We start from the raw sequence: 980,258 nt of genomic DNA, 5'->3' as shown, positions 1-980,258 counted from the left end.
GTCCAGGTTCCCTGGGCGCCGGGTGCACCAGAGCCAGGCTTGCGCGGATGCGCCCGAGGCAGCCGCGTGGAGGCCCCGGCCCAGTATGCTTGTGAGCTAATTCCACACTTGCCTGCGCGTTGCTGCACAACGAATGCAAAGCCTTCTGAATGCATTGATATTATCGTTTAGAATTAAAATGCATTGTCCTATGGCTGAGGCTTGAAATCCACTGTCAGGTGCACAGGTGCCCTGTGCTCTGTAAGTGCACTAGGCAGGCTATGTCTGGGACTCCGAGGCCTGGGTACAGCAGGTTTAGGAAAATCCTGAACCCTGAGTCCCAAGCTCAAGTCCAAGGGACACCCTCCCTTCCCACCTTCAGTCCTGCTCTCTGAAAACTTTGCTGAAAAGGCCTGGCATCTTGTCGGGTGCTCAAACATTAACACCTGGGAGGAATTTCTGAGCAGGCATTTCATTATTCCTCAGAGGCCCACGAATTAAGGGAGAGAGAAAACCAGAACGAAGCCTACCTCAAAGAGAAATCCTAAATGAAGAGCAGTTTAGAATTTCTTTTTAAGGATTCCACCCCAAGACATGCAAGTAAAATATGATAGCAATTGCTGAAACGTGCTTTCCTTACAAATGTTTAAGTCACAATCTAAAAACATCTCTTCCCATTCTACCTACGCCCACTGCCCATATTAGCAGTTTTCTAGCTAAATGATGTTTTTTTTTTTTTTCCAATTTTTTTGGTTGTTTATTCTATAGAATAGGAAAGCACGAGGCCCACGTTAAAAGAAAAGCTATTGTCCTTTGCTTCATTCTCCAGTTGTGTAGGTGGCCTGGTGGGCCAGGGAGAAGGCATCCAGCCACTCCTCCCAGCTGAGTAGCAGAAACCCAATTACTCCAGTTGTCACTGCTTCCTATTGGCCCTCCCCTGGGTCTGCATTGTCAGTAGGAAACTGGAGTCCAGAGCCCAAGCTGGGATGTGAATCCAAACACTGCTATTCAGTAGGGATGCTAACCCCTAGGTAAATATTTCAGTGAGTGGGGCTGAGACAGTGTCCCCTGGGCCTGATTCTATGGTGAAGATGCAAGATGCACTGTATTTTAAATATATTTTATCAATTCCTGCTTGGGAGACCAACAACCTGTAGATAATGTAGCCAGGCCTGGGCAATGTACAGGTTTCAAGCAAGCAGCCACAAGGAAGCTCAGTGTACTCATTTAGGAATCTGGAAGAAACCACTCTATGAAGTCCTCTGCCTGCAAATAAAATCAGCTGAATTTGTCCAAAGTCAAATCCAGCATAACCAGGTATTTTGCAAATTGCCAAGAGGTGAGAGATTGAAGGAACACACAGTTCAACGGCTGACATTTCTTAGCAAGAAAGTGCATGTTCTGACCCAGCTGTGGCCAGTTTAGGAAGGGCTTGTGCAAGCAGCAATTATACCTTCAGCCTTCCCTCTTGATGCGGAAAGCCTAACCCCTGTCGTTACAGTGCTGAAATCTCTACCTCCAAAGGGACATGGGACGCGTATAACTAAGTGGACATGCAAAACTAAGTGGACATGAATACTCATGCTTTTCAAATATGCATGACTCATCCCAAATTGCCAGAAATTTTCTGAGTATATGTAACCTCCCTAGAAGCAAGCCTTATGAAATGCATACCCCATGGCTTTTGGGGGGGACCTAAAAGTTACCCACATATTTTGACAGTTTAATCGAAGCTACTACAAGAGAGTAAACCTTTGAGATCCAAAAATAACATTCAAGATTTCATCTACTGTGTAAACTATTTTAATAAAGACATGGTAATCAGCAGACTGAGAACCCTCAGGATTGGGGTGCAGGGTAACTCATCAGACATGTCACCCAAAGTGCTATAGGAGAGAACTAGAGTGGATAACATTGGAGGAGAGGAGAGAAGAGGAGAGAAGAAAGGAGGGGAGGGGAGGAGGTAGAAAGGAGGAGGTGAGGGGCAGATGTCTCTTACGGATTTGGAGCCATCAGTAGCAGTGCAGGTGCCTGATTAATTCTCTTACAAATTTCCCAGAAATTAGGAGGAATACTATTTCTAGGCAAACTGTCTAACGATGAAATACACGTCTAATGTGACAAATAGGCAGGTGGGAGTGGCCTGAGAAGCCAGGTGCAGGCTTGCTGAGTGCTGTGGCCACCTCACCCAGATCCTCCGAGACAAGCCAGCGTACTCCTCATCCTGCCACTGCTAGCATGACTGCCCCAACTGTCCCTTTCCTGAAAAAGTGAACCACCAAGAATGGGAGGTTGCACCTGGAAGAAGATCATTCCATGCCCAGTCCGGGAGAAATCGGAAGTCAATGACAGGCAGATCTCTTTGCCCGAGAAACATCTCAGGGTGGAGCACCTCCAAGGTGTAATTCCTCTGGATCTCCCCTGCAGGTCTGGGATGAAGCTACACTCCACACACCGGAAAGCAATGGGTCCTTCTGGTGCTTCATCACAGTGTTTTGCCTGGATCAAGTACATCATACAGTTCAGGATTGTATTGTTTTACTCAGGTTTTGCTTGCTTGCTTTGCCCATTTCTGAAAATTGAATTAAGACCCCCCCACACTCCCCCTCCAGAACTAGGTTCTTGGGTCCACCTTCAGGGTGAGTGCCAAGTCCAAGAACCCTAGGGGTGGTTGTCTGGCTTATCCTGGGTCACCTGGCCAGGTCCATGAGCCCACCTAGGAGAATTGGTCCTCCTCAGTGTAAAGGGTGGAGTGCTGGGAAGAAGAGCATGGTGTACATAGAGGACACGGTATTCCAGTGGGGCCTGCAGAGGACATCTGGCATTATAGTGGAGAATGGAAAACAGAACATATGGACAACTATCCCAGCCAAATGATGACAGCAAATATTTGGGCAAGTGGAGACTCTAAGGTTGACTATGTCGGCCAACGGACATTGGAAGTGATTCCTCATCCATAGATCGGTGAGATTGACAGCATTTTGAAACTATCGCATCTGCCTGGGCAGAACCTTTGGAATAAGTGCCACATTGTGACCCTGGATTAACATCAGGTGACCTTTCCCCATCTTCGGGTGCTGGGATGGTTGGGAGATTGGATATGGCTTCTCCCTTCATCTCCTTCCTCCCCCAAGAAATGGGAAGGTGAAATAGAAGGCTTGGATACAAGCTCTCCCTAACCCTAGATCCATCCATCCCTGACCAACTATGTAAACATCATCTAAAATTTAAAAAGAGCTAAAAAAAATCAAATCTATGACTACCTCCTCAAAAAACAAAAAGCATCTTCCGCCATGGTTTAGGGGCTGTTTATATTTCTGTTTATCCTGCAGCATATGATCTGAAGCTTTGTTACTGTGTGTATCCAATTTTAAATTGCTGTATTTTCACCCAAAATTGAAACTTTTGCCAATCCAAAGTGACTTTATAGCTGGTGTTTTTTTGGGTTTTTTTTTTTTTTTGCCTTAAAGTGGTGTTTCCACAGACTCTCTAGCGCCTCTCAAATTTTTTTTTTACTTTCTACTGGATCCATTATTTAAATTTTAACACTTTGTTTTTTCCTCATTACCTCAAACCCTTATAAATTTTATTTTTATAAGCATTTGATTGTGCATAATAATCTTTTTGGTATTTCAACAATTTATCCATCTGCCCAAATTTCCCTTTATAGAGATTTTCTACTGGGAAGCGGTTTCTTTCTTTGTTCATTTACATGCCTGCCTATGTAATTAATCATGAGTTTTTGAAAGATAATTCTGTCCTGATGCACCCAGTTCTAGTCTGGCTTAGCATTTATGTCACTTCATTACACTGAATATAATATTCCACTATCGTTGGGCAAAAGTCACTTAGGAATTTTTCCATTGATGCTTATCTACCTTATTTCTCTCTGTGTCTAAAATTTTTCTAAGTTTTCTACCTTGCTTTCCATGATGAGTCTGTAAGTGTGTGTGTTTTGCTGGTCCTGTTTGAGATTTATTAGACCTTCTGAAGTCATGGCTTACTGCTTATTTAATCTGCATGATGTTTCACCTCTCCTTCCGGGATGGTACTTTCCATGTCTGTTATGCCCTCACGCTCTCCTTTCATGTCTGCAGAGATGGGTTCTGTGTTCTTTTCCCTTTAGGCTTTATAAACTCTTCTGAACAGTTTCCTGGCCCCTTTTATAGTTTACCTACCTATCTAGTTATGTCTAAAGATCTATTATGCCAATCATATCAGGTCTTACTTTTTAAACATTTACTTAGTTTCTCAGGTGTTATTTTATTCCTTTTTTATATGGCTGTTTAAATTGTTATAGTTTTTAAAATTTTGACAGATTTTACTCTAAACATAATAATCATTTTATAATGTATGTCTGGTAATTCCAGCATTTGAAAGTTGTGTATCTCTCTTTCTCAGGATGTTTTGCTTCCTCTGCATAGCTTGGTTTTTTTATTATTAGGAGATCTCTGAAAAAGTTTTTTCATGAAATTCTTGAAGATTCAGAGGGATGATTTCTCTAAGGAGGATTTGCATTAGTTTTTTTTTTCAAATACATACATACAGTAATAACAAAGGCAAATTTCGTTAAGGTACTCTGTGCTTTTGAGAATAAGGAGCCCAGTGGAAAATCTGAGGGTTTTTCTTTGATTCTTCTCCCCTACAAGCTGGAAAACAAGAGTTTAAATTTCACCAATGGATAAGTTCTTTTCTGGTAGAAATTTCTCCAAGTTGTTTATAGTTCTCAGTTCTTTCTGGTTACTTTAGCCTGATGACTGCTTACTCTAGGCCAACACTTTGTTAGCTTCTGGAAATGTTTGTTTTCAAGATTTGTTTGTTTACTTATGTTTATTTGAAAGACAGAATTAAAGAGAAAGGAGAGGTAGAATCTTCCAACCACTGATTTACTCCCCACATGGCCGCAATGGCCAGGGCTGCCCCAGCCGGAAACCAGGAGCCTAGAACTTTTTCCAGTTCTCCCACATGAGTTTATAAAGGACTTGGACCATCTTTCACTGCTTTCCCCGTCCTCAAGCAGGGAGCTGGATTGGAAGTGAAGCAAATGGGACTAGAATCAGTGCCTATATGAGATGCTGGCCTTACAGGCTTAGCCTGCTGGTATTGTAGCTTGGTCTGCTGCACTACAAGGTTGGCCCTGGGAAGTGTGTCTTTAAAATGTTGCTTAATTTTCATGTACTTGAAAGACAGAGAGCCAGAGAAAAGAACAGAGAGAGAAACAGAGAAATCTTTGATCTGCAAGTTTACTCTCCTAAAGGCCTGCAAAACCAGGGAGAGACTGACAAAGAGCAGGTACCAGGAACTCCCCCAGGTCTCTCCCGTGGTGACAGGGCCCCAGCCACTGAACCGTCATCTACATCCTCCCAGGATGCACTAGCAGAACTTGAATTAGAAACAGAGGGTTCAGGACTTGAACAGATACTTAAAATAGGATGCAGGTGTTCCAAATAATGGCTTAACTTGTGTGCCTAAGACTTTTTAAAAAAAGTTTTTATGTTTAGTCTAATTTTATAGTTATTTTCAACAGTAAGCTTGTATATGAAAACTGGACCACCTGTTTTTCAAAAGCGGAAGTCGCTGAGAACAACTTTGAGTGTTTTACAGCATACTTGAATAGCTGCATCCAAAATCCTGAGCTGGATTCTACCCTATAAATATCATGTACCTTAAACCTCTCCACTGAGGCAAATCATGTCTGATGCACTTAGTCTTAGTAACAACAATGTATTGTACACATTATGAAAACGCTCAGTGATTCTGACAAAGTTGACACTTCACTTCAGTTATTTTTGTGAGAAACTAATGAGAAAGGTAAGTGGCCTTTCCTAGTCACCATGACCTGCTCCAGCGGGAGACCTCTTACAGGTGTCCTGGCTTCACACTTCCCTTCACAAAAACACACAAATGGATCTGTGGCTTTCCTTTAAACTGTGATATCTAATGAGAGCTAAAGTAGTCACATCAAGCAAATAGGCAAGTAAAGATATGAGTTTGTAAAAATTTTTTGATGATTTTTACATAGTTGATTAGGGTGCTAAAGGTCCAGGGCTAGAGGGAAATGGGTAAGACCGTTGTTTCAACATTTTTTTTTCCTTCCTGTATTTGGACAAAGTGGGAAGACAAGGAGGAAAGCCACACCCAACCTCCCAACCATTCCAGGGTCCCTGATGTGGGGCACACTCCGAGGGTCCTGTTCAAGTGGTTTTGATAGTTCAACAGTTCTGAAGTGTTGTCCATCCTACCACTCCAGTCCTGATGAAATCTCTCCAGAATCCACTGGCTGATATAATCCAACTTAGAGTCTCTGTTTGCCCAGATATTCACTGCCAACGCTTTTGGCTGGTGTACTTGATCAATTTGTTCTGTCCTTAGTCCCCTGTTATGGTACCAGGTGTCCTCTGCAGGCAATATACTACCATGTTCTCCATGTGCATCTGAGTATGTTATCTACTGCTCCTTCTAAGCCAATGAAGAGGCTCAGCTCTAAGACATGCACTCCACGGTCAAACCATGGAACCTGCAATTCTCTCCATGGTTGGAGTTCAGGGTCTGGAGGTTCAGCTGGTGGGGGCGGAATCACCAAAGAAACCTCATCTCAGGTGATCCCAGACCTTATTCTTGCATGTGCTTGTCAATACAGGGTCTGGCACAGTCCATCACCCAAATTGGCTTACACACACACTGGTAGTTGTAATTGCTGGGTCAGTTCTTTCTCCAGCCCTGTCTTTTACACAAACCAATGGGTGTTGCAGCCCAGCCTGATCCTGCCCTCCTCATGCTCAGCCTTCACGCAAACCAGTGGGAGCTGCAGCCTAGCAGGAGCGACCCACAATAACCCCCGCCAGGCCTTTCTCTTGTCCTGGTTCATGTACTTGCCATTGTACACAGCAGACTGTTCCAGTCCGTCACACATCCCATTCAGCTCTCATACATGTCAATGCGCATTGAAGCCTAGTTTATCCCAACCAGCCCCACTATCCAGTCCACAGTGGTGGCAGTGGGTGCCACCATTGTCAAACCATGCCTACCTCAGTCCTGGTTCTCATGTTCACCAGAGGATGTGGCAGCTCAAGTGGGAGGTGCCCATTGTCTCCTTAATGGACCCACTCCCACTCCTGAATCTTGTACCCTCTAGGTGGTTCTGCTGTTTAGCCTGATGAAATTTGCCCCATGTGACAGCATCTGCCAGCTGATGCTGAAGCAAAGCCCAACCCACTCACACCCACACCAACTCTGGCTTATGCATTCACCAGAAGGCACAGTTAACCCAGCCTGGCTTTCTCCTGATCCAGCTTACATGTAGGCTACCAGATGCAGCCCTGCTTGGCCTGGTCTGTCCCAATCCCAGCTCTCACACTCACCCTTGGAAGTAGTGATCCAATAGGTTTGAGGTTGCTGTAGTCCCCCTACTGGGTTTGCCCTTACTACCCTTGAGTCTCACGTGTGCTGGATTGAAGCTGGGGCCCAGTCTGGCATAGCCTGCCTCACCTTGGCACTTGCCAGTGGGTGCTGTAGCCTGGCTAGGCCTGCGCATACCAAATTCCAGCTCACATGATGGGGCTACTGCCTAGTCCTGCCCTGCCAGTCCTCATTCCCATCTCTAATGTGGATTGGCTGGTATGGCAGTCCGACCCAGCCTAACCCACACTCTATTCTGGTGCTCAGATTTGCCAGCAGCTGATATGAACTGGCCTGGACTGGCTCACCGTAAATATGAGCCAAATGTATGCCAATGGGTATCTTATCCTGGCCTGGTCTGGGCTGCTCCCTATTGTGGTTTTTGCATTCACACAGGGGTTGTGTCCTGACAGAGGAGTTTCCCAAGCTCCTCCATCAAGATCTCTTCCAATGCCAGATCTTGCACACACTGGTGAGTCCATAGGCCTGCCCTATTTAGTCCACCTCCTATCCCACAGGAACAGTGGCTTTCTGCTCACCAATGGGAATCACAACCCAGTCAGTGCATCCCTTTATCTCTCCAACCAGGCTCATTCCTAGCCACAGATCTCTTGCATGCCAGTGGTTGCTGTGACCCAGCTTGGCATAACCTCTTACCTGTCTGGACTTTGCCTTTGGATGCTGTAGCCTGGCTTGACCCAGGCTGTCTCCAGTCCTAATTCTTGCTGGTAGGTGCTGGAACCTGGCCCTGATCAGTCCACTCCCATCCCTGGCTCATGTAGACCAATAAGTGTGATAACCTAGCCTGACATGACCTGCACTCCATCCTAGTTTCTGCACTTGCCAGTGAACTGAGGTTGGCTTGGCTCTGCCTGATTCACACCCCCTTCCAAAACCAACCCACACACTTGTCAGTGGATGCAGCGACCTTGCCCAGCTTGCCTAACACACAAGCCCGGACCATGTGCTCACCAGTGAAAGCTGTGGTTCACCAGGGGAGGTTCCCAAGTTCCCCATTAGGCCCACACCTGGACCCAGATCATGCATGTCAGTGGGGGCTAGGCCCTTATCTAGTATAGCCTGCTCCCTCTGTCCCAGCCTTCATATGGGCTGGTGGATGTTGTGTCCCAGTCTGCCCCACACCCTGTCGGAGGGTGCTAATATGGGTGCTGCAGCCTTGGACCTGCCTCTCCTGTTCTCAGCCGCAATGCCTGTGAGTGTTGGCGGGTTATATGGTCATGCCTAGCTCAGCCCATCACCATCCCAAATTTTAAGCTAACCACAAATTCTACCCCTGGACCTGGTTCTCTTGCGTGCTGGTCAGTGTCGTGGCCCAGACTAATGTGACCTCTCCCCTGTTCTGACACTCACTTTCAGGTATTGGGATCTGACCTTGCCAGACAGGTCCTCAGCCCTATGTTTCATGTGGGCTAGCATATGGTGGTCAGCAATGATCCATGCTAACAAATCCAGCTCAGGTCTCCCATTTGGATTGGTCCATCAGTTTGACCCATAAAAGTCTTCTGGTCTCTGCCCTCCAAAACTCTACGCTTCAGTTCCTTCTCTTATCTGCAAGTACAGTGCCCCTTCGTTGGCAGTCCCGCAGAAGTTCTTTCTCACCTGCAAGATACTGCCAGGATGGTCCTCCCTATCCCATATCCTCTTGTTCCTTTCCCTATTCAATCCACAATCCTTGTGCCCAGTAGTCATCAGGCCAGCCTTTGGAAGCCCATCAGGCAGTGTGCTGATCCAAAGCTCTCCCCACCCACCAAAGTGCCAGACTCCTTGCATATGTGCTGGTCAGGTGCCTTATTCTCCCACACACTCAAGAACCAGGCCCATTGAGGTTCTCCAGGCTACCAGGGCAGCATGCTGACCTGGGGTTCTCCCCTCTGCTCTCCTCCCCTTGCCCAGGACCAAGCACAGCAGAAATCCCGAAGTTCACTCTACCTGCCTAGAGGTGAGCTCCCTAGAAGCAGCACCCACATGCCCCCCCAGTGCTATTTCCTTTGCCTTCCCTGTTCAAGACCACATCCACTGGCTCCCACAGGCTCCCTGCTGCCCAAACCATCCCTGGCGGCTTGCCAGGACAGGAATGGTAAAACATGAGCTTCAATCATCATTACATACTAGATACTTTTTATCTGGATTAACACAAAATGTATTCTTTGACTTCAGGGTGAACTCTTCCAATTGGATGATCAGGAGTGAGTGGTTTGTTGCTCACCAGAAAAAGTCACATGTAAGGAAATGAAAACAGTGGAGACACATTAGAACTCTTTTAAAAATAATACGTTCCTCATGCCGCACTTTGCAGGTTCGGTGTGACTCAGCTTAAAAATGGCTACTTTGCAGAACCCCAGGATCTTTACAAGCATCTGAAATGAGGGCATTAAAAACCTGCTCTGAGATCTACTAATTCACTGAAACATATTCACAGTACATCCCCTGCGGTGTTTCCTGGAAAACGGAAGGGCGCATGTTTGCTTGTGTGCCTTCGTCTCTTAGTGTTGCAGTCATCTTGTGAAAGAAAACATTGGCTCTCTCTGATGTTTTATTCTGCACAGCCGAAGCCTTGTCAAACAGTTGATTATCCTTCACTGTGCAGATTTGGTGCTGAGCTGTGCGAGAGTGACATCTCTCATGGAGCAGATCCTGCAGTGCCCGGTGTGACCAAGGCAGATGTGTGGAACCATGGCAACTGCTCCCTCAGGTTACAGGCCTTCCGATCTCTGCCCCAGGAGTCTCCTGATGTTCTTCAAGTCATCATTTTCTCTCCTTCCCCATTTCTTCTCCTTCCTCCTTGCTTTGTAAGATTGTGCTCCTCAAGACTTATGCAAATAAATAAACCAGTTGATGAAATAATGAATATAGTTAATACCTGGGGGCGTAAAGGAACCTACACATAGGTAGGTTCAATAGGTACAATAAACTGTGCTGTGCTTTTTGTTGTACACGTTTTAATCAATAATGCTATGGAGTTAGTTATTTCATAAGTGACAGCTACTGCATGATATAGTTGTATATTATTAAATGCAATATAGTATTAAACATAAAGATTGAGTTGTACATGCTAGATAGAATTCCCCAGTCTGTTGGGAAGATGAAACTTCACTGTGATTATTGAGTTAGGCCGGTCCAATGAGTTAGAAAACATTAAATGAATTAACTTGTGCGTATTGCCACATGGATGAATCTTATCAATATCCTGAGAAATAACATATAAAACATGAATATCATATGATTTGGTTAACATGTACTAAGAAAACAAGAAAAATTAAACTGTAATTCTAAGGTAGAAGAAAGATTGGGAGAGGGAATACGAGATTTCTGGGGAGTGATGGCTGTGTTCTGTGTATTTCATTCCTTTACGCAGCTTTTGAAGAAATAAACCTAAATTATATTGAGCTGTAGTTGATGTGCGCTGAATGACTCAGGTAGAAAGATGCAGCTGTCCACATTCGACTTTAAAATGAATTGAAATGTGTCAAAAGCCAAACAGCCTGATGCATACACAGAAGAAGTGATCAGGGACTGGGTGTGTGACAGAGCAAGCCTGATTCGCTGCTGACAACCACATTGAGCTGCTGGTTGTAAGACACTGCACACTTCCTGAAGCTTTATTTGTTTGTTTTCTCCTTACCCTACTTTTTTAACATAGGAAGTACCCGATCACCTTTATATTCGAGATGTTGCTACTATTCTGTTAACTTGAATGCAATACAGAAAAGAATAGATGCTCTTGTTCTTGAATAGTTCCAACATTTTTATGGTTCTGGTGAGAAGCGATTTTCCAGGTTAGAGGCTTGCCTTAGAATTGTATGTTCCCAAGACCACGGAACGGCTGGCAGAAGCTGTGCCAGTTTCTTTTCCGTCATCACCTCTATCGGCAGGACGGAGAGAATTTCTGGTGAATTTCACAGAAGAAATTTCTGGGACATTTTAAACCTTTTTTATGTGTATGTGTTATCAGAAGCAAGCAGCACTTGGGAGGGAATTTTTCAACTTGTATCATTTTCTCTTAGAGAAATTTTTACACCAATTGCATTTTATTAATCAAATATTTGTTGATTACTATTGAATAAAATCTTGAGTAAATGTTTTTGTTTATGGAGAAGAGAAATCGGATAGTGACAAATGTATAAAGGATATGGAGTAGTATCCAAAATTCTCTCTAATCATCTATCATTCAGACACTGTTGATTATCTGACCCATTAGCTGTCTCCTCTTGCCCATCTGTCCAGTGCCAAGACCAGCTCCTAGCTCCAAGTAATATCTGTGTTCATTCCATCTGTCTCCAAGCCATTTCTTTGGCATGTGACAATTTTCTGAACAAGGAGACTTGTTGGGGACCACTTCTGAGAAAATGTTTTTTTTTTTTATGTAATAGGGGATTTAATTTAGATACCTACTTTACCTTTGTAGAACAGTCTGGGTGAATTGATGTGATTTGAAATTGACATTGTCGTCCGGACACCATCAAGACACAAGCCCAAGGTCAAAGCCAACTTGAGTATCTTGGAGGAAAAACCTCTATCTATGATGTCATATGCTAGCTATGGAAATAAATTTAGAATTTCCTTACCTGGAGACTTACTGTGCTGTCAAATAGTGTTTATACCACCATTTACCAGGTTTCCAATTACTGGCAGTGGGGAGCACCCCATGAGCCAATTGCTGCAAATGAGGTTTAGAAATGCTCATTAACTTTAATGAAATAATAGTGTGGTCTACTATATTAACAAAAAGACATTTTTTTCCATCTCATTCCATGCACTTTGTATTTTTTCAAAGGAAATAAATGGCAGCATGTGCTTTTAAAGAGAAGGAGTCTGCAGGTATTTGTAGAAAGAACATTCTGATTAGAGAGAGACTAGAGTACAAAGAGTTTGAAGTCCTGAACCTGGCAAGCTTGAAGCAGCATAAAGACCTCACTGTAACTGAAATGAGATGAGCAGTAGAGAGGAGGAATGGAAGAAATACAGAGGCAGATAAGTGACACACACTCCGTTTAAGGGCTGTGGATTCCTTAAAAAACTTTGGTTTTTGTGTTTCCCCTGGGAACACACAAGTTCTCAGCAGAGGAGTTCAGTAAGCCAGCTGTGCTTAAGGATTGTCCTGACTCACTGGTCTGCTAAGGAGAGTGAGGAGAGAAGCAAAAGGACCTTCGAGATGGGTTTGTGAGCCAGATAAGAGGCAATGTTGGTTTAGGATGGAGTGAAAGCATCAGAGACGGTGAGATGCATGGTGGTCCCAAGTGTTTTTCCAAGGTTCTCACATGGGATACTAATGGATAGAATGGGGCTACGAGACAGAGAAGGGTGGCTGCAAAAACTCTCAGATGGCCCTCAAGTTTTGGGCATGAACACTGAGATGAGCTCATTTACTCTTTATTGAGGTGGATAGGACAGGAGGAAAAATTAGGTTTCGATGTGGGAAGAAAAGTCGCAAGCACTTGTTTTTGTCTGTGTACTACATCTTAAGAGAAGGTTATGAGTTTTAAATCTATGTGTTTATGTCTTTTTGTGTATCTCACATAGAGTGGGCATTTGTGTTCTATACATATGTAGCAGATCATTATATTAAATATTCTATAGGAAGGTGCTTAATTGGGCTTTTGTATTGTACATGTAATATTTAAATATCACTTTTAAATACATTATAAATAATGGAGAAGAACAGGGACTAGAAAAGAGCTAGAGTTATAAATCTGAGCGTTCTCAGCCTATAGAGGATGTTTAAAGGTAAGAGACAGAGAGAAATTGCCTAGGAGGTTTCTTCTCTATGTGCAAGCATGATAGAGAAGTGATCCCAGACGAAGCCTGGGGCACACCAACATTTAGAGGCTCAGGATGGGAGAAAGCAGATCTTGTATGTAAATAACTCTCTAGGATTTTGCTGTGAACAGAGAGAAATGATGTGGAAACTGAAGGAAGGAGCAAATCAAGCAGTTGTGTTTTGTTTTTGTCTTTGTTTTTTAAGATGGGTGACATAGCAACATATCACTTATACTAACCACCTGCTTGTTGGTTCAGTGGAGACAAGCAAATAAACAAGACCTTGAGACAAGAGTTGGGACCCAGTGGACAAAGGGTAGTGGACCAGTCCGGCAGCCAATGTGAATCATGTGCTCAACCATGTGCACAAGGCAGTAGGCAGCGTGGTGGCTTGAGTTTATGGAGATTGTCTAATCGACTTCAAGCTATTTCTGTGAAACAGGCATACAGTTATTCGATGAAAGTGAAGGCTAAACAAGAATGAATTAGAGACTTGTGGAAAAGCAAATTACACTGTCATCCATTAGGAAAATGAAGAAGTGGCTGGATAAGGGAAATATGGCATGATTATTGCTAGTCGCAAGGACCCACTGGAAATCATTGATTTTAAATTTAAAGTGGGACATGTCCATTTCCCCTAACCTTGCTCAGTTGTGTGAGTGCAATACTGAGCTGTTTTTTTCCTGAAACTGCAGCTCAGCCTGAGTAACAATGCATAGTACCCCGGCAGCAATGCGGCCTGGGGTGTGCCATGTGCATGGAGCATTCTGCTTGCAGGACCTTGTGATATGTGCAGCTCTTGGGACTAGGCAGTTTAAGAAGCTTGGGTCAGGTTTATGTGACCACCTGCAACCAAAGAATCTTATGCTTGCACAGCTTTCTTAGAATGCAAAATCTTGGGCCCACGCGATTGCCTAGAACTAAAGTCCTTACCTTGCATGTGCCGAGATTTCATATGGGTGCCGGTTCATGTCCCAGCTGCTCCACGTTCCTTCCAGTTCCCTGCTTGTGGCCTGGGGAATCAGTAGAACATGCCCCAAAGCCTTGGGACCCTGCCCATGGGTGGGATACTCAGAAGAAGCTCCTGGCTCCTGGTTTCGGCTCAGTTCAGCTCGGACTGTTGTGGCCACTTGAAGAGTGAACCAGCAGACTGAATATCCATGGCTCTCCTTCCCTTTGTAAATCTGCCTTTCCAATAAATAAATAAATAAATAAATCTTTAAAAAAACAAAAAGAAAGCAAAAGCTCTTCTTCACATGAAAGATATCTATAGAAAATGAATAAAAATTAAGACATGGGTTATCAAAGAAAAAATGACTAAAATTTTTGGAATCTTATGAAGTCGGTGACAAGATAATAAGTTAATCTTATAAAGTTATAGAAAGTATATAATACATAAGAAATACGTATTATAGTTTATACCTAAAACTATTAAACTTCATTTACCCCTATGGCAACTTAAAGAATTGGGAATGATATAATTTTAGCTAGAACCTATAAAAATATGAGAGCTATTAAAAGAAAAGGAGTTGAAGGAAATTTGTAAAAAGGTATGGGACACACATTTATTAACGTGGCACTCTAGTCCATGTTAATATTTTTAGTGGGTAATTTTGCCTCTTGTTAGTACCACACTGTCTTTTATGGTAAATATTTATATATACTGTATATAATTTATGTTAGAGATTAATCTAAGTTTAGAAGATTTAATTCTCTTATTTTGCTTTATCTTAGCCTTTTTTTAATGAATAGAGTACTTAACCAATGTATGTTAAACAAATTACATAAATACCAATTATTTCTCAAATTCACTTGTTCAAGATTTAAATGATTTGGATGAATAGCTTTTGCTATGATGCAATGGATGTTTTTAATGAGGCAGCCAAATTTTCCAATGTCTGAAGAGAAAAAAAAATCTCAAAATATAGATGTGATAATGTCTAATTACCAAATCACCAGGGAATCAAGTGTTGCTATTTTTGTGTGAAAATAAGATAGAAGATGATGTGGAAGAAGTTAGGTTCTAATTGGTCTTTTCTACATTCTCTCATTGTTGGATTGGAAAAACCCAAAGAGGCCATTGGTCCCTCATCTACTTTCTGGCATTAAGATAACTGAATTATAGTAAAAGTAATTACAAAGAGTTTTATTTTCGTGAAGCTATGCAACAAAATAAGAACCATGGCCCTGATGTGTGTGTGTGTGTGTGTGTGTGTGTGTGTGTGTGTAATTTCAAGCAATTGTTATAATGAATCTGTGTAACTAAATTTTCAAGTTCAAGTGATGATGTCCTTACTTGATACGTAGTTTGGATTTTCCAGCAGCAGATAATGAGATGAGTATTTCTGTGCAATTAACTTGAAAACAACTGATCTTAGGAGGGACAAGATGCAAATGGAAGAAGTGGAACACCGAAATGAAGACAAAAAGAAAAAAAAAACATCGTTCAAGTTTAGGCACAAAACCCACAGAGAGTAGGATTTAACATGATTGCTTAGGGAAATTTTGGATTACAATTTATGTATCAGAGTTGCTGAGTTCAAATAGCTTCCGGAGTGGAAGTGTGGAGGATACAATGAGAAAGGTAGAGGGAAAAAGTACATAACTCTGCATTTAATAATAAGGTGGTGCCAATGAATTAAAGCAGTGACCAGAGAAAAATCTTCACGAGAAGATCTAATAGTACATGACAGGCGTTCCAGCTGCATGCAAGCTATGTGAAGCAACCTGAGCGAAATATCAAGTTACCAACCTAGAGCTGACATCTTCAACTTGTTGCAAAAATATGACACAAACAGATCAGTCACAGAATAACACAAAAACTTAGCAGCTGTCATTATAAGTCCAGTATAAATCGAGACCCTCCCGATTAGCCGAATGGGCTGAAGGATACTGAACGGACCCGTGAGACACTGAACAGAAAGCGGCTGTGACTGAACCCTCACGCTGCTGCCTGGTCCTGTCGGTGACCTGCTGTCCTTAGTTCAGCATGAACTTGATTTGAAAGTTGAATTAATCTCTGAGGAGGCCAACAGCTGGTGGCTTGCAGCCTGTGCTTCTCCTTCGAGTTGGTTAGAAGTACTTCTCTGAAGGCGAGCCTAGGAAATGCAGCTATGTTTCTGTCTTTGTGATCGAAGTTCGGATGTCAGAAATGATGGGGGCATGTGAAACAACACTACTAACTTGAACTTAGTTACCTTTTAATTATGAGAAATGTTAGAAATAATAGAATATATTCCTCTCACCTGCAGACGTTTCTCCTCGTATTTTAAACCTGCATCATTCTTGTAGCCTCGAAGAAGTACACACTGAATAAATGACGAAGCAGTTCCAGCCAGGTACATGTTGCTAAGTGAAGAACATGGGGATGATCCAACGCCTCAAACCAAACAACAACAACAATCTGAATGACCCAAGAACAGTTGAGACAGGAGAAAGAAGTACCTGGAATGGAAAATGGAAGGGCACAGAATACATTTTACCTTCTTTGTCATGTGACCAGTTACTCCAGAAGTGGAATTTGATATTATCCACTCATGCCTTTTCTGTATTTTTGGGGCATTACTATCTTGCTTTCTTTGCTATCTTCTTCTTTGTTAGTTACAGGTGTCTATGTCACAATGTTGGAGATGTTTACTCAAAATAAACTATCGTAGTTTGATCATTCGGAAAGGACATTATTGTGCACACATTTTCAGCAAATTTGAAATTGGATCAACAGCCATTAGAGGTAGCTTGTTGTCTCTGTTGGCTGAGGAAGTCGTGACAATGCACTCAGTGCTAGTTCGCAGCATTGAACCCTAGGAAAATCGTGTAGATCAGAGAAAACCCCAGGGCAGCAGCAGGGTGATTGTTGGAGCCAAAAGTGTATGTTGCACAGGAGTAGGTCATAGTGTCAGATGGAATCAGTGAAATTCTGTAAGTTGAAATTAAAAAAAAAATGGATTGATAGAGTCCTTGCTTTGGCAGCACATTTACTAAAATTAGAAGAATTTATTTGATAGAGATGTATAAAAAATATACTTCTAATGAAGCCTAAATTACCACAGCCAGCAAATATTAAATTAAAAGTCTCACTGGTAGCAGTCATCACAGTTGCTGTTGGCTGTTTCTTCCTTCCCCATGGCACATACACCAATGACGAATCCCGTGGTGCGTGGTTAGATTTGATGAGCTATCATGCAGCATGCAAAGTGTTTGATACTCACAGTTCTTAATGAACGTGAATAGAATTGATTTTTTAAACTTGTGAATTCATCCATTTTTAAGAGTAAAGGTTTCTAAGTCATTAAAACTAGTAGAACAAACTTAAAGAAAAGAAAATATAGAGGTAAATTACTTTATTCATATTTTTTGTTTCATATCTTTATCATTAACTCCATCCACCATTGCAACCAGTCAATTATAAACCCATCAAGTCAGTTAACTAGAAAAATAGTCCAAAAAAGAGTGAATCTGCTTTTCCTGATAAATTCAATAGTTCTTTGGCATATAAGGACACTGCTACAAATCACTGGTTCTTAAGAACTGGATTCATACGACACAAAGTGCCAAAGTCATTGAGTTAGGGAAGGAATTAACTAAAAGAATGATTTGTTTGAGCATTTCAACTGGAGCTTGAAAGGTGAAGGTGATTTACAGAGGGACATTAGCTAAGAGGGAAGCAGAAGGTGGATCAGAAGTAGAAACTCAGGGATCTGCCCAGTGCTGAGAATCCAGCTCTGGACTTCATCTGTCATCCCAGCTCCCCTCCGGCTGGTCAGCTAACCCTCCTTTCTGCTGCTGGCCTCAGTAGTTCCCAACTCCCTTCCCCAAAAGAAATTTCATGTATGTTATTCACAGTAATTTCTGTCGCTCAATGGCCAGGTTTATGTCAAGTGGAATTTTTCTGAGAATGACCGAATTTCTTCGCTGTTTATAAAATTTAAAAAGTGCTACTGAGCATTTGTATCTCAATAACACATGTTTATGGTGAATTGTCTGTCTCTGTGTCCCTCAGAGCTCTAATTTCACCCATGGAAAGAGCACATATTATGAGAAGCCAATCAGCTGGGCCATGCTGCTTATGCTGTGACCATGATTCCTTCGACACCTTCAGCTCACCTAGTGTACTCGGCATTCACCTCTCCTCTCTTCCTTTTTTATTTTATAATTTACAAAGAAAAGTAGCAGTTGGAATAGTATTAAAAATAATGAGACAGGCCATAAAGAAAAGGTTTACAACAGGACAGTGAATGGCACACAGTGCACCGAGTCCTGGGCGGTGCCCCCAGTGAGGAGATCTGGGCTCTTGAGCACAGCTGTGATAGGCTAAGCTGTACAGGGAAAGGTGTTGGTGGAGAGTAGAAATAAAATCACATGTGGGTGAACATTTGTTCACTTCTGGAAACTGGTGTGAGACAGCAGTAGAGGCTGGCATGTGGCGACATTTCAATTCCAGGTTGGGACACCTAGAGCTCGAATTAGAATGTGTGGTTCTGAGTCCTGGCTCTGCCTCCAAGACTAGCTTCTGTCTCATGCAGTCTTAGGAGGCAGCAGTGAGAGCTCAAGTGGTGGGGTCTCCATCACCCCATGAGACTGAGACCATGGCGCCTGGCTTTGGCTTGTCCTAGTCTCAAATGCTAGGGGCAAGTGTAGAATAAACAAGCAGTTGAAAGAGCTCTGAGTCTGCCTTTCCAATGGCTCTATAGAATTACTGTTACCAGACAGTTAAGGAATAGGGCTGTTAGTTTCCAACATTTCCTTCTCTCTCTCTCTCTCTCTCTCTCTCTCTCTCTCTCTACACACACACACACACACACACACACACACACACACACACACACATTTAATCCTTATAGCCACTTATTACTAGACCTTGGATAAGAAGACAAAAAAAAAATACAATCAGAGAAGATGAGCCTTGCCTAGAATTGATGTTGCCTTCAGCCATGCCCTGTTGGAAACAAAGAACCAGCAGGTTGAGGAAGCCTGCTAAGGCGAGCAGCTCTCAGGTAACAGAGCCACACCTAGAATGCATTTCTGAACACACGCCAACCCTAATGACGGCCTCCCCATTGCTCATTTACAGCTGAGCATCAATTGAAGGATTAAAAGTCAATTTGTGGTTATAAAATATTTCAGCGATTTTTTTTCTGGAACTCATAAAAATGACTTCTAGATTTTTTTCCCCCTGAAATTTCCTTTCGAGATCAATCAGAGCTGCAAATCTCCTCAGAAGAGTGAGGGCATATTTCTCATCCCAGACTCCTAAAATTCCAGGTGTTTTTACCATGCGGGTGGGAAAAAAATGTTCTTTGGTTCTATACTGGTGTCTGGAAAAGATGTTAACTACTCTCCTTTTTGTTCCACAGCTCTGACCTTGCTGAAAGGAGCTTCTTGTTCTTGGAAATTCAAGCTTATTTTTCCTGCTGCCCAGACATACTTGGTGTTTTTTGGAAGCCTGGATGTGCCTTCTATGACTTGAAAGCCTGGAAGGTGTTGCTGGCCGCAAATGCCATCCAAGCAGATCTGGAGTGAAAAACAGATTTATTTTGTTAACTTCAAGCTTGACTCTAACAATAAGTGCTACACAGAAATGGAGACTTCAGTACGTGCTCTCAATCATCTACCTCCAGAGTATCTTTCTTGAAGTTTTCATAATAAATAGAATTTCCTTAATGATCTTTGTTTTTTTAAATGTGTCCCTTATTGAGCTGCAAATATTTTGTTTAACCTGTTGAGTTTAATAGAGGACATGAAACTTTTCATTCATGAATTCATTGTTTCTTTCATTCTTTCAATGAGTATTGTTGAGATGCTACTCTGGCCAAGGTATTGGAGTTAGAGCAATGAGTGTGAGAGGACAGGACCAGGTATCCTGGAACTTGCACTGAAATGGGGAATGGTGACATGCATCCATGATGGCAGATTCTGGTGAGTGCTACTGTTGTGGTCCAGCTTTGGGCCCAATATTTATTTCCTACATTCTTTGCTCCTACTTAAAAAGCATTTTGAGCACAGAAGACCAACTAGTGCCTTCTGAAGTCTTAATTTCTTGGAATAAGAGGTGTTTGGACAAGGGAATGACTTTAGACTGTGGTCAGTGGAGACCCTTCTGAGTAGCTGCGGTTTGAAGGAGAGGCCAGACAGTAGATGGTCTGAGGACAGGAGAGCCTCACAAAGCACCACTCAAGCAAAAGGATAAGGCTGAAATGCGGAAGGACTGATGGTTGGAGTGGAGTGTGGTGTCACAGGAAGAGTAATGGGAGATGAGGCTCAGGGCTTCAGAAGGCAATGGCCACAGTTTATGGAGCAATGTAACAGTGGGAGGAAGGATTGGACACTGCAGAGAGATGGCAGGTGGGGCAGGCACAAGAGAGGGAGGTATGAGGTGTTACAAGGGCTAATTGGCAGGTAGGACCAGGTCCCTGGGGAATGTAAGAGGGGGGTGTCATTAAAAGTGTGCAAGATGCTGCATTTAATAAGATCGATTGTGAGCCCACTCTTTCTAGTTTTACCATGAGAATAGCAGTTTTTGGATTGTGAGCTCCACTCCCTCTAGTTTCCAGGTTCTTGTCTCACACGCCAGAAGCCTTTTCATGCAGACAATTCAGCGAATAAAACAAGATTTATTAAATCAGGAACCTCCTACCATAGCAGTCAGGAGGGGATTTCAAGAGTGGAAGATGCAAAAATCTGGTCTAAGTTGATTCTTTTAAGCACAACTTTGGGAGAGAAAATAGAACAGCAAGTTACAACCAGAGAGAGGGTGGAGACACAAAGCTCAACAGGCCAAGATTCTAATCCTGTCCAGCTTTCGCAAACTGAAAACCGTCAGAAGGGAATGACTGGTAACTGATTTGCATTCTCGTGATAAGCCACAAATGCAGAAGAATAGGACTGCTGCTTTCTTGCTATTCTCATGATTGACACCGGAAGCTCGGAAGGTGGGGGGCACTGGTGCCTTGCTGAAAGCATTGTATAAGCAGAAGCAAACATCTGATCTACTGTTGTAGAGCCCTGCCCCCTTTCCCCATTCCACCAACAACCTGGCCATGTCTACCCATCATTGTCTAATCCCAAAAGTAGGTAGTGGGGGAGGAGGGAGCTGGGAGCAGGAGGAGGGAGAGAGAGAAGGAAGGGAAAAAAAGGAGGAGGAAAACCCTGAAATCTTCCAGAGAGGCACAGGTGGTTTTCTCCCTTTCTCCCAGCCATTATTGGCAATGCAGTGAGTGAAGGCGGAGTCAGAAAACAACCAAGTACGTGAGAAATGATGCATAGACTCAAAGAGGCTTGAACCAGTAGGACGCCATAGTCATGGTGATAGGTTTCACAGACCCGGTGTGACACATATGCACATGCATTCATCTTTCATGCCTCAGTTCAGATGATTACACTCACTCTTACAAGCAGTTCGAGGTTTAAGACAAGGAATCGACTGGGAGTGATGCTCATGCATGAATGGAATGTAAGTAAACACATAAACAAATCAGCTCAAGGTTAGCTACAGATGGGGTCCTCAGGCTGTGCATCCTGGCTGTATTCAGTAAACTCCTGGATCACACAGAGATACCAGTCCTGTGAGCGCTAAAAACAGGATGAGTATGCTCTAAGAATTCTGTGGGAAAGTTACCAAAGCTCAATTTAGTGTGCTAGAGCTTGCTCTCTCCCTCTCTCTCTCTCTCTCTCCCTCTCTCTCTCTCTCTCTCTCTCTCTCTCTCTCTCTCTCTCACACACACACACACACACACACACACACGGTGCTGGAGTGAGACAGCAAGAGACTAAGCAAATATTTCCCCAGTATAAGTTGTATACTGTTCTGATGTGCTTGCTCATAAATGCTTACACTTTTGGCTAGGTCAGATCTGAGGCTGACTTTCTTTGCTTTCTACGTTTTTCCCCTCCTGGCCAGTGATTTTGTGAGTGAATTTGCAGAGCAGAGGCCGATAGTTCTTCCTCTCCTTCCTGTTTAGAATCGCCTGCTGCTGCTGCCATTATCCAGCTGCCATCTGAATGACCATTTAGCTTGTGTTGGCCCACTAAGCCAGTGTCAGACAAACACAAGGAAACAAAAGGCTTGTGTCTGATTATTTATCATCTTTCAGTGCCAAGGACATCTTTTTATACACCCAACTTCGGATGGACCAGAGAACTGTCCTTGCTCAGCTCATATTTACATTCTCGTGGCCTCAGGCAAAATTTTGGACAAGCTGAAAAGGCCAAATGATTCTATTCTCACAGCATAGAAGAGATTAAGTATGATAATATAATAACAATATCTCACAAGGTCTCTAGGTGCTGGCAATACTTTTAAAGTAGAAGATGAAATGGACAGGAGTTCCAGTTAGAGAGAGGGCCTCATCCAGAAAGTACTTTGATCTCAGAGGATAAGTGGAAGTGCAATGGTACCATGAGGAGGAAACAGGGAAGGACTTTAGAAACTGGACTGTCTAGTCAACTCCTATTCAAGCCTTGGAGAAATCTACCACCTCCTCAGGTCAGGCCCTAGAGAATGAGGATGCTTGCTCATAGCTGTCATGACTGAGGCCCACTGATGAGACCAGTGGGTGGTGGTAGAGAGAATACTGTGGGATTTATGAAAGAGAGATTCTTGCCTGCCTACACTGGGTTTTCCCTCATCACTCTGTGTACTTGGTTCATATGTTATTAATCTGGAATGTTTTTAATGGGTATCATTCTTGACAATAATTTAAATTGGAGTTTCCCATTTCATTCCTCCAATACTTTGTGAAATTACCACAAGTTCAGAGGCTTCAATGACCAGGGCTGAGTTGATCTGAAGCCAGGACCCTCTTTCAGGTCTCCCATGTGGGTTCAGGGTCCCAAGGTGTTGGGCCATCATCCATTGCTTTCCCAGGTCAAAAGCAGAAAGTTGGATTGGAAGTAAAGCATGGGGATATAAATCAGGGCCCATATGGGATGCTGGCACCACAGGGTGGGAGGATTTGCCCACTGAGTCATGGTACCAACACTTTTTCATTTTTGACCTCAGAGCAAGTGTAAGTCATTAGTGTTGTCAGAACAGCTCAGCGTTTCTTTCCTCAGCTTAATACAGAAATAAAAAGCCAGGGACATGTTGCAGGGAAGTTTATTTCTGCAGGTGAGTGGGGAAAGAAGAGGGAGGAGGAAACGGGGAGGAGGGGTGCCTCTTGAGAGGAGAGAGGGAGAGACAGACACCAAAGGGGCCTTCGGAAGGGTCTCTGGCTTTTACGCCTTCCCTGACCGCTCCTTGTTGAACGGGAACCTACAGGTAATGTTCCCCTTTTTTGGTGTCTTAACCAATTGGCACCTTATTTATTTTTGGTTATACTTTTTTAAAATGACACCATGTTTTTGCAAAACCAGAATTCTTTAGACTCTGGGTTATATTTTGTTTTTCACTCAAGTTTTTCTGGTCTTTATCATCTGGTTCCTCTGGTTTTCTTTCATTTGCACATTTGTTTCTTCAGTTGCTTATTTGTCTTGTTGCAGAGGCTCCTTGGAGGTCTGGTGCCTGTTCCTTCTTAGCAGCCCTTGCATCAATAGTTAGGGCTAGAAATTTGCACCCACATATAGCATGCCGAGCTGATCAATCGATCCAGACCAGATCAATCAAATGCCGAGCTGATCGATCCAGACCAGCACTGAGTCCTTACAACTTCAGCACTGCTGGACTCTTCTTCCTAGGAACTGGAAATAACTGCATTCAGAGCCATTGCTTATGTTTGAAATACTTGTTTATTAGAGACAGACACGACACAGCTATCACTTGCCCACTTTGCAACAGCTGGGACCGGGCCAGGCTGATCCCAACAGCAGGGAACTCCATCCAGGTCCCTCCTGTGATTGGAAGTGACCCAGGTGCTTGAGTTGTCACCTGCCACACAGGGTGCACACCAGTCAGGAGCGAAGTTAGGACTCAGAGCCTGGCATTTTGGTATGGGATACAGGCATATCTAGCGATGTCTTTCCCACTGCACTAAATGCCCATCTTTGTTGGTTGTTTTGCTGTAAGGGTTCAGTTTTGTAAAAATTAATAGTTGAATTAAGTGGTTGAGGGAAAGGGGCTGCATTGTCTCTGTCATGAAGGTCCAATCTCACTCCATCCTTGAGCACTGCTGTTTGAGTCCAGTGTCCGTCAGTCTGGAGTGACAGTGGGGTTGGGGAGGAGGTGACTGCCTATGTGAGTGGAGGATAGCCACAGATGAGGTGTCAAATGCTTCTATAGGGATTTTTATTCAACCTTCTTATTCAGCCTCATTATCTTGCTGCCTTCTCTTAAATGAATCACCATGGAGGATCTGTCCAGCTCTGCAGAGTCCACACAAAGGACTCAGGGATGTCAATACTCTCAGGCTGGGGATGAAGGGCTGCCTTGAGACTGAGAGAGTACCCAAGGAGAGGTTCTATTTGCATAGAGAGGTTTCCATGGAGGGGAATCATCAGGACTGGATATACTTGCCATCAACTGGGGTTAGGTGCATGTAGGTTGGGGTAGAGGCTCTGGATGAAGTACTAAGCTACCAGACAAATCAAGTCAACATCCTAACTCAAGGGACCTTGAATTGAAATATAAGGTTTAGAGGGTTCACATTACTAGCAATGGAGAATTGTTATTCCCATAGCGAATGAGAGTGATGAAATTTGAATATTAGAAAGACATTCAAGGGGGTAGCGTAGAGGTCGAGACAAAGGGTAGAGCATGAATGCAGCGAGGCCTTAGGACATCATGCCATTAATGCAGAACGTGTGATATTAAGATCCAAGATAAAGGTGTCCAGGTGGGAGGAGATAGAATCCGCAGCAATGGCAGAAGGATACGAAGGGTCTTGAGTGACAATGGCAGTGAACGCAGAATCCACTGTATCAATCTGCATCTTCTGTTGATTTACAGGTCTGTTATTCATGATTTTCATCATTTTATGTTAATTTATACTTGCCCCAAATATAGGTGGAAGATGTAGTATGTTCTGGCCACTGCTTTAGATGTAGGCAGAAAATGAGAGTTTGCAATACATTTATATTTATCCTTGCATTTTGGCAATTTCTGTGTGTTGAAGACGGAGTCACCAAGTCAGCCACAACAGAACTGTTTCAACTTACTGGAACTATCATTTCTGAGTCATCGCATTATAATCATCTGAAAATTAAGATTCTCTCACTTGGGACACACTCCATTTCACAGCTGTACGCTGCTGAAGAAAATATTGTTAATTACATGTTTGAGAATACTGTAGGTTAAAAAGTCATTTTAACCCATGAAAGAAATCTTCTACTCCTCAGGCCCCTGATTGGAAGTGATTATTTTTCCACCCGGAAAATATGCAAAGAGGGAGACTGTAGATGATTTTCTTTAAAGGCCCATGTTTTCATGGTCGATGCTTCCCGTCTAGTGTTCTTCTCTGAGAACCCACTCGAAAGAATGCAACTCGAGCAGCTCAGAGCGAGCGAGCACAGGTCCCCGTCTTCTATGTAGGCACCTTCTGCTTCAGTCCTGAGCCTTGCGCTGCCCAAGGTCTTTCACAAGATGCACAGGTGGACTCCAAAGTGTGTTTTGTGGTTCAGCCAGTGTGCGGTTGGGATCTGACAACTGGTATTTCTCACCAGGCTCCAGGTCATGTTGGCTCCCCTGACTTGTCAACCGCACATGCACTTGGGATGCCACACACCACCATTTCCCATCCAGACACTGTCCAGTTCCACTCTCAAAGCTGGACACCTCTTTGGCCTCCTGGTGGAAGACTTCTCCACTGGAGAGTACACATCTGATTAAGAGTTGGCAAAGGGTCAGCTATTTGTTGGACTAGAATGGACAAAGCCCCTCTCAGCAGAGGAGATTAGGGTGACCTGCGATCAGAGGCCTTCATTTCTATTCTTGCTCCAGGGGGTAGATATTGAGGCGAACTTGCAATTGCATCTACTCAGTTCAATGACAAAGAGAAGCCTCATCTTGTCACAGAGCTGGAGATGGGTCTCCGGCAGTTGTATTTCCTGAATAGCCCTTGCAGCAAATGTGTCCTTTTTAGGGCAGAGTGAGTCTGGTTCCTTCCCTCCTACACTTTCTAAAACCTCTGTCTAGATCGTCAGACAACACCAGGAACAGCGTGCTCTGGAGACCTTGGACCTCAGGTTTAAATTCCAGCATAAATATGAGCAAAGTATTTGATCTCTTTGTGCTTAGTCTGCCTGTCTTTAAGATGGACAGAGCAGTGCCCTTCAGGCCTCTAGTTCCTCCCAGTCCAATTCTTGGGTCCAGTGCCATGCTCCGGGTTAGGGGGCTGTGGCAGAGTCTGGAAGCAGCGTTCACTCACAGCCCTCCAGCCTGCTGTGGTTTGGTTGTAGTGTCTTCCCAGCCGGCTGCATGGCAGCAGTATGTTTCCTGACCTTGCCGTTGGCTCTAATATTCTCTGGATCAGAGCCTGGTATCCGAAAGATGGTGAAGCCACATTCACTCCATGAGCACAGGATTCTGTATAGTTACAATTAGGGAGGAACTACACCCAGTGACCAGTCCCTATCAGGTGCTAGCGACACTGGTCTCTTTCTTTTCTAATGCAGTGTATGCTCTAAGTAGACATTGCATTCCTTTGCACTTGTTCGGTCGGGGAGGATGAGGTGAATTTGGGACACTACAGTGCACACTGGCCAAGGCAAGAAAAAAAAAAGCGACACGATAAGCTACTGGCCCGAGCAACTGGAAGCCTGACACACTTTTAAAAGACTTAAGAAACACAAGGAGTCGTTTCAAACAGAAGATAAATAAATAAAGGCAGGAAAAAGTTGTGCTCGCCAGTTTCGCGAGCGCTCACCACTCCTTGGCTGGGCCCGTGGTGGGAGGGGGCACCTGGCCCCTCCTTCCCCTGCGGCAGATTTGGGGGATTATTTTAATGGTCCCTTTATCCTCAGCCAGCTCCAAATATTCTCTTGTCAAGCACGTCCTAGGCCCGAGCTTGAAGAAATCTGTGAACAGGACTTTTTTCCCCCCTTTCTTTCTCTGTCTCTCTCTTTTTTAATGTCAAATAAACCATCTGCTTGTACAACTGTTTCTAATTACTTCCCTGCCTAGCCTCTTTTCTGGAGGGGTTTGGCACCAGCACCCCGCCCAGAGCAGTGCCTCTGCCCAAAGCCTAGCAGTCGGCGGCTCCTAGACGCGTTTGCAGCTCCCGGTGGAGCCCCGCACCCGCCAGCCGGGCGTCCGTGGGTCCCTCATCCCGGCCATCCGCGGGTGGTCCCTGTCCGTCCGGTGTCCCACGAGGGAGCGTTCAACATGCGTCCGCCCAGCGGCCGCGGGCACTTCTGGCTGCTGGCATGCTCGCTTCTCTTGACCCGGCTGGCAGCTGCTCCACAAAACTTGTCGCCGCCGTCTCTGAGGTGAGTTGGCTTGTTCCTCTCCGCTCCGAGCCTGCCCATGACTCGCGTGGCCATGGCTCGCGCCTGCAGAACAGTCGAGGGCAGCTTGCCAAGTCGGACCTGGGATCAGCGGTTGTCAACTTGTTGCTGTTTCCTTTGCTGCCGTCGACGCTGCAACGTGGCTTTATCCCTGTCTGACCTTTGGCTTTTTCTCCTTGCCAGAAATAGTTTTCTTAAAGAGCATTTCCTTGCAAGTTTGCACCCTGGGTCTCACGCTGTCATATACTGTGCAATTCCTTATTGAGTTCCATAAATAAAATACATACAGCAACCGCCCTCCTGGGCCTCAGGCAGCCACCTGCCACCCTTTGGATTCATTTGCATGCAAAATAAAATGCCAAGTGGTCCACGGGGAGGGCCACGCCCCCTGTGTCCAGTTGGAAGGGAAGTCCTGTTCTCAGCTGGGCGGGTAGGTGACCTCTTAGGCGCTTTGGGTCGGGATGGTTTTCTCAGGTGGGAGGCACCTGCTGGCTCTGGAAGACACAGCCTCTTCAGGGAGCGCTCCCCACCCATACTTCTAACCCACAACCCCAAGCAAAATCTGGGACCGGTAGGTTCATGCCTCGGGGGCTATCTGGCTCCTCCAAGGGTGGACGGTGGGTGGGAGATGCGGGCCCCGAGCCCACTAGGCAGTGCCTGTGGCCACCCTCAGTGATCTCGCTCTGTGGTCTCTGTCGCAGAAGCTGGTCGGGCGTGGCCTGTCGGCTGTCCCGCGCTGAGTCAGAGCGCAGGTGCCGCGCGCCTGGGCAGCCCCCGGGAGATCCGCTGTGCCACGGCCGGGGCCGCTGCGACTGCGGAGTCTGCATCTGTCACGTGACGGAGCCGGGCACCTACTTTGGGCCCCTGTGTGAGTGCCACGATTGGGTGTGCGAGACCTACGATGGCCAGATCTGCGCAGGTAAGCGGCATGGGCTGTGACTGCCTTCTGAGACGCCAGCTCTTGCCTCCTGGGATTTAGACCACAGGGTGGGGGTGAAGCTCACAGGAGTGAAGCAGAGGATCGAGGCTCTGCGTCCTGAGTTACAACCCCTAGGGCTCAAACTCCAACGGGAAGGATATTTGAACCCTCCCATCTCCTGTGTGTCCAGTGAAGTTCAACACAGGCTCCATTCCCCAACTTGCAAATGGAGTTGTGTCACAGCCTGCCCTCCTCCCCACCTTCCACCCCCTGCAAGAATGGCAATGGTGATATCTGCAGATCATAAGCCTGTATTTTCTTTTATCTAGGGAACACGGGGAAGTGGGGGTGGCTTGCCTCCATTCTAGAGGCGTGGCTTGTGCCTTTGAACTTGGATTGGCTCTCAGATCATATATCTTAACAAGGAGGGAAAATAAGCATCGACTGACGGAGAAATCACTGCTCTTGAGCTGCCTTAGAGCACTTTAGTACTGCCTCTCAGCAAAAGTTGAAGATTTTAGGAGAGTGGGGGAGAAAATGCACTCATTTCCCTTGTTTCTAAGGGGTGATTGGGCTCCTGATATTAAACAGGGTCAAGGCGTGTGTTGCGGTGAGAGCATCTCTCTGCCAGTCCCGCCTGGGTGGTTGACTTGGGCCAGTGTGTGTGGAGGATGAGGGGGAGGCTCGCGCTGGGAAAGGACAGCACAGTGCATTCCAGCCAGGGCTTGGCAGGTCTCTGGGAAAAAAACAGCAATGGAGTTCACCCTCGACGGAGCTGAGACCGACGGGATTTAGCCTGGCACACAGCGACAGCAAGCGTGCATCTGGGAAGACTGCTTTTGCCTGGCACCTGGGCCCAGCAGGGCACAGTGAGCCTACTTAACATGCAAGCTGTTTGGCAGCGGGAAGAACAGTCGCGGAAGGCATTCGGAGGGGCACAGGTGTGTCTATGCAGCTCGTTTGCCCTGTGGAGGCTGAAACTCAATCTGAAAAATACGGAGTCCCACAGCTTGTTATTTTTGCTTGATCAGTTCCACCCGCTGCAGGGCTCTTGAGCGTGGCCCTGAGAACGAATTCCATCCAAACTCAGTGGCTACCTCATTTCTCAGACTTTTGTTTCTCCTATTTTCTAAGAGTTCACTTAACAATTAGAAAGGCACAGGGACAGAGGCAAAGGCAGAGAGAGAGAGATCACTTCAATTTGGTTCGTTTCCTCAGCTGCATGCAACATCTACAACAGGGCCAGTCTGAAGAGAGAAACAAGACTTCAGCAGGTGTCCCACACCGGTGATACTAACCATATACTTGAGTCGTCCCCTACTGCCTCCCAGGGTGCATGTCAGCAGAAAGCTGGAAACTGAGGCAGCTGGGATGAGAATGCGGTCATCCCAGGTGTCGCATCAGCTAGGGTGCCAAACGTTCACCCACTGCAGGCTTTTATTGCCTCTGCCAAATTCCTTCCATCTTGTGAGTTTTGAGCACATTTCCAGGGCCCTCTCTACTGGTGTTTTGCGGCTGGGATAGGGGCAGGGGGCAGTATTCTCTCCCTCCTCCCCTAGAAGTGATTTGTTGTTTATTTATAACGTCTTAGTCACTGAATTCTTTCCTTCCTGATCCACGACACAGTTCTGAGTCACACGCAGTTTTCTTGGGTCATGTGCGTCTTTCTAAGGACGGAGGAATGTTGCTCTTGACTGCATGGTTGAATGAGCGAGTTTACTCGTTTTCTGCCCTCACCTTGTGGAGTGACGCCTCTGGAGACTTGCTTTCCCAGAATCTGCTTCCGTGATGCTCTGTTTCCGGGCCAAGAGAGCGATTCCTGGTGCAGCACACTGGGCCACCTTGCCAGCCTGTGCTGTGCCTCAAACGTCTCTTCTCCGTCGCATCGGTAGGCTGCAGCTTCGGTGCTGGGGATGTCGTGGGTTTTCTGTTTTTCTGTGTGCTTGGCTTTTCCCCCTGTGGTAAGCCCTCCTAAGTCCCTTCTAAAACCAGCAATGTGCAGAGACACTCTCCACCCCCTCCGGGAAGGGAGTAAAATCCTGCTCCGTGTGCTAAGAGGATGCGTTCTGGGGACAATTTTTCCAGGGTTCAAATCTCAGTCCCATCACTTGACAGCCATGTACACTTTGGCAGCTTTGATCTGCACAATGGGAAGCACAGCAGAATCTGCCTTACAAAATTATTGTGAGAGGCAACACATGAAAATAAATAAAATACTATCTGACAGAAAGTAAATGAGCGATATATATTAATGTGTAGGTATATAACATCATATGGTGGTGCTACACAAAAGATAGGCTGGGATGGATGAGTGGGTGAGTGGCTGGCTGGTTGGACTATCTGGCTGTGTGTTGAGTGTTCCGTGCTGTGGGGTCAGTTTAGCTCTCTTCACGTGGTCCAGACCTGTTATTGACTGTAAGACCTAAAGGTCAAGCAAGGATAACTATTCTGGCCCCGTTCTCAGAGCAGCTGCACTAGACACGCCATGCCCTCTGCAGCGGAGGCCACTGGGGAGTCTCATGCTGTGAATCATAAGCAGTGCTGTGAGCTGGTTGAAAGGGATCATGTTCGTGTCATCTGAAGTCTGTGTCTTCCGGTGGTCACTTGTTCATGGCACTTGAGTCTTGCTGGAACTTGTGTGACATAGAGGCCTGGCCACGATCACTGCTCCTGGGAGTGATGGGTTGCCCAGCAAGGGAGAAAATCATTGAAATGTGTCTGAAAACAAGCTTTCGTTTGATTGTTTCCCCAAGGCTTCCCTGGGTAACAGCTATAATTGTACTTCAATAAAATATTGCTGTCTTAAAGTCTTTTAAAAACTTCTTTGGAAATATGTCATTTAAAATAATTCTAGATTTAGTCACCAGGAAGAGCTAATTGGATTCAATTTAGCAAATGTGTGTGGAATATGATGTGTGTGTGTGGCAGCTCAGCAGTAAAATCCAGAGGCCAAAACACTTGTATATAAGTCACTACGGGGTATAAGCTCTGCACATGTTCCTGATGATTCCATTGAGGCAGAGATTAACTATTATGATTAAAGGTTCTTGAAGAAGAGAGAACTTTTGACGTAAGTCTTTAAGTACAAGGTGGTCCTAATCCTAAAGATGAGACGTTATAATTCTGAATGAAGAGAAGCTCACGTTTTCAGGGAATCTATTTTATGCTGGAGGCCTTTTGGCTATTTCTAGTATTTTTCTAGGGCCACACAAAATGTTTGCTTTAAAAATTCACCTGCTATTGATTTTTGTGAATCTTGAGTACCACCTGTGGTTCCCTTGGCAAGACCAGACCAAGTGATTTCCCAGGCTTTAAACTGCCTGAGGATTGTAGACAGAAAAACATGTGAGTGTGTTTAGGATACAGTGAGAGACGTGAAGGTTAGCTTAATTGTATCTGAGTGCTATGAAGGGAAGTAGTATCAGATATGGTGAGAGTTGTAGAAGACTTTGAACTTGAACAAAAACACTTACTCATTGAGTAGCATATGGGAGCTACTAGGCATTTTGAACACAGGAGTGATGGTTGGTGCTCTGATTCATGAAGAACAGTGTTTTACCCTGGGCCATGACAGTTTTAGTAGACTGGATGGTGAAGACCTCAGCTGAGATCATAATGTCTAGATACAGGCTTGGGGTTGGGAGTGATAATAAGAACAGGATTAGGATAGATTTCTGAAACTGATTCAAAGGAGAGAGAATATGCTTTAAAGGAAGAGTAAAAGGATGCATTGAAATTTATGTTAATTTGTACACCTGAGAGACTGGGAATATCACAGAATTGATGGAAAGAAAAAGTGAGGAGGGAGAACTTGAAGTCCTACCTGAACAGCAGACCTGCTCTGTGTGGAACTGCTGTAAAATGCATTGCTGCTAGCATGATGGGGTGCTGGACTTGAACAGGCTGAGGACCAATGGCCTGGACAAAATCTTTGAACTGTTGGTAACTTGGGTTAATTTGCTTATAAACAACTTCTTTAGAAGATTTGTTGAAATGCATGTTATAAAAACATATGCATGATTTGGGGCGTAGGCACACTTTTATTTTGATTTCATTTTTTTCATGGACATTTTGATCTATCCTTGCATTGCTGGCCTTGAGCCAGTCACTTGACTTCTCTGAAACTTAGTGCCGTGTTTCCTGCAGTGGTATCCTTAGGGATCTGAGGAATCTTGCGTAATGTTTGATAACCAGCATGACTTACCCATTTACGTACCAGTATTTAAAAGAAACATAAAATTATATATTTGTTCCAATATTACATGAAACAGTCTATAAAGACTGATATATATATGTACATATATATGCAGTATCAATATGACTGAAATACATAAAAATATTCGATTATACAAATATTAGTAGCTGTATTTTTCTTGGAGCTATTTCTGACCTGTCCACGGCCAAGGGAATCAGAGGGAGATTAGATGTCACTCTTCATGGACACAGGGCCTTCTGGCTCCTTCCAGACTCTTCTGAAGACTGATCTGCTGTTTCCTCCTCCTTTTTCTTGGCTTGTTGACTGGTTTCCTTCCAGGTCACAATTGTGGAGAGCCCTCCCCCATGTTTTTACTTTGTTATTTTACTTTTCTCATTTTCCATTTTCTGCTTCCTCTTTCTTTCTTACTTGTCTACTCCTGCTGTCTTGGTTTGACAGCTCCTCCACCTGCCCTCTCCCGTCCGCCTGTCTCTCTATGCCAAGTCAGAGCCAGGCGTTTTCTTCCCTTCAATCCTCTTATCCAGTAAATGAGTGTGTTGGTTGGACAGGCCCTGCTCTCTACATTGCCCTTTTGTGTGCTGTCAGCAACAGCTTCACAGCTTCTGCAGGGTGGGCAAACAATCCAACAATTCCTTCAACTACTTCACCCACTGCACACAGCCTCTTTGGTAGCATTCCTTTATTGATTCATCAGTTTTGGTTACATTCATTTTGTCTGGCTGCCAGGGAGCATGGCTTGATTAGAAGACAGGAATGTGGCTAGGAGATACTGTGGGTTTACCACACCAGTTTTGGACTGCCTGCCTGTGTCTGAGTAGCTTTTACATATAAGAATAAGAAACTTTGACCTTGGGTAAGCCCCTAGCATTTTGCAATTTTCTGGTTTTGATGGCTAAATCTAAGCTTATCTGAAGCAATGGCTTTATTCAACAAGTTCAAGTGTGGAAATATAGGGCAAGAAATGGGATATATGTGGTGGTCAAGAGTTTGAACTCACAAGACAGAGTTCCAAGCCTATTTGCCTGCTCTGTGTACTTCTTCACTTTGCATGTATTTTCCAAGACTCAGTTTGCATGTCTCTGAAATGGGAACTACTTAAATTCTGGAGTAGGATTATTGTAATATTTAAGGAAGAAAATATATGTGAAGTATCTAATAGGATGCCTGAGTCATGGTTTTATTATAAATGATAGCCTGACAGTTCATGTGTATTAGTTTAGCGATTATGCTGCACATTTCTCTTGTTTATGCAAATATGTGTATGTTAAAAATGCAGACAAATAAGAGCACATATGTCTTTTCTCTCTTTTTGTTAAGAATGCATCATGGCCTTCATTCTAGCTTAACAGTACACATGAAAAAGAGTTGTAAGAGGTACTCCTCCATGATGTTCTATGCTGTGGATATCTGTAATGTTCTATGGTGTTGCTACCTATTTGCCCAGGAGTGAACATGCTGATGATTTTCAGGTTTCTGTTATTGGTGTGTGTTTTGAGTTTGGTGTTTCACATTGCATTGTGAAGCTACACATGTACGTAATACTCATGGTGAGATACATCCATGCACACAGCCCTCCAACACACTGGCTCTCCTACATGCATGCTAACAACTCTGCTAGCCTGGATTGGGTCCCCAGCCACACAGAAGTGTTCCCAGAAGTCTCCTCATGCACTGTTGACCTCGATGTAGGGAAGCTGCCTGTCTGGGACTGTGTGTGCCCTGAGACTGTTGTCCCTCGTCAGCCTGGTCAAGGTTTCAAAGGTGAGAGTCCTGAATGAGAGCGTGAAGAAGGCTGGTCCTGCTGGGACCCAAGGTCCGAGGACATTGACAAGGTTGTGTTTGGGCTGCGATACAGGTGCCTTTTCCTCCAGCCATTTCTCATTAGCTCTTCAATTGATCAAGATTGAGGGCTGCACGAAGGGCCGAAATCTCATTTTCTTTGGAAAAAGAGTGCTTTGTCTTTTCAAGAATCACATTTCCTGGAAAATAAGAAACCATATTTTTATAATAGAACTCATTCTTCTGTTTATTCTACATCATCTTCTTTTGGGTTGGGTGGATGAATGATGGTTTTGTAAAAGGAAAGGAAAAATAAGGGCACGCGCAGGGTGCTGGCTGGCCTTGTCGCATTTGGTCTTAGCTTCCGTGGTAGAGTAAGTTCCCCTGCCAAGAGCCCCATCAAGGTAATTGTCTGTGCACAGCCGCTGGCTCCAACACCAATTATCCCAAGTGAGCAGCTCACTCACGTGAATAGAGTGCTGTAATATTTGGAAACATCCTAGTAAAAGTCAGGCTAAAAGAATGTTGAGAAAGGAGGTCAACAAGTTTGAGGATTACTTAGAAACTTTTCATGAGGGCTGGCATTCACTACATCTGTGGCTGAGTCCATGGGGGGAAGAGTCAGGAGCCAAAATAGAACGTTAAGGCATAGTAAATTAGTAAATGCATTTCCTAATTGACTGTTACTGCTCTTTCAAAGCTATCATTTTCTGCTGTGCAAAATAGTTAGACAGAACTAGTTATTTCTCTAAACAAAATGACTCGGCCATTTAAACATTTGCCTCTCTAAAATACAAAAGACAAGTTCCAGACTAGTGCTTTTTTTTTCCCCCTCTTTCTTGGTCAACACCATTAGTTATGTAAGCTCCAAAGGCAGCTTTGACATGAAATAATTCATTTGTTTCAAGACAGAATTTGATGGATTCGATAGGCTTCCTGCTAGTGCCTGCTGGATAGAGCTGAGTCTGGAAATGAATGCTGTGTTAGTCATACAAAAGGATAATGGGAAAATATATCCTTATATTTGAGTATGCTTCACTGGGAAGTATTTTCATAATATTAATTCATTTGATTTCCATAGTAACTTTTAAGAGGTAGTCAAAATAATTATTCTCCAACTATCATGCTACAATACTACATAACCACAAGAAGAAATTTCTCTTTCAGACATAGCAAAATCAATATGTGGCTCCTTTTCAGGCACAATAATCAACTTGTCCTGAAAATGCATCATTGTGCAAAATGATTCATGAATTTTGGAGTACTTGAATGAAAACATGATTTTAAAGGATCTCATTTTTAAAGATTTTTTTTTTTATTCCGAAAGGAGGAGAGAGAGAGGAAGATCTTCCATCTGTTGATTCACTCCCCAGATGGCTGGAATGGTTGGTGCTGAGCCAATCTGAGCCCAGGAGCCAAGAGCTTGTTCAGGTCTCTCTCTTCAATGCATGGTCCCAAGGCTTCGGGCTGTCCTGCATTCGTTTCCCAGGTCACAAGCAGGGAGCTGGGTGGGAAGTGGGGCTCCCAGGATTAGAATCAGAGGCCATGTGGGATCCTGGTGTTTACAAAGTGAGGGCTTAAGCCGATAGGCTACCATGCTGGGCCTAGGATCTCATTTTTATTTTTAAGAATATAATTTTCAGGCCTGGCATGATAACCTGGCAGCTAAAGTCCTCACTTTGCATGTGCCAGGATCCCATAGAGTGTCGATTCTAATCCCGGTGGTCCCATTTGCCATCCAGCTCCCTCCTTGTGGCCTGGGAAAGCATTAGAGGATGGCCCAAGGCCTTGGGACCCTGCACCCATGTGGAAGACCTGGAGGAAGCTCCTGATTCCTGGCTTCAGATCAGCTCAGCTCTGGCTGTTGTACTTGGGGAGTAAATCATCAGACAGAAGATCTTCCTCTTTGTCTCTCCTCCTCTGTATACAATAAAAATACATAAATATATTTTTAAGAAAGAATATAATTTCTGTTATTTTTTTCTGGAGCAAATGTGTTGATTCTCATCTTTGTGTCAGAGAATGCACACACAGAGTGTACTGTGTCCTGGACAAAGCATGCCTTTGTGCATTCAGCCAAAATAAGTCGTGGTAATAGGAATGAATCCCTGTGACAAAATTATTTGTTATCCCAAGAAAAAGCATTTGCTCAACTGCAGTTAATATCTTAGGGTGAGTCCAGTCAACATCAGCGATTCACCAAGCAGGAAGGCTACTGCAGAATCCACACGTGGGATCGTCCTTCATGGTCTGTAAAGGGTCAACAAAAAGTCAACGAAAATGTAGGAGAGTTGAATCTACATGTTTATTATTTTCACGGACATTGGCTGATCTTAATTTGTATATTGTTTATTTTGATTATTAAGAACAAATCCCATTAGAAATTCTCTTTGACACTTACTAAAGTTTTTATAGAATGAAGTACAGAAATTCAGCTGCATGCAACTCTGGATATTCATCTAGGTACAGCCTTTTGGAGATGAAACCAATGTGACATAAGAGAAAAGTGAAGAATAGGAATATCAATAGAATAGAGTTATTTTGATTTAGTTATTGTGGGTTTACTTTGTGTCCGCTTCTGGGCTATGGTGGCTCTTGGGAACTTCTATATGCATCACCCATCAGTGCTTATGAGTGCTGAAATTTCTTTTCTTTCTGTGTCACATATCTTTACCGATAAACAAAATACAGAATTTCAAGACTTATTAATGACAATGCAATGATTTATAGAATTTAATAATCTCCCATGGGAAAGCTAACTGGGAGGTATGGAAAGGGTGGAAATACAGAGGCGAACTGTTCTGGCAAACCCTGGGGAATTGGAATGAAAAAAAAACCCTCCAACAAACACTTATTAACCATCTCTAAAGAATGTGTTGAGAAGGATAAGGCAATCTTGTGACACCCCCCTTGATTTGTTGGCGTGCAGCAAGCAGCCATGGAATTCTGTGACTGCATGTTCAACAAAGGAGCTGAACAATTTTCTTTCATTACTTGACCTCCAAGAGAAAAATCCTGTTACTTCCAGCTTACTTTCCTTGAGGATTTTTAAAGAATCATTTAGTTGGCACTCCCTGATCTTTGGATTCCGTATCCACAAGTTCAATTATGGAAAACACTGGAAAAAGCATCTCTCTATTGAGCCTGTGAAGAATTTTCATTGTTTCTGAAGGGATGAAATAGATCTATCATTCACATAAGTGGTCCAGAGGTGACTTATGAACAGTTGTGCATAGGAAACAAGCAATTCCTCTGCTCGTTTATTTCAGAAGTAGGGCCTTCCAGGGATGTTAATATCAGTGGGGTTTTTTTTAACCAATTCTTCATGGATGCTCAGCGAAAACTGTGTGTAATGAATATTCAGCATCTGCATAACATTATAATATAAGCACCACAATTCTATAGATTTGATATTTGCTCTTAATTCTCCAGATATCTGCACACAACGTATTAAAGAGAAGTAAAATAATGTATCTATGCTTGTGAAAATTCACCCCAAGTGACTGTGGTCATCAAAATGAGCAGGAGAAATCAGTGGGGCAATACAGCAAGAGGACCAGCAGCTCAAACAACTGGTGAATGACAGCTGGGAGGGGATTTGGAGACTAGAAATAGTCTAGAGAGCAAATTGTTTTTCTAGAAGATCAACACTATGTGGAGTGCAGTATAAAGGTCTAGTTACAATAGGGTATCCTGTAAGCTTCAGGTTGGAAATCAGGCAGTGATAGTACAATGGATATTTACAATTTACAATATGCTTATTGTATGGTGCTAAATTCTCACAATAATCTCGTAATAGGGAAAGTCATCTTGCCACTTAAAAATAGACAAATGATTCTGGAGAGGATTAAATGAAATAGGTTAGATGAGATGTGTCTGATATCAAAACTATGCCACCAGTCTCTTACTAAGCTGCTTTGTTTGGCAGAGTGCCACCAAGGGACGGATGCCGAAGCGAGATTAACCCCCTCTCTGCAGTATTAGTCCAGGGTAACTAAAGCTTGTCTTTGTGAAAATGCACAAGGCAGGATGGTGAAGAGATTGGCTGCATCCCAAATTAGCTTTTCTGTTCCTGGTGAACTGTGGATTGACAGGAGTTGATTTAAGTGGGCCTCAGTATCCTTAGCTTAGTATTGTGAGTTTCAGTATTTAGAAAAACCCTTGGCTATTGTAAGTGACCAATGGCAGTTACTATTGTTACCCTGTTATCTTGGTTACTAGCCATCATTTTCCATATCACTCCAATTATACAGCCTTTACAAAAGGAATGGTATCTCATTTTCCCTAAAATTCTCTCCCAGTGGTTTGTCATCAGTACAAAAATGCTACTTGGCAAACCACCCCATACATCAGTGTCTTTGAAAAAAAGCAAAACAAATCCCATTTTTCACTCGAGTGTAAGTCAGCTGGGACCACAGACTGCAGACTAAGTGCAGGTTGGCTGCACATGGTTCTTGGGCTCTTTCAGGCTTTGCTTTTTTCATGGCAGATCATGGGAGCACTGGGGCAAGAGGAAATCTGCGTCGTCCTTTAAGCTTTGCCTCAGAACCTGCAGCCTGATGCATGTTGTTGGGCAAGGAAGTCGCAGCACCAGACGCTTGTGCTGTGCATGGTGGTCTGGCAGGGTGGAGAGAAAAACTGGCAACAAACAACCCCATTAGCCATGGGAGTATTGGCGGAAATTATTTCATGGGTGAAATTGTAGATTTCTCAGTGATATTTAAAGTGAATCTGGAAGTAAACATGTTTCATTTCTATTTTAAGTGTGTCATCTTAATTACAAAGTGAACTATGTTGACATTTTCAGAATTTTTATGAGGGGACTAGAAATAGTTTTACGAAAGCATAAATATCTTCAGAAGAGTATCTATGAAGGAGATCACAACGATCTTATAAAAGTTAATTCCCCAAATGTAATCTTAGTAATATCCCATAAATTAAATAACATGGCGCTTAAATATGCTTGTTTTGTTATTCCTGGTGCCTTCCAGCAGTCTTGGTATGAAGAGACACACTGCAGGGTCAGAGAAAACCCAGCCCTGCCCGTGTCCAGTGGAAGGTTCAGTGCTCGCCTGTTTCCAAATGCTCCTTCGGTCAGACATTGGTCTGTTTTATTAAAGTACTCTTTTTAGTTTTCAAATCTCTCTACCCTAAAAATAATTTTATCTGGCATAATGTGTTTAGTTCTATGAATAAGCCATGTTTTTAGAATTTCTTCTGAGAACTTAAAAAAATATTGGACTGGTCAACATATTTAGCATTATTCAGAGTCTTGTTTTTCTTTTCTATAGATGATAATTTTATTTTTTAAAATTAGTGCTTTGCTTATATAAAGGAGACAAATTTTAAATCTACAGTTTTAAGTGCAAAACTATACTTCCAACCTTAGCTGAGCTTCTCCCTTGTTCCTTCTTTTAATTTTTACATAATTTTAATTTTCTTTATAATCACATGCTTAAATCCCAATGCAATAAGTACTTTATCAAGATGTAGAAAACCACTCATCCTCAAGAGTGTGGACAAGGCCTGTAAACAATAATTAAATCTCAAAGAGTCAATAGTAATAGAACTCAAGTTACGTAAGAAGAAAGGGAAATGTTAGCATTTTTTGACTGCATTAGCTCTCATAAAATCATTGGTTGACATCCCAGCTACTAATTGACAGCACTATTATTTAAGTCTTCAGCTTCATAAAGAAAGTGTTTTCTAACTAGAAGCTGTAATTGCTTTATGGACTACGCTTTTTGATAATGTTTGATTTTGAAACTTACATGTAGTTCATTTGGGAGTCTACATGTATTTAAATATTTGTGACTGAAATATGTATGTTTTAGCCTTATTATAAAAGAGACATAGTCCTCAAGACAGGAAATGCTGAAAATAGACTATATATATATATATATATATATATATATATATATATACACACACACATATATGTAGGTAGATTGTAGACACATGAGTTGCATATATAATGCTGCTATGTATAAGTATTATGTTGTTTGTTGTATCAACAGCTATTTACGAATCAACTACTATGGACAAGGTGCTGTGCTGCTAGCTGTAGAGATTATAGAGATTAAAATCTATGGCTCTTGTCCTTGAGACGTGTAGGAAGCCTATGATATAGCAAACTGCAGCGTTGAAGACGTGCACAGTCCTGTGCCCGTGGAGTCGGAGCTCTGCTTGGAGGATGAATGTGTCCTTAAGCACGAGCATGGAGAGTTGTCTTCTAGCCAGAAGGAGGAAGCCAGCAGCAGTTAAAGGCCAGGGATCAGGGCACTGGCTGCTTACTTTGTGGGCTCCTTAGGAACTTTATCAGAAAACATCCAGCAGAGATGAGTGGGCACAGCTCCCAGAACTGTGGACAACCCTTGGTAGACACTGCCAGCAGACAATTGGCTTTTTCAGATGGAAGCTTCCTGGATACTGTTCACAGGGTAAATGGAAAAAGAAAGGCCTTCAGATGGAGAGAAAATGGAACTACATTGAAAACCAATTGTGAAATGATTCTAAATTACATTGCTGGACTTCGAAAAAAAAGGGAGTAATGATGCTAGCTGGGCAAGTGGTAATGGAATGGAATTGACTCAAGAACTGTGGTGGGGTTGGGTGGAGCAGACAAGGATATGGTTTGGTAAATATAAGCTGTTAGGATCATTCTGGTTTTCAAATATTGTAAGTTCTGTGTGCTGTCTCCCTTACTCCGGAGGCACCAGTGCCTCCTCATGATTCAAAATGAAAGAGTTAAAGCCCCTGCCTTCTGTGGTTAAGTAATGATTCCTTTCCCATGTTCCTGCTTAAATAAGCGAATAATTAAAGGGTCAACACTCAGGTCAGAAATGCATAGAAGTGAGACATCTCAGGTCAAATTCTATCTGCTCTCAATTTTATGTTTTTTTGTTTTTTCACATCCTCACCTATTCTCCTATTTTTAAAAGTGTATTTAATTTTATTTGAAAGTTAGATTTTATACAGAGAAAACAGAGAACTACTACTACTGGTTCCATCTACTGGTTCACTCCACAAATAGCTGCATTGTCTGGAGCTGAGCTGATTTGAAACTGGGAGCCAGGAGCTTCTTCCAGGTCTCCCACAAGGCCTTGATGCATTCGCTGTGGCTTTCCCAGGCCATAAGCAGAGAACTGAACTGGAAGTGGAGCGGTTGGGACAGGAACTAGAATATACATGGAATGCGGGCATGGGTGATTAGCCTTTTGAGCAACCATACCACCCAGTTTCTTTAATTCTTAAATATCACCATTTTTGTCTTGGAACTTTGCCAGTTATGCATGTTGAATACCCACAACATCAGAAATGAAGAATAATTCTGTATGGGATTAAAGACAGCTCCATATAAAAAAGAAAAAAAAATTAAGATAACATTAGAAACTATCCAAATGATACAAAAAAAAAAATCTAATGTCAAAAATGATGAATCAAGTACAATTTAGCTATGTGACAATTTTTGGTGACCTGATAAATGTGTTGTAGATGAAAGAATAAGGAAAAAGATAAAATATTGCAGAAATAATGACTGAAAATATGTCAAATTTGATTCAAATCATATAAACACAAATCCCCAAAACTTAATAAAGATGAACGAAAAGACAAAAAATGCAAAAGGAAGTGGTGTGATGCATAATGATCTACCTTCTCAAAACGAGTTAAAAAGAGAAAACGTTTAAGAAGCAACCTGAAGGGAAATATCTAGAACATATACAGATGAGTCAAGGTGAGAATGAGAGGCACTGATACATCTATAAATTCTGAGGGGAAAAATGTAAACCTAGAAACAAAATATATCTCAGAAACCAATGGGAAACAAGGACTTTTCAGGCTATGATAGTTGAAAATAAAGACCACCAACTACCCTGTTTTAGAAGAAATATTGGAAGGTGCACTTTGGGCAGAATGAAGACGCTGGGCAGGGGGAATGAACACAAATGAGGAATGGAAAGAACTGGGCATGGTAACCATGCAGTGAGTGCATATTGCAGGAAATAATTTTCTTATATTCACATCTCTAAAACAGTGGGTTGGAGGGAAAGAATGTGACTACAAGTCAAACCAAAAAATGACAAGAGATAGTGGAAATATGGGTGGAAAATGTTAAAAAGCCACATTTCCAGCATGAGTTCCGTATTCTGAAAATCTAGGCCTCTTGCAGCTGTAACCTTCATGATGTTATTTAAATGTCATGTTTAGTATAAAGAATGCTAATTTTAGTCATTAATGATAATTGCTATTCTCTGTGGCTGTATTGCCATTCATTAATTCAGTCAATGCATGTTTGTTTAGCACACCAAGGGACATTGGCACACACCCAGCAGTCTACATTTTGCTTGCTTTAAATAGACACAATAATTTAACTATCTACAGACATTAGATATCAACTTTTGATTTTTTTTTTGTTTATTTTATTGAGACGCAGAGAATCAGAACTAGAGAAAGACTATATAGCCACTGACACACTCCCAGTGTTCTGAAGCTGTGAACTCAATTTGAGTCTGTTGTGTGGCTGGCAGAGAGCCATCAGCTGCTGCCACCTAAGAAGTGTGCTGACAGCAAGCTGGCATTGGAACCAGAGTCTGGACTTGAACCAGACACCCCAACTGAGGGGCCCCGGGCCCAAAGCAACATCTTTGCAGCTGCACCAGACACCCACCACAGCTTTTTGTTTAATGCTTTCTAAACTGCATCAGTTAGATGAGCAAAAAAATTACAAAAAATTATGTAACAAGTTTTCCAAATACATTCTTAAGGTCATTATTTTTACAATAGTAAAATTCTCTTTATAATACTCCTTCATAATCAGCCTTTCACTTACATTATTGCTTCTGGTAATTTTGCTAACCTGTGCTATTTTTTATTAGCATTTCTTTAGGAGATAAACATTCCAGGTTTATCATATTATCAGAGAACATGAGAGAAAACTGTGGTTATGGCTCCGAGGCACGTGTTGCGATCCTGTCTGATTGCTCCGCTAATTTTGAGTCATATTAGGTCAGTTGCTGGGAGACATTTGAGGAACACAGGAAATTATACTGCAACTGTTGATAACAAAGTGTCCTTGTCCCACGACCTAAGATAAAACCAAGCTTGCCATATTGTCAGCCTTCTTATTAAGACTGTGTTAGAGGCCTACAGAAGCATCACTACCCAGAAAACTACTCTTGGTGTTGAAGACAGGATCTTTCTAGCGTAAACTGCCAGCTTTTTCATGGGATTTAAAAAAGGGTAGAATTGTTAGCTTGCCACAGACACTTGGGATGGCATTGTAGAACCTTTTACTTGTAAGCAGACTCAAGATCCATGCCTAGTATATGTTTCTCCTGTCTATTGTTTTGAAGGGCGTGAAGCTGGAACGGTTTAGAGAATTAGGCTGGACAAGCATTCTGGTCACAGGCTGTGTAACCAGGCAGACCTCATCCAATATGTAACTGTCTTATTACCCTGCCAGAGCTGCTGCTTCTCCGAGTAAACTGATGCATGACATGCTTTTGATAGGAAGTGCTATTCTTACGGTACACACCTTGTATGCTACATCAGGCAGGTACAGGACGTCCTGGCACTCTGCTACAATTTCCAAGTATCACACTCAGTACATCCACTGTACCCAGGCAGTGTACAACTGGCCCTGCACACCCACCAGGAGGACCCTGCTACGCCTTAGGGTGACATCTGTGTTTTCTGAAAGTGGTGACAATGGTATATCTTTTTCACAGATCTTATTTTACAAGTGGTCACTGAGATTAGAGATTTGAAAACTATGTCAACATTAGGTGCTTGGTTCTCAAGGTGAGTCACATTCTTTTCCTCTTTGTGGCTGTTTCTTTAGATACGCAGTATATGAGGAAGGCATTCTGTCTGCAGCTTACTGAAGCACTCCATGTGGAGTCGCCTGATGACTTACAGGAGACCATGTGCGGCAGAGGAAAGTGTCATTATTTTATCTTTCTGTGAAACAAATTCTTTAACACTAGTAGCTGTAAATGCGCAATTTGACTTGTTCTATGTAAACTCTGTGTATCAAGTCTGAAATGAGTGGTTATATTACTGCTACTCTGCTTCAAAATGTGTTGCAAGACAAAACTAGTCACTTCAATACACACACACACATATATCACTCGATAACATAGTTTATTTTATTTTTTATTTTATGATACAGTTCCATGGACTTTGGGATTTCCCTTACCAAATTCCAAAACTCCCTCCTGTGCACTGATTTCCCCCATATCATTATAATAGCATAGTCCTTCATAAGTAGTCGTAAGTCCATCATTCTTTTGTTTGAGTGTATCCTGACATTGTAGGTATGGACAATGGTAGAACGTCCAGTATCCTATTGTCAAGATAGATTTAACTGTTTCATTCGGAGTCCATCTTTGATTTGAAAGTAAAGATGCACATCTGGATGTAGTGGTCTCTATCACACAGTTCTTATACATAAAACAAAATCAACAACAGGAGGGAAAAGAGAAAATTTACAACAATATGAAGTTAAACAATATACTGTTGTATGGCCAATGTGTTGCTGAAGAAATGAAAAAGAAAATTAAAAAAAAAAACCTTCTTGAGGCAGATGAAGCTACTGTGTGACCTATTAGCGAAGAAATTGATAAGACAAAAGTGAGTTTGAAGAAATGCAAATAAAAACAAAAATATCAAAACCCTTGAGTTGCATCAAAAACAGATTTGAAAGGGCTGTTGATCCTGTATTTTGCATGAATGTTGCCTTATATCATAGTGAACCTGTGATATTTGTCCTTTTCCGATTGACTTATTTCACTGAGCATAATGTTCTCTAGTTGGAACCATTTGTTTGCTAATTGTAGAATTTCATTCCTTTTTATTGGCTGTGTAGGATTCCATGGAGTGGATGTACCATGGTTTCTTTATCCACTCCTCTTTTGATGGGCATCTGGGCTGTTTCGACCTCTTTGCTATTGTAGATTGTGCTGCTGTGAATATAGGATTACAGATCCCTTTCTCATATGCAGACTTCATTTCATTTGGATATATTCCCAGGTGAGGGATAGTTAGGCCATATGGCAGGGTTTTTGCAGTTTTCTTAGCACTCTCCCTACTGACTTCCATAGTAGCAGTTGTATTAGCCTACACTCCCGCCAGCAGTGAAGGAGGGTAGCTTTCTCCCCATACCAGTAGGAGTTGCCAGTAAAGCTTTAAATGTAGGTCAGTCTCACTGCAGTTAGGTAGAACTCCAGTGTGGTTTTCATTTGTATTTTCCTCATGGCCAGGGCACCTGAGCATTTTTTTTCATAAGTCTATTAACCATTATATTTTTATGTGATCCTTCTTTGTCTACAAATGCATGACATGTAGGAGGCACTCAATATATTTTGGTTCTCCTTCAGTACCCTGGTTTGTGATCTGGAAAGATAGGTTGACATAGCTGGTTTTATCAGATACACGAGTAGAAAAATACTGGATAGAAAGAATACCGTCTAGTTTGCATTATACTTGCAACGCTAAATGGTGTATTTCACCTATTCTGCATCTGCTTCTTATTGGAAAAGTGGGGATCATGATAATGTCCTTATGAAGGTTGATAATGGAAGGTGGCCTGTCAAGGAGAATGACAAACTGCATGACATTTAAACGAAATGATAATGTACCATCAAATTTCTTTGGGAGTGCAAATCAATATCATGGTCTACAACAGAAAAAGTATTTTCCTATAAAGTGGGAATGTCACACTGTTAAGGCAGCGAGCGTTTGAGTTAAATGTGGTAAGCTCTATTGCTAAGGAAGGGTGTTGGGAAACTTCTCATACTAGCAGAAAAATATCCAAATGTCTTGCTGCTGATGAACTCGCTGATATTGAAGGGCACAGTGATACTGATGTACGCTGATAACACAGCATTCAGTTTGTCTGACTCATTGGTGAACAAATAGTAACTACTGAGAGATGGACTAAAGGTCTTGGTGTGCTGATTGCTAGCTTTTAGAACAGGTGGAAAACAAAATGTTTTTATTTGAGACTTTGCCTTGTGAGTTTTCTTGCCATGGTGGGAACATTTATTGTTTTTTTTGTTTTTTTATTGTTTTTTCTCTTCATTTGGTTAGTGCTTCTTTATGCAGTGGAGCCCGTGTCTGGCCACAGTTCACAGGTGGAAGTCTTCCTTGGAGGGGAAGCCATCAAGGTATTTAGGTTTAGAGGAGGAGGAGAGAGTGGAGCCCCAAATCATGACATTTGAACTGGGTCTGTTTTCTTTTTAAAGATCTATTGATATATTTGTAAAACAGAATGAGAGAGTGAGAGAAAGTGAGATCTTTTGTCATCTGCCTTACTTCCCCAAATGGCCACAAAATCTGGAGGTAGACTGGGTTGAAGTCATGAGCCAGGAGCCTCATCCAAATCTTCAATGTGGGTGGTAGGGGCCCAAACACCTTGTCCATTTTTAATTGTTTTCTCACTAGCAGGGAGCTGGGTGAGAAGTACAGCAGCTGGGACTTACACCAGCACACCTATGGGATGCCAACTCTGCAGGTTGCCACACACCGACCTCCTGGGCTGGATCTTAACGAAAGAAAGGGATTTGTATCTGTGATATTAGAGCTTCCGCAGGAAGTGATGGTGGGAACCGGAAAAGGCTGACTGCCAAATAAAAACTGATCTTATCACTGAGAAAAAAATACTCCTCTTGATGAGAAGGGACTTCCTGGGGTTGTTAAAAACCCAGAGGCTGACATGAAGTAAAGAACTTCATTGGTTCTCTTATTGCTTCCGTCATCAGTGAGTGCAAAGTGGCATACTGTAAGTGTTCTTAACAATCTTGCTGCTGGATTGACTAATAGGCTGAAAATTGGTATCATTTTTAAGATTCTAACAATTTTTTCTATGTAATTACTAAGTGCTTTATGACTTACAAGCTACAAGTACGTAAATTGCTATGAGTTATTTTTGTCTTTAATGAAACTCTGCCTGGCTGTTTGTCTCTGGTAAAAAGTAGTTGATGAGGGCCCGGCAGTGTGGCCTAGTGGTTAAAGTCCTCGCCTTGAATGCGCTGGGATCCCATATGGGTGCCAGTTCTAATCCTGGCTGCTCCACTTCCCATCCAGCTCCCTGCTTGTGGCCTGGGAAAGCAGTTGAGGATGGCTCAAAGCCTTGGGACCCTGCACCCACGTGGGAGACCCGGAGGAGGCTCCCGGTTCCCGGCTTCGGATCGGCGCAGCTCACTTGGGGAGTGAATCATCGGACCGAAGATCTTTCTCACTGTCTCTCCTCCTCTCTGTATATCTGACTTTCCAATAAAAGTAAATCTTTATTTTAAAAAAAAAGTAGTTGATGAATGTTCTCATATTGCCTTCCACGAGGTTGTGGGCTGTTGCAGTTTATCAGGGCTTCTAGCACCTTCTTTGACTATCTCTCCACTGCCATTCCTGCAAAACCTAGTCATAAAGTTGGTTCAGCACACGTTCTATGATTCCTCATTCTGATCATGTTTAATATATACAAATTGTGATGTCTTATTCGTATGTTACATTTAAAGGGATTTTAACATGAGACACATTTTGATGTTGACATTGTAGTATAGCAGATGAAGCTTCTGTCTATGAGGTCGGCATCCCGTGTGAGTGCTGGTTCCTGCCCTAGCTGTTTCACTTCTGATCTGTCTCCCTGCTAAATGCCTGGGAAAAGCAGCAGAAGCCCCCAAAACCTGTGAGAGACCCAGAGCCACTGGCTATTTAGAAAGTGAAGCAGTGGAAGGAAGATTCTCTCTCCCTCCCTCCCTTTTTATGTATTCAAATAAAGGAATAAGTTGTGTTAAATACTAGTTAGATAGTACAGTTGGCTAGGCCTCTGTCTATGGCAGTGGCATCTATATAGGTGCTAGCTTGTGTCCTGGCTGCTCCATTTCCCATCCAGCTCCCTGGTTATAGACTGGGGAAATAGAGGATGGCTCAAGTCCTTAGCTCCCGCACTCATGTGGGAGACCCAGAGGTAACTCTTGGTTCCTGGCTTCAGATTGGCTTAGCTCTGGCTGTTGTGGCCGTTTTGGGAGTAAGCCTGTTGATGGGAGTTCTCTCTCCTCCCTGTAAGTCTGACTTTCAAATAAATAAATAAATATCTCTGTATTTTTAAAGATTAGACAAATTATGATAGAGGATTCTCATATAGATCAGTTGTAACGGTTTGTTCTATAATAATTCTACAATGCCTTGCCTTCATTCACATGGTGGTTTTTGAACTTATACCTGACTTTAAACTGATTCAGGACACATTCTGAGTCACCTGCATAGACACTATTTCTTTCCAGAACGATAATACATAGCTATCTTTTTTGGAAATTCATATACTTCACAGCAATACTTTACTATGTGGTCATGCTCAACCTTTTTTTTTTTTTTTTTTTAAACCTAGGAAGTTGTTTTGCTATTGTTTGAGAAAAGGGATGGGAACAAATGGGGTTGTTTTTACAGTCTATCCACTGGCTCACCAGAGCTGGCCATGTCATTGCAATTTGTGAGGATGCTGTGTGATTCACAAAGATGCTTGCTTTTTTCTCAGATTTCTTAGAGCAACTCATGTTGAGTTGGTGAGAAAGCTGAGGCTGGGCCGTGTGACCTGGCATTCCCGAGAGACAGGGATTCACTGTGTGGACCTGTGCTGTCACCTTTTCTGCTCAGTTCTCCCTCATGGCCTTTCTTGCCTCTGGATTGCTTGGTACTTGAAAAACTAAAATTTCATTTTCTTGTCCTTTCCGATGTTTGCGGAGTGCCATTATGTGATGCAATGGGACATATTCATCAGTCTCAGCAGTTGGAAGATTAAGTGGTAGCCACTACAGGCATTTCAGAACCCCTCTGTCTTCTGACAGAGCCTAACTTTCAAACAGAAGAAGATACTTCAAAAAAGATGGTGGAAAATGGAATAAAAAAAATAATTTTGGTGCAAAATTTTCTGAAATCTGTACATAAATGTCTTCAAAAATCATGCAAAATACATATTATAAAAAAGATGATGCATAGATTTCAAGCTTTTTTGCACGAAAAAGGCTCATTTTGAAATTCTACTTCATCTGTGAAATTTCTGAAGCATCCTCGTATTCCCCTGCTGTACAATCTTTCAGCTGAATGCCCTTTTTGTTTCTTAGTGTTCATCAGTTATGTCCTTGAACTTCATCATTCTCCTTTCTCCTCCAGGTTCCAATGCAAAAGCTTCAAACTACCCAAGGGGAAACATAGGTGTTTGAAGAATTTATCCAGTTAAATGTTGTCTGGACATAATAGATCATTTGTTATGCACATAGTGCATGCTCTGTGAAATTTACTTTGTAAATAAATAAATAGATGAATATGTGGAAAGGGAGGTGGGAATTACAAAATTGGTGGAATGAGCATATTTCACACTATCTTTAGAAGTTTAAAAGTTGATACCCATTGAGAAGATAATGAGTAGTTCATCCAGAAAGGCCAGCTGAACCATGTCTCCCCTACTTTATGGAAATGGAATGTTTGCCTTTTTTCTTTCCTCCTTTAACTATCCTAGCCTTTTTTTGAAGAATGTTGAGCTTAATGAAGGATATGGAAACTTAGAAAAAGTTACCAAAAATAGTAAATCTATTTTCCATTAAATAATTTTGATATCCCTCGTGTTATATACCCTTATGAATTTTGAGAGTCTGTGCCAAGTTCCATGTTGTGCTCACATCGATAATCTGGAGAGAGTCTCAGTTTTGGGTGGGGAAATCGCAGCAGCACCAAGATGCTCTTGGTCCTGGACCTGTGTCAACGACTCAGCTCTCAGCCTCCATCACCCGTTCATCTTGCCAACAGATTCTCCACATCTGTGCTCCCATCCACCTGAAGATTTATGCCACATGCCTGATGGCAAAATGTCCTTGTGCCTGGGGGACCAGAGCCTGTGGAACATCCATCTCATTTTCTTTCTTTTGACACCAGTCCATTAGCTTCATCTGTCTTGAGGACAATCTCTGCTAAGAGCCTATCTGGTTTTTCTTCTTTGGGGACCTTTCAGCATTTCAAGGTTACAGCAAACTTGGCTTTGTGCTAAATCTGTTGCCATCTGTTCTAAGTTGCTAATTTCAGATCTATTAAAGAGATCTGCCAGCCTGGATTCACATAAACCTTTCAACTAATTACATTTCTTTATATTTAATCCAAGAGCACACATTTTAATTCGTTCAGTATTTTCTTTTGCTGAATATCTCACTCTTCAGCCATTTAGAAAGAATATATTGCTTTTATGCCACCCATCATAAGCTAATACGCAGTGTGTATTTATTGGGATAATCATACATTAATGCGTACTAATAGAGAGCCTAAGACCAGGGAGGATTTAAACATTTCTGTTTATTTGTTGTTGTTGTTTTTTTTTAAGTAGTTGAAACTCAGAGAGGTTGGGTGACTCCTTCAATGTTTCAAAGGGAAGTCACGTTTCAGGTGCGTTTTGCCCTCAAGTCCTAGATCGTCCATCAACACTGGAATTTTGGTGACCACCCATTTACTCTTCAGATTTAATTCATAATTCCTTAGTAGGGAATTCTTTTGAAAGTTATGGAAAGTATTTTCTGATAGAAATTTGAGAGGGAATAGATGTTTGATCATATCCCCATCACAATCTGTATATGCCACGAAACAGGTGCCTTTATAGAAATGATGGCAATGCTTAATATTCTACATTAGAATTGACATGATGACCCGTGTTCACACACGTTTCTCACCACAGTTGTTGCCATAGAGCTAATAATGTATGCTCTCAAAAATGATCCTGACCTAATCTAGAAAGAAAATGCTATCCACAGGAAGTTTCTCAATGCATGGGCATTTACAATAGCAAGATGTTGGAAGCAAACTGTTTATCCACTAATAGGAAGTAAAGTATAACATACTAATTTATGGTGATATCTGTACTCATTAGGATCAGTGTAAAGACCTACTATATGGACTGTAATATGCAATCAAGTTTAAAAACCGAAAATTTGTCTATTCTACTTTGAACTCTATGAAAAGTATATGAGCACAGACGAAAATGAAAAACTCTACAGTCTTAATAGTGGTAGTTTGGGGAAGTTATAAGTGATGTCATTTCCATTTTATATTTTTCTGTAAATTAATCTTGGTTTGCTAATACCTGCAGCTCTGTATACTATTAGATGTCAGAGAAGAGCAGTGCATTGATTGTTGATGAGGGCTAGTGCTGTGCTTGGTGGTGCCACACCCATGATGATTTGTGTCAGGGAGGTACCTGAATGCTCCCTTACCTTGGCCTTCAGTCCATATACCCATCAACAACTGCATGGGAACTGCCAGCTGTCTAGTTCTCAATGTAATGCCACCTATATCACCCAAATGATTTTTTTTCATAGAGATTATTAACTTTTAAAGGGCTTTAAAGTTGATAAGTAGCAGGATGGGATTTGGGACAAAATGCCCAGTGTCACTTGGAAACATCTGATCCAGAAGTGACAGGAAGGGTGGGAGCTGAGTTTACCACTGGAACTTGTTGGGACTCATCCCAGCTGCCCTTAGAGCAGGCTCTGTCTCCTGCTGTAAGACAGAAAGCTCTTACCCAGACGTGTTCTGTGTTTCCTTCTCTGTGGCATTCCTTCCCCATCTCATCCTGCCGTGTCGAGGGTCAGTTGACGTCGCTCATTCCCAGGATTTCCTCTGTGTGGGTGCTGCTCCAGCACAGTAGCTGAAGTCACTGATTTTTGGTATATCTCAGATGCGAGGTCCTGCCTTGTGAAAGGGCAGCCTTGGGGAGGCAAAGGAAACAGGGCTAGGAGGAGTCCTCACCTGTAAAGACGAGGCAGGTGTGTGGGATTCTGCCTTGTCCACCTGAGCTCTGGTTAGGAGAAGGCTTTCTATTCAATGGAGAAATGTGTATGGCTTGCACAACTAGCATAATTCCTGTTTATCTCAACACCGGAAGAAGAATTAATTGATTCCAAGTGAAAGCAATTCACTGAGATAAAAATTATTATATTACATTTTACAGTGTGTACTTCAAAGCATATTGGGGCATTTATTGAAGCCTTATTTCTCTGCTTTTTATTTTTAAAATTTTCTCTCCTACCTCAGTGTGTCATTTATCTGTATTCAGAGATCTACCTCTTCATGTGACTGTCTATGCTTTCCAATCTGCATTAGTTGACTAATTTCTCACAGAATGTCTCCTTGTTGATATACTGCTGTTTGAAAAAAAAAAAAAGTCACGGTGAAGCTGAGGTTGAGAATCTATTTCTGCTTCCAAACGGAAGTGCTCGGTGGAGAACATCACCCTCGGTTCAAACCCAATTTACCCTGAAGGGAGACAAGCTCCCAGGCAGGTGGACCACCAGCTGAGCCCCGAGCTGTGGTTCCTTCCTCCAGGGCCCCGCTCTGTGATGCTCAGCAAGTCCCACTTCCTATTTGGAAAGAGAGTACTTTGACCCTGGTGAGATCAAAAGCCTCTTGAAAACCTTGAAAATTCTGGTTCTGTGATTTCGGTATTTACCAGGACACGTGCTTGTGGCTGTGTTGTGCGGTGTGAGTGGTCGGTGGCCGACAACAACTGAATGTAATTAATTTTTCTCCTATAGAGAGCAAATCTATTTGAAAGCTTTCTTACTTTCATTTTGTTAGTTTTCAATATGCTGGTTGGCTTTCCCTTGCAATCCTGCCTTCTTTTATTGTTGAAGTTTTATTTCTTGTTGCTGTTCTCTCTGGCCATTGTAGGAATTGTAACCACAAGTTACATATGTGTTAGGGACCATTATGCCAAATACAGATTCCTGCACAGCCAAACTCTCCCTTTTCTGACCCCAAGAGAGGTGCCTTCATAGCCTTTATGCCCAACCAACTCATGGATGTACTTCAACAGCAGTTTCTTGCTATATCATATACAAAGGTATGCCTAAAAACCCACAGATGAGGGTGGCTGAGTTAAGAGAACGGGAGCCATGAAACAGGAGCCTGTGGGCAGCTGAGGCATGGAGTTGATCGCTCCTGCATGTGGGCTGGAGAAGGTGTAAGACTCCAGATGGCCAGGGGCACACAGAGACTGCTGTACCTCTGCGGGCTTTAATGTCAGAGGGAAAAGAGAAACCTGTCCTTACAGAAAAGCTAGAATGGAGGCCTGAGAGGGTAGCCTGTCAGCTCTGTAGATGCCAGTTACCAGAACTTGACAATTGAGTGATTCATTCATTATTATATTAACTGTGCAATGTAGCATGATGAGTATTACAAAAGGAGTATTTTACTCCTCATAGTATTCCTTAGGGTAAATGCTTTTTGAATATCTAAATTGTAGGTCAGTTATGAAAGAATGATTCATGGTGTTATAGCGACTTGGTCCCAGCCCCTAGAGTAGCAGGGCACAGGAGGAGCTGGTACTTTGTTCTCCCTGTACTTACCTCCTAGCACCTGCTTCCTCCCAAATGCATGATCACCATGCTCATTTTCCAGTTGAGTTGGGCTGGAAGTCATAAAATCTCCGGTGAGTTCTATGCAATTGGGCAAACTTATCAAGAATTGAAGGTGGGAATTAAAAACAAACTTTGATTCTAATGCTGTATTTGACCTTAAACGGGTCATGGGATTTCTTGAGTGAAGGCAGTCAAAGTCGCCAGGGCAGGGTGCTCATCATCCTGAGCAGGAAGTGGGTCCTGCCTCCAGGTTCCTGAAGGACCAGAAGTCCTCCTTGCGGGCAGTTCCTCCGCCTCAGTCTCAAGTGGTCACTGGAGATGATGGTCTGGAAATTGAGTTTGATGTTGAGAAGTCCTTGAGACAAATAGCACCCTCTCTTCTTCCTTAAGAAATATAGCAGAGATATTCCTTCCATTGGGCAAGTGTAAAATTCTCTGCTGTCAGGTTTAAGGGTAAGTGCTCTTCGTGCAGAGCTCACTGCGTTGGCAGTGTCAGAGTTTCTGATGTTTCCCCAGCAGTGGTATCTGGTTGGGTGGCAGGGTTTCCATCAGTAGGGTTTTCAGTTCAGTCCTAGCGTTTAGTGCACCTGGTATGGATATCCTACCATCATACATCTGAGCCCTCACTTAAAGTTTTAGGTTGAACTATATTTTTGTTTTATATTTGTACCCCCAAAAGGAAGGGTGTAGGTCTTTCTTTAGACTTCCTATAGCTTCCAAGTGGGATCTGTCTTAACTATTAATTTAGCTTTTCTTTGACTTTCTAGCTATTGATCTTAATTCCCATATTAACTAAGGCAAAGTATATTGTTAATTGTCTATTTTTCCCTTTACAGATACAAACAAGGATTTCACAAAATCGTTTTAACATGTATTTGAGACACACAAGAGAGTCCTTAACTGGTAATTCACTCCCAAAAGATTCACGTTAGGTTTGGCAAGGGCTGAAGCTGAAAGGCCAGAACTTCATCCATTTCTCCCATGTGGGTGGCATGGACCAGGTGCTTGGACATCCCTGGTGCTTCCCAGGGATTGCATTAGCAGGAAGGGAGGTCAGGAGCGGAGCCAGGTACTGAATCTAGTATATAATATATGTAGAATATAGTATACTGAATATATAAATAAAGGCATATATATATTATGTATATATTATATATCTTAGCCAGTGTCCTAACTGCTAGACTTGATCAGATTTTTTCTTTCTAATCTCTCAAATGGGATGTGCATGCAATATACTTATAGTGACCTATATATGATATAGGGTACAAACACATGTCATGTATTTCTGGAAATACATTGAAATTTTCTTTTGTATATTGGGGGTTTCAAAAATTCATGGAAATGATAAGATTAAAAGATAATTTGGCATAAAAATGTTTTGAAAACCTTGCATAATTCTTTCATTTTAAACATTTCCTTTGAATATTTTGGAGTCCTCTATATTTGTGAGTTTCAATATTTTTGAGCCAAATTGTTGTAAATTCCATTTGTGCCTGTTTTGATAGTCTTTTTTCTGTGAGTTTTAAGTTTTTAAATGGACACATAAAATTGCACATGTTCTTGGGTGATTATACCTGTGATTCTTGATGTCTGAGTACAGCATGTGATGCTCACACCAGGGTAAGACTATCTATTCTATCTTCTATCATCTGTTTGTAGTGCTGTGAAAATACCTTCACTCATTAATTTGTTTACCAGGGTGTTTGGTATGGGCTGCCACTGGTGCCATCTACATAAGGTACCTGGATGGAGTTCCAGCCTCCTGGTTCTAGCCTGGCTCAGTCCCATTCTACCCTGCCTCCTAACAGCCACTCTTCAGTGTTCCACGTCCGTGTGAGAACCGCTGGACTGGTCCAGGGTTGCCACTTCTGGCCTGAGGACTACCTTCCCGGTGTTGTCCAGCTCCAGGGGACACGAATCCCCTGGAAATAAACAGGCTTTAGGATCAATTTTCCTGCTTATAGTCAGATCCCCACAAAAGAATCAGGGAGGATAACATGGACTTCTAAAAGGAAAAACAATTTCTCTATTTGAAATTTTTGTTTACAGTAATAGGGGAAAAGAGGAAAAAGAGTTGGGGTTTGAGCACGTGGATGCCTGTGTCTCCCAATTTGCTCCCCAGCTAGAACCCTGAGCCTGGGACACACTCTTGCCTTGTGGTAGCTCACCCTCCCTCCAGCCTGGCTTTCTCAGCATCCCACTGGCTGGCCTCAGTGTGCAGTCACTGCTCCCTTCCTCCCTCCTCTCTCCCACTGCCTCTGTTGGCTACAGGTTTCTCCCACAGCATCAGGTTGATTACTGAAGCTGACCTCCCGGTCACCTGCCTTCTCTGTGGGTAACATCTGCTTTCTCTCAGGATAGCATCTAAAGATGAAACTAGTAAGAATAATCGCCTTTATTTGATTACTTATAATGGGAATACTTTTTAGCCATTGCCTTCTTTTCCTGCATAGTGAAAAGTCCGATAACATGTATCATGGAGGATCTCTGCCATTTTCTGGAATAGTTATAAATGAAGTGTATTGAATTCTTACTTATGACAGTTAAGTTTAATGTCATGAAATTCCTTGCGACCAAGTTTTCCTCTATAACGATGCTGTTACAGTATTACCAAGCGAAAAATGTCACGTTACTTTTTTGTTAATGAGGCTTATGATGCTGCATTATTATATTTGTGTGAATCCTTTCTTCTAAAGAGCTTAATGTTCTCTCTGCACATTAATCAACGGACCTGACATTCTTGTGAGATTATTATTCCTGGGAATTACATAGCATTTAGAAATCTTTAGTAATGAATCTTCCAGAATCTCCTTGAACTAGGGAAAACTTGAATAGACCTACACACTGCAGGAGAAAGCCATCCCGTTTCCAATGTTGAGTTGGTCAATGACCACTCAGTTGAATTTTTTTTCACTGCCCTGTGCACACTTAGTTTCTTATAAATCGATTATAGATGCTGAAGAGCATCCTGGTGGGAAGCAGCATTTTACAGGCTTCTAGCAGCTCTTTACAAGTAAACAGCAACCAAATCTCCTTGGATACATGTGCAAGTCCTCTGTGAAGCTTGCGTCTGACAGAGGGATCCGAGCCAACTCTAAGGTCCAACCTGAAAGTACCTTGAAGTCGTTCAGGACAAAGGCAAGTAAAGCTGGATATCCTTTACCATTTGTTACTGAGTTGAAGTCACTGGTAATTTATCTAACCTAACTGCTCTTTCCATTTCCCTTTAAATGCTATCGTTATGTAGCACAGTGGTGTTCCTGTTGGTGTTTATTGCTAAGGTTCTTCTTGTGTGACTCTTGTTTTGTTTTCCAGTGGACTGGGCTTGACTATAGTTTACTGGTTATCTCTTGCTATTTGGCTTGATGTCTTATGCCTATCTTACGTAGTCTAAATCTCAATGCTGGGATCTGCCCTGGAAAAAGATTGTGTAACCTAAATTCAGTTGCTTTTCTGGAGGAAAGCAGAGTGAACTGCTCAGACAGTAGGAGGTTCTTCCATAATTCCTGGTCTTCCTGTGGTGGCCACGCCTGCTGGGATTCCTGGGACCATACTCTTTAGAACATTGTCCATGGTTGGTCCTGGCGTGCAGGATTGCCAGACCCACCCGTCACCCACTGCTCATGCTGTCAGCCTTGCTTCTCCGGCTTCTCTGCTCGTTCTGTGATCTCAGCATGGAGGGGTCATGTTCTACATGCCAGCCATGGGCAAGCTTGCCCACTGGGAGAGCTGCTATCTGACACAGATGTTCTCACCAAAAAAAAAAAAAAAAAGAGGCCTGTAGAGCAAGATGAAATCTTGTGGAAAGATTTGTGACAGGTATTACTCAGCAAGGGAACCTCAGTGACCCGCACTTGGAACTTCTGGTTAGAGGGCTTATATGGCTGTTGGAACCCTTTGGGCTCCACCCTCCAGGGAGGTCAGCTTCCTCCACCAGAATATATTTTCCTATTTATTGCATTCCCATGAGGTCAGGATGTCTTCAACTTCTGCCCTAATTGTTATTTTTTTGGATGAGCAGCAAACTGTGGCTGATGGGACATTTGTTGCCCAGCATGCTTCCTGGAGTGGCTCATGACTTGATTTTTGGAAATTCTATGTCAGAGATGGAGAAACTGAGGAACAGGGTTCAGTGGGTCAGCCCCTGTGTCCTCACTCTGCCATGTCCCTCTTCCGCTGTGTCTGGTGACTGCGCTGACTAGAAAGGGCCGATTGGGTGAGCCCCATGAGCAGAAGCAAGTGGCATGTAGACAAAATGAAGTGTGAATATGCACCAGTTCCCGAGGAGACACCCCAATTTAGGGACTGATCAGAAGTCATATACTGTCGCCGCCCAGCAGCCACACTAAAAAGATGAGGCACACTCTTGAGGGTCTGGGAAAAGCCGCAACAGCAACCGGACCCCTCACTGCCCAAAACGACCGCGTTTAAACCCTTTTCTCGGCTGCCCCTTTCCCCATTGGCCTTAGCTTTCCTCTGCTGCTTCTCCATCACCCTTCTTCATTCTTGTCCCTGTTTTCTGCTGCGTTTCTCTGTTCTTGTCCCCGAACTTAGGTCTTACTGCTTCTCTACCGCTTTTCCAGCCCTCTCTCCATCACCCTTCTTCCTGCCTGTCCTTCTTCTCCCTGTCCTGTCATAGTACCTCCGTCTTTCTCGTCATCCATCCATCCATCTGTCCATTGTCCCTTGCCTAGCTTTTACCGGCTACTTTTATATCGTTCTCTACCAATCACTTCTCCCCGTGGGTCCACTTGGTGCTACGTGATAGGCCAGTAATCACAGCGGGGGCATTAGCCTCTCCCTGTGACTTCCTGTTTACCTGCTGGCGACACCAACTCCACCTCCTGGCCCTGGGCCAGCCGCCATCTTGCGATGGCCCTTCTCAATCCCAGAGCGGCTTCAGCACCCCGCTCCGCACAATATACATAGTGCTTTGTGTTGCTAATGCTCTTTTACAGCTTAACCCTTACCTGTCTCATACTTCAAGGTGTTAAGAGTCCTTATGTTAATTGGTACTTTATTCTCCAATTAAAAATTTGCATTATTAAAAACCGTGGATTGATAAAATGGTATGACATCGTCTGTAGTGTAATGAGATTTTCAGAAGTTGAACTCTTGTAGTCATTATCTAGGCCAAGAAATTGAACACTCTGACCATGCCAGAAATCACTTGTTTATGTAATTTTGACTCTATTCTCTCCCTTTATATGTCTTCATGATCTTGTTAAATATTACAGTAGTCCTTTTATTCCCTTATTTGATAAATCGTCCCTGCCTACCTGGCCTTTTTCTTTCCAGTCTTTTTCCTCCCAGGTGTCCAATTCAGAATGTATCATCTAATGTATTCCTAAATGAGTTTGAGTCTCATGGCCTACACATTCATTTTCAAAAACTTCTATTTATTTGGCTGCTCAGATTATTTGAGTACAGTCAAGTTCACACATTTACTAATTAAACTTTTATTGATGACTTTTAATATTTAATGCCTTGTGTTGGCACTGATGAGTGATATGAATATGAATTAATAATAACCTTTTGTTCTGCCATGTTTATACTTTATGCAAACATAACTCAAAGGAAATGTTACAGTAAAAACATCTGAGTCTCTTTCCCCTAAAATTCTCGTATGCTTGGGTCCAGACTATGAGCCTTTGAGATAGAAGGGGAGAAGGATTGGGGACGTGGCTTTTCCATACCAGCCATTTCCTTGGAGGGAAGAGAGAATGAATGAGATGAATTGGATTGTTCTTTGGTCTGTTTCTATTACGTGTTTCCATCTGTACATTGTGTGCCCTCTAACAATTTCCTGCCTATAATTCAAATGCAATATTCCTGGAAAGTTATTTTATGTGTACCAATAAAGCAGCATTAACCTGATAGTGGTTTGTTCAAACTGGCAGAAAAATTGAAGCAAATGCTACTTCTGCCAGCCAGATGTCATATTTGGGTAAAATAAATAGAGGGTAATCAGTTTTAAAGTCCTCTGTGTCTTCCCACCATGGAATATAGGGAAGTACACAGCAGGATTCCGGCAGATAGATGCAGAGCCCCTGGAGAACAGCAGGTGTGCATGGAGCCCCGTGTGTCTCTCCATGGATGTGTGGACTCCCCCGCTCCGGTATTTGAAGCCAGGGCTCGAGGTTGAGGCACTCATGTGTGAGCCACTTCAGGCACTGTGGGAGAGTTTGGGATTCAGCCAGTGTCCACCCTCGGGCCTGCAGGAGGAACAGGTGCACTGAGTGCTGCTCAGGGATTGGGAAATGGTTTTCTGAGATTCTGAAGGAAAGTCTCCCTCGCTGTTACGTGGGGGCTGGGATCCAGGAAGGGTCACCAGGCATGTAAAAAACCCCTGGGCTGGGTCCGGGCAGTGATTTTTTTCTTTGTAACAGTTTCAGACAGCCTGCCATTGAATGTGACAGAATAAACAGCTCTGAGATGACTTCCAACTCAGTCCCTAGGGAAAGAGCACTCTGGATTTCTCAAACTGAGGAACCATTGAAAATGGAGATTCTCTTTTGGGGTCTTTAGTCCCTGGAAGGGAAGAACCCTCCCCCAGCACCACAGCTGAAACTAATTAGTGACAAATGTTCCCACAAAGATGAGACAGTGGACACTGGGCATCCCCACAGTGGATGGTGGTCCCACAGGGAGAATGACCACTGTGAAGAAGGGGGGTTGTTCAAATGTGGCTTTCCAGAAATACTGAAATTATTGCTCTACCTTTGATGGTTTCCCTGGGCTCATGTGACCTGATAAAACAAGAACTACGTGAACAATTTCAAGTTGTGGCTGACATTTGTAAAAGACAAAGCAATTTTAAAAATAGGCTGCAAAAGAAAATATATACATAAACATTTTCCTAAATGTTGGAATATTTATTGAAAATATTTTTGCATTATGCATTCCCAGGATAATGGTTAAAAGCACTCTGGTCAGGATAGATCTATTAAAAAATTAAAAGATTGGTTTTTATTATGAAGCCATTTGTCCTTTCAGTGCTTGACACTGGAAGAGAACTGTGCCTCTCACACAGCCTGACTAACGAGGGATGCAGTGACGACAATCCAATTCTCAGCCCTAGCTCTTTGCAAGTAGCTTACATTGTAACTCGGCTTGTTTGGAAGATTATACAAGATAGTCCCATTTCCTTGTTATTTTACGTACCAGTAGAATACCATCAACTAGTAAAGCTAATGTTTTGTGCGTTTCCTTATATATGTATGATAAACTACTCAACAAGAACATCAAAGTGCTGCTACGTCGTGACTGATATTTACAATCAGCGTTTTAATATATTCACACTTGCAGATGCACATCCAGATGTTTTGTGTGACACAAATGTATTGATGAAATAAATTGTGAAGTCAGAAATGCGTCACGCACGAGCACCCGCCTTAGCTCGAAGCCTTATGTACCTGTTTTTCAGGATGATGAGTTAAGGGAGTTCAAAATAGGGCACGGCAAATGGCAGCTGGCTGGCTGACTCACTGGTGTGACTTGTGTTGCTGGCTGCTTCCTCTGTCATGTCTGTGTAGTAAGGGGAGATATTCCTGGAAAATTCCTCTAACGTGCATTGCACTATACCTGGAGAAAATGACATCTTCACATAATGTCAAACAAGCAAAAAAAAAAAAATCACACAGCCTTTTTTGTACAATTAGAGATAATTCCACCTAAGTGGAAGAAGGTAAGGGCAAAACAAAATGTTGAGCAGGTCGTCTCTCCATGCAGTGTTTAACACTGTGGCATTTGGGGTGTCCATGCTGTGCCTTAAGCTGTTACCAACACTCAAACTCGCCTGCTTATTTATTATAAACATTCAAAGCTGAGACCTTCACAAAAGGCCCAAATTGACAGTGAGTGCATTCACACCAGGAAAATGTCTTTGAGTGGGATTTCTCCTCTGTGTGATGGATGTCAGTGGAGCTGTCTAAAAACATATTTCTACTTTTAACTCATTTGGCTTTGACGATCAAGGATGAGAACACGCCTGCCACAGAAGTGGGCACTTTAAATGGCATTGCTGCCAATTTGTCACTTTTTGAGTGTTGACTGGGTATTCAATGTGTACATTTTTGAAGACAAACATAAGATGAAAATAAATGAGTATAATAGACTGATGAGATAGGTTGTGCTAACTTTGCCTGGATTTAGGGGTTATAATGAACAAAACAACCATGATTTCATTCTTTGTTGAGCTCTCTCTATGTCTCTATCTTGCTGGGAGAAAAAGAGAGGAGACCTTCACTGATTTGTTCCTTCAAATTACCATAATGGTGATGGGAGCCAGAGGAGAGAGTTCAGCTCTTCCGTGCGGATGGTGGGTACCCAGCCTCAGCACCATCGCTGCCTCCTCCCAGCGAGGTGCCCAGTAGCCAGAAGCTGCAATCAGGAACCAGAACTGGGACTGAACCCAGGAGTCGCTGTCCGACACGCGCATTCCAGCTGCTTGGCCAAAGGTCCAACCCACGTGGATTAAACAAGTCAGGTACTGTATATGCCGCTGGGAGTACTTTGGAGACAAAAAACAAAAACAAAAACAAAAACAAAAAACAAATAAACAAAAAAACAACCCAGCAGCATGGAGAACTGCAAGAGCTGCAAGGTAGGTGTTGACTCTTGCTCGCAAGCTGTCAAACCGGAGGCTTTCTCCGTCTGAGGAAGGATCAATAACTGGCCTGGCAGTCTTCTTCCTGTTTGCTCACCCTCACGGAGGCAATTACAGCCCAGCATGAACCTGGCCCTGAGTAGACTGCCGAGAAGGGCGCCAGAAGGCGCGGGAGCTCCTGGGCTGAGGCCTGCGAATTTGATCCGTGCTTCCGCAGCACAGCACGGGCTAGCTTCCACTTGGGGCAGCACAGAGCCCTCTGCCGTGATGAGCAAGTCTGTTAGCAGGAGAGTCGGCTGCTTCTGAAGAGGAGGCTTCCCTCCCAGGTGAACATGTTTTTTTCACTGTGGGGCCTGCTGAAACTGAGTTCCACGTGAAACTAACCTGCCATCGTGCCAGAGTACTTCGGATGTACTGAACTGCAGACTCCAGCTGGTGCAAAACACAACACCAGGAGGTGGGGATTTCAATTCATACAAAAGATGACACTGCGGGTGGAAGAGATGTTTACCTCCGTCTGCTGAAGACAAAATCAAAACATGTCACCCACAGTATCGTATTTGCTTCAATATGATCACCCTGGCGTGTATTTCTAGAGTCATATTTATCAGAACAATGATGGGATTTTGATGGGAGAAATTTCTCCCTCCCCCATAGCAACTCTGGAAAACCGCAGGCAACAAGATATTGGAACATTTGGAAGATGTACCAAAAAAGCAGGGTGAAGTAGCAGGTGTGTGAGTGTGCTAAGGGAAGCTGACCTTGCTCTGGAATCACACCCTGCCCCCAGCCTCGACCCGCAGTTCCACGAAGCATTTCCAAGCTAGGACTGCGCCTGTCTCCCCAGAGGCCTGAAGACTGAGGCCGAAGGTGCTGCAGCTGGAAGGCCTCCCGCCTCCCCGCTCTCCCAGACCTCTGCGGGTCTTGCTCCCCGTGCACTGGTGTGACATCCCGGGCTCTTGTCTCCCGGGATGTCCCTTGACTTCGAATTGATTACCCAGAGTGACAACCAAAAAATGACATGCTTCCAATTTTCTGGGAATTGTGGATTCTAAAGAGAGTTGTTTGTTCAGGAGAGATGATAGATTTGGAGATGTAATTGGAAGAGCTAAGCTCTCCTGCCCGAAGAAAGGGAAGGCGGGGACAAGGGCAGGGCAGGGGAGGGAGAGTGGGTGGGCTGGGGGAGGGGCTGCAGCGGGGAAGACAAGCTGCGGAGAACCTGGGTGCTGAGCCAAGGAGCTGCCTGACTCAAGGAGATCCTCCACCAAGGAGATGCTGGAGGGACGGAGTGAGGGAGTCCCTCTCGGTGTTCAGTAAAACTGTGCATGGTGTGGGAACAGACTCTTCACCAAATCTTTGAAACTCCTCAGGAAGAGGCTGGTTTCCCATCCGTTTGTTCTCAAGTGCAAGCAATTTGCACTGGGCTTTTTGCACCAGGAGATCCTAAGGTTAGGATGGCGGCCTGCTTTGTTTACAGTGTTACTCCCTGTGGCAGGAATCGTGCCCCACAGAGGGAAGTTCTGAAAAGACTTGGACAACTAATGGACTTTGTGCTTTGCAAAACAAGAGATTGTATTTTCAGCCATTGGTTTGAACATATGGATGATTTTTACATCCTGTGTCGATTGATATCTCCTTTTAGCATGCTTTTGTCAAACTTAATTATAAAACATTAATGAATAAAATTGAGACAGGACCCTCCCCTCCCCCAGGCTCCTCAACCCTGTCAATCCTTAGTTGTTCCAGACTGTTCTTCTCTTCACCTCCGGAGGAATCATTGTACAGCTGGTGTTCACCATAGTATCATCTCTACAATTGACTGTAGCTGGCATTTGAAGGCAAACAAACGCAGTGGGTTTGCATTCAGAAGGAGAGAGTCTTCGGATTCAGCTTTTGGAAGTAACTTCACATTGGGCCTATTCTCTTCCAAATCTGCTTTGTAACGGTTAGATCCTTTCGGGGCTTCCCTTGTCAGGCACTCTGGGCTGGGTTGTTAACACTCCAGACTCTTCTGTTATTGATCCTACTCCACTTGTTTTCTTTCATCTGGAATGTTCTTCCTGGAGGTGGTCACACCACTACCCTATTGACAGAGTTCTTGTTGCATTTTCTAATGCCCTGGAAAGGGAGACCTCACCTGCCCGCTAACTCACATGTATTCTCTCCCAGTTACTCTTTCTACCCAATTTATGTTCTTTGTAGCAACATTTCTAATGATTTATAATTACTTGTTCTCTTGACCTGCTTCTCCACTAGCCACTGAGCTCCACATGGGAAAGACACTTCTTCATAAAGTGTCCCAACATCTGACACAAATCACTCCAGGACAATACTGGCCATTGAGGTTCTCATCTATTGGAGAAAATAATGACTCCTTGAACCTGGTGATAAGAACCTTGTAAGGCCAGGTGGATCACTCCCTGAAGGCAGTGATTTCCTTTTGGTAAAGGGCAGGCAAGGGTGCCTATGAATAGGAGCCACAGACGAGAGCTTGGGTCCGGCTTTTCCACTGTGGGAGTTCAATTTCAGTTACTGTGATTCATTGAACAAGTGTCTGCCCAGACCTTGAAGTGTCTATCCTCTGACCTTGAAAGATGAAAGGAGAGTAGAAAGAACAAATCTCAATTTCTCTTATTTGTGTACTTTTTGTAGAATAATCATTCTCCCCTTGGTGTTTTGGAAAAAGGGCTCTAGAAGAAGAATGGGAGGTGATTTCAATTTGTGGCAGGTGTATGTCTACTTACGCAGCATTTTAAAGGAAAACTTTTACAAGACACAGAATACTGCACCTCCTTTTCAAAGGAACCCTTTCATGAGTCAGACCCTGTGTCACCCTCTTTCTTTCCATGACATGGGAGCTTGCCTTTGACAATAGGATATGGCAAAAGTGATGGTTGTGAACCCCAGTGATTTTAACTTGTAGGCAAAGTGCAAGGCTATCACAGGTGTTGTCAATGAGCCAATCAAAGGGCGGGGTAGAGCAGGTGAGGCTAACTTACTGCGAGAGCTTTATAAGAAAAGGCCAGACCTGCCCTGAAGTTAGATTCGGAGAAGAGCGTCTCTGAAGAAGCAAGTTTGAGGAGGCTTCTTTGACGATAGAAAGTTTCCATGAATCCTATCGCCACAGGAAATGAATTGCACAGCTGCTGGGAGCCCGGAACTGGAGCCTTTCCTGCTTGTGTCTCCAGGTAAGAGTGCAGACACTTACTTTAATGTCAGCTATTGAACAGAGGGCCCAGCTAAGCTGTACCCGGAGCCCTCATCTGCAGAGCTGTGAGATGGTAAAGAGCTGGGATTTTAAGCTTCTGCGTTTCTGGTAATTTGCTATGCCGCAATAGGAAACTCAAACTAGTTGTCTCCTTGGTGTATCAGCAGAGGGAGGGAGAAATCCTCCTGCCAAGCTTGCTGAAATATGTGCTTCCCTTCTTGGTTTCCAGATTCGTTCGAATGTTGTCATTCTAACTTGAAATGATACTTGTGCTGAAGACCTGCTCTGGTATCCCTGCATGTCTTCCTTCACAGCCCATTTTTTTAAAGAATGCTGATAAAAACACTGGAGGGAGTTTGCCTGAAATAATGCCCCCGTCACTAATAGTAGCACCTGTTCCTGTGGGTTTGTAGTTTGTCTGTTCTTGCTTAAGTGACTTAGTTTTCATACCAAAGTGAACACCTTTCGCTTGCCCTTGACTTTGTTCATCTGCCTTCTTCGCTGTGCTGTTGGTCGCCGCTCTCCTTGTGGGCGCCTCAGCCGTCCTTTATCTTGTTTATCTCAGCAGAATGCCTCTTCCCGCCCGCATGCCACTCGGCAGCCAAGGGGTCTGTCTGGTTGTCCTGACAGTTACCTCTACTTGAATTTCCACTAGCTCTGCACCACCATTCTTAAATTTAGAAAATAGTGTCTTTCAATGAGAGCAGGGTTCCCTGGTGGGACTCATATTGATGTCCCCTGAGAAGATGTCAACAAATGAGCATGTGACTTTGAACTTGATCACACCAGAACACCTTCTCCAAACTCCAGGATTGTGGGATTGTTCTGTGTGAGTGAGGATGAGGACTGTCCCCCAGGCGACTGAGCTCAGGTCTTCCAGTGCAAGAGCAAGGCAGGGGGTTTGTTGTTTCTTGACAAGATTGAGCTCAGCTGAGTGCTCTGGGACCCTTAGCTTCTCCTTTGTTGCTCCCTCCCCAGCCCCTGCCCCATAAGGCGCTCTGCATGCCAGGGCCTCACCCAGGCCCAACCCAGTGCCTCCTTCTCAGAAGAGAAGAGAGGGTGGGCGTGTTACATAACAGAAGGTGGGTGTTTCATGCCTCAGAACTGAGCAGTGGTTTGGTGTCTGGCCCATTTGTGTGGCAGGAAGTAGTTGTTTCTGCTGGTGAATTTGTTGTCTGAATTTTCTTCCTCCACCAAAATTTTTGCATTTATTTAAACTTTGGCAAACATTTGATGCATAATTATGGCATTCCAGGTAGCAAGGTGAGGGGCTTGGAAGGTATAGAGGTGGAAAATAGATGCCTCAACAGTACATTTTAAGGCTCTCAGATGTAAGAAATGAAAAACATGCTATGAAGGTGACAGTGAAGACACCAAGTGATGTCTAGCTGTCTGGGACATCGAGTGTGAGTGTGGGAAGATGCAGACAGAATTTCTACCTGTGAATCATGGGATTTGGTGTGATTCCTAGGTGATCCTTAGACACACAAGTGTTTAAGAGCATTATTAGTGCAAAAGTAAGGTTGAGGATATAAGCCAGAATATACCTCAGTTTCTTTTGTTTTTATACACTGTTACATCTTTAAAATGCTATAACTTTAGAGTAGTCATATCTTCACATTTTAAAAATAATCAACATTTGGATTATGACTAGAACTCCTATGCCTTTGAAATTCTTATACGTGAGTCTAAAGGTTTTAACGTGGTCATTTACAATTAGTCTCAAGTTAACTCAGTGTCATTGACCCTGTGAAATCAAGTTCTGAAATGACCTACAAGTAATGAGTTCTTAATAAGGATGTATGATTCACATCATTACTTTGAAGTATAATTCTAGACTTAATTGATCCTGGTGAATATATATAATGTGTCTGATCTCAAAGTGCTACTGATGATCATGGGTAGTCATTTTGTAACTGAGGATTAATCTAAACGTGTAGATTTACTTTTGCTCAATGTGAATTTAATCAATGAAATTAATGTCCTGAACTCTAGTGATTTCTGTTACTGCTTGTAGAGCTGAAACTTCTGTGGTTTTAGCAAGTGTTCTGTCTTCATTAGCTGATGTATAATGAGACACATCCCCGAACTTGTGATGTGATGATTTATGTTGTAAGTGTTCTACCCTGCATATCCAAACCTGTCTTCTTGCATGGCATCAGAAAGAGTGTGTAGTGTTTATACAAATGTAAGGGTTAGATAGATATTTGTTGGGAATGAAGATAAAGGGAAACTTGCATTTGAAAGGTAGCAAAAATGTCTGTGTCTGCTTAAAGTCTTGCTAAACTTCATCACTGAAACTTCCATGACTTAATCTTTAACAGTGAATAAATGCTTTCCTTGGAAAACAACTCAGAAAGTTGGAGTACTCTTCCAGAAAACCATAATGCTGTGTGATGGAGCACATCTAACTATTTAAGTTTTAGAAATGTTTTGTAGATGTTCTAAAATAACTCATTTCTTTAACTTCATTTGTGTAGTGAGATACTCTTTAAAGATATATGTGATGATAAATAGAAAATCAAGTTAACTATGTTTGTTAGTATGAAATTTCCATTGGTTTCCACATGGCTGTTGTCAAAGCCAGCCCCATGTAGTACTGAATTTCAGTTCTTGCGTTATCTCTTACATATGGAAGTTCAACCTTCAGCCTGGCAGGACCATTGACCATCCTGCTTTAAACCCTGAACGTGGGTTGTGATGTGCACACACCCTCAGCCCTCTGGTCTTGAATGGCTTCCTTTCCTTGTGCCTTCCTTGTTTCAGATGCCCCAGGCTAGGGGAATTTGGTGTTTACTAGTGAGTGCTTTACTGCTGGCCAGCAGAGGGCTCCCGTATCCCTTCCATTTAAGTATGGACATGCAAAGTGTAGCTAACATAAAGTTCACCAAATAAAAAATCATCACTGCAGGATTTTACCCTATAATTACCCAGAAAGGGAAAAAAATATTTCAAGTCTAATGTGTTCTTATAAAGAAATCTAAGAAGGTACTTCGATTGGAATGAAGTGGTTGAATTGTGTGATCACTTTTTGCACAATTTTTTTTTACAGTAAGGCTAGGGGGCAGATTCAGTTTTTCTGTAATTATAATATTGATGTTCCTGAAGTTACAGTATATATATCCATTACACATGTAAATAATGTAAAATAGAACTGATTCTTGTTAGTACCAACTTTGACCTTAAGCCAATATAATCTTAAACTCTAAAGTGGGTGCTACCGGGGACACCCATTTTTCCATGCTGGAATTCCTCAGCTCGAGATGTGCTCTAGCTTCCAATGCAGCTTCTTGCTAATTTGTACTCTGGGAGGCAGCAGGTGGATGACTGAAGTATGTGGGCTTCTTTCATCCAGCTGGGAGACCCACCCTGGGTTAGATCTGTTCATCCCGCTTATCACAGGAACTTGAAGTGAACTAGTAGATGGAAAAATCTTATTTCTTTGTCATTCTATGTTTCGAATCCTGAAGAAACCCTGGGTAATTTTGGTAAGCCCACCTTTTGATAATATACAAAGCTTTGTCAAACAGAATGATGAGGCTTCTTCAAGTGGGTCTAAGTGGCAAGGGGTAAGGTCCTAGACTGAGTGTTTTCACCAGAGAGCGGCACAAATTGTTTCCTTGGAGGCTTCCTCTGCTTGGACTGGTGCTGGGGCTGTGAGCTAGCAGCCTGGACCCACTGAGGACAAAGCGATTAGAGATTTCAAACAGTCATAGTGTGTGCCATTTTTCTTCTTCCCCCATTGGTTGTTAATTTGTCTGGCTTAGACAACCCAGACACTGTCTTAGTGTCTCTGCTGTGAAGCAGAAGGTAGGGTGAGCAGTTATTGAAAATGTTAGAAGTGCCCATGGAGCGAACACTGAAAATCAGCCCCTTCAGGAACTCTTTGAATCCAACAGAAGCACCTCAAATGAGTCATCAGACCGATCTCTGGTGTGTTTTAACCACAATCCACTCATCTTCAGTAACTGAAGATGGTATTTAACCAGTCTACCTTTTTCAATTACTTTTTTTCTGGAATACATTACTTATTATTTCTGCTCTGAAATGTGTATTCAAGAGGATAACAACATGGAAAGCCTGATTAACTCAATTATACACCCACACCTAGATGCTGTCTTTTGACTGTAAGACTGAAATATTGTGTTCCAGAAGAAAATAAAGCAATCTGTTCTCTTGTATTTCTGTTATGTTCTTCTGGTCTGAGAATTATTGATTCTGCATTTTCTTTGGAAAATGAGAGAAAAAAAAAAGTTAATTTTGGTGTATCTGTGTTTACTAAACTAGTTTTAAAGCAATGTTTTGAATTCTGTTTTCATTCGTAATTTGCAACAGCATTTCTCATTGCAGGACTTGTGTTTAAAATCTCTTCTGGTCCAACTGTTACTTTTCCCCATGAGACAATGGTAACTAATCCCCTCCCCCAATCCTGAAGCTTAGATGATCATGATTCAAGAAAATGTGGATATAATATTGTCATCGTTTAAAATCTACTTGGGAAGTTGCAAGTACAGTTTTCCTCAGAAGCACATAGTAACAAATGCAGTCTAACTTATCCCTTTGATTTGCTAGCATTTTGACTTGAAAATGTTCATCTAGCATTTGCATTCTATTTCTGGTAAAGGAAATCACAGTATTGCAACTAGTCATTTTAAGGCCATCTAAAATCTCTGGTTCAAAGCATGCATGAGCAAAATAAGATTTTTAAAATGATAGTGACAGATATTATCATGGTCACAAAATGACTAGCACATTGTTATGTTCCTTAATTTTGAATTAAAGATCAGGACAAACTTTCTGGGTTGGATAGATTAGATTCAGGAATTACTTCGCTAGATTTTATACTAGACCTGAATTTATCTCACTTGGGAGGAAATATTTGGAAATTTTTTCTAATACTTTCGTGTCAAGTGGTACAGGATTCTAGACTTGGTGATCCCGAAAGTCATCATGAAATTTGGTTTGGTGTTGAGCTGTTGTTCCAATTCCATGCCTTTACTTTTTAGAGAAAGTTTATTCCTATGTGAAATTGGATTGGAATAAAATGAACTTTGGCTCAAAAACTTCTCCTGACATTTATTTGCAAAGGTTTCTAAGCCAGTATGCTTGCAATGGAGGTGACATTAAGCTTCCTTGGTCACCAGGGAGAAATGTGGCTTTTCTTCTCACTTGTTCTAGGTGTGAGGGGGAGGAAAAAGAATTACTTGAGGATATGCCAACCTTGACTTGCCTCTTTCTGCCCCTAACCATACTTGATGCTTACACTTCAGACAAAAGTAAAGGAAACTGAATTCCCAGCACTGGGAGACAGTGATTGGGAAAGGACCTCCCTTGCCAGCTCATAAATCCTGCTCACGTCGCTATTTTCTGCCAGTGGTCATGCCCAGGGATTTTCTCTTCCCAAGCTATCAGACGTCATTTGCCCCCAGGGTTTTAGGACTTTAAGTGCGGCCCTCATAACACTGGTGCTCAGCGCTTTGCATGTACCTGGCAGCTCTCTGTAGTTCTCATTGCTCAGCCTGTGTCACTGGCCATCTAACCCAGAAAGACCAAGGTTGGAATGAGGAATTAGTGGGTTTTTTTTTTCCCTCCATTCCCCAGGTGATGACAATATGGGACCCACTTTGACAGCCACCATTTTATAAGCCAGCCTCGTGAGGCAGCTCTGATGCTGCACCCTGGCACACATGGTGGATGAGGTTGATCATTGACCCAGATGGTCCGATCAGACAGGTCGATTATGAGTCACACACTTGACTGTCTGGAATCCAGTCAATGCCCGCTGAAATGTCACTGTGGCCCAGCCAGAATTCTCTGATTCACTGAATTGGCATGTCTTCCAACAGGTGGATGTGCCATGGCAATGTTGGAGGTAGGGCTCTGTCTGTCCTCTCTGACGTGCAGCCAATGTCTCCTGCAGTAGAACTGACAGCTGCCCCCCAGAGATGCCCTGCCAACCCACTACAATATCTTTTTCCTTTTCCCAGACCACACATGGCACGAGACACTGCAGTCAATTGGCACTGGCCTGTCTTAAAGACCCATCCAGCATTTTCCCTCTGCCTTCTCCAGGCTGAAGATGAGACAATGTGTTGCTATCTGTAAGACTTGGTATGAGCTCAAACGAAGATGCTGAAAAAGGAATCCTTCACTAAGCTCAAACTCCTGATTCCCCCACACCATTGTCTCCCCTTCTATTTCAGCCAAAAGCCAAAGTTGTATTTCAGTTGATAAGAAACCAAGAAAAAAACATTTGTTTCACAGTAACATTTTTAACATGAGTTTCATTAAACATTATCTCTAAAAGTACATTAAAATAATTATTCAACTTCAATTGTTTTGCTAGATAGGTCTAACTTGTCTCTGACTTCCTCAGATAATTTTGTCATCTGTCTAAACAGTATGAATCACATGTAAATTACATTAACTGGGGCTGCCTCCAGCATACCTGTGTTCATCTAGTGAGTGTTATGTGTCTTTTTGTAAAGAATCTTTCCTTAACTACTGATTTGGATTAATTACTTCATTTTGGTGAACACTGGAAGCCAACTCGAGGGGAGAGGTTTATCCATAGGGACCATCACTGAGTGTATCCTCTGTCTCATTCAAAGATCCTCCAATTCTAACACTCACCTTAAGAAAATTTGGTTCTTAGGAAACCAAATTGAGATAATCGTAACATTGATATTACTGTTATCTGAGACATAATGTATGCTGCTTGTGTGCTTCCTGACTAGTTATAAATATGAATGTTACCTTCAGTCTAGAGTCTAGAATCTTGTTCACAGATGAGGAAACTGCTCAAGTCGTTTGAGCAAATTAATGAAATCTGTTCATTGTAGTTGAGGCTTCCGTTGTGTTGGTAATATTGTACTTCTTAAAAAGTTATAAATTTTTGTTTGAAAATCAGAGGTACAACGAAAGAAAAGGAGAGCTAGATCTTACATCTGCTGGTTCACTCCCCAGATGGCTGCAACAGCCAGAACTGGGTTGATCCAAAGCCAGGAGCTTCTTCAGGGTGCTGTGCTAAGGGGACCGTGGTCTATCCCAGAACTGTCCAATAGAACTGTGTGCAGTGGTGGAAGTTTCAGTTACACTATCCATGTTGAAAGCTGTGAAAAGGAAGATATAGTAAAGTGAACTAAACTGTTTACTAATGGATTTAAGTAGCCATGTATACCCAGTGGCTACTGCATTGCATAGGAGAGGATGACCCATGCCTTAATTTTTCTTCCCCACTCCACTCTGTTTCTGAATAGAGTGGACAACTAATCAGACACATAAGAGTTCAATTCGTATAATAATATATGTACAACTGGCCCTTTCATTCTTCAATCAAACTTAACGTTTTTAGGATTGATGAGGTAAGCCTGTAACTGCAGTTTAGCTTTCCTCTGTGTGTGCATGACAGACTCCATACAAGGTGTCTGGTAGAGTTCCTGCCAAAGTGATATGTTGATGAGGATGGTGCAGGGTTTCTAGAGATCTGGCCACTTGCACATGGGGGTGAGGGAGGACCGTGCTGCCCTGTCAGTGTCTTACCTTCAGAGTCACACTGATGGCAGCAGTGTCGTTCCAATTTTAGGATATGTGCTGCCGAAGCGAGCACGGTAGCAGTGTCATGCTGTGTCAGAGCCATGTGGATGTATGGTGGTCAATGAGTATGGGCAATCCTCCAAGTATGGACATGTCCATGTACTCTTCAAAGTAAAGGTGGAAATACTGGGCTGATACTCACCTGGAAAGGAATTTGCCACAGATCACATAGGATTTGTACTGCATTTCTTGTCACTTCTCCCTGCCATCCTGTTTTTGAAAAATGATTTACCTATAAAAAATCAAAGACTTGACCTAGTGTATGAATTTTGGGAGACCTCATTAAAATTTTTGGCATGAAATAAAACAATAGTATTTAGTTCAGCATGGAATTTTTTTCAGTTGAAATCACTTTCATTAATTTTTTTTAAAGATTTATTTTTATTTTTTTTATTGGAAAGGCAGATATACAGAGAGGAGAGACAGAGAGGAAGATCTTCCATCCGATGATTCACACCCCAAGTGAGCGCAACGGCCGATGCTATGCCGATCTGAAGCCAGGAGCCTCTTCCGGGTCTCCCACTCGGGTGCAGGGTCCCAAAGCCTTGGGCCATCCTCGACTGCTTTCCTGGGCCTCAGTCAGGGAGCTGGAAGGGAAGCAGGGCTGCCGGGATAGAACTGGCGCCCATATGGGATCCTGGGCGTGCGAAGCGAGGGCCTTAACCACTATGCCACCGCGCCGGGCCCCCCTTATTTTTTAAACCTATTATCAGCATGTTTTAGAGGTCATTGTTTCTTCTGGCATACAATTGGAAAGTTTCGGGCAAAGCCCTTCAGATGAATGCAGCAGAAGTACGTACTAGAGGAGAGATCCAGTGTTCTTAGGAGATCAGAATGAGCAAAGTCCTGTTTGGGAACCGTGCCAAGTCCTGGGTTGCCCTCCATCTTCCATTGGCGTCGTGGTTCTGTGGAGGTGATAGCATCTAAACCCTTTCTTAGAGGAGGACTGATGTTCTGCCAAGTAATCTCACTGAATCTGTGGGGACTATTCAATGCTAGATGTGAGATGTCTGCTTGGGGGAACCAAGGGGTTCAGTGCATGGCAGGGAAGGAAAGCCAGTGTAAGCTGGAAATGCAGGTGATTTGCTTGGATGACAAGGCTGGCGGAGGCGAAGGCAGAATACTGCTGGGTTCATCATGAGCCCCTGTGCCCTAACGGGGTCATAGAGGTCAAGATGTGCTTGTGATTAGACGTGGTGCAGGAAGCCTGAGGAGGAGCACCTGGCCCCGGGCTAGAAAAGCTGCTTCCTCTGCTGCTTTTCCCATCCATAAACGGAGATCTGGATCAGAAATGGAGCAGTAGGATGTGAACTGGTGTCCACAAGGCATGCTGGCACTGTAGGTGGAGGATTGGCCTGTTTGGCCAACATGCCAACCTCAGAAATAGGGATTATTGCCACAAACAAAACTGAGAACCTCTGCTCATAAAGCAGTGTTCACTGTATTCTGGTAGACAATAAGCAAGAAAAGTAAAATGATTTATATCAACAATGGAGTCTAATACTAAAAGGTGATCCCCTGGGAAAGGAGCCTGGGATTAACTGGACTAAGAAGGGCTGCAGTAGGGTGGTTAAGGAGTACCTGTGGGTGTAGTTCACACTGAAGAGTGTGAAGCCATTTGCCACTGGGACAGATGAAGTCAGCAGAGTAGTGGGCAGGGCCAGAAGAGAGAAGTACTGAAAAGTCCAGAAGAGCTGGATAGGGCATGCGTGCGCCTTGCTCCTGAGAAGCCGTCCCTTTAGCATCCTGGAAGAACCCAAAGAGCCTCTTGTCCACTGATGCATTATCTGTTCATCATGAGCCAAAGTAAAAATGCAACCTTGGGTTCATCTTGGCTTCCCTCCTGACTAGTTGCCACCACTCCCTTTTCCGAAAGACATCTTGTCAAAGTTCTGGAGGCTCAAGTTCAAGAACAAGGTGCAGTCAGACCTCTCTGCTTGGCTTGCAGAGAGACTGTTTCTCTGAGTCCTTACACAGCCTTTGCTCTGTGCATGGGACGTGGGAAAGAACTATGGTGTGTTCCATTTACTGTAGGGATGTTTGTCCTAACAGATTGGGTCTTCAGGGATGAGATTGCAATTACGTTTACCTCAAGATGTAAGATTTGGGCTTTCTCAAGGTTTGGGAAAGTGGGTACAATTCGGCATGGACTGAATGGTATAGGAACTAAAGTTACAGCATGAAATGCTTTGTCTTTACTGTGCAAGGAAATACCTTACAGAGTGAGTACTTTTGATACTGCCCAACAAGGATGAATAGATCATTAGTGTTAGCACTCTGTTTACATCCATGCTCTGAGGTTCCTGGGATTCCTAAACTATATTTTGGAGGAATTTCGGTTGTTCTGTGAAGATCCGTAGAAGCCATAGAGGGTCAGTATGCCTTCATCATAATCATGATTTTTGGAAGATAATTATAGACCCTTGGATGATGGAAAGCACAAGAGAGACAAATCAGTTGAGCACTCTAACAAAAACCCAGGGTGGCTCTTATGTCGGACATGGACAGGTGTATTCTGAGCATTGATGTGTTCCATCCACACGGTTTCAGGCACAAGGAAGAATTCAGGACTCCTTGTACTAGTGGTATTTGAATTTAATGAAAATAGTGGAAAGTTGGATTTGTGGAGCTTTAAATTGAGATGTAGGAAGATTTTTTTCTTCTTGATCCAAGAGGACAAGTGGGAAAAACAAGGGCAGAGAATAATAATCAAATGAGATCTCAGTATTGGGAAACGAAGTAATAACTTTTAAGAAAGGAATGGTTGCTTATATGACTGCAGTCCGAAGAGTATGGCTAGTACTTGCACCTTGGTTTACAGACCTCCTTCATACAAAGATTTTAGATCAAGCAGGGCTGCTCTGCCTTCTGTGTGAATTTGAAATATGAAGTAAATGGAAATAAAGCTACCCACACGTGAGTTTTTCTTACAGCGTATCTTTGCTAGGAAGCAAAAGTTGTATGGATTCAAACTCCTTTGTCCTTAAAGTAAATATTTGGTCCTACAGCCAAGGTTTCTTAGAACATTTATTCAATAGCTGGATGTGTTTATCTGTTAATAACCCTAAGCCATTGGTCATAAGAGAATGCCACAGCTTGGTGGACATAGTAGTCTTTTCTTTCCTTAACTTCTTGTCCTTGAGTGTAGCTTGAACTTGGTCTGGAAGATGACCTGGAATGCACAAGTAAACATCAACAATATTCAGACCTGAGATGGTTTTGCCAGCTGAATGTCGAATTAAGGATCTCTAGTGTATCTTGACAAATACTGATGTGTATCTGTAGTCGCAGATGATGAATTTTCTGCTTTGGAGTAAAGTTAATCTTGAGACTATTTTAAAAAATTTTTGTTTATTTTCCACATAACAGTTTTGTAGACCTAGGGATTCTCTCTTTTTGCTCCCCTCCCCCTAACATTTTTCTCTATATTATAATAATTGCAGGATATAGTCCTTTAACAGTTACATGTTTATATACAGTGGCAGGAAATCTAGCATAAAATTGTCAAGGTATATTTAACAATTTCATTGGGAGTCTTCTTTTTATTCAGAAACAGAGGCATACTGAAACAAATCTTCACTTCCCACTATGATAATCTGCATTATACAATTGATCTATGACAGAACATGTATATATACACATATGTACACACATACATATATACACACAGACACATAGGTACCAAGAACCTATGTATCTATTTGTCTTGTATTTTGTGCAAATATTGCCTTACATCAGACAGAATTATATTTGCCCCTTTGGGGACTGATTTATCTCACAAAGCATAATGGTCTCAAGCTGGGATCATTGTTGTAAATGGTGGAGTTCCATTCTGTTTAACAGCTGTGTGGTACTCCACGGAGTAGATGTACCACCGCTTCTTTATTCATTTCTCTTTCATGGGGCATTTGGGTTGTTTCCATGTCTTTGCTATTACGGATTGTGGTGTTATAAATATAGGGATGCAGTTTGATTTCTCATGTGCAGATTTCACTGCATTTTATATATTCCTGGGAGTAGCATAGCTGGGTCATATGGTAGATAAATTTCTAGATATCTGAGTGCTCTCCATACTGATTTCCATAGTGACTACACTAGTCTATGCTCTCAGCCACAATGGGATAGTGTACCATTTTCTCCACATTTTTGTCAACAAATGGTATTAATAGTTTTCTGAATGCAGGCCAATCTCACTGGAGTTAGATTTAACCTCAATCTGGCTATTTGTTTCCCTAATGGCTAGGCGGCCTGAACATTTTTCATGTGTCTATTAGCCATTTTAATTTGTCTTTTGATAAATATCTGCTAGTTTACTTTCTGTTTCCATACAGGGTTGTTGGTTTTGCTGTTGAGTTTTTGAAGCTCTTTGTAAATCCTGGATATTAGTTCCCTGCCTGTTCTATAATTTGCAAAAATTTTCTCCCATTCAGTTGTGTCCTTGGTGATCCTTACCTTCCTACCTGTCTATCGATGGAGTTGCAATTGCTCTTGGAGTGTCTGATCACTGCAGCAGCGCCCCACTGTCTCTGCTGTTTCCCCATGTCCAGGGTCCCCAGGTGTGTCTGCCGAAGGCCTGACCATTCCTGTTACCCAGCATTGTGCCTTCTCTGCACACTAGATAGGGTTTAGAGCATTTGTAATAGCAAAAAATAAAATCATGTGCTCAAGTGTTGGTCCATTATAGTAATCCTTAGCTTCTTCGTAGCACGAGTGTGTCACTTGTAGTGATTCAAGACAAGCCTGTGGGAGGCACAGGCTTTTCCTGCTGCCACGAACACCTGCTGCCTGGACTATGGTGACTTTTGCAAATGCTTTACTCACTGCTCCACAGTCCAAGACTATGTGGAAGATGCGAAATGTGATGCTGAGAGAATGAGATCTTTGCCAAACAAGTCATCATTCCTTGGTCTCGTGTGGGCGAGAGGGAGAAGGTGACAGAACCATTTTTACTACAGTTGAGAGTGATTAGCATATACCTTCCTAATTAAACAGGAACAAAAATTATTTCCTCCTCTCACTTCCTAGCCAGCTATCCGATACACTGCAAGAAAGACAACTGACTCTAAAGAAAGTTGCTCCTCTGTTGGAAGATCTTTCCATTAGCGGTTTAGCTTGTCTTTGAGGAAACAGTTTCACTGTGCTCAGTGCGATGTATTTAGTGAAAGAAATATAATCATGGGTCAGTTAACAACAGGAAAATATTCTGAGAATTTGCTGTTAGATGATGTCATAATCCTGTGAATATTGTGTGTTTACATAAACTGGATGGATTAATTTCCCTGGTCTCTCATCTGTTCCTTTGGTCCACATGTTTGTTTTTGTGCCAGTATTGAGCTGTTCTGTTTGTAATTGCCAGTAATATGTCTTGAAATCTGATATTGTGATGCCTCTGGCTTTCTTTTTATTAAGATTGTCTTGGCCTTATAAGAGACCCTGAAAAGCAATTTTCGCTCTAGACTTTAGAAGAATACCCTGGGTATTTTGTTTGGGATGATATCAAATCTGTAAGTTATTTTGGGTAATACGTGTACTGCATGAACATGACGGATTTTCCCATTTTTGTGTGTCTACTCTTTGTTACCTTGATGCTTACAATGTTCATTGTAGACATCTTTGATGTCCTTGGTTAAATTTATCCCAAGGTATTTGAATGTTTCAGTAAACGAATAGACCTTAAGTTCTTTCTCAGCCACGGCATTGTTTCTATAGGCAAATGCTATCGATTTTTTTTTTTTTTGGTGCTGATTTTGTATCCTGCAACTTTGCCAAACTCTGAGTTCTGATAGTCTTAGTGAACTCTCTTCATTCTCCTATGTATAGCATGATTTGATCGGCAAAAAGGGATAATGTGACTTCATCACTTGCATCCCTTTGATTCTTTTAATGTCTAAACGATCTAAAACTCACAGAACTACACTGAATAGCAGTGGTGAGGGAGGGCATCTGTGCCTAGAGCACAGGGGAAGGGCTTCTGGCTTTTCCCCGTGCAGTTTGATTCTGTGTGTGTGCTTGTCAAATATTGTTTGATGGTATTGATTGTCACCTTCTATATCAAATTCACTTAAGGCTTTTCTCATGAAAGGATATTGTGTTTTAACAAATTCTTTCTCTGCATCTAATGTGACAAGCATGGCTTTTATTCAGTTGTTTAATGTGACACCTCACGTTTGGTTTACACATGTCTGAAGAGTCCCTGGATCTCGGGCATAAATCCCGCCTGGTCTGGTCCGGGTGGATGCTATTCATATGCATTTTGATTTGACTTTCTAGTATTGTCTTGGGAAGTCACATATCTATGTTCATTGGGGATGGTGGCCTATAATTAAAGATGGGACTCGTGGAAGGACTTTGGGAAATTTTCTTCCCTTTCAGTTGCTTTTGACTAGTTTAGGAAGAATCGGACTTAGTTCTTAAAAGATGGGCAGCATTCAGCTGTGTTGTAATCAGATCCTGGTCTTTCTTTGTTGGATCATCCTCACTGACTCAACCTTTATCTTCTTGATTAATGGTCTATTTAGGTTTTCTGTGTTGTCTTGCCTCAATTTGGTAAATTGTTTGTATTCACAAAATTTTTCTTCTGGATTTTCTAGTATGTTGGCATGTAGCTGCTTTTGGAATTCCCAATGATTGATTCTATTGCTGCAGTGTCTGTAACATTTCCATCTCTATTTCTGATGTTAATAACTTGAGTCTTTGTATTGCCTGTATCTTTTCATTAGTTGGGCCAATTGTTTGTCAATCCTGTTTTTTTTTTCCAGAAAACCCCAATTCATTTCACTTTTTGCATATTTTTTGTATGTCAGTATTTATATTTCAATCTGTAGTATTCCTTCTACAAATTTTGGGTTTGATTTGTTCCTATTTTTTGTAAGACTTTGAGAGTCGCTGTGAATCGTCTGTCTTTCCAGTTTCTTGATGCAGGCTTGATTGGTTTAAACTTTCCCTATAACACTGCTTTTCCTGTATCGTATATTTTGACTCGTTAGGAATTTTAAATCTGTTTTTCTTCTTTAGCATATTGTTCAGTCTCCAAATGTCTGTGTTCTATGTTTTCTTAAATTGTTAATCTCCCACCAGCACTTAAGGCTCAACCCAGTCTCGGAGGCCCATGAGGTTCTCCCTCGGACGGCATCCCTGGTGCTGCCTGGGTCATTGCAGGTTCATCTCGCCTTGCTCAGAAGATGGCATCGCCACAAGCCATCTGCTATGAGCGTTCTGACATCCTGCTTGCTTGTGCCTGCTTGCAGTCTCCACTGCCCCGCAGCCGCTCATCTTTCTGTAGACTTTCTGTAGCATACTGTTCTGCAGGTGTCCCTGAGGAATTAGATTCTTCCCTGCTCTGACATCTACTCACGGTCAAAATCGGTGCCTCTTTCCCCATTTGGATATCTTGGACCCCATCATTTCTATAATTTTACATTGGTTTGTATCATTATCTAATTGCTTTCTCTGTTCTATTAGAGTACAAAATATAGCAAGGTGCTAGTCATCCGAAAGCTGACTCCTTGTGGGGTATCTAATACAAGCTGGGCACATTGCTGGCATTCCATTTGAATTTGTTGAATTAAAGAATTTGTGAATTGTGTTCTAATTTACCGAATTTACCTATTTAACTAGCTGTTCAAATTTTTTGAATGCCTCTAGCCAGTTGGAAAATCTTCTCACAAGAGTGTTCAATGCATTTTAAACAGATTGGAGTATTAGAAAGTATTTTATTTGTTGATGAAACATATTTACATGTAGACCTTACTATTAAAAACTAGAATATTGTATAGAGTAGAATAATCTATGGTGAGCAATAATCTGTACCCTGATTATGGACTTCTAATGCTTGTTGTTCATTCTTTCTCTTTCAAATATCACACACAGACCTTGATTAGCCATTGGCTAATTCTTAAATTTTTTTGAAAAAAGTGTTTTATTTAGAGCACAAGAGAACACATGTGAGTGCATGCTGTAATCTGTTGGCTCACTTTCGATTGCCCACAGTGCCTGGGGTGGGTTAGGCTGAGGAAGCTGGCATCCTAGAAGTCTGGCTGCTTTCCCGTGTGTGTGGGACTCGGGTCCTTGAGTGTTGTCTTCTCGAGTGCATGTTGGCTTCTCTCCTGGCCTGACATCTGGTAACACTCGATCCCCAGACACTCTGACATGGGCTACCCCCTAAGCATCACCTCAACCACCATGTCAAAAGAAATGTTATTCTGTAAGAAATAGGGATTCTTGGGGTGATGCCATGGTGTAGTGTATTAAGCTTCTATCTAAATACTTGGGTGGTCCTTACCCATGTAGCCATTTGGGAAATGCTCCAGTAGCTGGAAGGTCTCAGTCCCTTGTAAATCTGCCTTTCAAATAAAAATAAGTATTAAAAGGATAACACAAAGTCACTGGAATAATCTATAAGATCAAACTTACACTTTCTTGTATTCCTTCTTTAAACCATTTCTTGGGACTTTAGTTTGTTCCATACACTGCTTTCCATGAAACAGGTACATTTTTTTTTGTATTGCCTGAAATATTAAATCTCTTTCTTACTCTTCCAGATATTTCAAGACCTGTTTTATATTCAGTATTCTGAACAGAGAGAATGACAGGTGGAATGAGAAATTTCATGCCAGGAATGTGTCAGTCACTTGTAAGGAAGAAATGTGTGCCATTAGTAGTGTTTTTTTATAAGTTGTATTTTAGCTATAACTAAATATGTGTGCTATGTGCACACTTGAAATGTATTCACATTGGCTATCATTAAGACATAATAGGTAACATCCCTTTTAGGCAATAACATTTCCTTGTATTTTTATAGGAGAGATAAATACCAACCTTTCTTTCCATTCATTGTGCGTTTTTATGTATATACATTTCATTGTTTTGAGTTCTTATATGTCCTTTGATATATACGTGTATGTATATGAGTTCATATATATATGATACATATGCATTTATATATTTCTCATTCTTTGGTAGTCCATAATGTATTCAACCCTGTTCTAGGGACAATCGTGATGTATCAATCCCCTTAGTCCAGAAGTTTACATTCTAGTTATGGGCATAAGAAATAGACAAGAAAATTGGTAAGATAATTTGTGAGAATTGCAGGTGCTCTGAGAAATTTCCAGCCTGGAGTGTGCCTGAGGCAAGAACCTGCTTCAGAGTAACTGATCAGAATGCGTTTCTCTGAAGCAATGCTGTTTTCACTGAGAAATGAGTTATGCAAATGAGCAGCCATGCTAGTGAAGTATTCCATGAAGAAGAGTAAAATTAGAGGCCTGATGTCTGCATAACCTTCAAGTGTTTGAGAAATGAGCAAGATGACCAGGGAGACTGGAGCAGCAGGAGAAGGGTTGATTCCTAGACTCAGACTGGGCCGGGCTTCTCGGCCAATTGGGCTGTTGGTATTTCATTGCACTGAGGATGCCAGGCAGTGAGAGGCTTTCAATCCTTACTTTGCATTTTTAAAGATTTATTTTTATTTGAAAGAGTTATTCAGAAAGGTAGAAATGGAGCAGGGCTGGAGAGAGAGTAAGGAAGGCGCTCCCCTCTGGTGGTTCACTCCCCAGACGGCCACAATGATCAGGGCTGAGCCACGCCAAGCCTGGATCCTGCATCTTCGTCTAGATCTGTCACATGGGCACAGGAGCACGGATGTTTGGAATATGCTCTGTGTTTCCCAGACATCATTAGCAGGAAGCTGGACGTGAAATGAAGCAGCCTGGAGAGGCACTGGTGTTAATATAGGATGCTGGTGTCTGTGATGCCAAAATGGCAGCTAGAAAAAGGATTTCAAGTGAGAATTTTTCAAATTTTCAAAATTTTTAAAATTTACTCACTTTTATTGGAAAGTCATATCTACAGACAGAGGAGAGACAGAAAGATCTTCCATCCACTGGTTCACTCTCCAAATGGCCCTGATGACTGGAGCTGAACTGATCTGAAGCCAGGAGCTAGGAGCTTTCTCTGAATTTCCTACATAGGTGCCAAGGCTTTGGAGCATCCTCAGCTGCTTTCCCATGTCATAAGCAGGGAGTTGGATGGAAGTGGAATAGCCAGGATATGAACCGGTGCCCCTTTTGGATCCTCGTGCTTGCAGGTAGAGAATTAGTCAGTTGAGCCATTTCATCAGCCCCAATGTCCACCCTCCTCTGCCTTTTTCAAAATCTGTTGTTTTGATGTTGGTGGAGAGGAAGGAACCTTTACTGTGAGAGATAAAAATAGTTTTGGGCTTGACACCATGGCATAGTAAACTAAGCCTCTGCCTCTACTGTTGATATCGGGGCTGTTCCACTTCTGATCCAACTTCCTGATGATGTGCCTGGGAAATCAGTGGAAGATTTTCTAAGTACTTCAGTGAAAGTTTACCTTGTGGGTTCCTAGGGAGGAGATGGAACCAAAAAGAAATGGGGCGACAATGCTCTTAGGTAACTGACAAAGTTTGTTTCCAGGGTTACAGTTCTTATACACTTAGTAAAATTGAGTAAAACAGTAGTTAAGATACAACTCAGAATTGGATCATGTCTGGGAGCAGATTGTTCAAGGAGGCTAACAAGATGGCCTGGTCAAAGCATTATCGAAGTTTGGAAGAGATAAGCAATGCTGTCTGCTTTTGGCTAGCTGACCAGACAGAGCGCAGATGTCTGCCTGTCATCAAGGAGCGCACAGAAGCACATCTAAGGACGCACTGGGGGCAAGAGCACACTCAGTGAGAGGCCCTCTGCTGCCTCTTCTCTGGAGCCTCTTCTCAACAGAATCCCACATCCGCCCGCTATCCCGATGGATATGTTCTGACACCTTGGGTACCTTCACTCACCTGGAAGAGCCAGAAGAAGCTCTTGGCTTTGGTTCAGATCAGCTCTGGCCATTTGGGGAGTGAAGCATCAGATGGAAGAGTTCTTTCTTTCTCTCTAACTCTGCCTTTCAAATAAAAACAAATCTTTAAAAATACAGTTTGGGGGCTGCTGTGATAAGTGAATAATGATATTAATGGAGATGACAGTGGTAGTCACTGGGAAGTGAATGAATCGGGGACTTCTTTTGATGGTAACGCTAAATGTCTTGTTGACATATTGGACGTGGTGGGTAGAAAGACCACCTGATTGTATCTTATGGCTTACAGTGTTGCTCAGAAGTTCGGGGGCGTTTACTGTTAGTGTAACAGTACAATTAGTGTTATATGCTGGACACATGAAAAACTTAAGGTAAGCGATAGTGTTTCTGTAACATGCCAATATATATCATTCTTGAAATTTTTGAAGTGTTTAGCCAGATTGGCAGTAGTTTTAATCACCAGGAGTATAGATCGGTACCCATTTTTCCAGACTCTTCACTAAATTCAGTGACTGATTTTGCAAAAGTTCTTGGTGATCCTGCATTTCAAAATGATATCCAGTGGGTTTGACACTTATTTCACCTAGTGATAATGAAATAGAGTGGGTAATTTTCCACCTACTGAATATTCAAGATTATTAAGTCTGAATTGTCTGCTGATAATTTTGCCTATTTTGCCCTTAAAATAGCAGGTCTACTGACTTACCATTCATACCTTGTGGAAATGTGTGAGATGGATAGATATCCTCATTTTTCCCCCAGGCTGTGGCAAGTTTCTTATTTTTCTTTGAATTTGAAATGATGTCTTCATCATACAGTAAGTGGGATGAGGTTAATTTTTCTGTACTCTTTTCCTCTCTGAGCTCTATGCTCTGTATAGATTACTTTAAAAAAGTTCATATAAAGTGAAGCGGAAGTGTACTTCATCACAATCTTTTGAAATATATGTATAGGTTTTTTTTTTTAATTTAAAGAAAGGCAGATTTAAAGACAAGGAGAGAAAGATCTTCTATTTGCTGTTTCACTTCCCAAATGGTCACAACAGCCAAACCCGAGCCAATCTGAAGCCAGGGTGCAGAGTCCCAAGGCTTTGGGTCATCCCCTACTGTCTTCCTAGGCCATGAGTAGGGAGCTGAATTGGAACTGGAGCAGCTAGGACATGAATAGCTCATGTGTGTTGCTGGATCTTGCAGGTGGCAGATTAGCCAGTTGAGCCATTGTGCTGGCTCCTAAATATTTTTTCCTATGCATTTTGTGTGAACTCTTGGAGGAACTATTTTATACCATCATATAAATCTGTAAAATACCTCTATATATTTTAAAGATGCTTGACAATAAGCACCATGTGACTCTATTTCCAAATATTTTTGCCTGTGTGTGCTAAAAATAGGAACATTCTCAGATCAGTGTAATACTATGACCACACCCAAAAGTACCAGCAATAATTTCCTGGTATCATGATATCTGGTTTTCACAATGTTTGGAGACACTTGCTGACCAGGATTTTACTCTGTTGGCTCTACCTTCAGACTGGAGAAGGTCTCCCCAAGAAGCTGTTGAACTTATCTGGACAATAAGATGCTGGACTCTATGCTGGGTATATGCTTGCAATGAAGGAATCTCAACTGAACTTGAACTGTGGTCACACAACAAGGGGGAGGAATACACCATGGGGGGAGGGTTATGAGAGCGGTAGGGGGAATCCTAGTGCCTATAAAACTGTATCACATAATACAATGTTATTAACAATAAAAAAAAATTTCAAATGATTCCAAGTCCATTAAGTTAATTTGAAATATGTAAATTGTATATTGTGGTTTCACTTCACTCCAATCTTCAATATTACTTCATATAATTAAAAAGTGACTTTAAAAGTTGCTGAACAGGGAAAAAAACCTAAGCAGTTGTTTATGATACATTTGCAGGGCTCTAATTATTCTGTTCTTCCACTGAACCGTAACTGCATTTTTGCCACTTAAAGTTTGTTTTAAGCTTTTGATATTCATTAAAATTCATCCACTTACTCAGCTTTTGAGTATTCTGGTTCTACAACTTTTTGTGGGTTAGATATTGTGCTGTTTTAGAGCAGAAATCTGGAAGAGGTAAAATTAGCCACTAATATCATAGTTTGAAGTCAAGTTCAGAGAGCAGATTTTCCCTGCAGTGTCAGGTGCCAAGTGTCCTCTAAAACAGGGACTCCTGGTGGTTGGCACCTGCCACACCCATTTACATTGGAGTTTTTGTTGAGTACTCAGTCTTCCTATTAAGTGATTTAAGTGCTTTATTAGTGATTTTGGTTTTTCATGATGGTTTTATTTATATCCTCTCTAATGTTTGAGACAAATAAGCTAGTGCATTTTAAAGTAAGATGGGCATTTTTATTGAACTGATTTTTCTGAATTATTCTCTAGTAGTGTTATTTTTAATGATATGAGTGCCACTATGAATTAAGACAAAAACTAAATTCATACACAAAATCATTTGCAATAATTCTGAGAAGCTAATTTCTATTAAGAGCCTGCAGAGCAAAAATTCAGTATATTATCAACAAATGTTATTTGCAAAATAAGAATTAGTTTCACAATTTCTCTATTTAGATGTTAATTTGCCTTTCGTTTTGGTGGGCACTATTCCTTTTTTTGTCAAGAGAACATCTTTAAGTATCAACTATCATTTGTAGGGCATGTTTGGAAGAGGCATATTAACTTTTGTTTACAGTGGAAGAATTTTATTTCATTTTCAAAGATGAAAGAAATCTTTGCTGGGTACGTTATCCTTGGTTAACAATTTTTTGCTTTGAGAATCTGGAATATGTCGCTCCATTCTCTTGTTGCATGTAGAGTTTCCTGTGAGAGGTCTCCTGTGAGTTTAATTGGCATTCCTTTAAAGGTAAGTTAATTTTTTTTCATGTGCACATTTAAGGATCTTTTCCTTATGTTCAGTTGAAGAGAGCTAGATGTGTCATAGTAAAGCACACTTTTGGTCGATCCTGTTGGGAGTTCTGTGCCCCTCCTGGATGTTGTTTCCCAATTCTTTCTCTAGATTAGGGAAAATTTCCCTCATTGTTTCATTAAATACATGTTTAAACCTGCTTCTTTTTCTGCACCTTTCTGGGGCTCCCATAACTCTTATATTAGGCCTTTTTTATCATGTGTTTCAATTATTGAATTTTGTTTTTTGGCCTGATCCAACTCTGCTTCCAGCTTTTTGTTTGCTTCCCCTTGATAATGGGAAATATCTTCCAATTGTGAGATTCTTTCTTCTGCTTGCTTCATTCTATTTTGGAGACTTTCTAGTGTACTTTTAATTTGCTCCACTGTATTTTTCATTTCTGATATATCAGCTTTCATTTGATTAATTTTCATTATGACATTCCTTGAATTCTTTGAATGGCTGTTTTACATGCATCTTGTTGTTGATGAGAAGCTTTATAACAAGTGTTTTGAATTCTCTGTCCCCCATTTTCTCAATATCTTCCTCAGTTAACTCTAGAGTTCCAAAGGGCTTTGCTCCTTTGCAGGAGAGTCTTCAGTAATATTCATTGTGCCTCTGTCTCTTTTGCTCTTGGTCATTGTACTTCTGGTTATCAAATTCTTCTTCTTGGGGCAGGTTTTTTAAGCTCTGTTGGTCATAGGTTTACAGTTCTGTTTGCTTATTGCAGTTGGTACATGGCTCTTCATTTGCAATTACTTGTGCCACTGTCTCTAGCGAGTTCCAGGTCTGGGTTCTTATGTTAGATTTTTACCGTGGTCTCTGTAGCCCCAGCTCTTGGTTCATCAGTCTCAACCTCCTGTGATACCGTGCTGAGGCTGCACCATTTTTTGTACAAACTTTCTCCCACTTCCAGTTGAAGTAGTTCCCAGGATTAGGGAGACACCAGGTGTCCTATATAGCTAGGTTGTTGTTGGTGCTGATCTTGCCAGTTCATGTTGGCCATTAGGTCCGATTGCCACATGGACCTATTTTGACTCATACAATGTCATAGCTGGTATTATTTTCCTGTGGGACCAGCGCAATGCACTGAGCTCAGTGAGTTCTTGCCAAGCTCAGCACATGGGCAGCTCACTGTTGTCCCCTGAAGTCTTAAATTCTTTGCTACACTGTAAGAAATGGCATCTGATGTGCCACTACAAGAGTTCTTAATCTGCTGGCTGTTAGGTCTGAGGGCTACCCGGACCTCTCTTGGGTGGAACCTGTAGGATGCAGCGTTGTTACTTTCACTGAATAAGAAATAAATTTATTCCCAGCTCAGTGCATGTGTAGTCCTGCCCCATAACTCTTGCCTCCTTAAACAAAATGGTGCCTAACCTGGGTCTAGGAGGCAGACTGGGCTGTGAACTCCACCCTGTTCCTGTACCGCCTGTGTGGGACCTGCCACTGTGTCTCTGCTCCTGGTCAAATCAAACAGATCAGCAGGATGGGCAGTTCTTTGTCTGGGTTCACCTTTGGATCTCCTTGTAAACGTCCCTTCTCACCTGGTTGCTGGTGCAGTTCTGGCTGCTGGTGGAGTTCAGATCACTGTTGGCTGAATGCTGCTAGGGTGTCAGTTACTGCAACACCACATTTGCTTTTGCTGCTTTCCTGTGTCTGTCAGTCTGCAGGTACCCCTCTGCTGTTCTGTCCTCTTATTTCTTGGACTGTGCCCTCTCTGATTCACACTGGCTAATATTTCTCCATCTGTTTAAACGTGTTCTTACCCTATTCTGCCATCTTGATTATCCTTTTTCTCTAAAAGCAAAAGGCCATTAAGACAAAGGAAGAAATTATTCCTTGAACGCCCTCTTGTCCGATAATGTCAAAGAAGACAAAGCTAACTCTTCAAAGTAGAAATAAGATGACTAACAGTATGATTTCAAATGTATCCTCTAGTGGATTTGCAACACAGGTGTTCCATCAACATTGAGCATGGGTTCAGGGAGTGATGAGAGGAAGAGCAAGGGTTTAAGTACTGAACTGTTAGAAATGGAGAACAGGCAGTTCCTCACAAAGGGTGGAAAGGCAGAAATTAAATGAGAAACACCTGTGTCTCAGCATCAATGAAGGTTTTGAATTTCTCATTTTGTATTTTTAGAAAAACAATTAGGTCTGGTTTTAGGTGGATGACCAGATAATAGAAGGCCGCTTTCTGAGTGAAGCAGGAAGAGGAATCCAACTCTGGGAGTAGACAGAACATAGACTCCAAGGTCCGCCTCTGTTACTAGGCAATTAGCAGGTGATTTTCTGCTTCCCCTGAAAACAGAAATGTCTTCAGAGTTGTCAGGACCGAGGAAATGTGGTCCAAAGTGCCAGGACCAGTACCAAGAAAATTATCTTCCATGGGCTCAGTACTGTTGAGTTAAAAGGAAGGTAGTCTGTTAGGTCTGGAAATGATGAAGAGGCTACACAGCTTAAAGCCACAAGAGGACTGAAGGTAACGGACTATAAAAAGACTCAACAGGTTTATTTGCGTGGAAGATCTGGGATGATCTGGAATCATTGGCATTCTATTGCACAAACTCATATTTGTATATAATTTTTCCTCTCCCATTGGTCATTGCTAAGACAGGCAGAGAGAATAGATTGGGAAATGGATCCAAGGAAAAGACAGCATGCAGAAATCACTATGATGGAATTACATCAGAGCGGATCGAGTGTTTGTTGAAAATAATAATCACCATCATGCACAGTGTCTCCTTGGTGTTCAGCCTGCTCACCCGGCTACCCGTTTCTGCATCAGGGGTGTCATTGTTTTTTAAGCCACAAGGGCCAGGCTTTCTGTGTCTATTCCTCAAAGGAGGCCAGAATAGTTCTCTCTTCTCATTGTCATTGGACTTGGACACTCCATGACTCATCTCTGAGGATATGGTCATGTTATTGGTGATGTAGTGATCTAAATGACATTTTAGAATGCATGAGTATTTTTGCACTCAACCTATGAATGAAATCCTTCACACTTCAACCAAGAGTCAGGAAATCACAAGGAGCTGTGATGAGAACTGGGTATAATGTACAGGGAAAGCTCCACCCATTGTTACAAACTTCCTGGTCAATGTGCCCTTCTGGGGATGCTTGGAGATAATGGTATATATTAGTATGATCTTGGTTAGCAGAGACTTCCTGGTCAGATCAGTTTAGTCGGAATACTGGGCTTGCATCAAGACATTACTCAATTCCTAGAAAAATGAAGATCGGATCTTTGAGTGGCTGAAACCTAGAGTGACAGAGTTTGTTTCTGTGGAAACTTTCTGAAGTGTCTCAATACCCAGGTTCATTGTTTAACAAGACATTGAGAGTTCTTTAAGCTACTCAAAACTGAAAATAAGTGGAGACTCCTTGTCACTCTTCACCAACCGCAGCAATTATATCCCTGAATGTCTTTAAGATCTCCAAGTTGCTATGATTTCTCAACCTTCATAGAGAGGCCTATGAAAACATGTTGCTTGTAGGGTTTCCCAATGCAAAGTACTTCATGATTTTATTGAAGTCTAGGCTGACTTGTTTTTCATGTGGCTCTATGGAATAATTGAACATTGACAATGGGATTTAATTGTGTTGACATAGAGTTGTTACAATTTGTTCTTCATGGTTGGTTCTGTGTATTAGCTTCCTGAGTAAGTTTGGCTTTTGACTCTCAATTTAGACTAGGGTTTACAAATGCATATCTAGGAGGACTGTAAAAGAAAAACACCAGAGACACATGCCCTACAAGAAGAATATCAGCAGGCCATTAATCCCTAATGGCAGGGCCCACTACTGCAGAAAGTAGCATTTTAAAGAATTCTGTAAATAGTTTCCAGAAAAAGCACGTGAAATAATATCCATTTTCTCTAACATTAGTAATCTATGGTTGATTGCTTAGCAGGATTATATTAACAGACATAATTCAAAATGAGCAAACAATGGTGGCTTGAATTTCCTTCAAAGTTGTGAGCTGTGTCTGGGTGTGGACCAAGCATGGCTGGAGTGTAACACCTAACAGTAAAAGCCAGAATGGATGAGAACTGGTCAGGAGAGGAAGACCACTTTTACTGCTAGGACAGGAGGTGGACCATGTAGGGCTGGCCCATGTAACCTACCAATGGTTGCAAGTTCTGGCATTGGTTAAGGTTTGGATAGAGAAGCTTGGGGAATTCCTCTGTAGGGACAACGTCCCTTCAGGTGAGCACAAGTACTCTAACAGGGAGTAGACCAGGTCAAGCCAGGGAATGGTCCCCACAGGCATACATTCTGACCAGGTCGAGTGTGAACAAGGCTGGGCCAGTTCACATCATCTGCTTGTGAATCTGAGGATCAGAATGGAGTGTGGGTCAGGCCATAACACAAGCCAGTTCACGTGAGGGCTGGGACTGGGGGCCAGCTGGGCTGGCTAGGCTGTAGCCCCACCAATGTGAGCAGGAAGTGGGGGTGGGCCAACACTGGCCAAGCCACAGCACCAACTGGAAAATGCTGAGGTTAATAGGACATGCCAGACTGGGCTGCAGCAACTAACCAGCATACATGAGACACAGGAGAAGGGGGCAAAGCCAGTAGCAGGGCTCTCTGAAGCTCTCCTGCTAGAGCACCACTCCTACTGGTGAACATGAGAGCTGAGATGGGGCAGACCAGGCCAGGCAGGGCAGCAACATCTGTTGGCCTCATGTGAGCTAGATCAGGGGAAACTCGGGCTGGCTTGACTGTTGCTATTGTTACATGAATAAGCCAGAGTTAGTGTGTGGGTTAGTTGGGCTTTGATGCAGCATCAAGTGGCAGGTACTGATATGGGGGACAAATTCTGTCAAGTTAAACTGCAGAATCACCTGGAGAGTGCACGATCTGGGTGTGGGTCCATCAGGAAAACATTGGGCACCTCCCTCTTGGATTGCCATTTCTGATTGGTGAGTGTGAGAACCAGGACCAGGTAGGGATGGCCAGACAGAGTGGCACTCCCCCAGCACTTGTGTGGGCTGGATAGGGGAGCTAGTTGGATTGAACTAGGCATCAATGCCCATTGACACATGTGAGAGCTGAATGGAAAGTTGGGACAGACTGGACCAAGTCTGCTGTACATACTGGTGAGCCAGGGACAACTGCAGGGGTCTGGCCTAGTGGGGGTTATTGCAGGTTGTTCTGAGTAGGCTGTAGCTCCTACTGGTTTGTGTGAGGGCCGAGTGTGTGGTGGGCAAGATTGTGCTAGGCTGCAATACCCATTGGTTTGTGTAGAAGACAGGGCTGGAGACAGAACTGACCCAGCAATTGCAACCACCAGCAAGTGCATAAGCTGATTTGGGTGACTGACTCTGCCAAACCCTGTATTGGCAAGCAGACACAGAATCAGGTTTGGGATCACCTGAGATGAGGTTTCTTCTGGGCAAATGGAGGATCTAAGTTGAATTTTATCAACCAGTGGACTCTGGAGAGATTTCATCATGCTTTGAGTGGCAAAATTTACAGTAATTCATAACTATTGAATTCAGTACTATCTAAACTTCTTGAGCAGGGCGATCAGAACATGCCCCAAATAAGGGACCCTGGGGTGCTGCCTGGTGGCTTTTCCCCATCCCAGGTTGTGAATGCATCTGGGTGTCTGGGTGTGGCTTCTTTCCTTATCTCCCCTATTTGCCCAGGAATAGGAGGGAGGAAAAGAGAACGTGGAAATTATGGTATCACCCACCTTTCCGTGGACCTTGACCCTTTGCACACTATCAACTATGTAAAAATTATCGAAATAAGTATTTAAAAAAGGCAAAAGTGGAAAACAAATCTTGAAACTAATCAGTATATTAGAGAATACAATCTCATGTGTGTTAAAAATTCCAACATAATGACCGGTTGGTTTATTTGTTTGAAAAATTTGATTTTTCTCATTTCCATTTCCTAGATCCATGCAAAAACCATTAGTGTACTAATGAATATGAAGGTCTTAGTTACAACAAATTCTCATGGAATTCTGTTTTCTTTCTTGCCTGAGTTTTTTAAATTTATTTTTCTCTGGAAATTATCTGAGTAATCTGATTTAAGACCTCTATCATTGTTACCTAACTAGCAATAATTAAACACTGATGATGCTTTCTCGTCAAATTAGTTTACTATGCTCTCATAGCAAGATTTGTTCCCTGGAAACTCTCAAGGACAAATTGTGCATGAGCATACTTGAGACATCACTGACATTTAAGTATTTAAGCTATGGATATCTAATATGCTTGTAATGGACCTGGCTGTTCTCTGCTTGTCTCTACATTGAGTAGGGTATTTCGTCCATAATGAAAATGACTTCTGCTTTGCAACAAACAGAGCAGATTTGGCGTCCAGTGGTCATTTCCCTGCAGTCAAAGGTGAGGTGACACCATTGCCTCTTTCATATTCCATGATCAGCATCCCGAGATAGGTGGGAGTCATCATATTCTAATCAAATTGTGAATTGTCAGCCCTGGCACAGAAAATGATGTCAGCTCTGATGGCTCTGGCGGGCGTCTCGGCAGCCAGACATGCGTTCTTCCCCACCACCCCCATGGCCTATCTCTTTGAGATGATGAACCAAAATAAAATTGGACCAATTGACTTAGATCATAAAATACACAGCTCAAATGCCAAAAATGGGATTAATTTTATGTGAAATGTAAATGAGAAAAATGTAGCATTTGAAATAAAGGCTTTGAACTCAATCATTAAGCCTGAGATATGGCAATTGTAGGAAGCGGCTACTTTAACAGTGTGGCTTTGGCAAAAGTTAATCTGAAATGAAAGTAGATTCTGACAGCGAGATTTATTTTATTCAACACACAGCACTGAGCTTATTCGGTCTAAACTTCCTAGACTCAAGGTTGATCTAATAATCTTAAGTAAACTAAATTATTAAATTAATAAGACATTTTTCAAATGAAAGATTTTTTTCCTTTCCTTACCAGAGAATTAAAGTTGACAGGTGAATCACAACCTATTAAGTTACTACGATCATTTCCCATTATTCCTTATGTTGGAGTCTAAAGGCAGTCTATATCTTCATCTTGGAAAAGAAATTGAAGGATTCTATAAGATACACATGAAAAACACTGGATTTTAGTAATAACTACTTGCAGAAGTTGCCGTTTAATAAACAAATCAAAGTGTTATGCAGTATTTTCTTGGGTGCTTATTCTATATCAAACTTTGGTCACAAAGATAGAAGCTATATTTAGATGAAGCTTTGTAACCTTATGTGAATTAAGCTTATGATTAATGTCTATGTAAAACTATGCACCATAATTTTAGCAGTATTAGAATAAATAAAAGTCATTTGCAAGAGGCATTTGAAGGATAATTATAATTTTAAGTATGTAAAGCATGTTCTGACCTCAACTTGATTCTTATAATTTATATTGACATAACCAAGGAAAGCCAGTGAAAAATGTTTTATTCAGGGAAAAAGTCAATTTATTTTCTACTCTTGCTGTTTACCAGAGGTATGCCTGTGAGAAAATCACTTCACGTGGCCTTTGTCTTGTACGTATTTTTGAAACAACACATTTATTCACTTTTGTGATTACTGTGTACTGGAAGACTGGAGCGAAATCAAGGATATAACAAAGGAAGACAGTCTTAGGCCTTGAGGAGGTGATACATGGGGGCGGGGTAAGGAGGACAGTAGCTTAAGGGCCGAGTAAGGGTGAGTGAAGGAGTACATAAACATTTGGTCTACTGAGATGCTGCAAAGCTTCTTTTCCAGTTGAACATAGGGGAAAAATCTCAGTAACTGGCAGCATGAACAAATGGAAGGCAGCAGAGGTGCTGCTGGGGATGAGTATTTCCTATGCTTATTTTAGAGAACATTACGGCCCCATTTAGGGTATTTGATCAAATTCACCCTAAAGCCTAGAAGTGGATCTAAAAAGACAATTCTCAAACTGAACATATAGAGAAAGATGCATTTCAAACAAGTCTATTTACTGCTCTCAATCTTCTAAGATTTTAAAAGTACAAAATTAGTGAATAAGCCCATCTCAAACAGGCAGATGTCCTGTATTAATATCAGTATGTTGCAGCTAATGCAAAACACAAAGTGTGGGATTTGATTTGGGATAAGATTGTTGTTAGCCTGTGTTTACTCCAGTGGAAATGTGGTAGTGGTGTCTTGGATATTAGGTTTGGTGACAAGTTAAGCCTGTGACTATAGAATGGATTAGGACAGCAAATACTGTTGGAGAAGGAATGGAGTGAAGTGTCAGTCTTCTTGAACTGCAAATATAGACTGCATAACATCTATTCTCTTTATATTAATAAAAATAAATCATACACATAAAAACCAAAGCCAAGTACCCCGTATGCTTAAGAAAAACGTTACAGATCAGTGATGACTATCTTTAAAAAAACATCTTAAGGCATTATAGATTCAAAGGACAAAAATACAAATGTTCCGGTTGCCACGAGCTGGTATTTTGGGTACAGAATGGGGGCGAGAAAGATAAAGAGCAGAAACATGTAGTTTATCAAAATGATAAACATAAAATAAATTCTGAATACTAGAACTATTTAGAAGATGTATTTTTATATACTGATTTAATTTCTTTTATTCCTTATTGTTTCTTGCTAGTTTTACATTTTTATTTTGAACATATGTTCTTATTTTTGCATTATAATAGCTGAGTTTATTTTATTAACTGTTGGACTTATTAGGCTAATTAGCTTATTCCTAATTTTATCTGTAATGAATTGGTATTCTTTTCTGAGAATTATTTTGATTATTTTTAATTAAAATTAATTGAAGTAATTTCCCTCTTAAAATGAAGGTGTTTAGGAAAATGTTTATTCCTTAATGCTTCTTTAGTTATACACAAATGTATCAGACAGCGCTGAATAAAAGTGTCTTGTTTTTAAAATTTAAACCCTAAATGAAATTGATAACTTTGCGTTCACTTTGGGAAATACTTTTTGTAAAGATTTTTAAAATTTTTATTTATTTTTATTGGAAAGTCAGATATACAGAGAGAGATCCTGCATCCACATGGCGTTCACTCCCCAAGTGACTGTAACGGCCGGAGCTGAGCTGATCCAAAGTCAGGAGTCCAGAGCCACCTCCGTGTCTCCCATGTGGGTGCAGGGTCCCAAGGCTTTGGGCTGTCCTCTACTGCTTTCCCAGGCCACAAGCAGGTTCTGGATGGGAAGTAGCATGGCAAGGTGAGGACTTTGGCTGCTAAGCTGCCATGCCTTGCCCACAAAAAATGAAACAAAAACCTCACTAGTTGTGTCAACTATCCTCATGATTAACAAAATTGTTTCAAGCACATGCCTCTAAAATGCTTAAGACAAAGTGTTCTAAGATAATTAAGGAGAAGGTCAGTTCTTTTACATTCTTTTAGAATGCACAACAAAGTTGCCAGTTTATTTTTAAAGCCTGAAAAATATTAACAACATTTAGACAAATATGGCATTAGAAAATGCTCTACAATACTTACTGGATGATAAAACTTAACTAATGTGTTGTTGGATAGAAAAATAATCATTTTTAAGCATATTTTATCTTAGCAATGATAACGGGACTTCTTTCTTTGTATAATCTCATTGTAGCATACTTCCATATGATTTACTGCACTGATAGACCCGTTTAGAAAAATGTGCTGATTGCTAAAGAATTTAATCTTTGATAAAAAAACTAATAATTTATTATATAAAAAGATGACAAAAATGAAATAGGTGCAGTTTTCTGAACATAAAAAATGTCATGGTCTTCCAAAATTAGCATTATGTTTAAGCCATTTCAGCGAAGAAAAGCATACCATTTAAAATATTATTTTATATATCATAGACAAACAGAAGATTTTCTTGAATCTAACGATGCAGGTTCATTACATGTTGAAATAAAACACAACAGAATTACTGTCTCAAAAATAACTCATGTAACTATATGGGATGCGGCTTCAAGTCCTGGCTGTTCCACTACCTAGCCAGCTCCCTGTGAGTGATCTGTGAAAAGCTACTGGTGATGGGCCAAGTGTTTGGGTGCGTGCCGCCCAGGTGGGACAGCTAGATGAAGCTCCTGGCTTTGGCCTGGCCTGACCGAGCCCTGGCTGTTGCAGCCATCTGGAGTGAAACAATAGATGGAAGATATCTTATTAGTCTTTTGAATAATTTTAAAGAAAATCAAAACTACATTTTTGTTTTGATACCATATACTTCTGTGTATCTGTGAATTTAATCTTTCTGCTTCATGTGATTGACTCATTGCTCTGAAAAGTTCCAAGATTCATTTTTGAAATTAGGTAAACTGAATCTAAAGGTGAACATATTCATTCTTGGAATAAACATGATCATTCCCTGGTGCCCACAGGGCTCTGGTTTCCAGACAAACGGAGATGTCAAAATCCACAGCTAGTTAAATTTGTCTTATAAAATGATGTAGTATTTTTCCGTTTTTATTAACATTTTAGGATACTGTTCCATGGGCTCCAGGATTTCTCTTTAGCTCCTCCCCAGATCTCCTCTACCTCCCCGAGCTCCCCTATGTTATTACAATAGTATAGTTCTTCATAAACAGTCATCATTCATAAAAAGTTCATCATTGCGGGTATGGACACTGGCAGAGAGTCCAGCATCCTATTGTCAAGATATAGTTAGCAGTTTCATTGGGAGTCCATCTTTGATCTGGAAGTAGAGATGCATATTGCATTGTATCCTCACATCTGGACATGATAGTCTTTCTTACGCAGTTACTATACATCCCCTTAAATGAAAAGCCACAATACAGAATCAGCAACAGGAAGAAAAATACAAATTAACAACACCATGAAGTTAAATAACATGTTACTGAATGACTAATGTGTTGCTGAAGAAATGAAAATCCATAACCTTTTTGAAGAAAGTGATGCTACTGTGTGACCTATGAGTCAGTGAAGAGTTTGAGAAAAAAAACTTCTTGAGGTTTGTTTATAAGTTTCATTTCTTCAGAATCTATGAGATACAGTTTCCATTGATCTTTGTTGGTAAGATGTATCCTGTAGACAACAGATAGATGGGTTTTGTTTGTTTACTCCAGTCTACTAATCTGATGTTTGATTGATAGTCTTAAGCCTTTTACATTTAGAGCTAATATGGAAAGGTATCTTGGTCCTGTGGCGTATACACATACACCTGTACAGTTCAAATCTCTGCATCATTTCTAATACATTCTATAATGCAAATGTTCTATAAAGGATCATCAAACTGTACGGTCTGGGAAATAAGTAATAAGGAAAATAGTCTACCCATATTCTGTAGAAATACAGTTCCTACTCCCTCCCCTTGACCCCTACCAATATTTTGAGAATATTGAGTCTGTGGATATGGAACTTGCAGAAACAGATGGCTGATTATACTTAATGTAGAAAATGCAAAAGATGAGTCAAAGCTACTATTTTATAAATACAGTATTATACCAGAGTGTTTAAAACAGCTTAGCATTCAGACATGAATTCACTGTCATTATAAGATTATATAGGGTTGAGAAAAGACGTGAAATTTGAAGAGCTATTTTAAGTCAATGGGAAAGAAATAAGTCACTCACTAATGGTGTCGTAAAGTCTACTTAGCCATTTGAAAAATAAGTATGGGCGCTTACTTTCTCACCCTCCCAAACAGCATAATTACGTATAAAACCTAACTTTTAAGAACAAGGCACTTAAGGATTTGATTATATCATTTAGGAATATGAAAAACCTTATGTCATTACTTTGGAACTCATTTAGGAAATCAATAATCTTGAGTACATGAAAATATTTTTCCATGAGAAATACCACTTACAATATTTTAAAAAAAATCAACAAAGCCAAGAAAAATTAAATTCAAAAGGATAGTTTGTAACCTATACAGTATTTTGAAAATGCCCAAAAAAACTCAATATTAAAATAGTCAGTTTATCAATCATTTTATTAGTTTTCTTTTGACAAATTTTTTTTATTATATTTTTGACAATTGTTACATAGTTAATTGGGGTACAAAGGTTCCAGGGCTATAGGAAAGTGGGTAAGACTATTATTTCCATATTGTTTCCTTCATGTTTAAAGGGGGGTATTAAGGGAGAAGGCCCACCCAATTTCCCACCCTCCCCAGGTCCTGCATGTAGGGCATGCTCTGTGGTTCTTGCTCAAATGGTTTTGATATTTCAACATTTATGAATCGCTGCCAATCTTGCCACTCCAAGCGCGATGAGGACTTTGAAGAATCCACTGATTGACATAGTCCATCATAGAGTCTCCGTTTGCCCTGTATTTCGCGGCATTTTATTAGTTTTCAAAGCAATGTTGAAGTCTACTTAGAAATGACACATGCCAATAAAAATATTGTGTATAATTTTTACTGCTCAAATTGAAACAGGTTATTTAATAATATGCTATTAGCTTTGGCAAGTGTTTTCTTACATTATCGGTGGGAGTATATTTAATATAGTTTTGGGGAAACAAATCTGTGTATATCAAAATTGTGATGCACATATATTTTCACTTATAAATCCCACTAGAAAGAATTGATACTATAAATCTGTTCACTCTCTGTATGTATGTGATACATGTATGTATCACAAAGAAGATTAGAGATACATGCTTACAAATAGTGCAGTGCCCTTCAGTACAGAGCAGCCGTATGCTTGTGGCTGTGCAGGGCAACGTTATGCAGCTGTTAGAGGAAAACCAATCTGTATGGACTAAGGTCTCTGTTGTAACTGGGTACTGGGCAGAGTCCCCCGGAGCTCTTGGTTTCCAAGTTCATGTCAACGAGGGACTGATAACTTTCATTCCAGAGTGTTTTTCCCTGAACCTTTTGTGTGAGGAGTGACTTGAACACCAGCCCCTAAGACAGATGAGACCCCCTCCTCCTCATCAGTTTGGGCATTTCCCTTAGGTTTCAGCTCCTTTAAGTTTGTTTTCCTTAAGGTTTCAGTTCTGTTATGTTTCAGTGTCAGGCTGTTTAGTTCCACCCAGTTTTGTTCTCTTGCAGCCCTGTATCCCTGACCCCGCCTGCTGCCTCACCCAGCAGTCCCCACAAGCCTGTTCTCCCAGTACCTGCCCCTTTGCTATAAAAGCACGCTGCCTTCCTCTTTCTTGGCCCGGCCTGCTCTCCCCACTCCCGGTCCTTGGCTCTCAGGCTGGGCTCTCCCACTGTTCTCCCTGGGAACACCCTCCTTTTATAATGGCAGGAAACTTGTCTCCGCTCTCTGCCTTCTTGCGCATGACCATCTTCCTCTGCCCTGCTTTCTCCCACTCCCCCGTGGCCTGCTCTCCCACTGGAATCAAATCCTTGTCGGGGGCCACCTCCTCTGCTGAAATAAGGATCCCCTGTGTGACTTGCTGCATCTGGTGCTTGGATTTGTGGCGTTGTTTCCTAACGTTTTGTACAGACAATGGAGTTGGAAGGTGGAAATGGTGTTTTTCTTCACAGAGAAACTTGCTTATAGGCCAACAGAACAGAAGCATGCTTCTCCTGGGTCAAGGTTCACACATGTGTCCCGCTTTGGAGACAGCCAGGCTGCCTGTTGCAATGGCTTCTCTCCTGGAACACACCTCTACGTATGTCAGTGTCACTTTTCTCTCATTGTGCTTCTTTTACAACAAAGCTTCAGTACTTTGTCACATTCCGGTTTTGGTCATTGCCCTCGTGAGTAATGAAATCCGTTGGCTCTGTCCCTGAAAGTTTCTTGTCTTCTTCTAGTACCCAGGAAACTATAGGAGCGGAATTCTTTGATTTGAAAGTGGTATAAAATTGAATCTGCTCTCTCTTCAAGGTTCTTTTTTATGATCTGTTGGATTTACTGGATGAGTTATTGTGGTAGAAAGGACAGACTGATCTTCCATTCTTTGGTTCATTCTCCAAATGGCTGCAATGGCAGGGGCTGGGCCAGGCTGAAGCCAGCCTGAAACTCCATCCCATCTTGCACATGGGTGGTAGGGAGCTAGCCGCCCGGGTTATCTTCTGCTGCTTTCCCAGGAATACTAGGAAGGAACTGGATTGTAAGTGGAGCAATCAGAGCTTGAACTGGCTCTCATATGGGATGCTGGAATAGCAGGTGATATCTTAACATGATGTGTCACAAGGCTGGCCCTGTCTCCAAAGCTCTTAACAGAAGTTTTCCAAGACATGATTTAGTAAGAAAAAAAATGAAAATTAAGAAGAGTATGCATAGTATTTTACTAAATTTAAGAAAACTGATATCTGCATTGATGGCAGCTTAAACTTTTTCTTGAATCTTGGCTATTTGAATATGCAAAAGAAATAGTGCTTTCAAGTCTGTTTTCCCTAGTGTTCCTCATGAGACTTTTTTATTTCCCAATGCTTACTGAATGCAAGGAAGAAAAATGAAGCAAAAGTGAACTTAGTTCAAGACTGCTTTAACAATCTGTGATTCAGTAGCATCGGGAGGATCTTTAGGCTTCATGAACACTTCTCAGGATAAATGCTTGTCTGCCTTATTCCTGCTCTTGCGTCCTTCTCTATGTATGCGTTGGGGGTGGGGAAGAAGTCCATAGGTTTTGCTGATGCTCTGCCTGAGGCCCAAAGGAACAGGGTAGAATGCAAAGGAGGGTAGGGAAGGGTGAGAGAAAGAGGGGAGGTTGTGATGTGATAAAAAAAAAGCCACCAGGGTTCAGCGATTGGTAAAGCTGGTTGGAATGTCACCAGCTTATATGGGAACGCCTTGTTCAGGACCCAGCTGTGCTTCTTAATCCAGATTCTTGCTAACGTCCATCGCGGCAACAATAGTGGAGGCTCAAGCAGCTGCATCTCTACTTTTCTGAGTTCTCAGTTCCTGGATTCAACTGGCCTAGGGCATTTCTTTCTCTTCACCTTTCAATGAAGTGAAATAATAAATACAAATAAATACAAAAACAATATGGTAAGGGCCTAAATGGAATTATGCAATAAAAAGCATGTTGTTCATCTTCAATAGAAACTGTAGCAGGGTGGGATTGCATCTCATCACAAATAAAAGGTGGAGACCTGTGAGAAAGCTACACTCTTTGGATGTTTCAATGAGACAAAGAGAACTGAGCTGGGACAGAGTATGGGCAAAATGAAGATGTACTGCCATTTTGTAAATGCCAGGGCAGAGAGTTGCACAGTTTTATAGCAAGGGGGAAAGCAGAGATGTTAATCAGGAGACTGAGGTTGATATGAAGGATAGGGGACAATTAGAGTCTCCAAAGAATCGGACAGCAAGCAAGTCAAGCTCCTTGGGAAAACAGACCTGAACAGAGCCTATGGGGCTGGAGCAGAGGTGGAGGAGCCATCAGGCAGCAGGTGAGGCCGGGATGCAGCATGCCTTGTTCTGCTGAGCTGCAGAGCACCTGGACCCAGTGATGACCTTGAGAGGCTGGGTGGAAACTGGGAAAGCATTGACCCAGAACTGCCTCTTTTTTAAGTGAGGATGGTAATACTTGCTCTCTCTTTTCATGCTATTTTGAGGATTAAAGAGGCTTCCACCTTACATTTTTATTTTTGAGGTGCAGGTGTGTGTGTGAGACACACAGAGCCCAAACATCTGCTGGTTCACTCCCTCATGACCTGTGGTAGCAGGGAGCCAGAAACGCCCTCCAGTTTTCCCCAGTGGGTGATAGGACAGTCACTTGTCCACATTAACAGGATGATAGTCAGGGACTGGGAATCGAACCCTGGCCATTTGCTGGGAAGTGGGCCTCTCAATTGTTAAGTCAAATTTAGGTCCTTATTGCTCAGCAGTATAAGATGCATTTATGCAATCTCATGAAATATAAAGTTAGTAAAACTGTTTCCTGTTTTAAATATCAGTTTACCAGTGAAGAAGGGAAGATAACAAACATCTAGATTGATTAAATAAAAAAGGAATAACTTTTAAGAAGAAAGATTGCATTTGAAAGATGGTGACATAGACGAGGGGAGTCTGTGAGAGGGAGATGTGAGAGAGGGGTGCGGGAGAAAATGAGATCTTCCTTCTGGTGGCTTACTCCCCTCCCCATTATGCTGGCAACAGCTAGCTCTAGGTTAACTCGAGCCATCATCCAGGAGCTTTCTCCCAGTCTGCCGCATGGGTGGCAGGAAGTCAAGCACACATGCCACTGTTCAGTGTTTCTCTATCATGCATTGGCACAAGCTTGTGTCCAAAAGGCTGAGTAGCCAGGTTTCAGACCAGAGCTCCATTAGAAGATGTTCATGTGCCTAGCAGTGGCTCAAACCCTTTGTACCACACCACTTGCTGCTTAAAAGTGAGATAATTTTTACACATAAAAGTAGGCAGAGCTTTTCTAACCTGAATTGTGGTAACTATAGGCTTTCAGAATGAAGAATAACAGCTCACAAGACACAGGCAGGAGGGCAGCCTGGAAAGGACTGGGTAAGTTGGGAACCATGACCGTCTTTTCCTGTGAGGTCATTTTTTGTCATTGAAGCACGTGCCACTGCTGTGGATGCATGTTTCTCAATCTCCAAGTGCCTTTGCTCTAAGGTGTTTCAGAGCAACTGAGTGCACAGGCTTCTGCAGCAACTGCTCGTTTGCTTGTTCATGGCTGAGCGCACCCCCACGTGTGCGATGCTTTCCTTGAAGACCTTCTGCGGTCTCTGCAGCCGCTGTAGTGGGTGAGTGAGCTGTGTCCAGCTTCTGCTCCTTAAGAAATGAGGTAGAGGTATCAGAGCAGAATGACAGAGTATTGAATCCTTGCTTTGACTACAGCTCTATTGCCAATTTAATTTTTCTGTCTACTGATCTAGGATTTTATTTTTCTTAAAGAGAATCAAAAACAGCAACTTAAGTTTTAACGTTTTCCACCTTGACTACGGATTGCTTTTAAAATTTCATGAAGTACTCCAAAAACGATTAAAAAGTTTTCTGAAAAGAATAGTAATGAGCTCAAGTTGGTCCCCATGCCAACTGCAGAGATGTGCTTTTTCTGATGGCTGATTTTGCTTTGTAGAAAAAGTCCTAGCTCGAAGTGCTTCAACACGCTTGTAATGAAATGACTTAATTTTTCCAAAGTGAAGTCAACCAAATTGCCAATAACGTTTATTAACTACCCACTTCATAATAGCTTAGAGCAGAGGTGCCCCAGGGAGTTACAGTTAACAGAAAAGCCATTGCAACGAGAGGATTTACAAAGAAGTTAATTCACAATATAAATGTTTGTTAATTTTTGAAGTATGTGTGAAGCAAAGAAAAACTTGTTGCCTTTTGTTCCTTCTTAATCTGGAGAGAAGCTGGTGTTCCAGGGAGTTGATTGATCAGTGTTCACAGATCACTAGGTGATTACAGGTCATCTTCAATGTAGTGATCACACAGATGTGTTTAAGAAGCTGCAGTGTCAGTCTATTTCAAGTCTGCTTTGCAGACATAATTCCGAACAGAGCCCTTACAAGGTCCTCTCTGCTGTAGTAATCCCATGAACCTCATAGGAAAGGCCACGCCTTGTTTGAAGACAAAAAGTGATTGTTTTGGAAAACAGATCTGGGAAGGGGAGAAATTTTGAAATGTAAGCTAAAAAGGTTTATTTGACTATTTCTTACCCATTGCCTAGGCAATGGATTCCATGGTATGGGGAATTTACACATGCCAGAGTCCAGCTCCAGCTGAGTTCAGAGTTCGAGAAGGGTGCATAAAATATGTGTAGAGAGAAGAAACAGACCACTATAATTCCAGGATCATTGTGGACAATGTGAGAAAGCTGTCCGCTTTATTCATACAGAAGCAGTCACAAGCTCTGGCACAGACTGTTCACGTCATGGTGTTGCATCCACTCAACTGCAGAGTGTGGCCCCAAGCGGTACAACTACAAAGCTTTCTTTCGGGGCAATTTGACACAGCTTCAAGGGGGACACAATTTACAACAGCTTGAGAAGTGAATGAGGAAGGATTACACATTGCTTGCTTACTTTGGCTTGCCAGCCACTCCCTGTTCTCTTCAGGTCTGAGCTCTAACCTTGGCACCACCTGTGACAACCAGACCCCTACCTTGAATTATGTATGGGTTAAAAAATCTGGGGCCTTGGTTTATGGGGATTGGGGTCATTGACATTAGTTGGCCATTAGGCCTCCAAGTTCAGCCTTTAGGGTCACAGTAACAGGATAGCCTTTAGGGTCCCAGTAGCTATATGTATATATATATATATTTTATATAGCAGTTTCATCCCATACTCCTGTCACTTGTATTAGTTTTTAAAACTCTTATCATGCCATTTCCTAGAAAGAATGCTGTATGTCTGGGCCAGATTTCATGGCAATGGGTAGACACACAATAAGGTGTCCAGAAATGGCATGGGTTTAATTGTACTCTTGTGTGCAGTTAAAGGCCCATTAACCAACACATTATCAATAACATTAACTCTCAAGCTCATGTTGGTTGCAAAAGTTATCTCACAGGGGCAAACAATGCCTCAATAGATTACAAAATTCATAGTGGGGTGCTTGAGTGTCCATGCAAAAAAGGGGTGAAACAGTGTCGAGGTTGCCGGAGAGACATCCGCTGGGCCCTGCCAAACAGCTGGAAGCTCCCCTGGGCCCTGCCAAGCAGGGGAGCTGTTCTCTTCACACCTTCCTGTCATCCGCACCTACTGCACAGACCCCGATACGTAGGTTAACTAGGAGACATATATGACATTTTTCAGAGTTTTTTGTCTTCTGAGATCATCTTGAGGATCGTGCACTATAGTAAGTACAGTATTCAGATTTAATGATTTCGCTAGAGATACAGGTAGCCATCTCTTCTGGCATCTTCTCTTAAATGTGAGGATGAAAGTGTGCGGAGTGTCAGTGGGTGGCAATTTGTAAAATCATACACATAAAATAGTAGACCTTTTTTCTTAAGTCCTATAAATTGTCTGCTAAGCCCCTGGCATAGCTTGCCATGTGAGTGACTTAGACATCGTTGGTCTTGCCGTTCTTGGAACTGTTGCGGTTGCTTGGTCTGCAGGGCATTGGTCCCTCATGTCAGGTGTTTGTGGCCTTACCAGGCAGTGTGTTGTGCTGAATCTGTTTCAGACTCTTTGAAGAAAAATTTCTATAGTTGTAACGACCTGCCAGTTGGGTGGATGGGGACCGGGCTGTTTCCAGGAGAACTACACAGTTTATAGCTCTCCCACACATGCACCTGTCCTACTTGCTGAGCTCAGGCTTCTTATTAAACGTTTTCCCCATGAAATATTCATGAAGATCTTTGCATCTGGCCTTTCAGAGACCTGAGTTGCATACAGTCTTATCAGTCAGGCTACCATGGTGGTGACGTGTCGGTGGGTCCCAAGACAACAGCATTGTTAGATAACTTCTTTAATGTCATTGCTTATAGCAGCATCACCTCTAACACAAGCATTTTTATTTCTTTTTAACTTTTTTACAGTTTCATTGTGAAATAACAGCATAGTATAATAAAAATAAGAGAAATTATCAATATTATGCACCTACACCTTAGAATATTTGTTAGAGCTTTTCAAATAGTTCCTTTAGCCAGTTGTCCCAAAATTGTTGATTATACATCAGAAAATTGAATTGGCCTACATGTGTTTCTATTCACTTATAAAATACCTCTAATGTAGTTTATATCAAAATGCAACTCCCTAAAATATAGAAAAATGCTTTTAAAGGTGATACAAAATACAGTTAGATATTAATCATCATGCATGTTGCCTGCATTCCACATTAGTTTTGGGCACTCCCTGAATGTGGGACTGTTGCATTTTGGAAACTGGAAGTCTTATCAGATTCTGCTCAAGGAGACTAAGAAAGATGAATTATTTGTTGTCTTTTGGATTTTAATCACTTTTCTAGAGATAGCCAATGGCAAAGCTTATTCTAAATATGGAGGATTTTGGCAGCTTTAAAAAGACTGTCACTGATAGCACACACATAAATCCATATGTTTGCATTTATTTAGGCGTATGTATTTCTTCTTTAACACATTGATTATCCCTTTAACTTTTTATGCAGCTGCAGGGGGCTACTGAAATAATTGGCTAGTAGATTTGCTCTTCTTATTTTGGTGAAATATGGATCTCTTTCAGAAGTATCCCCTATCTCTGTAACCCAGGCACACTATCTGATCATAGATTTTTTTTCTGGTTTGTTTATGATAGATTTTCCCGTGCTACCCAAGAAGGGCAGAGACATGACTCAGAATTTGCACTTATACCCAGTTTATTTTTTTTTGTACATTTCACAAAAGCACTTCTTCCTGTAGGGTTGAGATTTTGATTATCAGGCAGTTGGGTCAGGGCAACCTGCTCTTCAGATACTTTCAGTGTTATCGACAAAGGCTGAGATTTTATTGACAGGCGGTACTCAAAGTGCTTTGTTCACTTTAACTTGTTCTATTGCTGCAACGGCCATGTGGGATAGGTGCTTTTACTAACGTTTTCTAATGAAGAAGCACAGATAGAGGTGTTAGGAGTTGAAGTGTGTTGTCCCAACAGATATGTTAAAGTCCCATTCTTTGCTGCTTTATTATGTGACCGTACTGGGAAGTAGGCTATTGCAACATGTAAATACTTGCCTCCCCTGACTTCATTTTAATCTGCTGTTGAACAAGCCTGTGTTCCGTATTGCAGTATCCGATGTCATGACGAGTCCTGTGTTCCGTATTGCAGCATCTGATGTCATGACGAGGTCTGTGTTCCATATTGCAGCATCTGAAGTCATGACTGGCTCTGCCTCCTGACTCCAGCAGGAGACAGACATTGATTTACCAAGTGATATGGTTCATGCCATGCCTGTGGGAGACTTGTACGGAGTTTCCAGGTAGGCTTTGGTCCTGGCCTACCCACAGCCATTGTGACATTTGGGCAAATGAGAACTTTATCTGGATCTGTCTCTCTGCCTCTCCTTTAAAACAAAACGAGGATGAGTGTCTCCTGGAGTAGGTTTTAATCTAGTATGTCCCCATCAGAAGGGAAGGAGACAGCGGGAGCCACAGCTGGCTCATTCTGTGTCTCCATCTTCCTGCATCCCCACCCTTAGTGAACGGGAGGTGAGTCTGATGCTGTAGCTTCATTTCCTCTTCAGAACTCCTCTCTTGGGCCGACAGCTTTCTAACAATCCTGGGTTCTAGTGGGATTGGGCCCTCTTACACAGGCGAAGAGATCACTTTGGCAGATGTTAAGTCTGTAAGCCTTGGTGTGGCTTTTGTCATTTGGAGGATCTTAATAGACTGTCTTGAATAAAGTCCCAAAGGAAGGCACAAGGCCAAGAAAGGAAGGCATGGTGTAAGAACTGTTTTTCTTGTTAAGCAAGGCAGAGGGATGGATCTTTCAAGATTTTAGATGAGCAGAATCTTAGGCCTGGAAGCGGCAGGGGACAGGGGCGCCTTGGGCTTCCATCGTCTGATCTGGCTTCCTTTTCTGGTCTATGCTTTCTCAGGAAGCCTTGAAGGGCATCAGTCTATTGTATTACTGTCCATTCCGAATGGGAAAGTGGCACCCACTTTCTGGAGTTGATGTGGATAACAACGCAGAGGAGGATCATTTCCATACACCCCGGGGAGACCTGTTCTACATGAGGAAATACTGAGTTTCTACACAATTTAAAATTTCCAGGTTGCTAAAAGTAAAATAGAAAGAGTTAAAGATTAATCTTGGGAGGTTCACAAAGTTGTAGCATAATCTTTACTGACACAGGTTTCTTGAATGCCTAAACCAATGTCCAAACTAATATGTGTGTACAACTTTTGCACAAATTTTGAAACGTTTTATTCTTTATCGAGTTTACTACCTAAATTCAGGCCAAATATTATGTCGTACTTTACCAAAATCTTGCTTTTTACCCTAGCATCTCAGATTACCAGAATTCTCTAAGGGCCCCCACTGTTAGCAATAATAATGCAAATATACCTTAATGGTAAATATGTCATAGGAATTGACATTGACTTGTTCTCAGGAACAAAAAAGTAGAAGGATCTAAAAGATTGTTTGTAATAAGTCTATTCATACTGAAAAATAACATCAAACAACACACATCCTTAAACCTAGAAGTGGGCAAACATTAGATAGAGCCAAGCAAACCTTAGCTCACTGGCAAGTGCAGAAACCAGGCTGGAGCGCAGGTCATGCCAGGCTCGGCTATCACACTGGTTCACATGAGCCCGGGATGGGAGCAGACTGAGCAGAGTCAGGTTCTAGCACAAGTAAGTGAGAATTGGGACTGGGGACCAGCAGAGTCAGGTCAGGCTGAATCCAAAGGCAAAGGGCAAGACAGGTGAGGGACTATGCCAGCTGGGTCAGAGTAACCAATGGCACATGCAAGATCTGTGGCTGGGAACAGGTCTGGTTGGGGAGCCAAGGGGATGCCCTGACTGGGTTATGTTTCCCACTGGTGAGTACGAGGGCCAGAGTGGGGGCTGTGATTGGTCTGGACATGGCTGAGTGCTTCTCCACACAAGTGTGGGCTGGGTCTGGGGTGGACCATGATGGGCTAGACTCCAGCACCCACTGCTGCTCATGAGAATCAGGGTCGGTGTAGGACAGACTGGGCTAGGTCCCTGCACTGCTGAACCATGTCTGAGCTGTGTCTGGGTGTGGACCAAGCATGGCTGGAGTGTAACACCTAACAGTAAAAGCCAGAATGGATGAGAACTGGTCAGGATAGGAAGACCACTTTTACTGCTAGGACAGGAGGTGGACCATGTAGGGCTGGCCCATGTAACCTACCAATGGTTGCAAGTTCTGGCATTGGTTAAGGTTTGGATAGAGAAGCTTGGGGAATTCCTCTGTAGGGACAAAGTCCCTTTAGGTGAGCACAAGTACTCTAACAGGGAGTAGACCAGTCAAGCCAGGGAATGGTCCCCACAGGCATACATTCTGACCAGGTCGAGTGTGAACAAGGCTGGGCCAGTTCACATCACCTGCTTGTGAATCTGAGCATCAGAATGGAGTGTGGGTCAGACTGGGTCAGGCCATAACACAAGCCAGTTCACGTGAGGGCTGGGACTGGGGGCCAGCTGGGCTGGCTAGGCTGTAGCCCCACCAATGTGAGCAGGAAGTGGGGGTGGGCCAACACTGGCCAAGCCACAGCACCAACTGGAAAATGCTGAGGTTAATAGGACATGCCAGACTGGGCTGCAGCAACTAACCAGCATACATGAGACACAGGAGAAGGGGGCAAAGCCAGTAGCAGGGCTCTCTGAAGCTCTCCTGCTAGAGCACCACTCCTACTGGTGAACATGAGAGCTGAGATGGGGCAGACCAGGCCAGGCAGGGCAGCAACACCTGTTGGCCTCATGTGAGCTAGATCAGGGGAAACTCGGGCTGGCTTGACTGTTGCTATTGTTACATGAATAAGCCAGAGTTAGTGTGTGGGTTAGTTGGGCTTTGATGCAGCATCAAGTGGCAGGTACTGACATGGGGGACAAATTCTGTCAAGTTAAACTGCAGAATCACCTGGAGAGTGCACGATCTGGGTGTGGGTCCATCAGGAAAACATTGGGCACCTCCCTCTTGGATTGCCATTTCTGATTGGTGAGTGTGAGAACCAGGACCAGGTAGGGATGGCCAGACAGAGTGGCACCCCCAGCACTTGTGTGGGCTGGATAGGGGAGCTAGTTGGATTGAACTAGGCATCAATGCCCATTGACACATGTGAGAGCTGAATGGAAAGTTGGGACAGACTGGACCAAGTCTGCTGTACATACTGGTGAGCCAGGGACAACTGCAGGGGTCAGGCCTAGTGGGGGTTATTGCAGGTTGTTCTGAGTAGGCTGTAGCTCCTACTGGTTTGTGTGAGGGCTGAGTGTGTGGTGGGCAAGATTGTGCTGGGCTGCAACACCCATTGGTTTGTGTAGAAGACAGGGCTGGAGACAGAATTGACCCAGCAATTGCAACCACCAGCAAGTGCATAAGCTGATTTGGGTGACTGACTCTGCCAAACCCTGTATTGGCAAGCAGACACAGAATCAGGTTTGGGATCACCTGAGATGAGGTTTCTTTGGGGAGTCTCCCAACTGAACTGCTGGGCCACAATCCCCAACCATGGGGAAGATTGCAGGTTCCATGGTCTGACTGTGGATTGTATGTGTCAAAGCTGGGCCTCATAGTGGCTCAGACGAAGTAGTGGACAGCATATCCAGGTGCACATGGAGCATGTGGCAGTACATTGAAGTCTGCAGAGTACACCTGGTACCATAATAGAGGACTGAGGACAGAACCAATTGATCAAGTATCCCAGCCAAAAGCATTGGCAGTGACTATCTGGGCAAATGGAGACTCTAAAGTGAATTATATCAACCAGTGGACTCTGGAGAGATTTGATCATGCTTCGAGTGGCAAGATCTGCAGTAATTCAGAAGTGTTGAATCACCAAAACCTCTCGAACAGCACCCTTGAAGCATGCCTTAGATAAGGGAACCTGGGGTGGTGTCTGGTGGCTGTTCTCCATCCCAGGTTGTGATAGCAAATTGGTGTTTGAGTGTGGCTTCTTCCCGTGTCTCCCCTAATTGCCCAGATGCAGGAATGAGGAAAAGCGAATGTGAAAATAATGGTCTCACCCTCCTTCCTGTGGCCCCTGACCCTTTGCACACTAATCATATGTGTAAAACTCATCAAAAATAAAGTTGTCTTTAAACATCGCTACTTATTATATAGATGGAATTTAGTCAGATTTATATTGCTTTAAGATGTTTATAATGTATATCCAGACATATTCTTTCTATTAGCTTCCTATTAGCATGTCAGAGAGAGTTTATCTCTACTCGGATTGTGCAGTGGGCATTGTTTACTATTTAATAAGATCTGTATGGGATATATCTATACCATTCTATGTCTTGAAATCAATTTCCATATCTATTTTATCTCTATCTGTAGCCATCTACTTTATATCTGCGTCTTGCTAGCTATATAGTTGATTTTAGAAAAACCACCAAAAAAAAAAAACTTGAAGCCAGATATATAGGTAATACAACAGGTACAATAATTTTGCTAGTTCAATTCTAAATGAAATTTCAGTAAAGATGAGATAGAAATGCTGTCTTGAGTTTTTCATTTTCATATTTGACAAAGCACAGTTATTTTTCATTGGTATGTATAAATGTATAACTGATTTTAAAAATTAACCAGCTGGAATCCTGCTTTTCAGCCAGAAAGAATATCTTTAAGTTGAAAATGAAAGACATCACCTTGTCCCTGTTGCTCACCAATGCCTGACTTATCCCCATGGACTGTATAACTTAGTGCCTTTGAGTTGCCAGGTGCAAAGGAAGAGGTGGTGGGCCTGCTGCTGTAGCATCATTCCTTTCGCAGTCAGAATCCCCTCCCTCCTGTGTCTATTGGATTGCCCCCGTATCAGGATGGGAGCAAGGAGTTAGCCTGCCAGGGAGTCCTGGAAGAGAGGGCCAAACTGTCCATTCACACCTGGACAGGAGATGAACATACTGAATTTTACCTCCCACCCTGCTTGTATTCACTCCCCAGTGACTGACCGCACCACTAACAACCCTACAACCATTATGGGTTGAACTGCTATCGCCCAAAATGTTTGTCATGTCCTGATACCGGATAACCTGTGCATGCGATCTTTCCTGGAAATGAGGCCTTGGAAGCTGTAATTGCATTAAGATAAGGTCAACCTAGGATGGATGGTCTTTGACCAGTGATGTCTGTGCTTTGAGTGAGAAGGCTGTGAAGATACAACACTGCATGCGGACAGACCAGAAGCTGGAGTTACCTCGCGTAGGAGAGGGGAGGGCAAGGACAAGAGGCAACCACCAGGAGGCAGAAGTGAGGAGTGGGTCAGGTTCTCTTGGATTCTCTAGGGCTGCCGTCTTCCTTTAAGGGTTCTGGCTTCAGACTAAGTGAGCAGTACGTGTCATCTGGACCACACCATGTGGGTTTTGGCTGCCACACTAAATGACTAGGCCTCAGATCAACCTTATTACCTGGGGTCTAGAGATGTCAGAATTTCAGGCATAGTGGTGATAACTAGACTACTAAAATGCTCTTTGTAATTCCTTCAAACTCTCATTAACCTTTGATGACCAGCTTTGGGTAAAGGCAACCCTGAAAGACTCCCATATTATTCCTAGGCACTGTAATGTCAGCTTGACTTAACATGTACCGACAAACACTGTTTGCCAACAATGACACCAGCTTCTTTGAGTATCAGCCTTGACTTTGTAGTTGGTAAGGACCAAGGTCAAGGTGTTACACGTACACATTTTGCTGTTGTCAAAATAATGTGAAGTCAGTAAAAGCGTGAGTAGACTCCATCAATCAGGACTCAACAAGATGAATGAGAACAGCCATGCAAGCAACATTGCCTACAGGCAAAATGATGACTGGGAATATTGAGGTTTTTGTGGCTGTCGTTGAATATGACTCAGCCATTTAATCCTTGAACCAAATTTTCTTAAGAAATTAAATATAGATACTCTCATTCTAAAGTCATATTCGATATACTCGCACGATTTTATCCCATATTAAATTTGAATGAATATAAGGTGAATGGCTGTGGTAGACTTCTGCATAGAATTCTTCATTTAGGATTTTTTTCCTCTGCATTTTTAACATTTACTGATTTGAAAGGAGGAGATATAGAGGTCTTGAATTTAGCGATTCACTCTTCAAATGGCTACCATGGCAGGGGCTACTTCACTCCCAAGCTAGAAATTTAAAGTCCATCTGGGCAAGCACTTTGCCATCTTGTGTTATCTTCCCATGCACACAAGCGGGGAACTGACTGAGTAGACGAGGGAAGCAGAGCGTGAACTGTCACTCTGGTGTGGACGCTGGCATTATAGGCTGTGGCTTGCCTTACTGCAGTGCAGGCCTAGCCCAGGATGTGTAGTTCTATCTACAATAAAATACAGTCAAATATAAATAATTTGTCCTGCATTTTTGTAGTTTAAATGGCACGCAGTTATGTGGGGTTTTGTTTTCATGCTAATTGTTCTGACCACATGGTTTGCTAGATTTCTGATTATTAATATAACATCTGTATAAATTGGTTTATGTGTTTATGATGACTTACAACTATTTTTATTTCAATAGTTTATTTTGGTAACAGAATTACCTTTCAGCCACTGTTACATACATATGTTTGAGTGTTGAGCCCTGAGCTGTTGTCATTTTAGTTACATTAATGCCTTGCTTTGGGAAAGAATTTGAGTCTAACTGGGTTGTTTTTCAATCCACAGGCCATGGTAAGTGTGACTGTGGCAAGTGCAAGTGTGACAGTGGTTGGACTGGAGCCGCTTGCCAGTACCCCACCCGCTGTGACCTGACCAAGAAGAAAAGTAACCAAATGTGCAAGAATTCTCAAGATGCTATATGCTCCAATGCAGGTAAGAATCCCGTTTTAGAAAAATCGTTAAGTAAATAACAAATCTTTTTCACTGGAAACAGGTAGACGTGGAGAAATGTTGAATCTTTCAGAGACTCTTTTTGAGGCTATTTATCAAAAGTGAAATTCAGATAAGTCAATAGAAAAAAAAGTGTCATTTTGCTGCGATTGGCAAGTTTGGTGCTCTCCAGATGTTCCAAGCCCTTCCTTGGAGCAGGATAGTCACTGTAAGCAACACTTCAACAACATTGATATAAACGGCGAGCCGTGGTCTGAGTGCTGGAAAACAGTCCTGAAAAAGAATTTACATGAACCGACCTAACTATTTTCTATTACAGTTCAAGAGTGGTTTGAGTTTATATCTTAACATCAAATAGAACCAAACTTTTTCAGTTTGATGGATGCCTCAGCTATACTAGTATCAAATTCATCGAATAGAGTGACAGCAAGGCTTTGTGCTTGACCAAAGTGTTGTGACGCTTGATAGAAGAGATCAAAATCGTAGAAAATTACACAGATGCTATTAGATTTAGTAGGAAAGTCAGTGGAATGAAAGCTGAAACATACGCTTCAGTGGCTCTTAACCAACATTACTGCAGTGCTTCAGCTTGGGAATCCAAGGCAAAGGACACTGAGTACTGCAGTCACGCCCTGGAGAGTCTGCTTCCATAGCTTTGGGAAGGGGCTTCGATATGCCCTGGGTGTTGGTACAGTTTTCAAGCTCTCTGGATGATTGCAATGGGGCATGAGCCATGGCCCTTCATGTGGCGGATGGGTCTGCTGAGGGCCGTGTCTCCCTTCCTGAGGCTTGCACTCAGAGCTAGGGTTCCCTCATGGCCTGATTGCAATCAATTGCTCAGGGTAGGTGTTTCGCTAATCCTGGCCATGACCCAGTGACTCTGGAGGGCATCAGGCAGGGATTGCCCAGGCGGATTACTGGTCATGCCACTGTTTGTTCATAATATCCTCTTTGCTCTTTTCCTTATTTCAATCTTTGTTCCCCATCATTATACTTACCTTCCACCCCACCACACACTGCACTGATCTTGAAAAACTTATTTTAGCAACAGTACTTGAATTCTATTTTAGAGGTCTGCACTTGAATTTGTTTACCATTTTAAATCTAAGCATGTAAAAAGAGCACATAGTAACCTAATATGGTTTAGACTAGGAATTTGAGAATGTTTTGATATTAAGGAATCTAAATTTGAAATTCAGCAGATTAGCATACCTTAAATGACAAAAACAGAATTTCTCAAAGAAATAATAAAACATTTTAAAAGTGTTTTCCTTTTATTGGAAAGGGAGAGGACAGACACAAGTGGGGTGGGTGGAGAGGCAGGGGGCTGGAGAGAGAGCATGCTTCTTGTGGTTCCTTCCAAACGGCCTCAGCAGTCAAGGTGGCACAGCTGAAGCCAGGAGCCCAGAACTCTGTCTGGGTCTGTTGGATGGTGTCAGATCCTCAGTTGCTTAAGGCATCAGTGCTGCCTCCTAAAGTTCATATCAACAGGAGGTTGGCTTGAAAGTGCAGGTGCTAGGATGTGGATGGTCCACACTCCAATTGGAGATGAGGACTTTGCAAGCACTGAGGCGGCCACTGTGCTGAGCACCCACCATAGAAAGAGCATCCACCTGAGATGCCAGTGACGCTTACTTTGTTATCATTCATAAAATGCTCTGTTGTGTGTGTTCCATAGTACAGTTTGTCATGTGTCCCAGTGATATTTTTGTTTAGCATTTTCTTTCCCTTCTTACAGTATGCTATCTGCTATATCCATATTTAGCTTATATTCCTTGAACTTGTACTATTTTCATGAAGGTGTTGGTTGCATAACATTAAACACTTTGAATAAAATTATCCCTGCTGCTTTTTTTTTTTTTTTGAAGTAAAATGCTGCTCAGTTGGACTTGTCAAATACCTCCAGATACATAAATTCAGGGCATGCGTTCTGGGACGCAATTTCAAGTAGTTAGCTTTGGGTCCTCAATGTTTCATCTCAAAGCCTCTGGTAGCCACAGGCTGTCCTGGGTGTGGTCAGTTTTGATAGTCTGCCCAGGCTGTTTTCTGGTGTCTCAAGTCTGTTACTGATAATTCACCCTGTTAAGACCTAAACCTTCTGCTACAGTTTGAAATTGCAGATCTACAGTATTTCTTATGAAAGCTGCCCTAGCTTTGCCACCCATTGATGATTCTTACCTGATTCAGGGTTTCCAAGATGGAGAAAAAGCAGAACTCTAGAGAGTGGGAGAAAAAGAGAAAGATCCTTTATCTGCTGGTTCACACTATAAATGGCTACCACATTCCGTGCTGAAACCAAGCGTCAGGAGCTCCCTACAGTTCTCCCACATGGATCCAGGGTCCCAGATGTGTAGGCCATCCCCTGCGGCCTTCTGAGACACAACAGTGGGGATCTGGTTTGGAAGTGGAGCACTGTACTCATATGTAATAATTGCATTGCGGGCTGCAGCTTAATTTGCTATCATACCATGCCGGTCCACAATTCTTTTCTTCCTGACTTCACAAAATGCCACAGTCATATTATGCCTGCCTTGCCATAACTTATAATCAACTGCTTCTGCAAAATTCCTGGTTCCTTTTAGGGAAGAAAGGTCTTAAAAATAAAAATAATGAGGGACCCGGTATGGTAAAATAGTGGCTAAAGTCCTCGCCTTGCATGCAGCGGGATCCCAAATGGGTGCTGATTCTAATCCTGGTGGCCCCACTTCCCATCCAGCTCCCTGCGTGTGGCCTGGGAAAGTAGTAGAGGATGGCCCAGGGTCTTGGAACCCTGCCCTTGTGTGGGAGACCAGGAAGAAGCTCTGGGCTCCTGGCTTTGGATTGGCTCAGTTCCAGCCATTGTGACCACCTGGGGAGTGAATCAGTGGATGAAAGATATTCCTCCCTGTCTCTTCTCTTCTCTGACTTTCCAATAAAAAATAAATCTAAAAAAATGAAAAATAAAAACAATGAACGTAAAACCTTATTTCTATTGGGATAGTTTGTTTATTGGCCCTTTCTGTGAATGGGCTACAAAATAAACAATACAGTGCAATCATTTTGAAGAGTTTATTTGAGCAAATAACACTTTATAAACTGGGCAGCTCCAAACCAGAGCCAGTTAAGAAGCAACCCTATTGGTACACAAAGAGGAGGCCCTTATATGATGTACTCAGAAGTAAAGTAGAAATAAATATTCAATGAGTGACCCTAGCTAAAATTTTATTGGTTGTTTCTGATTGGTTAGGCTTATGTTAATATTTTTTCCTTAATATGGGCTTTTCCAGGAACAGTAGTTGAAGGTGGTAGGTTTCAATCTTGTTCACAAATCAAGCTAAGTTTGATAGGAAGAATTTTGGCTTTGCTCAGCAGATCTCAAGGACTGGCTTGTACTTTAATTGATACAAATCTTAGTAATTAAAAATTCATGTTCATATATACATGCATGTGAGTGTGTATTTATACACACATATTTGCTAATATAATTTTGATGTATAGACCCTCAAGCCTATTTCTAAAAGTCAAAAGTCTGTGAACAACGTCTCTCCATCCGCGTGTTTACACTGACCCCCCAAGGTAGCCACCCAAACTGCTTTCTACTTTATTTGCATTTGTTGGTTTTTGTTTTTAGTAAGGATAGACACACATGTGTTACTAATTTTTTTTTACCCTACATAAAAAGTAGCATACCTTTGCTCTCATGCACCTTGCCTTTGCCACTCATCATTATCTCCAGGAATTCATTCCTTACCCATTGATGGAAATCTTTTTCATTCTTTTTTTTCAAAGCACATTAATGAATTCTAGATGTGTGAGATGGTTTATTCAATCTGTCTCCTATACTTAGGCATTTAGACAGTTTCCATTATTTTGAAATTGCAAAGAATGAATGAGACAATCTGGTGCCTTGGTATTTTCCCATCTTTGGAGGTGCATCTTCATGGTAAATGACCGTAAGTAAGATTACTGAGCTAAGACATAAATTCATACTTGGTGAACACTTCATCTTTTCTTTCTCACTTGCTGGCATCCCAATGCATCTAAACCCTCCAAGTGTACTCCGGCAGTCTCATTCTTTTGTCTTGCTTGTCGGACTCCCTCCCACCATCCTTATTCATGTTCCCTCCCCACCAACTGCATCAGCACCAGGTTTACCTGTGCTTCTTTCTCTTTTCCATCTGGTGTACTTTGCTGGAAACATCTTGGAGCAGGGAGGGAGAAGAGGTAAGTGGAGTGGGTCAGATCACAGAAGGACAGGATGCGGTGGAGATGGGGATGGAAGAGTTCGAGAAACCCAGAAGAGTGACAGCATGCCATGTAGGACAAGCAGCCACAAATGTTTCACAGAAGCACAGGCTGGAACTTGGTCCCTAAGTCGTCCAGGAGAGCCAGCCAGCTCTGGGAGGCATGGTAAAAAAAAATCGAGCTGAACTGATATTGCTTGAATTACAGATCAGTCCTAGAGAATGAGTGAACTGACAAGCCAGATAAAGAAGCGTGTGACGCAGCATGAATAGAGTCTGGCACCTTTGCCTGGGCTCCATATGCCTTGCTGCGTAGGCTCAGTTGTGAAGTTTTTCATGTTGAGTGAGATAGGAAGTATCTGAGCTTTTGTAAACTGCCCACATGAGCCAGGAGTGGTTCAGATGTGTAGGCGGGGGATGTTGGTGAGGGCTTGAGGAATTCAGAGGCAGAGGTTGTTCCTTTCTGTTCTTCTAGAGAAGCATTCTTGTGCCTGCACTGCTCTGACCATCTTACTGTGTGCTACCAAGCCAGGAAAATCTCTTAATCTCCAAACTCGAGCCAGTCTCATCTGGGCTTTAATTTTCTGTCCTTATTTTTCAAGTTATTTCCATCTTTCAGGTGTAAACTCATAAATTGACTCCTTTCTTGGGCTTTTGTTCCTTCACAGAAACAGTCTGAGACTTACAGTTTGCATAAAGTGCTTACCACAGTCCATTGCCTTGTCCTGCATCTTTCCTCTTACATGCATACTGTGTAATAGAACATGAATTTGGTTTTACAAATATGCTTATTACATATAATTTATTAATTTTGTATCTTTTCAGTCTAGGATTTACCCAACTTTCTTTCTTCCCTGCCCATCATTTACTTAATTTTCTTATTTCCTGTAACACCCAGTGCTTTTTTGATGTCATAGGTGTTACAGGAAAGTTTAATGACTGGATATGTGGGTGGCTAAGAAACAGAAGGAATAAATATGAGAATAAAATAGAAAGGTGATAATTAGAGAAAAAATTTAGATGTAGAAATACCATGGACTGTTAGCATGAAGTTCCATGGCTTTTATAAATTAATAAAGCTTTCAGGAAGAAATATAAGATAATAAGTTTTAATGAAAGTAAAATTCACATGAATTTTGTCAAAATGAAAAACGATATCCTCAAGTTCTGCACAATCACATTGTATGTAACTGTAAGAAAATAACAGGAATAACAAATTGTAAGTGATTCAGGTAACAGACTCTTGCAGAGGGTAGGAAAACAAAGGCATCATCAGGGAATATAAATATAGGATAAGTCTGGAGAAAGTATTTGGCTGTATGCCTAACAAATTTGGTGCCTTAATAAGGAGAGAAAAATAACCCAAAATGTTCTGCAAGCTTACTCTGGCCTGGACATGGGTGTGCTTTTAGAAAGACAACTGTTTGGTCTGCTTCTGGCTTGGTTCTCACAGCAGTTCTACCAAGGTTATTTTCAATGGGAGTCTGAGATTTACAGATGAAAGCAATGGTCTTGTTAGCGCATAGGTAGACAGAATTAAAACCTGGATTCCACTCCAAGTTAGCCTTAGCCTAGTGTCCTTGCTTTTACAGGATGCCTGTATAGAATGACAATGTCAAGCTCCAGCCAACTGTTTGTATTGTGTATACTTCCTTCCTGTCAGTCACCTTTCCTACCCATCAGAGAGCAGATGCTATCTATTCTTTCCCTTGAGACTATCCAAGATGTTTAGCTCTTCCTAAACTCAAGTCCAGCATCTGCCCAGAATCTAGCTTCTTTCCTTCAGACCAATGCAACAGCAACTTCAGATTTCCATAACCTCACACTTGCCACCTTGCAATTCATTCAGACAAGCACTGTAACCGGCTCCATTGACTCCCTTGGGAAAAGCTGGAGGTCTTTACAGCAGCCTATGACATCCAGTAAATGGCACCTTTAGCTGCTTTTTCAGTTGCATGCCACTTGTCAGGTGATTGCATGCCACTTGTCAGTCCTGTTGGATTCTTCTTGGCCTTCTCATCCTCTGGAACCACAGACTTGTCTCTTCTTGGAAGCAGGCTTCTTCACCACCTCACACCTCTCACGGCGCAGCAGTTCTTGGTTTGAGAGCTTACGTCCTCAGAGACTTCATCTTTGACTTCCACAACAGAACTGGATCCAATGTCGTATGCTGCTGTCACACTTTGTACCTCTCTACTTACTCTCTGAGGTTTATGCTCATTTGAAACTCTGAGAGGAAGTCCGTGTTGGGCTGGATCTCCTGTTGGATGGCCAGAGTCCAGGGTCCTGTCTGGTGCATGACAATATCTCATATGAGAAGGCTTCAAGAACCTGATAGAAATGCATATTGTAATTCTGTTTTCTATGATTTTGTGTGAATGTTGATTGCTGTGATGATCACTTAAAAACTGAAATATATATTTTTAAAAGCTCATAAAGTAGGAATTCTTTCAGTTTCATTTGAGTATAACTTTATTATCACTGAAATAACTTTGGGGACTATAGTCAAATCGTTAAAAAATTTCAATGAAGCTGGCTTGTGGTAGACCAGATGCCTGACCCTTTGAGCTGCCTTGAGATTGTGGCAATATACTGGGAAGTTAAGAAAGTCTATCCTGTCCCAATGGTAAGAACACACGTATCAGCTAATGCTTAGGAAGTAAAATTATAAGCAACATATGTCTTTCATTTGCATACTTGATAATTATTTTCACAAATAATGAGAATGTGTGTAAATGTTATGCCAAGCACTGCTAAAGAATATAAGCAAGGATACCTCTCCCACAGATTTTGAATCCAGCCAGGATAAGATACTCACTTCTGGATTGGATGAATAGATGTGGATAAGTAACTCTGCAATCAGGGAAGTCAGATTTACAATCATTGGTCAAACAGAGGTCAGTAATAACAGCTGTGATGCAAAAGAAAATTGTTGTTATAATCCCAAGAGTAAACAGCTTACTCTCTTACCCACAAGGATGTATAACTGGAATGTTAAATTTGAGTTTGCTAACTTCTTGAGACAGGATAAGAATGAGTTATAATTCATATGCATAAAAATGTAATCATTTTTGTTCTCATGGTGTAGGTACATGCCATTGTGGCAGATGTAAGTGTGACAATTCAGATGGAAATGGACTTGTTTATGGTAAATTTTGTGAATGCGATGACAGAGAATGCATTGATGATGAAACAGAAGAAATATGTGGAGGTATGTATATCGATTCCATAGAACTTTATCCAAGTAACTGGCATTCCACCTATGGCACTTTTAGCTCTATATAAATCTGTGCTTTAAGATCACAAATTTAATTTGGATTTGTGTTTATTTGGAAAACATATAATGTGATAGACTAAGGCATTGAGAGTTGATTAGTACTTTTTACATGTGGAATTGAATTGTCCCTAGAAGAGAGCCATGTTGTCATGGCAACAGCCAATTGCACAGCTTTGGAGAGCTAGTGGAATGCCGTCTTAGTCACTTTTATTCTCTTTTCTCCTAATCTCTTAATTTCATCATCTTTTCCTTTTAAAACTTTAAGCCTTTAGAAAGTCTCTTGTTTTGTTGGGAACATTGAAGTTCAATATCACGGTTAGCTTAGAGGTACCTTCTCTCTTCTATCCATATGCACATGCTTAGATTAAGATCTTTCATGTTTTTTCTAGCTAGCACCATTACTCAATCCAATTTGCTATTATACCAGTTCTGGCATGTTTTCTAGTGCCAAGTGTTGCAAAAAGTGCTGTGCATTATGTTCTGTTTTACAGCATCACTCTAAGATCAGAAATTTTTAAATCTATGCAGACAGATGTGGAAACTGGGACTTAGATAAGTTAAATAATTGCCAGGGTCACTCCACCAGTTGTAGTTGAACTGGCTGTGTTCATGACCCTCCTCCGTTTAGAAGTGTCTCAGTGGCTTGGAGATCTGAGTTCCCTACGATGAGCCCCTTGCAGAACCTGCAGACCCCTCCGCTTTGGCTTACCTTCCTGCCAGCCTGTGCTCGGTTCTGTTTGCAGCATTACCGGGCTGGAGAAAGGAAGGTAGAGCTGTGAGCATCAAGGCAGTTGGGCGAAATTCTTCTGCTTTAAGAAATGTAGACTTCTCTTACATCTGGCAGGAGTTGTATCTTCAGAATCCTGTCCTACGTGTGGAAAGTTTGTTTAAGGAAAATAATTTTCCTGGAAAGGTCAGGGCAGCAGGGCCAGGGGACAATCGGAGGGCCCCAAGGAGTGTCATTAACATGGAACATGTTTGTCCCTTTGTTTTCATTTCTGCTCCTGTAGAAATGACCCATACAGTCTTAGGTAGATAGATAGATGCTTGTCCATTATTTATTTAGTAGAGAGGGTGGGTATTTGTGAGAGTGGATGTGCCAGCATTTGCGGTGCTTATATTCTATATCAGAATGCTTGAGTTTCATATTAGTTACTTGATGGTTGTAGACCTATCAAGATACAACAGGCTCAAGCACATTCCATATATTTTTCTGAGCCACTGACCTAGGGTATGTGCTGGCCAGACAGACACAATCCAAATAACAAAAACAGTCAGACAAATCCACTCACAAATTCATATTTGTCCTCTTGACGTTTTACTTCCAATTACTGCAGATCAAAGCAGAAGAAGGGAACATGCCTCAGGCCAATGTGTTCTGATATGTACATTAAGCAAAGTCTGTTCGCATGTGCAACTGCAAAATTTAACTTGAAACAACACAACAGGGGATGTTTCACTCTCAGCTTTCTGCTTGTTATTTTTGTTTGATGTTTATCACTTCTGGGCCTTGTGGCTAAGATCAAGTATATTTGTTTGTTTATGCTGTTTCTGACCTCAGACACCAGCTCTTCTGTAAACACCCCCTGGGAGTGCTACTGCCTACACGGGCAGAGTTTTCTGTGTTTCTTTCACATGAAACTAGTCTGTAGAGAGATGATTCTATAGTTCACCAGTGAAGCAGTACAAAAAACAAAACAGTCTCTTGCTTTATCGGTTTACATCTAGCATTGTGTTCATTGTCTGGGTTATGCATTGCACTGAAGCCTGCATTTAATCTCAGTTATTCTGATGTGTCTTGTCCATGTCCCCACACAGAGAAAATGTTCTATGATTTTTGTCTCCGTATTCACATCATCTCAATTTTTTAGTAAAATCATATTTCACTAATGAATTGAGCCAACAAAGATTTTAGGGGTGAGAAAAGCAAATTAATGATCAGTTGTTAATATGATAATCCTTACATATGTAGCGCTTGATACATATACATCCTGAAATTACAAAGATAATACTTTCTCCAGTTTGGGCTTGGTGAACCTTACAAAATTTAACTCAAAAAAAGTGGTTAGTATGTGCTCTCCTTGTTTCCCACCCCCGTTCTAGTTCCATGGGTGCTTGAAAAGTCCTGGGACTGGCTTTGGTTGTGTAAATATTCAGAGATAGTTAGGTTACTAAATAAAATGTATGGATGATCTATTTTGTTACTGATGAAATCACTTGATGGCTTTTACATTTGTGTAGGTGAACATATTATGGTGTTCATGTGATTATCCTCTATTAGGTTAAGGAAGGACTTTCTGTGAATTATCCCAATTCAAGTTTATTTAGTGAGAAAACAGCATCTTCTCCTGGGTCCATCTCCCTCCGGCACAGTCTCCTCTCTCTGCTCTCTGTCAGGTGTGGTTTTCCTTGAAGGATTCTCAGCATGTGGACATCATCAGTGCAGCAGGCCACAATGTTCTGTATTTCCTGCTCATTGTATGGATTTGACAGGTTTTACTGATGACCATGCTGTTCACAGGAGATGCCATAGTATTGTAGTTAAAATATACTGGGAAGAGATTGGAAAATATTACAGCTGTAGAAGGGCCTATGGATTGATAGGATACAGAATTTTATAACAGTAAGAGTAAACTCACAACAAAATAAACGTGAGGATTTAGGTTAATGCTTGGATGGCACGATGACTGAATTTGGGGGAAATGTCATCCTTTGGGAATTTGTATGAAGTTTGCGCAGCAGGGATGGGAGCACCAGTGATGTGAAAAGTCCCTGCAGCTAGCTCAGGCAGGAGTGGGAGGGGAAACCAAATGAACAGGTGACAGGATATAGAGAAGGTGGTCCAGGAAAGTGTGGCATGTAGCCGCAGAGCGATCGGTGCTCTTCTCCGAGTGTTTGACTGTGAGTGCCAGGCTTCATGGTATTTACCTGTCAGTGAGGACCAAACCTTGACTTAGTAGAAAACCTCTTTTCCACTTTGGTAGGCTACAATAGCTTGTGGGAGTCAGTTGAATGAAAGATGAAATATTTCCTCTTGTTTAAAAATGGTTTGGTCATTAATAATGTGTACCTAAGTAAGTATGCTCCGTTGATTTCAAGTGAAATGTTTGAATAATTCCCAAAGTGTTCTTAGAATAGGTGCTTACATGCATTTAAGTTTGATGCATGCATTTAAGTTGGCAATATAATAGACTTCTAGTCTTTCTTGTCACTTCCTTAAAACTACTTTCATTTTCTCCAGCTCCCTGCCTAGCCAGCTTCAAGAACATGTTGGCTTGCTTTATTGCAGGTAGAAGGGCAATTGTGATGTTTTGGGGAAAACTGTATAATTTGATTATTTTAAGTGCGCAATGGGGAGCTGTGAAATTATTTTAAAAGGTAGAAATGATCACCACGAGGTGGAAAATTAATTCTGCTTTGAAAAGTTGCTGTTTTTCCTCTCCCCCTCCCCCTATAAAATTCATTTTGGGTGAAGGCCATGGGAAGTGTTACTGTGGAAACTGTTACTGCGAGGCTGGTTGGCATGGAGATAAATGCGAATTCCAGTGCGACATCACCCCCTGGGAGAGCAAGCGAAGATGCACTTCCCCAGATGGCAAGATCTGCAGTAACCGAGGTGTGTCATTCATGCATGTTACTACATAACTGGAAAGAGAACAAGGCTCTTAATTGTTAACACTTGACTCCCTCTCTGTCCTTCAGGGTGAGAAGTCCTCTTTTATAATCATTTCCTTGGATGCATATCAACATTTACCACACTGACATCTTCTCTTTCTTGTTTCCTAGAAGAAAACAGATAAGAAAGTTGCTGTCATTCTTTAGGTTTTGCTGAACAAATAGTTAACGCAGGGAGTGTCATTTCTTTGGCAGCCTTCCAAAAATAGCACAGCCCTGTGAAAAGGCAATTCTTGTAGATACTCCTGCTGAATGTCTCTTGACTAGCAGAACTGTCTACAGCATGTGCAGCTAATTAGCCAGAGAATATTTGGGAAACCCTCTTGCCTTCATTATGAGTATTTTGAAGACTGGGTTGAAATGTAGAATTGATACAGAGGAAGTTTAACTTCTGTGTGCAATAATAAAAATGATTTCAATGCAATAGATATATAAATTATATATGAGATAACTGTAAGTAATTTGAACTGACCTTAAACTGGAACTTAGAATATGTTAATATTGCTTAAGTATGATAATTGCCATTGAAATTAAGCTTCTTGACTAGCTGTTCTTGAGATTGTTGCTATCTTTGCCTTACGTACTATTGCAGATAAGACAGACCCATTCTGGGAGTTTCACTGGGTACAGGAAGACCAAGAAACAGTTTTACCTGCTTTATGAGATTATAGCAATCGGATGTCTGCAAGGTTATTTTCTGATTTCTTTCAGTGGATGATTCATCTCAATTGGTATTGATCACATAGAGCTAACACATAACTTTTCCAAAATAGACATGGAAGGGTAGACATACCACAGTTTTCTGTATAAAATAAGGAAAGCAAAAGTCCTGGACTTGGAAAAAGAATCCTAAAGAAAAACCCTCTCTCATTGCTATCTAGTTCTTATCCATCACACCAATTCACTTTCTGGGTTTTTTTTTTTTTTTTTTTTTGTCCCTTTGTTATAGTGGAAAACCCCGACTTGGATCCAAAGGAGAGGGACAGGAGATCAGTTAGGCTGTGGGTTTAGGTCAGGATTTGCAGTGACCTTGGGTCTGTGGGACAGATGCTCCCTATGCATCCTGCCAGTGCTCCTGCCTCCAACATGTCTGCTGCCTCCCTATGTGTGGAGTACACGGTTCTGCTGTAGAGCTGTGGCACAGGCTGGATGGGCAGCACTTCACCCAGTGAGGCTCGCCACTCATGAGCTTCTGAAACACAGAGAGGCAGTGGTCCTTGCACAAAACAACTCATTCATCACTCTAGCTCATCGGTAGGTGCGCCAAAAGCAGTGTTACAGACGCAGTTACTAGACTCACTTTCAAATTCACCTGAGTAGCTATCTTTTGATGGGTTGGGAAATAGCTATTTCTGCAGGATTGGCAAAGCACCCGTAACTCCATCCCAAATGCTACCATTACAGAAGGAATGCGTAGCCTCTGGTTTTAATAATTGAGGTTGTAAAATAGAATATAAAGAAGAGAAGTTTGACACATAATTTTAACACGGGTACAAGGGCACTCTAAAGTTGGTGAAAATGGGATTAAGAGTAAGTTTAGTTGAATGTAAAAAATTTGGAATCTATTAGGTGATATAAAAAAAATCACATGGGAGATTGTACAGTGTGCACACACACAAATACTTGCACAATGTTTTGCTCCTGAATGTACTAAAACTAATTTTAATCGATAAACATATTTTTTTGTCAGAGTGCCTATGAGACTTTTGAGGGAAAATGATGGTATATTAATTTTTCAGTGCTCTGCTTGAGGAAAAATAGCACAGTTTTAATGAATCATCCCAACAGCTCAACTATTTGCACATGTAAATTGGATTTCTCAAATAAGGGATCTCCACTATCAACTTGAGGTAGTGTTTCTCCTTCTTAGAACATGTTTATCTGAATATGTTTATTTTCCAAATACAGAGACAGCACTGAGGGTGGGAGGAGCAATGTGTGAGCTGATGGCTTTCATGGTTTTCTGGACTGGAAACAAAATTCCTTTTCCCATCTAGGGACCTGTGTGTGTGGGGAATGTTCGTGCCATGATGTTGATCCCACCGGAGATTGGGGTGACATTCATGGGGACACCTGTGAGTGTGACGAACGAGACTGCCGATCCAAGTATGATCGATACTCGGATGACTTCTGCTCAGGTAAAGCCTTTCCTCATGCCCATTTGTATTTAAAAATACTAATTTTCCTATTTTCTGGCTTTATTCTTGCTCTCACCAATGCCATAAAGGAAACTATCAACTCTGCCACACCCACTATGATGGCGCCTCCTATTGGTAACCTGGAATACCTCCACAGAGTCTGCACATTTAGGAAATTGAAAGGCTTCAGTCTTGTTATTCACTGAGCAGACCCATTAGTTCCAGGTGAGAAGGCAGAACTAGCAGAGCTGATCAGTGAATATGACACTCAGCATTCAGACAGAAAAGCTAGATTAATGTGTGATGAAGCTTAAGATGGCATGAGCACAGGTCTCAGGAACGTGTATACATTATCTCTCCAATAGGATTTATGGTACAATATTCTACAGTGTAGTCTCAAATTGAGGAACAACTAGCAGCTTCAGAACTTTAGGCCATGTGTGTTTATGGAGCAGATGTTGTCACTGGAACTCAGGCAGCGTCTGGGCTAATGGTCCCATCAGTGAAGGAGAGGCACAGAATTCACAACTTGAGGATGGCTTTCTAAATGGAAATGAAAAAAATGGTGCAAAGAAGAACCAACCTGAGCTATGTGGAAAAGTGTCATTTAGCAAAAAGCAGTTAGAATTGGTCCAGCTCTACTTGACAAAACAGAAGGCATCTCTTTAAACTTGACTGCTCAACTGGTACATGTTGATAGTGAGCATTCAGGAAATCAGAGGGCTTTTCCAGCCAAGAGAGATGAAAGAGTTGTCCCATGTAGTTCTGATTACAGGACTTCAAAGACCTCTGCAACCTGACTGAGGGAAGCCTGCTGCTAAAATATCTGCACATCTGTCACAGGATTCCCCTCTTCTGATCATCCACGGTGTTCTGCAGAATTTGCTCCACATGTTAACACTATTCTCCAGAGGGTGTCTTTCCACCATTCATCATCTTTGAGAGTGTTCTTCCTTGTCATCACCTATCAGTGCACTGGTGATACAAGGGCTAATGACACTGACTTCTAAATGTCGAGTGCTTATTGAGAAGGTTGGGAATGGGCTGACATTTTCACCAGGTTGGTGGGGCTTTTCCCAGCGGGATGATGCATGGCCTATGCACCGTACAATTCAGAACCAGGCCTTACTGTGACGGTTGTGTATAGTGGGCTCATGATGGTGTTGGGCAGAAGAATGCTACAGTAACAGAGTTTCTCATCTGGTTGTCTGGATAAATGTTGGCATCATTTATCAAAATGGGGAATGTAGGAAAAAGTTACCAAGTTTGTTTTTAGGTGTCTAAGCCCATACAGCCTGTTGAGTATGACAGTCTGAGTTAGTGTTAAATGTGAGAATTTGGAGTTGTAAGCATAGAGCTGATTAAAAAGTCCTAGGGTTTGAAAGTGTTATTTAAGAAAACATTGACATAAATATGATTTTGCATAATTTTAAATAACACACAGGAGATAGTGTCTTTTTATAAAAATTCAAAGTTTGTGCCTTGTTATGTCTGATGCCTTCATTTCGGTTCGTGTCTACATTCTTTTAAATCCATACTCTTTGTTTTGATCTTGGTTTTGAATGAGTTTGAAAAATTAGAATTTTACATTACAGTGATAATCAAGGGTCCCCGAAGCTGCTTCCCCTCGCGATGAGGGAATGTGGCCATCAGTATGGATGGGTGATTATAATGCAACTGACACTTCTAGCCTCTTCCAAGAGCTCTTGTAAAGTAGCATTAAACGCTAGAGCTTTTTCTATAGGTTAAACAGATGAAATAGCATGAGGGAGGCTCTCCTGGAGTATACTTTTCACTATACTTATTCTTTCTTTTGGTTCTACTTTATTCTTGCCATATTTTCCAGTCTGCCTTCTTTTAAAATAATGCAGAGAAAGTTAGGTGGTTTGGCAGTTAGAGCTACCTGGTTGGTGGGATTTATCGTGAGAAAGGTGTAGTCCTTTCACCTGTGGCCTCATTGTTGTGTGTGTAGACAAGTAGAGGGTTTGTAAAGATGGTGACTCTGATCTGAACAGGCAGCTCTGACAGTTGGTCTGTCGTGTTTTATTTCTTGCCTGAACTGAATTGAACGTGGCTCATCATCTACAATGTGCTCCCCATGCTTAGAATGAAGAAGTTAGGGAAGAAGGGATTCACATTGACAAAGATCCTACTTACCTGTTAGACCGTTGTCGAGTCCTTTCCTACACTACCAACCACCTCAGAGGAGACATCATGTACATTTGATTAGAACAGAAAATAGTTTAGAGAAATGACTGAACTTGACAAAGTTTCACCTGGAAACATATATGAGGATACTTCAAAAAGTTCATGTAAAAGGCAAATAACATTCACAATGACTGTAGTATAAAAAAATTGTAGTGCAGAAAATTATAATCCATGTGTATTTTATTGCATGCATGTTAATGAACTTTAAAATTATCTCCTGATAGTCTTAAGTACTCATGTAATTTATTCTCCAGGGGATGGGAATGAAATTCAATTTTACTTTTAGTGAGAAACAACTGTTCTCTGGATGTCGCAAGTTCTTGTAAAACTGCACTCCTTGGAACGTCATAATGGGCTGGGGCAGACTTCAATCTGGGGAGTCTTTTTCCTCCTTACGAAATCTGCAGCTTGCTACACACTGTGCTTAGGGAGCTATTAGTCCTTACAGTTTTTCTAATTATAAGACTATCTTGTATCATAGGAAGGATACCATCAGTTGATTATTGAGTATATTAATACCTTTCACCTATAAGACAAGTAACCCCACTCCATCAATATGCAAGTGATTCTTGCAAGAGTGAAATGAACTCAGGCTCAGAAATGCAGCTCTATTTTTAGCTGCTAACTTTGCCACCCTGGGAGTCCTGGTCTTGCTTGGTCCAAGGGAAATCTCTGCAAGGATTCGTTTAAATTGATTCTTAATTGGCATTCTCATTTTATTCATCCATTTTGTCTATTCAGTAAGGCATTTAAATGTAACTATTTCTAGGGTATTTAGTTTAAATTTTATTTGTTTTTCATGATGTTTACATAGTTGACCAGAGTAGGAAGGGTCATGTACTAGGGCAAAGTGAGTGAGGCCATTATTTATAACTTTTCTCTTTTTTTCCTGTACCTGGGGGTAGGGGGTAAATTAGAGAGGCTGCACCCAGTCTTCCAACCTCCCCTGTGCCCAAGGATGGGGTTTGGCTACCTGATGTCATCTCAGGGTCCCTGGTATGGAGCATGCTCCTAGGGTGCTGCTTAAGTGGTTTCAATAGTTCATAAACACTGTCTATCTGGCCATTCAAGGATGAGGAAATCCTTCAAAGGTCCATCCACTGACACAGTGCAATTTTATTCCTATGAAATCATGGAGTCGAGGCAGAAAAATGTTAAAACAAAGTCTCCACAATCACTTCTGTTTATTTTTTATTCCTGTCTGTTGTTTATACATGTGGGTATATGTTGATTTATCCATATACAGATGACAATCTCTCACCTGTGTCCACAACTCCAAGATGATACTGCTGACAGTGTTTGAATGTAACCGACATGACCAGGACGTAGCCAGTCACCCTAAAGTGCACAGGCTGTTCTTCTACTAGACTTGACTTTCTTCCTGATTATAAAATAACTCATTGATTCCTGCTGACTGTGTGCTGTGGTCTGTTTCCCTAAATCCCACAACTGGAATTAATGCTTTAACGTGACCTTGAGCTTTATCTTTTGTCTTGTCCTACCCTATGAAATAATGAAAATAGGATAATGTGGGCTTAAACTCGTTTGGGGAATGGAATCCCTTGATAGAACTGTGTGGTGGGAGGAAATTTGTCATTATGGATCACCAAAGAATTAACAAGAGAGGCAAAATGATGAAGTATGTTCAGCTTACATTGTTTTGAAAGGAAAATCAATATATTGAATAGATTAAAAACAATAACAAGTGTTGGTTGGCTCCAATTTGTTCCTTGGAGTTTTTCCCTGCTGACAATATTCAGTGTTATTTTGTAAGCAGCTACCTATAAGTACCAGAGTTGAATTCATGGGTATCTTTTTTTATCACTTAGAAAGAGAGGTCCCTTATAGCAGGGCAGTATTTTTCTGGACTAGATTCAACTACATTCATCCTGGGTTTGACTCAGAGCAGCACAGCAACCACAGCTGGCTGCTGATGTCCAGAGTGACTGTGGGGCCACTTAGTGACTGCGTGATGAGCACAAATCCTGTCGTCCATGTGGTGTGGGCTCCGCTGCAGTCACAACACACACCCTGTCTTCTCCATAGGTCTTGGTGTGTAGATGCATGTGTGTGCTAACTTACTGATATAGACCTTTGGAGAACAGTATTGTATTTGAAGTTCTCTGGTGTTTACAGCAAGATTTTTTCATCTCTGTTCTCTGCCCACACAGTTTATAAATGCTTGCTAGAAGCAATGAAATTAATTCTTACAGGTTTAACTCATACATTGATTTCACAAACTAACAGAAGCGCTGAGTTTCATATCTGTGTGGGTAAGTTTTCTTCTAGTTTTCTGACGTGGAAGATCAAATTGAGATGAGGCCCACAAACAATACAGGCTCTCGTACATCAAGAACACAAATGTCTCCATTTCTTGTATGCTTTTTTCTATACTTATCTGTAACACTCCCTTTTCCTGTTAAGTAGATCTTAGCATTTCTAAGCTCAATTTTCTATGTAAAATGCAGTTTCATCTTATTTTTAATCTTTTGTTTGAGAGAAAAAGTGGGAGGAGGGATGGGAAGTAACTGCCCATCAGCTGGTTTACTCCCCAAATACCCATGACAGCTGGAACCAGGCTGACATTCACAAGGGAACCTGAACTGCAATCCACATCAACCATGTCAGTGCCAGGGACTTGGTGAGCTGAGTTACCACTACTGAATCTCCAAGTCTGAGTTAGGAAGCTAGAGTCAGGAGCCATCACTAGATAACAGAACTGGGCATACAAGAAGACAGAGGTTCTGTTTGTTCATTTCCTGTCTTCCTGAAGAGGTTCCTTATCTGCTGAAGAATCTACAGGGGAGACCTTGCATTTGCAAGAGATTTTCGGACTTCCTTGATGAGTTAAAGCAAGGACCAAAGCACAAGGCTGAGACTTAAAACACAGTAAATCAGGCATTATCACATATCTGACAAAAGTGAGAAAATTGCATGCTTTTTGGGGGAAGATTTTTATTAGGTAGATCAGATTTACAAAAAGAAAGGGCATTCAGAGAAAAAGCTCTTTTATCCATTGGCTCACTCCCCAGATGACTGCAATGGCCAAAGCTGAGCCCATCTGAAGTCAGGAGAATTTTCTAGGCATCCCACATTGGTGGAGGGCCCTCAGGCTTTGGGCCATCCTCCACTGCTTTCTCAGACCACAAGCAGGGAGCTTGTGGGAAATGGAGCAGCTGGGTCACAAACTGGCTCCCACGTGGGATGCTGGTACTTGATAGGTGAGGATTTAGCTGTTTTTTTTTTTTTTAAAGATTTATTTTTATTATTTTTTCATTGGAAAGGCGGATATACAGAGAGGAGAGACAGAGAGGAAGATCTTCCATCCGATGATTCACTCCCCAAGTGAGCGCAACGGGCCGATACTATGCCGATCCGAAGCCAGGAGCCTCTTCCGGGTCTCCCACGCGGGTGCAGGGTCCCAAAGCTTTGGGCCGTCCTCGACTGCTTTCCCAGGCCACAGGCAGGGAGCTGGAAGGGAAGCGGGGCTGCCGGGATTAGAACCGGCGCCCATATGGGATCCCAGCGGGCGTGCTAGGTGAGGACCTTAACCACTTGCGCCACCGCGCCGGAGGATTTAGCTGTTGAGCCAGGTCCACATTACATGTTTTGTGTGTGTGTGTGAACTTAGAGTTGGCAATCCCTGGGGGAAGAGAATATGTGCGCCCATTGAATCCTCCCCAGCTACCCACAGTAACTGGGTCTGACCAGACTGATGCCGGGAATTTGGAAGTTAGTTTGGTTCTCCAAGGATGCCTCCTGGTCAGGTGCTGGAATCATAAGCACAGCCAGATATTGAACTTCTACAACCAATTTTACTCCCCTTGATATTAAATGGATCAGAGTCTGAGTCTGAAAAATCACTTTTTAATGATTTCAGACTTGGGGATTTATTGTATTTCCCCACAGTTAAAAATATTGTTGACATGTGAATGAACCTCAGATGGAAAAATATTCTTTTTTTTTTTTTTTGGAATTAATTGACATAGTATTGGGTAAACAATGTTAAAAATAATGCAAGTTCCATTCTTCGAAACATCTGGGTTGAGACAGTATCAATGACAGGTTCAAAAAATAACCAACAACCAAACAAAAATTACAAATTAAATCAAGGCAAACATGTGGTATTTAAGCTTTTGGGATTCGCTCATTTCCCTTAGCATTATAGTTTCCAGTTGGGCCCATTTAGCCACAAAGAACTGTATTTTTTTTTTTAATAGCTGAGTAGTATTCCATGGAGTAGATGAACCAAAGCTTTCTTATCCAATCTTCTGCTGATGGGCATTTCGGTTGCTTCCATGTTTTTGCAATTACTGATTGTGCTGCTATGAACATAGGGATGCATGTTGGTTTGTCGTGGAACAGGTGTTTTGGATATATTCCTAGGAGTGCTATTGCTGGGTCATATGGTATGCAGATTTTGAGTTGTTTGAGTGTTCTCCAGACTGATTTCCATAAAGGCTGTACCAACTTGCAGCTCCACCAGCAGTGGAGTAGGGTTCCCTTTTCCCCGCATCCTCGCCAGCAAGCATCGTTGGTGTTCTTGTTTATGTGGGCCAATCTTACTGGTGTTAGGTGGTACCTCATCGATGTTTTAATTTGGATTTCCCTTTTTGCCAGGGAGCTGGAACATTTTTGCATATGTTTGTTTGCCATTTGGACTTGTTCCTTTGTGAAATGTTTGCCCATTTCCCTTGCCCATTTCTTAAGTGGCTTGTTTTGGTTTTTTGGTTGTTTTGAAGTTCTTTGTATATCCTGGAAATTAGCCCCCTATCGCCTATATAGTGTGCAAAGATCTTCTCCCACTCTGTGGGTTGCTTTTTTACTTTGTTGATTGTATCCCTTGCTGTATTCTTAAGCCTGTACTCCAACTGCCCCGCTGGAGAACTCAGCAGCTGGCCTCCTACCACACCTCTGTTGACATCCCTGCTCTGTTCTGCCTGCCTGCAGCTGGGCACACTGCTTTGTGGGTTGCTGCCTGCAAGTACAGGTGGACCCCAGTGGCAGGAAGCATGCTCCCAGGGAATTATTTGTGAATTTGTTTGTAGCACAGCTCTGTTTTCAAAGTTTATCTTAACTTACAGCAGGGTTCAAAAGAGGGAAAGAGACTTCTTAAGATAAAAGCCAAAAGTGTTTTTTTTAAAGATTTATTTATTGTCAGATATACAGAGAGGAGGAGAGAGAGAGAGAGGAAGATCTTCTGTCCAATGATTCCGATGATTCACTCCCCAAGTGAGTGCAATGGCTGATGCTATGCCAATCCAAAGCCAGGATCCAGGTACTTCTTCCGGGTCTCCCACATGGGTGCAGGGTCCCAAGCCTTGGGCCATCCTCGACTGCTTTCCCAGGCCACAAGCAGGGAGCTGGATGGGAAGTGGAGCTGCCGGGATTAGAACCGGCACCCATATGGGATCCTGGTGCGTTCATGGCGAGGACTTTAGCTGCTAGGCCACAGCGCTGCTGGGCCCAATAAAAGCCAAAAGTTACAGACTCCAAAAATGTAGCTGCTGATAATTACAAACCATTTGATTAAAGGTTCTGTGTTGCTGCCTCTGTGTTCTGTGCCAAGAAATTTCTCTCCACACTTTTTCTTTTGTATATGAAAAGTTGGTCTTTAAGGAGTGCAAACTTCATACAGATTACTGTGTTTAAGTGAAGGGCTGTAGACTAGGTATGTAGACAAAGTATATTTTTTGCTAAGCTTAGCAAAGAACAAATGTGTTTGAAGTGCAAAATGTATAGAAGAGAAGATCATATTTTAATCAACAACCTTATTTGCAATACAGTAGAAAATACTATAGTGATGGTAAGGAGGTTATGTGTATATTGAAATTCTAAAAGATGAAATTGAAGACAAATAGGAGAATAGCACATTTTCAAATAACCAAGAATATATTGTCCAAGTATCCGTAATGTCCCAAGTGATAGATTCAGTGGATGATCAAAATTCTTATGACATTTTTCACAGAAAAAATAAATCCATAAGGAACTACAAAATGCTTCCAATTGTTTTACAAAGTTGTAGTAATTAAAACTGTAAGGTGCTGGCATAAAAACCACATGGAAGAGTAGAAATTTCTGAAATAAACCTGCCCATATATGGTCATCTCATGTTCAAAAAAGACGCCAGGAAGCTACATGTGGCTGTGATAAGCTCTACAAAGAGTTTACTGGGGGAATAGACAGCCGCATGTCAAACAATTGAATTGGTTTTTTCTAATAGGACCTATGCAAATTAACTCGAAATGTGTGGAAGATTTAAGTGTAACTTCTGAAATGATAAAACCCATGCAATTAAGCGTGGAAAATGTCTAGGATGTTGGTTGTGACATTACAAGTTTAAATATGACAGTGGAAGCACAGACAGCAACAAAGTAAAGAAGTGGGCCTACAGGCAACTGAAAACTGTCTGCGCAGCAAAGGAAGCAGTCGGAAATGAAAGGCAGCCGAAACAGAATACAACCCACATTTCCTGTAGCATGCTAATATCTAAAACAGACAAGGAACTCATGCAACCCAACTGCAAATAACGGGCCTTGAATAGACGCTGTTCAAAGAATGTGAATTACCAGTGGATATTTGATTGAATGTTCAGTGTCACTAATAATCAAATGTCAAAACTATGATAAAAGGTTACTTCAGACCTGTTTAATGGTTATTGTCAAAAGATCTTAAGAGTTGGGCCTGGCACAGTGGTCTGGCGGCTATGTCCTCGCCTTGAACGCACCGGAATCCCATATTAGTGCCGGTTTTATTCCTGGCAGCTCCACTTCCCATCCAGCTCCCTGCTTGTGGCCTGAGAAAGCCGTCCAGGATGGGCCAAAGCCTTGGGACCTGGCACCCACATGGAAGAACAGAGGAGGTTCCAGGCTCCTGCTTTGGATTGGCTCAGCTCCAACCATTGCAGTCACTTAGAGTAAATCATCAGATGGAAGATCTTCTCTCTCTCTCGTCTGTATATCTGACTTTGCAATAAAAAATTAAAAAAAAATTCTTAAAGAGTTGGAAAGTATGTGAAGAAAAGGCCTCTCTGTTAGTGGGATGTAAATTGGAACAGCTATTACAGAACCATTATAAAAATTAAAAGTTCCTTTTCAGAAATTAAAAATAGAACTAACTCTTGATCTAGCAATTTCTAGATATATACTCATAGGACATGAATCACTTGTCCCAAGTGGCTGTCTAGTCTCTCCTCCTCCATTGGGACATTTTATTTAACAGAAAATAGATGGTAGCATTTTTCACAATAGTGAGTATAGAGACAAACCCAAGTATTAACAGCTGGATGGGTAAAGGAGTGTGGTCTAGCTGCACAGTGGAGAGTGCTGTGTGGAGTGGCAAAAGCCAAAGACAAATACAGGAGCATCTCCTGTGGCTCCTCAAAATGTCAACCTCACAGGAACAGAACAAGAGTAGCTGTTTACCAGGGGTGGGAGCAGGGATTGGACTGCGCTTACCAGGGGTGGGAGCAGGGATTGGACTGCGTTTACCAGGGATGGGAGCAGGGATTGGACTGTGCTTACCAGGGATGGGGAGCAGGGATTGGACTGTGTTTACCAGGGATGGGAGCAGGGATTGGACTGACTTCCAGCATCTTAAAAGGAATAAAGAAACTGCATGTGCAGCATAACCATAGTTAGTGTAAACTTGAAATTTATGAGGCAAATATACTTGCACAAGGTAAAGTAGCTGTATGAGATAATAAGTGTTTTATGATAAGCATTCAACATTGTGCATTTGTATGTCAAAACCTTATGTACATATTAAATCTGTATAGTATTTGTCCTTTATATATCCTAATCTTGGAAAAAATAGTTGAATATCTTCCAGTTTCTAGATTTTATTAATTTTTCTGAGTTTGTGCCCCCCACCTCAATTTTTATATGGTTGTAGCTTGTTAGAAAAATCTTGCTTCGAAAACAGATTCTCCATTTCCAATGGCTTTCTTTCCGATGAGTTAATTTCCAAATCCATTGAATGCTCCCTTCAGGCCCCGCAGAGAGCTGTAATCCCTTGCATCTGGATTTTGATAGATACCAGGTTTTGTTCTGCTGAACTGTTTATCTTGTCCATAATTGTTGAGTTTCTTCACCCATCATGATTCATTAATATAAATCAATAAGGAAAGATTTGGGAAATATGACTTTGCCTTAATATTTTATACTCTGTTAAGATCTGACTCACCTCACTGGTAGAATGAAAATTCTGACTAAATTTTTTTTGTATACATTCCCTCCCCCCGATCACGGTGAAGGTCATGGGCAGTGTAATTGTGGAAGATGTGACTGCAAAGTAGGCTGGTACGGGAACAAGTGTGAGCTCCCACGATCCTGCCAGCTGTCTGCTGAGGAGAGCATCAAGAAGTGCCAGGGAAGCTCTGATCTGCCTTGCTCTGGAAGGGGTAAGTGAGTCTCAGCGCTTGTTATTGACATCCAGTCAATGGGCTCAAATACATTTAACACGTGTTTTCTGTTGGTTATCACCCCAAGATGTTGTGTGGGCCACCTGTACCCAGATCACTGTGCCTGGGTTGGAGTCCCAGATAGGCTGTCGATTTCTGGTTGCATACCAACACGCAGGTTAGGAAGCGGTGGTTGAGATACCAACAGTTGTGTCTCTGCTGCTCAGGTGGGAGTCCGACTTTCTGGCTCTTGGCTTCTGCTTGGATCAGTTTCAGCCAGTGCATCGGTTGGGGGAATCACCACAGCACGGGCACTTGTTCAACGTGTTGATTTCTGATTTACAAAGCAGTGGTGGCTGAGATTTCTGAGGGAGTGAAGGTCTAATTTTTCCAAGCTAACAATCTGATTTCTGTGGGTTAAAGTACATGGAGAAGTGTATTTCTCTCCTTTTCCCTCTTTCTCTGTCACAACCCTTCTCCTCCGGTCTGCTTTAGCTTTGAGGTATGTTCAATTTCAGTTCAATACTGTACTTAAAAAAACCCATTGGTTTTAAGGTTTGCTGAAAGCTATCAGGATGAACCTATCTAGGTGTCCAATGACCTTTATGAGGCAATTGTTGGCTTTTCAGAAAGTGTGGTGTAAGGTCACTGATCAGGTTCCTGTGGTGTGACCTCAGGTGTACTGTGATCATTGGGCTCAGTGCAAATTTGTGGAGAACCTGGATTCTATTCTCTTATCAAAATAATTACAGTTTCACCTCTTACATGAGAATATCAAAGTCAACATGAAACATTCTTTGGGAAACACTGGTTATGGAAATTTTGTCCGTGAAAAAAGAAAAAGAAAAGGCTTCCTGTATTTGAGTGTGAGGTCAGAAATTCTTTTTTTTTTTTTAATTTTTCTCTTTTGAAAGGGTACTTTCTTAATGAAAACATAGCTTGCACACCAAAGTTTAAAGTGAAAAATTCTTTGTTTTTAATATGAAGGGTTTTTTGTAAAGTTTATGGAAAATGAGCATTATAAAAGTGTGTATATTTTAAAAACATTTGACACCAAATTAAACTTGTGTTTTAGTACGATGTCTAGGAAGCTTTTACAGCACCTTTGTATATTTGTCAAATCAGAGCAACGTCATTACTAACTTGCAATTCCAGAGTTGTCATCACTATGGCGAGAAACCTTGAACCGCGTCGCAGTCACCTGCTGTTGTCTTGTCTTCCAGGCCCCAGAAGCCATGAACCTACTTTATGGGTTTGCCTATCCTGGGTGTTTTATACAAATTGAATCATAAAACATGTGGTATCTTGTATTTGTCTTTTTTTCAGTAAGTGTGACAGATCCAGACTTTCAGTGTTGTAACACCTATTGGTACTCTGTTGAGTTTGTTACTGAATCCTGTGTCCTTGTATGCCTGGGCCTCATTGACGGCTAGTGGGACATTTGGCTGTGGTTTCCTTTTGGCCATTGTGGATCAGCCATGAGCATCCCAGTGCCAGTTTTTGAATGCACTTGCATTTTAACTTCCTTGGGCTACAAACCTTTGAGTGGCATGACTGATTGACTCTGAGTAACTTTTTAAAATACCACCAGGCTCTTGTTAAAGTGACCCTCCCCCCGCTTTTTTGGCAAGCCCGTGTTCATGTAGGCTCTACTTTCTCCATGTATTTGCCATCACATGTAATCTTTTTGCTTGCTTGCAATTCTTTTTATGCAGCAAACAACCTGAGGTTTGAGTTTCCTCTGTGCCGTATCTTTTCATAATCCAGTATTGGGTGTTTGGGAATTCTCTCATTACAACATTTTCTTGTGAATGTGAGTTGGAGAATAGGGTATTAAAGACAACTTATATATTTGTATTATATGTATTTGTAAAAACAAACAAAAAACCACAGAACAACCGTGTCTATCTAAACATTTAGTTTTCCTGGAAAGGCTGAGTTATGGAGAGGGAGAGAGAGACACGAGTGTTCTACATGCTGGTTCATTCCCAATACGTGCACAATGGCTGAGTCGTACTAATCCAAAGCCAGGAGTCGGGAGGTTCTTCCAGGTCTCCCATGGGGGTTGAGGAGCCCAAGAACTCCAGCTATCCTCTGAAGCTTTCCCAGGCCACACTCAGGGAGCTGTATGGGAAGTGGAGCAGCTAGGACTCGAAGCCACTTCCATTTAGAGTGCTGGTACTGCAGGCAGAGGCTTAGCTTGCTAAATCACTGTGCTGACTCCCAGAAGTATTTTTGATCATCACTTTTTATCGATAAATCCAGGAAGGAACCACTGTTCTATCTGCATAATTAACAGTGTCATAAATAATGCTATGTAATTGTATCAGACTTTTCAAGTCGCAATCATGCTTTTGATTGAAAATATCAGACTATCTGAAAAAGTGTATCTCTCTATCCATTGTTTTCCAACACTTTTAATTTACAGAAAAAAATCATTTTGCTTTAGATATAAATCTACAAAAGCTTAATTTCTTAAGATTTAAGTTATAAAAATGGACATGGGAAACTTAATATATTGCTACAGAAAGCATATCTTTTCAAAACTTCATGGGATTCTACTCTAAATTGAAAACATTGAAAGGGAAAGCAAATTAACTGTATCCTAAAATAGACACTTGGGAATACTTTCCTAGTTAAACTTAGTTTTTCAAAGTTTAGGTGCTGTGAATTTTGTTATTAAGTAATAAAACATAGGGAGGTCTGCCTTGTGAAAACAGTGTGTGAGTTAAGAGTCACATTCTGTGGAACTGGCAAACCCCATGTGGCTGTGCTTCTCATACCAGCAGAGACCAGAAACCAGGAGGGATGTGTTCTTGTAATGTTACACAAATAAGAGCAAAATTCACACTTCTATTGTTGAAACACATTTACAATTCTAAGCTAAAATTAATTGTGGAAAAATAAAAGCATATAAAGTAGATTTCCTAGAACATCATTGTTATCACATGTGTGAATGGTTTTTCCATTATCTACATTTTTGAATCTATAAAATAGGCAATAGAATGATTTTGTACTAACATATATTGACCTCTTACAATTCTGAGTGCTGATTCTTCAAACACAAGGCTTAATTTGTATTTTTGCCAAGGTCCAGTAATTTAATTAGCTGCTATCTTTAGCAATGGCATCTATTTTAATGTTATTTCATTAAATCAGTGCATACTGGATATGTGTAACTATGATTTTAAACTGTGAAAACTGCAGCTGTGTTTACCTGAGGAAGGGAAGCAATTACAGGCCCGTCAGCCCTCAAGTCCTCAATCGCTCAAACATCATCAGTTAGCCTAGCTAGGGAAAAAAGAAAGAACCTTCTGGTAGAATGGACTGCACTCCTGAGGGGTCAAGGTTTAGGCGTTTCCTACTGGAAGTTAAATTCGTTGCTTGAGTCTGCCCGTAGTGCCTGAGCAGTTGTTTTGTCTGGAGCGTGGATGATCTTCTGCCTGATCTCTTAACTTCTGTCTGTTTTGAGACTCTTGACTGAGACATGTTGTCAATAGGATCTTTTTATTTTAGTGTATTCTGATATTTTTAAAAAGTTCATGGGAAAAATGGAATTAAAGTAAATCTGTTTCAGAGCAGAAAATGTTAAAATCCTCCTATGTAGGATCTATAGGAAGTTCATGGATAGATATGTTATAGAAAAGCAATGTGTGCATTTGAATTTTTTCATCTAAATAAGCATATTCCATTTCTCTACGACATTTTTGGATTTTTCCTCATATGATACAAGATCACCAATTCCAATTTTCTGCTTCTGAGAGCTGGCATGGGAGCCACTGTGTCCGAAAGTCAGGTTACAAGTGAGCATGGCTGACCCTACAGACTTAATGTGTGTGAGGGTTATACACTGTCATTCCGTGGGGTTCCTTGTCACCATAGCCAACCTGAAGAGGACAGCAACAAAGGGAACACAGAAGACTAAGAAAAAAGCAAAACAAGGCACCCCTTTGGTGCTCCCTACACAGGTATGCAGATAGCTATAAATCCTACGCTGCAAAGAGACTAGGGCCGGGATCCTAACGTGGAGAATCCAGTTACCAAAGCTAAGTAAACTTTGGCTTAACATCACTACAATTTTCCAGTTTATTTCCCTACCAAGAACAAAGGAATAAAATTCAACTAAGACAAAAAGAACACAAGATTGGATCTACAATAGCAAAGACGTGGAAGCAGCCAAGATGCCTGTGAAAGAACAGTGGATAAAGAAACTGGTGCATCTACTCCACGCAGTACTGTGAAGCCACTGGCAAAAAAAAAAAAAAAGTCCCAACTAGAGACCATTCTGCTCGATGAAATGAGCCAATCCAAAAGGACAAATATCATGTGTTCTCTCGGTTATAAGGCAGACTTCATACAAAATAAACCCCCAAAGTTATATAAGCAAACTATCTATCTATCTATCTATCTGGTTAACCTGGAGAAACTGTATAATAAAGACAAGCATACCAAGAAGTGAAGATACCTGGCAGTGTGCATCTCCCAAATTAAACAACCCCTGATTACACTGGTAACTACATCTTGCCAATAGGATACTAGACTATCTACCATGGTCTATACCTACAATGCATGATGCACTCAAATAGCACAATGTTGGATTTATTACTATTACTGAAGGATTCAGTTATTGTAATAATATGAGAGAAAACAGTGGGGATGGGAATGGGGGATGGAAGGGGAATTCCCTATGCTTATGGAAACATATACATATAAATATATAAAGACTAGAGCTGAAAATCCCCCCAAAATATTTTTTTAAAAAAAAGTGTAGGCAAATGGAATTGAGATGCAGTTTTTTAAGCAACATCATTGTGAAGCCCGTTTGGAGATTTTTCATGGTATGGGTTTTTCAGGAACTTTTTGATGACTCTTTTCTGCTAGGCATGGATTTCAGTTTATTCTGTCACCACAATCAACATATGGTTTAATTGTTTTGCACAGATGTTCACAAGTATCTTTCTATGGATCCTGGGATTCTAGAGCTGTAGTTTTAGATAATTGATTCTTACTGCAGGCCAATTTGCTGAAAAAATATATATATTGCATTGCTACATTTATAATTCTGCAGAATTATTGTAATATCTGCATGGCGTTCTATCGTATGATTGTAGTAAAAACATTTAACTGATCCTGTTACATTTAGAATCTGTATTGTTTGATTCTTAAGTTTCAAGTGCCATAACTTATATAGCCAAACCTGGGTCCAAATCCTTAATTCTAAGCTGTAGAATTCATTGATTTAAGTGAATTGAAATAAGTTAGATATCTTTAATAACACGTCCCCTGTACATTCTGTAGAAAGATATCAATACCCCCTGCAACAGCGTAAAAGATTCCATCTTCTCACCAACATGGCCAATTGTAGCAGTGAGCTCTTGTGTGTGTGTGTTTTCCTACTGTTACTAGCTTTTGCCATTTATCAAGCTCCTTTCATAGACTCCCATAATCATCAACGCAAATGATTTATCTTCAGGCATTACTATTCAGAAGGTTGTGTTTGCAGTCGTTGCCTTCTTTGATTATCATTTGTCCTTGTGTCTAAGTCACCGTTTTGTTTAGTACTGCAATTCCCTCATGCTTTTGCTGCCTGTCCTCTTTGCCCTTTGTTTTTCTTTTATTAGACTTGTTCTAAGAGGTGTTGCATATGTTTTACTTCCTTAAATACACATAACCTTTCACCTTCATGAGGTAAAGCGTGAAATGAAAACAAAATGATAGGTTGTGACTAATTATTTAATGTTATATCTTCAAGAAAATAGAAATCTTGTCCTCATTTTTACCAAGTAGCATTCTTTAATTAATGGACAAGTCCTTCTAATTGTCTTACCTAGGAACATACTTTCTAAGAATAATGATATGCCAGATTCCACCATATGGGGATTTTGCAACTGAAGTCATGATTTATTTCTTCCTTTCATGACACAAGTATTTTTCTAACTTTCTTCTTAATTTACCAGAGTATGTTCCTTGATTTATGCCTGCTCATTGTTTTATCATTTATTTAATTTACAAAAATGTGAATTTGGGAAAAATCTTGTTGCTGTGGTTATTCATGCTTACAGAGATATTGTTTATTTGGATCAGAAAGAAAATTAAAATATTTGTTATGCACCAAGCCACATGCAGTGACTTTGATTGTATTTTAAAATTCCTCTATAACAACATCTTCCACTTAATTATAGCATGGAGGAGTCGAGGGACAAGGCACCACAGTGTGCTCTTCAGGAACTCTCCCAAGTGGGATTCAGTCTGGTTCTGTTCTTGAGTGTCTGTGGTAGTTCAGTCTATTACCCTTGCCAGTATGAGTGCACCTTGGAATAGTCATGCACTGAACTATGGCATCTCAAACCTAGTTTTCTTTATAGGTTGTATCCAAAGATGATGAGCCGTGAGGATTCTGAAAAATTAGCTGCTTTACTCAGTCTAGGTCAGGACGTATGGTTTTGCTTTCACTGTGACCAGCTAGGGAAAACCATGCAGCCAATCATGCCTGAAACCAAAACCTGAACTTCATCGTGTTTATCAACACAAAGCAATGATAAATCTGATCGCCTGTGGGCCAGCATGGAGTCTTCCATGCCTCTCTGAGCACAACATCAACTGCAGTGTTCACTGGCAAGGCTTTTGTGTGCTGTATTCATATGTAAAACTCTTAACAGCAATGCAGTATCTAGAAAAAGTGTAGCCTGTTCCTGTGTTCATTTTGCCAAACAGCAGAACTCAGCACTATCTTTAATATTCATTGTTACTCTTCAAGTATTTACTTATTTGAAATAGTAAGAGGAGCAACCTCCCAATCCCTTGTTTACTCCCCAGAGGTTGGCAGCAGTCGGGGCTGGATCAGGCAGACGCCATGACCTTCTGGGTTTCCCAGGGAGAACGAGGAAACCAATCACTGGGGCCATCTTCTGCTATTTCCAGGCCATGACCAGGGAGCTGGATCAGAAGCAGAGCAGCCTAAAATCGAACTGGTACCCATCTGGGATGCCACAGGCCAGATCCCTAGATTTTCTCCAGCTGTTTTTGCATCCTATATTTCACAAAATCCCGAGAAGGCAGTTGTTGTTTCTTATGACTTGGGATCCAGAACTGCACAGGTTGTCTCCATCATCCCTGTCTCTTACATCTTCAGGCTTAGACTTTAGAATGTGCCCATGGTGTGTTCTCATAATGATGGCTAACAGTGCAGGTGCCCAGATTCACATGTCTGCTGAAAGCTCTTAATTAAAACCAAGATTAAATATCCTAGATGTGTGATGAAGGTTTCATTTATTAGAGCTACAATTTGCATACATTAAGACGAACTACTAAAAAAAAATGGCAAACAGCCATGTTTAGAAGCCATGAATAGAAGAGAAGCCCACAATTATTTAGGGTCTCCCCTTTCCTGCTGGTAATTATTGATGCCTTATTTTTCCTGTTTTGTTTCTCGCTTTTTTATATTCAATGGAACAGAGAGGAAAATAATATTTTTAAACATTTTTATATGATTTGTACACATTAGAATAAGTAATTCAATGTCAGATAGCAAATACAGTATTTTTAGTTACCTGAGGTTTCTGTAGCTATAGTTTGTAAACTGTATCGCCATCAGATAAGACAGCATCTTTAATGTCCAGTCAATATTATTTTTAAATGTTTTCTCTATGACAACGGAGCATTTTGTATCAAAGATGGGAATCGATCCAAGTAAATAGACAGTTTTTATTACATTTTGGCTCATTCCAATGTGATAAATTGAAAACCAATGAAATTCTTTGGCTAAGAAAACTTCCTAGTAAAAAGTACAGCAAATATTGTCAAAACCTATTTGAAATGAAAATAGAAAATTGGTCATGAATTCAGTCCCAATTTTTTAACCAAGCTTAAAATGAAATGTGTGACAGCCATGACAATTTTGTTACTGTAGTTATATATTTATTTCTATTAGAACTGTAAAATTGCATTTGAAGGATGTGGTGGACCTCTATCAGTTTATTCACTACAAACAGGCAGAGCAGCTTTTATTTATTTTTATTTTATACTTTCATGCAGCTTGCTCTGGTTATTAGCTGTACTCTATGGACTCACAGCCATCACAGAGATTTTCTTTGATAGAAAATCAGTGAGGCAAAGTGTGATTACTTTGTCTAGGCTTTAGGGTGATAAGGCTGATCAGAATTCTGTGATGCTGCTTTTGGCTACTCAATGTTCATATGCTCCATTATCGTGCTAAACTTGTGAAAGGAATGCAGAAACTTAGCATATGCTCACTTTAGTATATAAATAATACTTGCATTCAAAATTATGGTCAAATTTAATATTTATTTTCTTCCTGTGTATCTTTGTGATAAGTTAGAGGTGAAGAAAATAGGTCTGTTTTCTGTTTGTGTAGGTAAAGTTTTATTGAAACAGACATGCCCATTTGCTTTTGGCTGTTTTCTTGTTGTAATAGCAAAGTTTAATATTTGCCACAGAATATGTATGTTTTACAAAGCTTGAGTTAATTAGTATGTAGCCCTTTCTGGAAACAATAGTGATCCCTACATTAAACATTTGTGATAAATGTGATGAATGTTCTGGAAGTCAGAGGATATTTGTTGTATTTCAGATACAGTTGAAATGAATGATACTAGGCTCGGCTCTACCTCTATAGGCAGTAAGTAGATCCCTCTGTCTTCTGACTTGTTTGAACTCTTAGCTTAATTTCTGGTCCCATGAATGCCATGACTCATTTCTGACTCAACCTTCCTAACATGGTTTTGCATAGTTCTCTAGATAAACTAAGCTGACCCCTTATGACAACCCTGGAGGAACCCGCCAGACCTTGAAGATGCTTCTTTCACTTAGTGTCTGTCGGAGTACAAAGCAGTACCTTCAGACATGGCATCTTTTCATTTTGAGTGTAACAATTAGGATGAATGAGATTTTGTTCTCCAAAAAGGTTTATTTTTTATGTGACAATCTTTATTTGGAAAAATGAGGGAAGAAAGGATTGTTTTTGCTTTCCTATTTAGCTTTCTGAATAATGTTAACTACTTTCTTGCTCAAGATGTGCCGTGTGTGCTTGTAGGTAACAGCAGGTGCTCTGGCATTGAATGTATGTGAGGCATTCTAGGATCAAATAGTCCGAGGATGACCCTGAATATCCTGCCACCCGTAAAGTTTGTTGCAGGAATGTTAGCTCCTTCAGAAGGATTTTTTCCTAGTGACCCATATCTTGTAAGATTTGACTTATAGCTTTTAAAATGATTCTGGAAAATATTGCTGGAAAACATGGTTTGTGATGCCGGGAAAGGTTTCTTCTAGTGTTTCATTGGATGGGTTTGTGGAGAAGCCGGGCATAGTTAATGTTTTTGTTGTATTGCACTTGTGGTGTTGAGACAGAATCACAAACTTACATTGATGAGTGTATTTTATTGCAACTGAAAGCAGATCCTTATAGAAAGTGAAAGAAGCCAATTTCAGAGGGGCAGAACTGGATGATCTTCATAGCTGGAAGCTCCACAGTTCACCTCAGAAGTTGAGACTATATTGTCAGTTTGCAGTGTCTGGGAAGAGGGATCAAGAAAGTATGGAAAAGTTGTTTTGAATGGATGCTCAATTACAGTTAGGATAAAGAAGTTTCCACATTGTCTTGCATAGTACAGGGAATCATAGGTAGTGATATACTGCATATTTTTCCAAAGAAAGAGGGAGAAAGATGACAAACATCTGAGGAGACAGTTTCTCCTGATTGGACATTATGCAATGTACAGGTATATGGAAATATGGCATAGTACCCTCAGATTGGTATAGTTTATTATTTGGAAGGAAGGGGTGAATGCAAAGAAGCACAATCCATACTTGGATCTCGATAATTTTTCTGGGTAATCCCATTGTGTAATCAGAGAAATCCGGAGAGATTGCAGGCTCCTGGGAGTGCTCTTAGTGAACAAGACTTTGGATGTGTCTGGAGACCTGGGGGTCTGCACAGAGTGTGACATGACCACCACAGGCTGATGTTCTCAGTTCTGCTTGCAGTGTCACTCCTGCTCTTTACTTGGCTGGTCCCTGGGGATGCTGTCTGCAGGCAGCAGTTTCCTGTCTAGGCAGAGAGACATCAACAAGCTACGAATGCTATGCTTTCCTTGGCCCTGATGGCCATGTCAAGCCAGCCAGTTCTTAATTGTATGATATGCCCTGTAAGGGAAGGGATGGCTACTGGCCTTATGACACTCAGAAAAGAGATGTTCTCACATCGCTTTCTGTTTGATTCTGTGAAGTTTTGTTTGATTGTTTTTAACTTTTGGAGCCCTCAATTTTGTTATCTATATAACAAAAATGATAATTATTATGTAACAACAGTAATAATAAAACCTTTTTCTCTAAAATGACCTATTGTTACATTTAGAGTAGTATGTATGGAATTTCTTTTAAAACAAGCAATCTAAGAAATAAGAATTTAAGAGAATGATAGGACAGTAACCTCAATGATGTAAAATTTATTAGAACAAAACTTGCATTGATTGATTCCTTCATCCAACCATCACACATTTGCTAGAATCCTTCAGTGCACCTAGAACCATTCTAGGTGCCACAGCTACTCAAAAGCGATGCCACAGAGCTTCCAGTCTATTTGGAAAGAGAACTTAATGTACAGCAGGAACAATGTAGAGACTCAAAGTATGTAACAGAACAGTTGGGGTGGTTTGGGGAGACTGCTGTAGATAGGGCGCCAGAGGACCTTTTTGAGAAGGTCATGCTTGGCTGCGTTTGAGTCCTGGAAGCCACGAAATGAGAGCTGTGGGACGATAGCCAGAGGAATCAGGAGAACAGGTGGTAGACCCACATTTCCAACTCAAGTGACAAAGACTTCCTGGGAGAGAAATTAATCAATGGGCTTTTTCCTTAATGCTTCCAAGAGAAGATAAAGACTCTTAGGGTTTGTTGAGAAAGCATTTCAACAACGCAACCCTGAGTTCTCACATGATTGAATCTCTCTATGGTGTCTAAAGCTCTCTTTGTGGCTCTGAGTACAAGGAGGAGAGTACAATGGAGAGAATACCGCATCTCCGAGGGGCTCTGTCCCAGGAAAGTCCAAGGCAGAAAGACTGGCATGTCACGCATTAGGATTTGTCCTACTTCTACAAAGCAAACGGGGCCTATGGGAGCACTTTAAAGTGCTGTGTGCTTTTCCCAATGCTCTGTTGAATAAATGGAAGAGAGGTGAGACAAGAAAGGCTAAAGAGACAAAGAGTTCTTCAGTGATGTGCAATCCCAGACACAGTCTGACACTGACAACATGCAGGATGGTGTTTGGTTCAGTGTGGAAGACAGCTGAAGGGAAATAGATTGCCAAGGAGAGAAGGAAAGAGTCTCTCTCAAATTAATTGCTGGCTTTTCATCTTAGGAACTTCTAAACCGAAAAGAAATCCCATGGTGTTTTTTAAAATCTGTATGTAATATTTAATGCTTCAGGGAGAGACATTTCCTGGTACTTTGTTCTTACCAGTGAAGCTGTTTTGTGACTGGCTCTGTGTGAGGCCAACTTGAGCAAGTTTTCTGGAATTTAATCAAAGAAGCATGTTATTTGAATGAGTTCCATGAATCTCTTCATTTTTCCATCTGATGGATTTCTTAGCTAAGGATGTGTCTGTTGCATTGCCCTCTTTTGGGTGGGCTTTTGGAGCTCCCATAATCTTGGACACCATTGAGAAATGGTATTGATGCTCAGGGGTGCAGTTACCAATGAGGTTAGTAGGAAAGTCACTGCACATTGTCCAAATGCTACAGGAACTGAGGCCCAGAATATCCTGCAAGCAGTAGTGTCCTCAGATGCCCTGCACGGCTCATGCCCTTACCCCTTTAAAGAGTGAGCCAGTCTCGGTCTCGTCACAGCCAGCTGATTGTAACCCACTGTTGAGGTTCACCCCAAACATCCCTGTATTAAAATCCTAAGACTATCATGACAAATGACTACATAGCTGGTTGCTTAAAATAAGAGAACTTTATTTTCTCTCAGTTCTGATGATCAGAAGTCTGATATCAGTGTTACACAATGGCTGTGCTGCCTCCAAAGTCTTAGGAGAGAATCTTTCCTTGCCTTTTCCAACTACTGCTAGCCCCTTAACCAGAGTCTGGGCCATTCCTGTCTCTGTTCAAATATCCCTCTCCTTTCTCTTAAAAAGACACCACTTGTCTGACTGGGGCAGCACTTTAAATCTAGATGCTTCCTGTGTAAACTCAGAACTAATGGAATACACAATAATTCTATTTCCAAAACAGGTGACTCAAGACTCTGGGGAAATGTGAGTTTTGGGGTGAGGGTGCTATTCAATCCGTTATACCCCTTAGTGGAAACTCAGCCATTCATGTAAACATGAGCTGCTCATCCACCAGGTAATGTGTGATGCATATTCACTGGACCCCATGTCTTGTCCTCACAGTACTTGTGTGTTGAAATTTAGCTTCCAAGGTGATTGTTTTATGAGGATGTGGAGCCCATGGAAAGTGATCAGATCACAGAACTGATATCATCATGAGCTTGCTTGCTTGCTTCCTTCCTTCCTTCCTTCCCTCCTTCCCTCCTTCCTTCCTTCCTTTTTTTCTTTTCTCTTTCTTTTTCCTCCCTCCCCCTCCCTCCCTCCCCCCTCCCTTCTCCCTTTCTCCCTCCCTCCCTCCCCCCTCCCTTCTCCCTTTCTCCCCCCTCCCCCTTCCCTTCCCCTCCCTCCTCCCTTTCTCCCCCCTCCCCCTTCCCCTCCCCTCCCTCCCCCCCCCCCCCCCCCCCCCGCAGAGAGTAACCTCTTGCACCATGTGAAGGCATGGAGAGCAAGCCCCATCTGTGATGGGCTCTCATCTGTTGGGGCTTGATTTTGAACTTCTCAGCCTCCAGAAGAATATGAAATAAATTCATTGTATGCAAACTACTCAGTCTGCTTTCTTAAGAGCAGCCCAAAATTTCCAGGAGGAGCTAGCTCCAAAATGAGCAAATAAATCATATAGCAGGAGGTAGCAGGTGTTCTGATGAAGATGAGGTCCCTGGTCTCTGGAGAAAGGCAGAGGTGAAGCTTATCTGGCGAATTGGGGAGGTAGACGAGGAGGTCCTTAGGAGTCCGAGGTCTGCTCTTGGATAAAGAAAGGTGGAGGATAAATGTGACAGAAGGAAATGGCATGCGGTGTGTCTGCTTGGCTCATGGATCCCTCTCAGCACAGGCAATCTAGGGGGATGTTTGAAGCTTGGTCTTCTTCACCGTAGAGTCTTCCTGTGGTCCTGTTTACTCATGACCGGTAGATTTGCTTTCAGTATTTGTAGATAGCTTTCTGTCAATTAATCCAGGATGTGCTTCCTTGTAATTTTTATTCTAATGGGGGAGGTTGGATTTTTTTTATCAAGAGATTCTTAACATGGAATTCATGGAACTCTGGAACTTTGGTATTCGGTATTGGGCAGTGAGAGCCTATCCTTGAAAAGATACAATGATTTAGAAAGTACTGTATAAAACTGAAGATTATTAGATGTCATAGCAGGTTAAAAAGGAGTGTATTTTCAGCCAGATTTGCTTACATGTTACTCTAAGTAACTTAATTCTCTAAATATGCTAGTAGTTTATCCATGTAGTGACTGACTTAATAAAGTCATTGTGTCTTGTACTTAAATTATTCATAGGAGTCTCAATCTTGGAATGGAATGATGGAATATATACAAAACTGTTTTATTCTGACTCATGAGAGTTTATTACTGAAGTTTCTCACTGGGGTATTTGAAAAATGCAAGCAAATTTGAAGCAGAGAAAAAACAATACACTCCTGATTTTCAGAAATGAAATCTTTTCTGTAATGCTTTAGGTCTCAATGTGTAACCACAAAGGGAGTTCTACTCTTTCATTAATAAATGTTGAAATCCTAGAAGCTCAAAAGAGTACAGCTGGATATTCTTGAAATAACAGAAATTTAGGAGCAAAAAGATAGACAAGTAATTAATTTGTAGGTTAATCAAGCTTCATTTGTAATTATTTTAAAGAGATATTTTACTATGTAAGATCATGGTGTTGGTTAACATATGTAATAAAGACATATAATAAGTGACTTAAAATTTTGTATGTGGCTTTAAACAAAGCACTAAGCAGTCTATCGAATTCATAGTCACATTCCGTCATATCGTTGTTTTAACCATGTGGATCTTCTGAATATGTGGAAAAGAGCTAAGAGATTCACAGGGAACTTCTTGTGGTATATTACTCACGTTGAATGATCCAAACTCTACCTCTAGAGCTGATATCCATTTGTTCATCATAGACGTATTTACTTATTTGGTCAATACAATTTGTTGGACTGCCAATGTAAGATGGGAAGAAAATGAATGTTTGCTTCAGTGCAATAATTGATATATCTGTTGTTTTCCATCTCTGCATATGCTACTTGTAGCTTCTGGTTGAATCTAAAGACTTCTCTCCTTGGTTACACTGAGGAATATATAAATATGTGTTATACATGTCATATATATATGATTTTCCATTCAGCATAGACACTGGCTTTGGAAAATACTCGAAAGCAATGTGTTGATGTTTACTCCAGAACGCTGTCTAGGAAAGAGCTGTGATGTTACTGGCACCAGATGACACCAGGGGTCTGATTTGAACTTACAGTGAATAGCTCTTTGCTTTTCACATCCTGAAAGAATTCTAGCTTTCTTGATCATGGTTTTAGTTATTTTAATTAATTATAGTGCTCCATGTATAGCAGAAATACACAGCAATAATTTTTTGTTGAGTGGTCTTGAAAGAAATGCCAGAGTCCCAATTCAAATAGCCAGAAACGTGCTTACAAGCAAAGAAAGACAGTGGCAGTTCCGGATCCTTTTTGAAATCAACAGTAAAAAGATTTAGGAAATCTCTCATTGTTAATACCATTCTTTACCTCCCTTCCATAGACACATGCATGTGTGTACGTACAGTTGAATTGTTATGGTCACACAATTTTGCTTTTCCCAGTAATTTTAATCTTTACCTTCCTGTTGCAGATGGAAATTCAGCAAGGGAAACAGATTTTAGTATCATCTAATGTTATGTATGTATTATGTTATGAGCATGACATAATTACTGGCTGTAGCTGCTTCTGAGTTGGTACTGATCTTGACAGTAGTTGATTCCATGTAGAGCCTTCGTGGTGTAGCACAAGTGACATATACTCTGCTTTCAGATTTGTAATCAAAGAATAACATCACAGTATGTAGCAATTTGTTTAGGACTCTGGTAGGAAGAAGAGTGACTTGCAAAAGAAGTCTGCATTTTAATCGCAGAATCTGCATGGCAAAGGAGAGTTGAAGAGGAAGAATGCTGTATTGACTTATCTGTTTGGATCTGTGACAATTTCAAAGTTCCATAAAAGCAAAAGGAGACAGTTGAGTCAAAATCAAAATTGTTAGCAATGAACAGATTCAAATTTTCACTGAGTTTGTCAGCTGAGGAAAGCAGAAGGCAAAGATCAAAAGGTCACAGTAGAAGCTAAAGAAAGAAAGGAATGGCCAGCCCAGAGTTCCTGACACTTTGCCTGGAGCCCAGTGTACCTGCTCTCAAGATGATTAATTTGTGATGTTTTTAGCTGTGAAAATTATGCTAGTTTTTAAAAATTATTATTTTATGATATGGTTGCATAGACTCTGAGATTTTGCCTCTCCCCTCAAGTCTCCTCCCCACACTGATTTTCTCTATATTATTCCAATGGTATAGTACTTCATCATTCTGCTATTTAAATGTAGGCTGACATTGTGGTTATGGACAATGGCAGAGTACAGCATCCTATTGTCAAGATATACTTAACAGTTTAATTGGGAGTCCTTCTTTGATTTGGAAATAGCAATGCACACTGTATTATATCTTCACATATGGATGTGATAGTTTCTATTACACAGTTAGTATATATCCCCTTAAATAAAAAAAGCAAAAGCAAAACCAACAAGAAGAAAAATAGAAAATTTTACATCATAGTTTAATAGCATGTTACTGAATGACCAATGTGTCACTGAAAAAGTAAAATCAAAAACCTTCTTGAAGAAAATGATGCTACTGTATGACCTATGTGTCACTGAACAAATAAGATTAAAAAATGTTTTTTAAGAACAAAAATACCATAATCCATGAGATGTAGCAAAAAGAGTGTTGAAAGTGACATAATATCAGGTGCTTACAAACAATTGAAGTATCTCAAATAAATGACCTTCTAATGTATCTCAGATTTATTTAAAAAGATGAAAAGGAAGAAATAAAGATCACAGCAAAAATCAATAAAATTAGAACTTAAAAATTACAAATTATCACAAGAGCCATTTCTTTTTTTTTTTTTTAAGATTTATTTATTGCAAAGTCAGATATACAGAGAGGAGGAGAGACAGAGAGGAAGATTTTCCATACGATGATTCACTCCCCAAGTGAGCACAACGGCCAATGCTATGCTGATCCGAAGCCAGGATCCAGGAACTTCTTCCGGGTATCCCACATGGGTGCAGGGTCCCAAGCCTTGGGCCATCCTCGACTGCTTTCCCAGGCCACAAGCAGGGAGCTGGATGGGAAGTGGAGCTGCCAGGATTAGAACCAGCGCCCATATGGGATCCTGGTGCGTTCATGGTGAGGACTTTAGTCACTAGGGCACGCTGCCGGGCCCGAAAGAGCCATTTCTTAAGATGAGCAGAAGGATAAAACAAACTTTTAGCCAGACTAGTAAGCAAAAGCAAAACAGAAAACCAAGTAAAATTAGACGTAAGAAAGAAGACATCATAAGAAACTAGTAAGGTGATCTCTTCTTGCTGAATGGACCCCTTGATCAATATGTGGTGTCCTCCTTCATCTTTTAATATTTTTCACTTTAGTCTATAGTATCTGATTTAATAATGGCTACATCAGGCTCAGCGCGATAGCCTAGCGGCTAAATCCTCACCTTGCACGTGCTGGATCCTATATGGGTGGCAGTTCAAGTCCCGTCTGCTCCACTAATCTAGCTCCCTGTTTGTGGTCTGGGAAAGCTGTTAAGGATGGCTCAAAGCTCTGGGACCCTGAACCCACCTGAGAGCCCCCGAAGAAGCTCCTGGCTTTGGATTGGCACAGCTCCCTGGCTATTGCAGCCACCTGGGGAGTGAACCAGTGGATGGAAGATCTTTTCTTTCTATCTTCTCTGTAAATCTGCCTTTCGAATTAAAAAAAAAAAAAGTCTTAAAAATGGCTACATCAGCTTGTTTTTCATTAGCCTGGATTATCTTTTTCTGTCTCTCATATCTTTGTTGGTGAGATGGGTCTCCTGTAGCAACAGAGAGATGGGTTTCGATTTTGATCCAGTTTGCTACTCTATGACATTTGATGAGGTAAGCCACTTACATTCCAGGTTAATACTCATAGGTAGTAATTTGATCCTGTCATTTTAGCAATGGGTTGCTTATTGTTTGATTTAGTCTTCTTGTTTTATTGAACCATTCTCCACATTTGCCTTTAGTTTTGTTAAGTGCTGTCCCTTTTGTCTGCCAATGGAATATATTTAAGTATCATTTGTACGGCAGATCTGGAAGAAGTGAATACTTTGAGCTTTTCTTTACTGTGGGAGAATTTGATTTCATTTTCAAAGACAAAGGAAAGCTTTGCTGGGTAAATAATTCTGTGCTTATACTTTTTTCCTTTTAGAATTGGAAAATGTCACTGGATTCTCTTCTGAGCTATAGTTTTCTCTGAGAGGTCGGCTATGAGTTTGACTGGGGTTACTTCATATGTTAATTGATTTTTTCTCATGTGTATATTTAAAAATCTTTTCCCTGTATTCAACTGAAGATTGCTTTTGGTCAACCCTATTGGAGTTCTGTGCCCCTCCTGTATTTCGTATCCCATATCTTTCTCTCCAAATTATGTTACTGAATACATTTTTAAAATCAGCTTCTCTTTCTGCACCGTCTGTATCGCCTGAACTCTTATATTTGGCCTTTTAATAGTGCCCTTTCAGTCTTGTACACTTCACTGACTCAGTTCCTCTTCCAGTTTTTTCTTGCTCCCCCATTGTTGAAGAAAATGGCATCCAGTTCTGAGATTCTTTGTTTTACCTTGCTTATTCTATTATTGAGGTTTTCTAGTGAGTTTTTAATTTGCTCCATTTTCCCCCTTCATTTCTAATAATTTGCCTTGATTTTGTTTCAATGTTGCTATTTCTGTGTGATGTATTTCTTAAATTCCTTGGACTCTTGTATGCATTTCTCATTGTTGTTAAGAAGCTGATAAAAAGTTTTTAAAATTCGTTATACCCATTTCCTTGATGTCTTCCTCAGTTAACTCTAAGCTTGACAAAGACTTTTGCTCCTTTGTGGGGGAGACATCAGCAATATTGATTTTACCTCTGTCTTGTCTTTTGCTCTTGGTTATTGCTATTCCAGTTAGGAGATTCCACTTCTTAGGGCTGGTTTCTAAGCTGTGCTGCCCACTGATCTACAATTCAATTTTACTGATTGCATTTGGTTTCCAGTTTTTCATTTGCAGTTACTTGTGCCACTCCCTTCAACAAGCTTTAGTCCTGGGCTCTGGTGCTAGGCTCCCACCACAGTCTCCATAGCCCCAGCTCCTCGTTCACTACTTGTCACCTCCTTTAATCCTGTACTATGGCTGCACCATTGCCTGAACAGCCTTTCTTCCAATCCTGGTTCATGCAGTGCCTGGGGTTAGGGAGACATCAGATGTTCTAAATCACTGGGTTGTCAGCAGTGCTGGTCTTGCTGGAACCTGCTGGCCCTTGGGCCTGACAGTCAGCTGGTTCTATTTTTGGTGGAACTGATAGGATGTCAGGTCAGTGTTATTTTCCCTAGGAAAACCAGTGCAGTGTGTTGAGCTGGAATTGAGTTCTTTCCTGGCTCAGCACCTGGGCAACTCACTGTTGTTTCTTCAGCTCCACAGAATTTCCCTTAGTACACAAAATGGCACCCAATATTGGCCCTGTAGAAGTCTGGGCCTCATGGCTGTTACGTCTGAAGGCCACCTGGACCTATTTTGATTGGAATGTATAGGATGCAAAGTCAGTACTGTTTTCCCTGTGGGACCTGTGCAATCCATTGAACCAGATGTGGGTTCTCTCTGAGTGTATGTAGAACTCACCGTCATTCCTCCAGCTCCACACCCCACCCCAAATGTGGCACCAAATACAAAGTGGCATCCAATGTGGCACTGGTGGGAATCTGAGCCATGAAATCCACCGTGTTCCTGGACCCCTCTGCTTGGGCTCTGCCACTTTGTTCCTGCTCATGGTTAAATCAAACAAATCAGCAGAATGAGCTCTCCAATCATTGATTACCAACCATCACTGGGGTATCTGGTCACTGCAACACCACTCTGTTGTCTCTGCTGCTTCCCCATGTCTATGGGTCTCCAGGTGTCCCTCTGCCATTGGCCTGTCCTCTCCTGGTTTCTGGAAATGTGGTCTCTCTGCCTCATCCTGGCTAATGATTCTCCATCTGTTTCAAAGTGTCCTTGCCTTGTCCCTCTTGTTTTCCCTCTGTGCTGGTTTTTCAACTGCAGTGATAGTTAGCTACTACTATTGGTCTTTGGAACTAGTCTTTGGCATCATCACCAGAATATACACCAGAACATGTTTCTTGGTGGACTACCTGTGTCATGTATATGTAAGCCTTTTTATGTGCTACTTGAAAAAGAATAATGCTAAAAGATTAACAATATTTCAATCCTACATGTAACCATAGAGAAATTAGCCAAGGTATAATTCACATCTTTGTGGGGTCTCCCCCACAGATTCCTCTAGTACCCCATTGCCAGAGGTGGTGAGCCTGCTGCCCACCATCCAGCCTCCTGGCTCACCAGAGACAAACAGATGTGACAGGGGTTCCATCTAAGCAGTTGTGTTTATTTGGGAAATTCAGTTTCTTATATAGAATTATGAATAGCCTAAGGCCAGGAATCCAGGAATTCCAGGAAGGGAGAAATTAGTAGCCAGTTGTCATTGGCACAACTGCGGAAGCACCCCCCCATAGGCCAAGGGTAGGTGAGCTAAATGGCTCTGGCCAATCAGTCTTTTTTTGAAACAACTTGATCCCCACCCTGGTTCACGCCCAGGGCTCTGTCCTTGGCCACTATTTTGCTTGCCATGTATAACCCAGTGACCTTTACTGTTAGTCTCCATCTTGTTGACCTCGTGACCTCTTCGTCTTGAGCCCCACATTTCCCCCTTTCTTTGTTAAGTGGGGCAGGAATCCATAGTGGCTGTGCCTGGCTTAGGTTGCCCTCCTCTTAGGGTAACCGTCATCGACTATCTAGCCATCACAGGACCCTGGGTGACCGTGCCTGTGTTAGGTTGCCCTCCTATGGGGGTCTTACCCATCATTGGCTATCCAGGTTTCACAGGACTCTGGGTGATCGTGCCTTGCTTAGGTTGCCCTCTCCTGTGGGTCTTACCCATCACTGGCTAGCTGGCCAATCCAATGAGTTGGGCTTAAAGGGCTTATGGGGTGCTAGGCCATTTTAGCAATTTCTTGAAGGGCGATATGAACCCAGGCTTTGAGCTGGCAGTGATTGGCAGCCAAGTCTTCAATCACTTCTGCCAATAGGGTCATGGTCCTAAAGCGCTGTTGGATAACCTGAACAAGTTTATTGAAAATGAAGGGACCAAGGGTGAATACAAGTAATAACATAATCAAAGGGCCAGCAAGAATGGAATTAAACCATGACTTGAACCACCCCTGGTCTTGATACTGTTCTCTACCTCTTGCCAAACTTTCTCCAACCTTGGCCACAGAATCCTTAATTATTCCTGAACTGTCGGTATAAAAACATCACCTATCTCCGAGAGCAGCACAGTCTGCCTTGTTGGAGGAAGAGAAGATCGAGGCCTTGTCTATTCTGAAGCCTCTTGTATTGTTGGACCAAGGCAGAGATGTCTGTACCTCCCCCACAAGACTCAGGCCCATTAGGGTAACCAAGGTGATAGCAGTCACTGGTTCTCACTTGACTCAGGAATAGGTTAGGGGATATGGGGGATGTATCTCTTCCAAATTTGTTTTTGGAAGCAATATGATTAAAATATAAAAATCATTGCTGCTACCATTTAATACTTTCCCATAGGCACAAGGGGTCAATCCAGTTTGGCAAGCCCAACAGTTCCCATTGGCAGGGACCAAATAATCATAGTTGGGGGAATCTGTTATAATTTGATTGCACAAAGGCTGGTGTTGAGGAAGGACTTTGCCAACACAAAGTCCTTGTCTGGACACAGATGGGATCGTGAGTCTTGCTGTGCTCAGTTGTTTCCAGTGGCACTGACAATGCATTGGCTGATTCGAAAAATTACCCATTACTGCAAGGCCCTCATAGGAAGGGGATCGAGCACTATAACATATCCAGCAAGGATGAGTGAAATTAAACTCAGACATATTTAGGGCCCCCCATGCCGCTTGCATGAGGGTCCAGACAGGACGTGAACTATATAAATCACCTGTTGTCAACCTAGGGGATGTGAGGTTTGTAACTGAGGTGGAGGCTGAGCAGGACACATCTCTGGTTGAGAGGTATGGATGTGAAGAGATCTTCTGCTATAACCCTATTGGGTCCCACCACCAGGGAGTAACTTTGAATGATTAATTGAAGAGAAAAAACAATACCAGCATCATATCCTTTCCTGTACAGCCTTAATCCCCACGGCTTTAAAGAGAAATCGGCCTCAGGAACCTCTGGTTCTTGGGCATCACAAGTTGGATTCTTAGTACTACCTGTATAAAATTTCAGACTTCTGGCTGGTATCCATAATGGGTTGTTTTCTCCTATTGGAAAGACAGACCCAAATCCTCTGCCCCCTTGTTAATAGTGAATCTGGGCCTCTCCATTATCCAGTCATTGGGTCCTTCCATCTTACCATCACCTCAGGTTTAATTTCTTGACTGGACCAATGCCTTTGAAAATGGGTTACTGGTTCATTTTTGAAAAAAAAAATTAATATATTTAATGTAAATAATGCCAGGCCTAATTGTTGATGGGGACTAACTCCCCTTTTTTGTTTTTGTAAGTAAGTTTTTAGATCTTGATGGAGTCTCTCTATAATAGCTTGTCTTTGGGGGTTATAAGGGATTCCAGCAATATGGCTAATTTTCCAACAGTTAAAGAATTCTTTTAAATTTTTACTAACAAAGCAAGGTCCATTGTCAGTCTTAATCTGTAAAAATGACTCCGAGCATATCTGGCTCATTCTCTGGAATGAGCTTCCTCCTACGTTAATTTATAGCCATGAAAGTAGTTTTAAAGCATTACTTTCTGTCTTACTTTGTATCTAGAATTTATTCCATGTTGTAATATAATTGTGAGGTACCATTTTAATGAATGCCTATCAAAGTGTTTTGACCAAGTATAATATGAATCATTAGCCCAATACTTAATCCATTATTTTAAATAGCCTATTAACATAATTAATTTTAATACCATACCATGTTTTTTTCCTATTTAATTCTATGTTATAATTCTGGGTACACAACTTTATCTAAAGTTTCACTAGGTTACATTTTATAGGGCCTGTATTTTAAAAGTCTTTCAATGAAATGAATCCATGATTTCAGGTAAGTCGTCAGAAAAGTTGAATATAGGTCTAGAATGAATAGGCAATCAATTCAAATTAATTTTTAAAAAATTATTTATTTTATTAGAATTACACAAAGATGGAGAGACAGATATCTTCCATCTGATGGTTCACTTCTTAAATGGGTACTGTATCCAGAGCTGGGCTAGTCTGAAGCTGGGAGCCAAGAGCTTGTTCTGGTCTCCCCATATGGATCCAATGACTTGGGCCATTCTCTGCTACCTTCACAGGCCCTTAGCAGAGATCTGGATCAGAAGTGGAATATATGAGATAAAAAGTGGCACCCATATGGGATGGCGGGATGGCAGCATGGCAGATGGAGGATTAACATTCAATGCCACCAGGCTAGCCCCACAAATAGTTTTATAAGTAGGCAAATACCAATCACACCACAGGATCCAAATTGTGGTTTTATTATGGTTATACACATCTGCTGTGAATGGCACTGCATGCTTTAAAACTTTCCAAATGTGTGTGTTGGCTAGTACTTATCGTTTTAATTTACAGAGTTCCAGCATGCATTGTTGCGATTCCAGGAGTTCTGGGAGTTGGTCCTTTGTCCTGCAAAGCCAAGAGACAGCGTAGAACCCACTAGTATCAAAACAAATGCATCCTTGACTCAACTTCCCTTTTAGCTGAATCTTTTGGTGTCGCTCAGTGCAAGTTGTCATGGTGTTTTGTTTTGTTTTTGGCCAATTTAATCCATTTTTTAAAAAAATCTTAAAAAATTTTAAAAATGTATTTCCTTATTTTCTGGGTCATCCCCAGTGCCATGCAGAGGACCCTGGTCAATAAACCACACTGGAGATGAAGTACTGTTCGCATCATGACAATTGTGCGTCTAATGAAGACTGTCCCTAGGGTTATCCCTGAAGTAGAGCCTTGTGTTTGTGTGTTCTGTCATTCACATTCTACGCTCAACCCTGAAAGAGCCATACATCATTTTTAAAAGTGAGACAGGTGCTGTGGTTCACCCTTCCTTTTATCACTGTGCAAGAACAATCCCACCTGTCATCATTGATAGCCTCTGAGTGACAGGCGATGCTTTGATGGACTTGCTGTTCGATGTTCCGCTGTCATAGGTCTTCTCTGAATGACTAACACAACTATCTGTTTAGGTAAAAACAAAGATTTCAGAGTTTATGGAAAATACATATTGAGAAAAGTTATGCATGGGTGTACACATTATTTACACCAAAATAAAGTTTTGATGCATGTTCCCATGAACTTCTGATGTGTCCCGTTAGCTTTGCACACATGGATCATTGCAGTTCAGCCTTCCTTCTATCCTCTGGGTGCGGAGAAAAGCTTGTTACATGGTCGGTTTTAATGTAACATGGTTATTAATTTCGGTATTGATACTACCCGTATGTCTGCTAAAGATCTGGTCTGTAGAGCCTTAAATTGGCAATACTAAGAAAGTGGGAGCTTCGAGCAATTACTTTTCTTGGAGGGAGGACTTAGTAGGTGCTTGGATTAGTTCCGGTCACTGTGTGACAGACTGATGATTAATACTCAGATGCATGCCCCTTGCCATGTGTTGCTGGTGCCACCTCTGGGCTCTTCCAGATAAAATATTGCCAGAGCTTAATCAAATCTTGCACTGTGAATCTTCAAATCATGAGCTGAGAAAAGCCTTCTTGACTAATGTTGGTTTTCTTAGGTATTTTCCCTGTAGCTTAACAATTTGATGAGTGCAACATCCGAATGCATCTTTCTAAACCTGGAAGTGTGTAGACTGGGTTTCAGTGTTCGCGTATTTGTTGATTTGTTATACAGAGTGCCATACCTCATCTGAAACCTTGCAGACAATAAGATCTTCCAGCAAGATAAAATCACTACCTTAAATCTTAGTTTCACACTTCATGAAACGTGAACATTAGATCACAAAACTTGCACTAGAAGCCTCCTTTCTATTTTTTCCTGTCACTTAGAAAGGGATAAGAAAGCTGATCCACCCCCGATTGAAGCTAAGGCTAAAGTGAGCTGTGCACTCGGAGCTCCCAAACTCTTCTAGGCTTTATTCTACTTTCAAAATGCACTTGTTCTTCTCGTTTGGAAATTTTTGATTCAGGGGATTTCCAGTCTTAAAGTATTGAAATTAAGATAAGACAAAGAGCCTTTTTGAAATTTCTGTGTTCTGAGGCATCTTTTCGGAACAGACAACCTTCAGTCTATAGGGTATGAGGATCCTGGAAGGGACAAATTAGGATTTGAAAGGGTAATGGAAATAAGAAATGGACCACTTTAGTAAATTAGTCACAAAGCTCGGATCAGACAAGGAAGCAAGGCAGAGGCAGTATGGAGTAGAGATGTGGATTCAGGTCAAGGGACAGGGTTGGTTGGGGACAAAGGTGTAGAGTAGAACAAAAAGACACGTGAGGAAATAGTTGACAATGATGAAGATGATGGTACGTGTATAAAAGGGCAACAGAGACCATGTGTTCTGTTTCTTTTGTTTCTGGTGCTCCCTCTGCCTTGGAGTATCCCAGAGATGTAGGGACTGGTTGGATTAATCTTTCTCTATATGTGGACATCTCCCTGTATGGCTTCACTTTTCTTTAAGTAGCACTTCCAATACTGCATTGAAGGTTTTTAAACAGTGATAACTAACATTTAGTAGTGTAAGACACTGTACTCAGTGCTCCACATATTTCATTAAATACTCTGACAAACCTCATAACGATGGTGTTATGCTCATCCCCACACAGTTAATAGTACCAACATTCTATCTCTATATTCTTATTTATATATATAACAGTTCAGTCATTCCAATTTCCATCAATACTATTCTATATCAAATTCTTATGTGTGCCATTCTGACAATAATATTCATTGACAATGTAAGACCATGGAAATCAAACCCCACATGAAAATCTGAATCCTCAAAGAGCTATTTCAAAGCCCGGGTTATTTTGTAACTAGAGATCTGTGAGTGCAAACCCTTCAATATTTAGAGGATATCCCACCTGGGGCTTAGCTTTGGTTGGATAGCAGTGATCTGAAGGGAAAATTGAAATTAAATCTGGACTGAAGCCGTTGTGTGTGTTTCCCTGTGACTGTAACCTGATGCCAGAGTCAACTACAAAATATGTGAGAAATATCCACAGTTTATGCTTCTTTTCCCTAATTGTGAATCAGGTATATTATGCACTATGCAAATTGGCTATGCAGTATGTATATGTTTTAGTTTATTTTATATGCTTCTAAGCCACTGTTATGCATTAACATTTTGGGGTTATTTGTTCAATTGTACATTTTCACCTTTCAGGAGTAAGTCTGGTTTGAAAAATATAAATTAATGCAGTAACACAATCCTTTTTATTAGTTTAGCTTGACTTTGACAGTGAGCTAGTATTGAAACATTATCAACAAGTTCTAAAAATAAATCATTATTCCCTCTAGTTATTCTAGAGTGCAACACTTCTCTTTTCTGTAAAAAGCAAAGGATGCTTTTGAAAAGAATTCAACTGTCATATCGTTTTATTTTTATACTCAGATGGTGTTATTCATTTTTCATTCCTCATGGAGAAATGCATCTCTGTCTCTAACAGGCATGTAAATAGATTTACTTGATTTCGAGTTATTTGCATGCAGATCCCTGACGAGCTGATCCGATAACATTAGCCTCTTCTTGTGTTGACTTTTACCCGAGGACAGGTCATGTGTTCACCTGTGAGTCATGGTTGTTCCAAAGATGTGACGACGTCTCATGCAGTTGCTCCTAACCTTCACATACAGAGACTTGAAAGTTTGTGGAGTCAGTCATAGGCACCTGAGCTATGAGCTGTCTCCTTTATATTAGGCGAGATCGCTAGGGCAGTGTAGTGAATCTGATAAGAGATTTTAAAGAAATTAAATATTTTAATGTGAAATAGTACATCTTTCCAAGCCTAATTTTCCATCTTATTTAACAAAGCCTTACTGCCTAAGAGATGAATGATTTTCTAAGCATCCCACGAGGAGGACTAAGCATGCCTACAGCCCCTTGAACATGTGAACAGCAGTGCTTACAGGATGGGCAACCCGGGGTCCTTAGGGTCTCCTGGAGCTACTCTAGCTTGGTTGCCATGGAGAGTATCTAGCAATCTGGGCCCATTGGAATTTAGATGTCCTAGCCCCTGCTTCCTCCAGCTCCATTTCATTCACCTCAATTTTACTTAGCCAAATTTGGAGCAAGATGCTTCTACTGGCTTCTTTTCCTTCGTGTCCAAATGTGAACCTGTCCTGTAATGAAAGCAAACACCGTTGCTTGCTGAATCATGTCTTCTCTCTAGGTAAACATTTCTATTCTATGCTCCAATAATTGCAGTCTTTTTTTATTTTCTCTGCGTTGAGACTTGAAGTGTTCACCTGGAACCATTTAAAAATAGCCTCATACTTTAAAGGAAATGAAGTGATTGTCCCTGGCAGGAGGAGAGAGGCTTCAGGCTGCAGATTTATCTGGGGATGGTGATGGAGACCAAAAGAAAATACTGGGGTCAACTAAACTGAACGGGAGAATCAGCGTAGTGGAGATTTCTCTTTGCTGCATCCTGACATACCACACAGCCTTTCTGTATTTTATCTGTGGAATCAGTGACTTCACAGAATCTGGCAGCAAAGCCAGGTGTCAGAGATGTCCTTTCCATTCTCATTCTGATCACTGCCACCTGCTGAGGCCACACAGCTGCCTGTAGTTCACAAGTATTGCAGGAAGACAAGGGAAAACCCTCGCTTACCCCATGGGTGGGCTACAAATGAAGTCAGGCGCAGAATGGACCTCACTGCTGCTAACATTTCCTCTCATTTTGCAGGAAGTTGAGAGGGTATTTTTTATTAGTAATAAGGTGCAGTCTGTGACTCTTGCCATAAACCAAATTAAAAGAGGAACTGCCAGGACAGCATTCCATGGAGAGAAGAAGCAGGTAATTATTCAGAGATAATGCTTCTGAAACCGAATGTTGTCACTGTGTAATGGTCTCCTGCTGGTAGACAAATGCACAGGCGAGGTAGTACTTTCATTTTTAAAGCAAGAGACTTTTTTTTTTGGTGATGTGCTTGTAGCTCTTTTGATTACCTTTCCTACCTCACCAAAGGAAAGGTTGTAGATTTAATCATCGTGCCTGTTGGAGGATAGGTGTCAGAAAGTGACAGAAATAAGTCCAGTGACAATGACCCTGCTGTGTGCAGATTGATTTTGTAAATACATTGACACAAATTTTAGCTATGGAAGAACTGCTTAGTTATAAATGGGTAGATTCATGATTATGTACCTTTTCAAATTCTCATCTAGCTATGTTACTGCGAGAGGCTGAACATAGCTTTATTTTCTCAGTGAAGACAGCTACCTGGGAACACAGAAGATAAAAAATCTAATTTGAGATCTGGATATGACCTTGCTTTATTTGTGGGCTCACAGGTGCTGGAGTGGCTAGGTATGTATATCATTGCTACAACTAGTCTGGCCTAGCAGCTAATGAATTTATATCCAAAAGTGAAGGGCCAAACTTGAATTGCACACTCATAATGTGTTGGCATGATTCTAGGAGTCTCACATAAATTCCTGTTTGTCATTTTTCACTGAAAAAAAGGATGAAGTTAATGTTCTCATCAGACTCAGGCAGACATTAGAACTCAGGAGAAAGGCTTTTCAAGAGCACAGAGAAACACAGGTTGCACGAGTTTGACTTAGTTGGCTGGCAGCTAGTACTAATCCTCTTAGTGGCCATAGCTTGAAGTATTCCAAGTGAGTATTTGAATCAATAGTATCATCTCATGGCACTCCTCAAAGCCTAGAGTTTCATACTTCAAATATCAGTACAGACCATTGATCAGAATCTGTGCTTTTAAGATCTGCCGACATGTTTTAACTCTGTTTACAGGGTTAGGATTTTGAGTCCCCGGGTGAGTGATGGGACCTGGTAGGGAGCAAGTGGGAAATGACCAGTGCTGAGACATCAGCAATTACAGCATGGTGGGAGAACATGGGGCTTCTAATTTAAATGGCAGCAGGCAAAAGACACCCCTGAAAGATATTCTTGTATTGTTCTACAAGAAAATGTGTGTCAATTCTGAAGAAAATATTTTTCAGACATGTAGTATATTTTTGAAATAAAAATTATTTTTCTCAATAGTGGCAAAAAATTTTTGATTGCTGGTTAATTTGCTTTATGTCCTAGCCCCATAATTTACCTCTTTAGAAACACATCTGTTAAATCATGGTGAAGGCCCAACACTCAGCTTTAACGAGTCCAAATTAATAAGGTGCATTGGCCCTCTCCAAAGGAAGTGAGGACATTTTACAGATCATGCAATTCATCGCGTGCTTGTGCCAGTGCTTTGTCTGAAGGTGGAGTCTTTCTCATCATGTAGCAACCACGTTAGTGTGTTTGCATTGGGTGTTCTCTGAGTTTTTGACAAGCCAGGAAATGTATTCCAGATGATTTTTCTATTATCACATATTATCTTAATTCAGAATTTGAATGGACTCTGAAGGAAATATACCATTTTTTAAAAGTTCCAGAAATAATCAAATCCTAAAAGTTTGATCATGGCTATCATGCTTCATATTATTTTGTTAATTTGAATTATTTAATATCATTCACTTTAAAGGCAAGATTTTACATTTTGTGACTAATATCCCATTGTTAAAATGAACCCCAATTTATTTATCCAGTCATTGTTGATCAGACACTTAAGTTTTCATTTCTTGACTTCTGTGAAAAGTGCTGCAACAAGTAAATGAATACCAGTATTTCTTCAAGAAGGATTTTTCTTGATCTGTGTGGCAGAATAGACGTGCTGGCTCTTACGTAGTTCTGTTGCTGATCTCTGAGGGACTTTTGTGATGTTCTCTTCAGTGGTTGCAGTTTTCCCTGCTTGCCCACAGTAAAAGCGATCTCTTCCAACCCTTAGTTTCTTTTGCCATTTTGGTATTAGCCAAATTTACTGCAATGAGGTTGTCTAACACCGTGGTTTGGGTTTGTATTTGCCTGTGGTGATAGCAAATGCAGGCAGTTTCATTGCTGTATTGGCCATTTGTATAGCTTGTGTCTGTTTAGGTCAATTACCCATTTAAAAATGGGATTGTTTGTGGGTTTTTTGTTTTGTTTTGTTTTGACTTGTGTTTTTGCCTCTGTTTAATTTTTGTGGTCAGGTTATTAATCCTTGTCAAATATATCACTTGAAAATATTTTTTCCCACTAGGCATATTGTCTGTTCACTCTGGTATTTGCTTTTAAAAAACTTGTTTGTTTGGTGAAATTCCATTTGTCTGTTTCTTCATTTATTTACTCTGCCTTTGGGTTCTGATCCAGAGAATATTTGCTGATTTCAATGTCTTCAGTGTTTTAGCTATGTCTTATGATAGTTTCAAAGGTTTCAGAGTCATACGGAAGTCTTAAATTTATTGAGTTAATTTTGTATACAGACAGACACACTATCCTATTTGGCTGTAGATGTGTGAGTTTACTGAGAGGATCTCTATTTTGTTCTAATTTGACCTGTGTATCTGTTTTTACTCCTATGCCATGCTTTTTTAAATTATGGGAACTTTGTAGTTTATTGTAAACACAGATAACATAATGCTTCATGTTCTGCTATTCTTACTCAACATTGATGTGGCAATTCAGGGTCTTTTGTGGTTCCATACAAATTTTAGTACTGTTTGTTCTAGTTTTGTGGAAAGCATCATGGAGCTTTTAGTAGGGATTACACTGAATGTGATACTGAGTGGTCTGAGGCATGAAAGGGGAATGCCTTTCTTTTTCCTTGTGTGTTCTTCCATTAGCTCTTGGGGTTTTATACTGAGCTGACTGCTGAGCTTTGAAGCCACATGTCCCCCACATAATGCATATTTCTACTTTAGGTCAAAGTTGCTTGCTTTTGTGTCTACTTTTTAAAAAATAAAATATATACTTAGAGGGTGAGACAATATATACATTGTCCCATCTGCTGACTCGCTCCACAACAGCTGTGATAGGCAGGACTGTCCATGATGGCACTCCTTCCTGGTATAGTGTAGGTGGTAGAGGTCTGGATACTTGGGTTAGTTTCTACTTCTTTCCCAGGCACACTGGCAAGGATCTGGTTCAAAAGTGGAGAAGCTGGGTTTTGAACTCTTGCCCATAATGAATGCTTGCTTTGTAGATGATGGTTCAACCTGGTGAGCCACAATGCTGACTCTTTTTATTAAATCCACTTGACCCAAGAGAAAGCAATGGTGACATGATGAAATAGGTCCAGGAGTGTGTTGCTGTTTTGAGTCTTCTTAGTGATGTGGCATGAAGCTTTCCAGTATATGTGGTTAAAGCCATCTTGCTGATTTATTGGGAGAGGAGGCTGCATGGTAGCAGATTTTATTACTGTGTCCAATTATCCCTACTGGGCATGGTGCTACATGACTCACACAGCTTTGGGAGAGACAAGGGAGGCTATTTCCCCACTTGGCAACAAATGTAACCCTGTAGGCTGTGGTAGCCAGGGGAAACTAACCCGAGTGTGAATCTAATGGCTTTGATTGGAAGCTGCAAGAGCCTTCTAGCAGGTTCTTCACCTTAGAGTGGCTCAGCCCAGAGTGACTGATCCTTTCCCAGAATGAGAAACACTTTCCTGAGCAAGAAACAAAAGCTTGCTAGCAAATGTAAGATTTTGAAGTTGTTGTCGTAACAACAACAACAAATCTTGGTAAATACTGTGTACCTCTTAACCAAATTTCAGTTGCTAGGGTACAGTTTGCCTCTTGTTTGTGTTAATGATACAATAGTCTTACTGGACGCAGTTTTTTCTCAAATTACAAGGATTAAAAATAAGATTTACAGAAATTTAGCTGCAGCAATTCTGGATAGAGATCTCTTTCAGTTTTCCTATGGCATGACAATACATCAACTGTGAAAGATAGGTCTGAATAGATAAGATTATGTACAGTTATTAATAATTTTGGTTTAATTTTTCTAATTCTGATATTTTAGTGGGAAGAATTAACACAGCAGCAGAGAAAAGCAGAAATTTCTTCAGCAGAGTTGGTTTAGTATAATTAGGTTTTTGAGTACATGAGCTAAGATTTTGATTGTGTTTTAAGGGTTATTTATTTGAAAGGCAGGGTTATACATACAAAGAGAGGGAAGGAGACGGAAAGGGACACACAGAGAGATTTTCCATCTGCTGTTTCACTGCACAAATGGCTGCAGTGAACAAAACTAGGCTGATGCACAAGCCAAGAGCTAAAGTCTTCTGTCAGATCTCTCACATGGGTGCCAGTGTGTTTGGGCCGTCCTCCACTGCTTTCCCAGGAGTGTTAGCAAGGAGCTTGACTGAAGTAGGACAGCAGAGGTTTGAGTTGGAGACTATATGGAATACGGGAGTTGCAGTTGAACTGCTATATCATAATGATGACCCCAAGATTTTGAGTCTTAAAATAGCTGCTTTACTACTGACCTAGCTTGCTGTGAATGCTCCTGGAAAGGCAGTGGAAGATGACCAAATACTTAGGTTCTTAACATCTTTGTATGGAAGATCAAGATGGAATTCCTGGGTTGTGGCTTTGAACTGTCCCAGACCTGGCTGTTAAAGCCATCTGGGTAGTGAAACAGAAGGTGGGAAGTCTCTGCTCTCTGTGACTGTCTCACTTGCTTTCTTCATTCCCTGCTTTCTATGTTATGCCTCTCAATGAATAAACAAACTAATGAATGAATGCATCTTTAAAAAAAGAAATGGAAGATAGTAAGGAGGATAACTGGGAAGATGGTCTTGGCCAATTTAAGAAATGTGTAGTTGGTCATTTAATAGATCATTGGTACTTTTTGTGGCTAACGAGGCAGTAAATGAATGCCTCATTCATCCAAGGTTTGTGTGGGAAAGTCTTGTATTACAGAAGAGATTTGGTTTAGGGACAGTCACCATAAGATACTTATCTGTTAATATTGGAAAGTTGAAATACAGATGTAATGGAGAGAAAATTAGAGAAATCCTCAGGACTGATGATCTGAGACAAGCCTTTTCAAACATTTCATTCATTTACTCTGTTTAAAGCAGTATTTATGTTCTGCCTATTCTGTGCTAAGTGTGAGATGGAAACAGTGAGAAATAAAGTTGTGCTGAAAAATCTGAATGTCTGGTGGAAAAACAAACAAGAAAAAGAGTAGCCTTTTTGCTATGAGGAAATGAGGAAGCGTTGTCTTGGTGTGATGACTGGTCAGACACAAGGTGAGACTTGTAGAGGGAAGAAGGCAAACTGGAGGGGCAGAAGAGAGCTGAAGTGGACGTGGTGTTTGGTCTGAGAACTGATTTTCTGGGGAAGCTTTGATATCCTTTTGAAGAAGAGGGTCGAATGTGTGTTCTGTTTAGATATTTTGTTTCACAGGCAAGTGTGTGCAATTTCAGTTCTACGTTCTGTCTCTTCTTTTTGGCTTATGCATGTGCTTGAATTGTAGCAATTACACTGGAAAAAGCTTTGAGTTGTATTCATCATACTCACAATAAAACAAAATCGATGCTTCACATCAGCCAGGCAAGCTTTTAGAAAAGTAATATTGATTTCCTATATGTGTCCCCTCTGCAGCTAGGAATGCTCTCTCAGGATCTGTGACACGAAATATTTTCTAGAGCAAAAATTTGGTCAGTGGTCTCTTCCAATCGCTTCCCTCTTAGAACAAGTGAAAACAATTCCAAGCAAATAAGCTCACATCTTTTACATATCTGGTTGAATAAACTGGATAAGATTTATAATAAAAAAACCTCTCCTAACTGTTATTCAATAGAAGGAATAACAATATGAGGGATATGGAATAGAATGTAATGAATAATCAATGATGTTACTATCATTATTGTTCTATGTCTTGAGGTTGTACAAGTGTAAGTAAACACAACTCAGTCTCTTGAATGATGTTATATGTTCAGAGGATTTAAAATGCATAAAATGGGACATGATTTCCATTAAGGCTCTTCAATAATGGAACCCCAAGGTGAGCATGCATTCCTTATGAGTGGTTTAGGTGGGGAGACCAAATGCACAGATCCATGCAAGTTTGGTTTACCTCTGAAATGTAGAGGGGGAAGTCATTGTCCAGAAGGATGATATATGAGGTGACTGCGGGTACTGTAAATGAGCCCTGGAGTAATTTTCTGCTCTCATGCAGACTGGAAAAAATGCAGACAATAAAATGCTTCACTCTCAATACTTATCTTAGCATAATTCAATTAGCATCTGAAGAAAGCTTTATGATGTTTACCTAAATATCACATGATTAAGTAACAGATATTAAGATTTTCCCAATAAAATATTGAAAATAAATATATCAATAATTTATTTAGTGATGAGAATGTCTTTTCAATGGATAAAGGCTTGTATTTTGAAAGTTTTTTAAACAAAAGGCATTACTGTTTTTAGCTTGTCCCTAACATTAGCCAAGAGGTTCCCACTTACAATTATAATACAATATTTAAGTTTAAAATATGATTGGGGCACCACTAACCTCTTCTCCCTATGACTTTCTAATTAGCTGGTGGCAAGGATGCAGCAGAGCCCGACCTGCTCCTTTAGTTAGAAAATGTGTTATTTAGTGGGAAATTCTAGGGTTCCTTTTGACGATCAATGAGTCAAAAGTTGGAGGACCTGGTTCAAGTTCCAGGTTCTCGGATTCTGATCCAGCCTCCTGCTGGTACACTCCTTTTGTTGCCCACTGAATTCTATGGAAAATAAACATGTAAAATGAGACCCTAGAGGACTGTCATTGTGACATGATGCATTAAGCTGCTGCCTGTCCATATAGGCATCAGTTTGAGTCTTGCCTGCTCCAATTCCTTCAAATGTACCTAGAAAAGCAACAGAGCATGGCTCAAGTGCTTGGGCCCTTGCTGCCCATGTAGGAGGCCCAAAAGAACCTCTTGCCTCTTAACTTCGGTGTGACCCAGCCTTCGCTGTAGTGACCACTTGGGAGGTGAATCAGCAGGTGAAAGATCTCTTATCTTCTTCCCTCTCTTTCTCTGTAACTCTTCATTTCAAACAGATAAATATGGTTTTTTTTTAAATAAAATCTTATTAGGAGGAATAGTTTCCTACAAAATAGGTAAGCAAATATCAATTCTGGAGTGTAAGAAAGGATTGCAGTATGTCAAAACAAGCCTCATGTGCGTTCTTTCATGGTTCCTGGGGGAGGGGAGTTTATGATGAAAAATACTCCTCATGCATTAGTTGTTCAGTCCTCTCTGCCGGGTACGCCTTTGACATTGCTTTATAGATAGTTTGGTAGAATAAAAGATAATTTCACATAATTAAATGCAGTTTAATACCATATAAAAACAAAAGCTTCCTGTCTGTCATTGCTACATTGCTTCTATATTACGTTATATGTTGCTGTTACAAGCCAGCAAGTGGATTTTTCAAAGGAAGACCATGGTTCTAACCTCTTGGTGTGATTTGAAGGCTAAATGAGTTAGCAAAATGCTTGGCATAGATTAGGTTTTCAACATTTTCTTCTCCCTCAGAAAACAGCTGATATTTGAAATAACTATCAAATTTAAAAGGGAGATAAAATTGTGATTTTATTACACCTCCAAATAGTCTTTATCACACACAATAAGATATTGCGTTGCAATCAATAAACCAATAACCAATGAGAGACAGACTGCTTATGATCTACATCAAAGAACTGAAAAGCCTGATATGCTTTTAATATCCTATTTTATTCCGCAACGAGTTGGGACAGTAGAGAAATCTTTCACCTTCTTAGAGTGTGTGAGGAAGATGTTAAATATATTCTATCAAGATTATAACAAGATTGTAATAGGTAACTTATAGACAGCAGACTAGAATCTGCATTAGACATTAGCAAAAACTATAGACATATAGTGGGATCCAGGAGCGATCCTGACAGCCTCTTAACAGGAGGTCATATGCACAGAGCAGGGGGAGACCTCAGAATGGAATAGGAGGACAGGGGGAGACTTGTATCCTAACCCTGAAGACTCACAGATCCTCACCAAGGACTATCAGGATGGACACCAAGGACTACATCCCAACTGCCAAGGAGATCACAGGGAATTGGAGTGCCATCGTAGGCTGAGAACTCTGAGGTCAACCATTCCCTACTGGATCTCCCACGTGGGATGGAAGAAGCCCAGAGCCTTCCTCACAGGGTCTAATGTCATCGGAACAACAGCCAGGAGCTCTGAGTGGTCCTCAGAAACAGAACAGTCAACTTCTTTCAGAACTCAGGAGAGGCGCTTTCTCTGGTCCTTACCTCCAACTTTGGCTCCCTACCCTCTCTTGCAATGACCATCAGGGACGCTCCAGAGCCCCCAAAATTAGATCAGAAAGACAGAGACCAATAAGGAAAGCTTAGAACAGACAAGAAAAAGTCAGCTTGGACTCTTTTACACCTTACTAGGTAGGATACAAAGATCAGTTACTCCTCACTAAGGTATTGAAGATTTCTCTGCACACCCTGCCTAAAAATGTTCTGCTCCTCAACATTAACATATGGCTTATTGGAGTCATAAGCCTGTTTGGACTATCCTAAAATTCACAAAGTTCAGTAAAAACCACTCTTGAATATTATAAGCTGCTAAATTTAAATATGAAGAAAAAGATATAAGACGGCTGTATAGTAACCTATAACCATTTTAAGGTTTATAGCCGTTGATTGTGTATAAACTAAAATTGAGATGTCAATGAAGTAGTTACAGGATGTGGTTAAGAACCTGCATTTTCTAACACATTGATCACTCAGTACCATGTCAATTAAATTCATGATGTTGTAAATTTCCATAGTTTCTCCTGTTGTTGATGTTGCGTTGTTGCTTTTCATTGGAGGAGATGATATTCTGCCAACTCTGCTTTGAGATCAAGGATGGTGTCCAAAGAAACTGTTGAATTTATCTGGACAATAAGATACTGGACTCCCTGCATGGTCCATGCCTGTAATGATGGAATTATGACCGGTTATCAGCTGTACTGCTGTAATAATATGGAGGAAATCAATATGAGGGGGAGGGATTGGGGAAAATCCCAGAGCCTATGGAACTGTGTCATAAAATAATTTTTTTTAGAAGGGAGATAGTAATGGGTACCATTCAATAATTTGTATTGTGTAAGCTTTTTTTTTTCTCAGTCATGAACAGTCACAGTGTTGTATGTTTATCTTGCTTGTGCTTATTATCTTAAAGGTTTGTTTATTCAAAAAAAGAGGTGGCAGAGAGACCCTCTTTCTGTTTGTTTGCTCCCTAAATGTCTGCAGCTACTGGGGCTGGACTAGGATGACATCAGGCATCAGTAACATAACTTTTTGGAGTCTTCCACGTGGGTGGCAGGGATTCAAGGACTTAAGCCACTGACTACTGCTTCAGCGTTACAGTAACAGCATGATGATATACTGCAAAGCAGCCAGGACTTGAACTGGCTTCCAGTGTGGAATACGGACGTCCCACATGGTGGCTTACTCCAATATGGCACAACATCTCTTCCCAAGACTTACATTTATTATTAATTTTTTAAATAGTAAAAAAAAAATCAACAACTGACAAAAATAGGAAAAAAAGAGAAGGAATTTGAACCCAATTCTAAATGCAGGTAGATACTGGTTCATGGTGAAGAAGCCCATTGAAAAGACTCAAGACCCAGTTTCACTTTTTTTTTAAAGATTTATTTTTATTATTTTTTCTATTGGAAAGGCGGATATACAGAGAGGAGAGACAGAGAGGAAGATCTTCCGTCCGTCCGATGATTCACTCCCCAAGTGAGCGCAACAGTCGATGCTATGCTGATCCAAAGCCAGGAGCCTCTTCCGGGTCTCCCACGCAGGTGCAGGGTCCAAGGCTTTGGGCCGTCCTCGACTGCTTTCCCAGGCCACATGAAGGGAGCTGGAAGGGAAGCGGGGCTGCCAGGATTAGAACCAGCGCCCATATGGGTTCCCGGGCGTGCAAGGTGAGGACCTTAACCACTTGCGCCACTGCACCGGGCCCCCAGTTTCACTTCTAAGAACCCAAATATAGGAGCCTACATCTAAGTATCAGCTCTTTTCCCTGAAATTGAAAGCCTAATATATATTTTCACATTTATAATGCAATATTGTAAGTGTTCTGTTTAAATATCTTTTCATTGAGTAGAAAAGAAACATTGAAAAACATTGCAGACATCTCACAACTTTTTCTGTACATTTTCTAATAGTCAACATTTGCCCAGCATAAAATGCTCTTTTATTCGGACATATATGGGATAAAATCTGTTAAATAAGTGGTATTTGGAGACACTGATAAGTTTCCAAGAAACAAATGCATACATATTTTATTATCATTTGGAGTTAACGAGTCATCTACAAATTGTGTCATGGGAATTGAAATACCCCAAAGACATTTATAAAACCGATATGCTTCAAATACATTTTGAAAGGAATCAAATATTTATTTTAGAGATCTACCATAAAACAAATTTGGACCTCAAGAGGATGTTCTACCTTTTTGTTTTTACCTTCCGTTTGCTTTTTCAGCTTCATATACTAGCAATGTATGTTTCTAATTATGAGCCACTGTTTTGTTGGATCTTTTCAGCCTTATGCAGCATTCTGTATTCATTTTTGAAATGTCCTGTGGTTGCCTCCTCTGTATAATGCATTAATGAAATTTCATTTAAACTTCAGATCATCCAATTATCAGAATAGCTCTATGTAGACAACACATGAGGCAATGAGTCACTCACCCATTTCCCGTTTTTTGTTTCCTTTCCTGATTGAGGGGTTCAATAAATTGCTTCAGCTCATAATGATGGAGAAAGCTAAATACTATTTTTATCCTTTCCGCTCGGCTCTTCAGTAGAGCACGTGGACCCATCATTCTCTCGTGGGCAGAAGCCCTGGGAAATCTTGACAGCTCATAATCTTCCTGTTGATATTCACAAGTAACAGTGACTGCACTTTCACCACCAGGATCCTCACACACTGATTTTTCAATCAACTTTCAGAAAGACAACCACTCGGTGACAATCAGTGCCTTCTATTGCTCTGGAGAAAATTTTTTACTCAAAGAATAAAGGGCTTAGATTTTAAGGATGAAGTTTATTATTTGTCATAACTTAAGCAATCAAATACATGAAGTCATTTGTGGTATACATTTTTAACTCACTCACATGGAGATTTTCTCAGTTACAGGTCGATCAACACATTAATGAGTCTGCTCAATAGAAAACATTTTCACATTTGGAGAGCACACAGCTTTGGTCCACTTGAGTTAGCAACACTGAAGCTTCTCACCATGGGTGAAGGCTATTGGTGACCCTTTGCCTTTGGCCTTGAGGTCATGTGTCCAGCATTTGTGGTTCTGCAGGGGAAAGTGCTGTGACTTCTGAAAGTTTCCCAACTTCCTTCTTCTCTTAGTGGTGGTAAAAGCAGGTGCTCTTCCAGATTGACCCAAGCAGTATTGGCTCCAGTGTGAAGTTAGGATCTGCACGTAGATAATTGAAAACTCTGAAAAAATGTGGAGGATCTGGCAGCATTTGCTTAGGTTGCCAACTGATCCTGTCATCTCTGCTAAATAGTGGCTGCTGTCTTAGAAGGACACACACCTTCCCCTTTGGCCTTTGTAATCGTAGATGTTCCTTGACATGAACTTTAGTGTCAGCTGCCAGCTGTCCTTGAACTTGTGTATTGTACATAGAGGACCACAAGGTGCAACTGCAGACCTTCACTCCCATTTGCAGGCTTGGTTGCTGCAGATACCTGAATTTGCCCTTTCCCTATCAGAGTGTTGGGAAGTCAGACTGTCAGCTTTGTGTGTAAAGCAGAGGGGGATGCTTGGATTCATCTATCTTCTGTAGCATTTGGAACCTGGCTCATAAGAAACAGGGCAATAAGGAAATTAAGCATTATGACTAATATCTAATAAATAGCCGGGTAAAAAAATTAATGACCGATGTCTAGTGCTGGTACAGATATTAATGGCACAGTTGTGATATATGTGGATATTACTAATCATCAAAAATAAGTGGGCTATCTCATACTCTGCACCAGTGTATACCCCAAAGGGGATTGCTTACAGCAGGGAAAATAAAATACACCAAAATCTCACTGAAAAAAATGAGAAAAGTCTGCTAAATAATGATTGAAGCTTATCTCTTAGAGATTTCATAAATACTTGGAAGTCAAGGTCATCTTTTCATGTAAATTTGCATATTATGAAAAAGCACATTTTTTTTTAAAACAGAATGCAACCATGTCTCTGTTTACTAGAGTCAGTAACTCTTTTGGGATGACTAGTATTTTCTTGTTAACTTAAATAAGCAATTAACATATAAAGAAACACATTAGATATTGTGAAATATCTTATGAAAGTACTAGGATTTCTACTCATGTAATCTACCAAGTACTAAATTCTAGGAGAAAATAGTTTAAGATAGAAGGATTTTAAAATGAGAATGTCATCAAAACAGAACAGCCACACAGCAACGTAGACATCACATGGCGAAATGGGCATATAAATAATTGCATCAGTTCAGAATAACTTGCAGCTACAGTGGACAGCCATCTCCAGTGCAAATCACAGCCAACACAACTTTCATTGGTCATATTTTGAAGACTTCTGAAATCAAGCAGTTGAGGGCTGGCATGTAAGCATCCCAATGTTATCAGGGTATCAGACTAGCTCGGATCCTGTAGCTGGTATCTTGAGACAGCATTTGTCTCTCATGTCCTCCAGATACCTGCTGGGGCCCAGACTCACACCCTGGCCTCAGGAAACAGGCTGGCAGTGTGCCAAAGGTGAAACTGCTCTCTAACTCTGTTACGTCTGATTGACTTGTATCACATTAGACATGATGCTAGCCTCCTTGTAAGGGCAAAATAAAGCTTTTCATCTCATGACATTCAAACCTGAATAAAATGGATTTCTCCCAAAACCGTAAGGGGGCCATTATATTGTCTGGGCAGTTAGTATCCCCTGTAATATTCCTCTCATTTGGGAAATCACCTGTAATAATCCTTTGATGTTGGAGTTTGCAAAAAACAGTATATCTTCTGAACCTGCCAGACACTTGGGGAGTAAGATGTCACCTCTGGACTGGAGCACTTCAGAAATGAATATGGAAGGCAGGAATGGGCTGTAGCTTAGTCACTTCAAGGTTTATACCCTAACTGCCTCCTGCAGGAGGCATGCAGGTCTTTTCCTGACACATACACAAGCACAGGGAGTTTTGTAAACTCTCTTCCCTAAGCGAACCTGTCATTTCTCATATTTGTAGGATTTAGTCTTGTTTTTCAGAATTAGATAGGGAAAAGTTTTGAAATTAGCTTTTGATGTTAGTTTTCACCTTTTTTTCCTTTTCATCCAGCTGATCTGTAAAAGTGTTCTCATATTCTGCCTCAGGAGCAATCTAAGGTTGCGAGGTTCTTAATGAAAGCAGTTAATGCTGATTAATGCCAGTGAGGTATATTTGGAGGCAGGGGGCTTCTGGACAGTGTCCTGAGCTGCCTGTTAAGATTGATGAGTTTCCAATGCCTGGCACTGGTAGTGTCACTGTTCCTAAAACTGTTAACCTGTTAGATTCAAAGGTGATTGAAAGAGGCTTTTAGTTCAGGCAAAGGGTTTTATTAGGGGAGAGAGCCTGACTGACAGCTTCCTGGTAGGGAAATGGCTGCCCAGGGTATACTGGGCTTTTATACATCTTAGGTTTAGGGGTAGGACAAAGCAGCAGCTCCTTGATTTGCACATGTATGTGACGTAGCACGGGGTACTCCTTATACGTGCTGACTTTTTGCACAGAGTGAAGGCTAGGGTGATTTGGCATTCCTGGATTGGATGTGTGGGCCTGACTTTGGTAGAATGGTGGAGTCGCTCTGCCCGAGCTAACAAAACTGTGTGACCTTTGCACCCTTTTGGCAGGGTATGCCCTTTTCTATGATGCAACTGTTTGCCAGTTATATGTTCTACCACTTCATTTTCTCTTTGTTTGAAGCTTAGTATTGTAATTGGTAATTCCTTTAAAGACCATTAATTATTATTTCCCCTTGCATTTCAGTGGAAAAAAACAGCATTCTTAAAATGGAAAAAGTTCCCAAATTTTAATTGGAGAAAAAGTTCTTAAGACTTTTAAATGTACATGTGTGCGTGTGTGTATTGCATGTTAACTGGAAAACGTTTGGATTCACATTCAGTGTTGATGAGGATTCACTGTGAAGAATGGGCTTGGGGACTGAATGTTTCTGTGGCATAATTTGACACCATGGATTAAAGGACCATAGAATCTACGTGCCTTGACCCAGAATTCTATTTCAAAGAATGTATCTCAGCAGGTGCTTTTAAATTCTAAGTTTATTATAAAGAGACTTCAAAGAACATGTGTATGATGAAATTAAAAGTTTACATTGTGCAGAAATTTTTGAGAACCACATGTTTTTTCATAATGCTCATTTTCCATTAATTTTAATCTATTTCTAAGTCTACCAAGTACTTCACAATAAAGCAAAGATGCTCTTCTACCCATCTTCCCCTTCCTATCTTCCTTTTTTTTCCCCCCAAATTATTACTAGGCATATTTTCCTTCATTTAAAATCTCAATGCTAACATTCCAATAGGCAAAGATATCACAACAAAGTGAGTGTTGGGGAAAACTCCCTATTATGGCTGAGGCTGTCAACAGTGCATGAGTCTTGCACAGATAACAACTTTTGACGTTGTGTGTGTTGCTCGTTCCAGATCACAAATGTTATTTGTCATTTTGGGACTGGCTCATTCCAATACACATGGTTTCCAACAGGATCTATATACTTGATAAGATACAACTTCATTCTCTTTATAGCTGAATAAGATACAACTTCATTCTCTTTATAGCTGAATGGCATTCCATAGTATACATGTGCCACATTTATCGTCAGCTGATGGGATCTAGCTTGATTTCATATCTTAACTAATGTGTAATGAAAATGGGTTTGCAAATACCTTCCTCTTGTGCTTATTTCATTTTGCTATATTCCCAGGAATCTGATGGCTGGGATATACTATTGGTCTATTTGAGGAATCTGCATACTCTCATCCATAATGATTGCACCGGGTTACACTCCTAACAGTGGAGAAGGTGCCTTTTCCCACACCCCCGTGCTGGCATTTCTTTCTTTTTTTTTATTTCTTTGTGATATCCACTCTCACTGGGTTGAGGTAGAATTTCATTGTGGTTTCTATTTGCAGTTCCCCGAGGCTAGAAAACCTATTAGTCATTTGAATTTCAATTTTTGAAAAATTCCAGTTCATTTCCTTTGCCCATTTCTTAACTGGATTGTTTGTCTTGCTGTTGTTGAATTCCTGGAGTTTTTTTTATACATTCCAGATATTAATCTTCTATTAGTTTAGAAGCTCGCAAATGGTTTCTCGCATTTTGCTGGTGACCTCTTTATGGATGGTTTCTTTCGCAGTGCAGAGGCTTCACAGCTTGAAGTAATCCCATTTGTTTATGCTTTGTGTTCATTGCCTGTGCTTCTGGGGTATTTTTCAAGAAGTCTTTACCTCTACCTTTGTGTTGCAGAGTGCTCCCAGTGTTTTCTTCTAGGAATCTGCACTTGATCTTAACCAAAAGGCCGAGAAGCGATTCTTTCTCCTCGTAATCTGATATCATGTTGTATATCGAGGGCCTTGATGCATTTAGGCTTGATTTTGTGTAAGGTTTAAGGTAGGGGTGTTATTCTTACTTCTTAACATGTAGATATAGTTTTCCCAGTACCATTTGTTGAGAAGACTGTTCTTTCTCCTGGGACTGACTTAGGTTCACTTGTCAAAATTTAGTGAGCTATAGATGTGTGCATTCATTTCTGGACTTTCTGTTCTGTTCCATTGGTCTTCATGTCTGTATGTCTTGATCACAACTGCCCTGTAGCATCTCTTGAAGTCTGGTATTGTGACACTTCCAGCTTTGTGCTTGTTTAAGATTGCTTTAGCTAATCTGGATCTCTTGGATTTCCATATACAGTTTAGCATCATTTTTTTTTAGCCCTAAGAAGAATGTTGTCGGTATTTTAATTGGCATGGTTTTCAGTCTGTAAATTACTTTTGGTAATGCGGACATTTGGATGATATTAATTCTATCAGTCCAAGAACATGGCAGATTTATCCATATTTTGCTGTACTTTTTTCTGCATTGTTCTGTAATTTCTTTTATGGATCCCTCATATCTTTGGTTAAGCTTATTCCCAGCCATCTAAGGTTTTGTACACTTGTCTTACAAGTTCTTAGCTATGCAGTTGTTTTATGTATGCAAAGCCAATTGGTTTTTGTGTATTGATTTTTATATTCTGGAACCTCGTCAGACTCCTATGAGTTTCAGTAGTCTCTTGGTAGAGATTTTTGGTTCCACTTGATACAGACTCTTGTCATCTGTTAATAGGGATAGCTGGACTTCTTCCTTTCCTACTTGTATTCCTTTGATTTATTTTTCTGCCACACTGGCTCTGTCTAAAATTTCCAGGACCATATTAAATAGCAGTGGTAAAAGTAGGTGTTGTTGGGCCCAGCACAGTAGCATAGTGGCTAAAGTCCTTGCCTTGTACGTGCCAGGATCCCATATGGGTGCCGGTTCTAATCCTGGTGTCCCTGGTTTCCCATCCAGCTCTCTGTTTTTGGCCTTGGAAAGCAGGCGAGGATGGCCCAAAGCCTTGGGGGACCCAGCACTTGCATGGGAGACCTGGAAGAGGCTCCAGGCTCCTGAGTTTGGATTAGTGAAGCCACAATCATTGCAGCCGTTAAGGGAGTGGATCATTGGATGAAAGATCTTCCTCTCTGTCTCTCCACCTCTCTGTATATCTAACTTTCCAACAAAAATAAAATGAATGTTAAAAAAGAGTAGGTATTGTCTGGTTCCAGATATTAGAGGAAAATCTCCAATTTTTCTTCATTCATTATGTTGCTACCTTTAGGTTTTTTCTATACTGCCTTAATTGTGTCTTGGATGTTTTGTCTATGCCCACTTAAGTTCTTTTTTTGATCATGAAGGAATGTTGCATTTTATCAAATGCTTTTACTACGTTCATTGAGGTACGTGTGTTCTTTAGTTTGCTAAAGCACTCCATCACCTTTATTGATGTGTTTGTTTTCCATCCCTGAATACCAGCAATAAATCCCTCCATCAAGGTGAATGATCTCTCAGATAAATTGCTGGATTCAATTCGCTGGCATTTTCTCTGAATTTTTGCACCTGGCTTCATCAAGAATATTGGGTTTTAGTTGTCTTTCTTTGTGATATCCTTGGTTTTAGCTTATTTGGGGGAGAATTCCTTCCTTTCCAATTGTTTTGAATAAATGTGAAAACTTAGAATTTTTTTTCCTTTGAAAGGGTTTGGTGTAATTCAACCATTAAGCCATCTGGTTTTGGACTTTGCTTTTTTGGGAGTCGTTATTAATGATTCAATCTCTACCCTAGATGTCATCATGACTTCAAAAATAGGTGGATTGTATGTAGAATGCTATCCATTTCTTAAAGATTTTCCAATCTAATAAAATTTGCTTGTTTGTGTTAATTCTTGAAGATTCTTTGTGAATTTTTCATATGTCATTACATTTGCCTTTTCATGTCTTTTATGTCTAATTTTATTGATTTTGGCCTTCCCTTTTTTTTATTAGTTGGAACAATGGTGCACCACAAAAAACCAGCTCTTTCTGCTTATTTGGGGTTTTGTTTGCTCTTGCTTTTCTAGGTCCTTGAGACCTAGAAAATGATTTATTGGTGCCCCTAGAAAATAATGTATTGGTGCCATTCACATTTCTTGGTGTAGGCACTGGTTCTATGAACTTTCCTCTTATCACTGCTTTTGTTATATCACATAAACATTAATGTATTGTTCTGTCATCTTCACACATCTCCAGGAAATTTTCGGTTTACCATTTAATTTCTCTTATGACCCACTGTTTATTCAATTTCCCATGCTTTTTTATGTTTTCTTGGAATTCCAGCATCATTTGTAAGAAAAGATATATGACTGGATTTCAAGTCTTTTGAATGTATAAGCTTTACTTTATGCTCTATCATATTATCTAGCCAGGAGAAGGTTCCTTGACTGATGAAACGGGTGTGTGTTCTCTATCTGAGGAATGAAATGTTGTGTAATATCAGTTAGTAGGTCAATTTGGTCCACAGTGTAGTTTGCTCTGTTGTTTCCTTGTTGAGTTTCCGTCTTATTGGTCTGTCTGTTGATGACACAATTATTGTTTTGGTGACTGAGAACCCCACAGAGAGCTTATATACACAAAGAGAAGTTATTAGACCTTTGGGGGAATCTCATAGATTTGGAGTCAAAGTATAAAGGCTTGGTGCTGGCAAAGCAATCTCTATTTGAGTGATCAGGATAATAGAAATGAAGGAGGAACAGGGAAGAAGCCAAATATTCCGTGTTTGTTTGTTTGTTTTTAGGAGTCATTGGGCAGTTCATCAGTGGTGAAAGACAAAATCTAACAAACCAATAAAAAAGATACTAGTAAAGGGATCAGAACTTCATGGACATTTACGGTTTTTGCAAGGCAAGAAATGACCTTCAAGTTGCCCTAAAGAACATGGGTTCCATCTTCCCATAGAAAGCTGGAGATGTGGGCTGGTGGGGGACTATTTGTAGCTGGGGACACTTATCCACTTAGATGTTACATGAATCTCTTCGCTGTACGAATTCATTGTGTCGTATAGTTATGACTTGTTCATTTTGTTGTGTCTATGTAAAAAAATTCTTGAAGATTGACATACCAGCAATATGAGACACCTACTAAGAATCTAAAAATTGAAGAGAAGAGCCATAATTAAAATTGTGATGAACATATTTTCCTCTTAATAAAGAGGAGTATACATAGGATTCAAAATGAATACTTTCAGTTCGGGAATCTTATTGCCTTCTGAACAGCTGCTCACTTGTGTTCACAGGTTTTAGATTTTTGATTGAAATTCAAATGTGAAAACATCTGTTTCTCTTCATATTTTTGTGGCAGGATCTGAAATGATATAGCTGTTGTGAACTTAGAGATCATTCAAAACAGAGGGAGTATGTCCTTTTCATTATTTATAGGAAGTACACAAATCCCTGGAGGTAGCCACTTGCATTTGTGACTTGTTTATTAAAGGCATTATATTAAAGATTTGCCTCAGGCCCAGCGTGGTGGCGCAAGTGGTTAAGGTCCTCCCCTTGCACGCCCGGGATCCCATATGGGCGCCGGTTCTATCCCGGCAGCCCCACTCCCCTTCCAGCTCCCTGCCTGTGGCCCGGGAGAGCAGGTGAGGACAGCCCAAACTTTGAACCCTGCACCTGCGTGGGAGACCCGGAAGAGGCTCCTGGCTTTGGATCGGCATAGCATCGGCCGTTGAGGTCACTTGGGGAGTGAATCATCGGACGGAAGATTTTCCTCTCTGTCTCTCCTCTCTGTATATCCGCCTTTCCAATGAAAAAAGTAATAGAAATAAATCTTTAAAAAAAAAAAGATTTGCCTCATATTTATTTCTAGCTTCTTCAGTTAAAGTATACAATCACTGTGAATTAGATCCCTAAGTTAATGGCTTAAAAGAAAAAAAAAAAGAGTACGTAGCTGGGTTCTTTTGAGTTAACATTTTTAAAAGTGATTTTCTACTTTGAAAATGGCCCCATGAGCGATGTTTCTCATGGGAATTTGCACCTGTTTGGGTCTTTTCCAGCCGAGTGAGGTAATGTCTGACCCTCTCCTACTTGTGCTCAACCTTTGCTCTGATCAGCATCCCTCAGACCTGCTCAGTCTCATCGGTCAGCCTTCCTTAACGGCATCGAGTGCACTTTGATTTATATGTCTTCCACTCTGTTGTTCAAAATCCTGCCAAAATACAATTTAATTTTCTTACTTACCAACTACAGTTCTAAAGAGTTCATGGTAAATTCAGATTCTTCTCCTCCCTACCCTTGAATGCCAGCTTGGAAGTTCAGAGAAGGTGGCACACTATCCATAGTTACCAATTCTGGGACATGGATCCCTGTGTCCCTCAAATACTGTGTCACTCTCAGAATACGCTGTTTACATGAGTAAGGTCATTTGCGCTGTCCAGGTCAGTAAATGATTGCTGAGGGATAAGGAAGGAGACTTGGAGGGACAGCTGGTTGTTTTCTAGAGATGCATGACTCTTCTTCATTCACAGTAATGTGGGTTTTTTCTTACGATATTTCAAAAGTGCCAGAGTATTTTCATTGAGATAAGTCACTGATACATGACAGCATGGTTTTATCTTTTTGTCAGATATATCCCGTTAAGAGATGTGGTTTTGTTTCCTCTAAGAAGCCAACATGTTAATTTGGTTTTAAAACAAGTTAGTTTATAAGCTAGTTTATGAAGGCATTTCAAAGGAAGTGACTGAAAGGTGTTTGTGTTTATTTCTGTACAATATAGTAGCTACTCAGATACTTGTATCAATGCTTTCCTTTGATTGAGGTTATATCACTCTTTTTAACTCCTTTTGAGAAGTCTTTATGTGGTTATGCTAACTAGTAATATGAGTTGCTTATCTATGACATTTTTCCAAAATAAATTGTCACCTGGTGATTTAAAACTTAAAAAGACTCAGATCTTTTTTCTTGTTTCAAAAATGTGTATTTACATTATTCTTTGAAAGTTGGAGTGCTATATGTTAAGGTGGCAATGTGGCTGAATCAGTGGTGCTTTGGGGGTATGACATAGGAGGTTGAATGCATAAGTTTGGAAGTAAGAACATAGGTCTGACTATTGAGTTTGTAGAGTGTGATGTGTATATATGTGGGTCTCCATAATACAAATGTTTCCAAAGCCTTTGGGGCTAGATATTTCTACTGAGAATATATTCATCTCTGGGCCAACCCTTGGAGCAAAGTAACAATTATAGGAAATTAAAAATACAGGGTAAGTCAGGCTTGGGGATAAGCCAGTTTTCAGTTGAGAGTGAAGGTTTAAAAAAAACACATCTAGGGAACTGTGGGTGGCTCTGGGTGAAGTTAGTGATCACAGTGGCATGGGTGACGATGTGAAGGGGAGTCAGGACCGCCAGGGACAGAACTGAACGGCAATGCAGTTCCCTGTACTGGTGTGTGACATGCTGCATCTGATGATGACTAAGATGAAAGTGATGGGTTCAAAGTGCAGCATGCCGTGGAGGTAATGCTCCTGGCGTCCTGTCCTCCAAGGCTCAGGCACTGCCACACAGAGGCTAGATGGACGACGTGGGAAAGCGGTCTGGTGTCTCTTGTCTCTATTTTCTTATGTGGGAGGAGTGGACATACTGCAAAAAGCTGTTGCCAGACGTGCAAGTTTAAATGTAGCAGAAAGCGAGGTGGTAGACAAAATAAATTAATGCACTAATAATTTAGCCGCAGAAAATGAAAATCTTTGTCCTAGCTCTTTTTGGGATCACTTTAAATGTCAACACAGGGAAAGCACAGCGCTGAAATGGAGGGCATGTCTGTGGAAGGGAGGAAGTGCTCCTCTTTCCTGCGACTTGGTTAGCAGTTCCACGAGCCTGCACCGCCTTTCTCCCTCTGAGTCTGGCTCTACACCACCTTTCTCCTTCCTGTGTGGCTAATGCTCATCTTCTTACCTACCTTTCAAACATACACTTTCACTGTTGACATTTATCTGCCTCCTAATTGTTAGATCAGATTGTCATAAGCCCTCACTGCTCTCCGTGTGTTGTGTAGTGGTGACTTACTTTCCCCACTGATTATCTCTAGGATCATGAGCAATACCAGAAGGGATGCTGTGGGAACTGTGATATTTGAAGAATATTACACGTTTCCATGGTGGAATGTATAAGCACAAAACTAAGACTCCACTCATTCTATTTTTAAGTAAGTGTTAATACCTTCACTTGGGGATAACTCACCTCCACCCCAAGGGAAGGTGTCCTTTGAGAACATTTAAACACTTGCATTGCAACTCCCAGTCTACCTCTACTTTCTCATTAAAATACATCCTATCTGTGCAGGTTCCTGTTTACTTAGAATAGCATTGTTTTAATGGTATTAGATTATGTTCCAGGATTGTCTTTATTTAAATTTCATTGAAATGCTTGGAGGAAATCACTTGGCTGGGCTTTAAGCATAGTGGGACTTTCAAGCATACACTGTGTTTTACTTTGCACATTTTCTTACATTAAATCAGTGACTTTAAAAAATCATGTTTAGCCAATTATGCTGTCAGTTTTTAATTCAGGTTGCAGAAAAATTCATTGTTTTCCTATTAGTAAAATAATTAATTGTTAACACTTCACGTAACTATTGTTACATGTTGTTACCACGCACATCCCCTCTCTTCTGAACTGATGGTAGACTAATCCCAGCAAGTGGTTCAGTGTTAGCACATACAGTGAGGGTCTTTCCAACCACATTCTCCACTGTCCATGAAACATCAAAAAAAAGAAATCTTATGACACACTCTTAGGAACATTTGGCTTATTACTAAGTGTTCCATGACTTAATTTGATTTATTTTATTACATTTGAATCATTTTGTAGGGTTGCTAAATCTGGATGAAGTCTAATAGCATTTTGTCTTCTTTACAATTACACCATATTTTGGGAATGTTTCCCTTTCCATTGAAATTGGAATTCATATCAGAAGGTAATTTTCTCTTCCTTGGGGCTGTCAGCTTCCAGAGACTCATCTGTTTGTGTCTTAGACATTCTCCTCCTTGTTTTGTATAATACCTAGAGTGCTGTCTGAATACATGAATATTAATGCTTGTCTTACGAATGGTAAAGCCGAGACCGAAGGTTGTCTTTTGAATTACCTAGCTTTAGTACAATCTTGAAAGTAGGCAATGAAATGAGGGTCCCCTGAGAGCTCTTCGCATCCCCTGATACTACGGAAGACCAAAAGCCCATTGGTGGGAGTTCCTAGGGGGAACTTTGGACAAGTTCTACAGAACAATGCATGCTTTCTCCCCAGGATGGCCTACTTGCTGGTTTAAGCGACCCAGTTGGCATTCTCCGTCCACTGGAGAGAAAGACCAATTAGTCAAGCTTTAAATTAATCTCTACCTGAAATTCTGTCAGCAGGAAGCATTAAAATGTATATGGCAATTAGGCTGATTCCAGCTAGATCTGCTCCTCTTAAGAAATAATACCACATTTTTAGATTAAGTCCAGCCCACAATTCAGTTAATAAAAAGGGTTAGTGCAAGATTGATCTTAATTAAAACGAATCATTTTCGGACTCCTCCTAACGAAAATACTGGTGTATATTTTTTATAAAGTTGAATTATTTAATCAAGTTTAAATTGGGTTTGAGAAAAGACTAGAAGGCAGTTTATAGAATCTATATGCATGTCCCTAGAGTTTAATGTGGAATTGTTAGTATTACACAATAGTAATATATTTTTAAAAATTTACAGTGACATTGTACTGCTTTACAATTTACAGGTATTACTTTGCTAATGTTTTGGAAAAAGTTAATTGGTAATTTAAAAACTAAGACTTTGTGTAATTCTAGGAAATCTCTAAATGTATGTCTATATATATGTAAGAATGTTTTATATTGAATTTTTGATGATGGAAATACCTTTTAAATAGGAAGTAGTACAACTTTATCTTTAATAACTATACCAGAGGAGGTTCTCAGATGTTGAGATAAAAATACTGGCGGTGTGCACAGGTATTAAATGCCAAATGCAAATGCAGCGCCAAATGAAAAATACATATAGCAAGCTTTGACATCATGGGTCACTCTTCAGAAATATTTTTTAAAGATATTATTTTTATTTGAAAGGCAGAGTTATAGAAAGAAGGAGAGACACAAAGATTTTCCATCTGCTAGCTTACTCCCCAAATGGCCACAGTGGCCAAAGCTGAGCTGATCTGAAGCCAGGAGTGAGATGCTTCTTTCAGGTCTCCCATATGGGCGAGGCGGCCGAGGACTTGATCTATCCTCTGCTGCTTGCCCAGGTGATTAGCAGGGAGCTTGTTTAGCAATAGAGCAGCCAGGACAGAAACCGGTACAGGCAGACGACAGTGAAGAGAGCTTGCTTCTTGCTTCCATTTGCAAATTACTTCCCAAATGCCATTCCTAACTCGGACTGGACTGGACTGGGCTGGGACCAAGCCAGCAGCCAGGGACTCAATCTACATCTTCCACATGCATGGCAGGGACTCAACTACATGAGCCATCAAATGCCATTTCCCAGAGGCTGCATGGTTCAGAAATCAGGATTGGGAGACAGAGCTGGGAAGGGAGTGCAGACGCTGATATGGGGTACAGATGTCTTAACCACAAGGTTAAGTATCTGTCGCCAAGTAACACATGTTAGATCAGCCAGCATTTGTTGAAATGGAGCACTACCAGGTTTCTATCTAAAATATTACATAGATATGTAATCAGTCCAGTTTTAATGAGATGACTAAGTGTGGTGTTGATGAAGTAGCAGTCTAAGAGGGGAAAGTGACCAGGGGTAGGTTTGATGAGATAACTTTCATGTCTGCATAGATGTGTGCATACGTAGGTACGTGTGTAGGAGCCCACGTGGCAGTGTGTTCAGACTTCTAGATAAGGAGATGCACACATCAGACACAGCAATGCCACTAAAATTTTGTTTGATCATTATTACTTATGAGACTGCTTTATGCATTATGGGATGATTGGTAGCTCTAGATCTCAGTCTAAGTACCATAATCATAGAGCACTAGATGCTCTATTCTAACCCATATTGGATGATCTAACAGGTACTCCATATGCACAGGTATTTAACCCGGTGGTTAAGATATCTGTATCCTGTATCAGCGTGCCTGTGTTCCATCCCCACTCTGTCTCCCAGTTCTCTGGCTTCTTACCAAAGCAAATTCAGGGAAACACCAGGTGATGGCTCAAGTAGTTGGGCCCTGCCACACATCTGTGATGTCTGCTTTGAGTTCCTCTCTCCAAATTACTGGATCTGCAAATGTCTCTTAGGGCTGCAGAATTGTCTATGAGAACTACTGTTGTAGACTCTTCTGAGATGTGAATAATTTGGGGAGGAAATGTCATTCAGAACATGTAGAATCCTGGCTTGCCTAATTTCAGACATTCACGCCAAGAAACAGGACTAAGGAAACAGCAGCTAGCAAAAACAGATGCATGAATGATCAGCAATAATGAACAAATGTTTAAATTACAATGACAAGGTAAGAAAAAAGATGACATGATGGGTGATTGGAAAAATCTGTCATGAAACAGAGCTGAAAAAATGCTTCTGCTAACTTAGACTCAGGGTGGTTTGTTCCCTTGGGCGTGCATTTGTTGGTCTTGTGTCTGGAAATCCTTGAAATTTAGGAAATTTTTCCTCAGCAAGTGTGTTTATTTTCAAGAGGAACATGACCTTAGACCATTTGAGTCGCTCAGCTAAGGTCATAGCTAACCAAGTCTCCAGTTCATGTGTCCTATCTTTGCGAGGTAAAGGTGTAATTGGCTTTACTCTCCAACTCCTTGCACATAACTTGTGGTTTACTACTTTCATTTCAGTTCATTATTTTTGTTATGTAGAATTTTAAGAAAATTCTATTTCTTGTTAATCCAAAATACAGAATAATAATTAGTATTTGCATTATTATAGAAGCTAAAGCTAAAGTCTCTGAACTATGTACTTCACTATATTATGTATCCTTAGTGCTATTTGAAAAATAACGTTTACAACAAGACTCATATTTAAAGCCACATCTCCCCACCAAAAAAATGAAATTGGTAAGTACAGGATAAATAAGCATAGACTTGAAGATAATGCATCTAGCATATTCACTAGTTATATTTGCCTCAAAGCAGTTGTCATTTCCTCAAGAAAACAAATGGATCTGTAAATTGAAATTCCCAGTGGAGTTGATGCAGTTACTGATTACATAATGGGGGCAAACCGTTTATCTTTTGGATTCTCAGACAATCAGATGAGGTTAAGCCAAAGATGATCCAAGCCAGCATCATCAGGGTTCTTCCGACACTGCTTTCTGTGTGGGTAGAGCTTACCTTTGTTTAAAGCATACAATCCCGCAGCCTTCCTTTGCTCTCTTTTTCAATTATATTCATTTTCTTGCCTGAAAAGCTTCTGCAACAGTGATGTTAACTATTGTTGATTAGACTGAATAGGCTACTTCTTTTGATAACCATCAGGTGAACACTGATAACGCCGTTGCCCATTTCTTCAGAGGAGACATTGCTTTCAGACAATGGCATGAAAACTTTTGACAATCAGTATTTGCCTGCAATTTTTATGTTTTAATTTTACTCTTTCACATTCAGGTGCTTTGGATGCTGCAAGGAGGGCAGTGTACAGGTATAGCTTAGCTCATAGTTTAGTTTATGATGGCACCTAAAGAAACCCAAGGTTCTGTAACTATTTCTGCTGTGTTTTCTGTAGTCAGGGAGATGGGAGAGCTTTGATGAAGGATCAGTATACCAAATGTCCTTATTTTCTGGAGTTTCCACTTGACAAAAGTCACAAATACAATGTATTTGAATGAATTACTGAATTAGGTAGGTTCATAACCCAATGTGCAGGGTCCACCTGTGACGACAATGTGTGGAGAACATAGAGTCCTTAGTTGTGTGACTGTCTAGGAAAGAAGACAAGTGGTACAATTTTCACACCCTCTCAATCTGATTGCCTGGACAAAAATTGATGCATTCTGTAGGAAAAACTGAAATATGCAAATATTTGTGAGGCAGCTTGCACTTGGATGACCTTGGAATCAGATCTTCCTTGGAAAAGCTTAGTAAAATGAAAGCTGGAGCTGGGCCAGGCCAAAGCCAGGAGCCTCCTGGGCGTCTCCTGCATCCACTGCATGGCAGGAGCCCGATGACTTGGATCATTTTCTTCTTTCTAAGTCTCTTTAACAGGAAGCTGGATCAGAGTGGAACAATCAAGACTTGAACTCGCATCTGTGTTGCAGGTGGCAGTGTAACCCAAATTAAGTGCCAGCCACAAATGATTTCTTAAGTCTTAATTACATTTTAATTTTTCTTTTTTGAATCATCTAAGGTCCAGGTAAAAGTTTCTGTTAATTCCTGTTCAAGTCTCTTATGGATCCAGCCTCATTTGTTGAAAAACCAGCGCTTCACAAACTGTCCTTTAGGAGTCTCATCTGTCATAAACGAAATGCCCTTACACAGCTGTCTGCCGTCGCATGAGTCAGCAGGATGCTCTTCAGTATTCTAGCACAGTTATATTGTTTTGGTATCTGGTATTAAAACTTTCTACATTTGCATTTACATATAAATTTTAGCTTACATGTTTGGATTTTCTCCAAAATGTGTTTTGAAGCAGATGCATTACATTTATAACTCAATTGTTTTAGAACAGATGGCATTGGGATTCCAGTCAGTAAGATGGCTTGAATGATGCTTTTACATGTGCTTTCATTACTTATTGAAAAAAAAAAGCAGTTCAAAGAGCTTTGCTTCCACAAGCTTTTGAGCATAAGTTGCTCACAAAAGGTTAATTATCATGAACTTCAGGTATGCATATATGTCCACATTTTTAAGTATATGTACATATGTTTATATTCCTCTAATATTTTCTTATTGAAATTATCATAACAGAATAATAAAAAAAATATTTAGAAAATATTTCTTCATGGTGAGTTTTTCCTTAATTTTATGAGCTTAGCCTGTTTGCAGTAGAAAGCTTATTTTTGAATTTTCTATTTTGTTCTGTTTTTAAAAAAAATTGCTGCTCATCTCTAGTTTGGATCGATGGTCCATATTTGCTCTGAATCAGTTTCGTTAGTACTAGAGTGTGATCTAAGGCTGAGGTACATTTACTCACACTTTCAGATCACACTTTAGAAATAAAGTGCTGAAACTTTGAATTTACCTGGGACCTGGTTTCACCCACTTCTCCTTTGTCCTAATAAACTCAGAGACAATTTCCTGACTTACACCGGTAAGCTGCAGCTTGCAGTATCTCCCACGGTGGCATTTTATTGCCAGTTGTGGCTGATACTCTTCCCATCCAGTTTCCTGCTAATGTGCCTTGGGAAAGCAAAGGAAGATGAGCCAAGTACTTGAGTCTCTGCCATTCATATGAGAGAGAATGGAATTCCTGGCTTCATTCTGATCAATATCAGGCTATTGTGGCCGTTAGTGGAGTGAAGCAACAGATGGAAGGAAGATCTGTGTCTCACCCTCTTTCTGTTGCTGCATCAAATAAACAAACAAATCTGTATAAAAGGAAATATTTTCCATGAAAATGTCTGACTACAATAACTGCAGAACTCTCTCTTAGCCAATTCTTAGCCATGTGTACCTTTGAGCATGTATCCGATGAAGGATTTGTTTTCTTTCTTTAGAACATTGTAGTTTGTTTACTTGTGACGCAAATGGAGTCATTAAAATGAATGCTGTAAGTAGGCCAGTATTGGAAAGGATTTTTGTGTGCAAAAACTCAAAACTTTGTTTCTAAATTAGGTTAGTGCCCAGGGCCCATTCAGTGGGTTGTGCCAGCTGAGAAAGAGGATTCTTGTGTTGTTTTATATTGGCTTGTGTGTGATGAGTTACACTGGTTAGTATAATTAGTTGAGTACTTGATCACCACATTTCAGATCTGATTTTGTGGTCTTGTCATTTGGTTTCTGAGCTGCAGTTGTAATTGAGTGTGATATTACTGCATAACTTACAGGGCTCGATATGGAATGAAAATGAGACTTCAAAAGCCTGTAGTGTTTTAGAAACCATCTTGAGGTTGGAATAATGATCATCTAATTTAGAGGACTTGACGGGCTCTTTAGTGATGCTTTTCTAAGTCTTTAATGATGAGTAAAATCTGGGAATCCCTTCCTATTTCCTTAGTTCACATGGAAAATTTTAATTAGTCCAGAATTTTCTCACTGTCTTAGGAGTGATGACTGTGCTTGAATCCTGTATACTAACACAGCTCAGTTAGGGTTGACATTTCTCTGCATCTTAAAGTCATGAACACCTGCTGCTAGGTACCAGTTGATCCGTAATGTCAACATGACTGCATTATTTGAGGTTCCACTGCCTGATCCAAAGTGCTAAGTCAAGATGCTCCTTCACTTTCTGAAGCAAAATCACTTCATTCTCACAAAAATATAGCTGTGCTGAGATGCACTGGTTCAGAACATTCTAGTCCTCCAGTGTTTAATTCCTTCTCATGTGAATTTCAAGGGAATTTAGGATGTATTTGGCAGGCACTTTTCCTCTTGAAATCAGGTTGCTATGGTAGACCTATTATTTTAGGCAAAGGAGGACTATGTTAGTAAAATGTTCATCTATTTTCTGTAGTCTAATTATTTCCTCATTTATTGAGCATGTACTGTAAGTGTGTGTGTGTTTTACCATTAAAAGGAGTGAAGTTAAAGGTAAAACAGTGTGTGCCTGCTGTGACCTCAGCAGCAGGTACATTTGATGGTAGAGTGCTCAGAAATAATCTCAGTCTGGCTCAGGAAATGCACTTATTTGTGTTTACAGAAAAGATGGGATGAGAAATAATGCATCAATTTTTTTCTGAGTCCTTGAAACCCACGCCTCCTAGTATGCGATTTATTATAAAAATGAAGGTAATATCTAAATTTGTGGAGCACTCACTAGCTGCCTGGCCTGTACTAAGTATTTTGTATGCATGGCAGCATTTGACTTTTATAATAATCCTATTTGGGGGTTTTATTATTCTAATCATGTTATGATGATGAATGAGACTTATTCTACCAAGGGCTCACATTTTAATGGTTGATGTGGTTGGTGTACCAAGAATAAAATCAATATTGACTTAAAATCAGAGGCTCCATTTTTAATTCTTCTTGTGCCTCAGCATTTATTTTCCTGCATAAACTTGAAGAAACAATTAAAGATACAATGCTACAACAGAGTTGCCAAAAATATTCTGTAGGTTTTAAGAGCTTAAACATTCAGTCTTTGTTCTTTTGCTTTAAATGGCAAAGAGTCTTCATAATTTTGTGTCTTTAGGATCTGACATAATACTTAACACACTGCTAGCATTCAGAAGGTGTCTGTTGAAGCAATGAGTGAATGACCAAGTTAATGCAGACATTCCAGATGGATGAGGTCTAGCAAACCTGTTTCTGAACAAGAACACACACGTTTTCCATCTCTTGAAGGAGCTTGCTGTTCTCCAGCTGCATACTCAAAGAGGAGCAAAAGTTGGGGTGTATGTGTGTGTGGTGTTTTCTGTTATGGATTCTGAGATGATTTTAGTCTTTAATGATAACAGTTCAGGCACACACGTCTTGCTTGAAGTCTCCGTAACTTCACTTTTACCACTGTTTCCCACACACACAGCCCTGTGACTGGTGGGAATGTGGATGGAAAAGTTCAACCGACCATTGTTACCAACATAAACAGTACGTTTATCAAGCTAGTTACCTGAAGACCGTATTGATGGGTGAGCTCTGAAGTTTGGGGGCATTAGTGTTTGTAGTGGTCACTGCTACACCGAAGCCAGGCTCTGTGGCTACTGGACGTTAAGGAATGGTCAGAGAAGAAAGGGTTGAATGCTTGAGGTTTTTGTTATGTGTGAGATCATGGAAAAGAGGAATCTATTAAAACATACCTGAAAGGAATGGAGTAAAGTGGGGTGTTTGTGTGTGTGAGAAAGAGACAAAAATGAGAGAAAACAGGTTGGCTGGAGGGGGAGAAAGTGGAGAGTATCAGGAAGGAAAAGGAGAAAAAGAAGAGGAGAAAAAAAAAAAGAAACAGTATGTGGGCACTGGTATCTGTTGGAGTCCAGTTTTAGCCCTGGTTACATCACTTCTGATCCAGCTCCCTGTTCACAGCCTAGGAAACAGTGGGGCATGGCTGAAGTGTTTGAGCCCCCACACCAACTTGAGGGACCTGGCTCCCTGCTTCAGACTGTCCAACAATTGGAAGATTCGTGTGTGTGTGTGTGTGTGTGTGTGTGTGTGTGTGTGTGTGTGTGTGTGTGTCTCCCTAACTCTGCCAAGTAAAATGAAGCAAACTTTAGGAAATTAACATATAGTAAGTAGATAATGATTCCTCTGTGGTACAAGCAAAGTGTATAAACAATCATCTGTCATTTTCGGATTTTTTGTACTCTGAATACTGATTACCACAAATCAGGGACATGCCTGACATTTGTCTTACAGGGACTAACTTCTTTCACTAAGCAAATGATCTTCAATCAATTTCATGCCAATTTTAGAAGTCTGAACTTGTACCAGAGATGGTCCTGTTTCCATGGGCAATATGGCTTTTCTCTCCCTTATCATTAGGAAGGAATTCACCCAGCAATAGCTACTTAAAGATTGGAGGAGGAAGGATCGCCTTCTGCCCTTCCCCTGTGCTTCTTATAACCTTGAGCTGTCTGGTCATTGTGTGATCACCTGTAAGTCGTGGCTCTAATTGGACTGAATCATCCTTCTTAACTCTGCTGTCTAACGGGTTCTGATTTTGTGACAGAACAAAAGGATAATTCCTACTGTCCTGTAAGGAGCTAGTACAAATGACAAACCAATGAAAATACCTAAGTTTTAATCTTCATCTTTGAAATGTAACTTAGGCCATCTTTGTTGTGCAAAGATCTCAAATTACTCTTTTATGTCACCTTACTATTTGGTGTACTGTGAACTACTAAGTAGAATGAAAGTTCCACTTCTCCTTCGCAGTAGTATGAAGAATGATATTATATGTTCAGATACCTTGTGACATCTTGCTGATAAGATCCACAATACTATGAATAAAGTTTTTAGATTATCTCAAGTAAGGTTATAATAATTTTAAAATTTCAGAAATTTCAAGCGTTTTAATAACCATGGTGACTTCAAAAAATAACAGTTATTTCAAGTTTGCAGTATTGTAAATGCCACATTTTTCCCATTGATGCATTTTTGTAAGATTGGTTATTATTATTTATAAATTTGAGCTAATCATAGTTATTTTCTAGTGTCCATTTTATTTATTCACATATTTTCCAAGTTTGTATTTCAGTTTTATATGCAGCTTTAAACAAATTAGTCAACATTGTTCATCAATATTTCCCCATATTTCTCCTTCCTATGCATTTTGGAAAATTGCAGCTTATACTCCTATATAATGGTTCACTAGAAATGTGTTTAGTTGTGAGAATTTCGGAAAAGGACTGATTATTTTTGCAATATGATTCACAAGTTACAGCAAATATATTTTTGAATTATCCATTTTGCTCAGAAAGTACATGACAGTAATTTCTAGCATTATAAATGATTATAATGCAATCACACACTCAGGTCCAAGAATAGAATAATGGTACAATCTCAGTAGCTCTCAGCTCTCTGATCCCCAATCAGCATTGTCTCCCCAAGAAGATGATCAGTGTCCTTGCTTTCATGGCAATCACCTCCATGCTTTTTCTTTTTACAAACCCTGTGTTGCCTGTTCTTAAACTGTGCATTTTTTTGTGTGTGTGAATGATTCTTTGGACTTTGTGTAGTGTTCTTAAGATTTATGCCTGATGCTGTGTGAATCACCACATAGCATTCTATTTAAGAATATGTGTAAAGAGTAAGTGTTCTGTAATTGAGAAAACTTTGTGGCATGTCTCCCCTAGAGCTGTTAGGAATATTATTATACAGACCAATCTGGAATATCTCCTGTATAACTATTTCTACTTTAGGTAATGTGACCAAGAATTTGAGGTGATTATATATTTTTTAAATGCAGTTCTTTGTGGCTAAATGGGCCCAACTGGAAACTATAATGCTAAGGGAAATGAGCGAATCCCAAAGGGTTAGATACCACATGTTTGCCTTGATTTAACCTGTAATTTTTGTTTGGTTGTTTGTTATTTTTTGAACCTGTCATTGATACTGTCTCAACCCAGATGTTTCAAAGAATGGAACTTGCGTTATTTTTAACATATTGTTTACTCAATACTATGTCAATTAATTCCATAATGTTGTATATTGATACTGAGGTTTTGTTAGGGCTTTTAACTGACCGGAACTTTACTCTGTTAGCTCTACCTTCAGACCAGAGAAGGTCTCCCCAAGAGGCCACTGAACTTATCTGGACAATAAGACACTGGACTTTATGCTAGGTATATGCTTGCAATGAAGGAATCTCAACTGAACTTGAACTGTGGTTATACAGCAAGGTGGAGGAATCCACTATGGGGGGAGGGATATGGGAGGGGTGGGGGGAATCCCCAGTGCCTATAAAACTGTATCACATAATACAATGTTAATAACAATAAAAAAATATTTTTTTATTCCATGATATATTTCCTTATGATCCAAAATTTCCCTTCCCCCTTCACCAAATCCCCACCTATCAATAATCTCCCTCATGTCATTAAAATAATATAGACCTTCACAATCTATCGTAAGTCTATCATTCTGCTATTAAATGTATCCAGACATTGTGGGAGTGAACAGCAGCAGAGAGTCCACCATCCTCTTGTCAAGATACAGTCAACAGGGCCCGGCGCGGTGGCACAAGTGGTTAAAGGTCCTTGCCTAGCACACCCCGGGATCCCATATGGGCGCCAGTTCTAATCCCGGCAGCCCCGCTTCCCTTCCAGCTCCCTGCCTGTGGCCTGGGAAAGCAGTCGAGGACGGCCCAAAGCTTTGGGACCCTGGACCTGCGTGGGAGACCCAGAAGAGGCTCCTGGCTTTGGATCGGCATAGTATCGGCCCGTTGCGCTCACTTGGGGAGTGAATCATCGGACGGAAGATCTTCCTCTCTGTCTCTCCTCTCTGTATATCTGCCTTTCCAATGAAAAAATAATAAAAATAAATCTTTAAAAAAAAAAAGATACAGTCAACAGTTTCATTGGGAGTCCATCTTCAATTTGGAAGCAGAGATGCACTGAATTGTATCTTCACATCTGAATGTGATAGTTTTTACTACATTATTTCTGTTCCTCTTCTTAAATGAAAAATCCATAAAACAAAATCAACAGAAAAATAGAAAATTTATCACAACATGACATTAAATAACATGCTAGTGAATGACCAATGAAAAAGAAAATCGAAAACCTTCTTGAAGTAAACAATGCTACTGTGTGGCCTATGAGTCATGGAGGAAATTAATAAGAAAAATAAAAACTTTTTTTGAATAAATGAAAATAAGAATGAAAATATCACCTTCCCCGAGATGTAGCAAAGAAATGTGTTGTTTCCATGCTTTGCTTGTGTAGAATGTGCTGCTGTAAATATAGTATTTTGAAGAAAGGAAACTAAAAAGAAAAATATCAAAATCCTTGAGATGTAGTTTCTGCTGATCTTTGTTGGTGAAATGTATCTCTCGTAGGCAACAAATAGATGTATGTGTGTTTTAATTCAGTCTATTAATCTGATATTAATATAATCTGAGCTTAAATCATCTACATTCAGTGTTAATATAAATAGGTGGTAATTTGGTCCTGTCATTTAGCAATGGGTTGTTCATTGATTCAGTCTTCTGTGATTTTATTGGGATGTTATTCACACTTGTCTTTGGTGGGTGCTATTCCTTTTTTTGTGTCAAGAGAACATCGTTAAGCATCGTTTGTAGGGCATGTTTGGAAGAGGCATATTCTTTTAACTTTACTGTGGAAGAATTTTATTTCATTTTCAAAGTCAAAGGAAAGCTTTGATGGGTATGTTATCCTGGGCTGACACTTTTTTGTGTGGTTTTTGCTTTTAGAATCTGGAATGTATTGCTCCAATCTCTACTGGCCTGTTAGAAGTCTCCGGTGAGCTTAGTTGCCATTGCTCTAAGTGTCAATTGATTTTTTTCCCCATGTACATTTAAGGATATTTTCCTTATGTTCGATTGGAGAGAGTTTGATTATCATGTGCCTTGGTGAAGATTGCTTTTGGTCAACCCTGTTGGGAGCTCTGTTCCCCCAGTCCTGGATGTTGTTTTCCAATTCTTTCTGCACATTACGGAAATTTTCCTTTATTATTATGTTAAATACATTTTAAGCCCAGCTTCCTTTTCTGTGCCTTCTTGAACTCCCACAACTCTTGTATTTGGCCTTTTAATAGTATCTCTTAATTCTTGAATACATATTTTAGCTTGACCCAGCTTCACTTCCAGTGTTTTGAAGGTTTCCCCATTGTGACAAGAAATATCTTCCAATGCTGAGATTCTTTCTTCTGTCTATTCATTCTTTTATGGAGACTTTCCATGGAATTTTTAATTTGCTCTATTGCATCCTTCATTTCCAGTAATTTGGCTTGATTTGTTTCACTGTTGCTATGTCCTGTGTGACATATTCCTTAAATTCCTGTTGTTGATAAGAAATGTTATAACAAGTGTTTTGAATTCTGTATCCCCCATTTTCTCAATATATTTCCCAGTTAACTCTGAGGTTGGTGAAGGCTTTTGATCCTTTCTAAGGGAGTCTATAGTAATATTCATTGTGCTTCTGTCTTTTCTTTTGGTCTTGGCAATTGTACTTCTGCTTATCAGATTCTTCTCTTTAGGACAGGTTTTTAAGCTGTGTCACCACTGAGCTGCAATTCGATTTTACTTATTGTGGTTGGTTCTTTGTTTACAGTCACCGTGCCACTCTCTCCAGTGAGTTTAGGATCTGGGCTCTTAGGTTAGACTTCCACCATGGTCTCTGGAGCATCAGCTCCTGGCTTACCTCTCTCCACCTCCTGTAATCCTGTGCTGGGGTTGTGTCATTGTCTGTATAATCTTTCTTCCACTTTTGGTTTGATCAGTTCCCAGGATTAGGGTGACACCAAGTGTCCTAAATAGCTAGGTGTTTGGTGGTGCTGATCTTGCTAAAACCTGCTGCCATTAGGTCTGAGGGCCACACGGACCTATTTTGAGTCATAGGTTGCCAAAGTTGACACTATTTTCAATGGGGGACCAGTGCCATGAACTGTGCTCAGTGAGTTTGCTCCCACTCAGTGCATGCACAGCTCACTGTTGTCCCTGCAGTCTCAAAGCATTTGCCATGTTGTATAAAATGGCACCTGATGTGCCACCGGTGGAGTTATGGATCTGCTGGCCATTAGATCTGAAGGCTAACCGGATCTATTTTGGGTGGAACCTGCAGGATGTTACATTGTTGCAATGCACTGAGTCAGAAATGAGTTTGCTTCCAGTATAGTGCATGCACAATGCTGCTCCCATAGTCTTTGTGTCTCTACACAAGTGACACCTGATTTGGCTCTACTGGGTTCTGTGCTGTGAAATCCACCTTGTTCCTGCAGTGCCTGTTTGGGATCTGCTTCTCTGTCTCTGTTCCTGGCCAAATCACACAAATTAGAAGGACAGGTAATTTGTTGTCTGGGTTCACCTCCTGAGTTCCCAGTGAACCCCCTTTCCCACCTGGTTGCTGCTGGAGTTCTGGATTCTGGTGGCATTCAGATGGCTACTCGATGAATGACACTGGGGTATCCAGCACTGCAACACCACACTGCTGTCTCTGCTGCTTTCCTGTTTCATCAGTCTCCAGTTGCCTCTCTACCATTGGTCTGTTGTCTCCTACTTCCTGGAATGTGCCCTCTCTGCTTCACCCTGGCTAATGTTTCTCTGTTGGAATGTGTCTTTATTTTGCAATCTTGATTTCTATCACGGATTTCTTATTAGTAGTTTAAATATCTAATCAAGCACTTCTAATGAAATACTTTCAAGAAGTATTTATTTAATCCCATCTAATTAATATTTTTGAATGCATGAGGATTTTTTAAATCTTTTTTTGAGATTCCTGGTTACAAAGAGAGAGTGATCTTCCATCATTAGTTAACTTTCCAAACGACTGCAATGACCAGGAATGGGCCAGATCAAAGCCAGGAACTGGGGTATTCCCCAGGCTCTTGCATGTGAGTGGCAGGGACCCAAACACTTGGGCAATCTTCTGGAGCTTTCTTGCATCGCCTTTCCTTAAAAAAGCATTTTAAATTTACACTTTGTTTTATATGAAATTATGCATTAAAGGTTTACATACATTGAAAGATGATGTTAATTTTATGTTTTCATGACTGTAGGAAGACATAAATTTAAATAAGATTTTGAAGTGTTACATCATTGTGCTTAGGAGTATAAACTGTACTTTATATTGATTTCCTAGAGTTTTCTGATATTTTAGGTAAGTGAAATGCCAAATTTGAAATGTGTAGGTAAAACCCATTTTGTACAGGACTCGTAGATACTTGCCTTCTTCTTGGCTGGCCGGCTAGTGTATAATGAGCCCTGAGGAATAAGAGAGAACTATAGGCCTTTACAAAGCAATGTCATTGGATTGATTTTCCCATGTGTTTAAAATACAAGTAGGCAGTGTAAAGTTCAGGTGAGTTTCACTTTGATTACATTGATGTTGCTGGCTGAATTAATTTCTCTTCATGTAATTATTTTTCTTTTCCGTATGTTCCAGAATTCTCTTCTTAAAAATTCAGTTGGTTTCTTTTCAATTCTCTAGGCATTTTTTTTCTTAAAATTTCCAGTTAATCTGTTGTAGCACATCACGCTTACCCATGCCAGAAATGCAGGATTCCTTTATCCTTTTTTCTTGTTATTGAGGGTATTAATTTGATCAACAATTCAGAAGTCACAGTTGTATGCTGATAAGATTAATCATGGGAAAAATAATATGTAGTAAATGTAGGAAGGAAATTAGATTTAATTTCTTACAAAAATGTGCAGAAATGAATAGGATATTTTGCAACATGATTGCCTTTCCCCACTTGCTTATACTTCTGTGGTACTGTGGTATTTAAACTTTTACATTGTTGAATATTATAGCTAGTGTGGATTTAAACTTGGGATTATAGAAAGCGTTGAATTTATGACTTTGCAAAAATCCATGGAAACAAAATGAAGGCAAAGAGGGAGATTGGGTACAGTAGGAGTAAGGATGGAAATATGGTTATCTTAGAACTGTACTTATGAAATCTGTTCTGTTTATATTAATAAAATTAAAACTTTATAAGGAGTTTTTGGTTTGTGACTTGAATTTATATGAGTGAATTGTGTAAATCTTGTAAGTGTTGTAAGATAGTAGATTTTGTGAAGTTTCAATTTCAAAAGAGGACAGGCACAAAAAGTAAATATCAGATATGTACTAAGATACTTTAGAGTCAGTGACAGATTCGATCATAGTGAACTTCTCTCCAGTGAAGGACCTGGATGAGTTTATGAATAGCGATGTGGAACACACTTAATTGTTGCTACTGTGGTAAACACAAATGCAAGTACTTAGGTGATTGGAAATATACATTTATTCTGAGAGACACATCCTAATTCAAATCCCGTTTCATTAAAACAATCCAATCTGAAAGATACAAAGAGCATATGTTTTCTCCTGTATGTAGTAGATCAGACAGAGTGCAAAACTATGCAGGCCTGGAACAGTCAACTTGCAATCTGCTCTCGTTTATACTCTTGAGAGAGTGTGGTTTTTATACTTCTTATTGAATATTGCATTTAGTGATGTATCAAATCTGTAAGTATAGAATGGTCTGCAAATTAAAGAGAAAAACGGGGAAACGTGTAAGGGGATTGGGGGAAGGGAAAGAAAAGCAACAGGTCATTGTCTTCTTGGATGTGAATCTGAAGTATGTGAAATGTATCTTTTATGTAATAATGAAGTTTAACAACTGATGCATTAGAGTATTAGTCAACTACATATGAATGATTGCTGCCTGATACATCCATTCAATAAACATTGGTTTGAGACATATTGATGAATCAGAAGCAGTTAATTCTGCTGTATCTGTGAATGTGCTGGAGTAAAATGATGAATTGTCATGCAAAGTACTTTTGACCTAGAAACCTGATTGGCAGTTTATGTGGCAGGTGTATGATGGTATCTGACCTACACTTGGAAAGACTAAGTAGAAGTTGTTAGCTGAGACATTAAAACAATACAGGGTAAGATGTGAACTTCAGGAGGAATTCATTTTCTTTACTTCTGTTTAAATTAGCCTTCCCTGTTGTATCATATTTTAGCTGTCCATCAGACATCACTGGTATATAAAAGCATACATGCATCAAAATCTATCAGGAAAGTAAATGTTTCAAACACAGTATATTAACACTTTGCTAATAAGCTGCATGTAAGAAAGAAGAAATGATTCATCACCAACATAATAAAATGCTGACGCCTAGAGGAATAACGTAAGTTTCTGAAGAGGCCTAGACAGCAAAATGCTCATTCTGGAAAATCTACTCACTGCCTTGTAATTTAAATACATTGACCGACATAAACACCTTTGAGTTGAAACTTACACAATAGTTCTGTCTTTGTGTAAGTTCATGCTTTTTTCTCTCAGGAATAAAGCTCTTGATGGTAGCAGTTTCCCAGGTTTGTAAAAGAGTGGCTGGACCAGAGAGCACTGAGGCACATTCTGTAGTGTGTGTGTGTGTCTCTTTTTAAACTCTTATTTTTCATGATACAGTTGGTAGGTATAGGGCTTCCCCATTTTCCTTCCCTTTCCTTTCTGTCCATTGTTCCCTGTGTTTTACACTAACATAGTCCTTCAGCTGTAGTCTCAACTCCAGCTTCCTGCTCTTCATGTGTGCCATGACATTATAGATATAAGCTATGATAAACAGTCTAGTATTTTGTTGTCAAGGTATATTTAACAGTTTTCTTCTGGGCCTTTTACTTAGGAGTAGAGAATATATACCAAGAGGACTGCTTACAGACACTGAGATCTCCACTTTGTTGAATTCTACTCGACCATTAAAGGGAATGACATGCTACCATTTATAAGTGGTAACAACTAGAAATCATCACACTCAATAAGCCAATCCAAAAGGACAAATACCATGTTCTATGTGGTGTAACACAACTTTCCTCCAAAATACATAAGGACAGGTAGATAAACACATATACATGTGTAATATCCCTAATGAATGGTGTAATGGAGACAAGAGTACTGGAAAACCAACAGCAGCTGTGTATGTGTGTGTGTCTTTCTGTTCACATTCTGCATTACTGGATCGTTGGCACATCCATCCATGAAGATGGGTACAGTGTTCAGGAACATCAGGAAGTGACAGAGATCAGGAATTCTGGGTTTCAGCATTACCATCGCAAGGATTTAGCTAGCTGGCTTGAGATAAATCATTTTGACTCATGTCCTTGTGTTCCATCTGTTAAGAAAATTGAATGAAATCATGAATCCTGACATTTTATGTAAAAAAAAAAATAAGGTGTATTGACTAGTTTTACCAGTGAAAGATCTGAGTTTAATTTTTCAAAATGGCAGAAGTTTATGTGCTTATCATGGACAACATGATGCTTTGAAATGTGTAAATTATAGAATGGATAAATTGAGTATTAGTGGACTTAATTTCCATACTTATGAATATATTCACTCAGTGATTTCCAAGATACAATATATTGTGTGAATTTTATTCAAGTTGTTCAAAGGATTTCTTGGGAGTATTCTTGATACTTGACTGAATTTAATAATTTTTCTGTCCAACTTCTCTATAACTCCCTTACCTTCCACTTCTGCACCAAATAAGATTCTTGATACAAACAACAGAAACCAACCTTATAAAATTTTCATTAAAGTGATTTAGTGTCCAAATGCAGGTCTGGACTATGAGCTTCCAAATGCAGCAAAGCACGCTGAAAGTACCAGTTCTGTGGCTTTCACTTCTGAATGCCGGCTGCCTTCAAGCTAAACTCTCCTCTCTGAATACTCACTGCTATGTCATGACACTTGCCTCTCTGCCATGGCTCACACCCGTTTGCTCCCAAACTCAAGAGAAATCTTTTACAAACAGTGAGCTGTGTCTGCGGGCATTCTAATGGAGTGGGAGTGGGGGAAGGAGTGAGCCCTACCTTTTCCAGGATGTGGGGATACTTTCCACCTCCAAGCAGAGAGACTCGTTGGAGGGCAGCCAGAGCAATGGAGGCTGGTGCCATATCTCGACATTGTCAAAGGGACTGTGACTCCATGCTTCTGCCAGAAAGGGTTGTGAATCACTGCATTAAGACCATACTTAATCACACCTCTGAAAACAGGATTCTAAATCCTGTTTTTCTTTATCGTGTAACAAATGAAAATTTCTTGAACAAGATGCAAGTATAGCAATAGAATGACTAACCACATTTCCAGGTCAGCCCTGAAGTGTCTTAGCATCATTTCAGTGGATGTGTAATTATGATGGTTGGGCTAATGACAGAGTAACAGATGTCTCGGAGTGTTGTCACCTAGCTAAATAGCTGGCAAGCTGGTACTGATTTCTCAGACAAAAGGACTTTTTTTCTCATGTAGCCTCCTAATGCTACATTATGAGTGTTTTATGATACTGTCTGGGTACCCAATTTTAAGGTTAAAAAGAGTGGATGTAAAATTTGAACCTGTTTGTCATGGAATATTTCTTATGTTTCAGTTCCTTAGAGAGTAAATAAAAATGCCAGTGCAATGATATTATGAAAAGGGAATAATGTAACATAGAGTTATGATGTTCTATACATTGTTACAATTTAAGAAATAATGATGAAAGTCATAATAAATAACCTTAGGGAGGATTTGTAGATATGGGTTTCATAGCTCTTTACAAATAAAGTATACTAAACGTTTGATTTGAAAATATTCATAACTTGACTAATTAAGGGATTGCTAAATTATGACCCAAATTCATCCCCCCAAATAAAGCTTGTACTTTTAAAATGTAAGTTGAAAATAAGGAATTTAGGTCATTATTCCATTGTAAAGAAACTTTTGCAAATTTCTGTAAACTGTGAGATTAACTACAAATAGTCATTAAATTGTCTCTCTCTCTCTCTCTCTCTCTCTCACACACACCAAATAGCCTTGCAAAGAAATAGGTGAAGGAAATGAGCAGGCACTTTTCAAAAGAACAAAGTCAAATGGCTAATAAAAGTGTGAAAAAAAATGCTCAGGCTCCCTAAGTATTAGGGAAATACAAATGAAAACTACGTTGAGATTGCCTTTAACTCCATTGGGCTACATTCAGAACCCTACTAACAACACCTGCTGGTGTGGATGTGGGGGGGAGGTACATCTCTGTTCTTGGTGGAGTGCAGGTCAGTGAAGAAACCTTGGAAGTCAGTATAGAGAGTGCTAAGTGAGCTGTAAATTGAACTACCATATGGCCCAGAATGTTGGACTTGTGACTGTCACTGAAAGACTATAGTGTTGTAATAATCTGGAGGAAAAGGTTGTGGGGAGACAATGTGGAGGGAAGAATGAGAGGTGGAGGTGGGAATCCCTGTACTTACAAAACTGAATCATGGACATCATAATACAAATACAAAAATAAATGTACGTATGAAAATGTTTCTCATGTAACTAATCAGTTTCAAATTAGTTTTAAAAGACCCATATTATGCAAAATTATGCCAAAATTGTAAATTAGATTTACTGTAATTTTTATTCGTTTGAGAAGCAGAGGTGGGAGGAAACATCCCCAGCCATCCGTTTACTCCCCAAAATGCCTAGAAACTCGAATCAAGTCTGCTGCATAGATAGCAGGAACTAGTTACTTTAATCATCCGCAGTGTTTCCCATGCCTTCTGGGAGAGCAGGCAGCAGGAGTCAGTGGGTCAATTCAGGTATCCGACCCAGGCAGTCCCTTGTGGGATGCAGGCATCTTAGCTGGTATCTCAACTAGTAGAATGAATACCAACTCAGGCTACTTTAAGTGAACTCATCAAACTAAATGGATTTGAAATAGCCAGAAAGCTTCATAATCAAACTTTTTTTTTTTATGAATGAAACAAAATAGGGAATGTTAAGTGTGAATAACTCTGAGCCATAAATCAGCATGTGTGCTCTCAACCACCTTGACATTTGTGCTTGGCCTTCAGCGTACCGTGTGATATCACAAAGTTATTTGTCAAGTTATCATGAGACACAAGTGAGAACTGGCCCTGAAAATTTGAGATGAAAACTATGCTTGTCTCTTCTAAAGCCTTTCTGGTACCGTGACTGTCCTACAAAGTCCATTCTGCATTTTTCCAGGGAAATGCGAATGTGGGAAATGCAGCTGCTACCCTCCCGGAGACCAGAGGGTGCATGGGAAGACCTGCGAATGTGACGACCGGCGCTGTGAAGACCTAGATGGTGTGGTCTGTGGAGGTAGGAGCATTCACGTCTCACACTCCCTGCATGCAACGTGGTTCTTCACCCACTTTTCTTGTTCTAGTTATTTAAAAAAACCTTGCTGGTAAAAATAAAGATAAGCAGAAAGTAGTATACAATTTGACTTAAAAACAGTATAAAATTAGGTTCATAAATGCCTTCATATCCTTGAATTTTTGACTTAGGGGGCATATGAATAAAAGATTGCTGAGTCTAAACACTACATACAATGCTACCCTATAACAGTAATATGAGTATGTAATAAAAATTTTGTTGTAAATGTAATTTTGTTATATTACACATAACATGGAAAAACACATTTAAAAAATTAAGTCAGAGCACACTGTAAGCTTAGCCACAAAATCATAAGAGCTATCCCCCTAGTTTCCATGGCGGCTCTCAGACCCAAGCAAGTGTTGTCTAACTATAATAGATTTCCTAGAGTGTAAAATGAGGCAGAGACTGGTTAGAGTCTGGTTATTTCACTCATCAGGAGATTCATTTTGTAGAGATGGTTTCATTCAGGTTTCCAGTGTTAGTGATGTGAAATGAACAAGGAATGGCTTTAAATGTTATTGTGTATCTCCAAGGTCATTGCTATGGAAAAGTACATTATTGGTAGAAGCCAAAATACCTGTACTACTTTTGGAACATGCTGAAGTTACTGGGAACCATCTATCTCTGCCTTCTATCTGCCGGGTCCCCTTTTCTCTGCCTCTCTGTCTATTCCTTCTCTCTCACCACCTCTAATGTCTTTGCCATGTAATGATAGGCACTTTCTTCTTTCATTTCTGAGAACCAAGAGCAAATGGTCCTTAAAAATTGCACAAAAGTTGTTGTGCTTGTGGTTTTCTCATACCATCATTATGGCAGCCACCTGCAGAAACTGTTTATGCTTTCTTCACTTAGCCAAGGGATAGTTGCGTGTAGTTTGTAGAATTAACAGCCCATAAGTAAAGAGTAGAAGACCCAGGATTTACTTCCTAGATCTTTTTTTGTCCCCCAGTTTTCCCCAGAGTAACATCAAATGCTTGCATGCTATAGCAATTTGATCATCAGGTTAGATCAGGCTAGATAAAAGACTAATGTGTAAACTTTAATACCAATTCATTATTTAACAACAAAAAATGCAAACGGTCAGGAGATTGGAAGTCTGTAAGGAAACCTTATAGAAAATCCAAGAAAAAAGTTTGGTTGCAAGTAAATTGTTTTAAAAACTAGGTAAATCCTATTAGAAGAGTTGCAGAAGTGGTAGGATATGAATGGCAGCCAGCAAAAATTGTGATCAGTCTAGCACTGCCTTGAACTGGGATAAAGCTCCAGTGGAGGAACCCTGTGTAAAACACACAGTTCCTAGACATCATCAGCTCTTCGTTAAGGATTGCTTCTAGGAGGTATTCACCGCTAGCTGCTTCACAGGTGCATGAGACTAACCGGCTCTAGAGAGCCACACGTGGAAGTCGGCAAGAAGGCACGTGAGAAGGGCTCCAGCCGGGTCACGACTGCACCTGACGTGCTCTCCTTGCCAGAGGAGCCTGGCGCTCCTGCCAGGCAGCCTGTGATTCTTTGAGCACTGTCTGGATTTTTCAGAACATTGAACTTACTAATTTTTTGGAAGGATTAACAGTAGTTGGGGAAGCAGCTAAGGACATGCTAAAACACTTATCCTGACATATCCTTGTCTATGGTATAGAAAATCCTTACACATTCAAGGACTAATTCTTAGAGATGACATATAACTTAGAGAATTAATGTTACCCAATATTGATGATAGAGTAAAAATTAATTACAGAGAATGAATGCATTTTCAAGTTCCCTATTTGTTCCTGCCTCTGTATATTCTTCCATGCTCAGTATGTAGCTAGTAACAGGTAGATGTTTATAATGTCTTTGATGACAACAAATATATTCATTCTCATCTGCTTTTCTTTAAATTTCAGCAGCCAAATTTAATATTAAAATATTTTATTGACTGAAAGATCTCTGAATATTTCCCCAATGTGAAAGAAGAGGGCATTAAATTCACTTTGACCTTTGAATAATGTTCTTGAGAAATGTGAGATTGGAATAATAGAAATAATTGATGTTGTTTATTGTTCATAATATTTCCTTCACCTACTTTTTCTTGTTGACTCCTTAACATTTGGCTAATGGCACTGGGCTTTAAGACCTGCCCCAAATGTTACCCCAGGGCTCATATGCCTGTCCCCACAAATTCTACTGAACCATGTTTCTTCAAAAGTGATGGTTTCTGGGAGGTGAGTGGTCTCTACAGAGACCGATCATGTTCATCGTAAAGGCCCTAGAGCGAGAATTGCTGCTTCCAATTTACCAGTCTGCCCAGACACTTTGCCCCCTCTTCCTCAGCCAGGAAATCCCAGGATGTAGGTGACCCGTGTTACACCTGCTGCTGATGTTCTGTAACCACTCCCTTGGACTCTGAATTAGTGAACACCAAATTCCTGAGGGAAATACACATTAGATGACTGCCTTTGGCCATAGTATTTTAATCAGCCCATCAACATATATCTTTATTTTTCTTGTCTTTCTGTTTAAATTTGCATTATATAATATTTTATTAGTTCATGAATCTTGAACTCATGGGCAAAACCTCAATAGCTCCTGCCAGAACATAGCTTTACAAGCAAGAACATTTCCTCCATAAGATCATCATGGCTTTCTTAAGCATTAGACTTGGAGATACTGGGCTACATTTCAATCTTAGGGGGTCATTTAAAATTTTGAAATCATGTCCCCTCTCCCCGAAAGCTCAAATTCAAAAGCTTAGCATGGATTCTTGCATGTAAAGGATGCCGGGTATAGTTTGCAGGCTGCAGGCAGAGCCTTACCTGCTGTAGTCTCAGCGGGCAACGTGACTCCCAGGGGCTCAGTGCTCACCTGCAAGTGTCGACAATGGGTAAATGGCAAATGCATGTTAGTAAGAAAGCAGATTTGCAAATAAGAACCTGGAAATAACAAAAAGCAGCTGCAACTCAATTTTTTTTCAGACTGTGATTTATGGACAACCAGTAGAAGAATTCTTTGATTTTTAATTTTTCTATGTTCTTTATTTGCTAAACTTTTATACAGTGACAACATTTTGTGTATTCTGTAGATACAGATTTAAGAACGTACTGATACATTTCACCTTATCCTGCATACCACCTACATAAGACCCTCTTAACTCCTTCCTTTCTTATTTCTTCTTTTATTTTTTACATTTACATACTCTCAGTCTATCATCAAAAACTTGACCTGAATACATACAAGATCATAGTTTATTTATACAGAAAACAAAATATGTGTCTGAGTGAAGTTGACCTTTCCAGATTTGATAATTTTTCCATAGCTCTTGTCTGGGCTCTTGAGAAATAAGGATTTTGCCTCCTTACTACTTGGTTGAGTTTTTCTATTTTCTAATCATTGCATTACAGAAAGAATTATGTGTCCTTAAATTCAGCTTTAAAAGTGTATTTAAAAAGGAACAAATTCCATTTCCATGTATTTAGGAGCGCAGTGGTACTTAGCACCGTCCCTCCCTCCTGTGCGTGTCCCTCCCCATCATTCTTCTGTATTTCTTACTGTTTTATTTTTCAATTTTTATAATGCATGCTTCCACTTCATAATCACAGATTTAACGTTCTGTTGGGTAAAGGTTTTAGCAAATAACGAGTAGAACAAATCCCTACTATTCTTCAAGAGTGTGCACTCAGCCTGGAAGCAATAATGAAATATCAAAATGGCCCTTTGATTCTGTGTCTCATTCATATTTGTAAGGAAATGTAAGAGATATTCCATTAGCCCACAGAGTGTATCCTAAAAGAGAGAGAGAAAGGCAGCAAAGAGGGAAAGAAGGAAAAGACGGAGGGAGAGGAGGTCAAAATCAAAGTGATCCAGTCGGTAAAACAATCACAAGGCCACGTGTCTCTCCTGAACACTTAGCATTGTTTATGTTAAGGGCAGTATGGTGCAGTGGTTAAGGCAATGTGGTCAAATTTTCTTGGGTGTTCCCCCAGCTTCATCAACTGACTACATCAGTAACCTCAGAAGTTTATACAATTTCCATTTTATATCTGTACAATGGTGATCATAATACTTTATTTGTAGAATTGCAAGATTAAATGAGCTCATGCATATAAAGTACTTGGGACAATTCCTGGCGCACAAATTATTTTCACTACAAAATACTGAGAAACAAAAACTCAATCTGATCCCTGACTCTCTCGTCTTCGAGGGCAGCATGGATATTCTCTCCTTTGTCCTTTTGTGCATAAAGTAAACTGTCTCCTCACTCTTCACCCTGCATCAGCAAGTAGGATGGCCAGGGTCATCTGTATTAGAATCATCCTTAATGATTCCTGATCAGAAATCTGCCTTTTATGGGGAAGATTTCAGTGGCTCTACCTAAGCAAGGCAGAGTGCAATGGCAGTTATAAGCCCTTAACTCACATAGTGAGTGCCACCACAGTTTCTATAGTTCCATCTGTCTAAAATTATCCTTCTTATTTATCTAAAAATGGTCAGTTATTTTAAGAAAGAAAGAAAAAATATTTCTCTTTGCTTAGTATATTCCTATCATGTAAATGACACATACTGGTAATAAATCAGCAAGTACTCATGGCACACACACCTTGCCCATTTGATCTGTAATGTCAGACTTGTGTGTTTCATTCCTCTTGGTTGGGGCTGAAGCCCATCGAAATTGGACTGATTTTACCAAATGTGCCTAGTGATTTTTAGTTTCCCTGATCACAGGAAATTTTCCTAATCTCAGTGGTTATTGCACGTGACCTCTCTTTGACATGGACTCTGAGAGCTCGTGATAACATTTCTTCTTATTGTTCACTTGTCAGAGCTTTCATACTCACTTTAGTGTTTGTTTGGAGATGGGCATGTGAGTGTGGTCATAACAACACAGGCTGAGTTGTATGGGGAGTGGGGATAGTGTATATAATGTGATTTAGATAGACTTGAAGGCTGAAACGAACAGTTGCAGGGCTAAAACAACAGTGTGAGATGTTTTCAAAAGCTATGATAATGGCCTGAGGTTAACTCAAGGGATGACAGAAGGATCATAGAAGAGGTTTGGACATGGAAATAACAGATCATCCTATTCTTAAAAGTATCTGGGTTGTCAGATGGGTTTACTGATTTCTGGGAGAAGCATCTTGTTTGTAGAGTCAGTGTGGATGTTAAGACATGAGTCCTGGTGAGAGACGAGGTGTTGGATGGAGGATAGCAGAGATGGAGACACTGGATTGTATTGGGTAAAGTATTGGAAGCAATGTGGGCAGTACACTAGCAAAACCCTTCAACATGCAGTGAAGGACTTCAAAACTCATTTAACCCTCAACTTCTGTTCCCTGGAAACAGATGAAGTTAGGGTATGCTGGTGTTACCAGGCAGTTTTGTTCATGGCAAGATTGGCCTACCATTGGTAAATTTGAGCTAAATCAGTAGGGAGTTGTGACTAAGACTTAAACAGCATAAGGGTTTGCTATCTTTCAGGCCTCCACACACTGTAACTCTACCAGTATGCATGCCCTGTGGTATTAGCAAACAGGAAACAGTCACTGATGTACACTGAGACCAATGTGTGATAGCAATGAGGTTGATCAGTAGTGCAGTAATAAACTAGAAGGCCTGGTTCAAATCTGTCTCCTCGGTCAAGGTCCTGGCCTAGGTTGGGTGGGTTAGGTAGGACAAGATGCCATACAGAAGCACTAGTGAGGCATATGATTGTCAGGAATGCAGTCAGTGCATTTTATCTCGTCCTTCTGAATTTGTTCTGAAGCAACACTGGGCACTTGTCACTTTGAATGTCCTCCATGACTGTATGCCAGACAACTGATTCAGCTGACCCAGAAGGCCTTTCCTGCCAGACTTGATGGGGTCACCTGCTGTGGCTAACTAGGCATTCATTACCTGGTGACTAAGTCCTTGAAAGAGTCTGCTGAGGAAGAAGATATGGCCTGAGCCTGGCATGATAGCCTAGTGACGCCAGTCCTCACATTGAACGCACTAGGATCCCATATGGGCGCTTCCCATCCAGCTCCCTGCTTGTGACCTAGGAGAGCAGTCGAGCATGGCCCAAAGCCTTGGGACTGTACACCTACGGGGGAGACCTGGAAGCAGCTCTGGGCTTTTGGCTTCCGGTTGGCTCAGCTCCAGGTGTTGCAACCTCTTGAGGAGTGAACCATCAGATGGAAGATCTTCCTCTCTGTCTCCTCCTCTGTATATCTGCCTTTCCAATAAAAATAAATCTCTTTAAAAAGATATGACCTTATTATGAGGACTTAGGGTGAGAAAATTTTGGAAAAGGATCAGGAAATAGAACAGGAAGTGCTTGAATTATGGAGACATCAAGAGGAAACCTGGTACAGGGATACAGTGCCAAGTTTAGTGTACCTGGTACAGTGGGGCAGCTAGATGTTTAGATGAGACATGCTCTTGATGAAAAATGCTCTCCGTCAACTGGAAAAAGAAGCGTTGTAGATGTGGGAATTGTAATATAGTGTGCTTTTGTTCCTTGATCAGAATTCTTAACCCTGTGTTCACTTCTCCTCTGAATAACTCATCACTGTTCATTTTTGTCATTCTTTCACATTAGTAAGGACTCTTAGTAAGTCCTTCTGAAATTGTTCTGCACATCCTGCATCATGCAACAGCTTCTTTATACCATGATGATGGCATTGGCCACATTCCTAGACCTCTTTTCTTAGGTTCAATTCTGATGAGCATAATCAATTCGTTTTCTTTCTCCTTCCCTCCTTGCCTAAACCCCCTTTTCCTCCTCTCTTTCTCCTTCCTTTTTACCCTGAGTATGTTGCTATATACACACAGAATTTGGGTAAACATTGATGCTTGACAACTTTTAGTTGAATAATTATAAAGGAAGAAGAAATAAAGATATGGAACAAAACACTCAGACCTGTTTCCTGTTTTATGACGAGAGACTTCTTCAGGTACAATATGCCATTTGACATGCATCTTGAAAAACCAGAGTTTGGGCGTGCAGAAGTTAGATATGAAGAATTTGGACCTGAGAGATTTTCTTGCATCTAGTGTTGCTATTTTATTTTTATTTTTTGATTGGGTCAATGCTTAGGAAGAATTTTGTTTAATACTTTTTACTATTTTTGTCATTTATATACATTATTTTATTTCTGATCATCATAGTTTGATCATGTTTAGACATTATAATTTTTTAAAAGTTTTATTTATTTTAATTGGAAAGGCAGATTTATAAAGAGAAGGAGAGATAGAGAAAAATATCTTCATTGCTGGTTCACTCCCCAAATGACCATGATGGTCAGAGCTGAGTTGATTCAAAACCAAAAGCCAAGAGCTGCTTCTTCTCTGTCTCCCATGTTGGTGCATGGTCTCAAGACTTTGGGAGCATCCTCCACTGCTTTTGCAGGCTATAAGCAGGAAGCTGGATGGGAAGTGGAGCAGTCAGAACACAGACTGGCACTTTCATGGCATTCTGACACTTGCAAGGTGAAGATTTAGGCAATGAGCCATTGAACTAGGTTCTGTTGAATCAGACCCAGATATTAAGATTATATAGGACGTTTTAAAATTAATGTTTTCTTTTCAACATTTACAAAAAGAAAAACAAAATGTAACTCATAACATATAAATCACCCATAAATCCATTATTCAAAAACGTTTCATTTTGTGAATTTTTTGAGGGATATAACTTATTTTTAAAAAAATCTAGGTTGGGCACGGCATGATGGCATAGGGGCTAAAGTCCTCACCTTGCCCGCCTGGGATTCCCTATAGGCACCAGTTCTAGTCTTGGCAGTCCCACTTCCCATCCAGCTCCCTGCTTGTGGCCTGAGAATGCAGTCAAGGACGGCCCAAGGCCTTGCGACCCTGCACCTGTGTGGAAGACTTGGAAGAGGTTCCTGACTCTTGGCTTCAGATCTGCTCAGCTCCAGCCGTTGCGGCTGCTTGGGGAGTAAATCATCAGATGGAAGATCTTCCTCTCTGTCTCTCTGTCTCTCTGCCTCTCTGTATATCTGACTTTCCAATAAAAATAAAATAAATCTTTTAAAAATATATAGGCTTGCAAATTTCCTTTAGGCAATTTGATGTTTTGAGAAAGTCTGTTCTAATCTATTTCTTTGATCTGTGTATGCATATATTTTTCTGTTTTTTTTTGTTCTTTGTGTAGGATTTACAGAAATGAAAGTAACCAGTTCCTTTTGTTCTAAGAGAGGCAGTGCTGCAAAGGAACACAATGTCAAACTCACTTTCAGAGTGGCTAGAATTTGGGTCTGGCTTCTCTCTGTGAGTTGTAATAACTTGAGCAGGTTACCTGCTCTCTTTGTCTGGGTTGCCCTGGTGTACAATAATGACGTCAATATTCTCCTTTTGGATTTCTGGAAAGAATGAGATGCAAAGAATCAAATAGATCTGGTCTCTGTGCCAAGTGGACCTGCAAATAGAGCATGATATCTGTAGTAGACAGCGAATGTCTGGAGTGGCTTCTCTGTAACAGGACATCAGGGAGGATCTTTGAAATATCTCAAAGCACTGGCCACCAAGTGCTTGAGAAGGAAGTTGGAGTCTTTAAGTGCTGTGTGCCAGGGAGTAAACCCAAGCAGGGTTTCCAAAGTGTCTGTTCTTTGCCATCATGTATCAGCAAGTGGCAGGTGCATCTCACAGAACCAGAAATGGGTATAAGGGGCATTACGCCTTCATTTGGAAAATGAGGATTACTAATTTGCCTGATTTTATCAGCTCACCATGAGACATAGGACTAAAATCTGTGACGTTTCACCTCATGTGTTGGTCTATGAGCATGGAGCAACATTCAGGTCCTTGATCGTAAATCAGAACTGTCACCATTTCAGCAAAAATGCAGGTAAATGAAGGCCAGAACATATTCACAAACCTACTTAATCAGCAAGGGCGTGAAAACCAAGAGCCAGTAGTGTTTTGTTTTTTTCTTTTTTTACTCACTTTCTTACCACTGAAATGAAAGATGATCAAACAGATTTTAATAGGTTGGGCTTAATTAGCAATTGTACCTGAAGGTGAAGGGACCTAATCTCTTGATTTCAAGCAGTTCAGTTTTGATTACACCAACACCACCACTTGAAAATTAGTCATGAAAATGACTAGCAAAACAGAAAATTGCTACAGAGTGAGGCCATTTGTCATTTAATTAACTTCTTTGTGAGTCATGGAAAATCATCATAGGCCATAGGTGAACCCTCTCACAACACCTTATTTACCGGAAAACCTAACAATGGATTGCTTTCTCACAGGGCACTGTTTAAAAATATAGTTTGTCCGTAGTGATAGTCCCTCACATCTACTCGTGTTTAATTCACATAAGGATGGCTCATATGTGTTTAATCGCTTTAGCCTAATAAAATTTTAATCAGAGACTTGTCTCCTGCCCTCCTTATACCCACGATGAGAATAGGAATAAACTGTTACAGCGTTTTTTTCTTTCCTCCCAGCTCTTGCAATAGCTGCCCATGAGTCCAATTGAAGAAACACGAAGGCATAATGAAGAGCCGCCACTTAATTACACAGTCAGTTCACATGTCTTCAGGGACTCCTTGAGTTCTAGCTGCAGTGTGTATGGCATCCTGATCCTGGGAGGATGCCGGTGCTGTGGATGGGAGAAGTCCTCGGTCCTCTCTCAGGCTACGACTTTCAGAGCTGAGCAACACAGGCAGCGGGCTCTTGTCCGCACATTAAATTTTCATGCGACACTGCTCTTTAATGACTTAAAATCTATCAGGCCTGTGTTTGGTTGAAGGGAATTGACAGACACACTAAGTCTGAGTTGTGATTTCAGGGACAAATGCTGTGGTGACCTCATAAGCACCGCCATTGTCCCCAGACCCCTAAGTCTGCCCTTTTGTGCCCTTCTCATGTGAGCGTCATACATGTGGACATACTTACAGAGAACTCCCAGCTCTGTCTTCCTTCAAGGGCAAAAGAGGCAGGAAGGAAATAAAAACAGCAGCAAATACTGAAAGTATTTGTTCCTTATCCTTTGAAAAATAATACCTTCCTGAAAATTGCACAAAAAAAGTCCCCTTCCCTTAATATTACAGCTTAGCTAGGAAGCGTGGGGATTTTTTTTTTTTAATTTTGGAGATGCATATCCTTTTGTATCCATTCATAAGCCAGTTACCTATTCAAAAGCCATCACTAGAGTATTTTTGGGAAAAGCGCCCCAGAGCCATTGTGTGTCATTGAAAATGGTCATCATCTGGAGCAGCACTGTCAAGTGGAATGTCAGAGATGATGGATGTGTTCTGTTTGTGTATTTCCATCACAATAGCTGCTGGCCACTTGAAGCTTTACTGGGAAACTGACTTTCCAGTATGATTTAACTTTTGAAATGTAGTTAGCACAATGTGACTGGCAGCTGCACAGGATATCAAGTACAGAGCATTTCGGGTGAATATTTTCTTTATGGAGGAAAAGAAGGGAACGAGACAAAATCCCACTCATGGTAATCTGGTACCAGAGTTAAGCAACTCAGTATCTGGGAGGAGATGAACAGCATCTGCATCTAGAAAATGATCCGTCGGAAGCAGGGAGCATTGGGTGAACACCGATTAAGAGCATCTCAAGTGTTTCCTGGGTGTATGCTGTGCAATTGTCCTGTCTGGTGATTGATGACAAGCTTAGTCTATGGAGTTGACTTACCACTGCCAGTTCTGCCAGTGAGCAAAGCCATTGTCCTCCACGAGTGGAATAAATGCATGCGGTTCTTCCACAGTCCCATCATCCCGGGATAATCCAGTCACAAAACTAAGTCAGAACACACTGTTGATTAGCAGATGAAAAAAACTGCCTAAAGCTAAATATGTGGTTTTCTTTCCTTCTTTCCTTTTCTCTTTTCTCTTTTTTTCCTTTCCCTTTCTTCTACCTTTCTTTCCTTTTCTTGACATTCTGTTCCATGAAACTCTTGGGGTGAACCTTTCCTTATCTTGTGATACAACACAATTTTATTTTCTGCTTTTGTTCTAGAAGTCTGCGTTTTTGAATGTTTCTTGCTCTGTCCTGTTCTTAAACATTGCAGTTTCTTGGGGTTTTTCTCCCTGGGTGAATGTATTCACTTATAAAACGTTGAATACCACCCACTCTTATAAATTCTGGCATGTATAGGCCTTGCTTTAACCTATTCTCTGCACCAAGCCACATTCAATCCAGCAACACATTTCATAGGTTGTACAGCCAATATTGTGCTCCACCTACTTGTATTTCCCCTCTTCCACCCAACTTGAAGATTCCCTCACCCTCTCTTGGAAAATAAGAGTCATCTCTCCTCCCCTTGCCTACTCTCTCTGTATGAATTTCAATCTGTCACTCTCAGGTGCCAAAATGAAAGGACACATTTAGATTAAATCATATTGCTCTATGTCCTATTCTTGGAATAGAATTAAATTCTGCACCAAAAACATGCTGTTTAGACTTTAATTTTTTTAAAAAAATACTTTAATACTTTAATACTTTAATATCTGGAAAGGCAGATATACAAAGAAAAGGAGCTACAGAGAGAAAAATCTTCCATCTGCTGGTTCACTCCCCAACTGGCAACAATGGCCAGAGTTGAGCCAATTCAAACTTAGGAGCCAGGAGCAGCTTTGGGGTCTCCCAGGTAGGTACCAAGTTGCAAGTTCCTAGGTCATCTTCTACTGTTTTCTAAGGCCACAGCCAAGGAGCTGGATGGGAAGGAAAGCAGCCAGGACATGTTCCAGTGCCCGTATGGGATTCTGGTGCATAGAAGATGAGGACTTCAGCCACTTGGCCACTTTGCTGGGCCTTATGCTTTCATTGTTTAATATTTCTCCAATTTTATTTTTTATTTCAATGTTATGCTAAGTGTTTTTCAGCTTTGTTTCCTATAAGAAGCCAACTCAGATCTTTGTCCCAGGAATCCTCACTGGTTTTGTAGGTTCTGCCTCTAGGACCTCAGCCATCTGCCTCCTTCCCAGCCCTTCGCTTTCACTGAGAGTTTCCATAACCACCCAAGTGCCCATCTTCTCTTTGCTGACTAGACTAGCATTGGCTGTTACTCTTTATCAACAGCATTACTTGTTTTCTCCAATATTAGACAGTAAGGACAAGGAAGATTCAGCCACCACCTGTTTTATTCACTGTCACGTTCTAACAATAATACAATGCCAAATGCACAACAGGTATTTATTGAAAGAATGATAAATTACTGGAGCTTATAAAGAAGAGATAATTGAAAATCATTTTATTCTATATCATATAACATAGTAAAGCAAAACATTTAAGCAGCAATGCGTTTTGAATATTGCCTGACTTAGATGCTAACTCTGCTTTGCAAAAGGCTATGGTGAATGACATAATAAACAAAGGTATCCAATCTCCTTGAGTATAAATTGTACATCAAATTACTTTCTGTGAGGAATCTTTGAGTTATCCAACAGTGGTCTAAAAACCAATTCTATCCCAAACCAAGGCAGACTTATCTTCCTTTAGGATAGATAGCAAATTATTCTGATATATTAGCTAGGTAACAATTCTTGCCAACCAAGGGGGCATTTAGAAACACAAGCATCTGACAAATTCTATCTCCACAGACCTGTTACTAGAAGGAAATTGCATTCTCCTTATCTTTTTCTTTGTACTTCAGATTCTTTATTTTAAAATGGGAAATTTTAAACCGCTTAAGAAGATTTGCACTTTATGTGAACTTTGATGTAATGGTAAGCTCAAGATATGATCAGTTTAAAACCTATTCATTGAGAAGATGTTTCTAAGGATATGTGTATACTCTGCTAACATTGCTCTACAGAAAGTAGAATAAGTCAGGTGTTCAAGACCTCTCCATTGCCCTTGAGCAATTGTTAATTAACCAAATGACCAGTGAACATGTTCTGAAATGGGCGGAGAGCCCTCAGTTTGGATTTAGGGGTGGGTAATGATGATATTTGGATAAATGCAGTCTAAATCCACTGCAAGAGTTGTTGAAAATACACAATGCCCAACTGTGTTTGGCACGCTGAAGACAAAATGATTAAATATTGATTTCACAGAATTCAAAAGATTCACATGACAACTACCCATCTCAAAGTAGAAGAAAAACTCCATCTAAAATTAGAACTGGAGTAGTATAGTAGTATAGTATAGGAGAGGTGGTGGGGTTCCTCGTGTAGGTGCTAGGAAACTCTGCAGAAAGGTGTGGTAACTTTTTCTGAGATTTGTAAATGCAGAATAGGGAATGAGGTCATCAAAGTGTGAAAAAAAATACCAGAAACAATGAGTAGGCCAGTTTGGTTAAAGGAAAAAGGAAGGATTAAGATTTGCAAAGTACTGAATGTCCCCAGACAACCTGTCGGAAACCTAAAATGAAACAAAGTCAGCGATTGGTGAACTTCATGCCCCAGCATTAGGGAATCATGTAGGCCATGATGTGACTGCAGCTGTTCTGTGGAAAGCTGCACATGGAAACATTGAAAGGATGTGATGACAGAGCATCACGCAGGCTTCGTTATTAGCTTTTTAATGAACATGTAATGTATCCACGTGTTTATGGAGTGTGGTGCAGTATTTCAACATCTACATACAGGATAAATGGATGAAACCGGGCAACTAACCTTTTCATTCTGTTCTCTATCTCTTCGTAAGTCACTATCATGAACTGAGACATTATTTGTCTCAGTTGATAAGATACTCTAACTAGTGATACTCTATTGCTTTGTGGTTTTGAATTTCTTGATCATTTATAAAGGATTTGTTGGTTTAAAAGAGAGCTACAATGAGGTAGGAGGAGCCGAAGAGTTGGATTAGAAGTGGAGAAGTTAAACACAACCATTGCCTATATGAAATGCTGGTGTCGCAGGCAATAGCTTAAACCACAATGCCACAGTGACATCCAAATTAACTGTTCTTATTTGCTCTTTTGATATGTTTATTCTTATCACTTCTCTATTTCTTAGCAGGTGCAAAATTATTTACTTTTACCTTTTTTTGGAATTCTTTATATATCCTGGATTTAAAATAAAATCCTTATTTGAAAGGCACCGTTGTAGAAAGAGGGAAAAGGTAGAAATCGTTCATTCCTGTTTGACTCTTAACCAGGAGCTTTCTCCAGGCCTTCCGTGTGGGCACATGCAGCCAAGAAGTTGGGCTATCTTCTGCTGCTTTCCATGGCCCATTAGCAGGAAGCTGGATCAGAAGTGGAGCAGCCAGAATATGAATCAGCACTCATATGGGATGCTGGAATTATAGACTGCAGCTTAACTCATTATGCTACAATGCTTGTCTCTCTATCCTCAATATTAGTCCTTTTTGAGTTGTGTAAGTTGCAACTAGTGTTTCCTATCGTATCAGTTGTCTCTCCACTGTGCTGTTTTCATTGCCATGTAAAAGGCTGTTATTTTGACAGAACCCCATTTACAGTAAAGAAAAACCTGAGTGTTTGTGCCTCTGCACCCATATAGGAATCCCAGAGGAAGCTCCTGGCTGCCTGGTACAGCCTTGTCACCATTTTGGTGGTGAACCAGACGATAGAAGACATCTCTTTCTGTTTTCTCACCCCTATTCTGTGAAACTGTACATTTCAAACGTATACAACAGATATTTAAAAACACTAAAAAATTTAAAAAAATTATTATTAGGATGCTGTATGGTGTAGCGGGTTAAGTGACACTGTCGTGCCATGTCAGAGAACTGGTGTGAGGCACAGAGGCAGCTCCCTGCCAGCGTGCCTGGGAGTGGAGGATGCCCATGGTGTTTGTGTCCCAGTTGCCAATGTTGGAAACAGAGGTGGAATTCCTGGCTTCTAACCTCCATCTGGCCCCATCCTGGCCTGGGCAGTCATTTTGAGGAATGAGTCAGCAGATGGAGAGATAGATTTTCCTCTGTTCCTCTCAATCACTCTGCCTTCCAAATAAGTATTTTTAAAATAATTGTCTATGTTGATAACTGAGGTGACCCCGTTGTTTTCCTCTCATGGTTTCATGAGTTATTGTTCTTTAGATTTTTGATACATTTGGAGTTGATTTTTATGTAGGGATAATTGTGTTTTAGTACTCCAGGTATGAGTATTAAATTCTCCTGGCATCGTTTTTTGAAGGGATTTTCCTTTTCCTGATATGTGTGTTTAGTTCCTATGTCGAAAGTCAGTTGGGTATACATGAGTAGATTGACTTTGCAATCTATTTCTCCATTGCTCTGTGCAGTTTTGTGCCACTATCAGTCTGTTTAGGCTGCAATAGCTTTGTAGCAAGTCTTGAACGCAAGTGTTACGAGGATCCTGATTTGTCCTCTGCTGGAAGATCGCTTTGGCTGTTGAGGGTCCTTTGTGTTTTTGTATTATTTTTAGGGTTGATTTTCCTAGTTATATGGATGCCAAAGGTCTATGTTGCTCATGTAAAAGCGTATGTGGGCAGCCCTTCACAGGACTGCACCAAACTTTGGTTGAGCGAGTGAGGAAAGTTCAAATGGGATGCAAATATTTTGACTGCTACCTTGGAAGGAGAGTCTTTCCATGAAAGGAAACACAAAAAACAAATGATTAATTTTTAAAAAGAAGCACACATGATGATTATGTTCTAATAATTACTGTTCATTTTCTCTGACTCTGAGAATCTATCAGTAAATCCCTTTAAAATAAAAATAGAATCATTTCTTAGTTTTCTAGCTAAGATCAAGTGTAGTGAAATAAAAATGGTCAAGATTTTAGCAGTTTGAGAGAGTGGAATAAGAACCTTTATGGAGCCAGAAAAAAAGGCAGATGAAAACATAGAAACAAAGAAAGGATGCTGAAGGAGTGATAGAGCGTAGTGTTAAGAAAATCAAGGTAGAAGATACCTTTTTTGTTTCTAATTTTTATGTTTTTAAAAAAGTATTTTACTTGAAACCCAGATTTACAGAAAGAAAGGGAGAGGGAGAAGGAGAGAGAGAGAAAAGGATAAACAGTGAGAGATCCTCCGTTCACTGGTTCACTTCTCAAATAGCTGCATGGCCAGGGTTGAGTCAGTTTGAAGCCAGGAATCTAGAGATTCTTCTGGATCTCCCACGTGTGTACAGGGGTCCAAGGGCTTCGGCTGTCCTCTGCTGTTTTCCCAAGCCATAAACAGAGAGCGGGGTTGAAAGTAGAGCAGTTAGAGATGGAATTGCTTGCCCATATGGGATACCAGTGCCATAGGCAGTGGGTTAGTATGCAGTGCCACTGTAGCAGACCCAAGAAAATAATTTTAGATAAGTAGAAAGAAGCCATGAATATGATATGACAGGAGTTAAGATTTCTTGGTGGTCCCCTATAATTGAAAATCATTACCAGGATACCTAGGTGGTAGTTTTCAATTAGTTGTAACAGTGAATTACCAGCAAGTAAGCTTTGGCCAGTAATCTTCCAGCCCCTTGTTAAGATCTCTGTGTGTGGATGTGGCGGTAGATTGAGCAAAGTTTACACTTTAAGGCCCTAGCAAATCCAGTGTTCAAGAGCATGGCTATTCAGTCTGAGCCAGAAGGAAGAGAGCAGGGACCACTGTGTCCATTATTCTGAATGTCATGTACTTCAACACCTACCAAAATGTTCTGTTGGTGATATGTACTCAGGAAATCTTGGCCAGGCAAACAGTTGATTCAGAGGCATCTGGATGGAAGCCCTTGCACATAACAGGAAAATGATTAAGGCACCGAGTGGAAACAAATTAAAATGGAATATGATGTGTTTTAAATGGGTGTTTGTGGCAAACATGAGAAGAGGTTTTATGGGTGACTGCCACAAATGCCATGTTGTATCTATAGCAAAAGATCAGAGTTCAGGAGAGCTTGACAGTCAGGAGCTAATGTTAGAAAGACAAGGAGAGAACAGAGCCAAATGGCAACCTTGCCTCATGTCGTTTTCCCTTTTGTACAGTAACAGAAAGACACCACTACATACCCTTTATCCGTTATTATTACATAAGTGGATAGATCCAGAGGCAAAGAAATGTAATACTAAATGCCATTTGTAGGGAAGTTAACCTTTTATTTTTGCTAAACAGTGGGAGGGTGATTAGTGAATGTGGTGAGTGATGGTAACGTGACCAGCCTGGCAAATTGGCATAGATGTCATGGTGTGCACAGTGGAGAACAGCACAGAGATTCTGTTCTGATAAACATGCAAATGAGTGTGTAGTTGGTATCCAGAATGAAGAGCATGATTCCACTTTCAATTATGTCAGGGTTTCTTTCTTCCAAGCCTATCTTCTGTGCTACATTCAAACTTATTTTGAAGATGCATCTCTGTTGTGAAGTTCTATTACATGGCAAGTCATACTAACTGTGCATATTTGCTTGACAGGAAACCTGATGCTGAGATTTAGGTGTGTGTCCTGGTGGTTTCCTCATGTCCTCATCCCCTCACCCTGTGCTCACCTTACAGGTCACGGCACATGCTCCTGTGGGCACTGCGTGTGTGAGCGAGGATGGTTTGGAGTGCTCTGCCAGCATCCACGAAAGTGCAACATGACTGAAGAACACAGCAAGAGTCTGTGTGAATCAGCAGACGGTAGATTGTGCTCTGGCAAGGGTGAGTATGGCGGCCAGAACCTGGGCTGCACCCCTCTTCTGACACATGGTATGTTCAGCTGTCAGCAGCAGACCTGTTTTTCAGATGGAGCTTTGGGTAAAAGTAAATGACCCTCCTATGTCTGTACCAAACTTGAAGCTTGAAAATCAGCTGCATACAGTTTGGGAGCTCAGAAAATGGCATGAACAGCCTAGGGATCCTGCCACAGGATTCTCAGCTACATCAGTGCCAAATAATTGATGAATGAAATAAAATTCATACTACTGGAAAGAGCCAAGAAACAAAATGTGTAACAAAGAAATCACCACCAGCAGCACCTTCCTGAAAAAAGGACAAGAATGATTGCTGAGCCCACCAAAGAAATAACAGAACCCAGAAATGCAGAAAAGAAGCATCAAATTTTCTCAATGATTGTTGGAGCTTCTGCAGCCAAATGCTTAGGAAGAGGAGGATGAGGTGCAGTTGTGAGAAAGACAGAAAAAGACAGTAAATATTTTCTTCCCTCAAAAAGAAAAGAAGATGCATAAGAAACACACACTTGTGGCACAGTTTTCTTTGGCCTGAACATCATTCTTTCTTCCAAGCAGATGTGTGTTTCTTAGCATAAGAGAACATATATTCATAAAATGGAAGAGGAAAGCATGCAAAGAGTCGTTACAACCTATCATGTCATTGTGTGGAAGCCAACCCACTGAAATATGTTCTCAAAAACGGAGTCAAAGAAAAATACTCTGTCTTACCCCTCCTACTCACACACACACAATCAAAAGAGCAGCGATTCCTTCCCATTCATGGAATAATTATAGTAGAGGTAATTCTGGGTGCTTTACAAATGTTGATGTTTCTTCAACATACTTGTTATGCATCTAGCCTAGGAGTTGTCAGGTTATTCTTTATGGCACCCAGGAAGACAGAGAGGGCCTAAGGAAGTCTTGCTCCATATGTTTGAACTTCCTTTCAAGTTAGAAGCATATGACTCTTTTCTGAAGGAGACCCAATGAAGCAAAAGTGTACAGAGACACTCAGAATCCCCCATCCTGCCCTCCCCGCCATGCTGCCATCAGAGAACAAGGGAGACGTTTACAGTGTAACGTTCCATGAATGATGTATTCCCTTTACTGTCACTGTTTCTCTATGTAAGGCCAGTGTCAGTTGAAGCAGGCTTTGGGAATGACTTAGACATAAAAGCAGATGGATACCATGGCCACAAGTGATGCCAGAAGGAGTGCTGAAGGAATTGACAATGATGGCCTTGGATTCTAGGTGTTCTGTGGTTGAGACTCGCGTTCATAATGCTGGGGCATGGAGGGCTTGCTCTCAGCCTAAGGCCATTTCAACATGCAGGTGGCACTCCAGTGAGTTTAAAGCAATCACTGTGTTCTCTGTTTCATCTCCTATTAAATTCAATTTAATTTCAGGCCTAAAACCAATCTTCTTCCAGTTCTATTCTCCATGGGGCCTCAGCTCCTGGAAACACCTATTTTGAGTTCAAACTATATGAAGAGAAATGGAAGGGAGGATAGAGAAGTTAAAAAGAAGAAACAAAGGGAAGGAGTTAAACTGTGGGAAGAAAGTAGAAGGGAAGAAGAGAGATGTTTGACCAGAGAGAGTGTCCTGTGCAGCAAACCTCCCAGTGATGATTCATTTTTAAATTAAATTTTGTGGAATATCATGACTTCAAACACAAAGCTCTAAAATGTACTTTTTAATGTGGTTTTCATTGGTGGAATTATTAAAGTGAAGGGATAATCTTTTCACAAAAGATCTACTGAATACACATACCACTCTTATTAAAATCTGAGTGTTTACAGTTTTAAAAATCAGCTGCTGTGTGTGTGTGCAGTAGGCACGCTATCAAGTCACCAACATCATCCATAATCAGATCATTGCTAAATACTGTCTAATTCAAAGTACATGAACACTACAAAAGACAAACTCATCAATGTGGTGAATTGTAGTGTGCACTTTCCTAAACTGTCTACTTCATGCAGAAATACCTGTTTCTTACAAAGAAACAGCACTTTAGTAAAGTCATTAAGTGTAAGGAAGGATTCTTATTTCTTAGCATTATACACATGGAAAATGGGAAACAACTAAAAGATTAGATTGTTTAATTCTAAGGAAATGCCTTTGGATTAGTGTTTAGACAAAGAACCTCTCCACCAGCCCACCCGGTTTCTGTATTTAGAACCTCCGCAATATATTTGCTTTAGGTTGTGGAGAGGTAGCCAGAGACCAAAGAAGGATTGAAAACACATTTGTGTAAACTCTGTGTTTACCCTTCAGAAGGTAGAGAATTTAGCGCTTGAATAGAACACAGAAGCAACCCCAGTGCTGCGCATTTTGATGTTCCCATCACTGATGGGAATTGCTCTTGTCCATGGCAGATGCTTTAGGGCTCTTATCTTTTCCTTCTGTTCTGGAGGTCTAAGGATTATATTGATCAGAAAGAGCCTCACACTGAAATCATAACTGGATCTACCGTAGGCAGAGGATAAGGGGATGCAGCACTTACCTTTGGTCCCCACTGGGAGTAACACCCCCAACCTTGGAAACCACAGGAAATAGGACTGTGACTGTAACGTTGTGGCAGAAAAGTGAAACGTGTCATACTTTTGACAGAGGCCATGTATGTCTTCATACATTCTATGAAGTTGCCTGAATTCCAAGTCATCCTTCTCAAGTTTCTCAGTGAAAATCCCACACCCTGGTGATTACAGAGAGCATCCTGTATCTGCTCCCTGTATTGATGGGACGAGTGTGAGCAGTGGCTGTGCCATTGCTGGGACTGTCCACTGAGCAGCCCGTGTCCATCAGCATGGCTAGGAGCTATGAATAAAGCCGTCACCTCAGGAGACGATGGAGAAATAGCATTTTATTTCTTTACAAATTGATAGCCAAGACAATAAATCACTCCATAGAAAAATTTAAAACAAGATACATTGTTGTGACCTTCATACCAGATGGAGTCGTTAGTACAGTAGTGAGAACTGCCTGCTGGGATGTTCCATTGCAGCATTGTGTCAGGCATGAGAAATGGCAAGAAAGTAAGTCCAACATTAGTCATGGAACGAGGAAATGATCAAAGGTGCCTTGCACTTTGATTCCAGCTGTTTGTGGGAATAGCCCAAAGAGATGAGCTTCGTGGCCAGGTCTCCCCTAAATGTAGCTACCTTTGTGTAATGTATAGGAGCTATTTCATAGGAGTTCTGTTTGTTTTGAGTTTGGGGGACAGATTTGTTTATTTCAGTAAGACTGCACAATAACACTTTTTACCTTGAGAACTTTGAACTAGACCCAGGTAATCACATTTGATTTTCTTACAGGTGCTATTGTGTCTAATGGAATTAAATAGATACCATTGGACGTATCCTCAGACCCACATGATGACACTTGTTATGTACCACATCATTCAAATAATCCAGGGTATACCCATTCACCCACCTATGTCTCACCCATCTGCTTGCCTGTTGACATTGCTAAGACAGGGGAGAAAAGAAGTTTCTCAAACACAGCCCAATATCCTAGTTTCTACACCTAAGATGACTATCCATAATGGTCTGCTACAGTAGACACTCACTTTGGAAACAATATGAACATGTTAGCTGTGGTAGTTATCACAAGCAGTTAGAAGATTGGGTTGAGTCAGATTGAAATCTCAAGCCAGTTGTTTAATTCCTGGGTGGTTCCAGACAATTCTCTTATCTTCCATAAACTTTCATTCTCTTCTTGGAAGGTAGGCAAATTGTATTTCTTTTTCTCCTTTATCTCTAAGGATGCTTTAAAACACATGAGAAAATGTGGCTAGGTCTCCAGGGATGGAAGCCAGCAAAAAGCACAGAAGGAAGATAGGGATGCTTTTAGGGTCATCATATTGAGAAAAAATAACAGATTAGCAGGGATGTGGTTATGAATGTATTGTCTTGGAGCTCCTGCCAAAATGGGCCAGCTGCTTCCTTTCGTGTTGCTGGGTCTCTTGAATGAGTTTGTTCCAGCCAGCTGACTTAGATCACCATTCACCTCTTGGTAATCATGAAGCCCGTTTCTGTCTGAGAGAGTCTTCCCCAAAGTCTTTCCCTTTCCAGAAAGGAACAGTTTGACTCTTGCCATTGGTTATTGATGAAAACAGCCAGAGTGCTTCACAAGAAAGATGCTGTACCAAAAGCTAATATCTATTCACACTGTGCTACTTGTTAATGCTATGCTCCTAATTTCACGAGCAGCAGAAATTCCTACTTCTAAGATGCATTGAGCTTTGACAAACAGGAAATAGTATGGCTGACTGAGAACAGCTACTGTCTCATGACACATATGAAATGAATTCCCGTGTTGTATTCTAAGTAGTTCAGTGGACTTTGGAAACTAGAGTTTATTTGCCAAATACTCTATCCATACATACCATATTAACTTGAGCTGAGCTTATCAGTTTTAGACAAATACTCTGCTATGGCCTGAAGCTAAGCATTCCATAAGCAAGAGCAATGTTTAGCACAGTTCCAGGACCAGGGAATAAATTTAAAGACAATATATGAAATCTTTATATGAATTTTAATATACAGGATGATATCCTAGGTGTCATACATGACTATCATGGACCATAACAATCACCTATTCTTCTGTGGTGCTGATAGTGTTATAGGTAACTGAAATAGTCTTTTGGAAACACCCAAAATCAAGTTACTGAAATATCTTCTTGCATTCACAGAACTTAAACATTAGCTATGTTCTAAGGAAATTTCTGTGTCAATGAAATCACCTATATTTTCTTTGTATCAGATACATGTTAAACAAGCAGCTGACTGGTGAACATTTCCATGCTTAGACATTTGAGATTTAACATTGGGATAGATTTCTAAACTAAGGAATCTTATGCCTGGAAACAGAACAAAAGGAAACCATCCTTGCAGCGTGGCCCTGGGTACACTCTGTCTGGCTCCTGAGCAGCCTTTGGCGGCCTGTCAAACTGTCAGAACTGAAAGATGTCTTCAAAGCAACCTAGACCTTTAGGAAAACAGTGCAATATGATAAAGAAATTATGGTGTTGTGAAGCAAAAAGAAAATGTCAACATTCTCTTTGCTGAGCAGTATTACAAGGCATCACAACAGTTTAATATGGCCATTGGTTCGTGTCAGAAAATACATGTCCTGGTTTTGGGATATAGCAGTTTTAAGATATGAAACGTTGCATGATGTTTAATGATTGTGCCACATGACTAAGCATGCATGATGTTGACTTCATTTCCTAATCATGTTTATTTCCTAGGTTATTAATAATTTTTCAATCACTATATTTCAATAGAACAAGCAATTGCTTCCTGCCCTCCAGTATACTTTGAGTTTATCAAGTCTGGAATCTTAAATATGCCCAAGTCTGTATACTACACATTCCCTAATATGCTCTTTTACCTAAAAATTTAATTATAAACATCTTTTAGTAAATGGAAATTACATTTGGAACAGAATCAATCAACTGAAGGAGATAAGGGAAGGGAGGTTGTGGTTCAGGAAGTTTGCCACGGGATGGTTTTCTAGCCTGTCATGCAAGGGTGTTCGTACTGAGAGAACTTTTTCTCTGCTCAGGGTTGTTTTACATTCATATATTATCTTTATTTAAAAAAATACTAAGGATGCAATTCTTTCTCAGTGGCTAAAATTATTTCTAGTAATTAAGAGAGAAACTTGTACTTTAAACTGGGATTTAAAAAGATGGAGAATGAGTGTGAGCCTCAGGAAGGATAAACATTGAGGGCAGGAATTAAAGCTATTATCGATGATGGCAGGGAACATGGAGGAGGAATCAGACATGTGAGTGAGTGCGTATACACTATTAGCACTTTAATTAGCCATCTAAACATGCAGGTGTTTCTGTACTTCAAACTAATTTGAACTGAAATCCAAAATTATAAGCACAATAATTTAGTAAGTATTTGAATTATAAAATGAATCTTCATGTAATAGAATTTAGTATTCAATTCCTTTAAGAACAGGCAATTTAAAAACATGGTTCAATTCAGAAAAAATGAAAAATAGCAGCCAAAAAAAAAAAAAAGACGCACCCATTTTGATCACACTTTTGGAAGGCCAGCCATAAGAATCACCACATTCTGCTCTCATTGACATTTCAATCAGACTGGGCCGTGGAACATTTGCTCAAGGCTAATTGCAACTGTCTAGATCTATAACGAAGGCTTTCCTGGATGACCTTTAAGAATTACAGTAAGTGAAGCTTCCCTCTGAGAAAGGAGCCGTTCTGTAAAGGTAGGTTATTAGAAATCCATTGTCAGGGTGTCAGTGATATTTTTTTCTCAATGAAAACCTGTAGTTGCAGGGTAAGAGCAAGTGGTCTCTCATGATTTCAGGTTCCTGCCACTGTGGAAAGTGCATTTGTTCTCCAGATGAATGGTATGTTTCAGGAGAATTCTGTGACTGTGATGACCGAGACTGCGACAAGCACGATGGACTCACCTGTACAGGTGCAGTATTGTCCCACTCTGATTGCTCTGTGCCAAGTGACTGACACCCACACAGTGCCAGACAGGACAGATTCCAGAAACAAGGGTCACCTTTTAAAATGGAGTAGCTATGTAGGGGCAAGTAGAAATAAGCACTGACCTTATCTACAGGAGCAAAAAAACCTAAGAGCTTGTGGAGAAACATCCAAAAAGTAACCCCAACCTCCGAAATGCACGTATGCAATTATATTTCCAGAAACCTTAAACATGGTGTAGGAGATGGGAGATAATGTTAAACACATCCCAGGATATCAACAGTGGATGGAAGTTCCCGCTACAGCCACCACCAGGAACTGGTTTTGTGTATGTAGGGGAGGTTAGCAATAGCATGAGAAAGACAGTTAATGCTCATTTTTTCCTAATGAATTGAGCCTCAATAATTGTTTATGAAATTAATTTTCACAATTTCCTTTCCCCTTCTCTTCTAAAGGATAAAGCATATTTGCATATGTCGTCAGGTTAGACCTTCAGCTTCTGTCTATTCCTAGAATATCACTCCTCTTCTGCCTTATAATTTGACTTTCCCCATTATGCAAGGAGCTCTAAGTATTTATTCACCAGTCACAAATAACCTGTTGTCTAGGAGAAACAAAACTGACATGGTAGCTCATCTGGAATAACACAGGATGGCAGTTATTTGCCATATGGAATGGTGATACCAAATAGCTGCCACTAATTGTAAATTGTATGGTTCACAGCTGTTTAATGTTATGTAATAATATGATCTGTGTACAGTAAGAATCCCAGCAAAGAATGAGTGAAATGATTTTGTGGTGGACACTGGTGGTTTATAACGGCATTGTTTAGTTTGGTACATTTTGATCATGGCGATGATTTCCCTGTGTGTTTGCAGGGAATGGAATCTGTAACTGTGGCAACTGTGACTGCTGGGATGGATGGAATGGAAATGCATGCGAAATCTGGCTTGGCACGGAATATCCTTGACAGTTGCATGGGAAAGGAATCTGGAATCTAACTTTTCTAGGCCATTAGAACATATAACTGCAAAGAAAATCATGTATAATCACTGCTAGAACAGATTAAATGGACTCTTGTGTTTTCTTCTATTTTGGAATGCCTGAATGGAATCTGCATACCCATTAGAAATCAGTTCAGTCAACTCTGAGGTAACACTAGAAATAATTTTTTCTCTTCAAATAACATTGGTAGTTCTCTGTGAAGGTACATTGCCACCCAGAAGACATTTGGCAATGTCTAGTGACAATTTGGATTGTCACCCTGGGTGGGGTGGAAGGGTGTACTGCATAAAGGCAGTAGGCAGAGGCTGGGGGTGTGGCCCAGCATCTACAGAGCACAAGGACAGCCCCCATGACAGAGACACCTGGATACAAATGTCAACAGTGCCAGAGTTGAGAAATGCTGAATCATGTTGTCTTTAGAAATCTCCTTTGCCACACAAGAAAGCTCATGTCAGAATCTAATGAAAAGTTTGTTTTTGTACAATTCTGTTAACTGTGCATAAATCCATTGATTGGTTGTTTCAGGATTCCATATCACTCAGCATTTCCATGTGGCGAGAAACACATGTGAGGTAAAATGTCAGATTGGGGAATTAGCATGAATGCCACAGAGGGGCAAGACCGAAGCTTTTCAGTAAGTCATCTGTCCAATCTCACTTTAAACTCATGAAAAATTCCCTGAAAATTATGAAAAATGTACAATAGAACATGTTTAATAAATAGCGACATGAGTTTATATTTGTGTCAACATATATTTCTCTACTGATAACACATATACACACAAAATGAACTGTTATTCAGGAATAAGCATCTTAGATTCCTAGAACCAAAGGATTCCATTTTAAAGTTGGGCCAGGGTTGCGTATATAACACATTTGATTTTTCACTATTTAAATTTCTTCATGGTAAGATAGCCTTTGTAAACAAAATAATCTAATTAGGTGTATGATGGACTGAAATAATTGCTTGTTTCACTTAAAAGACTTTTCGCTAAGGATACTACTGGAAAATTAGAGTTTTTAGCAAAGAATGTGAGATGTGATCAAGTTGCATGAACTTCAAAAGCTCAGGAAAACTATTAAAATGATATTTTAGAAATGGCCTAAGTAGAAAGTATAAATATTCAAACAGTGGTAAGAGCAAAAAAATTTTTTGGTAATGGTAAGACTTTGCTTTTTATGGAATTCCTATTGAATTATGAAAAGGTACAGTAAATGGGGTCTCCCTAACATATTTTCAGTTAATCCTACTTACAAACACTGGTTTTGGCAATGTTTAATTATTCAGAACCTTAAGAACACCACTTTCTTATTTGTGACACAATTTGTAGAAACCTAGGATATAGCAATTATTTCTGTGTTAAGATGAAAATTTTAATTTGGAAATTTTAGTAATATACATATTCTAGTATCATGACCTGGATTTTATAAGTCAAATCATCAAAAAATATGAATCTGCTGGAATAGGTAAAAATTTTAAACTGATAACTATTTTAGTAAGAGAAAATTGAGTCAATGTTAATTTTATAGTGCTAATATTCTCAACGCAATTGGGATTATAAAATTGCTCTTTCCCTCTCACCTGAGATTAAAGTGTGCAATCTTAGTATCTCTGTTATTGCTCTGTCAATCAGTAAACAGGGTTTGTAAAATGGAGGAACTATAGGTAGTCAATTATGTTTTTTCCAACCTGCATTTAAGCTTTAAACAAACCTATTATAATTGTTCCATAGCAATTTGGATGGCTCATTTGACCCCGCACAAACACTGGAATTGATCATGTTATCTAGTCCTCAGAATGCCAGGGAGCTCCAGGTTCCTATTGATAGCTGATATTCAATAAAAGGGCAGAAAATAGAATTTTATAGGCCAAAAGTGTTTCCCCCACATATTCTTGATGTTTTTTATTTTAGAAATGTAAAATTTTATTCTGTGTTTCCAGGCCAGAGAGACAGAGATTGGGGGTTGGATTTAGCCCACAGCCTTGACAACTGGGTCTCCTAAGACGGACTTGAATACGCCAGGGGTCACCACACATCCTCAGGTGTGTCCTGTTTTGTGGTTTAATACTTGATGTTGTCATCCCTTTTTGTTAGCAACTATGCAGAAGTGCTGCTCTGGTCATCTTCTTACATGAAAAGTTTTGAACTTGTCCCTAACATTTCTATTTGCTTCAGAATGAACCAATAATGGGGAAGTCATTGAATCATGATATTCCAAATAGGACATGTCCAAACTTTTGGACAAAAATTTGTGATTTGGATTTCTAGTTACAAATTATACAACTAAAGCTGTGTGTGGTATCTAAATTATTCTATTCGAAAAAAATTTAAATTTTCTATTTCTATTTTTCTGTGAGTCTGTATGGTGTATGTGTGTAGTTTTATTCAAGCAATGCAGATGCTTATATGGGTCTTATATGAAGTGACTGGAAAAATCAGGCAATTACATATAAAGAGAAATTTTGCCCTGTGCAAGTTTGAAAGAGCAAACTTGTAATGGGTTGGGGAAAAAATCAGCAAATTGTACTGGCTTATTTTTAAGAATTTTCAGTGGTGTTAATGTCAGTTGGAAAGGATGTTACAAGCTTGTGGAATTCCTCCACAGGGAATTCCCAGAGTCATAGAACGCGTTAGGATTGCCAGTATAGCCACTGCCTTGATGGGGTCCTGGAACTCAAGAGATCTCAGTAGACCATCTGAAATGCAAGCATAATTCCTGTCAGTAACAGTGAATCAGACCCAAGGAAACTGACAAATAACAAATATAACCCCATCCTAAAAGCAGACTCATCAAAACACTACTTGATTTGGTATCAAGTGGTCACTATTATGTCGCCTTGTAAACTAAGCAATCCAAACTCTAAAATTTGACTCCAAAGTAACAGTTGACTTTCTGAATTTTGATCAATTTGCATTTTTAAAAATTGAGCTGTCAGATCAATTATTTTTCCATGTATATTTCCTTGTCATGATTTTGAAAATAATTTTCAGTATTTGAGATTACTAAAATGACACTTACCACCTCCTAAACTGGTTCTAAATTTGATCTCTCCTTTTGGAGATGTATCAAATATTAATTCCTCCTGTAATGTTAGGGAGAAAATGTTAAATGAAGTGATACATGTCTAATTTAAAAGTTTTTTTTTTCAAAAGAAAACTAGGTATGATATTGGTCATCTTGAAAATACAGCAAGTTCTTTAAGCATTAATTTGACTGTGTGCTTAGTCTCCAAAGGAAGAATAATCAGGGGTTGTGTGGACACATTTTTGGTTCCTTTAAATTACTCCTAACCCCAAACACACTGGAGAAGCAAACATTGAGAGCAAGACAGTCTCAATTCTGCAGTTTAGGATTTGCAATGAATGATGCTCAGTTCCATTTTCCCTTCACACAGAGTGGGTAATTTCTAGAATTATGCAATATAATGGCAACAACGCCTTTTAGAAAGTAAACTTACTAGAACAGAAAAAATGACATCTGAAATACACAAACGGCAAACATTTCTGAGGGGTGCACAGAGCAAGCAGCTATGGTAACAAATCAATAGACGAACCCTCCCACTCCATGTATGCATGCAGAAGGAATGAACTATATAGATTTGAAACAATGGACATATATATATACATGGAGGTACAAAACACATGGTCTATAAATACAAATTCCATATTTACTACACAGAACATTGATAGCAAAAGATTGCACTTAACTGCAAACTTAATTTTGAAAGGAAAAAAAATTAAGAAGTGTTACCCTAGAATAGCAAGAGAGGTATTATCAAAGAGCTAGACTTTTCTTTGGCATGTAAAAGGGGAAGATTGATTTTACTGACTTACATGACATTTTCTGTATTTGTGGGTGACACAATGTCATTTTGTTACATAAAATTGATTTTTAGTATGTCTTCATATAAATATTTTATTCAGTTGGTTGTATTTCTGAATACAACAATATTAAACTGTACAATGCAGACAAACTGTGTAAATTGTGTACTACATACCAACAGTTCTTGACACACAGGTCCTAGCACATGCAGTACATCACTGCTGCCCTCTTCCCATGCAACACGTGAGACTGGACAGGGAGGAAGTGAGCTAACTCAATTACAAACAACAGGGACCCCTCTGCAATATGTCTAGACGTCTATTAGGAGAAAGTATTGTGACATCCATTCATAGTGATAAATGCCCTTGCAGACAACCCAAACAAACCACAAAACGGAGAGGCACATTTACATAAGTAGGAGTCATTTACAAAAATAAATCTAAATCTTAGCCAATAAACAGGCTTGCAAGCAAAAAAGAAACCAGCAAGTCAGGAAGATTAGCACAAATAAATGGGGAGGGATTGTGTGTGTGTGTGTGTGTGCACGTGCATACCTATGCATGTTGTGTAACCAATGGATAGGCCCACCTAATTGGAATTAAGGTTGAGTTATTCATAGTTTGCCCCTTATTATGGGATATGTCTTTCCTCAATAATTTGTTTATGGAACTCCTGTAACCTGTTCTATTAAAAATAGGTTTTACAGTGGCCTCACACCCAATGGAAAATGGCCAAAGGAATCAGTTTCCTGTGTCAGTAATTTAACATTGACGACAAATATCCCCACACATTGTTAACTTTTTTATTCATTAAAATGGAATCCAATATGGAAATAAGCATAAACAGATAAACGTATGCTCAATTGTAAATCAGCTAAGCAGGCCGGAATTTTAACTGCTGGGCAAGGACTGTCATGGAACATTTTGAAAGCAGTGAGGAAATAATTTCCCAATGAATACAGTGCAAATGAGGGAAAGCAGTGACTGGGTCAAACTTGCACCTGCAGTGTGAGGCCAGTCCCTGGCTCCAGGCTTTGTGTTCTGTGGGGGAGGTTCAGATTGGTCTCAATGAACGCTTCTGAGAAGAAAACATTGGATTTTATTAAGTGTATACAGTTAACAAATGTATTTGCAAATAGTTTAGTGCTCAACATTTTGAAACCAGTTTTGTACACTGCACATGGAATCTTCACCAAGTAGTCAACTCTTCTAAGTTCTTTTGTAGAAGTTGCCTTCCCAAGCTCAGGATTGAACAGTATTCAATTCTAAAGGAATGAAGAAAGCAAACGGAAACCACAGCAAACAAAGACAGCAAATGGCCTAAAAGCCTGATGTTTGAGAGTGTTGGATTGCCTTTGTTTTTCTCTTGGATCCCTCAGCTGGCTGTATTCTGAGATGACAGCCAGGCACCTGTGAACCAGCCAAGGGGCGACATGAGTCCCCTGAAGGCGAGTAACAGGTGTTTACCGGTGAGGTCCACAGACGCGGACTTGGCATGCTGAACTGAAAAAAATTGTCTAATATGTCCAGATTAAAAATTGACATTAAACACCAAAAATATTAAAGTCTAATTGTTAACTAACTTTTGCATTGTTGCTGCAGCAAAGACCACAGCCGCCTTGCCCATGCTCGGCTGAGTGTGAGTGGGACACAGCCATAACGGGGTTCGTGTCAGTTTCAGTTCATTAAAAAACAGGAAGGAGCAGATCTGAGATGGGTTTAGGTAGCGCAATGCTTGTAGGTCATCATGATTTTGTTTGCCTTGGTTTTTTATCTCCCCCACCCCCCAAAAATAATGAAAACTAATTGATGAAAAATGAACCTTAATCAGGCCTACAAGGCCTACTGAAATCTTTGGACCCACTTTCTCAAAAACCAGTGGGTCTTGCTCGCTGGGCAAGGCAAATGTTACCATTACCAGTAAGCTTGTGATATGTATAAAACACCCACGCGCGCGCACACACACACATAGAGAAACTGAGAGGGGATGTCAGCCACGGCTCGTGGAGAGCTCCCACGGACTTGTGTCTGATCTTCTCCCCTCACCCCAAACCCCTGGCCCATGCAGTGCCGCTTCCGGGGAGCGCAGTCTGCTACTGCAGAGAGAGAGTGTATGTGCGTGGAATCGCTAAGTGTGAGCCAGAGACAACGATATTAATCTTCGTAGTTGTAATTTGTAAATAATAAGTGAGAAGGCGTCCTGATTCCCTGATTGCCCCCTGGACTAAGCCAACCGCAACGTTGAAGACAGAGGGACATAATCGCTGCGAAAGGTCACGGACAGTGGCGCGAGCAGCCCTGTAGAAACAGGAAGAGGGGACATTGATGAGAGCACAGGTTTATAGCGGCTAACTAGAAATTACGCGGGAGTTTTTGGGAGCTACAAAATTGAACTGAAACACATGAATTTTGCTGGACCAGGACTCAAAAAGGATTATGGGGAGCTGTCAGCAGGCAAGGTATTGAGTGTACTTGTGAAGTAAGTCATTCACATGAAGTGTCACTCACAGTCACAGAAAAGATATTAAAAAGGCATTCCATATCTGGTAGGGCATTCCATGGTCTGAGTTGAGCTGGTTATCCAGGTGTCTTCTTGGTGTGGGGGTGCCACAGCTTGAGTGGTATTCGCTGCAGACGCAGAAGTGGCGAGCCAGCCAAGAGCAAGCGCTGGCTGGCGTCCTGCTGCCCTCCACCCGCGAGCAGGAATGTCCAGTAAGAAGTCACCCCGCTGTGCTCGGGGCTGGTCAGTCACACCACGGGGGGAGTCTGGCTATGTGGTCTTGCTTTTGTTGACTGGTTTGCCTCCATTCATGATGGCTGACGCACTTGTGCTTTTACTCGGCGTCACCCCGGCCTTGGGGACCGTCTCCCCCACATCGTGCAAAGATGGTTCTCGGTACATGGCAACTGGAGACAGGACAGAGACACGGCCTTGGTTAGGGACTGGAATGCTCTGCCCGCGCTTTTGCACGCTTGAGCCACCTGCCTGGACTGAGATAACCCCATCCACCCAGGAACCTGAGCAAGGTAGGAATTTTCAGTGCAAACCCCACACACTACTTCCTCCATAGCTTTTGTTTTACACACCTAAAATGGGAGAGGCTAGGAGACACACACAGGCTTTCCACAGAAATGTAAGCCGATTTGCCCTCCACAGTGTGTTCAGTTGATCCCTCTGAACCAAGGTGTTTGTACACCCCCACTCACTATTTTTCTCTTAAATGGTTCAGGAACAATGTAATGACTCCTGCCAACTTCTCAGTGACACAGAAACGCTGCCAGCCAGGACCTGCTTGAGAGACTCCCCTCCAGTGTCCCTCATTCACTTTCGGGAAGATGACATGTGGCACTGGATTCACTTGCACCTCATTTTCTGCTATGTTGTTAACAGTGTAATAGTTGATGTCACACAGGGTGGTAAGCCAGAGACTGGAGCCGGCTGAGGAATCATCTGAGCACTGGTGACATCATCATTACAGCTCAGGCAGCTTTTGAGAACACGATTGCCGAGAGTCCTGGAAAAGGGCATTCTGCGGGCCCCGGGGGAAAGAGGACTGGAGGTCCAGGCACCCGCCAGCAGAAAGGCAAGTGTGGCACAGATGCTCGTAGGTGTTTGAAACCATGGATTCGTCTGTGCCCTTACATCTGGGTAAAGAATGCACATGCTAGCTCATCCTATGTGATCAAATTTTGCTTTTACCTTTTATGCCAGTCAACACAGCATGCGTTTTTTTATTCAGTAGGATACATAGTGGAATGTAAAAATGTGCATCAGGACTACAGCCAATGACTCAATGAGGTAGCAAAAGGAGCTAATACATCCTGGGTGTACATCCCAGTCTCTCTCTGCCACTACTAATGAAACTAGACCTTGACTGTCTACAAGTGAGGGTGAACAGACCACATCTAGAGTATACATAATTAATGAAGCACGTAGGCGGTCCTCATTCATCCAGGGGTATGATTTATAACCTGGAGTGGTTATAAGGAAAGTTTGACCTTAATTTTCCTCTATCAATTAAGCTGCTTAATCATGTCTGTCATTACAGTACCTACCTTCCTGTGTTAAATGTATTTCTGGCTGTTAATTATTTGAAAATAAGGTGAAAAAAGCCTGCCTCTTTTCCATATTCATACATACATACAAATATACCAGTTCAACTATAACATTGAAATTCAAAGTGATATTACATCACATCACTGGAATCTTCATTATTTCCTATGAAATATCAAAGATAACTGAGTTAAGTTTAGAAACCACCTAAGTGACAAATTTCCCTTGGTTTCCATTACATAAATACAACTGAAAGATAAGGATTTCAAATTGATACCTGCTCTATTCAAGACAGAGTTAGTGAGCAAACAGAATAAGGTAAATGAACCAAGGTCTTTGTAGAGCTGCTATGAACTCAGTTGATTTTTTTCACATTAATATTGGAAAATATGATGGCAATTTATTTAAAAAATATATTAATGATACATTTGGAACAAACAAATTGGCTTTTTTTGTTCTGATTTATCTACCTTATAATGAAATAAGTCATATTTCAGATTCTAAAATTTTGTCTTTCTTAAAAGTACCCGATGGGTAGTTTTTTGGTTTCAAGTGCTACAGAGGGAAATTTAGCATTGTTGACTTCAACATTATTGGAATTGTAAAGGTGTTATGAATCAACTCTAATGATTTGGCAAATTTAGGAAAGAAAAAATCAAAATTTCTGATTATCTTAGAGAATCTGGGGTAAAATCCAATATGCATTTCTTTTTGATGGCTAAGCCTTTCCTGTAGAAACAAAATCTGAATGCTCTAAGATAGCTTAAAGCTATTCAGTTAATGTATTCTTGCTCTTCAAAAGATGTATTTGAAACAGATGTATTTGAAAAGATAATACTTTTGATAATTCAATTGTTTCTGTATTTGTCAAACACATGTCATGTAGGTGCAGTTGGTTCTGATTAACAAGCAAAACTGGCTGACAAAGTGCAACTGTCACACCTGCTCTTTACAGAGGAATGCAAATAAATGGTCTTAAAGAAGGTTGTGCCACAACCAATAGAACATGTTCTTTAAGGGTTAAATTGCCATCTATTTTCTGTAATTATAATTCACAAGTAAAAGCGATCTCCAAAAAGTTCATGGAGATGTATCCTATTAAAAAGAAAAAACTGTGCGGAGATTTCAAAACTGCAGTACAATTGACTTTCATCTTATTCCATTTTTATGGCCTTATTGCAGTACCTTTTAATATAAGTACTTAACATCAAAATGGGCAAATATCATTCCTTCTATAATGCAAACTTTTTTCTAATATACTTTTTCCCATAAATTTATATCCTTGAAGATTCAATTTTATAAATTAGTTACCTGGGTACAGATGGGGCAGTGGCAGGGAGATGAGATGTGTCTTGGAGAAAGACACACACAGCACAGTGTGCAAGGGACAGATTTTAAGTGAACAATTCACCTGGTTATCTGTGTAATCCCCACTTAGTGCTAGCATGCCATGAGGGTTCCCCGTAGCCATGCCATCCACGTAAAAACCAACCATGCTGTAAGTTGATAAGGACTGTGCATAGGTAAAACTTACCTTCCAATGGCTTGGGTAGAAAATGAGCTGCTGGTTTGGTTTTCTTTACTCTGTTCCCTTTCATTGCTTGCCCTTCCTTGTTTAACCCTAAAAACCAGGCTCTGCCAGATTCCTGTTGTCTGTACAGCATGGACGAATAGATTACATAATAGTTTTCAAAAACAGATTCTTTAAATTTGCATTCAGGGGTAAAAAGTTCCTGGTGAGAGAAAAGAAGGAAAAGAAATTTAGGAGGGAACCAGAATTTTCTAAATACATTCTGAAATATCATCCAGTCTGGTGAGAGGATCAGCCTTTGGCAGGGATGGCTGCCTGGACCTTCCCTGTGTCATGTCTACACACCTTTCTCAATGTCTACTGAACTGAAAAGGTGTCTTTTAAGAATAGGAAACATGAGAACCCTCTCACCTTAATAAAACACAAATCATAAAGAGGGCAAGACATCAGCGTGTGTTTTCATCGTAAATGAAGCCACACCCTCAAGATATAATTCTACGTATTTCATAGACTAATTATGTAAGAACAGTTGCAGGTTGCTTTTTGTAAATGTGTCATACTTGCATAGTATCACTGACCCAAGTGAGATCTTGAAGTAAACCCATGACCCCAACTGGCATGTGGGCGGGCCACCTGAGCTATGAATGTGGCACCTGGCCTCAGCTGCTTACACACTCTCTGGTCATAGTGACAGAAGCTGAAAGTGATGACCTAATTCAATACTTGAAGTCCTAAGGGATCTCTTCAAGACAAATATTAAGAGCTGCTTTTGCTGAAAATAACCTAGCATATTTTGACAAGTTATAGCATGTTAATTACCATTACATTGAGGGCCATGATCTCCACTGATTCATAAACACTACAAAAGGCATACTGTTTTAGTATTATCAGCAATGACACAGATACTTATAGATACTTGAAGAATTCTGATTTTGGAATAAGTGATTGTTATAGTACAATATACATAATAGTAACCAGGTATTAATGTAATGTAAACTCAAAAATACATAAAGTGGAGGGGGTGGAATATGACATATTAAATTTGTACTTTCTACTAACCAGTATGAAAAGAGAAAGATTGTATTCTGCAAAATTATCCCAAACAGAAATCTTATCTTTTTCTTGGTATAAGCATTTCCTTACAGTGCATTTATAAAACATTGGCTAACACAGAAAATATCTCAATAAGAGACAGTCAGAGTTTTGTGTTTAATTCTTGCAGTATGTATTAAGCAGATAGACTGGATTGAAAAAAAAATCTGACATGTAATTAGAAAGATCCCTCGGGATTATGTATACTGCAAAGGCCACCAGCTCCAACCAATGCTTTTCATGGCACGAGAGCAGCAAGCTGAGTTAGCTTGGAAAGACAGCTAAATGGTCTACACTGAGCTCCTAGCTAGGGAGACAGGGTGGCAGGAACAACAGTAAGAAGAGAACAAAACAAAACAAAACCCTTAGATCTTTGCAAGATCTGGTTTTCCAAAAAGATAAGAAATCCATATTTGCGATAAAATCTGTTTTAATGGTAACAATTTCTTAGTTTTGTTTTATAATATTGAGTGAACCAAGGGATCTCAATGAGATATTGGAGCTCCAGTTTGAGTCTCCAATGTATGAAGAACTAGGTAAAACAGACTTCTTGCTTGCTTACCAATCTAATGTGTGTTTCTATATGGCTGGATAACATGCTGACTGTGCTGGGAAACACGCTGGAATTAGTGGTGATAATATGAAGATGCAAGTTTGAATTTTAGCTGCAATCTAAATTTTCTGAAGCGCCAAAATTAACTAAGTTTGAGAAGTCTTTTTCATACCTCGCCTGCCTATGTTTAGAACCCAATTCTACCCCTAACAAAACCGAGGATGCTAGACTTCCAACAAAAGCTGCAGTATTAACTTAAACCAATGCCAAACAAAGTCATCAAATCATAGGATAAAAGTGCAACAATTAGAGAAAGTGTCATATCTCCGCTTACGCTGTGTTTATTTTTGAAACGAAAGACCCATTTGTAGAGTGCCTATTCTCTTCACAGTTGCAGGATTCCTCCTCAGAAAGAAAGATTTATAAGAATATATTTTCCTGGGCACTTGTATGTGCCAAGATAAGTTTTTGGGTTCAGAATTTAAGGAGACACTGGAGGGAAGAGGGAGGGGGGCTATATTCCATAGCTGTGAAGGATGAATTAGCCATAAAACCACATACGGCAGGAAAACTATAACCCCAGCACTGTAGGTGACTTTGAGATCAAATCCAGTGATCCAAAAAGTTTGACATTTAGTAAAATTCTGGTAGAGCACCCACTTGTATTTCTGTAAATAAGGTTTGATTAGAAAAGAGGCACTTCCTGTCTATTGACATAGCTGCAATCAAAATGAGAGATGAATAGTTAATTAACACAGAGACTTTGTGATCCCAAAGTCCTTTGCTCAGAAAACGTTAACCAACCATAATACAAAATAAAAATTTTGAGGACTTTGAAACCATTGATTTGCAGAGGAATTTTGAAGTAATGGTCAAATTCCAGAGTTAAACTTAGATTGTACCTGAGGAATGTCTGAAGGAAGTTCTCAAATAATACATGTGATGAAATAGCCCCATGACTCTTGAGATTTTTTTTCACTGCAATTGAAATTTCATGTTCCATGAACTTTCTGTAGTGCCCACTTATATAAATATGTGAAATGTATCAAGCACATAATTTGAACAATTTCACTTAGTTAAAATTTAGGAAAAGTCTTTGAGAATACACAGCAGATCACAGGTTCCACATTCCATTTGGATATGGTATCACGTTGCCGTTACCTGTGACTAAATGAGAACAATGTCAGTAGCTCCAGATTACCTACCATCATACTAGTGCAGGGAAAATATACAAAGTGATGCTTCTGGGCCCGGCGGTGTAGCCTAGCATCTAAAGTCCTCACCTTGAACTCACTGGGATCCCATATGGGTGTCAGTTCTAATCCCATCAGCTCCACTTCCCATCCAGCTCCATGCTTGTGGCCTGGGAAAGCAGTCGAGGATGGCCCAAGGCCCTGGGACCCTGGACCCGTGTGGGAGACCCGGAAGAAGTTCCTGGATCCTGGCTTCGGATCAGCATAGCATCGGCCATTGCGGTCACTTGGGGAGTGAATCATCAGATGGAAGATCTTCCTCTCTGTCTCTCTTCTTCTCTATATATCTGACTTTGCAATAAATAAATAAATCTTTAAAAAAGTGATGCTTCTGACATATTTACAGCTCTCCCAACTGCAAACATTCATGAGGAAAATATTAGACATATACAGTCCAAACTAAATGCACAATAAATGTCAATATTTTACTAGTTTCTGTTCCAATGTCATCAAAACACTCAGTCTCCTCCCACCAAAATCCAAATAATGACTCTCATCCTTGACAACTTAGTTTTTCTCATTAGGCTTAGAAGCAGAGCAAGAGGAGGGCTACAGTACCATGCCCTTATTTGGAGAAAACTACCCAATCCTAAAGCTTTCTAATACATGTCAGACATGGTAAAGAGGAGTTGTAAAATATGCCAGTGTTGAGTATGAATTGAGTCTTAAAGTTCAGGACAAATATTCCACCATTAATACATTTCTACTTAATTGTACATGCATTTAGATAGGAATCACAGTGCTTCCTATTTCATCTAGATTGTCAGCTTTTGCTTAACCTTTCTCCTTTTATGGGAGATGAGATCTGTTAGGATTTATTCTGAGGTCAACAGAAATACATCCAAATCTACCCTCTCTCCTACCACATTGGAATTATACTGTACCAACACTGCTTAGTTCTTCAAACTATTTTTTTTTTGTCAAAGATGTAATAGAGCAATTGAGAACACCTTTTCATTTTTGGTAAACTCTCCAAATGCCCACAGTTTTCCAAGACAGACAAATGGGACATGCCATCCTGGAAGTTGATACAGGTCTCCCACTCTCTTACTTGAGCCATCCCCATTGCTTCCTAGGGTCTACATTGACAGGCAGCCCACATCGAAACAGAGGCCTGCATGGAGCTTGGGTGCTCTGAAGTGGGATGTAGGTCTCCTCATCTCTACAGCAGTTCCCCATGGACAGTGCTTTACAAAGACTTGTGCAGCACAATTAACGTTACTTAAACTTCGGAATGTTCTTTCCTTCATAACAAATTTCAAGTCATGAAATGTGGAACAGAAAATGATGGTTAACATATAAACACACACACACACAACTATATCTATCTGACATTCTATAAAATCAAATATTTATGGTAATAACTGATGCCCAGGAGTAGAAAGCAATTAATAAATTGTGTGCTTCAAATGAAGGTATACTACAAAATATTTAAGAGAATGCTTCGATTGTGTTACACAGCCCAGTGCATTTAGTGATAGTGACTCAAGCAAAGCAGTCTTCACTAATCCTGTATTAATTTAAGAGCCAAATGCTGTGATCCAAGTGGCTTCCAAACAAATGAAATTATAAATCATAGAAATATTGCTTTATGAATTTCTATTAATTTTCCTGGTATTTCAAAGTGTGTGAAATAGGAGATTTCCCATCCAGTGGTTCACTTTCCAAACTCCTGTAACAGCCGGGATTGGTCCTGGCTGAAGCTGGGAGGCTCAGCATCTCAAGTTTCCCTATGTTGTTGACAAGGGTCCCAAATTTTGGGTCATGATCTTCCTCCCTGCAGTGTCCATAAGTGGGAGCTGCAATCTAAAGCTTGTCCAGGACTCAAACTCAGATATTAGGATATGGGATGTTGCTGTGCCACTGGTACTTCAACCACTGTGCCAAGGGCCCACTCTTGATAATATCCAGGTTTTGACAGTAAGCTATTAATCTATAGACCTCAATAAGACTTTAGCATAATAATTCAGTAACCCATGTGCTAGTATTAAAGTCGATAAAACATCTTTTTGATTAAGGAACAAAATAATTTTAAATCTCATTGAACGTAAATGTATATTAGATATTGTAAACTTTTACATACATGTATAATTTAATACATATTTTATTTCAAAGGCAGAGAGCAGTCAACTGCTGTTTGACTCCCCAAATGCCTACAACAGTCTAAGCTAAGGCAGACTGTTCTCCCCCATAGGTGGAGAAACTCAAGTACTGGTTGCCTTTCTACTGAAGGCACAAACTAGTCACAACAAACGGCAGGCCTCCTGACACGGGGTGAGAACACCCCCAGCAGTGCTTGGCATGCTGTGCCACAGAGCCTACCCATTCTGCTTTACAGTGTGGGTTTGAGGAAGAAGTCGCATTTCATTGCATGGCAGTTTGTTAGAAATGCAGAGGCTTGAGCCAGATGTGCCACAGGTTACTTGGAGGTCCCTGACATCTTCAGCAGCACAAACATATGTTCTCATGACCATATAGAGCACATGACATGCTATTATGACATCTTAAGAAATGCCAGTCAAATCCTCTTTCAGAACCTGGCTATCTTTGTCTAAACATTAACACAAAATTCATAAAACACAGGGCTAAAAATTTACAGATTATAAACAAAAGTACACCCCAGCAGGTATTCAATGTTAAATCTGTTTCTCTAGAATATAGACATGCATAAATTCCTAAACTTGTAATTGTTGTAACATGAACAGATGATGTTCTTGCTATAAATGTTGGCAAAAAAATCACAAATGAAGTTGCTTCAGGAACTACTGAGATGATTACCTGCCACTCTTACATATTTGCCAGTATTCAGCAGGGCTTGTTTCAGCTTTATCACCCTCATCATCATGTTAGTGATTACATTTACACTTACATTGTTCATACTTTTATTGCATTCATGTCTCTTGACACGATCAACTATTTAAAAAAAATTATCTTCATATGTGCCAGTTCGTGTCCCATCTGCTCTATTTTAAATCCACTTGCTTGCTAATGTCCTGAGAAAAGCAGACATTTTCCCAGGTGTCTGAGCCCTTATTACCCATGTTGGTGACCCGGGAAAAGATTCTGGTTGTGGCTTTGCTTGTCCTAGCCATTGCAGGCATTTGAGGAGTGAACCAGTAGATGGAACAGCTCTCTACACCTGTCCATATTTAACTCTTTCAATAAATTTTTTTAAAAAAGTTCATTTATTTGAAAGAAAGATATCTCCTTTTTGGTAATTGCCTGAACAGACAACATACATGGCTAATCCAAGCCAATTCCAGGAGCCCTGATTCTGTCTCTGTCATCCACATGGATGGCAAAAATCAAGCACTTAAGCCATCTGCTGCTTCCCAGGAACATTAATTGGAAGGCAGATCAAGGCACAAGGCAGCCAGTTGTCAACATTGGCACTCCAATATGCGATGCAGATGTGCCAAGTGACATCTAAACCACTGTCCCAAATTCCCACTGCAGAGTTAACCATTCGCACTATAATTATATTACACTGGTAATACTATTAGCAACTTAGAAATGAAGAATCTGTGGTTCTAAGGAATTATGTGCTTTGTCCAATTGCCCTTATTTTCATCTAGATAGAACCATTTATTGTTTTCATATTCTGCTTAAACAATTCATTTTAAAGTTGTATATAAGATTGTCAAAATGGTCCCACTTTTCCACCCTAAGCCATGACGTTTGGCATGTCCTATGAGCCAAAGTGAACACAGAAGATGCTCAGCAAGCACTTGCATAGTGAGATTTTCCTGCTTTATGTCTCTTACTGCCTTGGAAGAATGGCAGGGCAGGCCAGAATGGAGGAAAGGGATGAGGTGCTGAGCCACATTGCTCCCATGAATGCCAGCTTGGTTCTGGACACGTAACTAAGTCCTGCCAAGATCTTCAGAGTCAACTAGGCAAATCTCATTTGGCCCTAGGTCACAGGAAATCTACCCATATCATTTTAGACCAGGTTGGTAATTACTGGTGACATCCTATCATTAAAGGAATTGATAAATGACAGTAATAATTACTAATGTGATCAAATTGTTCAACCAAACACAGAAAATATGTGTTATAGTGCTTTTAGCTATCTCTAGACCTATGTTTGGAAAAATTGGATGGCAAACAATAGATGGCTGTTGTCACACTGACAGCACTGATGTGTCTCTTAGAAGAAACAAATGTTGTGAGGAGAATGAAGCAAGGGTCAAAGCATATTCTTAAAAGAAATTCAACAGACTCACTAGGAAAATTAGAATCACTCTAATGAATCTCTTTTTCTTCACCCAACACATACACACTTTTCCACCCCATTCATCAATTACAGAAATACTGAACGACATGACTTCTGTGTTGTCAACACAGCAATGCACACAAATTCCATTAAGAGCACAGTGGGGTGAGGGTGATGTTTTGTGTAAGTCCAGAACTCTGATCAAGTGGTTTTGCTATCTGTCAGTTGTAAAATATCTTGCCTTTCTGACATATGTAGAGTCACATACTAGCTGCATACAACTACGTGCTAGGAGATGTATAATACTGATAACGATTTAGGTGATTGCAGTAAACTGACAGGATCCAACAAAACCGATAGAGAGCTGTCATAAAGGTTTTAATGGCTTGGAGCTGTGGCCTAGCAGCTAAAGGCCTCGCCTTGAATGCCCCAGGACCCCATATGGACACTGGTTCTATCCCAGTGGCCCTGCTTGTGGCCTGGGAAATCAGTCGTGGACAGCCCCAAAGCCTTGGGACCCGATACCTGTGTGGGAATCCTGGAATAGGCTTCGGGCTCTTGGCTTTGGATTAGCTCAGCTCCAGCCATTGTGGCCACTTGGGGAGTGAATCAATGGATGAAGAGTAATAGATATCCAGAGTGGCACAGTTTCTGCATTGAACAAGGATAATTGGATCCTACCAGTCAGTTTATGAGTATTTTCTCATCTTCTTGTTCAGACATTAAAGAATCAGTGATCATCTTAAGACACATGAAACGCAGCCACCTCTGTGTGTATGTGTGTGCATACAGTATCCATCAACAAGTAAGGCAGGTGTCTCGGGTGCTGGGACCACGTACCCTGGTGTGAGACCTGCATGGTGTTCCAGGCTCCTCACTTTGGCTCAGTCCCAGGCATTAAAGCCATCTGCAGAGTGAACCAGAGGACGGAAGAGCTCTCTGCTTCACCTTCTCTCTTTTCCCACTGATTTATCTTTAAACAGATACATCTTCTAAAGAAAATTACTCTTCTAGAAGCTAATAATTCTGAGGATTTATACAGTAGTTTTGATGTAAATATACATTTATTTTAAGGAATATTCAGTTGAGACAGTGATAATGAATGCTTATTCATCACTGTGAACCTATCACAATGCTCAAAGTTTTACCTGTAAATCTCATTTTGTTCTCTTTACTAGAATAGAACACTGAATTATCCTGATAAGAATTTTATAGTTAAGTGGCAGAACAGGTCTTTGTTCTCAGCCTATCTGGAGTTTTGTGTTGGTCTCTAAAACAGGAGTCTGAAGCCAGCAGCTCTAAGAGGGCACCAAGGGCAATCCAGGGAGAGTTTAAAAAATTGCTAAATCCATGTGGGCAAATTATCTTATCATTAGCAGGCTGAGCTTTTCTATTTAATCTCGCTTAACTATTTTTGTGTCATGTCTAATGAATGTTGGCTTTGGAATAGGACTTGACATGGTGTGATGTTCTTACAGGTCCAGATTTGTCAGGACTTACATAAACGGAAATTGGCAAAAAATAAGGGAAGATGTGCTTTAAGTAAGAGTGCATAATTTAGGCTCTTCAGGACATTTTAAGGAAAAAATAATGGTGCTCTCCATTCTTAGCTGTCACGGTTGTAATGTGGCTGGTGACAGTTAATACTGGGAGTGAGGTGTGGGGAGATTCAGTGAAAAAATATTCTGGAAGGGAACAAGGGCTGTAGAAAAATTGTTACCTGTGTTATGTCCAACTAGATGGAGATAATGTGTTTTCAATTTAATGCTCCAAAATCTTTGTGAGGTGGAACAAAAACAGACTTGTTTAAAAAATAATTGTAAGTTCTTAGTTAGACTATATTAAGTTTTGCCACATCTTGTGAAATCCTAATGTAGTGATACGGACTTGTTTTATCAATGTTTTCTGTCTATTCTTCCTAGTAGTTAGGCCTTGAGTGATTGAATAAAAAGTCAAAAGTCATAAACCTGTGACTCACATCATGCTCATGAATGATCGATCAGACTCCTGTTTCGCCTACCTTTCCTTCACTGAACTCTGAATTTTAATACTATTTCTAAATGCTACATGCTTCTCTCCTTATGACACTTCAACCAGCTTTTTTTTTCATTTTCTTTAAACTCCATTTTAATTAAGCCTTTTTATAGTTTTAAGCATATGTTAGACTTTTTCTGATTAAAATATTCCTAAAACTACCTAGTTGTGTAAATTTTGAAATGAACATAGTGAAAGCATCACAAGTATTTTCTCACTCAATAAACACAAGTTTCTATAGAAAAATGAGCAATGACTGAGATAGTCTATCCTCTCTGCAAGCATATAGTGTCAGAAAATGTTTTCACCACAGATACTGTATTTACTGGAGTAGACTTTCGTACAAGAAATGAAAGACTTCTGGAAGAATCCATACGCAAACTAGATCTCCTAGGTTGAAAAGATAATTGCTTGAGTCTTCAGCTCAGAAGGGTAAAGATTATTTCTGGGAAGAGTGTTATCAATGGACCAAGGCCCTGGTGCATGAGCCAGGGCATGGCATGTGAGGAGACAAAATAAAATAGTGAGATGAGAATGCAATGTGAAGAAGAGAGCAACGGAGTTGGCAATTTAGTGCTACCTACAAACTCACAAAGTTTTCATGTTATGGCTTGGGCTCACCCTGAAAGCAATAGCAAACCCTGGATCTTTCAAAAGCAAGAGAATTTGACAATAGAACAAATTTGGAAAGACGATGCTTGCCTAGGTATGAAGAAGAGAGGCCAACAACATTGGATTAGATGCAAGAATGCATGTTTGTCTACTACATTGCCAATCGAGAGATGATGTTGTGGTGGCAAGAGCATTAGCAATGAGACAGGAAATCCACAGGCTAGAGGTCAAATAGTACCATGTGTGACTGATGGCAGATGGCAGCTAGGGGGGAAGGAGTGTCAAACACAACGTGTGGGATGTCTTGCTTGCTGAACTCGGTGGCATTTGGATGTATTTTTTGCTCTTTTTTGAAGGTCAAATATTGCACTTTTGCATTCTGAAAGATAGTGTAAATGTACAACATGAGTTTAGTGCTTTCTGTGCCTTGTAAGATACTATTTCAAATATCCATACAGTAATTTTTGACAGTTCTGTATATTTACTGTTTTTCTGTGCCTGATTTTTTTTTTGGCCATTTAAAAAAAATTCCAGATTATTTTGTCTTTGATTTTAACTTTTATTCTAGTATAAATAATCTCTTTCCCAGGAAAATTTGATTAGCTCATTCCAAGGAGAATGACTTTAAGTCAATTCCAGCATATAATTTTTCCTTAATGTTATACATTCCTCATACAAAGACAAATTAAAGGTGATAATAATATTAGTTAAAGAGCAAAGGAAGTAGAAACAGAAATGATAGGAATTTGGGGTAAAGAGTTCTTCATTGTTTTAATTTTTAAACAAAAAGTTCCCAACCAATAAAAACGTGTTATCAGCTCACCACTAAAGCTTTACAGGTTTATGGTCGTTATTGATTTCTAAACTGAAGATGAATAACTGTGAAAGATTTCTTCATAAATCTTAGTATAGTAAGGCATAGTTTACTGACAGCAAATAGTATATACAAATCAACTTATTGTAGAAGGAAATCATTTTACTGCTAGCAAGCACATTAAACACATAACAACACAGCCTACAAACTTCCAAACAAAACTGAAAGTTGTGAGGGTTTTGGTGATACTTCATGAGATCTGGCCATTCTCAGGGACGTCAACTCAAAGGTTAGCAACCGAACTCCAACGTTCTTGGTTCCTTCGTGACTGTTATGTATCACCTACTTAAGATTTTATCTACTGCTTTAACATTTGCTATTTTTCCATATCAGAAAAAAAATCCTTCAGTACACTCTCTTGCTTTTCATTACTCAATATGCTTTGGCACTATTGCCTGCCACATTTATCTTTCCAGGTTGAATGATATACAATTTTTCATAGATTAGTTTTCCCATTTACTTGGTCAATTCAAATTCACATGGAAACTAAAACCAACAGGAAACAAGTGGCTCTCTGAGAGGGAACATTGAAAATAAATTATCAAAGTATAGCAGGTATTGTCACACAGCTCTCATAAGGTAGCCCTGGGAAGACAGAATGATCCCTCCGGCATTACACTTGAAACTGATTAGACAAATCAATCAATCAACAAGTCTGGAGATTATCAGAATGGATATATATAAATACAGGTGTGCTAACATCATCAAGCAGGAGGAAGAGGATGAAAAGTCCCAAATGAAAAATCAATGATTGTGTACGAACGACTAGCATGTAGGAGTTTGCATAGGAGTTTGTGACACTTATACAAGAAATGTATGGATATGCAGTTTCATGAAATATTTGAAATTATATGATAAAAATAATATTAAAAGGAATATTTGGAAATCAAGCATGGATTTTCTTCCCACCCTGAAATCTTACCATCAATGGTCTTGGAAAAATCATATGACTACCAAAATAAAATTCTTCATCTGCATAAAATTGAGTCTGATGCAAATATTTCTGTTATAAAACAAAAACTTTTAAAAAGATCTGAAGCACTTCTTTTTCTCTTGCTAGAAGTTGGTAGGGATGGAATGTTTTATCATCAGAACCTCTGGTTATGTTATTCTAATGGAATATTGAAGAAAGGCTGAACAGTAATGGATTCTGTTGCAATGGTAGAAATGAACTGTTACTTAGAAAACATGGCCCTTGCTTGCTCTTACCTTCACAATGTCCGAGATGAATGCTAAATGTGAACACAGCAACATTTATGTTATGTTTGCATTTTGGAGTTTGTTGTTCTAGTGTAGCAGAAAATAAATACCAAACAAAGCTTAGTCTCTTGCTATTTTTAGCCACAGACTTGCGTTAAAAATCTGAATCATTCATACCATTGTCTTACACAAATTTTAAAGGATGTGCATGTACCTGCACAATCTTAATTTTCTAAGTAAAGGCAATGTTGAGTATAGCATTCACCTTCAATTGCATATAAATACACTGCATCTGCTGCAGAAAATCAGAATGAAAACCAATTTCCATCTTTACCGAATGGAACTTGAAGGGCACTAAAAACTGGAATCATCCTGTGAGTCACTACTGGCACGCTCATATGGCCACTGAATTAGATGAGAGTTGACTTAATGTTTGGCCATCCTTTGTATGTCACTAAGCTATTGAATTTAATAGGACAAATAATATGAACTTCTGGTATCATGCAAAAAGTTGGCATTTATATGATTATTTGGCATTTATTCTAATGTCAACACACTACTAATGAGCATAAACACTTTTTAAAAAATCCTACAGGTTTGAGACTCGACCCATTTCTGAGCTGTGACTTCTTAAGCCACATCATAAAAGCCGGCTGGGCCATCTTTCCCTAGCTTCCAGAATGACTGTTTCTGCTGCTTTTTATGGCGTAATGATTTTTAATCCATTTGATTGTAGCCTCTGTCCATCAGCTTTGTATGTTTCCTAGTCCCTAAAACAATGCATAGGAATTTTATCATGAAAATTTTTCCAATTGAATAAATGAGCAAGAAATCAGCTTTCAAAAATGCTTTGTTGTTATTGTAGTACCATGCAGCCTGATGCTCCTCACATGAGAGTGTGTGGGTTGAGTTTCTACACCGGCTTCCTGCTAAGGCATACCCTGCGAGTTGTGGCTCAAGTAACTGTGCCGGCAGCCATGCATGTGGAAGGCCTGGATTGAGTACCTAGTTCATGGCTTTGGCCCAGCACACATTCAGCTTTACAGGCATTTCAGTAGTGAACCAGTGAATGCTAGCACTCACATTTGCTGTCTATAAAATATTAGAAGCTTTAAAAGCATCTTTTGTTAATTTCCATGCTTTCATTTGGACAATTTTGTCTAAAATGAAAACATCCCTGTTACATACAGTTTTAAGGTACAGAACAATGACAAAAGCCTTTTTTTTAAATAAGAATGACTAGAACAATTTGCCTGGGGAGGTGTTTCCAAATTGTTGGTGAAGATCAGGCATGGAGGGCTGCACTGAGTGAGAATGCCTAACAATGAAAGTGGCAGGAGAAAAGATTAGGAAGCAAGCAGAGGATGGAGAAATAAAGTCAAGGCTTAGTGTAGAACTCTTACGTGTTTTAAAAATGCCCTGTAATTACAACTATTGTCATTGTCAAACTAATCTCTGGAGCCCAACTCATTATGGGAGGACTTGAAGGGTTGTCCTTGCAATGAATTCAACTAGCCAATATGAACAATCTCAAGTATTCACACATTGATCAGTGCAATCTCTTAACAATAAGAGTATTAATTAACTACTATTCACAAAGAAACTGTATTATACTAACACAGATAATATATGTGCTGCATTAATACCAATATTCCTTTAAAATACTCATGTATGAGTATTTGAGAAGATCAAGACCTGTGGCAGCATTCTTTCTACATCTTGGTGGTCTTTGGTCATTAGAAATTACTCAAAAACTCTCCAGTTCAATGGCATTTTCCTCATGACAGATGTTAATACTCATGGAATGTTGCAGATCATTTCAATATGTGCATACGTACCCAAGGCCCATGAAGACACACTGTAATACATAACTAAGTAGAGGAAGCAAATTACTTCTCTTTTCTATTGCTCTCTTTCAAGAAACAGAAGGAAATTTAAACTATTCCTAGTGGACTCATTGAGATTTTAAGTAAAAAGGTACTCAGGAGCATGATAGCTTTTGGAAAAAAAATAGGATTCTTTACCATTAATGCAAGGACTACTTTATTGAAATTGAATGATAAATAAACTGTCAATGTTTTGCACTGAAGAATGTGTTTTCCCATCTATGACTAATTATGCATAATTACATACATTCATAAAAATTCATTCTCTAATTCATTCTACTGCAAATTTAATTCCTCTAAACACAATGTATTGTTTTCTGAAAACTAGCAATAATTACAGTTACAAACAGCATTATATAGCTATCCAATTTCAGAAGGAAAAATGTTTCAAGACGGGGAATAAACTTTAGTCCTGTCTGCTTGTTGTGATAACTCAAGGTCTCAGGAATGTGTGGAGCATCTGTGTGGCAGCCACGTGGTGTTTTGGCCATTGCCCTTTGAGTTGACATTCAAGCTCCTTCCTATTAGATGAACTGAAACTGAAGAGATGAGTGCCTATAGAATAAAGATACCCAGGAGAAGACTGTGGTAAAGGTGTTTTAGTGAAATAGCTATGCTGATGTGTATGTGGATGTTAGTGGGAAGAATTTAAAGCACAGGGGTCGATGTATGGCTTAGCAAGCTAATCCTCCAGCTCTAGAGACAACATACCACATGGGCACCAATTTGTGTTTCGGCTGCTCCACTTCTGATCCAGCTCCCTGCTTGTGGCCTGGGAAAGCAGCAGAGGATGGCTCAAGGCCTTGAGTTTCTACTCCCCATGGGAGACCCAGAAGCTCCTGGCTCTGCATCAACTCAGCTCTGGCTGTTGCAGCCACTTGGGGAACGAACCAGCAGATGGAAGGGGTGTGTGTGTGTGTGTGTCTCCATAAATCTGCCTTTGAAATAAAAACATAAACCTTACATATTTAGAGCACTGCCTCAAGGAGAATGTCATGCACTATGTTTGTAGGAGCATTATTTACAATAGCAGCAGATGGAAAATAATCTAACTGCCCTCTGATGAATGAATGGATCAAGAAAGTGTGGTTTGTAGGTACAATGTATTATTCACTTCTAATAAAAAAAAGGAAATTATGGCAGATGCTACAATAGGATGGACCTTGGAGACATTGTACCAAGTGAAACAATCCAGTCATGAAAGTACACACACTCCATGAATCCATTTTTGGAGTGAACTGACATGTAGAAGGTTCTCTCTCTTGCTCCTACTGTCTGTGTCATTTGGCCTTCTAAATAAATAAAGCAAATTATGTTAAGAAAGAGAAAACTTTGCTTTTAAAATGAAGGATCCAGTAGTTGGGTAAAAAGTTAATGCAGCCTCAATTTTCAAAGAATTCACAAACATGTGAGCAATTTGATTGTAAATTGGGAAGAGAGTTGAAGACACGGCCTGATGAGCCATTCTCCATGTGCATAGCAACCGTCTCAGCTTACCAGGTGATGGACAATTAGATGCATTTATAGTCAGAAAGCCTGAGTGACCTCATCATGGAGTGGTGAAATTGCACATTCTTTTACTGATTCTAATTTGCAAAAGAGAGGTTTGCCCCAATTCATTCTTAGGTTAGGCTAATTATTAGAGTTTGCATATAGATAGCCCACTCATATGATTTTCAAGAATGTCTTCTATTTATAGGATTAAAATGAGAATTATTTAATCAATGGAAAAATTCTTGATCACAAGCATAGGGGTAAATGTTCTCAAGTAAATCATGTATGAACTGGTCAGAATCGTGAGAGCAGAAGCTCTAACTATAAAAATACAAGGCATGTGATGGTACACAAATTATTTCATAATAAAAGCACCAAGGACTTGATTTTCTAGGAAGAAAAATTTCAATTCAGGTATCATTTGTTCCTCCATGAACAAAGTAACAATGAAACCACTATCCTTCAAAGAACTTAGTTTTAGCCTTTCTCCAAAGGTGAGCGCCTCAAGCACTTAGATGCAAATCAAAAACTAATTTAGACTAATACATAATTCTTCTGCTTTATAAAAGTGAGTAAAAATGAAAAACATTTGTATCTGGGATCTTAAGTGTAATTATGGTAGTCTTCTTTGCACAGGGTTAATTGGTTTTCTTGTTGGGAGAACAAGAATTCTATGTTCTAGAAACACTTTTTAAAATGTTCTCAGAAAAGAAGTAAATATCAGTACAATCTACTTGTTCTTAATGCAATTGGCATTAATTTTTTTCTTTTTTTGCCAAAGAAATCAAATTAGAAAAGGAAAAACAATCTATAATGGGCACAAACTCTATAAATGTTTATTATTGAAAAAACATTGAAGTAATAAACAATTTTAAAATGGTTTACTGAGAGGTGGAGAGAGAATGAACTGAACACATATAGGCAGGTACAAAGGAGCAGTCTTCTGCTTTATTCCCAAAATGTTTGCAGCAGGGTGCCAGAAATTCAATGTTTTCTACGTGGATGGCGGCAACTCAACTGCTTCAGCCATCACCTGCTACATTCCAGGGTCTGCATCATCAAGGATCTGCATACAGGAAGGAGAGCCAAGAACAGAACTGAGGTCCTCCAATGAGGGTTGCTTGTATCTTCATCGCCAGTCCAACCACTCACCCCAAATTTTTCAATGGTAAAAAAAAAGATGCTAACTGGGATGGATTTAAACAATAAAATTTCACTCTCCTGCCCAACTGAGAAGCTTCAGCAGTTAGTTTTATAAAATCAATTTTTGACGTTTTAAGCTATGAAAGAAAAGCCAACTCTGGTTTATAGTGCTGGTTTCTTAAGTTTTGATATAAACTGGGTTTTCCACTGACTGACTCGATGCCTCGATCGTGTTCTTGTTCTGTGATATCTGGAGATCATGTCCATGTTATTTTAAAATCAGTAAATGCAACTTCAAGTCCTCCAGCTTTGTCTGCCTATTGAGTTCTATGGAACAAAGACAAGTTTCTCCTTTCTCCTATTGTCCAGTGTTTGAGGGAGGGAGAGCATAATAGAAATAAAGAATTTTCACATTTAGATTTGTATTCATTTGCAAGAAATTTTATCCTAAAACCCCAACTGCGAACATGCCACAACCTGGTTTTGCATGTGCCCACCACCCTGCTAGCTGCTTCAGCTGGTCAGGTCTGAATCACTCAGCTGTTTCCCTGAACAGCACACCCTGGGCTAGACAGTTGCTGAGGACACCATCAAGGGTAACTTGCATCTGTCCTACATACTGGTCACCTGCCAGTGCAGCCGACACACATTTCAATCACAAGCCTCACCCTGGGAGAGGAAATGCCACTTGTCATTCCTCTGTGTTACCCAAAGGTTGATTTTAAAACTCACATGCCAGTATAGGGGTCAGAGATTTGGATCTATGTATCAAACATGAAGAGATTGACTAGTGTATGTAGCCCCCAAGAACCTGGGATTAAGTTTAAAGATTTCCTAAGCCTATTTTTGCTATATCAAAGTCCCCCATGAAAAACTTGTCCAAGGATTTAAATCACATTACAAAATTTGAAAGCCTGTTCCTGGGCTTAAAGATGGGACCTTATACCCTGTTTCCCTGTCCACTTTTTCAAGTCCAGAAATTAGATCTCTACAGATAATGAAATGGTAGCCCATCCATCTGTCTCAACTGGGAGTCTGAACCTTGAGGGGGAGAATTCCATCCACAGTGAGCAGGGAGAACTGCAGTGCATGCAGGGGTGTTCAGATGGCAAAAGTTCCCAAACAGCACTGGGGGGTGTTGAACAGTGAGCGGAAATGGAGGCACAGTAAGCTTGGATGGGTATGAACACCATTCTCCTGCTATAGATTGGCTACCTGTCATCCACACAGATTTCTTTAAGTGCCCATTACCCTGTCAACATATTCCTATAATTCCTAATTTCCCATGTCGAAGTTGCATAGGTTCATATCATTCCATAAACAATTTTCTTACCTATATTAATTTTATATACAACATTTGGAATACTTGTAGGACAATAATTTAAGCACTCGTTCCTTCAGTTTGCTTAGCTATAAAAACAGGGAGAGGAATTCAATAATCTCTATGTCAGTCATTGATCTTCAAGTTCCCACAATAGCTGGTGGGTACAAGTGGTTGTGGAGCAAGAGGATCAGATTTATTATTTAGTCCTATTCTGCAGAGGTAGATACAAAATTCAGATAAGTAAAAGTATCAGCCTCAATGTTTCTAGGCTGTTTCTAAATGTAGTGACAGCTCAATAATGTAATAAACTCCTAAGAGGAAAGAGGATTTCCCAAATGACAGAACACTCTCAAGTTTCTTGATGGAACACCAACTTCTGAGGCTACAAAAATGTAGAGGTAACTCTGATGGTTTTATTTTTGTTTTGCACAGAATTTAGTGTAACGACCAAAAAGAAAATCTACTTTCTCAGACAACCATAGGGTGGGTGACAGACTGTCCTTTCCTGGAACTATTTTTGACAAAAACAAAAACCAGAGTGAAATAGAAAGCAATTTCAAGAACGTGAGGCAAGATTATCCCTGCTTAGTTCTTTAGCAGCATGACTGTGCCCAGAGCCTGGGAAATAGAGTTTATCCATTTGGGGGCTAGCTGTATATGCACTGCTTCTTTTCTAGCTTCTAGCCTTTATTTAAAAATTCTTTTAAGACCTCCATTTATTTGGGGACTTCTTATCCACCCTATCAATACCCACTGTCAAATGTAACCTATTCATTGATGATTTTTCAGTCACCAAGATGTAGGCAGAGAAAAGTTAACTTGGCAACAAAAACCAGCAAATAGTAAGCATGAAGTATGCTTTTGACAGTGGCTTCCCTGTGTTTCAGAAGCTGAAGTCACGGTTCATGCCAATTCTCTTGAACAGCACCTGTCACCATATTCCATGTCAGCACGGAAACTGCCTTCACCAAACACACCATTCATCAATGAATTCATGTACCTGTTAATGAGTACTTATTGAGGTTTTATTGTGCTAATTCCCTACTAGTATACTTAAGGAAAATTAACCTACTTTAGCACTCCAGCCTCAACACGTGGCACTTTCTATCACCAGTGTCTCCCTCCACCACACCATTTTTAGTGGTTTCTCACCAGTGGTACTGATAACTACCTTCCACTACTACTGACCACATCCTCAATCATATTCATCACTATGTTTTATCTCTGAATCTAGATTACAAGCTCCTGCTTTACAAACAAGATATCTAGGCTTGGCACTGTGCTTGTTAAAATGGTAGGTTGAAAAGAAAAGATAGTATGTCGTGACTAGCTGGCTTGAAAAGCAATCAAGACAAGAACTGTGTAAGCTGTCGCCCTGTAGCCAAATGTGTAACTGCTGATATAGTCCTCATGTCTCTACTATCCTGCCTTATCTTGTGATTTTTCATTCTCTATGAAAATAAAGGTGATGACTATCAATCTAATTCCTAAAACGTACTCAAGAAAAGTTATGACTGTTCTCACTAAAAGTAGAGATGACAGATCCATTAATAAAAGCGAAGGAAACAATAAAATTTAGGTCATAGGAAGCCCAGATCATTTTATGTTTTCTACCATAATCATTACTGCAGAACGTACCTTAAAATATCTTAATGATAGAAAATGGCCTGTGACAATATTATGTTTACTCTGACTTTAATGTAGGCTCTCTGATAGCCTCATTATCTAAAATAATGCCATGATAACATACCAGAGAGAACCAGTAGATACTGTCAGAGTAAAAGTACTTCTAAGGAACTCAAAATCAGAATGCTTAGCATTGTACAACTGATGATTACCTTAAAGGATAAAAAGATAACACAGTTCCACCCAAATTTTCTAGCACTGTTTGAACATGTCTACCAAATCCACACATGAAAACTTAATTCCCAATACGAGTGTTGAGAGATGGCAGCAGTCCAAGCTGACTGGCCCCTAGAGGTCCCTTGCTTGGAAGCCTGTCATGATCGATGGGAAGTGTTTATTACTGCAGAAGTGCACATTTGACAAAGGGCCAGCTTGGCTTTCTGTTCTCTCACTCTTGGGCACAACGTCCTGCCTTCCAATCATTTTGACACAGCAAGAAAGTCCTCCCCATCAGGAGCTCATAGGCCTTGAACCTCCCAGTCTGCAGAATCTTGAATCAGGTACATACCTGGTCATTATAAACCATCCAGGATGTGGTATCCCACTAAAACAGCACAAGGATTAGACACCCTATATGAAGAATTTAGGATTTTGATAAAATTGTAACACACTAGTTTTATATTTCAAAGTAGTTACATTCCTCAGGTTGTAAGGATTAACTAGGGTTATAACGCAAAAGCTTTCATATTTGGGTTATTTGTCATATTTAAACAATAAAATGATGCCCTGTTTCTGCACTTGATTTGTATGAAAATAACCTGGATCTCTATGTGTTTTGTAAATCTTTAAATAAGTTAAAGCACATTCAAGAGGAAAAATACAACTTGCACATGTAATGTGTATCATATCTCACATCAGGAATATAATACAATATACACTTTCAAGAAGGTTGAAGAACTACAAAGAAAAGCATGCATCATCTGTATAGGTTGTATTTTATGGTGTCTTAGAGACTAAATGATTAGCACCTATCAGCCAAGGGACATATCAAAACTCAGAAACTGTGGCCTTCAGTTTCCATTACCAAGTCTCTTTTCCATGTTCTGGGTATGCAGTAAAAGCACACGCTGGCAAAGGCACGTTTGGGCTTCCTGGTCAAGTTCACATTAAAGAAAAACCTATCTCTTCTTTATTGGTGGCAAATATATGGACACTCTCTGCAAGCATTCGGTTCATATTCTTGTGGCCTGAAATCACAGAATTCCATCTTGGAGAAAGTAAATCAATGCAAGAATGGCTAAAAACGATGCTGTTAAATGGAACTGACTGCAATCCTTTAGACTCTGCTGGTGTGACTTGACGATTGAAACCTGGAGTGACTGTTACTGTTGAACTGTGTCAAACAGTACCAGGCACAGTGGGAAGGTAGAAGGCTGCTCTACAGCTATATTGCCGGATCAACTTGGCGAAGCCAAAACCCAAACAGGCCATTTTGCCTGACTCTTATCACCACTGTGAAACATGTTATGAAAAAAGCTAGTGGGGTTCTGTGCTTATGTGAAAGGGTGTTAAATTATAGAGTGCAGCATTAAATATCCCTCAGTACTGTAGAATTTTGAAATCACCAGTCCTACAAAGTCATGGCTATTTGTTTTCAGACAGATGTTTTTTCTAGTGAACTCTACTAATCTAGCAGCACATAGTACTGTTAGATTTTCACTTTGATAAACTCAGGAATTATTGACCCTCAAAATAACTGTTGTCAGGGGGCATTGCATACAAGTAAAACAGGAATACGCACGATTTCTGTTATATTCCATTTACTTTAAGCTATCCATTGAATAACCAACAGAAACATAACCTTGGTAACCCATATAGAGACCATAAGGATCCAGCGAGCCATGGTTCTTTCAAGTGATTAAGTAACACAAGTAAGGAAATAAAACAATTGGACAAAATGGAAGTGGTTAGCCCACAAGGCACTTGACCGTCTAGTTGAATGAAGACACCCATAATGTGGCCACAGATTTTCTAATTTACCACCTTTTTTTATACTCCACTAGTAAATACATGTTATAAACCTGAAATGTGCCAGTTTTCATCAAAATGGCTTGTATTAGCAAATGTCATATTTCATCTTCCCAAGTCTGGATCATGTCGAATCCTACCTCCTGCCATGTCATCTTTTCCTTCTTCCCCCAAGGAACATTCTGTGATTCAGTGAGTCGCATTTGGTCAGCTTTGGACACAGCCATAGGGAACAGCTTTCAACGCTGCCTGAAACCTACACTCTGATGCCAACCTCTGGGCTCGCGGCCCTTCTGGCAAAGGTCAGGGGATATCATGCAGACCACCAGCTGCCACTTCTGCTTCTCTTCAGAAGAAAAGTCAAATAAATGTAGGACATGCTGGAAGCATGTGCAATGCCCAGAAGTGAATATATTCAACCAAACAAAACTGGTAGGGTTGGACTTAGAAAGAATGGTACAGTGGCTAAATCCTCACTTTGCAAGTGCTGGGAACCCATATGAACACAGCTTTATGTCCTGGCTATTCCACTTGCCATCCAGCTCCCTGCTTGTGGCCTTGAAAGCAGCAGAGGAATGTCTAAACACATAGAACCCTTATCAATGTGGGGGGCCTGGAAGAAACTCATGGTTTCAGATTGGCTCAGTTCTGGCTGCTGCAGCCATTTGGGGAGTGAGCCAGCAGCCCAAAGATCTTTCTCTCTGTCTTTCCTTCTCTGTGTAAATATATAGAGACTCTACATGTGGGAAATGACTATCAATGAGAATTTTTAGATGAAACCTGGTGGTATATTAAAATGTTAATTCTCATTCAAGGTCAGATTCATCACCATCTTATCAGTGCAAAATTGCAGAATCCGTCCTTTGAAAAATAGTTAACTTGATTACTTGGAAAAACAGAGTGCTAAAAATTTTCTGGACCTCTGCCTTTACAACTCTTTTACAGCCTGTAAGAGGAAACAGGTATATACAGCATGAACCTTGCCCTCCTGTCAGGGCCGTGACAGCAGAAATGAGCAAACCCTGCACAATCAACATAGAGTACCTGGGGAAGGAGCTTTAGCCAGATCATCCAAATGGCAGAGAAATTGAGTAGTAGGAGTACTTCATTGGGCTGAACAGTGTCCTTCAAAAATCCATATTCGCCTAGGACTAGGGATATGACATTCTATAGATGTGTGGCTCATGTCTACACCATAGTTAATGTTATACTAGATCCGTGTGGACTGCTGATGCAGACAGTAGAGGGTCATGTGACAGCAGAGGCAGCAAGGACTGGTTGATGGACAAGTTGGGGGACAGCAAGGTTTGCCAGCAACCGTCAGAAGAGAGACATGGAATAGCTTCTCCCTTGCAGCCATCAGAAGGAGCCAGCCCTGCCTTCAGCTGAGAGAAAACATTTCTAGTGTCAAAACTACCACACGTGTTAACATTTCAGAATTAGTCTATAAAATTAAGAAGTACTCATTGGATTTTCTAGCCTTTCTGTACAGGGATATTTATTAAAAAAATGTATAGTTTTCTGTAAATTGCATTGAAGTTCTTAAATAGGCCATAAAAAACAATTGTTCAGGCAGGTTAATAGGTTAACAGTTGTCCTGCTGTGTTGAGAGGAGATTACACACACACAACAAAGCTTTCCTCAAGTACCCTAAACTATTGCAGTCCTTTAATAATCTTTGTTTCAAACTTGTTCTAATCACCTCTATGTCAATTACTTAATAATACACCGATGAATATTTATAAAGGAACAGCCTATTCTGTTTTACTCAATCATGGTTTGCTACCACCGTGAACTTTAGGATCTTGTGGGACGCTGTTTCAAGTGGTGATGCTAGAATTCTGGTTCTCTCAAATTCTGAGATAAGTGATCTGATTTGATCCTGAGTTTCTGAAGCATAGCACAAGCTGAAAACTACCAAAACAGAGTTTGATTTTTATCAAAGCCTGACGCACTGAGGCACATGGCAGTAAACACCGCCTTAGACCTGGAGAGAACACACGAATAGATTCACACAAATAGTCAACTGATCATTGACAAAGTCACCATCAATAAAAGGCAATCACTTTGAATCACAGTTAGGAATAACTGGATATGTGATAAAAATAGCTGCATACATAACTTACACTGTTAAAAGGAAATTCACTCAAAATATATCATAGATCTAAACATAAAATGTGGAACTACAAAATTCTTAGAAGGAAACAAGAAAAAATATGTAGATGATTTAGGTCTAGCTGACTTTTAAAATACCACATTAAGACACGATCCAGGAAAGAAAGAATTGATAAGCTGGACCTCATTCAAATAAATTCTGCTTTGCAAAACACATGGTAAAGAGAATGCAAAGATGTAGACCAAGAGGAATTATTTGCAAAAGAAGTGTTTGATAAAGAATCAACATTTACAGTAAATAAGCTCCAAAAATTTAGCAAGATAACCTTGATTAAAAATGGGCAACAAACTTTTAAATTTATTTCAAGCGCTATGGTACATTGATAGGAAATATCTATATAAAATCATATTCTATATGAAAATCGCCAAAGACACATCAATACAGCAATGAGATGCCACCACACATTCCTGGGGACTGCCAAATCCAGCACCTGGACACTAGTCTATGCTGACGAGAACATGAAACAACAGGAATGCTTATTTATTGCTGGTGGGAATGCAACATGATGCAGCCACTTTGGAAGACAAGTTTGGTCATTTCTTATAAACTAAACATAATCTTATCATTTGACTTCAGCAGCGCACTCCTTAACATGACCACAAGAAAAAAAAAAACTTTTGTTCACAAAATAACCCGCAAGCATGCGTAAATCTATTCATAAATTGCCCAAACGAGAAGGCAACCAAGATGCTTCTCTGTAAGTAAATGGAAAAATAAACAGAGGCAAGTACAGACAGTTCAGTGCTAGAAGGCAGACAAGAAATGAGCTACTAAGCTGTGAGAAGATAAGGAGGGACATAGAAGGGCACAATACTTAGAAGCCAATTTGAAAAGCCTAGCTACTCTATGAGTCCAACTCTTGACATTCTGGAAAAAAGCAAAACTAGTATAACAATGTAAAGATCCATGTTTGATGGGCGCTAGTTGAGAGAGGGAGAGATGACATGGAATAGCAAAGGATTTTTAGGGCAGTGAAATTACTCCATATGACCCTCCTGGAGTGGATAGTGACATGTGTGTGTCCAAATCCATAGAATACACACCATGGAAAAGAACAGAATAGATCCTCAGGGAAGACAGACTTTGAGTGCTAGTGAAGTGCCAGGGAAGGTTCATGGATTGTCACAAATGCATTACTCCTGGGGGGCATGCTGATAACAGGGAAGGGTATATATGTGTGGGTGTGGAACATTCCTGGGAAATCTCTACAACTACCTTTCAATTTTGCTGTCAATCTGAAAGTACTCTAAAAGCAAAGTCTGTTTGAAAAAGTATACAGATATTGAGGTGTTATGCCTAGGGATTTTCTGTTATTCACAATGGCAGGATCATTTAAGACTGCCTTGGGTCTAAATGATATTTTGGACAACTCTTTTGGTATAAAATAGTGTGTGTTGCCACATTCAGAATAAGTTCTAAGTAATTCTAAGTAATTTCCTTTGTTGGATCCTTACACCCTCACACTGTGTTAGTAACAGAAATGTCTTCAAATATTTTAACTACAAGATTAAATGTTTTATGAGCGAGGTTTATTAAAACAAGTGCATGAGTGTCATGATAGGCTGGAATTCACTCAATAATTGCTAAAAGTAAATACTAAACTCTTAAAGAAAAATGACTTGAAATTCTGTTGGACACACTACCTAACCTCAGAACTGTCAGCACTTAAAATTAATACAACCAAACATCTTTCTTTTCTTTCATGAGATTTCCGTAACTACAGAACAAGAAATATCTAGACATGTGTTGGCCACAAATAACTATCAAACTTTCTACTTTAAAATGTCATGTTTGAAACAAACAAAAAAGAGTGATTGTAATGTTTAGAGTCTTAAACTGATGCTTTGAAGATGTGAAGCATGCAGTAAAAATGGATAAAATAGGCTAAAATTCAAAACAACCTACCAAGACATTATAAAATTAAATAATGATACAGGACTTGAATCAAAATTGGGAAAATATACAGAAGTCAAAAAAGGAAGATTTAAAACTATAGAAATTAAATCAGCCCATCAATAATATGCATAACTTCAAACTACCAATATACTAGATGCTGAGTTAGTTGAAGTGCCCTCCAAGTGCACATCTATCTTAGAGTACCTGTGTCACGGAAGGATGTTTTTGTGTAAATCACCATGGGTCTTCATACCTCTTTTTATGGAAAGTAACAAATCCCTATAGGCTTGGCTACACCTGGCAAGGTGTTTCATTAGCGAATGTGTTAGCATTCTCTTTCTCCAGAAGCACAAAGAATGGCTCAGCAAACACTGGGGGCAATAAAACACACTATTAAGCATTCTGTTAACATATTGCCAGATTTTATTTGCCATCAAAAACGACCTTTCCCCTAACAATGGGCCTTAAAAAGCATTTCTTCTCTTTCTAGCGAGGTTGAATATATGATAAGAGTGTTTATTGTCATTTATGTGATTCAGTTTTACTAGGAGTATGAGTCTATTCCAGCTCCTGAAATGGTAACTTTGAAATGACACAAAGAACTTTAGTAAATTGCAAAGAATTGGAAAATTTAGATGAGTAAAGTATCAAGCTATGTGTTTCAGTTGAGACTGTTCTGTTAAATACTAATTTATGATTAGGTCTAATACTCTGATCTGCGAATACAGGGAATAGGCTAATAGTTTTAACTCAAGATTTTTCCACTTGTTTATTGTGAAGCTTAAGATATTACAAATATTTGGTTTTAACTTAATTTCTTAGAAACACATTTTAATGATTTTCAAAATAAAATACACACAGTTTGGGAAGAAAATTACAAATTCTCTCTTATGTTTGAGAGTCTACATTCTGAAACCCTCTCAAAACATCTGCTTGTGCCACTTAGTGGCTAAAGTAATGCCGTCAAGGATGCTGCGTTCGGTAACATTCTTATTAAGTTCAGTAAGTGATGTCGTGTATTCCAATGGCGGCTGGCAGACAACCCCTGGGAGACAGGGCAGGTTCTTTCCTCCACAAAACACACACCCTTGACCACAAAGGCTGAAAGGCTTTTTGCCCTGAATGCTTCAGACAACTAACACACCACAAAGTGCAGGAGGGATTTCTAACTGCACAACCTACAAACACATCCCTTTTTTTGCCATGGGTGAAGCCAGCCAGATTCACTAAACCCACATCCAGCCACCTTTGAATGGAGACATTGAAAAAATGTACCTATACAGAATTGATTCTTGAAATGGCCTGTCTTCAAACCACAGTTATCAGAGCAAACTTCCACATATGAGAGACACTTGCCATGTTGGGGTAGGCACTCGCTTTGTCTTCTTGCGGAATAATAAAAGAAAAAGGTTTTGATTTCTAAAGTTACTTCCTATATATCCACAGTGGGAAGTATGGGTAACATGTTCTGTTAATTACATTTCAACTCTAATTGACAAGCTTAAATCAATCACCAAAATATCATAGCACTTACTGTTGTATAAAATGCAGACTATGTGAAAATAAAGCCATATTAAAAAGATTTCTCAGTCTCAAAAAATAAGATTATAGCATTAAAGGGATGAATTAAGAATCCTCTTATTTTGGTTTTGAAAGAAACCTGTGAGAGATCGCTTATGGAATATTTTTATATAGAAGGTACAGTGAAGGAAACACCTTAAGTTATGCATGATTTTTAAATAATTGATTTTGCCTTTTTATTTATAATAGCTCAATTTGCTGCTGTTTCTAAATATTCAATAACTACAGGGACTCCTGGGAGTCACTGATTTGGAGCACCCTTAACACTGAAGTTATGTGTATCTTATGTGTTGGGATGGCTTTGGCCAGTGTCTGCTCATCTGTCTCCTTCCATCACAGGTTCAGGATGGGAGAACCTGAGCTCATTCTTTGGCTAGTCTGCATTTTTTTCTCACCATACACCAACAAAAGGATTTATAAAACTCAATCTAAGACATATTGGGTCATAAAATATTGATTGTGGGGAAATCCCTGCGACATGCTCTGGCCCAGTCGCTCATTTCACAGATGAGCAACCCACAGCTTTGGGAGGTCGGCGCCTGCCCAAGGTCATTTAGCTGATAGGAAGTCTAATCTGTGATTAATGACAAATGCATGCTGTCTTCTTTCACAGCAAACACATGGGTACTTTTTTTTGGAGGAGGGCAGGTGAGCACAATTTCAAAACACCAAATGAGAGAAAAAAGTAAGATATTAGAGATTATAGGATGAAGACCTAAAAATTAGGAAGGAAAGGATATAATGAAAAATAAATTTGATGCAATTAATGTATCGTTATGCTCCACGTTCACTACACACACACACAGACCCCACATTTATGTGAGGAAAAGGTCATCACTATAAGAAGTGTTTGTACCAATGGCTGTTTATAAAATGGCTAGTTAGAATGGGCTTTACTAATGCAAATAGTTCGTCCATTGCAATGAATTCAGGTCCCTTTGTTCCTCTGAATTCTGGCTTGCAAACAGAAGACTGGTGCTCAATTCCTAACCCACACAATTATGACAACTACTCAGATACAACCTGCAATGACTTTTTTAACCATTTAACTTTCAGCAGATTACAGAAGCTACAAGTGTTTATATGTGCTTGTGTACTCTCTTGTATACTAGGACTTATGCTCTGCTCAACATACAGTGGGTACTAAGTGCTCACTGAATCAATATAACTTATCTTGAACATTATCTTTCCTTATTGATAAAACTAATAATCTACAGTGGCTCTAAGTTTAATATAAGAAAGTATATGAAAATGCTTTGTGGGGTTGGCACAATTGCTCAAGTGGCTAATCCTTCACCTCTAAGTGCTGGCATCCCATATGGGTATTGATCCATATCCTGGCTGCGCTACTTCGTGTCCAACTCCTTGCTTATGACCTGGGAAAAAACAGTAGAGGATGCCCCAACTTATTGGAACCCTGTGCCCATATGGGAGACCTGGAAGAAGCACCTGGCTTCAGAGGCTCAGCTCCAGCCACTGTGGTCATATGGAGAATGAGCCAGCAAATAGACATCTTTCTGTCTCTCCTTCTCGCTCTTACCTCACTCACACCATCACAACCAGCCTATGAAACCAGTGCTGATGATGATGTTCAGAGGGAAGAAGGTATGGATGATGGATTGATTTTCATTAGACTGGGAGTAATAGCAAGGCCACATCCACCTGCAAGTCTATGAATAGACTTTCAAAGTTAGCAATGAATAATCAGGCTTCAAAGGAAGGGAAGCCTACCTTTTGCTTTTTTTGAAACAGAAAACAGTGACTTTATATTAACATCTCTCTCCTGTATCATAATCTTTACATAAATTTATATGTATTGAACAATTTTGAATGCATGTGTAAATATGTTATGTAGTTTATGTAAGGGTTATGCATGCAAAAACACATGTGCATGCATGTAATGCAATTACATAAAATGCCCCCTAAATCCACCTACTTCCGCTTTGACATTTGTGTGAACTTGATTGGATTAGCCCTCAGCGAGCTGATTTTTTTGAACCTTTGAATTCCATTAGGATGTTTCGTTTCTGCTAGAAGATGATGAGAATATATGTTTTTAGAAAAACACTTGGCCTGATGATGTTCTGGGGGAAAGCTTTTCTCATTTCAATAGCTGCTATTTTTATAGATGGAACCAGACCAACTTCACCATGTGGGGAAATACATCCTCGGGAGGAACAGAGAGATTCCAAGAGGTGCCGCTCTGCTTGTAGGTTTCTGTTTGTGAGAGATACAGAGATGGAACTCACAAATAATTCCCTCTCAAGTTGAAGTAACATTTTAGAGGGGGAAAAAAAGAGGGGCTGTAAGTGTTACTTCCCTGTGCTTGATAGCTGATAATACAGAGGGAAACGTCTTAAGAAAGGATGAGCCAAGGGGGGTTAGGAGTGGGTGTGTAGTTTTGCTCAAAAGAGCTCCTGGAAATCCATAAATCATAGGAAGTGAATTTGGAAAGGCAAAGAGACGTATCCCTGATGCAGTATATGCACACTCATGGGATAGCAGTAGTTGCCAAGACAGGCAGGGGGTGTTCATTAATCCTTCAAAATGATGGACAGCAACCCATGAGGTAGGTGAACTAAAATGATCAGGTCACAAGCACAGGTGTCTCCAAACGCTGTGTTTTTAAGAGTAACTACAAAATACACAACATGGCAATGTTCCTCCGAAATGAAGGAAAATTCATCCCAGGACCATACAAATCTGCTCAATTGAAAACTAGCCCAGCCCCAAAGGACTGATATCTATAGTGGCAATTTCTTAATCTATGACAAATACGAGAAATTCACTAATGTAGATGAAAATGGCACACATGGCACCAGAGGTGATACTGAGACAAGCCACATTCCCCACCACCAACACTGATTCACAAGGCCAGGTATTCTGTGAAACAACCTCCTGAAAAGTGTGTGGTGTTCTTGGAGCCAACCTAACAGGAAGCCACAGAAATTAAGGTGTATTTCTCAAAAGAGGTGTAGGGAGCAAAAGATAATACTTTAGCTCCTTTGAGACTTGACATTCAGGGATTCTGTTTTCAGTTGAGGGTTAATACAGCAAATTCCCTTCCAAGTTTATATAGATCTGAGTCTGATCTCTGCTGCCAAAAGCAGCCATCAAGCTGACCCCTTCCCAATGAAGAAGGCGGCAGGTACAGTTAGCGTCTCTGAAAATGAGGATGAGCAGCCTAAGATGCTGGCCCAGCTCCTGCATGAACCCCACTGCTCAGCTGGGACTGATGACAAAGCTCGGCACCAAGGGACCCCTGCAGCACCCTGTCGTTCAAAGCTGCTGGAGTTCCAGAACCAGGCAGCTCGCCAGGCACTGACATGCATTTCTTACAGCTTCAGAGGTGGGCAAGTCCAAGATCAAGATGCATGAGGGCAGCTTCTGGGGAGGATTTCTCAGATGGCACTTTCTCACTGTATCCTTCCAAAGCAAAACAGGTAATCCGGTACTTCTCATGCCCTTAGTTTTGCATGTTTATTGAAGGGCAGAAACAGAAAGAAAGACACATTTCTCATCTACTAATTTGTTCCCCAAACATCTGCCAACAGCTTGGGCTGGCCCAGGCTGCAGCCAGAATCCAGGAATTCATTTCAGATCTCACAAGTGGGTGGGAGAGTCCAAGTTACTTTCTGCCTGTTAGGGTGTATGTTCTTCGGTAGCTGGAATTGGGAGCAGGCTTAGGGCTCAAACCCGGGAACTCTACTATGGAAAGCATACATTCCAAACAGTGTCATAATGGCTACCATTGGATGTCTGCCCCTTCAAGTCTACCCCTCCCCTCTCTCGACAGTTTATTTTAAGGTCAGAATTACAGAGACAGGGTAAGGGAGGGGATCAGTTCATTCTCTGTGTGTTAGTTTACTCTCCTAGATGGTTGTAACCGTCACGGCAAAGTCAGGACAGGAGCTTCATTTGCGTATCCTACAGGGGCTGCAGGCCCAAACACAAGCACTAATGCAGTATGCCAGCACAGGCTCTGCTATCCTGTTTTGGCACAATACTAGCCCCTCAGTCATTAATATGGGGTGGACACAATGGTGTAGCAGGCTAGTCTTTCACTTACTAGTGCCGTTATCTGATTTGGGCCCAGTTTCGTGTCCCAGCTGCTCTCCTTCCTGTCCAGCTCTCTTTACATGGCCTGAGGAAGCAGTGGAGGATGGTCCAAGCCCTTGAGCTCCTGCATCTATGTGGGAGACTGGAAAAAAAGCTCATAGCTCATCTTCAGATCAGCCAAGCTCTGGATGCTGAAGCCACTTGGGGAGTGAACCAGCAGATGGAAGACCTCTTTGTCTCTGCTCATAAAATCTACATTTTGAGCAAAAATAGATCTTATAAATAAAAAGTCATTCATCTAATTCACTAGGACACGTTCCTTCTGACATAATGACCCCCAAAGGGCTTTGTTACTTGATTTCTAGTTACAAGTTTCTCAAAAGAGAGCACTGCACATTTTTAAGGGTTTGTATATTGTTATGGCCTGAATTTTTTTTCCTCTGCCCTCAAATTCATAAGTTGAATTTCTCATTTTTGGAGAGATGACATGGGGGGGAGGGGAGTACTTGGGGGGTACCTTGTAATTTCCTCATATTTCCATCTGATTCCTGCTTCCTGGCTTGGCACACCAGCATTTTGTGATCCCTACTCAGTGTTCCAGTTGGGAGCCACCAGGAATGACCCAAGGGGAAAAGTCATTAAGTGGTCACTTGTTAAGGTGCCATTCTGAGTCTTTGGTTTGTCAAAATTGGCAAAATTTGGCAAAATTTGGAGATCTAATGTCACCGCCCTGCATCCATGCTCTCTCCAAGAAACCAGGTTTGACATGTGAGTTCAACTGACGAGGCTTGCTTGTTCTGAGGCTGCATAGCCACTGTGTGTCTCACTGCACGTTAGAACAACTCCCCCAGGGAAGCCCTCAGGATCACAAACGCATAAACATCTGGGATTCAAATCTCTTTCAATTACATTAATTTTCTGCTCTGTGCAGGAGAAAGTTCTGACTCTGAAATAACATTAATTTAATATCAAGGTTAGACTCAGATTTTCAACCTCCTCTTAATTCCAAATGTCCTTTAAAGCCCCAGAGGGGAAAAATCTAGACAAGCTCTAACGAAATTGTGATGAGACGGATGAAAGGAAGCATGTCCTGGAACTATCTTGGTGATGGTAGCACATGATTCAAGTGGCAGTTTAGTGCTTCCGTCAGACGGAAAGGAGAGTCTAAGGTGCCCGGTTAGTCACTTGGCAAGTTGCAGTAGGAGCATCTTAACAGACTCACCCCCTATACCTCAGTGCTTGGATTTGAACCCTCCCCACCTCCTGACTTCAGCTTCCTGCTGATGAACTCCCCAGAAGCAGCAGGCGATGGCTCAAGTTCTTACTCCTGCCACCTGCATAGGAGACCCAGATGGAGTGCCAGGCTCCTGGTTCTAGGCATTTGGGGTTGAGCCAACTGCTAACTCTGTGTGTGCATGGGTACTGCTGTCTGCTTTTCAGGATACAACACCCTCTTGTCTGACTGCCTCCAGCACTGCTTGTATTCAGCTCTTGCGGCATCAGCTCACCTCTCAGAATGAGCCCAAACCTCCATGGATCACCCTTGAGTGTGGCTGGCATCTCCCCGCACCCCTCTGGGAGTGGGCAGTGTGGCCTCTTTGCTGACTGGCACATGCACTGAGCCATAGGTCACCATTTCTTTTGCCTACACTATTCTCACTGCCTGTAGCCAACATCCCTTTACCAAATGCTTGCCATTCATAAAATCTGTTGAATTTTTCTCCATCTTGGAATCTGACTCTTTTGTTCCACATACACATACCTTTACCGTGTAAGGTGCTGATAGATGATGCTATAATGAAAAAAAAAAGTTTTCTGTTATTCAAAAGGCAGAGTGAAATGGACAGAAAGAGACAGAGATCTACCATCTGCTGATTTATTCCCCAAATATCTGCAACGGTAGAGCTGCAGCCCAGGAGCTGGGGACTCTGCAGGTCTCCTGCATGGGAGCCTTCATCTGTTCTCTTCCAGACTGTACAGCAATAAGAACCTGGATGGACACAGGCAGGACTCCACCCCAGGAACCCCAAAACGGGATGAAGGTGCCCTGATGGGTTTTGTATAAGGGTGTGTAAATCCATGTAGATTTAGTGACACAGATGGTATTTTCCTAATGAGAATCTCCACCTTTGTTTCCTCTATTTTTGAGTTCCCCCAGAGTTCATACAATATTCCCAACAACCATGAATTAGTAACATTTAATTCCATTTCTAGTGAGATCTGTCAATTGCCAATTTAAAAAGGCACAGGAGTTGTCACAGACCCGTTTTATCTACTCCTTGCATCTTACTCGTAGGTTGCCTCCCTTAGCCATTCTATCCCAGGGACAACACTCACATTAGGATCATATGTCAGGCAGTCAAGAATGCATTGACAAATATTAACACTAAGAAAAGTTTCTTCCAAATTTAGAAATGATCATGTTAAAAAATATAATACTAGAAACCTTAGAACACAACTGTCATTAACGAATGTAAGAAATGAATGCTAACAAGAAACTGTGCCTTGCCAAATATTTACTAAAAATATTTAAACTAATACTAATTTTGTTTTGAAATAGACTTCAAGTATGACATTTTCATCAATGAATTTCCATGTGCATAATCTGAAAATGGTAAATATTTGGATTTAAATTGTTGATCAATTTTATAAACTTATTTCTATTTCACAATACATATTTGGGTACAGAGTTGTACTTCACACCCTCTCCTCCTTTCCGGCCACACTCTCTACCTGCCCTCCTCCTTCCTTATTTATTTTTTTACTTTATTTTTTTTAAAGATTTATTTTTATTATTTTTTCTGTGGAAAGACGGATATACAGAGAGGAGAGACAGAGAGGAAGATCTTCCATCCGATGATTCACTCCCCAAGTGAGCGCAACGGGCCGATGCTATGCCGATTCTAAGCCAGGAGCCTCTTCCAGGTCTCCCACACGGATGCAGGTTCCCAAAGCTTTGGGCCGTCCTCGGCTGCTTTCCCAGGCCACAGGCAGGGAGCTGGAAGGGAAGCGGGGCTGCCAGGATTAGAACCGGCGCCCATATGGGATCCCGGGCGTGCAAGGCGAGGACCTTAACCACTTGTGCCACCGGCGCTGGGCCCTACTTTATTTTTTTTTACAGTGGTATGCTTTCGCTCCTTTTCACAATCACAGGCTTATCACTTCCTTAGGTAAAGATTAACAAACTAAGTACAAAAAAAAAAGTAGAACTAAATATTACATGAAAAGCACTATCATTATCTTCATATGTTCATTTAATGTCTAATGGTAATTTAGTTCATACCTCCCAATATTCATTGATGTCAGCATATTTACAAAAAGAAAGTGACACCTTCCTCTGACATAAAAATGTAAAACAAAACAACAGAAAACCCACGCCATTATGGAGGAGAGATGAGCTATGTGGTACGCCAATATCTTGGACAAATTTAAAGTTATGTCTGTTTTAAATTCTAACGCTGTACAAATCTGCTCTCCTGGGTTTTCTGGTAAGGTATTAAGGACATGAACTTTGTAATCCAATGAACTTGCCTTCAGATAAGGGCTCAGTTACTAAGAGAGTGGTGATAGCCAATTGATCCAATATCCTGGAACATCGGTTTTCATTTCTGGAATAAATAGCGTGGAGTTGCTACAATGCTTACTATTACCATTAGGGTAAAAGGTAAAATAGGTGATGAAGTTTTTGAGGGGCTGTTTCTTGCTGAAGGCCATTGGACTGGGCCTACAGACCTAATCTCACTTCCCACAGTGTTCTTAGCATCTCAACAGCCAGAAAAATAAGTGTTGGTGTTATGATTTTCCAACAGGCACTTCGGAAGCAACATATGCTCCAGGTTTGTTTTTTTTCCCTAAGAAATTCTGACAACATTTTAAAAAACAAATTTACTATGTGGATACCAATTTACAACTAAAATTATTCTCTACTTCTGTGGCTTACCATGAAGCCAAAGGCTATTGCTGACCCATAATGATCAGTGTCTTTACATTATGAAATTGTACATGGGGACCTATAAAAACAGGCAAGCTTCCTTGACCATTTACAAGAGTGCCTTTCCCTTTTAGACTTGTGATGGCCCTGCTGGAGGCCCTCCAGGACAGACTCCAACCCTGTAGTGACAAAGGGAAGGATGAAACAAGGTGGAGACATTTGACGGACTTCTTTCTCTCCGTCTTGTTCTTCCAATCAATCTCATGCACTCTCTCTCTCTCTCTCACTCTCTCTCTCACTCACTCACTCACTCAATCTGTCTGAGAGAATCTCTCTCTCATGTAAATGTCAGCCCCTGAAGTGTTGCATCTGAACAGGGCCATTCAAACACCGATTTTACTGTCTTACCCTGCTTGGTTCTACCTCAAAGAGTAGAGTACTGTCTGCAGCCATTCACATGTTCAGTGCACTAATTTCTTTTCTCTTTACCCTTAGTCCATGACCTCAAGAAACCCACCCTTTACTCTGCCTCTTCTGTATTCTCAGCATCTGGAATATAATCTGGTCATCAAAGAATCTCAAAGACTAAAGGAATAAATCACCATTAAATGTAAATATTGAACAGATTTCCAGGACTGCATTTTTGAAGATTGTGGTGTCAGAGACTAGCATCCACTGACTTGGCCAGAGGCCTTGCACAGTCCCTTTAGCTACATTAGCACCTTTTGTTGTCAAAGAAACATGCTAGAGTGTCTTGCATGCATTCCTTTGAGATCAGTAGCCTGATGTTAGAATTTAAGGAGCTTTCCTATTTCAAGGAAACACACCTAGTAAACGACCACTGAGATTTAAGTCCTTTGTAGTTAGACTGCAAATTTGAAAATTTTGATGATCTGTTTCCAAATGTTACATCTACATGGGAAGTTTTAAATCTTAAAGATCTACTAAATTGCAGCTAAATGGCTAATATTACAAAATATCTCTGATGAAGAGTCCTGGAAAACAGAAAAAGAGTAAGAGGGATATTTTTACACACGTAAAGAACCAAACCAGCAACTGAATCAACACAGGCTAATAATTCCACTGCTTCCTGGCTCTTTTTCTTGCTAACTTCTCTTGGATGACTGCATCCTTCTGGGTTCTTTTTGGCCTGCAAAGAACCAACTATTTTTAATGACTTCTCTACTGAATTCTGCATATCTATGCCTGAGTTTACATTTGAGTTCTGGTCCTTGTTCTTAGTGTCTAGTGAATAATCTTACACTCTGGGCTCTTGCCATCATGTCGCCCAGCTGAAGTCAGAATTTACCCATGTCCCCTTTGTCTAGGCACTAAGGGTTAGCCATATTTTTCTACTTAACTGAACGGATGTCATGTTCTGTTCATTCTCACTTCTTAAACCATCGTGTTGCATTCATACCATCTTTACTCTTTTTGCTGCCAATGTCTCATTTCAGTTCTTGTAGATTCACAATTGAATTTACTCCACTTGCCTTATAATTTCAACTGTTTCCTGCATGTCTATATTGGAATTCCATGTTCACATTAGTACAGAGTTAACAGCCCTTAAAGGTTTTTCAGAATGTCACTGCCTACAGTTTCACATTTGAACTGTAGGTAGGAGTGCCCATCCAGAGCACAGTATCTACATAGTCTTTCCTGGAACCCTCCACCATTCCTTCATAGCTTCTAGTTCAGGAAACATGTTTTTGTTTAGGTTTATTATGTCCTAATTCATTTTTTGCTACCTGACTATATTCCACATTGTCACCATTTTTAGAATATAATCCCTTCTTCTGATTTACTCATCAGGTCTCCTGAGCTCACCTGATGACCAACCTTAGTAAGGTCATTTCTGATTGAATTATCACATTGTTCAACTCCGGAAGATCCCATTAACATGTTTGTGCACTATGGAACTCATTAATTGTTTACTATTTTTCTTCTTAGAGTTTAGTTTTACATTATGTTTAATTAATATGATTCAGAAGATTTATAAAAATAATATCAATGCTTAAATAATATCATTTCCTGAATATATTTTTTCCATTTCTGTTTTTTTCATTCCCATTTAATCAATATTTTCCCCAATTTGTCAGAAATCCTCCCTTACCTCTTTGTAATTAGTATTCATTCATAAGCACTTACTGTAGGTCTTAGTTAATTAAGACAGTGAAAATACATTTTGGAACAAATTAGCCTTGATCTTGGTTTGGTGCAAAATAAAAGCATCATTAATACTTCATACTTTGGGGGCCCAGACGGGTAGCCTAATGGCTAAGTCGTCGCCTTGCATGGGCAGGGTCCCCATATGGGAGCCAGTTCGTGTCCTGGCTGCTCCACTTGGCATCTAGCTCCCTGCTTGTGGCTGGGAAAGTAGTAGAAGATGGCCCCAATCCTTGGGACCCTGCACCTGCGCAGAGATCCTAAAGAGGCTCCTGGCTCCTGGTTTTGGATTGGCTCAGAGCTGGCTATTGCAGCCACTTGGGGAGTGAACTGGTCGACAGAAGATCTTTCTGTCTTTCCTTCTCTCTGTAAATCTGCCTTTCCGATTGAAACAAATAAAATCTTAAAAAAAAAAAAAACTACATTGTGCTTCATAAACACCTGTAAGACCAAGTTCTGATTGAAAGGCTACATGTTGGCTGTTTTAAGTTGGCCTTGGTGACAAATTTCTTGACTAGCTCTCAGAACCAGCTGTGGGTTTATTTAGGCTATTCCCCATAAAGAGGGAACGGCAGATCTCTTCTGCCAGAATGTATCCTTTTCCCTTCAACTTCTTGGATGCTCTTTCAGTGTAAACAGATTGAGCAGTACAGCTGTTTATCATCCACATAGAAATATATCTCTCCCCAAATGCACATGCACTATGTACTTGGGCATGTCTATTTTAATTTCAATGAGTTATACAGATAGGTAAAATATTCAGTGGAAGTGGCTGCTCATAACCACCGAAGTATCCAGGTTAGGCCGATGTGCTGGTCCAAGGCATCCGCCTGCCTTAGACCACTCCTTTTGTTCTACAGACCTACAGAAGTACTCACTCTCAGTAAGTATATTTGTTATTTACATGCTGTCTTTTGCTGCTTGTTCTCTGCCATCCATCTAAAAGAGATGTTTGATCTGCATATAAAGTTCCTTGGACTCCATGCCTTGAGAACGCTTGCATATTAATTTGTCAGGGCTACTACATCCTAATTACCAATAACATGGTGCCATGGAAATGTATGTTCTCACAATTCTGGTGGTCAAGTTCTTAGATTAGGTTGTGAACAGCAAGCTCAGCCCTTCCAGGGCTTTTCCTGAACTTTTAAATAATATCTCACCTCCTTAAAATAGTCTTTTGTCTGTGCATGTTAGTGATCCAACTTCCTTCTCTTACTTGGGTATATCACGTTCCCTTAGGACCAGCCTCAAAACTTTTTTTCACTATAAAAACCTCCTTAAGATCTTATCTCAGAAAAAAAATCACACTGAGGGTTGGCACTTCAACAAATGGATTAGGCAGTGGGACAAGGGTATTATTCACTGCATGCCTCTTTTCTTAATTGGCCTGATTGTTGGGATCCCTTGTATAATTCATATCTATTTAAATGAAAACACATTTACACAGGTTTCTGAATGATTGCTGCACATTCATGCTTGAGAAAGTTAAACAGATCAACTTTCTCCATGCTGGATCTTGTGAATGCCATGGCCAGGCAGGCCCATACTGATATGCATGCTGTGGCTGTTCATTCATTCCACAGTTTCCACTATACACTCTTTTGTCTTGCCCCAGTACACAGTGTTGTGTTAGAATACATAACATAGAATACAAGGCTAATTCTGCTTTTTCATCCAAGTTGCTATTTAATGTATTGAATAATCAGCATAAAAGAATCCTTCTGAACTTTCATCCAAAGTGACTATCTTTGTCATCAAGTGGAAGATTCCTCAGCATACTGTCCATGAATATGTTGTAAAATTAAACCAACAATGTATTCCATAACCTTCTAATCCTCCATAAAGGGAGAATGAATCTTAAGTAGCTTGAGGGATATAAAGAACCCTTGTCCATTTTTAGGATCCTTATTGGATGAATGCATGAATGATACTTCAAACCCATGCAGTCGCCACTCTCCCTTACATGCTCCAAGCTCTGGTGGCTGATCATCTAGTGATCAGTTTTATACATTTTCCCTGCAAGCTGACTCATCTGCTCAGCACTTGAAGATAAGCCCTGAAGACAAAGATCCAAGCTGCACGCAGCTCTGCTTCCTTCCTGCCTAACCCTTCATGTTTTCAGTGGATATTCACTGTGCTTTCCAAGAATCACGTGCACCTTCTCAAACAGGCTGGCCTGCTTTTCAGAAGCAGGAATTGTGTCCTCTCATCTCCCACATCCGTGGTGCTTCCTAGTGTCCACCCATCTGCAGGGGATACGCAGGTGCACTTTCAATGTCCTTACATTTTACCCCAACCTATGTGGGACTGTTACCAAGCTGGGTGTCTGCTCCCCATTACTTGCCTTTGCCTAATGACTACTTTAAATCACACAGAGATGCTTTGCTCTTTTCAGTGGCTTTGCGGTATTTCTCAAACCAACAGGCTGGTTCTGCTAGCCAGGCTCTCCAGGCAGGGGCTCTCAGTGATCTGGGAAAACCACCCAGCTAATTTGGGGTTGTTGAAATTTCTGACATCAGATTTCCTGTACAGGCTGTAGCTGTCAGATTAGAGCAATTAACTGGCAATTAAGCACCAGAATAATGCCGGGACTGTGATTACCACCTTCTAAAGGAAATCTACACATGTGTGTAAGCAGGGAAGAGAATTCAGAGCTACATGCTAATGTAGCAGGAGCAGCAATCCTGAGATGGAGTGCTGAATTAATTCAGGATGGATCCAAAACATGCTGCATTAAAAGCACAAATTCTTTTAATATGACTTGGACATCCCATGCTTATTCTCCTTGCTTACTTTAAATGATCAAACAATGAGTAAGAGAAACAAATATATCCTTGGATTTTTCAGAGCATATTTTTGAAGGAATTCCCTATTTTATGATTAGCCCAGAGGATTTGCTTTTCAGTTTTGAAAGTAGCAGGAGCCTTATCCATAAAGGATTGTGTGTGTGTGTGTGTGTGTGTGTGTGTGCGCCTCTTCTTTCCATAGAGTGATTCCTGATTAAAGGGAAATCCTATTGCTCCTTCATTGTCCTTTAAATCATTTTGCCTACTTGCTTCTAGCCCCACTGTCAAAATTCTGGTGAAGATGTCATATGCTATATCAGAATGGCTAGGTTCTATTCCTGGCTCAGGGTCCTGCTTTCTGTTCATGGAGACGCTGGGAGGCAACAGGTGCTGGCTCCAGTAACCAACCATCTACACAGATGGGAGACTTGGTTGAATTCCTGGCTCCAGGCTACTACCCAGCCTAACCTTGGCCCTTGCAGGAATTTGGGGAACTTGGTATCTCCAAATTCTCTCCGTCTGAATCTGTCTCTCAAATAACTTTTTTAAATAAATGAAAGAAAAAAGATTTTCTTTGTTCCTCCCATAAAAATATGCATGATTATTTTCCCTTTCCTCATTCATGCATTTCTTCATTGGGAGTTTATTAATCACTGTATTCTCAAAAATACCTGATTTTAAAAATTCTGTACTTCTCTTTCACTATGTTGGCTTGGAATACATCTGGGACTTTTGCATCTTAACTTTTCAATATCTAGTTTTAAGTAACCAGAATGAAAATGCTTTTAAGAGATTTCTCATTTAACATTTTCTATCATTCATATCCATTTTTGTATGTTTAGAGTTGCAATTCTGCCACACACTGGGATTCATTTTTGGCTCAGCACATTACGCAGTACAAAGCTTTAAGGTTGTTAGATTCATAGGGACCTTCATTCCCCAGTTCTAAGTTAGTCTTTAAAATGTGATCTTCACTCTCACCTCAGATCATATTCTAGGATTCACCTAGAACAAATCACATCCTTTCTGTGAAACTAGCTTCTTTCTCTTTAAATCTTTGTAATATCTTCATAAATATAAAGAACACAGTCCATGTATTTCCTAGATATAATTTTAACAATACCATACTTTATTCCCTCCCTTGATACTCCAACCTTTCTTTCTTCACTCTTAATATTTTTTAATAACAATTTCAGTTTACTTTGTAATCACAGGGTTAATGTTGCATTAGCTATAATATGCAACAAGTAAGAAATAGATCACTTTTAGAGGCATATAGATAACGGATAAAAAATAATCATCATGTCCTGTCTTCCATGGATTTCCTGGCTGACATATGAACGTTTCTACACTCTCCTTTGGCCGTTTACTTCAAAGGTGAAAACACGAACTGTCAGTTTCATGTTTTGCATTTTTAAAAGTTATTAGTGCAGTTCAAAGGATCTTAGAAATTAAGGGTCCATGGTACAGGATAAGAAGTATAACTTTTGAATTAGTATATCAAAGTCCTTACAGATAGTACTAGTTTCCTAAAACAAATTACATATTAAATTAATATGTATATAAGGCATTAAAATGTATATTAAAATATGTATCACTCAATCATCAATTTTTATAATCTTTGCCTCAGTGTTTCAGTGTAATACCTTAAAGTTTTTATTACTACTTTGCATGATCACAGATAATGCAGCCTTGAAGTGGTTCATCCTCCATTTAGATGTGACCTGATAGTAATGCCAGCCTGTTTTATGAGCTTTTCATTCTATTTCCTGGGTCCCATATCCATGTTCAAGTTCACCACTCCCTTCAATCAGGTCCTTTGATAAAGATCTGACACTCTCATTTTACCTCCTTAATTATCCTTCATTTTTCCCAATTTTAATAAGTATTATCTTAAATATTTATATATTAAAATCCTATCTCTGCTAACCACACTCCTTCCATTTGTTTCCTGTTTGTACTACAGGTGTTCCCTGCTTTATTCAGTTAATGAGAACATGTAGTGACTGCAGTGAACATGTGAAAGCTAGATAGCTCCCACAACATTTGTTACGAGGGATTTAGAACTTCAATAAAGTCACTGGCTTGTCTTATTCATTTTCTTGTAATTATATGTTCCAAATTCAAAGCAAGTTTGTGAAACAAGGATGACAGGAAACAGAACTAGTCATATTTTTTTTACACGTTGCATGCTTCACTGTCCCATTTCAGAAAGTATTAAAAAGCTTATTCCCGGATGTCACAATAAAATGTTGGATGAAGACTTTTGGAGTTGGTCTATAGAAAGATTATTTTAAGTAAGACTCCAGGGTGATTTCGCTGCAACTTCACCTTGGTTTACATATGATAAATTTTGACAAAGGATATTAGAGTCAGCAATTAGCGCTAAGTGTTCATAACATAACAGTCGGTTACATTTTTTTCACATATTGCAACAATAGTGCAGATTTGGTATTGATTATTCATGTCAAAGTACATATATATATTTATTTATTTATTTAAAAGTGAATAATACTTTCATCCCTTATGTTCAATAAACCAATTAAAGGATCTATGTAGATTTGATAAAAAATATTTGCTGGGCGTGGCACAATAGCCTAGTGGCTAAATCCTCACCTTGCTTGTACCAGGATCCCATGTGGGTGCCAGTCGTGTCCTGGTTGCTGCACTTCCCATCCAGCTCCCTGCCTGTGGCCTGAAAAAGCAGCAGAGTCTGGCCCAAAGCCTTGGGATTCTGTAGCTATGTAGCAGACGCAGAATAAATTCCTGGATCCTGGTTTCGGACTGGCTCAGCTCAAGTGGTTGCAGCCACTTGTGGAGTGAACCAGCAGATGAAATATCTCTGTCTCTGCTTCACTCTGTATATCTTCATTTCCAATAAAAAATAAGTCCTAAAAATGTTGGCTGAAATCAACATAAAAAGTTAATTACTTCTGTGAGTAGCTGTGTAGGAACAGTTTGTCTAGAAAGAAATCTTGGGCTCCATTCCCAGCCTTTTCCCACCATTTCTTGGTGGAATTGGATGAACAAAAACCCTCTGGAAAGTGTCATCTCCAAGTACAGTACTGCAGTGACAGCACTTCCATTGGTGGGCAGTGTTAAAGATCCAATGGTGTTGGGCCATAGGGTCCTATGAGCAGGGTCAAAAATCAGGCAACATTAATATTTTGAGGTATGACACATGTAACATTTAGTATAATGTCTAGTGTACCGGACACTTTGCCCTTAAGGAAACAAACTATTCTTTAATTTCTATGATCTACCTCCTCACATAACCTTTACATTATGCTTTTTCCAAGTTTACAATTATTATCCTGTGGTGCTATAATCTAAGCTGCCATCTGTGGTGGCAACATCCCATTCTAAAGCAATGGTTTGTATCCCGGCTGTCCTGCTCCTATTGTATTGCTGTCATAATTAACTAGAAAGTCAATAGAAAAATGGTCAAAGTCCTTGGGTCCCTGCATCCATCTGCACCAAACTCCAGGCTCCTGGCTTTAACATGGTTCAGCCTCTGCTGTTTCAGATATTTGGACAGTGAACCAGCCAATGGAATCTCTCTTTTCCCCAATTTTATTTTTTGTCTTTCAAATAAATAAAAACAAATCTTTTAAAAGTAAACTCCATACTACTCCGATGGAACTCTAAAACATGGCAGGCTACAGGGAAGAGCTCTTCAATAAGTGTTTCAAGTGATAGATTTTACAAATATCTCTACTCTTTGGTAGAGTTTTGTTGCTAGCACTGTTCAGCCCTATTCTCCCACGTAGCCTTGCCTGAAGAGGTTATCATCATTGAAGGAATCTATCGGGACCTTCTGTAAGGATGAAAGCACAGAAGTAAACATTTGTAATAGTCTAAGTGTCATTCAGATCTTTGACTTCATTACACTTCTTCCATCGATTGTCAATCATGCTGTACCAGTCTAGCCAATTTCAATAAAATTTGCAAAAATTTATCAAAACCCACATTTTAACAAGGTATCCAAAGAAGTGAAGGAATATGCTCCAAATATTTATTTTTAAAACCCCATGGGAAAGTTAAATCCCTTCACTATCCAATGACCAGCTAGTTGTGTTTGTACACGTAAGACCAATGCAGAACTATCTTTCCCTAAGACATAAATGTAATTTGTTATATGACCAAATACAGACAAATGGAAGATGTTATTGAAGTTCCATTTGGCCTTCATTTATGGCAAATAAGAAAATAAAGAATAAATCAAATATCTGAACCTGTCACAGAGAATAGCACTCAAACAAGAAACTATCTTTTGAATAGCAGAGTGTAAGGAGGATTTAAAAGTTAAAAAGGGAAAACAGAACTGTCAAATGAAATCCTTAGACCAGACGTGAAGAGCCCTGCTCCACACCCAAACACCTCCATCACTTTGGAGTGACTGCTGAAGTAACAGGAAATAAATCAAAGAACTTTCTGGTACAAAGTGACAGCTCTTCATTTTAATGCCACTCAGGTTGACAACTGATGCACAGGAGATATGTCACAACTCATCATGGACTATCACACAATATGGGCCTTGGAAGTTTCCAGAACAATAAAAAGATGTCTGAACAACACACTGAACTTCCATCTCATAAGATCAGGGAGAATCAAGGCCATTTTTATGAAGGAGGAAAAATAACCATGGGGAAGACTTATTGATTTATAACCAGGACAGGCTGTTCTGCCATGGCAGCTATTAAGGCAGGCTTGTTAGTCATAAACCGAACATCATAAACATGGCTGTGTGTGAGTATCTTCCATGCCCTTCATAACATTTTTATTTAACAGATTAAACTGACATTTAAAAGCAAGAGTTCATAATAAGTTGCAATTTCTACTTTCTCTTGAAAAGTCTAAAGATCCACGAACTCAGGCAGCATGATAAAGCTTTTCACATAGCTGTCAACAGGAGCTAAGTGGGAGCTGCCTCTCTGTTGACCACCATGGCCTCTGCCACCCACAAGCAGACAGGCTTGCTCATCTACCTGCTTCATCTCAGACACTGCAGTTGGAAGCTAGCTTATTTCAAGAGTGCTTCATGATTCATGGCCTCCATGTGTTCCTGTGAAACGATCAATTCACTGTACACCTCATTGAGACACAGCTCACAGCTCTATTGCAGGGATTGAGCTGCCTGTAAATGTCCCAGGTAGCATGAATTGGAGGGCTCCCTCAGTCACATACATAAAAAACATGCTTAGCGCTTCCAATCATCTGAACCAACTCATTCCTTAGCTTAGCTTCTTTCATGATTTTACCCTCCTGCTTATTTTTATCTTACTTGCTCTTCTTTGCTCTCCTCTCTCAACTTCCTATCTCTCCTGCCAACAATTAACAGGGCCCAGTTGCCATCTATACCACTTTCTGTAAATGCCTTGCCATTCCTACCACTTTTCAGTGTGCCCCTTCACTCTCTAGATCTTTCATCATACCAGGAGGAACATCTGATGTGGTCTGTCATCAAATATCAACACAGAATTTTCCTATTGGACAGACTTCTCATAAGATATTGAGGAGGAGCCATCTGCAGCCACTCTTAGCTCAGCCAGCCATGCTTGGTACCAATCAGGAGTACTAGGGAAACCTGGCTGTGTGATGTGAAGAGCACACTCCAATGTCCGTACAACAGCCTGTCCTGTCGAAGCCCCCTCTCCCAGAGCCAAGGAACACATGAACTTCACACAGACAGGATGTGTAAGCTGATCAGAAGGCTAAAGCATGGTATCTCTTCTGCCTCATATTTTGATTTCCTGGGGCTTAGAGCTATTTAGGAGCTTAGAACTAAAAATAAAACATAATATTTTATATCAAATGTCTACTAAACCAGAGGAAAGCGAGGCTGGGCTGAATGTTCCTACTGGTACAAGCATAAATCAGAATGGGTGAGGGTTGGGTGCTCTTTGCCACAGCGCCAGCTGGCAGAGGCTGGCACTGGGGCCTGATTCTGTCAAGTTAAAATGCAGAACCATTTGCGGAGAGCCTGATCTGGAAGTGGGAGTGGCCTAGTAGGGAAAAAGTGGGTAACTCCCTCTTGTGCTACCACTCCCACGGGAAAGCATGTAAACCAGGCCTGGGGCAGGGGTGGCTAGACAGAATGGCACTGGCCAGCATGTGTGTGGGTTGGAAAGTAGGGCTGGTTGTGTTGAACTAGGCTTCAATGCCTTTTGACATGTATAATAGCTGAATGGGATGTGGGACAGACTGGACTAATCTGCTGCATATACTGGCAAGCACAGGAAGCAGGGTAAGGGGCAGGACTGGTGGTGGTTATTGGGACTAGGCTGCAGCTCCCACTGGTTTGTGAGAGGGCCAAGTGTGTGCTGGGCAGAATCAAACTTGACTGCAAAACCCATTGTTTCATGTGGAAGACAGGTCTGGGAATAGAAATAACCCAGCAGATGCAACCACCAGCATATGCATAAGCTGGATGGGGGGTGATGGACTGTGTTGAACCTTGTACTGAATTAGGTCTGGGATCACCTTAGACGAAGTTTCTTTGAGGATCCCTCCAACTGAACTGCTGATCTCAGAACCACAACCATGAAGAGACTACGTCAACCAGTAGATTCTGAAGAAAGTTCATTGTACTTGGAATGGTGAGATTGGCAACAATTCTGAACTGATGAACTATCAAAACTACATGAGCAGGACCCTCAGAGCTTTCCCCACATTGGGGACCTGGGATGGGTGGGAGGTAGGGTGGGGCTTTACCCTTTATCTTTCCCCTTACCCCGGATACAGAAAGAAAAAATAATATAGAAACAATGGTCTTACCCACTTTCCCGTAGCCCTAGACCCTTTGTGCCCTAATCTACTATGTAAAGATTATCAAAATTTAAAAAAAAGAAAAAATAGAATAAAATCAAAATATTAGACAAAAAAGTCATAAATTTTTTGAATGTATATTGTAATACATTTTATTTAAAAGTCACTTCTAGTAATTTGGTACAATTGTCAGGTTGAAAAAGTTGACATATTTGCAATAACTTGTGTTTAAGTTGTATCAGTGGAAATTTATTGAGACAGAAGCTAATGATATTTTGTATAAGCTAGAATATTTTGAAACATTTTATTCTATAAAAATAGGTATTTTCCTTATATAAGAAAGTAATATAAAATATGAACATGCTGAAATTTGTAGAATTCTACCCATTTTTAAAGTGTTGGATGCAGCGAAAACACTATCATATTATTAATATGAAATTAAAATTTCCTTACTCTAAACTAAATGGCCAAAGAGTAAAGAATTCAGGTTGAGGCCAAGCAAGCTCTGTGTGAAGTACTCAGCCGAAGCAGCCGTGGACAGTAAAGGATGAGCATGAACATGCTTAGCTGTATTGCACCAAGACATCATCGACAGCATCACGGGGCAGCCCAGACCTGGTCAACAGTTACAGTGTGCCGAATGAAAAGACGGCGCCTGTGTGTGTCTATTTACTTATATGTAATTTATTTTGATATAATAGAACTATTTCATGTAGTGCATGGATCTAATTCTGACAACATGATTGCTCTAACCAACTTCCCTCCCTCTTCCTTTTTCATATTTTACTTTACAGTACAGTTGTAGGCTTAATACTCCACTTAAAAAGAGCACTGCTTTCTACAAAGGCATCTCCATTGTACAATTATTAATGTAACTAGATTTAATTTATTCAAGAACATGAGGGAGTGTTGGAAAGGAAGGGAAGGGAATTCTCTCACTCTGAGACTTGCTTCCTCTTCAAAAGCTCAGCTTCCACACCCCCCCGACTGCCACAGTGGAAGAGTGATAGCAACAAGACTAATGTCTGGTTTTATTTTGCCTTCATATTCCTGAGCTACTCCAAGTAGAAAATAAACTGAGCAAAAACAACCATGCGAACAGAGAAAATCGACACAAGCAAATCAAGAAGCAGAGAATAGAGAGACAAACCCATCAAGATAATTCTAGACTGTACAGCCCAAATAGCAATTACTTTTAAGGACGCAAATTCAGTCACTGTGTAAGGTAAGTCATGGGAAAAATTCCCATGGTGCACTGAAATAGATATGCATATAGTATGTAGTGAGTACACAGGCAATAAAGTTTGCCTTTTTGATATACTAAAATCATCACTTTTAAGAAAAAACTATATAACTACACTACCCTAAAATATTGAATTTAAAAAAAATACCCAGTGTGACATAGCTTATTGCAAAGTGGATTGCATATTATATATATGCATATATACACATACATATATACACACATACTGAATATAATCCCAAAAATTTTTCAAGAAACATTAGTGTTTTTCAAATAGTAAAATATCAAATTTATTTGGCAGTTATATTTTAATTAAGAAGTGGTAAGCTTCAGATCTTTAACTTATATGGACAGAATCTAACATGTAAAGACAAGCATTGCCACAAACCAGTAGCATGATAGGTTTTGTTTCAACTCTCACGTATGACTGCCCAGAGAGGATCTTAAACTGTTCCTCAGACACCTTGCTGAAGCATCTGGTCCCCTCACCTCGGTGCCCCTTTCCACCCAGGCCTGCTCCTGCTCTGCTCTGTGGGTTTTCACACTCTACTCCTCGCCCCTGTAGCCTGCTGACCTCTGTAATGGGCTGACTTGTGTCCTTGCCTCTTTCTCTTTAGCTTTATACACTGAGGTAAGAATCGCTGAGGCCCCAGAGTGTGACCATATTTAAACATCAGATCTATAAAGAGGAAACATGAGGAAACATCCTGGGGAGATGCAGGAAATGAAAGCTGTAGAAACACCCTTTAGAGAGGGGTGTGAACTAACCCTGTTGACACCTTGATTCGGGGTCCATGCCTCTAAAATAAGATGATACCTGGTGCTGTTGAAAACAACTGGTAGAACCTGGTCACTGGCCTCCAAATACCAACACTGCTGTTGTTTGGCTGCCCCCCTCCTGCAAGAGCACGCTGCTCCTCTGCTTGCTGCGTCTAGCATCACTGTGTCCACTTAGCAGGCATCATAGGTAGGAAAACATTGGAGCACATGGGCTGCGTGACTCATTTTCTGAACAAAATTTTTTCTATAGCCCATCCATAATTATTTGATGACATAAATTAGCAAAAGGGCCTGTTCCCAGAATTCCAGGAAAGAGTTGGCTGAGGAATAGAAGGATATACACAGAGTTGTTCAAATTTCTCACAAGGTTTGTGCAGAACAAAAGTGCTGGTTTGTGTTGTAGAGGAAGTAGCTGCAGTGAAAGCCAGCTGAAAACATATTTATTGGAGAATGAGCACTTGAGAAAGAAGGTGTATCAAGCAGATCAAGCCTGGTTTGGGCATGACTTTTCAGTGTTAGTTGCTGGTTTAGAAATATGTTCTATTGTTTCATTATTAAAAAATTCTGATTAGAGAAAGTGACCATCATCCGTGCCGCAGACAACTACAGCGACTGTTTTGCATCAGGGAGTGTGTGTAGGTTTGTGTGTTCAAATTCAGTAACAACACAGATCTTTAACACCAGTAAGAAAGAAAAATCGTGTTTTGTAAATTCAGTCGTTAAAAAAGATGATCTAATCTTTTCATTGTCGAAGTGATTCCAAAATTGGATTTTAATTCAAAGAAAAGCACAACTAGAGGCTAAAGAGATTTCATGATGACGATGATCAGCAAGTATCAAGCTTTTGACACTGTCAAGCACCCAGTAACAGCATTTGCTATTCTTAGATTGAACTGGTCTGAAGCGCTTTCTGTTGTACCTGCTCTTAGTTCTTTAAGAGATTTTTATCTTATTTGTTATTAAGGCATTCTACATTGCCAGAATAAAAGATAAAAGTATACTTCAACTGTGCTTTTCTATTGAGTGAAAAAAAAAAATCCCAGACTCAACGTGTCTTTCACAGTTTACATATGGTAATTATGAAAATGAAAAATATTAAAGAGCATACAGTGGATGACTTAATTCTGCAGACAAGTTGTGCAGTTGTGTAAAGTGAACATATTAGGAGAAATCATTTTTTAAATGTCTGATATATGCTTTCAAAAAGTTCAAGCAAATGTGCTGGCTTTTAACTGAGTTAGAACTGAAGAATAGTAATAAAACAGTCTGATATTAAAAATAATTCAATTATGTAGATTCATAGCAAGTCAACTTTAATGACATGATAATTTATACCATTTGTTTCTGAAAATAACAGGAGAGAACCAAATCTAAATTATTTGGAATCTTTCTAATTCACTTACCAAATATTTGCTTCTTACAGGGGAGCAAAGTTATATTCCAAATAAAATCTGCCCATAGGTCAATGAAGAGTCTTATTATAATAAGCTAATGCAATTTCTACAATGTGTACCTCTTGTTATTTGCCATTTTAAACACCATGTGGGAGGCAGGCTGACTGTTCATCGATATGGGATTCTGTTTGGATCCCTGCCTGCCTTTCTAAACACCTTAAATCCTGGACTAGGTGGAAAGGTGTGTGTTGGTGTGTCTTAAATTTTGCAGGTTGCAGTAAACAAAGTATCATTGATGCCTTTGGCATGACATTTGCACAATTCTTTCAGAAATGCAATTTTTGACAACTGTTTCCTAAAATGATTTACACTATTCTACTGTTAGATGAACAGTTAATCGGTTGGCAATTAATTGATCTGAAGTAAAGAATGCTTTGTTCGGCACAGCTGCTTCCTGCTTGTAACGGGCTTTCCCTGCATTTGATAGCCCTGAGAATGAATGCAGCTGCTCTACTCAAGTCTCTGCCCTGTTGAGTTTTTTAGCTGAAGTCCACTTGGGGATGGAAGGTTAGAGACCTTTTCCTCCCCTGTCTGATATTTCTTATGTCAAATTCATACATTTCCTCTGCTATGCATTTTGTCTTTCAAATCTGAAGTTTCCTAAGGACTAAGAGCCCAAAGGATGGATTAGTTACATCAGTGTCTTGGTGTGAGATTGATGTGATGCTGGGCGAGCTTCCTTCTGCTCTTGGCAGATGTCATCGTTCTCTCGATAAGCAAATAGTGCCTGCCAGCACAGAAGGCAAATGCTTCGCTGGGGTTACGTGCTATAGTCAGTGTTTGTAGAGATTGGTGCTGTTGGGGAGAAAGGACTGAAGAAGCAAATATGGCTGTAGGTCAGTTTGAATATTGTGGAGCACTGAGAAACTCAGAGGAAACACCTGTTTGGGGATTAATAAATATGTAATACACACATATTATTCTTGAAGCATCATTGCTTTTCCTCACTGTCTGGATTTAACAATATTGATTAGTTTCTACCTGGCCAACTGATTCTCAATTTCTTTCCAAGGTGAACTATGGGAATAATTGGAAACTACCCAAAGCAAAATAATCCCTGATAGGACTGTGACATTTATAAATATTAGGAAAAATAATCTTTGTAAGAATGCTCTAAAAGAGTTAATTTGGGAGAACACCTAAATGTGGTGCTCTTTGGAATTCTGAACAGTAATGGGGAGTTACATAATAATATGCACAGAAATCTGTATTTAGATTTTATTAGTGTAAATATCCAAACAGGCAGGTAGATAAACTGATAAAGTTGAGTGATATTTTTCTGGAATGCTCTCTGCTGACTCCACAAAGACATTAAACATAAATTTCATTTTGATGCAGATTTTGAAGGAGAAAAAGGTGTCTTGGATAAAAATGAGGAATCTGAAAACTCATCAAGGGTTCCGTGCCAGTTGAAATGCATCTTACTTTCCTTTGGGATGGCCCAGTCCTTTACCACTTAAATGGTTTTCAGAACAAAGTGTCCTCAAGCAATTTATCTTTTAAAGACTAGGCTATTTCCTCCCTTTGAAAATGACACTGAAAAATGAAATATAAAAACTGTAAAATAATACTTAATCTTTAAATTTAACTGCTAAATATGATAGCAATCATAAGTCACATACATAAAATGGGTAATGTATGGGTATAGTAATAAAAATGTATTATAATTGTTATAAAATATGTCAAACTAACTGGCGCTTACCCATCTGTCATTTGTGCTAGTCTAAAAATCTGCTCTTCAGTTACACAAAGCATCTGCTCATAGTGCTAGTCTAGACCACAGCATTAGAAGAAAGCTTCCACCTACAAGACAGGAATCTATCTTGACAAAATGAAATGAGAATTACCAACTTATACCCTATATTCAGCGTGTTGTGCACTTGGGGCTGAGAGCTCAACAGCAGCTTCACAAGCCATTCTTACAAGCATATTCAAAAGATAGAGCTCCCTGAACTTCACAAATATTAATTTTAAAATGATGCTGCCTGGAGGATGTACTATAAAAGTGGTTTAGAGCATCTGACCTAATGTTCTGACACTCCCTTTGAAAGAAATGCCCAAACTGGGACCCAGCAAACAGGTGTAAGTGACGGACAGTTGGACAGAAGCTGGCTTTCAAAGAGCTAGCTTAAGTATCTCCTTTTAGGATTCTGTCATCATGGATGCGAAATTCTTTTCTTCACATGATTCATGTCTCAACAGAACACAGGGTCACTGTCCACAAGAAAAATGATGGATATCCAGGTATAGTCTCATGTTCCAGATAATGAGAATGATGCTATATTTTGAAAACAGGATATAAAACAGTTCACTAAATATTTATTAAAAATTCAATATCTTCTTAGATGGACAAAATTCTCATAAGAGACAGATGCAAATACTTTAGGCTTTGATAAACATCAAATCTCTTTTGCAATGAAACCTCTACTATCGAAAGCGGCCACAGAAAAAATGGGTGTGGATTTAATCTAATGGAAATTTATTTACAAAACTAAAAGATGGTTCACATTTGGCCCAGGAGTTGTATCTCAGAGATCCCCACTCTAGTGTACAAAAAGGAAAAACACACAAATAGAAAACAGAGGGCAAATGACATTTGAAAGCTGACAATGACCATGTTAGAGGAAGTAATTCGAAGTGATGAGAATATCCGAGAGGGGAAAAAACAAGTTAAAAAGTTTTCTGCAGCACGAGTGCTAGCAAACAGACATGACCTGGACAGAACAGTGTATTGATGGTACACATAAAGAAGGGTTAGTGGATCCACGAGCTACTTCAGTGGTAGCATAAAGGGACCCTTGATTACAGACTAACTCCCTGATCTGACAGAGGAGTCCCAGATGTCACCTAGGCTTCTGACATGAGAGGCTAGACAGATGTGGCTGCAGTGACCGAGCCAGGAAATCCCAGGAAGAAGCCAAGCTTTGGTTGAAAGGATGCGATTGTAGTCTTGAGTGTTCAGCATTTCAGATGTGTGGGTGACACTGGTGTAGAACCTTTGAGTAGGCAGTTAGATGGAGATACAAGATTGGAGTTCAGAAAAGATACACAAAGTAGAAATACGAGTATAAAATACAAAATAGTCACATTTAGTTGGGAGTTTCAATTATGGGAATAGGTAACATTAGAAAGGGTCTGTGATAAAAAAGGAAGGAAATAAATGCTTAAAGAGCAACTAGAAATGGAGTCCACAAACCAGGCCAGAGAGCAGGGACAGGGATTAGAAGGGGATGTTGCTATGCAGTGTCTCTGGGGTGGTTCAGGAGTGGATTTCTTCAATGGCTTCTTACACATCATATTCTATAAGCACTGAGCAGATTGCAGGCTGTGGTGGCCTAAATAAGAGGCTTTCTATTCAGTTTTATTTTTTAGTTTGTCTTGAAGGGTGAGGAAATATTGGAAGGCAAATTAAAGTAGTTTGCAGAGTGCATGCAAAAATGATGAAATAAAGGGCAAGAAGAAATGCTGGGAGCAGTTCAGAGGGATGATAATGAATCCTACAGACCTGCATTTGGGAAACTGTATGTTGGTGAGTAAAGGTTAGTGATTCACTTGGTATACAGAAGCCTGACACTGTGTCTCAGTGGGTGATATGCTCCTATATACACACTAAGGGATAACTGTGCATCCTGTCCAAGTCTTCAGTGTTCACAGGAATTCATATGCATGGAAAACCTATACATGGGTCACAACCTGTTAGGCACACAAATCTCCATCACCGCATGTGGATTCTTTCGGTGTATCTAGGCAGACAGGTGAACTACATGTAAGTTGTAACTACATTTAGATAAAATTTGTATATGTATATCATCTACTATGTATGCATATATTAATATATACCATATATACTAATTCATACAGGTTGCAGTTTCAATGTAAATTGAAAACAAAAGCTCCTTTTGTTTTATTCAACTGTCACCAATAATTATTTAATAAGAGAATTGTTTTCTTGCCCAATATACACAGTCTACACCCAATGTAACACTCCTGCATCGGTCTGCCTCCATAACTCCTTGTGAGCCAGCCATGGAAGAAACACAGGCAGTGTTGTTGTGTGGATATACTAGAAAATTTTTAGGATAAACTGTATAGACAAGTTTGAAAGATACTTTCATTTCTTTCAGTTTTAAAATTATGACTTGTGGTGTACTATACTATGAGTTTCATGGTAATATGGTAAAGGGCATTCTTGACTCTTTGCTCTATCTCAACTATTTGTTGTATCTCAGCTATTTGCAGTTTGCGATTTTATTTGTAAACCGATAGAGGTGAAATCCATTCACCTAGAGTAAGCAAAAAAGATTTTTTTCAGTAGTTATTGAAATAGAAGTATGAAAATAGAAAGGAAATCGCAAAGATCAAAGAAATGTACCATAATGGATCAGTAGGTGAAAAATTAGACATTTCCATTAATTATTTGATATTTTTAATACTGAAGAGTGGCCTTAGATTATTATAATTTGGTTTCAAAGGCTTTGGAATTCACCTGTGCTTGTGTATATCTGAGCTTCCCCAGAGAAAGTAGCATGAATATTTTATCTAAAAATCAAAAGATAACCAGAGAGTTAGTGGTAAGGGCAAATGAAAGGCCATGAAGGGTACTACCATATTGTGGCATTTTACTAGAGTGAAATTAAATATCTGTATGTAGGCCGCATCTTCCAGTTCCCACCTACCTCAAACACGACTATGCAAGCCCCCCTTTTTTTTCAGAGTAATTCTGTATGAACCTTATTAGAAAAAAACCGCAAACATAACCAGTATACAATATATATATATATATATATGATTCTGAATATCCCCAAATCACAGGTCATTCACTTCAATGTTATTCCATATAGTTGCTGTTACATATGCTAGTGGCCTATACACAGCTTAAATAGAAGGTATCCTAATAAAAATGCATTTTTAAGTGACACATATCCTAAAATCATAACTTTAAAATATATTAGATATACATTATATAAAATTCACATTTAGCCATATCTACAAAATAAACCTCTATTATATATATATATATACACCAATAAAGTTCATAGATTATGTGAAATATAAATCATATTATCTGAATAAGCAATCATATGGGGCACATATATATGTACATCAGAAAGATTTCTTAAGCTATATTCATGTTTATATTCTTGTTGTTTATAGCTAACATAAATCACCATACAATCCGAGCATTTTTTTTAAACAGGTAAGCATTTCTTTGTAAGGTGTTAAGTGTTCACATGAACTCACTCATACATTTTGGACAACCCTTCAGCTAGTTTAGGAGTGTGGCTCACTTGTATCTGAATGCTGGATATATCCTAATTGCCATGTGTAAAATCTCTTATGCAAGACACTGGGCACTCTGATTTAATCCCATATGCATGGACCCTCACAGAAACACACATTCTTAAGGTCTAAATGATGACTTGGGCTCCAAGTCAAATGTCAGTGAAAATAGCAGAAGAGGATTACCTGTAATTACTAGGCACTCAAATATTTGATAAATGAAAGAGTGGGGCAACAATAAGTTAGATTTTGTGCAAGAGACACACCATTGTGAAACCATTTGTGAGTATCATTTATCTATTGGGATATGTCATTTTGTAAAAATTCTACAGCAGCATCCTAAAAATGACACTAATTTGCATGCTTCAAAGTATAAACACAAGTACTCAGAATATCTCTGGGTGTGAGAGCATCATTCATATTTAACGTTAAAATCAAAGTGGCCAACAACATGTTGTGGAGCAGACTTGCTGCTATGGAGTCCAGGGGTTATATTACAGTGACATGTCAAGGGTTGATACACTCACTTAGCTTTGATAGCTATAGGGCGCTCTTCCATTTCTCTGGAAAAGAAATTCATATATACACAAATAGTCATATATATGAATTTGCTTATTTGAAAGTCAAAGTTACAGAGAGACATTTTCATCTGCTGAGTCACTCCCAAGAAAGCTATAACAGCCAGCATGAGCCAGATCACATAGGAGCCACGTTGGGGTCTCCTGAGGGTGGCTGGGGCCTAAGTACTTGCTCTTTTGGGGTGAGGGATGCTTTGCCCAGGTTATTATCAGTTAGATCAGTTAGAGGTGTAACAGCTGGGATGCAAAGAGCTGGCCACACGTGCTGCTGGCTTCCCAGGTGGCTCATTGCTACATCGCAATGCCAACCTCATTTACAAATTGTTATGAGAGGTTTCCACACTAACTGAAATACTTCACAGTATTTGAAAAAAGAAAGTATGATGTAAGGAAAAGGTTAGAGGGTGATAACGGGTTATAAAGCGTTGAACAAAGAAAATCATTCTCTGTGCTGTCCTTTTCACAACACTCACACACTGGTAGTGGCCTAAGTACTAATGCCAAACACCAACTTATATTGAATATTAGCTCTGATACACAATCACTACCCTTTTCCGTTTTGACTACTGAGAACTCAAGTTTCACAGCTTTATAAACTTCCTGAGTAAACTCATAAATCGGTAAATGTCTCCCAGGTGTTAATTCTGTTCAGCAAAATTGCCTCCTGCTTTAACAAAGCTAGTAGGTTCAGTGGTTTCCTAGCATTGTAGCTTTCCTGGAACTGTTTAAACACCACTCATCTTCAATATTCTCTCTGGAAGCCTGAAGATATCAAAGCAACATGCCCCACCATAACCACTTCCTACCTCCTTTTAAGCAGCTTTTCTTTCTCTTTTTTGGTGCGCTGTATGTATTTTGATGGGTTATGTTATCTAACATGATTTTCTCCTCTATACCTCTATAATTTGAGAAAAAATGCATAAAAGATCATGCTATGGGTAAGAACACAAGACTCTTAGCCCAAAATAAGAATTGCTGAATAGATATAATTTCTGAAACAGGAAAGGAATGCTTTTGTATATGTCTGCCACACAGGAATGGGTGGGATGAAAGTAGTTGCAATTGGAAATTTAAGTAAGAGGTATTTGGGAGAATTACTACTTGCTGTCAATTCAGGAAGGTATTTCAATTGTTTTTGAGCTAAAAATTTCTTTTTAACAATTACCATAATCGTATGCTCTCGATGTAAGCAAAATGCTGGATTCCCTGGCCACTGGCTGGGTTTAATCTGTACAGTTACGCACCATCCCCCATTCCTTGCATCGTTCTTTTCCTTGCCTTTCTTCTGTGTTGCTTTCTGGCTCTGATTCTTACATAATTATCAATTTTATTAGTCAGTTGGAAATTAAGTGATATGTTCAGCATTTTAAGGTAATAATATTGTGTAATACAATGTTATAAAGCTTTGCATGAATTTTTTCTTATTACAGGTTACAAACATTCCTCAATAAAATTAGAAATATTATCTGTGAGTCATTCTTACTCAATATCATTTAGTAACTGTAATTTGCTATCAGTCTCTTGTTGGAAAGGCATGATTGTATAACACATCAATTATTAACTGAAAACAGTCACTGAGAAGACACAAAGTAGTTTGGATATCTATAACAATATTCACAATGTTTGCAAAAAATGGCAAAGAAACTGATCCTGCCAAACTTTTTAATCTTTATTAAAAATTTAGCTGTATTACATGAAAAAGACTTATCAAAACAGCTGGCAAAATTTGGGTATCATAATTCCTCAAACTTATGCCCTTTCAGCATGCAGTACAGCTTTTATTAAAATCTAAACCACACTCAAAGTAGTGATTTAGTGTACACTGTAACTTAAACTGTCATATTTCCCAATTTCACAGGAAAATATACTGGGGTCCTTGCATACAATCAATGGAGTGTTTGATTATCAATTTATCTTATTCTCATCCATTCTATTCAGCTAACAGAATGTAGATATGGATTGAGAACATATTTTAAACTAATCTAAGTTCTTGACTTTGCATAAGACAAGAGATGAATCCAGTAATATTTTGTATGATTAGGCAGATAACCTGTAGTAAAAGTGTGATTGTGAAACTTATTTTGTCAGAATGTCAACATTGTTTCTTTCCGGTTTTTTTTTTTTTAAGTAACCACAGTTCTTGAAAAAAAAACTACAAATTTACACAGGTTGGTTTCTTTACAAAAGTCATAATATAGAGAAAATTTGGATTCCTGAAATCTTTCTGTTTCCAGAAAGCATATTAAAGATATTTAAGCATGTTGAAATTAACTAGTGGGCAAGTAGCACGAAGGAAGTCAACAACCTTGTTTCATGAGTACAGAACTCACCCACCTGCCTGGACATTTCACATGCAGACTTTAAAGAGTTTTTCATGAAATATAAAACCAGAAAACCTCCCCATCATTCAATGCGCCTTGATTTTCTACTCCATTGCATGTCAATTATCCTGCAGATCTGCACAGAGTATCGTTACCTAATGAATCGCCAGAACTAGCAGAGTTGGACAAATTATATAAAAGCTTGTAAGAAGCTCAAAAACAGTTTCATATCCTGGATCTGGGGTAAAGATGCAGCCACGGTACATGATAAAGGAAGGATTTTTAGCAGAACCTGAGGAGTTAATCCACAACTGTGTGGTGATTTTAAGCTTTTCATCTCCTGAGGACTGACAGGAGGACTGACCAAACAGACTGACAGCTGCCACCCTAATGGATGAAGCCAATCACCCACCGAATGTATCTGTTTCTCTGGACAAGGCCACACAAAAACCATTTCATTATAATTTACATTTTTCGGAGGAAGAGAATCCCAAATCAGACAACTAGATAATTAGCTCATGAATTTGCAGACTAGGGAAGTGATCCCAGAGTTTCATCTCTTAACTATGTCCCATTGTTAGTTCTTCAAAGCAGAATCCACGTCTTCATCACTCTTACTCTTTTTTAATCAGACGATCATATCAGAAGTCTGTGATCACTGTACAAAACTTCAATACATGATTTAACAAAAAACTATTACCTGCAAAACGTACCTCTTTTAAGAGTTACAGCTCCATTCTGCCCTTAATTTATCTTAAGCAAGTAATATAAGGTGTATTGTTCACACTGCATGATGTTCCTTGTTAGAATTCTGAACTAACATTGATACCCACACTTGCAAGCATGCCATGTGATTGAGAAAGCTCCTCTTTGGCTAACACACAAACAGGATCGTCATTCCTTACACCAAGCTTCCACAGGACGTCAGCATTCTCTTCTCTTGGCATTGTTCAGTTTCATCGTACAGACTTCTCCGTTCCAACCCTGCTCAGACACCATTGATGTCCATAATCATCCCTCAAGGCATCTTTCTTTCACCTGGTTCTGAGTTCCCACTCAGAAACCTTTATTTCATATCTTCCCAAAGTAACTCTACTCTTTCAAATATCACTGATCTTCTTTTGTGAGGGTATAGATTTTTAGAGCAACCTGTACTATTTGTAATAAAATGCTGCAGAACAAAACTGAAAAAGCCTGGGTCTTTTATTGGGCATGGGATTTTCTTCATGAGCTTTCCCCCACTTTTACAACCTTTTTTTCATAGCACATTTAGATTCATAGGAATGTTTGAGAGTACAAGAGAAAATTTCTTCTACCTCCTTTCCCCCCACATATCCCTTATTATCATACACCCACCTGCATGGTCAATTTTCATAAATAATCAAATGGCAATTACTGTCCACTAAAGTAAATCATTTACCTTAGTTGTGCTGGGTTTCAACAAACTGTGATGGTATATTTCCCATCCAATGTCAAATTATCAAACACTATTGCCATTGCTTTCAAAACCCTCTGTGCTTCAGGAATTCATATTTACTCACTTCCCCCTTCCCCTCACCACCAGCAACCATTAAAGTCTCCATAATTTGCCTGTTTTGGAATGTTAAATATGCACTTAAAGTTTCCTCTTTTTAAAAATTCATGACATGAGAGCCTATTTCATTATGGCATGGGGTAATATTGCTTTGAAAGTAACAGTGCGTGTACCTATATACTGAAGGACACCATAGTTGCTTCCATGTCGGGACAAATGTAAGGACAGCTACTATAAACAGGATTTGTGTCGGTCTGCATATGAATGAATGCTTTCAATTTCTTTGGGGTGAATATCTAGCAGTGTGGTTGCTGGAATGTATAATGAGGATGTGTAATTTGGTACAGGTTGGCCTTATTGTCTTTCAAACTTCATACAGAAGTTTATATTTCTCTCAGCAATGGGTGTGAATTCCACTTTTGTCCTAGATGTTCCCAACACTATTGTTATCAGCATTCTAGACTTTGATCATTCTAATAAGTGTACAGTTATACCTTAGTGTTGTTTTGATAAATGTTACTTTCCCCATCTCTAAAATGAAATGATTGATCCCAGTTTTAAGCTCACACTTTAGGTCTCAAGTTTGAAGTTTGACAGCAAGTAATGTTGCTAATGTGTGCAATCACACAGTGAGAGGAGAACAAATTGCAGTTCTTTAATTTCCTATATTTAAGGATTTTATGTAAGAGAGCCTCTGATAGATCTGCTTACAAAGGATTCATCACTGACCAATTATCTGACTTATGCTACACCCCTTCAACTTTATCTACATCCTTCCATGTACAGAGGTGAAAAGAGACTTCTTCATCAGATTTACTCTCAGGGACATATGTCAAAGAACTCAGGATATTTAAAGATGTCAAAAGATTGGAATCCTCATCCTAACTCAAATAATCACCAGTTAATTCCTGAAGTTCAAGCTGCAGTTTCTGGGGCAGATGTTCTCAATCTCAGGAGTGCATACTCCCGCTCTGTCAGTGAACAGTATTCAGGGAATTTGCAAAGTACAATGGGAAATACTACAACCTTATTTTCATCAATCTCTCATTAAACTTAAGCATTTCCTTCATTTAATTACATGAACATCACACAACAGGTACTGGCAGAACTTAGCCTCTTGTTATATATAGGAATTAAAGGTATTTTCTTTTTTAAATTATTGTTTTATGACACAGTTCCATCGGTTCCAGGATTTCTCATCCCCCTGCCCCCGCAGCCTCTCTCCCTGTGTTGATTTCCTCTCTAGTATTACAACTGGTAGTCCTTTGTGAACAGTTAAGTCCATCAAGGGATTAAACATAATTTACTGTTGCACTCAGTTGTTGCAGAGATCTCAAGATATTGATACTCATCAATATCCATATATGCTACAATATACAAACTTCCAAAACATATACATCACTGTATCATTTCAAAATAATTTTGAAGATTTCATTTCAAATGTTTTCCTTAGTTATAATTTTTATATGATATCCTGAAGTGAAATAGACTACCAGAGAGCTGAAATTTATAGCAAAAATATTTCTAGCTCACAGGTGACCTAAGATAGTAACATTCTCACAGTCTACTATGCAGGCAGCTACAGAACTTTTACTTGTACCAGGTTTTCTGAATTTTATACTCATGTCCTTTCTACCATGCCATCCATGCCTTCTCTCCTAGTCACTGGTCTGGTCTGAATGTTTCTGCCAAAATTCCACCAATGAAACCTAACAGCCTTGGTGACAGAACAGGTGCTCCTTCACTCATGACACAGCTAAGTCCTCTTTAGCCCAATAGAATTTGAAAATATTGTCAAGTTCCAAAGGCACTGAAAACACAGAACACACTGTGCAGTGACAGTAACCCCCTTCTCCATCTTTCCACCTGTGATGACAGAGCTAATGAGAGGCTGTGGTTCCTTCTGCAACCCAACGTCACGCAGGGGGCTGAGCTACTTTACTAGCATGAAAAAGCAACATTCAAAATGTTACGTCTGATTTCTACTGAATGCTTTTTAACCATTATGAAGTCACAAAAAAGTTGAACTCTCCTAAATAGAGATGGTATATAGTAAGAGCTAGGTTATTTTAAAAAAGTGCTCAAATGACAGGTGTCTCATGAACAGTAACAGGGTTCCAGTCAAAGTCTTCAGGGAGCGGGTTTTCTCTTCCCATTCCTTGCAGGTGAGGACACAGCCTTTGGTCCTTTACCTGGCAACCCCTTCAGCCACGTGAGGCGGCAGCAAGAAGACTTTCCTTACCAGACACTGAATATGGAGACCTCAGTCTCAAACTTCTGGACCTCCGAAGTGATAAAATACAAATTTCCAAATTTTGACAAATGCCCAAGTCTCGTGTATTTTATTACAGTGACACGAGTGGACCAAGCCATTACTGTTCGCCAGTGCCCACTTGTCTGAACCTGAAATAGTATTGAGGCAGGAAAATAATTTCATATCGACTCAATGTACCTTTATCTAGCAAAAGATGTGTTTAAAAACCAAAGTAAACACCCTGGGCATTTGAACTGCTTCACCTCTAATGGAGTGGTTTGTGTGGGTGGGCAACTTCCGAAGAACCTTACTCTCAGAGATGTGGTTCCTGATGTGCATGCCAGGCTTTTGTGGGGGCATCAGAGGAAGCATACTGATTTAGCTTAGTTTAAGTGGATAATGAAAGCAAAGCCAGAAGCAACAGTTTAAACAGCAGGACCTGACAACGACAGAGCTAAAACATTTACTCTCCTAACAGGCTCTTTTTATGTCACAACCCATTGGATGAAAGTATGAATGTTTCCGGTAAGGAGAGACACAATCAAATTCACTAACAGCCTCATCCTCAGAGCAGAAATGTGGTTTCCACCTGGGAGTTGGTAAGAAATGCAGATTCCTGGTTCTCATCCTGTAACTACTAAATCAAAATTCCCTGTTTACAATCCCATGTGACCCCTTTAAAATTCAACATTCCAGAAATTTTACTTAAAGCACAATGGAGATGGGGAAAAACAGTGTGCCCAAAAGGTGGGATTTTTAATAGAAACGTACAATAGGCTTAAATGTACAAAAGCATAGCTTTATGGTATCGAAAGATAATTTATATACTGTCAGGTTATGAAGACAATGTAGTTCAACTGAGTAGTTCAACTTTGGTAAATCGCACAATCAGAACCCCAATTCGGTTGCTGACCACTTCCACTCCTCCCAAGTTCTTCCATGCCCTTTGCATTCCATCCTCACTTACTTCTCTGACCCTAGGTAACTGCCAACATTCCGTGGAAAACTCATGTAACTGTAATAATAATACTCAGTGAGTTCACCTGGCTTCTTTAACTCATCACAGTATTTTTTGAGTTAATCTGTAGAAATCGGTAAGCAAGTGTCCCCTGCTGTGGAACTGTTTCATTTTGACCATCCATTCATCAAGGCTGGATATTTGCATATTTCCAGTGTTTGCTTCATGTGAATAACATGCCCAGACATCTGCATATACATTTTTACATTTTCACAATGGTGTGGCTTAAGTTTATTTCCATTTATTTGAAAAAGTTACAGAAAGAGAAGGTGAGGGACAGGGGCAAGAAAAATTGTATGGAGGACTAAGTCTACCAGAACACTACATCAGGAATTCCTTTGCCCTCAGAGCAAGACAATACCACGTCGGCTGTTGCAAAAGAATAGAATTTTAAGTCTTATGTTAAGATTCCATGTCTGCAGGAAGTTCTAATAGATGGATTAGTGAAATGAGGAAGTGTAAGGAGAAAAGCGAATTTTAATCTGGGAAACAAATGGCAGGTGTTGCTGAAAGCCAGTGGAGGAAAGGCACTCAGAAGTAACTTTTAGATGAAAAATGGCCATACTAAGAGCTACCCGATATTGAAAATTTAAAGCTGCTCACTGGGACTAGTGCTGTATGTAGCACCTTAAGATGCTGCCTGCAGTGCTGACATCCCATACGGGTACTGTTTGAGAATTCACTATTCTATTTCCAGTCTAGCTCCTTGCTAATATGCATAGAAAAGCAGTGGAGGATGGGCCAGGTGCTTGGGCCACTGAACCCACATGAGAAATGCAGAAGTTCCCAACTCCTGGCTGTGGTCTCTTCTAGCTCTGGCCATTGTGTCTATTTGGGGAATGAACCAGCAGATGGATGATTTATCTTACATGCTCTTGCTCTCTCTTCATAACTTTGCTTTTCAAATAAATGAAATAACTCTTTTAAAAATGCTCATTGAATGAATAGCTTGATCCTCTCATGGTGCTCACGATAGTTGCACACCAATGATTCTTCCGTAAAGCTGTGACTGCTGGTAATTTGGGGCCACCATTAACACCATATTCAAGAGAACAGCAGAAAGGAAATGCTTGGAATGGAGGAGACATAAAGAAAGCCACACGAGGCCATGGATGATCACTACCTTCCCTTAATGACAGGGTGGTGTTCACCTGTCAGCCAGCTCACTTACGTGCTAACCTGGAAGGACAGGAGGCAGCCACTGTGGTGACTACTCCCTCGGGTGGACTTTTCCTCACCACTATTTCAAGAACAAACCAGGCGTGAGCTGGGATGTATATGTCTTGAATGTCTGAGTGTATGAAAGCCAAGTTGAAATGATAGATAAATTGATTAGGAAGTAAAGTATAGACCAGCGGGTAATGGGCTGAAGGCAAGAACAGCTTGCTCATGCTCTGTCAAGATTTATTTAGTTTATTTGAAAGTCACAAAGATGATAAAATAAAGAGGTCTTCCATGCACTGGTTCACTCCCCTGATGGGCACAATGGCTGGATCTCCCTCATGATGTGGCTGGTGGGGACCCAAACAGTTGGCTCATCTTCTGTTGTTTTTACTGGTACACTAGTGGAGAGCTGGATTGGAAGGGCAGCAGGTGGAACATGAACCAGTGCCCACAGAACCTCTGCACCACAGTGCTGTCCCAGGTTATCACCCTCTTAGCCACAGATAAACTTCATCTAAGTTAATACCACTGAGTTAAAAACCTAGTTATTCTGGCACAATCATGAAAGCTATAAAATTGTTGCTGGCTTATCTGAAATATACTGAGTTCTAAAATTTAAAGTTGAAATTTTATTTTACATTTACCTATGGGACCTTTGAAACTCCCTACCCTTTTCCTCCCCAACAGGATGAATGAAAATTATTATGGACTTGCCTAAAAGCAAAGTTCTATAGTTGGCTAACAAAAACCAGAGCAACAATTTGTTAAAACACTGGATCATTGATTTAGTCTGAGTCACTCAAAAAAAGTATATAAAATACCTGCAGAGATCTGAAAAAAATGCAGATCATAAATAATATGTTACTTTGGATAACATTTTTGTTCATCTTAGCACAGTTTTTGCATATTTCAATAAAATACGCAATTTTGTACAATGTTAGCCTTCTACGTTCATTCACCAGTATCATTCTATGGTATGGATGCTTGATTACAAAACTTTCAGTTCAAACACCGAAAAATCCAACAAATTGCTACTAACATATAGTTTCATCACATAGGGTAATGTTTTAAAATCACTCCATTCCTACAACATAAATATAATTAGTGGTAACAATGGGAAAAATTTTCTCTAGTATGACATTAAGCATAATTGCTACTTTGCAAAATTTAGCCTCTTTATCAATTTTGACTATGTGGGATGGTTTCAAAAGCTTATGTGAAATATTTTTTTTTCTTTTTTTCAAAGGAGACACCCAGGTTCACATTTAATTGTCTCATTTTTAAAGGACTTTGTCAGCGGACTAACAAAACATTTTTGTTAGAATGATGTGAGGAATTAAACTGGTGATTTCCAAGAATGTACTTCAGCTGAGGGCAGTGAGCATCTTCTCTCAGGGTGTTGGGACCTTGGCATCCCAGGTCAGCATCTGGAGCCTGGTACATTCAGTTCTCATATACCCTATTTTAGCAGTTTCTTATTTAACTTTTTAAAAATCTTCTATCATACAGTTCCCTAGGCTCAGGCATCTTCTCTGAGTCTATGTTTTCCTTTTGTGGGTGAGGAAAGAGAAATAGCGTGGTTACATTTAGTTGGTGAAGTTCTGGGTAAATATGCACCATTAAGTTATACTGTCTGACTTTGTTTTCCTTCAAAGTTTGTCAACATTCTTGATATCACCACATTGGTCCAGATAATTCATTGCCATAGGTTCACAGGGAGTTTTTTTTTTAATATATCCATTGTTATTAGAAATCAGATATACAGAGAGGAGGAGAAAGAGGAAGATCTTTCACATCCAATGATTCACTCCCCAAGTGGCTACAACGGCTGGAGCTGAGCCAATCCAAAGCCACGCCCCAGGAGCTTCTTCTGGGTCTCCTGCACAGGTGCAGGGTTCCAAGGCTATGGGCCATTCTCAACTGCTTTTCCAGGCAATAAGCAGGGATTTGAATGAGAAGCAGGGCTTCTGGGACATGAATAGGCTCCCATATGGGATCCTGTTATGTGCAAGGTGAAGACTTTAGCCACTAGGTTACCAGGCTGGACCCCAGGAATTTTTTAAAAAGCTGAAAATCATAAAAAAAATGCCTACCAAAAGTGCTACTTGATTCTCTTTATTCTTTGGCTTCAAAGGACTGATACATGCAGATTTCGTGGTGAAAGCAGGAGATGAGCAGAGATTATTGGGGTATTATTTACCATATGCAATGACAAACAACACAGATCACTTAAAACCATTTTCCATCATCCTGGTCATGTTTCAATCATTCACCCTTTCAGCTAGTCTCTAGAATGTGAGTAAATCCAAGCTTATGTCCAAGGTACTTGGATATCAAGTCTGTTAGCACACAAACCTACCTCATAGATACTCTCGTTTTTGCCTATTCATTAAGGCAAAAAATGAATTGTGCAAACTTGAATAAAGCTTGAATCCACCAAGAATATGCCTTGGTGGATATGTCAAACTGCTGAAAGAGACGGAGTACCTTTTTTGTTTTTGAGTTAATTTTCTTAAAATTTCTTCAGATGGAAATAGTCCCAAACCACATCCAAGCTGGGTAATTCCAAGAAAGAGGTCATTTGTAAACACACGATGTATTTCTCTGACAGCTTTGTGTGTTCCTAATGATTTTGGGCTTGGATGCCTGCCAAAGCAGATCGTTCCTCTATTATACAGATGTTTGGGATAACATGCTTCATCCCAGCATCTGTTAATCTTCTAAATTTCCCATAATTGTGAAAAATAACTGCAACATTATATTTATAATATATGCACATTTATAAACACTATATACAGAATGTATACCATACACACACATGCACAGCGTTAACTGAAGCAATGTTTGAGTGGGAGGCACCTCCTATAACTGTAGCATAAAAATGAGACGCTCGTGGCTTCCTGTAGGTATCACAACCATATTCTTAAGTGTTTGGATACTGTGAGTTTTATTAATAAGTATAGGTAGGCATCTTAAAGAACCGCAATCCACCAAAACATTTTTAATGCAATATGAGCATTCTGAAACAGTTAATCGGTTTTCAGGACTAGTATGTATGTCATCAAGCAAAGAACAAGAAGTTGAGGTGATCCCTAACCATAGCTCTATCTACCTAATGGGGCTTTACAACAGGCTTAGCCACCTGCCTTTCTTCCCCAACCTCAGCTCATTGACACATCACCCCTCAGTTACTCCCAGTCATAAACTGCTTCGTGATCCTTTTCTTCAGCTCCCTTCCTGTGAAGCTGACTGCTCAGGTTATGGTCGGATATCTCATGAGCTGTAATTAACGAAACCAAAATCAAGAATAACTACTTATTAAAAATATACAATATGCCAAAAATTGTGTGCCCATTCATTCCTCTGAAGTTTACAAAGGTAGGCAGAGTTTATCCCAAATTTAGAGAAGTCACCAAATTTCAGAGAGTTAGGAAGCTCAGCTAATACCAAAAGCTTCATAATTTAGGTCTTAATTGGCAACTAGTCAGATTGTCTGGGAAAGGGCATGAGGAGAGTTGGGGGATAAAGAGAAAAATCATACAAGAGCTACTTCTTTGTAACAAGTTATTTTATTTGCAATCAAACTCCATGGAAAGACTCCAGAAGTTGGGACCAGCCCTGAGCTCCGTGATGACACTGTGCCAGTGAGCACCTCACACCATGGAATCTGGAAAGCATTTCTCTTCCAGTAAAGACCAGGCTTCCCATCTTTCTATCTATTGATCATTTAAATGTCGATCTAACTGACAAGCAACTAAGAAAGAACTAATCTGCAATGATGAGAAATGAAATCTTTATTATTTCACAGTAACTGATATTTCTGGCTTCCAAAGAGGAAGCCAGAAATAATACTAGCCTCTTTGCTAGTATTATTTCCCATTCATCTCCAAAGCTATCATAACATGTATTTTTAGAATTTTTGTGAGGATATATATTAAATCATCCATAGGTCTTATTATAAGTGAGAAAACATGCTCTTATGTGTTCTCTCGTGGGACTTGAAATCCTCACTTTCATACACATATCCATCTCCCCTCTGATGTTCAGGCCTTCCTGATATATGTAGCTGACAAAGGTTCCAAGGTACATGCTGTATAATTAGGGGGGAAATATACATTTTTGAGCCTCCACATTATACTAATCTTTTTTTGTCATCGGAGATCCACAAATATTTGGTAAATCAGCCTTCTCTAACCATTTCTTGGTTGACAGCAGGCAAAAAGATTTAAGACGAGAATTAATTGCATTGATATAAAGCTACTGCAGGACATGCCTATGAGAGCTTCTCATTGGCCCCAAGGGACATAAAATGTCAGAGAAACAGCAGCAGCAATACATCAATGAAGCAAATGTTTCTCTGATGCTTGGCAAAACCCATTTTATCAATAATAGATGTTGTGTTCTGTAATGAGATTGTACAAGAATAAAAATAACACTACCTTCCCTCAGATAAAAACCTTAAAAATAAGATTTCTTTATAACACTGAGGATAGCTCAGTCCTGTATATAATATTTTTGCTTTTTAAAAATAAGTTCAATATTAAAATAAAATCACTAGTAAGTAATATAATTAGAACGATAGAATGGGAACAAGATCATAGGTCTAAGCCAAAGATGTGTCATTCATACTCATTTGTGTTTGTAAGGTAAACAAGTGGAAGAGAGTTCTAGGGAACATTTTAAAAGAGAACAAATTTGAATTAGAAAGCACTTTTCCATATATAAAAAGTATATCGAAATACATCAGGTGTTTCCACATGAAAATTTGAAAAATTCTCTGTCTATGGTAACACAGGAGTAACAGTGAAAGGTGAGGATGCAGGCAGATAGGCACCTGGACTCACCACTGGCCAGAATGCAAACTAGTAAGATCATGATGGAAGCAGTATGCAGATTCCTTGAGTATCTGAAATAGATCTACTGTATGACCCAGCCATCCATGCCTAGAAATTCATGCAAAAAACCATGAAATCAGCATATGAGTGTTGTCAGCACCTGTATGCTTATAGAAGCTCAATTCACAGTAGCCAATTAATGCACTCCACCAAGATGTCCATCAACTGATGGTTGAATAAAGAAAATCTCACACACACACACACACACACACACACACACACACACACACACTATGGGATACTGAGCCTTTTAGGCCATATTTTAACTCCTTTTTTCTGTTCTGTTTAAATGTATGTTATACATACTGAAAATCCCATGTATTAAAGTTATAGCTACAGGTACATTGTGTGCAGATAAAACATATGCACACACATATACTAAATCTATAAGTAAAATGTTATGTATTTATAAGTAAAATGTTAAGTAAAAGCGAGACTCATCCACGCTTCCTTCTAATAGTCCCTTCTCAATGGTCACTATTTTCACCTCCATTACCAAAGAATGGGTCACCTGGCTCTCATGAACTCCCTAAAATAACATCATTTACCAATCAGAGCAACACTATCCAACCAGTATTGTTAACAAAGGCCGTTCACTCACTTCACAGCCCAAATTTCAATATATATGAATATTCATCAAGGAGATGAAGAATTAATGAAAGCTGCATGGCTCCCTATTCCAGACTTTGTGGTATAGACCTGCCTTCTTCCACCACCCCAATATCAACAATCAGCTTTCTGCACAGTGGCTCAGAGGACCCACTTTGCAGGTCTATACCACCACCTTTAACTAGTTTGATGTGTTGCTCAGCAATATTCTTAGTCTTAAGGATGTTCAATTTTGGGCTAGCTGCTCTGCAGAAGTTACGAAACAAGACTTTATTTTATGTTACACAAATGCTAGCCAAAATGGATCAAAGGCCTACATCTGCGCCCAGAAAGCATCGAGATATTAGAGTAAAACATAGGAAACACTCAGCAAGATCCAGGGACTGGTAAAACTTCTTAGGAAGTCACCAAAGCACAGGCAGTGAAAAGCAAGGTAAACAAATGGGACTACATCAAGCAAAAAAAGATTCTGTGTAGAAAGGAAATGATCAATTAAATGAAGAGGTAAAAAAACAGAATTGGAGAAACTCTTTGTATACTACAAAACAGATAAGGGACCATTACCCAAGATTCACAAAGAACTTCAGAAATTCAGCAGCAAAACAACCAGCCCTTAGAAGAAATCAGCAGAGATAAACAGACATGTTTCAAAGGAACAAATTCAAAGGTATACTAAACAGATGAAAAAAATGTTTCAGTTCTCTAACTATGATAGAAATACAAATAAAAACTTGACAGGTATGACTGTGTCCTGTGAGAACGGCCTACAAATAGAAATTGGCTAACAACAACTGCTGGCAATGATGTGAGGAAAGACATGCTCTCCAGTCTTGTTGGAAGTATAGGCCAGTGTAACTACTATGGAAGTCAGTATGGAGAGTGCTCAGGTGACTGACAACTGAGAATGTATCCACCCTATGATCCAGCTATTCTATATTCTATATTTTCTATATTCATAGCAGCACAATACATACTTGCAATAACATGGAAACAGCCCAGATGCCTGTCAAAAGGACAATGGATAAAGAAAACGTGGTAATCTACTCCAGGGAATGAACACATCCAGGTTAAAGATAATGAAATTCTACCATTTGCCACAGAATGGTCCCAACTGCAGATTATACGCAGTGAAATAAGCCAGTCTGCAAAGGACAAATATCATATATTCTCTCTGATAAAAGGCAACATTCATGCAAACTACAAATATGTAGAATTAACAAATAGTTACACATAATCTCACAGAAGAACTGTACAATCGAGAGCAGCATTCCAGAAAGTGTAGATGCTTTGCATTATGAATCTACTCTCAAATAAAAGACAAATAAATATGCCTTGACAATATGATACTAGATTTTCTAATTTTGCCTATACCTGCAATGGCATGATAAACTTAAAAAGCAGAATGTTAAACTGACAACTGTTAATAAAGAACTATAGTGCTGTGATAATGGGGTGTGGGGCAGTGGAAGGAGAAGGGAAAAATCCCTATAGCTACAAAACTACATAATAGAACATAACAACTTTTATTAATAGAAAGTTCAATTGTTCCAGCATTTCTAAGAAAATTTGCCTACTCCAATGATATTTAGATACTCCCTTAAGTTATCATTTGGAGGGCCCGGTGTGATAGTGGTTCAAGTCCTCGTCTTGCACGTCCCAGAATCCCATATGGGTGCCGGTTCTAATCCCGGCAGCCCACTTCCCTTCCAGCTCCCTGCTTGTGGCCTGGGAAAGCAGTTGAGGACGGCCCAAAGCTTTGGGACCCTGCACCCATGTGGGAGACCTGGAAGAGGCTCTGGCTCCTGGATTTGGATTTGCTCAGCTCTAGCAGTTGCAGCCATAAATCTTTGATTTATTTATTTATTGGAAAGTCAGGTATACATAGAGGAGGAGAGACAGAGAGGAAGATCTTCCATCTAATGATTCACTCCCCAAGTGACTGCAACATCTAGCGCTGCACTAATCCAAAGCCAGGATCCAGGAACTTCATCCAGGTATCCCACACGGGTGCAGGGTCCCAAAGCTTTGGGTTGTCCTCAACTGCTTTTCCAGGCCACAGGCAGGGAGCTGGGTGGGAAGTGGAGCTGCCTCCTTGTTTGTGTTGGCATATATACAAGACATGCCAAGACACAGATTTTAAAGTCCCATCCCAATCACAACTTACTCAAGCATTACAAGTAGAACACACACATCGTGTATTATATATGTGCATATAGATGTATATGTACGCATATATACACACAAACCCCTCAATATTAGAGAAATGATTCCAGGTTACCCCAGCTCCTGATATATACAAATACCCACGGATATTACAGGCCCTTAGAAAAGATGCCAGAATATCAGCATCCAACTGCACATGCAAAATTTGCACATCTCAATGTGTGCGAAATGCCAATAGGCTTGCTTCTGCACGGCTGCTTGGGCAAGGCACAGTAAGTCATTTCTCTAAGACTGCTCATTTAGGATTGAACCTGTTCACCGCATCCTGCCCCCAAGCCATTTCAAATGAGCATACTCTTTCCTGGTAATGGTTTCTGTCACATTACGGCAGTCATCAACCATCCAACAATTCCTAGAGCTATTCCAAGGGCTTTAAAATAAAATGGATTCTTTTTTTGGCAAGTAGTTGGGAGAAGGCATGCCTTGAAAAACTGAGCTCACCTCATATTGTTAACAGGATGATGAGCCCTGAGTATTAAAGAGATACACTCACACAGTGCTAAGTCACATGGCCAACACTGATGTGTGCATTTAAGTCATAACGATGCTATTCCAATTGGTGGGCTTAGTCCATAGATTATTTCAGTTCCTTGTGTGTTTAAATGCTGCTGAAATTATGCTTGCTGTGTTAAGATATAATTGTCTGTGGTAGTAAAAGACAAATTCCCTTGACTTAGTTGCATTTATTTATATTGTGCTCGTGAAGGGAGAGCAGGGACAACAGTAAAACCATGCCTATTTCACTCCTATCTTTCCTGTCTTCTCATTAGAAATTTGTCTCCAGGGAGTGATGTGGCCTAGCGTCTAAAGTCCTCACCTTGAATGTGTCGGGATCCCATATGGACGCCAGTCCTAATCCCAGCGCCTCCATTTCCCACCCAGCTCCCTGGTTGTGGCCTGGGAAAGCAGATGAGGATGGACCAATGCCTTGGGACCCTGCACCCACATGAGACCTGGAGGAAATTCCTGGCTCTGGCTTTGGATTAGCACAGCACCAGCTGTTGCAGTCGCTTGGGGAGTGAGTCATTGGATGGAAGATCTTTCTCTCTGTCTCTCCTCCTCTCTGTATATCTGACTTTGCAATAAAAAGAAATAAATCTTTAAAAAAAGAAACGTCTCTCCAGGGTTGGGGGACCTTCTGATGGTAAAGTCAGTGGATGTGAGGGAGCGCACCAGAGACTGGTCTCTGTCAAAGTCTCTCACCATGGTGCTCCTGTGGCGTTGAAACCGGAATTTTCGCTTTTCATCTCTGGCCTGGATCAGGGCTCAGATGCAGATGTGCCTCTGCACCTGTGGAAGTGGCACAGCAGCAGACGCAGTGATACCACTACCACTGAAATGTCACTTCAGGAAGCTCCAGTAGTGCACAGTAGGAAAGGTAGTAGCCAGCTCACTAACAGCCCGGTTGTTATACAAACCTGTGGGACATGCACCTGTAAAACATGGGTGTCAGGTAGCAAGGTGACCCCAGCTTTTGTTGAGTGTGTGAAATCATAAGGTGCTAAGGGATTCACTTACACTTACACAAACTGTAATGAGAGAATACAAACTGTAATTACAAATAGTAAGAGCCTCAAAACAAAAGCTTGGATATTTACTTAAAAGGCAACAAATTACATTTCTCCTTTCACAAGTAAAAAGAATTAGTCATTATTTTCAAAAACTCTTCAAAGTGTTGCTTTATCAACTGTTCTGGAGGTCTGTAAAACAAGAAGTTAACTTATTTTGAATGCATTTCTATCCTAATCAGAAAAAGTTTCTGTGAATTCCTAGTTAATGAAGAACACAGGGCTAAAGCAAACACATTAGTGCTCCTTCTCCAGGGAGGGTATGTTCTCCAAGATGCTCAGTATACACCTGACACTTCAGGGTGCCCTGAATTGTATGAAGTAATGCCTTTGCATTAGCTAGGGACTTCTCATGGTAGCTGTGACTTTCTCAGTTTAAGGCATGGTAGCAATACAATCACTGGTTTCTTCTCCCTTAATTTAGTCAATAGTGGGCTCAGCATAATTATAAATCTTAGCAAGCTTAAACTAACTACTTTTCCTATGTTTGATTGAGAGCTTTTACTCCTTGACCTAAAGGAAACATCATACATCATTTGTTAGCATGTTTGACCTCTCAGCATCATTACCCTTTGAATTTAGGGCCATCAGGCCTGAACTGAGTCAGTAAGGGTTGCTTGATCAGAAGTACTACAACAATGCTGTGACTCTCACACCTCGATGGATATGTGATTAGGAAACAGGTATTCACTGTGGATGCTCTAGACAAGAGGACAATTCGTGTCCAGAATGACATGGTGTAACACATCATCACTCTACGTCCTATTTTCAGAGCGTAGTTGACCGGGTGTAACTGAATCTTACTCAGACAGGATTGGAAGACCTTTAAATGTAATTGCCTGGGCTGAATGATCGTACCCCTACAGCAAAGTTGACTAATATTTCATCACCTCCATTTTGTAAATTCTTTAAATGAGGCTCAGAAGAGGTGATGTGCTCTCATGATCTTCAAACTAGTAAGTACTACGACTCCAAACAAAATCATGTCTGGAAATGTCTGGACCTTTTCATTAACACAGGCCTGAGTAGGCAGGACGGCCACTGTTTCCATCAATGGCTCCCTAGTAAAGCTGAGGCAAGCTCCTGGAACTTTTTAAGCTTTCTTTCTGTGTGTAAAAGTCATACAGTGGACTATTCCTCACTAGTCCAATGGCTATATTAGAAACCTGAGAAAACAAATGTAGCTCTGTAGAAGTAATGTGTCATCAGTTTATTCTTTCCTATATCCTCATGTATCTCTTACGGGTTTTTAAGGATGAGGTGGTTGGGGGAGAAAGCAGTAATGGAGAAACTGTTGTAAAACATGGATACCAGTGGAAGCAAGCTGAGATCTTTGAAAATCAGCACCAACTACTTGCAGATGATCTGTCTTTCCCAGGTACCCTGGAAAGTGCAGGTGCCTGATGTACTAGGATTTTGTAACTGTACTAAGTGGTCCACTTATAACACAAAGAGATTTGTATTTGGGAGGCTGATTTTGTTCTTGGTGTTATGGGTCCAGCAGGATCTGTTTCCGTAAAACTACACCTGTTTGAATTCTGATCGTTTCAAAGTAATGGTTGATTGAGTAAGGGTGGAGACTTGCTCTATTGATGGAGCACAAAGGCGGGACTGCTGGGAGACATTAGTATCTTAGCTCTTAGCATGCTATTGAGGGTCTTTCTCCTGAGAGGTCTGGTTTATTTTAGTTTAAGCTCTAGTTAAAGGCATGATAGCAAAACAAACATGGGTTTCTTTTCCCTTCTTCATAATTTAGTAAATAGTAGGCTCAGCATTACTCTGGATTTTAGCAATTTAGTCTGTTTTTTATTCTCATGTTAGACTGAGATTGCCTTGGTGCTCTCTTCCCTCCTAGCTCACCATATTATCTCTTCTACCACACATACCTCAACCAGCCTTCACCAGATGTTGGCCTATGGACCAATCCAATCCTGGAACTGCCATCATAAGCTGAAATAAAGCATTTTTCCCCTCAAAAAGTTCACCTTAGCACTTGGCGAGAGTAATGGAAACTAGACTGATGGACATGGGTCTAGACACAAACTAATCTGAAGTTTAAGACTTGACCTCTTGAATTTGAACCCCCTCTACTTCCTAACTGTCTGAGCTTGGCCAAGTCTCTGGCTCACTTGTGACTCATTTTTAAAGTGCGAAATCTAATAAGAGATTCATTGCTTACAACCAAGGTACTGATAAGGTGTTTCTTTCTAGAGTCTCTGGAGGGATAGGCCATATTTTCTTTCCAGCTTCCAGAGGCTGCCTGTCTTCCATGGTCATAGTGTCTTCCTCCATCTTCAAAGCTAGTAACCAGAGTTGAGTCCACATCACTTTGCCTCACCATGAATTCTCTTCTGTTTTAAAGGACTCTTTAAATTTAAATTTTAAATTTGGTCCACTTGTTTAACTTCTTATAATGGTCCTTAAACAGATTAAATATCTTTTGCCATAGAAAGCCACATGGTTACCAGGCTGTGGACCCATTAGAGTGGGACATTCATTATTCTGTTCATTCCATTGCGTCCTGTTGTGTCATGAAAGTTAAATAATATGTTGGCAACGTAGAAAATTACTAGACATAGGGTTAATATTATGTTAGTTGTTATTGAGTTATCCCCAGAAACAGTAACAGGCTATCCATCCAATCACATCATATATAGGATGATTCAAGAGTATTTCCAGCACAGAAAACCACATTCAACAAGCACTACTCAATTCAGAGACATTGTCATACACATACAGGGAGCTACTGAAGGTCTCATACCAAAATGGCATCTGTGGCCACTGAAAAGTGGACTTCCCTAAGATTTCATGTATTTGGGATTTTATGCATTTAGTCACTCACTTGATTAGCATGTCATTATTTATTGTATCAAATCCTGTATACATCTTTACCTTAATTCACATGTCAATGAAGACCTAATTGGGAAGACCTATTAATCAGTTACAATAAGCCCAATTATCCAGGCAAGGCACTCCCAGTCTGAAAAGCCAGGATTCATCTGAACCAGGATACAATCAGTGACACTGTGCAGAAGTAGGTGCCACTGCAGTGCTACTGAAAAGAGGAATGGTGAAAATTAAGTGCATGATTATGGGCAGGGCAATGTTTCAGTGAGATAGTAGAGCAAGCAATGGCTGTCAAATATATTAGGTCTCAATTTCTGGAATTTGCAAATGTAACTTAAAAGGAAAATGAGTTTTGTAGAAGCAATCAGGCCTTGGCAGCCTACAGTTGGGGTTGTCTTGCTTATTGCTCGTCCCACACAGGGTGGCTGTGTCAGGCCAGTATCAGTGGAAGGCAGAATCTTGCCACAGAGTGCACAAAAGCTACATCTTTCCAAATCAGCATGACATCAAAAGCTTATTTACTTTTAAAACATCAGTGTAACCATGATGCTAATCTACTTTGATAAATATTTTTTTGAAAATGAGAAGCACTTATGTAACAGCTGCAAAAGACTGTTATTTAGCATCTGCATTATATTTGTGTGTACTTTTGAATACAGAAAAGGAGATTCCCAGTTAGGAATCAAAATTGTTGCCCAAGTAGCTGTTATGGACATAAACCGTTCAGTGATTAGCGATACAGAGATGGGGAAATGTGGTTCTTAAAACACATAGTTAACAAGTTTAAGTCCTAATGGGAGGGCTGTAAAATAATCTCTAAGTTATTCAAACATATGAGGTAACCAAAATTTTAAACAACTACTGACAAATAGTGCTGGAAATGCAGGTGAATGTACAGGTATCCACAAGCATGCATGTGTATGTGTAACACACTACTTGTGTATATACAAACATGCACGTGAAATTCCAGGCTATTCGTTATTGGCACACAATCTAAATTAGTAGTGAGCTACTTCCTCTGGTTCAATTATAATTCAGCATCCTGTCAATTCCCATTAAAATTCAAAAGCTGTTTTTGTCATGTTGCTTAATTGTAGACTTGAGGTACATAAGCTTATGCTAAATGCACAAGTTAGCAAATCTCCTCAGTTGATGAATGCACTTTGTTACATCCTGAAACAAATTCTTGAAATTTAATGGAATGTTCTACCAAAACAAGATTATAGTCCTAATTCATACATATTGCTACCCACAAGAGAACAAATTAGTCACTTCATTCCTCAAGCCAGTCATATTATATCCCCCTAGTGACCAAACAATTACTTCTATGTGATAGTACAACACAAATTGCAATGTTTGGCTGTCATATGAGAGATCAAGACCAATATAAAGAAAATAAAATGATTCATAATAGCAAATGAAAAAAAATGTGTAGCAGAGTAGAGCTCGAATTGAAATGTCAAATGTTTGAAATGTTAAATGTTCCTAGAACTGGCTGATACAGATGCTCTAATTTCACAAAATTCAGTCCATATACTTGGCAATGATCTGCCATCACAACGGTCAACTCTCTGTATTTACAACATTGTTTTCAATGTTAACATTAATAGGATCTAAGTGTATGGGAGTGTGGGTACCTGGAAGAAATCCCCTTACACAAATGAAAGGAGATCTAAGTACAACCATGAGCAAGGGATAGCCATTGTGTGTTTGGCCAGTTCTAGAGTGGCCAAGTAAAGACAGAGGCTTTCTCATCAATTCATCATTGTCTTATTAAATGTAATTGAGTAACTCAAATGCCTACCTATTTTAGACATCTTCAGAATGTCCATGGAAAGTATTTATTATGAATCAATCATACATGGACTTCAAAATAAACTCATCAAAAGTCAGAAGTCCAGTATTGGAAGTTCTCTGTTGGTTTGGGAGTAGAGGTGTATACCGTAACATAGCTTTACTTCCCAGTGTGCTAGACCTCATTATGCAGATTATCTATCAGAGCATATGTACACATATATTTACCTATATATTTGTTTTGTATTTTCCATGAAGGTTGCCTTATATCAGAGACAGCACAGACATTTGTCCTTTCGGGGTTAGCTTACTTCATGGGCATAATGGCCTATAGTTGGGACAATTTTGTTGCAAATGGTGTTGGCAAAGCAGTTTAATATTGTAATGATATGTGGGGAAACAGTGGAAAGGGAAGAATTGGGAGGGAGAAACAGAGGTGAGGGGGGTTCTTTACCTACAAAACCATATCATGAAAAATAAATTAAAAAACAAACTCATCTTTGAGGTCTATTTTTAATTCACAAAATTTTTAATTACCAATTTTTCTGAAATACTATGTAAGACAGAGGAGAGGGGAGAGAGAGAGAGAGAGAGATCTAACATATGCTGTTTAACTCCCTAAATGTCCACAATTATGTTGCCTTGTCAGGAGCCAAGAATTCAGTCCAGTTCTCCCATGTTGGTTAAAAACACACCCAACTACTTGAGCTGTCATGTACTGCCTCCCAAGAATGCAGGATGTTGGAATGGGGTCCACAGCTGGACTTGAACTCAGGCAGTCTAATATGAAAGGCAGGTATCCCAAGCAGTTGTACTTGTAACACCTGCCCGAACCATGTTGCATGAACATTTTGGAGTACCACTGTATATGCGGTCAAGTGATATACACTGTCATTTCCAACAACAAAACAAGACTGTTACTTATCATAAAGTAGGACCTCAAATAAATGGGGAGAAAAGAAATAAAGCACTTGCCAATCTTGATTTACAACAAATTATACAATAGAAAAAAGTATTGAAGGTATTTGGTCACCCAAAACTTGTCAGTGCTATAGGCCATAAAGTATTATGTACATGGGGGTCTGCAATTTAACCAATCCATCACATATGAAGAACACCTTAGGGACATAAATACACTTTTTCAAGTGTTCTGGCATCATAAATTTGTTATTGATCTTGATCAAGCAAGGTACACGGGCAGCTTTTCTATAGCTATTTCAAGTCACATGGATTAGAGAGAAAATATTTGCTATTAATTCTACTAGAATCATTTAAAAGTTAATGGCATATATTTTTGCCACAATTTTTAAAAATATTTTCTCTTGCTCCAAAGAAAATATATTTCACTTGAAATAATTTGATAGATTCCTTTTCAACTTTTTGTTTTAAAATACAAAAGATTCAATTTTTCTCTTAACAAACAGTTTTGCATATGGGACAGTAGAATTACAACCACTCAGCCTGACTTATGTGGGAGTTTGGTAAGAGCTTTATGTTTCTTTTTTTTCTGCAATATTTTAACTGCTTCCAAATTAACACAGCCAGATGAAATTAGACAAAGTTTTTAACTTTTACTCCAAGAGAATTAAAACTGTTTCCATAGCACATAAGAAAATTAGATTATGAAAGTAAAATAAATGTGTAACATGCTTTCAGCGTGTTCCAACATAATTGCATGTGTTAAAATTATTTCAATCCAAATCTCCCTATGGGTTAGTATTTACTGTCCTCTTTTTCTGCATGAGAACTATATTTCTATATGAGCCATGAGGCTGTAATGTTTGTTGTTACTGCTGTGGCCTCAACTTTAACAACAGTGCCAGACACAATAGATGCTCCATAAGTATTTCACAAATGAGTGAAGAAACACATTCCCCTTTTCATCATCATCTTCAAATGTAGGGCATGGGCCTAGCACAATGGGAGGGTACTGGAATCCACAGGGGTGAAGATTCTAGTCCTAGCTTCCCCAATTCCGATCCAGTTGCCTGCTAATGCACCTGGGACAGCAGAAGATGACACAAATTTCTGAATCCTTGTACCCGTGCAGGGGACCTGGAGGAGGTACCTGAATTTGAACTGACCAAGTTCTGACCAATGTGGTTATTTGCACAGTGAACCAGCAAATGTAGAATCAATGTATCTCAATTGCTATTTCTTTCTTGATAACTTTCCCTTTCAAATTAATAAAACTCCTTTAAAATATGAATAGTAATACTAAATAACTTAAAGTGCTATTAAATACCATAAGTAATGCACGTTTTAATCAAATAATCACATTTCACCAACTATTCATTTACTTGGATCTATCTTACTAGAAAAAATTTTAAGGGCCCGGTGTGGTAGCTCAGTGGCTAAAATCCTCACACCTTGCATGTGCTGGGATCCCATATGGGCACTGGCCATACTTCCCATCCAGCTCCCTGCTTGTGGCCTGAGAAAGCAGTTAAGCAAGGCCCAAAACCTTGGGGCCTTGCACCCACATGGGAGACCTGGAAGAGACTCCTGGCTCTTGGCTTCGGATATGCTCAGCTCCAGTCATTTTGGCTACTTGGGCAATGAATCATCAGATGGAAGATCTTCCTCTCTGCCTCTCCTCCTCTCCGTATATCTGATTTTCCAAAGAAGATAAATACATCTTTTTAAAAATTGCTTTGAAATGCCTGTGGGTTTCCAAACATGTTTAATAATTCTTCCAATATTAGCACTCAGATTAATTTGAAGAAAATGTGACCAAAATTATAATCATAATAAGTTTCTCCTACTCTCGCTACAGAGTGTAATACAGAGGAAGATGATGCACACTAGAAAACAAGGAAACATGGAAGGAATTTAAAATCCCTAATGCTGGATAAGCGATTCACACTACATAATTCCTCCAATTGCAGATTCTTTTTGGTTTAAATTTTGTAAAGTATTTAATTGCACTCAGATATAGAATCAGTCAAGAACATCTTTAAACACCTTCTACGTATAAACTGAAGGGCATACAAGTTTGTGCCATACATATCCAAGTGAAAATTCAGATTCTGAGATGGAAATGATGTTGTCCTTGAGAGGTCTTCATTTGCAAATATGTAAATGATCACACGTAAGGATTGCATAGCACTTAATGGATTACTGCTTATCTAAAATACAGCCCTAAGAAATGGGCATTAAAAACTACCAATCACACAAAAGCAATGCTGCCCAATGCTGAACAGTGCCTTCGGAACCTGTTGAACTCTCATCTACTTTATTGCAATTGGACAAGTCAGCAGCAACCATATTACCTACTACGTCTGACCTTACATAGAATAAACAAACATGAATTGTAAAGAAAAAAATAGCTTCAGGTGCATTTAGATATAAAATTAAAATTATGAAGTAAAGCACAGCATTATCTAATGATAGATTTGAAATTTCTTAGAAATCACAGAATAAAAGCAGTGGTTACTAAACTTCAATATGCCAAAGGATCAATGCAAAGTACGGTATCACATATCTGACAACTCTAATTAAAGAGGCATAGGTAAATTTTGAATTAATATCCCAAAGTTTTCTCTGTATGAGAGTCACCTGGAGTGCTTTAAAAACTCTTGATGCCCAGGCCATACCCCAGAGGAGCTACACAAAATGTTTTAAATATGTGCTTTTAAAGCACTAGTCCAGAATTAGTATTTAATTGAAGGCTTTTTGTATAAAAATGAGATTATTTCATATGTAGATACATTAAAGCATCCTATGCATCTTTTTAGGTCAAGTGGATTGATTTCCTGCTTTACAATATCTATACGGCATTCTCATGCATGGTAGTAAATCATGTAACCCAAGCATTGCTCTACTATTATTCAGAGACTGTAAAAATTTTGTTCTTAAAACCAACGCTGCGATAATTATGAATGGTCTTAGATTTTTATTCTTTAAAACTAGACCCTGGAAATCAGATTCTTGGTTGAAGTTTACTCACAACTTAAAGAAATATAGAAATGATTACTTTAAAAGAGAAAATACAGGGAAGGCCAGCTTCTTTGAAAACTTGATGACATGAGTGGTTGTCAGGCTTTTTCAGTAGTCATTATTTTTCTAATTTCATGGATAATCATATATGCTTGTCCTTGTTTTAATCTTTGTTTCCTTGGCTATATCTGCATGCCCTTTGCAGTGATTTGTTCTTAATTTTGATTTTATTGGTTAATTACAGCTTGCTATGGCTAGTATGTAAAGGTATACGTATATAGTATGTAAACATGGTGCTTTCAGATATGATTTTAGCTATGACCCAATTGTAGAGGATAAAGCAGACTCAGAGGCTCCAGATCCCAGAGTGAGGTGCTAACCATGGGTGTCAAATATAAGAACATGTGCAAAACAAGCTTTGTGTGAGTGGAGTGCAAAGATCTGTAAACGAATTTTTTTAGCGAGAGGTTTGCAATGTGCACTTACAACTACCTACTCTTGCCACCATAGCTATGAGGGGGATGTACCCCTCCCTAGTATAAAAGATTTCAGAATCTTTACTGAAAGTATTCATTGATATCCAGGGAACTCAGCCCTAGGGCCTGATTCTGGCAGGAAGAAATGTAAAGTGCACAGGCTGGTAAGAAATGACAATGTCAGAGATACAGCAGCCTGTGTGGAGAGTCACTGGTTGCACAGATTAGAAGGCAATGGTTGTGATAAGCAAAAGAATGATGGCTGGTTTAGTCATGTATTTCTAGAACAGGCAATGATTTTTATTATCTGAGCCAGTTGGCAGTAAACCTAAAGAAGAGTGTAAAGTCATCACTTGCTTGTAAAATAATGTGCAATGAGGAATCTCTGGGGCTTTGGAAACCACGGTGGGGGACGTGCCCCTGTCCGGGACGGAAGGCCAAGAGTGCGAAGAGAGACATTTCTCACCGAAAGCTCTCAGGTCCCTCTTGTACCACCGAGGGCTTTGGTAAGGATCCCAAGCCTGAGGCCCAAGAACTAGGATTGGGGATTTTATATTATACTAGGTCATGTTAAATGCAACTGAACAGGCACCAATCTGAGGGCTCCCCACCCATCATTAGATAACAACCAAAGGGCAAAAAGCAGAGAAGGATGACTTCTTCATTCATCCTTCTGAATCTAATTTCTTTAGTAAAGAAATATATTTTTGTGCACTTATATTTTATCAAATTATACATTTAACAAATTAGTCTCTTTGCTTTTTTCAAGTATAAAACTGTATCATGAGTTTATATAACTCATAATTTAACTTACAATAATTTATAATTTCAGGGACTACTCTTATTGTCCTATTGTGTTAAATTTAATGCGCACATATTTTTCAGAGCTAAAAGAGAAGCTAAGCTTCAGAGCTTTGTTATTTTGATGACAGATTTATTATTCTATTGCTTATGTTTATGGGTAGTATTTGCTAAATAGAACATAATGGTCATGTCTCACATTTTATAATGGTTATACATCTCTCACATTTCAATTTAACATAGAATTTTAATAGACGTTAAAAATATACAAACATTCAGCAGGAACGTCTATTAACATAATGATTGGACCTCACTCCTGTATTCGACAGAATCTTGTGTGGGGAATAAATCTCACTTAGGCATGGATATTAGTTTATAATGCATCAGAGCTGCTAATACTTCAAGTACTTCAGGCATAAACAGTCTGATACGTATTTGTATGCGTGCTTGTTTTCCATCTTAATTTTGCATTTCTCTATTTTAATAGTTCTCCAGTTATTTTCTTTGGTCTGTCAACTTGCCACCTCTCACCTCTGGACTATGACTAAAAGCAGATTTAATTTTCAAACACCTAGCTACATCTGTTTACATGCCAGATCTGTTGTGCTGTATTCCTTACTGCTGGTGTGAACTTGAGGGAATTGCTACATTCTCTCAAGGACGTCAAAAGATGAGCTTTGTCGTGAAAATAAAGTGAGAAAATCCACCCACTTTTCCAGTGTGCTTAATTCACTCTGCCCTCTGAGTCAATGACCCCTGTCATTGGGAATACCTAGCAAGCATCTATATACAGGAGAAGTGCCCCCCTAAAATGCTCCAATCTATTCTCAGTAAGTCTTCTTTCAAGACTGTATAATCTCTAAATTCCCTTGGTCTATATTCCCAAGTATGTGATAACAAGCTGCTAAGTCAAATATCCTTAAAATACCTGATACATTACCCACTATTTTACAAAATGTATTTCTAATTGTATTCAGTAAGAAACTCATTGTAACCCTCTTCATTTTTTTTAAATTAAAGTGTTTCTATGACTTCAACCTCATGTGGCTCTCAGAAGTTTTGCCCTATGATGTCCTCTTTCCTCCTGAGACATTGGCTGCCCTGTGATTTCCAGCTGCTCTTTCTGGACATTGTTCTCCAGACAATAATGATCAATAAGGGAGAACCTTGTGCTGAGTTTATGGTGTCTTTGTGTTTGCTTTATTTGCATTTTATTTTCCTATCTACCAGTAGGGCCATGAGTAGATGAAACTCAGTTCGCTGTCATAAGTATCTACGGAGTCTTGACGTTAAGAAGTACTGACACAGATGTCCATAACCTGTGCTAATAACACAGACTGGGTACATTTTTAGAAGAGGCTTCTGTGGGCTCATGGTTCTGGGGGTCCATGGTTGGAGCACATCACAAATTTGCTGATGACTGTTAGAGTTTTGGTAGCACACTCATTGCATGGGAAGAGATAGAATATATAAACACACTAGTATCCAATTATGGAGACTCCCTGTAACGGTCTAATTCCATTCACTCCCCAGAGACATCATGCCTAGCTCACAGTTGCGTTAAGTTTGTACATTGTTTATTTACATATAGAGAACACATCATACACTTTACATATTCACAATTTTAAGCACATATTGCTAGTTCCCACCCTCTTTCCCTACTGGGGGTTGAACTCCAACAAGAGTTTCACAGACAACAGCAAACACTGGAGCCACAGCATCCCTTGCCAGACCACAATGTGAGATTTGCAGGTATCAACATAATTCAAACTTTGGACATGTGATTGTTGCGGAAGGACTATACTATTGTAATAATGTGGGGAGAAATGGCAGGGGTTAGGGAAGATTGGGGAGAGAAGAAATATCTTTCATGGCAAAATAATATTTTGAAAAACTTGCCCAACATGTAGTTAAAGCTGGAAACTACTGCTTTACCACTAACATGGAACATGTGAGAACACTGACCGTGATGATTACTTAGTAACTTCAACACTAACCTATTGCCTTGTGCATGATGATATGCCCTGTTTTAACATGATCTCTTCAAATAATTTCTATGAACCTTAACTTGAATGCAAATCTAGGCTGTCTTTGATTTCTTCTGGCAATAATGTTCCATGAAATGCCATGAAAAATGTAATTTATAATCTATACCTAAATCTGATCTTGAGAAAAGACTTGCATGTTATTTAAAGTCAAAGAAAACTTAGCATTTGAAGGTGATATTTAGAAATAAAGAAACATGTCAGGTTTTGACCAATTACAATTGTCATGAAAGACAAAAAAGAAATAGAAATTCCAGTACTCACAACTTAATAAATGCCATAAAAGCTGAAACGGAATAGATTTCCCACAAAAGGTAATTTGAATATAAAGCTTCATCATAGATTATATCTACTGTGTTTTCTCAATTGCTCATTTTTATTTCTTTTATTGAATCATGCTCCATGGACTATTAGAACAAGCCCGAGGGAAATGGAACCTAATTTAGAATATGAATCCATGTGTACATACTCAAAATAAAGCAAACATAATAAGTGGTGAAGACTCAAGATGTGACCCATCTTTCCTCTAGGGATATTTCTCTCTAAGGAAATAACACTACAACCTTATCTCCTGGACAAACCACGGAGAACATCAATTTTGCTTCTGGAAAGATGGCTGGCATGTTTGGGTTTCTTTAATACCAGCAGGTTAATAAATGCTTCTGACTCAATGCTCAGTGAAAACATTATTAAAAGGAAGCCACACATCAATCTCTTCCTGGCAAACAAGAAAAGTTCTAAAATGTAAACACTACCTCATTCGATGCCAAGCTAACATAGAAGATGCTGGTCTCTCAAATCTGCACTGAGAAGACACACTGTTTGAAACAATTCCATGCTTACTTTCATTGGTCAAATAATTTTCTTTATCCCATTTCTTTTAACACGTGAAAGTAAGATGGCCAGGCATGTCATTTATCCCTCGCTTAAAGCACATTCAGAAGAAGCAGTTCCTAATATCTTGCAGCATATTTTTTATTTGAAGTATGTTTCCTTATTTATCAATCATGTAAGATACCGGTCTTAGATCTCAACTGTGTTATCTCCCCACTATTAAAAATGTTGTAACGGTCTCGTGAGTGAGGTGTAACAATTCTTTTCCACTGATATAATTTCCAGCAATAGCAATGTGATCACCTTCATTATGCGGATTTAGTAGTTGCAATATGTAATTTTATAAAGTAGTATTTGAAAGATGCATGGAGCATACTAACGAAAGAGGTCCTGGATATAAGTCAAAGTTATTATAACTTGTATTTCAATCTTTCAAGTAGCAAAGATCGTGTTTTTAACATGTACAATAGCCAAATAGGTTCAACATACAAATAACTTCATCCCTCTGGTCGAGTGCTCTTAGCTACAATGGGAAATGCATTCCTCTTCTGCTTTAACCTTTCAAACCCATGTGTAGCCAGAGGAAGTCAACAATGCATGCTTTACCAAGCTTTAATAAAGATCCTTAGCCTGTTTTACTAGTTTATTGCAGCTAGACAAAGGACAGATTGGTACAACTGTAGGATTATCCTGATAGTTATCTTCTGGGTTTAGTGTTAAATGTGGGGCCGCTTACAATTGTTTCTGTGGAGCTTAAGCTGAGGAGTTATCCTCCGAGCATAACATGAACTCATTGTACTTCCTTGTGTGATATAGCAGCCACGATAATATGCAAAGACACATTCCCGATGATATTGGCATGAAAAGCGGTGCCTGTGCTCTTGCTAGTAGTGGTTTATAGAAAGCTCAAGAGGCTTATGCAATGAAGAAGCTAACTAGGCAGCTTGATTGACTGCTTTGTCCCTATATTTGATATTCCTGCTTATAAAACATTGCTAAACAAAACAAAAAGACCTATCTGGAGAGTAGTACTTTGGGCCAACCTCTCTCTGAATTTTATCTCAGACTTTCTGTCGTACAAGGGAGACATTTTCATCATCTAAGTGTTCCTGAATCACAAATGCAAGAATTCCCACTCTTTCCAGATCTCTTCTGATCCCTCCTGTCACTTCTGTAAGCAGATACCAAATATAGGAAAAGAATATCACACTCCTTACAGTTCATGTGCACCTCCTGAACACGGTAGTGTAAAACTAACGGTGCATATGTAGTGTCATAGCACATGTAATGTATAACTATTAGTGCATACCAATCTTAAAAATGTTAAGATTTACTTTGTAACATTTTAGTAACTGTGCTACCAAGTTTACTGTTCATTAGGCATAACTCCAGGCTTTATGAGGAACCTCAGACGCCAGGCAATAGGGGCAGGCGATTAAGGGCTGTGGGCTGCCAGGTTTTGCCTGTCCCTTTTCCAATGTTCTGCTTTCTTCTCAGAAAACAAGTGTCCGTGGCTGAAGGCACTCTTCTCTGCTCCGTGTCTCCCTCACTGTTATCTTCTGAGGGCACCGTGACTTTCCTCCCTTCTTGCTTATCAAAACTGTAACAGTTCTCTTCACAAGGTAAAACTGCACTTTCCAGTATTTCTGCCCGTAAAATATTAGTTTTGCAAGTAGTAGAAGGTGAAAAACAGAGTGCCCTTGACATAGACTCCACAGGTCAGCACCCTGGCAACTTCTGCAGATCAAAATAAGACTCAGAGAAGCACATGGCCAAGGGAATGTGAGAGTTCACAAAGCCACAGCAGGTGCTGTAGAAGTCAGGGTAGAAACGCTGAAGGATGACAAAACAAAATGCTCCTACAGCATCTTCCATCAGTATGAAAAGAGTAATGAAAGCAGAGGCAACAGGGAGAAGGGCTAGGAAGCAGGTCTTTCTGTAAGATTTATCTATTTTGTATTGGAAAGATAGATCATCTTTACAGAGAGAGAAAGAGGAGAGACAAAGATCTTCCATAGCTGGGTCACTCCCCAAATGGCCTCAATGGTAGGAACTGAGCCAATCTAAAGCCAGGATCCAGGAGAACCCTTCAGGTCTCCCATGCGGGTGTAAGTGTCCCAAGGCTTTGGGCCATTCTCTGCTTCCCTGGGCAACAAACAGGAACCTGGTTGGGAACTGGAGCAAGCAGGACATGAACTGGCACGGCCAGGACATGAAGTGGTATCCATATGGAAACTTGGTGCCTGCAAGGTGAGGATTAAGCTAATTGAGCCATCGTTCCAGGCCTGGCAAGCAGATCATGACCACTGAAGATTTAAGATCAAGAGGCATTATTAAATAAATCTTTTCATGATTTACTTCTCCAAATAAAGCTGCATTTCTGCCACATCATGCAATAGTATCAAATATACTGCCTGAGAAGATGATCTTACACTTTACCTTACAAACTGGGATCAATATTTAAAACAGATCAATATTTAAAACAGATCAGCTTGTCTGAAGAACTGCTGTGGGAAAACTAAGATGAAAGCACACAACTAAAATTTTTCACAGTGTGGATGTATTCCATGCCTATGACAGGAATGAATCAAAACTTAACACTTGGTGCTTAAAGTTAGCAACTAACACATGATCAGCTCTAAATTGGCAAATAAGAACAAAATTAAATTCAGTTGAGAATATTATTGAGCATCTGTTTGGGTCATGGTTTTTTTGGGAGATTAATATGGCAGCTCAATAGAGTCACCAGTTCTAGCTTTTCCTCCAGTATTAGTGTGGGGCCCAAAGGACGAAGAGGTCACTAGTCAACAAGAGGGCGACTGACAGTCAAGGTCACTGGGTTGCACGTGGCGAGCAAGATGGTGGCCAAGGATACAGCCTTGGCAGGGGTCAAGTTGTTTCAAAGACAGATTGTCCAGGGTCATTTCATTCACCTGCCCCTGGCCTATGGGAGGCGCTTCTGCAGTCATGCTCATGACAACTGGCTCCAAGTTTCTCCCCTCCTGGAATTCCTGGCCTCGGGCTGTTCACTACTCTATATAAGAATTTGTAGTTCCCAAATAAATTAAAACTGCTCAGATGGAACCTGTGTTGCATCTGTGTGTCTCCTGCATGCCAGGAGGCTAGATCGCGGGCAGCAGGCTCACCCCTTCCAGCAACAGGGTGCTAGGGGAATCTGTGAGGGAGACCCCACAATTAGGGCCAATCAAGATGCAGCCACCCTATCTCATCATACATCTGATGGATCAGGAGATATGCATTTAGGGGCCAATTCAATTTGGGGAAACAGCATCACTGTGAAGTTGGCTCACGCCTCAAGCCAACTGCTCAGAGCCAATTGTTCCCACCTGGTTAATAAGTATCCCAAGTCCACATATAGAGTTGACTAAGTGCAAAGTATATAAATATGAGCCTCCGTTCAGAGTTGAGAATTCACATATCTGTGTGTGGGCATGTTTGCCTCGTGCTTAGTCTGCCAGCTAGGAGCACAAGTCCTGCATTCAGGTACTCCCTGGGTTTGAGTTCTACCTCTGGCATCTGACTCGGATTTCACTGGGACGCCCGAGTGAGAACTCCAGTCATCAGGTCTCTGCTGCCCACACAGGAGGCAGGGGCTGGGTGAGGTTCTACCTCCTAGTTTGGCCCAGGGCAGCCTGGCTACTCGTGGGCACTTGAGGAGAAATCCAGTGGATGGGAAGGTCCTTTTCTCTTTCCCTGCATCTCACATTTAAAAAAATTAAAAGCAAAACACACATCTGAGCTGTTAAACTCTAGTTATAGAAAAGAGATGACAATATAAACAAATCCTGATGACAAAACACACAGGGAACATACTATTCGGGCCCGGCGCGGTGGCGCAAGTGGTTAAAGGGAACATACTATTAGATTTAAGGGAATAAAAAGGCATAATGGCTAAAGCCACATGAGTGTCATCCATGAAGGTGATATTTACCCCATCTACAGCCAGGAGATGAAAGTCTTCCTAAAAGAGATTTTCCATTTTATATGTAAGAATTTTTATTTATTTGAAACTCTGACTTAGGAAGACAGAAAGGAAAATGAAAAAAGAGGAACTTGCATGTTATAGGAAAAATGCCCTAAGATGCATTGAAATGGAGGGAAGGCATATTGACATAATTAACAGATAAACAAAGCAAATACAGTAATGATGGTACATAGTTAACCCATAGCATCATATTGGAAAACTTTGCTAAGGATAGGATTACCACCCCTCCAAAAAAGTTCAAAATACAGTATTTCAAAACAGGGTCATTTTCAAAAAAATGCAGTCCCTTTCAACTGGCAAAATACTTTACACGTCTTTAATCAATAACCACAAACATTAGTACACGCTGAGCCCATAAAGGGTTGATGGGGCTGGTAAGGTGATATAGTGGGTAAAGCCACTGCCCCCAGTGCTGTCATCACTCATGGACATCAGTTTTTGCCCCAGGTGCTCCATTTCTGATCCAGTTACCTGATGATTATCTGGGAAAATCAGTGTAAGATGGTCTGAGTACTTTGGCCCCAGAACTCACATAGAAGACATGGAAAATGCTCCTGAATTCAGCCTGGTCCAGCCCTGGACATTGTGGCCATCTGAAGCAGCAAAAGGCAGAGCTCCATCTCTCTCTATCCCTCTGTAATTCTTTCAAGTAAATGAACAAATCCCTTTAAAGATTTGCTGGCTTTTCCAAAAGTTATTACAGCAGCTATTACAGCCTATGATTACATGATGGAATTATTTCAAATCTTAGAACATAAACGTTTTTCTTAATAAGTCTTTATTTGTACAAACCTTGAAGAAACTACCAGTGACTGCTCTGAATTGAAGACTTGGGGAATAATTCTTCTAATTATAACATTAAACAAACAAACAAACAAAAAGGATTTGTGATGCTCTCTGGAAAGAAAATGGTTTCTACTGTGGCCATTGGCAAAAACAGAAGGTGAATGATGATTCTGAACATTCCCAGTGGCACCTGGGAGTAGCAATAAAGGGACAGCCGGGAGACAAGAAGTCACATCCCACAGGGAAAGCAACCTGAGACCAGAACACCAACTCCAGGGAGAAGAAACGGGGCCTTACAAACAAATGCCCTGAGAAAATAAGGAATGCCACTAGAACTATGAAAGAAATGCTGCACTCTGTTGTGTCTAAGCAGGAGAAAAACTTCCTCTTCCTGTAGTGAAAATGCTGAGTGCAGAGGCACTCAGAAAAGGCGATATTGGTACAAAATCGACCTTGTAAAACAGAAAATGTAGACATATAAGCAAAACCAAAATTGAGTAAGAGAATCTCAAATGAAAGCTTCCTTAGAGTTTGCTAACATACTTCCGGCAACTTTTAAAACTTGAAATTTATAAAAATGAGAATACATAGTAACTAATACTAAACATTGCATTTTGTTTGCCTGTTAAATAATATAATAAATAATGCAATAAATTATAATTATGGTACTATATACTTAATACACTAGCTTTATGATTTTCCTATGCTAATTTATGGTAACAAAGCAATAACTTTATGTCTCACCAGCTCACTGTAGCTTTGTCTTCCAAATTAATAAAAATGAATCATAAACAAAAATCATAATCTGGGTCTTTTGCCCTTTACATGCATAGGGAATTAAGTTATACTAAATACGTATTTTCCTCTTGACTTTCTCACTAGCATGTACAAGAAACACATTAACATTTCACTCATATTGGCACCTGGATATCTAGAAATTTCCCTCATTTTCACGTTAACTAGGATGAAAATAATTATTTGTACTCTTTGTATGACAAAATTACAGACAGAAAATGGAAAATATACTGAAACAAATCTGACAACTGAACATAGCCACTTTTCTCACTATTACAGAATAGCAACTTCAACACTGGTGTTTTCCTTGTTAACATCATGTCTGTCTTGCAGATGTGACTAGAAAGGTGATAATTTTTGTTATTGATGTCCCCTCTCAGAAGGACCCAGACATGTGTCACAACTAAACCATAGTTGCAAAACTTTTCTATATGAAGCAAACAACTGGTCACCTTAAGATATAATTTAGGAAATATGTTACTACGTAACATGGGATAGAATTCGTACTGAAGTAATTGTTACAAATTATGTCCCACTTTCAAATCTTAAACACCAAATATCAAATACATAAAATTAATTTCAAATTTAAACAATGAAAAGCCCTTTCACAAGCTTGTAAAAACCTCTTCATTTTAATGTGTGCTTAATACACTTACAGAACTTAAAAATGATGTAAGATACAGTTTTTATGGAATTTACTTCAAGGATTGTCTAGGTCGTTTTAGTGACAGTGAAGCCAAATTGCCAGTAGTATAAAGATGGTTAGAATTGTAGGCAAGAAATAGAGAATTTCTGAAGTCTATTATTGAAGTTAACTGAATTGAAAATATTTTTAAAAAGAAAAAAATGTCCAGAAAAGCTGTTCATCTACTTTCCTATGATCTTGTCCATTGGTCAGCTAAATATTAAAAAGATTATTTCAGCTTGCTTTAGAATTCAACCACCTTTGTGAAACATTTGTGCCTTATTCAGTGATATTAGCATATTTAGAGCTACTAAAAATGCAGACATTTTCCATTGAAATAAACTGGTTCATTCTCTGGAGCTTCTGGCAGTCTACACTGATGGCTACCCTAATTCATTGCATTTCTGTCTGCTCTTATAAATACCCCTGTCTACCTTATAGTAATTCTAACTGATTTTTTTCTGTAGCCTGTGCCTGAGGTGGGGAATGTAAATGGGTAAGTGGGGGCGGGGCAAAGGATGACCTCCGCATACCCAACATTACTCTTAAAATCCAGATTTCTCCCTAATGAAGTAACAGTTTTAATATACCAAGAGAGCCAAAATAACTGTTTCTGACTGTATTATATCATCTAGTCTTCAGTTGTGGCCAGTTTCTGCCAAGAGAACACCAAATCAGTGACTTTAGAAGTGCCAACAAAACTATCTTCATCCAATGGCTAATCAAAATTAGCATTAGATAGGAAGTTATTTGGGATGATAAAGGGATTGGCAAAGTAAGGTCTAGAAGGTTCCATAATCAACCATGGAGCTCTAATATCCAGGCGCCAAAATGAGTGAAATGTTAATGTTAATGTGTTTCTTGTACATGCTAGTGAGAAAGTCAATAGGAAAATACATATTTAGTATAACTTAATTCCCTACACACCTGGATATCTAGAAAATTCACTCATTTTCGCGTTAACTAGGATGAAAATAATTATTTATACTCTTTGTATGACAAAATTACAGACAGAAAAATCCTATTGAAGATATTAGGTGTTTTCTACTCACACACAAAAACCTTTAACAGAAAGTTAAATAGAACTGAAGAGAAAAGAAGATTAAGGTGATTAAGAGATTATTTATTTTACGGAAGCAATTAGAAGGGGCAGAACTGCACAGGCCCCCGCCCAAGAGGTCAGGGAACTATGATCTGTTATTAAGAACTTCAAAGTGTTCGAACAGAGAGCTTCTCCAGCATTCTGAACTTAACATTTTGTGAGATCACTGTTCTATCTTGAAATATGTTATCACATTCTAAATACAATATTCAGGACAATTAAGGATATTTCCTACACATCTTATTTCAACAATTCTGTTAAATAGCACTTGCATTCTACATAGATACCACTTTAAAGTTTACAAATAAGGAAAACAGAAGCCTGTACATATCCTGAGGATTAGAGCATCAATATATAGAATTCTAGTCTAGCTCTGTTTCTATCGTCATAGTGTCGAACTGTCTCCTTAAAAGCACCCTGAAGAATCCATGAGTGACCGTGGCTTATCGCAGATATGATCTTACTTTAAAGCGAGTCATTCATATGGGCCCTAATCCAATGCAACTGGTGCCCTCATAAGTGGGGGATGTGCACATAGAGATGGAAACGGGAACAGATAAGAGACCCATGGGAGCCTACCAACAGAGATGGATGTAGGCATACCAAAGCCAAGGGGTAAATCAGACTGCCAGCAAATCACCAGGTGAGAATCTTGGGACAAGTCATCAACTGGACCAATACCCTCATTTTTCAGCCTTCCAAGTTATGAGAAATGTGTTTGGTTTTTAACCAACCAGGTTCTCAGTGCATTGCTGGTGCAACCATCACTTAAACTTATGACTCATCACTTACACTTAAGCAGCTCACAGTCTGGACAAGGAGATAACGCAAGAGCAGCAAGAGGCATTACACCATCACTGCCTTGGGGGTTGGTTTAAACGTGGAGCATGAGCAGATCTCCATCTGCACCTCTCTTCCCATCCTCCTCTTTATCACATCAACATTCAGTGAGTCATTGTTAACATGAGGAACTGTTACGAGTACTTGGTGGATTTTAGCCCATTCAGTATTCAAAAAACTGAGGTATAGCCAAAGAAGTCATTGGCTGTTGTCATCCAGCTTGTAGGTGAATTGGCATAAAGTTCATGATGCCTTCTGCCCCTAGCACTGATGCCCTCAGAACTAAACTCTGCTGCCCTCCATGCGATCTACAGCAGCAGCAACGTCCCAGCGGAGAAGCAGCAGCATGAAGAAAGTAACATCCGAGATGACATTTATGCTAGCAGTATTTTTACTTCACTGAAGTAATGGCATCACAGGCTAGTTGCTGTGTATGTCAACCTCACTGCAATTTGAAACACTTCCCACCAACACACACAAATATTTTAAGAAATACTGAAGTCAAGAAAAGTTAAGTTTACACATTTAACTATTAGATAATTCACCTTCATTTTCTCAACAAGATATTCATGGTTATTACATCTTTAATAACTCACAAGGTCATGATCCATGATACAAAACCTAATGATGTTTTTAATGCCGAAGAATTCTTTTTCTTTTGTACAACTCCACTGTATTTTCACATTGTAGAAGATAATCCTGAGTTGCCTTCTGACAAAAGTCAAAGAAAAGACAAAGACAAATCATTAGGACTTCTAAGCTATCTGCATAGTTGAAACCCTTGAGCATGAAGATATGGGCCAAGTGATTTTCTTTTACTTTAAGACTTATGGCATCTCTTAGAAATTAAAGTAAAAAAGAAAATCTTAAGCCAGATTAAAAAAAATCAAACACTTGACAATTTGAAAGTTAAAAATATTTTACAGGACAGAAAAATCAAGAGCCAGAGATTCCCTACTAGGCCAAAGGATGGACAGCTAAGATGCATGATGTTACAACACCTGATTCTTCCTCTTACCTGCGCCCATTTCACTCCTGAGAAAGACACTAACTGGAATCTGCTTCTCAAAAATCACATGCAAATAAACACTTTGCTTAATGTATAATTACTTAAATACTATGGAAACAAGAAGCGTAAGTGTGCAAAACATATTATTTCTTAGATTCATAGGAAGATGATAATTCTGTTAAATTTCTATAACTGATGCAAACCCTACCCACAATTACTGTGATCATGGAAAGCGTAGTAATACTTAGAAATTCCATTCATTTGGAATATTCAATGTTCAGGAATATGGGGTCCTAGTGTGTGATAATACAATGGAAAGGATGGTGGCTTACTCATGTTGCAAGAACAGGCAGCTTGGAACAGTCAGAGCAATCTATTGATGGAATGTGTGTACAAGACCCAGTATGGCCTATACCCTGCTTCTTTTCAGTTTCCTGTTGAGTCCATTATCTATTCCCCTGGTAGCTTCTGGCTTCTTTACCCCTTTGGGAGAAGCAAGTATTATAGTAGCTACCTAAAGAAAATTGACAATATTCCAGAATCAGCAACATGTCCAAGTAAGAGCAATGATAACTCATGCACCTCCTATATTTATACACGTTTTAAATTCTGTCAAATATCATGATCTCTCCTTTGTATGGGGATTAAAAAACAAAAACTGATTTTCAAATACAAAGGAAATTGTATCAATTAGTTGTGTTTTCTATCCCACCATCTGAGATCCAAGTGGTTACCTGTACTGATGCTTCATTTTCAATTTTGTCTCAAAAATCTCTGTATCATAACCTGTGTTTTACCAAGATATTTAGAAACACTATTATGTGATGTATATAATCCCACTATTTTTGCTGTGGATTCTGTATCACACTGCTGCTAAGATCTGTCACTGAAGAAAGCTAATACACTTAACTATGTTCATGGATTTCTTACAAATATTCAAATTAAATGAGGACTATTTGGGAAGCTTCCTATTTTTTGAATGTCATATCTGAGATTAAAATATGCATACACAGTCATGCATAAAGTTCTTGAGAATGATCATGATTTTAGTCTTTTCAACATTTCTAAGAGTGATTGTAGGGCACACAGGAGGAAATTTGCCATAGTAGCCATTCATACCCAAAGAAGTGGCTGTCGTAGGCCTGGGATCTTCACGGTCAAAGGTGAAGTGTCAGAGACAGTGCTGCTGGCACCAGGCCCACGGCTAAGTGCACAGCTGGTGAAATTTCAACTTGCGCTTAATGTATGATAGGCATGAATGTTGGCTGGCCTAATGTAATTAGCTGCCACCATTCTGCCAGAGCATAATCACAATAAATGAAGCTTAAGCAAAACATAACTGTGTGTTTCACCTATTTTTTGGAAAGCTTCTCAAATGTCATCTTCATGTTACAGAAAAAGTCCTGTTGAATTCTCAAGGTTACCCCAGTGCTTAAGTTGGTGCTGGAAGCAGTGTCAGTTCTCATTCAATCCTCTGAGCTGTACCTTCTTTTCCCATTACACTTGGTGATCTGCCTAGAATACTTAGGGTAATCTAGCAAATGAGTCCTATACCATTTACCTCCAAAGACTTAAACTATGGATTATTCTATAAAATGACCCTAAAGATTTTATTTCTATGATACTCTACAAATAAACTGAAAAATACCTGTTATAGCTAAGAGAGAATGCTTGTGTGAATATAATAGAACATTTTATATGTGTGTCCTTTACATTTTATAGATATTTTAATAGTTTATAATCATGGAAAATCTATATAAATGTATGTGTGTATACAAAAACACACACACAGAATAAACAAAGTAAAATGGTTCTACATCCTCGTGGAACCATTTATAGGTACAATGGAGCATCAGAAAGGTCTTTGGAATATAATTTTTCTTTTAAATCTATTCTTCACAAATTGTTGGGGTTTAATTTTTAACCCGCACATAGATATTGAGCATATTTACGGGCTAGCACATGATGCTTGGACACAGGTGTATATGGTAGAATGCTTGAACAAAGCAAACAAATCTATCCCAGCACACATTTAATATGATAAAAAAAATGCATAATCTTTTATTCCAGTTTTGTAACTTTTATGGGGAAATACATATTATATTATCATTATCTGCATTCACCATAATGTACAACAGGAGCCTAGTATCCCTTTGGCTAACTACAACTCAGGACCTATTAAACAGCCTTTCACAATCCCCTCCACTTTCTCTCCGTGGACATTTGAAAGGCTCGCTATTCTCTACATTCAACCCCTTCTGGTAATGGAACAAACCTGAGAAAACTTATTTCAAAATGGTATGAACAATAATAATTTAATAAGACAAAGATCACCGGGGGTTTGGATTACACACACCTGCAAGACAGAGGCCATACGTTTCCTCATATTCAACATCTCAAAGCTAAAACTCCTGAGTGATGAACAACGTTATCCACCATTTCTTTCCCACTCAAACATTATTTGAAAGCAAATGCTTCCAGGTACAACACCAGCATTCCCATAAGACACAATTAGACATTGAAGAGAATGGTGGGCATCATTTCAAAATTCTACTTTCAAAAATGCCAACCACATACCAGACAGGAAGTGTTTCTTCAGACCTCTGCGCAGGGCATTCTATCGTTGGAATTAAGCACTGATGCCATGCGCCATTTTCAGTCATTTCCCCTAGTCACTACCAGGAATATGATGCCTAACAAGGTCCTAACAAAGTTTTTATTTATAACAAAATCTCAAAATACCATATGTTGGTCCTCACACTTAGTGGCTTCACAAGGTAGAAAAATTTCCAGGGCCACTAAGTACTGAGTGACATAACATAATTTGAGTGATTTCGGAGACTCAGAGGACTGCATTTAAGCAACCATACACTGCTGAGATTTTTGTTGTTACTTTTATATTTTTTAGTGTTATTTTCCATGATACAGCTTTGTGGGTACCGGGATTGCCCCCTCTACCTTGTCTTTCTCCCACCCCATTCTGTACCACTGCATCATTTTCCCCCATATGGATAGTACAGTTCTTCAGCAAAAATTAGGAGTCCAAATTCTGCTATTTAACTGTATCATGGCATTTGTAGGTTGGGTGGTTGTTATTGCCCAAGTGATGAAAAATTAATAAGAACTTTGTCTGTATTAAAATTCCTACAAGGTGCTATTTGATTCTTTATTATAGACAAACACAGAGGAACTATTACCCAGGGTAATTCTGTCTACCCATTTCCATGTGCAAGCCTTCTCATGTAATGTGATTTTAAATTAAATAAAGGCCCACTGTTATTTCTCCTGGGTATACATTTGGCTGTACTAACTCTATAAAACTGTTTTTCAGATGACTCAAACTGCATTAGCAAAATAGATAAGCCATTTGTGGCACCTATGGAACAATTCCTTAATAATTTCCTCCTTTATTTTAATTTAATAGTTCACATTAGAGTTTACAGTTTATTTCTCCAAGGATATTAGGAAAATGCTTCTTACTTTATTCCTGGGTTAAAAAAATGTCTTAAATGTTTTTTGAACCTTTGAAAAGTTTATTTTTCCATTGTTAATATTTCTTAAAATATCTATTTGTATTTGACATTAAAATAAAAGCAGTGTAGGTGTGTCACCATATTAGCTACTTTTAAGTGGCAGGCAAGATTAGCTAACTTTGTGATATCAATTCATTACCAGAAGCCTAGAAGAAAAATATTTTTCAATTGGACTTTTAAATTCTTAATATTAAAACAATGCCATTGTTTCTATCAAGAACCAAAATATGGCTAAAATATAGGAAAGAAAATATTAAATAGTGATCTTGAAATTAGTAATGCATTGGCCATTTGACTTCTTTCAGTTAATTATTCTAATCTTCATTTTACCATTTCACACAATAAATACAACATGAGCATGCATTGTGATGACAAAGACTTTGTGTCTTTGTATGTGGTTTCTAGTTATAACAGTTCTAAGATCATAAAATATGCAACACTCAGGGCAATCTGCATTGTACCACTATGTTATGCTTTGGTGATTATCAGTAAGAGAGATCCTGATTATTTTTAAAGTGTATATTAAGCAAAGCTCAGAAAACCAACACTCCAAAACCATAATGCAGTATCGCCCACCGTGGAAATGAATGCAGTATGACAGACATTTTGTCAGCGACAGAAATGCCGTCACAAAGGATCTGTGGTTGAAGAACAGAGGAGTCAACTGCAGCAATCTACATACAATCTACACGGATAGGGCAGTTAAGTATTAGTTGTTTGTCACGAGGTCCTCATGAAGGGGATACACAGTTAATCATAAAATAATTGTTCTTTCAGGTCAAATCAGTATTCACCATTTGTCATATTACTGCTATTAGCTATACTAAAAGTAAAAGCAGAATCATGTTTTGTGTTTGCCCACCCCACTATTTCTGATAACTAATGATCAGGTTGAATGGCCAAATAAAATCTCTCTAATTTGGCAGAAAGTAAAATTGCAGTGATTGCACAGCCCCGCACAAATATCTTGTTCTTGTTCAATCTCCATTTCTACGGGAACAGCAAATAGCAACTAATTATGATGTCTTTGCATGGCTAGACGATTCTAATAACATGTGACTCATCCCTATTACAGTGGTCTGAGCTTCAAACCAATCCAAGCTCTAAATAAAACTCTTCAAAGATACAAGATGTTCTTGGTTAGAGTGCACTGTGTATCTTCCCATGAAATTGTCCCCAAACTGAACATATAATCTCAAGAATAGCAACCAGCCTTCAGTGAGACTCTAAGTAGCATTGATAATATTGCACCCTTCATAACACAAATTACTCAGTATCTATGGGAACTCATATATAAGCGATAAGAGCTGGGTCTCTTATGATACCACAATTGCATGTATTTCAGTACTATTTATATGAAGTCTAACATGTGTTAATCAGTACTAAATAATATGCACCACCAGGATGGAAATGAAGCCAATGTTTTCACTCAAATGGCCACCACAGTTTCAATAGCACCATAGTTTTAAAACCAGTGACAACAAGAGTATAAGAGGAAGTAATGAAGCAGTCATCTGCAGAATAAAGAAAATACACCTGAATGCGTGGGATACTGCGATTTCTGTCTTTAGACATCCAACAGATAAAAATCATTTTAAAGAAATATATTTTTTGTTTCAAATTTAGTAACTAGTAATTGTGCAAATGTTAGTTTGTCAATCATTTTATGGCATATTCAGACTTTTAGCCTTTATGCACTTCATATTTTTTCTTTTTATCATACAAAGTGAAAACCAATAGATGATTCATCCTGAAATATTTTATGCCTACCGTTTTAGGATTCAAACTTTTAGACTGCCTTTAAAACTCCTTGTATGCAAAAGAATTTCCCTGGGCCAGTACAGTGGCATAGCAAGCTAAACCCCTGCCTGAGATACTGGCATCCCATATGTGCACCAGTTTGAATCCTGGATGCTCCACTTCTGATCCAGCTCCCCATTCATGACCCGGGAAAGCAGCAGAGATTGTGTGACCATGTACCCACATGGGAGACCCAGAAGAATCTGCTGGTGTCAGACGAGCCCAGCTACAGCCTTTGCAACCATTGTGGGAATGAAACAGCAAACGGAAGATCTCTTTCATTGTCTATAATTCTGCCTTTCCAATAGTACATCTTAAAAAAATTACTTTCGCATCTACTCGTTATCAGACGCCATCCACAAATCTAGAAAATGATTTTTATCAACATAAATTTTGTTAGTTTGGTCAAGTAAAGATAAAAAGCTTTTTTTTTGGTACCAAGAAAAAAACATAAAAACCAAGTATTTTGTTTTTTTATACATATGCAGAAAAAGCAAGTGCTGCCCCTAATTATCATTACTCATATTCTGGCACTAGAATGTTCAGTGGTATTGGCACACACTGGAAACCAGAGCCAATTCCTTTTGCCTTGCAGTTCTCTTAAAGACAATATTGCTGCTCACATCCTTAATGGGATTATGCTCCTACAGGAAGGCAGAGGTCAAACTTTTGTTGTCTGTGGTTCTAAACTGACACACTAATTTTCTTTGCTGATGTTTTCTTTGCAGTGGGCAAAAACATATGCACAATAAATATCACAAATAGAAGAGACCCCCCTCCCAAGAAAAGCAGTGGAAGATTTCTCAAGTTACTTTTTCCCCTTCCACCTATGTGGGAGATTTGAATCAAGTCCCTGGTTCCAGCCTGGCCCCTCCCTAGCTGCTGCAGCCTATGGGGAGTGGACTAGTGTATGGATGGGGAAATTTCTTAATCCCTTTAACTGTCTTTCAAATAAATGAATCTTTAAAAAGAGCTGTTTAGAGAGGCAGAACAGCTGAAAGTGGCCATGAAATTTTGCATGGTAGGAAACTACCAGGCTGTGAAAGGCCTTGTTCTTCCCATCCTTTATGATGCAGAATCCAGATGCAGGCATCTTCTGGTTCCATGATAAAGTGAATTGTGCCCCCCACCCCCACTTTGTGATGCACTTCGCAGTTTCCTTCTTTCACCCTCCCGTTTCTTCTAGCTGCTGGACACAACTTTAACTGGCTTATTATTCTTCATTGCATTTGTCCTGTTGTCATCTTCCTCTTAGAAGCACCTTGTTTATTGAGGGGGCAAGGATGCAAATCTGGCTTCAGCAGCCAATAGAATTCCCAAATGCAGACTCCTCTACCACCTTTGCACAGCATTGCCAGAAGGCCCGTGAACTTCCTGAACTTGGCTCAGTAGCCATTTCACTTCCCCAAAGGAATGAACAAATGCTGACTCCTCAGGAACTTCTTACAATGCATTTTTTTAATTGTATAAATTTTATTTTTGATAATTCTATAAGAGCCTCAAACCTATTTCCTTCCACCTGCCCCAGGGGCATAATCTATCAAGTTTGAAACCATTAACAAAGGTATTCCAGCTGCGCTCATTTTTACCACCCCTCAGAACATCTATCCAACAACTAGAAAAGGCCCGGGCTGCTGAGAAATGTGCCTCTGCCTACCTTCTGTCTGCACGCTGGTAACTGCCACCTCTTTCAATTTATTTTCTCTAACACTAAGTTCAATTTGGCTATCAGTCCATCACTCATCTCTTTTTTGTTCTGCCACACTTCTCAAACATTTACTGATGTCCATACAAAGCTCTTATTTCCTGTCAAAGGGCAATAGAATTTGGATAGTAGGTAATAAGTAAATTTTGAGATTATCATTTTGAAAACAGAAAAATCAAATGTTTTATCTGTCTTTAGCACACAAGTTTTCTTGAAATTAGTTATATGAGGTTTATCATTTTCAATTATTTCTCAGTGTTTTTGTTGTTTTCGGTCTGTGTAGTGATCCTAAAAAATACAATGGCATTATTGCCTAGGTCATAATCAATTACATTGTGTGCACTGGTGCTCACTGTCAGGGGATTTATATGAACTTGGGATGAGGAACTCAGGTGAAGTGCCATACTGGCTTCCTTACCTTAGAGTTATGCTGTATTATACAGGAAAATGATAAAGTCACTTTTAACTTAGATGAGTCATACTATGTGGTTAACACAAAAACTTTATGAAAGAAGTACTTTTAAAGCATGGAAGCAAAGCTTTGAAGTACATGCAAACTTGAAAATTAGTAACATTTAAAAGTAAGCACTGAAAAAAATCTGACCATAATATTATCATTCCATTCTTGGTGCCTTGGCACACTGAGGGCAGACAGTAACATACAGAAGGAGTCATGAGATATTCTGCATGGTGCAGAACAGAGAGGGGAGACCACATTTGCAGAAGCCCATGAAAATATCCCTGAAATATGTGACTATAATATCTGACCCAATATAAAGTAGGTAAGATTTTGTAGACCTGGAAAATCTTTGTTGAATAATGCACAACATTGCAGAATACACACAATGTCTTCCCGAACAAAAAAAGCATTTAATTCCCAAATAGACACTCACATTGGCAGCTACGTGAGTTCAAAGTTTCTGGTTTGCTGCATCAGTAAAGATCCACTTAAAATTCAACTTAATGGTAGTTATGTCAGGAAAATCAAATACAGTGGTGCCTTGATTTCCATATGACCCTTGCTATGGAACCTCTGCTGAAAACAAAAATCCAGAGAATGTCCATGTCCCTTCTAAAAAATGAAACAGGATTTGCACATAAACGCACATATCCTGCCATATAGCTCAATCAGTTCCAGGTTTTTTATATCTGATGTTATTCAAATGCCATGCAAATCATTCTTAGCCTACATTGGTTAAGGAATAATGACAAGGAGTCTGCACTTATTCTGTATAGGTCAAAAATGTTTTGGAGTCATAGTTGTGTGAAATTAGGGACTTGGGACCCACTGGCATAGGAAACTAACGGGTTATTTTATCTTACTCAGTGTTGGTTTTGAGCCCAGGTAGTGCATTGCATGCTTCTGCTGGGCTCTTGCTCATCCCTTTGCTCAGCAGACGCCATCCTTTGCCCCATGGGCCATTTCAAAAAGACTTGCAAGAATATCAACTTCAGAGTCACCGGAAGGAACGACAGGTGCCCCTTTTAAGCTGCAGATTACTGGGTCACTCCAACAGACACACGGGACTGAAATACACAGAAGTTCACCCAAACAATCTGCATTGTCCTGGCTCTCCTAGTGATTCCCTGATCCCTAACATCGGCAAATCCACGTGTTAGTGCATTATCTTGGTTTATTTAACAAACCTGCATGAGAAGGGTTTTTCCCTCCGCCAAAATACAACTGATTAAGAGATGACAATGAGAACCCCAGGACTGATTCCCTATGCATGGTGTCCATATCATAGAAATACTAGTAGCACCATGAGGAAGAAAAGATCTGCATAAATTCCAGCCTGTGACAACACAACACTAATGAATCTTGGTATATTTTTATGTAAAACTTATATCTCGGGCCCGGCGCGGTGGCACAGTGGTTAAGGTCCTCACCTTGCATGCCTGGGATCCCATATGGGTGCCGGTTCTATCCCGGCAGCCCCGCTTCCCTTCCAGCTCCCTGCCTGTGGCCTGGAAAAGCAGTCCAGGACGGCCCAAAGCCTTGGGACCCTGCACCCGCGTGGGAGACCCGGAAGAGGCTCCTGGGTTTGGATCGGCACAGTATCGGCCGTTGTGCTCACTTGGGGAGTGAATCATTGGACGGAAGATCTTCCTCTCTGTCTCTCCTCTCTGTATATCTGCCTTTCCAATAAAAAATAATAATAATAAAAATAAATCTTAAAAAAAAAACTTATATCTCTTCATTCAGGAAAAAAAGATCACATTGAAATCAGAATTTCAAACTCCAAACTGAGTGTCCCCAAGGGAAATTGTATGGCTGTGAAGATGGGTAGGCAAACCTGGCATTGGGGGTCAGGCTTTGCTCTGGCAACAGAGGGCAGGCGTTCACTGGGGAGCTCAGAGGTTTTCCTGTTCTGTCATCTGCCTTTTCTTCCTCCAAATGTTGAGTTTTAATTTCTTAGTCACTCAAAGTCACAGGTTGATTAGATAAACAAAAAAACAAAACAAAAAATTTGGCTCTTCCTCTCTCAGTCCTCTAATCGTGAGCTGGTGAGATAAATTAATTTTTTGTGCCCTTTGATGTCATGTTTCCTGTCTATTTCTTCAACAATACTATTTGTTGGTTTCTGTTCTAGGACCTGGTAAGCCTGGGTTCACATGTCAGCTGACCGTTTGCATCTGATTTTGAACCTCCTGGACATGCTTGAAGCAGCACAGTACAATCATCTTGACCACAGAAGAAGTCACTGCTGTCATTCTACGCAGAAGCTTGCCCAGGGAGTGTCTGCCCAGGGAGTGACTGCCCAGGGAGTGACCGCCCAGGGAGTGACCGCCCAGAGAGTGACCGCCCATTGAGTGACCGCCCAGGGAGTGACTGCCCAGAGAGTGACCGCCCAGGGAGTGACTGCCCAGGGAGTGACTGCCCAGGGAGTGACCGCCTTGCACAGGAGAAATGGTGCTGTTTATTTACATCTCAGTCAAAACTATGAATTATCTGATAAACTGATTGCCTTTATTGGCTCACAAGTAATTAGGAGAATTTCTTCCTGAACAACAGAGGAGAACCACAACTGTGATTATCATGTAACAGAAACGACTTTGAATGGTCTAATTGTTTCATTGCCCATATTCCACAACTACAAGCCCTCAATGAAGTCACTACCACAACAGACACAAGTTTAGGCCGTACAACAACTAACATTTTCTTTAAAGCTGTTAGATGTTTAAACCAATTTTTCATTGGCCAGGTTTAAGTCTTCAAGCTTTTTTCTATAAATGTGAACTTGACAACAGTTGTTATATTAGAAGAAAGTATCCAATTTAGTTCAGAACTTCTAAACTTGGGTTAACCATTTTTGTCAAGGCTTTTTTGCAATTTAAAGTTCTAATGTTAAATGAACCAAAGTTCAGGAACACTAAACACCCATTACATAAAATCTCATTTCACGCTAACAAATATATTTCCTATCATTTTTTTATTCACAAGTCTCCAATGAGATTCATTAAATTTCCAACTATGCCTCTTAATCATTGCCCTGAAATGAAGTCTATTTCCTAGGTAACAATTCCCTCGAGCTTTTCATTACATCATCATGTGCTTATAAGTTCTTGCTAGAATAGGTGCCAGACCATATTATAAGAAACGTCTGGCACATGGAAGTGGTATAGTAAAGTAGTTAAATGCAAGCCAATGAGTCACACCATGTATAATCAAACCCCATCCTTCCTAGCTACTATCTGGGACACTGGGGCAGATTCTTAAACTCTGCATATATTCTCTTTTTAACAGCATTGGCTTTATTTAAAAAATGGCTTTTGGGAGGATTGAAGGAGCTAACCCTTTGAAAATACTTAGAATTGTGCTAGAGATTTGGCCCTATTATTGTCATATAAATGAGTCATGATGATTATTATAAGTAATAACTTGTAGTCTTGTTTATTTTAGTATTTGCCCAGCCACTAATTATGGAATAAGTGATTATGGAGAAAATCTCTTTATATCAAATATTTGAAGTTCAAATTGTATCATCATGAAACAAACTAACTGCAGAGTATTAAAGACTCAAAGTCACTTTTGCTTTCCATCTAAGTCCTTTTCTTTCAAAATGGCTAGGGAAGACAAAAGGCTAGCTAGGCAGAAAGTTCTTTCCTCCCAAATGGAACCGGGCAAATTAAAGACCTTTTCACCAACTCCACATCAAAAGGAAAAAAAACAGGATCTCCAGGTCAGAGATCCGTGCCCCTAGAGGAGAGGCCAAGAAGCCAAAAGAGAGAATGAGGGAGGCCAGGTGGAAGACAGTGCATCTGGGGATGAGCCTGAATCATTCCAGGAGACCCACAGCTAGCTTTCCGAGACCCTTTAAGCCACTGGCCTTCCACAGAGCAATTGGCAACCTGCTTTTGCTCCTGCTTTGCTGCCTCAACTATACTGAACACAATTAGTATTTTATTCTAAGCTGAGACACAGGCTGAAAATGGCATGTTGTGGCTTTTAACAGCATGCAAATGCACTTCCCTCAGATTTCAGTCCTTTGATTACAACTTCATCACCAGAGCTCAATGTGATAGAATCACCAACAGGAAGCGAATCGGAGGTTCCAGCAGTTACTAGATTTTATCATCTTTTCACTTCTAGGGGGTTATTGGGGAAAAGTAAGAGCCATAGGGAGATGAACCAAAGCAACAGAACAAATGTCCAATCAATAACATTGACTTATGTCTGAAATAAGTCATCTCTAAAAGGGATCTTGGTAGGCATTATTGAATTCCTTTTTTTACCACAAAGACCTAGGGAATTTCAGCTGGATCTTGCTCACCATGCATGCATAATTTGCATAATGTAAGACCCAGAGCATGAGCACCCTTCCAGGGACTTAGATAAGGAGCCCAGAGCAGCAGGGCCCCTGGGCTGTCTTAGCTCACGGGGAAGGAGATCCACAGCTGCTGCACAGCTCTCTGTGACAGGATTTCCCAGAGTGGCTGAAGCAAAAACCCCAGCTTTTCTGGTAAAGACCCCAGAGAAGGTTCGAAGATTGCAAAGGACTTCGAACAGCTCACAGAAAGTGGAATTAGACTATATCGTTGCAAACTTTACGAAGTCCACGTACAGTTTTTACCTAGTATGCATTTTCCATGACCTTTTGAATGACTCTTTGTGTGCTGTGTGTTTGTACAGATGTATGTATATATTCCTATGTATGAATACATGGTATTTGTACAATTGTGTATAGACTTTTGTTGGCGACACTAAATAGAGTGTTTTAAAGAGTTAATGAGCACATAAATTTCAACCCCAAGAGTATATTTCAAGGCATTTCAGATCTAATCAATTTATGTTCCAGGAACAGCAGAAATACTTTAATCAATTCTTAGACTTGTAGTAAAAATTAACTCCAAATTATAGCATATGGTTACAGCATGCATGAATACAAGCTATTTGTAAGCAGAAAATATTCCAGAAAGTGTCACAACGGTATAGAGATGTGTTCAACTTCTAATAAGCATTAATGCCAAAGAAAAAAAGAGACTTAGTGCTGGGTTCCAGCGCGGGAGCTCCAGGGGCTGCTCCCCCGCACCCCTGTGCCCCACCAGGGACTCTGGCTCCACCTTTGCTTTCACCCTGCTAGGAACAAGGCTTGGAACGCCCGAGAAAGCTGCTCCAAGTCTCTGCACACTACCTATTTTTTCAGAATTCACCAAACTTTCCAAACACACAAACACCCCAATACCCTGAAATGGTAAAAAGCCATGCCTGCTGAAGGAAACACCAAGCCCGTACCATGTGCTGCTTCTGCCTGCACGCCCAGTCAGCCCCCCTTTCGGATGACAATCAATCCAAGTCCGCTGTGAATTTGCTCATTTCTTCTCTGCATGCATGCTTGTTTCCTGACACTTAATACTTAGCTTTACATCAAATATCCGTCTCAATATTATAATTATTTCTCCAGTAAAATATCTATGCATTTGAATATGTATCTTTCAAGCACGCTACCTTTCTCAGATTTCAGAATTCAATTCATACTGTCTCATTTATCAAAATGTTTAGACTTCTTGAGTAGCATCACATGGTATATATTGAATCTAAAAGCTGTAGATCCCATTAAAATAGAGAAGGAAGCTGGTGGCTGGCAGTAAACAACATTGTCAACTAAGAACAAAGTGACCAAAAAATGTGAATAAATAATTATTGACAAACAATTATCTCAGCCCGGCACTTTTCTAAATAGAACCATTAAGAGCAACCCTTTCCAAACAAATCAGTATTCTGTTAACTAGCTTATTTTAGAAAATTATGATCAACACACTGTTAGAGACAAGTCTTCCAGGTAATTCATTCTGCCCGACATGATGGATAAGGAGGACCTGCAGCATTTTAGTAACACCCAGACACTATGGAAAACATGGCAGAATCCACACACACAGAACTAGTGCTGCTGTGCTCGGTCAGGCCAATGGTTTGGCCGGTACTTACTGATGGGTAGAGGTAACCTTCTCCATTCATGGCTATGTACAATCCTGTCTTCACACCCTGGATGGCAACAACGCGCAGTCCCACGGGGATGAGGTTGAACAGAGCTGCAACGGCAAGCACAGGCTGTCAAGCAAGGCCCCACCCAAACGAGTTTGTCTCACATTTATTTGAGAGACTTGATCTGTGTTTCTCCATTCTGAGCAACTTCAGTTAAATGGCTTATTTCTCTTAGTAATGAAGGCATTTCTTCTATGGGTAAAATTAGCACATCAACTTTTATTTGCAAATCTTCTGGCAGTCTTGCTTGCAGCATTCTGACAGGCTGCGAGATTAAGAAAAATCACACCTAGAACCACGATTCACGAATCGATATGTCAGATATCTCTCGGTGCCAAATGAAATCAACCATGAAGATTCTCCAAGTGCAGACTTTCAAATGTCCAGGTTCACTGTTTATTTTGGTTATTCAGGCCACTGGAATGATTTTTCAATGCAATACAGTACAGGCCAGAAGTTAAAAATGCAATTGCAAACCAAATTACTCCTGCAGAGGAAACAGGATATGCTAGCAATGCCAAGGAAAGATGTGTACCTGCTGATGGGCTAAATTTAGAAAGAGCTAATCAAACTGAACGGCAGGTAAATTTTAGTGTTCATTTTATTACTATTTTTAATTTACCATTTCATAACAGGGGAAAATGTCTGATTTTCCCACCTAGTAGGTAAACACTCATTTAAGTTTCTATGTCTTATTCCTTACATTGTTGATACATTTAAGTATTTTTATGATTTTATTCATAGTGAGGTTAACTATGAGTTAATTTTAAGCTTCAATATCTGTCACGCTTTCCCAGGTGGTGTTCCATGTAACCTGTTTAGTGAGTCTAACAGAACCACTCTTAGAGAGCCGCTTGATGACTTGTGAGACATTATTACACACATAATCAAGAGAGCTGTTATTTTTTAATATGCATTTTATATTGAAAGATCAGATTTATGGAGGAAAAGAAGAGCAGTGCTGGTTCCCTCTCCAAATGGCTGCAATGGCCAGAGCTGAACCCCTCTGAAACCAAGAGCCAGGCCTAGTCTCCCACACAGGTGTAGAGTTCCAAGGTTTCGTGCCATCCTCTAGTGCTCTCCCAGGCCATATGTAGGGGCTGGACTGGAAGCAGCGCAGCCAGAATATGAACTGATGCCAATATGGGATCAAGGTGCTTGCAAAGTGAGGATTTAGCCATATGAGCCATTGCTCTGGGTCCAAGAGCTACTTATTTTTGACAGTGAGGGTGTATGCTGCCATTTGAGTTCTTTGCTAAGTCATAAATCTCAACTATAACAGGTACCACAATACTGAAGTAAACACGAGGGAAATAACTTTAGGATCTACTCTTACACCTCAATTGGAACATATAAGCAATTTGACTGCATTTTTAAGGTATGCTTATTTCCCAATGAAAGCAGGACTTTGTAAATTAATCCTGGTTACTTTCAGGGACATATTTTCTCATGTTAGTGTGGGAAAAAGTTACAACTTCTCTTCCACTAATTTCATGTTATTCTTCCAAGGTCTCAAGATGTCTAAACTGTGACTGGCATCATGGCTCAATAGACTAACCCTCAACCCTGCGACACCAGCAGGCCATATGGTGCCGGTTCATATCCCAGCTGCTCTACTTCTTTCTAGCTCTCTGCTTATGTCTTGAGAAAGAACCACACAATGGCCCAAGTCTTTGGGACCCTCCACTCGTGTGGGAGACCCAGAAGCTCCTGCAGGTGAGCGCATTTCTGGCCTTTGTGGCTACAGTTGAAGCATCTATCTCTCTGCTCAGCAATTTTGCCTTTCAAATAAAAAATTTGAATTTAAAAATCTCTTTAAAAGATGTTTAGCAAGCCATTATGATTGATAACTATCCCTATAAAATCCAGAGTGTCTTTTCCATGATTCTGACAAATTATAAGACCTTTATGAGAAAATAAGGCTTAATTTTGCTCCTTTCTATTACTATTAAATGTGTGTGTGGAATAGCAGAGTAGCACAGGTACTGTGTACTGAGGTCGACTGCATTTACTTCTGTGTACCTTGCTTAGGTGATGTATCATTTTCTTCATACTTTTATAGGCACCATTGGGTAACTTTTTATTTATGTGCAAAATTTGGGGAGAAAACTATTTGCATGTGTCTGAGCAGCTGCTTGAAGCCAAACTATTCAAATGTAATGGAGTTAACCCTTATGCTCTGCTAAGAAGCCAGATAGTGTAATCTACAAGGCACATATTTTCAAACACACCAAAATAATGAGCTACGGAAAACAGATACATTTTAGCAGATGGTGTAAAAACTACATTAAAAAGTTAACATTTTTATCTTTGAATTTTGATTGAGACTTGAAATATAAAACACCAATCTGTAAAATTTACAGAGTGAGCCTAAGTCGTGAACCTGTGTTAGCACTGCGCGTGGGGGATTACTCAGAGTTGGAAGTGATGGATTTGCAGTGCCTCTTACAGTCAGACACCCACATTGAGACATCATTATATTTGCTATGCCCTGTATTTTGCATAATTAAAAAGCATTGTCAAAAGCCTAGGGGAGAGTGACTGATGAAGATGTTAATGGGACTTTGTGGATGCCACAGGACGCTCTAGTTCTCCGTGTGGCATTGACATTCAAAAGTAAAACTAGCTGTATTCAAAAAATAGGATTGCCAGATCTGATAAGCCAGAGCCTCTGAGTCAGTATAGGGTGGAACGGATGCTTTTATACCTCCTCAAAGGAGCCCAGCATGCCCAGGTGAGACACACTACCAAGCCCTGCAGGTGCCAGTAGCCCAGCATGCCCAGGTGAGACACACTGCCAAGCCCTGCAGGTGCCAGTAGCTTAGGGGGGAGAAGGAAGTCATCAGTCCGTTGGCGCCTGTATTACACCACTGAGGAACACTGACAAAATCTGACAGCATGGACAAACCATGGCATTCCGAAAGCCAACTGGGGAGAAGGCAAATTACTCCCTGTTAAACTACTGTAATTCAGGTAACGCTGAGCTTTGGAGGAATTTTCAATGAATCCTCAGTGTGTGTAGCGATAAAGTCATGAGGGACCACTTCCTTTTGGGACTGATCTTTCTGTCATGTGCCAGTCTGTAAGAAGCAGTCAAGACATGACAGCATCATTTCCATCAGGGCCATGTGCCCATTACCAATCGCTTTCTTGCCCTTTTCATTCCCAGAGCATTCTGGGTCTGAGGCTAGACACCCTTGGAGGGCAGAAAGTTCACCTGCCTATGGCTTTGTCTTTATTACTATTAATTATTCTTTGGGAGGAAAGGGAGAAAAGACAGACAGCAAAAGCAGCTATATATTGTCTGACTTTCCAAATGCCTCCAGCAGTCACAGCTAGCAGGGGAGCTGGAGCCTGAAACTCAACCTGGGTCTTGTACGTGGGTGGCAGGATCCATCACTTGAGCCACCACTGTTGCCACCCAGGTGCACCACGGCAGGCAGCTGGACCCAGGAGCCAGGATAAAACCAGAGCAGTTGGAGAGAATACAGACATACCTGGCAAGCCACACACCTCAACGCTGAGGCTTTGCTTTTTCTTGAAGTATTGATAAAGACATCTTAGTCACATGGTTCGAATATACCCGCATTCTAAATGATTATTCATTCTAATAATGACTAGTAATAGGGAAATGCATTTATATCAAATCTTGAGCATTTGAGGGCTCAAGCCTTGCTTGGTGGTACCCAAGCTTTAGCATCTCAAATTATTGTTTTTCCAACTGATGGAAGATGAATCCTTGTCTTGAATTCAGCCAATTATGGAAAACAGAAGACAGAGACAGGTGTTTCGCCTGGCAGTTATGGTACCTGCAGTTCAGATTGGACTGTCTGAGGTCCACACCTGGCTCTGGCTTCCGACTTGAGCTTTCTTATCATATAAATCCTGGGGCAGCAGTGAGGACTCAAAGGCTTGGGTTCGTGCCACTCCTGTGGCATGACCTGGATTGAATGCTTGGTCCCTAATTTGGTTGGGCCCTATCCCAGGAAGGAAGGAATTGAAGAAAGGGAACATTCTTTTTTATTTCCCTTGGGGTGTTGCTACCTTTCAAGCATTTTAAAACTCTCAGGAATCTGAAACACATTGGGAACTTCCCTTCCAACACAAAAGCCATATTGTGTCCATTAGATCGTTCAGAGGATGTACAGCTCCTAAGTGCAGCTTAAGTGTACAAATACCTGCGTTTCTAACACACATGTCTATTTGCAATGCTTTGACTTTAATAGTCACAAAACTACTCTAACAAGCTAGAGGCAAAATTATGTTAAAACTCATCCTAAAGGTGGTGTTTTACAATTTTAAAAGCTTTGGGTATACAGTGAAAGTTAATTAGTAATTCCCATTGCTTTCATAATTCTGTAATAATACTGCCAATTTTTACTGCATTTTATACTCATGCTACTCACATAGCTTTTTCCGAAGAGAATCTTCATCTGAACCTCAGTATATCTTTACAAATGTTGAACTGGTAATGAAACTAACCAAACAGCTTTCAGGACACATAAAACGCAATGTAATTGTAACCAAAGGATCTGCGGGCCTGATCTTTGCATTGGGAACGGTGGCTCTGGAGCCACACTAGGATTTGCTTCTGATTTGGTTTCCTGCCGATCCTTCCTACCGGTGGCATCCGCAGGCCTGTCACAGCAGCACTAGAAGGCCACAGAGGATATCATGAGTTACCCAAGGATTCCTATGGCTTTGCATGCAGGTGCATGAGGGCACAGTCTCAGAAGATCAAGTGTCTCTTAGTATCCACTTCCAGCGCAGTGTTCAGTAACACACCGGTGAGCAGCGCCACTGTGGATGCATAGAACATCTACGCCTGCACACTCACCATTTAGCACCTCTACTGCCACTGGATGCAATTCCAAAGTAACATGTTTCTAAAAGAGATAGTGTCTGATAGTTCTCAATGTAGTAATGATTTTTACCAGTAAATGTTATCAACTAGTATGTCATAATCAAAATTAGTAAATATGAAAATGTATGAAAACAGTGACAAAGCATTTTCTAAGAAGTCCAAGGAAACAGCATTTCCATGCAATTTTCTTTCTTGAAAACTTTTGCTATACAAGTCTGATAAACCCGGCTCTGATAGCTCATAGACTGATCAGTTACAGAAAATTAGGTCACACACACTATTAAACTGATGTGAACAAACTCAAGGCAAGAAAACAGGAATGCCTTTCAACAAACGCTGTAGAGAAAAGGACGGGAAAAGACGGCAGATTTCTCTATGGTGCTAGTATCCCACTCGGTGCTGGTTCAAGTACTGGCTCAGCATCAGACCCAGCTTCCTGGGAAAGCAGCAGAGGATGGCCCAAGACCTTGGGCAACTGTACCCAGTGGGAGACCCAAAGGAAGCTCCTCACTCCCAGTGTCAGCCCAGCTCCAGCCTCTGCAGGCATTTGGGGAGGGAATCAAGGGATGAAGATTCTCTTTCTCTCTCTGTAACTCTTGAATTTTTTGTAAAAAAATAATCTTTCAAAAAATATGGGTAAAACGGTAGGCAATTGGGCCTGGTGCGACAGCATAGTGGTTAAAGTCCTGGCCTTGAATACGCCGGGATCCCAAATGGGCACCGATTCCAATCCCTGCAGCCTCCACTTCCCATCCAGCTCCCTGCCTGTGGCCTGGGAGAGCAGTTGAGGAAGGCACAAAGCTTTGGGATACTGCACCCATGTGGGAGACCTGGAAAAACCTCCTGGCTTCAGATTGGCTCAGCTCCAGCCATTGCAGTCACTTCGGGAGTGAATCATCAGACAGAAGATCTTCTTCTCTGTCTCTCCTCTCTGTATATCTGACTTTCCAATAAAATTAAATCTCTTTTTTAAAAAAGGTAAGTAATTGAAAACTTTTGTAGTTCAAAAATGGTCAAGTTGTTGTACACTTTCAAAGTCTAGACTAATTTAAAAATCAAGAGGGAAACACCTGGCATAGTTATAATGAAAAACAAACATTTCTGTCTCACTTTGTTCATTTGCTTTTTCCCCAAATCCAAAGAGATGGTAAAGTTATAAGTATTAGTAAATAAGGACTTGGAAATGTTTAAAAAAAGTGCATATATTAGACACAGATGCATAAAGATGGAATAGTACAGATAAAATAAATGAAACGTTGAAGAGTGTGTAAGAGCCAACCTGCGATGCCCGCCTCTGTCACAGTGCTGTGTCTGTTCTGCTCTGCATCGCAGCTTCTTCCGAATGCACACTTGCAAGGAGCAGCTGCTGTCTCAAACTTTGGATCCTGCTGTGCACATGGAGACCTGGATCGACTCCAAGGGAATCCAGTGGATAAGAGGATGGGCACACACTATCGCGTGTCTGTGTGTGAGTGTAAGGATGTGTATGTTTGAGTGTGTGCTTCCCTCTGTCTCATAATATCAGAAATAATGCAAAGGGATATGGAAGAAAATAGACAATGACTGGGAAATTATCAGTACTTCATAATACCAAATTCAAAAGGCGGTTTTGTTTTTTTGTGGCATTAAATATTCCCAGAATTACTGTTCCTTAAAACAGTGGTTGCTAGAATGTAAAGCAGGAAGTGCTTATAATTGTTTATTTCACTAATAAAACGAGTGGAAAATTCATCTGTATTCCTAAGCCACTAATGGTATCTGACTCTTAATCTTTAAGAAGGGCAAAATTTACTTTTATTAGAAAGGGAAATTTTTATTGGAAAAGCAGATTCACAGAGAGGAGACACAAAGATCTTCATCTGCTGGTTCACGTCTAAAACAGCCGGATCTGAGCCAATCCAAAGCCAGGAACCAGGAACTTCTTCCCAGTCTCCCATGCAGGTGCAGGCTCCCAAGGCTTTGGGCCATCCTCCACCACTTTCCCAGGCCACAAGCAGGAAGCTGGATGAGAAAGAGTAGCTGGGACATGAAGCACTGCCCACCTGGGATCCTAGCATTCTGCAAGGAGAGAATCAACCAATTGAGCCACTGTACTGGGTGAGATTTTGCTTTGCAGTAGTTCTCCTGAGCACAGATTATTGTGTATTTAGAGCAGTTGTCATAAGGAAGATGTCAGTAAGGAAGGCCACAAATTAGAGAATTCAAAGAAAAGTTATACATAAACAGTAAAAGGAAGATGTAGGGTGTATATTTAAGTAATCACAAGCCTGAATTAGATATATATGCAACTCTTCTGATTTATAAAAACTTTTTCTTTTTAAAAGAAAAATTTTTCACAATTTCTACTACTTGAAACAACTTAATCCTGTAGCTCTCAAATTTCCACAGGTATCATCGAGAATTTATTGGTTCTATAAATCAATATTTCCAGAGTAAATTTGCCTCTGAATATACTAGTACATTGACTTGATACGATAATGAGATTAAGATAGAAATTTTCCAAATATGACCATTCAAGCGGAAAGGATTAATTTCTAGTGTAGTTAAAATCACAGTTGTCACCTGTGTTTTAAGCACATGTACCGACACGTTTTTCAGTGGTTAGTAGTGGTAGGGTGATTTACTGCACAGGTGCACTGCAGTGTTAGCACCAGCATCACCTGCTGTGACAGGTGCAGGGGAGGGGGGGCGTGGTGGCACTTACTGGAGTTGGTGCTGTCATCCTTGGTCCCATCGAGAGCTCCATCGGGGTGCATTTGCAAGTAGTAGCCTTGCCTGCAATATAACCTGGTCACTATGCCCTTGAGCTGGGGATCTGAAAGGCAAACACAGTCACCGTGAGCCTCACCATGTACCGGCAGTTTTGCTTTCATTTTTTCAGAAGAGAACATTTTGCAGACATGACACCTGTTATTTCATGTGATCCAAGTTCCTCTGCTATTATTACTTGGAAGATAGTGACTATGTGGTAGTCTGCTGTACAAACTGACATTTTATATATAAAATAATAAGTATAATATAAAGTATATATATACTTTATATATATAAGTATAATATAAAGTAATATATATATTACTTTAAATCAAATGAATTCAGCTATTTAACATTTAACTTGTAAAATATTGTCTGCTGTTACCACACAGAATGGCAGTACAGCATTTTACAATCTTCTGTCTAGGAAACTCACTATTCTTTAAGCTTTAAGAAGTTTTCCTTGTACTTTAGGAGATAACTATCCCCCAAATGACAAAAAGCCCATGTTTAAAAATAGCCTTATATAAACATTCGAATTTTACAATGTTCAAGAAAGTGACAACTTGGATACCATCACCAAGACAGCTACAGGGCCCTCTTAACTCCCCCAGAAGCACCAAAGATGCCTGGGCTCCCTCTACAGGGGAGAAAGAACAGGAACTGAGACTTCCCAGCAGGGCAACAAGCTCTACAGCATGGCCCAATCTGAGGTGACAGGACAAATGAGACAAATATTGTAAATCAAACTGTCGATTTAACTAAAAAGGACAGGGAAACTACGCAATGTAGAATCAGGTTCTTGGACAACAAACGAGGCAGTGGACAGTTCCTTACAACAGCAACAAAGCCAAGGTGTCATGGATTTCTCATTGCATCCATCATGGAACAGGGCAACACTGCAGCTAGTGATCGCCTCACTAAGAGCCTGCTGTTCTCTCTACAAATACATTTACATATGAGTTTTGCAAAGGTCATCCCCATCTCACAACTTGGACTTATAATCCTCGCCATGGCAACTGGCTTCGCTCTTCAGGAGCTGAATGAAACATGCAAATGTGATTATACTGTCAAACCAGGCGTTGACGCTGGATGATGAAAACCAGCATCCCAGAACCAACAGGAAAAACCAGGACTTATAAAAAGGTGGACACAGGACATACCAATGCAAAAAAACTTAAAAACTGTTCACGGAGGATCTTAAGGATTTGAGAAATCAAAATACACACCAGTGTTGGCTTTTCTGCATGTCATAAAAAATTAATAATTCTTAAAATGACACTATTTTATGCAGACAGTGGTTTAGATGGTTTTGCCATTCGGGAAGATAAAACATAATATTATAGCATCAGAACATATATTTCTAATGTTTCAACTAATACAAATTTGGGGAGTACGACTGAAATAAAGAAAGCTGTATTATAACATTTAGAGTGGCTAAATAAACTAAAATATAGATGCTTTTAAAAGACTAGGAGTTTGAGAATACCGTAGTAGTAGTTAGGCCAGTGCTTTATCTCCCCCTTAGTCTCCAGCATAAACTTCACAGCTAATTCTAAGATATGTTTTTTCAGAAAAAAGTTCAGTCTTATTTTGTCTGTATCGGGAGAGATTTGAGTTACTAGCCCTCTGAGAACTGAGGTCCTGCTGCAACAGTTCTGCTGGGTCATAATTATATTCTTCATTGGAAGTAAGTAGACAGAAAACTAAAGTGTGTGTGCGGTGGGGGCGGGGAGGGAGTGATTTCTTAATTGCTGTGAAAACACACTGTATTCCATAGATTGACCATTTGTCTGCCATGTTTTCATGTCATCCATGCATAAGCCAGTCTATATTTGAGATACCGCGACTTTTGGAACTGAATTCTCCAGACCAGCAAGATGGTAAGCAGACACGGACCCAGTAACGGCACCCACTCACACCTGCCTTCAGATCTGATCAACAGCAACTCATGATTTGAACTCTCCTCATCACAATAAAACCAAATGGACTTCAGTTTATCCAATGTCATAATATATATTATATCATATTATATATTATATCATATTATATATTCTATTATATCATATCATATTATATCATATCATATTATGTCACATCATATTGTCACATCATATTTTGTCACATCATATTATGTCACATCATATTATGTCACATCATATTATGTCACATATTATATCATATCATATTATATCATATCATATTATATCATATCATATTATATCATATCATATTATATCATATCATATTATATCATATCATCTCATCATATCATATATCAAAAACACTGCTTGTATTCTTTTGGGTACCAGGTACGGTTCTAAACACTTCCCAGCATGAACTCACCACCCTCCTGGGGGTGGCTAAGTGAGAGGAAATGGAGCTAGAGAACTGCGAATTTAGCCCAGGGAGCACAGTTAAGCAGAACAAAGCTAGCATTTACAGAGGAGTACTCAGGGGTGGGCATTGAAACACAGGCGTTCTGCTCCTTGGGTCACCTGTGTGGAGTCCTGTAGCAGTGCCAGGATCAAGCCCATTTCTCCTTTCAATCTAATTCACCTGGAAGGCACCAGGTGCAGCCTAAGGAGGTGAGGACTGAACGATGCGGAAGGCCTAGATGAAGTTCCTGCCTGAGTTTCAACCTAACCCAGCCCTGACTGTGGTGGGCTTTGGGGAAGTGAACTGGCAGGTGGGAGGTCTCTGTCTGCATCGTGCTCCCTTTCTGTCACTGTCTCCTTCAAAATAACTTCTGAGCAAAAGCCATCCCTGTGGCCTTTTGAGCAAAGCAAAATCTCTTAACATCCTAGTCAAATGCAAGCCAGTCTTTTAAAACAACAAAATTAACCAATGTGTCACAATTACCCGCAGCTGTGCCACGCAAAAGCCTGCATACTCCCACCAGAACCGGGAAAATAAAGCAAAGATATGAATAATGGAAAACCTCTCAGTTCTTGAAAATCTCTTCTAAGAGCCACTCTACATTGCCACCAGCCACATTGCCAACAAATATCTGCATGAGACCCTTAGCAAAATTGCAACTTCAACGCTGCTGGTTGACAACCTTCTCCAGTGCCACTTTTTACTTTCTCCTGTCTCTACCACTCCAAAAGTACTTCTACTCCTGATTAACAGAATTCGTCCCATAAGAGCAGCACACGGCTTGTCTGTTTTTTTGCACCTAGAAATTGGCCAGCTCCTCTCAATGTTTCTTCCCAAGGTCTCGCACCGTTTCCCCCGCTCCCTGTCTATTTGCACAACGAGCAGCAATTCCTGCCCCATCCTCATTACCTCTCCTAGGTGATCTTCTCAGCGCAGTTTGTCTGTCCCAGTGCCTCCGACCCAGAAACATGTGGCAAATTCTCACCGCCTGTAAACCGCACGGACAGCTCACAACAGCAGGACCCCATCTTCTCTGCTTGACCTGCGGACTGAAGCCTCCCGGAGCCCTCTTTCCTGCTTATAAAGGCTTCAGTGTCTGCTCTCATTACTTGTCTCAAGCACATTCACCTGATAAAATCCTGCTTGCCCACCTGTGCAGGCACACCCTCATGCACACAGCCCTTGCCTGGTTACTCTTCTTCCTCCTCCCCAAGTCTGCCTCCACCAGCACTTGACCACACACCTGGAAAGGGGTGAGATTCTTGCTTTGCGCGGTCCAGGCAACATTCAGCACAGGTGTGAATCATTCTCAACATCAAAATTAACATCAAAACATGTTCCACACATTTAAAACAAGAAAATAGTACAAGCTGCATTGAACACTGACATTAAACACAGGCTAATATTTTGTTTTGGCTTTATGATTACAATTTTACGTATCTGTCTACAAACTGGACTGGGAGTTCAATCAAGTTGAACGTAGGTGACCGGGGTTTAGACGACCAGAATTTGTGCATTGAACACTTGTTGGCTAAATATTGACAAGGAAGTGGCAAAATAATCCATGCTTTTGTATATTTCTGATAAGTAGGAAAACTGAAACAATAACACAAAATAAAAAACCAAAGATAGCAATTAAAATTGGAAATGACCAGAACTTTATTGTGCTTTCCAGACCTCCTTAAAAACAAAAACTAGATGTACAGAGCTTTGTGTAATATAAATGTTTACAACTTCAGCATGATAATGTGACATCAGTATGCAATCCATAGGCAGAAAACACGGGGCAGAATTCAGTGTTTGGATGGAAATGGAGGATTCCTCTTCAACATTCTTCTCTGCAAAATCTTCTATGATAAAAGCAGGACAGTTAAAAGTGAAATGCAGAAATTTAATAAAATCTAGTATGCGTTTGACAAGATTAACAATGTCACCTCTACTTCCAAATACAATTGTAATTATTTATGCAAATAACCTAAAACACATACTTCTATTCTTTATTAACCCAAAGTTTCAATGATTCCGTGTATTAATCTTTGTGCTCAGCTACCTGTCTACAAAACCTTCACTATAACCTTTGATCACTAACAAAGCTGACCATTGAAAGTATGCTCAATATCAATGCAGTCACTCTTTCCAATAATTAGTAGATAAGAAAAAAGTGCACAATTAGGGGAAAAAGGCACTAGGGCTTTTTAATAAAAGATTTATTTTATTAGAAAATTAGATATACAGAGAGGAAGATAGAGAGGAAGATCTTCCATCCAATGATTCACTTCCCAAGTGGCTACAATGGCCAGAGCTGCGCTGATCTGGAGCCAGGAGCCCAGAGCCTCCTCCAGGTCTCCCACAGGTGCAGGCTCCCAAGGCTTTGGGCCGTTCTCAACTGCTTTCCCAGGTCACAAGCAGGGAGTTGGATGGAAAGAAGGGCTGCTGGGATTAGAACTGGCACCCATATGGGATTTTGGCATGTGCAAGGTGAGGACTTTAGCCACTAGGCCACCGCGCTGGGCCCAAAAGGCACTCAGTTTTGTGCTAGCAAGCGATGACTATACTTCCAGCTCTCCTGTGAAGAGGAGGCTCCAACCCCACTTTGTATTCTGTACAAATCTCAAATATAGCCCGCAGTGTGCTGGGCTTTCAAATGTCACCTGACACTGGCAACAACCTCCCATAAGAGACCAAGAAGACCTGACTGCCAGAATGGACAGGGCTCAGAGCAAGAACTTCCAACAATTGCACAAGGGCTCAGGCAGAGTGCATGGCATGACACCACAGTTTGTGAAGAATCAATGCTGGAACACCCCTTCTCCTGCCCCCAGTTGAGAAGGGCAATACGCTTGCTCATTATTTTACACAGAATTGACGAAGTATATCCACAGGTTGTACAAATTCAATATAACTAAAGTTATCATCACTGAACCACAGGATGCATATGGATTTCAGGGAACCCTAAAAATAGTTTGTAAAACCAATTATCAGGAAAATGGCAAAGATACTGTTGCAACAATGGGCTTGAAGGCCCAGGGCTGAGGCAACTGGGTGCATCCAGTTCATCTAAAGGTTAGGGGAATATCTATTGCTCTGAAACACACTGGACCTGCGGACATTGCAAGCTGCTAAGACAATGCACTGTGAAGTGTCCCAGGAAGCTGCCCTGCAGCTCCCCACCCAGCTCATCAGGGTTCCTCAGGGACTCTGCACCCCAGTCCCTGTGTACGGGGCTTGGTCTGCAGCGTAGCTCTAATGAGGCCTCCTTTCAAAGCATCTGTCTCTGTCTTGACAGAACCCACCCGACTCCCCATCATTGCCCCTCCCATTCTGTCCTCCCTAAAATTGAGTGTTCTTTAACTAGTTGCCTCCTCCCCATCTTTGAACCCTAAAATCCTAAAAACCAAACCGATGGCATCTTCTCCTATGTGGATTTTGTTCTTAAAAGCGAACAGAAAACACAAGAACAAATGGTCTATCTTATACAATATTAACTCATAGCCAAAGGATTTTTAAAATGGTATTGCATTCTGAAATCTATCTACCTGATAAAGAGAATCCCAGCCTTAATGTCCATTTTATGCCTTTGGAGAGAAAACAATGAAGCTATTAGTTAAATGAAACACACTTAGTCTGAAGTTGCACGCTCAGTTTTTTCGTTGAATTGATGAGATAAACAAGCTTGTGATAGTCTTCTGGTAACGTACCATGTGAATTCCACAAAAACAAGTGTGTCTGTTTCAGTGGGGATAGGTTCCCATTCCCACACTCAGATTCTGAATTCAGAACAGAAATAGACGGAGATGTCTGCAGTCCTATACCCCAAGTTAGCTGGCCATGGAAAATGCTGGCAATGCTCGTCCAGTGCATAAAGTTATGAAAGATCTTTATTCTTTGCTAAACACCCAAATCTTTAGAATATTTATTCTGGCTAAGAAAATATGAAGACTTAGTTTCTCTTCCTATGCTTAATTCCTTCCCGCCTCTAGTTTTGTCTTTTGTTTTCTATTTACTGTGCCTGCTCATTTTAATGAAAAAGCTTTGAAGATGCTTCTTGCAGTAAAGTCTCTGCTAACTCTGCTCTAAGGTAGTAATTAAAACAGAAATAATGAAAACTAATGTGAATGCATATCAAATAAAAGATATTTCATAACATGGTACCCTTCAAACTCAGAACTGAAAGAAATGCAAATCAGTTCAACTGCCCTCACATAGAGGGAAAAATACCAGGCGTTCTTAATTAAAACAATCGCACTCAGAAGTGGGTTCAATTAAATCAATCACTGCCATAAATTGTTTTCAGGCAATATGGAAACTAAAAAAGAAAATTGGATAATCCCTCAAAGGACATACACAGACAAAATAACTACTTGTGTTGGAATATGGGCAATATGACATATGCTTTAATAAACCAAACACACCGATGGATGCATGTCTCAGAGTGTCTGTAGACCCAAATCTTGGTACTAATTAATGGATTATTAATGTAAAGCCTAAATGTCACTCTTCTATGAACTATGGAAAATCACACATTTTTCACAGGTTAAAAACAACTTTTGGAATATATATTTTTGTAGGAAAAAATGTGGCAGATCTAATTAGATTCTGGCACTCCTAGGAGTAGAAAATAATATTGTGAACAATTTGTCCAAAGCTATAAATCACCACATAATCCAACCATAAAAATAAACCATGCCTAGGAAGTCTTCCAAAGCACTGAGCCGAGGAGGGCGGGTTAGGGACGTCAAGGAAGATGACAGCTACAACAAACAGCACGTGACAGTTTTATGCATGGTTGTGCTTATCACTTACAAGGAGATTTAATTTCCTCCAGGAATTGATCCTGGCACTTTGTTGTTTCAGGAACCTCACTCCAGCCCTTCAGACTGATCGTGTAATCCATCCGACCTGTGTCCCACTGCCGACAATGGCCTTTCCACCGCTCCTCTGCCTTTCAGAAGCTGTGCTTATAGGTACAAGGGACCTTAGCTTGCACAAAAACATGTCCTGTTCTCAAAGAGCTTGGTGTTATTGGGACTGAAATGTAATACCCCACAGTACAGCAGTCTGGCGTGCTCAGTACTTGAATTAAATAGCAGTGAGGAGACTTCTGAAGCTAAGAAACTCTGTCTCCTGCCTCTCTTTCTCTCCCCAAAACAAGTCGTCAGAACTAATGCTTAATGTTCCTTTTCTCCAACCCAATGCCAGTCACAGAAATCAGAGCCCATACCCCCCAGAGCAAGCCATGACACTGGGAAGGTCGCCCTCTTCTTCTTGCAGACCCTCATTCCAGAGGAGTCTTCTCCATAACCAGGAGGCAGGAGTTACACAGAGAAGCCAGGAGAATTGGCCACACACAGGCCTAGCTGGGCTCCCCTTCAGGTCATCACAATTAGTCACACCTGCTTTGTCAACCCCACGTCCACACAGCTGTTCCATCTTTGCCAAACCTACTGGCTTTCGTCTCTGAAGGTCCCATGTCATGTAGAATTCTATCTTCCTTTGGATTTAGATTGTATTTCACACACACACAAATTGTCCAAATTTATAGGATTCTGTATGAAGTTTTAAAGCATATATACAATGTATAAAGTCCTCTTGTGGTAATTAACCTCTTCCACATTAATTTTCTTTTGGTAAAAATATTCAAACCTCTATGTTTTGTTTAGAGTGAAATAATACATATTATCTATCAATACCCTATTGAGTAAATAGCACCATGGAACATTTTATTTCTCCCTGGTTATAACTTAATATTCATTAATTATTCCCTACCCCTTCCTCTAGTTTCTTCCCCAGCCTCTAGCAAATACCATTCTATTTTTAACTTCTGTTTTTGTACCTGTTAGGCTGACCTCATCAACTATGAATATGATAGTGTCACTAAAACACTGATTAAATGATTTTTGTTATGATTTATCTGGCCAACCTGTGCTGTGCTGTGCTGTAGGAGCGTCAGTCACGATCCTTATGATCAAGATGGAAAGTATTATGCCTTTCTGCCCCTGCACTGTCTATTCAGAGAAGGAAACAAGCCCATTACAAGAATTCTTGTCAGCTGGCTGTGTTAGTGGTTTTACATGTCTTTCTTCCTTAAAAACTGAATAAATCCCTTGGTAATGTGCATGGTCTGTTACATTAGTCTATCACTGTAATTTTCACAGAAAAAAAAAGAAAAAAAAACTTTTATTGACATGAATTCCCTGTGTGTTTTTAAAACAAGCTATACTGAAGACCCAAATGACTTTTAAGACAAAATGCATTTTTAAATCTCATTTATGAGTTGGAAAATATCTTAATCTTTTCCCCCAAAGTATAGCCAAAATTTCCCTCTGGGTAAAACATATTGGGAAAATAGCTGTGCAAAGTCCCTTTGGAGAACAACGCTGGTGCAGGTAATTGAAGGACAGGCAGAGGGTAGAACAGGGCTGCTAAAAAGCCGATCTCACAGAGCTATCCCTAGGCTTTAGAGTCAAACTCTTAGCATTTTTCTCAACATCTGGTGTTAAGATGCTCCACAAGGAACAAATCACCAGAGCTCAGTTAGGAAAGAAAGTCTCCCTTCCCCAAGACTCTTTCCCAATGACACTCTGGATTCAGCATCCCACCACTTACAGACATAGAACTCGCGCAGTCCCTAACACAAGCCAGACGTGGATAAAGCAACAAATATCAAACCCGTTGTTCCATCTTTAATAATCATTCACAAAATGAATGATTGTGAAATAAAATAAGCAAGTACACTGAACCACTCTTTTATTCATTTCAATTAAAATCACATAAATTTAAAATTAATTCATATTTATTATCTAATTGCAAAATATGATAGTATAGAGAATCCCTGTGCATATTTAAGTTCAAAAAGTATTATTCCAAGGAGCATTTGGAATCTGTGTTCAGCCATTATAATTAATAATTATTATAACTAGAAAAGTCTTTCCTTATCATGTGTTGTGCCAGATTCTTATTTTTTTAATTGTGTATTTATTTAATTCATCTAAAAAACAAAAAGACAATCAGAGAACAAGTGAGAGTGAGGGAGAGTTCATGCTTCAGTGTTCACAAAAGCCAGAATCAGGTCGGGCTGAAACCGGGAACCCGGGGCATCATCTTAGTCCCTTACGTGGGGCAACTCTCTTCCTCCATCCAGGGTATATGTCACCAGGAAGCAGGTCTGGAGGTACCGGTTGATTTATCTACCTCAGTGTCTTTGACATGGGATGCAGTGTACTTAACCCACTGCGCCACAATAAGCATCCCAAGCATTGGCTTTTTCAACAAAGCTAATGACAATGTAAAAGTCAAACGTGTAACATGGGTTAAAGTAAAATGAATGACATAGAATCAAATTATCAGGAGCAACAAAATGGAAATACACTAAGCACATCACGTATAAGTAGAACACACTTGGTGTAATGCTCCACTGAGATCCTCTTAGATTTCTCAGGAATGCTCAAGCAGAGCACCCTACATTTTCACAACAGGATCATGTTAGGACAGAGCCTAAGCCGTTCTTAGATGGAACACTGAAACATGAGCCCCTGAAGAAAACACAGGTATATTGAGGCTCACAATTCAAAACTTCTTTCCAGAACATACAGAGGATCCAAGCCAGAGAAGGCGTGAAGATAGTTGTATATTTTGCATCTGGCTGAAAGTATATAATAATAAAAATATATTTTAAACTCAATAAAAGGGAAATAAAGGTTACAATAAAATAAATGTGCAAACAGTTGGACAGAATCATGATCAGAGCATATATTTGTATAGAGATGATAAAAGAGTTCAAAAAACGATATTCAATGCTACTAGTCTCTTGAAAACTAAGATCATAAATTTAGGCTTATAAAATTTATCATAAATTTTATCAAAATTAAACTGTAAGAAGAACTATTACACTGACTGTTGGTACAAATAGAGATAAAAAGGAACTCTCATTTTTGAATAGTAGAAATTTAAGAAGACAGTTTGTGGATTCTTAAAAGTTCGACATTAACTCATAGCCTGACTATGCCATGCTAATTCTAGGCATCAGTCCAACAGAACAAAAGCATAAAACATCATAAAACCAAGTACAAGAATGTTTATTGAAGCTCTAACAGTCAAAAACAGGAAGTAGACTAAATGTCCATTCAACAGCTGAATGGAAAAATGAAGCATGATACATCTACATCATGAAGCAACTACTCAACAAAACACATGGAGGAACTATACTGATGGTATTAAATGGATGTATTAAAATGGATTATGCTGAATAAGAGCATATCTCCTGTGTAATTCCATGTATAAAATAGTCTATAAAATAAAAAATAATTATAAAAGAGGGTCTGTGATTGAAATTGGGGAAGAGACAGAGGCACAGGAGAATGGGTTTGCAAGTGGCACAAAAGGTCTCCAGCGAATGCTTGGGATGCTGGTTACTGTCTACGCTCTCACCACACTACTGCGGTTCTGAATACAAGAACATTCATTTATGAACATTCATGTAAGTACACAGACCAAACTTCTGAAACTATGTCTCAAAGCATAGAAAACCACATACCATCCACTAAAGAGCTAAGATTTAGGGACAAAGAACATGGCAGATCACACAATGGGGACAAAGGAGTTAGTTCAACCTGAGTGTGTATCAGCTCTGTGTGCTGATGTGTTTATGCAGCCACTGACACAGCTACTACTAAATGAGGGAAAGACTCTCAGGCCTTGAAGGGGAAACAGAAAAATTTAAGATTATTACAAGCTATGTATTCTCAAAATTACAAATAGAAAATTCAACCAGGATATAGGAGAAAAGTTTGTGTTGTATGCTAAATTGAACATATATACTTAATATATTCAGCTAAGTCACTACCAACTATATTTCACTTCTTTCAGAACCCAGGGATGAGATTCCCTAAATAGAAAGAATTTTAAGAGCAATTTCTCTTTGACTCATTCATGGAATATTCAAAGCCAATAAAGTCAATGTCAGCATTTTAATTCACTCTCTAGTTATTCTGCTGGCTGAAATATAGTATCAGAATGACATAAAAATATGATGTTAAAGACCCAGCAGCATCTATTGTAATGAACCTGCATTGTTACTTACTAAAAGTCAATATCAAAAGCCTCTCATTGAAAGCTATATTGCAGTCAGGACTGTGTTAATCATGAAAGTAAGTCAGATAGGCAGGTTCATTCAGTTTTTCTTTAAGAAAAAGTATAGAGCAAAAAAAAAACCAGGAATTTAGAAAAAAAAATTACGTGAAAGGGGATTTTCAACTTCTTAGAACACATTAGCTTTAGAGGCAGCAAGCATTTCTACTAACGTATTGTTCCAGGAAAATGAGCAGTGCCAGAATGGTAGGTGAATTTAAGAAAATTACAGATGATAACAACTGGTTCATCAATATGTTCTTCAGAGTTACTGTGTTTCCGAAAGACTAGCTGAGTGGGTAGAGAATTAATTTTGCTTGTTCATATCTAGCACCCACTACATGAGAGACCTGCTCTCAGGAGTAAGAGCTAGCTGTCCAATCAGCTGGCCATAGTGCTCAGAACTACTTTTTAAATGTGTGTGCCTTGCAGGAAGGTTCAGGCTTCTGAGCTCTGATATCTTCTAAGATTTCCTCCAGACATTTGCCTGCCAGTTGTTTCCAGGGAGAGATGAAAACAACAGAAACTTTGTTGTTAACCAATGCCACTTCCTACAGGATCCCAGAGCAGCAGGATAAGGAGGAGAGACATGCAGACACCTGTTCATCAAAGTACACATGGATATGTTCAACTGCGGGGTCATGAAATCAATGTGAGGGTTTCATGAAGGCTGATGTAGAATTTGTTCTCAAATTTAGAGTTTGGTTGTGATCAGGCATATGCCTATTTAAAAAGCAGAACTTCAGCATATTTTATTGTTAGGGAGTCACATCTCTCCACCATTTCTATTTACTAAGGGTCAGAATGATAGGCAGTTCTTAGCAGTTTGCCCAACACATCCATGATACGGTATCAATTGCTAAGATTCCACATTCCACAATGGGAAATGAGAAATCTTTTCCATGTTCTGTTTCAATGTGTTTTCAAAACAAAATATTCTTTTTTTTTTTTTCATTTAGCAGATATCTTTGGAGCATGTCTCTTTTTCCAGGCTCTTTCCTAGGGGCAAAGAAGAGTTTATAGGCAGATTAAATTACTATCATTTGAGTCAAACATCAATAAGCCAAGAGTATGGTGTTGGTCCTAACACAATGCGGCTGCCAAAATGAAAAAAGGTAATGCCCTAAACTAATGACAGCAACAATGAGACTGATAGCCATCATTTCCTAAGCACACACTTTTTTATTGGAATCTACTCTGAATAGTTCATCTTTATCCACTTAATTTGCATAGCAACCTATTGAAATAGGTAGTATTATTATCCTTACTCTACAGATGAGTAAATTGAGGCAAATATCACTGTGAAACTTGCCCAGGAGCAGCACAGTTATCCAAAAGGGCAGCCATAGGAAAACTTCTGTAAGGTAACAATCGGTTGCCCCTGAGCTCCTCTCCCTGGCTCTGCGAAGACAATGGAGCATTCTCACACTCAGTGACACAGGGTAACCACTGGAAGGAGAGGCAGAGATAGATCAGGGGACACTGAGTGATACAGGAGCAGGGAGAGAACTTAGAATAAAAGAGGTGAAAAGCATTTCCGGACACTTGTAGCTGTTATAAAATACTGCTGCTTCAGAAGATAATTATGACAAGTAAGTAGCATGACACCAAAATTGGATAAAAATAAAGGTCGCTTGCTCTTTGGTCCCTGGTAGCTCACAAAAGCCAAGTGCAGAGCCTGCCATACAGTCAGCACTTGAGGATCAAATGATTATTATGTGAATAAATGAGTCAATCTGTATAGGAAATTTCCAACACAATTAGTTCTCAGTCCCACAAAATCTCGGTTCCCCTGGGATTTAAAATGCTGGGTCGTCATTGGATCAAGGAGTTGCTGAATACAGGCTCTCTCTCAAGCCTTGCTGGGAAGAAAACACTTGCCTGAAGATGCAAACCACACAACATGAGATAATGCAAGTTTCATTTAAACAGCACAAGCATATTATCTTTAAAAAAAAAAAAAAAGGACCCATTTAGTTGTTTGCCTCCTGAAAGCCTCAGTCTAGACCACATGTACAGTGAAGTCACACAAGCTCCGTCCTTTCCCTCTTCGTAGAGACTGGGCCATCAATGATAAAGGAGTCAGGAAGAGAGGACAGAGAAAAAAGAAGTGGGAAGGAGAAACGGAAAACTATCTATCACTCAATCTTGAGTGGAACACGGACCTTGTCTTTTAGAGCAAACATGTAAAAATACAGAAATCTATATCAGTTGAAAGTCTGACAGTAAGTTGATAAGGTTAATGTATCAAATAGTAATATGTAGCGCTGAGGACAGGCCAGGTCCGTTTTTTAAAAACCATACGTAGTTACTAAGAGACAGAGATAGACAAAGAGCCCATGCACTGGTTTGCTTCCAAAATGCCTGTAGTAGCTAGGACTGGGTCAGGCCAACAGCTGGGAGCCAGTGAGGGAACACGCCCTTCTCATGGGATGGCAATAATCCAAACACTGGAGCCAAGCTTGCTGCCTGCAAGAATCAAAACTAGCAGGCAGCTGGAGTAAGAAGCAGATTCCAATGCAACCACTCCAAATGTGGGATGTGAATATCTTCACCAATGTCCCAACCAGTAGGCTAATGGGAGTTAGAGCTGCTCCAATTTGGGAGAAAATTTGTATTCAATTCGTACCAGAGTTTGATTTTTTTGATATTCCCTTTGGTTTAAATTTAACCTAAAGTCTATTCATAACCATATGGAGTTGCTAAGTTAAGGAGTTTTGCTCTTTAGGAGTACAATGCAGAAGGTAGGAAGATAAGTGAGGGACTGCCAGAGAAACAGGTCTTTCCTCTGTTCTTCTCTACCTGTTTAAGTGCACAGTTAAGCTCAAAGTCTCTTTGGCTTCAGTTGGATTTGTGTTTGATAGGTTTGACATCAGACCCACACCCTTAACTTCTAAAAAAGGCAGAATATGCTAGAAAAAAGCACAACCCAAAGACCACATCTTGGCACCGTGTCTTAGAAGTAGCATCAATAACTTCTAAACATCTTATCTCCAGGAGCTTACATACTTTCACATTCATCTCTTCTTTCTCTGTTCAGGGTGTGAAGTTCCTTTTACTCAAAGACTTTCTGATTTGTATGTGATAGATCTGGCACAGCCCCCTGGAAAAAATCGCAGAGCCTTGGAGAATCAGGGAGACCAATGAAGACCCAAGTTGCACAGAAGGCCAGTGTATGAAAGGTATGCAGGTCTCCCTGGGTAAAAACTGGTTTTAATGAGCAAGAGAAAAGCAAAAAGCAAAAGTTTAACATACTAAGTTCAGAATGCCATTTGTTTATGGGTATTCTCATTTTTGCTTTTCCTTTTGTTTTGTAATACAGTTTTGCTGAATATATGAAGTGTAACTGCTTTCAAATCCCAATTCAATACTCCAATATGTGTATGAAAATCAATTAAAAACCCTCCATTTAATTCCAGCACTATGCAAAAGATGACCTTAAGATATAAATCTGCTAAAGAAGAAATGTTCTCTTCTTGAAGATATTCATAGAAACATCAAGTTGGATCAAATATAAAACAAGTCAACAACAATTATTAAAAACTCACATGATGTCATAGGCCAAAGAAGATGGTTGTACTTTGCAGCTAACAGAAGAGTGGTGGGGTAGAACTGGTCATTCTGAGCCAGGCCTCAGTGGGAGGGTTCAGAGCAGGAGTGAGATGTGCGCTGAGTCACAGACAGGTCAATAGAATGGAGAGGGGCAGACCTTGCGGGGGGAAATCCTCCCTAGAGTATTTTCTGAGGATATTTCGTGTGAGATCATGGGTTTGGAGGGTTGAGGCAAAGGGGAGGGAAGGCTGAAGACCATCTGCAGGCAATTTTGTGCACATGTGAAATTCCAGCCAATGCTTCTGTACACAAAACCCTGAGAGGTATACTTTCTTTGCTCTTGGATAAGAAGTGATATGCCAAAGCCACATGGCTGAAAACACTAGCTACAGAAAGGAAAAAGTAAATTACAATTCTTCCACAGTAGACACTTCCAAATTTCAAAATCCCAGATTCCACATTTTCTGTAGAAAATACTAACATCGTATGTGTAAATGCCCACTAATCTATACTAACATCTTAATCCATATATATCTATGAGTTTTCAGTTTGTACTCTTATTGTGAGACTAGAAATTCTATAGCTGTAGGTGAATCAAGATCATTACTAAGGTCATAGCCATGAAAGATTAACTTAAATACTCTTTAATCACACCTCCTCTGTAACTTCGAGATGGCAGAACATGTAACAAGGTCACTAATGGACCACAACAAAGCTCTCAATCCCTGTCAACATTTTTCTGAGATGTACTCATGAGGCTCACACATTAGAGGAACTCTGACCCACTCCAAGGCAGATAATTCTAAAAGCCCACTTGCTTTCAAGATCACCTTCTGAGGGACAATAGGCAAACTTTTTGGAAGCTTTCTTTCTATCTCCTAGAATGAAATGCTATGATGGTCAGAGAGTGTGTCGTTGGCTGAGTAGTGTTCTTCCAAAAGTCAGCTATTGAAGCCCTAATCCCAGGATCTACAGACAGAGAGTACATGTGAAATACTATCAAGAGAGCATTCTATTGAAAAATAAGGTCTCTAGGCCCTGTTCCAATAGGACTGGTCTTAGAAGAAAATAACTAAGAGATCTTCAGAGAAGGAGGACCCTATGAGGACACAGGGAGATGTGTCACTCGCCAATGAAGGACGGGGCCTCAGGAGAAATCAAGCTTGTGGGTACCTTCCTCTTGGACTTCTAGTTTCCAGAATAAAAGGAAAATGTATTTCTGTTGTTGAAGCCCCCTGACCCCAAGAAAACTACCATGGCACATGCCAATTTGAAGAAAAAAGTTTAATCTGCACATTCACTCATTGAGAGTGAAGCCTGGTTTCATTTACATAGTCTTTATGGTTATAGATGAGGAAAAACTGAGTTTTAACTTTCCCTCCTCCCTCCACCCCAGGAATGGGTAGTTTTTGATGTCTTTCTCATGTTCCAACATTTCTGAAGAAATGGATTTGATATAATGATAAGCACTGTGATACACTGTTTAGATTTTAAAAATGATTGAAGTGTTCTTCTGTGTCAGAGTTGAATGATGATACACAAATAAATGGGAAAATCACAAACAGGCATGTTTATAAAATCATACTCGAAGAAACTCAGCCCTCTCATTGGGAAACCAGCTGCAAACCACTGATGAAGAACATGATGCCAAGTTACTGAAACGCCAGGAAAACAAAGGGGAAGGAGACCCCACTCCATGAACATTTGTCTTTGACAGGTCACATGCACGCTACCTGGCCCTGTCTTCAGCCTTGCCCGTAAGATTTAGGAAGAAAATCTGATCCCAGAACGTGATTAATTTGCTAGATTTCACCTTCATTCAAACTGCCTCCAACCTCTCCACACTGTCAAAGCACAGTTCCATATCAAAATCTTGTTTGAATGTCTCCATTCACGAAATGGTCTCTCTACCTTTATGTCAGGAAACAGTATCCACGGACCCTAATGTGGATATTTTATCAAGCTGTCTTCATCAAGTTCCAAAATTCAACCCAGGGAGACAATACAAAAATAAAAAACAAGTAAGTAGAATGGCAAATGTAAATTTCTTCTAAAGTAATGTTTCAGATTAACTCTGTGCCAAAGCCTGAATACGAAATGGGACACGTTATTTTCAGGTTTGAGATCCTGTCTTGGAAATGTTAGGGCACTCTTGGAGTGCCCTAACCAGCCCACACCTAGGGAATGCCAGTAAGTTCCCTTTGCATTGTCTGTGAGTATATTGTTCTTGGGAAATCGGCTGCTGCTGCTTGTGCTTGTTCTGCAATGTGTCACGGAGAGCTGGGTGTTGAGGCTCATTCATCTAGCTCTCTTCCTAGAAATGAGGTCATAAGATCACACCAGAAAGCAGAACTTTAAATAAATCGAAACTTCCTTAAAAACACTCAAATCTTAGACCAGCACAAAATAGGTTACAACAATATGGGTTGTAACCATGGCCTACTTCTACCTGGCTCTTAAGTGCATGCAAAATGATTCCCAGCCAAAGATCAGAATTTATCCTTTGCCCCTTCTAGGGGAGCAACCCACTATGTGCAGACCCTGCAAATGAGTGTGTTTCTGGTAATGCACCGCACAGCAAGAAGGCTAGGAGGACCCAAACTTCTGTGACCATGTACCCAGCATTCCACAGAACTGACTTTGGATCAAATGGGACTTGAGTGAAAACAGAAAAGGAGGGCAAGAGCGAGCCGATGACTCTGTCCACTAGTAACAAAGGGACACCAAATGGGCACCTGTTTTCTCATCTGCAGGAAGACAAGGTGAATAATGTCTGTCCCATCCAGATAGGATTACTAGATGAGGTCAGGTATATACTGTGTGAGAACTGTGTCCTTAGCATCTGGCAAGGACCACGTTCAGGACAGTGTGATCCTTACCACACACTGGGCCTGTCTCCATCTCAGCTCACAGAAGGCAGATTCCAGAACCTTCCCTTGCACCTCTCTAATCAGAAAGAAAGCAACCCAAAAGATACAGAACTCACTCCTAGAAATGGTGCCTTGAATATTCTCTCTCAGTCCTCTTGTTCTGTTGTGTTCTGTTGGTATAATGGCTCTGGAGCCATCACAGGAATGACACCTGTAACTGCCATTGAGCCATCAAATGCTGTGCATCAACACATCCAGGGCATTCCTGATGGTCCTTAACTTATCCTTTGAAAATCATACAAGCACATCTTTATCACTCTACTTTTATTCACTTAAGTATCTGTGTTAATTTTGAGACTTCACCTAATATAGAATTGGACAAGTTACCAGTTGTAAGTTGTAAATCTAGGCCTTGATTTTTGAGAAGCTTTGATTTTCTTAGGCTTGTTTCTGAGAGTGGCTGGAAATAGTAGCAAGTGCCTGTATATTTTTAACACATTCTGCTCTTACACAAGGATGCCATGACACCTGTTGCAGACAGGGAATAGCATAACCAGAGGAAGAAGATGAGCACACTGGAGCGTCAAGGATTTCACTTGTCTCACTTCACTTGTGAGAGGCTCTGTGTCTGTCAGAAAAGGAGGATGAGACATAAAGAAACAGGCCATCCCACTTGGTGACAACTGTTACAGAATAAATGACAAGAGGACCAGCGGTAACAGCATGAGACAACTGAAATTAGCAGAGCAAGGAAAAGAAAATCATAGGAAAATAGACAATGCACTGCAAAGAGGCAAAAGAAGCAACTCATTTAATTACATTTTTAATTGTTAAAATGTGTCCTTTATCCAAAGTCTTAATCTTCCACAAAGGTACAGTGTTACAAACTACATCAAGACTTAATATGAAAGTTTCCACGTAAACTCCCTTTTGTGCAGTCTTTTAAAATGCCCTAGAAAGAAGACTGGTTCTCTGATAACTGTGTGGCTGACTGGGAACTGGGTTCACTGCCACAGCCCAGCATCACTGGAGCATGTCAAGCCTATAGGACTAGCCCAGGAAATACCAAAACTCCAACTCTACTGACTATGTATCACGTTTTTCTACAATGTAAAGTTATGTGTCTGTGTGTATAATAGCTAGCAAGGATGTGGATAAAGGGGAATGTTTATTACACATGGTTTTACAGCCTCTGTGGAAGATGGAGTGGAAATTTCTTTAAAAACTAGAAATAGAATTGTCATATGATCCAGAAATACCACTACTGGGGGTATACCCCAAAAAACTTTAGTACAATGAATCAAAGAGATACCGGTGCAACCATGTTTATCTCAATGGAAACAAAATAAAAGAAAAATATGGACCTGGGACTTAAAATCCCGAAACGAGTTGTGGGAGTCTTAAGTGAGGACTCACCCCCTGTGTCAAACACCCAGCCTTGTTGGTGAGCATTTCTGATTGAGGCAGTATTGATGCATAGGCAATAAACTCATCAACTATAGAAGATTACCTATTAATTCAAGGAACCCCACAACTTTTAGGGGAGTTATATGAAATACACTCTGTTCAGAGTTTAAGAAACAATATCAGCGGCACAGAGGCCTCCTCCCATACCCAGACTCTACCACTCACCATCTCCCCCACTAGTGATGCTGACAAACGCTATTTCCAGGAACATTTTAACCTACTATGTGTTCATGGATGCTCTTGGTAACACATTATATTTTGAAATATCCACTGACAAATAGTTAATCATCATGGGTTTAGAAAGGGTATCAGCGGTGACAGTGAGAGCCTCAAGCCTCATGTTATTTGATACATTTTTCTCTTGAAGTTTAAAATAACAAAACAAGAAAGAAGATGAAGAAAAATTCTCTTCAACAACAGTTAAAACTGTCTAATGTTCTCTATCTCTTTACTCTGGTGCTGGTTACTTTGTACATTTCCAACACAATTTGTTTTTGAGCAATTGAGAATGTAGTGAGGGAAATATACTGTTATACATAATTATATAACAGTAAAATACATGATTAAGCATTTTTCCCATTAGAGAAAAATATCATACAGAAATATGAGAATTTCTAAATTTTCAAAGTTTAATCCTTTAATTCCCTCCTTATGCCTTAAGTTCTTCCAAACACAAAGAACACTGATTTCAGTACATAATTCTATCATGAGGTATTTTCCATACACTCCATCTTTTATTTCCTATTGCTATTCAATCATTCAAAGTTGATTTTGCACAGTAAAGTGCTTTTTTGCTTCTCTTAAGCATGAACATAATGCATTTCCTCACATTATGCAAAGAATTATTCAGAATTACAAAAACCTTTTAAATCCAGATGAAAAATAATTACTTCCATTAGAAGGGTCACTGAGGTATAAACACAACTGCCCAACAGAAGTTTAGAAAATTAAAAAATATAGGCAACTCTGCATCCATTTGCAAAGCAGCAGCTTGAATGGAAAGCAGATGTTTGGTGTTCAGAAGACAGGAATCTAGAGAAGCAGTAAAAAAGTTGCTAGCCACTCTGAGCTACTTAGGCCTGCTCAATGGAAGAGAAAGGTGAGCAGTCTCATTCCCTGGTCACTCCGAAGAGATGAACCCCTAAGCAGAATGCAATACATAGAAAATTTTTTGGGAATCCTGTAATGGACTGAATGAGTTGAAGTTTCTATGCTACTCAGCAATATAGATTTTAATATAAAATATTTTTAATTGCTTATTCCTACTAACATTGACTTTGCATAAAGATAATGGCATGCCTGTCCTCATTTACAAAATAGCATAAAGTGTAAAGGTACTATTTTTAAAAATTAACTGTGAGAGTACAGTAACAGGCAGGAGACATTTTTTCACATTTTGGGTTTATGTGAAAAGTCAATCTTGTCTAATCATCTTGTTCTCTTTCCCTAAATTAATCTTTTCAATTCATTGGAGTACAACATCTAAGACTGGCACACTCACAGCAAGACAAGCTGTCTTCTCTCATTGTCTTTGCCTATGTTCCAGTGCCCCCTTTCCCATTTTTACTTCAGTTTTTCTACTCTCACTGCCCAACCATGGCACTTTCCATCTATAAGGTCTTAGCCCAATTTAGACAGTAAGAGAAACATATTCTGAGTCTTGGGCCAACAAAAATTTATCAATGCTTCCTTCATGGAAGGATGTCTGATTGACATGAGTTATGTCCGACTGTCATCCTTCCTATCACTGCAGGGTGGAGGAACAGATGGGAATGCAGTGAGAGCGCTCCAGCAGCCTGAGGAAATCTGCACCATCTTGGTATATCTCTGTGCATGTGGATGTGAACATGTACACATAGACAGATATCCTCACATTGGTGTATGCTTTATCTGAAATGATCCAACACTGCATTACACAGGCAGTACCTCTGCAAGCTGAGCCAGGTTGGTCAGCCTCTGTCAATTACCACGAGACATGGCATTCATATTTGGGGGCCTCTTCAATATTTTAGGGTTAGCTTATCTATAAAATAACTGAACCAAAAGCTTTTGAAAGACCTTCCAGACCAGAGATATAGGAAAACACACTGTAATATCATATGTATATATATATATTAGCACTTCTGAAAGCAAATAAAAATAGAAGCAAGATGTTCTAAGAGACATGTGGCAGGTAATGAAGACATTTGATGAGTTAGATATTGGCCAACCATGGGAATCTTCCAAGTTTATTAGTTTAAGAACCCCTCTGGGTGAACTGAAGCAGAAGACCTATGCTTAAAGAAGACCTACTGAGAGCAGTCCCACTGCTAAGGAACACAAAGTATGCAACGAACTTCTCAACCTCGAGGACTGGCTTTCATTGCATCTGCTACATTTCAGAATTTTTTCTGTTTCTCGACCTAGGTGTCTGCCCTTTCTGGCTCCCCTCTCAGAAGGCTTTCTCATGTTTCAGGTGTCGATCTGTGTGGGCTTTATTTTCCTCACAAAAGTTTGCAAGAGGAGCACTGCTTGTTATTCTCTCTTAAAAAAACAGGAAGATGCCCAATTTCACGAGATCCCTGCTCTGCCACATACTTCATCACTGTTGCTTCCCACTGTCACCCTGACAGCCCAAGCTCCTATACAACTGTCCCTATGTGGCACAGTACGCTCTAAATGGATCACCACAGATCCAAGTGTTAATAATTAACTTCCTGAGGGCATAAAGGAACCTTCCTGAAGTCTAATTATTTTCTTCACTAGGAATATTACAACTTATTGAGGTTTTTTGTTTTTTGTTTTTTTACCACCTAGTCCTGCGTCCCCTCCCAAATCATGTCATGATTTAGAGAATCAGAAGTGTCGCTGGTTGATTGCTAATCAGAAGTACATCAATCTAGCTTTAGTTCAAAAGCATCACTTTTCATACAATCTGATGGCTTCGGTTCTATGTTAGACAAATTTTAAATAATTTTAATAAGTTATTAAAATTGAGAACCTCACTTATGTGCTGGTTCTTTCAATGACAGCTTGTTGTCACTGTTGATATAATTGGCTCATTTTAATGGTCTTTCCTGGTCTTTCCAAGTCTTTCCAAAATCGCCATCTACATTATGTTTTGCCAACACCTGTTGAAAGTGTTCGTGTGTGTGTGTGTGTGTGTGTGTGTGTGTGTGTGTGTGTGTGTGGGTGCACACACATACTCCCATGGTTCATGTTAGTTACCCCTCTGTCCCAGCTCTACCATTGTTTCCATGATTTCTTGGGGAAGTTCTATTTCATTTACATGGGTGGTAACTTGACACCTGACAGTACTAGATTACATGTATCAAAGCTGTATTAAAACGAATAAAATAAAATAGAATAAACTATCAGTGTAGATCTTTCCTCTGGAAGAATATGAGACTACTTAAAGCAAAATGCTGGTAGGCATTAAACTTACTTTCAGTAGAGTTGGTAAGGCTTCTTTTATTCTGCCTCCATATTCACATCTGAGTATATTGGAGAACAGAGTGACTACAGGGAAAGGGAGACGGTTTGGTGCATTAACCACAGTTACATGATTTGAAATTTACCCATCATGTCTCATTCATGTCTCACCTAGCTCAAATACCACATCTGCCAAGACTGAGTTCCCAGAGAAAGCTGTCACTGCTCGCATTCATGATAGAATGTCCCCATTCACTGTGTGGCCACGAGAAGGACGAGTGAAGATCCACTGGAGAGCTTGATTTAGTTCTCCTACATTTTCCTTTTAATTTGTCAGTCATACAGTCAAAATAGCTTCTGCCTTGCATAGATGTGTCCAGTTTCTCATCCCTCCATTCAAATCAGTTCCTCTCTTCAGAAGGCAGAGAGAGAGAAGATTCATTCTCTCTATAAATTTTGGCCCTGGCTTTAAATTCTGTTCATGAGAAAAGCAGTCATCTGTCTCATTTGCTGGAATAAAGATGAGGTCATTATTAAACAATCCAAGTCACAGAAATGATTAAGGTACTGGTGGCATTTACTTATGCAGAAAAACAAATAGAGTTAAACAATTGTAAGTTGACCCAATGGTAAGAAGGATTAAAAAAAGTCGATGAACAAATATTTAAAAGGTATGATGTATCTAATAATAGGTAAGAATTATTTACAGAAATTGAGAGGGATAAAATGAGGCATGTGGTGGAAGGAAAAGACATCAGACAATGAGTTTCTCAATGGTTCTCACATCTTTGCAAAAAAAAAGAAAAGAAAAGAAAATTACTGTAATCTGAAACAAACAAACAAAACAACTCTGTATCCAGCATTTTAGCTTCCTGCAGAAAGATAGTGTAGTCAGTCAGTAAGTGTTGAGCCCAGTGGTCTCGGATTGCCTGGGAAGATGGAACAGAAGCAGACAATGGCACTCTGTCATGAATCTGTATACTCCAATTGAGACAACACAATTCTGTATGCCAGTGCATTCCTACACCCCAAGCAGAAGCTCTTTGTCACTGCTCATGCCTCAGAGTCTTTTTTCCATCTGTCAGGAAATAAGTCAAAGTGACAAATGTAAATGTGTTGACTCTTACCAGAACTCATAATTGTTTATCTTTGTATCATAGGTAGACACAGAAGACAACATATTAGCTCCTTACAACCTTTAGAAACAGTATAAAGAGAAAATGAATCTGTTAAAATGGTTTACAAGCAGAAATGTAATAATGTAAAAAAATCTTTTCTTTTTAGACAATCTCTTCCTATAGAATACTTCAACTTAAGTGATTTTTGTCAGTAAGCAAATTAGCCAGCATTTTAGTTTGGAAATCATATTTTTGCTATGTTTGTATTTAAGGAGTCTGAGAAACACTGATTTTATCTCTAGTGACATTAGATTATGTATTTGAATATAAACATTAAAAATAAATTTAAAAGGCCATTCAGAGTGTGAAGACTACAGTTCAAATACAAACAGATGTAATGAAAATAATACTCTTTATTAGTAAAGAAATACCGCATATTGCTTTTATGATACCCAAGTACCAAGTGAATGTTAATATTGCTTGGGAAAGCATCATTTAATGGCAATTCTCAATTATCACACTTAACTAGAACTCCAGATGTGTTGTGAGTAAGTGAGAAGACAGTAATGTGCAGTGTATATGTGCCCTAGCTATTAGGTGAAATGCACTTTGGGGTGTTTGGCTTGCTGGCTGCAATGCTGGGGTACCAACTACTCATATCAGAGTGCCTGGCTTTGAATGCTGGCTCTCCTTGCTAATCCCATTTCCTGTCATTGCACACAACAGGAGACAACCAGTGCTGGTTCAAGTGCTTGGGCCTCCATCACCCCTTCAGCTTGGACAGAATGAGATCCTGGCTTCTGGCCAAAGATGTTTAGAAAATGAGCTGGCAGAAGGGGGTTCTTCCTCCATCTGTCTGTCTGCTTTTTTTTTTTTTTGGAGCCCTGAACCAAAAATAAAATAAATTATTCAAAGAATTATTTTGATGCTAATTTTATCAACACTGTACTAACAATGACCACTTTATTGTTGAAAATCTAAATGCTAATAGCTGAATAAATAGGATAAGGCCTGAGAAAAAATACTTGAATTTGACTGTCAAGGAGCTTCACAACAGGAATCTCCTGATGTTTTTGTTGGGGAGAGGGAGAGGAGGTGAGGCTGACTGAGACAACTGGAAAAGGAGAGTTGATTTTCTCCATTAAGGGATTTTGCTAACGAAAGATGATTGGGATGTATGATCCAGGAAGGGTTTTTTTTTTTTCAGAAACGTGTTAATGAGAATGATACATTGCGATGCAGACACTTTATGATACAGAGAGGAAGAAAAAGATTGCACTGGTATTGTTCAGGATAGGGGATCTACTGTCTACTTGAGGGGGCCTTGTAATTATGTTGGAATGCTTAGAGTTTATCTTCATGTTTGGGAAAAGAGGAGAAAGGAATAGACCTACAGATGGACTTGCATAAGCCATTATGAATTGTGTGAGAATTAGTTTCTGAAAATTTTGATATTTCTAAAACTTTTCTTGTTTCAGAACAATAAAACCAAGGACATAGTGAAAGGTGAGGGTTGAAAGATGCGACAAGAAGTTCGAAGAAAAAGAAAGTAACAATTATTTAGCTAAGTGAAAATGAATTTTTAAAACATGTACCTAAGGTAACTGTGAACTCGAAGTAGATTCCATCCATGTGTCTGTTTTGCTGCAGGCAGGATCTACTATGCATTTACAAGTACAAGATAGGTAAGCAACTAGATGAACCAGTTAGTTTGACCATGTAAGCAAGACGACAAGAGTCATAAAGTCAATAGAACTATATCTGAAAAGTAGTCCTCAGGTTATTCAATGGTGTGCAATTTTCACAGGCGCATAAAAAAATTTACAAGCAAGTTAGACTGGACTTTCTTATCATCAACATTAACAGTAATACTCATTAAAACAGATCACGAAATGTAAGACAAAATCAGCAACAGAATATATCAAATATCTAGATGACTAATAATCTATAATTTGTGACCCTAGGTGAATTGCATTACAACATCACTCTCCATAAGACCAATCACCAATCAAGAAAGTAACCAACAAGACATTTTATGAAAAAGAAATATTTAGACTACAGAATACAGGGGGAAAGTTTCACATAGATGTGTTTAAATATGAATAAAAATATTTCATTTTTTTTCAGGCCAATGTTGCACATTTGAAGCTGATAGTAGCAACATGCCATATCCATCAAAAACCAAAATTATATTCCTATGTCAAAAATGGCTTGGTAAAACACACTATTTCCTTTCTCTTTCTTTCTGTCTCCCACCAAAGCTCACACATAAAGCTGTATTTGTGAGAAAACTCTCCAGTATTCTAGACTTTAAAGATTTAGCAATGTATTGTTACAATAGTAATTGGATCTTTGTTACTATCTGCTGAGGTATGCATGGGCGACACCCTGTCTGCTTTCAGATCTAACCCGACTTTCATGAATGAAGAACCACAGTGCCATTAAAAAAAAAACGGAAAAATGCAAAACAGTGAAGGCAGGGATCTAAAATTAGAGACACCTATTTTGGTATCTGGTTCTGTCACTTTGTGTGTGGAAGCCTTGGAAAAGCATGAACTCTTTGACACTTGATTCTCTAGGCTGTATATTGGTGATGAATCTCAACTGAGATAACAAAATAAAATCTATGGTAAGAGACTTGCCATTTGTTAAGAGCAAGGATTCTGGAGTCAGCTGGCAATATAACCCTAGTCCAGACCCTTAAACTACATGAATATGAGCATTTAAAATAGTTTTGGAGATGAGCATGTTGGCTCAACTGGCTAATCCTCCACATTCAAATGCCACATTCCATATACACTAACAAAGTAAACTAACTTATGCTCACCGATTTATGTCCCTACTGCTCTACTTTCCATTCAGCTCCCTGCTTATGACCTGAGAAAGCAGTGGAAGATGGCCGAAAATCTTGGGACCCTGCAGTCATGTGGGAGACACAGAAGAAGCTCCTGGCTCCTGCCAATAAGAGCAGCAGTTGGAAGATCTTTCTGTTTCTTCTTCTCTCTGCAAACCTGCCTTTCCAATGAAGATAAACACATCTAAAAAACAGTTTGGAATTTTAGTTTTGTTTTTTATTATAACTGGAACTTTATTTAAAAAACTGTTCAGAATTTTAATTTTTTATTTACAAGGTGGAATTACAGAGAGAGAAAGAGAGACAAAGATCTTCCAGTAGCTCATTCATGCTCCAAGTGGCCACAATAGCCAGAGCTGGGCAGTTGTGAAGTCAGGAACTGGGAGCTTCTAACAGTTCTTCCACGTGGATACAGATGCCCCAGGATTTGGGCTATCTTTCAGTGTTTTCCCAAGTGCACTAGCAGGGAGATGGATTGGAGGTTGAGCAGCCGAGACTCAAACAGGTGACATTTGGGATGTTGGTATTCATTTCAAAAATGAGTAATGGCATACTAATGGCATAAAAATGAGTATGGCATATTAATGCTTATATAATGCAGTGTGGCTATCACATAGGTTTATTGTAGATTAAAAGGTCTCAGTACACGGGGTAAATGACATGTGGGTGATGGATAAGCACATTTTCATGTACCTAGCGATGACAAGCAGCATTGCGTGTACAGCCTATGTCACTGCTGCAGTGTGCGGGATGGTTCATTCTCCAACAAGCACTGGGGCTCACTGTGCCATCACTACGTGAACACCTGCTGCACATGGCTACCCCTACAGCCAAACCAGTGGCTCCCTTCTAATCTAAGAGTTATGTGAAAGCATAGAATGCAACACAAACCACTAAAATTATTTCATAAAATAGAGCTTTAGGACCAGACACTTCACTGAGTTACAAAGTTGTAACTATCATCAGGTGGTCTAAACTGCACCTGAATTCCTGCACCCACATCTTACTGCTGTCGTCATATCCCACGGTACTGAAAACAATGACACGCTCATGCTTTCTAAAATGAATCTCGGACTCACCGTAGATAAAACTACTGAATTAGCAATTTCTCTAGCAACCCCAAACTTGTCACTAGCTTTAAATTGTTTTAAATCATACTTTTCCATATCTGAGATTATCAGTTATATTAAGCTGATGGGTGTTAAATTTGAGGGCATTTTACAACTTATTTTGGGAAAAAGCATTTTAAGAATAAGTTTACTTTTGTAAAAAATACTTTGAAACACATGCATATGACTATCAATATCTAAACTATAATATGGAATTTGTGTTGTGTCAATAGCATATCACTTTTGATCAATTTTCTCATCATTTGGGGAGAAATAATGCATGTATAACTAGAAAGAAACATTTATGGAACCAAATATATAAAATTATAACTCCTTTCTTCCAAATATTTGCCATTTTAAAAATGAGATAAATAGAATTTAGAAGATTTACTATTTTACACCAAGGGAGAAGATATGTTTGGTTTGAAAATCTTTATTCTCACAGTAGCATCAAGACGGACACTATTATTAACAAAAACAAAAATCTACAAAAAGAGCCCCGGTGTAGTGGCCTAGCAACCAAAGCCCTTGACTTGAATGAGCCAGGATCCCATGTGGACACACGTTCTAATCCCGGCAGCCCCGCTTCCCATCCAGCTCCCTGCCTGTGGCCTGGGAAAGCAGTGGACAGCCCAAACCCTTGGGACCCTACCCCTACATGGGCGACATGGAAGAGGCTCCTCGCTCCTGCCTTTGGGTCAGCTCAGCTCCAGCTGTTGCTATCAGTTGGGGAGTGAATCAGCGGATGGAAGATCTTCCTTTCTGTATTTCCTCCTCTCTGTATCTCTCTGTATCTTTGCAATAAAAATAAATTAATCTTTGAAAAAAAAGATTCTACAAATAATTATCCTAATTAAGTTAAAGCTATGATTTATATGATAACCTGATGGGTATAAACAGAGTATAAAGAAGGGGACTGATGCCTCTGAAAACTGATTTTGTGAAATGTTGCAGAATGAGAACCGGCCATGAAGTGACAAGTATTTTCTTAGTTTTCCTATCTCAACTCAGACCATGAATATAACCCTTCCCAAAGCAAACTGACTTTTTTCACCTTCATTACATCTTATTCAACCTAATAGCTATTTTACACTATACTCATTGTGACCCTTGAAAGATCTATTGCGTTACTACAGCATTAACCATTCTCTTTTCTTTCCATTCTATTTTATTTTTAATTTGATGATACAATTCCATAGGCTCTGGGATTTACCTAACCCCCTCCCCAATTCTTTCCTCCAAGTCATTTTACATATTATTACAATAGTATAGTCCTTCATAAGCAGTCTTAAGTTCATCATTCTGCTATATACGTATATCCTGACATTGGGGTCCAGCCTTCTACTGTCAAGATATCTCCAACAGTTTTTTGTTTTTCAAAACCATACAGTGAAAGCAGACTGTTGAAATTATGACAGTCACAGGGGGAAAAGTAGCTGAGCAATAACACACAGGATTTTGCTGTTGAATGGTGTCTCATTTACCAACTCAATAGTATTATCACAATATCTCTCACTTAGAAACTGTATTCACAAAGGATCTGGTGTTACGAAAATAAAAACCAGACCTGCCACTGTGGTGCAGTGGGTTAAGCTGCTGTCTGATGCTGGCATCAGTTCAAATTCACATTGCACCATTGCCAATCCAGCTCCTTACAAATGCACTTGGGAAAGCAGTGAGAGGCAGCTCAAGCGCTTGGGCCCCTGTCACCCATGTGACAGACTCGCTTTAGCCTCACCCAGTCTTGGCCATTCTGATGATCTGGTAGTAAACCAACAGTGGAAGATCTCTCTCTCTCCCTAGCTCTCTATTTCTCTCCCCCAGATATTCTTCCTCTCTAATTTTTCCTTTCAAATAAATACAATAATCTTTTAAATAATCAAGTAAACTAGACATTTCAATGTAAAAATAGTATTATTGTATCTAATCTTAATACAACTATCAAAATATAAAATTTTGGGGCCCGGCGGAATAGCATAGCAGTTAAAGTCCTTGCCTTGAACACACTGGGATCCTACATGGACACCGGTTCTAATCCCAGCAGCCCCGCTCTTCATCCAGCTCCCTGCCTGTGGTGTAGGAATGCAGTCGAGGACGGCCCAAAGTCTTGGGTCTCTGCACCCGCATGGGAGACCTGGAAGAGGTTCCTGACTTTGCATTGGCTCAGCTCCAGCCATTGCAGTCACTTGGGGAGTGAACCATCAGAGGGAAGATCTTCCTCTGTCTCTCCTCCTCTCTGTATATCCGCCTTTCCAATAAAAATAAATAAATCTTAAAAAAAATTGGATTAGCAGTAAATCAATATGTATTAGCAAGAAATACGTACCACAACTCTCAATGATATGGTGTTAGAAAACAAAACAAACAAAAAAGCAGGATACTTTAGAAAGATGCTTTAGAGAGAGTGAGAAAAGAAAGTGTTCTTGCTTGACTGTATACAACAGCCGACATAAGCAGGTGGTCTCTGGATCGTGTGCATAGGTAATGTTTTAGAAACAGTAATGCAGAAACTTGGTCTTTTGATTAGAACTTGCTGTAGCCTTTTCTCTAAGAGGGTGGACACTTCCTGCATAGAATCTCATCGAGAGTAAGGGCCCCTTATCTTTCCTTCAGCTAACTGATGCCGTTCATGATCACAGCAGAGCCAAGCTTTTGGCTCATATAGGCACACACACGTACATGCTTTCAATGCTACAGATTTACTCGAATATATTTTAAATACCCCATTCTTCATTCCTCATTTCTGTGAGACTGTGTAATCTATTTAAAGCAAGATATGTTAGTAAGAAAGTCACACACCGACTGATTAAACACACAACACAGGTGCCACTGCTCCCGGTGTCACAGTCCTTGCAAGTTAAAAGTTCAATTAAACATTGCATTTGCTATACCAAACATTTTGAAAAGTAATTATCTTGCGTAATCAAGTCTCTTGTTTGGCTTAAAAATTCACAATAAAAATATAACACTTTTAATAGAACATGTTCACTAAATATCACTGCATTGAGTTTCTATTTTTGTTTTCATTTTAAGATGCCAAATGATAACACTGCTTGCAGAGTGCTGGATTTCTGGTGTGGTTTTTTTCTGTATCTAAATTAACATATATTCTAAATACATGTTTTCATATATTATTTAAACAGCAAAATGAGGTTAGTGATATTTCAGTCTTATGAATTACTTACAACTATGTAACCACCCTCCAAATGGGGGGCAAGTTATAGGTGGTTATTTGCGAAAAGCAAAAAGTTCTAAAAATTTGAGAAGTTACTTTCTAAAATGGTTTAGTTTGAGTCCCTTGGTACACAGATTTTTAAGCATTGTATCTGTTGACTTTCCTCATTTCATTCCAATTCAGGGGCAATGGTAAAGAGCCTGGGACTAAAATGCAGACTTGACTTCTTCATTACGACCAAGTGAGTTGTCAGGGATAAACAACAACAACAATGGGGTGTAAAATGCCACAGGGGAATTATTTTTAACTTCATGCAATGAGAGACATCTCTATTTTCTTAGATCTTTCAAAAATGGGACCATTTCAACAGGTGGAAATAGAAGTAGGGAGAATATTGGAATAGGGGCTGCACACACATGGGGGATGCTGGACTGTACTTGACTCTCTGGAGCTAGATGAATGTGGAAATTAGGTTAGAACTGGTGGCCACCATCCCCAGCTCCATCAGCCACCTTGCCAGCTTCACCCACAGTAAAAGCAGGTCAACTGGCATGCCCTGTAAGAGTGAAGGGGTGGAAAAGTGGGGGGTTGAATATCCATCCGATGGACTTTACGTTAAACAGACTACTGCTTCATGGAACAGTGAGCAGAAGAATAAACCTACATTGAAGAAAATGTGTATTGCCCTCCCTCACACAAGACGTGAACCTCCCCCTGACTGTTAGCAGGCATGTGAACCTGGGGTCTGAAAAATCTCCATTTCCCACCCGGATAGCTTTAGAAACACTGCTCTCTCTCCACCTAGAGGTGAAGCCTCTGCATGCCCCTCAGCTCTCATCCTGCAGGTCCCTGAGAGGTTGTCCCTCAGCCCTCCGTCCAATTCAATCGCCCGCACCCCCGGCCACCCTCACCACCACGGTGCTGCACGACAGGCCTTTCCTAATCCATGGGACCCTGAATTACATGGTCTTTTATTAATTTGTTCCTTTTCCATTTGCAATGACCTCCTATCTCATGTTGTTAGGAACTTCACCTGAACTTCTACATGGAATACTGGCAGCAGATGCAACCACATTTTAAGAAATCAATAACCAATTGTCAGGTTAATGGTTCAAAATACAAAGATACATAAAAATATCACACTTCAAGTCTGCCTTTTTATGTTAACAAGTCAAATGTTGGAAATTTCCTGGGAACAATTGCTGTGCAAAGACTAAGAAAAATACAGAGATTTTTTAGCATTCTCTCAGACAGGAAATAATTAACACATAGTTATATGTAATATAGAATCATATTTTGAAACGTCAATGTATAATTTATATAATATAAAGTTTTCACACTTGTTTGGTTTAAAATTACTAATACTAGCAAATTAATTTTTTTCTCTGCTACTCAAGAACTAGTCTCTTTTTACTAAAGGACGAAAATGCTTTATAAATGCAATTCAGAGAAAAAACACTGTGTTGAAATTTTATTCTAACCTATTTTAAAATTTTCAACCAAAAATAATGTAGCAGAAGTGATCCCAAGCATGCTTCTCTTACAGATCATTGAGGCATGCATAGCATTTTAAACTCATGAATCTTAAGGGAAAAGTCAGGGTTGAAAATGGAGAAATGGACTGTTGGGGAACTCAGCTTTCCTTCCAGGCTGGAGGGAAGCCTCACATTCACGCAGTGTAAGCCACATCCTCTTTCGATCTCCAATGTGACAGAAAACATTGATGGCCCACATTTGTAAAAGCCACATGGGTTACATGTTTAAAGATACCACATATAAGAAGTTTTAACCATTGTCTGTACTAAAATCAGTTTATGCAAAAGATCATGTCTTTATTTTCAATTGCAAACTCACAGCCCTGCTTGGTGAAAATTGTGTTAGAAAATCTGTTCAATGAAACAAGGAGATCAACAAACAATCTAGACATTCCCTGTGTCCACTAACAAAGATTTAAACTGTCAAATCTTTCTGCCAACACAATGGCGCGCTGGAAAAGGCTCAAGGCTCAAGTGGAGAATTAAAGCCCTTTTTCTTAATAGCCTTTACACTCGTCTGGAAGACATTACTGACTATTCTACAGCAAGGGACTCCTCCTCTTACACTCATTTACGTTATGTATGTATCCGTTCCCTTCCTGTGACAATGACTGTCCTGCAGTAGTTATCACAGCTTACAAAAACACACCAAAACAGCATGAAATTTTGGGTGGCAAATTCTCAGTGTGGATGCTCACACATTCACCTGGGAATACACACACACACTCAGCTTATGCTTCTCTCCCAGGCTTTGGAACCACAGGGTACTTCAAACAAACACAGCTGGCACCCGAATAAAATGTGCTGGGCAAACAGACACTCCCATTAACGTAAATATGTGCTTCACTGTTTCCTGCCAAGCCCACTTGGTTGGGAAAAGCAAGCAATCCCGCGTCTCCCTTAAAATGCCCCACAAGGCTGGCCAAGCTGGCACCCGAGCCACCTGCGCCTTTGCCCTGTGGTGCCTTCTTACACCCTAACATTTGAGAAGTGACAAAGATTATGTTTGGCACTAGTTGATTATCAGAAACAAAACAAAACTTACAACAACGGCAAACACTCTTGGTCCCACAGGATGTTCAGGGTTTTTGCACCCCTGCTTCCTCCCGATGTGGAATCCTAGTGACTCCTCTCTAACCCTACAGGGGTCTGGGGACTCTTTCACAGCCCACTGTTGCGCGCTGGTAACCTGCTTCACGGAGAGTCTGTACTGAACTAGTCCTCAGCTCATGCACCCCTTTTACATCGGCGTGGCTGGAACCCGGCAGGTTTCCCATCTGGCCACCAGAGAAACCAAGATTTTGGGAGCAAACCCAGCTTTCACTGTCCAGCCTGCCGGAGGCCAGGCAGCGAAAGACCTAGGCCCAGGAGCGGGCCAACTTGCGGGCTCCAGGTCAGATGGATTTGTGTGCGGCCACAGGTTGCCCAGGGCAGGCGCTCATGCTCAGAAGGGGAGTCTGGGAGGGTGCCTGGAAAGCAGAGACACAGGAGCCTGTAGAGAAGGGAGGAGGCAGCCCCAGGAAGATGCCTCTTTCGGGGAGCTGGGAGGTAAAGTGGGTGCGCCTCCCAACAGGGACCCTCACAGACCTTGGCGCCGCAACCTGCGCTTCTTGAGGCCGAAGATGCGCACTTTGGAGAAGATATCCACCAGGTTGCCGTTGCACAGCCCGCGGTTCTTGCTGGGGCTGCTCCGCCTCCTGCTGGCCGACGGCCGGTCCCAGTGCTGCTCCCGCGCCTGCCGCTTCTGGCGGATCAAGCCGCTGGCGATGGCTGCGGCCATGGTGGCCAAGACCGTGGGTTCTGGGTAGCCAGGGGCAGAGGAAGGGGAGCTGGGGACCCCGATGAGGGGAGGGGCGGCGCAGGCCGCGGCTCACCCTAGGGGGAACCAGAGGGAAGGTCCAGTGAGATTAAGAAGGGGGGAAGGGGTGTTCAGTCCCGACTAGGACCCATCGCCCTGCAGGCTGAGCACAGGACCAGGCGCGCAGGTGCTCCGGGGAGCAGGGGGCCAGGCTGGGAAGCTGGAGGTCGTGGCTGCCGCCGCCAGTGCTGCCAGGCTGAGTCTGAATGGAGAGCTGGATTGCAGCTGCAGGCGCTGTGGGTCGCCGGAGCCCTCCGGGGGTCGCCACCGCCACTCGGTCTGCCTTTTTTTCCCTGCCCGCCTCCCTGGCGGGAGGTAGGGCAGGTCGCCTCTGTCTGGACGCGGGCAGCAGGGGCACGTCCAGACAGGGTCTCAGCGTGTCTGTGGGTCCAGGACGAGCAAAGCAGGACTCAGCGCCGGGCTCGCGCTGCCCTCGGGCAGGTGCCTCCGCAGCCGCTGCCGCCGCCCGCTCTCAGCTTCTGCCGGTGATTGTCAAGTGCTTTGGAAATCAGCATCTGGAGACAGCAGTCGTCTCCCCTGAGATCTGTAATCAGAGCGCTCCGTGCCCAACCCACTGCACCTCCACCACCTCAGTGGTCCCCTCCTGTGGCTCTCTTCAGAAAGGAAGAGGGAAAAGGGGGTATAAATAATAGTGATTAAAAGATCATCATCATAAGAAAGGCTAAAATGAATTGCAGGGGGCGGGGGTGCTAAACAGGCTGTGCTGGAGCAGGTGGAATTGAAGAAATATCAGTACACGTTTTCTTGGATGAAACTCGCTGGCTCCCGAGGCTCTGGCGGCTCAGCTGGGGCTTATCGCTCTTTTTGTGGCTCCAGACCTACAGAACTCTGTGAGCTGTGGTGGGAGAGTGAGGTATTCCCGTCCTAGGCTCAACCCTACAGAACTGGCGCCTCCCCACCCCAGAAGAGGGGCGTGTGCCCTGAGACAAGAGGCAGGAGGTGCTTCTACACTTCCTCTTCTAGTCCACCCAAACTTGCTGGACTCTCCCTTCAGTTGCCAGGAAGGGCAGGTCTGTTGTTTTACAATGGCAACACGGAGCTGAAGGGAGCGAAAGATCCAAGGAGAGACACCACAATGTGCCTGGCAAGACCCCATTCGCGGATCTCCCCGCGCCACACTGGGGGAGAGGACAGTAACAGTAGCTGCTGCAAACAGCCTCTGGATAGAAGACAGTGGGCGAGGTTGGTGGAGAAGTTGGGCAGAAATAGGAGAGAGATGTATGTCACCGTTTTTCCAGAGACAGCAGCAAACAGCTGGACTGAGAAGACTCCAATCTGAACAGCTGTCTTTCGGGGGTCTGTGGGTGGTGAAGTCAGGTGAGGGACCTTATGAAGTGGGTCTGAAATTCAAATATCACAGCTGCCACCTCCTCCCCCTGAAAATGTTTTATTTTCAACAAGGAAAACAAAGGTGGAAGAGGAATGGAAGGCACTCAGGAAAAAAGAGGCTACAAGAGAGACCCTTCATGCATGGATGGACACAGCACTGTGGTTTCTAGGCTACGTGAGGGTGACACAAACAAGTGCAGATCCTGCTCCAGGCTGCTTGATTTCCCCTTCCGTTCACCCTGTTTTGCTTATCATCATGGGAAAGTAAAGAAAAAGGAATATAAACTCTGGGTTTCTCACATTCCCATGTGAAGGAGGGTAACCAGGAGACTTGTAGAACTCTGGAGAGGGGAGGCTTGCTGCACAGGAAGCCTTGGGAGCGATTCTGAACCCAAACATACTTTCCTTTTGTTTCAGGAACAGGCAGTGAAGTACCACAAAGACCCACCACAAGGCAAGTGGGAACAGTGCAGCAAAGGGCTGCCTGGGGCGGGGCTGGCCGCCTTCTGCTCCCTACCACTCACCCACAACCTCTGCATGGAAGCAATGACTGCCCAGCTGCTCCTCAGTAGGTGTTACCCCATGTTTACTAACAAGTCTCCCTTAGGGACACTAAGTCAATGTGATGAAGTGTGCAGCTCTGGGTCAGTGGATTGTCGCATTGAAGATCAAACAACATGTTGTACAAGTTTTACTCTCCCTGTTTTGCCATGGAAGCATGGAAACACTACATCTACAATCAAAATTATTAAAGGAATAATAATGTTTTTTTTTTACCCCACATCCACAACCACCAATCACCATGAAACAGTGTGAAGAAAGTGTATCGACCCATCATTTTACTCTCCATTTACCTTGATCTACTGTTTCCTGTCTTTGTTCTTCCATCTTCAGTAAGTGTGTATTTATGCTTGTGAAACCATACATCTGCTTCAAAAACAACAGACCCCATCTATAGAGATGGATGTGCTGAGTAGCATGGCTATTAAAGTGTATTTGCTTTTGTGGAGCCCCTGAAATAAGTCCCTCTGCATTAGTAGCCACTACACAGAATGTCTGCTTCTGAAGAAAGGCCGTTTGAGCATGTCTGGAGTTGCAGGTTGGAATTTCTGAATTTCATTGTGATTCTACCAAACAGCTTTAGCCAAAGCTTCTGATAGTTTTTCAAAAGAGTAAAATGTTAAGTATGGTGAAGTCCTGAATCCATTCTGCTCACCAACATACCCATGTTGTTTTCAAGGGTCTTTTAAGCCTTTGGACTTGTGCGCCTACCATAGTGGTTTGAAAAGAAATTAGCTAGCTTGTTGTAAGCATATTTCCCCATATATATAACAGTCTTCTGGTATGTTTGGATTGACTAACTTGGGAGGAGCTGTGGTTCAGCACCATGGACAGGAACCAGCGCCCCCATCCCTTTTCTGCAGACTGTGAGGGTTTGGGGAACATCTCCTTTAAAAGCAATTTTCTACTATCAGCTCCTCCACTACCCTCCCGCAAGATGGAAAGGAAATTAATCCTCAGAGCTTACATTCCGTAAGGTATGTTGCTAATGCCCAAACGGGAAGCACAAAACCTTCTCGTTTTTTGACAACTTAGCTTTCTTGATACATTCGAGCCCTGGCGCAGCTCCTGAACAGCGGACTCCCAAGTCCCACGGAGTCTGTTCAGGTGGTAAATTTTGAGAGCCTCGGGCGCCCTTTGATAGTGTATGTTGTTTTCTGCTTTAAGGAAGCTTGGAGACAGGCGAGCCTTGAGATAATCATGGTCTTGTGCTTAATCCTTAGCTTTCCTCTGACTTCCCCCAAAGGTTCTGTGATTGTTTAGACAGAGGTAAGTGAAAGAAAATGCAAGAGAGCCATCTGCTGTCTTAAGCTGTGATAAGAGAATGGAACAAGAGGGTGAAACCCGACTGAGGGCTGGTGAACCCGGACATCATGGTGACTCAGAGAAAACTTCTCACCTGTCAGAACCTCCCTGACTTGTTCATGTCAAGGTCAACTTTAAAGGAGGCACGCAAATCAAGCTGTACCCGAAAGGCATGATCTGTTAGGAACCAAAACTTCGATTCCAAACCCTCTTGACTAATGGCTTGAGTCTGCAGCTTCCTTGCTCTGTAGTGATCTCTATAAACAGCTTTAGTTTTTTCAGCCTCAATTTCCCCCGCCCTAAAATTGAGATGAGAACAGAATTTCCTTTTCAACTATTGCAAGATTAAATGTGATAAATAAACATAAACACCCTAAAAACAGGCTTTGACACATCCTAAGTGTTCAACAAAGGGAATACTCATTTCATTCTTATGATTCTTTTGTCAACTTCTTGGTTTATCAATATCTATCTTGTATTTGCATCCATATTACTGTGTCTATCTCCTCACTCTTTTAATGAATACATGACACTGCATAATCAGAAATGCAAGAATTACTTCTAGTTTTGATGAAATTACATTCAAATTTTAGTTGACTAGATTTATAAACTTAGCCCCGTAAGCATATTTCCCCATGCATTTAATGCTGATAATATAAACTGTGTCTCTTAGGAAGCATAATGAGTACTTATGGGCAACTATTTCTGAACCATATAGTACCCAGCAGATATCAGCTCATTGGGAGGGCGCTAGGGTCACTAGTATACCCCTTCTTTGTGCTTCCAGATTTCCTGAGGATACCATGGTCCTATTGACCCTCCAGCACTACAAGCACATTTCTCTCTTCTACAAACAGTTCATAATGCTTTTCCCCATAATCTTTCTGAAAATAAAAAGCAAAGACCTTCACTACAGTTAGCCAATATAAGCTTGATCATGTGTTATTGAGTAAGTAATCTAACCTATATAAATATCTGTTTCTTCTCTGTAATATAAAAGAAAAAGTTGTTTTGACAATTCAATGTTGCCATATATGGGAAGCTCTGAGAGAAGGGTCTGACTCATATGTTGCCACTTAAGAAAATTTGTGGAAAACTGAATTTAAATATGTTTATCTTGATGCAAAACAGTTTAAAACACATACATATTCTTTGCATGCATTTTCTACATATTCTTAAAGATTATAATATAAATTTAATAAATCATAGTTGTTTTAATCACTTCATTTTCATTACTTTGGCAGTCATGTTTTTCAGTGACCATTTCTATAGTGTCCACATGCTAAGTGATCCAACAAATTTTTAAATGACAAGTAGAAATAAAGGCTTTGTTTCCATCCTCCGGCAGCTTACTTTCTATGTGGAAGTGCAGATGCTTTCTGTGAAAAATCTTATCACCTTCCACCCCACCAATAACACCTCCAACTAATGTCAAATCTGTCATCGCTTCTACACACATTCATAATACTTTCATTAACAATACTTGTGAAATGAAGAGACTTATAGATTTATATCTCTAAATCTATGCAATTGGTATCTCATACTTCACACAGATTAATGTATGTGTAATTACTACCCTCTGATAAAGCTGTTTAGTTTTTTCAAAAGAAAAAAAAAAGCAGACCGAATTGTACCACTGTTCTTTCTCCTGTCAACTTGTTTTTCTTTCCATCTTCTTCATCTCTGGAAATGGCAGCTCCAGTTTTGTTTCTCAGGCAAAAACTTCAGCATTATAATAGTTTTTCTTTTCTTTAATACCCCAGGCACAGAGACACAACAACTATTCACTCTACTCTCAAAATATATTTGAAATATGAGCATTCTCAGCATTCTGACTGAACCCATCAACTAATGCCGTCTTTTGGAAGTCAAGACAGTAAGCTGATTGTCTCCTTTAATTTGTCCTTGCACTTATTGCTATGAACTCAACATCACTGTGGCTAAAGGATTCAAGATGAAAATCAAATTGTGTCACAATTCTGTTTATAATCTTTCATGTCAGTAGTAACCTACAAGGTTGCCCATAATTTATCTCACCCCTGCCTTCACTGGTTCCTTAACATTATCTCCATTCCCGCATCTCCTCATTCACCACTTGCTGTTCCCCGATCTACTAGGCATTTTCATACGGAAGGACATTATATTTGTTATTTCATCTGATTCTCATCTCTTTCAATTCTTTTCTCATACATTACTGAGGAAACTACTAAAAATGACAACTCAGGCAGCCATTTGCCAGTACAGTGTCTGGGTTGATGTCCTACCTTAGCTCTCAGTTCTGGGTTTTTGCCATTGCCAACCCCGGAGTCTCTGTCATCTACACATAGCCCTGGAATGTGTCAGCTTCAGCTTGGGCCCACTCTAGATTGTTGCGGACATTTGGATAGTGAATTACTGGACTAGTGAAATCAATCAATTTCTCTCTCTCTCTCTCTGCACCCTCATCTTTCTTCCTTTCTCTCTCCCTCCCTCTAGGAAAAAATAATTAAAATAAAACAAAATAACCATTTATATATACAGGTAATTCGTTCTTGTTTCTCTGCATTATAGCTCTATGTAATCCATAAAACTTGTAACATTTCTATGTACAATTTGAGCTGCTTTCCTCTTTTAAAATAAGTCTATATGGGTAGAAAGTTTTGTCAATCTTCATGTGCTATCACATTTTCAATGGTGCTGGGCATGGTATGTGTTCAGTGAATGCTTATTTATAAAAAGAATTAAAAGTCAGGTGACTAAACAGACAGACAGTAAATCCCAAATAAGAGAAACAGAAAGTCTGACTTAGCATAGTCTGTCAAAGATGAATTATCCCACAGTACTTGATCTTTTTAAGTATGAAGGTATCTAAATTCTGTCTGGATTACATACAATCTCAACTCCACAAATGGGATATGTAGAGTATTTAGCCTGTGCTTGGTGGCTTAGGCTCAACCTGACGTGATATGTAGTTTGAGTTTTGAAGCACTCCAGCTGGGCTTACTGAGGATGTGAGATTTATTCCATTAAATCAGAGAAAGCTTTACTACTGATCCTTGTGAGTCACCTCCTGCATGCAAACCATAAACCCAACACTGATCCTTTTCCTCTTTGCATTTAGATTGCAAACTGACAATGCACTCCACTTAAAGTTTGCTCCAATTCATCACAGTGTTGGGAGACCAGAAGACATGTACTAGGATTACTTATGAATATAAAGCTAAGGGAATTTGAGGGGAAGGAAGCATATAAATAAGAACCTTCCTTTGGTGGTTCCACCACTAAAGGAACTTTCCCAGTGCTTTCTTAGTTTTACAATGGTACAGATTATCTTGTGCACAAATTCTTGAATTTAGATTGATAAATTTTCACATATATTACTGCAGAATTAAAGAGTTTCTATTTCTTCAAATAAAAAATCAAAGGACATGTTTTGAACACCCAGATGTATATATAAGTCTACCTCTTGGGATGTTTCACCAAATACTAACACATTTCATTCCAATATTGTCACAGCCACTATTTCAACTTTCTCAAATTCATCATATCTAATACATAAATTTAAAATCATCATCATCTTAGGTACCTCGAGAAAAATATGCTCTTCTAGACAACATAATTTCTTAGATTATAGTATTCATAAAATTTTAGAGGTATTGGTATTTCAAATGCATTTCCATGATGGATAAACCACACACAGTGTATTATATCAGTCCATGCAGGGCTGCTTTATCATTGTTAGTTCCATTGCACCATCTATTTTGATGAAACAAATGATTTGGAGAAAGACTTTAAGTACTTTAGAATACTGCATTTCAAACATATTTTTGCTGTTGGTCCTTCAAGTCTTCTAACAGGTTTTCTGAATTGAAGTAGTATATAGGGTGAAATAAATATCCTACAAACGTTTTCTGTTTATTATATCTTGACACATGGCTTCCTTTGTGTCATTTAAAAATATATTCCAAATTAAGGATCAAATATGAGAAGCCAACATTATTCTCCACAAACTAGCTTAGAATGAGCTTGAGTAGGGCTAAAAAGGTTATATTAGCATTTGTTTTCATCCTTTGTTACACAAATGTGCCTTATTTGGAAATATTTGGGATACTTCTGGAAATACAGTCACTATTAGTATCTCCTTGTCATTGATATGTAGTAAAAAAAAATAACCTAAATAAATGCTAGCATATTTTGAATTACATTTTCAAGAACAAAGTAAGTTCATTAACATACCATAACTTTGGTGGTGATGAATTTTGTTGGATATATTTATTTCTAGCCAGCAACAGATTTTCAATTATTAAAAAACCTGGAAGGAATTTTATTGTTACTTACTATTTTGACTCAATAAAGAAAAAAATGAAACTATTGGTACTAAAAACTTGTGAATATTTTCCCCTATAGAAGGAATACCAGATTGATACTGGCAGATGGTTTGGTTTTACAAGTCTAATGTTTTCTAAGTCTGGCTAATAAGTTGAGAAAATATTCAAAGTGCTTCCCAGCCTTCTATGCTAAAGTGAATATGCATTCTTTTCAGAGCTGGGAAAGCTGAACTGCCTTTTCTAGCTCTGAATCAGTCACAGGAGATGATAGTACCAGTTTTAGTGAGAGATCACTGGGGTTTTAAAGAATAGTGACTATTTCAACAGATAAAACATCTTGCAAAATTCTCAAAGTAATTTGAAATACACTCATTTATCATTTCAGTGCAAAAACTGTTTTTACAACTGCTACAATCAGATACTTAACAATATAATCATCTGTGTCCAGGATTACTTGAATGGCCATCTCTGAAGGAATTAAGGTCTCTGAATGGTTTTGTTTGCACCAGGCATTTGTACATTAAAGAGTTACAAACACGTGCATGCTTCATGCCAAGCATCTGCATGCACGCACTTGTGTCACTGACTCAGCAACTGGCAGCACTGTGAAGAGTCAGGGATTGCCAGAGAACACTGACTTGCAGCCTCCCGGTTCAAAGCCTTAGAAACACGTTTGCACTATTGCCTGAAGAATATTGACTATCTCAAATTCACTTAGGGTATTTTTTATGGATAATGGTTTGTGAGAAATTATTAAAAATGTGAGTATAATCAGTCATATTTATTTAATATGAATTAAGATTGTGCTTCTCCTAATTTATAAAACGTCTAATATTTGTATGACAGTGTGTGGGGAGTTGTTGGACTTAGTAACGTCAGTGTTATGATCTCCAGCTAGAAGAGAGAATTAAGCCCCACAGTTGTTAAATTATTGTCAAGTTTTTCTACTAGAAAGCAGAACAGGTCCTACAGGTCAAGTTGCTTTTTTCCTGCAATATACCATCTGCCCTCAGCAATGAACTATGCAAAACACAGCTGCCTGCCGTATCATCAGCACACTGCCTCACTCCGTAATAGTTTTAGTATTACTTATGATTTCCCTTTAGCTAGGTCTACCATACACAGAGTTCACTATTTTCTCACACATTCTATCCTGTAATGTCTGGGCACAAAAAATATGACTTCCCATCCCAACATTCAGGCCTTTTGGACATTTTCCACTTTTTATATGAAAATTTGCCGCTCTGTTTATGACACAGTTTAGTGACTGAGAAGATAAAACTAGGGGGGAAGTCTGCAAGTCCTTCAGGGATGGTTGTGTTCTATCATCCTCCAGAAATCTCCCAAGCTGAGAGTCCTCCCTTTGAAGCCAAGTCTGAGACGCTCTCATCTCTGGGATCAATCCTTGCTTTAACATGTAGGATATCAAGAAATCTAAATACTACAAGTGCTTGGCTTCTGACAAAGTTGCAGTAACTTTGATCCTGTAATCTGCTTGGTGTGTTTGAAAGTTCAAATGCATGCATTTAGGAGATAATGACAAACCGATGTCTTATTTCTGAGTTTAATTTTTACTTGTACCTAAGCACTGAAAAACAAAAAACCCAGAAAACAGATCTTTGATTTCCCAGAGTTTTCCCACAGTGTAAGTTTCCTAACACCAAAAATGTAGCTCATTAAAGAATACAAATTGGAGGCCACTGTTTCTCTGTTGATGATAACCTATATGGTACCAGTCTGAATCCCAACTGCCCAGCTTCTGATTCACCTGTTGATGTGACTGGGAAGGACTGGACTTGGGCCCAAGCCCTTGGGTGTCTGCCACCTCCATGCAGACCAGAATGCAATATTGGGTTCCTGGCTTCAGCCTGGTGCTGCCCCAGCTTTATTATAGCCATTTGCAGGAATGAACCAGAAGATGGAAGATTCTGTGTGTGTGTGTGTGTGTGTGTGTTAGGGAGTCACTTTGCCTTTTCAATCAATAAGACAAATCATTAAAACAGAAAGAAACACTAATTGAGCCTAAAATCAATTTCACAGGGTTTAACTCGACGTTCACAGAGCCCTCCAGAAAATGATCTGTTCTCTGCCTTTTCTCAAATGAAGTGCTTTAGAGCTCATCTTTTCCCTTGGCTTGGGCACCATTCTCCATCACACCCACTCCTGTCTCACTGCTGCATCTCCTGCTCCAGAGTCTGCTCCTGGGGCTCGCCCATGTTCTCAAAGAACTCTAATGATTCATGGGCCCCACAAAATAATACAAGATAATCCCTCCAACCTCAAAGTACTTAATCATGCAGGCAAACATTCTTTTACTAAGTAAATTAACATGTTCATAGATTTTAAAATGTATATACAGCCATGTCTGCACAACTACTCATGTCTGCCATAGCTACACCATATCTGAAATACAAGAAAACAGAAGCTTTCTGGGCACATGACAATGATTCTACCAACCTTTGCGTGAACAGAATAGTCGCTGCAGAATGCCAGGGTGTAAATTAGAGGACTAGTTACAACCAATATAATTTTTAAGCACCCATGCTTTTTATTGGATTTTGAATCTTTCCTTATCGCTGCTTGCTTTGCTTCTTGCTCAAAGTGATGTGTGATAATTGCTGGGCCTTTCTGATGTCACTTGTTTATCTGAATTTCTTCTATGTTTAATTATTGCATCTTTCAGGAAAAAAAAGGTACTGCAATTCTTAGCAATGGTGTAAACAGAACCATTATACCTTCCCCAGTGGGCTGTAAGAATGAATTTCTGAGTTCCGTATAAATCCATGAAGGAATTAATTTCTTTAGTTTTTTCATGACTTTCATGAGATTTGAGGCCATAGAATCAAGCTAAATAAAACTAGAGCTAGATATGTGATGCTCTACAAAATGAGATTTGGGGCCTAAGGCTGTTAGCAAATGAAGGAAACGGATTCCGAAAGTCTTCTTTTCCTATCCCATTTTTATTTTTATACATAGCTTTAGGAGTTATAGATAATTGTGCTTTCTTTTTAGAAATGGAGCCTAGCTCCTTAGGTAAGAATTTTCCCAGACTGTCTGGTCTGACATTAACTACAAAACAAAGGTATCATTTAAGCGAAAGATTTTAAGGACACAAGAAACATTTCCCAGAACTCTACGCAGACAGAGAAGAAACTTCAGCAAACAGAATAATTTCAGGCAGAACACCATGGAGACTTTTAAATAAACAAATTTTAGGGCCCTGGGAAAAATCCAGGTTTCTATATTTCTCGTTGCTTGCGCTTTTGTCCCTTTGTCCTTATTATTCACTTGACCTTCCTCTGAGATCCTACAGAGTCTGAAATTGGCTTCTTGATATGAGTGTACCCCATGGTTAAAAGCAACCCTTGGCTGTGAGTCAAGGATAGCTGTGATTTCATTTTGCAGGCTTTCTGTAATATTTCTTTTATAGTTACATAAAATATTTGAAAGTACCAGGCTTACCAGGAAGTGGATCTCTTCCCAGAATCCAGTGATAAAATAAGATGCCTGTCCATGGATTCCTCCAGGTCAAGGAGGAGACAGCGCTAGACAACCTGACAGGTTGGTATCCCTTTATCCAGGGAATGGACTGGGTCAGTACCCCAAATCATGCTTACTTCTGACAGGACAAGACTCAGGGAGTCTGCATCTTAGATGATGTCACTGTATTTTAATGTTGCAAAGCTCGCCTGGTAGCTATTGGTGCCTGTTGCTAAAGTCAAGGCTGATGTGTAAATATAAGTGCCCTAATTCCAAGAACTTTCTGGTAATTTCCATGTTCACATCTTGAAGTATCTTCTTGAATGACTGTTCTCCACTCCCTCAGAAAACTGATGCTCACAACTTGCAGGTTCTTAAGCCACACCACCACAGAGTTCTTGCGCACAGACTCTGCCTGTCATTTGGCATTGTACAGTCACAGGTCACCAAGGGGAAGGACAGAGCAAGAAAACACAATGCCAAGAACTTGGCTTCTCCCAACTGCTTTCATTCCCACCTGGAGGCTGCGCCCACCTGTGCTTGGTCCCTTTCACCTTTTGTTCCCAGGGAACACCATAACCACAGAGGACCACACCAACTGTCTCTCCCAAAGGAGAGGCACTGCCTCTGTGCTGCCAAAGGCTGGAGGAGGTCCTCAAACCATGCCCCGCAGAGCGTCAGAGAGACGTGCTATGCAGATGGTGCTGTCCCATGGCTTTCTACAACATTTACCAAGACATGCAAAAGGCCACCTTAACACGGGCTCTCTCCATCACTGATGGGACTGAGGCTGAAAATAAAACCTCACTTTATTAATGCAGTTATTGAGTGCTATATTTTGTACTTACAGGTTACTAAAAATGCAAGAGTTTTGCAATTGCTAATACACTAAAGCATTTTTAAGTTGCAAATTCCTTGTGTGTGTGTGTGTGTGTGTGTGAGTGTGCAGTTTTACTTAAAATAAGCAGGAAAATCGGTGTATTAGAATCATATTTTCTTTCTAAATTTCGCGCATTTATAGTTTTGAAAACTGAAATCTGTTATATTTTATTACAATTTCCAATCTTTCAAGCTAAAACAGGAAGAACGTTTAGAGTTGATGTGATCTGTTAATGTCATTTAACTGATCAATACACTGGAACCTATGGAGATGAGTTAACTTCCTGAGGTCCCACAGCTAGGTGAAGCACCCTGAGGTATAAATTCCAGTCTTCTCATGTCCTATTGGGCCTCTATGTTCTTGGAAGTCCTTGGGAACTCTGAAGGGGCATGGTACTAATACTTTCTTTCTTGAGAAAGCATGGCCCACCATTGTTTATGCCTATACATTGTATAAACACCGCCCACCACCACGCACACGTGCTATTTTCAGACAACCTAAGTTAACTATAATAAGTCTCCATTTGATATTGCATGCTAAGCTACCCTTGACCAAGATATTCATGAAGAGATAATTCAGGTAAATATCTTAGCCAGTATCCCATATAAGGGCTTATTCAAGTCCTTGCTCCTTTGTTTACTTTCTAGAAACTGGCTGGCATGCTTGGGAAAGCAGCGGCAGCAGATCATCCAAGGCTTAAGGTCACTGTAGTCAGGCAGAACACTCAGATGAACTTAATGGGCCTGGCTTCAGCCTGGCCCAGCCTTCGCCATTGTAGGCTTATGGGGAGTGAAGCAGTAAATGGAAGATCTCTCTCTTTCTCCTTATCTCCCTAACTCTGCCTTACAAAAAATAAAGAAACCATTACATACTGTGAAATAATCCACAGATAACTATTTCTTCATATAGATTTACTAGCTGGGCATTTTCATATCATTTCTCTCTCTCTCTCTCTCTCTCTCTCTCTCTCATGTTGTCTCTTTCCCTGTACCTTTTATTAATGTACAGCCCTAAAGATATGATCATCGGTATTAAAATTTATACAAGGGCCTAGCACAGTAGCCTAGTGGCTAGGGTCCTTGCCTTGCAAATGCTGGAAACCCATTTGGGCACCAGTTTTAATCCTGGTGGTCCTGCTTCCCTTCTAGCTCCCTGCTTATGGCCTGGGAAACCAGTTGAGGACAGCCCAAAGCCTTGGAACCCTGCACCTACAAGGGAGACCCGGAGGAAGCTCCTGCCTCCTGGCTTTGGATCACTTAGGAAGTGATTCAGTGGAGGGAAGACCTTTGTCTCTCCTCCTCTCTCTATATACCTGACTTTCAAGTAAAAATAATTTTTTAAAACAATTTATTCAAGATACAACATGTGTCTGTGTGGACACACAACTATTATGTTGTCAAATGCATTCATATCTAAGCATAAAAATGGATGGAAGGGATGTGGGTTATTGTTCCTTATGTGTTTTAATTCTTTGCATTTTTCCATAATTTTTATAAGGAGAATTCTACCTGCAAAATCATGACATGGTGACTATTAAAAGACAGAGCTGTTGATTGAGATGAGACATGAGGAGGACAATATGCGCACGGAGGAGAAGGTACTTACCTGCAGGGGAGCAAGCCGTGTCCCCGTTAGCTAATTAGACGGCTTTTAAAGTGAGTTATGTAGAATTCCTTTCTCCTTTAAATATAATGGTATATCCTATTGAATCAGAAGGCTTGCATTTCGGACTCTTAAATATAAATATCTTTCCATAGCCTTTCTGCTTTCAGAAATGTAAAATGTGATGGTTACTATATGTGGAATATTTTTAAAGAATAACAAAATATAGCAAATTTTTGCTTTTCCTGAAAAAAAAATTGAAGCTGGAATCTGATGTTTAAGAGCAGCTTTTTATGGATGTGAATATTGCAACTCACAGGCTGAGAGTATTTACAGGTCCCCTGTCAGAAAGGACAGGACTCATTTCCCATCATAAACCATTCCTCTTTTTACAGCCATACCCTGGCTCCCCATTGAACATATCCCATTTTGTTTATAGGACAGTCATGTCACCATATTCCAGTATTAATACTTTACTGATAAACAAGGAGATAAATCTGTCACAGAAGCCTCGGGTTGCTTGATGCTCCCTGGATGGTTACCAATCATTCTGAGATCTTCTTCATAGCACTCAGGATTTCAGTCATTTGCCAAGTATTTTGCATTAGTTTTCTGGAGGTAGTGGGTATCCAACGTTTAATTTTAATTTCTTTCTCTTTGTAGAATTAATTATTTTGCCTGGTATCATTCTTTACATATTCAGTGTACATTCTCTCTCTCTCTCTCTCTCTCTCTCTCTCTCTCTCTCACACACACACACACACACACATACACACACACACACACACACTTAAAGCAATATTGTCAAACCCTATAGGACTTCTAAAAAAAATAACAACCACTGCTTCCACCTACAGTGCCAGATTCTGGTTTACTGCATTCGCATTCCTCTTCCACTCACATTTCAGTAGGATGGGTCCTTATAAACCTTTAGACCTACCGCATCCTAGCTGCTCAAGCAAAAGGTCATATAATTTCCATTTGATCATTCCAGTGATTTCGGACCCATTAGACTCACTGTTCTCTTTTGCCAGATTTCTGGAACCTGAGAGTGCCCTTCCCAGAATCCAGCCTTAAACCTGATTTTCTAAAATGTCCAATCACTTGTCACCTTACATTGCTCATTGGAACATATTTTTCCCCTCTTCCACATTAAAAGTCTTTAAATAGTTTACTAAAAATCTCCCCCATCAACTCCTTCCTGTCCCTGGAATTGTGTAACATTTCAGGGACACTGACCCATCCACGATTGCTGCTGTCAAGGTCACACAAAATCTGTAGTCTTCTTCACTTGTTTCTGGAATTCAAATGAGTGTCTTCTTTCTACTTGCCTGCCCTTGGCTTGCTGGGCATTCGCATTCACCCTGGCATTATCTCAGTCCTAAGTCTGCACCTCTGCTCTGCTGCAGGTCTTGCACTGGCAATCTAGTTAGTAATCTCTATCCACATTCCTGGAAACTTCCTCAGAATATACACTGAGATGCTTTCTTCAGTAGAAAATACAGAGACTTCAATATGAGGCCACATTTATCTTAATTCTCTTAAAAGTAGATGACTGCTCCCCTCCCCTCACTCCCATCATGTTTGAAAGATGAGGGAGATTTTTCAGTTTCACCAATTCAGGGCCTTTTTGCTTCCCGATTATACAGTATTCTGCCAGAGCTGAGCATGCTGCTTGGCCAATGAAAGCAATCCAATGATTGTAGCTGTGGAGTAATTTGGCTTTTGTTTTGATTATTATTTTTATTTCCTATGATATGGCAGTGTAGGTATAGGAATCCCCTCCTCCACTTCCTCTTGCTTTCTTTCCATTCTTCCTCCCATCACCATTTCTCCCATGTTATGGTAGCATTGTCCTCTAGCAATAGTCACAAGTCAGATAGTCTTGTACATAAGTGTATCATGTTGTTGTAGGTATAGGCAATGGTAGAAAATCTAGTGTCATACTGTCAAGGTATATTTTACAGTTTCACTGGAAGCCTTTCCTTTGTTCAGGAGTAGAGAGGCATATTGCAATGTATCTTCATTTCATGGTATGTTGGTCTCCATTATAGAACCGAACCATTATGCCCAGTGAAATAAGCAAAAGAACAAATATGTAAGGCAACCTCCATGCAAAACAAACAGATACAGAATATAACATGTATACATATATGTTGCCATGGGTGAACTGTATAATGATTAAGTTTGGTTTCCTCTGGATAATGTGGACAGAGTATCTGGGATCACATAGGAGACACGTAATAGAAATGTGCATGGCAGGGACAACAGCAGAAGGGTTTCAGTGATGTCCAGAAAGAGCCTGAGCAATACGATTGGCCTTTCTGTTACCTGACTTTCCCACTGGTAACCCTTAGTCTTTTTCCTAAAGCTTTCTATTATAAAGTTAGTTTCTTGCTTAAGTTAACTAGAAGATCCCTGAGATGGCCACAAAGCAAAGACTACAAAGACTGCGAGTGCTGAGTCTCCAGTCTAGGAAGCCTCCAGCATGAATTCAATGACTCGGGGATTAAGTACATGGTCAAACTTGCCTCTAAAACTGTGAGCAGATATTTCCAAGATTTTGTGGAAACAAAGTTCTTTTTTGTGCTGATGTATAATGTTGTACAATTTTCCTTTCAATATGTGGAAATTAAGGGTTTTTTTTTAAATGGAAGACAGTCTGTTCCTTATGTTAAACCCATTGGTAAAGTCGTTTATAACTCTTTTCTCCATTTTTTTTCCTAAAAATCACACATTCATGAAAATAGACAACACATCACTTCATGGGTAATGCTAAGGAGACTTTGGATCTTGGGTTACCTGTAACTATCGAATGAATTAAATTAGGCTATGGGCTAGTTTTCTAGAGTGGCACTATTAATCCTTAGCCCCAATTCTGTCACTTTGTCATTACTGTAAATCATATAAATATGATAAAACAGGAAGAATTCTGTGCATGGGAAACATGTTATAAAACTCTAGGTCACATCATGTTCTGCCTCAGTGCTTAACATGGGGAGAGGAGAGAAGCCATTGCATGGAGAGACCAGATTTGGTGAGTGGGAGGACAAAGGGTTGCTGGGAAGCAGAACCTGCTCCCCAGTGTCCGCAACATTCTGGCATTCCGTGTTCTCTCAGTTCTGGTTGCTCAACCTTCTTTAATTGATTTACTTATTTTTCTGTTTCCAACTACAACCTTAGTTGATCATTATATGGAACTGACTAGATTATTATTTTTTTATAAATTAAAAAAAATTATTGGAAAGTCAGATATACAGAGAAGAGGAGAGATAGAGAGGAAGATCTTCCATCCAATGATTCACTCCCCACGTGGCTACAATGACTGGAGCTGAACCAATCTGAACCTAGAAGCCCAAAGACTCTTTCTGGTCTCCCACATGGGTGCAGGGTCCCAAGGCTTTGGGCCATCCTTGGCTGCTTTCCCAGGCCACAGGAAGGGAGCTGGATGGGAAGAGGGGCAACTGGGATTAGAACTGGCACCCATATGGGATTTTGGCATGTGCAAGGTGAGGACTTTAGCCACTAGGCCACCGCACTGGGCCCAAAAGGCACTCAGTTTTATGCTAGCAAGCGATGACTATACTTCTAGCTCTCCTGTGAAGAGGAGGCTCCAACCCCACTTTTGTATTCTGTACAAATCTCAAATATAGCCCACAGTGTGCTGGGCTTTCAAAGGCTTTCAAGGCAAGGACTTTAGCCTCTAGGCTACTGCACTAGGTCCTGACTGGATTATTATTAACATCAGTGATTTTTATGTCATTATTTTTCATTACTTTAAAAATTGAGTTATTTCCATTCCTATAATTTGTTCAAAACAATATATTAAAACCAAATAAAATGGAGGCAGTTACTGTGGTCCAGTGAATTAAGTCGCTACTTTAGATGCCCATATCCCAACTCAGAGTGTCTGGGTTGAGTCCTCGCTACCCAGCTTGTGATCCAGGTTTCTGAGAGTGCATAGCGGAACCAGAAGATGCCAGCCCCATTGCTCGTGTTCCAGCCATCCCCGGGGAACACCCAAGTGAAGTCCCAGTCTCCTGACTTTAGCTTAGCCCAATGTATCTATTGTGGGTTCTCACATTCCCAAAATGGAGTGTCAAAGAAGTTCATGGAAAAATAAAAAGAGAATGTAAGATTTTTTATACATCCATGAAGCATTTCATGTGTATATGTGGGAGATTTAGAACAGGAAATTAATAATTTCATTACTTTTGCACATAATTGCAGGCATAACAGGAAAATTCTTACATCTGACTTGGTTAATGTTAAGTGATGATTTTTCTAGAACCTAAGAAATAAGGGGATTATAGGAAATATTTTAAATACTTGCTATTTTTAAAATTTTATTAAGGTCCATCATCAAAAGAAAGCAGTAGCCACTGAACCAGACAATGGCAATAACAAAGAAGACCATAAAATGGTAACCAAAGGTGACAACAGCATTACAAAGCAGTCTCTGTGGTATGTGATGGCAGCCGGTTTCTTAAACAATGAAGGAAGCAAGATAAATGTCCACCAATCGTGAAATGAAATGCCATGGTATGGTCATGGACTGTAGTATTATTTGTGGGCAAATAAATGAATAAATCACTGCTTAACACCACGAGACTATATCTCAAATAGTTAGGAAACCAGACCCAGCAGAACATAAATACTAGACAATTTAAAGTGGAATCTGATATCTAATGACACCAGGAGACACTCTGTCTGCCCGGATCCGGATCTGATCAGAAAGTATCAAGGGAGAACTTGCAGGAAGCTGGTAATAGTCTTATAGGGATCTATACAATTGCCCAAATTCATTGTTCTGTATAACTAAATTGTCTTTTACTTTGTAGATGTTATCTTAAAATATTGTTAGAAAAATATGTAACAAGATGAACTCAGATGAACATCGAATCAAAAGGGTCCATTTAAATGTCAGAAGTACTGTGCACAATTTCTACCCATGGCATTCTGTGGAATTCTATCTTATGCTTAATGAAATCAACCAGATCCCAAAAGACAAATACATATCTTCTCTTTAATCCATGATAAGTAATTCCAAGAGTGCAAAAATACAAAAATTTCTTTATTCTGTTTATTTGAAAGGCAGAATTGCAGAGCAGCAGTAGGAATGGGAAGATACAAGGGGCGTGGCAAGGGAGAGAGAGATTGATCGATTTGCATCTGTTTACTCCCTGAATGGCGGCAGCAGTCAGACCTGGGCCATGCGTACGCTGCAAACATGGGCAGACTCATGTGGGTTCACAGCATGCTGCTTTGCCAAGTGAATTAGCAGGGAGCTCGACAGGAAATGGGGTACCTAGGACACTAACTGACACCCAAAGAGGTCATTGGCATTGTTTAGCACGAAATATTTCAATTAATATCTGACCACAAAGATCCAAAATGTGGGGCCCCCATGCCAAGTCGGCAGCAGAAATCAATCTTGCCAGATGATTTCTGTCCTTCCTGCAGCTCACTTAGTTCTCATGTTTTCTAGAGCAAAGTAAGTCACATGATTTATCCACTATCGCATCTTTATGACTTAGCACTTTCAGACAATTGTCAATAATCCTTGTTGGAAAATAATAAAAGATTTGAGTGGAAGAGAGAATATGTTCATAAAGCAAGATTTTTCTCAGTTGCTTCAAAGATTTAATCCCCCTCATAAGACTTTTGGAAACACATGTCCCTTTTCTAGACAGAAAAGAAAAATGACATTATAGAAAGAAATCAGCTAAAAAATGTCTGATGGCAAGGGAAGGGGTGAGGGAGATAGCAGTATGAGCTGAATGAAGCCTGTTTCTATTCAACTCACGTATTTGTGAAACACACAAACTCCCCTTGCTAAAAAGGATGGCATTTGTCACACCACTTGCAAGCCTGCCTCAGCCCTGAGAGCCGTTTGAGAAGAACAGAAATCTACTGTCACTGTGGATACCCCCCCTTACATCTATGTCCTTGTTTGGACTAATGGAACTAACTGAGGATATGAATATGTAGGGGATTCCTCACTTACAGGGCGTCCATAGGCAAGCTATTTGTTTTGTGCAGAATTGTGCTTCCCTAGCCTCATCGAAGCCATAACTTCCATCGACTCAAAGGTGGCTGCCTTTGGAGACAGGATAATTAAGTTAAATGGGCCTGTTAGTGTGAACCCTGCACAAATCTTACATTTGTCCACTTAGGAGGAAATTTGGACACTCAGAGACACCAGGTATGTGTGCAATACAATGAAGACCAGGCAGAGACACAGAAAGAAGCTGGCTGCTGGCAAGCCAAATAGAAAGGGCACAGAAGATCTCCAGAGCTGTCAGAAAATTTATTTCGGTTGTATAAAGTCATCCAGGCTTTGGTATGTCATTACTGCTTTCCTAATTAATATATTATTTGACAACAAAGTCACCTTTCTGTGAAATGCAGAAATTGGAGTCAGGGGGCTGGGCTGAAGCACAGCATGTAAAGACACCCACAGCAATACCTGCATCCTATCCTGGTGACAGTTGATGTTCTGGCTGCTCCATTTCTGAGCCAGATCCCTGAACACACACTAGGAAGAGCAGTATAAGATGGACCCTGATACTCATGTGGTAGACCCAAAAAAGCTGGAGGCGCTTGACTTCAGCCTAGCCGTACCCCAGGGAATTCAACCATTTGCACAATGAACCAGCATGTATGGAAGTTCACCCTGCCTCTCCCTCTCACTAAGACTTTCACATAAATACACAAATCTTTAAAAAGAAGCAAATTAGATTTAAGGAGGCAGCCATCACATTTGTGACACAACTTAGATTGAAGCTTGATTGTAATCTTGAAAAATGCATCCTTACAGGGTAATGCCAGCAGCATAGGGCCTCACTGACATCAACAGGTACAGGATCAGTCGGTCAACAAGCCTTGCCTTGAACTTCATGGGCTGAATGCACCTGCGAACACAAAACTCCTAGCAGGCAGAACCTACTTTCACCATTTGCTTAACATGCAGCAACGGGATTCATCGCCCAAGAGGCCTATCGTGTGTATTTACCAAGTAGCAATTCTCTTGTTCATGAACTGTTAAAGCTTTTTCTGAAAAACATCTGGTTAAGGATATTGTAATGAAATGAATATAACTATTACCTCAGCTTTTATCACTTGGCTTCAAATTAGAAATGAACATAGGAAGAATATTTAGTCTCTAAGAAACGTGCTGCTCAAATATAATTTTATACATGTTTGTCTAAAAAAAAAACAGGTCAAAGAGAATATTCCACTTTATAAAGCTAGTATTAAGCCCCCCACCTTTTATTTTTTTTTTAGTGAATGAGAGTTTTGAGAATGTTATTTTCCTGCTTTTTTAAAAATTCTTTTGGGATCTCAAAACCAAAGTGTGCTTCAAATGTATCTGTTGTTCTCACAACCTGGAGGCCTGCTATGCTCTTCCCTCCCATTGCCACATGTGAATCCACATACATGCTTTAATTTCATAGTTGCACTCAACGGTATTTTCTTTCACAGCTTTTAAAAAGCCTTTTCAGGAATTAGGACATGAGTAATTATTGTTCTTTTAAGAAAGAAAATACCTTTAGCAAGAGGCGAAGACTCTGCACTGAGGCAATTATGCCCCCCTGACCTCCTGCAAAGTTCAGAGACATTTGTACTTGTCGCAATTGGGCAGGATACACGTTGACAGCATCCAGCGGTTAGATTGACAATGATGCTATGCACTGTATGTTTCACAGCTCAGTCCTTTCCACATCAAAGAGCTGATCCACGCCAATTCACAATAGTGCTCATATCATCACAAATAAATGACTTCTGTGCAATGTAAGAGTAGATGAATGTGGCCATAAATATTGAATGTGTGTTTAATGAATAAAGCTGGGGAGTTTCAGTTCCTGTATCCTGCGAAATTTCCAACGTTCTTTGCAGGAAACAGTTGCTCAGTATGAAGCTGTACATTTCATAGATGCTCTGGTTTGGGTCTTTCCCCTTGGTATTATCGGCAGTGTTTCTCTCTCTCTCTTGGAAACAGATTTTAACGTCTCCAACAGTACAGTTGCATACATTTTCTTGATAGATAACTAGAATTAGCTCTAGTCTGCTATAGCCAGCTTGCTGAGCAAGTTCACTCAATTCTCTATTTTTATTCGACTTTCCCTGGTCCTAAAGTTAATGTATATTATCTGTGACTGTAAGTCAAACATCAGTGCTGAGTAAGGTTGAGTGAAGTTGTAAAAATAGGGGAGGAAGGTCCCCAGAAAGTTGAGGCTTATTACAGGGTTAATGCATCTGAATAATAAGTTTGTAAAAACCTCATCACAAACTGATAATACATGGTCTACAAACCTTTCCTTCTTGATTCATACGCTGTTTTTTTCCAACTGCATTATCCACCTCAGATGGCATCAACACCAGAAGAATTTTGTATGTGGGAACACTGCCTGCATTTAAGCTAATTTTGGGGGAACAAAGCTAGAGCTAAAGGCCACCAAAAGGGCTTGGCATGTTATCCTTGTGACTAAATCCTTGATTGTGGAATATCTTTCTTTCTATATCCCCCTTTTTCTGAGTATCTACCTTTCCAATGAAAATTATAAAAGTAAATAACTATTTTAAAAAATAAATAGGTCCTGGGCCCGGCGGCATAGCCTAGCAGCTAAAGTCCTCACATTGAACGCCCCGGGATCCCATATGGGCGTCAGTTCTAATCCCTGCAACTCCACTTCCCATCCAGCTCCTTGCTTGTGGCCTTTGAGGATGGCCCAATGCCTTGGGACCCTGGACCCATGTGGGAGACCCCGAAGAGGTTCCTGTTCCCGGCTTTGGATCGGCGCAGTACCGGCTGTTGCGCTCACTTGGGGAGTGAATCATCAAATGGAAGATCTTCCTCTCTGTTTCTCTCCTCTCTGTATATCTGACTTTGCAATAAAAATAAATAAATCTTAAAAAAATAAATAGGTCGAATTAAAAAGGCCAGCAAAGGCTCTTACTATACAGAAACAGGACAAAGTAGAGTCATAAAATAACTGTGAGACCAGGAGAAGTGGGAGGGAAGTTGGGGAACAAAACAGATTTTTATAAAAGAACCCATTACAGCAAACATAACAAGATAAATCAAGGAGGTTTCCAGTAGGATACGGAATTCCTAAGTTCCTTTTACTGGAAAAACTGGCCTTGGCCAAGTTGCTTAACTCTCCGGAGTGAACAGGTCCTGGGTGATTTTGACCAATGACCTTCTGAGCATTAATATAGACACGTAGACATCTGTGCCTTGGATTGTGTGAGGAACTCTGGCATCAGGGCACCTAAATGCACGGATTGGGCATTAGGATTAAGCACAGAAGAGTATTCTGAAAATGCAGAAGTTCTCCCTAACTATGTCGCCTCCTTTGTGGATGTATGTGGGAGACAGCAGTCAAAGGGAGAAATGAAGGCACAGACGTGCAATGGAGCTGTGATTCTCCGATGGGAGCTAAATGAGGAAAAACATCCTTTGTGTTCACCTGACCTTCCCAAGGTGAAATGGAAAACAACACAGGGAGACAGGATGGCCTATTTTTCACTCTTGAAGCATGAAATGCTTGAGGCTTTTGCATAAGTTGTTTTTTTTTTCTACCTGAAATACTTGGCAAACTGACCCTTTCCTGTCATTCAGGCTATTTTACCCCAATCTCACCTCCTCCGAGTGTCCTGCCTGGGACCTGATGATCTAAGTCCTCACCTGCAGTCGGCAGGCCTCATCTGTTGTCTGCCCAGACAGATAGGATATCCCGTCTTGATTTTTATCTTTCTGTGTTGTTAGTTTTCCTCCACAAGAACACAGATTCCACGAAGCTGGGTCTCCTGGGTCTTGTTAATTGCACTCTCCCCAAGCTCCAGGCACAGAGCAAAACCTAATCAATATTTGTAAGGAAAAATGAATAATTGCACACAATGTGCAGCAAATACAATTTGCATGTAGAAAGATCTGGAAGACAGCAAAAGAAAATAGGATGTGGTAAGAGCAGAGGAAGTCTTGAGGTCACTCAGACACACAGTGGAGGGAAGCATAGCTAAGAGAGAGCAGTGTTGATTGTGCCTATCAGGTGAAGCCACTAAAGAATCAAGTCATAACCCAAAGCAGCAAAATTGTGAAGATATGTGTCAGCAATCGACATGGTCTTGGTGAAGAGACTGGGCATTGGGCAAGAACAAGCCGATCAGAAACAAGGTCACCAAGTCCCAGTGTAACTGAGCCAGCATTATCAACATGCAGAGAATTCAAATTAGGAGTATGCATGCTACTGTAGCTCTAACTATTTAATCTCAACTCTAACAAAAATACAGTGCCAGACTTTGAAAATTAGAATACAGTGCAATTTTAAATTTCTATAAATTATACCAACATTGGACCATTTTATACAAGTATCCTTGTAATTTGCTTTTCCAATAGGGAAAAAACTGAAGCTTTCACTATGTACCAATAAAAAGTTAAGAAGAAATTTTTTAAAAAGTAAAAACCTGTCTTCAGTATCAGTGAGTCAAGTGATAAATTTTTTGAACACTCTGCTGCCTGTTTTTGGCAGTGAAATGAGGAAGCCTATTAAAGCCCAGACGGATTTTGTAAAAGAAGCCATTTCCCCTTAGACCGTCATCCAACTGCCCATTGAAATAAATTACATTCTTAGACGGCAAAAGCACGCTTCAAGGATCAGCAAACTGAAATGGCCTTACATATTTTGAATAAATAATGGAAACTTTTGTCTGCAAAATTTTCCCCTTTCTTTCCCCTAAGGCCCACTGAATGTCAGGTAGATTTTTGGAGTACTTCTATTGTGAATGATAAAAAAAAATCACATCATGAAGGAATAAGTGATATTTGTTACTTGTTAAACAAGTCTCTTTGAGTAAACTTATAATTTCTGCCTTCCCTACTGTAAACTTCGCTTTCCTAACAATGAGAACGGTTTCTGTGTTGCACTTTTCGAATGTAGAGACAGATGGATGGCTTATCAGCTATTAATTATTGGACTAATAAAGAACTAAAATTTGAGAGTCAAAGTGATATTTCACCCTGCATGCCTTAACAATCCTGCTGAAAGTGGTCCTTGAGAGGATATACAATGATTTCTCACGTATAACCGTGTAACGTGTGGTGCAGTTGTCAGATCTGCCAGCAGTGGACACTGTTTCTCTAGTTATCAATGTGTAGTGATGCAGGAAAAGCCAGTTTAGCATCTCAGGAAAGGACTGTGCTGTATCCTCATACACAGGCCCAAATCAGCAGCATGGCAACCGATAAAATAGGACGTTTCAGACAGAACATAGTATTACTGTGGATACTCATAAAAGATTAAGAAATTCATATTTATATTTAAGAATGTAGTGCTAAATTGATCTTGTCTTCCTGATTTATGGATTATTTCTAACAGCTCCGAGTATGCAAGCACCATTGCTCCCATGTATATTGTATGCACCTATAAACAGTTTCTGCAAGAGCATCTAACAGCTGCTGTCTGCAAAGCACTGGGCTGAGCACAAGGGCTGCAGCACTGGCCCTGGCTTACAGGAAGGAGCTGACAACACCAGGGCAAAGTCCTCTGATCCTGGTCATGCTCTATCCGTGATGGAACTATCCAAACCGGATTTTCCTCAAGGACTGCGTCTGTGTCCTGATGGCTGTGCTTTTCTTACTCTGAGCACAGACTTAAGCAGGAAGCCTTTGCTATACTTGAATAAACAGGTAAAAGTGTTACCTATTTGGTTATTAGTTTAGAAAATGATCACCCCAAACTGCTATTTCTTCTTAAGGCAAGCATTATGGAAGTATGCCTGGCAAGTTAAGAAACGTCGGGCAGATTAATGTAAGAAACTTCTATCTTCTCACTCCCCCTGCACTCCCCACCCCTTCATAGTAGTGGGGCTCTGAGTCAGGTCAATTCATTCCCATTTTCCAGAAGACAAAAACAGCACAAAAAATGAATAGTGAGCTTATGGATAAGAGCATGGAGTCTCAACCTTGAAGCTAGCAAGACCAGCTGGAAAGCATATGCTTATAAAGTCACTGTCAAAGCTCAATACATCTGTCTCCTATTTCAGACTTAACCACATATGTCTGCTGCCACCTTCTTCCTAAGGGAAGAAAATCAGAGGAGCAGAGGGGCTCAGCTCCAGCTGATCCCTGGCCAGACCTCTCCAGGCAACACAGGGAGACACCCTTGGCCCAAGAGGAATGTTCCCAAACATTGAACAATGCTTAGGAAAGCACCCCCACCCCCCAACACACACATGGAAAAGTATTCAAGTGAAAGCATGAATTGTTCCTAAGCTTAGTAAAGCCTAGGTTTGAATCCTGACAGCTCCCTTTTTGAATCATTCCCTTGAACTCAAAGAACCTCTCAATTCATTGACTTAAAAATGGATTTTTAAAAGTATGGATGTTTATGCATTCCAAAAAATTCTGTCTATGAGGTTTACTGAGTGCTTTTTAACTGTGATATCGCACATATGTATATGTATTGAATAATACATACATATAAAGATGTGTATATATATACATATATAAATGTATATGTATGGACATAGAGAAACCGTGTGCGAGTGTGTGAGTGTGTGTTCAGACAGTGCCGCCCAGCAAAAGAGCAGATTTTGAAGTAGAAAGAACAAGACCTTTAAACCACACAAGCATAATTTCCTTCATCGGTAGGGGAAAGGAGAACAGGATACTTCTACCCCACAGTCTCATGGACCAAACAAGGTAACACAGAGATCATTTTCTAATATCTGATACCTAACACATCTCAGCGTGATCATTTACATCCTCCAACATATTGCTACCCTTATAAAATCTAACGTGCATACAAACTCTGCTCTTCACAAATGACATCTCTTTGTTCTCAACCCACCTCCAGTTTTGTTCAGTGTGATGACTGTTTGCTAAGGCAGGTGAAGGCATCAGAAAATGACCCCCCTCCTCTCAACCAAGAAGCGAACTTCCCCTGAATTGCTCCAGGTCAGCCTAATGCAGTTCATCAGGGACAACAACATGATGTCTTTTAATCTGAATAAAAGTCCTTGGGTGGGGCAATTCTATTTTCCCTTTGGATGCATTTCCAACTGTTTGCAGTACTAGGAACTGCTGTTCTCATGTTGTGACTAGTTGAGGAAGAAGCCACAAAGACGGATAGCAGGCAGGGAAATGTTCAGCGTGCAGCAGCGACATTTGAAGGCATATTTGTGCCATGTGTCAGTGCATTCCTTTGGACTAACTACATGTTCAACAGTGCATTTTCCTGTGGGTTTGGGATTTCTGTCATGGGCTGTTGTGGTTAGTGAGATGTCAACAGAGGAAGCTCCTGGCTCAGCCTGTAACCATGGTGGGTGGCCATGCGCTCTAACACGCAGCAAAGCTGGCCTCAAAACACTGTCTGGGGTGGTGCTTTTCTAAAACATATACCCAAATTCTGTATAGTAGTTGACATTAAATTTGTACATAATTATAGCACATCATGTAACATTTCCTATTTGTGCATTGGTCAAGTCCACCTTTTCCAATTCCTCAAGCAGCTATCAATTCCTTGTAGTAAAAACACCGTCCTTTCTGCTAGCCATTCTGAAATGCACAGGATATGGATTGGTATCAGAAGTCACCCTATTGTAATGGAACACCAGAATTTATCTCTCCAACCTGCCCTCAGGATCTGTGCTTTTATTTAATCCTTTATTTTAAAAATTGTAGCAAATACACATAACGAAGCTCATCATTGTAACTCTTTCAGAGTGTAGAGTTTAGTTGTACCAAGCTCTCATTTGTCTTCAGTATTTTCATCGTGTGAAATCGAAACTCAGTACTGATGCTGTACTCGCTCCCTTTGCCTTCTCTTTCCAACAACCTCCTCTTTCCAACCCTTACACTTCCCGTGCCTAGAAATTTGGATATTCCAGGTACCTCACACAAGGGGAATTACACAACATCTGTCTTTCTGTGAGTGGCTTATTTTACAAAGCATGTCCCGAGCGTCCATGTACATTGTGTTAGAGTTCCCTTCTTTTTTAGGGCTGAATTGTATTCCAGTGTATACGCATTCCGATCTTGCTAATGCATTCAGCTGTTGCAAGATATTTGGGTCACTTCTTTGGGGCTACTGTGAACAAGGTTCTCATGTAAGTGGCTATAAATGGCAAGCTTAATATAGCTATTAGGTTTTCATCTGCAATGAATTATTGGTCATTTGAATCAAGGGTGAGCAAATTAACATTCTCAGGCCACAGCTGGCCTGACATCTGTTTTAATAAAGCTTAATTGGAATGTAGCCATGTCCATTTTTCCATGTGTTGTCTATGGCTGCTTTTACCTCACCACAGACAATTAAATTGTTATGACAGGCACCATATGGATAATAGAATATAAGCACAAAACCTACTATGTGGAAATTGTGCTGGTTCCTGATCTAAGTGGTAGTTAGTGGCTGGTAAGTGATGCTCTAATTGATTTCCTCTGTGGCATATTGCTCAGCTAGCCTTCCCAATCCTATTTCTTTTCTATTTGATCGAAACAGTAGATTTTCTAAAATGCAAATTCTATTTCATTAATATTTGAGTAGATTCATGGTTTCCAATCCTCTATAAACACCATCTGTTAACATCCATGACCCAGGACCAGCCTGTTTCTGGGCCTCATGCTCTTGGGATTTTCCTAACTCTTCAGAACACCATCCTCTCCAACAGGAACTCTCCTTGGTTCTCACGCCTCCTGCTTCGCTCAAGCTCCTGTGTAGTCAGTGTTTAACCAGTAACTGCAGGCACTGGTAGCTTTGAAAAACCACATCACAGGTGTGTGTGGAGAGGCTTGGTTCTGGTTTATTTTTATGTATTTATCACTTTTGGTTCTTGAATGATTTAAAAAATCCACAATGATCACTTGAAATGAATCTTTTAGATATTATTGGACCATGTATTTTTATAGTTAGTTTACATTTTAATTTTTGTTCTGTAAAACTATGTTCATTCAAAACTGTTTATAGACAGATAAATTATATGCATTCATCATATAAAATACAGTTTTAAACTGTTTTAACTGAATTTAGCTAATTGAACTATACATTATCTTAGACTACTATCTTTTTTAGTAAAAACACTTAAGAACTATTATCTTTTAAAAAATACAATGGATTGTTACTAATTGTAGCCAATATATTCTAAATAAATAATATGTTCCTATCAGTATACGTATGCCACAGAGTGTTGGTTCTATTTTGAGTTCAGTTAATTATGCTTAGAAAGCAAATTACTGCAAATGCTAGAAATAGGAACTAATAACATTTCACATAGTTGCACACATAAAATAAACATCACTGATTAATATGTATGCTATGTAATCTGGTTCTTAAAATATCACTATACTATCTCAGGAAACATTTTCCCATATCGAGCCTAGCATTTTTAATATACATTGCGTGTAGATGATGCTGAGGTTCCTTGATAAACAAATCTTAGAAATATCACTGTGTGCAGAAAAATAGTCATCTCTAAATAGGAATAAATCATATAAAATATACTTTGTTAATTAGTAGAAAAATACTTTAAAATGGGAATTTGGGGGGAGGAATTAAAGGTTGTTAATTTAAAATACACTTTAAAATTTTCACCTTTAAAACATTGGATCACTTTGCTGAGAAGTTTAGTGTTGAACCTTTCCTCTGCTTTCATTGCTCCAACCATTTTACATTTGTCAACTCCAGAGTTTCAATTCACGAGATTCTTTAAATATGCTAAAATGTAGCCGCGATGCATAGTAACAGGCAAAATGAAATGAAGACATTTAGTCAGTTCTGTGGAGGACCTATTATGCATTACTATAAAAATTAACTTTTCTACTAATCATACATAAATTTCAAATATCTCAGGTTAAATGCATTCAATCCAACAATATTCACTACATCAAATATAGGAAATACTGAGAGTGAGGTTGGGATGGAGGGAGAAAAGAAGAGAAAGGGAGTGAATTTAAGTAGTTGATTTATCTGCGTGACATTTTTGCAATCAAAAGGGCAGCTTTGTAGGGTTCTCTAATGAGTCAGCTTAATCACAAACGCAGATATTAAAATGAGCTCATTAGCAATGATGTTAAATGAGTTCCCAGTGCACAAGCCTCATTAATGACACAAAACAGCAGTTAGGATCTTTTTTTTTCTTTTTTAAAAAAAGAAGACAAATAAGTTTGGCATAGAATTTGCATATTTACAAAAGTTTTTAAAATTAATATGATCATCAAACATTCCTGGACTAGGACACAGGCCAAATCCAATTTGCACTAATGTAAAGCACAAATGTAATCTTTTCTGCATGTTTGCAATGGCTTTTGTGCAGCTTTTTAAAGTTATTGTTCGATAACTGAGTTCCACTTGAATGACTGTAACGCCCTCTTTTGCATGACTTTGAAGTGATGGATTCCTTGTCTCTTCCGTGTGTGTGTGTGTGTGTGTGTGTGTGTGTGTGTTCACTTGCGTGCTTTTGGTTGGGGGATAGTTACAAGAATTATATAATGGATTGTAAGATTATGGAATAGTACCTACTTCTCTGTTGGTTTTTCTATGCTAAATTGGATTCCGTTTCCCCTCTGAAATGACCAGTGGAGCAATGTCCAGTTTTAATGGAACAGACCTGCCTTAGGCCATAGGATGAGAATGTAGCTCTATTAAGAACCTTTCTTGGGCCCGGTGCGGTGGCGCAGTGGTTAAGGTCCTCGCCTTGCACACCTGGGATCCCATATGGGCGCTGGTTCTATCCCAGCAGCCCCGCTTCCCATCCAGCTCCCTGCCTGTGGCCCGGGAAAGCAGTTGAGGACAGTCCAAAGCTTTGGGAACCTGCACCCGCGTGGGAGACCCGGAAGAGGCTCCTGGCTTCGGACCGGCATGGCATCGACCGTTGCGCTCACTTGGGGAGTGAATCATCGGATGGAAGATCTTCCTCTCTGTCTCTCCTCTCTGTATATCCGCCTTTCCAATAAAAAAAAATAATATAAATCTTAAAAAAAAAAAAAGAACCTTTCCTAATAACTCCCCAAACTCAGTCCTTGTTTCTAGCATAGTCACTGCACACTGCGTGATGCCATGGGCAGCTCTGATGAGCCCCACGGACCATCCTCTCTTCAGAGTTTCTTCAGCATTTTTCTCCTGTGCTTTGCAAAGCTGCTCATTTGTGACTTTGCAGAAACCTTAGGGACTGTGCTGGTAGCTCCTTGGGGCCACTAGGGCACTGTTTAGTAAATGAATGCCATTTACAGGTGTAATTAATTTGGTAAACGCTGACAAATAAACAGAAGAAATTAAATAAAAACATCGGTGCTTGGAAATGCATGCCCTTTAGTTACTGTACTACGGGGACCTAAAAGACCATATGCATCTCCCAAACTCCTCGACTTTCTTCTGAAAAAGGGCCTAAACAAGTCTTAGATTTTAAACAGAACTTTGTGGGAGACATTATAGATTTCCTCAAATAGCACTCCACCCCATTTTGTCGAGAGACTCTCACTCTTGCCTACTGTAGTAATACAGTTGCTGCAAACCAACCAAGACTAGCTTACTGCCCTTTTCTAGAAATCCCTTTGCCCTGTTTCACTGATACATTTGTAAAGCTACGGCACCCAGTTTTTGCATAGTGGGATGATCCTTAGATTAGGTGATAAGAAAGATGCCTGGAAGTTTTCATTTTTTGCCTTGAATAAAATGACAACCCATTTCTTTCTTTCTTTTTTTTTGTAAGATTTATTTTATTTGAAAGTCAGATATAGAAAGAGGAGGACAGAGAGGAACATCTTCTGTCTGTTGATGCATTCCCCAAGTGGCTGCAGTGGCCAGAGCTGTGCCAGTCTGAAGCCAAGAACCTGGAGCCTCTTGTAGGTCTCACAGGTGGGTGCAGGGTCCCAAGGCTTTGGGCCGTCCTCGAATGCTTTTTTCAGGCTACAGGCAGGGAGCTAGATGGGAAGCAGGGCCGCCAGGATTAGAACCAGCACTCAAATGGGATCCGCTAGGCTAATATGCCAGGCCCAACAACCCATTTCTGTCTATCCTCCTCTTATCTCTTTGGTAAGATGGTACTGGTGAGAGATATCTAGAGTTGTGGAAGTCATTGCTTATTCATAAAATGCCCTAAAAAGTATTGGAAAAATCTAAGTTTCTGGAGTATTAATAAATCTCAAGACAAATCACAACCTTCCAGCAAATCAAATTAAAACAAAGCAAACATGAAAATAAAAGCTGCACTATATAGTCATATAAATTAAATTACATATATATTAAGTTACATATCTATAACTGTAAATGAGAAGCTTTATAGTTTAGTTTCTTTATTACTTGTAATAAAATTTTTTGTAATAGACACATGGGGACATACTCGAGGTTTGACTAAAAGACAACATGAGTTATTCTGGAGAAGCTCAACCAGAACCTCTGGGAAGTAGAACGCAGTGCCTGCATGCATTGATCTGTATTACCTTAATCTTCTGCATGGGTAATGGCACTGCTGCTGATGGAAAGCAGGACTTTCACTGTCAGTATTCTAATCACTGTATCCGTCGTCAGTTGCTTTAGAAATACTCAATTAAGATCTGAGTTACTGTCAAGTAGGACATCAAAAATTACCACTGCACCCCACTTATCACAAAAACCTTTTATGGAACTCCAACCTCAAAATGCCCTTTGGCTCAAAAGCAACGCCTGTGCTATTGGCAGGTTCTGCTCTTTGAGCTACTTGAGGTCATACCATATAAGATCTTAACAGATAAGAAAAACTATTCCTTATTTATTTATTTAGAAAAGGCAAAATGATCTAACACCTGTCACTCCAGACTCATGCTAGTGAGAATACTGTATGCAATGGTACACTAGCGACAGAGATGTTATTGGCACAAATGGATAGAAGCGAGAGTCTGCACCAGTCTAACAAGAGGATGGATGAAGGTCTAAGTCTGTAACAAGCTAGTGGCCGTACGAACAGAAAAAACTTGGTGGCAGGAGCTGTGTCATTGTAGGCCAAGTTTCCATCTAAGATGTCAGCACCCCATATGGTTGCTGGTTCATGTCTCGAGTGATCCACATTGTAACAAGCTCCCTGCTTACGGGCTTGCAAAGACAACAGGATGGCTCAGGGCCTTAGATTCTTGCAGGAAGATGTTCCTGTATCCCAGCTTTGGATTGGCGCAGGTTTGCCCATTGTGGCCAGTGGAGGAGCAAACTACTGGATAAAAGATTTCTCTCTCTCCCCTTCTCACTCTCTTTCAAATTAAAAAATAATAATAATAATAATCCTTTAAAAACAAAGAACTTAATCCTTTGACACCAGTTTCTCAGTACTCTGTTTTACAAATTAGACAATTTTAGAAATTATGAGGAAAGCAAATCATTATTTTACAGATTTGCCTTGATAAGCCTAGAAATACTCAGAAACAGGGCATAAGATTTAGATTCCTATTCTATTTCTCAGGAAGATTACTATTCATTCTTTCATTAAAAGATGAATTTCATGTTTCCTCATCGTTCTGATCACTGCTCAGGTTTCTTGGTTCTGAACCTAGTCAATTTCTAGCTTTCAGATTTTATCAATGAAGAATTTGAACAAATTGCAAATTGGAATCTCTTGTTCCTCTGGGACTGCTTTCTCCTCACACCATGGCATGCCATCATCATCACGACTGATTTATCACACTGCTAATAATATTAGCAACCTGTGAACAATCACATCCCCTTTCAATTCTTAAATTTGTTAGTGTCTAAAAGAGAATAATATTTTAAGTTTCTTGGAACCACCTATCAAATTTTGACAATAGTCCATAGATCAACATTAGTGCTTTTGTCACAGTTTTCTAATTATATGAATAAAACTATTTTATTTGATAACTTCTGCTTCATAACTATGATATAATTCATTTAACTAAATGCAGTCTGGCATGTATTATATACCTACCATGTTAAACATCTGAAATGTGCCTACTATTTTAAACATAAAATATTTTGTGCATATTTTACATTTATATTTGTAATTAACAAGCTATGCAGTATAGATAAGGAAATGGAATATGAGAAGATAACACAGCCTACAAACAGCCCAAGTGGCAGTGCTGGGAAGTCTTCTCTCTCTTATTATTATAATTACAAGGCTATGGCCTGTGGGTCAGGGTCTACTGTCATCTTGAGTCTGTGCAGTATACCATGCAGTCGGATTTTAGATAAAGGCTTCTCTAAGTTCTTCTTTAACTTCAGTTAGACTTCTCTGCTCCAGGTTTTAGATGGCAAATGTTACCTGTGTCGCCGTCATCAGAGGAAACCAATTCCTCTGTATACATCCTACCTGAGCAAGTTGGAGCCATCTATGCCCACAGACACAATGACACTGAAATAAAAAACCACTTGAACCATTTCTAAGTCAATGTTGATTAACAGATCAAAATCAAATGAAGGTCTGGTGTTTATTCCAGTGGCTAAGAAATCAGAATATTCGAGTCCGACACTGAATACCTGGGTTTAGAAACCAGAGTCTTCAGGCCAGTGTCGTGGCACAGTATCAGAAGGCCTGTTCAAGTCCAGGATATCCTGCTTCCAATCTTGCTTCTTTCTAACATACCTAGGAAGGCCGGAGATGATGACCTAACTACACCAATGCTGTCTCACATGGGAGACCTGGGTGTTCCAACTTCCTGGCTTTAACCTAGCTAACATGTGACTGCTGTGGACAATCAGGGAGTGAACAAGTGGATGGTAGATGAATCCTTCTGACTCTCTTGCTCTCTGCTTTTCATATAAACAAACAGTCCTCAGAGAACAACAAAAACAACAGAGACTGAAAGAAAAGAGAGAAAGAAACCCAGCTCCAGTTCCTGAGTCTAGCTTTCTGCTAATGAAAACCCTGGGAAGCAGCTGTGAGGGCTCAACTGATTGCTCTCTGACACTCAAGTGGAAGACCAAGCTTGAGTCCACAGTTGCCCAGCTGTGGTGGGTGTATTGAGGAATGAACACATGGAAACTTTCTCCATTTGTCTCTCTGTGCTTCTCAAATAAATATTTTAAAAATAATAATAGGAAAAAATATCTTGCAAAGCTATAATGATAAGCTATTTTGCAACTATTCGACAGAACTGGACCTTACTAGCTTAGTCATTTAACAGTCTCATATCCTCAGTATTCTGTCATTTTGAGAAAGTAGTCATTATTGCAGTCCTGCTTTCCTCTCTTGACTTGTTAATTTTTTTCATAGATTGAAATCCATCTTTTCTTCAAATGCATCTGTACAGGTTTTTATACTCTCATTTTATTCAATCTATCTTTTCCTTTTTAATACATTCCACCACCTGTTAAAAGGCTATCAACTCTAACACCTTGAATGTTCACTTAACCCTCCAGGAAATCAGGGTGAACTCTCTTGAGGTGGGTTCATGTTCACCAAACTTCTATATTCCTTGTCTAAAGACTCCATCCAATGCTCAAGACATCGTAAAGCCATTTGCTATCCTGCTAGATTTTTCCCAAGCCATAAATCACCTTCTGTCTATATCTGACTGAAAAAGCATTATCTACGTTTGAGAGAATAAGTAGAAATTGCTAAGGTCATTTCTGTGGTATTAATGTTATTCTATAAGAATACCATGAGTTGGATATAAAACAGGTGAAAGAAAGATTGTGTCAGTGCTAGGGGTGGGGACCATGCTCAGCACACCAGATGCGTCATCTGATCATTAGGCAAGCAGACCATGTCAGATCCAGCACCTTTGCACCTTGAAAAAGCCTGAAAAAACTAACCATGGCTTCTTTTGCTCAGAAAATTAATACAATTGATAACCTGACAAATATTTGTGATGCATCAACAATGTGTGATGCACGGAGAAAGAGTAAATGGTAGAAAAATAGTTAAGTTAGAATCTATTCTGGGGGAAAAAAAGAAGCTGAAAAGAAGGACATTAGGCCTATTAATAATTTCTATGCTTTCATTAGCCATAGATCGTTTTCTTCAAGAATGGTAATGATGGAGTTCAGTATAGAAAACATACCTGGACCGTGCCATGCCCCACAGTCTGAGGGATCTTGGCAGAACGTGGCTTGGAATTCACTGAAGATAGGTAAAAAATTGTAGGCAGCAAAATAGTAAGTTCTAACGGCTGTGACAGTTCAGAGGGTGAGAGAAGCCAGTGTCGGATGTGGCTATTCAGTTTCTCCATGAACAGATTTCAGCTGGAGGAAAGTGCTTTCGACAGGAGAAACAGATCACATAGCTTGGTCCCTGATGACAAATCATCCTTCTCCCCAGTGCAGATTGAAAAGAAAAAAAAAGCTGCTTCCAAAATAAATACAAAAATAGGAGAGATTTCTCACCAGTGCCTGGTCTGATGGCCTGGTTCTGTATTTGAATGAAATCTGCCAGCTGTTCTGTTGCATCTGGATTCAGAATGAGTCATTCCCGAGGAGCAGTTGGAGGCAGCTACAGTAAGGCCAGAAGTAACTACTGCACAGCTCATTGCAGCCATGCCATTCGGACTGGATACCTGAAAACTAATGCCACACTCCAAAAGTGTTTTCCACATGAAACTCATGTTTCAGAAATGTCCTTGAATGAGTTAGCAGTCGCCTGGAAACCATTCTCTGCTGGAAAGCATTCTACTGCTTTCAAAAAATGGGAAAATTTTTAAAATATCATCAGATCCATAAGCATTTAGATACCACCGTTACATGGTCATAGTGTGGATAGTATTGGATGTGTATTTCACATCATTAAGCACTGAGTAGAAACCATGCATGCAGCTTATTTCTTTGTCTTTTCTATGGTGAAAACTACTATTACAACAGGCACATTTCAAAATGATTACTCTCGAATCAGCACCATTTGCTCCAACATAACAGGAAAGACACAGTTGATGGAGAAATAAATAAATCTGGAAGAACTATTTACCCCCAAAGTTAATCTGAATCCATTATTACACAGAAATAGAGTGCGGATTTGGCATTAAAGCCTGGGAGTAGCCGCAGGAAGTGGAGGGATGAAGGTAAGTCCTGAGGGCATATTTTCATTGAATTATTTGATGAACAGGTTCATTGGTTTAGAAATAGGGGGAGGGGGAATAAGGAAAAGACATAGAACTCCATAACGAGATTCTAATTCCATCATCTCAAAAATTTTTATCTTTCCTCTGCAGCCCCTGTAACAACTCCCTCAGAGAGTAAGTCAATTAGGTTGGGTTTCCAAATTTAAGAAAAATGCTGCCTGTAAATCCTGTAGCCAGGTAAAGCACACAGCTCATTGGCTCATCAATCTACATGATAAACTGTATCATTAATTCAGTGTTGGACCTCAGATATGGGTGTACACAAGTCTTAGTGTCTCCTTCTATGTAACACATGTGTCATTTAATGTTATTACTCAAATTTAACTCCATCCGGTTTTGACTACTGTAAGGCATGGTTTTTAAGAAATTTTGTTTATTTCAAAGCCAGAGTGATCACAGAGGGAAGGAGAGCGATGGGGATTAAAGCGAGAAAGAGAGGAACAGAGACATGAAATGTTCTTCCTGTGTCCTGGCTCTCTCTGTGTAGCTCTCTTTCTCATTGACTACCTTATGTTTTATTTTAGAGCTAGAAAATTAAATTCTTTCTACATTGATAAATTTGATTGGGAAGATAATGAGGGCATAGCTAAATATAATCAATATATCCAAGATAATCAAGGTGATATGTAGGAGCATATTCAAGAATTTGCATCACAAATGCAGATGGGTTATGAGATACAAGGAAAACACTGAACTCAAAGGAGAATCTATATGCTCAGTGTTTCATTGCGGCTATGCTAGTGTACAACTAGAGATGCAAAGTGCAAAACAGAAAACAAAATGAAGTCGTATCAATCGGTATCCCTTAAATACTTTATGCTTCTTGTCTGGTGATGGTTTCCAAAGGAAGTACTAAAGGGAGTGAGCACTTACCCTATCAGTTAAAATACTTCCTACCTGCAGGTGCCTGGGTGTGATATCCAACTCCAGCTGTTGACTACTGCTTTCTGTTAACCGGGCCCCTGGGAGGCAGCAGTGAGGACTCTTACAGCTGAATTCTTAGCACTCAGCTATAACGCCTGGATTGGATTTCCAGCTTCTAGCTTGGGACTTGGATACTAAGGGCCTGAATCAGCAGAATCAGGGGATGAGAGCACCATTTCTCTCTCTCTTGTTCTCTCTTTTGCTGTATGTATCTGCATGCACAAATGCATGTTTGTGTGACCTATCCCTCTGCCCCCAAATAATTAAATTAATCAGTCACAAGAATAGGTGATTTTTAATTATTCCTTTCAGGGGAAAATAAGCAGAGGTGAGAGTGGCAGAAGGGAGCATACAGAGACCAAGGTGTGAGGATAAGAACAGAAAGAAAATGTCAACAGTGAGCACTAAACATTCCTCAGATAAGCAAGTGCAAAGACAAACTGGCGAGGAGAAGCAGTGACTTCTTAAACAGATTTTATATTTTTCCTACCAACCCAATCAGAATCTGTATTTTATCAGTCTCTTAGGCAACTTAGCCTGTGAATGGCTCTAAAACATAGCCCTTCTTGGTGACCTGCTGTGACCAAGGGCTCATTCTTTCCATCCACTCCACTGTGAGTTTTTTCATAACCTGAGAAAAGGTCCCACGAGCAATGCTCACCTACTTACCCAGCCCTACAGCTGTCTGCGTGCCTGCATGCATGGTGTGGCCTGACCTAAGGAGACCACGTTCACTCCATTAATTTGTACCACTTAGGTATATGTTCACAGGGTTCGTTTCTTCCCCAACGTCAGACTACGGTGAGAAAACAAACGGCAAAGGACATGGAGTGGAAGTTCCAAGTGGTTCCACACTCATGAGTTAAATTATAGTTAATAAAACAGTACTTACGACAAAGCTGTTCACATGCCAGACATGGCTCCCCAAACACCTGTTAGCCAAAATGATGACTTTCTCCTACTCAACATTCATCTCGCACTCCCAGCAGTAAGGGCACATCCTTAACTCAGGCATGTTTCAGCAGGGGGAGAGAGGGGTAAAGGTTGATGGAGGACTTTGGAATTTTGGTGTGACATTGACTGAGCACATTTCCTACCCTTCCTTTCTAGTTTCTGACTGTATGTCCACCTTATTAAACTATCTTAATTTCCCTCACAATTCATGACTTTAATAATTTTGTATGTGCTGACCTGTTATTTCATCAACTTGGAATTTCTTTTCTGGAACTCACAAAGGGAACTTTACCTTTCAATGATTAGGTAAAATTGTTTAAATGCCTCTGAATTTCTTTTGTCAGAACTGATCGCATTCTCTTTAGAATGTGTTTACACTGTTTTAGGCATTCACTCTAAAAGATCATACACTGTGGGTATTCATGTTTGTCTTCCCTTTACTAGATTTGGAAACTTCTGGTCCTGTGCGGATTTCAGATTAGAGTATAATAAATCCTAATAAATGTTTGATTAATTGGCATTGAAGTTTCAAAGTACTGTGTTAAAGTTGAAAATTTTAAGATGTGCATGTAAATTCATTTAATGATCCTTCAAATATATGACCCTTTTAGTCAGTTAACACAACTAACATGATTTCAGCCGAATTTAAAATATCTTCAACTATTTATTGACCAACATAATTCCATATCATTTGTCTCAACATTAAATATTTTTCTTTATTTTAAATTTGGCAAATATTAAAGATTACAGTTTTTAAATACATAAGCAGATCTTGAGGACTTCTTAAATCAGTAATTACTTTTTTCCTTAATCAGATTATAATTTGAAATATGGTAATAAAAAATGCAGACTGTCTCAATAGCTAATAAAATACCTAAAGTGGTGAACTAAACAAAAGGCAGTGAAATTTGAAAATATCAAGTTAAAAACAGAAGAGTTGGGCATGACTTGTTGGTTCAGTGGCTAAGTCCTAGTCTTACACAGATATCCCACATGGATGCCAGTTCAAGTAGGGCTGGTTCACTTCCCATCCAGCTCCCTGCTCATATCCTGGGATTGCAGTAAAAGATGGCCCAAGGCCTTGAAACCCTGCACCCAGAAGAAGCTTTTGGCTCCTGGCTTTGGATTGGCTCAGCTCCCACTGTTGTGGCCACTTGGGGAGTGAACCAGCGGAGGGAGAATTTTTCTCTCTGTATTTCCTGCCCTCTGTAAATCTGCCTTTCTAATAAAAAAAAGAATCTAAGAAACAACAGTAAAGCTATTTTTCTAAATCAGTAAGCAAATCATGCAAACCTCCACTATCCATTTCTCACAACTTCAGTTAAATTTTCCACATGTTGTAACTAACTTCATGCTCACACCTGCTTATAACATACGTTTCTGCCCCTGAATGCACAGTGATGTGGAGATCTGGACCCTGTGAATCAGGCACTGCCGTCTGCCACCTGTGTCATCTCAATGAAATCCCTTTCTTCCGCCATGCGTCCTTGTCCCCATCTGAAACGTGGTCATAACACAATCCCTGCAACTCGCTAGGAGGGGAAAGTTGAAACAGATGGAACCTATGAGAACAGAACCTCACACACAGGAGGTCAAATAGAATTCTTAGCTGTTTTTATTATCCCTCTTCCCATACAGTGCCATCCTAGTTTCTCTCCTGACTCCACAAATGATCCAGTTTCTCATGTTTCACATCATGGAGACGTTGAAAGCCAGGATAGAAGTTAATTCACATCAAACTCATGCTGTGCTCGTAATTATTTCATCGCTATCCCAAAAGGTTTCATGAACCTATATTTTGTCCTATAAACTGAATTAGTCATTAGACACTGGAGAAATGTTCAGTTGCTGGAAATCTGAGCCTATGAGTGATCTGAAAGTATTTGATACAAAGCAGAAATGTTAGCAAACTCCGTTTTACAGAACAGCATAAGGCACAAGGGCACAAAGAAATGAAATCCTTTGTTTCAAGAGAGACAAAATATAAAATAACAAAAGACTTATAAGGCTAAAAGCTGACTATATATTTAAACATAAATTATTTTTAAATCACAAAGTTGCAAGGTAACTTACCATACAACATGACCACTCTAGAAGCACAATTCCATCAGTAAGTTGATTAACATAAAAATCAGAATCCTGATTTCTTAGGCTTATATATAATATTCAGTAACTAGAGAGGCAGTGTCAATCTAACTTCCTCTATTACATACATTAAATAATGGGTTTCTGATCTGTGCACAACTTGTGCCATCAAAATTGCATTTTAAAGACTTTTATAAAACTCTATATTTAAGACTTTTTAATATACAGTTTGTTTTAAAACACATTGTTCATGCCAATAAATGTGTGTTTTCAAAGAGGAGCATGAGCTGGGAACATGTTCCTTGCGATGTTTAATAGAAAGCTGCCCAAGGTCTTTCTGATTGATGAGTCTGGATTCTGTGTCTGTCACCCCCAAGAACAACAACCTGCTCCATAAGGACCTGAAGACTTCAATCCTTTCTGTGTCTGCCACTTTTCTCAAAGTGAAAACACTCAGGGCCTTGCTTCATCTTGCTACACAAAATGAACAAAGCAACCGGGTGACATACTTCCTCCTCCAGAGGTTGTTTCTAAGGCCAGAAAAATCATCACAAGTGCCTCACGTGCCACAAGTCACAGAAGCACCATGTTAATAATAAAACCAATTAACCATCAGATGGCAGAGGCTGGCCTGCAATTCTCATTTGTCTTTCAGCCATTAAAAGGCTGTTATTTCTTTCTCACTCTATCTTGATGCCTATCATTTTTCCATGACAAGCTTCATGAGCCCATGTGCCCTCTTTCCAGAATGCAAGGAGTTGCATGATTCCCTGAGAGATCAATTCACGATAATTAGTTTTCGTTTCTTGTTTGTATCGTAAGCAGGCCCTCCTTCTGGCTTTTGTGCATAGCATCTGAATCTAAACCTTTCAGCTTATGGTTAAAGTTATTGTGCATGTCTTCACAAGTGACTACTCCCAGATCTGTCTCCACATTTAGTGCTACCTGATGACATGATGAGCAAAATAACTCCAGGTTTATTATTCACCGCATAATGATGGAGAGTGTGGTTTCCATCAAATTGATCTAAGAATCATTTTTTTTTAAAAAATGTGTATTTCTTAGAGTTACTACTTGGTTTTGATTTTTAAAAAATACTTTAAAGAGTAACAGATTAAGCAAGATTGTCAGATTAACCTAAGGATTTGCCTTCTAAAATTATTTATTATTTTTATTCACTTGGAATACAGAGTTGCAGAGAGAGGGAGAGACACAGAGAGATCTCCCATCTGCTGGTTCACTTCCCAAATGGCCCCATCGCCAGGGTTAGTACAGGTTGCAGCCAGGAACGTGACATTCCTTCCAAATGTAGCACGTGGAAGCTTTCCCACATGCACTAGAATGGAGCTGGATTAGAATTGGAGCAGCTGGAACTTGAACTAGCACCCAGGTGGGATGCTGACATTGCAGGCAGGACTTTAACCCATTGTACACAGTGCTGGCCTACAAGGATCTGCCTCTAATTTTTGACAATTTCACAAATTTTATTTCAATCCAAATGTTTAGCAATTATTTTAACTTTGAATGCAATTTTCCCACAATGTAATGTTAGAGTGATTATGGAATCTTAAAAAAGGATTTTGTGCTAAAAACAAAAAGGGGATTTTGCACTAGGCTTTTAAAGTACATGGCAGAAAAAATTTTTTTACAAAGTTAAAGATAAAAATATGGAGAGGAAGAAATCAAGCTGTCTAAGGGGAGAAAAAAGAACTCTCAAAATACAGGCATTCAGTTTAAGGATCTCATCGAGTTTCTGGAATGAAGCTTAAGAAGTCCCCTTAATATTGTTCAAGGAAACAAGTGAAAAGTGTCATCTCAGGGGAAACAAATGATCATTTTATATTTTATATGATGTCACCCAGAAGTCAATCTCTAACATCACAACTTGGCTGTTCTCTGCCTCCTAATGGCTTAAAGATATCCTCAGCAGAGTTCAAAATAAGGGATGGACACAGCTTGCATTGCATTCCCTCCCCCAAAGTAAGCATGTAAAGGCTTCAATTCTTATTTCCCACCGTGTGACATGAGTAGGAGATGAGGTCTTAACCAAAGTAATTGAGTTGACATGACAGCATTCCAATGTGTATAATCCTTTAAAATGGGACGTCTCCATGCAGTAAGACAGGCACATAAAGAAAGTATCTTGGGAAGATGAAGGTGGAAACGAGGGGAGGTTGATGACATCAGCAATGTGAAGCATCAGTGACCCTGAGGAGGTCAGAAAGGGTTTTTCCCCACCAGCTTTAGAGGTAGTGGGGTTCTGCTAAACGTGTTTTCTCAGCAGCACAACTGTGAGCAAGTACGCTTTGGCTGTTTGGACTACTTAGTTTGTTGTCCTCTAATAGGACAGAGCTTAAGAAATGCGGAAGGGGCATGGAAAAGTTACTATTTGGCAAAGCTTAATTCTGATCAGGTAAGAAAATGGACTTAAAGAGATGACTAAATAGAAAATTTTGATTAGTCAGTTTAAACTTACATTAAGCGCACCAAGCAATGACACAGGGCTGTCACGGTTAGTTCACTGACAAACAGTACCGAACTGGCATGACTTCCTTCTGCAGAAGCACAGCACCGAGCTCGGCCTTGTGCTCCCTGTATCACTTAGCACAAACGTGCACATTCAACTTCCAAAGCTCGCCTTACAGGTACCGAAACGGATGTCAGTAGGAGGGGTGGCTTCTTCAGTTAAATAAGAATGTCTAGGGCTAGGGCATTAAATCAGAACGTCTGCATCACTTGAGCACTCCGACAACCTTCATCTACATCAGCTTTGAGAACTACTGTTCAATAATTAGTTCACCATTTTTCATGTTTCCCTTTCGAACATGATAAAGTTAAGGTTGGTCAACTCACAGGTAACCACAGTGGATTCTGCCAGATAAAGCATGGTTATTTCAAGGTCATGTAGAAAGAAGGTTTATACTGTGTGAGAGGATTCCTCTCAAGAATAATGCATGCAAACTGTAAGAAAATGAAGGCAAATGTGTACAGTTGAAAGTAAAAAATACATCCTTCAAGTACACACGTTGCATGGCCTGTTTGAACTTTGGGTTGCTTTTTCCAACACCTTTAACCTCAAGTTTCTCTACACACCTCTGCTTCACCACTGCCTCGTCCCCAAACTGTTTGTGGGCAGAAACCTTGTCTTTGCTAGTGATGCCTCTGCATTTTTTTTGGAATCTTCCATACACTCTAGAGCATGCCCTCAACATATTAAGAAAAAATCTGGCAAAATCAGATGCACGAATTCTGCTGGGATAAAGTGGGAAAATGCCTTAGCACATTTGGAATTGGAAGTTCACTTATGACCGTAATTAAAATGAGTCATCGGGTCAATGGTCATATTGGGAATATATAGTTCTCTGCCAACACTCCAGGATAATTTTTCAAATGATTGTCTGTATTTTATTAAGATTGATGACTTGGAGGGGAAACTCTAACTGATTACATTCTACAGCCAATCTCTGTTACTCAAACAAGCGAAAGTGCAGCCATAAGTGTCTAAATATTGTCCCAGAAATGAAGATAAATGGATGGAAATGAATAAAGGTGAAATTGTGATGTAATGGCTATGCCTAATTTATTAGGCATGCTGTTATATATCTGACAGGAAATCTAACAAATAGTGAACATTTTTTTAACAGCTTACCAAGCAGTAGCAAAATGTTTTAACTGCTGGTGCACCAAATCCTTCTCTCTTAGAATAGCCATTGAACACATTTTTTCGAAACACCAAAAATGAGGCATTTAGCACCTCCATAGCTTAAGATTTCCAGCATTTTGTGTTTAGGATTCTCCTAGTGCCAAAATGGTCAGCATTGATTCTAAACCAAGCATTCCCTTAGCGCCTTTATCTTCCTTCTCACCCATTCTTTTGTTATTGATTCCAATAGCAGACTATTTTGATCTTAGAATTGTTTGAGCTCAATTTGCTTGGAGTTCAGAAGAAAGGAAGGTACATGATTAAAGAGGGAATAAAATAAAATGTAACAATATTACTTTCCACCCACATTTTCATCCCAGGATTCTTATGGTCTGGATAGGAAAAAAATATATCGATATAGGTTAATACTGGTACAGGACTCATTCTTGAATATACGAGAACTGCAACTGAAGGGGAGACAAGCCAATAAGAGCCACCAGACCCCTTGTCTAGGAGATATTAATGGAACATCCCTGTGAAGGGATAACCTCTTGGTTATCTTTTTTCAAGATAAAAAACTATGGGGGAAGCTTCAGCTAATTTTCCACATGTGCTGCTAAGTCTGTAGGACCCCATTCAGGCCCCACATTCTGCAGAGGAGAGGAGTAAGGTGCAGCTCTTGCTTACTTGTCACATCCGGAAGAGACAGCCTTTGGAAAGCTGGACCTTGACTCAAGGGTTCACTTATCTTTGCTTTCACTATCCAATGTTCTCTCTGTTTAGTGTATGCCTAGCACATGGGCAAAACATATTCCACCTGAGCACAGTATATTTCATTATTTTCACAAGTCCTTGGAGATAAAGTCATTTGAGACTCCCTTGCAATTTTCGAGATTTTTTGAACAGCATTGCAGAGCAGATATAGTTCAGTTGTGATCCTAGCTGAGAAAATAGTGTAACATTGCTTAAATTATTTGCTTCATGAGCGTCTCCAGTGGCCCAATGGAGCATACAAAATTCCTTAACATCAGAACAGTGTTTCACAGCTCCAGAACCCTTAAGATCCAACAAGCAATGTTTCATCATGGAAAAGATTCATCTGAAAACGAACTCCATTTTTAGTTTACTTCTCTGTTTTAAGTTCTTGAGAAAGCATTAAACCAGCTGGTGAATAGATACTGGATAATACACAGGAATGCTTTTAAAAAGTTTTCCCCCTCCTCCAGAGGCTGTAGCCATGGGAACCTTTTAATGCCTTTAAATAAAACAGATCATTCTTTCCAAGCAGAAATTTAACACTGTGTACAAGGATAAATATTTTATGAAATAATGCAAGTTTACTTGGAGATTTTCTCCTAGGCCACAGCAATTATTTTACTTGCCCTTTTATATTTGAAAGAGACATCCCTGTTTCTTTGTGTGGCTGTTCTTTAGGATATTTACTAGTGATGTTTCTACTTGCTTCTGTAGATACCGCCCTGAAGGTGTGGGTTTCTATTTGGTATATCAGGGTAAGAAGCCCACCCAACATTATTGGCCATAATCATCAATTGATATGCTACAGACAAATTTAAAGTCTAATTAATAAACAGTGTGTCTTACGGGTCTATCTTGATTTGTTGCAGCATCTGCTATTCAAGCAACAGTGAATGGAGCAATACATTAGTTCCTGTCAAGCTATAAAATGGATAGCATTTGAAGATCCACAGAACTCAGAGTCCACACTTCTTTTCTCTTAAGATTTATTTATTTTTATTGCAAAAACAGACATACAGAGAGAAGAGACAGAGAGGAAGAGCTTCTGTCCAATGATTCTCTCCTCCAGCAGCCACAATGGCTGGAGCTGCACCGATTCCAAGCCTGGCACCCAGAGCCTCCTCCAGGTCTTCCATGTGCGTGCAGGGTCACAAAGCCATGGGCCATCCTGAACTGCTTTCCCAGGCCACAGGTAGGGAACTGGATGGGAAGTGGGGCCACTGGGATTAGAACCAGTGCCCATATGGGATCCGAGCATGTTCAAGGCAAGGACTTTAGGTGCTAGGTTACTGTGCCAGATCCCAGAGTCCACATATCATAAGAGCTGTCAGATTTATAGGTTCAGCAAGGCTAGTAATTTCTTCAAGATCACACCAGGATCCCATAGGCCATTTAGTTATACAGTAAGCCTTTCATATTAGATTGCAATAAAATACAGCAAACATTTAAATCATTTGATGACTAACTTACATCAATGAAAACTGGCTTTGAAGAATGAACGAGCCCTGTCAAAGCCAGAGGGTTGGATAACAGTGTTTTTAGTGTAAACCATCCTACTTCAGTACATATCCACTCTCCAAAACAGAAAGGCCCAATTTGCACAACCCCAGGGTCCACCTTTCCCATCATGTCCCATAGGAGAATTCCCTAACCAAGTTATACCTTCCAGGCCTTACACAGCCATCTGTGCCTTTATCTCCCCCAAATCATCCCAGATGTAATGGCAAAAATTAGTGACCAATCATTAACAGTCAAAGTTACATTTTCATCATGTGAAATCTAAGACCTCAAAATGAACCATGCAAATATTCAACAAATAATTGAATGAATGGGTGTCCAGATTCAGACCATATATGACAGATATCTCATTGAGTGTGATAGCTAAAGAAGCAAAAGTATTTGAGGCAAAATAAACAAACATGTAACTGTTAGAGACACTATCCTAAATATAGGGCAGGATAGAGGGAGTGGATATTGATAGGAAAGAAAACAAAACGTACAAAATGGATGAGAACAGACACAAACCTGCTTAACGGTGTATCCCTTGAAATGTCCCTGCTCTTTCTGGCTATTCATTTTTGTGTCTGCTAGAGTTTTCCTTGGCTGTGCTCAACATCTCCATATATAGAATGAAGTTCCATCTCTTGAAAATATTGAAGGGTTACAAAGTATCATTATAACTGTGTCTCCAGCCTCATCTCAGCTTCCTTTTTTCATTGCCTGGATCTGGACTGCTGCATCCTCCAGGAGTCTGATGTGCCTAGCTTGTGTTCTAGAGCCCCTGGACCTCAGCTGAGTCATTGCCAAGCCCCTTCTTCTAGCTCAAGGGCCTGTGCATGTATCTTCACCAGGGGAAGCTTGTTCATCCCCCACCTTCCACAACGAATGCCAACTCCAAAAGTATTCTGCATTCAATTCGTTCACAATTTCATCTTTGTTGCTCTCAGTTATTTCCTTTACACCGACACTCCCTTCAACACCCTCCACTCACTGCCTTCCCTGTTGGACGACAGCCCAGACCCCTGTTGTCTAGGCTTTGGTTTCTCAAGGAAGAACTGTGTCTTTATCCGTGTTATAGTTTCTTTGGGATTGACAGAGATGAAGCACACAATAACCAAATATTGAGTTTGCATTGACAAGTGACTGCTGCAAAGGGATGCCACACAGCAGGAGAGGTGATGGCTTCCCCATTCAATCAGGGGCCGCATGCACCTTAAACAACCTGTGGAGCTTCAGAGGGGACATCTACAAAACTTAAAGTGTAGCAGTAGAATTGGAATCCTAATGCAGGCTTTCTAAATCATGTGGCCCTGTCATTTATCACTGTTTTTATCAAGAGAAAGAAAAAGCAAATTAAACCAAGTAAAAAAAAATGTTAATGTCAGCCTAAAATGTATTTGAGTCAGTAGCCTCACAAAGCCACATGTGAGCCCCAGACCATTCAAGTACAATGGGGCTCTGCAGTGAAACATTCAGAACCCTAAATAATTGGCTGTAATGTTCCAGAGAGTTTGCTGATGCTCAGGACGATGAACCAGAGTGAAACAAACATGCAGTGCTGCAGGAGACAGAGCAGTGTACAATACATCACTGATTATTTTCAATGCATTAATGTGCTGACCTGCTTGTACAGAAGCAGTAGTCCAGAACAGTATAATCAAGTAGAAACAAAGCTATTCAGTTCCTACAACTCTGTTTCAACAGTTTGCTCTTCATCATATCCCAGGCCAAAAGAAATACAACAAAGCTGCATTTATTAAACAATTATGTGCAAGCAACTTCATAAAAGATGATGTCTTAACAACTGAACAGCCCACCGAAAAAATGCAACAATATTTATATTTCATATCTCAATAGCCATAATTACTAATGCGATGTACATTCCTATTGAACACTGTATCATTTCTTGAACCTTGGAATTAGATTGTCCAGTATGACATCTTCTCTTCCTATCCTTTGATATTTCATGTTCTACTTGGTTTTATCTCAGTAACTGTCCAAAGCAACTTCCAACAACAACAAGCAACAATGAAAACAGGTTGCAAAGTTAGACCTTCACAGAGCTGGAGTGTATAGTACATGAGCTCATTTCAAACAATGGTCTACCCCAGACTAGCCATGCCTGCTGCCTGGGGGGTTGTGGCTGACTACCATTTTCCTTTCTATGGTAGCACATTGAATCAGGAAGAGTTTGCTGTGGGAACCCTGGATATTGTTTCTATGCCAATAAATACACAATAATGTAAATCGTTTTACACAAATGACTGTAATCTTCATTTCTGGTTAAGTTTTATATTGAGTATATTGCTATGAATATTCTCAATGAAAATGAATATGGAGAGGTGTAGGAACTAGACACTGATACATTTGGTAATTTTTCAAATGAACACATGCACGTACTCAGTAACTTTCTCCTTGGCCAATCCCTCATATCCCATACATGGTCACTACTGACTCCTTCCCCTAAAATTAACTAGCGCTCTGATTTCTGCCCCGTAAGTGAGATCTGCCGATGGACAAACAATAAGCTACTGTTTCAATATACAGCTATTTTCTATGCGTAGTGAACAAAATGGTTGTTTCCTCATCATCTTTGCTTCTTACCCTTTGTGAAGTGACCAGGAATGTTGGCAGATCAGTCCCAAATTTGTCTGAAAGTTCAAGGATGGACTTCATCCCTGAACCTAAATCATTGGCCCCAGGTGAAACTGGTCTGCAAGCGGCAAAAAACCTTGTTCACATGCAGGGCACAGTGTTCACATAGAAAAAGACTAGGTTTCACAGAAACAGCAAAGTAAGGTCAAGAAAACAATGCCAAGGCTAAGAAAGGAGAACAGGAAATGACAGCAACAACTCAAGACTTCCCAGGGTGGTAACAGCCTTTTACCTAACTGCTGTGTGTTTGCCTCTGTGTCCCTACTTGCCTCGGCCAGTGCTAAAATGAGCTCAGGCAACTGCTGCATGAAACTTGAAGCCAGCCAGCGGGCCATCAGGGCCCAGCCATTATGGAGGGATCCACACTGCTGCTCTCTGGAAGAAATAAAGGCTGCTTCCTTTGTTCAACTGGCTAAGGATTCTCTGGTCCTCAATTTCTATAGCATTGGCTAGGCTTTGCAAATGATTTAAAATGACCCAATCATAGAAAGATCACAGGATTTCTCTCCTTCTTTTCCTTTTATTGTAAAAATATGCCAATATAAAAATCAGGGAAAGGCCTGGCATGGTAGCCTAGTGGCTAAATCCTCACCCTGCACCTGCTGAGATCCCCTATAAGTGCCAGTTCAGATCCCAGCTGCTTCACTTCCCTTGCAGCTCTCTGCTTATGGCCTGGGAAAGCACTAGAGGACGGCCCAGAGCCTGGGGACCCTACACTCATGTGAGAAACCCAGAAGAGGCTCTGTGTTCCTGTCTTCGGATCAGCTCAGCTCTGGCATTTGTGGCCACTTGGGGTGTGAACCAGTAAACAGAAGGTCTTTTTCTATGTATTTTCTTCTCTTTATAAATCTGTCATTCCAATAAAATAACTAATAAATCTTTTAAAAACAATAAGGAATAAAAGAGAAAAGAAAGGAGGAGGTTGGGTGGGAAAGGTTGGGGGGGTCTGGTTGGCAAGCATCACTAAGCATCTAAATCTGTATCATGATACAATAAATTTGTTCACTTTTTTGTAAATTAAAAAATTACTCTTTCAGCTGCTCAAAAGGGCAGTGACCCCAGAAACTTTTGGTAGCAATCATGAGAATGGAAACTGAGTGAGGCTTGTGACAGAGCCAACATCACAGAAGGTAGAACAGATTATAAAGGAAAACAAAAATGAAAAATAGTCCCTGGTATAGCATTACAACAATTGAGTCATGGCCACACTTCACAATTTTGTGAGCCAATAAATTTTCATTTTATGTGAGTCAGTTTGAGCTTGGATCTTTTTAAACTTTCATACTTAATGAGCCTTAAGAGCAGCTGAATAGCAGCTAACTGGAAAGTTCATGACAGAAAACAACCTCACCCCCAGTGTGAGAAAACAACCCCACTCCCAGTGTGAGAAAACTAGAATGTCATTTTCTCAACAAGACAGAAAATGCTAGTGAACTAAAATTTCCATTTGAGAGAAAAAATTAGCAAAGCCAACATTTGCAATAATTACTTCATATTTCTAAGGCTTAGCAACTAACCCTCCTCTTATAAAAAAAAACCTGAAAAACATAAATAGGCTAAGAAAAATTGGGATGCTTTTTGATGATTTCAAATAATTGTGTTTAATACAATGCTTCAGGTGTAATAGAAAAATTTCTTTTAGCAAATTTGCATTTTCAAAGCTTAATTTTCTTGCTGCCTTGCTTTGCTGCTGCAGCTTTCAATCCACCTGTAATCTTTGTAGAGAGGGGATACTTGATGTGACATTTCCTTGACATTTCTCCTACTATAATCACCCTCTATAATTGTCTCTTCCTCATTTGCACAGTAGAACTGACAACAGCCTAGTTTTTGATTTTCATCATAACCCCATGGAACCAGAAGTGAACTAGAGGATCCAGGAAAAAAAAAAAAAAAACTGCACCTAGAAAACATTGCTATCAAAGGCAATTTGCTGATGCTTTTAAAAGGCCAGGGTGAGGCATAATTCTCTGAAAAATGAGGTCACCTGCAAGCATGGCAAAATATAAAGGGACAGCTTTTAAATACCAAACGGGTCTGCAAGCTTTTAACTTGGGAGGTGGAGAGCCAGAACAAAATGCATCTGATGTTACAGGGCCGGCAACATCTCAGGAATCCAAGATTCATAGAAAACAATGGCGATTACGTAGACATCAGTTTTCCTTTCCAGGGATCCCTGCCGAACTGAATAAACGTTCTCTTTTCAGGTTACAGAGGGGTATTGCTGCAACAGAAGCATCAAAATACCACTCATGGATGAGTCCTCCCTGGAGGACAAAAATTGGTTTCTCCAGCATGGTAAGGACTAGCCCTGGCAGTGTACCTCGTCACACCTAGCACACAGGATGAACCCTTTCTTGTGAAAGCACCAATGTGTGATGTAATTACACACAGAGGGAGCAGCAAGACAAACGAAACATTAGTCACCGAGGCAGCACCCTGGGCAAGACTTCAGGTCAGAAAGCTGTCTCCTTACACCCTGTTTTCTCAAGCTGAGAATATGAGAATATGGGCCCTGTCTAGCTAGCACAGTACATGTCATGAGGTTAGGAGCAAGGCCTCTGTAACTGCACCTGCTCTCTCAAGGCCCACCTGAATCACTGCCCATGGCATGCTGTTCAGCAAGATACCCAAGTGTTTAGAGGCTCAGTGTCCTCAAGTTCAGATACTAGGTAACCACCGTGCAGACAGCTATTAGAATCTAATATATTACTATTTGGAAAGTACCTGGAACATACTAAGTATTACACACAGGTTTGGCAAATAGTTAAGAAAATGGGACTGAGTTTATTTTGACTCTGCCATTTTACCCTTCATGCTGCTCCCCAAAAGAAGAGAAAAATGTACTTTCTTATTCTTGTTTAATATTTTTAACAATCAAAATAAATGCCACAATCTCAAATTTACAGAAGAAAAACCAAGAAAGAGAAAATTCAAGTAACTTCCTTCAGGACACTAGGACTGGCACCCAGTCCCCACATTCCCATTTCCAATGCGTCATTTATTTGATTTTTTGTTCTCCTATCACCCAGAATGATATCTAGAAGCTGAAATGGAATGAGAAAAGAACGAAGTTGAACAACATAAAAGATACAAATAAGAAGCAAATACTGAATAGTCGAAGTAAGAGCTGCTACATCTGTTGTCACATTCAAAGTCAATACACTCCCTGGAATAAGAAAGCAAACAGGGTTTATTAGGACTGTTTCCTAATAACGATGACGAGAAGAAAATCAGGGAGTAACAAGGAAGAAATTCACCTCACTGACAATGAGTCATTTACTACCAGCAAAGGGCCATGGAGCCAGAATGGCCATCAGAAACACAGAGAATTTCAAATCCCCAACTCAACTGCTACTCAACGTTTAATTATTGGCTTCAAGGGAAACAGCTGTCACTCTCAGGAAGGCAAGCAATGTCACTTTAAAGGACATTTTGCTACCTAGAAATGCCAAGACTCATGGTGGTACTGCCACTAGTTGTTAAGAAGAAAGGATTAATTATCTGACAGTAAAGCTTTCTTGTAACTTGCAGCATTCTGCAGTGGAAAAAGCCCCTGCTATTTCATAAACAGATAAATGTGCAATGATGTCTAATTTAATTTGACAAAACTGCAGAAAGATAATGTAGCTTTTTTTCTGACAGCTTAAGTTATCTAAACAAAAAGTATCCAGTAAAGGCTACTATCTTTTTTTTTATTGGAAAGGCGGATATACAGAGAGGAGAGACAGAGAGGAAGATCTTCCGTCCGATGATTCACTCCCCAAGTGAGCGCAACGGCCGATGCTATGCCGATCCGAAGCCAGGAGCCTCTTCCAGGTCTCCCACGTGGGTGCAGGGTCCCAAAGCTTTGGGCCATCCTCGACTGCTTTTCCAGGCCACAGGCAGGGAGCTGGAAGGGAAGCGGGGCTGCCGGGATAGAACCGGCGCAAAGGCTACTATCTTTATGCAGACATTGGAATAATGACAAACAAAAAGAGGCCTGGCAAGCTTTCTGGGTTGTTGACTTGGGGAGTATTCTCATTTACTAATTTATTTGAGAAGGAGCGATTAAACAAGTGACAAAAACTGATAAAATTTAAACCAGATGAGCATCATAATGATTTTTATAAATTTCATAATGGAAAGTAATGGACAGAAATAATTGTCCTAGATAGATTTGCACTTCACTTGTAAAAATAACTCAGGGTCTTTGATGAATAGGCTACCTTATGCAAAGCATCTCTTCGGAGCTCCAAATTACTTGAAAAATTTTGCTGCAATAGATTCAGACATCTTCCACAGAAATTCTCTCCTCCCCTGTCAATGCCAACAAACCAGTAGATTAACTCCTTAACGTATAACCCATAAGGTAACATCCAAGTCTCACAGCACAGGGCAGAGCTATGAAAGAACAGAGGAAAGATAGATTCTTCTTAACAGATCTAGTCTAATGAATGTATGACTCCCAGATAATTGCATCCTAGTTTCCAATGGGGTGATACCAGGATTTTATTATTGGGAAGGGACAAGGAGGAGTTTCTCCTCAGGACATCATTTCAAAAGGATTAGTATCCTCAAATATGCCCCAGAGAGCAGCATGACCCTTCTACTGTGGCAAGTCAGAGCTAGCAGGTGCCATCTTTGAACCAGCAACCAGATATCAAATCTTAAAGCACTTAAATTTAGCTTTCCCTGACTCTGAACTTTGAGAAACTCATTTCTGTGTTTCATAAGTTATCAATTCAGATTGTCAAACTTTATTGTAGCAGCCCAGGCAAACTAGAACAATCATGACCTGCGTGGGACATTTGGGTAGGGATAACCTTGATTCTAGTGAGGCAACCGCTGTAGGACTTCTGACAAAGATCAGGAGATCAAACTATAGGAGAAAAGTTGGTTCTAATGAAAAAGATTAACTAAAAATTATTTAGCTCTTATTGAGATCTCCACAGGTACAGTGATGAGGAAGGATGCTCTTTAGGAGAAAAACACAGTCCAGCTCTTGACCAAACAGGGGCTGAACAAGACAGAGAAGAAACAAAGCTACTTCCTGATTAGCCATGGTAGCAAGAGGCTATAAGCCATGAAAGGGATTAGGCGAAACCAGCCAAGCCAACCTTGAGGCGCCCACTGTGAGCTCCATGCATTTTGCTGCCATGGTCACTTCTTTTTTCCTACTTGGAGGACCTGGGAGGCTTAACTGGCAAGGACACAGCAAGACCTCAGGGTCAGAGGAGCCTCTCTACTGTCCAGGGCAGTCACTGTGTGGTGTGAATCCCTCACGTTTTATTATTAATTAGGGTAATCATGCAATTTGGCATTCATAAAACAAATTGAGAGGTGCTGTGAGCAATAATTATATAGTAACAACAGAATTTAAGAGGCCGGACTGACTTTTCTAATACCAATGTTCATTTCATGTAATTTTGCTCCACTGGTGTTGTATAACACATCAAATACCTTTTAGAATTAATACATGTTTTAAAGTAATCTTATTGTACTTTACACAGTAGGTTTAAATCTAGAGTACTTGGTTGTTTACAATGCTGCATTCATTCTCTGAGTGAATTCACAAAAATATTAAGGCTTAATGCTATAAGATGTTTTTAAAATGTGCCACAGCATGAGACATAATTACCAAGGAGAATTTCTAGCCAGGCTTCAGGTCCTGCAATACGCCAGCATGAAGGTGTGCACTCCTTGCAGAGCCCTGAATTAAAAGGCGGCATCTTTTACAAGGATGTCTCATTTGTAGAATATTCTATAAAAATACATCACAACAATTCACATATTACTTAAAAGTACAAATTTGCATTTTAAATAGGTTTGAGAGCTGGCACGCTGTAATTCAGGGAAAAAAATGAAATCGAAGAGATTGTGATATAAGCTACAAAAAAAGCTATATTCATTTTTGGAGAAAAGAAAGAAAAGCCAAATAAAACCTCACTTCTTTCCCAAACTACTTCTCTCTGCTGCACATCTATATACACACAGAGCCCTGAAGACTCTGAGTCATTCAACCCGAATTTCCAGCCAGCAGATGGACCATCCAGAAAGGATGACTTCCTACCCATGGGCGTATTCCAGCCTCCCTCCACATCCTCTGCTATTGTTTCCATGTTCTTTCCACATATCAAAGCTGTAGATGCTTAAGTCCCTTATATAAGCCACGCATGCATCCTTCCATACACTCAAGGCCACCTCTAAAGTACTTACGCAGCATAATAGAGTACAAAGTTTAAATAATTGTTACCTTATACTGTTAAAGGAATAATGGAAGAAAAATACCACCACATACTTAGTACAGATACAATTTCTACCAAATATTTTTTGATTCACACTTGGTTAAACTGACATTTCTAAAATGCATAGATATGGAAGTCCCCTGTATTTTAGACACATCTGACTTGCTCGGGTTAGGTAATGCTATACACAAGTTCCTCTATAATGAACATTCTGTTTCAAAAAATCCCATGTCTACAAGCAGCCTAGATGCCCAGCTGCATAGGAACTGTTACTGGCAACCCAGTCAAGAGGAGTAACTTTTTGCATGTTTGTCTCTTTGGAGTTTAAAATGGTAAAGAAACTATCAGAACTAACATTTTAGACTTCAGGTTTTCCCTTTTTAATTTGCTTTTATTGTGAAAGGCATAGTTACAGATAAGAGACGTGCACAGAGAGGTTTTCTATCTGTGGTGCACTCCCCAATGGCCACAGTGACTGGAACTGAGCTAATCTGAAGCTAGGTGCCCATTCCAGGTTTCCCATGTGGATGCAGGGTGCCAAGGACTTTAACTACCCTCCACTGCTTTTCCAAGCAGGGCACTGGATCGAAAGCGGAGGGACACAAACAGGTGCCTATGTGCGATGCCAGTGCCACAGATAAAGGCTTAGCCCTCTATGCCATGGCAGCAGGCTCCAGATTTCAGGTTTAAATGTTTATATTCCTATCACACTTAAAACTAGCAGCACCGTACAATATTGTTCACATAATAATCCATAGCCCAAAGATAATTCTACATCTTTACACCAGAATTATAAAGTTATTCACTAAATAGTTAATTATCTTTGGGACATATTTGCAATTAAATTTCAAGCTTTACTCAATTTTCAAACTCTAACCGGAAGCAAATTGTAAATATTTAAAGTAGATGCAATCTTTGTTAGGAAGATAATATTATAACGTGCAGTGAATTCAGTTTCCCAAATAAAATATTTATTGTCTTTGATTACTAGACATGAATCAGTTCAGAGAGGTAGCTGCCCAGTCAGCTGCATTTCTTGGAGTCAATTCACATGGCTTGCCAGGCTTTGATCATCACTAATTGGAACAACTCATTATTTTTTGAACTAAGGAATTTGTCCTCAAACTTTCCCCCAACTGATCCTGAAGCAGCATTCAGAAAATGAAGTTCTCATTTTTCTTAAAATATGTAATTTTTATTTGTTTGAGAGCAGTGAGACAGAGATAATTCCCTTGCATGCAAGCTCCCAAATATCTACAAGAGCTCAGGCTTGGCCACACCGAAGCCAAGAGCAGAGAACGTACCAGAGCTCTCCTCCATGTGCGGCAGGACACAACTGATGGAGCAAGCACTTGCTGCCTGTCAGAGAGTGCATTAGAAGGGAAGCTGGAATCGGGCATGGAGTGAGAATCCAGGACTCAAACTCAGGCCCCTGATAGAGGATGCAAGCAGCTCAAGTGACATCTTAGCGCTACTCCACACACCTGCTACAGAATATAGTCCAACAGACTCGACCTCTGAACTGAGCTAAGCTATTTTTTGATAGGAATCAATGGTGAAATAAGGCCAAGATGAGGTCTTGGTTAACATGGGCACATTCCCCACATTCATGGCAAACTGCCTCAGTTGCAGGATTACTCTTAAAAACAGAGCTTTAAGGCAGGTAGCCACTCACACAATGACATGTGCTCACAGTGGCTTTTCAGTCAGACAGATACAAAATTAAGACCAGATTTGCAATTTACTGCCAAGAACTCAGAAATATCACTTAGCTTCTATGATGCTGTCTAGCAACCATTACATAGTAGAGACTGTGCTGCTATTTTCACAGCATTGCCATGGGGGCATAACAAGATAATTTATGTAAAGGAAGTAGTATGAAGCAAGTGCATAATTAAATAAACAAACCCCAAGCTTGGCATTCTAATATTTTTCCATTTACTATATTTTCCACAGATTTCATATCCACAGTGTGAAAACTAATTGCATTATTAAGATATATTTTTAAAAGATTTATTTATTTTTATTGGAAAGTTAGATATACAGAGAGAAGGAGAGACAAAGATCTTCCCACCACTGAATCACTCCCCCTGTGGGCAGAGCTGCGCAGGTCTCCCATGTGGGTGTAGAGTTCAAAGGCTCTGGGTCGTCCTCAACAGCTTTCCCAGGCCACAAACAAGAAGCTGGATGGAAAGCAGGGACACTGGGATTAGAACTGGTACCCCTATGGGATCCCAGCATGTTCAAAGTGAGGACTTCAGCCAATACACAATCACACCGGGCCCAAACATCATCTATTAATTGTAAACTTCCCAATAATTGGACATAAATTCTACCTATCATCTCTTATCACCATGAGCATTAAGAAAATATAGATAAACTGATCAGGGTGGTTGCCAGATGACAAAGAAGCCGCTTTGGACACCTGCATCCTGGGATGTGGTGCTTGAGTCCAGCGCCTAGCTCCACATCTGGATTCAGCTCCGTTTCCAACTATCTTGTACCTGCTTTTCAGTTTGTTCAATGATTGAGAATTTCGGACTCTCTTTTCTTTTAATATACATGAAAAAACACATTATATTAAAAGCTCCAATTGCACATTTTAAAGTATATTTGAACAAAAAAGTCATTCACTTTATTCTATTCCACTATCGTTTAGCCAGTGTTAACTAATATTATTTTCAAAGGTGTATTATAAAATGTATTATTTTCACAGCTGGAGGCCTACTTTAATAGATGGACAGGATCTATATTCCCCTAGAGAAATATACTTGATTTAAAAACTCTACAATTAAATTATGTTGAAGGTCCATTAACAAATTTTAACGAGGGCAATACATTTTGGCAGAGTCTTAAGTTGTGAATATATTACAATAATATGTTTGTAGGCAACACTACAAAATACATAAAATTTGTAATAAGAAAAGAATAAAATATTCTTAAAAATAAATTGTTATAAATTTCACTCAGGCTGAGCCTGAAACACTGATTCTGAAGTACTAAGAAAGACATCTACTTAAAATGAAAAAAAAAAAAAAGAAAAAAACCTTCCCCAACAAGCCACATTAGCACTCAAGCTTGTCCCATGAACTGGACAATAATTAAAAGTTTTCAGTAAAATAATCAAAATTATCTCAAGATTTTGCTTTAGAAAACTGATTTCCTGGTCTTACATCAGCGGGCACGTTCTAACAAGGCTTAAACTCTGAATAAATGTCCAAGGTGTTGAGAATGTTCCCAATCTGCCAGCATCTTTTAAGTCAGTTTAATGAAATAAACTGAATTCTCTCTGTGTGTGTGATTTCTGTTGAAAAAGTACAACATATATGTGAGATCCATGGTCTTCACACAACTCGCTGTCTTATGTTAAATTATTTCAAAACATCAAAAAAGTAACATGATACTAAATGGTCCAAAAACCATGTGCTAAGGTGACTGCAGTAACAAAAGATCTAGCTCATAGCTCGAAAGAAAATAGCATTTAGAGATTCTTTCAGGAACTTGGTATCCACCTGCCTACCGCACTGTATCTCTTATCAAACGGACATCTCAAAAAATCTTGTCCCAACAGTTATCCCCTCTGGCATGTCCTACATGGAACACACACATATCTAAACCCCTCTCCTTTTATTTGATAGTAAGAGAATTGCTTATCTTTCTCGGCTTTCATTATCAGTGTCTCTCACTTTATGAATTTCTCTGACACACACACACGCGCGCGCGCGCGCACACACACACACACACACACAATGAAACTGTTGGCTCCACCTCAGTTCATGATTTCTCACCACTACAACTGCTATCGCCTATTGCAAGCAGGCAAAGTAGAATCTTACAAAGTTGGAACAGAGATGGGACAAGAGAATATTTTGATTATTATTAACTTTACTTTCAGAGTAAAGTATATACCTGCTGTATATACCTGTTCAAATCAATGGTATTTAAGATAATCAAGTAACTTAGCATACTCTCCGAGAATTTACTTTTAAAATGTATGAAATGCTGAAAATTTATCTTTTATAATTGCATTTTATAATAAAAGTCTCAACTATTTATGTCTGCCGTCTTCACTTTCTATATGCATAATTGTACCTGCTTCTCTCTCCTTGAAAATTATGAAGAATTATTACAAAAACAGTAATGGGTATTTGGCTTCCTATATCATCACATGATCTTCTCCTCAAAGATTCTGGACTATTCTTAGTTATTTCACAGTGATTGTCTCCTATATCTTTTAGACATAGCTTGTGGGTGACATTCTGCAGCCATTGCTTTAATCAATAAAGCTATCATGCACCATGGCATGAATGGATGAATATAATTTTTATTTATATGTAAACAAATATTTTTGGGTTGAATCCTACAAAGGTATCAATTACTTTTGTAGATTCAGAACTATCCTATACTTTAATGAATATTCTTTAGTCCTAGAGCACCTGTTGGGTAGGTGAGCAAGCCTTGTGAGTTTCCTTCATAAAGCAAAGCATTTTTAGGTTCTCCAGAATGGATCTCTGCTAAGAATTAATTAGATATCTCAATGCAGCAACTGTTTTTCATCCCTTTGGCTGTCATCCTGAAGTTATTTCTTTGAAAACGTATAACTATAAATTCTTGCCAAGTTCTCTCTATTACTCATTTGAAACAAAAGCCAGATTTATTATAAGATTAATAAATTACCCCCTAAGACAGTTCTGTCTCACAGTTTCTTCCAAATATTTTTGCCAAGTTTTGAGAATTGTTTTTCAAAATCATACGAACTGTAGTACTCATAAAATATTATGACTCAAACCCCTGAACAAAAATAATAAAAAGAAAACTTCTCAAATATATTTCTAGGGCCCAGCGCGATAGCATAGCAGCTAAAGTCCTCGCCTTGAGCATGCCAGGATCCCATTCTAATCTCGGCAGCCCCTCTTCTCATCCAGCTCCCTGCTTGTGGCCTGAGAAACCAGTTGAGGACAGCCCAAAGCTTCGGGTCGCTGCATCCGCATGAGAGACCAGGAAGAAGCTCTTGCTTGTAGCTTTGGATTGGTTCAGCTCCAGCCGTTGCATCCATTTGGGGAATGAACCATTGGATGGAAGATTTTCTTCTCTATCTTTTCTACTCTCTGTATATCTGCCTTTCCAATAAAAATAAATAAATTTTTGTAATATAAATTTTTTGTAAAGTTTGCGAATTTACTCAGGGGTAGGGCTGGACAATATAGAGTTTGGGTATCATTGGCTAATCATATACAAACCCCTTTCCCGTAACATCGTCCTTCTCCGGATGGACTCCAGGGAGAGACACAGACTGAGCAGACTGGGGCAATGGAAACTGAACTGCACCTGCTGGTCCTGAACTGGAACCTAGAACCCAGGCTTGTTTCTTTCTCTCTCCCTCCCACCCTCATTTCTTCTCTCTTTTTTTCTTCCACCTTTCCCCTCAGAAAATGCTAAGCAGAGCCAATAACAAAACATCAAAACCTATGCATATCACATTCAAACTGCAGAAACAGAGAAAATCTTGCAACATGTCTGGGAGTAAAACTACCCACAAAGGAACAGAGGTAACAACTACATTGATATCCCTTTGCAAACAATGCAGGAAGGAGAGTAGAATGACAAGTTTTAAGAATTTAAGATAACATGAAACAAAAAAGACTCCTAATGTACAACCCTTCATCTACAGAGTTGTTCTTCAGAACAAAAATACTCTTGAATCCTAGAAAGCGTGAGGCCATTTCTTGGCAGTGGACCTACCTTGCAAGATATTCTAGAAGAATCTCCTGAGACAGGAGGAAGATAACACAGGTAAGAAATATGGAGCTAAGTCAGGACAGGAAGAGTATTAGAGAAGCAATAGATGCAATCAAAATGAATTTTTTTTATTATTATTATCAAGGATACTACAATATTCTGGGCAGCCACTAAGTATTGTTAAGAAGTGTAAATGATAACTCAGGAGAAAAAAACAGAATCATGTAGACTTCTCAATGAAAACTTGCAGAGGAAGAAAAACAGTGGTTGTGGCGGGAATGATGGAGAAAAGAAGAGCTAATAATGGAAATGGTAGGGAAATACAGATATGGTCTGGAAATTACATGACATTGACAACAGTTTCACTTATTATATATGATAATGGTGCAATGGCTACATGGAAAAGATTGTATTCCAAAAAGACCCTTGGTGAACAATGTGCAAAACATCATAATCTCTGAAAATCAAGTTACTGCAAGTGTGGGTGTACACATGTTTATAACACGGAAAGACAAAAGATCTCAATAAATGTTGACCACTGACGATTTTTAACGTGGAATTGGATGTATTATTTCTGCAATCTCCCTCTGTGTGGAAATTATTATAAAATTAAATATTGAGAACACAAATGCATCGATTTATCAATAAATTCTTCCTCTATTTGTTCCAGAGTAGATTTCAAATCAAAGATACCGATAACAACTCACATTATAAACTTCAAAGTAACATTTGAAGATGCTCAAGGCACAGGACTGATTCTTAATGAGCTGGATGACATCAGGTTTTCAAAAATGTAAAGCCAGCAATATCTTCTCTGAGTGTTATTTATTTTTACTACAATTTCTAGAATGCTATTTTAAATTCGTGTTGGCTCCATGAGACTAACAAATCATTGGTCATTTTCCACTTAGACCCATTAATCACCAGTTGTGTAATTTTAATTTTTCTTCCTAAAAAAACACCAACATGATGAGAAGTAATCTGAGTTTCACAGGAACTGCTGGAAGTAAAATTAGTAGCATGTGAAATTAAAAATGAGCCAATGAACACATTTTGAAAATGTACAGCTGTACCTCATGGAATTCTTCATTGGAAAACTAAGCCCTCTCACGCAGTGTCCAAGCCATATGCAATATGACTAAACATGACTAAAAATTGTGTTTTGGTTCTTTCATGAAATGTATTATGAAATTAGAAATGGCATATTAACATATGTTTAATCAAGCTGGAAGGCAGTTATAAACACTAATCTTTCTCACTTTGAATTTTTGTACTGAAATAATAATCACAAGTCAAAGGTAAGTACAATAATTTGAATAAAACACAAGCTTTTTCAAAACAAGGACCATAATATCTGTTATCGGCTGTCATGTGTAAGTGATGACAAAAATACGTAAAGGGCAGTCATTTTCTAAAATTACCAGTGAGAGCCTCATTTATCTTTTTGCTTTTTCATCATCCTTTCAGAAAATTATATTCTTCTGTGAGTTTGTATATGGGCTACTCGTATCACATGGTTGAATAAATAGTAAAATTTGCAAGTATCTTGACCCTAGCCAACAAGGATCATTTCAAGTAACACAAGAGGGCTGTCAGTACTACTGTGTCAATAATATGATTATGCTATGCATGATTAAAAAGAAAAAATTGTTTTTTTAGCTTTGGTGGAACAATAACGTGGCTTGAGTAAAATTGCTGCCTAGGAAGGGGCTAACTTATGTGATCACAGCATGTACCAGGCTTATACCACACTGTCGTAACAGAATCTAAGGCATAAAAGGTTACCACCTAGTATTAATAAAAGACAAAGTACTAAATAGGAATAATATTAACCTGCCACACTAGAGCAAAGAAGAGTAACTTGTCTTGGCTGGGGAAATCCGAGAATCTGAGAATCCCCCAGGGGAACAGCTGGCATTGAGTTTCACCTTGAAGTGTGACAGGAACTTTGAAAACATCACCAAATGGAAGCAGCAGATTTGGGCTGTGAATTGGTATAAAATGGAATGAGAAAAAGAGAATGAAAATGTCACTTGGAAGCAGGCATTCTCATACAGTGTGCTAAGTCTCCCACATGGATGCAGGGTCCCAAGGCTTTGGGCCATCCTCAGCTGCTTTACCAGGCCACCAGCAGCGAGATAGAGTGGAGTCAGTCGGGATCCAAACTGGCAATCATACAGCACTTGTAGGCAGACGATTATTCAATTGAGCTACATGCGGGCCTCATCCTCTCTCCCCTTCAAACAAATATCTCTACCAAAAAACAAACAAACAAACAAACAAAGCCAGCATGGGTCTGAATATGGAGGCCATTGATTTCAGAGCACATTTCATTAGATCTGAGAGTTAAATTGATGGAGAAAATGCTGAGTGGTTGTGATTTATGACAAAGTTAGTGGACTTCAGCTGTAATAGGTAGATGACTTAGAGACAGGGGGCAATGACACCCCTTAGTGGAAGACTAGTTTGATGCAGATAAAAAGTGATGAGGAACAAGTGAGGAGAGGAAGTCATTGAAATATCTAGAAGGTAAAATTGACAGAATAAATGGAAAAGAGGTCAGTAATGAAGGAGATGAAGTGAGTGCTAACCCAGGATTTGGCATGGTTGAAAGGGAGCACAGCAGCATGAACGCATGTTGGAACTGCTTTCCCAAATCTAGTTTGCAGTAGGTTGGTATTTGGTGGTCACATTCTGAAGGACTCTATATCAAGGTAACTCAATATAATTCATAATAAATATGTGTCAATCAAAACAAAATAAAGACAAAAAAGTTAAAATGAATATCTTATATTCCAAGAAATTGTAGATTTCCACCATAATGTATGAGCGACAACGAGGAAGCTGCTTTACAAAATTACTACTATGTAGAACAATTATTTTCACTATTTCACAGAGAGAGAAAGGAATATGAACCAATGGAATTTCCTCCACACTAATATATTTAGTATGAGCACTGTCTGGGACTTTGCATATTAATGCCTCAAGACATTTGTACTACAGATTCTCTGCCAAGGCTAGAATGTGACACCTGCCTGGCCCACCCCCACTCCCTCCCGTTCCCTCTCTGAGAGGGGCTATGGGTTCTAGGTGACCTCAAAGAGCTCTCATCCAGGCACACTCATCTTGCTTGTCTTCTCAGCATTTCCAGCACACACCCCTGCTGCTCTTGACATTATATAATATCCAGCATGTGCATACTAATCTATTTTTATTGATGTAAATAAATCTCTTTCATTCTTTTAATTTTCATGATATAGTCCCATAGGTTCAGGGATTTCCCCTTTCACCCACCCCATTCACCCTCACCTTCACTATTTCCCCTTATTATTATAATAGTGTAGTCTTTCAGCAATAATCACAAGTATAACACTCCACTATTTGAGTATATCATGACATTGTAGGTATAGACAGTGGTAGAAAGTCCAGCACCGTATTGTCAAAACATATTGAACTGGGAATCCATCTTTGATTCAGTTATAGAGATGCATAGTGCATTATAACTTCCCTTCTTGTCTGTTTTAGTATCCATTTTATAGTTCCTCCAGATAACTATATGTACATGCAAATTTACCTCAATATCTATCAATCTGGTATTTTGCATTAAAGTTGTCTTACATCAGAGAGAACATAATTTGTCCTTTGGGGATTGGCTTATTTCACTGAGCATGATTTCTAGTTGGAAACATTTTGTTGCAAAGGTAGAATTTCATTCTTTTTACTGGCTGAGTGGTACTCTGTAAAGTAGATGTACCACAATTTCTTTATTCATTCCTCTTGATTTATCATCATTGTTGTCTGTAATGTTCAAGGTTCGGGTCCCTGTTTTTTGTTGTTGTTGTTACACTGTGCCCCCAGTGTCTAGAACAGCACCCATTCTACCTTGAAAATAAAAACCAAATGAATGGATGCTGATTTGCCTTTGAACTCTTTGAGCTATGAGACATCCAAATGTCACAATTCTCAGCTTGATTAGTTACCACGCGGCATAATTCATCATCATAAAATAACTACCCTTTCTTACTGAATAGAAATAAAATTAATGGCAGGATTTGTGGGAATAGCTGATGTTGTAGTGACTTGGAATCATAATAGAAGTTCTTAAATCTGCATTAGAATCACTCAGTAAAGCAGATTTTTGGCCCCTAGACTCAGAGGGTCTGATTTGGTGGTCTGGGTTGGATCCAAAATCTTATGTTTCTAATAAGCTCCCAAGTGATATCGATGCTTCTGTCCAGTTGAGCACCTCTTGAGAACAAATGCATTGTCAGCTATAGCATAATTGCAGAGCAGGAGAGATATCTGCTTAATTAGAGACAAGTTCCAGGGTTTTGCTGATAGAAGAGTACATTGTAAGAGGAGGAAATCATCGTTGCTCTTTCTACAAGTTTTGTGATTTTGCCAGGGTCTTGATCTTTTGGCTTTCGGGGACTTTTTAATTTTACCATGAATTTTATTGTTTATTGTTTTAATGGATGTAACATCATGCTATGGGATCAGCCATACATATTATAGAGATAGAAATCACTACAATTGTTGTCCCACATCACACTCCGTGGGCAATGTGTGACAAAAGCATCTAAAATCTACTCCTTTAGCAAAAGTCCTGATTAGAAGCCACTGTTAAAATATCCAGAACACTTTTGCTTTCCTAATTGGATTAAAATGTTATGCTCTATTTTGTTTATTTGCACTGCATTGCTAAAGGCATTAAATCTGCATTAAAAGATCATTGAGGACACATCAACAATGAGACCTTGTTAGAAGGAGAAGGCACTGTGTCCCACTCTCCCACAAGACAGAGTGGGCACAGCATCAATGAGCATTAGAAACCTGGCACCTGCTTTCAACACCATGGCTTGGGCTCTTGTGGACTTCTGACCAAAGACCAAATAGAATGTAGCAGTTCAACCAAAATGCAGCTCTAAACAGAAACATATTACAGTACATAGTACTCCTATACTTACAGTACCAAAAAGAATCTCCTTTAAGAGAGTGTTGTGCCATGATCGACATAGCCAGTCTGATTATTCTCATAATGTGAGAAAATGATTTTGATTTTGGTGTCATTCTGAGCCTAGAGGTTTACTTGTGATTGATCAATTGGTTGATTGACTTTTAACTTGTAAGAATTTCTGAAACTCCAGAACTTAATTGGCAATGGTTATGTAAGTATTTTAGGGAATCTTCTCTAACAATGGAAAACCTTGTCTGTACTGGCAGCTCCTATATACCATGCGTGTACACAGGTACGTTGTGAGAAAGAACTCTAGGAGTGGGCAAGATGTGGCTTGCACCCTGCTCGTGGCTCTGGTTTACTCTGCTCTGCTGTTTTCCTTGAGGGTGAGTGCTGATCAGTAAAACCCACCTTATGGAACTGCATGCAATGGCAGCCTGAACCACCCATAGAGTGCCTGTACATAGACAGTGATTATTATGGATCCATTTCTTTCCCTTTTCCAAAACACTCTCAAAAATGTCCAGGAGGGAAAAACTTAGGCCTCCTCATCTCAGAGGTTCGTATAATCCATTAGCTCCAGTGGACGATTTCAACCAGGGTACTCAAATCCCTGGGTAGCACATCAAAGGACAGGAGTGGGGAAAGGTACTCGGGGGCATAATTGAGAAAATTGTCGAGGAGAAAACTTCAATTACCTTACCTTATCAAAGTAGACACAGTAGTCATTTCAGAATTTAACATTTTACTAACAGAGAATTTAGGATTTAAAATCATCAAAAGTGATGTGGGCTTAGAGGTGATGGGAAACCCTTACAGGAATACATAACTTTAAAATTAAAGGTAGGTGGGATCCGGCTCATGTCCTCATCTTGAATGTGCCAGGATCCCATATGGGCCTTGATTCTAATGCCAGCCTTCCCAGTTCCCATCCAGCTCCCTGCCTGTGGCCTGGGAAAGCAGTCGAGGACGGCCCAAAGCCTTGGGACCCTGCACCTGTGTGGGAGACCTGGAAGAGCTCCTGATTCCTGGCTCCAGATCGGTTCAGCTCTGGCCGTTGTGGCAATTTGATGAGTGAATCATCAGATGGAAGATCTAGTTCTCTATCTCTTCTCTCTGTATATCTTATTTTACAATAAAAATAGATAAATCTTTAAAAGGTAAAATTAATTAAGGTAGGTTTCAAAGAAAATGGAACAAAGTCAGCATGTGGACAGTGCTTAAGGGACCAGAGAAAGCCACAGTGTGGTAAGTGGGACATCTACCCTAGCAGAGCGCAAAGCTGTTTCTACCTTTTGTAGCCTCTATTTTCTTCTCATGAAATACATATTTTCTAGAAACACCATACTATTTTGCAAAAGAGTTGTCAGTTGAGAGGCAACTGTCTATTAGAATTAGAGGTGAGGGATGAGGATGGGTAGGTAAGCCAAAACTGTGAGTGGGTGAGAGCTTTGCCAAAGTTGCAGCTGGGGCCAACTGTGTGGTGAATCAACATAGCCTTTCCTTTTACCCCTTCATCCCAAATCAGATGCAGCTTTGAGTTCCAGGTGCTCTGATTCAACTTCCTGGTGAAGATGCTGGAAAGAATTCTGACTGTCTCACTGGGAGAGTGAAGTAGCAGAAGGGACATCTCCTCCCCCAAGCCTCACCTCTACTCTCTTCCCCCACCCTGTAACTCTGCCTTTCGAATCTTCATTCTCTGCAACTGCAATGCTATGATGTACTCAAGCAGACGTTAAAGTTGTAACCGTTACTAAAGGACTATACCTCTGTAACAGTATGAGGAAAATGGCGGAGTAGAAAGCAGAAGGAGAAAAGGGAAGCGACGGGGAGGGACCCATACACCTAAAAACTGGAGACTTTCTAAATAAGCTTCACAGAGCCGGTATGCTGATGCACAGAGTCCAACCAATCATGTACTAGAATATTCCATAGCATGTGAAAACATCTAAGATACTTTGTTTAAAAGCCAGGGTTAAAAGAAATGCCCTTACCGTTGTAGTGCAGATCCTTGTAAAGGACATGTATGGAACCTGTATCCCCCTGACTGCCAATGACCACTGACTCCAGATGTTACTATTGCCAGTAGATCCAACCTACTGCCTGCTTTTCTTTTCCATGCTTCTCTACCTCCTTTGACTTTTATCTCCGATTGCTGCTATAACTGCTCTGGGACTTTCAAGGCAAATGGTCATACTGATCTCAGCAAACCCGCTCACTATTCCTCTCAGAGAAACCCAGCACGCTCCTAGATCATCTCAGAATTTGGATACAAAAATGTTCTGCAACCAGCATGAAGTAGGAGTGAGATGCAAGCACTGAAAATGAAGACTGGAAAGTCATCTGCTTGCTATTCTTACCAGGACAGCAAGAGCCCAGAGAGAGAAGTGAGGAATTCTGAAACGGCCAAGGGACTGAAACAGAAGGTCAGGAGAACAGGTTAGGGGAAGAAGGACTGTTTGCAACAGAGATGAAACACAGAGTCAGAAAACAAGGGGTAAAATGGAGCAAAAAGCAGTGAGATGGAAACAGAATTTAAATATTAAATGCCACTTATCTATACATAGTACAATTAGCACAATTAAAGAACAAGATGAAAACACTTAAACTTACCCATAAAAAATATTATCTTGATCTGTTAAGAACACAGACGATCATTTCTGGGAAAGGAACACGCAAAAACCTTTGACATACAGTCTTTTAAAAATGTGAAAGAAAAATGAAAATAATCCAATAGGTAACATCAAGTTTGAGGAGGGATAAAACACAAGGAGGAAATCTTAGCAGATGTGTGCTCTTGTAGGAAAGTGTGTGGCAGAAGTCCCAAAAAGCAGAGGCTCAAAGAGCCATTTGGATCCTGTCTAATATGAAGATGCTAATGTCAGAGGCTCCTTGTAAAGAACGGACTCACGGGTATAGAGACTGAGCCTCCCTAAGAAGGCCACAGCACTGCTCAAAGCATTGCTGGTCTGGCAATTCTTGCTGGTCATTGCTTAAGGTCATGCCGAAACCATTATTCCCTTCCAATCTGACGCAAGCAGGAACAAATTGACTCCTCTGCATTTTTCTATCAGTCCTCTCTGCCTTCACTTGGATATTTGTTGAATGATTAACTGTGGAAGATGGTTGAAGAAATTTTTATTAAGGCTGGACTTCTTTAAAAATTAGAATTTAAAAATTCAGAAATTTACTGGTGCAGAATAGATTTTTTTCCACTTGCAATCATTGTGTAATTTGATGTAGGTAGAAGTTAGTATCTTTACAGCTTCCATGCAAAGAAATCTGATTGGTTGTGTTATTATAAAACTCTGTATTATAGGGAAAGTGGCATTTAAGCATCCTTAAAATCGTTCTTTACCACAAACATTACAACCACGCCAACATTTATTCAATACTTCCTTAGTGGCAAACACAGATTTAATCTTGACAAATCCACTTAATTTTCGCAGAGCTCAATGAGGTAGTAGCTACTGTTATGCTTGTTTATAAAAACTGGAGGAAGAAAGCTGAAACTTCCCCATGGGTCACCAGGCCAGGAGTTCTCCCACCCAAAGCTTGGATTCATTTTTTTACTTTTTAAAGATTTATTGATTTTTGATTGGAAAGGCAACTTACAGAGAGGAGGAGAGACAGAGAGGAAGACCTTCCATCTGTTGATTCACTTCCTAAGTGGCTGCAAGGGCTGGAACTGAACTAATCAGAAGCCAGGAGCCTCTTCCAGGGCTCCCACACTGGTGCAGGGTGCTAAGGCTTTGGGCCATCTTCAACTGCATTCCCAGGCCACAGGCAGGGAACTGGATGGGAAGTGGGCAGCTGGGATTATACTTGCACCCATATGGAATCCTGGCACATACAAGGCCACTTTTAGCTACTAGGTTACCACACCCAGCCCAAAACTTGGACTTTTAACCATCCCTGAAACCTGCGTCTCAGCATGACAATTCTTATGCATGATCAACACCCAGCTGCATTTAAACCATGCATCCATGCTCTCCGTGAACTAGCCACAAAATACTTTCCTAAACTGCCAGTCATAGTTACACTTAAATGATCACTTAGCTGATGGTTCCTCAACTTCCTGCTTTCCTGTTCATGGTGTATAAAGCAAAGTGTGGTGCTATAGCAAGAAAAACCCACGTCTCTCTGAAGAGCAAGTATTTACAAGGTCTTGCTCTGAGGGAAGTATTCACATGGTCCTTAATATATGTCAGTCAGGCACAACAGAAAGCTGCCATAAGCAGCAACAAAACTGCCATTAACGACTTCCCAAAACTACACACTCTACAACCACAATGCTTCAGAATGTCTTTTACAACTGTGCACTTCGAATATGTATCACTTAATCAAGAGTAAAGAAATGAAACTATGTGATCCACAACTACTCTGAGCTCTTACAAGTTTCCCTGAGGCTAAGGGCATCAAAAGATCTCACTTTTATAAGGCTTACTCTGAAGTTAAGCATGAAGAAACACTAGATAGATTACATCTCCTGGTAATATGTAGCAGGGACATAGATCCATTGCTGGTGACATCACAAGGGATTATAGAACTACTTAAAGAAGGGTTGATTCCATACAGGGTAAGTAAGCAGTGATTGTCAAGGGTGTATCTAAATTAAAAACCGCTGTTTCTGCTGAGAGAATAAAAGGGGAGAGAAGGATGCTCCAAGAAAACTAGAGAAAAGTGGTGGGAGCAAGGCTCACCCCAAGGAGAGTGCACTTCAGCCACCCACCCCTGACTTTTGCAGGAATCCACAAGGCTGTCAGAGGTCTGGGTCCTGAGTCAGGCCCTGACAGTGCATTTCCTCAGACTTACAACACCTGCTGCTCAAGGCATAACAAATCACACTCAGACTACGGTTAGGGACAATTTACTATGAGCACACAGAGAGATATAAAACAAAACATGGCAGATGCTAGCATCTACCAGATAATAGGATTCTGACATGTTGATTCTAATGTCTTTGAAGAGCCATTACCAGTTACTTGTGAATTTCAGGACACAATAGCTTGTTTTGAAAACATATGATAATGGAAACTGAAACACAGCCAGATAGAAAAGCAAGTTCTAGTGCTTTGCTAGTAGGAGACTGTAGTTCATAATTCAGTATTATGTATCATATAAAGAACTGGAAGAGAGTAGTGGCAGGCTCCAAACAAACAGAGAAGGAAGTAGAAAGACTAGTAGTCATAATTGTGCATTTATGCTGCATATATATGTTAAAACATTACACTACACTCCATAAAGATGTACAAATAGTACATGCTAATCAATAATTTCAAAATAGATCTTAAATAAAAATACAGAACCAAAAATGCACAGAAATATTGGCTCTTTGCAGTCACGTCAATGACATTTATGGAAATCACCGCAGAAACTGTACTCGTGGTCATGTGAAGCTATGAAGCAAGCCAGTGCTTCCTTGGGAGATACTGTCTGTTATATCTGGCAAGTGTCAGAATGCTTAGCAAGACCTTGCCTTGCATGAGAAAAGGTATAAAACTTATTCCATAAAGAAAAGGAAAATGGCAGTTTACCTTGATATGGGTAACAACTTTACAACCCAAAACAAGTATAAGATAGGATATCTGGAGGTAGCCGTGTGAGCTAATTAGCCATGGTTATTCAGTGCAAGTAGATGGGCAGACTTCCTAGGCAGTTGAAAAATCTCAAGGCAGTTTCTTAGATCAGCAAGCCTTGTACTTATCACCATTTTACTTTTCAAAAATTGAATAATGATAGGATGTTCTTGCCTCCTGTGTGAAGAAGAGTTCTTCCCAAGGGATTATAAGAAACATTATTTCCTTTTTTAAAAATTATTGTTAATAACATTGTATTATGTGATACAGTTTTATAGGTGCTTGGATTGACACTCTTCAAAAAAAAAAAGAGTTCTGTTTTCAAATAAAAGAACCTTTAAAGAAAATCAGAAAGACAGTAATAACTATACATTGGGTGTACCAGCCCCTTTCACATGTCCATGCTTCTGTTCAAGGTAGCCCTGCAAAGCCGATAGCATTGCTCTACTTTAAAAATAAAACCAAGGCTCAGAAAAAAAAAAGAAACATTATTTCCATCAAAGCTTCCCTAGTGAAAAAAATCATCAAAAAAAAAAATCTACCACCAGCTGCACAGTTCTGATGTGTGGGGCTCAAGGGCAAAGAGGTCACTAAGTCACTAAGATGGCGACTAAGTCCTGGTCACTAGCGGGCAAGATGGCGGTCAAGGACAGAGCCCTGGGTGTGAACCAGGGCAGGAGTCACGTAGCTCCAAGGAAATACTGATTAACCAGGACCATCTCGCTCACCCACCCCTGGCCTATGGGAGGTGGCTTCCGCAGTCATTCTCCTAGTAATTGGCTCCTAGTTTCTCCCCTCCTGGAATTCCCAAAATTCCCAGCCTGAGGCTATCCCTTACCCTACATAAGAAATTGAATTTCCCCAATAAATCGGAACTGCTGAGACAGAACCCCTGCCCATCTGTTTGTGTCTCGCAGGCCGGGAGGCAGTGTGGCGGGCAGCAGGCTCATCCCCTCCAGCAATGGCGTACTAAGGGAATCTGTGGGGGAGACCCCGCACTGATGATGTTACTGCAGAATCTATGTCTTGTCATCAACTTGAGACACACATTAATTTCATGAATCCAACAAACGAAGCACTGGTTCCCAAAAAATACAGCACAGCTCTAGAATGACAAGCTTGGGAGCAGCCTCATGGCATAACTCCAAAATTTAGTATCTACACTTCCTTTAATGTGTTACAGAAACTGTCATACTTGGGAATTTAAGTGTGTCCATACATAAGGAGAAATGAACTCTGTAATATTTAAGGGTTTGTCTATTGTTTGCCACTAGAAATGGGTAATACACTCAATTTAAATTTGATTGACCACAAGTTTTGCCTTAAGTAAAATAAATTTGGTGAGGTTATCTGGGTCACGAATGTACAAATTTGTGTACTTGGGGTGGCAGGGGAGCATTGAGTGCAAGCTGACCCAGGACCCAGGTCTCCGCTCCTGTGGAATATACATGCTGCTCACCTCAGACAAGTCTTGTCAACAGTTGGCCACAAAGCAAACGTCACTTACATCAATAATAACACTAAAAAGTTGTAATTTTCCTTGCAATGGATTACCTTTTTAAAATGTGGAAATGAGTGTAATTTGTTAAGAAATATCTAGAGAATCAACACATGCCCTTTCCCTCAGTAGTTTTCTTCTGTTTAAAAAAAAATGGCAATCTCTAGCTGGGGTCATTGGATTTTAAAAATGTGTAGTGCCTATATATATATATATATATACATATATATATATATATAAAATAGTCTTTAACATAATGAGATAATTGTAGCTGCCATATAGCAAAAGATTAAAAGGAGATTAACAGCAGGTGTTTGGCCTACTGGTTGACATGTTATGTAGAGATTGGCATGTCTGGTTTTGAATCCCAGTTCAACTGTCAAATACAACCTTCTTGCTAATATGTACCCTGGTGGGCAGCAAGTGATGACTGAACCAGGTGGACCCATGCTACCTATGCAGTAGAATCAGATCGGGATCTGAGCTTCCAGTCTTCTTCCCAGGCCTGTTCCCAGTTAGACTATAGAATTTTATGGAGCGAACCAGCTGTCTCTTTCACTCTCATTGTCTTTCTGTTTGCCTGCCTCTCAATAGATGCTTTTAAACAAAGGAGGCTGACTCCTACCTTTCCTCTCAGTGACTGGAGCTTTCTGTCATTTCCCAAGTGTCCCTTCTGATTTCTCATCACTCTCCCTGGGGGGTCAAACACTCACTAAGAGTTGCCAACTTAAATCAAGTTGAGTGGTAGACTTCACCAGGGAACTTAAACAACCCATGGCTCTTCATTAACTAGACTTATTCAAGCAAAAAGAAACAAAATAAGCCAAAATTGTATTTGCTCTGTCAGGTTGTAACATACAATGACTTTAAGGAGAGAAAAACTGGCAAATTGCAGAGGAGGCATATGCATGGAAAGGCAATAGATATTATTCTAGACATTTCCTAAGAGGTTGTTTATCTGTGGGAATAGAAGAAATGCATCATGGCAGAATGTTCATTTTTGGAGTAGACAGTGGTTGTTTTGTCAGACTGGACTGGGACATGCCAAGTGCACTGTGATACACAATGCATACTGGAATATGCACCTGTTCGGCCAGGACCCTTCTTTCAGTGACCTTTCAACTGAACTATTTCTTGCAGGGAGCAATACAACATAATATCCATCAAAATGCACATCAACTTTGGGGATATTTTCTCTCCATGACCACATAGCTCTCTAACTGGACTCTCTCCCTGCACTCATTAACCCAATTAAATCTTCTGCCTACACACCTGGATACAAGGTTACCTTGTCCCCTCAAAATTACTGTGAGTGTTTTGTCTTTGGAGGACTACGAGTTTATATGCAGCCATCAATTCATTTCTGAAGAAAAGACTGCATTAGGAATGTCAAGGAATGGATGGCATCTATTCATTCCTGGGATTTATTCTAAGTAATCTGGAACTAAATAAAAACTGTACCAGTTATGCCTTACTATCTATTTTCTCAGAGAAGACTTCTTTTCAGTTTTTATATCCATTTAGTGATGCTCTTATAAAAATCTCTGCTTGGATACATAATCAAATGCAAATATGCCAAAGAAATGTCTGTTTTACACTAGAATTGTAGCATTTTCTATGCAAACAGTAGCTTTTAACTTCACAGCATTTTCTTTATTCAGCACCATACAAAGCATCTTAATGCAGCATCAACTTTAGGTTTTGCTGCTTTCTATCCTTGTCTTTACACGTATCAGTTCAGTGATATCTCCACATTGTTTCTCTGATTGGGTTTTGCAGTTCAAGAAAATTCAGCACCAAGTTCAGTCTTGCTGAGACCATGAAGTAAATCCAATGCTTATGTGGGTGGACTGTTAGCAGTTCCAAATTCATCTGACCAAGAACTCCTTGGTGACATGCTTTTCATCTACTTCTCAGCAATAACATAACATGAAAATGTCTAGTGATGTGAATTAATCTTATAAAATTAACTTTTATGGCACTTTATTTCTGTATTTTGGACAGCAAAGTGGTGTGGCAAGCTAAGCCGTGAGGTTAAGCATCTCATACTCAAGTGTAGGCAACAATCCTGGGCACCTTGTTTCCAATCCCACCTTTCACCAATGTGAGTGAGGAAAAGAGTGGGTGATGGTTCAAACCTTCAGCCCTTGGCAGCTAAGAGGGGCCCTGCCTACTGTGAGACTCAGCACTGGTTCTGTGGGCATTTGGGGAATACACCAGAAGGCAGAAAATATCCCCATCCCCCACAATCTTTCACTCTATCTTTAATGCATATCAATAAATCTTTTTAAAAAGATACTCGTGTCCCATGTTGAAGTACCTGAAAGTGACAAACAAGTCAACTCCCCGTCAACTTCCTGCCACTGGAGGACAGTGGGAATAGCCTTGTGCTTCCCGCCCCCCGCTATCCCCCTCTGCCATGGTACATTGGCTTTGTGTTTTTGCTTCTTGGTTTGACACTAGTGCACCCTGGGCCATTTCAGAAGTTTGGGGAGCAAGCCAGTGGATAAGAATGCTCTATCTTCTTCCCTCTCTGCTCTCCATTGCCCATTCTTTGTCCCTCTTCACTTTCTCCTTCTCTCCCCTCCATCCCTCCTCTGCCATTCAAATAAAACATACCTTAAAAATGTATCATCAAATTGATGCATAAATAAATAAATAAAAAACACCAATCTTTCCTGAATTAAAAGTATTAAAATTATTACTTTTTGTAATGAATTTAGAGAAAGGCTCATTTTGATCTCTCAAGCATTCTGAGTTCAATTGGATTAATATCTTTTTGTACCTAAGCCATTGTTATAATTATTTGGAAAAAATTTAAGGATAATTAAAATAAATAATGGCTTTCTCTAAACTTATAGTAATATTGGTTATTTGTATCATATTTGTAATAAATACAACCACTGTCCTTATTTAATTATAAAATACAAAAACACTAAAATTTGCTTCTCTAACTGCCATTACACCCAATTAATTGAGGCTCTATGTGAAAGTACTAAGTATAACACAAGTTACTGTGCTCCAAGGGGCTCTAAGACAGATGAGACAAATTCTCTGTCATCACAATGCTTACAGTCTCCCTGAGAAGATGTCAAGACGGGGAGCAGAGTCATTGTACATGAGGTCTCTGTAGTATCTGTGCTCCTTTGCTGTAAGTCTGAAAGTATTCCAAAAAGTGTATTCTAAAAAAGTCTAATTGAAGAAACAAATAGATATTCATCCATAACTATGGAGATAAAACATAAATAAAGACAGCTGAGGAAGATTAATAGCAGGTGCTTCCTTTAACTATAAAAATAGTGCTTGCAAGTGTGTTGAACCATCCGCAGTAAGTAAGGCAGCCAACAACCAAGCAACAGACAGTGCTTCTGTGTTAGGATTCCCACTTTAATTTCTTTCTGGTTAATAGTGGAACATGTATGACAGCTAGGCAGCACATTGATTTTACAAATACTACATAATATTATAAAAATTTCATAGGATCATTTCCCTTTTATAAAAGGTAATTCCATTTTGTTTTACCCAAACACATGCACAAATGAACCCAAAGTAGCAAGGCCTTTTAATTCTTGAAATAAGCTAATGTAAACAACCTGAATCTTTGGAAAATACCAAGGTCTGAAACATGAGTCACAGAGTCTCACTTCTGAGAATGTGAACAAATAGCAACAGGTCGGCAAGAAGTCCATTTTCAAGAAAATTATTTTCTCTATAATTCCCAGGGCAGTTACTGGAGCTCAACCCCTGAATTTGTTCTAGAGAAAACAAAAGAAAAGGAATGGAAGTGGAGTTTTAGTGAATAGTGATGACCTCAGCTTTTCCTCCCTCTGAAGCAAACAGAGCTTTATAAAGGATTAAGGCATAGTGGCCGTTGTGCAGGTTCAAGCAAACCCTACACATTACGGCTAGTTTGGGGGAAATCCAGAGTTGACCTGACTTTTCCTGATAATTAGTGGAATTGGCATGGAAGGCCAAAGAAGTCATCCCTGAACAGAACTCAGGATAAAGAGAGGGAAGACCTACAAGAAACCCTAATGGTTTTTATTATGACAATGACAGGGAATTGCTGAACTTTCATCCCATATTTTTACATTTAACACATGACCAGAAGTCATGTGTTTCAGTTAACGCACTAATGAGAAAGATATTACAGTGTTTTCCTATATTTCCAAGTATATTTTTTCTTCATTATAATAAAGTAGAGCAGATAAAGATAAATCAGAGGACTGGATTTAAAACAAAGGGTCTTAGCATATACTGAGGACCAACAAGGTCGAGAGATGAAAGCAGACTGTACGTGCCCAAGGAGCCACCCTATCTGACTGCATCCCCTTTAGGGTAGAAATTACCACAACATCAAGAAAATTAGCTTACTCATCTGTAATTCCAGTTCAGCAGTTGATGCTTCACAAACACCAAGAGAAAACTAAAAAATAAAAATCATATACCAATAATTATCTAATTGGAGGGTATCTATTGTGTACACAGCAGCTATGGGATAGTGAGGCAACCCTTCCAAAGCAGAACATAATGGGATGGTATTCTGATCTATCCATCTTGAAAACATTTCGATCTATTCTTTTTTATTATTATTATTTCATTGCTCATAGTTGCTGAGCTTCTTTTTATTTCCCAAATGAGAGAAGTTCCCTTCAAATCACTCTGTTATTAAAAGTATTTCTGCTGACTGTCCATTTGATGAACACACCTCACTACTAAATAATGCTATTTTGTGCTGCCTTAGGTATTTTTGTGCTTGGAGTTCTACAATTCTTCTTGTTATACTGGGTCTACTACAAGGCAAGCACAAGCAAACTCTGAAATCTTGATCTGGGAAAGTATAACAATATTTTATGTAACTAAGTGATTGGTTAGCTCTTTCTATGCGATGCTTTGAGTGTTTTTTTTTAAGATTTATTTTATTTTTATTGGAAAGGCAGATATACAGAGAGGAGAGACAAAGAGGAAGATCTTCCGCCAGATGATTCACTCCCCAAGTGAGCGCAAGGGCCGATGCTAGGCCGGTCCGAAGCCAGGAGCCTCTTCCGGGTTTCTCACACGGGTGCAGGGTCCCAAAGCTTTGGGCCGTCCTCGACTGCTTTCCTGGGCCACAGGAAGGGAGCTGGAAGGGAACAGGGGCTGCTGGGATAGAACCGGCGCCCACATGGGATCCCGGGTGTGCAAGGCGAGGACCTTAACCACGGCGCCATCGCGCCGGGCCCTTGAGTGGTGTTTTAAACAAAAAGCATAAATGTGGATATAAACGATAATCTTTTCTATATATATTATATGTATATAACATATGCATATGTACATGTATATATTACAGGTATATAATATTTAAAAGGTAGCTTTTTATGGAGAAGGCAGGAATAACAGAGAAATTTTCCTTCTTCTGGTTCACTCCCCAAAGGGTCACAGCAACCAAAGTTGAGTCAATCAGAAGCCAAGAGGAGGGAATCTCTTCAGGGTTTCCCACATAGCTGCAGGCTCCTACGGCTTTGGGCCATCCTTTGCTGCCTTCCCAGACCAAAGCAAGGAAGTTGATTGGAATGGGACAACCAAGACACAGACTGGCACTCTTAAGGGGGTGTTGGCATTGCAGGCAGAGGATCAGCATGCTAGCTTACAACGCTAGCCTAATGTTAGTGTTTTCTGAGACTAAGTAAGTGCGTATTGTCTTGAAGTTGGTATGGGTGGAATATATATATTTAATTCATATACAATAAAACTGACGTATAGTCACAACCCAGCTCAATTTTAAGATTGACCCATTTGTCAATTGGATCTAATTTTTACCAATATTTATTTGATGCCACTAATGAGAACCAAATATCTATACCACAATTTATAGAAAATGAGCTGAAAATTTAGATCATTTTGCATATTGGTGGCTTTGATGAGAGAAACAACAAAAATATTCCTTCCTTAGTACAAAAGCCATGCATATTCCTTTTAGGAAAATAAGAGAGATACAGATTTCAAAATGAGAAAGAAAAACATATGGTCCCAAATGAATCATATCTTTAATATCTTGCCAATTCTTTCAGACATTACTATATACAGTTGTGTGCGTTATATGAATAAGCTAACAGTTACAATCTTATTGAATGTCTCTTCATGAAATAATAAATTGTAAGAAATGTTCTCAGTAGACAAGGGAGATTGCATTTGTTACATCACTTTTGCTAGCTAAGTAGTATTCTGCGCTTCGGGCAAATTTCCTATTAAATTTTCTATTGCCAACTGGTCAGCATCTGTTTGCAATGTGTAACGGCCTGTGGTGTCACTGTGATAATCCACATACTTGCAGTTTCACCTAACTATACTTTTCAAATATTTTCACTTGGCTCATGGTTTGCAAAATGGAGAGTTTCTGCCAAATCGTATGCTTTTAAAAAGTACTTTAATGGAAATTTTTAAAAATTTAAGTGTAACCATCAATTTACATGTTCACTGCCAGGAAAAGGAGCTTAGGAATTTCTGGATGCCTTCACAAACATTGGTTTTTATCTTTGCATAGAGTTGGTTATATCTTGCTTTAACATTCTAATGTGTTAATGGTTTTAATAAAATGTTTATCTCATTTATAATTGGGAACACTTTGAACGAGATGCAAGAATTCTAAGGAAATAATCTGAAGAAACAAGCACTCTCCCTTCTCTTTCCTCTTCCTCCTCAACAACCATATTTAGAAATAGAAAGCATTTCAAGTAAGCTGTCCAAACCAGATGGAGATGATGCAGAGAACAATAATTCTTTCTGGTTCTTGACAGAAATACTGCCAAGGTTAACAACAAAACTTCAGGATGCCAAAGTTCTTGCATTTTGAATGTTCAAAAAAGATATTGGTTGATGTAACTGAAAAAGTCAAGTCTGTCTTTAACTGAGCAGCCGTGGATTAGAGAACAAACCATGGTCCTACAGCTACCCTGAGCCCCTTTTAGTTGCTTTCACACTTCAAATGAATGACTCTCTTTTCACTGAGTACAAAGTTGAAATAGCATAACTCCTCACTTCAGTTTAGAAACAGAATATTCTATGACAGTGGGTCTGTATTATATAACCGGTTGCAAACAGAAAATAAAGCTGATATGAAACCATTAACACTGTCATTTAGAATGGCCGTGGATGGTTCTGCTAGAACCAAAGCAGGGGCCACTCATACAGAGAAAGGAAGCAGACCTGATGCAACCCTCGCCTGGCTCAAGTACATTTCCAAGTATGCGGTTGTGGACATGCCTCACACAACTGAGTCTAAGAAGCTGTTCCCAGAATCTACTTCCTATTTATAGGTGGAAACTGTGTTTATTTATACAGACAAGGTTATATGCATTGATCTATTTGTGCAATTAGGTTTGATTAAATACTGCTTATGCAATCAGTGCAGAAGGGTATTCTGGGGAGGTGATCCTAGCGCTGTTTCCAGAAAGTTCTAGGTTTTAAAATAGAACAGCTTAAGAGATACAATACTAGATTCATGCATTCCTAGTTGTCCTACTTGGACACTAACTTCCTTTATTTTAGCTTTTGTACAATGCACTCCTTACTTGTTACTGGATTATAGGTAATGCATCAAAGAAAGGGTAGACAGGTGAGAGGTGGGAAAAAATGAGCCGGAGTGACAGGATGACAGCCACTTTATGGGTTTCAGTCATTTGTGGGTATTGATGAAGTGTGAAAGTATGTGGAAGAATTCACACTTCAGAAAATCAGAGTGTGCTTTTGTTCTTTCGACATCACACATATAAATCAGAATAGCCTAAATTTAAGAAACAAATGTGCCTAAACTAGGATTTCTATTTTTTAATAGTGCCATTGTTCATGTTAGTGTATTATTTTAGTTATGTGTCCTTTATAAAAAACTGAGAGTCCTATCTCCATGGGAACACTGTTTTAAAAGTTTGAAGGTTTTTTTTTTAAATATTTATTTATTTTTATTGGAAAGGCAAATTTACAGAGAGAAATGAATGCAGAGAGAAAGATCTTCCATCCACAGGCTCACTCTCCAATTGGCCACAAGGTCTGGAACTTGGCCAATCTGAAGCCAGGAGCCTCTTCTGGGTCTCCCAGGAGGGTGCAGGGTCCTAAGCATCACTACTGCTTGCCCAGGTAATTGGGAAACTGGATAGGTAGAGCAGCTAGGGCACTTATATAGGATTCCAGCATGTGCAACACATGGATTTACCCACTTAGCATCACAATGGACCCAATATGTTGTTTTTGCAGTTATGTTTGATTTATTTGAGTCAACATATTTTTAATTGGTTAAATTTGCATTATAGTCTTCCAAATAATATATGGAATGGGTAACTATGATTCTATATATTTTGAACATTCCCTCCAGGATCTGCCAATAAAACTTATCCAGTACATGAATAAACAAACAAAATCCTTTACGTAAAACCCACATTCCTTCGCTTTCCTTACCTCTTCAAGAGCTATAAAAGAAGACCAAAGCAGCCCAAAGAGAGAAGGGAGAGTTTAAGCTTATTTTTCAAAGATGCTGTATTATTGGGTAGAGGCAGTGCTTGGGAGCTGCTTCTGATGGGGAAGGAAGCACAGATTGTCTGTCTGTCTAGTTCTCAGAGCAGGCTCTGCACCATTCTCTGAATGTGCATCTTCACCCAGTGTACCCATTGGCTTGTGAAAACACTTCCCTTAACCTGGGCTAGTGGAGAGCTGCTTAACCCAGAGAGAGTACATTATTCATCCTCTGTCTTTACGCCTTTATGCACAAACAGTAACTTGTGGTCACTTATTGTTTCTTCAAAACAAAATGTTTTCTATTGAATTTTTTTCTAACGTTATCTTGGAAGCTGACTGAGGACAGGAATAAAATGGTAGCAAACATTCTGGGGTAGAATCACTTTCAGTCTTGAATAACTCACTTTTAATTTAAATTCATCTGTTGCCTATCCGGGGAACAAACAATTTAGGAAAGAAAAGATACAATTATCTTAGCTGTACAGTGCCAGAGATATTGTGAAAATTACAATTTCATTGTCAGCATATCTCTCAGTCTTAGTACTGAATTTCTAAGAAGAACCTGAAGTCTTTCTTGGCAGTGTAACAGCAAGCAACTATCCAGTAACAATCCAGATTTCTGAACAGGGATAAGTTATGTTTGGGTGTCTTGGGATCAGGTTATTTCTCTGCATTACATGGTCTGCCCATGCTGGCTTACACACACCCTTACACCAATGCTGCAATCCTCAGGTCATTTTAGTGCCCAGCACGGTGTCTCTAGACAAACACACAGCTGTTGATGAGATATGAGGCATACATAAAATGAGAATGTTTCCCTATAGGTTGTATGAGCATGTGATTTAACTTAATGGCATTGCAAAACTTCTATTTTTCTTTTTGTTGTTGATTTTTCTATTGTGGCATTTCATTTAAGGGGATGTACAGTAACTGTGTAATGGAGATTATCATATCTAGATGTGAGGATACAATGCAGTATACATCTCTACTTCCAGATCAAAGATGGACTTCCAATGGAACTGTTTACTCTATCTTGACAATAGGATGCTGGACCCTCTACCATTGTCCATTGTCCATGCCTGCAATGATGGACATATAACTGTCCATGAAGCACTATGCTATAGTAATAACATAGGGGAACTCAGTGGGGGGGAGGGGACATGAAGAGGGAGTAAGGAAAATCTCAGGGCCTATGGAACTGTATCATAAAATTACAAAAATAATAAGAAGAAATGCTGTTACAAAAAAACATGCAAATCATCTACATTAATGGCTAATATTGTCAGATGAATCATTTCTTCAAAGTACATGAACCTTTCATTCTGTGGAAGATATTAAAACAGAATGACCAAAGGGAAGAAAAAGATGAAGGACAGAAAAGAAAAATAAATCAGGAAAAAAAGTAAATAGTAAAAGCATTACATTAGCAGTCCCATAAGTAAAATTTACTACTTAGATGTATGCATTTTAATCTTAAAATCTCAATAATCATAAACTTTGCTGAGGAAAGTTACTGAAATAATTATAAGCAATGGATGCCCACTTTCACTATTACTGTTCAAGATAGTTCTGGAAGCTTCAGTCAGAGCCATTAGGCAAGAAAAAGAAAACAAAGAGATACAAATTGGAAACGAGTAGTTAAGTCTCATGTGCATAAGAAAGAATGAGGAAGCCAAGAGAGAGAGAAAAATATTGTGCAGGATTTCCCAAATTTAGCATCAAGGTTCCCTGGAGAAAGATTTCACTATATAAATGATGAATTTTCTAGAGAATTCTAAGTAGATAAGTGGAAAAAAATAGCCAAGAGGTGAGAAGACCATGTCCATATTATAAGCATCATGACAAAGGCGTTAGTTTGCATCTCAGTTAACACAAAAAATGATGAGCAAGAACTCTACTGATAATCAAATATTGCTTGCATTAAATTCACCCAAGAGCTTTATTCTCCAGCCCTTTTTCTCAATCTGTCATTTGAATTGTCATTCTAGTTTTTAAGATACATAAAATGACTGATCATGATTCTAAACAAAATTCCTGCATTTTATAATCCTCAAGTCCTTTCCCAAGGACTCTATCATGATAAAGAATAGCATAAAATCCACAATAAATCATTCTATTAAAAAAGCATTATGATTTTTTGGAGGAAAATGATGGGAAGAAAGAATTAAGAAAAATCATGTGCATAAGAAATAAGGATTGGATGTGGTGTTGTGGCTTAGCTGTCTCCTGCAATGCAGGTATCCCACGTGGGCAATGGTTCTTGCCCTAATTGTTCCACTTTGATTTACCTCTGTTAAATGCCCTGGGAAAGTAGAAGATAACCCAAGTGTTTGGGAGATGTGTTTCTTAGGTTTGGACATATCTGGAGAGTGAGCCAGTGAATGGAACATGTGTGTGTGTAACACTGCCTTTCAAATACATTACTAAATGTTGGAAAAGAAGGAAGGAGAGAAAGAGAGCAAGGTGGGGGGAGGGGAAGGAAAGGAGAGGAAGAAAGATAAGAGCAGAGATGAGCAGAGCAGAGAAGGGAGAAAAGAAAGGCGAGAAGAGAGGAGAGAAGAAGAGAGGAGAGGAGAGGAGAGGAGAGGAGAGGAGAGGAGAGGAGAGGAGAGAGGAGAGGAGAGGAGAGGGGAGGAGAGGAGAGGGGAGAGGATAGGGAAAGGTGGAGAAGAGAGGAGAGGAGAGGAGAGGAGAGGAGAGGAGAGGAGAGGAGAGGAGAGGAGAGGAGAGGAGAGGAGAGGAGAGGAGAGGAGAGAGGAGAGGAGAGGAGAGGGGAGGAGAGGAGAGGGGAGAGGATAGGGAAAGGTGGAGAGGAGAGGAGAGGAGAGGAGAGGAGAGGAGAGGAGAGGAGAGGAGAGGAGAGGAGAGGAGAGGAGAGGAGAGGAGAGGAGAGGAGAGGAGAAGAAAGAGGAGGGGAGGGGAAGGAAGGGGAGGCAAGGAGATGAAAGGAGAGGAGAGAGGAGGGGAGGACAGGAGAGGAGAGGAGAGGAGAAGGGAGGGGAAGGGAGAGGAAGAGAGGAGAGGAGAGGAGAGGACAGGGAAGGGTGGAGAGGAGAGAGGAGGTGAGGGGAGGAGAGGGGAAGGGTGGGGAGAGGAGGAGAGAAGAGGAGAGGAGAGGAGAGTGGAAGGGTGGGGAGGGGAGACGAGAGGAGAGAGGAGGGGAGGGTAGGAGAGGGGAAGGGTGGGGAGGGGAGACAAGAGGAGAGCGGAGGGGAGGAGAGAAGAGAAGAGGAGAGGAGAGGGGAGGAGAGGAGAGGAGAGGAGAGGAGGGGAGAAGAGAGGGTGTTGCCAGCCGCATCTGTATGCACTGGCCACATGCCGTACCCAAAATGGCGCCGGCCGAAGAAGCCACACCTTCGTGCCTGGTGGAGAGTCACATAGCTTTCGCGGTACTGCGCAGGCGCCTAGCGCATGCACAGTGAGCTGCAGCGTGGCCGGCGCATGAACACTGAGGACTGACGAATCCGGTCGCCCAGGACCCTGCGTGATCATGACGCGGACCTATCATCGGCGGAGGCGGGGCCAGTCAGCACATAAAAGCAGACAGCCTGCCGGGGTCGGCGCCCTTTCCTCTTCCTCATCTTGGTGCACGCAATAAAGTCTACCGCAGAAGGCTTCACTCGCATCTGCCTCTTATTGCTGGATGATAGGACACGTGGGCGTGACAAGAGGGGAGGGGAGGGGAAGGGAGGGGAGGGAAGGGAAAGCAAGGAGAGGAAAGGAGAGGAGAGAGGAGGGGATGGGAGGAGAAGAGAAGAGAAGAGAGGAGGGGAGAGGAGGGGAGAGGAGGGGAGGGGAGGAGAAGTGGCAATGTTGGAGAAATGCAGGGTGGTAACTAGTATGTGAGTAAGGTCACTGCCTGTTACATCATTTCATATGGGAACTGGTTCTAACAAGGATGGATGATTGATCTCTCTTTCTTGGCTTTCTAACAAACAAGCAAACCCACAAAAACAGAAAAAGAAAGATCTCTGTCTGCTTTCATAAATTCTTTCAAGATTCATTTATTTTGTTTGAAAGAGTTTACAGATAGAGAAAGTGAAAGAATGATCTGATTCACTCCCCAAATGTACAGAACAGCCAAGCCTTGGCCTGACCAAAGCCAGGAGGCTCTCCTGGGTCTCCCATATGGGTGCAGGCGCAGAGGAATCATGCCATCTCCCACTGCCTTCCCAGGCCTGTTAGCAGGACTTCAACTGGAAATGGAGCAGCCAAGGCTTGAACTAATATCTACAAGGAATGCTAACCTCACAGGTGGTGGCATTAGCTGCAACTTCACCATCCTGGCCCCACAAATAAATGTTAATAAATAAAATGGCTGGAGTCCTGCTCCAGTCAAAAGAAAGTGTTTGCTCTATTAAAGTTTATAATTTTTTTCTGAAAATTATAATCTTGTCGGATGCAATGTGAAATGAAGATAACTATATACAGCATATAATAATTAAAATATGTTTATAATCCTAAAATTTTTTGTCCCATATGTATTTATTCTTTCTCTAATGTGAGTTAAACACTAAAAATTTTTACTTTGGTGTTGTGATAAGAACAATGTTTTAACCTGTTAACTTTATATAATTAGAAGTCCAAATAGCACAGCAATTTGAATACTAAAAGACTTACAGTAGGAGATTAAACAAAAATTACTTGAATAATGAAAATCTGTTCTACAAGTTATACGTTAATTGTACTTCTCAGCCACCATTCTTATGCACAGAAATAAACCCTTTTGAAGGGCATTCATGACAGGCTTATGCTAAGTGTTCTGTCTCAAGGTATGTGGTGGGGGTTAAAGAGCAGACTTCGTTCTGCACACCAAGCATTGAGGCAATGCACCAGGTTCCTGTGCAGAAGGCCAGTTCCCACGGGGGCTAGCTACAGCCTTTCAGAATGGGCAGATAACAACAATACCAGTCCATTCTGTACTATTTTTCCAAATAACTTGAAGCAGCAATATGAATAAAATTAAGGGCCCAATGCATGCAGTTTCCTAAATGGAAAACACACACACATGCACACTTTGCAATTCTCTCCTAGAGTCTCTGAGAATAGTCTTGGTCCAGGTTTACTTTGACAGCTTCAATAGCATTCTCAGCAAGCAATGTGCTGTTTGAACACAATTAGCAATGTCATATACCATCAATGAACTGACAGCTTTAAGAAATATCAATTTCCCACTCCAAATTCCTTTTGCAAGACTGCTGGGGAGATTTTGACATAAATAATATCCTTTTTCACTAAAAATAAAAAAATCAATTGTTGTCATGGATAGCAAGTATTGAGTGGTCAATATAACTTAAAGAATCATACTATGTATCCAAGCTTTTTGATTATCCAAAAGAACTTAAGCGATAATTCAGATTTTTATTGATAGTGTTTCCATTTTGTAACTGAAAAAAATTCAAGATTAAGAAAGTTAAATAAAATTCCCTATCCTCTCTTCCTATGGCATAATGTGTATGACTGTAATGCATTTACAAATTTTAACTCACCTGCTAGCAGGAAAATTTTAAAAGGCTTTGAAATTCCCAACATATTGAAAAAGAAATACTTTTAAGAAATGAACAAAGCCATGCAGAAGAATCAGTGAATGACTCAACTGTCCTAAGAATTTTTGTCCTGAGATCAAAACCTACACACAGAGTAGTAGTTAGAATATTTCATGCAGAGTATTTAAAACACTAGGATCATTTCATACATGTTTTGGAAACAAATGCACAGTAGGTAATCTTTTCAAATAGGGCAGCTCTCTATAAATGGAGTATATCTGAATCCCTCTGGTACTTACCTAGAGTTATAATCTGCCAATTAATACTCTATATTCCCTGAATCACAACCCCAACCATGAATAAGTCTTACATTGTCCAAAATAAGACTTCTATTGTGCCAAAGCACAGCGGCATTTCAATTCACTACATTCAAGTACTTCCTTATGCATCAACCCTCCACAATTGCAAGATGAGAGAATGTTTGGATTCAATGGACCTTTTTTTTCTTTTTTTGCAAGTTATTGACAATGATGTGCTCACTTCTGTGATGAGTCCATGTGATATTCATGGCGATTTTGAGAATACAGTTATTTTGTCAATTTATATTCTGACACTGAGCGAATGTTGATTTCAGCATGTCATACAAGTGAATCAAGTCTGCCCTCAACATTCTTCAAAAGAACATTAGTCATTCTTATCCTATTAACCAGTGGCTTATGAATCATTTTCTATTTCTCTAAACTTAATGACTCTTGTCCCACTGACCACACCACATTACTATAGTATAGTTCTTCATACACAGCCACATGTTCATCAATGCGGGCATGGACAATGGCAGAGTTCAGCAACCTATTGTCAAGATAGAGTAAACAGTTTCATTGGAGGTCCATCTTTAGTCTCTAAGTAGAGATGCATACTGCATTATATCCTCACATCTGGATATCATAATCTCCATTTCACAGTTACTGTCCAACCCCTTAAAGGAAAACCCACAAAAGAAAATCAATAATAAGAAAAAATAGAAATTTACAATGCCATGAAGATAAATAACATGTTACTAGATATGACAGTCTCCATTACACAGCTACTATACATCCCATCAAATTAAAAGTCACAAAAGAAGCTCAACAACAGGAAGAAAAAAGAAATTAATAACACCATGAAGTTAAATAACATGCTATTGAATGACTAAAGTGTCGCTGAAGAAATGAAAAGAAAATCAAAAACCTTGGTGAAGAAAATGATGCTACTGTATGATCTATGAGTCATTAAAAAATTTAATCAGAAGAAATTGTAAGAGATGAAACTAACAACAAAAACATCAAAATCCACGAGATAGAGTTTCCACTGATCTTTGTTGGTGAAATGTATCTCCTGTAGGCAACAAATAGATGGATTTTGTTTTAATCCAGTCTACAAATCTATACCATTTGAGTGAGTTTAAACCATTTACATGCAGGGTTAATATGTATCGGTGGTAATTTGGTAATGTCATTTTAGCAATGGGTTGTTCATTAATTTAGTCTTCTGCTGTCATTTTACTGGGATGTTCATTACATTTGCCTTTGGTTTTGGTGGCTGCTGTTTCTTTTCTCTGTGAAGAAAACATCTGTAAGTATCCTTTGTAAGGCAGGTTTGGAAGAGGCAAATTCTTTTAAATTTTCTTTACTGTGGAAGAATTTTATTTCATTTTCAAAGACAAAAGAAAGCTTTGTTGGATATGTTAACCTGGGCCACTTTTTTTTTTTTTTTAGAATCTGGAATATGCTGCTTCATTTTCTTCTGGCCTACAGAGCTTCCTATGAGAGGTCTCCTGTGAGTTTAATTGGCATTTCTTTATATGTCAGTTGATTCTTTTTCACTTGCACATTTAAGGTTCTTTTCCTTATGTTTGATTCAAGAGAGCTTGATGATCATGTGTCATGGTGAAGATTGCTTTTGATAAAGCTGTTGGGAGTTCTGTGCCCTTCCTGGATGTTGTTTTCCAATTCTTTCTCCAGATTAGGGAAATTTTCCCTTATTATTTCATTGAATACACTTTTAATCCCAGTATCTCTGCACCTTCTAGGATTCCCATAACTCTTATAGAATACCTCTTAATAGTGTACATCATTTCTTGAATACTTCTTTTAGCCTGATACCGCTCTGCTTTCAGTTTTTTGTTAGTTTCCCCCTGGTGACAGGAAATATTTTCCAATTCTAAGATTCTTTCTTTTGCTTGCTTCATTCTATTTTGGAGACTCTCCACTGTATTTTTAATTTGCTGTATTCTTCATTTCTAATATATCAGCTTTCATTTGATTCATTTCCAGTGTAACATATTCCTTAAGTTCCTTGAATGCCTGCTTTATGTGCTTCTGGTTGTTGATAAGAAGCTTTATAATGAGTGTTTTGAATTCTGCATCTCCAAGTTTCTCGATGTCTTCCTGAGTTAATTCTGAGCTTGGCAAAGGGTTTTGCTTCTTTGCAATAGAGTCCTCAGTAATATTCATTGTGCCTCTGTCTCTTCTTTTGTTCTTGTTCATTGTGCTTCTGGTTAGATTCTTCTCCTTGGGGCAGGTTTTTTAAACTCTGTCACCCACAGGTCTACAATTCACTTTTACTTATTTTAATTGGCACATGGTTCTTTGTTTGCAGTCACTTGTGCCACTGCCTCCAGAGAGTTCCAGGTCTGGGTTCTTATGTCAGATTTCCAGCATGGTCTTTGTAGCCCCAGCTCCTGGCTCACCAGTCTCCACCTCCTGTGACACTGTGCTGAGGCTGCACTGTTGTCTGTACAACCTTTCTTCCACTTGTGGTTGGAGCAGGTCCCAGGATTGGGGAAACATCAGGCATCCTATATAGTTGGGTTGCTGTCTGTGGTAATCTTGCACTAACCTGTAGGCTGTTAGGTCTGAGGGCCAGACGGATGTATTTTGACCCCTACAATGCCATGGTCGGTATTATTTTCCTGTGGGACCAGCACAATGCACTGAACTCAGTGAGTTCTTGTAAGCTCAGCACATGCGCAGCTCTCTGTTGTCCCTGCAATCCTAAAACTTTTCCACACTGTATAAAATGGCACCTGATGTGCCACTAGTAGAGTTCTTGATCTGTTGGCTGTCAGGTCTGAGGGCTACCTGGACCTGTCTTGGGTGGAGCCTGTAGGATGTCACACTGTTTCAGTTCAATGAGTAAGAAATGACTAACTCCCATCTCAGCATATGCTCAGTCCTTTCCCTTTCCATTGCCTCCTTAAAGAAAATGATACCCGATTCAGCTCTGGGAGGCAGACTGGGCTGTGAAATCCACCCTGTTCCTACACTGCCCATCTAGAACCTGCTGCTCTGTATGTGCTCCTGGTCAAATTAGACAGACCAGACAGACCAGACAGACATGCAGTTCTTTGGGTTCACCTCCCAAACTCCCAGTGGAAGTCTCTTCCCACCTGGTTGCTGGTAGAGTTCTGGTTGCTGGTGGGGTTCAGATCTCTGTCCACTGAATATCGCTGGGGTGTCAGTCACTGCAACACTACATCATTTTTTTTTCACTGCTTTCCCGTGTCTGTCAGTCTCCAGGTGCCCCTCTGCTGTTGTTCTGTCCTCTCCTATTTCCTGGAATGTGCCCTTTCTCCTTCATACTGGTTAATGTTTCTCTGTTCATTTAAATGAGCCTTTACCCTATTCTGCCATCTTGATTCCTCAAGACTACACATTTTTTTAAACAGTTAATAATGATCTGGAATCATGGTAGACATAATCCTGAGGAAATATGATGGAACCCTGTGAGAGGACTGCCAGGAAACTCAGCATTTCTCAATCTTACTCGTTCATGGCTTAGTGCTTTGATGCTGTGCTATATTTCACTCGGCAGCAGCCCTGAGTCACACAACAGGCATGCCAGATGTCCTGGCGTGGTTTCAGGAAGCAGAATTGACAAGAGAAGTGAGGAAAAAATAGGTTTGCTCTGGACCAGGCAGAGAGAACTGCTGATCAGTTACGCTCAAGAGATACTTACTAGGGCACTACTTTTGCAAAAAATCTAAGAATAAAACAATTGATATTTGCCATTAGAAGTGAAAAATTGTTTTGCTATGCATATCATCCTCAGAGTCAGGTGCAATTATTTAATACAAGGCAACATATTCTCTTAGGTCTCATGAATTAGGAATTATATTTTTATCCTTAGCTTGTCTATCATCAGGCCTTGAACAGCCAGCTGCTTAGACTCTCATCTTTACCTGTATCATGATTGTGAATTTATTAGATGACCAATCATTCCCTTTGCAGTTCTCAGGCTCAATGATGTCCTGATTCACTGTAAATCCAGAGTAACGACCACACCCATTCCACTTCCACCTGAAGTTACCATGGCTAAATTTCACCTTCCTGTGTGGGTCCCCAACCACAAAATCTGGGTGCCTTTGAAAGGAACTCTCCTCACTCAACATTCTTTCTGAAGAGTCAGATACAACCTTCTCTTTATCATGAGATTAGAAAAAAAAATTTCCTCTTCTATAGAGGACATAGCAGGTTGTTGCTTCTGACACCCTAAAATAGGGAATGCAGGCTTGACATTTTTGTCATGCTAGAAATCATCTCTTTGAAGCAAAGCAAATAGAGAGAATGCAAAATAGGAGCAATTACAAGATTTTCTGTTAATAAGACTAATGGTCCAGAAAGTGAAGTATTCACTTTGAATACAAGTTGAGATTTCTAGATAAGCTCTCAGAGATACATTTTCTTTTGTTGCTGTTTTGTTTCCCCACTCCCCCATTTCCTCTACCCAAATGAATCAAATATTTTTACTAAAATGGCATAATGACAGCTGGAGAATTACAAAACCTGGGGAGGAAATCCAGGAAGATAAGTAGATGGCCATAGTCTCAGACAGCCCATAAATTTTTTCAGGTTAATATTCAAATGAAAGGCAAAACTATTCATTTGAAATATTTTAAGCAACACAAATGTTAAGAATTATTTCATAGCAATACAATAAGAATTAAAATACACATCAATCCATCTAAAATTATAAGGAAGAAAAATCTTTGAATAAAACCTACACATTAATTTTTGACCTCCTGTGAATACTTATGTGGAATTTTTCACAATGTTAACTGCTTCTATTATATGCTATAAGTCAGTTGTCAATCTATTCATCAAGCATAGGAACCACGTTGTACAGAATCATTATATAAGAAATACTTATAAGGTTATTTACATATTGGACAGTTGGTTGCACTGAGAGAAAGGGAGGATCATCCATGTGCTGATCAACTGTCCAAATGGCCACAGTGAACAGGTCTGCCCCAGGCTGAAGCCAGGAACCTGGAACTCTGTTTCTCATGCGGATAGCAGGGGTCTCTTGGACCATGTCCCACTGCTTTCCAAGCACATCAGCAGGGAGCTGGATTAGAAATGGGGCAGTTGAGACTCGGGTGTCACAGTGACTTTACTTGCTGTGCCATAATGCAAGCCCCAAGAAACGGTCATGTCCGAATCGAGAGACCAAGTCACTTTGAATTCAATGCAAGATTGTCATGATGAATTCTACCAGATTCATTTTTATTCTTCTAATATAATTCTACTAATAATCACTAATAGAGTGACGACTCGAGTTGTTTCTCTAGTAACTGTAGCATATTTGTAAACTTAAATAAACACGTTTCTTAAGATACATTGTAGTAGATTAAGAAATACAGCACCAGTGTTCTATATTCAGACTGCTCTATTTTTCCTTCGCTCAGCTTTGCAAATTTTCAAGTCAAGGATACATTTTTAAAATCAGATTTTATTAGAGAAGTGGCTGGAAAATTATATTCTTATTTCTAAAGGATTCATTCATTCAATTTGAGAAACACAACTATAATGTAATACAAGTTTGAAAAAAGCTACATGTATTCTATCTTTTGGGGGAAGAAGAAACTATGATATAAAGCTTAAAAAGGAAAGAGGGTTTCTATGTTGGACTCTATTTTTTTCCCTTTTATAACTTTTAAATTAAAAATTCATTCTGAAAAAATGAGGATTAAATAAGTGGAAGAAGAGAATATATAAACATTTTTCCTCAAATAAATTTTACCCTTTGGTAGTATCCTGAAGGCTCATCTGAAAGAAAATCTTAGTGATATTCTATACCGCTGTCTTCCAGAAGCAGCAAGTATCTTGATTTATTCAATTTTAACAATTCTTTGCATAAAAAGTATTAAAAATGGCTGGGACATTTTTTCTAAATTTGTGAGAATGGCCAATGTACACTAGACTTTTAGAGAAATTCAGCTTATGGCTATCTCATTTATTACTATCCCTTTCCTATGTTTGTCTTAGTAGAAAGAAAATGTGGAAACCATAGCACTTTGAGGGAACCAGTTTAGATGAAACTTGAATCCAGCTGCGCGCACGTGTGTGTGTGTGTGTGTGTGTGTTTTCACACAGGACGTGAGCTAGTTGAGCCAGTGAGTCAATGTGCACATGCTCTACATGCATTCATTGTAGAATAGATGCCAGGTGTTTGGCAGTACCAATTCTCAGTGACTACTGTGTCACCGAAGAAGGTAAGCATCTTCAGGATGCTTTAGCTTTCAACACAGGAGTTTATGTTCTGTGATTGTTCCTCATCTTGTCTTTGACATAGAGTCCAGTAAGCTTTAAATGAATAACAGTTGATCATGGAAAACAGTAGGGAATGGCCCAAAGCCTTAGGACTCTGCACCCATGTGCGAGACCAAAACAAGCTCCTGGCTCCTGGCTTTGGACTGGCTCAGCTCCAGCTGTTGAAGCCACTTAGGGGAATGAACCAGTGGACAGCAGTCAGCATGAAGGCCAATGAGATCACATTGTAATGTAGATTTTACAGGGAAAAATTGAAACCCGTGTTAAATACAAATGCGCTGGGCATTACCATCTCCACGTGTAATAGGACTGTAGCACAGGGAATTTGGCAATAGCTTTATAACATAAGTCAAAATAAAATTGGTTTCCATGCCTCCCATATAGTTACATAAAAGTCATAAGTAGCAAAAATGTTCATGTTTCACATTTGTGGTTTACCAAGTATTTTGTGCACTGTCATATTATGTAACCACCCACAAAGAATATAGAGGCTAGCTAATTTTCCTCCCTTTTGATGTACTCATGTGGCATCTTTTATAACTGGAATCCTGGATATGAAAAATATCTGGTCAGAGGACGTTTTCTATAGTAAAAATTAAATTTGCGTTGTTTTGTATCAGAATTGTGTAGATGTGAGCTGCCCTTAACCTCACCCTGCACATCATTTATTCTTCACAACGAGACAGGTAGTCCTTTCGCACTGACGACACTGAAGCTCAGAATGGTAAAGTCCTTCACCCACGGGTAAACAGATACTGCTGGTATTCAAACTCAGATGTGAGTTGTTTGAAGCCCACGCTTTCTTTACTAAAAGTTCTCCTTATTCCCCCAGCCAAGTACAATTTGATAAATTTGACAGATTCAACCCTGGTTATGAAATAAGAATTGTAAATACTTCCACAAATCACACACACACGTGTATATTTTTTCTTGTTTGGATTTTAGCTTAACTATCCCGCAAAAGATAAAATGAAGGCATAAAATAGCTCAAAGGGGATAAAATGCATATAAATATCATACTGATACTTCATTTTGAATCTTTCAGTCTGTAAATGAAGCTTACATAAACTTAAGAAAAATTTTGGAGGCCCAAAAAGTATGTGCAACCCTTCACCAAAATCAATAGCTGGATCTATGGCTATGGATATTTACAAAAATGCACTTTAAAGGAATTAAATAAATAGTTTAAAGAGTAATTCTGATGAGGTGTCTATTCATGTGTTTATCGAGATCATTGAGTGCATGAGAGTGACAATGAAATTAATACAGTCTGCTGCACATTTCTAAAATTACAAATCCTTTCATTAGCCTCTGAGCAACAGTAAAATAAAAATGTTGAGGACAAAACTTGCATTCATAATATTAATACAGAACTTATAAATGTGCTGCATTTGATGTTCTCAGTGCAGAAAATGATGCCTGGCACCAAAAATTCCTGCTGGCCCACAGTTCCACAGCTCTTCACACAGCAACCAGAAGCACAAGGACCCTGCCCACCGGAGCTGGTATCTGTGATGGAACAGATGATGGGAGGCAACTATGTTAAGCCCTTTCTCTCTGCTTCCTCCTGACTGTTTGTTCGGTTGTCTTCAGCTTCTCCCTTCGGCTACTTTCCAAGGAACACCCTGAGGCACTTGAGCAGTGCCCACACCCTGTGGCTAAGAGTCAGAAAGAAGTAGAAGAAAGAAGACTAGAGAGAGGAAAAAGAGATTGAAAAATTTTATGGAAAAAGCCTATGACACAGTAAAGCGACTGCTATGACCAATGATAGAATATTTCTTAGACTAGTAGAAAGGGCTTGAAATGCTCACAACACCAAATACATAAGTAATGTCTAAAGTGATGGTTATGCCAATTGTATTTATTTAATAATTATATGCTGCACATGGCTATTAGAATACATTGTGTTCTAAACAAATATGATTGTTATATGTTGATTAAAACTGAAAATACACTTAAAAATAAAACTCAAAGAATGTGAGAACATGGTCATATCACGTGAAGGCAGTGAATGGGAGAGAAAAGTGATAGACCTTTAAGAAATTTTGAGTAACTAGGTATTCTTCATTTCCATTCAGGGTTGTTTTTTTTTTGAGGGACTTTGGTGCAGATCTCTAATTTTGAGATGCATGGTTTCACAGCTTTGCCTGAGTTCTTTAGTACATATTCCCTTGCTGGGGCTGCCCTAATGGATATGAGTATCCTTGCATGGCATGGCTTAGGGCAAAGCCAGGTGTGGGAAGACACTGTCAGGGAATGTCTGCCTATCTCAGGGAGCAGTGTCATCTTTCACAGGTGTATTGTCACAACCACATCAGGGTGGCAGTCATGTGACACACCATCCACAGAGCAAAGAACCAAGGGAAGGCATCGGTCATCTCAGGCATCCAGCCATGGACTTCTTTCAGACCTGATGAAGTTAACAGAGCAGAAAGGGTATCAGAGATTCACAGAGGCCAACTCTTGGCTCAAACTCTTCAGAAGAACAAGCTTAACCACATCCATAAAGGCCTTACTTGATTACAGTGATGTAATTGTTTTCTGGAATTTTTTCACACGTAAGAGTAGGAATGAGGAATCTTGTTTTCTTTCTCCCAGGGACCGTTTAGTTATAAACTCTTTCAGGCTATACAAAATTGTCAACTTAAAAATTATAAAACATAGATTTCCAGTCTTTTATGCCGTTGCCTTAGCATAGCAAGACCAAAGGATAGCCCATGAGCCACACATTCTCCAGTGTGGCATTAGAGAATAGCGCCCCCAACACCCCCGACCCCGACATACAAAATGCACATAGACATTAAAAGTGAAATCTTTTCCCTATGCATGTGTTTATAAAGCCTTTATGATCAATTTTCTAGTTTCCTTGCATGCCCAGTGTGTTCTGATTTATAGAATAGTTTTAATCCCATCTGACTTGCTACTGTTCACGCAAAATCACAGTGCATTAACACCGTAGCAAGACAGTTCTGATCATTGAAGCAGTTCTGATCATTAGACTTACAGGACATACACACTTAGGCTTGGCACATCAGCTTTACTTTTTCCAAATTTCCAGAATCCTCCCAGAATAAGATGGAGCTACTTTTGTTGAAATGCATGCTTGAGGAAGGCAGAGTGAAGCCTGGCAAGGAGTTATATTAGGATGCAATGCCTATTCAGCAAGACTCTTGCTGATTTTAAGGAATTTTATCTATCTTAAGGCTCCTTTTCAAAGAATCATTTGGTTTCAGCGAAATACAGACATTGAAATAATTTCACAATTTCAACTCCACACACTCAAAGACAAGGCTTCCCATCAGCTCTGCTTACCAGTGTGGAGATGTGTAGACTAGGGAGGCGGGGCTCCAGTGAGTATATTACACAGAGTCAGCACACTGACTGCCTGAAAAACAACTGCGAGCAAAACGCTGCCTCTCAGAAGAATGGGTCTAGGAAACAGAGGCCCACACCTCCAAGCAGAGTGCATAATTTGCCATAATTTTGCCATAATTTCAACAGCAGTGCCCTCTCCTTTCTTCCTGTGGTCAAGGCTCTGTTTCATCTAACAGCAAGCTAGGGAATGATCATGTAACGCGGACGCAGATATGAAAGAGATGGCTGCTAATGAGGAAGCTTTCAGCCTTTCCCCTGGATACTGTTCCCTCCAGGAGCCTGGCACTCATGCATAGGATGCAGTGAGAGGAAGCTGACTCAGTGGAGTGAGACATTACATTAGGAGGAACCTGGGGTGTCTGATGGGGCTGCAGTGTTTTCTCATTGCCTCACAGGGAACAACAGACAAGGAAGCTTTTACAAGTCACAAGCTTAATTATGAGGCTGGCAGTTTGTATAGATGACTTCTTCATAGGATGACAGTGGCAGTATTAGTCACAGTGTCAAGGGCTTCTCTCTGTGAAATCAGGAAGCCATCCTGTCTCCCATCTGCTTTCCTTACTCACCAGGGCTGCAGTGAGGGCTCAGTACTATCCTTGGACACAAAATTTTACACACAGCCAAGACACTCAATTATCATTACTATTCCAACATAACCTTATTTAAATGAAAATTAATGCAAAACATATATGATAAACAAATTTCCATGTGTGAAATCACCCCTAAATCTCTGCCTTCTTGGCCTATGTGGGAGGTCATCATGACACAGCATAATGTGTCACTTGGGGAGCTGCTTGGCAATGGTCGTGGCACAGCAAGACCTCAACCTAACCTTATCACTGGCTATGCAGGAAAGAACAGTGGGTTCCATCCATTTTCCTTCTCTGTCCTTGGATGAGCTGTGCTGGGACTTCCTTGATAAGCAACTCTGAGAAGCCGGTGCAGTCCCTGATTATGTGCCCACCATACTTGGTGTACGTGACCTGCAGCAGGATTGGAGGGTCCAGAGAGCTAGAGCTTCCTTCTAGCCAATCACAGTGCCACTAGTGGATGGGAGGATGTCAGCAGATGCCTTACTCCCTTCCCCTTTTCTTTGTGCTTGCTTTGTCATAAATGGACATGCTTGACTAGATCATCTCCAGTGACTCTTGCTAAGGAACACCATTGCCTCATCCCCTCAGTGGTCACAGGGGCCTGATGGTCAGTACCCCTGAGAATACCACAGTTTTAACTAAAAACAAGACATCCTGCTTTCACATTTCAAAAATTTCATTTTATGTGTTTGAAAGGCTAAGTGACCGAGATGAGAGACGGAGGGCTCTCATCTGTTAGTTCAATCCTCAAATATCCACAATAGCTCGGGTTGGGCCTGGCTGACCCAAGGAACCAGGAACTGAACCTGGGTCTCCCATATGGATAGCAGAGGCCTGACACTTGAACCATCACCTGCAATCTCCTGGCTACACATTGACAGGATTGAAAGCCTATCTAGGACACCAAACACAGGCACTCCAGTTATGGACGCAGGTGCTACATGCAGCTTCCTCACCAACATGCCCAAAGCACACCCTGTGACTGTGCATTTAAATTATGCAATTCATGCTCTTCACCTTTGTCTCAATCCTGCTTCTCACTGGGAGAGCATTAAATGAGGATCTGGCTAAGAAGAGTTATCACTGAGCAGCACAACCATCTTTCCGTGTCTACTGCATTCTGTATATGATGCCAAATCACAAATAGTGCCTCATACTAAGTTCTCATGAGCTTTTCGGATTACTTCTGTTGTTCCATATTACATTTGAAAGAACTAAGACTCTCCTAAGTCCAACATCTAGGCCAGGATTTGAATACTGAGTATCCTTCTCCACTGTCTATGTTCTTTCCACCACACCCAACCATTATCCACTGATAATGAAACAATCTGAAATTCTCTTTATGCCTTCTAGAAATGCAACTACAGAGAATAAGCTGTCTAATGCCTGAGCTGAGGATTCAGCAACTAGTTACCTCGCTAAAGCAACGCTGTCTTGGCATTTGAAGTTTCTGGGAAAAATCCATGTCAGAAATAAGGTGTTAAGGAGACTCAGGTGAAATCTGAACCAGACCCAGGAAGAGGTGTTAGAGGAAGAAAATGTCTAGCCACCTTTTTCTGTTAATTTATTCTCTGGCAGCCCCATGTTTGTGTACAGATTGGTTTGAGGAAACCAGGTATGTTCACTCAGTGTGAACATGCAAGGAGGAGATTCTCAACCGTTACCCCTCCTGTCTCATCCTGAAGCACTTCTCAGCATGGATGAACAATCTCCAGCTTAGCATCCTGTTAGACTCACTCCAGCTTCCCAGATTGCAAACTGATGCATAGCCACATCTGACTTCATCATACATATGTCTCCTGCTGAACAGGCATGGCCAATTCAGCCACCACCACTATGAACACAGTTGTGGTATGCCCATTGGTTGATGGAGAAAGTCAGTTCATCAGAGGCTGGCCCTGGACCTGTAGCTACCATTTCACATGCATTGTATCATCAATGTTAATTTCATATGTTGCATCTTCTCCCAGCTCTTCCTCAGTGTCACAGAGAAGCAAAGTAGATTTTTGTATAATATCTTAGCAGTTTCTAACTACCTTATAATAACTTTATTTTTTCTATTTCAATTCTTCCTCATGAGCCAGAGGATGAACATACTCCAACCTTCTGTGTCCACAGTGAGTTTGATCTTGTTTTAAAATGTTCCATCTGTGACGCAATGTCACAGACACCCAGGAACTTGTACCACAGTTATAGAGAACAAAAATATGGAAAACAGAGAAGATGAGTCAGAGTGACCATAGGGAAATAAAATGATGGTGAGAGAAATTATGCTGAGCAAAAGCATTCATTACTTAAAGGGAAATGTGTTGGTTTTCAGCAACAGCTTCTGGGTTGTATCTTGGAAAAGAGATGTAGGGAGCAGGATTCCAAGTATTAGAGAAATCAAAATGTAGCCTAATGAGCCCTTCTGATGATTCTGAAGATTTGAAGCCACTGGGCCAAGGCTGCATGAGAATGCTTTTGCCTATAGATTTCCTTTAAATCACTCATATCAATACCACAATAACAAAGAAGCTTGGAGACTCTAGATCAGAGAAAGGTATGCCAAGAGTTCTTCATAAATGGGGTTGTGATAGTCAATGTGAACACTCTAAACAGGTGTCCCTAAATGCCATGGGGAACATTGTACAATACTGATTTTATATGATGCTTTGTCATAAGCTAGATAATTTATTACAAATTCCTCAAGAGATAAGGAAGGATTAAGACATTAAATATTATATGTGAGAGAGAAAAGAGAAAGAGAATAAAAAATATTCCTCTTGCTTATGTCCTGAAAAACTACACACCTGGGACACCATGCCTTGTATGAGGGCTACAGACTTAACCAAGCAGCTTTTGAGAAATGTAGAATCTGTCAGAAACAAACCTGAGAACAATGAAGAGTGGAGAAACAAAGAATGTTAATGTTTGCTCTTGTGTATTAGTTGATCTAGAGAGCTGAGATAAAGAAAGAAATATGTTGTTTGCCTAATTACAGTTTGGAAGGTGACTGCAGCAGCCTGCACAGGGGACATATTTTCAGAGGGATGTGGTATGCCTATACCCTACATAAAAGATCAGAGTACCTGAGTTCAAGTCCCAGATCCACTTCTGATCCAGGCTCTTGCTAACATGCACTTTGGGAGACAACAGGTGCTGGCTCAAATATCTGGGGTCCTGCCACTGATGTGGAGGTTTGGATTGAATTTTGGGCTTCCTATTTTATTATTATTTTTAAATATTTATCTATTTTTACCAGAGAGCCAGATTTACAGAGGGAAAGAAAGACAGAAAGAAAGATCTTCCATCTGCTGGTTCACTTCCCAAGATGCAGCAACGGCCAGAGTTGAGCTAACCCTGAGCCAGGAGCCAACAGCTTCTTTTGGGTCTTCCACACAGGTGCAGTGTCCCAAGGCTTTGGGCCATTCTTTGCTGCTTTCCCAGGCCACAATCAGGGAGCTGGAAGAGAAGTGGAGCAGCCAGGATAGAGACTGGTACTGACACGTGATACCCATGCAAGAAAGACGAAGACTTTGGCTACTAGACTACTGTGCCAAGCCCTGGGTTTCTTATTTTGACCTGGAGCAGCCCCATTGTTTGTTGACAGCTGAGTGATGAACCAATAGAGTTAAAATATATTTGTGTCTGTGTGCCTATTTCTGTTTATATATATGTCAGAAGAATATAATAATCAATTTTTAACATAATAGCTATATACAAATTTGGCCAAATAAAATCTGCTATACAACCATCATATTACAGCCCAAGATCCAAGATCCAATAGAATTGACATTAGTGAGATATTCATGCTCTCAGCATTTTTTCATTCATGCTATGCTTATCCATGATAACAAGTAAACCCACAGAAGTGATTTATGAAGAGAATGGAGATAGAATGGAAAAGATAGTATGGGAAAAGGAAGGTATAGACTGTGACCATGTCAAGGTAGAAAGATGATGGCGATGCCAACTAGCTGAAATCCATGGCAAAACTTCATTATTTTGCATGAACTTCTATAATACCCAAACTTAAAATGCCCATATTGAACATTCTGTTCATTTCTATGTCAAATACCAATAGATTTGGATCAAGCACAATAGTGTTTCCTAATTTCTTTTCTTTCAAAAATAGAAGGAATAATAGCACTCAGTTAAGCAGTGTTTCAGAACACGTGTACTTGGTAAGCACAACCATTCCAAGAAGCAGCTCTACACTAGAATTACCCAGACCAACGTACAGCAGATTGAAGCCCTGCCATGGGGTGGAGAACAGTTGAGAACATTGTGTTAGCCATTTTCCTATCTTCAATTTCCTGGCTCCTGATTATTATAGTGTGAACCATAAATTTTCATTTATCACAGTTCATTTATAACATAATTTGTGTTCACCAAGGTCAGATTTCAAATAATGTTCAGGATCAAATATCTGCTTCCCCACTAGTCTGTGGTTAAGATACCACAATAATTAGCACTATCGTAGGCAAAGCTAGACACCAGTTTTCGACTGTGTCCTATATCAAATGTTCTATTGACAGGTGCTTGTACACAGTATCTCATTTTAATTCTTCCAGCAGCCACTGCACACAGGTCCTGTAATCTTGGTTATTCAATGAAAGCAGCAGACTGTGAGACAGGCTGGTATTCTTCATGATAACACAAAGAGCTGGTCCTGTGTCATTCTAAAAGCCACCGCCTGACCCACACATCACAGCATTGTCACTCTGGGCTGCTTTCAACAGCCAGAGGGAAGTTTTATAAACCACTCCTAGTTTCTCCTTATTTCCTCTGTTTCAAGATAACTTCCTTTTCTTTCACAAGACAGGAAAACAAAACAGAAATTGTACCCATGATATGGCTTATTATCCAAGAGAAGAATCTCACAGTTGCTGGGTTTCCCAGGGTTGCCCTAACAAAGCACCACAGACAGAAAAATGGTCATGTTTTTCTTGTTATTTTATGGATGAAAAACCTTAAAGAAGCCGTCAGCATTCATTCCTTTCCTCAGGTGTCTCCATTCCTCAGGGAGTCTCTGGAGCTCCTCAGCTCAGGCAGTCCAACTCTCACCTCCACCTTTGTTATCTCATGAACAGTATTTCCAATGACCTACTCCACATTTCCCTCTTAAGGACAGCAGCCATGTTGGATTAGGGCACATCATAGTAATCTCACCTTGAGCTGACTACACCTGCAAGGTGTAATTTCTTACAGAGCTGTGATGATACCAAGGGTTTTGACTCCAATATCTCTCAGGGTTTCTACTGCAGCCCGTAATAGACTCTGACTCCATCGATGGAGAGTAGGTATCTTTCCCAAAGAGACATCTATCTGCAATATGGATCCCAGTTAACTGCTTCAAGCTCATGACTCCAGAATTCAAAACTCTCCCTGGTGATCAGTTTCTTTCTGGCATGTTTATCAAAGCCAAGGCCACTCACTAGTCTTGGAAAATGCCATTCGGGACCGGTTCCTATAATCCTCTCAAATTCTATCCCTTCTTTAACCCCCTCTTACACTGTGATCTCGTGAGACTCTCTTGTGCCTCTGCTGTTTTCTCCAGGACATTGAGCTTTTGAACATGCTGTCCCCAGTTTCCACAACCAAGTCTGTTTTCTTTGCTGTCAGTTCATTAGTGTGCCAGTCACATGCACAATGTATGTTCGTACTTATCTCAACCTTTGTACCTTTCACATTTCCAGATACAAAGCAGCCTTCACATAGAAAATATTGATTGAATGCATAAGAAGTTGATAGAAACACTGTCCAATTTTAGAAAAAAAATGCCCTTCCACAATGCTGGGAAACGATCTAATTTCACTTAATATCCTTATTTACTTAACTATTTCTAAAACGGAGCTGTCACAAAAACAGCATTTTATACGAACATCAGAAGAATACAGAAATGCATTAGAAATTTTTCGTAGGATATAATACACATGGTAAATATTGAATAAACATTTGTTGGCTGCCAATGTGTTATTTCTTCATTTTGCTTCAATTTTTTAAAGTCTTGAAAAATCTTGAGTCTTAGCCAAGGCGCATGAGTGAAAAGCAACAGCGTGTGTTTTTGTTGAATATTCTTCGGGGCAATCTGTTCAGGTGTGCTTGGGAAAATCAAACCTGCATACCTGTCTGCAAAGGTCCCTTGCTCTTCATTTCATGGGTGTGCAATTTGACAAAGTCATAATGCATATGAACTGGCTGGTGGTGTTCCATTACGATGTGTTCATGTTTCATAATAAAACAGCATTAACCTTACCGCAAATTGTCGTTCTTGCTGAGGTGGACACAATGAGTAAAAAGAGGGATTGACGAGTCCAGTCTACTGAGCCTTGCCTCTGGGAGGCCCGGATTGAGTCTGCAGCATGGGAAATGATGCTGCAGTGTGCAGACCACAGGCCAAGGCCCAGGAACCCCAACTATGCTAACAGATCTTGTACTTACGAACGTCCGCTTGCACAGGAATAACTGCAGAACAACTGAGTCCTGCCTGAGGTTAAGTTTGGGCATCAGTTGCCAGGCAACTGACAAACGGCTGTGTCTGCAGAAGCAGCAACAATTGAAACATGTTCTAACTTGAGCCTCTATTCTCACAAGTGCTCAATTCTGTTCTTGGACCTCTGTCCAAAGAGAAGCAAGTCCTTCCCTTTTAGCACTTCCAACAACTGCAAAAGGAGAACGGGACTACGAAAGTTGCTTTTACTGAGTACATTATATCATTGCCCTGAATTTTGGAAAAGCAAAATAAGGAAGTGACTTCCTGAGAATCTTTATAGACCCAAAAACATGTTCAACCAGAGGTAATTCATTTTCAGATCAAAGATTCCATTGAGAGAAGCAGGAAAGCAGACTCTTTTCTTAAAAAAAAAAAAAATATATATATATATATATATATATATACACATACATACACACATATATATTTTACATATATACACATATATGCATATTTATTTATATATGTATGTTTGTTTATTTTACATGTATATACATATATAATATATATAGCCACAAAATTTTCTGCAAATTTCACATGTATCATAATATTCTGAAGAAGTTTAAAACCAGTTTCAAACTCAGTGCATTAAACTGAACACCTCATTTGTTATTTCTAAACCCACAATCCCACATTGCCTGAGCAATGATCAAATAAGCAATTTTGAAAATTATATATTTTTGAAAATAAAATAATCAACTTTCCCTTATTCAAGCTTAGGAGAAATGTATTTTCAGACATATACGGAAATTCTCTTCAACAAGATCGTAAGCAAACTTTATCTGACTTAGCACTTAAAGTTCATTTCAGTTTAGTAAAAATATGAAACATGTCAAGGAAAATATTCCAGATATCGGAGAAATGTCACTGGTGTACTCTGGCTCCAACTGTGGCCTACAAAAAGGAGTGTCTTCCTGACACACACACACACACAAGAACAGAAAAGTAGTTGTGACAAAAGTATGGCCACATCCTCCCTGGCTTTCCTCATCTGCGTCAGGGTGCTAGCTCCAGAGTCCGAGATTTTTCTGGTGGCTTTTACACTCATATAATTTTAATATTCTGTCGAGGAAAATAAAACACACTCAAGAGGATGAAGTCCAAAAACTTGTGTCAGACACTTCTACCCAAGCACCTGCTGCCGTGCAAAGGTAACCTGAGGACATCCTAACATCAGCTATGTACACGCGTACTGTAGGAAGCACTCAAAAGAAAATTGCTACACAGACAAAGAAAGGTCAATAACATGTAAGTACATGAGAAACATGTGAAAACACGTAAGTACACAGAGACGTTTCCGTTTTCATAGGCTGTCTGAGACAGGAATATTTGGTTTCTGTCATGGATATTTAGATTTTAGAATTTCCTCAAGAGTGATGAGAATATTCAAAACAGCACAAAAGATTAGGAGGGTGAGACTCATTAATTACAAAGAAATCATCAGAACAGCTCATTTTCTGACATCCAGAGAAATATTTCCTAACAAGTCAAGGGGGCACAGCAGGATAATAAATGGGAAATGGATGCCGTTGTTGGCAGCAGAGGGACCCTGTCATGGCAGGATAATAAAGATGCGGAATGGATGCTGCTGCTGGCAGCCTCTGTGTGAAGAACACAAGTTCTGGGAATCTGCCCAACCCCTGATGCAGTGTAGATATGTGGATCTCCTCTGAACTGACTTTTTCCTTTTTACATTTTAGCAACATAAATTGATTGCATCCACAGAATTCTAAAATGAAAATACGCTCCCTCTTTCCTCTTTCCTGTCTCATTTTTCCTTTTAGTTTTTATGACAATGGGTTTTCCAGTTACTTTAAAATCACAGGCTTTATATTTGTCTAAATAAAGGATTTTACCATTAAAAAGACCCCCTGTTCTGCAGAAACATAAATGAGGCTTATTAAAAATAAATCACAAGATGTCAATTTCACTCACACATTTCAAACTTCTGTACTCTATATATTAGCTGCTATGGAACAGAAAAATATATAATATTTTTCTTTTTTTGAGCTGGGTTATTTAATTAGGCATCATGGTATCCATTTGCTTCCAGCTGGTGGCAAATGATAAAATTTCTTTTTTATGGCTGTATAATATTCCTTCATGTATATGTAACACACTTTCTTCACCCAATCATCATGAGATGGACTTCTAGGTTTATTCCATAACTTAGCTAGAGAGAATTGTTGTAAACATGGGAGTCTAGATCACTGTTTATGTGCTGACTTCATTTTCCTATGTTGTAATCCGTAAGATTCAGACGTGGTGCTTTGATCTGCAGGCCTCTGCTCCTTGACACTGAGAATCACCTTCCTGGGAGCTATTTGAAGAGCTACAGCCTTGAGTATGCCATTCTCAGAAGGGTCCTGAGACCTTAGCCATGTTGGGGATGGCAAAAGAAGAGCCCAACCCTCCGGCTGCTCTTTAATGCACCATCACAGGACTGACCCAGCCATGAGCAGGCATGGCCTTCACAGGCCGTCACTGTGGACATCCAGATTGACTGGTTCTCTGATCACCAGTCCATCCAAGAGAGAACACAGGTGTCTCCTTGTCTCAACCAGAGAAATCTAACTGTCCAGTCATCCAACCCCGCAATTCCTTCTAAGGCATCTCTGGTCATCTACTAGGTGCTGAATTTGAAAGACCCTTAATAACACTGTTAACATGGGGAGGATGTATCAATAAATCAGAAATAAATTATCAACAGATAGAAATATTTACAGCTTTTCTTTAATAATTCGGAAAAAATAATGCATATTACCAGAAATTAATCTCATCTATTTTAATATAAAACTGCTAATGCAATAGTTCTCATAGCTTACTATGATGTTATGGGAATACCATTCAAACATAAACCACAAAAACGGAGTAATACAATGATGCAGCAAAAACAGAAAGGATGCAGAGCCTGAGTCATCAGTTTTTATTGGACGATTTTATACACTGCTTTGTCAAACTGCTTTTGGTTTCTGTTCTTCCTGCAAGTGGTACCATGAACTAATAACATGTACTTCCTGTGATACCTAAGAAAGAGTTGAATAACCTAAAAAAGTTTATTAAAATACTTCATCTCCTTTTTTAGACAACTATTTGAAGCATAGGCTGATCATTAAAAGTCTAAGTTTCCTTCCTTCACCATCAGCAACTATAAATGTTCTAACACATAAAAGCATGAAGTTCAAGAACATCAGACATTCACGATCTAGTGAGCGATAACTGCTGCTACTGTGACTATGCAGGTCTCTGCAGCTGCCACTGTCATAATTATCTTGGAAATAAATATACAAATTAGACTACCAGACCATTTTATCTCATGGCCCTTTGGGGGAGGCATGGTCTTATAGCTTCACTATAAAAATACTAGAAGTGTTCAGAACAGAGTATTCTGAAAGCATATAAACATTTGCTTTTCCTTATGTAAAAAAAAATGAATCGTTTAATTTCTTTCACCTTTCACCTCTAACTTGCCTTCACTTCTCTTCCTCTCTCTCTCCCACACCCCTGTCTCTCTCTCTCTTTCTCTCTCTCTCACACACACACACACACACACACACACACACACACACACACTTTGGCATTTTCAGGTTTTGAATTTATTTTAGGAATAATTAAAATGCTAATGCAAGCCTCGAAGATTGTTATGGTAATCATTTCCATTCTTGAGATATATTTGGATATGCTTTTTTCACTTTCTTATTCATGACAGGAAAAGAATCAAAATGTTTTAAATCTCATCTTTACAAGTACCTTTTAGCATTCGAAAAGAAAGTTAAAACCATGCTTTTGCTGCTTTTTATGTAGGAGCAGAAATCTATCTTTGTAAGAAAGGAGACTGTCTCTGGCTGGGTGGTATGCAGCCTTGGAATGAGACTCTCTTAAACCTGGTTTACTATGAGTTGTTAAAAAGCAGCAGCAGTAATATATAGAGCTTTTTTTCATCTAAAATTCACTCTAAACAGCTTTTTTTAGATTGTTATAATGATTCACCCTGCATTCATATAATCAGACTCTGAAGAAATAGCCTACTAAAAAGTGTTTAATGTGTGGAATTCTGTGAAGAATCAGGATTCTGGTGTCACACCTGGCTGTGCCATTTGCATGCTGTTGTGATTTTAGAAAAAGCACACAGGATTATTTTTATCTTTTGAAAAATAAGGGTAATAAGTAAGTAACTATACTTTGTGGTTGCTGTGAAAGTTTTAGGGGACAATGCATGCCTGCAGAACAATCTAGAGGCCCTGATATGGTGTAGACTGATTTATAATAACTATTATATTTTTGTTATATCTCTGCAGCTTTTACTTCCACATATTTTGTGTTCTCATATGTTACAGTTGAGTCACTTGAGGCTTAGAGGTTCAATAACTTGCCCATTGTTATGTAAGACTGCTCTGAAAGAGTTCACAGACCAAATTCATGAAGTCTTCTCCAACATTCATCCTGCTTGGGCAACACCTTGCAACAAAGGACGAGACGCTAGATCCGTGTGATGGGGCTGGACCATGTTTTGTGACTAACTAAGCCAATGAGAAGACACCATCATGAGTAAATGGCATCAGTAATGTAAGTGAGGAAAACTCTAATGACCACAGCTGGCTTCCTTTTCTAGCGGTAATATCGCTCTCACCAAGACACAGCATGTCTCCGCCTTCTCTTCACTGGTTACACAAGAAGGAAAACCAGTCTTCCTGTGAATTACTCTGTATTCCAATCCATGTATTCCAGATGTGACATACTCATTATTCAAACCTGAATAACATTCTGTTCGGGAATAGCAGTCTTTGAATTTATATGTTTCAATTTATAATGAGAAAAAGAAGATAAATTCATACAGATGGAAAAATTTTATGCAAAAATAAAAAGAATGAAATTCAAATGTCATGCGAAAACAATATAAAGCCAACAGGACTACAGGAACTACATGACAACTGAACAACAGAAAGGGGAGTTCTTTAAGGAATTGAATCAATATAAATTTAATATTAGTCTTGAACATGCCAATAAATTTTTAAAAGCCTTATGCAATATTTTAATCAAAGGTACTGATTTTATTTGCACATTTCAATGCCATTTCCTTTACTTTCACATATTCAAGTTTAATGAAGGAATGATGTATCTATATATCAAGAAATTCCCAAACCCAATTTTTTCCTGCTATTAAAATACTCAAAATTTTCTATATCACACTTTCTAAAAAATTGTCCTTCAATGTCTTCTCAAGACAAAATACCATGAAAAGGAAAAATCACAAAAAATGAAGACTAACGAAACTCAAGTACAAAACATCTGTGGTTATAAAAGTCAAAAAATGTGAAAATTTAAATGACATGAGTGATCTGAGTGGAATTTAATTTCTCAAACTGATTCAAGAAGTGCAAGTCTGAGATTTCCCTGATGATTTCAAGGAGAATCAAGTTAAAAAAAATAAAATGTAAAGTATCACTAATAATCAACTGACAAAACTATTGCATTGCCAGGCTTTTTACTTCAATTGGAATTTTTTTTCCTAATTGTGATTGGAAACAATTCTAATAATGACAAATTAGAAGCGTACTTACTTCTATTCAAAAATTATTTTTTTTGTTTGAAATCTGATCAGGGTGTCACTTAAAATCAACAGCATTTTCTAAATTTTTTTATCAAAAAGGTAGTTTTGATACAGTAAAATCTACCTCTATACTTCCTGTTCAGGCATTTGGGAAATTCCTCTGAAAGCTTTTGTAGTTGAACTACAGAAGTTGGGAATCAGTAATAAAATAGGTTGCATGATGAATCTTGGAGTAGATATCAGTGTTCCCAAAGCTCCCCTAGTGTAAATGCCTTTATGCACAGAAATCTATGAACATCTATAAGCAATGGAATGGCAGACAACACACAGCATAGAGCAAGCATTTGGTACAGTGGTCAGGATGTCTCTCTGGAGGCTGGCATCCCATACCTGCATGCCTGGATTTAGTGTTCAGCTCCTGCCAACACAGACATTGGAAGCTGGTATATCCTGAATCATACCTGGGTCTCTGTAACCTTCACGGAATACCTGGGTTTAGTACCTGACCCCTGGCTCCAGCCCGACCAAACCCTGGCTATTGGTAGTATTGGGGAAGTGCCAAGTATGTGGAGAATCTCTCCCTAACTCTTGGACTTTCAAGGCAATAAAAATAAAATCCATTTAAAGTAAAAAGATCCACTGATATGAACCAATTTCACTGTGAATATGAATCTATACCCTAACCAAGCAATTCATGTTGATATACTAATATTCATAAAATCAAAGTCATGCTAGACATATGTACTTCTATTATAAGCTGGTAATGTCATTATTTTCTAGTTAAGAAGGTCATTGATTAATTTTCTTAACAAATGTTTGCATTCCCCTATTTTCTAACATGACTATGAATTTAGCGTAATCCAATTTATCTTACTTTTCTTATTAACAATTATAAGAATTGGTTAACTCTAATTATTAATTATTTAACTTTTTCCCATGGCCCTACTTGAACTGCCATGTAGTATAACAGTTTTCCCCAGTGTTCTATCTCATTACATGCTCTTAATTATGTTATTAATTTCAAATATTGCTTATGTATTTATGGTAGATACAAATATATTTAAGTTATTGTCAGCTTCACTTAAATGACATGAAAAGAAAACTTTAAATAATTGATATGCAAAACTGAAACTATCCTTAAAAATCTCTATGAAACTGAGCAAAGGAGATGCAATTCTGTTTGTCACCAACATTCTAGGAAGTTGAAGTATATTATCTGAGTGATTTCATTAAAATATTTAAAGAGTAGTTCTACTTATTTGACAGTTAAGAAAGAGAGAGAGAGAGAGAGAGAGAGAGATTGACTCTCTACTGGTTCACTCCCAAACAGCCACAATGACAGAGGCTGGCCCAGGCTAATGCCCTGAGCCGACAACTCCAGCCCATCTCCCGTATAAACCGCAGGGGCCCAGACACTTGGGCTGCTTTCCCAGACACCTTAGAAGGGGACTCAATCAGAAAAGAGCAGCAGAGTTCCAAAGCTGCGCTCTGACCTGAGATGGCAGCACCGTAGACAGCTGGTGGCACTGCAGACACTGTCCCACCGCACGAGGCTCTGTGAATGACTTCAGAAAAGAAACGGTCCCAGAGACGGGTTTTAAGCTACTTGTGAAAAATTACTACAACTTTTCAGAAACCAGATTAAAAACTGTAATTTTTCTAGATGGCTTTGTTAGAAGTCGCCATGTGTTCTACACAGGGGCTTAGAAATGGCTTCACTGTTAACTTAAAGTTCAACAAGGATGCATGGCTTGGGTTAATTTCGACAACATTCCCCATGTGCACACAGATTCTCACGCCAGAAAATATTGATTTTTATGTTTCAAAATCTTGTGTAATATTTTCTTCAGACGTAGGTCTTCCTTCAATTTTTAAATGTTTGAAAAAATAAATGATTTCCATTATTTGAATTATAAAAGATACCCCATGCAAAGCCGTGTAAATATATTGATAAAAATATTACAATATAAAACATTCATTATAAAACTACATAATCTATAAACTTACAAATAATTAACAATATGACATATAATTATATAATGTTTGATTGATATATATGTATCATATATATATATAAAGATAGGTATTCAGTTGGAAAAGAAGACAATTAAGTTACTTGTATGTGGCCCCCAACTAGATGGAGACCAATCAGAATCATTATTCTCCTACAAAGAATATCATATTGACCTTTGTATATCACACAAATGTGGTACTAACATTGATGATTGTGATGGACAAGACATAATGAAGTGCTGTCACTGCCCAACAAGAAACTTCTGAGTTTCTGTTCCTTGATTGCTCAGTTGAGGCACTGCATATAAAATAGATAAATTTAAAACCCGGGTGGACTATTTTGACAGAGATTAACTCACCAGTGACATTCCGTGGGAACTACAGCAAACATGAGGTGTCTATGTTGAATACGGTGATTTAATGGTGGGATTCCAGTTTTCTTCTTGCTTATCTTTTTTTAATTAAACATAATAGATTTTATGATTTTTTGCAGGTACAGTTCCAAGAAGAAAAACACTTCCCTGGGTCTCCCTCGGTCTAGTCCCCTCCAGTCCCCCTCTCTCTTAAACAATATCTGCACAGATTTCATTTCTATCCACTCTGCAGTCACAGGCTTCACTTTCCATTAGCATAATATTCAATACATGGAAAGATCACAACAGCAGATTGTCACAGGAGGATAATCACAGGCTAATAATGTCAGTCAAGCCACAAAGTGACCAATCTTTGGGGTCTGTGTGACTATATTTTTCTGTGTCCATTCTACATTCTTATCTTTTGCAATGTGTAGGATGCAACTAGAAATGATTATATTAGTGAAATGAGCCAGTCTCAGAAAATAATTATCATGCTTCCTCTGATAATGTGACAGCTAGTATAGTTTTTTCTTTACAGTACAGAATTCAAATCCCATTTCTGTGTAATGCCATGAGGACGAAACCACATGCCAGGGTTAACTGTGCTCATGCAGGGCTTTCTAAGGACCTGTTGGCTCAAAAAGCAAACAAGAAAATAAGTCAATAAAAAACTTTCTGTTAGGCTTGGGAGAAACTATCAACATCCTACAGATTCCATGTCATAACAATACAGAATATGTGCCAGCAACAAAATCAACCAAAGTACACAGGGGAGAAAAAGAAATAAAAAACCAAGAATTATGTGGCGGGCTTGGAAGTACTTGTGTGTAGACAGATGTGAAGTAACACCAGGATAGTCAGGAAGAGAGAGAGAGAGATCACAATACTAGGAGAAGCTTAACATGGTGTTTTGAATGATAATGGTAATAATAATAAAACTAAACATAACCAAATTTACTGTTATACACACACAAATCGCTGTCTAATGTGTTAGAGGGCAGTTTGAGATTGATGGTTTGACACTTCAGCTGTTTTTTAATGGATACTCAGCTTCAAATCAATCAACCATAAGCTATAAGTATAGTAACTTGGCTCATTTTTGCTATTAATACTTTTCAATTTTTTCTTCATTCTTGATTTTTTTCGTAATGTCCATGTCAAGACAAAATGCTAGAATAAACAGAATAACCTTTTTTGTTCCAGGGATCACAGTAAACAGGATTTTTATTTTTTGTACACATTTATATGAACAATTTTCCAGATACTATACAAAGGTGTCCCTTCTTACCCTTCCCTTTGTACCAGTGTCAGACAAGTAGATGCAAACATCTTGTATCTTTCCTGTTTCCATGCCTACTTGGAAGGTAACTACTGGTGCACAATAAAGGAGCAGGTGCTTCTGCTTTTAGTCAAGCCAAAAGAAACTACAAAGTTATTTGGGAAACAGATATAGAAAGAAGTCCAATTTTAGCGTTACAAAATAACAATAGAAAAAAAGCTGTTCTGTCACAGTTGTGAGCATTGCATTCTTGCAAATAGACCTGCTATTGGCTAAAAAGCATGGAGAGAGAGACAGAGACAGAGAACTCCTGTGTGGACTTGCAAAGACTACCTACACCCTCGCAAGGTGAGGAGGGAATCATCACAGCTGAGAGTACTGGCACTGCACTTTAGATCCTTTTGAAAGAACATCAACAAAGAAACTCACGGAAAAGGAACAAAAAAACATAAAGCAGAAAACAGCAAAGACAGAAACGATGGGAGAAAGATGCTAGAATCTAAGGACATAAGATTATCCTGCTCACTGAAGGTGGTGAAGCAGAGTGTGAACTACCAGGGGCAAATGAGAGCAACAATTTGGAGGAAAAGCTTTAGAATTCGTTTCAGAAGTTACACAAAATGAAAAATCAATCTATAAGTAGTAAAAGAGGACACAATAAAAAAGTTGAGGATGGAGAGTAAAATATCACACTTTGGAGTAACAGGATTACTGAGGATTCAAGAGCAGATGCAATAATTTTTGGTTGGTACATATGTCTTAACCAACAGAAGTTATATGACACAGGATCTGACCAATTCTGCATAATCAGAACCCTTCCTCATATCCCAACAGCAACTGTCAACCAACCGACATAATTCAACATAGTGACATAGATATGTTTAAAATAATCTTTAATAGTTTTTCCTATAGCCAAATTGTTTGAAAGTTTGAGAAAAATAAACTGATAAGAACAGATACTACACTTGATCTTAGCCAAAAGGTCGAGAAGCAATTGAAAGTTCGAGAAAAATAGAAGCCATTTCTAGACAAAGGCTTGCCAATATGTCATTCATTTTCACTTCTAGAAGAAAACCACATGAATTTTCACTCAGGTGATAAGAAAATAAAAGCAAAGAACTTATGGAAGAGGAAAATAGGAGTTATAAAATGAAATCTCACTGGAGGAGCCCTGATAACATAGACATGTTAATCTGTTGAGGCCAAGCAACAAAAAGTGGTATTTTCAGCAAACTGAAGACTTCATTGCTTTACATTAATGTAAACTGATCCCAGCCAGCCAGAGAGACATCTGCTTTCAACTTCTCATACGCAATTCACATCGCATTTTCTCTTTCAGCTCCTACACTTGTTGTGGTTTCTGAGTCTGTCCTTCCTCTTCATCTATTACAGTCCTAGTGTGTAGGCAGCAAAGCTTAGTCTCTGACTCTGAGTTCCTAAGGAATTGAGCACCATGTTTCATGCTAGGTTAATGGTTTTCTTCTATTTCACTACCTATCAGCTAACACAGCCTAACAGTAGATGTGAATAGGGCACTGTACCTCCAACATTAGTTTATCGAGCAAAATGTATTTCCTACTTTTAAGCAGTATAAAGAGTATCATGACCAATTTTATTGCAAGAACATGTTTCAAAACAGTCATAATTAGTAATTGACTGGCTTCTTAAACCTTGTACTAATTGGCTGCTTTTATAATTGAGAAAAAATAATAACTATCAAGCAGAAGATCTCTCTACCATGCGTTTTTTTATATCAAAGGCTTGTTGTTACACTCAACTTAGCCATGTCTGCTACATACACCTGAACTATGCAAAAGGAATTTAACAAAGATCAACATAATGTGAGAAAGGTGTTTCATGAAGTTTTGAATTGTTTTATTTGTAAATAATTTCTATATTAAACTTTCCTATAATATGCATGTCATTTTATAATTTGTGTAAAGAAAATGAATAGCCTTAACTCTTGTTCCAAAGTTTTTAAAGGTATATGAGGTATCTTAGGATGCTTTTCTCACAGTGTTCACATCTTAGAAAACAGATTCCTCGGTGCTGAACTGAAGTGTCTGAACCAAGACAATGCGTAGTTTACACTTAGGGATCAAATGCCAAACCATGCTCCTTGACCTAGGTTCAACGCAGATGGACAATCTCTGGTGGCCAGGAAAAATTCTGGCAATAGCTAAATCTGGGACAATTACGTGTAGCACTTTTTTGCATTCTTTTTCTCTAGACATATCATTACCTGCAACAGTGTCTAAAGCAACGTTTCATCAAAGAAGACTCATTTTCTAAGAGTCCCAAGTCCATGAATGTATGTCTACATGGAAAAAGTGTCCATTTTTCACCCAACTCCCTACCTGGCAACTGTTTTCCTAGACTATGACCCAAGATGTTGCTATATGGAGAAGCATAGCCATTCAGCAAGGAAGATTTAGCCCACATCTTCAACAATTATTGAACAAGGGAAGGCTTCCAAAACTCACTTTACAAGACTGATACCAAAGACATATAAAGACACTATTAGAAAAACAAAGTTAGATGTCAAATTCCTGAAGAACATAAATGGCAAAATCCTCAACAAAATATTAACTAAGTCAAAAAAAAAAAACATTTAAAAACATAGTTCTTTACAATCAAATGAAATTTATGCCAGGGTGGTAAGAATTAAATATAAATGTACATGTGTGATATATCAAATTAAATGCAATGAAGGATACAAACATACATGATCATCTCCATAGAGGATGAGAAGTATTTGATAAAATTCAATATCTTTTCATGACAAAAACTCAGCAAGTAAGGCATGGAAAGAATTTACCTCAATATACATAAAGTACATGTGACAAACCAACACTAACCATCCAATTCAGCAGTAGAAAAGTTGAAGGCCTTGCTTTAAAATTAAAAATAGGACACAGAGGGATGCCAGGGCAACATGTGCTAATCTTCTGATTCTAGCTCCAGATGCTCCACTTCCAGTACAGCTCCTTGCTAATAACCTGGGAAAGAAGCAGAGGTTGAGCCAAGGCATTGGGTCGCTGCCGCCACATGGGAGTTCCGGAAGAAGCTTCTGGCTCCTAGCTTCAGACTGGCTCAGCTCTGGCCTTTGTAACCATTTCAAGTGTAAGCTGGTGAATGGAAGACTTCTCTCTCTCTTTCTCTCTGTCTTTCTTTCTCTGTGTAACTTTGACTTTCAGGTAAAAATAAATTAATTAAAAAAAATAAAACAAGGATACTTGCTCTTACCACATCTATTCACCATGGTTATGCAGGTTCTACTCAAAGAGACTAAGCAAAACAAAGAAGTTAAAGGTATCCATATTTGAACAGAAGAAGTTAAATTGTCCTCACTGACAGATTATATCAGCCTATTTATAGAGATTATGGTTAAAATTATATTTTTCCAAAAATTAAAAAAAAAAAAGAAAGGGAAGAAGGTGAGGGATTCAACCTAGTGTTGGACAAAGGAGGGAAGGAAGTATGGCTGTATTCTTAGAATTGCATCTATGCAACAGGTGATCTGTTTTCTACATATTAATACAAAATTTTAAAAAGGAAAGAAAAACCCAAACAGTATCCATCAAAAACATAATAGAACTACTAAGCAAATTCATTAAAATTCACAATATACAATCCATGCACATAAATCAGTAGCAACAATAATCCATCTGAGAAAAAAATCAATAACACATTCCCATTTACAAGTAGATATACCTTCAGAAAACATTTAGGGATAAATTAATGAAGTGAAATCTCTCTACACTGAACATCGTAACACACTGATGAAAGCAGTTGAAGGAGATGCCAATCAATAGAAAGATAACCTTGGTTCATAGACTGGAAGAATTAACATTTTTAAAAGGACTACAGCACCAAATGGTATCCATACAGTCAGTGCAATCCATGTCAAAACTCCATCAACATTTTTCATAGAAATAGGAAAATGAGTGGAAATGAAATGACCAGAGCACCCTTGAGCACAGAGAATAAACCTTGAGCCATCATTCCATCTGATTTCAAAATCTGTGACAAACTATCATAATGAAGTAGCATGACATTAGCAATTTTTTAAATGACATATTGGCTAGTGCGACAGAGGAGAGAATCCAAAAGTAAATCTAAAGATTCACTGTCAAATTAATTTTGATAAAGCTTGTAAAAACCCACAGCATTTAGAAGATCAGCTCTTCAGCGAAGTATTGGAAAGCTAGACATCCATACAAATTGGAATGAAATTCTATCTTATCTCAAACCACATACAGAAATCTACTCCACATAAAGATATAAATATGAGGCCTGAAACTATTAAACTAATGAAGCAAATGTAATGGAAAATCTCCAAGTCATTGGCCTGTGAAATTTTTTCCATATGTGTTTCAAGTCACAAAAAAAAATTAGAAAAAAAAAAGACATATGTAATTACAATATACTATAAAGTCACTACGTAACCAGGGAAAGAAGTAACAGAATGAAGAAACAACCGCCCCAAAAACAGTGTATATTTGTTAATAGTATATGTTACAAGTGATTAAAATTCATAATATATATGAGGAAACCAAATGCTTTCATATTAATAGAACTACAAATTCAATTAAAAACTGGGCAAAGGATCTGTAAAGATATTTCTGCCAAAGAAGAAGCAAAGGACCTATAATTTGTGAAAAAGTGTTTGGAGTAAGAGATTAAAGCCACAAGAAGAGCACCTCACATCCTGGAAATGAATATTATCCCCCAAAAAGAGGATAATACAATGTTGACATGGATGCTGTGTGCACATTTGTGAGAAAGCAGATTAATATACGCTTGATGAAATGATATGAATTTTCTTGAAAACTGCTATATGTTCCAGTAATCCCATTTCTAGGCATATGTCCAAAGGACATGAAATCTACGCTCACATGTTCATTGCAGTATTATTCACAATAGCCAAGATGTGGAAGCAACCCAAGAATTTATGGATACATGAACTTCTACATAAAATGTAGTCTATGTACACAATGAAACGATATTCAGCCTTTAAATATTTTGCCATTTATGAAAAGAAACAAGCCTAGATTATATCATGTTAAGTGAAATAAAGCAAACACAGAAAGACAAATATCACATGATCAAAATTATATGTGAAATATTAAAGGTAGAACTCAAATATTCTTACCAAAATGGTGGTTAGCAGGAACTGGAAACAGGGAGATACTGGCTTGAAGGGTATAAATCAAGAGATGGTAGAATAGGCTTAAAAAATCTAATATTTAGCATGGAGACCACAGTTAACAGCACTTATTCTATCACTGACAATGGTTACGAAGGTGGATCATGAGTGTTCTTACATCCTTACAGAAAGGATAAAACATGAAGTGATACATATGTCAGTTAACTCTATTCATTCTACAATATGATGATACTTACTTCAAAACTTCACAGGAAAGTGAGCAAAAGAAATTTCTGTGCAAAAAAATTGTGCAGCCTATGCATCAATTTTTTTAAAGTAATAATTTCCATGAACTGGTGCAGGTTTCCTCATGTACAACTAATTTGAATGAACCTTGTCTACATGATAAAGTTACAGACTTTCGTCAATTTAAAGATAACTAACAGGCATCAGAAAATGAAAAGAAAATGTTTCAGTGTAGAGGATACAATGATTAACAAGCAATTTTGATAGCATGAAATGTGTTCAATCTGTGCTTTACTATGCAATTCATATCAGGACATCTCAACCTATTAAGCTAGTTTCAGGAAGGATTTTTATCGAGACTATAATGAGCAAGTTAAAATGTGATGGAAGCAAGGGAAAGATGTGAGGTTAGAGATATGATGTTCAGAAAGGCCCAATGCTGTGTTCATTGCTGGAAGAACCATAATTCCTGAAGTTGGAAACTCTTGTAAAGCATATTTAGAACTTTATTCAGTGTGGCACTTGCCAAAGAGTTCTAAACAATAACACAGCATAACCACACTCAGGCATTGAGGAAAAAAGGCAAGAGGGCAAACTAGAAACACGCTGGCTAATCTAGGTAAGCAGTTTGATGGGTGGTGGGGAGAGAATTGGGACCATGCAGAGTAAAGTGGAGACACTGAGTATGGCAACCTGGGAGCTCTCGGCTGCAGGAAGTCAGGGAGAGCAGTCCTCGTCCTGCTGCTGCCCATCAAAGCTTGATCCTTGCTGAGAGTCATCTGGCAAGTCTGGCCACTCACAGCAGTGACCACTTTTCTTTTCACAATCAGTCCTTTCCCAACAAGCAGTGTGTTGCTATGTTCTCCTTTATTTAAAATCCCTCCTTCCTTAACACTTACTTAGTGGTGTTTGGTTTTTATTTTTTTTTGAAAGATTTATTTGTTTTTATTGCAAAGTCAGATATACAGAGAGGAGGAGACAGTGCCCGATTGTTCACTCTCCACGCGGCCGCAATTGCCGGAGCTGAGCCAATCTGAAGCCAGAAGCCTCTTCTGGGTCTCCCACGTGGGTTCAGGGTCCCAAGACCTTGAACCATCCTCAACTGCCATCCCAGGCAGGGAGCTGGATGGAAAGCAGGGCCACAGGGACTAGAACCGGCGACCACATAGGACCCCTGTGTGTGCAAGGCCAGGACCCCAACCACACACTGTCACAGCAGGCCCTTTATTTTGTTTTAAGTCCATGCTTACTATTTCTGCTTTTCTGAAGAAGAGCAAAATGCAATTTATTCTGAACTTTCAAGAAGCCACAAAGAGAGAAAATTACCATGTTCCTTCCCTACAGGAAATCATAAAGTACAAAAGTTAGTTATTCCTTGAACTAGCCAATAAATATTTGTTAACACCTGGCTATATTGCAGATGCTGCTTTTCATGTTGGGGATACAATATGAAAGGCAACACATTATCAGTTCCATGATGTTCAGATTCCTCAATAGAGCAGCAGATTTTGAGTAAAAACAGTATGTGTCAACGCACACACACATTGATCGACAGGCGTAAGTACAAGTACCAGTGAATAACATTCTCAGTGTTGGTGGAAAGCATTGTCCTACTGCAAAAAACCCCAATATGAAGTTGATTCTTGAGCAAAGCCTAGAAGGTGGAAACAAAGAGAACACAGACATTGAAGACAAAACTGGTTTGGAAGCCAGACAGAGGAGCAATCAGAAGCCTGGCATGTGTGAAGAGTAGCCAGCAGATGATAGCTGGGCCAGAATGAGTGAGGAAGGCAAGGGTGGAGGTTAATTTAGTAAAGTTTTGGGCAGGAACGGGGTACAGAATAGGAGGACCCAAGGGTTTGATTCTCATGGACCCAGGACAACTCGGGAGTGCTTGAGCGCAGCAGTGGTGTGTCTGATTTGGGAGATAAGGGTCACCCTGATTTTCATGAAGAAGACAGACTGCAGCAGAGAAGCCCAAGGTGACGAAAGATTCCCTAGGGAAGCTTTGGTGATACCCAGGACAGGATTTTGATTTGAGCTGATATAAAGCAGTAGAGATAGTAAGATGTTATTACATTAGGCATACTTTGAATATGTGTCCAGCCAGTCCAAAGAACCGACATAGGTGTGAAAGAGCCAGAATTCCCCTAATTCCTGGGAAATTTCTCATTTTCCTGAGACATCTTTCATCATGTGTTGACTTCTTGCTTCCTGCGAATCATTCTGCCCTGAAGTCCACTGTGGTTTAGCATCATCACTCCCTTGGTTCCCCAGCCCCCACATGTCTCAGCATTCTATCATTCGCATTCCAAATTTGAAGAGAAGCTACTGAGCTGTTTTATTGCAATACATAATGACGATCAAAAGGCTAAATGTTGCTGTTTCATTTGTACAGTTCTTATCGCTCATTCCAGAACTAATTCTCAAAACAGAATGCAGTAATTAGCTTAGCTCCACAAGTATCTGTCGAGTTCCATGGATAATGAATTCAGTTACTCACATTTTTTAAAACTGCAATTACTGGATTTATCAAATTGCGCCATGGAATTAAAAACCCAATAAAATGTGCTCCTCAGCAGAGAGCTAAGGATACAGAAAGCATCAGTAGAAACCTCACAGTAGAGACTATGAGGCATCTGTTGTCCAGAAAGGAGGTGTCTGTCACTGCAGCCCAGGCAATGACACATTAATTCATTTGAATAATGGATGCTGGGGTTTTCTGATGAACTTCTCTTTCCTTTCAAAATATTTTTAAAGGAACTCTCAAATAGCAGTTATGAATCAAAGGAAAACCAAACTGTGAAAACCAAAGTCCCAAATTGAAGGCTATGAGGTTGAGAATAGCTTCTATTATTTAGCTAAAGTCAAATGAATGTCCTTCTTGTCCACTCTCTCATCCAAAACACATCCCCTAAACCAGGAAAGAGGAAAAGACTTGTTATGTGTTGCTTTTGACACAGATTCCCTGGAGCTTGGAGGAGAGACTTGACATGTGCCAGTGTGTACCAGGGGCTCAAGGTAAGGCAATTACTCTGATTATAGAATTTAGTCAAAAACTAGGGAAGGGGAATTTGGGGTGACAGCAAGGAATCTCTGCGGCATTTTACATCTTACGTAGCCTACATTTAGATGGACATTTTTGGGTCACTTCAGTTCAGCAGTGTGCAGCTAGACGGGGTTGCACCTCCTGAGATTCCTACTGGCATTCATCAAAATATCCTCCGAGATATTTTTCATCATTTTCAGAGTCTTCCAAAAAACAAAACTTTTCAGCCTTGCTTTTTTTCTTATAATTGAATAGATGCTTAATTCTGACATCCAACTATTGTAATATTCTCACTACAGCAAACATCATATTTATCATCACACTTACATGCACATGTGTTTGTCATCCGTATAAAACCACATTGTCTCTACATCAATTATTTGATTGGTAAAATGTGACAAAATTTCAGGTGACATTATTTAGAACTACAGTTTAGTGGAAAATACTAACAGAGTTCTCAAAGTAAACTTAGAATGAGAATTCAAATATGCAATTATAGCCTTTCAAGTCTAGAGTTTGCAGAGGCAATCATACTAATTTAACTGCAATATTTTGTTTCAACAGAAATCTCTAAAATAATGATTTTGTCTTTAAGATTAGCTATAATTATTTAAATAGCCAAAATGAGTAGGGAAACATTTCATATCTGAATACTACAAATTTATCCGTCCTGATTTCATTATGCAGGGATTGTATTCAAATTTACTACTAGGAAACTTACGATGAAAAATGAAATAGAAAATATATTAGCTAATAATGCAATGCATTTGACTTCAGTTGAAATTCAGAAAATTCTAGCATTGTGGCACACTTCAATTTATCTCTTACTAGTTTGTATTCACTGTAGAAAAGTCTAAAAACAATACAGACTGTCATTTGTCCAATTTCTTAAGCTCATTTTCTCAAAGTCCAATTCTCATTAATTTCATCAGACAGAATTGCCATCAGAAAATAACCAAAAAAATTAACGAGTGGCTATATACAATTTAAAATTCCAAGGAAAGGAAATGATTAAAATGGAGTCAGTATAGAAAACAAAAAATAGATGCAGGACTTTGTGTGGCTTAAATGATAAGTAAAATATTCTGTCCTGAACTTAATGTGTCAACACCTGAAAGGCACCTTCGCGACTCAATTCAGACAGACCAGTTTCCTGCTCTAAAATGACATGACTGAGGGCCTGGCAGCGTGGCCTAGCAGCTCAAGTCCTCACCTTGAACGCACCAGGATCCCATATGGGCGCTGGTTCTAATCCCGGCAGCTCCACTTCCCATCCAGCTCCGTGCTTGTGGCCTGGGAAAGCAGTGGAGGATGGCCCAAAGCCTTGGGACTCTGCACCCGTGGGGGAAACCTGGAAGAAGTTCCTGGATCCTGGCTTTGGATCAGCATAGCATCAGCCGTTGCGGTCACTTGGGCAATGAATCATCGGAGGGAAGATCTTTCTCACTGTCTCTCCTCCTCTCTGTATATCTGACTTTACAATAAAAATAAATAAATCTTAAAAAAAATGACACGACCGAGTTCCAAACACCTTCCACCTATTGCAGCCAAGAAACTGAAGTCATCTTTGATGCCTTTTGATCCTTCGATGGATTAACTATTGCATCAGCAAAACATGTGCGCACTACCTTCAAATCTGTCGAAGGTATATTTTAATCCCACCCCCATCCCCCCGCCTGCTCAACTCTGGTCCAAGATCCCATAACCTGTATTCCAGATTCCTGAAAAAGCCTCATGATCTACTCCATCTTAATCCAACTTGCTCTTCAGTTTCAACTCTGTAGTCTTCTAAAAACTAAGGAAGGTACTTAATTTTTGGTTCAAAATCAAGAAGGAAACGATAAAACATGTAATTTCAGAGTAGAAGCTGAAGTTTCCAGAACAGCAGATTTTCAGAGAGAGAGAGAGAAGAAGGATGATGAGGAGGAGGAGGTAAAGGAAACAGGAAGAGGAGATCTTCCTTCCACTGTTCACTTCCCAAATGACTGCAATGCCCACAGCTGACATGATCCACAACTGGACACCAGGAACCTCTTCTGCACTTGAAAATGGAGCAGCTGGGATTTGAACCAGAGTCCATATGGATGCCAGTGCTACAGACAGAGGATTGGTCTGTAAAGCCACTGCACCAGTCCTAAAATTCATCTCTCTTAACTCTTAAACTCTATCTCCTGCTTCTATATCTCCCCTATGCCAGGAACGAGCCTCTCTTTTCATATAAACCACATCCCATTTGGAAACTTTGTTCCAGACATTCTTGCATCCTGATGCGCTTTTGCTTATATGCACATGACTCTAAAGGTTTAAATAAAGATCAGCCTACCAACATGATTCATTCCACCTAAAAGTGCAACTTCCCCAAAAATCACCAATCCCTCATTCTGATCCATGATCCCTTTTTGTAATAATAGTTTTTAATCTTTCCTACAGTATTGTTATCATTGTTGCCAAACTAGAACTTGAATTCCATCTTGTTAAGACGTTTTGGCTCTGGACTGGCACAGTGGCAAGTCAGGCTAAACCTCCATCCGTGGTGCTGGTATTCCTTCTGCCTGTAACTTTGTGTCATCACTGCAGCTCCTCTGATGCAACTCCCTGCTTATGGCTTGGGAAAGCAGCAAAGGAGGGCCCAAGCCCTTGGGCCTTACGCCCATGTGTGATACCTTAAGGAAACTCAAGCTTCTGGCTTCAGATCAGCTCATCTTCAACTGATGCGGCCATGGCCATTTGGGATGTGAACCATCAATGGAAAACCTCTCTCTCTCTTTCTGTATGTCTTTCAAGTAATATAAATAAAACTTTAAAAAGTTTTGACTCAAAGCCATATCCCCAACACCATGCACTAGTTGTTGGAAAACATCTATTAAAGAAATTAATGAAGAACTGATTGATTTTTCTTTAACTTTCCTGCTAACAAGATCTTTCTTAGTTCCATATTTTCATTCTCTGAGATTCAGGGAGAATATTTTAAACTTGCAATTAAACTGACTAGTGTTTTCTGCTGATCATTTCAGGATAGAGCATCGCATAAAGATCTGTTCTGGCGCTGAGGTAAATATCATTATAATAATGGTATGAGTTATAAATACAGTGGAGCGAAGCAGGAGGCCGTTGATGTAATCACAGGAAAAGGACAAGCACTGATGGGAAGAGCCTTGCAGATGTATTCCCCAGAGTGCGATCCTAATCGGCACACGGGAAGTTCACTTTGAAGGAGGTACGCCTCCATTCCCAGATGGACATCTCCTAATTAGCATGTTACATGAATTCTTTTATTAACATCGGGGGTCTTTACTACAAAGAGCTAAACAGAAATGGCTTCTCAGGCTGCTCTTTAACCTTGATCTCCAATGTTTCCTACCAGGATCATTTCTGGTCTCTCTTCTTTAAGTGGAAAGTTGCCATAAAACTGTGAACAGTTACGATCTGACTGTATTTCAGCTTTTCAGAGGAAACAGCACCAGCCAAACCTGAGCCAAAAAGCTAAGTGAAAGATAAATGGTAGCAAGCCTTCAGTCTCACCCTTGTTGATCACTTCTCTACGTGCAGCTGCTTTGTGTTGTATGTTCCCTTTACACGTTTCTGATTAAAGTAAATGCTGTTGAAACAAGTGAGTTTCCCCATCTTTCTTGCCCACCCCCTCTTGTGTGCCACTGTGAAGAGTGGAGCTCCTCCTTGTTGAGATGCCCGCATTATCAGTCACCGTACTTGAAGACAATACTAAAATGGAGATTCCCGAGTCCACTATTCCTCAACTGGTAAATGCTAAAGAAATAATTAGGTCTAAGCTGTTCAACTTACAATTTTAGGCCATTTTCTAAACCAAATTACTGCTTCCACTAGAAACAAATGTGTCAATTTGTTTTTGATTAATTATTAAGATGAAAGCTCCAGTGGGATAACAGTGACTAGGACAGTACTTAGCAATGAGGGTCATAGACCATTTCCTATTTTTTTATGCAGAATAGCAAAAAGGAGTTCACCTCTTTCTCTGACGATGTTTAATCTTAGAGAGTTCATATCTTATTTTTATTAAGGTCAGAGCAAACACATGCAGGTTCAGCTGAGAGTCACTGTAACTCACAGAACTGTGAAATGAAACTAACCATCTACTTCTTCAGTCATTACAGGGTCCATACAGCTATCTCCTAAGGTGGATATGAGTGGAGAATCTCAAAAGCAGAATCATTCTACCTCATGTATAGAGGAAAAACTAAAGACAAATGGGAAAAGCAACATAATGGAGTCTTTAACTTCTGTGTTGGAATTTTATTTAAGTAGCTGTCTTGAAAGTCAGGACTATTTTGGTATTTCTTCAGGTCCATTAAATCGTAACTAAAACAAATGGTTATTTAGCATATGCTTGATATCCAAGGTCCTAAAACAAGCAAGGACAAGCCACAATCTTGAAAACATCTTGAGGGGTTAATCAACAGTTAGAAGGCTTCCAGCCAGCAAGCTGTGCTAAATGACAAGTTGATTTAAAGCAAAAGACAATATTGTGTTAACTAATTGACGTGGCCTTTTTAAAACTCAATCGTAAATGCAATTTATAAATTAATTTAAATTCAATTTAAATGTAGACTTTCAGAGTGAAGAAATTCCTCATACATTATTTCATCAAATCTCTCCACAGGTGAGAACTGAAGTGCTGTTCTCATAAAAAAATTTTTTTAAAGCAGATGCTGTTAATCTCAGACTTTGAAAATCACATGCATTAAGATTATTTTGGATAAATACAAATAATTATTATTCCACTGTTTTTCTCTAATAATGCATTCCCCATCCAAGTAACCTGCCCAGCCTGGATGGGAGAAGTCTGACCAAAATTTAACAGGTGCAGCTGTAACCATCTTTGCACATAGGTGTACATGCATGAAATCTGTGTGATTTTTTCACATTTCCCAAAGTTACATAGGATGAGTAGAGCCAGTGAGAGACAGAAGATGCTCTGCTGATGTGGGATAAACTGGGAATCATAGTACTCCTAAAGGCTTCTCTACTAAGCCTGTATTACCAGCAAGCTCTCCTGAAACCCTAACTCACATCAGGCAGGAGGCACCTGTGTCATTTGTCATAAGGAACACGTGGCTGCAAAAGTAACAACCAGAGTTGGATGCATCAGAACCGTTAAGAAACACCTTGAGACTAGCATAAACCAGCGGGACTGGAGTTAGAAAATATCATTGTGTAAGTGAGCGAGTGGATCTTAAAGTACAAAAATCTACAATTGGAAGAAATATGTAGCTCCATGTAAAAGAAGCATCAAAGAAGGGAGGGAATGGAAGCAGTGACTTAAAGGCTTGCTGGTCTTTTGACGAGTGCAGCTCTCTTCATAACTCCCTTTGATATGGGCTGGGGGCAGGTGAGGCAAGCAAGAGGAGCCACCAGCCATTCTCTGCAACCTTGTCAGTTGCACACAGCCACTCAGGCACTCCCCGCAAGTTGCACAAAGCTAAACTGGCACCAGCAGCTGACTTTATGCCCTCCGTGACCTACAGCCTCATGTCGGTATCATTATGATATCGCTCCTGTGGATGGCACTTCTACTCCCATAACGTACCAAACACAGTAGCACTTCCCAGACTTCCAAGAAAGGTAAGCCAATCTGGTATAGGGAACCCACTTTGCAGTACCAAACTTCATGAATATTCAACTAAATCCATACTAGACAACTCCCATTGTGCCTTCAGATCAAGAAAAGCATTGGTCCTAAATCTTGCTGGGTGCAGCTGTCTCTCAAACGTACTCGTACACTCCTGAATGTGTACTTGCACTTAGCTAACAAGCCGCATTCTTCTGTTGGCCTTAACCTATGTCTCAGCCTCAGATTCTCTATTGTAAGTGAGACAAAAGTATGGATTATCTTGGCTCATCCTAGTTAGAAACGGCAAGAATTAGAGACACTAATTCTTAACATCGAACCTGGCATAAGCAAGGAGGAGTCAGAACTATATTTAAAAAGATGATGTTTTTGCTTTACCTAATTTCTCTGCATCAGATATTGTATTAAGCATTTTGTGTACAACTGATATAGTCCAACAAACTTCTTATCGCTGCAAAGTGCAAATTTTAGAAATAAGTAAAGATGAGAATTATGCATGTTTGAGTTAAAAATCTCTAATATTGAGAACAGCAAATACTGGGTGCAATACTTTGCATTAATCCTCTACTTGACATTAACGTCCCATTTTCTGAGTAACTAAAACACAGAAATGTTGGGTCACACGTACAATTTGAACATTAGTAAACTTCCTTTTAGTCATAGTTTACACATATGAGTTCACTGCCAACATATAGTTGCAAGAATAAATCACTTAATATTTTGTCACTTTTTAAAATTTTCATTATTTATATAAAAGTAAATTCAATGTGTTTCATTAACATAGTTCTAACAGAATGAAAAACCCCACCCACTTCTCCCTCCTTCGCTACCACCTTTCCTCCTTTTGTTATTTTTGTTTTAATTCAGAAATAGTTTAATACAAGCCACTTTAACAATAATAATGGATGGATTGAGAGCAATAATAAAAATACTAAATTTGATGATTCTTTCACAGTTACTGAAAATGAATCTCAAAATGCCATAAATATCCAATGGATTATGAACTTGAAAGGAAGTTACCATTGAAACATATTACTTGAATTATCAGAAATTTAATTACATTAAGTATACAAAATAGAGTGTTCACTAGTTCCTTGATGTATGGAAGAATATTTAGAACACAAAAGTTGTGGGCCCGGCAGTGTGGCCTAGCTGCTAGTCCTTGCCTTGAACTCGCCAGGATCCCATATGGGCACAGGTTCTAATTCGGCAGCTCCACTTCCCATCCAGCTCCCTGCTTGTGGCCTGGGAAAGCAGTCAAAGACCGCCCAAAGCCTTGGGATCCTGCACCCGCGTGGGAGACCTGGAAGAGGTTCCTGGTTCCTGGCTTCGGATCAGCACAGCACCGGCTGTTGCACTCACTTGGGAGTGAATCATTGGACGGAAGATCTTCTCTGTCTCTCCTCCTCTCTGTATGTCTGACTTTCCAATCAAAATAAATAAATCTTAAAAAAAAAAAACACAAAGGTTGTGTATTTTCAAGCTTTATGGTAAATATATTTCACAGAAATATTTCTTTCCTATGAAACAAGTCCCCAACGTGCTTGATACACACTTGTAAAATATAATACGGCTGACTTGGAAAAAATTAAAATCTGAAATTTTACAATCTATTAGCAACATGTATGCTAAATGAAATATATTTCTTTTAATATTTTGACATCTTAAAGAGGCATGCTTTATTATAAAAATTCTCATCATAATGTTATAGACTGTGAGTTCTAGGTTAAATCTTTCACAAATAAACTCATTCTGTCCCCCAGGAACCACAAATGACAGGTGGAGTTACAGACCCACAACCTGTAGCTCAGGAAATGGAAGTGCTGCACCAGAATTTGCAGCAACCTTGGTACAAAGATTGCCTCAGTAGAAGGAAGCTTAAGTGCCATATGGCTTCTTCCTACCTTGACACTGGCTGACAATATTTCTAAAATCAATTTCCCTGCTCTCAGGAGAGAGAGGAAACAGGATACAGTATTCATTTTCTAGCAAAGTACCCAGAATGTAAGATAAACTATGTACACAGTGATATATTTTACTATTCATACTTGCTTGTGTTCATTTCAGTATAATGTATCTCATATTCCCAATGTGACCAAATCATGTTCTGTCGTCCATCATTTGGGTTCTCTGCCATCCAGGAGAACGTGTGAAAAGTGTTGTGGTGGGCCCGGCGCAGTGGCGCAAGTGGTTAAAGGTCCTCGCCTTGCACGCCCGGGATCCCATATGGGCGCCGGTTCTAATCCCGGCAGCCCCGCTTCCCTTCCAGCTCCCTGCCTGTGGCCTGGGAAAGCAGTCGAGGACAGCCCAAAGCTTTGGGAACCTGCACCCACGTGGGAGACCCGGAAGAGGCTCCTGGCTTTGGATCGGCATAGTATCGGCCCGTTGTGCTCACTTGGGGAGTGAATCATCGGACGGAAGATCTTCCTCTCTGTCTCTTCTCTCTGTATATCCGCCTTTCCAATAAAAAAATAATAAAAAAATAAATCTTAAAAAAAAAAAAGTGTTGTGGTGTCTGCAAGTGGATCATTTTCTGTCCAGAAGAGGGCATTGGCACACGCTCCTTCCCAGGACTCGATATTTTGGACAGAAAGGTGAAACTGAAATGTCACAAAAGTCTTCTCTCTCAGCACGAAATGCTGCCTTCCATGCCAGGCCACGTGACTCGAAGGAGCATTAATACCCTGGATGAAGTGATGGTTTGAACACTAACACTAGTATTTTTAGCTTCTGAGTACTTGAAGCAAGCAGCATCAAGGTTGCTCTCCGGTCAGTGGCGTTGCCTCAGGTTCTGCATTTTCCCACCTTGTTACTTTCACAGAAGTTCACATTTAGCATTCGGTTACAGAAGCCTTTTCCATAAACAATGACACAGTGTTATGTAAGCTGCCTGGGAACAAACTGTTCATCGTGATATCAAATTTCCAAAAGAGAGATCCTACTTCATCAAAGCTTGGGAGCCACAGATGTCACAGATAATGGTGACTTGGACAAGGCCGCTTCCTGAATGCACCCACCACAGAACTCCATCAAATCATGACAATTACTAGTTTGTCTTTTTCTTCCTGTACTGTGTAGATATAAAAAGTACTCTTTATTTTGTGTCCAAGGTTTATACTTGGAAACTCTTTGGGAATAACTGTCATTCCCAGGGCCTTGTTTCTCTTCCTAGTGTTATGAAATCCCATTCAGGATAGCTAAAGCTCAAATGATGGTTTTGAAGAATTACCTTCTAGCTTTGATGATTACCTTCACTATGCACAAAAGGAACTTTTAGCAAAAGTAGATAGAAATGCAATCAAAATTTAAAAACACATCAGCTTTAAACTCAGTACATATATATATATATATATGCACATTTATATATACATATACCACAAGCATTTCCTAAGAGTCTAAGACGTAGGAGATATCTAGATTATAGATTTATTGAATCTGCCTATTATTATCACCACAGGGAATAATTTATACTACTTAAAAAAATGGTCCCTCACAAATAGTGAGTTTGATTCTTGTCCTACTGTTTGGGGACTGAGTGGAATGGTGCCTTACACTGTGGAACATTAACACAGCTGGGTTCTCTCAATGTTTGTGTGATCATAGGCAAGTCTCAACATTTCTGCTGATTGTCACCATGCAATGACACTCACTCCACAGAAACTGGATAATAATGTGCTTACAACTGATATAGAATGTTACATGCTGTGGAGGCTCAGCAACCACTAATCATTCTTTTTTTCCAATGTGATTTCCCTTGGGCAGCCCGCACACTTCTACGGTCACTAAGAATTTCACCGGTGAAAAGTATGCAGGTGGCAGGAAGGCAGTATGTCACCTCCTTCATGCTCCCTGCTAGACTTGAAACTGGGACTGAAACAACAGGAACAACAAAAATGGGCCACAGAGATTCACAATCACGACGCACGCCATGGCAGTGCTGTTAGGTCAGTGTAAGCGGTCCCCTGTGGTGGGAGGCAAAAAGAAAGAACTAATGTAGACTAAGGTGGAATTAGTGCAGGCAGCAGTTCAGGTAAAGCTATAGATGCTTTAGATACAACAAAAAGCCAAGTACCTACTTTCCTCTCAGTTCTAAATTCAATCTTTCACTCTCGCCTTCGCGGTGCCAGGGCTGGGACCCTGCACACCAAAATATACTTTGCTGGTTTCTGCCTGTTGTGATCTGCCAGTGAGGGCACCCAAGGTTACAAAACTGAGGGAGGTTGAGAATGACTGTCTCCCGTGGGCTCAGGGGGCTTGCTGGTGCACAGCTCCCCAGAGGTCTGCATCCCAGCTCCATGTCAGCTAAGAGGCAAGGCTTCCTCCTTCAAGGCCTTTTGATTTGCTTCTCAGTGTTTAGAATTTCCCCTTTGTCCCCTTAGCTCCAGTAGCTCCAGCTGCTCCACGAAGTTGCTTCTTCTGTAATCGTGTAGATTCCTTCTCAACCCTTTATTTCAACAGCTGACTACTTTGTACTACTTCAACAGTTTTTATATTAAATTTTCTCTGTTCAAATAACAGGGGTCATGCCTGTCTCCTTGGGCACCTGTTAGATGCTATCAACATTATCCTTTGTTTTTACTTGAACATCCAGAATAACTACAGAAGAAAGAAGATTTTATATACATACCAAATCAGCCTAACATGATAGCTTTCCAGACCACCTGATGATGGGATGGCTGACATACTGGCAGCACTGCCACACATGATGCCATGCTCAAAACTAATGAGAAACTTGGGAATCAGCTAAACACCACAAACCAGGCTCCCCTGATCTGAAGGTTGATTTCAACCTGCAGAAATTCAATATAGACAGTAAAATCACAAAGGATCAGTTTATGTTTTTATGTAGGTTGGAGGTAGAGGACAGATGAACAAGGTTGGTGTGCAGGGCAGTTCGTGCACCATGGTTTGTCTGAGAGCACTGACACCTCCCCCTTGATGGCAGTGTGCAGCTCCCCTCACGGGGCCCCATCACATCTTGAAATACAAGTTCAGATCCTAGACCGGATCATCCTAAATCCAAATTTTCTCATTGCCAGCATGATGTCTCAAGTAGAAAATGCCGCACCTGGCTGAGACAGGTCACAGTTAAAGCAAACATGCTCTAAAAATACAGTGTAAGTGTGTCTCAGGACAAACTACAAATGGGTTTCATGTTAAAGTTTATCCTGTGCCTGAAATATTTCCCCTTGCATATACAGATACAACACAATTCAAAATCTGCAACATCTCTGAATCCAGGCATTTCAGATGAGGAATTCCACCACCACCGCTGCCTCGCCCCACCCCAGAAAAAGGGACACAAGAGCCAGCATTGTGGCACAGCGCATTAAGGCACTGCCTATGACACTGGCACCCTCTATGGGCATCACTTCCCTTCACTTCTGATTCAGGATTTCAACACAGAGCTATTGGGATCCAAGTTCCCAGTTAATACGCCTGGCAGAATGTTTTTTGACAAGGGAGTAGAAACTAGAGGCAATGAACTAGAAAACACAAATTTTTTAGGGATTCATGAAGGATAGTGTATGGGCCACAACTAAAGACATTGAACACTGAAAAACCTGAAATCAAACTGCTCTATGTCCGCTGTCAGCCGAGTGAACTGCCTAATTGTACGTAGTCTGTGTTCATATAAGCCACCGAACTTCTAGCAAATTAGCCTTGTTTCTAATAACCTAGGCAGCATAACCTTTTCCAGTGATTATGTGCTTAGGTCATAAAAACAAACAAAAAAATAGTGAAACCCTCCAATGCCAGGTGGTTGAAATCGAAGACAAAAAGAGAAACCTCTATTACTTCCAACTCTGACTGTATTGGATCTCTTAAGATGTCAGCATGCAACTTTCCAAATATAATTGCATACCTCCTAATCCAAGTCGACTAAGATTTTAAACCAGGAGATTCAGCATTCAACATTTTGTCAAACTTTCAGAGGAAATGTGGTACATATATTACAAAGGTTTTGAGATTTACTGTCTTGTGGTGAACGGCTTCCCAACATGTTTCCAAAGAAATTTTTAGTGAATTTAATAAATGCCCTTGTCGCTTGATCATAGAACCAAACCAAACCTACTGAGTTCCCTTAAAGAGACCACAATCCTGGACTCCAACCTGACTTTTCTGATATTTTGCTATGGTTTTTATGACCCATGTGATTAAGAGCCTGCACCCTTAGGCTGGCCCAGTAACACCCAGAGGCACAGGAGCAACTTTGGAGCTGAGGTCACTCTGTTGACATCAGCAATTCCCTAGGGCAGAGGGCGGGTGTGAAATGATTGAAAAAGGCTTACTATCCCCTATTTCCAAATTACCAGTCTTGCTTGCTTCGCAGGAAAACTGTTTCTGTTCTGGAGCACATCTGTCAAGCAACCCTCTGCGGAGCGTTTGAAGCCACGCTGTGTAAACGGCCACGCGTGCGAGCTCCCTGGCCTGCTCTGTTAGGGCACAGGGTGCCAACGCTGGGAGCACGGAGCCTTGCTCCCACAGCGTCCAGTCAGCCCTGGCCGGGCAGCGTGCTCCAGCCCCAGCAGGGACATCAGCTGCCTGCCAGAGCACACCACAGCTCACAGAGCAACCTCCACCGGCATCTTCAAAGTCACCATTGTTCTCCACTTCTTCCGTCTGGACCGAGCCCCATCTGCGGCGTCACCTGTCCTCCTGTGCAGGGGGGCCTGTCCTAATTCTACCCTTTTGATCAGGCTGCCTCAGAAAACCCCACAGGCCACTTCTGCCGACCACCCTCTGCGATGAATCAGAACTGCCTTTCCACTGAATGCTCTCTGAGTCTCAGAAGCAACCAAGCAGTCTGTCACCAATTTGCTTTGCTCTTCAGTAACCCATTTCTAGAAAACTGTGTCCTTGGATCCTCACATTGACAAAGAGAGTGTGGCTGACCTGCCCAGGTGTGGTGCCTGCCTCCTCCGGCTGAGCTGCCCAGGTGTGGCGCCTGCCTCCTTCGTTACCATTTGTTTTTGACAAAAAAAAAGGTCAATTGTAATTGAGCAATTTTTTCAGAATTTTGTGGATTGCAGCAGCTCAGAGACATGTTTCATTGACAGCTATTAATAATTTACTTTTGCTGCACTCCCTTGGAATGTCTATGCAAATAGCACTCTGCAGGGTCCCTGGCTTCATCACATTCACATGCTGAACCGTGACACAAGCATGAATTTGCTCAGAAAGCAGGAGATGCTCAAATTGGCACTGTTATTAAAAATGGCTGCTATTTGAGTAGGTCACAAACGGGCAGTGCACTAGATCCTGGGGTCCCCGTGCTCGGGGCTTGCCACTGTCCCTCATCTTTGAAGGTGTCCTATTAGTGACCTTTAATTAAAATGGCTTTGCCTGCTCTCCAGCGCAAGTTCAAAGGGTTTGTTGCTTAAAATGAATTTTAAAAGAAACAAAACATTTTACATCAAAATACACTTAGGCCTCAAAATATAAACACACTGCCAGGAGGAAATGCATTCACTTGCATCCGCACTAAGATAAAAGGATAGAAGAGATTTTCTCAGTCTTCTTGGAAGGAAGGATCTAGAAGCTGCCATGTACAACTTGTCTAGGAATGGAATTTCTAGAAGCAGAAATGAGATGGCACTGAGGGACAAGGTTCTAGCTGGAGCCACCTCATCCTTGTGCCAAGGGCTAAAGTCATTCTCCCTATATCCCACCCATTCAGGTAGTGATCTCATCTGGTTAACCATATTTACATTGTTCTAAAAGCCATGTTTTAGAAGACCTTGTACGTTTGGACACAGGAAACATAAATGAAGAGGAAAAGAAAAGGATTACACAATCTTTTACAAAGACCAAAATCAGGGCCCGGTGTGGAAGCCTAGCAGCTAAAGTCCTTGCCTTGTACACACTGGGATCCCACGTGGGCACCAGTTCTAATCCCAACAGCCCTGCTTCCCATCAAGCTCCCTGCTTGTGGCCCGGGAAAGCAGACAAGACGGCCTAATGTCTTGGGGTCTTGCCCCTATGTGAAAGACCCAGAAGAGGCTCTGGGCTCCTGGCTTTGGATCCACTCAGCTCTGGCCATTGCAGACGCTTGGGGAACAAATCAGCAGATTGGAGAACTTTCTCTCTGTCTCTCCTCTTCTCTGTATATCTGACTTTCCAATAAAATAAATCTTTTAAAGAAACAAAGACAAAAATCAGTACACTGAGAAATAATAGTTTGTAGAACAGGGGTGTGCAGAGGGAAATGGGTACTCGCTCTGGCTCCTGCTTCTGGCTGGCCTTATTTTGCCTTGGGAAAGCCTCATCCCTGCATTTCAAATCGAACCTGGACTGCCAATGAGAACCAAAGAGAATTCCTCTTTATTAAGCACCTACTTGGAATAGCCACTGTGCTAGATTGAAATTTTCTAATTAGAAAATTTCACTAATTCTTCTTTTTGCTATTTATTCATAAAATAGGACTATTTAAACTGTCTCTTTCATCCAAGTACACGTGGCTGCTATCATCTTGTTTCTTTAATATTTAATTTTTGATAGGCTTAGTATCTATGTAGACACATGCTTGCCTATATATTAGCTTTGTATTTTGTGTGACTGCTGTCTTATATCAGCAAGAACATATAGTATTTGTCCTTTGGGGATTGGCTTATTTCAATGAGCATAATGGTTTCCAATATGGACTATTTTATTACAGATGGTAGAATCCGTTCTTTTTATTAGCTGAATCGTATTCCATGCAGTAGATGTACCATAATTTATTTATCCATTCCTCTTTCAATGAGCATCTGGGTTGTTGTTCTTACATCTTCACTATAGTGGATCGTACTGCTATACATAAACTGCTGAGGTCACTTTCTCATTTGCAGATTTCACTTCCTTTGGATATATTTCCAGGAGTGGGATAGCTCAGTCATACATTAAATGTATTTCTAGTTGCCTTGGCACTCTGCATATGAACTTCCAATGTGGCTATACCAGCCTACATTCCCACCATCAGGGTATATTTTTCCCCCATACGCACAATGACTCTCCTTCTGAAGACCACATGTCCCTACAACCTTTCATTACCATCTACATAACCAATGGCCTTCTAGCAATGGTATTTCATTGGACAAAATGATCGCTTAATGCAAAGATGAAGTATTTCGGCACATGTGAGTATAATAGGCCATTTACAAATTACTATTTTGTAAATCAACAGACTATGAAAAGCAAAACTTACTCTTGAAAAGCAACTGTAGAAATGTAGACCCAAAGGCAAAACTGAGCAAATTAATTATGGACACACCTGAGAAAAATCAAATTCTTCAATTCATCAAACAGTTCTTTTTAATTATCTGCCAAACACATGAATTATGGTGTAACCCATTTTTAAAAGGCAGGAGAATGCACACATTCTCATCTCAGTTTGGTATTTGTTGTTAGGAAACCTGCACTTTGACAAATAAGAAGCAAGTGTACAATACGCACTGCTAACTGAACCAACATTTCCTTTGCAACCATCTCTATCATCACAGAGAATCGGGTACAACCCTCCTTTCACCTCCAAGTTCACTTCCACGGCCCCTTCATGCAGAGTGGCTCTGTCAGCTTCTTAGTGAAGCTGCCTTGCTCCCTCCAGTACAATTGTGGGGATGCCTGGGCCAGCTCCTTGCCCAAAAATCTCCATTCCCATGCATATCTAGAAAGAAAGAACTACAGAGTAAGATTTAAGTCACAAGGGAGTCACTTGCACTTGCACATTATGAAATGTGCCTGACCAAAAATGTCCTTTCTCCAAACTGTCGGTTTTTTTAAGGTGACATTGGAGGTTTCATAACCTGATGTTTTTACCAATCTTCTGAGGTTGGCTAAGGGGGTACAGGGTGACCACAAGCAAGGCTGCCAGGAAGAAAAAGATAACCCGACCAAACTCTGCAAAACAACCAAGCAAACCAGAAATCACTGCTGGTAAATCATGGGCTCTCAGCTCAGGAGCTGCTAAAAATACCTCAAAAAGAAAACGAGAGACAGTTCTGGAAGCAAAGAAATCTGAGTTTCTCGGGTATAGTGCAAATAACTGCACCACATTAGGTCATCAGTCTTGCAGAGTACAAAGAAAGCACTTCCTTCAAGCTGCTCTCCGGGTATTTTGACTAATTTTTGTGAAACAGGGATGCTGGCGTGCTGATAGTGCCCGAAGACTATTAGATTTCTTAGCTGAATCCACGGTCTTGTTGTCTGAGGCTGAAGCACCTGTCAGGCTCCATGTGGTTCCACATTTCTATTCCCTTCCAAACTCTTCTGTACCCTGAAGCAGGACTATTGAAAGCGTGTCCTGCATACAACCAACAGCAGACCTCTGCATAACCTCACCAGGCAGGCAAATTAGGAGCGCCCGGCAGGGAGCAGGCAATAGCAGTCACTTTGCAAGTGACTAGGGGGCCTTGATGACCCTTTACCCTTTGGGGACTGACAATAGAATGCTGGACTCCATGTGTCAGGATACACTTAAAGAGCAGCATGATGGACTTAGGACTGTTATTGAGGGACTAGGCTGTTACAATACAGGAGAATATAGCACAGGAAATGGGGCTGGGGAATGTGAACAGGGAAATCCCTGAGCCTAAGGAACTGTATCACAAAAAATATTTCTTAAAATTGTTCTAAAGAGCCACAGACAAATAACAACAACAAAAAGACCCTTTGTTCTTTCAGATGTTGCTCCAGCGGCTGCCTCGGACTTTATAACGTTCTCTGCCACAAAAGAATGTAGACATCACTGATTATCTTGAAATCATGGTGCCATAAGTGTCATTCTTCACTATCAAGTGTGAGGATTGACCAGGTTTCAGCAGCTTATTCTTAGAAGCAAGCTCAATCTTCCCGTCTCCAAGTCGGCTTTGGGGATCTCAGCACTTGTACATCATGCTGGTTTTGTTTGTTTGTTTGTTTGTTTCATCGCTGTAATGCCCTTCTCCTCTCTTATACAACCCACCCCCACCCCCGTCGAGGACTCAGTAGGAATGAGTCGAGTAGGAATAAATAAAAACTAAAATAATGTTTGCCACTTTCCTTATCCCCAAGGGCTAGAGAACCTTGCTGTTCTCTTCCCAACAACCACCACCAGCACCAACGTTAGCATTACGTACACACCATCAACAGACTCTTATAGGAGGGAATCTGTGCTGAATACTGAAGAGTTACAAAAAAAAACAAAAAGCAGCAGCATCAACAATAAAGAAACAGAAACCAACATCTGTTAAACAAGCAATACTTCCTATGCATTGTGCGAACCACTTCACTCATTTAATCTTCATAAGATTTGCAGGACAGCAGCAAGTCACTACATTACTAAACTCTTTCAGCATTCCATTTTATGGATAAGGAAGCCAGAGGAGGAAAGCTGCGGCAACTTGCCCTTGGTCATACACTTAATGGCATTTATTCGGTTATCTGTAGCAGTAAACGATGGATGATTTGAGAGCTCTCACAGGCATTTGCATTCTAGCCACCATAAAAGACTTCAGAGAAGGAAAACTGCTTAATGAAATGTCAGAAGCCAAAGGTGTGAATGCCTGACGTTTTGACCCTGAAATCACTGTCTTTGGGACTGTGCCATATTTACAAATGTGCAAGGATATTCAGGATTAAAATGTTTCTAGAATCTAAATTAGGTTGCAGCAATGGCTGGATTCCTAAAAAAATCAACCCAAGGTGTGCGACAAGATACAACGTAAGGAAAATATCCATTTTCCAATTTGAGTCTGTTCTGCTTCATAGAGCCGTTGCCTGGCTGTTTGGACCGAGAACATTTGCTCAGGAATTTGGAAGCCTGAAGCTGGTAGGCTCATTTCTTAGCATTGGTAAACTAATGATTGTGTCCTGAAGGTGACAGGCTGTGGTGTGCTGCTGAACTTAAAATGCCACATGTTCACTGCAAAAGAAAGATTTGGTCATTGTTTCAGCAAATCTTTATTTCTTTTAAGACAAAAGAAGAAAATTACTGCCGGTGTAAAGTAGGTCTAGAGGAATAATTAGGTAATTTTCCCCTGATCATTAATTGACCACGGGTGACCTCTACCAGAGACAATTAAATTTTTATGAACAACCACTAACCTATTTAATTCCATTTTCATGTCATCCAATATTTGACCAGATGAAAAAAAATCTAGTTTGACTAAATTTCTATCAATCATTAACTGCCAGAAATTCTATGATTTCCCCAGGCATGCTGGAGACCATTTTTTAAATGCAGAGTAATTTGTATTAATTGGAGAGGTTTTAAAAATTATGAAATATTGTAATGTGTTAGATATGGGTAAGAGGGACATGAATTCCATTTTATTTATTTTCTTCATCTAATAGGGCTTAGCTGGCAGACTGCTCTTGTAATGCATTCAATGACATGGGAGCAGTAGTTTTCTTAAATGGAAAACATTAAATAGGAACTGCTGTTAACTTTTATCTCAATTATCAGAGCATTTCAGTGAACTCAGTTGGTGAGTCAGTTTTCCAGAGTCTTCCAAGATATTGGCCTAAATATATTACAGTGCTTCATTTTAAATGATAAATACCACCTGTTATTTATAGCCAAGTGCCAGCACATATTACAGATACTGTAATCAACATTTTGCATACTCAGTATTTACCAAAGCTGATCATGGATTTCAGCAAAATTGATTATGGAGTTTCTGGTCTCCCAGCATTTTGCTTTCAAACAGGCAAACAGATTTTACACTATAGAAAGGAGCTCAAAAATGATCCAGCATGAAAAATATTTTCCACAAAATCAATGATTCCTTTATGAAATAATATTTAACATTAATATTTTTTATATTCAGTAAGACATTGTAGTGATGAGTGATTGAGATGAAGATAACCAAACTAATTTACATATACTGCTAGAAGTATGAAGAGTCTAACAGTAAATCCTTCTTAAATAAAAGAATTTACCCATAAAAACAGGATTACAAACACTTAAATGTAACTATTTTAATGTTTACGAACAGTTTTGTACACAGCCATGGCAAGTGGCTGTCACCACTGATCATCACTTCACAATCCTGCTCTAAGTGCTGCTGTCGTGTGGTTGGGGGACTATGACGCATGGTACACTGCTCGACACTCACATAGATAAAACACAGTGAAGAAGCAGGACTGAATGCTAAAGGAAAGACAACTGTAACCCTGACAAGTCTCTTGTTTGAGTCATTCAATGACATCTTAAGTCCTAGCTTACATTAAATTAGGGAGTGGGATGGATATCAGGGGATTTTTAATCAAAGAATATAAAATATCAGAAGTAATAAGTTTAGCAGAACCACTATATGACATAGTGACTATAGGAATAACAAATAATGATATAATGAAAATTGCTAAGAAACTAAATTTTTAGAGTTCTTGTCAAACCAACAAAAAAGTATGGGAGGTAATTTTATATGAATTAGCTTTCTGTAGCCATTCTACAATGAAAAATACTGAATTATAAATTAGCATAAAGCCAAGGAAGATTTTAGAGATAGATAAATACGTTAAAGATACAGGCAATATGTTTGGGTGAGAATCTGAATTTTAAGGAATTTAAGTAATTAAGTTATATGATCACCATTAAGCTGAGATCAACTCTCACATCCATTTTCTACAAGGCACTCCCTAATAATCTTCTTCCAAAGAAGACTGATTTAGAGAAAATGGCATTTGTTGGATGTTTTAGAAGAACATTTTGTTTACATGATGTTGCATATAGTACTTTCCATCAGCAATTGTTCTACTGTACCATAATTTGTGCATCTTAATCTATTGGCATTAAACCTGTTCATCCTATAATAATAAAGCAAGTCCCTGCAAAAAGCACAGTTACGTGTATAATGAGAAACATGTTTGCTCTATTTCCAGTGCACTGACAAATCACAGCCCCCCAGCCAAACAACTAGAGTCAGTTTTTTTGAAGAATGCTTTTTTTTCCTCCCTCCGCACATCCCAGCCCAGTTCTCTGTCGGTGGCAGCTTCCATGCGATTATGAGTTGAGTAGATCTAGTAAAACCATGCGCCCAAACAGCCAACTTACAACTGCCATTTACAAGCTAGGTCTTCCTGGTGCTGAAGTAGACGGTATTTGACTTCCCTTACACACACCTGCCACATGTCCCTTCTGACCATAGTCACCACCAATGGCCAGGGAACGGCCCAGCTGGACTTTTGCTGCCTGCTATGACTAGTTTGTTTCCCCCAACCCTGAGATTGCATTGGTGTGCAACAGTGTCTGATTGTTTTCCCTGTTCCTGCTCTGTCTTCCTCCTGGACAAAAATAATATCGGGTTTTTTCTGAAATGTCAGCATGCTATTCCTTAGGAACAGAAAAAGGCTCTCATCTGCCTTCAGAAAAACTGCAGGGGTGAGCAATTTGGAACAGTGGGTCAAGCTGCCTGCTGAGATGCCAGCACCCTGTGAGTGCCTGTTCACGTCCCAGATATTCCATTGATGGCCGAACCCCCGACTTAAATACATAGGGAAGAAGCAAGATGACCTGAGCGCTCAGTGCCCTGACATTCAGCTGCTGTTCCAGGCTCCTGACTTCCGTGTGGCCCACTCACAATGGCTGCGGCTGTGAACCAGTGACAGAAAATTTCTTTCTTTGTAACTCTGCCTTTCAAACCAACACTTTCTAAAACAAAGAAAAGCTGTATAGTCATCATCCTTCCATAAAAAATCCTTGAAGAATCTGTACAGGAAGCCTGTGTTTACTGAATCCTCTTATCCACAAACCGTGATTTTTCCTGTTCTCTGATCCTTTTCTGCCCTTTCTCCAGTTCCCCACCTTTCAATCAGGCATTACTTCCTGTTGTTTTCTCTGTGTCCCTTAGGGTGCTGTGTTATGTACTTGAAATTGAACATCCTTCTCCATTGCATCTGATGATTTCAGGTTCCTATTCTCTTTCCCAAAGCAGGACGCCATGCCGCCATGTGTCCTCAAAGCAGGACGCATGGCCCCGTGACACCCTCACAACACAGACCTTGCTTTAGGTGGAGTTATGCAGAAAATATGCTCTCAAGTTGGGTGAACAATAACAACAATGAAAGCAATTAATTGTGTGCTTACTAGTATTCAGATTATCTCATGTGTGATGGAAGCCATGGAGTCAACAAAGGAAGGTAATTAAAACTGAAAGAATTAACAACAACAAAAATCTAGTATTCCAGAAATGTACAGTCATGCAGTTTAGGGCATTAAAATCACCACAAATTAAAACAAATGCAGCAAAATTGGAGTTTGAAATAAATATCAACCATAAAAATTATTTCAAAATAAGTAGAAGTTATTCAGTTCTGTGAAGCCAGCTCTTATTCAGCATGTTAACATTGCTTCAAGACGTTCAATATTTCCTCTGTGTTCCTCAAAGGGTTGAACACGTTGTAAATATTGAAACCATCTCACAGAGCATAACCCTCATAAAGAAGACAGCACACTCAAACTTATGTAAACCAATACTCAACTATACTGTAAATTATCTTAGTTGTGCATCTTGTTAAAATGAGGTTCATACAGGACAGTAGTTCACTCTAAACAGGAAACTGGGAAATTATAATTCACTAACCCCATGCTCTTAGAGCATGTAATCAAACTCTGAATTTTCACTTTCTCTTGAGATGCTAATTTTCTACTTTACTGGTTACTCTAGGCCTTCAGTCAGACAATGTCTGTGTAATGCCTAGCACGGGATGAATGTTGAGTTATCTCACCACCATTAGGCAGATAATTGCAACTTGCTGGAGATGGCCTTCCACAGGAACGGCTTCTACAGCTTACCACAATGTCTTACTGCATGCCAAATGCAATCCCGCCAGAAACACACTTGTGACAAAGGTGCATATCATAAAAAACTGAAAATATACACAAATTACTGAATACAAAGGAAAAGCAACACTGAACAATGGGGCACAAAAGACCTAGGAACAATAACCCCAAACCTAGAACTCACAGTGACAGTCCTAGAGTGTGGTTAAAATAGGGCCGTTTTCCTTACGATTTAAACACATCAGTAGTTTCAGGAGGGAGACTGGGGTTGGTGTGGTGGTTCAACAGGCTAATCTTCCACCTTGCAGCACTGGCATTCCATGTGGGTACTGGTTCCAATCCTAGCTGCTTAACTTCCCATCCTCCAGATCCTTGCTTATGGACTGGGGAAGCAGCGGAGCACGGCAGAAGTCCATGGGCCTCTGCAAACAATGGAGACCTGGAGGAGGCTCCTGGCTCATGGCTTATGATCTGCTTGGCTCCAACATTTAGGGAGTGAACAAGCAGATGCAACATCTGCATCTCTATCTCTCCTTCTACCTGTGAATCTGTGTTTCAAATAAAAAAATATTTTTAACAATTCAAAAAGGAGAGGGATAACTGATAGAGACATTTTTGTCTGAGGGACTCAACTGCCGAGACGTGAAAGCGCTGGAGTGTGAGTGTATGGGCTTGGTCCAGTACCTTTACCTGCGGTAACAGAGAAAGGAACTTTGTAAACGTGTCAGCCAGGTACATCCAGATGCTTTTGCCTCAGAGCGTTCAAAGTCGCCGTGGAACTTGCCTACCACGGAGAGACCATCCTTCTATTGGGGAAGAACACCTTGGAGCATATACACACGTACAGACACACACACACACACACACACTTTGTCAGCTTGTCACAGCTGGCCACAGGGGTCTCACAGCTCTTCTGAGTCTGCCCATCCACCCTCACTCCCACAACATTCATCTTCTTCATCACCAGAAAACGTGCTTCCCCCGGATGCGGCACTTAAGGCAGGGTAGAAGGTCTAGTCAAGGGCAAGTTCCAACCATCCTTGTGAACAAAATCTCCTGTGCCCAGGGGACTTGGCTGTTTTCTTATGCCGGTTCACTGCAACAAGACACTCCTAACTGAAACATCCAGCTCCGGTAGCTGATAATGACTAAAACCCTGTGTGTTAACTTACAGTTTACTACTAGTAATGTGGATGCCATAGAAAAACCTTAACTCTTGGAATTGCACTGCCTATAAAAATGCTAAATTTAGTTTGCATTTATAATTGCTTTATTGCAGAGAATAAAGTGTTATAGAGTTGAAACATGTGGGTGGAAAAGAATGCTTAATTTATACATTCATATTTTGCTCTGAAAATATTTTAACGTGTGCACGTACTGTTTGTGTTTCTTTGAATTGAAGGTGGTGAGGTGAGAAAACCGTGTTAGGAACCCCACTAACAGAGTGTCAATCAGCAGCCCATAATAAAAAATTTGTCTCATTCAGTTTTAAAGAAATCAAACATATAATTTAATATATCTGAGATGAGCAAAAATGTTGACTATGACCTAAGAAAGCTGTTTTCTGCCAAAAAAAACACCTTATTTATACACTTGAAAGTTGAGTTTCCATGGAATGAAATTAAATGCAAGTTAACCAAGACAAAAATAAAAGCCATTAATTACTGAACTACTATTTTTCCTTGGAAGAAATTTGTACAATATAACACAGTCATGAGTTTGTTCCCCAGGGATGACTTTGTACTTAAAAGGCAACTTAACATCGCTTGCTAGTTCACTCAAGCACCATGTCGTCCAAGGCCCCGAGGACTACTGAGGACTCGCTGACACCCAGCAGTGCAAAAGGCTGGCACTGTTACGCTCAGCCACGTGTTGGTAGCAGCACTCCTGCTCCTAGCTGGAGAACCTCCTGAGGTCCTGATGTCTCTTTAAACTTCATTCCCTTCAAACCTCCATGTGCACCACCATGTCCTCCTTACTCCTCCCAGCTCCCGGAGCTGCTTCACCTTATGTCCCACAGCTCCCTGACAAAAGGTCTCTTAGTGACCTTGGCTGGCATCTATCATTTCCATTTCAATAGATATCCTGACTTCAGGTGCATCTCACAGATAGGGCAACTCTTCCTTTGTATTTTCTGGAGAAACAAAAAAAAGCTTTTAGCCCTTTAAGAACATCTTTCCAAGTTAACGCGCCATCACCTTAATTAAAACTAACAAATATATGGGCCTGGCACAGTACCCTAGCAGCTAAAGTCCTCACCTTGCATGGGCACTGGTTCTAATCCTGGCAGCCCTGCTTCCCATCTAGCTTCCTGCTTGTGGACTGGGAAAGCAGTCAAGGACAGCACAAAGCCTTGGGACCCTGCACCCACATGGGAGACTCAGAGGAAGCTCCTGACTCCAGGCTTTGGATCAACTCAGCCCTGGCCATTGTGGCCGCTTGGGGTGTGAATCAGCAGACGGAAGATCTTCTTCTCTGTCTCTCCTCCTCTATATATCTTACTTTACAAGAAAAATAAATAAATCTTTTTTAAAAACAAATGTTTTTCAGCTTTCCTACAACTTAATTATGTGCCTGCAGTTTGCAGTGCTGAAAATCAAAGCAAGCCTTTTTACAATCTTCTTGATTGTAATAGATTGCCTTTACACTGGTGGAGAAATTGAATGACTTGGTCTCAGAACAATTATTGAAATTAATTTTAAAGTAAATATTTATAATACCAGTAATACCAATGTAAAACGTCCAAAGGCTCATTTCACTTTTTATTTCACAGGGTGGAAGGTAGAGAAGGAAGGAAAAGAGAGTGAGAAGAGAAACTGACTGACACAGCAGAGGGAGCTGCCATCTCCCCGCCCCGTTCCCAGGCTCACACCATCATGGACTAGATCTGGTGGAAATCAGAAGCTGGGAATTCCTGTATGGGGGGTTTCCAGCATGGTTGACAGGGACACAAATACTTGAGCCTTCACCTGCCTCCTCCAGCATTTTCACTGGCAGGAAGCTAGAATGGGGAGCCAAATGCAGGACTCCAGCCCAAGCATTTGAATGTAAGTTGTGGGCATCTTAACTTATCTTAACTTGTGGCTCTGCCACTCCCTTCACTTTCCTTGGCCCCAAGATTTAGCTTAAATGTGCCATGTGGAGTAAGGCATTGGACCTCCCAAATAGGCATCTTTGGTAAAAATTAATAATTCTCCCAATATGGAGAGGTTAAATAAGAAGCTTTACAAAAATCGCTGAAAAACACAGAATCACAGTGTTAAACTCAGGCTTCTTGACTCCCAGGTCTGCCCTCTGCCTATCAAATGATACAGTCATCCACCACACTTCCTTGACAAGGCACCTGCACCGCAGAAATCAGAATAACTGGGGTTTCACCCTAAAGTGAGCAGCATTTACAAGGGACTAACACATAGATGATGGAATCAACAGACGTACAGAAAAACAGTTGGGAAGAATGAACTAAGAAACTTCCATATAAATTGATTTATCACTGGATATACCTAAGCCAAAGCACAGAAATATTAAATACTTTGCTGAAGGTCATCAAATAAGGTCTGGAGTAAAATTTTCTAGGTCAAATGCAGTCAACCATGCCTCTTGCTAGATTGAAAAGAAGCTATATTGAAAAAGAAATCAGCTCTCTAAGTAAAATTACAAAGATAGTAGGAGAAAGAATTAATCAATAATTAAGATAGAAAATGAACTTTGGCACAAAGCTTTAGAAAAAGATTAATTAAATGCATATAATGCTAGTGTTGCAAGAATTTGGTTCAAAGAGGAAAATTAAACAATTGATTTTTCTTCAAAGACAATAACATTGAAAGCATTGAGAAGCAAAAACAAGCTAATATGTTTTGTTGAAGATTTATTTATTTTTATTCAAAAAAAACAGATCAGATTTATGTTGAGATAGAGAGAAAGATCCTCCCTTCACTGGTTCACTTCCCAAATGACTGCAATGGCCGGAACTGAGTCAATCCAAAGCCAGGAGCCACGAGCTTCTTTCTGGTCAATCACGCAAGTACAGGGTTCCTACGCTTTGGGCCGTCCTTGACTGCTTTCCCAGGCCACAAGCAGGGAGCTGGATGGGAAGTGGAGCAGCTGAGGCATGAACCAGCACCAATATGGGCTCCTGGCAAATGCAAGTCAAGGATTTGGCCACTGCGTCATCACACCTGGCCCTATTTAATTTCTTTCCTTTATAAAAAGAATCCATTATTGCCTTTTCTATTATCCAACATTTTCTTTTTCTATTTACCAATCCTATGTGTGATCCTGGCATTTGCAAGGTGAGGATTTAGCCATTAAGCCATCATGCTGAACCCATTAACTTTTATTTTTAATTCTTTGCACAATAAAGCAAAAATCAGCAAAATGGGAAAAATATTTGTGAGGTATTTACCTGACAAAAGATTACCATACACAACATATCAGCAGCTCAAAAAAAAAAAAAACATGCAACAAAACCCCAACCAATCCAGTTAAGAAACTGACAAATCTCCACAAACACATCTACAAAAAAAAAAAAAAAACAAAAAAACACAAAATTGAAAAAATGCTCAGCATCAGGAAACGCAAAGGAAAACCACATTGAGCTGGCTCCTCACCTCCAGCAGGCGGTCATTACAAGGAAGAGGGCCACCATGGTTCTGTGGCACGCTAATCCCATCTGTTGGTACTGGCATCACACATGCGAACCAGGTAGGGTACCAGCAGCTCCACATGCAATCCAACTACCTGCTGGTGGCCTGGAAAAGCAGTGGATGATGACTAAGTCCTTGAACCTCTCAACCCATGTGACAGACTTAGAAGAAGCTCCTTGCTCCAACGTTGGACCTGCCAGGTCTGATTATTGCTGCCATTTGGGAAGTAAACCAGCAAATGAAAAATCTCTCTCTGTATCTCTGATTTTTAGGCAAAATAAATATAATTTAAAACTCCTTAAAAATAAATTAATAACATTTTTAAAATTAAAAACAAAAAACAAAAAAGAAGCTTGTGTAACATGGTACTACTAAAATAGTTTTGTCAAACTTTATTTTTTGTCAAACCAATGATTAAGAATGTTATATTACCATAGTTTTAATAATCTGTAATTATTTTAGAATTTACTATATATGGGTGAAATGGTTGTCTTTCCATTTGATTGTTATTTATAGCCTTTGACTATATTTTTGCTGAACTAGAATCATTTACTTTTTACTTGTTGTTTCCTTTTTTTAAAGATTCATTTTATTCTTATTGGAAAGGCTGATATACAGAGAGAAGGAGAGACAAAGAGAAAGATCTCCCATCTGTTGATTTACTCTCTAAGAGGCCATAATGGCCAGAGATAAGCCGATCCAAAGGCAGGACTCACCAACCTCCCTTAGGTCTCCCATGTGGGTGCAGGGTCCCTACGCTTTGGGTCATCTTCGTCTGCTTGCCCAGGCCAGAAGCAGGGAGCTGGATGGGAAGTGGAGCAGCCAGGGAAATGAACCGACGCCACAACATGCAAGGTGAGGACTTCAGTTGCTAAGTTGTCACTCAGGGCTCTAGCTGATATTTCTTCATGTACTGCAATACCAATCCCTTGACTGTAATGTTAACTAAAAAATAATGTTTAGCTAACTCAAAAGCTGAGAAGAAAGGAAGGAGAAATATTAGAGAGAGGATGGATGGAAGGAAGGAAGGATGGAGGCACCAAGGCAGGAGGAAAGGAAGAAAGTGAGGAAACGGCAGTTGAGAAGAAGAGAAAATCATTCATTATAGGAATTTTTAAAAATCTGTGAATGACACTGAGTCTGCTCTCAAATAGGATGAAGACTGATGTGTTCTAAAGGCGGGATTCAGTCAACAATTCATAATACAAAACCAGAGTCCACAAGCCTGTGATGTCAGTGTATGCCTGACTTTGAACTGTAAGATGAAAAATCACTTTATTAGCTCAAGTCATGCTCAATAAACCAATGTGTGGAATTTACTTTGCAATATTTTACATCAACAGTTATAACAGCATTTTCATGTAAACTGGGCAATAAAATAAAAATAAAGTAATATTCATTAACAATGGCCACAAAGCAAAAGGCTGTTCTATGTGAAAATATTAACTGGGTTACTAATGGCAATGTGGAAAAATTGTTGTAAATTTCAAATGTAGAAATGGGACAAAAGGCAGGTTAGAAGAATAAGATTAAGAGACTGAAAAATTAGATGAAGTCTTTAAAAAGAGAATGAATTTGGATCACAACGTTGGCAATGACGCCTGTCTCGAGAAGAGGGAAAAATGGTGGTAAGTTCAGATTGAGGCTCTGTGTCACCACAAGCGTAAGACAAGTGCATCTTTAGCTATTAAAGCAAAGTAACAAGGCCAAGGTTTTTTTGCAACAATAGAAATTTTAAGTAATTAGTGCAATTAGAAAGGGAGATGAGTTTCTGCCACCTGGCTTGAACCAACATGGACTTGGACTGGAAAGAACTCAGGGGCCATTTGCCAGGTGCCAGACTGACTCCCACCACTCTCCCAACAGCAGGAGGGCTAAGCACATTCCTTGCTTTTAGCAACGCGAAGTTTCCGGCATTTCTCTTTTGCTTTGTCTATCTTCTCTGGCTTTCTCTTTTTTTTTTTTTTCATTTTTTAAAAAGATTTATTTTTATTGGAAAGGCAAATATACAGAGAGGAGGAGAGACAGAGAGGAAGATCTTCTATCCAATGGTTTACTCCCCAAGTGGCCGCAATGGATGGAGCCGATCCAATCCTAAGCCAGGAGCCAGGAGCTCTTCCAGGTCTCCTACACACCATCAGGGTCCCAAAGCTTTGAGCCATCCTGGAGTGCTTTCCCAGGCCAATGAGCAGGGAGCTGGATGGGAAGTGGGGCTGCTGGGATTAGACCCTGTGTCTGGCTTTCTCTTGAAGCAATTTGTATTAGTTTCATCTTCTTTTGCTTACAAGTATTTTCACAGCATAAACTCTACAGCCTCCACTTTAGCAATCAAAAGCTCATGATAATAAGTGAGCCAGATAGCATCGCTTAGCTTCATATTGAAAAAATAATAATTTCTGTTGCCTTTACTTTTATATCTAATATGTTACTATTTTCTAATGCAAAACATATGTCAGGGTTTCCAGGTTAAGCATTTTTGGGTTTAGCAAACTATATGAAATCCTAACCATGCGAAGCACAATGCAGCCACCATCTACTTTCATAAATTTGGTCATTAGTTTTGCTTCTCTCTTTCCTAAAATAATAAACCATTGATTTTTCAGTTTCTATTAAATTAAGCCTGAGTGAGGAAGACATTGAATGCACAGTATGTCTACACATCTGTGTGAGGATGGGCCACTGGGAGTCTCAGGGGAGGCACCCACTATAATAGCAGATGATAATCATGGAAGAAATACAGAGCAGTCACACTGTGAAAGGCTGAGGACAGAGTAAACATTGCCCGAGAGCTGTTCGATCAGCTTTCCTAGATCCTTAACAGGCAGGCAGTGACAGCATATCGAAGAGGGTCAATCAAGTTGTAATGACGCCACAGTCCCCAAGTTGTGTGCCTCTGGTTTCCATGTGCATACCCAGATGCCCTTCTCTACCTCTCCCTAATGCCTCTGCCCAAGGTTCAACCTCACTGAGCAGCTGATGGGCTGCGGCAACCTCCTCAAATGTTAGTTGTGAAAAATCTCCTGTGCTGATTAACAAACCGATCGAGCACCTGTTGTCTTGTCCAATTACAAGTGAGCAATTTGCCAAGTTTCTGTTGCAGTGCATGCTCTTTCATAAAGTAACTGCTGCAGCTCACACTGCTTAACATCCCTCATCCCTCCACACTAACATTTTTAATTCTCTGTGATGTATCTTCATCCCTATCTAGGATTTTAAATCCTGGTAACTCTTACTTTGATGATCTGTACGCTGCAGTACAGTCTGCTCACACTGACATGTGCTCCACTCACTGTCATCTTTAATCTCTCACTCATGCTACCCGATCTCTCACACCACCGCCAAAGGAATCCATCTAAGTGCAAATCCCACTTTAAATGATGTCACGGTCAAATACTATGACATCACACTGCAAAACATTATCTGTATTTAAGATCAGAGAGATTGTTTACACATCCTGTTTAGATCTTCAGACATGTCCTGTGGTCACTGAGAAAATGTTACATCTTGTGCATTTCTCTCAGTACTTAAGATGAAGCTAGTTGTTCGTGTTCACTGAGAATACAGAAGCACAAGCTACAACCATAAGAAATGACACATGAAAATGACAGAAACTAGGATTACTAACATTGCCAAACGTTAATAAAAAATATGAAGAGTTAAGAATTGCTACATATTTGTGAAAACAATTTGGGCCTATATCCTGGACCAAGTTGGCAGGATTTGTAAAATTAATTTTTGGAAGACAGAGCTGACAGTCTTTTGACTCAAAGAAAACATAAGCAAACAGAAAATTAAATGGTGTGGTTTGATAAGCTTACAATGTATATACGTGCTTAAATATTTCACTGTGCCTTCCACAATTGCATAAATATTACATATTACAAAAATTTTAAATAATGTAAAAATTTTCAAAATAAATTTTTTTCTCAAGAAATATAATGTAAACTCCTAGATATATATCCCAGGCATCGTTTCCCCAGATTAAGTAGCATGCATGGGTGCAAAGGTGTTCCATATCTTTCTATGTGGGAACGGGGATTAGAAAGCCTCTTGAGCCATGCCGAATTGGGAGACTGTTATAACACTTTGTAAAACGCTAAAGAAGAGAGTGCAGGCAAGAAAACAGGGGAAGATCCCCATGACACGTAAGGAAAACCTAAAACATGAAATACTGCATTGCCAAATGTAAAACATATATAAAAACATCACAATTTATGCACTTTTAGGACAGTCAACATGTATAGTATAAGAATCGTGATAGAACTACAGATAGATGATCTTATAAAGACAATATTTAATTTAGAACTGCTAGGATGCTGAATTCTGTCATTGTCATTGTCCAGGTCCACAATGATATGCTTATGACTGAAGAACTATACTATTATAATGATAAAGGGGAAATCAGTGGGGGGACTTATGGAGGGGAGAAGGGAAATCCCAGGACTTATAGAGCTGTATCATAAAATAATAAATAATAATAATGGAAAAAAGAAATAATTACCAAAATTCAAGTTAGTCTCGAGACAAATGTAGACATACAGACTCTAAAATGTTTTCATTTAAAAGTTTTGAGCAATACATGGGTACAAAATGTACAGATATTAGACATAAATGTATAAACATTTAAAATATATTTAGCATATATATAATTCAAATGCAATATAAATACTTAAGTAATATATATGTACCTGCAATTTGCTGTCTCCAAAATGGGTTTACTTGTAAATTAACATAACATTAACTCTTTATTTTAATCAAAAAGTGGCCAATGAAATATGTAATAGAAATGGTAAAAAGGATTCCAGATGTTTTGTTGGCCTGAATGCATTTCCATCTGAGAAGCTGCATCTATCCACAAAAGCACTGCCAGTGGGAAGCTTTGAAACACTTCCCATCAGAACCGTCAAAACCCCAAAGGCGTTTGTAGTGTGACCCCCCACAATGATACTGACACGGATTGCTGCACGTCATTTTATGCCTTTCACATGATTTTTTTTCATAAGCAATTTCCTATTAACACAGCACTCTGATGTTTAAGTGGAAGACATATCCTAAACATAATTATTTTTGCTATTGTGTGTCCATGTCTGCACTGACTTTCTCCTGAAAGTATAATACCTTTGATCATAGGTATTACATAGCATTTAGAATAGCAAAACCAGGTTGGAATAGCTTCTTCTAATTAAATAGGCACATACACAAAAATCTATATAAATGTTATTTCTACTCTGAAAATTGAGAATAATCAGAAGTACAAAAGTCTTGTTGAAATGGGATATATTTCAGAACATGCCGTTTTAGTTCACATATTGTCATTTAAGACACATGATGAAAGACTTCTACAGAAAATAAAGTCAAAGACATCAACGCTAAAGGAGAATGTGACATTTCCCAAGGGCTGATACAATCTAACCGTCATGATTCACTGCCTAGAATACTGACAAGAGTTGCAACATTTCTGATCAATTAACTGACAATTGATAGAAGTGAGGTGAACTGATCCATTTGTGGTGTCTGTGTGCTTGTGGAGAGCCTGCTTTCAGCCTGCCACTCAGCAGCTGGCGCTGGCCAGGTTTGGTGGAGCATCCCTGGTTTCTGCAGATGGAGGCTGACAGCCACAGGAGGAGCTCCCACAGCCTGGTGTGCTGCAGTGCTTTGCACCATTGTCACGTTACCCTGATCTCTGTTCTAGGAAAACTAACACACTTTGCTTTCCTTGGCCTCTTTGTACAAAACAAAAAATTAAGCAACTATCTGAAGCACCAAAAAGCAAGTCAGTAAAGGACAGCAACAGAATCAGTGTTCTATCTTCCTTCTCTTCATGAAACATGTGTAGCATTAAAACATGCCACGTGTGTGCCTGGAATGAAGCCTTGGCATTACACACTGAGCGTTCCTCACAGAGCAGTAATGCAGAATCCCTTCCTGTAAATGACTAAAACCACTGAAGAAAACTGGGCCAAAGAAGGGGGCATCACTAAGCTCTAGCTTATTTCAGTCCTGTGTTTGGATGCCTAATACTGTGAGCTTTTCCAAGATGTGCTTACGGGAATCCAGCAGATGTATTTCTGCTCACCATAACATAGCTCAGGCAGCACATGGAAGAGAGGTGCTGTGACACAGTCCATGGTAGAAGCAATCAGGGGTATCAAATACGTTTTAAGCTGTGATACGACTCTCCACATGTCAGAGTTAATAATTTTAATCACCCTGGTAAAATAATTGTGATGAGGAACTCAAGATGTAACTTGGCACACAGATTTCAACCCATGTGAAGTTCTGGTTAATTGTTAGTGGTTTGTTTAGAGCACCAGGCTGGAACTCTGCAACACAGGCTGGAATGTCCACTAACAACAATGGAAATGCCATTGAAATGACAAAAATTAAAAATTAAGCACAAATATTTCTCTGGCCATCGTTTCACAAAGTGGCCGAAACTAAGCTTCTTTAAGTAAAACAAAAACAGAAAATCTCCTTGATATAAATGCTTCTCAATTATTTCTAGATTCTTCAACGTCTTCAATGTATCCTCAGGCCTGGCTTCCTTAAAAAAATCAGAGTAGGGCCCGGCGCAGTGGCACAGTGGTTAAGGTCCTCGCCTTGCACGCCTGGGATCCCATATGGGTGCCGGTTCTATCCCTGCAGCCCTGCTTCCCTTCCAGCTCCCTGCCTGTGGCCTGGGAAAGCAGTCGAGGACGGCTCAAGGCTTGGGACCCTGCACCCGCGCGGGAGACCCGGAAGAGGCTCCTGGCTTCGGATTGGCATAGTATCGGCCCGTTGCACTCACTTGGTGAGTGAATCATCGGATGGAGGATCTTCCTCTCTGACTCTCCTCTCTGTATATCCACCTTTCCAATAAAAAAAATAATAATAAAAATAAAAAAAATCAGAGTAAAATTGTGTGGGCTGTCTCTACTCATGCACTAAAGTGTGACAACTCCCTGGACGAACACAGTTTTGTCACCTTTTAGACCCCTCTACATGACCACAGGGACACCCGCAGAGCTGGGCATGGAGCACAGTAGCACTACCATGAGCAACAGCATTTAGTTTCACTTGGCATAGCGTCAAACATATCTGTAAAAATCAACCTGAGTAAAAAATCTGGTTTTTTTTTTTTCTTTTTTTTTTTTTTTTTTAAAGATTTATTTTTATTATTTTTATTGGAAAGGCGGATATACAGAGAGGAGAGACAGAGAGGAAGATCTTCCGTCCGATGATTCACTCCCCAAGTGAGCGCAACGGGCCGATGCTATGCCGATCCGAAGCCAGGAGACTCTTCTGGGCCTCCCACGCGGGTGCAGGGTCCCAAAGCTTTGGGCCATCCTCGACTGCTTTCCCGGGCCACAGGCAGGGAGCTGGAAGGGAAGCGGGGCTGCCGGGATTAGAACCGGCGCCCATATGGGATCTCGGGCGTGCAAGGCGAGGACCTTAACCACTGTGCCACCGCGCCAGACCCAAAATCTGTTTTTTTTTAATATATCCTTTAACTGGCTATTTTTATTGTAAAGAACATAAAGAGGGTTAAAAATGAGTTCCATACTAGGGGTTGGAGACAACTCTGTACAGAGTTTATGCTGTTCAGAAAACTGCGTGTAAACAGAATTTGTCTATCCATGAGATCTGAGACTTGGTCCCAGGGGAATGTTAGGTAAGAATTTGGCTATGGGGCCCTGCAGCCTAGCCTAGTGGCTGAGTCCTCACCTTGTATGTGGCCCGGGTCGCTATGGGCACTGGTTCCTGTCCCAGTCACTCCACTTCCCATCCAGCTCCCTGCTAATGTTCCCAGGAAAGTGAGAGAAGATGACACATGTGTCTGGGGTTTCTAGGTCGGTGGGAGATCTGAAATAAGCTCCTGGCTCCTGGCTTCAGCCTTGGCCGATGCTCTGGCTGTTGAGCTCATTCAGGGAGTCAAGCAGCACATGGAAGACTTCTCATCTCACCCTTTCTGTCTGTATACTTCTGCCTTCCAGCCTTCCAAAAAAAATAAACAAATAGACCTCCAGAACATAATCAGCTCCAACATACACGCAGAAATGCTTTGAAAACAGGCTCCCTGATTCACAAATCTTTAATTGCAAAAAGCACCATAGCAACCAGAACTGTCCTCCAGGGAGAACATAGCCAGCAGGCCTAGGTACAAAGATTAAATAAATTCTAGTGGGAAAATATGATTGATATCGGGAGGTGATATGTTTAAACACAAGAAGAAATGCAAAATACCTGTAGTTGGGTTGTTTCAGATAACAAGAAAATAATGACCAAAGCAATTCCCTCCCGTGTGTCTCTCGTAGTTGGTTGATGGACTGTCCTAGGAGGCTTGGGTGTGTTTGTTTAAAGCTAAGGAAAAGTGCAAGATATTATTTAAATAATATTTACAAAATGTGTGACAATAATAGGAATCTGAAACCAGATCACACCATGCATTAAATTTTAGAAATAACAACAGGGTCTCCTCTGCATGTGCCAACTGGCTTTGCTCTGTTCCTGCAGACTGTGACTGTTTCCACAGCCCTCATGGGCTGACAGCACCTGTGCTAGCAATCTTGAAATTTTACAATAGCCTTCCCAGCCACCACACCAGATTTTTATTGACCCCAACTCATTTCAGACAATAAACACTCTGGATAATTACACTAAGATAACAGATCAAAGTTATAAACCAAAAATTTGTGATCACAGAGTGTTTAGCATCTACAAAATTAAATGCAATGTTACACTCTGAAGACATATTCGAAACAGATGAAGTTATTTGATCAAAAGCATCTAGACTGGCCAAGGGTGTTACACTTTTGAAACTGTTACTCCTACGAGTGTCCATCAAGCTGTGCTCATCCAATCTCCTAGCCTGACAATGGGCTGTAATGCAAGCCGAGGAACGCACGGAAGAACTTTCAACATTACCTATTCTACTTACAATGTTAACCCGAGTGTAACTGTCTTCCGTAGACTTCAAGTAAAGTGAAAAATTTCACATAAGTTTCATTCTTTGCAAGTCTTTCATGAACACCTAGTTTATGGAGGGAAGCTTTAGAGCAAGCTGCTCAAGAACCCACTCAGGAATCATTTATACTCATAGGGATATTTTGGTGGAAAATGTGGCATAGAAGAAACACCTGCAGCCATCAGAACCTTATACCATCTGTGTCGTGTGAAAGATACGTGAAGTTCAATCCTATAGTAAGTTTCTGTAAGTATGGTTTTATTGTTATTAACATTTGGTTATGTGGATGCTGAATCACATTGCAAGAAAAGAAAAAAAAAACACTTTTCTGTAGCTTGCTGCATAAGCTTATGAATATACCACTAGAGGGCACACATAAGGCTTTTTTTTTTATTTCCTAGAGAAAAAGGCCTTAAAAATGACAAAATTCTATATTTGGAATGTGACTGAGTTAATATAGGCAAGCATGCTTTAAGACTGAAATCACAGCATGCTCATCCTTCATCACATACTATTTTTTTTTCTTGTTCCCTCTCTCTCAAAAATGAATCCCCAGGCCTGGATGGTAGCCTATTGGCTAAAGTCCTTACCTCGCACTTGCCAGGAGTCCACATGGATGTTGTTTCTAATATCAACAGCCCTGCTTCCCATCCAGTTCCCTGCCTGTGACCTGGGAAAGCAGTCAAGGCATTGGGACCCAGCACCTGCGTGGGAGACCTGGAGGAGGATTCTGTCTCCCAGTTTCAGCTTGGCTCAGCTCTGGCCACAGGGAGCGATTCAGTGGAGGGAAGATCTTTGTCTCTCCTACTCTCTGTGTATCTGACTTTCCAATAATGAACAAACAAACAAATAAATCTGTGTCAAGTGAGTAAAGCATTGAGTGATTCCTGAGCATTTTCATTACTAAAAAATAGGTAAATGGATATACAAGAATAGGCTGTCACATAAAAAATAACGCCACGGCAGATCAAAATGCCACTTACAGAAGTATTCACAGATGTGAAAAAGAAATCTTGAGAATCTGTGAAACAATTTTTCTCTTCAAAATCGTTAGGCACAATACAGTCCACAGACTGATGGTAAATCTTGTGAATATCAGGTATATACGACATTGCTTCTGAGCAAGTACAGCACTGTGATAAAAATAGGACATGATTTGGTTACTGCCTTCACACAATTAATGTGCTGGAGTCATTCCTGTGGAATGTCTCCATCTTTACCAGCCATTTCACTCAGGGTTTAAGGGGAACACAGAGACAGTAAATTAAAGTTAAGGGGAAGGTGTGTTTACAGAATTTTCTATACATGCTCATGATGTGATAAGCTTGACAATTTGGCAAATGCTTCAAATGCAGTAGTTTCCTCATACCTAGAAGGGATGCAATTTTTAGCAAAATCTTTATTTAATAAATCTGAATTAAAATGTTTTGTCAAGCAAAGAACCTCTCAGGCTATAATTGGTAATATGTTATTGATCCCTATATTAAAAATGAATGTGTTATATTACATAAAATTCTCATTTATCTGTCATACACTTGAATTTTGCATAACATCTGATATACATGAGTTAAGACTCAAAACAACCACTTTTAGTATATTAAACAATTTTGCTGGTCAATCAGAATTATTATTTTGCAAAAATATTGAATAATCAGCTATTAGTATGATTTTGAAAAAGAAGTTTTGAATTTAATTTCTAACATTACTCTTTATTATGTTTTGATTCCCCTTCATGTTTGAACTGATGTCATTCTTTTATTTAAAAAAATGAAAAAAACATCTCATGACAATTTAAAGAGTAGAGGGTCAAGTCTCTTAGGGACAGCTTTCAAACATGCAGAGTGGAAGCTACAATTGTGTTAGAACAGTATTTAAACAAAATTCTCATAAAGCTCAGTTTTCTGAGGAGGTTATATTTGAAAACAACTTCTCCTGGGAGTCTGGACTAGTCACTTTGAATGCAGGTGGCGAGCCTCTCGGAGGCCACACAGCAGCCAACACTCTGGACCACAGAGGCATCCTACCATGCCACCACCAGACACACAAAGCACCTAGGTGGAATGACAGGTATATGTGCACACAGGGCAGGCAGGATGAAGTTCATAAACAAATTGGGGTGAGACAGAAAACAAACAGGCCAGCTCACGTTGGGCCTTGCAAATCGAGTTAAGGAATAGAATGATAGAAGGAGCTTTCCATCAGTATGAAGAAATCTTTAAGACAACCTATTTCTGAAAGAAGGAAGTTTTTCTTTGGCCCAAAATCAGACAGCCACCACCGATTGGGTGTCTGCTGAGTGATGCTGAAAGTTGGCAGTGGTAGAGAATGAATTTTATGTGAGCCAGGCTGCAGAGAGAGGTTAGCCCCAAGCTGGTTTTCATGAACTGCCCGTGAAATCTCCCTTCCTATGGCACACCCTAAGGGGCCTATGATCTCCCCCAGATCCTACTCCTACAGCTTCTCCTTTCTTAGCATCATCAACTTATGGCTTTGGGATTCACCATTTGCCTGCATTCAGGACCCATGTATTTTTAAGCCATCATATTGTGATACTTCTATTCCTTCAAGCACTACTTTTAATGGCAATAACAGTCACAGAACCCTGTTCGAACTTAGTGGGACATTTCCACCATCTTCTTAAGCCTTAGTTAACCTACCACATGAGGTTACTTACCCATGCTTATGTTAAGTCATGTATGTATTGAACATGATTCAAGCTTTAAATGCTTCCTACTTCAGTTTTACATTCCAGTAAATGGCCCATGTGAAATAATGACTCCCTTTATTACATAACAATTATCTAACATTCACTTGTACATCATTCTGCCTTTAACATAAAGGCTTTCAAAACATCTCATTTATTTCTCACCCCAATATTGCATTATTAGCCCATGTTAGTATTGACAAGTACATAAGGAATTTAAATTGAGACAAATCATAGACTCTTAAGTCAGTCTTGATTCCCATTGGCAGCTCTTCCATGCTGCCCAACATAAAGCATCTAACTGAAATTATTTATACTATTGTGTTACATCCCACACTCAAACACAAATGCTAGACTTTGCTTCAAATATGTTATACTCTGTGTGTTAGTTACTGCAAAACAGAGAAAATCTATGAACCTGCATTCCGGGTACGAGGCTATTTCACTAAACAGAATGGTTCACAATCACATCCATTTTCATTGAAAAAGCAGGTTTCAATTTTTTTGGCTGAGTAGTGTTCTGTAGTGAATTGGTATCACAGTTTCTTTATTCAGTCAACCACTGATGGCCACTGATACTATATGGTATCTGAGTTGATACCATATAATATCTATGACTTCAGCTGCTATAAACAAGTGGGTACAGATAGCACTCTCATATGCTGATTTCATTCTGTTTGGATAAATTCCAAGGAGTAGGATGGCTGGGTCAGATATTATATCTATTTTCAGATTCCTGAGGAATCCCCATACTATTTCTTCATGCTTGCACTAATTCACATTTTCACCAGCAGTGGGTTAGAGAAATATGTTTCCCTTCATGTGTGATAAGTAAAGTACAGGATTTAAAAAATGTAATCTACATGAGCAAGATTGACATTGCAGGACGTGATCATTGTTTCCAGCCTCTGTCTGCATGCCTGGAGAACAGGGTGTTCTTTTTAAACTTGTGTTATTTGTTGATATCTTCATCTAACGGGATGCTAAGCCTGTAATTGCAAAGTGAAATTGGAGCATGCCAGTGGAAAAATTAGAAAAGAAGAAAGAATGAAGGAAGGTGGAGTGTGGGTGGGGAATGCAGGCAGGATAGTGTGGAATTATTTATCACTGTGCTTCTAAATCTTTATTGGGGAATATATAAAACCTTGTTAATTTATAGAAAGGAAAGCAAGGAAGAGGGCAGGCAGGCAGGCAGGAAGACAGACAGAAAGACAGAAAGACAGAAAGAAAGAAAGTCAAGAAAATGGCGATCTTTGTTGTTGTTAGCACAGCTAGTTTGCCTAACTGGATGACACTCTCACACCATTTTACTGGAGGTTTCCTATGACAAACACTTCATCAGTTGTATGAGTTTCCTGGAGTTGCTATAACAAAGACCACAGATTGGGAGGCCTCCATGATAGATGCTTATTTTCTCACAAGTTCAAGATCAAAGTTGGTTTCTTCAGAGGACCGTCTTCTGGCCTTGATTCCTCCTGCAGTCTTCTCGCTGCTGGTCGTCTAAGTCATACTGTGTGATGGCACACCCAATGACCTCCTTATAACTTAACTGCACTGCAGAGATTGAATTTATATGTTCCAAATGTAGTCACTTTTTAGGGTCTCAGAGTTAAGGATCTGGGGAACACAAACCAAGCTCATACCACCAACCTCAGGGAATGTGTCAGAACTAGAGGCTGGATCCAGTGCACACCTAAAACCTCAACTCCAAAATAGAAATATGTTTTCAGAGTTATGCCAAGTTCAGCCTTCACCTACAATTTCTATATCAGCTCAAAAGTACCTAAACAGTGCATTTGTTCTTAGAGCTTACCTCTGTGCAATGATGTAGAAAATGTAGTGACATGTTACCCTACAGATGCCTCCAGTTCTGCTGAACATTTAATTTTAAAAGACATGAGGGGGCTGTTCCAAAAGTCTGTTTTTGGCTGCTTGGAAAACCACTTTTCAACTTTCTTCATGATTTTATTCCTCCTCCCACATGATGGCAGGCCAGGGCCCTGCTCACATCAGCCAGCACACAGCTTCCTGGAAGCAGCCACCGGCTGAGCAGCCCCTGCTGGCTTTACAGTTGCAGTCTCCTAGCACAATGAAGTCATTATCTAAGCTCAGAGTTCCATCAAGTTAGTTAAAGCTTTGCTATACACTCCTGATACTTTCCAAAGTAAAAGAGAGTTAGGAGAGGAGAGAGAAAGAATGTCAAGGAAAAGGGTACCTTGCTGCCAGGGTGAGGTGCTGGCACCTGTTGATGCAGCACAAATAAGCAAACACCTCTGACAGACACACATGATCCTCTAAAATAAAAGCAATGGCAAAAGATCTACAGAATAATAGCAAGAAATAGACACAGAAACACCTTGACTTGTGGCTCAGGATGTCTGTATTCTACACTGAAATCTGCTACTTGATTTTCGAACTTGGCACAAACTGCTCACCTCTCTGGGATCTTTTTTTTTTTTCGTAAAAACTAGAATGTTAATAATCTTGGTTCAGCCTGTTTTGTAGGTTTCGTGCTGATCAAATAACATTCAGTATCTGAGATGCTTTTCTAAACTATTTTCAAAAGATTTTTGATTATCAATATTGATGACATCAAAAGTTATTTTTTGTTCATTTTCTTGAAAACAAATTCTATCTTAAGAAGTTGAACACCTAATTCAAATTTTTAATCATTAGTCCAATATTAAATTTGGGCTTGGGGTTAAAAGAAGTTTCTTTCTTTATAACAGGACGCTGAGAGCACCTCTCTCTCATTTAACAAATTCACCACCAAGTATATCACCACATGAGATTTTACAATGACTTCTAATTTGCTTCCTCCTCTCAGGGCCCCCATGAGAGTGGAAAGAAAAGTCAGGAGTAAAATTTTATAAATAAAAACACAGCAATGCAACTATTTATCTTTACTGTATTTGGAAATTCAAGTACTCTTAAAGAAAGTTAAAAAACAAAAAAAAAAAACATGGAGGATTCATAAGCAATGAAAACAACTAGTGACTTACTGTTTACTAACGTTTCAGTGCCTGAGCTGTGAGCAATTTGTAAACATCACAGAAATCCTTCAAGATAGGCATTGGTCTCTTTATTATACCTTCAAAAAAACCTAAACAGGGCTGCTGTTGTGATTGGCTTGTAGGTTGAGCCTCTACATGCAATGCAAGACTTGGGCACTGATTCCTGCCCTAGCTGCTCTGCCTCCAACCCTGCACCCTGCTAACAGCTTGGGAGAGCAGCAGAGAATGGACCTTGAGCTCCTGCATCCACATGGCAGATCTGCAAGAAGCTCCTGGTTTCCGGCTCGGGATCTGAAGGTCTTTACAGCCATTTGAGAAGTGAACCAGCAATTGCAAGATCTCTCTCTCCCCCATCTTTCCTCCTTATCTTTGTAATTCTGCTTTCAAACATAAATATAACAAATCTTTTAAAAAGAAAACCAAAGTCACCTTTAGGATATACAAAGTGGGCCTAGTGTTATGGTCTAGAAGGTAAAGATGCCACCTGCACTGTCAGCATTTCAATGCTGGGGCAACAGTTCAAGTGCTGGTTACTCAATTTCCTATCCAGTTCCCTTGTAATATGCCTGGGAAAGTGGTGGAAGATGACCCATGTGGCAGAGCCAAAGGATGCCCCTGGGCTCAGTCTGACCTGTTTCTCTGCCTGCTTTTCTCTCTCTCTCTCTCTCTCTCTGTCTCTGCCTCTGTCTCCCTCTTTCTTTCAGAAAAAATAAATCTTTAAAAACAGAGGTAAGAGTTAAAGTCAGGACTTGCCTTTTACTTGTCCAACTTCTGTATCTTTGCTTTTTGTTCATAGGCCATAAAATAAGGTAAATAAAGTCGAATCTCTAAGCTCAACCAGTATCTGTTTTGAGAGCTTAAAAATTGGATTTAGAGATCTACAAATTGATTTATAAATTTTATGTCACAAAGTAAAAATGAGTAAACAATGAAACAGATACATTTATTTAACTATGATCAAACTTTACCTGCCAGTATTGGTAAGGTTTGAGGAGGTTTTCAGATGAATATAAGTGAAAACTAGCTGTGATCCAAGTTGATAAATACAATCATTAATAATATGAACAAAAGGCCAAAGTGAAGCATTGTTTTAAATTGATGCAGTCAAGGAAAGCAAGGTATTGGTGTCTTAGCTGGGCTCCCAAATGATAAATCATTTATCTTCAGAAGTGAAAAAAATAGAATAAGCAAGGCACAGGAAGGAGTACAGAGCTGAGAGATGAGCAGCAGGTTTACTCTAAGCTTACAGAATTCCCAGAACACGACAACTCTTCTTCACACTTGCAACGGAACTCGGAGGTCTCAGCAGCATGAGCAGGCCACGCCACACTGCCTGCCCCTCCGTCATCTCACCGACCAAGTCAGAACATCATCAAGAGCTTTGCGAGATCCCATCTAAACTGCTTTGGATAGTAAACATCTTGCAATACCTGACAAACAATTTAAGACCTATTTACTTACATTCCAAATTACAATATACAGCATTCACTTTCTTAAAGGCTTTCTCTTTTAAATTTTATGTGTAAGAAATTTTATAATTGTAAGTAATCTTTGTCAGATATGTAAAGAATTAACATTTATAATTTATTAAATTGTCTCAGCCCAGTAAGATATCACTGAAAGTTTGAGTCCTAACCGATACTGCTAAAAGTGCTCTTTAAAATCCTCCTTTGCTGCTGCACAGAATATTTGGTTATTGAAATTTAGTATGAAGGGATGAGTGTTATCCTAAGTTCCTCACATCTCACATTGAAGTGACTGGTTTAGATTAGTAGCTCCAGCTTTCTGCTAATGCAGACCCTGGGAAGCAGCTGTGTTGGCTCAAGTGATTATTTTTTTGCCATCTGGTAAGAGATTGCATCAAGTTCCCAGGCTCGGGCTTTAGCCTGATTCTATCCTGGCCATTCTGGTGAACCAACTGTATGTGCACACACACGAGAGTCTGTCTGTCTGATGTCTCTCTCTCTCCCTTGCTCTCTCTCTCTTCTATCCTTCCTCCCTCCCTCTCTCCCTTGCCTCTGAAATAACTAAAAACATTCACAAATCTCAAGAGTCAAATTAAGCTCCACTGTTCTTTTCAAAGCTGCCTTCCCTATACCCAGGATTCATGACTGCCAGTAACCCCACCTCTAAGTCTTCATCCTCAAATGCTGAGGCTCCCAGAAAAGAAGGAGGGAAGATATTGTTTCTTTTGTTACTTTTCCTGCCATCTGTTTCGGCAATCAAAAACAGCACGAACGGGAGCTCTTCATGGGGACTTGCTGCACACAGTCTCTGATGTGGGTGACCTAATAGCTCACAGCATTTTCCACTCTCCCTCTTATTCTGCCACAATGGTCCACTCCAATGTGTTATGCTGCCTGTCCGAACAAGGTGGCTCATGGCCAGCCACATTCTCCATCATCTCAGCACCCTTGCCGCACTCATACAGCAGGAATGAGTTTCTTAGCGACCCCACTTTCTTCCACATCCAGCTCTCAGTGCCGACCCATCATGTCAAAATATTCAGGGTTACATGAATTGGTGGCAGCCTTAATTTGATGCCTAACTGCAAAATCACAACTCAGCTCTACTTTTAGCGTATATCCCACTCACAACAAGGGCTTCTCTTGACACCTGTCCCACATGATTTTGGGGAGATGAAAGCTTGTTCCAAGAGTGACTGCCCTTTTATTCAGAAGGCTGCGATTCTCTCAAAACCCACTACTCAAAACTCGACAGAGTAGGAGAGAAGAGAATTCCAAGACAGCAGCTCTTGGAGAAGAAGCCCAGTTGCTCACTCCCAGGTTCAGCGGGGAGGTTGTTTGGGAGTTCATGAACACTATATGGCACACCTATTTCTGGAGGGTGAAAATGGTGGCCAAAGAACGGGTAAAGATCCTTATCGAACATTTGCATCCAGTTTTTGCTCAGATTTTATGACTCAGCCACAGATCTGAAAATTGACTTCAATGTATCAAATACACAGTCCTCAAAACTACATCAAATCATGAGTGCATCTCTGCTTGAATAATTCTAAAAATTATAATGATAGTGAGTATCACTGCAGAAAAACATAGATGAGACAAAAAGCAAATGACAGAAATTATTCCCAAGAGACAACAAAAAGGCAGGAGGAATGTAAGGAAAAACCCTACTCCATAAAATGCAAATGGCAAATGATCTTCCTCAATAAAGTGGGCATTGGTAACACATTAGTATGAATGAATAGGTAAAGAAGCAATGAAGCACACTAAGAAGGAAATGAGGGAAGAGCAGCTACCAGAATTCTATGCGCATGTTCTTGGATTTCTTTCAGCTACACAAGGAATTTGTGTTGATCCTATTCTGGTTTCTACTGGGTAACTGGGATGTGCTGTCATCACTGTTGATTTGGTATTTGGATACTCTAAGCTCATGGCTTCCTACTGCCCCCTACCTGTTGTTGCCTTTTGAAGATCGAAGCAGTAGATGGAAGACTGAACTCTCTCTCTCTCTGGAACTCTGCCTTTCAAGTCAATCAGTTAACAAATTTTAAAAAACCTTAAAAGAAAGGATTCCTCCACAAGACCAAGAGCCACAAAGAAGAAACCGTTGGTATTGTCACTGTTTACAACATCGTGCACCTAAAAGATGCTGAAAAAAAAGTCAGAGATTAAGTGAATGATTTTGCTCACCAGGCTCTAGTTAAGCAGAAATAATTCAGATAAGAATTTCTGACACATTAGCATTACTATATATCTTAGAACTTAAATGTAAAAGCTAAATGCTACAACACAAATCTGACACATGTGAGACTCTTTAACAGCTTATCACTATTTTAGGGATGTAGGGTCACGAAAAGTTCATAGTAATGCATATTATGCAAAACCTATCCATGGACTTAAAAATTGAACAAACATCAAGTGCTTTTAATTCCATTTTCCATGAAATGTTGTGCCTTGTGGCTTTTAAGGAATGCTGAGAGACTCAAATACATTGCAGGCTTTGGAACTGGGAGGTAAGTAGGAGCAAGCTGGCAGTGGCTTGCTCTCCAGTGTTCAATCAAATGGCAACTGAAGACTCAGAAAGCTCAGAATCTCTTGGTCAGGATGAACAATGCCTGCTTACTTTAGGCATTCTGTGATAAACTGAAAGAATGGATCACAGGAATACATTTACTGGAACGCAATTGAAGACAATGCTTCTAGAAAAACAGATTTTTGGCAAAAAGTAGTCATGAATTATTCTGGTTGTTGGCATGATGAGGCCCATAGAGCAAATTTCCAAAGAAATTAATGGAATGAACACTACATTATGAAACCAACTCTTTTATATGAAATGTGAAGATAAAGAAATTGATACCCAGGATTACAAATGAGCACTTTCTGTCACCAAGGTTTGAGCCAAAAGTGATTTCCTAACCTCTATTCCACCAGACAAGCAATCTGAGCTGTATTAATATGCAACGACTTCAATAGGATTCTGAGTGGAATAAAATATACTGTTATTTATCATTTGAGAGTAAACTTTCATCCAAAAATGGAAACAATAAAGATGTTGAATATCCAAAAAGTCATAGCAAAGTTTCACTGGGCAGCTAGGGTTGGCAGAAGGCTGTTGGAAATGTGCCCCAGCTTGGAATGTGCAAAGCTACCACATTCTACTGTGTACGCCCAGTAAAGCACTTCATGGGAGATTGTACAAGCCTGAATAATTCACCTTCAGTAAACAGCAGTTAATTTGCATGTGGATTAATTATGAAGAGAAGATGGGTGATATTCCCAATCATTGGAAAAACAAATCTCATTTGAAAATGTCTCCGAATAAGTAATTATGCTGTAAAAATACATCCACATATTTCATACAGAGGAACTCAAAAATTTCCTCAACTCTGAAACATTTGCTTTTTTTTTTTGGCCAAACAGAGCCAAAATTCAGTAAATGAACACAGTTTTAAATGCTTTCTGCCCAGTTCACTAATTAATTTCCATAGATAAATTGCACCTGTGATAACTAACACATAAGAACTTTCTGGACAGGTTCTGCATATTGAAGCCTTCTGCTTTTACATTATAATTTGTACTTCAGCAAAAAGTTTTTACACAACCAAGGGCAAATATAATAACTGCATAATAAATCATGTTTTACCAGGTCAAGATTTTTGCCCTCCCACAGAAGAAGGACTTACAAAATACCATATGTCTTGGGCTGCATAATTGGTTTACAGGTTATGGATGAGTACAGTAATTTGGAGCTTTGCTACTAAGTAACTTTAGAACAAGAGGCAATAGAGTCATGAAAACACGAGAATATTATTGTTTTAAGAAATGTTTTGTAGGTTGTAGATGTTCAATGTGAGAAAAGCTTCCGTGAGGGCAGAACTCTGTGGAAATCATTCTCAGAGGCCATTTCTGGCTCAACTATGGTTTTCAGGGCTGCTATTCTAGGAGGTAATTTGGGTGGCTTCAAGGAAAGCAAATCAAAGGCTGCATCAGCATAGAGGAGAAGATGGTGAGAACCTGAGGATGGGTGGTGAAGATGTATTTAGGAGTTTAGACTTTCCTATATGAAACTGGAAGCCTTCAGAGGTGGTTGTTCAGTGTGATGAAATGAGATTTGCACCCTGGAGAGCAATTTAAAGGACAGCCTGGAATAAGAGCTCACAGAAAAGATGGGTTAATGAAGCCAGTATAGAAACAGGAATATTGGAAGAGCCTCACTTAAAAAATCCATTTTCCTTCCATGAGTGAGAGAATGGATAGTCACAGGCAACTCCCCCTAGTGGAATTTAAATAGGGGAAAATGAGGCCTGGGCAGAAAACCACGGGAAGGTGAAGACAGAAAGAGTGAGATCATAGAGACAAAGAGAGATATAAAATTTGCAAAGTCTTTGGGGCAGGATGAGAATGTCAATGCTTGTGTTGGCCGCTACTGCAGTGCACCAGCAGCTTGTCAATCTTACTAGAAATGGGTTATCTGATCAGCACACTGGGGCAGCACACCCCAGGCAGACATTATTGTAAAAGCTTCCATTGGACATAAAATGAGAAACAAAGAAAAACCAGCAAGTTCTTAGTTGTCTGGAAAATATTTTATTTGATTTTTTAAGTTCAAGATTTGAGCACGGAGGGGACTATATACAAGTAATTTAAGAAGTGAATCCAGTGTCTGCAAAAGGAAGAGTCAATGAAAAAAGGCTAAAGGTGAAATGGTGAGATTTTAAGATTTCGCAGTAACTCAGATTTCAACTACTGGAACATGTATGAAATGATGATAAGAACAGAAAAACAACAGGGATATAGCCTCACCTCATAACTTGTGGAGTCTCTATGTGAGAATTGTCTCACCCACCATTTTTTTATTGCCCACATTCACACCTGTGGCTGTTTTTCTCGGGCATTGGCAAACACATGCAGAACGCAGAAAAAATTCAGTTGCCTGCCAGATATGTGCTGTCCTAGCTGAGGTCACCCAAGGCAACACTGCTTTTTTTCTTTCAGCTTCTAGAGTGTAAACAAGTATCCTTCCATGGTTTATGTATTTCCTGGATTTGGGGCTCTTTGCTAGTTTGCTGTTTCAACCTTTGCCAAGGCTAGTGATAAATACTGTCTGGTGTTCAGGGGCAGCAAGCTGGATGATTCTTACTGAGAATATAAACGTGTTGGTACATTATTTTAAGGCATGAGTTACAGTTCTGTGGCCATCAATTACATGATAACATACTAACAATATATATTTGAACAGGAAACCTTTAAACAGACATATTTCAAAAAGTTCCCAAAAAAGGGGAATTAGAGGTTGTATATTGTAGTGCAAAAATATTTAAATCCATGCACAGTTTTACATAATTTACAATTTCCATAGAGTTTTTGGAAGAGCTACCACATGCAAGACTCTCAAAGGTGTGCCAAAGAAATTTCACTTTAAGATTCCATTTTCCATGTCCCTTTGGTTATATATTGGTTAGTTAAAGGGACGCTGATCAGAGATTCATAAGAATCTGACTGAGTTTCTGAAACAGTGATTCCGTATTTGTTAATGGGGCATTTTTAGTGACTCTGTAAAACACAACTCTAAGTATTGATAATCAGCTGGATGTGGCAGAAATAACAAAAGCTAGAAGCTAAATGGCTGATAGGCACAGAGCACAATAATTGTATCTCAAGTTGCACCTGTTGAAACAATAGGACACCTAGTTTCAGATCAGAATTTTCTTTAATTGAAAGCATTAGTTGCTCAGCCTTTGGAAACAAGCCGACCATGATTGAATTATTTGATATGCTTATTCCAGCTCTTTTATTTAACTCTACTATCACTGAAAATCCAGAGACTTGCATATACTTTGTCAATATGATGCTAGATTTTCTACCATCGCCTATACCTGCAATGCCATTATACACTTAAATAGCAGAATGTTAGGCTTATGGTTGTTGCTGAAGGCCTATACAATTGTAATAATATGTGGAAAGGAAGGAAATGGAGGTGGTTGTTGGAATCCTTACACCTTCAAAATCATATTCTCAAAATTAATACTGAAAAAAGGAAATACATAACAAAAGTATTGGTTAGAGGAATTCTGATCTCTAGGGTTCCACTGAACCATTCAACTTAAGCTAATTGTTCAATTTCTGTTATCTTGTTAGTTAGCAGGAAAAAAATCTGAAAAATCATGAATACACAGAACCTATTGTATTAATGATACACAGGTGGGGTTTAGTTTACAAAAGCCTTAAACTTTGAAAATTTAATTAAAATATTCTCATTAATTTTTCTGAAACTGATAAACTGGGTAGTTGATTTTAGTGTACCTTCAAAGATGCTGAATATAGGGGCCACCATTGTTATGCAGAAAGTTAGCCTCCACCTGCAATAGTGGCATGCCATACTTTAGTGTGGTTCAAGTCTGACTGTCCAACTTGCGATCCAGCTCCCTACTGGTGCACCTGAGAAAGCAGCAGAATACGGTCCAAGAATCTGGGCCTTTGCCATGCAACAGGTGGCCAGAACTGTCCTAGTCCAAGGCTAGGAACCAGGGGCTTCCGCCAGGTCTCCCATGTGGATACAAGAGACCCAAACACTTGGGGAATCCTCTGCTGCTTTCCAGGCACATTAGCAGGGAGATGGATAGGAAGTGGAACAGCTGAGACTCAAACTGGTAAGCATATGTGATGTCATCACAGGTGGTGGCTTTCCCTGCTATATGACAGTGTCAGTGTCACGTATCTATATTTTCCACAGAGATCATTAGTAAATATGTGAAAAGTCTTCTGCTACTTCATGTCAAACATGAAAATTCATCATTACATAGTGCTATTAATTATAAATATGGACAGAAAGACAAACTTACGCAGTATAAATAATTCCTATAGAACAAAGTAAAAGGACAGACGTAAGGAGCAGACAGCTATCAAAATTTGCTCATTCTTCACGTCCTGAATCTAATCCCAACACTACAGCCGTTGGTCTATCACCAAATCCACTCTTGGCTTCCTATGATTTCCTCAAAGACTGAATTACTCTCTCTCCTCCAGGAAGTGATAAAGTGCAGGAGTGCCATTTTGCTTGCCATTGCAGTCTCAACACCCAGCATGGCATTCGCATGTATTAGGATCTTCTTTGAGGAAAGAATTGGGAAATGAGTGAATGTGTCAGATGAATTACAGTATTTGGGAAAAAATGAAAATTTTCCCTTAGTAATGGGAGAAACATGGAAAAGCAAGCAGCAAACCATGATAGTATACGCCTTTTAAAACCAAACGTACCAGATCCTAAAAAGCAGGGGAACAGCTCCTTTTGATGCTGAACCACTATTTCCAAGAAACTGCCATTCATATATCTTTACCTTTAACAACATTGCTAATTCTGACACAGTGTGGAGACTCTGTGAGCAGTGATAAGTTTTTTTATTATGTTTTATGTGACCCAATTTTCTATAGAATGCTTTTTTTAAAAAACGGTGGAAACCATTCCTTTAAATGCTTAAATTAAGAGCCTTCAGCTCTAACAATTCATATTTATTCTCTCCTTCGAGAGCTGTGCTTCAAAGGAGGGAATCCTGCCCCCAAAAGGACACATATAAAACATGCTGGAAATCGGAATGATTGAAACTGCAACTGAAGCATTTATAGCTGAAAATCAGCTGCAAAAATCAACACTTACCATCCTAGTGCTGATATAGGAAGAATGTAAATAACAGCAGAAAACAAAATAAGATATGGTTGAATTCATAAAAAAAAGTCATTTGATTTTTCATGGCACCAAAAATAGAGAGAAGGATAGAGAGAGTGAAGGAAGGTATGGAGGAAGAAGCAAAGAAAACCCTGTAAGGAGACAGAGATGGCTTTTCACATTAGCATTTGCAGAGTTGATGAACACATTTCTGGTAAGCAGTTCAAAGAACGGGGAATGTGTTCTGGCAATGAATCCCTCTCCGGGTCTGCATCAGCACAGGAGTCCGCTGAGCCTGCATGGCAGGGTCAGGGCACAGAGCCCCACTGATTGATGTGGCAAAATTCTCCGCAAGATCTTAAAAGTACTTCCAGTAAGGGCTCCGTATAAATCCAATACAAATGGCATGAGGATAATTGAATTTTTTATTTTGACTTTTGGGTAATAAACCAGCGCACAAAAGGCACTGATTTCTGGAGAAGTTTATCGTAAGATTATATAGCAGTAATATACCACTGCACAATTATGTTTCTCAGGCCATGACAATCGTCTTCGGAGGTGGAGTCGATTTGGAACCTGAAAGTGGGGAGGGAAGAGGGTGGGCTCGAGAGCTGTTCCTCCTCCTGCCCTATGCTCTCAGAAGGTTATCTACTTCTGTCATGGCTGAATGAACATTGTAGGAAATAATGATAATATCATAGGACATAAGTGTCGCTTTTCTGCTGTTTTTCAGTTATCACGCTCTGCTTCTTCCTTCTCTTATCTGTCTTCCTGCTCCTCCTCTAACAACAGCAAAACCAAGAGTTCCGTTCTGCATTCACGCAGATGGTCATTGTGGTTCACCTTGCAGAGAAAGTGAGATACAGATAACTGCAACAGAGGAAGCAACATGCTGTATTTCCAAACACACTTTCCAGTACAAAAGAATCTATTCTACAAATATACGCTCCATGACAAAAGCATTTATTCTATACTACAGTTCATGGTATCTACAAAAACCAAGAAAATAAAGCAACTTTTCTTCTCACAAAACTATAAATGGGCCGAGATGTTTCTCAACAATGCTTAAAAAAAACTTTGATGAAATTGTGCTATATATACAGAATTATATTCTTTCAGACCATGTACATCAAAGATAAATCACTTGAATTGCTGTAGTATCAACCGTCTTTCCGATGCGCTGCGAATAGTTAATAAAAACCTGCATCTCCTAAGACTTTTCCAGTCCAACTTTAGGATTATTTGAATTATATTTTCAATCACTTCTTGTGCAAAGACTTCATATGAATAACTCGGAGATCCATATTATTTATTTAAAAAAAAAACTTACCAACCATTGTTTTAAAATTACAATTGATGAATATTTTAAAACTTTAAGCAGGAATTTAGAAGTATTTAATCTCATTAAAGGTATTTAGCAAAGAGAAACTACAGGATAGTACCAACTGAAGGCTCCCTGTAGCTAAAAGTTTCTCAGAAACTGGGAATATAAACATATGACAGTTGTGGCAATGTAGACATACGCCTATGTTAAAAACATACAAACAGGTAACATGTTTATGGAGCCCTCATTTTAGACCTGGGTTTACCATGTGTCGGTTACGAAAAGAACCTACCATCTTCTCAAGAGCCGTGACTTAGCTGGCAAATGAATGATTGCACAGTGGTTCAGTCAACAGATAGATCTGCTAACATTCATATGCTTAGGCCCTGAAATCCACCAGAAATGATAATTGAGAATGTTGTTGGAGTTACCAAAGGGAAGTTTCCCCCTTGACAATAATTTCACCCTGTGTAAAATAAAAATGTGTTTGAAAGAAAAAAAAGGTATATTTTTTCTTTTCAGCATATGATTAAACAGGAGAAAATTAAACTAGCAAAAAGAACTTAAGGTCCTTCATTTCTCATTCTAATCTTGTGAAAAACATTCAATTCTTTGTATTAAAAAATAAAAAAATAGAGTTGGTGCTGTGGTATGGCAGGTGAAGCCACTGCCTGTGGTATTGGCATCTCATATGGGCACCAGTTTTGAGCTGCTGTGACCCCACTTTAGTCCAGTTTCCTGCTACTGTGCCTGCGGGAGTAGAGCAAGATGGATCACGTGCTTGAGCCACTCCAACCACATGGGAGACCTGGAGGAAGCTGCTGGCTCCTGGCTTCAAACCTGGGTTATGTGGAAAGTGAGTCACTAGATGGAAAATCTCTCTTCTCTCCCTCTTCTTCACTGCCTGCCTGTCTGCCCGTGTGTGTGTGTGTGTGTGTGATTTTTGCCTTTGAAAATAAATGAAACAAATTACTACAAGCCTCAAATGGTTTGCAAAAGGAATTGCATGTTTTGCTGAATCAATGACATGTTTTGTAATTTGTTGTCTGTAAAGCATTTTTACTTTCAGTCTTTGATGTGATTGCTTATTCTCTTAAGAAGGGTCATACAACAGCCCCAGAAATTCATGAACTTGACATTGTTCAACCCATGATTATCCTTCATTTTTCTAGGAGTTTTTTCTATTGTTCTGGGTTTTTAAAGGATTTCAAGGTAAATTGTATTTAAAAAGCATAAGCATTGTCTTTGACATATAAACACATGCTTATGTTATTACATTGCAGGAAGGAACTATAAATGTTACAGTAATTCTTGTTAGTTCTGGGAAAAAATGTTCATATTCCTGATGAAATGACTATTCTTGGTGTCTTAGATACTGCACATTTGAATTACCTCACATCATAGGGACGCTCATGTGGTCAGCAATGACCTGGGTTTGCAAACACAGCATCTCAGTGATTTCTTCACACCTCTTTGCAATGAGTTAGCCCATAACCAAAGAGTCAGAATTACAGATCTGTGTCTAACTCAAACATTTGACCCACCAATACTCCCTGTACTTTCCAGTTGGAACTGCAAGTCATCTTGCTAAAACAGGGAAAACCATCTAGCAAGAAGAGGACATCCAGAGGCCCACATGGGTTGCCTATCACACGGCTGCACAGACTGATGGGACTCAGGCTCATTAGCAAACTTGGTTGACAGCCAGAGTATTCAAACCAGGTGGAGTGTGAAACCAAACCAACCCATGACAGTATATTTTCCATTTATTAAAATACAATCTCAGCTCAAAAAAATAAGCATAAATTGGGAATCAAAAGTTAAAATTTGATACAGACACATTTTCATGTCTTTAAAAAAAATTAATTGGAAAGTCAGATATACAGAGAGGAGAAGAGACAGAAAGGAATATCCTCCATCTGATGATTCACTCCCCAAATGGCCACAACAGCTAGAATCGTGCCAATCCAAAGCCAGGTGCCCGGAGCCTCTTCCTGGTCTCCCGCACAGATGCATGGTCTCATAGCTTTGGGCCATCCTTGACTGCTTTCCCAGGCCAGAAGCAGGGAGTTGGATGGAAAGTGGAGCTGCAGGGATTAGAACTGTTGCCCATATGGGATCCCGCTATGTGTACGGCGAGGACTTTAGCCATTAGGCTACCACATTGGGCCCAAACAGATACATTTTAAAATTTACTTGTACAAAATAAATCTTCCAGAGGAAAATAGAGAAAATGCTTTTTGATGTTTATCTGGGCGATGATTTCTTGGATATGACATCAAAAGTGTAGAAAACAAAAGCAAATCTGAGAAGTAGTGCTATATTTAACTTTATTTTTTTTTATTTTTTTTTAAAGATTTATTTTTATTATTTTTTTATTGGAAAGGCAGATATACAGAGAGGAGAGACAGAGAGGAAGCTCTTCCGTCCGATGATTCACTCCCCAAGTGAGCGCAACGGGCCGATACTATGCCGATCTGAAGCCAGGAGCTTCTTCTGGGTCTCCCACGCGGGTGCAGGTTCCCAAAGCTTTGGGCCGTCCTCGACTGCTTTCCCGGGCCACAGGCAGGGAACTGGAAGGGAAGCGGGGCTGCCGGGATTAGAACCGGCGCCCATATGGGATCCCGGGCGTGCAAGGTGAGGACCTTAACCACTTGCGCCACCGCGCCGGGCCCTATATTTAACTTTAAAACGTCTGCTCATCTGTGAAAACAACCCAGAGAATGATAAAACAGCCTATACGATGGGACACAATATTTGCCAACTGTCTCTAGGAGACAGGACTAATAACCAAAACATAGATGTACATGAAACTCATGGAGCTCCAGTAACAGGAGTAACAAATAATTAAGTAACCTGACTAGGAAATTAGCAGAGAACTTGAAAAAATATTTTTTCCAAAGACAAACCCAAGTAGCAACGGTATATAAAAGGGTACCACGCAATTTCACTAGTTGTCAGAGAAATGCAGCTCAAAAACACCATGATGAGATACACCTCACCAATCAGGATAGTTATTAAACAAGCAGGAAAAACCTACAACAGGGCCCAGGAATCTGAATACTGGATATTTATTTAAGGGAGATGATAGTAGTATCTTATGTATATGTGGGGACTGTGTTCTGGCATTGTGGGTAAAGCCATCATCTCATATGTACATTAATTACTGTCCTGATTGCTCCACTCTGAGTTTGGCTCCTTGTTAATGACCAAGGTGAAGTTGTAGAAAATGCCCCAAGTACACAGGTCCTGTCACTAGTGTGGGAAACCCAGAAGAAGCTTCTGGCTCCTGGCTGCAGCCTAGCTCTGTCTCTCCGTAATTGTGACTCTCACATAAGTAAATAAATCTTTCCAGAAAAGAGAAATATTTGCATTCTCACGCTCACTGAAGCACGATTTGCAACAACCACTATATGGAGAGAAATTTGTTCATCAGATGAATGCAGACAAAAAAAAATGGGAAGCTATTTTTCATTGAAGATAAAATAAGTCAATAAAATAATTCAGCCTGAGAGATCTACTGTTAATATTCATATGGCAGCAAGGCTATATGATCATTTTAAGTTTGTTATGAAGGTATATCTTAAGTATTCTTACAACATAAAAGCAAAAACAAAGAGAAAAAGGAAGAGCGACAAAGAAACTTCCAGGTGTCTTGAATATGCCTTCATTGTGGTAATAGTTTTATGGATATATTTATGTGTTCAAACTCATCAATTTATATTTATTAAGTACATGAAGTGTTTTGTGTACCAATTGTACATAAATAAAGTAGTTTTATAATGTGTAAAGACTAGACCAAGCACAGTACCCTAGCAGGTAAAGTCCTCGCCTTGCACACACCAGGATCCCATTTCAGCACCAGTTCTAAGTCTGGCAGCTCTGCTTTCTGTCCAGCTTCCTGCCCGTGGCCTGGTAAAGCAGTAGAGGATGACCCAAACCCTTGGGACCCTACACCCATGTAGGAGACCTGGAAGAGTCTCCTGGCTTTGGATTAGCTCAGCTCCAGCTGTTGCGGCCACTTGGGGAGTGAATCAACTGATGAAAGATCTTCTTCTCTCTCTGCTCCTCTGTGTGCATCTGCCTTTCCAATAAAAATATACAAATCAGTTAAAAAATTAGTAAAGATCTATACTACATTTATCAACTCCTTACTTGCAAACCTCATGTTTAATCAACTACTGTTTTCACATCCGACATGGCAAAGGTATCAACTGCTGCATCAGAACAGCAACAGGGTTGTTGTGGGGAAGGGATGACTGCACAATGAGCTGAGTACAGAGACTCGGATTACTTCCAGAATAAATCCATTGACTGCTAGTAATACCTGGTCCAGTGGGAAGTCCACCCTGTGGGATCTGAGAAGTCATTATAAAGCCAATGAATTTGGAAGATTCCCAGTATATGGGTGCTTTCCTAAACTACAGTAGATAGATCCTTCTGGAAGGCATCCTTTCCTGAGTAGATAGATCCTTCTGGAAGGCTTACAGTGGCAGATGGGAACCAGGTTAAATTTCTAACAGCAATGAGGTCAAGGAGTTTCAGAACTGGTGTCCATTATGTCATCTCCTCATTTGTGTGTTGGTTCTTTAGATTGTACACTCTTCATCTGGGTCAATATCCATTTCTTTCTCTTGAGCAAAATAATTGTTTTTCATTCAATTTACATAGTATATATTAGTTTTCAGAAACAACATTCTTTTTCGGCATGCTTTTTTATTTCTGACTTTGTACCCACTGATGCCTGTATGCCAAATATTTCCTATACCCTTCGGTCAGCAAGTTTTGTGGGGGAAAATGTAAAACTCCCAAAGTGGGCCTGAATGATTCATCAGGAACCTTCTGGCTCATTGAAATCTTGCCTTGCTGCAAAGGGGTGTCTATTACTAAGAGCTATTTAAGACAATGTGACATAAGATAAAATTTAAGGGATAAAACACCTTTCATCATAAAAATGTTCCCTTCATGAGTCTTACATAAAAGTCACACCACTACACTCTTATTTTTACATTTGATTTTTAAAGTTTTTCATAAACAATTGCTTCCATATTTCATATTTTTTCATTCAAGTCTAGAAACAATGATACTTCCCTTCCTCTCTCCCTTTCTCTGTTTTCTTTTTAATATTTATAATAACCAAATTTTAATTTATTTCATTAGTGTTTTAATGTTCCACTAAATAAAGTACTCAACAAGCAAAAAGGAGACAGACAGCTGTTGGCTGTAAGTAATCAAAACAGTTGCTCAGGGACGTATACACATCCTTGTTGTAGCACCAGTATGTACATATGAAAATGTTCACAAGCAGCGCTAGCAGTCCTTCGCTGTCCACAAGCAATCCCTGTCTGTCCAGCCACACGTCCACGGGACCTCATAGGGACGTCCTACATCAGCATCTGAGCATCACCTAGCATCACCTCCTAGAATCAGTCCTTCAGCATCTCGTCCTCAACTCCAGGACGAATTCTGGGCCAAAGTCGTCTTCCCCAGTTTTCTTGCCTTCCTTGGGTGTTTTTGACTATTCAGCCCCTTTCCCAGCCATGTCATGGTGTCCCAGCTTTATTCCAGCAGTTTCAGGTGGAACAAAATGACCCTTGGGGCAATCGGGAGACTAAAATCACCACCAAAGGGCAACAGAAGCACTATGAACACTCTGGCAGTTTGGGATAACAAACCGTCCAAACCAAACTCTTAACTATCCCATCATGTAATCACCACTTCCATCGGATACTGAACACTGACTCTGCTGGCCTAGATTTACCAGTCTCACCATAACCCTCTGTCACTGCAATATACTACTGAACATTCACCAGCAGCTACGTTAAACTGCACCCACTGTTACAGTTTAAACTACAATACAAGGACTTTCTCTCACTTGCACTTTGTAACCATGGAGTGGCCTATCTCTTCAGGAACATGATATGGCAGAAATGGTAGCAGAGATGAGGCAGAAAATCTACAGAAACCAAATTAGACAGGAAGGACATAAAAATAAATCAAATGAATAATCAAAGGATCAGAGATACCAGAAATCCTAAAAAGAGCCTGCAGAGTGGATGCAGTGACACAGCCACTTCCCAAGTGGCTTTGAAGGGCTTTGTACTGGGAAGTGTTCGTGCTCTTAAGGACTGCACAAAGATAAGGAAATAGACACCTTGGGGAAACACCCTGTTTCCTCCTAGAATCAGTGCTATCCCAGTAACTGCAGTGTGGCCACATCTATGCTTTTCTCTGCCCTGAGCAGATCCCATGTCTGGGGTCAAGGACTCACTTGCTGCCACTGTCAATTCTTGTCCAAGTGATTTTATTACAGAGGAGGAGTCACTCAGCCACCTCATTATGGCTTAGCAGTGTGGAAAATATCCCATCTCCTGCTGGCTCTAGGCCCTCCACATTCCTTAATGAATATGGTCAAAACGCAAGGTATCTTCTTGCAACCATCAATGTTATTAACAATAAGTAAACAATGAATAGCTCTTCAACGTTTACCATGTGCCAGGTATTCCTAAACACTTAGGCACTACTTAGGTAATACTTTTGCACACATTTTACACATGTAGCCTGTCTCCAAGGGGCATGTTTGTTATCATTATTCTGTGCAATGCTGGAGAGAGAAGCCAGAATACAGCACGTAAGAGCTGGCATTAGGGCACTGCCACACTACTGTCTGTGATGCCAGCATCCCATTGCTGAGCCAGAGGAAAACCTGGCTGCTTGGCCCCTGATGCAGCTTCCCGTTGGAGGGCCTGGGAAAACAGAGGAAGTTGGGACAAGAATTTAGACCTTTGCCATGCACATGGGCAACTCAGATGTGACTCCTGGCTCCACCTCCGGGCAGTGAGCCAACAGGTGGGATCAATCCATCTATCAGTTTCTCCCTCCTTTTATTTTTCAAATAAGCACATGAATTTTTTAAAATTAAGAAATAACACAAATATATGATTACAATTTGGAGACTATAATTCCGCCCTCAATACAACATTAGGAATAAGATGAATCAGATCATAAGCATAGTTCATTTATCACCTTTGACAAAGTCTTCCAGGTTGGTCAGTTTTATATTGTATGGATTCAAAAATGCCATTCCTAGTAAAACTTAGACATATAAACATGATTGTTCTGCATCCTTACCTTACCATGTACCATCTTTCTTAGAACCTCTCCATCATCATATTTTATTTTTACCACCAAGACAAACAAATGTGTTTTTGCCAGTTTCCATGGACATCATTTAAGGAAAACATGAAGACAGACTTCCAAGGCAAGATCATGTACTACTCAGTCAAAAGACAAAAAAACATTTCATATTTGAGAGACCATACTGATTGAAATTGATGATGATTTTCTGTTGCATGAATATTAACTATTAGGAATATTTATTGTTAGTGTCATAATTCTACTCAAATATTGAAAATTATCAGTATCGTTTAAGATGAACCACTTCAGATAAAAGATACATGCATTTAGCAATTGGGAGTGTGCTCCTAAGTGAAAAGTCTGGTAATACCCTTATTAATAGTAATTACCCAGAAAGAATGCTTTAACATAGGAAATGTTGCTGAATTATTTGTGTTTGCCAGAAGTAATATATCCAGGCAGCAGATTACTGATATTCTTGACATATACCAGCTATGAACTGTAAATCAGGAATTTTTTCAATACCTTCAGCATGTAAGCCAAATGCAATAACTCACCTGTTTGTAGACAATTCTTAATCGAGAGATTCTGTTCAGAATCGCCCTAAATTTTATGATGTAGTATGATATCTTTTAATGCTGATTAAATAGAATTCTATCCAAAAAAGATAATAATTTCAATGACCTTACAAGCCGATCTAGTAGGCAAAATACTGGACCCTAAAGAGGCCAATCTATTGAACCTGTGAATAGGTTCACTGACATAACAAGAGTAATTTGGCAGATGTGATTATGTTACGCCCGAATGCCCAGATCCTGATATCTCTGTGTGTATGACTGAAAATAGGGTTTTTGCAGATGCTATTGATTTAATCAGAAGTTATCAAAATGAGCTGGTATACTTATAAGAAAGGAGGAGGAATGTCTAAGTAAAATCCCAGCTTCCTGCTACTGTGCCCATGGGAGATAAAGGGTGATTTCTTAAGTAGCTATACCCTATTGCTGCCCACCTGGACACCCGGGCCTGGTTTAGGCCCTCCTGCTGCCCACATGGACACCCTGCCCTGGCCTCCTGCCTACCATCACAGAGATTTGGAGAATGAGTCAGCAATTGTGAACACACTCAGGTATTCATTCTCTCTCTAACACTTCTTTTAAATAAAAAGACAAGACAAGGAACAGGAAAAGAGGAGCCTACAAGGCGACACAAACAGAAATGCCAGAAAAGCAGCTGCCAACACCTTGATTTTGATTTTTTGTACTCAGTCTCTTGTAAGACCTGTGAGCAAAGAAAATGCTGTTATTTTAAGATACATTTAGTGGTGCTTTGTTTTGCCAGCCCTGGGAATCAAACTCACAGGCCTCAAACTGTGAGGATTATGCTGGATTATCCCTATGAGGCCACGGCAACCACACCTTCCTTAAAGGTGAAGAAACTTTCCAGGCTGTGAGAGTGAGAGAAAGAGAGAGAGAGAGAGAGAGTGAGAGAAAGAGAGAGAGAGAGAGAGATATGTGACCATGGAAACAAGGTCAGAGAGACACTATGTTGCTGGCTTTGAACACAGAAGAAGAGACCATGAGCTCCTGAAGGCAGAAAACTCTGGCATCCCTGAAAGACAGGGACGCTGGTTCTTCCACACAGCCACCTGAAAGAGCAATATGGCTGACACCTTGGTCCAGCAAGTGCCATTCATGGTGGAACTGTGCTCCAAGATGAAGATGGATATTGTGGAGCATCTCAAGATTTTTTTTGGGAGATAGCGTTTATTCATTTTCTCTATTTCTATATGCCTGCAACAGAAAACTAGAACAATGCCATAGCTTATATTACCAGAAATCTTCTCAGCTGTCATTTTTAGTCACCATATATCATGATTTTAATTTCATCAAATTTTGAATATTTTCCCCTAACGCTTGGGGCTGTAAAACATATGTGTTAAGCTGCTGCTTGCAAAACCAGCACCTTATATGAGAACTAGTTCATGTCCCAGCTCTGGTCTAAGTTCCTCCTGATGCATGTGGGAAGGCGATGGAAGGTGGTCCATGTACTTGGGTTCTGCTTGGGGAGCCTGGATGTAATTCCTGGCTCCTGACTTCAGCTTGGGCCAGTTTCTTGGTGGGTCATTTGGGGATGACCAGATCTCCCTCTTTGCTTCTCCAAACCTCCCTCTGAAACTCTGCCTTTCAAATAAATTTTTTAAAGTCTAAAAATAGATGTTTTTCTCTTGTTTTATAAGTACATTTATAATGCATTTTCTTTAGCATCTTGGCCCACAAATCCTAAAACACTATCAGGCTGTCTGTGGACATTAGTTGTAGGTTGCTTGTTATGAATATTAGCAATTCCATGTTTACTTAGAGAGGAAATACTTAAAACGTGGATCTTACATTTATAAATATTTCTTGACACAGTTTAGTAAAATTTATACTAGAGAAGTACATTGATTATAAAGAGTATAATTGCAGCTCTCAAAAAAATTATGAGAAACATATTTACACTTACCATGAGTGTATTTATACTCATTTAAAAATATGTTTATGATGTACATCCATAAGCCAACTGGGATCCACAAATACACATAGGTTGAGGGTCGGGAAGAGTCATTAGAAAAGCTGGAACAAAGGTGAGTCCTGCGAACTCCTTCCGGAAATACAAGGGAGTTCGCTGATTCTTGAGACCTGAGTGAGATACATTCTGTTCCTGGGGCAGTTTCAAACACTGGTACTGTGTAACACAATATAAAGACGCACGTTTGCTAGCAACATGAAGGACGGTGTTCAGAAAGCATTTTCCTAAGAATTTCTTTAGAACTCAAAATTCTCATTAGATTATCAGTACAGGTAAATAAAACGTGGTTTCTACTTATTAATGATCTGTTCAAAAAGCCTAAAACCTACTCATCTTAATCACACCACTCAGAGCTTGGAAGGCTCATTTTGCAGTTGGAAACATAATTTGGAAGCTCAGAAGGCATAAAGTAAGCACTTAATAAAGGCTGAGTCATTTCAAAGGGGGAAAGCCTTGCCCGACTCTGTCTACCCCCAAGGAGAGCTCACCCTGTGTTTACCTGAGAGAAGATGGTAGCTTTCAGTGGAAAGCATCTTTTACTCAGCAACGGCAAAGAATTGTTAGATGTTTACATGGTGCTAGAAACATTGAGTTCAGACTTGATTCCGTTCCTCAAAAAACTCTGACACTAGCTGTCACTCCTGGAGGTGCAGTGAAGCTGTGCTTGCTGCACCCACTGAGCCCCATTCCTATCAGCCCAGCACTGGATCACATTAGCACAAACAAGTGCAAGCTGAGATGCTTGCACCTACTGCCAGGTAGACAAAGAAATATTTCAGAGGTCACGCAAGGACTTCAAAATCAGACAAATGCAGAGGTAAACCCACTCCTCTGTAGTTACATAGCAAGGGAAACCTGTCTCACTTGGCAACCGTTCTCTAGAGCCGAGACATGCCCTTCATGGGGTTGCCTGGAGGACTGACCAAGAAACCACACAGAAGGTCACCCAGCTGGCTTGTTATTCATGTTCTAAATCAATGTTAGTCACCAATACCTTTGGAGGAGCTAAAGTAAACACAAAAGCAGATCATGGGGGAAAAAAAAGCATTCGGTTTTCTTTGCATGGTTCAATAGGATCTTGGCTAACTCACAAGGTTGCTGCATCACAACAGGACTCTGCTATGTGCACATTTCTGCTACCACATGGTGAAAATGTATGATCAGAGCCTTGGAGCGCTCCAACACACAGCATGGGACAAAAGCAAGAACTAACCTCTGTGTCTACCTTCACAAGCAAGCCTACTCACCCCTGTATTCTACAAGGATGTTTAAGCAGAGGACAACAATGGCAAGAAAGATGTGTGGAAGAGAGGGAGAAGCTAAGAAAGAAGCGATCAGTCAATTAACACAGAGGACTCCTAAGGGCATCTGTCACTAACTCTGCGAAAGATGGTCATGATTGTGCTTTAATTTCTAAATCTATCTAGATGTACATGAATAACTTGGCCTGCCTTTTTAAAAACAACCATAAGGAGAGAAGCCAAAATACCTACAAGATTTATACATAGGGCTGCAATATTAGATGAGTGAATGATTGGAAATCACCCAAATATTTAATACAAGGAGGGCATTTAGGCTGGAACATAGCCATATGGTAAAATACTTGGTAACCATTAAATACGAAAGCGTTTTAATACCATGAAAGAATTAATAACAATAAAAATGTCAAGAAAAGAAAGCATATGTTCTCAAAAATCTGTTTTAAAAAATACACCAAGAAATTACTCTTGCCAGAATTAGAAACACAGATTTTCCTGTTCCACGTATTTATCCAAGTTTTCTAAAAAGCATATGTATTGTTTTTAAGCTCAGAAAGAATATAAAGCTGAAATTACCAAAATTCACAAAAACAAAAAAATCACCTGTTTTCTTTCATATTTCTGTAGCATTATGCCTATAAGAAAAGAAAAACAGTAAGGGGCTAGTATTGTAGTAACTAATAATAACTAATACTAATAACTAGTATTGTGGCAATTAAGCCATAGATAGCCTGTCATATTTGCACCTCATATAGGAGCTAGTTCAAGTCCAGGCTGTTCTGCTTGATGCACCTGCTTGTTAGTGCACCTAGGAAAGCAGTAGAAAATGATTCAAGTTCTTGGACCACTGCACCTGTGTGGGAAACTAGGATGAAATTCCTGGTCCCTCACTTTGGCCTGGCCCAGTAGTAACTGTTGTAGCCATTTAAGGAGCAAACCAGCATGTGGAAGATAGATCTCTCTCTCCCTCCCTCTCTCTCTCTCCATCTCTTTATCCCTTTCTCTCTTTCACTAACCAACTCTTCTTTTAAAATACTGAATCTTTAAACATCTAAAAAAAAAAGGTAAGAAAGTGTTCAACAGAAAAATAGTTTTATTTTGACCTTACTAATTTTCAGAAAGGCCATGAGATAGTGTTAAAGTTAAGAAATTGGACCCAGTGCAGTAGCATAGTGGTTAAAATCCTCACTTCCACACACCAGGATGCCATATGGGTGCTGGTTCTACATCTGGCAGTCCTGCTTCCCATCCAGCTCCTTGCTTGCAGCCTGGAAGAGCAGTGAAGAATGGCCCAAAGCCTTGGGACCTTGCACCCGTGCGGAAGACCTGAAAGAAGCTCCTGGCTTCAGATCAAATCAGCTCTGTTGCAGCCTCTTGGGGAATGAACCAGTGGATGAAAAATCTTTCTTTGTCTCTCCTCCTCTCTGTATATCTGCCTTTCCAATAAAAAAGATATATTTTTAATAAGTTAAGAAATAGTGACAAGAATAAGCTTTGGGAAGCAGGAACCTGCCTCTTGGGATTCCTACTTGCTATTTTAGACTTCTTGTTCCACAGCTGGGCACTCTAGCTTCCTCACAAGGCCTTTTCAGCAGCAATAGCTCATGGTTCAAGTGCTTGACATAGAAGCCCCGGATGAAGTTCCAGGCTTCTGGCTTTGTCCTGGCCCAGTCATGACTGTCACAACCACCTGGGGAGTGAACCCAGAGGAGTAAGCTACTTCTGTCTCTCCCTCTCCCTGTGCCGTTCAAGTAGGGGAGAAAGACAGATAGAAAGCAGGGAGATACCTAGATCAATAGACAAATGTTGAACAAAAGGAAAGCAAATAGTGGCACAAAGACCGACACAGGCAGGGTATTTTAACAAGAAGAAATTTTATAAGATTATATTCTGTATGATGTGGATTGTTTTACTTTGATTTCTCAGAATTACTTTCTTAGAATGCTTATAAAATAGGATCCATGTTTCATAGGAAACGTAGGCATTGCTCTCCTCTGACATGCTTCTTGAAGACAGTTCACTTCCCATCAACTTTGTAATATCTAAGAAAAATGTTTCTCTCTATATAATAAAACTTGTTCTTCACATACTCTTCCAGATTATTAAGAGCAAGAATTCCATGTTGTGTTCTCACCTTTTATAGCCCAAGATCTCTCAATGTTTTATCTCCCTTGTCTTCTTCCTGTGATACTGCACTTTTTTTTTAACTTTAATCCAAGTTAAAAGATCTATGTTCTAACACTGTGTTTTATCTAAATCCTTTATGATAGTGAGCAGGAATATAATATCACCATAAAGTGTAACAGACATCAAATAAGAAATCCATCTTCTACAAGTTTCCACATGAGTTATTATTACAGCTTCTAGAGGAATGTGATGTCTATCAGAGTATGAGTTTAAATTTAATTTGGAGAAGCCATGTGATATTGTGAACACACCAGGGAATTGAATTCAGCATTTGTATCTGTAATGGGATCCAGCAAATACCCCACAGGGACAATTCACTCAACCCCTTGCCTACAGGTTGGTCATACACTGAACTGAGAGAATACCATTCTCACAGCATTACTGAAATGATCAGAGATAATAATGGCAAAGCAAGTCCAATGATGCCAAATTGTGAATTTTATCTTCTTCACACCAAATTAGAAATATGACTTTGAAAGGGACCCTTTACTCTAAAATGTGCTGTCTCTATTCAACTAAATAAATATTAGTAACATACATTTGTGAAGCTAGTGTTAACACAGCAAGTTAAACCTACATGGGTGCCGGCTAGTATCCTGGATGCTCTAGTTTCCTTTTTAAGAATTTATTGTGATTTTTTAAATTTATTTATTTGAAAGGCAGAATTACAGAGAGAAGAGGAGAGACAGAATCTTCCAACCATTTGGTTTACTTCCAAATGGCCCCAACAGCCAAGACTGCTCAGAAGTCAAGAATCTGGGATTGGAACTAGCAATGTAATGCTAGCATTTCATATGGGTGTCAGCTTGTGTTCCAGTTGCCCTGCTTCTTGCACAGCCCCTCGTAATGTCCTGAAACGTACTACACATGTAGGGGAGCTGGAAGTGGCTCCTTGCTCCCGGCTCCAGCCTGGCCTAGCCCTGGCCATTGCAACCATCTGCAGAGTGAATCAACAGATGGAAGACCTCCTATTCTTATTCTCTTTCCCTCTTTGTGTGACTTTATTTAAGGAAGTGTATAGTAACTGTGTAATAGAGACTTTCAGATCCAGATGTGAAGATATGGTACAGTATGCACCTCTGCCTCCAAATCAAAGAAGGACTCCCAGTGAGACTTTTGGATGTATCTTGACAATAGAATGCTGGTCTGTCTGCTATAGTCCATACCAGAAATGTCAGAACACATGTAAATAGCAGAATGATGGACTTATGACTGTTTATGAAGGACTATAGTTTTTAACAATATGGGGGAAATAAGTTGGGGGAAGGGACTTAGGAGAGAGGAGAAGGGAAATCCTAGAGCCTACGGAATTGTATCATAAAATTAAAAATAAAATAGAAGGGGAAAAAAAGAAAAACAAATCTGCAGACGGGATTGACATTGTGGTATAGGAGGTCAAGCTGCTCAATGGCACGCTTGAATTAAATAAATGAAAAAAAAGGGGGTGCTTCTTTGTGTGTGTTATAAAAACAGACCTTCAAGTGTTCTTTCCTACACAGCTACATGTTTAACACACAATCTAATGGACATTTTGAGCCTATTTGCTAAATGCTTTGAAAAGGATTTCGAGATGGTGGGGGGAGCATTTAATACACTAGTCTGAAACATAAAGAGGAATAACCACCAGACATGCTAATTTATTAAAATTTTAGTAATATGCTTAGTTCAACAAATAATTACTAGTTAAGACCCTATTTTCTGAAAAATACTACACACTCGTTCTTTCTCTCTAAACCAAACATGAAGACACCCAGGCAGGGCTGCCACTGTGGGATAGTAAGTCTGTCACTTGCAGCACATCATTTTGTCAAACGTTCAAGACCTGGCTGTGCCACTTCCAATGTTTTCATTGGCTTGGACTGTCATTATAAAACATCAGCACCAGAAACTAACCTTCTCAAAGTTCTAGGGATCCTAGTGCTCAGCCTCGAGCAGTCAGTCCAGTGTGGTCAGATTGTTGCAGGATTCTCTCTCTGGCATACAGACGGCGACCACCTATTTCACTGTGTGCCACTTAGCTCACAGAGAGGAAAGAGCAGGATTCTGGTGCCTTTCATGGGAACAGATTTCACCATGAGGGCCCATCAGCACAACTGCACTTCATCATAATTATCTCCCAAAGACTCTGGCTCCAAACACAATCTTTTAGGGGCATTTGCTTTAAAGCATGTGAATTTTTGGAGAGATACAAACGTAAAATCCTTAACATGCTATCCCAGCTCCCTAAAATACACATACAACATCAGCCTTTCAGGACATACCAATGGATTTTCTAATTATTGCTTAATTTTAGTCTGAGTAAAGAAAAAAGGAATTCTGTCATTTTGTCAGTATTAACTGGCAAAATCAGCTTCCAATCAAATAGTTTGATTTCAACATAGAAAATAATGAATGCTATTTTAATTCCAACAATAAACTTTCCCTGCTATTAAACAGAAGGCACGTGTGTAAATACACCATTCAGGAAAGACTTCAGGAGCTTTTCATTTGAGGGAAGATCTGCCTGATGATTAGCTGATCATTAAGTTAACAATGTCTATAACTGGCAAACTACAATGCTCATAGCGATCAGTAAACCAACAAACTGAGGGGAAGACTCTGACTTCCAGAGCAGTGAACTCGTGGCTTGTAAAATATTCCATGTTCAGAACTAATCAGTGTTCATAATAAAATGGAATCTAAACACAGATAATAACAATAAAGAAAAGACACATAATGCCATATGAAAACTGAAATTCTGAAGCCATAAAATACAGTAATTAAATGAAAATTTCACTAAAGGGAAGTAACAGCAGCTCTGATGTGGCAGAATAAAATCAGTGACCTCAAAGAAAGGTCAACTGAGGTCATCTAGTCTGAGACCAGGAAGACAAAACAACAAAGAAAAATGAGCAAGTCTCAGACGTCTCTATGACGCAATCCAGCATGCCCACATCCACCAAGTGACAGTCATGGGAGGAGGAGTGAGAAATAAAGTGTACGAAGAATATTTAAAGAACTCGTGGCTTAAAAAATCTGGAGATGTTAAATTGTATTCACCAGAAACTCAAGGAACACTGATTACAATAGGTGAAAAATCAATGCCTGAGTGTATCATAACCAAAATGGAAAGACAGATTTGGTGACAGAGAAGTGATTCCTCGCTGAAGGGCATCCCAGTAGTAGCTGACCATTGAACAGAGATCAGATCATCCAGAAGAAAGACACACACGTACTGAAAGAAGAATACTTTAAATCAAGACGTCTGTAACAACATTATGTTCAAAAAATGAAGAGAAGTTAAAATTCACAAGAAACTTGAGCTAATTTGTTACTCATGGACAAATCCCATTAGAAATAGTCTAAATGAAACATTCAGATGTAAATTAAAGCACACTACGCAGCAAATTGATTCTATATGAAGAAATACTGGAGTTATTACTGAAGATGGCAAGTGAGAAAATTACACGAGGCAATATTAACAATACTAGTCTCCTTTCCATGTTAGTCTTTTCTCCGACTTGTTCAAAGATTTAAAACATATTTTCTTACAACAAATATAAAACTAGGTTGCTGAGTTCATGATTTTAAATATTTACAGATACAATCCATGAACACATAAGTAAGGAAAAATTAGAACAAAGAGCAAAATTTTATTTTGTAATGATGCTAGTACTGAACCAAATCATATCATTAGGACAATGAGATCCTTACCTACTATGAAATAGCCAGTAACAGTAAAGAAACAATAAGGTAATCAAAATGTTACACAAAAGACCTATTTAGCATGAAATGCAACGAAATTCACTTAGAGCACGTGTCAAAAATGGTAGGTGTAAATCTCACCTGGTAAGTAATTACAATGAGAGTAAATAGAAAAGAGACTAAAGACAAGCTATAGTGATTGACAGAATGAACAGTAAAACATGATCCAGCTGTATATTGTCTGCAAGAGAACTACTTTAGACTCAATTTAAACACATGACTAAAATGAAAAGAGAGCAAAGAACAACAGAACTAGAGTTGTTATATCCATCAACCAAGAGACCTTAAGACAAAACTTACCAGAAAAATACTAACTTTTTAAAATATAAAATGCCAATCATGTACGTAGCTAATTAAAGAGCATCAAGATACATGAGGGAAAAACTAATAGAACTGAAAGGAAGAATGAAAAACCCAGCAAAAAAAAGTTTGAGCCTTGAAATATTCCCTTCCAATAATGAGTGGAAAAGTTAATAAAAACCTCAACAAGTAATTGTAACACCTGAACAACACTGTAAGACAGCTAAGCTCAACAAGCCTACATTCAAGGCTTCTGCTGGCAGCGCACCAAACGCACGGGAAACATTCGCAGGACAACCGGATATCCCATCAACCGATTTCAACGAAAGAATCAAACTCCATGAAGTATATTCTCGCACCGTAAGAGAACGAAGTTAGAGGTCAATAATAAAGAATTTGAGAACCTCCTAAATAAGCAAAAATTTTCTTAAAATCACATTCCTAAAAAACCAGTGGTTTAAACATGCATGTAAATGGTAAATCAGATAACAATTGTAAGAGACTGAAATAAAAACAATGCATATCAAAATCTAGGAAATATAGCTGTAAAATGCTGACTGAAATTTAAATCTGTAAATTATTGTCCCAAATAAAAGAGCTCCAATTAATAACTTAACCTTTTAATTTAAGTAAAAGAAAAAACAAACCCAATTTAAATCAAGTAGAAAGAAATAAAGATAAAACTTCAAATAAATGAAAAAGACAGTAGAAAAAAAATAGAGAAACTTAACAGAAGCAAAATTTGGTGCCTTGAAAAATTATTGTACTGACCAAGAAACAAAAAAGACCTAAAGTCCTAAAATCATTAACAAAAAAAGAAGGGGGCAATATTACTGATCTTACAGAAATAAAAATGTTTGTAAATAAATAATATAACCATATTTATGCCAACAAATCAAGTTAGATGAAATGACAAACTCTGAAAACATATGAGCTAATAAATTTGAATCAAGTAGGAACTAAAAATCTGAATATACCTGTAACAATTTGGAATACTGATTCAGTAATCAAACTATTTCACAAAAAGAATCCCAGGATCAGATGTATTCCACTAATAACTTTAAAAAAAAAAGCACATTCTTTCACACTTTCCCAAAATTTCAACCACAGTTGAATATTTTTTCTATGAGACCAGTGTTTTTCTGATACTGAAATAAGACAAATTTATAATAAAAAAACACAGCCCAAGTAACTTTGTAAAACTAAATACATACATCCCCATATTGTTAGAAAACCAAATTAAATAACACATAAAGAGGACTATACACCAGAAACAAGTGTAATTTATCTCATGAATACAAAAACCATCTCAACACAAGAAAGCAATCAGGGGTTGCATGGTGGGGTAGTTAGTAAGTCCCTACCAGCATCAGCATACCATACAGGCCCTGGTTCGAGCTACAGCAGCTCTAATTCAATCAAACTCCCATTAGGAAAACAAGAGAATGTGGACCAAACATTTGGGTTCTTGCACATGTGGGAGACACAGATGAAAAAACTGGCCACAGATTTGAGGCTGGCTCAGCCCTCCTCTGACTATTGGGGGACCAAATCAGCAAACTGAAGAGCGCTCTCTCTCTCTCCCAGTTACTGTGGCTCTTTCAAGTAAATAAAGAAATTTTTTTAAAAATGTTAAAAAGAGAAAACAACCAATAGAATGTAGCAAATGGAGAAAAAATAAGTGTTCTTAATAAGCACAAATTTTTATCATACTAATCAAAGCACTCAACAAATCTAGTTACAAAGGAACAGGTTCAACCTGATGAAAAAAACTAAGAAAGAAATCATACTCTATGAAGACTGGATACATCCTACCCCTAAGGTAAGGAAACACTAAAGGAAGAATATTTAACAGAACTTTTAACACTTCTTTCATATTTTACTAGAAGTACTTGTGAGAGCAAGAAATGGCATCTACATTGGAAATAGATTAGTAAAGGTTTTCGTGGCACAGACAACATAATCCTGTACATAGAAAATCGTACGGAATACTCTAACAACCTGCAACAACTGGTAAGTTCCATAAGTTTTCAGGATACAAAATCCCAAATTTAAATGATGTTTCTTTACCATGGCAATGAATATTCCAAAACTGAGATTTCAAACAGCATCAAATAGTCCCACTCAAGATAGCATCGAGAAATAGAACACTTAGTAATATAGTTTTCAAAAAGAAGTATAAGAATTGTGCTCCAAAAAATTGCAAATGTAGTTGCAAAAAAAAAAAAACTGGACCTGGGTAAATGGAAGATATTCCACCTAAAAAATAAAAATTTTAATACTTATAAAGACAGAAATATTACTTAACAGAATGTCTTTCAAAATGAATCTGGTTTCCTTCCATAAAAATAACAGTTTGATCATAAAATTCAGTATGGAATTCAAGAAATCTAAAATGGAAAATACGATTGTGAAAACAATAGTGTTTTTGAAGACCACATGCTTTTCCTGATTTGAAAATTTACCACAAACCTAAAATAATTATGACAGTCTGGTACTGGCATAATGCCAGACATATAAATCAGCGAAATAGAATCTGGACTCTAGAAATAAACTCTAATATTTATGGTCAATTGATTTTTGACAAGGACACCAAGACAACTCAATGAAGATTAATAGTGTTTACATTGTGTAGTCCTTGGTAATGGAGTATCTACATGCAAAGAATGAAGTTGAACTCTTCCCATCATGTGTAAAAGTTAACATGAAATAAATCAAAGACCTATCTAATAATAGCTAAGGCTATAAAACTGTTTGAAAGAAACCACTGTGATAATTTCTTACAGCTTTGCTGTGACTACCGTTTTTAGGGTATGTACCAATTCTGCAGGGTGCAAGAGCGAATAAAATTAAAATTATAAGAAATTTTAAAATATTACTTCACTTCTTTCTCAGGGAATGTGAGAAAATTATATATAAGCAGTGATCTTGTACCTAGAATGAGTAAAGACATCTTACAAGTCAACAACGAAAAGAACGATTCAAGTAAAAAAAAAAAAAACTGAAAAAGAATTTAAGAAAACATTTCTCCAAGCAATATTAAGAAATGATCAGTAAACACACTCACAGATGTCCAACACAATTATTAGACAAATGCAAAGCAGAGCCAGAGACATGACTTCACAACAGCAGGCTGGCTAAAATGCAAGACAAAAACAGACAATAGCAGCTGTTGACAAGGATACCAAAAAGTGGGAAACTCTGTTCCCTGCTACTGCAAATAAACCAGTTTAGTATTTGTTCTAAAAGTTGGACACAGAGTTATCATATAACTTAGTAATTCTACTCCTAAATATAGCCAAAATAATCAAAAACATACTGACAAATACTATGTACAAATTTCCATAGCAGGACCTGGTGCCATGGCCTAGCAGCTAAAGTCCTTGCCTTGAACAAGCCAGGATCCCATATGGGCACTGGTTCTAGTCCCAGCAGCTCCACTTCCCATCCAGCTCCCTGCTTGTGGCCTGGGAAAGCAGTTGAGGATGGCCCAATGCTTTGGGACCCTGCACCCATGTGGGAGACCTGGATGAAGTTCCTGGCTCCTGGCTCTGGATCGGCCCTTGCGCTCACTTGGGGAGTGAATCATCAGACAGAAGATCTTCCAATCTCTCTCCTCCTCTCTGTATATCTGACTTTGTAATAAAAATAAATCAATCGTAAAAAAAATAATTTCCATAGCAATATTATTACTCTTAATAGACCAAAAAACTGGACCGATCCCCATGTCTGGTACTCAGTGAATATCTAAACTCAATGTAATGTACAGGACAATGGAATATCATTCGTCCATAAAAGTGAAATATTTATACATGCTGCAATATTCACAAACTTTTAAACATAAACTAAGTGAAAGAAATCACACACAAAAGATAACGTCTTCCATGATTTCATTTATATTCTAAATATTCAGAAAGCAGAATCATGGTTGCCAAAAAGTTGGGAAACAGGGAAATGAAAAATGACTTCTTGTTAAGAGTTTCTTTTTAGAAAGAGTGAGCAAACATTTAGGCTGGCTGTTAGGAAGTCCAGCTTCAGTACTGCAGTGCTTGGGTTCGAGTCTCCTTCCTCTACCTTTGTGCTATGCATAAGCTACTGGCAACAAGAAAAGTCTCCGATAACCAGATCATCACCTCCTGCGTGGGAGATTCAGCTTGAGTTCTTAGCTCTCTGAGTAACCGGTCCCAGGCCCAGCCATCGCAAGCCTTTGGAACTGAAGTAGCAGACGGGCTCTAAATCTCTTCCTCTTACTCTTCCCATATCCCGCTCTCAAACGGAAAGTAATCACTGAAATTAGGCACTGACTCTGCCTCACTGTCTTTCTGCCTTTCAAATTAAAAAGACAATGGTCTGGAATGAGGCATTCACAATGTTTGCATGACTTTGTAAATATATCAAATGTCACTGAACTGTACATACTGATAGGATGAATTTTGTAGTATATCAATTTTATACCAGTTTACAAAAGCATTGGCAGAAACAGAGCTTGGCTATAAAAAGCAAAATCGCAGATGCTTTCATTTCATTCTTTTTATAATGACGAAAGGAATGGGTTATGGATAGGATGACAGCCAAAGATCAGCTATCCTTTATAAGCCTCCTCTCATTTTCAAGTAAAGAACATCAAGCTTGAGAAGAAGAAAGAAACCTGATGAAAGTGATTCCATGTGAGAACAGTACAGCTTAGCCACTGGCAAGGATGAGACCCTTACCAATTGAGATCATAGTTTGCTGAAAAGAAACACAGAAGTAGAACAACAACAGTCATCCTGTAAAGGAAATTTGGAATTAGGAGAGAGAAGGGCCTGTCATTTTGGTTAAAAGAAATGGAAACAACACAAAGCATGATCAGCTATTTTCCAGGCAGAAAAGGTTAGAACACACCTGGCGAATAACTAAACTAAAAACCCATCACCAGGATTTGATGATTTCTTGATTGCTTTTGACATCTCTCCAAAATATCATAGCCTTCTCCATGTTCCACTACTTCTCAACACCAAGAGCTTTCCAGTTTAGCAGTGGGCTTAGCTTTTAACTCACTTTACATAACGAGCGACTCTGCATCTTGTAAGACAAACTAGCTCTTACTATCTAAACACTACACACACTTAGCTACTCTATGGACAAGCTTTTAGGCACAGAGGTCTTTCTTCTCAATAATTTGAGGTCTCCTCAAGTTTAGAAAAGATTAAGCATTTATTTGAGAGGCAAAGAGAGAGAAGCTGATGGAGACAGAGAAAAAGCACACAAGTGGTAGAGCTCCCATTGGCTGGTGCCATCCCTAAAATCCTATAGTCTACAGGGCTGGGCCAGAGCCAAAACCAGGAACTAAGAACTCAGTGCAAGCCTCCTACATGACTGGCAGGAGCACATCTACTTGAGTGAACACTCACGCCTTCCAGGATGTACAGTAGCAGGAAGGTGAACTCAGAGCCAGCTCATCAGCTCAAGCACTCTCCTGTGAGACATGATCAGCTTAACTGGCATCTTGATCAGCAGGCCAAGGGTCTGCCACCAACCTCTTCGAGATCTTGTTTAAGCAAGTTCAATATCACTTGTTTTTGTTCACAATCATTAGTAGCCTGTGCAATACACAATTATCATTATCATTATCATGTACAGAAATATATGTGAATGATCATTAATCTTGTAGGAGTATAAATATCCAGAATCTTTGGTAAACAAAGCTACTGCCTCAGACGAGGAAAGGAGAGTGTCACATGTGAATGATTTTTCTGATTAGATTTGTTGCAAACAGACAGAAGACGGAATTGGATCAGTAGTGAGATGACAAACAACATGCACAATCAGCCAGGAATTGAATCCCAAATGCCTTTTTGTGGAATGGCAGCAGGGTGTGTATGTCGCCTCCTGAAAGATTAATTAGGATAAACTAAACAGCATGTTCAAAAAGTTTACAAAATTGGCCTGGTAAGGTCATTAGAAATCATTCAGTGGTTATTACGATGATCACTCACGGTCCTGACAATTGTCGAGACAAGAGAATTAAGTCGTTGCTCGTTCCAATTTAAATTTGAAACAAAGCTGACCTTGTCATATTAAGTGTCCTGGTCTTGTGGCCTCTAGTCACTGGCTGAAAATGTTAAACTCATTTACTCTTTCTCAGGAAACAGCTCACAGAAGTGGGCAGGGGCAAGAGAAAGAAATGAGTCAACTGCAAAAAAAATTGGATTATATCAAAAAGACTCAGGAAAAAAGAAAATATCCTTCTAGCAGAGATGTGATCCAAACAGCATGAATTTCAGTTTCCTTGGTAGTCAAAAATATACTACATAACACACAGTACAGCAAAATACAATGGCTTAATTTTTTAATTAACAAATAATTACACATATTTATTGGGTGTGGCATGATGTCTTGATGTAGAGACAGCCTTTAACTTCTAGCAGGTTGACTTAAGACATTATGAAGGGTTTTGTCCTGGCATTAACTGAATTTTCAACATTGCATCTGTTTTGACTTACAATGGGTTTATCAGGATGCAATCCTATTGCAAATCAAGGAGTTTCAATAAAGTTATAATATGAGCTGGTTAAGTTAGGCTAAGTTTTATCATCTCGTATGCCTAGGCTTATTATGTGATGAAAATGTTTAAAACCTACTCAGCAATTTCAAATACACTTTGATTTATCGTGGGCACCACTCTGCAGAACACTGAAGCTGATTCCTCCTGTGTAATTGGAACTTGGCACCCTTTCTTCACACCCTGCCCCCTTCCATCTGACTCTTTTCAGAGACAAAGCATGTCCAGACAACAGGATGCCAATTACCTGTAGTTCATCTTCTGAAAAGTCAATACCCCAGGAAAGACTTTGTGTCTCCCACCCATGTAACATAGCTTTGATGTACAGACTTAATTCTGAGAAAAGATAAAGGGGCAACACCTACTCCATCAGGGCTCCCTGGGGCACAGGGAGAGGTAGTCTACTGGAAGGGACAGCTCTTCACTTGTGTTTAATACCAAATTAATTTCATTTTGTTTTTATTATGATTTTTCCAAGCTAAATACTTCTTAGCCTTTCATTTTGAATTTTCTACAGTGGATTTCAAATTACAATTTGGGAGGAACATTTTAGAATCATAAGCAGGATACATGTTCAAGAAGCACAGTCTCATTCCTTATTCCTCCACCAAGAGCGACTGCACGAGACACAGATGTGCCAGGAGATGCACTGGCCTGGAAGAGCTTCCGATGGAACCCTGCCTTTGCTGATAGCTCAGGCACATCGCTCTATTCTAAGACAATCAGTTTCTTTATTTGCAAATGGAAGCAGATAAATGATTAGCTTCCTTGTAAATTTTAAATTCTGTGATTTTTAGATGCTCTTTCGCATATGAAATAAATTCCTCAACTCCTTTAAAATACTTAGCAGTAAATGTGTATAAATAAAAAATAAAGTATGTATATATATCATATACTTCTACATTAAAACAACTGATGATGTTTATATGTAATTATAAAAATACAGAAGTTTATAAAAATTATAAAAATACATTTAAAAATTCATAGAAAAACAATTACAAAAATTTTGCTTTGGCATAAAAATAATTTAAAATCCATGTATAGTTTTATCCATAATAGATATTTTCCATCAACTTTCTGGAGATTCCTCATAGGTACAATAAACTTGCTTCAATTCCATTCTTCATGAATTCTGAAGTACTACCATAAATCTAACATGCACAAACATATACACTATATAATAGATTACGATGAAAGTATCACAAACGACGTAAATGGCCCATCCACAACAGATTTAAGTCAGTGTAAATTTGTCTTATGATTTTAAGAATCCAAAAAGAAATCTCATAGCACACATGATCCCATTCCTGACTCAAAATGGTATTTGTTCTTGGGACTTGGTTACGTGGGTAGGAGTTGCAACATGTTGTGTAAGTGGAAATGGCTTCAGATACAGTGAAGGAAACTGAATTTTCGGCCGTATGATAGCCCACGATTCACTCTTCATTGACATCATCTCTTTTCTCCCAGCTTCCTTTTTGCCCTACCCATCCTGATGCAGATTTATTATCCCCTGATTCTCAATTAAACCCCAAGTCAATGAGGATCTCCCTCTTTTTCCAGTTGTAGATTCTGGCAGCAACCCCATCAAACTGCAGTGACTTCCCTTCACATCCAGGAGAGTTGAGGCACGGTGCTAAACCAGAAGCAAAGAAATCTAAAACAGTCTTCTGAGGATTAGGGTCTGTAGTTCCAATTAGAACAGGAAATCAGACCACAAGGGTGATTGTCTAATTACCATGTGCGGTGTCTTCCCACTCTGCAATTCTAGGACAAATCAAAACAGACCAATGCAGAGCACAATGCATCTGAAACCGAACTGTAGCTTTCCAGAGCTGATGACTCAGCCACTGTTGGGGAGTGCAGCACTGGAGATTTCACACACAGGGGCCTTGCTGTTTCCACCAAAATTATATTCTATTGGCAGCTACCTATTCCTCAAATTGCCTTCAGGAATGCACAGCAGACTGAGCACAAAATGTAGCCAGGCAATATTGAGCAGGACATACTTCTGAGTGGGGAGGGAGCAAGGGGTGATTATTTTAGTCCCTGCTTCAGAGAAGCAGAGGAGACTCCTGTTCCACTTGACAAATTCTATTACCTTTTGGGCTTTTAAAGTATTACACTTGAATTGAATGTCATTTAAATATTGAGTAAAGAATCTGCCACAATGATTTCATCATTCAAATGCTTTAAAAATCATGAAGTTTTAAGTCATGTGGAAGAAGGGGAGAAGGGGAGAAGGGGAGACGGGGAGAGCTCCCTCTGCCCTTATTGAGAGCCTTCCACAGGTGACATATCACACAGCTAAAAGCAACACACCCTCAGCCTTTGTATTGGGCTTCTGCCTTTCAGCTGAGTGAGGAAAGGCAAAGCGCTGACTCACCAATCTTTGCCAAACCCTAGAACAAAGACTCCACAGTGATGTCCCAATTATCTTGTCGGTCTCAGTGTCCCTTTGGTGAGAAAAGCCCTGAAATACACAGAGGACTGGCTCAACCTGAAAGAAATGAGAGCATGGAATACTGTAACTCCACCAATACCTGCACCTACAGGTTTATAAAGATATGCAGGTGGGTCTCAGTTTTGTTCATGTTTGTTATGAGTCACTAGTGTTGCCTCATGGTAGGAACTGCCCATTCTTAACCTTGCCCACAGAGAGGGAACATCATTCACTGTTTCTCAGCTAAAACAGACAAGTGCCCTGGTTTAATACAGAATTTTCCTTTAAGGGGTTATAAGACTTTCATATAATAGACTCTGCTTTTAAATCTCCCCTCCTGCCACTTTAATATTAGACAAACAACAAATACTGAATGAGTGCTCAAAATGCTAGATACTTTGTGAATTGTTTATCTTCAGAACAATATAATGAAACCAATACCATTACGGCTTATGAGGATCCCCATTAGTCCAGCTGCGAAGCTAATGAGTGGTGGACTTAAAATCCCAGTCTGTAACATTAAGCTAAATGAATCCATTTCCAAGTTTTCCAAAAGGCTCCTCTTCCCTCAACCTCTCACAAGTAGCACATTCGCTTCTCTTCAGTACATGCTTCTCACTAAACCAGAGATGCCCTTTTCAAGGTCTCCTCAAACTTCACTTCTCCAAAGCATGCTTTCCTCAGCGTCAACCAGTTCAGTTACACCCTGGAAACATGAGTTTACACTGGCTAAAACAAAGACTGTGCATCAACAGAAAAATCATGGGGTATAAAATTAAGAGGCTGCGATGAAATCTTAATGTTATGTGCAATTTTACTTTACAACATGAAGCCCAGTTCTTTTTGACTTACTACTTGTTGAATTCTTTCTTCAGCGGAGAATTAAGCTTGTAAGTATAAAGGTTGAAAGGAAAACAGTGTAAAAAATTTTTTAAAAAAGACAAGAAAAGGAGGAGGAAAGATGGGAGGTAGAGCAGAAGAATATGATGGAAAATATAATTATTCTATTAAATTTGTATATATGAAATATGAAATATTTCTAAAAAATTTTTAAAGAAATGAAAGAAGGAGGGGTTTTGAGGGAGGGAAGAAGTGAGAAAAGTATGGTTATCTTCTTAGATTTGTATCTAAGAAACACATGAAATCTGTTACCTTTATAGTCATAAAATTTTTCTAAAAGCTTAAATACTTTAGCATGTTAATCTGTAATATTAAATCATTATGTTTCATAGGGTTGCCAACAGCTTTAAATAAAATTGTAAGAATGTATGCATATATTTATATGTATCTAATTTCACCTATGCATAATTTAATTTAACCTTTTGTATAAGTATAGATATAGACTTACATGTATAATTTTATACAAACACATCCATTGGAGATTTGAACACTGCAAATTACTCCAAAGGATCATTCCTACTGTCTGACTGAATACATGCATACATTTTGCTTCTTCAGCTTGAGTTTGGTTTCCCAGAGGGTGGTGACATTTTGCATTGAAATCCTTCCTCTTGGCTTCCTGCACTTGTTATCTCTAATAAAGGTTGTTCAGCAAGCACCTTAACAACTCTTCCAAGACTTCCAGGGAAAAATTATTATTCCCATATTATGCATGGAAATAAATCTAAAAGCTAGGGAAATATTACATTTGATTTTTTTTTATTTTCAAGCAAGCTACTGTTAAAGAGTTTTTCTCTTGATGAACAAGACCTCACTATTGCTAATGACGTTCAGAGGATGCATTCACTGTGGAGGGTTAGGCTGGTGCAAGTGGGTGGGGTGTCAGCTACCTTTGGAGGCTTCACTGTAATTCAAAACAACTGTGATAATCTGAAGATGTGGGAAGATATAAACAACAGCATTGAGAAGATCACGCTTTTAAAAAGCCAAATGTCTTCTTTGCCAAAATTCTATTAAAGAAATCCTAAATGAGAATGTTGGAATTTAAGATCTCCTGGAAATCTATTTCAGTTAATACAGTTTCAGTGATTGAATACATTTCTGTGATAAGATCCCCTATTTTGACAGCCTAGGGATGATGCAGAGTTGGGTAACAGTAGTAACAGCACAGAAGGGAATGGTTACATATGTCATTACTACATCCAGTTCATCGGACACAGGTGGAAATAGCATGATTGCACAAAGGAAAGTACCTATCATCTTTTCATTTTCCTCTAAAATATTTGCTAATTCCCTAGGAAGAGGAGTTCACTAAAGAAAAGCTGTTTAACTGTAAGACCACAACTTTAATTCTTCTATTGTTTTCTCTGAAAATTCTTTCTAAGACAGATGGTGAACAGGACTCCGATGCTTCAGCAAGAGTTACAAGGTTGCTGTGCGGGGTGATCCGGGAGCTGAATAGCCAGCGATGAGGCATGGTGGCTAAGACACAATGGAGAGCATGATGGGCTGAAAAGCAGTGAGCAAGTATTGTGTCCCTAAAGCAAATACTGATGGGGAAACATTGAGACAGAGTGGAGGGGGGAAGGAGAGAAGGCACAAAACACACCTACACAGAGAGAAAGAGACTGACAACTAAGGTGCCGAAAGCCAAGTGGGCAGACACACACCTTGTTTGCACCAGCAATGTTGCTTTGAAGAGTTGGTTTGAATGCAGATACTGTTTAGCTGGGTAGTCTAAAAGAAACAAGACTTAATAACAAGAAGCCACGTTGATTCTACATACAAAGGATTGTGATTCAGGAGCATGATCCAGAGGGAAAAGAAATAACATACAGAAGATCTTGAATCATCACTGATAAGCCATGGAAACAGTAATTGTTCCAGATCATGTTCTTGTGTAGTGCAAGGAAATCCTGTTAACCTCTTTCACATGAATTCAACTTTAGCATGTCAGCAGCATGGTTACTGTTGACTACAGGCTTCATAGTGAAGACGAAAGCTGTAAGCTACTGTGGTAGTTGCTATTTTCCACTTTCCATTCTAGACCTTCAGAATATCTTGCAAAGTAGTGCTTGTGTGTGTGTATATGTTTTAGTTTCTTTTTATTTAAACATGTTGGTGCAGGGACCCAAGAACTTGAATTGTTTTGCTGCTTTCCCAGGAAACAAGCAGGGAGTTGAATTCGAAAGTGGAACAGAGTTGGCAGGAACTCATGTTCACACATTCATATGGGTTGGGAGCAGGCAGAAGCTTAGCCTGCAACACCACCAAAGCACAGGCCACAGTGCTCATGTTTTTAATGCCAATACCAAAATAATGTGAGGTGGCAAATGGGGGAAGCAGTGAAAGGCTTCATTATCCATGTTTTGGACACCTTTCAGTGCTGACCCAAATGTGATCAGGGTCTGCCTGAAATGCCTTCAATTTCAGTATAGATAACAAAGCAGCAGACAATTTTTTATCAAAGTCAACGCAAGACAGAACATAAGATAAAAGGATGGATTGCAGCTCAGTTGGAGACAGCAAAGCAGTGGGGTAAACTCCATTGCAGTTTCATGTTTTACTACAGTCTGCGCTTCCTGTTTTTAATAGCAGTAAAATTGTGTTTTGAATTATATTTTGCTTATGGGAATACTGTAATAAGTTAGTTTGTACCTTGGAAGTTTGTATAAACAACTAATAAAGTGAGGCAGCTCCAATTTATCTGAGTAAAATGAAATAAGCTTATGAGTTATTTGTATACTTGTGTATATTGCAGTCCAATTCACAATAGCTAAGATTCAGATTCAACTCAAATGTCCAACAACTGAAGGTGAAAACATGTTACATATACACACTACAAATGAAATCCCGCCTTTTACAACAAGATGGATGCAACTGTAGGCCATTACACTGAAGAAAATAAATCAATCTCTAAAAGACAAGTATAGATTTTCTATTACACATAATAGCTAATAGAGAATACACAAAAGAAAGTATGGAAATGAAATGGTCACTTTGAGATATCATTACTTTTCTATTTTTGTTCGTACTCAAGTGGAAATGTGGTCTTTGATCTTTTGACACTTTGCTCATTGAATATTATGATTAGTGGTAAATTAAGCCTGTGATGATATAGATTTAAATTGTGTCTGTAAACATTGCTGAAGAGAGGAAAAGAGGGTACAGATATAGAGAAATACCAAGAAAGATGTTATTGTCTTCTTGGAAATGCACTATGAGGAACATAAAATCAGTTCTCTTTATATATTCAAATAGCTTATGAAAGACATGGTGGCAAAAGATAATGTGCCTTTTAAATACATAGTTAACAAAATCATATACATAATTGGCTTAGTTTTTAAAATCCATTTATGTATTTGAAATACAGAAAGATAGAATATGAGGGAGAGGGAAAGAGTTGTTCCCGAATGAAAGCAGCAGCCAGGACCAAGGCAGGTCAAAGCCAGATACTGGGAAATCAATGCAAGCCTCCCACATGGATGGCTGGAACCCAGTAACTGGATCCCAGAAGAGTGGAGCAGCAAGTGGTGTTGTAGTGCCACAGATTAAGCCACCATCTGTGACAGAGGCATCCTGTCTGAGCGCCGGATCTAGTCAGTGGCTCCACTTTTTTTTTAAGGTTTATTTTTATTGGAAAGGTAGATGCATAGAGAGAAAGATCTTCCATCCACTGGATCATTCCCAAACTGGGCTGCCATGGCTGGAGCTGAGTTGATTTGAATTTAGGTGTTTCTTCCAGATTTCCCATGTGGGTGCAGGGTGCCAAGACCCTATGCTGTCCTTGACTGCTTTCTCAGGCCACAAGCAGGGAATTGGATGGGAAATGGAGCAGCTGGGACATGAACCAGCATGCATATGGGATCCTGACACATGCAAATAATGCAGTCCAGCCACTGGGCTACAACACTGGGCTCCAGTAGCTTCATTTCTGATGCACATACTTCTAGTGTACTTGTGCTAGAAACAGAAGTTGGCTGGTGTTTTTCGGTCCCCTAACAGCCACATTAGAGACCCAAAGGAAGTTCTAGGTTGATGCTGGCATGATCCAGCCCTGGCCAGTCTAGTTATTCAGGACTCAATCAGTGGAGGGAAGATTTCTGCTTCTGCCTCTTGCATGGCATCTCTTTCAAATAATAAATACTTTTCTTAAGTGTTCAGTAGCCAGAAGTTAAACAAGGCAGTACAATATGGGATGTGAGCAGCACAAACAGTGGATTAACAAGTTGTGCTGTGGTATTCACCCCATGTAGCTATCATTTCTGGGATGATACGGAGCCACAGCTATCCCTGGGAGAATACTTGGGTGGCCCAATAGCTGAATTGCAGGAAAGCCACCTCTCCTCCTTTACTTGAGTTACCATAGAGTAGACTGTATCTACTCCTCTCTGAAAGGAAACTACATCATTTATTAATTTTAACACAAAGAGTTCAATAAGAAGACATTAGTGGAAATAAATTATGTTTATGATATTCAAAATCTTAAAGTGTCAAAGTTGGAACACTTAATTACTAAAATGTATTATTTCATCTTAAGCATTTTTCCGTTTTGCTCTTGGATATATTTATTGAAATCTAATACTTTATTTAACCCAAGTTTTGTCATGAATTGTATCAGGGCAAATACAATTAAAGTCAATGAGACCATTCATACCTCTCTCCATTAACATTTGACTCTATAATTGGAAACAACTGCCAATTAAAGCTTAATTGTTACCTACTACACACTGTTAACTTAATTAAATAACTGCCTTTTGTGGGATTATCTAGTGTACCTGTACGAAGTAGAAAAGACCACATGGTCAGCCACTGTGGATGAATGAAGCTGCAAGTGCTACAGAATAATATAAACTGTGCACTCTAATTGTAAGTTTTCAATTAGATGATGCATACTGAAAGCAGAAAAAGGAAAAGATTCAGGTTGTGCAAAGGTTACGTAGCCTAATATTTAAGATGCTGTTTGGGAGCTGGTTCTTTGGTGTATCAAGTAAATCCCTGCCTGCAGTGCCAGCATTCCAGATAGGCTCTGGTTTAAGTCCTAGCTTTTCCACTTCTGATCCAGCTCCCTGCTAATGTGCCTGTGACAGCAGATGACCTAGGTTTGTTGGCTTCACTCATAATGGTCATTTAGGGAGTCAGCCAATGAATAGTAGATTCACTCATTTTCTCCTCTCCCTCCCTCTCCTTTTAAAGAGAATAAATAAGATGTTTTCAAAGATGCCCCTCCATGCATGTCCAGGTCCCATGTCAAAGTATATGAGCTGAAAATCTGGCTCTGGTTCCTGACTCCAGCTTTCTGCTCTTTCAGACCTGGGAGGCAGGAGTCACAGCTCAAGCAGTTGATATTCTAATCAAGTACCCTGATGCCTACCTAGAAAACCTGCCTTGAGTTCCTGCCTCCCAGCTTAAGTCCTGACAAACCCTGGCTATGTTGAACATTTGGGAAGAGAATCAATGGATGACAGCATGTGCAGTTTCTCTCGCTTTGAGATTCAATCAACCAATCAATCAGGACATGTTTAAAGGATTGGGCTGGTGCACTGCACCTCCTTCCTCTTGCCTTGTTCATGTTATTTCTCACTGTTGTCATCTGTAAAGCTTAGAGCAACCTTGGTAAAGCACATCTTTACAGTTGGTGTAGGCTGAAGCATTTGATAGTAGTGGTGGTGGGATTACAAGGTAGATCTTGATAATAAAAGTGGGCAGAAAAGGATCAAACATCCTTTACCATAACCATGCCAACACTTTTTATGAGGGTATGGAATTAAAACGGTATCAGGAGGTTGTAAAGTTGATACAACAAGAGTGTTCTCTAGTAAAAGATTAGTGTATGTTAGTTTAAGTCAGATTCATTTTGTTTATCAGGGGAATATGGAAACAGATCAGAATGGATATATTCACCTGTGCTCACACACTTCAGTCCCGCCTTCAAGATAACCACTGAAGGAGTTTCTTCTCTCCTGCTCATACAGCAGAAAGTTTTGGCATATGACAATAGCATATGTGTGTCTGTGTGGGTGCACTGAGTTAAGTGAATTATTTATGTTGTATGAACACTGGTTTACATGTCTATAAAATGTACAGCATTTCCAATATCAGTCTAACAGGATGACATAAGCACTACGTGAGGTAAGATCTATGAAATGCTTGACATAGACGCACACTCCTCTGGGTCCTAACAATTATGCCAATGAAAAATCCAAAAGCATTGTCAGTTGACATCTGCCATTGTATATTGTGTGTAGAGATGCAAATTGTGACTTATGATCCCTACTCTCAATGTGCCTTCCTACCTCGAAGGAAGGAGAAAATCTGAAAGTCACAGGAAGAAACTGATATTCTGGAATTTGTGTTCCAAAGGAAAAGACTTCATCAAAATGGAGGACATAAACCTGGAAAGGGAATAAAGCATCTTCAAAATAGGAATTAAACCTGACAGCCCATTGTCACGTGTCCCCAAGTAAGTTTTGAAAGGCAGAACACAAACCCACCACGGATACCTTTGCTTAAACTGCCTTCATAATTACATATGTCTACCACAGACAAAAGGGAGAATATGAAAAGGCACATTTGAGAATTATCTTGGCTCATCCCATCTGCAAGCCATGAGGCTCACTGCATGCATCTAGCTCCTTTTGGGCAGACACTGGACAGTGGTGGTAACCCTGCTTTCTACAGAGAGGATCTCAGGAATCTCCCTCTGGCAAAAACATGCAGGGGTGACCACCCAGGGACCTGGAGGAGCCCCTTACTCGAGGTGTGGGCAAGGTAATGCCTTGGTGTCAACATTTTGTCAGTTTATGGAAAGACCCAGGAGAAGCCACTGTACACCTTTAATTCCCCAAACTTTGGGACACTATCAAAAAATAGTGTCAAGCGTAAGGGCCCATAATGAATATTTTAAGGGTGAAAAGCAAATGTTGATAGCATCACTAAAAAATATCTAAGCAGAAACCATGTTTGAAGTCATCAAGCCCTCATCTTGTATCTTTCTAATTTTAATACTGAAATCCAAGCTGTTTCAATGACCTACCCTTAGCCACACATAGACTTACACAGCAGTCAAAGTATTCACTTACTCTTCAAGTCAGAAATCCATCTACCATAAACAAAATGTTCACTGTCGGGATTTTGCTTTTAGTTTTTAGACACACAAAAAATGTGTATCTCTGTTCATTTCTCTAGGATGCTCCCTGAATGAAACGTTAATTTACAAGATGGAAAACATAAAAGAAAACTGTCCTCTCTCAGCCAAGCCAACATAGGGAGTGACTGAGCAGCAGACGTTCCACGGGGGCAAAGTGGAGTGTCTGCCCACTCTTCAAGGCCATGCTTGCCAGTGCTGTGTGACCCAGTATTGGAGTGAGACACTCCCTCAGGGCCACCTATTTGAAAACAAAAGACTGGATATTCAAAAGTCTGTATGTTTCAGGTTGCTGTTTTTTTTTTTCTAATTCTCATATTGCTAGAGTCAGAGTACATGACATCACTCTTACCTAAAAACAATAATTGAAGTCTTTAAAAATATACATATTAGCAGATCTCACACTCATCAGTTTATCTTGTGAATATCATAAACACCATGCACACAACAGATGGAAATGCATCAACAGTGATATTCTGCGTTATTCATGAGCTAGAGTTCTCTTTCCCCTTGGCTCCATGCTTTTAAGGAATGTGAACACTTGTGTACATATTCCTTCCTAGAAACCAGATCTTTGACTCGTTTCTATTGATACATTGGAAAAGAGAGGAAAATTGACTTACCAGATTTAAGTATACTATACACTCAGATGGATCCCACTCCTCATATCAAAGAAAAGTAGATAATCCTAGCTATCCCAAAGGTATTATTGGCTCATTAGAAAAGAAAACCAGGAAGATTTATCAAAGCTGGATCATATTCTCAATAGCTATGTCACTGTTGAGTGCAGATATTTCATGCTGCGAACAACACAGAAAAGATGCTACCCAAAACAACTACCACGCTATAGGCTCACTAGAGATGATTTTGTTAAACACACCTTCACAAGAATCACATTCCGGAGTTGGAGTTTAATGAATGGATGTTTCACAGTGGGCTTCTTAGGAACAGACGGTCAGGGCCCAAGACACCTCCAGAAATGCACCTGTACGGATATGAGAAAGGCAGCCCTTGGCAGGAGGGAAAGAGTCCTCAGGAGGATAGCAAAGCAGGCACCAGGGCCATCCCCCCAGAGCCTCAGGGCTGGGCCAACTCAGAGTCACAGGTGGCTCAACATCAGGGGTGGGAGACACCGCAGAGCAGCAGGAGAGATCTGGGATCAATCTCCACCACAAAGGTGATCTTTTATTACATATTTTCACTTATTTATTTCACTTATGTGTAAGGCAGAGGGAAAGAAGACAGAAACAGACACAAAGATCTCCCATTCACTTCTTCAAACTCTTCAAATTCCCACAATATACAGGGTTGCGCCAGGTCAAAGCCAGGAGCAGGAAATTCATCCAAGCCTCCTCAACGCAATGAAGGGAATCAAAAACGTGAGCTATCTGCTGGTGCCTCCCAGAATGCACACCAACAAGATGCTGGAGTCAGCATGAGAACCTGGACTTGAACAAAAGCACAGCAATTCTGGATGCAGATTTTCCAACAGGTTTCTATCTAGCTGCTGCTGCCCTAAAACTTTTATTTTAAAATGGAAACATTTGGGCCCAGCATCATGCCTCAGTGGCTAAATCCTCACCTTGCACATGCCAGGATCCCAAAGGGGTGCTGGTTCATGTCCTGGCTGCTCTACTTCCCATCCAGCTCCATGCTTGTGGCCTGGGAAAGCAGGGAGGACAGCTCACATCCTTGGGACCCTGCACCATGTGAGAGTTCGTGGCCCTTGGCTCCTGTATCCTGGCTTTGAATTAGTTCAGCTCCAGCTATGGCAGCCACTTGGGGAGTGAATCAATGGAAGGAAGATCTTTCTCCCTGTCTCTACTTCTCTCTTTGTATCTGACTTTCATAGATAGACAAACAGACAGACAGACCCACTGACCGACCAGCATTCCATATGCTAATGCCTGGTTTTGAGCCCTAGCTCTTCTCTGCATTCTAGCTTCCTGCTGACACATGTTCTAGGGGGCACCAGGTGATGGCTTAAGTGCTTAGGTCCCTGTCACCCATGCACACAACAGATGAGATTTCAATTTCCCAGCTTTTAGCATAACCCAGACTTGGCTGTTGGTAGATAAAAAGTATTTAGAATGAACCAACAGATGGAAGTTCTCTCTATCTCTATTCCCCTCCTTCCTCCTTAACTACCCCCTCCACCTTTGAAATAAATCAAGTATATAAAATATCAAAATATCTCCATCTTGGCCAAACAGTATGAAAGGTTAATGCTTACAATGCAGAAAATCAGCTACACAAAATCACGCATTGTTTTATCAAGAGGAGAGACAGATGGGCTAAAATGGCTTACAAGAAGTACTGTGATTTGGATATTGAATGGCCCCCACAGATCACATGTAAGAGGCTATTCCTAGAGTGACACTGTTGGAGGTGAGGAGCTTCTGGGAGGTAACCAAACTTATACTCACTCGATTCCTCGTAATTTCCCAAGATAGTTTCAGAATCTGCTATTTTAGGTAGAAAATACGCACATTTTGCGGTCAATCCTTTCCAATATATTTTAAGTTTAAATTAGAGAGAAAACAGGTGAAATTACCCTGTGAATTTGAATTTCTTTCTCTACTTGGGTGCAACACATCATTGGATTCCTGCAGACACATGTCCCAAAGTGATCAAAAACGGTCCTGTAAAGTGCACCCCTTATTGACATGGAGGGTGCTGGGTTCTCTCTGTGATTCTGTCCACATCTGTTGGGGTCATTTTATTTTTTTTAAAGATTTATTTTTATTATTTTTTTATAGGAAAGGCAGATATACAGAGAGGAGAGACAGAGAGGAAGATCTTCCATCCGATGATTCACTCCCCAAGTGAGTGCAACGGCTAATGCTATGCCGACCTGAAGCCAGGAGCCTCTTCTGGGTCTCCCACATGGGTGCAGGGTCCCAAAGCTTTGGGCCATCCTCTGCTGCTTTCCCGGGCCACAAGCAGGGAGCTGGAAGGGAAGTGGGGCTGCCGGGATTAGAACCGGCGCCCATATGGGATCCCAGGCGTGCAAGGCGAGGACCTTAACCACTTGTGTCACCGCGCCGGGCCCTATTGGGGTCATTTTAATACCTAGCTTTCACTGTTCTGATCTTTAGAGTTCCAGAGGCAACAAGTCCCATTTCCACTACCTACTTGGCTACTTTAGAGACAGAAATAACACTACCTGGGCATACTTTTGCAAATGAACACAGAACAAAGCAGATAATTGTGACTCTGATATTTCATCAGAAAGACAGGGACTGATTCTAACAGACCACAGTAGAGAACGGGATAACTATTTCCCACCTTACACTAAGCCAAGACTTCAAGAATGTTAGGACTCAACACTGTTAAGGCAGCTGAGGCGTGATGGGATTCTCCTAGTACTACCAGGTAAGTCTTAGGAAAGGTTGTTCTGTAGTTGGAGCCTTCATCCTAACCAAGACTGAAGCTGTAACTACATCCAGGCTATAACTTGACATCCCCACACAGCACCGGATACTCTAAGCTCTCCATGAAAGGGACACAAAGTTAAGGTGAATACTGCCAGCTGTGAGCTTTTCTTTATATATTATTGTGATGCTACTTTCAAAAGTGTTCACTACCTTGAAAGAAATAGTAACAGAGGCAGAGATTTCCCAGAAAAAGTTCCAAAGCAGTTCTCTTAGCTGGCAATTTATTCCTGCCATCATTGTTTACACAGCCCACATTGCAATTTAAGGATCAGCATAGAAGAGATGAAGTGAGCTGCCCAGGGAATTCTGTGCTTTCATTTTAACATAGCATCAGCATTAACAGAGCTCCACTGCTTTTCCAATGGGGGATGCTATATATTAATATAGTAAATCATACAGGGAAGATATGCAAATTAAAGAATTTTGGATTTTGTACTTAGAAATAACATTTCTTCTAGAAATTTCTGATGTTCATAGCACTTTGCACTTCCCAGCGATTGGTTGCATGGAGCAGAATCAAAGGCTCATTCACAGGTAGAGGCAAAGAATGTCCTGCAATGGGTGTGTTATGTTTTTAGGACTGCATGAACAGGTTCATTGAAATGGCACTGACTTCAGCTGTGAATGAACAGGAAGGACTATGTTTCCAGAAGAGCGAGAGACAGAAACTATCCACAGAGGAGTGAGAAAACAGAACAGCGATTCCCTGGGACAGATAGAAGCATTTAGACACTGTTATAGCCAGCTGTGTGGCTCAGCCCTCTGCAGGCTGGCAGTCACTATCTTCTCATGTGGAGGTACAAAGCAGTTTCCTACCAATCCTCCCCCAACACATACACACAGACTCATACAGACAGACAAACACACACTTTCACACTGCTTGGCTCTGAGGAGGGAAAGCATATTGTCCCGTCTCCTCCACAATCGCTGCACAGTACAGGACTCAGCTGGCTTACACTGAGTTGTGCAGGCAGCCTTTCATCACTTGCTACCAGAAGTATCAACAGCCAAAGTCACAGCATTTTGTCAGATGGGGAAAAGACCCCCAGCAACCTGTGACTGTGAGAGTGTTGGGCATAAGTCCTAGAGCTCTGCCCACTTACTCTAGAAAGAGGGAATATTTCTCCACATGTGCAGATGCCAGCACAGGAACACAGGAAATGTAAAAGGCAGCATGATACCTCCAAAGAACACAACAGTTTTCACAATTAGACAGTGATGTAAGGGAAATCTGAATACAGGGTATTACTTGGTTTGTTTCTTTGGTCCTAAGTGAGCCAAGAAGGATGAATGATTTCTTTTGCTTTAATCAGTGCCAGCTGTTGAGAAATGACACGGCAGTCTAACCTGCAGCAGTCCATAGGGACTGAAGTGTCACTTTGAAGCCAATATGAGCCGCCTATAATGTGTTTCTTCAGTCAGTTTCACTAGGAATTGTGATCACCAAAGCCTTGTCCTTGGTGCTGAAAGACATGGGGGCGTGCCCCCTTGTCTAATTGGCAAGCCTGAGTGTTGCTGAGGTCCTGCTCACCATTATTCATGTCCTGGGAACTGTGTGATATGGGTGGTCCCTTTCTCGGGTCCTGCTGGGAGAGTACAGCTGGTTCTGCACTTTAAAATATCAGCAGCACTTATCTCAAAATGGGGGATGTGAACAAGACCCACTCTGTCCTTACAGGGAGACTACAATTCATACAGGAGATTTGCACTGGGAGTTATAGGGATAAGGTTGTAGAATTCAGGCATTTTCTTTCTTGAATGTTCCTGGATAGATTTTACTAAAATGCTAGTAACAGAATAAAAAATCGACACAAAACTGATTGTAAGGAAACTCAGTAAAATACAAAAGAATACAGTTAGACAGCTTAGAGAAATAAGAGAATCGATGGGTGAAACTAATGAATTTACTAAGGAAGTATAAAGCATTAGGAAAACCAACAGAATGCTTTGAGATGGACATTTCAAATGGTGAAGCAAAAATGCAACTAATGGTTTTTCTAGCAGAATAAATCATGTCAGGGAAAGATATAAACCAACCAGACAGAAACAAAGAAACAAAGTAGTAATAGGAATGGATAAAGTCCACATGAGATGAGGAGTACAAGTTATTGGCCAATTTTATGTATTATAGAAATACCTGAAATTAACAATGCTACTCTTGCTCTTTTTTTGTGAAATTCCTAAAGGCTAAGACAAGAAAAACGGCACTGAGAACCTGCTAAAACAAATGATTGAAAAGTCCCCAGGCCTTAAAAAAAGACATGACATCCAAGCACAGGAATTTCAAATAACCCTTAGGGAGTAAAAAAGATCTTCTACACAGCATATTGTTGTCAAATTATTGAAAAGTTAAACAGGAAGAGAATCCTAAGGACAATATTAAAGAGCATCAAGTTACATATAACAGAAAATCAATTAGTCTAAAACCGATCTCTCAACAGAAACCACACAGGCAGCAACAGAGAAGAGTAACATACTAATGTCCTAAAGGAAAATAATGTCCTAGAAGAATATTGCATTCACTTAAGCTATACTCCAAAAATAAAGAAAAATAAGGTGTACCTTAGATTAGTAAAAGCTGAACTCGCCACTAGCAGAGCTGCCTTAATTCTAAAGGAAATTCTATGTTAGAATCCAACAACAGGGCCTGGCATGGTAGACTAGCATCTAAAGTCCTCATGTTGAATGCACCGGGATCCCATATGTGTAACAGTTCATGTCCCATCAGTCCCGCCTCCTGTTTGTGGACTGGGAGGACGTTCAAGGATGGCCCAGAGTCTTAAGACCCTGCACCTATGTGGGAGACCCAGAAGAAGCTCTTGGCTCCTGGCTTTGGATCATATCAGCTCCAGCCATTGCAGCCATTTAGGGAGTAAATCAGTGGATGGAAGATCTTCCTGTCTCTCCTCCTCTCTGACTTTCCAATCAAAATAAAATAAAAATCTTTTTAAAATAGCAACAAAAAAGAAACAAATGCCATGAAAACCATGACAATACCGAAATCACTAACAGTAAAGGCATAATCAGTACATAATCAATGAAAGGACATATGCTAGTTTTAACCTATTAATAGTAATTACTCTGAAAATAAATGGATCAAATTTTTTAGCCAAACATTTAGCTTGTCTGATGAAGAAAAACTAAAAACCACCACTGTACACTGTCTACCAGAAACTCACTTCACAAATAACACACATACCGCACATGTATATGTATCAGGCAAATGGAAATAAAAGAGAAGATACTGTCACATCATGTTAGATAGTCTTTAAATAAAAAGTGGCAGAAAGAGACAAGGAATGATTACATATTAATAAAAATAAGATATAATAATCGAAAGTACTAACATCTCTGAGAGAAGTATTGCAAATGTTATTAAACCAGATTCAGAGGAAGGCTCCAATGCAACAACGCGGAGTAATCTTTCACTACATTCTAATAGGCAGACTGAACATCTAGACAGACAATCAGCTAAGAAGAAGCTCTTTGAGCAAAGAGACTTAACGGATATAGAGATAGAGATAGAGATAGAGATAGATATAGATATAGATAGATATAGATATTAGACATTTGATATTTCATCTAACAGCTATACCATACACAGTCTTCTCATCAGTCCAGGGAACATTTATAGGTTAGACCATATGTTAAGACACAACCAAGTCGTAGTAAACTTTAAATCATACCAGTTAATCTCAAACTACAATGAAATAAAACTAGAACAAACAATTTAAAATATCAAAAATAAGTGGAAATTAGCAAGATAATAATAAATGACCAGAATGAGCCATTAAAAATTAAAAAGGAAATCAATGATTTTAAGTAACTGAAAATTAAAACATAACTTATCAAAATCTGGGATACGGCAAAATCAGTATAAATGAGGAAATTTATAGCACTTGATGACTTTCTTAACAGATGTTCTAATGATACATTTTGAAAGTTTAGAAAATCCAGAAAAAAAAACAAGCCAGCAATAAGAAATAATAAATATCAGAGCAGGATTAAGACAATTAAAACTGAAGACATAAAATATCAGCAAAAACCTTTCTGAGGTGATAAAATAGACAAGACTTTTGATAGAATAACTAAGAGAGACAAATCTCAAAAAACTGAAGATGAGAGATTACCGCAAATATCAGATTTGTAAATGTTCATAAGAAACTCCATGCTATGAAAAACTACATTTTAACAAGATAAAAACAATAAAAATGAAACATCCTACAACAATCTCAAGTCCACCATTGCTATAACATAGGCGACAATAGTGGCGAGAACATAGGGGGAATATTCACAAGAAACAAATGGGTAAATGAGAATTTTTTTCAATAATTAAAACAAGAAAAGTGGTCAAAAAATACATGAAGAAATATTCAAAATTGCTAGGCATGTATGAAACACAATTCAAAACCACACCCCTGTCTGAGTGGATATTGATCCCATGGAATCAGTCAAGGTGTACATCACCTTGATGAATGGATAAACTGTCTTACATGTATACAATGAACCACCACTCATCTATTAATTATATCCATTTCTATCAAATCCTATCATTTGATTCAAAATGGATGCAACTGGAGAACGTCGCGCTGAGTGAAATAACTGGGACACAGAAACAAGTACCACATGTTTTTCCTTTACATGTGAGAGTTAAAATTAATAAAGAAAAAAAGCATAAATTCCTGTGTATATAAATATTACCATGCACTTTGTTCAAATTTATTTCATATTTCTATGAAGCCAATAGTTAAGAATGATATATTCTGATCATTTTAATAATCTTTAATTATTTAAAAATTTATTGTGTATGAGTGAAATGGCTATTTTTTCACTTGATGAGTGTTTATAGTCCTTGCCTATATTACCACTAAACTGTGGTCTTTCTACATTTTTCTTGTTGATCTTTTATTTAATCAAGCACTAAGTTTTGGCTATAATGTAAATTAAAAATGTTATCTGAAAAAATTTAAAAAGGAATGCATAAAATATTGATTCCAATTTTATTGGAGGTCCATGGACCTATCTGTGCTTTTTTTTTACAAACACAAAATTCTACCATTTTTAGCTGAAAAAATATATTCTGGTAAAATAGCTACCAATAAATCAAGGCTCCAAGAAGAGTTTTCTGGAAACCTGGAAATATTGTGCATATTTAGGTCATTATTGGTGTTGTCACTGCCAATAGAAAAAAGCAATAAATCAGAGGGATGGCATTGACAAATGAGAAGGAGTGGACTCAACAATTTCAACAGAATTGTATTTTATCTTCCTTCCTCTAGAAGCTACCACAAAAATCTCCACTTCTGCCTCCCATCAACCTTAAACATCTCAGAAAACACTTTTCTAGTTAGCCCTGGTACCAGATGTGTTGTGGATAACTGAACCCTGTGGTCACTGTTAATAAAAACCAGCTTGTAATTCTTCCCATTTCCATTCATTCTTTGATGCCAGTAGGTGTTGTTCAGAATGTCCCAATCTCTGAGATGAAGAAAACGGGTGATGTCTTTTGCCAGAGAAGACTCCTCATGAGACTTGAGGTCATCACTCAGAGTTGAGTCCTATAAAAAGAGGAGTCCTCTTCTGGAGTGACTGACATGGAAAAGGATTATTGAGCACTCAGTGCAGAAGATAACCTCACCATAAACCAAACCTTGCCCTCCGCTCTCCTGAGTGACACTGCGGAACTTCTAACACCTGAGTAATTCATAAGTTAGTGACCACAGTAACACCACCACCCTTATCCTTAGAGCAGCTGCTTCCAGTCTCTGAATTTATTCATTGATTCCCATTCTTTGCTATTAATTACTTACAAGGATAATGTGTTGTAGAAAAGGTCTGTTTACTTTGAGGCAATAATGGAGACTAATTTTGTTGTCCCCTTTTACCTTTAATTTGGGGATCTGAACAACCCCTCCCATTTAACACTATAAAGCTTTAAAGGTGAAAGAGATCAATTCTTTCTTTCCTCCCTAGGGATAAATCACTCAGCAGCACCATGACAGAGCCACAGCCTTTTCTGAGAATATGTGAACAAATAGTTGTCACACAACAAACATGATACAACCAACCAGAAAGTGCATTCAATATGCCCATTTTGAATTACATTGCTTGGAATACTACTTAGTTCCAACACAGACCACTCCCTCCTGAAGCTAGGGAATCAGCTGGAAGAATTTCTTCCCATTTAGTTGTCATTAAGTTCATTTCCTACAGTTTATGTTTCTACCTCAACAATTTCACTGAGCATGCAGGACATCTCCCTAGAAAGAATCATCTGGGCCAAAGCATCAACAGCAGAAAGCTTGTGGACACCTGTTCTGGATGCTCTGGGTTGCTGGATTTGCTCATACTTGGTGTAGAAAGACCATGTGACTCACCAGCCTGCAGAGTTCCAGCAATCTTGAAAGAATAAGTCAGGGCAGAACAAAAGACTGCAAAGCAGATATTCTTTTTTGGTGGCAACCAGCAAAATGTCACCGCCCACACTGTACAAAGGAGAGACCTATTGCTATGCACTCTTCTAGGAAAATTAAGTTTAGATTTTCACAATTTACTTCTTTTTTTGGTTCTTATGCAAATCTGAAGGCACTAAAAGTGGAAGATGCTGACAGGTTAATTGCTCCCAGTCCTCCGGTCCAGCTGCACTGAGCTGAGGCTGAGAGATCAGAGAGCAGCAAGGGAGCCTACAAGGTTAGGCTGCTCCAGGAGGCAGGTGCAAACCGAATCCCTGGAGCTTCCAGCCAGAGCCATGGACTTGAAGTTCATGGACTTCATTCCAGCCTTTTAAAAAGTCTTAAGCAGAAACTGGCACTGCTTTATTTTTTTCTCTATGCTTCTTAAAAATAAGATATAAATGAAACATGTGTTTCAGGAAAGTTGACTCAGAATACAGAAAAGGTAAAAAGAACTCTTCCAGATGACAGCCAGTGCACCTCACCTCCCAACCCCCAGAAAAAGTGTCCAATTCTCTGATTCCCATGCTTGCATTCAATGTTTCTTTTTCAGTGATATCTAGTCCCAACATCCAAATTCAACCAATTGGCATTTATCTTAGCCCTGACCCTTTTCCCCATGTACAATATTATACCTACCATTTATGCCTTGTAAAGGTATGTTTACACTTTAAGCAGGCTGTGTTATTGAATCCTCTGAAAGTCTGCTTTACCAAGTACAAGGTTGTTTACAACACACAAAATGTGAATAGATGATTTTTTTAAATGTCTTATGGAAAAGCAATGAGAATACATTAACTTAGGTACCTGTTCCCTCTTCTTCTAATTCTGCTTTAATGGGCTGTTGAGTGTAAACTGACCTTGTAGTCTTTGAGTGTCAGCAGCAAGTGGAATAGAGAGGAATCAAAGATGGACCTAAAGAAGTGCAATGAAGCCGTAAGAGATGAGCTGGGTGAGGAAGAGAATATTACTAGGAAGGAACAAAAGATTAACCAGAGCATAAAGTTAATCAGTGGGTCCACAAACACACATACCCTTTTATTGCTCTCTGTTTCCAAGCGGAAAACACAGGTTACTTCCAAAGCATTCATACCCTTATGTTCTAAGGGAAACAACCATCAGGAAATAAATTTCCATTAATTTTTAATGAAACAAATAGATCTTCAACACTCAAATTTCATTTCATTCATTTAGCAAGAATCCAATAAAATGCTGCTGCAGGGGACAGTCCTTTGGGTAGGCAGAGAAGAGGTCAGATCACAACACCTGGGTTTGAAAAACAAGTGTGGTTATAGATTACAGGCACTGCTAGGCCAGACCCTGGGAGGGGCAATGGTGATGCCGCCCAGTCACGGAGTTTTCTAGAAGGAGTTCCTCTTCCCAGATGCAGGCGCAGCCACAGCTACTGAGGACATTTACGAAGAAAATGAGCAGACAGCAGACTCATTCATTTTCATTCTCTTTCATTTCCCCTCCCTCTCCTCTTTCCCCCCTCCGCCTATCAAGTAATTTCAAATAAGCCCAAAATTTCTTAGTGTATTTACATTAGAATTTAAATCAGGAAAGTAACAAACTCAAAAGTTAAGAACACAGTGACTCAAAAAACAAAAGTTAAACATTATTTTAGTGATAATCTAAAAGTGGTTATTTAATTAAGATAGAAAATAAAAACATAAAACATTTTGATGAGATTAAATTCTGGAGAACAAGTCTAAATACACCTCATTTTCAGGCATTTGACAAAAGGATAAATTCTAGATGCACGCATATCTAAATGTGAATATTTTATACATTCATTGCTAAAAGGATGTAGAAATTTAAGAAAGAACTGACTTTTTCAAGATACCTGATGTCTTTTTAATTATGACATTAACTTAAAATAAGTTTCAAGTCAATGGAAATGATTAAAATAGGGCTACAAGTCTTCTTTTTCAGTGTTCCCTGTATAATACACGTAATTGACATATGGGATCATCTGGTTCTAAAGCAACAGGATTTCCCAAAGTGTTTAATCAAATTTTCCACTGCATATGTTTCTAGGTTGCTGCTACATTCCTTGTTATAAGTCACTTTGGAACTGCCTAAGTCAACCAGATACTAGAGTCATCTCCCTTGAAATCATGGTATACACATATCACAGCATGCATGAGAACAGATGTTAACCTTCTGATCCACACATGGAATGAGAGGGATCCCAAAGATGAAATCTGCACGCTGGCCCCAGATCATCCCTTACTGGCTGCGTAATCTTAAATTGCTTGATCTCCATAACACTCCTGACCCACCTGTACAAGAACATGTACTACACAAGGGTGCTGAGACAAGAAGCATCACAGTGAAAGGCAGATGGCAGTGTTGTGGCCTGTGAGTACAGCTGCCACCTATAATGGCAGCATCCATTATGGGTGATGATTCACACCTGCATGCTCCGTTTCCAATTCAGTTCCAGCTCTCCCTCCATGCTAATGGTCTGGGGAAAATCAGTGGAATATGATCCAAGTGTTTAGACCCATGCTACCCAATTAAAGACCTTGAAGTGGTACCTGGCTCAGCTGCAACTATTGTGGCCTTGTGAGGAGTAACTCACTGAATGAAAGCTACTCATTTGGAGAATCAAGATGGCAGACTAAAGTAAGGACACATTTAAACAGAGAAACATTAACCAGTATGAGGCAGAGAGGGCACATTCCAGGAAATAGGAGAGGACAGAACAACAGCAGAGGGGTACCTGGAAACTGACAGACACAGGAAAGCAGTGAAAAAACAACAGTGTGGTGATGCAATGTCTGACATCCCAGCAGCATTCAGCAAACGGAGATCTGAACTCCACCTGAGGCCAGAACTCCACCAGCAACAAGGTGAGAAAGGACTTTCACTGGGATCTCGGGAAGTGAACCCAAAGAACTCCATGTCCGGCTGATCTGTCTGATTTGGCCAGGAGCAGAGACAGAGCAGCAGTTTCCAGACGTGCAATGTTGGAACAGGGTGGATTTCACAGCCCAGTCTGCCTCCCAGAGCTGCCTCCCATCATTTTCTTTAAGGAGGCAAGGGCAAGAGAAAGCACTGCGCATATGCTAAACTGGGAGTGAACAAATTTCTGACTCAACGACTGCAACAGTGTGGCATCCTACAGGTTCCACCCAAGACAGGTCCAGGTAGCCCTGAGACCTGATGGCCAACAGATCAAGAACTCTACTGGTGGCACATCAGGTGCCATTTTATACAGTGTGGAAAAGTTTTAGGATTGCAGGGACAACAGAGAGCTGCGCATTTGCTGAGTTTACAAGAACTCACTCAGTTCAGTGCACTGTGCTAGTCCCACAGGAAAATAATACCGACCATGGCATTGTAGGGGTCAAAATACATCCGTCTGGCCCTCAAACCTAACAGCCTACAGGTTCCTGCAGATTACCACAGACAGCAACCCAACTATATAGGATGCCTGATGTTTCCTTAATCCTGGGACCTGCTCCAACCACAAGTGGAAGAAAGGTTGTACAGACAACAGTGCAGCCTCAGCACGGTATCACAGGAGGTGGAGACTGGTGAACCAGGAGCTGGGGCTACAAAGACCATGCTGGATTCTGACATAAGAACCCAGACCTGGAACTCTCTGGAGGCAGTGGCACAAGTGACTGCAAACAAAGAATCATGTGCCAATTAAAATAAGTAAAAGTGAATTGTAGACCTGTGGGTGACAGAGTTTAAAAAACCTGCCCCAAGGAGAAGAATCTGATAACCAGAAGTACAATGACCAAGAGCAAAAGAAGAGACAAAGGCAAAATAAATATTACTGAAGACTCCACAGCAAAGGAGCAAAACCCTTTGCCAAGCTCAGAATTAACTCAGGAAGACATCGAGAAAGTGGGAGATGCAGAATTCAAAACACTCGTTATAAAGCTTCTTATCAACAATGAGAAGCACATAAAGCAGGCATTCAAGGAACTTAAGGAATATGTTACACTGGAAATGAATCAAATGAAAGCTGATATATTAGAAATGAAGAATACAGTGGAGCAAATTAAAAGTACACTAGAAAGTCTCCAAAATAGAATGAAACAAGCAAAAGAAAGAATCTTAAAATTGGAAGATATTTCCTGTCACCAGGGGGAAACAAACAAAAAGCTGAAAGCAGAGCAAGATCAGACCAAAAAGAGTATTCAAGAAATGAAATACACTATTAAGAGGTATGCTATAAGAAGTATGGGAATCCTAGAAGGTGCAGAAAGAGATACTGGGATTAAGGGTGTATTCAATGAAATAAGGGAGAATTTCCCTGATCTGGAGAAAGAATTGGGATTCAAGATCCAGGAGGGACACAGAACTCCCAACAGGGTTGACCATAAGCGATCTTCACCATGACACATGATCATCAAGCTCTCTTGAATCAAACATAAGGGAAAGAACCTTAAATGTGCAAGTGAAAAAAATCAACTGACATATAAAGGAATGCCAATTAAACTCACAGAAGACCTCTCACAGGAAACTCTACAGGCCAAAAGAGAATGAAGTGACATATTCCAGATTCTTAAAAAAAATTTGTTGTCCCAGGATAACATACCCTGCAAAGCTTTCTTTTGTCTTTGAAAATGGAATAAAATTCTTCCGCAGTCAAGAAAAGTTAAAAGAATTTATCTCTTTCAAACCTGCCCTACAATGGATACTTCAAGATGTTCTCTTGACAGAGAAGAGGAATAGTGCCCACCAAAGCCAAAGGCAAATGTGAAAAAGATCCCAGTAAAATTACAGCAGAAGACTAAATCAATGAGTGACCCATTGCTAAAATGACAGGACCAATTACTACCAATACATATTAACCCTGAATGTAAACGGCTTAAACTCACTCAAACAGCATAGATTAGTAGACTGGATTAAAAACACAAAATCCATCTATTTGTTGCCTAGGAGAGACATATTTCACCAACAAAAATCAGCAGAAACTATATCTCATGGATTTTGATGTTTTTGTTGTTAGTTTCATCTCTTCAAAGCAGTTTCTTCTGATTAAATTCTTCAATGACTCATAGATCATACAGTAACATTTTCTTCATGACAGTTTTTTTATTTTCCTTTTCATTTCTTCAGCGACACTTAATCATTCAGTAGCATGTTATTTTACTTCATGGTGTTGTTAATTTCTTTTTTCTTCCTGTTGTTGAGCTTCTTTTGTGGTTTTCATTTAAGGAGATGTACAGTAGCTGTGTAATGGATACTGTCATATCTACTAACATATTATTTAACTTCATGACATTGCAAATTTCTATTTTTCTTCCTATTGTTGATTTTGTGTTGTGGCTTTTCATTTAAGGGGATGTACAATAACTGTGAAATGGAGACTAACATATCCAGATGTGAGGATACAATGCAGTATGCATCTCTACTTCCAGACTAACGATGGATTCCCCATGACACTGTTTACTATATGACCATAGGATGCTGGAATCTCGGCCATTGTCCACACCCACAATAATAGACATATGACTGTGTATGAAGAGCTATACTTTAGTAATGATATAGGGGAATGTGGTGGGGGGAAGCAGTTGGAGAGAGGATAAGGGAAATCCCAGGACCTATGGAACTGTATCATAAAATGATGATGATGATGATGATGATGATAAAAGATTTTAAGAAAGAAAGCTATTTGTTCTATTTTCCTTCTCCCTCATCCTGCCTAATTCTTTCAATAAATTACTAAACCTTTTTAAAAAAAATGTAAACGGCAGTTTGAGTACACCTTATAAATGGGTTTTAATAGTATTAACATGGTACAGGCACAGAGGCAATAATTAAAAAACAGAATGTTTACATGCACATCCACGTGATTTCAGTAACTTTTCAGTAGATGTAATACTTGCCAGAAAAATAAAAATAGTGAATGAAATATCTTTGTCACATGGAAATGTCATAAAATAAATTGGAATAGACAATCATCTAAAGAACACAAAGACACCAAGAGCGAAGCAGGAAGGTTAATGTGATCAGGGTAATGTGATCATTGTAAGAACACCAAACCAAAAACAGAAGTTTCATAAGAGGTTCACTGTAACCCCCTGTCTGTCACTGCTTTACTATATAGACAAAAAGAAAAAGTCACAGCTCCTGTTTAAAAGAAGTTGAGGAGATAAAGTAGACACAAAGCACAAAAATGCATAAAAAGGGACTTAAAATAATAATAACCATTCTCACAGATTTTTAGAATATATGTTTGAAGGGCTGGTGTAGTGGTTCAATTCTCTACCTTCAAGCACTGGGTACCAATTCATATCCTGGCTGTTCCACTTCCAATCCAGTTCCCTGCCTAGAGCCTGGGAAAGCAGCATAGGATGAGCAAAGGCCTTGGGACCCTGCACTCACATGGGAAACTAACAGGAAACTCCTGGTTTCAGATTGGCTTAGCTCTGACTGTTGCAGCCATTTGGAGAGTGAACCAACACATGGAAAATCTTTCTCTCTCTCCTCCTCTCTGTAAATCTGCCTTTCCAATAAAAACAAATCAATCATTAAAATAATAACATATTTAAAAGTCAATATGAACTAGACCTACAGAAAATGGAACATACATGAAAATAGGACTATAGGTTCATTGAAACAAATGAAAAGAAATTGCAAAGAAATGCAATGAAAATTAACCTTAGTTGAAGTTTAACTGCAAAAGTAAAAATGTAGTATACTACACAGTAGTGAACTTTTCAAATTATGACTTAATTATTGCTTCCTTTCTTAACTAGATAATGAATTCCTTGGAAGTATACTTTCCTATTTATGTTTGCAATACAAATAGAACATGTTTGGCATTCAGTCAATTTTGACTGATTATCACAAATAACAATTCTGTACACAGTAGGGAACTTTATCACAGATTAGAGGATTATTAAAATTCAGAAATGGCTTGCATTCATCTTGAACAATGACACCTTTCAATGACAGGCACAATTTATGAAAGATTAGCAAACCCTCCTTGTGCCATGCTAACAGTTTTCAGGGACTATCAACCTGAGGCCCACTCTGAGGATAGAACTCGGTAGGATGCCTGTCTTTAGCATGGTTGGGATTGGTAAATGTGTGTTGAATGCGTGAACTGCTATTCCTAGGGCTCTCCTAGAACACTGTTCACAGTGTGATTCCTCCACATGTACCATGATGTACTTAGTCTTATACATTATCTCCCCTAATTAGGTTTCTAGACTTTCTGACAGGCTCAGATTATGACCAGGATTTCGCTTTGTAGCAATATTACAGGGTCCGGCCTACAATGAATCAGCAAGTATTTGTTCATTAAAAGTTTGTAACTTTCGAAACTGAAAGCATTCTTAAAGATGTGTATTGCAGCTTCACTCCAAATCAAAATATTTTGACCCATGGTTTACTAACCACAGCTTCAGTGTCTCCTGTAGCTATAAGCTCCTGAGACAATCCCATTAGCCACAAATGGAAACATCCCAGTGGAAATCATCTCCCACCTTCTGGTTCTAACTATTTAATAAAAAGCCAAATAAATTGTTCTACCACTCCTAGAGGAAATTCTCTACACAACATGGATCAGAAATCACTTCATTCAGGAGGTTTCATTCCATGGTAGGTGTCACATTTTCCTTGAGGAGTAGTCACTATGATTCGCCATAGATATACCTCCACTCCATCTCTTCTTAAACACAGCAACAGAAATGAACAGTTTTCCCAGGCACTGGTACAACCTGAGATGTTGATTATAAAACAAAATCTAGGTAAAATGTCTCATTCATGTAATGCAAGACTTAGGAGAAAATGGTAGAAATATCTTGAAATGATGTTTTAGGGTACTGCTTAAAAATCAGTTTTTTATTTAAAAGACTTATTCAAAAATCAGTTACAAATAGGGAGAAACACAGATATTAGTCTTCCATCCACTACTTGACCCCACTGATATCCACAGTAGTCAAGGCTGAGCCAGGCTGATACCAAGAACCAGCAGTTTCATCCACGTCTCCCATGTGCATGGGCCCAAATACTCGGGTCATATTCCTTTGCTTTTCCAAATCAGCAGGAAGCTGGATGGGAAGCAGAGCAGTCATGACTAGAGCCGGTGCCCATATGGGATACAAGTAATGCAGATGGTAGCTTAACTTGTTATGCTACAATACTGGCCTCTAGGAACGAGCTTTTAGCATAAATCTTTCATCATCTATTGGATGCAATCTGGGTCAGTTAAACTGTCCTGCAGTATGCTAGCATGAACTTTGTTTAAAACCTCATTTTCTACAGTTCCAAATACAGATTTCAAATTATCTAAAGAGAAACCACCCTAGAAAAATGCCAAAACTGCAAGCTCACACCTTTATCAGAATTTCACGAGGATGGGGATAAAAGAGTATGTCTGTGAAATCACTTTACTGAAAGGCCTGGTAGGAAATGAAGAAGGAAGAGTGGCAGCTAGATATGAGAGTGGTGTCTGGTAGGAGAGAAAGCCGAAACTGTCACAGCCGTTAGAGCTCCAGCGAGGACCAAAATCATTAGTAATTTTTATCTTCCAATTGAGTTGCATTTTGGACACTGTTCATGGTGAAACAGCAAATATTCCTGTCCATTTTGTGGTTTTAACACTAGTTAAGTGGAACTAGATTTGGTTAGGAAGTCTGCATGCTGACAGCCATCTATAATGTCCATGACTTTCAAAAGAGTTTTAGTTTTTAAGCATAAAAGCCATCAAGGTCTGTCCACATCTTTTTCATATCCTATCATAATTCATGTGTGTACCATATGTTCCAAATCACAGTATCTCTCCTGAATTTCATAGTAAGGAGTATAACTTATAAAATGTCCTGCATATATTAGGAAAACACTGATATTTGGCCATATTGTAAATGAAAAGGCAATTAAGGGTGATGAGAACATCATGCTACTACAGATTAATCAGTTTGCTTTAAAGTGGGTCCCAACAGCCCACACTGTTATTATTATTATTATTATTATTATTATTATTATTTTCATAGGCCCTTAGGATTTCCCTTTCCTTCCTCCACAAGTTCCTGCCACCCTGCTGCCACTGAGTTCCCCTATATTATTGCAATAGTATAGTTCTTCATAAACAATCCTACATACATCATTGTGGGCATGGACAATGGCAGAGTGTCCAGCATCCTATTGTCAAGATATGGTTAAAACTTTCATTGGGAGTCCATCTTTGATCTGAAAGTAGAGATGCATATTGCTTTGTATCCTCACATCTGGATACGATAGTATCCATTACACAGTAACTATACAACCCCTTAAATGAAGAGCAACAATCCAAAATCATGCCACTGCTGCTGCTGCTTTTTCTTTTTCTCTATTTCTTTCTATATATATTATATATATTACATATGTGTGTATAATATATACTTGTATTATATATAATATACATATAGAGAGAGTACTCTGATAAGGATCACAGATGTCTATTGCAGTAATTTAACACATTATACCACAATACCCGCCATTCCTATCAACAGAAAAAGAGACTACAGAAATGTTATTGGCAAAAGTATCATCATTCAGTATTGCACATTGCAAAGCATAAATACCTTGAATATCTTGACTAATTTTTTTCTACTATTATTTTAGCAGGACCTCAATCTTTTTGTTTAAAAATTATTTATTTATTTATTTACTTACTTAAGCAGATTTACAGAGTGAAAGATCTTCCATCCACTTTTTCACTCCCCAGGTAGCTGCAAAGGCTGGAGCTGAGTCAAGCTGAAGCCAGGAGCTTCTTTGTGGTCTGTCATGTGGGTGCAGGGTCCCAAGGCTTTGGACCATCCTTTAGCGTTCTCACTGGACACAATCAGTGCACATATGGGATCTTGGTGCATGCAAAGTGAGAATTTAGGCACTTAAAGAATGTGACATGTCCAGGAATTCAATCTCTTTATGAGCAAACTCCAAATTAAAGGCTTCTTGGTTGGTATTATGGAAGCACAATTTCGGAATTAATTCTATGGTAGCTCCACTGGAGGGCTCTTTTCCTAAGCAAGGAATTATTTTAAATGCACTATTATCAGGGTTGGGGAGGAGTGTTAAATTAATAAATCTCATTTATCATGTCCACAGGTTGTCCTAGGACAAAGAAAAGGCAATAGTCGATGTCTTTTCCAGCTAAAAGTAAGCAAAAATAACTGGAAAAGCATTAGACTTTACAAAAAAAAAAAAAAAAACAACTGTACTTCCACATGGCAATTTATTCAATGTGTATCAAACAGAATTTAAACAACTAAAGCAGCTTTTATTATCCTCACTCCTGCGAGTCTAACAAGCTGTATGATGTAATATATTCCCAAAAAATATAAGTATGATTACTCTAACATTAGCTATAGATTCTCCACCCCTTTGACTAAATACCTTTATGTTTAGTAATTAATGAAAATACCCAAATAGGTCTCAGAGAGGAAATGCTTTAGCTCAGTTTTTAATACTACCCCAGCCCTGTGTCTATTTATCATGTTAGCTTGACTAGTTCTGTGTCTTTGATCAATAAAAATCAATCATTCATAGTATCTCTTCTCTTTCCCAGGGCCCCAGTGCTCATAAAAGTAAAGTGAAACTCTTTATCACACTGCCAAAATTATCACATTAGATTTTTGATGTGGTCCTTAGCATGCGTAAGGAAACATTATCACAAAAGTGTTCAAATATGTTCAGACTCCAAGCCTAAATTCAGTTCCCAAGTCCTATCAGGAGGAGCCTGGTGAGAGTCACCAGGGCCCAATATCCTACCCAGTCTCCCCTCTGCACTCGGCAGCTGACTGTCGGAGCACCCAAGCCCTCCCAGCTGTAACAACTGCCTGAACTGCAGCTGCTCTGCAGAACCTCTCATCCATCACCCCTTCGATGGCTGTTCCCCTCAACCCAGAGATAAACTCAGGCAGAGCCCCTTCATCACGTTATTTTATATTCCTTTATTAATTCATACTCCAGAGAGCACAGTTTGCGAAAAATGTAAACTGCATGCATTTCCATTGTTTCAAAATCAGAGATTTCTGTCACATACTAAGCTTATGCTGATTTAGAATTGTTTTTCATTTTGCTCTTTTCTGATCATCTCTAACTGGATAATGTCAGTCACCCTGAGAACTCGCTAACATTAGAGGAAAATTATAGATTCAAAGATAAATTCAGAAATGTTTCTAAAACCTGTTTCGACTCTCAGAGGTGAGTAAAATATGTCTACCCTTTGGTTTTATCTTGCTATTTTACAATACTGATTACTTATTGGAGAAATTTTAAAGAAATGAAATTGGTCATGTTGGGAACAATATTTTCACAAACGGACAGTCTTCAATGCATTTGGGGGTTTACAGAACTGATAGGTTGTAAGCAATTGAGGCACCTGTCTTGGAGGGGATATGGAATACCCATATTTGTAGCTTTCTCTGGCAGGAGCATCAGAAGTGTTTTACAAGTTCACGGAAGTACCTGTGACTTTCACAGACAATATGGTGCTAACTTCTCACTGATCCTGCCAGGGCTCAGCAGGACCATCAGGAAGCCCCCGAACTGGTCCTTCCTTGCTATACAAATGCCCACATGGCATTAGACGTCTCACGCCAACTCACATACCCAGGAGTGCCAAGTCTGGCCTGTGCAGCTAAGTGGCCTGCTTTACATCAGACTGTTTCCATTTGTTAACTCTGAGATCTTGAAGAAACTGTTTAACCCCTCCACATCTCTGTCCTAAGATGATTGTGCCTTAATTATTGACGTGTTGTGAGGATTTGAGTTAATAGGCCAAAGGAGGAGCCTAATAGTAATTTCTTAGAGAAGTTTTAAATTCATCCCATCTATCTGCTTAAGCTATTCTTTCCACTATCTTTAAAATGCATATTTCAGTATTTTCTTACTTCTTATTCAATTTTTTGATAATAGCTAACATATTGGAATGTGATCTTTGAAATGTTTTCACATATTTCAGCTATAATACTTCAACAGTATTTCTGCCTGGTTTTCCTATAATTTCTCTGAATATTATCATTTGCTTTTATAAATTCTCTCTTCATCACTGAAATCTCCTTATTCCTCCAGTTGTTGTTGTTGTTTTTCGTTCTCTTGGTGCCCGAGCTCTTTAGCCCACATCATCTACACTCCTGCTTATAATTACAATTTTCCTTCCAACGAATCTCAAATCTGAGCCTGCCAGTCCCTTTAGCCAAATCTTCATTGATAACACCATGTGTACATTTCCTTACAGACAGTGATCACGTTTTCTTTTTTAAGATTATTTTTTTATTGGAAAGTCAGATTTACAGAGATAAGGAGAAACAGAAAGATCTTTCATCCACTGATTCACTCCCCAAGTGGCCACAACAGCTGGAGTGGAGCTAATTTGAAGCAAGTAGCCAGGAACTTCTTCCAGGTCTCCCACGGAGGTGTAGGGTCCCAAGATTTTGTGCCATCCCCGACTGCTTTTCCAGGCCACAGGCAAGGAGCTGGATGGGAAGTGGGACTGCCAGAACATGAACCGGTGACTATAGCGGATCCCGGCACATAGAAGGGGAGGACTTCAGTCACTAGGCTACCACACCAGGCCTCACAGTGCCAGTTTAACCTCACATCTTACAGTGTTTCTCTGTCCTGTTCTCTATACCATATTATTTCTTTTTCCTCTCTTCAGTAGTGGCACCAATTTTCATCCTTGATCCACAAGCCAAGGAGATAGGATCATATGGAAGACAATATCTGTATTCTCAATAGCTTTTCCTCCCCATTAGGTATTGCTGATATTCTACCCCTTCAAGGTTTTCAAGTCTTACTGCCTGTGTATTCCTAAAGCCTGGCTCTCCCAGATTAAATTTAATAAATTCCCCTTTCCCTCTGAAGAAAGCCTACATTAACAGAGTAACTTCTAAGGCTCGCCACCGCCTTCACTAACCTCTCATCCCACCCCTGTTCCCTTTCAGATCTGTCGCACACTCTCCTCCTTCGTCAAATTCGGCATTTGCTCTGGCTCAGCCAGGAACATCCTGGGCTCCCTACTTGCTGGGAAGATCTGTGTTCCTGTGCACACTGCTTGAATACCTATTCTTTGATAAACCTCTCAGCCGTTAAAAACCAATCACACCAAGTTTGAGCACTTCTTCACTGCGTTGCCAGCACTGTTGCTTTCTCCACTATCTTGCAATTTCTCTAAGGACAGAAACTATATTTTTGATGCTATTTGGTTCCCTCTGTCTCATCACAAAATACAATACATAGTAGACAGTCAGATGTGTCAAAACTTCCCTAATGACAAATTGTTACCTTCCTGAGCAGCCGTTTGCATCACACAAATCCATCAGCAAAACATCTGCTTTGTATCTTGCTAATACTTACCAACTCATAGACCACAATATTTATGCTCTGCCTTCCACAGAGGACTGCTTACAGCAGGGAACATGAAGCATAAAAATAAGGGTCATTAATGAAGAGGATGTGAAAATCTAGGATTCTACCCATTGTGTTCTGAGAACAAGTGGGTGCTTCCTCATCTTGAGTATCATTCAGTCAAGCTTACAGACCATCTGGAGTGCTGTCTGCTGAGCTACATCAACCACCCGCCTTTGTTTTATATCATATACTGCACACACCGCATTTCTGACTCATGTACACCGCCAGCTTTATTTGTTTGAGATTATATTTATGAAGGAAGACTGTGTGTGATACTCTCCCTTCCTCTTTGAATATCAGTCAAATTTTCCTACTGAACACTTACAATGACTAACATTCTCTTTCACGTTTACTAACCCAAAACATGACAAAATGGCAATGTGCCTTTGCGATTGTTTCTCCGTGGTTATTTCTCCTATTTCAAAGATGTTTTTCCATCAAAAGGAGTAATTTCACAACAGCCTACTATATTTATCCTCAGTTACATGGAGCAGTTGTATTTCTCCACTAATGACTATGCATTGTCTACCCATTCAATGAGAGTTACACAACTTCAGACTCATTACTATGTGGCAGGAGCATCATTTGGCAAATGGTGAAGCTAAAACAAGCATAATACCAAATTTATTAAGGTCCCAGCAGCTTCACCTCTATTTTATCATCAATGGTGTACATTTAACCATAAGTTTAATATGAAGTATTAGTTGACTTACAAGATTAAAAAGTTGGAGGGTAGCATTCTGGTGCAGGAGTAAAGCCATATTTGGGGATGCAAGCATATAAGTAGCCAATTTATATGATAGTTGTTCCACTTCTGATCTAGCTCCCTTTTAATGTCCAGGGGAAAACAGCAGATATGGCCCAAATATTTTGGCTTGAGCCTCCCATGTGAAGCCCAAATGAAGCTTCTAACATCTGTTTTGGACTGGCACACATCTGACTGCTATAGCCATTGAGGAGTGAACCAGTGGAAGGAAGATCTCTTTACATATGCTTCTCTTCCTCTTTCTATAGCTGAATAGTAAGTGGATCAGCCAAGACTCAAACCAGTGCTTAACTGGGATATGTGTGTCACAAGGAGGTGGCTTAATTTGCTACAGAACAACGCCATCCCTATAAGGTCTAAGTACATCACACTTCTGTTCCATGTATTGAATATAAACATTTAAATTTTTTCTCTACTGGTAAGTATATTTTAGTTAGATAACAAAGAAAAAAGGAAAAGAAAAGGAAAGGAAAAAGGAAAGGAGAAATTCTCAGGACTATTGAACATGGTCGTTCTTCTTGTTACTGATTGAATATTATTTCTCCACACTCACACAGTATTCAACTCCAAAATTCACACATTAATGATACTAAGAGGGCAGAAATCTAGTCTGATTATGCTATTACACTGGTGCTTTAGGGAAATGAATTATTAGCTTAGTCAAGGTCATAAGGGTGTGAACTGATGGGTGAATCCTGGGTGCTTCCTAAACTGACAGGCAGAGAGCAGACCCACAGACACAGACCTATACCTCCTCATCTCTTGCCAGGGGGTGCCTTGTGCCCCTCTTGATCCTGCCCACCTGGAGCTCATCCTCAGAACTGAGCCACAACAACGCTATGGCTGGGGATGGACTGTTATTCCCACTTCACTGATGAAGCGAGGTGATGAGAAGTGGTTTTACATTGTGAAAGATCATTTCATATTTATTGGGCCCTGATTAATCAGAATTTACTGGCAAGCAACTGCCTTTTTCTTTTCTGTCTTAACTACTCTGCTCTTTTTCCTCCTCTGTGTCTCCCTTTCGGCCTCATTTGCTGATTTCTGTTTCTTTATCCAACCTTGAAGCACATTGAGACTCGGTGGTGGTGTAATAATACAGATTTTATATCTCCAGCAGCTGAATGCATAGTTACCAATGGCCATAACTGGAGATTTAGGGTCAAATAAAGACTAAGTTTTAATTTAAATAGCCTTTGAATATGGGGTGAATGTGTTTAAGATGAATGAGCATTTATTTACTGTGTATTCTATTCCAAGCAATATACTAATCACTGACATACCAGTATTAATAAGAGTAAATGGTGGTGCTTAAGGAACTCATGTTGTACCAAGGGGTACAAATGAATCAATAATTTCAAACTCAAGTCAACAGGGTCCTCCACTAGAGCACCATGAAATTTATTTTGGGGCACCAAGGAAAGTGTGTGTGATTTACAAGGGCCAGCTCAGCTCTGCCTATCTCAATCCCAGTGTTAGGGAGCAAACTGCGAGCAGGCACCTCAGGGAGAGCGTGCATATAACAGCAGGTGGGACAGGCATTCCAGGAAAAAGGAGCTCCGTGCTCTTCACTCACATTGCTGCTGTGCGGCAGTGACTCCAGCAAAGATCTGTGTTAGTTATCCCTGAAAGCCCCTAACCTCTCCAACACAGCAGAGTCAACAGATGAAACTGGAGGGTGATTTATTTGTAATCTTACATAGTATTTACTATGTAATCTTACATAGAGCTGAAAAAATATATGCAAGAGGTGTGGACCTTTGCCCCAGTAGTTAATTCACCAGTTTAATGCCTGCATCCCATATCAGAGGGCTTAACTCCAGTTCCTGATTCAAGTTTGCTGCTAACATAGACCCCAGGAGTCAGCAAGTGACGTTTCCACTGAGTCTCTATCACCCATATGGACACTCCAGACTGAGTTCCAATTTCTTTACTTAAGCCTGCCGCAGACTCAGCTGTTTCAGGCACAGAATGAGTGAACCAGCAGATGGCAATGCTTAAATGTACACACTTATACACTCTCTCCCTTCCTCCACACTCCCTCCTTCTCAGAAAAATAAAGAGCAAATATCAATATATGTGCAATGACACTAACTGAAAGTTATTAAATAAATGTATAATTAGGTGAAAACACTGTATTTTATAATTACTACTACTCAAGTTAATGTGAACAAAAACAAGTGTCCCGATTCACCTGGGGAAAAGCAGCCTTACAGATTTATGACCTTGTTTGTCACCCAAAAGTCTCCCACCTCAAACCAGTTGTGTGGGTATTTCATCACTCAATCTAAATGAACCAGAAATTTCGCAGTATCTACTTTTTTTCCTACAGGACTCATGCTTTGATAATAATTTGTCCTACCAAGAAACCTGTATGTTCAGGTTTCTTAAATTAAAAAAAAATATATATATATATATATATGATATATATGATATATATGATATATATGATATATATGATATATCATATATATATAATTTACCTAAGATCTCAGAGGTTATAAAAAGAGAAACTGAAATCCTGATTCAAAATATACCCCTTCCACTAAATTATTCCCCTTTCCCTTCTTTGATAAAAATTTCAATACCTGTTAATGTAATAAGCCATGTTGTCTATGAAAATACTGATCTGGTCCTCCTCTTCAATACTATACTTAAGTTGTCTAATATCTGCATTTTTGAAAATCTGCATTTTAAGACAATTGTGAAAAAACTGCATCCATGGAATAACAGATTGCAAAGGAACAGCTCATCAAGGTCACTAAAATACAATTTGTACTATGCATTTTATCTGCCTAAGTCTTTAAAAATCAGTCTCTCTGGGTTTTTAGTATCTCAAGAACCTAGTAAAACAATGTTTATGAACAACAGTGCCAGAAAATGAGATAGCAACAAGAAAGAAACAAAAACAGTCAGAAATGAAAAGAGAAAGATGAATTCAAAAGCAGAGTGGAACTGTGATGAGACATCTTCACAAACAGAAGTGGAGAATGGCGAGGCCGTGTTCGGGAGCTTCGTGCCGAAAATAACCATGCCGCTTTAGAAGCAGGTTGCTGCTAGGGTCCTAAAACCGACAAACCAGTCAACACAACTCAGGCTGTGCTCTCTGCTGTGATGTCATCGCATTGTTCCTGGAAATGTGCTAGGGAGAGCAGGGAGGAGCAAGCTCTGAATGGCCCAGCGAAACTGTCAAGAAGATGGATTCTGAAGTCAGACTCCTGGCCCCGTCCTGTCCTAACTGAATCCGCTCAGGTGCACTCTTGAAACTCTGAACCACAAGGTAGACAGTGATTGCAACCCACAGGATGATTACAAGGCCTAAGTAACAGGATGGATGCAAAGACTCTGGGGCATAACACACTTCAATGTTAGTCGTAGTAGCTTTGGTAGTGCTACCAGTACTAGTAATTATGACACAAAAATGCTGCAGCATTAGTGCACAGACTATCCAGTTAGAGCATGCTGTGCCACAAATTTTACATCTATGGATTCACATCACGTATTCCAACTCAGTAGCAAATATGGCTATTACATAATACGAGCAAAGAAAACAGATCATGGTGACACTAAGGTACAAGTAGGTGAGAAGCACAAAAATAAGCATTTCATACTACCATCAAGTAGTAGTAATTTTTTATGCCCTATCACGATATCACAAATAACTTTAAAAAGAACATTAGAACACTTAATGACAATTGTATCTCTTGAGGCCTCTCATTTTCTGAAAATAAAAGTCATCCTATCTACAATGTGTTATTTTCAGAGAAGTGCTTGCCAGTACACATCAGAACCTTTCCCTTGCTCTTTGACACATAGAAATAACGCACAAAGCTAACAAAATCAACCAGAGGATTTTTATAATGTACATGCAAGAATCCCAAACTCCAATCTATGCAAGTAACTTTGAACTGTTCTCCATTCCCTGTTATCTGTAAATTTATATTTTAATATGTATTTTATCAAAAATATAAGCATGATATGTCTTTTTAAATACCTTTGTTCACAGCTCTCTTGGCAATCATCTAAAATGTGGTACAACCCATACCACATGGGAAAAGACCAAATGTTGCCTCAGAACATGAATAATAGGAAACAATGAATAGAAATGTGTTACTATATTTGATGGTAAAATCAGTAACTTTAAAGTGTGCTTGTTACTATAGGGGATAGTAGAGAGGCCCTTTAATTAAGCCCTCTGTTGGTGTATAAGGAATGTGCCAGGCCCCCCACTTTGGGCTGTGACCCACACTGGCCACTCTGTGCCCTGTTTTCTGCCCAGGGGTTTACCTCTTTCAGCTTCTTAGTGATACTCCTCTGGTACCACCACACACCATCCCCTTCTTTCTGTTCAGTTTTGTTTTTCACCAAAGCACTATGCATCATCGAGTAGACTATAACATGCTCCAGATTAGCTTGCTTTTTCTCTCCTCCTCTACTATAATGAAAGTTCAGAGAGGGATGATGTTTCCATCTGCTTCACTGGGAACTCTTATCCCCTACCACCTGCATCAGAATTGGGCACTAGTCAAGAGCTCACCTGTATCACTAAGCCAAAGAATGAATTTAGATCATCTCCAATGCAATTTGTTGTTTATCAGCATGCAATATCTGCATTCCACTCCAGCTCAAGGGAGTTTTCTATAATGTCATACTCCTCTGCCCCGGTAGCAAACTGAGCAACTTCAAAAAAAGCTACATGTTATCAATACACAAAGAACAAGGTCCTAGAAAAATTGAACTCTTGCATCTCTGCTGTGCATCATGCTGATGTTCAATGCACTTCTGTTTTCATGTCATGTTTTAAAATATCCACAGTTTTAATCAATTATGGTCCCATATTTGATCAGTAAATAGTAGATAACTGTCCATATAAATCACATATCTGGAGTAGTCAAATTCAAAGAAAGTAAAATGGTAATTGCCACGGGCTTAAAAGAGAAGAAATGTGTTGATAACATGTTTAAAGGTGAAGTTTGCAAGTTAAAAAAAAATCTCAAGATAAACGATGTTGAATTTCGCCCCATTGTGTGAAGGCAACTAATTCTTTGACATTGTATACTTCAAAATGGCAAAAATGGTATATGAAGCTGTATTTGTTTATTTCAGAAACAGAGAGAGCACAGGAGTGAGTGAGCTCTTCTCAGCTCATGCATTCCCCAAATGCTTACAGTGACCAAGACTGGCCTGAAGCTGCTGTCAGGAGCTGAGCCCAATGCAGGACTCTGCATGGAGCCCTCACTGCCTTCCAGGGTCTCAGACTGCTGTCAGGAGCTGAGCCCAGCACAGGACCCTGCATAGAGCCTTTACTGCCCTCCAGGGTTCGTATCTGGAGCCTGAATAAAGCTTAGGTACATCAAGTTGGAAGGCAAGTGCTCCAACTTTTAGAGTCAATACTTGGTCTATTTTAATTTCTTTTTTATTTATTTGAGAGGCAGAGACACAAAAAATACATAATTTTAGATTCCTTGTATTTCAGCATTTTAAAAAATCTAAACTGGTAATTTTCAGCATTTTTTTTTCCTGAAATGACTAGTTAATACACCACTATTTTTAAAGAATTAAGAATTATTCTCCCAGGTTCTCTACATATTTTATTGGTATATTTAAATGTCAAATTAAATATATACAATTTACATATTATACTTGAGCTTCTTAAAGTCAAGTACCTGATACACTCCTACCATTGTATACGGGATATGATACCTAAAAATCTGGAATTACATCTGTTTTATACAGAAAAACGGTATGCAGGAAAAACCCTGAGTCAATACTTGATAACACAGTTTGAGTGGTGGAAGACAAAGCTCATTCTGGAGGAACAGGAACTGTATTCCACTGGTTCCTGCACTAAGACTCACACAGGAGATGCCTTGGGCATAGTCATGCCAAGAGAGTCTTCCAGTAGAGCATCTCTCTCAACTGCTCCCATGCAAGTTTCTTTGGAGAACTGTCTGACTCCCAAGTTGGGTCTACTTACATGTGTCTAGTGAACCTTTGAAATGGAAAACAAAAAATCATTTGAGGGTGTTTAATCCTATGGAAACTATATTTTGGAATTAATTTAGATTTCTCTCCATAATGTTTGATTGAGGCTAATAATAAAATGGATTAACCATACAGTATAACACAAAAATTCTGGCACATCATTAAAGACGTACAGATGAATAAATTAAGTCATTAATAATGTATAGATCTAACCTCCACAAAGCTATCAACATAATCAAACCAAATCATTCCCTGTAATTCTCTGTTACTCAAGTCCTTCCAGGACCAGAGGTAGCCAAGCCATCCAGGGGCTTCTGAGACGTACACACATCCCAGGCTCCACTGAGATCTAACGAATATCATGGATTTTTCATGTGTATCTTAAAGCTTGTGAAGAAGAGCTGCCATGGGACCTATAAAATATGGAAAAATAATTTTCCAAATTCACAGTCATATGGAACCAGGATCAAGGCAGAATATTTGCTTGCTTTTCAGATATTTTGGTCCTTATTTCTTAACATGTAAAACATACTCTCTAGGAGAAAATTGTTTCTGTTGAAGGAAAGTAGATATTGGAGCCAGGATCCCTTTCTGTGACAATTCAGGACCATGGGATCATGATGGAAAAGAGGAAAAGAACCAGCAATGGTGTAATGCCAGAAAGAATACTGGCTGCCATAGATAACACATAGATGACCATGGACCAGGTTGACTAGGGAAAATATTTTTCCCTTCATATGATAAATACACAAAAAGCTTGAGTCCTTGAGTTAGTGAAGTCCATTGTCCTGGGAACCCAATGAAAACTTGAAGACAGTAGAGACTTACAGGTCTGTGGAAAGAAGAGCTTGCTTCTGGAACTGCTGGCATCCCCATAACCTGTAAGCCATGCAAGCAAGAAATCCTGGGGACCTCAAACTATAAGGTAGGCCTACTGAGTGACTAGGAGGTAAGAGATAAAGTCTAAGCATTTTTCCCGAGTGTGGGGGCTAACAGCATGGGCTGTGGGAAGCAAACTTGAAGGCAGGAATTGGAGCTGACACTTGCATCACAGATTTAAGCAGGTTCAGGGTGAGAGTCATTCAGGGAACGTCAGGCTGCTGGCTGCTCAGCATAGTGTCAGAGGGAGAGCAGGCAACTGAGTTGTTGCAGAGCATGCTGGTCTCCAGTACTTCCTGGAGCCTGGCAGGAACCACACTTCAGCCCCTTCTCACACTAGTCTCGGCTCCGGGAAGGGGAACCACAGGCTCTGGCCTCCCACCCTGTCTGTGTTTTCTGCACTGGGCCTGCAGTGGCCAGCAAGGTTCTCAAGTTGCCACATTCAGCACAGTCAGCAGCCTTCCTGCAGAGAGTGTCAGTTTAAGAGACTCAGGTGGACCCTTAGTGCTGGCAGGCTTCCTCTGTCAGGCCCTTAAAATCCAGCCTTCAGAGGTGAGACTGCGCCTGCTGAGCCCCTTCCCTTCCCCAGAAGAAACCCCACAGTGGCTCTGAAAGAGCCTGACCCTAGGACAGAAACCACTCCTGGTCCTGGAGAAAGAGAAGGGCGTCCGTTTATCTGAAGACAGGATTCAAAACAGTGCAAACCTTTGCAGCAAGACCAGTGTCCATGCCTGGTTTATAACCCATCACCCATCCTTTACAGAATGAGAGAATCTCAAACCAAGTTCAAATCAAGCCTATTTTTTAACATCACAAAATATTTGATAATCTAATCCATTTAAGTTATTAATGAATTACATTCTTAATTGTAAGTATTCAAGGAAAAATTTTCAGTTGGGAAGGCACATCTAAATGTCTACTTTTCTACAAATTAATAATTAATAATAAACATCAGTTACAAATCCAGAATGTCATCTCTAGACTATCTTTTGAAGTTATCTGTTAAATTCAATAGGGAAGTGATCTGATTTATAATTATAGAATTAAATACACATTTTGGGACATCTGTGAAGGAAATTGGTATGCTGGTATCTGCTCTAAACTGGTATTAGGGACGCCTATGACCTGAATTATCATGTTTTTAAGATCCACTTAACTCTTAATTATGTAGCTACTTATACCCTCCTAATTTAGCTAACTATCATTTATGTACCTGGAGCATGCTTAATGGGCAGTATTTTCTTTATCACTATTAAATTTGTTGCTTAACTAAATTGACATACTTCCTAAATGAAGTGATTGGAACACAAGAAATTTTATGGTAAAGGCAGCACTGAGTCAAAGTATTCTGAAATATATTGAAGAGATGACATAAGGAGGAACTATAAAGTGACAACTTTCAGAAAACCAGATAAAGGTTAATGAAATGATTAACAATTGCCAAGAACAAATGTTATAATACAAGACCAAACAGGTTGCAGGCAGTTTTCCAGGGATAACTTTAAAATGTGTAGATCACATTGAACTTTCCAATCTTTTCTCATGTCTATGCTGTCTGCACTGGATACTTTTTTCTGGGCCATTATGCAGAATACACACTGCATCAGCATATTTGGCATTGCACCTGTTCTAATATCTGTGCTTCACACCTCGGTCTGCTGGTAGCTCAGAGAGCAGCTGAAGCTCCCTCTATCTTGGAAGAGGTATTGGTGGCCATGGTTTGTGGTAATCCACGGGTTTACTTTGTGTCACTGATCAGAGTATCACATCTTCATCACGAGGGTTACATGTTGTCAGAAACCAGTCAGAGCAGTCAGAAGTTTAAATGGTGATGGAAGTCAGCCAGAACCGTTGATGCATTTGCAGGTTAAATCATCCAGACGTGCATTATTGTAATTATAGATTGTTACAAATTATCAAAATTACTTATAATACTTTCATTTTGATTTCTTATTATTCTTAGCTCATCTGCAGATCTTATGTGTTTGGCTTACTTTGTTTGTCTTTAAAATTTGAGCCTTTTACAGTTTTTAAATTTGTTTTAAAAAGATGTGTCTTACTTATTTTAAAGGCAGAGTTGCAGACAGGGAGATTTTCCATTCATTAGTTCACTCCTTAGATAACTTCAATTGCCAAGGCTGGACCCAGCTGAAGCCGGGAGCTTCATCTGGGTCTCCCACATGGTTTCAGGGGCCCTAGAAATTGGGCCAGCTCCTGCTGCTTTTGTATCTGCACTACAGAGAGCTGATTTAAAAGTGGAGCAGCTGAGACTTCAACTGGCACCCATTTGGGATGCCAGCTTTGCAGGCAGCAGCTTAGGACACTATGCCAAAATACCAGCCCACGGCTTATATTTTTTATCCTTCAAGAGGCAGAAATTAGACAATGAAATGAAAGTTGCTAGAAAGAACAAAACTAAATATAATACTGGTAGAGCCATGAATATTTTGATTATACATCTAATGTAGTACAAGAAATAATAAAATCAAGACTATGGAACTAACAGCTACATGCCAAAGTTTAGGAAAGGTGTAGAAAAGATAACTTACAAGTGACAAAAGTGATTCATCAAAAAAACCCAGATGCCAGACCAGATCTACCAGATTGCAAGACTCTGAAACAATCACCTGCAACACATAACCGATGATTATGTCCAGCATCCGTAGGAGTGCTGATTCAAGTTTTACATGCTCCACTTCCAGTTCAGTTCCCAGTTAGTGTATCTGGGAAAGCAGCAGAATATGTACCAGATACTTGAGATCTTGCCTTTCATTTTGGAGGCCTGGATGGAGGTCCAGATTCCGGGGTTTAGACTCAGAATTCTGGGAAGTGTGGTTATTTGTGAAGTGAACCCGCAAATGGAAGACCTCTCTGTGTCTCTCTTCATATGTACTGTGTGTGTGTGTGTGTGTGTGTGTATACCTCTCTATGCCTTTCCAATAAACAAAATATATAGTTATTTCTTTGGATTTTATTACATTAATTTTATTAGCATCATATATGTAACATTCAAGGGTTTGAACATGATCTCAGTGAGAATAACATATCTCTATGTATAGTGATTTCAATTCAAGGTAGAATATTCAGCATATGGCCAACCAGAGTCGTTCTGCTACTCTCTGCTCTATGAAGTAATGCTTTCCCCAGCTCACACATTATGTAAGAAGAACTTGCCTGCACTCTGCAGCACATACTTTCCCTTTCTTTAACATTGCCCAACAGGAATAAATTTTTCCCAGCAAAATCGTGAACTAGTACTTGTATCTTTTAAAATTAATAAGCCAAGGTTCTGTTTCCCATAGTCTCTCACTTCCACAGAGCAACATCTCAGACAGCGCTAGCAGGTTGTTAGATCCATTGACCACAATCTCAGCTATTAGCAGTTAGCACCCATTCCAGGAGTGTTGACAAGGCAAATAGCTCTGGGGAGGAAATACAAGCAACTTTCACAGAGCATGATATGTAAATCCCAGGACTAAAGATGTGGCCAAAAGTGAAAAAATACATATACTTAGAGAAAATATGTAAGACAATAAGCTGTACTCTTTTACTGGGGAAAATGTTAAAATATATAGTAAGAGAATATTCAAGGACTATAATATGAAAATTGTGCTTATAAATCAATAAACCAAAAGGGAACAACCCACTATAAAATCGACACAGGTTCTAAGAGGTTATTCTCAGAGGGGAAAAAAGAAACTTCCAATAAACATAAGGAAAAGTGCTCAACTATAGCAGTAATCAGGAAATCACAGCATAATCTGAGTCTATGTTTTTCATAATAAGCAGAAAATGGTTTGACGGCTGAAAAAGGACTTCTTGCATGCCCTATTCCCCAAATTCTGCCTCACTAGCCATTCCTCTTTCCCCTTCACATAGGATACATTACATGCAAGTGTGAGCAACCCTGAAAAAATGGAAGCATGATCCCAAACCCTGCTTTCCTTTGCCCTGTAAATCAGAGGCTATAGGCATGATTTTATCTTTTTTCTGCTGGTCCTGGAATTATACCCTATTCAACCAAATAGAGTAGCTCTCTGTTTTCCTTACCCTGAAAGGACTCTTTAGAAGTAACAATAAGGTTAGAAAATATATTTTTTCTCTGTTGATTTTCAGTCAAAAAGAACTAGGACGAGTACCAAAGATGGTTTAAAACCCCTTGGAAATATAATCTACAGAAAATGCGATCTGTTCACCTTCTATGCCAATTTTGGCTCAAGAACTTCAACATTAAGCTACTCTATTTTTCCCTTTATTAAAAAAAATAAATAAAAACAAGATTTCCATGAGGGGCTGGCAGGTTGTACTCTCATTACCTAAAGAATCATCTATTTAATGAAGAAAGGAAGTCTTTATTTAGAGTACAATGAGGGTTGACAAACCACTAGAGACAAAGATTTGCCAGTGAGAAACTTGAAACCTCTGATCCAGCAAATAGCTCTTGCCAGGAAGTCTTATTTTTAGTTACAAGTCATGCAAATTTTGCTTCCTTTACATTTAAGATTTAAAGTATTTTTATTCTTGGCAACCTGAAAATTAAAAGTCAACTAAATACTCTCTTCAGTTTTAAGATGCCTAAGTTGGGGGTTAATGAACTTGGGGCTTTCAGTTACAGAGAATTATTTTCGAGTTCCTTCGATTGTTATCCCCCAAATTCAAGTCTAAAGCATGTGATAAGGCTCACTAGTGTGAGTTAGTTGGGGGGTATTAGATAGAACTTGCGAAACAGTTGTAAACTAAGTAAGTTGTTAGCTCATAGCTTTCCAAGCTGCTGGTATTTCTAAGTCCTTGCTGTCAGTGCGCTTCAGGAAGAAGGAAAATGTTACAAATTTAAGTTTGCGGTTTTGTAGGGAGAATGATCCAGGCTTTGGCTACACAGTCAAGTGATGTGATGTCTTCATCCATTTGTGCTGCTTTAATAAAATATGTAAGCCTTGGTTATTTAGAATGGACAGAAATACATTGGCTCCTGGTTCTAGACACAGGGAGGTTCAAGAATGGCTTCAGCTTTTGGCAACAGCCTTTTTTCCACATTATCCAATGACAGAGGGACAAAAAGGAAGGGACAAGGAGCCTATTAAGATCTGGCTCCTGAGTTCTAACAACATTAATCCACTTGTAAAGGCACACCTTGGGCCCACTCCCCAGTACTTTTACAGATATGTATGGCCGTATGGCCAAGTCTTTGTCAAAGGAAGTGAGTCGAAATGATGAATGACATTGCCACATCTCAGCATACTTTATTTATAATTATCACTTTAAAAACATGGTACGTAAAACAAATATTTTTTATTTTACTCTTTTATAAAAGCAGATAATGTGAAAAGACGAGGCTCTAATTCTCCTTTATTTTAGAAAAATAAAGTACAAAAAGGCAACTTATCCAACAGATCTCAATAGCCTAAAGGGAGTTTTGCCTTTGATTTTTCAGTCCTAACTTCACTGTACATGACGACAGTTTGAACTGATGAAGTAGATTTTCACCCATGTGTAAAGATGGTGTACTGCCTTGGCAATTGTGAGAATGCTCTAAAGATTTCCAAATTTCCAATCGCTCTTCAAAAGTGACTTAATGACGGAAAGCAAACAATGCCGCAGGAACACTTTTTAAAAACACATTTATTTTTATCAAAAAGGCAGATCAGATTTACAGAGAGGAACAATAGAGAAAGATTTTCCATCTGCTGCTTTACATAACTGCTCATTACCATTCAACCTGTCTCCCTACCTTCACCCATCTTGTCCAGGAGCTAAACAGAGGTGTTCAAAAGGAGAAAAAGAGTAAGAAGGAGCAGCCACCATTTGCTCAGGACACAGGTTTCCAACCTGAGCAACCTCTGACTTGACAGAAGTTCAAGATTTGGTTCACGTAACTGCTAGAATTTCAGTTATTACATAGTACGTTCTGTATTTGCTTTCCAATGTAAGTATGTTTGATAGCAAGATATACTTTTCCATCAAAAACCAGAGCTTTGTCTAAGTGTCTATCCCAGGAAAAAGGGACCCTTGTATCAAAATGTGAAGGGACAAACAGGCATAGTGGGCTGGAGGTTTCATCATGAGTTCATATCTCATTATGGCAGATGTCACATGGTCTTCTCTTCTGGGAAACCACCAGGGCATCTTCAAATATTAAAAGCCCTAAGAAATCTTCAATAGGAAAGCCTGTTTGCTGGGTTAATTTTAGCATTTCCCAACTTTGTCTTGGTGATAGTTTTTCTGGGAATCCTGATTATCCCCAAGCTGCATCACATAGTAGCCACAGAAGGTGGCTTTTCTGAATGTTTTCTGGAGTACTGAAGCACTGGTCACAACCAACAGCCCTGTTACATCAGTGAAGATCAGATGCCACACCCTTTCCCAGGATTCTTCTTTGGATTTTCTTTCTGCATCTTCAAATGATGTTGGCAGATATGTCCTTCCATTGTACTTCATTTATGCACCAAATGATGCTCCTTTTATTGGTAAGAGTGTACCATTTTCTAAATATTACTAATAGATTTTAAATGAAATTTACTAACCCACAGAACTCATTTTCTTTTCTCCTCTGTCTCCCAGACTATGACTCACAAATGGATAAAATTAATGAAGCCAACGTAACTGTATGCCAGCCTTGTCACAATTTATCATTGACCCCAGACACCTGCGTATCTACAAGGATAATCCAATCAGACCAGGCCATGTTAGGAAATAAGAGAGCTAGAACAGGCTTTATCTATACTATACAATCAAACTGGAAAAGGTGTGCCAATTGCCATGGAGACTAACAGGAAGCAACACTTTCTTGTCTAAGGTCACCAGGTAAGGAACGGCTCTGTGAGAGCTGAAAAAAGCCACTAGTTTCAGGAGAAAAAATTGTGTCTAGGCTGTGGTTCTGCTACTTAGTTGTCACATACTTCTGCTTAGCTTCAGTAGGTCCCTCAGTGTAAAATGGGAATGACAACAATTAATACTTGCTTCACAGGGTGAAAACTCTTGACAGTGTAAAGATGAAAGGCTAGTAAGCTGTACAAGTAAGTAAACTTTAAATATTATAGGCCTCCCCTGAACTTGGAAGCCTTAAGATTGGAAATGGCCTGAAATAGAAAATTTTCCATTTCCTTGAGATTGATCTGTGTCCTGTCCACTCCCAAGTAAACAAGATGCAGCTTCATTCTTACCCCATCTCCTGTAATGCTGACTATAAAATACAGTAGATGCTAAAATTCTAAGAACAGTACGATCTCCACCCTCAGCAAAGGAGGGCAGGAGCAGCCCTGTCAGAGCTGAGTTTCTCTGAGCTTCTAAATGTGCATCGTCGATGCTAAGCTGCTTCATCTTTTTAGGGATCCCACGGCTCCAACTCACAACCCCAAGTATCTAAAAGGGTCCTAAAATCACCCCTGAAATTCTGAAGGAAAGCAAAGAATCCCCAGGGCTTGACTGGGGCTCCAGATCAGCCGTAAAGAGATGGACCCAGGAGCTAATCCAGGACCCTTTTGTTGGGGACAGGAGCTTCGAAGAGAACTTTCCAAACGTCATCATCCTAGGTCATCCAAGAGCAGATGCATTTTTGTACTGTATTAAGATTTCTAATTATCATCATGGCCAGAAAACACCAGAAAATCTCTGTGTAAAAATGTTACAAAGAGCTACCTGATATCTGGTGCTGCAGTTTGCACAGCTCAGAGTTTCTCAATAGCAAAGTGGCATTTGGGGGCTGCCTGATTCTCTGTGGCGGTGGCCATCTTGTGCATGTCAGGATTTCTGACAGCATCCCAGGGCTCTACCCATGCAATTTCAGAAGTAACAACCACTAATGACGATGACAACCACCACAAATGTGACTGGATATTGACAAAGGTGGCTCCCAGCTGAGAACCACCAATTCAATTAACATTACAGAAAAAAAATACATGTAGTAGAGATTTAAAACTACTGGCTTTTGTCATTCATTCATTGCTTAATTAGTCACAAATAGACAAATTCAGAAAACAGCTAGGCAATATGTTTGAAACACCATTCTTCCAACGTACTTCTATTTACATTTACTATAATAACTCTTGCTCTGGAACAAGAGTCCAAGTTGTAAACCTGCTTTATTTTGGCCATTGTTCTCAGTGCTTCGTTATTTCTTCCTCATTGATCCAAACTTTAGTGTAGGCCACGACACACATTTCTTCTTTCATCGCTATCTTCCTGAGATAATAAATCACTCTCCTATATTCTAACACCTCTGGATATTTATTCTGATTAATCTTTTGCTATTTATTTGGGTTCTTTATTTAATGGATTTTTGACGTGTGGAGAATAAGAAAGAGGGGGAGGAAAAAGAGGGGAAGGGGAAGAAGGCAAGATGGAAGGAACCATTATATCCTTATATTTGTATCTGAATGGTCGTGAACTTGTTCTCTGTGTATTAATAGCACTTTAATCTGAGAATTGATAAGGATTATGTCACAATAATTTTTATTTTTGTATTGACCGCAAAAGCAATTGAAAAAATTAGCCTATCTCACTTATCTTTAAAAAAAACTTACAAAGGATCTATCATTTTAGTTATTAAGTTCCCTCCTTACTGCAATAACCTTTGGTGACACTGCAGTATTTGTGGGAGTAAATGTATATTAGCAAAAGTTGTTAAAAAGTGTTTTAAAAACTTAAGAAAATTATAAGCTTTAAAGGAATCGGGTGGAAAGCCAAGACCAAAAGCATACCATGCCATCTTTCAGTGTTAAACACAGAGGTAGGAAAAATTTCTTAAGCTGCACACACATCTGCCCACCAAAGAGAAGGGAAATCAGCAGGGTTGGAGGGAGAACAATCCACACAAGAAAATGAACTGGAATTATGCACAGGAGAGAAAAGCATCACATCCCATCAGCTGTCCTACCTGCTCAGAGACACTGTTGGAAAAGTTGTGTTACAGAAGTTTTACCCTTGCTTGTAAATGAGGAAAGACTGCACTGTAATGTAATTTCTTGAGTATATTTTAAGTAATTATCTCATCAAAGAATTCTCCTTCTGAGGGGCAATTAGAGGAAAACGCACTGCCTTCATTGTATCTCAGAAATCACTTCTGCCTGATTTAGTAGCTGTCTACTTGGGTAAGACCATACATATGCAGAGAGGAAAAACCACACCTCAGTCCTAGCCAGCTAACCCTGGGATTGTGTCAATTCATCTAAGCCTGTAACACTGGTACATCAATGCGTGCTTCCTCTAAACTTTCCCACATCGGGCATACCTACCAAGCAGACGTGAGACTAGAGATTAGTCCTGAGCAAAGAAAAAATAAGAATTTGACCATGATGTAAAAGCACATGGCTTACTTTGAAATGTCTCCATAACTATTCAGTTGCCTCCTGGCTGAGACCTGGACATAGCAATCATTCCAAGTGGAAATCAGTACTGAGCAGTACTTTGATTTGGAAACAAATTGATGAAAGAAGGTAAAAATGAAAATAAAATGAAGAACTCAGCTCACTTATATTCAAAATGTCTCTCAAGGGTAGCTACTGTAGGAGTATCAAAATGGGCTGAGGAACATATCAGATTTTGATGATTCCTCTCAAGAACTACTGAGTCAAATGTCAAAATCCGAATTTTCCCACGTTAAGAAGTAGTATTTTCTCTGTCTGATCTTTCCTAAATTACTGATGCTAGAGCATAAAGGCAGCTTAAAAAGTGAAATCAGTTGATCTGAAGTTACAGTGGATGGAGCTAGCATTGTGATACGGTAGTCAAGCTGTCCCTTTTGATAACAACACCCCACTGGGGAGTCAGTTCGAGACCCAGTGCTCCCCTTCTAATCCAGTTTCCTGATAACGCACCTGGGGAAGTTACAGATGATAATATTGGCTCTAGGGGTTTTACCACCAATGGTGGAGACCCTAATGTGTCCCAGGTTCCTAGGTTCATCCTGGTCCAGTTCTGAGTATTGAAACCATTTGGGGAGCAAACCCACTGACTAAAGATCTCTCTCTGACTTTTTCAAACAAATGACATTAACTGTAATCTGGTAATACAGTAAAGTTAGTCTAGGTACACCAAACTTAAAGTTTGACATTATATCTTGTGTTATGTAATGTTAAGCTTATAAAATAAACCCAGATGGTTTAGATTAAAACAATAGGACATGAACTGAGAATTTGATGAAAAAAATGATTAGCATTTATGCCTAAGGGAAAAAACTATCTGCATTTACTTTTTGAGAGGGATTAATACATTTTGATTTGAATTTGGCATTTTGCTTGAACTGCATGTAACAGAAATAGAGGACTGACGGCATTTCATTGCAACATTCAGCATCAGCTGGCTTAAAATCAACAACCCTCTCATGACAATAGAATCAGATTAATGATGTGCATATACAGTTTACCTGTTAGGAAAAAAATCCCATATCAAAATAGATGTTTTCAGGTGGAAATAATTGCACCCATAAGTAAGTCCTCAGAATAATGACATTTTCTAGGAATAGCTCCTTTCAATATTTTACTGCAGCTTTTATACTATTTTTTTTTCATTTCAAATGCATGTACATCTGTAATCAATAGATTCCCAGAACAGGAATCTTCTGATGAAGTTGTTTTTGAATCAGGACTGTCAGTCCTCATAGTTTCTTCCACCAAGCCACAAGGAAAGACTGGAGTGCCACACAACAGGGTTTTGACAAGACTCCGGTCTGAGGTACTTGGGGGCCCAGGGATACAGCAGCACTGGCAGCCCATACACAAAGGGCTTAGCCACTGCTTCTGTGTCTTCTCAGAGGAGGGACCAGAGGAGAAGCTGCAGACGCAGCTTACACCCTCCTGCCTGCCTAGGTTGCTTCATCCTTTCCAGACCCCATGTTCAACTCAGTTATCCCACCCGTAGCGCCATCTGATGGCTTCCGTGGACACTGGCTTGCTTGTATGGATCCTGGTAACTAGAATATTACTTGTCAGCCTCACACCTCACACTTTACTGGCTGCCTCTCATTCCCTGTACCTGCAGTTGTGAGAACTGGGTACATATGGAAGAAGAGGCAGGAGACTCATGGTTCCCCACATGTGCTGAGCCAAAGCTCTTCAAATGACACCTGTCTCTCAATTAACTGTATTCAACCTATCATACTGTGGGTGTGTCATAGGGTCTGCACACAACATATGCTCTTGGCTTCACTGTCTCAATGAAGAAACATGCAAAAACTGATGCAAAAGTGTCAGTACCAACTCAGCAAGCTTGTGACAAAGACTGTCCTGACAGGCTGATGTGCTCACAGGCTCTCATGACACCCCTTTGGTGAGTGCATTTGCCCACCTCTCCACTGAAAGTTAACAAGGAGTTGTTCATCTTACACTCCTTCTCCTGTTACAACTTGCCCAGTTGCAGCCTCCACACTGTAAAATGTAGGAGGTGACACACCTTGTTTGTTAGCTACATACACGGTCTCACAGCATATGAAAGTACTTCCAAAAGATTGTGGAAATGAAAAGATAAATGTACATAAACACAAAAATGCATACATTTATACACAATTTTACATAAGACAAATTTTCCATAAACTTTTTCAAAGGCCCCTCATGTATCTCATACCTCTATGATGACTAATCACTGAATCGATCATTCCTGTAAAATGCATTCTTTCCCCTTCCCAGCTATGCTTTTACTGTTTATCAGAGCCTAACACAGCATGTGCAACATTCTGGGTTCTCCACAAATGAATGAAAGATTAGAACTATAAAGACAAAGACAAAGCACTGAACACCCAATTTGGTCCATATATACATAAAATAGCTTATTGGTGCCACATACCTAAATTTTGACAGGGGCAGGAAGATCTGATGTTTCTGTTATAACCCCTTGATTTTTGTCTTCACTTTAAAAAATAGGAAGCCACGCTAGTAAGATTCATAATCCGGGCCCGGCGCGGTGGCGCAGTGGTTAAGGTCCTCGCCTTGCACACCCAGGATCCCATATGGGCGCCGGTTCTAATCCCGGCACCCCACTTCCCTTCCAGCTCCCTGCCTGTGGCCCGGGAGAGCAGTCGAGGACGGCCCAAAGCTTTGGGACCCTGCTCCCGCGTGGGAGACCCAGAAGAGGCTCCTGGCTTCGGGCCGGCATAGCATTAGCCGTTGCTTTCACTTGGGGAGTGAATCATCGGATGGAGGATCTTCCTCTCTGTCTCTCCTCTCTGTATATCCGCCTTTCCAATGAAAAAATAATAAAAATAATTCTTTAAAAAAAATAAATAAAAAAAAAAGATTCATAATCCACAAACCACTAAAGCCAATAGACCTCACTGGACAGTCAGTGGCCTCCTACTTCTCTGTAAGGAGTTCTCTCTACCTGACCCCTTGGCAGGGCATCCATGATTTGGACATTGTTTAAGAGTAAGCACATTAACACAAAAGTCCGTGGCCTTTGGGAGGTAACAGAAAGGAGAAAAGAAGGAAGCGGAATTGGAGAGATGGGGAGGGGAAGAGAAGGGAGGGCAAAGCAAGTTCATGTTGTTTCTTTCTGACGACTGGAACTGAATTAGCACACTGACACTCAAATATGTGCTGATCTACAGCTCAAGCAAAAACTTTCAGGTTTTCCCAGAGAAAATAATAGGTCAATTCACTACTGATTCCAAATGCTCAGGTCTATGTTCTGCAAAGCAGGAAGCCCGTTTCCACATCAAGCAAAGCCTGGGCAAGTGCAGAGGCTGGCAGCGCCTGTGAGGATGTGCTGATCTCTCCTGAGGCTTCCAAAGGAACCATCTGCAACCATAGCAGCTGGATTTTCTCTGCAAACCTTCCAATCTTTCCCTCTGCCATCAGCTCCCATGTACTAAGAGGATGGGCAAAGACCTAATCTCTCCTTGCATCGGCATCTACAAGTATCTACTGTGCTAAAAGATGGCAAGATCAAAATGTATAGTAGAATTGAGATGAAACAACGTGGCCATACAGGGGATATTTTGCAAATGGGCTAGAATCAGCATTGGAAACTTCATCCTACCAGGGCCTCAATAAAACAATCTGACCTATATTTGCATTCTCTCTCTGTTGCCTCCCTCCTCCCTCTTCTCTCTTCTCTCTCTCCCTTCTCCCTCCCTCTCTCCTCTTGTGAGATGTGTGGTTTCCCCTGCCTAATGTGCCCTTCCTTGCTCCATCCTGTACCTGAGTGTCATGGGATCTGTTGCGAAATGGTTTCCCCAGAGCTGAGGGCCTGTCCTGATGTTCCAAGGGCCACTGTGGAGTGGCAACTGCTTCTTTCTCTGTCTCTGTCCTCCCCAAACACCAGCTTCTTAGGGACAGACTCAGGATGCTTAAAAATGAGCAATTTAAACTGCTTCAGCTAAGAAATTCCACTCAACTGTTTTTTATCATCAAGCAGATAAACAACATCAAAAAGCCCAGGGACTCCTTGTAAGATCCACCCTGACCATCCAACAGGACAAAACTTGTCTCCAAACAACAGTCAGAGTTTACAAAAGGCAAGCAAAAGATTGGGGGAGGGGAGATGAACAAACGGACTTGTCATTGGCTTCTTAGCTGTAACAACTTTTTACTCAGCATGGCTGTGTGCTGTGGACAAAAAAATCTGAGATATTTAAGCCAATAGCAGTGCTTCTAATTTTAAATAAATGGGGGGAAATGAAAGCCAATGTGAATGCAGCATCTTTAAAGAATTATAAATTAGCTGAAGACAGCATCCAAAAAGCAGTTCCCAAGATGTCACTGTATAATTATAGTTCATCAGCACATGTCTGCGTATTCCAGAATAACCCATTATACTACCCTCTTTTTCCTGAAATTGGGAAGGAAAGATGACAGCAGGCCTCAGAAAATACTAACAAAATGGTTTCTTTCTAACAAGGGTGGCTATCAGCTTTGAATGCTCAGTTCTTCTATATGCACACGCAGACACACATACACATCATGCATAAGAAGTCTGAATTCACACTCCTAGAATTTAAATTAACCTTGATCTATTTTTCAATCTTATGATGATTTAGAGATCAAATTAGTTTCTCCTATTGAATTTCAAATAAGGAGATTATTATCCTAAAAATAGATGATTACTAGCAGTGTTTGCTGAGCCAGAAGCACGCAGGGGTGGAATGGCTTTGCCCATGGCCAAGGTGTGAGCAGCTGAAAGGACTCACACATGACACTCATGGCTTCACTGGCAGGGTGTGCATCTCAGTCCCCTGGTGTCGGGCTAGGTGATTCTCTCCAACAGCAGGAGCTCCTGCGCCGATTCCAGTGCACACACAAACGAGGACACTAAGACACAGATGCTGACTACCAGGGTCACATCATTAGCCATAATTTCTCCTCAGGGACAATGCAACAAAGGCATGCACAGTTTTTAATTATGTGCATGCTTTAGAAAAAGACTTCAGGAGTGTTTTCTGATTTAAAACTTAACTACAATGAAATGTAGAAGGGAAAATAGGCTAAACTTTTTAAGAAGCATGATTTGCTCTTTCTAATGTATATTTTAATACCAGTTACCATGGACATTGTGAAGTACTGAAGAACCTAGGCGTTTTCTGCCTTTTGTGATTCTGCCTTAATAGCTTGGCTGGGGGCTGTGTGAACCTCAGGCCTGATAGTCTACGTGACACCCGGCAGGACACCTGGCAGGTCACGTAGGCAGACCACTTCTCAGGAAGGAGGTACCCGGTATTTGATAAGATTCACAGCCCAATAGCTTATCAATTTGTACTTTTTAAAAGTTGCTTGTTTCAAACCCGCCAATAGAAGCCTGCTAAGTCATGACTGCATAATTAATAGCCTGAAATGTATAAGAACTGGGGGGCCTTCCCTGGGCTCTGCTGGCTCTTTTGTCCTCCTTGTGGATCCTTGCAGCCTCGGCTGCAGCTGCCCCTCCCCCGCCCAGCCATGCTGGGCTGGGGGAGGTCGCTGGGAGACCTAGGCTAACCTGAATAAACCACCTTTTTGCCTCAGCACCGACTTCAGACTTGATGATTATCTGGGGGTTTCAAAAACCGGCACAACATTTGGGGGCTCGCCCGGGATCCCCAGGTCATCAAGACTGATGGCGTGTGGTGAGTGTCACCTAACTTTTCTTTACCAGCCAGTTTTATCTGATCAGTTGCCTTTTTCAGCTGAATTTTGCCTTTGCGCCCAGTATGGGGTCAGAAAGCCCTGGATGGGTTAAGTGTTCGCCTGGTGAGCGGGCTGAAAGGCCTCTCCAGGTAAGGCACCGGTTTGCTAAGGAGGAGTAGGTGTGTTCCCTTCGAATGATTTTTCTTTTAGTAGGCCTACGTTGTTAACCGTGTGTCTGTCTTGTCTTGAAACTGTTGTATGTTTTTGTGTCTGCCGGCTATAAGTTAAATGCTTGCTAGGATAGTTAAATTGGCTGCATAATCTTGAACTGTGAGAACTTTGTAAGAAGGCCTCTTACCTAGATTCAATTGGACCTATGAGTGGCGCGCCTAAATTCTAATTTGAATACAGTGAGAAAGTTTCTCTAAATTAATTTTCTGAGCTAGCAGGATGGCCAAAAGTCTCCAGAGAGTTTGGGAGTCGGCAGCTGACATTACAGAGTCTGGGCGGACGCGTAATTCGGCTCTGTCGGTTGGGATCTCTTGGTGACGACTGGGGTCCCCAAGGCCGATGTCCCTGGGTCCAGGTGCCTGACCTGAGGGACTGCGTGCTCTCCCCGGTTCCGAGCTAGACGGACTTGCTTGCCTGGGTTCCGAGTCTGATGGGCTTGGGGGTAGCCTTCTGCCTGGGTTCCGAGTCTGATGGGTTGGGGGCAACCTTCTAATTGGGCGTCAGATTTGATGGGGCTTCTGCCTGGGTTCCGAGTCTGATGGTGAAGGCGACCTTCTAGCTGAGTTCCGGATTCGAGGGGCTGTAGTGAAGACGACCTCCCAGCTGGGTTCCGGATTCGAAGGGGCTATAAGTTCTAAGCTCGAGGGGGAAAGCCAGTGTCCAAATGCCAGGTCAGAGGGACCACCCGTTTTGCCCAGGTTCCGAATCCCGAGAGGTGGAAAGCTGCCCTTTCCACCTAGGTTCCGGGTTCGAGGGGCTGTGATGTCTTTGTCCTGGATCGGATGTGTGTTACGTGTCTTTGTTCTGTAGCCCTGCTCTCATCTTGGGCTTGAACTCTGTGAAAGCTCCCTCTACTTCCTGGTGTTGCCAGTCAGCCTCAGTTTAGCTTCTGAGCATTGATATGCATATTTAGGAGGGCCTGGCTGAGAGCGAACTCTTCACCCCCCTGCTGGGGAGAGGTTTGGCTTGCTTTAACTCCATTTGGCCTGAGAGATTTTCTTGCCTTTGCCATCAAATCCAACCTACTTGCTAGCATGCTCAGTTAAATGTACATTTAACCAACTTATTTGAATCTCTAAATTGCTCAAAAGCCTGAACCAAGTCTCCTGACTTTGGGAATTCCAAAGGATCCATGGGACTCTCAAAAATAGAGACAACATTTAGATAATTCAACTGTTATTTGAAATATTCTGGATTATAATCGCACAATGTTATGAAACTGCCAAGTTGGTTGCTGCATATGTTTAATATTTACATGGTTACAGATAATGGATACTGATGTTTATGTCTTGGTCAAAATATCTTTTTAATCACGAAATTGATTCAGGTTATAAGTTATCTGTGTTCTTATTTACAAAGTATTGTTTCTGAGACTGCCTCACAGGAAGACAACGAATTCTTAAAGGATGTGCGGTAAAATTGTTTATATTGTTTGCATTTCTAAGTATTTAGAATCCTTTAAAGGAACAAATTAAAATTGAAGTTTGATTCCTTGTCAGAGAACAACAGTGTCATAACATTTCCTTTTAAGTTATTTTCATCTTATTGATGACTAACCTGCTAACTAAGTTCAGTAAATTCTTGGGCAGCCTCCTAAGACAACAGCCAAACTGAAGTTCTTCCATACCCTTGACTTCAATAAAACAGAAGATGCTCCAGGCCCTGAGAAAGGGAGGGGCACGCTTGGAGCCTGGCCTTTGAAGAGCTTGGAACTTTGACTTTGTCCCTGCCATTGCGATTCTTAAGAAGGGGGATGTTCCTAAGTCAGCTAGGAGGAAGTAACTGCTTCTGGTTCCGAAATGGGTTTGCATTTTAAAATGTTTTCATGGATTGGCTATATATGTAAAAGATAATTGAAGATTGCCTGAAGCAATTGTGTTTAAAAATTTAACCTGCTTTTATTTTAAAAAATGTATTGGATTGGAGTTTTGTTTGTTTCAGAATGGAGATCCAGAGAATTGGCAGATAAAGGATGATTGCAAGCCTGAGAATGTTCTTGGTGAGAAGGTTATATAGGAGTTACTGAAAGAACATTGCTGTCAAAATATTTTGTCTTACAGGAGTATGGCTATCATAAGATGCAAAGGGAAAGGTAAAGCAAAATACTTAAAGGTTCAAGCATGTTAAGAAAAAGATAAAAGTCATCAAATTTCACAAATGAATCTGGCTATAATTTTTAAGATTGTTACAACACTGTTTAAGTATTTGACACTAATATCTAATGTATGATGACATTTGAACTGATATCTGTTTGCAAAATGCCTTTGAAGTATATATCTATGGAAGTGCTCCTGAGTATCTGACAATAGAAGTTTCAAGTTTTGAGCACTGTTAATGGAAACAAATTGGTAACTTTGTCAACTGTCTATCCAGTCTATTTTCAGTTAGCTGTTATTTCAACCTTTGAATTTGTTAAATTCTTAGAAGTTGTGTGATGATTTTATGATTTTATACACTAATTCCTGTGTTTAAGGTTATATCTCAATTTTGGTGACTGGCCAAAGAAATACACATTTTGTGTCTCAGTAAGGTAACTTAATTATCTTTGTTATATTCTCATGGTTTAAAAGAGCTGCATTTTTCAAGAAATATTTGTGTGGTCATTTTATAAGTGACAAAAAATCTGATCTGTTACTGTTTGAATCAACCTGACTCTTTTGATTTTTGGAATTCCTAGATGGGCCCCTAGGAGTCTCAAATTCAGAACAACTTCGTCAAAGATTGCATCTTTTGATTGGTAAAGATAATTGTGCAGAAAAATTTGGTTATAGAAGTGACTTTTGGAAGCCCTGCAAGTGAAGAGCCAGGATTAATTGCAATCCTGCCACCAGAAAGGCTCCAGGAATGGTAAAGATGTACACATCAGTGAGAGGAACTCCTTGGTCCTCAGTTTAGATAGCAGATCAAAAAGAGGTGCTTTTTCCCCAAGTAGGGGAATGGAAACTAACACTAGGAAAAGGCATCTGCCAGAGGAACAAATTGTTTACTAGTATACTCCCTCTTGTTGTTGTTATGTAAAATTCCTCAAACCTTGCTTCCTGATATCTAAGTGACCATCTGGTTGTGGTAAGAGTGTGCAAAATCCTACAGGTGGTTTCACAGTGCTATCTGAATGTGGCAAGCTATGTAGTCTGTTTTGATTCACTTATAGATGAAAATGCTCATGATTGAGAATTGCTGAGCTAAATCCTTTTGAAAATAATGTTTAGATGCACAATTAAGCTCTTGGAGAGTCATGTCTGTGTCTGTTTTCTCAGGACCTACAAGTCTGTTCAGCCGAATAGTTCTGAATGTATTCAAATGGACTTAGTGCTGAGGGCACAGTTGCAAGATGCCATGGGACGCCAAATCCCCATGAACTAGGTGGTAAAATGTATGGCTATATGTATGAAAGTGTTCAATGAAGAGTCAGATGTCAGGTAATGTTAAAATGCTCCTACATGGGAAACGGTTCTTAAAGCAGACTCATAGACTGACGATCTTGAGTAGCACTCAGTGGCCTCAGAATCAGCCCAAAGGCATTCTGGTCTGACAGGAGAGCCAACAAGAAAGCAAGCATATCAGGTGTGGAAAGCCAGGACACTGCTGCGAAGAGTGTCCTCTTCTGTGAAGGACCTCAGCGGTCCATGCCCCAGTGCAAAGAAGTAGCCATCAAAGATGGTTGTGCTCTTCTCTCAATGGAGGAGAGAACTTCCACTTTGTGTGTGGCCTTGTCTAAGGAATTCTGGGGGTGTTGCGGATTCAAGAGGCTTCCACAGCCTAAGCATCGTGTGTCAAGAGCCGCAGGTGATTACTGACGTCACACATAAGAGTGCTAATTTGTTAAATTCACTAGAGTCACTGTGTACTGACTTCCCATGCAGGACCTATAGCTTCAGAGTTATACCAAAAAGAGATGTTATTAATATCCATAGATGTTTCCAAGTAGTGTCTTATGGATCTAAAAAGCTTTATTAGTAAGAAGAGCTTGGAATACAGTGGCTACCAGTGGACTGTAAGTTAATTGGCCTATGACTGCTCAACCAGTACCACGACTAAGCTTTACTGGGGTAGGACACCCTGAATGCTCGAAAGCAGAGCTCGCGCCTGCTTGGGAAGATTCTTGTATCCTTCAATTGGGAGTACATGGCTTATTAGGCTATAACTAGTAGATTGCTTGCCTCTGCCTTAAAGTGTATGAAGTTCTGCAAATTCTCGTCAGAATACTACAAACTGCTGAGTTGTTGTAAATTAAATCCTGTTTAAAGTATAATTGTTTTGAAAAATCTAACACTTGCCAGTTCCTTACTGTTAAATTCACTGATTTCGAGGGAAAGAATAACTGCAAAATGGATGTAAAAGAATTTAGATGGGCCTCCAGTCCCCAGGCAGCAGACAGACCTGAAGTTGAAGGCTGTGGAGGAAGAAGGGCATGGAGGAGATGAGGAAAGGACCTTTTTGGACTCAGCTTGACATGGAGGCTGAAATGAGGGTCATCTAGGCCCTTACTTGGTGGAATGATATGTGTTTGTCCCCCTCATTGGGGCAACAGTGGTTTAACACCCTGAGAGGCCTGCCAGAGTTCTGCCATCCATTCCTGGTTTGGTTGGAGGCAAACTCTGCCATCCTCTGTGATAGACGTCATCTACCTAGATGTAAAACTGTAGTATTTTCAAATGTCAAATGCAAATACCGAGGAGTCAGCTTGCATTTACCTGTCCTGTAATGAATGGGCTTATATTCTGATGCTATATGCTAATCCTTGCATAGTTGCTATGCCTTCTGATTGATCTAGACCAGCAATTTATGCAGCTCAAAAGGAGTTTTGCCTGTTGCATTGAGTTCATGAGTATGTTGAGCTCAAGTATTCAAACTAAAGTTTCTAACTGAGCACACAACCTACTAGGTTGGGAAGGATTATAACCATGTTATGTTTTGTCATCTAGACTTCAACAAAGAGGAGCCTTTCAAGTGCCAGGCTGTACATCCAACACCTGATGACGTCTGCCTTCTCTCAGGAACCGTTAGATGGACACCCCCCCACACTGCTGCTGTTACTCAACTGCGTCCCATCTCAGCAGGAAGCAGCTAAGATCAGACAACTACGGCCCCTTTCCTTAAAAGCAGCTGGGTTCAGTCCTCTGTTTGGACATATAGGAGCCAGATGGGATGATAGGCAGTTAGGGTCTCCGGTTCCTGATGAAATTGTATACATGTAACCCCTTGGCACTGAGAGATTCTTGAATGTTAATATTTTCGACAATGCTTGCACATTGTTACTTATATTACTAAGTATGTTACTAAATCAAAGATTTGATTAGTTACTAGAAAGAGGGGGGAATGAAGAACCTAGGCGTTTTCTGCCTTTTGTGATTCTGCCTTAATAGCTTGGCTGGGGGCTGTGTGAACCTCAGGCCTGATAGTCTACGTGACACCCGGCAGGACACCTGGCAGGTCACGTAGGCAGACCACTTCTCAGGAAGGAGGTACCCGGTATTTGATAAGATTCACAGCCCAATAGCTTATCAATTTGTACTTTTTAAAAGTTGCTTGTTTCAAACCCGCCAATAGAAGCCTGCTAAGTCATGACTGCATAATTAATAGCCTGAAATGTATAAGAACTGGGGGGCCTTCCCTGGGCTCTGCTGGCTCTTTTGTCCTCCTTGTGGATCCTTGCAGCCTCGGCTGCAGCTGCCCCTCCCCCGCCCAGCCATGCTGGGCTGGGGGAGGTCGCTGGGAGACCTAGGCTAACCTGAATAAACCACCTTTTTGCCTCAGCACCGACTTCAGACTTGATGATTATCTGGGGGTTTCAAAAACCGGCACAACAGTACCCTGATCTATCGTGTATAAAGATCAAAGAGGTTTGTGGAATTACTATGTAACACTTGTCCATTGCGTGCTTACTTTTATAAAAATGTAGCTATCGGGCCTGGCTGCGGTGGCGCAAGTGGTTAAAGGTCCTCGCCTTGCACACCCGGGATCCCATATGGGCGCCGGTTCTAATCCCGGCAGCCCCGCTTCCCTTCCAGCTCCCTGCCTGTGGCCTGGGAAAGCAGTCGAGGATGGCCCAAAGCTTTGGGACCCTGCACCCGCGTGGGAGACCCGGAAGAGGCTCCTGGCTTCAGATCGGCATAGCATTAGCCGTTGCTCTCACTTGGGGAGTGAATCATCGGATGGAAGATCTTCCTCTCTGTCTCTCCTCTCTGTATATCCGCCTTTCCAATGAAAAAATAATAAAAATAAATCTTTAAAAAAAAAAATAAAAATGTAGTTATCAGTGTACTTATTACATCATCAATATTAATAATGTAGGCTAAATGTATTTTCTCAGAATCTAAAATGACACTCTTTTATAGTAAATGTTAATAGAACTCAAATATTTCTAATATAGTAGTTCAGGATATAATTCATATTGTGTTTAATTCTTGAAAAACTGATAAAATTACTGTTTTTAAAGAAAGTGACCAAGAGGAAAAGTCAGAATTAATATTTAGCTTGTGGGAAAAGGCTTTAAGTAGGAGAGAAGATGAATTCAAGAATCTGGACAAAATCTTGCTGACACTTAGGAGCAAAACCAACTGAATGCAGTAAGTCAGTCCCTCCAAAGCATCTGCAGATCGAACACCCCGAAGAGAAGGGCTTCTGATTGTGCACCTTCATGATGCTCATGTACTAAATGAAGGAAAATACAAGGGAACTTCAAAAGATTCAAGGGAAAATTGAATTAAGACTTAAATTAATTTTAGTGAACTTTTTTTTTAATTGATGCATATCTGGAGAAAACAAAAGGGCAAAGGTTTGTTGGAAAAGACCCCAGAAGCACAGGAAACTAACAGAAAGATAAACAAATGATATTACATAAAGCTAGTAAGTTCCTACAATGAAAAAGAAACCCCCAACAAAATAAAGTAGTAAAGAGACAACCAACAGAATGGGAGAAAATATTTGCAAATTATACCACTGAAAGAGGATTAACATCCAGATCTATAAAGAGCTCAAAAGCAACAAAACAAATAATTCAGTTAACAAATGGGCAAAGGACATGAACAAACAATTTTCAAAGGATAGAATACAAATGAATAATAGACTCATTTAAAAAAAATGTTCAGGATACTCACACATCAGGGAAATGCAAATAAAAATCACAATGAGATTTCATCCCATCCCAGTTAGAATGGCTATCACCCAAAAATCAAAAGACAACGATGCTAATGAGGATGGGAGTGGGGGGTGGCGGGGGAGGGGAAGATACCCTCATCTATTGTTGGTAGGGATGATTTAACTGGTACAACCATTATGAGGAACAGTTTATCTAAACAAAATGCAATCAGCCTATGAGAGTTATTGCACACCCACGATCATTGCATCTCAGTTCACATAAGCTAAGATATTGCATCAACCCAGATGCCCATCAACAAGTGACAAAAGAAAATGAGGTGTGGAATACAACTCAACCATAAAAAGAATGAAATCCTCTCTTACAACAAAATGGATATGACTAAAAACCGTTATGTTTAGTGAAAAAACCCAGTCCCAGAAAGACAATATTATATGATTCTGGTCAAAATAATAGCTCTATGGTAAATAACTAATTTTTAAAAATCTCTGCTGTATAAAACAATCTGCATCACTGCATTGACACCCCGATATCTGATTGCTTACAGGTAATGCCTGTACTCTTGAAGAATAATTTTATTTTCAACTTGCTGAAAAACTTATCCCAAGAGTTAAACCACTGTGAAGTAAATTTAAAGTATGCTACTGTAATAAATTAAGAAGAACATAGATGAATGAAGACGGGTAGTTGGGAACAGGAAGAGGGGAGAGTGGGGCAGAAAGTGGCACTACGCTCTTAAATCTGTGCTGTGAATTTCGCTCACTCTGTAAATAAATTTAAAAGTTCAATTACTAAATAGAAAAAAATACCAGTTACTAAGAAATCACAATCAGAAGCCAGAACATATTTCAATGATAAATACTGAATACATTTTACCTAATAACTGAAAAATATTAAAAGTGTTCATAATTGTCAAAGTATTTTTTAAATCATTGAGAATATTTCTTTGCACCATTTTGTAAGATGCCAATGGAAACCTCTGATAAAAATATAAGCAAAAGTTTTCCTTTAATTTCTGATTTGTCACACTGAAAATAATGAAAGGGGCCAATGTTTTAAACCACAAACTGCACCCCATATTGGAGCTTTTGTTCGAGTCCCAGCAGCTACACTTACAATCCAGCTTCCTGCTGATATGATTGGGAAAGCAAGAAGCACATGACAATTCTTGTACTTGTAAGAACACTGAGACGGAGCTCCTGGCTCCTGGCTCCTGGCTCGGGCCTCGGCAAACCTAGCCTTTGAAGCTATTTGAAGAGTTGGTCATTAGATGTAGGGTTTCTTTGCTTCTCTGTGTCTGTCCCTGCTACTCTTCATTACAAAAACACAAAATACAAAAAATATTTTAAAATGTTTGTACACACATACATACTGAGTGACAAATCAAAAAAACATGTGAAGGATGAGTACTGGTGCTGAATACAAATGGAAAACCAGATCTAAGTAAACCTCAGAATTTATGATTGCAGATCATAATCCTTAAATATTGTAAAAAAAATCCTGTGAAATGACAAAGTTCAGGAATAGAATATAAACAGCAATTCTTTCATTTTACAAGGCAGACAGAAATTGTGAAAAGTTAGTAGCCAAGAAAAAATATTCAGATGTATGATGTAAGCATATGAAGGAAACTACTAAAATGGCTAAGTGCAGTCCGTGTTATGCTTTTAAAAGTACAAAAAGTTAATGTAGCTACAAGCAGGTCAGAGAGGAAGCAATACATCATGAAAACAGCCTTCTAAAATGACACAATAGTACTAAAAACATTTATGACATCAATAAATATCAATGGAGTCAAATCAATTCTTAATATAAAAGATGTAATAGTGGTAATGGAAAGCAATGGAAAGGTCCAAATTAAAGGTAAAAAAAAAAAACATGAGCACGTTGAGAACATAATCCAGGCAGCCTGTGTCCCCGGCATCTAGTGGCCCTGGAGCCTGGCAGGAACTCAGCGGTACAGACATAGCAGTCAGTGAGGAGTTTCATATAAGCCATCCAAAGAAATGATGCATTGCCATGAAAAGCAATCAGGAAGGTCTGACCACCGTGGAAAATTTTCAAATTATTTTTATTAAGAGAATATTCTGCAAGGGTCTGGCATTGTGTGGCATACAGGCTAGACTGCCGCATGCAATGATGGAATCCCATATCAAAACACAGCTCAAGTCCCAGCTATTTCAGTCTGGATCCAGCCTCCTACCAATGAGCCTGGGGAGGCAGCAGGCAGATGTTTAGGGAGTGAACCAAAGCATGCAAAATCTCCCCGTCTCACCATCTCTGTCAATTTGGCCTTTTCTAAGATTTATTATCTTATTTGGAAGGAAAATTCTGCAGAGAATAGAGAGGCAAAGAGTGAGATCCTCCAACTGCTGGTTTGCTCCCCAAATGGCCACAATGGTCAGGGCTGGGCTGACCTGAAGCCAGGAGTCAGGAGCTCAAAAACGTGAGCCATCCTCAGCTGCTTTTCCAGGCCACAAGCAAGGAGCTGGTTCAGAAGTGAGGCAGCCAGAATTCAAACCAGCACCTATATGGAATGCTGGTACTGCAGGCAGCAGCTTCGCTTGATTCACCAGGACACCAGCCCAGGCACTTTGCCTTTCTAATAATAACATTTTTCTGAAAATATATCTTTTCTAAAATGAAAACATATTATTCTAAGATACAATTTGACTAAAAAGCAAAAAATACTAATGTTACATACAAGTTTTACAATAATGCATTATACATAAATCATGTTGCATATACAGGAAAATTTCTGGACAATATAGAAAAACAGGTCTCCTATGTTGAATGCTGAGTTATGGAGAAAAGATAGAGATCTTCCATGTGCTGACTCATTTCCCAAAAAGCCGCCATGGCCAGAACTGCGGCAGTTTGAAACAATGAATTTCCTTCAGATGTTCTTCCCAAGTGCAAGGGCTCAATGACTTGGGCCATCCTTTGCTGCCTTCCCAGACAATAAACAGGGAATTGGATCGTAAGTAAAGTAGTTGGACATGAACTGGTGCCCATATAGGATACTGGTACTTCAGGAAGAGGCTGAGCCTACTTTGCCACCACTGAGGCCCCACAACACAGGGTTTTTTTTCATGATACACTAAGGAATTTCCCCATTCACCATCTGTATCTCCCCCACCCCCTTTCCTCTACATTATTACAATAGCATAGTCCTTCAGCAACAGTCAAGTCCATCATTTTGCTGTTTAAGAGTATCATGACATTGTGGGTTAAGACAATGATAGAAAGTGTGGCATCCTATTGTAAAGGTATATATTTAACAGCATCATTGGGAATCTATCTTTTATTTAGGAGTAGAGATGCACACTGTATCTTCATTCTTGGTATGCTAGTGTCCATAAGACAGTTCTAGATGGATGGATGTACGTACACATTTACTTACATATCTACATGTTATGTATTTTGCATGAAGGCTGCCTAATATCAAAGAGACCATTTAATATTTGTCCTTTTGGGCTTATTTCACTGAGCATAATGATTTGTAGTTGGGGCCATTTTGTTGCAAATGGTAGATTTTCATTCTTTTTAATGGATGAGTAATATTTGATAGAGTAGATGTACCCCCGTTTTTATCCTCTCCTCTTTCAATGGGTCTGTGGATTGTTATCATGTCTTCACTTAGGTAGTTTGTGCTGCTGTGAATATAGGATCACAGATCCCTTTCTCATATGCAGACTTCGTGTCCTTTGGATATATTTCCAGAAGCGAGACAGCCAGGTAGTAAGGTAAATCAATTTTCATTTCTCTTAGCACTAACTTCCATAGTGGCTGTACTAGCCTACACTCCTACCATCAGTGGAAGAAGGCACCTTCCTCCCCACATCCATGTACGCAGGTAATTTTAGCAGGATTCTGAATGTAGGCCCATCATACTGCAATTAGGTGGAACATCAATGTAGTTTTTATTTGTGTTTTTCTGACAGCTAGGAAAGCTGAGCACTGTTTCATGTCTCTATTAGCCTTTCGAATTTGTTCTTTTGAGAAAGATCTGTTCAGGACCCAGTGTGGTAGCCTTGGCTAAAGTTCTCACCTTGCATATGCCGGGATCCCATATGGGTCCTAATCCTGGCAACTCCACTTCCCATCCAGCTCCCTGCCTGTGGCCTGGGAAAGCAGTCGAGGATGGCCCGAAGCTTTGGGAGTCTGCACCCATGTGGGAGACCCAGAAGAGGCTCCTGAGTCCTAGGTTAGGAACGGTGCAGCTCCGGCCATTGTGGCCACAATGGGAGTCCATCTTCTCTCTCTCTCTCTCTCTCTCTCTCTCTCTCCTTCTCCCTGTATATCTGACTTCCCAATAAAAATTTTTAAAAATTACTTAAAAAGAAGAATATCTATTCATTTCCTCCACCCATTTCTTCGCAGGTTTATCTGTTTTGCTGTCCATACATTTCTAAAGCTCTTTATAAATACTGGATGTTTGACCCCTATTGGTTGTGTAGCGTGCAAAGATTTTCTCCCACGTTGTTGCTTGATTCCTGATTGTGTGGATGCATCCTTAGCCGTACAGAGCTTCTGAGTGATGCAGTTCTGTTTGCCTGTCTCTGACTGCCTGTACTTCAGTGACTTTTAGATGTCTTTACCGATGCCTGTGTCTTGTAATCCTGTTTTAAAGAGAGAAGCTGAGAGGAGTAGGGATACAGTCCTCACTTCTGCTCTGTTTTTATAACGATCCTGTTAAGTTTATAATTACTCAAATTGCAAAAAATAAAGCCAACATATACATCTGGAAATGGCTAAAAAGAGTCTAAGATAATTAAAATATGAGTATGGGAAGAAACTATGCTCTATTATTCAAATAGAGACAAGAAAAAAATATTTGTATCAAAAACCTGACTAAGCTCACAGTGAGTATAAGTCACCATGGAAACCAAATTTATCTGCTTCTGTAACAGAATGCAGTTCAATAGGTCACTGAGAAGACAGAAATGTCATTTAAGCTGGTGAGAGCAGCTTTTGATTTTGTTCTAATCACCCGACAATTAGCAATCTGGAGAAACAGAACTACTTGTTAAGCACTCAATAACATTTCAGTAAGAAAAGATAATCCAAGCTTCATTTTGGGTTCGTGCAGAAAAACGTGGCCTAGAAGGTCAGCAAAATATTTGCTCTGCACAAAAGATGCATAAAAAATGAAACATAACTCATGAAGAAAAATTAAAACCCCAGTGTGCAAGGAGAAGGCCAACTGGACGTGACTTCCATAGTTCAATTTCTGTCAATACTTCACAAGCTGATTCCAAGCAAGCAGCAGCTATAAAGCAAAGTCCTTTTTATTACCTCTGAAAACACCTCCCAGCTTAGGTAGTAGGGAGAGTTGTTTTGTGACATAGAGAATACAGTTCTGCCTTTTTATGAGGTAGGCTATCATGCCAAAAAAAAAAAAAGAAGAAAAACGGATGGACTTTTGGACTTTGTATGATCTCTGATGAAGACAGTACTCAGAAAATGAGAGGAGTGGGGAGTATTCATTGCAGGATAGTATTGAGACAAAAGGACATAAGTGGTGAAGATTGGTAGTTTTTAAAGCTAAGGATGCATATCATTCCTGCAGAACTCTGGAGTGTGAAGCTGTGCAGGAAGCCTAACCAGGGCACTGTGTCTGACCATGCCTGAGTCTGCAGCTCCTTTTGTGCAGGGACTAGCACTGTGGTGGGACAGAGAAAAGAAGGGCAGGCCAGGAGAGAAGAGGAGAAGAGAGAGATACAGAGGAGACTGGAGGGCAGGGCAGGGCAGGGCCGGGCAGGGCAGGGCCGGGCATGGCAGGGCGGGGCATGGCAGGGCGGGGCCGGGCCAGAAAACTTTGTAGTTGTACTCCTGCAGTTTTAAAATAAACTGACTAGGGCTATAAAATTTCAAATAAATGATACTAATTTATTCCTTGATATTTTAAGGAAATATGAACTGCTTATGAAAAAATGTCCATATCCCTGGTCTTAAAAAAATTAAATATCTTTCAGTTGTTCTGTTCATTGTGCCTGAGGTATGTCTTACATTTTAAGTATATACCAAATCCAAATTTTACTCTGTTTTACATATATATTTAAATTATTTCCCATGTTATCTAATTTTCATAAATCTTATTTTGAAATCTGTGTCATATTATATGAAACAACTTTTTGTTGGTTCCTAAAACATTCCCCTATATTCGAGAATATAAATTGTCTTCATTTTTTAAAGATGCAAAATAAATATCATATGTAACATTTTCCTACTTAAGTTTAGTCTTCTTAGAATATATCAGAATTGTTTGCCAAACATGCAAAAACCTTGAAGAATTTGTGCACATGGAGTTCCTTGCTAACAAATCCAATGTTTATAAACATTAATTGGTTTTGATATTTTTACACCTTTAACAAAAACTCAGTGTAGGTATAAACACACAGGAACCTATCACACATATATGTATATAATATTATGTCATACGTCTTAATTTGTTTTCCTTGTTTCTGAACTATTTCTGGTGTTGATTTATGGCTTCATGTTTTGCTTATTGATTGCTGTAGATTCATGATATGATAAACATACTCAGCATTTGGCATATTTGTAACAACTGATATTTGTGTGTACTACTTGTGATTTACGCTCTTAAACCTTGTGTTAAATACGCTGCATGCCAGTATGATTGTTATTCCAATTGCATAAAGACACTAGCATGCTAGCTATATGCTTATGCCATTTCTTTACAAAAACTGAGTAAGTCTTTATGCACTAAATAGCAACATGATTTACAAAGTATTAATATTAGATATATATATATATATGTATATATATACACATATATACCCTGCACAGGTAGTATTAGTTTGCCCTTGTTATATAAAGAAGCTGTTAACCCAATTGTCCTTGATTTTGTGGTAAACTCCTGTCAGAATTAAAATAAAGTTACATAGTTTTAGTTAATTTGCTACCTGGTGTATCTTTTGTCAAGTCTAATTCTGAATTTTTGTCAAGAATATTTCACATTTTACAGTTGTATTTGTTTTCTGGGTCCCCAGCACTCTCGTGCTTAACTGCACCAAACTCTTCCTCCTGTCAGTAACTTTTACTTTTGTCCATTTGCCATATTCCAGTTGCCCCAGTGGATGAACCTTCAAATACTCTGAGAATTTGTACTTCTGCATCACACTCCTCCATTCTACACTTGATCTTAGCCAAAAACCCGAGAAGCACTACGCTCCTCCATTCTCGGACCAGAGTGTATTTATGTCCATTTCTCAACTTGGCAAACTCCCACCTGTTACTGCAAGCTGAAATCAAAGGTCAAGTCTTGAGGAGATTTTTTATAGCTCTCCAGAGCAGTGAGTTCCTGGCAACACAGTGCCACTTCTTCACATTCAAGAAGTATCTTGTTATGCTAATGAGCCCATTTTCCCTGCTAGGCTGTAAATTTAAACTCCCAGGAACAAGTGCATGTCTGGATGCTTGATAAACACATGACAAACAATGGTGATGACAGATGACAATGACAGAGAAGATGGAGATGCAAGCACTTGGGGCTGCTCTTCTCATAGGCCATCAAGAAGGAGGCAGGGTCCAAAGTACCTTTCAGTTTGAATCTTTCCTCTAACCATCCCCAAATCCCTCCTGAGACAGACCACCACTCTCCCTCATACCGCCCAGCTACAGTCTCCCACCTGGTGTTGCTTCTTTGTTTATTCCAACCCCGAAGCCTGTTCACTTGCAGCCTCAGAAGGTTCTTCACAAGACATGGATCTGAGCCGTTTCTCTTCTGTAGTGGCCAACAGTGCCGAAATAGAAGCCAGAAGTTGGTCCTGGTCCCTCAGCTCTCCACACACTGCTCCACTCCAGATGTTCTCCACTCTTCTTTTCCGACATTTTTCTTCCTATAACTTTGTTATTATTCCTTCCTCATTTAGTCATTATCCCTCTATTTACTTTCTTGCATTGGTTCTTTGTATTGCTATAAAAGTTTGAGGCTAAATATTAGACTCAGAAACCCTTCCTGGGCTAACCTGTCCTTGTCCCTACGTTAATCAACACATTCACTACTGTTGATTTGCCAGCCTGATAAATTGGGGCAGGAGGAGTCTATAAACTCTTATTTATAATTAGAACCTACGCTAAAGGACAACAGAGATCTGGCCTGTAACTGTTCACCCTCATATGCCCAGTGTATTATTTCAAACAGTTATGTGGTAGATATTTCTGAATACTAGGCAACAGTAGTGGCCACTGAAATAGCTAAACATTCAATGAATTAATGTTACATAAAAAGTACCATTATAAATGCTTCATATGCATGAATGTATTTCCATTACTCAGAAACATGTATACCCATCAAACCAGGAGTGGAAAAGGTACTCTGTCTTTATCACATGTTAGAGATGGTAAAACTTAGGCACCAAGATACTGAGTGGTAAAACCAGAGCCTGAATTATGTCACACTGACAGGAGATCCTATAACTATTAGTTACCATACTACATACACGTTGCCTTTTTAAAATGAGAGGCAGGGGTAATCCATCAGTGAGATATTTTTCAAACCAATTTTAATTTAATCAAACCATGTATCACATAATGCCAAACAGTTGTTTCATTTTTTTTACACTGACAAAGTTATATGTATTTACTATCTCTCATGTAACCTATCAAAGTATACTTAATTCATGGTGGAGTGGCTAAAACTGGCTAAAGAAAAAGATTTTTTAAAAAATTAGGTTGTCATTATCAAGACTGAGTCTTAGGGCCTGACATGAGAGAAAAAAATGTTACACGAGAACTAAATCAATGTCTGTCCTTAAAAAAAGGCAAACAGTTTCCTTAACTGAAGAGACCACATGGCACTTTGCTGCACTGCATTATTTTGACAAAAATGTAGCAAAGCTGGACATATGGTGTGGTTCAAATTCATGCTGAGAAACTCTTGGGCAAGGACACTAGAAAATATACCTAACCTAGTTAATGGCAGCCAACTACTGATCCGTCAACTAATGGTGTTTATAGGAAATAGAATTCCTCTGAAAAAGAAAGAGCAGCGTGAGACAGAATTAATCCAAACCATGTCATTTCCTTCCCCGTGCACGGTCTTCACCAGGAGGAAATCTGCAGCCTAGCCACCTGTTCAGATGTTTGCTATGAAGATCTTCATACCCATAGGCACTCACTTATGCCACATGAGAAAAGCAAACACTGCCTTTGCTGAAAAGTGAACTTCTTGATATAAAACAGAATGAAGTAAAAGATAGTTATTCCTCTATCTTAATTTTAGTAATAGGTCTTTTGTGTGAACCTGAAATCCAACAGACAAAAAACATGATGTTTATGAGTAAGCTCTACTTTGAATCCATAGTAAATACTTTACAATCCTAAGAACAAACTTTCCTTTCTTACAAAGCAAGTATCAGAGTCTGCCAACTCAGTGCTTCTTTCTGTGCTTTTCTCTGCTGTTTTGGTTTCCCCATGAATTCCAACAGCTCATGTACTAGCAAAATGTCATCCCAATGAAGGGTTAGTATGATCTGGATCCAAATCTAGTTACCGCCACCTCTAAACACATGCCATTAGACAAGTTACCCAGTTTCTCAGGCTTCCCTTTGCTCATATGGAAAACAGGGAAATAATGTCATGTTGATGTTACCATATGTAATATAGAGCATCTGGCATGACTGTTCGGTAACATACCTCCCACAGCTGCCGCAGCCTATCCCATGGGGAGCTCGCCTTTCCTCCAAGCAATCTTTTTTTGTACATAATAAACACTTTCCTGAGTATATCATTGTAGAAAAGCTTGTTGTGGCTTCCCATATTCTGGAAGTCAAAATTTTCTTTTTAATTTCTATAGAAATATGATTGGATTTGTAGCAAACTTAGACAAGTGTATCTTCACTGGCTTCTGACAGGCCTAGAAATTTATCGGTCACTTCTTCCAAACCCTCATCTCTTCCGCATAAATTCACCAGTCAAGTAAGTATGCTGCTGTACATGTGGCTCTAGGAGTGTTGTGCCCACAAAGTGAAGGTGGTAAATAACTAGACAGAATAACATGTCGATTTTCTAATGCTGGTCAAAAATTCAGATTAGCCCTTATAGACCCAACACTTCAAATATATATGTATATGTATGTATGTATGTGTGTGTGTGTTTGTGTGTATAGCTTGTCCTTACATTGAAAAAGCACTGTGGGATAAGAAATGAAACTAAGCTTTGGAATAGGGCCCCATGGAACGGTTTTCAATACATTGCTCTGAGAGTCAGTTTTTCTGTTAATAACATGGAGACTCAAAAATGTCAGGAGAATTATGTGGAATATCATAAGTTAATGTCACCGTGCAGTTGAAGTTGTAATAATGGTGTTCTTGCCTTACCTGCTGAATAACACTGACTAGGGAATTCTGGAAGATTCTGCCAGCCCAGGCTGAAAACTTATTATCTATTTAATACCACTGCTGAAACTGAAGGCACTGTAGCAAGATTTTTTTTTTTGTGAAACCTTCTCCAAAACACTGACATATTTAGAGTATGTAAAGGAAACTTTCTTGTAGTTTATTGCATTTGGCTCAGACCATCAAGTAAAAATTTTGCAGCTTTGAAAGCACTGACTATTCACTGGCAGTTTAAAGCATTCCTTCTCCTTTCAAGCAGAGATTTTTAAGCCTTTGGTGCGTTATTCAAGTTACCTGAGAAATATGTAACTGTCATGGCATACTTAGTGCTCTTTCTGAAACACCACAAAGAGATGTGTGTGTTTTCGCCTTGATGTTCTCAGAGAACTTTTTATCTGAGCAACTTCTTACGTAAGCAGCTAGAAACACACGAACGATGTATTTAGCTGCTAACATGGCGTTTTGAAGTTGACAGTAAATGATGCAGAATTAGAAGCTGCAAGGTTGCAGTGCTTCCCATCACTAACAGAATGTGACTGACTCGGGTGGAATGTGTTTACAAGCACCTGTGTCAGTGGTCACACAATCACAAATTAATGGAGACCTGTAATTATAGATTATGAAGCCTAAAATGTATGCTAAAATATTATCAACCCAGAAGAAAAACCTAAAGGTTGACATGCTGCCTTAATCTTTTTAACTTTCAATTGGTATTCTTTTACATGTTCAGGTAATAATAGTTTTGTAATAAATGTAACTGTCACATTCCCAGAACATGGCCAATCTTACCTACTTTATTTTTAACAGATGCTAAACAACAAGGAGATTGTGGTTGATGAAAATCTATTTTGGAATCACTGTCAAGGAAATCTATTTCAGAACATTGATTTATATTCAAAACATGACAACATTGTCTTGATACAAATATACATACATCTGATTAATTCTGAAGTTGTGTTTAAAGTTTATTTAAAATTGGAAAACAAACTAAAACACTCTGATTGTCCTAAAGCAGAGGCTGCCCTCTCTCCCCCATCAACCATGTCAGATCCCACAGCTCCTGAAAAATTCCCAGCAGATTCACTGTTCCACACCAAGTCCTGAGTCTCCGAGTTTGGCCTGACATGCAGGCCGGACTATTCCATCTCCGAGTGGCAGAACCATGATCCTGCCATGAACCAGACTCAGGCTTGCTTGCTGCCTTCCACTTTCCTGCTAGAAAGTGGCCCAGGACGGAGGATCCCAGGACATAAGGGATTTGCCACAACTTCAATACAAAGGCATCCAATTCCACCAAATTAGAAAGAACTCTTAAGTTCCGATTTTCCTACTAATTTTGCATTTGTTCTCCACTTGCCTGAAACATACTGAATTCTGTGGTAAATGCACAGAAACATCCGTGGCTCTGTGACTTCTTCATCCACTTATGAAGCTGTTCCTAGTTTGATGCATGCGTTTGTTTAACACATGCTTATCCCAGTCCAGGTCAACATTATCTTAGAACTGCCAATTATGAAACAGGCAGAGTATCTGTGTTCAGTTCACTTGACAAACTTTCAGAACCAACAACAAGCCCTAGTAGAAATGATTCTGTTGTGCAGACTCTAGTCTTTGAGGAGCTGCACTGTCAAGGCAGGACCCACCTGTGCTTCACCTCCAATGCCCCTGCCACCACGATCAGTCCGTAGGTTCTAGTAAATTAACACACACTGTAACTGCAGTCTTTCAGATGACTCTGCCAAACTAACACAACTCATGAAACAGAGCAACCTGAGTCACAGAGGAAGCCTCTAAAGATGGCTTTATCATTGATTTGTACAAGTATCAGGGCCAGTCAGCAGCCATTCCTTGAGGGCGAGTTGGCCCTCTGCACAGAGGAGGAAGTGAGCTAGCTGGAAATTCTAGAAAGGTAGCTTCTAGGTGAAACATGGGTAAAATACTGTTCTAATATTGATATCAGTCACAGCCACTCCTGAATTTCTTATTTTACAAGTCAATGCATTTAATTAGCTACCTTGATAGATTTCACGGGGTGGCTGAGCATGGGTTCCAAAGTTCCAAAATAAAACCAATACCATAAAACTCAGGCCTTTTACACATGACCCCCAAACTAAGGTTTACTCCTCATTGTGTCCAAAGATGATGTCATAAAATATTATTTTAGATTTGATGACTTATATACAGATTGTATTTTGTCCCATTTTCAAGTTATTTATGCCCATAAACTAGTCAAGTAAAGTGGAAAACATAAAAATTAGAACTCCCCATATGAGTCCGCATCCTATATCAGAGCTCATGGCTCAAGTCCTGGCCTGAGAAGGTGTAACCTGGAAGGCAGATGATGGTAATCGTGTCCCTGACATTCGGGGAGACCTGGACAGAGCTCCAGCCACAGTCGGACTGGCCCACTACTGACTGTGGAGGTACTGGAAAGTAAAACAGCGAGTAGAAGATCTCTTTCTCTCCTCCTCTCTCTGCCTTTCAAATAAAATGAAAAATTTAAAACATCCATAATTATTCTACCAAATGATTATTATTAATGCATGGCTCTGCTCCCTTCTCATCCCATAAACAGATATGATAGCATAGATACAGATATGTATTAAAACATAGATAGGTGATACAAGTAAGCCATTTGCATTATTTTCAGTCTTATCATATTTATGTAAAAACATGCTATAAGGAAACGCAATAGCAACTACCTGCCATGAGCTTATCTGTTCAACAGTCTACTTCCAAAAACTCAAGTTATTCTACCCTGAACCAGTAAACTAACGAAATTAGCAAACCATTAACAAAATTTACACAATAGTTACTTCAGTTATCAAAGCTTTCTTAATGTTCAAACTTAGAGTTACATAGTATGCAGCTGTCATTTTTTATGAATAGCCTTTTTAAAATCTAGTTATCATACTGACAAATTTAAGTGCTAAATGCCATGGTAAGTATTTTCTCTGTGGTTTCATATTTTAAAATATTATTTGCATATTTTAATATTTAATAATAATTACTGCAAATATTTATCTAAGGCCAAGGTGGGGGATGGAGAGAGAGAGAACAAACACATCCATTGGTCTAATCCCCAAAACCCATAACTGCGCCAAGTCAGGCTGAAGCCAGGATCCTGGGACTCAGTCCAGGTCTCCCGGATTCATGGCAAGAACCCAGTTACTTTAGCCACCAGCACAGCCTCTCAAGGTCAACACTGGCCAGAAACTGGAGAATGGAATAACAACCAGGGCTTGATCCCAAGTACAATATATTACAAAGACATCCTAAACCCCTTATTTTAAAGAGCCTACTCTTTAAAGGGTGGGCCCAGCACAATAGCATAGTGGTTAAAGTCCTCGCCTTGCATGGTCAAAGATCCCATTTGGGCGCCAGTTCTAATCCCGGCAGTCCTGCTTCCCAACCAGCTCTCTGCTTGTGGCTTGGGACAGCAGTTGAGGACGGCCCAAAGCCTTGGGACCCTGCACCCTGTGGGAGAACCTGAAGAGGAGGAAGCTCCTGGCTTCGGATTGGCTCAGCTCCAGCCATTGTGCTTACTTAGGGAGTGAACCATAGAACGGAAGATCTTCCTCTCTGTCTCTCCTCCTCTCTGTACATCCGCCTTTGCAATAAAAATAAATAAATCTTAAAAAAAAAAGAGTGTGCTAAACACTCACCCCTACTTGCATATTTAAATAATTCCAGTAAATTTATGAGGCACAAATGGTACTGTTATTCTCTTCTATACTCTTTAAAGAGGAACCACACGTTGGATAGTAGCATACCAAGGAGGTAAAGATAAAATGTAATGTGCATATCTACTTCCAAACAAAAGATGGACTCCCAGTGAAACTGTTAAAAATACCTTGACAATAAGATGCTGGACTTTCTGTCATTGTCTATCTACAATGTCATGATGGACAGAAATAGAAGAATGATGAACTTGTTGCTGTGGCTGGGACCAGCTGTGCATGTGCTGAGAGATGGCATCTATGGGCTGGGACCCATGTTGCCATGAGTCCCTATGTGTTCCCTGACTTAAAATTACACAATGTACTGGATGCTGGAGTAGTCAGGGACCTGTAGTGCTATAACCCCTCAAATATTCCCTGGATTTTCAAACTGCACAATGCAATGAAGGCAAGGGTGACCTCTAAATGAAATTCCCCATTCAGCAAACTCGTAAAGGAAAAGCCCAGTCCCACACACATTCTAGTTAGTTCCAGTCTCACACCAACTGCTTTCTCGTGGTCCTTTATCTCTCAAAACAAAGCACCCAAACTCTGGTTCTACCACACCTGCATCCTGGATATTCTACTAGGATCAATTCTGGTTACCCCTTGATTCCTATCACTCAGCACCTGCTGCTTGTAGTAATATAGTACAAGGACTTGCTGCCACCATGTAACTCCTGACCTTGGTTTTCTAATTAGAGTCATTATTAGAGTAGTAAACCCTGGCTTATGAAGGTCCAACATATGATTCTTCAACTTCTCAGCTACACAAATGGGATTCTCTTTCAAGTTGGACTGCATCTGGGATTTTAAAGGTGGATAATTTCTTAGAACAGTGTGTCTGCTCTGAGCATCTCTTTGGATTCTGGGAGGTGGCAATAACCACAACTCCCAGTAAGCCCCTGGACCACATGGGGAAGCTCCTGTATTCTACAGTGTGCCGTGAGATGGATCTTTACACTCAGTAAAGTAGGTTTACTATATGTAGTATTTCGCTTAAAATATTTTTTGATTTGCCAAGATATAGGCTGGTCAGGAGTCTAAAAACATCTGTACACTGATTCTAGTTTCTCAGTCATTCGATGGCTTTTCCTGCACAAATGCTTTGATGCTGCATGTTTCTGAGGTCTTTTGTGGTCTCTCTAACCTGAAACATTTCATATTTCAACTATCATTAAAATGATCCCAGAAACACTTTTCCATACTCTGTCCTTTCCCTTCTCTAAACATATACTTCCAGGATAAGTGCTGCACATTATCTATCACATGAGTATCTATATGTCCCAAGCAGAGGTGGGCACAGGGGCCACTTCTCACAACCACATCAAAGAAACACAGGCTTGCACAGAAAATTCAGTGCTTCCTTCCAGCCATACAAGGACCAGTAAACCCCACCTGCAAGCAAATTTCGAAGATACCCTGGATGCATATCTTGATCCCTTGCTGTCCATCCTTCTTGTAAGTTCTCATCTAAGCAACCTGAGCACTTCTTTTTCTAGCATTTATTTATTTGTAAAGCAGAGTTAGAGAAATTTGGAGAGTCAGAGATCCTGCATCTATTAGCACACTTCCTGAATTGCTGTAACAACCAGGGCTCTCCATGCTGAAGACGGAATCGTCATTCCGATCTCGTCCACAGGTGCCGTGACCTAAGAACCTGGACCAACATTGGCTACTTTCCCTGGAACATTAGTGGGGAGTTGGATCAGAAGTGAAGCAACTGGAACTTGGACCACTGCCCACACTGCAGGATGCCAGCATTGCAGGGAGCAGCTTAACTGATGCTCTCCAATGCCAGCCCTCTGAACACTCATTGTGTATAAATAATTTCATTCATCTTAATATCATAGTTAATTGAGTATCTGTAACAATTGATTTCTTTCTGCTTCCAAAGAAATATATCTTTATCTCCACAGCACTTTAAAACCCCATAATGATGTATTGAACTGGATGACTGCATGGATCACAACTTTGCTACACCCACACCTAGCTACCCTACGTGTTTATCTTAATTGCACTCAGCCACAGCTTCCTTAAGCTGTGGTAACTGAAGTTTCCATCCTCACAATTGCACTCCAGGTATGCAAGTTTGCAAAATGCCCCCATTTATTTCATAATCAAATGTTTATTAGAAATGTTGCATATCTCCTCTTGAAGATGCATCCTTGACACTCATAGTAAGACTAAGACATTCTCTTAAAAAAAAAAAAACTGTCAAACTTTAAAGGTTGCCAATGTTTTCACCTGCAGTCCCTTTTCTCAAGTTACATTTACTAGTATGTCAAAGACGGCTAGTACACAGACTGCCCACATGAAAAGATGGTAATTATTTCAACAAGACAAATATTCATCTCTAAGACAGTATAAGCAGCATGAGGCAAAGATGGCGGGTTCAAGGCATGAAGGAACAAGTTCTTTTGCACTTGTTGAAGATGACTGTTCCTGCTATCATATTCATATTTTATCCCATGGAAACAAAACGACATCCCACTCCTATTTTAAGCTAATGTCCTGTGAACTGTTCATACTACATTCACTTATGTCCCTTTGGTCATGGCTTCCTCACATAACACAACTAGCTGCAAGGGATGCCGGAACATTCTGTCTTTAGGACAGTGGCAGTTTACACAGGAAAACTGCTACCACAAAAGAGGAGAATAAAGTGGAGAAGAACCAATGTTTCAGTTGAAGTGTGGATTCTCATCGTTCTTAGGAAACTCCTTTGTGAAAGCATTTTAAAACAAGTGCTCCAAAGATTCACTTTAAACTATTGTTCTGGCCTCATTATTCATTTCAACCATTATACACTGAAAAACTGCAATCAAAATTCAAAAGGAAGACATTAACTTATCACATTCCCTAATACTTAAATTCAGAACTGCCCCTCACTCACTGTGTCACCTTGGACAGATCAGTCCCTCTCTTTAGGCCTCAGTCTCCAAGGCTCATTCCTTCTGCAAAAAGAAAATACAGTCATTTCCCTTACCCTGGAGGACATGAAGGTGTCTAGTGTCACAGGTGTTACTGAATCTTACATATACTTTCTCCTGCATGTTACCTCCCTTACATGCACACCCATCCAAAGCTTTACTTTATAAATTAAATAGGACAGTTAACAACTAAAAATAATTTAGGATAATTATTAAAATGCACTACAATTAAGGTCTATCTTCCCCCGCCCTAAAAAATGATATGTTTTCCTTCATAAACCATAGACTATGTATTTTTTTCACAATTTGAGCTGCAACAATACAGCACAAATTTTCATTTTCTTCACAATTTCAGCAATAAGAAATCCATTTTCCTGTAGATTTTAGCAACCTCAATGTTCCATCTTTCCTTCCTTTTAAAATCAAGATTTCATCTTTTTTGCTAAACAAGCTTCATGATTTCTTACTCACGTTGTCTGCATCAATAACTATTCCCATGGTTTGATTACATTCAGTAAAATAAGGGTTGCACGAACAGAAGCGCTGCGATGCTGCCACAGTGAATCTGATCCCCAAGTGGCTACAGAATGATAAAATTCAGAGTGAGGACTAGTAAGAACAGTAAAGATACACTAGACAAAGGGGAATTTGTGTCCTGAGCAAGACAGAAAATGACAGAAGATTTCATCACAATGTATAAATGGCATGGAATTTTAGTTATCTACATTCACACGTACTATTTTGGATCATATTTTGGCACATATTTGACCACAGGTAAAACCTGAGGAAAGCAAAACTGAGCTGAGGGGATGACATGTGCAGTGACTGCACTGTTGTGGTGGGGGTTGGGTGGAATAACCAAGCATTTGGTATGCTGTACTTAGTTTTGTAACTAGATGTGCGGAAACAGTCATGATATTTATGATAAGAAAACAGTGGAGGATCATATTGCCACTGGCACTTCAAGAAATGTTCCAGGGCCCGGCAGCATGGCCTAGTGGCTAAAGTCCTCACTTTGAACATGTCAGGATCCCATATGGGCGCCGGTTCTAATCTCGGTGGACCCGCTTCCCATCCAGCTCCCTGCTTGTGGCCTGGGAAAGCAGTGGAGGGCGGCCCAAAGCATTAGGACCCTGCACCAGCATGGGAGACCTAGAGGAAGTTCCTGGCTCCTGGCTTCAGATCAGCGCAGCACCGGCTGTTGCAGTCACTTGGGGCATAAATCATTGAACAGATCTCCCTCCCTGACTCTCCTACTCTCTGTATATCTGACTTTACAATAAAAATAAATAAATCTTTTTAAAAAGCAGCAGTGGGCAGCCTTGAGTTATCTAATGCAACTGTCAGCCCAGCACAGCCCTCTACTGTTTTTTTGCTCCACAATTTTTCCTTTAGGGCATTTGTCATGTTCGCTCTATGCAGCTACCACCTGCCCTTGCCAAACCAAAATGTTTGTGCCCTCAAAATGACATAGCAACAGCTGACAAGCCACTGACATTTTGATAAATGAATCATGGACCTCTGGGAACTGTTAATTTGGCATTGTCGTTTTATAGGAACAATACAATATTGCAAAGATAAAAGTGACATAATCAATACTATACTGAAAAAATTTACTCTTTACTTTGCTTCATTTTCTCATTAACAAATCAACACAGAGCATTAGAGTTGAGCAAGAGTACTTTATAAATAGTAAGTTACATGTTTTATTGTATATGACTCAGATGTAAAGCTAAGCAGAGTAGAAAAGCATGATTCATAAAGCTTTTCTAACTTTATAGCTATAAACTATGAAAATTATTATCAGCTCAAAATAACTTTACAAGTTATCTACTTTTATACAGGAACCATATTTTCAATTTAAAACTCAATATTTTTCCCTAGAAAATCTTGATAAATGCCATCACCTTGGGCATACTATATATAAGACATAAAATTACTACTTTTTGTTTGGTTTTCTGTTAGAATTTCTGGTGGAAAGCATATGCAGATTTTGAAGGATGAATTATAACAAAATTTAGAACAAGAAAAGCACCACCTATCACCCATATACTAAAGTATACATGAGAAATTAAGTAATAAATTTCAAAAAAATCATTTTAAGAAAAACAAGATCCTAGAAAGGAAGCTGGCAAGCAGGTACAGGTGCAGTGCACCTGGAAGTATCCAACAGGTCCTCTTGGGGGCTTCTGCATGTTTTCCCTGACTTATGCTCTGGCCATTGTCAACTGCAAAGAACTGTGGGACCCTCTAAAGGCTGCCTGCTCCCCTAAAGGATTTTCACACAGCTTTCTGTGTGTACCTGACTTTAAAAAACGAACCAAAGTAGCTGCAGTGAGTCAGCACATTAATGCTGACTGTGCAATACCTGCATTCGTGCCAGCCTGTCTGTGCCCTGAACTCCTCCCTTGCCCTGCCCTGCCCCAGCTGTGGAATGGCTTGCTCACCAGAGCCGTGGAAGATATGTCCTTCTCACATCCAGTGATTTAACATGAGAGAGTAGTCAGCATGAAACTAACCTTCCCGTTCTCAGTTCTTCCATCGGTCAGAAATGCAGAGATTCTGTGAAGGGATTCTGCAGACGAGGTCTGACTTTCCTTGGCACCTGTTACTGTTGATAATAACAGCACTGTTTTTCATGAATTTTAATGAATTGATGACATCTTTGAGGGTTTAGATGGCATCACATTTTACCTGCCAAATATTGCCTAACTTACATTACAGAGCTGAATATGGCAGTGCCAATTCATTTTCTTCCTGAGACAATCTTTTAGGATATCATCATCTGGGAGTTTAAATATCCCCAGAACTATGAGATCAATGCCTCAGTTTTCACAGTTAATACTAGATCACTGAATATTTAAAAGATGCATATCTGGACACCAGCTTCTCTGGACTCATACATAAAACACTTGATACAGCACCAGATACGTATCAACTACTAATATGCATGTACCATTATTTCTTTAAGGTTTTGACAAGGCTTCATGATTTCCAAGTCAAGAATTAGGAAACCATTATTCACCAGACAAAACAAACCATTTCCCCAGCAACCATAGTCAGAACTGGTAGAGTAAGAAGCCAGCCCTCGATGAGGATGTTCTGGAAGACGCAGAGCCGATCCACGTGCTGGGCAGCAATGTGGGTGCCTATGAAAAACCATGAGACTCAGGGAGTGGTTTCAGTACCCCACTTAAATACAGCAGCCAATAGCAATGGCCCTGATTTCTGATTGGCATGTGTGATATTTGGTCCTTCTACTGCAGAGAAGTCACAGCACTTAGTGAAGGAGCTCAGATTTAAAGGGCTTTTTGTAAGTAGGGTTATTCTTTGGTATACAAAAGTCATGCCAAGAACTGGTTCCTGACACTTAAGAAAACCAGAATCAAAGGATGTTCTAGTTCCTATCATAAAACTGCACAGTATTCTCCCAAAACCTATGCACAACCTCCACATCCTTTAAATTAACTCTTATTTCCAACACCTAATGCCACAGCATGTCAGTCGCTTCTATACTATGTTGTGTAGTAATGACAAAGTTTATACATATTCAGTACACATATTTTTGGTGAATATTTATTTTTTTATGTTTATTAGAAAGACAGATTTACAGGGAGAAGAGGAAGGAGAGACAGAGAGAGAGAGAAAGAGAGATAGATCTCGCATCTACCAGTTCATTGTCCAAATGGCCACAATAGTGGGTTCTGAACCAATCTGAAAGCAGAAGCCAGGAGCTTCCTCCAAGTCTCACTCATGGTGCAGGGACCCAAGGGGTTGGGCCATCCTCCCTGATTTCCCTGTCATAAGCAGGTTGCTGGATCAGAAGTGGAACAGCCAGGACATGAACCACAACACATATAGGATGCTGGCACCATAGGCAAAGTAGTAGTACTCCACCCATTGCTATGCTACCATGCCAGTCCCTGAATATGTTCAGTCTACAGTTCCATATCTGGAACCACAGATACGCAGGTATTATTGCATTCTTAATCCTAAAAGAAAACGTAATATTTGCCCAGCCTAGGCCCTTCACTCACAGCCACCCCTCCAAGCAGCAGGCTCGAGACAGTAGAAGGTAGAGGTCAGGTATGCTAAGCTGCCATTGAGAGCTTTCTCATCTTCACATTTTTCTGGCATTGTATCAGCTGGATTCCCAATCCCAACATTCACTCTTTAAATGAATTGATTTACTTGAAATTGGCTGAAAGTTGCAGGCTCAGCACTCGAGATATTAGAAAATTACAAATTGCATTTATTGAATTTTTTCCCCCAGAAAACAAATCTCCCCTTCCACGGCAAGTAATAATTTATCCCAAAATCACCTCAGCAAGATGAGCCCACGTACAAAAGACTTAAAAGGTTTATGGGGAGATGAGGTTAAGTAATACATGTTTGTGGGGGGTTCAAACTTTGTTTAAATACGTGGAGTCTTCTGTTTTCATAATATGCATTTTCATGGACTTTTTGAACGCTCCATCAATAATGCCCCTTGATTTCCCAATGCTCTGTCAAAGACATCGCTCACTTCTAGGTGAACAAATCGCTGGCACTTCACTATAATCAACAAAACAAAATGAAGAAGAAACAAAGTGGAAAGGCCACTGGGAGGATATCTGGACTGCAGTACTGAATTTCACAGGACGTCCACAAACAGCCCATCTCATGTGTCACAACATCCCACCAAGCCGTTACTGTCCAGTGACGCCCCGCTTGGTGTGCATGCTTTTTGCTGTGCAATATGCGAAAAGAACAGAACAATGGCTGTAAATCTGCCTCTGATTTGAAGTGCTCTCACTTGCATGCTGAGAAGTGTTATAGTGAATATTTTTGGTATCAGCTGCTGAGAGCAGCACTCAATTCACAATGTCATACTATACAACAACACACAAATTGAGTGCACAGAAGAAAAAAAATCACGCAACCTGACATAGGTACAGCAATTTTTTCATGAGCATTCTGATATAGAAGTATAAAAGTAGAAGCATGAAATATGAAAATATAAACAAGTACATACTCAGCAGGCAAAAATTATTAGCAAATGGAACATAGCAATTTGTATGTAATCAAAACACAGTGGCTTCTTTAGTCAAAATCTTACGGCATAAATATGTGAATGTCTGCTACAACAAAAATACTCCATGAAAAAATGTTTATTCAAATATGATCAAATGTCTTTCTTGCTAATTATTACACAATGTTCCTAAGATTTTGCAGTGTTTGTCTTTCACATGTTTTTCTCTAGGTAAAAAGTATACATCCTGAATGATTAAGATAATAACTATTAAAATTTCCCTATTTTAAAAAACATTAAGTCCAAAGACCTTTGTATCGATTTCATAATTGGCCTTCGGCTTGTACCTGTCATTTGATTGAATAGTTAGGTAGTTTCTAGCATTACATGGTTTATTTCTGTTTCACTCTCTTCCTGCTGTGCCTGCAGTGTTTTTTCCAGTTACCAGATGAGCTGTCCTCTTCCCAATCTGGAAGTGTCATCCTCCTAACTTACTTTTTGTTAACACAGTCAGCTTACTTTTGTCCTTGTTTAGACACCCTCCACACCCAATGTCTGACCTCTGCGGGACGACATCATGTCTGCACTGTAGATGCCTTGTCACCTTGTAAAGTTAACTGAGAATTCAGATGGTTAGCAAACGCCTGCAAGTTATTCCAATGTCAAATGACCATGGCTCTGTGTGAATGCTCTTTCCTTAGAAGCTGAAATAATTTATATAAAAATGATTATAAAAATTACTTTTAAAAATCTATTTTCATTTGCCCCATTAGTTCATAGACTGCTTTAATTTGTGCAACTGTTTTGAGATTTTAAGCTGATCATGCATAGGGTTTTAAAATCAAAAAGAACCCTAACAGTCATGCTGCCCAATCTTCACATTTGCATAATGGGTTCCTAATCACACTAATCATAGCTGCACACTTGATCAGTTCATCAGACCTCTTACTGATTCTCACTCCCACTCAGACACTGTGTGTCTTGCCTAACAGTGGCTTTAAGAACTAAACATTAAGGCTTTTCAGCACTACAGAACAAATTAGAAGGGCTGAGCTCAGCATTGTCTTCCTTTTATATTAATAATGTTGAATTGAGTTATAACAGGACAAAGTTTCTGCCCCATATTAATTTTTGAAATTTGCAACTAATTGTGAAGTGTGCATATATTTATGCATTACTATGTGATGCTTCAATACATGTACACATCGTACAAATCCTAAGCAGGATAAACATTTATATCTTCAATATTTTAACATTTGCTTAAAGCAAAATCACTCATTTCTTCTAGTTAGAGAATCTCTGTTGTATTATATTTATCTCTAATCTCCCTTGTACAATAGAACTGAAAAACTTCTTATTCCTTTCTAACCACAACTTTTTTTTCTTCTTGAATGTAAGAGAGCCATTGTTATTTCAGTAAAATAAGTAACTTCCAATTCTAAAATGAAAAAAGTTTCACAGCCCCCTTCACAAAATCTTAGGTGAAAGCAGATTAGTGCAGCATCCTTCTCCTGTCTCCCAGGCTCGCAATGACAGCAGATGGTCTCCGAGTTGAGCCATCTCCTTGTGTTCTATATTCAAACATCTTCCGATAGATCGGCAGAGTGTAGGAGTCTATTTATTAAAAGAGTGTTTCTTAGATTTTGTACAACTTCTTCTGGACAGTGACGAGATAAGAGCCTCTGGTTGGCGGCTCAGTGCATAGAGCTCCTCCTTACATCATAGCACAATCACTTTCAGGGACAGTCTGCAAAATAAGACATGGCTCTTACGGACACTTGACTGGCTTCCATCATCCAGTGATGTGCTAGAGGAGGCAATTCCCAGGTAAATTTATGTTAAATGCACTTAAAAGTACTGAGGAAAGTATTCAATTGCCCTATGAATGCTAAAGACAGATTCAAACACAACTGAACTAGGAAGTGGCATATTCAGTTTTGAGTTTCAGATCCTGAGTCACATAATGGCAGAAGCACCGTCATAGAACCAATTTGTCTTTCAAATTCCAGCCCACAAGAGTGCTTTCCAGGCTGTTTGCTTCAGTGGGACAATAAAGCTCAAGAACATGAACATGGGGAAGCTGGAATTAGTCAGTGACTCTCAGATTCTAGGAAGGGCACTCCTTTCAGCTTTCCTCACTAAAGAAGCCAAAGTATTTAATTCTCTCATGGGGACAGCCTGGTAGGAACAAAATGCACATGTTCCAATTTCCAGGTAGTAATCATCCTAGTACAAAAATAACGTAATTACAAGCAAGGGGTCTACCTATCAGAATTATGTAAAACATTCGGAATTATGTAAATCCTGAATATTACTGCACATAGAAGACCGAGTTCGGCACTGTGCTGATAGATCACACGGACAGGTGCCCTCGGCATGCATGATGACAATGGCACTTCAGTTGACATCCTCACCCTCCAAATCCTCCAAATCCCAGGAGAAGCTGGAAGAAAATATTAGATAAACTCAAATCGGGTAACAGTCTACGAAATATTTACCCAACATCTTAACATACTTAAAATGCCATTAAAAGGAAATTTTGCAGAATTGTCATGAACTAGAGGACCCTCAGAAGCCAATGAACAACAAGTATCTTGGCGGGGGGAAGGGATCCTCGAATTCAAAAAGGACACTAGGCAAAAACTGGTTACTTTCTGCGTCACTCCTTCTCTCTGTACATCTTTAAATTAAAAAAATAAAGCTAAATACATCTTTAAAAAGAAAACAGTCCTTTAAAATGCAGGGCTTCAATAAGTACTAATATATCTACATTGGTAATTAGTTATGAAAATACAAAATTCTTATGTAAGATGCTAAGCAAGACAAAACTGACTGGAATAAAATGGGTGCTTTCTGTACTATCTTCGTAACTTCTCCATAAATCTAAAGATATTTTAAAATAAATGTTTATAAGGATGAAAATTAAATGTCAGCCTTTCTATTTTATTGACCTCTAGCTTCCCAAACCACAATGTCTCTTTAATTCCTTCAGTTTTATCACACAGCATGGTGGGCTGGTGCTCAGGGGAAGTCACCCACAGTGGATGGGATATCCTCCCCCACAGACGAGGCAAGGCAGTTCTGCTCTTAGCAACATGTGCCTCAGTGTTGCCTATACACGCTGTATGTGTTATTTCATAAGTTACGTGAGAATTTCTGAAAGCATAATTGCAGAATTGTTCCGATGGTGAGAAACAGTCTGAGTGATTTGGGGAAATTTGATAAATGCAAATGACTAAATTATTTATTAGAATATATATGTCCACATACTAGAAGAGAAAATTCAGGGGGATCCTGCCCACAACTCTTACTTCTCTTGAGGTTCACGCTACATAAAGAAACCAACACCAGCGGCATGACTTCCGTAGGAGCTGGGACCAGTGCAAATGACAAAGAACCCACCAGAGAGCTGGTTCAAAGGCTGGCAAAAACACATTTACATATTTGTGTGAAACAAAGTCTTTAAACTGTTTTTAATAATTGCCCTATTTTTTATTAATCTTTTTAATTAACCAATGATTACCAATCTCAAATGACAAATCAAGACAATTTAGTAAAAGTGCTTTTTAGCTTTCTCTCCCGTACATTATCATCTTATTGGGCAGCTTTTGTCATCTCCCCTTGGTTTGGTAAGTTCAAGTTTATATGTTGCTTTACATTTTCAGCACCCCCTTCTTCCCTAGTGGACCATCTAATTATATGATGTTGCTCACAGGAAGCAAGTTAGTCAATGTGGTGCCACTGTTGAGCAACGTGATGTGAAAACTGAGGCAGACAAATCCCCAGGAACATTTCTTTTTAATGTCTGAGAAACCAACTGGAAAACATTCCCACAAATTAAGTGACACTATTTTCAAAAGAGACCAAAGTAGGAGTGAGGATGAGAACTGAACGTGTTTCTCTCTTGGCTCTCGGTAATGAAGCCTGTTCCAAACTACACTAGATGTGAATCTGTTTCTTATTTTAATTTTGAAAACCAGATCACTGCAACACACTTTGCTTTCCCCAACAGAACCTATTATCTCAATGATGACGGCAAGCCACTGCTCCCTACATTGCTAGAAGTCTCATTCTAATCAAAGTTGAATAGTACCAAGCTACGCGAAAGAACACCAAGAAGTTCTAAGGAGATAATGAATGGAATTAGATGATTATTTACAAATTCAGCTGTTCATAAAAAAAGTGCTATGATATCTAATCTGGCTCTGGGGTGTAATCCTAAAATCAGGCATTTATGAAAATACATTTGAGAAGTAAATTGAAGAGAGTAAGATGAATGGCAACTCCCTCTTAGGGATACAAACAATTCAGAGAATACAAAAATTCACAACTCTTCAGGATTAAGCAATGTGAGCAAAGAGAGGTTAGAAGTTTTAGTGTGCATATGTATTTGAACGGACTGCTTCTATTTCCACTGGGAGCACCCTTTTGTCAGAAGAAATACTGCTTTGCAAACAGGTAAGAGAGCCAGAGAAAAACTGCACAGGAAAAGAACTTCTGGGGCCAAAGCCACTTCCACGGGCAACCATATTTCCCATTTTCCCCACTTTAGGTGAGGGGACAATTTATAGGGGAAAAAGGAAGCTGGTGGAATAGTAAGTGGTGGGAGCAAGGTTTCCAGCTGGCAAAGGCTGGTTTTTTGCCTCATCTTTGCTTCCTATGGGCATTAATCTGAAACTTCAAAGTGCACCAAGCAGGAAGAGAGAACCAGGATGGGTGGGGCAAGCAGAAAAGATATTCTCCAGTCCTACACAAAATGTGAGTAGTCCCGTAATAGTTTTAAAAAAATCTTTAAAAGTGCATTGATCTTATCCCTAAACCAACTGTGTTTATGGAAGCAAATCTTTTTTTCACTTATTTGGAATTATTTAACTAATTTTTTAAAGATCCTTGTTACACTAACCAGAACCCCATATTGGCTTTGGTTACTTTTTTGCCATGGTCTTCTAGTATGTAATAATTCTTCAGCATTTCCTTATTTTTCATGGACACGACATTTTAAGAATGTTAATCAGGGTTCATTAATTAAAAATTTCCTTTGAAAAAGTGAAAAGATCCTTGTTCCAATATTAATAAAATTATAAGTTTAGACACACTTATTTCCATGCTAATTGTATATAATTTCAAATCTTATGTGTGCAGAAAACGCAAGCTTCATACTCGGCTTACTCACACGAAGCCCAGCCACACTTAGAACAGGAACAAGCGCCTGTGTTGCTCTCTTTGGAACCTGGCTCATGTCACACTCTTCCTCCTTGCGAATGTTTTCTGGCTTCTTCCAGTCTTCATTCCCTCCACCTAAGCATAGCAGGTGTGTCATGTTAAATGCCCCCTATGGGTATACTGCCTGAGTGTGTACCCATACTGCCTGAGTGTGTACCCCTACTGCCTGAGTGTGCACCCATACTGCCTGAGTGTGATAAGGTGCTCACACCACCATCACACCTAAGATACTTTTAGGCCCTCTCTGTGAGTTGCCATTCCTCACCTATGTCATCTTGCTGACCCAGCAACTCCTTGCTTCTCCCACTCAACTATGCGACAAAATTCTTAATTGATCATCACTATAAGGAACTTAGTTTTAAAGGAAAAAGGGATATTGATTTTTTTTATTTCATGTTGTAGCATTTCCTCAAAGTAAAATGGAAAATTGGCAAGCAGTGGATTAATTTAATAAAATATAAACAGTCAAATCATATAGATCAGGCCAAATCCTTTACTGAAATATTTTGTTTCTTCCATTGATTAAACTGACCAAACTTCCCATCATATTAAAAGTGTAATTAACATCAGCCTTTCTGATATTTCTACAAGCCAAAGTGGCATTTTGGAACACAATAGTTACTTTTGCATACTCATCGGTAGCTGACCTTATTTTTTTTTTCAGTAAAATCTCACATAGCTGATATATAATAAGAAAATTACAAAAACATACTTAGGTTCAGAGTCATAGGTTTTAAGAAAAGCCCTGTCGATGAAGAATGTTGGAAACATTAAAGATTTTGATATGGGATCCTTAACCATTGGGGAAGGAAGACATGAATGTAAACTAAAGAGGCCAGCTCCTTATAAACAGTGGGAAAATGTGTGACAGAAGCTTTTATTGTGAAGCGGCCCTTAGATCCCACCTGCCCTTCCTCCTAGCCTTATACAACTCATGTTACTTTGGCTTAGTTTCCAGAACTCCACCCTGTATTCATGCAGGTAAATATGAAGAAAAGCACACAAGTTCACTAGCACAGCATCCTGAAAATCCAGGAGTACTAACATCTCAATGGCCTTACGTGCTGAATGCCTCCCATTCAAAATTCCATTATATGTACCCTTGCCCTTTCCTCTCACAATGATTTCACCTCTGCTTTCACTAAGGAAAAAGAACCACTAGGTGAACCTCCTTCATGTCGTAAAAGGACCTGCACTGTGCCAGACAGGCTGCCTGCCTTCCCAGTGCAAGCATTGAAACGTGCAGACGTTTCTTCCAAGGCCAACTCCGCCCCCAAATCCCAGATCTTCTCGTGCTGCCTTTCAAGGAGCATTGCCATTGCAATTTTTCTGAGTAATCTTTGCTTTCTTATTGGCTCAAGCAGAATTCAGAAACATTCTGAAATATCATATGCAACATTTAATGGCCTCCACAAAGCGCCTGCAGGGTCACTGGTTTGCCTTGTGGATAGACAAGTATAGTACTGGTTTCTTTTTTAAGATTTATTTATTTTTATTGGAAAGTCAGATATACAGAGAGGAGGAGAGACAGAGAGGAAGATCTTCTGTTTGATGATTCACTCCCCAAGTGAGCGCAACAGCCGATGCTATGCCGATCTGAAGCCAGGAGCCAGGAACTTCTCCCAGGTCTCCCACACGGGTGCAGGGTCCCAAGGCTTTGGGCCTTCCTCAACTGCTTTCCCAGGCCACAAGCAGGGAGCTGGATGGGAAGCAGGCTGCCGGTATTAGAACTGGCGCCCATATGGGATCCCAGCGCGTTCAAGGTGAGGACTTTAGCTGCTAGGCCACACCGCTGGGACCAAAATAGTAGTGGTTTCTACATGGTCATCTCACTTAGGGTGTTGGTAGCACCTAAGATCAACAATACCTCTTTCTCATGACCCCTCTTTATTGCTACTTTAACGATCCTGCTTCTGGGCCCGGCACAATGGCCTAGCCGCAATAGAGATAAATAAATCTTTAAAAAAAAAAAAAAAGATCCTGCTTCCTCAGTACTCTGTCAACTCCACAGACACGCCCCTGGTTCATCTTCAGGCCACTCTGAGTCCCCATAGGTATCTGTGCATTCAAAGCTGGGTCTTCATCCCTTACTCTGTCTACTGAATAAGTCAGAAATTCCACTGTCTACTGTCTTTCCATTTGAGTCTAAAGAAAAGGCCACTTGAACATGGCATGTTTACAATAGATCCTCGGTCCTACCTCCCAGTTTCTTTCACAAACTCCCACAAGGTCTGTGGAATAACCTCACCTTCCTTGGTGCAGACCAGAACAAGTGGAGTGGTCTTTGACTCAAGGCAACTCTGCCCTCCAGTGTCAGATTTCTTTTCTTCTATATCCACCAAACAAGCAACCTTGATTTTGAGGCTGGACTGTGCCCATAACATTCTAAGGCTGGGATCATCTATCGGAACGTAGTTACCAGAAAAATCCTTAACAAATTCTAAGTCAGTTATATCATGGCCTTGTGCAAAAACTTTGAGTATCTTCCTATACTCCTAGGAGTTGAAGGCAAACTCCATTATATGCCCTTTACAATCCAAAGAGAATGTTAGCCTGTTGGCTCTTTTACATCATCCCTGCCACTATCTCCCATACTCACTCTGCTGCATCTCAAGTGGATTCCCGGATGTTTTACAAATATATAAAGTCATGTTCCCACCTCAGGACCTTTGTACTCGCTGCTCCCCTTGCCTCGAAGTTCTTACCAAGGCACTTTTGACATTTATTTTCCACCAGATTTCTTTCAGTACCCTGGGCAGAGGTCACTGAGGATTCTCTTCCTGATCAACATAAAGACCATCTGGTCCTCATCTATAGCTATATTCTTTCTCTGTTTTATTTTCCTTCAATAATTTTTCACTCTCTTATAATCTTCAAATCTGTGTATCTGCCTTTCGACTGCAACCTTATGGTAAGTACAAGGATTGTTTCTTACTTCTGTTTCCCAGTTCCCCAAAGTATATGTGATGCATAAGAGGAAATCGATAAGTGTGAAGGGAATTGAGATTTGGAAAACAGAAATGTTTACATGCATAAGGCAAGCTGACATTTACTGTGTGTTTGCTCCTTATTTGGCACAGTTAAGTGTTTGATATGATTGTCTTAACTCTCGTGATAATCTTTGAAGTATGCCCTTTTAACACCCAATTTTACAGAAGTAACTAAGGCATAGATAGGTTAAATAGCTCATCAAAAGTAACCAAGCCACATAGATGCAAGACCTGTTTCACTCCACAGACCATGGTTTTTTCCTTCTAAATTGGTTCACTATATCCCATCGTTGTACTGCTACAAACGTAGATAATGATCTCAGTGAACACTAAACATATAATAAGCAAATGCAATTAGTGTCATTAAAAAGCAAATTCCACACAGTAGCCAAAATGCTACATGACAGTTTATTCAAATTTGAAGTTGCTAGGATGCACATTAGCCAATGGAGAGTTCAGTTATAACATTCTTGTTCATTGCCTCACTAAATGCTACTGCTTTAGTATTAGCTTTGCTTCAACTTACTGCAAAACGCTACTTGCTGATGCTAACATTTAAGTTGTTAAAAGCTGGCTGCCAAGCCATTCACCATTGACATATGAATCCAATTCACCACTATCACACACACAAACCAGAATCAGCTACAAGATTAAATACCTCCTCTAAACGATATGTAACCTGTTATCTTCTCTGGAACCAATTGCCAAGAGATCTGTCTTTACCTCATCCATGATCTCTCTGGTTCCAAAGAGGCAACCACACTGAGATGCTACCTTTGGTCCAATACTTATTCTTTTCCAGACCTGTCTTCATGTCCCAGATTCCTACCACTGCTTTGACTCTGAATCTAGTCCTAACGTATCTAATATTACTCTACTCATCCATCTGCTAATGTTAACACATGTCTTTATCCAAGCCTAAATAAATCCAAATCATACTTTCTAAAAATACAGAACCAGCATTCCTCGAATCATCTAGACATATGAAGTAAGAGAGAGAAGTCGGTGACAGACAGGATCCAAGAGAGACTCCAGAGATACATGTGTTAAATATCCATATTCTTCTAAAATATCATCCCCTATCCAACTGGACAGACCTATGTAGTTGAGGTCAGGCTATAGAGGATATCACAGTATCTGCCTTGAATCCTCAAATCATTGATTCTGAAAGAATCCAGTGGCTATATCATGAGGACATCAACACAACTCTATTGAATAGTTAACATAGCCAGGAACTAGCAAACAGCCAGCCCCAATTTGTTATCCAAATGCAGGAACCATCTTTGAGGAAATTCTACAAGCCCAGACCGCCTTCAGGTGGTTGTGCCTTGAAGCACATATTCCAGCTGCAATCTAGTGAAAGACCCGGAGCAGGAACTACCTTCTAACTTCTTATAAATTCCTGGTCCACAGAAACTGCATGGAATGATACATATTTATTTTTGTTTTTAGCCACTGAGTTTTAGGCTACTAAATCACACAGCAAAATAAGACTAAAATGATAAAATACAAAAAGCCATTTGTAAGTAAAAAGTAAACATAAAAAAATCAATAGTCCATAGAAATCCCAACACAGTGCTAAAAATAAATTTATTATATTAGATAGATATAAAAAGGAGTTGTTTTTTTAATAAGGATTAGAATTTTGCCTGTGAGTTTTATTTTAAAGCTATTAGTGGACTTCATCTGACCTTCAACAATGTCTTACTATCATCATTTCAATACATTTGTATAACACAAATAGTGTAGACTATAGAAAACAGAGCCCCAAAGACTTCATGCTTTGAACTCTGAAGAACATTAAAGAATATCATTTCTTGCTGTAATAACACTTCCCCGATGTACAGCAATAATCAAATTGATGTAGATGGTCCAGGCAGAAACACATGATAACACAAGAGTCTGAAGACAAAGTTAGGGTACTACTATGGAAGAAGATGTAAAGAATGGGCCAAGAGAGAAATCTTTCCTTTAGGATTCAAGTTTTAGTGTTGATACCAAACACCATATAATTAGATCTGTCTTGAACTCTCCTTTATGAATACAGCCTTGCTTTAGGAAGCAACTAGACATCAAACATAACGATTTCACATATGGATTAAGTCATTTTTGACTAATTCTTTTCCTTAATTTATAACATTCACCTATCAAGTAGTGTTCAAAACAGTCACTCAAGCCAAATGGCCAATTGCAGCCAATAATCAGATGTAAGTAAACAGGTAAATTGAGGTGCACCCAACTTATACAGGTTCCTAACATTTACTCTTGCCTTGACAATCACTTAATGCAAGAAAGTCTTAAAAATTGAAGACAGAGAACCTGAAAATAATACTTGGTTTCAGTTTTTGAAGCTCTAGAGGAGCATTCAGCATATAAAAGTTAAAGAATCTCAGTGGCCAGTCCTGCCTTCAAATAAAGCATTTAACATTCATCTCCCCATGAGGGAGGTGCAGCTTCGTTCTGTCGTGGATGTAGCACTTTGATACTTCCCTAGAAATTAGGCTGTAAATCCACAGGGTACCAAAACTGCATCTATTTCTAGACCTGCCTCTAGCTACAAGTGTTGCATCCTGTGTTTGGCCAATTGGTCACTGCTGAGTGATGGAAACACACACTGATTTTATAATCAGTAAAGATAATACAAATAAAATGTCTTCCATGCATATTTTCTACCAGGCAATGTTTTGGGTGCTAAGGATGCAAAGCAGTTTAAGAAACCATCTTAGCTGTGGGAAAACTCCCAGTCAGCAGTCCACCCGAGTTTGTACAGAGACAACCACAAAGTAAGTAGACAAGTAAGACAGGAGGAAGATCTTAGATGATGGGAAGAAAAAGCCGTATATTCTGGAAAGAATCAGGACAAGGCACGACAGAAAGGAACATGCTTAAAATGATGACCTTTGAGCTGGGTCTTTAAGTAAAAGGTCACATTTTGGACAGTCAACTTTTGACAAGGTCAGAAAAGAACTTATACTACAAACAGAGCTTCTAGAACAAGAAATGTAGCAGAAAGAGAAGACATCAAACAAGTTTACTCAAAAGAGCACAAGCATGAAGAGATAAACTTCTTTAGACAATCATGCCTTGCCACATGTTAAATAAAGTAGCTTGGAGTCCATGTTGTACTCACCTAGAACTATCTACTCTACAAGGTCAGTGTATTTTGTAACAGTTGTAAGGAGAATAAAGGGCACCTCTGAAAAGAGGGTCCAACTTCCCAATCTGCAGAAGTGTGCGTTCATCATCATGACACGTGGCCATGGCAGAGAACATGCTGCAGCTAAGGGTAAGCGTAAGTGGGGAGAGTTCCATGTTTGATCCAAGAGTATCCTATCTCATCTCACAAGACCTCGAAGGCAGACTGCACCTCTGCATGTGGTCATAGAAACCATAGTGGGAAACAGATTCGATGCCTTAATGCTGATGCTGTGGTGGAGGGTTCCATTTGCATGGGACCTAGAGGCTTCTAGCAAGCAAATCAAGTCCCCATCATACACCATGTTGAAATAACCTTTGCCAACATCCAAATGAGCATGAGACTCTTAGTGCCAACAGAGAGGCACCCAGGATGCCAGCACCTTGAGCTGAGCCAGGTCAGAGCCACACTAAACCTCTGATCAACAAAACTTCATGATAATAAATACACATTATTTGAGCTTACTATTTTGGGATGATGCTACAGCAACAATGGACAATTAATATAGCAACATACTCTGGTTTTCACTTTAAAATGAAGTTATAAGAAGAGGTTTACAACAGTAAATACTTGCATGTGCTAAACACTATATAAGATCCCAAAACATTTTTTTCAATAATATCACTTATTTTTATGGGCTAGTAAAATAATAAATGTCATCCTAAGACCTACAATATTGAGGCCTAATGTGCAAATCTTTGTGCCAGTAAATAATGACAATCTTTATGGTTTTTGCTTGTATCTATATATTTTAGTATGCAAGAGATACTAGCCTAAGCACTTTACATATAGTGGTTGATTTTCTCAACAACCTTATGAGGTCACTTCCATTATCTTTGCCATTGCACAGACAAGGAAACTGGGACACAGATAATATTAATAATGTGCCAAGATGCCGCAGATAGGAAACACGTAATCCCCACAGCAACTCCCTAAGAGAGCAGGCATTTACTTGGAACACTTCATGTCACAGGCACCAGGCTGCAAGTGGTGGCAGCGGTACTTCTCCATATTGCAGCTGAGAAACATAAGGCTGAGTTTGCTAAGTCACGCAGCGTCATACAGTGAACAAACAGCACAGCTGAGCCAAACACTGACCTCGGAGGAAGCCCTCCTAGCCACCCAGTGTGTTCTGAAAAAGCCCAGCAGAGACAGGCTGGCAAGAGAAACATCCAGCTACATGAGGATGTACTTTTCATAACATCTTCAGCTGTATCCAAAAATGTCCCAAATAATTGGATCGATCCAGATCTTTCGCCAAAGGTAGCAGAGATCTTCCCCATTGGCAGAGGATGGGCTGCTCATTTGCCAAATGGACAATAGCTTCAGTCACTTGCCCACTTTCTGAGTGCAATCCTGATTACAAAATCCACTTGCCATTTGTTGGCTACTTACTAAGTGCAGATGAACATGATGAGCATTAATGGAATCCAAACAAGTAGCTTCTCCAAATGCATTGATCAGTACTGGTAATTTTCAGCAGAGGTTCAAGAGCTTCAGAGATCCACAGAGTAACAGTCATGGCCCAAATGAGACTTAGAAGGACAGAAATTCAATCAACTTCTCATAATTCTCTGGAAAACTCCAATACAGTAATTTTGAAACTAGAAAATGGAAAAGAATTGAACTAAGAGGCAGCAGTTTGAGTTCTAGCCATGGCTCAAAATAAAGAATTGGAATAAGTCAATTCATTTGTCTGTGTTCATCATCTCACTATAAACCAAAATAAAAAGATTGGTTTATAAAATATGAAATGTGCTGCTTGTTCTGATTTCTGAAATTTACCTTTGGACATCTGTCAATCTGCTCTTGCACCAGGAGATGTTAAATCCAGGCAGCATACTGGACAATGGAGCTGGAATGGGGCCTGGAACCTGTGGTGTACCAATGGCAATTGTGTCAGAGACGGACCCCAGAGCCATTCACAAATGAACTAGAAGACTTCTTGTTTAAGAAAAAAAGAAAAGACCCTGAAAAAGAACACTGAAAAGTATCAGCAAAAATGTAGTGAGTTTTCCAAGACCTGAATAAAAATGGGACACCAAAAATAGCAACCTTGCTAAGTAATGGAAGATGTACTTGACACTTGGTTAATGGAATTTAAAGGATGGTAAATGTGTACCCATACAAATGCACATATGCATATCACACACACACAAAGACATACACATATGCACACACACCCTCACAAGCACACCACTGAGAGCTTCCCAGTCCAAAAGGAGCCAAGAACCCATCCACATGGTGTTGTTCCACAAGCTTGCTGCACTGCACCAAATGCAGCGAGCACACAGCATGCCTGCAAATGCTACCATTTTTGCCTACTAGCAGCAAAGAGGCTCTGGTCTGCTTCCAAAGTCTGATGCTTTTATCAGCTAGGTAAAAGCATGCACTTGCTTAACCAACTGAAATGACAGAACTAAATGTCTGCACTAGCCAGCCCTGGAAAATACAGTTCCACAGCCCACTTTGCACTAACAGAGAACACAAGTCATTCTGCCTAAATCCTGCTGGCAACAAAGCAGACAAGCAAGGTGCATTTCAGTGCCCACAAATGATTTGTTTTACACAAAAGGATCATGTTGTTTGAGCACACGTTACAGAATCACGAGAGAGTGAATTCAATGATAAACTACAGAAATAAAAATGCTGAAATGTTCACTAAGCAGTAAAGTATCACCAAGGATGTCTGTTACAAAATTTCAACAGCTGAAGCAGGCACACATCTGTCTTCCAAAAAGTTTATGTTGGTGAAAATCCTATACAAGCAAATAGCAATCTTCATACAGCATGTGTGCTATTTCTTTTTCTTCCCCTTTTTAAAAAACGTTTTATTTACTTAAAAGGGAGAGTCATGGTGGGAGGAAGATTTGGGCCAGTTTCCACTGCATCCCACACTGACGTCAGCATTGCAGGTAGTGGCCTAACCTGTGAGGTTAACACAGCCCCATCTTGGCTTTTTTGCTATCCTCTTTTGCAATATGATGGTAGGGACTTCTCAGAATCCTTATCCTACATTTAGCTTAGTCTCTAAATGTCAATTACTTTCCAATCAGCTAAGTTGGAAATAAGAAACTCTGGATGGAACGAGTCCAACGACCCCTAACTTCACACCTGCATAAATGCCACTAACAAAGCATGCCAAGTTTTTATGACCTAGGGATGTATCTATGATTCTAAGTCCCTTCTCTAATTTATTATCCATCTTCCTACCCTACAAGAAGAGCAGTTTTCTCTTTCTAGCTCCACGATTGCTGTTATTAGTTTAAAATTTAATGTATGACTCGTAAGCTGTGAAAACTTGGCAAGGTTTTAATGTTTTAATTCTCACAAGCCCAGAATATGAAAAGAAGGAAAATAGGGCACAGTCTCCTGCTTACTTTGTAGGAGCTTCATTAAAGCAAACCCCTCCCCACACACACACACACACACTCACACCTTCCTTCTTCCTCACTAGACTTTCAGTTTTTCTTTCCTTTAAAAAAATTAGACTAACTACTTAAAATGAGAAATCCTAAGAGACAGAATGCATCATTTTAAAACTGTAAGTGACCTTGGGAAGCATAAAGAATGAATGGAGCTGACAGATGATGAAGGAAGACAGCTTACGTTTTGGAATTAGGATGGAGTGCCTCCTCCTTACGGATGAGCTAAGCTTCCATGTGTGTCTCGGTTGCATCTATTCTCGGACTTTGTGCCCACAAGGGACGGAACGGTGTCTTTCTGGGCCAGGAGAAAGAGGAAGGCAAAGAACAAAAACCTCCTTTCCTTATTTGTGCTTTTTTTTTAGACTGCAAGAAAAACCTACTTCCTCTACCTATGAAGTCACTAGCGCCAAGGCCTGAGTGAAGCCAAGTCCTCTACTATGTTGGATATCCCGGGTCTAAGGAGTTAACCAACCACTCAGGGCATATTCCAGAGCAGATTGTGCCCTCTTGGGGGTGGGAAGTGACTGCCAGGGTCTCATCTTCAGGAGCTGAAAGCTGCATCCAGAGCCTGACCTAATTCAAGCCGGTGTCCTTCCACCGGGCCAGCAGGGCCTCTGTTGCTATTACCAGCTGTGTCCCATATGGCTCACTTCCCTTCACATTTATACATTCACATACACACACACTCAGCACACAGTTCAAAAAGACTCAGTTCACCCGTTTAGCTAGACCTGCTGCTCCAACTGCACCCTCCTCCAGCTTTCTTCCATTCATTAAATTCTGCATTCCAAGGGACACGGATATTTCTTAAGGGTGTGAGCAAAGATGTGTTTGAGGTCCTGCTCCTTAGGGAGAATGGAGCTGTTCTTTTCTAAGAAGGTCCTCAAGAGATCACATCGCATTCGGAGTTTCTCCTGCCCTGGTTTCTGGGCCCAAGAGAGCTGAGCTCTGTGAACCACAAGGTGCAGGAATCCAGTGAGTGCTGAAGAAATCTTCTGTGTGAGCTCTTTAAAGCAAAACTGAGGTTATCAAATATGCTTCCTGGGACAGACTTCTGTCTTTAATGCAAGTTACAATGCCCCTGCTGGCAAAGCTCCATGCTTCCCCAGAGCTGAGTCTGGCCACCTTGAGTCACCTCTCGCATTTGGGACAGGTTGGAAGTGTGGAAAAACACTACCGTGACAATTCAGATGTACTGCTTCACTACTGGCTACCAAAAATAGAGCTTTGGGGAGGAGATGGCAGGGGCCAGCTAAACAGAAACAATGAAGGAACAGGCAAGGCTCAAGGTTCTAAAACAACAACAGCCTTTAAACCAAAGATGGAGCTCTCTCAAGCACAAGCCCATTGTCCCTGAAAACAAACTATCAGAGATGAAGGAAGAACAGTCATCCATTTCTCTCCCTCTCAGAAACGCAGTGACATGTCATTACAGTTACCATACAGCACAAAAGAATAAGTAGAAAATATGCTAAAATGCCTCTTAAACTATGGACATATATCAAATAAAAATGAGTATATGAATATTATTATGGTTTCAATATATTCCAACATTTGCATAACTTAGCTCACTCATTTTAGTTTTTCATATTGATGGGTTAATACAGAACCTGTGTTTTACTTGAGCTGTGCTGCTCAGAGCCGTTTGACATTTGTTAAGTTACATACTCAGAGTTACATTCCTCGGCTGCTAAATAAAGAACCCCACTCATTTAAGATTCTCTGTGATTTACAGAACCAGTACTGTCCTCTCTTCTGTACTCCCTCACTTCCCAGCACATTACATAATGAACTATGTACAGGACCTAGACCAAGGCAAGTAAATCCTGCTTATTCAATGAGTGTGAGAAGGACTCTCCTAAGTGGGACAGAACTTCTATTGTCAACCTACATCTGGGCATACATTTTGTTTTCCAAAATGCTTCATACACATGGTCTCACTTGCTTCTTAAAACAAATTTCAGCAGATAGTGTTGTAGCACCATGGGTTAAGGCGCTGATTCCATTACTAGCATCTGATAGGCCAGGTTGTGTCCCAGATGCCCCACTGCTGACACAACTCCTTCTAATGCACATAGGAAAGCACTGGGAGGGGGTCAGGGTGTTTAATCTACTGCCCCTCACGGGGGAGGGCCTGATGTGGTTCCAGGCTCCTGACTGTGGCCTGTTCCATCCCCTGTAATTGAAGCTATTTAGAAAGTTAACCAACAGAAAACTGATCTCTGTCTCCCTCTCTCTCCTTCACTTCTTAACTCTGCTTTTCAAGTAAATAACTATTTAAACAAAAACTGTGGGTGTAACTATTCAACACTCTTTTACCAATAAGGAACTTGGTGATATTCTAAGATCACCCCAAACATTTTTGCTTTAAAGACTAGATAAGACTCACCTTTGGATCAATAGTTTACAATGCCTGTGCATCCTACAACAAATAAAACTCATCAGTAATGGCACCCTCAACAAGCAATGATATAGCTGTATCATCATTTCACTGTCAATGCCACACTGTTATGAATTCCAACTACCACCTGAATGTCTTTTTTAAAACATTTTTTTAATTGTAAAGTCAGATTTGCAGAGAAGAGGAGACAGGTCCCAACATGGTAGCCTATCAGCTAAAGTCCTCGCCTTGCATGCACCAGCATGCAATAAGGGTACCAGTTCTAATCCCGGCTGCCCTGCTTCCCATCCAGCTTCCTGCTTCTGGCCTGGGAAAGCAGTTGAGGACGGCCCAAAGCCTCAGGACCCTGCACCCAAGTGGGAGACCTGGAAGAGGCTCCTGGATTTGGATTGGCTTAGCTCTAGCCGCTGTGGCCACTTTTTTTTGGGGGGGGGGGGCGGGGAGGGGTGAATCAATGAATGGAAGACCTTCCTCTCTGTCTCTCCTCCTCTCTGTATATTTGACTTTGTAATAAAAATAAATATTTAGAGAGAGAGAGAGAAGAGGGGACAGAGAGAAAGGTCTTGTCTCCACTGGTTCACTCCCCAAATGGCCAAAACAGCTGGAGCTGAGCCAATCTGAAGACAGGAACCAGGAGCTTCTTGAAGGTCTCCCACACAAGTGCAAGGTCCCAAAGCTTTAGGTCATCCTCCTCTGCTGCTTTCCCAGGCCATAAGCAAGAAGCTGGAAAGGAAGAGGAGTAGCTGGGACATGAATATGGAAAATTTATGCAAGGCAAGGACTTTAGCCACTAGGCTAGTGGGTCAGGCCCAACTTGAATGTCTTGAAAAGATAATGAAACTGAATGCTTACACTAAGAAACAGTGATTTTTTAATTAGTAGGAGATTTACTATTCTTTAATATTTTTAAATTATTTTTCATGATATAGTTTTATAGGCTCCCCATCCCCTCTCTTTTCCATAGCATGAGACCTTTCTACATCAGGAAGCTCTTCTGATTACCTTCTGGTATCAGCAACGTCCTCATCAACATATACGGAATAAAGACATTGGTCTTGACATCCAAAGGTCTGCTCTCTGTGTGCACACACATGTAGTCTATTTAGTGCAGAGCTTCCTTTGGAAGTAACTGGGGGAACTCTGTTAAAGGCAGGTGGGTTGCAGAGTAGATGAAACCTTGGCAAACACAAGGGAGTCCAGCACTCAGGACAGCATGCAAACCAGCCTTTCCCTTCCTGGACATCAGCCACAGGAGCAAAGTCAGTTCAGTAACAACACAGTGCTCTCTGAGCATCGACAAGACCTGCAGTACTCAGAGGAATAAAGAAGCACCAAGCAAGGTTAGCATGTTAAACCTCAGTGGTGAGCAGAGTACCATGTCTTAAAGACGCCAAATGGTGTAAAACACTATCCTAAATCTGAAAGCTCTTCCAGGCAGGAGTGGTGGGGATATAAACAACTCAACTACAATTATATGCTGGGTCTCTTATACAAATGAAAAAACAAGTAGAGAACTTAAACTGTCCGAGTTCTTAGAAGGTAAATTTTGAGTATGATATTGATAAAAGAGCATTTTCATTAGACCTGAGGGAAGGGTACATTAATCCAAGGGAAAAGTGCACACTGGTGCGGACTGGCAGTCATCAAACAGCCTCAATTTCAGAAATTGTTGAGAAATTGTGGTTAGCGATCCAAAGTAGAGTGGGAGTTCTCCCGGTAATTCACCAGCAATTCTTGCTTAGGACGAAGAGCATCAAAGCGACTCCACTCTTTGGTTTTAACATTTTTTTTAAATGTCATGAAAATATTTTTAAAGGCAGGGCAAAGAAAAATATTTAACTAAAAGCAATTTGAATAAAATATTAATTTAATTTTAAATTGAATTTTAAATGTTTTAATTTAAAATTAAATGTTTAAATAAAAATATTTAACTAGAATATCTCCAAAACTCTTCAACTTCTATTTTACAGAAAAATCAGTTATAGTCATCAACACTTTGAAACACTATCAAAGCATAGCACTATTCTTCAAATACCATGTCCTTCTTCAAAATAATGAGGGACTATTCAAAACAGAAAATAAGCTGTAGAAAGTAATATTACCACAATTCATTGAATGCTAATTTTCTGCAACCACCAAAACTGTTGTCCATAACTCGGGCAGGAAATAATGACCTTCAGAACTCGGCCAGACAGAAGCAGGAAAACAGTTAACACATCAACTGCCAACATGTCGATTCCAGCCAGAAAACACCTCAACGTTCATGCATCACACGAGCTGCATCTAGGAAAATTACCTATCGGGGGGGAAATGGCTCTTTCTCTGAGGAGTCACCTAACAAATGCTAACCAGCATTTTACCCCATTGCTTATACAATAATAAAACAAGTCTCTCCAGAGCCGAAGTGAATTAGCAATGTTATGATTCATCTAATACAGCAATCACATAACTTGAAGGTGTCAATAAGACACATTCATTTGTACATAATTGTGTTTGTTCAGCTAGAATTATGTGACTTTCCACAGATAGCTCCTAACATGTTACACATATCTACAGCATGAAGTCACTACTGACTACCTACTCGTCCCATCAGAGCATGTCTTGATTGTACTGTTCACACTTCCTTTGTTGAAGATAGATTAGTTTGTACCTATAAAATGCCTACATTATCCAGGTAGGCGCTAGATTCAAGAATTAATAAGAAAGCATCCCTCCCCTCACGATAATTTGCAAGCCAGTTCTCTCCAAAGGAAGCATTCAAACAAAACTTGGTGAGTAAACAGGTGAATGGAAAAATAAATAAATGCCCTACACTCTTTCAAAACTGTTCATGAGTTTTTTTGTTTTGTTTTGTTTTGACTCTGAAAGCTAACTCCAGTTACCAGGAAAAAAAAAATTGTTTCATGTATTGACTAACAAATTTCTTTCCAGGGTCTAATAGCAAGCTCTTAGTCACACTTGCTGGAAAGGTGAAGTGTCTGTGTGTGAGAGGAATATGCAGTGCTTTATTGATCTGTGTCACTGTGATAGTGACAATTGTGCTTATAAAATACAATGCATATATACTCGTATAATATAAATCATATGAAAGTTCTTCGAAAAATTCACAGGAAATTAACCTAAAAAGTTTATTTTGGTGAAAAAGAATTTTGAATCCCATATATGTAAAAATTTCAGAAAGTATTTCCACAGAAAATGCATATTATGAAAATGCATTAATTTCAAAAATGTTTTGCAGCAAACAAGCTTTAAATTTTAATTCTAGTTTTCCATTTTATGCTGATAAAGTACCAACTCAGTACACATATATACAGACACACACAAGCATACTTCTGCGTACATAATTGCATGTGTGTACAAAGATATTTAAACTGATATATATATATATATACCTGCATACTGAATAAATATTATAAATTATACACACAGGCACACATGCCTTCCCTAATAAGTAGGCTGAAGGGTAAGCAAAAACATGGGAAGACTTTCTATTTCCTGTTGTTACAGAAAGAATCTTGTTAAAAAGAACACAAATGGCTAAAGGAGTCAGCCACATTTACATGAACGTGAGATCACATCCAAGGTAGCTTTCAGGTGCTCCCTGCCTAAGAAACCACCGCAAGCTCAAGATCTATCACAGCCACAAACTCTCTGCTCCAGGGAGTGCTAGGGGCAGCTCAGCACATTTCTTCAATGTGTCTTACCTGGCTAAGGCATTGAGAGGTGGCACTGTGAGTCAGGTCTGTAAAAGCCTGTATTTAGCCGCAATCCGTATCATATCCTACTGCAGAAAAGGGACCTCAGAGGCATCTCTAGGTTCATTAAAGAAAATACAACATATGTTTTCTTCCAAGTTACTATGAATTTCTGCTGAAATTTTGGAGGATCCCCTAGCATATCAATCAGACCTGGAGATTTCTGTCCAAAATAGCATTGCTTCTGAAATACATTAGCTTGAGTCTTATGTACCTTAGGGAGAGCCCCTGGCCTGAAATAAACTAGGTGAGACCTCAAATACAGCAGGACAGTAAGTCTAACACAGATTTACTGAAGTCTTAATTTCTTCTTATCTTTCTAGCAACATGCTTTACAACATCCCAGCATGTTAGAGAGGGGGAAAAAATCAGTTGTTTATGCATTTTACTGTGTGTGAATATACCAGTGTTGTGAGAGAGTAGAATCTACAATAAACTGCTTGGGTGTGTCACAAGTATTGTGCAGTCCCAGGCTGCATTATTCAGAGAAGAAGAAAGCACACAGCCAAAGCTACAACCAGAGGGAAATGGGCCCTTTCCAAGAGGCCAGGGTCTAAGCCAGAAGGTCCCTTAGAGTCCCATGCTAAACCCAGGAGACTGCAAGAGGTCAGAAATCTTCACCAGCTGACTTTTGTGTCTAGAGAAAACTCAGACATGAAATCAGACTCAAATTAACTCTACAATATCATTACAGGCACTTACATGTGAGTTTCTTTATTGTAAAAAAAAGAAGACTTCTAGCCAGTACGTAAAGGACTGAACCATGCCAACGCCCTGCACAACTGAACGTCATGCATCATGGAGGTCCGTGTTGCATGAATTAAACAGTGAAAGCACCACCACCACTGTCCTACACGGTGCCTGAAAAAGCTCTCTTGAACAATGTGTGTGTGCAAGTGTGTAAAATGTTACAAATGTTGACATGTAATTTCAGCCATAACATTTTAGAACTTGTCATTTTAGCAGGAATGATGGAAACAGGCCTTGTTAAAGATCAGAATTTTAACATTTTAACTACTGCTTTTTGAAACTATCTGTGAGACATCAGAGATTAGAATAAAAATAGCAATCCCTTCTTATAATAATCAACATGATCATCAGTATCACACCCTGGAAGCTGTAGGAGTATCTTTAAAAATGTGAAAGTTTAGCCCTCCATACAGCAAATCCAAGCCATCACCATTTGGTAAGCTGAACATGCGGCTGATTTGTTGTCTTATTGGTCTTTTCTCATTCATTAATTCGCTGCATGTGGTCATTTACCATTGCAGGCACATGATCTGGTGGGCAATCTGCTGATGTCAGTATGCCTGACCCTAATCGAGACGCACTGTCCTATCCTATCCCTGTTATACTCCATCAGCAATAAACCACTGAAATACATAGTCCAGTTCATCGTCTTGACCTAAGGGGAAAAATATATATATATACAATGGAATTTTAATAGTTCGTGAAAATTGGATTAAATTATAAGTTTATTTTGGTAGCAAAATACTGGAAATGCATGCATATTTTTTCATACTATACATTTTTCAATAGTATTTTGAAATGTTCATATGCATATACTAAGAATCTACAACAAAATAAACTTTCTGAATTCCATTTTTAAGAACTTTTGAAAAACATTTCTATATATAGGTTCTAATTAAGATTCCTTTTTACCCTATTTAAAATGGTACTTGAGCAGCACAGAGATGGGGAAAGTGTCAAAATTCTCAGCTACTAGTTCCTTCCCTTCGTGCCTGTGACAGCCAGGATTAGGTTGGAACTGGGTACAGCTGCAACAGGGACGAATTCTTTCCAGGTCAGCAGCATGGCCGCTAAGAGCTCTATTACTTGAGCCATCAATACTGCCCTCCAAGGTGTGCATTAACAGGAAGCTGGAATCAGGGGCCAGAGCCAGGTATCAAATCAGATGCTTTATCACTATGGAACACAGGCTAAACACTTGTCTCCCCCCACCCCCAAAAAGAGTCTTAGGAACTGCACTCTAAGAGTTTGATCAATGTAAAAGTTTTGCAACATTGTTCCAGCAATGTGTATTCCTTCATTGTTCCTGTGTTCTTTCCAGTGGAAATAATCATTGGAAAAATTATTTCTAAGTACAAACACTCCTCAAAAACTCTATAGAAAATGCATATTATGAAAAAAAACTATGCATGGATTTCAAAACCACACAAAAGTTAATTCAGCTTTTAATTCTATTTTCCCACAAGCATTTTTAAGTGCCCTCATGGAAGAGGGATCAAAACATGTATATGGCAGCTGGTTTAGTGGCTCAGCAAGCCAATCCTCTACCTTTTGGCACCAGCATCCGATGTGGACACTGGTTCTAGTACCGCTTGTTTCACTTCCGATCCAGCTGCCTGGTTATGGCCTGGGAAAGCAGTGGAGGAGGCCCAAGTCCATGTCCAAATCTTGGACAGGACCTCACATTATTCCTTCAATACTTGGGAAGGAATGCCCCACCCCATTGAGTTTTCAACAAATGGCACCAGTTCTGCATAGGTTACTGCCCAATGTCTAATTCTCCAAATCGTTCCCACACTATCTGGGCGGAGGCCAGGCTCTACGTTCAGTTTGAGCAAGTAGAGCCCCCTGCTAGGTTTCCTGCTAGTTCTTTCCAACAAATCATTCTATTTACAATATCTTTCCTTAATTCAGATCCTCCCTTCTTCCAAAAATGTAGAACCCTACAATGCCTCACACAATGAACCACTGTTACCATACTGCTATCATATACCTGGGGCCCTCTCTATATCCTGGGATGTCAAAAGTGGCCCCAGTCGGGCTAAACTGCCAATTTTTGTTTATCTTGTATTTCTCCATTTTCTTACCATAAGCCTTACGTGAGAACTGCAAGAGTATTTGGTATTTCTGATGAAGAATGGAAGCTGGAGGCTCCAGAATTTTACATCTCCCCACCCAGGTACAAAGTAAGCTGAAAGTTACAACACCTCAGCATCCCAATAGACACTTCAGACCCAGATCCGAGGCAGAGCTGAGCACCAGAATCCACCACAATGCAGTTCCAATGTTAGGAAGCTACCTGGGCACTGCATGAGCTGCCTTCCCCAAGGGATCCTCCTGATACATCTTCAGTCTTACCCAACCCAAGTTGAATACTCACGGGTAGCAATATACTTGAGCCTCCAGCCAAAGTGCCTTGAATGGAGAAGTGGAATCATGAAGAAACAGAAATGCCTTGTCTCCAGGCCATGGAGGCTGAGGTCTGAGACAGCGGTCTATCAGCTTGGTTCTTCTGAAGATGGGAGAATTGGTTCGTGGCTTTTCCAAGCTTCTGGTGGTGGCTGTTGTTTTGGGCATCCCTTGACTTAAGAACCAACAGCCTGATGTCTGCCCTAATCTGTACATGCTATTCTCTTTGTGTCTGTGTCCAGATTTTTGCTTTAATCCATACATGGTCTGATGGATTAGAGATCCACCCTGCTCCAAATGACACTATAATTGAGTATGTCTGCAATTTCTCTATGTCACCCAATTTCTAACTAAGGTCATATTCTGAGTACTAGCGGTTAGAAGTTCAAAACACAAAGAGGACACAGTTTAATCCTTCATACCAAAATGACACATGTGGCTGCGTGTACACTACTTGATACAGGACCTGACTATTCATTAAGCGGGCATTTAATAAATGTTTCCGCGAGCAATTCTTTCTGAAGCACTATCGAAGAAGTATCTGGTTCAGAGCGATGTGGATTACAGGGTCACTACTGAAACTTTGACATCACTCAAAAGGGAAGCTACAGCAATGGATGCTTTGTGATGTTATTTCCTAAAAGCGAGGGCCTCTTTGCTGTCTGATCACAGCCAAAAGCTCTAGATTTGAGGTTGGAGTTGCTATAAATAGCAGTTAGTCTTATGCTTTCAAATGTCATGCATACTCTTAAAAAGACTTTCGTGTCATGTAAGAGTCGCTGCGAAATTCAACTCATAGGGGAGGGACACCACAGAGAACTAGCTGCTATAATTAATTATATATGCAAATGACAGACTAAATTTAGATACACAATTGCGTGTCTAATCATAATTGGTAGAAAGTGGAAGTCAACGATATAGACAGAGGAACAGGATTCCTGCCCCCCTTGGGTGCCATCAACAACCTCCCTCAAACCAGTCACTCTTTGTATACCAAGAAAAAGACTGGGAATGCACACCTACACACACGCTTCCCAATCTCCTGGTGAGTGGCACTCCAGCTCTCCAGGACTCAGTTTCCTGGGCACACAGCACAGATTCTGCACTGCCTGGCAGCCTTGCAGTATGGGCACAACAGTGAGAGAGATGCCAGTGATCACACAGGTCGTGAAGTAAGTGCTACCACAGTCATCAGTTATCACTGCTACAAAACAAACATAGCTGCAATGAAGTGCAAGGTTAGCAGTGTACCTCTGGATACACACAGGCTTCCAGGCACTAGAGGTAAAATACCAGCCGTTTCTTGCATTCTACCTTCAGCCTTGGATAATTAGCTCCTTTATGCTCAATGGTCAACTTTTTGGAGACTGAATACTAGCTAAAGATAGAAACTGATATGTAGATGATATAGATATAAAGCATAGGTGATATGCAGATAGTAATAGAGATTACATATGCACAGGTTATATGGGTATGAATATAGACTTCTAGAACCTATCATGGCTGCACAAATACATGTACATAAAGATGAATATGTATCTGTATGTGTTAGTTATATATGAAACACTGATAAATTCCACTTTACTTATATCCCCAAATTGGTACTAACAGCTGCCAAGTTTATGAAGCATATTGTTCTCATTTCTGAGAGTATCTGCCTGCAAATCTGCATATATTGTTCTACAGGGTTTCCATTTTTAAAGTGTTTGCATGTGCCTATATATATCTATATGTGTGCATGTATGTGTGCTCCTAAATATATGTGTGCACACACAATCTAAACACAGCAAGAACAGACTGCAAAAATGACTGGTGATTAATTAGGAATCCAAGTTTTGAATCCAAGTCCTGCCATTGATGAAAAATGAAAATACACAAATTCAATGTGATCTCACTCAAAATCTCAACAACATTCTTCTCAGAAATAGAAAAGATGATATAAATGCTCATCTGGAAACACAAGAGACTACAATTAACACTATCATGAAGCATAAAAATCAAGCAGCAGGAATCACAATTGCAGACCTCAAGACAGTGGTCAACAAAACCATCTAGTACTGGTACAGAAACAGAGAAGATGATCAACGGAACAGAATAGAAACCCGAGAAGGGAGCCCACACATGTATAGCCAACTACTCTTTCATGAGAGAACTGAAAATAATCCAGGGGAAAGGCCTGAACTCTTCAACAATTGTTGGGAGTATTGGATAGCAGCCTGCAGAGGTAAGAAGCAAGACTTCCACCTGTCATCGTATACAAAAATCAGCTCTAAATGGATCAAGGATCTAAATCTGCACCAGAAACCACCAAAATATTAGAGGGAAACATTGAAAGCACTCTCAAAGATATAGGAATTGGGAAAGAGTTCTTAGAAAGCTCACCAAAACCACAGGCAAAGGCAAAATAAACAAATGGGACTATATTAAACTAACAAGCTTCCATGCAGCAAAGGAGACAATCAACAAAGTGAAGAAGCAGCCAACACACTGGGAGAAAATCATTGCACTACACAACCAATAGGGGACTACCATCAGGATTTAAAAACAACTTCAGAAATTCAACAGCAGCAAAACAACCTTGTGAAGAAATGAGTGAAGGAAATGAACATTTTCAAAAAAAAAAAAAAAACAAATTAAAAGGCTTAAGAAAAAATGCTCAGGCTCCCTGTCAGGAAGATACAAATGAAAAGCACATTGACATTCCGCCTAACTCCAGTAAAACTGGCCTACATTCAGAACTCTACTAACAAGACCTACTGGTGTGGATGTGGAGAGAAAAGTACCCTCCTTCACTGTTGGTGGGAGTGTAGGCTTGTACAACCACTGTGGAAGCCAGTATGGAGAACACAAAGAGAACTGCAAATAAATGTGCCATACGACCCAGCTACCCTGCCCTTAGGAATATATCCAAAGGAAATGAAATCCACATACGAGAAAGGGATCTATATTCTACAATAGCAAAGACATGGAAACAATCCAGATGCCCACCAAAAGAGGAGTGGATAAAGAAAGATTTCTAAAGCCTGAAGTGTAAGGATAATAGGGAAGCAATTATATGAAAGCACCTTGTGAATCATAAAAATAAATGACACAGCTGAGTCACAGGTGAGCAAGGATGACAGTCACGTGGCAAAGTTGCAATCTCCCTGATGTTCATCCAGAGACCATTAACCCCTGCAGACCCCAAGGACATTCTGGGCTCATCTCCAACGTGTGTTCCTTTGGTGCTCTTCTGGAGTTCTCATGCAATTGCTTATAAGCCCTTGCTGGAAACTGGAGTGGTCCTTAAGAAACTGATGAATATAGCAAGATCTTCAATTTGCCTTTGCTTGCCTGTGTCCTGTCTCTCAGAAAGGAACATGTTCACTCACTCACAGTTAAAGGCTTGAGGCAAAGGTGAGGCACTGTACCTACTAGGAGGTCACGCACAAGGAGAAACCAGCACATGGCCCTTGGCTATAATAACCACGTGCCCTGGATGAAGGCATGAATGTGCATCTACTCTGAACCCCTTGAGTTAAAATAAGACCCCAATCCCATTATTCTCTCTCGTCACCTCCCTTACCAAATTCCTAGCTAGTTCAACACAAAATGTGAAACCAAAATGGTTGAACTTGAAACACTCTTCACCGAGTAGGGACTTCATGCACAATCTGGATAGTTGGTATGGTTCAAGCAGATAGAAACTTTCAAAAGTGCTAGGATTTCAGATTACGACGCAACCTGTGGGAGAGGTAAGGGACCATGTACAAGTCAGCAGGCCAGACTGACGTGTCTGCTTGGTGGCCAACAGCTATGCAGCCTTGGAGAAACTGTCACCGCTGCTCTTCACACTTTTTCATCAATAGAACACCTGAACTTCTGGAGCTCTGGCATTTCTTGATTAATATAAATCAGCAAGTTAAGTGGACTTCTGCTGAGTCTTAACCATATATACAATTGTGAATGCATGCGTGGGGGGAGGGGGAGAGAGAGAAACAAGAACTCTAATTATAGTGATGATTTTCTGTTCCATGGTATCAGTTAAAGAGCCAGTATGAGGGCCTGGCATGGTAGCCTGGTGGCTAAAGTCCTCACCTTGCAGGACCTAGGATCCCACATGGGTGTCATTTCATGTCCCAACAGCCCCGCTTTCCATCCAGTTCCTTGCTTGTGGCCTGGGAAAGAAGTTGAGAACAGCACAAAGCCTTGGGACCCTGCACCCCCGTGGGAGACCCCGAGGAGGATCTGGGCTCCTGGCTTCGGATAGCTGAGTTCCCACTGTTGTGGCCACTCAGGGTGTGAATCACCACACAGAAGATCTTCCTTTATGTCTCTTCTCCTCTCTATATCTGACTTTCCAATAAAAAATATAAAAATAAATTTAAACAACAGTATGGGATTTTCTTGGTTAGCCTGCAGTTACTCCATATATTAACCAATTAGTAGCCATTTAAATATTAACATTGGATACTAATCTAATACTCATATTAATTTAATATTAATATGTGATATCAATATCGGTTAATGTTAAACTTCAATATTCATATTATATATAAACATTAGTCTTCAAATATCAATAATGCCAGGAAATAGATATATAACAATGCCACTACACAAAAATATTCTAGATAAATTTGAAGTGAAATACTATACTATTATAAACTCAAAATTTCATTCACTAATGAAGTTTGAGGACCTAGTTTTGAAAATTTTTGATAAATTCCTGCTAGTGATCTTTTCCATAATTTATATCTTTTAAAGATTTATTTATTTTTATTGTAAAGTCAGATATACAAAGAGGAGGAGAGACAGAGAGGAAGATCTTCTGTCCATTGATTCACTCCCCAAGCAGATGTAATGGCTGGAGCTGAGCCAATCCAAACCCATGAGCCAGGAACCTCTTCAGGGTCTCACATGGATACTGGGTCCCAAGGCTGTGGGCAGTCCTTGACTGCTTTCCCAGGTCACAATCAGGGAGCTGGATGGGAAGTGGGACTGCCAGAATTAGATGACAGTTTTCACATGGGATCCCGGTGTGTTCAAGGCAAGGACTTTAGCCACTAGGCTACTGCACTGGGCTCCATATTTTATATTTTAAAGCCTGTTGTGTATACAAGTTTGTAATTATTTTGCACAGCTACTAAAATTATAGTTCACTAATTTTGATATTAAAATAAGAAAATTTCCTAAACCAAAATATAAGAAAATTATATTCCATATGTGGTTTATAGCGCACAGCATGAAGTTTGAAATAACTATCAATTCGTGGTGGTTTATGATTTTAAACCATGCTCACCTGATTAAATAGATCAGATAATTTATGTTTGGCCCTTCCACAATATCACAATTTGTCTTTAAACCCAAAAATTCAAAATGAGCTATATATTTTTTTTCAGCCCAAACTGTACCAATTACAAACAACACATCCTGAAGCAGATCCCGCCCAGATGAGATCTGACCCCCAGAGGGTCCGTTGAATGTCAGCATCACCAGAACCAAGAGAAGCAACCTGATTCTGAAAGCCCACTGGATTAATGCAGGGAGCATCTCCCCTTCCAGCAGTCATTGGAACAAAAAGAAAGAAAGAAAGAAAAAAAACAGGCTGAAGAGACCGACTCCTTCTCGCAAGGGCTTCAGCATTGCTAAGCACACATGCATATCACCTGCTAAATGCCCTGCCAAGCATGCAGAGGGAACTGGATGAGCTCTTAAGCAGTTAACTCCATGTCTTAATTCTTATACTTTTGCACCATTAAAATGTAATTGCCTAAAACATCCATTCGGATTGAGGCTTCATTATGTGACTGGAGGAAAATTGATAAAAAAAAAAAATACCATGGCATGGAGTACAAAAACATATTTAAACTAGGTTGGAAGGACCTATTAGGCCTGTCGAATGCGAGCTAATGTGCAGAGTACCCCTGTAGCTTTGGAGGACCCATCGCTGTTGATGGTGAAGTCATGGGCAGAAAAACACATGGAGTGCCAGCCATGGCTGACGCGACTTTGGGATGCACTCAACTGTAAGGAACTGTACAAAATCTGGGAGAAAATGGAAGTGTTCTCATGCTTATAAATAAAGCTTTGGCTCAAAATGCCTCTATGTGATATTCCCTGTATGTGATATAAATTCCCTCGGTGTGATATTCTTTTGGTAAAATTTTCATTGTCCACTCTGCAAAAATAATGTCAAGCACACCTAAAATTTGCATACTTGTGGAAGATAAATACATTTGTTGCTTCATACCCACATTTCTATAAATTATTCTCAAAGTATGTTCTAATTCCACATGCCTCTTATTCCATCATCTTAGGGTTTCTGTGCTTCTCAAATTATCACTAAACTTACAAAAAAGGGGCTTCACCAGGTGATACTGAAAACAAAACCAAATATAAGCCAGGGCCATGTTCTAGTTGAGTTCTTTGTTCCTGCTAGATCTTCATGCAGCAATTTTTTAAAACTAGGAAACAGCACAAGAGTGAAAGAAAAAGTCTCATGGTTTCTGTCTGCAATATAAATTTGGTTAATTTTGACAGCAATGATTTTTTTCATGTTTTGCCCAAGTGTAATGTTTAAAAAGTTGTTGCAATGTTAATTTGCAAATTATTATAATTCAGTGGCATTTGTCATATTCATGTAAAAGAAATACCAGGAAAAACTGTGTCACACAGTTTTGGGACATTTTATGCTGTGTTAGTCATAGACTTCTTTAAGAATACCTGGAATCCTGAGTCTACAACTAAACTAATCTGCACAGGTGTAGGGTATTTGTAACAATACTTTCTATAACTCATTAGCCTGCTTCATTTTGATTCCTGTCTTAAGCTTTGATGGAGTAACACCATTGAAAAACATTAAGATGCTTGTTTTATAATTTTCATCTAAGTTATCTAACACATAAACATGAAAGTACCTCAAAAATCTTGAGGAAATGGAATTAAAGTTTAACTTTATTTTTGCATGAAAAAAATTAAAATCTTTGCATATAAGGAATCTTCAAAAAATTTTGCACAAAAATAAACTTACCATTTGATTGTGTGATCCATCACCATTTTTTGAAAACCCTTGCACATAAAACATTCATTTCACCATTGCAAGGTACATCAATATGATCTGAGATAAAACTAGTAGCTTTTCTGAGTCAAACTGAACATGTATTATTTCTATAAAGATCAAATTAAATGTATTGATGGCCTTGCTTTAAAGAAACTTTGCTATTCCCTTATGAATTAAATAGCAAGATCTTACCACATTTTTGAACCCTAGATCATTAAAAAAAAAAAGAAAGATTCATGGCCTACAACAACTAACATGATACCAACAACAGAGGAAAAAAAGGTTGTAATAAATTTAGCCTCTCCCAAAAACGTCACATGAACAGGTATCTGAATTCATGTACTGAGATTTATTTCCTGATCTTCCACCTGTTATATACAACAAAGAGGCAAACCTATTCCAGGTGGGTGATCATCTCACTGAGCCGTCAACCCGGCACTCAGGAACATCACAGCGTTTTCTTATTGGATGTTTTTTCTCATTAAGCAGAAAGTGTGCACAGTGGCTCTGCATGTATGATTGCATGGAATGTATACGCACATAAGCTTGGAATTCTTACAATTTATTGTCTTTTCTATTGTTACAGGAAAAATAGAGATAATATTGTCCCACTAAATTACAACAACCTTAGATATTAAATTCAGTATGACTAAAGCCAAATCCCCACTCCAAGATAAATGTGGAAGGAACGGCTGTGGATTGCAAGAAGAGCACCTGCTCTTTGGTATCCTAGATGTAGTCTGAGGTATCAGTACTACGATTAAGACCTTGAGCTGTAGTGTCAGACTGTGTGGATTCATAGTCTGCTCTACCATTTACTTCATGTTTCCCCTTGGGTCATTTACATAAAATCACCAATCCTCAGATCCGTGTCTATATAAAGCATTCATTTCACATACTCAGCACTGTCACAGCCTGAGACACACAACGTACAGCTCCCTACTGAAAAAGACAGTGAACTGAACAATCCTGAGTTCTCTTTCCTCATCAAGTTTCATGTTATTGGTCCTCTAGGTTCTGGATCAGACCGCAGGTGCCTGTGGCACAACAGGAACAAAGCAGGCCCTCAGTGTCAGTTCACAAGATATCTGTTAAGACAGTCAGGTTCCTGACAGGACCTGTTACGGGCTACCCTGCCTTGTAATCCCACCTAGAATTATTGTTTCCCAAAGAGTTTTGAGAAGTAGCAGAGAGCATCTAATCATAAATTGAGATCTCTTGTGTTTTTCCTCCTAATACTACCATCTTATATCATACTACATATGACCTTTATCTGTTATTTAAAACTTTATCTCCTTCCCCTGCCTACTCCAAACTGAATAGGATGAAGGCACAAGTTGTTCTGCTGTTGCTCGTCTGCTGACAGACTTAACTTGGAGATATCAATAAGGACTAGTGTAAACAAATAAAAGATGCTTGGTCAAATGAACTTGAAATCAATAACTTTGCACATTTGTTCTAATGGACACAGATTATGTTTAGAAGCAAAGCAAAATGAACAAAATAATACGCTTTGAGTTGAACATTCTTAAAGACAAAGGGAAACTCGTGGTCTCTATTATTTATGAGATTGAAATGTGAGCTGAATCACTGTCTCCATGAATATTGTTCTGTTTCAGCCCTTTTAAGGCATACACTCAAGTAATATCTAACCACAAAATAAACAAACAGATGCCCCGGAACAATAACCAAAATGTCAAATGCGAGAGACTAGAATAACTATCTCCACTGAAAAATGGCAGCCAAATGTTTTCTAATGTCATTAAAAATGCTATAACCACAAATTGAATAACACCTAGTAAAATGGTCAGTGTAACTAGGTCAAAATCAGTAGAGAATTCTCACGTAACCTAAATTCAACTAAAACCTATCAAAACTGAAGAAGGAATGCTGAATCCCTTCTATGATTTCCTCAACCTTGCACACTGTCTTCTTGGGTAAATTAAATTTTAATTAAATAGATATTAAATACATAGTGAACCCCATAAATATTTAGCACCATTTCTTTATCACAGAAAAGACTTAACTATTTAGGTTGATTATGAAGCAAGCTTAAAATGTTAGAAAATTACAAACTTCTGCCAATGAAATCTTGAAATGATTATAAAGCACTTTATAATCTAGTATACAACCTAAACCCTTCATTATAACATAAAAAAATATATCAAAAGAGAAAGGAACATGCACAAACTTGCTTGTAATGAAAAAAAGAAACTGCAAATGAAGATCTTAGAAAACTAAAACATGCAAGTCATACACCATGAAGTATGAATGCAACAGAAAGTCCAGGTAACTCCAATTATTCCCACAGATAGAAGGGCTAAAAAGAAGGTTCTGTTCAGCTTCCAGGTTAATTCAAAACAATAATGCAGCCCAGTACAGCAAGAAGTCCAAAGGTTCAAACTAAAAAACATTCAATAGATGACTTACTTTCTAGCTTGTATATTCACATTTCAAGGTATCTTTGCCAAAGCACGGTTTAAAATTAAGCATAATGACATTCCACTCTAGGAAAGGCTTTCTGGTCCCACAAAATATCATGAACCATTTCAGGACCTGTTAATTTCAAAAGCACTGATATTAACATGAAACTGAGTATGAAACTGCTCACAATGTATTTGATTTGCAATTATCTGTTGGGACTTAAAAGCTCAGATTACTTTAGGCATTTGGAAGCAGAAGGGGTTATCAGCAGAGAACAACCCATCCATGCAGCTATTTCCTAATGGACATTGGTGCTGGTTGTCTTGTAAAATTCTCACACCAATTTACTATGCAACACAAAGAATTTGTTTTCTTTCCAAGAGATACTTCCAACTCCAATCCACCTTCTCAATTCAAATAAAAAGGGCCAGGTGTCCACATCATTCATACTACTCTTTCATCCTACAGATATCAATTGTATATTGAAACAAAAAGTAAAAAGAGGTCTAATGTCCAAAATAACAACTTAGAAACAAAAGAGGATTAGACAGATAGAAAAACCTAGAATAACTAGTAGGTGGGAATTTAGAGGTCTATAAACAAGGGGAGGACCTCTTCATGATGAGAAGAATTGAAACATAGAAATAAGATGCAAATTTAACAGACCCCTCTCTGGTTTCTGCAGAACACCAGTGCCTTCCTGCACTATCCCCTAGGGAACTGAATCTAGAGAAGTCCACTAGTCCTCTTTTATACTAGAATGTTAACATTGAAACATCTTCAACTATTGAAATTCAAGATGTTAGAATTGAAACATCTTCAACTATTCAAATTACCCTTGAAGACTGAAGTCCTTCACAACTGTTATCCATTATTTTCCCTCCAATCAGCAATCAAAGAAAGTTGTATGCAGACTAAGTAAAAAGCACGTGCAAAGCTGTTTATAACTCACTAGAAGTCAAATTCTTTGCAGGTATTCCAAGTGAGAAAATGCAGAACAGCTTCAATGATTGCAACAGAAATGTAATTCTTCTAATATTTTACTTTCCTAATGCCTCACAAATGTGATTCCAGAGAATGTAGTTTAAGACAGATGCTGATATAATCCAAATAGATTGGGTTCCTATTAACATGTCTTATTCCATTGCATATGTGCATCATTAATTTGTATATTAAACTTTTGCCTTGTTACCCAACATTCATGCTGGGCTAGGTCCTAAAGAAAAAACTCATGTTGCTGATGTGTGGATGCACACCCACATGACAAAGCACAGAAAAATCATTCCAAGCCCACTGGTTCACAACATGAGACCTAAAGCAAAACACAGTCATCAGATTAAAATAACTATATTTTTGTTTGGGTACTGAACCACCCAGGAGCTCTATAGCATTATCCCTCGTGCCATCTTTAAGAAGCAAAATTAAAATAATCAAAACCTGGATTGGGAAACACAACTGCATGAAATGCATAAGTATTTGGGAGGCCCAGATGCATTTTGCACATACTAAAAGGATGATGGACCCATGAAAGTTTAGAACTGACAGTTTAACACTTTTGTTTGGTGAATGAGGTCCACTGAGGTCACTTACATGGGTATTAAGGTATAGCTTCCCAACAGAAAGGAACATGACTTCCATAGAGTGAAGTCCCCAAAACAGACAGATAATTAAAACAAAACAAACAAACAAACAAACAAACAAAAAACAGCTCAGGGACAGCAACGAGCCAGCTCCCACTACAATAAATATCTACAACGGCGTGGATTCTGGTCAAAGCTCTGCCCAAACTCTCCCTGAATTCTTATTTAATACATCACTTCTTGGGCCTCATTTTTTTCCTGCAATATCAGTAAGTTCAACTAATGCAAGGGCATACATTATGAGGCAGATTATAACTTTGGAGGAAGGGAAATGGAGAATAGGAAATTTTTGAACTTCTTTGTGCTAAGACTCCAAGGCAGTCATAGGGAACTGGAGCCTAAATGTGACATTCTGTTTCAATAAATATAGTTGGAAAAAAAAGATAAGAACAAATAAAAATCTACTTCCCTAAGGAAAAGGCACAAATTAAATCACACAATTAGAACACTTGTTACTCTTAAATTCTATTGTAACAATGTATGTTTTAGTGTTTTAATTGTTGGAAATATAAGAGAACATTTTCATCATCAGGTTTTTGATAATGTATGTGCATGCTGTATGCAACGTAGAGAATCCAAAAATGCAAAATACTGAATATTCTGTGTGTCACATCTGAAAAACTTGCATTTGCCCACAATTTAAGACTGTAATCCACAATTTCTCCAAAAAGAGCTATCAACATGTTTTTTCACAAATTCTGCTTCTAGGCATCAGTCCTCAAGCACACCATACAGAGATGACGACCAATGCACAGCAGATCTGCCTTCTCTCAGGACTCCCTGCTCTGAACCCAGCATGAATCTCATGTGAACTGTTTACTGTTTGAAAACGCATTGAATGCCCAATATTTATACCTAGAAACAAGTTGCAAAGGTGAGAATATGAATCACAATTTTGGAAGCAAGATAGCAGCAGGTCTTTACTCCAAAACAAAGGGAACAGGATGATGAAACAGCCTGGCCTGGGGTGAACCGTTTTTTGAAGATTAAACATTACTTTGAAGCTGAGCCTCATGCGTCCCTGTCTCCTCTGGATGTGAAGAGAAATCAAGCCCATGGGTGCTACACAGAAGGCACTCCTGGACTTTTGGTAGAGCAGTAACAGCAAAGCCACAAAATCAGAGACATGCAATACAGCTCCTCGTGATTTCTTGTATTCTGATGCCAGCAGCTGTAAGGAGTCTCCAACCAGTCACCACAAATAATGAACCAGTCACAAATCATCTGGGAGTGAATGAGCAGTGCTCTCTCCAAACCTACCGTTGTCCACTTGGTGCCAACATCTGGTCAGGCACACACACACCCAGAACTGGACTTCCTGAGGCCCTGTGTAGCCTTGTCATACACCGATCTCCAATGTATGAGGGCTCCCCTTTTGGAGAAGTCACACAGCAGCCACCACAGGATGGTTGATGTTTTGATGACTGAAAGGTACATGCTGCGTCTGGAGGAGGGAACCATTGATTTATTTTCACCAGTTTTTCCTGGCTGACAGCAATTCAAAAGAGAAAGAACAGGCCAGATCACTCATCTGCCTGCTTGGCATGCCTGGTAGTCATGGAAGCCCAAACTGAGGCCATCTGCCCAGATCCCAGTCTCTCCAAACACACAAAGAAATATGATGTCAAAAGAATTGTGCTCCAGCCCTTAAAAAGAGCCTCGTAGGGTAAGCCAGGAGATCCGGCCCAAAAGCTCACCCACCCAGCTTGTCTCTTGGCAGACATGGCTGTTGAAGTCATGCATCAGTGCTGACCAGTTATTTTTAAGTTTATTTCCCTAGATCAATGTTAAGATAGTTCAATATCAGTAGCTTAGACTTACCAGATAAGCAGGTAAGTAGATCCAGAGGGTTAAGAGAAATGCATATTGCATACAAGCCACTAAGTGTCTCAGAAGACATCAAACTTTGTACTAACTGATGATATGTAATGCAGGTATAAATTCAGAGCCCCTAAATTACTGCAGCCACAAGACTATAAGCAGTAAAGCAGGCAGAGGACAGCCGATTAGCAGTGTCACCTAGCTCTATACACTGAAATAATACCAAATGAGGTGCTCCCTTTTTCCTTAACATTGACTTGTTGCGTATGTTCATGCTCTTTAACTGCCAATCATTATGGGTTTGGATGGATGAAAGAATGCTTTAGTGTATGGTTTTTGGGATCAAAATTGGAACTTCATGCTACATGCCCTATATTTGTGAAGTCAACCAGAAATAATTTAGTTTACTAAGATATTTTCAGTTTCGTTTTCTGAGTATTGCTAAAACGTGTCTTGCATTCTAGTTATCTTTGAGGTGATCATCAAAGGATATCCTAAACTTTTCAAAACTACCCTGTTAGGATAAAAAAATTACTGGTATCTAAAACACTGGTCAATTATGTTGCAAATACTTCTCATATCCCAAGGTGTTTTCAATCCACCTCAAAACCTAGAGACTGGGCCTGGCGGTGTGGTCTAGCAGCTAAAGTCCTCACCTTGAATGCACCAGGATCCCATATGGGTGCCGGTTCTAATCCCAGCTGCTGCACTTTTCATCCAGCTCCCTGCTTGTGGCCTGGGAAATCAGTCAAGGAAGGCCCAAGGCTTTAAGACCCTGCACCCATGTGGATACCCGGAAGAAGTTCCTGGATCCTGGCTTCAGCTCAGAATAGCATTGGTCGTTGCGCTCACTTGGGGAGTGAATCATCGGACGGAAGATCTTTCTCACTGTCTCTCCTCTCTGTATATCTGCCTTTCCAATAAAAATAAATAAATCTTTAAAAAAAAAAACAAAAAACCTAGAGAGACTACTGAGGGACCTCCTTGACTAGAAACTGCAATGTTAAAACCATCATAATATCCTCTACATGCTTTTTTCCACCCAAATCTTCTTTCCGTTCCATGCATTTCCAGGCTCACTCCCCCAGAGGCTTCCTGCTTTTAAGTGAAAGGTAACTTGTTGTCACCTGTTAGCACTTGATGCCTTTACATTTATGTTTCGGCATTCCCCATGAGATCTCTTGTTTCACTTGGGAATGAGAGGATAACACCAACGGAGACATTGTACAAACCTTTCATTATTCTTATTTCTTAATGACCTTCTATTCATTAGATTTTGAACTTCATGCCATTTCCGTGTAGTCTCGTTTGATCTATAAACTGGCCAACCACACCTACAGCCATAAGGCTTCTAAATGAGAGCACCCTCTTGATAATTTTAGCAGATTCAATCTGTACAGTTCAAATGTTTAGTGGAAAAGAGGAAGGGTAAGATCCAAATCCCTACTCAAACACCGCAATGAGATAAACTCCAATTTGCCTTATAAAGCCTGGGAGAAGTGTCATGTGCCGAATAAGGGAGGAGTAGAGTAGGATGATGTAAAGTGCGAGACAGGAGGATATCCTGATTACTTCCTTTGTCCTACCTCCATCAATGATGTGATTACCCATAGCAATGTTGAAAGCATCCTGTAGGGAAACTGCACCTGAAACTCTCAAGACTCTGGGCATCAGCGACATTGGGAGTGAAAAAAACATGGAGATCCCCGTGCCTCTTCTCCTGCACAGCTTCAGGACATCAGTAACTCATTTATGCCCCCTCGAAAGGAGGATGAAGACTCCTACTCAACTGGGTACAAAACCAAAGATGACCTGATTCAATAAAAGTTCATCATTGAACAAGCATGCCTTTTCTTACAACACTTCTTACCAGTGTTTGAGCATTAATATATGATATACTTGAAAATTAAAGCTGGGAGGATGAGAGGGAGGGTCTCATCCAGAACTGAGAAATAAAAGCACTAGAATTGTGAATATTCACATTGCAAGTTAAACAATATCATAACTGAGATTTTCAAAATTCTAAGGAAGGACAATTTTCATTTTCTGAGTCTGTCCCAAACGAAATGATCACTACAGTGCAAGGGTCGAATGAAGGCATTTTTAGACATGCAGTGTCATAGAAGTCATTATGGTTAGAGGTAATAGGAGTCCAGGGGTAGAGAGTCTCACATTAAAAAGGGTGAAGAAAGCTCCAAAATAGTATGGATGATGCAAGTTACAGAAACAAATAAAATGTAACACACCATCAAAGATGGTTGAGCATCTATCACAAGTCTCTTTTTTCCATGTTTTTATAGTTCAGTAGGTAAACATGTGGGTTCATGAGCCACTGAATTGGGAGACCACCTGAATTCCTTAGATTCTAGGTTCATGCAATTTCAAACACACTTGGATCTGATAATTCTCCAAATGGTAGGGCAAATAAGAGCCACAGGTTATTAATCTGCAATACTTAGAAAAATTCTACTAAAATCCAGTTCATTTACAATTTTTTCCAGTATAGTATAGTCATTAATGTCTGACCAAATTCCTTGTTTTTACATTCCAATTGTCCACTGGACAATTGTCTCTATCCAAATCTTAGAGGGGAGCTATGTAGTTGAGAATTGAAAGCAACCACATTTCATATCAAAACATGAAGTTTGAAATAACTATCAATTCGTGGTGGTTTATGATTTTAAACCATGCTCACCTGATTAAATAGATTAAATCTAATAGAAAGCATGAAGCAAATCATTACAATCATGTTTCTCCTTGGAGCTACACCTGGAATTGGGGTCAGTACTCTGCACTCACATCCTTGTCTATGCAAGTACACACACACGTATTTGACACAAAAACATTCATCAGTCCCAGAAGATTCACATGATATGCAAACCTTTTTCTGAGAAATATTCTATAACACCCATTCGTTTCTCATTGAAGATACTCTAATCATTCTTTAGTCCAACAATTACCAATTATTCACAACCAAGACAATCTTTTGTAAATAACATGGTATCCAGTAGTGTCCAACCAACAAAATTCAAAAAACCAATGCATGGATTAAGAAATGCCACCATAAGATGAAAAGGGCTTCTATTATAGCAACTAAAGTTCCTGCAAAAAGAGTAGGTCACCAATTAAGTCACCATGATGGATGTACTTCTGTGGGATCAATCTAATGCCAGTGGGATTAACCCAGAAAAGTCCCCTTACACATGTGTAGTATGTTAGTTCTTCAAGAAGAATTTATTAATTAGTTACTATGTATTCAGCATAGATTAGATGCTGGGTGGTTTTCTTTAAAGTAAAATATCACAAGTACATTTCCTTGCATGTAATATGATAAGAAAATAAGAATGAGCTATACAGAAGTGTCACCAAGTAGAAGAACCCGGGGGTAGCCTCCTGGAGATCTATTTTGGCTGTGTCTTATGCAGAATTAATAATAGCAAAGTGGGTGGGGAAAGGACTTTGCAAGTCTGGATATTAACAAACTTTTATTTCTAATAACTATTGGATGAGATCATGATGATTAGAGAATCATTTTTCAATTATGTTCAGATCTTAAGCGAATATTCAAGGCTGTCTTGCCAAAAACACTGGTGTTCTCATTTGACACATGGGGATATCCATCCCCAAAGAGTTTGAATTGAGTTTTAGAGAATTAGTGACAAGATATGAGAGAGAAAGTAAAATGCATACCCCACATTCTTGCAGTGAGCATCCCACGAGGGGGGAGATGGTACAACAGAGAGTAGGAACTCTGATGAAATGGTCCCAAAGGAGTGGGGTAGAATGTAATCCAGAATAAAGAGTCACAGAGAAAAGAAAATGTGTTTCCATGGAAGACAAGAAAGGAATAGAGAAGGATTTTGAAATGCAAAGAAAAACATTTCATTATGAGAAGATAAGTGTATTTTGTATATCTTGTGTCATTTCAATGATACTGAGTAGATGTGCAATATCTATCTTCATCTATCCACCCACCTATTCAGCAAACACCTTCATGTGAAGATTGAACATAAAAGTAGGTTTTGAAGAATACATACACAACCAGCTCCTTGCCTTACGTGCTGCTGACGTCTAGTTTAAAACCATCCTTTCTCTTCCAACCCTACCCACTGTCCCTATAATGAGCTCAAAGAAAGAAGGCTGACGCGACAAAGCTGTCATTTGACAGGCCTACCATCCTCCAAGACAGGACATTTTAAAGAGCATTTTATGTTCCTTTACCACGATTTTTTTTAAATCTCACTCTAAGCCATATTACTTTATTGTAATTTCAAATTTCAAAATGACGAAAGTGATCAGCTATAATATCTGTTTTATTAAGGAAGAAAATATTAGATTTCCTAAGGGAAGTAAGCGTGTATATATTTAGACAGCACTCCTAGACCATATATGCCTTTGTTTCTGGGGCTGTTTTCTCTCCCTCAGCTTCCCGATAGCTGTGTGTTGTCACTCACATTGAACCTGCTCAACATGGCATCTCACAAACTGTGGCATCCAACAGGCTCACTCAGAAATAGAAGTAACTTCAGGTTGGGGATTCTCCCTCTTCGAATCAAGGTTTCTGCAGATTCAAGTTGTAAATCTATTTTTGTTCTTATTTTGTTTTGCTGGCTGCCTTGAAACCATTTCCTGAAAGTATATAGACACATTAATAAATTCAGAAAATAAAAGGAATATCTGTACCTCAACCCATTAGTGCATTCAGAAAGATTCTTTTGCAAGGAAAAAAAGGAAAGTAGGCTATGATGGTATGATGTAACTCCCAACTCTAAACCCAGTGCCTCCTGAAGAATCCCTTCTCTACAGTGCCACAGGAACAGTTTTTAAATATAAAAGGCAAGAGGGGCATTGTGCAAATGTTTCACATAGGACCCAATGCTTCTCTAACATGTTGTAAAAACATCTACATATCACTGAAAGACTCTAGACGTTAGCTTTATTGGCTTAAAAAAAAAACTAAAAATGAACAAAGTTAAACTCAATACTGCCTGATTCTATTTATACTCCCAGTGATGGAGTACACTTCATTTTACTTTAAGCATGGCCATGACTAATTGTATAACTAATTCATAGTATGTGAAATGCTAATATATGACTATAGAATTCACATAACTCACACAATGGTAACCTGGTTTTTGAGATTATTGATGTCATCAGAAACAATAGAAGGTGAAATAGCAATGCCTTTCCCATTCTTGCTTCCCACAAAAATCCCCAAACTATTTAAAAAAAAAAAACCCAGAAAGAAACAAATCAATCACAGACATCTCCATGGATTTTAAAAAACCTTAAAATCGAGAACTTTGCTTTGTATTCTTATTTTCTGAGTACCAAAAGTTTTGAAATTACATGGTATGGCTACTATTCTCCAATGTTTTTAACTATAATACACAAAATCTATATAATTATAAATGGTCAGGAAAACCCATCAACAAGAGACAATTTATTTTGAAACTGTTGGCAAAACACCCATAAAGCATACTATGTTTTGGTGATTCCATTTATAAATAATCATTTCAACCAAGTACTATACAGGGCCTTCAATTAGGCAATGACCATGCAGAGATAATAAGTGCTTAGTATCTAACTGGGTGGGGTAATTGAATGTGCAATCAAGAGCGGTTTGAAAGGATACTGACTACTGGAAGATCCTGGGTGCCAAGGAGTCATCATCCACCCACGGGGAGAATGGACAGAGACCACACGCTCCAAGCAGCCACAGAATGATAGGCAGACAATGGCTGAATATTGTGGGTACTGTGAACAGCTCCTTACAGCTCAAGCATGGTTGCTACTCAGGAAGGACCTTGTCTGTCAGGCATAGACATCTAGATTTCACCACTATAGAGCTTTAAACAACTGAATCACATAATCAGATTTGCTTTTACAAAGAAAACTGTTCCAGCTTCATAGAGAACAGGCTGAAGGGGTGTGACATTAAACAGTAGTATGTTTGAGTAATGGTTTCCAGCTAAATTCAAGCAACCCCTTTCTGCAAGTTCTACAGGTCAAATGATCTACTAAACATAGCTCTCCTATTCATTGTGTCTCTCCACAAGCACGAGAGAATCTAAACATATCTTGAAGGTTATATGTGTCTTAATATCCTCTTAGCAGGAAAAAGAAGTCACTCAAAGCTGACATGCAGATCTATTTTCTGAGTGGCTATTTTGATCATCCAATCCCAATCTTTCTCCATCTACACTATTAAATACAGCCCATGGCTAAGGTTTTATAGGGGGAAAAAATCAAATAAACATTTTCTTTCTCATGTTATTCATACCTTTCACAGAAAGTGTATGGGGTGCTTTTTAAGCTGATTATGTAATTCATTGCAAGATCTGTTCCATTCTTGGATATCAGAAAATTTTGCTAAGTTAGCAGCACCAATTCAGATGCTTTTTTCTCCTTCTATCAGAAAAGAATGTAAAAAAGTCATCACTTAAAAATGATTCCACATGAATAACTTAGCCTGTGGCTATAACATATTAAAGTATCATACTCAGTAGAAACCAAAAGTATCAAATCACTTGGATGTCAGAATATTTTTTAAAAGCATAGGTACAACAGAAATGCCAAATTTTCTGTTGAGAGTCTTCCAACCTCTTAATAATTTGATTAAAATAGAACCAACATCCCTTGAAAATGCTACTAAACTCATTAACCACCGAGATTTTTAACAACTGCTCCTCCTGGATAAAGAATATTCATGCTTGCCCACTTGGACAAAACACTAATTAGATGTATAGCAACACAAACAATGGTTACCACTAAAGTTATTGTTTGAAAATTAGTAGAAAATGCAATTTGATTGCTGAAAGCCTAAGACTAATATAGCCCAAGAACATTTATTTGTTCATTGATTTAAATTTGCTTTCATATCCCATGTGATATGGCAAATCTGTCACTTGCATGATTTCTGAGCACTCATTATATGTTTGGATGTACAGAGAATTCGTAGTGAAGTAGGGGAGAAAACACCAACATCAAGAACATCTTCAAGGGCTTTGCATGCTCAATACACATGGTAATAACCATGGTAATAACCTTCCAAGTGAATAAAGGTACACAGGCATTGTGTTGATGTAATTCTATATCTGAATAGATTACCACAGACAGGAATGAGTAGCTCTGATGTGGAGAGCGATGATTTGATGTCCCTGGCATGAGGAGTGGGGAAAATGAAGCTAGCTGCTAAAGTAGGTAGCATCTGAATCATGGATGTATTCCTAAAATCAGGAAATGGGCACAGCTCAGCCTTCCACAACTGAATGAGAGTCAATTTAAGGTGAGGATACTTACAACCTAGCCTCCGGAGTTGTAACCAATTCTACGAGTAACTTGCTCTGAAGCACTAGAGGAAATTAAGTCTTTCCTTGTCTCTCTTCCCTTTGGAAAGATACTCCTACCAGCCTGTCGTGTGATATTACAGAAATAACAAACAAGAGATTGCTTTGGGGGGCATAATCACAATATTAAATTACATTATTTTAATAGTTATTGTGCATAATGTGAACTATGTCCAGATTAAATTACATAGTGGACATATGTTTTCCTTGGTGGGTCAGCCTATGTTTGTGTGTGTATAATACTATGACATTATTGGACATGGCACTGATTGGCAAGTCTTTCTCCTGAGATCCAGTGAAGATCCAAAGGAGAAAATAGTGACACAAATAAATTTCTTCCATCCTCAGTGTATCTCTTTCTCCATTCTTTCCTCTCTCCAAAACATATCTTTCTCTTGACCCCTTGATAAAGTAAAAAGCTGAATTACATCCAAGTTTTCAACTAATGTGGGTACAGATTTTTTGCTATGGATTTTTCTATTTCTGAAGTCATTACAATTTAAACCACATGTCCATAGATCATGTTTTATTAAGAAAAACATGAAAACAGAATGAGTTTCACCAAAGAGTCATCTTACTAATGTAACCTCATTTACTTTTATGAAAGCCTGTCTGGAAAGGTAGATTGTAAAGCTGCTACAAGCAAAATATGTTCTTATCCCATGGGTTTTCTGGTACATTTCTTCCGTTCTCCCATGGGAACAGAGAGGGATATTAACCAAGTGTAGAGCAATCACTTGTGCAGATGCAACTATGAATACACTAATCAAAGTGTGTAAGTTAGTAGTGAGCTAATGTACACACGACATTGGAAGCAGTGGAGGTTACCACAATTATGTGAATGAAGAACATGGGACACAGTTCTATACTACATTTAACACTTTCTTCTCTTTATATTAAACGTCTGTTGATCAAGCTTGTACTTAACACACAAACCCAAGAGTTGAGGAGTAAAAGATATTTCAAGATTATTTCAAGTCCTGAATATTAAGTTGAAATCAGTAGGGAAAATTGAAGGTGCAAAAACATAAAATCCATTTTTAATGCTTAAAAATTAAACTATAGTATGGGAAGGACTAATTTTAAAATTCCATTAATTTATTCATAAAGAGTGCTATATAATTATAAATATGTTATATAAATACAAAGCACTATGTAATATACAACTGTAGGATTATTTATAACATATGACTGTATTTTAGAAGCAATAAGTATTGACAAGTAGTTCATTCTGGGTTGTATGGTTAGTACTTGGCACGTTACAGTATCCAGGTCCATTTGAATTCAGATCCAGGATCCCTAACCACTACATTACACTGTTTCTCAAGAAAGAACTACATTTACTTATAGAAGGAGAGGTCATAATATATGACAGTGTGCAGAATAATGAATGTGTATATATATACACAAATGTATATATAACAAAAAAGATTGTACAATATCACAAATAATTTGTCATGTATCACATGTTATATATGTATCATGCGTAACATGTACATTCTATATTATATTTGCATCCCTTTTATCTACAATTACAGGGAGTATCTTTTTATTATTATTATTATGTGACACAGTTTTATAGGTACTGAGATTCCCACCACCCCTTCCATAACCCTCCCCCCATGGTGGATTCCTCCACCTTGTTGCGTGACCACAGTTCAAGTTCAATTGAGATTCCTTCATTGCAAGCATATACCAAGCATAGAGTACAGCCTCTTATTGTCCAGATAAGTTCAACGGCTTTTTGGGGAGACCTTGTCTGGTCTGAAGGTAGAGCCAACAGAGTATCTTTAAGGTTACAAAACTTTAAGAGTTGATGTTATTGCGTAGCAGCTGAGGCCAGTTCGAGTTCCACCTACTGCACTTCAAATCCAGATTCCTGAGCATGTAGTAGAATGTGGTTTGCATCCTTGAGTGCCTGCCACCAACCTGGGAAGCACAGGATAAGCTCCAGGCTCCTTGTTTCAGACACTCAAAACTATGGTGTCTGTTCATATTTGGGGACTGAGACCATTAGAAGTTCTCTCTCCTTTATTCTCTCTGTACTACAAACACATACATCTTTTAAGAAAAAAATAAATAGAATTCAACATTGCATGTGTATTTGATTTTCCTGAATCTCCTGTATAGTTTTATTTTGATCTACACTATAACCAAGCTATTCAAGCTCTAGGAATATATCCAAAGGAAATGAAATCTGCATATGAGAAAATCCTGTATTTACAGGATTATGTATTTACAGCAGCGCAATTCACAATAGAGAAGACATAGAAAAAAACCCAGAGGTCCATAGAAAGAGGAATGTATAAAGAAACTGTGGTACATCTACTCTATGGAATACTACTAAGCCGTTAAAAAGAGTGAAATTCTGATGAGCGCTTCCTGATCCTGTGTTGTGGCAAAGATCACTTCTGGTTCTGGTCAGCACTATGAGTTCTATACCTCTCCTGAATGTTGCTTCCCAATTCTTTGTACAAACTGGGGGAGTTTTCCTTTATTATTTCATTGGATACATTTTTAAATTATTTTTATTAGAAAGCAGATATACATAAGGAAGGAGATACAGAGAGAAAGATCTTCTGCCAACTAGTTAATTCTCCAAGTGGCCACAATGGTCACAGCTAAACCCAACCAAAGCCAGAAGCCAGAAGATTCTTCCATGTCTCCCACATGGGTACAAGATTCCAAGGCTTGGGCCGTCCTCAACTTATTTCCCAGGCCACAAGCAGTGAGCTAGATGGTAAGTAGAGCAGCCAGGACATGAACCAGTGCCCATATGATACACGAGTCATTGCAAGGTGAGGATTTAGCCACTACACTACTGGGGCAGGCTCACTGGATAAACACAGCTTCTCTTACCATGTTTTCTGGTACTCCCATAACTCCTATATTCAGCCTTTTAAAAGTGTCACTTAATTCTTTTTTTTAAAGATTTATTTATTTTTATTGGAAAGGCAGATAGATATACAGAGGGGAGGAGAGACAGAGAGGAAGATCTTGAATTTGATGATTCACTCTCCAAGCAGCCACAACAGCTGGAGCTGAGCCAATTCAAAGCCAGGAGCCTAATCCAGGTCTCCCACATGGATGCAGGGTCCCAAGGCTTTGAACCATTCTCGATTGCTTCCCCAGGCCACAGGCAGGGAGCTGCATGGGAAGCAGGGTCACAGGAATTAGGATCGGCGCCCATATGGGATCACACTGCAATCAAGGTGAGTACCTTTGCCACTAGGCTATCGTGCCGGGCCCCTTTAATTCTTAAACACCTTTCTTAGCTTGACTCAGTTCCACTTCCAGCTTTTTTATTGTTTCCTGTTGAAGGAAATGTCTTCCAAGTCAGAGATTCTTTCTTCTGCCTCACTTACTCTATTACTGAGGCTTTCCACTGAATTTTTAATTTGCTCCATTTTGTCTTTTGTTTCTAATTATTCAGTTTGATTTTGCTTCAGTGTTATTTCCTATGTGACATATTCCTTAAACCCTTGAATTCTTGTATGAGCTTCTCATTGTTGTTAACAAGCTTTATAACAAGTTTGTTAAATTCTGAAAATGGTTTCAACTAAAGACCAATATGCTCAGTGAAATAATCCAGTCGCAAAGAACAGGTGTCATATATTATCTCTGATATAAGGCAACCTTCATGCAATACACAAGATAAATTGATAGACACGCAAACATGTATATACATGTATTCATCTAGAGGAACTGTATAATGGAGACTAGCATACCAAGAAGATAGATACACTATAGTATACATCTCTATTTCCAAATCAAAGATGATCTCCTAACGAAACTGTTCAATATATTGTTGCAAGAGGATGCTGGAATTGCTACCATTGTCTTTACCTACAATGTCATGATGCACCTAAATAGAATGATGTAATGGGACTGTTGCTGAAGGACTATGCTATTGCAATAATTCAGAGGAAAACAGTGAGGGGAAGGCTAAACAGGAAGGGTGGAAGGAACAATCCCTGAGCCAACAGAACTGTGTCATTAAAAAAAATTTTGTTTAATCAATTAATTTGAAAGGCTAAACATCAGAACAGAAGGAAGAGACAGAATGAGAGAGAGAGAGAGAGAGAGAGAGAGAGAGAGAAAGATCCTTCAGCTACTGTTACCCTCTCCATAAGCCCACATTAGCCAGGGTCAGGCCAGGCTAAATCAGAAACTCCTTCTGTCCCTCAGAATATCCTACATGGCTGGCAGAGACTCAATTTAAAAAAAAAAAAAAAATTTATTTTTATTGGAAAGGCAGATTTAACGAGAGAAGGAAATAGGATGATCTGTCTCCTGGTTCACTTCCCAAGTGGCCACAACAGCCAGAACTAAGCAGATGTGAAGCCAGGAGCCAAGAGCTTCTTCTAGATACCCTACATGGGTGCAGGGTCCAAAGGCTTTGGGCCATCCTCTACTGCTTTCCCAGGCCACAAGCAGGGAGCTGGACGAAAAGTGCAGCAGCTGGGACATGAGCCGGTCCCCATGCAGGATCCTAGTACATGCAAGGTGAGAATTTATCTACTAGGCCATTGTGCTGGGTCCTCTGTCAGAGATTCAATTGTTTAAGTCATTATCTGAGACCTGTGATGTACGTTAGCAGGAAGCTGAATCAAAAGAGGGGCAGCCAGGACATGAACTGGCACTCTGAAATGGAATGCCAGTGTCACAAATGGCAGCTTAATCCAGTGTAATACAACAATGGCCCTAGCACTGCATGTTTCTGGTAATAGTATTAGTGATTTTTAAGTTATTTATTGATTTCAGTATTATTTAAAATGAATACATAGGAACCCTCCAACTGATTTACTCCCCGCAAATACCTATAACAGTTGACTGAGCCAGACTGAAAGTCAAGAGCCTAAAACAAATTTAGGGCTCCCACGTAAGTGGAAGGGACCCAAGGTTCTGGCAATTATCTGCTGTCTCCCAGAGTGCACGTTAGCATGTAGGTGGATCAGAAGTGGAGCAACCAGGACTCACCAGGTATGAGGAGCAGGTACCCCAAGCAGTATCTGCATTGTGGCAACTGCCTGCCCATTTTGATTTTAACTGGCCAGTTTTCATTTGAATTTTCTGGATCTTAATGGTGATCATACATTGCTTACATAATTTTTAAAGCATCGTGCAGATAATGGAGGCACTGCAGTGATCAGAATCCTAGCATTAGTCAGCAGTGTGACTCAGGTGGTTAAAATCATTAGAGCAGCCTGATGTATATTAGACAGGCATCATCATAGTCAACTGGAGGAGCAGACACTTCCATGTGTTTTGTGCTGATACCCAGATCACAGTGTTCAGTAGAACATCCAAAAGTGGGTGGCTGGGATAGTAGGAGGGCTGACAATGGTCTCCCATGGGAAAAAAGCTAGAAGGCAACAAGCAGAGCAGAGCTTAGAGAAAGGAAATAATGGGGGAAATCAACGAGGAGATCTATGACTGTGCCCAGTCAAAAGAGGAACGTTTAGACAAAGATTTCTTTTTCTAAGTGTTATCTCAGAAAGCTGAAGCGATAAATAGACCCAATTATTCATTAACAACTGAGGACCTTCCAGGCATCAGGCTCTCTGCTTTATACCAAAGCTTTACAATGATCCAAGAAACAGCCACTGCCCTCAGAGTACCCACCAGCAAGTGAATGACTCATCACATCACTGCAACTAATCAAGGAATGGCACTGTGCTAAGTGTCCCAGAAGAAAACAGTGGCTGGCTTGGTGGCCTGACCTGTGTGATATGGAACATACTCTCAGTAGAGGAGATGGACTCATGCAAGCAAACACCTGAAGAATGCCCAGGCATTGGCTTGGCAAGGCAGTGGCCAAGTCTGAAAAGGCAGAGGGGTTTTAAAGAGTATGCAGAGAGTGATGGAGCAAGGCAGTGTGCAAACATCCCTGAGGTCCTCTCACACTATTGCATAAGAAACAATCATTCCCATCATGCTTACAATCCAAACCACTTGTCCAAAAAACAGCCTATGATGGGTAGGTTGCAAGATCCAGAGTAACACAACTGCCAGCTCCACTGCTCCAACATGGTCTCCAGTGGATTTCAATTTAGGAAAGTCAAGTGGCTCTGGAGGTCAAAGAGTCTACTTTTGAAATAAAATCATGGGGTTTATTTTGTCTGGGTAGGCACTGCAAAGAGAATGGACATAAACAGTGATGTTCTCCAAGCAACTGTCTCTATTTCAAATTAATGACTAAGAAAGGCAGAATATAGTAGGTTGGTTGGGTTGAACTAGGCTTCAGTGCCCACTGACAAGTACAAGAGCTGAATGGGATGTGAAACAGACTGAACAAGTCTGCGGTACATAGTGGCAAGCATGGGACCCATGGTAGGGGGCAGGCCTGGTGGGGGTTATAGGGAGTTGTCCCAACCAGGCTGCAGTTCCTACTGGTTTGTGTGAGGGCCGAGTATGAATTGGGCAGGATCGAGCTGGACTGCAGCAACCATTGGTGCGTGGAAGACAGAGCTGGAAACAGAATTGACCCAGCAATTGCAACGACCAGCATGTGCATAAGTTGTTTGGGGTGACAGGCAGTGCCAGACCCTGTACTGGCAAGCACACACAAGAATCAGGTCTGGTATCACCTCAGGCGAAGTTTTTTTGGAGATCCCTCCAACTGAACGGCTGATCTCAGAATCCCAACCATGAAGAGACTGTTAGCCAATGGATTTTGAACAGATTTCATCGTGCTTGGAATGGCGAGACTGGCAGCAATTCAGAACTGTTGAACTATCAAAACTGCTTGAGCAGGACCCTCGGAGAATACCCCACATTGGGGACTGGGATGAGTGGGAGGTTGGGTGGGGCCCCGACCCCATCCATGGGGTGGGGGGGAAATGATATTAGTGTGGAAACAATGGTCTTACCCACTTTGCTGTAGTCCTTGACCCTTTAAACCTTAATAAACTTTGTAATAGTATCATAATAATAATAAAAGAAAGGACAGAATACAGCAATATCCCTAAAAATGCAGAGATCTAAGTAAGCTTTCCTGTATAATGAAATACAATCTGATAAGGACATCTGATGAAGATGGGTGAGTGGGCAAGAAATTCACAGATAAGATTTGATGTGGGCAAGTGTAAAATTATGCATTTATGTAAAGTAATTCAAATATCCCCTGTAGAAAGAGGAGTTCTAAGACATAAGCTACAGCAGAAAAGAGAATGTAAAAGTCAAATATTCCCCCAACAATGTGTTACTATAGAGAACCCTAGATTATGGATGACTGTTTAAGTGTGTGTTGTGCTCTTAGGTAATAGGTTTCCTGGAAAAAAGGTAGCTCTTGGAGATGGTAGAGAATTCATCATGAGGAAAATAGAGTCTCAAGTAGCTTGAAGCAAAGAAAATAAAATATACCCAGGGAGAGAAGTATAAATAGAGACATTTGCTCATTGTGCAGGAGTGAGGAATGTGAATGGAAGAAGATAATTCAGGACTATGGGAAGTCAGCAATGCAAATATTAGCGAAAATGAAAAAAAATCTAAGGGCAGTGAAACTGAGCAAAAAGAAAATCATAAAGGTCATGAGGAAAGGTTTAACACTAGACGGTGCCAAATGTTCATTCTGGAATAACAGTTCTCAAAATCTTGTCTCTGTGATGCATCAGCGTTTCCTGGGAATTAGTTAGATTTGCACAATCTTTCACCGTCAAACTGTCCCTGTCCCCATCTTAGATGACCTTAATATAGTTTAATAAGATCTTCAGGTGATTCTTCTGCCCATTCAAATCTGAGGATGATGAATGTGGAAGTTCATGGCCATGACAATATTGGGAAATTTAAGAAGGACCCCAGCATGCACCCCAGATCTGGGAAGGCACCAGAGAAGCAGGCTTTATAACGCATTACACAGCGAGAACTTATGCTTCCAGTCCCTTTCACAATCCTTTCAGAGTAAGGTTCTTCAGACTCAGCCATCTACTACAAACATAAACAAGAGTTTGTGTCCTAACATGATGCTTCCCATGGGCTTCGCCCAGACCAGTCATTCTCACTTACGGAGATTTTGCTTCTCGGGGAACATATGGCCAAGGCAAGACATCCTTGGTTGGCAAAACTGGAGGAATGGAGTGATGCTACTAGATGCTACTGAATAGAAACTCGGATGTCACTCTGAATCTACTAGACAGCTCCTCACAACAAACAATCCTTCAAAATGCAGTGTGCTTTGCTCTTGAGCCTGCATGCTCTACATCTAGCTTACTTTGTGGATCAAATGCAAACACAGCTGTATCTCTCAGCTTCTCCATTCCTCTCAATCTAACTGGTTCCACTAAAACATTAAATGCAACAAAAAAAACTGTATGCTAGAGTCAATGCCCTTTATACTCATTTACCCATCTGCCCTAAAATAAGTTACATGTGGCCTTTCTCTGATGATACAATCTGCTTGGCCACATGTCCATGTCAACAATGAATACAACATTCACTTAAATTCCTCCAAATAGAACTAACATGTTAGCAGTAGTTCATCTTTTCTGACATTAACATATGCAGACATGTTACAATGGTTTCCACAAGAATTACACATGGCAGGGAATTATAAAACCTGCAAAGTTTATTTCTACAAACACAATAAAAATGCATATTTCTGATGTGTATCTCTATAGAAACAGCTTTTTTTCTTTTTTTATCAAATATGTTTTGGTCCTTGGTTTTATCTAACTGCATTTTGAGCCCTTACATTTGAATTATAGTGCTGTATGGGCAATCACGGCACCACCAGCCTTTGAGGTGTTTTAACGTACTGTTTTCATTCACCAGGTATGGAGTTTACTTTTCTCTTTTAAATGAAAAACTAATATTGAGGAAAAAGTGTGAGGAGAGGTAAGGATGCACAGACACACACACACTGAATTTCTATTTTCTTTTTCAGAAAAGAAAATAGGACAGAGGTGTATTAACTATCTCAGCTCCTTAGAAGCATGTGCTAGAATTCACTACATGATAATACATGATCATGTACCACAGGTAATTTTATGTCATCACATTCATTTGAACACAGAGCCTGCCCTAAATGCCTTCAGCACCATCCTCAAAAGTTCACTTCTCCAAAGGGTTTAGAGAAAGGAGGTATTACTTTCTCACCTGGAACAAGGAGAGAGATTCCTCTCTGTTTGCAGTTCAATTGGAAATTCTGATCTCTTTCTTGTTATCAACTCTATTTTGCCATATTATGCAATTAACATATGTACCTTAGAAGATTTCAAAGTTATAGGGACAAAACAATAGTCTTCTTTATATAAATTGCCTGCCATGGCCTGTATGGAGAGCACTTGGAAAGCAAGTAGGTCAGCTGAGAAGGACTGCTGGAAACCTCCAGGCATTGAGGTATCAAAGAGTAAAATGGAAATTCAATAGACACTAGACAGTAATACCAATGATTACAAACATAGCATAGAGAGTGACATAAGATCCGACCTAATTTTGTGTTGTTTCCTTTTGGTAACAAACATTCACCTCTGGTAGACTTTCTACACCGGCATAGTCACTAACTGCTGCCTTCCTCTCATCATCTGAACGTCAGGGTCCTCCCATCATCACTAGATTCAAGGAGCCCAGATTCCCTCTCCTCTCAGAGTAGGGACTTTGCATCAATACCTTCCGGGCCTTTTTCAGATCAACATACTACCCAGAGCACCACTAAGTGGCTTTTGGCTTCTTTCACAGGCTTGTCCTCTACGCTTTGAACTCTGCACCTCTGCTGCAAGTCTTGCCTCAGGAAAATCACTCTTCCTCACCTTTCAATCTCTCATAACAGATCTTAAAACATGAAGCATAAATGATGATTTTTTAACAGCACACTGACACATATACTAAAACATACCCAATAACACTATCTGCAAGCATCACTGAAAACCAGCCAACTCTCCCTTCAGTATACTAAAACAGAACAAAAGCAAATTGTTCTTCTCTGATTATATATGCATATATGCAAATTATAACCCTGATTCAACTATACATTTACTAAGTTTAAAATAATATTCTAAATATTTCTTAATGCAATCCTTCAAAGAATATCCAAACAGTATCAAATAGGTTTTAACAGGTACACTGCTTATGGGTAACCAAGTACTACAAAATTCAGTGGCTGAAAGTAAGAAAAATTAATATCTGATGATTTCTGGAGTGGCCTAAATGATTCCAGCTCAGAATTTGAGGGGTTCATGGAGTTGTCACTGGGATCTTCCTCTTTCCAAGCCTGTCAGGCAGTTGAGCTCATGTCCCAGGCTCACACGTAACGCTGTTGGCAGAAGGCCTTCATTCCTTTCCACATGGGCTTTCAATGTGTTGCCTTGTGACAAGCAACTGACTTATCCTAGCACAAGACCTCCAGGGAACTGATGCGCTGAGTCACTGAGTCTACAAAACTACAGTCAGTCATTTCTACCTTTTTTTTTTCTCCTATTCTTTAGAAGTCACCAAATCCAGCCAGTACAAAGAGGAAAGAGTTAGCTCCCCCAACCAAAGGATGTGTCAAAGCATTTCTGACCATATTTCAAATCACCAGAGTGACCAAGATTTGAATGCAAGCCCCACCCCGACATATCTGGGGGTGGAGATGAAAGATGTTCTGTAATCTGCATACAAAAAGATGTTTAAAACAGAGCTTTTTTGCTAAGGAGATATAACCCCACACTGTACAAATATGGCTGGGAAATTGCCAAATAATGTATCACTGAAACTTAAACATGCTGAAGCTACAAGATTAGATTTCACCAGTGGTAAATACCCTATCTGCTGCACACACATACTTCTCTAAAACACTAACTTGAGAATTAAAATACTGACAGAATATCTATAAGATTCTATAGAAAGTAGCAGAATTAGGTGCTTTATTGAAGAAAACATAGGGAAATTTTTACCTGTTGAGACAATGCTTTAATAGCTAATAAACTTTACCTACTCTTATTCATATACCATAAGAAGTCTGTTGCTATCTGTCAGAAACTACATAATACTCTTCTAAGCCACAATTACTGAGAATAATGCGCCCTCAGAACATAAAATTTTCATCTCAAAACAACCGCTGATAAACAGCGGTTGTGCTCACCCATTTCCCATCCCTCTTTGTGCAAATCCACTGAAGAATGAAGATATCTTGATCCTAAAGAGTTTAGTTTTACTAATATCTCCAGGTGCTTCCTGCCCTTAGGCATACACCCGACTCCACTACGCTGTCTCCACTTCACCAATGCTGTTGGAGGCACATCCTCTTCCAGACTGTGTGGATTCCAACAGCTCTTCCCATTCTCTTTAAGAGCAAGTGTTTTCCTTCTCATTTATTTGGTAAAATACTCTATTTCAAAGCTGTTCTTAAGAATTATCTCATCTGCAGTAACCCTCTTGTCATCTACTGCTGACTCCTGACCCACGTTCCCTATGTATACTGCAGTCTCTTCCTTGCCATCACACAGCTCTGCCTGAGAGAAAACTCAGGTAAAGAAGCAAGACTGTTTGATCTTCCTTTTTCTAGTTTCTAAAACATATTGCTTAAAAGGGACACACACACCCCGAAAAATGCTTGTCAAATGAGGGACAAATGTTGGAAGTGTTGAAATGCAGTCTAAGAATGGAACAACTGATTGACACTTGTTCTAACACAGATTCTAACAAAGTCTGGAATCACATAGGTCACAGGAAAGTCATAAAAATGGCAAACATATGGTCTAACAGACTCTAACAAAGCCTAGAATTACATAGATCATGCAAAAGAACAAACACAATTGACTTTTTAGTTCCTATTAGCACAATGCTCAATAAAGTTTGCATAATCAGCTTTATTTCACAGGAATCGGTAGATTCTTTTTTTTACTTATTTTTATTATTATCATTTTATGATACAGTCCTATAGGCCCTGGGATTCCTTTATCCGCTCTCCAATTCCCTCCCCCCTCATTGAGTTTTCCTATATTATTACAATAGTATAGTTCTTCATACACAGGCATTTGTCCATCATTTCAGGTGTGGACAACAGCAGAGTCCAGCATCCTATTGTCAAGATATAGTAACCAGTTTCATTGGAAGTCCATCTTAGTCTGGAAGTGGAGATGCACACTGCATTGCATCCTCACTTCTGGATATGATAGTCTCCATTACACAGTTACTATACATCCCCTATTCCGCCATCTTGATTCTCCTGGAATCGGTAGATTCTTGATCCCATGGGCCTCTGTTGGGATCTGTGACCTGTTTCACAGGTTAGTGCACAGGGTCAGTCAGTCCAGTGCAGTGTGCTACGGAGTTTCTAAAGCCTAATCCATATGGTGATTCCTGGAAAGCTAAGCAAGTGGCAGTGACTGCAAGTTGAGCCTTTTATACACTGGCAGTGCTTGCTGGAGGTCAGTTTAGAAGTTCCCCTCTCAATCACCACCCAAATAAGCACAATCTGCATGTCCCCTCAGCTTTAGACAAGCTTGAGTTATTCAACAGAAGAAACGGCTTTCTGTGTCCTTCAGTTCTTCATTGTTGTAAAACTGTAACTTATTGATAGTACACTCCTCATTGCAGTTCATATCATAATCTGAAAGTTTTATGCATTGTGCTTTGGATATAATGTGTATGTTAATTCTTTCTACAATAAAATTTGATAAAAATTAAAGTGCCCACAATGCAATAATAAATTATCTTTTAGCAGACTTTAAACCTAAAATGTCTTCCCATCTCTGGTATAACCTATTGCTTATTAAAGCCTCATGCCATTTCATACACGGAGATTAACAGCTGAGTTAGCACACTACCCTTATCCCTTCTGGACATCTATTCTGTCACCACTTAGAAGCCAGTTTCTCAGGATTATTATTTTTAGAACTTTTTACAGAATAGTTTTACTAACTGAGACTAGGTCATAACAGATTTTTAAGTGGGTAATTGGAGAAAAATAAAATGATGGACATTTCAACAAAGGTCAAAAGAAGGAGACTTTAATGAGACTTTGCTGAAAACAATTGGACCATTTCAGCTGTAGCAGCTGAATGCAAAGGCAGAGGCAACAAGCATCACCCTTTAATCTGACTCTGACGCTCAAACAGAAAAATGTTTAGTTGCAGACTTGCAGGTTTGAATAAGACTGAAGACTCTCCAGACCCAACTAAATCTGAAGAATTAGACCCAAACTTAGAGCTTCAGATGTAGAACCCTTACAGCGTATTCACTGTTAAAAACTGTTTCAGAATGTTAATCCTTACACTTGGTATGATAAAGGTATACTGAGAATTAACTAATTAGTCAACTGATAAGGTCCATTAAGGTTCCCCACCAAAAAGGTGTATGTTGCATAAAATGTTCTTGTTATGATGGGACACATTGAAAATTTGTCAGATGAATAAAGACCTGGCAGTCTAAGAGATGAGACCTACAGCTGTCAATATTTAGTTAAGAGCATGCTTCCTTGCACAAAATTTACTCAATCCAACTCTCTGCTGTCCAATTCAATCACACCAGGTCACAATTTCCAAGAGTAGCTGATTATATAGATCACTTTATTATTTATATTAATTAAATTTATATATAGGAGCACTCTACAACTCTTTTTAAGATACAGTAATTTCTGGTATACTGACATAGACTTCGGAGACGAAGCATAATTGGAACTTATTAAGCAGAAAAAGAAAACGCAAAGGCAAAAGCAATTTTCAAAGTAGCATTCTACTCAAATTGATGGGTGGATGGAGAGATATATAAATGCATACACTAACAGAAGCAGAGAGAAATTGATATCTGTGTATTTTAAATATTTAGTAAGTTCTATTTGAAACTGCATAAAGTAACCATCATCTCTAGGGATGGTAGAGGGACCGGGACCGTAAAAGATCAAATCTGAGGTATTTGGTTTTAGCATGAGTTACTTTCAGTAAAGAAAGCAATCCAACAGGGAATTGAAACAGCTGGCTCATGCATCACACTGCCTAAATGCAAATCTTGGCCCACCGGCCATTGCCTAGGAGACTCTGAGCAAATAATTTCTCTGTGTTCCAATTTCATAGCCTTACAATGTAGACAATAACAGGCACGTTATTGGGTTTAAATGAATTAGTAGGAGAGAAGTGCTTAGAACGGTGCCTGGAACATGGGCACCTTTGTGACTGTTCTTGCGTCTACATCAGCAGGTTGGAGAGAGGGACTATAACAGATGGAGTCACGACTGTGCCTACTTTCTAAACTCACACACACACACACACACACACACAGGCACTGAGGTCTGGTTTTTCATCCTCTATCATAAGATATAAACTCCTCTATATGCACAGCAATTATGTACCAAACAATCACCTAAGCAGAGAGATCAGAATGGAAAAATTTTTCACCATTGGGCAACCCAATTATTTCCATTTTGACAGGACTATCTCATGACTGGAAAAATCTTATTTCTACACCTTAAATTGCATGTTTTGTAAAAAAAAAAAAACTAGAGTAATTATTTGCTTTTAAAGGTAATTTATCATGCTTTTTTAAAAACAAGTAAAATATTTAATACAGAAATCTCTAACAAAAACTTGAGTCATGTCCAAATATTCAGGAATGTATGAATTATGGATGATCCTTACTTTATAAAAAACTAACATTCTAATAAGTCCATCATAAGTTGAAAATATCTTGAGTCAAAAAAAGCACAGAATACACATTACCTACTGAGCATGGCTTGGCAACACATCTGCTGAGTATTGGCTTCTGTCTAGGATGGTTGGGCTGAATGGGAGATGTAGGCTGTCACTCCCAGCTTTGCCAGAGAATCAGACTACTTAATGCTAGTCAGCAAAAGATCAGAAGACAAAATTTAAAGCACAGTCTCTACTGAATGCATTTGACTATCAGACCACACTAAAGTCAAGTTTAAACACTGTATGTCAAAGACTTTCTGAATGTAAACATTATTATCTATAATTTTCAAGAAGAACTCTTTTAGTTTTTGATGCTTATAACCATAAGAATTTTAGGTCTCAATCAAATGTCCATTCTATTGATCTTAGAGGATTCCCTAGCTTAGAGGCCTTTAAGTATAAACCATCCTGTTAAAACCATCATACATTCTTGCTAACAAACAAAAATTGAAGGGTGCAATGAGGACTACACATAAGCTGTAAGGGTTCAATCTATATATTGTTTATATTAAAGAGGGGGAGAGGGAATGAGGGATAGAAGGCAACAGAGAGGCAATATTTCATCCACTAGTTCACTCCCCAAATGCCTGCAACATCTGGAGCTAGGCCAGACCGGAGACTTCATCCAATCCTCCCACGTAGGTCTCCCTAGTAGAGACATCCCCCACTGTCCACCCAATGTGTGTATTAGTAGGAATCTGAAAACAGAAAATCAGGACTCAAACTTAGTCCCCAGTGGAAACTTAACTGCTGAACCAAAAGTCCAGCCTCCAGTTCATTTATGATTTGAGAATGTCATAAGCAGTGTGTGATCCTACCTCTCATATCAAAGTCATAATGGAATGACAGGTGTATCAGCATATGTATTTCCCTGACACAAAAACACATTTCTTAACACAAATTACAGCATTATATTGGATGTACTGGACAGCATTCAAGTAATAAAACTTCCTTCTTCACATAATATCAACACTGAGCTACAACTTTATAATAAATGCCAATTGAATCCTATAAAAATTGCTGATGGATTCAGATCAGATTCATAGCTACTTAGTATATGGCAGGCATAATGAAATGGCCTTGTATTCAATAGGCAAGCATATCCACTAGTTTCATACTTAATATTCTTCTCCATATTTTCATACATTTTAAGACTATTTTGATGATTTGATCAAACTGCCATGGGAACCTAAATTCTTATACATCTTATTAGTTTTCATTTTTGCATTTCTCTATCTGAAACAACAGCTGAAAGCCAACTCTTCCATCATTTGACTACCCTAGGGCAAAAATAAATGATGCAATTGGACAGTTCAGTTCAAAATGTAGATTAGTTTCATTAAAGTTACAAGCTGCTGTTTCAAACAAAAGCTTAATTTTTAGCCCTTCATGTCTCAGAGAACTGAAACATTTATATTAGGAAAAACAGAATTTACTTCCAATGTGGCAACTTTCTGAAAGTTTAGAAAGAATTCCAGTGGAAAACTGTTACAGTCATATATATAAAGAAATTGAAATGTAATTTTGTACCAACATCTTCAAGTTATAGGCAAAATTAATGCACTCCAAATTAAATATTTGAGTGTGTTAACATTCAGAACAATTGATTAAAGCCTTCCAGCTACTGCAGGGGCTAATGTTCCTATATACAAGAAACTACCAAAAAGTCATGGAAAATGCATTGTATTAAGAAAAACAAAGCATAAAATTGAAACTTTTTCTACCTAAATAAACTTACCCTGTAATTCCAATTTTCATAATCTTTTTGAAGTGCCTTAACACACATCGATTCACTTATCTTCACCAAAAAAAAACTTCATTTGGGATAACAGTAATTTCATTTTTCAGTGGAAAAAATTGATTCTGGGAAGTTTACCAATTCTTTATACTTTGTATGGTTAACCAGGATATCAGAAATGGGGCTCCAGCCTATCAGAGGAAATGACAGATGAGAAAACACAGTTCCATAAACTACAGAGTTCTATGAAAGCAGACATCCCTCCACTTAGAGCAGTTTGACAATCAAGTCAAGGGAATGAAATTCTATTATTGCAGTATGTGGATGCTAAGCCTCTACCAGCATGTTCTGGCTGCTCTACTTTCAATCCAACTCCCTGTTTGAGTCCTAGGAAAGCAGCAGAAGATGGACCAAGTCTCTGGGTCCTTGAATGCACATAGGGAACCCTGAAAAAGCTACTGGTTTTGGACTGGCCCACCTCCAGTCATTGAAGCAATTTAGGGAATGAAGCAGTGCATGGAAGATCTCTATGTCTCTCCTATCTGTAACTCTGCCTTTCAAATAAAAATAAATCAGAAATTGTATTACTGCTACTTTGTGTTATAGAAAATACCTTGCAAACATCACTGGATTTTTCTGTAAGCTCTTTAAGTTAATTGCCAACAACGTTATTCATATTTATTATTAAGTGACAGAATCACATTCTTTAGTAAAACCTTAAAGTTTCAAAACTACATGGTTTGAGTGGGCAATGTGGCAAATCAGTTTAAGTCACCATTGAGGCTACCACTTCAATGTGTTAGAGTTCAAGTTGCTGTCATTAGATCCTCAGCATTTTCTTCCTAATGCATCCTGGAAAGCAGGAGATGAATGGTTCAAGGGCTTGATCCCTACTGTTTATGTGAGAGAACTGGATGAAGCTCTGCGTTCCTGGCTTTGTCCTACCCCAGCTCTGGAGGTTGCAGGCATTTGGCAAGTGAGACAATAGATAAAAGATCTATCTTTGTCTCCTTTTTGTCTCTATGTCTGTCTCTGTTTCAAGCAGACAAAAACAATGCTAAAAACTAGTTGTGCTGGCAAACATCTTCCAGAGCACCTTTTTTGAGGCTAAAAGAATTATATGTGCTTCATCACACTACTTCATGCTGAACTGTGTTCATCACTTTGTGTCAAGTCAGAACTGTTTGACTCAACAGTGGTAATTGCACATTCACAGTAACCCTAAGCTGTCTGAAGGCTAAATCTGTGCAAGCAGGGTTTCAAGCTGAACCCTATCACTTTTGTTCTTCGCTCTTACACTGAAGGTTGATTCCCACTAACTACTCTTGAGAAAAAAAGGAGTGTGTCCACTGAGACACATCTGATATTTTTATTTCTTGCCAATGAAATTCAGCAAACTTTATGTATGGAAAATAAATAGATTTAGCTCTTCATTATGAAATGACAGAGACAAGCCAAGATCAAGCCAGCTTCAACAAACGGCATCTGCCATCCATCAAAGGCGAAAGCAGCATCCCAGCCATTTCTCAAACCATGGCCTTTCCAAACATCTCCACTCATTTCCCCTGCAGTCACTGGTGTGTGGCAGAGTACAGAAGCAAGTGTCTCTGGCAGGAATGCCTGAATAAAGAAGAACCTTACCACACTTGGCACATGGCAAGTCCTCTGCTTAACATCATAGCTGTATAGCCTAAGCTATTTGATGCTAACCTATTTTCCTAATTGTGATACAGAATTAGCCAAGCACCAAATAAAATTTTTCCTTTAAAATTTCACTCATCTATTTTCCTTTTTTTGTATAGTTAGGATTCTTCGTGCCAATGGGAATGCATTTTTAATTGCCTACATTTATTAATTTACTCTTTATTATTAGTTATTTGAAAGGCAGGGTGACAGAAAAATCTGCCTTGCACAAACTCACTACTTTATTCAGTAATATCCAGGGATTGGCCAGGCTACAGCCAGAATCCAAGAACTTACTCCAGGTTTTCCACTTGGGTGGCAGGGACTCACTGCTTGAGCCACTCCGTCTTCCTCTAAGCCTGAATAAGAGGAAGCTGGAGTCCAGAGCTGGAGTCTGACATAATATCTGCACTGTCCCATGTGAGACACAGGTACATTTACCTAACCTTAACCACGAGCCCAAACACTTACCCCAATGATCAAATTATCTAAATAGGCCTTCCCTCCCACTTCAATCTTTAGTTCCAAGGCTAAGCAACAAGGAATAACAAAACTTTAAAGCTCTGCTGAGTCATGGTGTCTCGCAGGATCTAAAGGCCATGTCCTCTAAGCAGGGAAAGTCACACATAACACACATGCACATATGACATGGTAGCACTTCCTGGGCCCCCGGGATGGCATTTATGAACTTCCACTTAATCCATCTCTTGAAATAGAAAGACTGTAGAGAACTCCTGGAATCAGAACCCAGGATTCAAACTTCCTAACTCTACAATGTTTAGCTAAACCCATTGAAATGCTTTGTTTTTTGAAGTACAAAATGGTGGTAATTCTTGCTACACGCTCTTTTTTAGATTCCATCAACACACACCATCAGAACTAGTATTGTGGCATGGGAGTGACGCCATTGCCTGCGATGCCAGCATTTCGGAAGAGCACTGACTGGTGTTCCAGCTACTCTGCTACTGCCCTGGTTCTCCGCTAAGGTGTGTGAAAAGGCAGCAACATGTGAGCCATGTACCTGGTCCCTAGGATCTGGAAGGGAGCCATGTGCCTGGTCCCTGGGGATCTGGAGGGGAGCCATGCGCCTGGTCCCTGGGATCTGGAGGGGAGCCATGCGCCTGGTCCCTGGGATCTGGAGGGGATCCTTGGTTTGTTTGTCCAAGCCACAGCTATTACAATTTGGGGAGTGAACCAGGAAATGGAATATTTGTCTCTCCCTCCCTATCTCTGTAACTTTTTCAAATAAATGAATAAACATTTAAGAAAATTAAAAAGATAATGGGTTTATCAAAATTTTGTGATTTTATTTTCTGTGCAAATTAACATAGGTCTTTCATGTTATATTTTTATTTAAAGGAATTTATATTTTACTTAAAGGAATATTAGATTCTCAGAGATGCAGCAAATCCTTGATAATTATAACCGAAGTCTCATAAGTTTCCCTGTTTCACGTGATAGGAATTCACAGGATATACTGCAAAATATCAGTATGTTTCTGAAATTGCATTTAAGAGCTAAGGCTTGTCTTTTAATTAAGAACCTAGGAAGTTGTATTAAATTCTTTGTTTTTGTGTCCTGAAATCAGTTAGATCATCCTTTGATGCATTTCTCCCCTAGTGTCGCTAGCCTTCTATTCTATTCTTCGTGTCTGAACCTCCATCCTTGCTTCTTTGGAGGCTCTCTACCTCCACCTGTAACATACACACAATCTCAGTTATAGAATGAATGCCATCTACATATAAACAATGCATTACTTGATCTAAACTAAGCCCTTTGTCCTATCATTCCTCCTCTACCCCCTGGTGAAAAGCATCAACCATAAGGAAACTTTACAACACATGAAGAAAGTAATACTATTGAGGGAAATACAATTGGGCATTAATACTCAATGGGAAAGCCCTTGTTAATAAAATCCCAAGTTCAAGCTATCAAGATATGGAGTGCACATGAGAGTTGGGGAAGGAAAGGCATAAGAAGGTTCCTTGGACTGATATAGACATAAAAACTATGCTTACCAATTACTAAGTACATGATCAAAGAATATAAAACCCCTGGAATGTCAGTCTACTCATTTTTACAGTTCGGATTCTGATATAGTTGTGGACCTGGTCACATTTGCCTCTAACATTTGACCCTCACATCTATCATCATACTTACAGATGAGGTGGTTTCCATGACTAACATCCAGTCAATGAACTAATACAGAAAGTGAGGTGTACAACTTCCAGGCTGAAGCCTTATAAATCCAAATGCTACTTTCCTATTACATTCTCATGTAGCAATTACCAAAAAGCCTTTTGTTCCAAGCAGTGTAACTGCAGGGTTATGATTCTTCAATTGGACTCAACTGCCAAGTAACCACAGGGAAGAATTGCTGTGGACAGTCATCTGGCACTGATGTGCAGTAGTCAGCAGCTATCGCATGAGGAAGATCTGAGGACTGCCAGCAGCACCTGCTCACACGTGTGCCACAAACCCCAGTCCCTTCTCTGTAAGATGGTGTGAAATATTCAATATGAATTCCAGCATGGCGCATTCATTCCACAGTGTGTATCCATGCCTCACTTCACATTTTGCATAAAAGTTGATAACACTTTTCTGGAAATTACATGTGTGACTCTAGGCTTAGGTGCAGATGCCATATCACATCCAAGATGGCCAGAGAAGACACCTGAAAGTGAGCAGTATTCAAGCCTAGCCCTAAGCCAGCTCCTCTGAGCATTCAATTAGGCTCTGTTCGGGCCCCACATCCTGCCCTATGAAAGAAGGAAACCAACTTTGATGGGTGCAGGAGAATTTTTCTCCTTGTGAAGCTGCCTGAGTTCACATCTGAGTGTGAACTGTCCCTTTCAATGTACCTTGCTTTCCTGTACATGACCACATCTTCTTCAACTTTCCTTGCACAGCACCAAGACTTGAAAAATGAAGTTCCCCACAACAGAAATATATTGAACTTGAGATGAGAAAAAATAAAACCTTAGGGTCAGAAATTTGATCTAAGTATTAATCCACTTGCTGAAGAGCTCATATTGAAATATGTTCAATGTCTGGCTCCAGTTCCTGGCTCTAGCTCTCCATTAATATATATCCTGGGAGGCAACATGGATAATTAAATTAATTGGGTTCCTGCCACGCATCAGGGAGATCTGGGTAGTGTTCCTGGCTCTCAACATGAACCTGCTTTGTTCGCTGCAAACATTGGAGGGGTTTCAGTCTCATCGTCAGTTTCTCTCTCACTCACCTACCCAACCACACACACACACACACACACACACACTCTTACTCTCACTCTGTTTCACTCCTTCTGAAAGAATACTACCATAAGGATGCAACTTGATTTGTGTCATCTCTAAACTCAAAATGTAAAAACCTGAAAGTACTACTGGATCCTCTAAACCTAAATGATTATGAGAAAAATGAAGAATTTTTCTAAGAGACTCTAGATGCTTATGTGCCAATAGTCATTATTCTGCTTCACAGAGACATTTCATTACAAAAAGGGGTGCTAACCAACAAACTGGGACAACTTGCCTATTCGCACAGAGAAACTAGAAATGTGAGCAAGCCATGGAATTCCTGTCCCCGTATACATGTGTGGATCACACCAACACTGGAGCAAACAGTGGTAACACAATAAAGCTTATAGGTCACACAAGGTCTCTTGACAGTTGGGTTCTTATGTCAGTGTCCATACTAAAGAGCCTCCACACAGCAGTCAATATACCCACCGCAGTATGGAAAACACTAGAACAACTTGCATTCTCCTGTTGTCCCTCTCCTCACCAGAAGTGAGAAAATGAGGGTCCAGAGCAGTAGCCTAGCAGCTAAAGTCCTCATCTTGCATGCGAAGATCCCATATGGGCACCAGTTCTAATCCCGGCCGCCCTGTTTTTCATCCAGCTCGCTGCTTGTAGCCTGGGAAAGCAGTTGAGGATGGCCCAAAGATATTGGACCATATGGGAAATCTGGAAGAGGCTCCTGGCTCCTGGCTCAAGGTGGTCTCAGCTCCTGCCATTGCGGCCACTTGGGGAGTGACTCATCAGATGGAAGATTTTCCTGTCTCTCCTCTTCTCTGTATATCTGACTTTCCAATAAAAAATAAATTTAAGAAAAAGTGAGAAAATGAATCATGCAGATTTACTCTGCTTTCCCTAGCACAGTGCAAGATGAAGAGAAATGGGAAGCATGCCCAGTTGAGGACACAGAGTTTCAAGTCAACTGTCCTCCAAGAGACCGGCTCTATTCACCTGTGCACTCCCTGCGCTGTGGAAGCAACACGAGAGGTGCTGAGTCATGGTGACAGCGTCTTGCTGCAGACAATACCCAACGGGATGTTACAGTGCCATGGTCTCTCTCTGCTCTGACCATGCGAGTATTCACCTGTTCAACGTTAAGCATCACGACCTAGAGTCTGGGAGTGTCTGAAGACTTCACGTAAGACCTCACACCAACAGGTGTGCCTGCTTTCTCACACCATGAGAACTAAACTCACAAATAGCAGCTTAAGCAACTCTTAAATGTCATGAATGTAACAGATTTTTATACAATGAAGTATGAATCAGTAATGCACCAATAATATTTTATATGCATGTTTACATAGTCATCTAGAGTATAATAGAGAGTATAACAGTATAATAGAGACTATTATATCCAGATGTAAAGATACAGTTTAGTATTTGTTTCTACTTCCAAATCAAAGATGAATTCCCAATAAAACAAATATATCTTGAAAACAGGATGCTGAATTCTCTGCCATTTTCCATACCTACAATAGCAGAATGATGGACTTATGACTGTTTTGGAAAGGACTACTGTTGTAATAATACAGGGGAAATCAGTAGGGGAAAGGGGAAAAAGGGAAATCTCAGAGCCTATGGAACTGTATCATCCAAACTTTTAAAGATAAACAGATATTTAAAAAGTACATTGAATAAAAAGTAATATACTTGTTGAAACGTGGAAGTTATTCAATTACTATCATGGCCACAAAAGTGAAATTACTCAGTTTGGTCTCTCTCAGACTTCCTTAGTATCCAATATTTTGTTAACCAGGAATAATAATTCTATTGATTTTATAAAAAGAGCTACAGTGAGTAGAGTTAAAAGTAAACAGTCAGAAAGCATAAATTATTAAAGACAAAGATTAACTGATTTAAAAACATCACTGTATATCAGATGCCTAGATTATTCCAGTAAGTGCTATCAAAAATGGATTTTCCACTATTTATTGTTATTCATACAATACCCAACAGACATCAGAATAATAAAGCGCAAGCATACAATATGCTGTTGTACATATTTTGCTTCTTACTTTAATTTGGGAAAAACGTGAGCATTGTTTTTTGAGAGGTTTCCTGACTAACGATCCTTAAGGCCTTGGGTGAATGACCACCACAAAACCTCCCAGTATTTTATTCTCACACTTTCTGTTTCATACCAGATAACACACACCAGGGACAGGCACTGTGGTTTAAGTACCACTTGAGACACTGAAATCCCATGCTAGGCCATCTGCACCCACCCATGGCCCCTGTGCCTCTGATCCAGCTTCCTGCTCATGTGCACCCTGGGAAGCAGCATATGATGGTTCAAGTAGCTGTACCCTGCACAGTGAAGTGGGAGGCTCGGTTTCAGGCTTTCAACTTCAGCCTGAACCAGCCATACTTGCTGTGGGCTTTTAGGGAGCAGACCAGCAGGTACAAGCTCTCTCTCTAACTCTTTAACTCTTGCTCTGTGTGTGTGTGCGCGCGCACATGTATTGTTTTGCCTTTCAAATATTCAAAAACACAGACTATTGTGTCAGTACATTTTGGTATAGCAAGTAAAGCTACATGATGCTGACATCTCATATGGGCAATTTCTCAAATCCCAGCTGCTCCACTTTGAATCCAGATCCCTGTTCATAACTTGCAAAACGCAGCAGCAGATGACTCAATTGCTCGTGCTTCTGCACGTACATGCGAGATCCAAATCAAACTCCCGATTGGTTCAGCCTTGGCTGCTGTGGCCTTCCGGGAAGTCAACCAGCAGATGGAAGATCGTAATCTTCCTCTCTGCCTTTTTCTCCCCCTCTCTTTCTGTAAGATAAACAAATCTTTGAAAAAATGCTAGCATATTAGTATTAGAAATATCTCCCATTCAATATCTTTCCACTTGTGACACAACTACATTATTCCTGCTGTTATTATGCATCCCTTAAATCACTGTAATAGTTTATGGCCATCTGTTTTTCCATAATCCAAGTACACTCCTGAAATGCACAGGTCCTGTTTAAAACTCTGTTGATAGGATTGAAGTTTAGCCTGGTGTATCATATTCTACTTCAGGGTGCTTGCATTTGAGTCTCAGCTCCTTCTTCATTTCAGCTTCTTATTAATATACATTCTAGGTGGCCGTGATGATGGCTTGAGTAACTGGGTCACTTCCACTCATGTGGGAGATCTGAATTGAGTTCTGGGATACCAGCTTTAGTCCTAGCCTAGTTTCAGCCTATGTGGGCACTTGGGAAGTATTCTGCTCCTGTCTCGCTGAATCTCTCCCTCCCTCCCTGCCTCTCTCCCTCACTCACTCACTCTTCCTCTTCTAAAACCTTGCTAATTCTTTTATAAAGTCCTAAACCACATCCTGATACAAAATATTCATCGTGGGCTCTTCTATCTTAAATCTATATCTCCCCTTGCCATCTTAACTAGTATTTACAACTTACACCAGCTTTTTTTTCCACAGTCCTATGGTTAGCTTTGGCAGTTGGCTTTGCTTTACACTGCCCCTCTGCCTCCCCCTCCTCCAATTCTTCCCCCTCTCAAGATGCCCTTAACTCCAGAACACTTCTACTCATTCTAGAAAACTCATAACAAAGATTATTGTGAGATATTATATATATTAACTCAGTTAATCTGAATTAAATTTTTACACAATATATGTCATTATTTCTGCTTTACAAATAAGAGAAACTAGAACTTGCTGGAAGTAAAACTTAAACCTAGGTCTCGCTGCAGAATTAGGTATTTAACAGTGGTGTTTGTTCCATTAGACTTTGGTAGCTAGACACTATTAAGAAAACAAGCATATGCAAAAGTGTTCAAAAGATACCACAGATAGATAAATGATGGCAGGATAGATGACTTCCTAATATGAAATGTCTCAAGACATAAACAAGGTGTCTGTACAAGCACACAAAGTTTTTCAAAATTCATTTTCTAAAATCCAAGAGCTATATAAAAGCAAATCTTCACCATTCCCCTAGTATTTTTCAATATTTTAAATCTTTTATGTGCTACGCTACATTCTTAAGAATCATGCACATTTCCAAGAGGGTTTATCTAACTTTTAACCACAAACATGGTAGACTACATCAGTAACAGGTACAAACAAAAGAAATCTGCCTACCACAGCTCTGTTTTTCCAGGTCCCAGGAAAGGAAATGATTTAAGGCAGAGCAGAATGCTCATGTGAGTCACACCAAATAACTTGTTTACTGCTAAAGTAAAATTTGAAAATGATTGAAGTGATTTTTATGATCACCCTTTTGGAAGTCATTCAAAAGTACAGCAATACCACTTCAAAAAAGATAATTCAAATTTAAATGTCACTCTTCAGTACTGTTTATCAACAGTTGACTATTAAATTGGTGACATTGATTTGTTATGTAATTTAATTGGTTTATAACTTAAACAATCCATAATTAAATTACTATCTAAGTGGAATAAACACAAACAAGATCCAGCTTTGTTGTGGGTGCACACCTGCTATGCAGTTCAATCAGATTGGAAAAATATTTAGTAGGAGTTTCGTCGAACACAGGTCCTCAGCCTGAAGTGCCCATTGGAATCACAAAAGGGGTTAAAGTTAAAAAAAAAAACACCCCTGACAATCTTATAAAATGGGGTGAAGAACCCAGCACTGGGAGATTTTAAAGTCCCCAAGCCATTCTAATACATGCCAAAATGTGAAAATCACTGCCACAGAAGGAACTCAAGAACTGGACAGAAAGTTATTCTGGGTGGCAAACTTAAACTCTGAGGAATTGCATAAAATGCTGTTTCCAGTCAATTCCTGTGATTAAAAATATTTTAAATATGGGAGAATTTCAATTAATAAATCTGCATTTGCTAAATTCTGTTGTAGACAAACATTTTGCTTTTGTGGAAAGGTAGACAGAGCTAACAAAATTGGAGGCAGACTTGACCTTAATGAACCAGTACAAGCAAGCACTCACTTCAGCTGACTGTACCCAAGTGGAATCAGAAATCAAAGGAGATGGGAAAGGTCACTCCAGCTGGTGAAAAGGAATGCCCCTGCTGCCAATGGTTATAGCTCAAGAATGGAATCCACGTTCATGCTGTTAATCTTCACTGTCAGATGCAGGATTTATCTAGGAGCAGGTTTTCCGATCGAGCCAGGACTAAGGCTTTTGTATTTCCTGTCCCCTGATCCTAGCACCATGTATGAATCACAGCTATGATCAAACCACAGCCAGCATACAGTGTGATACAAATGATAAAATGTTTTAGTTGGGAGTTTTGTTTTTGAATAGAAAGTCAACTCCGACACAACTTAAAATTATTTGATAATGATATAGAAGATTAGGCAAGGTTTTAATTCGGAAAATAGTTATGCTATCCTATGAGAGCTACTTTCTAAGTGAAGAAAAACAAATATTTGAAGTTCAGAATGGCTGTTTATATGAGAAAGTATATTTTTACCTATAAACTTTCGGGCCATGTTAGGACTACTGTGTCCTACGAACTCCAGTACTGAAAAGCATTCACCTGGGTTTCTTTTTATACATGATAACCAAATCTGAGTCTTGAGTACTCAACCTCAAATTAGAGAAAAAAAAAATCAATAAACACCATCTGTCTTGGACTTTTTTTCAATCTTGCTCCTTAAAAAGATCAGCAGATTAAAAACTACACACATGAAAACCAAAAAATCAGAGCCAAAAGAACAGGATGTACTAATGTATCTTTTCTTTAAATACATCTTTTTTCTTAATTGAATTAAACCCTGATTAAAAATGAAAAGAATCAATTAATTCTGAAGCTGTGAAATGTAGAGTCTGTTTTTTAGATATCTAAATATTAAGGAACAAAAATGCTTGACTTGTATCTGTTTGTCACTCGCCATTGGAGTGTGTCAGGGCTTTTCCTGGCATCTTTTCTGCTCCTTCTCTCTCCCCTCTATGTCCTCATTCATTTCTAAGTGCTCCATTATCAGTCATACCCTAAGGTGCTACCATGTCCTGACACAGCGAAAGCCCCTTTTCTGAGCCTAGTACACCTGCCTAGTCTAAATTATGAAAGACATTATTTTCAGTAACAGCCTTTCCTACCACCATGATCTCTTAACATTACAAAAGTCTACATAAGGAACCAGATATCTAAGGAAGTACAAAGTAATGCTAAATGAAGTGTCACTGTTCCTGGCATAGTACTAATTCAGTCATCTAATGAGTTAACAGATCAAATCTAATTTGCAACCATCACCAAACTAAGTTTTCACAAGCATATTTCAATTGTATGTTTTCTAGCAGTGTCCTCAAGAAAAGAGAAGCCTGCTGTTTCAAGGAGGAAGAGACCATCCCAAGCCCTGCTGTGGAAGATGGCCAACTACATGAAGCCGGGAGTGGGGCCTATGCCTTCCCCCAAAGAAACATGATGCTTGCTCAAGGAGTGCAAGATTTCTGACAAACCCTTGGAGAAAGGAAGGTCAAGCTGGACTTCAAATAGCTATTATGTTTTTCCCTGAAGAAAATGACAGTGCTCAGAGTAGTCAAGTGACAATAAGGGGACAGACCAGTCTAATTTGCACAATGGAAAGAAAAAAAAGACAGGACAGGCTATCTATAGTGTGTAGGTGTGCGCAAAATCACCAACAGCTAAACAAAGATTTAAAATGCTGGTTCAGGGTTGGAAGAAGGTAGCGGTAATAAAGTCCAACAGCAAAACAGAGTTCAAAGCAGCAAAGTGCGAAGTAGAGAAATAGTTAGGCACTAAATCTCCTAGGTAGCAGAACAACGGTTTAAAAAAAAAAAGTTGCTTTAAAATGTGCTCATTATAACCAGTGAGAAAAAAAGTGCATCCAAGAATTAAAAAACCACATAAAATTTATACTTTATAGATTCTGAGGTAATTCCTGTTAGGTATGAGCAATTCACGTAGATAGTAAAAGTGAATTGAAATAAGCATGCTATAAAAATCAACAATAATTTCTAATAATCTTCATTTATATGCCTAAAACACATACAATACATACAAAGGAAGCACATATTGTAACAATCAAGCATGAGTATTTGAACACATTCTAAAAGCTCGAGAAGAATATATGGACTTCAAAATCATCTGGAGCAAAATCATCTGGAGCACTCTGGGCAAAATACAAGATGTGCAAGGTTCTTTTAGGTCCTTAGGGCTTAGTAGTAAAGAATTCATTATGCCTGTAATGTACAAAGCAGATTCAGTGAGAGAACAAGGGTGCCACGAGGCCTAGAAAAGTTTCCATTTTTTATATTCATTTGAACAGTTTTAAAAATAATCTAAAAACCATGAGGATTGTTGAGACAGTGAAAACCGACTATAATAAGTGAAACCTTACGTGTTTGTCTGAACCCACACGCAACAAATAAACACCAGTGCAAACTGAGTGACAAGGCTGAATCCATGTAGGTTCCTGATCAATTACTAATGTACCACTCTGGCAAGGGACATCAGTAACGCAAGTGTAGGGAAAGAGGGCAAATGGGAAATCTCTCTACTGACTTCTCTTTTTTGCTGTGAATCCAAAAGTCCTATCAGAAAAATTAGTCTTCAAAAATAAATTTTTGAGCCCCATTTTATCAACTACAGTTAAAACATTTAGAATATTGTGTTAGGCAATAAAACATACCAGTTTTAACATGGCTTTCCCATTAGAGAATGTGGAAATGAAACTAACATGGTTTTTGACAAGGAAATAGGGAGACAACCAATAAATGCTCATATACTAAGTACTATATTAAGTGTATTACATATATAGTCCCTTAATTACTGCTAACAAACAAGAGCGGTCCTCTTCCTCTGCTGCCAAGAACAAAACAGAGGTAAATAAATAAATAAATAGCCCAAAGGGTCAGAGAAACTAGAATTTCAATCTTTTAACTCCAAGCATTACATACTGATACTGCTCTTTGTATCATTTAACAAACTATTACAACAGTAAAAAGGATACTAAAAACATTCAAATTTCAAAGTACCTCTCAAAGATAGTAAGAACCCGGAGGCATCCCATGGCCTCTACACAGGATTACACAAAACAAGACACACACAGAGAAGCAGGACCAAGTACATTCCAGCTAGTGGTTCTACAATGCAATATAGTTACAATACAAAGCAGGACATAAAAGATAAAAAAATTTCTCATTCATTTGGGAGGAAAATCATTTTTATTAAAAGGAAATACCTAGGTAAACACATATTAACACGAATAATATTTTATTTCTAATATTATAATAGCATCATGTGAAACCTCTATTAAAGTGGTTAGTTGTTAAAGCCTCTACTCTCAAGTGGACATTAGCAATGTTCTAGAGTATTAGAAAAGTTCACTATTATTTTCAAGGAAGTCAAACTTGTTCTGACTGCATTTGTTCACAAATTACTTGGTGCCAAGCAGTATGACTGATGTGGAGACAAAGAAGAAGCAGAGCAAGGTCTCTGATTGTCTATCTGGTTTGCCTATACACTTAGGCATTGTAAACTATTTGAGAGTGTTAAATCTTACACAGATCCATACACAAATACATTATATTATATACATTCAGAGAAAACAAGATGAGGAAAATTCAATGGCCAAACATTATGTTTCTAGATGTTCTAGATGTTACATGTGCATATAAGTGAAAGGCAAAAAAAAAAACCAGTGTGCCAACACAGTCATTTTGACAAGAGTACCTGTTCTTAAGCTTAGCAGTCAAATTTGGCCAGCTTTTCTAACAAGTAAACAAGTTAGAGTGGTGAAACAAAAGTTATGTCTCATAGTATTTCTTCTTCTACAGCAATGTCATTGAAAATATTATATGGTATCACAAAAAAAATAAGACTTAGAGAAAAAATCTTGTATTCCCTGAGAAAATAAAACTAAGATCTCCCAAAGTTTTCATTGAATGCCAACCAGGTCGTCTATAGCCTTATCCATGTCTCCTAAGATTCACCTCTCCCTTTGAGAACCTCACTAAGGATGGCTAAGAGTAGATGTCACTGGTCTGAATTCAATGCTCAAGCAATGTCCTTTCTCTTAACTTCCAAAGAGCACAGCCAAGGCAAGAAATATTAAGACATGATACAAAGGAAACCAACAGAGCACTAAGGAACTACATAACCTAAGAGTGTATGTATTTTCAGTCAAATACTCAGCTCATTAATACCTCCCTGTGACCAGTTGAAAAGACCCAATTGTATGTAGCCACCTAAACATCCAAACACAAGAAAAGGAAAACATAGGTCAATACAAAAATTCACAGTCATAGTGACATAAAGTATAAATTTCTTAAATATACATCAACTAAAGAACAGAAATCTTTAAAGAATTTTTAAAGTATTTTGTCTTTTAAAGAACAAAGTGCACTAAATACCATTAAATAATGCTCAGTAATAAAACAAGTTTATTACTGATCACACAATATGGATAAATCTTAAAAATATGTTACATAGGAACCCACATATATTGTCTACTCCAATTATAGTAAGAAATACGAAGTGTATTGGTGGTTGAGCAAACATTTCAGCAATTTTAACTCCCCAAGAGTGGATAAGGCCCTTACGTTCTTACATATCTCAGGCATTGATTTAAGCATATTGTTCCTCATGTGGAAGAAATTCAACCAGTGCTGGGAACACCCACTATTAAACATATTTCCAAAATTTTTAAATATATTTTTTACAAAGCAGACCGATCTTAAAACTTTAAAATCTAAACTAGCAGTTCTCAATCAAGGAATGTCATCAATCATAATCATGATTAGCAAGATATTGCTCAGGTAAATTGCTAATAATGGAAAAGTTTTAATGTTTTCAAAGTATATTTTTCTACATAATTAAAATGCATTCAAGGTTATTGCTCTGATATTTGCATGACTTCTTGAGTTGTAGAGAAATGATGAAGTTACCTGCTTTAACCTCTTTTCTGAAACACAATTCATAAAAGTGCATCAGGCATGAAAACAATTTCCATTGTGGTGGCTGAGAATCTGTCTACTATATTATACAAGCCCGACTATTTGAATGTTTTGTTTTAAATGTACAGAGAACAGCTATTGCTGATAAAACTCAGATTCCACATGTCATTATGTGTATTGGAATACAAATAAACTCAAAATTCCTACTCTTACTTGTAATTCTTGGTTTTTCCCCTTACTGTCACATCCCCAGAAATAACAGTATGCTGTTTTCTGTTCTTTGAGAGATTACCCATGGTCTTTCTTCAGAATAACTACTAATCTTTATCATTTGGTCACAATTCAATTTCCCCAATAAAGGCCTCCATGTCTTCTTGTTGATACACATGGAAACAGGCAAAAGAATATTTTTAATCATTATTAACAATATTAGCCACAAAAGAAAAGTTTTGAATGTCACCTCCACAAATTCCTACCACAAGTCTAAATATTTTGTTAAACCATCCTTTCAGATTAAACTGGAGATGAGCCCACAAAGTGACTTACAATTTTAAGGGAGTCTTAGAATCAAGGCTGATATCTCCTTTTTCTTTACCTAGTCGATTGTGTAAGACAAAATCAAAAGCAAACAAATACAAACAAAAATAATTCAGGACAACATATAAAATCGACCAACTGGGACGTTTCATTTTGGTTCTTTAGCTGAAAGACGCTGAGAAGGAGATTGGAGCAATCACAGGGGTCCTCATGTGGTTACAATAAAATTGGCTACTACGTCAAGTGTGTTCAAACACACATTACGGGAATAAATGATAGACTATTTTAAAGTGTGTGCACCAGTAACAAGAGCCAACAGAAGATGTTCAGAAGTGTTTTCATAGACTCTCAATAGGTGCTTAAAACATTCTACAACCCTATTGACTTTTCCTTTTACATCCTATTCTTCGTTGCTCCTTAAATACCTGTCAGCATGCAAAAGAAACCATAATAGGAGACAACATGAAAAGCTATAAAAGCATCTGTGGCTTAAATGTGCCATATGTTTGAGGATTCCAGCTCTTCTGATTTACCTATAACATGTGAGAAGCTTCGAAGTTCTGGTATAATATGCCAGCTACCAATACAAATAAAAAATGACAAATGACACTGGTCAATAAACCTGACACTGGAAATAGATATTCTTCAAAATGTCCCATTCAGCCATTACCTCCTATGCTATATATCTTAGCACCTAAAATATAGGTGAAAATCGTATTAACAAAGGTTAATTAAAAGCCATGAATTCAAATGGTATACAGTAAATCCTTTGTTTTATTTTTATTAATACAAACAGATGTTATGCATTTCATAGGTTCAGTTCAAAGCTAACTCCAATTCCCTTTCTTCCCTTCTTCCCCAAGATTCTTTCTTTCACTGTTTTGCAACGAAATATTTTTAAAATTTTAATGCACAAATTTTAAGAGTTAATCTGAATTGAATCACAAACTGCAAAAAGTTCAAATCACAACCTAACTTGTGACACACTATTACACTATTTAATAGGTCAAAAAATATTTTCAATTAGTGACTTTTTATAAAGTAATACTAATCATTAGAAATTTAATTGCTCTTGTTGTAGCCAAAGTTATCTTCTCCAATATCTTTTCACAAATTCTGTGGCATTGGCATCCAGAAAACGCACCTTAGAATTTATATCACGAAAGAGTACAAAACTATGATTTATCTCCAGAAGCTGTAATCTCAGCAAACTGACCCTCAGTGTATGTCTTCATTGGGCAATGAGCATCAGAGTTAAATAGGTTACATCAACCCTAGCAGAACTAAATAAGTATATTGTAATTCTTGTAACAAAAAATCAAGATCCAAGTTGATGAAATATTCCTTGTATCTAAATTTCTTTGGAAACTTCTAGTCATTTCCAGTAGTAGGGTTTTGCTAGAAAATAGCATCTTGCAGTGAAACAAATTACTACTAAGAAAAATATACAAATACTGCAAAGTTTGATAGGACACCTGAAAAAAAGTATGGAAAGCCATCTACCCTTATTCAGACAGCCAAGAAAGTCACCTGGAAAAGAAAGTGGACTGAAATTACTTAGGAAAGCCAAAACGGAGAAATTCCTTCATGTGCATAGTAATACATTCTCATTACGCTTTCATGGAAAATAAGTAAACAAACAACTAAATAACATAGCTACACACTACATTTTTCCTATCTTACATTTTCAAAATCTTCTATAATTTAACAGTAGATTAAGCCTACGTTCCAATGAGATTTTATAAACAATCTCTGTGGTTTTCACATTTCTGTTACACCGTCTATTCCACATAGCATTTCAAGTTTAGAAGCAGTGCCTGGCCTTGTCCACTAGATCGATGCCTTCAATTTATCCTTTCCCACTTGCTAAGCAGTTTTTTTCCTGCCCATATTACATACCCAGAACCATCCTTTCATCCAAACTCCTGTTTCCCATCTGCAGCTTAGCATATTTGATTTGCACGCTTTCTTATTAGAAAAATCCTCCCTCCCTCCAAGTACTACCCTTCCCACAATCGGCTTCATCGGTCACATCTTCCACGTCATCAAGCAATTTCTCAATCATGTGACTCTTCTTTTCGGAAATGCTCTCTAGATCACTTGTTTTTTTACTACATGCAGTATCACTCCTCTGCCAGGCTTCTAAAGTCCAAAATACAATTCCATTCACTTACCCACAAATCCCCAGCACCTTCCACTCTGCCATAAATAATTTCAACCTTTTACTTTGACATCATCCCCCTTGCCAAAAACATGTTTATCTATCCTGCCAATTGGAACATGCATTCCGGAGTCGTTGCAGGTAACACTTCTCTAAGATTTCCCTTTCTTCTCCTTTCATCCTAGACAGATCTTCCAGCAGAACTCTGTCCATTTGGCTGACCTAAGCATGGTTTAAAGACCTGATCCTTGCAGAATATACTAATACTCTTCCAGTAAGTAATATGTAATTACTTATTTATTTAGTTAATGCTAACGGTGTATGGTATAGGATTGCATAATATCTATGTTTTTAAAACCTCAGGCTTATTTTCTAAGATAATTTGCAAGCAGCACATACTTTTGCTAAACACTTATATTGTTGGAACAAAGAATAGCATGACAATACTAACTGAAATGGCAAAGAGAGAGCTGCCACACAGAAACAGATGTAAATGAAAACTGAGCCATGGCATTTCTGCCCATCTTGTAAAAGCATCTGTTCCAGAGTTGCTCTGCAATGATATTTATGTGGCAAACAACATTGGCACCTAGAGAAGGTGCCTCCCTCTAGTTATAAGACAGATATGTTACCTGGAGATTCTGCCTTCATACAGGACACAAACTGGGCAGTTTTGATAGAGAGCCCTTGAAAGGTAAGTTTCTGCCTAAACCAAGAGTTCTACTGTGAACCCAGGTCTACTGTTGCACTCACCCATTCGGGTTGCTCAGAATGACTGAGAAACAAGCAATCTCCCACTAGCTGGGGGGGGGGGGGTCTGGTCACGTGATTGTCTCCTCCCCACCTCGTTATGATGCAGCTGACATCTGCCTGGTCATGTGATCACCTCCATCACATTATGATGCAGGCAGGAGGTCCTGCCAGAGGCTAAGGAGATGCCACACATCCGGTCCTTGGATTTATTAGCATCAAAAAACAGGTGCCAGGTTAACCAACAACCAGCATCAATTTCCCAATCCTGGATATTTGGTTATACCAACAGAAAATTGACTGAGATCCAACATTAAAATATTTCTCACATTTATCATTCCCATTTGATTGAGATACAAGGACTTCGTCAGTTAATTTTCATGTGAATGGAAAGGTTAATGTAAAAGAAAACAAGCTTGTGAGAAATATCAATTCCAACAAATCACATCATTCGATGAGAGAGAAAAGGGACTCTTGGGTTCCTCTTTCTAAGCTGTCCCCACAAGAAGTTAAGGTAAAATGTTCAGAGTTTAATTAGGAAACTGAATGGTATCTCTTGGTAAATAGGGCCTTTTCTTTGACTAAAAATTATAACCAGCATACAATGATAATACAAGTAAAATAAGCTTCAAATCTTAAATAAGTTTAACCAAAAAGCTTCACAACGTAAGGCTATTTCTTTGATTTTAGTCCTAAAGTCTTATTTTCACATTCCTCTTTTTAAAAGTACAACTGCACCATGTTCTCCAATCAGGGAAGACCAAAGGCTGGCTATTACAATCTTTTCTAAACCATACTTTAAGAGCCAGTATTACAGATAAGGATACCACACACCTCAGTGATCCACTGTAATTGTTAGACACCAAAATGTTCCAGAGCAAAATGCATTTTAATTACCAATATTCATTTCTATCTATCTGAAAAAGCAGGTGCACACACTTACAAATGTAAATTCAGTAAGGTGCAAATTCCTTCTCCATTTTCCCAGACCTGAATAGTTAATCTGAAAATTCGGTTTTTAATCACACTATTTGACTCCTCAAAGTATTGTGTACAAAAACATCTGCGATAGAGAAATGAATCGTTATAAAAGCATTCATGTTATCCTTACTATAAAGCATTTTCCCCCATTCCTAAGTACTTTCAGGTTTGAAGTCAAGAAAAAAAAAATGAACTGTCCTAAACAAGTCTTTTAGGGTGATTTAGATTTTCATCTAGAAAGAAAAACTTGTCAGTTTCTTACTTGCTAGTAAAACATGTCTCAGACCCTCAACATAGCCACCTGCAGGGCACAGGTTCTTAGTCCACCTTTGAAAGACAGGAATGTTCTAAGGGCACATCGCTAGAGTACTCGCCCCACAAGGAACTGTCCAAACCCAAATCCTACAGTCAACAAAGTTCTAAATGCTTCTCCAACTGCCTTCCCAAATTTAAACTGGCCACTTAAATGGACCTCACCTGGTCTTCAGCACAGTGGTTTATACCTGGGCCACCTCCCACTTAAATGGACCTCACCTGGTCTTCAGCACAGTGGTTTATACCTCTGCCTCCTCCCACTAATTGGCTTCATCTTCGGCTTCTGAACCTTCCCTCTGGCCCTACCAAAAACCATTCTGCACACTGTGGCCCCACAGTTGTCTAGAGGTAAGACAATCATGTCACAGAACAGGAAACATGGATGGTGAGCCCCTTGCAAAGCCCACTCTCACCCTCCCCATCTTCAGTTGTACTTGTGACTGCTGTCTGTTCTCAGGCTGCCAAAGTGCAGGTAGGTTTTCTGTTTTTCACAAGTCCCAGTCACCTTCCAGTGACCTTTGCTTTGCCTCTCAGCCCCTTCATTTGCCCACAGTTCACAGCCCAAATCAGTGTCAGAGCAAACCCTAGCCTGTCTTACAGGTGGCAACAGGGAAGAATCTAAAATGAGAAGACTTGAGGGTATACAATGCCATCTAGTCCAGCACCAACCCAAGAAATACACAAGTTCTACAGAAGTCCCCAGCAAAGTATGTTAATCCTTGACCCTGGACCCAAAAGTTGCTGCTCTTACGCCTCCAATTCCAAAACTGGCTCCTCCTTTGGGAAGAAGTCACAAACTAGTTGTTCGTGATCCTATGGCAGTTATCTATCCCTGATTTTAGAATATAGTTTAAATGATATATAGTGAATGTGTGCCGGGAAAGTATGCAGAAAGGCAGGGAGAGGGAGAAGACAGCTCATTCATAAACAAGGTTGGGCATCGCAGTCACATAAGCCTACAAAACTACAGCTAGGACAACCTGCAGCCATCCTACGAACACCAGTAGCAGGGCCTTGGAGAAGCTCAGGGCTAACAGCGAAGTTGAGACCACAGAGCTCATTCTCTTCCAGTCCCCAGCCCCAGCATGGGCACCAGCACAGCACAGGAACTCCTTCCTCTGGCCCCTAGCCTTTCGCACAGCAGTCCTTGGTCCAGAGCTAGAATGTGGTGGGTAGTGGGGGGCGGGCAAAGGCAGGCCAATTGTGTGCTTGGACCCTCCCCCTCCTGCCTTTTCGGGGTTGGGGGTGAGAGGAGGAAACAGCCCACAATGTGCCCTGACCACGGCGATCCTACCAGCCAAGACCTGATCCCAAGCCCCCATTCAAACATCAGCACTCAAACCCCAGGGCTCAACCCAGACGGGACACAATCCTGAGCTCCAACTTGCTCTAGAGCCGGAACTTCCTGCTGCGCTCGTTTCCATAACAACTGCTGGTCCGCTGGGTCCTAGAGACAGCCCTGGGGTCAGAGGTCATCTCCGTGGCAACAGGAACTTCCCGCTACGGAGGCTCCAACGGGCTGCTTCCGCCGCATTGCGTAGCGGAGCTCCAAGCGTGCTAAGGCTGGAGATCGCAGGCAGGCTACGTGACCAGGGCCTCTGGCCACCAGCATACGTATGGAAGAAGCCTGTGGCGCCTCCCGTTTGTCCTGAATTTTCAGACCCAAATGAGCTGGTTAGAGCCGGAATACCAAGGGCTGGACACCCAGCTGCAGCGTTGGTCCCTGGCGGCTTTGCAGAAAACTGATGACACAGTTCTCTGGAAACCAAAGCGGGGGCTCTTGTACAACTTTCTGGCCCATGACACGAACTCTGCACCTCGCAGCGTGAGGCTGCGTCGGCTCAGCACCCTACGCCTTCTGAAGCGACTCCAGAAATAGCTCAGTGTGACTGTAGGAAGTTCCGACAGCTAGAAAGTTTGAGAACAAGCCACGTTTAAAACCACAGACCAAAATATTAAAGAAGGGGACTCCACAATGTGCAGCTACCTCAAGAAAGTATGCCAAAGGGCGGATCTGGCTACCAGAGGTTCCCCTTTGCTCTGCTGGTTTACAGGTGCAGAATGTCCTTCTTTGTAAGAAGAAAAATAAAGATTAGAAAATGAAGGCGGACCTCCCGGAAAGAAACCAGGCGCTGCCCTAGCAGTTGCTATTTTAAAGCCAAAAGCGCCAAGGAGAATGCAGTGGGCATTCATCATAGTTTTGCACGCGGTTCAAGTGTGAGATTACAGCTTTTAGAGGGAGGGATCACAACATGGGAGGCAAGGAAACCTGTGCTTTCCCTGTGGTTTTGAAGATCAATAGCCAAACCCCAACAGCCACTAACAGTTTTTCCCTTCCTGATCACCTTGCTTCTTGTCATCTAGAACCCAAATTGTTGATTCTCACTATTGGAAAAAGTAACCATATTTAAGTTTGGCCAACTGTATGATAATTGCCGATCATAGCCCCACATTTTTCTTCAGAGTCAACAAATTTTCCACCACTGGTTTATTTTACTAACATGTACTGTTATGTATGTACCCTAAGCTGAGTTTGGGTTAGGACACATGATGAAAAGTGGTGGTGCCCAAGTAGCCGGGTGATTTCTAAGATGATGCTAGGCCAAGCAAACAAAATCCTCTACGTTGCCTGGGAACACATCTGCATTTTTCCTCCTGTTTTGTAGTCCCTGAGAAGTCCTTTGCACTTGGTTTCACTGTGCCATATCCTTCTTTCTGACCAATGGAATACAACTGCTTTATAGCAAGGAGGGAAACATACAGGAGAGATATGAGGCAACGGCTGATTCTACAAAAGCAGAAGAACAGAAGTGCTGTTGTCTCCCCAGCTAGATAAGGACAAGGCAGGCTCTCTCAGAACACTCCATGCCCTCCACTGCCCAGAAGCAAATCTGTACCCCAGTGCTGGGCAGCCCCATGTGCACAGAGCTCTCCCCCTGATCCACAGTCCTTCCTGAAGGCACAGCTGAATCAAACTCAAAAGCTTTGTTAAAAATACAGACACAGAGCAATGACTCATGTAAGACTTCATAGAGGAGCTTCTGCTGCACTTCTCCAACCTTCCCAACCCTTTCCTCTCAAAGCATAGGAAATGATTTTGAATAATTGGTTCCATTTTGAGCCATGTACACAGTATTTATAGAAAACTTATGAGTCAATTTGAGTGAGGTATGATGCCAAAATGTGCAAAGGAGTGAAAACATTGGTTGTTGTTCTTGTTACCATATGTATAAAACACTTCACCAAAGTCTCCAATGTTTGTACTGCTAATACATGGAAGGTGGGGTTTGAACATTTTTAAAGGATGGTTCACTTTGGGAAATGTCAAGTATAATACAGAATTAGCTTTAGCACCTCCTGAAAGCAATGCATCATTTGAACAAATTTTCTCAGAGATGCTGTCTAAGATGAGAACAGGCTGTATACAGTTACAGCCAAAGAAATATTCATTGTTAAACCTAAGTTTAGATTTTCATGCACTGAATGTTACACTTGCTATCTTGAGTACAAGTTCCCTAAAAGAAAAATCTACACTCACCTGACGAACATTGGGAAGACTGTGTAAAATGCCATGCCTTGGATCATGGAGTGTCACTGCTCTGTTCAACTCATTTGCTATCTCAGTAACTGAAGCTTCTGGATGGAGTCCAAGTCCAACTTACATTACACCAAATCCCACTTTAAAGCCAAGTGTGTTGGAAGAAGAACCTTATACCTGTTTGAGGATGCTCCTTCAGTCTGGGTATGACATCTCTGTGTGATATGTACTACATTTAGAAATGGCTACAGCCCATATGTGGCTCACCCTGCTGTATGGTCACCCAGATGAGTTGGCAAACTGAGAAAGAGAAGGAGTACAAGGGCTTATTCTTTTCTCCTGCCACGTCCTCCCCCGTTGCCATTTCCTCCTTCTCAATGCCATGATACCTATAGCTATAAAGCCAGCAACTTTAACAACTGATACGGTTTAGTTAACAAAAGGTACAGCAAGCTGAAAGGCACCAAAACAAGCTAAGGAACAGAAAATGACACTAGGTCAGAGCAATCCCTGCTTGTTCTCTCATGAACTTGTTTGGCAGACTTGGAGGCTGAGTCCACAGAAGACTGTCAGCGTGGTGCTCTTGTCTGTGCGTTCTTCTGCCTGTGTTCTCCGGCACTGAATTGAGGGGCCCAGCTTAGTACCCTGCTTGCCACTGACACACCAAGTAAAATTCTAGGTACAATTAATGTCCGAAATCTTGGCTCTCCAAAATTCTAGCAGGAGTTGGGGGTGTCGTGTATGTGGTTGAGTGGGTTTAAGACACTGGAAGGTCTGTGGCTTTTGCTTGTAGTACATTGTGTGTTTAGCCAGATAGTGGTAACATGACCTTCATAGTTATCTTTATTGTGGGCTTTTTCAATGACATTTCTTTTCTTAGCACCCTTTGCTTAAAGAGCAGTGACCTAGATCTTTTCCCAAATTGGACTGTTCTAAACATTGGTCAGTCAAAACTATCATACTGGTTTCAAGAAACTTATCAGGCCTCCCCCAGGCAAAGTAAGCACCTCCAATTTAATAGTTCCTACTTAAGGATTTGCCTAAAATACAGTCACCTTGCATGACTCATACAGTGAAGGCTGAAGCAGGTAACATTTATGCTAGATACAAAGCTACTGCCCTGCTAAGACAGCAGGGTAAAGTAGGACAGAGGTGGGGGGGTGGGGTGACGAGTGAGTGTGTGTGTGTGTGTGTGTGTGTGGGTGTGTGTGTGTGTGTGGTCACTGTGAGATATATGGAGTGTTTTGATAAAGGTGTCAGTTTATATTCAAGTGGTTTAATCTATTGTGCATTATGTTTTGCAGATACACTCTGTATGTTCTTTTCCAGGTATATTTTACATTTAAAATGGGAAAAATATTTAATATTAGGGAGCGAATTAATAATGCTTGGGTCAATGAATACTTTGGCCCATGAATTCAGAACTCTTCCTGCCTGCTTAGTTTCAGATAAACCCAGTTACACACCACTGCCCTGATATTCGTCCCAGGAAACTTTGAGTCAACTACCCACACTTGTTGGCAAAATAAAGAATTGAAAATAACTAGTAAAACATCTCAGAACTTGCAAAAATGGGGGGGAACAGCAGTATTTATCTTGGATACAATATGAAGTGTTTTATACCAAATTCAGTGCTACTTGGCAGCACTTAGTTTGAAGTCAGTTAATTGTCCTCCTTTTAGACTGAAGATAACGTAGTAGGTAGCAGGCAGTCTGTTCTTTTGGGTTTGAGCAGTTAAGAGGATTTCAGACTTTATTTTAATTGCCCAATTAACTTCTTAACTATCCTGCTATCTTGGGATCAAAACTCTGCTGATGATTTTAGGCTTCCAGCTAATAGCACAAGGAGAATTGAATTTGCCAGCAAACACTCACGGAATGGCTAGGCACAAGTTTGGGTCAAGAATGAAGAAAAAAAACTGATAAGGAGAGATTCCCAGTTTTTAAAAATTCTATTCAACGTTTCAACTCCTGGGTTGGACTCCACTTTTCTGGGGATCTGAGACTAAACCACTGTAACAGTTGGTGATGTGGTGATGTTGTTACACATACTTCCAGTATACCCACTACTCCATATACTTCATAAGCTGCAAAATAAATTTCTCCAAAGCAACAACCAAGTCAGTCCTTGAACAACTTCCAAACATCTTGGAGAAGAGGGGGAAAAAAACTGTAAATAAACTCTATTCAGAGAGATCAAAGTAGGCAAGGTACCATGTAATACAAAGATGGTAAGTTGTATATGTAAGGGGGTGACTAGCATTTCCAGTGAGATTGTTTCCAAGAGTCTTATAAAGGCCTGTTCAGCACTGAGTTGTTTCAGACACTCCGGTATGAGAGAGGGGCTGGCTTCCAGTTCCCTAGACAAACAGCTAAGTCTAAGCAGAGAAACAAAGGGGTCTGGCCTCAGAGGGGAGCTTATCTTGTTACAGAAGGGGGCCACAAGGTAGTTTGAAAAGCCACTGTTCCTTCCATGTGAAGAGGCACCTCCCTCCGCACAGGGGCTGTCCTTGCCATGCCCCCTTTGGGAAGTATTGCCAAAGGTGCTTTCCTTAAGGTGGGTGATGTGAGCTGAGTCGGGCATCATCAAGAGTTAGGTCCGATCCTGTGGTACCCGTTGGCCACACATATGGCAGTTTCACTTGAAAGCCACACTGCTTCCCTTAATGGGGGCATCATCTCAAAGTTACTCATGGCCCAGGAATTAAGTGAGATCAGGATATAAGAACAGGGACAAAGCTCAGGGATGAGTCTTCCAGGACAGAGGCAGAGTCCACTGCGGCACTACAGATTCCACCTGGCCACCAGGGGCTACCCCTGGAGCCCGATATCCACGCACTGTCCCGCCCGGGCTGCCTCCTTCCAAGATCCCTTCCACTGCAGAAGTAATGGCCACCCCCACCCCCCATCTCCACCCCGCCCACCTGCGCCTCCTTCTTAGCCACCCGCAGCCACCTCTGAGGGAGCGCGCATGCCACGCCAAGTATGTTGTGCTCCGGTGCTCCGGAAGCCCAGAGGCAGCGACAGCCACTTGCTGCCCAGCCCTGGAGCTCTGGGCACAAGGGCAGCCGCCGAGAGCCATGATCTACAGCACCGCAGTGCCAGCATCAGGAACTTCCAGCCCAGGGGCTGCCACTGCAGGGTGGCCTGTCTCCCCACCCCCTCCTTTCACCAGGGCCTAAGACCCAGAAACCCTGGTCCTAGGGTCCCTCTGAACCCTGGCTGGAGCGAGGGGACAGCATAGATCCTGAGCTGCCAGCACGGGCAGTCCTGGGAAAGGCTGCTCTCAGCCTCCTGGTTGGCGCTGGGGGCGGTGCTGCCACCGCGCAGTCCTCCAGCCTGGCCTTGCCAGAGCAGCTCTCTCTAGAACCCCTCAGCCTGAGACACAGGGAGGTGAACCCGGGGAGGGGCGGGGGGGGGGGGGGTCGCCCATCCCAGAATCCAGCTGCATTTGTATTTCTTATGTAATGCACTGCAAGTTTCCCACTCTGAATCCTTCAGCACCAGCGAAAAAGCTTCAAGACTGGCCCCAGGGCCCTGGGCTTGTCCTGCAGTGGGACTGTTCCTTACAGGGCAGGTTTCAGTCACACCCAAGAGCCGGCGCTGGGCTGGTGGCCCACAGGCAGCAGCCAGCTCCTGTGTTCCCAGGGGCAGGCAGTGCTGGAGGCAGATGGGAGAATGAGTTAATCCTCGGGCACCCGGAGCCAGACGGGGGCGGGAGGCGGGGGCTGACGGAGGCGCAGGGCCGCCAGGGAAGGAGGTGGAGGGGAACCGCTTTTACTTCGGCAAAGGTGCTGGGGTGGTGGCGGGTATTGTGCAAGCTCATCAGAAAGTCTGGGGCCCAGCAGCTCCCCCCTCCTCCACACACACACACACACCAAAATCTGCAGCCCAAGTAAGGGGGGACCCACAGGGATTTTTTTCCTGGTGACTACCAAAGCTTAAGCCATAATCCTCTGATAGTCCACCCAGCACAGGCAACCAAATACATTTATTTAAAAAAAAAAAAAAGTTTCTCCTCCCTGCTCATGCTGGATTGTGTCACAGCCAAGAGATGCCGATAATGATTTGGAGGGGGGTTCGCGGCGGCGGATCCAGCTGCTACTTGTTTATTCATGCAACAACTCTATATGCAACACTGTCCGGCTTCCTTGTGCGTTCCCTGGCCTTTCTGCATACATAGCAGAACTGCAGACCCAGTCCGAGGAGCGACAGACAGGTTATCATGAGGGTAAATAAATAAATAAACAAATAAATAGCACGATGCACTTTTTTGCTTTTGCTTACCAGTTGGGGTCTTGTTTTTCTTAAGACTCTTGCCACAAAGACACTGCAGCATATGCGTTCCTTTGCTGAAAATGTTCCAAAGAAACCACATTGATTTGGGCGAAAAGCAATCCAGCAGCTTAGACACCCTGAGAAAGAAGAGATCCTTGTGGTTGCATAATAATAATTTGAAATCAGTTCTCCTGGAGAGGGGCACCGGTTTTACCATAGGAAAAACGATAATATTCCGGATCTTCTCCCAGTTCTTTCCCCTCACGTGGTCTATTTCTTTGAGACTTCTCAGTGATTGTTTTTTTTCGGCCAGGGTGAAGGATTTATTTTTTCCCCCACCTTGTTCACCACTGGATTCTTACCAAAAGCTGGGAGGGGGGAATCCTTTTTCAGCACACGAGGCCAAACGAAAAACAGCAGCGAAATCCCAACTGTGAGAGCAGAACTAACCGGGGGGAACAGGAATGCTCTAAAGGTCCCCAAAGAGAAAACCATAGCCTTTCACTCGGTCGCTCTCAGGCTTGCTGGCTGGCTGGCTCTGCGGGAGGAAAGCTGGATTCATCTCACTGAGAAAAGACTGCCATTGTGTAGCTCCTAGGAGAGAAGGGGGAAAAGGAAAAGAGAAAAGAGGAAAGAAAAAAATAAAGGGAAAAAGAAAAAGAAAAAAAATACCACCACCACACACACTCACACACCAATACCACCGCCGGGATTGGGTCTGACAGCCGGAGCCAGAGCCTCCCTTCTCCCAGGGCCGATCTGTTTCTTTCTGCTCTTTCTTTTATAATCAATCGCCAGTGCTCAGTGGGATCGCATTGAACCTGCAGTGTTCCCAATCATCACCATGAAGAAAACATGCCAGTCTAGGCGCCCCCTCCCCTGCTCAGTCTTGTAGCAGGTCCAGAGCGCCACAAACCCCCTTCCTCCTTCCGCTCACTCTTCCAGCTTCCCACAACCGTGAGCATGAGGAAAGATCTCCCCTCCGGATTCCTCGCCCAGCCTCCGACGTGAGTTACAGGCATTAGAGGGAGGAGGAGGAGGAGTTGAAGTTTGCATTGAAAAGACTGGCTTTCCATGACGTAGCCACGTGCTTTCAGACCGTCACCAGTGAGGCGCTTCAACCCGCGCCGGCCCAGGGAGGGCAGTGTCACTGCGGTCCCTCCAGAGTGCCCCTCCTGGAGGCTTCCCACCCGGGGCTCTGGCCCCCAGCCCCAGCGAGACCCCCTCCTTCCTCTGCCCTGCCCCAGCTGGCCTGCTGCTGGTCTCGCACGCACCCTAACAGCCTTCTGTGAAAAGTGAATGTTGAAAGGGAAAATGAGCAGTTATGAAGAGTAAACCTCCAAGAATGCATTGGGGCTGGAAGGGGGAGAGGGGAGAGAAACAGGAGTTCAGTACATTCCATTGAGCCATAAGGACCAGCACCTTCTTGTTTTCAAAAGCAGCATAAAAAAAAAATCTCCAGATTGCTGTGGCTATTATTTGAACCCCACTTAAGGTGTCTTTAAAAACACAAACCAGGCATAACCCCAGGATGTCATATGTTGCCTGTTAAAAGGACGAACACCAGAATCTTGGGTGAAAGAGCACATTTTCCTGGGTAGGGTCAGAAGCATTGTGAGAAGTTGTCTTTTCTGAACAAACAGCCCACTATGTTGCAATATTTTTTTGTACAGAAAGCAGCCTGTTTAAGTTATGCCCTAATTCACTGCTTGCCTTCTGCAGCCTCTGGTCTGACTGGCACCAAGTTCACCCTTATTTACTGCTCATCCTCACACTAAACTAACAAAATGGGCAGATTCTCTGTTTTCCTGAACTTATAACCCAGCTTCTTATTTGCCAGAAAATCCAAAGATTTAGAGCAGAGCTCTTGGTTTATTTTATTGTGGGAAATATACAATGTACAAAGCATTACAATCTACTACATAGAATACACAACTCCAAAGCACCCACTACTCAAAATTAATAGAAATTAGTATTTCAACATATTGTGAGGTGAGGTTCTTGGTATGAAACTGACCACCATTCTCTTGAATAAATGAGCTAAAATTATACGATGCAGGTTAAAGAAAATACAATATTGGCAGTCTACAAAAGTTTGAGAATGATAGAAGGATTGCTATAAGTCCATTGATACAGTGCTGAAGAATTCATGAAGAAGACTGCAGAATGGAAAAACATTCTCTTACGAAAGAGGAAAGATGGGATTGTATTGCCAAATAACTAGAAAAAACTCATGTCAATCAGGGACAGATACTCTATGCTGCTTTTATAGTTTTCTGATGTCCTCTAATGGGCTTAAGAATATACCAATATATTTCCTCTGGCCAAATGTCAGGGAAACAAGTGACAAAACTTTTCTCCATCAATAGGCCAGCATTGTGCATCCCTTTCAGAGTGCGGTTGCAGTCCCAGCTGCTCTGCTTTGAATCTAGCTTCCTGGTAATAAGCCAGGGAAAGCAACTGAAAATGGTCCCAAATATTTTACCTTTACCATCATGTGAACAACTGGATGGGATTCCAGTTTCTAGGCTGTGGCTATTTGGGGAGTGAGCCAACAGACAGCTCTCCCTCCCCTTCTCATTCCTCCTCCTCTTCCAGCTCTCCTTATGTCATTGTCACTCTGGATTTCAAATTGGAAAATAAATTTATTATTTCTACACTGAGATTTCTTAAAACTCTCAGGCTCTAAGTTTCAAAAAAAGATTAATTCCCTGGGGTTCTTCATTGAGTAAAATATAGAGAGATTTACAGATTTTTATACATGCTAAATTTGTATTAAGAGAATTTCTCAAACTAACTCTTCTTAAAATTTCGCATCCGTCTCTCTGCTCTACATTGTGAAGGTCCATTTGTTTCCTTTTAAAGAAGGACTCCCTAAAATTAGTTTTCCTTGCAACATACTTGTGGAAATTCGCCATCATCATCAAGGAACAACGTGACAGATAATTGATCATGAATACTCTTTAGTGAGAACATGTCATGCTTAGCATTGTGCTATTCACATTCCATTCTCTGCAGCACAAAGAAATCTTTCTGTGTAATGCATAGAAGCTTGATATTTCTATGTTTCTTCTCTATATTCACTGATATATTAGTCATGTCACACTGAGCATTATTCACATCAAACAAACAAAAAGAGCAATCATTTTTGCTTGAAAATGATGACACCAATTCAGGTTTCTTTGGGGCCAAAGAACCCATATTATCCGATGTGCTCTGAGTAACCCAGTTCCATCATTCAACCAATACTGAGCATCTCCTGTTGCAAGAATTCATTCTGGATACTAAGGCATGACATTGAACCAAGGCCTCAATGATGCAACAAAGACAAAGGTGGTCCTAGAATCAACCTGTATTTCTGTGGGCACCCAAGTAAGGGATGATTCAAAAATACTTTTCATATTGACTTGAATCACACATTATTATTTAAGCTTTACTTCAAGAAAAATAAGGAAAAACCTCAGTAAAACCATAAGAATTGACCATAAACTCTATATTGCATCATTTTTTTGTATTTAAGACATTTTTGTAAAAATAATGTAATACAGATGGAATACTTATAACTAGGCTTATTTACAAATTCAACTTCCATTCAGCATACCATTAAACTATCTGAAGATACAAGTAATGAACACAAGTTCACAACACATACCTTGTATTTAAATATTGGAAGTGGATTTTTGTATTTATCAAAACAACATGTAAAGCTATTATAACATGACTTGTTAGTCCCAATATTCTCGTGTTTAACTCTTCCTTTTAGTAGTAAAAGCCCACTCCTACCACCAGTTTTGGAAGCGCAGGCAAGTACACAAAGAGAGAGAATATAATCCCCAACCCCAATACAACTATGTATGGTCATGACTAGATTCCGATCAATGGGATGTAAACAAAAGTTACATCGCCCTCTCCCTGCTCCCACTCTTTTAGAAGACATTGTTTTCCTCCATCTTTTCCTTCATCCGAGCAACAAGTTAATTATGTGAGCAGTTTGGACAGTATACAGAAACATACACTGCGAATAGAGTAAAACAGAAGACACCTAGAACCTTGGACAGCACCACAAGTTTACCTCGGGCTTTCTACCTACCTCTCCTCAAAGTAACACTCATCTTACTTGAGCCTGGCTTAGTCCCTTGCCTCTGCTGCAACAAAATACCACATCATGGGCAAAAGAATAAAGTACATAAGTAACACATAGCCTGTGGCTTTATTCACACTTAGCCACTGTCCTCTCCATGCCCTAAGCAGCTTCTCTCCTCCTGGTTGCCTCCTGCAAATTACACTCACTTATCCATGGTGCCAGTGGAAACATCACAGTGTCCTATCTCACTTTTTCTACTTCCTCCCCTGCCAGTTTATAGCTTAAGACAGTGAAGTTTTGGTCACTGAGAGAACACCAGAAAGAATCAAGAGTTGCTCATAAAGGGACCGGGGCATGTACAAAATGCCTGAGTTCAATACCAGCTCCACGCTTGATTTCAGCTTCTCGTTGGTGCAAAATATTGGAAATTATGGCAATGGTTCAATTGCTGGGTGTCTCCTACCCAAATGGGAGTGCCTGGATTGCGTTCCAAGTACCCAGATGCGCTTAGCATCTGGAAAGGAAACGAGCAGATCAGGAGTGTTCTGTCTCTCCCTGCTTCTCAAATAAATGTACCTCTGTTTTGCCATTTGCACAATTCCAAATTTCATATCCTTACACTAATTGATAATATCCTATCCTTTCTCTCCCTATTTCCTACATTGAAACTTCTGTACCTCTGAGCTTCCTTTTTTCTATGTCTGTTGTCTGCCTTGGTGCAGGAGCCGTTCAGAAGTTTCTGCTTCCTCTCATCGTGCAGAAGTGCCGGGTCAGGGTCAGAGCCCGTGCTTGCACTTCTCTATGCAGGTCGGGAGACCAAACTCTCCAACTCTTCACAGGGCTTACATGCCCCCTGACATTTATAGCTTTTTCACAGTCTGTGTCAGTATCCTTTAGTCAACCTCCAGCTACCAGCACCTCCATCAATGAGCCTGAAGAATTTCTTTTTCATAAACCAGAAGACCCCTTGGGGCACTCAAACAAAAGCCTTGGGAATTCACACTCCTAAGTACTATTTCTCCAACACCAGCAATCCCAGCTCCCTTGCTTCTTCCAAAGGGTAACAAGATGTGATTAAACATCGTCTCCCACTGGGGTACTCGACCACAACATTACCAGCTTTTCCCCCTCCCCTACATCTGTTCCCTCCCACCTGATATCATACCTCTCAAATAAATAACCTGCAATGGAATCTTCCTCTTCCAGAAAAGCCAAGACAGGCCAATAGTGAATGGAAAAGGCAGTGAGCTAGGTAAGTGCACCTGCTCCCCAGATCGAAGTTTTGAATGACGCCGTCATTCCCATCTGGGGAAGGAGCATTCAGGGGAATCCAGTTCTTGCTCAAAGCTCACATTTCCTTCTGCATGTTTTACCAGCAATGCAATGAATAGATGTATTTGCATCTTAAAACTTGTGCTGTCATGTTTGAGTCTTGACTCAAAAATAATAAGAATGATTATCAATTTTAAGGCCTCCAAAATGTTAGAAAATATGTTTTTTTAAAAATCCTTGTTTCTATTGTATTTGAAGAGTAGGATGATAAAACAGTGAAGAACTTGCCAAGAAAAAGAGGCAAAAGCAGGTGAATTCCCCTGAGTCCTCAGAAATATGAGCTTCTCTTGGCTTCATTCCATGTGGCTTCATTCCTCATCGACATAAACTTTATCTCAGTTCATACAGAGGGGATATACCAAAGGGGGAAAAAAAACAGTTCCAAGTACAGCCCCAGCAGAAGTAAAGCTCTTCCTGGAAATTGCTGAGTAAGATGGACATTAACCTCTAAAACTAATACTGGCCCTAAACACCTTGAGGACTGTAAACTGGTCCAATACAGGTACCCACATGGGTGGCGGGGATCCAAGTATTTATGCCACAATCGGCTGCCTTCCAGGGTACTTAACAGGATGCTGTAATGAAAAGCAGAACTGGAACTCAGATCCTTGTACTCCAATCTGGGATGCAGCTGTCCCAAATGTGACCTTAACTTCTGCGCAAAATTCCTGCTTCAGCAGCAGTAACTTCTTACAGACTACTTCAAACTACACTGAACTTTCTGCCAATCCAAGTTTCAGTTAAGCATTATAGGAGAATGCCTCTGTTTAAAGATATTGTTGTGTATGATCTGAAATATTCTGAAAGGGCAGGCTGCATTTTCTGTGCAGAAAAACTGGTTCCTTCATTGCTAGTACTTATTGAATAGGACAATTTTGTGTAAATCATTTTAACTTTTATGAGAAATTTTTTCTCTGAAGTTTTCAATGTGGATAAGATGTATAAGTACCAAAACTCAGATTGCTTATGCTTGGCAATAGTTTATAAAGGCTCAGTAATCAGGGTCACTTTTATGGTTTCCATTAAGCCTCCACCTACAGTACCGACATCCCACATGGGCACCAGTTTACATCCTGGCTGCTGCACTTCCAACCCAGCTCCCAGCTTATGGCCAAAGAAAGCAGCAAAGTATGGGTCAAGTCCTTGGGCTGCTGCACCCAGGTGGGATAGGGAAGAAGCCCCAGGCTCCCGGCTTCAGCTCAGCTCAACTCCAGCCACTGCAGCTGTTAGAGGAGGGAGCAGCAGATGAAAGACCTGTCTGTATCTCCATTTCTGTGTAACCCTGCCTTTCAAATAAAAAATAAATCTTAAAAAGAAAAAAAGTTCAGTAACAGGAATAAAACTAACACGAGGATATATATGCCCAAATTTAAAAAAATCTTTTTGCGTGATGAAGCATTCTACGCCCAATCCAGCACCACCAACACCCAGTTCCTTCCAAGTCCTGAAGAAGTCAGAAATCAGGCTTCCAAATTATCTTGTTGCACATTAGCCCTCTCCAAGGTACTCAGTAGAGCTTCAGTGGTGAAAGAGAAAGGGAAACCATCGCTGGCAAGGTGACATTCACAGTAGATGGCTGCACCTGACCAACTGCAATTTCTATGAATCTACTTCCTCCCAACCACTTCATGATAGCTTCACATGATTTGAACACTTCAGGCTGAGATCTTTGATGACAGTTTTCATGTCACTGCCCAGACTTTCCAAAAGTTCAGTCTTTAAGTAGCTTAAAAACCAGAAAACATAAAATGACCTGAGATTCCCTGAGTGATCCCAGATGAACATACAAGGCTTTTCTGCCTAATGTCATCATCACAGGTACCTGCTACCTTATTAAGAATTTGCTTTGTTGGGCCTGGCGGTGTGGCCTAGTGGCTCAAGGCCTCGCCTTGAACACGCCGGGATCCCATATGGGCACCGGTTCTAATCCCAGCAGCTCAACTTCCCATCCAGCTCCCTGCTTATGGCCTGAGAAAGCAGTCGAGGACGGCCCAAAGCCTTGGGACCCTGCACCCATGTGGGAGAACTGGAAGAAGTTCCTGGATCCTGGCTTCGGATCAGCATAGCATTGGCTGTTGTGCTCACTTAATCATCAGACATGGATCTTCCTCTCTGTCTCTCCTCCTCTCTGTATATCTGACTTTCCAATAAGTAAATAAATCTTTTTAAAAAAGAATTTGCTTTGTGGGCTCAGCGCGGTGTTCTAGCTGCTGAAGTCCTCACCTTGAAGGCACTGGGATCCCATATGGGCCCCGGCAACTCCAACTCCCATTCAGCTCTCCGCTTTTAGCCTGAGAAAGCAGTCAAGGACAGCCCAAAGCCTTGGGTTCCTACACCCGTGTGGGAGATCTGCAGGAGGTTCGAGGCCCCTGGCTTTGGATCAGCACAGCACTGGCCATTAAAGTCACTTGGGGAGTGAATCATCAGATGGAAGATCTTCCTGTCTCTCCTCATCGCTGTATATCTGACATTGCAATAAAAATAAATAAATCTTTAAAAAGAAATTTGCGGGGCCCAGCAAGATAGCATAGCAGTTAAAGTCCTTGCCTTGAAAGCACCAGGATCCTATATGGGCACCAGTTCTAATCCTGGCGGTCCTGCTTCTAATTCAGCTCCCTGCTTGTGGCCTGGGAAAGCAGTGGAGGACAGCCCAAAGCTTTGGGACCCTGCACCTGCATGGGAGGCCTGGAAGAAGCTCCTGACTTCAGATTGGCTCAGCTCCAGCCGTTGTGGCAGCTAGGGGAGTGAAACATCGGGAGGAAGATCTTCTTATCTGTTTTTCCTCCTCTCTGTATATCCAACTTTCCAATAAAAATAAATAAATCTTCTTTTTTAAAAAAGAAATTTGCTTTGAGTCTGTGCTGGTTTACTTGATACCCAAACTTCTGGTACCACATTGACATCTTTAATTCACTATCCAAATGTTTTCCACAATTTACATAGGGAAACAATTTCCTTCTGCAAAAGTTTTCTGAGAATTCCAGCACTGATTTCCAACAGGCCACTAATGGAAGCGAATCCTGTTAAATCAGTGCCATAAGTCATTTTAAACTGAGTGAAAATGCCTTACTTGGCCTTATTTTTTTACAGTTCCTCACAAAAGGGAGCTTATAAAAATCAACCTCAACTCACAAAAAAAATTAGTCGACTTAAAATTCCCCATTATAAAGCTAAAATGTGTCATTCATGAAACAGTTAATCAAAATTAAGCTGTAAGTTACAATTAAAAATGTGTGATGTAATCGACCACTTAGGTTATAAATTAATAAAGGAAAATGCCTGGTCAAACAAAATTTGTATTCCAAAAAAGGAAATAAAATGAAAGGCACAAGTTTACTGTATATTAAGTATCCAGAGGCACCAATTAAAGCTAACTTCATTCATCCTGCCCCTAATAATCTCAGATGTATTCATGTTTAATTATTCATATACTGAATATTAAAATTCCATCTGATTTTAGATATTAACATGACATTATATGGAAAAAAATTCTGTTTCACACCAGACATCTTCATGAACATTTAAAATATTATAGACTTAAGTGCATGTAATTGAATTACTCTCTATGAAGGCGTGAAAACTATTTAAAATGTTTTATTTGAACATTGATTTGGTTTAATGCATTATTGGCATGTGGACAATAATGCACTTTCACTTGATTAGTTTTCTGACTGAAATAAATACGCAGAGACATATACGCAGGGGTAATGGCTCAACACAACTACTCTTTAGCATTAGTATTGCTCGAATTTTTAAATATAATGATGAACAGTATATAAGTAATCAATCAAGAACAACCAGGCTCATTTTTAAGGGATATTTAATGAATATATAATCTGAATGAAACCGTAAAAGAACATACAAAAATCTTAATTTCAATATTAATTACTCTTTTAAGAAATAGGTATTTTTCATATTCTAGTGTACATTAAAACATATCTTTGGTTAGTTAAAATAAGCATTTAGGGTGGGCACTGTAGTGTGGCAAGTGAAGTCCTCTCTTGGAATGTCTATATTTCATATGAAGTGTAAAACTGATTAATGGTGGCCCATTTTGTATAAACTCTTGTGTGAACCAGCAAGGTTCACTGAGGGAAGATATATGTAATTTACATTTAAAAATCATAACATGTTTCCCTCAAAAAGCCATAACCAACATGATTGTATTCATATGAGAAACAATTATAGAAACATAGACAAGGTCAGGGAAACCAGATGATGATGAGTCTTAGACATTAGTGAAGTTGGAAACCACTTCACTTCTCTCCTGAAGAGAGAAAGGGTTACAATGCTAACAGATTAGAGAGCCAGAATACTCCTAAGTGTTCAGAGCTGTGAGCAGCATGCGTCACGGGGGAATGTTACTTCCCACACCCATGTGGCTAAGCAGGCAGCACATGGAGAAGAAACGCCTTCACTGCTTTTTCCCTCCCAACACCTATTGTCATGTGAAACTGAAAGACTGACAACATGAGAACCCAGATAATTCTATCTCTGGGGAAGACTCTAGGTTCACAGAGTAAAATGAAATGCTGGAGATTAGAGCTACGAAAAAAGAAACTACAAGTAAGATTCAGCTACTACTGCAAGATGTGGTGATAATGTTAACACAAGTGATGATGGTAGATGGATTCGGTATGGGCTTAATCTTTGCTAGAAATTCTCAGCTCAAATAAGATAGGGACTCGTAACTTGACAAATGAGAATCTGCCTAGTTTTCCTAACATGATAAGCAGCCAGTTAGTGCACTGCGGTGGTCCACAGACAGTAAGTGATACTTTGTCATACATGTTCTACAGTGTATAGGGATTACAGTACTGTTCCCTATTATCTCTTGTTTGGCCAGCTCAGGATGGTTGTAACAGACATGACACAGAATTGCCAGGTAGATTTTTCAAGATTGGGAAATCTTGTTAGAGTCAGGTTCTGAGTTACCTTATATTTAATCCGAAGGTCAGTTAACTGGGCCACATGAAGTCCATAACAGTTCCTTAGCCCTGAGACCTATAGAAACCTTGTAAATTTTGGAAAATTTTATTGAGCGTTTATAGCATACCAAATATTTATCCAAGCTTAAGTATGTAAGTCACAATAACCATGGAATCAAAGGCTATTTCAAAACTGAGGAAAACAAGTTTCAAGCAGGCTGGACAATTCTACAGCAAGTAGTACTGCTGGCATCTCACCATCGGTCATCTCTCATCTTTACATCCTTCACGCCCTCTTGCTCTGAGTCCAGCCATGAGTTTCTCCAGTCTTGAGAGAGTACAAGCTAGCTCAACTCTTCAGTTATTATAGCAGAAGAGTTAACAAAGGAGACGACGGCGAGAAGGACACAGAGGAAAATCTCTTCTGCACCCCGAGGAAGCCACAATTGGAAGGGGCACCAGAGAAGAGCTGTGTCAAACAGCGTGCGTAATTGTAGAAACAAACTCAACTGGCAGAACACTATGTGGAGTGGAGAGGGCAGGACGGTGGGGGTGGGTGGGAGGGGGAAGATGTAAAATTTTTAGTCACAATACAGTTGCAATATAAATGATTAGCATTTTCGTACTTCAATCACCAATATCAGGCCTGGTTAACATTTTTATTTTTATCTGGATGGACATGTTCCAAGTTTGTGAACTATTTCCTAGGCCATAGGTCTCCCAAGCCATGCACTCAGGTTAAACAAATACTACCAGCTTTGAGAAATGATGGTCAAATTATGCTGTGTGGAGGTCCCCAAGCAGCATCTTTACACTGTTCCAAATGCACATTTCCCTTGCTTTTAATTAAAGCCTTATGTTAAAGTGGTACTTGAACAATGTGGTTTTTCTAATTTCTTATTGAGTAATAGAATTCATTGCTGTTTCACATATTTACCTGTAATTTGGATATTGTCTTTCGTTAATTGTCTTAAGGGTTTTTTTTTTAATTTGTTAGGCTATGCATATTTTTTACACATATATAGGTATCCTTTATATTATAGATATACACCATTATTGGGAATATGTTTTGCAAATACTTTCTTCCAGTCTACAACTTGCTTTTGCAATTTTCTAAAATGGAATTTCAATTATCAGAAATTCTTCATTTTTAAATGAGATTTCATATTCAAACCTTTCATTTTATTGCATCAGGTTAAACAAATCAGAAAGTAAGCTTTTCCTTTTTTCTTCTCTAGTCTGTATGTTAAAAAAAACCAGAATTTCCTTTTATAAATGCTTGAAGAAAATTACTAGCAGTTATCTGAGCCAGCAATTTTCTTTGTGGAAACTTTTTAATTACAAATTTAATTCCTTAGTGGATGTAGTAAGTTTCATAATTTTCTTATTATGTCAGTCTGCTTGAGTTTTTCCAGGAATTTTTCATTTTATCTAAACCACTTCAGTTATTTAAAACCATCTCCCCAAGCTCTATCATCTACAGGATCCATAAACATGCTCCCTCTTACTCCTGAGAAGGTCATTTAAGGTTAGACAAAGGTTCATTAATATTTTTGTAAACATTTTATTTTGTTGACTGTGTCTTTTGTTGATCTTTTAATTCTCATTTCTAATATATTCATTTGCATTTTTTTCAGTTTGTCTTGTCTTTCTAGTTTCCTGAGGGAGAGGCCTATAGTACTAATTTTTAACTTTTGACTTTCCTAATATATTTATTTAAAGTCATAATTTTCCTTTAAGGGCAACTTTGGCTATATGGTACAATTTTTGGATGAGTTTTTAAAATTCAGTTAGATGCTTTCTAATTTGCCTTGTAACTTCTTTTGACACTTATTGATATGTACATTATCAAGCATTTAAAGATTTTCCCATTTTTACTCTAAAATGCTGATGTCTTGTTTAGTTCAACTGTGATCAGGGAAAAACTTTTATTTAATTGAAGATGCTGAGGTATATTCAGAGTAACTTTTGGATCCAGAGTATTTCCTCTTGTGGTCAGTTTTCAAAGAACATGAGAAAATAATGCAATCTGCAGTGGTTGCTGCAGTGAATATATATACAATATATAGATACTTATATAAATTCACACATATGTGTGTGTGTATATTTCAGTTGGATTCAACCACTTAAACCTGTCACTAAAAAGGGATCTATCACTATAGCCCAATATACATATACTGTGAGCCACATGTAATATTAAAACCTTGATGATCAAATTTTAAAACATGAAAAGCTGAAATACATGTTTTTTGCAAGTGTAGAAAAATTTTAATCTTTGTAACCCACATTTCAATAAATTGAATTAGTAGATTTTTTCACAAAACATACATTTGTTATTAGATATTTTTAGTATAATTGTAAGAAATAATTAGCACTATTTTTATTGAAAATGGAAATTTTTTTTTTTTAATTTTTACAGAGCAGTTGGTTATTTTATCCTTTAGACTTGTGGGCCTGTAATCAAAGGGCACTTTTTTTTGGAGGGGTACTTTTAAACAGCTTTGTAGAATCTCCATCTTTTTTATCATTATGGTAACAATCAAGATAAATAACATTGACTAACAGAGTTTTATATGAATATTATATAACTTTTAAGCATTTATAACAATGAAATATAAAGGCAACTCAAAATATATAAATTTACAATTTAATACTTTTATATGAATTAGGCTGACTTACATTATAAGAAACTTAGTGTCAAGGTGAATTTTAACATTTTTAATTTGAAACAATGTGGTAGTAAAACTATAATCGTTTTAAAAGCTAATCAAGTTAAGATTTTGCATTTTATACTTTAAAATCTAGTATACACTTTATACGTTAACAGTATAATTCTACAAAAATGTTAATTTTAATTTGAATTGTTTGATCTACACTGATTCCATAAAATTTGTAGATGAAAATGATTTGCATGCCCAAGGTGTACAAAAATGTATGTAAAAGGTTTTCCAGCAATTGAGCTGACTGCCAAAAAATCATTTTCCTTTCTATTAACATCCACATTGGCAAAACTAGCTGTAGTATATTGTGTAAGAATATTACTTTGATACAAAAACATACTGGTTTCAAAATTTTCTTTTCAAGTTGAACAAGCTCACTAATCTTTCTTATTTTTCCTTTTATTATCATTATCATCATTTTATGATACAGTTCCATAGGACCTGGAATTTTCCCTGCCCACTCCCCAAATCCCATCTCCTCACACTGAGTTCTTTCGTATCATTACAATAGCATAGTTCCTCATAAGCAGTTTTAAATCCATCATTGCAGGCATGGACAATGGCAGAGAGTCCAGCATCCCATTGTCAAGACACATCCAACAGTTTCACTGGGAGTCGATCTTTAATCCAAAAGTAGAGATTTACATTGCACCATATCGTACCCTCACATATGATCACATCAGTCTCCACTACACAATCACTATGAATCCCCCCAGTGAAAAGTCATAACAAAATTAACAGAAAGAAAAAAGAAACTTACAATGCCCTGAAGTTAAACAACATGCCACTGGCTGTAACAGTCTCCATTACACATTTACTATACATCCTATTAAATGAAAAGCCACAAAACAAAATCAACAGGAAGAACAAAAAAATTTACAGCACCAAAGTTAAACGGTGACTAATGCATCACTGAAGAAATGAAAAATAAAACCAAAAACCTTCTTGCAGAAAATGATGCTACTGTATGATCTATGAGTCACTGAAAAATTTAATGAGAAAAAGTGTTTTGAAGAAATGAAGCTAAAAACAAAAACATCAAAATCTATGAGATACAGTTTCTGCTGATCTTTGTTGGTGAGGCATATCGCTTGTAGGCAACAAATAGATTGGTTTTGCTTTTTCGATCCAGTCTACTAATCTATGATGTTTGATGATCTATGCCATTGGCATTAAGTGTCAATATGAATAGGTGGTAATTTGGTCCTGTCATTTTAGCAATGTGTTGTTCATTGATTTAGTCTTCTGTTATTTTGCTGGGATGTTCTTCACCTTTGCCGTTGGTTTTGGTGGGTGCTATTTCTCTTCTCTGTCAAGAGAACATCTTTAGGTATCATTTGTAGGGCAGGTTTGGAAAGGCATATTCTTTTAACTTTTCTTAACCGAAGGATTTTTTTTAATTCTCAGGTATTAATTATTTTTCTTTTTTATTATTTTATGCTACAGTTCAGTAGGCCCTGGGATTTCCCTTACCCCCACCCCAAGTCTCTTCCTCCCCTCTGAGTTCCCCTATATCATTACTATAGTATAGTTCTTCATAAACAGTCTTTTTCCTTTAGATAGCTCTGTTAGACTTACTAATAGCATTAATGTAGTAAACAATGTAGTTTTTTTCTTTGCAGTGTTCCTTATTTTTTAAATTAAGGTGATATTAGTTTTACAGCTTAGCATTGTTACTGTAGTTAATACAATATATATATACATATATATAGTTGTATTATCATGGCTTGTAATCATCGTAGTTTGTCTCATCAGACATCATAATACTCAATAGTTGGCAAATATAGGTTACAGGTTAAGTGAGCACCAAAACGGAAGCCTTCAGGCCTTTCAGGAGGAGGCAAACATTCCAGACGCTTAGAGGTTGCTGTGGGCCACAGGCAGAGGCAGCTCAGCCAGGTGAAGCTGCTCACTACCTGGGTACCAGGCCTCCTGCAGCCATGAAAATCATTCCAAGACACTACGATAGCTGCTCCACCTTACAGAAATTGTGAGTAGTAGCAGCTATCCTGAAGGGCATAAACCACCCAAACCATCTATCATGACTCCTGAAGGATACAGCAGACCCCCCCACCCGAGTACTTTGTCCTGGAATGTGTGAGCAGAGGAGGGGCACTAGCTATTGCAGCAAAACTGGCTGCAGGAGGAGAAAGTCTCGCTCAGGTTCAACCAGAGCTTACTGGTGCACTAGTGCCACTGGAAATGCACTGTGCCCAGAGACTTGGAGTTGGAAGATCTGCTCTTGGATGTTGGCCTGAACATTAAGTTAGCAGCTCCAAGTGAAATATGTCTGACAGCTAGACATATTTTGAAGAAACCCTCCAGAAATGTTCCAAAGCAGAAGGATGGCTTCAAGGCAGTTATGTGGAGCCTGGGTGTGGTCCGGTATGGTACGGTGACAAGGTCTCTGCTTACACATTGGAAGAACCTGGTAAGATTGTCAAACTGTCTCTTGTGCAGCTATTACTAGTTTCTTTATTAAAGCCCTGTGCTTGAAGAGCTCTTTATAAGATTATTGACCTTGGGCACCAAGGAGAGGCCTGAAGTGAAAGCACTGTGGGTCAGTAATGGCTTAGCATTTCCAAAAGAGAATTGGAAATGACTGAAATGACCTATGTGGGAGCCTCTGGATTCTCCCCAGGATCTCAAAGTCTGAGAATACTTGAGAAACTTGGGCTTTCAGTCAGGCGGTGGAGGAAAGACCCTATCAAGCCATCCCAGTTTCAGTGTCATGGCCCTCAGTTTGGCCTCCCAAACACCCAAGCAACTGGGTGAAGCCCAGCTATATTCACCCCCTCAAAGCTCCGACATCCCATGGAGCCAACCTGTGCACACGAACCTGAGGAAAAACAAGAGGGAACTGCTCTGCCCTGCTAGTAATCCTTGCTCCCTCTGGGAAACCAGAATTCAGTTCCAAAGGCCTATTGTTGAACCTCCATGCCTGATGGTCTCTTGTATGGCCAGGTATAAACGAGGGGGTCCAGTCTCAGGCCCTCCTCCACTCTTAGCACTGGGGTCAGTGTGGGCCGCTTGGAAAAAGTGAATGGCTTCCAGTCAGCAGCAGAGAGTGCCCTAGATGAGGCATCCTGAGGGAGCCAGAACACCAGTCACTGCCCCAGACAAGAGCCAGAGTGAGCAGAAGGTAAGTAGGAGAGTCACGTTTCTCCTGTAGGTTTGCTGCATCCTGCAAACCCCAGAAACCAGTTCTGGAGTCCAAAGCTGAAAGGTAGCTCCAATGTGGTCTATTTTTGGGGAGACTTTTGAGTAGGGACTGTCAAGCAAGGATTCCCAAAATTTGTTTCATTAGACTTTTGGCCATACTTGTCTTAAATAAATGTAATTGTGTACGTGAACTGGGTGCTTGGGCTATTTCAATCTGTGTACACACTGTGACATGATTGGCACAGCATCACCAACAAACACAAATGCTCCCAATCCTCACTTTTATGTAGATATCAAACAAAACTGACCACCTAGGATAGGAAAATCGTGGCTCCCAGAGACTAGGAGTGGGAGAGGGTAGAGAGGAGTCTGAAAGCATAGTTTCAGATGCATAGGTTTTGGGCACAGCCGGGAGATCCTAGTGTACAACAATGTGTATATCATCATAGCGAAGAGCACCCAGACAAGCCAAGTACCTAGGCAGATGAGGGTGTGGCTCAACTTCTACAGTCTCCTGTGCACAGTATGGGGAACTGCAAGGAGAGCTAGAGGTTGTTGGAAAAAGAGATGGCCCCTGTGCTTCTGCTTAAAGAATCTGTGGAGATGGAGCCCTTCCCTCACCCTTGTTCTGTCTTCTCTTTCTTGCTTGCAAGGGTGGAGAAAGATGGTTCTTTTCTTCCAAATTTGATGGTAAAATGAATGCCACCCAAAACAGATCCCTGCAAATTGGCTGTTCTGTATCCATCCTGCTCAGGACTGGAACTGCGCATGCTCCAGTTTGAGCAGGTAGTAAGACAGTACTTGGAATGCCTCCAAAAAGATTAGTGGAAAAAATGAAATCAGAAAATCAAAGTAACTCCCTACTAATAACAAATGCTTCACCATGGTCACAGGGAAATGAGGCTGTGAGCTACAAATAGGGCGCAAATGCAGACACTGTTCATGACTCAGCATACTGCATGTTACCAGGTACCGTTTCAGAAGGTCCAATAGGAACATTGGGTTCTGTTGCTGCATGCTCATTCTACAGCCCAAGGTCTACAACATGACGACGTAGCCTTAAGAACCAACTCTTTTCTAAGTCAGAGAGGTTGCCTGCATGAGGCCCCCAAGGAACTAAGAGTCAATTGATTGTACTTCCAAGTTTCCTGACTGTATCATGTGGATCTTGAAACTTTTCATGTTACTTTTTCCTTTTGATAGCCAGGGCATGGAGCAGTCCCCCAGGAGAACTGGCACAGGTGTGGGCTACTTCAGCCTATGCTCACCACTGGGCCATTAGCCTCCATAATGACACTGGTAAATCCCAGGATGGGCCACGTTTAAGATGGAAAACCAGGACAGCGGGTGGTGTGGCTCAGACTAACTGATGAACTCAGAATCCAGGAAGTCACTGATATGAAGCCAACACCATCCTTGAGCCCCAGGTTACCTGGTGTAAGTTTAGGAGTCAAAAAGCCAAAGATCCTCCAGTTTCTGGCCCTTGTCTTCTCTGCTGAAGAGGTCTGTTGCAACATTGCTTGGTCCAGTGCTGTTTAGCTCTCTTAAGATTCAGAACCACATGATGATGTTGATACTCAACCCCAAAGTCAAACCTTCTTTATGGCTGCACTACACATTACTACCCTCCCTCAAAACACAGCTGTTTCCTTCTGGTATGTCAAGGTGCCCCCCACCCTCCCCTATGGAGCACTGACACTGGCATTTAAAGTCATTTAAACCAACAACTGCAACTTCTGCATCCGGTTTGAAATCCAGTGCTGCCACGCTTCCTGTCTAACTTTCCCGTTAGTGTATCCTGGGAAGCAATGGAGGTTAGCCTTAATGCTTTGTCCGCTTTGACCACAGAGGAGACCCGCACGAAGATCCAGACTACTGGCTAAGATATTGTGGCCATATAGGGAGGAAACAATAGAATGAAAGATGGTCCCATCTTTGTCTCACTGCAGTTTTGGAGACTGAAGTTCAAGATTAGGCCCCACCAGCCCTGAGTAGTGAAGCTGGGGAATGGCGGCAGTAGAATGTATGCATAGGAAGGCTACACAGCAAACCAGGACCCTTGTACTCTTAACGCTTATGAGATGAACGTTTTATATTCTACCTAAATGAGATCACGTAGTACTTGTCTGAGATTCTTTCCCTTGACATGACGACCTTCAGTTCCATGTATAATGTTGCAAGTGACAAGGTTTTGTCTGTCTCACAACTAATTTAGTGGTTTGCGTTTCCTGCCTACCATGAGGAATGCAAAAATCAACATGAGAGAGCAGCTACCTCTTCAACAAATGAATTCCATTATGTGTTTACCCAGAAGTAGGATTGCTGGATTATAGGGAAATTCTATTTGTACATTTTTTTAAGGAAAATTCATTCTGTTTCAATGGCTGTAAAAACTTACACTGCCAACAATATGTGCAAAAAAAAAAAATCCCTTTTCTTCACATCCATACCAACTTTATTTCTTGTGGTTTTATTATGTCAATTCTTACAGGAGTGATAATATGGCTTTGATTTGCATTTCCCTGATGATTTATAATATTAATCACTTTTTTCCTTGGGTCTGTTGTCATTTGTATGTCTTCCTTTGAGAAATAGCCATTTGTATCTATTTCCCATTTTTAATTGATTTGTTTTACACAGTTGCATTCTTTATACAATCATATTAACCCTTTATCAAAGAGTTTACAAATAATTTCTCCCATTCTGTGTTGTTTCCTCCAATATGTGATGTTAGTGTTACAAGTGGCATTACAGCAATGCCAATCCTACACATATTTTTAATAGTATATCTCCCAGTCTTTCCCTCTTAGAGTTCTGATTGTTTTCCACTCCTTTTCACAATTTCACATCTTTTAAACTTATTTTTCCAGCTATTTTTCTGTGTGCCACTACAAAAGCTTACTGCCTTATCTTCCAGATTACAAATCCTTCTCCATTTTCATATTACTGTCAATCCCATATGCTTCAATTTTATCTTCAATTATTTTTTGTATCAGCCATAGAGCTTCAATTTTATTCTTTTTATGGACTCCATATCTCTATGGCAATATTTTATTCCCTGCTCTATTCAACATAATCAATTATCTTAAAATTTCTGTCTGAGAACTTCACCAAATGAGTAATTCCTCAGTTTGTTTCTATGGGAGACTATTTCCTTTGGATTCCAGTCTAGTGTCCTTGTTTTACATCATGCTTTGCCTTTCTTACTGGATAGCACATTGTGTAAGGAAACTTGGAGAAATTCTATAAATCCTTACATTCTTACAAAAAACAGTTTTTTATTCTAGAAGTCAGAATTTCACTAGGTTATTTTAATCCTATCAAGTATGCAGGCTCATCTGAGGTCTCAAGGTTTCAAATCTCTCAAATTTGAAGAAGTTCCACTGTAGTGTCTGCTTCCACAGCATATGCTATGCTTAGCTATTTAGTCATCTTTTAGCTAGCTATTCGTTATCTAGCTAGTTAGCTAGTTAGTTATCTTGTTGATCTTATGTTGGTTGCCATATTATCCTGCATTTAAGTAGCTTAGAAGGTTTTTGACCCTAGAGAGTATATGTTCCAGATTTTGCATTTCTTCCTCTGTGGCTTCCTCCTCCCTACAGGTTTTGCCTTTTAATGTCTTCTCAGACCATTCTAAGTTCCTATTTTTGACTGCTGAGTCCATAAAAAATAGTTATTAGGCTGTATCCACTTACTGCATGGCCAACTAGAAGTTTCCCCCAAGGAAAAGCTTTGAAATTGTGGATTTTGCTCTTCCCAAAACAAACCTCTACCAGTTTTTACCTGTTTTAATGGTTCTCTGCTGTTTTTGCTGCATCTTCTTGTTGTTATTTTCATCTAGTTCTGATCATTTTATTGGCAGAAGTTAATCTGGTATAAATTATCTGTCAAGATATGCACCAAATTCGGGTTCCTTTTCCATAGTGAGTACTACTCCCTGGCATCTTGAAATTCTTTTCCTGTAATGTTTTTAATTCATTTTACCTAAGTTCTCAGTACTTATGATATTTTGATTAATTATAAGCCCAGGGAAGGATCTAAGTAGAATCCTTTATGATAACTCTAAGTTACATATATAAATTGCAGGGGATGCAATTAGTACAACACACTATGCACACAAACCAAAGCCAGATTGAAAACAAGAGATAACAAATTAAATGAATATGGGAGTAGTTGGTAACATTCAATTTTTGCCCTGGGTTCTAGTTACATGATCTATTATAATTTAGCAGGGGAAAAAAAGAAAGAAAAACTGAAAAAAGAAAAAGCCCCCTCAAACCTCATAGTACCTTCGTGTCTGCCCAATAACAATGATCTGTGTCAGACAGACTATCTCTAAGCTGGAGTCTTTATTCTGAAGCCACTGAAATAAACTGAAGTATAAGACAGAAAGAACCATTTTTGACCCATTTTTCTACTGAAACATAAGTGGCTTGGGAAAACAGCTTTCAGAGTGTAGCTTTGAGAATCAGAATGGGAACAAATAGAGGCTCCCAGAAGATCTGTGGTCCAGGACAAGCTACTTTCGCAAGGAGACTTTTGCTGAGTACAATAATCTTTAGAAAATACTTGATGTCTGTAAAAGAGTTCACGCTGAAGCATTAGGGAGTATATTAGTTTCTGCTGCTACAACAAAATGCCCAACACAGCTAACTTTATTTTTGTATAAGCCTGTATCACCCACAGCTTTGGAGGTTCACGTCTGAGACCAGATATTCCCATGAGTATGGCCCTGATGAAGGTGGTCGATGGGGAACTGTACACAGTGGATGATACAGCAAGAAGGCTTCAGTCCCACTCAGGCAAACTTTAGACAATCTCTGTCTTAATTAGGCATGCGCATAACCACCTAATCACCTCCCTCTAGACCCATGTTCTGAGCACCAGTTAATTTTTTGCCCTGTTCATTAAATTTTAACCCTGTTCATATTATAGTTCATGATGTTGGGGTATAAACTTCTGCAAAACATTAGAGCAAAATCATATTTAAACCATGTTTAAATCACATTTAAAGCCATTGTGCCTGATATAGTATTTCATCAGAACAGATCACTTGAAGTGGAAAGAAAGTCTCCAAAATGATAGCCCATTTTCAGAAAGTCCGTTAACCTTAAATTCTTTTTAATTTCAATGTAACATAATAGTGTCTAATGTTCTGGGAACATATTTGAACAACTCACTCAAAAGGGAGTATATATATCTAATTTAGGTCTTTTCTATGGGATGATGATAAAGACAATGGCTAAAAATTCCAGAATATTTACTAAGTACTGGCACAATGTTAAGTTTACAAGAACCACCCGTTTAAATTCTCAGCAATATTGTCTGCACTTTCTGAGAGAAAACTGAAGTTCAGAGTTTTCCCTGGCTGTCACACAACTCCATTTGGTGCTGAGGCTCTGCCCAAGGCTGACCTCCACAGAGAGTACTCTTATGACTGCACTAAAAATAAAAATGTATTTTCATTTTCACTAGTTTTCTACACCTTAAGGCACCCAAGTGGCAACAAAGCAGCTACTTAAAGTAGGTATTTCCAGCTAATTTTGAGATGGATCTTAAAGATTAGCAATGAAATTCAAATAATGCATCTAATGATATTCCAAGCAAATGATTATTCCTTAACAACTATCTGCTAATCATAAGAAAATTAAACTTTCTGTGGGAGTATTTATTCCCAGCCCCACATCTCTCCCATCTATACGTCACCTATGTACATAAAGAACATTAATCTTAAACACACAGAAATCAGCACCTAGCAGCATTAAACTCCAGCCAGGAGGCCACTAATCTGTAACTAACGTCTTTGAGGATTAATAGTTGTTATTTATTTTTTTTTCAATTTAAAAAATCTGTACTACACATGCTTGTGATTTTATCTCCAGCATTTAGCCAGCCAATGCATGAGAACTTGGCAAGCCTGTTAGAATGGGAAGGAAAAAATGTATGTGACCCTCTAGAATTTTTCAGAATGGCCTCCATGAGACAGACTGCATTAGTTGGCTCAGTCTGCCATAGCACAACACCACACACTGGGAGATTTAAGCAACAGAAATTTATTTTCTCCCCATTTGGGAGGCTGGAACATCAAAGAGCCAAGTTGTTGCTGATTTGGGTTCCAGTAAGGCTTCTGACCTTGGCTTGCAAATAGCCACCTCCCGTGTCAGCTCACAAGGCCCTTCCTTGGTGCTGGACAGGTGAGGGGAAAGCTCTCTGGTATCGAATCCCATTATGAGGACTGTGTGCTCATGACTTCATCTTAACTACAACTACCTTCCAAGGTCCAACATCCAAATGGCATTACACTGGATTTCTTCAACATACGAATTTGGGGGCTGAGAACACAAAGTCCATGGCATCAACCTATGGAATTAGAACCTAAAATTCAAATCATCTGTTTTTTCTCTTCCTACTCTTCTCCAAACTATTATTGCATGAGTATAAACAAACACAATTATTCAATTTAATTCATACTAACTTTGTTACCTTTTAGGGAGGAAGGAAGGGAGAGACGAAAACAGAGGGAAAGAAGCAATGCTGCATTCATACTCATCATGAAAAGGTAACAGGCTAAAATATATAAATATTCCAGTTGCATTAAATAGGTCAATTTGAGCATATAACTTCACCAACTTTTAATCATATCTGTCCACAAATATTAAATAGAAAGAAAATCATGTATTTTTTTCTGACTAATATTGGAAACATTGACTGCAATACCTCTAATAACCACTGTACAACTACCGTTGCATTATGAATTATTTTTTCTAATGCTCTGGCATCCATATATTGGCCAACTGCAAACTTGCCATTGCAACCAAGCATTTCATATGAGCTAATTTTTAATCATTTAAGACACAAATCCAACCACCTACTTTGTAAAATTATAAGAAGAGTAAAACCTGCACCTCCCCTGCACTCTCCTGCTTCCTGCCGGCACACTCTAACAAAAGGTATCAATCTTTCTCCATCGCCGTTTTGCTTTCTGACTCACAGTCCACATTAGTTTGTATTCCTCACCCACTTGATGAACTTTGCCACTGCTCAAGCCATGTTGGTGCCTGTGCTTAAAATGCTTGTTTAATAAAAATAAATTACCTGGGAAATAAATATTTGGCCCAAACCAAGACTACAACACCTGGAGGTCTAATGATACAGTGATAGCAGCAGATAGCCCTGCAGTGATTGGCACTCACCAGTGATCAGCTGGGAAGGTTAGGGCACCAGAAACTTGAGTTGAATCAACCTATGGAACTGCAGAGCCCTATCAGATGGAGTTGGTGAATTTCATGACCCAGACCCCCATCCATGCCATATCAGTTGCCATTGTGAGTTCTGCATCACGGCATTTGAAGGGACAGTAGTGAGATGCACATGCGCTAAGCCAAGGAAAAACTCATTCCTGTCTCAACACATTGCACTGGTCCCATCAGGAAAGTAATACCAAGGTGGCATCTCATGGGTTCTGTCCAAACTAGGTCTGTATTGCCTCAAGTCCTGTCAGCCCATATGATAGGCACCACTGACATGTGATCTAGTTTAAAGTTACAGCTGATGTATCCCTAAACCTGCGTACTGCTAAAGCACAAGTGCCAGAACAGCTGAGCAAACAGCATGGCCAAAACACAGGATCACAGGCAGCAAAGAGTGGCAACCAGGGAGCCCTAGATGTAGAAGCTATCAAAGAAGTGTAGAATGAGAGCCCAGGACTGAAACTTGCTGGAGGGATTGGCACAAGTGACACAGATGAAGAATCAGGCACGGGATGAAATCACTAAAGCACCTGTAAACTTGTGGATGCTATAGCCTGAACCCTGGCCCACTAATACGAGCTGTAATGATCACGAGCAAAAGGAAAGGCACCGGCAGAATGAAGTTATTGATGCCTTCCCCATGAAGAAGCAGAAAACTCTCTCAATCTCAAAATTACCTGAAGGCACTATGACAAAAATTTAAAGAAACATTGAAAAGGGAACTGGAAAAAGACATTGAATTTGGAGAAATTTACCATATTTCTCGATCAGTAGAATCACCATGAATCATCCATATCTATATTACCAAAACTAATATACAGATGGATTATAATCCCAACCATAATCCTAAGAATATTCTTCTCAGGACTAGAAAATACTATATAAACACAGTTCTCTTTTTTCTGATCTACAATACAAGGAATTTATAGACTACCTCTACTATTTCTCCTTCTTGGTAGAAATTCTGCTAATTTCTTTCAATCCTGTCTTTCTCAAGGTCTCTGCATCTACATCAACTGTACAGCTCTAGACGAAGAATGACATAGCTACAACAGAAAGCACCGAGTGTCTGTTCCAGCCTCAGTCTCAATCTTGGAAAGAACTACCCTGCTGGCTGCTGGAGCACCCACTCCATCACATATATTCATATACTGTTTGTGCCCCTAGGGACTGTAGATTAGTTTTTAAATTTCCTTAAGAAAAATTCTAAAGTATCTTTTACCTTGTATTCCAGGGAAATGAGCACTTCTATTTAAAAATGCACATACTATTGCTGAATGGCAGTTTAGGAGAACCTTTCTGGTCCACGGGTCAGTGCTACAGGTTTTACACCACCTAGCTCTTCCTTGCAGTCTGCAATCCTCAATGTGATATATTGCAAAAATCTGCTTGCTAATAATCTTAACCTGTAAAAAGGTCAGACCAAAATTTCTATATACTGCTTACTGATTTGTTGAAAAAGAGTTAAGTCACTTCAGTAGTACTAAACAATTTTTCTACACATTTTTAATAGTTTCACTTTCATAAGTTTTCTAAGTAAACTTTCTTACTTTTTCAGCAAAAAAACCAAAATCATTGACAATTGAATCTATTATGATTATCATGACTACGACTCCTGTGTCATGTTTCCTGTAGCTTGGGAGAAAAATAATGACAAATTTTGAATTACGAAGCAGGTTATCTTAGAAAATACAACATGCATATATAGTTTTTTATATATATGTAGATTATTTGATAAAACTGTATACTTACAGTAAAATCTAAACCTAACAAATGCTAATTGAAGAGTATTCACTAAACTGTGTTAAGAAACAATACAAACATTTGTGGATGTAAATTCCCAAAGAAAGTCTTTAGAAAAAGAAAGTCTTTAGAAAAAGAAAATGTTACATTTTTCATTGCTCAGAAGTCTATTATTACTATCCTGATGTTTGGATCTCCAGATATCTTGATCTTCAGAAATAAAGTGCTGAGAATATAAGGAAACGGTGAAAAAATAAAGTTTCCAGACAATCCAGGTCATCAAAATGAAAGACATTGGTAAAACATACTCAGTTTGCTGAAGAAAAGTGAATAAATATGGAGGGAAAAAATTTCTCATTTCTTTGTGAAGAGCTCCATTATTCCTTTGAGATTCTGTCACCTCAAGTGAAGGGTTCAAAAAATACTATCCTTCCAGGATTATTTTCTTGTGTGGTAAGGAAAAAGATCTGAGACTAAGAAATCAAAATTTGTTTTTTAAATTTCTAGAAACATTCTTTGATAATTCAAAAGAAACTGGCAAATTTGGCATTCTGCCTTAGCCTCTTTATTTCTGCATTAAAGTAGAGAAATCAGTTTCTTTGTGGACCCAAACAAAGTAGGTCAGACTCAACCTTTCTGCAGGTTAGGTGATATGAACCCATTATCCTAATGCTGTGGTAAGACATGCAATAGGCAGACCTAGCACATCAACAAAAGCACTGTATGACTCACTACATTTGTAATAGAAAGGGTTACAGGATGTTGTAAACAAGCTGTGAATTTAAGGCCTCAAAAAGGAAAATGGAGGAAAAACAGCTGTAGATACTAGATATTCTTTATGCAATGATTCACAACATTAAAGAAAAGTTTCATTTCAATGGGCTCCCCCAACCAGAGTAGAAACATTGTTTAATGGAAAGATCACTAAATTTGGGAACTTTTCTAGGCCAAGGATACCTTCTTTGCCAAATCCAAGTAGATACCTTGACAGTTTCTTGGGGAAGGATGTAGCACAGAGTTTCAGTCAGCTGTTGCCCTGTGCCTGGAACAATGGTAGGAGAATGCAGCAGAGGAATCCTCCATCAACCCTCTGTGCCCAGGCCACACAGATAAACCCATCTAGAAAGCTTACTGCTCTCCCTAACTTGGTTCAAGTTTTGTGACTAATCCATGCCCAAGTGCTCCTTTGGAGATGAAGAAGATGGGCATAATGAAGATCAAGAAGCAGAAAAAAAAAGATGAAAGCTACAAAGTTTTAAGTTTGTGTAAACCTCCTGTTCTTCCTGTTCCCATGGAAGACAATCTTTGAGGGAAATATATTGCTGGCATGCAGTTGGTACTTAAGAGAGCAGACACAAACTCTAGAAGAGAACGCAAGCCCGAGAGCTAATCCTTGAGCAAATACTACCAGCTAGAAGTTAGGTAGCGTGGGAGATTACAGGAAATGAGACTGAGGAAAGCTGCTCTTCAGATAGAGGAAATCCAGGGGTGGAGTGTTACAAGTCAAGACAGAAGTGGTGATGTAGAAACATAACAGTTGCTAGAGAAGGGTAGAGTCCAAAGACTGACTCAAGTGCCTTCAGATGGAAGGTGAAGAAGAGTGCCAAAGCTAGAAGATGAAGAACTAATCAAAGAGCAGGGAAATGTTGAAGGACCTGGAATCCAGGGCCCAAAATAAGGCATGGAAGCATTGAACTCCAATAAAACAAAGATGTCATTTAAAGCAAAGCACATAAGTTTAGATGCAGGTAAGTTTTGAACTTACAATTGGGACAATGAAGAAATTCCCAGTAGTTGATTTTTATTTTAAGGGAAATAGGAGGTCTGATTAAGAGCAGGGATAAAAATATGTAAAGGTAAACCAATAAATTTGTGGAGAAAAAAGAAGTTACATTATTAACTCAAAGAGTAAGAAAATCAATGTATAAGCCAAATCCAATAAGGTTGTCAATGAGCAGTGACACTTTGGAGTTTTATAAGTACATGATTTATTTATTTAAAAGGTGACCAGTCTGCCTGGCTACCTCACTTTCTTACTGGAATGTTCAGCTGTCTGCGCACAAGCACTGAACATGTGGTTGGATGGTTGAGTCATCACACACTGCTGTTTTGCCAGGCAAAAGAATGACAGAGGGGAAAAAAAGACAGACTAGGGAAACTTCATGACAGTGGTAATAAAAATAAGCCAGAGACTCTGAGCTGCACAAGAGAATGAAAGCAGAAGGAGCTCTTCAGGATGGGTGCTGGGGTAGGTAAATTGGAGGTCTGAATTTATGTGAAAAATTTTTGCAGAAACACTGTTTGAGCCCCTGAGCTGTAGGAAAGGAGGTGGTTGCAGGGTTGAGACAAGAGTGATTTCAAAGCCACAGAAGTTCCTGCAGATGGCAGCCTCTGGAATGCAGGACTGACGGGGAGTGCGGGTAAAGATCACTAGATCCCGTTATATCCCCACTTACCCCAGATACAGGGGGAAAAAAAGAATGTGGAAAGAATAGTCTTACCCACTTTCCTGTAGCCCTTGAGCCTTTGTGCCCTAATTAACCATGTAAAGATTATCAAAAATAAAGAAAAAAAAGAAATATCACTATATAAATGCTGGTCAGTGAACCCAGAGGCCACAAGTGTCAGAGGGAGATGCACCAGGCCAGATGATGGCAGTCACTTAGAATGACAGTGTAAGAGAAGGGAAGACTCTGGGAGGGAAGTTTTCACTGGAGTCACTAGATGACAACAGTGACAGAGAAGAGAGACTGTTTTGAACTGTCAGTGTCCCATCACATTCACTCTGCACTCCCTCTGTAACCCAATAACCAGACCTCAAGGGAATTCAGTGTCCTCTAGTTTCTGGTAGGTTCAGCCAGTGGGGAACCCCTCGAGACCGGAGGGAGGAAGAGATGCACACTGTTTTCCAGCTAGCTACAAGGTTTTTTCTCTCAAGTAAAAACATCCCCATGAATGTCCTATTCTGGGATTTAACCACCATCTCCTGCCTCCTTTGAGATGACCTCTGTTAGAGCTCCAAGTTCTTTTCCTGCTCCTTGCATCTTTTTAAATGCTCCTTTTTTAAAGCCCTCTTTGAATTTGCCTACTTTGAGCATGCCATCTGTTCCCTGGCTGTGTCTCTGACTGATACCATAATACTGTCAGATGGTATGAGTGTGGAATTGTGAAGGAGAGAAAAGAAAAAGAAGCCTAATCACCCAGAAGTGGTTATGAGAATTAAGGAGGCACCTTCCCCAATGGTGGAAAGAATGGCACAAAAATGTGCGAGAATGGCCACAAGATGGGGGGAGAGGAAGGAAGACAGACTTCCCAAAGGACAAGGTCATAGAACCATTTGGCTGTTCAAGACAAGGAAAGAATGACCCTAAAGGTTATTCAGGGACTGTCAGTGCTACCCCTAGCTTAGTTTCCTAATGTTTGTTGGAAGCAGAGAGGCGGGGGGACAACACCTCTGTTTCAAGTTTCAACAGGCTATTGAGTGATTTATGGGAGCCTTGATGGCCCAGAGTTGTAAAATAACAGGTCCCAAAGGCCAAAGTGCTCTCAGGATCCCAGGGGAAGTCTGAGCAAGAAGCCAAAAGGATTTACAATATGATGCTATTTTGTCTTTACTAAATTTGGACTTCCAAGGGCTGGTCATCCCCTATAGCTTCACTGTTTCTTTCAGAATGGAAAATTCTGTCCAAAGGGTTTACCCAACCTTATATTTGGGAGCACATATTATGTTATTTCATAGCTTAACAGCTGCAGATGATTTTTAAAATTTATTAATTTTTATTGCAAAGGCAGATATACAGAGAAAAGGAGAGACATCTTCCATCCACTGGTTCACTCCCCAAACAGCTATAATGGCTAACGCTGAGGAGATCTGAAGTAGAAATCTCCTCCAGGTCTCCCACATGGGTGTAAGGGCCCAAGCAATTGGGCTCTTCTGTGCTGCTATTCCAGGCAATAAGCAGGGAACTTCCAGACACAAACCACTGCCTTACGGGATGCCAGTAGCACAGGTGGCTGGAGATGAATTTTACTTGAGAATGAATTGTAGCTCAAGTGTTACCCAGGTCTGATTTAAACAATATTCTGATGAGACCTTGGCGTTCAAATTTAAAGTAGGAACAAGCTAAGACTCCCATGACTGTTTGCATAAAATGAAAATACTTCAAGTGCCATGAATGTGGAGGAAGGAGAAACACATGATGTGCTGAGCATTTGTAAACTCAAAACATGTTTGAGCCCACAAGGTGATGATACTTAGAGGCGTGGGGTTTGGTTGGTGTTTGAGTTTAGATGAGGGCATAAGGATAGAAACCTCCACACTGGAATGCATGTTCTTAAAAAAAAAAAAGATGGAGAAGGCCAGAGCAATGGCTCAGCTGGCTAGCCCTCTGGCTTGCTCACGCTGAGATCCCATATAGGCACCATTTCGTAGCCCAGCTGCTCAACTTCCCATCCAGCTGCCTGTTTCTGGCCTGGGAAATCAATAGAATATAGCCCAAAGTCTTGGGACCTTGTACCCATGTGGGAGACCCAGAAGAAGCTCCTGATTCCTGGTTTCAGATCAGCTCAGTTCCAGCCATCACAGCTCTGTGGGGAGTGAATCAGTGATGGAAGATCTTTGTGTCTTCTCTTTGTAAATCTGAATTTTCAATAAAAATAAATAAATCTTTTTAAAAAGGAGACATTTAAACTCACTTTCTACCATCTGAAGACAAATAAGAAGGCAGCCATCAGCAAGAGATTAATTTAGATCTCCCAGAGTCCCAAGCAGTGGGAAATAAGTAGCTTTTGTTGAAGCTGTCCATCATATGCTATACTGTATGTCAGCCCAAGGTAACAGAGTGTTAGTCAACCATAGGGCAGGAATTCACAAAAGTCCAGAAACAGGCTTTGAAGTGAAGGGGAAGGGAGATGTTGAGGTACATAGCAGAGTCCATCTGATAATGAATGACTATGGAGGTTAGGCCTTCCTAGGATAGCGCAAGTGGACAAGGTATTGAGACTACAGCAGGACTGGTCCTAATTGTATCTCAGTTGCATTCTGGCCCAAGCCTGACAACTACTGATACAGCAAATGGCCACTCGGGCAATAGAACAGAATCACTCTTACAGGCTTTACTCCATTGTCCCAGCAACAGAGAAGGGGCAAATGCAGAGAGTAACTGGAAAACAATGTATTAAGATGGAAGAGCCTGGACAGGCAAGGAATTTAAGGCTTAGAGGGGAAAATGTAATCAATAATGAGGAAATTTGGGAAGCATATAGCTGAACCAAGGAGATGAAGTTGGCCTCTTCAATACTTACTAAGATCACACACACATACAAATGACATCTACATTTGATGTTTAGAACAATGTATAAGTGGCTATGCATGCTAATTACTAACAGTGAATTAGTGACACATGCTACAAAGGTAACAAACTCCACACGCGACAGGTCTGTACCACACTCAATGGAGTCTTTCTTCACCCTTTAACAAGCCACAGAATGTCTGATTCTTTCTTTGGGGCCATTATGAACACTACTGGTGCTTCCACCCCAGGAGCACTGCTGTGCAAAACTGTAGGTTCCCGGTAATCTGAACAATCTTATATCACCTTAATATCTACACAATGAGCTTAATCTGGTTTGGTATCTACTTGTCAGATCAGCACAAAATCTGACTTTAGATATTCTCCCACTCCAGTGGATAGTTAAAAAAAAAAAAACTGAGTTTCTTCCATGTCCCAGGAGTATCTTCCTTTGAGGATCTATCCCAAGGAAGGGGAAAGTCCTGGTATCTTTCAGCTTTTGTCCCCATCATGCTCTCATTTCCCATTCTCAACAGAACAGAGCCATCATCGGCTGTAGGCTCAAGGTACCCAGTTGTTTGGGAAGTTGATTTCTGTATCTTCCCTGCCTTGTGGTACTTGCCTCTGGTACCCTAAAGTAGCAGAGTGGTACACCTAGGAACTATGCCAAAAATTTCCTAATCCTGAGCCAGAACAGTATCATGTCAGAACATGTGTGTGGCCTACCTATATGAAAACCCATGTTTGCTCTGGCCTTCCTTTCACATGTGGAGCCACATTCACCGTCACTGGTCATGCTATGAGAAAATGAGATTACACAAGAGAAAAAACACCGGTCTTCTGGGACACACAGATACCAAAAAATCATTTTCCTATGAAAAGAAGAAAGACTTATGTTCCATCTCTGAGGTCAGCAGAAACGATTTCTATCCTCCAGTTGCTTTGGATTAGTACCCCACTATCACACAACCAGCTACAAAGACTTTTCATTTGAAATAGTTTTTTTTAAATGTAAGCTATTTGTAGCAGATTATCAATTTTCTAAACACAAGAAGTCACATTACTAATGCTTGGTCTAGATCATCAGTATGAGAAATCGACAAAGCTGTGGAATGAGTTCACCCACCTGCCTCAAGTAATCCCTATATGTCATATATTTGTATAATGCATGGTAGTGGTTCTGCCAGGGAATAAAATGCCTGCATGAAGAAACTGAGCCAGAATGCAGGCAAAAGTTTGATCAGACTCAAGTCACCAGGTTGTTCACAGAGACGAGCTGGAGTTAAGAGACCCACTCTCATTTGTTGGACAAAGGAGATTGCACCAGGGCAGCTGGTCTGCCTGTGTTTCAACAGTGACACCATGTGGCAGCAATGGCCACGGGGACAGCAGAAGACCATTTCACTCCTGCTTTCTCCTGTTAGTCTACTGACACTTCCAAGGGATAGCCCATAATTCTGCAACTTGCAACTAGTGTGTGTGTGTCCACATGCTATACATGTGAATGTGTGAGTGTGCCTATGTATTGTGCTGTGGCTGTAAGAGTTTGCAGGAGTAAAATGTCAGATATAAGGAAAATCTTCAAAAGAAACATGGAGGACCTTCTCTGCACTGGGGTATCTGCAGCAGCACTGAATTAAAGATACATAATCACTTCATACCACTGGGGAGACAGGGCATGCTGACTGTACCTCTAAGTTATAGCTCAAAACTCCTGTGATACTTAGGAGCCCAGCTGTAACCACACAGCACAATCCCCTAGGTCAGAACAAGGTCATGGCCAGAAAAGGAAAAGCATATTTTTGGGTGTGAGACCTACTTGGGTTCTGATCTACTTTCTCTCATCAAACAGTGGTATGAGCTGCCAAATTCTGCTAATAATCTGACCTTACATTTCCAAATTTACTTCTGAAGAGGAGACACAGGATCAGCATAATTATATTACTGTAGATCACTATAGTAAAAAACTTCACATTTTTTTCTCAGGACATGTTGATTTGATGTTCTGGCTCTCAGTCCGAGTTTCTAGCCAGCATTGCAGTTGGCTGCATCTGACAAATCTGGTAGAAACACAAGAGTAAAGGGTTTCAACCTGCAGGCCACTGTCTGTTATCCATGTTCTAGTGAACATTAACCCAGGACCCACAAGTTACAGAAATCTCTATATTTTTTTAAGATTTGTATTGGAAAGGCAGAAATAGAGAGGAGGACAGACAGGGAAGGAAGATATTCCATACACTGGTTTACTCCCCCAGTGGCCACAATGGCTGGAGTTGAGCCAATTCAAAGCCAAGAGCTAGGAGCCTCTTCCAGATCTCCCACATGGGTGCAAGGTCCCAAGGCTTTGTGTGCAGCCCCTCCTTGCATTCCAGCCGTCATGGGAAGGGAGATTTGCCTTCCTGGTTCCCAGAGCGCGTCTCCTGTACAGTCACCCAAGGAAACAATGAAAACTGATGTCCTGAACTCAAGTCCACTACGCATCCTCAACTGCTTTCCCAGGCTACAAGCAGGGAGCTGATGGGAAGTAGAGCTGCTGGGATTAGAACCAGCGCCCATATGGGATCCCAGCACATGCAAGGCAAGGACTTTGGCTGCTACGCTGTGTGCGGAAATCTCTATTCTTTTCCTTGAATGTTTTTCACCAGGGATCCAGAATAAAACAAAATCTAGGAGGCAAAAGATTTCCCACCCCACCCTCACTTGAAAATAGTAATGATGATTAAACAATAAACATACTTTCAGAATTCCTCCCCAAATTAATCTTAATTGCAGGAGCCAGTGAGTATGTGTGATCCTCTTTCCAGCACGATTTTGGGGTCTTGGCTATCTGCAGAACAGCCCATCAGTGTTGTGAGTTGGCTGGTTTGCTTCCTGCATGCCTCTGGCCCTGCAGTCTTCAGTATCTGCTCTGGACTATGAACCCTTCAACAACAGGAGGTCAAGAGACTCCAGGAATAGCATCAAGATCAGACTAGAGGTTTTCTGGTTTTTCTCAGTTCCATCAGTTTCTTAGAACAATGATACAATTCTGCTTTATTTAACTTGGAAGGTATGTGTGCACTCTGAAAGCTGGGAAAGAAAGGGGAATAAAATAGATTGATGCTAAAATTTCCTATGCACACTTCTGAATATCACCCAGCCCCTCCTTGCATTCCAGCTATCGTGGGAAGGGAGATTTGTCTTCCTGGTTCCCAGAGCTCGTCTCCTCTACAGTCACCCAAGGAAACATAATGGAAACTGATGTCCTGAACTCAAGTCCACTGTGCATCCTTATATTCTATCCAAGTCACGGTACCAGATATCGGGGGTCCTCCCGTCCCACGGAAGAAATCACCCGACACTTGAGAGTCTCCAAGGCGCTTTATTTTCGATCTTCCGTTGTGTCCGTTAACTCCATTGTGACCATTACGCTCCAGCCCCTCCCCCGCCAAGCCCCCCGCTTAACTGTCAAACTTGACCAATCAACTTAAAGATAACCAAGGCACACCAATCAGGACAAAGGGCCAATCACAGGGCAGGAAATGGTCAGTGCCCCCAACAGCTCCCCCTTCTTGTTTTATTAAGCAAGGGACCGTGCCTGTCTTAGGTGTTCCGAGTTTGGGCTCCCTTTACCTGTCATGGGCTAACCACGTGGCTAGGAATGTGGCGCCTGTCTTAGGTTGGTGAAGCCGTATCGGATACTTACCCGTCTCTGGCTACCGGTCCAGCATGCCTAGCCAGACTTCTGGGGATTCTCTGTTGTGAAGGGCAAGCACAGCTTGCATTAGCAGCTGCTGTTGCTGCTGCTGACGCTGTGCTCAAGGATGAAGCATCCACAGACCCCAAAGAATGATATAAGGCCCAGGGCTACTATACCAGCCCATTGGTATGCAAAGGAAAGATCCTTTAGTATGCAATTTGTCCATTGCTTTACTGTGGCAATCTCTACTTTTATGCTATTTATGGCTATAATTTGGGATCTTAGTTTCTATGTCAAATTATCAAATCGTATGGACCAGCTTCCATTAGGGGATAGCATAGCGATAACTCTCTGGACAAATTCAATACTCAGGAACCATTGGTGACAATAGAGGGAGTGACACACATTCCAGGTAGACTAAGCGCACAGGAGGTCCCCATATGATGGAAATAAGTTGTGGAATGCATACCAGCACCGCAGTGCCAGAGCCATTCCAACACTGGTTAAGGGTTCACTTAACTACAGAGCAATTCAAAAGGGTAACATTAGCACTCATGGAAACAATAAACATAAATGGAGCTTGTACACATACATAAATAGCATTATAGATAACATCACAACTACAATTAACTTTAACATTTTCTTCCCATATTCTAGAACTATTACTACTATAATTACAATTTCTTATCACTACCTTATCAATAAATGCAAAAGCTGATATATCTGAACACCCACCCCTATTAGTGCAAAGTACCCAGACATTCCAAGACTGAGCAGAAACAGATTGAACAAGGTTACCATGTGTATAGTTATACCCCACAAAGGCAGAATTTGAACAGGTAGGAAATAAATTGGTCACAGCAAGATCAGGTGCTACTCTTTTAGGAGTCACACAGTACTTTGACAGCAGTCCATTCTGGGGGCCATTTCCAAGGCCCTAGACAGCAAGTCAATATTTGCTGCACCCTTTTTATGGTGCAGTTTTAGCTGGAGATTCTGGCTGTCTCCTCTCGGTATCTGAATGAACATCAGGCTGGTCAGCATCCACCACGTCCACAGGTTCATCTTGCTCCGGCTTTCTTATCACTCGCGTCAAACGTTCTGGCACCCACACCGGTCCATCAGAATCCTGCGGAAAAACACAAACCGCTCCTCGCGTCCGTTGTAAGACAGGATGCGGGCCCATCCATTGTTTTGTTAAACTTCCACATCACCCAATCTTTGCAGGGGCCTGCGCCAACAGTGTGGCGTTTGGCAGCAGAATGGCCATCCAAATCCAGAATCAAAAAGTTAAAAATATAAGTAACTAAAGCCAATTGATGTTTAGGACTTTTGGGATATAGGGTGGCTCCTACTCCCCCTTTTTGTTTTATTAATAATGCTTCGAGAGTTGCATGGGCACGCTCTACCACAGCCTGGCCTGTGGGATTATATGGGATGCCAGTAGAGTGTTTAATTGCAAATTCAAAACAAAACTTATCAAATGCTTTGGCTGAATAGGCAGGTCCATTATCAGTCTTATAACACTGGGGGACTCCCCAGGCTGCAAAAGCCTGAAGGCAATGAGATATACAAAAATATGGTCGGATCCAATTAATATACCCCAATACCTGTTGGAAATCATTAAGGGTCTTTAAACCATCTATTCTGATTTTTTTTTTTTTTTTTTGCGTTTCCAGAAGACTTTCTCACCTTCCTGTATACGTCCTCTGAATTTATCAGTGCCATCAGTCAGGCAAGACTTAATCAATGTCCAGATCCTGACTGTTCCTGGAGGAAGGGGCTCCTGGTGTTCTGCCTTAGCTAACTCTCTGCCTAAGTGCTCCCATTGTGGCAGGATCAAAAGATCCTCCTCCAGAAACCATAGGGCGATCCTCTGCATAGTTTGCAAAAACAACAGTACCATCAGCAGTTTCTGCAATAAAGGTTGCATGTGCACTGAAAAAGTTAAATTGGCCATATTTTTAACATCTCTGATCGCCGCTAACCTACAAACTTGACCAATTGTCAAATCGCGAAATTGATCGTTAACTGCGAACTTGAATGGGCGCTAGATCGCAAACCTGAATGGCGGTAAACCGCGACCCTGAATGGCGGCAAACCGCGACCCTGAATGGTGGTAAACCGCGATTGTGAATGGCGGTAAACCGCGACCCTGAATGAATCTGAATAGTCGCAAAACCCAGCTTTAATGGTCGCTACCCGCGAACTTGACTAACTTGACTCGTCGCTACCCACGAACTTGACTAACTTGACTCGTCGCTACCCTGCGAACTTGGCTTGTCGCTAACCCATGAACTTGACGTGCACGTCCCCGCTGCTATCAGCAGCTCCCTGAGGTAACCTGAAACCTCAGCTTAAATGGGCCCCCCCGCTGCTGCGGCTTCCTGAGCAAAAGGCTCATTTGTAAACTAATTCCCCGCTCTAAGCGGCTCCCTGAGTGATCTGCTCAGCTTACCTTCCTGGCTTTCACCAGCTGACTTCTATCCGATTCACAGCGCCAGTTATCTTCTATCTGAGTCACGGCACCAGATATATTCTATCCAAGTCACGGTACCAGATATCGGGGGTCCTCCCGTCCCACGGAAGAAATCACCCGACACTTGAGAGTCTCCAAGGCGCTTTATTTTCGATCTTCCGTTGTGTCCGTTAACTCCATTGTGACCATTACGCTCCAGCCCCTCCCCCGCCAAGCCCCCCGCTTAACTGTCAAACTTGACCAATCAACTTAAAGATAACCAAGGCACACCAATCAGGACAAAGGGCTAATCACAGGGCAGGAAATGGTCAGTGCCCCCAACACATCCTCACTCACTTCATTATTAAGAATGTTAGCATTCATTGTAACCAGCCCTTGTCTTTGCTCTTGATGAACAGTGGTCTTTTTTCCCATTTGCTGTTTGTTGAACTCTGGATAATGGAGAGTTAACCCTGTGAGGCGAGGTGATGTAAGACTATACCATTTCAAAAATGTTCAAAAAAGGAGAATGGAGGAGGGAGGGTAGGAGCAAGGGGGGGAGGGAGAGAGGGGTGGAAACTATCACTATACTCCTAAACATGTATTATGAAATACATGAAATTTGTTCACCCATAAAAATAGTCAAATAGAATTCATTGCGACTATCCAGTCTCCTAAGTATTTTCAGTTTACCTCTGGTCAGTCTCCCTTCTTCACTTGGCTCTCCAGAGGAAGGTCAACTATTTATTTATTTATTGACATGTGTTTCATTAGCCTGAGGTTGTGATGGGTTAGAACTGTGTTATCAATCAACTTAAAGATTGTGCTTAATACTCTGAAATAAATGTACAAATACACAACACTAAAAAATGTCAACATGATCCTAGTCTCTCAGTTCCCCACCACTGGAAGACCAGAATGTGATGTTCATGATCTGAATGTCAATACTTCTCAACAAACTTTCTCCACAGGACACAGCTCCCACATTGGAGTCCTCTTCCAACTACCAGAAGGCTCTTCTGTTACTGCCGTGGTTCTGTCAGGTCCACGGGCATCTGCTATCTCATAGTCAATGTTCAGAGTCCACATCCTTGAACCGCACAATAAGACTCATGTTTCCTTTTTCAATTAAAAACCTCAACATAGCATGTATTTTAATGGGTAGATTTTAGATAATATCTTATTGATTGATCAACACTATCACAGGATTCTGATTTTAAGGTTATGTAGATTCTACTATTAGGATTATGTCTATGAGCTACATTGAATTTTTAATATTAATATCACATTAACATGAAGTGAAAATTTTGCTATAGTAATTATCATGTATTTGCTATGACCCTAAGAATCCAATGAGTTGAGATTCCTCCAAAAAGAGAAGCAATGTTCTTCTTAATGGTAAATGCCCATGCTCTTAGCAGGTAAATTTTCATGATACTTGCAATATACTTTCGAAATTTTAGTTAAAAAAAAAACCTGAAAATACAGGTGCAAAAAAGCAGATGTAACACAATATTAACAGCTGGCATGTTTAGGAAGTGTTACAAATATGCTGCGCTATTCTTTCATCTTCAGCTAGGCTTAAACACTTCCAAAATTAAAATATTAAAGTACAATATAAAATATATATTCACTGAGAATCTGGTGGGGCTAATTCTGCTTGTGTGGCACTGGCCTTTCATTTGGGCTCCAGTTCATGCCCTGGTTGCTTTACTTCTGATTCAGTTCCTCACTTATGGTCTGGGAAAGCAGCAGAGGATGACTCAAAGCCTTAGGCCTCTGCACCTATATGGAAGACCCAGAAAAAGATTCTGGCTTTAGATTAGCTCAGCTCTGGCCACTGTGGCCTTTTGGGGAGTGGAACATTGGATAGGTACTAGCAATTAAGGAGTATTCATTAAAGTTATTGAATTAATGCACAGTTATAGTGAGGCAACTAGGTTTAATGAAAACTGCATAAATTTTGGAACTAAGAAATGAATACTGATTCAACTAAAATTCTTGGAATGTAATTTCTTCTATCATAAGGGCAGCCATGATATTATCCTTACAGCCTTAGAGATTCTTTTTTTATTGTAGCGATTGCAATGCACTATTTTTGCTATATTATATATTTATTATACTTAATATATGAGGGCCATTTAAAATACAAACATTTCCATATTTCTGTTCCATATTGCTGTTAATTAGATGGATCTATGATACAATTGTGAAATTTATTCTCACACAAATAAAAACACTAAATTATATATATAAATATGAATACAGTGCTATACATAAATATTGAATACTTCAAGATTAACTGGAAACAAAACTTCAAATTTTTCACATCAAAATTCATTTGAAATCCATGTACACATCTTCAAAAATCTGCTCAAAATGTACATTAAAAATTTATTATAATACGTAAAATTTGTTTTCCATGACATTTCTGAATATGTGTATGATATACACAAATGAACAAGCAAATGAGTAAAATGTTAACAAGTAATTGGAAGCTGACTCCCTCAAGCTTGCCTGAATCATGTGGCAACACTTTTTGGTTAGAATGGTCAAGGACCTGTAGCTTATAACTCATATCTGTTTCCCTTTTCACTGTAACACAACATCTGATTCTTCAAGCAGTCAAGGCTAGTTTATGGACTCTGACGCTAGACTGCTTGGATTTGAATTCTGTCACTTAAAATATTAAGTGTAGAAGTTTCTCAAACAATAAACCCAACGAAATTATCAAGAATTCAAAGAAAATAAAGCAACAAACCACTCGTTTAGGACAAGAAATGCCACTTCCAGGACAGTCTGCTGTATACCCTCTTGGTAAAGACTGAAGCCTAGACCCCAGTCGGAGTAGCTGTTATATACCCATCAGAGGTGGAGTAAAAGGCATAGCTCTGGACTCAGAGGTGAAGAGTGATGCCTGTCTGAGATGGAAGGGCAAAGAGAAAAGTCAAGTATTTTGTTCATGCTCAAGACCACATTATCGATCTGAGAGAAAATGACTTGCTAAGAGTAAGTCGAGTTCCTCCTATCTAGTACAGAAATTCTTCATTGCTGCAGCTGGGAAGTCACCAGCCACGGTTTCTTCCTTGTCCACCTATCATCTCATTACAGCAGGCTCCTCCTGCAATAACTCATTTAATTGACTTCAATGAAACATATTAAGAACTCAGTAATTGATGACAAAGCTTGAGAAAGAGAAAATATGCTGCTGAATTAATAAAAGGAAAAACATGTATGGTGCAAACATTTAATTCTTTGTTTTTAAAGAAAAAACCTAGTCCTTAAATATTTTCACCTTGAAATTTAGAAAGTGGTGGGATGACAGTGTTAGAAAAACTCAGTTCAGTTTACATCAAATACTTATTTGCCCCTCTATGTCAATGCCTACTAAATTGATCAATAATAATGAACAATTTTTTAAAACTGATATTCACTGAAGTCTCATAACTCAAATGTGAACATGTAAAATACATGCGGAGATGAAAATCAGACTTAAAAGGGCCTGGCACAGAACTGGCCTGAAGACTCAGAACAGCTGTGGCAACACCAAGTACTCCATGGCTCTGCACAATACAGTTCAACACTGCTTCATGAGCTTGATGGGTCACCACATGGGAACTCCTCGCCCTGCCCCCTTTTTGTGCTCCAAAGTTTCTAAAGCTTCCTGCTACTCCATGTTAGTTGCCTCGTATGGGTACTTTATCTATATATAAATATATACAGATACATATATATTCTCTAAAGCATTATTAAGATGAATACTAATGTATCTGTTTTACAAGTGACTACACACTAACTTGCCTACCATCACCAAGAAATTATAGAACCATTTTGAAGCAGGTCTTCCTCATTGCAAAGTATTAGGATAGATACTACATCTCATCAAGGGAAAATTATGGTTTTCCTTAGGGTTTCTGAAATACTGAACAATGCTGAGAAACCTAATTTTGGTTATTGAAGACTTCAATCTGAGAATGAGTTACCTATACCAGTAGCTGCTTCTGTGGCAACAAGTCAAAAGGGGAAAAAAATCTTCACAATAGCTACACATTCATTTTTAATTCTTCCACTAATGAGCAAAATCCCCCATCCTCAATGTGGTAAGCTGGGTGTGCCGCTTTCCTGGCTGTACTTCCAGAACCTTTATTACCATGCTATCCCTCATGAAAGTGAAGTGAACTCCTTAAGTTTGGGGGTGTCTTGCACTGCTGATATTTCTGTATAAAGATGCTGAAGTTCCCCCTTACATTCTGGCTTGGACATATGGCTCGACAATTTTCAATCTGCCCCAGGAGCTATTTTACAACTGTTTACTAGAAAGACATTTTCCCCTTCAAAAGGGTATTAAACAATACCTTGACTTTAAGTCAGAATGCCGAGTGGTAACAAAGAATTCAACTCAAGGTATGATAATTTTAGTATATGTGCTGCCAAAGCGAGCACAAGGTATGATAATTCTAAAGATACTTTCTCAGTGTTGAAGTTGCTCAAGTCTAACCTACAATAAATGATGCTTTTTCTCCGTTGTAAGGCCATATCACTTCCTGGTGAACTCTCATGACAGCTCCCTGTGCTGCCCAATAGTGTGTTTTTGTTGCTGTTGATATTGTTGTTTGCTAACTTAATTTTGTACTTTCTGTAACTCTTAAATATCAAGTCTGCCACAGATTTACTCCAAGTCTTCAGATAGCTGTGAAATGTATTAGAATGATAAAACCCCATGTTAAGGTTTAGTCCAATACTAATATAAATGAAAACCAAAACTTTTGCATATATGGCATTCATACTGTGCATGGCACTGCTCTCAGTCCTGCAGATACGAACTCATTTAATTTCCATGGCAAGTCTAGAAGTTACCTATAATTAAGGGAAAAAGTGCAGAGTAATTGCCTCGTCTTTCCTGGGTCAGACTGCAAGTAGTGAAACAGATTTCGTTCTAGTAAGGATTAACGGACTCAAAGATGCTGATCAGAAAAGATTATTATATAAATAGTTATCCAACACTCTTCATTTTTGTATAATTTCTTTAGTGTAATAATAATCAAGACAGCCAAAACAAGGTACCAAATCAATCCAAGCAACTTAAGTGTTATTTATCAATTCTGTATCAGTCATAGCTGGGTTGGGAGCTGTGTTCTTCAGTGTTCCCATTCCAGGTAGTAGGTCCCAATTGGATCCCTTCAGGGCACAGGACCAGAGGAAAAAGAGCTTCTGCGATTGCATAGATGTGTATTTTTAAGATTTACTTATTTTTATTGGAAATTCAGATTTACAGAAAGATCTTTCATCCCCTGGTTCACTCATCAAGTAGCCACAATGGCTGCAGCTGAGCTGATCCAAAGCCAGAGCTTCTTCCAGGTCCCCCATATAGGTTCAGGACTTTGGGCCATCTTCTACTGCTTTCCCAGGCCACAAGCAGGGAGTTGGATGGGAAGTGGAGCAGCTGGGACATCACTGCTGCCCATATCCTTAAAGGTTCTAACTAAAGTGATAACTGCACTTGTTCCAAACAGATCACATGATTCTGTCTACCTTAAGGGGTTTTTTCCTCAGAAAAGGAGAAGAATTAGAAATTTATGATTACTTTGTGTATAGTACTGATTTTCAGAAGGGCTCAATCCATTTTTCATGTGTGAATTATTGGCGATAAGAAGGAAATAAAATCTAAAGGCTTATATGCATGCAATTTGTACAAAATTTTAGCCAAATTACTTTAGTGTTTTACAAAGAACCAATTAGTGAGATAACATTCAACTCAGAAATTAAGCTAAAAAATAAGAAATTAAACTCAGGACAGATTCTGTTTGCAAAATGAAATGAGTGTTTAAAATCTCATCCTTGAGTCATTGCCAACCACCTTCCAGCCAATGGGAAACACTTATGCAACATCAAATTTGTGCTTTTCTTGCAGTCTTGCTCTACAACTACATGGCCTTTCCTCCTAAGACCTAGATAAATATCCATTGACTGACTTCTTCACTTGTTCATTCACGCACTAATTCATCATTTTGCTTTAGAAACACATTGAGTGAGAACTTTGTACTAAGACCAAATGATACTATGATAAAAGCATGGAGTTTCCTCAAAGAGTGCCCACAAGCGCAGCCAAAGTATCATTTATACTACAGTCACAGATTTTATGGCAAGGGAATGAGAAGCATCCGCTAGTCCCAGGGTGACAATCTTACTACTTCTTAAAGATCATGGCTAAAATTGACTAAGTAGATATAGAATGCTTTTCCTTTGTATTTACGCTCCAAAATTCTTCTGACATGTTAGCAAATTTTGTGCAAAAAAAAAAAAGAGTATTTTCAACAATGAATATTTATTCCATGGCTTTTATATCATTAGTTCTATAAACAGATCATATACTCTAAAGGGACAGCAATATATGCTGTTAGGCAGTGCTGGTAAGATTAATAATTCTAGTACAAGTGTATAAAATAGATTAGAAAGAAACAAACATGAAGACAGAAATCCTTAGGTAGCTAATTTAACATGCCCAATTTCAAGGTAATGTTAGAAGTCAAGATTGTGTTTCATTTCTGCACTGGTTTTCTAGGCCCAGGAGGTCACTGCCACCTTGGCACTGTACTCCAGATGAGGGCATGTTAAAGTTGTTATCAAGGACATGAAGGCAGGTGCTTCTCTTTTCTCAAGTGATTGCTTCATCAGATATGTAGGATTAGGGTAAAAACGATACATCCTTGATCTTTTCTGGAAGATTTGGGAGAAAATCTTATGTACACCTTGGGTGAGCATAAACTAGCATATGGAGGCAGAAAGACCCACCGATGCTGTGGTGCATGGGCCATGCCTACCAGCTGTGTCCTCCTAGTTCCAATAATATTTAAAACATTTGGTATTCTTTTAGACTGCCTGATCTAGGCAACAAAGACATTAACTTGATCTAAATTGTGTGGAAGTCAGTCACAAAACTAAGTTAGTAAAAGTACTGTCAATTATGTAAGTATAAATATTTTTATTTTGAAATCATAGAACAAAAAAAGACAATATAACAATCCACTTCAAAGGCCTGCAAGATTCAAGGTTATGTCAGACCAAATGCAGGAGCCCAGAATTCATCCTGTGTCTGTGTCAGAGAGGTAGAGACACAAGTACTTGAACCTCTTTGGCCTTGTAAGGTGCATTAGCAGGACGACAAAATGGAAAGCAAAGTCAGAAATCAAATAAGGTCGGGCCTGGCGGCATGGCCTAGCAGCTAAAATCCTTGCCTTAAACACACTGGGATCCCATAAAAGCGGTGGTTCTAATCCTGGCAGCTCCACTTCCCATCCAGCTCCCTGCCTGTGGCCCAGGAAAGCAGTCCACAAAGGCCCAAAGCTTTGGGACCCTGCACCCGCGTGGGATCGGCCATTGTGCTCTCTTGGGGAGTGAATCATCAGATGGAAGATCTTCCTCTCTGTATATCTGACTTTCCAATAAATAAATAAATCTTTAACAAAAAAAAAAAAAGAAATCAAATAAGGGCTATACTCTTGGGGAACTGTAGTCTTCCTACTTTTCACTTGTGAATATTTTGGTTAGCAGCAAATTAAGCCTGTGATTAAAGAGTAGATTGGAATTATGTTTTTGACAACTTAAAAAAGGAAAGAGGGAAGGAGATTTAGAGATGGGGGAAAGGGAGAGAGAACATGGTTGTCTTCCAAGAACTGTACACATAAAATTTGTTCTCTTTATATTAATAAATTTAAAAGAAGTCAAATCAGGCATTCATATATGGGATGCTAGCATCCCAAGTGGTATCTAAACCACAGAGTGAAACGACTGCCTCCAGTAATGTGTTTAGCCCCCCCATATGAAATAACTTTTCAACATGTGATAAATACAGAACCTTAATTGTTGAGATAGTTGGTATTTTCATGCCCCTTTCACCGAAGCCTGGTCAATATTCCACTCTTAGCTTAAATTAGCCACATTTCAAGTGCTCAGCAGACACACATTGCTGGTCATTAACTTGTTTTGAAACTGCTCATTTAAAGCTCATTAATTGTGTCAAAGGTAAACAATGTTACTCAAAATATGACTTTGTTATAAAGAAATCAACACTTCTAACATTTGCTAATACTCAGATAGGCCTGTTCATTCTTGAGTCGAAACAAAGGAAGGCCTATACATCTGTGATTTGTACATTTTTTTCACTAAAAAAAAAAAAAAAAACCACACATAGGATACAGCTTCCTAAACAGAGTATAGAATTCGACTGCTTTTAATGCCAATCAATTTTTCTTTTTGCTCAATTCTCAAGTGTAGTGTTGAATATAATGTTCATTTAATTTTGCATAAGCATTCTCAATTGTCAGTCTTTGCTATTTTTCCAAGTCTTGAAGGCATCATAGTAGATGTAATTCTATTTCAAAAGCTTGAGAAGTCAATAAAAATGACCGACAAATTACTTCTGTCAGACATAATTAATGATTATTCTGAAGTTCTAAAATGTAATTCCAGGTTTCATAAGAAATTGCTGCTTAAAAAGTTCAAAATTAACCCAATTGATAACTTAACTAGCTTAGAAATAATCAGTCTCCCTCAACTTAATTCAAGAATCTCACTTTTGCCTGGGGCTATGCCTGTCCAAGCTCTGAGAAAACAAAAATTCTTCTCCTCTCCACTCTTGAGTTCTTCCACAGTCTCCCCAGTTATTTTGGCAAATTATAAGGGAGTATTTATTTCACATGAAATTCTAAATAAGGACTCTACATTGACTTGTTAAGTTCAACATTTCTTTTTCTGCTTAAATCCAGATAAAAGATAAAAATCCATTTCACATAGATTTAGGAGGTCTATGAAGTCCTAACTGGGCATGCTACAACTACACCTGATGTTGTCTTCCACAATGTACTTTCAGGAAATCCCTTCCCCAAAACAAGACAGGATACCAAAGCAACAGAGAACTAACTAAAATTACTCTCCTGGCATGGCAAGAAGTTGTCTTTTTCCAATGTGCACTCTCCCTCCCACCAAAAGACATGTGGTATATCAAAAGGAATTGCCATTCTCTCACAGTTCCAAGAGTACATGTTTGTACAGTGATGAAAAAGAACATAAGTTATTTAAAAAAGGGAGAAATTTTTTAAATGACAGAACTAAACTTTTACTTAACAATAATAACCTTGAATATAAATACAATGAATTCTCCTATTTAAAAATGAGGCTGAATGGGAGCGGGGAATAAAGAGTATCTAATTATATGCTCCTTCCAAGAAATCTACTTCACCAGTAGACATTCACAGACTAAAAGTGAAAGGACACAAAAACATATTTCAATTGTTTCTGAAATAAGATATACTTAAATCAGAAAAAAATATTTTAAAAGAATATCAATAGAAAAAACATAATTATAATTCAATTCAATGCATGTAAACTTGTTTGCAGCATGAATACTTTTATAAAATAAAGATTATTAGTTATAAATGGAAAGATGAATTCCTTTATGTTAGTAGGGGATTTTACAACTCCATTAACATCAATGGATAGATCATCAGAAAACAAGTCAATGAAGAAATAAAGTTATACCAAGCTATAGAACTGAAGGTAACATGGTGGCATAAGGCATTTATAGCTTTAAACTGATGGAGAATCATCAGTCAAGATGAAGTGTAGAGGACAGATTCCAGAAAATAATAGAGGGCAGGTCAACAGCAAAGGGGTGCCTGGAGACCCTTGGACACAAGCAAGCAGCAGAGGTCAAACTAATCCTGCTGATTAGCTTGATCTGACCATGAGCAGAGACAGGTGCAGACTTCATGGGGTGGTGCAGTAACAGAGTGGCTCACACAGCCTAGACCCTCACCAGTGCTGCGTTGAGCATTAATTTATGCAGTGAGGCAAATGCTGTGGGACTGGAAGGACAACAGTAAGCTGCACATGAGCTAAACCAGGAGCAAATGGGCAGCATTTTGTGCATGATGGCAAAGGCTGTGGGACTGGAAGGACAATGAGCTACACATGCACTAGGCTAGAGTAAATCACTTCCAGGAGAGTGCATTTCACTGTGCCACATGGACCTATTTTGACCGGTACAATGTCACAGTCGGTATTATTTTCCTGCAGGACCTCAGCAAGCTCTCGCAAGCTCAGCACATGCGCAGTTCTCTGTTGTCCCCTGCAGTCCCAAAGCTATTGCCACAGTGCGCAAAATGGCACCCGGCATGCTACCACAACAGTTCTTGATTTGCTGGCCATCAGATCCAAGGGCTACCCAGACATGCCCCAGATGGAACCTGTAGAATGCCACGTCGTTGCAGTTCACTGAGTCAGAAATGAGCTCACTCCCTGCTCATAGCATGCTCAGTCCTTTCCCTTGCCCTTTTCTCCTTACCAAAATGGCGCCCAATTCAGCTCTAGGGGGCTGACTGGGCTATGAAATTCACTCTGTTCTCGCACTGCCTGAGATTTGCTGCTCTGTCTCTGCTCCTGGTCAAATCAAAGGGACCAGCAAGATGGACAGTACTTTGTCTGGGTTCACCTACCAAGTTCCCAGTGAAAGTCCCTTCCCACCTGGTTGTTGGTGGAGTTCCGTCTGTTGTTGGAGTTCAGATCCCAGTGCTGGAGTATCAGTCACTGCAACACCACACTGCTGTGCCCGCTGCTTTCCTGCGTCTGTCAGTTTCTAGGTACCCCTCTGCTGTTGTTCTGTCCTTTCCTATTTCCTGAAATATGTCCTCTCTGCTTCATCCTGATTAAATGTTTCTAATTAAACGTGTCCTTACCCTATTCCGCCATCTTGATTCTTCCCCTTAAAAATTTCTTGAAATAAATTAACTTTGAAACAGATAATACTGAAACATATGCAACATAGCAAAAGCCGTATTAAGGGAAGTTTTTAAGCAATAAGCTCTTATATCAGAAGGATTTCAAACAACAATCCTTTGTTTCTCAAATACCTAGAGAAGAGCAAACTCAATATTAGAAGGAAAACAAAGAAGTCAGAGCAGAAATAAATAGGAACTGAAAATTTTTTGAAAGTACAAGAATTAGAATTGAGTTTATCAGTAAGATGCCTGTACCCTATACCAGAAAACATGTTTTTAATCCCCAGCATTAAACTTTAATTCCTGCTTCTTGCTAAAGCTGATTCTGGAGACTACAGTGATGGCTTAAGTAACTAGAGTTCTATCACCCACACAAGACACATAGGTTGAATTCTTGGCTCCCATTTTGACACCCATTTTGCCAAGATCAGTGTGGGTGTTTAAAGAATAAACCAGGGGACAAGAGCCCTGGCTACATGTCTCTCCAATAAATGAAACTTCCAGCACTTTTTAAAAATCCCGTAGCAACTTTATACAACAAGCTTTCTGAGAAAGACATCATAAAAGCAATCTTGTTCACAATGACTGTGAAGAATAATAAAGTACCTAGAGATAAACCTAACCAAATATGTTAGAGACCACCACAACAAAAATTACAGAACACTAGTGAGAAAAATTGAAAAGAGCTATAAAAGAAAAGGTATCCCATGCTCATGGATTGGAACAGTTAATATTGTTAAATCCAGATATTACCCAAAGCACTTTAAGACTGAATGCAATCCCCATTAAAATATAAATAACATTCTATTTAGAAAGAAAAATTCAATCCTAAAATTTCATCTGGATGCACAAAAGACCCAAAGTACCAAGACTTTTCTCCAACCACAAGAAGCTAAAGGCATTACAATATCTAATTTCAATATATTCTGCAGAGCTACAGTAACCAAAACAGCTTAGTATCAGTATTAAAAAAAAAAAAAACGAATGAAACAATAGAAATTCCTATAAAACACAAGTTGGTATCTCCAGCTAACCCACAGATTCTCAAAGATACAAAAAGCTTACATTGAAGAAAGGACAGCTTCTTCAATAAATAGCGCTAATATATATTATATATAATTTATTATATATATATGCATGTGTTAAATGCAAGTGTTTCTCCCTACTACTCATGTATAAAAATAAATTTGAAATTGATTAAATGTCTAAATACAAGATTTTAGACTATGACTACCAGCACAAAATGCAGAAGAGTAGTGGGTATTTGATGCAACAGTTAAACGGCCACTTGAGATCCCATATTAGAGTGCTTACTTCCAGGCTCTGATATTCCACTTACAACTGAACTTCCTGTAAATCTTGGAAAGCAGCAGGTGATGGCTCAAACACCTGGTTTCATGCCACCAACATGGAAAAACTGGAGTAAGTTTTAGGCTCCTGGGTTTGGCTTGGTATTTGGGGAATGAATCAGCAGATGGAGAGGTTTCTCTCTGCTAATCTGTCCCCTGTTTCCCTTCCTTCCAAATAAAATATTTTAAAATTAAGAAAATTTAAAGGATATTAATACAAGCAATTGTTCTATGGATAAGAACCTGAAACCACAGAAGCAAAAACACAGTAGACATTTGGGACCGTGATAAAGAACCTGTCATAACAGGGTTCAAGTTCTAGCTCTGCTCTGAATCTGGCACTAAGAGTAAGCAAAATATGGCTCAAGAAGTTGAGTCCTTGTCACCTTTAAGATTTGTTTTCACTGAAAAGTCAGATATACAGAGAAAAGAGACTGAAAAGAAGATCTTCCATCCGATGATTTACTCCTCAAGTGGCCATAACAGTCGAAGCTGAGACGATCTGAAGCCAGGAGCTTCTTCTGAGTCTCCTCCTTGGGTGCAGGGTCCCAAGGCAATGGGCTGTCCCTGACTGCTTTCGCCAGGCCACAAGCAAGGAGCTGGATGGGAAGTGGAGCTGCCCGGATTAGAACCAGCGCCCATATGGGATCCTGGTGCATGCAAGGTGAGGACCCTAGCTGCTAGGCCACTGAAAAAGGCCCACCTGCTACTTTTTGAAATGACTCAGCTTGAGTCCTGGGCTCCTGGATTCAGCCTAGCAAAACTATCAATTCAGATTTGTGCATATTTGGACAATGAAATTCTAGATTCTAGATTGGAAATTGTATGTGTGTATGTGTGCTCAAAAAAGCATAGAAGATAAAAGAATACTTTTGATATTGCATCAACATAGGATGCTCTTCTCAAAGAAATAACAGAATAGTAATATAATAGAATGGGTGAAATGTGTTCATATTTTTCATCTGGCAAAGCATTATTATTCAAAAATACATAAGGAACTAAAATCTAAAAAAAAAGCATCCAATAAAACTGGATAAATCTGAATAAACATGTTGCAAAAAGAGAACTAAAAATAGCCACTAAATACATGACAAATGCTTATTCTCCTTAGCCAAATCAAAACCATAATTAGGAATTGTCTCACCCCTGGCAGAATGTCTCTCATTACAGACAGAAAAAAAGCAAAAGAGGATATGGAGAAAAGGCATCATTTGCATACCTTTGGTATGAATTTAAATTAGCACAACCATTGTGAAAAATATGGAATTTCCTTAAAACACTAAAAATAGACTCACCATATGATCCATCTATCCTACTTCTCAGTTTGTATCCAAAGAAAATGAAATGGATGTCTGGGGGAGAAACCTGCACTTTACTTTTCATTGTGTCACTAAATTGTAGAATCAAGATATCTGTTGACAGATAAAAGAATGCTATTGGAATGCTATTTTAACATCAAAAATAATACAATCTTGTTATTTTGCAGCAACACAGATGAAACTGGAAGATATGTTAAATGTAAAAAATCAGACACAAATACCACATGTTCTTGCTCATATGTGAAAGCTAAGAATATCCACCTGGAGGTAGAATTACAATTCCTAGAAGCTGGGAAGCTTGGGAGGAAGATGAATTCAGGAAGATTAGATGCTAAGCACAAAATCATACAGAAGGGATAGGTTTTAGTGTTCACCAGCTATATACTTCTGACAAATCAAAAGAACAGAAACTGAAATTTGCAAGCATAAAGAAATAAAATATGTTACATGATTTGATCAGTTCAAGCTGTGAATGTGTTGACATGTTCTACCATATTCCACAAAAGGGTACCAGTATCACATGTTAATCAAAACAGAAAAAAAAAAAGTGGTTGGCTAGCAGGAGCCCACATTTTGGAAGGGTTAGACACATGGGAAATACTTTAATGAATAACTTTGTTATTAAAAAGTATTATCCAGAACACAGCGTAGAAAGAAGAGTTTGGGATAAACAGTCTATTTAGCATGAAAATATAAAGGCTGACTTGATGGAGAAAGCATTATAATAATTGTAGGTCCACATGTATACATTTTTTAAAGATTTATTTTCTTTTTATTGGAAAGTCAGATATACAGAGAGGAGGAGAGACAGAAAGATCTTCCGTCCGATGATCCTTTCCCCAGGTGACCACAACAGCCGGTGCTATGCCGATCCAAAGCCAGGATCCAGGAACTTCTTCCAGGTCTCCCATGTGGGTGCAGGGTCCCAAGACTCTGGGCCATCCTCGACTGCTTTCCCAGGCCACAAGCAGGGAGCTGGATGGGAAGTGGAGCTTTCAGGATTAGAACCGGCACCCATATGGGATCCCAGCACGTTCAAGGCAAGGACTTTAGCTGCTAGGCCACTCCACCGGGCCCAAACATGTGTATATTTTATAGAACAGAAACTAATAAAAATTCAAGAGAACTGTTAAGGAGGCTAAATTTAGGAAAAACAGACAAGAAGTCCTTACAATACGACGACCTTTGGAAAATGCAGAAAGGTAGGTAGAACAGATGCCAGAAAAATGTCTAAAATATGTTGTAAAAATAGAATCTTCATCAGAAAGTTTATAATTTCCATTTAACAAATATAAATGATATGTATGTGTGGTAAACATGTTTTGAAATATGTATACACTGTAAAATATCTGAATTGAGCTAATTAACATATGTTCCACATGACATGTTTTTTATAGAAATAGCACTTGAAAAATCTTTGAGATTGTCAAATAAACAATAAGATAGGACACTTCATTGTCTGTTTTATACAGGAAACAAAAAGGATCTTATTATAAGATGAAAAAGTGTTTCAGCATGTATCACATCCAGTATCCCATGGATTACTATGCATCTTAAGAATACTCAGGACCCTAAAACTGTGACACTAAGGTCAAGTCCAGCTTAGTTTCAGCCTGCAGAGCCAAGGACTTTCTCACCAAATATCACACTTCCCACAACTGTGTGCACACCACAAGAACGAAGACTTCAGCCATTTGGGAAGTAGAGTACTAAAGTCAGCACGGGCCTACATTTGGACCTAGTAAAAACTATTGCTGGATAAAACTATGGTCACTCCCCCAGGACAATGCTTGCAAATGAAGCCCTGGATCTGTTCTGATCAAGCAGAAATCCAAGGCCCATGGCAAGTGGAGTTATGTGCCAGCCGGCACAAATGTTGGCAGTTGGCTGCAACGAACTCAAGCTGCAGGAAGCAGCCCAAAGCAAAGTGGATTTTGCTCCTATCTACGCTACACTGACCTTAGCATGCTCTTAATCCATCTGGGTATATGACATGTTGTTGATGTATAGCTTGTCACAGAACTTCTCACTTCATTTCTCCCCCAAATCCAGGCAGAGGAGAGAAAGAATCAGTTTCTGGGAAAGCAAAAGCCAATAGGTGTCAAGATAATGCTTAGAAACCCGGGATTAACACTACAGGTATTCACACATCTTTGGAGAAAAACCACATCCTGAGTGCAGAACTGCATCTGGGTCAGGCCTGGTCACTGCAGGTTCCTGACCGACCTTTCTGGAACTCTACACTGGTGCTCTGACAATCCCAGGCAGTATATTCAGGACCAGCACTGCCATGAACTTCTTTCATAAGACCCAAGCACAGAGGTGCACACCTTGTCTTTATTCACAATGTCATCAACAGCTGTGGATGAACGATACAGGGAAACTATAATACAGCATCATACTGAAAATAGAGCCAAAATGAACAACAAAGATTATTTTTCAGGGGCCCGGTGCACTGGCCTAGTGGCTAAATCCTCACCTGCCATCTACCAGGATGCCAGATGTGCACTAGTTCTAATCCCGGCTGTTCCACTTCCCATCCAGCTCCCTGCTTGTGGCCTGGGAAAGCAGTCAAGGATGGCCCAATGCTTCGGAACTCTGCACCCACATGGGAGACCCAGAAGCTCCTGGCTCCATGTATGTTCAGCTCAGGTTACTGCAGCTACTTGGGGAGTGAACAAGCAGATAGAAGAGCTTTCTCTCCATCTTTGCTTCTCTGTTTGTTTATCTACCTTTCCAATAAAAGTTTTAAAAATGATTTTCAAAGCTACTCATTAAGAGGAAAAAAGCACTCTAAAAACATCAAAAGCTAATTTGTCATATGCACAAATATCAGTGAAAAGACACAGGAAAGATGCAAAAGAAAAAATGATGACTGCAGATAGAGTAATGCTGTAATTGCAGAGTCCAAAGCAAAGGAGATTGACAAAATGCTTTATTACCAATTCCAAAGAATGACATAAAGGTATTCAAAGAGATACAATAAGGGTAGTTGAACAAAAATCAAAGAAGCAATGCTTCTATTAGTTTAATACAGAAAATAATGAGATCTTGAAAGAGTACCAAACAAAAAAATTAGAAAATTTTGTGGAAATTAAAAATGTGATTTTACTTTATGGGGTGGAGAAAGAATTCCCCATAAAATTAATGTTGGAGGGCCCAGCGGCATGGCCTAGCAGCTTAAGTCCTCGCCTTGAACGCCCAGGATCCCATATGGGTGCCGGTTCTAATCCCAGCAGCTCCACTTCCCATCCAGCTCCCTGCTTGTGGCCTGGGAAAGCAGTCAAGGACGGCCCAAAGCTTTGGGACCCTGCACCGGAAGAGGCTCCTGGATCAGCATAGCATCGGCTGTTGCGCTCACTTGGGGAGTGAATCATCGGACGGAAGATCTTCCTCTCTGTCTCTTCTCCTCTCTGTATATCTGACTTTCCAATAAATAAATAAATCTTTAAAAAAGAATTAATGTTGGAGTAGTATCTGAAGATGAATATGACCTAGGTAGAAAACAATAAGGATGAGCATAGTACTGAAGATAAATAGAAAATAATTTTTGAAAGACAGAATATGAATTAGTGGAGGTCTTGACTGGTATGTTCAGGTAACACAAAAATTACAGAAAAAAGCAGGATTAAGTGTTGTAAATTGAGACCCTAGAGATGGTAAGACACCTTGTGATAAAGAACATGTAAGAATTCTAATTTTGGGCCCGGCGCGGTGGCGCAAGTGGTTAAAGGTCCTCGCCTTGCACGCCCGGGATCCCATATGGGCGCCGGTTCTAGTCCCAGCAACCCTGCTTCCCCTCCAACTCCCTGCCTGTGGCCCGGGAAAGCAGTCCTGGGCGGCCCAAAGCTTTAGGAACCTACACCCGCGTGGGAGACCCGAAGAGGCTCCTGGCTTCGGATCGGCATAGTATCGACCGTTGCGCTCACTTGGGGAGTGAATCATCAGACGGAAGATCTTCCTGTCTATCCGCCTTTCCAATGAAAAAAATAATAAAAATAAATCTTTAAAAAAAAAAAGAATTCTAATTTTACTTCATGGTGAATAGGAAGTTATTGCAATTTAACAAAGGGAGTTTGATGAAGTGAGGAATACATTGAAGGGAAATGTAGATGTGAAAAAGTATCCAGCAAACCATTTCCAGTTAAAGCTAATAACATGTTCAGGAACTGTTCTACATGTGGATTCTTTTTGATTCTGGATATGGGCTAAGGATTGGGAATGCACAAAATAGTGAATTCTACTAGAAGAATAAACTTAGTGAATGTTTTAGCAATGACACTATCTGGTTGATCTATTAGAAACATGTGGATTCTTAAATACATGGACCACAGGGCATTTGCTAGGCTCCGGGCTACACGAGACAATATAGAACTGGTGGATCATGCAATGAATTTTCCAACTTTTTAACTATGAGGAATGGGAGACTGCTGTTCTAACCTGCAGTCCTCTGAAGTGTGGAACAGGCTCTACATACTTTGGAATATCCCTCCCAAAAACTTGAGGAGCCAAGTGAGGATGAATCTTGCTAAAATTGCAACCCAGCTCAAACTCACCTAAATTCTTGATGGAAGTGCAGTCTCACTGACAGAAAGATCAATCTTACAGAACACACTTAGTCTCATCTGACATGAAAGAAGAAATTGCTATAGACAAAGACTTCACTATGTAAAGGAAAACAAGGAGGAAAAGATACCAACTAGATTCACACTTTATCTAGAGTTGGCAGTTACTAGCTCCAAAGCGGACTGGATTAGGCCAGAGCCAGAGGAGGAAGTCATTAACTCAAGCCGAATTACATTAGCCAGGGCAAGAAAGAGCAGGAAGGAATTGAAAAGCCAGTGAATACAACTGTCCCGCAGTCAACAAGGTCACAGGGTCTCAAAACAACTGATTGACAGAAGGCAAATTGACAATGCATGAGTATTTTGGGAAGGAAGAAGGTGAACAAGTCAACTGAGCTGGCAAAGAGGAAATAAAAAATTACTGAAAAGGAATGAAAATGGCAGCACAACCTATCAAAATATGAGATACAGCAAAAGCAGTGTTAACAGCAAAGTTCATGACAATTAATGCTTACATGAAGAAATTTAGAAGACATCAAAAATGATCTATAAATGCATCTTCAAAGATTTTAACAAAATAACAAATAAGACCCAAAGTTAGCAGGAGCAAAGAAATAAACTTGAGACCATGAAAAGATACAAAAAATCACTGAATAGAATAGCTGTGTTTTTTAAAGGTAATACAATTACATCAATGGAGTTGTGGTAACACAGAAAACCTAACTAGACCAATAACTAAGAGATTGACTCAGTAATAAAGAGTTTTCCAACAAAGCAAAGCCCAGGACCAGATGGCTTCACCACTGAATTCTGCCGAACTTTTAAGAGAGCTAATTACAATTCATCTCAAAACACTCAAAACGATTCAAAGGGAGGGAATCCTCCCAAGCTTCTTCTATGAGGCCAGCATCACCTTCATCTGCAAACCACAGAAAAATAGGAAAACTATAAACCAATATTCATGATAAACACAATTTGATGCCAGTCAAAATAATATGTTTCTTAGATCTAGAAAAAAAACAGGTTTGCTAAATTTCACATGGAAACACAAAGGCCTTCACATGACTAAACAAGCTTAAGCAAAAAACCAGAAATGTGAGCATCCCAATACCAAACTTCAAGTTGTACTACAGGACAGTTGTTATCAAAACACCCTAGCACTGACACAAAAACATCTATGCACTCAATAGAACAGAATTCCCATAAAATTACGTTTGGACAAATGAAACAAAATCAGTACTGGGAGAAAGGACCAACTCTTAGCAAACTATGCCTGGAAAATTGAGTTCACATGTGAAGTACAAAAAAACAGCCCTACCTTAGACCTTATACAAAAATCAATCTAAATAGATCAAATATCTAAATCTGTGACTTTACACCATCAAATTAATGGAGGAAAACCTTAAGGACACTTTGCAAGATCTAGGCATTGCCAAGACTTCTTGCAGAAGACCCTAAAAGCACAGGATATCAAAGCATAAAGAAACAAGTAAGACTACATCAAGCTAAGAAACTTCTGCACTGAAAAAGGAAATCAACACATTGAATGGGAGAAATCCCAACAGGATAGGAGAGAATATTTGCAGATTACATGGCTGGTAGAACTTATATTCAGGGTCTATAAAGAGCTTTTGAAGAAATTCAACAACAAAACAAATAATGCTATTGAGAAACAAGCAAAGTACATAAGACACTTTTCAAAGGATGAAATATAGCACCCAGCGTGGTAGCCAAGTGGCTAAAGTCCTCACCTTGAATGCTCTGAGATCCCATATGGCCGCCAGTTCTAATACAGGCAACCCCGTTTCCCATCCAACTCCCTGCTTGTAACCTGGGAGGCTGATCAAAGACGGCCCAAAGCCTTGAGACCCTGCACTCATGTGGGAGACCAGGAGGAGGCTCCTGGCTTCAGATTGGCTCAGCACTGGCCACTGTGGCCTCTTTGGGAGTGAATCATCAGATGGAAGATCTTCCTTTCTGCTTCTCCTTCTCTCTGTGTGATTTTCAAATTAAAAATCTTAAAAAAAAAATATGCCAACAGACATGAAAAAATGCACAGGGTCACTAGCCAACAGGGAATACAAATGAAAACATAATGAGATTTAACCTAATCTCAGTTAGAATGGCTGTCAGACAAAAACAGAAAATAGTAAATGCTGCCATGCTGCCGAGGATGTTGAGGGGAGGCAGGGTGGTACCTTAATCCAATGCATGTGGAATTTAAAGTAGCACAATCATTATGGAAGACAATAAGGAGATTCTTCAGTTATCTGAAAATAGATATACTACATAACCTAGTCATCAACTCTCAGGAATTGAACCAAGCAAGATAAAATCGGCATATGAGAGAGTTGTTTTTATACCTAAATAGTTCCACAAATAAGAATGAAATCCTGTCTTTTGCAACAAAATGACTACAACTAAAAGCCATTATACTTTAAACAGAAAAATATCAAATATTTTCTAACACGGGGCTACTAATATAAAGTACACAAAAAGTGTCTGCTTTCCCAGACCACAAAGAGAGAGCTGGATAAGAAGTGGAGCAGTCAGGACATGTATCAATACTCGTGCCGGTTGATAGCACTACAGGGTGCAGGACTAGCTTATTGAGCCACAGTTCCTATCCCAATCCCTCTTTTAAGTCTACCATCTTCAGCCATGACAGTATGATCTCTTGTCGTCCAAATAGGGTGGCTTCAGTTTCCTAGTCATGAAACACTGAAAGAAAAAAAAAAAAAGTACTTCCTTCCCAACCTCTCTGTTAGAGCCAAGTATTTCCCAAATCCCCTTAATGGACATCTCTCAGGTATATTTGGCCAAAAGTGATAACATCTCTATGAACAAATTAATCCCTTACCAGGAAAAAAAAACTTACATCAATTAATATTTACCCCATGAAGCAATAGAGGGAATGCTTTGCTATGCCTGAATACACAACAGACCCATATTCAGGCAAGTGTAGTGATTACAGCGAACCACGGGAGGGAATGGATTCATAGGAGCAATCCCAAAGTCACTGAAGGGTCCTAAACTAGGTGATATTTATTCTTTAAGGACATCCTCTGCTGACATGGAGAGCAAATGGAAGGAATGGGATAAGTGGGTGATAGAGAATGCTATTAGGAAGACTATACAATATGAAGAAATTATGCAGGCTGAGGAAATATAGAAAGGGATGTCAGATATCATTTCCAAGTGGAATTGACATGAGAAATAAAATAGAAGGTTTGCCTCCAGGTTTCCTTGAACTTCTGCTGCCCTTGTTTTGTTTGCTACATTGGACCTTATTATTTTTTATCGTAACTCCTTCATGTGAATAGGAGTTCAGGTATACAAATATCCTTCAGCATGGTTTTGAATATGTCATGGAAATTTTTATGCAGAGCATATTCAGTAACAGTTCTAAGAAACTTTCTAATTTCCATTAAAATATATTTTATAATTCATGCACTACTTGAAGTTTCAAATTTAAATTTTCAAATGTACAGTGACTTTTAGTTACCTTTTATTATTTATTTTATATTAATTATATCATAACAAAAGAACATATGCTTTATAACTTCTTAAAGTTTTAACCAGTCATGTTGCTTTTATAAATAATCTGCCTCCTTATATATATATTTAATAGTTATGAATTCCTTAATTGCTGAGTGTAGAATCCCACACAAAGCCACTTCAAACTGATCATAGAAAAGTTGGATAAAATGATAAATTTTTTGACACAAAAAAAATGTCAGCCTTAAGCATAGCTTTTCACACAACACATTCATGAGCTTTTGGAAAATCCCCTGTATGCATGGATTTTCTAAGTCTTCACAACAAAATAAACATATCTTTTCATTTCTTTTTACAGGAAATTGAGTCACCCCTCACTGCTTTCCTAAGCCACAAGCAGAGAACACTGGTGGAGTTCCAGCTGCTGGTGGAGTTCAGATCGCCGCTCACTGAATGCTCCTGGGTACCAGTCACTGCAACATCACACTGTTGTGTCTGCTGCTTTCCTGTATCTGTCCATCTCCAGATTCAGTGCAATGCCTATTGGAATTCTAATGGCCTTTTTTGGTGAAAACAAGAAAATCTGATTTTCAAATCCACATGAAATTTCAAAGATGTTCAAATAACCAAAACAATCTTGCAAAGAAAAATAAAACTTGAAGATTCGGTCTTCCCAATTTCAGAATCTGGTACAAACCTAGAGTAATTAAAACAACACTACCATAGTAAAATATAAACATGGAGGAAAATGGAATATAATTGTAAGTCTAGAAAAAAATGAATACACCTACGCTTAACTGGTTTTCCAAGACCATTTAATAGTGAAAAATAATCTTCAATAAATGATACAATGACAATTAGATATATGAGTAACAAGATGAAAGTATCTATTTCATTTCATTTAAAAAAATTAACTTAAGGTGAATCAGTTTGCCTAAATATAAGAGCCAATACCATAAAACCCTAAAGAAAAAACTGTTAATTGGGGGAAATCCCAGTTTATATGAAACTGTAACACAATTCAAAAATTCAAAATAAATAAATATATATAACTTTCCTAATAGTGGATTTGGCAATAAACTTAGATGTTAAATCAAAAGCAGAAGCAACAAAATAAATTGGACTTTATTATTATTAGTGTAGAAGAGGAAAAATGAATATAAAATTAAAACACATAATTATGATAAAATGTCAATAAATTGTAAATTTGGTGAGGGCTTAGTGTCTAGAATATAGGAGAAAATTCCTAGAATACAAGAACAATATTCCCAAAGATTTCCATCTCATACTGTTTCTACTCTTGCTCAATAATTTACCTTTGATCATACAATAGACTTAGTTATCTATGTCTAATAAAAAAGTTGGGGCCCGTATGGGAGACCTGGAAGAAGCTCCTGGCTCCTGGCTTTGGATATGCTAAGCTCCAGCTGTCTTAGCCACTTGGGGAGTAAAGCAGCAGACAGAAGATCTTTGTCTCTCCTCCTCTCTATATGACTTTCCAATAAAAAATAAATCAATCTTTTTTTAAAAGTTGGGGCTGGCACTCTGGCACAGTAGTCTAAGCCTCTTCCTGTGGCACTGGCATCTCACAGTGACACCAATTCAAGACCCACCTGGCTTTGGATTGGTCAAACTCCAGGTGTTGTGATCATTTGAGGAATGAACCTGCACATGAAAAATTCTGCTCCCCTCCCCTTTCTGTCTGCGTTACCTTCTCTAACTCTGCCTTTCAAATTAAAATAAATCTTAAAGAAAACTAAATGCCAAAGATAAAACAGTATAGCCATAGGCAAAATAATAAATAAATAAGGAATAGGGTCCAGAGTTGTGGCATAGCCAGAGTTGTGGCTTGCAATGTTGCCCTTCCACATGAGCACCAATTGTGCTCCAGCTGCCTAGCCACTGTGCCTATCTACAGAGTGAACTAACAATAGAACATCTTTTTGTCTGTGTCTCTCCCTTTCTGTAAAACTCTGAATTTTAAATAAATTCTTTAGGAAATTTCAGAAAATATCTTCCTGGCTTTGGTATAATTTCTTAAATATAACACAGAACTACTAATAAACACTAGATATTTGAGTGAATTAAAATTTTAAAAACCAGGGACCAGCATACTGGTTCAACAGGCTAATCTTCTGTCCGTAGTACCAAGATCACATAAGGGCACTGGTTCATGTCCTGACTTCCAATCCAGCTCTTTGCTTAGGACCTGGAAAAGCAATGAGGACTGCCCAAGTCCTTGGGAGGTTGTATCCACACAGGAGATCTGAAGGAAGCTCCTGGCTTTGTACCAGCCCAACTCTGACCATTGAAACCTAGGGAGTAAATCAACAGATAAAAGATCAATCAATTCTCCCTATATATCTGTCCTCCTCTCTGCAAATAGGCCTTTCAAAGAAAAATACATAAATCTTTAAAAACATTTAAAAATTCTACTCCAAAGACCCAGCTAAATAAAAGGCAATCCAGCAAAGTAAAAAAAAATGTTTAAAATACACATATTCAACGAAAGACAAGAGAACTCATATGCAGAATATGTATTTAGAAGAACACAAAAATTAATCAAAACTAAGATAATTCAACTTTTATAAAGGGTGCAAAAAGTAGAAGACTTGAACTGTATTTCACAAAGGAGAACATTTATGTAGTCAAATGGCTTAACTTACATTATTCATCAAGGAAACAATTTGAAAACAAAAGAAGGTATCACTGTACATCATTACAATCTGCCCACATGGCTCAAAAGAACAAAGAAAACTAATTCAGGAGGATGTGAAGTAACCGAAATTTTTATACATTGCCAATAGAAATATAAATTACTACAATTATTTCAAAGAATGTTTCAGTATTATCAAATGAACATACGCATACTCTATGGTTCAGAAATATTACTTAATAGGAATTCATTCAACATATCAAATATTTATGTTCACAAAAGACACAGTCAACAATTTGAGTGGCACTATTCATGATAGCCAATATGTGAAAATCATTCAAATGTTAATCAATAGAAAAGTAAATTTCAACTTTATATTTACACTACAGGATACTATTCAACAATGTGCATGGATACATCTCAATAATGGAAAAAACAGTCAGTGGAAATCGTGGGAAGAGGATTTGAGTACTGGGGGAAAAGTCTCGCACATGAGTGGTTGGGGAGCTGCGGTTCAGAATTATGAGTCATGTTCTATTTCCTGTCTGTCTAGTGATTACAAGGTCTGCCCCCTGTTGAGTAACTCACTGAAGTATGGTTTTATGGTTGTATACCATGAACATTACATGTCATGTATATTTTTAAATGTATGTTTAAAAGAGAAAAACAGTAAATCTAATACAAGATATTTGAACATAGCCATATTACAAATTCCTGCTTTGTCCTGGCATTTTTTCTCACTAGCATACTGCCGATTCCTGGTCCCTGATACGTGTACTTCTGTGTTGTGGTCTGATCTCACCCTTTGGAGAGTATACATTTTCACTTACCCTTGACCTTTTTCTTAGTCCACTTCTAATAAGCCCAGGGAGCTACCTACCTGCTCCAGGTAGGTACAAATCCCTCCACGTGACAGACATCACGACTGGCTCTAGCACTGAGGAGGAATCAGAAGTATTCACTCACATGTTGTGCACACCTTATGTAGGGACACATCTAGTTGCTTGGGGAAACTACAAGTTCCCCTTCGAAAGAATCTGTGTTTTAGCCTTGTATGTATGTGACTTAACAACCTGGCACAGAGCCTGGCATGAAACAGATATTCAACAAATGAGAAATATCGTTGCGAAAGTGAAAAGAGCAGAAGGGGTAATAGAACAAGGCCTGGAAAGGGAGATACTCCTATGCTTCTGGCCCTTATTGAGAGCAGTTAGACTGCATCTACCTCAAAGTTAACAGTTTTGTTTCCTTATATTTTATCCTACACTTGAAATCAAATATACCTTGTTCAGTCCCAGGAAGGCACTCTTTGCTATAATTATTTGATTACCAGAGAGATTTATGAGCCAAACTAAAAAGTCTTATTAATCACAAACTTCTACAAGTGGGAGCTTTTCACGTAAGAGACAAACTCACACTGCTTAGTCACCCTATTGTCCGTCTAAATCTGTTTTGGAATCAAATAGTACTTCATGTTCACAGGCACAGAATAACATTGAGTTCTTTGGAGTTGAACATTGTGTTCTAATAACCAAAAATGATAAATATTGTATTGAATAAAAGACAAGCCCAACACTTCAAAAGATTATAAATCTTTATGATCCTCCAAGCAAAAATGCATCCCTATTTTCCTAACAAGGGAGTATTTTGAATGGTTTAAGCTATTGAAGAGACTAGGTAATATTATGCCTGTAAAAGAACTTGGCTTTTTTTCTATTCAGTATGATTTATTGCTTGGAGGTGACGGTGTTAAAGAAACATTAAGTGAGTAGCAAATTCAGTTTATGAACCAAGAGGAGGTATGCTAAGAGGATGCCAATGTCACAAAACTAGAAGACTGTCAAACAGCAGCTGAAGATTATTTACCTGGGAAAAGAAACTGAAGATTGGAGCACAGAAAGCAAAGACCAGTGACATTCAATCAATTCTTTGGTGAGAATTCGTTTTCAATAATCTAGGCTAAACAAAATTTTCCACTGACCTTCTCTACCACTCAAAAGTCAAGTTTACCCGGTAATCCACACCTCATTTCACCCTACAATTATTTCCCTGTTCTTACATCTTGAGCATGACTGAAGAAAGCTGTATAGTCTGCTTTGTCTAGAAGCATGTATTTCTCATTTCAGTTGCAAGTAGAGTGCCAGTATACTGTTTGATCAATGCCCACTAATATTCATTTCAACAGCTTTAGAAAAGTCACAAATGTTTCAGGCAGATGGCAATACCACCACCGTTTATGAAAAAGAGGTCATGTATAAAATTTCTGAATAAGAGATGAAAGGACTTATTTTTCTTAGTCCTAATTTTAAAAATCCTAGAAAGAACTTGGATTTTGTCAACACATTTATCCTTAAGACTGAATAGTATATAATTAACTGTTCTTACTCTAACCCAAATAATAATAATAATAATAATAAAGGAATAGGATCTCTCCAGAAAGAGGAAGGTATGTATTCCCAGATCAAAAATATATTTAGGGCCCGGCGCGGTGGCGCAAGTGGTTAAGGTCCTCACCTAGCACGCCCGGGATCCCATATGGGCGCCGGTTCTAATCCCGGCAGCCCCGCTTCCCTTCCAGCTCCCTGCCTGTGGCCTGGGAAAGCAGTCGAGGATGGCCCAAAGCTTTGGGACCCTGCACCCGCGTGGGAGACCCGGAAGAGGCTCCTGGCTTTGGATCGGCATAGCATCGGCCGTTGCACTCACTTGGGGAGTGAATCATCGGATGGAAGATCTTCCTCTCTGTCTCTCCTCCTCTCTGTATATCCGCCTTTCCAATAAAAACATAATAAAAATAAATCTTAAAAAAAATATATATATATATTTAGCCCATCACTGAAGTTACAGTGTTTGGCAGATATAGAGAAGTATACCCCTTTAACTGTCTAAACCTGGCACTGATTGAGAAATTCAGATAGAGGACAAAGTACTTATGACATTGTAATCTTAATTGAAAAGATTAACTCATCTACAGCAAATGTCTACATAGGTTATACTTGACGCCATGTCTAGAGCTTGAAATTATACACCCAATGTGACAATTGGAGACAGATATAGTTACTTCCCGTCCACAAAACGCACAAAGTGGAAGAGATGCATTTTTATGCAACATGATCATTGCGTGAGCTATATATTGTTATAAAAGAGATTATTAAATGTTTACTGAACCAGAGATTGTAATCAACACTTTTGAAGATTTTTTTTTATTGGAAAGGCAAATGTACAGAGAGAAGGAGAGACAACGAGGGGAAACTTTAGCCTGCAGGTTCACTCTTCAAGTGGCCACAACAGCCGGAGCTGAGCTGATCCAAAGCCAGGAGCTTCTCCTGAGTCTCCCACATGGGAGCAAGGTCCCAAAGCTTTGGGAAATCCCTGATTTCTCAGGCCACAAGCAGGGAACCTGGCAGGAAGTAGAGCAGCTGGGATATGAACCGGCACCCATATGGAAACCCAAGTGTGTAAGGCCTGGATTTAGCCACTAGAATATCGTACCAAGCCCTGAAAAGCATTTTTAATGCTCTGCTTTTATCTGTACTTGACAAACATCAGTAAACCAAGTGAAGCCTCAGAACTTAAATTTTTATCAGTGAAACAAACTGATGCATGAGAGAAATGCCAGAGCCAAGGATAACTAAGCTGCAATTAACTAAGGAATAGGATGAAATAAATGTTAAATATCAAACAATGTTTTTGAAGATTTATTTACTTTTACTTGAAAAGCAGATTTAAAGAGAAGGAGAGACAAAGAAGGATCTCCTCACTGGTTTATTCCCCAAATGGCTACAACAGCCAGAGCCGAGCCAGTCTGAAGCCATATAGGCCTAGTGGCACAACAACTTGAGCCACCCTCTGCTTCTTTCCCGAGCCATAAGCAGAGATCTGGATGGGAAGTGGAGCAGCCAGAACTCAAGCCCATCTGGGATTATAGTGCTTGCAGGTGGAGGATTAGCCTGTTGAGCCACTGGACCAGCCCCCAAAGCAGAATTTTTAAACCATCAATAGGAAACAATAAGTTCTGAAAAGAAAAGCAATGGAGAATTTGACATATGAGAGCACTGAGAATAAAATTCAGCAAAGGGAACCAATGAGCATAATTTCAAAAAGGAATATGGTATCTGTGTTGTATCAGTCAGGGCTCAGAGATCCAAAACCAGAAAGAGAAATTAGGCTGCATGTTTGTTGGAGCTGGCTGAAGTTTCAGTGCATAAGTAAAATTCATTTTCTCAGGGATGCCCTTGTTCTGCATCTAAAGTCTTCTAATTGGTTGAAACAGGTCTACCCATACACATAGAATTAATTCTCTTATTTAGTCAGCTGAGTATCCATTTTAACTCCATCAATGGAAATACTTCACAGCACCACCTAGAGTTATATTTAACTGTATAGTTGCAAAGTGTAGCCTAGTAATGTGGACATGTAGAATTGATCATTACAGGTATCAGAATCCAAAACTGTAATCTTATGTCATCAATGAAGAGCGGACAAAAGAAAACAGGCTGTGAATGAGAGCAAATGAAAGTCTCTCCCCAGCAAAGCAAACCAGCTAGTTTAGCAGATGTCTACTATGTCCAACGGAGTGCTTTTGTCTCTAATGAAGTTGTAGTTCTTACAGAATTGTAAATCTCACAAACCCATCATGAAGGTGGCTCGAGGCTAATAACAGATTCTCTATATTAATTGTAGCCTCTACTTTGATCACCATCCTTGGATCATACTGTGGGTCCTGCCCCTCATTTCTTACCATGCTCTTCATCCCACTAAGAGTGGCCTCACTGTCTCTTTCTCCCTCCCACTTGCTATAGGACAACCACTCTCACCTGTGTTAACGCTTGCTGGACTTATTACTCTAATTTTTATAGCATGCCTCATGTTCATCCTATCTTTCTTACTATGCAGTAAACTTGGGAGGCAAACAAGAATTTTTATATCTCAAGGAATATATTGCACATAGTTGAGACCTAAAATAAGTTTGATAAACAAGAATTACTATAATGATGCATTTTAAACATGACTAAGATTTCAGTCCAAAAGTTCAAAAGGCTGTAAATAATTAATAAGTCATCCTGACAACTGAAGACTTACTTAAACTATTTCTAGCCTTGAGAAGTCTTTCCCTGTTATGCAATATTAACATTTCTATTGAATGATATAATTTCAACCAAAAAGCAAAAATGCTGAAAATTAAGCCAAATACTAGCTTCCAAGTTTACTTTTTTAGAACCATATACAACATTTTAAAACTTAGCAATTTTAACTCTCATTAGTACACTTAATAACAAGATCTCCTTAAAGTTGTCATTAAATCTGTATTCAATTTTTAATTGTGATTTTCATCCACAGAGCAGACATCAGTAGGAACCATTACTATGGGTGGCATAAGCTTGATTTTTCAAGAGAATGAGAAAAAGGAAAAGGACATCAGGCACCCTCCATACAGTTGTTTGGGACTCCACGGGACTAAAACACTCACTGTTTAAGCCATTGTTGAACACATCTTCACAGCCACTACACATTCTCAATTTCATTTTCTTAGTTACCAAAGCTATGTACACCCATTAGAGCCTTTGGGAAACACCAGAGTTGGAGATTTATCTTTCCTGGCTGTCTCTGCTGTGCTTCCAACATAGCCCACAGCCTCGGTGAAAGAACTCTTCATGCCAAAGCACCGTGTCATGCCTTAACTTCCCAAAAGGTGTCTGCATGATAACCATCAACCAGGCCATAATACCCATAAGAGGTGGACAGTGCGTCATCCACCCCAAAGTCTCCCATTCTTCCAGTGGCTCTTCCACCAAGTAGAAAGCACCTCAATTCCATACTAGAGACATTTCCAGGCTTGATTATGGAATACAGAGAATGTTCACTGTTCACATGAAGTGTAATTTATATTCACAAGTAAGTTGTGATAAGAAAACTGGAACGTTCAGTAATGAAGACAACCAAAGGCAAGCACACAAGGGGAAGTCTGTCTCAGACAGGTGGAATGAAAAAAGCAAAACAGAGGGTATACCAGAAGGGAGGCTGGAGCCCAAACACCAGAAATGGAGTGCTGGGCAAGGGTAAGGCCTCAAAGGCAGGCACAGTGGATGTGAAACTCTCATTATTTTGCTTCAGAATGGTCCCACATGCCCTCAGGCCCATCTGACATTCTTATATTTTATAACAGAAATGAAAACCATTACAAAAAAATGTACACCCAAGCAGATGGCCCTTTATGCCCTGTCTCCTGGGAAGGGCTCTTTCACTAAATGGCTCCATCACCTGACTCAGCTCAGAGGACAGCAGTGAACACCAGGTTAAGGGTAATTGAACCCAGGGGGCCTCACACGTCTTCAAAATAAATAGGAGTCTAGACCTCTTAATAGGGGAACAAGGAGAGCAGATAAAAACAGGCTGAGACTTCCCATTGAGAAGACTAAGAATGATTGGCTTTGGGCAGGTTTCTTTTTTAAAAATTGGGATCATTTCAAGCTAGAAGCTGCAAGTACAGTACAAGCTTTAGTTTTCTGAATCATGATAGTAGGCTGCTGAGCTGATGCCTCACCACTTAGAAATAAAGACATCGCCTTACACATCTCTAACTCCATCATGAAAATCAGAAAGCTAACACCGGCACATCACTATGCCCTGATCGCCAGATTCATCCAAGTTTCTATGGATGCTGTTCTTCAGGACACATTCAGATCCACACATTGCAGTGAAGTGACAGTGGTTTCTCAGCCTCTCTTTGATTCAGTCTTCAAGTATTTCAAAACTACAGGCTGGTTTGTTTGTTTTTGTGAAACAGATTTGTCCGCTGTCCCCTTGTGGTTGGATTCAGGTTTGGTTCTCCATAGCAGGAATTTCACAGGAGTGTTGGGTCTTCCTGTCCTTCAACAGGAGGTATTGTCCCATGATTGACTTTGGTCACACTAACCTTTTGGCCAGATGGCTTCTGCTAGGCTTCCTTCCTAACAGATTGCTCAATTTTTCCTTCATAATTAACACATACTTTGTAAGGAGGTACATTGAAACATCAGCGACCTTTAAAAAAAAAAAATCACACTTTAACTCATTTATAATTAAATGAATTCAAGGATTTTTTTCTAATTTGCAGAAGCCATTATTATTATTATTGTTTTATCTGACGCTCAAATTGTGCCCAGTTAGAGGCTTTTCTAACCATTTGAAATGTCCTTACACAACTCCATCATGTAACACTGCTTTCTGGCATAAGAAGTTATAGGTCCATCACACCTGGAATCAGTTATTTCTCCAAGAAGTTCTAAATACCATTCTCCACAGAAAGGTAATATAAGGCAGAATCAAAGGATTAGGAATGTTCAAACTCATTTGGGTATTGCCTCTCCCAGGGTGTTTCAGTGGGTAGTAACATGTTGTTTACTTATGTGTGCAAACAAGCAATACACATATGTACAAGTACATAGGAACGGCAGTTAATTCTTTATTCATATCAAAACCAAAAGATCCTATCCCTTTCTTTCTGTAGCTCCTTCCTTCTCTGTCAAGCAGCCTGACTGACAAACATTATCCATCCCACATTGTCGTCATTGCCCTTTCACACTCCCCTTGACATCCCACACTCAGCCAGCCTATTTACGTGAACATATCCCTCTCCACATACCTTTCAACATCACCATTAAACATGGAACCTTCACATAATTTTACCTTGGACCATACCTGGGCATCGTCTTTCTGGCAGCTTGCAGACATGGAAATTCTTTCCCATCAAGCTAGTCTGCAATTTAACTACTCTAAACAGGGAAGTGAGTAGATAATATTTGCCCAGAACAGGCAGAAATCAGTCTCCTTTTGTGGGATTTATAGTTCTGCTTTCCTCTTGTCTCAGACAACTCACAATGCTATTGCTATACCACAAATGCTATGTTATATAACACATGCTTTTTTTAGACGCCTAAGGTAAAATCATCTCATAGTTCTCACTAGTCTCCTATCTTGGGTCATTTGGGTTATTTTTCGGCTTTCACTCATTAGTATCAGACATTCTTTAACTAATGCTCAAAAGAATACAGATATCTAATTTTGATCCATGGCTACATAGTTCTGATATTCCTGAAAGTAACTGGCTCTGGCCTCTGGTGGGAGTAAAGAGCTTTCTGCTGGTGCTTTGGGGATGTGGCCATGAGGTGAAGACAAGCACAGTAAATGGGAGACAGACATGGCCAAACAAAAACTGCAAACCAAAAATCCATGCTTGGGTCACCCAAAAACAAAAAGTTAAATTGCCTCCCATCGATTTTGAGAACAAATGTTGGGATTTTATCAATTTTCCTAGATTATGACATCTGCTGGACTTCATTTTTGTGAGTTCTTTTTAATCAAATGAAGCTTTTGAATATCTGAGTCAGTGCTAGGTCAAGTGGCAGATTTTTATATTCATTATTTGTTCAGTGAAATGGAACTTTTAGAAGACAGTCAATAAATCACGCTGTCACTTGAAAAGTGAGCTCAGAAAAAGATAACAGGGGTGGTAAGACAAATTATAAAATGCCAAATATATTCATTGTAATTCATTCATAAAACAGAGAACTGATTTCAATCTTTGCAGTATAATTCCAATATAACCTTTCCTTTCCCTCAAACAGCTCAGAGAATTAACTTTAGCTCTGACAGCTCTAAATATAGAAAAAGTCAGTTTTACTTAGGCCCCGGGGATTATAAAATGTTAGTATCATTTTTTAAGCTGCTCAAGTCCCACTTCCATATGCACAGCCCATTTCTAATATAAACTATGAATAACGAATAGCAAGCCTGTTTGTCTTCAACTCTCACAATAATCAAAGCAGTAGATTCATTCATGGAATAGCACAGGCCCCAAAGTCTAGCAGAGTTAGGCTCTAGTTCTCATATTAACACTTACTGAATACATGACCTACACTTACTTAAGTTCTGAATCTTATTTATGCCACCATTCAAATTTAGAATATTTATATTCCAAGGTTGTGCTCAAATTAAACTGTGCTTTTCAAATTAGACTGTACCTGGGAACTTTCAAACATCCAGATACTTAAGCCTAAACATGAAAGTCTTAAGCATGAAAGTCAGAATTTCTGGGAAGAGACCCAGATGTAAGATTGTTACGTAATTCCTAGTTGCTCCGAGGTTTACAATTCTGTCAAGCTAATGTATGCCACTATCAGCACAGAGCCTGTCCTACAGTAGGAATGTAGTGAAGTGGCTATAGCTATCGTAAACAGTCAACTCCAAGCATGTCTTTCTCTATGGCTTTTCTTTCCATTTGCTTGCCAGGCAGTCTCCAGACACTTAAAATTATTAACATTCAGGCTTGGTGTGGGAATGCTCTGAGACTTTCTTTTCCCTTCTAATCTCCTTATTCTCCATCTACTGTCTAAAGTAACAATCTAGTACCCCTACAACAAAAGATATAAGGATAAGCTAGACAATGACTCAGTGGAGCGTATGCTACAAGCTCAAAGAGTGAGGCATTCTGGAGACCCAAGTGGCCTCCTGGGAACTGACTCATAACTCACAGTACTAGGCTAACAATGGGAGTGAAATGTCCAATTCATTATTCCCAAACTAAGGATTCAGTGCACAGTGCAAGTGTTTTGATTACTTTATTATGCAATTAGATTTTGATTGTAATTCCACTTTGTTCAGATAAGTAAACATTGTCTTTGTTAATTTCAAATCACCATGGTCATAGCTGCAGTGGCACTTGGCCAAGCAAAGCCAGCAAGCTTCCAATCTGAAGAGCCTCCATCTTCAAGGCTGCCAGACTGATTTGTTTGTTTTTACCTCAAGTGAAAATATAATTAAGATGAGAGAAGTGATGAGTTCACCCTCAGGGAAGTGCTGCTTCAGAAAAGCAAGTGGTGATATCCCTACATGCATAAACCCCCTCATTTTTACATTTTTGTTTTTTCTATGTCTGACATGCACTATGGGAGTATGTCAACCATTCCCTGTAGGTTTCTGAAAGATGAATGATGTTATGAAGACCTGCTAAATCACAGTGATGATTGAAAACTGGCAGATGAAAAATTGAACTTCCCAAGCCATGCATTTGAACCAAACAGTATTAAGTCTCAATCCCTCTTTTAAAATCTCTAAATTCTTCTATTGACTAATGCTCATATTAATAAAAATAAGTCAATTTCAGTACTGTTGGGCTATTTCTGAATCATGTATAAAGTATACAGCAATATTCACTTTCATCTTTATTTGGTCTTAATTTGCTTCAGTCTCTCTACATATTTATGTCAACACCTTTGCTTCCATTTTGCTTCTCCATACCCTACAACAAGTGAATATTGTGAGACAATTTTCACTCAATCTCTAAAACCCCTTTGCTTTGACCACCTCATCTTTATTCCTGAGGGACGGATCCCTTTGCTAACGTCATGGCCAGACAAATGCAATACTGAAAATACAAGATTTACAGCAACTGCATAGTAGGCTCACATCCTGGGAGAAGAGACAGCACCATGAGGGCAACGTGGGGACTACAATAGGGAAGAGAATGAACAAGAAACTGAGAGGCAGGCTTCGTGTAAACAAAAAAGTGTGGTGATCCCAACTGCTATGGTAGAGTCCAACTGGCCTGCTCAATAATGCTGGGGCTGGCGGGATCCCAAGGCTCCTGGGCAGCCACTGGACCTGTGCCCTGTGAGAACAGCCCCACAGAGGAAAGGTAGGTAGGGGCATTTGCAGTTCATTCAGGCAAGCTCCTCCCAGTCTGCCTTAACTTTCAAGGAACCTGTAATAACAGGTATCCAATTTGGATTTTATAACAGGCTCACACACCATGGGTTGTCAATAGACAGGCTCATTTGAGCGACAAATAACCAAATGTTCAGCACATTCAGCAGAGGCCCTCTTGTTTGCCTTTTTTCGTGAACTTGTAAATGCTATGTGGGTAAGGTCTTGTTTCTCTTCCACTGTCTCCCTAATACCACACAGAGAATGGCATAAATATGTCCAGGAGATAATTTCATCAATTAAATAGCATTTTCATCAGCTCCCTTGGATCCACCACACTTGAACATTCTTTGAATGTATTATTCTAGGGCATCAGCTCAGCTTCATGTTGGCAAAGGAAAACATGACATTAAACTCTTGACCTTGTCATCTCCAATTTTGCAATATACCATAATCATTCCTGTCCTACTTTCTAGAGCTCTCATTAAAACAAATTCCAAATTTCAATCTCTTTATACTTTTGATATATGCTTATTCAGCGTGTATGGGCTACACAAGATTATTGGCAGAAAACCAACACAGAAAGAGCCAGCCTCTTTCAATTACAAAATCAGAGCAGCCATAATGGACAGTATGTACTACCATGCATGTCTTCCTCAGCATCACTGAAAATGTCAGGAACAGTACACTCAATTATGCCACACTCTTCACCATGTATAATTCTGGAAAATGACTCAGCCTTCTGCCTCCCTCTTACTCCTTTAAAATTCAAAGCCCACTCTCAAATAATGTTACTTAAATGTTGACTTGAGAACAAAATATACCATACCGAGGGACAATTGTTAAAATCAACCTTATAAAATCTAACCAAAGAAATAATGAAAGCCAATGTCCATATGGCTTTTAAGTTTAGTGTGTTGGATTAAATTATATCTAAAATCCACAAGCTTCTTTAACATAGTGAATTTAGTTATTTTGGCTGACCAAAATTCTAATAGATAAAGTTGCCACATAATAGTGAGAAGCAATCTAGAAATAACTGTTTCAAATTATAGTAACAAAGATTTTATTCTTCACAATTTTCTTCCTAACAGTCCTTAAAAGAGGAGCTAGCGTTGTGACTTTGCAATTTAAGCTGTCTCCTGGAATCTTGGCCGCCCATGGTTCAAATCCCAGCTGCTCTGCTTCCCATCTACGTCTCTGTTAACACACCTGGGAAAGCAGTACACAATTGTTCAAGGACTTGGGTTCCTCCCACCCACATGGGAGACTCAGATGGGATTCTAAGCTCCTGGCTTTGAAAAACTGAAAAATAACTCATAAGTAAACTAGAAAATGTGAATCTAAATTTGGATGTTCCCTTTTATAAGATATTTGAGATTGGAAATCAATGTGTTCAAGTTTACATTTTCTCATCTGTGTAGAATGGAGATAATATGTCTTGATAATCATTTTGAAAAACGATCAGCTAATACTCAAGAAAAGAGTTTAAAAGCACAAAAAAAATTTTTTTTGGATAGGGACCGGCATCATGGAGTAGCAAGTTAAGCTGCCACCTACAATTGCAGCATCACACATGGGTGCCTGTTCAAGTCCCTGTTCCACTTTTCATCTTGGACCGTTTAACTCACATGGGAAACCTTTGCCCACTCCCCCCTCAATTCTACCTTAGATGACCCGATAGCCTGGTGGCTAAATCCTCACATTGTACATGTGCTAGAACTCCATATAGCCAGTTTGTGTCCCAGCTGCTCCACTTCCCATCCAGCTCCCTGCTTGTGGCTTGAGAAAGCAGTAGAGGACAGCCCAAAGTCTTGGGACCCTGCACCAACACAGGAAACCTGGAAGGTGGTCCTCGTTCCTGGCTTAGGATTGGCTCAGTTCCAGCCATTGCAGCCATGTGGGGAGATGGAAGATCTTTTTCTATACATATATAATATACATATTTTATTTATTTACATAATATACATATATCATATATACAAATATAGAGTGTATATACATACACACACATATATTCTTTGATATTTCTATGCTTTTTCCTCTCTGGGTCACCACTCATTCATCAATGTCACTATCCTTACTGAAGCACTTATTTCACTGTGTGCACACAGGCAGTTCAGAATATAATCTCAAACTACAAACTTAAATTCCAAAAGGTGTTCACCTGTAGAGGAAAGATTAAAGTAAGACTTCCAGATACCCTGTCTGGATACAATTCTTGTTCTGCCATCACCTAGACACTTAACCTAAGCTCAATACTCTCTACCATAAAATCTTAATACAAGCATTTTTTCGAAGGTGTGAACCCATCCAGGTTCACACCTGCAATGTATCTAGACAATATCTGTGTACTGTAAGCACTCCATGGAGCTGGCTGTTGGCTGCTGACTGCTGTAGCACCTTCAGCCATTCTTCAGCTTTTCAAGCTGCCTCTCTCTTCCTGTGCCACCCTTGGTGACAACCTGACACCCTGTGTCAATCTTCATCCGCACACCAAAATCCAGTCAGTCACTCAACACTGGCAATTCAAATCCCCACACTTACCTTCACCTCTCTGCTTCCTCACTTCAGCTAGACCACATCTTTCTCAACCGAGTGGTGGCAAGTGCCCATTACTGACTTTTCTATCCTTCCTGCTTTCCCAGCCCTACCTCCCAATTAACCAATACATACTCCATTTCCCTTAAGTGATTTCTGAAAAATTATGTTACCGTCTCCTTGTTTAAAACCCTCCAGAACACACTGCAGGTTCTGCAGTCTATTACCACAGTCAACAAACCTGCAGTGTCTGCCCTCAACCCCCTTTTTCCAGAACCAAATTTGGGGCACTTCTGCTCACGTTGTACCCAGTCCTGCTCAGGCATTTATATTAACACAGAGAAGCCTTATCTTTTTTTCCTTTAATGAAAATACTTTCTTTCCTAAGATATTTCCTTCTACTGGCTCACTCATTTAAATTGGCACCTCAACCTATCAGTTCCTGCAGAACCATCAGCAGTCCATTCAATATCAGAGACTCCCATTCTGTGTTGGATATTCCCTCATACTTCTGCTTCTTTCTCTTGTAAAATAATTACTTATATAATATCTGCCTTACTCCTGTCAAACAAAAATATAGAAATGAATAATCTCCATTTAAGGAAATTACATTTGGGAATAACAATATCTGGAGAATGAAAAGGTTATGGGCTTTATTGAGATAGTTATCTATGCAAGTTATGTTGAAAAAAAAGTCCACAGTTGTGTTTTGCTTTGAGGAGCTAATAAACTAGTTGGTGTGGAGGCAGTTACTACGTGAATTTAGTATTAGTGTCCGCATTGGCAGTTTTATCATCAGTTACTAGGGGAAAAAAAAAATCAAGATTGTAGACAGTTTTGTAGGATTGCCTCTGTGAGACAGCTCCTGAAATCCACATCATGACTGGAGTTTATCTTATCCATGGCTCTTATCTTCATTTTGGTGAGTGAGAATTCCATGAGTGGGGTAGGCACTGTGATGTAGAGGGTTAAGCTGGCACCTGCAGTGCCAGCATCTCATATGAAGATTGGTTTGAAGCCTGGCTATTCTACTCCTGATCCAGCTATCTGCTGAGGTACATGGGAAGAAAGCCAAAGACTGCCCAAGTGCTTTGGCACCTGCCATCCAGACAGTTACAGGACCCTGGCATTGACATGGCCTAGCCCCAGATGTTGTGGCTAGTCGGAGAGTGAATCAACAGATGGAAATTCTTGTCCATCTCGGTCACTTTTTCAAATAAATAAAAACATCCTTAAAAATTCCCTGAGGATCTTAGATTTTTCATTTGCTTTAATGTCCCAATTTCCTGGCACATTGATTGGTACATAGATACTCAATATGTAATTGAGTGAATTCATGCCAATACCACAGCTCTGATTTTCAGCATTCAAATCTCTCGCTACTCTTCTCTAAGTTTCCACCACAATTACCAATCAATTTTAAGACTGATCCTGGCATGGATCAGGGGAAGACTAGGCTGAATCTGTTCACATCATCCACTGGCAAATCCAGGCACCAGAACAGTGTGGGTTGAGCTGGGTTTGGTCGCAACAAAAACTAGTATACAATACAGAATGCCAAGGTGAGGTTGCCTGTGACAGAAGTGACCACAGCACCCAACCAGCACGTGTGAGAACCAGGAAGGGAGGAGGCAGTTCCGGCAGGGGAATCAGAGGGGGTTCCTTTAATGGACAACTACTACTCCCACTGGAGAGCATGAGCTGGGATGGGGGCAGACCAGACTAGGCAGGGCTACAACACCTGTATGCCTCATGTGGACTAGATCAGGGAAAAGCCAGGCTGAGCTGATTATTCCTACTGGTGCAAACAGAATTAGAGTGGGTGAGGATTGTTTGGGCTTAGCCGCAGCATCAGCTGGCAGAAGCTGGCACTGGGGGCTTGTTCTGTCAAGTCAAACCACAGAACTACCTGGAGAGTGCATAATCCGGGAGTGGGAGAGGCCTGGGAGGGAAAGAGTGGGCTCATCCCTCTTGGGTTACCACTTCTACAGGAGGGCACAAAAACCAGGACAGGGGCTAGGGTGGAACAGGTTGTGGGACAGACTGAACTACTGCTACACATACTGGCAAACCAGGGAAGGGGGCGGGCCTGGTGGTGGTTACTGTGGGTCACTCCAACTAGGCTGCAGCTCCCACTTGTTTATGCGAGGGCCGAGAATGTGCTGGGTAGAACCAGACTGGACTGCAACACCCATTGGTTCCAGTGGAAATCAAGGCTGAAAACAGAATCAACTCAGCAATCACAACCACCAGCTGATCAGGGCCATGGACTGAGCCGGGCCCTGTACCTGCTAGTACATAGAAGAATCTGATCCGAGAACACCTCACACAAAGTTTCTTTGGAGATTTCCCCAATCAAATTTCTGGAATCAGAACCCTAACCAAGAAAAAGAAGACAGTACAGGTCAATCAACCATCTCAGCTATATGTTGGCAGCAAAATACAGGGCAAATGGAGACTCAATGATGGACTATGTCAATCGGTGGATTCTTCAAAGACCTCATAGTGCTTGGAGTGGCAAGATTGGCAGCAATTCATAACTGGTGAACTATCAAAACTATTTGAGCAAGAACCTTGAAGCATACCCTACATGCAGGACCTGGAGAGGGTGGGAAATTGGGTGGGCCTTCTCCCTTTTAAACATGAAGGAAACAATATGGAAATAGTCTTACGCACTTTCCTATAGCCCTTGAACCTTTTTACCCCAATTAACTATGTAAAGACTGCCAAAAATATAATAAAAATTTTTTAAAAAGACTGATCCTGTGACTATACTTCAAAATTCCAAAGTGTTTACTTTCCGGGCATGGTAGACAAATACAAAGATGTCCACTGCTGCTTTGGTTTTGCACATAGGCACAGTCCAAAGTCAGCCCATACTATTTTAACCTAATTTTAAAAGATCAAAACTTAAAACAGTTTATCCATTGTAACTAATAGGACAAACTGGAATCTGCAACAATACATCCATGTGCATGTGAAAGCTGAGCTCCAGGAATAAAAAGATCTTTCTATATCATTGGGAGATGCTCTACTCCATGAATAGTATTCATACCTGATACATATTTAAGTGGGAAAAAAACAGAAAAATTAATCTAGTCCATAAGAGAAAAACCCAAAATTAATGTAGCTTGGAACATAAATTAGAATGGAAAATGAAAAATAGAACTATTTTTGTAATCTTAGAAGAAAAAAACTGAAAAACGATTTTCACCTTGCAAATGCCTTTCACTTTTTACTTGTTTTACTGTTTAATTGAGCATTAAATCTTTGACTCTATGAGGCCAGTGTTATGTAGCAGGCAGAGTTGCCACCTGCGATGCTGGCATCCCCTATGGGAATCAATTTTAGTTCCGACTGCTTCACTGTGAATCCAACTCCCTGCTGATAGTATGCAAAAAGCAGCATGAGATGGTCCAGGTGGTTGGGCCATCCATGTAGGAGACTGAGCTACAGCTCTTGGCTTCTGTCTTTAGCCTGCTTGACCCTGGCAATCATAGCCGCTTAGGCAGTGAATCAGCAGAGAGTAGCTCTTTAGCTGTCTGTTGCTGTCAATCTGATCTTAAATAAGTCTATTAAAAATTTTAAAAGCCCTTGACTAGAATGTACATTTAAAATGTTCTGAAAAAAAGTTCAATAATTTAAAAAAAGTATTGACAAATTTGAATAAAATTTGTAACTTCCATGTGATAAACAAAATTTAATTATAAGATTATACATGACATGTTCATATGTATGAAATGTATAATGTGAACTGAAAAAGTTCAACAAAATTTATGTTTAAACAATTACAATTATGTTATAGAAGAAACACCACAAAAATACAAGAGCCTATGATGAAATACCAGACCTCAAATAATTTGGAAAAATCAAATCAAGACAATAAAATACCTTTCCCGGACCAGATCAATAAGACTATCATCAATTGCCAATAGGAAAGGTCTCAGTAACTAAACCTTGAGCCAATGAGGAACAAGATTAGCAACACTGCACCAAATTGCAACATAAGGTACAAAATAAATGAGTCCATAGTGGTAAAAGAAAATGGTTAATTAAGCAAGGAAAGGTCAGATGATTGTTTTGGATTCTCTTTCAAGGTATATTGAACTATCTATGTAGTGCCTCTACCCTCAAGCCTCGCCGTTTGGGTTGTACCCAGGAACTTCGTATGGCATGCAGCATGAAAAGTGGGGGAGTGCACTGGACACTGGGGAGGAAGCCGACAATCCCTGCTTCAGGCAGATGAGCAAAGCCCCCACTTTGCTGATTGCACACTGCGGAAACATGACAAGATGGTCACTCCCATGTTCCTTCTCCAGATATTTACAGCCCCAAACTGATGAGAAAAATATCAGGCAAACCCAGATCTGTCCAGTGTTACCCAAAAGCATGGAGGGAGGGCATGGTGATGGTTAGTTTTGTATGTCAACATGGCTGGGCCACACGTTATTTACACATGGTTTGAGAATGTTCTTAGATGGGTTTCACATTTAAATTAATAGACTAAAACGGAGTGCTCTCCTAGGATGGGCAGGTCTCACCTAATCAGTTAAAGACCCACAGAGAACAAAAATGCTGATCTAAAAAGAATTCTTCTTGCCTCACTGTCTTGACTTGTAATATGTGCTTCGCTCAATTTAGGACTGAGACCTTGGCTCATCCCAGGTGGTTGTTATCAGCTCTTGGTGTTCAGGCCTTTGGACTTGGAGGGAGAGTTCGTGGGCAGCCCTCTTGGTTATGCATCTCACTGCAGTTATCAGCCAGCTCCTCATAATAGTGTTTTCTTTCTCTGAAGAACCCTAATGCAGCCACGGTGCACTGAAGGAGACACACAACCAACTGTGATGTGGGATCATCGTGAGTATTGTGCAACAGAAAATGGATACCTTAATAAAGTACACACTCTAGATAATTTTAATGCTAATTATAAAATAACTCACATGTTCCTCATAAAAGATATTAGTAAATGTAGAAACAGGGTATGGAGTATGAGACATTTCTGTGCTGTTATCCCAATTTTCTGAAACTGGATACTGTTAAAACTTTAAAGTAAATTAATAAAGTACATGGTCATATTAGTCACATTGGCCCAACCTATTGTTTGATGTAAGGAATTAGAAGGAAGTGTTTCATTTTTTAAAGTTTGGGCCAGATAATTTTTTATATTTTCTGGAATCTCATCCTCTAATTCGACAATATTAAGTTCATTTAACTAGTGAAAATGTAGAGATATTCAAGTGTATGAATTAACTTTGCTGATTAAGCATGCTTTGGCGTGCAATCTCTTTAGAAATAGCTGTGCATATTTTGATACAGTTTTAAAACAACATTTGAGGATGTAGGAGAACTATAGAAGTAGTTGCCAGAAGCAGTTCAGATTAAAAAAACCTAAAAGTATCGACTCTCGTGTATTGAAGAGGGTTATGCAGAATAATTCAAATGCACATGATTCGGTAATTGTAAGATTTATGAAATCAATTGATGAATTCAGCTGTAAGATTATAATTATAGCAGACAGTCTCAGAACTATTCCAATTGGAGGATATTTTATTAGCATTTGCTGACTGAAAGCAGATGCAGTCTTTCATTTGTTTTTGCAATATTTTGGGAAGAGCAAAACCTTTATAACCAATGCCTGATGCATTACGGAATGAAAATATAAAAGATAACCAAAGATATGCTGTATGTATTCTGAACAAACTGAATGGTATTACATGAACTTCCCACTCTTGATTGTTGGAAAAGCAACAGTCTTGCTGCAGAGAAGAATTATGATGGAAAATTAGAAGGAACAAAGCTGTCCTGGGAAAACTCCCTGGTGCTATTTGCCTTATAATGATAAACAACTAAGTCGCAGGCCTTTCATTCCCACCTACAGAGACTTCCTAGGATATATACTAACATATATAGTTCCTGTTTGTACAGCCAACACTGTATGCAGGGAAAAAGTCACCAAAATAAATGTACTTTGTTAGCTAAATTAGTTGGTTATGTTGTCTGCTTTTTCTGAGCTTTTTTCTTGTTTTTAGATTTTTGCTTTTTCTTTGTTTTGTTTTGTTTTACTAGCATAACAGTTTTTGGAACCTAGATTCTTGTCACACAAAATGAAGTAGCCTTCTATAATGCTTTCATTTCTATAATGCTTTTCATATAGTGACCATCATGGTCACTATAGCTTAAATTTATAGAAATATGGACAACCATCTATAAAACAATTTGAGGAATTGGAAAAAAGATATGAATTTATAAGTTCTTAAAATTGTACTCAATGATAAGAAAGGGAACAAGAAAGCATTCTCCTATACTGGGTTTCAGAGAGAATTGGTAATGACTTTCAACAACCGGAATTGCTATCAAAACTTTAAACCAACTTATATTTGATGTAGCAATTCCACTTATAAACACCTATCATAATTACCAGGGTAAAAATGTCTGAGACTCCTGTTTATAATAGGGAAAAATGAAAACTGAAGCATCTAAAAAAGAATCACTTGATAAATTATGATATAAAGCAGTACTGTGTGCAAATTTAAATACATGCAGAACATTAAAATAAGATAGAAGATGAAATGTGTGTTGATAATCATTCAAAACCTCTTGGTAAAATAACAATGAAAAATGTAAATGCATAATTTAGATCACAAAGAGCTAGTATTCCCATTATCTGAAAATCTTCTAAACATTAGGAAAATTATCAATATTACAATAGAAAAATAGGCAAAAGATGAGTTCCCTGAATTGTAAATCTTAATACACAATCTCATTCTACTTGAAATTACAAAAGATGCTGAATCCTTTACCTAAAAGAAGTGAAAGATTCTTTGAAGCATGCTTTAATGACAACAACCTAAAGAGACTTCTACTGAGCAAAGAAAGGGCAACTTGGGCACTAAAAAGGATCATTGTAAAGGATGGAGACCAAAAAATGCATGAAAATTTATAAACTCAGAATTGTGCACTGAGATGAGGCCAGAGGCATCGTCCCAATTTCTTCTAAAGTTGCAGCAACACAACCTGCTGTTCTAAAACATGAGTAACCAGAAAGAATCACTTTGCATTTTCTATTCTGAACTGCACTGAAAACAGAAAAATTATCCTTTGGGGAAGAACAAATGAAGCTAGAAAAACAGATTGTCTTAAGAAATCACTATTTTTGAGATATATAATGAAAATAATTGAAAAAAGACAATAGACTAGTTTGGAAGAAAAAAATCTGATAAGGAAGTTTAGGGGGAGGGATAAGCCTAAGTATTAACCTGACATAAGTGTCAAGAGGAATGTCTTAAGTTTGGGGGTTAATTCAAAACAGACCAAAGAAAACAAGTCAAAGGAATAGGTGTGTGTTAAGTACAGAGAAAATTGAAGTAATTTGAGGAAGTATTGTACCACATGTGTCCACTGTTATTAATTTTTATGTGGTCACTGCAATGTGAATGTCAAGTGTAAGAATAAATCCCTTCATACTGTAACTGGCAGGTCAGGGGAGAGACAATAGATAAAAAGGGAAAAAAATGAGAGGAGGAATAGATCTCATTTCTCATCTTCCATAAAAGACTATTAAGGGCCTGGTGTGATAGCGCAGTGGTTAAAGTCCTTGCCCATTTAGGTGCTGGTTCATATCCCAGCAGCCCTGCTTCCCATCCAGCTCCTTGCTTGTGACCAGGGAAAGCAATCACACATGGCCCAAAGCCTTGGGACCCTGCACCCGTGTGGGAGACCCACAGGAGCTCCTGGCTTAGAATTGGCTCAGTTCCAGCCATTCCAGCCGCTTGGGGGAGTGAACCATTGGACGGAAGATCTCTCTCTCCTCGTCTCTGTATATCTGACTTTCAAAAAATAAATGTTTAAAGAGAGAGTCTGTTTAAACTAGACAAGTGAGGCAGAAATATCTAAGCACATGGTTTACACATCTGGAGGCAACAGCAGCAAGCAGAAGAAACCACTGAGAGCTGAGCCTCTGAAGGTGACGCAGCCACAGAGAACAGCGGGTAAGTTTTGCGATTTTCACTAGCTCTCTAGAGCTCTTTGATTTCTAAAACCTATTCATATTTTATTAAGAGGTGTCAGATATGTTAACTAGAATAAAGTCAAGTCACAGAACAAAGTAAATTGATCCCTTTTAAATAGCAACTAATCCGCCACAGGGAGATTCGTAGGCGGTGCTGTGGAAGGATACATGCCAAGCAGGTGACAGCTGCTTACTCCAGGGACAAGGCCAGTATGTGAACTACAGAACCACAGAGCGCATCCACTTCCTCCTGCTCGTGAACTTTGCATCATTTGAACCTTTTACAGTCTGAGTTTATTCACGTATCTCTGTGCTCAGAAAAAGTAAACAAAAAAGCAACTTTGTGAAAGAACATCATAATTGGAAGAATAGATCCATCTGACCACAGCATCCCAACCGTAACAGTTTTCCTTACTTTTCCTGAACCTTGTTATTTTCAGGACAGGTCTCCTTTATGTCACCAGCTGAAATCAGAAAACATTTCCTTCTGAATTGGCCTAACTTTTGATACTGACTTGCCTTTTACAGTATATTCCAAATCAACAATGGAAAATGAAAACAAATCGGGTAGCCTGAAATATATTTAATATATGTTTCTCACACAGTAGCTATTCATTTTTATTTTACTCATAAAGAAAGCTATTATGTGCTTAGTCTATAAAAGTCAAAATTGTCAAAATTGAATGCTCAGGGCCCTTTTCTCTTTCCTTCCTCAATGTTACATCACTTTGCAAGCTATGTACTGCCTTCTCATTTTCATTTTCTCCTTTACTCTGCCAATTAAGATCACTGATTCTTTGCAGTTTTTAACTTAGTAGAGTCTTATAAAGTTATTCAGATAATTTGGGTCAAACATTCTTGATAGTCAAGCTAGGAGTTACAACTGAAATGACAGAGTTATATAAAGCTTTAAGTGCTTTTTTTTTTCCAAACTCAGGGTACTCTCTGAATATTAAAACTCAATAACCAGCCCAACAGAACCTATTACTTAATGCTTAGCTAGATTAAAGCACGTAATGAGAAAGTTTTTTGGTAAATATTTAACATAATTGGAAAACTAACTTTTGCTACTCCCAGTTTAGTACAAAGGTTCTTTGTGACCATAGTATTTAGTAAGCATTCCCCATAATTACAATAGAACCAGCATCAGCTACACATCGACAGTCTAGAAGACAATGAGAATGTGCAGTGGAGGTCAGGGAAACCCAGCTCCATATTCCCTGCCCCCATCCACTACAGATGTCCCACTCTCCGGCAATGCAGGAGGTCCCCAAACTGAAGGGGATACCCAAACAGGCGGACCACTTGGCCCCACCCTCAGTAAGACACATTGATTGTTTTATGTGCCTGAATTCCATCATTCTACAATCTAATAAAATTGGTTTATGAGGACACTAAGGATGACAAAGTAAAAGAAGTAGAAGTTGGGGAGCGAGGAAAACAGAGGGAGAATGAAGCAAATGAGATAGAGGTACATGGGGGCTCTTCTTCCTGGCCAGTCTAAGCTATCCTGTGCGTTTCTCTATGCTTACCAGAAAAAAAGAAATTATGTTTTTGTCAATATGATCACACAGATTTAGACAGAATGGCCATTGTTTACCATTAATCACATAATCACTAACTCAAGATAAGCTCCTATTGTTAAAGCAAGTATGGTGGTTTATGATATGCTACAAACATTTCTTCTGGCTTCTGAAGGCACCAGGAGTTTCATAGTATGTCCAGGTTTTATGCTTGCTGCTCATCCTTTCATTTTATTTATACATTTTAAGGCAGAGCTATGGTGAAACACAGGAACAGACACACACACTTCTGAAAGGAGGGAGGCAAACAGATCTTTCATCTGCTGGTTCTCTCCCCAAATACCAGAAGCAGCCGTAAGTGGGCCAGGTTTAAACTGGAAGCCAAGAACTCAATCCAAATCTCTCCTGTGGGTGGCAGGGAGCTGCTTGACCCATCTTCTGCTGCCTCCCAGAATGAGTGAGTGCCAAACCAGAATTGGAGGAGCTGGGGCTCAAAGCCAGTCCATTTCTATTATCCATCACACAGTTGTTCATCCTCGTTTTTTCTTTTGGGTTGTTTGGTGCCTCAGAACAAGTTCTCACATCTATGAGAGCATGGCCAGTCAGTCTGATTCCTTTGAGTAACTCAGGAGCCATCTCAAGTGGTCTCAGCTTCTTAATGTGTAAAATGAGTCTCAGTAGGCATACCTTTCAGTTTCACTAGTCTGGATACACGGTTACTAATGCAATCCCCAGTAAGACACTCAGAACTCAAAGTCTGAACCATTTAATGTCTGAATTGTTTAATAATTTGAAATGCAGAAACCTTACCAACTTATGGACATCTTCAAATGTCAGGATTGATCCGACTCAATTTCACAAATGTCTTTTCCACTGAAAACAAAGCTACCTGGGGGAAAAGTGCTATCCAAAAGAACACAATGGAGTTTATGTATTGGCAAAATTTGTTTTGAGGAAAAAAAAGTCAATGTTTAAGTTTTCAGCAGTGATTAATGAAAGACTCAGATAAGTTATGCTTATTTTCTGAGAATTTCTGATCATTAAGACAGCAAATAAGAATCTGCCAGGAAATCATGGATTCAAAGGTATGAAATGTATGGCTACAAACCCAGGTTATTTTAAAATAAATATCGAGCCATAAAACCCCAGGCTCTGTTCTGCAAAACGTCACCACACATCATGAACACTCAAAGGATTTCTCTCAGCAAGAAAATTGATGAAAACATTCAACAAGATTTTTCATTGTAAAAGTTATTACAGCACAGCCTTTGGGAAAGATACTTTTGTTTCATTAACAGGAAAAACACTTTCCCTAATTAAGATAATTTCCATTAGCACTGTCCTGTGTGCCTGGACATATTTATATCATACTTCACAATCCTTCACAGATCCTTTAAGGAAGACAATGAAAACTACATCATCTAATTTTCATTAAAAAAAATACTAACAAAGCATGAATGTAAAACTCCAAGTAACCCATGGACTTCATTTACAACTCTGAATTTACAATTATGAAGAAGTTACTCTGGGGCTTCAGAAAATTCACGGTAAATCCAATTATGAGCTTATGTTGATGTAAAAAAATTGAAAGCCATGCATAATTCTCTTGCATACTTTCTATGAAGCTTTTTCATATATTTTTATGTATGTGAATATGTAAATCTAGTGTAATTTATTTAAGTAATATTGACTTCAAGATGCTATAGCTATGGAGTTTCAAATTTTGTAACATTTGATTGTTTCCAATCTCAGAGGCAACAATTTTTTTCATTACATTATCTAACTTTGCAAAAACATTCTCTTTTCCTTCTCCAAAACACTGGTTGTTCCAGTCTCAAAAATATTCTTCAGAAATCTGCCATGACATTAATGGAATGTACAGTGCTAAACAGTGAAAATTCCTCCTAAGATGGAAAAGCTTTGCAAAGGGAGAAGCAGGGTAACTGACAGCCTGGTGGGTGGAAACAGCTTCTTACAGGAGCTGGCTGGTACGATTCATCTTCCCATCTTTTCGCCTGTGACAATCCCAGGGCGAGTTATCCAGCAAAGGAGGCTGACTGAAGACACACATGCAAGTTTATACCATACACACATATACACTAATACCACACAGAGGTACACACACACACACACACACACACACACAAATGGTCCTAAAGCTTCTCTCACACATGAAGTTTCCTGTATACAACAGCATACAGAAGCCAGAAGCATACAGAAGCTAAGAGCAGCTGCTCTATGTTTCTGCAGGGAAACTAAAAACTCTCATTTTTGCTTTATCTTCCCCTATAAGTTAAAAGCAAACACTTGCCAACTGGACTCTTTCTGGTCTTCAACTTCTGTATGAATGCTCAAATAAGCCTTGCTGAAGAGGAGATTCCAAAGGACCAGATTAAAATGAGCAGTGATGTTCACTTTTATTGTACAAAGACAAGACTTAACTAGATTACCACTTCATTATTTAAGAACTACATTTAGGGAGTCAGTCAAAAATCCATGAGGAAAGCTAAATGAATGAACTAATCTTCTATGCATACCTCCATGCTGTGAATCCTCCAACAGTTGTGCACAAAGTACTGTTAAGGTGCAATGCAACACTGGAGTGACTTCATAACCAGATTACATAACACCTTTATGTTCAAAGATTATTCACATGAGGTTTTCAAACAGCTCATGGAAAGTGTATTCTTTTAAAACTGCATATATCTTACTTTTTGTAGTAACTTATCTTCAGTTTTGCTTTTCATGAGCTTTTTGCATTGTACTCAGATTTATGTTTCACTTTTTTTTTTGAAAGATGTATTTATGTGAAAGGCACGGTGAACCAGGAAAAAAGATATGCATAAGAGGAGGAAAGAGGGAGAAGGAGAGAGAAAGACCTTCCATCCTCTGGTTCATTCTCTAAACGGCTGCAGTAGTCAGGATTGGACCAGCCTGAAGCAGGAAGCCAGAACTCTATCCTAATCTCCCCTACATGGGTGCAGGAACTCAAGTACTTCAGCCATCATCCACTGCTTCCCAGTTACAGTGACAGGGAACTAAATTAGAAGCTGAATGATGCTGTGCATCTTCCATGATAAAGACTAAGATACGTTCTTTATAATCACTGCCAAATACTGACAAATATTGGTAGTAAATGATCAAATTTTACCTGTATGTCCATTCTTGACTACCAGTTATCTTGGTATAAATCCTACACCTTCCCTGGGTGCCCAGCCTTGCCCCTCTGCACACATTTACACTGACAACAGGAAATGCCTATAGTTTCCAGCAGCCTTCTTGGTGACTCCACAAACTCATGCTGTCAGGAACGCCCAAGTCCTTCTCTTCCCTCCAGCCCCGTCACCTAGGGAATGCCTCCTACCTTCAAATCTACGTTCATCCCATCCTTCTAAAATATGCCCGATTCCCACCACCTCCTGGTCTTCATGCCCAGCAGGTGCCAAGGATACCTGTTCCCGAAGAACAGGTGAAGAGGGGGTGAGGCGAACATGCTCTGGTTTTTGCCCAATGAACAAGGTAATTTCTCATAGTCCCTAAGTACTGGGGCTTTTCCAGCCAGGTGTGGGAGGCAGCGTCAACAATTCAGGATAAAGTACTGTGCCCAGAGATGTGGAAGGGTTCCATGGTCTCAATATGCTGGGTACCAATACAAAAGGAGACTCTACTTCAAATAGAGAAATTGGATAGTTCTGGTCCTAGGAAAGAATTCAAAACAAATAAACAAGTCCTCTTAATTGTTTCTAAACCTACCTCCAAGATCTGGGGGTTCCATTCTGGGGGATTGACAACATACTGTCTCTCTTGCACAATATGTTAACAAGTAATGTAAGACAGACTAGAGCTACAATAGGCATGCTACAAAAACTCAGGAGATGATAAATAGGAAGTTGGATTAGGCCAGTCATCTTCACAAAGCTAGAATTTGATGCTCAAGTGAGAGAGGGGAAAGATGTTCAAAGAAGCAAGAACTGCAGAAACAAAGGAATAGAAAAATGAGAGCTGTGGTCCCTCCTGACCCCAAAACCAGAAACTGGAAATACAGAAGTCAGGAAAAAAACAAGGAGAGGAACTAACAGATTAGCAAGATAATTGTAATTGCCTTCAGTGCTGCTCTAGTCCTCTCCCTTTGATCATCAACTCTGCATAGCAAATAAGTAAATCTTTTTTTAATAAAGGAAAGGAAACAGAAAAGGAAAAACAAAGGGAAAGAAATCAAAACAGCTCCAAGACTCATCTCTTATGAATGCTCATGGATCTTTGGGGTGTGTGAAACATTGTACCAGTTAAAATACTTGTACACCTAAAATAATGCCAGCTGCTTTGTCAATGGATATAGTTTCAATAAAGCTAGATGAACACATTTTGGAGATCTGCTTACAAATGCAGTGCCTGTAGTTAATGATACAAATTCACACTTTGAACCTAAGAGAGTAGATACCTATTATGGTGTTCCTATTACAAAAACAAGAGACACAAACTGTAGGAGATATAAGAGCCTTCCATTAGATTGTGGTGACAGTATCGCAGGCAATCGTTTAGATATAATCTAATCAAACGGCATATATCAAATAAGCACATTTCTTTCTGTATCAATTACACCTCAATAAAGCCTTGAAGAAATTAATAGATTGGAATAAAGGAGAGAAGTTCATTTTAGAACTGCAAACCTTGCATTTGTGAAAAATTACTTATAGAAACAAAATTACTGCAGCATACTTTGTTGATCTATTTAAACACTATCAACTGCTCAGGTACAGTCACTGGGACATTAACACTGAGTGAGACAGGCACAGTTCATGCTTCCTTCCCTCGAGGAAACAATGTGTAAAGTGAGAAATTTAAACACTAGGCTTTCTTAGAGATGATGCCCTAAGATCCCACTGAGTGCTAAAAATGACAAAATATTAAAATTACAACATTCATTTTCTCGTGTCTTTTAGAAGTTTCAAGTACTTACAGGTCTCAAAGGGAAAGATTTTACTCAAGGTGTAAAATTCAGTCTCACAAACAAAAGGAAATGCAAAAGTAAATAGCAGCCAAACTTTATGCTCAATAGAGCTTCTACAAGCTTAAAACATTATTCTGCATCCCTCACCCCTGTGGTTCTTGATAGGTTTAATTTTATAGGGAAGAAAAAGCTGCCATTAGTTTTATTTGGAAATTCCAGGCAGAGAGAGATAAGGGTTGAAGAATGGGCAGGAGAAAAGTGTTTGAGAACAACATACACTAATCCTAGCCCTAAGTCTTTCAGATACACAGAGAGAAACAGCCCTCCTTTCCAGAACACTTTCTTCACCTAGCTCCCCGAACTTCAATAGTTAATTACTATTAATTCCTTCACTGAAGAAGTTGGAGAAACAGATGGGTAGTGGTACATTCTTGAAACTTATATTAGGATTATTCGATCTAGGATGGTTCCATCTGAGGGTGGTTAATCAATACTGTAATGATTTTGAATGTTAGCCACCAATGTACCATTCTAGATTATTAAATGGATAGAATTGTGCACTTAGCTATCAGGATAGACTGAATAAACTAATTTAAGCTCCACACTGTAGAACAATGTCTTTGCTGGAATGCCCTCATCCTCAGTGGGAGCTTACAACAGTTCTTATATTCAGTTTATTGAAGATACAGCAGGTGAACTACAGTTAAGTAAGAAATTATTTAAACAGCCAGCACCTTTGAAAAATCACACTGCCACCTCCACATGAATATCCATGTTGAAACTTCAAGACAGCATTCTGGTTTTTTGTCAACTATGGTCTCTGAAGTGAGCTCACAAGATAGTTTTCTGATAATTAATTCAGTCTCCAATTCCACACATACACACACGCCCATTTCTTCCAACTTGAGGATGTATTCGTTTGGCAAATTCTGAGAGCATTTGGTGGTATCAGTTTCGTCTCATTGCTTTACCAAATTACATACATTTAAAGACTGAGCACAACATACATTTATCATCTTGTGGTTCTGAACATGTCTGCAGCACTGTGCTCCTTCCACAGGCTCCCCTTGCCCATTCCTCCTTCACACAGAACCTTCCATGTTAGCTCCATCTCCACTTACTCACTTGACTGACACTCATGAGGACATCATACCCATCCAGATCATCCAGAAATAACCTCCTCACCTCAGGATCCCCGATAGCGACATCTGCAGCACTGTGTCATCCATGGACAGGTTTGAGGATGAAGATGAAGGTCTCTATAAGCCTGTTCATTTTGCCAGCCACTAAAGCAAATTCAGTCTCTTTTCTCCCTTTCCCAGGGATGCACACATTACAATTCAAGGTGCAAAGAGAGACAGGCCAGGAAATGAATCAATAGTGGGATTCACCACCCTGAAGACTTTACATATTGTGTAGAATGAATACTCAGCAACATCATTGTGCCACACTTCTCCCCTACCAGCACATCAATTCATTGCACACACCTGCTATTCCCTCACCTTTCAGTTTCAACAGAGCAACAGAGGATCACAGCTTACCTGACTCAGGTAACACAGAAAGGAGGTTTCTGTGACAGCTCCCTTGACAACTTTGGTGCCATAGAAACTCAAGCCTCCTGAAAGAGGAGGAAGCCTGAATGTCTCGTCCTAACGGCAGACGCGCGCCCTTGCTCCTGGAGCCTCCTCGTGCACATGGTACTCAACACTTAACAGGACACACCTGTGTCACTGGACGCAGCCAGGCAAGATGCTTTCACAGCACACAGTTTATGTACAAGTTTTTCAAGCTTTAATATCTCCAATGACTTCTTTTTAGGGTTTACAAGACTATAAACAAGGACTTTAGACAAATCCTAGAGCTATCTGCTGTGCTGGAACAGAGCTCTGTAAATTCACTCCTAGTTTCTCCGTACCCCCTTCCCCAAAGAATTTGCGTACAAGTCTTTTTTTCTCAAAGATATGAAACGCTGTATATATTCCTCCAAGGCCCAGGGATGAGGGTCTGAGTAGAAGGCCTACAGCTTCCCACCAATGCAGCTCGACTTTCTCCTCACACTCCCAATGGCTCTGATTCTGTCCTAGCTCTTGTTCTGTACCCCCTCCCATCCCCACAGATGCTCATCTAAAGCCAAAGGCAAAGTCCAAACTCCCCGCAGATCCTCGACCCCTGGCATGAACTTCTGGGGAAACCAGCCCATGACAGGCTCCATATTTCTGCACTGCTTCCTGGGAGTTTGAGAAATTTGTCACTCACCCATGCGTAGAAATGCCACAGTAGACTCTGGAGACCGTCAGAGACCCTTCTGAATGGACTACTCCTGCTCCTCTGTGTGGCTTTGCGATGGTGCAGCATCAGGAACCCGGCGGACTCTCCACTGCAAAGACCCAGGCTTCCGCTCCTGCTGCCAGCCAGCAAGTGTCTCAGCACAGCTGGAGCCTCTTATACTCTCCTCCGCAAGGTAAGCCTGATGCACAGCAGGTGTAGGCCAATCCCCAAAGACCCTCTGCTGTGTCTAACATTTGAAAACAGACACAGGTGGGGCAGGGCCTAGGGAACTGTATTTCCAACCACCGACCCTCTTTATTTGGAGGCAGATAATCCATAATCCATATGTGTACATGTACATTTCAAATGTAAAGATTTCAGGCCAGACACATTCCATCATTTCCATCGCTTTTGCTCTTGTTATAGTGCAGAACATCCTGAAATAAGAACAAACTCTGAATAGCACGAGGCTTTTTTTCTTTATCTAAAATACATTAGCATACCCTGTTTTTGGTAAACCAAGTGTTCATCCTCTGCATTTAAATACGATTGCTAAATGGAGTGACTTCAATTAGCCCAGAACAAGCCAAGGCCATCATCAATATTAAATTGCTACAGGTGTTAACATCATTGAGATTAAAGAGAAGTATATGGGCCATTTTAGGCAAGAAATTAATAAGGAAAGTTGTTTTACTTGCCATGAAAATAAGAACTATCCTTTATGTCAAAGAGGCTTGGCAATAAGCCACCAAAATGTGCCCAGGCAAGGTTTTCCGAAGACAGAAAGTAGCAGCCTGGCAATTATCTCGACTTCCATGAACAGAGCAGAGAGTAATCTCTGAATTCATGGTCCCCAGGCCACTAGCATCAGGGCGAGTGCTGCGGTGCAGCAGCTTAAGTCACTACCTACGCTACTGGGACCCCATATGGGAGTGCTGATTTCAGTCCTGGCTGCTCCGCTTCCTCTCCAGCTCCCTGGTAATGCCCCGGGAGGACAGTGGAAGATGACCCAAGTACTTAGGTTCCTGCCATGTCACAGTCATTTGTGGAGTGAACCAGCAAATGGAAAATTTCTCTGTGTTTGTGTGTCAGTGTCACTCTACCTTTCAAATAATAAAAAAATCTTTAAAAAAACAGCTTCACAGATCTAGCTGACTTATGAGTAAAGGAATTACAAGAGTGGAGCTCTTTAAGGAGCTTTAACCAGAATCTCCTGTTTATAATAAGGGACCCCTACCTAAGCCAAGAAGCTGTTATTTCTGTATCAGGCTATAAATAATGACAATAGGAAAGTGAATATGAACTGTTGTGAGCAAGGCTGTTAGACAGCAAGAGAAAATAGCATCCAACCTAAACAGAAATTCCTTGAAGGCATCAGGTCATTTGCAGACAGCTGAGGCAGAGACACCCTGTGCCCACTTCTGGCCTCTGCCTCTCCCTTTAGAAAAGCCTTTAGTTCAGTTCAATTAGCATCGGCTTCCATTCGATCCTCGTGGCACCCCCATGCAATTTGCAAGAGTTGTGCCCATAATGGGAACAAAACAGATCCACACAATTGTTTCATGTGCACAGCGAGACTTCAACTCCAGACCATTCCTGACCCATGCTGCCTCGCTGTTAGCTTTAATTGCTTTGGAAAAATTTCCTCCTGACGGATTTAGTCCTGATGTCTTAACCTCCGTCCTTAACCTCCAACTTGACAAAACAAGTTGGCTAATTCTTTGGGGGACAAGGAGGGACAGGGCAGCAGGCTGCAATGGACTTCCTAACGCTGCATTCCTGGCCTATGCCCACTAGATGTCAGCAAAACCCCCACCCCAGGAGGGAGGGCAGGGCAAAGCACCCAGGTTGACAACAGCTGGTTCAATGTCATGAAACCCTTGCTTCTGAACCTTTACCATACATCCGAACCACCTTGAGAGCTTGTTGGCAACCTCTGATTAAGTTTCTGACTCAATACATGTGTGACACACAGAATTTGCCTCACCAGCTACAGTTTGCAGGTGCTGTGGATGGGGCTGCCCGGAAGACAAGTTTGAGAAACATTGCCCATTTATAGTCAACAACATATCTGCTATTTACAGTATCTCATTATACAAAATTGAGCCATAAAAATGAGCAAAGATCTTCTTGATCCACAGAATTTCAAGTTATGCTCACCTTCCCATTCTTGCTTGCTCAAGTTGAAGCTCAAATGTGGCTTCCACTATTAACCCACAGCCCTTGAATATCAGTTAAATAAAAAGTGCTCTTACACTGCTAAGAGAAAAATCTCACACTTCTTACCTTGTGAATCTCTTGGTGGAATTTTAGAGTATAATAGAGCTTTAGCTCTCTTGTGAAACCCAAAGGATGACAGCCAAGTCCTTCTGTGCCAACCCTAGCACTCAGGAATGTTACAGGCCAGATCAAGCACCTAAATGAATCACAGATCCCCTCCCAGAGTATGTAGAGAATTCTGTTTTCACAATGGATTTAAATCTGTCTATCCATCTCAATCTCTCTGGAGCCCAGACTATGTAGACTTTTGAAAAATGTTGATATTTGGAAGCTAAACCAAATCTGTTTCTGGTAATAAAAGATTCTCTTTAATACTGGACAGATGTTAGGAAATATTACATTTCACCCAGGATGCACAAATTCTGCTATCAGCTTTTTCTTTCTCAAGTAAATTTTACTTTTAGAGCTCAGGGTATAATTTTCATGAAATTCACTTTAAGTTGTAAAGCACTGTTTCTCCAGTCACTGTATTTAACATGTATATGTGTTGTTTTAAAATACTTGTACCTTTTCTGTTCTCATTTTTGTGGTGAGAACATGTAAAATCTCTCAGCAATTTTCTAGAATAGAGTATGTTCTTACTAATGGTAGTTGCTGTGTTACACAACATACCTTAAGCTCATTCCTCCAGTGTAGCTGAAATTCTGTATTCTCTGAGCAGAGTGTGTAGCAGAGGCACAGTCAAGTCTGGTCCTGGTTTATTTCCCGTAACACAATGTCCTCCTGGTTCATCTGTTTTGTCGCAAGCGACAGGATTTTCTTCTTTGTTAATGCTGAATAGTACATCATGGTATATTAGCCTCACTTTTGCTTTATCCATCCTTCAGGTGATAGATAAGTAAACTGAACACGGGGTGCAGATGTCTCTTCAATGCACTGATTTTACATCTCCCATCATGAGATTTCCAGACCATATGATCACTCCATTTATTAGATTTTTCTGAGGAATTTCCATATTGTTTTCTGTAATGGATGCACGAATGTACATAGTCATAAATGGAGTGAAAGGCTTCCCTGTTGTCTCCATCTTTTTCAACACTCATTAGTTTCCCACTTTTTGAAAACAGCCATTCTGACTTGTTAAGGTGATACCTTGTTGTACTTTTTATTTGTAATTTTCTGGTAATTAATAATGTGGAGCATATTTTCATATCCCAGTTGGCTATTTACATATCTTTTTTAAGATTTATTTATTTTATTAGAAAATCAGATATACAGAGAGAAGGAGAGACAGAGAAGATCTTCCATCTGCTGGTTCACTCCACAAGTGGCAGCAACGACCAGAGCTGAGCTAATCCAAAGCCAGGAGCAAGGAGTTTGTTCCAGCTCTCCCAGGTGGGGGGAGGGTCCCAAGGCTTTGGGTCATCCTGGACTGTTTTCTCATGTCACAAGCAAGGAGCTGGATGGGAAGCTGGGCTGTTAGGACAGGAACCAGCTCCCATATGGGATCCTGGCACATACAAGGTGAGGAATTTAGCTACTAGGCTACTGTGCCAGGCCCTATATGTCTTCTTTTTAAAACTGTCTGTTCACATACTTTTCTTTACTTGGGTCATTTACATAGTATTGAATTTTTAAGTTTCTTGCATATTTTAGATATTTCCCTAGTATCAGACATGTAGATCACATACTTTCTCCCATTTTGTAGGTTATGGATTCATTTTGTTGGCTGTTTTTTAGCTGTACAGAAGATTTTTTAACTTGACATAACTCTATTTTCTGTTTTTGTTTTTGTTTCCTCTGCTTTTGGAAGCATATCAAAAAATCATCATTCAGAGCAGTATAATAGAGATTTTTCCATTGTTTTCTTCTTGGAATTTGTATTTCAGATTTTATATGTACTTATTGCTGCTGTTTTTGTTATTATTATTAGAGAAGAGAGGAGACAAAAAGAAGAGCCCATGTCTGCTGATTTGCTCCCCAAATGCATTCAATAGCCAGGCTAGGCTGGGACAAAGCCAGGAGGCAGAAGTCAACGCACCTCTTCCACAAGGGCGTCAGGGACTCAAATACTTAAGGCATCAACATAGGCTTAGCAGGATGCTGGAGCTCTCATACAAATCAAGGGCACACCAACAAATTTTAGCCCCCAGTCTAAATGCTCACCTCACATTTAAATATTTAAGTTGATTCTTTTAATGTACTGTGAAGAGCCTAATTTCATTAGTCAGTATGTGGGTATTGGGTTGAACCAATATCCTTTATCAAATGTAGTTTTTTCCCCATTGTATATTCTTGGCCACTTTGCCTAAAGTCAATTGACTATAAATGAATAGAATTATCTCTGGGTTCTCTCTTCTGTTTCATTAGTCTGTGTCTGGTTTTTGTACCACTTACCAGCTGTTTTAATTACTAGAACTCTGCTGTATCTAGTGAAATAAAATAGTGTTAGGCCACCATTTTTGTTCTTGCCCAGGACTGCTTTAGCTATTCAAGGTTAAAATGTTTTTAAAGGAAGAGTCCTTGTTGTTTTTTTTTAAGAAAGGTCTTAATTTTATTAAAAGTATTTTTTTTGTTTGTTTTTAATTTTAAAAAGATGAGAAAGGTCACATCACCAACTTTCTAAGCAGTGAGAAGGCCAGGCCAGGAGAACCACCTCGCACATGCAGTTCCTGGCCAGTTCACACAGGCTGCTCTAAACTGTCCAACCAAAGAGTTTCCAATGAGTTTTAAACTTTAAAAAAAAAAAAAAAGAGTCTCTGGGGTTTAAACTGTGGTCCTAAGCCCAGAAACCTTGGCATCACCAAGGAACTGCCCCAGAATCAGCAATGTAGAACACATACTTCGATGGGATTCCCAGGTGCTCACACAAATCTCAAAATCTAAGAATCCCTGCCTGGGGAAGGCTCCCTATTCGTCAACATAGAATTGTTAAATAGAGAAAGAAAACATTGCAGAGCAGAAAAGGCAACAATCAGTTCTTTTTATAAAGAAAAGAAGCCCAGAAAGGGCCTGGCACGATGGCTCAGTGGTTAAATCCTTGACTTGCATGTTCCAGGATCCCATATGAGTGCTCATTCATGCCCCAGCCGCTCCACTTCCCATCCAAATCCCTGCTTGTGGCCTGGGAAAGCAGTCAAGGACAGCCCAAAACCTTGGGACCCTGCACCCATGTGGGAAGAAGCTCCTTGTTGCTAGCTTCAGATCAGCTCAGCCCCAGTTGTTGGAACCACGTGGGGCGTGAACCAGCGGACAGAAGATTTTTCTCTATATATCTCCTTCTCTCTGTACACCTGCCTTTCCAATAAAAATAAATAAATCTTTAAAGAGAGAGAGACTAAAGAAAACCAGATCTATTAAGAAGTTAGCACATGTTTAGCTTGAGTTTAATGACAGGACTACTTCTTGGAAATACATTTCTTATGCAAAACTTTTCTGATTTTTTTAAACTAAAATATTGATGTTGAGAGGCATGTCTATAAATAAAATAGTATTACTTTTTCTTTTTATGACTATTATTTTTAATTTATAGTTGTAACATTATAGCTAATTTCAAAGTAGGGATATGACAGAATTCGTAAGGTCTGCTCTTATTTTGAATAAAGTTTGCTATAGGGTTTAACTCCAGATGATTTTCTGGTTCAGTTTTGTATAACAGAAACATCTAATTGACTGAGTAATTCTAACAGGCAAACATGAAATCTGAGGGTTTTTTTTTTCTTTTTCCTTTTTAAAACATTGGGATAGGTATTTGGTCTGACTGGCAGCTAAGATATCAATTGGAAAAGCTGGATTCGATACAGGAGCTCCTAGGCTCTAATTAGTTTCTACGCCCAGTTGTACTCTCTAGCTGATGTATGCCCTGGGGGGCAGTGGGTGATGGTTCCAGTGAATGGTCCCCTGTCACCCGCGTGGGAGAACTGAGCTGGAGTCTCTGCACCCAGCTCCAGAGGTGGCAGGCACCTGAGGAGTAGGTACCTGGGTAAGAGTGCTCTCTCCTTCGACTCTTTCTCTCTCTCTCTCTCTCTCTCTCTCTCTCTCTCTCTCTCTCTCTCTCTCTCGTGATTTCAGTAGGTCATTCACCTATACACATATTTTTAAATATTTTGAAGTAAGTCTGAGAAAAAATATATAAGAAAACAAGTGCTTTATTTCTTCTCCTTAATGAAGGGAAAAAACTTCCAATGTTCAGGTAATGTGATTAGAAGTTATGTTACTGTGACAGAGCTAATTGAGATACAATAAATACATTCCAATCACATACCTTCCTTTTTGGATCTAACAGAACATCATAAATAGGCACCCACATTTTAGCAACCAATAATTATGTAATTACAGCCTGTGCATGTTTAAATGATTGGAAGGGTAACAGCACAGATGAATCTCTTGTAATTAATTGAGTTTTCAAAATGGAAAAAATAGCAAAATGACTCAAGGCGAAAGTAAGCAAGTTTTGTGAAATAATTTTAACTGAGATGTAAATGTGATATGGAAAATTCAGGCAAACATCCTATGGTCAATTTATCTGATAGAACAGCAATCTTAGACTCTGTGAATAATGGGCCAATATTTAAACAATAAAACAGAAGTGTAGGGACAAAGTTAATCCCTACACTTGGTTCAGGATTTCCCTTTTCTGTGGGTATGTTCATCCCCAGACAACCTGCAATGCCTGGCAGTTCCCAGGGTTTGCAGTGAGTAATGGAAATGCATGTACTATTTCACATATAAATATTACCCGGAAAACTAAAGAAAGGTTAGAAAGAAAAAAAAAAATCTGAGCTGGAAAAGCATCTCATGCCTTCCTTGATTTTGTTTCCTCAATATCCTTTTTGCATGTGATGTGCCACAGACTAAGCCCATGATGATAGGTGCTAAGTCACACAGACTTTGCCTTCACTTGTTTCACACTCCAGTGGGAAAGGGACAAGAGCTGGACAGGTCCACAGTAGATGCCAGCCAGGTACAGCTACATCCCTCCATGAATGTGGCTTCCACAGTCACAGGTTCCAATAACCAAAAGCCTGAAACATTTGCGGGCAGAGTATCCACCTGAATTTGCTGCAAGCAAGCTGCTGCTGAGAACCCATGCAGCGGAGTGCAGTGCTGGCTGACCCACTGCAGCAGGCCACCATCCCCAGAAGCCCAGACTCTCCAATGCTCCACTGGGAGCCTGGTTCACCTCATGTCTTACTTGTATTCTGTGCAGTAAGATCTGCCTGGCCACATGCAGACTTCTTTTCCTACAAGACAAGACAGCAGCTAGTTGCACAGCCCTACATGAAATTACGTATGGTGAGTCATCTGGAGATGTTCTACAGTAGACAGGAGGGTGTATGCAGGCTGTGTGCAGACATTATGCCATTTTACATAAGACATAATGTCTGCCTTCGGGAGTCATGGTATGTGCAGGGGACCTTGGGAATGAAGCCACCACAATCCCCAGGGACAAGTGTACATACACAATGCCCACACACATTTAACAGGAGACGTGGAGTTACTTAAAGAATTCTTGGAACAGGGTGATACCAGGGGTTAAGATTGAGTAGCGAAGTAAGGAAAATTTTCAGGAGATCCATGCCATGACATCGGAACTGTGTAATTTGCCCTGAGACTTAACTGTAACCGGATGTCATTTATATATTAGCATGGCTCATTCACCTTTCAAGAAAAGAAAGTACATGTAAAATGGTTTTATGACAGCCTTAAACTATGGGGCACTGGAGCTTATGAATTTTATCCCTGCAATATTTAAAGCCCAATTTGGCCTTGTTAAGGGTCAAGTTTACAAGTTGAGGAAACTCTCAAGGCTATTTATAGTAAATGCCTTAATTTTGAAATAACTCATATTCCTCCATTCTTACTTCTCTGAGGCTTTGAAGAACTGCCTGCTTTTACAATACTTCCCTGCTCCCTGAGGTTAGTAATAATGAGTCTGTGTGAAACCTTCACAAAACACTTTAAATTGCCCTAGAAATGAAAGTTTCAATTATTGTGATTAAATAATCCCTCTCTGAAAAGCAGGAGAATAATATGAGGCTGCTAACCAATTGAAGCAAAGCAGTATCCCAAAATATGACCCTTTTTTTGTGCATTCAATTCCCTTCCATATTTCCTAACATTTTCACATTATTTTTCTGAATGAAATATAGCCACCTTCTTTGTTTTTTTCTATAATACACAAAGAAACAAGAGCCCTAATAGCCTTGGGAAATTGCTCAAAGTGAATAGGCCCTGGGTTAGGACCAAGTAGGACCAGAAGGAAAAGTTCCAGAAAAACTCACCATGTAGAAAACTGAAACTTGCTAATCACATGAGAGATTTAGAAGAGAAAAATAAAGTTTTAACAATATAGAAACAGGCAGTCCTATTATTATTCTAATGGGACTACAGTTGTCACACATATACACACACATATGTTTTATTAAACAGTGGAGTTATTTTATGCAATAGTAATCAATAATTTTTAAGATCTTGCCTCTGTATGCTCTTAGATATTTCTAGTATATCTCAACGACACAATGACTATTCTGAAAATTTAAGAAAATACAGTTATCTTTTTAAACTTAAAAAAAAATGAAGATTGAAGAATGTGACAATGGAAGCTGTACCTGGCCATTTGAAGGCACTGAATTAGAAGTATTTCCTTTTGCCTGTAGATGATCTCCTGAGAAAAGCTGGAAGCAATTTCCAGAGGGACCTCATTGACAGGCAGGGTGAGAGGGCAGGAAAGTCTTGTTAAAAACTCTTGTTGCCCAACCAGCATTTATTCTCATTCTTCCTAATATTTCCACGTGCATAAACCCTTCCCAGGCAGCAGGTCCGTTCTAGAGACACAACATGATCCCTTCTAGAGACACAAGACTGTGGAGAGAGCTAATCCACTACCTGCAGTGCTGGCATCCCACAGCTGCTGCTCCACTTCCCAGTCTAGCTCCCTGCTGATGCACTGGGAAGGCAGCAGAAGAGGCTCAAGCCCTTGGGGCTCTGCAACATGTGGATGACCCAGAAGACGCTCCTGGCTTCTGTTGGCTCAGCGCTGGCCATTGCAGCCACTTGTGGAGTAAACCAGCAGCTGGAAGACCTCTCTGTTTCTCTCTCCCTCCTTCTCTCTATAAATATATGGTTCAAATAAATAAATAAATAAGTAGATCTTCAGAAAATAAAAATAGAAGACTTAGGAAACAAAGGAAAAGAGGATGTATGAGTTCCTTAAGAATAGAGAAACTAAATCCTACTTTATGCTCTAACCATCCTGCATAAAAAAATGTAAGATGTCTCAAAGAATAAATATATTTACCCTGATTGGATATTATGCAATGTAATGAAACATCACATTGCATTCCAATCTTACATTTCCATTTTAAAATAAAATTTAAAATGTTTATTTTCTCTTGGTAAAAAAAAACACTAAAAATTTAAAACCTTAACAAAAATATGAAAAAATGAATCCTTAAGTGTTCATTAAGAAAATGTAATTCAAACCAATAGCTTTCACACTGTTAGGTACTTACATTAATTCATATATTCATCAGCATTAGTGTCACTGAAAATACATGAATTTATAGCTTGTAGCCTTTGGCCCTGTGCAGGTTACTGACGTGTGGAAACAACCACATAATAGTTAAACAACCAAACTGGTTTGGGGATTTCATGGAGGAAATGAAAAACAAAAGTGGGCTAAATTAAGCTGTGAGTCAGTTGATCAATTGCACCTTTTATTGAATAAGTAAATTTGCAAAGACATCTGACTTTGATTCATAGGTTTACTATTTTAGCTAACAGGTTAATGGACAGAACTAAAATAGCGACATCTCAATAAACTCCATCAGAGAAACAAACAGGCTGCCACTTAATTTATTGATGCTAAAAGACTTCAACCCAGCCAGAGAAATAGCGTCCAGTATTGAGGGTCTGCTGCCCCCAAGAGGCGCATCCAAAAACTCCACATGAAAAGGACATTGATTTCAACAGTCAAGGCATGGAGAGAAGAGGACAGTGGCTGGAGCTCTGCTTTACAACACAAGGCCGAAATTCTGGGAGCTGAGCTGGTAGCAAAGGACAGTCAAGGGTAACTCATGCTCTTTCGCATCCAACCTTCGCAAAGGGCTTGTGCTTGCTTCAGTGATTTGGGAAAAGCTGCAAGATCTTACTCTGCTCAAGAGTAAGTCAGAGGGCCCGGAGCGGTGGCCTAGTGGCTAAAGTCCTCGCTTTGAACATGCCCGGGATCCCATATGGGCACTGGTTCCAATCTAGGCAGACCCGCTTCCCATGCAGCTCCCTGCTTATGGCCAGGGAAAGCAGTCGAGGAGGCCCAAAGCTTTGGGACCCTGCACCCATGTGGGAAACCTAGAGGAAGTTTCTGGATCCTGGCTTCAGAGTGACACAGCACCAGGAGCTGCAGTCACTTGGGGAGTGAATCAATGGACAGAAAAAAGATCTTCCTCTCTGTATATCTGACTTTGCAATTAAAATAAATAAATCTTAAAAAAAAAAAAAGAGTAAGTCAGAAAGGAAGAAGGGCTCAATGAGAATCAGAATCAACCACAAAATGCAGTGGACATGAAGCCTGATACTGGATGCTGTGCAGCAGAGTGCTGCCTGCCCTGACGGGAGAGGAAGGGCATGGCCCACAGCTGTCCACTGGGTGGACAAGAAGTGCACCCCCACCAGACCTCCAAGCTTCCCATGCCCTCAGCGTCTCTTCCATGACCTTGAACTCCTGCTTCCCAAGAAATCCTACCAAGCCAAGAAAAACTCAGGTGGTGTCCAGTAACTGGGGGAGAGGGGGTCAACTTCCCAGATTCTGATGCTGCAACTGGACAGGACGTTATCTAAGTGAACTCGGAATTCCTGTGTGCACATTGTCCAAGGCTGCATGGTTGCCATACAGGTACACTGCAGGTGAAGTAAATTTATGGTGGTTACTGTTTCACAGGGCAAAAAAGTTCAATTTAAAAATTACTGACTTAGAGAAATTTCTAAAAAAGCCAAATGGTCCTGCACAAAGACTCAAAAATATGAAAAGAAAGAAACAGCAAATTCCATTTTTAATTCTGCCCTAAGTAGACTGGCAGTTCACAGGAAAAAATGAGTAATAATTCACATTGTAAGGATAATTCAAAAATTCATAGAAAAGGAGAACTAAAAGATAATCTTATTTTGGTAAAAAAATATTTTTAAAATCCATGTATAAGTTTTTCATAATACACCATTTTGAAAGCCCCTCAAATTGCTTAGGACTATACATATAAATACTCCATTTTCACGGAATGAGCACTTTTATTACTGACCCAGATGTTTCACAAGGCAGGAACACATTAACTAATGTGCTAAAGTGTGTAATCCAGGTCCTGAAGGGCCTAAAGGGAGGGAGGATCACTGCTGGCAGAAACAGCAACCAGCGCAGAAACTTGATCAAAACTTAATACTTCATTGGGAAAAAAAATCATCACAACTTTTAAAAGCTTGCAGGATCAAAGATATAAAAAGTATCCCATGTATTCAGGTTTGTTAAATTAATTGGGAGAAATTTGTTAATTATATCAAGAATATCACTTTAGTCAGGAGACAATACCGAGACAAATGATAGATTGATATAGAAAGAGCTGTTTCAGAAAATGGTATCTTATTTTAAAGAGGCATGCAATATGGGTAAAGAGTTTACCCCATTTCTTTTAAAGTCCATAATAATAGGAATCTTTATTTTTTAATTTTTTTTAAAGATCTAATTATTTTTTATTGCAAAGTCAGATATACAGAGAGGAGAGACAGAGAGGAAGATCTTCTGTCCAATGATTCACTCCCCAAGTGAGCACAACGGCCGATGCTATGCCGATCCGAAGCCAGGATCCAGGAACTTCTTCTGGGTCTCCCACATGGGTGCAGGGTCCCATGGCTTTGGGCTGTCCTCATCCTTGACTGCTTTCCCAGGCCACAAGCAGGGAGCTGGGTGGAAAGTGCAGCAGCTGGGATCAGAACCAGAGCCCATATGGGATCATGGCATGTTCAAAGCAAGGACTTTAGCCACTAGGCCACCTCACAGGGCCCAGGAATCATCTTTAGACTACTTTGACAAATGCACAAAGAGTGGGCCAATTAAATTATCACAAACCTGGAGACTTGGGGGCCCCTGAATTCCCTAGAAAGGGTTTTTTTCCTTTCTGCTTCCAGCTTCTGGTGGTGCTGCTTTTGTGGGCTTCACTTTGCTCTTAGCATCATTAACTCCAGTCTTGCCTTCACAAGGTTCCAATTTCTCTTGAAAACTGCAGTGTTAGGATTGGCAACAAGCTGTCTGCCAGGCATTAGTAATTGTGTGGGGAAGTAGGGCTAGGGAATGGGGGCAGCAAATAGCATCTTATATCATTATGAAAACATTCTTGACCTCAGGATCGCCCAAAGGCCCCAGAGAAGCTCAAGAGGTCCACAACAGACTTTGAAACCTACTCTTTTAACTATTTAAATATATTAAAACAAAGAAGGTAAAAATAGGTAAAAAAAAAAAAAAAAAAAAGGCGGGGGGGACCAGCGGCGTGGACTAGTGGCTAAAAGTCCTCACCTTGAACACGCCACGATCCCATATGGGCACCAGTTCTAATCCCAGCAGCTCCACTTCCCATCCAGCTCCCTGCTTGTGGCCTGGGAAAGCAGTCGAGGAGGCCCAAAGCTTTGGGACCCTGCACCCGTGTGGGAGACCTAGAGAAAGTTTCTGGATCCTGGCTTCAGAGTGGCACAGCACCAGGAGCTGCAGTCACTTGGGGAGTGAATCAATGGACAGAAAGAAGATCTTCCTCTCTGTATATCTCTCCTCCTCTCTGTATATCTGACTTTCCAGTAACTAAATAAATCTTGAAAAAAATAGGTAAAAAGAAGACTGTTTTGAGAAATGATTGCTATGCCTGAACGAATGTGAATTTGTTCATCATCTCTATTCATATTTGAGAAGCCTCTTGATCTAGTGCTTCAGTTGAAAGAGTTACTCATCTTGGGCTTGCATCAGCAACTGGTTTTATGCTATCAGGTGCAGAATCTCAGAGGTACCAATAGGATGATTCAGTGGAGCCTCCACCTACTGCCCCAACAGCTTCTTATATGCTAAAAGAATTTAGCATGATGTAACTTCTTACACAAGTTTTTTGATTGAGTTGACAAAATTCTGCACCCTAAAATCTAACTTTCATTTTTCCTCTAGGATTTGAACAGATTGAATTATACACCCCGAATCTACAATCCACTACTTTAATTCAACAATATTTTATGGAATCCTCATGATTTACAAATAAATTTATAACACATTCAGACACATGAAGGACAAGAAAATTTTAGGAACAATGTCAGATCCTGGAAAAAGACTATCAGAATCCTTGATCTTAAAGGAATTTTTCTGCCTTACTGCTCACTGGGCCCTGGGTTCAGAGAAATACACCAATAATACTTAGCAGGTAGCCAGGCCTGCATGGTTGTACCTGCTGTTGAGCCCTGAGCAAGGATGCCAAACTAGAGAAAGAAGAGAGACAAGTGCCCAGTCCAAGCTTAAGACTGTATTCTAATATGCACAAATACTCACTAGCCAAGTCCAGTGTCAAGAAAGCTACATCTACCCCTGTGGCGTGCCTTTCTTCACTCAGAAGTTAGAGGAGATTGGTCAAACCAGACGATGCAAAGAGAACTGGCAGCCCACAATCTCAGGGACAGGAGGAATCAAGGGATCAAGGCTGCTGGAAACAAGGGCCAATGTACGGATGTGTACAATAAAGACACACAGAGAAACCCCAAAGCTATGGGGCACTGATTTTTTAGATTGTTAACTGGAGGTGACCATGAAGTTGACACAGTCAAGGAACTCAGAAAGGTCTCTAGGGATAAACAAGCTCAAAATGAATCTCTGAAGAAATGTGGCTTTTTTGAAAGTATAGCAGAATTTACTGGTTCTAATGTTATTGTTAGGATCAAACTTGCCCTCACATTCTTTGGTTACACAATACAGACAATGAATACAGCTCTGGATACATTCTTGCTAAGCTTTTGGTCACTAAACTGTTGCTGCCGTGGTTTCTGAACTATAGAGGCACATATGTTTATGAGTATAGGCATGCAAGTGAAACGTGATGTCTTAGGTTCAATTATTCTCAGCCTCAGAATGAGAATTCTAATATATGCTACATAGTTATTATAACTATGTGGAAATATACCATACTGTTAAACTAATTGTTGACTTTCAATAAATATTAAATTGTTTTAGGTTCATATAAGCTCAGTTCACTATGTGTGAATTAAAAGTTAAAACTAGAACCAAAGAATCTTTTAATGTAGAAAATACTTTGAAGACCAGAAGGAAATTAGAAAATCAGTGTGGAATGCAAGAGGGTTGTAGATTATCCAGCAATGACCACCAGTACCTCACTTCAGTGAAGAGACAGTGGCCACACTACTACCTCCAGGAGTCAGCCCTACTAGAGAAGTCATCACTATAGGAGAAGGAGAAAGGTCATGGGCAAGGTGCTAGAAACCAGAGGAAACATCTGTAATAACAGTGGCAGCCAATAGGAACATTTGGTGGCCATCTGAAGGCACTGGAAAACATCAGAAAGTATGAAGCCATGGAAGGAAACACCTCGGCCCTCTTATCTCCATCTCATCTCTGCTAAGCCTTCCCATTAGCCAAAAGCTAGTAGGCAAGGAGATGATTGACAATAGAGGCCTTGTGGGCATGGAGCACAGTGAAAAGGAATGTAAGAGTATCTTGTAGGAGAGAGGGAGTGGTCAGTGGACACTGAGCATCCCTGTCCAAGACAGCCTTTCTCCTGGGCACACTGATTCCCCACCACTCAAAAATGACTGCAACATCCAATTCTGGGCTGGCCTATGACAAGCTGGCTGGACTATGCATTGGAGCTTGTCTACAGGTCATCCTCCCATTCTTCTGGAAGCTGTGTTCCTCTAGCCACTTGAAGTTATTGACTATGAGCAGTTTGATTCCTTAGAAAACTCCAATAATCAGTTGGTGCCCAAATCCAGCCTGCCTGGCTTGCAGACACTGGGTTCCAAGTAACATGGTCGGTCACTGTCAGTCTAGCTCCAAGACAGAGGATCCTAGAGAGACGACATCTCCGTGCGGTGTGTACAGCAGATCCCAGAAGACACCCCATTTGGATACACACCAGAGCAGAAGACAATGCCTTCTCTTCTTAGTAGCTCTGTCTGGGATTTCCTTTCTCACATGCAGTCTGTGTCACATGAGATGGGACTGTATAATCCTTGTTCTATATGACTGACACGAAAGCACCCACTTTGCTCTTTGTAATATCACAGTACTATAGACTTCCAAAAGAAAGTCAGTTCATAACTGATTTTCAGAAATATAAAAAAGTGAATATGAAGGGAAGAGAAAGGGAATTCAGAATATTAATTTCTGAAATTATTATTTTTCTAAACATTATAAAATACAGCTTTGTATCATGATTGGTGTTAAAAACAAACTTCATTTAACTTAATAAAAATATTTTTAGCATATATTATACATTCTGACTTTTGGTAAAAACAAGAGAAACAAACTAGATCTGAGAATTCAGTGAAAATAGCATTCTATTATTCAGACAGGAAGATAAATCAACTTCCTGCCTTGTGATTAGAGGTCATTTCTGTTGAAATCTGTGCAAGCCTTCCTAATGCACCTGCTCTTCGTAGGAGCTGGTGCTCCCATCTCATGATATTCATCATTATGCTAAATCTCTGACCATAGGAAATGAGTTTCAGAACTAAGCTGTTACAACGGTATTTCCTGAGGTTTTTGACATCTGCCCTACTGCTGCCATGTGATCCTGGTTTGAGGCATGTTTCCAAAGGTTCGTGTGCTGGAAGCTGGATCTTCAGTGTGACATTGTTGACCTGATGGAAACTTTACAAGAGGCTAAAGGAAGGTAATTAGGCCACAGAACACCACCTTTTGCAGGGATTAATGTTTGTCTCAAGCAGTCAGTTCTTGAAATGGTGGGTTGCTGCAAGGCAAGGTGTTGGGGTCCGTGCAGTAGATGTGGGGGACACAAAGGTGTGAAGAGTATTGTTCCATTGCAGGCAGGGCCGCAAGGAACTTCCCGCTGTTTGGCAGGGCCCGCCCGGCGGACATCTCTACAACCACCTGAATGCAGCTCCACCTTCTTTTGCATGGACACTGGGCCATCCTGTGGAAGAATTTTAATCCATCCAGGCATTGTTTGCTACTGTGAGGTTGGCCTCTCACTCAATGTGAGCTTGGAGGTTGATGTCAATAGTGATGTCTTACAAAAGGGCCTTCTATTGTTCCTACTGTCTTGGCTGTCCCCATTGACCTTATGCTAATAAGGGACCTATATTTAGGCTTTCATTCTTTCCTCATTCTTTAGATTTCCCTTTTCTTTGTGATACAAGATTGAGTTGTAGGATAAGAATTGTAGCAGGAACTTCTATTGTTTCTAGGTAAGACTAAGGGCAGAGTTATCCTTAGAAATTCCCAATTTGATCATGACATAAAAAGTCTGAGCCAGAGTTTGACTGATTTTGTATAAATAAAGCGGACAGCTTTCGTGCATTGTCCATTATGAACATGAAATCGTAGTGGTCCATTTCGTTCCTCTTTACGCCTCATCCACGCACCCTTCTCGAGTTCCAAACTCAACTGGAGCTGGACTCCAGGCAGCAAGGTCTTCCCACTCCCTTTCCCCTTCTGGGTTCAGTCAATTCCCTTCAAGTTTCTCTGTTGGATGTGGTGTAACCAGAGAATCCCTCACCAGAGCTCAGATAGGACCACCTGATCTTGGATTTTCAGCCTCAAAAGGCATGGGATAGGGCCCGGCGCGGTGGCGCAAGTGGTTAAGTCCTCGCCTTGCACGCCCGGGATCCCATATGGGCGCCGGTTCTAATCCCGGCAGCCCCGCTTCCCTTCCAGCTCCCTGCCTGTGGCCTGGGAAGGCAGTTGAGGACGGCCCAAAGCTTTGGGACCCTGCACCCGCGTGGGAGACCCGGAAGAGGCTCCTGGCTTCGGATCGGCATAGTATCGGCTGTTGTGCTCACTTGGGGAGTGAATCATCGGATGGAAGATCTTCCTCTCTGTATCTCCTCTCTGTATATCCGCCTTTCCAATGAAAAAATAATAAAAATAAATCTTTAAAAAAAAAAAAAAGGCATGGGATAAATAAACTCTTTTCTTTGCATACCACCCAGAGTCAGTATTGCTGTCATGGCAACACAAAACAAGTGAACATACAAAAATTCAAACGAGGCCTTTTTTGACATTAAAACCCCGTAACATTTGGGATTGGGCTGGCACCGGAGAAGAAAGGTCAGCCTTCCTTGTGGTGAGACTACTACATGGCAAACTCAACCTTTCAATGCTGCAGAAAGTGTGGAAAGCAAGCAAGAACAAAGCCAACAGGCTGAGAAAAGCAGACAAGAACAGTACAAAGGCACCCGCTGTATGTGTGCCCCCAGATTCCTCTTTTCCTCTTCCCTGGCAATTTTGGAAAGCTGGAGCCACTTAGGGGCTTTTAACACTCAGAGCTTTCAGCTAATCAATAAAAAGCCACTGCACCTTTATCTAATGCACTGCCTGAGTAACACAGTTTAGTTACATACACTTCCCTAAATAGACATGGCCCAGGGTGTCTTGCCTTAATGATGACACCATCAGTGTAGCTGCAGAAATCAGGAAAGATCCCAGTCACAAATGTTACAGAGTGGAGTTAGTATCTTGTGCAGTGGCTAAAGAATGGCTAGGTTCAAGTCCTAGGTCTGCTTCTGATCATAACTCCCTATTGATACACACCAGGAAACGACAGGTGGCAGATCAACCTGGCCTCCTACTACCCACACGGGAGACCGAGACTGAGTTCTGGGCTCTGGCTTTGTCCTGGTCTATCATAAGCATTTATGGAGTAAACCAGTAGATAGGAGATAGGATCTCTCCATCTCTCTCTCTCTCTCTCTGTCTCTCCCTCTCCCTCTCCCTCTCTCTGTTATGTGTGCATGTGTGTGTGTGTGTCTCCCTCTCTCCCTCCCTTGATCTACCTCTATGCTTCCAAAGAAAAAGAAAAATAAATTACAGAAATGACCATTTCTCAGGTTGCAAATGTTGCTTGTGATCCTCATCAGGACCCACTCTCCCCTCACCTCCCCAGAACTTCTGCTCCTGCCCTGGGGCCCTCCCTCAATTTTCTAGTCCAATATGTGATCAGCCTCACAAGTATGAGTACAAAGGAAACACGGATTCCAAGTGATAGAAAACTCAAAACAGCCCTACAATGGCCTACCACATCAAGAAATTTCAGTCTGATTTTGTATCAGCGTAAATGTCATGAATTTTCTCATGGTAGCAGACTAAATCAGACGACTGCCATCACTCTAAAGGAGAGACCTTCCACTAGAAGAGCCCTGATTTTCCAACACTGCTGTTATTTTAGCCACCGTTTACACCTGGAACATAGCCATTTTCACATACACACTGTTCAAACCATGTCCAGTCGCACGCAGCATTAGCTTCTATTGCCAGCTAGTTCTTACTTAGTGCTGCTCCAGATTCCCATGTGTCACTAAAGGTCACTTGTTTGTGCATTCTTATCACAGAAGTGACACATATCCCAAATAAATAAGTGAATTTGTTCTTTAGGGAAGGAACCAAAAAGCTTGAATCATTATTTCTTAGAAGTGAGTTTTCAACTTACTAACAGCACAGCTATGAGTGCAGGTGTTTTGCTGAGTGTTAAAATGCCTGTTACAACATCTGGTCCCACAGCAGAGTCCCTGGAGCTCCAGCTCCCCAGTCCGTCTCTTTGCTGACTCAGACCTGGGAAGCAGCAGTGATGTCTCAAGTATTTTTGGCTCCTCTGACATGTACTGAGTTCTCAGGTACTGGCTTTGAGCTCACCAGGGAACACTGTGGGCATCTCTCTCGTTCTCTTTCTTTCGTTCTTTCTCTCTCATTCACTGTCTCTAAAAATTAAAAAAGAAAATTGTAAAATTGTCCCTTAGCTATAAAAACTACTAGATACCTTCTTTGGGGCTAGTAGTGATAATTTATTGTTCTGCTAAATTAATATGTCTATGTCCTCATGCTTGTTACCTTATGGGTAACTCTTTCTAAATATTCTATTGATAAATTCTCTTCTCAGGTCAGATCACCTCATAGTTTAAACAATTACTATGCTTAGCTAACAGGAATTTATGCTCACCTTAGCATTTAGGTTAAGTGCAGCATGTAACGACCTGGGTTATCCAGAAAATACATTATTCACAAGGAATATTCTATTGAAAGAGAAAAGTAACAGGCTCCTCCTTGGGAGCATTCTGTGCTCCAGCGAGCTGCTTTAATGTCAAAGTGAAGACATTTTTAGAATGCTGTCCCAGTTGGAGCTGAACAGATGACTTTTCGTTTGAGGGGGTGTCACAGGGAGCTCTCACTGAACAGTCGTCACACATGTATATTCACCAGATGCCAGCGTAAACAATCAGGAAATCACAGCCTGACAGTTTCTGATCAGCTCATTCAGGGCTAACTGGATGTCTCGGTGTTGCAATTTCTGCAGCCTTCGGGTGGGCTATAAAGACGGCATCAGCAATGGAAGTCCTGGAAAGCATTCCTCATAAATATTTATCAAGTGTCTGTTCTGCTCAAAGCACTTTGCTCAGAAACATGAGGCTATTCTCTCAAAGGCATCTTGCAATCCCAGCAGCTGCTGGCACTGCGCATGGCTTCACTTCTCCTAACAAGGAGAAGGTCTCTGCTGTGTGTGACATCTGCCACAGCAAGTGTATCTCCCAACACGGACGCCGCCCTAAAGTCACCCCAGAGAAATGGGCATCCTGGGAGGTTCAGTTCATGAGTCAAACCGACTATGGGTGGGAATGGGGTAGAGTTAGGGTAATCCCTCAATAATGAAGAGAGCACAAGAGAAGAAGACAGAGGAAACACAGGTGGAAATCTACCTAGGACACGTTCATATTTCATTGCGTGCTGGCCCCGTGGTTCAAGCAATGTTCTTTCACAGTTATCCCTAAGGGCTGTGTTCTTCGCAAGGCAAGACCTCACAACCCCATGGGTGATGCCCCATGTTCTGTGTGGCAGCACACTTCAGCACCCTAGTTGTTAAAAACTAAAATGAAAATACAGTTGCTTCATCTCCTGCTGCCAATTCATCTCCCGCATGTCTCTGTCTCTAATTCCCACCAACTTCACTGATTTTTAAGCCTGCAATTTAAAAAATTAGTAATACTTTCCCAACCTACTTACTGCATCAGAAGAAAAGATAAGGCATTTCAGTTTGTGATAAAATTGAATTTACAAGATAATTATTTTAGTGCAAAAATATTTTGAAACCCTATGTTGTTTTCTCACAGTACACATTTCCCGTGAGCTTTTTGAAAGATGCCACATGAGTCTCTTCAGATACATTGTCCATTCCTTTTCCCTTGACACTCATGCAAAAGACTCATGATATATACAAGTTGAGTAGCCCTTATCTGAATGATTCAGGACCAGAAGTTTCTATTTTGGGATATTTGCACACACTTTACCAGCTAAGCACTCTTAATCCACAACCTGCCATGGCACTCAAAGTTTCAGATTCTGGTGCACTTTGGACCGTCCCATTTCAAATGTCCAATCTGTACAACATGTTTTCTTTTCAAACTACAAATACTGAAGTCTTCACAGTAGGAGCTGTTACTGTAGAACTGGCACGATAACTTCTCCTGTTTGGGAGGCATCGAGTCTCCTGAGATGATACAATGAAAGCTCTGGACTGTATCTACAAGGGCTTTTAAATGGCATATTTCAGGAATATTTGTTGATTGACAGAGCAAATTCAAATGGAAGCAGTAGGCTTTGAGAATACTTCAGCAGCTTAATAGGGAAAATAAGCTAGGGCAAACCTCGCAGCTTGATTCAGATTGAAATTACAGTGCAGGCAGAGTATCAAAACGTGCACTCCTCTGCAACTGCCTTTTTCTGATAGCAGGGAAAGGATCCTGGAGGAGAACTGCAAGATACAGGATTAGGGCATGCAAGACAATGCCAAACAGCACTACTTCAGCCACACAGACATGGGGCTGTCAGCACAGACATGAAAGCCCGCCTCCAAAATCACCATCCCCTCATGACCTTGAGAGGACACAGCAAGCAAAATCACTGGGATGGGTCAGCTGACAGTGAAGAAACTGTGCAGACCATCTGCAGCAATTCCTGGAAACAGGAAAATAATTGTCAACTGTAGTATTGGAGAATAACATGTAAGGAAAGGAAAGCAGATTGGCCAATACAGGAGGTTAATGTAACTTAGTGCCTTGAAGCATTTGCATCAATAAAGCAATCACGTGGAGGCCTGCGACTAGCTTCAGCATTAGTGACTAGGGATGATCGAAACAGAGATTTTATTTTAACAAGAAACACACATATTAAAATAGCTCTTTGTTTTATGATAAATTAGGGGTTTAAATTAAACAGTAGGGCTCCTTATTCTAAGCACATAGTTTATGGCTTTTCAAATCATCCAGGGAGGACATACAGTGAGTTCATTAGCTTAAATTTGTTGAAATGTTCCCATCATTCTAACTTTATCTTGATGATGTGGTATATTATAGCTAACTCTTACAGACTTGCAAAGAAAATCTCTATTCATTTTTAAGTTTTCAAATTATTTCATCTTAATTGACATTAATTGTAGATATTTATGGAATACAGTGTGATATTTCAATACATGTTTGTATTAAGATTATATTGAGGTAATTTGCTTACCTTTTCCATAAGCATTTATCACTTATTTGTGTTGGGAATGCTTTGTGCCTATTATTTAAACATACACTTACTGGCAGCCAGTTATCCTACTGTATGCCAGAAAGCTGGAAGTTATTTTTGCTATCCGGCTGTACTCCTACACCCACTGACATGCTCTCTCCACAACTGCCCTTCCTAGCCTCTCATGACCCTATCTACTCTCCATGTGTAGGATTACCGGCACATGAATTTGGAGCTTTGAAAATGGTTAAGGGAGACAAACCAAACAGAAATGTGTTGAGAGAGAAAAAGAGAATCTTCACCAACTCAAGCATCTGGGAAGCTGTAAATTGAGAAAATAATAACTGATCAGCCTTGACTGGAGAGAACTCCCACGAACCTTGAAATACTCTTGTGTAGGAGATAAAAGAGTAGAGCTGGCGAATGAGCTCACAGAGCAGATACAGAGGATGAGCCGAAGACACCTACAGACTTCCCTGTGTGGAGCACTGTGCCGGCCCTTGCTCCTGGGAGGAAATCTATATTTATCATCCCCAAATCACTTCCACCAAGCATATGTTCAGCTTGGACTATTGACAACCAGACAACATGAACAGTTTTCACATAAGTAAGTATATGTATATACAAATTGGAAGGTCATCAGATTTTACAGTATGAAAGTAAAAATATTATCTCTTAATATTCACACATCAACATAGGACTAAATTTTGGTTTGATTTGCTTTCAGACATTATTTGTTCCTACTCCAAAAACGAGTGTATGAGGTGACTGATACGTTCATTAGCTTTATTTAAATCATTTACTAAGTATATAATTGGATATATTCAAACATTGCAATGTACATGATAATACAGCATAAATATAAACATATATTTTTGTTTTCTAATTTTGAAAAAGTTAAACTGAGGTAGAATATCTCAACCTATGATCTGGGCGGAGTTTTAGTTCCACAGGACTCACCACATTGGGTTACAGGTAGGCAGGAAGTAAAGCAGGTTGATTTTTATTTGATCCTTAAATGTTTAGAACCTGTTATATTCGGCATTACACTAGTTGTTGGTGGATTAATAATTATTATCTTTTTGTATTGGGCTTTTCAGTTTGTAAAAAGTTTTACCTTCATTTTCCCAATTACTTCTCATGTAAAATCAATACATGAAGCGAGGATTATTTTCTCATATGATCAATGAAAATGTTGACAAGCAAGGAGGATTAGATGAGCAGAGCAATTCATAAAATCAGTGAGGGTCAGATCCAGAACGGGAACTGAGGAATTCCATTTCTCATAAATTTTCCACTCTCCTGGCTTTAGAAATTAGGTTCTATTGCTCATTAGATGTGTATGTGCATGTGTGTCCTCTCAAATATGAATTGTGTGCAGGACCAGATACTGCCCAATTTGGCTCTTTTCAGTGGCCAGAGCACCTGTTTAGCTTTCATGGATTCATTTGTATGCAGCCATCTGTTTCCTAAATGGATAATGCTTGACATGCAGTTCCAATTTCAGGGCAAGGAAAAAAAAATTGCAGTCTCTCAAGTTGTCCTGGAGAACCGAAAGTTAACAGCTAAGCACGTAGAATGCTGGCCTAACAGGGTATCTAAAGTACTGGCAGCAGCAGCTTACTCAAAACAAACTTCCCAGTCAAGCCATATCTACATGTATTAATATGGAGACAGCATGGTATAAATGTCCAACACTCAAAAATGATGGCTGTACTACTTATCCTCATGTATTAATCCTATCAAAACACAATGGAGGCTTCATCATTGCTAAAGCAAAGATACTAAGTTAATATCTCCTCTCTCAGAAATGCCCAACCATATAATGCATCAATATTAGCTATGGTGACCATGCTGTGCAATAGGTGTCCAGAAGTATTCCTTTTATGATTTAAATTTTTTGATCAGCCTCTCCCAATCTGCCCCCTTTCCTAACTGCTGGTAATTATCATTAATATCTTAAAAAGTTATATTAATAGCTTATTCTATAAATAGGTAATATCTTCTATGTTCAAGATTGTCTGAACAACAATAGTGCTGTTTTTTTACTCAAGCATTAACAGTTTGTCCTGGGTCCGGCGGCATGGCCTAGCAGCTAAAGTCCTTGCCTTGAACACACCAGGATCCCACATGGGCACTGGTTCTAATTCTAGCAGCTCCACTTCCCATCAGGCTCCCTGCTTATGGCCTGAGAAAGCAGCGGAGGACAGTCCACAGCCTTGGGACCCTGCACCTGTGTGAGAGACCTGGAAGAAGTTTCTGGATCCTGGCTTCGGATTGGTGCAGCACCAGCCGTTGCAGTCACTTGGGTAGTGAATCACTGGACGGAAGATCTGTCTCTCTGTCATTTCTTTCTGTATGTCTGACTTTGCAATAAAAAATAAATAAATTTTTTTAAAAAAAATATGTAAAAGCACAGCATTGAGCTCTAGGCTAGGCTGGCACACATCCTGAATACCTTATGCATATTTCCAAGTTAATTTGGGAGAAAAAAAAAAGCATGGCATGGCATGGTGCCTCCTTTGAAATGGCAGAATCATGGGTGATTATTTTTTGGAAAGTAAAGCTAAAATAAAAATTAGCTGTCTTTTAAAGATGAACATAGGGGAGAGACAGGAATGGAAGTATTGATTGGGCAAAGAGAGAACTTCGTTATTTTGAACTGTGTTCCTGTTGCAGGACTGATGTTTCTCCACCTGACAGGTGAGGTGAAAGCTGAATAACAAAGTGTCTGCGTGCAGGGATCTGCTTCTTTGCTTCTTCTGGTGACCCTGCAAGTCAATGCTCAGACATAACAAATTCTGGGGGCAGTTCTCCTCCAAGTCCATGAGTACACACCAGATGGGCAGAAGACCTGAACAAAGAGCTAATACATTTATGAAGAAAACTTAGCTCTCAGAATTTCAAATAAAGTCACAATGAGACTTCCTTTTCAACTAATAAGAGAGGGAGAAATTAGACACTCGATAATCTGCTGCTAGCAGAGACATGGGGCTCTGGTGCTCATGCTGCTGGTGAGCCTTGACCTTGGCTGCTGACAGATAGGTCTCTGTGAAAATGCTGTGGCCAGGCAGGGCATGGCCATCACAGTAATTCCCACCCAGGCCCTTCAGAGGGTGTGTTAGTCTGTTTCTCTGTGACTATAGTGAAAGACCTTAAGTGGGTAACTTTACAAAGAAGAGAGGTTTATTTAGCTCACAGTTTGAGAAGCTATAAAGAAAGTTCATAATCATGTGGCCCCATTGGTTCAACAGGCTTGGGTGAAGGCCTGGCAGTGGACAGCAACCTGGTGGGAGCACAGACAGTAATGTGAGTGAGGAGACATCAATAGATAGGAAGCCAGAGAGCATGACTGGGATCCTAAAATCTAGGACCCCCCAGAAGGTCCATCCTGTTAAAGGTCCCACTACCTCCCATCACCGCCCAATCTGGAAACGAGAGCAAGCATTTGAAGGAGAAATCACAAGCAAATCCTAGCAGAGTGCATGCACAGGAGTGCATACTGCTTTGCGACCCCTGGGAAGAGGTAAGCACGCCAACAGGCTGTTAGCAGCAATCTACATGGTGTGCACAGAGCCACATGTAGGGAACATTAAGGCAATGTGGAGTGAACAAAAATAAGAATCATGAGAAACAAATTAGAATGCAGGCAACTACAAAAGGAACACACACTCTAAAAAATACTAATGGAGATGCACACTATTTTTAAAAACTGAAAAGAGTTAGAAATTATTGTTTCAAAATAAGCTTACCTGTACATAAACTTTAAATACCCAAGGAAACACACAAGAAAATGCATTGCACAAGTTAGAATTGCACTCCATGGAGTGGCAGTCGAGTTGAGATGTAATCAAGGGGGAAGAGGAAAGAAGGGAAAATTTTGTTCTTGGGTAACACAAATGACAATAACAACACATTATTAGGGTACATCTGGGTTCTGAGAAGACAAAAAAACCCCACTGTGCTTAAATAATACTCTTTTTTAACTCAATGAAGACATACATGTGAAAGTATTCGGCATCACTCATTGATATAAAGTAAACACCCAAGGAATATTAGCCATGGGGCTGCTGCACTGGCACAGAATGCTAATCTTACGCCTATGATGCCAGCATATCATATGGGCACTAGTTTGTGTCCAAGCTGATCCACTTCTCATCCAGCTCCCAGCTTATAACCTGGGAAAGCAGTGAAGAGTGGCCTGAATTCTTGGGATCCAGAACCCACATGGAAAATCTGGAAATAGAAAACTCCTGGCCCCCCTGGCTTCAGATAGACTCCACCATAGCCATCGTAGCCACTTGGGGAGTGAACTAGCAGATGGAGGACATCTCTCTGTTGCTCCTTTTCCCTGTCAATCAAATTTTGAGTAAAATGTGCCTTTCAAATAAAAATATTTTTAAAAGAAAGATATTTGCTCATATTTTATGTTTGTCCTTTTTCTAAAAATTAGAAAATAATGGTAAATTAAAGTGAAAATAGGGGGGAGAATGGTGAATTACATGATAGCTAGACCTTGGAGTCCAAGACAAGGTCGTTAATCATTAAATCTATAACTTAACCAAGATACTAAACTTTATTTGAACCTCTACATTCTCATATTTGAAAGAGTAAGACTAGTCGTAAGACCTGATTGTAGAATTAAATTATATAATACAGATAAAATACCTACTTTGCTTCACAATTTATTTCCCTCAATTCCTTCATTATTAGAACTTGTAGTCTTGCACTGTCTTTTAACTTCTGGCTCCGAGATATTGCCTTCGTGTCATATGCTCATGATTATTTTCCCCGAGACTCTGCCTTCCCTCTATCTCTCTGCTCAAATCTGAAGAACAACCCTAGTCTTCGGGGCGTGTTTTATTTGCCCTTTTCTGTAATATGTTCCATCCTATCATATCTCTTCACAGAACAGGGAATTCATAGCAAGCAAGCATTCCAGTGTTCCCTGTTGGATTTTTTGTATGCATAACTTTTCATTCTATTTCTTTACGTTGCATTGCTTTGTCATCATCTAATGCATACCAGGCAGTGTCTTTAGGGGATGATTTTGTGAGATTGACTTACCACAACTCACTCAAGATCCCCTAGAACAGAACTACACTTTAAGACACCTTGGGGTGATTAGACAAGATGTATTGGCTTGTAAAGCAGAACACCAATCAGAAGGTGGCACTATTGCAACACCCACACTGAATGAAAATGCCAACTGCTTTTGATATTTAGAAGGACTTAACACACACACATACCCCACCTACAGAAATTAAACATATTGGATGAAAGTTTATAAATATAAAGCAATGAATAATTGTGAACTCTTGTTAACGACAATGTTGAGGACATTATAACTGACAACCGTTATGTTTTAAAGGTTTACTATCCAAATAGCCTGCTTCCTTGTCTGTGCATTGGATATTGACTATCCATCAGAGCCAGCTACAAATATTACAGCCATTTAAGCAAAGAAGCACCTAAGCAGACAATTTTCTGGTCTTCACCAGATGATAGAAATGGCTCTAAGCATTTTATACAACATCATGTAACTTTTTGCAGCATCCCAACGGAATCAGTATTATTATTACATCAGCACCCTTTTTTCCTAGGTGAGGAAATAGAGGTTGAAGCACTAGCCCCAGGTCACAGCGCCAAGGCTTAAGCCCACTCCACAGTAGGGACATAACCATTGCTCTGTGCTACCTTGGTAAAGATCACCAGACCCTCCATTTCCTTCTTCCCCTCAAGCAAAACCCTGTCCCCTGTCACTCTGTCAGGACAGTGTAAAGTCCATCCCTGCAACACAAGCACAACCCTACAGTCCGTAGGCTAACACACACCACCCACATCCAACACTTACGAGAACTCTCAGTATGACCCACATGACTGGGCTTTCTCTCCTTTCTGTTTCCACTGGGAGCTGCCGACTCCCCATTGTCACTCTCTTTCTTTTACTTGAACTTATAACATCAGTGCAGCTGTCTGAACCCCAGTGGGGACCTGAGTGGGTTCAACTCCAGCCCCACAGGCTCCAAATACCTGTGTGAATGAGGTACAGGCCCCATGTTCTTGACCTGTATTTGTCAGCTAAAAAGCTTCATTGGGGATAGTTTCTCATGGAAAACAACACTCCCAGGGCTCAGAAATCATCCACAGACAGTGAAGAGCATGCCTGGGCCAGTAAACCAGGGTTTTACCCCACAGACAAATGGCATTCTGAAATGGGAAAGAAGCATAGGGCACAGAGTCAAAGTGGGGTTCTATGTCCTTTTTTAAATCAGTCTATGGCTGAGGGCCTAACAGCTCATGGGAGAAGAATCTTTAGAAATGTAAGATGGATATGGAAAACTGGTGATGGGAAGGACAGTGCTCCTGACACCTGTCACTTGGAATCTGGATCTTTATCATCCAGAGGACCTAAGGTGCCCGGGGCCTGAAGATAGACTGCTCAGAAGCACTCATCCATATAATCCTGTGATTCACCTCTGAAACTGCTGGAGTATGGGGGAAAATTAGATGCCTTGGTGGATGGAGGATTGGGTGCCATGAGGGTTACGAGAAGTATGGCCAGAGGTCACAGGAGTTGAGCCCTAGTTGGCAGGTGCTTGAAGGATGTACATTGGGCTGCGGTTGGATGGGGAGGAACTGTATCTGATAATGAGCAACAGTAGGAGGTAAAAAGCAAGGAAGTTCATTGTTGCAAGACCTGCTTTACACAAAGTGCTGAGGGGAAGAAGGTGTCCAGCCTGGCAGCGAAGACAGCCCTGCCCCATATCAGAGTGCTTCTGTGAGCTCTCCAGCCTTGGCTCCTGCCTCAGCTCTCCATCAACACAGATGCCAGGAAGCCTCGGTGACAATTCAAACTACTGGGTTCCTGCCTCCCAACTGGAGCTCCTATAGTGCAGTCCCAGCTCCCAGCTGCGAGCCCAGTCCAGCGATGGTCACTGTGGGCATTTGGGGAGTGGACTAGGGGAGAGAAGTTCTATCTCTCAGATAAATAAAAATATCTTCTGAAAAATAAAGGCTAATGGTAATTCTTCATGTAGAAACAAATATATGCTAAACAACACAATAAATACATGACAGTACTACTAAAGTTACATACACAGAATGAACATAGAATATTATAACACTCAACCGATGGCAAGGAAGTCACCCTGAGACCTAGGATAAAAGTACAGAGCCAAAGTACTTAGAATAACTATGACGACAGACGTTGTCCAAAGTCACGCCACATTAAAAGAAGCAGCTGTGAAGTGTGAAGGTGAAAGCACAGAGCTTTCAGATGCAATTGAAACTATCAGCTTACACCAGCAAGCAGCCTGATGAAAACGTCCTGGCAACCACAGTTGTGTTTCATATACCCAGAGGAACTATCAAAAAATGACAGCAAGAACACAATCCGAGCTACAACAGCACCAACAAAGAATAAATTACTAAATACATATAAGCAAAGAAGTGAGAGACACACGCCCAGAAAACAATAAACATCCCATAAATAATGCACAAGTATATATCCAGTGCTCACAGGAAGCCTAGATTGAGTTCCTGGCTCCCAGATCCAGTGGCTATAGACATGAGGAGTAATGAGCAGATAGGATCTCCCTAATCTATCTCTCTTCTCTCTTTTTCTCTCTCTATAGATAGATAGATAGATAGGTAGACAGAATCCTCTCTATAGATATAGACATAAACATAGACATAAATAAAGATACAAATATAGTTATAGATATACATAGATATATAATCCTCCCCCCACGCCTATTCAATCAGGCCTGTCTCTAGCGATTGTAGGAGTAACTTAAAGATATTGTGACAATTTCGAATAATACTTTAGGCTAAATATATGTTTTTGGAGAAACAAGATTGTAACTCTCTTCGAGAATAAGAACCCAGAAAAAGTGACTGATTTACAATAGAAATGAGAGAAACATTTGCAAACCTTACACGGAACAAGAAGTTCATTTTTAAACTATATAGGAACTCATACAACTTATGCTAGAAATCTAATGACTTGATTTTAAGACGGGCAAAGGACTTGGGTTCATACTTCCCCAAAGAAGATAGACAAATGGTCAGTGGATACATGAAGATATCCAGCATCACTTGTCATCAGAAAAACATAAACTCCCCAGCTATAGGCAACTGCCTAAGTTGCCTTACACCTAGGCAAATGTTATATTGCTGGGAGAAAAGCAGCCAGTAGCTGGTGGGCATTCTGGACCTAATTAATGCCAAATTTGTGTTAACTATACCAGTGTGCCAGCACAGTTACCTATCCTCATAGTTTTAAAAATACGTGGAGAAAGTGGGGAACTTCAGGCCTGGATACGCCACCCAGACTCCCAGGCATGAGAGCTACAAACTGCCCAGGGAGGGGCGTCTGGGGACACATTGGAGTGGAAGCAGCTGAGGGCATATTCAACAGAGGAGGAATGACTTCCGGCCTCTTTCACAAACTGGGTCACTGCACCTGCAGGTAGGTGAGGCAGCTGAGACCAGGTGGTTTAGAGAGGGCAAACTATAGGGCATGTCTAGGTCAGGCCAAGGCATCAGTCCACATAAGAGACCTGGATTGGACTAAATAACACTGCCTGCTGCCCATTGCATGCAAAAGCTGGGGTTGGGTGTCATACCTAGGTGGGCTGAGCTACAGCACCCACCTAAGTGTCAGAGCAAGGGATGGGCCATGTCAGGCTGGGCCATAGTACCCACCAGAATATGAGAGAATCAAATCTTTGGACAGATTCTAAGGGGAATTGTAGGCTCACCTATGTGGGACTACAGCATCCATCAGTTTATGTGGAGAACTGGGAGTGGTGATGGGCCTAGCCAGGCTGTACCACAGAATTAACCTGACACTCGTGGTAGCCAGGGCTGGGAGGGGGCCAGGCTGGGCAAACTGGGCTGGGCAAGACAGCAATAACCTTTGAGTCTGGGAGCAGACCAGACTGCTAGCTGCCAAAACCCACTGGCACTCAGTGAAATCATAATGGGTGTGGAAAGCTAGGCTAGGTTGCAGCACCTTCAGGTTCACAAAAGAGCTGGATTGGGGGATGGGGTGGTTGCCAGGCTGGGCTAGGATGCAGCACCCACCAGGTTGAGCTGGAATGGGTGTGAACCAGTTGGGTTAGGCAACAGGACTGGGGGCCACAGACAGGACTGGAGGCCACCTGTGTCAGGCTAGGCTGCCGCATACACCAGTACATGTGAGATCTGGGCCTGGGAGCATGCCTGGTAGATGAACTTGGGAAACTCCCCCTGCTAGTCTGCTGCTCCCTCTGGTGAGCAAGAGAACCTGGGCTGAGGGCAGGATGGGCTGCAGCACCTATCAGTATATGTGTGACCCAGGTCTGGGGGCACACTGGGCTATACCAATTCATAGCACACACTGGCACAAGCAAGAGCCATGTTGAGGTACAGGCCAGGTTGGGTTGGACTGCAACACCTACCAGTCCACATGAGGGCTGAAGTTGAGCCAGACTGGACTAAACTGCTGCAGTTGCTGGCAAGAGCTGGAACTGGGGGTGAACCAAGCTGAGTCAGGTTGCTTCATATGCTGGCAAATATCAAGACAGGGTAGGCCGTCTCAGAGTGGGCCATAGCACTCACTGGTATTTGAAAGATCCAGCACTGGGAATGGGCCTGGTAGGAGAACTTCAGGAACTCCTTTACTGGGCTGCTGCTTCACTGATGAAGCATCAGAAAAATATAAACTCCCTAGCCGGGACTGGTGGAGGGCCACTCATGAGGCAGGCCATTCCGGGGGCAAGCCAGGCTGGGCTAGGCTGCCACACCTACTGGTGCACACAAGAGCCATAATGGGTGTGGGCCAATCTGGGTAGGCCACAACACCAGCTAGCAAGTGCCGGGACTGGGTACAAGTTATGTCAGGATGGACCACAGTAGCCCCTGGGAGCAGGCCTGGTAAGGGAACTACAAGCCTCCCCTGCTGATCTGCAGCTCCCACTGGTGATCATGGGAGCAAGAGTTGTGGGCTGGGCTGAGAGCAGGCCTGGTAAAGGTTTAGGGGCTTACTCCCAAATGGACCATAACACCTGCTGGTGTGCATGGGGACGAGGCCCGTGGTGGGCTGCACTGGGCTGGGCTGACCCACAACACCCATCAGTTGTAGGGGCTGGGGCTGGGGGAGGAACCGATCAGGCAGCTACATCCATCAGTATATGCAATGACTAGTACAGGTGATAAACTGAATGTGATCTAACCAGATGCCTGGACTCAAATTCCAGCCACAGGGAACATCACAGGATATGCGATTGAGACTGTCTCCTCAGTCACTGATGCTTGTGCAGTGGACAGAATGCCCAGATGCCAACAGGGGACATGACAGCCAGCTCACTTAGGCCAGCAGAGGACATCAAATGCCTCATCAGAGGATGGAAAGCAGCACAGGTTAGACCATTCTCCTGGCTATCTTTGCAGCATGTTCCTCAGTCTAGGGGTGCTCTAAGGTGGACCTGGACAGCCAATAGACCTTGGAAATATTTTCTCAACCCTGGTGAAATGAAGCTGACAATGTCTCAGAATTATCAAAGCCACTCAAGTGACACCCTCAGTACACTCTTCCCCACGTTGGGATCTGTAAGACATCAACAGGGCAGTATCCCCTACCTGCAGGTGCCAATGTAGTTTGGCAACAAGGAATGGCCCCCTCCTCTTCCCTCTCTGCAGACACAGGAAAACAGAAATTGAAACATTTGTCCTGCCCATATTCCTCCACACCTGACTCTCTCCACCCTAATTGGAAGCCCACATGGTGTGCATCCCTCTTAACTATGTAAACAACATTAAAAATAAAATTAAATTAAAAAGAAGAGAAAAATATAAACCAGAACCACAGTGAGATATCATATCACATCTATTAACATGGCTATTAGAACCACACACACAGACACACACACAAAAAAATACTGGTGGGTTTTGGAGAAACTGAAACCTTTGACACCGATGGTGGGAATGGAAAATGGTGCAACCACCATGGAAAACAGTGCAAAATTTCCACCAAAAAATTAAACCTACAACCATCATGCAATCCAGTAAATGCTCTGCTGGGCATATATCCAAAAGAATTGAAATTAAGCACTGAAAGAGACATTTGCACTTTCGTTTCATTTCAGAATTATTCACAATAGCCAGGATTTCCCTCATAGGTGCAGGGTTCCAAGGTTTTGGGCTGTCCCTGACTGCTTTCCCAGGTCATAAGCACGGAGCTGAATGGGAACTAGAGCACCAGTTCATATCCCAGTGGCTCAGTGAAATATGGGAAGCAGTGAAATATGGCTCATATACTTGGCCACTACCATCCATTTAGAAGACCACGCTAAAATTGTTCACTCATGGGTCTGGCCTGGCCCAGCCTGGCTGTTACAACAGTTAGGAGAAAAAAAACCAACAGGTGCAGCTCTTTCTCCCTCTGTCTGTACCTCTCTGTCAGTCACTCTGCCTTTCCAATAAGTAAAAGGTAAGTCTTTAGGCTGGCAGGCTCCAAACACAAGGAGAAGATAAGGAAGTAGAAACCCTGCTTCTCTCTCTCTCTCAATTAATCAAATATCAATATATATAATCAGTATATATTACCAATATATATATTCAATTTATCAAAATATTAGTTCACACATCTTAAAACATTACTTCAAGAAAATATGATCCCTGGATTGCGAGGCAGGCACATCACTTTTTACAAAGAAACAAGGTTGCCCACCCAGTAAATGAAAGAATTTGCAGAGTCCTCTGAATTTGGACTTTTCAATAGCTCTGTTGCCTTTCACAGTGTTTTTTCTTCTTGCTGCTTTGAGAGTAATTACTACTTTCTAGACATCCAAAATAAAACAAAATTAGGGACTGAGGAAAAAGTAAGACTGAGAGAATTTATTTCAGACAAAGGAGCCCTTGGCTAAATAGATAAATTCAAGAGAATCTCAGCCAGAAATTTTGAGATGCAAACACCCAGCACAGAGTCCCCAGAGGCTGGAAGGACAACTCCAGTGTGGACCTTGGGGCACTTCACAAAGAACCTTCTCATGGCTAAGATGAAAGGAAGGAAGACAGGCCAGCCTGGCCAAACAGTGGGTTCACTTAACTGGCCCAGGTTCCTCACCAGGCCTGACACTAAACATGAGGCTAGACTTGCTTAAGTACAAGGACAGCCTTGTTCCCTGCTGTGCCTTCTAGAACACTTGGCCTCCAGCATATAGCCTGTAAATATTTGTTGAAAGATCTGCCATGCCAAACAGCCCATGGGAGATGCTTACAATATCTTTGTATCCTAAAGCATCTTTAGAATATATCTAAATAAAATTAGAATCCAGGCTTTAATTCTAATTTTGTTTTTTAGAACAAACATTTCTGAATCATTTACTACTGACATCAAGCACTGTCCTAGGAATTAATGTGCAGCATCTGCTTTGGGGTAAAGTGTTCTTTTGTAGGTTGCTAGGCTCCTTGTTAGAGGAGAGGTAACACTAGCCATGTTGGCACATCCTCACTACCAAACAAGCATGGTGGCACTCAGGGATGCTGCTCAGAAATGCTGCCATTACTGAAGCTGTGCTGGTGCCACACCTCTGCCAGGGCATTCAGCTCCCAGTCTCCAAAACTGTTCTGTCACTGCTTCTCCGTGTGAGTGACATCTGGCTCCAGTAAATATCGTTGCCCATCATCTGCAAGAGGATAAAAGGACATACAGAAATACCCTACTTGTAATTTCATTATTGTATCCATTACACACACATTTTGTTCTATGGAGTGAAGGTTAAGAAACTGAGGCTCTACTTTTGACTCAATTCCCATTAATCAGTGCTTGGTTTATTTATGCCAGTGATCCTAGTGAAGGGGCCTTGAAGGACCTTACAGAATGTCTTACAATTGGGAAATGAGGAAAGAGATTTTGTGTAGCAGTTAAGACTCCAAGTGCGATGCCTGTGTCGCACAGCACAGTGCCTGGGGTCAGTTCCCAGCTCCAGTTCTAATCCGTGTCCACTAATATGCACTGGTTGGCAGCAGGTGATGGCTCAAGGGCTTGGGTCTCTGCTACCCATGTGAGACCCAGACTGAGTTTCCAGCTCGTGGCCTCGGCCTGGCTCAGCCCGGGCTGGTATGGGTTTGTTTTAAAGATTTATTTGTTTTTTATTACAAAGTCAGAGAGACAGAGAGGAAGTTCTTCCATCCAATGATTCACTCCCCAAGTGACCACAAAGGCCGGTGCTATGCCAATCTGAAGCCAGAAACCAGGAACCTCTTCTGGGTTTCCCACATGGATGCAGGGTCCCAAGGCTATGGACTGTCCTCAACTGCTTTCCCAGGCCACAAGCAGGGAGCTGGATGGGAAGTGGAGCCGCTGGGACTAGAACCGGCACCCACATGGGATCCTGGCATGTCGAAGGCAAGGACTTTAGCCGCTAGGCCACAGCACCGGAACCAGTATGGGTTTTTATACAGTGAGCCAACAAGTGGAAGATATTTCTCTGAGTCTCTCTTTCTCTCTCCCCTCCATTTTTTAAAAAGACGATTCCTCAAACCTCATTAAGAATAGAAAATTATAAGGGTCAAATGACGATCAAAGAATAAAATAAAACAGAGTTCAAGCCAGCTTAAATCGTTTAGCATGATAGGCTTATTCAGAAGGTAGCATTTGAGCAAAGCATGAAGAAAATAAGGGGTAAGCCAACAGGACACCAAGGAGTAGGACATTCTGGGCATAGAGCGAGCAGACCTGGTGGGCCCAGCAATGTGAAAGTACAGATATAAAAGCTTACAGATGCACATGTAAAACAAACCTGATATTAGTGTCATCCAGTAGACTTGTGTGAAAAAAACAAGTTCTCATAACCGACGAGATGAGCTTGTGGGACAAGATGTTGCTGAGGAAATCCATGTAACACAAACGGTATTTCAGTTGACAAAAACATTGCAATGAGAATCATGTATTCTCTAGTGTGGGAGCAGACTCCTGCTTTGCTAACTGTGTTTGCTACAACAGTCTGTACACCTTTCTGCGTAGAACTCAGTGTTTCTGTGCTTTGACCAATAAGCTGGAAGCAGAACAATCACGCTTCTCACATCCAGGCAGATGCTCCTGTGCCATCTTCCCTGGCCATGTGACTGGCCAGCAATGTTCTGGCCTACGGCTGCTCTGCCACCCAGGGTCTGAACGTGTAGGGTCACTTTGAACAAAGCATAATCCAGCCTCTCTTGATACAGAATAATCCACATAAAATATCACATTCCTGGGGTGAAGAAGTTAGCAGTGGCTCCTTCTCAGCTACATAGCTTCCTGCCAAAGTATACCCAAACAGGCAGCAGGTGATGGCTTTGTACTTGGGGCCCTGTCACACTCATAGCAGGTCCAGAGGTCGCTCTGGCCCCTGCTTTCAGCTTTGGCCCAGTTGTGCCTACTACAGGCATATGAGGGGTAAGCCAGCATACGGACACATTCTCTCCCTCATTTCTCTCTACATTTCAAATACAATGAAAATAAATTTTAAAGTTAAAATAAAAGGAATAGTGAGGGGGAAACATCTATGGCCAGAGTAACTGATGCATGAAGTTCTAAATAAATGACAAAAGGAATACTGGAGGCACGGCAGATTTCCGGGAAGATGAGCTAAAATTTGAAGTATTCCAAGTATTAGTTCCCAGGGTTGGGAGATCATTCAGGCAGAGTCTGAAAGGTTCAAACAGACACTCAAATGTTTGCATCTTCAAGTTTTAAAACTTACGTAAATCTATGTACCAAGGTTTCATCATCAAGGAAGTGAAGTGTAGATGGGCCACGGCTGTCTGAGACATTCAAAGGTCAGGGGAAAAAAGGAGGAACCAACAGAAGGGGCTAAAGTTAAGAAACAGGAAGCCAATGTGAGTGGACAGTTGTTCTGAAAAAAACAAAGAAACAAGACTACCAAGGAGGAAATAGCTTCCAGTGGTGTCAACCGCATCAGTGGATACTCAAGTACAAAGATGAGAATCAACCTTTGGATGTCACAGATTTGAGATCCCAGCAGAAACAGTTTCACAGGAAAGGCTGATACTAGTGGGTTTCAAAGGAAATCAGAAATTTCAAATTTCAAACGGAAAAAGATAATAAACCTAGAGAGTCCTTCAAAAATGAGAGGGCTAAACCGAAACAATAAATGCAGACATTTGGCAAAGCTTAAAGTTGAACCAGCAGGCCTTCATTGTGGTGCAGCACGTTAAACCTCTGCCCTCCAATGCCATTACCCATAGAGGCATCGATTCATGTCCAGCTGCTCCACTCTGACCCAGCTCCTGGCTGATAGCGGGGGAAAGCAGTGAAGGACAGCTCAGATGTTGGACTCCTGCCTCCCCGAGAGACCCAGGTGAAGTTCTTGGCTCCTGGCTTCAGTCAGGCCAGACCTGGTCACTGCGGAAGTTTGGGGAGAGAACCAGTGAATGCAAGATCTCTGTCAGTCCCCCACGTCTGTAAATTTCTGAAGTATGTAATTAAATCCTTTACAAAAACTGTACCATCTGAGACGGCAGAAAGGTTACCAGGATCTAGTTCCAATATCACAGAAGAGAGTAGCAAAAAGTTGACTGAATAACTGGATAATTGGTGCACTAGTTGGTAGAATAACAACATCTTCAAGAAACTTCCCCCTTTTAGGCCCCATGCAACAGGCTAGTGGCTAAATCCTCGCCTTGTATCGGATAGGATCCCACATGAGCACTGTTCATGTCGTGGTTGCTCCACTTCCCTTCCAGCTTCCTGCTTGCAGTCTGGAAAAGCAGTAGAGGATGGCCCAAAACACTGAGCCCTTGCACCCACAAGGAAAACCCAGAAGCTCCTGGCTTTGGATTACCTCAGCTCTGGCCACTGTGGGCACTTGGGGAGTGAGCCAGCAATGGAAGATCTTTCTTTCTGTATCTCCTTCTCTCTGTGGATCTTTCCAATAAAAATAAATGAATCTTTAAAAAAAGAAAGAAAGAAACTTTCTCATTTTATTTTTTTTGCGCAGAGAGCTTCTCTCAAGCTCTGTATTTTTAAATTTTTTAATGTTGTCCTTTTTTTAATTGTATTTCATTTTATAACAACGTTTCATAGGCTCTGATGTTCCCCCATTCTCTTCCCATGCCCTCCCCCCTTGGTGGATTGCTCCACCTTATTGCAGTATTACAGTTCAAATCCAGTCTTGTTTCTTTCATTGCAAGCATATGCCATGCATAAAGTCCAGTACCTTATTGCCCAGCTGAATTCAACAGTTTCTTGGGGAGACCAACCCTGGTCTGAAGACACAGCTGGCAGACTATCGTTCTGACCAATTAAAATCCATGACATAACATCAACAACAGTTTCCAACATTATGGGGTTAATTAACTTTGCATTGAGTGACTGATATGTTAGACATCCTGTGACTACTTCATTAACATTTCAATTATAGTTTGTATACAACTGGCTTCTATCTATCTTAAATTGGCTATAGGATACTATTCAGCTGTCTCATGTCTATTTTTATTTTAGTATTTAGCAGCTTATTGTGTTGAAGCATAATTTCTATTGAACTTGGCAGTTTTGGGGATAGTCTAGACTGGCTTATACCTCCAGCAAGGCATGTGACACCAGTTGAGGCATAGAACACTATTGGGAGGGGTGTGCAGAGAAATCCTCCATACCCTAGCTAGGAGTAGTTTATTTTCCTGTCCTACCTCGTAACGTATGTGTGAATCCTCACTGATTGTTCTTGTCTAGTTCCAAGCTTTCCTTGATGTTCTCTGACTATTCTAATGTCTTGTTGTTGTTTGTTTGCTTTGTTTTGTTTTGAGGGGGGGGATCCAGGGCGATCCTGATGGTCATTGCAAGAGAGGGTGGGGGGTCCAGTATTGGAACTGAGCTATCTCAGATCTGAGCACAGCAGATAAGTACTATTGAGCTCAGCATTTCCCAGCTTCCCTGATGATGAAAGTCACCTGTTAAAAATTCAGGTTGTGTCTCTCTCCCAGAGAGTCTGACTCGGCAAGTGAGGGCTAGAATCCTAAACCATTAGTATTTTAACAAGAGCTTTGAGTGCTTCAAATCTTTGGGTAAATGAGAACACTGGTTGAGAAAATATTTTCTCACTATTTAAATAGTAATTGTTCCCTGACTTCAATATACGCATGGTGGTTGTGCATGCATAAGTATTTAATCATTACATACTTGCATGCAGTCATATATTGCATAATTATAATGTGTTCTGACAAGCACATTATGCAATTTCATAGTTGTATAAATCAAATAGCACATACAGACCCATACACTGCAGTATACCAGAGGCCTGGACTTGTGCTACAAGCAGCCATACACTATTTTCCTCACTGGCCAAAGCATCACAATATGGTGCAGGATTGTATAATGTAATGTTTGTTAAACTTTGTTCCACAAAGTTTAAAAACTTTTTTTTTCTGTCTACTATATAATTGCTTTTTTGTTTCCCCTAATTCACTCCAAAGTATCCAAGAAAATGTACAAATGTATTGGAGATTGGTAGGTCCTCATCACAGTGAGCTTCAGAAGACTTCAGAGAAGCTAGTTCAGTCTGCACCCCAAATACCACCATCCCCATTCATGTGCCTGCACACACAGAGTGAACCTTGCGACCAGTTCACCATTTGTCATTCTCCACGAGGTCCAAGATTATTTTGCTTTTAAAAAAATGGGAAAAATCCGGGCCCGGCGCCATGGCGCAGTGGTTAAGGTCCTCGCCTTGCACGCCCGGGATCCCATATGGGCACCGGTTCTATCCCAGCAGCCCCGCTTCTCTTCCAGCTCCCTGCCTGTGGCCCAGGAAAGCAGTCGAGGACAGCCCAAAGCTTTGGGACCCTGCACCCACATGGGAGACCCGGAAGAGGCTCCTGGCTTCGGACTGGCATAGTATCGGCTGTTGTGCTCACTTGGGGAGTGAATCATCGGACAGAAGATCTTCCTCTCTGTCTCTCCTCTCTGTATATCCGCCTTTCCAATAAAAAATAATAAAAATAAATCTTTAAAAAAATAGGAAAAATAAAAACTTTGCTAACTATATTTTTTAAAATACGGAATAAATTGTTTGATTAAAGACAACCTTGCAAGGTGTCTCTACTAAATACCTAAATAGACTTTTTAAAAATAATTTCTTAAAAATCATGATCATTTTGCCTACTTTGAGTCTTAGTAGGAGGTAGTGGAATCCTAGCTTTATCAGTCCCATCTTGTTGAGTATCCATTGCCTACCAACCACTTCACGATAATAACAATTATTTGCTGCCTCTTGGAAGATGTGGTTTTTTTTTTCATTTAAATCCTGTAACCTAACCGCCCCCCCTCTTAAAACCCCCAGATTTCCTGGGAGGCAACTGAGGCTTTGTTAAAGGTCAAGTGGCTCAGGAGCAGCAGACCAGACTCAGAAAGCCTTAATACATCATTGCTGTATCCTCTGTTTCTCTTGTTCAATTCAGGATGCTTGGCATCATGACTAGGCTTTTATTTTGATTGGGATCTTAAAACTGACGGGTTTTCCGGCCCTCCAAGTGTGGGTAGGTGGATGACATGAATGGAATCCAGTGCAGGTGCTGCAAGTAACAACAGCGCCAACTACACAGAGCCCATCAGCAGATGGGAGGCTCTTCCCGCAGTGAGGCACTGGAGAACAGGAACCCTAACTCCAACAATGGCTGCGTTGTCTGAGTAACATGCTTGCTATCATCATGATGACTCACTGTCAGGGAACTCAGGGGGAGTATGTTTTTGTTGCTTAACATATATCAGGACCTGGAGTGAAACAAAATAAGTCCTCTCTAACCTGCTCTAGTTAAAGCTTTCTTTACCCCATATTAAGTAAGAGGAAATTCCAAAGACTGTGCAACACCTAATACAAAGATACAGGGGAACCACAGGTCAATGCAAACAGATCCTCACAGGACTGGGTTTTTCTGCAAGTAAAATCACAGAATCGTAGAACTGTAGAGTAGTTTGGGATCAATGGCAGCCCTAAGGTCTCACGCAGGTGCTGGGAATTCATCTCTTGTGACATTGAATACACTGCGAACTGCCTGCTCCCTGCTGTCACAGCCCAGGAGTCCAATTCTGATCTAAGCCCCTCCAGTCAGAGTATGTGGGCTATATACTTCCTGCCCACTTGGTAGGGATAATGGCTTGAATTTCCCTAGGATGGGGCTAGGACTTATATAAGTCATACACAGAAATTTGGCTTTACAAAAATGATGATGCTTTCGAATTTATTCACTTCTATACCTGACAAAGTGACACAAAAAGAATGAAAAGAGAAAGAGAATCTTCCATCCTCTGTTTCACTCCTCAAATGCCTGCAACAGCCAGGCTGAAGCTCCAGGAACTCTGACTGGGTCTCCTACATGGATGACAAGTGCCTGAGCATTCACACCACCATCTACTGCCTCCCAGAATACATTACCAGGAAGCTAGATTCAAAACAGGTTAGCCAGGACAAGAAGTGACACTCCAAAATGAAACAAAAGTGTCCCCACTGTCAACCTGCTGTGCCACATGCCTGCCTCTAAATGAAAACCCTGCATTGTCTGAAAGGTGTATGATTTGGAAACAACTGTATTTGTAACAGAGAATTTCCAACTTCATAAGCAGCTTTTAAAAAACCCATGAAGTGAAATAAATGATGACATGAAGAATTTATAATCTGCACAATTTATTTTGTTTTGTTTTGATAAAGGCTTATTTTTTACTGGAAAGGCAGATATACAGACAGAAGTAGATTCAGAAAGAAAGATCTTACATTTTTCATCTGCTGATTCACTCCCCAAGAGGTCACAATGGCCAGAGCTGAGCCTATCCAAACCCCTCTGAAGCCAGGAGCATCTTCTGGGTTTCCCACATGGGCACAGGGTCCTAGGGCCTTGGGCCGTCCTCTACTGCTTTTCCAGGCTACAAGCAGGGAGCTGGATGGGAAGTGGGGTAGCTGGGACATGAAACAGTGCTCAAGTGTGCAAGGCAAGGATTTAGCCACTTGGCTATGGAGGGTAAGGGGAGGCTTGTGCAGGATTAAAATGAAGGAAGAATTCTACATCAGAAAATATTGCGGTGTTTAAAACTCACATAACAGCAAATACAAAAAATAGGAAGAGGAGTAGGGCTCAGCACCAAGGCATAGCCGACCAAACATGCAGCACCAGCATCACAATGGCTGCTCCACTTCCTTTCTATCTCCATGCTTATGGCCTGTGAAAACAGGGGAGGGTAGCTCAAGTCCCTGGACCTCTTCACATACAGAGGAAGCCTGGAGGAAGCTCCTGGCTTCAGATTGGTTGGGCTCTGGCCACTGTGGCTATTTGGGAAGTAGAACAAAGGGTGAGAGATCTCTCTCTGTCTCTCCTTTCTGTAATTCTGCCTTTCAAATAAACAGATAAATAAATAAAATTAAAAACCTTTTTTAAAATGGGAGAGGAAATATACCTACAGGTACATGTATGAATATGTATACAGATCTGACATGTATAAAATGTTTGAGGAAAGATACACAGTGCACAGAATTCGAGAAAACTTTACACATGCCATTCCTATCTTCAAACACCATGGGGCACAATGATAGTCTCCTTTTCTACTGTTCTAATTTTCTCACTTAAAGTGATAGAACTGAAGACTATGTAACCAGTTACATATAAAAAGGGTGATCATTTAAATATTAAATCAGGCTAACATAAAACTTATTCTGAATTAGAAACAACATGATAAACAATAGTGTTCAGGGCCACAATTTTCTACGTTCAAAAGCAACAGGTGCTGAACTTCCATGGATGATGTAGTTATTTACAGTGTGCTATATAACTGAAAAGTAGGACTCCTATATGACATGGAGTCACTGAGGTATTTTTCCTTTAAATACGCTTTATTTGAGGGGCAGATTTACACAGAGGTGGAGAGTTTCCATTGGCTGGTACACCCCACAGAAGCACATAACAGCTGAGAGCGGGCCAATTGGCTGCAGTCATTTCCACCCAGGTCTCCTATGGCGGTGCAGGAGCACAGAGATTTGGGGCACCTTCCACTCACTTCCCAGGTGCCTCAGCAGGGAGCCAGGTTGGAAGTGGAGCAGCCCAGACTCAAACTGAGGTCAATGAAAGATGGCAGTATTGGAGGTGGTACTTTAACTCACTGTCCCAAAAGCCAGCGCCATGGTGCTATTTCTTTATCTAAGTGCTTATCCACAGGTAGTTCCCTCTCTGTTTAACAGTTCATCCATACTGCCCACAGGAGGAGGTGCACTTTTTTCAACCATAATACATCACTGCTATTTCACCAGCATGAAAACACACTGGATCCTGACAAGGCTGTGGTCGAAATCCCAACCAGTCAGATACTCCCTTTATTGGACCTACTTGTTAGTGCATCTCTTGGCCTCCAGGACTGTGAGAAATAAACCTGTCATTTACAGCCCACCCAGTTTGTGATTTTTTTGCAGCACACCAAACAGATTAAGATTGTTTCCCTGAGTACATGATGAAACTGCACTTTTCTACCCTTGAACTTGGGCATGGCCTTGAGACTTGCTTTGGTCAATGAAATGTGAGCCAGAGCAATGGAAGCTGTCTGCTTTCCTCGGCTCTTCCTGCCAGCACAGTGACCAACTAAGTTCCTGCCAGTGCCTGCTGCTTCAGCCTGAGCCGAAGACCAAATTACTGGGAGCAGTGTCACCAGCAGCCGCAGTGCAGACTGGTATGAAACGTCTCCACTGGGTTTCTCTGTGGGTCTTTCCTGCAGGCCCAGGGAGTGCTGCACCACTGCTGAAGGCTGCAGACAGGTTTGAGTGGAACCTTACAACCATGATCACGATGTCCACTCTGTCAGGGCTGCGTGCAGAGGCTGCCTGCTGCATGAGCCTCCTCTTACTTCCCAGGACCAGCCAGCCCCTCTAGATAAGGCCATATGCTGCAAGCTTCTGTTGTGTCTTTAAACCTCCAGGCCGTTAAGGCCTGTGGCAGTTGAAAGACTTGCTGCTGCAACCAGTGTTCCAGTGGCTCTGCAGACAGAGGAGGTGGGCCTCGAACACCAGCATGCTGTGAGAGGAAGGTCACCAAGGAGAGAGCCAAAGACTTCCACTGCACACTGGGACCTCTTTACCTCTCCCAGGACTCCAAGTAGCAACTTCCCTGCAGAGCTCCTCTCCTACAGGAAAATTCATATTTTCCTATTTACAGAACATTGGATCTATTTCATGTGAATGTGTCGCACTTATGCTTCAAGTACATCCTTAACTAACTTATCAGAGTCCTATTGAGTTTATACTTTCTTGGCTTTTTCCATGTAATGAAACAAATTTTGGATATTGTGGTTCTCTTTTTTCTCTCCATTTTTCTCTTTTTGCCATTGCTATTAGGTACTTTAATTCTATGTGTACCATAAATGTTTATTTTTTATTTATTTGAAAAAGTGAGACCTTTTATCTGCTGATTCATTGCCCAAATGCCCTCAACAGCAAGGTCTAAACCAGGCCAAAGCCAGAAACCAGGAGCTGCCTCTACATCTCCCAAGTAAGCGGCAAGTATCCAGGTATTTGAGCCATCACCCAGGTTGTGTATCAGCAGGGAGTCAGAGCAGAGGTGGAACTCCAATCCAACCCTCCAACATGGGATGTGCTGAGTGGCAGCTTAACCCACTCTGGCGTAATACCTGCCCATCTAGACTAATTTTTTCCACAACACATTAAAATTATTATTGCCATCACTATCTCTGAGGTCAGCATTACATTTCCACTCAAATTTACCATTTTCTATGTTCTACTCTCCCCTGAAGTGCTGCCTTTGCAATCGGATTGCCTTTCTTCTGCACAGGGCCTATCCTTCAGGGTTTCTTCTTTGCTGCACTTCCAGTGACACACCATCTCAGCTGCTGTATCTCTGACAACAGCCTTATCTCATCCTCATTCTTGAAGGATGCTTTCATTACTATATGGAATCTCAGGCTGGCAATTACACTCCGTCCTCTGGTTCTACATCTGAGGATTCAATCAACTCCAGATTGAAAATGTGGGGGGCTGAGGGAGGAATGCACCTGGTCTGAAGTACTTATTTTCTCCTTGTCATTATTTCCTAAACAATACAGTTTAACAACCATTTGTATATCACTTACATTGAACTAGGTGTTATATGTAATGCAAAGATAATTCAAATGTATGAGAGGATGTGTGTAGGTTATACTAGGCCAGATTATGTTAGTAGCTTAAGCATCTGTAGATTCTTGGGTGTGTGTGCATGTGTGTGTGTTTTGGGGTACTGGGGAATTCCTAGACCATATCCCCCCTGCCCTCCAACAAGCACTAAGGGATGACTACATTTGTGTGTGTGTGTCTGTGTGTGTGTGTGTGTGTTGGGGTGGTGGGGAATTCCTGGACCATATCCTCCCCCAACAAGCACCAAGGGATGACTGCATTTTCTTCCAAAATTGTTGGACTGTCATTTCAGTGTCTTCTCATTTTTCTTCATTATTGTTGAAAATTCAGTTGTCAGTGCATTGCTGCTGCTGCTTTGAAGGCAATCTCATTTCTGTGGCGACTCTTGGCCTTTGGCATTCTGCTACTGTGCTGTGCCTCACTGCTCCTTTCTGTGCAGCCCCAATCACAACCAGAGGTCTTCTTGAAAATATAGCATAATGCCCTTTCCCGACTTGCAGAAACTGATAAATTACCTCCTCAACCAATGCTTCCACCTCATTCTCATCTCATTTCATAAAAGCTGGTAGAATTTTTCCATATTATTTCTCTTTTATTTAACAAATCTCTGTGTAAAATATATATATATATATAATATAAATTTTATTATCCCATGATGAAGCTCTATAAACTCATATTATTTTTCCTTATTTTTTCCTCATATCTACATTGTACATTCTTTTATCTACCAGGGGTTTTTTAAAATTATTTTTTTAATACAGTTTATTGGCACTGGGCTCTCCCTCCCCCCTCTCCCAAGATCTCTCTCACCCCCCACTCCGGGATTCCCCTTCAGTTTCACAGTGTGTGTCTTTCATGAATTTTCCCAAGCCCATCATGCTGCCAGTGGAGTGTCTCCCAGCCATGTAGGAGACTGTCATTTCGTTATGAGTTCATTCTTGTATCCCACGGCCCTAACGTAGGTACAATGCGGATTAGATCTTCATTACTATGGGCAGCATTGATAACAGTGATAAAAGGGACATTGACCATCTCAGGTGATTATAAATAATCAGCCTCTTATGGATGGTTGATTAATGAATTACATCACAAGATCTTGTTACAGAAGGTACAGGTAAGTATGAAGTGATATAGAGTAAGATTCATATGTAATATCCCTAGATTTGACATCATATCCTTATATTAGAGCAAACATATGTCTGACGTTTGGGGATTGGCTCATTTCCGTTAGTATAATGTTCTCTAGTTTGGCCCATCTGGCCACAAAGTATTATATTTCATTTTTTTTTTAAATAGTCGGGTAGTATTCCATAGTGTAGATGAACCACAGTATTTGTTATCCAGTCCTCTGTTAATGGGCATTTAGGTTGTTTCCACGTTCTTTGCGATTGTTGATTGTGCTACAATGAACATTGGAGTACATGTTGCAAGACTTTTGCTACCCAGGTATTTTCAACTATTTCCTCACAGCCTATTAGTGCAATAATTTTATTTGGCTAAATGAAATTAACTATTAGGGCCCAGTGCAATGGCCTAGTGGCTAACGTCCACACCTTGAACGTGCCAGGATCCCATATGGGCTCTGGTTCTAATCCTGGCGGGCTCTGGTTCTAATCCTGGCAGCCCCTGCTTCCCATCCAGCTCCCTGCTTGTGGCCTTGGAAAACAGTCAAGGAAGGCCCAAAGCCTTGGGAACCTGCACCCTTGTGGAAGACCTGGAAGGGCGCTGGGATCCTAGCTTGGGATGGGTTCAGCTCTGGCCGTTGTGGTGACTTGGGGAGTGAATCATCAGACAGATCTTCCTCTCTGTCTTTCCTCCTTTCTATATATATCTGACTTTGTAATAAAAATAAATAAATCTTGTAAAAAATTAACTAATAAACTCAATTCATTGAATACTTAGGTTTAATTTTATTTTTCAGATCCAGTATTTTCATTTATATAATTTGTCTACATTTTTAAAAAAGTTTCCCCTTTTCTACTAAATTTCTCAACTTTATCTTCTTAAAGGTAGTGTTTAAGCATCTGAAATCATTTTTCTTTGTTAGGTATTACAAGCTGAGCAGATTTCAACATGGGCCTGCCCATTAGAACAATTTGCATAGATATAAAACACCCCAAAACTCACACCAATTAAATAAAACTCTCTGGGGTTCCAGCAATCTCTGCATCTAAATACTGGTATTTTAAGCATCTTTAGGTGAGTCTAATTGACAGCCAAGCTTGAGAACCATCACCTTGATCCATGTTCAGGACTTAATATGTATAACTGATGATGGACCAGACCTTGTAGGATGCTCATGATTTTCTTTCAAGTCATTCCTATATTTAGGGCACAGAGCTTTGCAAATGTAACTCAGCACATGGGAAGTTCACCATTGGCAGGATCAACTCTTGGACTGATTTGTCCATCCCGAGTCTCTCAGCTACATTGTGAACAACCTCCAAAAGGCAAGGCAGTTTCAGATGCTAGGCTTAAAGGTTTGTACTGTATATCTTCTCCAGAAAATCGAATGCCTTCAGGAAGGTGCTTTTCTTTTGTGGATGACTTTTTCTTAATTATTCTTAGCAGCAGTGAAAAGGAGAAGGCTCAGCGGTTGCATCATAGACCCCCACACATGGCAGGGTGACCTGGAGGCCAGCACAGCTGTGCAGGAAGTGACCCTTCTTTCAGGGCCCCAGCATTCCTGCCACACTCACTCCCCAGCCATGCTGTAAATGCTCAGTATTTCCAAACCTAGCAGTTGGGATGTTTTGGATGTTTACATTGAGTTTAGGCAATCAGATTAAAAGACATTCTCTAAATGCCACAGGGCAAAACTAGTTGCAAAGGTGACATACAGGCAACAGTTGCTTTTTGCCACACCTATGTGCGGGCTTGCAGTCTAAAGTGGGGCAGGTGTCAGGAAAGAGAATGTTGATCAGGTCGGACTCAGCATTTCTGCTTCCAACAATGCTGTGTGGGAGTTTTTGTGGGTCCAGCCTATTCCTTCATCTCCTGAAGCTTTGGCCTACTGACAGCTTTGTACCATCCTCCTCTGTCTCTCCCTCCCATGTAGAAGCCCTTTATCGATGTCTTCCACGTATCTTCTAGCTGTTTGCTTCTAAGACCAGTGTATAATCAAGTTACATAATTTGACACAGTCATTTAGATTCCCCTTAATTGAGATGGCCATTAAGTCAAAGTAGGAAAAAGTGTAAGTGTAGGCTGCATGTAAAATGATGTGGTTTAAAGACAAAGGGTAAATGGCTTTTTCAGTTACAGTGATTTTTTTTTTCACACCTTAAATAAACTATCAGACTTCAAACTGTGGAATAAAGGCAGGACTGAATTCAACACAATCATTTTCCCAACCCTTAAACCTTATCTCCACTTCCGTCTAGATGTACCTACCTGGCTGTGCCTGCAGTCAAAGGATAAATGTGTCCTCTTCTGCACCTCCTATTCTGGGTCGGCGTACGTTCTGCATCTAACAGGTGCCATAGACTCTGAGCATCAAACCAAGGGAAGATCTGGAATACGGTCAAGAAAACTGTCTTTGTAGCCAAAGTCCAATACCCAATCTAATGTTGCTTTTTCTTTTCAACTGAGAATAATTTTAACTAAGATCACACTTAGCTGATCAGTGTCTTAAAAATACCTTAGAACACACTAGGGGGAACAAGTGCCTGGAACTACCAATGCACAAAGAATATACTGCTGTGCTGGGTGTTAGTATTAGGCATTTTCTAAATTTTGTCTCATTAAATCCACCTTTTTCTCCAACTTTTAGTCAACAATGCCATTTGTCATCAAGCAATTTGTAAAATAGGAAAAGCTATCCTCCTAAATTCTCATCATCTCAGCTCCAGCAGTTGTGTAGCACTTCGATATCCTGGTTTTGCTCCCTAAAAGATTAGCACTGGGTGAGGGTTCCACATTTACAAGAGAAACACCAGGGAAACCGCCTCCTTCCCACTGCAGTGGTCCTATCATTAATAGTAGCATGCCTTACCATCCTATATGCATCTTTGTAAAAGCCATATTTTCAGTAAAAAGTTTTATCTTCATTCTATAATTTTTAACCAAGGCTTCAATTTATTCATTCTATTCACTTAAAAATGTGGGAAGATTTAAAGTGTAAGAGAGTCTCATTTGATTTTTTTAACCTTTCATTTCAGAATAGTTTTAAATTTACAAAACAGATTGCACAACAGTACAAAGTGTTCTCAAAAGAGCACTCATCCAGCTTCCCCTATTTTTAAAATCAAAACTCTAGCCCTTCCTGTCTCTATCAATCAGCATTCTGTGTCCGGATTGTGTGTTTTTGTTTTAGCTCCCACAGGAAGCAGAAGCTGCAGGATTTGCCTTTCTGGGCTTTAACTTGGTCTTGTTTAACTTGGTCACTTCCAGTTTTATCTATTTTGCTGCAAATGACTGGCCTTCATTCCTTTTCACATCTGACTAGTACTTCATTGTGTATAAAATGCTTTGATCAACTTTGTCATCAAAAGATAACACAAAAGATGTTTTAACACTGTGATCCTGAGAAATAAGTACTAAGTTAAAAATAAATATTAGACGAAGGCAGGATTATGGTGTAGTGGCTTAATCTGTTGCCTGCAACGCTGGTACTGCATATGAGCATCATTTCCAGTCTCAGCTGCTCCACTTTGAACCCAGCTTCCTGCTAATGGCCTGGGAAAAGCAGCAGAAGATGGCCCAAGTGCTTGGGCCCCTACCAGCCACGTGGGAGACCTGAACAAAGCTGCTTCTGGCTCCTGACTTGAGGTGGCCCAGTTCCAGTTATTGTGGTCATCTAAGGAGTGAACCAGCAGATGGAGGAGCTCCCCTATCAAATAAATAAATCAAAGGTAAACAGAGACACCTTGAGACTGGCATATGGCTACTGCGATGCCATATGGTTACTGATTCATGTCCTCGATTCACCTCCTTGACAACAGACAACCCAGGCCTTTGGGCTCCGGCAGCCACATAGGAGACCTGGATGGAGTTCAGGATCTGCCTTTGGCCCAGCTAGCCTTAGCCAGTGCAATCACTTAGGAAGTCAACCAGTAGATGGAAGATTCCTCTCTGCCTCTCTAATTGCATTGCAAACAAATAAATGTCATTTTAAAATAAACAATATATATAATCTTTGTTGCAGATGATAAAGGATCAATACAATTTTCCATTATAAGTGTAATTTACATTAGGATAAGTTCTGTGTAGAATTAAAATAAATTTTCAAGAAAAATTAGTGACATAAACTATACAACTGATTGTAAACAAAACATGTTTTAGGAATTTGGCAGATATCAAAGAGCTACATCAACTATAACTATTTAAGTAAAAGATATGTCATTAAAGGCCCCAAATTTACAATATGACCAAAATTATATCCTTTAGAATTTCTTAAATCTGCAATGACAAATTCGATGTCACCTTACTAGTGTACAAAGGATGCAGAATTTCTAAAGCATTTTTACGGGCTACACAAGCAAAAAGTAGCACCTCGGAGAACACGTTATAACACAGTCCAATAGACTTTCCACCACTCATGTTTTAGAAAACAGTTCATTCCCTACCCGCTCACGGTGTGAGTGTATGGAAAACGGAATTAAGCAGAAGTGTCTTTTGGTGCTCCATGCACCATTTTTACACAGCACCAAATTCTCCTTTTCCTGGCCAGTAACATGTTTCCGTAAGATCTGTGCAATGAGGGACTGTCACCGAGTCAACGGAAAGCACTCCACAGCCCCTGACTTGGAGAGCACATGAGGAACCTTGTGAATGCTGTGGCTGGGGCTCCCAGGCTCGCTTAAGCAGTGGCCCGCTGAGAGCACCAGAGGCTCCAACAGCGTCAAGAAGCGCTACCAGTTACATTTCATCTCCCAAAAAAAAACCAAAACAAACAAACAAACAAAAAAACAAAAAAACCAAAACAGGAAACGTTAGAAGTCTCATTCTGCTTGTTTCCTTTGACACCTCTACGTTAAATCTGTTTAGTCGGATGTTGGTAATAACTATATTAGTAGTCACTGCTGGTCTTGTCATGGATAAAAATCAGGTTCTTAGCAGCTATGACAGATAGATCAAAGGCCTCACTTACGCTGGTCACTGCTGGGAAGCTGTGGTAGTCGGAGTGCTAGCTCCCTCGCTGGAGTGTCACCTTTTGACACTGGGCTCTCAAGCCCAATCTACTCTGCGTTCTACAGGTCTTATTCTAAGCATTCCAGACCGCTGCTGTGAGAAGCAGCCCTCCCCAGACCTGCTACCACCGCCCGGCGGCCAGGGCAGCTGGTGCCGGCACGGGGGCGGCCGGGGCTGCGGCCGTGAACCCGCCGACCCCCGGCCGGGGACGGAGCGGGAGAGCCGCCGCGCGCGCTCGGCAGAGGCCTGAGCTGGACCGGCTTCTCCAGATGTGCCACGCAGAGCAGCGAGCACCGGCGGGGCCGTCTGGGCTTCCCTCACCGACTACCACGCCGACCCCGCGGCCCGCCCGCGCCCCCGAGTCCACGGCCTGAGGGGAAGAGGCGAGCGTGAGGTGAGGTCCCAACACCACCTCAAGTTCAGAGTCTCCGCTGGCCAGTGCCCGCTCCTTCCCTCTCATCTCTCACTGGTTGTTCGGGTTCGGGGCCCCGAGAGCCTAGACTGGGGCCTGGGGATGGGGGGGCGGCTCTCGGCCGGCAACTTCTACCACCGACCTGGTGGTTCGAGGCCCGAACCCTCCCTTTAGGTTCACAGACTCCGCCCCCTTCTCTGCAGCCCGGGCAACACTTCGGGGCAGCTCAACAGAGCGGCGCCGTTGGTTGACGTTGCAGGGCTGGATTGGTCGCCCCGGCCCTGGCGCTCCGGAATTGGCTGGGAGCCGTTCGGCCCCGCCCCTCGCCTCCGCCTCCGGCCTGGGGCCACCGTGTGTCCTCGCGCCGCCCGTCCGCGCGCAGCCTGGCAGTTTGCCTCTTCCTCGTCCTCCAGCCTGCGTCCATGGCCACCTCCGCCACCGAGGAGCCCTTCCCTTTCCACGGTCTCCTACCCAAGAAAGAGACCGGAGCCGCGTCCTTCCTCTGCCGCTACCCGGAGTATGATGGGCGCGGGGTGCTCATCGCGGTGCTGGACACGGGGGTCGATCCCGGGGCTCCGGGCATGCAGGTGAGGAAGCCCTAAGAGGGCCGGGGTCGCCGAGAGGAGGGTTGAGCCGAGGAGGGCGGGCGGCCTCGGAGCTCGCCGGGCCGGAGCCCGACGCTGTGGCCGTGCCCGGGCCGGGGGAGGCAGCGGCGGGACCCGGCGGCGCCCGGGTGTCCGGCGGCCGGCCTGGGCCGAGCAGCTGGCCCAGACAAAAGCAGCGATCCTGGTGCGGCGGGCGTGGGGAGCCGGGGAGACGCGGGCGCCCGATCTCTGGGCGAGAATCGGACGCTTTCAGCACGGCGTGGGGGTGCGGGCGGAGAGGGCTGAGACGGGGCGAGGGGCGCCTGGCGCACCGCCGGGTGACGGTTTCGAGAAGATAACTCGGGCGGCTTCCGGAAGGGCTTGTGCCGGTCGTCGCGTGTGCTCTATTTTTACTCATCTTGTGCAGCGTGTTTGTTGTAGGGTGCTTGTTTTACGTGGAAACCCAATTTAGTTGGTTTCGGGCAAACTTTTAGCCCTTTAGAATGTGTGTGTGTGGGGAGGGGAGAGAGAAATCAGTTCTCTCTATTGGAAGCCTTAACTTTGGTAAACTTAACCTTCTACGGAAATCCACCAGTAAACAATTGATGTGAGTGTTGCGGACTCACCCTCCTCCGCCTGTGTCTGCCGGCCTCCTCTGTATGTGTCATCTGAGGTGCACCTGGGCCAGGAGGGCAGCCCTCCTGGAGCCCGGGCGCGGCTGCGGGTGTTGGCTCCTGGAGGAGCCCGCAGCTCCCGGGGTTCCGCTAACTAATAATTAACTCTTGTTGTCCTCCTAATGGCTCTTGAATCTTCTAGGCGTGACGGCCATCACCTCCTTGAAGGTTTATTACAGGGTCATGAGGCTTTCCATTCTGCCCTGACCTGGGTTTACTTTTTATAGGCCCAGTGGGAGAACAGCTCCTGTGTGTGGCACTGGCTGTCCTGCCTGGCGAAGGGAGAAGTATGTACAGCTCAGTGGGGATCACATTATTCGGAAGCTTTCTGTCAAATGACAATAATTTCATGCTGAACTGTTGCAAAAATTGATTCTGAGATTAATTTCATGTGATAATCAGTTCATATTACTTTCTTTCTTAAAATTGAGTAACTATTTTTTTTTAAGGTTATTTACTTGAGGGCCTTATGCAATAGCCTAGTGGCTAGAGTCCTCGCCTTGCATGCGCCAGGATCCCATAGGACACCGGTTCTAATCCCCGCTGGCCCCACTTCCCATTCAGTTCGTGACCTGGGAAAGCAGCTGAGAACTGCTTAAAGCCTTGGGACCCTGCACCCACATGAGAGACCCAGAAGAGGCTCCTGCTCCTGGCTTCATATCTGCTCAGCTCCAGCCCTTGTGGCCGCTTGGGGAGTGAATCATCGAGTGGAAGGTCTTCCTTTCTGTCTCTCTTCTCTGTATATCTGACTTTCCAATTAAAAATTTAAAAAAAAAATTTTTTTTTTTTTAAGTTATTTACTTGGAAGAGTAGGGAAGGAGGGAGAGAGGGAGTAAGTGCTTGCCTGCTGGCCGCTCCCCGCTCCCCGCGCCCAGGGCCACGCCTCTGGCCAGGTGTTGATGAAATGCTGAGCTGGAAACCGACTCAGCGCCCTGGACTATGAACCTGGGAACCTAAGCTGTTTCTCCTTTTCCTTCCTTCCTTCCTTCCTTCCTTTGTGTGTGTGTGTGTGTGTGTGGTGGTGGTGGTGGTTTTTGTGGTTGTTGAGAGGCAGAGAGAGCACGCTATCACTCAGTGCCTGGGTGGCAAGCTGGGGGTGGCACCCAAACCCCAGCGCTGCATCGGGGCTTCAGGTCCCTAGCCACTAGGCTCAGTGTCCATCCTGATGGACTGACTTGGAGGGTTCTCATCTTTTGACAAATTTATATTGTAGGTGTGTAAGTATATTATTTACAACTCTGCAAACATTGCAACTAAATTGGCACAGGTGTAGTTACTGTGTGTTGAATATTATTGCCCAATTTAGGCTTACTTTGGTTTCCTCTAAAGAGGACAGTGGGGCAAGCTGAGTTATTGTAAGGATGTGGGTACAAATTAAAAAGGAAAGAAAAAATAAAGGGACAAGGAGGCGGAGCAGGCCATTTGGGAAGGTAAACAGAAACTGAGGAAAGTCCTAAAGGGAAAACCTTAAAAAGTCTCATTCATTGGCAGTGTCCTTGGGCCGGGTTGTGGGAAAGCTGTCTGGACATGTCCACAGTGGGTCAAGGGCCAGGTGAGGAAATAGTACACAAATGGTTTAGTATTTCCCATCAGACGTTGGGGCTGCTGGAGATGCTGTAGTCCTGCAGAGTACACTTGCTGTGGGGCCTGTTGGGGTGATGTGTGGTGCCGGCCCTTGGGGCCAGGGGCGGGGTGGGCAGTCAGGTTCCACTCACAAGGTAGAACTTGGACTAGACCTGAGTGTATAAAGGTACGTGTGTGTTCTTCCAGCAGTCAGCAAGTCTTCCTGCCACCAGCCAGTCTTTGATCCATCTTCCACGCTGCCAAACATTTTCTTTCAAAACAGACCTTGTGTTAAACCCTTGTTGCAGACAAAGTGATTTTGGAATCCCATTTTCTTTTGTCTGAGGATCCAGAAATGTGAACTTTGTGTGTGTGTGTGTGAGTCCTTCGCCATCCACCTCCAGCTTCTGTTCTCACCATGTGTTTGCGCTTCACTGTTTCTTTTTTATCATTCTCCTCTTTTTCACTCACCCAGATGTTCAGGTCCTTTGTCAATGCGTGCGTTTATTTGTGATGTTTAATTTGTCAGCACACCAGCTATAATCATCTTAAACTTCTGCTTAATCCTCTTAAGACCCAGCTGAGTCTTGAGCTTGTTACTTTTTAGGAAATGTACTGATTGAGTTTGGCCCCAGCATGTATTCATGTCTCTACTGTTGTGTTCAGAGCCTGTGGTTTCAGAGGTTACCAAGATCTCATCCCTGCCAACAGTCACTTGTCGTTTAGGTTTTCTTTTCTTTTTTTTTTTTTTTTACTCTTAGTCTCAGAGCATTTTGTTTATGTCCTCCGATGGAACTTAAATTATTTCATGTTAGTATTTCTGTTTGTATGCCTTTTTCCTGAGTAAGTTAAAATTCCTTGAATGCATATATGAAAATCAAACCTTAAATCTATGCAAAATATGCTTATAATCCTAAATAATTTTGTTGAATAGTAAAAATGTACATCAAGGTAGCTAAAATGTGCATAGAAATATTTATGATGAAAATACTGCATGTATTCCAGCGTTTTTACACCAACCTAACAACTGCAAACTACAGTTTCCTTATGGATAAAAAGAATAGTTGGCGAAGATTACAAGTTGTCCTTTATTCATTAAAGCCAATAAAATAATAAGTTATCACATACATGCTACTTTTACCTTTTCCTACCTCCCTTTTCTTTTGTTCTGCCTCCTTCACTGTGTGGGCTTTGTGTCCCCTGCACGTACGCTGTCATAGTTGTTGTTCATTATCCTGAATTATAATTCTGCCCCATTTGTCTTCTCAGCTGTTGATAAGCCGTATGAAAGCAGGGAGTGTCTAATTCATTTATCACTGTGTTTCTAGAACAAACCTAATGAGAATTTGCTTCTGGAACTTTGCTGTACTAAGTGTTGTCAGTGTCTTCCCTGAAATTTCAAGGCTGTGCTTTGACGTTCCCTTCGGTTGGTTTGGAACAGTCCATGACACTACACTGGCCTCTACTCGCTTGTGAGTGGCTCCTTCCCTCAGCAGTTGTGCCTTGAGAAGATTTCTTCGGTTCTTGATACTTGGGGCCCCGTTGGCAGTTTCCATCCACCTGCCAGCATAGACTGGTAGGCATTTCTTAGTCTGAGCATTAGCGCACAGGACTTCCTGTTGGGTTCTACAAATAGTGGCTTGATGCCTATGTTCCCCTCCCCCCCACTCCACTTGAAGCTGAGGGATTCATTACAGTGCTAACATAGATTCCGTTTCCTTCTTCTCACAAAGCCACATTGCAAAATTTTCAGGTTTTTGCCTTTTTCAAAGCCCCACATTTAAAACCTTTCATGCCTTTTTGTCTTTTTGCCTCCAGTGGACGGCCTTTCTCTCATTGGTATAGCAAGACCTCTCTCGATGTGGGCCCAAGGTTGTGGTGTGACAGGTTAACCCCCGGCTAGTGACAGTGATTCCACTTGTGTTCAAGCTTTCTGCTAATGCTCCTGAGAAAGCCATGGGCTCCTGCCACCATGCAGGAGACCAGACGGAGTCCTGACTGTTGTGGCCTTTGCGGAGTGAACCAGTGAAAGGAAGATTCTCTCCCTCTTTTTGTTTCACTTACTCATTCTGCCTTTCAACTCTTAAATAAGCAAATAAATAAATGCATACATACATATAAAAATTGCATATACAAGATGTTTTTGTGTATGTACATGTGAGAAAACGTTCCTGCAAGTAAAGCCTGCAGAAACAGCAGAGAATCCTGTTGGATTCTTTTCCTTTTCATTTCCTGATAATGAAGAATCGAATCAGAGTTGTCTGTCTGTATCTAACTTGGTGTAGTGATCTCTTTAATTCCAAGTCACTGAAACAGTGTCCTCACTGAATGGAAAGATAAAGATGGGTGATTTGTATTTCTTAGTGTCTTTCAAATCATGTCTTTATTTGGAATGCATTTTAAAATAACTTGTTTTCTTACATTGTTAGTACACGTTTAAGCTACTTTTGATTATTGGGTACCATTCCTGTTGTTTCGGTAGATTCTCTTAACATTTTTGTTCATTATGTTCCTGTTTCCCTTTTCAAGATACACAAACCATTTCTCTAAAATAAAAATGTGATTTAAGTCTTATAATTTCATCAATCTGGCATGTTGTCTACAGTGGTTCTTTATTATGATTTTGAGCTTTTCAAAAGTTAAAAATCTTTATTTTTTATAACTTTTTCATTTGTATTAGTGAACAGATTTCACATATTTCACAGTACAGATTTAGCAGTAAAGTGGTCCTTTCTATCCTATCCTCCCTCCTGCCCACATTTCCCTTCCTGCTCTCTTTCCATTTTTGGGGTTTTTTTTTTTTTTAATTTTTAGAATGTCATACTTTTCATTTTACTTCACAATCACAGCTTTCACTCCATTAGCTAAAGATTTCAATACATAGCACATTAAAAATAAACCCTATTTTTCAAATATAGAAACAAAGGCTATAAACAGTAACCAATTTCAAAATGTTCACATAGATTATATTTTGTAATACTCTGTGAATTAGTTACCACAGGTGAAGAAAAACATACCTGTCTTTTGGGGACTGGCTTTTTTTCCACTAAGCATAATGTTTTCCTGTTGCATCCATTTTGTTGCAGGAGACAAGTTTTCTTCTTTTTGATGGCTGTATATATGCCACATTTTATTTATCCAGTCATCCACTGGTGGATATCTAGGTTGTAACTTTGACTATAGCTTTGACTACCAAGGACATAATTGGAGTTGGCGGTAGTGCCTGTTGTTCAGAAGAACAGCCACTGAGTTTTGTTCTAAGATTATTAATTCTTGGACAGGGTGCAACGGGCTAGTGGCTAAATCCTCACCTTGCATCCACAGGGATCCTGTATGGGTGCCGGTTCATGTCCCTGCTGCTCCACTTCCCTTCCAGCTCCCTTCTTGTGGTCTGGGAAAGTGGTAGAGAATGGCCTATAGCCCTGGGACTCTTCACCTACATGAGAGACCCAGCAGAAGCTCCTGGCTCCTGGCTTTGGATTGGCTCAGCTTCAGCCATTGTGGCCAATTGGGGAGTGAACCAGCAGCAGACTGAACATCTTCCTCTCTGTATCTCCTCTGTGTATTTCTGCCTTCCCAATTTAAAAAAATCTTAAAAAAAATATGAATGCTCTGGGTAAAAATAAATCTACTGACTTTGCTATTTTTAACGTTCTTATTTATTTCTTAAGGTATAGAGGTCCTTTTTTGTTTGTTTTCAGACTTTCTGTCTGTTATGCTTGATTCCTCCTGATAACTCAATTCATGAATTGTGAAGGCAATAAATTTCCTTTTCAAATCTAGCCCGGAGTTTATTTTACCTACAAAAGCAGTATGAGCAATAAAATTCTGTTATTCCCTGAAAGAGTTATACTATATCTCAAGGGAAAATTTGTGGTCCAGCATGAAATCTTCCCTTACCAATATTAACCTTAATGCCAAAGTATTAGTCATATCATTTAATAATTAAATATTTGCTGAGTACTGAACATGCAGTGTGAGATATTGGGTATTGTTTGGTGGTATGGATAAAATAAGCCAGTTCCTGGTTTGTGGCACTTGGGTTATAAGCAAAGAAATAGATTTTCAAAGAATCAGCCAGCTAGATAATTACAATTTGAGTTAGGTTCTATGAAGGAAAAAGGTGTATTTTGAAAGGACAACAAAGGAGAAATGTGAAAGAACAGTGAAGTTGAGGGTGGCAGCCACCTAGAAGAGGCAATTAGGGGACTTTCTAAAGGGGTCGTGCTGTGATAGAAAACTGAAGGATCAGAAGAAATCCTGTGAAACAACTGAACAGTCAGGGACTCTAGGCAGAAGGGCCTTCTGCACAGAATTGAACATGTTGCAGAAATGAAATGGAACAGAGGTCATCATGGCTAGACTTGGAAGTCACAGAAGATGGCCAGGCTCAGCTGATGCCAAATCTGTTAGATGCTGAGTGCCTCGAGTCCACTACAGGTGTCATGGAGATGAGTTTCCTAACACAGTTTGTTGAATACTGCTGTGGAGGGAGCCAATAATAGAGTCTGAGGAATTTCTAAGAAGACAACCCCATATTTGGAAGGCAAGAGATGATGATGGTTTGAAGAATTAAGATAGTGCTGGTGAAAATGGGAGAAGGTGAGGGAGGTGAGCCGTAATTGAGAGGAGAAAGTAACAGAAGTTTCCAGTGATTTTAATGTAAAGTGTGCCTTACAGGAAAACATCAGGAGACAACTTTTATGTTTTTGCATGAGCAGTTGGGTGTGTAGTGTTTTCTGAGATAGCAAAGCCTTAAGGGGAAAAAGTAAAAGAAAGATTTGGTGGGCAGAGGGATGGGGGTGGCATATGAAGTGTATTTTGTTTGACATGCTAGTGTGATATCCAGTAGTGAAATGGTACTCAGCATTTTTCCCCTGAAGTTTTATACTTGCCCAGTGAGGCCCTGATAGGCTGAATTACTTTTCAAATCTCCATGTCACATGTCTGCTGTCTTTCCTTAAGCTTTCTTGATAGAAACGGTCACCCTCTGACACTTTAGCACTTCTCTGTCAGTTGACTGCTGCCTCACTGTAAGTACCATGAGAGAGTAAGGGTTTTTATGAGAATTAATTCTATGTCCCTAACACCCGTAGGCAGTGAAAATATTGTTGAGTATGTGAAACTACCTCAAAGAGTCTGACGCTTCTGTGACTGAATGTTCTCACGTGATCTGTCTGACTTTTGGCTTAGAACAATGCAGTTCTCTTTGAAATGAAAGCTGATTTTTGTAGATGTTGCGCGCTCACACACAGGTTTACCGGGCTTTAATAAAAATATCAAATCTATACTTTATACTTTTCATTGTCTTGATTTTTCAGGTTACAACTGATGGAAAACCAAAAATCATTGATATCATCGATACGACAGGAAGTGGCGATGTGAATACTGCTACCGAAGTAGAGCCAAAAGACGGTGAAATCATTGGTCTTTCTGGAAGAGTGCTGAAGGTTGGGTCTTCATGCAGTGTTTGCTTTTTGTCCTTGTACTGTTGTTTCAACGCATCGATTTTTCTTTTTTAGCTTACATTTGTTAATAGGGTGTTAGTTACCAGTTGCTGAATAACAAGTTACCCCAAACCTCATGGTTTCAAAAAGTGGTTGGGGGTCAGTGAAATGGCATATCATATTATTCGGCCTGCTAATGTTGGCATCTCATATGGACACTGGTTCGTGTCCAGGCTGTTGTACTTCTGATCCAGCTCTCTGCGTGTGGTCTGGGAAAGCAGCACAGGATGATCCAAAAACCTTGGGCTCCTGCAGCCATGTAGGACCCAGAAGAAGCTCCTGGCCTCTGGCTTCAGATCAGCTCAGTTCTAGCCATTGCACCAACAGATGAAAGATTTCTTTTTTCTTTGTCTCTCTTCTCTTTTTGTAAAAACTGCCTTTCCAATAAAAATTAAAAAAAAAAATTTTTTTTAAGCAAGTAGTTATTCCCTCGTAGTTGCCGTGAGTTGGGAATCTGTAAGTTAGCTGGGGCCTATCTCATGAATTTGTAGACAGTCGGTCATGTTTACATTCACATGTAACTTGGCTTGTGCGTTAGAGGGTTAGTCTGTTCCAGGCTTCTTCAGTGGCTTATTGGTGGGCTCCCGTTCCTTGCCACATGAGCCTCCACATTGCTGCTCTGTGCATACAGTCAGCTTCCCTCAGGGTGAGGCCTTGCTTTCCCTGTGTTCTGCTCCTAAGAAGCAAGTCCATAAATCCACCACACACTTTCAAAAGCCTGTTTACACAAGGACATGTATATCATTATTTTATTAGTTTAAAAGAATGTAAAATTGGAGTTGTTTTCAGTGAGATGGCCAGATTCAATTTTCAATTTTGAATAGGAAAGTGAAGAAAATGACTACAAGTTATTATTTGGCAATAGCTTTGTTAGTTCTGGTTTTATTCTAGGGACAGGAAGTGCACTCCCATTCCCTGGGTCATTTTTCAAATTCTCACAGCAGGCCCTGATTGGTCCGAGCCCAGAGACACACCCTCAGCCGGGTCTCCTGCTGGAGCCAGGAGTTCAACCACGTGAGCCATTGCCACTGCCACCAGAGGAACTCTCAGGAGTGTAGAGGCGGGAGCAGGAGCGTGGGATTCAACCTGGGAGCTCCTGTGTGGGACACAGGTCTCGTAACTAGGCTTAGTGCCTATTTCTGCCATGGTAGTTTTGTCATTGTCATTTGCTATCTCTTCATGATTTCCTGGTGAACTTGACCAGGGAGAAATAGTTAGGCCATAATAACTATCGACAGGTTTTGTCTTATCTTATGGTCTTGTTAGAAAAGTTTGGGTAAGTTAAACGTAAAGATTAATTGCAAAGCAAGCATCATGTAATTCGTGATTAGCTAGTAAGCATAAAGGTTGGCAAGAATTTGAATGTGCTTGGTACTGTACTTTTTAAACCAGTAAGCAGAACTTGTGGTGAATTTTGTTACTTTAGAAAGCTAGAGAAGAGTCCTAGTAAGTCAAATAGATTGGGAACCGTTTGTTTTGAAATAAGTGTAGTAACCCAATTAAATGTATGTGTTCAAAATGTCAACATAATTTAAAGACAAATATCTCTGCAAGGCTTCTGATAAGCAAAGTCCCTAACACATATTTCTGATGATGACTTCAAGTCAGTCTGGCTTACAACTTTGATTGATAGTTTAAGTTCTCTTTAAAGAATAATATTGGCTCTGTACAGTGGCTCAGTTGGTTATTCCTCCCACTTCAAGTGCCAGGATCCCACATGGTTTGTGTCTTGGCTACTCCACTTCCCATCCAGCTCCCTGTTTGTGGCCTGGGAAGGCAGTGAAGGATTGCCCAAAGCCTTCGGACCCTGCGCCCATGTAGGGGACTTGGAAGAAGCTCAAGGCTCCTTATCTCAGATTGGCTCAGTTCTGGTCACTGTGGCCATTTGGGAAGTGAGCCAGTGGATGAAAGATCTTTCTCTGTGTCTCCTTCTTTGTAAATCTGCCTTTCTAATTTAAAAATAATAATAATAAATTTTTTAAAAACCCTTGAAACAAGGTTGTGAATAATACTTTTTAGAATATTTACTTTTTGTTAAAGATACAGTTATAGAGAGCATGGGCAAGAGACAGATGTGTCTTCCATCCCCTGAGTAACTGGGCTGGGTGGAAACACAGGTGCTTTATCCGAATCTCCCCTGAGGTGCAGAGAGCCAAGCACATGTGCCCGCTCCCTGCCTTCCCAGTCACATTAAAAGGGAGCTGGATCAGAAGTGGAGCCGCTGCGACTCAAACGGCACCCATATGGGATGCCACAATACTCCATGTTCTTCAGTTTTTTAATCTTTTTACTAAGCTTAGACTGTTTGTAGAATTAGTTTGCTGAAGAAAATTTTGTTCTCAGGTCCTTCATTTTTTGGGAAGTTTTCTTGCATTGTATCCTGTAGGATTTTTCCCCTATTTTTGCTATTCTTTTATCTGAAATTCCTGTTAATTTTAATCTCTGGCTTTTTGTCCTGAACAATTTCCAGGAATTTTCCAGGATTATCTTCTACATCTTGTGTGAGCTTTGTTTAATTTTGCCCATTTTTAATTGCCAAAGCCCCTTTATTGTGTCTCAGCATATTTTATTTGGTTATTTACAGAATTTTATCTCTGAGAAAAACAGGTTGCTTTGACTTTTGTTTTCTGTTACACTGTTTTTTCACCTTCCTCCTCTGAATCTCCTCCTCTGCGTCCTGGAGCAACCCTTCTTCCACCTCAACACTCTCCCTTTCCTTCACGCTCTCCTGCCTCCCCTTCCTCCCCTCTCTGTCTCTCCACCTTCCCTTTTTCTTATTCTCTACTTTTTTTGTTTTAAATGTTTTCTATAGTTGTATAGTCAACTATGGTTGCCTGTCTTGGTTAGCAAGGCACAAAAGAAGTTATTTGTGAGTTTTTTGCTTAGTCTTTTTGATGGTACGTTTTAGTGTGGGATAATACTTCTGTTTGGGAGACACTGCAAAATAACTAAAATATGTTTCCATTAGCAGTGTATAAGAGTTTTAATGGTTGTATGTGTGTGTGTGTATACATACGTAGGGTTGCTCAGCTACCAAAAAGAGCTGTTTGGCCTGCCATTAAGAGGAATGAAATAAGCAGTAAGCCTGTGACAGGGACCTCCAGTGATGTTTGCAGTGGCTCATCTGTCATGCTGCTGTCTAAACCTTCCTGTAAAGTGGCATCCTAACATGGTTCCTATAGGAAGGGTTGCCTGATTGATCAAGTTGAGACAGGATGTGAGGTGAGACTAGAAATCTGATTGATTATTCCTTGTATAAACTTGCTGCCAGTCTTCATGGTTTCAGCACGTCTTACCATCAGCACTGCAGCATAATCCACACTGAGGTGTAAATGCGTTTTCCAGTGGCCATTAGAAGGAATCGTTATTATCCATTAGGATTCTGGCTAGTTGGATCTCTCCAGCTCTTCAGGAAACTTTACTTTCAGAAAGCAAGACAATATAATCTTCACATTGGCTTACCTTAGTCATACTTCAAAACGAATAGAATGTTTACATTAGCCCATCAACTGCTGAATGTCTTATTTTCCCAGTTTAATATCTATTACTGATTAGATGCTTTGAACATTTAAATAATCTCATTCTTCAAGGGTACTGTTTGTATACATCAGAAATTGCTGTTTTGTCACTTTTGGCCAGTGCTACTCCCATGAGCAGACAGAAGGAAAAAATTTATAGAAGAACCTTAAAGCCATTAATTATGAAATAATGCATACATAAAGTATATGCTAGACTGATATAGAGCTTAATGAATGAAGCAAAATGGTTGTATATGTATATCCCACTTAATCAGGAAGAGGAATATTTCCAGTCTCGAGAACTTGATGCTTTCTTTCCATTCAGAGTCTGTTCCAACTCTATGTGATAATCATTTGTTGCCTGCCTTTGTAGTTTGGCTCTTGAAATTTCTAGGAAGAGCCTCACTGGTGTATCATTTTTTTTTAACTTGTCTATCCCTTGGTAGCTTTGAGAAATTTAAGAATGATGAAATTCATTGGTGTCATTGGCATATCTCAGTGATTTGTTCCATTTCATTACTTGCTGTATGTGTCTCTTTCCTTTGACGGGCAGCTGAGTTGTTCCCATTTGGGGACTATTTCTAACCAATCCTGAGAGAACTTTTTTGCATCTGTAACCTGGGCGTGTACATTTCGGTAAGATGTCACTAGAATGCGTGCCTGGGAATGGAATTGCTGAGACATAGAGATTCAGCCTCACTGTTTCCTACCAGTTTTGCAAGGATTTGTACTAAAATTAGCAGGGTCTGCGTGTTTTAATAGCAGTGCTACCTTTCCAAAACATATGGTATCTTCACCTGTTCTGTGATTTTAACTCTTGCAAGTGTCTTCTCATTTTGTATATGTTTTCATTTTCCACATGATGTCTTTTTTAAACAAGTAATTCATTAATTTGAAAGTCACGTTTATGTGAATATATGTATATACGTGTGTGTGTGTGTGTGTGTATAGAGAGAGAGAGGGAGAGAGAAAGAGAGTTCTTTCATTTGCTTGTTCACTCTGTAGCTGGCTGCAATGGCTAGGGACTGGACCAGGCTGAAGCCAGGAACTAGTCCCAAGATCTCCCATGTAACCATATACTTGGGCCATCTTTTGCTGCTTTTCCCAGATCATCAACAGGCAAAGTAAAAGTGGAGCACTGGGGACATGAACCAGTGCCTGGATGGGATGCCAGTATTGCAAGCCCTTCCTTTCCCGCTGTGCCAAAACTCTGGCCCCTCTCTGTCATGTCTTTTGATGGATTGAGGTTTTTTAATTTAGTTGAGTATCTATCTGGGCTTTCATTAGGGCTTTTCGTGTCTTTAAAAAAAAAAAAACTCTTGACTCTAAGATCATGAAGAGATTCTCTTGTATTTTGATAAGTTTCAGTTCTCTTCATATTCGATATTAGAGTTTACCTGGAGTTGATTTTGTTCTTAGTTGGTATAGGAGTTGTATTTTCTTTCTTGTTCTATAAATAGAATGAATGTCCCAACACCAATGTTAAAATGCCATAATTATACCAGTATCTTGATTTTACTTTATAAACTACTTTAGTGAGTACTGTCCTCTAGGCTTAGTAAATGACTTGGTCAGATTGAGCACAATATTTGGATACAGCCGTACCTAGAAAAAGTGGTGTGTGACACATGCCGTATGGCTGATGAGACAAACAGCTTTAAGCAAAAACAAAGAAAACCAGAAACAAAACTCCTGGAGGATAGTACGACATGACACAGTGACACTTGCGAGACTTGGGTCATTCAGAATGTTACTCTTGGGCATTGTTTTTTAGAGGATGATGAATATATAAAGCTTTGATTTTTAAAGTGATGGAAAGTAACTATAGATAACACTCCTGTGAAAGATAACCTGTTGTATAGTTGCCTCACACAGTTAGCTTTACTCAGGGGACTGGCATGGAGCCTGTAGTGCTGACATCCCATTGAGATGCCAGCGTGTACCCTAGCTGTTCCACTTCTGCTCCAGCTCCCTGTCTAAAGCCTGGGAGAGCAGCAGAGGATGGCCCAAGTCCTTGAGACCCTGCACCCACATGGGAAACCTAGAAAGAACCTGGCCCCTGTCTTCAAATAGACTCAGCTCTAGCTGTTGAGGCTGCTTGGCGAAGGAAACAGTGGATGGACGGTCTGTCTCTTCTCTCTGTACATCCTTTCCAGTAATAATGATAATAAAAAAGCTTTACTTTAGGCTGTGGTTACATAGCATAACCCAGATTTTTAATCTTTGATTTCTTGTTTTTTAGTTTAATTTTGTATCTAGGCTGCTTTCATTGTAAGGAAATTATATCATTATGAAATGAATGGGATTCAATAGATTTTTAATCAGGTCTAATTTATAATTAAATGTCATTTATGTCTATCTGTTTTTTACCATATTGTATATTTCAAGTAATTACGATTAAATATCTTGACTTTTTATTTTGCTGCTCATTTAATTATTATTATTCTGTTTTTGGGAATTTCATGGCTTTTTGTGGCTGTTCATACAGACAAGACAAGTTGCCAGTTGCCTGGGTTTACAAAGTCAGATATGTGGTGCAACACTTGGAGTGAAATGTTCTCTCAGTTTGCCTGCAAGTGCTTACTTTGTGTGGCTGCAGACTTTTATTATTGTTATGGTTGTTTCATAGGCTGTTGCAAGAACATTAAAGCTAAGTCTCCATTCTGTAAGGATGAGATGCAGAGTGATGAAAGGGAGAAATGAGGTGTCGTCCATGTTTAAAAAGTGTTGGTGGGCGTTTATCCCAGTGGTTAAGAGCTGATTGAGACTGACGACACACCATATCTCCGGCCCTGGTTTGATCCCTATCTCCAGCTGCTAATTCTTGCAGGTGCCAATGAGGGCACAAATGTTTTAATTCTGCTGCACACATGGCAGATCTGGATTGAGTTCCAGGCTCTCAACCTCTGCCCAGCCCAGCTGTGCTACAACTGCTGTGGGCATCTGGGCAATGAATTTAGCTAATCTGATGTTTACAAACCATGAAGCATTGTATACATCAAGTATTATTCCTGTTGAATCGTCGTATTTATGGATGAGAGAAAGAAACTGCGGAGATAAAGACTGCTTAAAATATAAGTGCTTCTCCCTGAGCCTGCTTTCTCCACTTGAGCTGTTAGTATGGGAATGGAAGAACTCCCCAGCACTCCCAGTCATGTGGTACTGGATTGAGAACTATTTACAAGTGAATAATGTACCTGTGGTTTTTGTTTGTTTGTTTTTTGTTTTTTTAGATTCCTACAAGCTGGATAAATCCCTCCGGCAAATACCATATTGGCATAAAAAATGGCTATGACTTCTATCCAAAGGCTCTCAAGGAAAGGATACAGGTAACATCCAGCCTGGTTTCTGGACTTTTTCCTACTGAGGAAGACAAAGTTCTTTCATGGACCAGCTAAGTCTTAACCCTTATCTGTGTCGGGGGACTGGGTGGCTTTCAAACTTAACTGCTGAAAGATTATCTAAAATGGAACATTATCTAAAATGGTGGTTCTTAATTCTGCGAACAAAGAGGAGCTTAGGGAATCTGTTGAATACACTAAAAATATATTCAGTTTTTTTTTTTTTTGGTATGATTTATGAGAGATAGAATATAGCTTTCTTTGGATTTTTTAAAATTTTCCTTACTTGAGAAAGGTTAGAGGTTTGATTGAGAATTCTTATTTTCTTGATTCTGTTTCTGTTAATTGTCCCACTTTTCCTGACTAGTTTTCTTGCTTTCAGCTAGTTAGTCAGTATTAAAAAGATTAATCAGGACTACTGAAGTACAGCAAACACAAGTCTGTCATCGAGAGAAATAAAAGGCATGTCTAGCATGAGTCAGTGCTGTTCAGGAGAGCTTTGGCAGCGGACTTAACTTGCAGGGTCTCCGCTGTCCATCCTGGCAGTCTCAAGCCACAGTAGCTGTTGAGAACTTGAAATGTGCTTGTTAGTAACTGAAAAGTAAGTTTTATGTAATCTGAAATGTAAGTTTAAATGGCAGCATGTGGCTAGTGGCTATTGCAGTAGACCATACAGCTTTAGAAGATTCTAGCATTTCTAGCTGAAATACTAGAAACAGACATAACCCCAGGTTTCAGAGGTAGAGCAAGATGTAAGCCTTGAAAATGGGCCTGATGTGTAAGGTGCATGAGCCACAGAAATTTATAGATCATCTGTGCAGATTTTATTCATTCTGGCATCCTCAAAAAGCTATAAAAGAATTGGGCACATACCATATCAAATACTGTTTTATCATAAAATGAATGTAATGGCATTTTAATGCTCTATAAAGTGCTATCAATTGTGTTGATGACATGTGATATAATAAGTTAAAATGCACCCTTCTTTTAGCTTGAGTTGACTGTTTTGCTAGAAAGGATTTCTTTGTCTTTTGGGAGCTACCATGGTTTAAAGATACTGGAGTTAAAAAAAACTAAGACCGTTTCAGTAATTACATAACGTTTTTCAGTTAGTGAGGATAGGAAAAAAGTAAACAGATTGAGGACACCTGCATATCCATCAAAGTGCAGCCGTAGTGTTATTTTAGTTCTAAGCTTGCACTTGGGTGTGGGGCCAAAAAAGAGTGCTTTCGTACTTTAAGTGACTGATAATGGCATTTAGGCGGCTAATACTTTGTGCTCCTGGAGAAGCTGAGGATTTAAATTGGGGATTATGATACATGAAAACACATTTGAAGGTACTCTGTAAGTTTGTTCTCTTAAAACCTGGGTATACAATGAGTTAACCAATTTTTAATAATTGAGCCTTGGCTTTGTCAGCTTCATTAGAAATATGGTTGTAGGAGAATTGTATGTTATCACAGCCTCTGTCAACCAGGGTCACGTAGAATAACCCTGTAGGTTATTCCAGGTTACTGGGACATTTGTCAGCCTGATTGTGAGGTAGTTTTTCTGTCTTTGCAGAAAGAACGGAAGGAGAAGATCTGGGATCCTGTTCACAGAGTAGCCCTTGCAGAAGCCTGCAGAAAACAGGAAGAATTTGATGTTGCCAACAATGGCTGTTCCCAAGTTGGTGCTAGTTGCTTTTATTTCAATATCCCCATAGAACCGTCCTGCCATCACATTCTTAGAGGACTCTTTTATGTCTCTCAGTTTATATTCTATTTAGATTTGTCATTTCCCTAATTATTTGAAAACCTGCCTTACCTTTATCTGATAATGTAAGTTGAAAGTTTCAGAGAAACAGTACATGATAGTACCAGTTCTTAATTCAGTTTGTACGTTAATCATTTTAAAGCATTTGATTACATTCATAACCACAGAACTAAAATTCAGCCTAACTTAGCCCATTAAATCGTGTATTTAATTTTGCGAATTTTAGATAATAGGGCTTACACTTAAGAAAAGGTCCTGATTTTAATATCTAAAAGTCTATGAATAATGTACGTCATAACAATTTTCTTTTAGAATTTCTTGTGTGATTGAGGTATATAGAGTGCGGATTAATGACCAGCGTATCTTGACCACTTGAAACCACCAACATGCAGCAATATCTTTCCCAAAAGAAACTGTTTTATGTTGAATATTTCTTGTTATCTGCTTTGTTTAAGCTGCAGGTTACATAGGTATAAAAAGAAAAATTTGTTACAATTTCCAGGGTAAATTGATTTTATTATTGGTTGCAATTAATACAAATTTCAGAAATATGCACGATTTCAAAATATATTATTAATCTTATTTTCTAAATTTTTAGGCAAATAAGCTAATCAAGGAGGAGCTTCAGAGTCAAGTTGAGTTGTTAAATTCTTTTGAGAAAAAATATAGTGACCCTGGGCCTGTGTATGACTGCCTGGTGTGGCATGATGGCGAAGCCTGGAGGTATGTTTTTGTTTACTCTGCAGAACAGGAAATCCTTAGAGCTATACAGTATCATCCAGTAAAATATTTGAGAGGCAAATTGACTTTTAAGTAGTTTTGAGCTTTCTAGTAGTATTTTTAACATTAAACCTGATCTGTAACTATTTTAAACAAACTTACCTCATGAACTGGCTTAACAAAGTGGTTGTTGATACACGTGAAAATATTTCTTAGTGAAATTGGACAATGTGGAAAATAGCTGAAAGTGAATATTGCAAAAATATTTTAAGATCAAAAGAGGAAAACTGAGTGAAGATTTACATAGACAGAACCTAAGTTGAAGCTACAAGTGTAATGGCAGTGGCTGAAAGGTCAGTCCAGAAATTGGAGTCTCTGCAACCTGCAGCGCGTGATTTAACCCTTCCTAACCTATTCCACTGTTAACTAGGATTCTAAAAATGGATGTTCCAAGACATAGTAAACACTGAATGTGAATATAGCCAGCGGCTCCTGGTACTATTCCTGTCATTACAGTTCAATATTTTCAGTTACCTCTCATACACCTTTCTGATTCTTAGTACTTCCAAATTGCAGTTGTGTTTTTTGGAGCTGGTTGCATGTCTTCTTGAGTCACTATCTTCATGAAAAAATATGTTCTTGTTAAAAAATCTAGGTACATGTGTGTTTAAGGGTTTCTACAATAAATCAGAGACATTTCTTTGAAACTTGATAATGAAGCATTTGAAGTTTGAGTTCCTGCTCATGTTTTATAAGATGTGGCAGTTAGAAAACATGATGTGTTGGGCCCGGCGCGGTGGCGCAAGTGGTTAAAGTCCTCGCCTTGCACCCCCGGGATCCCATATGGGCGCCGGTTCTAATCCCGGCAGCCCCGCTTCCCTTCCAGCTCCCTGCCTGTGGCCTGGGAAAGCAGTCGAGGACGGCCCAAAGCTTTGGGAACCTGCACCCGCGTGGGAGACCCGGAAGAGGCTCCTGGCTTCGGATCGGCATAGTATCGGCCCGTTGCGCTCACTTGGGGAGTGAATCATCGGATGGAAGATCTTCCTCTCTGTCTCTCCTCTCTCTGTATATCCGCCTTTCCAATGAAAAAATAATAAAAATAAATCTTTAAAAAAAAGAAAACATGATGTGAATGCTTCTGTTCTCAGCTTTTTCATCTTTATAGTACATTCTTTTTCAAAGAGGCCCTTGCTGTCACATGTGTAGATAGCAATTCATAATCTTGTCATAAATGTTTGAAATGTTCAGCTGAAGGAGAAATTCCTACTGCACTTGGGATTGAAGGTGTTCATAAAATATCTGCATATAATTATTACAATCCATATAGTAAATGCTAGTGCAGCTTTCATATGCAGAATAGATCTCCCTTGTCTTCTAGGATTACATTCCAGGGTCCCCAGAGGATGTCTGAAACTGCTTAAGACCAAACCCTATGTGTGCTATTGTTTTCATACAAAAATACATACATGAATTCAGTGCCTTTTCCATCGCAGTTAAGTAGTTACACCTTGTACTCAAGTGTAACTTTTGTAGTTTGATGTATGATAGCAAAATAACATGAGTTTCTTTTTTTCTTCACAATTTCTTGGGTAGAAGACTTTTTTAAAGTGTAAATTCTACTTTTTACCTTTTTCGCTTACAGAAAGCTGTAACTTTTCAGGCAGGTTCAGGTTGCCAGCATCATCAGTCCTGTGCTTTGGGGCTGTTACTAAGTAAAGGAGTAAAATTAGCATAGGCATGGTGAGACTGTGGCGATCAATTTGATAGACCAGATGGCTGACAGGTTACTGCTCAGTGGGTCACACTGCATGGCTACTTTGGAAAAGGGGATGGTTCATATAACAGGCAGGATGTGATGAGAGGCAGAGTCAAGAAAACAGGGAAAGACAGAGACTAAGAGGAGGAAATCTATGTGCTGACTCACTCCCCAGGTGGCACATGGCTAGAGGTTAGCGGGTTGAACCCAAGAGCCTGACACTTCATCTGGGGCCCAGGTACTTGGGCCATCTGATGCTGCAAACCTGTGCTCTTAGGGCATACCACTGTTACAAGCCAACACTTGCACCTTCTGTGAACAGTGCTAGCACCAAGATTTTTGGTTTTTTAAAGAGTTCTATATTTATTTGAAAGGCAGAATGAGAAAGAGGGAATGACAAGGAGAATCTTTCATCGGGCTCACTCCCCAGGTGGCCTCGCTGGGACTGGGCTAGCCAAACACTCCATCCCAGTGTGCCCACTCAGCCTTCCCGGGTGCATGAGCAAAGAGCTGGATCCAAAATGGAGCAACCAGGAGCTCAACCAGTGCGTCAGTGTGTGATGCCAGGGTTGCGGCTGGTTGCTAAACTCACTGTATAACAGTGGCAGCCCTGATGCTCAATGTGTTACAGAAGAAGATTCACAACTTAAAACCTAGGAATTATTTCTGGCATGTATTGTTTAGCATTTCCATATTGTTATTAACCGCAGGTTAAACTGTAGATGACTAGGACCCACTGTACTAGGTTATTTTGTTTGGTGTGCACATGTCCAAATGCATATTTGTTTTGAACTTTTTTCCTCCAAAATACCTTTTTAAAATAGTTTTCTTTCTTAAGAATTTGCTTTTATTTATTTTTATTTTATTTGTTTGAAAGGCAGAGTTAGAGGGAGATACAGATTTTTTTTTTAAGATTTATTTTTATTGGAAAGGCAGATATAGAGAGAGGAGAGACAGAGAGGAAGATCTACCATCTGCTGAGGTTTTTCCGGATCTTGCACATGGTTGGAGAAGCTGGGTGTTGAACTGACGCTCTTACAGGATGCTGGCATTGCATGAGGGAGTTTAACCACTTTCACTTCCCTAAAAACTGTTGTGATTTTTTGTTGTTGTTGATAAAATGCAGTTACATAGAAAGGTGTAGATGGCTTTGATGGCAGAGGGGAAAGATGCAGAGGGCATCAGAAGAACTGTGAGAGTTTTTGTTGTGGTCACGCAGTGTGATGGGAGATCAAGGGCCAGGCATAAGGACGTTCTGGGGTTACGGACTTGGCTAGAAACCATTGGAAACATAGAAGATAAGACTTGAAATTGCTGACTGTGTGCTTAGTTGCTGCAGGAGAAACGAAGGGAAGACACTGTAGGTGACCCTCATCCTAGGTGCTAACCAGTCATACGTTTTGAAATAAAATATGCTGCTAACTATAGCAAATAGAAGATTTGGTGGCATACTTTTAACCTTTTAACCTCAACCCTGATTCCAACTGTTACACTGTTTTCTCTTTGCCTTTTCCCACAGAAGTATTCAGTTGTCTATACCGGGGTGTAGTCCATATTTTTTTGAAAGGCTGATAACAGCACTTTGAGCTGTCACATTGGCAGAAGCATCAGAACAACCTTTTGGGGATTCTTCCAAACTGTTATAATTAGTTAATGGGATATATATGGTTCAGAAAATATGATAAGAACACTCTCATTGTGTTCTACTCTAGTGGACTTCAGTTAATGTTAGCAATGTTGGAAATTTGTTTTAAAACACAATTCTTATTCTTTAAAAAGCAAAGTAAGTGTATAATAGCTAAGAACCTAATATTGATTTTTAAATGTTGTACATTCTATTTGTGACTCTTCAATCAAACTGTGTTCTAAAGGCATTTGGAATGTATTATATTTTAAAAGTTAACAAAATAAAGGAGTGTAAATAGTACTTTCTGTGAAAGATAAATATTTGGTTAAGGCTTTTAAAATGAGAGGACCAAACCCATCCATGTACAGTTTGTCGTTTCAAGAAACCCACATAAGCTTCTTGTAAAGAAGAAGTAAGAAGTCAGGCCAGTGTTTCTAAACTATTTAAACTTGTCTAAAGCTTTAGATCAAACTTTGGTTCTAACTTCTCAGGTGGCCAGATGGTTTTCTGGGATTTTGTGATGGATGAGAGGAATCTTCGATTTTTGTGCATGGTATTTGTTCATAATAGGAATAGATAGTATGAAGAGAATTGAGAAACCATATTATGTGATCTTCAGAAAAGTGAAGAAATGATTAAATTTTGCTGTCTACTCTTTGTCAATTAACAGAGCCTGCATTGATTCAAATGAAGATGGAGACTTGAGCAAAGCAACAGTGTTGAGGAACTACAAAGAGGCCCAGGAGTATGGCTCTTTTGGCACAGCTGAGATGTTGAATTACTCTGTTAATATTTATGATGATGGCAACCTGCTCTCAATTGTGACCAGTGGAGGTATTCTGTTCCTGACTTTCTAATGAGAAACATTCCTGTAGCCCCGAGCAGCAGCGTACAGACTTCAGTGTAGAGGTCTCCTCTGGTAGACTAGTTTTGAAACCATGTTTGTCAACATGACTCAGTAGCAAAGGTTGTTTGTTTTGTCATATGGTGAAGGGTTTATTCTAGCAGTGATTCAACAGAAAGTTGAAGTGTAATGTTCTCCATAAATTAGAGCTATTTTGTCATCTCTTGTTTAAATGGATTAATTCATACTTTAGTGTGTGTGTAGCTCAACCTTATTTTTGTTTACTTCATGTCAGAGCACAGAAGTAGATCATACTTATTGTGTATCTATGGATTCTTACATTATGTATTCATTTTTTGTTAATGGATGTTTTGCTAATTGATAAATGAGCCTTTGGGGTTTTGTTTTGTTTTGTTTTGTTTTTAATGATGATGCTGTGATGTCTTGGTGTACATACACCTGCATTTCTGTTTGGTCTGTGATTAGAGGCAGGAGTCCTAGGCCATGGAGTGGGCCTGTGTTCAGGTTATACTCCCAAGCAGCAGTGTAGAGTATTTATGCCTGTTTCTCAGATGTTACCCATCCTGAAATGTATGCAGAGACATTTCTCTGTGGTTTTAATTTGATTTTCTGAGATGACTGATGGAATTGTATTTTCCCATTTCCCACTTGATAGCCTCTTATGAAATGTCTTTTTCATAAATTTCACCCATTTGAGATGAGGTCTTTATACACACACAGAAGTATTTTTTTATATATATATTCTGGATATAAAATTTTATTTGTGATTTGGAATTTTGCTTTCAATGAACAGGTGGAATCAGGGTAGAGAATAATATATATAATTCATGGAGTTTGAATTTCATGAATTATAAGTGATATATCAATGCATAGATCAGACTTTTATCATTTTATCAAGATTGATAATAGGCAGATTGAATCGTTAGAATTTTGTCAATGAGAACATTTTGTTATTTTGACCTCTTCCTCTAGGAGCTCACGGGACACACGTAGCGAGTATAGCTGCTGGTCATTTTCCAGAAGAACCTGAACGGAATGGGGTAGCTCCTGGTGCTCAGATTCTTTCAATCAAGATTGGTGATACCAGACTAAGCACAATGGAAACAGGCACAGGCCTCATAAGAGCAGTGAGTACCTGTCAATCTTGGAGTGAAAAGCTTCAAAGATTGAGGGTGTTGGGTATTTTTTAAGCTGGTAAGGATACATGAAATATATAAGACTAAGAAGAAGACTTACTTATTTTTTAATTATGTTAAAAATTTACTAGAATTCTTTGGCTTAAACTTTGTTTAAAAATTTGTTGTAGTTTTCGTTTTTAGTATATTTCAGCAGATGATTTTGAGATTTAAAAAAAAATTGTAACCTAACTTCCATCAGCTTTAGAGGAATTTAGCAGCTCAGGATTCTGTAGTTCATTTTAACATTTGCAATGGATTTTAGAATGTAGAAGGCCCGTTGAGTTCCCTCTACCTGTCACCCTCCTTGACCTCACTCCATTCTGGAAATGTTAGTTTTATTTTTGTTTGCTACTTAGTATTCTGTTCATTAACTTTTTTTTTTTTTTTTTTTTGTACCTCACCTGATTCCTAGCAGTAACTTAGTGATCAGGGTAGGATTTGTTAAAGAAATTAAGATTATTTGCGTTTGTTTTAGCAAGTAAGCTATTTCTGTAAATTCCTACTTAATATAGAGTTTTAATATTTTTAATAGATGATAGAAGTTATAAATCACAAGTGTGATCTTGTAAACTACAGCTATGGAGAAGCAACTCACTGGCCAAATGCTGGGTGAGTATTATCAGCCATGGAGTCTCATTGGCTGAAGAGCCTAAAATGTCTTTCACAGATGGTTAAATGTCACAGTGGAAAAACAGGGATTACGGTGGTTAGTTGGTAACTGTCTCCTGGGTCCTAGACCCTACTCTGTTGCTTATGATGTCAGTCTCAAGCGTAGTGGCCCCTCAGCTCTTACCTTGGTTAGTCTAACCTTGCAAGTCTTCCTAACAGTTTGCAGATCTCTGGTGTTTGTAGAATGTGTGGGTCATCCCTGTTAGTACTCCTACCAGAGTACTGTGACCCAGAAACCTCTGTCAGCTTTGCTGCCTGACTGACCGTGAGCCTTGCTGAAGCCCTGCTGTTGTCTTCAGTGACTCTGTAGTGATGGGACACTGTCTCATGTCTCCTCAGTCCATGTTGGTGTCTTTCACTGCCAAATCCAGTGCCAGAGCCCTAGCCTGCTGTTGCTTGGCTTTTTTCTTCATAGCAATAACAATTTGAAATTACCTTAGATTATTTGCTTATTGATCACCTGCCCCTCACTGCCACCAAGCCATTCAGACAAACTTAGCAGTAGGGTTCTGTAAAGTCCTGTCAATGGTTAAGTGACCAAACAAGACCCTGTCATTTGCCTTTGTTAAACAGGCTGATTTTCTCTGGCCCAGGTTCCTTGTGAAGTGTTGTTTTGCTGCTCTGCTAACACACCCAGTCGTCCTCAGTCGTTCCCACTTCATTATCTTACACACCTAAGTGTGCTTCCCTCTGTCTGACATCCATCCCTTTGGGTAGTTTCCCAGCTTGTCTTTCCGTGCTCACATTAACCCTGTACCTTTTTTAATTAACTTGGGTTTCTTCTTCAGAACCTGACTTTGTCACCTTCAGTTATGCCAGTATGTTTTTTTACTTGCTATCCAGTTCTAACAAGATTTCTTCTGTATTAAAATCATATGCTTAAGTGCTTCCTCTGCTTAGTTTCCCCTTCATTGTTGCAATGAAAAATAACATTTTTGACTTAAACAGTTCTGATTATAAACGTATATGCAGATTTCTAGAGTGGTTCCCATTGTAGACGTTATTTGAAATGGGGGTGGAAATTAAACCAGCCATTGCCCCACTACACAGTCATTGTTAATGTTTTAGTATTTTGTTAATATTTACTGCTTTTTAGTACTACAAAGTAATCTATCATTTTCTCAACATGTCTTTCCTTCATTGAGACTCCAATTATACTGTGTCCCTTAAAATGGCTTTATCAAGTCCCACCTAACACTAGATATACCAGAACTTATGTAGACCTTGGTTCTATAAACTTCTCGTGAGCAGGACTCCATTATTTTAGTTGAGAAAGTGTACTCGGTAATTCTAATGTGGAACCCATTTTTAGTCTCATTTTAATACAAATCTTATTTGCAAGTTAATGTGTCTATTAAAATGTGACAGTTTTTTTATGTCTAAAAGATTTCTCTTTTTCAGGAGAATTTGTGAAGTAATTAATGAGGCAGTCTGGAAGCACAACATAATTTATGTTTCAAGTGCTGGAAATAATGGTCCATGCCTTTCTACAGTTGGTTGTCCAGGTGGAACTACATCAAGTGTGATAGGTTAGTTTCCTGTTTCAGAAGTATGATTGTTTAAAAATAAGCTGATTACAGGATTCATCAAATGGCAATTGTGATTCTACTGTGTAGAGATACATCTTAAGCTTCTACTCAGAACTGTCCGCTAGGGGATCAGCTTCACTAGAACTTACAGTCCAAAATAGATTAATGGACCAGTATTGTCACAAATGGGTAAGTCACTGCCTGCAGTCCTGGAGCCCTGAATCGGGGCTGTTTGCACTCCCTCTTGCTCCACTTCCATTCCAGCTCCCTGTTGGTGCACCACGGAATGCAGCAAGTGATGGCCTAAATGTCAGTACCCATGTGGGTGCCCAGGTAGAGTTCTTGGCTGCTGGTTTGAGCCCGGCCCAGCCCTGGCTGTGGCACCAATTTGAGAAATGGATGAGTGGATAGAAGAAATCTCTGTGTCTTGTCCCCTCTGCCTTTCAAATATAGAAAAGAAATCTTACAAATAAAAGAAGACCAATATAGAAGGGTTAATAGATTTACAGAGTCAAAGTTTAGGTACATTAATATGTATAATTCACCAAACAATCCCATAAGATACTTGTTATATGTTTTTAAAGATTTATTTATTTATTTGAAAAAGTTACAAAGCAAAAGATCTTCCTCACACTAGTTCACTCCCCCAGATGACCACAATAACCAGGCTGGAAGCCAATAGCCGGGAGTTTCTACAAGGTCTCCCACGTGGGTCAGAATCCCAAGCACATGGCTGCTTTCCTGCTTCTTTCCCAGGCACATTGACAGAGTTGGATCAGAAGTGGAGCAGCTGGGACTCAAACTGGAACCCAGATGGGATGCCAATCCTGCAGATGGTGGCTTTACGCACTACACCACAACACCAGCCCCACGATAGTTGTTAGTATTATGGCTGATATAAAGTTAGGTTTTCTTGTTCCTTATTACATTTTTTTTCTTTTTTAAAGATTTATTTATTTTTATTGGAAAATTGGATTTGCAGAGCAAAAAAAGAGACAGACAGGAAGATCTTCTATCCACTGGTTCACTTCCCAAGTGGCCACAGTGGCCAGAGCTGAGCCAATCCAAAACCAGGAGTTTCCTCCTGGTCTCCCATGCAGGTGCGGGGTCCCAAGGCTCTGGGCCATGTTCGACTGCTTTCCTAGGCCACCTGCAGGGAGCTGGGTGGGAAGTGGAATAGTGGGATACACACCAATGCCCATATGGGATCCTAGTGTGTGCAAGGCGAGGACTTGAGACACTAGACTGCGGTGCTGGGCCCCCATTTTTTTTAAAGTGAGACAACTGTTGTAAAATATTATACAGTGTATCCAAATGAATAATGGATTTGGAATTGGGATCTGCGTTTTGTTTGGGATGGTGATTGGATTTCTTTCCCAGGTGTTGGTGCTTATGTTTCACCTGATATGATGGTTGCTGAGTACTCCCTGAGAGAGAAACTACCTGCGAATCAGTACACGTGGTCTTCTCGAGGCCCCAGGTAGGTGCAAGGAGAACCCACCTAGTTTGGAGAGGCAATGCCACTTCCAGCGTTTCCATTTTGATTTGCAATCTCATCTTAGATAATTGAGGAAATAAAACACAGTTATTCTGTTACATGAATGATGTGACATAACTGTTTATAACTGTTATGGCCTGTCCCTGTAAAGGACATGTAAAGAATATCTTCAGAAAGTAACAAGGGTATTCTTTTCAATAATTTTGATGTTTGAGTTTTGGTGGAAAAAAGAAAATGTGCCCTTTTCTCCAGCATCGCACTTATCCTGCCTCCCTGTGCTCATTTTTTGAAGTTACAACCTGCATGATCTTGGAGTAACTGGTGGGGGCTCTTTATGTAAGCAATTTCTAATCAACAATTGAAATTCGTCTGTTTTGGTTTCTTGCACTCCATTGATGTGTGTTTATCTGATTCCAGAAACTGAGTATCTTTCTCAGGAGGTATATGAAATCCTAATTTGTGTGATGCTTCATATGGCATCAGTGCAAATGCCTTTTAAAAAGTAATGCCTGTCTTAACCCCTTAAACCTGTCTGGAGTTAATTTTTCAAAACAATCTTTGAATTCACTTGAGTAAATGCTTTATTGTTTAGAAGACAAGAACGGTATGTGATATGGGTTCAGAATACCACTGCAGGGTGAGGAGGTTAGAGAACTGGGAGCAGTTATGTGAGCCTTTCACAGAGGAAGTGCCGATGGGCTGGCTTGTTGGATGGGGAGGGTGTGAGAGGTGGGCAAGGGGACACCATGAGGAAAGACAGCATGCACTCGAGAGAATAACCGTTAGACTTGTGTGTTTAGAGTGTAAAACAGATACTAAGGGGTGGTGGAAAATAGGGTCATGAAAGTTGGTTGGGACCAGACCAAATGTGATGTTCAGTTCTCGGAGTTATAGGTATCTTCTTAGACTTCTCCAGGTAATTTTTCTTTAAAAAATATTTATTTCAGCAATTTAGTGTAAACTCTTTGGCAATGAAAACAACCACGTGAATGACTAGGCTTCATCTTGTACCATAGACTGCCCTAATTAGCCCCAGAATACCACTGAACTGGGTTGCCTGCGGTTAACTGGTTGAATTGTTGAAAGTTTTTAAATTATTGCTTTTAATTATTTTCAAAACTGAGTTTGAAGTTTTAAGTTTTGTGCTATAATCCCATAAAGAAACAAAGTATTGGGGAATTTTAAACCATTTTTCCCAGTCTTATTTGGCATAGAAGATGTAAAGAATTTTTTTTAATATCAAACATTAGTGAATTGAAAGGAGAGCTTAGGTTAAGACACTGGTTCACATACTGCAAAGTGAGAGAATTTATTTGACTCTTATTATATAATAAAGTATTTTTGCATATATTTAACTATTAAGATATAAAATCCAAAAATTGGGTGCTATTCCCCAAACAATATGTCTTGTGGCAGTCATTGAAAAAGCAGTGCTTTTCAGATGGTCAGACTTGAACGTTGATTTACTTGACTTCCTGGTGCTTTTTAAAGACAGACTATCAAATAAAGTCTACATAAGCACATTTTGGTTTTATTATATGTTATAATTTAGAAGAAAAATGTCACTAATTTATTCTTAATTATAAGGAAAATGTTTCTTAAAACATTTATGGAATACTGTTTTGAACATGTAAAATGGCTTTATTACTTTGCTACTCTAACAGTGGAGAATTAATAAAGAATAAAAAGCAATCAGGATTCAGCGCTGTTCCCAAATATTTTTCAACTGTAAAGTACTGAGTGATCATTGTGAATATCGGTAGACAGTATGCAGTATACCCAAGAATGCTCGTTCTCTGTGATATGTACAAGTGACCTTCTCCCAAATGTCCTTTGAATCATCATTCTAGAGGCAGGAGTGGCAGCGGCTCACCTGGCTCAGGGAGAAGGGTCGAGGCAGCAAGTGCAGAGGCCTCTGGAGGCCTTTCGCTCTGCGTTTCCAGAAGCAGGGAGTGTGTACAATTAGGTTCATTTGGGAGAGAGGACAGAGCTGTGTTGGATGCCAGTGTTACTCAGTAAACTGTGCTGAGCTGAAGCCTCAGCTGGGCCGTCGTGCTGGTCTTACACACTGTCTTGACGTAAATCTGAGTTGAACTGTGCTGTAAGTGTGAAATGTACACCGGATTTTGAACACTTAGCATAAGAAAATAGCTCATCTTTATATCCTATTTTTACATGTCCAGGTAAGTAAAATACAATCTTAAGGTTCATCTGACCAGCCTTTTGCTAGCTTTAGCTTTTAAAAATATGGCCCATAGAGAATTTAAAATCACATGTAGCCTGCACTAGATTTCTGTTGCACAGTGCAGTGTTAGACTTGAAGACAAAGGAAATGCAGCAACTTTGTACACATGGAGAGTGTCTGTGTACACGTTGGAGAGTGTCTGCGGGGAGCCTGAACACCTTGATTTTTCCTGTCTAAATAGTCTTGCATCTTTGGCCTGTTAAATGTAAACCCAGGGGCATGCACACAAAGATTTCTGTCAACTTAGAAATGTTTCTAATGAGAACTGCACTAGATGTGTCTTACCCATGCCTCCCTAGAATAATGTCTGTCATTATTTGGAATGACTACAAAATAGCACATGATGTTGCACTATAGTTAATTTATTGACCAGTGATCTTTTAAAGACTGCCCATCTAAATCCAGCTTTCACAATCATAAACCAACTTCAATGGTTTTCTGCATAGTGCTGATGGGGCCCTTGGCGTGAGTATTAGTGCACCAGGAGGAGCCATAGCTTCTGTGCCGAACTGGACACTGAGGGGCACGCAGCTGATGAACGGGACGTCCATGTCTTCCCCCAACGCTTGTGGTGGCATTGCCCTAGTGCTTTCAGGTAAGCACCTTCCCGCAGATGAATGTTTAAGTTTTTAGCAAACATATCATAGAATTAATCATGTCCTGGGGAAAATTAAAACTTAAGGTAGAGAATAGTGTATGATAATTTTTGAAAATGTTTACTTGTAATTATTTGGCAGGCAGGGTGATAGAGACACAGGAAATTCTTCCATGCACTGATTCCCTCCCCAAATGCCTGCGAGAGCTGGGCTGAGCCGGAGCTAGAGGCTGAAGCTCCGTGGGGGTCCCTCACATGGGTGGAGGGGACCAAAGTACTGCAGCCCAGTCTTGAACCAGGAACCAATACAAAATACAAGCACCTCCAAAGTGTAGTTTAATCCACAATCCCTGCCCTGATAGTTAGAATTTGATTGTATATTCATTCATTCATTTAGAACAAATTCTTGTAAATTTATTGACTATGTGCTATTACTGTCAAGCAATATTTTACTGAACTTAGTGAAAAAAGATAGTTTTTGCTATAGTCAAGAGAGGCAGATTTTAAACAAAATAAACTTTATATTTCATGTTGTAAGCTGTGAAGCAAAATAAGCAGTAAGGGAGGTGGGAATTTCTCGGGTGACAAGTGGTATTAAGTAGTGTGGTGTCGGTGCTGGCTGGGACGCACGTTAGGGGAGCCAGGCTGCTGTGCAACTCCTGCCTCAGAAGTGTCCCTCACTCCCATCTTTTCTCTGTCCCCCCTCTTTGCCACACTCCTCCTGTGCCCTTGCACATCGTGTGCTGTACTCATACTGGTGCCCAGGAGCTGCCAGCATAAGGGACTTACATCATTTACTGGACTGAATGTAAATGCTTAGGGTGGGTTCTGACATGACTCTGACCTCCCTGTTAGTCCTGGTCAGCCTCACCAAGGTCTGCTGTGCCTCTCTGCTTAGCATCCTCTCTGCTGCTTTTTGGCCTTGTGGACTCATACACCGACTGGAAGACCCAGCTCTTCTGTCAGTTATGATGGAACATTGCGGTTTTGCATTATCATGAACAAAGTTAGTCATTGGATTTGCTCTTACAGCAGTGTCATGTCTGTGTGTTTCATCAACTATGCAAGGGACAGGAGTGACGACGCAGGCTCCTTTTACTCTGACAGCAGTAACACAGGCTGTCAGATTGCAGACCTCCACATTCGTTCTTGGGAAAGTAATAGTTCCCAGTTCTCGGACTTTATCCTGAAATCCTGGGTTGTTTTTCATACATAGCAAACCGTGGAATCCAGATCTCAGAGATTCTCAATGAATTTGTTAGACCTAAAGGTCCTTTTACTCTTTGAAGTTCCCCTGGTGTTTACAACATCCATTTAAAATCACTGCCAACAACCTCACTGTTTGACCAGGACTGTTTTAAAGACAATGTCATTCAAATGCCTTTCGGGGTCTCCTTCATGTTTTTGTGTTGCCTCTTCATAGACTGTATCAGTGCCACCGCCTGGACGCACAGAGATTCTTAGGGAATAGGATCTTGCGTGATGCAGGCCGTTTGAGTCAGATTGTTTATTTCAGTTATAAGATTTATATTAAAATGAATCAAAGTGTTAAAGTATGATCAGGGTCCGGGGAAGTTGGAAAAATGGAAATGTTTAATGCTTTCTCATTTGCACTTTTAATTCCAGGTCTGAAAGCTAATAATGTTGACTACACAGTTCATTCAGTCAGAAGAGCCCTAGAGAACACGGCAGTGAAGGCTGACAATATAGAAGTGTTTGCCCAAGGACATGGTATTATTCAGGTATTGTTATCTGCATAAGTGATTGATGGGTGATATATTTTTTTGAAGATTTATTTTTATTGGAAAGGCAGATATATACAGAGAAGAGGAGAGAGAGAGAAGAGGATCTTCTGTCCACCGATTTACTCCCCAAGTGGGCGTAAGGGTTGGAGCTGAGCTGATCTGAAGCCAGGAACCTGGAGCCTCCTTTGGGTCTCCCATATGGGTGCAAAATCCCAAGGCTTTAGGCTGAGCTTGACTGCTTTCCCAAGCCACAAGCAGGTAGCTGGATGGGAAGCAGGGCAGCCGGGATTAAAACCGGCACCCATATGGTATCCTGCTGTATGGTGAGGACTTCAGCCGCTAGGCTATTGCACTGGGCCCAATATATGATATTCAATATGTGATATTTTCATAGTGGATACTTATTGTGTAACACCGTTATAACAGTCACTCACCCTATCTAAATTTTAAATGACATGGCTTTAGAACTCTGAACAAAAGGACACAAAAGCAGATTTTAGTTAATGCCAGTTAGTTGAACCAAGGTAGAGAAATGTGCTGGATGGAGGACATATAAAATAAAATCAAAGTAGAAAAGTAGAGACAAAAACTTGGCGGTTCCGATGGCAACTTCCTTAGCTTCTAGATTGAAAATAATGTGTGCCATTAAGGGTGCATCCAGTGGTACGTGGCTGGCATTTTGTGTAGAAATGTGCGGTTATAAAATGGAAGAGAAATGCTAAGTTTTCACTTGTACTTTGCCACATCTAAAATCCAATTGGTTAGTATTTTGCAACTTAATATTTTCTTGATTCTACTATTTATATCTATTTGTGTCTTTTATATTCTCTTGTAGGTTGATAAAGCCTATGACTACCTCATTCAGAACACATCATTTGCTAACAAGTTAGGTTTCACTGTTACTGTTGGGAATAACCGTGGCATCTACCTCCGAGATCCTGTGCAGGTGGCTGCACCCTCAGATCACGGCGTTGGCATCGAACCTGTGTTTCCAGAGAACACAGGTAAGCAGGAGGCAGTAATGAGTGGGTGCACTCAGTTTGTGGTTTGAATGAGTGGTGTTGGACTTAAGAGGAAATAGCTCAGTTAAAAATACCCATTAAATTGTTTAAGGTCATAGCCATGCTTGTTGAGATTATGAGTGGATCCCAAGTACAGCGGAATGTGAGGAAGATTCCTTCCTGGGCTTGTGTCGGATGGCTGCTCATGTCCAGGGTAATACACAGCCAGCCAAACATACCACATTCCTAGACCGAAGATAGCACTTTTTAATGAAAGTAAGTTGGGAAAACAAACAAAAAAAAAATTTTCTAATTTTTGTTTTTTTTTTAATGCCAGAAAATTCTGAAAAGATATCCCTTCAGCTCCATTTAGCTTTAACTTCAAATTCATCTTGGGTTCAGTGTCCCAGCCATTTGGAACTCATGAATCAATGTAGACACATAAACATACGTGTGGATCCCAGGGGATTGAGAGAAGGATTACATTACACAGAGGTATTGGTTTACCTTCAATTTTATCTATCTTTACTCTTTTCAAAATGTTTAGAAGTTAAAAATAAAGGATCCCAAGTCTGTTTGGAGTACATTGCATTCTTGTTAAGAAACGGCAAAACCTTTCCACTTGCTAGATTTTCCAGTTCTTTCGTTAAATCTTTATTCATCTGAGCAGTAAGGAATTTTAAAATGACCCTGTGGCGGTAGCTGATTGACGTTGTGGTTGTTACGATATCCCATATCAAGTACCTGGCCTTAAATCCTGGCTCATTTGCTGAACCAGCTCACTGCTGATACCCTGGAGGACGATGGTGAAGTCTCAGGGTATGAGACGTTCCTGCCACCCATTGTGGGAGAGCTGGGACGCATCCAGAGCTCCCAGTTTGGGCCTGGCCTAACCCAGTCCCAAGGGCAATTGAAGAATGAGGCAGTGGATTGGGGTGTTTGTGCGTTCTGTATCTCAGGGAAATATTATTTATGACAAATATTTTTTTAAAATGTGAAAAAATGGGAAGAGAAAGAAGCAAAGCCTTTTTAATATTTTTCCTCTGATTTGTCCTTTGTTTCGCTCTGGTAAACATTGGTTAGTTAACGTTTACTTCTCACTTGAAGAAAACGTGTTCATCGAACAGTAACAAGCAAGTATAGAATGTAGTAGTAGTGTCTGTCTCAGAAGTTGTCAGTGACAGTAATTTAAACTAATTGCACTTGAGAGTAATTCATGTACATTCATTTTGTACTTGATGTCCCATTTGCTCATTAATCTGAATTAGAGATTGTTAACACAAATACTTGATTGTGCTTTTTTACTATTAATAATGTAGAATGCGGAAACTGATATTAATTTGTGTTTAGGACATTTTGACTTGAAAATTGGATTATTTTGTGACTGACAAAGTAATTATATTTGATTTTCTGCTTTTGTGAAAGCTTATGAAAATTGATACCTGTTGTTCCTTTTTCAAGGTGTGTGGCTATGATATAGCATCCCCAAATGCAGGTCCTCTTTTCAGAGTCCCGATCACCACAGTGATAGCAGCAAAGTAAGTCATGGGTTATTCACGGCTTCCTGTGACGTCCGACTTACCAGTGGTGTTTATGGAATAACGTGTGCTTGTTGAGGGTTGTTAGGGCAGAACCAGGTAACAGCTGATTCGTGCAGCTGCTGCGCCAGAGTGCTCAGTTCCCTCTGCCTTCCTCTTTCCCAGTCCCGAGGATATGACAGGATGTCTTCATTCCCCAGCATCCTTTTCATCCTTCTTTATCTGGGGTTTTCCCTTGGTTCTGCTTTTCTAATCTCCGGTGTATTCCAAACTCTTCATTTTCCCTTTGTCTTAGTCTGAAACTAGGGCTCTCAGAGCTGCTGTTAAACTTCCTGACTGAAATGCATGGTTACACCACAGAGCAGCAATCTCCCTACATTACACCACGATAACCCCACAGGAGTGCAGCCCCAGTCAGTGCTTCCTGTTGCCACGTGCTGTAAGCAGCTCATGCGTTCTAACACCAAATGTTCTAAGGATGTGCACGTTCGGGTCGTTTGCTTCAGTTATCTTGGCGTCCCCAAGTGAGAGAGTCTCTTGTTTGCAGTACCTTGGTCCAGTATGTGATAATTTCTCATTTAATTTCTGCACTCCTTGAAGATGAGATAATGCCTCCCTTTATGAGTTCCATTGCATTTTATTTAACTAAATGATATACAGCAAATATATATAAGACAATAAAATGTTCAGTAGTTGAAGGATTACATTGGGATTTTGAGAATTCACAAATGAAAGTTCTAAATTCGTGATTCTATTAAATTGCTCAGGTAAATATTAAGTTAAATTGTACTAGGTCTTAACCTTGAGAAACAAACAGTGAAATTGAGGATGTTAAATTTTTTTTTTAAGATTTATTTTTATTATTTTTTTATTGGAAAGGCGGATATACAGAGAGGAGAGACAGAGAGGAAGATCTTCCATCCGGTGAGCACAACTGCCAATGCTATGCCAATCCGAAGCCAGGAGACTCTTCCGGGTCTCCCACGCGGGTGCAGGGTCCCAAAGCTTTGGGCTGTCCTCGACTGCTTTCCCGGGCCACAAGCAGGGAGCTGGAAGGGAAGCGGGGCTGCCGGGATTAGAACCGGCGCCCATATGGGATCCCGGGCATGCAAGGCGAGGACCTTTAACCACTTGCGCCACCGCGCCGGGCCCAGAGGATGTTAAATTTTAAAATTAAGGTGAACGTGGATAATTCACATAGTTAGATGCCAGCCATGTGTTCTGAAGTCCAGTGGGGCCTAGACAAGGTCAGAGATAAGGATTTTAGGTTTCTGCTAACGCCTTCGGGAAGGTGTCTGTGCTCTCTTTGAGTGACCACATATTCTACTTTCTGTTGCTGCTTCTGCTCTCCAGAGCTCATAGGAAATCTTTGTTAAGCCCATGGAAAATTTGTTTTCCAAAAAGCAATGCCTGGATTTCAAGATTTTTCACAACAGAATAAGCATCTTTTAATTCCTTTTTTTCATGAATATTATTAAGTGCTTTTATATGACACTGAATGTCTCCACTTGTTCTTTTTTCCCTACTAGAGTTAGGAGCATGGTTTGTTTTGTTTTGTTTTTTATAAAATCTCCAGCTGCTAAGAACAGTACCTTTCACATAGTAGGTGCTGATCACATGGGTGTCATACTGACAAGAGTTTGTCTCTAGAATACACCTAGTGCTTCCAGAGCAGATGGTTTTACAATGGACCTTTGTGCTTAATTTATTTTTTACAAAATTAGTATTTTTAGTTTTTAAGTTATTTTTTTTTACCAAGATATAGTTTTATTAGTAGTTCTCCCCTTTCCCTTTTCTTTCTTTTCTCCCCATCCTTCTCCCCCCCCCCCCACACACACACCTTTCTCCCAGTCCTTCCTACTTTGTTCAGTAACAGAGTTGAGCATTCTGCTGTTTAAGTACATAGTGACATTACAAGTAGAAACAAAGGTAGAGAGTCTAGTATCATTAGCTCGGTATATTTAACTGTTTCACATTTATTCTTTATTGTTCAATAACATAGGAGTATTTTGGTGCCTACAAGAGAGTTTAGTTAAATAACAATCTTATAATAATGGTAATGACACTATTGGTGTCAGAGAGCATGGTTTTTGATTTTACTAATAATCATTGGACAGTGCAGAATCTGATATTAGTCAATTCTGTAAGTGTTGTTGAATCGCTTTAACAAAAAGAAGTAGAGTATGTAAGCTCAGGAAAGTATGAGCACTTTTTAAAAACCTAGTATCTGTGTAATTGGTAGAGTTTAAAATAAGCCCCAGCTTGATGGCCTAGTGGCTAAATCCTCACCTTGCAACCTCTGGGATCCCATGTGGGCCCCGGTTCATGTCCTGGCTGTCCCACTTCCCATCCAGCTCCCTGCTAGTGGCCTGGGAAGCCAGTAGAGGATGGCCCCAAAGTCTGGGACTCTGCATCAGCATTGGAGACCCAGAAGAGGCTCCTGGCTTCAGATCGACTCGCCTCTGGGCATTGCAGCCACTTGGGGAGTGAACCAACATGTGGAAGATCTTTCACTGTCTCCTCTCTATAAATCTGCCTTTCAACAAAAAAAGAGAAGTGTTTCTAAAAATTTTAATGGATAAGTAGAGAAGTTCACCTGTACTCCACAATCCAAAAATCATCTAATAATATATTCCAAAAATGAAACAGTGCATGTGCTACTTTGTAACTAGCTTGTAAGTGCATATGTTTATTTCTGATGAACTTTACATTTATTGAGCAAAATCTGGAATGCCTGAGGTTATTGCAAATGTAAGACTGTTGTCATAAAAACATCACATTTAGTAATTTATTTTTATTTTCAGAGTAAACGAATCATCACATTATGATGTGGCCTTTGCAGATGTACACTTTAAGCCTGGTCAGATTCGAAGGCATTTTATTGAAGTTCCTGAGGGTGCCACATGGGCTGGTAAGTACAAGTCAGTGTGTCTACAAGCCTCACTTCGTGTACATGCTGGTTCGTAATAGTTACGACTAGAGTATGTGAGCATACGGGTTTTTTCTCTCATATTTGGCACCTTGCTATATTAGGTTCAAGCTATGTGTACTTACTCACTTAATACAAATCAATCTAATCATGTAGCAGTTGCGTTAAACTTTCAGGTCTGTGGTAACTAATACACAGAGTATTCCCCCCAAAAATGGGATTTCTGGGATCAAGGTTGACATTTTGAGATTTGACTATTGTTTACAGCTTTTGTGCTCTTGAGGAATAGTAGGGGTTTTTGTTTTTACTATTTGCTATATGTTGATATCTTTACCTAATAGAGTATTAAACCTTTGTGAAGTGAAATGAACATATGTTATTGTAAAAATTTTAAAAAGAAGGAAAGAGAGTGTTGGGGAACATGGCAGGAGGGAGGGTGGAGTGGGTGGTATCACTGCGCTCTTAAATTTGTATTTTGAAATGTGATCACTTTAAATAATAAGATATTTTTTAGAATCACTGAACTGAAAGGGTAAAGCACTGTGGTTAAGATGCTGCCCAAAATACCCACATCCCACGTGGGAGCTCCCTGTCCACTCTGGCTTCTGACTAATGAATGCATTCCTTGAGTGGCATCCAGTCATGTCTCAAGTGCTCAGCCCCTGCCGTCCACATGGGAGACGGTGGGTCAAGTCAAGCCTGGCTGCTGCCCCTGTTTGTGTACAAAGGGGATGAGGATGTGGGAGGGATTTACATTTCAAATACATAAATCAATAAATGTTAGAAACAAGAAATGTACCACAGGTGAGGCCTATTTAGTCAGGTAGAAATGTTATTATGATGTTAGATTTGCTGCTCCAAGCAGCCGATTAGGTTCTGAGAGCTAGCTCTATATCTGCTTGTCCCAGTAAACAAGAGAGCCAAGGTGTTCTTCAGTCCCCTTGAGCTCCGGGAGCAGCTGTATGACTACGCTGAGGTTGTTTCACAGTGATTTTGGTTTGGTTCCAAGCTGTGCCACAAAGTGAAATCCAGTATGTGTAGTTCTAATGCTCACACTATATACCATCAAACAGGACACAGATAGACCTGGAAGGAGAAGCTTCCTGGAAGGAAATGATTGATTAGTAGAACCTGAGTTTCCAAAATGTTGTAGCCTTCTTTCCTTTACCATTTATTACTTGGTTTTCAACTAAAACAGAAGGAAAGGAAGGAATTACTTATACAATTATTTGTACAATGTGCAAATAATAATTTGTACATTGCTAATAGCTTAATGTTTCTTGGTGTTTACTGCATGATAATTGTTCAATATCAACTTATTTCATATAAAAATATTCTACCCTTCCAGCCTTACTAATATCGTGTTTTTTTTTAGAAAATAGTATGTTTTTCATTTTTTAATATATCGTTTTATTTGTAGTATTTATTCCTAAAGAAGTAGGCCATTTTAAAACTCATTTCTGTGCATTTTAAGTCTTTAACAATCCAAAAACTTTGCTTCTCTGCTTCCCTATCTAGAAGTTACCGTGTGTTCATGTTCTTCTGAGGTGTCAGCCAAGTTTGTTCTTCATGCTGTACAGCTTGTGAAGCAAAGGGCGTATCGAAGTCATGAGTTCTATAAGTTTTGCTCCCTTCCAGAAAAAGGAACACTGACTGAAGCGTTTCCTGTCCTTGTAAGTGTGAATTGCTGTTTGCAATCCTAAAACAATTTTGACATAAATTAACACTGAGTATTAGAATTCAATGTTGTAACCTGCATTCAAAGGACATTGGAAGTTTATGGTTTTGTTATTGTCAAATGTGTGAAATAGAAAGATAATTAATGTACTTGAAAGCAAGTCTGACCTTAACATTCATGTCTTTGTAACTCTGCAATAATTTAGTCAAAGTGCTAGTTGGTAGATTCTAACACCTCAGGACTTGGACCATGGTCTGGATTGCTGCCTCATGAGTAGACCAGGTCTCTCAGACTTTCCTGCTTCTCACATAACTTATGAATGTTCACTTACTGAGAATCCATGTTGTAGATGAAGCTGGTGCAGGTCTCCATCCTCTTTGCTTCTGAGTTAGAAACGTGTCCTCTATGGAAGCAGAGCATGCTCGTGTCACCTCCGACACTTGCCGCTTCGCATTTACACATGGTGTCATCTTTCTCCTATAGCTTCATTTCTGGAAACTTTCATTTGTACTCTGTACGTAATTCATTTTAAACTCCCCAATTCACTGACTACTGGAAACCTTAATTTAAAACTCAGTGGTAGGAGACAGTTTTACTTGATTGTTGCTTCACTTTTTAATAGGAAGGAAAATGTTAGTGAACATCTCATTTTGCTTTGGTACCTGTGGTTGGTGAAAATGCCTTACACAGTCATCCTTGATGTTGTCATTCGGTCTTTTTTTTTTTTTTTTGCTCCTAGTTCTTTATTCCATGTTGTTTTTTTCAACACATGCTATTATGTGTGCTTTCAAAAGCCACCTGAAATCTCCTTTGACAAGAAGTGTAAGTAACTGTGTGTGCAAATGCTGGCACCCTGTCTGTACAGTAGCGATTTGTCATTTTCCTAGCTGGTAGGAGTTCCTTGAGTTGTCTTACTTTAAACAGGAAAAGCTTGAAAGCATAAAATGCCTCTTTAATAACTAATATTTATATTATGAATTTTGAGCAAAAATAAGAGATCTTTATATTCTGACATTTTTATTTGTAGGGTGGAAAAGCAATTGAATTCTGCATTGCTCGTTGGTGGGCAAGTCTTAGTGATGTCAATATTGATTATACCATTTCTTTCCATGGGATTGTGTGTACTGCTCCTCAGTTAAACATTGTAAGTCCTACAGTATTTCCATGCTTTTGAATATCATTTATTTTTATTACTGAAAAATATTTTCATTGGTTACATTTAAATAGTAGGCTTTGTTCATGGATACTTACATACTTTTCAGTCTACACTCTTATTTTTTAACAAATTATTTTCAGTAAGGAATGAGGCAATAATTTGATAATGTCCTTTGTAGCATGCATCGGAAGGAATCAACCGTTTTGATGTTCAGTCCTCCTTGAAATATGAAGATCTGGCTCCTTGCATCACTTTGAAGAGCTGGGTCCAAACATTGCGGTATTGCTCACATGTTCGATGTCATTAGGGATAGATCTCCTATACTCTTTGTGAAGCATTTTTTTAACATTTTTTGTTTAATGTTTGTTTATAATTTTCTACTTGAAAGAGAAATAGAAATCACCCATCTACTGCTTCACTCCTCAAGTTCCTGCAGTAGCCAGGACTGGGCTAGACCTAAGCTAAGCACTCGAAGTGGGTCTCCCACATGGCTGTCAAGGGCCGTCATCTGCCGTCTCCTAGGATTCACTACCAGAAAGCTAGATCTCCAGTGGAGTTCCGGCCTCAAGCCAACACTCTGGTGGGGGATGCTGGCATCCCGAGTAACATAATTCCCTGAAGCACAGTGCCCGCTGTTGTAAAGTATTTTTACAACAACATGTTTGAAAGCAGGACACTGACCTGTACTCACATATTCACTACATTATAAAGATACATGGCTTTTACAGTTTCTATGAACGGTCTATATCAGCATGAAGCCAAATCACAACTACATTATTAAGGTGCAGTGAGAAGCTAATCCTTGAGATGCCCGCATCCCATATTGAGATGTGGTTTGAGTCCCATACCTCTTTGACCCCAGCTTCCTGACGCTTCCTAGCAACAAGTTGCCCTAGTACTTATGCCACCCCACCCCCCGTATGCAAGGCAGGCTCTGTGTCCTGCCTGGCCCACGTTTGGGTGTTGCTGGCATTTGAGGACTGACCCAGCAGGTGAGGGAGATCTCTGTTTCTCTGTGTGTGCGTGCGTGCGTGTATGATTTTGCCTTTCAAGTAGGTGAAAATAAAATAAGCTTTATTTTAAAGAGATAACCAGCTAGAGGTGGTAGCCAGTGATGCAGTAATGCCTATAGATACACCATTTCTAGAATTATCAGTAAAATTAAAACTGCCAACTTTTGAAGATACAATAAATCATAACATTTTAATGTTTTCGGCCTAAATCTCAATAGCTAGAAGTAAATCCAAGGAGTAGATTATTACATTTTACAAACATTAAACTTCCCCAATCTCAGTATCTTCCTTCATGAAATCAGGACCTTAATAACTTACTTGAGAGAATATTAGACAGGTCAAGTACCCTGGTCAGCCTGAGCTTGTGTGAGAATGTGGAGAACAGGAGACAGGTCAGGACCTATGCCCGTGCTGTAGGAGTTGCCGTCCTAACGTTTGGTTGTGGTTGTGTTAAGAGCGCTATGCAACATTTGCAAGTCCTTTTGGTAGGGAAAGATTTCCTTTGCCACATTTATTGCAAAATGTACCCATATACCTTATGATTTTGTTAAAATTAAATGAGTTAATGAATGAAATACTACTGAAATCTAAAGACAATTCTCAGGAATATTCACCTATCACATTTTATAATGCATAAATTTTCTTGCCTGTGATTTTATCTCATTAAATAAGCTCTTCGATCAAATCAGTTATTTAATTGTCTCATTACAGCCCAGTAAGTGCAAAAACAAAACCTTTAGGATCAAGAGATGTTTTGCCAAATAATCGCCAACTTTATGAGATGATTCTGACGTACAACTTCCATCAAGTAAGTGCCTAGTAAAATATATCTTACTGTATTTTATTTAGGAGAGTGGAAGGACAATCTATAGTATGGTATGAAATGGAATTAAGTAGCCAACACTTCTTATTAGAGGTATTCTTTAGCAGATCCTGATTTGTAATTCTTTATATTCCATTCATGGTGGCATGGCCTTTGAGCTTCAGTTTCTGCAATCACCTGTGTCTATCCAGGGATGCCATCTGAGACAGGCATGGTTATACATCTCAGAATGTCACGTACTGGTTCCTGTGAAGCACACATCAGAACAGTGGGAAAAAGATCAGGTTAGCTCCTAGTTGAAATGGTTGGTAAAAGTAGATGAGACTGCTGTAGATGATAGATCAAAGTATTGCACAAGCACTGATTACAATAGCTATTGATATCATATTAATTAATTTCCACTGGAGGACGTGATCTTTGTTCTTCATGAATTGCTAGATTACTGTATATAAAGTGAGAAGAGGTTTTGAAGGAGAGTTTCACAAAGGTTATAGAAATGCCTGTTGTATGACCTTGCTAATGAGTGCCAATATCTAGCTTTCTACTTTTAAAAGTCTGTAAAGCCAGGCCCAAACAGTGGCATAGGATGCTAATCCTCCGCCTACTAGCACCAGCATCCCATATGAGCACTGGTTCTTGTCTCAGCTGCTCCACTTGAATCTCTGCTTATAACCTGGGAAAGCAACGGAGGATGATTCAGGTCCTTAGACCTCTTCACACATGTGGGAGATTAGGAAGATGCTCCTGGCTCCCAGCTGTGGATCAGCTCAGCTCCTTCTGTGACAGCTATTTGGAAATAAACTAGCAGATAGAAGACATAGAAATCTGCAAGGAAAAGTGTCTTTTATTAATGCCACAATGGTAAATGTTCTGTTTTCAAATCTTTTTTCCAAGATAATTTTAATACATTTTCATTAAGAATTCATGTCTGTACCATTAAAAATTTATAGTGGAAATCATACACAAGCTATGTTGAATAATCACTCTTATTTTTTTTTTTTTAGCCCAAAAGTGGAGAAGTAACCCCAAGCTGCCCACTGCTCTGTGAATTATTATATGAATCAGAATTTGACAGCCAGCTGTGGATTATTTTTGATCAGAACAAAAGACAGATGGGCTCAGGTGACGCCTATCCGCATCAGGTATAGAATGAGCAGTGACGTTCTCACCTCCCAAGTCATAACTGCTAACTTCTTAATGAATATTTGTGTTTTTTTAAACACGGTTTTACATTTAGTAAATTTCTAATTCTTGAGAGGTTCCGCTGCCAAGTAACAATTACGACAACCTCTCTGCCTGAGTTTGCACTAACACCTGCTTTGGAGCAGAGGAGGCTAAGGATGACCCTGGAGACAGGGCAGCACAGGGCAGCACTTGGGTTTATAGTACATGTGCTCCCTGCACAGTGTGTTCACCTGCCTGTGATGGACAAGCATGAAGAAATGATCTCAGGTGTGAATGGGTTGATCACGACCACTGCAGTAGTGGCCGTGTGGCCTCGGTTGATTACATCTTTTCAGATTGAGAGTGCTTACATGTCAAAACTATCCTTGTGCTCTCACACTGAAGGGAGACAATTTTCCAGTAATAGAATTTAGAGAAATGTTTTCCATGAATAAAATATTACAAGGAATTAGATAATTCCTGTAATTTTATGCAGAAAAATGAAATAATTTATTAAAGTTTTAAATTAGCCATTCAAAGAAAATCTATTTTTTCTCAAAGCAGGTAGCATTTGTAATCTCAGTACATACAGGTTACTGCAGTGCCATTAAGTTAGTGACTTTTACATCTTCTCAGAGGAAAAATGCTGACTCAGAACATAGCATCCCATCTTATTGTGCTCATTAGCCAGGTCAGGCATAGAAGATTTTTATTCTTTGGTCTTTGCTGACTTGTTTCTTCTTGTGTGTTAATTAGGGAAGTGACACTTTAGTTGTAATAAAAATATTCCCAGAAATCAAGTATATACACCGATATTTGTATATTCATCTTGAGCATTGTTTTGTACCTCCAATTTACTAAATTTTTGGCATTTGGGGTATGACTTAGACAACCCACAGCTAGAATGTTGTTTTGCTTATGTCAGACTGAGCAGATACTGATTGAGTTTAGGCTATCAGTGAGGCCTGCTGTAGAAAGAGTACAAGTTTGGAGTCAGACCTTACTTGAGTTCCCTGACACTTTTTTTATGTTGGCGTAGGCAAGTCGCTTGATGCTTCTGTCTTGTTAGCCTGCCAGCATGCTGAACTATGTGTGTGTGTAAAATACTCAAATACTAGCTTGCAGGGTGCCTCCCATTGTATTGCCCATTGCTCTTCACCTTCTAACTGTGATTTCAACTAGCTTGGTTTTCAACCTTTCTCAAATGTTTTTCTTTTGCAGTATTCTTTGAAACTGGAGAAAGGAGATTATACGATTCGCCTGCAGATTCGTCATGAGCAAATCAGTGATCTGGAGCGTCTGAAAGATCTTCCATTTATTGTTTCTCATAGGTTGTCTAACACCTTGAGTTTAGACATTCATGAAAATCATAGCCTTGCACTCTTAGGAAAGAAGAAATCCAGCAGTTTGACATTACCACCCAAATACAACCAGCCTTTCTTCGTTACTTCCTTACCTGATGATAAGTAAGTGAAAATATCGATTTTACTTACTGACTGTCATTTTTGTATTATCATTATAATGTTAGTCCCTTACATTAGGATGAATTGAGTGTATGTTCATCTGTCATTTTAGGCTGAGGTTGTTTTTCAACTACTCTTTACTCAAGGATAGAATTGTTTTGCTATTTCCTTCCTAAATTATCTTTGTGACACTTCCTTCTTTGATTTCTGTTGTTAGAATACCCAAAGGGGCTGGACCTGGATGTTACCTTTCAGGATCCTTAACATTATCAAAGACTGAACTTGGAAAGAAAGCTGTGAGTATTCATTTTTACATTGAAATTACCTACTCTGAAATTCTGTATTTCTTTGGAATGGAAATCAAATCCGCATTGGAGGTTGAATAAATGAGAAAATGTTGCTGGAAAAAAAACATTTTTTTATGATTTTTTTTTCCATATCGCTAATAAAGGTAAATTAACATGTAATTACCTTTTAAGAAAATCATATTTGTGTAGACATTTAAGTGTGTTTTTTTTTTCATACACCTAAGTTCTTGTATCCTAAAACCATACAATATAATGTGGTTAATAGGCTTGAACTTTTCTATGAAGCGTATAGCTCCACATCAGACACAGCTTACGTGAATGGGATGTTGAAAGTTAGCATACAATTTTAACAACATAGAATATAAGGGATATAGGAAGAAATTTGAATATCTGTGGGTGCTTCTAAATAACAGAACAATTAATACTGATAAAAGTAAGTTTTCACATTTGTACAGAACTTTCTTTTGCTGGAATGTTACATAATTACATAAATTGAAGGGTTTGGGGGAACTGCCCTTTACAATCACAATTTTATTAAATGTTTTTCATTATTATAGTTTAGAAATTGATGTTACAAAATTTTGTAGGTATTTGTGTTAGTGTTTTGCCAATCTCTGTTTTTAATATAGATTTATTGTGTGAACACTGTGTATACAATTCTGTCACCTTTTCCATGTTACCTACCATTTTAGCTCAATGCCAGTGAAACCAATTGTCGTTCCCAGGGTTCTGCATTCTCTTGGGCATTAGTTTGCACAGAGTACATTAGTCTATCATTTAATGCTGGAGGTACTATATGCTGTTATCCAAATGAGTACATCTCATACACCTTTACTTCTTGATGAACCAAAAGCCACTTATTCACTGTCATTGATGTGTAAGTTGGGAATTTGATAGAAAGAGTTGTTTATGCCAACATTTCATAGATATAATTTCTGTTACACTACTGATACATATGAATACATACTTTATTATAATTTCAAATAAATCATTAGCTGATGATCCTAGAATCTGTGTGTGCACTAATTTGAGAACTCCTGGTAGTAGTCTCTGTAGATCTCATCTTATGGGAAGCATAGCTGTTTCAGCCATGCATTTCTCACCAGCAGGCAGGTGACGCTTCTGAAGAGTTAAAAAGATTGTTAGTCTAAGTGATTAGAGTGACTCAGACGTAGTAACTATTGTTGACTGTATTGTTTCATTGGCAATTGTGAAGTCAAATTTTAAGTGTGTGGGATTAACTTAGTTTATTGTTGATCAGAGGAGGCAACATTAACATAATCAATCCATTATAATTATCAGCACATTGTTTAATAACTCCACAGTAGTTTGCGTTGGTTGTGTATTTGGTGGTGGGGATGGCAAGTGTTGACTTTACTGCATGTTGACTTTCACAGTAATTGTAAATGATGCTTGTCATAAGAATGCATACACCTGTGATTATCATGACATGCTTTAAAGTCAAATTCTGTAGACCATTAGCTAAATTCAGTCTTTAAACCTTCATAAGCTAAGGACTATTGATTTAATAGTTTTTTCAGTTAAAAAGTTGAAAAGCTTTTTTTTTCCCTGGAAATAATGTATTTAGGTGCATTTTTTTTTTCTTTAAAAAATGAAGTGGCAATGTTGCTTTTTAAGAGCATGCCATTTTCATCATAGACTTGACCCTCCTAAGTGCTGTGACACATACAAGTGGAACGTAACTGGAAGACAATTAGACAGAGGTGGTGTCTCCATCCTGTGTAGATCGTGCATGTTTTCTTACAGAATGTCGTTCTAACTCCCAGGGGCAGTCTGCTGCAAAACGACAAGGAAAATTTAAAAAGGTACTGATTGTCAGTTCTTACAAAAGATGTCTGAACCCTTACTCACATATTAGTTGAACTTTCTTCTGTCACTAGTATAAGTCTCTTGTAACAAACTGCTAGCTTCCTTTCTTCACATTCTGCAGTATAATGCTCTTAGCAGTGCTGATCTACAGAAACGCGTGTTTCCTAAAGACACTTCTTCAGTTTACATGGCTGGAAGACCCTGGTTTTCTGTGGATAGACAAATTTTAATGCTATTCATTTCTTATATTAGATAACAGTTGAAATCTACAGTGTTTAAAATCCTACAGACAGATGGATGCGATTTTTTCTTAGGTGAATAAGATAAAGAACTTAAGTGTTTTTAAAGTTTACAAGCATTTTTATTTTGAATAGTTTGATCAATCAAATTAGTCTTATCTTTTTGAAGTGTTGTTTTGTTTCCTATTGTTACCTCTGGCCTCATTCTGGAAAGTAAGAGACCAGGAGAGCAATGGGTATAGTAAGGTCAGAAACAGACTGCTGGTTGAAATGAAAGTTCACACCCAGGTCACAGCTGATTGAAGACTGTAGCTCAAATGGACTGGACTTCTCTGCCACTTCAGACAGTCTTTGATGGACCCCTAAAGCCCAGTTTAGAACATTGCGGCTTCACGTAATGCTGTCAAGAGAGTGCCAATATTTATGCATGCTTAACATCTTTCAATGTTTTAGTGATTTGTCTCCTTCAGGGATGAAATATTGCAGTGCAAGAATCAGTAGTATTTTAAGGTATAATGAGAAGAGGTCTTTATGTTCCCTGATTTGTAGTAATAAGAAACTAGAGAACACCATTTGATGATGAGTAAATCTCCTTGTGAAACCATGCAAACACTTTACTCAAACAAAATGCACCATCAGAAATTATCTTTTCCCAATAAAGGATTCTTATAAAAAATAGTTGTTTTTAGGCTGGGTGTGTCTTGACCCATTTAAGGACCTTGTAAATTCATTTAATGGAGCATAGCCATCATTTAAAAATAAAACAGGAAATGTCAGTTCACTCCCAGACAACTATAACTTTGTTATATGTATTGATGTATTTATCTTTGCTCCGTTTTGAAAGTGGTTTGAAAGCCACTGTTTTGGGGAACAAGGAAAAGGTTTTGTGGAATCCCATTAAAAGTAAAAGGCGTTTGTCATGAATACCATATCTGGTTTCTTCCCTTATTATACATTTTGATTGACCTTTGGGAATTTGTATAGATTATTTTGAATTAACCTATAGAAGGTAGGAAAGAAAAAAAAAGATAAATTATTGAATGTACTAAGAGATTATTGTTGAAAATTATTAAACCTTGTGTAAAGAACTTAGAGTTATCTTTACTTGTTTACACTGTAACACTGTATCAGTGCGAATATATGGTATCTTATTTTTTAAAAGATTTCAATCACATAATTTTTTTAGTTGTTGACAATACCAGTTAACAATTAATATGTCATTTCCCATGGATTTTTCTCTGGATTATGTAGACTTTTTTTTAAAGATTTATTTTTATTGCAAAGATATACATAGAGAGGAGGAGAGACAGAGAGGAAGATCTTTCATCCGATGATTCACTCCCCAAGTGACCGCAAAGACCAGTGCTATGCTTATCCTTAGCCAGGAGCCAGGAGCTCTTCCGGGTCTCCAACGTGGTTGCAGGATCCCAAGATTTTGGGCCGTACTCAACTGCTTTCCCAGGCCATAAGCAGGGAGCTGGATGGGAAGTGGAGCTGCTGGGATTAGAATCTGCACCCATATGGGATCCTGGAGCATTCAAGGCAAGGACTTTAGTCACCAGGCCATGGTGCCAGGCCCTATGTTGACTTATAATATGGAAAAGTCCACCACCATTTTAAAGTTCATTGAAGTATAAAGCAACAGTTACTTTTATTATATTGTAATCAGCACTAGATCAAGCTATTAATCATTTAGGCAGTTGTATCAGTTTGTATAAAGCTTAATTTTTTTTTTTTTTTAGTTTATATATCTTATTTCATAATAGAACCAAGAAAACTTCCTCTTTTTGTTGCCCTTTAGGGAGTGGCGTGTTATGTCCCTGAAGAGTAGTTTCTGTTTTGACAGATGTTTCATTTTCTTAAAAACATTGTTCAGTTTTTTAAATACTTCTCAATAGAAAACACATCATAGCACTTTTGCCCTGAAGATTTTTTTTTTTGACTGATTATTTAAACCGTAATGAAGATTTCTTAAGATTTAAGGTAGATTAATTCTGTTAAATTATTCCGGTATTATGCCTTTGAAAAGTGACTTGTAAAAATACTTGACCAAAAGAGAAATGGCTGTGATAAGGCAAATAAAAAATGACCCCTTTTATTAGAAATTAAACCAGTCGGGCCCGGCGCGGTGGCGCAAGTGGTTAAAGGTCCTCGCCTTGCACCCCCGGGATCCCATATGGGCGCCGGTTCTAATCCCGGCAGCCCCGCTTCCCTTCCAGCTCCCTGCTTGTGGCCTGGGAAAGCAGTCGAGGACAGCCCAAAGCTTTGGGAACCTGCACCCGTGTGGGAGACCCGGAAGAGGCTCCTGGCTTCGGATCGGCATAGTATCGGCCCGTTGCGCTCACTTGGGGAGTGAATCATCGGACGGAAGATCTTCCTCTCTGTCTCTCCTCTCTGTATATCCGCCTTTCCAATGAAAAAATAATAAAAATAAATCTTTAAAAAAAAAAGAAATTAAACCAGTCGTGCTCGTAACTTAATAAAAGTTTTTATCTTGAGTACTTTATAGGATGCTACTAACAATCATTAATATGATATATTTAATATGTAAAATGCTAGTTGTAAAGCCTGGGCATTTTCCCTAAGGTAATTCAGGATAAATTTTGTGTCTGTGCTTTGAACAGTAATTTGAGATTTCTATGGTAAGAGATTTTGTAAATGCCTTTGTTAGAATGAGTTACTAATCATAAATTACCTTTACTGGATTACTCATTTTAGACCATTTTCTGTACTATAACACTAATTGCAACGGAGGAACTGTCCCACTGCACTGGCTTCCTGCCAGCTCGTGTCCTCCCTCTCTGTGGGGAAGGAGACGTAGGAAGCTGAGGATGAACATCTTGCCAAGCCAGGGTTTATGTTCTAGAATACTGGATGACAAACTTGAGTCCAAATATTGAGTCCTTTTTATACCTGAGTTCTCAGTCTGTTTACATTAGTACTAGCAAAGTCACCAGCCCAGATTTTGCAGGTGCCTTATGTTGGCTTTTCCTAGGAAATGCCCATCTAAAAGAGTAAACCTGAAAAAGGAAGGAAGGGCAGGTGTAGAGTTCTCAAAGAGTAGCCGAAGAAAGAGGCTTCTTGTTCTCCCACACCTGCAGTTCACAGAAGGCCTTTGCTTCCAGGGTTGCAAGCTTCCGAAGGAGGGGGCACTGACTGGCCAAGGTTGCCCTGAGTGGTCTCCCAGCCAAGTCGTTTCCTAGGCTTTTACTGAGTCATGTAAAGCAGTAGCTACTCTTTTTGTTGTTAATACTACTAGAATTCCAGTGTAGATCTTCCTTTCTAATTCTCAGAGTAAATATGAGCATTGCTCAGATGGTCACATGTCTATAGTATGTACACGGAAAGATCCTACTTGCTAGGGAATGGGGACTTGGAGAGCAGTTTTTGATTCAATTTCTGTAAGGCTGTTCCTAAAATCACTGTAATTAATGCAATGAAGACTTTTGGGTAATATGATTTGCTTCAGTTTTAGAACATTTGTTAAAATGAATATAACATTTTAATACATTTTACTTTTAATACAAACATGAAGATAGATTTTCAAAAAATGACTTAATAATGGTTTATTGAAGACACCTAGTTATTCCAAAAACAGACCTGGCAAGTATAAAGTGATTTCATTTCACAACTTATAAATTATTTTTCATAGCTAAATACATGCTAATGAAACAAATATAGTTAGGGTCCATTTCTCTGCTGTCTTCAAAGCAGAAGTCCTGGGAGCTGGGCGTGTTTGCTTGGTGTTCTCTCTGCAGGTGTGTGTATTGGTTTCTGCCTGTCCTCACACATGACACTGTGCTCATCAGTGTCGCAGCTGGCTCTGCTGCGAGGCTTTGTGGTCACCTCCTCCCTCTTGTGCACGCTGTCTCTGCCTAGGGCCTCTGCTGATCACTTCCTTCTTGATGATATTTTCTCTGTGACCCTGGATTTCTAGAACACCATGGACCCACCTCTCCCATGACCCATCCCTGCCAGTTTTATTCAACCCCATATATAATTTAGAGTTTTCGGTACCAAAGAAAACACTGTTGATCTCTAATCTGTATTCTTCCATTTTGCGTCTGATTTTCAGTTCAAGGCATTACTAGGATTCTTTTTTTTTTTTAAGATTTATTTTTTATTTTTTATTGGAAAGGCAGATATGCAGAGAGGAGAGACAGAGAGGAAGATCTTCCATCCGATGATTCACTCCTCAAGTGAGCGCAATGGCGGATGCTATGCTGGTCCGAAGCCAGGAGCCTCTTCCGGGTCTCCCACGCGGGTGCAGGGTCCCAAAGCTTTGGGCTGTCCTCGACTGCTTTCCTGGGCCACAGGCAGGGAGCTGGATGGGAAGCGGGGCCGCCGGGATTAGAACCGGCACCCATATAGGAACCCCGGGCATGCCAGGCGAGGACCTTAACCACTGTGCCATCGCGCCAGGCCCTCATTACTAGGAATCTTAAGTTTGCTTCCCAACTTGTTTTCCTGAGTTCATTTTTGCCTTCTATGATCCATTCCACAAATAGTATCAAGTTACTAAGAGGAATCAAAATGTTAAATTCATGCAGGATCCACACAATCATTAAAAAATAATTTTTTGGTATGTCACTGCTTGTGTAAGACTCTGGACTTAGGCATCTTCATGCGCTTAGAACAGGTTATATTTGAAGTTCATTTAGATGAGGTGTTACCTCTTGGGAGTGACCATCCAGAACCTCTGTGTTTCCCTTGGTTCCTTCACCTTGCCTATCAGCCACACTGTTCTTTTACTTGTTTTAATCTCTGTATATCATCTGTCAGTATTAGAGAGTAGCTACTTACTTGTATGTTTATTATCCAAATTTCCACGTTAGGATGTTTGTCCCTCAGGGCAAGAGGGCCTTTTCTGCACTGTCAGTCACCTGCTTCAGCATTGCTGGCACATGGTAGGCCTCAGTCCTATTGATTGAATAAAGATGCAAATGTCTCCTTCAGTTAACTTGGACAAGATTTTCTTTAACTTGTTTTGCTCCCCCGTTCCAATTGAAATGTACTTTTGATAGCATTTTGTCAATAAAGCTAAGAAAAGTGAAAACTCTGATCTCTTCTTTAAAAAGAAAAATTAGAAGCATCAATATTTTAAAATTGAGGAGAAAATTACTGGAATCTCAGGTTGTAGTTTTTGATACATTGTGGCCCTTAGAATCTGGAGTACAGTGTAGTACAGTCCAGATCTATTCCCTTGTGGGACATGATATCCAGCTATTGAAGATGATTTTAAAGTATGCAAAATTAATTATATTAATATAAGAATTTCTCTCCACATTTGTAGGATGTAATCCCTGTTCATTATTATTTAATACCTCCACCAACAAAGACTAAGAATGGCAGCAAAGATAAAGAGAAAGAATCAGAAAAAGAGAAAGATTTAAAAGAAGAATTTACAGAAGCATTACGAGATCTTAAAATTCAGTGGATGACAAAGTAGGTTTTTGGTGGATTTTAATTCTGTAAATATTTGGTTTTACTTTCCCAGCCATAACAATAAATGAATAGGTTATATATAAACATAGTAACAGCACATGATAGGATTCTAACTATTTATAAGTTTTATTGTATTTGTTCCTATAATTCTTTTTATGATAGGAATTTAAAATGTGTGTCTTCTGATTTTTTAAATTGGAAGGTATGAATAAGAAAGCAAAATAATTTCTCCACCCTCCAAAGATAATGATTGTGTGTTTTAGTTTTCTGTTTGTACACGCAGTAAAATGAATAATGTTGTGTTCTAGTTTTCCAATTACTTTTTGATTATGAACATTTCCTGTCATTTGATAGCCCATTAAAAATAGCATTTTAATGACTGTATCATTTATGGTCTGCTAGATACATCATCCATTTAAGCATTTTGTCTAGCATATGCATGTTTATAGCTTTTCTCTGCAATGCTTTGATGAACATTTTTATCATGAAGACTTCTTTAGTTTCTGTCAACATCTTAAAAATACAACTGTTGAGTCACATTAATTTTTGACAAACATCTTGGTTTTGCCAAATGCTGTCTAGAGCAAATATAATATTGTGCTTCCTTTACCAGTATATGGGTGCTACTACAAGATTCAAAAAGGCCACTATTGCTGTCTTTATATTTAGTTAGTAATTGTCAAGGTTCAGCTGTTTGGATGTTAGCCTTCATTTTTTGCACAGGTTGTCAAATGAAAATGTTCTTTGTCCATATTTCTGTTATTGTGGCTTTTAACTTCTTACTATGAAAACAAAACTAACACTTTTCTGGACTTGTTACAGTTCACACACACTCTCTCTGAACTTACATTCTCCATTTGTCTGTTCTCTGATCAAGTCAGTGAAGTTTGTCCTTTGGTGTTGCAGCATTGCTGATTGTCTAGGGGAGTGCTCTGGCAGAACAGCTCCGTTAACACAGTCCTCAAGGGAGCAGAGCTGTGTCCTATGAAAGTGACTCCCACGGTTAAGCCAGGATGGGGACTGCAGTCCACATTCATGTATGCCTTCCGCTTAAAGCTAGAGTGTACCTCCATCTGCAGTCAAGGAGTTTAGAGCTTTCTCTGGCTGATTACAGTAAGATGTACATTCTTAGTTTGTTCCTGCTCCCCAGTGAAACTAGCAAAAGTCATTTTTTGAGGCCTCTTGTCCTAAGCATACTGCCAATGAGTCGATGTTAAGTAGGAAAACAGGAAAATTCAGCAAAAGAGAAGGTGAGGTGTTTGTGCCAGGGCTGCTCCCTGCCCGTCTTCCCCACCCACACTTGCAGCCTCATTCCAGTGAGGCAAAAATTGACACTCAAACTGGTGCCACCATAGACACATGCTGCCTCTCCCTCAGCTCCCAATTGCAAGGAAGAATTCTTCCTGGGAGGCACAGGGCATCATTTCTCATTCTGCTCAGCCCCATCCTTGAAAGTGGTGTGGAAGATGCTGGTGCCTGGTGCTCAGAGGAGACTGAGCCTACCCACCTGGCTGTACTTCCCCAACCCATCAGGCGGACACAGCTCCTGCAGTGGGCGCTTCACTCAAGAGCGCCACCTGCAGCCAAGAGCTCACTAGGGGATCCGAGGTTAGGAAACACTGCATATATGACAGAGTAGAAATAATTCAAGCCTGATTTCTGTCAAAAGCAGTGAGGAAGAAATGAAGTAAATAACCATCTTGAAACAAAGATGGGAATACCAGGGAAGGAGAAAGTGGGAGACAAAACATTGATCTACATAAAAAGGCTGCTCAGTGAGCTCCAGCTAAAACAAATGCAAAGAAATCAACAGAGACATCATCGCAAAATAGGAAAAGAAGACTATAAATTGAAAGCAACAAAACAAAAACTACTCATCACTCACAAGACAGCTTTGAAAACTGTACACTAAGTAAAAATAGCCAGTCTTGAAAGACTGCACAGTATATGATTCCATTTGCAGCAAGTAGCTTGCTTAGGGCTTTGGGAGATTGGAGGAAAAGGATAGCTTAGTGCTGAAGAGTTTGTTTTAAAATTGACTGTTGTGATGTTTGCGTGTATCTGTTAATAAACTTAAGGTTACTGAATTGTGCATTTAAAATGACGTCACAGATTAAATTAACTTGAAGTATTATCAAGGGTTATGGTACTATTATAAAACTGATAGTAAAACTTTAATAATACAAACAGCAAATATGTCATGTAGCCAAAGTGTGTGCTAATTCTTAGTATCATGAATAAATTAAACTGATTTTTTTTCTATTCTTCCCCCAGTAATTATGAGAACAAAACTGACACTTTTACTTTACATGTAAAAATAAACACTGAGGTTTTATAAATTCTCAAGATATTTCTATATAAATTCTTTTCTGTTTTTAATATCCTTACCTTTTTTTTCTTCATTTTTCTTAGTTCAACCACAGTTGCTATGGCTCTGTAGTAGTTCATGGAATCTTGCATGTTTTACAAGATCTATAATTTATATTTTAAAAAATAGCCTTGTGATATATTTCACAATGGAAGGTATATTCGACTTTATGTTCTTGGATTTCTAGGTACCATTTAGTAAATACCACCTGCAAATATTGATCCTGCTCAGTAACTGCGGCTGGCACTCTTCCACAGGTGCCCTGCCAGTGGCTCATGGACTGTGTATTTGGGCCTATGCTAGTTGTGTCTGTACCGTGTGCATTTTTGTCTTATTATTTTTACAAACAATATGGTGTGACACCTATTTCCATGGCATTTACATTGTATCAAGGGTTGTAAATATCGGGAAGAGTATTCTAAACTGTGTGGATGGACTATACAGATTATAAGCAAATAATGCCCCATTTTACGTGAGGTACTAGCACGTGCTGCCGCTGAGCAGGGACCCTGAACATTGGTCTCCTTCAGATACTGAGGATAACTAGAATTGTCCTTTTATCTTTTCTGCAGGCAGTTTGAAATAGTGTTAGATAAAAAGAAAGGCATAAAATTTTTATATGTATAAAAAGAATGAATGTTCCTCTCTTTCTTTCTTAAATAGGTTGGATTCTAGTGACATTTATAATGAATTGAAGGAAACATACCCTTCTTACCTTCCTCTGTATGTTGCACGACTTCATCAGTTGGATGCTGAAAAGGTTGGGCATGTTAATTTTTAATATTTTATTAGGTTTATAGTATTGCATACGGTTTTGTTTTGTTTGAGCAAAGGTGCAGTCTTACACTTTTCTGTTCTTCACAACTGGAAAACTTGTTTCCTCCAAGTGAATTTGTTACTAACTATGTTTATTCAGATAATTGGCCACTGTTGTGAGTTTGCTTTGAGGATTCTACTGATGCTCTGAATAAGATGACCTTAGGATTATGGTAGTAACTTCAACCATGGGGTAGAGAGCAGTAGGCAGAGGTCCTGGTCATTTGGAGAGCCGAACGCTCTCACTGAAAGCAGGAAAGCTTTGTGTTAGCACTGCTGCAAGAATCACCCGTGGTGCCAGACCGCCCTAACTGGGCTGCTCTCAGCAGTGGCAGTGTGTAGTCGGTTAAAAGTCACCGAGGATTTTGAGTCAACCAGACTTCCTAAAAGGCTAAGAAAGGTGAGCGGCAGTGAAAATACTGAGTAATCACAGTTATTATCTTAAATCTCATCACTTGGGGCTTATGGAATAGGAAGAATTTGTTTCATCACGTGGAACTTTATTTAACTTATGTTTTCAAGTGTGGGTTCAGGAAAGCAAGAATAGGTGATCACATTCCTAAAATGTTAAACAGAAAAGGAGTTGCCTTTTTAAAAAAACATTTAAAAATTTTACAAACTACATTATTTTTCCCTAATCTCACCATTAAACTCCAACAAAGAATGCAAACTAGGATTTTGTGTGTGTGAGATCAAATTTTGTAGATATGCTGATAATTAGAAAAGCCACATTAAGAGTTAGCGTGGGCTGTAAGTAGATTTTTGTATCCCCCCCTCAAGCTGTGATTAAAAATCTTAGAGACAACAGAAACAAACATGCTTTGGTTCAGTGATTATTACACCTATTTTTTCCTTATTTCTTTTTTCCCTTCCTAGGAACGAATGAAAAGACTTAATGAAATTGTTGAAGCTGCAAATGCTGTTATCTCACACATAGATCAGACGGCTCTAGCGGTTTATATCGCAATGAAGACTGACCCCAGGCCTGATGCAGCTATTATCAAAAAGTACCTGACCAGTAAATAATCTTTCTTGCATCTCATTTCTTAGTTACTTGATAAAAACTAGGGATGCATGTGACTAAGGATAGTCTTTTATGCTTATGTCGTAAAGTCAGAATTATCAATAGTAGATACTCCCTTGTTAGAAATTCTGTAATCGCTTTCTCCATTCCTCTAGGGACAGACCCAAGGCAGGGCCTCTTACTGCCAGGAATTTGAACAGCATCAACCACACAGTCCGGCTACCTGGGTTTGTGTGGACTAGATATATTGAGGAGGCAAAACATAACACCCTGTAAAATTTTTGACTCATAACATGGAAAGCCTAAAATTTAATTGGTGATACCTAATAAAATAAATGATAAAGCAAATAGTTTAAAATTATAACCTGACAACTTGTTTTACAGAGCTAGCTTTGGAAAAGTAGTTTTGTTTTGTTTAATTCATTTACTTATTTGAAAGGCGGAGTTACAGGGAGAGGGAGAGGGGTGTAGGGTCAGCATGATGGCTGAGTGGCTGATCCTCGCTTTTTAAGTGCTAGTATCCCATATGCCAGTTGGTGTCATGGCTTTTCCACTTCCCATCCAGTACCCTGCTAGTTTCCCAAATGGTAGTAAAGGCAGGGCCTGGGCCAAGGTGAGGCTAGAAGCCTGGAACTCCATCCGAGTCTTCATATGGGTGCTAAAGGCCCAAATGTTTGGGCAGTCTGCTGCTTTCCCAAGTGCATTACCAGGGAGCAGAATTGGAAATGGAGCATCTGGGCCTCGATCCAGCACCCCTATGGGATTCTAGCATTGCCGATGGCTTGCCCTGCTATATCACAACACCAGTTCCAGGATTGTGTAGAACAGAAAGGCTTTATAAAACTCGGTATAATGTGCATAGCAAGGCCTAACTGAGTTTGTAAATGATTTCATTTGAGATCATGGCTTTCTTTGGTCATTTTAATGATCCGGCCAAGGTAAACTCAAATTTTGCTATTTTGATTTTGTTAATATTTGAAAATACAGCTACCATTTATTAAATGCTAGTTACACAGGAGAAATCATTTGGAGCCTTTAAGTGGTCTTATTTAAACTTAGTCTCCCAAATCACATGATGTTGGGAAATATTTACCCAATTTTATAGAAGTGGTGTCTGACGCTCCAGGAGGTAAGATACACTGGCCCAGGTGCCAGTGCTGTAAAGTGGGAAAGCCACTGTTCACATCCATTACCATCTACAGAAAAAGCAGTAGGACTTCAGTAAAAATAGTGAGGCAGAGACACAGATCTTCCTTGCACTAGTTCACTCTAAATACCTGCAGCAGTTGAAGCTGGGCCAGACCAAAGCAGAGGAGCCCAGAACTGAATCCGGGGCTGCATGGTGGCGGCAGGGGTGCGAGCGCTGATCCATGGTCTGTCTGCTGCCTCCCAGTGTGTGCGTCGGAATCTGGAATTGAACCTGGAACTGGGACTCAACGCCCAGACACTCTCATAGGAGATACAGGCACATGTCAAGTGCCCGTCCCAAGCACGATTGATTTTTATCTCAGAAGTCTGAGTGTAGCCCCCAGAGTACCTGTTGTGGTTGATTCTGTCACACACAGTGGAGGTGTGTTTCTCTCCCAGGCCATCCCCCTGTCTAAACACCAAATCCCCTCGCTACTCCTCAGGCACTAATAGAGCTTTGCCTCATCCTGACTTCTGCCGACAGCATAATCTGACATCTTCAGTTTCCTGCATGGGATGTTCATTTATTGCTAGATTGATGTGCCCTCCAGTTCTACTGCCTTAAAGCCAGGCAGTATTAATCTTCCTACAGAAGGAATCTGGCTTTGATTGCGCCGGAACTTTCTTCTTTGAATCCCCAGTGCCAGAAACAGTGGCCATGTTAAGTCTTGTTGAGCCCGCTGTGGCACCAGCCTTAGCTGGGCGTGAGGCGTCCCAAAAGTATGTGTGAGAATACATGCGTGTCGCTCATCCTGAAACTTTAATAAATTCTAAGATCTATTTATATCTCCTGATATTTTTGCCTATGTCTTCTTAACATTACCATCCGAGACTGATCTCCATTGCTGGTCAAGGCGAACCAAAAATTTAGTGTTTTTTTTTTTTTCCTCGTCATTTCTATTTCATTATTTCATATTGGGTCAATGGTAGATACTGTCTCCATTGTAAAATGATAACCTAAGGCAGGTGTTTGGTAAAGAGCCCAAGACTGGGGACACCCATGTCCCACATCAAGTGCCTTGCTTCCTGTCCCAGCTCGTCTCATGGCAACCTACTGCCGATGCATGTGCTAAGGGGATGATCGGAGGTGATGGTCCACAGGGTTCAGTCCTTGCCTAGCCTGGCTTCTGTGTGCTTTGGAGGGATGAACCGTTATATATTGTTTCATTGGCTCTGCCTTTCAGATAAATAATATTCTTGTTAAAATGCAGAAATGCAGTTTGAGCTTAATGCGGCTTTGAAAAAAAAGCATGATAAAAAGATTGTGAAAGTGCTCAGAGTGGATCAAGTTTTAAGTTATTGGCAACGTTGCATCTGTTTGCTCTACCTTGTTTCCCCAGGCCTTTGCTTTAGCTGGACGTAGACCAGCCGTATTTGAACTGAGGGTCATATTCAGGTCCGCAGTAGATTGCTCTCAAAGCTGCATGCTTTAGGGGAGTATATTTCCCATAGATTTCATCAACCGCCAAGTAGCAGTGGGACTTACCAATTTCTCTTGAGTCAAAAATAACATTTTATAATTTTATAAGTGATATTAACTTTTAGTTCAGTTGATACTACATTTTGCTTATTTAGGCATTAAAGTATTAATTCAACTTAGGTTTCTTCCATTTGGAAAGGTAGGCAGTGACGATGACCTAGCTGGGTGTGATTTAAATCGTGTTAACTAAGCAGTATTTCATGTGAGCTGTCACTTAAATGAACTTGTAAAATGAAGACACTATTTTTTGAAGGCACTCTTGTTAGAAAAACATACAATCTAATGCAAACTATGAAGTTAAGGGTAATGATGCAAAGTAAATGTTTTAAATTTTAAAACCTCTCCAGGAAGGAAATCTGACTTCCTTTGAAGTGGAGAAACCACCTTGTGTTAATAAGATATGTACTTGAAGCATGACTAAATTTTATAAGAGAACAGGAAAGCAGTATTCCAGATAGGTGGAATTTAGATTATTGGAAGACAAGATGCTAAAATAGACGTCTTAGCAGCTGCCAAGTGTAGAACAACCCCACCCTCACTTCCTTTTCACTTCTGCATCCTTCCTGCCTCTCTCTGTCAGCACCTGGAGCCATCTGTTTTGGCATGGGTGATGAAACCTGCCTTGTCAGTAGAGCTATTTCAAGGCCCCCTTTCGCTTTTCCAATTGGAAATTGGAATGGGTTAATTGGGTTAATTGTTATGCCTTACTCCTAGGGTATAAATGAAACACTGCTAAGTGTGTAGGATAGGACTTGATGTCTAAAAGGTGTAGGTGGGAGAGTGGTTCATCAGCAAAAAAGCTTTGTAAATGTTCCCTAACTTTTAGACCCCAAAAGCCTACTCATTATTCCTTTTGTTCTTGAGTTAGCGTAACAAGCTGTCCCCAGGCACCTTTCCAAGTAAAGGTAAAAGTTGTTTCTTCAAAGTTTGAAGTGTAGAGGGTACCATGTAAGCATAATTGCATCTGTATTGTAAGTGAGTTAAGGTTGGTACCTGCCCTCTCCAGACATCGGAGTGTCTCTGTCTATGTCCACATTATCTCCCGATGACTTTCAAGGTATGGAACCAAGTCAGCTTGGGTTCTCTGCGGATGTTGTGTTGGCAAGTGCTGCAGTGGCAGCATTTTCCGTGATAGTTAGTGACCCCGTCCTGTAGCCTCTTAAATTGCCAGGACTCGTTCACGCACGAGATGATGATCCTGCTCGCCCCAAGTTGCTGGGCTTGAAGTTGTGTCTCCTACTAATCCCTGTGAGTTTTACAGTCCTAGCTGATTTCCTGTTCACTATGATTTACAGATAGACACTGTCCTAGGCACCTGAAGGAAACAAAGGGTCTGGCAGAGCAAGCTGGGTGGGTTTCTGTAGTGATTAAGAGCCCAGATCCTCCACATCCTACTTGGAAGATGTTTGCTACATCATTTCATCTCTGCTGCAGTTTCCTCTTTTGCAAAATGAGGACAATTGTTTTCGAGTACAAAACAAACCAATATGTTAAAATGTCAATGTAGTTGTTAGCATATTCAGAGTAATACTGTTCTGAAATGAAAGCTCATGACTAGAACAAACGCATTGATAAATATAAGAAAAATTGCTACTTATCAAGTCACTGAAGACACAAAATACTGGCTTAATTAAGAGTTGGAGCCAGTTGATCTTTCAGCTGTACTGGTTATGGCATTCTATTCCCACCGGGTATACAGCTACCCAGACTCATGAAATCTGCGTGATGTAGTGATTCGTTTGGTGTCAGTCTTACATACAGTACAGATGTATGTACATGGCTGTATATATGTAGTGTTTCTGCATTGTAAATCCTAGGCCAGAGAATGCATGGATTTAATCTCAAACAAATCAGTACTTTCAAGGAAACTTTATTGCTACTTGAAATGTTTTTTCGATTTTCTCTGCAGTGATATGGACAAACAAAAATCCACCCTCGTAGATGCCCTTTGTAGAAAGGGCTGTGCGCTGGCCGACCACCTTCTTCACACCCAGGCCCACGATGGGGCCGTTTCAAGTGACGGAGAAGGACGAGAGGAGGAAGGGGACAGTACGTTGGATTCTCTGTCCGAAACATTTTGGGAAACTACAAAATGGACTGATCTCTTTGATAATAAGGTATATTCTGCTTGCTGTAGCCTAGCTCCTGCTGCTGGTAGCCCCCAGGCCCAGCCTGGTTGGAAAATATTAACCATTATTTGTCTATCAACTGTTATAAACAAATTATTAAAAATCTGCTTCAAATATGCAAGAATTAATGGTGCAACAGCTTATACAAAAGGAGCATGTGTATTATAGATTACTGAAAATTTAAGCATTAAATTTGAGTATAAAAATTTAAGCATGAAATTACAGTCATTAAAATTATGTTCAATATAATTTCATATTTTAACACTTATGGTCATTATGCTTATAATGATTATTTCTATTTCCATCCTGGTTTTCTCTACTCTGATTTCTTTTGTATTCAGGAAACAGTTTGAAATGGATTCTAGGACAGGTGATTTCTCAGGGTCCTAGCGCTCTTCTGAAAAATAAATTAGCTGTTCTGGGAAATTATCTAGATTTCTTGTAGACACTGATTATTCTTTTTAAATGGATTTTAAAATTTTCTTGATATAATGCATTTATTTTAATTTATTTTGAAACTGAACTTTTCTTAAAGCCTTAATTCTTTGTACTATTAAAGTTACATGCTTTAAAATGTAAATATTTCATACTTAAGCTTTATCTCACTTTCTGTTGCAGGTTTTGACATTTGCATACAAGCATGCATTAGTTAACAAGATGTATGGGAGAGGCCTTAAATTTGCTACTAAACTTGTGGAAGAAAAGCCAACAAAAGAAAACTGGAAAAATTGTATTCAAGTAAGTGATGCTTCAACTGTTAAAATGAATATGTCACATCCATATTGAATAGTGACAAGATTAGCATGAGGGAGGGCTACGGTAGTGTGATATAACAGTATCACCTGACCATTTTTAATTTTAATTCGTGTAATGTGAACTATACAATGTTTATAAAACCAATAACATACTAGTTAAATTATAAATATTTTTTGCTCGAACCCAAATAATCTATATTGTTCTCAAATGTGTTTTCAACAAGGATAAAATGTGTTAATTTTGTATGACTGAAAAACAGAATTTTATTTGTGAAGGAAAAAAGGTAAGCCAGGTTGGGCAGAAATAAGAAAAGTCAGCGGCATAAAGTTGTTCAAGATAATAATCAGAAGGATCAGTTGATTGATCAGAAAGTTAGTTGGTGGTGAAATGGATTGTTGGTAGGAATTTTGGTGACTGGTAAAAGGAGAGTCCTGCATGTTGCTGCTTCAGTAGTAGTAAATACTCAGAACTTCCCTTGAATAGTGAGCTTCATAATTCTGGCATTTCATAATATTTTTCTTATTTTATTGTAGTTGATGAAGTTACTTGGATGGACCCATTGTGCATCTTTTACTGAAAACTGGCTTCCCATCATGTATCCTCCTGATTATTGTGTGTTCTAATATAGAAGCGCAAACTTTAAATTAAAAAAGGAAAGTTTTATAGTGAATGGATATAAGAAAAAATTTGTGGCGTTTTTAGTCTAATGCATGTTTTCATCCACCACCAAATGCTGATTATTAAAATGGTGTGTATTTATCAGAGACTTCACTGACTTGTGGCTTAGTACATGTAAATCTAGACCTCTTCCATCATGCTGTTTTCTTAATGCTTCACATTGCTGGCAGGGCGGTGTGTCCTGCCTGCCAGGGGCTCGCATTTTGAGTTGGGTTGCAGCTTATTACATGCATGAGAGATTTTAAACATTAACTTTTAACTGCAAACCTGTAAAATTCTATTTTTTATTTTATAAACAAACAGGGTTTTAACATGCTCAACTCTAATTTTTTTCAAATGTATGAAGGCCTTAAAAAAGCTACATTAAGCGTAGCTAAAATTATTTATTGGACTACAAATTAACAACCTCACTTCCAGATTTTTTTCTTTTGCAAATGTTTACATTCAATTAAGAAGAAAAAATAAAATCAGCATAAGTGTGTGGCAATTGCGTGAGTTTAACTGCTTCCATAAATTTTCATCTTCAGAATTACAGGCAAGTTGTGCTCTATAACCTCTTGAAGTGCAAGGCATCAGATTGAACAGGTAATACATGTGTAAGTGCCAGATAGCAATCTTATTGAGCAATGTAAAAATATACATATGGTATGTTTATTAAAGTCAAAATAATGTAAAACACAAGAAATAATGTGCAGAACCAAGGTCATAGTACACCTTATGCACTCTGATACTTTCATTTTTTTTATAAATAATAAAAGTGAATATTGAAGCTTCGTAAAGTTGGTCTTAATTTTTCATAATCAAGTTTTTTTGCTATATCAAAACTACTATATTAAATTCATAGACCAAAAAATAAACATATGGTAATTTGCTTTATAATGTTTCTTATAGTCCTGCAGTTACATGAACTTATTTCCAGTTCTTATGGTGTGATTTTTGTCTTATTATTTTTAATTTTCTGGCTGCCATGCCTGCTTTTCTCATCCTAACACCATGAAATAAACAGACTTAGTAGATAATATTAAAAAGTCTATAGTCACTTATAGCAAATGGAGGGTGAGGGGCGGTAGGTTTTTAATCTTGTCGCCTTAAAATTTATCACTGCACAAGAAGTATCAGTACTTCAGTACTCTGTAGTCACCTATGACTATTTTTGTTCTGCATGGTGAAAACATTAGAGCCTTTATTAGAAGGCCCATCTATGAGAAAAAGCATGTAAAATTTTCTACAGTTTGGAACATCCAGACTGAAGTCCATCCATATAGAGCCACGTGCATGTGCTTTCTCATATATACAAGAACTTTATACACACACACACACACACACACAGAGATCCCGATATGTTCAGGGTCATTCTGCTCATTGGCTGATTATGAATAACAAATTGATGGATTTTGTTCTTTCCTGTTAGTAAACTAGGCTGCTAGGGCAAAACTGGGCTGCTGTCTGTCCCTGAAACCTAGCCAAGTCCTGTGACAAAGCTCCCAGCAGGTGGCTTCCCACCCCTTCGTGTTCCTTGCTTCCTTCCTAGGAAACTGCACCTCCCACCTTCTCTTCTCCCCGCTGCAGTCCATTGATCTACACAGAGCCTGGCTACCTGGAAACCTTAACCAAGATCTCTGATGATCTTGGTTCAGGCCTTGGGAAACCAAACCACTTGACTTCCATTTAAAATCCCCATGGCAGTGGAAGAGTCAGTGTTTTTGTTTCAACTCAAAAAGGACTGAACTTGAAATAGCCAAGTGTTTGGGTCACTACACTTCCCAGGGAGCCAGCGTGCAGACTTGTGTCTTGAGCACCTCCCCTAGAGGGCCAGATTGGAAAGCCAGGAGGGCTGACACAAATTTCTGGAAGTAGAAAACAAACAAAGATGTGCCTCCTGCTCTGTGCAGAGGCTCGGGTGTCTCCCTTCACCCAGACGTCCTGCCAGCCTGGGAGAGCCTGGGCATGGGCAGCCTGTCTGCCTGCTTTGCCCTGCACCAGCTCTGCAGACCGTGCTGCTGGTTTCATTGAGAGCCCCTGCTTCTGAGAGGGTGTTCCACACAACAAGCACGTGAAGGATTTTTCGTGTCCTGTCCTCCAGAGTCACACAGCCACACTTCCAGTTCAGTGCTGGTTGTCTTGGTTTCCACTATGCAGGTGGAACTGACTGCGTTCCCAGCCATGTGAACCAGTTCAGTGCAGAAGCTGACTGTGCCACTGCTCTTACACAGCAAGAACAGGACACAAAGCAATTAGAAGTGCCTTCTGCAATTCCCCTCCCTTTCATTAGTGTGTGAGCACGTGCCTCACTAACTGCACGAGCTGTCTCAAAGGGGCTTCCAGCAATTCAGTGTCACAAGTGCTGCTTGATCAACAGTGAGGTTGGCCTAGTGGATCCAAACCCAAGCTGTTAACGTGTACAATTAACAGGAAGAACCACAGGATGGGGAAACAAACCACATGTTGGCAATGCAGTTCAAATGCTGCAGTGAGCAAGCAAGGTCGAGAGGAACTGACAGCACAGGAACCTTGCGGTCTTCAGGCTTATACACCTTTTTTGCATTCTCACTTCAGCAAGACATGGAGAAATTCAGCAGTGGCTATTTTAGTAAGATAAACAGTACAAAATTGTATTTTGGTGTGATAATGTTGCAGTTACCTATGTGGGTAGGACTTAGAGGAAAAAGTTTTGTGATTTGCTCATCACTAGAGGAACCAAGAAGTTAGGTGGAAGTTTAGATGAAACAAGGTTTTCTATGATTTCAAAATGTATATGCAGAAGAGAATTCCCAGTACTGCTGTACTTACTTAGCAGTATTTAGCAATAGCAACTGTCATCGCCATATAATAAACTGCACATATTTGAAGTTAACATCTTGTTTACTTTTCACACTCAGGCTTTTCTGTACTAAAAAGGTTAAAGATTGTCACTCCCATCTAGCTTTTCTAAAAGAATAGACTTCTGTTTTTAAAGTATGTGGTCATACCCTGGGAAAGTGAAAGGTAACATTTGATTGTCTTAAGATCTGAGGGGTGGGGTCCCGTTGCTAGAATTAGTTTACACACCTTGTAATTTGATCATTGTAGCTGTACAGGCCCGCAAGTGCTGTGCAGCCAGCATAGTACAGTTTAGAGCATTTCACACCCAATAGAGTGAGTCCATGAGTCCATGTCAGTCTCCATTCCCTCACCTAAACCTAAATTGCCCTCTAACCACTGCTGTAGTTTGAACCTCTTGAAATTTCATGCGATGATAATCAGGCAACACATGTTTCACCCATGTTGATCGGTACCTCGGTCCATTCCTTTTGATAACTTAGTAATAACTTAGCACTCCGTTGTCTGATGTATCACTTTTGGTTTGTGCAAACACTAGTTAATGGATACCTAGATAGTTTCAACTTGAATCTGATGATGAGTAGTATTGCTGCCATGAACAGTCATTCGGAAGTCTTCTGTGAGGGTGTATCTCGATTTTTCTTGGCTAAATATCTGGAAACATATTGCGTCATATGATATTTCCTTTTGACACTAAAAAATGCACGGGCCACAGTGAGTTTTTTAAAGTGGCTGTATCATTTTCCATCCTTGCTAGCAGTAAGAGAATTTTTCATAATTTTACATATGCTCAAGCAGAGAGGATATTGTCTCCTTTCCAACGTGGGCCAATTTTTTGGTGTGTAATCTTGCTGTGATTTCACTTTCGAGTCCTGGCTGCTCCACTTACAATCTAGCTCCTTACTATTGTGCCTGAGAGAGTAGTGGATGATGGCCAAAATACCAGGGAAACCTGGGTAAGTCTTTTGGCACCTAACTTCGGCTGGCCCAGTCCTTCTCTTTCTTTGCCTTTTTCACCCTCTGTAACTCTGCCTTTCAAATAAAAGTTGTTTTTTTTTAAAAAAAAATTTTGATATTTTCTAATTGTCATGATTGCTTTGAAGTTTCTATAACTTGTATCAACAAAAACTACATTCTTTCCTAGTTTTCTAAGAATTTTAGTCAGAAATGAAAGTTAAAGAAACAATTCAGAAATCTAACATGAAACTGTTAGTAATAATTGACACGGGGAAAGTATTTGTAAAATAAAATTCAAGAAGTTCCTAAAACATCTGTGTCTTGATTTGCTCCTCTTTTTATCAGGTTTAAATCTTTGTCACTGTTTGCTATTACTCAGTATCTCCTCCCTTTTTCGTAGTAATTTTGTATAAGATTCTTTTTTTGTACGTTATTATTATCATTTTATGATACAGTTCCATAGGCTCCTGGTATTTCCCTTAGCCCAGCCCCAATACAGCCCAAATACAGTGCCTTCTCTCTCCATCTGGTAAAAAAATAAATCTAGCAACTCAAAAGAGACCTTCACCTTTTGAAAGGCATTTTGTTTTGATTTAGTCCCATTTGAGAATCCCCTTAAAAATTTTGACGGATGACTCTGGATATTCAGCCAGGAGAGTTGTCTCAAAGACTTGCTTGAATTTGTCTAGGAATTCATAATCGGTGCTGAACCTGAACTTGTTTGCCCACAGCAGCACTGTCCCCGGCTGGGCAAGGTATACCATGGTGGCAAGCAGCTTATCCAGGAAGTAGTGGTGGTAGACCACGTCGGAAGCCAGCACGTAGTCATAGTAAAATGCACACTTGGGGAAGTTGTGCTCCAAGTCTTCCCCCCACACCAGTTCTTTCACTTCAGGCAGATGCGCTGTACGTTTTAGTGTGTTTTTTAAGAGGTTATATTGCAGGTTGCCTAGGACATCAGGCAAATCCGTTGCTGTGACTTGAGCTCCTAAGAGAAAAAGAAATTACAGTAGTCGGTGGAAACATACTGGAGAGCCAGGATTGACCCCATAGGCAGGCAAGCTTTATGCATCTAACATACTTCTAGCTTAGGGGTGGAGGTAGACCTGGGGCATCATAAGGTGGTGCACCTCCTTGTCCATGAAACAAGTATCAGTAGCTCCCTGTCCTCCCTCACCCCAGTCGTTATTAACAGGATCTTTCACTCCTTCACAGGGAAGCTGGGTGCACTGGAGGAGTCTCTTAACCTAAGATTATCTTGTCACTAGATAATCAGACCAAGTGCCGCTGTGTGACATTTTGAGAAGATTGAGAGTGATAGTGTGCTGCATGAGCAAGCTCTTAAGCCTTAGCTGGACATGTAGCACACTCAGTAAAGGTCTCAGGAAACGAGATCAGAAGCAACAAACCTAAAATACTGGCCACGATGGAAACAAGGCCCGGTCCAGCGCCAATCTCTAGGATGTTAGCGTCTTGGAGATTGAGTTCCTCTGCGTGTTCCTCCAAGTACTGACACAAAGCCGTGGCCTAAAAGATATTCACCACTCTAATTGAATTGCTGCTACTGTATGATAAGCAGTAAAAAAAAAATTTGTCAGAGGGCTCAATATCTCAGTGTCATATCACCCCTGGAATATGCAAGGTATTAATAAATTGCACCTAAGACCCTAGAGAAGCAGTTGTCTATATCAAATTTAATCTCCAAAGAATAGGAAAATTAGACCAGCTTGACTCTTCCAAAAGAGGGAAAGGTATGAAATCCAGCAATTCCTTAACACTGGTTTAGTCAAGCTGGTCTCTGCTCTTAACACATTGAATGTTCAACAAAAACCTCTCTCCCAACTCTTACAAAGCTCAAGTTGGTTTAGGACTTTGCCATATTAGACAAATGAGCAGTTTTTTTTTTTTTTAGTTTATTTATTAATGGAATATCAGATTTGCAGAGAGAAAAAGAAAGATCTTCCATATGCTGATTAATTCCCCAGATGGTCACAACTGCTGGAGCTGATCCGATCTGAAAGCAGGAGCTTCTTCCAGATTTCCCATGTGGGTGCCAGGTGCCAAGCTTTAGGGTCATCTTCCACTGCTTTCCCAGGGCATAAGCAGGGAGTTGGATGGGAAGTGAAGTAGCTGGGACTTGAACCAGCATCCATATGGAATGCTGGCACTTGGAGGTGGAGGAGCTTTTCCAGTTGAACTATCATGCCCAGCCACAGGTCTTTTATTTTGCTGAAGAGATTCAATGAAGAAATACTCAGACTCTCAGGACAGGCTTTTGAAGCCTCCATGTACCAGCAAATGCCTGGAATAACCTGTCACAGACCAGGTCTTCCAGTGGTCCTGGATGAAGCTCAACATTTCTGCACAATTAAAACAGCCCCCTCAGAGGATGCCAGTCTGCCAACCTGTGGCCCACACTGAGCATGAACAAGGTTCATGAATAAAGTTACGTTTTTTGCACTGTTCTACAAAGGAAAAACATACTTAATTAGCATTGGTTCATGAGGTGTCCACATTCATGCAGTTGAAACAGCAGCTAAATTGCAAAGAGAAGAAGCGAAACTAGACAACTCCTGCAGAATGTGCCTCCTGTTTCTCAATATACTCAAAGTTTCAGATCGGGGCCAGCATTGTGGAACATCAGGTATTCCACATGTGTGCCAGTTCATGTCCCAGCTGTACCACTACCCATCCAGCTCCCTGCTAATGCACCTGGGAGAAGCAGTAGAAGATAACCTAAATATCTGGTCCTGCCATGCACAGGGGAGACCTGGAAGAAGTTCGTTGCTGCTGGCTTCGTCCTGGGCCCCGCCTAACCATGTGGCTGTCTGGGAAGCGACCCTGTGAATAGAAGTGTCTAGCTCTCTCTCATTTACTAGAACTCAGACTTTCAAATAATGTGTCAAACAACACAGCATAAAGCAAAACCAGTGCCTCTGGAAGAAGTCTCCAGAATCTCAGAATGTTAGAGTATTTGGCAATGGCTCCAGGCAGCACAGATGTAGGGAATGTATTGTCTCCGGATACCCCAGTCCTCTCACCCCTGGCCACACCACTGCTCCGTAACTCTCTATGGATTCTTGAATGATGATCTTCTTGCCTGCGAAGCGGTAAGACTCCTGAGTGTAGCTGGCATAGTCTGTAGGGACGAATTTCTGGAGGCTGCAGAGGGACGGTTCTAATTCCTGAGGATCTGGGAAGCAGAAGTGGGATTCAGGATTGTTAATCCAGTCAGCATGTGTGCGCATGCTCAGACACAGGAACAGATACATCCAACTCTCCCGGCAGAAAGGTGCCACTCTCAGTGCCAGTGGCTGCAAGCTGTCACAAAACCTCAGGGGTTGGCAGCCTGACATTCTGATGTGATGCTTATATGACAGGTGCTTATCTGTGTTTCCCACCGTGCAGCTTCAACCACAGCCAACTGTGGTCCGAATAGTAAATGGAAAATTCTGGAACTGTATGTTTTAGATAACCTTGACTATAATATATTGTCGTAATGACTCCAGTTGATTGTTAGTGATTGTCATCAACCTCTTACTGTGCCTAATTTGATTTAAACTTGATGCATAGGGAAAGCAGTACAGATGGACTCCTGCAGCGCCCGAGTTTCAAGCATCCATGAAAGATTTCCTCCAACATATCCCTCATGTTTGGATGCTACTGAGTGATGGAATGACTAAGGATGCCTCAGCTCTCTCTTTTCTCTAGGGGAAGACAGGACAGGTACAAGTCCATCCCCAGCCATGCCTTACTGGGGGAAGAAGCCGGCTTACCAGCAAGTTGGCACACATGAGCTGTCTGGTAAGGAGGAGCTGGGTAGGCATGGGCCTATTTTTAGGCTTGAGGTTCAGGAACGTTCCCACATGCTGGCTGGAATGTGCTCCTTAAGTCCTTCCTGCAACTGCCCCTCAAAAGCTACAGGCCAACAAGGCTGAGCCAAGTGCTGCAGGCCTCAGGGAGGCTGTCAGATGAGCCCTCACTATTAGGTTACTATTGCTTTAAATACTTCTTTAACCCATGACCTGCAATCACACTCTCAAATATCATATAAAATGGGCCGAAAAGGGCACCTGATTGTGGCTGACATCATTGTTGCAGGTGTTCCAGGGTAGTTAAGAATAGAAGGAGCAGTGTGTGCAAATGTCAAGAGGGAGGATGCTGCGTCCATGCTTGCCCAGTGGCCGCCAGTAGCTCAGGGAAAGGTGCTGGGACCAGGAAATGGCATTCACAGTGAGGAGTTTGTGGACTCAAGAATATCCATTTTACTTGCATGAAACCTACCTTTGTTGCCTGGGATATGTCTGGTAAATATTTACCCTGGGGTAGAAAAGAGCAGCCTGTTATTCCGATGGGTTGGAGGTTGGGGAGGAGGCCATGGCAGGACAAGGGGAGTCGAGGAGGGGACAGGGAGTGGATCTTGGGAGGAACAGAACAGGCAGGCTCCACAAGCTGCTTAAGGTGTCACCAGTTTTTGCAGCAGGCCAGTGCTGTGCTGCTGGCCCACACCCTGTTCCAGGTTCACAGCGCAGCAAGTGCAGTAAGCGTTTAGGAATGCTTTCAACAACTGAAATAATGTCACCGGAAGCTAATTACATACAAAGAAAACACCTGGGAATTACATTGAAATGCCCAGACTTCATTTTTCTAGAAATTAATCCATCTCCAATGTATCTTGCCAAAGTGTAAGAATTGGGCCAGGCATTTGGCCTAGCAGTTAAGTTAGTACTTGCTAATGGGCGCCTTTTTCACTGGTCTAAGGCTGGCTCTGAATTCGGGGGTTGGACAGTACGGAAGAAGTGTAAACAGCGGTGTCAAGAAACATCTCCCAGCGCGTGCAGGGAGGACGAAGGATGCCGATTTGGAGTTTGACAAAGGCGCTGGTGTGAACATTCCTACCCTAGCCAAATTGAAATGTGCAACCTGATACCACAAGGAAGACACAGCCACACGTCCACACACAGGCATCCTGTGTCGTTTTTCCGGATGCAGACACAGCGGCTGTGGAAAATCTCAAGAGCATCAAGAATAAATAGGTAAGATAGTGATGAGTTTTGAGCATTTTTGATAAGCCTTTGCCTTGAGCAGTCTATGAAATTGTATGCTTGTACAAGAGTAAAAATCTGCAGTGATCATGTTAAACAGCCAGCCTGCACATTCCCTATAAGGGAGGCTCCAGCATGAGCGAGGGCTAGCTCACCGTCAGGGCACCGATCCCCACTGACTTGGCCTCTCCACACTGAGTGCTTCCCTTCCTCCCACGGGTCACAATTTAGGGATGTCCTTTTCCCTGAGGTTATGGGAAAATTCAGTGGACTGACTTACAGGTGAACACGCTAACAGATACACTGGCCCAATCAGCACTACAAAGAAATGTGGACATGAACATAGCACGCAAAGTAAAGAAATAAATGAGTATTGCACTACAATATGCTCATCTACTGTATCTAAGCTAGCCTGATAATTGGACAGCAGTTTTTAGATACAAGTTAGCGTTGCATCTGTAGGTAGACAATTGAGTTAAAAAGATCTCTGGTGAGTTGAGTTAGAACACATTTTTATACTCTACAGGATTATAGATGTTTTCATTCTCTCAGGTTTTGTGACATCATTGCTTGCTATTTATTCAGTTCTGAATCTGTTTTTTGAAACACCACCTACACTGTCCCCTCGTCCCTACCAGGAAAATCCGTTGTGATTTGCAAGGACAGCAAAGCTGCCAGGAACACATTTTGGCAAAAAGTACAAACAAGTCTAGCTTTTGTGTATTTTTGAAAAGTTTTTTGTACAAAAAAAAAACACAGCAACACACACACACACACACAAAGCAAGTGTGTGGACTTTGAGAGAACTTATTGAAAGAAGCTGGAATTGCTTTTTATGCTATTTCTACTTGGCTCAAAGCATTTCTCTATTCAGCTTCATTATCGTCAAAATCCAGAGTTAAAAGGAAATGGAAATTCTTGTCACTGAAGTTGACTTAAACATGTCATCACCAGAAAAGCAAGTGAGGAAAACAGGTGGGGAAGTGTCTTGCTTTACCTCCAGGGGGTCCCCCGGCGCCATCGTCCTGTAGCGTTCTCTCCTCAGCCGATGCCTCCTGGGGACGCACAGGCTGCTGCGCAGAGTTCTGACACACGTCCATGCCCAGAACCTGCTGAGACAGAGCTGGACAAGCCCAGAGTGCCTCAGCCCAAGGCGAGACTGCTGCTCCCGGTGGGCCGGACGGGACGCTCAGAGCCTTAGCATTTGCCGAGTGGAAAAGAGCGGCTGCTTTTCAGTTTCGTTCCCTGGGCAAGCCAAGCAGCTGCCCAGGACCTGCGGGGCAGCGTGTGCAGAGCAAGGGCTGGGGAGACCGTTAGACGCCACCCAGCCTGTGTGTCTGGACGAATGCAGCAGCAGCAGCCCTGCCGCCTGGGAACCAGCCCTGTGTGGTCAGGGGACTTCAGCAGGTCTCCAGGGTTTAGTGAATTTCTACTTTGTCACCTCCAACATGTATAGTGACACATCACTAAGGGTGGGCAACCTCACAGCGTATCTCTCATAACTCTTGGAATTCCATTTTAATTAAATCTGGCTCATGTTACATGCCCTTAGGGGTACTTACGGATTCAGGGGTTAGCGACATCTTGAGTGAGAAGCCCCACAAGTTGGCACCCCGTTCAGCTAACACTGCCACAAGACAGTGGAAAGCGTCAGGCTGGGAGCCAGCAGTCCTCCTGGGCTCCCCACTTGCGTTTGGCAGCCAGCTTAATTCCCTCAGCACAAGTTTCCTCAGCAAGAACTGGGATGGTGTTAGCTGCCTGCTCCTAGGGCTGCAGTGACAAGAGGGGTGGATGACACCCAGGAGCCGCAGCCTTGACTCTGAGAGACCTGACCACTGAGATGGAGCACGGGGTGTAAACAGT

At 40.0% G+C, this 980,258-nt stretch overlaps 4 protein-coding genes and 1 pseudogene across 9 annotated transcripts; 2 read left to right on the top strand and 3 right to left on the bottom strand.

Annotated features, from left to right (window-relative positions):
* Positions 1 to 27,406: 27,406 nt before the first annotated feature.
* On the top strand, positions 27,407 to 233,767 carry ITGBL1 (integrin subunit beta like 1). 2 transcript variants are annotated; one of them, XM_040991010.1, is made up of 11 exons: positions 27,407 to 27,510; positions 28,230 to 28,447; positions 114,093 to 114,239; positions 121,569 to 121,691; positions 125,233 to 125,373; positions 127,430 to 127,570; positions 138,033 to 138,179; positions 208,525 to 208,641; positions 226,034 to 226,180; positions 232,540 to 232,653; positions 233,546 to 233,767. In XM_040991010.1, exons 1-11 carry the CDS (start codon positions 27,407 to 27,409, stop codon positions 233,635 to 233,637), a joined length of 1,491 nt encoding a protein of 496 aa, XP_040846944.1. In that variant the 3' UTR covers positions 233,638 to 233,767. The 2 variants fall into 2 exon arrangements, with proteins under 2 accessions (XP_040846944.1, XP_040846945.1); XM_040991011.1 differs by lacking the exon at positions 114,093 to 114,239.
* A 5,879-nt stretch (positions 233,768 to 239,646) lies between these two features.
* On the bottom strand, positions 239,647 to 765,232 carry FGF14 (fibroblast growth factor 14). Of its 3 annotated transcripts, none has more exons than XM_040991164.1 (5): positions 764,738 to 765,232; positions 359,752 to 359,862; positions 352,127 to 352,230; positions 243,084 to 243,282; positions 239,647 to 240,402 (listed from the first exon to the last, which is right to left on the bottom strand). In XM_040991164.1, the coding sequence occupies exons 1-5, from the start codon at positions 764,943 to 764,945 to the stop codon at positions 240,266 to 240,268; spliced, it is 759 nt and encodes a 252-aa protein (XP_040847098.1). In that variant the 5' UTR covers positions 764,946 to 765,232; the 3' UTR covers positions 239,647 to 240,265. The 3 variants fall into 3 exon arrangements, with proteins under 3 accessions (XP_040847098.1, XP_040847099.1, XP_040847100.1); XM_040991165.1 differs by lacking the exon at positions 764,738 to 765,232 and adding an exon at positions 393,982 to 394,174 and having other exon boundaries at positions 240,266 to 240,402; XM_040991166.1 differs by lacking the exon at positions 359,752 to 359,862 and having other exon boundaries at positions 240,266 to 240,402; positions 764,738 to 765,148.
* LOC121163807 lies at positions 508,376 to 508,495 on the bottom strand (annotated as a pseudogene).
* A 142,278-nt stretch (positions 765,233 to 907,510) lies between the features above and the next one.
* TPP2 (tripeptidyl peptidase 2) lies at positions 907,511 to 970,347 on the top strand. Of its 3 annotated transcripts, XM_040991161.1 has the most exons (30): positions 907,511 to 907,765; positions 915,321 to 915,449; positions 922,258 to 922,353; positions 923,929 to 924,033; positions 924,719 to 924,843; positions 928,894 to 929,057; positions 930,061 to 930,215; positions 930,799 to 930,875; positions 932,337 to 932,464; positions 933,845 to 933,944; positions 936,654 to 936,802; positions 938,429 to 938,544; positions 939,383 to 939,551; positions 939,886 to 940,043; positions 941,010 to 941,086; positions 943,891 to 943,997; positions 945,534 to 945,688; positions 946,721 to 946,837; positions 947,028 to 947,128; positions 948,574 to 948,670; positions 949,690 to 949,827; positions 951,071 to 951,315; positions 951,530 to 951,608; positions 953,408 to 953,446; positions 958,983 to 959,134; positions 962,166 to 962,262; positions 963,195 to 963,325; positions 967,920 to 968,127; positions 968,758 to 968,877; positions 969,429 to 970,347. In XM_040991161.1, exons 1-30 carry the CDS (start codon positions 907,601 to 907,603, stop codon positions 969,516 to 969,518), a joined length of 3,789 nt encoding a protein of 1,262 aa, XP_040847095.1. In that variant the 5' UTR covers positions 907,511 to 907,600; the 3' UTR covers positions 969,519 to 970,347. The 3 variants fall into 3 exon arrangements, with proteins under 3 accessions (XP_040847095.1, XP_040847096.1, XP_040847097.1); XM_040991162.1 differs by lacking the exon at positions 953,408 to 953,446; XM_040991163.1 differs by lacking the exons at positions 968,758 to 968,877; positions 969,429 to 970,347 and having other exon boundaries at positions 907,558 to 907,765; positions 963,195 to 963,336; positions 967,920 to 968,120.
* Positions 970,348 to 973,900: 3,553 nt separating this feature from the next.
* METTL21C (methyltransferase like 21C) lies at positions 973,901 to 979,495 on the bottom strand. Its single transcript, XM_040991539.1, has 4 exons — positions 979,393 to 979,495; positions 976,392 to 976,543; positions 974,760 to 974,877; positions 973,901 to 974,338 (listed from the first exon to the last, which is right to left on the bottom strand). The coding sequence occupies exons 1-4, from the start codon at positions 979,493 to 979,495 to the stop codon at positions 973,944 to 973,946; spliced, it is 768 nt and encodes a 255-aa protein (XP_040847473.1). The 3' UTR covers positions 973,901 to 973,943.
* Between the last annotated feature and the right edge of the window lie 763 nt (positions 979,496 to 980,258).

Source organism: Ochotona curzoniae, unplaced genomic scaffold (genome assembly GCF_017591425.1).
Source record: "Ochotona curzoniae isolate NIBS_2020 unplaced genomic scaffold, NIBS_Ocur_1.0 contig_64, whole genome shotgun sequence".
Lineage (NCBI taxonomy): Eukaryota > Metazoa > Chordata > Mammalia > Lagomorpha > Ochotonidae > Ochotona > Ochotona curzoniae.
This window is presented reverse-complemented; position numbering and strand designations above follow the sequence as displayed.

Bases quoted from the DNA above. Each gene is read 5' to 3' on its own strand.
- ITGBL1 (XM_040991010.1), top strand. From the start codon at position 27,407: ATGCGTCCGCCCAGCGGCCGCGGGCACTTCTGGCTGCTGGCATGCTCG. The intron at 121,692-125,232 runs GTATGTATATCG...TTTTGGGTGAAG, and splicing joins AACAGAAGAAATATGTGGAG to GCCATGGGAAGTGTTACTGT. The intron at 226,181-232,539 runs GTGAGTATGGCG...TCATGATTTCAG, and splicing joins TAGATTGTGCTCTGGCAAGG to GTTCCTGCCACTGTGGAAAG.
- FGF14 (XM_040991164.1), bottom strand. From the start codon at position 764,945: ATGGTAAAACCGGTGCCCCTCTCCAGGAGAACTGATTTCAAATTATTA. The intron at 359,863-764,737 runs GTAAGCAAAAGC...TTTGCCTTTCAG, and splicing joins GAAAAACAAGACCCCAACTG to ATCCCCAGCTCAAGGGCATA. The intron at 240,403-243,083 runs GTAAGTTTTACC...TCCTGTCTCCAG, and splicing joins TCTACCCAAGCCATTGGAAG to TTGCCATGTACCGAGAACCA.
- TPP2 (XM_040991161.1), top strand. From the start codon at position 907,601: ATGGCCACCTCCGCCACCGAGGAGCCCTTCCCTTTCCACGGTCTCCTA. The intron at 943,998-945,533 runs GTAAGTACAAGT...TTCCCTATCTAG, and splicing joins TGAGGGTGCCACATGGGCTG to AAGTTACCGTGTGTTCATGT. The intron at 948,671-949,689 runs GTAAGTGCCTAG...TTTTTTTTTTAG, and splicing joins TGACGTACAACTTCCATCAA to CCCAAAAGTGGAGAAGTAAC.
- METTL21C (XM_040991539.1), bottom strand. From the start codon at position 979,495: ATGGACGTGTGTCAGAACTCTGCGCAGCAGCCTGTGCGTCCCCAGGAG. The intron at 974,878-976,391 runs GTGAGAGGACTG...AATATCTTTTAG, and splicing joins GAGCAGTGGTGTGGCCAGGG to GCCACGGCTTTGTGTCAGTA. The intron at 974,339-974,759 runs GTTTGTTGCTTC...TTTTTCTCTTAG, and splicing joins CATCGTGGCCAGTATTTTAG to GAGCTCAAGTCACAGCAACG.